This window comes from Ambystoma mexicanum, chromosome 1p, assembly GCF_040938575.1.
Source record: "Ambystoma mexicanum isolate Mex_15411 chromosome 1p, UKY_AmexF1_1, whole genome shotgun sequence".
In the NCBI taxonomy this organism is placed as follows: domain Eukaryota; kingdom Metazoa; phylum Chordata; class Amphibia; order Caudata; family Ambystomatidae; genus Ambystoma; species Ambystoma mexicanum.
The window spans coordinates 339,555,476-340,708,908 of record NC_090921.1 but is presented as its reverse complement, the minus strand read 5'-3'; the positions used below and the strand labels follow the sequence as shown (position 1 = coordinate 340,708,908).

The window sequence follows — 1,153,433 nt, the reverse complement described above, 5'->3', positions numbered from 1 at the left end:
ATTACAGAGGGCGGAGAGTAGAAGCTAGCAGATCTAGAAAGATGCTATTGCAGTAGTTCAGCCTAGAGAGAACCACAGCTCTGGAGACAGTGAGCCTCTAGAGGAAGGAGAGGAAAGGAAAATACCTCTGAGGAGGTGCAGTTGGTAGTGTGACTTCTTAGAGACGTCAGAGATGTGAGGAGAGAAGGAGAGGAAGAGGGCCAAGGGAGGCCGGCCAGAGAATGACAGGAAAAGCGGTGGCAGGTGTGCCGATGAGGAGAATCTCTGTCTTGCTGGCATTAAGGCAGAGATTGTTGCCGGCACATCACTCCTGGATAGCAGACAAACAGTCTGAAATGAGAGAAGGAGAAGAGGTGGTAGAGGGGAGCCTGAACACGAGCTGAGTGGCATCCGCATAGCACTGAAAGTTGAAGCAGAGAGCGACAATGCAGTGTGCAAGAAGTACCAGGTTAGGCTAGACCCCTGGGGAACACCACCAGTAGAGAGAGAGAGATAGAGAAGAGGAAGGACCCTAGTTGGACCTGTGAGGGTCGATCAGAGAGGAAAGAGGACAGCCATGCCAGAACCTGATCGGTGATACCCAGGTTATCACAGAGACGGTTGAGCAGGATGGCATGGTTGCCATCCTGAGGCTGCAATCTGAGGCTGTGCTACCAAACCCGCATAACATACCACCCCCTCCCTGATCCCAGCCTAACTCACAACAATGAGGAAAATTCTTTCACACAATAACTGTGCCACAAACTGTATAGAACCTTGTCTGCTTTCATTCTTTAGTATTTTTAGAACTCCCGTAGGAGGGCCCTTTGTGGGACATGTGTTTCAGCACGACCTGTGCCTTCTTCTATTCTGGCCACATCAACGAGAAAAATTCTTCTTTAATTGGAAAGCTGTTTGTATCTTGCAGGTGCATTCTTTTCCATCCATACAAAGTTTTCTACAGACAGCCCTAGATTGGGGCCAGGCAGCTCAGAGGGATGTTGCCAACGGTGCACAGTCCCCATGTGTTTTACCAGATGGGCCCTTGTTGAATTTTCTGTCCCGTGCTGTGTGTGTCCTCACAAACTCAATTATTCGCTTGTGGCAGCATCCCGCCGTGCGTTTTGCTCTATGCCTACCGGGTTTGCAAAAACCCTGGCAGAGGGGAGAATTTTAGGCAGAGAACAAAATCCCCAGGTTAGTTACTGTCCATCACATCTCTTACACCTTTTACATTTTCGTGCAGACTCACTTTACTAGAATCATAAACTCTGCATCAAAACCCATACTATCTTTTTTTTTATTTATTGTGCTTTAGCCAAAGTATATGACTTTTTACACTTTTCCTTACATACAAAACATTTAACGACAAAGAATAAAAAAAAAAGGAACAGTACATATTTCATCTACATACACTTCAACATATATCAAAGAGAAAGAAGAAAAATAAAACTAAAATAATAATAAAATTACAACTATCATCTAGGTTCCCTTTCTTGATAATTGTCTAACTTTAAATCTCTCAGTAGTCTTACCATTTCAGCTGTTAAAAAGGTTTCAGCCCCCGAGGAGGCTCTAAACCAAAATTCCTCTGTGTCTAGCCAGCTGATATCATGTAAAAATCTTCTCAGTCTCAGAATTCTCATCTCCCTTGTGCCCGTGCACTTAATTACCAGATGTTTTAGTGTTCGACATTCATTAGCATCACATTTCATAGACTGAATTAAATCTCTTGCTGATTGAATTTCCAGAGTAAGTAGTAAATTAAGTCTGAACCTCAAAAAGATGTCCCTGAAGCATGGAATCTGGATATTTTTCCAAGTATGGGGGAAGACTTGTCCTTTTTCTACCCATGCTGGAAAAGGATTGCGATAATTTTGTCATCTTCATCCTCTCCCGTGGTCACCCAATCCCACCTTTTCAGGCTATCTTTCACTTTCATTGGGTTTTGGATCAAAATATCTGCTGTACATTCTAAGTTGTCTAGCAGATCTCGACATTTCAGCCTTAATTTTTCAAGAAATGTGTTTGTATTATCCTGGAGCAGGGTGGACAGGTCCTCGTATTAAGAACCCTTTATAGGAACCAACAGGGACCTATACAAAGAGATCCATTTCCACTCCAGCCACGATCTCAAAAAGGAAAGCCCCAATTCAAAACTCACAGATACAATTGGAACACAATTCGGAAGGGATAATGTTGTTTTCCAAAGTTTTGATTCAATCAAGTCCCAATTCACATCCAATGCAAGTAAATGTGTATCCATACTATACAGAATAATCGGGACCACCTTTCCTAAATAGAATTTTATCAGCGGAAGTATAGAAAATTTACAGAATTTCATTTTTATCCTTTTCATCTGAGCCCCCAACTTAATAGTTTTTAAATCAATCATTTCTAATAGATGGATCTTAGTCGGGTATGATTTAATTATGGCTCCAGATATATCTCATATCCCATACAATCTCCATCTAGGGCCTGATTCAGAGGTCCATGTAAAAATAGAAATGTGTTGTTCCAAGCCTGAACAACACCTTTGTTACATGAACCACATTGTCACACTCACATATGTCTCTGCAGGAGCGATGGACGAGCCTCCCTTGACCCAGAGTCTTTACTTCCCCTGTTTCACCCGGAGGAATACCTGTCAAATACAAGGTGTACACTCAGACCTGAATTCACCCGATTCCCCTGGGCCCTTCCCTTCTCTTTACTGTGTGCTGTGATGTCCCCCTATAGGCTTACCTTGATCTTTAGTAGGGTGTGCACTCCATCCTGCATTTGCAGGGGCGCGATTCACTCATGTGATTGGTGCCAATGTCTGTAGGCTGTGTTCGATGCCAAACGCTGTTTTATGCCTTCATGGCGAGGCCGAGAGTTCAAGGCGCCAGTTTCTTCACTGGCTAGAAAGTCCTTCCCACAAGTGAACGTTGCGCGGAGAATGTTGAGTGTCCAAAATTGTCTGTATTGTCTGTGTTTGTGGGTGAGTAGCGCTGCGTGTAGAAGCTGGCTGCTGGTAGGTTTGCGCAGTGCCGTCAATTCGAGCACGCCTGGTAATGTCTCTCCCTTTCCCTTGCAGGAGAAATTATGTGGTATTAGCACTTTGAGTCCGGGTTTAGTGCTACTGGAGACTTGGTGGTTAGGTAAGTTTGCACAGAGGCTTTTGGTAAGTATGCACCGCGTAGAGAGAGCGCAGTGAAATAAGTGTCCGCGTTATTGGAGCGAGCGCAATGAATAATGTCTCTTCTTTCTTACAGGGGTTTGTGCGCACGTGCAACTAACCTGGATTCCAGCATCGCAGGAACATTCGGTGAGTATGCGCAGCGTTACTGATGTGCGTGTGTTAACGCTGTTCTTCTTTGTTCTTACAGGTGCCGGTGTAGAAGTCCCCTCTTGACTGGAGATAGCTGCGGCGTGGAGTAAGAACCAGGTAAGCTGAAGCTGAATGATCCAGAGCGGGTAAGCAGAAGTAGGATGATCCGGAGCAGGTAAGGAGAAGCAGGACGATCCGGAGCAGGTAAGCAGATGCTGGCTGATCCAGAGCACGGCAAGTGTGTTGCTGATACAGCTCACAGTAAGCAACACGAAGCACTGGAAGAATCTTTGGTGTGGCTTATATAGCCAGCCACACCCAAACACTAGAGAGCTCATGAGTTATCATGCACTTGCCATTTGGCAACAGGAAGTGGTAACCAGGAAGTTACTACAAACACTAGGAAGGAATGAAAGGAGGGATTTGTTATGGGTTCTTTGTGTGCCTATGCCAGGCCTGCCAAGCCTCCACCCAGCTTGCCCCAACTACCTGCCTGATACCCATGACACACATTCAGACAGGGAAAGAATGTGGTGCAGGGACATGAAAGCCTCAGCTTCTGCATGAGCCCGATTTACGGCTTCACAACAGCCCTAGCAACCACGAGGAATGCAGGCCAGTCACATGGCAGGGATTCTCCTCCCAGCAGCACTGGTTTAGCACGGTATAATAACAAATAGAAATATGGTACCTTTTTGTGCCGTTAAAATACACTGCACACTTTTTCCCTTTACACACAATGCATTTCTTAGACTACAGCACCACTTTGATAGTTTAAGGAAAGTTTAAGAAAACTTTCTTAAACTAGAAAAGTGGCAGTTTATCAAGAAATGCTCGCAATGTCATTGTAGCAACTGTTTCCCCCACAATGTGTTATTTTATCAGCGTTTTGCTGCTGGAAAGGAAGACATCTCCCCTCCAATATTTCTACCCACCACAGAATTATGGTGCTGGAAACATGCGAGGAGAATGTCGTATTTCTACACACTTTTTATCACAAGCTCATAATCTGCCCCCTATGGTTTTCAAAAGACGCTGGTTTAAGACCTCCACCTTAGCAATGGACAGCGTTAACTTAGTGGTCTCATAGGAATTTGTTGTATCGTGCCCTGGCCAGAGTTATCTGCATCATAGTCTGCGGAGTAGGAAAAGGAATAGGTAGGGAAACGAGTTTAAAGCTAAAACGAACAGGGATTCAAGTACATTTTTTTTTAAACTCTGTTTTTTTAGTGGTCACAAAGAGATACACAGCACCTTTCCACATCGCATCTCATACAATCAATATACATTTGTGGTCATTTTATACATATAAAATTACAGAGACTCATCATCATCGGAGATCATGTTGCATAGATAGACTCTAAATGGGCCCATATATCTTTGGGCCTACATGTCGGAGGTTGGGTCAGGACATATTGCTCTTCTGTTTCATTAGAATGTGTTAGTTCATGAAGAAATTGGTTCATGCTGGGTGGACCACTACTTTTTCATTTTCGTAGGATGCATTTTTTGGCCACCGCACATGAAATATTAAACAGTCTTCAAGTTTTCTCGTAGCGCTTGCCAATGTCCCCAAATAGGTATTTTTGAGGAGTTAAGTCAGGGGGGACCTGTGTTATTTCTTCCAACATCACAGCCACATCTTTCCAGAAGCCTGCCACCACCTGACATTCCCAGTACATATGCAAGTCTCCTGCCTGCGACGCATTGCACTTGGGGCAAGCATCAGAGACCTCCGGGGTAAATTTTGCTATTTTAGTTGGCGTGTAATGTAGCCTATTTAATATTTTGAATTGGATTAATCGTAACCCAGAGTTTAGAGACACCTTCTTAGTGAGTGAGCAGTATCTGGTCCATTTCTCTTCTTCGATGGGCATCTGTAAGTCCCTTTCCCATTTCTCTTTAATTTGATTGACTGTGGGGGTATGGGCCTGCACTGCTGAATGTATTTGTAAACTGTAGTTTGGAGATTCCCAGGCCTTCTGTAGCGGTTACCAACTGTACACATGGGTGTGGTCCCGGTTCATCTGGGAATAGCAGACATTTTTTCTGAAATGCCAATCTCATACGGTAACATTGGAGTGTCCTAAGTGGCCCACCTCCCAGTGCCCACAGCAGTTCCCCCAGGGTCGCAAATTTGCCATTAATGAACATGTCCCCTATTTTCATTTCGTTATTAGGGGCCCAGGATTCCTGTATAGTGCTGTCATGTGTGGGTGGTATGCCTGGGAAATTCCATAAGGGTATTTATGGGTTATAGGGTATCTCCAACTTCAGTCTTTTGTATATAGCCTCCCATGCCCTGACCATACAACTAACCGGGTTGTATTCAGAAGTGTCCTTGTAGTGTGTCAAAAATGACGGATTGTATATTTGTGGGGTCTGTGGTGTATTCTTCTATCCACTTGAGTCCGTTTATTATGTCGAGGCGTCTGGTGGCCGGTGTGAGCGGAAATATTTCCGACTTGGCCCTACTCACCGTATACCCGGAATAAGTTGCAAATTCTTGTATTTCCGCCATTATGGGTGCTATATTTGTCTCAGGCTCACGGATATATAATAACGTATCATCAGCATATAGTGAAATCGGCTGAGTAGACTCTTTCATTTTTATCCCTTTGTCTGGTCTGCATGCCTCAGTCTTACCGCAGCTGCCATTGGCTCTATGGTTAATGCGAATAGCAAGGGCGAGAACGGCCATCCCTGTCTAGTGCCCCTGCCCAACAAAAATAGTTCGGAGATGGATCTATTGGTTAACACCCAAGCTCCAGGTTCAGTGTATAACAGTTTTACGTATCTAATGAAATTGGGACCCACCCCAAATGTCTCTAGTACAGCCAGGAGATAAACCCATGAAACCGAATCGAAGGCTTTCTCGGCATCGAGGGATATGGCCACTGCGCTTCTCCCCAGGTCTATTTGTGCCATTATGCCAAACAGCCTACAGAGGTTTAGAGCCCTGGATCTTGTAGGAATAAACCCATTTTGATCGTGATGGACAAGAGTGGGAACCGCTGGCAAAAGACGATTGGCCATCACCTTTGCAAATAGTTTAGCATCGGTGTTTATAAGTGACAGGGGCCTGTAGGACGACACATCTTGTGGCGGTCACCATGGCTTGGGGAGCACCGTTATCACCGCCTCTCTCATAGATCGGGGTAATATGTTGCACTCAAGGGATTGCTCCCATACCAGCATAAGTATTGGAACGAGTTCTTCGCAGACTCTTTATAAAATTCAGTCCCTATCCCGTCTGACCCCGGTGCCTTGCCCGATGACAATGCTTTGATTGCTTCCGCAATTTCCTCGGCAGTCACCGGCTGATCCATCGCTAAGCGATCTTCATCTGGGAGTTTTGGAAGGGCGAGAGCCGCAAGGTATGTTTTAATATCTGCGTGTGATTTCTTATTCTTGTTGGCATATAGTTCTTTGTAGAATTTAACAAATTCCATATTTATCTCTTCCTCCCTCAAGAGTACCTCCCCCTGTGGTGTTTGTATGCTAGTGATCTGGTTAGGTTGCTTATCATGTTTGAGTAGGTTGGACAGTGTCCTGCCAGCTTTGTTACCCTCCCCATATCTGCGTGCACGCATGGGGACTGCCACATAGCGTACCTCTCTGGTGGCCATCTTATCAAATTCCTGTAAGTGTGTGTGTATGTCAGCCAATATTTCTCTATCTTGTGTGTGAGTGTAGGTTTCCTCTAGTTTATCTAATTTGTTTTCAATGTCGTTAGCTCGGCATGTACGCTCTTCAGCATGCCTACAGACTTAGACAGCAACACTCCCCTGATCCACACCTTGAAGGATTCCCACACTGTGGAGTATCTTCCCACCGTTCCCACATTGTTGGTGAAAAATTCTGCTATCTCGACATGTAGTGCCTCCACCACCCCGGGGTCTCCCAGCATCCTATTCGGCATTCTCCACCTTCTTGCGGGACAGGGAGCATTTCAGAGCTTTAGCTCCAACATCACTGGGGAATGATCTGTGAAACGTTCGGGGCAAAATTTTACATTTCTGTAGTGCAGTAGACATGACCGAGGAAACAAACCAATAGTCAATTCTGGATTCAGAGTCATGAACTGAAGAATAGTATGTGTATCTCCTACTCCCAGGGTGTATTTCACGGCAAGCATCCACCAGTGAAAGTTGCGGGAGAATGTGACCCAGGGTCAGGGCTGTCTTACTCAGAGCTCTAGTAGTTTTCGAGGACCTATCCAGTGTGGGTTTTAACGCCACATTGAAGTCTCCGCCCTAGATCACATTGGACACACCATACGCAGCGATCATCTGGTATATATTCATGTAGAAAGTAGGGTCGTCTATATTGGGCCCTTATGTATTAAACAGTAGCAATTGTTGGCCAGCAACACTTCCACATACAACAACATATCTAGCACAAATCCCAAGCTTGGGTGAATAAGAGTGATGACCCATCTAGCCTGAGTAGAGAAGTCAGTGTGGAACCGTAGATTCCCCCATTTGGGCATTATATGCATATTGCTGACTCCCATTGTGGAGGCCATGTCTAGAAATGTAATTACCAATTTTCTTAACTTTCATCTGATTATTTAGTCCCCTTACATGCCACATAAGCAATTTTATCCTCAACCCGTCACCAGTACTTTATAGGGAGATATTGTGCCATTATCACGACTATTAGGGTTATAACTTTGGTGCGACCCGGTCAGCGCCAGTCTCAGTGCAACCACGATTTTAACATTCAACAAACAGCTGACCTCCGTCAAACTACCATCTGGATCACAACTTCCCCTCTTAACCCATAATGATTTTCTTCCCAGACAGGAATAACCAGTTCCAGTCCCACATCCCTACCGCCCACCCTCATCATCACCCCCAACTTGACGATGTTCCCATCTAAACTCATGGAACATTCCAGGGGTAGCCATGTTGCTTCACATGGCCGCCGACTAGGGTTCAGCTCCACTTCACCACAGTACGCGGTCCGCCTTAACCATTAATCAGTCGAGGCCGCAGTCCCTAGGATATAGTTTCTTAGCATGTACTTGTTCATTCAGTGACTCTTAGTCCTCCGGTCGAGGCCTGTTCTGTACCAGTCTGCCCCCTCTGGGAGGCAGGGGTAAGGGGGTTTCAATATATTGTATGGCTTCAGCCGGAGTTTTGGAAAAATGCGCCCTTCCTGCATGTTGAATCCTCATATTGGCCGGGAACATCAGGGCGTATGGGACTTGGCGTTATTTCAGGAGTCTTTTGACAGGTTCGTAGGATCTTCTGCTCGCTTGAACCCCGGTGGAAAAATCCGGGTAAATGTGTATTTGGTTTCCTTCATATTGGAGCGATCCAGCCTCCCTCGCCAGTCGTAGGATTGCATCCCTGTCCCTGTAATTAAGGAGTCTGGCAATTATTGTCTGTGGCGGTGTGCCTGGTTTAGATGCTGGCGCCAGTGTGTGGTGCGCTCTTTCGACCAAGAAGTGTTCAGAGAATGCCTCCGGCCCAAACAAAGATTTGAGGAACATTTCAAGTTGCTTCTCCATCTGTCCTTTTCCAAAGGATTCCGCCACGCCCACTACTCAGATTTTTTTTCTCCTTGATCTCGATTCAAGGTCCTCACATTTATTCTGCAGTTTGGACACGGTATCTTTAAGTTGGGTGATGTTGCGGCCATGGTGTGCAATGGTATCTTCATTGGTGCTTATTCTGCTTTCAGTTTCTGTGACACGTGCACTCTCTTTGTCGACTCTGGCCTTGAGGGAGCCAATAGTGGTTACTATATCATCCAACTTCATGTTCACTGCACGAAATCCATTCTGCACTCTTGTTGTCAACCTGTCTTCTTGGTCTCCGATTTCTGGGTCCAGGGTCTCAGTAGTGCTGGTGTGGCCGTTTATGGCAGGATTCTGATTTTGGCTGCCAGTTGTAACGCTCACCTGGTTCCCTCGGAGGCGCGGGTCTTGACTGGGCGGTGAAACCGTCTTCAACGTCAGGCGTAGGATTCGTTTGGCTCCCGGATTTTGCCCCTTTCTCACCGAAAGTTTGACCTGAAGGGTGAGGTGTCTGCAAGTGGAAAATCAAGGTATTAGTGGCTGGAAGGTTGGGAGAAGTTCCAAGCCCCTCTCTCCCTCTCTCCCCGTGGTACTCGGTCGATTGATGTGCTCTCCTTAAATAGGTGAATGCTGGGCTCTCCATCCTGCGTCTCATGCAGGGGCGCTGGGTCCAGTTACTTCACTGGATATGAGTTCAGCCTCTTAATTGCAGAGGGTAAGTTGAGAGCGATGCCGCCGTGTGCTGCACGAGCGTGACTTGTAAGTATTAAAGTTCCCTTTAGATTGCTCTCTTCAAATGTCTTATCTCCTTAATGTCTATGTCTTTTCCCTTTCAGATGCTGTCGGTGCCGAAGAAGATGCTCCCCCCAGGTTCGTGGCAGAGAGCGTAACAAGAAGATGGTGAATACGAAGGCACGTAAGTAGAAAGGCTGCTCTAGGGCTGTAGAATGCACCTTAATGTCTCTTTTGTCTTTACAGGTGCCGGAATGCAGCGCGAGCAGAGTTGGAGCGAGCGTAACACAGGTAAGCAGTTTTGTAACTAAGCATTACTAACCAATGTTCTTTGTCTTTGCAGGCCCGATGCCGGACGAGATATGCAGAAGAAACGCCTTGAATGCTGCCGATGGATCGGGTAAGTTGAACCGCTAACTTTGCCTTTGCCTAACCTGTGCCTTTTGTTTTGCAGGAGCTGTTGAAGACTGAGGATTGGTTCCCAGCAGGTAGTTTTCGTATTCACAGGATCCGGAACTGAAGATTCGCTGGAGCTGACACGGTGAGCGTCCTGCTGCAGATGCAGAATAACGCGAAGCACATTGCACCAATCGGGTGTGGTTTAAATAGTCCATAGGAGTGCTTAGGTGTCTTCTTCCACAGCCTCGCCCAGGCAAAAGAGTTCCGGCTTCCAGAAGGGGATCCAGGGAGTGGTGCCTGCCCCACCCAGAAGGAAAAGTAGTCCCTGCCAGAAGAGAGTGAAACATCATCTTGCTGGTAAGTAAGCAGCATGGTCTGCTGCAGGTAGGTCCACCCAAGCACTTTCACACTTGTTATGAGCCCGGCACTTCCTGTGCCGGGACGGGTCCATGCTATGAGCCTGGCACCACCGGTGCCAGGACAAGGTCCAAAAGGTCCCTATTGGGACTTGCTGGTGCCGATAGTATATGTTATGAGCCTGCTTCCAAGGATGTTGGGTAGGTCCTGACTCCTTGGAAGCAGTGGTCATGACAGCACCCCCCCTCAAGGCCCCTCCCAAATTCGTCTTCTCCGGGGGTTTCGGTTTATCAGGAAAAGTTCGATGAAACTTCTTAACCAGACGGGGTGCATGAACATGTTCCGACGGTTCCCAAGATCGTTCCTGGGGGCCATAACCTTTCCAGTCAATCAGATAGTATAATTTTGATTTGGAAATCTTGGAGTCTAAGATGTCTTGTATTTCGAATTCCAGTTCTCCGTCCACAAGAATAGGGCCTGGAGATTTCGTCAAACGGGTTCCAGGTTGCAAGGGTTTCAGTAGAGAAACGTGGAAAACTGGATGTATTTTCATCTGGGCAGGTAGGCCCAATTTAACTGCCACTGGATTAATTATGGCAGTGATTGGGTAAGGTCCCAGGTATCGCGGATTGAAAGTACGCGGTCCTTTTAGAGGTAAATGTTTGGTGGATAGCCAGACTTGATCTCCCACAAGATATTGAGGAGCTTCCTTTCGATGTATGTCCGCACACTTCTTGTATTGTTCCTTGGCCCGCTTAAGGTGAGACGTGGCCTCTTTAAAGGCTTGAGTGATTGTAGAATGCAGATGATCTACAGCGGGTGTCCCAAGATTTTGAGGTGGATCAAGATTTGAAGTGCGAGGGTGGAGTCCATATAAAAGAAAAAAAGGAGTTTTTCCGGTTCCGGCATGGACTGAATTATTATAAGTGTACTCCTTAATCCAGAGAATGTCTTTCCAAGTGCCCTCCGACTGTTGTAACATGCAGCGCAGATACTGTTCCAGGGTTTGGTTGGTCCTCTCGGTCTGCCTGTCGGTCTGGGGATGATGGCTGGTTGAAAGCCTTACGTCAATTTGGGCTAGGCGACAACAACTCCGCCAGAAGTGGGAAATAAATTGACTTCCTCTATCTGAGATTAAAACTGAAGGAAAGCCGTGCAACCGAACGATGTTTTCGAGGAACTCTCGGGCCAGAATTGAAGCTGTAGGTAACCCTTTCAATGGGATAAAATGAGCCATCTTCGAGAATAGGTCCACAATCACTAAGATTGTATTAAATCCGGAGCATGGTGGTAAATCCGTGATGAAGTCCATGGAGAGAGTATTCCATGGGTGTGGAGGAATGTCTATTGGATGTAAGAGACCTGCTGGCTTCTCCTTCTGGCTTTTGCTTTGAGCGCACACACCACAGGAATTTATGAAATCCTTAATGTCCTTTCTCCAAGACGGCCACCAGAAATGTCTTTTTATCTTTTCCGACGTTTTGGCAATGCCGGGATGTCCTTCCATTAAGGAGTCATGGTAACAAGAGATCACCTATCTTTGTAAATTGGTGCATGGTAGATATAATCTTCCTCGAAAGTATAGTAAGTTCTTATCCATTGTGAAATCTTTTCCCTTGAGTTGCCAGTCTTGCACTTCTGCTGGAGTCAGAAGTTCTTTAACTTTAGCTTCAATGTCTTCAATGGATTGTGCACTTATCAAACCCAGGATTCTCTGTTCCGGAATTATGGGTACTGGTTCAGGATTGGTCGTGAGTTGTTCTACTCCAATTCGGGAGAGAGCATCTGCTTTACCATTCTTGTTGCCTGGTCGGTAAGTTATCACAAAGTCGAATTCGGCAAAAAATAATGCCCAGCGAAGTTGTCTAGAGGATTGAGCTTTGGCTGATTTAAGGTACTGTAAATTACGATGATCCGTGATGACGCTGACTGTGTGTCGGGCTCCCAGGAGATAATGCCGCCAGGCTTTAAAGGCGGACTTAATAGCCAAAAGTTCCTTATCTGTAATGGTATAGTTGATTTCGGGAGCCGAACATTTGCGGGACCAAAATGCTACTGGGTGAAACTGGTTTGTTTCTGGGTCTCTTTGCGAGAGCACTGCTCCCATTGCGAGACGGAAGCATCAGTCTCCACGATATAAGGAAGTTCTGGGCGAGGATGTTTTAAAACTGGAGCCGAGGTGAATTTTGTTTTTAGTTCCTGAAAAGCTTGTTCAGCCTCCGTAGACCACTCGAAACATTTATTCTTTCTGAGAAGGGCAGTAATGGGTTGGACTACTTGAGAAAAATCAGGAATAAATCTACGATAAAAGTTGGCGAAGCCCAACATGCTTTGAACTCCTTTCACAGACGTTGGTGAGGGCCACTTAATGATAGCGTCCACTTTTCTTGAGTCCATGTGGACTCCATTAGGTGACAAAATAAATCCCAAAAATTCGACCTCCGTGACATGAAAAACGCATTTCTCCAGCTTTGCAAAAAGTCTGTGTTTTCGGAGCCTCTCCAGTACTGCTGTGACGTGTTTTCGATGATCCGCCTGAGAGGACGAGTAGACCAGAATGTCATCAATATAGACAACTACACATACGTCGATGAGCTCTCTGAGGACGTCATTCATAAAATACTGAAAAGCAGCCGGTGCGTTGCATAACCCAAAGGGCATTACTTGATACTCGAACAGTCCATATTTAGTACGAAAGGCCGTCTTCCATTCGTCGCCCTCTTTTATTCGTACTAAATGGTAAGCTCCTCTGAGGTCCAGCTTTGTGTAGATACAGGCACTTTTAACTTGGTCAAGAAGTTCAGGGATCAATGGTAACGGATATCTGTTCTTAATCGTAATCTGGTTCAGGGCACGGTAATCTATACATGTTCTCAGGTCTCCTTCTTTTTTTGGAACGAAGAACAAAGCTGAAGAGGCTGGGGACTTCGAAGGACGGATAAATCCATTAGCCAGGTACTGGTCCAAATACTGCCTCAGTTGAAGATTTTCAGGTTCTGTGAGGGCATACATTCGACTGCACGGAGGAGTGGATCCCGGAACCAAGTCTATCTGGCAGTCGTACGATCTGTGAGGAGGCAGCGAATTAGCTTGATCTTTCCGAAAGACATCCTGAAATTCCCGGTATTCAGGAGGCAGGTGATGACTCTCAGAAGTAGTTGCAACTAGCTTAGTGGTAGACTGAGGATAACAGGTAGGAGCGCATTCTGGAAACCGGATTGTCTTTGCTCGCCAATCGATTTGGGGATTGTGTTTCTCCAACCAAGGGATGAAACTGCGGAGCCTTGATCACATCAAACACGATCTTCTCTTGATGTCCATCTTGGTTTACCAACGTCACTTCCATGGTGGTGTGAGTTACTGGTCCGGAAGCTATTTCCGTACCATCCACGGTGGTGATGACGTCTTTCACCGTCTTAGGACAAAGAGATAGATTCATCCTGGCGGCCAATTAACAGTCCACGTAATTGCCGATTGCGCCACTATCAATGTATGCTTTAATGGCATGCATACGATTGGGTTGTTCTGGACTCATGAGGACCATGGGCATGATGAAATGTGAGGTCAAAGAACTGGTGTTAACGCTCGGCAAGCGGACCTCTACACTTGTCGGGCGAGGTCGTTTTCCGACTCTGATCCTTTGGCACCTTTATCGGAAGCTCCTACTATCTTCTTCCTTGGTTTCACTGGGCAATCTTGAAGGAAATGCCCTGAGTTTCCGCACTAGAGGCACAATTGCAGTTGTCTTCTCCTTTCCCTTTCCTTTTGGGTTAGAGGTCCTTTCACAACCCCAATCTGCATGGGTTCAACGGTATCATTTCCTTTAGCGGAACTCTGTGGTCTTGAAAAAGTTTGAGTCTCAATTCTGGAACGATCGGCTTTTCGATTTTGTATTCTATGATCCAATTGAACCACCAGATCGATGTATTCGGAACAGTCTTGTGGAGGATTCACCACCTGAGCCAGAACGTCTTTGAGTTCTCCACGCAGGCCTCTGTAGAAAAGGGTGATCCTCGTATCCTTAGGCCATCCGGTTTCAACCACTAGTCTGTTAAATGATGCAATGTAGGCCAGAAGATCTTGACTGCCCTGTCGTAGTGAAAGAAGTTCATTGTCCAGGGCCTGTGCCTGAGAATGTCTTGCGAACAATCTTTCCATACTAGCTTGGAAGTCCTGGAAATTGTAAAGAATTGGGTTATCCTGAGTCACTAAAGGAATAGACCAATCTGCGGCACTGCCACTAAGATATGAGAGCACGAAGGCCACCTTAGCCTGGTCTGTTGAAAAAGCGGCAGGTCTACACAAAAAGTGCAAACGACACTGATTGATGAACACAGCATATTTTTTCAGATCACCTGAAAAGCGTTCGGGCGGGGCCAAAGGTACATTTCCTGGTAGATTAATTTGCACCTGATTAGAGGAAGTCGTTGGAGCATGGCTCCCCCCAGGGGTAGGCAGAGGAGTTTGTCCCGCTTGGGCTTGCAACAATTGTCTAGCCAAATCGTCTGTTCGTTCCTTAGAAACCACTAACTCCCTCCTTAGGGCATTTGTTTCCTGGCGCGCTGCGTGTACTTCTGCTCTCAACTCCCCGAGCAACTGGGCCAATTGGTCTGTGTCTGAAGTTTCCATTGCGCCTGGGCGGGAAATATGTGGTAAGGCTTCGCGTTCTGTAACGCTCACCTGGTTCCCTCGGAGGCGCAGGTCTTGACTGGGCGGTGAAACCGTCTTCAACGTCAGGCGTAGGATTCGTTTGGCTCCCGGATTTGGCCCCTTTCTCACCGAAAGTTTGACCTGAAGGGTGAGGTGTCTGCAAGTGGAAAATCAAGGTATTAGTGGCTGGAAGGTTGGGAGAAGTTCCAAGCCCCTCTCTCCCTCTCTCCCCGTGGTACTCGGTCGATTGTTGTGCTCACCTTAAATAGGTGAATGCTGGGCTCTGCATCCTGCGTCTCATGCAGGGGCGCTGGGTCCAGTTACTTCACTGGATATGAGTTCAGCCTCTTAATTGCAGAGGGTAAATTGAGAGCGATGCCGCCGTGTGCTGCACGAGCGTGACTTGTAAGTATTAAAGTTCCCTTTAGATTGCTCTCTTCAAATGTCTTATCTCCTTAATGTCTATGTCTTTTCCCTTTCAGATGCTGTCGGTGCCGAAGAAGATGCTCCCCCCAGGTTCGTGGCAGAGAGCGTAACAAGAAGATGGTGAATACGAAGGCACGTAAGTAGAAAGGCTGCTCTAGAGCTGTAGAATGCACCTTAATGTCTCTTTTGTCTTTACAGGTGCCAGAATGCAGCGCGAGCAGAGTTGGAGCGAGCGTAACACAGGTAAGCAGTTTTGTAACTAAGCGTTACTAACCAATGTTCTTTGTCTTTGCAGGCCCGATGCCGGACGAGATATGCAGAAAAAACGCCTTGAATGCTGCCGATGGATCGGGTAAGTTGAACCGCTAACTTTGCCTTTGCCTAACCTGTGCCTTTTGTTTTGCAGGAGCTGCTGAAGACTGAGGATTGGTTCCCAGCAGGTAGTTTTCGTATTCACAGGATCCGGAACTGAAGATTCGCTGGAGCTGACACGGTGAGCGTCCTGCTGCAGATGCAGAATAACGCGAAGCACATTGCACCAATCGGGTGTGGTTTAAATAGTCCATAGGAGTGCTTAGGTGTCTTCTTCCACAGCCTCGCCCAGGCAAAAGAGTTCCTGCTTCCAGAAGGGGATCCATGGAGTGGTGCCTGCCCCACCCAGAAGGAAAAGTAGTCCCTGCCAGAAGAGAGTGAAACATCATCTTGCTGGTAAGTAAGCAGCATGGTCTGCTGCAGGTAGGTCCACCCAAGCACTTTCACACTTGTTATGAGCCCGGCGCTTCCTGTGCCGGGACGGGTCCATGCTATGAGCCTGGCACCACCGGTGCCAGGACAAGGTCCAAAAGGTCCCAATTGGGACTTGCTGGTGCCGATAGTATATGTTATGAGCCTGCTTCCAAGGATGTTGGGTAGGTCCTGACTCCTTGGAAGCAGTGGTCATGACACCAGTAAAGGCATCCATTGGGCCTTTCTTCCTGTTGCCAGGAGTCTTGGCTCCCTTGCCTGATTTTTGTGTTTCGCCCATAGTGTTATTGTATTATTTGCTGTTATTTTTCCTCAATGGCACGTTATCGGGCTCATCACACTTCCGCATGGTCACAGTTCTATTTCTTATATAATGTTGCTGCAAGGGGCTGGCACAAGGCCCTGAGGTTAAGAGCGATGCTCCCGAGCCATCCTCGGATATGGTGTGCTGGTGCCCGTGTACCACGAGGGGCCTGTGTCCTCCAATGTATTTTAGTTCTAGAGTTTGAAATTTGTGGTAGTGCGTGGCGTGTTGACCCAACCAATATCTTTGGCCACCAATATTTGCCAGGTAATTTTAAACAGGCTCAGTTCCGGTCCGCCCTCCGGGTCAGTATGTACACATATGTAATGGCGCAACTAGAGGACCAACACCAGCGCGCCATCCAAGAATCCCCTTGTGCTGTCGCGTGTTCTCATGCGTATGCATGTACGGGGTTGCACCCAGGGGTCAGGGTGTTTACTGTGGCCTGCCGGGGGCCACGCACAGGGAGGGTCCCCCGGGTACCACACAATCAGTTCTGCCGTATATCCCACGTGGTATGGGGCCAAGCTCCCGCAGGCAACGTGGATCTAGTGGGGCACGCCGCTCCTATGTTATATTTCAAAAGTCAGAGGCTGCCTCAGCGGAGCCCCTCACTGCAAGGGTCTGCCGGTGCGCGCCGCTCGATCGTGTTTGCCGGGGAACATGCCCCCCACACCGCCTCTCTGTCCCGCTTACTTGCTGCTGCAGTGCGTATTTGGTGTCCACCTCAGGCCTCCGTTCTTGCAGCGCCAGGGCGCAGCCGCCCGCTCCACATCACAGGGGGCAGCAGATTCAGGGGCCGGTCCTGGGGCCCAGTGGTGGGAGAGCGCTGCAGCCCGGGTTGCTCCCAGCGGTCCGATAGCCCACCTCCGCTCACCTCCTCTGTCTCCACGCTCCCGCATCGCAGCAAGTATTCAGGCCGGGCGCAGGCTGCAGGGACAGGCCCCTCCCCCTCACGGCCCTCCAACCGTCTGCATCCACGGCTTACGAGTGGTTATGTCTGGTTCTCTCTGCCGGATCGCTTCAGGCGTGTGGGCCGGCTAGTTTTCAGTCAGCCACAACTCCGGCATTTTTGTCCGTTTCTCGTCCAGATTTTCACCGAGTACCCACAGGCACAGGGGCTGTCCGTGCCACTGATTTTAGCTTGTCGGGCGACCCTGAAAAGGATAACATAGCGCAGGACTTTTCAGTGGAGCGGGAGCCCCGAGATCAGGCGGCCATTTCCACAGTGCGCAACAGTGCCCCCCCGATTCAAGTACATTTTTAATAGCACATTCCGCGATCACAGATAAAAAAAACAAAAACAAAAAGATAACAGCCAGGTTGAGAAGATATAAGATACAATACAGACAGTAGTTGTGGACTGCAGCATTTAGAACAATAACCGGGAGAGAATGTGGGATAAAATCAGTGGAAGTTATGGGTTCAGCATCTAGAACTGGGAGCATTGTGACTCTCTGGGATTCAAAAATAGAAATACAAGGACAATGGGCATAGATGGGTGCATCTCCCTGTTCAATGCAGCCTTTTAACGCCAGCCATCCTGGACTTGCTTTCACCGAACAATACTGATTTTCCATACTAATGTTATAGAAAAGCAAGATTATATTAAAGACACGAAGGTGAAGGATTATGCTCTCTTCTTCCCTTAATTCACTTGAACAGCATTAATAAATTAACATTAACATAAAGCATTACAAAAAAGAAAACTACATTTCCCAATAAAAAAGCTTTTGGTAGTCATGTATGATATGCTGTGCTTTTGAACATGTAACATTTTCAAGCAATCTCTTTCCTCTTAATCCATAACCCTAACTGTCTTTCCTTGTCCTTCCTCTTTCTTTGTGTCTCAAACTTTAACTTGCACTGCCTAACCGGTAGATGCTGAAACATAATGAAATCTTTCTCCTGTCTTTTTCAGGATCCCGCAGTCTTAGCTTCTGTTCCTGTCAAATAAATAAACAAAGCTGAGGCTAGCTATGAAAGGGTGGGTAATCACTTGATCATAATTCATCACACCCACATTATTTCATACACATATCATGAATAAAACAACTATAACTCATTCAGCGATTGACAGGGTGAGATAATCCTTTGCCTCTGTGCCTTTAACATAATCTTGACTTTCTATAACGTTAGTATGAAAAATCAGTGTTCTATGTCAAGACCGGAGGCTCGGATTATGCTTGTTCAACGCTTATTCACCACTAACATCGAAGCTTGGTCTATTCTATTGGTCTAAAGTAAAAGTCTGTTAAGTGACTCCTTCAACCAATATGCTGCTTTTAAGATATCCCCCAACCGAGCTCCTGCACTATGTGCTTTAGTGGCCATTGCTCCCCTTATTGAATGAGCTCCATAGGCTTCAATGTCCATGCCTGCCTGGAGCATACACCACTTAACTTACCTAGCTAGGGTTGCCACCGACATTGCAGCATAAGGTTTCCTTAAGGCAATCAACAACTGAGTGACCCCGGCGGTCTAGGCCTATCTGTCATAGCTTCAAAGGACCTCAGACAAATGCTTCTTTTAAAAAAATTCAAAAAATTGTATCGTGTATTGGTTAAACATCAAATCCTTCGGCACAGTTCAATACATATAGAATCACAGAATACGTGCATCACAAAAGAATACCTAACACAATGTGTGCTTACAAAATCTAAAATACAATACATATAATCATGTACAGAATAAAATATTATTATTTACACCATTTACAATCAGATGTCAAATAACAATTTATGAAACCTGGCGTAAAGCCTCTTTCCAAATAAAAAAAGCAGAAGAGGTCACCACAATTGAATTGGCACAGTAGATGTTATTCCAAAATAAATCAGATTCGATAAGCTCCATGTGGGTCAGCATAAAGTATATCCCTTGATGTAGGCATCAGATAGAACTGGACAGCTAGTAAGAATGTGGCAGGAAGTTTAAATAGCCCCATGGTACAGGCGACAGACTCTATCCTCATATACAATCCCATACCAACTACTAATATGTTCTCTATTAGGGAGTTTATTAAACCTCAAATAGACGATAAATCTTTTTAATTGAATACTACAAGGTTTGGTCAGATACGAGCAGTATTGGGAATTAAGCTGAGCAGAAAACTGACTGTAATTTCTTTTTTTAAATGAAGGCTACATAAACTATGATCAGTGTCCCAAACAGCAGTTCTGTTCTTTAACAAGTGATCAACAGTGGGAGAAATAATTAAATCTGCCATCTGTAGTCCAATATTTTTTTTATTGCAATTGGTTTAATTAAACCTTTACAAATCAGAAAGAGAAAAAGCATCACAGACATCAGAGCAAATATAAAAAGGACAATCATTATTAAAAGAAAAAGACACTACTTAATTATAGAGAAAAATCAAAAGAGAATTAAGAAGAGAACAAGAGCTCACTTACATATCTATCATAAAGAGGTGTCATGATCCCCAAAACCCCAGTTGGCAGTATCAGTGGCACCTGGTCTAGGAGGATGGCTCAGTGGCGCAGAAACAGATTGCTGCCAGAGTTTTACGGCAGTTGCCCCTTCCAAAATGGCTCCCGGGATGGGACATCCAGCAGGATCCAACATGGACCCTAGTGGGCCTGCAACACAGAGTGCTTGGTGGTCTAGGGGTGCTCGGTGGGGACCGGGCTATATAAACCCCACCCTGGGCCACACTATCATGATCTCTGCTTCCAAAAGATCAGGACTTGCCCGACTCCCTTGGAAGCAGACCCATAACCCCGGTTCCGAGTGCCAGCCAGTCCCAATTGGGACCTTTTGGACCCTGTCCTGGCGCCAGTGGCACCAGGCTCATAAAGATGCCCAGTCCCAGCGCTGGAAGCGCCGGGCTCATAATGCTTGGGTGGACTTACCTGCAGCAGACCATGCTGCTTACTTACCTGCCAGTTGAACCCCTGATCCTCTTCTGTTTGGGACTACTTTTCCTGTTGGGTGGGGCAGGAGCCGCTCCCTAGGTTCAGAACACTGGAACTCTTCTGGAAAGCAGGAACACTTTTCTTACCTAGGCGTGGCTGTGGAAGGAGACACCTAAGCACTACAGGAGGCTATTTAAACCACACCCGATGGATGAATCTTGCTTTGTGTTATTCTGCATTCTCTGCAGCAGAACGCTCATCGTGTCTTCTGCTTCTGATCCTGGGCCTAAGGGAACAAAGGCTTACCATCCTGGAATCCAGTCTTCAGCAGCACCTGTAAAGACAAAGAAAGAACAGGTTAGCACTACGGTCTTCAGTGGCAGCGCATCTCTTACCTGGTCCATCGGCTGTCACTAACGCCTCGCGCTGCATTCCGGCATCTGAAAGACAAAGGCTTACCTACTCTTCGCATGCTCCGGAGGTCTTCGCACTGCATTCCGGCATCTGAAAGACAAAAGCTTACCAGCTCTTCGCACGCTCCGGAGGCCTTCGGCGCTGCATCCCGCATCTGAAAGACAAAAGAAGGTGCGTTTAAAGACATTGGGCAACTTTATTACTCACGTGCCATTACTCCTTCCCACGCCGAATCCAGTGGGTATTCCAGCACCCTTCAGCTTCTCTAAAGCTCCGAACTTGTACCTGCAAGATAAAAGGGACAGTTAGTGCGCATCGTGAAGCAGGCTACAAGCGCTTACTTACGTGCTTCCAGGCGCTTCTATTCCTCACGCGGGTTCGATCCTCAACTCTCATCAGCCCGCCATCCGCCATCGCCGGAACCCTGCAAAACAAGAGATATCATTACAAAAGACTTTAAAGACATTTGAAGTGCCCAGAACTTACCGTTCGTGCAGTTAACGACGGACAGCAGTCCTCTGAGGTCAAGAGGCCTGCACCCTTATCCAGTGAAGAAACTGGTTACGGCACCCTGCCCCGAGGCAGATGGAGAGCTCGGCGTTCACTTACCTAAGGTGAGGGCGTTAACCTTTGGGGTTCTACAGGAGAAGAGAAAGGGAAGAGGAGAGAGGCACCCAATAACCCCTGTTCATTAATCCCATATTTTCTATCTGCAGACATCTTACTCTTCGAGTCAGACATACAGTGCACAGAGGTCCAGCCCAAAGAGCCAACCGTGTGTTACACATCACCTTTGAAGATACGGCATTCACCCAGTCAAGACCGGCGCCTCTGCGGGAATCAGGTGAGCGTTACAGAACACAAAGCCTACCGCAAAACTCCCACCCAGGCGCTATGGAAACCTCGGATACCGACCAGCTAGTCCAGTTACTTGGGGAACTAAGAGCAGAAGTGCATGCAGCCCGTCAGGAAACGAATGCTCTAAGAAGGGAACTGATTATTTCCAAGGAGCGAACAGACGATCTCGCTAGACAATTGCTACAGTCACAAGCCGGACAAACCCCGTTACCCGCATCAGGGGCAAATCTTCCTTCAACATCCTCTACGAACCCAGTGCAGATCAACCTACCTGGGAATGTACCTCTGGCTCCGCCCGAACGATTTTCTGGTGACCCAAAGAGGTTTGCAGTATTTATTAATCAGTGCCGGTTGCACTTCTTATGCCGGCCAGCAGCCTTTCCAACTGATCAAGCTAAGGTAGCTTTCGTGCTTTCGTACCTTAGTGGCAATGCGGCAGACTGGTCGATCCCTCTAGTTAATCAAGATGATCCGGTTCTCCATGATTTTCAAGCTTTTCAGCTCAGCATGGAAAAACTGTTTGCAAGACATTCACAGGGGCAGGCCTTGGACAATGAGCTCCTTTCATTGCGACAGGGTAATCAAGACCTTTTGGCTTATATTGCGTCTTTCAACAGACTGATAGTGGAAACTCGATGGCCTGAGGACAAAAGGATTACGCTGTTTTATAGAGGTCTACATGGAGAGCTCAAAGATGTGTTAGCCCAAGTAGTGAATCCCCCAGAAGACTGTTCGGACTATATTGACTTAGTCGTTCAAATTGACCACAGACTGCAGAACAGGAAGGCCGATCGTTCCAAGTTTGATGCTCGAGTATTTTCCAAACCACCAACTCCTACCAAAGGAGTAGACTCCGGGGAACCCATGCAAATAGGGGGCCTGAAAGGACCACTAACACAAAAGGAGCGGGAAAGGAGAAAACAGCTGCAATTATGCCTCTATTGCGGAAACTCGGGGCACTTTCTTCGAGACTGTCCGGTGAAACCAGCCAAGAAGGCAGTAGGAGCTGCAGTTACCAGGGTCACAAACTCTGAGCAGGGAAACGACCTCGCCCGACAAGAATAGAGGTCCTCTTGCCGAGCGTTAAAACCAGTTCAGTGACCTCGCATTTCGTGATACCTATGTCCTCATTAGCCCTGAACATCCGGATCGATTACATGCGATTGAAGCTTACGTCGACAGCGGTGCCATCGGCAATTATGTGGATCATGAAATGGTTTTGAGGATGAATCTGACTCTTTGTCCAAAGGCTGTAAAGGACGTCATTACTACGGTGGATGGTACGGAGATAGCCTCCGGACCAGTAACGCATACCACCCAAGAAGTGACGCTAGTAAGTCAAGATGGACACCATGAGAAGATCGTGTTCGATGTGATCAAGGCCCCTCAGTTCCAGATTATTCTAGGAATTCCTTGGTTAGAGAAGCACAATCCTCAGATCGATTGGCGAGCAAGAACGGTTCAGTTTCCAGAATGTGTCTCTACTTGTCACCCGCGACCTGGTGTTGCACTGGCAGCAATTTCCTCGGAGGCTCCCCAGTTACCTCCTGAATACCTAGAATTCCAAGATTTTTTCCGGAAGGATCAGGCTAACTCTCTACCTCCTCATAGGTCTTATGACTGCCAGATAGACCTGATACCTGGATCTACTCCTCCTTGTAGTAGAATTTATGCCCTCACCGAGCCTGAGAATCTTCACCTCCGACAATACCTGGATCAATACCTAGCGAATGGGTTTATTCGTCCTTCCAAGTCCCCTGCTTCCTCAGCTTTGTTCTTCGTTCCAAAAAAAGAAGGGGACCTTAGAACTTGCATAGATTATCGCGCCCTGAACCAGATCACTGTTAAGAATAGATATCCGTTACCTTTGATCCCTGAACTCCTGGATCAAGTCAGAAAAGCATGCATATATACAAAGCTGGATCTTAGAGGAGCCTACCACTTGGTACGAGTAAAAGAGGGCGATGAATGGAAGTCGGCCTTCCGCACCAAGTATGGGCTATTTGAATATCAGGTCATGCCCTTCGGACTTTGCAATGCCCCGGCCGCCTTTCAATAATTTATGAACGATGTCCTCAGAGAGCTCATAGATGTGTGTGTTGTTGTTTACATTGACGACATCCTCGTTTATTCTTCATCGGAAACTGAACATCGGAAACACGTGAAAATGGTCCTCGAGAGATTGCGACAACACAAACTTTTCGCTAAGTTGGAAAAATGTGTTTTCAACGTGACTGAAGTTGAATTCTTGGGATTCATATTATCACCTAGCGGAGTGCGTATGGATTCAAAGAAGGTCGATGCAATTCTCAAATGGCCATCGCCATCCTCCGTAAAAGGTGTTCAAAGCATGTTAGGCTTCGCTAACTTTTACCGCAGGTTTATCCCCGAATTCTCTCGAATAGTCCAGCCCATCACCGCCTTGTTAAAGAAAAACAAACGTTTTGAATGGTCTACCGAGGCAGAACAAGCTTTCCAGAATTTGAAGACTAGATTTATCTCTGCACCGATCTTAAAACATCCTCGCCCAGAACTCCCCTACATCGTTGCAACTGATGCTTCGAGCCTTGCCATGGGGGCAGTTCTATCACAAAAGGACCCAGTAACCAATCAGTTGCATCCCGTGGCATTTTGGTCCCGCAAATTCTCGCCTCCTGAAATCAATTACACTATTACTGATAAGGAACTTCTAGCTATCAATTCCGCCTTTAAGGCTTGGCGGCATTATCTTCTGGGGGCCCGACACACCGTTACTGTGATTACAGATCACCGAAACCTGCAATATTTGAAAACCGCAAAAGCTCAATCCTCTAGGCAACTCCGTTGGGCACTATTCTTTGCCGAGTTTGACTTCATAATTACCTATCGACCTGGTACAAAAAACGGTAAAGCTGATGCCCTTTCTCGGATGGGAGTGGAAGAACATTTGATCAATCCTAAACCTGTACCTATCATTCCCGAACAAAGAATTCTAGGTGTAATCGCCACACAATCCATAGAGGAAGTTAAGGATAAAGCCAGGCTACTGGTAACTCCAGCAGACATACAGAATTGGCATCTGCAGGGAAAGGACTTTACGGTGAAGGATAACCTATTATATTTCCAAGAACGGTTATACCTGCCCAGCACAGATTTACAGAAAAAGGTAATCTCTTGTTATCACGATTCTTTAATGGAAGGACATCCCGGTATGACCAAGACCTCTGAAAAGATCAAGCGCTACTTCTGGTGGCCGTCTTGGAAAAAAGATATCAGAGACTTTATAATGTCCTGTGGAGTATGCGCCCAAAACAAGAGTCAAAAGGAAAAACCAGCCGGCCTCTTACGCCCTATTGACATCCCGCCTCGCCCTTGGCATACGCTTTCTATGGACTTCATCACCGATCTACCTCCATGCTCCGGATACAATACGATCCTAGTAATCGTGGACCTATTCTCCAAGATGGCGCATTTCATTACACTCAAAGGCTTACCAACAGCAGCAACTCTGGCCCGAGAATTTCTCGAAAACATCGTCCGACTGCACGGTTTTCCTTCAGTTCTAATTTCGGATCGAGGTAGTCAATTTATTTCTCATTTTTGGCGAAGTTGCTGTCGGTCGGCTCAAATTGATGTGAGACTTTCGACCAGCCACCACCCTCAAACCGACGGACAAACTCTGGAACAGTATTTGCGCTGCATGCTACAACAAACTGAAAAAACTTGGAAAGATATCCTTTGGATAGCCGAATATGCCTACAATAACTCTGTCCACTCGGGAACTGGGAAGACCCCGTTTTTTCTTTTATACGGTAGTCACCCTCGAACCTCGGAGTTGGATCCACTCCAAGATCTTGGAACACCAGCAGTAGATCACCTGCATTCTACAATCACCCAAGCCTTTAAGGAAGCCGTTTCTCACCTTCAAAGGGCTAAAGAACAATACAAGAAAGGAGCAGACCAACATCGGAAGGAAGCCCCCCAATATCAAGTAGGAGATCAAGTCTGGTTATCCACCAAATATCTACCTCTAAAAGGACCACGCACATTTAACCCAAGATACCTTGGTCCCTATTCCATCACTACCATAGTAAATCCAGTAGCGTTCAAGTTGGACTTGCCCCCTCACATGAAGATACATCCGGTCTTCCACGTCTCTCTATTAAAACCCGTGCAACCTCAAACCCGACTAACTACATCTACAAAACCTATTATAGTTGATGGAGAACTCGAGTTTGAAGTCAAAAGCATCCTGGATTCCAAGATCTCCAAATCTAAACTATTTTACCTGATTGACTGGAAAGGCTACGGTCCCCAAGAAAGATCCTGGGAACCTGCAGAATATGTCCACGTGCCTCGTCTAATCAAAAGATTTCATCAAACATTTCCTAACAAGCCCAAACCCCCGGAGAAGCCCGGTTTGGGAGGGGCCTTGAGGGGGGGTGCTGTCATGATCTCTGCTTCCAAAAGATCAGGACTTGCCCGACTCCCTTGGAAGCAGACCCATAACCCCAGTTCCGAGTGCCAGCCAGTCCCAATTGGGACCTTTTGGACCCTGTCCTGGCGCCAGTGGCACCAGGCTCATAAAGATGCCCAGTCCCAGCGCTGGAAGCGCCGGGCTCATAATGCTTGGGTGGACTTACCTGCAGCAGACCATGCTGCTTACTTACCTGCCAGTTGAACCCCTGATCCTCTTCTGTTTGGGACTACTTTTCCTGTTGGGTGGGGCAGGAGCCACTCCCTAGGTTCAGAACACTGGAACTCTTCTGGAAAGCAGGAACTCTTTTCTTACCTAGGCGTGGCTGTGGAAGAAGACACCTAAGCACTACAGGATGCTATTTAAACCACACCCGATGGATGAATCTTGCTTTGTGTTATTCTGCATTCTCTGCAGCAGAACGCTCATCGTGTCTTCTGCTTCTGATCCTGGGCCTAAGGGAACAAAGGCTTACCATCCTGGAATCCAGTGTTCAGCAGCACCTGTAAAGACAAAGAAAGAACAGGTTAGCACTATGGTCTTCAGTGGCAGCGCATCTCTTACCTGGTCCATCGGCTGTCACCAACGCCTCGCGCTGCATTCCGGCATCTGAAAGACAAAGGCTTACCTACTCTTCGCATGCTCCGGAGGTCTTCGCACTGCATTCCGGCATCTGAAAGACAAAAGCTTACCAGCTCTTCGCACGCTCCAGAGGCCTTCGGCGCTGCATCCCGCATCTGAAAGACAAAAGAAGGTGCGTTTAAAGACATTGGGCAACTTTATTACTCACGTGCCATTACTCCTTCCCACACCGAATCCAGTGGGTATTCCAGCACCCTTCAGCTTCTCTAAAGCTCCGAACTTGTACCTGCAAGATAAAAGGGACAGTTAGTGCGCATCGTGAAGCAGGCTACAAGCGCTTACTTGCGTGCTTCCAGGCGCTTCTATTCCTCACGCGGGTTCGATCCTCAACTCTCATCAGCCCGCCATCGCCGGAACCCTGCAAAACAAGAGATATCATTACAAAAGACTTTTAAGACATTTGAAGTGCCCAGAACTTACCGTTCGTGCAGTTAACGACGGACAGCAGTCCTCTGAGGTCAAGAGGCCTGCACCCTTATCCAGTGAAGAAACTGGTTACGGCACCCTGCCCCGAGGCAGATGGAGAGCTCGGCGTTCACTTACCTAAGGTGAGGGCGTTAACCTTTGGGGTTCTACAGGAGAAGAGAAAGGGAAGAGGAGAGAGGCACCCAATAACCCCAGTTCATTAATCCCATATTTTCTATCTGCAGACATCTTACTCTTCGAGTCAGACATACAGTGCACAGAGGTCCAGCCCAAAGAGCCAACCGTGTGTTACACATCACCTTTGAAGATACGGCATTCACCCAGTCAAGACCGGAGCCTCTGCGGGAATCAGGTGAGCGTTACACACACACAGCACTTAGCGTTTTCTCTGGCTGGGAAGCAGAGTGACGTTTGCCTGTCATGATCCGTCTGAAACGTTCCCTGCAAGAATCCAGCACTTTATATAAGCTTTAGACTTACCTGATACTCACCGGAACTCCCCGGGAATAGCTCCGCCATCACGGGATCCAGCAGCTGATGTCACTCGTCAGCTCCACCTGCACCACGGGATCCAGCACTTGCTTCCGTTCGTCTGCACACCAGTACACCGGCAGCTCCTGCAAAGACAAAGAATACGGGGGGGAGCCAAGGACAATCCACACCTCACACACCCCCTTATTGTACTTACTTCGGTCTGCTCCTCCCACGGAGCGGGCTCCGCGGCTATCTTTGTGTGCTACAGCTGCAGGCATCCAGCCTACAGGCATTCAGCACAACTGAAAGACAGCAAGAACAGGAGTTAAACCGCAATAGCAAGAGACATTTATTCGGACAACAGCAGAAAGCGTGCATCTGACTACAAGAAGGCATGCGGGCACTACGCTTTCAGCATCATCACTGGTGCCATAGAGGCACTTACCAGCATGGATCTGCGCCCTCTAACAAGAAGACGTTTCTCAAGGTGGACAGGTGCGCCGCAGCTGGCCTAGGCCGCCATGACCCAGTGAAGGAACTGGGTTACTGCAGAGCTGCCGTGACCCAGTGAAGGAACTGGGGTACGACTGCAGAGAAGCATTGATGGACTATGCCTATAACATACCCATAGGTTCCCAAGTGATCCCGCAACATAGAGTGACACGGAACCTTACCCATAAATCCAGACCACTCCCCACTCTCTGTTCACTGGGTGACAAAACCTGCAGTGAGCAGAGTGGGGGGAGTGTTTTGGTCAAGCTACAAGGACCAGTGTTCGCCGACAGACCGGACCAGACACTCCTGCAGGGCCCCAGAGGTAAGCGTTACAATAGGATAATAAAAATAATAATAAAAGTAGAAATTCCAACCAAGGCAATAAAACAGCAAAACTTTGCCAATTCCGAGTACAGTTCAATCAATTCATTTTTACTTTTGACACATCATACAAACTTATCTAGTGGGCCAATAATTAATCATAAGCAAGTCCTTCAAAAATACCCTCAGTAACAGAGATACTACAGTTTCAAACTCTTGATAAAGCCGGATAAAGCCGAACCCTCATGTGTATTGCGAATGTTAAGACATCGCTGCCAGGCTAACTGTTCATTAAAGCACAAAGAATTCACGTTTAGAGGTGCAAGGTATTTCACTCTAAGGGCATGTAATGGGTTACATTCCAAGACCAGGTGCCTTAGAGTCTCTAATTTCCCCATAAAGAACTGACATCTGGTGGCATTGATCGTAATTTGCAACCTCCTTAATTGGATTTCAATAGTCGGAGGGAGATTCCATCGTGGCCTAAGCAATGTTCCCCAATAAGATTTATTCGGGAACTGAGCCAGAATCCTAGATAATGAGCCTCTGCGTCTATGTTCATGAATCAGATGGTTAAGAGAGGGATAGGAATGGAAGGCATCAATAGTCTGGATCCAATCAGAATGAAATAAGGCCTTTTTGTCCCTCATTGGATTGCAGACCAAAGTCTCCAGCTTCATACCAATATTACAAAGGATAAGCTCAGATCTCTCTCTTAAAGAAGTTAGCACAGTACAGTGAGTAACATGTCTACCCATTAGTTGGTACAGATTATTAGGGGTGAGGGCCATAATTTTCGAAAATAAAGTCAAAGAAGCCCACTGTACCCTTACCCAGAGAGATGTAGTACCCAGCTCAAATCATATAGCTGGTAACGGGACAAAGTTAGGAAGGTCAAGGATTCTACGCCACAATCGGCCCTCAATTTTATTCAGAATTTTATGCATTCTGTCCGATTTCAATTCCAAGCCAGTGGTCAATTTCGGTATGATTGTCCTCTCAAAAAACATTAGAGCAGGTTTGAGGGAAAATCTACTGAACTTACAGTCGATCTTAATCATCTGTGCTTCCAAAAGCTTGGCCTTATGGAGCAAAACCTCAGTGGCTATGTTGGACCCTTGATAGGCAGCAAAGTTAAAGCCCAGATATCTGGTAGTCTCAGATAGTTTCAGGGGGATTCCACCGACAGTGCTAACGTACCCAGTGGTCTTCACCTTTGCTTTTCTGTAGAAAAGGATCTAAGTTTTATTAGGGTTAATAATGAGCCCATTCAATTTAGCATAGCTCTCAAAGTTTTTTCATGACCTCTGCAGTACAACCCTACTTAGGTCGAAAAGCAGAAGGTCGTCTGCATACGCGAGACAGATGATTTTTGCCTGGCCCACCTCTGGTGCAATTAACCCTTCCTCCCAAGGGACAATGCAACATCAGAGAAATATTGGTTGAACAGATTTGCAGATTACTTTCTGCAACCAATGGTCAGAGTGATGCCTTCATTTGTTAAAGACACTACCCAAATAATAAGAGAAGTCGAGGGTAGACCATTCAATACAACAGAAGAGATTTTGATATGTCTTGATGTGGTGGCATTGTACACCAGTATATCGCAGAGAGCGTCATTAGATGTATTGGAGGAGAGTTTACTCATGGAGAGTAGAAATAGCAAAACTCTAACTTCGTTTATCCTGTGGTGTGCTGAAATAGCACTTATGGAAAATGATTTCCATTTCAATGGGTGCTATTAAAAGTAGATAGAGGGTACAGCGATGGGGGTTACTCTATCCCAGAGCCTCGCAAATCTTTCCATGGAGGCATTCGAGAAAAGCGTCATGTATGCAGCTATAAATCCTTTCAAAAAGAACATCCAACTATAGAAGAGATACGTTCTTCTAATCTGGAGAGGTGAGGAGAGCGAAGCTTACCTGTTTTTTGAATGGCTAAATGGACAAGATCAGCATCTTAATTTCACTCAAAACTTTAGTAGGGAAGAAGCGAATTACTTAGATATAACAATCAAAGTGAACAAAAACAAGGGAGAGCTCTGCGTGACACCGTATAAAAAACCAACAGACCAAAATGCATTATTGCATTACACCAGCTTTCACCCAAGCCATACGTGTGACAACCTGCCCTTTGGGCAATTCTTACGGCTCAAAAAGAATAGCACCAACAGAGAAGACTACAGAGAAGGAGCCAAGAGATTAAGAGCGAATCTACACGAAAGAGGCTATCCAGCAAATCTGACCAAAAGAGCGATGAAAAGAGTGGATAACAACCACTGGTGTTTGTGAATACTTATAGTAATTTATCAAATCGAAATCAGCAAAATCATACACTGAAACTGGAAGATCCTGGAAAAAGGAAAGAGCCCTATAGAAAGACCAATAATCGCTTTTCGAAGGAGTAGGACAGTAAAAGACCAGGTCATGCGGAATGATATTATGAAACAAATAAAAGCTCAACCTACCTTGACAGAAACATGGGGAATGCAGGCACCTGTGGTAGTTGTTTGTGTTGTCAACAAACAAAGAAAACCACAGAAATAGATCTAGGCCTCCATAGTGGATGGAGACAGAAGGTGTTAAACTGAAACTCAAAATCTGTACTATATGTGATCTGGTGCCCTTGTAAAAAAATCTCTATAGGTAAGACAGAAAGAAAAATAAAGATTTGGATAACGGAACTCAAAAGTTGTATAAAAAATAGAGTCCACTCGGCCCCCCTGGTGGGACATTTTATTGAAAAAATACACAAAGCAGAGGAACACAGACGGTCCGTAGTTTACCAGGTTAAAATGAGCAATGACATCAATATGGACAGGAAGAGACTCTTGTTAAAAGACAAAGAACTTATATTCCTGACAGTTTAGAACTGGGACTGAATGAAAGGGAAGAATGACAAGACTGTATAGATTCCGCCAACATCTAAAACTCTGGATGGCATAAAGAATTGACCATCTTAGTAGCAGAAAGAAGATACATATATAATAACTGGCTACCACTGGCGTAATACCAGCGATATCCCGCTTCCCTTGGTCTAATATAGAAATTGACATTCACCTTGAAATGAGTGTGATCCAACTGGGAAAACAATTGATGTGACCCTAAATATCTCTATGAAACATATAGAACTCCGGAATATGGCATAAACAATGGATCTCTCTAAAGGCTGAAACTAAATGTAAATTAAGGGTGAAAGGACATGAGTCAGTGAACCCTAGAAAATGAGAGAAATTACCTTGAGTGAAAAAGAGTGAAGTAGGTGATTAATCCAGGCTCCACCCTATTAGATGAAGGAGCCACATATACAAAGTATGGAGATAGCTGACTGCCGTCACAAAAAACGGAGAAACCGTGGAAGACACAGGATTGAGAGTGCGAGTAACGCATGTTTGAGCAGATTTGAGTAAAGGACCTTGGATTGAGGTCCCGCGACGTGATGACGTGAAAGAATGACGAGTAGACCAGCGCGACATAAAAAGAGACTCAGTAACAACATGGACTACGAGAGAAGGACCCAGCCTGCAGACGTGCAGAGTGACGAGACGGTGAGAGAGCTAGGTTCTCCAGCGGCGTGAGAGCGGTGGTCGGCCCCTGCGTAATGGATCAGCTGTTTTGCGACCTTACGGTGAGCGAATAGAGGTAGTATGAAAGCTTGAACACGAAGCTGAACAAAGGAATCACGCTTGTATGTTTTTCTACCTAGGCCTGCCCACTCCACAGATTAAATTGAAACTTGAACCCGATGAAAGAAAACGGGGACCTTAGAAATTTCTGCATCCACAAAGGTATCCAGTCATATTTAAATCCCACACAACCTAATAGAAAAGGAATAGGAAGGGAGTAAAAGAAGGGTAAAGATCAAAAGGTAATAGGATAACGCCATTCTCTGTCCTCCCATTTATGACAGCCCAGTGTGCAGAAAGAGATCATCTTAAGGAAGGAGTCATGGGGATCTAAGTGTTGAAATCTGGGTGAGCGAGATCAGGCATATAGGTAAGATAATTAAAGATACTGATATGCATATTTCCCAAGGGAATGAAAGTGAACAACAAGAGTTTTACAAGTGGTCGGTTTTGAATAAAACAGAAGAAATCTTCTTACCTAGGGTGTGCAGGAGTACGAAGAGTGTTTCAACGCTACTGACACCAATCTAACCTAGAGATGTACGCACCATATTAAAGCTGGAGAAGACACATAACACATATGTAGGATTAATAAGGTAAAGAATGTGATGCTACTAACGATGCTTCTAATATAATCCCAACTCCCAAGGTGGCGATTGTAGAGAGGTAATTGACAATGGCTTGAAGAGAAGGCTGATATAAAAAGACAAAAAATTTGAAAACTTCTAAATGCGAAACCTGTTTCCCAATATAAATGAGGAATGCTAACGGAAAATGCAAGGAAGAAGGTCTTAATGATTTGTCCTCTTCCATGGTGATTAATACACCTTTTGTTTGAAGTAATAAAACTACAATCAGGCTGGTTGATTAATAAAACCATTTCTGTATACTTGCTTCCCACAGATATCCTTTTGGTGTTCTGGCCCAGACAAAATACAGAAGAGAGTTGAACATAAGATCACTCATCAAAAAGTGCAAGAAGACCATAATAGCATATGCATAGCAAGCTGTTGCAGTATATATCCCTGAAGAATTTCCTAGTGAATTGTGTTAAACAACAAGGAAAGAAACATGTTGGCTGTGTTGTGATTGTTGAATGAATGAGTGACAGGTGTACGAATGATCAGAAGGGGTTGGGAATATTGTGTTTTCCTATCAATGAAGATAGGCGTCGACAAAAGATCACCAATGAAAACTTGTTCTATATAAAAATGTAGCACCAAAGAACCAATGTACTAGCCTGTTTATGGGACAAAATTGTCCAAGCAAAAATAATGCTTAGAATCCAGCTTAAAAGATGATAAACAATGTATTTTATTGAGATGTATTTTACAAAATGAAAATAAATTGATATTTTTGATAATTATGTTGATTAGTATGTTGAAATGTAATAGATAATCAAACATACGACTGGGCTGAAGCAACAAGGTGCTTGAGAAGCAAGGGACTCTTTAAACAAACGTGTGGTATTGTTATGAGTTAAAGAGGGCTGTTTAAAGTGGCCCAGATAAAAATCTCCTCAAGTCTCATCTGAGGTTTTTGAGTTGAACAGCCAGGGGGCCAGAACAAAACTCTGTATGACAAGATTGAACTCTTCGGGTAACATCGCTCCATTGGCTAAGGTGAACTTGTATTCCACAATTCTCATAGACCCCACTGATAAGTTTCAAGAGCCCCCCTGGCAGCCCCCACTTAGCCAGTTTGGCCCATAGTCTTCCTCTATCCACACAGTTGAATGCGGCATAGTGATCAGTCGAGGCCATATAAGTGCAGCCCTTCGGTGACCTCGAAGCCTCTTCCTGGACGCACTTGAGGACAAGCACGTTAATATTGGTTGAGTGACCCTTCCTAAATCCAGTCTGAAATTGTTCAAGCGGATGTACCAATCGGGTCCAGTCTTCCAAGAGTGAGAGCAGGAAGGCCGAAAAGATCTTGCAGACAGTGTCAATTAGTGAAATAGGCAGATAGTTGGTTGGGTCCGACCTGCTCCCACACTTGAAGATGAGTACCACATGAGCGGTACTCCAGGAGTCTGGCGTCACTCCAGTGGAAAGTATGTCCTTAAATTCCAAGTATAATAGATTTGGCCAGGTATTTGGATCTTCCTTAAAAGTGTTATTAGTGAGGCCATTAAGCCCCGGCGTGCTAGATCTTTTACATTTAGAAATCAAGCAGTAGATGACATTAATGTCCAACTGGGATACCAGGAGGGGTGGTCGACTGACTCGGCTACTTCCTCAGATACAATAGTAGGTTGCCCAAACCTTTTCTAAAAAAGCTGTACCCATTCTTGTTCCGCAATTGAGTTCAGTTGGGAGACTACATAATTTGGGTCCTGCCCATTTACTAAATGTGAAAATGCGCTTACCTCAGCATTTATCAAGATCCAACAACATCATTTCAGCATCTCGGTGTAAGAGATTGTGCTTCTGCGACTTACATAAGTTTTTATATGACTGCTTGATCTGCCTTGACAAATCATATTGGGAGTTCCCGTCTAAGTTAGTACGATGAACAGCTTTCAATTCCCTCCTCATGGTGTTTTTTGCAACAGCCAGCTCCTCTTTATAGCAGTGGGTATGGCTAGCGGGTCCCTTCCCTCTACTGCTAGTCCCAGTTGAAAACCCAGAGACAAGACAGCCAATAAGTGATAAGCCAATTCACTCGCATTAAAGCTATTTCATTTCCAGTCTAGAGTGGATAGGCTGAGAACGTCCCTTTGTTTTTGGTTCAGGCAACCGATATTAGTATCAGTCCATTTTACTGAATTCCCAGCTACACTGGCAACAACCCGGGGTTGCAGGCAAGATTCCCTGGAGTTCATTATCCAATCAAAAGTTTCAGTTATGATGCAATGGTCACTCCAGTTATTTGCCAACACATCAAAAGATGTACAACAATTCATTAAACACGGATCTAAATAGATATAGACTAGACGAGAGGAGCTAATGCCCCTATGCCAAGTATGCCATTCCGATTCAAGGAGATGGTCAGATTTCTTCCCCACGAATGGCTGAAGGCCTCTTCCACCTAGGCCCACCAGCCAAGTTTGCCCCAGCTGTCTCTTCTCGGTTAGGCCAACGGTGATCCCATCTAGATCCCAAGGGGAGTGTTGGAAATGACATTCTGCATTCAGATCTCCCACCAATGTAGTTCTCCCATTCATGAACCTCCCAGCCCAGTCATCAATAGTATGACATACCTTCTCCACAAACCCATTCACCAGACCAATGCCCTTGTGCCAATAGATATTAATAAAGGTTAACCTTACCATCCACAGATGAGAAATCAACCCCCAGTACTCCAAATGGCAGATTGTCAATTATTAGACCACTCAGACCCAAGGAATTATCCATCGCGATAAGCAGACCCCCTGATGGCCTGCCCCCTGTGCTTTCTTTGGCCAATTGTGCAAAAATACTATAACCATCCAAGATAGGTATAGAGGTCAACCAATTTTCTTGTAGGCATATACAATTGGCTGATCTCAAATTAGCCAAACAGAGCGAAGAAAAGATGGATGTTTCCCCGAGTGTTCCATGATTTTAAACACAACCGCACATATCCCCATGTGGTACCCACACATCCTAAGATTCTACGGGACCAGTTTCTACCACAATGAGGAGATTATGGTAGCCCAATCAATATCTTTCCCTCCACAGTTCCCAGTTCCAGAGCCCTCCTTGTCAGCATCTGCTTGTAAGTGTACAGGGTTTTGCTTATCCCATTTAGGACAGGAACCCCCTTTGTCCCCATCCAGTAGCTCCACTGCAAACCCAAGGTTTAGTAAACCTTCACCTTGAGTAAGAATCAACTCCTTAACTAGTGGAGAGTTTAAGTGGAGAGTTTAAGTAGAGAGTACAGATGTCAAGATGGTCCTTCTCAGGAAAGGCCACTCTCTCAATGTCAACCAATGCTATCAATGCCAGGGGAGCAATTTGGGAGAAAATGGATAAAATGTTTGTGCGATTGAGGCATACCTGGTAGTTAGGGCCCAACATACAGGTCATTTTAACTTGATGGAGTCCCTGTTTGACACATTTATCCATCAACCTCCGACTCATTGCTCCCCTTGATTTTAAACTCTGTGGGTCTGTCATACGTGGATTTAATGGATTCATAGGGGGCCCACCCACATTTGGTACACTGTTCTTTGGGGGTGTCCCTCTGGACATAGGTAGTGGGGTAGTATAATCTCTGTAGCAAGTAATTCATCCCAGAGGCTACTCTCTGGTAATTAGACCATGGTGGAATATCTGCTAACTCCTCTAATACCCTAGTAAAAATGTATCCCTTGGGTCATAATCGACCCCCCCCCCCTCCACCCATTGATCCAGTACAAGAAGAACAAGCCCTGCTGATACTCATATTCATGGAAACCTTAGGCGGAGGGCAGAAGCCAAGTGAGTTACACCAGGGTCAACAGCACCTTAACGCCCCATAAGATTGTGATCAAGTTCCATACTAGTGGTGGCAGTCTTAATAAAGTAGTGATCCATAACCTGCTGTCCTGAGACGGGTCTAAAGCCCAAACTGGGTCTCGGAGTCTTATGTTGTACCGGAAGTTTATGAATTACACCCTTAGCTGCAGCCACGTTACCAGAGGTGTGAATATCTGCATAAGCAGTCAAAGAGAAAGGAGGGGGGCCAGGGTTAAATTGATCATCTGGGTTAAGCATTAGATGTGGAACTGGCAGGGCTAAACCCCTAACTTGGCCCTCCCCCTGACCCATCAACAGTTCATGGGAGGGAGCTTGTGAGAATTTACACAGAGAGGGCGATACAGGCGGGGGGGCCTATCAAGCCCCTTTCCATCAAGCCCAACAAATCTGGGCCCCCCGTCACCTTCTCAGGTGAAGGTATACTACCACCTGTAGCCAATAAGGTTTCCCTTGCTAATGGTATTTGTCCGGCTTGGCATCGTAGTCCAAACCTCATTCTGTTGGATAGAAGTCGCTCAAGCAGTCCAGCAGTTTGTAGGAAGCCCCACCGGTCGCAGGTCAAAGGGTGGGGCCAAACGGCATCACCCGCAGTCCCTAGGCACACGATAGATAGAAAAGCTTGGGCCTCCCACCAATCAGTGGTCCGATTTGATTTAAAGAGATATTCAAAATCAAGGAACAGTAATAGAAGGTCTTTTAGTTTACTGCTTACAAAGGGTCTCAGTGTTGCATTGGGGCGGGATCAAAGGGAGAATGGCAACAGTCTCCCACACCGACACACTTGCCCAGATCTAATCAGAAGCAACCGTTGTCCCCAATTTACGTGCTTCACTTCTGGCTTCCCGCACACAATAAGGGGCAATGCGGCAAATTTCCTATTCAATGAATAATGAGCGAGCATTCTTACCATAGTGCCACCAAGTGCTAATGCAGCATGTAATTCAAACTTGTGCCTTCGCGACCGGCTACAGTTACCCATCTTATTTAGACTGCTTGCCGGGTCCAAATATTGTTGCGAGGGAGCCGCTGAGTAGGTTGTGGGCAAGACCAGCCGTCTTGCCTCTATTGCCCCTGAAGGACCACTTCTCCAGCATGGGGTCTGGCATGGATTCACATGCTCATGAATATTCCCTGTCGTCAGGCTGGGAATCCTGTGTATAGAAAAAATCAGTTTCAGTTTCGTTTCTGAACTGTCTTTCTCCTAATAACCAATCACTGGTCTCTGGGTCATACTGCCCCCAGCAAAAACAAGAGTCTTCCAGGCCTGGAGACCCAAGCTACTCCTCACTGATGACGCCCAACAAGGCTGAAACATGTCTGGGGATGCTTGTGGTCTCGTGCAGAAGGGATGTGACCTAGCAGTTCGGGCTGGACTGCCCCTTTTGGGGTAGGACCAAGCCTGATTTGCATATGGTTTTTCCCCTTCTGTAATGGCTTGGCAGACTGAAAAAACGAGGGTCTGGAGTGTTGCCCAGAGCTTTGCCTGTGGTTATGATTTATTCAAAGCCTTCCAGCCATCACCTTTTCGTTATGTTAAAGTCACCCCGAGTGGGACGGGTATACCCAGACGTGGGTCCCGAGTCTGCCGGGCCTAGAGACCCAAGCTTCTCCTCACTGATGACGCCCAACAAGGCTGAAACATGTCTGGGGATGCTTGTGGTCTCGTGCAGAAGGGATGTGGTCTAGCAGTTCGGGCTGGACTGCCCCTTTTGGGGGTAGGACCAAGCCTAATTTGCATATGGGTTTTCCCCTTCTGTAATGACTTGGCAGACTGAAAAACAATGGTCTGGAGTGTTGCCCAGAGCTTTGCCTGTGGTTATGATTTATTCAAAACCTTCCAGCCATCAGCTTTTTGTTTTGTCATACTGCCCCCAGCCAATGACTGCCCTCTACCTAAGCCCCGCCTCTGGTAGCCATCTTCAGATTTTTACCGCACGTTCAAGTGTTGGGAGTCCTCGTGCTATAGCTCTCGAGCTTTTACTGCGTTTTGCGATTTTTCAAAGAGTTTAATCTCATTTTTTCGGTCAATCGAGCCTCAAGCTCCACCGTTTCTACTTCCGATCAACGGGGACCCGTTTAGGAATTTTCTATGCCCCTCAAGGGTGAAGTTTCGTCAAGTTCCACTTCTTGGAGGATTCCAGAAGATCTGAGGCCTACTCTGCGTGGACATAGACCAGGACAAAGGAAGCACGACGCCCGGATCCAAGCTGTTCAGGAACTGCCCTGGATAAAGATTGCAGAATGTCTTCAAGGAGGACGAGCATTCTAGATGCCTTTACTGCCTTCACGAAGACAAAACGCACGTGGAGAAGGATTGTGCGTTTTGCAAGAACATGTCGGAGCAGACCATGAAGGATCGGCGTATCCGCCTCACCAACTGGCTGGAAGGGAAGAGCCCAGCAGCAGGTGTGAAGAAGAAGAGGTCCGAGCGGTCTTTGAGGGCGCTCCGGCGACGGGGGCCCAACAGAAGGCAAAGCACCACGAGTCCGCGGGCACCAGGAGTGCCGAACGGTCGGGCTCCTCGGCTGCCAGGCAGGGCTCTTTTTCACCGACGCCATCAACCACCATCAACCACGAGCCAACGCTCTGGCTCGGGGAAGAGGAAATCGGAGAACCCGGGGAAACTTCAGGAGAAGCCCCGGTCGATCCCGACAGAGACAGCTGAGGGGGAGCGAGGCGGTGACCCTCCGCCTAAGGTGAAGGCCTCAAGTGCGCCCAAGGTCGTGAAGGGCTTGATTCACCCGGCTAAGGCCTCTATCGAAGGAGTCGTGGCGGCCCTGGCGAAGCCTGTGGAGGCTACCCCAGTGGAGGCGACCTCGGGGCCCAGAGTTTCCCTGCCACAGCACAGGGAATCCTCTTTCCAACCCATCGATAAGACCCCTGTGAGAACCCCGGCAGAAAAAGAGGGGGGGGGTGGTGGCCATCGCGGACACGGATACAGCCTCTGAAGAGGAGCTGGCTGGAGTCGTGAAGATCCTGAACAAAAAGTTCGAGGAGGTCCAGTCCCACGGGAGAGATCCCGATGAGGTGGACAAAGAGAGCGACGGTGGTGCCGATGAGGTTCCTGTGGAGGCGGAGGATTCCACTCCCCAACCGTCGCATCCATCGCAGCCGGTGCCTGGACCACAGGACAACTCAGGAGCAATCTTGATGGCGATCCAGGCCTTATGTATGGAGGTAAGGACGAGATTGCTCCTCTGCTGGACTTCCTCCCGGACGTCAAGAGGGCTGAGGCCCTGGAGATACTTCAGGAAGGCGAGTTGGCGTCAGACCATGCCATAACGGTGGCCACGGACATTGCTGATGCTGGTTTCCGACAGTTGGGCAATGGTGTTTGCCTTCGACGGCGCGGTTGGCTCAAGGCAACCGATTTCCGCCAGGACGTGCAAACCAGAGTTTTGGACATGCCCTTCGACGGGAACAACCTGTTTGGCAAGACAGTGGACGAGTCACTGCAGGCCATCAAGGCTGTCACGGAGACGACTCGTGCCTTGGGAGTTTTGCAGCAACGACGGCCGCCCTTTCGGAACTCCGGAGGCAAGCAAGGTGCCTCCAAGGGATTCGGCGGCGGCCCGCTCCTCGTCACAGGATTCCTACAGAGGACGTGGCAAGTCAGGAGGATCTCGTAGACGTCACCAAGGAGGCCAAGTCTGCTGTCAAGCAGGACTGAACTGGCCATAGCGTTGGGCCCCCACCTGAGCACCCCAGTGGGAGGCCGGTTGGCGAAGTTCGTCAGCGTGTGGGAGTCCATCTCCACGACCGATGAGTGCTGGATGCCCTGGCCCACGGACACACTCTCGAGTTTCTAAAAAAGTGCCCCCGCATTCCTCCCGTGGTCAGGAAGGAAAACCACATCCCTCAACTGCTGCTGGAAGTAAGCGCGATGCTAAAGAAAGGAGCCATCAAGCTTGTCCCAAAGAGGCTCCGGGGCTCTGGAGTGTACTCACGATACTTCCTCGTAAGAAAGAAGACCGGCGTTTGGCGACTCATCCTGGACCTTCGTCATCTAAACAAGTACATCAAGGCCCAGAAATTCTGGATGGTCACCCTCCAGCACGTGCTGGGGCAGCTGGAGCAGCTGGAGGAGGGCGACTTCCTATCGTCGCTGGACTTGGAGGATGCCTACTTTCACATCCCCATTCTAAAAGGACACCGAAAGTTTCTCAGATTCGTAGTCCAAGGGCGGCACTACCAGTTCAAGGCCCTTCCTTTCGGATTGAAGTCAGCGCCCAGGGTATTCACCAAGTGCCTAGCAACAGTGGCAGCGCGGCTGCACCTGCAGGAGATCCAAGTCTACCCCTACCTGGACGATTGGCTCATCCGAGCAAGGACAGAAGAACTTGCTGTCGTACACACGGCAAAGACCGTCCAACTGCTCACGAATCTGGGATTTTCCATCAACTTTGCAAAATCCCACTTGGTTCCGTCGCAAGTCGCACTGTTTCTGGGAGCCAGGCTCGACACAGTAGCGCGATTGGCCTCCCCATCGGAGGAAAGGATGAAGGCCATCCTGGGCAAGGTGCAACGGCTTTCGACCATGGACGAGGCCAGGGTAAGGTCCATCAAGTACCTCCTCGGCATGATGTCCTCGTGCATCTACCTCGTGCGCCTGTGTAGGCTGCGGATGCGTCCACTACAAGAGTTCCTCGACGCCGGTTGGATGCAAGCGGCGGGCAGCTTCGAAGACAGGATCTCGCTCAACGAGACCTTTCGCCAAGCGATTCGGTGGTGGGGCACCCGCGTGCATCTCGTGGCGGGTATGGACTTCCAGACCCCGGCACATCAGGAGGCGGTGACGACGGATGCCTCCCTGGAGGGATGGGGAGCGCACACCGGAGATCTCCATGCAAGAGGCCTTTGGCTTCCGGAGGAGAGGTCACTTCACATCAACGTCCTGGAGCTCCGAGCCGTGTTCTGGGCCCTCAGGTCCTTCCTTCCGACCCTCAAGGGCAAGGTGGTGAGGTCTTCACCGACAACACCACTACGATGTTCTACATCCAGAAGCGGGGAGGCACCAGATCCCCAGCCCTAACCAAGGAGGCCCAGGATCTGTGGCACTGGGCCATCACCCAAGGGATGTTTCTGGTACCCTTCCACCTGGCAGGAATAAAGAACACCATCGCCGACTCACTCAGCAGGGAGCTGCGCTCGTGCCACGATTGGGAACTGCGGCAGGATCAAGTGGATCTGCTATTACAACGATGGGGCAATCCCCAGATCGACTTATTCACGACGGCGACGAACACAAAGTGCCGGAGGTTCGCCAGCAGGTTTCCCCAGCCGGGGAGCATGGGTGATGCCTTCTCATTCCCCTGGGACGGCCTGTTCCTTTATGCGTTCCTGCCGTTACCGTTGCTCCTGCGACTCATCAACCAACTCGGATGGTGCCGGTGCAGGATGATCCTCGTCATACCGGCGGGGCCCAGACACATCTGGTTCCCGGACCTTCTGGACATGTCAGCGTCCCCCTCAGTCAAACTGCCAACGGACGCGGATCTCCTCTCCAGAGAAGGAGGCGCCATCCTCCACCACGACCCGGGGTCGCTTAACTTGCAGGCCTGGCTCCTGCAGCACTAGAGTTTGGAGGGTACGATATCCCGGCAGACTGCAAGGAGGTGCTTGCAAAGGCCAGGGCGTCCTCAACTCTCAAGTGCTATGGACATAAATGGAAGAGGTTTTCTGTCTGTTGCCGGGGACAGAAGATTAACCCTCTGCGGATTACGGCTGCTCAAGTGCTGCCGTACTTGCTATCGCTGGCCAAGGCTGGGCTAGCCCATGCCTCCATCAAGATCCATCTGGTGGCTATCTCCCACTACACCAGAACCCCGGGGCGCTCATCCCTGTGGTCCCATCGCCTGGTGAAGGAGTTCATGAAGGGACTGTTCCAATCGTTCCCGTCGGTGAAGGCTCCGGCCCCGGCATGGAAGCTCAACGTGGTGCTGACCAGGCTCATGGGGCCGCCCTTCGAGCCTCTGCATTCGGCACCGTTGAAGTTCCTGTCGTGGAAAACTGTGTTTCTTGTAGCCATCACCTCTGCACGATGAGTGGGAGAGATCCAGGCCTTTTCCTGAAAGCCCCCGTAACTGACTTTCCACGAGACGAGGGTGGTGCTGAGGACGCACCCCTCCTTCATGCCCACGGTGCCGTCGGACTTCCATCTCAACGAGCCCTTGGTGTTACCTGTTTTCTTTCCGTCGCCTTTGTCGCCGGCCTACAGAGGACTTTGCACTCGCTGGATGTGGCTAGAGCGCTGAAGTTCTACGTGGACCGCACAAAGAGTTTTCGTAAAACATCACAGGTGTTTGTGAACTTTGGACCTGTGAACCAAGGGAAGGCCCTCTCGAAGGATTCCATTTCCAGATGGCTCTCCGGCTGCATCATGCACTGTCACCGGTTGGCAAAATGACCGTTGCTGGCCCGTCCGAGAGCCCATTCGACCAGAGCGATCGCTGCTAACACAGCGTTCTTATCTGGTGTACCCCTGCTGGACATCTGCAGGGCTGCTACATGGAGGTCGACGAACATCTTCACGAGATTCTACTGCGTCGACCGGGATTCCAGGGAGGAGTCCAGAGTCGACCAGGCAGTGCTACGCAACCTGTTTGCCTGAAGGTGGGCCTGGTGAGGAGGTAAGAGATGCTTAATGTTGAGTTGAGGAAATGCTTAATGTTGAGCCTTGCCACCTCCTGTGGTTGTGCATGTGTGTACTGCTATGTATTCTTATATTCATGAGCATGTGAATCCATGCCAGACCCCATGCTGGGGAAGGAACAAGTTACTTACCTGTAACTGTTATTCTCCAGCATGGGTCTGGCATGGATTCACATGTGAACCCTCCCGCCTACCCCTCTGCGGCTCTTCACTTGGTCCTACTGCCACTTTACGTGCTACCAAATCCGAAGATGGCTGCCAGAGGAGGGGCTTAGGCAGAGGGCAGTCATTGGATGGGGGCGGTATGAACCAGAGACCAGTGATTGGTTATTAGGAGAAAGACAGTTCAGAAACGAAACTGAAACTGATTTTTTCTTTACCGAGGATTCCCAGCCTGACGACGGGGAATATTCATGAGCATGTGAATCCATGCCAGACCCATTCTGGAGAACAACAGTTACAGGAAACTAACTTGTTCCTTCACTCCACTTAACACTGCGCACGCTCTGCGCTAGAATGGTGTTTTTCAGAGTTCTGCAGCGTTCACTGCTTACAGGCTCCTCCTGCATCCAAATAGCAATGGGAGGCAGACTGCAAAATTATTAAGATGCTGGAGAAAGGTGGCACATAGTTCATGAAGAAGGGGCTAAGTGGAAAGTAATAGAAATTGCTTAGCAATAAGGCCCAAAAGACTATGATAAGAGATTGATACAGCATAGAGAGACAGTATAAACATACAACACTGCACCAACCAAACAGACCTTAAAGATGGAAGCCCAAGTTCAACTCTCAAAGCTTCCACTGGAGTAGCCGAAGGGACACCTAAAATAGATCTCAAATGTTTGGTTTCATGAATCTCTAACCATTTCAGCTTATCCTCAGGAAATTCTTTATGAGACACTGGGCCTCATTCCGAGTACGGCGCTAACCAATGGCGCTATTAACGCCTTGGTTGACGCCGTACCCGGACCGGCAGCGCCTTGGTGGTTGGCGGAATTACCGCCCCATTCCAAGGTTGGCGGGGCGGTAATTCCCCAATCCCCATTTACCCTTCCCCATTCCCATTCTTGCCCCATAGGGCATAATGGGAGTGGGGAAGGCGTCAATTACGCCACCGTAAATTACGGTGGCGTAATTAACATCAAGGTCCCTTAGCGCCATGGTATTTAACGCCTGCTAAAAGCAGGTGTTAAAAGCACCATGGCGCTAAGGGAACTCGGAGTATGGCGGTAAGGGATTACCGCCACCGCTCTCGTTAGCGGTGGCCGCTATCCCTTACCGCCATACTCGGAATGAGGCCCACTGTTTTTGTCTGATGCGGACTCTGAGGTGGCCAGCTCCCCCATCTTGGAGTTTATCTCAACTAAGATTGTCCTCTCCCTCTCTGTTGTCAGTGCGCTTTTGGCATTCCCAAGTAAGCATATTGCTCCTTGCGCCCATCTGGCCAGAATCTCAGGGTCCACTCTGTTCCGGCTGTGTCACCTCTTCGGCCATCTGCCAGATCTTAGTTAAAGGGCCTAGAATATCCAATACTTTATCCTGACATGACCGTGAGGATCTTCCAATGCCCTTCTTTATATCTCTACCGTATCTTTCCATGAAGAATAGCATGTTATTCTTTGGTTTCTGGCATTTCTGCTACCACATCTGACACATGGGGATTAGGGCACTCCACCCAGAGTTTGCTCCTGGCCTCCCTTAACAGAGGATTTCTATTCCTCATTTTAATGTACATGGCAATCTTGGCAGGGGCTCCCACTCCGCCGACCTGGGGTGGATGAGATAGTCTGGGTTGAACACCTCACCCAGCTCTTCTTCCCATTGCTTTTTCCTTTTATTGGCAGCCTTGTTTTCTTGGAGCGCTCAGGAATGATACATCTCACTCCTCAAGCTTTCTTCAGACGTTTCGCCCCAATACCCATCGTCCAGTTCCTCTGAAGTGGACTCATCGTCTGTGTAATATCTGCCCTTCCTTCCCCAAGACCTTGCTCTTTTCTCACCACTTCTTCTTTGTGGTATGCCTGGCAGGTCTGGCTGCTGCAGGTCTTACAGGCTTTCTTCCTTCCCCCTGGCCCCGCAGGACCTCTTTATGGGGCTTCTCATCTCAGGGCTTGCATCCTTTGGGAAAAAGTAATCAAGTCTTCCACCATACTCCTTCCCTGGGATTCTCTTTGTACTGCCTGCCCCTTGTTGGGTTCTGCCTACTTTCTGCTTGTATGGGGCTCCTTGTAATCCTCGCTTGATGCTCTGGTGGGTCTCAGATTGATATGCTGCTGACAAATTAGTGCTTATAAATGTCTGTTTTGTCCCCTTGTTAGGGAGAATTCTCTGAAATGTGCTAGGACACACCATACTCTCGGGAGATCTATCTCGGAAGATGTCGGAAGCAGCGGTTACGGCCGTGCGGCTTGACGTCTCTGGCTAATCCTAGGTCCTTTCCTCTAATCAGCGTGTCCCCGCAGGTGTGCCGGCTGCGAGTACGAGGGCGAGCAACTTGCTCGAGGAGGTCGCGGGTGCCGTCGGAGTTTCTTTTGGACCGACAGCACTGAGAAAATTGCGCCCAGTCTGAAGATCCGCACGTCCGGCTCGCAACTGTTGCCGTAATAGATACTACAACCCTCAATCGGTAGTTGGTGAGTGTGGGAGGGGCACGGAAGGCACGATATCTGCGCCGTGCCCTGTCCTTGCTTTCCCTATTTTCCTACCGCTTAGCATGGGCAGTTCGTGTCAGCTAGAGAGGGGGTGGCCGGTCCCTCACAGGGGCCCAGTTCCTCTGGGTGCGAGGGGCTGCACACACACTTGGCTGGCCCTTATCCTGCTGTTGCATGAATTATAATTTGTAAAGAATATTTTCCCTGCAGTACCAGGGAGTGCCCTAAACACAGAAAATAATATCACCATGGAGTATGGTAGTAAGCCTGCTGTCAGTAAGCCGGCTGTCTTCCCTGCCCATGAAGGGTATGACAATCCTCTAGGAAATAATGGGGAGCACCCTAAGACCTCCATTGGTGCTCGCAAGGGGAGACTGGTTCCTCTCCGCTCTCCCTAGATCAATCCATACTTGATCACTGGCCAGATTTCATGGCCAGTATTGCTAAGGAGCTGTTGTTATGTACTAGCGCTTTCGACCTGGGAATCCTAGTGGATTCACTAAGCAAATTGGTTCGGGATCCTAGACCTCTGAGCAAGAATATGGCCTCACAAACAAATGACTCCTCTCGTCTTTGTCTTGGGATACGGACAGGTAACTTGGATAAGGCCTGTCAAATTAGTGTTCAAAAAGAGCAATTAGATAAGGCTTCACAATCGGATTATAGCAATAAGGAAACTTCAGTACCACGTCAGACTAATAAACAAAGCAGCCTCATCGCAAAGCCTAATACCGTTATTCCATCTTGGAACCGCCCATTGATTTTATAGCAGCTATTCAGAAGCCAGACCTAGAGGTGCATAAGTCCCATCCTCAATCTAAGGCCCTTTTCAAGCTTGGCTCCTCCAAGAACCTCTGTGTTAGAAAATGTCAGATGCCTAAAATAGAAGACATAAACATTCAGGATTTTGTTTCGGACCAGAGAAATTCTATTATTACCAACATCAGCAAGGCCAATGGTCACAAATCCAAAGAAGCTCTGCGGTGCAAAGTTCTAGCATGGCTTAGACAGAGAACTGGGCCAGGTGTGGTCAGATTATCGGATCTCAAAACCCTTCGGAGGATGGACTTCAAGGACGGGAGTGGGGTGTGGGATTAGTTCTCTGCCTGCATTCCTAAAACTGTGTAAATATATTCCAAAGGGATCCCCTAGTTGTAATCTGATTGCCTCTGTGGCTCAAGGAGATTCCAGTTCTTTTCGTTTCCTTGCATTGTATGTTTTCCATATGATTCTAGATACTGAATTTATTGATTTTGTGTTTGTGTAAGTTTTGTTTGTATTATTCGTTTTTTGTTGCATGCGCCCTTAAGCCTGTGGGTACCTGGAGCGCAATATAAATAATAAACATAAACATAATAAACATAATTCCCTTCACCTGAGAGACCCCCAGCAACTTTGTTGGATTTTGAGGACTTGATTTTTTTACCTGGAAAGAGTGTGAGCCTTTTTTTCCCACTCTCATGTATTTTGATGTGTGTTTTACATTTGTGTTCTCTGATTATGGCGTTTTAGATAACTCCATAGGCATCATCTTTTCATGTGTGTTACACAGCACCCTCAGTGCATTGACACAGGGATGTCTTTTAGACTTCCCAAAGGTTTAAATACCTTCTCTGGGATCAACTACTGTTTCCCAGAAAATGTAAAGTGAAATTGACTTTAATTGTCTTTTCCAAATTCATAGACCCAGCACACACCATCTTACAATGGAGTGCTGGAGGGGTTACATAGTATCCCCTGTGTCTAAACACTCATGTAGCAGTCACATGGTGGCAGTGGTATTACAACGAATTACCATGATGTTTCCCAACCGCGAACACCGGTAGCTAAAAATCACGTGAGCCATGTTTTTCAAGATGGCGCCTTAAACCCCTTTGTTTAAACGGGTCCCGGTCTTCTTTTTTGGCCATTTATTTTTGGAAAGGTCCTTCTAGTGTTTGTCTCTGTGCGCCAAAGCAGGTTTGGTCCCTTTGTTCATGTGCCTTTGGTGGGCTTCAGGACTGAAGTCCGCCCTTGGCGTCTGAGTGTCTGGGGTGGGCAGGAAGTGAGGGAAGTGCCTTAATCTCCCTGTGTTTAGTGTCCTAGGAGACCCAAATGCACTTTGGCGTGATTGGCTGGCTGACTGTAAGGACAGCCACCCTGCTGGGTGAGTAACAGCTCGGCTGGAATGAAATGTAGAAAACTGTTTAAAAGGCGAGTCTCCTGGAATGAAAGGTAGAGTCGACCACTGGAGCGAAAGAACCGAAGACGAGCTGGAATAGGACGATTGCTGCAACTCCTGGACCGTTGGTTTGCCCGGTGAAGCCCTGCTGCAGGTCCGAATTGCCAAACTCCATTCGACAGAGAAGCTCCTTCCAGGACAGCTTCTTCCTTTGAGTTGGTGGGACCAATCAACTCGTAAGACACCTGGATACCATTCTCAAGGCTGGTTAGGATTAATCAGGGAGAGGGACACCAGCTTGTGTTCTTTAATCTACAGCTAATGGAACTGAAGTGACTCCATTTTGTTTGCTTTCTTCAACGATCCTGTGCAGTGCAGGAGTCCCCTGACGTCCTCCCTCTTGTCCCCACGACTGAGACTCAGGAACAGCGAGATCTGCAGGAACTGCCAGGAACCACAACTTCAGCATAATTTGTTTCTTCATATAAATGTACTGTGCCAACCCGATAGAGAGAACGCCACTCTTGTGGTGAAAGTTTGTGAAACTTTCCCAACTTGCAGGCCTAATCAGCTTGTGACCCCACAAATGATCATTTTTCGCCTAAACTACTTCTGAGAACTTTTGCAAAGACTTTACCGTTTGATACCAGAACTGCTCTTTCCTATCCAGAACACTAGCCCATTGACTTTGTCCTGGTCTATTGACTTGAATTGAACTCTTATAATGAACTGAAACTATTTGCACTGCCTAGAAAGTATATGTAATCTATTCTACTTATTTTTGTCCTCTGTGTAACTACTTGTACTGCTCACATTCACTCTTGAGATAAGCCTGGCTGCTCAGCTCGCTATCAACAAACTGTGTGGTACAGACGTATACGAAAGGTTGGTCTTGCTTACACCTGTAGTCCTATTGTGTGTAGTGGTCCCAGAGGGTACTGCCTACAATTCTGCCTAACACACCTGACAGCTTTCTGCATCTGTTACACACACTTTACTCTAGCGCGTCTCTCACGCAAGTGACGACCCATAAGGCACTGGAATTACAATCCTGCTGCACCCTCTGTGCCTTCCGTGAGCTTCCGCCCTCTCTAGTCTCTGCCCTGCGGCAACGGACCCCTGTGAGGCCTGTTGCGCCTGTCACCCACTCTGGGCACCCTCTCAACACACAAAGCCACACACTTTTGTTATGCAGATTCTGTGGGTTGGGAGTGGGAGGGAATGTTGGGTTAAAGAGGGGGGCGATGATTGGTTTAGTTCTTCTTCTATGTTGATGGCTGTCTATGTTTTTTGTTTGAAAGACCCGGTTAAGGGCCACCTCCCTAGTGTCTCTGCATTGGACTCTGGCAGAGGAGGCCTGCGCAGTAAAGGACTTTCGATAACAAAGCCGAAACGGTAGCATCGTCAATGACGGGCACTAAATCAGCGATCTGGGAGGACGACACTCTTACAAGGGCCATATGCCTGCATTGCACTCCACTGGTCTCTCATACCTGCCCAACCTCTGGGTTTCACCTAGAGACTCTGTTTTTACGGTCTTCTCTGGGTTTTCCGGCCGTCCCTGCGTCTCCACTAGATTTGTGTGTTTTGATCTCTTACCTGACATGCATGCAATACCGGCAAGAACTGCTGTATCCGTGTCAGCACTTCCTAACAGCACATCTGATGAGAGTGAATGGGCCTCATTATGACCCAGGCACTAAGTGTTAAACGGCGCCGTAAAAGGCTGAGGCGCTGTTAAACACTTAGCGCCTAATTACGAGGTCCCTTTGCGGGACCCGACCTATAGGGCAAAAATGGGAATGGGGAATTACCGCCCCACCAACCTCGGAATGGGGTGGTAATTCCCCATTCCGCCATGGACCATGGTGCTAAGAGCACCATGGTTTAGCGCCGGAGTCCTAATGAGGCCCAATGTGTCTTTGCAGCCCCCACGCCCCACCACCCTATGCGCTCATGTTGCCTTCAAAGCCAGTTAACTGTAATGAAGGGCAGACATTACGGCCCCTGCTATGGCAAACATGTGGATTAAAAAAACAAAAAAAGCTATTGTGGGGTGTTCGAGAGATGTCATTATCACGTTGATAATGCACTCAGTTTACATATACGTTCACATGTATATATATATATATATATATATATATATATATATATATATATATATATATATTTGTGATGGATCCTTTAATATGTTTTTCTCGTTTGGTGCTTATTACAATCCTGTTAGTTTATTAAACACATAAAACAAACTTAAATATATTGCAACGTGTGGGCGTGAACTTGCAAACGTGTTGGCTGGGCATTCTGGTGATGTAGATCTCGGGTTTTTCATTTTGGAATGTAGGCAGGTATGTGGTCTCTGTGAGTGGCAAGGGAGGAGTGTCAGGACCTCGCTTGGCCCTTCGGCCCTCCTCATGACTGTGCTGCACTCTGGGATACAAGCACCTTCCGGCTATTGCCAGTAGTCTGTCCGGCCTCCTATCTTAGCATCAGTTCTCTACTTTGCTGGACCTTGCTTCCGGTAGGCCGCAGGGCCTAGCCTCATTTACAGCAACAGTCTAGATATTGGGAGGATGAATACACGAGGAATCTTTCACAGTGGGCCACAGGACTGCGTGACGTAGCAACAGTCCCTGTGGGCAGCTCTCTGCTTAACTCTTTTTCCTGGGGTGTCTTGTCCCAGGAGTTCTGTTAAAAGGAGACGTTTAAGAGTGTTATGAATTACCCATTAGGGGGCTGTTAAGGGACTAGTAGGAAAACAGACTTTTTGCAGTTTTACTGATTATAAGAAGACATTTTTATTGTTATTCTTTTTCTATTATATGCTACTCTAAATATGTCCAATAAATTCATATTATCTCATCTTCATGGATGTTTTGCCATGGTATATGTTATGATATTCTGAATTTATTTTTCGCAACCTTGTTATTTTAACTATTAAGCTATCGATTCCTTAAAAAGTAGTCACAGAATCTTGCTTTAAATGCTTGTCTGCTGTAGCACCTGTTGCAGATATTTCGGATTAGATGGTTTACAAATGTGGATCTAATTTTCCTAGGCAAGGCTTGTTTTTGTGCAAACTCTTGTATACATTTTGATGACCTGCTGGCTAAAGGATATTACTTCATGTTGATCACTCCTCCAAGTGAGTAGGTGGATTTTATTACTTGTGAATCATTACCTTCTTCTTTTCCTTCATATGAACCCTAAACTCCAGCAGCATCCTGAGATTGCTCCTGTTCCTTGGCCGGCGCCCCATTGGTGTGGGTATACATGGAAGACCTCCACAATAGCTGCCTCTGCTCCTACACCCGACGCACGACATCCAGAGTTGTTCCATCTGCCAGACGATTTCTAATAAAATGTTCAGAGACCGCTGCTGCATGTTGGTGGCATGGCTCGATGACACAGGGGTTGGGGGGGCTCTGACTCGGCCTCGGTATGCAGTTATGCCTCGCTCAAGCAGAGCAGACCGACCCAGGGCACTCCTTCCAGAAAGAGGTCGACGTCAGATGAAGGTGCTTCCTGGAATAGAAAGACACAGAAGACACGCTCCAAAGAAGCCACCGCACTGTCCTTTTTCGTGCTTTGGTCAAAGGAACAGTCATTGTCGGCTGCACAAGCCTCTCCAGCAACTCAAGGTAAATCGTTGATGAAATCCTTAATGCTGTTCCAAGGTGCCAGGCCTTTATTGATGTCTCCTTCGACAGGCCAAACCAAGTTCTCATCAGCAATCCAAGACAAAGCCCCATCGATGTCCCCATCAATGACAAATCATAAGACCTCATCCACGACTCTGTGGACGACAAGCTGCATATCTCTGACCACATCCCAGTCGACGACAACATTCAAGTCTTCGTCCACAACTAAGGTAAAACACGCTGCGCTGTTGTCAGGAAACATAGGGCTGGGGACACACAAGCATGTCAGTGTGAGAGTGAGGTGTGGGCTGCATGCTAGCCATAACCCCTGCATTTGCCCATTTGCCACTATTGCCAATTAGTCCTCTGTGCATGCTCCCTCGCTGTGCTTTATTTCTTTTCCAGCAATGGTCCGGAAGAGCGAAGACCCATTCCGGTTCCCTTCTGGCTCATCCGGAGTCTATCATTTGTGCTTGGTCGCCCAAACACCGCCTTACACCATCCTGACCGTCCTGCGACAGCGACGTCCAGGTGTCACCCTTCTTCCCTGCCCTTACGTGGGTGGGTGGGTGGAAAACAAAATCCTTTCCTTTGTACGGCGAGTCAGCAGGGTCGCACTGCAAGAGCGAGATGTCTCTGCAGTCGGACCCTGCTGATTATAAAGGGGCTTGCCTCGCCACTTTCTTTTGTTTCGCCCTTAGTGGGGGGGTTTTGGCGCCGTTCCGCCCCCGCACCCTCCCCTTTCCCAGGGGGAGGGGAACAGGTTGCATTGGGGACTCATTAGTGGTTAACAGGCTGCCTCCTCCATTTTCTTTGGTCTTTCTCGTCGTCAGCGGCATAACCCCTGCATTTGCCCATTTGCCACTATTGCCAATTAGTCCTCTGCGCATGCTCCCTCGCTGTGCTTTATTTCTTTTCCAGCAATGAATTGGCATGACACAGTATTTTCATATGGCAAACTTGGCCGCAGTTTTATTTCCATAACAACAGAATTATTCGTACACATTTGTAAACTTCAGTTGCAAGTGTGGCGCTTGCTCCGTGTCGGATTTCACCTGCTTCCCCCTATACCTTTGTATAGTTTCCTTGTTAGCCCCCCAAATCCCCCGACCCTTTGTACCTGAGCCTATCCTGCCCATGCAGATGTCCGTGGGTGGGAGAGCGCTGTTTCTTTTGGGGGAAGCTGAGCCTTAGTTGTTACCACCAGACGCCCCTGCCGTTAGGCCCCCAAGAGGCGCTGGTCCGGAAGAGCGAAGACCCATTCCGGTTCCCTTCTGGCTCATCCGGAGTCTATCATTTGTGCTTGGTCGCCCAAACACTGCCAAGCCACTAGGTGGGTTACCGCCCACCGTGGCTCCCCTTCTTCCTGTTTCCTTTTCACAGTTCCAGCAACTTGGTACAAATGTTCCAGAAAAAGAGCCCCATTCCCATTGCAGACAGGTGCACCCCATCCTTCAGAAAGTATTCGGGGGTTTTCCCATTAATCAGGCCATGCCAGATTTGATGGGAGCCTCTGCCCCTGCAAAATTTCGCCACGGCCCCATTCAGTTTCCTCCTTGATTTCTCGACTGCTGAATGGTTCTCGGCCCCTCTCCATTCTGCCCTGGGAATTACCTCTGACCATACGATCTCCGTTTCGCCCAACTGTGCAGAGATTTCCTGTAATGAGTTTGTAATGTCCATCAACAAAATCCCCCACCCCAGGCTGGTCAGGTCGTTCCCTCCCAAATGTATCACCAGCACCTCAGGCTTCTGCTGCCTACCCAGCAATTTCCGCAACAGCACTCTTAGCTGTGCCCACTTCATCCCCGGCACCCCGTGCCACTCAATCCTGAACTCGCCAGCTGTCAGCTCCTCCTGCTGCCGAGTCCAGCTTGCCTTGGCCCTTGAGACAAACGAGTGCCCCACTACCCATACGGTGCGCCTCCTCTTTCCTTGTACTGCTGGGAAATGACAAGTGGAGGGAACGGCATGGTTACTCACACCTTTTCCGGCCTGATATATCTTTTGTAGCACCCTGAGGACCATCTCCCCAACCTCATGATGTCCTCCGCCCCCAACTGCCGTGAAAGTGGCGGCCCCTATTCGAAATGAGTGCGTCCCAAACCGGCCCTCCGTCAACCCTATTTTTGCCAGGCCCTGGCCCATCACTTTCTTAAACTGGAAGCGGCTTAGTGCGGTTCCGTCCCTGTGCAAGAGCCACGGTGCCTCTGCCTCTGATGGCTGCCGCTGCCGGAGGAAGTTGGCCACCGCCGCCACTGGACATACTCTGCTTGCCTGGATGGCCTGCAGTGTTAACGCCGCCCCCTTCCCCTTCTGATCCGTCTTTGACCATCTCACATATATGATCACCTGGGAGTCGTTCACATATACGTCCCTCAAGCGTAAAAATCTGCTCCCCTTGCCATCTTTATTCTCTGGCACCAGCTCGCTGACCCTGAGAGCCCCAAAGAATGCCACCGTAAAGGCAGCCGTGAACAGCACCCTCTCGGCCTCGCCGTTACATATAGCATCCAGACATTTAATTAACCCGTGTAGTTTTAATATATCGATTGGCCGCCTCTCATCTGGTTTTGGTGCGGTTTGCTTTGCCCAGCCTCTCATGGCCAGCGTGATGTAGGGTTCCTTGGTAGGATCCCTTTCCCCCTTAAATTTGGCGTAATGCGCTATGGCCGCCAAGTGGTTCCCCACCCATGCTCGGGTCTTCCCCGTCTTCCAGCACCAGCCCACAAAGGCCCGTACCGGGTTCTCCCCTTGATCGCCTGGCAGCACCTCCTCCTGGAATTGCGTAAAACGTTCCCAACATGCCCTGTATCTTTTAGCTGTACCTGGCGCCAGCGCTGTCTCTATCAGGGAGCTCAGATCACCCCAATCATCCCCCACCACTGATCCTCTAACGGAGCCATTTCCTTCCTTGCTTCAGGGCAGCTTTCCCAGAACCTGTCCCACTGTAAACGAGACAGAGAATCAGCGGCCGTATTTTTTATACCAGGGATGTGTCGTGCCCTGACCTCAATGTTCAAACTTAACAGACTCTTGGTGAGTTCCCCGAGTAGCCTTAACACCCTTAGATTGCTGGATGACCCTGTGTTGATAATCTGGACCACTGCTAGATTATCCGACCACAAAGCAACTTTTTTGTTCTCTAAGCGTTCCCCCACAACTTGAATGCCACTACAATGGGGAACAGCTCCAATAGCGTAATGTCCTTTGTTTCCCCTTCCCTATGCCATTCCAGTGGCGATGCCTTGCCACACCACCTGTCCCCCAGGATTGCCCCAAAACCCAAGGACCCAGAGGAATCGGTAAATAGTTTGAGCCATTGACTGCTAGCCCAGTCAGACCTCCAGATTGCCACCCCATTGGGTCTGTTAGGAAGGTGTCCCACATCCTGAGATCCTCTTTTACCTCAGCTCCCAGCCGGACATGCTGTGCGGCGTGTTGCAAACCTACTGTTTTCAGTTCCACACTCCTGGCAAGTGCCCTGCCCAAATTACTCTCCCCGCAAAATTGAGGTTACCCGCCAGTGACTGCAACTCCCGTAGGGTTGCCTTGCTTTTCCCCAACAGGCCTCGTATCATGACCTGTAGTTTCTGTACCTTGTCCTGCGGGAGCCTACATTCGTCCTTTATTGAATCAATTTCAATCCCCAGAAATGTCAATGGGCCTCATTACACGGATGGCGTTAGGGATTTACCGGTACCGGTAAAATACCGGTACCGGTAAATCCCTACCGCCTTACTACGAGGTCCCTTAGCGGGTTGGGGGATTTAACGCCTGCTTTTTGCAGGCGTTAAAATCCAACCCGCTAAGGGACCTCAGAGCTAATTAAGGCACTGCAAAATTGCTGTGCCGTAATTAGCGCCTTCCCCATTCTCATAGAGCCCTATGGGGCAGAAATGGGAATGGGGAAGGGCAATGGCGGAAGGGGGATTTACCGCCCCTCCAACCTTGGAATGGGGCGGTAAATCCCCTTTCCGCCAAGGCGGTGCCGGTATTTTACCGGCATGAGCCATGGCGCTAATAGCGCCATGGCTCACCGCCTGAGCCATGGCGCTAATAGCGCCATGGCTCACCGCCTTCCATGTAATGAGGCCCAATGTAGTGGCTGGACCCATGGTCTTCCCTGGTGCCAATAGTATCCCCAACTGTCCCATCGTCCCCTAAAATTCTTCCATCAGGGCCCCGCATTCCTTCGTCCCCTTTCTACCAATGAAGAGGAAATCATCTAGGTAATGCAACATTCCCCCCTCCTTCATTTTTTGCCTCACTGTAAATTCCAAGAAGGTGCTGAATGCCTCAAAATAAGCGCATGAGATAACGCAACCCATTGGCAGACACTTGTCGTAATAGTAGTCGTTGCCCACCTTGAAACCCAGCAAATGGTAACTTTCTTTGTGGATCAGTAACAATCGAAATGCTGACTCTATGTCTGCTTTCCCCAACAGGGCCCCCTCCCCCGCCGCTTTCACCATTTGCACCACATCCTCCAGTGAGGCATACTGCACCCTGCACAACTCCTCAGGTATGCTATCATACACTGACTGCCCCTCGGGGAATGAAAGGTGGTGTATCAGGCGGAACTGGCCCTCTTCCTTCTTTGGTACCAACCCTAGTGGGGATACCACCAAATTGTCCATGGGTGGGGCCCGAAATGGGCCCGCCACCCAACCTAGATTCACTTCCTTTTCCACCTTCCTCTGCACCACCTCTGGTTTCTCCAATGCCGACCTCAGGTTGGCCGCCTCTTTCCCCCCCCTGGCAACCCGCCCCAGGGATCTGAAAACCCCACCTGAATCCTTGCCACAACAACTTTGCATCCGCCTTATTGTGATACACATTCAGAAAAGGAGTCATGGCAAAGAGGTTAACATGCGTGGGTAAGCTGCATTTAATCACCATTTCGTCATTCACAGTTTCTCCTACATTGCATTGCTTTGCCGTAACCTCAATCACTATTGGCTTTCTCTTTTGTTTTGCTACTGTCTTTGTGTTTGGCCTCGCCTGTGGTGGATCTGCGGGGACCGGCGCCGCCTCCCCTCTGGTGCTTGTACCTGCATGCTTTACCATATGAACAGTACCCCTCTGCAAACCTCCAGCAGTTCTCTTGCTCCCCCTGGTGGGCTGCTGCCCGATACACCCAGAAGGAAGGCCCGCAAAAGGACCCCCTCCCTCGCTGCGTGTATCCCCCCTCTGCCCCTCCCGGCCCGGGACCTCTCCCCTTGTGGCTTGTCCTCTGGCTCCCTGGAGGGTACTACCTTGTCGATGTATCCCCCCGACATCCAGCTCATCCCACGACATTGCCGGCCATATTTGCATTTTTAACCTGAAACCCCATTCATAGTCCAACCACCCACCCCCGCCATACTTCTGATACAAGTCATGCACGTACTGCTCATAAGCTATCATTGCTAGCGCATCCTGTGGATACCTTTCCAACATTACTGACATGTACATCCTATATGCCTTAAGCCAATTGTTAATGGAGTGCTCTACCTTGGCGCTCTCCCTGGCTCTCTTTTCCTTCTCCTTCTCGGACAGTTCCTTCAGCCCTCCTCCCACGGGAACAATCCCCAATAACTCGAAGATTTCTATAAATTCCTTCCTCCACAACCTTTCTTTGACTGCCCATGGGATATGCCATACCAAAGAATTCACTGTTGCCCGCATTGGAGCAAACCCTGGCATTGGTCTACCATACTGATTTGCCTGTCCCCAGGCACCCCCTGGTCCAAAGTTGCTCTGGCCTGCTGCTGGCAACTGTGCTGCGTTCTGAACCCCTAATAGGTCAGCCCCAGACACCAGCCCCATCCACTCTGGCCCGCTTGTGCGCCTGCAGGGGCCACTGGTACCGCTAGTTGAGCCAACCCAGTGGTGCTAGGTGCCCCCGGCCCTTGGCTCCACCACTCCTGTCCCCTTGCTGCCCAAGTAGTGGTAGCCACCTGAGATTGTTGACTGCCCCCCCAGGTGGGCCCACACTAGGCAGGCCGACAGATAAAAAAACCTGTGTGGGATCCCGCTTCTTTGAGGCAATTGGCTTATCCCCCCTCCTGGAGTCCATGCTTGAACCCCATTTCCCCCCAGCGGCCCTCCAACGCCCTGGGATGCCCCTTGCTGGGACCATGCTCCCACAGTACCTCCCCTTCCTTCCATAAAACCGGCATTAGTAATCACATTTGGCCCTTGCCCATTCTTTCCCCATGCCTGCATGCATTCCATCACCATACCTTTCACCATCTCCAGGGATGTGGTTCCTTCCACAGCTACATCCACCGTTCTGGTTGCAGGAGTGCTGGGTGGGCTCACACGGTTCCCTAGAGCCTCAGCAGGTGTAGGAGCCGTTAAGGCCACATCCCCCTGCGCCCTCCCCTTCTGTTGAGGCCTCTTGGTGCTGTTGGCCTGTTCTTGGTTTGCCTTGGCCTTCGCCGTCAATGTCCTCTTTCTTTTCTTCAACTGCACTTCTGGCTCCTCGTCCTCTTCCACGCTGTGAATCTCCACTTCCACCACCGTTGCTTCACTGGCGCTGTCCTGAAACAAAAGTGGTGAGCTCTCTACCACCTGGCTGTGTCCTCGCCTTTCCTGGCCCGGTTGGGCCACCATTGTTGTCATCCAATCTGGCCCATGAGTAGCCACTGCTACCCTGGCCATCTCCAAAAAGGCTGCCAGATCCATTGCTTGCGTATGCACTGCAGGGCCAACTGCCCTTTCCTTTCCCCTTCTGGGATGCTTGCTGCTGTTCCCGTTACTCCTGTCTCCTTGTTGCCCCTAAGCGCCCAGGCTTTTCAGTTCGCTTTCGCACCTTTTGCCCTCCTGCCTGCTGCTCCAGAAACTCGGATCTGGCCTCCGGTGTCCAGGCGTTAGGCAAGTTCTGCGCGGTGTGCCAGCGCCTGTTTGCTCGCACCACTGCTTTCTTTTTGTCCTGGTGCGCAGATCGCTGTTGTGTGGCCCGCTTGGCGTGCACGGGTCTTTCCGGTGAGGGGGGGGCCGCGACTCTGAATGCGCGTGCTACTGCTGCCCGCGGGACAAGGCTGTCCGCTTGCGGGTGCCCGCTTTGTCCGTCCGCTTCTCTTTAAGTGAGGTTGTGGCCGCAGACGCTCGCGCTGGCCCCTGCGGTCCTGGTTACCCCACCGACGCCTGTGGGTGTCCGCTCGGGCAGTCCGGGCCTTAGTATGGGGCTGCGGCCTCACTCGTACCTGCTCCTCCCTTCCTCGCCGGTGCTCTCCCTCCGCCGGCTTCCCGGTCGCCGCCCCGTCAGCTTCCGGGTTGCTTCCTGTCTCGTGGCGCGGCTCCCGGTACGCGCTGCCTTGCCGCAGGACCTCGTCTCACGCGCTGGTCCTCTGTCACGCTCACCTGATTCCCACGGAGGTGCAGGTCTGGCTTCGAGTGCTGATGCTTCTTCAATGGTGAAGCGCAGGACCCTGAAGATGGACAGGTAGGGCCCCTCTACTCTGGCTTCTCTAGCTCGCAGGAATATTCCCCTGTGCGTGAAAAGGGAGTATTACCTACTGACGGAATAATGCTCAAGCCTCCCACTCCCTTCCAACCCTCCACGATACCCTTCCACGATTCCCCGTGAAGTCTCACCTTAGGGTCTGGACGGATGAGTTCTCCATCCTGCTTCTGATGCAGGGGCGCGTTGAAACCCAGTTACTTCACTGGATTGAGGTTTGATGGGAGTTCAAATAAGCTTGACTATTCAGGTAAGGCGCTGTAAGAGTTCTGTAGCAAGTTCAAAAGTTCAAGCTTAATAATAATGTTCATTGTCTTATTGCAGCATGCGCTAACGCTTATATCTTTTTCCCCTTAGGGGCCGGGGTTCGGAATGCCGGAGATATGGCGCCGACCCGAAGTGAAACGTGCAGTTCCAGTAAATAACAGGTAAGTTCTGGATGAGCGTTCGGGTAATGTCTTTGCATTCGCTCATTCAATGTCTTTGTCTTTTTTCCCCATAGGGGCCGGGGTCCGGAATGCCAGGAAGCGGCAGGACCCGAAATGAAATGGGAATGACCCAACAGGTAAGTCTTAGAAGGAAACTGAGCTTTTCCTATTCCCTTCCTTCTCTCACCTTGTGTTCTTGTCTTTTTCTCTCTAGGCTCTGGGAAGTGGCTGTGGATCCGGATGATCGCTGCTGAAGATGGAGGTGCCCAGGAAAGGTGAGTGAAATGCAGCGCTGCAGCGATCGAAGCGAAATGCTTTTAAAAATGATGTCTTCCCTTTCAGGATCGTCAGTGTGATGTCTCCGTGATGCAGCTTTAGCAGGTAAGGTCTTCTTTCTCTCCAATTCTCTCTTAGCAGGTGACCCAGGATGCTGACAGGCGTGGCTGAAGTCCAGATGCAGGAGCTGACACGGTGAGCGTCCAGCTGCGAGGAGCAGAACAACGCGAAGCGTGAGTTGCTGATCGGGCATGGTTTAAATAGCTTTGGAAGAAGTTCCAGGAATGTATCCTTCCACCGATCAGGTATGTATCCTTCCCCGACCACACCCAGGTGGAAAGTAGCCCCACAGGTAAAGTAGTTCCATTCAGGCCTCAAGAGGGCCTGGATGTAGCAGCATGGTCTGCATCAGGTAAGTGCACATTAAAACACTTGAACACATGTCTAGCTTTATGAGCCTGGCGCCTAAGGCGCCAGGACAGGGGTCCAACATGAGCCTGGCGCCTAAGGCGCCAGGACTGTGTCCAAAGGGCCCCAGCTTGGGCCCGCTGGCACTTCCCTGGGGGGAATGATGCCTGCATCTGGGGTTGCTGGGTCGGACCTGGCTCCTTGGAGGTAGGCATCATGACATCCTCTTCGTCGCTGGTGTGCTGCACTCTGGGGCGGTCGTCCTTCGTCCAGCAAGGTCCCTTCAGCCGTACCACGAGATCCCACAAAGTCTCCCCTTCCGAAATCCACACGAAACGAAATGAAAATGAAATCCTTTCATCTGTACGGTGAGTCAGCAGGGTCCCACGGCAAGAGCGAGATGTCTCTGCAGTTGGACCCTGCTGATTATAAAGGGGCTCGCCCCGACCTTTCTTTTGTTTTGCCCTTCGCGGGCTTCGGGGGTTTTGGCGCTGTTCCGCCCCCGCACCCTCCCCTTTCCCAATGGGAGGGGAACAAGTTGCATTGGGGACTGAGCAGTGGTTAACGGGCTGCCTCCTCCATTTTCTTTGGTCTTTTCCGTCGTCAGCGGTAAAAGAGGGCAAATGCCAGAAAGGCACAGGTAGGAAAACACAAACTGTCTGCCATTCATAGCAGATGCCATATCTGTCCCTCATGCATATGCTCAGTGCTGGGGCAGGGCAAACATCACACAAGGATACAGGCATCCCCTGAGGAGGGGCACAGAAATGTTCCTTCCGGAACTGCATTTCCCAGGAGCCCACGCAAGCCTCATGAGCATTGGGAGGCTCCCGGGCCATGCCCTCACCAACCGCAGCAAGATCCATCCATGCTCAAGAATCCAGACGGAGCAGACGTGTTCAGAGAAGCTCTCTCCCAGGCGAACTTCTAACGGTGCCGCGCCTCTGCCTGATTCCACCATTTAGGCCCACTCATTAAAAGATAAGTGTTCCGCTTCAATCGCTTGATGCTTGCAGAGGGAACTAACCGCATGGGGAAAATGAACTCGCTGAGTGCATGGCGGAGTACCGCAAACTAACGGGAATGTGTTTACTTACTCTGAATGCTTCAGCGCAAGAGAAGTTAACCCTTGACATAACACACGTGAGAGCAGAATAGATTACAGTTCAGAGGAGCGTTCGCACTGCCTAATCCTGTTCTCTCCTGCAGTTCTTTAGACGCCGGTTCGGTGCACGCAGTCAGCACCAGTGTACTCTTCGCACTGGGCTGCCCGCAGGACATCGACAGCCAGACAAAGCTAAGTGCATTCTCCAAGGCATTGTCTAAGGCATTTGTGATGCATGTGTAACTATGTGTAACTACTGCAATGTTGATGCACGTTAGCATCTAATGGTTAGGTTATGGGTAAATGCAAGCAAAACTAGTGACAAAACTGAGAGCAGAGAAGTCCGGTGATAGAACTGGGCTCAGGTATTGCACGACAAGCAACTGGGCCATGCGCAGGAGTGCAAGACAGTGTGAGGAGTGTGTGTAGGAGGGCTAGGCACTGCTGGGGGGACAGAATGCATGACATAGCAGGTATGAGGGGCCTTCAAGCCTCAGCACATGGCCATAAACCAACAAAACCGGAGGAGTGAAGAGCAGCTTTCCCAAAACCTCCCTTCCTATCCATTACCTCTACCTGACCCAGGCTCTACCCAGATTCCCTACATCCCCTTGCCCATCCAACACAAGGACCATAACCCTCTTTCCCCACAGGGGTTGCAGCAGCCCTGTGTAACTGATACCGCAGACACCAAGAAACCCGTGGGGGGATGCAGGAGTTTTAGATCTGAGATCTCCCGACTCTTCCTCCATGCATAGACATGCTTCATTTTGTCAGTTTTAAGTTCCTGGATCTCTGCCGAGAACCATTTGTTACATTTAAATCCTGCTTGGCAGAGTTTCCTTTTTATAGGGGCTAAGTGTTACGAAATATCATGAAATGCACTAAAGAAAGAGTTGGGCATCTCATTCAAAGTTTCTGACAGCACAATATCTGATGATAAGGATGCGATCCATGGTTTAAGGTTTACCACTGTTGGCTTTTTGTAATTTCTAGCTAGCTTTAAAGTCTTTTCTTCATCAATTTTCATGGAGAAGAGCTGGTTGGTAACATGGAGCTATATGCCAAAATGGTCTGACCATGGATAGGGTAGAACCTCTGGGTCTGACATCATGGTATTATGGTCTGCCACCCAGTCGAGAGTGTGCCCTTTTATGCGCGTAGGCGATCTAACTATATGTTGAAAACCTAAGGAGGACAACGCAACTTCTAAGTTACCAGATCTCACATCTACCTTGTTCCCCAGCCAGAGATTAAAATCTCCTAAAATAACAAATTTGTTATTGGGTTTAAGCAATGGTAAGACCCTATTGCAAAATTGGTCAGGGAAATGTGTTGCTGCCCCCAAGGCTCTATAGATGAGTAATAAGTTAAGGGTGGTTTCTGGGCTAATGCCGTTTTGACTATCAGGAGTTCCGACCCTGGTATATCATTCACTTTGGTTTCCCAAATTGTGAGCTCTGTTCTAAATATCAGTGCAACTCCTCCTCCCCTGCCCTCCTTTCTGTCAATTCTTAGGATACTATAGCCTTTGGGAATCACAAACTCTCAGGAGGCCTTGTGGCTCCAGGTCTCTGTGAGTGCGCATATATCCATCTTGCTATCCTCGATGTAAGTAGCTACCTCCAATAAGTGCTTAATCAAAGATCTGGTGTTAAGTAGCTGAGGGTGCTTGATAGGGTTGAGTCCATCCCTTTTCTGTTTTTCCACCATATGGCCATGCTGGAGTTCAACTCTGCTGCTGGGTGGGAATTCCCATCGTTAGAGTGCGGGGGAATAGGCAGGGTGGGCGAAAAGGCAGGGATGGGCGTATTGAACCAATGACCTTTCTCCCCTTTCATTAGCTCTTTCTCTTTCAGGACTGTCAGCTCTTCCTCCCCATGGGCCTTGAAAGCAATCTCATTTGGGGGCGGGAGGGGATATAACTAACAGTTCTTGGTGCATGGTGTTCAGTAGCAACCAGTGGTGCTACATGCTGGGGTTCAATGGGGTTGGGCGCTCTGAAAGCAGTATGTTTCTCCTGCTGCTCATGAGCCTCTCCTATATTGACTGTTGGTTCTCCCTCCCCATGGGCCTTAAAAGCAACCTCAGTGGGCAGGGCCGTGCCGGTAATCCGGAGGTCAGATGGATAATTATGTGCAATACTCGCCATTTCAGTGCTCCCAGAGGACATATGCTCAGAACTATTTTCAAGCAAGACAGTCCTAACCTGCTGAGTGTGTGCGAGGCTGGTCCTATCCAATCTATCTCGAGCGACTTTAATAGCCTCTAGGACCTCCAATATTCCCATAATTTCGATGCGCTCCCTGCAAACAGGGTTTAATGGCTCGTCTTGTTCACAGACTGGCTTGGCTCCCTCACGTCGGCGCTCTCGTGCCCGCTGCGAAAATAAGTAGCCCCTAGGACTACAATGCTGCTGGGAATTGAAGTTCCAGCAAGTTACACTACGCAGGCTAGTTTCAAAAAGAGATACACACAGCATTTAGAAGTCAAATAAAACCTTTAAAACATGGGGTTGCACGATAGTATGGTTGATTCTAAAAATAATTCAAGTGTTTCTCTAGAATGACAATAAGATCCTAGCAAGGTATAACTAAATAATGCTTGCTCAAATACTCACAAACGCAACCAAAATGGGCCTCATTACGAGTTTGGAGGAAGCCATGCCGTTTTTAGCGGCAGGGCTACCCCCAAATTCGGGTCCGGGTCCCGCAAAAAGGGAGTTACCGGGCCATTCTGACCTTGGAGGGCCCGGTAATCGCCTTTCGCGGGACCCGGTACATCCCCATTCCCATTTGAGCCTCCATAGGGCTCAACGGGAATGGGGAGGATACTAACAACGGGCCCGTTTTTAGCATCCTGGACTGCTAGCGGGTTCCCACTCTGCATGTCTGGTCTAACCAGGCGTCCAGAGCGGGACCCGCTGCAGACCTCATAATGTGGCGTCCTGGAATCAACGGTGCTGGTCCCTTACCGGCACCGTTCATTCCGCCGCCGCCAGCCTCGTAAATGAGGCCCAATGTCAGTAAGAACTAACTAAATGGGAGGGAGAAGCTGTTTAAATAGCCACAGACCAGCTTGGCTCCCTCGTGCCCGCTGTGCAGATGAGTAGTCCCCAGTTTCCAGCCAAAGTCCAGGCAAAGGTGGTGGATATGCCTTTTAATGGGATTGACCCCTTAGAGAAGAAGGTAGATGAGAACCTGCGGACCATCAAAGCTGACAGACAGCACGCACTCTTAGCACGCTGCAACCACGCTGCCAGTCCTTTTGGTTGGAAAAATACTGTTTCTCCAGGACAATCAAGGACCATTGACCTTTATACCAGTCAGTGTCATACAGGTCCCTGTCCTACCCACTGACAGACACTTACAAGACCAAGTCACATTTGTACTTGGGAAAACAGCGCTGACCTGGTTCCTCCCATAGCAGGAATCAGCCATTCAAGCAAACGTGACCCATTGCAGCCCCCCACTTTCACTGCTCAGTGGAGCGGAGGCTCTCCCAATTCGTTGACAAGTGGAAATCCATCACCTCAGATGGATGGGTGTTATCCCTTATCCAGCACGTTCACAAATTGGAGTTTGTTGAGTGCCCGCCCACTATTCCTCCCTTGTAAAAGGCAGAGAAGCGTGTCCATCTGCTACTATAGCATGTTCAGTTGCTTCTGCCGAAGGGAGCCATCAAAGAGTACCATCCCATCCCATCAGCATGGACAAGGAGTATACTCTGTGTACTTTCTAGTAAAAAGAAAAAACACATGGGTGGAGGTCCATCCTAGACCCTCGAGGTCCGCAATAAATTCCTCACGACTGAAAGCATCCGAATGGTTAACCTGCAACAAGTTTTATCCGAACTGCAAGAAGGGAATTTTCTGGCATCCCTGGACCTATAGGATGCATATTTTCATAGCCCCATTCATCACAAACACTGCCTCTTACCAGCGCTCCACAGTGGCAGGCTGCCGTTACCAGTTCAAGGTGCTGCCCTTTAGCCTGCGGTCAGCTCCGAGGGTCTTCACTAAATGCCTGGCCCCAGTTGTGGCATGCCTTTGTCACTCAGGAGCACACTCTAACCATAACTAGATGACTGGCTAGTGCAGGCGACATTTTTCATGGTTGCGCATCATACCGCAGAGACTATCCAATCCCTATAATTAGGAAGATTCTCTGTGAACTTTCCAAAATCTTGCCTGACCCAGTCTCATCGGGCTCTCTATTTGGATGCTCAACTCGACACATGTTCTTGCGTAGCAATTCCCTCGGAAGGGAGGGTGCAATCACTTGTGGCCAAGGTCTGGCTGCTCTCCAAGTTGCCAACGGCCTCTGTCCGTCTCCCAAAATCCCTCTTGGGGATGATATCCCCATGCAGTCCTCTTCTCCAGCATTGCAGGCTCTGCATGCAGGCTCTCTGAGAGTTCCTCAATGCACGCTGCCGGAAGGACTTGGGTTGCTGGGAGGACAAGATGCCTCTAACACCATTCTGTGGGATGTATTTACCCATGCATCCGAGTCCTACCTCAAAACTGTGCAGTACTGACATGGAAAACATCATGATGGCCAGAGCTTCCCAGAAAATGCACAGGGAAATGCATGAAGAATAGGCTGCCACTCATTTTTGCCGATGTTATGGGCACAGAAGGACACTGCCTAAAACCACCATTGGACTACCCACACAGTAGTCTGAAACCATTGGGAGTGGCAACGCTGATTGCCAAAAGCAAACCCATAACTGTTGGGAATTCATTTTCTTAAATCCCAAAAAGGGGTGCAGTACCAGTACTCACCACTATCCAAAAGCCGGCGTTTTAAAACAACACCAGATTTTACTTTTTGTAGAAAACTGAATAAATGAACCCAAAGCAAGCCAAAGAAAGACTTACTGAGAGGTGGATCCAATGTAAAGTTATATTCTGAAGTGACTTGAAGGTTTATAACAAGACTGGCTGAGCTGTGGATTTCAGCAGTTTAAGTAAATTTGGACTGAAAGACACTACAAATCTAAATGTTTAAAAGAAATGAGTGACCTACTTTGAGTGTCACAAAGGTTGCAATTGTTTAAATGTCATAGTTTTAAACTTAGAATCAGCATCCTAGCTGCATATGTAAAAAAATGTCTTGACTTAAACTGGGGAACAGAAATGACATGTAGCTAAAAACTGGCTTAAAGAGATTCCAATTTTGCCTGGCAACTACCCCCCATCAGGAGTGAAACTTGAGTCACAGCTGTGTTCCCAGGCCTATCTGCCTTTTGCTGGCCACACTAAGGCTATGCCATCTCTCTGATAATTGAATTAAGGGGAGCCCCCACAGAATACAGGAGCTCTGAACAAAGCCCTGTCCTGACTCAGGCAAAGGTTTTATTACGGGGGCTGTAAAAGTAGCTTCCTCCTGAAGCAAAGGGGAGGAGCACTGCCTGTGAGAGCAAGCTGGCTTGGCAGAACTGGAAAAACCTGAAATTCAACCTTGTGCTGGGGGAAAACCACACCCCTTTGGGGCCAGAACATAACTCTAAAAAGATGAATAACTCATAGTACGGACTTGTGAAAATTATTTAAACGACACCATAATTCTTGTGATTTTTCTGCCCACATTTTAAGAGGTTTTTAGAACCGGTGGCATGTTCAGGGGGGTTTTAGCGGAAAAGAGGATATTACTCAAAATGTGTGCATGTGAAAAATCTGACACTTCATCAACTAATGTCCATACTCCTTGCGCACATGTGTGTAAATTTGGGTTAATGTCCGATATTGCAAACCAGTTAAAAAGTGCAAAATATTGCCATTTCTGAATGCAAGCCCCCAGGAAGAGCAGAGTTGGAACAGGGGATACCTCCTGTGATATGTGATGGGTGCATGTAATTTCAAACCACGGTGTAGCTATGAAATATGTATTTGATTCAAATCTAGATTTGTGTGCAAGTTGACAGGAGGAGTGGACTTTCTGCAGGCTGTAAAATGACATCACTCTGACACAACTTAGCTCCCCCAATCAGGGGAGAAATGAAAGCTTGGCCAATGATAAGTGGAGAGGGGCTGGCTAGTGATGCTGCCCACACACACCCATTTTAAAAACACATAAAAGCAGAGAGACAGGACAGATAGGGACCTTCAAATCCATTTGCAGCTGGAAGCTCTGCCGGGAAAATCCATACTTTACCTCCATCAACCTTCAGAGACCCAGACCAGACCAGCAGAGTAGAGCTGACCCGTTAGCAGAACCAGAGAGAGCTGACCCAGATCACTGTGAAGTGCAGAGACCAGAGTCCAGTCTAAAACCTGACCAGATCCGTGGCGAGGCATATTTCAAAAATATAGTGTGAGTACCTAGCAGAACTGTGCAGAACCAATCTCTTAGTTAAAATAATATAATTCAATCCTATGTTAATCTAAGTAGAACTGTCTCCTAACTGTCACCTGTCATTTGTAAAGCTGTCACTTGTCATTTTCTAGTTGCAAGCTGCACTTGTCTTTTTGAACTTTAAAATTTCAAATCTGAAAAACGACCTTTATTTAATCGCTCATATCTCCGTGACCGTTTGTCCTAGAGACTTGCAGTAACTTTCCTCAGAAAGCTTAGAATCGTGGCTTTCCTACGAACCTAGAACCCCCTATAGTTATGCCGTAATCGTGAAAGACGCACTCGCGAATTTTGCCACGATTTGCAAATTTCTCCACGTGTGAAAACAGAAGCTTCTTGCTTTCATTTGCCAAAAATTCGTTTAACCTACCAATTACTCCTAGATCCTTGCTAAAGTGAGCCTGGACTAATATTAACTTGATTTCACTCAGCCTGAACCTCCTAGAGGGAATTAAAAGCATTTTAGCATATTTTTTTTCTACATTGCCAGCACATTTAAAAGCATTTGGGCCTGTGTTTTCAACGTCTGTAGGCTAAGTTGCTGGGTTAACTGAATCACATTTAATTGCATTTCTGAGAACTGTGTGCCTTCCTTCAATTTCCTTGCATTGCATAAAAGGGGGGAGTGAATTGTCCAAGAAAGTGATTACATTGTTTTGTTGAATTCATATTGAGTATTTTCTGTACTGCATTTTCATTCCACCTTGCATCCATTTGAAACCATAAAGTATTGTTGCTATCTTATCCATTTCATGTCAACTCCTTAGTGATTATAAAGAAGTGTGCTAGTGCCAGATTCTCTGTTGTTAATCTTTATCATATCAGATTAAGTGTGCTATTCAATTATTAATTTATTCTAAAGTGTGATATATATACCTATTGTTGAAACTATCAATTAAACCTTTTAACTTGCAAAACAGAACTACTTCTTGGCTCAGTGGGGTCAGGAGGATTCCAAGAGAGGGGTGTTATATAGGGGTAGTCATCCAGAACGCATGAACTGGACATAAAGATATATCAATAAGGGTTTTCATTCAGTATTCTAGACTAGGCGTTGACTTGGCTGTAGTGCTGAATTGAATCCTCTTACAAATTGGGGGCTCGTGCCGGACGTTTGGGTTAGATCTACCATTTGTCCAGATTAATACAGCGTGCCAGCTGACCAGATACACATATCCGGTCGGATCACCACGCTGTGTTACGCTGTAAAGCACTCCTCATAGGAACGCTCTTAGGAAAAGGTCTGTTTTGCAAAAAATAAAATACAAACTTCTGTAAGTCAGGACAGAGACCAATCTCTGGAATGACGACCTTAGTAGACATGAAAATAGCCAGAGAGCACCTCTTACATAAACTATTTGTGAGAGGTGAATGGACTGAACAGGGCCAGGATGCCTGGTTGCAGGCCATCACGCGACAGGTCACTGAAACAGGGTCAGACCTATGGAGAGATCAGGGTCCATTACATGTGGCCCTGAGTGAACTATACATGGCTCCTAAAGCTAAGGATGAACAAGACAAGATGGTTAGGATAGCGGCATACCTGTACCTATATATGGGAGACATGCAGGATAAATGTACTGAAAGCCAAGATCTGGCGAATAAGCGACAGATGGCGTTAGAGAAGGCCCGATCTGATCTGGCCTCTTCTGAGCAGAGGCTGCAGAGGAGCCAGGAGTCAGAAAATGATAGTAGGCAATATATCATTAAAATAAAAGAGGATATGGGCATCCTACAACAGGAAAAGACAGACCAGGATACCAGATTTCTGGCCCTGCAGAAGGAGCACCAAGACAGTTTGGACTCCTTACTGCAGAACCAGAAAAAGTTGGAGCAACAGATCAATTTCTACAGGGCATGCGCGGAGCAGGTAGTCACCCTGCAAAGCCAGCTAGATAGAGAGAAAGAGGAGAGCAATAAACTGATTCTGAAAGACCTGGATACCCAGGCAGAGTTTGATGAGGAGCGCCAAAAAGCTGGTGCCTTTCAACGACAGAGGGACGACCTGGCAGCACAGATGCAGGCTCTCAGTCAGGAAAGAGACACTTTAGGCCAGGAAGTCTGCCACTTAAAAAAGGAAATTGAAGAAAATCACCTGGCCCTCCAGGGGCTGGGTGACCTCCAAAAACCAGAACTTGGTAGAGCACACCAGAAGGGTGGAAGATGCTCTGGCAAGAAAGGAGCAGGCCAGTAGGGATGGGACTCAGGAGGTAAACCTCCTGCAGCAAAGACTGGCCCAGTTCTCCAGGACCAACCAGGAAGCACAGAGGGAAAATGAGGCCCTCTGTCAACACAATGATAGGCTCCAACAACAGGTAGCGATGCAGGAGAGACTGATAGAGTCTAGTCAGGCCTTGACTGAGGAACTGAAAGCACAAATGCAGGCTCTTGCATTGCAACAGGGAGCAGGGGCGGATAGAGATGAGGTCCGCTGGGAAAGAGAGACTCCTGACCATAACCTCAGGAGCCCTAACACCAGGGGCCTTCATCTCTCCCAGTCCCTGGACTCTACCACCCCCATGTCCCCTGGCGCACATGAGCACAGGGCCACAGGGATGGCAGATTACTATCCAGCTAAAAGTATGGGGCTCATAGGCCAGTACCACTCAGGAATGGAGGGGTGGGCATCCGGGTATGGGCACCCAAGTACAGTACAGTTCAGTGGGGAACCCCAGGAGAGTAGGCCCCTTAAGGGCATCCTGAAAACCTCTGCCCAGTTAGGTCAGTGGGGGGGGTACCCAGCAAATCCTGGCAGCAAGGAGGGATCTGAGGACTCCTCTGAGCACCACAGGAAACAGGAGACCAGGTCCCCACATTCTGCCAGCCATTCCCAGGCTCGCAGAATCCGGGAAAACCTGGAAGAACAGACAGGAACCTCTGGGAGCAGTGCCTCTGAGTCAGAGGATGAATGGACAAGGGTTACCCGAACCAAAAAGGCCAATAAGGCAAAAAGGGCCTTGCTTAAGGACCCCTTAAAGCAGATTAAGGCGATCAGGAGCGTCATCACGCCTTACCATAAGAACGCTAAGTATTCTGTTTGGGAGCACTTAGAGTTGTTTGAGCAAATGATGGAGACTTTCCATTTGAAGGACAGCCAAAGCTGTATTCAATATGTAAAGTGGACCTTCTCCCCGGAATACTCCAGTTTCTTTGCGGGGCTGGAGGACCAAAATCATTTAAGATGGTCCACCTATAAGGCGGCCATCTTGAAACATTTTTCCATTCATATAAATCCTCAAGAGGCTCGCAAGGCAGCCTACAATTTGCAATGTGGGGAGGATCAGGCCCCACAAGAATTTGTGCAAGAACTGAAACGTGCTTTTGCGCAGACCACCAGAAGGGTGCGCACAGACAGTAGAGAATTCATTAATACATTTTTTCATGCCTTGCCCAAATACATAATGACCCAGCTCGTGAGGGATTTTCACGAGAAAAGATCTTTAGACTGGGTCATTGAACAGGCGACCCGGATCTATGAGGTGCAGAAGCCAATAGAAAATAAAAATAATGCGCCCAAAAACCCCAAAGCCAACAACACCCCTGCTGCTGCCAAGGTGGCAGAGGTAAAGGTCACCCCCGTTTTAGAGTTGGAGATGGGGGGGCCTAAAAACCTACCTGCACCTAATAATGCTAGGCCCAGAAGGTCCTCGGGCCAGGCACAGACAGGGAGCCAGGGAGGCAGCCCCACAAATGGGGTCCCTCGCTCTCCTGACTATGTAAGCCCCCGTTACAAGGGAAACAGACCCATCCTGGGTTATGTGTGGACTCCTCCAGCCCAAGGGGGGGGGATCCAGCCAAGCACCTAACCCAGGGAACTTCCCTCCTAACTTCCCACAGGAGGGCAGAAATTCTCCAAATCCTGGGCAGAACTTTTTCCCCAGGTATCCACCCAATTTCCAGCCCCAAAATCATCCATCCTTCTTTCCCCAATTCCCTGAGCCCACACAACCTAATCCGGGAGAGGGGAGGCCAAGGGTGGAGGGGTACCAAAATCTTCCCAACCAGGGGTACTACCAAAGAAGGGACAGCTACCCTTCCCGGGATCAGCCCAGGGGAGAAAACAGGGCCCCGTATCAGCCTGAGCGGGTTTCCAAGTTAGAGCGCCAGGTTCAAAACATGGCGCGGGATCTGGGTCACATACTGAGGGCTCAGCAGAACCCTCAGATCGGCATGCCGGCGCAGAACGCACCCAACTCTGGACCTGGTGCTCCAGAACAATGACGGGGGCAGCACCCCGATAACTCACCGGTTCCCAGGGAGGAGGCACAAGGGGAAGGGGGGTGTAAAGCCTTGGAGGAAGCTTCCTTCCTCACTTGTAAACAGCCCCTGGAAACCCAGGAACCGGAAACAAAATCTCTTGCCCCTGAAAGTCTGCCTCCTAAGGAGCAGAGGGGGGGTAGGAGAAACAAAAGACCCAAACAGACTCAGTTTGAGGAGGAGGTACAGATATTCCAATTTGAGGGAGAGGGATCCTCAGAGGATCCTGGGAAAAGGATCTTCTCCTTCAGAGAGGGGGGAACTCCTCCCAAAGAAAAATGGGTCCCTAGGGATGCAAATCCAGACTGGGGAGATGTGGAGACTGAGCTACCGCCGCCCACCATCTCATCCCAGAACCAACAGCAAGAAAATCCCCTGGTTCAAACCCATCCTGGTGACTGCCTCCAAAAAGGGGGGGGGCGGCCCGGAACTGGAGTCAGGGGAACCCACAATGGCTCTGATCTCCAGTTGCCAACTTTTTCTTTCAGATTCCCAAGGCTCTCCACAGAATTCTGCCCAAATCTCTTCGCTAGCGATGTCCAAAACCAGAAAGTTAGCCCACCAGTTGTCCAAAAATCTGCATTATCTGTGCCCCCTTGAGGAAAAGGAGGGAAGATACTATGCCCCGGTACAAGTACAGGGGCAGGGTACAATTTTGGCACTGGTGGACACTGGATCTCAAGCTACCCTTCTGTCCAGAAGGGCCTTTGACGAACTGAATGCAGGAAGGGGAGAGAATTACCAAATTCCTCTCACCTCACTTCCTGGACAACTCCAGAACTTTGACGGGAAGGAAATTACCGTCGAGGGGACGGCAGACTTGGACATTAAAATTGGGCGACACAAGTTGAAACACCCAGTCATAGTTGTGACTCCAGAGGGCACCCCTTGTTTACTGGGGAATGACCTCCTGAGGAGGTTGTCACCCCTAATAGATTGCGTAAACAAGGTCCTCTGGACCCAGACTAGCCGACCAATAAAATTAAAACAGAGTGTCAACCATGTTAGTTTAAACGGCACATGCCACATGGTTGAACAAAAATCTGACCAAGTAGAATTTCACTTCCAGAATAGCCAAATTCCAGACGTGACAGTAATAGCAGTAGGACAACAGACTGGTGATGGAGGGTCCTCTCTATTTCTGAAAATCAACCTTCCTTCCAGTCTAAAGTGGTACTCCACGCTGGAAGGAAACACTCTGAGATTCTATACTAATCCACAATCAGAAACTCCCACTCCTATAGTCCAGAAAGATGTGAAATCAGCTCAAAGTCTGGCTGATATTCAGCAAATTGGAGAGCAGTTGTTCATCCCTGTTCAGTTAAATGATGGGAAGGACTCTGTTCTCGCTCGAGTGTGCGTGAACAATGGTAAGAGCTTCATCAGCGAAGCCATGTTCCGCCAACTCCCAAAAGATCCAGCCATTCCCACATTCAAACTGATAGACAAATGGGAAATGGACCTGGAAGCACCTAATTCCAAACATCTCCTGCCAAGCAGGTGTATGCTCAAAATCTCCATTGGCAACAAGAGCATAGTCCATAATTGTTGGGTCGTGCGAGACGTTACTGCCGCCTTTTACTTAGGCAGTGACATTCTCAATCGCTTTGCCATTAGTTTGGACCTAATAAACTTCAAAGCTTGGTCCCGATTAGCGGATAATCCCATGGGCTTTGATGATCCAGAAAAAGCATTTAGGTCAGCTCAATTGCTACCTTATGCAGTTGAAATTCAGATTAAAGAGGAAGTCACCATCCCAGAAAGGACCCGACAATTCTCCCTGGAAGTGAAAGTTAAAAGAGGACAATATTTGCAAAACCCTGATGCTTACATACATCTAAATGCTTCTCTCCAACAGCAAGGGTTAGGGGTAAACCCAACACCATTAGTCAACATAGAACATGACACCATTCCAATAGAGGTGGATAACAGCGACTTGAAGAGTATTACTCTAGCCGCAGGCACCATTATTGGAATGGCGGTTGATGACCGACATTTTTCCATAGACTTAGGTAATGAACTGTTAGGGCCAATCCCCAAGGACTGCTTTGACAGTGACAGTGATGACAATACAACACCAGACAGGATTTTTACCCGGCATGGGGGGAACTTCCTGGTGTACACTTCTTGCCCTTATGGTAAGGAAGATGTGACTTGTGACTTCAGGAGGGATGAGGTGATTTTCCAAGTCCATGAGGGCTGCCTTTCCCACCTGAAGCCTCCAGTCCAAATCAGCACTCTGACCAGGGACTTCTCCACCCAGCTGGAGGAGGCCGCTGAAATAGCCAAACCAGAAGTCTTTCCAGGCTTCAGGCAGATGGTGGAAGAGAGAGTCAACCTAGCTGATGCCTGTGTGACTCTGGAACAAAAGCAAAAGTTGAAACAAGTTTTCTTGGATTTCCAAGATCTCTTTGCGGTAGACTCATATGACTGTGGTCGCACCGACATCCACACAACAACAATCCCCACGGACCCTGGCATGACTCCAGTGTTTGTGAAGCAATATCGCTTGTCTCTCGCATCCATGGAGTCCCTTACTGAAATAATTAAGAACCTTGAGTCCAGGGGAATAATCCGTCCCGTCCACAGCACCTTCAATAATCCGGTGCTGGGAATATTGAAGCCAAACGGCCAGTGGAGACTCTGCGCCGACCTCAGGGAGCTCAACAAACGGGTCCATACTTCCCGATGGCCTCTGCCCTACATTGACCAAGGGCTGGCCCAGATCCAGGGGTCACAGGTATTCACTGCAATAGACCTGACCAATGGATACTGGACCGTGCCTGTCAGTAGGGAGGACCAATACAAGCTGGCTTTTACCTTTGGGGGCCAGCAGTATACATGGACCCGGACTCCCTTCGGATACCTTAACTCCGGTAATGAGTTCAATATTTTCCTACATAAGGCCATGCCCGACCTGGGTGCGAAGGGTAACCTGGCTTATGTAGATGATGTCCTCATCAAAAGTTCATCTGTGGAGGAACACATAGCGGAGATCCGTTATGTTCTGACACAGTTGAGGGCCGCCGGAGCAAAACTTTCCTTTCAGAAAGCACAGTGGTGTAGAACCCGTGTTAATTTCTTGGGGCATGAGATTAGTCCTCAGGGTCTCTGTCCCCAGGAAAAGAAAGTGGAAGCACTTCAGAAACTGAAAGACCCCACAACTCTGCGAGAACTAAGGAGCCTCCTTGGACTGACTAATTACAGCAGAAACTTCATTGAGGGCTACGCAGAGATCACCAGACCCCTGATTCATCTCCTGAAGGGGGGGGTCAAGTGGGAATGGGGTCCAGAACAAGCCGAGGCGGTAAAACAACTCAAGAGAAGCCTCTCACAAGCGCCTTGCCTAGCTTACCCTGTCAGAAACAAGGAGTTCTTCCTGGAGACGGGGTTCTCTAATACGTGCTTGACGGCAGTATTATACCAAAAGCATGACAAGGTCAATAAAGTAATCTCCTATGCGAGCAAAACTTTATCCTCTGTGGAGGAAAAATTCAACGATTGTGAGAAGGCACTCCTGGCAACGGTGTGGGCATTGAAGAATTACCGCCCGTTTATCCAGGGGGAACACATCATAGTGGAGACTCCACACCAGCCTCTGCAATATCTCCACAGTGACAGAATCCGGGCCGGAAATGTGAGTAATTCCGGAATTACTTCCTGGATTCTGTCAGTGCAAGGCTTTTCTGTGGAGGTCAGAAATGGCCAAAACAAGAAGAGTCCCCTCGCGCAAGGTCTGGCTGACTTGCATGATTGTGCCAGAGAAAACTGTCTCAAGGACGAAAGTCTAAAAATCAAGGACAACATGGAGGCATACCTTAATTCCCCACACAAAGTCTTTGAAGAGGACAAGTGTGAGGGAATGCCCACTGTCTATGTGGATGGATGCTCGTACCATGTTGACAACAACGGGGAGAAAGAACTGGTGGCCGGCGTAGGGAATGCATGGGTGAATGAGTCCCCAGAACCCTCCGCTGGATACAAAATTGGTCCCCGAAGTAGTCAGGTGGCAGAATTGATGGCTGTGCATCAGGCCATCCTCACTGCTGTCCAGCATCAACTCCACGAACTGGTCATAAACACAGATTCGGATTATGTACGGAACGGGTTTGTGGAGCACCTGGTTAATTGGAAAACCAGAGGCATGTTATGTGCTAACAACAAACCCTTGAAACATGGGAAGTTGATCCAAAACATTGATGATCTGATCACCTCGAATGAGATGACCATCTATTGGAAAAAGATCAAGGGTCATTCCAAAGTAGAGGGACCAGACAAAACTGGAAATGACTTAGCTGATCAGCTGGCCAAAACCGGGGCCATCCAAGGGGATCTAATTGAGATTGAGTCCCTGTTGGGGGAAATCCAGGTCACTGCTATCACTAGGTCCCAGACAAATGCTCACAACGACCTTTCAATTGCACAATGGAGTAAGGAGACCCCTGATGCTGATTTAATTACCGCTCAGAAGGGGGATACAATAATTGGTAAAATTTACCAACACCTTGAGGACCCTGAGAACTTTCCCCTGACGGATACCGATTACATTGGGAAAGAGGACCTAAGAGTGTTGATGAAATGTCCAAAAATGTTCCGAATCCAAGACGGTTTGCTGGTAAGGAAATCCAAAGCTGGCCACGATCAGTGGGTGGTTCCTACCTCATTCCGAAGCCTGATGTTAAGTCACGCCCATGATGCGGCCACCGCCGGTCATAGGGGGTTTCACACAACATTGGAAATCTTAAGAGAGGTTGCATACTGGCCACACATGGGGCAGGACCTCGACCAATACTTGAAGGGGTGTCTTGTGTGTGCACAATTTCAGCCATCATCCCTCACGCACCGTGCGCCTCTCCAAAAGAGGGGGATGACACTGCCATGGTCAGATTTACAAATCGACTTTGTAGGCCCCGTGATTCGCTCTGCTAGGGGGAATAAGTACATGTTGACTGTCACATGCTTGTTTACCAAGTGGGTGGAATGTCTCCCAGCCCCAAACTGCAAGGCAGAAACGGCAGCTGCCCTGATGATTAACCACATCTTTTCCCGATTTGGTCTACCTCAAAGGATTGAGTCAGACAGAGGTAGCCACTTCACCAGTGAAGTAATGACAAAGATGTGGGAGATACTGGGGGTCAAAAGGAAGTTGCATATTGCTTACAGGCCAGCTTCTTCTGGGGCAGTAGAGAGATATAACCGAACCATTGTGAGCATATTAAAGAAGTTTGTGGCAGATTCTGGGCCAAGTTGGGATATCCGATTACCTCTGGTCCTAATGGCCATCAGATCTACCCCTTCATCTGCAACCAAAATGTCACCATTTGAGTTGATGACTGGGCGCAAGATGGTGCTTCCTCAGCATTTGCTCTACAGGACCCAAGAGCAGACACTGATAAATGCCTCCACTACTCATGAGTATGTGGAGAATTTAAGGAAACACCTTCAACATGCTTTTGCTTACGCTCAGCGGAATCTAGAAAGATCGGCTGATAGCATGAAGACCCACTATGACCTGAAGACTTCCAGGAAGGAATATCAGGTGGGGGACCGGGTCTATCTATACAACTTCCAAAGAAACCAGGCAAAACAGCGGAAATTCTTGCCTACATGGAAGGGACCCTTTGAGATTATAGACAAAATCTCCCCTGTGGCCTACAAAATCCACATCCCCAAAGGTCCTTTGGCAGCGGGGGAAGACAAGTGGGTCCACATAAACCAGTTGAAATGTTGCCATCCCAGGCACACTCTGCAACAACTGGAGGAATCCTCTGGAATCCTAGCGGGTACTGTCTCAGATTAATTCAGTTCCAACCATAAAACATACCACATCTAGTCTCTAAAATATTGTGATTTGCATGAAACTGTCTCTTAGTTATACTGTTTTTTTTTCAAAATAAGAATGTAATGTTTCGTTATGATGGAATCTATATGCCACCCCACTATATCAATGGTGGGGAAGAAATGTCCATGAATAGGTATTGCCGCTCTTCCTTTGTCGTCCTAGGAGAAAGAAAACCTTGAGACGGGCCAAGGAGGACGATCCGGAGACCGGGAGCAGAGACGCAACGGGCCCGGGGTACCGCCCAATCTTCCCATCAGGACCGGCGAGGAGAACCGATCGATCCGACCGGATGGAGGAAAAGATGCTGGACTGTGCCATCTATTGGAAGAAGATGAGGAAACATCCCAGGTCTTGCGAGTCCCATCAGTGAAACCGAATGGCCATCGCAAGAGGGGGGCTTGTGGGATGTATTTACCCATGCATCCGAGTCCTACCTCAAAACTGTGCAGTACTGACATGGAAAACATCATGATGGCCAGAGCTTCCCAGAAAATGCACAGGGAAATGCATGAAGAATAGGCTGCCACTCATTTTTGCCGATGTTATGGGCACAGAAGGACACTGCCTAAAACCACCATTGGACTACCCACACAGTAGTCTGAAACCATTGGGAGTGGCAATGCTGATTGCCAAAAGCAAACCCATAACTGTTGGGAATTCATTTTCTTAAATCCCAAAAAGGGGTGCAGTACCAGTACTCACCACTATCCAAAAGCCGGCGTTTTAAAACAACACCAGATTTTACTTTTTGTAGAAAACTGAATAAATGAACCCAAAGCAAGCCAAAGAAAGACTTACTGAGAGGTGGATCCAATGTAAAGTTATATTCTGAAGTGACTTGAAGGTTTATAACAAGACTGGCTGAGCTGTGGATTTCAGCAGTTTAAGTAAATTTGGACTGAAAGACACTACAAATCTAAATGTTTAAAAGAAATGAGTGACCTACTTTGAGTGTCACAAAGGTTGCAATTGTTTAAATGTCATAGTTTTAAACTTAGAATCAGCATCCTAGCTGCATATGTAAAAAAATGTCTTGACTTAAACTGGGGAACAGAAATGACATGTAGCTAAAAACTGGCTTAAAGAGATTCCAATTTTGCCTGGCAACTACCCCCCATCAGGAGTGAAACTTGAGTCACAGCTGTGTTCCCAGGCCTATCTGCCTTTTGCTGGCCACACTAAGGATATGCCATCTCTCTGATAATTGAATTAAGGGGAGCCCCCACAGAATACAGGAGCTCTGAACAAAGCCCTGTCCTGACTCAGGCAAAGGTTTTATTACGGGGGCTGTAAAAGTAGCTTCCTCCTGAAGCAAAGGGGAGGAGCACTGCCTGTGAGAGCAAGCTGGCTTGGCAGAACTGGAAAAACCTGAAATTCAACCTTGTGCTGGGGGAAAACCACACCCCTTTGGGGCCAGAACATAACTCTAAAAAGATGAATAACTCATAGTACGGACTTGTGAAAATTATTTAAACGACACCATAATTCTTGTGATTTTTCTGCCCACATTTTAAGAGGTTTTTAGAACCGGTGGCATGTTCAGGGGGGTTTTAGCGGAAAAGAGGATATTACTCAAAATGTGTGCATGTGAAAAATCTGACACTTCATCAACTAATGTCCATACTCCTTGCGCACATGTGTGTAAATTTGGGTTAATGTCCGATATTGCAAACCAGTTAAAAAGTGCAAAATATTGCCATTTCTGAATGCAAGCCCCCAGGAAGAGCAGAGTTGGAACAGGGGATACCTCCTGTGATATGTGATGGGTGCATGTAATTTCAAACCACGGTGTAGCTATGAAATATGTATTTGGTTCAAATCTAGATTTGTGTGCAAGTTGACAGGAGGAGTGGACTTTCTGCAGGCTGTAAAATGACATCACTCTGACACAACTTAGCTCCCCCAATCAGGGGAGAAATGAAAGCTTGGCCAATGATAAGTGGAGAGGGGCTGGCTAGTGATGCTGCCCACACACACCCATTTTAAAAACACATAAAAGCAGAGAGACAGGACAGATAGGGACCTTCAAATCCATTTGCAGCTGGAAGCTCTGCCGGGAAAATCCATACTTTACCTCCATCAACCTTCAGAGACCCAGACCAGCAGAGTAGAGCTGACCCGTTAGCAGAACCAGAGAGAGCTGACCCAGATCACTGTGAAGTGCAGAGACCAGAGTCCAGTCTAAAACCTGACCAGATCCGTGGCGAGGCATATTTCAAAAATATAGTGTGAGTACCTAGCAGAACTGTGCAGAACCAATCTCTTAGTTAAAATAATATAATTCAATCCTATTTTAATCTAAGTAGAACTGTCTCCTAACTGTCACCTGTCATTTGTAAAGCTGTCACTTGTCATTTTCTAGTTGCAAGCTGCACTTGTCTTTTTGAACTTTAAAATTTCAAATCTGAAAAACGACCTTTATTTAATCGCTCATATCTCCGTGACTGTTTGTCCTAGAGACTTGCAGTAACTTTCCTCAGAAAGCTTAGAATCTTGGCTTTCCTACGAACCTAGAACCGCATTCCTACCCCCGTAATCGTGAAAGACGCACTCGCGAATTTTGCCGCGATTTGCAAATTTCTCCATGTGTGAAAACAGAAGCTTCTTGCTTTCATTTGCCAAAAATTCGTTTAACCTACCAATTACTCCTAGATCCTTGCTAAAGTGAGCCTGGACTAATATTAACTTGATTTCACTCACCCTGAACCTCCTAGAGGGAATTAAAAGCATTTTAGCATATTTTTTTTCTACATTGCCAGCACATTTAAAAGCATTTGGGCCTGTGTTTTCAACGTCTGTAGTCTAAGTTGCTGGGTTAACTGAATCACATTTAATTGCATTTCTGAGAACTGTGTGCCTTCCTTCAATTTCCTTGCATTGCATAAAAGGGGGGAGTGAATTGTCCAAGAAAGTGATTACATTGTTTTGTTGAAATCATATTGAGTATTTTCTGTACTGCATTTTCATTCCACCTTGCATCCATTTGAAACCATAAAGTATTGTTGCTATCTTATCCATTTCATGTCAACTCCTTAGTGATTATAAAGAAGTGTGCTAGTGCCAGATTCTCTGTTGTTAATCTTTATCATATCAGATTAAGTGTGCTATTCAATTATTAATTTATTCTAAAGTGTGATATATATACCTATTGTTGAAACTATCAATTAAACCTTTTAACTTGCAAAACAGAACTACTTCTTGGCTCAGTGGGGTCAGGAGGATTCCAAGAGAGGGGTGTTATATAGGGGTAGTCATCCAGAACGCATGAACTGGACATAAAGATATATCAATAAGGGTTTTCATTCAGTATTCTAGACTAGGCGTTGACTTGGCTGTAGTGCTGAATTGAATCCTCTTACAATTCCATGGAGGCACTACGCTGGTGGTCAGCCTGGCCTCACGTCGTCCAAAGCACTCCTTTTTGCTCACCTCCACACCAAATCACTGTCACAACGGACACCTCCCTGGAAGGCTGGGGTGTGCATACAGGAAACCTACATGCTAAGGATCTCTGGATGAAGGATGAGAAGTCTCTCCATATCAACCTTCTGGAGCTGCGTGATGTCTTTTGGGCCCTCCAGTCCTTTCTTAGTGCAGCGGTTGTGTGGTGAGTTTCTTCACGGACAACACCACCACAATGTTTTGTATACACAAGCGGGGGGGGGGGCACCAGGTCTCTCTCCCCATTTACGGAAGAACAGACGCTCTGGCACTGGGCGCTGGAGCAGCAGATGTTTCTCCATTCTTTCCACCTACCAGGTGCTCAGAACACAATGGTGGATTCCGTCAGCAGGGAACTCGGCGCCTGTCATGAATGGGAACTCCAGACATCTCAACTGTAACAGATTTTCCATCCATGGGGCACTCCGGAAATTAACCTGTTTGCCACCCATCACAACAAGAGTTGCGCAGCCTTTGCTAGCAGGTTCCTCCATCCAGAGAGCCTGGGAGATTCCTTCACATTCCCCTTGGGGGAAAGTTCCTCTATGCCTTCCCCCCAAAACTCCTGGATTTTCGAGTGTTAAATGCCTTCAGATAACATTGGTGTAAACTGATCCTTGTGGCCCCTGCCTGGCCGAGAAAGTGCTCGTACTCGGACCTCCTCACCCTGTCCTCTGCCCTCCTCCCCCCCAATTATACTACCTCCTCTTTGTAATCTGCTTTCCAGGAGCAACGGGCTTTGCACCACCATGACCCAGCCTCCCTGAACCTGACGGTTTAGCTCCTCTGCTCCTAGAATTCGGCAATATCCTGCTGCCTCGGCACTGTAAGGACATTCTATCGTGTGCACGCGCTCCTTCCACACTTACATGTTACAAAAGTAAATGGACATATTGTTCCCACTGCTGTGTAGCGCCAGCCCTAGACCCATTTACCATTCAGCTAAAGGACACCTTGCCATATTGGCTGTCGCTGGCTAAGTCGGGCCTAGCACAATCCTCCATCAAGGTGAACATTGCGGCTATGTCCGACCTACCCACTCCTCTTCTGCATCTTCTCTGTGTTCCAACCACTTCGTAAAATAATTAATCAGGGGCCTGCCCCATACCTTTCCACCAGTCAGGTGACCTGTGCCAGCTTGGGAGCTGAATGTCGCCCTTTCAAGACTTGTGAAACCTCCATTTGAACCTATACACTGAGTTCCACTTAAGCGCCTATCATGGAACACTGCTTTACTCGTCGCCATCACAGTCGATCAGACATGTGGGAGAAATCCAGGCTCTTTCCTGCAAAGTCCCCTACCTAGTCTTCCACAAGTCCAAGCCTGTATTATGCACCAATCCATTATTTGTGCCCAAGGTTCCTTCGGCGTTCCATCTCAATGAGCTAGGGGTACTACCTGTCTTCTTCGGCTCTCCTGTTTATCTTGAGATACGATCATTGCATTCTCTGGACGTTCTGCATGCTTTAAAATACTATGTCTCCTGCACAAAATCATTCAGGAAGACCAATCAGCTTTTGGTGGCCTTGAGCCCCTCTGGGTTAGGGAACACACTTTCCAAGTCATCAATTGCCATTTGGATTTCCTCCTGCATCTTTCCGTCATCAACAAGCTGGTAGGCCTCCCATTCAGCGAGGGCCATTGTCACCACAACAGCTTTCCTCTCCAGGCTTTTACTGTCGGAAATCTGTAAGGCCGCAACCTGGAGATATGTACAAACCTTTATAAGGTTTTACTATGTCGACAGGGATTCAAGATGAGTCGGCCAGGCGGTTCTGAGTAACCTGTTTGCATAAGGTCAGTGTCTCCTGTGGTATGTGTTTCTTCAAGGAGCTTACCTCCACTCGTTATGGTTATGTGGTACTGCTTTGTAATCTATTCATACAGCATGTGAATCTATGAAAGTTCCAAAGCTAGAGAAAGAATAAGTTACTTACCTGTAACTTCTATTCTCCTGCATTGGTACCTTTCATAGATAAATGTGCAACCCTCCCGCCTTCACCTCTTGGCTCTATCTTGACTTGTATTGCCACTTAATGTGCACTATGTCAAATCTGATGATGGCCCCCTGGGGTGGAGCCAAGAGATCTCTTTCCATTGGCTCTGGGCAATATGACCCAAGAATGACTAACACTAGAGCATTAAAGTGACAGAATTTTCAGTTTAAATTTAAAGTGCTCTATGTTACCGAGGATTCCCAGCCTGACGACGGGAAATATGCTATTCATACAGCATGCGACTCTATGAAAGATACCAATGCTGGAGAACAGGAGTTACAGGTAGGTAACTTATTCCATAGTTGACACAATCAGAGTGACTGTTGGCAGAGGATAAAACAATATATACAAATGAAAGGGGCAATGCCACTGTAAGGCACCAATAAGGAATTTATATGATAGCAATAATCACCCGTTTGGTGTGCTCCACTGGCTGGTAACGGCCCAGAACCTAGGGTTTTTGCACGTGCTTAACACTGGGCTCCGGTGACGTCACTGGGTGATTATTGCTATCGGCACCCAAAGGCAAACCCACTGGGTTTTTGTTAATTGCATTTAGCAATTTAAAAAAAAAGGTCTGCACCGCTTCGCTCGCAGCGGCAGGTGAGTGTGATGGTTGTCATGAAAATGCGAGGCTGGGCTGCATTTGGTGCCCTTCTACCATTTCCATGGCTGAAGAAGGAACCAGGAGGTAGGGGACGAGAGGAAACAGGCAGCAGCGCCAGGTGGAAGGTGGGTGTGCGCAGCACTCTGGTTTCTCCAAACCCAGGCTTGTTAGATTCAGCCTGGGTTTGGAGCAACCTGACTGGCTGACGCACCCGCCAAGGGTGCTAAATTTGTTTCAGTTTGGCAGTAGTCTGTTTCATTTAGTTTACTTTTTATAAGAATGTGATTTATTATTTCATGGCATTGATAGGGTACAATGCATACCATCATTGGTAGGGTACTCTACGGTAGGTTACACTATGAGAGGGCATGTCCGAATGAAAAACTACTAAGAGGTATAAACAGTACATGTGCTAGAAAAAGAGAAATAGATGCCTGGCCGTTAGTTAGAATGTTTTGCAGATATGCAATATAGATAGCAATTAACAAAATAATGTTCCAGTATTTGCCCAATGTTAGAACACACCTGTGATGGCTGTGCCCCAACATGCCAGTATTCCGCTATATAAGAACTCAACAATGATGGCTTCCACCCAAAATACCAGTATTTATCATTGTGGCAAAACACCAACGAGTTATTTTATGTAACTACTTACTATTTCAAGTCATTGGTAGGGTGCACTGCATTCCACCCGATTGTATGTCAGAGTGAAAAAAAGGCCAATACAAAGAGTTAACTACACATGAATAAACATGCAGTATATGTGCTAAAAAAAAATAGATGTCCGTTCATTAAATGGAATGTTTTGCAGATATACAGCACAGACAGCAAATTAATGCCAGTATTGCCCCTGTAAGAACACACCTGCAGTGGCTTTGCCCCAAGGTGAACGCATTTGCTGCTGTAAAAACACACCTGTGATGGCTTTTCTCCAAAATGCCAGTGTTTCCCCCTGTGAAAACCTACCACTGATGGCTTTGCCTCAACATGCCTAAATCTGCCCTGCGAGATCAGACCAGTGATGGCTTTGCTCTAACATGCTAGTATTTTCCCTTGGAAGAACTGTGATGAATCTAGTGAGATCATCCCGAAAATCCCAACATGGACCTCCTCTCATGTGGCCAGGGAAAGGCAGCCGCTACCTGACCCTGACCCTGAGGGTGGTATTATGCAGGAGAATCACATGGGGGAAGGACTAATGCCAAGGGGAGTGGGAGACCTCTCTAAATGATTCCCCTAATGTTCTGGACGTCCTAATGGCCTATTGTAAATCAACTGACAATTTCGATAGAAAAAAACATTAAGTCCCATAATTCGTGTGGTACTGAGACGAGGAAGAGGGACTCAGAGTGGGTGACGTATAATGAGCGGTCTAATTGTTGTGGTAGAAAGCACCTGAATGGGAACCTTAAATGAATAAATGAGTTTCAGGTGCAGCAGGAGGAGAGAGAAGCTTATGAGGCAGTAGTGGTGGCAGCAGTGCTATGTGCGGAAGACGCTGAGGAAGCAAAGGAAGCGTGGCCATGCAAAGAGTGCAGCTAGAAGCGGTTACTGAAGGAAGGTACGTTGGGTGAGAGACAAGCTTCCGATACGCAGTGAAACGATCTGGTGCAGAAGGTGAACTGGCGAGCACACAGAGCTGTCAGAGCTCCCCTGAAGGACTGCGTGTACAGCGGCAGTCTGACCAGAGCTGGCAGAAGCATTGAAGGACCCAAATAGCTCTGCAACAGCACCCGCGAGTCAGAAGAGACACCAAGGTAGACCAGTGAGTTGGCCTGAAGCAGTTAATACCTGAGCACTCTGGAAAAGGCTGCTATGTGAACTTGATGATTTTGAATACCGAGCAGTTGAAATAAGGAATACTGAGCTCAACTCTCCTAACAATGGATACCAGTTGGGAGATCATTGTAACCTACATTGCAAAGCAACAGAAAAGTGATAACAAGGCAAACTGGGTGCAGCTCTCCTAATATGGGATACCAGTTGGGAGACCATTGTAACAAACATTGCCAAAACAGCGGAGGAGTGATAACAAGGCAGACTGGGGGCAACTCTCCTAACAAGGGATACCAGTTGGGAGACCATTATAACCCACATTGCCAGCAGCCAAGAGGTTGCATACCCCTAAAACAAAGGTTGCAGGAGCTAAACCCTCCTTATATGAGAGATCAAAGGGGAGAGGACTGTAACCTGGATTGTCTACAGCCAAAAGGCAGTAAAAAAATAATACAGAGTCAGCAGGAGTGCAACCTCCCTTTTATGGAACATCAGTTGGGAAGAGCTATAACCCACTTCGTCAAGAGTCTACAGACTATAAAGAGAAGCAGTTGTTGTTCACACCTCCTCACTTCGAATCCTGGTGTGGAGAGTTTTGCAACAAGCATTACCACAATTGTAGTAGTAGGAGTTTTATCCTGGCAGGCGAGTGAACCAGGACAAGGACCAATAGTAGTTCATCCTGTCAGGCGAGTGTACCAGAAAAGAAGATTATTTAAAGTACTTTGGTTGTAGTAAAGAGGTGTGTTGGAAAATAAGTGTTAGCTCTATCACCTTGTATTAACATATGCCGGTAAGATAGTTCAGCGGGTTGAGTGCTCGCTGCTGCGATCTGAGCGTGACCTGAAGGTCGCAGGTTGAAATCTGGGCAAGGCCAACTCAACCTTTCATCCTTCCGAGGTCGATAAATGAGTACCAATTTCGGTTGGGTGATATTGTATGTAAATATGTGCTCTGTAAAGCGCTATATAAATAACACATTATCATTAACGAATTGTTGCCTTGCAGAAAGTGTTTCTTTTGAATAAGTATAATTAATAAGCTATCCTGACTAAAGTGTTTTCTTTTGAAGAAGGACATTGTGCTGACAATTGTTTGACCTTTGAGAAATGAACTTTTATTTTGAGACACCTTTGGAAGAGCTATATTCACTTTGCCAAGTGCAAGGATATATTGCATGAAAAATACTTTTTGTGCTACGTTGAAGGGAACTTTGTTATATAACTTTGTAAAGCGCAAAAAACCAGGCCCAGGGGTAACTGGGCGCATACTCTTAAACATGTTACAAAAAGCAGTAGTTACAGAAGTTACAAAAATATACAGCATATATACATGTACATACTCTTAAACATGTTACAAAGAGTAGTAGTTACAGTGAGTTACAAAAATATACAGCATATATACATGTACCGAGGGGTACCATTAACAGTGTATAATACAGGGACAGAGCAGAGAGAAAATGTTCATTCAGTCTTGTACCCCACATGGAGTCTGGACTTTGTCAAGGTCTCATGAGTCTTGGGAGAGCAGCCATGTTTTAGCATTGTTCCTGAAGGAGTGGAATGATGGTTCAATTCTGATAGGTGGGGGCAAGGTGTTACAGAGTTTGGAGGCTAGGACGGGGAAGCTCACCCCACCAGCTTTTTGGAGTTTGCATCTAGGCACGATGAGGCTATAAGTTTGGGCTGCTCTGGTAGGTCGAGTGGAGGTGTGGCGTGATAAGCGAGCAGACAGGTAAGGTAGGGCATTGTTGCTCAGACATTTGTGAGTCAAAGCTAGGGTTTTCAGGGCAATTCTCTGTTTTACCGGGAGCCAGTGTAAGTCCGATCTGACGGAGGAGATATGAGAGCGTCTCGGGATGTTTAAGTCTGCCCTTAAGGCATTATTTTGTACAGTTTGCAATTTATTAAGGTTAGACTGACTGTTCCCTAGGTAGAGAGCACTACAGTAGTCGATTTTGGCCATAACAAGAGTTCTGGCGAGTGTGATACAGTTGGTGGAATTTAGGATGGGTCTACAGGCAGTGATAAGTTTGCAGGTATAGGCCGAAGCTGACCTAACTGCATTTATTTGTCTGTATGAGAAAGCGAGGGGTCAAGATAGACCCCTAGCGTCTTAGTATCTTTGAAGACTTTAATGTCATTGACGTCAATAATTAAGGACTTGTAGGTTTGGTCTAGTTTATTGAGCCGATGATTTGATCCTAAAAGTAAGAGCTCAGTCTTATCATCGTTAAGGCAAAGTTTGTGCTGTGCCATCCAGGCCTGGATGACCGAGTAAACATCTTTAAGGGCTTTGGTGTCAGCTGTGTAATCTCTTGTGATAGGGATGAGTATCTGGGTGTCGTCCGCATAGTTAGTGTAGGAGACACCCAGATAGTCAAGCACATCGAAGAGGGGCTTGGTGAATATGTTATACAACGTAGGGGATACACACGAGCCTTGAGGAACGCCACAGTGAATAGGGGAGGGATCCGCTGATGCCAGTGGTGAGAACACCCTCATGGATCTATTGCTCAGGAATGAGTGGATCCAGACATTGGCAGAGTCGGAGAAGTGGGCTGCAGATTTGAGATGCTGGCAGAGTATTTGGTGGTTGACCAGATCAAAAGCCGCGGAGAGATCAAGGAGAAGGAGAAGAGCTAGCTTCCCATTGTCCTTCAGTGACTCCATCTGAGTTTTCAAGTCGATCAGAGCTGACTCCGTGCCATGTTTAGGGCGGAACCCTGATTGTCTTAAGCCCAGGAGATTGTTTAGTTCGAGGTAATCCTGAATCTGCAGGTAGGCTGCGCGGTCCAGGATCTTGAGCAGGAATGGGACTGTAGTGATAGGTCTGAAGTTGGTTGGGATATTAGGGTCAAGGGAGGGTTTTTTGAGGAGTGGGATAACCCATGCAGGTTGTCGGGGACAATACCCGTCTTGAAAGAAGCATTTATGAATGCTGTAATGAACGGCGCTAGCTCATGAGATGCTTCCTTGATAATAGGTGCTGGACAGAGGTCGCCATGGCAATTGGAAGGTTTTAAATTGTTTATGATGTTTTCTACTTCGAGAGTAGTGAGTGGGGAGAAGGAGAAAGGTTTATGCGGATAGGTTAAATGTGTATTAAGTGTAGGTGTGGTCGGTGGTTGGTCAAGCTGTAGGGATTTCTGTTTGTCCCTGATTTTAGATTGGAGGGTAGCAATTTTACCCAGGAGTGCTGACTGAATATTGGTGCACCAAGTGTTGTCTTTGGAGCAAGAGTCAGGGGGTGCTGCAGGTGTCTCGAGTTCCTTAAGGATATTAAAGAGTTCCTTAGTATTGGACTGGGCTGACATAATGCGGTTATTATAAGAATCTTTCTTTGCCTGGAGTACAGCTTCTTTATAGTTAAGGGTGGCTATCAGAAGACTGTCCTTGTGGGCGTCGGAGTGGTGACTTCTCCAGCGTGACTCTGCTGTGCGTTTCTCTTTGCGTAACACTCTAAACTGGGGAGTAAACCACGAGTTAAAGTGTGCTCGCTGTTTGGGTTTCCTCAGTTTGAGCGGGGCGATAGAGTTGATGGCTGCAAGCAGTGACTGGTTATACATGTCGGCTAGGTTGGTGGGATCTGAGCAAGTGTCAGGAGCATTATTTAGTGTGGGAAGGATAAGGGGGAGTAGTTTTTCTGTCGTAATGTTCTTTTTATTTCGAGTGAGGGTGGCTGGGGCGACCAAAGGCCTGGATGGTGGGGCTGCTTCGATGCTGAAGGTGATGACATGGTGGTCAGACCACAAGCAAGGGGCGTTGGAGATTACGCTAATATTGCAATTGGTGTCACTAAGCCAGTCAAGGGACCGCCCTTTAATGTGGGTGGCTTCCTGTATGTGGTGAGTGAAACCTAAATCTGTTAAGGTATTAGCTAGGTCGAGGGCCGCAGGATCATTAGGGTCTTGGTGTCCTAGATTGAGGTCGCAAGAATGATGGTTTGGGAGTTGGATTTAGCATTGTTGAGTACTAACGTAGAGATATCATCCACAAAGGATGTGGGTGGACCAGGGGGTCTGTATATTAGGTGGATGGTAGCCGTCCACAGACATTTCTTGAATTTGAACTTTGATCAAGGTATTCCTGAATTGATCCAGGGAAAGGCAGAAAACCTTTTGAGTTTGAATTGATAAGTTATTTTGTGGAACTTAAAATAGCCAAACAATGCTTGTAGAAAGTTGTGTATATTAGTGTGAGCGTTCGATACTTTTTGGACACTAGGTAATTTTTCTTTAGTCTTAGTTTGTTAGGCAGGGACATCCTTGTTAGACTAGGGAAAGATAGGCGTTTGTCTCACCCCTTTTTATTTACTAAAATGGCTTCTTGTGAGAAAACTACCATTGTTCCGTCTCCCTTTTGTGACCCCTCACAGAACACAGAAGTGATGGCTTTGCACCCAACGTGCCAGAATTTGCCCCAGTTAGAACACACCTGTGATGGATTTACCCCAAAATGGTAGCATTTGCCCCTGTAAGAACAAACCTATGATGGCTTTTCCCCAACAATGCCTACATCTGCCCCGTAAAACATACCTGTGATTGTTCTACTCAAATAATGACAATATTTGCCCCACACAGTACACACCTGCTATGGCTTTGCCCACACAATTTCAGTATTTGCTCCTATCAGAATACACCTGTGATGCCTTTTGCTCAACATGCAAGTATGCGCCCCCCATGTGGACACACCAGTGATGGCTTTGCCGCAACAATTCTAGAATTTTTCAATGCGAGAACACACCCATGATGGTTTTGCCCCAACATGCAAGTATGTGTCCCTCCATGAACACATCAGTGATGGCTTTGACCCAACGTGCTAGTATTTGCCCCTATCAGAATATACAAGTGATGGCTTTGCCCCAACATGCCAGTATTTGCCACTGTGGGAACACAATTGGGATGGCTTTCTCCCCCAGAATGCTATAATTTTCCATGATAAGTACAAACCTGTAATGGCTTTCCCCCAACAGGCCAATAAGTGCACTGGTAAAACAACATGAGTAATGGATTAGCCATATGCTCAGGTTTGCCCATGTGATGGCATTGTCCCAACAATGCGAGTATTTGGCCATGTCATAAAACACCTCTTATGACTTTGCCCCAACAATATCAGTATTTGTCACTGTCAGAATACACATGTGATGGTTTTGTCCCAACAATTATAATTATAATTAGGTAGTTATAACGCGCTTAATACCCAGAGGTTTCTAAGTGCGGACCCAGGGATGGAACCTGTGTTGCTCTGCATCATCTTGCTTCCAAGGCGAGCACATTGTCCCTGAGCTATCCTGCTGACCCTGGCAGAATTGACACTGTCAGAACACACCTGTGATGGCTTTGTCTTGACAATGCCAGTATTTTCCCCAGTAGGAACATACCTGTGATAACTTTAGCCCAACATGCCAGTCTTTTCCTGTGTAAGATCACACCTGTGTAGAGGAGGTGCCAAGTGCCCCTGCAGGAAGTCCCACCCCTTCACACAGATATGCTGTAAGCCAGAAATCGTGCCATGCTTGACACCAGCAATTGTGAGTTTTCAGCGTTGAATCTTCGGAAAAGGCATCCACTAAGAAAACCCTATCAAATGTATTCCCGAAGAGATGACAAATCTCTTGGAGGAGATCCCCAAAGGAATATGAAAAAGACAGAAAGAGAAGTTGGTGACGTCACAAGAATGCATGGACCTTATAGAAACTGATGACAAAGTAAAGAATCGAGTAAACTTTAATATGCAAAAAGAAGATTGCATGCGTGAAGAGCACTGCAGAAAATGCAAATCTTTCAATAACTACAGATGCAGTAACGCAAGTAGACTAGGTGATCATAGAAGCTAGCTATACGTAGTGAATAGACTGCAAGCAGAGCCGCCATTATATAGAAGCTGGACATAGGTGTTACAACTTTAGTAAGTTCAAACTATGAAGAGAAGGGTGGAAGGCTGTGTCGCAGCAGAGAATTAGCTGGGCACATGGAGGAATTGAGAAGGGCTGTCTGGCCTGGTGTCAAGGCTGAAGGCAGCCAGGACTGGTTATCTTGAATGCGGTGAGCGTGAGACGCTGAATCATCCTTATTAAGGTGCAAAGAAAGAACACAATGAATGCCAAGGTTTATTCATTTGAGACAATTAAATGTTGCAAAATGGGCTGAATTGCGGTCTCCTGTCACATTAGCCAAGGGTAAAAATAGAGTTGGCCATGCAGTTATTGAACGATGATTCCGCGTGCCCATACTCTCCGATATTCTCAGAATCAAGGATACTTTGCAAGGCCAAGTTCAAAGACAATCTTCATGGCAGAAAGCATGGGTAATGAGAGATGGTGGGCTAATTGGGTGGGGAGGTACAGTCCAGTCCATCTCCTGGCACCTGGGGTATGAACTTATGTGTTGCTAGTGAGCCACATTTTCCAGAAGGGCATGAGCGTGCCAGCCAATTGTAGAGGGCCATGTATAGTTTGATAGCCAATGATGAACTGTGTATCTAATAACTGATGAAGATGACTTCCACTAAGGGTGGGCATGAGTTGTCCACCTGACTGTAGAAATCGAATCACAAGCCGACCCCTTATAGAAAGTATACTTAGATGTTCCCCCTGAACCAACCACAACCCACTGTAGGTTTTTCTTATTTGCCACATAGTATGATGTCACGTATGACAGGTTTTTACTATAAAAGTATACTTTTTGGTGAAATGCTTCGAGAGAATGCTGTGCGACCTCTGTTGTAACTTCTTGTGTTAGACAACTGATAATAAAACAGTAAAAAGACTTTGCCATCTTCCTGACTTGGTTTGATTATTTGGTGTAAAGAGTTAGTCTGCATCCCTTCAACTGCATGACATGCTATCCACCAAGGGCCCGAAGTTCACATGTGATGGCTTTGCCCAAACAATGGCAATATTTGCCCCTGTCAGAACAAAACAGTGATGTCTTTGCTCCAGAAATGCCAGTATTTGCCTCTATGACAAAGCAGTTGTGATGGCTCTGTCCCAACATGAAAGTATTTGCTGCTGTGACAACATCCCTGTAATGTCTTTGCCCCTACCTGCCAGCATTTGCTCCTCTAAGACCACACCTGTGATGGCTTTTCCCCAGAAAACAGTATTTGCCCCTCTAAGAACACTTTTGATTGCATCACCCTGTACTACGGTGTTTACACTATGCGGCAGAAGATCCTCTGGCCGCCACCCCACAGCCATGCAGTGTTGCCATACATGGAAACCTACTCATACCACAGCTAGGCCTGCACATAGGCCTAAATGCAGCCCAATGTCATGCATCCCAATTAGATTTACTGTTGTAAGTATGTCAAACTGGATAAACACCACACAGTGGACCTCATTACGAGTTTGGCACTAAAATAACAAAAATACTGGCATGCCGTAGCTACCGATACCAGCAAGCACTGCTTGCGGAATTAACGGCTGATTCCGAGCATGCTTTGCCGTAATAAACGGCATGCCGGAAATGCACTCCAAAACCCACATAGCGGAAAACCCACATAGCGGCACCATCGATGCCGTTGATACCGACCCCGGCATCATCAATCCATAAATACTGGTACCGGAAGTTGCGTCATCGCGCCGGAATGGGAAATGCACCAGCGGTCATCTTTAAAAAACAAAATCCATTGCAATCCTTAACCCGTACATGAGTTGGGTATCCAGGAGCATTAAGGGACATGTCAGGGACACGAGGAACCGTCCGACACCTCAAACCACGGTTCAGTGAGCCAGAACTGAACATGCTTGCCGACACCCTTGTGGACAATGCGGACAAAGTCTTCGGAGGTGATCTGTGCAGGCCTGCACAGCTACGCAAAAAGGAAATATGGACAGAAGTCACTAGCAAAGTGTCAGCGGTGGGCACAACACTGAGGACTGTAAAGGACTGCAGGAAAAGGTGGGATGACCTTCGCCTCAGAGTACACAACCTACTAGCAGCAGAGCGCAGCCAGCGCCAGGCCACTGTAGGCGGCCGATATTCCCCCCTGAAACTCCACACATGGGAGGAAAGATGTGCATCCATCATGAACATGGACAGCATAGAGGGTGTCGGAGATGCCGAGCACGGTGCAGCAACGTCTGGAGATGCCGGTGAGTGACCATGACTAACATCCCATAGCCAATAAATGTACCCTCATTGCCAATTGTGCCTTGCGCATGACAAGTCAGTGCCACCAGATACCTGCCACCCTGCAACACACCAACCTGACCCTTCTACAATAACATCATCCGACCATGAAGAATGTCAACAAGCACTGCAGACAACCATCACATGTCCCATGCAATGCAGACAGACCCACCATCAGTATGCGCAGACACACATCACCGAGCACAACATGGCCCCTGTGCCATGTGTCCACATGGCCCAATCAACCCCAGTCCAAAATGCATGCACCATTGCCACCAGTCACAAAAATTCCCCCTTCACACTTCCCGCAGACGACACACCAATGCCCCTACCTACATGAGCATACCACTTCCCCATCACAGGCAGACCACACATATCCACAATCCATGGTTGCATGTACACAACACCCTGTGCAGAACCCAACAGTAACCCATCCAACATGCACATTCCAAACCGTGCAAACATATCAGGGCATCCCAGCACTGCTCCCCCCCCCACTCATGTGTGCAGCATGATACCAGCCACACCATGAGAACAAAGATGCACATGCAAGTGAATTGTACAAAGTGTGATGCCTGTCACATGGATTTTGACAACAATAATGGTCTGCTGCACTGTGCTCCAAAGGCACCTCATCAGACAGCGAGGGTCAGCTCGCTACTACACCGACCACCACCACTGCACGTCGCCACAGTGGAAAAAACACCCCCAGCAGCGAGGGTCCAGAAACCAGCTGCAGCACACATGAGTCCACGGCCTCAACTGCACAACCCCCCAGCCACCACTGCATACCTGCCAGCCTTAAGAAGGCGGCAAAAACACCAGCAGGCAGGCAGGCAGGCAGGCAGCAGCAGCATGGCCCCACATCAGTGGCAGACCCGGCATGCCGCCCTAGTACACCAGGTATGAGACAAGCGCCACAAGAACCTGAAGCGGTGTCACAGAAAATGGACATTGAGGAACAGCCACATTCACCATCCCTGAGCATGCCTGCCGATCCTCTATCCCAATCCGAAGCATGCCAGAACTTGAGGATTCTGGTACACCCACCCATGTACCAGACATGGGGAGTCCAAGGCATGATGCAGGTGCACGTGGCACCATGGAGGCCACTGGTCCCGGAGACAATGCCAATGTCCACCAGGAACAGGTCCCTGTATTCAGCCCATCAGGCCCCTGCAGCCCACCACCCATGCCCATTGCCGGACTCTGCCACATCCACAACATTGAGGCCCGCCTCAGCTGGACCGAGGCGCGGCAGGAGGCGATGCATGCCCTAGTGAACCAATAACCTCACCAATAACGTGGCAGACAATACAGTACAACACCCAGAAAACCTCACGGATGCTAGGCCGGGCAACTGAGGTGGTATATCAACTGGCCAGAAGGGTGACGTGAGGGTAATGAGGTCATGTCCTCCATGGCCGAATCGATCAATCTCCTGGTGACTGGCATCGCCGAACAACGGCACATCATCACGTCACCAGTAGATTCTGCCAGCGCCACACCTAGCCCATCAACACATGGGAGCCCCGTGCAGCGCTCACTGAAGTTAACACATCTGCAGGGGCCTCAACCACCTGCACCGAAGAGGGGACGCAAGTAGGCCTGGGGCTACAGTGCGTGGTAGGGAAAATCTATTGGGGAAGGGATGTTGGGGCAAGGATTGCTTGAAAATTGGACTTTGGGGTGGTGTACGTAGGGTGGGTGGGTAACAATGTGTGTTACTGGTGAAGGGTGTTTTGGGGCATTGTTTGAGTGGCTGTTGGGTTTTGGTAGTTTAACCTATCACAATAGACAGATGTGTATGTTCAATGCGTTTCATGTTGTATATAGTTCACTAAACAATAAAACACTGGTGTTGCAACAAAACATTTGTCTGGCCATTTTTTCAGGAGTGTGAAAGTATTTAATGATATACAGTGCACATCACCCAGTGTGACCCACACCGATTCCCATGTGTGAAAAGTTCATCAGAAATAATTTGCAACCAATGCTTGTCGTGTAGCCTGGCCATCATGGCAATGGCGATGCTGAGGGATCCCGGCGTCCTCATCATCATCATCATCATCATCTCGTGGCATCATGTCCATGTCCGGGGGCAGAGGTACATTACGACGGATGCACATGTTGTGCAACATTGCACAGAACATCACAATACGCCCCACCAGACCTGCTCATGCAGTGGAAGCGACTCTACAGTAGTCCAAATGTCTGTTCGATAGTCATGCGAGTCTGTGAATGTGAGCGATTGTATGCCTCTTCATGTCGGTTACGTGGACGCCTGATTGGGCTCAGCAGCCAGCCCATCAATGGATACCCGGCATCACCTGCATGTTGACAAGAGAAAGGGTACCTGTGATGATTTGCATCATTTCACCCACATGGTTATGTCTATTGTGTTTTGGCAGGATTCACAGGGATTCCATCAGTGCAGTGAGCACCTGTACTCCAGGATGGAGCAATGATGTGATATGTACAAATGCCCAACATGGCCCGCCCAGGTGCCCATTGCTGGCAAACCCCCCTCCCATCATTATCACACATGGCCCACCCAGAAGGAAGGATCCCAGGGCTGGCAACAAACACCCCTATCCCCTATCATTACCCCACATGGCCCACCCAGCAGGCAAGTTCCCAGTGCTGGCAACAAACAGCCCCCGCCCCCATCATCAATGTGTGTGGCCCTGTGGTCAGACTCACCCAACAGCCATGTTTGAGGTCTGGCATGTCGATCCATAGATCCATGTAGCGGGGCACCGTCGAGTTCCGCAGGACCATTGCATCGTGTGTGGAGTCTGGGTATCTGGCACAGGAGCGTGTTATTATTTGGCTGGCATCACACACCATCTGAACGTTTAGCGAATGGTACTGCTTCCTGTTGCGGTATACCACCTCAACGGCATGCCGCCCCACCAGCTCAACATGTGTGCAATCTATCGCACCAATGACGTTCGGCATGCCTGCTATCGCATGGAATGTGACTTTGGTTGCGTTGAACTCCACTGCTGTCCGTGGAATGCTGATGTGGTCACGTTCATGTTTGAGGAGTGCCTCAAGTACCCGCATTAGCACACGGGAGAAGCAGGGTTGTGATATGCCATGCAGTTGCCCCACTGTGTGCTGATAGGTTCCTGTTGCCAAAAGCGGAGCGAACAAACTACCTTCAGCAGTGGGGGATGGCTGTACATATGTTGATGACACTCACAAGGTCGTCGTGTATGAGGTCCACTAGTGCGGTGATGGTGTCCCTGTCCAGCCGGTACAGGGTGTGGATTTGTGCTGGGGTTAAGGTGAATAGGCTGACACGTTGACCGGGAATTGTTGGGAGCCTGCGGGGCACAATGCCCTGCACATTGGCCATGTGCTGTCCCCTTCTCGCCCTCATTCTCCTCCTGCGCATTTGCTGCATGGCCTGGCTCACTGCCTCCTCATAGAGTAGCTGTTCCTGCATGTACTCCAGTTCCAGCAGAGCTAGTGCTAGCATTTTTTCTTTGGCAGGGGTGTGGTGTGTGGGTGTGCTGCCTTTATGCTGTGCCTGGGTGTCAATGGTCTCCACCTGTGCTGATTTTGTACACCAGTAGCAGGTTTCTGCTCACCTGATCCCTGTTTAAGCCAGTCCTGCAATGCCAGTATTTACGGCATCCTTTTTGACCTTTTTACTGGTATGTTCATGCCAGTATTTGCATGTCCTTGCACCTTGGAATGTGCACTGGTCTGTGGCATGCCGGTGTCAAAGGCACGGCAGGCATCTTTCAGGGCTGATACAGGCATCGGTGATGCCGCTCACGAAGGGGCCATTGCCGGTGCCGGTGGCACCGCCCTCACCCTTCTTTCCTGATCAGATCCGGTAAATGATGCTGGTATTTCCGTACCGGCATCGATTTTTCAGGACCGGCAAGCTTGTAATGAGGCCCAGTATCTATTGTTGTTTGTCTTTAAATATTTAAAGTATAACTGAAAAAACTTTAAAGGTCATGATTTATGCTCACATTGCTCTCTTTTGTGGTACTTGTCTTCCAATAAAGATGGTGAAAATAAAACAACAACTGTACTCCTTTTGTTTAACATTTTCTTTAAGGTTTTAGGAATGTTGTGTTGCTTTATTATGATTTATGTACTTTATTATTTATTTGTTATGCGCACTATACAGCAAAAATGGTGTTTCAAGGCACATCAAGACAAGGGGGGAGGGAAGAGGAAAACATACAAGTGCTATGACATGGGAGTGGGGGGCGTGCAGGAAGGGGAGGGAAGGGATGAAAAACAACAAAAAGCTCTCCTACTAGGCCGCAAGACGATTCCGAACATGCAAGTGCTGAGACAAGAAAAAGGGGGAGAGGGGAAGTAAGGGAAGTAAGAGGTACAAAAAAGCAAAAACAAGTTAAGTGGTGGACCATGTAGGTAAACTGCATTCAGGAAACAGGCATGTAATTAAGACAGGGAGGTATGAATGAATGCAGACTGGAAAAGAGTCGCCTCATGGCATGAGGGACTACATCAAGTATGAATACAGGTAAACAGTGTAAAACAATGCACAGGGTGTGAAAGTCTAGTCAGTGGTTGCATGTAAATCAGATGCAAAACACAGCAAGTTTAAAGTCAAAACGTTGTCACAGGTAGGAAGATGCAAAGCACAGCAAGGTTGCAAAAGTCAATCAGTGGATGCAGGTAGGTGACAATGCAGGCCACAACACAGGCTAGGGTAAATCAGGCCAGAATAAGGCATGTGTAGTACGGGTGCTGCTTTTGGAATGCTTACACACAAGGATACACTCGCTAGGTAAGACTGTATAACAGACTGGCGGTCACACCAAAGGATAGGAGACAGATAATGGCAACTCACCAGTGGCTGCCAGGTGCCATCAGGTTGTCACTGTTCGCCCACATTGGAATCTTTGGCAAAATTGGCATCTGATACGCTGAGGCGTTCCTTCGCACCTGCCTTGGAATGCATTAGCCGGTCTAGCTGATTTTCCATCATGGCGGTGCGCTCCCTATATGTACAACGCACAACATCTCCGCCGTGCGTTGCAACCTTGCCTTCATCCCTTGAGTAAGATGCTTTGTGTCTTTTTCCATTGCTGTGAGCTTCCTCCTGGCTCTGCTTTTCTCCTTGCTTCTCTGTCCCTTCTCGCCGACTTCCTGGCAGTTCGCTCTTTCTGCTGCATTTCTCCTTCATCCCTTGCGGCAGAGGCGTTGCTAGGGGGGGCTAAGGGGGCTATAGCCCCTGGTCTTTTGGTTGTAGCCCCGGATAGAATCTCAGGAGCTACAGCCAAAAGACTAGTTAGCCCCCAGTCCCGACAGTTCCCACATCACCGTAGCCCCGGGTCTTTTCCAGCCCTAGCAACACCCCTGCCTTGCGGTACTTACTGCCACTCCTCCTTAATCCTGCCTTTGCTTCCTCATATTGGCCATCCTGGCCTTCTTCCCGGAGCATCTCACTGCAATCAATTACCTTGACTGTGTCACTTAGAATTGCCAGCTGGAACCCTTTCCTAACGTTGTTGGTGACACACTGTTTCCATTACACCTACTACTTTCTTGGAAGACCTCTGGACTTCACTTGCCATGAAACACACATACTACTGTTTCCATTACTCCAACTACCAAGATCATCAGACTTCATTTACCTGGAAACAAACAACGTTTTTTTTAAGCCATTTGGCCTTTTTTCGTTTCTTCCGTTTTGGCACAGGTAGAGGCCTCTTGCCTTAGCTGACCATTGGCGGGCATAGTGGCTTCTTTCCGTGACAGGCCCTTTCTCTTCAAAGAAAGGAAATCCTCAAGAAAGAGAGGAACCACTCCTCCGCCGGAGACACTACCAGCAGTAACATCCAGCGAAGAGAGAGGTGAGGAGGATATCATTTGTGACAGTTTGCAAAATCCAGCACATCCTACCAACATGGCGACTGCAGAACAGGTTCAGGAACTTCTCTCTGCTGTCTAGGGTCTGTCATTAGAGCTGCAAGGACTGAACGCTGAGAACGCGATTCTTAAAGAGATGATTGCGAACAGAGAAGAAAGGTCTGCGGACATTCCTCCCATGGGGTTAGCATCCAGGAACTATGAAGTCTCACCCCACCGACTCAAAGAATTCATTGTTGCCTGTGTAGTTCAGTTCACCTTCTGCCCTACCACATATGCCACTGATCAGGCTAAAGGGGGATTCATGATTATGAGCATCGTGTGTAATGCTTTGGCTTGGCTACCACGGTAGTTACTGCAGCTAAACCCATTTTACGGGACTTTCAAGCATTTGTTGCTCTTATAGGACAGAATTCTGATAGGCCAGAACTGACTTCTACCGCTTGCAAAACTCTTCTGGACATTCAGCAAGGATCCTCTGATCTCATGACATACATCAACAATTTCAAACGAATGGCCCTCAAGACTGGTTGGCCTGAGGAGCCACAGTACTCCGTCTTTAGAAGAGGACTCCATGAGGACCTTAAAGATTAACTAGCCCGTACTGTTACCCTACCACTCTGTCGGATCCGATTGCTCTAGTCCTGCAAATTGACTATCGTCTAACAGAAAGCAGATCAGAACGCAGAAGACATCAAGGTAAACCTTCGATCCCTTCCCCTTCCTCTGCCATGGTGCCGGCATCAGGAGAGAATCCCAAAGAAGAACCGATGCATATAGGTTCTGCTCGGGTCCTTCATCGACAGCGGAGAGACGACGCCGATGGGAGCTCGGATTATGTATTTATTATGGAGCTAGCAATCACTTACTGCAAGACTGTCCTGAAGTACCCCAACAAAGGTCAGGAAATGACAGACCCTGATTTTAGAAGGGACCTCTAGCCAGGGCTTCAAGCAGGGTCCCTTGATCACCACCCACTCTTGCTCGTCCATGCCTGATACTCGTCTACTGGTTGTTCCCTTGCGCTTACACCTATTGAATAAATACATCAATGCTTTGGCTCGTATAGACAGCAGGAAAGCCGGTAATTTTATGGACACGGTTTGGGCCGAAAAGGTGGACATACCCTGAAAAGAGCTAGCAGAGAATCAAGCTGTGGAAGGAGTAAATGATACACTGCTTTGTTCAGGCCCCATTACTCATGCTATGTGAGCACTGGATCTCTCCATATTTGATCATAACAAGACCATTCAATTAAACATCATAAGAGCGGCACATTTCTCCATAATCTTGTTGATCCCTTGGCTGAGAAAGCACAATCCCCTCGTTGACTGGAACAAGAATTATCGTCAGTTGTGTTCAGATTACTGTGTATCGCATTGCCTTTCCTCTTCACAAGAGGAAACTGCAGTGACAGAATGTTTGGTTTCTTGGTCTCCAATCACCAAGCTCACATTACATACATACCACCTTCTTGCCAACAATATGGTGAGGTTTTTCTGGATAAAATCCCCAAGGAATTACCTGCCCATCGCCCGGAAGACTGCCCTATTGGTCTTGCTTTGGATGCCCTGATATCCTTTGGGCACATGTTCTCTCTGACCATTCTAGAAAAACAGGCAGTTGAAGAATACTTAGAAGCCAACCTGCAAAACGGTCTCATTCGCCCTTCAAATCTCCAACTGTGGAATCATTATTTTTAATTCCAAAAAAGGACACACAAGAACTCAGACCATGTATAGATTATAGAGGCCAAAACCACGTTACCATTCAGGACAGATATCCCATGCCTTTGATTCAGGATATACTGGAAGCAGTCCAAGGAGCTGTCATCTTCTCCAAATTGGATCTCCGAGGCGCATACCATCTCTTTCGAGTTCGTTCAGGTGACAAATTGAAGACTGCTTCCAGGACCCCTTATGGTCATTACGAATATCAAGTTATGCCTTTTGGTCTTGTGAATGCTGGGCCATTTTACAGAGATTCAGGGATCGATTGTTTTCAGATGTATGGTTTTGTTCGGTCATCATATATTTGGATGACATCTTGTTTTTTTCCCCGTTCCAACAAAGACATACATCAGAGACATCTGTATGGCATTCTCCCACTTCAGTCAAGGAAGTACTACGCTTCTTAGGTCTGGCCAATTTTTACCGAAGGTAAATTCTGGACTTTTCCTTGTCTGTCCATTGCTTAACAGTCTTAAGAAAGGCGTTGTGCTCTCTTGGAGTTCAGCTGCAGAGGAAGCCTTTTGTCACCTCAAGGGATTATTTTCTTTGGCACCTATCGTTCAGCAAACTGATCAAGACTGAACTTTCATTGCGAAGACAGATGCTTTGGCTGGAGCTTTGTGGGCTGTATTGGAACAAGACATCAACGGCCAAGAACATCCCATCGTCCTACCTTTCTAAACCTTCAACTTGAGCGGGTTAAATTACTCAGTTATAGAGAAAGAATTAATGGCGAGTAAACAGGCATGTTTAGAGTGGCGATATCTTCTAAAAGGTGTCCTATATCCCTTTGATATCAGAACGTACTAACGAAACCTTTGAGTTCTTCAAAAGATGGAATATATGAATGCTTGACAAGCACGCTGGGCGTATTTTTTCACCCAGTTCGACGACTTTACCATAACGTTCTTAACTGGAACGGAAAGCACTGTGGCTGATGGTTTGTCTCCGAGTAGTCCTGGTGAGTCCTCCTCTGTTCCCAGGACAGAAACCCTCTTCTCTAGGAATACATTCCTTTGTGTGATATCTACGTTCCGCCTGAAAGTCTGAAAAACAATATCCTCTCTTGGTGATACCCAGACCATCCACCCTTACACCAAGAAGAAGGACCTCATATTTTACAACCATCTTCTGGTTCTTCTGGACAGTCCTCTTCAACAAACAGCCATGTCATGGTGTCATGAAAACATTGCAGCAGGACACTGAGGTTATGAGGCCACATTGGAACTAGTTTTGCAGATCTTTCTGTTGGCCCAACATGTGTAAAGACATCAAATGGTATGTTCAAACTTGTCCCATCTGTTCGCAATTTAAATACAGAACAGGGAAACCCATCGGCCTACTGGAGCAAAGCCCTACTCCTACCAGACCGTGGGCACATATCGCTATGGATTTTGTGGTAGAGCTTCCTCAGTCCAGAGGCTGCCCCGCCATAATGGTTACAGTTGACTCCTTCAGTAAACAAGGGCCCTTCACCCCTCCCCTTCCTAATTTACCAACCACCTCTGAAAAGCTCAAGGTATTCTTTAAAGAAATCTTCTGACTACACAATTCCGGAGACTGATATATCAGACAGGGGATCACAATTCACCTCAGTGTTTTGGAGGACACTCTGCAGGCAACTTGGTATTGAGTGGGCCCTTTCCTCTGGGTATCACTCCCAAACCAATGGGCGAACCGAAAGACGCAATGCCACCAGGAACAATACCTCTATTGCTACATCCATCCCAGACAAGACAATTGGCTTGACCTATTGCCCACTGCGGAATTTTCATATAACAACGCTGTCCTTTCTGCTATTGGCTTGAGTCCCTTTTATTGCACTTAAGGGATACATCTCTGCTCGCTTCCCGACTCTACCCTCCCCACCACAGCAGTACCAACCATTGATTCACTCTTGAAAGACATTGCCGAAGCACACAAAGATGCCAGAGATCAACCTAAAAGATGAAGGAAGACCTACAAGGACACTGTCGACAAACACTGATGCCTCACCCCAGGATGGGAGGCTGGTTCTAAAGTATGGTTGTCCACAAGATTCTTACGCAGATGGGTTCATCCATCCAAGTTGTCACCAAGGTATATTGGACCTTTTGAAATAATCAGTAAGATAAATCCAATATCATTCTGTTTGAAATTAACTCCTTCTTTGAAAAGACTACATCCAGTCTTTCATTCCTCCTTGTTACGTGAATTCACCCAAGATCTGTATTCTTGCAAGAAAAAATTGACTCCCAAGGCATCTTCAACTGAACCAGAGGAATATAAAGTGTCTCGCATTTGTGATTCCTGCTATCATAAAGGAGGTCTACAATTCCTGTTGAGATAGAAAGGATATCTGGGTGTCTGAGTCACATGTCAAAGCTCCTCTTTTGATCCAACGTTTCTTTCACAGCTTTCCAGGCAAATCTGATACCAAATGGTATAGAAAGGGGCACACTGTCACCATTCGCCCACATTGGAAGCTTTGGCAAAAGTGGTGTCGGCAACGCAGAGGCGTTCCTTCACTCCCACATCGTTACACGCTCACCAATCTAGTTGATTTTCCATCTTGGCAGCACACTCCCTATGTATAATGCACAACCTCTCTGCCGTGCATTGCAACCCTGACTTCATCCCTTGTGTAAAACGCTGTGTTTTTTCCGGTGTAGTGAGCTTCCTCTTGGTTCCACTTTTTCCCTTCCTTCTATGCCCCTTCTTGCCACCTTCCTGGCGGTCCGCTCTTTCTGCTGCATTGCTCCTTCTTCCCCTGCGGTACTCACCACCGCTCCTTCTTTCTCCTGCCTTCGCTAGCTCATATTGGCCATCCTCGCCTTCTTCCCGAAGCATCTCACTGCAATCAATTACCTTGACTGTGTCACTTATACTTGTCTGCCAGAACCCCGTCCTAACGTTGCCGGTGACACACTGTTTCCATTACACCTACTATGTGCCTGAAAGACTTCTGGACTTCACTTGCCTGGAAACACAAATGTTACTGTTTCCATTACTCCAACTACCTGCCAGGAAGATTGGGTTTCATTTACATCGAAACAAACCAAAGTTTTTCTTTTGCCATTTGGATTGTTCCCTTTTTTTTCTCATTTTGGTACGGGTGGAGGCCTCTTGCCTTAACTGACCAATGGCGGGCATAGTGGCTTCTTTCTGTGATAGGCCCATTCTCTTCAAATAAAGGAAATCCACTAGAAAGAAAGGAACCACACGTCCACCAGAGACACTACAAGCATCCACATCCAGCCAAGAGTAAGGTGAGGAGGATAACATTTGTGACACAAATAGGCGAGGAGTAAGGAAAAAGGTAAGCCACGGACTAGGGAGCAGAGCTGGGCAGCGCAAGCAGGTCTGGCCTCGCCAAGCGGGGCAGAGAGCTACGCCAGGTAGACCAATGGAGTGGGTGAACGAATGGCAGGGAGCAACAGGAGGCAGCTCAACATTACTAAAGAGAGATAGGAATAGGATGACAAGGTAGGGACGAGGCGAGGGGGGCAAGGAGTTCAAGATGAAACGGAACGGAGGGAGGGGAATGACTTAACTGCCAAGAGGAGCGGCAGATTGGAAGGAAGAGAGGCAATGCAGGTCGCGCATGGCTGAACTGGCAGAATGGCCAGGCCCTTCCATGCCCGACAGGGTTAAGGAAGGCCCTTATAGGTGGCCCTGTGAGGGGGCCGGCGTTGCCTGATGACTCCTGGGCTCACAGCGCATATAAACAAGCCCAGCCAATCTGCATCCAGCAGAGGTGGGCTTCGAACAGGATGTTAGAAGTCCACAGTGAAGAAAGTCTTGCAGCGGTCATGTTGTAAAGGCCCAGTGGAGGTAGGAGATTAATGGAGCCCCTCACGGGCTCATGGGCCAAGATGTTTCCCCATGGGAAACATTAACACAAATGTCTACAAACTATTCCTTTTCAGTCTGGTCTTAAATCCTGACTTTACCACATAACTAAAGTAATCGTTCCGAGATCATTGAACATCCTGCCGCTCCCCCACCACTTTCCAACCCACCAGTTTCTCTCCTCTGATCCAAGCACTCAGTACAAACCTCACCTGCACACAAGCAAGTGTTTGCCTGTGTGTGGATACAGCTGTGATGGCTTTGCCCAAAAATGCCAGTATTTGCCTATGTAAGGATGCAACAGTAATGGCATTGCCTCAAAAGGCCAGTAATAGCTTCTATAGGAGCACATCTGTGATGTCTTTGCCTCAACATGAAACCATTTACCCCTGTTAGAACACCCCTGTGATGACTTTGCCTCAATATGACCACATTTGCCACTGTAAGGCCACATATGTGATGGATTTGCCTAAAAATGCCAGGATTTGCCCCCGTATGACAATATTTGTGATGGCTTTACCCAAAATGCCAGCATTTGCCCATGTAATACCACACTTGTGACGTCCTTGCTTTTTAAACTTTTTATCAACTATGGAGCTGTTAAAGTAACCTAATATATCACAAATTTGGGCAACACACACGTTCTTTTATTCGAAAACAGAAGGATTTTAGGAAGCCCAATTCTACGTCAAGGCCTTAGGAGAGTATTACATTTAACATTCCTTTATCACCACTCCTGAGCAACAAACAACTCTTTCAAATATAACAATGATGCTCAAAACACAGCTCCCAGCATCCTTAGGGGTTTAAGTAATTCTTTAAACGTTCATCCTTCCTCTGATGACCAGGGATGTTATTTCACCAAAATGCCAGGGGTAGCGGAAGTGACATCACATGACCCTTGACTTCTGATGACATCACAGGAAGTGACATCATTTGACACTGCCCCAAGTTACATCACAGGAGGTGATGGCACAAGACCTTCAGATGCTTCTAACACCGTGTTTCCAGCACTCTCCTTTCAGCCACATATAAGAACCGAGGCACATAGGGTTGCATGATTTGTCCACGATCACACATTTGGGAAATATAATTTTCCAGATTCGATGTGGGGCCTATATGTAAAACATATATGATAAAGTACTTGTAACAGGGCAACCAAAATCTTTAATGCAGGCTACTGGCAAGACTCTGTGGAGGATAGACTGATGAAGTGCCCGCAGAATATTTGAGAGTGAGTGGGATCATGGAACACTCAGGGCTTTGAATTCTTGTTTGCGGATGAAGGGAAAGTTTTTAGGGGCTATGATATCATAATGTCTCCAAGAGACATGGCTCCGGGACAGGCCGGCTTGTGATGGTTATGAGACTTTCTTGAATCCTGATCTCAGTGAAACAGGGTTTTAGGATATGTTATCACTTTTTACCTAATCCTTATGTCCAGATTTTGGTGATAGAAAGATACCACTTAAAGGGTACAACTAAACTCCTTTGGATAAATGTTTAAAGGGGATTTAAAGGTCCGCTAGCTGATAAGCTGGTGAATCTCATTATGGAGAAGGTGGACCAGGCCCTAATAGATTGGGAAAAACCTGAAATTCTGATTTGTGGCAAATTCAATTTTCAGCTACTATCTAACGATGGGCAGCCTTTGCGGCAGGAAAATCTTGATGGGATTGCTCGTAGATGGGCGGAGGAGGTTAAAATGAGAGAATTGTGGCTGCTCAATGGACAAACTGAGGGTGACTGTCTGGGTGCTCCTACCTGGAAAAATGGAGCACGGGCTGCCTGTTTAGATTACTGTTTTATGTCATCCAATTCAGGAGGACGGGTCGCTAAATTTGAGATAGTCTCCTTTCTGCAGATTGACCATGATCTGTTATCTATCACCGTGCAGGATCCAGTAGGCCTACATCAGCACAAGGCTATGCCTTTGGTCGAGCTAAACTATAGAGTGAAAATTCCAACATCAAAATCCCACTCTTATCTTCATGGCTAGACCAGGGTATTGCCAGCGATGGTAGGCTGTTGGAGTATGCATGGATCCTCTGTGGCTTCAAACAGAGGATAGGTAGAGGGTGGAAAAGTCCAACACACACCCAAACATACCTACAACATCGATCTAGTAAAAGCCTGCAGGGAATGTACGGAAGAGGTGTGGAATCTAAGGCGTATGAAAACAATAGATTCCGAAGTCCTAGTTAAGAAACACAGACAGGGCTATAAGAACTGGGGAAAAGCACATAGAGCCAAACTTACACAAAATGATGCAGAGAGTATGTTGCTTTCAGTTTGTGGGGAAAAACTCCCGTAATATGTGGGAACTCATCAACATTGGCAGAAATTGTAGGAAAGTTCATATTTTGGGCGGAGTAACCGAAGAGGGCTGGGTTAGCCACTATTCCAAAATATTTGCTGGAGAGATTGACAAACCTTAGAATTGAATCGCATCTTATGATGTACATATATAGGGGAAAAAGCAGGCCTGAAGCACAGCAATCATTTTTGTGCGTGAATACAATCATGTAGTTTATACACAATTGCTAATGATACTGCCTCTTGTTTGCTTACTTTTCTATCCATATACAAGCCCCATATTTGTATGCATTGTAGTCTATTTATGTTTTGTGTATATTACTAGAAATATGCAGTAAGTGATGCATTATTAGCAACTTAGTACATGTTTCACAGACCAGAAAAGTTTGATACAGAAGCATTCACCGTTTAATTATATAACTTTGGAAAATTACAAATGTAGCACCTCTGTAGTGTATGGTGCATCCAATACCTACATTTCTGTATGAGTAGGTTCCTGTACTAGAAAGAACACTGCAATGGAATTTTCTTTAGAACACTACATTGCGTGATGAAGTATGTAGTTTATTACACATGTCCCGATAATTCCTGATACTTTTTTGCCAAAATTACATTCACAACCCCTTGTCTGAAAAGTAAATGCACATGTGATGTCATCAGTGATGTCATCAATGACATTTGTGATGTCATCTTTGATGTCCTGGGTGTTAGTGTTAGCAGTGCACAGTGGTGCGGGCAGTTATACTTACCCTACCATAACTGGCGAATTTCAGGGGTTTTTCGGTTTTACTTCGAACCATAACGTCCCCTTAAAGTTTTTTTGTGTGAATTTTACGGGTTTTTAGAAGGGCAACTGAACCATAACGTCCCTTTAAGAAAGTTTATTTTACTGAATTTCATAGTTTTTTAGTAGGGCAACTTACTCATAACATCCCGTTAAAGTTTTTTTTATTGAATATACACTTTCATTGTGTGAAATTGGGAGATATGTACTATAAATCCCTTACTTTATATACATTTACCATAGAACATACTGAACCCCCACGCTAATGATATTTGAAAGGCACGGACGGAGCGCCTGTGTGCGGACGGCGCGGACGAGTAGATGGGAACACTACCCAAACAGTCAGGGGGATCTGAAATTGTACCATTGTGCCATATGAAAAATGCACAATTTTAAAAAAGAACACAAACACATTATAAGTACTAATAAGTAACCAATTGAACTTACACGTCTCAAACATTACCCATGCATTTAATTACCATGTAGAATGAAATGGATTATACCATAACAAAAAAAAGATATGCCTCCAACGTAATTACCTCACAGAAACTGTGAAGCCAGGAGCGACAGTAGACGCACACAGCACAACGAAAAAAAATTGCAAGGAAATAGTTAAGTTAAGTTAACTTCATTTTTCTTATATGTGTGTGTACTTTTTTGTATGAGGTGCAGAACAAATGTATTTCTGTTGTTTTGACACAGAAATGTGCAGTACTTTGGAGTGGCTGGAGGAGAATTTTCTGCATTGGGAAATGTCGGAAGATAGCGATAATAATGGTACACACTTCTCTGCATAAGCATATTAATAGTCAGTATTTTATGGGCATTTAACATATATATATATATTTATTTTTAACAGACCAGGTAAAAAATGAAGAAAGTGCACCAAAGGACACGGCAAGACAGCCTGAAATGGATAGAAGAGAAAAGGACATAATAAATGAGAATTTTAACGGGTTAAGACAATTTGTGGAGGAATAAAAAGATATCACTGTGCCACCTGTACCTGTCCACCTTCTCCATTTCCTATTGAACCATCCCCAAACCCTCAAGAAGAACAAACGTTTTGACGAAAAAACATCCATCCCTTCATCCCCTCACAACCAGCCCGTGTTGAACCCTAATTCCCCTATATTCGTTTCAGTGTCTGCTTCCCCCTCTTTCTCTTGATTGATGTATGTGTGTGTATTAAACTTTTTTTATGTTAGTTGTAGTGGAATGGTTTGGATCAAAAACATTTTTTTTAAAAGAGTTAAAATGTCCACGGATAGCGCGCCTGTTCGGTCTGGCCGTAATCAATATAATATGGATGTTCTAAGGGCAATACACCTACCCGTACCATTCGCAACCAAGATGGAACCGGTCTTAGAACGCACCAGCTGTCCAAGTTGTCCGTAAATGAACAGAATGGGGGCGTCCTAAGGACATTATACCTCTCCGTACTGGTCACAACCAATATAAAACTGTTCTTAGAACACACCAGGTGTCGGGATGTCTGTAAATGAACAAAATGGGAGTGTCCTGAGGACACTATACCTGTGTATAACGTCCGCAGCCAAGATAGAACTGTCCGTAGAATAGGCGCGGTGGCCGGCATGTCCGTAGTCAAACCAAATAGAGGTGTCCTAAGGACACTGTACCTGGCCGTACAGTCAGCAGAACATCTATGCATATGCGCAGCACACCCATAAGTACTTGCGAACATCGCGCCTGTCCGTAACTGTCCGTCTCACTTGTGTCGCACTTTTGAATAGTTTCAGGACCCGAACACTGTCCTTAGAACACCCACGCGCATGCGCACGTCCATTACTCTGCATTTGGTGACCAGCGGGCACCCATTTCCTTCACGGATGTGTTCACGACATCATCATGTGACCGCACCCACCGCTGAGCGTGTGGCCTAATTTGCGCAGTTTGTCTGCTTCCGCAACATTTCTAAATAACTTATACAAACATGGGAAATTATTTTACAGTATAAAATCACCATTTCACATGTCCCATACAATGGCCCTACCTTTCAATGTATTGTTTAGAATTTTTGCAACGCTTTTGAGTGATCGATATGGTCACGAGGCGCAACCCTCCACCCCTATAAAAGGCCACACCCCTGAGCTCATCTTCATTGTACTTCTGGATCTAGCGGGTTGAGTTTTGCTGCCTTTACTTTTGTAGCAAAGATTAGCTGACCAACCCTAATGGCATTAATGGCTGCTGTTGCCTCATCACCCTCAGCACCACTCCCAAACCCTCCACCGCCACCACCTCCCCAAGGGCCTGCAGAGGGAAATACGCGTGCGGATGTAGAGAGCGAGGAAGAAGAGGAAAAGAGAATGAAGTGGAGGAACTCCGCACTACAAGCGCTCGCAGGGAGTCGTGGGTGTGGCGGTTGTTTACAGTTTTTGGAAACGTACCAAAAGCACATGAACCAGGTCATGTGTAACCAGTGCAACTTGGTGTTGAGTCGCAGGAGACCTGGTGCGTACAGCTTTGGTACAACAACCATGAAGCGACACCTAACTTCGTTCCACAGTGCGGACATTCTCAAGGTCGTACCATGTGAAGAACGTAGTAAGTTGAGTTCCTCCGCAGCATCCTTTGTGTCCGATCCTCTCACCACAAGAGACACTCCTGTGTGAGGGCGCATCCCTCCAGTTGCCTCACAGGCCATTCGCGATGCTGTTGACCCTTACCTTTCGAGGGTCACAATATTGTGTATGTACTGCAATGGAGTACTCTGCAGGGGAGAAAGTCTTCGAAGTGCTTTTGAGACTATGGTCACGGAGCACCAGAAGAACTGCTCCCTACCTAAGTAAGGCCAACCCTACATCTTTCTCTCTCCACCTGCCCTTTCCTATCATCCTGGTTGGTGTTCCTTCCTTTCCCTCCTTTACCCTCCTCTCCTAGTGTGTTGTGTGTAAAAAAAAGAAAAAAATGGAAAACAACTAAAATTACTAAAAAGGCTCTTTTCAGAGCCGCCTTTCTCAGTTTAACAATGGAACTATCAAATGACCGGTGTAGGCCCCCGCGCATTTTTCAAAAAGTCTGTGGACAGTCGTAGGACGCACAAAAATGGAGGGTGCAAGCGGAGCAAAACCAATGCACTTTTCGCTGGGAGTAAGTGGTGGCTCTGAAAAGAGCCTTTTGGTGGTGTTTTATGTTTTTGGAAAACTGTGTATTCGAAAATACGTAATGCAAAATAGGTGACTATGAATCCAAAAAAGGTTGCAATGCTTTTTGTACATTTTGAAGAAAAATCTGATTGCCTGCATATGTATGAAAAATGAAAGTGCTGCTAAACAAAATGTTTTCATTGTGGAAAGAGGACATGCCAACATCTCTTAGAAAGGCACAAACAGCCTTATTTACACTGCACCTCGCTTTCTCCATTTGTGGACCAAATGCAGAAGAACGCAGCCAAATTTGTCTTTGTGCAATACGGGAAAAACTACTTGGCAATTTGGAAACATGTTCATGACCTTCGCAAGTCCTTCCTTCATTGGAAATTGCAAAGAAATTCCAGAGACATGCCCTAAACTGTTTCCTCCACAATGAATGATAATTATATCAGGATGACGCTCTGTCTGTAAAGTAGCACAGAGAGGTACCAAGTCCAGCCACTTCATTCCACGCGCTCCATGCCAGTGCACTTCCACATGAGAAAATCCAAGATCTGCAGATATACCGCAACTTTCTGCATGCACCTTCAACCAATGTATCCATGAGTCTCCCAAAATCCAGATAATCTGTTTTTGAGCACACAGAGCCATATCTGTCTGGTCTTCTGTCAGGAAAAAGACGTTCTCACTAAATCTCTCCATTCCGAACACACCCACTGAACTTTACTGACCAATCCGTAGCTTCGCTCATTCTCATGCGTCTCCACCCCAGAAACCCTGTTGGTAATATGCGCTGCCTGCAGACTACTGCCATGTCCGCGGACACGTAGAGGATCTGAGCGTGACGACTGTACATTTAAATAGTATTCCCCTTTAAGGTGGGCTCTGAAAAGAGCCTTTTTTTTGGCAGATGTCTGACAGACACCATCGCCACTCTTCTGACATCTAAACTGTGTGCCACATGCCTACTTTCGGAATAGTGCTGTAAACCATGGACAAAAATATCTCTGAGCACCAACACCCTGACTATCTCCACCTCTGCCATCTTCACTACATGCACTGTCTTTCGACACAAATGAACAATGTGAACATCTGATTGGCTGATGCCTACAGGCCCCTTTCCATGCTGGATTTGCTGAAGAACCCTGTATGTGGCATGCCCTACCCGCGGACAAGCGCAGTGTCCGTGTGGCAAGTAACTCTTAGCCAGTCTTTCTAACCTTTCCACATCACTCGCAAATCCATTCCCTCATTCGACACATCTAAGCAGTCACACAACCATCCACCAATCACATTCAAGATCTCTACATTTAACTGCGTCAGAGTTCCGCACTTCAAATGTACTGTTGATGACTCTGAATGCAAGTCACATATGATTGCAAAGCACCTACTTCAAAAATGACTGTGCAAGTGTAGCAGATTTCTACTTACAGCTCCATGCATACACACATGCATGAGTACAAACTACAGGTATGCATATTTTATTCAGGGAACATGTGCAACCCTTATGATTCCATTTAAATAAATTAATGCCACTAAATCCACATAGCCAATACATACCAACGCTCCCCCTTTAAGTGCAAGATTTCCGATTTTTCATTGAGAAACCGCACTACTTCTTACTGTCTCCCGCATAACCTATACATACGTAACAACCCTCCCGATTTAGGCGCGAAACTCGATTTTCCATTAGAAAATGTCACAATTGTTTACTGTCTACCACCTAAATTAATGCTTCTTCCAATGCGATCGTATGAGAAAAATAAATGTTCCCGATTGCTTTGGTGACATCTCCCTCTGAGGCTCTCCCGATTTTTCGCATTCGTACTTATAATATGAAAGTAGTAAAATTTTTCCCATCTACTATAATGACCTATCACTTCCAAACCTCTCTGCTATGGACAACACAGCTTAAAAAAAACAAGGGAATTTCATTAACTGAAAATTGTACTAATTTGCGAAGCAGGTTCAACTAACATACTGCAAATAACATATAAAGGCTGCACATAGTGAAGTGAAATGCACAAATGCACTGTGTTCAGATATCAAAGGAGAATACTCTGACGAAAGATGCAAAATAAACGTGTACATTAACATCACTGCTTTAAATACACAAAGTTACTAATTTCTTCCTTTTACAATTGCAGTGAAGACTACTCTCTTGAAAATCAACAGCATCTACACTGAAAACAACATAAGAAACCTGGTCATTGGGGGGCGTGGCTAACCGCCATGTGAAGAGGACGTGCTCTGGGTGCGCTCCGTCCGATGCGACCAACATAAGCTGTTTTTCCTACTTAAATGTGAACCCCTGAAGCCTGCACTCCTTCTCATCGAACGCTGCTACCATCCTGCACCCGCTGGCTGTTTTTCCAAGCCCGGAGGCACCCTATGAAGTAAGAGCTGCCGCACGGAAAATCGCCGCCCACCAAAGCCAAAATGGCGGCTCCCTCGCGCTGAGATACGCGGCAGCCCTTACACCAGAGCCGCGCCCGGACCGCGGCGCCGCGCTAGCTGAGCTGATCGGATACGGTGCCTACGATCCTGCCTGACCTGGATGCCCGGCCGAGAGAGGAAGCCCTTCAGCCGCGTGCATTGCCTCCAGTGCCGCTGACGGAGTCCCGAGCGGCCTACCCGCCCTGCTCCTCCTCATCAACCCGTGCGGGGCCCGGAGCCCCGATACTGCACCTGACCAGCGGAGGGCACACGCGACTCGACACGCGAGCGGAGATCGAAGGGCGGCGCGGCCTGGGTGCTGCACGCAGCCTGCCGAGAGCGGAGCCCCTGGAGTGGTGGCCGGAGAGAAGAACGGAAGGCCCGGGCGTCGCTGAGCCCACGAGGTGAGCCGGGGGAAGACCTGCATTCCCCCACCCCCTTTGCCCACCATATCCTCTGGAACCCCGAGGCGTAACACCCCGAACGGCTCCATCCGCCCCGGGCCCACGCTAGCGTAGACAAGATCCGCCAGGCCCTCCGCCATGTCCACCAAAGGAGCCAGGTCCAAACAGCGCCAAACCACCATAGATACCTTCACTGCTGGGGGCCCCATCGCTTCCGAAACCTCTAGCGGCACAACCTTGGACGCACAACCCGACCTCCCGGGAACGGCCACTGAACCTAGCAATGCCCAAATCCTTGAGGCCATTAAATTGTTCCAGACCACCATGGAGCAAAAAATTGACGCGGTGGCCATAGATCTGGGCCTCCTACGCCAGGACGTCCGCTCCTTAGCCGACAGGACTGATACACTTGAGGCTCAAGTGCGCGAAAATACAGAAACCAAAGTGGAGCTCCTCAGAGATGTTGACGAACTGCGGCAAAGAGTGAAGAACTTGGAGGAAAGGGCCGAAGAGGCAGAAGGGAGGGCACGCCGAAATAACATCCGCCTCCTGGGCCTGCCGGAGGGCATTGAGGGATCCGACCCCACGAACTTCGTGGAGAACCTTATGCTACAGGAGATTGGCGCCGAGAAACTGTCCCAAGGCTTTACGATCGAGAGGGCCCATAGATCCCTCACCAAAAGACCCCCTCCTGGCACCCCACCCAGACCAGTAATAGCGAAGGTTCTTAATTACAGAGACCGGGAGACCATCCTGGCCTACTCGCGGTCGGGCGGCCAGATCCTCAGAGACTCGGCCAAAATATCCATCTACCCCGACTACACCTTCCAGGTCCAACTGAAGAGGGCTCAATTCATACATACCAAAGCTAGATTGAAGGCCGCCGGACTGCGCTACATGCTCCTCTATCCCTCTAGATTGAAAGTAATACGCAACAACAAAGCCCACCTATTCGACACTCCGTCTGAGGCCCGCGACTGGATGGATAGGGAACAGATCCCCGACATAGAGGCGAAGGGGCGACGACCGCGCTGAGCCACACCACGCTGGCGGCGCTGGGCCCGAGGACCCCCATGGTCCCCTCCACGCAAGTGCCAGCTTGTCACAGCTGAACAGATCCTTAGCAGCGAGGCACCAGAGTCGAACACTCTTCCACCCCCGGAATCTTTTCCTGTTTTTTTTTTTGGGTATACCCATACCCGCCCGTAGGGCACCAGGCGACCAATGCACGGTCTAATGGAGCAGAAACGGGATAGTCATGACGGGGGATACCTCGCTCGACTTGTTATTAGTTTGAGTTGTTTAAAGTTACGGGGGGGAGGGAATATGGGAGTTGGCACGAAGGTTAGGTGCCGGGGAAGGGAAACCACTAGACCACTGACGTCCAGAATACATAACCCGAGGACCACTCAGCCCCTAAGCCAGGCGACACCCAAGCCACTGAGTGGGGGAACAAGAGGCAGTTGCTTCACAGTTATGTACCCTTATCTAAGAGCGCTTAGACCACTGACATCCCCTACATGCTTCTTGCCGCTGACACGGCCCCTACCTGCACCCCCAAACAGACGCTATACCCCCTATTACCCATGGCTGCCACGATAAAAATCATCACGTGGAACGTCAGGGGCATGAATAGCTATGTGAAACAACGTCGCGTCCACGCATACTTGAAAAGGTGCAAAGCCGGGATTGCCATGCTTCAGGAAACCCATCTCTCTGCTGATAAACTTAAAGCATTGGCCAAAACTTGGCGAGGAACCTTGATAGGATCCTCCTACTCCTCCTATGCAAGGGGAGTCTTGATATGGGTTGACCCAACCACCCCCTTCAGACTAATAAGCACAAAGACTGATGATGAAGGTAGGATGGCACTAGCGTATGGCACCATCGAAGGCAGAGAGGTATGCCTAATTAGCACCTATGCACCCAACCACGACGCTACCGCTTTCTTCCACTCCCTATACCCAAGGCTCAGCCCCTACAGGGACGGCGTCATGATTTGGGGAGGTGACCACAATTGCACCCTAGACCCTCTAAAAGATAGATCTGATGATAAACATACCCGCCCATCCCCCCCGGCCAAGATTCTGTCCAAACTGACTAACCAGCTGTTACTCCGAGACTTGTGGAGAGAACTGCACCCTGATCAGCGAGTTTTTTCCTTTTACTCCCCTCCCCATGCTGTCCACACGAGGCTGGACTACTTGTTTGTAAGCCAAGAACAGCAAGCTATGTTTAGCGACGCCCTCTACCTGCCCAGGGTCCTGTCTGACCATTCCCCGCTGCTGGCCACCTGGGAAGTGTTCCCGCCTAGACCCCCGATCCCCACTTGGAGGCTTAGAGCCGAAGCCCTCCATGACGCGACCCTTCGGGAACACGTAAGCGACTACACCGAGGAGTACTGGGAACGAAATTTGAATAGCGTCAGATACATGGGCACTGCATGGGAGGCATACAAGGTAGTCATAAGAGGGGAGATGATTGCGTCCATAGGAGGGGCCCGTAGATCCATCACATCCTCCCTGGAACGCTCGGAAGCGGAGCTGGGTGAATTGGAAAACAGGGCTGATTTAACCCCTGAACTCCTACAAAAAATAACCGACCTGAAGCAAACCTGTTTAACACACTGGGAATCCCTGGGTAAATTGAGTTATACTAAACACATTGAAAGAACCCACGCCCTAGGAGACAAACCCGGGAAACTCCTGGCTTGGTTGTATAAAAGTGAGACCCCCCGAGCTCCCATTTGCCAAATTCTTAAGCCGGATGGCACCACGGCACATACCCAAATTGAAATCAACTCAGTTTTTTCAGATTTCTATCATAATCTTTACTCCGAGACCCCGCCCGAGGCTGATACCAGCATTGAAGACATCTTAGACATCATTGAGCTGCCTAAATTAGACTCACAGATGGCCGAAACACTAGACGAGCCCATCACTCCCGACGAAGTAAAAGCAATCATTAGATCCCTCCCCTCTGGAAAAGCCCCTGGTACTGATGGCCTCCCCGGTGAGTTTTACAAAACTTACGAGGAAACTCTGGCTCCTCTGCTGACCCAAGTGTATAACGAAGCTTATGAGCGCGGCACCCTCCCCGACACCATGAGGGAAGCCGTTATCATCCCCCTTCTCAAGCCTGGCAAGGAAGGTACGGACTGCGGCTCCTATAGGCCCCTCTCCATGTTAAACGTTGACGGTAAAATCCTCACCTCTCTCCTAGCGAACAGATTGCGTAGGGTAATACCACACTTAATCCACCAGGACCAAACGGGCTATGTGCCCGGGCGCTCCATAACCGAGAACCTGCGGAGATTGCACCACGTTATATACAGCACGGAACTGAGGCCCCAGAAATACGCGGTCGCGTCATTAGACGCCACCAAAGCTTTCGATTCTGTGCGCTGGGAGTGGCTATATGCCACCATGATAAAAATGGGAATAGGACCTGTTTTCTTAAATTGGACTAAATTGATTTACACCAACCCATCTGCCAGGGTGCGGACCAACAAGACATACTCTGACTCGTGGTCTCTCCACAGGGGCACTCGCCAGGGATGTCCTCTCTCCCCGATGCTTTATATCATCGCCGGTGAACCCGTGGCCGCATACCTCAGACAGGAGTATGGCGATGGGGGCATTGAGATCGACGGGATAACTCATCTGGTCTCCATGTATGCTGACGATACCCTGCTATACTTACACAACCCCGAACACCTCTTGCCCTACATTCTTGAAACCCTAGAATGCTTCCAAATTCACACAGGAATCCGTATTAACAAAAGCAAGTCCTGCCTCTACCCGCTTGCTGCACTATACAGAGAAAACTTCAGATCCCTGCCCTCCTTAGATCTGCAATGGCAGTCGACCTCCTTCAAATACCTTGGAATCACTATACACCGTAACCCCCACACAGAACACATCCTCAACACAGTCAGAGCTAAAGATGCCCTAGCAAATTCCATGGACTTTTGGGGGAAGCTTCCGCTTTCCGTGGCCGGGAGAGCAGGTCTCCTCAAAATGGTAGCACTTCCACGCCTATTACACAACTTCACCAACGTGCCCTTCAACATCCCCCCTTCCTTCTTTAGAGACATCAATAAACTATGCAGGCAGTTCCTCTGGCAGGGGGGCAGGCACAGGGTAGCACTGGAAACACTTCAAAGACCCTACGAAAGAGGGGGTCTGAAAGTCCCCAATTTCGAACTATACTACCTTGCAAGCCAGCTAAGACATGTGATGCGATGGATGGCCGATGAGATCACCACAGATACCAGACTTCTCCAACCAGCTCTGACAGGCTTCCTACTCAGGGACCTACTCTGGGTCAAGGAGGACGCCCTAAGGCAGTACCCTTATCTGGTACAGCTCGGAACTCGGCTCTGGAGAAGGGCTTGCAGAACGTTGGGGTCCCCTGATCCGTACTCCCCACAGATCCCCATAGCAGCAGTCATGACCCATCGCCCGTGGGGGCAACTGGAAACGCGAGCACAGTGGGAGCCCTGCGGGGTGGCCACCCTCGGAGACCTGGTTCAGGATCGGGTAATCCTAACATTCTCCGACCTGAGCGAGTCCTCGGAGCTACCTACAGGACAATTTCTGCTCCACAGAGCAGTGATCCAGGCCATGAAAGACAGATGGCCGGTGGCGACCATTCTTGCAGCGGAGGACGAGATTATTGAGACTATGTTGAACACCGCCGAGGGGGGCCACGAGACCTCACGGCTCTACGAAGCCTTAATGTTAGGCACGACCAGGAATGAGCTCAGGAGCAGAGGGAAGTGGGAGCACGAACTGGGCCGGGAATTTGACGACAAGGAATGGGAAGGAGTAACCCTTTATCACAAGAAAATCTCCAGAAACGCCCGTCTGCAACTTATCCAACTATACATTACCAACAGGGCTTACCTAACTCCGGAAACTATATCGTCTTTCAAGGGCGCAGCCATCCAGCTATGCCCTAAATGCAATGAGCCGAAGGCGGGAATGACTCACATGTTCTGGGGTTGCCCAGCGATACGCTCCTTTTGGATGCAGGTGCGGGGAAGGGTGGCAAAAGCAGACATTGAACTGGACGTACATAGCCCTGTGGCCTGCATCCTGGGCAGGTGCAGCCGTGATCGCAAAAACAAACCCCTAAATAGACTCAAAGACTTAATTTATATCACGGCTAAAAGACGCATAGCCATGTGTTGGAAGAGCCCCAAAGGCCCGATTGAAGCACAATGGTGGAACGACCTCACTAAGTGGTTGGCAGCCGAGACCGGAGCGTGGGAAACCGCTATCCACGAACAGAGGCTGGACTCCAGTGAGGAATTACATCGCTGGGTGTCGCTGACCGTGCCATTACTCCACCTTGGAGCGGTGGATGACCCCTCAGTTGATCAGCCAGCCCTGACCTCTGAACTGGCTCGATATTGAACAGTGGAGTTGATCGGAGTCTTGGGGGGTGGGGTGGGGGTGGAGGGTGGTATGGGGGAAGTTATGGACGTGTAATGTATATGCAGTACCTGATATGTTCGTGGTCTATCAATCTGTTGAAAATCAATAAAGAAAGTTTTAAAAAAAAATAAAAAAAAAAAAAAAGAAACCTGGTCATTCTGCAAAAAAAGTAAGTAGAGTATTACCTTTATATTCTTACAGTTCCTCAAAGACACTGTGGGTTATTTATGTAATTTGCGCACCAAAAAAAACATTGATTTCTGAACCATTCTACCCACAAATCCCCATTTATTAACCAAAGAATAACAGGCAGAATGGCCCACAAATCCCTGTGTTTTTGTAACACAAATAACATACAGAAGCCTTTCAATGTTAGTACTACAAAACAAATAGCTGTTTTAATTTTATACCATTACGTTTACTATTAATGCTTCTCCTCACAACTAGCTCACTTTCTACTCTCATCTGAAGCACAGTGTAGTAATATACAAACAGAAAAATAGCCTTCCCAACTCATTGTAACTGCCCAATGCACATTCACACACCACCGCAAACAGCTTTCCCATCAAACTCATGCACGCATACACACAGCACACATAAATTGCAAAACAGACCAAACCATGCCTTCTTTTTTTTCAACAGACCCCAAAGAATGCCTACCAAAAAGCAAGTCTGTAGAAAGGAACGCAGAAATAGAGAAAATAAAAATAAAAGTGTCCAAAGTAAGCATCCATCTCTCGCAGAGTTTGTACAGAACGTTGAAACAAAACAGCTAATACAGTCATTTAGCAAAACAAAGGAAGCTTCAACTACCAAAACTTTGGTTCCGCTATCAAAATGTGGCATGAAACAGAAAAGGCTTTACAAAAATTTGGCTACCAGTACTGCGAACAATGCTCCTATGAATCCTGATATACTAGCAAGAACCCATAGTAAAAAAAGTATTTTAGCAAAAATGTTTTGCATCAGAGTCCTTCAGAATTTAATAAGAAGAGGAGCGAAATCATCCTCAACCCTTAAAACCTACCGTAGATAATGTATACTACAAGCTCTCGTTGACAGTGCAATCTTTCTCAAAAGGAAGTTATTTATTTTAGTGTTAAATAGGATGAAACCACTAACAAAACAAAGTACTAAACTACAAAAGAAACTTCTCAATAAACGGAATCTCACCAAAAATAACTTCTTAAATATTTGTGGCGGTGAATGGAGTCATACAACAACCACAGAACCATATTTTAATGAAGAAGCATACAAACAAAATCAAACAAACACAATTGCAATCCATAGCAGTGGACGAGGGTATGAAAAAATCAATAATACCATCATGGAACAAGAAACACTGCTTACAAAGGTATCCCCTGAAAACTCAGAATTACCTCTCCATTTGACTGAAGCAGACCGTCCAGTATACAAATGGCTGTGCTCGTCAATGTGTAACATTCCTAACAAATCTTTAAAATCTTTACGTCAGTTCCTCAATCAGTATGTGAAAGGTAAAGACAAAATCAAAATGAAAGTGCTGCAAAATATGGATATGTGTCCAGTGCGCAAATACACGGGACTACAAGGACATTCATTAGCCTGCATTTCAGGACCTATTTGCAAAAGCACCTTCCATGATATCAAAAGGATATCAATACATCATTCAAATGTAAGAAATCTAGTGTATAAACTGTACTATGCTAAAAGTCCAGCTTTAGAATTAGCCAATTTAAATAACACTCTTCTGCATGGCACACCCAAATACCTACAAGAAGAAGTCGACCGTATCCAGAGAAAATATTTTGGAAGTGAAACCCACTTACAAAATGCAATAGTTTTAGAACAGACTAGCAACAATTCTGCACATAGCAACCTTCTATTACCCACATACAAAAAAGAAATACTAAAATTTAAAAGTACATTGGCTGAAGTACCAAACCATGTGTGTGTGTGTTGCCGCAGAACATTTTACAAAAGGACACAAAAACTATAGACGTAACATACAAAATAGAAGACAATGAAGATTCCGGCACATGCATGTGCTATTGATGTTATGGAACAATTAGCGCACAAAAATGTCAATTGCGTGGCCTTAATGCCAACTCTTGCAAGCTGTTTTAAATTAAATGAAACAATGTTAATAAAAGAAATGCAACCAATAATAGAAATTTGCTCCACAGACAAACTGGACGTACATGGTATGACACTACCCATGTGTCAGCAAGCCACAACAAGACTAAATACCTTAGAAAATTCAATCTCCAACACAGCTGGGTTGGAAAAAATATTAAAATTATCCTTAAATTGTAGAGTAATGCTTAAACGTAACCTTGACATGGAGCAAGGGCTAGTTAATGGGGCACTGGGTACAGGTGTTGGCTTTCAAACATACCCACGTAAAAACATTCAGTTTGTCAATATTCGCTTTGACAAACATTTAGAAGTGAAAAGTATAGGGCGCTCAACAGCTCGATTCCTTCTCTTCATAGACATTTATGTACGTAGAGAACAGTTTTCTCTAACTCTTGCATATGCAGTCACCATTCATAAATCCCAAGGTCTTACCCTAGACAAAGCATTGATAGATATAGGAAACACAGTCCTTAAAGAAGGCATGAGCTACGTAGCACTATCACGCTTACGTACACTTGACAGTCTATTTCTAATCAACTTTGATGCAAGTAAAGTGAACGCTGATATTCCTTGCATTTTAGAATACAATAGACTGCATTCACTGCACACCCCCCATCTGAAATCAGATCCTGTTCCAGAAAAAGGAAAATGTGGTAAAAGAAAACTAATTCAAACAGAAATGCAACAGAATCTGATGGCAAATCCTTCAAAGAAAACAAAAGAATCTAAAACTTCATCAATTACCACAAGCAAAGAAGAACCTATTAGGGAAAGTAAATCAGGTAATTCTTCAAAGAAGGAACAGAAACTCTGAAGAAATCACTCAGACAGATCTAGCTGGCCAATTCAAATTTTCAAATGAAACTGGTGTAAGTTGCTACGCAAATGTAGCAATGAATATTCTATTTCAATTGCCACCAACTGTTAACAAGATTTACTTACACAGTACAGACCAATTGTGTTTGCAAATGTTAGTCCTTCATAGAAACGCAACAAATAATCCTGACAACACGTATAGTGTTCACGGAATAAGACAAGAATTGGACTACTGTGCTGGAATGGTGATTCACTATAAACTCACAAGAAGATCCACAAGAATTTCTAATGTACTTACTACAAGTACTGGAAAACAAAAACATACCTATAAATGAAATCTTCCAGATTTCATACATGTGGAAACATACATGCACTCTCTGTAACAATGTGACACAGGAACAAATCCCAAATGAGCGATTTGTGTATGTATCCATACCTCATTGTGAATCCATTCCATTTCAGCAACTTCTACAGAATGCAAACCATGGCAGATTATGTACTAGCTGCAATTCAGATAATCGCTCCACCTTACTCATACAAACACATAGTAACAACATAATACTAATGCTTCTACGTTACAATGCAGATGGTACCAAAAACAACTGCAAACTGACTGGATTCACACACGTTCAAGTGTCACTTGGTATGAAAACCTTTACAACAATAGGTATAATCTACCACGCAGGAGCCACAACCAATGCAGGTCACTACACTGCATATATTAAAAAGATACGTGGATGGTTCAAATTTAATGATAGTACCATTACTCTAAAGCAGAGATTGCCAGAAAATCTTACAAACTCGTATTTAATCTTCTTAAAGCCAAAATGTAATAACTAATGTGTACTTCAACATTAACACAAATTCAAGTAAAACACTATAAACAGTTAGAATACGCCAACAGGTATCTAACTGCCCAAGAGTGTATAACAACCACACAGATAAATGAATACCACAGATCCGTAACATAAAATACACAGTTAGAATACGCCAACAGGTATCTAACTGTTTCAAAAATCTGCAACAAGCCAACATACATAACATTAATCAGAAACAAGTAAACACTCAAAGGAAACAAAGAAATAGTTTGTAGCATAGCAAAGAAAGGTTTTTTTTAATCCGACAATGATTTTTTTTTCCCCCAGACCCAAGGATTTGAAAAACAAACACAGAAACTGAGCAAAATGCACAGTACACTGGTTTGTAAACTAAATATGAGGGTTAAAAAAAAAGCTAAAATGTCTATTGTACAATGTAATAAGTCTTTATAAAATACAAACACTAACAAGCTCTTTTCTTTTATCACAGAAATTAAAAAAGGATATTTCCGCCAAGTACTAAAGTCATGTAAGAAATATATCGAATCTCAACAAAGTAAACAGTAAGTATAATTTCACACATGTCATACATATTCGAATCTATACGTCTGATCTATGGCAGTAATGTGGTGCAGTGGCTGTAGGCAGGGCCTAGAGTCTTGGATGTATAACCTACGACCTACACCCTACACCCTGCGGCCAAGCAACCAAGACTGTAGGTCCTACCCACAACCATTGCAGCATATCAAAACCATGGTGGTTTATAACTTCACTGCTTATAACATCTGTCTTGGGTGCATGGTTGGCTCCCTATTGGGATTTTCACATGTGCCTGGTGCAGCTTATTGACATCTGCCCTACCGAGAAGTTTTCAGTGATCAGGAGCAGGGCTGGACTGCCCCACCGGGACACCAGGACATCCCCCGGTAGGCCTCTGTCTGCAGGGCCTCTTTGGCGCGGAAGCGCCGTGACAATGGTAACTAGAATTGTAGTTACCACTTCAGAATGTTGGAGCTGGAGGATTGGCTCGAACCCCCAAACTTCCAGGTACAAGTCACATTACTTATTGACTGTGCCACAGAGACTGCCTTGGAAATGGCTGTACAGAAAGCCATATAATATCAATGGGAGCAAACGCTTGTTTTGAATTAACATGCCAAGATTCACAGACAAAACGGCACAAATTAGATCATATACAGTTTATAAAAACGAGAAGTGCTGGAAATATGATTGGGTGGTGGTTGTGGGGGCGTGTTGGGGACACTGGCGTAACAGGGGCCCCTGCATCTCCCGCGGTGCGGGGGGCCCCGTAACCACATGTTCTGGAAGGGGGCCCCACTTATGTTAAAAAAAAAAAGTCTACCTTTTTTTTTTTACATTTTCTTTTTAATTCACTCTGCATGAAGGGCAGAGTGAATACAAAAATTCTGGTGGCTACCCCCACCCCATGACATGAAGACCCTAGGCTGGAGGCCTCCATGTCATGGGGTGGGGGAAGCCTATGACTTCAAAAATAAATAGTTTATTTTTGAAGTCACTCTGCCTTCATAAAGAAATTATTTCCATTATGGTTTAGTCCTTAACAGAAATAATTTCTTTATGAAGTCAGAGTGACTTCAAAAAGAAACAATCGGCCTCATTATGAGCATGGCACCACCTCCTGCGAATAGGCAATAACCGGCACATTACAAGCTGAATGGGCCGGTAATTTCTCATTCACGGGTGGCGGTATTGCCGGGCTCACGATCCCCCTATAGGGCAGAATGGGGGTGGGGAGCATGGTTGTGTCGGCACCGTTGTTAACGGTGACGGCGCAATTACGAGTTATGCTCGCTGGTGCCACACAGCACTGCGAGCTTCTGCGAGCAGAACTCATAATGCGGCGGTACAGTATGAACGGTGCCGGTGCCCTACCGCCACCATTCATACCGTCACCGCCAGGGTCCTAATGAGGCCAAATGAATTTTTGAAGCATTATGGCTCCCCTCAACCCATGACGTGTGCATGTGTGAGTGTATGGTGAAAGAGTGCACACAAATGTATGGGTGGCTGGTTATGCGTGTGTGTGTGTGTGTGTGTACAGTGAAAGTATGTACACTTAAATGTATGGGTGGCTGCCTGGGTGTGCCTGTATGGTGAAAGTGTCCACACTTAAATGTATAGTTCACTGTGTGAGGGTATGCTTAAAGGGTGCACACTTAAATGTATAGGTAGCTGCCTGTGTGAGTGTATGGTGAAAGGGTGCACACAAATGAATGGGTGGCTGGGTGTGCATGTATGGTGAAAGGATGCACACTTACACTTAAATGTATGGGTGGCTGCCTCGGTGTGCTTGTATGGTGAAAGAGTGCACTCTTAAATATATGGATGGATGGCTGGGTGTGTGTGTGTGTATATATGGTGAATGGTGTGTGTGTTTGTGTTCAGGGGCACAACAAAACCTACATTTCAGGGAGGCTAACCCTTCAAATGTTGGGAGAGGCACTAACTTCACGTGTGGTGGGGAGGAGAAAACGTATTTATGTGGCGGCATCTAACTTCTTTACGCATTTTAATGAGACTATTCTAGTGCAGCTTCAATGTTACAAGCAGTTAAATCTCTCCTTTAGGTCTGAAAGCACCCACTTATGGGCTGCTGTGAGAATGACTGGTCTCCTGTTTCCTCTCTACCCTTCCAATCACTCCCCTGGCAAGCAAGTACTAAACCCACATCGCAATTTCAATTGCTTAAAAAAATTGGTATTTGAATGCAGGTACTAACAGTGAAATGCTGTACATTGGTAATTGCTGGGCCGGGCCATTGTTAACGGCAAAACCCAGGTGCAGTTTAACATCTGTGTCCTTTTCTGTCCGGCAACTGCTCTGTAGGTCAGCCAGGTCAAGTGCGGGGAGGGAGTGCTGAAACCCAGTCAGCTCAATGGTGTTGCACCACTACTTGTGTTTAATGCCTTGATTAATTAATTAATTATTGGTAATCATCTTTCACCTATGCCTATTCTTCCTCATTCCAGTACTTGTGTATGAGGCACTATGCCTCATGCACAAGTACTGGGATAAGGTAGAGGTACATGAAGGTAATGCCTGACTTAGCTACCTGTAATCTTCATTACTCCTAGTCCCACTCTGCCCCATCCCAGTACTTACCAGTGAGGCAAGGAGCCTCATACGTAAGCACTGGGACAAGGAAGAGGGACATGCAGGTAATTCTGGGCCAATGAGCTGATTTTGAAGGTTGGGGTAGGGGATGGGAGGGAGAAGGGCTGTGTGGGGCGTGGAGTTGTGCAATAAATTACAATGGTCGCCCATGTCCATGCTATGCAGGCATGATATGTGGCATTAGTGGCTAGAGAGGTATTTTGGTGCAGCCAGTCTAGTCATTCCTCAGTTTGGTATGACTTTTTTAACTGGGCATTTCTGATAGAGCAGTCCTGCTAAGTGTAATTCCTGGCTAGACATACATTTGGGTTCTGCCAGTCTAGCCGTTTCTTACTGCGGCACTGTATATTTTTCTGGGCATCTGTGATAAAATGATATGTTATGATATGATAAGTCATATATAACACACCTGTACACAAGTGTTTTTAGGCACAACAAGACAAGGGAAGGAAAACTGAGGGAGGACAAGACAAATGGTCTTACTAAGCCTTGTGTCATTCAGATTGTGCAAGTGTGAGAATGAGAAGTGCAAGGGGAAAGGGAGGGGGGAAGTGCAAGGGAGAGGGGAGGGGAAAACATGGCAGCAATGCTCTGAGTAAGTGCCGCCAGGGCAGCGTGGCTCTGGGTAGTGCAAGGAGAACAAGGGACTGTAGGGTTACAGTTACAGCCTCTAAATGCGTGGTAGGCCTGGAGGCAGTGCAAGGGTGACTGATCAAGAAAGAGCCTGGACTCAGTGAGACAGAGGGTAGCCAAGCAACCAGTTGGTACAGCGGACAGGTAGGTCAGCAGGGGAGGCAGAGAGAGAAAGCAGAGGAGAAGAGGAACGTTTTGAGCTGCTTCCAGAGCGTCAGGTGGTCCAGCTCAAGTTTGGGAGGGTCAGGGAGGCCATTTCAGAGGGAGGCACCTGCAGGGGAGAAGGATCTACCCCCCCCACTCTCTGCCTGGAGAAGCATCTAACCCTTAGGGCTCGAGAAGGAAGGTATTTTGGCAGATAGCGTTGGATGTAGTGCATATCCCAGCCCCAGAAAGCCTTGTAGACAATGAAAAGGGTCTTGAACTTGATCCTTGCAGCCACCGAGAGCCAGTGGAGAGATTTCATGGCTGGAAAGATACAGTTCCTGGGCTTGAGGCCAAGGATAAGTCTCACAGTCCTGTTCTGGATTAGTTGCAGAGGGCGGAGAGTAGAGGAAGGCAGATTGAGAAAGTGGCTGTTGCAGTAGTCCACCCTAGAGAGAACCAGAGCTCTGGAGACAGTGAGCTTCTGGGGGAAAGTGAAAAATGTAAGAGTCCCGTTGAGGAGGTGCAGCTGGTAGTGGGATTTCATGGCTACGTCCGAGATGTGAGGAGAGAGAGAGAGAGTGGAGTTGAAGATGACAACAGGAATGAGCGAGAGAGGAGAGGCTGAGGGGAGCCTGAAGGAAAGCTGAGTATCATCCGCATAACACTGTAAATTAGAGGACAAGGTAGTGATTAGGTGGGTCAAAGGGGCCAAGTAGAGGTTGAAAAACCAGGGTGAGAGGATAAAGCCCTGGAGAATGCTACATGTAGAGAGAGGTGACGGAGTGAAAGGGACCACGTTGGACCTGGGAAGGGCGGTCCAAGAGGAAGGAGGTCAGCCACTCCAGGGTCTGATCCATGATGCCCAGGTTCTCACAGAGTCAATTGATCAGGATGGCATGGTTGACCGTGTCGAAAGCAGAGGAAAGTTCCAGGATAATGAGGACAGAAGGAATGCTGAAATCAAGGTTAGAGATCAGATCTTCACAGGTGTTCAGGAGAGCAGCAGCAGTTCTCTGGCAGCTCTTAAGCCAGACTGATGGTCATGGAGACAACCAACAGATTCAGTTTGGAGTGTAAGCTGGCAGTTGGCCAGCTTTTCCAAGAGTTTGGGAGAGGGGAAAGTTCTGGTGGCAAAAGTATGATTACAGAAATGGATCAAGGGTGTCAATGTGGTCCTTAATGGTTCTGGAGGAGCAGGCGAGCACCTGTTTCGCCGACACTTCCATAGGTGGGACTTGTCTAGAAACCTAGTCAGGTGTTAGAGAGAAAGAGGAGAAAGGAGGAGGAGAGGGAGAGATGGCCAAAGGGGGCCGAGAGAGGAAGAGGGAGAGGAAGAGGAGATAGTGGACAGGATGTTCTGAGTTTTAGCGGAGAAGCGAGAGGCCAAAACTGTACAGAGGACCTGTTGAGGGAACAGGAGAGGTAGAAACCGCAACAGGATTGGCCAGTTCCTTGCAGATTTTAAAGAGTTTGGCTGTGTTGTTAGAGGCCACAGAGGCGCAGGCTTGAATGTGTGCTCTCTTCTTTACGAGTCTTTTTGCTTCGACTGGCATTTTGGTGCAACCAGTCTAGGCATGTCTTAATGTGGCCTGGCATGCTTTACTGTAATGTTATTATGTGTCTACACTGGTCTACATTGTGCAGCCAGTTGGACATGTTTTCATTGTGGCATGGCATTTTTAATAGCAAAGCATTAATGTTCATGTACACTGTTGGTGACTTGCATGTATTGGATTGCTGTTACCCTACACAACAATACCAAACACTGTGGCTTTTTAGCCAATTTTTCTCGGAAAGTGTGCTGTATATAGCATTAAAACACATATTTATATCTTTCTTCTAGTGCAGTGTGTGGTATATCCCTTGATCAACACGTTTGTGCGTATTGCGCAAGCGTGGTAATCTAGGCCGGCCCAGCGTGTGGCGCGACCCGTGATTTGCTGCCGAGTTGGGGGGGGGCCCTCAGCATGGCTTGCAGGGGGGCCCCCAGACCATGTGTTACGCCACTGGTTAGAGAGGGGTGGTAATTGGTGGGCTGCAACATGTTACTCCCTCTTTTCTGTTGTTGGTCGTCCCAGTTTTTCGTTTTGGAAATCTGGTCACCCTAAACCATCAGCAGATAGCAGAAGCAGGAGGCGACTCGAGGGAGACTGTGGCTGAGGGCAGCAGCCAGACTGCTGACTGAAAGGTAAGAATTATTTTTTGCGTGCTGAGTGCCCCACTCTCCCATTGTATCTTCTGCTGAGTGTAGTTGCGCACAAGGGGCAATGTAATGCCACTGCCCGCAGGCTTAACGCTATGGATATGGATGTAGTGTAACTTACTGAATGGCACGTTTCACTGAAGCACTGGCTAAAAAAGGGAAGAAAAAAAAACCTGAAATCTAAAAAACACTAATCCGAGTCAATACTTCACATAAGTGACTGGACGTTACATTTTCGAACTCTGGACGAGTGTAATTAAGGTTGAGAGTTCAATGAAGCCCCCCGACGATGTCACTGATTGAAACAAGGCTGGTGTCACATTAAGAGCACTTTAAACAAGACCTACTTTCCACATGGAGAAAAGTAATCAACCACACCCTTCACAAAAGAACCTACAACACAAGTACATGGAATACCCAGACCATTTACACTTAACACAAACCTAAGCACATGGGAAACATAAGTGTACAGCTGCTGTTATTCGTGGAGACATGTTAACGAGCTTGAAATATGCATAATATCTGCTTATCTTGCTTCAGCATCATTGTGGATACACCATCTGTATCCACAATGGCCAATTCACTGACACCGATTCGAATCAGGCCACCATTTGCTTGACTGAGGTATCACACCAGGTTAGATTGATCCTCGCATACATTCGTTGTTAAATGAATGGGGGCATTGCCATGTTATCCAATGTAAAAAATTTGTTAAAACGTACTTGTAGGTTCATTTTTACTTGTTTGTGGTTTTCACTGATGTGCACATTTTGGCTGTGTGTTTTCCTGACTTTCGTTTTTTGACATAATGTTATATTGTTAGTCGGGGTTTGGTAGACAATTTTCGTGGCTCTAACTTGCAATCCACACAGCCACGTGTTGTAGTGGTGTCCTTGAGTTGTTAGAGTTATTGAAAGAGGTTCCGCAGAGCACATTTTGAAATGGGGCAGAGGAGAGCCACAGCTGTCAGAAGGGAGTGTCAAAGTCAGCTCCTTGAAGGAGCACACGCCTGTTCATGCCAAGGTCGCAGTGGGGACGACAGATAGACTCGGATGAGTATTTTGGGTAACACTGCTGAGTGACCATCACTTGCTGGTTCTTCTCTGGTACTTTTACCTCCTTCTTTCCTCTCCTCTCCTGGCTTACCTGCCCTCCTCTCTTCTGGATCCTTCCCATGCCCCCACAGTCTATTTTCTAGAGCCAACAGTAAAATGTACCAACTTGGTCCAGTGAAACTAGGGCACATGGGTGCAACTGGCCATGAGGGTGTGGTGTCCGTGTATTCCTGAAGTCCGTGTATATCACCAGTCATATCATATGCACTTACTAAGTGTGTTTCCGAAATGCACATTTTGGAAAATTAATGGGAGGAGTGTATTTCCACTGTGTGCATGGTGCAAATCACGGGAGGCGCGCCCCCTGCGTGTATATTTTGCAATTCATGCGTTGGCATCACATAACTAAGTAATGGGTGGGCATTAGCATTGCACAGTGTCCCAAAGTCTGTTTATTACGCAATTGGAATGATTCATCACAAAACGTTTTTTAATGGGTACCGGCCCAAATTCTTCTTGGCCCTTGAACATAGTATGTATGCAGTGGATGCACTTTACACATTTGGTTACGTTTCCTGTACCAATGACCTACTCAGTGTCCCTACATCTTTCTTTCCACAGTGTGATCTCTTTGACCAATCCTTGCACAGTGAGGATTGCATAATTGCACTTTAGTTTCCCTTCCATGCACTTTGCATTGCGTGCCCTGAGGCAGGCCTTTGTGCACATTGTCTGCCTGTTCTTTGCACACTGCCCTGTCACACAAACTTTGCCTGCTGTGTTTCAAATCCAGGGACCTGTCTAATGCACGTGCCCAGTGCCCTGCCTCTGCAGCACATCCACAAAGCCTGGTGGGAATTAATAGCACAGAAGCTCCCCCCAAACACCCTCAGGAGCTGGCTGGGGCACCAAGCCTAAATCACGTCATGTGTGTTTCATACCAGTTTCCTCCACGTTGTGCACTGTGGATTGTGGGCAAACAGGCGTGGCACTGGCCCTTGGCCTGCCTGCCTCTAGGGTACAATGTGTTCAAGCAGCTGTCCTGCTGTGTACATAGCACCTACTGCCATGCGTACCCCACAACACAGAGTTATTAGTGGCCTGTGCACATGACTCCTACAAGCGTGCACACACAGGGTCACTAGGAAACCACCCCAGGACTCTGTTTACATCCCTTCATACCCAGACCCCATGCAAGCAGTCCCACACCTCTATGCATGTATACTACCTCCCTTCACCCACAAGAGCACTTACATGTGCGCATAGCTCCTACATTCATACAGATCACTTGAGAGCTCTCTCTCATGCCTGTGAACATAGCACCTACCTTTATAAAGACACACGGCCATTGAGAGCGTTCTCAGGGGAGCACACATAGCGCTTACCTCCCTACTAACCCAGGGCTATTGAGAGTGCTCTCAGACGCCTACACATAGCCCCCATCACCCTGTACACATGGTACTGTTGTATGAGTGCTCTCAGGGGCCTGTACACACAGCCTCTACCTCTGTGCACACCCTGTGCTATTGATAGCACTCTCAGAAGCCTTTACACATAGCTCCTCTCCCCTGCACATGTTAACCCATTGAGAGGACCCTCAGAATCATGTTCACATAGTTCCTATCTGTTTGCACACATTGGGGCACAGAAAGCATGTGCAGGGACAAGTGTACAGAGTTTTCATCTTCCCTCACAAAGCCAGTTAGAGTGAGAGCAAATAGCAGATCCAATGAAAATCTTCACAGAATGTAACTAGTGACTACCACACACCCTGGGGGCCTACATCTGCCAGAGCCCAGGGCTAGGCTTGGAGAGGGCATGGGGACAACCGTGCCATGGTCAGGGGCCCCAGAAGCACTAAGCAGTTGGCATTGATTTCACGGTGCCCATTTTCCCTAACAGCCTCAGCTTGTATTTGCCTACCTGTGCTTTGGCCCAACAAAGGACCCAAGCTACGAGTCAGTTAACACAGAACCAGAGGAAGGTCCGGGGGAAGACAAACACCAGACTCATTCATGGCCTGGGGATTGACCCTAGCCCTTTTAAAGTGCCTAGAAATACCCTTCAGTTGGCACCATCTTGGAAGCAGGGGAGGGCAGGTGTTCCTTCTTCCTGTTAATTTCAATCTCCTACTCTTAATAATAGCAGGTTTCCTAACACCCTTTTGGTGCGGGACCGGGTGTCTCGTGGCCTGTCTAATGCACAGTGTGTTGGGCTCACGCGCTATGCTCGCTCGTTCAGCAAAATATTGGGCCACTTTGACAACATTTTCCAGGGCCTCTTTTGGTTCCCAGTCCGGCCCTGATCAGGAGTGCTAGAGCACTGTTTCACAAAGAAGAATGATGCAAACCAGTGCTTTAAATGGAAAAAAGAAGTGCAGGTACCCACTAATCTGGGCTTTCAGTGGGCTAGGGCTCAGACCCAGAACGGTCATAAAATTGGTCTCTCGCCAGTGCCCGGAAGAGACTCACAGACCCATTTCAATTAATCACACATTGTGTTTTCCCCATTTTCATAGTTTTCCTTTGCACAATGTGCTGTGTCTCGTTTTTCATGTTTCATTCTCTATTTGTGTCTATTTGTCTCTGTCTCCTCACTTCCACTCCAGTCCTGTTCTCACACCCTCTTTAAGTATCTGTGTAAATCTGTATTTTTTCAGAGCATGGACCTTGTGAGCATGACATGCTGGAACATCTCAGTAGGACTCGTTACAAGTGTGGCGGTCCAGAAACAAGGATGCCGGTAAACTTACCGGCACCCTTGTTTCCGGACCGCCACACTACGAGTCTGCCTGCCAGGGCCACTGTGCCCAGCAGGTCTGACCCTGCGGGGACCAGCGCCCCGGCAGGCAGAGTTGCCATGGAAGCACCAGCAGCAACGGTGCCGGTGCTTCTGAATCCCCATGGAGTCCTATTGGACACCATGGGAATGGGGACTTGCAAGTTTTGCAGCCTAAATTTCTGCTCTGCCAGGACTTGTAATGTCCGGGTGGCGCCCGGAAGCCAGGCGGCAGTTCCGGTGTTACTGGGTCGGCAGCAACCCTCCAGTCGCATCAGTCAGTATAATGGTTAACTGGTAGCCATTAGATTAACATTTGATTCTGTCAGCCTCATGCAATCATCTCTCACAGACGCTCATCAATCAAACTGTCCGTCACCAGTATTGTGATGCACAAAGGATGTCAGGCTTTGAGCATGCCAAATTTTTCCCGGTTAAGGCACAGTAAGATTAAATTACTTGCCACTGATCGCTTTCACTGTCTAGTAATACGGGATTTGGTAGATGACTAGAGCTGTGCTTGGGCTTTCAGTCTAAAACGTTCCATCACAATCCCAAACACTGTATCATTTCCACATTATAAAAGGCAATGATAATAACAAAGAAATGTGCTAAAAAATAATTGCCCAGACTTTCTTTTGTTGGTACCCGCGCAGGGATGTCCCAAACGTACGTCTGTCTTTACTTCCCCTGCATTCACTTCGCCATACATTTAGTCACCTTTACATCTCCATACCTTTGCTTCTGCTGTTTTTCACTTCCCCTAGCATTCACATCATCATTACAGGGGGAGAACCCCTACGCGCCCCTTCTTCTTCTTCCGTATTTTATCCCCCTGCGACCCTTTGACCCCAACCGTAACGTTTAGCTAACCATAGCCACATACATTGCCACCTTCACAAGATTAATACGCAGACGAAGTAGAGGCATGAAGAAGTGAACGTATAATGAAGTGAACGTATGATGAAGTAAATGGCCGCTGAAGTGAAGGTAGAGTCAGTAAGCATAGTAAAGGGGAACACCACCCCGAACAAATGAATCCGTTCTCCACATGTAAACTCTAAAGAGACCCCGTGGCTAACAGGTAAAGATTAACTAGCGAAAAGGAGTTCCGCGCCTGGTGTGCTGGCAGCTCTGGAGATACATGCTTGGCTGTTCTTTTGTTTTGCAGTGTGAGCTCTGAAGGAGACAGTATACGCACTGCGGGTGGCGGAGTGAGGACTAGGGAAGAGGACACTCCTTTCAACAGCAAATGCTGCTGGCGCTCAGTCCATCATTGCGGGACAGTTACATGAAATACTTTCCTTTTCACTTTTCTGCTTTATTGAGTACTGATACTCTCCTTCAAGCTCTGAATTGCAAGTACTCATTTTGTCAAAAATAAGAAGTGCCGGCACTGATGACAGGTTAGGAAGGGCCCATTTAAAGCAGTGAGGCAGACTGCATGTGCCCACTCAGCTACGAAGCCAGTGCGGCTGCTCCATATAGGTGACACGAGGACCCCAGGAATAAGCCGCAGCGGCAAGTCTGATGGCATTGCTATTGATCCCGTGCAGGTTGCGCATGTCACTTCTGCATTGCAAATGGACTAGTACATGACTGCACAGCAGGGTGACTGCAACATCAGACTTCAAACTCTTGCTGGTCCAATCGTCACTCGGCCTGGCAAGAATAGGATTTTTTCCAGTGCCGAGTTATATCCCTTATCTGGAGCTCCTCTGTCACCTAGTGTCAGTAGTACATCGCCAAAAGGAGCTAAAAGGTCATAATACATAGTTTGTTGTCCACATAAAAATCATTACCTAGCATAGTATAGAAAAAGTGAATACAATATTAATATGTACATATTGTGGCCCTGATTCATGGAAATGGGCGCAGAAATCCTGCAAGGGCCACGCGGCGAGAAGGACACTGCGAGAGCCTGCGCGCATAATGTAACCTGTACGCTCTGTGTATTCATGGATCCAAACGCGCAATCCCACTCGACACGGCTGCCCGAGGAAAGCCCACAACAACGCCCCCACACAACCCATAAACACAGCCTGAGAACAATCTATGCGCAAATGTCTGTGTCCACCTCTGACTCAACAACCACCACCCCAGCCACTCGGCGCGAGGACCCATGTTATTGACAGCTACACCCCAGCTACTCTGCGTGAGGATCAACTTAAGTAATGGCTGCACCCCAGTTACTTTGCGCAAAGACCCACATAAGTATCGGCGGCTGCACCCCAGCTACTCTGTGCGAGGACATACCATGGAATGTCTACACCCCTGCGAACCGTCCCCTCTACTCCCACTGCACACAAAGTGCCAGCCCACACCTCGACTGCCCACCAGGCAGCCCCCATGCCTCCCACCAGCCCCCTCACCTCCGACACACCCCCAGGCAGCCCCCTCAAGTACTGACACCACCCACCAGCCCCCTCACCTCCAAGCCCCCATGCCTCCCACCAGCCCCCTCACCTCCGACACACCCCCAGGCAGCCCCCTCAAGTACTGACACCATTCACCAGCCCCCTCACCTCCGACACCACCCCCAGGCATCGCCACACCATCTCCAGCCCCCGTGCCTCTGACAACACCTCCAGGCAGCCCACAGACTACCCACTACCCACCACCCCCCTCATCTCCAACACCTCCCAAGGCAGCCCCCTCAAGTACTGACACCACCCACCTGGCCCGCTCAGTAACTCAGTCTCGCACTGACACCCCACCCCCCATGGAAAATGCAATGACAACTTGCCACAACTTGACTGCCCTGTCACCAACAACAAATACACTGGCCACATACCCACTCATATACCCACAACCCGTATGTACTGATGCAGATCCCCGTTGGATGCTCACCACAGAAGTTTGTGGCACATCGAAACCAGTAGCACAGCAACAGGACTGCTGAATACAGCAGCAGCTCCACAGTGGAAACACCATGCACAAGTAACACTGCAAAACAATGCTATGCAATGTGAAGCACCACAGTGGCTGATGAGTAGCATGACACGAAAGCACACACAGTATGGAGACTGTTGTGTGTTGGTGTTCGTCCATGCTTTGGGAGGCAATTCCCCCACGCATGACTGATGAGTGCATGCAACATCTCCACAGTCATGCCCAGAACCCACCTGACAGTCACATAACAAAAGGCATAGCAAAATGAATGTAAAACACATGCTGCCCATGAACAAAGCGACAACAAAAATGTGTGTGCAACAGCAAAAACCGGTATTATCAACATGCACACAAAATTAAACATGGATGTTGGAAGGGGTAAATGCTCATGGGGAAAACAGATAATCCAGAGACACATGAACTATTTACATGGGAAGCCTCACATTCCTCCTCTTCTTCTTGGAGGCAGGCCATTGCCTGGTCCTGAATGGCTTACATGCTGTCCCTCATCCTCCTCTCCAGCACCCCTGCATCCCTGCAAGCCTCTTCCAGGTTCTGGACCCGCCTCTGTGCCCTCCTCTCCACCAGCTCTGCCCTGACCCTGGCAACATCTGACTCCCAAGCCCACTCCCCCTCTGCCACCAGCATCATAAGTTCCATCTGGACACACACCATGTCCCTTGAGCGGCGGGGCTCCTCCTGCCTGGTCACCGTTAACCTCCGTGCAGCGTGCCTCTTCAACTTAAATTGGCCCTGGGAAGAGTGTCTCTGACCACTGCCATAGTACAGCTGTCTGTTCCAGCCTGCCCTGCGCATGCACCCCTGCTATCTTGATGTTGGTTGACCTGCTGTGCCAGTTGCCCCACTGATCCCTGGCCCTGTGTAGAAGCCTGGTCAGGCACAACAACCACCTCCACTCTACTCACTGGGACATCCACCTTAGGCAGGGACGTTCCGGCCACCATACTGGGTGCAGTGGGCATGACAGGAATAGAAGGGGCCATGATAAGAACCTGCAAGAAAGGCCACGGGAGGACGACTGGGCACAGAGGAGGCAGTGGAGGAGTGGGCAGCTGAATGTGCCAGCGCACAGAGACCCCCACCCAACCCCCGAGAGCAGTGAACTCGTGCCAGCTGGGACAGGGAATTGATCACTGATCCGTGATGATCTGAGATTCCCTCATGAATTACCCTCACATCATCACGGATCATACCCACCCGCCTCGCAATGCCAGCCAGCAGGGCATGTGAAAGCTCTGGGGTGACCACCAAGGCCCAAAGGGAGGCTCAGCCTGGGTGGAGGCATCCACATGGTTGATCCCTGCTGCATCAGATGGATCAGGGACTGGGGGGTTGCTCAGTGCCCTCCATGGTGCACTGCACACCCTCCTGTCCGTGTTCCAGGGGTGCAGCCTGAATCCCCTCCTGGATGACCCCACCCAAACCTGTGCGCTGACCTTTATCTTCCGCCACCACCACCTCCCACTCCCTGGATGACTCCAGAAAGCCTTTCTCCCTGGATGACCCCTCTGTCCCTGCACCTTGCCCCACAGCCACTGAGGAGTCCCACTCCACACCAACCTCATGGGACGTACCCCCAGCAGCTGTGCCCGATTGACCATGTGCACCCTCAGATGAGGTGGACTCAAGTCAGCCTGCCTGGGGAGTGTGTTTACGCCTGGCAGTCTTGTCCCTCCCATGATGCTCCACAACGAAGCCTCTGCCCTCTCCATGAGCCGTAGCAACTGAGCAAACATAGGAGACAAAAAATAGACATCAGCATGGTTGCCAATGGAGGTCTGTCATACACAAAATGAACATTGCAAGTCAGGCATCATGTCACATTCATGAACTGAGTCACAGACATCACATCTGTCTGCATGCATGCATGCATACATGTACTGGCAGTACTACCACACATAGACTTGGACATCATGCATGGCACACTTGTCGGGGGGAAATTCTGCCGGGGTCGGCCGGGCCGTCCGCAGACCTCCGGGCAGGGAGGCCCCAACTCCTCCCGTATATCCCAGATGAGATAGAGTATGAGACACACGCAAGAAGCAAGGTGACTCTGCTGTTTATTAGACAAAAACGGCAGGGATGGGTCAAGGAGCGTACGCGTCCGTCCTGACACACACACAATCGTAGGGCTCGCAGGCCCTTTTTACCTTGATATGACGCGCTACTTGCGTCACATTGGAAAGTTAGCAAAAAACCTATCGCCACTCTTAATTGGTTACTCGAGTGGTAGGGTTAGTATAGCACACGTATAGAGAACAATGTTAGTGGTCGAGGGTTAGTCAGGTGATATATCTGGGTTGTCCCTACGATTAGATACATGAGAATTGTTACATGGAGACCCCTGATGATTGGTTAAAGTTAATGGCGTCAGTGATAGGAGCCCCATGTTCTGATTGGTGCGCCCGCGAGCATCCCAGCCTGGGACCATCGCTGTTCCCAGCTCTCGGTGTACCTGTCATTTGCAACAATGTTTCACTATGGGTACGTGCAGACAATGTGAGGATTTATTCATAGCTGGAAGGCTGACTGCTCCCACTGTCGCAGATGTCCATTGAGCCTTTTTAATTGTATCTACTTATGTCTTGTGACGAGAGATCCAGACGCTTTCTTTCTCCTGGGCTTGGCATCCTGTCAGGTTCGGCTTGGTCACGTGAGGTGGGACCGTGTTTGAGGCATAATTCTGCACAATTAATATTGTTTTTCCACTGTGTGTCTGGTTTAATTTGCAGGTGTGACTTTAACGTTGGTGCGCGGCGTGCGAGGTTGCAACATCGTGCCCTTGATGATTTGCTCTTGGAATGTGGGTTTGCAACATTGCGACCTTGGCTGGTTGCTTCGCCGGGCTCATTCTGCAGGATCAGCAAGCTGACTCTTGTTCTTTTAACGTCCATGGAAGCTCTTGCTTGCGGCCTACTTAGACCTGGTGTATAAGTGGTTCCGTCTGGTGCACAGGTGCTTTAGGTTACAGTACCATATAGTTTCATGACCAGTATCGTGTCTTCATTATATTTCTCATGGTGGCAACTGGTTTTAGGAGAAGCGTGAGCAAGCTTTTTAGATGAGTTCATGACGCGTCTTGCGTTTCTGCATTTTGAAAGCCTATGTAGAAAATAATAAAGATGCACGTCCGTGAGTATGTCTGTCGCCTACGTCATAGCACTGGGTATATTCTTCGTGTAGATTGGTGCGGGAGTGTCCAGTGTGTATATTTGTACAGGTGTGCTAACCGTTGGCTAGGTCGTCATGGCATCTCTAACGACGTGTAGGTTTTAGTCTAGTTGGTCCGTGCCGCAGGTGTCGGCATGGCTAGTGCGGGCTGCTGGGCAGGCAGGTGGACACATCCGTATGTTCCTGTACCAGGGTATCTGGTCGTCTGGTAGATGGACAAACTCTTCTCGTGGCGGGTGTCTGGGTCGTGACCCTTTAGGCCAAGCGCGAGAGGTGAAGGACGGGAGCCTGGTCTTCCATTCTCCCACTTCAGTCCCCCCTCTGGTCGACTTGTCGACCACAAACATATCCTTTTCGTTATCTCCTCTTACTCGCCATATCTTAGTTATTCCTCCTAAATGTCCATAGTGGTTCACATGATCTTCAAATGACCAATACATATATTCACAGGTTCCTCCAGGAGTACAGTATACCCATTTCCCTATGTAGCTCCTGGGGTTTCTTGGGTTCTCGATCTTCACCGATGGTGGGTCTAGATGGTTGGTGATGATTTGGTTGCGCAACTTCTCCCTCTCCTGTATTATTACGCCTGTGTGTTGGCCGTCATCTGCTGGCATCAAGGGGTGCATACCCACCATTTCAAGCAACTCGTCAGTGGTACGTGCCTTCCGGGCCTTCCAAAATCTTATTATGATCAGTGTAGCTCCAGCCAAAATAGTACAACCAACTATAATTTTCAGTCCATCTGACAGCCAGGATGGCATCCATGACCATAATAGTGAAAACCAGCTCTTATCCTTGTTTACACCGTTACTTTCATCCATCATTTTGGAGTGCATCTGGGCCAATTGTGAAACTGCTTCTGTCAGTGTACCATTGTCAGCATCGTTGGCAGGAATGAACGTGCAGCATGATTGTCCTATCTTTGCACAAACTCCTCCTTCCATGGCTGTGAGAAGGTCCAATACATATCTGTTCTGGAGTGCTACCATCCTTATAGCTCGCAGCTCCTCTTTTATTGCGTTGAATCCATTTACTGTAGAATTGATGGTCATCATTAGTTCCCATCTAGTTATCTGGAGCCATTTTGCGTTTGCGTAAGCCTGCAGTCCCGGATGTATTATTGAGGAGAAGAACATTGCTGCTCTGCTGAATAGTCTGTGTTCTGGCGGTATTGAAGTGAGTGCCGTTTCCGACCTTCCCCACAGGTAATTTCCTGTCAGAGGTTCTCCTTGTCTTTTCCTTCTATTTAGGACAGTATCATTGCCGTTGGTCCTGTTCCTTTGCTCCTCGTGAAGTGGTGCAGATCTCTTTTTTCTCTTGTCCCCTTCATCCATTTTGGGAAAGTTCGCCACATTGACATGCTTCTTGGGTACCACTAGTGATGGTACATTGACGTGCACCATTGTGCACACACCATTCCACAGGGGAGGCAGTGTATGGTATGCCTTTTCTCCACAGGCCCAATAATGGTCCATTATTACTGCTGTTCCTGCTCCCCCCTCAGGTAACTCCATCACGCTTGCACAGTTGGTGTTATATCCTACGTCCACCTCTCCTTTATGCTGGTAGCATACCTTGGGCGCAGTCAGCGGCAGTATTGTTATTGGGTCTTCATCCGTCTCCACCCACGTGAGCATTGGTACGTACTTGATCCACGTCGTCCAACATCGGTGGTTGTGTGCCTCGATAGTTGAGATAGTTTCTTTTGTTACCATGTAGTTACCAATCACTCCTATCTCCCAGCTGTTGTCCAGGTACACCTTCCCGGTTATCGTCACCAGTGGCCTCTCCCAACATCCTTGTTTACCCGGAACTTCAGTGGCGTACCAATCACATGGTAGATACTGCAGTGTTACTTTCTTTGTTTCTCCTTTTGCAGGACCACTTTTTATGTATTTGAATGCTTCAGCATGTAAACTGCTCTTGTGGTAACTCAAATAGGTCTTGAGGAAGTTGTTTTCATATGGGTATGAGTCTCGTGTTTTCCATGTCATATGCACCACTGTCCCTTGAAATCTTCCTTTCGTTTGGAACAGTGCCAAGTATATTATGCACCGTGCTGTCTTTTCATCTATTTCTGTGGCAACAAATGTTCGAGAAGCACTCATGGCGTATGGTATTAATGAGCAAACGTAGCAGCTGTTCTCTGTTGTCTGCTTACCAATGCGGGTCATGTGTTGGTACCATATGTTGTTTGAGACGTGTGCTGAATCTTGTATATAATTATCAATACCTTTATTATCTGAGTATGTGCTGCGTTTAACTCTATTTTGCTTGGGTGCAATTTTACTACTATCACCTGACGTAACACCTGTTGCAGCAGGGGACGGGGGTGTATTAGGTTTGGGTGCAGCAATAAAAATAATAGCATAGCTGTACTGCCATAGAGAGGCAGCCAAGAACCCGGTGATCATCAAAATCCCTATTAGTTTTATTACATATGCTAATTTCACCGGCATTTTGCTCTTACCTTGCTGCAGTCCTGGCAGCGTATTCTTGCGACGTTAAAGTTGCCCGTCTGAAAATTCTCAAAATGCTGGTTATTAAATGTTAGTTGTTGTTTTTCTTTAAGCTCTCCCTATCAGATAGTCATTCAGTGCCCAGGCGAAGAGCTGTTCCCACGCTACTCTAAGTGATCTATCTCTTAGGACCGGCAAGTATGGGTGGAGGTGGGGCATTGAATATTCTATGGCCAAGAGGAATGCTGTGTAGTAGACACGTACCCTTCTCCTTTTCAGGTAGGTTGGCCTTTTTATTTCGTATACAAATTGGTGTGACAATTCTTCCGGGTAGTTATCGTCTGGCATTACCATCTACTCCTGGGCAGTGAATTTGTTAGTTATCTATTTTCTTAACAATACAATAATACGCAGTTCCTGTATGTGCGAGAGAAGAGAAAAGAGAACATTCACGTGTTTACATGTGTACTTGTGCAGGCAATGTCCTTCAGTTCGGGTATTACTATATTTGGGGGTCAATGGGCAGGGGTTTGGGCTCAGCTGGCGGAAGTATTTTTACTCTTTGAGCGTGTGACCATGGGGTGGGTAGTATGGGGATCACCCCTTTCTTCGTCAGTTATTGTCTCCGGGGAAGCTGGGGAGTGACAGGGTATGGGAACAATTGGGTCGTTGGCTGTGGTAGAACTCTCTTCCGCCATTGGTGATGTTGTTGTTGTTCTCCCAATGGACCTGTCGGTGGCGCTGGGGCGGGTCTGCAGTTTGTAGATCTTTACATCATGTAGGTGGTTCCAGGCACGCTTGTCCTTTAGCTTTACTGCTCTTGTTGATACTTCCTCTACCAGATGGGGGCCAGTAAATCGTTCATTATTCCATTTCCTGTTGAAATTGCGAAGTAGCACGTGGTCACCTTTAGAAAGTTTACACAGGTTTTCCTTTTCCAATTCTGTATCCGCGCCTTCTTGTTGATTGCTGTTAGACCCGCCCCGTGTGCGCTCGAGCTGTTGAGACACAAACACAACACTAGTAATCAAAGAAGACACATATTGGTACATTTCATCACCTAGAACACTCGCTGTGCTTTCGTGGTCAGTGAATGCTCTTGACGTTGGCGTTAGGGGAAGGCGCATTTGACGTCCGGTAACCACCTCGTGTGGGGTGAGGTGGTGGTCGGACCCTGGCCTATTCCTCAGTTCAAATAGGGCTAATGGAAGGCAATATAACCAGCTTTTCTTTGTTGTTTGTTGTATCTTTGCAATTGCCTCCTTTAATAGGCCATTCAGGCGTTCACATACACCGTTGGCCTGTGGGTGGTATGCACATGCAAATTTGTGTTTTATGTTCAGCAAGGATGTGATATGCTGGAACATTTCGTTTGCGAAATGTGGGCCATTGTCTGACCTTAACACCTCGCACACTCCCCACCTGGGGAAGACCTCCCTCACTAGGAATTTGGCTGCTCTAAATGCATCTGGGTGTGAACAGGGCCCTGCTTCAATCCACCTAGAGAATGGGCATACTACTACAATCATATACCTATTACCTTGACATATGTTGATCATATCAACATAGTCAATATGAAGATGCCGAAAAGGTCCCTCTGGCCGGGGTATAGTACCTCTTATTACTTTTAGGGTATGACCGGCCGTAAACTGTTGACATGTGAGACAATTGCTGATAAAATTCGACACATGAGAATTTAACTCTGGGCAGAACCAATCTTCTCTAATTCGTGCTGCAATTACTTCCTTGCCTGTGTGGGCTGGGTGATGTAATTGGCTCAGGGCGGTGTTCAAAAGTGCCAATGGTATTACAACCTTTCCAGTGCCACCCTGGCGCCATAGTGCGTCGGTTGGTGACATTGTACATCCTCTTTTTACCCATATTTCTTTTTCGGCCATTGGTGCAGCCGCTTGTAGCTCCATAATCTGCGTGGCTGGGAGATGGGTGTACCCTTCTCTTATCAACATCTCCTTAGCCATTCCCCTCCCTCTCCCTCTCTGTGATTCTGGGGGATTCCATATCTCACCAAAGTATGCAGCATATTTCGCATGTGCGTCTGCTGCTGCATTCCCTTTTGAGACGTGGTCTTCACCATTGGTGTGTGCGGTGCATTTTACTAGTGCCAATTCTTGGGGGTCATTTATTACTTCAATTAGTTCAGCCAATAAGAGGGCATGTTGCACTGGAGTGCCATCAGCTCTCCTAAACCCTCTTCTTCTCCATTTCGACAGCCCTGAGTGGACAGTGGATGTAACATATGCACTGTCGGAGTATATGGTTACTCGTTTGTCAAAGCTTTCCTTCAATGCCAATATTAGTGCAACCAGTTCCGCGGCTTGAGCGGAGTAATGCTGTGGTAATTGTACACATTTCATAGCCACACACACCGGTACCTCCATCATTTTTACCACTGCTGCCCCAGTTCTCCTTATCCCATCTCCTTGATTAATAGTTGATGACCCATCAATAAACAAAGGCTCACCTCCCTCTAGTGCGTTTTCTTCAACTTTTCTAGTACATGAGTACATTTCAGTTATTTGTGTACAGTCATGGGCATAATCTCCCTCCTCAATTACTTCTGCTAGGAACCTTGCAGGGTTAACCGTGCTACATCTAACAATTGCTAGTTCAGCTCTAGACAGAATGATCTCATAACCTGATGCCCTCTGCGTGGTTAGGGTGGACTTAGGTTTATTCAATATTGCAAATAGTGCATGTTCCACAAACAGTGTAGTTGGACACCCCATGGTTATTGCTGATGCTTTTTCCACTGCAAAAGCAGCTGCAGCGAGACCTTGTTCGCAAGGGAAGTGACCTAACATCACAGGGTCCAAGTGACTGCTGTAAAATGCTACTGGTTTATAGCCCATGCTTGTTTTTTGGGCCAATACTGCTTTCATTACTGCTGAGTCGCAGTGTGAAAATATAAAAAATTGTCGCTCATAGTCTGGGGATGCCAGTACTGGAGCAGTTGATATCGCATCTTTCAATTCATCAAAGGCCTCTTTCATTTCCATAGTCCACCCCAACTTTTTCTCCCCTTTATTAGCTTCCCTTAAAGCCTCAAGCAGGGGTCCTATGTATGAACTGTAATCAAATACCCATGCTCTACAGTAGTTGCACAGCCCCAGGAATTGCTGCAGTTCCCTCACAGTTTGTGGCATTGGAGTGCTTGAAATGGCCTGTGCTCTTTGTGGTGCAATCTTTCTTCCATGTTTGGATATGAGTTGGCCAATGTAAAGTACCTGTTCTTGACAGTATTGTATCTTTTCCATGTCTACCTTGTACCCTTTTTCAGCCAATATTGTCAACATCTTTAAGGAGTCCTCTCTGCATTTACTTTCGTTTGTACTGCAAATTATTATGTCATCCACATACTGCAACACTGTGCTTTCCACTTCAATGTTACCCAAATCCATCTGTATTACTCTATTGAAAATTGAGGGTGATTCGCAATACCCCTGTGGCAATCTGGTGTGTTTCCACTTTGTATTTCGGTAAGTGAAGCTTGTCAGATCTTGTGAGTCTGGGTGTAATGGTATTGAGAAAAAAGCATTTTTAAGGTCGATCACTGTAAATCATGATGCTTCCGCTGGAATGCCACACAATATTGTGGCCGGGTTTGCTGTTACGGGATATTCTGCTTCTACTATGTTGTTCAAGGGCCTGAGATCCTGTATGAAGCGCCAAGACCCCCCTTTAGCCTTGTGCACTGGGTACACAGCCGTGTTGCATGGTGATTCTGAGGGGACCAATATGCCATTGTTTATAAGGGCCGTTATGGTTTCATATATGCCTCATCTGCCTCTTTTGACAGTGGGTACTGTTTCACTCTGGGTAGTATGGCACCTTTTTTCAATTTTATCCTTACTCCCCCTATGCTTTTTATGCACCCCACGTCATAAGGGCTAATAGTCCACAATGATTTGGGTACCTTTGACATATCCTCCTTAAAGAAGGGGACTGGGGTGCATGCGGGTGCCTCAAGTGCCATCGCAATTTTCTGTGCTACTTGTTTGTGAGCCACTCTTAGCCATATTTCTACACTCATCATGAACACCATTTCACCTTCCTCCTTTTCTTCTGAGAACAGCTCCTCATCTGACACCTGGGTTAGCCTACATCCTTCTGCTAGTGCTATCACTGCCCTCCATGCTCTTCCTTCTTTATCTTGGGCGTGCACAGCAATATAATCAGCTGTTGCAATAATGCTCTCAATGTCCATTAGAACCACCTTTCCTTCTGGTTCATTAACAGGTGTTTCTGGTCGGAACAGATAGGCTGCTGGCCTCCTCCATATTTTCCCTTCTATCCCTGGCATCCATGCAAATGCCATATCTGTTCCATACTGAAATAGCTCGCCATCTACTGGCTCCGCCCTAATCGCTGTCTGTCCGCAGTATGCTTGCATAATCTGTCGTGCTGCGAGCATGTTTATCCCTGGAGTAGAGCAAATTATGCCGTCCTCTGTAAAGGAGATCGTCATATTCAACCTGTTCATTATGTCTCTCCCCAGTATATTTACTGGTGAGGCACTATAATATAAAAGTGGAACTGACAGATCATAATCTCCAATAGATAAGGGAATGTTATCAGTAAAGGGAACCAACCCTCTAGCCCCAGAGAATCCTTGGGTGTTCATGGCTTCGCCTGACATCTTAAATTTACCTTCCCTTATGCAAGACCGGGTCGCCCCGGTGTCAACAAGGAATGATAATTTTTTGTCACCTATCGTTACCTCTATGCGTGGCTCCTCCGCACTATTAGGTGTTACTGACAGGATGGGACACACCAAGGCCGTCTGTGGGCTGTCCTATTGAGGGTACAATGATTGGCCATTTCCTGTGTAAGGGTTGTGTCCCAAGACCGTCACCCTACCCAATTGTGTTTGTTGTGTTTGGGGTTGTTGTGTTAACGCTACCTGTTGTTGTGGCAGTGAATATGTCTGTGGCTGTTGTTGTGTTATTTGTTGTTGTTGTTCACTTCCCTGTTGCAACGTCTGCTGTTGTTGTATGCCCTGCTGTTCTTGTGAGGTCCTAAGTTGTCCCTGTTCATTCCATGCTGGTGTTCCTGGCCTAACCCTACACGTGCCTGACATGTGTCCTAATAATCCACAACTCCAACACACAGGTGGTTCCCTACTCTGCCATGGGAAGCTCCCTGTGTTGTCCTGGTATACTGGTTGCCCTGTGGGGTAGGAATTTCTAAGTCCTCCCACCTGCTGTTGGGTGTTATATCCGTATCCTCTCCCTCTCATAAATCCTCCTCTCCCCCTGTTATAATTATAATACCCAGCTCCTTGCATTGGGTACCCTCCTCCCATGTTGGGTGTGTGTAATTGCAGTGGCGGCGCTTGTTGTGTTATAGTCTGTGTAGGTGGTATTTGGGCGGGATCTTGTGCAGCCACTACTTGTGTGGGGCTTTGGGCCATTGTCGTGGGCGTAGTTATTAGCCCCCCTTCCATTGTGTATTTAGTAAGTTTTTTCTGTACTAGTTTAGCCTCTTCTGTTTTCCTGTCCTCTTCCTTTTGTTTCATTTTTCCTTGCCATGTCCTGCAGTGATGTACTATAGTCAGTTGTATTTCTGGCCATGGTTTTGCTTCCATTCCCACTACTTTCTTTAGTTGTTTCTGAACTCCTTCTGGGAGCCCTTGTACTAGTATATGATAGAATATTGCTGGTGTTTTATCCCATTGCTCTCTAGTTTCCATGCGCCACTTCTCTTGGATCTCCTGGATATAATCAACAGGATCCTCATTCTCACGCATTTTACGGGAAGTAATTGCTCCTATGTCTGATGTGTCTGGGTACTGTACCCTCAGTGCCTGCCATAGTGCATGTCTGCAGTTTGCGAATGGTGCCCCATCATGCGATGTGTTTGTTATTGTTACCCCATGAAATCCCGCTCTCTTCCAAATGTCATCCGCTCTATCCCCTAATATTGATATTAACAGGCCCTTTACATCTCCTACTGCTAGTTTCTGTCCTGCGGTGTGTTTTTCCATTTCATATATCCACTTACCCGCACCTCCACTTAATGATGGAAGCCTACATTTTATATTTTCTTTATCTGTATGCTTCCAAGGGACATACTGTGGTCTAACCCCTCCTCTCTCCAAAAGTGGCATTAAGTTGTGTCTCGTTTCACCCTTTATGTTCCATAATATCGAGTCCTCACACCCGTCCTCCTCTTCCGTTTCTTTTAAATCTTCAATTTCGTCCTTATTACCCCTGCTCTTAACTCCTTCTTCTCCATCCTTTCCCCTCCTTTCATCATTTCCTGTATTTAATGTGGGCATGTGTATTCGTCTGTCCTGCCTGCGACTAGGGAGGTCTCTAAGCCGACATGCATAGGGTGTCAGTTCGTCTATGAAGGGCGCGAGCTTTATTTTGCGCAGCGAGCGTGAGGTGGTTGAGCATGTAGGGTGCGATGGGGGAGGGCGTGATGGGGATGGGGATGGTGTGGTTTCATGTGTTTGTCTTTCCGCTAGTCCTTGCTCTCCCTCCTCACTTCTCTCCAGCTCCTCCTTTCTCCTACTGATCCATGGCGAGTCTATGTTGGTTCGAGTGAGGTATAGCTTATCTAAGCTTTCCCTTTCTCTTTTTCTTCCTTCCCTCTCCACTCCTTCTTCCTCCTCACTACAAAAATCATTCATAAACGGCATCCCCCACTCTGTCTTTTTCCCTTTTATTGTTACTGTTTGTAAGTCTATTAGGTCTAATTCTCTTTCTCCGTTACCAACTGCTCCCCCCAGTGCTGATGTTGTCGCTACTTCTCTGCTTCTATATACATCCCCCCATCTTTCACTCTCCCTACTCCTCTCTTCTCTTCCTCCTTCACTTCTCTCCTCCATCTCCCTACTATTTTCCTCCCTTTTCCTTTTCAATTCCTCCATCACTTCATTGCTCATCTGTTCCAATATTCTTTCATCCTCTTTCTTCCTTTCCCATTTCACCCTTTCTCTTTCTACTATACTCTCTATTACCTTCCCTTCTTCATATTTCTTAGTTGTCTCTGATAGTAACCTCCTCTTCCATATTGCCATTTCTTTTTCTTTTTCTTCTTCTTCCCTCTTCTTCTCTCGCAGCACTACTCTTGATACCCTATCTGCTGCTGCTTTTACCCTTTCAGCTTCTCTCCTTTGCTCCTCATTTCGTTCCCTTAATTTTTCCAATTCGTTCTTACCTTCTTTCCTTTTCCTCGCTCTCTCTCTTTCCTCCCTCTCGAGCTGTTTGATCAATTCATTCTGCTCATCCCTTAGCTTTGCTAATCGTTCCTCCAAAATCTCTTCCTTTTGCCGTAATAGCTCTTCCCCCCTCATTTCACTCTCTCTGGCACTATCCTCGTCTGTTTTCTTTACTACCTCCCTCTCTTCTCCAGTTAGTGAACCTCGGAATTTTAATAATATCTGTGCAGCTACCCACTCATCATTTCCTATCTCTACAGTCTGTTCTTCTCCAATCCTCCCCTCCCCCACTGGAATCTTCCTATGAGCCACATATGGTGGAGGGCTGTATGCCGGGTTCGAGTATCCTTCAGCCGCCCTTAACTGTCCTCTTTCTATTTCGCCTAATTCTCTTAAGGGGTACAGCCCCCCCTCCCTCTGTTTTCACTTCCTGTGTTATGGGTATCTCGTTGCTCAGTTCCTTTTTTATGTCATCTAATTTATTATTTTTTACTCCTCCTTCTCCGTTCCCCGTGTTTTTTCTGCTTTCACTCCCCTTTTTCCCATCCTCTCCTTCCTCAATCTCTTTTTCTTCCGGTTTTTCCCCCATAGTGAACATTCCATTTGGTCCTGGTCGGGACCCCTGGAACATCCTCCATAAGTTAAACACCTCCACATGGTTTGCCAACTTCTTCCCCTTGCATGTATTGTGCAGACGGTTTAGCAGTGAATGTTGGGCATATGGATCGAAGCTACCATTAGGCGGCCATGGTGTTAGCATTTTGTTATCCGTCCCCTGGGTCCATTCTATGCTGTACTTAATTAGTTTCTCCCTATGGGGTGGCAGTGTGGTGCATATGTGTTGTAGTGGGGTAGTGAGGGTGTTCCCCCACACTCCCGACCCTGTCCCGTATGACATAGTAGCGCTCCACTTGTTACCCTTCCCCTATCTGGTAGCAGTTTATCTCACTAGCAGTTTACAATATACAACCTTATATTGTTTACCTGACCCCGTAAGTTTGGGGACTTACGACAATCCTTTGATAAAATTATAAAATAAAAAAAAATAAAAAAATATATGGGGTTTTACATTTGTATATTCCCTTCTGTCTTTCTTTCTTTATACAACACCCTTACGGCCCCCTGCGGCCGAAGCGCACGCAGCCCCCTGCGGCTGTGTACCCCTTATGACGCTCTTATACAGTCGTCCTGTTTCCACGTTCTCCTCCTCCCTTTTACACTTGCCGTGGCCGGCGTTCTCCGTGCGCAGCCACGCCCCTCCCCCCTTCTCCTTTCCCCGATCAACTCGTTTACCATTTATCTCCGTGTCCACTCCCTTACCATATTTCTCTTCCCCACCACTCTCAAAACCAATGTGCCTTGTGCTCGTGATATCCTATTAAAGCCCTACTGGTGACGTCACCGATCTCTTCGAGCTACTGGTAAGTTCTTCATCTGTTCTTTAAGTTCAAAATACACTTGCAATCTACCCCCGTTAACCCTACAGCTGTCTTCCTGTCACTCCTGGAACAAGGTAATCAAATCAATAATATAATCGGACTGCGCACACTGCGTCGCCTCGCGTGTGATACGCCCCTCAACAGGAGGGCTTAACCAGCCAATTATCTTCCGTATTGGGCAACTAGCTAGCTACCGCCTACAGGGAAACGTCATCTACCTATCGAGTTTCTTGCTCGAACAATAGGGATCCTCATCTACTCATTGATCAATAAATGCCAAATCGTAGGAAACCACACACACCCACCCTTACACGTAGTCGCAACCTAGGCCAATCAGTGTCTACGAGCGGCCGCACGTGATGTTTTCGTGCTCCGCCCCCTCTTTTGCGTGACGTAGCCGACTGCTCACGCACTTGTTTCACTACCATTCATTCTATTGCCAACACTAAGTTGTTAAACCTTCGCCGCGCACCTGTGCAACACCTCCCTCCTCCCTTATTTACTTCCTCCCCCCTCCCTCACAATTTCGCATTGCTTGTTGTGCGTGTCATGCTCACCAAGTTCTCTCGATGCAGGGCCGCTCGACTGCGTGCACCCCTCCAAGCGGCTCGCCACCTTCCCCTCGTCTGGACCACGTCTGGACACTCGCCAACCGCGGGCGGGATACTTCTCAACCGGCTCCCGAGGGCCAATATCCGGATTGCGCTGTCCGGTCTTCTCGCAGCTCCGCGATGGTCCTGTAGTCCTCAGAAGGGGGCAATGGCAGAGGGGGCCGCGCCGCCGGGCCTCCTCGCAACGGGAGTGCCTGGAAAAAGTAAAAATAAAAAGTCGATCTTAAACAGATCTCAGCAGTGCCTCCAACTTGTCGGGGGGAAATTCTGCCGGGGTCGGCCGGGCCGTCCGCAGACCTCCGGGCAGGGAGGCCCCAACTCCTCCCGTATATCCCAGATGAGATAGAGTATGAGACACACGCAAGAAGCAAGGTGACTCTGCTGTTTATTAGACAAAAACGGCAGGGATGGGTCAAGGAGCGTACGCGTCCGTCCTGACACACACACAATCGTAGGGCTCGCAGGCCCTTTTTACCTTGATATGACGCGCTACTTGCGTCACATTGGAAAGTTAGCAAAAAACCTATCGCCACTCTTAATTGGTTACTCGAGTGGTAGGGTTAGTATAGCACACGTATAGAGAACAATGTTAATGGTCGAGGGTTAGTCAGGTGATATATCTGGGTTGTCCCTACGATTAGATACATGAGAATTGTTACATGGAGACCCCTGATGATTGGTTAAAGTTAATGGCGTCAGTGATAGGAGCCCCATGTTCTGATTGGTGCGCCCGCGAGCTTCCCAGCCTGGGACCATCGCTGTTCCCAGCTCTCGGTGTACCTGTCATTTGCAACAATGTTTCACTATGGGTACGTGCAGACAATGTGAGGATTTATTCATAGCTGGAAGGCTGACTGCTCCCACTGTCGCAGATGTCCATTGAGCCTTTTTAATTGTATCTACTTATGTCTTGTGACGAGAGATCCAGACGCTTTCTTTCTCCTGGGCTTGGCATCCTGTCAGGTTCGGCTTGGTCACGTGAGGTGGGGCCGTGTTTGAGGCATAATTCTGCACAATTAATATTGTTTTTCCACTGTGTGTCTGGTTTAATTTGCAGGTGTGACTTTAACGTTGGTGCGCGGCGTGCGAGGTTGCAACATCGTGCCCTTGATGATTTGCTCTTGGAATGTGGGTTTGCAACATTGCGACCTTGGCTGGGCTCATTCTGCAGGATCAGCAAGCTGACTCTTGTTCTTTTTAAGTCCATGGAAGCTCTTGCTTGCGGCCTACTTAGACCTGGTGTATAAGTGGTTCCGTCTGGTGCACAGGTGCTTTAGGTTACAGTACCATATAGTTTCATGACCAGTATCGTGTCTTCATTATATTTCTCATGGTGGCAACTGGTTTTAGGAGAAGCGTGAGCAAGCTTTTTAGATGAGTTCATGACGCGTCTTGCGTTTCTGCATTTTGAAAGCCTATGTAGAAAATAATAAAGATGCACGTCCGTGAGTATGTCTGTCGCCTACGTCATAGCACTGGGTATATTCTTCGTGTAGATTGGTGCGGAAGTGTCCAGTGTGTATATTTGTACAGGTGTGCTAACCGTTGGCTAGGTCGTCATGGCATCTCTAACGACGTGTAGGTTTTAGTCTAGTTGGTCCGTGCCGCAGGTGTCGGCATGGCTAGTGCGGGCTGCTGGGCAGGCAGGTGGACACATCCGTATGTTCCTGTACCAGGGTATCTGGTCATCTGGTAGATGGACAAACTCTTCTCGTGGCGGGTGTCTGGGTCGTGACCCTTTAGGCCAAGCGCGAGAGGTGAAGGACGGGAGCCTGGTCTTCCATTCTCCCACTTCACTCACATGCCCACAACCCAGCCAGTTCACATCAGTCATGTACAAGCACCTACACCATGCACACACCCTGCATGTGACCAACAAGCCATGGATGATCACCAATGGACACGCAAATGCTACTATACAATGTCAGACGCAGCAAATGTCTACCATTGGTATAAGACGGCAATCGGCTGCAACGCACACTACACACAAGAAACAAACATAATGTGACACCTGCAAACAAGCAGGCCACACATACGTCTTAGAGCATAATCCCACATGGGTACTCACCAGCGTCATCCAGACGTCTCTTCCAGGCCAAGTACTGGGAGTGGAGGTCCGGTTAAAACCTCTCAAGTACCCAAAGCTGTGTCCGGTAGAATCGATGGCAGCCTGCACGGTGCACCTCCATGGTGGGGTCCGTATCGAGGGCTGCCAAAACCTTAATATGGCTGTGGGTCTTGAGTCTTGAGATCATCGCAACACTTCTTCACCCGGTCCCTGGTGCGGACTGCCACCCCCTTCGCGTTGATGGCAGCTGTGATCTCATCCCAGATGCTCAGGCTTGCGTCAGAGCCCAGCTGCGTCACTGGGTTGTAGAGGGCATCATGGGCGTCCAGGACCCAATGTCAGTGAAGTTGGCTGCCCTATGCTTCGACATGGGGGTACTGCCCTCACCAGATGATGCAGATGGGCTAGACATGGCACCCCTGAGGCAGGTATGGGCTTCCTGGGTCCTGGAGGAGTGTTGTGGAGCAACAGTGGTGTTTGCAGAAGTGGAAGTCCCAGGAAGTACAGTGGAGGTGGTTGCAGGGCCAACACAGAATTCCAGGCAAAAGTGGGGCAGCTGGCACAAGAAGACAGTGCAGGTTGCAGGCAGCAGGCAGCAGGCAGCAGGCAGGCAGCAGGCAGCAGCACTGTAGGGGTGAAAGGGGCAAAGCAGGGCCAGAGGAGGCAAGACATTATTGAAACATAAGGGTGGCGTCCTACCACAACAACATTTCATATATCTCTGTATTCATTTTTAATGCAAAGATTGTACCATTTAACCAGGCAAGTATCAATGGAGCTGTATATTCATGCTTAATGGAAATGAGAGCAAGAAAACACATATACAGTGACTGTTAACATATTTATTTAGTTAATGTCCAGTCAACTTGAGTATAGTTTCCCATAGTATTTTTTAGTTTTTTGAAAAACACCTGCCTAATAATTGGCAGACCTATTATCGAAACAAGAGAACAGAAAAACCAGAAAAAACAAACATAACGGTTTATTTCCACACGGCTACCTACAGCTTCCTCCTCTTTTCCTTTCCTCGTGCAACTTGGTGGACAGACGCCAATTTCCCTGCTGCAATAATTCTCCTGCATTTTCCAGCACAATACGGGGTCCTTTAATCACCTGGTCTTCAGTCTCTGGGCCAGAAGCACCCCACCCAGCCCAGCCCTGCACCCTGCTCTGCATCTACATAGCAGATCAGGTACTCCTCTTCTGCCTTCTATTTTTCTTTGTTTTTATTGTCACTATTCTACTTGGCAGTTTTGCAGCCAACTGATGGGCTTCCAACTGTGCATGCTTTTTTCTTATCTAGCCAGTGCGCCCTTTCAAGACTCACCTTCCTATTACCTGCTGCCAGGTTCCCAAACCTCTGCGCCATTGGAAGATGTTTCTTCCTTCATTTTGTCCAGGTCAGTGCTTTGCTATCACAAGCCTATTGAAAGTGTATATTCCATATACTCTTCACCCTCTGGGGGCCTTTTAATTTTAAATCAATTTGTTTTTATAACACGCTAGTATCTCAGTTTCTTGTCTCAACACCAAGGTGAACAACTATACTAACTACGTCCTCACTTAATCCCTCCACCTAGGGAGACCCGTGCCAGGCCCATGAAGAAGGCTCTTTATGCCGAAACGTCACGGGACCACATATTGTTTGGGCAAACTATCCCTGTCCCGACACACCATCTGATCTACATCTAGACATAGACCAAAGACTTGGTTACCTCCCAATATCCAGCACACCCTGGAAACAACAACCAGGATATACTCGTGAAGACTAATTTCAGTTCATTGTTTACCAACTCACCTCCTAAGTGTCTTGTGATTACATGAGGGTTATTCTATAAGGAATATGATTTAAATGTGACATTTATAGAGTGTAACCCTGACAGGATTTATTGCTGAATAAGTGCCTTGCATTAATGTTTGTGTATGGGCACCCCCCCGTTCATCTATGAGGAATTTGAACCAACCGTTATGTTTGTTTTTTCTGGTTTTTCTGTTCCATTGTTTCGATAATAGGTCTGCCAATTATTAGGCAGGTGTTTTTCAAAAAACAAAAAAATACTATGGGAAACTATACCCAAGTTGACTGGACATTAACTAAATAAATATGTTAACAGTCTCTGTATATGTGTTTTCTTGCTCTCATTTCCATTACGCATGAATATACAGCTCCATTGATGCTTGGCTTGTTAAATGGTACAATCTTTGCATTAAAAATGAATAGAGATATATGAAATGTTGTTGTGGTAGGACGCCACCCTTATGTTTCAATAATTTGCAGCTCTCAAGTCCTCCCACACTTTTTGAGCAGTCCCTTTTGTTACTCAGAGGAGGCAAGACAAGCAGAGGTGTGGGCAGGAGGTACTGTGCTTTGCGTCAGGCAACTGCTGTTGCCGGCAGCAGAGTAAAGGCCGTTGTCTCATGATAAAATAAGCATAGATTACGTCCTGTGTGCGTAGACTGTGCACCTACACGGCATGCCTACGCGTTCACGTCATTGACAAATACATGTAAGTTGTGCGACACACATCACAAGGCGTGGGCGTGAAGGTGGAGGTTACCAACCATATTCGTATGGTGTTATATTTGATATGCAATCATTCCCTTCAGGTATCGCGTACCCATTTTCTTTTTGGGGGGTTGCGCCTCTGTGCATACATTTTTTCTTTCCCCATTTTTGAGATACACGGTCTGTCGCATACTCACCTTTTCTATTTGCAGTTGCCAATGCGAATCGCGTACCTCTTTTTTAATTGTCGGAAAGTTTCCCAGTGTCGGATATTCACTTTTTCTGTTATTGGTTGCCACTGCGTATCGTGTACCGGTTAATTTTTCCCATTTGGGGTACATATGAGCCTTGCTGGACCACACATCTACGTCGTACATCATGTAGACTGTTTCCTGAGTCACATTGCCCAGGACAATAAACTTGGTGTGCCTCACATTCATCCGTTACACCTATGACAGGGTTGGAAAGGCCTCAAAAGGAAAAGGGGGCAGAAGGGGTTGGGGTCGGGGTGATGGTCCCTTGCATCAGGCCGTCATGGATCCTGCACAGGTGGGGGACATATGCAAGCAGGGGAGACAGAGTGGGAGCAGCAGATGTTGCATGCTGACTTCCGGCATGGATATGTGTTGGATAACATTTATGAGGGCATGGATAAGATGGCCAAATCCATGACCCTGCCAGTAGCCCCAGTAGAGCAACAACTGCAGGTCATGCGGTCCTCATGCTGCTCCCACAGACTGCGCATGGAGGCCAACATCAAGGGCTGACATGCTGATCTGGGTGGTCTGCAGGCTTCCCTGCATGCAGACGCTCAGGCACGCACACAGAGAACTTGAGGCTTGAGATGGAGGCCCAGAGGACTATCCTCTGAGCAGAACTAACAGCCATAAGGAGAATGATCCACAATGAGGTGTGTGCCTTCAGGCAGTCACTCTCAGAGGAACTCTGAGCATCACGGGCATCTGCACATGCAGACTCTGGTGCCTTCTATGATGCAATGCATACAGACATCACTGGCCTAACTGAGCTGGTGCATTCATCAGTGTCACACATGGCCCGCCGCCTCTGAAGACCAGGCCTTGGCACTGCCTGGTCTGCCTCCTGCACCACGCCCACCTGCAGATCAACCGCAGGATGGGTGTCCCAGCAGATATGCCTCCTGGTCCTCCACTGCCATGAGGTCCATGAGCCCTAGGAGGTTTTTTTTGTGTCTTCATAGTCAAACTCTTTTTTGGTGTGCCTTGCTTTACCATGAAGAAGTTTTTTTTATTACAAGAACCCTGGCCCAGATGTTGGCATGTTTTTGTGTTCATCCCTTTCCAAGGTGGAATATTTGTTTTTACATTTTTATTTTACATTTGGCTTGAGTTGTGCAGTTGCCCTCTCAAGACCATGAAGTATGCAGTGGTGGACACACAGCCATGCTCCGTGACGTCAACTGTCATGGTTGCATTCTGGTGGATGGGATAGCATGTGCAGGTAACATAATGTTGAGTGAATATTGACATATCTTCGGCATGTATGGTGTATGGTACTGTTCTATGGCTGTTATAAGGCCTTGTCCCATGTTGTTACAGTGCTCCGGAATGAGGTGGTGACCGCACTCCCAGGGGAGACACCCTGGACCCTTTGACATCCAAATTCCCCATGCCTTCTGCCAGGCACTGAACCTCCTGTCACACATTTGGTCACAGTGTATCTTTGCTGATGCATGTCTGTACACATGCATGTCTGTGTATGTGCATTTGCACTTCTATGCCAATGGCTCGTTTCTGTGGATGCACTCATGATGTTGACTGCATGTTTGGAAGTGATTGTGCAGAACTATTGGCACATTCCTCGTGGTTAGTGTTTTGTTCTGTGTGGGTGCACGTACTGCTTGGCCACATGCATTGTTGGTGCTTCTGCACTCTGGTGGTTTCTGTTCTCCGACACTTGGCACACTGACCATGGTTCTATCTCCTTCCTGTCACACTTCTACTCCCACAGTCCCTATGTTGCATACCATGCCTTGCGGGTGTTCTCCCTCTTCACACTACTCATTGATGGTTGCCAATCCTAAATCCACTTCCTTCTCCGCTAACATGTCCCGCTCAGCCAGGCCACTGGTCACCATGTCCCATTCACATTGATAGGCATGCATGCAGAACCTACACTGCAGCGCTTCATCACATGGGCTTTGGTGACTCTGTTGTGTACATTTGTGTGCATTGACTCCACAGGACATGTTTGTCTCACTTGATGCATGTTGGTTAGACAGATATGCACATGTGTACCTCGGACTGACTGCTTGCGTGGTGACAATTTGTACATGTCTTTGTACATGTCTTTGTACTGTTGATTATCATCAATGGTGTGTATTACATGTTTTCTGTTTTTACATTCTACTTCATGTTTACTGCCACAGTCTGTGGGTGTACATTGCATCGCCATGTAGTTGCATACATGTGTGACATACTCCACTTCCCAACACTTGGCTTTATCTGGTGTCCCTGTGTCAGGTTCAAGTGAGCCCTGGAATCCATGCACACTTACTGTGGCTGTCTCACTCAGGGGTGTGGTGTGTTGGGTGGTTTCAGTACAGCTGCATGTCCATTGGCTGTGTTGTCCAACAGGGGTATATGTTGGCTGATGTAGGGTAGGGCTATGACAAGTGGATATTTTACTTCTATGTGACTTCCATGATCTCATGCCATGATGATACGTCCGGCGGTCTTGATATCACCATCATCCTCCCTAGGTCAACGTCTATGTGCCCTCATCCACAGTGATGTTGGGCATGTCCATCCCTTGTCTCCAATCCAGACAGTTTACTGCTTGCTATGGTGTTTTCTTTTTCTCTATCTCTCTCTCTCTCATATATATGAATGTCTTTACAATTTGAGGATGTGTTTCCCAGTGGGACACCTTGTCTGCAGACCCGGTGGGTACCATATGCCATGCATGGTGCATCCTTCAGATTAGAGCAGTATGTTGAAAGGTTCCGGTTGCATGTTAATGCTACCTTCGATTCAATGCACATTTGACCCAATGCAATTGATTCACATTGAAGACTGCATTACCAAGCACTTTCGAGTTGGCCGCTCTGTTGTGTGCTTTTTACTTGTGTCTGTTTCGCATTGCTTTTTCATGTCATGCCACTGCTTTGTGTGTTTCATGCCATTACCTCGGTGCCCAGCCTTCCAGTCTAACATCTGACTGTGAAGTGCTGCCTTCTGCAAGATCCTGTCTTCAGTGCAATTGGTGAGCATTTGGGCTCTGACGTTCTTGGGCTTCTTATCATCGGCTCCCATGCCAGTGTTCAGTGCACTGTCCGTGTGCTACGCTGATGATGGCATGTCATGGCATGGGAAATACGGCTAGGGTGATCCAGCCTTTTATTGATCTCAGTGATGTACTTTTTGTGGGTCCAATCATTGTCATGGTGACTGTTGCCAGATGCATGTGTTAAGTATCTGCCATCAGCTTGACAATGGGGTAGGTGTGAAATGGACATTCACGGCATGGCACTTGGTTCAGGCAGTGTGTGGGTGAGTGTCGATCAATATGTGCGGCGTTTTGTGCGTTTGATTTGCATGTAGTGTGCAGATCTGTCTGCATGTGTGCCAGGAACACATGTTCATGCTCGGCATGTGAGTTGTTTGCATTTTTTGCATGTCACTCAGGGGAGACATATTGCTGTGTGTTCGGGTGCACGGATGTGTGGGGAAAACATAGGGAGGACAAAACAATGATCTTGCTAGGCCCTGTATCATTCATGGTGCGCAAGTGCAGGGAAGTGGAAAGAAAGAAGTGCTGAGGGGGTGTGTGTGCAGAGAGAAGTGCAGGTAACTCAAATGTACAGCCAGTGTGTGGCTCAGTGCAGGTAGCTCAAGGAGTGCAGCCAACAGGTGGCTCATGAGTGCAGTGAGAAGGGACTGTAGGGTTGCAGATACAGACCACAAGTGCTAGGGGAGCCTGGAGGCAGTGCAAAGTGCAGCTGGACACAAGGGCCTGGCCCAAGTTCAGAGGGTAGCCAGCAGTGCTTAAAGTGGGCCGGGGTCTGCCGGGGCCGGGCCACGGCAGTCTCCAAAAAGTGGGACTGAGCCGGGGCCCTGCCGGGGCCCCCCATCCCACACAACATTGGCGGCCGCGATGGGAGATGCGCCGACCAGTTTAATTTCAGGCGAGCTGACAGAAGTGCCAGCCAGGCACAGCGTCGCTGAGGCTGGCTGGCACTTCTGTCAGTCACTGTAACTTCCCTGATGACCCCTCATCTGAGGGGTCATCAGGGAAGTTACAGTTCCTTTGTTTGCCCTCGCCAGGTCACTGACCCTCAGCGAACCTGCAGGCTCCATGATCTAATATGCAGATTAGATCAGGGAGCCCGCGGGTTCGCAGAGGGTGAAAGGCGCCTCGGGCTCTGTGATCTATCTGCTCAGAGCAGATAGATCACAGAGCCCGAGGCGTCTATCTCCATTGGCAAAGCTTTATAAAAGATGCCTTGAATTGTATAAGTTTCAAGCCATCTTTTATAAACGTAGAAATATTTCTATGTTTATAAAAGACTGCTTGAAACGTGCACAATTCAAGGCATCTTTTATAAAGCTTTGTCAATGGACAAAGCCACCTCGGGTTTTGTCCGTCCTCAACGCTTTATAAAAGATGCCTTGAATTGTTTACGTTTCAAGCCGTCTTTTATAAACATAGAAATATGTTATAAATGTCTATGCTTATAAAAGGTGGCTTGAAAAGTGCACAAACCATAGTAAGGTAAGCACACAAGTGTGCGTAAATTACTATGGTTAGTGCACTTTTCAAGCCACCTTTTCATAAACCTAGAAATACGTAACATTGGTATGTTTATAAGGCTTGAAAGGTACACAAACCATAGTAGTGTGCATACAAATATATAAATGCTCATATACATTTATATATTTGTTTGCTCACCTTACAATGATTTGTGCATGTTTTAGGCACGCCCACAATGGAAGCCACGCCCCCAAACGAGCCCCCCCCCTCAATTTCTTACCCCACTTAAATCACTGGTAGCCAGGTTACCAGTGCATGGAGCAGTTGGGACATCAGCAGGGGAGAGGAAGAGAGAAAGCGGATGCGAAGAGAAAGGTATTGAGTTGCTTTCGGAGGTGGTTCTGCTGAAGTTTGAGAGTGGCAGGGAGGCTGTTCCAGAGGGAGGCCCCAGCCAAAGTTAGAGATCTGCCCCAAACGCTCTGCTTGGAAAAGCGACTGACCATCTGAGTTAGAAGTGAATGAGCGGAGACCGCGAGAGGGGAGATGTTTAGGAAGAGAGAGTTGGAGGTAGTATGGTCCCAGGCCCCAGAAAGCCTTGTGATCTTGATCCTTGTCACCACTGAGAGCCAATGAAGAGATTTCAAAGTTGGAGATATATGGTCCTTGGGCTTGAGGCCAAGGACAAATCTTGCAGTACGGTTCTGGATAAGTTTAAGAGGTCAGAGAGTAGAGGCAGAAAGATTTAGAAAGAGGCTGTTGCAGTAGTCCAGCCTGGAGACGACCAGAGCTCTGGAGACAGTGAGCTTCTGTCGGAAAGTGAGGAAAGGAAGAATACTTCTGAGGAGGTGCAGCTGATAGTTTGACTTCTTAGAGACGTCAGAGATGTGACCAGAGGGTGGAGTAGAAGATGACCCCAAGGTTCTTAGCCAGACAGGTAGGAGCAGGAAGAGGGCCCCGAGTGGGTAGCCAGAGAGAGAGCAGAAAGGAGGGTGCAGGTGTACCAATGAGGGGGATCTGTGTCTTACTGGCATTAGGGCAGAAATCATTGGCGGTACACCATTCCTGAATTGCGATCATACACTCTGGAATGAGAGAAGGAGACGAGGCGGTTGAGGGGAGCCTGAAGGAAAGCTAGGTGTCATTTGCATAACACTGAAAGTTGGAGCAGAAGGAAGCAATGCAGTGGGCAAGAGGTTCCAGGTATTGGTTGGAAAGCCATGGAGCGAGGTTAGACTCCTGGGGAACAGCACAAGTGGAGAGGGAGATAGCAGAAAGGAAAGACCCCAGTTGTACCTGGGAGGGTTTGTCAGTGAAAAAGGAGGTCAGCCAGGCCACTGTGATTTGCAGTCGCTGTGACTGTATTGGTGATTGGTACCATGCCATGCTACTTATGGTCATGACTCACTGTCGATTTTGCTATGGCATGTCTACGTTACTTGCTGCACCTATGCCTGTATCCATTTGGGTGTGTCAATCACTTTTTCTCAATTGTCAATTGTGTCCTGTTAAGTGCGTTTTTTTATATAGGGTGCATTGTCTCCATATTGGCTGCATGCATGTCACATGTGGATCCTGGCACCACTGCGTTTGCGCTCATAGCAACAAAAATAAATTTGCGCATGACAGGCAAATTTTCACACAGGTGTGAAACCCTATTGCATTGGCCTTATGGGGATTGGTGTAAATGATACTTTTGTAGTTCATGAATGCCTGGCTGCTCATAATTGATATTTGGAAAGTTGATTAATGTATCTGTGGCAAAACACATTCTGGGTGATTATTTCTTGGACATTAGTGATGTTTGTGCCTTAGGAGTGGTTTCACTCCATGCTTACAATGGTGTTGGTGGTATACTCCCACTTTCGTGGCTTTCATTTGACCACACTTTGCGCATGTTGGTTTATGTCTAATGGATGAACACAATTTTGCACTCCCAGGGGCACATTCTCAGGGTGCTTTTGTGTGCCCGGAGGATTGGCCTATGGCCATCATTGAATGACACCTGTGATGTCGCTGGATCGTGTGCACTCCACAGGGACAGGATTTTAGGTGAAGTAGGACTGCACCAGCTGGGTACATGCAGCCTCTCCACGTGCCCTTTGGCCAGCCATGTGCATGAGTCATGCCTCTGGGCGCGGGCGGTGGACCAGCAACATGTCCACTGGGACACCACGCTGTGTGGCGACATTGTGCAGGACACATGCTGCCACAATGATCCTGCACACAACTGGCGGTGCATATAGGAACACACCACCAGATTGGTCAATGGAGAGTAAACGTAACTTAAGCACCTCTGAATGTGTGCTCCACTATGCCCCTAATCCCTACATGGGGAGTATTGTACCTTACTGCAGGTGGTGTTGTCGGATTCTGTATGGGCGTCATTATGGGCTCGTTCCCTGTAAATGTATACATATTTGTCATTATCATTTGTTGCTAGTGTCTATTGGTAAGTGGGCAACGTGAATCTATGTGCGTGTCTGTTCATACTCACCAATGAGCCATGCATTCCAAAGCTTGCCAGGTAGCATGTTCTGGTGTAGTGGTGACATATAACTGTCATGGGTGATTCTGAGATAGTTGGCATAAACTTCAAGTTATGATACCCTTGGCATCGCACGCAAGCCGAACATTGATTGAATGCCAATGTTTGCAGTTGCAGTATATGTGCTCAGTTGCTCTGGCGGGACAAAGTGCAACATGGGTGCAATCTATGGGAAGCACTGCACAGCATAAAAGTCCTGCAGGACTAATTGCCTTTCTGCTGATGTTCTTGGCATCTAAATGTGGCGGCACACAGAGGCTTGTGCAGTTATCCACGCAAGCACCTGGTGTGCGAGATGACTTCTACTATGGCAGTGGTATACTGGAAGGAGCCAGTTACCAGGAAATGTAAGGCAGTGAGCAATTGTTCAAGAGGGCTAAGGGCCTGGGAGCACATGGTGGGTGATGTTAGGCCATCTTCCCACTCCCTGACCAGGTCCAGGATGATATGGGGGGGCATGGACCTGTACCTGCCATGAACTAGGTCATCCGGTATCCCGAAGAGGGTGGTACGTGTGTTGAAGTTGCGGACCCTGGCAATCCTTCTCCTCCTCCTCCTGCCCTGCGGTGTCCCTGCACGATTGCTCTGACAAATGCTGGATTCATTGTGGCTGGATAAGTTTAATTTGGTGTGTATTTTGTGCTTTATAGATGCACAGGCGGGAGTGTACCAGGATTTGCGTAAACATTTTCGCGACCTGTCAGTCAGAATAATTAATGCATGAATACGTGTTTATTTTCCTGGTATGGGCATGCAATTGCTTGACCGTGGACCATCCCTCAACACGCCCACATTTTCACGTAATTCCTCATTTGGAATATTCTATTTTGCTCACTGTGTGGGCCCAGCCCGCACTCTGCTTGGAGTCTCACGCATGGCGTTCATCTGCTGCAGCGACGTGCCAGACCAGCGCAAAATCCATGCAAGTACAGGAAAAGTAACGCACATTTGATTCCATGAATCGACGAAGGCGGACTTGCACAGAATTGTGCACACAATTACCCTATTTTCCGCACAGATATTTCCATGAATCTGCCCCTAAATAGACAGCTTGTTAATACCATTACATTTCCCCCAACCAATTATACGTAAGTGCTTCTTTGACCATCAACTATGTATAATCTCAAAAAAGTAAATGTCCAGAAGTCGGCAATGGGCAGGCCGAGAACTCCACTTAAGTGCAAACGTAACAGGCACACCTTTCGTGCCATTACAAAACAGCCTCCAATGTATTCCCAGCAATTAATCATAGCTGCCAATTTTCCCAGTTCCATGCGTGACACCTCGAGCCAGTCCTTTTTTCTTTTCCCATGGGATGCTGGGAGTTCCTTACAATGCAATAATCAGAGTTCTAGCATGCAATTGGGAAAAAAACAAGACTGGCTCGAGGTATCAGGAATGGATCTGGGAACCTCTGCAGCTATGAATTTTTCAGACTCACAAAGCAGGTGCCACAAAAGGCATTGGGCATCATTACAAGTATGGCGGTACAGGGAAAAAGTGGGGGTTATTCAGTTGCTGCCAATTTTTACACACCACCAAATCACAATTTATGGTGGATTTAGTACCAGTGGAATTTCTGCGCTGTAAGTCTGCTGATTTTCGAAGGAAACATGGCAGCTTCACTTCCAGCTTGATGCTGGAGGTAATCCCCCACTTTACCTCCAAAAATCAGCATATTTACTGCACAGTAATTCAGCCGGTGGTACATCCACCAAAGATACCCATGGAGTCCTCTGGACTCCAAATATGGGGAATTCTCACCACTAATAATCCACTGGTAACTCACCGGGACCATGTGGCAGGGTAACAGTAATTGAGGTTGGTGGCATTTCTACCCATTAGCCCTCATTCCGAGTATGGCCGAGCATGAACAAAAAAAAAAGAACAAAAAAAAGGGTGTGGTTCCGCCTGCTCCGCCAAATCACGAGTTCAGGCTTAAAGTGCAGGATTTACCTGCAGCAAAATTCAGGCGGTAAATCCTGCACTTTAATGTAAAACAAATCGGCAAAATCAGTAGACTTATCACTGGCTGAACTACCGCCCGTGATAGTTCTGCCGAAAACCATATGGAGTCCTCTGGATTCTGGAAAATAGCAATTTGCACGCCTACCGCCACTTGTAATGCTGTGGTAAAGCCACGGTACCAAGTGGCGGTAACAGTAATTCCGTTTGGCAGTAATTCCGCCGAGCTACGGCTACACTCGGAATGAGGGCCATTGACACGTATTCTGAGAACTCCATGCATTTGAACCCTTCTAGTAACCTTTCACTGACTGGGCGTATTGCAGTATTTGGAATGCTATTGAAAGTTAATTACAGGTTCTTATCAGGGCATGCTGGTGTACGCTCAATACTGGTGCGCAGGTCCATCATTGTCAACACTGGCGGGTAGCCATGAGTTTAGAATACCCAGCTTGCTAGACAGACATTACAAAACCTAAATATTTTACTCGAGCACAAACAGAACCCTACCCGTTCTATCGCACAAGGAAGTACATTGGGAGAACTGCAGTCAACCCTACCCTTACCATCACAAGCATTGTGGGAAGAACAGGCTCCTCGAATATCGCCACTAAAGAGCGTGATTGCCTCAGTCTTTCGGCGACTGCGAAACTGCACAACACCTGTGAAGAAGAGCCGGCCGTGTGCCAGGCTTCCTGTGCTCGAATTTGTCAAGATGTCTGAATTACCCGAAATGATTTTCCACTGCTCAAAACCACAGGAACATGTCCTGCTGAATCACATGACTTGTCCTTCAATTTTCCACATGTGCCTTCTGCGTCATTGGTACGCCTTTAACGCCTTTTCTTTGGAAGACTGCGAGTCTCCAGTGGTTTCCAGTGCAGTCCCTGCTAGACTGGGGTCTCATGACTCAGGAGACGTGCACAGAGTTCACATGTCCCTGTCACAATCTATTTGTCCAGCATCAGTGTCAGACACGCTGGATTGTCAACCATCTTTGGTCAGAGGGGTTAATAGAGTTCGTTTATCTATTTCATCTCTTTTATTGGATTGCTTATGGCACCAACCTAGCATGACAGGAGGCAGCATTGGGCTTGGAATTTTATACAGTAGCACAGTACTGTTGGGGGGGTGTTAGGGAGAATTCTCATTTTATGGCTAATTTCCCTCATCTAGTGAGTCCCCCAGCATCTTTGCTGGATTTCTGGAGTTATTTTTTTTCATTTGGTAAGAGTGTGCCTCTTTTCCCCCACTCTTACCTGTGTTTTTTCCATGTGTATTTCATCTGCTTTTGTGATTGTGGACTCTGGAGTACACCACTTCAGTAGCCCCCTTCTTTTGTGTGTTACACAGCACCTTCAGTGCAGTGACACAGGGTTGTCTTTTAGACTTCCCACTGACTCAATTTCTGAGGCGGACTACAGTCCCCCAGAAAAGGGTAAAGTTGCGCAGTGCGGCAAGTGTGTTGTCCGTGTTGTTTCCCTGATTCACTGAGGAGCTGCAGTCTATCTTCTCTTTCTACTGGCGTGGAGGTGGAGCGACCAGTACAAAACACACATTCACACGCGGAACGTCGCGGAGTGCGGCGAGTGTGTTGTCGTGGACACGGGGGCATTGAGCTTGGAGCCCTGATGGTAATTCAATATAAGCAACATTCCGGGAACGGAAGCTTTCCTGCTTCACAACTCGTATCTATGCAGGGACCCAGCACCTCTGGACTAGAACACACGGCATACAACGAAGCAGTGTTGATTCAGAACACGAGTCCAGATGGTGGAGTTCATCCACCAACACGGCAACAGCGACGAATTTTAGCCGCCTGAGGAAAGGAGTCACCGGAGCAAATGGCCCTGCCCCCACCGGTAAGTGCCCGTGCTGTACGAAAAAGGACTTGTGTTTCAACTATGTCCACTAACTCTGATGTTTTTTTAGACTGCTTGGGTAACAGCTCCCCAGTATCCCTGACACCCACCCCGCTAACTCCATATATAATCATCGATCTGGAGGGTAACATGGATAAGGAGGCAGTCATACAGAGATCGAGAGGTACTAAAACGTCTGTGGGCATGACCACTGGGGTAGACATGAGTGAGGCTACGTGCGCAGAAAATGTGGAAGTGGAGGCGATTAAGTCCACCAGTCCAACGTGCTCTGGCATTACGCAGACTAGAGAGACAACTGGTCTACCCTCAAACAACGTGGGAAACGCTGTCCAAAGCGCCCTAACTCCCCAATCCTCGGCTTGTCAAGACGCTATACTGACCAACAATTGTGACATCAGTGGCACAAATGTGCACGGCCCTGAGACTGAAAAGCCGATAATCTCCCTAGATATACCATAGGGAGAGTTGATTTGGGAAAACGTAACGTTGGAAAACAAAATGATCCAAGAAATTGAGCCTGACAACTCCCTTGATGAAGGCAAGAGCTTTCATCCTCTAAGTGGAAAATCATCAACAGATCAAGCAGGAAACCTACAGATTTGCCCTGATTGGGATAACGCAAACTGCCTGTATGAGGAAACGGGCAGTCTCACGACTGGTGCTAACAGGCGTAGCTCTATTGTGGTCGTTGACAAGGTTTTAAGCGACCTAAAAGAGCTCAATGCAAAATTTGGAAATTTGCATCATCCTGAACCAAACTTAGAACAACCTGCAGAACAACCTGCAGAGTACCCAAATGCATATAGCCCACATGATCAGTCATGTGGGGCCCAAGGTACCAAACCTAAGAATCTAGCACAAGTACAAACTCCTGATATCAGACAGGATGAGAAACTGTATTCGTGGTTGCGCCCCCTGGCAAAAAGGAAGAGATTGGAATCTTTAACGGAAGAGTATGTACCGCATTCACAAAAGAGATTAACCAAGGAACTACAAATTGGATCTCCTTCACTATTCTCAGCTGTTAATGACTTCTCCGAGCTACCAACAAAGTCCCAGACATTCTGGGGAGCAAGACTTAAACGGCCATGCTACAAACGCCAAAAGCCAACCCAACCATTAGCACAAACTCTAGCCAAAAAAATTGCTGAAAATCTGAATACAATAATAATGGCGGCTCGTACCACATCCTTGGCACCTTATATGAAACTTTACGAACATCTGAACGACAACGCCAAGGACCAGACAACTCTATTAGCCATGATGAACACCAAAATGATGGCAATAGAGCAAGAACTAACGGCGACCAAACAAATTTTGGCCAATGTACATGCGAAATCTGAAATGAATGTAAAGGTAATATTGGAGCACACCAAGAACAGTGCAACAGATATAAGCGCCTGTTTGCTGAAGTTGCCAGAGAAGCAATTGCCCTGCTGAAATCATCTAATGTGAAAATGCCAACAATGGATAAACACCACGCAACCGACGATCAGAGAGGAATTGCAGGTGAAAAGATGTACACAAATCCCAAAGAGAGAACAACCACAACAAAAGGAAATTATGGTATTGAATTAAGCTCTATGGCTGGAAACATTAACGATACCTTACCTGCAAACTCTATCACCATCGCGCCACCTCAAAAATGCAAACAAAAGGTGAAATACAGTAAGGAAGTGGAAGACAAACGATCATCAAAAGAGCAACATAGTGGAAGTAGTGCACACAAGGCGATTACGGGAACCATGCCGTCTGAACAAGTGGCAGATGAAGCAAAACAGTCTACACCTTCCAGACAACTACCCATTACGATCCCAGATCTTGAATTGAGTCCGGGTGCACTAGAAACAGGGGTGATGTAACGCTCACCTGATTCCCTCGGAGGCGCCGACCTGTTCTGGACTGCTATGACCTCTTCTAAGGTGATGCGCAGGACTCGTAAGACGGACTGGACCGGACCCCCAAACCTCGCCTGTCTGGCCCGTAGAAGAATCCTTCTGTAGATGGAAAAGGGGATTAACTGTCTGCTGGATAATGTGTCGGATTCCCCCCCTTCCCCCTCTCACACTCCTCGAACCCCCTCCGCGATTCCCCGTAGAGTCTCACCTTAGAGTCTGAAAGGACGAGCTCTCCATCCTGCTTCCGATGCAGGGGCGCGTTGATTTCCAGTTACTTCACTGGATCTCGGGTTTGGTGAGTATTCAACTCCGCTTGACTTTTCCGATATGAGGCCGTAAGTATTCAGTTGCAAAAGTTCAAGCCTTAATTGTCCGTTGTCCTTTTCTCTATTTCAGATGCAGGATGAAGAATCCGCGTTGAGGAATGGATTCGCCGAAGGTAAACTCTGGTGAGTCTTTTTGATGGATGGTTCCCTTAGTGATCTTGCTTTCACCCACTAATGCGTGTGTCTTTTTCCCCTTAGGGGCCGGGGTACGGAAGTGCCAAAGAATCGGCGCCGACCCGAGGTGAGGAAAGATTGTCCCAACAATAATCAGGTAAGTCTTAAGGTGGAAGAATCAGGCCTTCCTCAATCTGTTCCTTCGCTCACCTTTGTTTTGTCTCTTTTTCTCCTTAGGCGCTGAAAGGCGACGGATGGTGCCAATGGTCGCTGTTGAGCCCGAGGGCGCCTCGTGAAGGTGAGTGGAACGCGGCACTGCAGCGAGCGATGCGCTTCTAAAAATAATGTCTTTTCTCAGGATCGCCGGAGTGATGGTTCCGGACTCCGGATGGAGGTAGGTAAAGTTCAATTATTCACCTTTCTCTCCTTTCCTTCCTTTTCAGGTGTTCCAGGTTGCAGGCGGGCATGGCTGGAGCCAGGATCCAGGAGCAGACACGGTGAGTGTCCAGCTGCTAGATGCAGAACAACGCGAAGCGTGAGCTGCTGTCTGGGCGTGGTTTAAATAGCCCCCAAAGTAGTTCCAGGTAAGTATTCTTCCTCAGCCACGCCCGAGTGGTAAAATAGTACCATAGGTAAAATAGTCCCTTTCAGACCTCAAGGAGGTCTGCATCCGGCAGCATGGTCTGCATCAGGTAAGTCCATCCAAGCACTCCCATAATGAGCCTGGCGCCTATGGTGCCAGGACTGATGCCTTCTATGAGCCTGGTGCCAAAGGCGCCAGGACAATGGCCAAAGAGCCCCTATAAGGGGTTGCTGGGTCCCTCCCTGGGGACATGATGTCTGCTTTCGGGGACGCTGGTCCTGAACTGGCTTCCCGGGAGTAGGCATCATGACAGGTGAAGAGTGATAATCCCTGTCCAGCTGATACGGTAAATCAAACAGGCCATAATAAGACTCAAAGCCTACCCACTCAAGGGTCAGCCAACGAACATGACCGTGTAGAAAATAGTGCAAAGGATATCTGTCTCATAGAAGAAGTATTTTCAATCTTCAACCGAAACAAACTGAATGTTGCCACAAAGAGTGGCTCAAATCACATACTGACAGAAAAGAAATCTAAAAACATGAGGAAAAGGAAACCTCAGCAAACATCACAGGTGCAAACGTTTCTAAGAAACATCAAAGGCTTCAGCATCACAACAATTTGTGATAAGACACACAAAGGGCTAACAAATCCCAACACGGAAAAGAGTGAAAAAACGAAAGCCGATGAACAATAAAATCACGACATGCCTGGTGAGGACCATTCTAAGAAAGACGATAGCATCCCTGGAGATCTGCTAAACGTTTCGACTTATGAGGACTATGAAGAAGAGCAAAGCGAAACGGTACTGCCCACAGCCACTGACACATATGTGGCTTCTCAACCGCCCTTGGCAAATATAAATATAGATCTATGTTCACCTACAAATGGCAACAGGGAGTCGGCTGAGTCGCCACAAAACAAGTATCCAGCAACAAAATCGACTGCCCCGGAAACAAGGGCACTCACATCTAACAACCAAAGGACAGTGACTGTAGGTGTAAAAGAGCAGGAAGAAATCATCTCGATACCTTCAACCATTAGCTGTGAGAAATTCCTCACCTTAGAAGCTAAAAGAATTCGAATTGCTAATGATAAAAGATATATGACCAATGAACTGGAGGGAGTATCACCCAATTATGATGCAAAGAATGATAAACAAGAATTCCACACATTAGAGTCAAAAAGAACTCTGATTCATGCAGTGAAATTTAAAGAAAGCCTAAACGCACGAGCAGTGAAGCATAATAGCGAATCACCTAAGCAGGAGACAAACACAAGAAGGACAGATAAATGTCACTCCATAACAAGGAATATAACATTTGATTGCTATAAACGTGGGGCAGAGTTATCAGATGCACCAGTAAACAAACAAACAAATCGTCAACCCAAAATAGATAATGATCGGAAGAAATTGGGGAAATATCTTATACGGCTTGAACAAATTGAAAAAGAAAAAGATGCTCTGATACTGAATCGGAAAAATGTGATGTTGTTACTTCACCACATACCGAAATTGAGGACGGTGGCCTCTGAGGACATTCAAATTGTGGAATTTGAAGATGAAAGTGAGCACGATCGTGTTATTTTACACATAGCATCAAAAGTTATCTGTGATTCACTACTAAACAGTAGCATCACTTTGAACTCCCTGGGGTTTGACATTACTGAAATTAATAAGAGCAATGGACCGGAGGAGCCCAAGAAACGTATGTGTCCCTCAGATGGCGCTTACTTGCAATCAAAAGCCCCCTCAAGCAAGGGAGAGTATGTAAGGCCACGTGCAAGAAAAATAAGTCGCCCCATCGAGTGAGTGAGGACAAGCAGATCTTTGAAGATGAGCAGATCAAAATAACGATCAGTAAGATCGACAAAGTCGTCCAGCTAAGCTGTCCCGAACCCAGAGAGGAACAAGACTGGACCTGGGTTGCCCAAACCATCAACTGTTGTAACAAGAGCTAATGCCAGAGACCATGTCAACAAGAGGAGATCTGTATTGCCTCGTGGAACACTGGAGGCCACAGGCATTTGTTCGGTGAAATTCCAATGAATTTAGAAGACGTGGATATTCTGTGCCTACAGGAGACCTGTCTTTTGCATCTGCCTGTAGCTGACGGCTTCAAGATTGCTTTTAATACTGCAATCAAAGGAGCCAAAGGACGTCCAATGTCGGGGCTGCTCACACTTGTTAAACTTGGAAGTGGCATACGTATTTTATCAGCAAAAAACGTATCAGCATATATACAAGTAGTTGAGATTAAACTGCCGACACAACAACCTAGAAATGCAGATCAGAAACATTATTGGAACTAGTCACGGAAATAATCTCCAATATCAAAGACAATGGGACAGAATCCAAGATTTTGATCTGTGGCGATCTTAACATAATCTGCCTTACAGATGACACTAGAACTGACCGTGCAAATGGGAAAGAGTCCAGTGATCCAACTGTCTCGGCATGGTTACAAGAAATGAAAGCATGGAATCTGAAGATACTTAATGGAGAAGCGCCAGGTGATATTCCGGCACATTTCACATGGAAAAGGGACCAACAACAGTCTACCATCGATTACATGTTTGTGTCAGAGAGAATGAAACAGGATGTTGCTCGCTTGGACATCATTGAAATGGAGGCGAGCGATCACTGTATGCTAAAAACAACTCTGAAGATTCACCGTGCAAAAGGGAAAATCTCCTATCAATGTACAAACCTGACTGTGGCGCCAGGGCGCAATCGACTAAAGCTTACCCAAAATAAGTTAGAAAAGCTGAAAAAAATCATTGGAGAATAGGCCTGCCACAGAGAAAATTGAATACACAGCTCTATTGGAAACGTATCGAGAGAAGCAAACTGTGAAGCCACGACCTGACTTTATAAAATTACATACTTGGGATCGTGAGATTGTCGTCAAAAAGAAAGAGCTGAGCAAAGCACTGAGAAAGCTGAAAAGAACCAATACTCGTGCTAATTGTGAAAGAAAGACGAAACAAACGAGACAAACCTACAAGAATTGGTTGATTAGTCATAAACATGTTATGCTACAAAGAGATGCAGAAGTAATGATGCAGAAGTAATGATGGAAACAATAGCCAAAAGGAACACCAGTGCATTTTGGACCTACTTGAACAACATAGCGACACCACAAGAATCTATAATAAAAAATATGGTGTCGGAGAAAGATTGGGTCAAATATTACTCTGACACATTTTACAACAATAACATAACATGCAGCAAACCATCCAATCTGAGTAATGACTGGTCTATCAAAATAGACAAAGAAGACATACACAAAAATATCATTAGACTCAGCACATCCAGAGCCCCTGGACCGGATGGGCTTACAAATCAGATGCTAAAACAACATCCTGATTTATGGACAGACTTGTGCCACACTTTATTTTCCACTATCTTGCAGGAGAAAAAGATTCCGACCACATGGCGAAGCGCTATTATTGTACCAATTTTCAAAAAAGGCGTACGCACTGACCCAAGAAACTATCGCCCAATAGCCCTGCTGGATGTGGTGGGGAAAATATTCGCAACTCAACTTCAGATTAAACTGCTTAAATGGATTCAAGAATCTCAAAGTTACGATGTTCGACAGGCGGGATTTGTCAAGGGTGTCGGCTGTGGCCTAAATCTGGCAATCATAAATTTCCTAAAAATGGAAGCCATCCGTCAAAACAAGAAGATCTATATTGCGTTTGTCGACCTGTCCAGCGCATTTGACACCATCGATCGAGGAATGCTCTGGGATAAACTGGAGAAACGGAATTGTCCAGGAAACTTATTAGATCCTATTAAAGAGCTACATACTGACACGGAAATTAAAATCAGATTAGATGCTGGGGGGACGCTCAGCGAATCTATAAAAACAAACCAAGGAGTAAAACAGGGTTGCCCGTTGGCAGCGACTTTATTCGGCCTGTACCTGTCCGATATCGGAGAATCCATCGAAGCAGTAAACTCCAATCCACCGAGAATTAATGGAACGAGCGTAAACTGGTTGCTATATGCAGATGATATTGTACTGCTCGATTTAACACCTATTGGACTGGCAAGAAAACTAAAGAGTCTGGAAGAATATGTGGAGAAAAATAAATTGAAAATCAATCCTGCAAAATCGGAAGTCATAATTCTACAAGATCTTACACGAAATAACAAGCAAGTCAAAAGAAATAATTTGACCTAGAAACTGAACAACGAAAAATTGAATTGCGTCAAAAAGGTAAAATACCTGGGAATGTGGAACAGCAACATAAATGATGCCCCATGGGCCGAAAATGCAAAGCAAAAATGCAAACAACTAACATGTCAAGGATTGATAATAAACAAAAGATATGGGAAGTTTTCCTTGCTACCCGTTTTAGCCCACCACAATCAAAAAGCAGTCCCAACATTGATTTATGGAGCAGAATGCGCTTTAGGAGTTGCCTCGAATCTATGGGGACAACTAGAAAATCAATACTGGAGGCGTGTCCTTCAACTACAAAGAGGCATTTCAAGCGCCTGTCTACGGTATGAACTAAATCTAATATCCATAAATGCACGAGTCTTGTGGAACACGCTGTCGATCTACAGGAAAATAATTATTGACGAATGTACACCTCAATTTGTAATATTACGAGACGCAATGGAAGGAAACCAGGAATCTGTACTGAAAAAATGGATTGATGCATGCCAAAGCCATCTTGCTGAAATAGCCACTAACTCGGAAATACTGAAAACTAACCCAAACTATGTGAAAAAAAAAGTTATGGGTACGAGATTGGTGTGCAACAGTGGACGACAGAAATGGCCATACACTGATGAAAGATGCGGCTACTGAAGCAAAGGACCAAAAAAAACAGCTGCAATATGTGGTAAAAACAGCTAATGCCAGACACAGAAGGATGCTCCTAAAATTCAGGTTAAATTTGTTTGACACAAGATCAAGTTTACCCCTGAGATATCGGAAGCCTGATGTGACAGAGAGTTGTCGATTCTGTAATGACCACTCTGAGACGAGACATTAAAACATCTCACGTTATATTGCCCTGGTCTAACAGATTTGAGAACTGTGCATCTGAGCAAAGTAATTAACCAATATGCAACCCTATCAGGAGAAGAGCTTTGGTTGAAATTTGCAAATTCACTACAGAAAGACGTTTTTGTCCTGACAAATTTCCTACAAAAATTGGAAATCTTATTATCAATGGAAAACTGAGAGATATTACCTCAAGAATTGGAAACTACAAGGGGCAGAGATGTCGAAACAGCAACCTGAGAGACTAACTGAAACAACATCAACTGATGAGTGTATAGTAGCTGTGATCAACGTGGATTGGACTTTACTCCACCGTGAATAGCCTTTCTTTTTAGTCTGCTTTCGACACCTTTCTATGTGATGAATGGAACAAACTGTGCTAACTTGGGCCAATAGGGCTGTTTGCGAAATCTCTGCCTTTTGTAAATGTGTATAGAAGGGAAAATGTTTCAAAAAGTTTGTATAAACTAAATGAAATAAAAATTAAAAAAAATAAAAAAAGTTGCCATTAACTTTACCTAGACATCTAACCACTGATCCAGTACACCACATCTTACATGGAGTACTACAAAGGGTTAATCCTTAGCTCTTTTTATCTGTACCTCCTAGAGCATTGTTTCGCTCTTTTAACATTTAGACTTGGCTGGTGGCAGTGGTATCTACCCTACCTTTTCTACCGCGATTATACTATATAAACGTGGTATTGTTTTAGGCTATTATATTAGCCTCAAACATAAACCCGCTTGACCAAATACTCTTTCTTATGGCTCCGGTCGGGTTTATTCGCCATTTCTTTTTGTTAAAGTCCTTCTTGTGTTTTACTTTGCGCGCCCTCCTCCAGGCGCCTGGGTGTCTAGATGGGCTGAATGTGCGGGAGGGGTGTAGTCACCCATGCACAGGGTATCCTAGGAAACCCAAGTCGCACTTTGCCATGATTGGCTGAGGTGGTTGTCCAGGCTGGACAACCCCCCTGCTGCGTGATTGACAGCCAGGCTGTGTGAATGGGGGATTTTCGCATAAAAGGCAGGTCTCTTGGGCTAGAAGTCAGAGTCGCCACTGGAACTACAAAGAACCGAAGAGAAGCGGAGAAGAAGATGGCTGCTGCAACTACCCCGTCCCGGTGAAGTCCTGCTGCAGTCCTGAGCTATCTACCCTTCGACGACCAGAGAAGATCCAGTCTGGAGTCTTCTTCCCTGGAGCCTGACCTAACCCTCTCTCATCAAATCAACAACGTATCCAAGTCTTGTCATTACCATCTCAAAATTCTAAGACGCATTTTCCCCTATCTCTCCTTTCCTAATAGACTTGCTGCGGTTATGTCTATTGTAATGTCAAGACTGGGCTATGGTAACTCCCTTTACCTCGGAGTCCGGGCATACCACCTTATTAAATTGCAAAGAGCGCAAAACGTTGCCCCCAAAATGTTACTAGCACTGGGCCCAGGAGACCCCACCTCTCTAGCTCTCAGAACGCTCCACTGGCTCCCAGTTGGACAAAGGGCTACTTTCAAAACCCTGTGCATCACTCACCATGCAGTGAACAAGACCGGCCCTCTATATCTGCAAAACAAGCTAAAACATTACCTCCCACCGTGCACCCTAAAATCAAGCTCTGCCCTCCTTTTAGTGATCTCAACCACCAACTCGGTCAGGATCGGAGAATCCTCGTTCTCAGCCTTGGCCCCCACGCCAAGGAACTCGCTTCCACCTCACATCCGACACACCAAAGACTATTTGTTTTTCCGCAAATTACTAAAAACATGGCTCTTCCCATAACACCATTAACCACCCTAAATATGTGTCTGAATCCCCCAGCAACCCAACGACGAAACACAATGAGACTATTCTACCCCATATTCATAACCTCAGATCCTACCCACAGGATAGGACGGTAAGGATGGAGTGGAGGAATGGAAGGAGCAGATGGAGTGGATGGAACGGATGCAGTGGATGGAACCAACGGAGTGGATGAAGTGGATGGAATAGATGGAGTGAGTGGAAGGAACGGATGGAGTGGATAGAACAGATGGAACGGATGGAGTGGATGGATCAGATTGAGTGGATGAATCGGATGGAACGCATGGAGCAGATGGAACGCATGGAACCGACTGAATGCATGGAATGGATGGAGCGGATGGATCGCATGGAGTAGATGGCGTGGATGAAACAGATGGAGTGGATGAAACGGATGGAACAGATGGAGCAGATGAAATGAAGTCGATAGAGTGACTGAGCGAACGGAGTGGATCAAATTGGATGACTTGAATGGAACTGGATGACTTGAATGAAACTGGATGACATGGATGGAACTGGATGACTGGAGGGAAATAGGTGGCACTGGATGGAGCTGGATGAAATGAACGGAACGGATGGAGTGGACTGAATGACCTAATGGATGGACTGTATAGAATCAGATACACTGATGAAACTGGACAGAGTAGATAGCACTGGACGGAAGAGACGGAACTGAACAGAGTGGATGGAAATGGACTATGCGGATGGAACTGGACAAAGTGGATGGAACTGGGCAGAATGGATGGAACTGGGCAGAGTGGATGGAATTGTGGCAAAAGCAACAGCGGTGTTGCTCTGGCAATTTTAAGAAATATGGGGATCTATGTTCTTCATTTATGGGAAGTACTGATGTGAGTGGGGAGTACAGGAATAGGTCTGGCCCGAGCAAATCTACTATCTCTCCTATGGCTAGTCCTGTGGTGTCCATTTGTGGGGCTTGCACCTTCTTCTCCCCCCCTCTTCTTCATCAATGTCTACCCAATCAGTGTGTCACTTTTGCCACGCTCGTCATCCTCAAATATGAGATCAAAACTCACTCCCTAAACAGGCTCCCTTACATATGTTCCACTCATTATCTCTGGCAACACAACTCTGCCCCTGGTCTCTAGGGTGGTTGTCCCACTCCCTTCTGCCCACATCTCTGGCATCATATTTCTGCTTACCATTTGGCTCATCTCCTTCCTCATTTTTTCAATTTCTTCCTTTTCTCTTGCCAGTCTCCTGTTCTTCTTATTTAGCCTAATTACATAATCATCCATTTTGTCTACCCCCTTTTCCTTCTTTGCCTTTCCTGTTCCTCTCTGAATCTTATCTGCTGCTTCTCTCCGTTCCCTCTTTCTCCCTCTGTGCATTTTGCTCAATCTCTTCCTGTGTCTCCCTCCTGAATTCCTCCCTGGCTGTGTCCTTCATTTCTTCATACTCTACTACTTTCACATAGTTTTCTGTGCCTTTCCCCATTGAGTGTCAACAATATTTTTCCTCCTACCCATTTCTCTGGTTCCATCATTGGCTCTTCATTATCTCCATTACCTATGGGTACGCTTCTCACTCTGTGACCATGTGCATACCTCTTACTCTCCGGAGCGCTTGCTTAGCTGCACTTAGATGCTTTTTCAAGCTATGTAGCCCTCTATACTCTTCCTCAACCCTTCCTACCATCATCACTTTCCTCATCAGGGTATTCATATCTGGGATTACTATACCCCAAAGCTGCTGCTTGTAGCCGGTATATTCCTGGGATGGCCGGGGCTGGTGTGCTCTCATACAGTGGCGGTACTGTGAATTGTGTGTGGACGCCTGCCTCAGCTGGTGATGATGGGGCTGTTGGCTGTGTGCGAGCACTTTCCTCAGAGGGAGGCGGCGGCGCTGGGGGCTGTTTGTGCTCCCCCTCACACATATTAAACACCCATTCCTTCTTAGGCCCCTCTGTCTCTTCCTCAAAGGCCTTCCAGAGCTCTAATATACCTAGCCTGTTCTTAAACTTCCTGCCCTGTGTATGGCGTGTAAGTATGTGCACATTGTTGGAGCATACCTTTTGAGCGAGTGCCTTCTTATGGCCATAACATGTTCATCTTTCCAGCAGTCCCTTCCACCCACTCAGCATGATACTTAAAGGATAGTTCCGGGACTTTTTTTTTATTGTCCCTACGGGTCGGCCATGTGTTTGTAAGCATAAATCGGTAGATCGTAGGAAACTTTCCTATGGACCTTACCCGACTTTTCGCCCATTATCGCACTCGAAATCAGCCTCCATTTTGTGATAATCCTATCATTCCGCCGCATCGACCTGGCTCACCTGCCTTTGCGGCACTAAATCAAATCCCCCGCCCCTGAGCCTGACATCAGCAGACGCGTACTGCCCATTTCAAGCACGTCTCGTGTCAACAATCGCTGCGCCTCAGCTATTGACGTGTTGCCATGGAAATGGCAGGACGCCTCTTTCCCCAATAAGTATAAACAGACCGTTTCACAACATACAGCAGCAGATTTTCGATTCCATTCCTCTCTCTGTGTTACTTTGAGTATTCTGTGACTCGTTTCAGTGCTCTGGTCAGCTACCTTCGCCGCTTGTAGCCCGTGTGAACACCTGTACCATCTCTGTAAATTATTTTACTATCTTTACCGCACAATGGCCACAATAATGCCGTATATGTACGAGCCCGAGTACACCGAGGAGGAACTACTGGAAAGGCAAGCACGCGAAAACGATGGGGATTCGGACGGCAGTTGGGAGGACCAGTCAACGGATGAAGAGCCTGGACCATGTCGCATGGACGGCGTCTCCACCTGGTGCACGTGCAATCGGTGCGAGCTAATGCCAACTGAGGAGGAGAACTGCTGCTGCCGTGAAAATTCCGGGTGCTTGGCCTACATTTCGGAAAGCGAGCAAAGTCTGCAGGAAGGCGAGCAAAGTCCGCAATGCATCACCGAGCTGCCAGAGTTCAGGGAAGCCTGCCTCTCACGGACAGTGTTGAGGATGATGATGGTGCTTATGCACGAACTTCGTGGCACTGTTCGTCCGCGTAATCCGAGTAACGAGTAAGTATACTCTGTTTGTGATGTCAGTGATGCCACCACTATTTCATGGTCGTCTCCCACATATAAAATTACATTTACATATCATTCGAACACATGTAAATTGGTTCCATATAGTGCATTTTCTAGATATAATTTTTTTCTAAGAAAAATGACATGTGTTACCTGAATCGACATTGATAAGAAAGTTTGGTCAGTTTAATACAGTTTGCATCTTTTTTTTTCACAGGTGGTACAGGCTGGTGGCCTATCGTTGCTTCACTTGGTGGCTTCACGGGAGGCTCGGACACCGCGTTCGGAGAGTAATACCTGCCTGTGCGGTACTTGCCATTAGACAACATTTCCCCAGTGACAGTGGACAATACCGCGGATTTTCCCTCGATGTGCTGCAACCTCAACTTTACAATGTGTAATGTTTATTATTTATGTTTAACTAAAATCTAAAATAAAGCCCAACATATATTTTAGCAATGGTTGTTTTGATTTTTTAAATGAATCTAGTGTGTCTCCGTTGAATAGCCTTCCAGTGCCTTGTCTTGTCACACCACATGTCTCCGGCCAGCATCCTCCCTCACGCTGGCCGCACACCTTCAATCCACATAACCGTTGAACCCATATATGCAGCAGTCATACATATATTATTTTGTGGGTTGGCATCAAGCGTTGGCAATAAAAAGCTGTTGGATTTTATTGATACAAAACATGGTTATAGGTAAATAATAAATATGGTTGATCATAATAAATCCTCTTTTTGGGCACCGGGTACAGAGATGACCCCCATAGATTCTCCTGGGAGGGTGAGGTATTTATAAACTCACCCCCCTGCCTTCCATGTAGTAGATCCTGCAGCCATCCTCTTACATTCAGTTAGATGGCCTCTCCTTGGTGAGGCCCTGCGGCAAACGGGTCTTGTCTGCACGACCACCGCCCCGATCCACCCCCCCGCCCTATCAAAGGCAGTTCGCACCGGGGTACTTGTGCTGGCAAGTGGAGCTGTCAGGGAGCGATAAAGGCCAAGAGGTGCCAAAGACCATGTACACTTCAAAGTGGTCTATAGAGCATGGGTTGTTGTTCCCATGTCTACCTCCAGACCCCGTGTCTCCTGCCAAGCATCCCCCCTCACGCTGGACGGCCCCCTGCAATCCACATAAGTGTGTCTCCATTCACGAGTCTTCCTGTGTCTTGTCTGCACGACCACCGCCCCGATCCACCCCCCCCGCCCTATCAAAGGCAGTTCGCACCGGGGTACTTGTGCTGGCAAGTGGAGCTGTCAGGGAGCGATAAAGGCCAAGAGGTGCCAAAGACCATGTACACTTCAAAGTGGTCTATAGAGCATGGGTTGTTGTTCCCATGTCTACCTCCAGACCCCGTGTCTCCTGCCAAGCATCCCCCCTCACGCTGGACGGCCCCCTGCAATCCACATAAGTGTGTCTCCATTCACGAGTCTTCCTGTGTCTTGTCTGCACGACCACCGCCCCGATCCACCCCCCGCCCTATCAAAGGCAGTTCGCACCGGGGTACTTGCGCTGCTGGCAAGTGGAGCTGTCAGGGAGCGATAAAGGCCAAGAGGTGCCAAAGACCATGTACACTTCAAAGTGGTCTATAGAGCATGGGTTTGTTGTTCCCATGTCTACCTCCAGACCCTGTGTCTCCTGCCAAGCATCCCCCCTCACGCTGGACGGCCCCCTGCAGACCGCATAATGCCACGACATATACACGTCATTCATTCACAAACACACCCCTGTTTCGAATTCTTTATAACCCACTTCATATTTCTAATGAGAACTTCTTTGCGCTTTGCTAGTCAACCCGTGAAGGTGCTGGTTATCTGCTCTTCGTCTCTGTGAACTTCCGTGACCACTTTGAGCAAACTCGTCAGTTTGCAACCTGTGAACTGCTCCCTGTTCTACGACAAGAAACTACTCTGATCCCTGCATCTAACTGTTTGTTCGTCAAGGTAAGTCCATGTACCATAATCATTTTGCGTCCAATTTTTTAATTTATATCTATTTGCTAGTAGTCATCAAATTGCATCCATGTTTTCTTTTCGTTCACGACAGTACATGCAAGGAACTAGTCACATGTTCTGAGTTTAGTCAAATTACTTTTTCTATTTTTTGAAAGTTATTGAAATACTTATCCACATGTGAATAACGTGTATAGTTCCAAGAACCAAAACGGACCTTGCATTGAACCTTTTATGTGTCATTTAATGTTTTAACACATTGGTATTCATAGAGAATTGTTGATCTTTACTTTTCAGAACTTTCCATAATGCCTGCCTGTTCCATTGGCGGTTGCCCTTCGAAGACCCATAACAAATCTGAAGATACTATAATGCATGTTTTCCCTAAGACAATAGATCAGATAAGAGAATGGGTCCGATATTGCGGATATCCAGCCTCTGAGCTAGAAAGTAGAGTCCTTGAAGTCTTTGCGGACAAGAGGGGTGATCGATACCGCATCTGCAGCAGGCACTTTAGCCCAGACATGTACTCCACATCATTGCTAATAAAGAAGAAAACACCGCGAGTGAGGCGAAAATTGCTCTCAACCGCTATTCCCACTCTATTCGTCCACATCCCTCCACTGGTGAGTCAAGTTTACGTATTTGTCTCTCGGCCTTGCGGTAGTGTGTAGCATTAGCTAACAATAATTTCCCCATTTATGTATCCACTCAATATGAAGGCGGAAGATTCTCCATCCGTGTCGTTATTGCAGTCATCAGCCACTTCAAGCGCCTATCGGGTAATCTTACTTAGCTATTCTGACACTGACTTGTTTTAGGCATGTAAATCAATAGTTTTAATTGATCGTGTAATCATTTTACCTAATGGTACCCCACAGTACTCGTCCTCTAGTCTTTGTTTTCAGTTATAATTATAGTTATCCAAAATAATGCAAGTACTGTCTTTCAGGGAGATGCTGAGGAGTCCAACGCATTGACGACAACCGTAGATGTCACTCAGATGCTCGAGGTACGTTTCCGGACAGTTCCATCGATGGAGATCATCAGATCTTGCATTCTTGTAGCGTGATTGTTACACACAATGTTTCTTTCGTTTTTAGCCATTGGTATGTCCTTCTGTCGTCGCCCTCCTATGTGTCTTCTTTTTTCAATATTGTGTTCATTACTAATGAAAGTCCTATGTTTCAGGGAGTCGATGGAGCATTAGTCCAAGAAGAAGGGGGAGCATGCAGTTACGGGTCGGCGCAACAGCTTGCAGAAGTGTGCACCGCAGTTACAGCGTCCCTTGATGTTCTTATGCATTTCGAGGTATGGATACTGACAGATCAATCATGCGAGATCAAATGACGTGATTACATCCGCTATACTTCCTTCTTTATTAACGCAAGTACTATGTTTCAGGGAGCTGACGGAGCTTCTTCAACAAGAACATCACCCCTAGTAGTTGATGCAGATCTCTGGGTGGTGACACTTCCAACGATGGAGCAAATCGAATCATATTTAGATATCCATTATTTATTTTAGACAACTGATCATTTGTGCAGGTCTATTTAGATGAGCCGTTGACGCCTGCAGAAAGTTTATGTTCTTTTAAACAAAATAGAAAACCATACTAATGCAATTACTGTGTTTCAGGGAGTTGCTGAAGCGTCATCTTCAATAATATCATCAATGGAAGTCTATGCGGAGCCCGAGGTATGGATCTTGACAGTTCAATCTAACTAGATCAACAATGCGTGAACTATTGTCGTTTGAATGTTCTACACAATGCGTTCATTCGTGTTTTGCTATTGAGATGTACGTATGGGTATTGGTCCCCAAGTACATTTTGTGTTTTCAATATTATTATACATACTAATGAAAGTTCTATGTTTCAGGGAGTCGATGGAGCCTCAGTGAGTGATGGATGTGCTTATCATGAAAATATAGTCGTTGCAGCGCGAGAGGAAGTGGAGACATGCACACACGAGTCGGAGCAACAGCGTCCAGATGTTGAATTTCTAGGCAAGAAAGTTTCAAAGAAAAGAAAGCAAAAGAAGGTTAGTGTCCTGTTCACTATATTATGTTGTCTTTCACTGTCAATAGTTCAATACTGTAAGTTGTGTTTAAACTGAACATCCCTTTTCTAATCTGTCCTCTAGTTGCGAGTGGGTGTAAGAACTAGATCTACACAGACAGTGAAGCGAACGAGAGATGTTGCTTGTCAAACCTTTTGGCAGGGACTTGAGACTGGAGATGCATCGTGCCAATGGGAAGAATATGAAGTGATTGACAACGGAGCTATACCACCACCAGCCATTGATAGTGAATGTCCTCCTGGTAGTTTGGATGCAGTCGGAGATCAATTCACAGAATCCACACCCGCAAAAAATAAGAGCGCGCGAAAGTTGAAGACATTGTTTTTTTCTCCCATCTCCGGACAAGGAACAGATGTTGCAATGGAAGAGAATGAAGTGGACGACAATGAAACACCATCAATATCACTCAGCATAGCGGAAGACGATATCAGAGATTGTACCTTTCATGCGAGTGACATGTCCTCAACGTTACAGGCCGAACCAGCTGGGATGCAGAGTGACAGTATAAGGAAAGAGGCCAAATTCATTGTATTCGATAGCTGTTTGATGGATATTATTATGATGATGAAATGTGGGCATTGGGTTGGTGGGGAAGTATGTGGGGAGCCATTGATTAATGTGACTCGTGCAATTCGAGGCACTAACCTTAAAATACATGCCACCTGTACACAATATCATCCGTTCGCATGGTCTGCACAACCCATGCTGGGGCAACTGCCAGCAGGCAATCTACTTTGTGCAGCGGCCGCACTTTTTAGTGGTTCAAGTTTTAAAAAGTTACAGTATTTCTTTCAGTTTGTGGGAATCCATTTCATTGCGAAAAGTCAGTTCTACAAATACCAAACCGATTATCTATTTCCAGCCATCAGCGAAGCTTGGAGAATGGAAAAAATGTCAATGGAAAGTACATTCGCGGGCAAACGCTTCAGGCTAGCCGGTGATGGACAGTGCGACAGCCCAGGATTTTCAGCCAAGTACTGCACCTACCACTTTCAGGACATGGAAAGTAAGAAAATTGTGAGTTCGGTGGTCGTGCAGGTGTCACAAAGTACATCCTCAGTGGCCATGGAGAAAGTTGGCTTTGTAGCATCATTGCAAGAACTACAATCGCGGGGAATGGTGATCGACCTGATAGCCACGGACAGACACGTTTCAATTGCCAAGACAATGAGAGAAGAGTACAAAAATATAAATCACCAATTTGACGTATGGCATCTTGCAAAAACAATCAATAAAAAATTGTCGGCTGCAGGAAAAAAAAAAGATATGCAAGGTATTTCACAGTGGTCCAAGTCAATCAGCAACCATCTTTGGTGGAGCTCAAAAACATGTGAAGGGTCGTTGGAAATTCTACTGGAAAAATGGCGGTCAGTAATGTTGCACTGTAGCAACGTACATCGATGGTCGACAAATGAGCATTTCCACAAATGTGAACATGGCCATTTGTCCACAGAGGAGGCACGGAAGAAGAAGTGGTTGATTCCTTCATCACCCACTCACAAGGCCATTGAAAAGATTGTATTTGATAAAACTATAACAAGAGATTTGAGGGGACTCACGGAATTCTGCCACACAGGAGATTTGGAGGTGTTCCACAATATGTGCCTAAAGTACAGGCCCAAAAGATTGCATTTTGGCATGGAAGGCATGATAAATCGGACTCTTCTAGCGGTCTTGGCACATAACCATAATGTTGGCCGTCAACAAAGTAGGACGACCGGAACTTTAGGGACGCTTCGCTACAATAAGGCCTTCACTAAAAGAAGTAAACAATGGGTGATCAAACCAGTGTTTGAGGATATGCAATATGAGTTTATTGAGAGACTTATCGTAGATGTCCTCGATAGGCACATACATGGAGTGGTGAACGAACCTATGCAGGGGACAACTGCATTGCCACCCAACATTGCCTCTGTTCCATGTCCACCTAAAGCAGAGCTCATTGAGAAATACACATCACGGTTTAAATGATTGTAATTTGATTGTCTGTTCTCTCGAGTCTCCTCGTGTTGCAGGCCCATTGCAATTAAACCAAACAGTAATATAAATCATTTTTACAAAAATTATAGAATGTTTCCGTATTACAAACACATGGCCGACCCATAGGGACAATAAAAAAAAAGGCACGCAGACAAGATGCCCTTACACTAACTGGAGCTAACTAGAAATGTGTGCTCGCTCAAAGTGAAGGTCAGCTGCTTTGATGTTTTGCTCGGGTGGCGGAACGGCCCACGACCCAGTATAAGGTTCTATTGTGATTTGACCTTGACAGGCCGGGACCATCCTGAAAGACTAAGAAAAGATAATGAATAAAATTTCAGAAACGAAACGATGAGCCACGTTCATTAGAAGAAGTAACGTCGGCAAAGAAGGAGTGGTGTTTCGGGTCTGCCCTACACAGAGACACAATGGAAAATGCAAATATAATGTAAGTAACTTTTGATGAGTTTATACCGCAATTTCATTACTATACAGTGGCTTTAAAGACGGGTTCAGTTGTACTTGTTCGTTCTATGTGGCATATTGTTTTCTACCGCGCACTATCTTGAGGAGAAACATCTGCTTTTACTGAAGCACCTCAAAACCTTCCTCTTTGCTTCTGCTTTCTCTCTCCCTCTCCCCTGCTACAACTGGTCCACTGTCTGCGACCTCGGTCCTGGGCCCTTCCACTCTCCACCTGCACTGCCTCCCTGTCAACCCCTGCACTGGGGGAATGTCTCAGTATCCTACAGCTCCCCCTTCCCAGCACTTGTTCTGCACTTACCTTGCACTTGCCATCAGCTGGCCCTATTTATTTATTATTTTATGCTACTTACCTTGTACTCCACTCCCCCCCCTCCCTGCCTCGCCACGCCTTTAAACACTTGTGTACACCCAGTAGCGCTGTCCTCGCTATGATTTTAATAAGGATCTGATGGTGAGACTAATTTCATTTTTTATGTTTTTAGGTACATCATTCACTACTGTCTGTGTCACGAGTACCGGACACCGGCGGACGGCTTCTACAGCCGCCAGTTGCTTCTCCGCGTGAACAACGTTACCACCCTGACCATTTTATGGGACGATCGCCAAGTACAAGTATGCCCTTACGCGGTACTAACGGTTAGATGCAACATACCTACCGTTGTGGTGGCCTAGTGCCTCGTTGTTGGAACAGCCATGCGATTATCAGTGCGACCGAAGAGCTTATTTTTATCGTAAACCAACACCCTGTGTACTGCACACGAACATCGCTTCCCTCAAGACGAACTAATTTGGATCGAGAGCAAAGAAAAATGCAAATCGCTGAATATTCTCTAAACATTTGATGTCCAATAAACGTACTTTGCCAAATGTACAATCTTGCCGTTTGCTTTTAAACCACGGTTTCACATTCCGAATTGTGGCGCTGTATTGTGAGATGCTCTAAGACCCTGTGTACAGCAAAGGACCATCGCGTTCCTCAATACGAACTTTTTGGAACATGAGCAAATAAAAATGCAAATCGCTAAATATTCTCTAAACATTTGATGTCAAATAAATGTACTTTACCACATTTACAATCTTGCGGTTTGATTTCAAAGTACAGTTTCATATTCCGAATTGTGGTGCGCTGTATTGTGAGCTGATCTGTGTTGATTTCCGGGGTCTGAGTGGAGTCGCTTAGAAGACGCCTGGGCGCGTTTGCCTACGCAGCTCAGTCACGTCACGGATAGAGGCGGGGAATATGAATGTTTTGATAAAGTCTGTTTCAGGGGCGGGGGATTTGATTTAGTGCCGCAAAGGCAGGTGAGCCAGGTCGATGCGGCGGAATGATAGGATTATCACAAAATGGAGGCTGATTTCGAGTGCGATAATGGGCGAAAAGTCGGGTAAGGTCCATAGGAAAGTTTCCTACGATCTACCGATTTATGCTTACAAACACATGGCCGACCCGTAGGGACAATAAAAAAAAAGTCCCGGAACTATCCTTTAATGATTTTAGTACTATATCTAGGGAACGCTTTGCATAGGTGAATTATTGGGGTATCTGAAATGGTGACAATTTATAAGCCGCGCGCAGCTTGGCAGTTACACAGAATAAACAATACAAATAGTGGTCAGCGTACCAATAATCAGAACATAAATATTCTTCACAATTCTCTCACTTTTCCCTTACTCACACTCTCCACTTCAAATATACACCACTTTTAAACCAGTTTTCATTGTCTTGGCCCCAATGTCCAAATCCGACCTCTGGTCACAAAAATAAAATCTGCACACAATCATGAAATGTTCTTACTTACCCCATTACCCTCTATCACACAATACTATTTGCTATGCTCACAACACACAAGGAAAAACACCTCTACAGGACCTACCTTACAACACAATGCCGGCAATGAACAATTTAATAGATTAAAACACAAAACAACACAATAAACTACAGCTGTCTTCCAGTTTTTCTTTTGCCCCGGGGTATCCTTATCTCTCGGTCTCTTTTACTCTACACTCAAAAGAAGGTTGGGCCCTCAGAGGCCCTACTGCACAGCCTTCCAAGACCTTGTCAAGGGATATCCTTTATCAACTTCACTGTTTCTCAAATATCATACAATACATTTCCCAACTCCACCCCCCACTCCCCAAACGTTAACATGCATATAGCATATGCACATCTGTGGATCTTTGAGGATTCTGGGCATTGCAGTCCCCTCAATCTGCCAGCTCCTCCTTTGCTTCCCCTGGGCGGTGGAAGACCAGTCAGGATTCCACTCCAAAGGCGATTCCTGCTGACCTCCTGTTATGTTCCGCACATAAAATACTGCCCTCCTGACCAATCCACTGTCCAAAAAGGAGGGGTGACGGGGGCCCCCCCAAAGTCCATCAAAAAATCAAAACTGTACTCTGCCACCAGATGAAATCAGAGGTTCAAAAACAGTACAGCCCTCTACCTGGTATTTGCCAATAAGGAGACAACGCAGAGTGGATGGTGGTATGCCAAATGCAAGGTAACCCAGCTTTATTGGAAGTATGCAAAAGCTGGGGCGAAAACAAGAACAGCCAAGCTCTCTCACTTTCTCAAATTCTTCTCTACGTGTAAATAGAAAATTGTTTATATTATGCAAATGAGTCATTCTGATGTCATCATAATCACTGAGCTATGTAAACCTACCTACTGCTCATTGGTCCAAATTGCTAAGCTACACATAGTATTAATATGTTGCACCCTACCGATTGGGTAACTCTCTTAGGTCCCACCCATATAACATGCCATAACATTTTACAACCTCATCATGCTTGAATAGTATTGGTAAGCTCTAAATTACTTCTGCCATGAAAAGGACATATGCCTATTGGTTAACATGCAGTCACACTCTCCATGAACTAGTGGCATGATGACGTGTATGTAGGTGGGAGGATGAGAGGACAAGCCTATCACCTTTGTTCTTAATTAAAACAGTCCATGTCATCCCTGCCATGATGTCTGCGTTTCAAGGACTTTGTCCTTGCCCAAATTCCAGTTTTCCAGCCCTCCCTTTCTTGCAACAGTAAACACGCCATTCTGTTCTTGACACATTTTGACTATTATTGTGAGGCATGCTACTTCCACCATGTTAAAATTTCGTTGTGGCAATTATGTTGTCTTTCTAGCCACACTTGCTCCTCCATCACGCCTAGCCAATCGATGAGACATAAATCTTTAAACTACTTATGAAATGTCTTAGTATGCTGTGTTGTCGTAACTGATTTATCTTAATGGTTTGACCGCTTGCTGCCAAAACAATGGCATCTTGTTCTATTCCGTAAAGGTTCTCTCCGGTGTCCTCAGCTTTAACATTCCTTTGTGGCAGAAATGTCCAGCCACTGTAGCATTTTTACTGAATTAAATGTATTGGTTTCAAATAGTGTGCTTAGCTGCGATGCCTCTTAAAGGTACAGGACGTTTATTCTCCACTGTGGTTGTGCAGTTTGAAATGGCAAACGCTGGTCACGTTTTTATCCTCTGCAGGACACATTTACAGATTCACTGGTGCATGCCTGTCACATTATTTCCTTTCCTATGGGTAGCGGCATCCTTATCCAACTACAATTTTCTGCCCTACTTATGCACACGCCTTCCTGTCACTGAATCTATTCTATTTTTAAACACACTAATTTTGCAAGCTAATGCCTGATCTGTTCCCCACTTGTGTAGTGTAAAATAACTATTATTTTTGCCAGCTGCATTTCCCGGAGCATTTAAAGAGCAGTTTCAAATGTGTCCTTTCTTATCTTATAATTTCATTTCTTGTAAGGGAAGCAGGGGGCAGAGCTTGAACATGCTCTCTAGTCAATAACTGCCACACTACAATATTACAGGCAGTCTGCTCCCGATTTGCACACTGACCCTACTCTTGGGGGGTGTTCCCTAGGATGGCACTCTTCCCAATGTCAGAGACCTAATATCACACTTATTGATGGTGGTAAGAAAAAACTGTGCATGCTTCTGGGGAAAAAAACAAAAAAGTCCCTTGTATATCATACTGGTGGATGAAAATATGGGGGATCATAGTCATGTAAAAGCTCACTGCACACGTCTGATCGAATGGTAAGATTCTCCCACACATGGGCCCCCTTCTTAGACTTTGGCCAAGGAAAAGAACACGTTTTTCCGGCCACAGATTATGAAACATCTATTCCAGGCTTAACCGTGGTAGCAGGGGAGTTAGATGGGTTGAATGTGGAAATGCTCTTGTGGGATGAGAGAATGGGGGCCTTGACAGTTGGCGCTTAGACAAGTCATAATTACTTGGAGCTCACAATGTCGACATTGCTTTTATTTGTTTGACCAAATATTTTATTTATTATTTTTTTGTTATGTTGGGGGCTAAGGGGTCCAATTAAGAAACTGTAAAAATAAAATTTCGATGTTTCCTCAACTTTGCTTACATTGTTATGGCAGTGGTATAATAGGTTCATCAAGAATTCTATTAAAAAAAAAGACAACTTGAGGAAATAAAATAAAAGCAACGTTCAATACCTTTTAGTGTAGTAATTGGAAGAATTATGCAGAGATGGAACAGTGCATTAAGCTTTCAAAAGCCCCATAGACGAATTCATTTAACAATGCAGACTGAAATGATTATCAAATTAATGGTTGAAAGAAAGGTATGCATGGAACGCAGATCTGATGTGGCTGTTCTATCTAAAAGGACCATAAATACCTGGTAAAAGAAAAGAACAGTTTTCACTGAAAGTCTACATTTGTAGTTGAGAGTTGAATTTTAAGAAAGACTAAGCCTACTTTCCAAGTGTTTGCTGAATGCAATAGGTGCTCAAAATCATGCATGAGTCTTAAAGTGGGCTCAGTAATTTCTCAAATTACAGATGGCCTTTTAAAAACAAACTGAAGTGTAAGATTAAAATGACAATTTGCTGTGCATTGCATATTCCTCACACTGTCTAAAAGTGTGTTTTACAGCCACGCTGTAGTATCGGGATTCTATAGCGATTCCAATACAGCTAAGGTTTAAAACAATGTGAAACTGGGAAATATGCTGGTGCAGTCTCCAATGTTACCTCGGTATGCCTCAATCTTCACAATGGCTTCATCTGTGTCAGGGTCTTCAACCAGTAGGTTGTGAGCCACTGGTAGCTCGCCTGAGGCTTCCTAGTAGCTCCTTGCATCCGACACCAAAATGAGCACTGTTTATTTTGATGTCTGAAGTGTCTTTCGAGACCTCTGCAATTCACTCGCCCTCTCTATAGTCTCCTCTGGTCCGACTCACTTCACTGGTCACACACTTGATGTCTTGATCTCCTCTGGCCTCCCCCCTCTCTATTCCCCTCACCACTCCTCTCTCCTGGAGTGATCACTGCCTCCTCACCTCTCATCTTTCTATCTCCTCCCCTCAAGCCAAGCCTACCTTTGACTGCCACCCACCTTCTCAGACATCCGACCCATGAAGCGTGTGTCAGTCGAGGCTTTCGCCGCCACCTTCTCCCCCCTCCTCCATCCGAGGCTGACTCACACCCTGACACAGCTCTGTCCCTGCTCCACTCCTCTATTTCTGCTTCTCTTGATGCTTTTGCCCTTGTTATGAGGATCCGCTTGAAGTCCAAACCGAAGTGCAATTCTTGGTATGACTGTGACTTAGCTACACTTAAACGGAAGTCCACTGAACTCTTTAAAATCTGTAAGGAGCTGGCCAATCCTGCTGCAGTCTCTACCCCTCCTCTCGCCTCCCAGGCTCTTTGCAATGCCCTTGCCGCTCACTTTATCTCTAAAGCCCAAGACATCTTGTCCACCCTCTCCTCCGCACCACCTCCTTCTCTTCCTACTGTTATGCTTGAGCTAAAACATGGCGCTGGTGCGCAGTGTATTCTGGGAGCACTCAGAGCCAAAATGGATATTACTTCATGCCGCAGTGAAAAGCTGTACTCATTTCGCTGAGAGCTGAATTTACTTTGCTGAAGAAAACATGCTTTCCAAAACTGGTATGTAGTCAAGGACATTCTGCTGGGAAAGCTGGCTTTGTTATGTCTTGTTATGAGTTATGGGACTGTTTTCCGTGGCACTTGTTCTTAGAGGATGGAAGCGCTTTGCTCCTCGAGGTTACTGTCGGTTGACCCAGCTGGCAACCAACGGTTGCCCATCAATTCGTAAGTGCATTTGCCAGAAGGTTCGAGAAATTACCACCCCTTTTTGAGGAGTGCATATATGCGGAACCCCTCAAAGGTCAGACGGGACAAGTACAAAGACTTCAGTCGGAGGGGGGACGCTTCTGTCCGGCATACCTGTGGGCTGTTGTGCTCTCGGCCTGGCTGTTATCGGGGTCTTCCAGCCGCTTCTGGCGAGATGAGGGATTCAGTTATGCCCACGGTGATGTATTTTCTTTTAAATTCTGTCTTTTCTGTGATTTATGTCTGTTATCACTTGTGCCTTCCAAGCTTTGAATAAATAGCCGTATAAGTGCTCATTATTTTCTAAGCGTGTGTGTGGTTGTGAGTCATTGCGTCATCTACCTGCATTTAAAGTATTGGCTCTGTAATTGCGCTGGTGATTAATGACTGTCTGTGCACTTTGGGCAAGCAATACATTTTGGCGCTGTAAGCATGATATTTGTGATGAATTGTTCCAAATATTAAAGAATCTGTTTGAACGCAGATAGGCTTTGTTTACATTGCGAGCGAAAGTAATTTGGCAGCGAGTGTTGAACTGTGTTAATCTGTTTTTTTTTGGTGTGTGCGTGCCTGCGTGAGTGACTGCAGTGTGGAAAGGAAAAAAATAAATAGATATAAAGAGGTTTTGTACAGTATTGCAATGATGAATAGTTTGTTCAGGAAAAAGAGTGTTCCTGCTGGCGGTGAATGTTCTGATGTTATCATTCCAGGCTGGGCTAAGAGCCCATATGATAAATTGGCCCAGGTGTAGGCATGCGGCGCAGGGCTAAGTGAAACATGAGATCAGGGATTGGGCGATGCTGATCCGTCTGATGTAATGTTGTGTTTACAACAAGTTTCAGTGGAAAGGGGAAGAGAATGCGCTGCGCTCGGTAGGCGGCATTGGGTCCTCCTGCATGCCTATAGGAAAATACATCAAAGGAATCTGGAAATGAAAAATGAGATTTTGCGATTAGAAAGAGAGCTGGCTGCAGAAAGGCAGACTTCATTAATGCAGCAGATTCAAATGAAACTTTTTAAAGATAAGGCTGACACATACCAGGCTGTGGCCGAGAGGGCAGCAGTCAGAGTAACCCGATATAAGTATAGGAAAAGACGGGGAGGGGTCAACCAAAGAAAGGTGGCAGCTGTAATCGCTACCGCCAGGGTGGACTGGGATCCGGATAATTGGGATGGTGACATTTTTGACTCAACCAGTCCAGAGAGTAGCTCAGCAAATGAGTCAGACCCCAAAATGGAAATTAAGCAGAAGACAGTGGTTGCTAAGCCAGGCAGAAGACAGCGAGCCAGGCCCCACCCGCAGAATCCTGCAGGCGGGGTTGTGGATTTAACGACGCTGGAGGATTACACCCAGCAGGAGGTTGGGGAAATTATTACCTGTTTGAGGCAAAAATCAGGGGAACTTTTATTGACATGGATGGTGCGGTTGCTAGAAGGGGGCGCTGCGGATTTGTTGGTAGATTCCACGGACTCACCGCGTTTTCTACCCTTGTCAACTGACACCAATGTACACGGGTCTTAAGGGCAGGGCCGCCCCCTGATGAGAATGGTCATGATTCACAGGTGTCTTTGTTGCACCTAGCAGCCCAAGCATGTAACCGTAAATACCCTATTACCACAGATTGGCCTAGCGAGGAAACAAAGTGCTATACTTTGAAAGAGGCAATTAAAAAGGTCAGTGAGCATGCTATGAAAGAGGCAATTTACGTAGATGCTCCAGGACACATGGGGGCCGTGCCGCTCTCAGTTTCAACTAGAAACATGGTGATTAGAACTGCACCACCCTCATACAAAAGTGTCATTATGACTTTGCTCGTAGGTATGACGGGCAAACCCACTGATGAGGTAGTGGATGCCATTCGGCAACTGGTAGATTTAGGGGAGAGGGAAAAGAGTGATGACACGCCACGGGAGACAGAGGGGCCTAGTGAGAGAAGAACTGAAGGCAGGAGGCAAGATAGTAGAGACTCCAGAGTGTCCAGAAAGGACATGTTTTTGGCTTTGTTAAAAGATGGTGTGCCACAAGAAGAAATTGATGGCATTGAAACTAGGGTAATGTATGAATTATACAAAAAGAGAGGGCTTGTAGCCAAAGAGTGCTATAAACAGGTTAAGAAACAGGTACTGACCAAGCCAGAGGGGGACACCTCACCTTCCGCTCCTCCTGAGGAAGAACAAGAAGAAGGGTCTATGGGGACACCTTCCCCGTACCAGCCAACATATGCTGATTTGAGGAAGGTGGTGAGTGCAATGCTAGAGGCAGAGTCAAGTCACACTCATTCAAAATTTGACTAGGGTTATGGCCAAGCTCCGACAGTGTCTGCTCGCATAAAAGTTGATAGGCGGCCCCATGTTGATGTTAGGATTTTTTGGGGGCCAGGAAATACGCAAGGGGTGCGAGCATTGATTGACACCGGGGCGGAGGCCTCTCTGATTCATGGCGATCCAGCACGATTCAAAGGCAGACAATTTACTATTACAGGTCTCGGGGGAAAGGAGACCCCCGCAGTACAAACGGAAGTGGAGATTAAAATAGGCAATTTGAATAGGCAGAAATACCAAGTGTTGAATTGTCCCGAAACCTGAGTACATAATTGGCTTTGACATTCTGGAAGGGTTGACTTTGGGACTGGGAGGTAAAATGTACCAGTTTGGGGTGAGTGCATTGATCTGCACACCCATTACCATAGGCAAATTGAAGATGCCCCAGTACAAGTGCCTGTGGCAACCAAGCGGGTAGCAATGAAGCAATTCCGCATTCCTGGGTGGCACAAGGACATTTTAGACACCATCAAAGGGTATGTGGAGGTGGGTGTGTTACGCCCTATCACACCGCATGGAACAATCCTCTCTGGCCTATTAAAAAGGGGGATGGGTCTTGGAGGATGACGGTGGATTACCGTGAGTTGAATAAACACACTTCTCTCTTAGTGCCCGTGGTCCCAGATGCCATTACCTTGATTGAGAATGTCCAAAAGTTTGAGGGGACTTGGTATGCAGTGGTAGATTTAGCCAATGCATTTTTCTCTGTGCCAATTGCTGAAGAGTGCCAAGAGCAGTTTGCATTTTCTTGGAGCGGGCGTCAGTACACCTTTATAAGGGTTCGTATGGGGTATATACATAGCCCGACTATCTGTCACTGGCTGGTAGCAGAGCACTTAGACAGGATACCGTGTAAACCTGACATACAAATCTCTCACTACATTGATGATATTTTGATTCAGGGCAAGGATGAGCGCAGTGTACAAAACCAGTTAGAAGTCATTATGGAAGGATTGAAGAAGGAAGGGTGGGAGATTAAACCGAATAAAATTTAAGGCCCAGCTGAAACAGTGATATTCCTAGGGATTCAGTGGCATAATGGGCATCGAGAAATGGTGCCAAAGGCCCAACAGAAAATACTTGAGTTCACCACTCCAATGAACAAAAAGCAAGCTCTGAAGTTTATAGGGCTGTTTGGGTTTTGGAGACAGCACATTCCCCATTTAGGGCAGATACTGGCCCCCCTCTACAAAGTGACACGAAAGAAATATGAGTTTCAGTGGGGGGAAGAGCAGCAGAAAGCATTTTATTTAGCAAAAGACACCGTGCAGCAGGTGCTTGATCTATGGCCATTGAAGGAAGGCGAAGTGGAATTGAATGTGTCTGTACAAGACAATTATGCTAACTGGAGTGTGTGGCAGAAACAGGACAGGAAACGTGTGCCATTGGGGTTCTGGAGTCGTAAATTACCCAATGCTGGTAACTCATACACTCCGCTTGAGAAGCAGTTGCTGGCATGTTATTGGGCCCTTGTTGATACCGAGCAAATGACGGTGGGCCATGATGTATTGATGAGGCCAGAAATACCGATTATGCAATGGGTACTGAGCTCTCCTAAAACATATAGAATAGGACATGCTCAAGAAGCCAAAATGGTACATTCAAGACAGAGCCAAATCAGGGAAGGATGGAGTTGCGAAATTACATGAGCAAGTAGCCAACATACCGCCCTCAGATTACATACCACCGGAAGTGCCTGAAAAACGCGAGTCTACCGTGAAATGGGGAGTACCTTATGGTGATTTGACCGTGGAGCAGACAGAGCATGCCTGGTTCACGGATGGCTCAGCCCGATATGTGGGAACTGAGTGATACTGGAAAGCAGTGTCGTACAATCCCAAAACAAAAAAGATTTTGACAATGTCAGGGAAAGGGAAGAGCAGTCAGTTTGCAGAGCTTTACGCAGTTTACCAGGCATTGAAACAAGAGACCCCTGGTCGATGTCATTTGTACACGGATAAATGGTCAGTGGCGAATGGGTTGGCAGTGTGGTTGCCAACCTGGCAAAAGAATGGGTGGAATATTCATTCAAAAGAGTTGTGGGGAAAAGAACTGTGGCAAGATATTGCAGAGATGTTATCACAAAGTGAAGTCACTGTGTATCATGTGGACGCACATTGTGGTACAGACTCATAAGAACGTTGGTTTAATTCTGTTGCAGATGAACACACCAAGATTTCATCTGTGGATGCGGAGGCTCAGGAAGACGATTTGGAGGGTTTGGCCAAATGGGCTCACCAGAAATGTGGGCACCTTGGAGAAAAGGCTACTATCAGGTGGGCACAAGCTCGAGGAAATCAGTATTCCTTTAGAGGTAGTGAAAACAATCATTTTGCAATGTCCAGTGTTCCAACACCAACAGCATAGGCCTATCCATCAGATTGTTCGGGGTACATTGCCAAGAGGAAAACTACTAGGTCACATTTGGCAGATTGATTATATCGGTCCCCTGCCAATCAGTAAAGGTTGTCAGTATGCATGCACTATTGTGGATACATACACAGGATGGTTTTGCCGTGCAAGCGTGCCACACAACTGAACACCATTAGGTTGTTAGATCAGATCATATTGCATTACGGAGTGCCTTTGCAGATTCAAAGTGACAATGGGTCACACTTCAAAGGCACATTGATACAGGAATATTGTCAGGAAAAGAGCATGTGCCTTATTACCCTGCCGCTTCAGGGCTGATTGAACGAATGAATGGGTTGTTGAAAGAACAGCTGCGCAAATCTGGAGATGGCAATTTGGCAGGCTGGTGTGATCGTGTGTTTGATGCGGTGCAAGTGCTAAACAATAGGCCTGTGAATGAGCATGAAACGCCTTTGATGCTGCTAATGACTCCTGCTTTACAGATTCAACCCAATTCAGTCAGAGAAACTCTATTGTACTGGGAAATTACCCCGGGTTCTTTAGCTCCCTATTGGGCGACTCCAGAGTCAGCAGGGGTAGACTTGCATTCCCATGAGCAAATCAGATTAGACCCAAGAGGGATGGTTGTAATTGAAACAGGGATTGGAGTACAAATTCCCCCCGAGCATATGGGATGGATTGCCCCTAGATCTGGCCTAGCATTGAAGGGAGTTCAAGTGTTGGGAGGGGTAATTGATGCCGATTACCAAGGCGAGATCAAAGTCATCCTGATGAATAGTGGGGACCAATTGTTACCAATCCACAAGGTTGATCGGGTGGCCCAACTGATTATTATCCCCGTTAAGTTGTCCATGATTAAGAAGGGGGAACCTCCTACACTGATAACTACCCGTGGAGATCGTGGTTTTGGCTCTTCAGACAGTATGGTACCGGGTGCAAAGGTGTGGGTAGAAAGGCCAAGTGGCCCACCAGTGCCTGCAGATGTCATTGCATCAGGCAAAGACCAAGTAGTTTTAGTAATGGAGCCCGGTAGAAGGAAATGGCAATATGTGCCCGCAGACAAATGTTACCTGAGAGAGTGATGTACAACACTGATATCTCTTTTCTGGGTTTGCCTTGTAGATCCTGTGTCTGGCTGGTGTAATTGTGGTACTAAATGGACTCAGTTCGGGAGAGTTAAACGGCATGCTGCTACCAATGAAAAATTTCACATATGTGCCAGCGATCAAGGAGAAACTGATAATGATGAGTAATGATGTCCAAAAGCAGCCCTATGCCGATGCTGAAAAGCCAGCCAGACCGAAGTCATGGATTCATGAAATGCGGCAAACACGTCAGGCGCAAGTGAAAACAACGTTGATGCCAGTTATGCAAGAGGCATCTTCAAGACGGCGAAAACATGCTCCCATGATCACCCAAACAGAGAATATGTGGACATACCTGGCACAACAGGTGCTCAACATAACCACTTTTGCCTTACTGACGTGCCCAATGCTGAAGCCTTACTGACTACGTGCTTAGTAGCAGTTCCGACGCCAGTTCCGGTTCTAAAGCATATTTTCGGCGTCACGCACAATGATTCTTTGGTTCAGGATTCCGATATCAAGCAATCCTTTTCCGTCTATGAGTACTGCAGGTTTTGCCAGGAAACAGATCGCAAATGGAGAAATTTGACACGTATTATAACCTATAATATAACTCAAGGTGATGTGTGTTACCTTATGACATGCAATGCAAAAGAAATTGGGAAAATGCCAACAGCTCAATTTAACCAAACAGCAAAATCACACTTTGTTCGAGAAACAATTGTGTTCGCGAGTTCCACGCACATGTACCAGTGTGAATAACACTGTCTTGTAATCATACAGTGATAGCTGCAGGTCATTTGAATCATGTGAAACTTACAACAGGATGGCTCTTTTCATGTGGCAACATCACATACACTTATATTCCAGCTAACATTTCCGGAAGTCCATGTGCCTTAACTCGATTAGGACGAATGATGTTCCCTTTACACCCAGCGATATCTCAAAGCAAAAGGTCAACTTTTGAGTCTGTGGGTCTATCCCCCGATTGTGATTCACATGTGCATTTGCTATCAGAAGCTGAGGTTCTAGCATTAACCCTTTCATTAGTGGGAGTTTGGGGTTTCGCTGCTGGGGGGTTAAAAATCTTTGATCAAATTAGCATGTTTAGTAGTCAAAGGACTCAATCATACTTCTCAGGCATTAGAAGAGTTACTCCTTGATAGCAAAGTTATTAGAAAAGCAACTTTGCAAAACAGGGCTGCTGTTGATTATCTATTGCTAAAGCATAATTTAGGATGTAACGCATTTGAAGGTGTGTGTTGTTTTAATCTAAGTGACCATTCACGATCCATTGAAAGTCATATTCGAGGTTGGAGGGATCTCATTTCTCAAGTGTCCCAAGATCATAATGGGAATTGGTGGGATTAGTTATTTTCATGGATTCCTGATATTGGGGGTACACTGCGTTACGCTTTTGCTTGTATTTGCATTATATTAGCTATCATAATAGCTTGTTGTTGTTGTATTCAATGCATTCCCAACTTAGTTTTAATATTTCGTGGGTTTCAGAGACCGGCTCCTCTTCCACTGGGCTATGAAAGATAAATATCCAAGGGTGGAATTGTTATGCTTGAGCTAAAACATGGCGCTGGTGTGCAGTGTATTCTGGGAGTACTCAGAGCCATAATGGATATTTACTTCATGCTGCAGTGAAAAGCTGTACTCATTTCGCTGAGAGCTGAATTTACTTTGCTGAAGAAAACATGCTTTCCAAACCTGGTATGCAGTCAAGGACATTCTGCTGGGAAAGCTGGCTTTGTTATGTCTTGTAATGAGTTATGGGACTGTTTTCCGTGGCGCTTGTTCTTCGAGGAGGGAAGCGCTTTGCTCCTTGACATTACTGTCGGTTGACCCAGCTGGCAACCAACGGTTGCCCATCAATGCGCAAGTGCATTTGCCAGAAGGTAAGAGAAATGACCACCCCTTTTTGAGGAGTGCATATATGCGGAACCCCTCAACGGTCAGACGGGACAAGTACAAAGACCTCAGTCGGAGGGGGCACGCTTCCGCCTGGCATACCTGTGGGCTGTTGTGCTCTCGGCCTGGCTGTTATCGGGGTCTTGCAGCCGCTTCTAGCGAGATGAGGGATTCAGTTACGCCCACGTCTTTTCTGTGATTTATATCTGTGTTATAACTTGTTGCTTCCAAGCTTTGAATAAATAGCCGTATAAGTGCTCATTACTTTCTAAGTGTGTGTGTGGTTGTGAGTCATTGTGTCATCTACCGGCGTTTAAAGTATTGGCTCCGTAATTGCGCAGGTGATTAATGACTGTCCGTGCACTTTGGGCGAGCAATACACCTACTGACCCTCCTTCAGCTACCCCCCCGACCTCCACCCTCCTTTCTCCCCTGATGAGGTCACTAGACAAGTCCGATCTATGAAAGCCTCATCAAAACATGTCCACCCATGTTCCTCTATAACCATTAAGGACGCACATCGATACCCTTGCTCCGGCCCTTGCCGATTTCTGCAACCTCTCCTTTGCCTCTGGATCTTTCCCCTCCCCTCTGTAGCACTCCCTTGAGCATCCTCTCCTTAAGAAACTCACAGCTGATCCTTCTTGTCTGACTAACTATTGTCTAATTTCCATTACTCCCTTTTTGGGTAAACTCCTGGAAAAGCTGGCCATCTCTCAGCTTAACCTTCATGCCGATTCTATTGGGTCTCTCCGTGATCACCAATCTGGCTTCAGAGCTGCCAGAAGCATGGCAACTGCTCTCCTGAACATCCGTGAAGATCTGCTCTCCAACCTTGATTCTAACATTCTCTCTGTCCTTATCCTACTTGATCTCTCCTCTGCTTTCGACATGGTCAACCATACCACCCTGCTCAATCGTCTCCATGACAACCTGGGTATCACCAATCAGGCTCTGGCCCGATTAACCTCATTCCTCTCCGATCGACCCTCCCAGGTACTACTTGGGTCCTTCCTAGCTTCGATCTCCCTTTCTACCTGTGGTGTTCCCCAGGGGTCTAACCTCTCGCCCTGGCTTTTCAACCAATACCTAGCAACTCTCGCCTACTGCATTTCCATTTTCTACTCTAATTTCCAGTGCTATGCTGATGACACCCAACTCATTTTCAGGCTTCCTTCAGCCACCTCCTATACCTCCCTCATATCCGATTGTCTAAATGCCATTCAAAATTGGTGTGCCGCCAACAACCTTTGTCTAAAGGCCAACACGACTGATATCCTCCACATTGGTACACCTACACTTTCCTTTCCCCTCACTCTCTGGCTGGCCTCCCTTGGGCCTCCTCCTACCCCTACCTGCGAGGCCAAGAACCTTAGGGTCATCTTTGACTCCACACTTTCCTTCTCTGCACACATCTCTAAAAAGTCAAACTTCTTACTGCACCTCCTCAGAGGTACTCTGCCTTTCCTCTCCTTCCCTCAGAAGCTTACTGTCTCCCAAGCTCTGGTTCTCTCTAGGTTGGACTACTGTAACAGCCTCTTTCTAAATCTACCTGCCTCCACTCTCTGCCCTTTGCAACTAATCCAGAACAAGACTTGTCCTTGGCCTCAAGCCCTGGGATCGTATCTCTCCAGCTCTGAAATCCCTTCATTGGCTCCCAGTGGATGCAAGGATTACATTTAAAACCCTCTGCATTGTCCACAAGGTTTTCTGGGTCTGGGTCCAAAATACCTTCAACGATCCCTCTGTAAATACCTCCCCTATCGAGCCCTTCAGTCCTCTACTTCCAACTCCCTCAGGGTCAGTTGTTTTTCAAAGAAACGAGCAAGGGGTAGATCTCCGTCTTTGGCCTGTGCCTTCCTTTGGAACAGCCTCCCTGCCATCTTGAAACTGGAGAACCATCTCAGTTTCCGGAAGCACCTCAAGACCTTCCTCTTCGCTTCTGCCTTTGCCCCTCTTCTCCCCTGCCGATCTGTTTTCTCTCTTGGCACCGTGCACCTGGCCACCCTCTGTTCTTCAGGCTCAGGTACCTGCTCACCCTGCCACCCTCCTGCACTGCCTCCAGGCTACCCCTTGAACTGGGGTCTCTATCTGTACCCATACAGTCCCCCACCCACTTCTCTTCTGCACCTAAACCCCATCTGCTTTACCTAGCACTTGTCACTTGCTGGCTGCACTACACCTTTACTTATTTCACTTATTTATTTTATTATTTCCTCTCCTCTTTTCTGCACTTTTCACCTCTCCCTCCTTCCATGCACTTTCCCACGCACTTGCGCGTTCTCAATGTCACTGGGCCAAGTAAGATTGTTGTTTTTGTTGTTCCCTGTTCTCCTCCCTTTGCCTGGTCGCGCTCGGAACACTTGTGTACGAGCACGATATAAATAAAATATCATTTCATTTCTTTTCCTTCAAAGCAACCGCCAAAAGCTGTGTGCATTGCGAGAGGGGATGGGAAATGTTTTTTGTGACCAATGTCGCCAAGAGGTGCAAATGATGGCAGATTAGAAAGGGATGGGTGCATACATCTGCATGCCATGTGAAACAAAGCTGGGGGCTGGTGATCATTTTCAGTCTCCCTATATTTAGATTTATTTTAGTTAGCATTACTTTGCATGCTGGTAATTGTAGGCTTTCAATCAGAATGGGGAAACTAAAGCTACAGCTTTAGTTTAATAATAATGTTTTGTTCAGCGTTTGTGTTTGGGTAGGAATAAGAATCAGTGCGAGTCCCAGCTTGCAAGAAAAAGGTAATCCAGTGGTACGTGTTGCTGTTTATGATAAAACTGAATTCATGCTTTCTATTTTAAGATATGCTGTACTTTGTTTTAAGACAGTAATACCCCACTTGTAAAGGTTAAGATGAAATTTGCTGTGATATGGAGGAGCCCACCTCTGTGTGTGTCCCAATACAGGAATACAAGTGGTAACAAAAGCAATTTTACATTTAATCAAATGTGGGCCACTACTAGCATACACTGCATTCTGGTGCTTGCTGCTTGCCCACTTGCATGTATAAAACTAAAAACAGGAATGTAAAACACCATGTGCTATCAATGCCAGAACTTTAATAATTTCCGAGTTCTGTTTCAGCCGTTTTTTACGAAACAAGAGTACAAAACAAGTAATTAGGTGAGAAAAGTGAGCAGTGGTTAGCATGTATTTATTTTAATAAGTATAGGAGTAATATAGCTTAAACCTAGTACTAAGTAACAGAGCACTGCACAAAACCGGTTTGTGAATACAGGGAGAGAAACTTTACGAGAGCCAGGGAACAGTTAATAGGGTTGATCCCCCTTGGCTATGCACACAAACCAGGAGACCTGCAGAGATCTGTGAGGAACATGTATGCATATGTTCAAATTCAATTTATGAGTAGTTATTGCTAAATATTGGGCAAAACATACAATTAATTCTCCAATACATGGAAAATTTCAATACATGCCTGGTCATCAACAGTACGCGGGATATGCCGGCACTGTAAAACACATGTGGATGCCATTGCAAACAATATCTCATAATTGTCATTTTAAACCATTTTTGTAATGCTGGAGCTCGCAACAGGTCTGAGAAAGCTGTACATGCAAGCCAGGCATGGCCCATTGGTCATGCACCAGATACTCTGATACTGCCTCCTTCATAGAAGGGCAGACAGGTAGCAGGTCGCCACCCATTAGAAATAAGTTGCCCCTCGCTACAACCCTACGATTTGCACTTTTTATATATATATATATATATATATATATATATATATATATATATATATATATATACCTTGATCAGTTTGTTTCCACATGTTCATTTCTTCAATATTGCCAATTATTTTGACATGCAGACGTTTAAGGTTAGTCAGCAAAGTAGGCTTTGGCTGTACCTTTCCATCTAGCCTGCCACTACATTGTGTTTAGTTGTCTTTAGCAGAATGCATTTTAGCACGACTATCAACATACGCCCCACTGCTGTTATTACAATTAATATTGGTAACTATGGACCAATTTAAACATGTACCCTGCCCTACTCTCCATAGAAACTCTAGGCTTCGCGCTAGACTCTCCACCCGCTACGAACCGCAGGTACCCAGTAACGCCTACTTGAACCGTCGCACCATTCCCAAAAACCAGACCAGGAACGCAACGCTTCCTAACCCACAACTACCTGCTAGTACCATAACGAAAGAACCGATCCTGGTTACCTCTGACACCAACTGCCTTCCTAAAACAACCTCCATAACAAGAGCATTGATCAATGCTAGATCAGCCGTGGCCCACGCCACGGAAAAAGCCGATCTCCTCACATTAGATAACCTCGACCTCCTAGCAGTCACAGAAACCTGGCTACATGACGCAGCAGGTCCAGCCATCTCTCTAGCAATACCCCAAGAATACCAACTACTAAGACTAGACCACCAGAGTGCCAGAGGTTGTGGCTTAGCCATCATCTCCAAATCCAACCTGAATGCAAGATTAACAACACTGCCCACCCTAAAATCCTGCAAACCCCTGACCCCTAAATTACTGATATCCCCATGCCAAACCCCAACTATCTATCTCATTTACAGGCCACCAGGGCCGTTAGGCCTATTCGAAGAGGAATTATCCAGCCTCTTAGCGAGCAACACAAAAAAGTAATCCCAGACAATGATCCTTGGTGATCTTAACCTAGGTCTTAACGACCCAGATGACAAACAAGCGCAAGTTATTGTCACGATGCTTGAGGGACATGGCCTCACCCAAAAAGTTCTCATCCCCACCCATGACAAAGGGAGAATATTAGACTGGGCAGCCACCACCAACTGCACTACTACTATCACCAAAATTACACCCCAGCTGTGGACTGACCACTTCCTCATTAATTTCTACCTAACATATGATATGGGGCCTCATTACGACCCTGGCGGAGAACCATGGTGCAATTTGCACCATGGTCCATGGCGCAAAGCTGCCAACTCCGCCATGGGGGTTGGCGGACTTACCGCCCCATTCCGACCTTGGCGGGGCGGTAAGTCCCCAATCCCCATTTACCCTTCCCCATTCCTATTTTTGCCCCATAGGGTATAATGGGAGTGGGGAAGGCGTTAATTACGCCACCGTAAATTACGGTGGCGTAATTAACGACAAGTCCCGTAGCGCCATGGATTTTTCCGCCTGCAAAAAGCAGGCGTAAAAATCACCATGGCGCTACGGGAACTCGTAGTCGGGCGGAAAGGTACGCCATGGGTTACGCCGGCGTAAACCCCTTTCCGCCAGGGTCGTAATGAGGGCCATGATATATGATATGATATGATATGGCATTTGTAACGTGCCTATACACAGGTGTTTCAAGGCGCGACGAGGCAGGGAGGGGAGGAACAAGGGGAGACAGACAACGATCCTACTAGGCCAGGTGTCATTCAGATCGCGCAAGTGCAGGGGTGGGGGAGGGGGAAAAGTGCAAGGGGAAGGGGAGGGGGGAAGTGCAGTACAAGGTAAGTGGCGTAAAGTAATAAATAAATAGGGCCAGCTGGTGGCAAGTGCAAGGTAAGTGCAGAACAAGTGCTGGGAAAGGGGGGGGGGCTGTAGGGATACAGAGACAGTCCCGCAGTGCAGAGGGGTTCCAGTGCATCAGTGCAAGTGGAGAGTGGCTGGGCCCAGGACCGAGGCCGTTAAGAGTGGTCCAGTTGCAGAATCAGTGCAGTTTCAGTGAAACATGCAACAAGATGCTCAGAATTGAAAATATAATGGCACCATCGGTCCCCACTAGATCCAGAAAAAACATCACACCTGACAATATCTTACCCTTGCTCCTCCCTACTATCAATGCCCTGCCAACTGATTCTGACCCAGACACCATGGTCAAAATATACGACACCATGGCCATAGCCATGGACACCGTTACCCCACTGAGGAACTGCAAAAGTAAACAACAATCCCACCTCAATACCTGGTTCACCCCACCTAAAAGAACTGAGACTGGAAAAAAGGAAGCTTGAAACTGTATGGCGACACACTCCTACATCTGAAAACAAACTTAAACTCAAACTATGCGCTACTAACTACAAGAAAGCTATCATCCAAGCTAAAAAAGACGTCTGCAATGATAGAATCTCCAACGCATGCTCCAATACAAAGGAATTATTTCCAATCCTGCGAGAACTTGAATCTCCCATACCACCACCCGATAACGTACCCAAAGAAAAGCAATGGTGTACCAATATCCAAAATGCCCTCGCAAACAAAGTGAAAACACGACAATCTAAAATTACTATAAAAAAAAGCCTTGCTCCCTCTCAGCGAAACTCCCAGTACGGCCACGCCCAAACCTAGCCTAACACCTTTCAAATTCGCTAAAGTTTCCAATCATAAAACTGAAAAAATTATTGCCTCGCTAAAACCTTCCAATTGCAAAGGCGATTACTGCCCGGCCCAGATAATCAAGAATGCCGCCAGAGACCTAGCCTCCTTCGTCACCAAACTCATCAACCCCTCCTTCTCATCTAGCACAGTCCCAAGCAGCTTAAAAGAGTGCTGGGTTCTCCCCCTGCTAGAAAAACAAACCTTAGACCCTTCCATCCCCACCAACTATAGGCCCATCACTACGGTCCCTTTCCTCCTGAAGATAATTGACAGAGTGGCCTACCTCCAAATCCAAAAATACTTGGAGACTAACCAACCCCTTGGCACTCGTCAATCGGGCTTCAGACCTCAACACAGCACTTATAGATCTTAAAGCCCAAATCAACAAGTTCAACGACAAAGGAAACACAGCTATGCTACTCCTCCTTGATCTGTCGCAGCTTTCGACCTAGTGGACCACACAGTACTCTGCAAACACCTAGCGTCAGCTGCCCACTTCTCAAATGAAGCTATAGCCTAGGTCCAATCCTTTCTCAACAATAGAAGTATGCAAGTCTTCTCCACCTTAGATGCTGCAGACCCGATCCAGACAACATGTGGAGTCCCACAGGGCTCCTGTGTCTCGCCAACGATGTACAATATCTTTACTAAACCTCTATTCAACACATTGGACAGACTGGGTGTCACCTACACAAATTATGCAGACGACACCCTTATCCTCATCCCCTTTTCGGCAATTTCACTACGGATACAGCTTTAGTAAACAAAATGTATACCCTCATTCAGGCATGGATGGCAACCCATGGCCTCTACCTGAACGACGAAAAAACAGAGATCCTTATTATAGGCTCACCTAACAACTTAAAAAAACACTTGATTCCAACTACAGCGACTTCAATATTGACGGCAGTATAATCCCCGTCGCCAAAGAGGTGAAGACTCTTGGGTTCTACCTGGATTCCACTCTGTCCCTAAGGAAACAAGTGAACTCCTTGGCCTCATCCACTCCCTATACTGGTAAACTTATTAAAGCATGCATACCCTGCCTCTCACCAGCTAGCTGCATTATCCTAGCCAATGCACTGATCCTTTCAAAACTACATTACCGCAATGCACTTTATGCAGGCGCTAATAAATACATCATCAATAAACTTCAAACCCTGCAAAACAACACGCTCAGAACGGCCCTGAACCTCCCAGTCAGAGAGCACATTTCGAATGTGCGTAGAAAATACAGCTGGCTACAAATTAGTGATAGGATCACCTTAAAAATGGTCACATTAACATTCAAATGCCTGAACAATGCAGCCCCCCCATACCTCAGGGACAGAATAATAATAAAAATCTCTGCACGACCAACCAGAATGGCCAACTTTTTCTGATCCAAACCCCGAGCTTCCAACTAAAAAAACAGGAGGCAATAGCTTCCCTGTGTAAGCAGCTCAGTACTGGAACGCCCTGCCAGTTGAACTAAGAAGGGACCAGCCCTATAACTGCTTCTGACACCACACCCGTACCTGGCTCTGACGCAATGACCTCTGAAATCTGAGACCATACGATGTTCAACCTTCACATGTAAAATGCACATAATGTATTTACTGTTTATAATATGCTACCCGCTATCCTTGCATGTAAAAAATGTATATAATGTAATTATTGTATATAACACATGACATCAACAACCTGTAATCTGTAACCTGTTACTAAGTTCTAAGTATTCTTGTCATTCTGTGCGCCCAGCTACCCAAGGGTTTTCTGGCGCCCTAAAAATAAACAAACAAACAAACATGCATCTTGCTGCCTTTAAGATTTATTTTGAGAACAAATCCCTATGGAAACCAGCAGATGCTGCCTTAAGTGCATGCAACCTTCCTCAGAGTAGCATTTTAAAACGGGAACCATTCAATTGTAGCATTCACAGCCTTTGTACCAGCAGTGAGACTACCATAGGAGACACATTTCTTATTTGAGCACTAACAGTGTTGCAGTTGTACAAATACGAGATGGGATGATCACTGAAAGAATAAATTGAGGAGTCTGTGCTAACCGCAGAATATCCCAAAGCCATATCCTGTTGTGCCAAATCGGAAAATGAGAATCAGGTGACAGACGTTTGCTACCACCAAAAGCAGCACACAGGCATGGAATGTCCAACTGTATCAGGAATGCACTACCTCGATGGTCAGTCACAAGCCCCTTCGACGAGGCATACAAAGTGCACCATTTGTTGTCCACTGTAGCAATGAGATCTAGCAGATTTCTGTCCTAAGAACTGAATATTAGATTCAATATGGCTGAGACCAGTTACTCATGAAGAGTGAGTTTTCCCAGACACTGAACACTCACTTGAAGAGTGAGTTTTCCCAGACACTGAACACTCCCACTATGCAGGTCAACACCAGTAAAACGTGATTCCAGGTGGCTCATCTAAGTTTGTGTGTGAGCCTGTGCAGCTATGGGGTTTTTGCTCCCCAACTATTGGAGATAAACCATGGCCATTGTGTTGTCCACCAACACGAATACTCTGTAAACCTCAATGAAAGGATCAAAAGCCTGTAGGAGCCACAAAATAGGATTTATGGCTCCAGAATGATGAGGACCCCACAGCGCATAAAAGTTACGGTCACACTGTGGCTTCCAATCAGATGCATGAGGAAATTGGTGACTGAGATATTTGGGTCCCATATGTAAAATGGAACTCACACTGGTCATGAAGGATGCTTATGTGCAGTTGCTGGAATTAGAATTCAATACCAGCACATAACCATGAAACCGGAGACAATTGCTACTCCTCAATGTATCCTCCTCAGCTTGCATTATCAACACAAGAGGATACTAAATTCAGAGCTGAATAACTTTCATAATCTAAACCTTCAAAGCAGATTCGAAATGCCAAGTGGAACAGTGTTCCTCGTGAGTATTCTAGTGAAGGGACCAGAAGATATCATTAGCCCCAAGACGCAACACAAGCAGCCATTTCTTCAAGATGCACCACTAGCACTTAAAGGAACAGCCACCCATTATTTTTTTTTCTCCATGAATCATCAGTACACATACTCCATTATCACTGCAACCCGCAAGGTGTGCCACAGCCATCTTGAGGTAACAGATAGCTGTGATAACTTAGTCTGTGCTGGAGGCACAAACTGAAGCAAACACACCTACTAGTGAAGTCTGCAGCCAATGGAGAACGCACTCCAAAACGTATTTTCACAAATACGTGTCAATATGCAGAAGATGACCTGCCTAGTAATATTCATCAACATTGCCATTCAATGTTCATATCCAAATCGTTATTTCAATAATATTTCTAAAGCAGAGTAATCCAATTAAATTATTGGCATTAACATGTCACTGTAGACATGCACCACTTACGCACACAATAAAAACAATTTCTATTCAGCAACGATGTTGCATTGAAAATTGAAGTCAAGTCTTTGGTGCGTTTGTGGCAATGTCTCCGAACCCGTTAACATTCCACATCTATCATGGTGGTATGCTTTGTGGCATTCTGAATCAAGATAAGCATTTTGACAGAAAACCAAGGGAAAAGAAACGTTCATTCTTTTCAACAGCAACTCTGACAGTAGGGTGTGATATTTTATCTAATTATTTGCTTCTAATGTTGGCCAATTCGTCCTCTGCATTCCATAAGCAGATGTAGTCTTGCGTCACTGTAAATAAAGGTAACTATGTGGGGGACAAACAGGCATTCGAGGGTCCATTATTATCACGAACAGCATTAGGAAGGAATGTCACCCAATGGTGCTTCAAGAACCCGTTGAGTGGTCGAGTAAGACGTCCCCATCTGAATCTGAAAGCAGTATCCATCAAAGACAATAACATAAGGTTTAAGTTACTTACCTATAACCTTTTCTCCAGCATGGGTCTGGCATGGACTCACATGCTCATGAATATTCCTCGTCGTGAGGCTGGGTAGCCTCCATAAAAGAAAAAAGTTTCACTTTCACTTTTAAAACTTTATTTCTCCTCTAGACAAATCACTGTCCTCTGGGTCATACAGACTCACCTCAAGCAAACAGGTTGCGTAGCACTGCCTGACCGACTGTGGACTGCTCTGGGGATTCCCTGTCAACACAGTAGAATTTTGTGAAGGTATGCATGGTCTTCCACATTACAGCCCTGCAGATGTCGAGCAGGGGCACACCAGAAAGGAACGCCGTCATTTCAGTGACTGCACTGGTGAAGTGGGCTCTCGGGGCTCTCTTGGGCCTTGGACAAGGCCTTCCCATGCTTCACAGGTCCAAAGTTCACAAACAATTGAGAAGTCTTCCAAAAACTCTTCATGCGTGTCATATAGAGCTTCAAGGCATGAGCTACGTCCAGCAAATGCAAGACCCTCTCCTCTGGCGACAAAGGGTTCGGGAAGAAAACAGACAACACCAAAGGCTTGTTGAGGTGGAATTCCAACAATCTTTGGCATGAAAGAGGGGTGCGTACGCAGTACCACCCTACATTCGTGGAAAGTCAGATATGCCTGCTTGCAGGATAGGGCCTGGATCTCACCCACACATCTGGTTGAGGTGATGGCCACAAGGAAAGCCGCCTTCCACAAGAGAAACTTGAGGGGGGCTTGATGCATAGGTTCGAAAGGTGCCCCAATGAGTCTTTTCAGGACCACATTGAGTTGCCATGCCAGGGCAGGCACCTTCACCGGAGGGAAAGATCGAAAAAGCCACATGAGGAACTCCATGATGAGCCTGTGGGACCAGAGCAAGGATTTTCCCAAGCATCTGGTGTAGAGTGAGATGGCCGCCAGACGTACCTTGATGGATCCGTGAGCCAGCCCATCTTTTGCTAGTATGGAAGAATCTGTGGAGCAGTGACCCTCAGGAGGGGTAATCTTCTGCGACCAGCACCATGTAGCAAAGTGCTTCCACTTACAGCCGCATCACTTTAGAGTCGTCAATGCCCTGGCTTTGGCAAGGACCTCCATGCCGTCTGCTGGCAGCTCATAACCTCAAAACAGACATGCCTTCAGGTTCAGAGATCCTGGGTCATGATATAGGATTGCGACTCCCTCTCTGGTGAGCAGATCCGGAAGTATCAGCAACTTGACTGGAGTACACCGACAGGCTCAGAAGGTCCATATACCAAATCTGCCGGGGCGATGAGATCTTCTTTCACCGTCTGAATGTGTTGATCACACGCAGCAGGAAATGAAACTGGGAAAAGGTGTGGCAAAAATATCGATTGAGGGTCTGCCCCATTTGACGAACAGAATGTCCACCTGATGCTGATAAAGTTCCCACTTGTGGCAGGAGCACAGCTCCCTGCTGAGGAAGTTGGCAATGGTGTTCTTGACGCCTGCCAGGTGGAACGGGACAAGGAACATCCCTTGTCCGATGGCCCAATGGCACAAGGCCTAAGCTTCCTTGCAGAGCACTGGGGACCAAGTGCCCCCTTGTTTCCTGATGTAGAACATGGTGGTGGTGTTGTCCGGGAAGATCCTCACCACCTTGCCTCTCAAACTGTAGGAAAGAGTTGAAAGCCCAGAACACTGCCCGTAACTCCAGCATGTTGATGTGCAGATCCTTCTCCTCCGTCCGGTGTGAGCTCCCCAACATTCCAGAGAAGCATCTGTGGTGGCCATCTCCTGGTATGTCTGGTTTGAAATTCAGTCCCAAGGGCGATGTGGGAGCGTACCCCCACCCCACCACTATCATCCGCTGGAACTCCTCGTTGAGGGGGGGGGGGGAATCTTGTCTGCAAAATTCCCGGATACTTGTATCTGACGTGCATCCAAGAATTCCTATAGGGGTCACATCTGCAACCTGCAGAGACGGACGAGGTGATGCAGGACAACATCATGCCCAGCAAAGACTTGATGGCCCGAACCGCAGCCATCTTCACCGACGACAGCTGCTGTACTTTCCCTTGAATGACCGCAAGCCACTCCTCCAAGTGGGATGCCAGGCAAGCCACTGTGTGGAGTCTGGCGCCAAGGAACAGTGCGTTCTGCGATGGTGTTAAGCAAGACTTCAGATAGTTCACGGAGAAGCCCAGCTCCGTCAGTAGCCGGACGGTCTCCTTCGTGTGCTCGGGAGTGAGCTTGTATCAGTCAATCATCCAGGTACGAGTATAGGTTTACGCCCTGCAGATGCAGGTGGGCCAAAACCGGGGCCAGGCCTTTTGTGAACACCATTGGAGATAACTTTAGGTCGTAAGGTAAGGTCTTCAAACTGGTAGTGTAGGCCCTTATACCACGAACCGTAGGAACTTCTGATGTTTCCTGTGGATGGGGAAAATGGAAATACACATCCTCTAGATCCAACAATGTCAAGAAATGCACTTCCTCCAGTTGGCCGAGCACATGTTGACACATGACCATCCTGAAATTTTGGTATTTCAAGTACTTGTTTAGATGGCGCAGGTCCAGGATGGGTCTCCAACCCCCGGTCTTCTTTCTGACCAGAAAGTATCTGGAATGCACTTCAGAGCCGTTGGGGAACTAGCTCTAGCACCCCTTTCCGTAACATGGCTCACACTTCTTCCAGAAGCTGATGGATGTGCTGCTCCTGACTGAGAACCTGTGGAATACGAGGGCACCTGCATTGGAACTTCAAGGTGTGTCCCTGGGCGAGAGAGTCCAGCACCCAACTGGCGGTGGTCATCCTCCACTCTCTGATGAACCTCATCAGCCGGCCTCCCACTGGAGTGCACGAGTGGGGGCCTGGCGTCTTGGCAGGTTCAGGCTTGCATGTGCGCCAGCACCCTGCCCTGTGGGCGATGGCGACTGTAGGCCTGGGAGCGACCCTGTAGGCTTCCTGCGTGGAGGATCGGGGTGGTTGCTTGTAGAATGTGGAGTATCCCTTGGATGATCTGCTTGATTTACCCCAGTAGGAGCGAAAAGACAAGCGATGTTGCTGTAGAGTGCTTTGAGAATGCGCCGTCTCAGTCTTTATGGCTTGAAGGGACTCATCGACCGCCTTGCCGAACAGGTTTGCTGTCAAAAGGCGTGTCCAGCACCTTCGCATTAACGTCCTGGTGAAAGTTTGTGGCCTTCAACCATCCCTGCCGATGAAGGCAAACGGTTTCCCATCTGTCAGAAACCTGTGTCTGTGATGTCCACTGTCATAGTATGACGCCACCTCCCTTTTCTGAAAGAGGGGGAGAGCCTCAGTTTTCTTGTCGGGGAGGAATTCCAGGATAGGGCACAGCTTGTACCAAAGCTCTCGTATCTGAAGATAGCCAAAGCATTAGCCGCCTTGATCATGTATGCTGCTGTGTAGATGATTCTTCCCCATGGTGTCCATCCTCTTACCCTCGTTGTCTGGCAGGACTGACAATGTGGAGGCCGTGTTGGCCGAAGGTTTCCTTGCGGCAGCTGACACTACCGATACCAGAGATGGTTGTGACCTCAAGCACTTAAGTGCGGAGTCCGGCACCCTGCATTTCTTTTCCAACCCGTCTCATTTGGTTGGAGGCGTGCATGCATTCTTCATGAGGGCTATGCCTTCCTCCCAAAAAAGGTAACGCCATGATAGTCTTGCTCTTGGACTTTCGTCGCCGATATAGGAAGCCCTCCTTCTTGTCTTCCTCGGGCACCAGCTGGTGCAGCTCGGAGGCCCTGGAGATCGAGTGGAATGATCCCACCTCGCCTGGAGAGACTGTGGGGCATCCAGGTGCAGTGATTAGTCATCTGCCAGGACAAAATCCTCTTCTTTGTTAGTTTCCATGGCCGTCTTGTACCAGTGTCCGTGTGTGTATCCAGGTCTGCTTTTGGAGTCTGGTCCCAATGCAGTGGTGTCGGGTGATGCTTCCTCTTCTTGCGCGGAGGCTGGCCAGGAGCCTACGGTACAGCAGGTACCAGAGTTGGGGACAACCTCTGCTGGATCTCCATCACTAGGGTGTGGAGAGTTGACAGGATGTCCATGGATATGTCCCTCGGCTATGGAGGGAAAGATGGAGTGCTAGACCCTGCGCCGCTACCCTCGTGTGGACGGACACTTGGTCATCATCCTTGGATGAGATGTCCATTGCCTTTAAGGGCTGCTTTGGGGCCTCTTTGCCCCTTCCCCTTTTTTTCTCTTGAGGAGCGTGTACTGTGGTCTGAGCCAGTGCTTCAAGCCCCCTCCCCCAGCCTTTGCCGCTGTCTCGGCAGTCATGTTGCACCTGGTAGGCAGGGAAACTCTCTGTTGTATGGACCACCCTCATAGGGTCAGTACCTCCTGCCATAGGGGTCGCCCCAGAGGATGTCAACAAAGTAGTCGACAGAGTCTTCTGGCTGTTCCTGATGAGCTGCCGGGAGGCCTTCTCCTCTTCCTCCAGTGTTTGTTTCTCCGATTTGTTCCGTAACTTGGCCAAGGTGGAGGAGTTCCTCTTTGAGGAGGCTCTCTATGGCAGGCTGGCTAATGAGGCGAACAACTATGGCGATCGCTGTCTATCTGATCTGGGACCTGCAACAACGGTGAACCCGGTAGAATAGGTCTAGCAGCTCTTGGACCCCTATGGATGGGGCATCCTCAAAGGACATCGACCTCCTCCCAGAGGGAGACCACTCCTCGGACCGACCGGTCCTGGGTGAGGCATGGCCCTGCTCGGAGCACAGGTCAGAGGCCTTGCTCGACTTGAGCCACGCCACCAGCCTGCTACACCTGTCCTCCATCTTCTTCAAGAAGCCCAGGCATATCTCGCATCCATCCTCGTTGTTGTCCGGGTGCAGGCAGTACAGACACTTCTGAGGTTTGTCCTCTACGAAGACTTTCCTTAGCCCACATTGGGTGCAGGGGCTGAAAAGTGTCCTACCTTCCTTCCTTCCTTTTTCTCCTCAGTCATGGTAAGAGGGCATGAAGTAGGCACAAGATAGCCTTCCAGAAAGAAACTTCAACGAACAAATGCCCTTGAGGGGCACGCAACTTCACTGACAATGGATCCCCGTTGCCGGCTGATGAAGATAGGAGCACATGGGCTCTGATGGAACAAAAATAGAACTTTTGCACAAAAACATTTGGAAAAACGTACAAAGAAGCTCAGAGAGCAACTCGAGGACTCCAAAACTGAAGCGTGTGGTAAAAATCTGAACATGGCTGCCATATGCGGGGCTTAGGGAGAGGACTCCAATTGGATAGGGCAGTATGATCCAGAGGACAGTGATTGGTTTAGAGGAGAAATACAGTTTTAAAAGTAAAAGTGACATTTTTCTTTTACCGAGGATTCCCGGCCTGACAGGGAATTTTTTTTTGGGCAGGTGAATCCATGCCACACCCTAAGCTGGAGAACAGAATTTAGCCCATGTAAAGTCCATTTGCGCCACCATCCTTGCAAAATAAAAACACATGTCCCTTGTCACTTCGTACTAGCTGCATAAGTGAACCTGTGGAAACCTTGACAGTCATGTTTTTTCCATTGCATGCTGGGACTTTCACGCCAAAACTTACAATGTAAAAACCGAAAACTACAAGTCCAAACATGCACTATTGAAGACCAAGAATGGCTTGAGTTACCACGCATTTGAAAAGGCTATTTGGCTGCTATCTGTGCAGTGAATTAACAATTTTCAATTACACGTTTGTCTACCAAACCTTACTTTTAAGCAAAAACCCATCTGACCAGGCAATACATTCACACACTACGCAAAATGATCCACTTCAACCACATGCATTGCACCCACTCGCTCTCAACAGTTTCAGAAATTATTTGAAATCTATATTTCTCATTTTTTGTATACCCTCGTGCCTGAAGAGAGTTGTGCATCCCATTAGCTGTAACATTTATTATGGACTATAAAAAAGCTTCTACACTCCAACTCCTTTTGCATGTAGTTCCCTTGTCCAAGAACACAAACTATATAAATGTAACATCTTCGCAACAGCAAAGGTCAACATATTGTTGGTTTGAAATAATTTATTTTGAAACTATTTAAAAACAAAAATTGATAGGGTTTCATGTGCTGTATGAGCGCATAGCTACAATACAAAGGAGTAACAGCCCTCAATATAGTAATGGTATTTTATGTTCTAAAATGTGTGTAATATGTTGCTGGCAGATAGTAAATCAAAGGGTCCATGGAAATGTTTCTCAAAGAAGCCATGTATTGCAGTTTGTCAGTGAATGATTACACAACTCATACCTACACTGTCGGTCAAGTCATCCAAGGTTTTCCTATCCCCCAAATGGGTCTTGCTCCCACTGATGTTGTGTCTGTGTAGAGTACAACAATACAGCATGAACTCAATGGTTTGCCAAATAGGATCGAAAAAGGGACTATGTGCCCATACGCAAGGATCTGCCTTTTCAGACCATGTCTTGACACCAGTTCAAACAACCTAGTGCCTAAATGACCAGCTTCCAGTGACTAGAAAAATCAAATCACATATCAGGGAAGGACATAGGGCACAGCATTAGCATACATTTCTCATTACTGAGAAATATCCATCCATGTCTGATGTACTTGTTTTCGGGTGAACAAAGTGAATGTCTACAAATATAGCATTACTAATGTTAACACAAAACAAAGACTGCCTAAATACTGGCCAAATGGATCAGATCAAAATGTACTTGGTAATGTACAATCATGCCGCATTATAAAAGATGGTAGCTTCAGCACAGCCGTGCAGCTAATCTTGACACGTTATATTAGGTCAACAAAATGTCTAGCACTCACAGCTTTGAACCAGGCATACATGTGGTGGCCCTCCAAAAGGTGTGTGCCAAGTACATACCAGTTTTTCACTAACACTTAAAAGCTGTTTCAATAACCACTACTATATAGCTTTATGATCCACCCTTTTGAGAGAATCCAAATACAAAATAGTAGTCTTGCACAGGAACACCAATCACTGCAGAAAGTATTGCGGTTCACCAACAGAGCTTTCCACGCCAACATGTTTGCACTCACTTATTCCTATGCATAAAAAGGTCATGTCAGGCCATGATCTGTGCAAAGACTACACCGGTTCATTTTATTTAGTGTACAACTATATTAAACATTTAAAGCATTGGGGGATTTCATAATAAAATAGGCCTTTAACAGAGACCAAAATACAGTCAGAAATGTAACAAAAAACCACACATCTACTTGTGCAATCTTTTTGGATAATGCTTCTGAAAATCCTGTTTTTAGCCTGTGGCTCTCCATTGCCATGAAGGCACACACCAAATCTTACACAAAGAAAAGTGCATTTGTTCGAAATTCGACTTGGCACCCACTCTTTCGTTTTGTGAAGACTAATCCACAACAATTTGCTACTTCCTCTGATTGCACCACCATCAGTTCCTGCCTGGTGCCAACCATGCCTCGTGTGCCCTGTCCTCCATGCCATTGATGCTGAAATGAAACCTTTTGGGACAGTATTTGAAATACGTTTCGGAACACTTGTAAATACTGCATGCCAACATTTTGTGAGGGCCTTTCCCTCTTTGGTCAGCCGCTTGTCACATGCAATCTTTACAAGAGCTGTATGAGGCAGTGACCCAGGCTCCAGTCATTTCTTCCTCCTCTCCCATTCCTTGATTTGCAGTGGACAGGCATGGTAATGTTTGTTGGCTTCTCATGAGAGTTTGTTGCAAGTATAGTGCAGAATGGATTGCCACCTTTTCATCAGTATTTATTCAGACTGTTCACAATTGCAAGAAGCCAACCAGAGAGGATTACTTCTGGATTGTGGCCAACTTATTTGATCATATCCTTTTTCCCAAGTGCAGCATATTCTTGGACGCAGCCTTTGGCATATGCACACTTTATGCGAGATCTTTGGGAACTTCTCTCGTAACAATGGCTATGCCAACATGTCACACGTCCAGCTGTGGTCATCAGTTTGACATGTAAAACTCTGGATTGAAGAAGTTCAATTGATTATACAAAACCATGCTTTTCCATCACAACACACGAAGTACAACATCCTGTAATCCGGAACACCTTTGAGCTGAACATTTTTTGGTGTGCACAAGTCATAGAAATAAGTGCACTAAATCCAGGACTGTCACACAGACCATCACTAGCCACTCAAAACCTGTTTCCTGCAAGAGCATTGCCCAGTGCTGTCTGTTCTTCTTTGGTATCTGAATTAGTTCTTCGATATGAACTGTAGTTCAAAAACAGTAGAAAAAGTTGCTATATTGGAGAATTTCAGCCCTCCAGACAAAAGTGTGCATGAACATTGCGGCTAGCCTGGAGCAACATTCACGAAGGAGTTAAGACCAAGAAAGGCTGTACTTTAATCCAGACGGGTCTCCTTGAATTGTCACAGCTGCTATTAAATTTTTCTGAATAAATCAAATGTTTTGCCACAAGTAGTATCATAAGTTAATGTTGGTGCATTTCAGCATCTTTAAAATATCCAACAAACAGTCCTCAAACAATATATATAGGTTTCCGCAGAATCCCATCACTTGGCAATCCACTTTCTTCAGCCTCAAACGTGGTAGTAATTTACTGTACACAAAACACAGTGCAGTATTGGTCAAGTTCTTTATATAACCTGAAGCTCTTCTGTACCTTCAAAAAAGGGATAATTCTGGTGCACGCAATGTAAACTGTTGTATTAAAAAAACCTTTGACGCTCCAACATTGAAATCTGGCTTTGAAGGTGTAGATTATGAAAGTTAATCATCGGCTATGAATTCAGTTAAGACTCCGGTTGATAACAAGCAGAGGACGATACAGTGAGGAGTAGAAATTGTCATTACCTTCACCAGATCTGCGCTGGTATTTCACTCTTATTCAGGCCACTGCACATATGCATCTTTCACGAATAAACTGATTGTTTGGAATCCTGCAACATCGATTCTTCCCAAATCACATTTGTTTGACCGCCTGCATCAGTTTATACTAAGCTTCTATTTGAAAGAAATACAATTTAAAAGACAAACTGGAAAGGATGTGTGATACCTTCGAAAATTAAATTTCCTATTAACAATTGCTAATAATTATACTTTGCAAAAAAAGCTACACAAATACGTCTACATTGTGAGCACGTCAAATCATGCACTATTTCTGTAACAAGTTATTTAAAAGCAGATCCAGGACAGTTTCTTTGGTACACTCTTGTTTGTTTGGTGCAATAGGTCTGAACTGAAATTCTTTCTATGGCAGTCGGAGGAAATAAAGCAGAAAAATTAGACAAATATTAGGACTTGCTATGTTTTTTGTGTGCATCTACAAAGAATAGACTGAAAACATCAATAGTAATTTGATGCCGATTCCTCATTCGTTGGATGAACACATTAATGAGATTATTCTGGTGAATGAGCAAAGTAACCCTGTGTGGAATACCTGCATTGCCAGCAGTGTGTCAGATGGTCCTGCAGAGACACAAATGAAGTCTGGGACTTTCAATGACCTTCTTTAAAGTTTATAAAAGTATTAGGATGTATTGTGAATATTGTTTAGATATGCATGTCTGAAACCCCCCACTTTTTTTTTATGTGTATTTTTTTTTTAACAATTTCTAAATAATCCGAAAAGGGAATTGGACCATCTATTGAATGTATTTAAGAGTTTCAAAGTTTGAATAGCCACTTGCTGACACAAGAAAACAGGTTACACGGGGCAGTGACCTTGGAATGTTATTCATGTTCGTTTTATTTTGCCTGCAAACACACTGCCACTCACGCTATCCTACCAAGGACAAGACATTGGGCCTCATTACGACCCTGGCGCTAAGGGGTCTGCGCCAGCGTTAGCTGCGCGGACCCCTTACCGCCAACTACGAGTTCCTGGAGCGCCATGGTCATTTTTCCGCCCGCTTTTTGCGGGCGGAAAAATCCATGGCGCTCTGGGACCTTGGTGTTAATTACGCCACCGTATTTTACGGTGGCGTAATTAACTCCTTCCCCACTCCCATTGAGCCCTATGGGGCCGAAATGGGAATGGGGAAGGGTAAATGGGTCAATGGGGACTTACCGCCCCGCCGACCTCGGAATGGGGCGGTAAGTCCGCCATCCGCCATGGCGTAAAGGGACTTTGCGCCATGGCCGGAAAGTCCGTCGATGGCGGAAAAAATCCGCCAGGGTCGTAATGAGGGCCATTGAGTCATGCAGCAATTGCGCACTAATGACAAGTAAATGGGATCGGGAAATACAGACATGACACGGCCGACATTAGTGACATGCATTCTCTAAAATGTAACCTCACAGATGGACATCCCCAATGCACAAAGCAATCCTGAGATGTGTCAGAGGGTTCTGTGAAAACACTACCCAGCCCAGTCCCCTCCTGTGGCATGGAAATTAAAAGGGCAGAGCATAAAAGGCAGTTATGACAAGTACATGTGATGGGACCATACTTTCCATTAGGGTAAGGAACTACTGGGGCAAATATTAGTGACATGGCTGTTCTCAATCGTAACTCACAAACAAATTTGAACCAAGTCACAGTGACTGGCATGCATATGGAAAGGTGGCAAGGGTAATAACGCATTGGCAGAACAAGTCTTTTCCTGTAGACAATTAATGAAAGCATTGCATTTTTATGGCGCATAATCCAATTAGTTTACCAAGCAGAGTGGACTGCATCGGGCCACAGATAATGGACAAGAGAGGTTTGAGGAAAATGCAAAATATGAGAATGTAAGGAACAAATTCCCAGGTAGGTTGGGAGAAGAGAAATATTTTAAGATTTTTCCTGAAAGTCAGCAGTTAGGTAATGGATTGATGATGGGCCAGAGGCTTGTTCCAAAGTCAAGGTCCAATCACTGAGAAACACCAATCTCAAGTGTAACACAAGGTTGAATATTTAAACGAGTCATTTGGGCAAAGACACAGTTATGACGTGAGCAGATGGAATGGGGCACTACATTCTACTTAGCCTCAACACTACACAGACCTTCATACTCTCAATTGTAACCCTAGAGACTGACCTCCACAGCAAACAAAGCAACCCAGGGTGGCATATCTACAGTCCATGATATGTGTCTGAAGAGCTGTTAAATCACTTGACTTCCAATCTCTTGCTGTGGTAAAGAAATGAAACAAGCGAAAAAATATATAACAAGAGCAAATGAGCTTTCTCTGAAGAGATATCTTACAGCCATTTTCAATTTCAAGTGCAAACACAAGCACTATCCAATAACCAAAGATAGTCAAAGCCATCTTGTCTTTAAACAATGGCAGAAATCACTGTAGCAGGGAGAGAATTCAATGGACCGTCAGCTATTGGACAAAAATTACAATTGAATAGGTACAAAGAAGAGTGCTCTAATGAAAACACACTGTTTCACCCCTTATTACCCTCTGCATTAAAGGAGAAAAAGAAAGAAACTCACTTTTTTTGTTGTTTGGAGAAAATAATAGTTTGTTTATCTATGCAGTTGTAAAAATCAACATAGAGTGAACAGTTCTCCAAACAACATAACATCACACGGTTTAATGAAACCAACCGTACAGGCTTATAGGATATATTTACAAACACATGGGGTCACATAGTTTGACACAACAGTCGTGTAAGTAATACAAACTCAATCAAAATACATAGTTTGTTATGGTGATTCATATACTTCAGTATAAAACAACACAATTAGACAAAGTAAGCAACAACAGACAAAAAAAGGGGTTCGTGAATTGACAATTGGTAGTGGACAGTGACAATGCACTGTTGTTCGGGGTGCGTCTACACCAAGGTGTTTCGGCCGTTTAGGTGGACCAATTATGTCCCAGCATATGTACGGCCTTCATCAGGACGAAGTGCTGCACGGGGTGGAATAGGTGCTGCAGGGGAAAGGGAAAAACTCGTCAGGGGAGTGTGTTCGAGCGTGTATCATTTAAACAAAGGAATAAATCCAATACTGTGAGGCCACAGCTTACCTGTGGATAATTATTTCCACTGGCACGAATTTCTAGTATTACGCCAGGCATGGGAAGGATCTTAGTGTAATCCTATTAAAAAGCAAAGAAGGGCACTCAATAGTGATCTGGTGTCTTACAGATACTTAAATAACAAATGAGTTATAGGTCAACCAATCTTACCTCACTTGTGAGGATCTTGGAGTGGGATGGACTCTGATTTAAATATGCGGTCCTCACGCGGGAACCTGAACACACAAATGAATAAGGGGCATATTAGTGGGGGTTCCACTCAGGGAACAAAATGCCTGACCTAATGGTGGTGTGTCTACAAAGATCTTACCTTTGTGCATGAATCACGAATAGCGGGCCAGTGGAGAGCGCTGTAGGGATGTGGTGACTCACTCCGGGGCTCGAAAGGGGCCTGGCGGCATAGCGTTAGTAACGCTGTTGCTAGGAGCCTTTTCTATTTATACGGCGGCCATTTTGGATCGAGTGCGTCCGAAAATGACAGATAACTCAACTATTAGGGCTCGGACTGGAAAAATACACTATTATCAGTCTTGGCCATGGTATGGCCAATCTAAAAACATAATTTAGAATGTAAATTTGAAAAATGATATCTACGTCGGCCATGTTGGATCGAGTGCGTCCGAAAAAGACAGATAACTCCACCATTAGAGTTTGGACTGGAAAAATACACTAATATCAGTCTTGGCCATGGTGTGGCCAATCTAAAAACGTAATTTAGTTTATGTGTTCAGGTTCCCGCGTGAGGACCGCATATTTAAATCAGAGTCCATCCCACTCCAAGATCCTCACAAGTGAGGTAAGATTGGTTGACCTATAACTCATTTGTTATTTAAGTATCTGTAAGACACCAGATCACTATTGAGTGCCCTTCTTTGCTTTTTAATAGGATTACACTAAGATCCTTCCCACGCCTGGCGTAATACTAGAAATTCGTGCCAGTGGAAATAATTATCCACAGGTAAGCTGTGGCCTCACAGTATTGGATTTATTCCTTTGTTTAAATGATACACGCTCGAACACACTCCCCTGACGAGTTTTTCCCTTTCCCCTGCAGCACCTATTCCACCCCGTGCAGCACTTCGTCCTGATGAAGGCCGTACATATGCTGGGACATAATTGGTCCACCTAAACGGCCGAAACACCTTGGTGTAGACGCACCCCGAACAACAGTGCATTGTCACTGTCCACTACCAATTGTCAATTCACGAACCCCTTGTTTTGTCTGTTGTTGCTTACTTTGTCTAATTGTGTTGTTTTATACTGAAGTATATGAATCACCATAACAAACTATGTATTTTGATTGAGTTTGTATTACTTACACGACTGTTGTGTCAAACTATGTGACCCCATGTGTTTGTAAATATATCCTATAAGCCTGTACGGTTGGTTTCATTAAACCGTGTGATGTTATGTTGTTTGGAGAACTGTTCACTCTATGTTGATTTTTACACCTGCATAGATAAACAAACTATTATTTTCTCCAAACAACAAAAAAAGTGAGTTTCTTTCTTTTTCTCCTTTAATGCAGAGGGTAATAAGGGGTGAAACAGTGTGTTTTCATTAGAGCACTCTTCTTTGTACCTATTCAATTGTAATTTTTGTCTTAAAGTAACCCTCCTGGGTAGAATAGGTCCATAACCAGGAGCCCATTTTTTGAATCCGTCAGCTATTGGAATGCTCAGATTCTTATGTTTGAAAGTAACATAAATGAACAATGTTCCCTCTAAATCGTTTTCTGAGTGCGAAAATGGTTGCCCTTCTTGCGCACATTATTTTCCATCTGTGCAACTGATGAGGTAAGTGACTGTGAGCATGTCTACTAAATGAGCTATCATCTCTGAAGATAGTTTGGAAGGGAATTTCCTGTCCCAACCACTGCAATTCCTTGCAAATCATTATAAAAAGGTGCATCTCACAGCACTTTTTCCAAAGATATAGGCTAAAAAAACAAATACGTTATATGAGATTATAACAAGAGCTACTCAACCAGTCCAAGACTTAAAATTGGACACAGTACCTACAAAATGTACTCCTGCCCAGAAAAAAAGGTGTATGCAAAAAAAATATTGAATGCCTAATATGACCAATAGGCTTAGTTGTGCTCGAATGGAGAAAGTGTTTTATGCCACTGGAAAAAACACTCTTTTGTATTCAAATAAAAAACATGTCAGTTAGCATAACTGATGTGGCTGGCAACCAATTCAGACAGGATACAAGATTTGCAGATGGACTAATGGTAACTAAAAGGAATGGGTCAAAAAAGGCCAGGAGAACATGCCTCATAAAATTGCATAAGGATAATAATTGCATCAGAATATAATCAGAATATAATCAGAATTCCTGTGCCTCGGTTTGCCGTCCACATGACATTGCCCTGTGAACAGAGCTGTGACAACACTTACTCAAAACCAGCCTTACAGCTAAGAGGCATACGCACCACTAATTTTACTCCCTGAAAACAGGAAAATGTGCCCAACCAAAATTGGAAACATATGAGCCAACCCCCTACTTCTATCCACAAATGTCCATTGCTATTTAGAAATCGGTGACCAGCAGAGCAGTGGCATAGGAAGAAACTAATATTACTGCCTGATCTCAAGAGGAATTTTAAGGGGAACGAACATCTTTTCATTTGCGTAAAGTATCCCTACTGACTAAAGAAAGTTCAACAAGAGCTTAAATGAGGTTTCTTGTGGAGCCCTGTTAAAGAAAATCACATATATTTGCCTTTAGATTACTAGCAGCAATGTTCAGAGGTACAACAGATTGAATTCCTTATTCTATACCCAGGGAACCCTCTTCTGCAATTCACTGCCATTAGTTATACAAGATGCATGGGGCTACTAGGGGCACTTAACACAGAACACATGATTATATTGTAAACCCTTCAGCTGCTGAGTGTAGAAGGAAACAAAGGATGCAGTTTCATAGAGTACTAGAGTTTCCTCTCCATTAGAAAACAAGCAACACGTTGTTGCCGATTTGTTGTTCACACACAAGGAGTGTGCTCATGTGCCCATGCCCTTGCCCTCACCCCTCCCAGCTCCCAGCTCCTCCAGTACTAGTTGACAGGGCTCTGTAAAATGTGAGGGATTGCAGCAGCAAAACTCACTCGGATTGTTAAACCATATTCGCATAAACATCGTCTGATTATGAATATTGTCCTAAGCCATGCGCATTTGTATTAAAACCTGCGGTTAATTAGAATTGACTTCAAACGCCATTTTGGAAAATATCCTCCATCTTGATTCTAACTTCTGCTCTCTGTTCAGAAATAATTCACCATTTTTTCAGCTGCCAGAGCAGAAACGACCTTTGAGCTATGTCAACACTAGAGCTGGCAGAGCAGACTATTTGTCCTGTGCAAAGAGACCTTGTAGAGAGAATGAACTCTCATTCAAAGTGTTATCTACGTCTACAAAACTCATCCTCCCTCAAACAGTGATATACAACGCATGTAAACTAATGCTATGAGTTTTTGAAGGAATCCTTTGTACATTTCTCGAAACAGGACTTACTCTAAAAGCTAAAGATCCACACAGCTGACTACAACAAAGTTTGCCAGTATGTTTAAGGAACCCTGGAGCCAAAGTGAACTTCAATTTAAATTGTTGTCTGCATCAATAGCATCAGCCATATTTAAACATAAGATGGTGGTAGACAAACTAAAGCTATGTGCCTTTGCCATAAGCTATTGAATTGGTTTCTTGAAACTAGGATCAACCTAAGCTGGAGAAACAACACCACCATTGAATCTTCAAGGATGGGTTACATGTCAAAAGTACAAACCAATATTGTATATTTGTTATGTGAACTGGGCACAACCCCAAATGTGTAACCTATTAGTTTGGATATGGGCTGGGCTATGACCATGACTGTATATAAATACTGCATGTTTTGTGATGACCAGTACTCTCACTGTGTCAGCTGGTACACAGTGCACAGTGTTGGGAGCCAGATAGCTATCTGCTTTGATATTTGAATCTGTAAAGAATAAAGTTATATTCTTTGACTTTGTGACTGGCGGATTCAGTTTTTGGTGGTACTAAGCCTCGATATTCCTTGCTTAATCTTACAAGATGGCACCTGAATAGGCACCCTCAAGATTGATGTCACCTCGCTGATTAAGGACGTGGCTACCAGCTCGGGATCGGAGCGTGAGAAAAGGGGCCCCTTTTTGTATGACACTCGACACCTAGACAGTACTGCACGATCTGATCCCTGAACGGTGAGCAAGTGGTTCAAGAGGATATCTTGACGAGTGTCCCCATATCGAGATGGCTATTTTTGCCGGAATTGCCAGCCACGTCGATCCTTTGTAATCCGATCGGACCTCCTTTGTAATCAGGTGAGACGTGACCCGATTCCTAAGTATTCTGATATTTGGTTGCAGATTTGCTCTCGTGAGTTCAAATGACACCAGGTAACACCAGTGATCTGATATGCCTGGGAAATTGTCTGCCTGTTTCAGGGGATTATTCCGCAGAGACAGACAATCTCTGGAATTTGGCCTTCCGGCGCCACATGAGGGGTTGCCGGCGTGTACTATGTACTGTAGGTACGGCATTGGTAGTATAGTATTCAACGATATTTGGCACAGACAAACTAGAAATGCTTCTAAATTTCAGTGGCCAGTCAAAGGTAGTTTTGAGATTGCCCAAATAGAGTATTTAGATTCTATATTATTAAAGAAAAAAGCTAGACCTGCAGCATTTGATGTAATTTAGAAATGGAAAAAGGAAGATATGCAGCAACTTAAGAGTAAAGAGAAGCATGCACATCATATGTCAAATTCAGAAAAGGCATTATTGTATGTTCTACAGAAACAGTCAGTCTGTTAGAAGAACAAGTTACTCTTACCTGGTAACGTTCTTTCGATGGGATGGTCCGACGACGTATTCCATATCTATGACAGTAATCACCACAGCTATGCTGCTTCGGAAAATCTTTCGGCATCTGCGTCCTGCATTGATGACGTCGATACGCCGTCCTCGAGGGCCTCCGTCGAGCCGACGTCACCGGATGTTATAAATAGGACGCACAACGCCCGTAGCCTCAGTTGTAGGTTTTCCCCTATCTACTGCCAATATGACCACAGAAAGCCTTGCAGAAACGTAAGCTGCAATCGCATAAGAAATTCTGTAGCGGGGAAGGCAGGGAGGGAGCGATATGGAATACGTCATCGGACCATCCCATCGAAAGAACGTTACCAGGTAAGAGTAACTTGTTCTTCGAGGGGATTGGGTCCTCTAACGTATTCCATATCTATGACAGACTCCCAAAGCAGTACCAACGTAAGGAGGTGGGAAAAGAATTTAGAATATACAAATTTAGAATGCCCAATCAAATTGCAGAGTAAAGGACCACCTTGCCAAAGGCCAGATCCTGCCCATGGATAGAATCAAAGGAGTAGTGACGTACAAAAGTATGGACCGAAGCCCAAGTGGCTGCATCACAGATGTTACGAATAGGAACACCCCTCTGCAGGGCAGTAGAGGCAGCCATACCCCTAGTCGAATGGGCCCGTAAGCCTACAGGAGGAGCCTTACTGGCCAGGCGGTAACATTCAGAAATTGCCAAGATAATCCATCTAGACAAAGTCTGCTTAGTCACAGCTTGTCCCAAACGCCTTCCATCGTACCAATAAAGAGCTGATCATCCACTCTTACGGGGACATGCGTGAAATGTAGAAAGCTCTCCTAGGATCTAACCTATGGAGCCTCTCCTCATCCTTACCAGGATGCGGAGGAGGATAAAATCCCGGAAGAACAACCTTCTGGCTCAAATGAAATTCCGACACCACCTTCGGAAGAATGGAAGGACGAACTTGAAGGACAACCCTTTAAGAAAGACAGTGAAGGGTGGCTTAACTGAAAATGCCTGTAACTCACTCACTCTGCGAGCGGAAGTGACCGCAACTAAAAATACAGTTTTAAGGGTTAACAGTCTCAAAGGACAAGAATGCAAAGGCTCAAACGGAGCACCCATTAGAAACTTGAGAACAAGGTTCAAATCCCAACCGGGCACCTGGAAAGGTGACAGAGGGAACACATTAGTGATCCCTTTCAGAAACTGAAATTAAAGGAATTTTAAAATAAGAACACTCCTCAGACGAGCGCTTAAATATCGAGAGCGCCGCCAGGTAACCTTTAATGGTACCCACTTGCAAGCCCCTGTGGGCTAAAGAAAGCAAAAAAGACAGAACTACAGGAATGTCACGTGAAAAAGGATCCACATTCTTAACCCTGCACCAGTCGCAGAACTTTCGCCAACGGCAACGGTACAGGGACTTTGTTGCCGGCCGTCTGGCCGAAAGCAACACCTCCATCACGTCTTCAGGGAGGGCCCAATCCTTATACCTCAACCTTTCAGAAGCCAAGCAAGAAGGTTGAGGGATCTGACCTCTGGATGGAGAACCTGACCCCCCCCCACCTCCCGTGAGAGCAGATCGTCTCGGTAGGGAAGACAACGTGGAGGGCAGATGGACAAGTCGAGAAGGTCCGGGTACCACGCCCTCCTGGCCCAAGCCGGAGCAATGAGGATCATCCGGGAACTGAACCTCTGTAACCTCCGCAGCACCTGCAGGATGACGGGGACTGGAGGAAACACGTACAGCAGTGGGAAGGACCACTCCACCACAAACGCATCTCCTAAGGCTCCTCTTGGAGGAAATTCCCGCGAGCAGAACCTTTCGCACTTCCGGTTGACACTGGAGGCGAAGAGATCCACTTGAGGGGTCCCCCAAAGGGCGAAGATCTCCAGGAGAATCTCCTGAGCCAACTCTCACTCGTGAGAGATCGCGCTCTGCCTGCTCAGAGCGTCCACCGTCTTGTTTTCGTCTCCGGCCAGATGAACTGCCGAGATCGAAATTTCCTGCTGGATGGCCCAGAAACCTAGCTGCATCGCCTCCCTGCACAGAGAAAGTGACCCTGCCCCCCCTTTTTGTTGAGGTAGTGCATGGCCACTGTGTTGTCCGTCAGGATCAGGACATTCTTTCCTCGCACAGCCGGCAGAAAAGCCTTCAGGGCAAACCTGACGACCCTCAGCTCCAACAGATTGATATGGAGTCTGGACTCCGACAGAGACCAACGACTGCTGACTGTCAGCTCGTTGACATAGGCTCCCCATCCCGTGAGAGGTGCGTCCTTCATGATCGTCACCTCCAGCCAGGGCAGCCAAAATGGAGCCCCCCTCATCAGATTGACTACGTCGGCCCACCACAGAAGGTCCTGAGCGACCGAGGGTGGCACCTGAACGGGGTCCGACATCCTGCCGGAGGACTGTGACCACTGCACCTTGAGAGGCCACTGCAAAGATCTCATCCACAGTCGGGCCTCTGGCACCAGAAGAATGCAGGATGCCATGAGGCCGAGCAGCCTCAAGAACTCGAACGCCGGGAGACTCTGGGCATGTCGAAACTTGTGTACCATCTGCTGAATGTGAAGACCCCTCAGAAAACACTGCCCCAGGGATGTGTCGAGCACTGCTCCGATGTACTGGAGCCGCTGAGTTGGCATCACGTGAGACTTCTTTAAGTTGAGGGAGAAGCCTAGCTTGTGAAGGGAGTGGCAGGTGACGGACAGATGATCCAGGACTTGCTCGGGAGAGCGCACCCTGATCAACCAATCGTTCCGGTAGGGGTAGATGTGAATCCCCCCTTTCCTGAGATGAGCTGCCACCACCACCATGAGCTTGGTGGAGACCCTCGGGGCGGGGGTCAATCCGAACGGCAGGACCCGAAACTGCAAGTCGCCAACCGCGAACCTCAGGTACTTCTTGTGCTTTGGATGGATCGGCACATGAAAATAAGCGTCCTTGAGGTCGAGAGACACCAACCAGTCCTGAAGTTGAAGGGCCTGGAGGACTTGAGAAAGAGTAACCATCTTGAAATTGTCTGAGGAGCTTGTTCAAACCGTGAAAGTCCATGATGGGTCTCAATCCTCAGTCTTTCTTCGAAATCAAAAAATAAGGGCAATACCATCCCTTGTTCCTCTCTGCCACAGGCACCAGTTCTATGGCGCCTTTCTCCAGCAGGGATTGAATTTCCTGCGCAAGGAGTGGATCCGGACTCTTCAAAGAGAGGTTCCCTGGTGGATTGTCGTGAGGCCTCTGCCGGAAAGGAAGACAGTAGCCGTGGGCTATGATCTCCAGAACAGACTCATCTGAAGTAATGGCACGCCATTCTACGAGATGCTACGCCAGCCTTCCCCCAACCAGAGAAGCATGGGCCTCATGACTGAGCTGACGCGGCTTTGGCAGTGCCTGAGGGCAAAGAGGCAACTGCTCGCGCGGCCTTGGCACCTCGAGTACCTTGTTTTCCACCCATGGCACTCCTATGGTTGCCCTTTTGACTTGCAGCTCCTCTCGATTTACTAAAGGACGAGTAATATCGAAAGGAACCTCCCCTCCACTGCTGTCCCCTAGGACGAAAAGGCAGAGGTTGGCGAACTGCAGTGCCCAACGATTTTGCTGCAGCTTTGGAGGTCTGCAACCTCTGAAGACTCTCGTCAGCCTTTCTGCCAAAAAGATGGTCACCATCACAGGGCATGTTGAGGAGCTGGGCTTGCATATCCGGAGCAAACCCCGACTTCCACAACCACGCAAACCTGCACATCACGGTGCTCGCCGCCATGGACCGGCTGACGCAATCAACCATGTCCAGACCCAACTAAACGGATTCACAAATGGCATCCTTGCCATCCTGCACGATAGCAAGGAAACCATCCTGTTCCTCCCCTTCGGGAATATGATATCCGCTAGGGAAATACAGTTCCACAGAGTGTGCGTGAAATGAGACAAGGCACAAACGGAGTTGGCAGCCTGAAGCGCCATACCCCCAGAAGAAAATACCTTCTTCGCCCAGCCGTCAAAACGTTTGTTGTCCCTATCAGGCGGGATGGTAGGATACGACGCCTGCTTTGCGGGGGCCGTAGCCGCCTGCACAACCAAACTCTCCGGAGCAGGGAGCGTGGTCAAGTAGCTGGGCGATATTTCCTCGGCAAGGACTTGCTCACTGCCGGGAGACTCTCCGGAGCAGTCCAAGCCGCAGCCACCCTTCTCTGCAAGGCCATATGGAATGGCAGCACCGGGTCAGTTGGAGGACCTTGGTCCAGGATATCAGTCAGGTCATCCTGCTGAAAATCCCCAGGGGGGGCAGACCAACCCAGATATTCGGTGACCCTCGACATGAGGCATCAATATGAAGATACGGCATGCGTGCCAGGCTCCGGCCTACCAAACTCCACCTCCAGAGTTGTCTAGACCACTGGCGTCGTGCAGCGACTGATGCAGGTCCTCAAGTTGACTGTGACCGGAAACAATGTCATCAGGAACCAATGCAGGAACCTCACCTTCCTCAGAATCCCTCATCCACCTCAGAAATATAATCTAGAGGCTGGAATGAGGGTACAGAAAAAGACACATAGGCATGTTTAGCCTTAGCCATCGCCTTTCTTGGGGGTGCCACCGTGCCACGGGGTACCTCCGACAAGGCTGCCTCGAAAGGCGGCGAGGGTGTCGACGTCGAGCGTGGCGCCGACAGCTTCGACGGCGTCGACACAGGCCTCAAGGGCAGAGCCCCGAGCGTGTCTCTCAACAGCCTAGGCGTCGATGGCGTCGACGACTTCTTCAGAGGCGGGGCCTCGAGAGAGTCCGTCGACGACCTTGGCGCTGCCGGCGTCGATGTCTTCTTCGAAGCCTTCACAGAGTCTTGCGGTCTCGATGGCCGGTAGCTGGAACGGGCATGCCTAGAGCGACCATCCTTGTCCGACCTGGACCTCGAAGATGCCAGGTGGTCGCAACGACTGCTGGAGCCCGAAGGCGGACAAGCGGTGTCTCTAGCGCGGCCTCGACTGGCGTCCTCAGACGGCGCGGCCGGACCAGAGCCCTGCGATTGAACAATCACCAACATCTCCTTTCAGAACGAATCCCATTCCTCCGGAGTGGAATGCTTGTTGGGACAAGCTACCCGCCTACGGGCGGAGTCCTCGGAAAAGAACAGGGAAGGTGACCTGTGACGGCGCTTCGAAGAGGCAGAGGAATGGCAGAGGAATGGCGGGACCGACTCCCAGACCGAGAACCCCCAGACTCACGATGACGATGCGGAGAGACACCCCTCGAATCGTCTGTCGACCAGTGGAACGCGACTTCCGGGGCTTGGCCACCTTACCGACCGACAGCTTCTTCTTACGCTCCCGCAAGGCCTTCGAAGTGAGCAATTGGCAGTCGACACAGTCGTCCATATCATGGTCCTCCCCGAGGCACCAGAGGCAAGCGTCGTGCGTATCCGTCAGGGACATCTTGGACCCGCACACCCGACACTTCTTAAACCCGGACCGTGGGGTGGAAGAAGCCAAAGACATCATATTCGATAGCAATTAAACAGGTTCGAAGAACCGAAAGAACAGGATTCAGTAGAATCGATGCACGCCCAGATCTCCGAAGCGAACACGTTCGCGGAAAAAACAGAACTGAGGCTACGGGCGTCGTCCGTCCTACTTATAACATCCGGTGACGTCGGCTCGACATAGGCCCTCGAGGACGGCGTATCGACGTCATCGACGCAGGACGCAGAAAGATTTTCCGAAGCAGCTCAGCTGTGGTGATTACTGTCATAGATATGGAATACGTCAGAGGACCCAATCCCCTCGAACCATGGATAGAGCTTTCCAACTTGGTGTACAGAAAATACATCTGTCTAAAGATTTTCATGCCTCAGATGAACTAATTGATACACTTTTAAATTAATGTAGGCCTGGTGCCACTCCTGTTCCTGCTGTCTTACCTCGTCCTGTTGTTGCACCTCCTCCCGTAGCTGTCCCTGTTCTTCCTGTTGCTCCTCTGCTGCCAGGTGTTGCTCCTCTTCCTATTGTTGTTTCTCCTTCTGCATGTCCACCCTTACCGATACTTGCTGTTCCCATAGTTCCGTCTTTACCGCCAGCAGTAGTGTCTCCACTACCTGTTGTACAGGATTTGTCTGAACTCTTTCCCAAGTGGTTCTGCTCCACTTGAAACAATTGAAGGGGCGAGTGCCGAATCAAAGGTAGTGACTCGTAGTACAGTTTCTAAAGCTAGAAAGAGGGAATAGAATGTATGGGCTAAGAAATGTATAGAAGAAGGTGAAAAATCAGCTATCTTAGCTACAATTTCTGACCAAGAAGTATTCCCAAACAGAATATTTTTATAGAGGAGATGGGAATGCACTTGGCTGAAATGTGGAATGATTTGACTGACATGGATGTCCCACAAGGGATGAGGGATTTGAATGTCTTAGCTTACTCAAGGGACACTGCGGAGAAAGTACATGAGCATGGCGAGAGGGTTTTTGAGTTTAAGAGGGAGTTAGATCGGTTACAGAATGATGAAACAGATGGTGATAGATTGGACGCTCTGTATGTGCAGAAACGATTTCTTCCTTCTTGTAAATCAACGAGTGACGAGACGTGAATTTGCACAAGGGATGCGCTTAGATGGATTTCAGATGTTTCGATATCTCCCATAGAAGTATATGATACGTTTAGTCAGTATACTCAAGAAATGCAAAAGAAAGTGTTACAGGTAATAGAGTACCTGCAGGATGAGTGTATGAAGAAAAAGATTTGTTGCCCGGCAGATTTGATGATTTATAAGAGCATTTTCACCTGACACTGCTTTGACTACTTTATCGCTCGATTTAGCCTTATTGCTTAACAAACGTTGTCACCTACTTCTCAAATGCCAAAGAGAGAGGTTCCTCGGACATTTGTTCCTAAAGTGGAAATTCCAGCTGATGCCGCAGCAGGTACACCAGCTACCACTATTGAAGCTCACTATGTTTCGCAATTTGTTCATGTTCCGTTTTCCAGACAGGAAGTGAATACCATTAGACAGTCGATTCCAGATATTAGGAAAAAACCTACAGGATTTTATAAAGAAATAGAATCTGTCTTGCATTCATCATTTTTCACTCTGGGTGATATAAACTTGTTGTTCCCTGTAATCCTACGTGCTGATTTATGGAAACAGATTAGAACTGTAGATGATCAGGCAGGGTTGGGTGAAATGTGTTAACTTAGTACGGTTAGATGGAGAAAGGAAAGCTGGTGAGAGACCACCACAGGGGATACTGACACTGCCAGACAGAATAGTAATTAAATTAAAGACTCTAGTTCCAGAAAGGATAGTTTGGGACAAGGGAAATCTGAAGGTGCTCCCAAATTCTTTAATCGGTTCGAACAAGTATTTTCAGATTTTAGCAGACAGGATTTAAGCACCAAGTCAGGGAAAAGGTTTTTTGTGGATACATTTGTGCGTGGATTGTTGCCTGATATCCAGTCACAAATCATGACTTCGGAAAGTGCTTGGCAAGCTAAATAGCAGTCCGAAGTATTGCATATGGCTCAGTATTACTAAAATAGAGTCAATAATGAAAAAGATAGAATTGAAAAGAGAAAGGGAGACCTGAAAACCAAAGTATTATTGCAAAAGATTGTTAGAGGACCTAAAGGTGGGAGTACACAGTTTCAAGGTCAGTTTGTTCCACAAAGCAATGCGCAGTTGGGTCCTGTACACATGAACCAATGTGTTTATTGCAGACAAGAGGGTCATTGGCAAGCACAATGCTCGATCCTTCAGCAGAGATCGAATAACATGTGGTGTCATGGGTAGACGATCCAGAGGCCGTCCTGGGTTAGGGGGTCCTGGTAGAAGTCAGTTTGCTCCAAATCCACAGTCATTCTCGCAAGATAGTCAGCAACCTAGTATAGATAGCAGAAATATTTTTGATAATCCTTCAACTGCCTATCTTTCTGAGGATCTTGTCTTTGATGATATATTGTTTCGTTAGGACAGCCCGAAGCATGATCTGGAACCTGTACCTATTCCAGTCGATCAGAAAGGGCCCTACGTTGAGATGAAAGTGGGGAATAGGAAGCATCTATTTTTGATAGATACAGGAGCACAGAAGTGTTCCATTGATCATTCACGGGTTCCAGATATTCCACCGTCAGGCCAGAATTACGTTTCTGTAGGGTTTTCTGGCATGCCAGTGGTCAGTCCGGTTTCTCAGCTGGTACCGATTTCACTGGGGCCATTCACGGAGCATTGTCCATTTCTTCTAACGACGAATTGTGGTGAGAGTTTGTTGGGGGTGAATCTGTTGAAGGAATTAAATGCAGTAATTCATTGTTCTTCAGATGGAGTACATTTGACGATTTCACCAAAGCAATTATCTGCTTCACAATTTTTGACTAGGCCTTTACCGTCTGAATTTAGTAAAGTTCTGGCATGTTTATGGGTGGTTGATGACAACGATGTTGGCATTTTGCAAATTGAATCTGTTAAAATTGTTTTGAAACCAGGAGGTAAGTTGCCACGTATTCCACAATATAAGATTTAAGTTGATGGTGAGCAAGCTCTACAAAGCATAGTTTCTGATTTTGTTCATCGTGGAGTGATTGAGGAAATTGCAGGAAGTTTGTGCAATAGCCCGATTTTACCAGTGTACAAGAAAGGGGACAATGCAATTCCTTTCCTTTTTATTATTGGTTTGTGTGCCATCAATAAGATTGTTGCTCCACAATTTCCAATTGTGCTTGATGTGACCACAATATTAACAATGATTCCAGCTTCTGCTACTCATTTCAGTGTGGTGGATCTTAAGAATGCTTTCTTTAATATTCCCGTACACGTGGATAGTAGATATTTGTTCGCATTCACCCTAGAGGGACGCTCGTTTACATTCACTCGTGCACCACAAGGGTACACAAAGAGTCCAAGCATTTATAGTAGGGCTTTGAAATAGCAGCTCGATACACTTGAGTTGCCTTCTACTTGTACATTGTTGCAATACAATTGTCATGATGCCTACCTCCAAGGAGCCAGGTCCGACCCAGCAACCCCAGAGGCAGGCATCATTTCCCCCAGGGAAGTGCCAGCGGGCCCAAGCTGTTTTAAGGTGCACTTACCTGATGCAGACCATGCTGCTACATCCAGGCCCTCTTGAGGCCTGAATGGAACTACTTTACCTGTGGAACTACTTTCCCCTGGGTGTGGTCGGGGAAGGATACATACCTGATCGGTGGAAGGATACATACCTGGAACTTCTTCCAAAGCTATTTAAACCCCGCCCGATCAGCAACTCACGCTTCGCGTTGTTCTGCTCCTTGCAGTTGGATGCTCACTGTGTCAGCTCCTGCATCTGGACTTCAGCCACGCCTGTCAGCATCCTGGGTCACCTGCTAAGAGAGAATTGGAGAGAAAGAAGACCTTACCTGCTAAAGCTGCATCACGGAGACTTCACACCGACGATCCTGAAAGGGAAGACATCATTTTAAAAGCATTTCGCTTCGATCGCTGCAGCGCTGCATTTCACTCACCTTTCCTGGGCACCACCATCTTCAGCAGCGATCATCCGGATCCGCAGCCACTTCCCAGAGCCTAGAGAGAAAAAGACAAGAACACAAGGTGAAAGAAGGAAGGGAATAGGAAAGGCTCAGTTTCCTTCTAAGACTTACCTGTTGGGCCATTCCCATTTCATTTCGGGTCCTGCCGCTTCCTGGCATTCCGGACCCCGGCCCCTATGGGGGAAAAAAGACAAAGACATTGAATGAGCGAATGCAAAGACATTACCCGAACGCTCATCCAGAACTTACCTGTCATTTACTGGAACTGCACGTTTCACTTCGGGTCGGCGCCATATCTCCGGCATTCCGAACCCCGGCCCCTAAGGGGAAAAAGACATAAGCGTTAGCGCTTGCTGCAATAAGACAATGAACATTATTATTAAGCTTGAACTTTTGAACTTGCTACAGAACTCTTACAGCGCCTTACCTGAATAGTCAAGCTTATTTGAACTCCCATCAAACCTCAATCCAGTGAAGTAACTGGGTTTCAACGCGCCCCTGCATCAAAAGCAGGATGGAGAACTCGTCCTTCCAAACCCTAAGGGAAATATTCCTGCGAGCCAGTGAGTCCATCTTCAGAGTCCTGCGCTTCACCATAGAAGAAGCATCAGCACTCGAAGCCAGACCTGCGCCTCCGTGGGAATCAGGTGAGCGTGACAACAATATGTTGACGACCTTCTCTTAGCTGCAGACTCAAAGTGCTTGCAAGAAGGGTACTGTGTTATTGCCTATTCATCTAGCAAAGCTTGGGCATAAAGCGTCATTAAAAAAGTTTCAGTATTGCCGTCAGGAGGTCGCCTATCTAGGCTATCTCCTGTCAAAGGAGGGAAGAAGATTGACATCTGAGCGGATAAAAAGCATCTTTAGCATGTCTGTCCCAAATACACAGAAGGAAGTCAGAGCTTTGATAGTAATGGCTTCTTACTGTAGACAGTGGATCCCTAACTTTTCACTAGTGATAAAACCAATGTTGGCATTGACAAGAAGGGCATTTCCTTGCCATGCCGTGGTACTTGGAACACCAGAAAGCTTTTGATCTGCTCAAAACTACACTGTGTTCAGCACCAGTTTTGGGCACACCAAATTATAAGGCCTTCGTGGTATATGTGCATGAATGTGATGGATGTGCTTTGCCTTTGTTAACGCAGGAACATGGGGGGGGGGGAGAATAGACTGTGCGGTTAGTTTTCCTCCTCTCTCGATTCTGTTGCATGCGATTTGCCGAGATGTTTGAGAGCTGTCGCTGCGAATGCTGCGTCCGTAAAACAAAAGGAGGGTATGGTTTTAGGTCACACAACAGTGATGGGTACCCCACTCCGTAGACGTTCTATTAAACAGAACGCAAACGCAACACCTTACATCCGCACAATTAACAAGATACAAACTGATCCTATTGGCACTGCATATCCAAATTAAGAGGTGTTGCGTATTGAATCCGGCTGAATTGTTACTTCTTCAAGAAATTGCTTGCAGTGACGAAGTGTCACATGAGCACCTCTATACTACAGAGCAAGAAACCAAAGGCAGGATTGATTTAAATGACACACCACTGAAAGATCCACAAGCGGAGATATTTTGCAATGGCTCCTGCTTCAAACTTCCGGATGGTACACACACTGCTGCTTATGCCATCACTACATTAAGCATTATTGTGGAAACCAAAAGAATTTTGCATAACTCCACACAGTCCGCAGAAATGATCGCATTGACTCGAGCTTGTGAACTTTCCGAAGGGCTTAGAGGAAATATATTTACAGATAGCCAGTATGCCTTTGGGCTGGTTCACAACTTCGGTAGACTATGGGCAGAAAGAGGTTTCTTGACCTCACACGGAACTAAGATCCAACATGGTACCTTGATAGTTTGGCTACTCTCAGCACTTGCGCTTCCTACTCAACTAGCAATTATGAAGTGCACTGCACACCAGAAAGTAACAGATGAAGTGGGAGAGGAAACTCTTTTGCCGACAGGATAGCCAAACAGACTGCCACTGATTTATACTCAGAAATGTATGTCACTAAAGAAGCCACAAACACTTGTAAATTAGATGAAGGAATTGATTTAATAAAAGTAATTCAAGCTGATGCCACTTCAGAAGAGCTTAAGCAATGGGCTGAGGGTCTAGCAAGTTTAGATGATGAAGGTTGTTGGATAGACAATGTCAGGAACAGATGGATGCTACCCAATGCTTATGTCACCACTATGGTTACTATGACTCATGGTCCTACTCACATATGTGCTAGAAAATTTTGTAAACTGCTAGAACCTGTCTGGGTAAATGTAAACATCTCAAAGACTGCCGAGCGCTTGGTCCAAAATTGCATGGTATGCTTAAAGCATAATGTGGGAAAGGGTACATCGACACCAAGGTGTAGTTTTGGTCCCCCCCGTCTGTGGCCTTTGATGTGATACATTTCGACTTCATCAAAATGGAGCACTGCCAGAATTATAAATATGTTCTGGTAGTCATTTGTGCCTTTAGCAAGTGGGCCGAAGCATTCCCTGTAAATGATGCACAGCAAGAACGACGGTGAAAACCATGCTTAAGGAATATTTTCCTAGGTTTGGTTTGCCATGGGTCATTAGTCAGACAATGGTCCACATTTTATTGCTGCTGTTATTCTGCCAGTATGCGCGGGATTACAGATCGATAAATGGTTCCATTCGGCCAGACATGCTCAGAGTGCTGGGCTTGTAAAACGCCATAATGGTATCTTAAAGAATAAGGTGGCTAAGATCTGTGCCAGTAGCAATTTGAAATGGCCAGATGCCTCACCAGTAGCTTTATTGTCCATGCGGATGACCCCACAAACCAGAACTGGACTCTCTACCTATAAAACAGTAATGGGGAGCCCAGCACATATTTGGAACTTGCCCAAGCCAAAACGATTGAAAGACGTGGAGCATTTGCTCCTTTCTGAATACTGTGACCAGTTAACTCAAAGCTTGTATTTGATTTATCAACAGGTGCAAGAAGCCCTCCCAGTAAAATACGAGGGGCCAGGTCATCTACTTCGACTCAGCGACTGGGTGCTCACTAAAGCATTTGAAAGAGCATCCTGTCTCGCACTGCGCTGGAGAGGACCGTTCCGGGTCCTGTCGGCCACACAGACCGCTGTGCGAGTATCCGGAAAGAGACACTGGATCCACGCGACTCACGTCAAGAAGATACCTTTTCCTCTACCACTTGACGAAGGAGAAGAGAAGGAGAACGTTTGTTCTGTTCCGTACAAGCCTGCTTTGAACACCACTAAGGGTGTCTGAGATTCTTCCTGAGCCCGTGGGGCCTGGGGAGACTGATGCTTTGTCTTCAAATTCTTCCTCGGATCTTTCTGCACCCTTGAGCAATCTTGCCTCCGTTTCAACACTTCCATCAGGAAGCACCGACACTCTGTTCGCAGATCACGCTGTACATGGAGTTTTGAGGTACAATCTGCGTCCATGGCTCTAGACTTACAGCACGGCACGGCTGTGCCCACAAGAAATGACTGTTGGGCTAGTCCCTTGCCACTCTTGCTGAAACATAAGTGGCCGGGACCGGCAAAGTTACCTTCAATCAAGATAAATCACGTGGTCAGGAGATCACCAACGAACAAATTTAAGGAGTTTTATTGCAGAGACTTTTCGGAACAAACTTTGAGGAACAATGCCTGTCGCTAACTCTACTCGTACGAAGCAACCAATCGATTGTGTGGCTAACAAAGACATTGGACATCAAAAATCATGGTCCTTGAGGACTTACTGTTTTCTTGTAGTTATGTTAACTGGTCTAACAGTTGAGACCGCGCTTGGGTTCTGGTATATCAAAGGGGTGCATCCACTTGAGACTGTTACCTACTGAAAGTGTTCCCACTATGTCTTCACCTTTCATGCACCTGCACACTCTACCTCCTAGGGATTCCCAACACAGAAGGAATTACCACAATAATACTTTATTATTAATTATGAATGCGACCCATGCAATTCTCAATAGAACAAATTGCTGGATATGTTCGCATTTGCCACAGCACGGGGAAAAAGGTTTGAGCTGGTATATTCCTCCTTTTCCTTTGACTACTGCATGCTATGCCTCTCTAAGGGCACTATTCTTTGGTCGTTGGAATGATAGCATCTCGAGGAACTTCGATGGGACTAATTTGAATAAATTTGAAAGACGGGTCCCGACACCTCTGGGATGTTCCCTTTTCGCAAATAGGAGCACACTCAATGTTGCTTCTATTAGACCGTCCTATAGACTTTCTAGACCTTTCCAACCGTTCATTTCTTTCAAGATGGCTCCCGTAGGCAACCGTGATGCCATCCCTCCTCCTCATATTAATCATAGCCCCACCTCTGTTTCCTTCTGCATACAAAGGAATGGTTCTCAGTCAATGGGTACTTTTGAGGGTTGTACCAATATTGCAAATCTGACTAGTGAGGACAGACCTTTGTATATAGGTGATCCCTTTTATTTTGTCTGTGGCAATGAAGCTTATCCTTGGTTACCTAGATATTGGCAGGGTACTTGTTATTTGGGTATCTTGCTACCAGGGGTATATGGAGCTAGCACCTCTGAGGTTTCTAGAGCTCGTCCAAGGCAGGACGAGAACCGTGATACTCCTTCACAGGTCATGGGTGATGTAGCGAAATCGTTTTTGCCATTTTGGGGTCAGATCATGAACTCTGAGGATATTAGGAACTGGCAAGGGTTTTGGAGAGAACCATCAACAGAACCACCGATATACTAGACAATATGATGTTGGAACAGAAAGCAATCAGATTAGTGGCTCTACGGAACCAGATGGTGTTAGAGGTCATCCTGGCTGAGCATGGTGGAGTATGTAAATTCGTGGGATCTGTTTGTTGCGTTTTTCGTACCCGACTCCTCCCCTACCGTATTCAAGGAAATTCAAAATCTACATACCTTGAGTACTGAAGTACATGTCCCAGAGGGAAACTGGAATCTTAGTACTTGGTTCAGGGACTTATTACGATCATGGGGTTGGAAGATATTTGCAGTCTTAATCTTGATTCTTGGTATTCTCCTGTTCTGTTGTCGTGTACAATGCCTTCCTGTCATATGTTCCATGATAGGAGGATATTGCAACCAAGCAGTAGGTACACTAGGACCTAGGATACAAATGCCTGAAAAAGCAACCAATGCCTTAGTAATGCAGGAAGTAACTATTAAAGAGTTAATGGCAATTGATGTTTTTGAATCCAACAACTTAGAGTGTTCTGATTATGACACAGTCATCATATGGTCAGAATGTTTGAATTATGCTCTTGGCTTAGGCCAAAAGGAGGGTTTGTTAAACCATATTTGCATAAATATCGTCCAATTTACGAATATTGTCCTAAGCCATCCGCATTTGTATTAAAACCTGCGGTTAATTAGAATGGACTTCAAACGCCATTTTGGAAAATATCGTCCATCTTGATTATAACTTCTGCTCTCTGTTCAGAAATGATTAACCATGTTTTCAGCTGCCAGAGCAGAAACGCGCTTTGAGCCTATGTCAACAATATGGCTGGCAGAGCAGACTATTTGTCCTGTGCAAAGAGACCTTGTAGTCAGAATGAACTCTCATTCAAAGTGTTAATGTCTACAAAACTCATCCTCTCTCAAACAGTGATATACAAAGCATGGAAACTAATGCTATGAGATTTTGAAGGAATCCTTTGTACATTTCTTGAAACAGGACTTACTCTAAAGGCTAAAGATCCACACAGCTGACTACAACAAAGTTTGCCAGTATGTTTAAGGAACCTTGGAGCCAAAGTGAACTTCAATTTAAAGTGTTGTCTGCATCAATAGCATCAGCCATATTCAAACATAAGAACTTGAATGGTAGACAAACTAAAACTATGTGCCTTAGCCATAAGCTATTGAATTTGCTTCTTGTAACTAGGATCAACCTATGCTGGAGAACCAACACCACCATTGAATCTTCAAGGATGGGACAACATGTCAAAAGTACAGACCAATATTGTGTATTTGTTATGTGAACTGGGCACGAACCCAAATTTGTAACCTATTAGTTTGGAGAAGGGCTGGGCTATGACCAGGACTGTGTATGAATAGTGCATGTTTTGTGATGACCAGTACTCTGACTCCTCACTGGGTCAGCTGTTACACACTGCGAGGTGTTGGGAGCCAGATAGCTATCTGCTTTGATATTTGAATCTGTACAGAATAAAGTTCTAATCATAACTTTTGACTTCATGACTGGCAGATTCAATTTTTGGTGGTACTAAGCCTAGATATTCCTTGCTTGATCTTACAGGATATTTACATACACACCATACTTTGCAAGCAAAATATATATAAAGCCTCACCAGGACATAATGGGGAGTTTACAAAAATGTCATGAATCTGCATGTACACAATTATTTTGCAGTGCATACAAGATTGTTTGCGACATACTCCACCCTAATATTAATGGGTAGTATTATACAAGTACTCAGTGAAACCGTTTTGTAGAGCAAAGTTTCCATATCATTTTTTAAGGTCTATGCTCAATGGAGCTCTGAAAACATGGAATGGATGCACATTATTTGAGAAGGATTTTAGTTGTCTGAATATCTGTTGCTCCAATACTATGCACGAGTAATGGCATGCATATTCCATACCCATTATCCCTTTCATGCCAAGTAAATGACATTCCAATTCTTCTCTCCACGCATAGGGTAATGGAACCAATGCTAAAGTAGGACACACTGAACATGACATTTGGCTACTAAAAGTCCTTAGAGGCTAATTAATATTTTATTGTTACAATGCTTTAACTTGCAAGGGCAATCCTTCAATTGTGTGGCATATGTAGAAAGAATAGGAAGCATTGGAGGAGGTTACACGTCCTAGTAACCTGCTTACTGACAGTCAGGATCCAATATTTGAGCTGACACTCTGGTTACATAGTGTGGCTGATGATTTTGCTAAGGCACCATGAGTCACATTACAACAAACATAAAACAAGTCGATGTATGTGCAAGTCTGGTAACCTTTCGCAAAGCGAAGATAGGCACAGGCAAGGTTGTCCAGTAATATCTAAATGCGGCGTGGGGCGGAATTACAGTGCTAGGGTAGAAGTGTGGTAGAATCAAGTATAGGACTAATGGGTTGGAAGGGTATTTGGTTAAGGTGTGCAGAAAAATCTTAGTTACATCTTCTGTTCATGAAGCCACTTTTTCATATTCGTTTAACCTCTTCAAGGTGTCATCTGTTTTTAGGCCTTTGAGGTCACATGTGCATAGTATGGTAATGTAAAAAGGCCAAAACCAGAATACCTAGTTGTTATAATTCAGCTTTATTAAGAGATAACCCAAATGCCAGGTAACTGCTGTGACTTGTACCTTATATATTTTTGAGATTGTGGGAATTGTCTGTGTGCGCTGCTAAAACTTCTCAAACCGGCACTCTGAAGGAAGCGGTTTAGATGGAACATTGGACATGATAACACACAGCAAAGGGTAGAATTGACAGGGGTACCCCCAGGTGACCATGTAAAATGTTCATTTGGTAAAACAGCTCACTTTTAAAAAGTACTCGCTTTTAGACATTTTAATTAAACATCCCAAATATGCATGTTTAGAGTCCCCCTCCTCAAACTCACACACAGTCTGAGTGCAGACCACCTGAAGAAAGTGCAGGGGCAACATGGTTCCATTTAAATCAAAGGAGCACACTTCAATGAGTTGGGCAGTTTAGCCACCGCTTTTCAAGATAGTAGATGTACCATTTTAATTTTCAATGTTCCATGAATAATTACAACCCAAGGAAAAACAAACAGGTTGCCCTACTCAAACAGTAAGATTCAAAAAGTTATGATTTCACATTGAAACGTTTGCCACAGTGTCAATGACTAACAAGAACATTGGATTGTCACAGTGAAAGTCTGAAACACGCACAAAATATACATTGAAAAGTAGACATGCTAAAGCCAGTTATATTCATATTACAGTTGAGGATGGATGTGTGGCTTGATGGAGAAGTGAACTGCTAGTACCTTACCATAGAAATTAATACATCCTGTTGTGCTGGTGAAAGTACAATGTTTGTTACAGTAATGCTTGGAAAATGAGTACTAGTGGAATGCTATACCAACTCAGTGAAGTACACAAACTAACAATGCCCTGAAGTTAATGCATCAAAGTCATCAGCATTCGAAGAACCAAACGTGTACAATACTCTGTGGAAAATCACTTTCTGGGGTAACAAACTGTTGAGGGGGATGTTCTCTGGATAGATAGCCTCTACATGTTGAATTCTCCCGACAATAGGTGCTCTGAACTAATAATTTAGGCATAAATTCACAACAGTAGCATTTACAGCAAGTGAAGACATCTTCCATTCGACTGGGTTCCAGGTCAGGAAATTAGTCCTCGCGTTCAATGCCTTACTTCATTAGTTCATGACTGTCTTGCTTCCAATTCCTCATTTTTGTTCTTTAGGTCGAACATGAAGCAAAACCCAAATGTACAAGTGCTCACAAAAAGGGATTTCATGCACCTTTCTCTAAGAGGCTTTTTAAAATGTAAATAACCTAAATTTGCCATAGATCAGTTGCACTTGTTATGGGTGTGGATAAAGAACCATACTGTGTTGGTGGATCAACTCTAACCACCTTACTCTACACATACGTTCCAATTTGTCTTCATTTTTTGACATTCAAAAAAATCCATGTTACTATAAGGTATTTCCTTAAGAAAATGTGTTCCCTCTTTTATAGTATTGTATAATAGTTTATTTTTATTGCACTACTCTATATAAGTAGTCAACAATGGCCTACACAGGTTTCACTCATTTTGTGGGACTAATTTATCCTACAAATTGGTACACTTCTTCAGGGGCCATTTGCTATTTATAGTATAATAAACAAAACAAAATAATGTTTGTAAACTGTTCAATTAAAACATCATTTATCAGTATTTTGAATACAAGGAAAACAAAGTAGGGGAGAAGAAAAAAAGGACAGGTAATAGAAAAAAATATATATTGTGTTACACATGAAATAACTTTAGAAACTAGCAATAAGAGCACTAATGTTGCTCATGAAGAAAAAACATTTTGTCTTAATCTGCTCGTTATTTTAGAATGATCTAATTTGGATATCCCAATTGAAACCAATTTTCTCAGTCCATATTAATTCATCTTTTTTATCATACAACATGTCTATGCAATAAAGAGGAACTATCATTGGTTGTTTACATTCAAAGTACCTTCAAATATTCCAAAACTATAATAATTATCTCTTATTTGAACTTAGAATTGGTAGTTTGGTAACTTCACATCAGATTCTCAATTCTTTGTATCGCTAGATATTTGTGTCTTTATCATCTCCTGAATTGTTCGTCAAGTCGCGTTTTTGTAAGAAAAAACTTTATATATCAATATATTATATACCTACAACGTTAATGTATACCTCATATATAAAATCAATATCATATTTTACCTAGCTTACCTGTTAAGCAAAGTTTCTAGTCAATTAAGCACAGTTGTCCTCGTGCTGGTGGCATTTGCAGATTTGTCGGCAGCATTCTTTCAATAGAACTAGATGCAGATTTTAGGTATCGTTGTGGCGTGTGCCATCTTTTGTTATTCCTCACATCCGCTGATTTCTATTTTATCATCCCTCTTATATAGAGTAAGGAAACAAAGTAAATAAAAAGGATAGTTCATCACAATAAAACATTCATATGGAGTTTTCCTTGTAGTTCTAGTGGATGGATGAAATTGTGTTTGTGAGCACTTGTTTAAAGACAATTTATCTTCTATCAAATATAAAATAAAAAGTCAGAAAGAACCAGTTGATCATAGTACACATTGTCTTATCAAAACATCAGTTAAGTATAACAAATTATCAGTTCAGATCTTCTGTAATAGTTTTCTAGCAAATTACTGTTCATCATAAACAAAAATATAGTTCATTTTCTCGATTAAGCCCTCTTCATAGGGTTTGGTAAAAAAATTAAGTTTGTTTCTTCTGTAAATTATTTTCTGCACCTCATCCTCGCTCGGCCAGAATAACTTTCTATGCCAGCATATTTCACATCTTTGATCATATGAAGAGCCCCATGACCTCACACTGGCTTTCAGAAAGCAACGATTCAAATAACAATCTTCATAGCAAATATATGTGCTCATTAATTCTTATTCTCAATATGCTTTTGGTACTTCCTACATATAGTTGTCAATCCACCCAATTAAATAGATGAGTCAGGCACCGGCACAATTAATAAATTGATTAATGCAGTACTCCATTCCACTTTCATCCTTAATGTGATTTTATTCATGGCCTGATCACAAATCTTAAATTGACTAAATTTGTAAAATCTGTTCAGTTGTTTCCTTAGCCAAATTTCTGGTTCATAGGTTTGCTTTAAAATGACTAGGACTCAATTGATTACATGTTTTTGCTTTCTTAAAGATCACAGAGTTACTCATCAAAATATATTTAATACTTGTATTCAACCATAAGGATCTTCCAACGTTCGTGTTTTATACACTACTGAACTATACGGGTTTACAAATAGTACTTTTCTCTGTTTGCCTTTTTTTGTGGTTGCATCAGCTTTGAACAGTCTAATCATCTATCCGTTGGTATTTTAAGCACATTGTTTTTAGTAACCTCTATTGAAAAATCTCCTTTACAATATTTCACATTCCAGAAAATAATCATCACCCTTTGTACAGCTAGTTGCTCCTGGCTCGTATACATTTTCCCACTGGTATGTTTTCGATAACATTTATGTTCTTATGGCAACTGTTGTATAGGAGTGCAGAATTTGTTACAGTTTCCTTGTGTTAACATTAGGCCCTAGTTTATATGCTTCAACAAAAATATGTAAATCCAAAACATGTAGTCTTACTTTTCATCACTGTAAATCTAATGCTAAACTCATTAAGATTACAAAACATTTGTAATAGATCTTCTGACCAAATTACAGAAAAATCATTGATAGATCTTGTACACAATATAATTTCTTTAGTCTGTATGGTTTCATAAAGGTCATCTATCCAGCCCATTAATAAATTGGCAACTGAAGGGGCACATTTAGACCCCACAGCAACTACTATTTCTTTTTACAAATTTCAATTAAAGGTTGAAATATTATTTGCCAATATATAAGACCTGGTCAAAAATAATGGATGATAAATGCATTAACTATAGTTAAACCACGTATTCGTAAACAACCTTAGAAATTATGTAACAATGGTAAGAAAACTGTTATACTAACAAGTGGAGAGGTATGTGTGAAGACATTGCTTAACAATTGCACACTACTAAAGCTAATTAACTATGGTTGATCACAGATGTAAAAAATAGATCAGAAAGATATTAAGATAAAAGCATACCTCTGAAAAATAACTTGCTGGATTGGTATCAAAGTAAAACACTGACTTGATGTAGCAGATGTCTGTATATGCTGCAGTTTCACCAAATGAGGACTCATTTAGAAAGGCTACAAATCTGTTCAAAGCAACTAGCAAAAAAATGAGATGCACATGAGTAATCAAGCAAAAACTGAGAAAGGCTGTGTCGATACGTATTGCAGGTCAGTTTCCTGCATTTCCACGGTGACACACGACTGTGTAGTGTGTGGATTCTAGGTCTTGCTCTGGTGACTGCAGGCAGCACCAGCAATGGCATTTTCTCTGGTTTCTGCCACCAGAGCGTTGAGATTCAGCGTGAACTCATCAGATTTGACATTACAAGATGGCTACAGCAAACATGGGGGGAATCACAGTAGTAAGTTCTTTAAAAACATGATGCCACATACAAAACAACTCTAATTCATCCCTCCACGATGTGCAGCAGGCGTACTGATTCACAGAGAAAAAGTACAGGAGTTGACCATTCCTTGTAGAAGTTACTAGCCCCAAAACCTTCTCCCAGAGAATGACCAAAAAGAGGCTTCACCTTTCTGAGGCAAGGTGTAATAGAGTGGGTGTATTTTCTCCTAGGGTGTATGAACTTCCTGCCTGGTTAAATAGTCCATACGAGTTCTTTCATTAACAGAGCTCTCACTTTGAGGTTGATGAAACATGAAAGGAAAATTAAACTCAATAATAAAATGAAGAAACCAGGAAGCCCTATGGGCTCAGCAGTGTGATGTGCCAGTCTAGGTACCAGTAAACATTCACATCAGTCAGATGATAAATAAATGTCACTTCTGCCAAAACCTTGGTGAATACTATGGGTGTAGGACAAAGGTCAAAAGGAACATGCTGTCTACTGGAAAACCTGTCTCACCAAGGCAAACTGGAGGTATTGATAAGGTCATAATGAAATGTGCAGGAATACATCCTACAAAGCCAGTGTCTTCTGCACTCTATAGTGGGCAGAGAATCTGAGCTGGAAAGGCCACCTTCCCACTGGTATGGTTGAGCTCTGAGAGGTAGCAGTCCCACCAGGTCTTTTGTGGGCACACAGTTGTGGAAGTAAAAATCCAAAATGTTCACCACTTCTATTGCATTTATTTTGAGCAATTTGGTGGACTCAGAATCTAGATTTAATGAGTTGTCAGACAGAAAGGGAAGGTGGGCTGGGGGTAAATGGGTAAAGGAGCAGAAATCGGAACCCTCTGCTCACAACAGACAGTATCAGCTGATACTAGGCTATATTTCTCCAGGCAGGTAAAGAGGACAATTCTTCATAAGGGAATGATCTTTGGCTTTCAATAACATTTACTAGGCCAGTGCCTGCAGGATCCATCACAGTGACCATTCTTTCCTGATCCATAGCTCGAAAGGCTTGAAATCCTTAGAAAGTGCAGCACTTGTGTCCATTGTGGGAGGTTAAAAAAGATTAGTCCTGTTGCTATTTGACAGTTAACGTGATATGGCTATCCTTGTATTTACTTTTACAGTTCCTGGTCTATGGAGCAGTGTAAATGCTGGGGGCTGAAAGGCATGTTGCAGAACACCTGTTCCCATGAGAATACTGGTGCTTTCTAACTGAGCTTGCCATCTACCAAGGCGGCCCAGGGACATTCCTGATTTTTTTGGCCCAAGTAAAAAGAGCGTCCTGACTGGCCAACTGGTGTTCAAGGCTCAGTGTGAGCTTGCCACTGTATTCTAGGATCTGATGGTATAAGGAATAAGTTACTTACCTGTAACTATTGTTCTGCAGCATGGGTCTGGCATGGATTCACATGCTCATGAATATTCCCTGTCAAGCCAGGAATCCTCAGTAAAAGAAAAAAGTTTCACTTTAGTTTATAGACTTTCTCCTATAAGCCAATCCCCAAGCTCTGGATCATACTGCCGCAGCCGACTGTCCTCTCCCCTAAGAAGAGCCACAGAGGGGCTGACTAAGAAGAGCCACAGAGGGGCAGCAGGGAGGGTTTGCATGTGAATCCATGCCAGACCCATGCTGGAGAACAACAGTTCCAGGTACGTAACTTGTTCCTTCACCAGCATGGGGTCTGGCATGGATTCACATGCTCATGAATAAAGAATACATAGCAATACATACACAACCACGGGAGGTGGCAAGGCTCATCAGAAGCAATTACTCTTAACTGCTCACCAGGCTAACCTTCAAGTAAACAGGTTACGTAGCACTGCTTAGCCGACTCTGAACTCTTCCCTGGAATCCCTGTCGATATAGTAGAATTTCGTGAAGTTGTGTGGGTAGACCTCCACGTAGCAGCCATGCAGATGTATTGGCCCGAATGGGGCCCCCATAAGCCTAGTCAACACCACATTGAGTTCTCAAGCCGGGGCAGGGACCTTCACTGACGGGAACGAGCGGAACAGTCCTTTGATTAATTCCTTCACTAGACGGTGCAACCAAAGAGAAGACCGTCCTGGAGATCTGGTGTAGCGGAAAATAGCCACCAGCCCCGACTTTGCCAACGACCATCAGTATGGAAGGACCTGGCGGGCCGTGACCCTCAGAGGGTTAATCTACGACCGGCACCAAGTCGTGAAACGCTTTCATTTGTGTCTGTAGCACTTCAGCGGCGACGATGCCCTGGCCTTGGCGAGGACCAGTCTGCAGGCAGCTCGTAACCACCGAACTCCAATGCTGCAGGAGCCAGGCCTTCAGGTTCAGCGATCCTGGGTCATGGTGCAGGATTGTGCCTCCTTCCCTGGCAAGAAGATCCATGACCACTGGTAGCTTGAATGGAGGGGAAGCTGACATGCTGAGAAGGTCCGGATACCAGATATGCCTTGGCCACGCTGGTGCGATGAGGATCACCCTGCACCGGCATCATCTGAGTTGACTGATTCCTCGTAGCAGCTGAGGGAACGCGTAAGGAAGAGGTTGTCCCAAGGGAAGGAGAATGCGTCCCCCATGCTCCCCGGCTGGCAAACCTCTGCCACTTGGTGTTCGCCTGCCGTTGCAAACAGATTGATCTGGGGACTGCCACACCTGAGGAAGAGGTTGTCCACTTGATCCTGCCGAAGCTCCCACTTGTGGCAAGAGCGCAGCTCCCTGCTGAGGGAATCGGCGACAGTGTTTTTGACCCGAGCCAGGTGGAAAGAAATGTACATCTCCTTGGCGATGGCCCAGTGACAACTCCCGTGCCTCTCTGGAGAGCGCTGGGGATCTGGTGCCCCCCCTGCTACCGGATGTAAAACCCTGTGGTGGTATTTTCTGTGAAGACCCTCACCACTTTGCCCTTGAAGGACAGAAGAAAAGACTAGAGGGCCCAAAACACAGCCCATAGTTTAAGGACATTGATGTGTAGCGCCTTCTCCTCCGGCAGCCACAGACCTCTGGTTTGGAGATGCAGTGTATGCTCCCCACACCTCCAGGGAAGCGTCCGTTGTGAACGTCTCCTGGTATGGAGGGCTCTGGAAATCTGCACCTCCGGTGATATTGGAGTGCACGCCCCACCACCATATAGCTCAACGGAACCCCTCGTCCAGCACAATCCTGTCGTTGAAGCTAACCGACACCTGGATCCAACGGGAGTCCAGGAATTCTTGGAGCGGTTGCATCCGCAACCTGCTGACCCGGAACAGGTAGATGCATGACATCATGCCGAGCAGCAACTGGATGTTCCTCACTTTGCCCAAAATGGCCGCTATCCTCTCCGACGGAGCTGCCAGACAGGACACCATGTTGAGCCTGGATCCTAGGACCAGCGCGTTCTGTGATGGAGTCAAGCAGGATTTTGCATAGTTCACCGATAACCCCAGATCTGTCAGCAGCTGGACAGTCCTATTCCGTGTGATCGAAAGCGATATCCTTTGACTTGGCCCGGATGAGCCAGTCGTTGAGGTAATGGTACACGTGAATTCCCTGTAGTCGCAGAGTAAAGTAAAGACTCTGGGTGTCGACTTCAGTCTGAAGGGAAGTGCCTTGAACTGGTAGTGCTTCCCTTGTACGACAAAGCGCAGGAACTTGCAATGTTTTACGTGAATGGGACGAGGAAGTAAGCATCCTCCAGATCCAACAACGACAGAAAGTCTCCCTCCTCCAGTTGGCCGAGCACGTGCCGCAACGTGACCATCCTGAATTTCTGGGACTTGATGAACTTGTTGAGTCGTAGATCGAGAATGGGCCTCCAGTTCCAGTCTTCTTTCTTACCAGAAAGTACCTTTAGTAAACTCTGGACCCCCGGAGTTGCTTCAGAACCAGCTCTATCACCCCCTTTCTTAACATGGTCCGAACCTCCAGCAGCAGCAGAGGGATGTGAAGCTCCTGCCGGGCCACCGGTGGCATTCGCTGACACTTTAGTTGAAACACCAAAGTGTGTCAGTGGGCGAGAGCATCCAGCACCCATCGATCGGTGGAGATGTTTTCCCCCACACTGATGAAGTTCGCCAGACGGCCTCCAACGGGGGTGCAGGGTGGGGGCCCAATGTCTTGGCCAGTTCAGTCCTGCTTGGAGGCCAGCACACCGGCCTGGAAGCCTTAACAAAGGCAGCCACCTCTGAAGGCCTTGGAACGACCCCTGTAGGCTTCCTGGGTCTAGGAACAGGAGAGTTAGCGGTAAGAGCAATCCACCACCAAAAGTCTTCAAAGACCTCCCCGACTTACATCCCAAGGGACGAAGGAACGGACGGTGCTGTTGCAGCGTGCCCAGGGCACGGGCCGTCTCTGGTTCGGCCTTGGTGGCTTGAAGAGAACTGCTGACTGCCTTGCCGAAAAGATGGTCTATGTCGAACGGCACGTCCAGTACCTCTTGTCTCAAGTTGCTGGCTTTCCAGCCACGATGACTGAGACAAACCCTGTTTCCCATCTGGCGGAAACCCAGGTCCAAAATGTCCAGGACCACAGTGATGGCATGGTCCGACGTTACCTCGTTTGTCTCCGGGGATGAAATCCAGAATCGGAGCCATCTTGTACCATAGCTCTCCCAGTCGTACCTGGTCTGGATCGCTAAGGCGGTGGCCGCCTTGACAGTCAGCGCTGCAGAGCAGATTCCTTTCCGTTCCTTTTCGCCTCTCGGCATTGGTAAAGGTAGCCTTCCTTTTTCTTCTCTTCTGGGGTGAACAGAAAAAGTTCCAACACACAGGCGATCATGGAGTGGAAGGATCCCACTTCGTCCGGCGGAGAAGCCCTTGGTGGCAGAGAGAGTCCACCTTTGTCTGTCGTAGCAGTGCCCATCCATGTGGCCCGGGGGGAGGGCAGTGACGGATGGAGTGGAGTGCCTCCTCTTTGATGGTGGTGGCACTGGGGTCATTGTCGGTGGAGTCGCTGATGGTGCAGTCGGCATACTCTTCTGAATCTCCAACACCAGTGTGTGGAGGATTGAGAGAATACTCTGCGACAGTCTCTGGGAGGTGCCCAGGGGATAGGGTCTCTGGGCCCAGCGCCTATGTCGTCCCCTACTTCGTCATCGCCGCACTCCAGCGGGCGACCCCAGACATTCATCGTCACCCATCTCCTCTGTGATGGTGTGGACGGAAACTACGCGTGTGCCCTGAAGCTCTTCCATTTCCCCCCCCCTTTTTTCAGGTCCTGAGGGGTCAGCTTCGGGCTGAGGTCCGACATCCTCTTCTCCGGAGTCTTCTCTGCTGGTTTGGCCAAAGCCTCCCGCATGGGAGGGAGCGCCACCCTGGCCGCCACAGGGATACCCTGGGCAGGGTCAGCCCCTTTCTCCTTCGAGAGGGCAGCAACAACAATCTCAATGGAAGGGGACGTCTTGGTCTGGACCACCTGGGCCTTCACCGGCAGGACGGACACTTTGCCCTGCTTGGCCTTCTCCAGTGTCTCCCGCTGCTTCCATGGGGAAGCTGTCTTTCTCTTCGACAAAGAGCTGGAGCGATGGCTGGAGATTGAGATTGATGGAGAATAAACACGTCCTAACCGTCACGGGAGACGCTTGTGCCGCAACCCGGGCGGAAGCGGACTCGCAGTGCTTGGCCTTGTTTTGGGCCCCCACAGATGGAGCGCCCTCAAAGGACTTAGAAGTCTGCAGTGGCTGGCTTGATCCCGATGAGGCATGCCCCTGTGGACCACACGGGTTGGAGGCCTTGGCCCACATTGCCAGTCAGACGTGCCGGTCGTCCTTCGTGTGCTCCCACAATCTTCTTCCTTGTGCGTCAGGTCTAGACGATACAGGCACTGGGAATGCTTGTTGTCCATGAAAACATTTCGCAAACCGCAGCCAGTGCACAGCTTGAAGAGGGAAGCTCCGTCGTCCTCCGACATGATCCGGCGCAGTGTAGGCCTGATGACCTTCTGGAACTTCAAGAATAATTCTGCCCTTGATGGGCGATTAAAGATGCCAAAAAAAAGGATCCCCGTTAATCGGATGGATAAACGATGGAGCACATAGGAAAAGTTTTCTGGTCAATCGAGCCTAACAAACAACCCTAAAATTGCAGAAAGCTCGAAGAGTGAAACACGAGGACCCCCAACACTTGAACGTGTAGTAAAAATATGAAGATGACTGCAAGGAGGAGGGGTTTAGGGAGAGGGCAGTCAATGGCAGTATGACCCAGAGCTCAGTAATTAGTTTAAAAACTGTCTTTCTCCTATAAACCAAAGTGAATCTGTTTTCTTTTACCAAGGATTCCCGGCCTGACGGGGAACATTCTATGAGCATTTTAATCCATGCCAGACCCCACGCTGGAGAAAAGTAGTTAAAAGGTAAGTATGTTTCTCCATCCCCAGCATGGGGCCTGGCATGGATTCACATGCTCATGAATAACGGATACATAGCAGTACATTACACAACCACAGGAGTTGGCAAGGCTGAACAAAAGCAATTACACTTAACCCTGGAACCGACTCACCTCAAGCAAACAGTTGGCGTAGCACTGTTTGGCCGACTTGACTCCTCCCTGGAATCCCTGTCAATGCAATAGAATTTTGTGAAGGTGCGAGTAGACCTCCATGTAGCGGCCCTGCAGATGTCGAGCAGGGGCACACCAGACAGAAAGGTCTTTGTCGCAGCAATCGTTCTGGTGGAGTGGCCTCTCGGATGGCCGGGCAGCGGCCGGCTAGCCAACCGATGACAGTAAGTGAAGCAGCTGGACAGCCAATTTCAAAATGGAAGTCTTGGACAAGGCTTTGCCATGGTTCACAGGACCAAAGTTTACGAACTTTGAGTATGCGCCAACAATGCTAAAGCCCCGGCAATCCAGATACATTTTGGTGTGCCTCAAGGAGCCAGCTTGTCGCCATGCATATATAATATTTTCATGACCCCTTTTTTTGCCCACCTTGGCCAGGAGGGCACACTTTTCTCTACCTATGCAGATGACACACAATGTGTCATCCCTGTTACGGGCCAGCATGATCAGGATGAAAGAGAACTTAACCGCATATTCACCATCATTGAACATTGGATGATGTTGAACAATCTTGCTCTTAACCGTGAAAAGACGGAACTTATGGTTGTGGGATCTGATAGCATCTTAGCTAAATTAGACCCAGCTTATAAACATTTTCAGCTGGGAGATGCTGTAATCCCCACTCTTCCCAAGGTAAAGATTCTGGGTGTGGTTCTGGACCAATCGCTCAACATGAAGCCTAACGTGGCCAGTACTGTGTCCTCTGCTACCTATTACATTAAACTGCTGTCCCACCTGCGACCACTTATTTCTCAGCCTAATGCAGAGTCCATCGCTCGTGCCATCATAGGATCAAAACTAGATGACTGCTGTAGCCTACTAGCAGGTTCTAGCAAAAAGACCATTAGCCGTCTCCAGGTGGTTCAAAATGGAGCGGTTAGAGTGATTTATGGACCTACAGGGCACATGTATCTGAGGCACGTTGTGCATTGCATTGGTTGCCAGTGGAATCACGAATAACCTTCAGACTCATGTCCACCACCTTTAAATGCCTCAAGGGCACTATGCCCACCTACCTACAAAGGTATATAGGAATAAAATCCAACCTCAGAAATCTTTGCTCCAATATTCAGAACCTGCTTCACCAGCCCAAATTTAAAACCAAAAAAGCACATGGTGGTGCTTTCACCTTCGCTGCGCTGGCTCTCTGGAACACCCTGCCAGGTCAGCTGAGAAACTCTGTAGCCCTGAGCAACTTCAAGAAGGGCCTAAAAACCTTCCTCTTCAAGTAGTAGTCTCCGAACCTTAGCTCCAATTCTCCGATCCTGGATCTCCCGGCTTCTCCAAGTCTATCTGTCTTGTCCGCGCCCTCATACCTATGGGTTTATGGTTGCGTAATATAAATGTAATAAAGTAAAGTACAGCTGTGAAGTCTTCCGAAATTCAGGGCATGAGCAAAGTCCAGAGACTGCAAGGCCATTTCCGCTGACGAAGGTTCTGGGAAAAAAAGAAAAAAAAACAGGTAACAAAGACTTGTTCCACCTCAACAAGTCTTTGTTACCTGTAACAGGTAGCACCACTCGAGCGTGGAAAGGAGAGGCAACGGAGTAAATGTGTACAGAAACAGCCCTTCCCACAGTTAGGACAATGCGTTCCCCAGGCTCCTCGGTTGGTGGAATATGCTGGTAAACCTCTGGCATTTGGAGTTTGTCACCATCACAAACCAATCGATCTGGGGCCTGCCCCACTTGACGAAGATGTGGTCCACCTGGTGGTGCTGCAGTTCCCACTCGTGGCAGGAGAGCAATTCAAAGCTGAGGGAGTATGCAATGCTGTTCTCTATTCCCGCTAGGTGAAGAGGAACATCTCTTGTCCAACGGCCTAGCGCCACAAGTCCTGCGCTTCCCTGGAGAGCGCTGGGGATAGAGTGCCTCCCTGTTTCCTGATACAGCACATGGTGGTGTTGTCCGTGAAGCTCCTCACCACCTTGCCCTTTAGAGACAGAAGGAATGACTTTAGGGCCCAAAACACTGCCTGTAGCTCCAGGATGTTTAAATCGAGGTCCTTTGCCTCAGGCAACCAGAGGCCTCTGTTGTGCAGACATCCGGTGTGGGCGCCCCAACCTTCCAGGGAAGCGTCCGTGGTTACCGTCTCCTGGTATGGAGGGTTTTGAAACCCTGTGCCCCAGGCGATGTTGGAGCGGATGCCACACCACCTTATAGCCCTGCGGAACTCGGCGAGCGGGATCTTGTCAGCAAAGCTTCCCGACACCTGCCTCCAGTAAGCACCCAGGAACTCCTGCATTTGCAACCTGCAGAGCTGGATGAGGTAGATGCAGGACAACATGCCATGCAACGACTTGATGGCTCACACTGTAGCCCCCTTCATCGACAACAGTCGCTGCACTTTCCCCTGGATGGCTGCTACCCTCTCCTCCAAAGGTGAACCCAGGCAGGACACTGTATTGAGCCTGGCTCCTAGGAACAGCACCGCCAGCCTTACAGCACATTCAGTGATGGTGTCAAGCAGGACTTCGGATAGTTGGAGGATCATAGATCCGTCAGTAGCTGGACGGTCGTCTCAGTGTGTCAGACTGCCAGTTCCTGTGAGCGGGCACGGATGAGTCAGTCATCGAGGTATGGATATACCCAGCAGACAAAGATGGGCCGCCACAGGTGCCAAACATTTTCTGAACACTATGGAGGCCGATTTCAATCCAAAAAGGTAGGGTCCTTGAACTGGTAGTGCTGGCCCTGCACTACGAAATGCAGAAACGTTCTAAGTTTCTTGTGAATGGAGCCATGAAAATAGGCATCCTCCAGGTCCGGCAAGGTCAAGAATTCTCCTTCCTCCAGTTGGCCGAGCACATGCTGCAATGTGACCATCTTTAACTTTCGGGACCTTAAATATCAGTGATCTTCAACTCACCAATGAACCTCATCAGCCGGCCTCCCACCAGGGGGCACGTGTGGGGGCCCAACATCCCGGCGTGTTCAGGCCCGTTTTGGAGCCAGCATCCTACTATGGGGGTGACGGCGATGCTGTCCTGCGCTAGCATAGGCCTGGGAACGACATCTGTAGGCTTCTTGGGTCGTGGATCTGTAAGGCTGGCGGTACAAAGAGTAGACACCTTTGGAAGACCTGCCCGACTTTCCCTTTAAGGAGGGAAAAGTAGAGCACTGCTTTTGGAGTGCCCAAGGAACGGTCCGTATCCGCCTTGATAGCCTGGAGGGACTTGTTGACGACCTCCGCAAACAAGTTATCTCCGTCGAAAGGCAGGTCCAACACCTTCGCCTGGACTTCCTGCTGGAAATTCGGGGCCTTCATCCAGCCCTGACTAAGGCAGACACTGTTCCTCATCTGCTGGAATCCCATGTCGGTGACGTCCAACACCACTGTAATGGCGTGATCAGATGCAACTTACCCCTCCTGGAAAAAAGCAATTGCCTCCATCCTCTTATCGTCTGGGAGGAACTCAAGAATAGGACCCAGCTTGTACCACAGCACCCTGCCATACTGTATGGGCGTCCCTCGGTAGGGACGAGACACGGAACCCTTTTCACCATAAAAATGAGTCTGCCCCTTTAAATTTAAGGGCGTGCATGGACGTGGCCCTAGAAGCATGCGCTCCCCCGACTCTGCCCATCAGTGCCACCCCTCAGTTCCCTTTACCTCATCGACAATATTACCATTGCCTAATGACACCAGTTTTATTAGGGGTGGGTAGGACGTATGGAGGAAAGGGGACTATGGACTACGAGAACATTAGTCACTACGGTGAGTAACTTACAATTACTCTCACGTCCTGTTCCCTTTCCTCCATACTGTATGGGCGATTACAACTGAACGCAGCGCCAGGGTGGAGGTGACCCTCCCAAGAAAACAAGTTCCTTAATATTGCATCTGACCTGGAGCCGGCATGCAAGCAATAGTGCTTGCAGAAGGCCGAAGGCGTGGCCCATGTAGCCACCTTACTGATGACCAGCCACGGAACGTGCCGCTGGAACAACTGCTGTGGCCTTGGCTCCGATAGTGTGGGCATGCATATTTGCCGGGGGTGGTTTGTGCTTCCCCTCAGACCTCGTTGATGGCCGCAACCATCCATCTTGCTATGGAGGCCTTAGAAGCCCGATAGCCTGGCATTGACCCACCAAAGGTGACAAAGAGCCTCTGACTTACAGAAGCTTGCAGAAGCTCTTGGTTCTATCTAGCAAGAATTTCAGAGCGAGCCTAACATCTAGACAGTGCAGTACCCTCGGAGCTTCGTCCTTAGGGTCCGCAGGGAAAGTGGGTACCACTATCTCCTCATTCAGGTGAAACAAAGACTACCTTAGGTAAAAAGGCAGGTTGAGTTCCAAGCACTCCGCAAGAAAGTTTCACCTACATCAATGTTTTCAAGACAAAGTGTTCGATGAACAGACCAATGAAAGTGGTCTGAAAGCTAAATCCACATTCAAACCTCCAACTAATAGTCATACCCCAGAGGCAACAGTTTTTGCAAAACGATTGTGGGAAGATCTCCACAATCTAGAACAAGAGACAGATGCTGGTGTATTTCAGAATTTCAGCAATTTGGAAAGAAAGGCAGTGAAAAGTCTTGCCCAAAATTCTAATATTGTTATACGGAAAGCAGACAAGGGTGGAGCTGTGGTAATTCAGAATAGAGTTGCATATATTGATGAATGTACTAGGCAGCTTGCAGACAGCACCTTCTATCAGTTGATTACAGAGGACTCGACCAATCGGCTACAGAACATAATCAATGATAAACTGAGCAAAGCCCTGGATAGGGAATGGATTTGTCATACCCTTCCAAAAATTCACAAGGCCCTAAGGAATCCACCGGGCCGTCCAACTGTGTCGGGAAATGGCTCCTTATTAGAGCCCTTGTCCAAATATGCAGATACATTTCTGAATCCTTTCATTGCAACAATGTTTTCTTACATCCAAGATACATCAGAAGTTATCAATCCGATTGAAGGGCTACAATTTGACAAAGATAAACAGCTGCTGGTAAGCCTAGAAATTGTCTCTTTATATACTTGTATTCCTCAAAAAGACACTGACTGTGTTGGAAGAGACACTATTGACAAAAAGGACCACCGGAATCACTCCCAACAGTTTTATCTTGTGGTACGCCGAGATGGCCTTAACTGAGAATTATTTCATGTTCAACCAAGACCTGTACCATCAAATACATGGAACGGCAAAGGGCTCATCGGTGGCCCCTAGACCGGCCAATCTGTACGTAGAGTATTTTGATCCATCAAGAAACTAACCCTTTCTTTGACCATATCTCCCTTTGGAGAAGGTTTATAGATTATATTCTCATGATTTGGGATGGAACAGTTTTATCTTTTTCTTTGTTTATGGAATGGATCAATAAACAGAATCCATACTTGAAATTCACCTCAACCTGTAAAACATGGAGGTGAACTATTTAGATATTACCATCAGTACAGATATTTTTTAAAAAATAATTCAAGTCTGACGCAAACCAGATAGGAATGCATTGTTGCGTTTCGAAAGCTTTCATCCCTGACACACAAGGGAGAATTGACTGTTCGGTCAATTTTTGCGTTTAAAACGCAACAGTACAAAGACTAGTACTTTCCAAACAGAAGCAGAAGTACTATGCTCTAAATTGCTAGCCAGAAAATATCCACGTAAGATTGTGAAGATGGCATTTAAAAGGTCTAAACAATTGCTGAAGCACTTTTGGAATACAGAACCAGAGAACCTAATAATTCCAAAATGGTGTTTGTAAGTACTTTCTCTCCCAAATCCAACAAAATAAGAAGCATATCCTTTAGAAAAATGTCATGATGCCTACCTCCAAGGAGCCAGGTCCGACCCAGCAACCCCAGAGGCAGGCATCATTTCCCCCAGGGGAGTGCCAGCGGGCCCAAGCTGGGGCCCTTTGGACGCAGTCCTGGCGCCTTAGGCTCATGTTGGACCTCTGTCCTGGCGCCTTAGGCGCCAGGCTCATTAAGCTAGACCATGTGTTCAAGTGTTTTAATGTGCACTTACCTGATGCAGACCATGCTGCCACATCCAGGCCCTCTTGAGGCCTGAATGGAACTACTTTACCTGTGGGACTACTTTCCACCGGGTGTTGTCAGGGAAGGATACATACCTGATCGGAGGAAGGATACACACTTGGGACTTCTTCCAAAGCTATTTAAACCACACCCGATCAGCAACTCACGCTTCGCGTTGTTCTGCTCCTCGCAGCTGGACGTTCACCGTGTCAGCTCCTGCATCTGGACTTCAGCCACGCCTGTCAGCATCCTGGGTCACCTGCAAAGGGAGACAAGAGACCTTACCAGCTAGATCTGCACCACGGAGACATCACCGACGATCCTGAAAGGGAAGACATTATTTTTAAAAGCATTTCGTTACGATCGCTGCAGCGCTGCATTTCACTCACCTTTCCTGGGTTCCTCCATCTTCAGCAGCGATCATCCGGATACACAGCCACTTCCTAGAGCCTAGAGAGAAAAAGACAAGAATAAGAGGTGAGAGAAGGAAGGGAAAAGCTCAGTTTCCTTCTAAGACTTACCTGTTGGGTCATTCCCATTTCATTTCGGGTCTTGCCGCTTCCAGGCATTTTCCGGACCCCGGCCCCTATGGGGAAAAAAGACAAAGACATTGAATGAGCGTATGCAAAGACAGTTCCCGAGCGCTCATCCAGAACTAACCTGCCATTTACTGGAACTGGAACTGCACGTTTCACTTCGGGTCCGCGCCATATCTCCGGCATTCCGAACCCCGGCCCTTAAGGGGAAAAAAGACATAAGCATTAGCACTTGCTGCAATAAGACAATGAACATTATTATTAAGCTTGGACTTTTGAACTTGCAACAGAACTTTCACAGAGCCTTACCTGAATAGTCAAGCTTACCTGAACTCCCATCAATCCTCAATCCAGTGAAGTAACTGGGTTTCAACGCGCCCCTGCATCAGAAGCAGGATGGAGAGCTCATCCTTCCTGACCCTAAGGTGAGACTTCACGGGAATCATGGAAGGGTATCGTGGAGGGTTGGAAGAGAGTGGGAGGCTTGAGTATAACTCAGTCAGTAGGTAATACTCCCTTTTCACGCACAGGGGAATATTCCTGCGAGCCGGAGAAGCCAGAGTAGAGGGCCCTTCCTGTCCATCTTCAGAGTCCTGCGCTTCACCATTGAAGAATCATCAGCACTCGAAGCCAGACCTGCGCATCCGTGGGAATCAGGTGAGCGTTACAGAACGCGAAGACTACCCACAATTTCCCACCCGGGCGCTCTTGAGACTTCCGAGACTGACCAGCTGGCCCAGCTTTTGGGGGAATTACGGGCAGAGGTGCACTCAGCCCGCCAGGAGACTAACGCTCTCAAAAGAGAACTGATCTTATCCAAGGAAAGAACAGATGACCTAGCCAAAAGGTTATTACAGGCCCAGGCAGGGCACACTCCTTTACCTAATTCCAGAGACATTTCCACATCAATGGGTTTGAGTAATCCGGTACAAATTAATCAACCTGGACACATGCCTTTGGCCCCGCCTGAACGTTTTGCGGGGGATCCCAAGAAATATGCCGTCTTTATGAACCAATGTCGTTTACACTTTCTATGCAGACCCGGAGCCTTCCCTAATGACCAGACCAAGGTAGCCTTTATATTATCTTACCTCAGTGGCAGTGCTGCCGATTGGTCTATTCCATTGGTAAATCAGGATGATCCCATTCTCCAGAATTTTCAGGGCTTCCAGGCCAGCATGGAAAGATTGTTCGCTCGACACTCTCAAGGACAGGCCCTTGATAACGAACTGCTATCCTTACAAGGTAATCTGGATCTTCTGTCCTACATAGCTACCTTTAACAGACTGGTTGTGGAAACTGGATGGCCAGAAAGCAAAAGGATCACATTGTTTCATCGAGGCCTGCGCGGAGAGCTTAAGGATGTTCTAGCTCAGATAGTAAACCCACCCCAGGTCTGCGCAGACTACATTGACTTGGTGGTTCAACTTGATCACAGACTTCAAAATAGAAAAGCAGATCGGTTCAAGTATGAAAACCGAGCACCGATCAAAACCCACGCTAACTCCAAGAGTACCGACGTATCTGAACCCATACAAATCGGTGATGTTAAAGGACCATTAACGCAGAAAGAACGAGAGAGAAGACGGCAAATGCAACTTTGTCTGTATTGCGGGACTTCTGGTCACTTTCTTCGAAATTGTCCAGTTAAACCACTTAAGAAGGTGGTTGGAGCTACCTATTAACGAATTAGTGACACCTGATTCGGGAAACGACCTAGCCCGGCAAGCGTAGGGGTCCGCTTGCCGAGCTTGAAAACTAACTCTTAGACCTCGCATTTTGTCATGCCAATGGTGCTCGTGGACCCAAAACAGCCTCAGCAGTTGCATGCTATAAAAGCATACATCGACAGTGGAGCTATTGGAAATTACATAGACCGTGAATTGGCTTCCAGGATTAAGCTTCCTCTCCGCCCGAAAGTAACCCAAGATGTCATTACTACAGTAGATGGAACCGAAATAGCCTAAGAGCCTGTAACGCATTGCACTGTTGAAGTGACACTGGTGGGTCAGGATGGACATCGGGAAGCAATCGTGTTTGATGTGATCAAGGCCCCACAATTTCAAGTAATTCTTGGAATTCCTTGGTTAGAAACACATAATCCCAGAATTGACTGGCGAGCAAAGAAGATAAGTTTTCCTGATTGTGAACCAACTTGTTATCCAAGAAATCCAGCTATGGGTCTAGCCTCAGCAACTTCCACCCCTGTACAGCTACCGTCAGAATACCAAGAATTCCAAGACGTTTTTCAGAAAGAACAGGCTAACACGTTACCTCCCCATCGGTCTTATGATTGCCAAATCGATCTGGTACCCAATGCTCAACTACCCTGTAGTAGGATTTATGCTCTTACGGAACCTGAGAACCTGCATTTGCGTCAGTATTTAGATCAGTACCTAGCCAATGGTTTTATTCGCCCGTCCAAGTCTCCTGTCTCTTCAGTTCTGTTCTTCGTGCCGAAAAAAGAAGGCGACCTTAGAACGTGTATAGACTATCGCACCCTAAATCAAATAACGATTAAGAATCGTTATCCTCTGCCCTTGATCCCTGAGCTTATCGACCAGGTGAAAGACGCTTGTGTGTACACCAAGTTAGATCTCCGAGGAGCTTATCACCTGGTGCGCATAAAAGAAGGCGACGAATGGAAGACTGCCTCCCACACCAAGTTTGGGCTCTTCGAATATCAGGTGATGCCCTTCGGTTTGTGTAATGCACCTGCCGCCTTTCAGTACTTTATGAATGATGTTCTTCGGGAACTTATCGATGTCTGTGTCATTGTTTACATTGACGACATCCTGGTGTACTCTTCTTCAGAATCTGATCACAGAAAACATGTTAGGGCAGTTCTTGAGAAACTGCGCCAGCACAGACTATTTGCAAAACTCGAAAAATGCGTTTTTCATACCACAGAAGTTGAGTTTCTCGGATTCATCCTGACACCTCAAGGAGTCCGAATGGACTCGCGAAAGCTGGACGCCATCCTCAAATGGCCATCTCCAAGCTCGGTGAAGGGAGTTCAGAGCATGCTCGGCTTTGCCAATTTCTATCGAAGATTCGTCCCGCAATTTTCCCGAACAGTCCAACCCATCACCGCTCTCCTAAAGAAAAACAAATGCTTCGAATGGACTCTTGAGGCCGAACAAGCCTTCCAGAACCTGAAAACCAAATTCACCTCTGCACCTGTATTGAAGCACCCGCACCCAGATCTCCCGTACATAGTGGAAACCGATGCATCCAGTTCGGCCATGGGAGCTGTCCTGTCGCAAAGAGACCCAAAAACTAACCAACTACACCCAGTGGCCTTTTGGTCCAGAAAATGTTCTCCTCCTGAAATCAACTACGCAATTACCGATAAAGAGTTACTGGCCATCAAATCTGCTTTCAAGGCTTGGCGTCACTACCTTCTCGGGGCAAGACACACCATCACCGTAATTACGGACCACAGAAACTTACAGTATTTAAAGACGGCCAAAGCTCAATCTTCACGACAACTCCGATGGGCTCTATTCTTTGCGGAATTTGATTTTGTAATTACCTATCGCCCTGGCTGAAAGAATGGAAAAGCGGACGCCTTATCCCGGATTGGCATGGAAGAACCTAATTCGAGCTTAGAACCTGTGCCCATCATACCTGAGCAAAGAATCTTAGGCTTAACTTCATTGCAAACTATTGAGGATATCCAAACGCAAGTAAAACAACTTCTAGACTCTTCAACCTTATTGGAATGGAGTCAAAAGGGTCCTCATTACACCGTTAAGGATGACTTACCCTACTTCCAGGAGCAGTTGTTTCTGCTAAGTAAAGAATTGCAAGAACTTGTTATTGCCCATCATCATGAATCTTTAATGGAAGGACACCCTGGTATCGCTAAAACGGAGGAAAAAATCAAACGCCACTTCTGGTGGCCTTCTTGGAGAAAAGACAAAGTCTTTTGTACTGTCTTGTGGAATTTGCGCCCAAAACAAGGCTCAAAAGAAAAGGCCAGCCGGCCTACTTCAACCCTTGGATATTCCACCGGCACCATGGCACACCCTGTCAATGGACTTTATAACAGATCTGCCTCCTTGTGCTGGTTACAACACAATCCTTGTAATTGTGGACCTATTCTCCAAAATGGCCCACTTTATCCCTTTAAAGGGTTTGCCTTCAGCTTCCACCTTGGCCAAGGAATTCCTGGAGAATATAGTTTGCATACATGGTTTCCCTTCCACATTAGTCTCGGATCGTGGAAGTCAATTTATCTCACATTTTTTGGAAGAAGTGTTGCCAACTAGCACAAATAGATGTGCGGTTATCCACCAGCCACCACCTCCAGACCGACGGACAAACCGAGAGAACCAATCAGACTCTCGAACAATATCTTCGGTGCATGTTACACCAATCCGAGTTAAATTGGAAAGACATCCTTTGGATCGCAGAATATGCATACAACAATTCAGTGCATTCTGGAACCGGACAAACCCCCTTTTATACTTTGTATGGTCACCATCCTCGGACCTCTGACCTAGATCCACCTCTGACCCTGGAAATGCCCGCAGTAAATCATCTGCATTCCACAATAACCCGAGCCTTCAAAGAAGCTGCAACTCATTTACAGCAAGCCAAGAAAAAGTATAAAGAAAACACTGATTTGCACTGAAGTAAAACTCCTCATTACCAAGTAGGAGACCAGGTATGGCTAGCAACTAAACATTTACCCCTCAAGGGCCCGCGAACCTTCAATCCCAGATTCATAGGACCTTATCCCATCAAAGCTATAATCAACCCAGTGGCCTTTAAACTGGATCTACCGTCCAACATGCGTATTCATCCAGTTTTTCATGCATCACTTTTGAAGCCAGTACAACCAGGAACCCGATTATCCAAGCCTCCAGATCCAGTTCAAATTGAAGGGGAATTAGAATTCGAAGTTAAAGACATTTTAGACTCCAAGGTGGTAAAGTCGAAACTCTTCTATCTTGTTGACTGGAAGGGATATGGACCTCAGGAGAGATCGTGGGAGCCTAGTAACCATGTCCACGCACCTCGATTACTACAAAGGTTTCACCGGAGATTTACGAACAAGCCCAAACCCCCGGAGGGAAGAACCTTGGGAGGGGCCTTGCTTTGGGGGGGGCATCATTTCCCCCAGGGGAGTGCCAGCGGGCCCAAGCTGGAGCCCTTTGGACGCAGTCCTGGCGCCTTAGGCGCCAGGCTCATGTTGGACCTCTGTCCTGGCGCCTTAGGCACCAGGCTCATTAAGCTAGACATGTGTTCAAGTGTTTTAATGTGCACTTACCTGATGCAGACCATGCTGCCACATCCAGGCCCTCTTGAGGCCTGAATGGAACTACTTTACCTGTGGGACTACTTTCCACCCGGGTGTGGTCGGGGAAGGATACATACCTGATCGGAGGAAGGATACACACTTGGGACTTCTTCCAAAGCTATTTAAACCACACCCGATCAGCAACTCACGCTTCGCGTTCTGCTCCTCGCAGCTGGACGCTCACCGTGTCAGCTCCTGCATCTGGACTTCAGCCACGCCCGTCAGCATCCTGGGTCACCTGCAAAGGGAGACAAGAGACCTTACCCGCTAGATCTGCACCACGGAGACATCACCGACGATCCTGAAAGGGAAGACATTTTTAAAAGCATTTCGTTACAAATGCTGCAGCGCTGCATTTCACTCACCTTTCCTGGGTTCCTCCATTTTCAGCAGCGATCATCCGGATGCACAGCCACTTCCCAGAGCCTAGAGAAAAAGATAAGAATAAGAGGTGAGAGAAGGAAGGGAATAAGACTTACCTGTTGGGTCATTCCCATTTCATTTCGGGTCTTGCCGCTTCCAGGCATTTTCCGGACCCCGGCCCCTATGGGGAAAAAAGACAAAGACATTGAATGAGCGTATGCAAAGACAGTTCCCGAGCGCTCATCCAGAACTAACCTGCCATTTACTGGAACTGCACGTTTCACTTCGGGTCGGCGCCATATCTCCGGCATTCCGGACCCCGGCCCCTAAGGGGAAAAAAGACATAAGCATTAGAGCTTGCTGCAAAAAGACAATGAACATTATTATTAAGCTTGGACTTTTGAACTTGCAACAGAACTTTCACAGAGCCTTACCTGAATAGTCAAGCTTACCTGAACTCCCATCAATCCTCTATCCAGTGAAGTAACTGGGTTTCAACGCGCCCCTGCATCAGAAGCAGGATGGAGAGCTCATCCTTCCTGACCCTAAGGTGAGACTTCACGGGGAATCGTGGAAGGGTATCGTGGAGGGTTGGAAGAGAGTGGGAGGCTTGAGCATAACTCAGTCAGTAGGTAATACTCCCTTGTCATGCACAGGGGAATATTCCTGCGAGCCGGAGAAGCCAGAGTAGAGGGCCCTTCCTGTCCATCTTCAGAGTCCTGCGCTTCACCATTGAAGAATCATCAGCACTCGAAGCCAGACCTGCGCCTCCGTGGGAATCAGGTGAGCGTTACAAAAAAACACTTTGTGCCTTTAAACGCACGCCTAACTTGAAAAGAACTACTAACAAAAAATGACATTTCAGTACGACCACCGAAACAAAGCATCACAGAGAGTTGGGGACTTCCTGCTACAAAAGGACACTCACCTTGCTGTCAAGTGACTCCAATCAAGCACTCCCACTAAGTCAGTGCCTTGTCTGGGATTGCTCAATGGAAGCCCTTATTTATATATTTTTATGACAAGTTATACTCTGGACGATAAACCCTTATATAACGCCCCTCTCTTTGAATCCCCCTGACCTCACTGAGCCAAGAAGTAGGTTTGTTTTGCAATTTAAAAGATTTATTGGAAAAATTAAACAATATATATCACACTTTTATAATAAATTAATATTTGATATCACACTTGGGCATATGAATATAATGTTGATCGACAATAGATAATCTGACACTAGCACACTTCTTTACAATCAATGAGGAGTTAGTATAGGAAGGATAAGGTAGCAGAAAATACTTTTATGGTTTCAAGGAAAGCAATGAGGGAAAAATGCAGCACAGAAATAAACTTGATATGATTTCAACAAAAGATAATATGATCACTTTTTCTTTGACAATTCCCCCCCCCCCCTATGCAAGATAAGGAGATGGAAGGAGAGCACACAATTCTCAGGAATACAAAATGCAATACAAATTTCCAGTTCCCCCCAGCGAGCTTAGAGGAAAACAGGTATGATTTTAAAGCAGGCAAGATCCTTTTAAATGTGGTGGCAATGAAGTGAAAAATATGCTGAAAATGCATTTAATTCCCTCTAGAGGTTCAGGGTGAGTGAGAGATACTTTAAATCAGTTCAGGTCAGCCCTACCGATGATTCAGGGATGGTTATCAGGTTGAAAACGGGATTCAGTAATGGAAGCAAAAGACAGATATTTTTACAGGTGGTTGAAATAAAGCAAACTGTCAATTCGCTGCACTTTTTTCCGAGTGCGTCGATCGCGATTACGGAGGAACTATAAGGAGTAGCAAGTGGGTTTTAGGCTTGTTGGAAAGCTTAGAATCTTAGCTTTAAGATTCCAAAGATACGGACGATTTTATGAAGGTAGTTTTTCAGAAATGAAATAATGATTCAAAATGGCAAGCAGACACTTTTACAGGTTTAAAATCGGAGAATGAACACACGATTCCTATGATGCAGTTCTGGACAGGTCCAAATGTTTTGAATCAGATTATTTTAAGCTAAGAGATTGGTTTTGCACAGTTCTGGCCGAGTACTCACACTATGAATTTGAAATAGGCCGTTAGGGTCTAGTCAGCAGGTTGGGACTGGACTCCTGGCGGGTGGTTCTAAAGTCACAGCTCTCTGGGTCAGCTCTGCTCTGCACTTCACAGCGGTCTGGGCTGGGTCTCTCTGCTTCTGGTCTCTCTGGATACAGCACTGCTTTCTGGGTCTGCTACTGGTTCTGGCAAAAGTTCTTGGCAAAGAATCCAACAGCTCGCCTGGCTGTAGAATAGTTTGGTTGGATTGCTGGATTCTGAAGGCCTGCTGAGAAGAGTTCTCAGCTTGTGGGTTAGGCCTTTGCTTTAAGTTCTGTAGTCTGTCTGGAGTCTAAGTTCTGGATGTTCCTTCTAGATGTTGTGTGGTCCGGCAAAATACTCTGCATGAAAATGCAAAAATGAATGTCTTTCCTGTCCAAGCAGTCTCTTTTTATGTGTTTTGAAAGTGGGTGGGTCAGCACATTCTACATGCCCAACCCTCTCATGATTTGATAGGTCAAGGATAATCTGTGACCTGATTTGAGAAGGGATAGTGTGTCAGAGTGAGTCAGAGTCTTACAGTCTATTGAAGAAACGCCCCTTTGCTTTTACTTAGAAAATTAATTTGTCATAACTAACAGGTTTCCCAGATACACACATCGTTGAAATTACATACACATTTCTTAGATTAATTTAAAATACACTCTCATCCAACTCTGATCCCCCTCAGAGCCTGGGTTCACAAATGGCAACATTTTGTGCTTTTTAGTGACTTTTGCCATGTTAGTTTTTCCTCAAAATTTACACAGACCTGCACCCCTTCCCCGAGCATGTTACTGGAAATTACTATGTCTCTATCCTAAACACAGTGTCTGCAATATTAATAAATAGCGGGGTCCGTTCCCAGAACACCGCACAAAATGGAATTTGGGCTCAAATCGTGAGGGCATTTTTTCATTTTCAGGATCCCCAAATTGTACATTTCTGTGAGCTTAATACAAGATTTTAGAAGCATTTAACTTAAACATATATTTGCTGCAATATGAATCCACAGTCCTGTCTGGCCCGGCCCTAGGAACTGGGGGAGTCAGGGATCACATGTCTCTCCTTCCAGGCAGAGCTCTGTTTACAGTCCACACCCAAAATCAGCATACCCCATTCAATTGAAAGGGTCTATTGTGTTGGGTCCAGCAGGCTGCAGGGAAGTCCCCTCCCTCTCAATCAACAAGGCCATGTGATATCCTGCCTCCTGGTGTGGGTCTCTGGGGTGTTAAGGGTTCTCAGGAAATGCAAGTCTTTTGAACTTTTAATTACATAAGACCCCCTTCTGTTCACTGCACAGTTCTGCAAGACAGCTCTCCTGTCAGGATTTATAGAGCGCCAGCGCCGGTCAGTGTCCAAAGCCGGTACTGCACCTATTTTTGACAGCTGTCTTGAATGAATACATTTCAAAAAGAAAGGATTTTACTTGATAGTATATGATCCTTGCTAAAATAAAAACGGATTTTGAACAGAACCATCTTTCTTTGGACTGGTGGGTGGCAGGTCAGGGCACCATTTTGGTGTGCGCAAAACTGCACGGTTCTCCTGGATTCTGGCGCAAATGTGGGCTTTTCCGCCATCTTGGATTTCCAAAGCCCACAGCACCAAATGTTGCAGCATAATAGTCCAAACGTGGGTCAGGACACCCAACATTGCGGAGGATGTAAACTGTACGTTTACCTCGAGATCAGAGGTAGACATAGGTCTTGCTAAACCCTGGTCCCAAATGCATTTCCCAAATTGCAATTCATCAAACATGGTGTATGCTATTTGGTGCCCTTGCTCAAAAATATATTGGGATGACCGAGAGGAAGGTGAAAATAAGGCTCAGTGAACATCGAAGCAACATTAAGAACAAAGTGATCGCAGCACCGATGGTAGGACATTTCCTATCAATGGAACATGGGCATGATGCTTTACGTTGGACAGTTCTACTTCAAGTGAAAAACATTTCCCCTGATTTGAGTCCCAATAAAAGACTTTTTAGCCGTGAACAATGGTTGATTATCTTAACTAATTCTTCCTAGGTAGGTCTCAATGAACAAGTAGATTGGATGAAGTGCCGAGGACAGTACAGCTATGCAATAATAGAAAGATACAATCCGTTGTGGTATACATCGCTCTTTGAAGATTATGAGCGAGTTTATACTTTACCACATACAGACAGAGATGGGGTGCGAGTGGGGTTTGTGTAGAAGTCTCGAGAATTGAGGTTCTTCTCCCAGTGTGTCTGACGCGACAAACAAAGCGGACGTCAGCACTCTGAATCAGAATGCAAAGACGCGATTGATAGTAAGAAGAACGTATGATGTCAAGCCCCGCCCTCGATACGTGTTGTCACGTGTCTGGAGGACACCACCAACAACGAAATGTGGTCTGGTTAAAGGGACGAGAAGTAATCATTGCACGACTACAGTGAGAGGAAGACAGACGTACAAGAATATTCAAACTCCATGGAGATCTTAAGGATGAGCAGAAGGGAGATCCAAATTCAGCCAGGAGATGGCTATTAAAGACAAAAATTGTTCGAGCTAGGAGGCAAGAAACCTCCATTTAGACCTTGCTTGTTGTTTCCCAGGGCTAATTAGCACTCTCGGCGAGCACAGGCACCCGATTGATGCCAAGAGATTCTCGTGTGCATTGTAACTTACAATCAAACGTACGGCAGCAGGCACATCCGGTGTTCTCAGAAGTAACTCCTTGTGGGAACAAGCTAAATTGCTACTAATGAACTATGTGACCTGACTGTTTTTTTGCATACAAGATATTAACTTATAAGAGCATGTGATTAATACGACAAAAAGTACTCATACAAGTACTCATTGATTTATTTTTTCAATAGGACCAATGAACTGCCGTTTGATGAAGGTGTAGTTGTCTCACAGGGAGCAGTCCAGTAAAAGGACACCTGTATATTCCCATGCGCAGGACTAAAACTCAACCAGTGCATGGTAAGTGTGTAGAAAGCATAACGAAATGCTTTTGAAACCTTTTTTGTAGCTAAACATTAGACACAATGTGGCAATTGCTACTTTTCCTTCTTTTTTCTTTTCTCTCTTTCTCTCCTGGTATAGCTTAGCTACCCTTTCTTCGACTTCAAGAAGTAAAAGAAAACTGTCCCGAGAATTAATTTCCCATACAGGACTCAAGGAGACACATTTTTGTGTCAGTTATCCTGAATACGTTTCTAATCAGGATTTAAGTAGTCTAAATCTTGTGTGTTTTTGGTTTTTGTGTGTGTAGTGGGATTACGTTGGTCCCCCTGAAGAAGTTCTCACATTTAGAGCAAAAAAGCTCCAGAAGAACAAAACATGTTGGGTATGGAGCACTGTAATTTAATAACAGTGCTGTGTGACCACAGTTAGTAATCATGAGATAACTTTCATAGGAAAGGAGTGAGATATTACATTCTAATAAGACTTCAGGGTACCTAGATGAGAAAAGGTCCTTAATTAAAACTGTAAAGGAGCATCGGAAGCGGCCTCTGTTTACGAGTCGCAGAGTGCGTAGTACGACTTTCGCGAGGTGCAGCTTGACGCGAGAGTGTGCGAATAACGGCTTCAGGTCCTTTCCTCGGATCCTTCGATCCGGATGCAGGTTGCGAGACGGGGCCTGGAGAGAGGAGCACCTGCAGCTGGGCATCGGGCGAGTGAGGCTGACTGCGAATTTCGGTCCCTGCGCGGGCTGCCCAAGGCGTGTCGCATCCAGGTGCGGAGCAACGGCAGCATTGGAGGCAGCTGGAGAGAGAGGCCGCCAGCTGACTTCCAGTAGGCTGCGGATCGTGTGAGCCCCGCTGAATCTGCCAGCGTGAAGGTACTGGGGGTAAGCAGGCAGACAGGCAGCCTCGGGCTACCAGCCTCGGGCTAACAAGGCTGCTGGTGGCAGGTGACCACAGATGAGTGGTACTCTCAGCGTGATCTGAGAGGATTTGTGGGTGAACCCGGCTGCCTTGCAAAGCTTGCAAGCGGGCGGAGATCTTTGTGCGCCACGGTGGTGTACATTGGAGTGCCTTGGGATTGACTCACCAGCTGGCGGCGTCCGTTGGTGGTGTAGCGCCGCGGTGGGGCTCTTCTGGAGCCTTGTTGCCTTTCCTCTTGTTATCTGTGTTAAGCGGTGGAGGCGATAATGAGACAAATAGTTTGTTAAGTCTTTATAAAGAAGGAACACTGTGCCACCCATGAATTCAAACAGAGGGCCACATATACAGACGGTCTCATCCATATAGGCAAAAGTACCTATAGCTGTAATATCCCCACCAGGAGACTGTTGGCTTTGCGCTTTTGATCCTGGTGTGGACTGAAAACGTTTTGCCATAACAAAAAGAGACCAACAACTTCCTGCCTTAATGCAAGCAGGAATAGAACGGGCACAAAACACATATAACCTAAGGAAACCTAAGGTAAAAATTGCAAACCAGACCCTTGCCAATAAGGAGACTGCAATGGAAAAAATTAGGTCAAAAAAATAAAGTAATGAAGGCGCCTCCCATAAAACAAGGTGTGATTACGGAATTCTTTCCATTAATTGTAGTTGGCGAAATTAACTCCACTGCTATTGAAGAAGACATACCAGCTCATTGTGGTAATGAGGCCTTAACATCGATAGACTTCGAGGACATAGACAATAACTTATTATTAGATCTATGTTTAAACATTCAAAAAAGTATGACACCACATCTGGTTAGTAGGAGCATCAACAGTGGCATACAAATGGATAAAACCACAACCTCACCTTTAGGATCAATTGTGGTGGGCCCCGGCTCAGACAGACTGTCAATTTCACCTAATCTAGCAATGGTTTCCACAGAGGATGTCCCCGATGTGGAAGTTGAGTCCCAGGACAAGTCCTTTCCAGGGGCCTCTGAAATAGCGGAAATCCAGGCATTAGTAGCATCATTACAGTGTGCGCTTAAGATTCTGCTTAAAATGTCCGGGCGAATATTGGCTAATACGGAGTCCACTGCTAGGGAAAATAAAGGAAGACAGATGGCAGTTGAAGAGGCTGAAGACAATTTATCAGAAGCAATTTTCATTGCCAATGAAACCGAAGAGCAAGATAGCCTGGAAGCTGAGCAGGACGTGCCTAGCCCTAACCCTCTTTTTTCACGAAAACAACAGAGATTAGCTAAAAGGGCTGGAAAGGGCAAAAGAGGTGGTACAAGGGCACGATCAGTGCAAGAACAGAGAGAGACGGGACTACTTACCAAAAAAAGTAGGAAAAGAGTGACAAGAGCCAAGAAACGGAAGGCGACCAAAGAGGGTTATCTTACCAGCTGGCTGCTTCCCGCACAAGTGGCTGACAAGGAGTCTGAAGTGGAGATAATGAGTATAGAGTTGGACGAGGAATACAATGGAGAGCCTGAATCAGGAAGTAACGGAAACGCCTAAGGACCCAGAAAACCTGGAAACATCCGCAGCGGCTGTCAAGGAAACCAAAGGGGAGACAAGGGGAAACAGGATATGTCTGATAAAGAACTTATATCATAGCAAAAATAGTAAATGGCTATCGCGTTCAGACTTTTTGACAAGATTGGGCTCTGTCCCACAATTGCGGGTCCTTAAATCTGACGATTTTGTATTTGTCGAACCCTTAAAAGGCCCTAACTCCAAAGTAGCTGCGTTACACTGCAAGTTCCTGGCTACAGCAGATTTGTTAAGGAACTATAAAGAGGAGCTAAAAGCAGTAGACGTCGGAATCGATGCTGATCTTAATGAAGTTGAGCCAGATTGGCCTATAGTAGAAGAAGATATGGTCCCAGTAACAGCAGATTATCCAAGCTTACCTAAGGGTAAGAAGATTGTGGCATCTGAAGTTCAACACGTCCTAAAATGGTTAGCGGACGCGCTTCCTGAGATCATTACTAATCAATGAGATCTAACGATACTGTCTTGGAACTGCCGTGGCTTTACTCATCTGCTATCCCCGGAGGGTTCAATAAAGTTACTGGATAAATGCAATTGTTTTTGTTTACAAGAGACATGGGGTATAGATCCCTTATTTTTAGATGGCTATGTATTATATCATGCGGCAGCAAAGAGGGGTGAAAAAGGTCGGCCCTATGGTGGTTTGACCATTGGGGTGGCCAACACTATGGGTTCGAGACAGATTGACTGCAATTTTGAATGCAATATGATAGCAGTCGAAGTAATTCCGGATCTCAAGAACCCCAGGGGCTCTTTTTTGCTGGTGAGCCTATATAACCCTCCTGGGGCAAAGTTAAGCGAACAACTACAGGACTCACTTCAAGAGCTATTGGCAGAGTGGCTGTACACATCTAGAGACTCGGGAGTACTTGTTGGTGACTTCAATTACCATATGTCAGGTTATGTGAGTAAAATGTTGAATCCCAGACTAGAAAAAAGCGGGGTTATGATACACAATAAAAGTGACCCTAAGGGGGGGGCTTGGGATTACTTGTTTGAGTCCAGGGACAGGGAGATGCTCAATGGCAGAACAGCTAGCGATTACCCTGGTCAAATGGGATCTCATAGTACACTGGATTATATTTTTGTGTGCCCTAGGCTCCAACAATTGGCGATGGACATGACAGTGATCACTAATGAATGGAGCGTTCATGCCGCATTGAAATGTGAGATTAGTATTCCGGAGAGTTGCCTCCGCCTAGTAACATAGGCATGGTAAAAACTAAAATCCGGTACTAGGATCTCTTGGTCGGATAAAAATCTCTTTGGCAACTGAGGCTCTGGGAATGGCAGATGACAGAAAGTTGCCTAATTTTAAAGAGCTGTCAATTGAAGATATAGAGGACTGGGTTCTGGCTTTTTCAGAAATGCATGCATCGTCACAGTGGGGTTAATGATAAGTACGGAAAGTAAAAAAAGAATGCCCTATGACAAAGCAATTAGAGACATGAAGAGCGCTAAGAGCTGAGCTCCGTAAGGCAAAAAAAGATATGGCCCATGGGGAAAGATATTACGTAACAGTCAGAGGGATTAAAAACAGATACAGAGCGGCTATTAAAGCCAGAAAAAGAGCAGACCGATTACTGGCCTGGCAAAAAACAGTGAAGACCATATGTGAAGGGAATACTCGTGACATCTGGTCTCTGTTGAATGAGGCACGTGACCCACAAAAGGGGACACTGACCAATCCCATTGAAACCAGAGTCTGGGAAAAGTTCTTGGAAAACCGTCAGGCGGAGGACAATAACCTACCAGTATTGGATAGTCCTCCAACAGTAGCTCCGTTTGACATATCATATGAATCTATTTTTAATAAAATAAAAGATAAAATCATCACGAGCACCAGGACCCAATGGACTATCCAATATTGTTATTAAATCACATCCCACTTTTTGGGCCAGCCTATTGAGTACATTATTCGAGAAAATTCTAAAAACTGGTAAAATACCTAGTTCTTGGCAAAAGGCAATATTGATCCCTGTGTTTAAAAAAGGAAATAGATTTGACCCTAGTAATTACAGATTGCTTTCAATGCTAGATGCCACAGGGAAAATATTTGCCTCATTATTATTAAAAGAACTACAAACTTGGGCTGAGGATTCTGGTGTATTGTCCAAATTCCAGAGTGGGTTTAGACAGGGTTATTCGACCTCCCAAAACATTATGATCATGGATATCCTACGAACTAGAGCCTTAAGAACGGGGGCCCCTCCTCTATATGCTTTATATAAAAACTTTGCGGCAGCCTTTGATTCGATTCCCAGAAGCGGTCTATGGTGGAAACTAAATCTAATGGGTTGTCCGAAAGGTCTTATATATTATCTGAGACTACTACATCAAAATAACACAGTAAAATCGAAACTAGATCAAGGGCACACAACTGCTAACATTATACAAAACAAGGGTGTTAAGCAAGGCTGTGTTACAGCGCCCCTAATATACAATTTATATGTGTTTGACATTCCCGAAGTAATAGCCGCCGTAAACAATTGCCCGCCAAAAATTGGCAAAGCCTCCTGCCCTGTCCTGATTTATGCCGACGATCTCGTGATTTTCGACTATACCATCAGTGGAATACGCAGATCTGCGGCGGCCCTCTGGGAAAATGCAGAGGTCAATGGCCTGAGTATTAATTTGGGGAAAACAAAGGTTATGAGATACACAAAAAAAAAAAAGTGTATCACGTGTATAACTTAAGGTAGGTTTGGTGAATATTACCTACGTTCCCCAATATCAGTACTTGGGTATAGACTTTGAACCAACTGGCGATTATGTGGCCTGCAAACAGGTGCGCGTAATTAGAGCGGCCCAATTTATGGCCCTGTTCCACAGGTTCACCATTAAGCAGTGTGGTTTTACGCTGTGGGGTATTCGGCAGCTGTATTTACAGGCTTTCTCTCCGGCCATAATCTATGGCTTAGAATCCCTATCGGAGATGGATCTAGGTTGGCTACAGGTGATCGAAGGAAAATTTTGGCGTAGTATCCTCGGCCTTGCTCCTTGTATACCAATGGCTATAATAAGATTAGAATTGGGCTTGATTTCTCTTAAGGCACTCGTCCTGAAGAAGCGAGCATCAATCTATCTAAAAATGACTTGTGATACCAGTAATGGTCTACTAACAGCAGTCCATCAAGAAATGGCCAGGGAGAAATCGAGTACCACAACTATTGACCAAATGACTAAACTGTATTCTGAAATTGGGTGGCAAAATAAGGAGGGGGGTTACTCCGAGAAAGCTCAAAGGGCTCTGTGTAAACGTATAGATCTCTGGGACTGGATTGAAAATTTTGAGCATCTAGGGAAGCTGAGAAGCTACAAATTCGTTCAACATAGACTTTATGATTTTAAGAAACCACAGAGATACCTTAACATATGTCCATCAGTCAGACTCCAACGGTTTATCTTGTTGCTCAGACTGGATCAACTGCCTACGCTGACTGTTACGGGAAGAAAGGCCAAGATAGCCATTTCTTTGCGAACATGCCGTTTATGTAAAGTTCTAGATTTGTTGGAAACGGCAAAGCATCTTCTAACTGAATGCACTGAGATGGGCAGCACATTCAAACCCCTGTTGGATAAATATGTCTTCGAAAATGAGTATATTAAGGATGATCTTTTTTGGAACCATTGTATTAATTCTAACAGCATGCGTTTGTTGACAGCATTGTATACCATCTGGCTGAGGATTGAAGTCAGACTGGACATAACACTCTAAATAATTGTAGGGACTGAACAATTGTATACTAATATATGTATTATAGATAACTGTATGGTCAACATTGGACTCATGAAGATGATATTTTATCTTTGTTTTTTACTGTATATTCTAATTTTATGATATTTTTTTTTTGCTTTGTGTAAAGTTTATAATTTAAACTAGATCACAATAAATAATAAATAGAAAACTGTAAAGATCCAACGCAGAATTTGCACTACATCTTGTGACATTATTGTTTAACTTGCACTTTGCGATTTATCCATCCACAGTGGACAATTGACCACTGAGGAGGAATCAACAGTTCTAAGGTACTTATTTATAGGTACAATTTACAATATATATTCTTTTTTATGATTGTCTATTTTGTATTTTGAATGCTTTTAACCACATTGGGCTGTAAAAGATTGTTTGAGATGTTTTTTTTGTGTAATATTGATTATTGAGAAACCTAAAATAAAATATTTTTCATACGACAAACGCATTTGTGTGATGCCCAGTACCCATTTGGTACATGGACTGGGTGAGTGTATATATAAAAAAAAGAAAAAAAGAGGGAGAAGGGAGATCGAGAGAAAAGGTTTTAAAGAGGAGACACACTGGTTATTTGGTTTTGAGTTCATGAGTGCTTTATGGGCAGAACCTTTGTGTCATTAAGATAGCCCACAGTCTCCTTTTGTTGTATTTGAGTTCCAAGCACCACCATGTCCTTATGAAAGTAGTGTAAGGCTCTGAAGCCAGCAGTGCCTGGATTTCACTGACCCTGCGTGCAGACGTAATACCCACCAGGAGGGCTATCTTAATGGAGACTAGCCCGATGTCTGCGGACGCCACTGGCTCGAATGGTTTATGCACCATGGCGACCAAAACTACGTTGAGGTCCCACACAGGGTGTGGTTTCTTGATAGGTGGGTAAAGACTAGTGAGGCCTGCCAGATGTCAACCACTGGGTTGGAGGATGAGAAAACCTCCTCCAAGTTCCGGTAGCCTCCGATGGCTGCCAGGTAGGTGCTGCATGTGTACTTGCACCCCCACATGTGCAAGGTGAGCTGAGGAGGATAGCACTTCGTCCAACATGCAAGTGAGCGGGTCGACCTCCTTTGACTCCGCCCAGTAACAAAACCGAGTCCACTTGCTATTGTACCATGTCCTTGTAGCATTGCTCCTTAGCACCCTGTATGACGTCTAGGTTAACCTGCGACAGATGCAAATGCCTTAGCCCTTGCAGCATGGTTCCTGAACAGGCCACACTAACTTCTGTGGGCGGCGTGGATGACCATGCCTCCCTGCTGAGATATTTTTATTTATTTGTTCGGCACCGAAAGCTCACAGGCATCGGGCGCCACAGAGACAAATACTTGGGACAAAAAACTAGACAGACAGGACACTCAGCAGGCCAAGACAGGGGGGATAGCTGTCACTAAACTACAGATAGTAGGTAAGCTGGGCCCAGCTGAAGGTGCATCAGTAGCTGATCCGAAAGACTGAGCAGTTCCGAGAACCATGCTCTCGCCAGCCACCAAAGGAGCTATTAGAAAGATACTGAGGTGCCGGGACTCCCTCATCTTGCAGATCACCCTGTGTACCAGGGGAGTGGGAGGGTACGCATATGTGTTCATGTTGTTCCATTGTATCTGTAACACATTACCAAGAGAGCCCCAGCCTTATCCCTGCCAGTATGCGAACTGGGGGCTCCTGAGGATGACCTCATCTGTCCAAGATCCCCTGATCATATAACTGCCATTCATAATTGTCCGCACTCAGCCTGTCCGCCTCCAGGTTGGACTCTCCCCAGAAGCGGACTGCTGCCAAGTGCATGTTGTTTACCAGGGCCCACTCCCAAATATGAACTCCTAGAGTGCAGTGGGGAGGAGACCTAGTAACACCCTGCTTGTTGATGTAATAAATGCTGGTCCATTTGAATGAGGATCACCTTGCCACTGATCATATGGAGGAAGGCTTTGAGAGCGAGCAAGATGGCCATCAACTCAAGCCAGTTGATGTGGGCCTCCTGTTCCTGATGGGACCAAACCTCTTGGACTCTCTGGCTGTCCAGGTAAGCTCCCCAGCCCTCTAGGGATGAGACCGTGGGGATGGTAACCTGCGGTGCTGGTTGCTGGAAGGGCCTGCCTCTCTGCAAGTTGTAGTCCGTGCTCTACCAGACTAGGTCCTGGGGGAGATTAAGAGGGATGCCGACCAGCTCACCTGGGAACCTTTCTGACTCCAGGAGGCGTATTCATGAGGGCGGAGGTGTGGTGGACTGCCTCTGGAGACCATGCTCTGACAAGCCAGTCATCTAGGTATGGATAGACTTGGCGATCTTGGGCCCCGAGAAGGGCTGCCACTGCGTTCATTAGTCTTGTAAATACCCTGGGGGCTGAATTGAGGTCAAAGGGTAGAACCTTGTAGTGGAAATGAAAGCCCATGATCCTGAACCTTAGAAAAGACTGATGGGGCTGCCAGATCGTGACGTATAGGTCTGCATCCTTCAGATCCAGGGAGCACATCCAGTCTCACATGCAGCGTCTCCGTTATAAGCACTGGGGTAACCATCTTCAACTTTTGAAGAGGAAGGGAAAGTTTCAAGGAGGAAAGGTCAAACTACTCTTAGGCCCACCTGGTTCTTCTTGTGTATGGCGAAAATCTGACTAGAAGCCCAGACCCCGCTGGAAGGCTGGGATTTCTTCCACTGTCCGACTCTACGAGCAATCGAATTTCCACCAACTGAGTTGTTGTCCCAATCTGTGGGAGGGGAAGGAGAGATCAGTAGGCGGTAGTCCATGGACACTACTTAGAGGATCCAGGGTTCTGCGAACCTCATGCGCCAGCATTGGGAGTGAAGGGCAAGCATAAGGGCAAGCCTGCCCCCCACCAGAGACACGTGAACCCGGATGGGCGTGTCAGGCCTTTTCACCGTCTGAGGGGGGACTGAAAAAAAACCTTGTGTGCAGCCTTGTGTGGTTTACGCCTGTGTTGGCTCGAAGACCTGTCCGGTTGCCTGGACTTTCGTTCCAGGAAGCCCAGGAAACCACTGAAGGACCGACCCTTGTCTGACCGCTACATCTGGCTGTATGTTTTAGGGGTGGTCTTAGTCTTGGCAGTCTGAACGGTTTTTCTTCTTATCCAGTTCCTCGTCCATAGTGGAATGGAACAGGTCGCTACCCTCAAAAGGAAGATCCAGTATGTGCTCCTGGACGTCCAGGTTGAACTTGATCGCCGGTAGCCAGGCCGTCCTTCTCATGTTCGTAGCGATGTAAATGGTATGGCGTGAGGTGTCAATTTGCGGCACCGTGGATACCATAATGGCCTGCACTACAATTTTGGCATCTGCCAGCCCTACCTTGAAGCGTGCCTGGCTCTGTGCCGGAAGTTTTCGGAAGGAATTCCGTGATTTCCTGCCAAAGCCTCTGGTTGACAGGTTGAGCATAGCATGCGTATTAGAGTGACGAAGATGAAGGGAACCGTTGGAATAAATCTTCCTGTATGCTTCCAGGATCATCTTCTCCTCCTTACCCAGGATTGCAGAGGCTGATGTAGCCAAAGAAGATTGTGGCTTGAAGTAGAGCAAAGCTGCAGAGCTCACCAAGGAGTGTGGCTGAGGGTGTCTCAACAGCAAGAGGATACCTCTCCATCTGCCTAAACTTGGCGTTGAAGCACCTGTTGGTAGGCTGCACCGAATGGAGTTTAAGCCATCCCTTCTTGGCTAGTGTCACCATGTCTTTTTGAAACGGGACCTCTGCTCTGGCCGTGAGGCGTACAGTGAGGACCTCTGCTTGGACCCCCACCTCTGATTGTTCCACCGCAGGCTGAGGAAGCCCCAAGTATTCGGCCGAGCCGGCGAGCCTCTCATGGAAGGCCTTGGCCGATGATGTGTCTGGGTCCTCCTCATCCGTATCCACCAAGGTGTCCTGATGGTATGGGGCAGCTGGAGGAGTGCTGGGAGCCTGTGGCTGCAGTGTACTAACAGGGACCTGCGGCTGTTGAGGCGGCTGGCTCCGGGGCAGCCAAGACCACTGGAGGCATGGGAGCCGGCGTGGTGGGAACTGGCAGGGGCTGCACCATCGGTGGGGGTAGCTGGAACCACGGGTGGAATAGGCATGAGTGAGGGTGGCAGAACTGGAGGGAGCATGTCCCTGATCACATCCCTGAGGATGACACCCATCTGCGGAGACCTCATGTGGGTTAAACATAAAAAAAAAAAAATTTAAAAAAACCTGTCTTTATAAGCCGGTGAAGCGATTGGAAGTGCGCGCATGGGCTGAGACCGGGACACAGTCTTCCTTACTGTCTGCGGGGTGTATCTGCCATGTGACGATGACGGGTATATAGTCAGCCACGTGCCCAGTGAAGACTAGCCCACCAGGAAACTTGTTCCCTTACCTGTTCCCCAAAGGGGGATGGTGACGGGCCGCTGCCATTTTATTTAGGCCGACTGCCATTTTGTCGGGCTGCGCGCCACGTGCCTATGTCGTGGTGCTTGCCGCACTGGGCCTGTCCTCTTCCAAGACTCTTGGCGGTGGAGGTTGAGGCCTACCCTGCACTTCAGGATGAGGCCCCGATAGGGTGAATACCCTCGGCTGTGTCGCCATTAGTGCAGCATACAGGCGCCACCTCAAACATTTGTCCGGTACTAGGGTGTAACCCCTTGGACGTAGACCCAGTAATAGAACCTTGCAGTCCCTCATCAACATCACCAGTAGGGTCTTGTGACCCCTCGGCAGGTGGCTAGTAGCTTAACAGCCTCAGTACCCACCCTGGTACAAGAACCTGAACGTTCCCTCCAGCTGCTGCGCTTCCTAGGAAAGGAGGCGCCTAAGCGGGGTACGGATGAAAACAATATCCCTACCTTGGGCCTGGACTTTTGCTTGTGATATTCCTTCAAGTCCTCCGGAGATGACCTTACGAAGAGCTCCCTACACGAGTTAGCATGTTCTTCAGAGTGTGCGGTGTAAGCACGTCACACGCGGACCAGCCTTCCCAGCTGTGGCCGGGACCAAGGCAGCAGAGGCAGAGCATATAGGGGAGGGGGGTCAGACGTAGGGAAGAGCCCCCTCGCAGTCTGGACACCTGCTGAAGCCTGCTGATGTTGACATGCACCGGGAGGAGTATGGCGCCGGAGGACAGAGGTATCTGAATTAAGACATGACGGAAAAAAAACTCCACTTCTCCGGCAAGAGCGCATGGAATTACTAGGCCATAGGCCTAACCCAAGAGCATTGGTTTAAGTGGTCCATTCCCATCAACGAAGAAAAGAGTACCAGGGAGTGGCGCCGGTGGGCGGAGTCAGGGGAGCATATGAAGTATCGAACAGAGTATGGAGGTCTTCGGTGCAGACTGCCTGGACTATTACTGCCATAAGTAACAAAGGTGGGAGGCACCAATCAATTTAGCTGGCACAGTATGTTTACTTTAGACACAGTGCTTTCGGATACAGATGAGGGGGATGGTGGGGCTAAATTGGATGTGGGGGTGGTATTGGGGGAAGTGAACAGGTAGATTTCTGCTATATAGGGAAACTTTGCACCCGTGTGCATTAGTGGAAGGGGAGGAAATGTATGCAATTAAGTTGTCCGAGAGGACACTCAACCTACCTCCCCGAGAACAGATATTGTCTCATAGAACACGTGTGATATTCTTGCAAAATGCACATCCTCCTGATAAAGCTTCCATTTGTGGTTTTGTTGCGAAGTTGACGGAGAACCTGTCATTGTAGTCTGCTCCAGTCACGTCTTGCCACCCACTGGGATGCTCCTCCCATTTGAACATGGATTCTACTAGGAAGCTCCCCGCAACAAATTGGATTCCTGGGGCCAATCATTGAATGTCAGTTGTAATGTGGTTAAGACATGGAATGCCCATTCAATGCAGGTGCATAGTTTGCAGGGGTATGAATTCCTAAAGCCCAACTACTGGACCAACTGGTCTTCAGGACCAGCAAGATTTCATAAATATATATTGCACTTTTCAAATAGACAGTAGGGAAAGGCTGAAAAGGTTTTTTTACACTCAAAAAGTACTTACTTTAAAGTAATGTGAGCAGTAGAGCTATCAAGTGTGTAGAGGACTCCTCTGCATGGCTCCAGCAAACCATGCATGCACTTGTTAAATTGCTACTGTTGGTTATAAATGTCAACGTCTCCTTTTCAAAACTGAAATGCGTCACATTTGACATTGAAACGTTGGTCCCAGTGCTATTGTTTATTGAAAAGCACTTGACCGAAATATGATTTTGTATGACCGCAGCATGAAAATACCCGTTTTTGATCTAAGAACGAGTATAAAGGACTTTCAGAAACCATGCATCAACTCACTTCTGTAATCAACCGCACACCACTGCTCTAGTGAGGCCAGGTGCTCAGAGGCACAATAAGTTGTGCATTTCTAAGCTATATTTCTTGCGCTGCAGCACATGTGCCTCGCTCCCCCTCCCTTTGTCCTAGTGCTGCTTCGTTGTTGGGCCCTCCCCTCTCTCTCCCATTGGCTGGCTGGCTCTTTTTAATTGCCCCACCCAAAGCAGCACCTGCTGTGGCAGCCGCCTCAGCCAAGACCCAGAGGCCAAGGACAGCTCCAGTGGCGTCTGCCGGTGTTCACTGTGGTAGCAAGTAGCCTGCTGCGACTTATCAGGTAAGTGGAATCTGGGTGTGTTGTAATGTGCTGTGCTAAAAAACAAAACAGCCACCCTCCTTCCCCTTCTAGGAAAGTTGAATCTGGGTATTTTGCGTTCCGGTAACTGGCACTGTTAGCGGATCCCTCTGGGTTCCAACCTAGATCTCCCCCCCGCCCCCCCACAAGGTGTGCCATTCATTGTTGTGAGCCACTTGTCTTGCTTTGTTCTCACCCCCCCCCCCCGCACGTTCCCAGTTGTGCAGCACAGGACTGAGTGTCTTCTCTCACACCCATCTCCTCCACCTACATCCTTCGCACCCACTAAGGTGCTCAGTCGCTCCCATCTTCTACCCTATCCCTCTCTGTTCTCTCAACATTTTCCTCCTCTCCCACCAATGGTGGCACTAGGTGGGAGGTCCTCTTGGCCCCCTTCCACTACCCCAAGACCATCATTAATGTCTATATATTGGCACCATCTTCAGCCCAATTGCCTCCATTTTGATAGGAGTTTCCCTCGTCTTGTCAACTTTCTCCCTTCTCTTGCAACTCCTTCTGTCACCTCTCTGGCACCACCCCCTTGCTCCTTTGCCCACCCTCAGGCCCTTCTACCACCTCTGCAGGGCATACCTCACGCCTGTACCCCTCCACGGAAATGTCTTTCAAATGTGGCAACCGGCTGCACATCGCTACTCTCAGCTCTAGTTCTGCTGTCAAACACTCCTCTGATATCTCTCACCTCCTTGAACAACTCGACCTAGATGCCCTTGCTCTCACTGAGACATGGTTCACAGGCAGTTCCGTCAAGTGTTGACACTCTCCTGCCCGAGGGCTACAAAATCCTCTCCGAACCCAGAACCTACTGTCCTGAAGGGGGGGGGGGGTAGCCCAGATCTTTCCAGGGTGGGTCTCTGCCTCTTACGCAGGCCTACTCATTTGAATGCCTGGCCTGCAGGCTCTCTCCTTGACTCCACCTCGCAACTTCTAATTGGAGACCTCAAGATCCATCTAGATGCTTCCATTCTCTCCTCAGGGTTCTTCCGCAACCTCTGCGACACCTCCCATCCCCTCTCTCTCCGTTACCCTCTAGTCCGTCACACTCTGCCGGGCACACCTTAGATGCCCTCATATCCTCGAACACCCCCCTCTCCAACCCCCTCACCATTCCTCTTGGACTGACCACTTTCTGCTCTCCTCCAACCTGATACTGTCCCTGAGGTGAAGCCTACCCCAGCACTGGCACCAACCTTCTCGGTCATCCGGCCCATGAAGCATGGGTCAGTGGAGGTCTTTGCTGCTACTTTCTCTCCTACTCCTGCAGCCGATTCACTGAATCTGTTGGGTGGCTCCATGACCTTCAGCCTGGCTTCAGAGCAGCCAGAGCCACGAAAACTGCTCTCCTGAAAACCTGTGAAGACCTGCTGATTAATTAATATCATGTGTATTGTATACAATGCATTTAATAATTTACCTCATATGTGATTCTCTGTGCTCTAAATTATGGTTGTCACCCCAACTCACCTATGCCGAACACCAACCACACTTGTTGCACTCCACAATTTAACAATTTTTGCTTTTTTAATTTTACACACAAATCTTGACACCTTAATAATCTTGTCATTTGCAGTATGACTCACAAATACCACAGCCTTGATAAAGACCCTTGTGGGGACAAAACATGTGTCTGCACCTTGAGCAATAAAAGACAGATGAAAACGAACCAAAAACATGAGTGATCCTTCATTCTTGGGATCCCACAAAAGAAAACCACAGGTTTATTTAGAATCCAGATACAAAGCGTTAGTTTCCGCAGATTCCCACCACAACCACATCCTTTCATAAAATTGGGGCAGTTGAGCACTGTCCCATGGGACACTCTAAACTGGCAGCATAGGTATGCCACAAACAAACTGATCAGCGCGGCATACCAAGGTTCCCTGTGCTCTAAACCTTTACATTGTAAACTAAATGGAAGATCCCTGTACTGGAACAGACAACTTTGAGAAATTGACATCGCCCATCCTCCATTCAGCCCAATATCCTGGACTGTTGTGACACGCCGGTAACCTTCATATGGCGCAGTTCGCCTGCAAATCATGACTGTCCTGTTCTTCTGTGCCTGGAAGCCCCGCCTTCAGACTGGTCTCCTTGGCACTGGACTCAGCATCATATGCCTGTAAATCTCCGATACACCTCTGCAATATTCCTGCCTGGCGGCTTTAACCATCAAATGTTTGTCTAGGCCTCTTCTGCAGAGGTTCTTTGTGTACTGCCTCCTCTGCAGTTCCCTTACAAATGAAGAGTTATTACCTATAACCAGGCATTGCCTACTTTCATGGTTTTGTTTCCGAAGGACAACTTGTAACTATAGTAAACTCTAGTTAAGTACTGAAGCTTGTTAATTAATGGTCTTTGTGTGGTTCATGCCCTTTGGGGTGCCACACTCTTTATTCCTCTTTTTAAATATAGTACCTGCCCATTAATGTGGATGAACAAATTTACTCCCTTCAGTAATGTTCTTTCTCAAGGAGGAGTCCTTTCTCCCACTGATCCTACAGGATAGCATTCGGATTTAAAAGCGTTCAGCTACTAGAGGGCACATTCATGCTCCACCGCATTTGCACCCATGACTCCAGACAGGATGTCATCAGTGGTACATATGAAGCCTCCTGAGCTACACTTAATCTTCTCTGCACCCAGAGGCTGACGAACTGCAGAACTGCCACAGACCATGAACATTCAGGTTGAGAAGTAGGAGGGAGCTGAGGAATCCATGGAAGTACTCTGACAAAAAACTTACCAAAGGAAAGTTATTTGTTTGTGTAATGGATCCCTTTCTTAAGTTAGAAAGGCTCCCAAATGATAACTGAAACGAGATGAGAGCAAGGAAACCACATCAGGAATCACTGATGCACCGCAAAACAAAAGAAGGCATTGTGACCCGAGTACACATTCTGGCAATAGTCCTTGGCATACACGTGCAATGATGCCCACGTAGCTGCCAGACACATGCCAACAGGGACACCCCTATGCAAAGCTGATGTAGCCGCTAGGCCTTCAGATGAATTAGCCCCCAAGAACAAACAGCTGTGAATACCAGTCATGAATGCACAGAAGAATACATCTGTACAGGGTCTGCTTGATAACAGTCCTGCATAATGTAGCAGCAAGAAAGTAGACCATCAGCTGGTGGTCCTTTCTGAATTCTTTCACCCGAGAGCTGCAATAACAAACCCTTCTTGGGATTCAGATGATAAAACCTTTAGCTATCTGAGAAGCAGGAAGCAAAGGGAAGACCAAAAGCTGATCTTCAGGACAAGAGTAAAGTCGGACAACCTTGGGCAGGAGGTTCTCGCCCCCAAAGTTTCCCTTTGTTTGTAAAAGAGGCAGAGAAGCTTGACAGAAGGCCTGGAGATAACCCATTTGTGCAAAAGCTAGGGAAACCATGAAAATCACTTTAAGGGTGAGCACACCTATTTAACGGCTGATAGAAAGCCATTAAAAGGTCGAACAAGGTTCATGTTTCACACAGGAAAAATGGCGTAGATGAAACTGCTCAGTTAGCCTTCTCAAAATCTAGATAGTGGGTATACTAAAGAGCCCACCTCCAAAAGACTGAAATAGCAGTCAAGTGACCCTTAATGGAAAGCAGAAAATCCAAAACAGAAGAGGCCAGACAAGGTATTTATTTATTTGGCATTTGTAAAGCGTGCCTAACCCGTGGGTATCTGGGCGCTGGAAAAAACAGAAAGTAAGAATTTACATAATGGAGACAAGATACATTTGTACGGATTTTACAGTTTGCAGTATAAGCATCAGTTCTTTGTTTAGGTGGATTGCGGAGAAATTGCAGCATCTGAAGTATTGTTGGGGGCGGGAGGGGAATAAGCCCTAAGAAATTATCTGTAAGGAACAGGTATTGGAGGTGTAATTCATTCAAAATGATTAACAGGGACTGCTGTTCTCAAAGAGAACACTGAGACAAATTAAAGGGTTTCTGAAGCAAGGGTGGAGGAGACCCTGGAGTTGGAAATGTTGCATCGAGGCACGCTTCTGGTGCAGTTTTTCTTTGAACACATCCAGACCTAATTTGCCAAGTTGATACTATTAATTTGGGCCAGGAGGCAGTCACACTTGTACTACAGTCGCCAGGCATGAAGTCTGCTAGTGTTCTGGCTCAAAGCTAAGATCTTGTTCACAACTTCCTGATAGTTTCCATTCATGAGAGACACTCTTTGGTTAGGGCGCCTGCACCAACGATCTACATACATCTAGATCGGGCTCCGACAGAGGCAGGGACCCTACACAAGCATTCTTGTTGACAGAATGCATAGCCACAGTATTGTCCATAAGGATCTGGACACATCTAACCTGCACAGAGCGAATTAAAGCTATAAGGGTCAGTCCAATGGCCTAAAGCCCCAGGATGAGGCCACTCAATGTCAGATCTTCCAGATGACCACCCCATCCCTTCAAAGAAGCTTCCTGACTCAACAGTGGCCAATGCCGCTGAAAGGTCTTCGATATTAGCAAGCTGTCCCTGAGAGCCCAAACAAAGAAGGACATGTGACAAATTCTGAAACTTGTAAAAAGGTCCCTTATATTGCCACCGACCTTACACCAGCGACAGTATAGCAGCCACTGGAGAAGCCTCATGCACCACAGGGGACACGGAGCCAGAACTAGGCAGCGGCCAGAAGACACATAAAAGTAGAGATCAGGACCCAGCACTGAGACCAGAAATGTTGTAATATCTGGCAAAGGTGAACGACTTTGACCTCCGGCAGAAAGGTGCAGATAGAGTTTATGTTTACAGAACAAGTCAATGGAACGAACCTCCAAATAAGGAGTGCTTTGGGACTTTTTGAAGTTGAGGAAAACCGCCAAGCTGCGGAGCATATGGCAACTGGGTACAGGTATTGCTATTGAATTTGGAAACCGCGCTAATTGCCTCAAAGGAGGCATCAAGGCGCTACCATATCGGAAAGACAACCATCAGACCTCAAGCAGACCCCTGTCAGGAACAACAAGGTCTTCAGCTTACATCATAATTCTATGACTTAAAATAGCCCAGTGTTGCAGGGAGGTGGGGAGCTTGTTTCATAATTTAGGAGCAAGAAAGCCTAACATTGCTATACCTCACTGTTGACATTTGATGTTTGGCACTACTAGCAAATTGGCTGAACATATTAAGCCTGTTAATTGTGAAGAGCCTTATGCAAAATGCACAGCATCTTGAAAATCAATTCTACTGGCGAGAGGTATTCAGTACAATTCTTTAAAGACTTTAGAGATATGGGCCCACCCGTTTTGATGAAGACGGCACACGGCTGAGTTCTGAATAAGCTGAATTTTCAAGATCTTTTTCTTTGGAAGGAAACAAAGCCCATCTGTTTCTCCAAAAATTGTTGGGACAAAGGTTCCAGAGCCTGAGCAAAATTGTGCTTACAGAACCTCCTTTGTTTGTGCATTAACAGTTGGCTTAACGACATCCAGGACCCAACTTGTTCAAGGCAGGCCTCGATACCCTCCATAGGTCCTGGTTAAATGCCACCAAACGGAGAAGTTGTGTTGTTGGTGTACATACAAAAACATAGCCCTGCTGCAGAGAGGAGATCCAGCAGAAGTTTCATGTACAAATTAAAAAGTGGACTCAAAGATGAACCCTGCAGGTAATAATTGTATAGAGGATTAGAAAGGAAATAGCAATATAAGGTGATTTCGGTCAAACTATTTAACCCATTTCCAGGCTGACCCAGATTAATGTCATAGTCGACAGGCAACACAACGGGCCAACCTAGGCTCTGGAAAGTGTGCTCAAATAAGTCAGTTGTCCAGGTAAGGAAAGCGGTCCATTTGATTCTTAAGACAAGCAGCCACCACAGCTTAGTGAAAAACATGGAGGGCTAAGGTGCAGAATCACAACCTGCCAAAGACAAAGATCAGGTATTGCTTGTGCTACAGAGACCAGCATATGAAACTAGGCCTCCTGAAGGCATAGGGATTGCAGTAAATAGACCAGCATGACCATATTGAACTTCTACTTACACAAGTAAAGGTTTAGAAGCAGAATATAGAGGATAGGTAGAGTCCTACTTCAGCAGCAGAAAATAATGCCACCCCTTCTCCACTAAAGCAGAACAGGTTTGACAGTGATCTCACTAGGAGTCTCCTACAGAGTTACTTACCAACTGTAACGCTCTTTCGATTGGATGTTCCTCCCACATATTCCTCATCTTAGATATATCCTTACCTTCAGCTTTGCTGCTTCGGAAAAATGTTCATCTCCGCCAGAGGGCGCTCCACTCGAGGCTGCGGCGTTTATGTCCCTCAGCGGCATCCGTCGAGCGCAGACATCATACGCTGTATAAATGCCTGGAGCACGCCCGTTGGCCTCAGATCTGCGTTTTCGTATATTGTAGCCAATGGCTACAATATATACCAGCAGACGTTGAAGCAATAATCAAAAGTCTCAAACCATCTAGATGCCAAGGAGACTCCTGCCCAGCATCTATCATAAAAGGCGCCAAAGAATTTGCCCCTTTTATCTCTGATAAATGCCTCCTTCACCTCATGCACAGTACCTAAAAACCTAAGAGATGCTTGGGTCATGCCACTCATCAAAAAACCTAACTTGGACCCAAACATACCAACAAATTACAGGCTCATAACCACTGCCATTTCTACTAAAAGCAGTTTATATTCAAATCCAGAAACACCTAGAGTCCAACAATTTCTTAGGCCTTAGACAATCAGGATTTAGACCAGGACACAAGACGAAACCAGCCCTCCTGGATCTAAAGATTCAAATGGACGAAGCAAGACACTCAGGCAAGCCTGCTCTCCTCCTCTTACGTTCGATCTAGTTAATCACAGCATCCCGACTAATCTCCTTACCACAGCCGCTTCATTCTCCAACAAGGCTGCCGCCTGGGTCAACTCATTCCTAGCGGATAGATCCATGTGGGTCTTCTCCTTTGCTGCAGCTGACTCCTGCCCCATCACATGCAGAGTCCCACAAGGCCCTTGCATCTCCATAACCCTCTACAACATCTTTACAAAGATTTTGTTCAACTACCTAGATGAGCAAAACCTATCTTACACAAACTCTGTGGATGATACGCAAATATGGATCACCCTTTCAGGCAACTACCAAACTTTCTCTACTCCTAAATGACATCTACAGTAAAATACAAGCCTGGATGGCCAACCATGGCCTATGTCTTAACGACGATAAACCAGAGATCCTCCTTATCGGTTCCAATCTTAGACTCAAAAAACTAGGCCCAAAATACAATGCATTCTCCATTGATGGCAATCATATTAAATTTGACAAAGTTGCAAAGACATGGCACTTACTCTCCAAAAACAAATCAACGCCACCTCCTCCGCTACGGCTTATAATCCCAAATTAATTAATGCTTGTAGACCCTTTCTAAACACAGACAGCTGCCTCGCACTAGCAAGAGCCCTTATGTCCAACGTGGACTGTTGCAACACTTTATACTTCGGAACTAGCAAGAGAAACATACACAAGTTCCAAGTAATGCAAAACAATGCCCTGCGAGCAGCCCTTAACATTCCCCGCTCCACTCACATCTCTCAAACCCGCTGCAACGCCAATTGGCTCCCTATTCAACACAGCGTAACCTTCAGAACGCGGATGATCACACACAAGTGCTTCAACAACTCAGCCCCCCAAGTACCTTATGAATAAAAGTTCTCCAGAAAGCAATCTGTAAACTTTCCAAAGCAGGTGGTTCCAGTTTTCCAGTACTCGCAGTCAAAACTAGGAACAAACTACCCGCAGAATTCAAAATTTACCCAGTTTTCCTCTCATTTCGGAAGAAAATAAAAACTTGGGTCTTCTCCCAGTCTAACTGACCATATTGCCTCACTTACCTCTGAACCACCCCTTGCTACTCACCAACATGACCTGCGAGCTATGACACCTGTCTGAATTAATTCTGCTCATACACCAGACCCTTGGTGCATCTGTATATTATGTACACCTTACTGTAAATTGTATAATATTGACTACTGTATAACTCTGTACTTTTCTTTCTTTGCACTATACCGTGTTGTATATTGTATCATTTATACTGTAACCATTTATCCAAGAAATGTGCCCAGTTACCCCTGGGTCAGGCGCGCTTTATACGCAAATAAAACAAACAAAACAAACAAAATGGATTGTAGTTAATGGGATGCCTCTTCTGACCCAAGCCTTAAAGGGATTTTGAGTGTAAGTCACAAACTGTACCATGGGGTAGGCTGGGAGGGTCGATGAGGAATATATGGGAGGAACATCCAAATCGAAAGAACATTACAGTTGGTAAGTAACTTGTTCTTCGAATGGATTGGGTCCTCCCACATATTCCTCATCTTAGATAGACTCCCAAAGCTGTTTTGTATTGAGGCAGGAGTACAGAGATATTAGTCATGCATAGAATTAAGTACTGATTTAGCAAAGAGACCTCCGATGCGAAGAAGTCGAATCTAGGGCATAGGGTTTTATAAATGTGTGCATGGATGACCAGGTGGCTGCTGTGCAAATATCCTGCACTGGGACACCCCTTTGAAGTGCTTTTGAATTCACCATGCCCCTGGTTGAATGAGCCCTCAGCCCATCTGGAGGATCTTTTGCAGCCAGTCTATAACAGTAACTGCTAAAATTATCCATCTAGATAATGTTTGCTTAGTCACTGCCGCTCCCAATTTACGGCCAGTGTATCCCACAAAAAGCTGGTCACAATGATGTAATCTTGCCAATCTTGAAATACAGAAACTAAGCCCTTCTAGCGTGTAATCTATGTAGCCTTTCCTCCTCCTTACTTGCGTGAGGGTAAAAAGCAAGCAGTGCTATTTTTTGTGACAGGTGAAAATCTTAGACAATTTTCGGCAAAAAAGAGGGTTTGACCCCAAGGACAACCTTATCTTTATAAAAGATGGTGTGAGGACAACCGCTAGAAAGTGCTTGCAACTCACTTACCCTGCGGGCTGATGTAATTGCCACAGAAGAACAAGTTACTTCTTACCTTGTAACGTTCTTTCGATGGGATGTTCCTCCGACGTATTCCTTATCTTTGATAATTCGTCTCCAGCTTGCTGGCCTCGGAAATGTTTTCTCTGTAGAGGGCGCTGCGCGTTGACATCCGCCGAGTCGATGTCCCTCGACAGCCACCGTATAGGCGCAGACATCACCATGCCCATAAATAGCCACGCACGGCGTCCGTTGCTCAGTTCCGTTTTGTAGCATAAGATAATTCATGCCTGAATTGGTTATTGACCTTGAAGGAGCGTAAGCTGCAACCACCAGGGAAGTATTACTGCGGGGATGGATGGGAGGGGCGATAAGAAATACGTCAGAGGAACATCCCATCGAAAGAACGTTACAAGGTAAGAAGTAACTTGTTCTTCGAAGGGATTGTGTCCTCCGACGTATTCCTCATCTTTGATAGACTCCCATAGCAGTGGCATGTAATTTGAGGTGGGAGTAATAATGTCATGTATCCCTTTTAGGAATGAACCGAATGTAATACGGCTTTGCCAAATCTGGTCTCTTGACTAGTGGAGGAATCCAGGTTGTAAAATTTTGTGAATGTATGTGCGGACGACCATGTGGCAGCCGCACATATGTCTCGGACCGGTCCCCTCTTTGGAGGGCCGAAGAGGCTGCGATACCCCTGGTTGAATGAGCCCTAAGATTTTGGGGTGGCTCTTTCCCTGCCAGTTTGCAACATTCCAGAATGGCCAAAATAATCCACCTGGAAATGGTCTGTTTTGTTATGGGTAGTCCCAACTTGTGACCTGAGTATCCTACAAACAGTTGATCTGCTTGCCTAACCCTAGCCACTCTGCTGATGCAAAAGCTCAGAGCTCGCCTTGGGTCCAGCCTATGTAGCCTTTCTACCTCTTTCGCTGGATGGGGTGGATGGTAGAACGAAGGTAAGGTAATCAGAGTGATATGAAATTCAGAAACCACCTTTGGGAGGAAATTAGGCTTCACCTGTAGGACAACTTTGTCCTTATGGAAAATTGTATGGGGGGGTTTACAAGAGCTTGTAATTCGCTCACCCTCATAGCAGATGTTAGTCCTACCAATAGGACAGTTTTAAGAGTGAGAAATCTCAGCGAACAAGAGTGGAGTGGTTCGAATGGAGTACCCATTAGGAAATTTAAGACTAAATTTAAGTCCCATAAGGGAACTTGGAATGGTCTTGGAGGATAAACATTAGTTAATCCCTTGAGAAATTGTATTACTAGAGGTAGTTTGAAATACGATGGTTCCTCCGCAGTGCGCTTGAAGATTGAAAGCGCTGCGAGATAGCCTTTTACAGTGCCAACTTGAAGGCCCGAGTTTTCCAAGTAGAGTAGAAATGATAACAGTTGGTGTACCACATGAAAAAGGGTCGATATTCCCTTCTCTACACCAGCTGCAAAATTTGTTCTGACGGCAGCGGTATAAAGACTTTGTTGCTGGCCTTCTGGCCGAAAGCAACACCTCCATGACGTCATCAGGGAGGTCCCAATCCTTGTACCTCACCCTTTCAGAAGCCAAGCGTGAAGGTTGAGGGTTCTGATGTCTGGATGGAGAACCTGACCTCCCTTCTGTGAGAGAAGATTCTCTTTGAGTGGAAGACGGATTGGAGGACAGATGGACATATCTAGAAGGTCCGGGTACCACATTCTCCTGGCCCAGTCCGGGGCAATTAGGATCATGGCTTTCTGGAATCTTCTCAACCTCCTGATCATTTGAGGAATAACAGGGACTGGTGAAAACGCGTAAAGGAGTGGGAACTCCCAGTCCACTACGAACGCGTCTCCTAGAGCTCCTCTCGGGGGAAATTCCCTTGAACAGATCGCACTTCCTGTTGGTGCTGGTGGCGAACAGATCCACCTGAGGGGTTTCCCAAAGGGCGAAGATCTATTGAAGGACTTCCTGAGCTAGCTTCCACTCGTGGGAGACTGCTCTGCCTGCTCAGAGCATCCGCTGTCAAGTTCTCCTCTCCGGCTAGGTGGACTGCCGATAGAGAGATTCCTTCCTGAATTTCCCAAAACCAGAGCTGCATTGCCTCTCTGAACAGTGGCAGTGATCCTACGCCGCCTCTTTTGTTGAGGTAGTGCATGGCCGTGTTGTCCGTCATTAGGACATTTCTCCCCTGTACTGATGGTAGGAAAGCTTTCAGCGCTAGTCTGATCGCTCTTAGCTCTAATAGGTTGATGCGTAGTCTGGACTCCAATGAAGACCAACGGCCGCTGATGGTCAAGTCGTTGACATGGGCTCCCCACTCCGTGAGTGAGGCATCTGTGACTACTGTTATCTCCGGCCATGGTTGCCAAAACGGTTCTCCTTTCAAGATGTTCTCTGGATAGGCCCACCATTGAAGGTCGTGGGATACCTTGTCCGGAATCCGGACGGGATCTGTCATTCTCCCTGAGAATTGCGACCAGTGTCCACTGAAGATATCTCATTCTCAGGCGAGCCTTTGGCACAAGGAAGATGCAGGATGCCATGAGTCCTAGCAACCTCAAAAAGTCAAAGGCTGGGAGACGTTGGGCATTTTGAAACTTGTTGACCATCTGCAGAATATCTTGAGCCCTCACCTCTGGTGGCGAGGCTTTCCCCAGGGAAGTGTCCAGGACCGCTCCAATGAACTGGAGTGTCTGTGATGGTATCATCTGTGACTTCTTTAAATTGAGGGAGAAGCCCAGTTTGTGAAGGAAGTGGCAGAAATAATCTAGCTGGATCTGAGCTTGTTCCGAAGATACAGCTCTGATCAGCCAATCGTCCAGGTAGGGGTAGACGTGGGTCCCTTCCCTCAGACTCGCAGCCACTACCGACATTAGCTGGGTGAAGACCCTCGGGGCGCAGGTCAGCCCAAATGGCAGAACTCGAAATTGATAATGAGAGTCGCCAATTGCGAACCTCAGGTATTTCCTGTGTTTGAGATGGATTGGCACATGGAAATAAGCATCCTGAAGGTCCAGAGATACCAGCCAGTCCTGGAGCTGGAGGGCCTGAAGGATCTGAGAGCGAGTTACCATCTTGAACTTGCCCTTCCTGAGGAACTTGTTCAATTCTCGTAAGTCCAGGATGGGTCTCAGTCCTCCGTCCTTCTTTGGTATGAGAAAGTAGGGGGGAGTACCAGCCCTTGTTCCTCTCCACTAAGATTTTATGGCACCTTTCTCTAGCAGGTCTATAATTTCCTGCAAGAGGAGCTGATCTGGAACTTTTGGAGAGCTGTGCCCCGGTGGATGACTGAGGGATGTGTAGAAAGTGTAGGCAGTAACCCTGGGCAACTGTCTCCAATGCCCAAGCATCTGACGTTATAGCTTGCCATTCCGTCAGATGGTGAGTTAACCTGCCCCCTACAGGTGTCTCGTGTGGAAAGACCTCAGAGTGGTTTGGGACGGCTGATGCAAATGCCGAGGGTAAAGGGGCACCTGCTGCTGCTGCGGCTTTAGTACTTTTGACCCGTCCACCTCGGGTGGATCTCCTTTGGCCTCTGAGCCGGCTGTCCTCTGCCTTACCCGAATGCGGAATAGCGAAAGGACTTTCCTCTCCCAGAGGTTCCTGAGGGGCGAAAAGGAGTTTGGCGGATAGCAGCGCCTAAAGATTTTGCCGCTGCAACTTTTCCAGACTGTCATCAGCATTTTTACCGAATAAAGAAGAGCCGTCAAAGGGCATATTCAAGTCTGGCCTGTACATCTGGAGCAAAGCCAGACTTTCGCAACCACGCATGCCTGCGGATTGTCGTACTTGTCGCCATGGCCCTGCTGATACTGTCAGCGGAATCAATGCCAGTTTGAAGTGACTCACACATGGCATCTTTGATGATGTTAAGGAAGGCTTCCCTTTCCTCTCCTTCCGGTATGCAGTCAGCCGCTGATGAAGCACACATCCACAGTGTGTGACTGAACCTGGCGAGCGTACAGGTGGCGTTGATGGACTTCAACTCCATACTACAAGCAGAAAATACTTTTTGCCATAGAATCGTACCTTTTGTCATCTCTATCCTGTGGGACAGTAGGGTAAGAGGATCTGCTGCTTGATGAAGTTGCTGCTTGAACCACCAGGCTCTCTGGAGTCGGGTGCTTTGATAAGCATTCAGGGTCAGCCGCAGCTACCCTATACTTGTCTAGTATGTCTGTCAGGTCATCCTGCTGAAAAACAGGTCAAGGCGCAGACCAACCCATAAATTCAATAATCCTTGCCATCAGGGTTCTATAGGGTGTTTTGGCAAGTTCCTCTGGGTCTAGTTTTACAAATTCCACTTCTGGAGAAGTGTCCAGCCCACTTGCCTCATGTAGTGATTCCTGTAGGTCTTTCAACCTTCTTTCCTCAGAGGTAAAATCCTCTGAAACAGGTAGTGTGGTCCTCTGCATCCGAAGGTTTCTTGGTCAGAATCCTCCCCTTCTTCATAGATTGAAGCTAATCCGGGGTACTCTGACCTCGGAAATGGTGTAAAACCCATTTCTAAGGCAGAAGGAGCCAAACTCGTCATTATTGGGCGAGAAAACGATGTCGTCGACGCCGATGTGACGGGCTTCTTCGAAGGCGCCGAGAAAGTCGTCGAGAAAACCGGAAGAGGCCTCGAACAACTCGAGAGGATCGAGATCCTACTCGAGGATGTCAACGAAGGCTTTGGCGTCGTGCTGGAGGCTCTTGGTATCACTGTTGGCTGTGAAGTAGCCGTGGTTTCCTCTTTCATCGGCGTCGATGGCGTCTATTCGATCGAGCGATGCGTCGAAGAACCCTTCGACAACGGTGAAGATGGTGCCTTCTTACCCGATGGCCCGTGGCGCTCTCGGGTGGATTCTTTTGCCGGGTGCAGCGACTCACGGCGTTTCGATTTTTTGGGTTTATCACCTGGGGTATCACCCTCAGCTATCTTTGAGGGGGTCGAGGCCGCTTTCTCGAAGATGCTTAGCATTTTCTTCCTGAATTCCTCCCACTCAGCCTGAGAGCTGTGGGGCAGGAGACCCTTTCTGGGGAAACAGAAGATGACGAGGAAGGGGATCTTCGACGTCTCTTCTTTGAGTGTCTAGATCTCGACGAATGGTGGGAGCTACTTCGAGACCTAGAATGGGAATGCTTTAGACGGCGAGGAGACGAATGCCTCGGCTGAAGAACCTTTCGAGGAGGTTTTGACTGACTTGCCTCTCGAGCTTCCACTGCGCTCCTTCAAGGCTTTCGCCGTCATGGATATGCAGTCCTCACACTCCAAACAAAGGTGCTCGACTCCCAAGGACCACAAGCAGATCCTGTGTGGATCCGTTATCGACATTTTCTTACCACAGTCTCAACATTTTTTGAAGCCGGACCGCGGAGTCGTCGGTTCCGATGAAGAAGCCATCGAGAACGAGTTGGTATTTCGAGTAAATATAAGAGGTTTTATCTTACTGAACTGAGCAACGATATTCCGAGGACCCACGAAGCGCGGAAAAACGGAACTGAGCAACGGACGCCAGGCGTGGCTATTTATGGGCATGGTGACGTCGGCCCCGATACGGTGGCTGTCAAGGGACATCGACTCGAGGGAAGTTGACGCGCAGCGGCCTCTACAGAGAAAACATTTCCGAGGCCAGCAAGCTGGAGACGAATTATCAAAGATAAGGAATACGTTGGAGGACACAATCCCTTCGGAGTATGGTTTTTAAGGTAAGGAGCATTAATGGACAAGAATGTAAAGGCTCCAATGGGATGCATGTGAGCAAATTTAGTACTAACTTGAAATCCCACACATGTACTTGAAAAGGTGTTGGAGGAAATTAAGACCTTTTTAGAATTGTGTAATCAAAAGGTATTTTGAAGTAAGATTCTTCCTCTGAGGAGCGATTAAAAATAAATAGCGCTGCTAAATAACCCTTTATCGTGCCAACCTGGAGCCCCAGATTAGCCAATTATAACAGAAAAGACAATATTGTGGGGATATTACACTGAAAAGCGTCCACAATCCTATCTCTGCACCAGTTACTGAACTTGTTACAACGACACCGGTACAGAGATTTACTTGCTGGCCTTCTGGCCGAAAGCAAGATCTCCATGACGTCACCCAGAAGGTCCCACCCCTTGTATCGCAGCCTCTCAGAAGCCATGCGTGAAGGTTGAGTGTCTTGACCTCTGGATGGAGAACATGACATTCCTCTTGAGAGAGAAGATCCTCTCTTTTTGGAAAACGTATTGGAGGGCAGTGGCTCTGGGTACCATGTTCTCCTGGCCCAATCCGGAGCAATTAGGATCATGGTTTTCCTGAACTTTCTCAACCTCCTGATTACTTGAGGGATCACAGGCACTGGAGGAAACGCGTACAGGAGTGGAAATTCCCAGTCCACCACAAATGCGTTTCCTAGAGCTCCTCTCAGAGGAAATTCCCTTGAGCAGTACAGTACCCACTTCCTGTTGACACTGGTTGTGAACAGATCCACTTGAGGGGTTCCCCAAAGGGTGAAGATCTCTTGAAGGACTTCCTGAGCTAGTTCCCACTCGGAGACTGTACTCTGCCTGCTCAGAGCGTCCACCGCTGTGTTTTGCTCTCCAGCTAGATGAACTGCCGACAGAGAGATCCCTTCTTGTATTGCCCAGAACCAGAGCTGCATTGCTGCTCTGCACAGTGTTAGTGACCCTACTCCTCCTCTCTTGTTGGAGGTAGTACATGGCCACTGTGCTGTCCGTCATTATCAGGACATTCTTTCCCCGTACAGAGGGCAGGAAGGCCTTCAGCGCTAGTCTCATTGCCCTCAGCTCCAATAGGTTGATGTGTAGTTTGGACTCCGATGCGCCCATGTGCTTGCTTTTGCGAATTTTGATCTTGAATAGCTCAAAATTTTACATAGGAAGTTTAAAAAAAAAAAAAGTGCTAGTATTTTTTTAATGTTGCCTATCTATTTTTTAAATAAAAGTTTTTACTGGACTATCCCTTTAAGTTCAGAGAAAAGCCTAGCAGGTCTTGGAGAGATGCTCCTGGGCATGTTCTGGAGAACGTGCCCTGATCAACGAATTGTCCAGGTAGGGGTAGACGTGAATCCCCCCTCTCCTGAGACTCGCTGTCACCACCGCCATCAACTTGGTGAAAACCCTCGGGCGGAGGTCAACCCGAAAAGCAGAACTCGAAACTGATATTGAGAATTGCCAATCGTGAACCTCAGGTACTTCCTGTGTTTGAGATGTATTGGCACATGAAAGTAGCATCCTGAAGGTCCAATGATACCAACCAGTCTTGGAGTTGGAGAGCCTGAAGGATCCGAGAAAGTGTGACCATCTTGAACGCATCCTGCCAGAGGAACTTGTTCAAGCTTCTCAAGTCCAAGATGGGTCTCAATCCTCTGCCCTTCTTTGGTATGAGGAAATATGGGGAATACCAACCCTTGTTCCTCTATGCTACATGTACATGTTCTATTGCACCTTTCTGTAGCAGGGTTAAGACTTCCTGCAACAGGAGCAGGTCTGGATGTTTGGCAGAGTTGTATCCCGGCGGGTGATTCTGAGGTTTCTTTTGAAAAGGAAGGCAGTAACCTTGGGATACTCTTTCCAGTGCCCAAGCATCTGAAGTAATACCCTACCATTCTTCCAGATGCTGAGAGATCCTGCTTCCCACTGGGGTCTTGTGGGTCAAAACCTCAGTGGTTTTGTGGCAGCTGCAGCAGCTGAAGGGACAGTTTCCGTTGCTGGGTCAGATCTAGTACCTTTTCCTCTTTGACTGGCTTGTCCCCTTCCTTTTCCAAATGAGGACTGTGCCACCGATGTAACCTTTTTGGGATGGGTTGTCGACACCTTGTGCTCGACCGCCTTCGATAGAGGCTTCGAGGACGTTTTAGACAAGGATTTTGATGGCGTATGAGCGTGACGCCATTCTTTTGAGTTCTACCCGATTTTTGCACCGGTAGGTTTTTATGAGGCATCTGGGAAGATTCCCTGGACGACACCCTCGACAAATTTTTGTCAGATTTTCTCATTTTAGATCTTCCCCTGTCACTTTTTGTATTAGCAGGGGCATGGCCTTCGCGAGACTTTTTTTGAGGGGGTCTGAGCTACCTTCTCAAAAATCTTTAGCATAGATGTTCTGAACGCTTCCCACTTTCTTGGGGAATCGTGTTTAGACAGACATGTAATGATTTCCTCAGACTACGTCTGAGTTGTCTTTTCTTTGCCTTTTTTGAGGAAGAAGAGGACTTCCTGGATATGCTCCTCGACGTAGTTTGTGACGTTTTGATGAAGACTCAGCCGAGTCTTTCTTCCTCTCGAATAACACTTCAGGGATTCCTCCCCCACCGCCAGTTTACCTCTCCGTTCCTTTAAGGCCTTACGTGTCATCGACTGACAGGAGCCGCACTCGTCTATACGGTGGTCGGAACCGAGGCAGCAGAGGCAATTCCAATGGGAATCAGCCAGCAACATCTTTCTCCCACATTTCTGACACTTTCTGAATCCATGAAAGTCTTCGGCATGGAAGGATTAGATGAAGATGACATTTTTACAGACTGAAGCACTGTTTCTCGATCCGAAGCAAAGCTAAAGGAACAACAGAACTGAGGCCAACGGGCACGCTCGAGGCATTTATACAGAAGATGACGGTGCTCAACGGATACCGCTGAGGGACAGACGCTGGAGTCTCGAGTGGAGCGAGAACAATTTTTCCGGAGCAGCAAAGCTGAAGGTAAGGATATATCCAAGATGAGGAATACGTGGGAGGACACAATCTATTCGAAGGGGCATCTGAGGAAGGGTAGGGAGTGGACTACTAGAGGCATGGGAGAGGAATAAAGACAGTAGCCCTAAGAAACTATCTGCAAACATGGGCTGAAGGTGGAATACATCCATTTTAACAGACTGCTTTTCTCAGCCAGGTGGTTTCTGAAGCAGGGATTGGGGGAACTTGGGAGTTGAGTCTCTAGGCACACCTAGTGCAGTTTGTCTTAGCGAGTCTATTCCCTGTGGGCAAAAGAGGTGAAGAACAAATGAACAAAAACAACAAAATCCTATTGAAAGACGTGGATACTGTTGGACAACCAAACCAAAGGTTTTACAGTACCTTGGGTATGCTTTAAACCTGGCAAGGAATTAATCAGCCTTCGAGCCAAAAAGATCTAAATATTTAGCCTGTGCATCTGATGCAAGTCTGACGGTGGACATCCAGGAATGTCTCCCGATCACGGCACCAGAACCAAATGAGAAAGCTACACAACTGCTTTGTGACCTCCTTGCCATCATTGACCAATTTGGTAAAACCAGCTTACATCTGTGGTAGCAGGTTGTCAGGACCCTTCAGGATATTAAACAATTTATATAAATATCTGGAAAGCATGCAAGACATTCACCATTATCAGTAGACCAGTTTAAAAAAAGAAAAAAAAAAAACACATGATCTAGCCAAGTGTGTCCATTTTATTACTTTCCCTATCCGAAGTAAATTGGGAAAAGTCTCGCTAGATTAGCTGTATGTCCTGCACCTTTTTCTTTTTCTCAGTTTCCACCCAACGGTTAGACTCCTTTGGTTCCATCGCCTTCTTGGTGTATGTAGTAGGACTTCCTTTTAAATAAGAAAGGTTCTGAAGCAGTTGGGGATTTGGTAGGAGTTTTTCAAACAGGCCTCCAGATAAGGGTCATACCTGCCCTTTTTACGCATTCAAATCTTGTAAATATGTCATGTTTTATCGTACTATGCATATCAATTACACATTAGTTTAGAGTATTGAAAGGTCAGGTCACTTGACAGAAACATGAACATCTTTTATCTCCCTGGATGAAATTGCATGCTGCAGAGCAGTGAAGACATTTGCTCTCTGAGCATTTAGCTTTTCGGAAAGAAACATCAGTGAGATAATGGTTTCTTCTGTAAGTTCTACTGTGTTTTGTATCTGCAGAGGTCATTTAGAGGAGCATTATGCATTCATATTTATTTTCCTTTCATTTTGGGGTCCTATTCGTAATAAGGTGTAAAACCTAGTCATCAATGGAAGTATCCTTTGTGTTAAAACAAATTATGCTTTTTTTAGTGAATGCATCAAGATGCATGTATGTGGTGTGTACATTTATATCAATGTGTAGGAGAAGGTTTTCTACAAATGTAATGGGTCTATTATTCTTACTGCACAACCTTTGATAAAGTGTATGTTTTTATCATCATGTGTGCACATTACATGATTAATGTGTGCCAACTGCACCTTACTGCCACCCCACTCCTAAGAGTGATGCCGCCCCCCCCCCCCCACACTCCCTCAAATTCCCCCTCCGGTCCCACGTATTTTTACCTATTTTTTCCTATTCCCTACCCTGCGCCAACCCATTATCTGCCCTTTACCAACTACAAATTTTGTTTAACATTTTTCTAATTCTGTACACGTTTAAATTACAGGCGATGAAAGGACGACGTACAGAGAGTGGCATCTCTCAGCACTTACCCCAGTTTCTTACTGACTAGTCGCACTTTGACTCCCACCCCACCCACTGCACTTGTTTGACTCCCCCTACCTCTCCTGCACCGTCTGTACACTGGCACGATCTGAACGCACCATGCTTTTGATGACCCCCCAGCACTTGTTTGTCCCCCCTACCTCTCCTGCCCCGTCGGAACACTTGCACAATCTGAACGCACAATGCCTTTGCCTTTGATGATCGCCTATCTTCTTTGTATCCCCTCCTTGCATGGTGGCACCTAATGCACTTGGAAAAACAGCAGAATCGTCATCGGAACCCTTTTGCTTTTATCTACCCAGTTAACTGTACTATATGCACTTACTCCGCCTTGCAGACTTGCAGCATTCAGAAAATCAAGGGCTCTGAAAGACAGCAGTTTTTTCCGCTTGTTAACTCCCTCCTTGAGCCCTTTGAAACACTTGCCTTGTGTATAGGCGCTTTGCAAACAAACATTACCATACCATCCCAAAAGAATAGAGGAAAGTGGGTGGGTGTGATGTAGGAGTACTATAACAATTCAAGCACTGGATAACTGACAGGTATGGACTGCAGAGAAAAATAGCAGCTTTAATTCCTAATTAGCACCAATTTGCAACCTTCCCATTACCTACTAGACATAATCTAAGCCATCTCTGTGATAAGTAAACATACAACTGGCCAAGAGCAAGAAAGAAATACTCTACAAGCAAACGTTTATAGGAACAAAATTTATTCCAATTTCAAACAGAATTTATTTAGAGGAGAAAGGTATGAAAATCTGTTTCCCCTGCATATTTCTGGAATAAAAATTCTGCTTCCGGTTTCCAAGCACAACTGGGGTGCAAGCTCTCCTTGAAGCTGGAGATCAGTCAGACACCAGGAGCAGGGAAGTTTATTCAGAAACACTGCCCCCTCCCTCCTGCACCCCCAACCCAGCTTTCGTTTCCCATCCCCCGCACAACAAACAATACATGCATTTCAAATGACAAAAGATTTAAAAACAGCATTTTATATAGCATCTTAAATAGGTAAAGTGTAATGGTCTGTAATCAGGTCCTATATTGTACAAGCTTAACCAAATTAATCTCCACCACATTGGCACTTGTAAAGAGACTCAGCACTAACAAAAGGGAATTGGCACAACCGTTCTTTTTCCTCTTGTATAAAAACTGGATATTGTGTTAACGACTTCATACTTAAGAGGGACTTATTGAAAAACAACCTGGGTTTTGCACAGTGTAAGCCGGGTGAAGGGAGATGTGCAGCTTTCAACAGCACTTAACATGGTTCAGGTAAAACATATGCAAGGTAATAAAAAAAAGTGTTGGTACAAAGACATTGAGCAAGGAGACCAGTCATCAGGTTGCTGCGTGGGGGAACTAGACTAATCAAGGAAGCTGTAAAACACTTGGCATGGTGCACACCAACAGCACAGCTAAAACATTTGCACTGGTGGCAGTTGGCTAAAGGACCCAAAAGGACTCCCACTCACTCCCCAACATTTGACACAAGGTCCCAGACACATGCAGGCATGATTCTTGGAGACTACCGAGGTTAATTCCATGTATTCAGGAAAGGTTTATTTTACCACTCAGCACATTTTCCTCTGTGGGACTGCAAACGCAGATTAGAAACCGATGAATATACCAAGCGCTGGCCTTTAATTACTACACAAAAGTTGAGCACCAGGCAAGGTAGCATTAGTAATCCACTTCAATGTTATACCTCATGCCCGCCATTTCATTCTGACTATTCAGCATCATCAAACTCTACACTCAGATTATTTACTAGGAGTTCTTCTCAATGGAATGCTAACCAATACGCAGCCTAAAAAAAATAAAAATAAAAGATTTGCAGGCATGTTTGGTTTAACATTTGGCACATATTAGAATGATGGAATTCATTTTGGAGAGACTGAGGAAATAAGCGATGGTATGAAATGGCATGAACACCTGCCAAAGAGTCAAGACGAAGCTAATCCATTCTTGGATGCAAACACCCCTTTTGGAGTCCAGGCACACACTTGACGGAAGGGCACATAATGGCAATATGCTTACAAAAACAGAGTGATTTATTTTTGCACCACAAAAATAATGTATGTTAAATGGCACCGGCAGTCTTTTAGTAAATGGCCTAGCAATTGCTTAAACTGGCTAAACACTAATCGACGTAGTGTTATAAAAATGAGATTAACTAGGTTTATCCGGTGGCTAAAATGGGATTACTAGAGGTATTCACACAATAGGTTTTGTTTTCATCGTGATTAATGATGATCAGCCCCCCTAAACCAGGAGCACAATCACTATGCTGAAAAGGAGAACCACGGATGGCAAGGGAAGCAATTAAAATGGTCCTGAAGCACAGCATTGTTTCTCCCTGTAACGTAAGAGACGATTTGAGGAACTGTTTGATGAGCGCATGACTTGAGGTTGGAATTTCTGCACTTAAGAGCGGTGCCCAAGCAAAATGACCAATCTAGATGCCATTTATGATTATGTTCAAGTCTTTGTATAAGAAATGAGACATTTATGAGCCGGCTCCATTAGTACCTTGTTGCACGCCCAGTATGTACTATACCAAAAGTCTGTGAGAAGTTAGCAAAACTATGCTGGACAATACAAAATCAGTGATGCCAAGAAACACACTCCTGCCCTTCAGGTTTATTTTGCGCTTATTTAGCCAATTTGTTCACTAGATATTTGTTCACTAGATATACTTTAGACTAAGTTCAACAGTATGACTTTCAAGAGAACAAGCACACGCATGGATGGGAGGGGGTCAGGAGGGGGGGAGGGGTCGGGCGTGTATGCAATGTTAACCACAGTCATACATCCAGTAAAGTTTGGCTACCCTTGTGCTTCATCAATATAGTCATGTGGTCGGCAAGCTGGTGTTGCCTCACGGGCAAGCCTCGCCCATTTGGTCTCTGTACCACCCACATGGTAAAACCAACGTTGGTTTCATGGACCAGAGTGATTAATTCAAGCAGTTTGTGCACATCAAGATACGTCTGTTAATGCATAATTTTTAGGAAGGGGTAACGAAGATGATTTTGTAATACTGCACCAATTGCAGGACAACATGTTTATGTGGCATAGTGAAGGGGCTTATCAGCCAATAAGGGACAATACTGCAAGTCTATGGGTATTTGGGAATGCCTACACTGGGGCAAACTCGACACTCAACATGCAAGCACTGGAGAAAAAGCTTTGCAGGTCGGCTTTGGCGGCTCCACACAGGACAATCCTGAAAATTATTTCAAGTTTCCAGTGGCAATCCCATTCTTCAGTGGAGACACTTGGCAAATGGGAGAATGGCGGTGTAGTCGCAGTACCAAAAAAACCTCTTTTGAACGAGGATTTCTGTTTGTCACCAGATCATAATACAACTTGTTTTTTTACTGTTAAAAAGGATAATCACAGGAAAAGAAAATTCCGTCAATGGAAAAAGCGGGAGTCTGAATATTCAAGCTGCCGTATTCTAAAAAAAGCAATGGCCGCTACATGGTACAAGCGGCATTACCCTGTCCCTCAAAATGGTTCTTTGGCTATAAAATGACAATTTATTCTTCAACTAATTAAAACTAATGATTTTTGTTTTAGGGGTAAATCGGTGCTTCGAACAAGAACTATTGTCAACAGAAAATAAAAACCTAGAGAAAGCAAATGGAGAAACTCACTCGGAATTCAAAGCAATCCAGCTCACTAGTGTCAACCAGAGCAACCCAATCTCACGTTCATGTTAGACAGAAGTTTCACATTCAAGATAAAGCTTAATAGAGAATTTAAAAAATGAAGCATGGAACAAGTCAGGGTTTGGAGTTTAAACATTAAGAAAACATCAGGAATGTATCGGTAGGCAGGCTACAACGCTCCACCCATCACACCACCACTTTACCAAATATTACAGTACACTGATGAACTCATCCCCCCCCCATCATGCTGTTCGTGCCCAGTGATCTCCCACTCATTGGTCCCAAAGGCATTCTTCACTAACCTATTTGTTCCCTAAAGGCGTTTCAATAGCTATTCAATAGACAATTACGTTTGATAAAAGATGAAAATGAAAATCAGAACATTAGATGAGGTGTTGAAAGTATAGGCAGTGAAGGGGAGCCAGGGAAGTGTGTGTGTGGGAAGTGGCGAGGTGTGGATTTGGCATGATTCCAAACTCTTTCCAAAGCGAGTGTGTGCAGAGGGTAGTGTTAAAGTTTGCAGAATTTAAGGATAGTTTGGTTCAATCCTTAAAGTCCGAATGTAGTGATTTGTCCACACATCGCAAAGGGTGAATTAAAGGATCGGATTCTGAAGTTGCTAGTAAAATACCACTTGTGCTACCCACTGCCAATTCCCACACTCCAGTGCACTCTCACGCTTTCATTCTTAACTGCGTCGGACCAGAAAAAACTCAAAACAAAAAAAAAGGTCTACAGGCCACAGGGCTACTAGCATGTGTAGCCAATAGCTCCTCTTTCTGCCAAAGCCCTTACATTTCCGTGCAACAGGATCTGCAACCTCACAACTGTGGCACATTAGACTTACGAGTACAAGCTCCAGAGCTTAAACCTAAGGAGACAAATATAGCCATGATTCCACTTATGCACCTTGACCTTTCATAGAAATATGGGCAGGATTCGAAGCACATGCCAACTTCTTTCCAGTCTGTGGCACAGTAAGAACACAACGTTATCACATGTTCTATAAGTGACTGAAAATTAGAAGATGAACAAGAAAAGTAGAGGTCCTGCTGCCAAAGCCCTTAGTGTTGACAGAAAGTGTCAGGTTTCCATTGACTGCACTCCTAGGAGTCAACCTAGCCACGAATCACATTGTTTTGCAGGGTTTTCAGGTACGTCAACACCGTGGACAAAGTGACGTTGGTAAGTAAATAAAATACATTTTAAAATAAACCTGCGAGTTTCAAAACAGGGTTAATAGTGCAAATTTGATGACCCAAACAGGAATCCCAAAACAACTACAACTGATACTATCTGGTTAATACTCGATTCCAGTGGTACATATTACAAGCCTAGGGAGGTCCGAGTGAGAGTTTCCTATTCAAGCCTTTGCAATATTGCTTCAGGGATCCATCCATGATTTCTGTCACCTCAGCATCGATTAATGTCATGCTCCCTTACAAACGGCCAGCCTCCACCTGTTGGGCAGAACCAGCCATATATTACGTGTAGCATTGCCTTTCGTGTTGCTACTTGCTTACAGTCATACCGGGCTCAGATTACAAAAGCATACGTTCTCCAAACATTTGAAAGCCAAACACATTACAGAAAAAAGGCAAGCTACAGGAACTGTGGAAGTGATTTGTGAAATTTACTGGACTACCCACTTAGTGTCTGCTTAAAGCAAAGTATGCCAACTTCGAGATTAGAAGAGTGACTTAGTAACATACCGAGCCTACTGCACTACAAAATAAATTAGAACAATTTTGACCCACTTGCTTGTAGCCCACACCATTTGAGTGAGATGGTCAAAGCTAGTTGGCTCCAGTATAAAAATAATGCATGGCCACACACTTGTCTGCAAATCTAGCGGTCCTTTATAAATGCCACGTCAATTAATTTTGCAAATGCTCAGTTGAGTTGCATGAGCTACAGCACTGCCTTTTGGTGACTATATAGGGACATGGTCTTTTGCTTCTAACACATGAGAATTAATTACTTCAAACACATTCCAGGCCCATACAGACAGAACTTTCTGAAGTCCACAGCTGCCCTTAGCCAGGGAAACACTTGCAAGTAAGCATCTTGTGTACGTCTGATATTGCCAGTAAAAAGTTCACACCCATCCAAGGCAACTATCTCTCTAGAGGCAGTCGGAATGCTTGGAAAATACACTATGTGGATTAAGAACACACAACCCAGCCCCAAAATCAACCAAAGGTCAACTATATCAAAACAGGAAGCTTTCCCCTGTGGATGGGTTTGAAACTCAATAGCCCAGAATGTTGGCTCCCACATACAAAGCAAACCCTATTTTTCTCAGGACGTGGACATGCATGCCTTTGTGGCAACAGCCAATTGTATTCTTCGTACTCTGGCTTTTGTTAATGCCATGGTTAAAGTGCAACCCCATACCCAAGCACCAACCTCAAAGGCTACTTGACCGAAGTGTTTGCTAGGTTCATTGTAAACCATAAAGCACATTTCTACTGTTCAAAAAGATCGATGTGATAAATATTCAATGTTTTTGCTAAAGAAAAAGTCTCAATAGGTTTAAAAACTGAAGAAATGCCGATTCCCTGCTGCTGGAAAACTCCAACTAGGTCATAGTTTACCAACTGTGTGCGGGAAGCAACCAGGCAACAGGATTCAGGCTGGGGCGTGGTAAAGAAGGGCAGGAAGGGGGTGCGGTGTCAGCTTATACAACCAGCGGGGCTTCCCATTCAGAAGTCCAGTGAGTTTACAAAACTCAGCCCCCAAAGCACACGGTATTAAGAGGATGGGTATAATCAACGCAAAGTAGGAAATAAATTAAAAAAAAGTCCTTTGGCGCAATACATGAGAAAAGGTGTTTGGTGTGTAAAACGAGTTAAAAGATGCCTACCCATTGCCTTTCAGTCCCCGGGCTCATGTGAAAAAAATAATTTTTTGTTAAAAAAACACTAATTACCTACTCTGTTGGTGGAGGTGTGAAACCCCAGGATAACACTGAGTACATGTTTTGCAACGTCACTGATCAGACTATCTCAATTATTACATCATTAAAAATTTAAGATTTTGCTTCCTGTAAATTTTATATATATTATATATATATATAATTTCTCATTTTCTGAATCTTTTACACCCCCAATCTAGGCTTCCTCCTTCCACTGCGATGAGGGTCAGACCAAATTGTACTCCTTCAGGTTGAGCTGCAAGATGGTGTCCTTGACAGCGGCAAACACAAAGCGGATGTTCTCCGTGTCTGTAGCACACGTGAAGTGAGAATAGATGATTTTGTCGCTGTCCGGGTTTAGGTCAACAAACATTTTGAGGATGAACTCTCGGGCGGTCTGGGCGTCTCGTTGTGGACCTGAAATAAAATAGACAAACATTAATGGCCATGAAGACTGAAATGGAGCAGGGGTCAACCTACACAATGTTCCCCCTTGCAACTCCCAGATTTACAAAAGGACAAGAACAAATCAGCCCTATATCGTTTAAAATCATTAGGGCTGTATAGTTTATGAAACGGTCTACTTCATTTTTAAAATGGTGCCTCCTGTGAAACACATTGTACACTGAAGGTTTCAACTTTTACAGCAGCCTTACACCCCACCCCTACCAAGTAACTGAGCAGATTCACCACCACAAACAAGCACCTTCGACCACCACTATTCAAGCTTCAGGTACTCTCCACGCCTACCTTCTGACGCAAACATGGAGCAGGCGAGCCTGAAAACCTTTCAGATGAAGCATATTCTTTGATATGTGACAATTTACAGTTTTTCCAGAGGTGTATGTTTATAAAGGTTTTGTAATGTAACAATATATTCATTTTAACGTGGGCAAAGTAGTATTAACAAAATAAATCAAAGGCTTATCTCTAAAGTAGACTTGCAAATATAATCTGAAGATAGCCTCTACTCAATTATATTTCTGACGAACCAGTAGATGGTACTCTATGCACCGCTTTTAAAACTAAAACCTAGGCAAGCGGCAAAAACTTGGAGGACTTTCACAATGACAAAGTTATGTTAGTTTCACATGCTTGCAATATTCTCCCTACAATGGCGCGGAACAACTGGTACTAAGTGACATTTGTAATGAAAACAATACATTTTAAAACAAACATGCGAGTTCCAAAAATGGGTCAACAGTGCAAAATGAAATCTAAATAAAGAACTTCAACTGATACCATCTGGTGAATACTCGATTCCAGAGGTACTTATTGCAAAAGGAGTCTATTGAGGTCTAAAACAAGACTGCCGTTCAAGCCTTTCCAACATGGCTTCACCAAATTTCGAGTAGCCGTTTCGCTGAACCAAAGGTTCTTGCCGCCCATAACCCTTAGCTGTGAATGAGTGGAGTTTCCAGATTGCCAGTGCCCCTCATCTGCCAACTGCCACAGATGTTTGCTTTGTTGCACATGCATTGATGTGCAAGACTGGGATTGACAGAGACAATATAAACTAGGGAGATGGGACCAGTCAGCAAGAGGCCAAGGTTGTTTTCCCTTCTAAGGTCTACTCCCAGTTTGCCTAACCGGCTCCCCTCTAAGCTCTCCTACCATCTTACACTACACACACATACACCCCCTCAATGTCATTTGTGAGGTCATGTCCTGGGTGTTAGTGTTAGCAGTGCATGTCCGTGGTGCAAATTAAGGTTGCATAGCTTTCCACAACTGGCTAATTTCTTGGGGGTTTTACTTGTAACCATAACGTCCAAGGCACAGTTTTCAAAAATTGATTAGCAGAATTTGCTAGTTAAAATGTTGATTAGCAAACAGCTATTTAACTAGCAATTTTGTACTACCATCTGTAATGTCACCAAAAGTTATTTGTACCCAAAAAATTAAATGAGTAACAATTCAGTATGTGTCCCGCTGAAGTAAGACCTTCGTGAGATGAGTGTCTGTAAAATGTGAAAGGTTAGCTGCATGAATAAAGACAAATCGATATGATAAAAAAGGCCCTGAATACAGTTTTCAGTGCAAGGCACTGTGCAGACGGTGCAGTCAGTGTTGCACAGGGCAGTGACTCATTTTAGGCTTGACACATCGTTTGCTGTGGAAGGAGAAGTACAGAACTTCATGAAGCAAACATTTTTCAAGGAAGGTCATAGCCGGAGATAAAGTATGTAGTATGGTGTTGTTGCAGGCACGGTAATTGTCAGCTTAAGGGGTACAAGATGGCCCTTGACGGTCACTGATATCCACTTAGAACCAAGCGCAGCATTCCAGCCCCACGCACTGACGCATGGGCGTAATTATAGGGGGTCAGGAGGTGTTGTCCCCCCACCTCCCCAACTACTGTGGCATGCCTTTTTGCCCCCCCCCCAACATTTGGAGGAAGGGCAGGGGGGGGGACGCAATGATCAATTCTGTAATTGGACAGCGCAAGCCTGGCTGGGGTGCCCAGCAAGGCTTGCCTTGTCTCATGTCTGCCCCTACTGACCCTCTCCCTTCCCTTCTCATCCCTACGATTTACCCTCTTCTTGTCCCCTACCTCACTTCCTTCTTCAACATATGTCTCTCCTCCGCTACCTTTCCCTCTGCCTTTAAACATGCCACGGTCATTCCCATACTAAAGAAACCTTCTGCTGACCCATGCCTCACCTCGAATTTGAGACCTATCTCTCTTCTCCCTTTCCTTTCCAAGCTTCTCGAACGCCTTGCATATTCTCAACTTTCATCCTTCACCACTAATTTCTCTATCCTACCACCATCCCAATCAGGCTTTCGTCCTAAACACTCCACTGAAACTGCTCTCACCTCTATTCTGAACTCCCTTCATAGCCCGTCATGCTAAACAATCCTCTATCCTTATTCTCCTTGATCTCTCTGCAGCCTTTGACACTGTTGATCACCCCCTCCTACTTCACACTCTCTCCTCCTTTGGCTTCAAAGGCTCTGTGCTCAACTGGTTATCCTCTTACCTCTCCTCCCGCTCCTTTACAGTCTCCTGGGGTGGTCGGTCCTCTCCTAACTATCCTCTTGATTATGGCGTACCCCAAGGCTCTGTTCGAGGCCCTTTTCTCTTCTCTCTATACAACTCCCTCATTGCCCCCGTTATCTCCTCATTTGGCATCTCTCACCACTTCCATGCCGACGACACTCAACTCTTCCTCTCCTTCTCCTCCTTAACTGACCTCCATCTACAGCTCTCTTCCTGCCTCACTGCCATCAAGAACTGGATGTCTTCCCGATTTCTCTCTTAACACCGACAAAACAGAAGTCTTATTTTTTCCCTCCAACTCTCTTCCCCTTCCCTCTCCTCCCCCTTTCATTCACTTCCCTCCCTCCAATCTCCCTATCTCTTCTCAGGCTCGCAACCTAGGCGTTCTCTTCGACTCCTCTCTCTCTTTCTCCCAACACATCTCCCTCACTTCTCGCTCCTGCCACTTCCACCACTTCAATATTCGCAAAATCCGCCCCTCTCACTTTCCACGCTACTAAACTCCCTTATCTTTTCCCGCCTCTTCTACTGCTCTTCCTTACTCTTTGGACTCCCTAATTCTCACCTTGCCCCTCTTAAATCTATCTACCACTCTGCTGTATGCCCCCTTTGTCTCCTTACCTCCCGTGATTCCATCTCTTCCTCTCTCTCCTACCTTGGCTGGCTTCCTTTTCACTCCCAACTTAAATTTCAATTTCTCTGTCTGGTCTTCAAATCTCTTCATGGTCTTGCCCCCCCTTATCTCTCCTCCCTTCTCTCCTTCTACTCTCCCTCCGATCTGCTGACAATTTCCTTCTCACTTCACCTCCTCCTCCCTGTGCCTCCTCCCGTTTTCGCTCCTTCCAGCTCTCATCTCCTTTACACTGGAACTCCCTTCCTCTTGCCATCCGTTCTTCCCCCACCTTCCCTTCATTCCGCACTTCCCTGAAATCTCTCCTTCTCCATCCTCCTCAAATCCCCTACCCCCCTTCTACTTCCCCATTCTCTCTTTCCCTGACTGACTCCCCTCCCCTCCTCTACCCCCCTCTTCCTCCCTCCCCCCCTCTTCCTCCCTCCCTTTCCCCCTTTTGCCCTCCTCCTCCTTGACTCCACCCCCAACCTGTCCCATCTCCCTTTCCCCCCTCCCCTCTCAGTTTATTGCTCTTTCCATTGTTTTGTTTGATTCATATTGTTATGCTTCAACAGTTTATCGTTCATGTTTTATGTATCATGTTGTTCTTTGTACAGCGCTTTGGCGTAAGGCGCTTTTATGAATCAATAAAATACAAAATACAAATTACATAATGCGGAGATGCCTGGCAGTCGCACTGCAACACATTCAGGGCAGGGATGTCCTGCATGGCTCAGTCCCTCACCCTGGCAGGGTGCTGAGCTGCGTGTTGCAGGGCCTGGCGCCTGTACTGCCACGCTAGCAGCAGCACTTCCAGGGGCTACGGCGCAGAGAATCGCTTTCCGGCTTTGTGTTTGTGCGCCACACAGACAGGAACTAGGAAGCTCATTCAGCTTTTCAGCTTGCTGGTTTCTGTCTGGAGGTGTACGAGTGCGAAGAGGTTATGTCGGTGTAACATGAGACGTGGCCCGGGCGTAATTTCAAATCAGAGCAGAGGTCCTTTATAAAAATAAAAATAATTGTGTTTTTGTATGTTTGTTGGAGGACTGGGCTGCGTGCTGACGCTAGTGATGGCACTTGTCACATTTGGACAATGTGAGCAGAGCTCACAGTACACATTATGGCCCCAGGTATGAAGACACACTAACAATAACAAATAGTGCATTCTCTGTGGCAAGCCACAGCTCTGCAACACCTCTAAAATTAGTCTTGCCACTTTTCAGATGCTACTAAAGCACCAAAATCCTAATTTCAAAAAGAAGTTGTCGGAATGTGTGCCCTCCCCAAGTAGAGTGGAAAGAGTCAAGCTGAGAAAACCTGCGACCCAAAGTTGTTATACTCAGCAAATTCTATGAAATGAATTTGAGTGCTACACGCATTCCAAACAGGGTGAACTTTTGTTAAGCAGTTTTTGCTCTAGGTGTGCAGAAGGAACCGTATGGAATTTTGTGTTAAAAGCACACTTTTAGGAGCCCTGTATAACTTTTCCCCTTGCCGCCAAAAATAATCTTCACCAAACTGGCAAAAAGTATTTTGAGTTTTCAAGACACTTTCAGGACGGTTTGGTACACATTAGTAAATGGGTGTCATGGTTCAGGTTACAGGCCACCAAAAACTGCTTCACTTACCAAACTAAGCAGGGGAGTATCCATCATTCTAAGTGTGTGGGGGGTCAACGAAATTCAGTGTGTGGAATTCCACATGGTCTCATTGGCACCCCCAAACCGCCCACACCTGCCCCAATCTACTTTTTTGATAACATAAGTGGAAGATGCATTTTAACACACAACAAAAAAAGTTATCAGGTAATAAAATTGTGGCGAAAATGTTGCTGGTAAAAAAAAAAATTGCAGCAAAAATGCTGTGGTTTGACCTGGTAAAGGTGTACCCCATTATACCATTTAATGGGAGCGGGAGTTGCGGGGGTGTCCCCCGCTCCTCTTAAATGGTATAATGGGTCCGGGATTGTCCCCCGCATCCTTTACATGAATGTGGTGGCAAAACCTCAGCATTTTTGCCACAATATTTTGTTTTCCCCAAGCCATTTTTGCCACGATTTTAAGACATGGAACCCAAAAATAAAACTGTATGATCATTCCAGATGCAGGAAACTCATCTATTAAAGCTCTGTCCAAGCCCTCTGAGGCAAAACACATGCAAACTTCGAAATTATTATATGGATTTCACCAACATAAGTGACTTCACAGAAAAGGACATTGCCAGGCGCATCATCAGTTGTTGATATTTGGAGGCACCATGGAAGTGACTTCAGAATAAGATGCCATAAATAAGCCAAGTGACAAATAACTGTGGTGCAAAATACCTAAATTGCACTTTTGTTATATGTGGAGCAACTCTATAGTCATTAGGCTTTTCCATTATAATACCATGATGCATTAACATAAGCTTTGAAGTGAATCAGAGTCACTTTCAGAGCTGCAGATAAGGCACAATGTGATTAAATGATTTGCTCAGGATCACACACTTGGTTAAATGGTGAAACTGGGATGTGGACAATTTAAGCGACCGCGTACATCTTTCCAAGTATAGTTGATAGATATTTATTAAGGTTTTGCTTGACATTTCATGTGCTTAAATGTTTATTTATAGCAATGCCTTGGAAGCAAAACACATTACATAATAAACTGGCCTTTCATAGTAAACTAACCATACACTATATACAATGTCATAGAAATATGTTGAGCAACGGGAGTATGACTTAGTTTTATTCTCCCCATTTTGCATGGAACGTCACAATAGCATCATGTTGATTAATGCGAGTATAACAAATCCCCATTGGGTTTTAAAGCCATAGTCATTATTACATAAAGCATGCAACTTTATGCATCCTTCTCACTTCTGATCACTCCCTTCCTTTAACATTTATAAAGGGACAAAAGTCCCTGCTAATAATACCCCCCTCCTTCCCATCAGTTCCTAATCGCTCACATTGTAATGCTCTGTTGATACAGAGCAATTTGAAGACCCTCTGCTGCCCGGAGCTCCTTGGGACATTGGGGGTCATTCCGAGTTGGGCAGTAGCCATGGTGCGATTTGCACCATGGCTGCCTCCCAAACCGGGTGCGGTCTGGCAGAATGGGGAATTACTGGGTCATTCCGACCCTGGAGGATCCGGTAAGTCCCCATTCTGTAGACCATTCCCATTTGAGCACCCATAGGGCTCAAATGGGAATGCGCTAATAACGGTACCGCAAACAAATTGCGATACCGATATTAGCTCCAAGGTCCCTTAACGGGAACCGCAGAGAACGTGTAGTCAGACCACACGTCCTTTGCGGTTCCCGCTAAAGGACCTCGGAATTGGGCAGTAAGGGTTTTCCGGCACCGGCATCATTACCGGTGACCGTTAACCCTTACCGCCCAAGTCGGAATGAGGCCCATTGTCCTGGCAACAGGACACCTATCATTCGGAATGGGCAAGGTGTCCTGATGCCAGGACAATGAGCGTGCTGAGCAGGAATTGCTCCGCACACATTGTCCTGCCAGCGGGACACCTTTGCCATTGGGCACCCTCTTTGATGTGCTGAACGGGAGAGGTGTCCCAGTGACGAATGTCCCGGTCTGGCTCTTAAAAGAGCCATGGGGCAGCTGAAATCACCGCCCCCCGCCCCGCCTCTCCCGCTTGGTACTCCACTGCTTGGAGCCATTTGAACACAGGAAAACATACCTTAATTTTCATCAGTCAGTATCTTGTAGAAAAAATCCATCAGCACGTACACATATAAGCGCTGTGCAGAACCCAAGTTTGGAGATATATGGCATTTAAAAATGGATACCAAGTATACTTGGTCACCCACTGCTTCTGCCTTTGAATGAAAGGAAAAATCAAGGGAATTGCTGACATTCCAGTGAATCTATTCCTTTCGGCCATGGCTTTATAGTTCATCTAGGTCAAGTCAATTTACCCCAACATTTCAGGGATAAAGGGGGGGGGGGGGGGCTCGAGAATGTCTGGTCTGCTCAATGCACCTTGCACCACTGTTTCCATGTGTTATTGTATATGTACATATAAATGAGTGCACAAAGTGTATGTCAATGGAGGTGCTGGGTCCATTTGTGTGTGAGTCAGAGTGTATGCAAGCATATGTGTGTTGACTTTTGTGTCTGAATGAATGATACACAATGCATTGTTTGAATGTTCTATTAGAATTAAGTTTGTGAATTTTATGTTGCGCCACTGGGTGCATGGCAGGCCGGCTGGAGATGTGTGGGGGCCCAATTGAATTTTAAAAGATAGGCCACAAGTATTTTGAAAGTTATAACAGAGCGTCAGCAATGGACTCTTGTGGTGTAGTAGTCTAGAGTTATCCCTCAGGGATTTAGGTTGTTTGACTGAGGTACAAAATCACAGCAAAATTGACCGTAGTCATTTCCGCTGCGAATAGGTTTATACCTCGGTACAAAAAACAACATGTCCCCCCCCCCCCAAAACCACCAGTACACCCATGAACCCACCCTACTTACCTTCTCTCCATCCGCCGCCTGTCCTGTACCCTGCAGCGTCAGATCCATCCATTTAACGCGGGTTGGATCTGACACTGCAGGGTCCCTTTTTCTTTTTAAGTTGGGTACCCTGCCACCAATGCGGAGGAAGCGGGGGACACCCCCGCAACAGCAGAAGTAAAAAAATATCGAACAAGGGTGGCGGGGGACACCCCCACAACCCCAGCTCTTAATGTTCGGTATCTTAGGCTTCGAACTAATGGTGGTGACCGAATTCAGTCAAATCTATCATTCAACCAAATTTTATTGAACAATTTGGCTGAAACGATCCCCAAGAGCCACCACCCGTCCTCCCGCCCCCCCCAACATTTTCAGCAAAGTTACTCCACAGCACTGCCGGAAGCAGTATTTAATCCCTAAAAGCAGTGCCGCCATCTGGGGTGCTAGTACTTTTTTGTTTGTTTTTAAGGAAACAAGGCTTTAGCGTAATTCAGGCTTCACTCAAAATGAAATGACATTTTTGCGATTGGAAATAACTTTTTCCAGTACCTGAAGAAAGACCGAGGTGGTGCGTAGGTGAACGGGCTGGGAGGGGGGTCAAGGTGTGGAAGTCCAGTGGAGACTCAGCCCGAGGCACCGCCTCCAAAGACAGTGTGAAAGCTGGGCAGAGGCAGCAGGCCGGCATCAAATGGGAGCTGCTACTTGCAGATTCTGCTTGCGTTTCCTGCCTCCAGATTGGCCAGCTCTCTTCTGCAGGTGCTAATATATAACAATCCTAATCGTAGAGCAAAGCTAGCTCTGGCAACTAACTAAATTGTTATGGTATTGCAGTAGATCTGTACCTGTGCAGACTTGATGGAACTACTGAGCACTACTTTGAGTCAACATTGAGTTAGCTGTGTGCATTCAGGTTAATGGATATTTATACCGTGCATCATCACCACCTTAGTGGCGCTCTGGCGGATCTCAAAGAAAGGGTGGTAGGTTAGGGTGTGTTAGTGGGACAGTTTGGAGAAAGAGCAAGGGAGCTGTGATGTGCTCATGGCAGCTTCAGTTCGGTTAACACTGTTCGCTGAGCTTTTTGGTGTGGTATCCGGTTGGAGTCCACTGTGTGCCATTGTGTAAGGCTCTGTATGGTGTCTTTTGTTGTTGCAGTGTAGTGAAGTGTGTGTGGGTTGTTGTGGTTTAAGAGGTATGGTTGTCTTTAGTTAGGGTTTGAGAGGAATGGGGAGAGGTTTTAGTAGGTTGGTTATCAGCATTGTTATCTGGAGAAACAGACAAATGTGTGTGTCATTCGAGATTTGGACACATTTCTTCCTTACAGTGATCTAGTCTCAGCATGACAAGACTCATCTCTCTGTCCATATGTTGCGCTAGTTAATCTCTACATCTCTATGTTGTTACTCAGGCCAACCACCACATCCCAGTCTGTGCCAGATGTAAACTGGACCCGGTGGATATATCTAGTTGTGACCTATGGCCATACCCATAGCTCTGTGTGCATCAGTCCTTACCAGCATGGCTGGATTGATGCAAGTGAGTCACCATACCCATGTCTCAAATGATTTTGATGTGTTGGTTGGGTTAGTCATTTAGGAAGTCAGTACTTCTCCACGTATACTGCTAGGGTGTTGTGAATGTCAGTCTAGTGCATTCCGTCTTCTACTTACTAGCTTGGGTGTGGATTTCTTAGTGTGGCACTAGTGGTCTCATTTTGGCTGGTTGGATTGAGGATGGTGGTCTTGTGAGCGTGAGGCAGTAGTTGCATAGTGTGTATGCCAAATTGTGTTGCCATGGGGTTCACCCATGGTTCATGTTGTCGGGTCCTTCAGGGGAATGCTTGGTAGTGGGTAAGGTTGAAAGTTGTGCCCGTTTGTGTCAGCCTTGTTAGCTATTGTTCTGTCGATTGGATTAATGGTCGTGGTTGGTTCCGCCTTGCATTGTCTTGGTTCTTGCGGGAGGTCCCCCTCTATCGGTTCTAGGCGTCATGGGGTCTGTCATTAGTTAAGAGGAAAGAAAGTAAGAGACAAAGCAGTGGATGAAATAGCAGGCAGAGAGCTGGGTAAACTAGGTGGAATATTGTAGTTTTCAGCCATCTCACGTTCAGGGTAGTTAGTATAAAGCAATAGGGTGATGGTGATAAGAAAGTCAAGGAGTTTGGGATGCGCTCATGGGTTGCGAACCAATTGCACAAAAGTACGCAACCAGCCGGTCACAGAACTAAGTTTGCCATCAACAGCATTTGGCCCTGTGATCATGTATATTTTCAAAAGTGCTCACCAGTCAATATGGTGCACCTTCCCAAAAAAATTAAATGCAGTTCAGTCTGAGATTTAGAGCCAGTAGCCCAAACGTTACTGAAAAACCTGGAGATGAACAAGTTACTTACCACCTGATGAAGTTCTTTCGATTTGATGTTCCTCCAACATATTCTTCCTCTTTGATATTCATGTCCAGATTCGGCTGCTTTGGAAAGATTCTCGGCAGAGGGCACAGTGCATCGAGTTGATGTCCCTCAAAGGCCTCCATCGAGGGTTGTCATCGGGTGTACAAGTAGCACGCGTGGCGCCCGTTGGCCTCAGTTCTGTTGTTTCCTCCTGTTCGTGTAGGTTGTTAGCGTAGGCATGCAGTAGAGAGCCCTGCGAGAGCTGAAGTTGTAACAGCATAGGAAATTCTACAGATGGGAGGGCGATGTGGAATACGCTGGAGGAACATCCAATCAAAAGATCGTCACCAGTTGGTAAGTAACTTATTCTTCAAATGGATTGTGTCCTCCCAACGTATTCATCATCTTTGATAGACTCCCAAAGCAGTATGCAGAATTTGGTGAGAGTAGAATTTGAGATTGTCAGCATTTTATAAACCCGAATACGGTACCGCCTCACCAAAGGCAACATCCTGAGAATGGGAAGCATCTAGACAGTAATACTTTGTGAATATATGCTGAGAAGACCAAGTTACTGCATCACAGATCAATTTAATAGGAACGCCCCTTTGAAGGGCTGCCGAAGACGCTATACATCTGGTGGAATGAGCCCTTAAGCCTTCTGGCGGGTCCTTGCCTGCCAATTTGTAACATTCCGAGATGCCAAGAATAATACACCTTGATAATGTCGTTTTGAAACAGCTTGACCCAATTTCCTTACGGTATATCCAATAAAGAGTTGGTCATCCACTCTGAGTTTGGAGAACCTAGAAATATAAAAGCTTAAATCTCTTCTAGGGTCCAACCTATGGAGCCTTGCTTCCTCTTTATCGGAATGCGGCGGGGGTAGAACGCCAGCAGAACAATTTTCTTATTTAGATGGAAATCAGATACAACCTTAGGTAGGAAGGAAGGTTTTACCCTTAACACAACCCTATCCTTGTGGAATACAGTATAGGGTGGCCTGGAAGAAAGTGCCTGCAACTAGATCACTACGTGCGGATGTCAAAGCGACTAATATGGTTCTGAAGGTTAACAACCTCAATGGACATGTCTGCAAGGGTTCAAATGGAGCACACATTAAAAACTTTAGAATCAGATTAAGGTCCCAAACTGGGACTTGAAAAGATGGTGGGAACACATTGTGAGCCACTTTAAGAATTAAATCACCAAGGGAATTTTAAATTAGGAACACTCTTGATGGAAAGCACTGCCAGGTAACCTTTGATGGTCCCAACATTGATGTCTTTCTTCTTGTCATTGGCACACAAAGGTAACACCCCTGTAATTGAACATAGAAAAGGATCAACATTATTATCCTGGCACCAGTCGCAAAACTTGTTCCAAAGGCACAGAGATTTTGTTGCTTGCCTGCTTGCCGAAAGCAACACCTCGATGACGTCGCCCAGGAGGTCCCAATCCCATCTCAGTCTTTCAGAAACCAAGCGTGAAGGTTGAGAGTGTTGACCTCTGGATGGAGAACCTGCCCCGCCCCCATACACCACCCCTTTGTGAGAGAAGATCCTCTCTCTGCAGAAGATGAATTGTAGGACATGTCTAGAAGGTCTGGGTACCACGTTCTCCTGACCGTTCTCCGGGGCACTTAGGATCATGCGGCTTCTGAACCGTCTCAACCTCCTGATTACGTGAGGAATGACTGGGATCGGAGGAAACACGTATAGTAGTGGGAAATACCAATCTACCACGAACGCGTCCCCTAGAGCTCCTTGGAGGAAATTCCCTTGAGCAATACCTTTTGCACTTCCGATTGACCCCGGTCGCAAAGAGTGCTACTTGCGGGGTTCTCCAAAGGGCGAGGATCTCGTGAAGGGCGAGGATCTCGTGAAGGACTTCCTGAGCTAGTTCGTGGGGCACTGCACCCTGCCTGCTCAGAGCGTCCGCCGTTGCATTCTCCTCTCCGGCTAGGTGAACTGCTGATAAGGAGATTCCTTTCTGAATTGCCCAGTACCAGAGCTGAATTGCCTCTCTGCTCAGTGGTAGTGATCCCACACCACCCCTTTTTATGAGGTAATGCATGGCCACTGTGTTGTCCATCATTATCAGGACACTCTTTCCCCGTACAGAGGGCAGGAAAGCTTTCAGCGCTAGTCTGATTGCCCTCAGCTCCAAAAGGTTGATGTGTAGTTTGGACGTCGATGGAGAACAACGAACACTGATTGTCAGACCCTTGGCATGGGCTCCCCACCCAGTGAGTGAGGTGTCAGTCACTACTGTAATCTATGGCCACGGTTGCCTAAAATGTTCTTTCAGAATATTGTCCTTGCAGGCCCACCACAGGAGATCCTGTGCGACCCTGCAGCAGGTCCATCATCCTCCCGGAGAATTGGGACCATTCAGTTCAGAGCCCATTGAAGGGATCTCATTCTCAGGTGGGCTTCTAGCACCAGAAAAATACGGGATGCCATGAGGCCGAGTAACCACAAGAAATCGTAGGCTGGAAGATTCTGGGCACTTTGAAATTTGGCAACCATCTGAAGAATGTCTTCAGCCCTCTCCTTGGGTGGCAAGCTCTTTCCTAATACAGCTCTGATGAAAAGCCAAGTTTGTGAAGGGAGCGACAGGTGACAGATGATCCAGGGCTTGCTCGGGAGAGCGTGCTCTGAACAGCCAATTGTCCAAGTAGTGGTAGACATGAAGCCCCCTCTCCTGAGATACACTGCCACCACCATCAGTTTGGTGAAAACCCTCTGGGCAGAGGTAAACCCGAATGACAGGACTCAAAACTGATAGTGCCAGCCGCCAACGGCGAAACTAAGGTATTTTTTGTGCTTCAGATGGATTGGCACATGAAAATAAGATCTTGAAGGTCCAATGACACCAACCAATAATGAAGTTGGAGGGCCTGAAGGCTCTGAGAAGTAACCATCTTGAACTTGTCCTTCCTGATGAACTTGTTCAAGTATCTCAAGTCCAAGATAGGTCCCAGTTCTCGGTCTTTCTTGGGAATCAAATAATATGGGGAATACCCACCCTTGTTCCTCTCCGCTACAGGTAACGGTTCTATAGCACCTTTCTCTAGCAGGATTAATATCTCCCGCTTTAGGAGCGGATCTGGAATCGTCAGTGTTTTCCCGGTGGATTGTTGTGAGGCTGCATTAAGAATGGAAGACAGTAACCCTGGGCTATTGTTTCAAGAGTCCAGGCATCAGAAGAATTGTCTCATTCTTGCAAACGCAGAGACAGTCTGCCCTCCACTGGTGTTTCGTGACGCAAGATCTCAAAGCGGTTTTGAGGCGGTTGCTGCAACTGCTGATTGCAAAGAAGCTCGAGCTGGCTTTGCACTTTTACCTCGTTCACCACGAGGGATTTTCCTTTGGCCTCTTTGACTGGCCATTCCTCTCGCCTTTCCAAATGAGTGGCAACGATAAGATCGTCCTCTCCAAGATTTTCCAGATTGATGTTGCCTAACAGCAGTCCCTAAAGATTTGGTAGCCGCTTTTGAGGTCTGCAACCTCTCAAGGCTCTCGTCAGCCTTGCTGCCAAAAAGGTGAGACCCATCAAATGGCATGTTTAGAAGACGGGCATGCACATCTGGTGCGAAACCAGATTTCAGCAACCACGCAAATCTATGCATAACTGTGCTTGTAGCCATAGACCTGCTGATGCTGTGTCACAACCCTCGCCCAAAACCCCTCTGGCAAACCCATTGGCCAGGTGGAGTCAGGACTTGGGCCTCTAGAGCCTGGTATCCTCTTCAAAAGCCCTCATGGGGCCAGTCCTGGCGACCTATGGCGCCAGGCTCATACACCATGAAAAACAATGTGCTTGGGAACTACTTTATGGTATTGTCAGCCAACACGGAGGCATCCACATAGTTTGGTTCCTAAGAACCAAGCTATGCGGTCTAGTGTTTTGGGTGTGGTAGCCTAGGGACTACTTTACCTGGACTATTTTGTTGGGGCTATTTAAACCACACCCGAGCAAGAAAACACGCTTCGTGTTACTTTGCAGCTTGCAACGTGACGCTCACCGTGTCCAGCTATTCCCTGAACCTCTGAGAAGCAGAACCTGCAAGGAGACAAAAGGAACATTAGCAGCAGCCTCTTACCTGCAGTCTTCATCTTTAAACACTTGCAGCTACTGAGAACAGCTTCCTCGAATCTGCATGCCTCCCGGACAGAACGACCTGAAAGAGGAAGATAGAGGCAACATTAAAGAAAGCAGTAGAGACATTTACAAATTATGAACTGCTCAAAAGGCTTACCTGGCTGGTCGCCTCTCGGCTGGCACCGCTCCGGATATTCCACTCGCACTGAAGAACACTGCGACCTACAAGGAAGGAAAACACAGGTTAGCAAAGGCAAGACTTCGCAGCGCTGCGCATAGCACTTACTTACCGCATCATAGCGCTCTTAATCCGCCATCATTTACCAGCGGGGCTCAACCAAGCCAGTTCGCCACGCTCAAGCTCCGCATACCTAAGGGAGAAAAAAGACATTTTAAACAAAGAAAGGCATGCAGGATAGCAACAAAACTAAAGAACAGCAATAAGACCTACCTGAACAATATCAAACGGCCGGCGTCAGTGAAGTAACTGGACCGCACTCGCCCATGAAAGACAACGCGCCCCTGCAAAGAAGGCAGGACGGAGAGCACGCCTAATTCTAACATAAGGTGAGGAGAGGGCACCAGAGGGACTGAAATCATACCGGGTTGGAGGGAGGATACTTATCCCAGTCGGTCAGTCTTGAACACAGTCCTCCTGTATTTTCAGGCAGAACCTTCCCCGCAGACCACATCAGGGCAAAGCTGAGAAGCATACCAGCGAGTAACCCGGCTGGGTGGTGTCCCTGTGGATACCAGGTGAGCGTAACATGCTGTCTGCAGTGTCTGATAGATTGAAGGGATTCCTGCATGGCTTATCTGCCATACTTAACGATAGCTAGTAAACCTTCCCTTTCCTCCCCTTCTGGAATGTGCTCCGCCACCATTGATATGCACTACCACAGAGTGTATGAAAATTTGGCTAAGTTGGCCGATTTAAGGGCCATACTCCCAGCTGGAAATACCTTGGGCGCCCATCCATCCACATGCTAGTCGCCCCTATCCGGAGGGATGGTAGGGTACGCCACTTTGTTAGATGTAGCTGTGCTTGCCTGGACCACCAGACTCTCGGGAGTGGGGTGTTTGTACAGATAGCCGGGGTCGCTATTGGAAGGGCTGTATTTTCTAGTGAGGGATTTATCCACAGTAGGGATGGAATACGGGCACTCCCAATTCTTGGCCACCCTATTTTGCAAGGCCAAATGGAAGGGTAAAACTTGGTCTGTAGGCAGACCTTGGTCCAGAAAGTCTAAGATCATCCTGAATAAACTGAGCTGGTGGTTTGGCCCAGCCTAAATACTCTACCACTTTTAACATTAGATGTCGACGAGAAGAGTCTGCGTGTTCGCCTGGCTCTGGTTTGCTAAACTCAGTCTGATGATTTATCCACACCACGGCCATTGTGAAGTGCGTCAATAAGGTCTTTCGTTCTACTTTCTACAGAGATTAGCACTCTGGCACATTAAGAGTACCAAACTAGAGACCAGAAGGAACCCCCTCTTCCTGAGATCTTTCCTCTTCTCCAAATATTGAAGACAAGGATTTAAAGTACTCCGTCCTGGACAAAGGAGTCTAAGATTTTTCAGGAGGTGGAGTCAATTTTGTGGAAGGCTTTGGCTTAGCAGCTTTTTCTTTTGCTGCAACATGCTCAGAAGGCTGAGCTGAAACCTTAGAAGTCTTTGGCGCTGATGGTTTCGGTGTTGACATCAAGGGGGTCTATGGCATTGACGTAAATGGCGCTGATGGCGTCGAGGCCTCGACGACCACCTTCGAAGATTTCACCTTCAGAGTATTGGATGGCGTCGAAGACCTCGAATGCTCGTCACGACTCCAGTGACTTTTTCATCGGAGACCTCGCACGCTCTTGATGGGTTTTTCATCAATCACATGAGCTCGAGGGCGTGCGAGTGTCGGAATGAGAACGCTCACGGCTGGCTTCCGAAGAAGGCGCGGACAGACGCATGGCCTTCTCAAACACTTCAAGCATTTTTAGGCGCAATGCCTCCCAATCTGCCGAAGAATGCTTGGTGGGACACCTATATTTCCAGGGGGATTCATCCGACGACGAAGATGGAGACCAGTGGTGTCACTTCTTTGATCTTTGTCGAAGACTGAGTGGTGGCAGCCACTTCGAGATCTCGTCCTATTTTCCTCACTCCTGCGTCGAGCAGAATGAACTCCAGACTTGTCGGTCTTGGTTTTACGACCCACCTGTCATTTCCTCTTCCTCTCTCACAGGGCTTTACCCATTATCGCCTGACAATTTGAGAAGGCCTCCGTGTCGTGGCCTTCTCCCAAACACCACAGGCCGATTGATGCGGGTCTGTGATCGACATTCTTTAACTGAATTCCTTGCACTTCTTGAAAACCGAGCGAGGGGTAGTCAGGGTTCATGAAGATTACATCTTTGATGATTTTCTGCCGAAGGAGGAACTACGTAGTAGAAGAACAAGTTACTCTTACCTGGTAACGTTCTTTCGATGGGATGGTCAGACGACGTATTCCATATCTATGACAGGTAATGTCCACAACAGCTGTGCTGCTTCGGAACATTTTCGGCGTCTGCGTCGACGGCACCCGATGTGATAAGTAGGACGCACGACGCCCGTAGTCTCAGTTGTAGTTTTTTCCCCGACAAGAGCGTGTGACACCGTTTTCTGCCAGTCAGACACTCAAGGCCTTGCGGAACGCAAGCTGCAATCGCAAAAGAAATTCTGCAGCGGGGAAGGTAGGGAGGGAGCGATATAGAATACGTCCTCGGATCATCCCATCGAAAGAACGTTACCAGGTAAGAGTAACTTGTTCTTCGAGGGGATTGGGTCCTCCGACGTATTCCATATTTATGACAGACTCCCAAAGCAGTACCAAGCAAGGAGGTGGGAAAAGAATTTAGAACACAAATTTAGCATGCCCAATCAAATTGCGGAATAAAGGACTGCCTTGCCAAAGGCCAGATCCTGCCCTCGGATGTAGTGACGTACAAAAGTATGTACCGAAGCCCAGGTGGCTGCATCACAGATGTGACAAATAGGAACACCACTCTGCAGGGCAGTAGACGCAGCCACTCCCCTGGCAGATTGGGCCCACAAGCCAGCCGGAGGGTCATTACCCGCGAAGCGGTAACACACTGAGATAGCTAAAATAATCCAATGAGACAAAGTCTGTTTCGTCACAGCTTGTCCCAAACACTTTCCAGCGTAACCAATGAAAAGTTGATCATCCACTCTGACCCGGGACATGCGCGAAATATAAAAGCTCAACGCTCTCATAGGATCAAGCCTATGGAGCCTCTCCTCTTCCTTACCAGGAGGAGGAGGAGGATAGAACGCCGGAAGAACCACCTTCTGGCTCAAATGAAATTCCGAAACCACCTTCGGAAGAAAGGAAGGACAAACTCGAAGGACGACCCTGTCCTTATGAAACACAGTGAAGGGTGGCTTAACTGAAAGTGCCTGTAACTCACTCACTCTGCGAGCGGAAGTAACCGCAACCAAAAGAACAAGTTACTTTCTTACCTGGTAACGTTCTTTCGATGGGATGGTTCGACGACGTATTCCACATCTATGACATGTAATCACCACAGCTGTGCTGCTTCTGAAACTTTTTTCGGTATCTGCGTCCTGCGTCGATGACGCCCCCAGAACGTGTGACATTAGTCAACTGCCAGTCAGACAAAGCCTTGCGGAACGTAAGCTGCAATCGCAAAAGAAATTCTGCAGCGGGGAAGGCAGGGCGGGAGCGATATGGAATACGTCGTCGGACCATCCCATCGAAAGAACGTTACCAGGTAAGAAAGTAACTTGTTCTTCGAGGGGATTGGGTCCTCTGACGTATTCCATATCTATGACAGACTCCCAAAGCAGTACCAGAGCAAGGAGGAGGGAAAGAATTTAGAATCAAAATTTAGAATAGCCAATCAAATAGAGCAAAGGACCGCCTTGCCAAAGGCCAGATCCTGTCCTCGGATGGAATCGAGGGAATAGTGACGTACAAATGTATGTACTGAAGCCCAGGTGGCTGCATCACAGATGTTGCGAATAGGAACACCCCTCTGCAGGGCAGTAGATGCAGCCATACCCCTGGTAGAATGGGCCCGCAAGCCAGCCGGTGGATCCTTACCCGCCAAGCGGTAACACTCCGAGATGGCCAGAATAATCCAGTGAGACAAAGTCTGTTTCGTCACAGCTTGCCCCAAACGCTTTCCAGCATAACCAATAAAGAGTTGATCGTCCACTCTGACCCGGGACATGCGTGAAACATAAAAGCTTAAAGCTCTCCTAGGATCAAGCCTATGGAGCCTCTCCTCTTCCTTACCAGGATGCGGAGGAGGATAAAATGCCGGAAGAACAACCTTCTGGGCCAAATGAAATTCCGTCACTACCTTCGGAAGAAAAGGAGGACGAACTCTAAGGACAACCCTGTCCTTGTGAAATACAGTGAAGGGCGGCTTAACTGAAAGTGCCTGTAACTCACCCACTCTTCGAGCGGAAGTAACCGCAACTAAAAACAGTTTTCAGAGTTAACAGCCTCAAAGGGCAAGAATGTAAAGGCTCAAACGGAGCACCCATAAGAAACTTAAGAACAAGGTTTAAATCCCAACCGGGCACCAGGAACGGTGACGGAGGGAACACATTAGTGAGCCCGTTCAGAAACTGTGAAATTAAAGGGATTTTAAAGTAAGAACACTCTTCAGACAAGCGCTTAAAGATGGACAGCGCCGCCAGGTAACCTTTAATGGTACCCACTTGCAAGCCCCTGTGGGCCAAAGAAAGTAAAAAGGACAGAACCATGGGGATGTCACATGCAAAAGGATCCACATTCTGAACTCTGCACCAGTCGCAGAACCTACGCCAACGGTACAGAGACTTTGTTGCTGGCCTTCGGGCCGAAAGCAACACCTCCATCACGTCTTCAGGGAGGTCCCAATCCTTGTACCTCAACCTTTCAGAAGCCAAGCGTGAAGGTTGAGGGATCTGACTTCTGGATGGAGAACCTGACCCCCTTCCCGTGAGAGCAGATCATCTCGGTAGGGAAGACTACGTGGAGGGCAGATGGACAAGTCGAGAAGGTCCGGGTACCACGTCCTCCGAGCCCACGCCGGAGCAATGAGGATCATCTGGGAACCGAACTTCCGTAACCTCCGCAACACTTGCGGGATGACGGGGACTGGAGGAAACGCGTACAGCAGCGGGAATGACCACTCCACCACGAACGCGTCTCCTAAGGCTCCTTTTGGAGGAAATTCCCGCGAGCAAAACCTTTCGCACTTCCGGTTGACACTGGAGGCGAAGAGATCCACTTGAGGGGTCCCCCAAAGGGCGAAGATCTCCAGGAGAATCTCCTGCGCCAACTCCCACTCGTGAGAGATTGCGCTCTGCCTGCTCAGAGCGTCCGCCGTCACGTTTTCGTCTCCGGCCAGATGAACTGCCGAGATCGAAACTTCCTGCTGGATGGCCCAGAACTCGAGCTGCATCGCCTCCCTGCACAGAGGAAGTGACCCTGCCCCCCCCTTTTTGTTGAGGTAGTGCATGGCCACTGTGTTGTCCGTCAGGATCAGGACACGCTTTCCTCGCACAGTTGGCAGAAAAGCCTTCAGGGCTAGCCTGACGGCCCTTAGCTCCAACAGACTGATATGGAGTCTGGACTCCGACGGAGACCAACGACCGCTGACTGTCAGCCCGTTGGCATGAGCTCCCCATCCCGTGAGGGATGCATCTGTCACGATCGTCACCTCCGGCCAGGGAAGCCAAAATGGAGCCCCCTTCATCAAGTTGTCTTCGACGGCCCACCACAGAAGGTCCTGGGCGACCGAGGGCGGCACCTGAACCGGGTCCGACATCCTGCCGGAGGACTGCGACCATTGCGTCTTGAGTGCCCACTGCAAAGATCTCATCCGCAGGCGAGCCTCTGGCACCAGAAGAATGCAGGATGCCATGAGGCCGAGCAACCTCAAGAACTTGAACGCTGGGAGCGTCTGGGCATGCTGAAACTTGTGCACCATCTGCTGAGTGTGAAGAGCCCTCACCTGGGGAGGAAAACACTGCCCCAGGGAAGTGTCGAGCACTGCTCCGATGTACTAGAGCCGCTGTGTTGGCGTCAAATGGGACTTCTTTAAATTGAGGGAGAAGCCCAGCCTGTGAAGGGAGTGGCAGGTGACGGGCAGATGATCCAGGACTTGCTCGGGAGAGCTCCCCTTGATCAACCAATCGTCCAGGTAGGGGTAGACGTGAATCCCCCCCTTGCCTGAGATGCGCTGCCACCACCACAATGAGCTTGGTGAAAACCCTCGGGGCGGAGGTCAATCCGAACGGCAGGACCTGAAACTGAAAGTGCGAGTCGCCAACCGCGAACCTCAGGTACTTCTTGTGCTTGGGATGGATCGGCACATGGAAGTAAGCATCCTTGAGGTCGAGTGACACCAACCAGTCCTGAAGCTGAAGGGCCTGGAGGACTTGAGAGAGAGTAACCATCTTGAACTTGTCCTTCCTGAGAAGTTTGTTCAAACCGTGCAAGTCCATGATGGGTCTCAATCCCCCGTCTTTCTTCGAAATCAAAAAATAAGGGGAATACCATCCCTTGTTCCTCTCCGCTACAGGCACCAGCTCTATGGCGCCTTTCTCCAGCAGGGCTTGAATTTCCTGCGCAAGGAGTGGATCCGGACTCTGCAAAGAGAGGTTCCCCGGTGGATTGTCGCGAGGCCTGTACCGAAAGGGAAGACAGTAGCCGCGGGTTATGATCTCCAGAACCCACACATCTGAAGTAATGGCTCGCCACTCTACAAGATGCTGCGCCAGCATTCCCCCAACCGGCAGACCATGGGACATGGCCTCATGACTGAGTGGGAGCGGCTGCAGCGTTACCTGAGGGCAAAGAGGCAACTGCCCGAGCAGCCTTGGCACCACAGGTACCCTGTCGTCCACCTCTGGTACCCCTGCGTTGGCCTCTGACTGCCAGCTCCTCTCGCTTTACTGAAGGACGAGTAATAGCGAAAGGAACCACCCCTCCACTGCTGTCCCATAGGACGAAAAGGCAGAGGTTGGCGAACTGCAGCGCCCAACGACTTTACTGCAGCTTTTGAGGTCTGCAACCTCTCAAGGCTCTTGTCAGCCTTGCTGCCAAAAAGGTGTTCACCGTCAAAGGGCATGTTGAGGAGCCGGGACTGCACATCAGGAGCAAACCCCGACTTCCGCAACCACGCAAACCTGCGTATAACGGTGCTCGCCGCCATGGACCTACTGACACATTCAGCTAAGTCCAAACCCGACTGAACGGACTCACACATGGCATCCTTACCATCGTGGACCATAGCAAGGAAACCATCCCGTTCGTCCCCTTCGGGAATATGTTCAGCCGCTAACGCAACACAGTTCCACAGAGTGTGTGTGAAACGAGACAAGGCACAAATGGAGTTGGCCGCCTGAAGCGTCATACCACCAGAAGAAAACACTTTCTTCGCCCAGCCATCAAAACGTTTGTCGTCCCTATCAGGAGGGATGGTAGGGTACAACGCCTGCTTTGCCGGGGCCGTGGCCGCCTGCACCACCAAACTCTCCGGAGTGGGGTGCCTGGTCAAGTAGCAGGGGCCGCTACTGGCTGGACGGTATTTTCGCGACAAGGATCTGCCCACCGCCGGGAGACTCTCCGGAGCAGTCCAAGCCGCCGCCACCCTTCTCTGTAAAGCCATATGGAAGGGCAGTACCGGGTGAGTTGGGGGACCAACATCAAGGATGTCCGTTAGATCATCCTGCACAAACTCCCCTGGGGGAGCAGACCATCCCAAGTACTCAGAAACCCTAGCCATAAGGCGCCGGTAAGAGGAATCGGCATGAGAGCCAGGCTCAGGCCTACAAACCTCCACCTCCGGAGAGGTGTCCAGTCCACTGGCATCATGCAGTGACTGCCTCAAATCGTCAAACTGACTATGGCCCAAGACAATTTCATCTGGAACCTGACTAGGAACCAGGCCATCAGAATCCTCATCCGCCTCTGAAATATATTCCAGGTGGCGAAAAGAAGGCACCCGAGAGTGCTTGCTCTTAACCAGAGCCTTCCTAGGGGGTTCCCCCGTGCCACGGGGTACCTCCGACACGAAAGGCGTCGAGCGAATCGGCGCCGAGAGAACAGGCATCGGCGTCGAGGAAATCGGCGACGTCAGGTGCAGCGCCACCAGCCTCGGCGGCGTCGACACAGCCCTCGAAGCCGGAGCCCCGAGCGTGTCCTTCGACGACCTGAGCGTCGACGGCTTCGACGACTTCCTCGGAGCCTCGAGAAAGCCTGTCGACGCCCTCGACGCCTCAGACGTCGATGTCTTCCTCGAAGACCTCACAGGTGCACACGGTCTCGAACGCGTCAAGGACCGGAACCTGGAACGGGTACGTCGAGAACGAGTCTCCTTGTCTGAACGGGACCTCTCCCGTGACTCGTGCCGACCACTCTTGCGAGCGGTGTCTCTCGACCTCTCACGACTGACCCCACTCGGGGGCGCAGACGGCTTAGTACCCAGCGACTCGAGAATCGCCAGCATTTTCTTCCCGAAGGAAGCCCATTCCTCCGGCGTCGCACGGCTGGTGGGGTAAGCGATGTGCCGGGCAGAGTCCTCCGAAGAGGACCTGGAAAACGACCGGTGTCGGCGCTTCCGAGAATGCCTCGAAGAGGCTGAGGAGTGGCGAGACCGACTCCTAGAAGGAGACCCACGAGACTTCCGACGATGACGCAGAGAGTCACCCCTCGAATCATCCGTCGAAAGCCCCGCAGACTTCGAATTCCGGGGCTTGGACACCCGACCTACCGAAAACTTCTTCTTACGTTCGCGTAAGGCTTTGGACGTGAGCGACTGGCAGTCGATAGTCATCCGGGTCGTGGGCCTCCGCGAGGCACCAGAGGCAGGCGTCGTGCGAGTCCGTCACCGACATCTTGGACCCACACTCCCCGCACTTCTTGAAGCCTGTACGCGGGGTCGAAGACGAAGTAGAAGACATCTTCACACGAAGGATTTTCACAAAAACGAACAGGTTCGAAGAACCGAGAAGAACAGACCTCCAAAGAGTCGAGGCGTTAACCGAGATTCACGAAGCAACACGTTCGCGGAAAAAACTGAACTGAGGCTACGGGCGTCGTGCGGCCTACTTATCACATCGGATGACGTCGGACGAGGTCCTCGACGACGGCTCATCGTCATCGACGCAGGACGCAGACGCCGAAAAAAAGTTTCCGAAGCAGCACAGCTTTGGTGATTACATGTGGAATACGTCGGAGGACCCAATCCCCTCGAAACACAGTTTTAAGAGTTAACAGTCTCAAAGGGCAAGAATGCAAAGGCTCAAACGGAGCACCCATAAGAAAGTGAAGAACAAGGTTCAAATCCCAACCGTGCACCAGAAAAGGTGACGGAGGGAACACATTAGTGAGCCATTTCAAAAACTGAGAAATTAAAGGAATTTTAAAATATGAACATTCTTCAGACGAGCGCTTAAATATGGACAGCGCAGCCAGGTAACCTTTAATGGTACCCCCTTGCGAGGCCCTGTGGTCCAAGGAAAGCAAAAAAGACAGAACCATGACAATGTCACACTCAAAAGGATCCACATTCTTACTTCTGCACCAGTCGCAGAACTTACGGCAACGGTACAGAGACTTTGTTGACGGCCGGCTGGCTGAGAGCAATACCTCCAACACGTCTTCAGGGAGGTCCCAATCCTTATACCTCAACCTTTCAGAAGCCAAGCGTGAAGGTTGAGGGATCTGACCTCTGGATGGAGAACCTGACCCCTTTCCCGTGAGCAGATCGTCTCGGCAGGGAAGACGACGCGGAGGGCAGATGGACAAGTCGAGAAGGTCCGGGTACCACGTCTTGCGCGGGCCACGCCGGAGCAATGAGGATCATCTGGGAACCGAACCTCTGTAACCACTGCAGTACTTGCGGGATGACGGGGACTGGAGGAAACGCGTACAGCAGTGGGAATGACCACTCCACCACGAACGCGTCTCCTAAGGCTCCTTTTGGAGGAAATTCCTGTGAGCAGAACCTTTTGCACTTCCGGTTGACACTGGAGGCGAAGAGATCCACTTGAGGGGTCCCCCAAAGGGTGAAGATCTCCAGGAGAATCTCCTGAGCCAGCTCCCACTCGTGAGAGATCGTGCTCTGCCTGCTCCGAGCGTCCGCCGCCTCGTTGTCGTCTCCGGCCAGATGAACAGCCGAGATCGAAAATTCCTGCTGGATGGCCCAGAACTCGAGCTGCATCGCCTCCCTGCACAGAGGAAGTGACCCTGTCCCCCCCCCCCTTTTTGTTTAGTCAGTGCATGGCCACCGTGTTGTCCGTTAGAATCAGGACACTCTTTCCTCGCACAGTCGGCAGAAAAGCCTTCAGGGCTCGCCTGACGTCCCACAGCTCCAATAGATTGATATGGAGTCTGGTATCTGACGGAGACCAACGACCGCTGACTGTCAGCTCGTTGGCATGAGCTCCCCATCTTGTGAGGGATGCGTCCGTCACGATCGTCACTTCCGGCCAGGGCAGCCAAAACGGGGCCCCCTTCATCAGATTGCCTTTGACGGCCCACCACAGAAGGTCCTGGGCGACCGAGGGCAGCTCCTGAACCGGGTCCGACATCCTGCTGGAGGACTGAGACCACTGGAGCTTGAGTGCCCATTGCAAAGATCTCATCTGCAACCTGGCCTCTGGCACCAGAAGAATGCAGGATGCCATAAGGCCGAGCAGTCTCAAGAACTCGGACACTGGGAGAGTCTGGGCAAGTTGAAACTTGTGCACCATCTGCTGAATGTGAAGAGCCCTCACCTGGGGAGGAACACACAGCCCCAGGGATGTGTCGAGCACTGCTCCAATGTACTGGAGCCGCTGTGTTGGCATCAAATGGGGGGACTTTAAATTGAGGGAGAAGCCCAGCTTGTGAAGGGAGTGGCAGGTGACGGACAGATGATCCAGGACTTGCTCGGGAGAGCTCCCCCTGATCAACCAATCATCCAGGTAGGGGTAGATGTGAATCCCCCTTTCCTGAGATGCGCTGCCACCACCACCACCATGAGCTTGGTGAAAACCCTCGGGCGGAGGTCAATCCGAACGGCAGGACCCAAAACTGAAAGTGTGAGTCGCCAACCGCGAACCTCAGGTACTTCTTGTGCTTGGGATGGATCGGCACATGGAAGTAAGCGTCCTTGAGGTCGAGAGACACCAACCAATCCTGAAGTTGATGGTCCTGGAGGACTTGAGAGAGAGTAACCATCTTGAACTTGTCCTTCCTGAGGAGTTTGTTCAAACCGCGCAAGTCCATGATGGGTCTCAAACCCCTGTCTTTCTTCGAAATCACAAAATAAGGGAAATACCATCCCTTGTTCCTCTCCGCTACAGGCACCAGTTCTATGGCGCCTTTCTCCAGCAGGGCTTGAATTTCCTGCGCAAGGAGCGGATCCGGACTCTTCAAAGAGAGGTTCCCAGGTGGATTGTCGTGAGGCCTCTGCCGAAAGCGAAGACAGTAGCCGTGGGTTATGATCTTCAGAACCCACACATCTGAAGTAATGGCACGCCACTCTACAAGATGCTGCGCCAGCCTTACCCCCAACTGGCGAACCATGGTACCTGGCCTCATGTCTGAGTGGTAGTGGCTGCGGCGTTGCCAGAGGGCAAAGGGGCAACTGCCCAAGCGGCCTTGGCACCTCGAGTACCCAGTTTTCCACCTCTGGCACTCTTACGGTGGCCTCTTTGACTGACAGCTCCTCTCGCTTTACTGAAGGACGAGTAATGGCGAAAGGAACCACCCCTCCATTGTTGTCCCCTAGGACAAAAAGGCGGAGGTTGTCGAACTGCAGCGCCCAACGACTTCACTGCAGCTTTGGAGGTCTGCAACCTCTCAAGGCTCTCGCCAGCCTTGCTGCCAAAAAGATGTTCACCGTCAAAAGGCATGTTGAGGAGCCGGGACTGCACATCAGGAGTGAACCCCGATTTCTGCAACCACGCAAACCTGCGTATTACGGTGCTCGCCGCCATGGACCGGCTGACACAATCTGCCATGTCCAAACTCGACTGAACGGCCTCACACATGGCATCCTTGCCATCCTGAACCATAGCAAGGAAACCATCCCGTTCGTCTCCTTCGGGAATATGTTCAGCCGCTAATGCAACACAGTTCCACAGAGTGTGTGTGAAACGAGACAAGGCACATACGGAGTTGGCCGCCTGAAGCTCCAAACCCCTTGAAGAAAACACTTTCTTCGCCCAGCCGTCAAAAAGTTTGTCGTCCCTATCGGGAGGGATGGTAGGAAACGATGCCTGCTTTGCCGGGGCCGTAGCCACCTGCACCACCAAACTCTCCGGAGTGGGGTGCCTGGACAAGTAGCAGGGATCGCTACTGGCTAGACGGTATTTTCGCGACAAAGACTTGGACTGCTCCAGAGAGTCTCCCGGCAGTGGGCAAGCCGCCGCCACCCTTCTCTGCACAGCCATATGAAACAGCAGTACCGGGTCAGTGGGGGGACCAAGATCAAGGATGTCCGTGAGATCATCCTGAACAAACTCCCCTGGGGGAGCCGACCATCCCAAGTACTCGGTGACCCGAGACATAAGGCGCCGGCACGAAGAATCGGCATGAGTGCCAGGCTCGGCCTACAAAACTCCACCTCTGGAGAGGTGTCCAGTCCACTGGCATCTTGCAGTGACTGCCTCAAGTCATCAAATTGGCTATGGCCCGAGAGAAGCTGGTCAGGCACCGTAACCGGAACCAAGCCCTCATCTGAGCCCTCATCACCCTCTGAAATGTACTCCAGGCGGTGAGAGGAAGACACCTGGGGACCAAAGCTATGCCCGACCTTAGCCAGAGCCTTTCTAGGGGCTACCCCCGTGCCACGGGGCCCCTCCGACACCACCGCCTCGAAAGGCGTCGAGGGCACCGAATGAGTCGGCGCCGGCGTCGAGAGAGTCTGCGTCGAGCGAATCGGCGTTGACGCCAGCCGCAGCGCCACCAGCACCGGCGGCGTCGACACAGGCCTCGACCGCTGATTGTTAGATCGTTTGTGTAGGCTTCCCCACCCTGTGAGTGAGGCATCCGTCACTACCGTTATCTCCACACAAACGATCTAACAATCAGCGGTCTTTGGTCTCCATCGAAGTCCAAACTACATATCAACCTATTGGAGCTGAGAGCAATCAGACTAGCGCTGAAGGCTTTTCTGCCCTCTGTACAGGGAAAGAATGTCCTGATAATGACGGACAACACAGTGGCCATGTACTACCTCAACAAGAGAGGCATAGGATCCCTTCCACTGTGCAGAGAGGCAATGCAGCTCTGGTTCTGGGCAATGCAAGAAGGAATCTCCATCGGCAGTTCAACTCGCCGGAGAGCTAAGCCATAAAAAAGGTTCCCCCTTGAGGATATTCTCCTTGCAAGCCCACTGTAGGCGATCTTGAGCCACTTTGGTCGGGACTTGTAGAAGGTCTGACATCTCCCCCGAAAACTAGGGCCATTGAGTCTTGAGGGCCCACTGAAGGGATCTCATCCTCAATCTGGCCTCTGGCACCAGAAAAATGCAGGATGCCATGAGGCCTAGCAACCTTAGAAAGTCGAAAGCCGGTAGATGTTGGGCATTTTAAAACTTCATTACCATCTGCAGAATGTGGTGAGCCTATCCTCTGGAGGCGAGGCTTTGCCTGAGCAAGTGTCCAGGTTGGCTGTGATGAATTGGAGTTTTTGGCTTGGAATCATTTGTGACTTCTTGTGATGGAGGGAGAAGCCCAGACTGTAAGAAGTGGCAGGTCAAGGCCAGATGTTCCTGGGCTCGTTCAGATGAACTCGCCCTGATTAGCCAATTGTCCAGATAAGGGTAGACGTAAATCCCCCTTCTGATACTCGCTGCCACCACCGCCAGCAGTTTGGTGAAAACCCTCGGGGTGGAAGTCAGCCCAAATGGTAGAACCCGAAACTGATAATGAGAACCACCAATTGTGAACCTTAGGTACTTTCTATGCATGAGATGGATTGGCACATGAAAATAAGCACACTGAAGGTCCAATGAAACCAGCAAGTCCTGAAGCTGAAGAGCCTGAAGAATCTGAGAAAGGGTCACCATCTTGAACTTGTCCTTCCTGAGGAACTTGTTCAAGCTTCTCAAGTCCAAGATGGGTCTCAATCCTCCGTCCTTTTTGGGGATGAGAAAATAGGGGGAGTACCTGCCCTTGTTCCTCTCCGCTACAGGTACATGTTCTATTGCACCTTTCTCTAGCAGGGTTAAAATCTCCTGCACAAGGAGCGGGTCTGGAGTTTTTACAGAGTTGGCTCCCGGTGGATGATCTTGAGGTCTTTGATGAAAAGGAAGGTAGTAACAATGGGTCACTATCTCTAGTGCCCAGGCATCCGACGTAATGCCCCGCCATTCGTCCAGATACCGAGTGATTCTGCCTCCCACCAGGGTTTTGTGGGTTAAGACCTCAAAGTGGCTTTGCATCGGTTGCAGCAGTGGCTGAGGAGGTAGTAGCCGCTGCTGTGGCTGATCAAGCACCTCTCCCTTTTCCACCATGGAAGGGTTTTCTCTGTTGGCCTCTCTGAATGGCCTGCCCCCCCCTTTTCCAAAAGAGGAATAGAAGCGAAAGGGGCGAATCTTCCACGAAGATGAGCCGGCGTAAGAATGTTGAGGTTGCCTTATAGCGGTGCTGAGTGATTTTGGTGCCGCTTGAGGTCTGCAGTTTCTTCAAGCTCTCGTCCACCTTGTTGCCAAACGACCTCAAGCCGTCAAAAGGCATATTAAGTAATCTAGAGTGTACATCAGGTGCAAAACCATATTTCCTTAGCCATGCGAATCTGCGCAAGACTATCTGTAGTGCCCAATCCTGACTGAATGCATTCCTCCATAGCCTCTTTACCATCCTTCACTATAGCCAGGAAACCATCCGATTCCTCACCTTCCAGGATGCGTTCAGAAGCTGATGACATGCAGTCCCACAGGGTATAAGTAAATCTTGCTAATGTGCAAGTGACAGTCGATTTCAGGGCCATACTGTAGGCCTTTCAAACACTGTTGCCCGAAGAAAAAGCTTTCCGGGCCCAAGCATCAATTCTTTTTTCGTCCCAGTCTGGTGGTATTGATGGGTAAGCTGATTGCCTACTAGAGGTTGCAGCTTGCACCACTGGACTTTCAGGAGATGGATGTTTGGATAAATATTTTGGATCCGATAAAGCTGGTGTATATTTTGGTACAAGTTTCTTATTTACTGCTGCAATCGAATCAGGAGTATTCCAATTTATCATTACTCTTTTCTGCAGAGCTTTATGGAATGTCAGAACAGGATCTTTTAAAGGACCTTCACTCAGGATGTCAGTCATGTCATCCTGGTCAAAATATGGGGAAGCTGCTTTCCAACCCATAAAATCAATGACCCTTCCCAATAACTGGGATCAGCATGATCTGTGGGGTCTGGCCTTTCATAATTCACTTCACCTGAAGTGTCTAAGCCACTTGCATTTTGGAGACAGTCAAAGGTCTGTTACTTTAGACTGTGGGTCCACTTGTTCCTCAGGAACCTCTCTGGCTCCAAATCTAACTCCAGCTAGAGTGACATCCTCTTCAGAGGAATGTTCTTCATATATAGATGACATGGATCTAAAAAATTCCTGTCTACGTTGAGGGTGGAAAGTCTTTTCAGGCAAAGAAGGTGGAATTTGCCTCAGCGTGGATAATGGCATCGACTTGGGACTTGGTATCAAAGAAGGGCTCATTGAAGGCGTCGATAGGTTAGACGCTGGCTTCGATGGTGTCGAAGGAGGCTTCGATACAGCTAAAGGTGTCAACGTCATCTTTGTCATCGGTCTCAACGCTATGGTCATCCACGGTGTTGAGTCTTGGCTTCGACGTCTATGCTTATTCCGCTAGCCTCAATGTATGCACTGAAGGCTTAGATTTAGTGCAAGGCGTCGGGTAAATTTCCCTTGAAGACACTATTCTTTTTCAACCCTTGCATGTTTTGATCTTGATTTTCCTCTGTCACTTTTAGAGTGAGTAGAGGCTTGATCACCAGGTGGCAGCTTTGAGGGGGTCTGGGCCGCTTTCTCAAATATTTTAAGCATCAAAGCTCTGAAGGCCTCTCATTCTTCTGGGTAATCGTGCTTTGAAGGGTAAGTTACTCTCCTCTCAGAAGAGGACGAGGAGGAAGAAGACCTATGAAGTCGCTTTGTTGACTTTTTAGTCGAAGACTAGGAAGATTTCCTCAAGCGACTCTCCAATCTCGACCTCCTCGACTCATGACAAGATTTTCTACCAGATTCATCTGAATCCTTTTTTCAAAGACTTAGATTTTCCTGCCCCACTGCCACATACACCCGATGGTCTGGGCTGAGGCACCAGAGGCAATGCCACACTTCAGACATTTTTTGAACCCTGTCTTGGGTGTGGAGGGAATTGAAGGCGAGGCGAAGAAATTGTTGATGCGCCGTTCGTAACACGGGCGCTGCTCGAGCCCTTTATACAGCAGATGACGTTGATGCCGGCCCTCGAGGGACTAAAACCCTGCAGTCTCGAAGACAGAGCCCCCTAGTGAAATTTTTTTGCCGGAGCAGCTGAAGCTGGGATATGATTATCATAAGATGAGGAATACGTGGGAAGACAATCCATTCGAAATGGGGGGCTGAATTCTCTTAACTCCTTCCATGAAAGCCTTAATAACTGGGATCTTCCACCACAACACCTTCTGTTGGGCCACAGTGTAGGCTGAGAGTGCAGCTAAGTGAACTTTCAGGGAATTGAAAGCCAGGCCCGAGTCTAGTACGTGAGTCAGGTACAACACAATATGGGTAGGTGAGCAATCAATGGGATTGCACCAGACGACAAAGAGTTTCCATTTATTGGAGAAGCACTGTCTGGTGTTAGGCTTTCTTGCTTCTCCAAGTATGTCCATGCATCTCTGATGAGTTGGAGGTGTCCGAACTCTGACTTCAGGAGCCAGACCGCTAAATTCAGAGTTTGCAGGCATAGATGTGTCCCCCCCTTGTCCTGAGATAACATGTGGTATGGGCAAGGAAGTTTCATCAGAGGAGAGAGAGACATCTCCATCAGATGGAAGAACCAGGTTTGGCGGGCCCACATCGGGGCCACCAATATCATGGTGACTGGTTCCTGGTGCATCTTGTGCACAATCTTGTTGAGAGAGGGGGTGGGGGGGAGGGGGAATCAAATCTCCTTGACCATGTTATCCAGAGTCTGTCCTCCTTTGATCGGTTCTGAGGGTACCTGTAGGTGTAATCTTGGTATTGTGCGTTCTCTAGACAAACAAGTCGATCTCTGGGAACCCCCATTCTGCAAAGATGTTGGAAACAATGTCTGTGTAATCGTACTCTAAGGGCAGTGGAAAGTCTCTGCTGAAGACGTCCGCTGGAAGATTGAATTCCCCTGGAACATGTTGAGACAACAGTAAAATCTTTTGTCTGAAAGACCATGTCCAAATGTTCTGGACAGTTTGGATAGCCCTGGAGAGTCAGTGCTCCCTTGCTATTTCAGGTAGTACATGGCCGTGGTGCTGGCTGCGAGGATCAGGACCGTCTTCCCCTGCAACAGTGTTTGAAAGGCCTACAGTACTTTGAACACTGCTAACAGCTCCAAAAGGTTTATGTGGTTGGATGGTACTGCTGGGGAACAAACGCGGTGTGTCATCTGCTGAAGGTGAGCTCTCCCCCAACCCCATCCCATGAGAGATGCATCCATCGTGAAAGGGGCTTCTACTGAGGTGGTGGTGAAGGTCTTCCCCTTCGAGAGGTTTTCTCTTGAGCACCACTGCAGAGAGAGAACGCGGGCTGCCGAGACAACCACTAGATCGTCCCATTGTCCGCTGGCCTGACACCACTGGGTGTTGAGCCACGCTTGCATGGGACGCATGCGCAAACATGCGTGAGGGACCAAGCAAATGCAGGACGCCATCATTCGTAACAGTCGCATGGCCTTGCGTACCATAACCTCTCAACTGGTTACATACTGGGGGATCTGAAACAGCATGTTTGGGACCCTCTCATTGGAGGGTAAGACAAGGGCGTCTTCTGTCCAAATTAGGTCGACTGCTCGACTTGGCTGGGGTCTAGGCTGGACTTCTCGTTTATAAAGAATCCTAGATTTTTGGGTATTCAACATGCATGTTCCGTAGGAATCCCCGGTTATGAGCCAGTCAAGGTAAAGATAAACTGGGATGAATTGCCTGTGCAGGTGTGCTGCTGCCACTGCCAGCACCTTTGTAAATACCCTTGGGGCGGAGGCAATACACGAAGGGAAGGACCTTGAATTGGTAGAACTTATCCTCTATCATGAACCTTAGATATTTCCTGTGTGCCGGTAAGATTGAAATATGAAAGTATGCATCTTTCATGTCCAATGTTGCCATGTAATCCCCCTGCGACGGAGCGTTAACATACAAAACTGAGGTTTTACAAATTTGTTTGCTGGGCGCAAGTCTAGCACAGGGTGGATGGTGAGATCCTTTTTGGGTACAAGGAAGTACACTGAATAAATACCCTTGTTTACCTGTAGAAGAGTAACGACTTCAATGGAGCCCTTTTCCTGCAGGATCTTGACCTCTTGCAGCAGAATCCTAAGGTGTTCTGGTGTTAGGCATCTTGATCTGGGAGGTTTGAATCGAGGCGGTCGGCTGAACTCTATGCAGTAACCGTGGGCGATGGTGTTGAGTACCCACAGTCTCTTGTAATCCCCTACCATGCGTGCTGGAATGATGTTCTACGTCCCCTGACTGGGGAGGTATGGGAGGGGACACGGATCCGAAAGTAATTTCTGACTGGAGGACCGGGAGATTCTGGGGGTGGCATTACAACTCCTTTCTGTCAAACGGCGTTGTCCCCTAGGTGGATAGGGGGTAGAGGAGGCAGACCCCCGTCTAGAGGACCATTGTTCCCAGAACCATATTGGATGTGAGGGGAGCGAGCGTAGGACTGGCCACGAAAGGACCGGCGAGAACCTCCCCCTCTCTGTTGAAAGGGTCTTTGAGTACTTTGGTTCTAAGTTTTCAAAGTCTTGTGCTCCTTTCCAGCACCTCAACGGCCTTGCCGAATGGGTTGGAGTCCTCCACCGGCTTGTTGATTAATGCCGCCTGAGTCTCTGGTTTGAACCCAGAGTTATTCAACCAGGCATGATGTTTTAGCAGGGTACCCTGGGCTAAAGTCCTTCCCACTGTCTCTGCAGCGTTTAAAGTATTCTTGAGAATGTTGTGGTTCACCTGCTTACCCTCAAATACAATAGTAAGCAGGCCAGTACGCACAGGTTCCATTGAACATCCGAATAGCTGGCCAACAGCGTAGTGGTGTTGGCTATGCGAGGGGAGTATGCTGCCGCAGTAGTGATTCGCTTTCCCAGAGTGTACAATTTCTTATTCTTGGTCAGGCGGTGCCTCACCTGTGGACAAGGGGACACCTGCTCTCTTCCTTGTAGTTGTGACCACTAGAGAATGCGGGCAGGCATGCCCCCCAATATAAAGGGGGTAAGCAGGGGGGGAGGGGAAAAAACTTCTCCAGCCGTGGATTAACAGCCCTGGTTTGTGAGGGCGTTCATAATGAAGAGGCAATGCGCCTCTTTTTTTTTTTTTAAAACTGTTTAATTTTACATTAAAAAAAAAACAATTAACAAAGCCCCCATTATAGGGCATAACATCCCCCAAACCCCCACCCCTCCCAACCCCTTCCGAGTCTTGCCTGCATATCACAATAAAGTGTCAGCGTGTTCATGTCATAACTGCAATTCCAACAAAAAGAAAACCTAAAGTGCTCAATTACTGTAGAGGATATAACCCCTGGGCAGATCCACACCAAAACAAAGTGAGTGTTCCGACACAGCGGTTGTGTTCCTTCAAAGCAATGTTGGAGTAGTCTCCAGGGCAACCTGTGGTGAAGAGGCGCTTACACAGTTTTGTTCATCTGATATGTAGCCCCTGAAGACCAACCAATAGTCCCTGGGCCTGCTATTGAGAGGAAGAGTCCGATTGTGTGAACGGAGAGAGACGCAGTACAGACAGTTCACCCAGTGTTGTAAGGTGGGGGCTGTGGCTGCCCCCCATGTGCGTGCCACAAGAGACTGTGCAACCACAGAGGCCATGCCAACCAAGCGTTTATCACTACTAGATTGTAAGTACACCAACGTCAACAACCAAGTTTCAGGAGTAAAAGGGATCGGATCATCTATTAACTTCTCCGCAATGGCCATCCAGAAGATTTGAATAGGAGGACAGAGCCAAACGAAATGGAAGAAGTCGGCTGGGATCTTGACATCTCTTGCAGTCGGGGACCTGTCTGGGAACAGTTTATGCAGCGAAAGAGGAGAGTAATACAACTGATATAACAACTTATAATGGATCAAGCAAAGTCTGTTGTTGATAGAGATCGATTTGGACTGAGCAAGTACAAAACCCCATTAAGTCTGACAAGGAACATGATAAACTGCCTTCCCATTTAGTCTTAAATTGGGATGATGAGGGGGACACCAACGATCGAGCCAACCCATACAAGGAAGAGACCACTCTTCTAGTGGATATCGGATTTGTGCTGAATGAAAATGTGCTCGAATGAGAGGGATCCCACAGACTCCAAATATGGCCATCACTGGGGAGTACCATGGTCCAAACCCTGCCCATTTCGCCAGCTGATCCCAAGCCTTCAATGTGATCTCCAAGGGTTGAACCGCCACCCTCATATGGCGCTCCCGGACGGCCCAGAGGAAGCCCCTCAGGTCGTCAGTTTGAGCGATTGCCCTTTCAAGTTGAGAATGGAGCCAGTTATTCCTAGGGGTCCGCCACCAAGCTGAGTATTGGATCTGAGCCACAAGGTAATAAAGAAAAAGATTGGGGACCTCCAGCTCACCCGGAGCATATGAACAGCATAGTGTGCTTAAGGATATATGGGGACGATTTCCTGCCCAGACCAGTTTGGACATCAGTGCCCTTACACGCTTCCAGAACAACATAGGGGGCCATACCGGGATGTTATTGAAAATGTATAGTAGTTTCGGTAGGATAACTATTTTAGAGAGAGATGCGGGGTGCTGGGAAAGGGGATGCCGTATCCAAGTATCTATTCTATGCTCCAAATGTTGCAGAGCTGTGATGTAGTTCTCTGCAAAAAGGTTTGTAGGGGAAGTGGAGACTCTTACACCCAGATAGCAAATTCCCTGTGGGCACCAAGCAAAGGCCTCCCGAACATCTTGCGATGAGACCCCCGATGTGAGTGGCAGGACCTCGGATTTAGACCAATTAATTTGTAGGCCGGAAATGGCACCGAAAGCAGATATTTCCTCCATCACAGGCTGTAAATTAGGCCGAGGGTGTTTTATGTATAACATGTCACCCGCGTAGAGGGAGACAATTGATACATGTGAACGGATTATCACTCCACAATGGGAGTGAAACTCCCTCAGCAAGCAAGCCACCGGCTCCATAGCCAAGGAGAATAAGAGGGGGGGGGGGGGGGAGGGCACCCATGCCTAGTACCTCCAGTGGGATAAATGGGAGTGGATTGAATCCCATTTGTGTATACCAGGGCACGCTGGGCTGAGTAGAGGAGCCTGGTCCAGTGGAGAAACGTGGTTCCCACGCCCGTGCAACAGAGGACCTCGAACAGAAAAGGCCACTCGACAGAGTCGAACGCCTTCTCCGCGTCCATGGCCACCGCAGCGATAGGGACGTCTGGGATCACATTATGCATCAAAGTGAATAATCTACGCAAATTGTTCTGTGTCGATCGTCCAGGGATAAATCCCGCCTGATCTGGGAGGACCAGAGCGGGCATGTGGGGAAGAAGCCGATCCGCAAGCAGTTTCGCCAAGATTTTATTGTCTGTATTTGTCAAAGACAAAGGGCGATAGGAAGAACATTGTCTAGAGTCTTTGTTAGGTTTAAGCAGTACCGTTATCAAAGCAGTCTGAGTGGACTCCGGCGGAACCCCGTAGGAGGCCACCTCTTTAAACAATGCATAAATGAGGGATAAGCAAGTCAGGGAAAGCTGTTAGGCAGAATCCTTAGGGCCCACTACACACAATTAAGACAAGTGGTAATACAAGTTCACCTCTGGTACAAGCCTTTACTACACTGTTAAAGTGGTAGCAGTAGCGGAGCAGCCAGACTTGTCTCAAGAGTAAATGAGCAGTAGTAGAGATTACACAAAGGACCACAATTACTGTGACTCAAGCAAACACTGACTCAAGGTTTCAGGTAAAAAATAGAAGTACATTTATTTAAAACCCTCTGTTCATAAAACACTTCACTTCTATATATTCTAAACCACACATAAAATACACAACACACAACCACTTCCACTTGTTCCAGTAAATTCAAGGCAAGTACATTAGGATTTTACAGACCGGTGTTGCGATACTTATGTGTACCCGCAGATAGAAATGCTCACGAAGTTAAAACACACTTTGTACTTTTGAATTTCAAACAAGATAAAAGGGGATAAAATCACAGGCAATACTTTTGTCTAAGAAAAGGAATCAGAGGACTTGTTCAAAGATACAGATTAAAGTCAATAGGCCTGCGCCAGTGTCAATGGAGCAGATGCTCAGTTGCCGAGGATCACACATTGAACATTTCGAGATGCTAAGAGTACTTCGATGTTGTCAAATGGAAATAAAAGTTATAAGAGGGAGGGAAGAAAGTATAAAATCTTCATGGAGGAAACAGGTTCACTCCAATTCCGTATGGTCAGTCGGATAGAACGACCAAATGTGCACAGTACCGTATTCCGTTGGAGAAAAGCTGGTGCCATGGCAGTTGTTCCTGCAGACTCCTCCTGCGGCTTCAGTCGTGGGGACAAGGACGACGTCTGGAGCGATCTGCACTACCCAGGGATGAGGCCAGCAGCAGCGAAAAAGACGATGAATAAAGGGTGCGCTCCTTTAAAATCGGTAGAGGGCTCTTCTGATGGCTATCCGGACCACTACAGCACAGCAGTGATTTCGACCCAGAAGAGGATGCTCTGACTGAAGAAAGGGTGAGCTGGTTGATCCCCACCAGGCTCAAGGGAAGACGACTCCGGACTGGATCTTCTCTTGTCGTTGAAGGGTAGATTGCTCAGGACTGCAGCAGGGCTTCACCGGGATCCAGGGTTGCAGCAGCAGACTTCTGCTCCGCTTCTCTTTGGTTCCTTGCAGTTCCAGTGGCGACTCTGCCATCTAGCCCAAGAGTCCTGCCTTTTACGCCAAAATCTCCCATTCACACAGCCTGGCTGTCAATCACTCAGCAGGGGGGGTTGTTCAGCCTGGACAACCACCTCAGCCAATCAACACAAAGTGCGACTCGGGTCTCCAAGGAGACCCTGTGCATGGGGTGACTACACCCCTCCCTCACATTCAGCCCACCTAGATGCCAAAGGAGGGCTTCTGGTCAGAAGCCAGCCAAAAGGTCGGCGAACAAAGGAGGCAAACCTGGTTTGCTGCGCAAAGAAAGACCCAAGAAGCATGTTAACAAAAAGAAATGGCGACTAAACCCAACCAGAACCAAAATAAAAAGTATTTGGGCAAGCGTGTTTAATGTTCGCGGCTACTAAAATAGCCTAAAACGTTACCACGTTACATAATATAACCGCAGTAGGAAAATTAGGGTAGGTACCACTGCCACCAGCCAAGTCTTAATGTTAAGGGAGCAAAACAATGCTCCAAGAGGCACGGATAAAAAGGCTAAGAGTTAACCCTTTCCAATACTCCATATAAAATAGGGTGTACTGGATCAGTGGTTAAAAGTGACTATGTAAAGTTAATGGCAACTTTACCCTTTTCTGGGGGACAGTAGTCAGCCCCAGAAAAATGGAGTCAGAGGGAAAGCCTAAGAGACAACCCTGTGTTACTGCACTGAAGGTGCTGTGTAACACACGAAAGAGTGGGGCTACTGAAGTAGTGTACTCCCGAGTCCACAATCAAACAAAACAGTTAAAATACACATGGCAAAACAGAGGTAAGAGTGGGGGAAAAGCTCACACTCTTACCAGGTGGAAAAGATAAACTCCAGAAATCCAGCAAAGCTGCTGGGGGACTCACTAGGTAAGGGAAATTAGCCATAGAAGGAGAATTCTCCCTAACAAAAGCTTTGTATAACTCAGCTGTAATCCCGTCCGTTCCGGGGGCCTTACCGTATCAGAGCGACTATCACTCTACGAAGTTCCTCTGCTGTGGGGGAGGGGGGTTGTTGAGAAGCGCCCCAACCTCCAAGACAAGCCAACCCAGGGCAGCCCTATCAAGGTACTGGTTAATGTCATGTCCAGCCGAACTATGGGCGGTATACAGCTTTTCATAAAACTGGCGAAATACCCCATTTTTCCCCACCACGTCCCTGACTGCCTCCCCCATAGGGGATTCCACTTGTAGTATGTGTTCCAGGAGATTTTCCTGTCTTATGGCCCAGGCAAGGGTCTTGCTTGGTCGGTCTCCCTCCCCGTATCTCGCCGCTAGCACCGGGTCACCTAGGAATCTCTCCTCGCTGTCCATTAAAGTGTGGATTTCTCACCTTTTCGCCGACAATTGGGTCTGAAGCGAGGGGCAATTCGATTTTTCTTGAAGGAGCTCCATACTTTTAATGTCTTTCTCCATGCGGGCATTTTCCCTACGAATGCTTTTCAGAACCCCTCCCCCCCACTCTTGGGACATGCACCAGCCCCGCAAGTAGACCTTAAAAGCCTCTCATATGACAGAGGGGCTGGAAACGGATCCCATATTCTGCTGGAAAAATTCTGCAATGGCCCGGTACAAATCTTCCCAAAGTGCCCAGTCTTCCATGGCAAGGGCCCGGAACCTCCATCGGAGTTGCTTAGGAGGGGATGATGGGCTTTAAACCTCACAAGTACCGGGGAGTGGACCGACAAAGTGTGAGGGAGACTCGGCGTTTCCTCCGCTACCCATGACAGATCTAGGGACAGGTAAATATAATCGATTCTAGAGGAGCTCCCATGTACACTGGAATAGTATGTGAATTCCCGAGCATTAGGGTGATGCCAACGCCAAATATCGACCAGAGAGTAGTCTGTAGCGATGGAGTGCCATTTGTGAGCTGCCCGGGTAAGTGACCTAGGGTCCGTAGTAGACCTGTCTAACGTGGCAGAAAGGGCTAAGTTAAAGTCTCCCACCCAAACCACCTCATACCCCGGAAAAGTTCATAGATGTTCCGAGCATGCCTGGAAAAACTCTGGAGAGTCGTAATTAGGACCATATGTGTTTATAAATAAAACAGACCAGGCCGCAATTTCACCAGCCACCAAAATGAACCGGCCTTCACTATCCGCCACCTGCCTGTGTAATCTGAACTCCAATGATCGGTGTATATAGATCGCCACCCGCCCCCCCGGAATGTGTCGAGTAGGAGGAGCCATACCTATGACGCCCCACCCAGCCAGAGCGGGGAGTTTGTGTTCCTTCCCCAAATGAGTCTCCTGTATGCATAAGACATTGACATGAGTATTCCGCACATAATTGGAGATAAGGTGTGTCTTTTTTGCATTGGTGAAGCCCCGAATGTTCCATGCAAGTAGGACAATCTCAGAATTAACAGTATGAGGCCCCTGTGGGGCAGTCAGGTTAAAAGTATGTTGGGAAGAATTAGAAAGACAAGACACATGTAGAGCATCCAGTGATTGATTGCGAGAGCACTGTACTGAAACATGACAGAGCGTATTAGACCAAGAAGGGGAAAACCACCCCCCACCCCAACCGCCTTAAACTGGGAGCTGCAGTATCTGAAACACCAACAGTTAGTGAACTATGGATACCCCCGACCTCCCCCAACCCACGCCAGAAACCCCAACCTACCGGCCAGCAATATAACTAACAACAATCATTCAACTTCAAACCACTTAGGTGCCACTGGGCATGGGGGTGCCTGCGGCCGTAGTGCCTCCCAATAACAAGAGGCTCATTTACCACATTAAGCTATCACATTGGAAATAAGTTTAGTAATTGGTTCCAATAACTGCAAAGCGAAGCCCCAGAGCTCGCCAAGGACCGCCCGAGCAGAGCCCAGCTGTGTGTAGTTCTCCTCCGAAGACCAGGCAGACTACGATGATTGACTAGGGGAGGCCCCCGCATTTGGAAGTTCAGAGGCAAATCGCTCCGCCGACTCCAGAGTTGTAAAGAATAATGTTTTCCCCTGGTAGACGACCGTAAGTTTGGCTGGGTACATCATAGAGTAGCGGATGCCTTTCTGCGCAAAATATTTTTCACCGCCTGGAATGGCTTTCTCAGGTTCTGAACTTGTTGACTAAAGTCTGGAAAAAGTCTAATTGTAGCAGAGCCCCACCGAACAGATTTTTTTTCAATAACAGTGCGAAGCAGGATATCCCGGTCCGGATAGTTGAATATGCGAGCGATGATGGCTCTCTCCGGTGCCCACAGGGGGGGGTGGGTGGTGGGTTTACCGCTAGGGAACGATGGGCCGGCTCCACCATAAACACGGTCGTGACCGGAGGATTGTTGATCTATCCGAATAGTTTCTCCACAAATACTTCCATATTGTCAATGTGGGTGGATTCTGCAACTCCTGTGATCCTTATGTTATTTCTTCTGGACCGACCCTCCAAGTCATCGTTCTTAGCCACCACCCTTTTTACCGTCTGTTGTAGGGATGCCACCTCTTGCTGGAGCACCACAATCTTGTCCTCCCCCTCCCCAATCCGGTGCTCTGCCTCCGCCATTCTGCCACATAGTTTTTCAATTTGTACTGCGGACACATCCACTTTGCACGTTAGAGTGTAAATTTTAGCGGCCAAATTGTCCGTGCTGCCTTTCAGCGCTAACAGTGTCTGGTTGAGCACCATGAAATCGAATTGGTATGAGCCAGTCTCTGATTCCTGTTACGAGGAGTCCGACCTGGCGTATTGATCCGTCTTCGCCTGCTTCTTCTGATTGCCCATTCCAGGGGAGGGGTGTGAACTCTGGTTGCACGTGGACAGGGCACAGGGTTATGAGATGTAGCACTGTGTCCAGATGGGCTGCAGGGGTGGGGTACAGCCAAGAGATGGGCCCCTAATACCCCAGCCGAGGACCACCCAGTAGAGGGGACCGAGAGGTAGACCTACGCAGGCCAAGCATCACTCCGTGGGTCCCCAGAGGAACAGTCCAGGATGTCAATGGTTGCTGCTGAAAACTGGTTGGAGGTAGGGTGTGTGACTTTGCCTGGTATTTCTAGCAACAGTTCCAGACTGTGGTGCCTCCAGGTCCAAACAGGGTCCCTGGCTCGCCCGCACCCACCGGGCAGATGATGCGATCAGAGAGACCCCCCACTAACCCCTCATTGCACGGACTGGGGAGTATTGCAGGATCCAGACAACCAGCATCAACGGCGCAGGCCGCCCCCCTCCCCCGCACAGGTCTCCCCCAGTCCAGCGCCGCCGTGCCAAACAGCAAACAGTATGTCCATTGCGCAGGAAGTGGAGGAAGGGCTGGGCCAAGATGTCATACAGCCATGCCACACAGGTACAGTGAGCCCCAGACCTGTCCTAGCTGCCCTCCACCCTGCAGCTGGAGCGTCCACCACGCACTCCCCCTCCCACCACCCGACTCACTGCTTGTAAGGCGTCAGGTCAGCGGGGGCGGGTGGAGAAGGAGGGGGCAACAGGTTCCGCAAGCTGATAAGGCAAAGCACCTCCAATGGCAACGGCAGCCCCAGCCCACGTGGTGTTCAGATGAGGCAAAGCTTCTCTAGAATTGCAGACCCAGCCCGGCCGTGTGTAGGAAGGGGGGCGCCGCGAGCACGGCCAGGACCGGTGAGCCACAGAGCCCGGTAGCGGGCCTGCTGCGCCGGACCCACAGCCACAGGCAGCCCGGCCTCCCTTAGGAAGGCAAGCGGGGTCCCTGCGCCGCTACCACAGATGCTGCCTGCCAGGCCGCGCCGGGGTGGACAGGAGCCGCTCAACAGGGCCGCAGATGTCGTGGGGGAGGGGGAGCTGCCCGCCAACATCAGCCGAGCAGCGGCAGCCCCAACAGACAGCCAAAACCCACGATCCCCGGTGATGATCAGCAGCGCATCCCAACGCCACCACAACTCCGATGTCTCGTCGTATGACATCCCGCCGCAGTGTGAAGCGGAACCGCAGGATTTTTACCATATATTAGAGCCTCTGCTGGAGCACTCTCAGGCTGCGGCCATCTTATGGCCCGCACAACAGCACCCCCCGGAAATGCGCCTCTTAATGGAACTAATGGGATAGCCTGGCTGGCAGGAGGGCTTTTCCTTTAAAATGTCTTCAACAAAATCCAAATCTGGCACTGCCTCCTGCGTGGCAATTTGGAAGTGCTCTGCTGCTTTCTTTAGGATGGCGTTAAGCACCATCTGGTCCTCAACAGGTGATGCCTGACTTAATGGTGGGGGGAGGGGGGGAGGCGAGTCCATGCAGAGGGTGTCAAAGTCCGGAATAGGGGTAGGGGACAGCCAAGGTGGGCTATCTACAGGCTGGTCCCCACCCCATCCCTGGGTCTGATCAGTGGGATCATCCTCCTGTAGGTATGGGTTAATAGAAACTCCTTTATCAGTAAGGTCAAAGACCTCTTCATGAAGTAATTGAGGTCCTTTGGAACTTTGCTATTGGTGTATAAGGGCTTTGTTCACAAGGCCTCTTAAACCTCTCTCAAAGGTTTGCTCCCAACAACTTTTCCAGCCTGTCCATGCAACCTTCAAACTTCTCTCTGGTCCACGATGAGGAGCCAGAGGTGTCTCTTCCTGATGATCCTCTTCCCTAGAACATCGAGATTTCTCAACAAGAAATCTAGATAAATATAGGGGACTCTCAGTGTAATCTTTCCGCCCTTCCGGGCGTTTCGGCATGCATTTCGATGCATCTTTAGATTTGTCTTTATGTTTAGCCGCAGAAACAATCTTAGCGATACTCTCGCTAATGTTCGGCATTACTGGGAGGTGTTTTCACTGTAGGCAGTTGCTTTGTGGATTTCGACGCAATCGGGGATTTATACTGCGTCAGCACGCTCTTGAGGCTTCTCTACGCTCAAGTGGCTTTTGGTGCTTGCGCCCTTACTTTCAGAATGCTCAGACGCAGGCTGCCGACATGGTTGCGGTGTGGGCTATCCATCACGCAAATCGGCGGGTGCCGTCCAAGGATCCGAAGTACCCGTTGGCACTTTGGATCACTTCGACGGAGCCGTCGAAGCAGTACTGGGGGTTGTGCTCTTTGTGCTTTTAGTAGCGGATGCGTCCCCGTCGCCGGGATATACATTACCCATAGCAGGACTGGAGTTGTGCCTAGCAGGGCCGGGGACAGACATTGTGGAGCGCGAGCGCTACGATGTAAGGTCAATGCTGTCCGAAATGGAGCCTTGGCCGTCGCTCATCTCATCACATTCGTCGGCGCGGGGCGCTACCCTCGGCCTGCGACATAACGTAGGCTGCCCACCGTTTCACTCAATGCTCCTTAATCCTTTTAGGACGTAGGAGCTTACAGGATTTATAGGACGCCTCGTCGTGATTGAGGGGAAGACCATTAATGCACTGTTGGTGCTGCTCTTCCCATGGGAATTTTCCCTTACTGGAAGGGCAAAATTTAAATGGTGCCCTGTCCATAGCTCAGGAATTCAAAAGCGATGGCAAAACCAAAGGGACAGAGGTGAGAAGGAAAGACATTCTTGAAAAGAATAGAAACACCCAGACCCCACTTACTGTATAGGCCAGCCAGAAGGCCCGGCCACGTGGTTGACAGTCGACCGAGCCCCATTGGCGGTGGTTCAGGAAACAATCGTTGAGGACGGGATAATAGGACTATGACCGCAGGTCGGGAAATATAACAAGGTTGTAATTTGGTAAGAGCTCGACATAAGGCAACCAACTAGCTGGCCGGAAAAAAAAACAATCTGAGGGACCTTGATGCGCAAAGTATGGAAAAAGGATTTTGGGTACACTAAACGTCACATTAGGGATAGTGTTCCAGGCATGCCCATGTCAACGTCCCCTTTCAATCCTCGAAAGACAAGATGCAATACTCTGCGGTTACTAATAGATGTCTGGCTATATGCACAGCATGTGATTCTAAGCAGATTAACAAGCATCAGAAATACACATACACGCACACCATTCAAATTTCTTTTTTACGAAGAGGTAAGGTTACAGCAGCAAAACCCTGAAAATCTGTGATGTATTAGCTTTATATTCCAATATTTCCCATGAACATGGTATTGCAGCTTTCAAGTACTATCTGGACTCGAAGGGCCATCAGTTACAAACAGCAAAAGTACATGTTATTGAACAAGTTGAATTTTTGTCTCTTAATATTTTAATATTTTTCTGTTTGGGAAGGACTATTTTAGACAGTTGGTACAGCTATAGGGGCTTGTATGTCCCCAACATATGTTAATCTCTTCATGAGATGGGGGGAGACAACTAGAAAATGGTCTGAGAAATATTATCTCTATAGTAATCCTGTATTACATTGGTATTGTTTTATTGACGATATGTTTATCATTTGGGACAGTTCCATGTCTCTTCTGAATGAATGTGGAATGTCTTAAAGTACTCAATTTGAAGCTCACGAATACAGTTGATGCTAAAGAAATTAATAGGTACTCACCGTAGTGACCAACGTACTCTTAGTCCATAGTCCCCTTTCCTCCATACTGTATGAGCGTCCGTCGCGAGGGACGAGAGGCGGAATCTTTTCCACCAGAAAAAAATCAACTTCCCCTTTAAATCTAAAGGCACACAGAGGGACGGCTTTGGGAGCATGTGCTCAGCCGACTCCGCCCACTGGCGCCACTCCTCAGTCTCCATTGACGCGTCAACAATATTTAACATTGCCTGATTAGAATTATTAGGGGGGAGGATGGAGGGACTACGGTGAGTAACTATTAATTACTCTTACGTCCCGTCCCCTTTCCTCCATAATGTATGGGTGATTGCAACTGAATGTAGGCCCAGGGTGGAGAGGAGCCCCTCCTTAAGAAAATGGGTTTCTTAGAACCGCCTGCCCGAATGCTGCATCTGCTCTAGAGGCAGTGTTCCAACAGTAGTGTTTACAGAAAGTCGAAGGGGTGGCCAAGGTAGCCGCCCTGCTGATGACCTGCCACAGCACATGCCGTTGGAACGAGATGGCTGTGGCCTCGGCCCTGACCGCATGGGCATGTAAGTGAGCTGCCACTGGTTTGTGCTGCCCCTCATAGGCCTCCTAGATGGCCGCAACCAACCACCTTGCTATAGAGGCCTGCTAACCAGGCCCTGACCCATCACAAGTGACAAAAAAGCTGTCTGACCTGCGGAAGTCCCTGGTCCTGTCCAGGCAGTATTTCAGCGTGCGTCTGACGTCCAGACTGTGCAAGACCCTCTGAGGCTCATCCCCGGGGTCGGTGAAGAAAGCAGACAAGACTATTTCCTCGGTGAGATGGAAGGAGGTAAACTTGGGAAGGGACGTAGGATGAGCCCGCAGGACAAACCTGTCCCTGTGAAAAGTGGTGTAGGGCTCTGACGCCACCAGAGCCTGGGTCTCGCCGTCTGTGAGCTGTGGCGAGGCCCACGAGCAGAGTTGTCTTTATGGTGACCAGCCCGATGTCCGCGGGCGCCATAGGCTTAAAAGGTCTGTGCGCCAAGGCGCCCAGCACAACATTAAGGTCCCACACCGGGTGTGGCTTCTTTATGGGCGGGTAAAGCCTGTGTAGGCCCGCCAGGTGTCACTTGACTACCGCATTGGAGGAGAGGCCCTCCTCCGAGTTCCTTTAAGCCCCTATGGTTGCCAGATATGTGGGGCATGTATCCACCTGCACGCCAGAGTGGGAAAGGTGTGCTGAAAAGGAGAGCAGGTCGTCCAAGGTGCACCCAAGAGGGTTCACCTCACTAGAGTCGGCCCAGTGACAGAATCTAGACCAATAACTCCAATATTGGCTCCTAGTAGTCTTGCTTGTAGCTCCCTGAATGCTCTCTAGGTTAGCCCGAGATAAGCTTAAGTGTTTCAGCGTGGCCTGCTCAGGAGCCATGCTGCGAGGGCTACCTTGCTAGGAGCAGGGTGGAGTATCCTGCCGCCCTGCTGGGCAAGGAGAGGAGCTGGGCCCAGTGGTAGGTGACTGGGTGGTCTGTCCAAAAGGCTGAGTAGCTCGGAACACCACGGTCTGGCCGGCCACCAGGGAGCTATCAAAAATGATGTTGCGATGCCGGGATTACTTTATCTTGCAGATAACCTTATGTACAAGGGGTGCGGACGTTGTGTCGTTCCATTGGATCTGGAATGAGTCGCCCCGGGAGCCCAAGCCCTGCCCGGAGGTGAACTGTTGGCATTTTCTGTTTTCCTGGGAGGGAAAAAGATCCACCTGGGAAGAGCCCCCACCTGAGGAAGATCTCCAGTACCAGGTTGTTCAATTGCCACTTGTAATTGTCCGCCCCCAGTCTGCTGCGCCTGTCTACTTCCAGGTTGGATTCCCCCGGAAGGTGAACAGCGATGGCGGCTGTGATCTCTGCATCCTGAGTCTTGTGCAGGGCCCGGCAAAAAGGACTGCTGCCATCAGTCCCAATGGGTGTCTGTACCACTAGGCCGAGGTCACGGGCCTGCAGAGGAAGTGAGCTGTAGCTCTCGATGGCCGCTATCTTGTACTCCAAGGAAAAGACTCAGAGCTCCTGCCCCAGATGAGGCCCCAGAAGGTCAAGCTCAGTGTGAGCTGAAGCGGAGACTTCTTGAGATTGATAGTGAACCCCAGGTAGTGGAGTGTGCACACCCATCATTGAAGGTGTGCTGCTACGGGGATGCCCCTTTGAAGTGAACATGTCTAAACTAGGTTCTTTCTTGGACAACAGCGGGAAGCATGCACCCGCTTGTTGGTCTATTTAGTGCCGCCCTGTACTGTATTCTGATTAATACAGGTTTGTGTGCATTTATTATAAGTTACTCACCGCAGTGACTAATGTACTCTTAGTCTATAGTCCCCTTTCCTCCATACTGTATGGGCGTCCCTCGCTAGATACGGGAAACAACCATTTTAACCAGAAATCATTGTCTTCCCCTTTAAATGTAGATGCGTGTGGGGGCGCGGCCTTGGGAGCATGTGACCCTCTGACTCCACTCATCGGCACGACTCCTCAGTCCCCTTTGATGCATCAACAATATTATGATTGCCGATTGTTTCGGGGTAGGACGGTTTGTCATATGGAGTAAAGGTGACTATGGACTAGGAGTAAGTTAGTCACCACGGTGAGTAACTCAATTACTCCTACGACCAGTCCCCTTTCCTCCATACTGTATGGGCGATTACAACTGAATGCAGCCCAGAGGAGAGAACTGCCCCCGAGTTGCCTGGCCAAATGCTGCTTCTGATCTGGTGCTGTAGTGGTGTTTGCAAAAAGCTGATGGGGAAGCCCAAGTCACCGCCTTGCTTATCGCCTGCCACAAGACATGTCTCTGGAAAGCCGCCGCCGTGGCCTTTACTCTAATGGCATGGGCATGCATGTTTGCTGGCAAAGGCCTGTGTTGCCCCCCTCATGACTCCTTGATGGCCATCACCATCCACCTTGCTATGGAAGCGTGGTTTTGATCCACCAAAAGTGATGAAGAACAAGGCATCCGATTTACGGAAGCTCTTTGTCCTGTCCAGATGGAATCTTCTGAGCCCCATCCTTTGGGTCCGTAAAGAATGTTGGGAGTACTCCCCTTGTTAATATGAAAGGAAGATACAATTGTAGGGAGAAAGGCAGGACGTGTCCTGAGCACCACCATGTCCTGGTGAAATGTGCTATAGGGTTCTGAAGCCACCAGAGCCTGAATCTTGCTGATCCGGCGTGCTGAAGTAAGGCTAACCAAAAGGCCAGTCTTAATAGTAACTAGCTTGATGTCGGCTGATGCCATGAGTTCAAAGGGTCGTGTGCTAGGGCGCCCAGAACCACCTTAAGGTCTCTGATCAGATATGGGCGTTTGACAGGAGCATATAATCTGGTCAGACCCACTAATGTCTTGACCACTGGAATGGCAGACAAGATGTCTGCGGAATTCTTGTAGGCCACTATGGCCGCCAGATACGTACAGTAGGTGTCTACTTCCACACCTGAGTGAGCCAGACGTGCAGAGAATAACAACATCGTCCAGTGAATCTTGTTTGTCTTGGCCCAGCGGCAGAACCTGGTACACTTGCTTCTGTACCGACTGCTGACTCCTGGTGTAGCCAGGCTGTCCTGTGACAAGTATAGATGCTTCAGGGTGACCTGTTCAGGAACGAAGCTGCCAGGGTTAACTTCTGCACAGAGGGGTGAAGGATGGTGCCCCCTGCGTAGAGAGTAAGGGGGCTGGTTCCGGTGGGAGGCGTACCAGAGGTTTGTCCGACAGCCAGAGGAGCTCCCAGAACCAAGGTCTTGACGGCCACAATGGCGCTATCAAGTTGCATCGAAGGCTCTGCGACTCCCTGACCTTGAAGATGACCTTGTGAATCAGTGGAGTCGGAGGAAAAGCTTATGCATTCATGCCGTGCCACTGGATCTGCAACGCAATCCCAGAGATCCCCTGCCTTGCCCCAGCAAGGAAGCAAAATGAGGGAACCTCCTGTTCCTTGTGGCCAATAGGTCTGAGGGTGACCCACGTGTGGCAGAACCCCCTCAGGACCTATTCGTTCAACTGCCACTCGTAGTTGTTGATCCCCAGCCTGCTGAGCCTGTCTGCCTCCAAGTTGGACTCCCCCGGCAGGTGGTCAGCTGATCAGTGAATGTTGTTCTACAGAGCCCTTTCACAAATATATTTATTTTTTACATTTATGAAGCACACAAAGCAGCCCTCGGGCATTGCGGCACTGTTACATGCAAGGCTTACTTAGTTTACAGGAGAAGGAAAGAAAGACGGCCTGTCTGAGGTTTTTGTGGTTGCAGTGAACCCAATGCCAGACAGGTAACGGTTACGTGTGAAATGTTAGAGGATGGTGAGCTCTACGGTTCAAGGGCTCCAGGAGAACCAGATACAACGAATACCTTCATGAACACAGGCATCGAAGGGGAGAGCCTAAGGGTGTAGTGTGAACTAGTTGAAGAGCCTCGTTTTGAGGGCTTTGCGGAAGGACAGGTGCAAGGTCGCATTCCTTAGGGTATTTGGGAGGGCATGCCATTGTTTTGGAGCTATGAAAGGGAAGTGTAACGCTCACCTGATTCCCGTAGAGGCGCCGGTCTTGACTGGGCGTATACCGTATCTTCAAAGGTGATGTGTAACACACGGCTGGCTCTTTGGGCTGGACCTCTGTGCACTGTATGTCTGACTCGAAGGGTAAGATGTCTGCAGATAGAAAATATGGGATTAATGAACTGGGTTATTGAATGTCTCTTCTTCCCCTTCTCTTCTCCTGTAGAACCCCAAAGGTTAACGCTCTCACCTTAGGTAAGTGAACGCCGTGCTCTCCATCTGCCTCGGGGCAGGGTGCTGTAACCAGTTTCTTCACTGGATAAGGGGAGCAGGCCTCTTGACTTCAGAGGACTGCTGTCCGTCGTTTACTGCACGAACGGTAAGTTTCGAGTAATTCTAATGTCTTTAAAAGTCTTTAGTAATGATGTCTCTTGTTTTGCAGGGTTCCGGCGATGGCGGATGACGGGCTGAAGTGAATTGAAGATGGAGCCCGTGTGATGAATAGAAGCGCCTGGAAGCACGTAAGTAAGCGCTTGTTGCCTGCTTCACGATGCGCTCTGTCTTTTTATTTTGCAGGTACAAGTTCGGAGCGGCTGCAGGGTGCCGGAATACCCACTGGGTTAGATGTGGAAAGGAGTAATGGCACGTGAGTATTAAAGTTCCCCAATGTCTTTAAACGCACCTTATTTTGTCTTTCAGATGCGGGATGCAGCGCCGAAGGCCTCCGGAGCGTGCGAAGAGTTGGTAAGCTTTTGTCTTTCAGATGCCGGAATGCAGTGCGAAGACCTCCGGAGCGCACGAAGAGTAAGTAAGCCTTTGTCTTTCAGATGCCGGAATGCAGCGCGAGGCGTTGGTGACAGCCGATGGACCAGGTAAGTGAAGCGCTGTCACTGAAGACCGTAATGCTAACCTGTTCTTTCTTGTCTTTATAGGTGTTGCTGAAGACTGGATTCAGGATGGTAAGCCTTTTTCCTTAGGCCCAGGATCAGATGCAGAAGACACGATGAGCGTTCTGCTGCAGAGGATGCAGAATAACGCAAAGCAAGATTCATCCATCGGGTGTGGTTTAAATAGCCTCCTGTAGTGCTTAGGTGTCTCCTTCCACAGCCACGCCTAGGTAAGAAAAGAGTTCCTGCTTTCCAGAAGAGTTCCAGTGTTCTGAACCTAGGGAGTGGCTCATGCCCCACCCAACAGGAAAAGTAGTTCCAAACAGAAGAGGATCAGAGGCTCAACTGGCAGGCAAGTAAGCAGCATGGTCTGCTGCAGGTAAGTCCACCCAAGCATTATGAGCTCAGCGCTTCCAGCGCTGGGACTGGGCATATTTATGAGCCTGGTGCCACTGGCGCCAGGACTGGGTCCAAAAGGTCCCAATTGGGACTGGTTGGCACTCGGAACCTGGGTTATGGATCTGCTTCCAAGGGAGTTGGGAAAACCCTGACCTTTTGGAAGCAGAGATCATGACAGGAAGCTGGTGCTGCCCGCTTTGGCCCATTTGATGGTGAGGATGTTCAGTTGGTTAGAATAGTGTGATCGTTTGGGTTTGGCAGAACTGGATCCAACTACTTTCTCTGAGAGATAAGGGGGAGCTATGAGGGAGAGGCATTTGTGGGTTATGGATAGGGTCTTGAAAATGATGCGTTCTTTGACGGGGAGCCAGTGTGCAGTGCCCATAGCATATGAGATATGGTCCCTCTTGGGAATGTTCAGGGCTGCTCAGAGCGCATTATTCTGAATAATTTGCAGTCTGCTGAGATTTTTGGCAGAGGTACCATCAATGAGAACATTGCAGTAGTCACGGTTAGCACCTATGGTGGCTCTGGCTATTGAGAGACTGAGTAGATAAGTAGGGTTTGACTGCATTGATAAATTTCCTTGTGAATGATGCCGAGGAGGCAATGGCCCCAACTTGCCGTGTCATGGAGAGAGTGGAGTCGAGGCACACCACCAGGGTATTTACTAAGGGTGAGACAGTGATTTGTGTGTTGTCTATGGTGAAGGAGCTGTACTGTTTATTAAGCTTTTTAAGGGTTTCTGTGGGGCCGACTACGAGAATTTTAGTTTTGTCACTGTAAAGGCAGAGCGCATTGGCTGCAATGCAGTCTTGGAAGGTGGAATAGGTATTGTGCAGTTTTGGCATCATTTTCGTATGAGCCAGAAAGTGGGACGAGGACCAGAGTGTTGGCATAATTAGTGTATGCTATGCCGAGAACATCCAATTTGTCTGAGAGGTTTAGTAAATATATTGTACAAGGTGGGTGACGTACAGGAGTCCTGTGGGACTCCGCATTGAATGGTGGTGGGTGCAGCGCAGGCCTGCTCGGAGAAAACCTTTATGGCTCTTCCTTCGTGATCCAGGTACTGGCTACGGGAGTGAATTGAACTGAAGTCGTGAGATGTCTCCAGAGGGTCTTATAGTCCACAAGATAAAACGCTAAAGATAGATCAAGGAGGAGGAGAAGGGCTGGCTTGCCTTCGTCCATGATTTCAGCTAATTGGTTTTTTTAGGTCCAGTAATGCAGATTAAGTTCTGTGGCCAGGGCAGAAAGCGGATTGCCTCCTTCCTAAAATTCCACTGGTTTCGATAAAGTGCTGGATTTGGGTATATGTAGCTTTGTCGATAATTTTTTGCAGAAGTGGGACTGTTGGGGTGGGTCGGTAGTTGTTGGAGGAGGGGTCCAGGGAAGGTTTTTTCAGGAGAGGGCATACCCAGAGCTCTTTAAGGCATGGTGGAACAATGCCGGAAGCAAAGAAAGCATTTATGAATGCTGTCAGGAATGGTGCTAAGGTGTCAGCGCTGTCCTTGATATTGGCAGGGTAGATATCACCTTTGCAGTTGGAGGGTTTTATGTTTTTGAAGAGGATAGACTTCGGTTTCTGAGCAGTGTCTTGTCCTGGGCGTGGGTGATTGTAGTGGGAGAGATGGGTGGATCAGTACTGGTCAGGGAATTCTGGTGGGACCAAATTTTGCCCCGAAGGGGGTCTATTTTATAAATCATAGCTGTTTGAATGCTTGAGCACCAGGATTAATCTTTAACGATGAGCTGGGGTAGCTGAATATGGAAAACATGTCTTTGGATTTTGATTTGGCATTAGTGATTATGTTGAAAGTGGTGGATTTGGCTAGGATAATGGCTTTTTTGTATTAGATAGTTTTTTTTAATTCTACCTTAGGGGAGTCTTGAGGATTAGTTTGCCACTTAGAGAGCGCGATACACTCAAGTGCGTAGTCCCTGTAGTTCTTAGGTGTACCAACAGTTGGCATGCCTAGACATTTTGGCTTTCTTTAGTTCTAGAGGAGCTATGGTGTCAACTGCGTTTTTGAGCGTGAGGAGGTAGATTTCGGCCAGAACATCAGGGTCATTGAAAAAAGGAGGTTTGAGGGTTGGACTCTCCAGATAAGTTAGGAGGTTGTCTTTGGTTAATTTACAGGCGCTCCTGGTTAGTGCCGGTTGTGAGGGAGTGGTAAGCTTAGTGGCTTTGGTGGACGTTGGGATGGAGAAATCAATGAGGTGGTGGCCGGTCCAAGGACATGGGGTGTTGGTGCTGATGGGGGCTGAAGAGCTATGGTCAGCTACCCAGTCGAGGATGCGTTCTTTATGATAGGATAGTTTATTTAAAACTCACTTAATTCCCAGAGGTTTCTAAGCGCGTACCCGGGGATTGAACCCATTTCCGTGTTGTCTTGCTTCCAAGGCGAGCACGTTACCGCTGAGCTATCCTCCCGAGACTTTTGTGCGAGTCGGGTTAATGACTCCTTGCACAAATCCCATGTTATGTAGAGCTTTGGCAAGCGATTTGGCTAGCTTGTTTTTGGAGTCATTGAAACCTAGGTCACCAAGAAAGATTGTTTTGGTGGTGGTTTTTAGGTTCTCTCCCAGTAAATGTAGTACGTTTTCCTGAGCGTCTGAAGCAGGACCTGGGGGGAGGGGGGGGTCAGTAGATAATGTGCATGGCAATTGTGGGAAAGGGAGAGTTTGTTGGCGATGGATTCCGCGTTGCCTTCCAGTGGGGAGTTTACTTGTCTGAGGGACACATTCTTTGGCTATGAGAGCTACACCACCGCCTTTCATATGTAATTGGTCCTGCCAGTTTATGGTGTAGCCTGGCGGCAGGGCTAGGCCGATAGCCGATCCCGCAGCCTCGTGAAGTCATGTTTCTGTAATGGCGAGAAGGTCTAGGTTGAGGTTGGTGAGCAAGTCACGGATCTCTGTGGCGTGGACGGGGAGCGAGCGTGCGTTGATGAGGCCACATTGGAATGGGATGGGGGAGTGCTTGGATTAGTGGCGAGTGTGCCTAGAAGTGATTTGGGTAGAGCGATTTTGAGTTGTAGGGACCGTAAGGTTGGTGGAGGGTGGTGAGTGTGACTTGGCTTTGGCGTGAGTCCAATCAATGGTTCGAATGGGCAAGGTGGGGTGTAGTTGATTTGTCATTTTGGGTGGTGTAGGGAGGTTGAGGGTGGAAGCTGGGGCGTGTTTAGAGGGAAAACCTGTGAACATAGGGGCTGTGGTACATGAGTAGTGCCAGCCTAGCAGTTGGTTTCTATGATCTGTTGGCCTTGAGCGCATTTGGTAATGCAAAGGTTTAGTGCGACATCTCAGCATAGTCTGCGGGCTAAACATTCAAGGGGGTTAGCCTTGGCATAAGGTTTGAGTGTGTGGAACTGTGGGAGTGTCGATGGACAGCTGGCAGAGGGGAGGGGACCTGGTACTTCCCTGCTTGTTGATGTAATACATGCAAGTGGAGCTGTCTGGATGCATTTGGTAGGCTGTGTTGAGTGCGGCTTTACCCATCAATTCTTGGCTAAAGGGATGCCAAATCTTGTGGCTGGGGGAATGGTCAGCACCTCGGCCAGAACCCCTGCTTCAGGATGCTCAACTTGTGGTTGCGGAATGAGGCATTCTGCTACACCCGCCAGCCTCTGTATCCTGATTGAGTATCCTGGTCCTGGTCCTCCTCCTCGTCCGTGTCGCCTGCTGTGTCCTGCAGGTTGGGAGCTGCTGGAGGCGTGCTGGGTGCGGGCAGCTGTGCCGGAGGCAGAGGCACCATGATTTGTGTGAGCACAGAAACCAAGGGCTGAACTGGAGCCGGGGTCTGGACCACGGGAGGAGCATGGGGTGGTGCCGGAGGGAGCATATGTCTGATGACCCTTCCCCTCCCCCCATGAGGATGGTGCCCATCTGCAGTGATTTAATGGGGGGGTGGGGAGAAACTTTTCAAAGAACCTATCCTTGCATGCAGGGGAAGGGCCTGGGGGGGAGGGGTGGAGTAGGAGCTGGGCCAGGTGGCTTCTGAGTTCTTGGCGGTCCTTGTTGCCTTGCGCTGGGAGCTGTGTACCGCACCCGTGAAGCTGTGGTCAGGTATGACGTGGACCAGGTCACTGGAGTGGTCCAGTCCCACCTAGACATGCATTCCCATGCTTGCTTGCCGGAGGAAGGTGGCTCTGGGCGAACTGCCATCTTGTCTGGCGGCCATCTTGTCATGCCCCGCACCACGTGCCTGATGTGTGGTGCCTGAAGGGCTGGACCCAGTCTCTGCCTGCAGGCTTAAAAGTGAAGGCTCGGACCTTGCCTGCACCTCAGGTAGAGACCTGGGAGGCATTGTGCTCTCCCGGTTGTAGAGCAAAGCCCCCTCAGGGATGCCCCAAGTTGCAGCCCCTCTTTAGTGGAACGAGGAGGATCTTTCGACCCCTCAAGCCTGTTGGCCAATAGAACCTTGGTCTCTTTGCTGGTCCTATGACCTGGAAGGTCCCTCCCGGTGATGCGCTGCCCTGGAAAGGAATCGCCCTTGCAGGGTGTGGAGGAGCACAGGGCACCCACATTGAGCCTTTTGTCTGCCATCTTGACGTAATTCTTGATGTCCTCTGGAGGTGATCTTTCGAATAGCTCCTTCCACCTGGCCAATAGATTCTTGAGAGCTCACGGGAGCAACACATCTCACGCAGAACATCTATCCCAGCCGTGGTCGGGGCCAAGGCACCGAAGGCAGAGCAGGCAGGGATTTGACGTGGGGATGGAACCCTTGCTGGCCGGGCACCTGCTGAAATCCGCCGTCATGCACCGGGGAGCAGAATTGCTAGGAGAAAAGCAGATCGAGGGAAAAGGGGAAGCTTTAAGGAAGAGCGCATGAAATTACAAGGCCGGGGGCCTAACCCAGGAGCGCTGGTGAAGCAGTCCGTTCCCATCGACACGGAAAAGAGGACTGAGGAGTGGGGCCGGTGAGCAGAGGCAGGGCGCGCATGCTCCCAGGGGTGCACCTCCGCGTGCATCTAAATGTATAGGGGGAAGACAATTTACTCGGGTGAAAAAGGTTCTGTTTCCTGTCCCTAGCAGCAAGAGATGCCCATAAAGTATGGAGGAAAGGGGATGGGACGTAGGAGTAGGGACATGGTATGAATGGTGCAATCAGAGCAGGAAGAATTTGGTGCCAGATCTACAATCAACAGTACCAGGCACATTGAGAAGTACATTGCTGGGCAACAGTCCACCCGCTGTGTACATTTACGTGATTAAAGTGTACTCCCCTCCCTCCCCCAACCCCATTGAGATAGGGCCATGTTGTGATTTTTTTCCACTTATGTGGCAGGGAGTGTGCCATCTGTAGGTTGTGCATTTCAGCAATGTTGTCATTTGCCAGCCTTATTAACAACCACCACTGGACCATCCCAAACCAATACTGCTTCAGACTATTTTCCCTTGGATCTGGAGTGGGCAGGAGCCCTCCTCCATTAACAGCTCTGCAACCAAGGACCCAGCCACGTGGGTTCGCTCGGATGGACCGCTGCGACGTGATCGCCGCGCACTGCATAATATCTTAAAGGTGAGCCGCTCACACTTCAGCTGAAGTGCAACTCACCGCCTACGATAAGTCTGCCCTGATTGCCATTGAACCTGCTTCCCCGCATGCTCCTAAGAGCAATATGCTACGAATCGGATGCCTGCCCCCAAAACGGTCGCCTCCTGCGTTGCCTAGCAACTGATCTACATATCTAGGAAGTAGATCAGCCGGTAGGCGGAAGCCGGCCCGCTAGCAGCAAAGGCCGTGGAGATAAGGCCCTATTCTGTGCCTGTTCGCGCACTGGTTGCGCTGTGGCCCTATTTACACACTCCTTGATTGGGTCCAGCATTTGCCTCGCTGCCTCACGCCTTTTGGGACACTTGGACCACCTTCATCATAGCAGCTGATGGACCACACCGGTCACGTTCAGGTTTTAATACCCAGGGGATCACCATAGGAGCAGGAGCTCCCGTATGTTGCCGGAGCAGCACTGAGCAGCCCGCTCTTACACAGCTGATTGAGGTAAGCTTGCTGGCTTTAGCCGTTTGATCTGCACTGCATGGATTATTCTTAGCGCTGCATGCGCGGTAATCCCCCACCGCCCCTATCTCATGAGCCAAATTGCAGGGAGCCTGCATTCATCTGCGACCTACCTACCTACCCACTCCCCGCGAGTGCCTTCCATACCATCAGGATCCACGAGGCCATAGCCATTCCAAGATGGCGGCCCCCATTATCCGAGCCGAAGCTGCAGTCGCCTCTTATCAATCTGCTCAGCCATAGGCTGCTACTACCTACACCTGCACCTATCGGTGACCGGAGGCGTGAGCCGGCCCACCCCCAGGAAGGCTAGTGCCTGTCCTAGCCTGTCACAGCCATGCACGGCATCCGCCATGTGCCGGAAATGCTATTCAGCTCGCCCTCAACCTGCTCTCAAGGTAAACACACCCACGCTTGACTCTCAATGACTCGCATAAGTTGCCAAACACATTGGCCCACGTGTGATTCGTTTTATCTTGCACACTTCCCAAATCTGAATGCACTACCCCATGCCAGCAATATTTCTGCATATACGATCCGCTTGTTTATCCTTCTGCCTAATTGATATTGCCCTACTAAGCTATGCACACAGAGTCGTTGCGTAATCTCAATGAATACTTATGATTGTACCCAAATCTACCTATGATTTTGTAAATCCACCGTTTGTCTGCGCATACATCCTGCTCAGTAAATACCTGTACCAGCATTGTATTACCTATGTATACTGTTACGTTACTGTTCATATAATGATTTACCCATCTGCATACTAGCCTAATGTACTCCTAGTCACGGATAGCTAGATAGCTCTCTTTGTGCTCCTTGGTCATTAGTGGCCTCGGCCACCTGTGCTAAAATCGAATTTAGCTGGCAGCATGTTGAACGTCATCACTGCTTTTATATAACTTAATTGTACTAATTCTAATTGATTTGCATACCAGCCTTTTGCATTCCTAGTTGTACCGAAACTAGGCATACCCAGTTTGCACTTGCATTTTAGCCATATTTTTGAATTTCGAATCTAGGTATTCCCTGCCTGCATATGCGCTTAGGGTCTTAATAACCACTTTGAGCTGTGCCTTATGGTCGCTAACAGACCACACTGATTGTGTTGTGCCCTCTGGTCATTAACATACCATGCATTTTAGCTCTTATTGTGATTCCTGAATATCATGCTCCACATCACTAGGTGAACCCCTGGTTACAACTAGCCACCCGCAATCTACATTGCGTCACCCTAACCAGACATCCTAGCGAAGTAAGGGAAGTAAAGGGTACCAGTCAACTATACTAACTACCATGTGCAGAAACCTGACCTCCCTGACCCTCCTAACTACAATCATGGCCTTCGCTACCTACAGCTCTAGCCCCCCCACAGACAAACTTAAGACTAAGGGCAAGACTACCCTGTATATACGAACCCAAAAGAAACAGCACAAACCATACTGTTAGATCCCCAAATATACTGACGAAATTCAAGCCACAACACCCTTAACTCCGACCCTAAATCCCACTCACTTTCACAAAAAGAAACGCCCGAGTCAAAACAAGCACACAGATAAATCTGCAAGCTATCCTTTTCCTAAGAATACCTTATCACTTACTGGATCCCTTATCAATGCCAGATCCATGGTAGCCCATGTAACTGAAATTGCTGACATACTAAACAGTAGCATTGACAACCTTGCCGTAACAGAAACCTGGCTTCACGAGGTAGCAGGACCCTCTTTGACGTTAGCCATACCTGACAATTTCCAGATCCATAGAGTAGACAGACCTAATGCTAAAGGCGGTGGCCTAGCCATCATCGCTAAAACCACTCTACCTATCAGACTTACCACCTCACCCTCCCGTGCTTCCTGCGAAGTACTCTCAGCAAAATTGCAACTTTCCAATAACCGCACGCTAACCGTTCACTTGATCTATAGGCCCCCAGGTCCCTTGGGAACCTTCGAAGATGACCTTACCACCCTCACAGCGAAAAATACCCAAAATCACTTGCAAACGCCGTTGCTGGGCAACTTTAACATCGGCTTTAATGAGCCAGACAACAAAAATGCCCTCTCTATAACAGATATCCTAAATGACCACGGCCTTACCCAAAAAGTCCTCTTCCCCCACACATGCTAAAGGCAGAACCCTTGACTGGGTTTCTGAACTTAACTGCAACATAGTAATTACTGACATCACCTCTCAACCATGGACTGACCACTAATAAATTTCACTGCCACGCTTGACCTCCTCAGCCCTAAAATTATCAAAATGATACCACCACTCCCCACCAGAAGTAAAAAAGACATTACTACAGAAAAACTCACCCCCCCTCCTCCTGCCTACTATCAATGGCCTGAAGAAGAATACTGACCCAGACACACTAGTAGACACCTTTAATAAAGCTATGTCTCATGCACTAGGTCCTATTGCACCTCGAAAACTACGCAAGGCTAAACAAGAAGCCCACCTTAATGCTTGGTTCACCCCCCAGCTTAAGGACCTCAGAAAGCAGAAACGAAAACTCCAAACTATCTGGCGTAATTCGCCTACCGACAACAAAGCTAATTTAACCCAATTCACTAAATACTACAAGTCTGAAATTATCAATACAAAAAAAAAATCTATTCAATGACAGAATTACCAACGCCAAATCTAATACCAAGGAACTTTTTGCCATCCTCCGGGAAATGGAATCTCCCATCCAACCAACTGACACGGTCCCCAAGGACAAGATATGGTGCACTAATATACAGAATGCCCTATCGAATATAATATCCACCTTCCAACTTAAAATAACTAAAAAAAAGGACGCCCTCTCTCCTACTGATCAACAAGCACCTCCAGTGACTGAACCTAATACTATCCCCCCTTTTAGCTTCAAACCCATCTCCATCATCGACACTGAAAAGGTTATCCTCTCACTGAAGCCTTCCAACTGCAAGGGCGACAGTTGCCCAGCTCAAATAATAAAGGACGCAGCCAGAGATTTAGCCCCATCCATCTCGAAGCTCATTAACTCCTCCTTCAAATCCAATACAGTGCCAGCCAACCTAAAAGAATCCTGGGTCCTCCCCCTTCTTAAAAAACAAACCCTCGATCCATCCATCCCGACCAACTATAGGCCTATCACCACTGTACCTTTCCTACTAAAAATTATCGATAGAGTAGCCAATCTCCAAATTCAAGATTACTTAGAAGCTAACCACCTACTAGGCTCGCGCCAATCCGGCTTCCGCCCTCTCCATGGCACTGAAACAGCCTTGATAGATCTTAAAACTAAAACGGAGGAATTCAAGGATAGTGGAGAAAATAGCATTGCTACTCCTACTGGACTTGTCAGCAGCTTTTGATCTGGTGGATCATGCAGTCTTATGCAACCACCTCAAGCTCGCTGCCAATTTCACAGGAGAAGCTATATCATGGGTCCAATCCTTTCTAGCCAACCGGGCCATGAGAGTGTTCTCCACTTCCACTTGTGCCGATCCCATCCAAATTACATGTGGAGTCCCACAGGGCTCCTGTGTCTCACCCACCATGTACAACATTTTCACCAAGCCATTGTTGGACAAGTTGGACAGACTGGGCGTCACCTACACAAATTACGCAGATGACACCCAGATCCTCATTCCACTTTAGGGCAACTATGGAGCGGACCTGGTTTTGGTGAATAAAATTTACATCCCAATTCAGGCATGGATGGCCACCCATGGCCTCTGCCTGAACGACGATAAAACTGAAATCCTGCTCCTCGGATCAGACCATAACCTATCCAAACTCACCCCGGACTATGCTTCATTTAACATGGACAATAATACTATTAAGGTTATTCGAGAGGTTAAAACCCTAGGTTTTTACCTCGACTCAGCTCTCACCCTCAAAAAGCAAGTTAACTCCCTCGCCTCCACAACCACTTACACGTGTAAACTCATCCGTGCTGCCAGACCCTTCCTGTCCAGTGCCAGCTGCCTCACTTTGGCCAATGCCCTTGTCATGTCCAGTCTGGACTATTGCAACGCCCTATACTCAGGTGCAAATAAGTCGGTCATTGACAAACTCCAGAGATTACAAAATAACGCTCTTAGAGCAGCTTTGAACATCCCACGCAGAGAGCATATCTCCAAACAACGGACCGAGGCCCACTGGCTAAAGATAAAAGACAGACTCCTCCTTAAAACCATTTCTCTCACATCCAAATGCCTCAACAATCAAGCACCCCCCTACTTAGCTGAAAGAATCAACTGGAGACACTAACCGATTGACGAGATCTGCCAACACCTGCTTACTTGAAATCCCTAGATTCAAACTTACCACGGCGGGTGGATCTAGCTTCCCAGTTAGAGCTGCACAATCATGGAACATACTCCCACCGGACCTTAGACGCCCTCTACCCTACACTAGATTCAGATCTAACGCTCTCAAATGGCTGCACAACAACGAAATTCACCCTCATCTTGCTGATCACATTATACATTGTTAAGACGATATTCTTCTGCGCTTACCCATCTTGATCCTATATGTACTGTTTCACCTGTATCATTTGTTGAAAGTTACCACTGTTTTGTAATAGCCTGTGTCAGGCTTTGTAACCAAGTCTCGAGTGTACTTGTACTGTTGCGCCCCGCTGGCCACGGCTTTGAGCGCATTCCCAAATAAATAAACTATTCCTGCAACCGTCTTCCATAACTTGGAAATACAACTACATTGCTGTAAACCAACACATTCCGCTGTGTCTGAGGTAGACATCTGCCAAAGGTTAACAGCGTTTGGGAAATACTTTGCTCATTTCAGGATATTGCTATTGCTTTGATTGAATCACCTTGGGTACCTAGCAATTACTGGTTCTTTGCTGGGGCCAAGTATGCTTTCTGGTGGTTGACCAGAAACTTCAATTTGTGTAAGAGTTACCACTTGTTGGGTCTAAACTACATTTTGCCCTTCGTCAGCCAGTTTAGATAGAGGTGATCCTATTTGTAGATGTGCAGCAACCACTGCCAGTTTTTAAATCCACTAGCGTTGATATCGTAAACTAGACTTCGTAAACTAGAGTATACTAGAGTACCTAAATCGTAAACTAGACTTCCTAAAACTGAACCAGTCTTAATTAAGGTTGCTAAAGATAAGTTGACACTCAAGTACCCATATTCATGTGGTGACAGTGACCTTTTGAGGGGTGTCTATCCTCCTGAACAGTACCATTTCCCTTTTATCCCTGCAGTAGGAGTTTTCTTTTTAGTTTCATTGAGCATCACATCAACTGCTTTGAAGAAAAAAAAAAACTGTTGCCAAAGTGCATCAATAAGGTTTGCCTGTGTTGCTGGTTTGTACCCAGAGACTTTTTGCCATGATTTTTGCCAGGGTACCTGGAGGCGTAATTTGGGCATTGGGAGTTCTCCAGAGTTGCGAACAAGTCAATCTCTGGGATGCCCCATTCGGCGGAAACGTTGGATACAATGTCTTCGTGTAGTCGGCATTCATACTCTAGGCAACCGGAAGTCTCCGCTGAGCACTTCTGCCATAAGATTGCGTTCCCCTGGATCGTGTTGAGACAACAGAAACCTCTTGTGTTTGAGAGCCCATTTCCAAATGTTCTGTGACAGTTTGGACAGCCCTGTAGAGTGAGTGCCCCCTTGCTTGTTCAGGTAGTACATTGCTGTGGTGCTGTATGTGAGGATCAGTACCGTTTTCCCCAGCAAATGTGTCTGAAAGGCCTGCAGTGCTTTGAATACTGGTAACAGCTCCAACAGGTTCCTGTGGTTGGATGCTACTGCTGTGGACCAAACGCTGTACGCCGTCTGTTGAAGGAGGTGGGCTCCCCACCCCGTGAGAGATGTGTCCGGCCTACGATTGGCTTCCACTGCGGGGGTGGTTAAGGTTTTTCCCTTCAAGAGGTTTTCCCCTCAACCACTGCAGAGAGAGAACGAGGAATGCCGAGAACCACTAGATCGTCCCATTGTCCGCTGGCCGGACACTACTGGGTGTTGAGCCACTCTTGCATGGGGCGCATGCGCAAAGGGTGTGAGGGACCAGGTAAATGCAGGATGCCATCATCCTTAACAGTCGCATGGCCTTGCGTACCGTCACCTCTCGACTGGCTACATACTAAGGGATCTGAAACAGCATGTTTTGAACCCTCTCGTTGGAGGGGAAGACGAGGCAGTCTTCTGGCTGAATTAGAGCCCCCAGAAACTCCTTGACTTGCAGGGGTCTAAGCTGGATTTTTTCGCGTTTATGGAGAATCCCAGACTAAGAGGTCCATTGTCTTGAGTGTTTGACAGGCATGTTCGGTAGGAGTCCCCTGTTATGAGCCAGTCATAAGGATATACTGGGATGCATTGCCTGCGCAGGTGTGCTGCTGCAACTGCAAGTACCTTTGTAAATACCCTCGGGGCTGAGGCAATGCCGAAGGGAAGGACCTTTAACTGATAGCGTTTGTCCTCTATCATGAACCTTAGGTATTTCCTGTGTGCTGGCAACATTGAAATATGAAAGTATGCATCTTTCATGTCCAATGTTGCCATGTAATCCTCCTGCGTTAGCAGAGGAATTGCCTCTTGCAATGTTACCATTCGAAATGTTTGTCGTTTGACAAATTTGTTTGCTGGGTGCAAGTCTAGCACAGTGCGCATGGTGAGATCCTTTTTGGGTACAAGGAAGTACACTGAATAAATACCCTTGTTTACCCGTAGAACGGGGATGACTTAGATGGCGCACTTTTGCTGCAGGATCTCCAGGTGTTCTGTTAGGCGCCTGAATCTTGGAGGTCTGTATGGAGGTGGCTGGCTGAACTCAATGCAATACCAACGGGTGACGGTCTTGAGCACCCACTGGTCTGTGGTAATCCCCTCCCATGCATGCAGGAATGATGTTATATGTCCCCCCCGACCGGGGACCCGGATCCGAAAGTCATTTCTGACTTGAGGCCGGGGAGCTTCTGGGGGTGGTGTTGCGACCCATTCCTTTCCCACAGCGCTGTCCTCTAGGTGGATATGGTTTTGCGGAGGCAGACCCCTGTCCTGAGGGCCAATTGTTGCCAGAGCCATAATGGTTGTGTGGGGAACGAGAATAGGATTGCCCACGAAAGGTCGGGCGAGAACTTCTCCCTCTCTGTTGAAAGGGTCTTTGAAAGGGTCTTTGAGTGATTTGAGTCAAAGTCTTTAATGTCTCGTGTTCCTTCTTGGCCGTTTCCAGTGCCCCATCAATGGTCTTGCCAAATAGTTTTGTCTTCCACTGGTTTGTCGATTAACGCCTGTCTCTCTAGTTTGAATCCAAAGTTTTTCAACCATGCATTGCGTTTTAAAAGGGTCCCCTGAGCCAAGGTTCTCCCTGCCGTCTCAGAAGCTTCTAAGGTGTTCTTGAGGGTGTAGTGGTTCACCTGCGTACCCTCCGATACAATTGTAAGCAGACAAGAATGCACTGGTTCAGGGACCTCCTGTAGGCTCTCCTGCAGCAGGTTCCATTGGACATCAGAAAAGCTGGCCAACAGCGTGGTGTTGGTGGCTATGCAGGTAGAATATGCTGCCGCAGTAGTGATTCTCTTTCTAAGAGCATACCAATTTTAACATTCATTGTCCGGCGGTGCCTCACCTGTGGAGAAGGACCCCTGCCCTCTTCCTGGTCGCCGTAACCACAAGAGAATCTGGGGTGGCATGACCCCTAATATAGAGGTCAGAAGGTGAGGGGCAAAAAAGTTTCAACACAAGGCTTCTCAGTCCTGGTCTGAGAGGGTGTTAATAAGGAAGGAGTGATGTGCCTCTTGATGGAATGAAGTAAAGGGAAAGCCTGGCTTCTCCTTTAATTTGTCCTCCATAAAATCTGAATCTAACACCACCTCTTGTGTTGCTATCTGGAAGTGTTCTGCTGCCCTTTTCAGAATGGCATTAAACGCCATCAGGTGATGCCCGACACAGGAGGGGAAGAGCGGGGTCCATACATATTGTATCTGGGTTATGGGTAGGAGACAGCCAAGGCAGGTCATCCACCTGCTGGTCATCCCCCCCAATCCTGGGTCTGATCAGTGGTATCCATAAAGGGATCATCCTCCTGCAAATAAGGGTCAAGAGGCTCTTCTTGATCTGTAAGGTCAAAGACCTTCTCATGAAGAGGGCAAGATGTCTTCTGAAACTTGGTCACTGCAGGATAAAGGTTGTCTTTACTAGGCCTTTTAGGGGTGAACTGCTCAGAGAAGTCCACAAATTTAGACAACCTGTCCATACACTCTTCAAATTGTTCTCTGGTCTATGGAGATGAGCCAGAGGTTGTCCAGAGGGATAAAGGGCTCCACCTGGGGATCCCCTTGTTTAGAAGGCTGAGATTTGTCAAGGAAAGTTCTAGATAAGTACTGGGGATTAGATTAGACACATCTTTGGACATGCCTTTTTGTTTACTGGCCAAAACTATCTTAGCGAGACTCTTGCAAGACTCTCGCTGATGTTCAGAGTTACCGGGAGGGGTTTGGGCTGCTTACACGGTTGCTGTTAGGGAGAATTCTCAGAAATGTGCCAATTCCTCTCTACCTTAGAGACCCCCAGCAACTTGGCTGGATTTTGAGGATTTGAATTTTTAACCTGGAGAGAGTGAGACCCTTTTTTTCCCCACTCTCTCATGTATTTTTTAATGTGTTTGGAACTCTGTTTCTTTTGGTTGTGGGGTCTGACAAACTCCATAGGCATCTTTACATTGTGTCACACAGCACAGTCAGTGCAGTGGCACAGGGAAGTCTTTCAGATTCCCCAATGTTTTAAATGCCTTCGCTTGGATAAACTACTGTTTCCAAGAGCAGTGAAGTGAAATTGGCTTTACTTACATTTGTAACTTTCTAGACCCAGCACACACTATCTTACAATAGGGTGCTGGAGGGGTTACTTAGTATCCCCTTTGTCTAGTTTCTCATTTAACATTTTTATGCTACCCTTTTCTCGATGAATGGCTGGTGGCAGTGGTTTGCTTTTAACTACTGTGGTGTGCTTCTACCGTGGGCTGCGTTCGCAGCTGCAGTAAAGCACCAAAGGGTGCCATTTTTGTCAAAATGGCCCGGTCTTTTTTCGCCGTTTCTTTGTGGAAAGGACCTTCTTGAGATTTACTCTGCGCACAAAACCAGATATGGTTCCTTTGTTCATTTTGTCTTTTGCAGGATGAGTGATGCATGCCTCTGGCTCCAGGGTGTCTGGCGGGGGCAGGAAGCGAGGGAGGTGCCCGAAACTCCCTGTGCTTAGTCTCCTAGGAGACAGGAATGCATTGCTATGTGATTGGCCGTCTGGCTGTCCCGCAAGGACAGCCACCCTGCTGGGTGACAAGACATCTAGGCTGGAATGAATAGGAGAAACCTGCATAAAAAAGGCGAGGCTTTTTGGCTTGGAAGGCAGAGTCGACCACTGGACGAAGGAATCCGAAGAACTTGGAAGAGACGCCTGCTGCAACTCCTGGACTGTTGGTTTACCCGGTGACGCCCTGCTGCTGTGCTGAAGCTTTGAATTCACCTCGAATAGAGAAGCCCTGTAAGGACAACTTCTCCGCTTGAGTTGGTGGGACCAATCAACTCCAAAGTAAGCCACCTGGACATCCTCTCAAAGCTGGTTGCATTTCCACTGCAGTTGCTGCTGGAACCGAAGAGCCAGTGAGAGGAACACCAGTTTTTGTGCGTTGCTTTTAAGTTTGCCAAGAGCTCCAGGAAGATCCTCCAGACTCCCAAGAAGCAGGACTAGCCAAGCCAAGAGTGCTGGACCCCAGATGCAAGGAAAGCCCATCTCAAGAGTCTGCAGTGGTGCCATTTGCTGAAACGTGAGGAGCTGAAACCGTAAAGTGCCACTGAATAGAATTTTGTCATTTTCTGTTCTGTCGCCAACCATCCCATTGCAGTGCAGGAGTCCAACAGACGTCCTCCCTCTCGTCCCCACGACTGAGACCAAGGAACACAGGAACTGCAGAGCTGCACAGGAACAGAAGCCAGCTGGAACTGTTTTTCTTCTAATCAAAGCTACTGTAAAGTCTAAGAGAACTTACCTCTTGTGTAACCTCACTTGTTCTCAGTGGAGACTTGTTTTGGTTGTCTGTGTGCCATCCCAAATGGGTACTTCCCGAATTAGTGAAAGTGTGTATTTTGGAGTGTATTTGAGCGTTACTATTACATTGCCCCCCTTCTGAAGAAGGCTTACTCAAACTGTTAAATTAATAATTGTTTAATCAAGAAACCTAGTGTGTAAGAGTTTATTTGAATACTTGTCACTGCAACTCCCCTACAGCTCACATTGACCCCTCTAGAGATAAGCCTGGCTGCTCAACACGCTACCAACCTGTGTAGTACCGGCTTATACTAAAGGTTGGGTTCCTATTGCCAGGAGGTCAGGGTTGTTGTAGTGCACCCAAAGGGTACAGCATACAATCTTGCCTAACAGTTGCGCTGTAGACTTTGACCCAACCAGAGCTTTATGCATCGGCGCGCTCTTAGGAGGCGTCTCGACAGTCTTGTGAGATTTAGTGCTGGAGCCCTTACTCGTAGAATGCCCGGACACATGCCACTGAATCTGTTGCAGGCATGGCTGCCGATCACGAGAATTGGCAGGTGCCGAAGAACTTGACATACCCGTTGGCGCCTTGGTCCGCTTAGGCCGATTTGCAGAGGCAGTACCGGGGGATGTGTGTTTGGACCCAAGGATATCATGGCATCCCTGTCGCCAGGGTGTACATTCCCCATAGCAGGACTATCGTCGTGCCTGGTGGGGCCGGGGACGGAGATCGTGGATCACAAGTGCTCTGATGCGAGGTCAATGGCAGCCGGATCGGAGCCATGGCCGTCGCTTAGCTCCTCATCACTTTCGGCGGTGGAGCTACCCTCGGCCTCCGACATGGTGTAGGCCGCCCACCGCTTCACTCGACGCTCCTTGAGCGTCTTAGGACATACGAGTTGGCAGTATGTACGGGACGCCACATTGTGATTGCGGAGAAGACACTTATTGCACCGACGGTGCTGGTCTTTCCAGGTGTATCTGCCCTTACAGGAAGGGCAACATTTTAATTGTGTCCTGTCCATAGCTCAGGTGTGTGAAAGATGGCAAAACCAAAAGGGCAAAGAGAGGGGAGAAGGACAGATTCTTGAAAAGAATAGAAACCCCCAGACCCCCACTCTCCCTTACTGTATAGGCAGGCCAGAAGGCCAGGCCACGTGGTCTTCAACGCCGACCTGAGCACCAGCCGTCGAAGTCTGTTCTTTGCTGTCTTCAGCAGTGGTTTAGGAAGCAATCGTCGAAGAGGGGACGATAAATGACCAAGGGTCGGGAAATAATTTTGCAATAAGTAGGAGCTCCGTATAAAGCGACCAGCTAGCCGAGTGGAAAACACAATCTGAAGGACCTTGACGCGCGATGGATTTTGGATACACTACACGTCATGTTAGGGATAGTGTTACAGGCACGCCCATGTCGACGTCCCCTTTCGATCGTCAAAAGACGAGATGCAATACTCTGGTTGCCACTAGATGTCAGACTATATGCACAGCATGTGATTCTAAGCAGATTCACAAGCATCAGAAACAAACTTATTTGACTTTGCAATTGTATTTCCAGATCACTTGGTATGTTTTTCTGCAAGACTCCCATTTCATCTCTCCTGGTTTACATATCTCTTGTAGTACAGATATCCCCTCTTAGGATCTCTTTATATCACAGTTATTGTTGCCTGTATACTCCCCTGCCAAGGCTTCTTGTATTCACACACTTAAAATTGCCTGGCATACTTTCCTGCTAGGACTTCTTATGTTGACACGGGGCTTCTACCCTTCCCCAATGTTGCATATACACTTAGCCAATCTGTCCTCTGGATACATTATCCGGTTTGGGATTTCCCCGCATGTGCATAACCTATATCCTTTTGCTTGAAAGGGTTTTGTTACTCAATCCCCTTTTTACATCAAGTTCATTTGTTCTGTTTATTTGTTCTGTTTATTTGTGCCTTAACCACTTTTACTCAGTCGACACACCCCAGGGTTCCAACTGCCGCCGGGTGGAATCAGCGGCTCTTGCTGGCATCTAATTTATCACGCGGTGAACCAGAGCAGCGTCTCAGTCTGATGCCTTCTTGCGAACGCCTCTTCTTGATTACTTAATCTCTCGCGGCTTCTACTTCATGCGTCGGTTTCTCTCTGGGCTCCGGTAAGTAAAGCACTGCTCTTTGTCACCTGCAAACAGCCAGAAGTCTCTCACTGGATCCTGGTGTTCCTTCAGAGTATCCTCCTCGCGCAGCTTCTTCCTTTGTTGGTGCGCCACCTGCCTCTATCACGCAGCTGACTTTCTTTCGGTGTATTCACCTTCACAGAGAGACCACTAAAGCACTTGTTTTCTACTGTTCGATTCCTCTTCCTTGTCCCAGTGTTTGTCATTCTGGGAAATGAATTCACTTTTGAGAATTAATTTGAAATAATTAACCATTTCCAGAAGTCTGAAATAGTAAATGAGTTCTGAATGAATGAAGAGTAAAATTGAAGCAGGTGATTTTCCCCATTGTTCATGGCGGAATGGCTGGATGCATCATAAGCCATGAGGGTGTTGGATATGAGAGGGTTATTTTCAAGTTAAAATGGGAGATACAAAATGTCCCACCCGATGAAGCCATGACATCTCCTCGGAGATGGTCTCGATGCCCCACACCCCCCGCCCCCATGTGATCCTCCCTCATACAGCTGCTCCCAGGGTCAGGATTAAGTAGTGGCTGCCATCTCCAGCCCACATGCGAGGAGGTCACTGCTGCAGAATCCGACTCCAGACTCATCACAGCTGCCATTTAAAAGAGCAAAATATATTTTTGGCACATGGAATGCTATGGATGTTCTTCCACATCTGGAGAAGCCATTGCATTGTCATACCACACACTTTGGTGTACATCCTCCAGATGGTACTCTTCCTAAAGGAACATTTAATGGCAGTATATTCCAGGAGTATAGCTCCAATTTTCAAGTTTTTAATTTCAGCAAAGTTGGGCTAGACTCAGCTTTTAGCCCCCTCACGGGGTCCTCCGGCTCATGTACTGACCGAGGCTAAACAGACTCATTGTTTTCACCATTTCTATTCTTGTATCCTCTGACTCAAAGAGGTGGTCTGATTCTACTTTAAAATCTGCACAGTGTGGGCAAAAGAGGTCTTCCTCTTCCACTACCTGTCCCGACCTGGACGTTCGGCTGTTTTGTCATTTCAAAGATGAAACTGGTTTAGGTATCAACATGTTAGGCATTTCCGCTCAGCGTAGAAACATGTTTATGCATTTTCAATATAGAAGCATTAACAAATTTTATCTTAGGAGCAGAGGACACAAGTCAAGTAATTCTCTTTTTGACACTCCGGCTACTGATTCATGTTCAATACAAAGGGTTGGAGACATGTCTGTTAAGGAGCATATGCTGTAGATATTGGATTCATGGTCTTAAGCGTCCCTTGACTGTCCCTTATAATTTAAATGCCTTTTGTACCGATGGTGGCACTCATATGGGCCAGGCGATTAGCTATGCTAAGGTAGGAGTTCTTCACTCTCGGACTGTCTTGACATGGACCTCTTTGCCCCTTTTTTATGTCCAACTGTAGACTAAAGTTCTTTGTACTAAACGTTGGGTTCCATATGCTTAAACTGTAAACTGCACACCATACAAATGTTAGTAAGCGCTGAGAAGCTCAATAGGCATCATACAGACCATATTATGCAGGTTTTGATGAACAGCCAGGGCTATAAGATGCTCCTGAATTGGAGCAAGAGGCAGATGCAGAAGGGTCAAAGGGAACAGGATATTACTCAATCTTCGGCTGCCTCTGCTAGAGTATTCAGATGTGGAAACTTTCAGCAACAGGTTATCAGCTGAGCCAACATCTCGAGTTGGGTGTTAAGGAGGTTATATGAACCTTTGTCACATTTCCTTTACCAAATGGCAACTTTGCCGAATTTCTTTCGCCGATTTTGCTGATTTTTACCACCAACAGCAGCAGCGGCTGTAATGCTTTTACATTTTAAGGTGGAAAATAGTTGGGTACTTCTAAGGACTTGATCTTGGTTGTAATACCTACCCTTCCCTCTCCTTTGGGAATCAGTCTGACTAAACCCCTGTACCATTACGCCCCAAGTAGTCTTAGTGACATACAACCTGTATTATGTATGGCTCCATTTCTTTATTGTTGAATTTATTTTCCACCTTTATGGCTGCCAGCCAACAGGCCAAAGTGGTACTCTCCATGTCCAATTTTACCCAGGCCATACCTGGGATCAAACCCACAACCTTCTTACCTGCGCTTAAGCATGGCTACCAGCATACAACCATAAGACCGACCAAGTTCTTACCCAAGTTGAATCTAAATATAAAGCTTACCAACCCAGAACCTACTAGCGGCGGAGACCCCTCTACTTGCATCGAACCAAGGGCCTAACTAATCTCCTACGAAACATGTACCAAACAAACCTTGCTCTACCACAGCCAGAAACAATAGACTCGGCTCCATATTACCCAAACGCGATGAGTTATACCTCAATTAATGATAATGTGCCAGCCATTAGGAATAACCTTAGCATTATAACTAATACTACTAACACAAATAGTGATGTACAAGCACAGGCCCATCTAAAATGAATACTCAAGCCATCAAGGGGGCTTTAACACCAGATGGAACAAGTTACTTACCTGTAACTGTTGTTCTCCAGCATGGGTCTGGCATGGATTCACATGCTCATGAATATTCCCCGTCGTCAGGCTGGGAATCCTCGGTAAAGAAAAAACCAGTATCAGTTTCGTTTCTGATCTGTCTTTCGTAGTAATAACCAATCACTGGTCTCTGCGTCATACTGACCACAGCCAATGACTGCCCTCTACCTAAGCACCGCCCCTGGCAGCCATCTTCAGATTTGGAAGCACGTGAAGTGGCAGTATGACCAAGTGAAGAGCCGCAGAGGGGTAGGCGGGAGGGTTCGCATGTGAATCCATGCCAGACCCATGCTGGAGAACAACAGTTACAGGTAAGTAACTTGTTCCTTCTCCAGCATGGGGTCTGGCATGGATTCACATGCTCATGAATAAAGAATACATAGCAGTACACACATGCACAACCACGGGAGGTGGCAAAGGCTCAACATTAAGCATCACATCAACTCAACATTAAGCATCTTACCTCCTCACCAGGCTCACCTCAGGCGAACAGGTTGCGCAGCACTGCTTGGCCGACCCTGGACTCCTCCCTGGAATCCCGGTCGACGCAGTAGAATTTCGTGAAGGTGTGAGTCGACCTCCACGTAGCAGCCCTGCATATGTCCAGCAGGGGCACACCAGATAGGAACGCCGTGGTAGCTGCGATCGCTCTGGTGGAATGGGCTCTCGGACGGCCAGGCAGCGGTCGGTTTGCCAACCGGTGACAGTACATGATACAGCCGGAGAGCCATCTGGAGATGGAAGCCTTCGAGAGAGCCTTCCCCTGATTGACAGGTCCAAAGTTCACAAAGAGTTGTGACGTCTTCCGAAAACCTTTCGTGCGGTCCACGTAGAACTTCAGCGCTCTAGCTACATCCAGCGAGTGCAAAGTCCTCTCAGCCGGCGACGAAGGCGACGGGAAGAACACAGGTAACACCAAGGGTTCGTTGAGATGAAAGTCCGACGGTACCTTGGGCATGAAGGAGGGGTGCGTCCTGAGCACTACCCTCGTGTCGTGGAAAGTCAAGTACGGGGCCTTGCAGGAAAGGGCCTGGATCTCTCCCACTCGTCGTGCGGAGGTGATGGCCACGAGAAAAGCTGTTTTCCACGATAGAAACTTCAACGGGGCCGAGTGCAGAGGCTCGAACGGAGGTCCCATGAGTTTGGTCAGCACCACGTTGAGCTCCCACGCCGGGGCCGGAGCCTTCACCGGCGGGAACGATCTGAACAGTCCCTTCATGAACTCTTTCACCAGACGATGAGACCACAAGGACGTCCGGCCCGTGGTTCTGGTGTATCGGGAGATCGCAGCAAGATGAATCTTGATGGACGCGTGTGCCAGACCAGCTTTGGCCAGCGTCAGCAGGTACGGCAGCACTTGGGGAGCCGTAATCCGTAGAGGGTTAATCTTCTGTGCGTAGCACCAGACAGAGAACCTCTTCCATTTGTGTCCGTAGCATTTAAGAGTCGAGGACGCCCTGGCCTTTGCAAGAACCTCTCTGCAATCGGCCGGTATGTCGTATCCTCCAAACTCTAGCGCTGCAGGAGCCAGGCCTGCAAGTTCAGCGACTTCGGGTCGTGGTGGAGGATGGCGCCTCCTTCCCTGGAGAGTAGATCCGCGTCCGCCGGCAGCTTGATTGGCGGGGACGCCGACAAGTCCAGAAGGTCCGGGAACCATATCTGCCTCGGCCACGCAGGTGCGACGAGGATCATCCTGCACCGTGACCTCTTGAGCTGGTTGACGAGCCGGATTAGCAGAGGCAAGGGAGGGAACGCGTAGAGGAACAGGCCCTCCCAGGGGAACGAGAAAGCATCGCCCATGCTCCTCGTCTGGGGAAACCTGCTGGCGAACCTCCGGCACTTGGTGTTCGTCGCCGTCGCGAACAGGTCGATCTGGGGTGTGCCCCACCGTCGGAAGAGGCGATCCACCAGATCCTGCCGTAGTTCCCACTCGTGGCACGAGCGCAGCTCCCTGCTGAGTGAGTCGGCGATGGTGTTTTTTATCCCTGCCAGATGAAACGGCACCAGAAGAATCCCTTGGGCGACGGCCCAATGCCACAGGTCCTGCGCCTCCTTGGACAGCGCTGGGGACCTGGTTCCGCCCTGTTTCCTGATGTAAAACATGGTGGTGGTGTTGTCGGTGAAGATCCTCACCACCTTGCCCTTGAGGGACGGAAGGAAGGACCTGAGGGCCCAAAACACTGCACGGAGCTCCAGGACGTTGATATGCAGGGACTTCTCCGTCGGGAGCCAGAGTCCCCTTGCGTGCAGATTTTCGGTGTGCGCTCCCCACCCTTCTAGGGAGGCATCCGTGGTCACAGTCACCTGGTGGGCTGGGGTCTGGAAGTCCATGCCCGCCGTCAGATGCGCGCGGGTGCCCCACCACCGTATCGCTCGTCGGAAACTCTCGTCGAGCTTGATCCTTTCCTCGAAGCTGCCCGTCGTCTGGATCCAGCGCGCATCCAGGAACTCTTGCAACGGGCGCATCCGGAGCCTGCACATGGGAATGAGGTAGATGCAGGAAGACATCATCCCGAGGAGGGACTTGATGGACCTCACCTTGGCCGCGTCGGCCACCAACATCCGTTGCACCTTGCCCAAGATGGTCCTGGTCCTCTCCTCCGACGGGGAGGCCAGAAGGGACACTGTGTCGAGCCTCGCTCCCAGAAACAGTGCGACTTGCGCGGGCACCAGGTGGGATTTGGCGTAGTTCACGGAGAATCCCAGGTCCGTGAGGAGTTGGACGGTCCTTGCCGTGTGGACCACGGCGAGCTCCCTCGTCTTGGCGCGGATGAGCCAGTCGTCCAGGTAGGGGTAGACGTGAATCCCCTCGCGGCGCAGCTGCGCCGCCACCGGTGCGAGGCACTTGGTGAAAACCCTGGGTGCCGACCGCAGTCCGAAGGGAAGGGCTTTGAACTGGTAATGACGCCCTTGGACCACGAATCTGAGGAATTTTCGGTGCCCCTTTAGGATGGGAATGTGGAAGTAGGCATCCTCCAAATCCAACGACGATAGGAAGTCTCCTTCCTCCAGCTGACCCAGGACGTGCTGGAGGGTGACCATCCGGAACTTCTGCGCCTTGATGAACTTGTTCAGGCGTCGCAGGTCCAGGATGGGGCGCCATCCTCCCGTCTTCTTCTTCACGAAGAAGTAACGCGAGTAGACTCCGGAGCCCCGAAGCCTCTTTGGGACGAGTTCGATGGCGCCCTTTCTGAGCATCGCCTTTACCTCCAGGAGAAGTTGAGGGACGTGAAGTTCTTTCCTGGCCACGGGGGGGACGCGCGGGCACCTTCTTTGAAACTCGAGCGCGTGGCCCCGGGCCAGGGCGTCCAGCACCCAACGGTCGGTGGAGATGGACTCCCACACGCTGACGAAGCCCGCCAGCCGGCCTCCCACCGGGGTGCTTCGGTGGGGGCCCGACCCCACGGCCGGTTCAATCCTGCTTGGACGCGGCCTTGCCGCCTTGGCCTCCTTGGCGACGACGGCGGGGGCCGCCAGACTTGCCTCGTCCTCTGTAGGCCTCTTGCGACGACGAGCGGGCCGCTTGACGGTAGGAAGCGAAACCGCCGCCGGAACCTTTGGAGGCGCCCTTGCCTCCGCCGCTCCGAAAGGGCGTCCGCCGTTGCTGCAGTACTCCAAGGGCCCGGGCCGTCTCAGTATCCGCCTTGATGGCCTGAAGGGAATCGTCCACTGTCTTCCCAAACAGGTTGTTCCCGTCGAAGGGCATGTCCAGGACCCTGGTCTGGACGTCCTGCCGAAAGTCCGTAGCCTTGAGCCATCCGCGACGTCGAAGGCAAACGCCGTTGCCCATCTGGCGGAACCCAGTGTCGGCGATGTCCGTCGCCACGGTGATGGCGTGGTCCGAGGCCACCTCACCTTCCTGCAGGATCTCAAGGGCCTCCGCCCTCTTGTCGTCCGGCAGAAAATCCAGCAGGGGAGCTATCTTGTACCAGAGTTCCCTGTCGTAGCGGGCCACGATAGCCAAGGCGTTGGCCGCTTTAATCGTCGTCGCCGCCGACGAGATGACTCTGCGTCCCATGGCATCCAATTTCTTTCCCTCGCCGTCCGGCGGGGAAGTCGACGTGGAGGCCGCACCCCCCCCCCCGCTTTCTTCCTGGCTGCCGCGGAGACGACGGAGTCCGGGGTAGGCTGCGCCCGGAGGCATAGGGGGGCCGAGTCCGGGACCCGGTACTTTTTCTCGTACCGGTCTCTTTTCGCTGGCGTCGTGGAAGGGTTCTTGAGGAGGGAAAGGCCCTCATCCCAAATGTCGTCCAACAGAGGCACTGCGAGGACCGTCTTCCTCTTGGTCTCGCGCCGTTGGTAAAGGAAGCCTTCCTTTCTCTTCTCCTCAGGGCAGAGTTGGAAAAGCTCGGATGCCCTGGCGATCATTGAGTGGAACGATCCAATCTCGTCGGGCGGAGAAGCCCTGGTGGGAGGCGCCGACGGAAAATCCTCGTCGTATGCCTCGTCGTCCGTACCCGTCGCTGCCGTGTCAGTCCCCGTATCATCCCCTCGGGTGGACGGGGAGGAGGGCTGGACGGGGCGCGACGGTTGAAAAGGAGGCGGTGGATGGATCCTTCTTTTCTTGGTAGGGGGAACACCAGAAGGTCCCGGTTCTGGATCCCCCGACGGGAGAGGTTCCTCCGTCGGTAACGGTAGTCTCGTCCTTATCTCGGAGCATAAGGACTGTATAGCCAACAAAATGGCCGCTGAGTTGTCTTGCGGCGCTGGCAGAGGGGAATCCGACGGGCGAGCAGGGGCCCCGTCGGTATCCTCGACGATGTCGTCGTCGTCACCTGCGTCGGGGCCCATTCCGACGGGCTGGTCTTGTTCCACGCCTAGGCCGTGGCTTAAGACCTCGATCAGTTCCTCTTCTGAGGTTGAGGCCGAATCTACGACGACGCCCTGCCCCCCCTTCTTCCCCACGGAGGGTTTCACGGGGGTCCTATCGATGGGCACGAAAGAAGACTCCCTCCGAGGAGGCAGGGAGATTCTGGGCCCCGAGGCCGCCACCACTGGTGCAGCCTCCACAGGCTGGGCCAGGGCCGCCGCGACCGTTTCGATAGAGGGCTTGGTCGAATGGATCAAGGCCTTCACCACCTTAGGTGCGCTCACCGCCTTATCCTTGAGGGAGGGGGCACTGCCACGCTCCTCCTCTGCCTTAGAGCTCGACCGGGGTCTCTCCAGGAGCTTCGCCGGGTGCTCGGCCTTCCTCTTACCCGACCCAGAGCGTTGGCTCGTGGTTGATGGTGCCGGGGAGGGTGCGCCCTGCCTGGCGCCCGTAGAGCCCGACCGTTCGGCGCTCCCGGTGCCAGCGGACTCGCGGTGCTTGGCCTTATGTTGGGCCCCCGTCGCCGGGGCGCCCTCAAAGGTCTTAGAAGACCGCTCAGATTTCTTCTTCTTCTCGCCAGACGGGCTCTTACCCTCCAGCCAGCGAGACGTTGATGGCGGTCCTTCATGGTCCGTTCCGACATGTTGCCGCAAAACGCACAGTCCTTCTCCACGTGCGTCTTGTCCCCATGAAGGCAGTAAAGGCAGAAAGAGTGTTCGTCCTCCTTGAAGACGTTCTGCAGCTGGCATCCAGGGCAGGCCCTGAACAGCTTTCCGGGCGTCGAGCTTCCCTTCTCCTGGGCCATCTCCGAGACCGGGCCTGAGAAGCTTCTGGAGTCCTCCGAAGTGTAGCTCGACGAAATCTTCACCCTTGAGGGGCACAGATGAATCCGACACGGGTCCCCGTTGATCGGATGTAGGATCGGTGGAGCTTGAGGCTCTTTTGACCGAAAGAATCGAAGTTTTTGTGAAAAAGCGCGAAAAAATAGCACTAACGCTCGAGAGCAATAGCACGAGGATCCCAACACATGAACGTGCGGTAAAAATCTGAAGATGGCTGCCAGGGGCGGTGCTTAGGTAGAGGGCAGTCATTGGCTGTGGTCAGTATGACGCAGAGACCAGTGATTGGTTATTACTACGAAAGACAGATCAGAAACGAAACTGATACTGGTTTTTTCTTTACCGAGGATTCCCAGCCTGACGACGGGGAATATTCATGAGCATGTGAATCCATGCCAGACCCCATGCTGGAGAACTATGGTGGCGCATGCTACTGACATAGCAGAAAACCTTGACTTCCTAAGCAATTACAGAGTCATGGTTACATTTAGCAACAGGTCCATCACTTTTACTTGCAGTACCTGATAACTACTCAATCATAAGAGCAAACAGAGCAGATGGTAGAGGAGGTGGCATTGCCATCATTGCTAAAAAAATAACTTCAGAGCAGCGTCCTCATTAACCATCACTTCCTGTGAACTACTCAAGGTGAAAATACCCATTTCCAATTCCAGTACCTTAACAGTTCACTTAATCTATAGACCACCAGGGCCCATCGGCACCTTTGAGGAAGATCTTAGGACAATATTATTTGACAACACGAAAGTCTTCTCTCAGATCCTATTGCTAGGAGATTTTAACCTAGGCTTCAATGACCCCAACGACCAGCAAGCACTAGCAGTGTCCAATGACCTCACAGAATTGGCATTCACAGAGTTACTCAGCCTACCTATGGTGAAGGCAGAATCTTAGACTGGGTAGCAGATCTCCACCGCGAAACTGCAATAACTTCCATTCCACCCCATTCTTGGACAGATCACCAACTTCTGACTTCTACTCTCCCAGCCAACGCACCTATAGCTAAGGCGAACCCAACAGCGCCTCCGCTCTTCACTCGGAACAAATGGAACACCACTGTGGACACCATTTTACCACACAATCCCCAGCCTCAATTTGCTGACTGACACTGGGGACTCAGACACTTTAGTCTACAACTCCACGATGACCAAAGCTCTAGAAATCATTTCCCCACTTAAAGTGTGCAAAGGCAAACCTAGAGCTTGATTCACTCCCCAACTTAAAGTCCTGCGGTCTGAAAAAAGGAAATTAGAAGTCTTCTGGAAACACTTCCCCCTCTGCAGAGAATTAGACTAACCTGCTGAACATTTCAACCAAATACAAAAAAAAAAAAAAAGAAATTGATATTACTCCCCAAACGTGAGTCCTACAACAATAGGATTAACAAAGCCAGTTCCAGTACCAAGGAACTCTTGGTTATCGTTAGAGAGATGGAAACCCCCATCCCCTCAACCGACACCTGCGTGAAGGACAAACTCTGGTGTACCAACATCCAGAACACCCTAACTAACAAGATCTCCACTCTCCAAGTCCATTCCACAAAACTACCTGTTACGCTCATCTGGTCTCTGCTGGGGCACGGCACGGTTGGAGCCCTCCCTTGACCTGGCTCCTCGAAATCAAACTTCCCCTTCAGAGAGTGGTTGGACCTGCGGCTTTGGAGATTGGTGTTGCCCCTGCGTGAAGAGGAGAGGCAATGAGCATGGAGTGGGGATATCGTGACTTCCCCCAGACCTTTCGTGCCAGAATACGGTGGGCAAGCACTTTCCCATAGAAGCTCACCTGTAGTTTTGTGATGTTGAGCTATCTGTCCTGCTTTTTCTAGCAAGGGCGTGTAGAATGGACCAAATTACTTCAATGGCCTGTGGGAATGTTGATCCAGACCAGCTGCGACCAATCAACGTATAAAAGTCTTAATTATGATTATAGTTCGATTAGACTGTCTGTATTCCGTCTAATAGTCATTCTTGCAATGTCTCATTCCATTTCCATAGGTACGTGGAAGTGAATCTGGATCGAAGAGAGTCCAGAAGACCTGATGGTGTTTCAACAGTGACAGGTAAATTGGTCTTTATAAGGGAACTTTAGTCTCTTGTATAATGCGGCCATGCAAAATTCATATATGAGTTCTAACCTGTTTTTTTCCTCGTAGGTGCAGGGCGACGAAGAATGGTGTCCGGGTTCTCGAAGATTCGTGGATGCAGGACGACGCCTCTGACTCTGACCGTGATGGAATGTCGATAAGAAGAGTCCGGCACAGGCTGCAAAGAGTTGCAGGTAAGAGGCGCGCTCAACGATGTAGCGGCTGGCAACAAGTAAGATGCGTGCTCAGCGATGAAGAAGCTGGTAGCAGGTAGGATGCGCGTCCAGTGATGGAGCGGCTGACAGCAGGTAAGACGCGTCCGCAGCGATGGAGTAGCTGGAGTGAAGACGCTTGCGGTGAAGTGGCGGAAGACTGCAGGTAAGAAGAGTTCTCAGGAGTATCTCCAAGACGAGGCTGTTGAAATCCAGGGAGGCACAGCGGAGAGTTATGCTGCTTGGAAGCAGAATAACGCGAATCGAGGGCACCTGGATGGGCAGGCTTTATATAGGCTGGTTCAGGCCTCTCCCATTAGCTCGACCTACAAACTGCACCTTGCCCTTCCTTGGGACTGTAGCACGTGCCTTCTAGTTCTGTTCCATGGCCTCACCCGGCCCAGCTGCACACGTCCTAGGCCTAGAGTGTGCAGATGACACTTTAAAATGAGCCTGGTGTCAAAGGCGCCAGGACTGGGTACAATGGGACCCTGGGGATGAGGAAGGACTGGCCCCTTGACTAGTGCCCATGACACCACCTCACTGCTTCAAATTCAACAAAGTTTCTATCTGAGCGGTAGAAAACAGGCCTGGCGCCATTCATTTCTAAACTAATCAATGCCTCTTTCTCTTCCTGTACTGTCCCTAGCAACTTAAGAGTCATGGGTCCTGCCCCTCCTAAAAAAAAAAAACAATCATTTAACCCCACTTCCCCTATGAACTACAGGCTGATTACAACTGTCCCATTCTTACTAAAGATACTAGACAAGGTAGCATACCTTCAGATCCTCCAGGAATACCTAGAGACCAATCACCACTTGGGGATCCGTCAATCTGGCTTTAGGCCACAACATGGCACAGACACAGCGCGGATTGACCTTAATACTCACAGACAAACTAAAAGATAAAGGGAAATCTGCAATGCTTTTACTTTTGGATTTGTCGCCGCCTTCGATTTGGTGAACCACAAGGTGCTATGTAACCATCTTGCCTGTGCAGCTCACTTTTCCCAGGACGCAGTAGCTTGGGTCCAATAATTTCTAAACAATAAGACCATGAGAGTCTTCTCCCGATAATCAGCAGTGGACCTTATCCCAATAACATGTGTAGTACCTCAAGGCTCAGGTGTTTCACCAACCATGTATAACATTTTCCCGAAGCCACTGTTTGACAGTCTTCATCATCTGGGCGTCACATACACTAATTATACAGACGACACCCAGATCCTCATACCTCTAACGGGAAACTATGATACAGACGTGTCCCGAGTGAATAAAATGTACCTAATCATCCAGGCATAGATGGCCTCCCATGGCCCCTGCCTTAATGATAAAACAGAGCTCCTGATTCTAGGATCCCCAGCTAACCTCAACAAACTTAGCAACAATTATGCTTCTTTCAACATCGACAGGAACAACATTAAAGTAGCAAAAGAGGGAAAAAAATGCTAGGCTTCTATCTAGACTCAACTCTTAACCTACATAAACAAGTTAATGCCACGGCCTCTGCTACAGCATACACCTGCAAGCAAATACGGGACTGCAAAACCTTTCTTTCCAAAGAGAGTGGTCCTATCCTGGCCAGAGCCCTCATCCTGTCAAAACTGGATTCTTGCAATGCACTATACTTAGGCGCAAGTACATGGTCAATAAACTCAAAATTCTTCAAAATAATGCACTTAGAACTGCTCCGAGTATTTCAAGGAGAGAACACATCTCAGAGACAAGGAGACAGTATAAATAGCTCTCCATCAATGAGAAAATTCAGCTTAAACCAGTGTCACCAGCCCACAAATGCCTTAATCATGCTGCCCCACAATACCCAACTGAGAAATGTGTCTTACAATCCTCCTCATGCCTTACTAGGTAGACCGATTCATCATGCTTGGTAGTGGCCAAGCACAAACTTAAAAAAGCAGCGAGGGGGTCGGGGGAGGGAAGCAGCTTCCTGGTTATGGCAGCCCAGCTTTGGATGACACTCCCAGTCGCTTTAAGATCGGACCATGCCTTCCCCTAACTTCAGGCATACCACCATGAGTTGGCTGTCATAGAAGGACCAATGATTTGCCCAGGACAGTGTTCCATTCACGGCCTACTATGCCACATTGCCTCTTTCCATTCTAACTACAGTCATTAGAAGCCAATTGTGCTAGTCTGCTTTTACTGTATTAGTCTGCAATACACCACCAACCTTGCCTCTTTTGTACTCAATTGCTTGTAACCTTTTCTATGCCAACCTTTACAATCTGTATGTAGTGTTTGCTTGTGACTGCTATGTGCCCATCTGTAATTTGTATGCTAATGCGCACAGATACCTTCGGGTTTGGCGCACTATATAAATTAATAAACACTAGTCGGAGAACAATCACTTATTCCAGCAAGGTTGCTTTGGTTGGAGAGTTGCTGGTGACAGATTCTGGGGGCACGGGACATTCACTCATCCTTATGCATAGTGCTCCTTAGTTGCAACCAACTGAAATATGCTTCCTACTTGTGGCCTTTGGAGATTTGCTCCTTGATCACTAATGTATCAAATCTGCTCTCTGGCTCTGCATTTATGTGGCTTATCGATTGCTGTTGGTTTCTTTCCTTGGCTGCATCCGTATGAGATTTGCTCCCTGCGTGCTGCCTAATGAGTTACTCCTTGATTGTTACATATGAATTAAGTTAAGTTTTCTCTTTGACTGTGCCACCACACAGATTGCACTCAGGATTGAAATACTAAGACCGCTTGATCGTTAAATTCAATCCTCAATACCCACCCAATTAAGCTTTTTGCCTTAGTAACCATGCTACTTGATTGGTCTGTAACTTAGTATGCCCTTGAGAACTGCATTAAACCTGCGCCTTCATTTTGCCGATCGATCGTCATGTTCGTTGTGGTCCACTGCTTTGCCTGCTCCTCGATTGCTGCCCAATATGTTTGCTTCAGACTTTCTCCCATTAATTTTGCTCCTTGTCAACTGGTCGCCAAGTCTGACTCTGCCTGCACATTTACAACTTCAGCATCACACGTTTTCCACTTATATCTTCCCTAGCTAAATTAGCTGTTGATTGCTAAAGTCTACTTCTAAATGCAGCATTAAGCTTGTCTGCTGCATCAATGTCTAAGACTTGATCATTGATTGCTAGCTTTCTTCTATTTATTTTTCTTGTTTATTTCGTAACGTCCGTCATAATGTTAACCAATCCCCTGCATTGGGCTTAACCGATTACAAACTTACCAAATCCACACTCTTCTATCACTGCTTTGCTCAAAGGCTGCTGGTAGGAAAGGTGCTTTTTGCAACTTTCCTCCATAGAATTCAAAGGAGTCCCCCAGCATACTGCTTTCTGTCGGGATGTTAGCTGATTTTTGGGATCGAGTACAGCCTTTTTTGCTTCACTCATTTCAAATGGCGTGCACTCGTCAGTCCCTAGGTTTACTATTAATTTTCACCACCACCACTTGATTCCAACACTACCTGTGTCCTCATCTTACTTGATCTCTCTTCTGCTTTTGACATGGTCAACCATGCCGTCCTGCTGAACCATCTGTGATAACCTGGGTATCACCGGTCAGGCCCTGGGCTTGGCTGACTTTCTTCTCTGATCGACCCTCCCAGGTCCAACATGGGTCCTTCCTCCATCTCTACTTGTGGTGTTTCCAAGGGGTCTAACCTCTCTCCCTGGCTGTTCAACCAATACCTGGCACTTCTTGCCAACTGCATTGCCGCTCTCTGCCTCAACTTTCAGTGCTATGCGGATGACTCAGGTCATTTTCAGGCTACCTTCAGCCACCTCTTCTCTCATCCGTCTGCTATCCAGATGTGGTGTGCCACCAATGAGCTCTGCCTTAATTTCAGAAAGACAGATTCTCTTCATCGGCACACCCGCTCCCTCCTTTCCAGTCACTCTCTGGCCGGCCTTCGTCTCCACACACTCCTCTCCTCACATCTCCGACATCTTCAAGAAGTCACTACCAGTTGCACCTCCTAAGATGTATTCTTCCATTCCTCTCCTTCCCCCAGAAGCTCACCATCTGAGCTCTGGTACTCTCTAGGCTGGATTACTGCAACAGCCTCTTTCTAAATCTGCCTGCTTCTACTCTCCGCCCTCTGCAACTCATCCAGAACAGGACTGCAAGACTTGTCCTTGGCCTCAAGCCCAGGTATCGTATCTCTCCAGGACTGAAATCTCTGCACTGGCTCCCAGTAGCTGCGAGGATTAAGTTCAAAATCCTCAGCATTGTCCACAAGGACTTCTGGGGTCTCAATACCTTCAACTCTCTCTTGCTAAATATGTTCCTTCTCAAGCTCTTCGCTCATCCGCCTCCAACTCCCTGAGGGTCAGTCGCTTCTCCAAGCAACAAGTTGGTGGTAGATCTTTCTTCGGCTGGGGCATCCCTCTGGAATAGCCTCCCTGAAACTTGAGCACCACCTCCGGTTCTGGAAGCACCTCCAAACCTTCCCCTCTGCTTCTGCTTTCTCTCCTCCTCTCCCCTGCTGAACCCCTGGCTGAAACCGAAACTGCACTGATCACCTAGCCACCCTATGATCTCGGGCCCAGGTCCCCACCCCCGCCAATTGCACACCTGCACTGCCTTCCCGGCAAACCCCACACTTGGGGACGGTTTTCTGTAGCCCTACAGTCCCCTACCAGCATGTCACACCTGACGTCTACACTTACCCTTGCCACCAGCTGGCCACACTCTGTTCCCTCTCCCTTGCCTCGTCGTGCCTTGAAACACTTGTGTATAGGCCGTGTAATGCCATTTCATATATCATACGATGGTCTTTACATTATATCACAAGTCATCTTATGTCTAACATCAGTTACTTTTGTGATGTACACTGAACAGGAGGTGGCAGTGACAAAATGTTTAGCTTTTTCCTTATTTTACTGTGATAATCAAGTTGAGAAACATTGCCTGAATGATGACAAAACTGAGTTACTGATCCTGTGCTCCAACTCCAACCTCAAAAAACTTTGCCCAGATTACTGCGCCTTCAACATAGACGGCAACATAAAGTGGCAGCCGATGTAAAAACATTATGTTTCTACCTCGACTCCACATTATCTCTCAAAAAACAAGTCAATTCCCTAGCGTCCTCTACAGCTTACACCTGCAAATTAATCAGGGCCTGTAGACCCTACCTTTCCAAAAATAACTGCATTACACTAGCAAATGCCTTAGTAATGTCTAAACTGGACTATTGTAATGCCCTCTATGCAGGCGTCAGCAAAACTGTCAAACAAAATGCAAATATTGCAGAACAATGCTCTTAGACTCTTAGAGCAGCGCTGGACATAACCCGCAGAGCACACATTTCTAACATCAGGAAAGACCATCACTGGTTAAAAATTAGTGACAGAGTTCTTCTCAAGACGCTATCCCTTACCCATAAAGGCCTGAACAATACTGCGCCCCCCTACATTTCTGCTAAACTAATTAGAAAATCCCCCACTCACCACACTAGAGCCTCTAACCACCTCCTTCTTGAAACGCCCAGATTCAGACTATCCAAAGCCGGTGGGGCAAGTTTCCCTGTCAGAGCTGCACGGGCCTGGAATGCACTCCCCACAGCACTGAGAGCTAACCTACCCTACACCAGATTTAGACGTAACGTGAAAATTTGGTTCTGGACCAATGAGGACCTACAACTGCGCTAGGTCCGGATTGTTTATCATACTTAACTACCTGATACTTCTGATACCCAACATCAGACCATCTCATGTAAGGGACCCGCACTGCTTGGACCGTGCAGTCATAGTCTGCACTCTCTGTATACCAGTCTTTGTAAATCAATAATATACGCACTGAACTTTCCGTATGTATATATACCTGTTTTTTTTGCAAACTCATCAATAACACATGTACTGCATTTTATCCTATGTATGTAACCTAAGCTTAAGTAGTCTTATAACTGCTGCACCCGGCTACCCCTGGGTTTTGTGCTCATTATCAAACAATAAACTAAACTATTGCCACGACTCATGGTAGCAGCCCTGCTCTTTTTGCCATCCTTCTTGTTGGACATTTCGCTTCCCCTTCATGTCAGAAAATGCTATATAATGGCACATCGTGGTAGTCTAGCCAAGTACTCCGGGTCAGTGCTTTGTGTGCTTGAGAACTGGCAGACAGTGGTCCTTGACACGGTCCGATTCCAATGCACACATCAACTGGATAGATTGTCAGGTGGAGGGTTGTTCATGATTGGACAGCATTCACCTGCAGGAATGTTAGAGGCTGCTTACACTGGTGGGCTAGCTCCCGCACCCCACTCCGGTTGAACTCAGAAGAACAGAAGCCATTTGAGATCGTCAACTAATACCCCCAAGCATCAGAAGCCATTTAAAAAAAAAAAAAAAAGCAGCAATTAATTGGAAGAATGCTGCCATGGCCAGCATTCGCAAAGCCAACGACTGCCTACTCGGCGGCACCAGCCTTCAATGTGTTAGGTCTGATCATGTTACAAGCGCGATTGGTTGGAGGTGATACTACCAAGCATCATCAAAGAACGCAGCAGCAAAAGCCCCAAAGAGTGAATTCAGCAAGGGTGACCAAAATAAGGTAGTTTTGATTTTCTTTCCGAAAGTCATCAGGTGAGTAATGTAATGGATATCTTCTACGAGAGAGGTCCTGAGTTATTCACCCATGACTGTACAAAAGTGACTTAGATCTTTGGAGAAACTAAAGCGGACTCTGATCATGGTATAGTGTGAGATCAGAGGCTTCACTGAGGAATGCCGTTTCCAGCGATTCTGAAAAAAAGAGGGGCAGAGCCAAAAAGTGTTTTTTGAGCTATGATTAAGAGCTTGAAGTCGATCCTTGAATTCCCAGGTACCTAGTGAAAGATATGTGGCTATACCCATGAGTATTAGTGAATATGCATGCAGCATTGTTTTGAATTACCTGCAGCCTCCACAAAGATTTAGTGGAGCCAGTTTACAAGGTGTTGCAGTAATCCAGGCGAGCACCGGCAAAGGTCCCGGCTATGGTTGCATGGTGTTCGAGTGTAACAATCTAATCTCTCTCATGATCATCAGTTGAAAGTGTGATGTGCTAATTGTTTATTTGGGGGTTTAGAGACAGGGAAGAGGCTAGAATTACCCCGAGGATTTTAGCTTAAATGTGGGGTTTTATTATATGTTCTGCTAAAAAATAAAGTGCTTGTAGGTGACCAATGCTTTATAGATTTTACCAGACGAAGCATCAATCCCATTTTTATCTTGGTTTAGCCCGAGCTACTTTACAACCATCCAGTTCTCAATAAGGCTGAAGATGTGCTTATACGAGACTGTATTGGGTTCTGGATCCTGGTATAGCCGAAACACCAGCTAGCTGTCATCAGCATAGTTTTGAAACACTGCACCAAGGTCAACAAGTAGGTGGTGGAGAGATTTAACATAGATGTTGAAACAGATGCAAATGCCCTGTGTAATGCCACAGTTCAGTCTCCATTTGAGAGCCATGATCATTAATTTGGATACAAGAGGTTCAGTTACATAAAGAAATCAGTAAATCCAACCTGCTGACTTTCGATTCCTGATGTAATCTTTGGCCCGTTGTAGCAGAATATGGTCAATGGTGTCATGAAGCATACGCACATCAACCTGGCCCTCCTCCAGGATCTGTAGAAGGGCATCTTTCATGTCTACCAAAGCCAACTCTGTTCCCCTACCAGGACGAAAACCAGATTGGTGACCTCTTGTTAGGAAGAAGTCTGAGGTGGTTTTGAAGCTGGGAAGTGGCTATTCGATCCACAATCTTGATGAGAAAGTGTGTATTTGTTATGGGTCAATAGCTGGTGCAACCTTCTGGGTCCAAGTAGAACTTCTTCATAAGAGGAGTAACCCCATGCCTGCTTAATAGCCTTTGGGACGTAGCCTTCCAAAGGAGACATTAAATGTATTTATTAGGGGGTGGCATAGAGCCTACACGTTCCTTCATAACCCAGGGCCACAAAGCATTTAGTTTCCTCCAAAAGAACAGTGTGCAAATCAAACGTTTAAATTCTCTGATCCTGGATTAGATTTGCTGGAGAGACGTTGGCTATAAGTCTCTGACGACCGAGGCCAAAAATGCCTGCAAAGAATTGATCTTAGAGATAACAAAATTAAAGCCAAGTTGTTGCACCAAAATGGAGATGCAGGTACAGAAACTAGGCTGGTCAGGGGATTTTTAAGGCCACTCAAAATCTTCAAAAACCTCTTTTGAATAAGCAGCTATTCTATTTGAAGGGCATGAAACTGTTTTTGCCTCCAGGATGGCATATTTATAGTAATTTCTAGCATTTTTGAATTCCAGAGTTCATAAATTCAGGATTTCTTTGCTATTTGCGTTCAGTACTTTGGAACCATTTCCGAAGCCACTCAAATCTGCCTTAAACAATTTCCCACATGCTTAACTTTAATGGTATTCTATCTGATTGGTGCAACAGAATTAATCACATCAGTAACAGCAGTGTCATAAAGACTACATCATCCACCTTGGTTTTCGTTTCTAGTCTTGCCTCTATATTCTTGAAAAAGGGATTAAGGTTTTTAGCATTTAGCGGCTACTTGTCAAGAAAGGTCATGGAGAGAGAGGCCAGTGTTGCTGGCAGAATCGGTTGAGGTTAGGCTACACAAATGATGACAGCTGCACGATCTGACCAATCAATCGGTAATGCACATTAAAATGTTGGTGTAATATTACACGTGATAATCCATTCAAATATGCGGTCCAATTTATGGGTCAGAGAAGTGTTAAGTGAAAGAAAGCCAATGTCAGTCAACTAAGAATTAGCAAGGCTTGCGAGTCACAGGCATCGTCAGTCAAATTTGAAATCCAATATTAGAGGTGAAGACAGTTTCAATACAGTAAATCACATATTGGGAAATCGACAAACCGTGCGCTTTGGCCTATATAATATACACTGAATTGGGTTTTGGATGCAAAAAGGATTAAGTCCTTGCCCACCACATAACAAATTGAACTCAAAATAAATCTGTATGTACTTGCCAGAAAATATATACAGCAAGTACCATTCAGCAACTAAAAATAAGTATCCGTGAACGTTTCTCAAGCCTGGGGAGCCAGGATCCAAGTTTACCATTGGCCAGTCACTGGCAGGAATATCACCAGATGGGTGATAAAAGCAAGCTCAGATTAACTGGACTACAAAAGGCCAAATGTGAGCAAAGAGGAGGAGACCAGAAACTGTTGCTGTGACAAATGGAGTCTACTACTTTGGGGCTAAACAAACACAAAATGAATGTGTGCCTCTAATAAATTATTATTTTAAAGTAACTAGAATAATCTATTGTTGGTTGCTACTGGGGCTTTTCTGGGTGAAATGTTGTGGAATTGCTAAATATCCAATTACAAATTGTATTGGGGCCGTTCAACTTTAAAACTGAATCCTGATCTATCCAGAGTGGATCCCGGTTTCCATCATTCCCACTCAAGCCTACTCCTCCTTTGAATGCCTTGTCTGGAGGTTCTCCCTCTCTACAATCTCTTACTCTGGTCACCAGCACAGTCCACCCTCTTCCTCTCTGAATGGGCTGACTGGGTAGCCTTTCCTCTCCACCTCCTCATAACTCCTGCTTGGGGATCTAAACATCCATCTTAACTCCCCAGATTCTTCATCACCTTTCCGCAAACTCTCCCTTTCTCACTATCCATTCTACCTTCTGGGACGACGGACTGCAGGCCACACCTTGGATGCCCTCCATCTCCACCGACAACCCTCTCTCTACCCCTCTTACTACAGCACCCTCCTGGACCAATCACTCTTCTCTCTTCCCACCTTAAGATCGCGTTTCCTCAGGAATTGGCGCACCCCATGCTGCCCCCAGTCTTCAAGGCCACCTGACCCATGAAAAGAGTGACAACGGCTGCCTTTGCCTCCTACTCTCCACCTGCTACCCCTGCGGCTTACTCACACCCTGACACAGCCCTCTCAAACTTTCATCTCGCCATTTCTAAAACTCTTGACACCCTTGCCCCTGTCATTAGGGTGCGTGTGAAGCCTCCCAAAAAGTGCAATTCCTGGTATGACTCTGATCTAGCTGCCCTCAAGCGTAAAGTGTAGAGCAGCAGAACGGAAATGGGTGGCCTCATGAGCACCCTCTGACAAACTCGCCTGTCTCGTTCAAAGCTAATCTAGACTCTGCATCCGGTCCAAGAAAAAAAAAGTGCCCATATTCAAGCACGCATCTCTGCGGCATCTAACACGGCTGAGCTTTTCAAGTCTGCAAGGAATTGGCCAACCCTTCCGTAGCCTCATCTTCCACTGTACCCTCCCAGGCCCTTTGCTCGGCAATGGCAGTGCATTTCATCAATTAAACCTTGGACATCCCTTTCCTCTCACTCCTTCAGCCGCCCATGCACAAACATCCTCTGAGCCACCTTCAGCCTCCCACACTCTTCCCCCTCTTCCTTTTCCGTCTTTTTCCCCTGTCACACCTGAGGAGTTCACTGGGCAAGTCCGGTCTATGAAAGCCTCCTCCAAACAGGTGTATCCATGCCCTTCCAAACATTCAACATTGACACTTTAGCTCCAGCCTTGGCAGACCTCTGCAACCTCTCCTTCTCCACTGGAGTTCCCCCTTCCTCTCACAAACACTCTCTGGTGCGCCCACTGCTCAAAAAACCTTCGGCCAACTCCTCTGTCCCAGCAAACTATCGCCCAATTTCTATCACTCCTTTCCTGGGTAAACTACTGGAGAAGTTGGCCATCTCTCAGCTTACGGCCCACACTGAATCGGTTGGTTATCTCCATGATCATCAGTTTGGCTTCAGAGCATCCAGAGGCACAGAAACTGCTCTCCCGAACACCTGTGAAGACCTGCTCTCAAATCTTGACACCAAATCTCCTTCTGTCCTCATTCTCCTTGACCTTTCCTCAGCATTCGACAGTAAATCATAACACCTTAATCGATCGTCTTGTGACATCCTGGGCCTCACTGATGAGGTCATGGCATGGCTTACCTCCTTTCTCTCCGACCATCCAGGTGGAACTGTGGCCTTTTCTCTTCTCCTATCTCAGTCTACTTGTGGGGTCCCCCTGGTTTTTTAATATCTACATGGCTGCCTTGGCCTAAAGGATCTCTTCCTTCACTTCCAACTTTGTATTATGAGAATGACATGCAGCTCTCCTTCAAGCTACTCTCAGCCTCTTCTTCCTCCTCGCTCATTCATCACCGTTTGTCTGCAATTCAGTCCTGGCGTGCAGCTAATGATCTTTGCCTTAATGCCAGTAAGACAGATTGTTCTCATTGGAACCCCCGCTCCAGTTTTCCCACTCACTCTGGCCGGCCTCCCATGCCCCTGCGCCCACACCCACCAGTGAGAAGAGCAAGTTACTTACCCATGGTAACGTTCTTTCGACTGAATGATCCTCCAACGTATTCCTCATCTTTGACGCGTAGTGTCCACAGCTCGGCTGCTTTGGAAATGTTTCAGCAGAGGGCACCCTGCGTCGATGTCCCTCAAAGGACTCAGTCGAGGGTGACATCATTGGATGTTATAAGTACCACGCACAGCGCCGTAGCCTCAGTTATCGTCCCCCCCGCCCCTCCTCGTGTAGCAGAAGGGGCCACAAATCGGGCCTGATCGTAGTTCAGCCTTGTTGGAACGAAAGCTGTAATAGCATGGGAAATTCTACAGAGGGGTAGGTTGGGAGGGCGATGAGGAATACGTTGGAGGAACATCCAGTCGAAAGAACATTCCCAGGGGCAAGTAACTTGTTCTTCAAATGGATTGTGTGCTCCAACGTATTCCTCATCTTTGACAGATTCCCAAAACAGTATCCGGAATAGGAGGAGAGTGAAGAATTTAGCAAGAATGGAAATTAAAGGGCAAAATAAAGGACTGCCTTACCAAACGCCATATCTTGAGCATGATAAGTATATCCAGGGAATAATGCTTAGTAAATGAGTGTAGCGAAGACCACCTTGCAGCATCACATATGTTCTTTACAGGGACACCCTTTTGCTGGGCTGTTGACGTAGCCATGCCTCTGGTTGAATGTGCATGCAAGCTTTCTGGAGGGACCTTGACCACCAAAGTATAGCACTCGGAAACGTGAGGAAACAGACAAGGTTTGTTTAGACACAGCCTGTCCTAGATTGTGCCCGGTATATCCCACAAAGAGCTGGTCATCCACTCTCACCTTGGACATTCTGGAAATATAAAAGATCAAAGCTCTCCTAGGGTCCAACCTATGAAGCCCCTCTTCTTTAATAGGATGCGGAGGACGACAGAAGGCAGATAGCACAGTTTTCCGAAATGAAAGTCTGAAACTACCTTGGGTAGAAAGGAGGGTCTGATTCAACACAACCCTGTCCTTGTGGAACACAGTAAAGGGTGGCTTGGAAGAAAGTGCCTGAAATTCGCTCACTCTTCTTGCAGATGTAAGAGCAACCAAAAGAACAATCTCAAAGTTCAACAACCGCAATGAGTGCAATGGTTCAAACGGAGCACCCATCAGAAATATTAGGAGCAAGTTAAGGTCCCAAACCGGAACCTGAAATGGTGAAGGTGGGAACACGTGTGAGCCCTTTCAGAAATAGAGTAATCAAAGAGATCTTAAAATTACAGCATTCCTCGGATGAGCGCTTAAATATTGAGAGCACTGCTTTAAAGGTCTCCACCTGAAGATCCTTGTGGGCTAAAGAAAGCAAAAAAGAACAGAACACCCAGAGTTGAACACTGAACAGGATTAACATTCCTTTCTTTCTCTGTTCCAACAGCAACAGTACAGAGACTTTGCTGCCGGCCGCCTGGCCGAAAGCAACACTTCCATCACGTCATTCAGGAGGTCCCAGTCCTTGTATCTTAACCTTTCAGAAATCAAGCGCGAAGGTTCTCTCTTTGGGCAAAACGCATCAGAGGACAGATGGACATTTCCAGAAGATCCGGGTAACACGATCTCCTGGCCAAATCCAGAGCAACTAGGATCATGAGGGACCCAAACCAACTTAACATCCTGAGAACTTGAGGAATGATGGGGACTGGAGGAAATGCGTACAGTAGCGAGAATTCCCAATCCACCACAAACACGTCTCCTAGAGCTCCTGTCGGAGGAAATTCCCTTCAGCAGAACTCCTAGCACTTATTGGTTGGCACCGGTCGCAACCCAATCCACTTTCAGGGTTCCCCAAAGGGCAAAGACCTCTTGAAGGACTTCTTGAGCTATTTCCCACACGTGGTAGAATGCGTTCTGCCTACTCAAAGCGTCCACCACCAGATGAACTGCCGCTAAGGAGATTCCTTCTGGAATTACCCAGAACCAGAGCTGCATCGCCTCTCTGCACAGTGGTAGCAATCCTACACCCACTCTTTTGTGGATGTAATGCATGGCCAGGTGTTGTCCGTCATTATCAGGACATTCTTCCCCCGTTCAGACGGCAGAAAAGCCTTCAGTGCTAGTCTGATTGTGCTCCACTCCAAAAAAATGTGCAGTCTGGACCCTGATGGAGACCAACAACCGCTGATGGTCAGATCGCTGGCATGAGCACCCCACCTTGTGAGAGAAGCATCCGTCATTACGGTCACCTCCAGCCATGGTTGCCAAAACGGTTCTCCCTTCATTAGGTTTTCCTCGCAGGACTACCACACTAGAGCCTTTGATAGCATGACAAACCTGAAGGTGATCCGACATTCTGCCTGAGAATGGTGACAATTGAGTCCCGAGTGCCCACTGAAGGGACCTTATCCTCAGACGGGCCTCTGGCACCAGAAAAATTCAGGAATGCAGGATGCCATGAGGCCGAGCAACCTCAAGAAGTCGATGGCCGAAAGACTCTGGGCAGTCTGAAACTGGTTTACCATCTGGAGAATGTTGCGAGCCCTCAGCTTTGGCAAGCACTTCCAATGATGTGCCCAAAACAGCCCCGATGTACTGGAGCCGTTGGGAAGGTGTCAAATGGGACTTCTTCAAATTGAGGAAAAAGCCCAGTCTGTGAAGGGAGGTACAGGTAACGTTGAGATGATCCAAGGCTTGTTCGGGAGAATGTGCCCTGATCAGCCAATTGTCCAGGTAGGGGTAGATTTGAATCCAACCTCTCCTAAGATGTGCTGCAACCATCAGTTTGGTGAAGACCCTCGTGCGGAGGTCAACCTGAATGGCAGGACTTGAAACTGCGAGTTGCCACGGTGAACCTCTGGTATTTCCTGCGCTCGAGATGGATCGGTACATGAAAATAAGCATCCTGAAGGTCCAATGACACCAACCAATCCTGAAGTTGGAGGGCCTGAAGGATCTGAGAAAGAGTGACCATCTTGAATTTGTCTTTCATGAGGAACTTGTTCAAGCATCTCAAATCCAAGATGGGTCTCCGCCCTCCATCCTTCTTGGGAATCAAAAGATAAGGGTAGTACCAGCCCTTGTTCCTCTCTGCTACAGGCACTACTTCTAGCAGGGTTAATATTTCCTGCAGAAGGAGCGGATATAGAACCCTCAGAGTGTACTCCTGGTGGAATGTCTTGAGGCTTCTGTAAAAAAGGAAGGCAGTACCCATGGACAATTGTTTCCAGAGCTGAAGCATCCAAAGTAATAGCTCGCCATTCTACCAGATACTACGACAGCCTGCACCCCCACCGGGGAACTGTGACCGAAGGCCTCAGAGCGATTTTGAAGCGGCAGTAGCGGAGCCTGATGGCAAACAGGCTGCTGCTTAAGCGGCTTTGGCACCTCTAGCCCATCCACTACGAGGAAACTTATGTTGGCCTCTTTGACTGGCCATTCCTCTCGCCCTTCCAAATGAGTAGTAATGAAAGGACCTACCCCTCCATTGCTGTCCGCTAGGACGAAAAGGCTGAGGCTGCCTAACAGCGGCAAGACGCATCTTTTGCCTTGCTGCCAAAAAGTTGTGCAAAGCCCGATTTTTGTAACCACGCAAATCTGCGTATTGCAGTGCTCTTAGCCATGGACATCCTGACACTGTCAGCAACACCCAACCCAGACTGAAGGGATTCACACATTGCTTCCTTGCCGTCCTTAATAGCCAGAAAGCCCTCCCTTCCGGGCATATGCTCAGCCGCCGTAGAGAAGCAATCTACAGAGTGTACGAAAACCTTGCCAAGGCATAAGAGGAGTTGGCCGCCTTTAACGCCATACTCCCAGTTGAAAATACCTTGCGTGCCCATCCATCCACACGCTTATCGTCCCAATCCGGAGGGATGGTAGGGAACGCAGCCTTCGTCGAGGTAGCCGTGGCTGCCTGGACCACCAGACTCAGCAGTGGGGTGAGATGACAGATAGCCGGGGTCGCTACTGGAGGGGCGGTATTTTGTGGTCAGAGTTCACTGCCGGATTAGTCACAGAGGTTTCCCAATTCTTTGCCACCCTGTTCTGCAGAGCCACATGAAATGGCAATATGAGATCTGTAGGAGGACCCTGATCCAAAATGTCTCCAAGATCATCCTGATCATAGTGGGTAGCAGGCCTGGACCAGCCCAAATACTCCACAACTCTAGACATAAGGAGTCGGTAAGAGGATTCGGCATGCTCACCATGGTCTGGGTCTGCCAAACTCCAGCTTCGGAGAAGTGTCAATACCACTGGCATTATGATGCAAGGTATCACAAAGATCCTGCATCCTACTCTCCTCTGAGATTAGGCATTCTGGCACATTAGGGGTCCCAAACTGGAGACCAAAAGGAGACTCACCATCAGACTGTTCGTCCTCCTTCGGCAGGGGGGTACACCGTTTCTCAGGAACCACAGCGAGAGGCTTCGAATTTGACGACTTTGACACTGCCTTTTTAGGAGGATCCCCAGTACCAGGGCTGCACCGGCAAATTTGGCACTGACTGCGCCGATGGCGTCGCAACAGCGCTGAAGGCATCAAGGGCCTGATCGGGTTGGAGCACCCCCAACAGACTGGTGTGGCGCTGACAGCATCGAGGGTTTAGACTGTTTCGGTGGAGACGAAGACTGACCTCGCATCACGTCTCGAGCGATCCTTAGCAACCTTCGTCCGGACGAGGCCTCGAAGGCTCTCGATAAGGATCACGCCATTTACCCAGGCTCGAGGGGGCGTGCGAGTATACGGCCGAGACCATTCCCGCACGGCTGCAACAGAAGGCACAGACAGGGCGTTGCCCTGCTTTTCGAAAATTCTAAGCATTTCCTCGCGGAAAGCTTCCCACTCAGCGGGCGAAGGTTTGGATGGGCAACTCACCCTCTCAGGGGTGCCGCCTGAAGGAGACCGGTGGTGCCTTCTCGACCACAACGAGGGGGACGAGTGGCGGGAACCACTCCTGGACCTTGAACGCTTTGCCTTCTTCCTCTGAGGCGAGTCACCGCTCTACTCATCGGTCGCAGGCCCAGCAGGTCGGGGCTTGGACACCTTGCCTACCTCTAGTTTCCCCTTTCGTTTCCGCAAGGCCTTTCCAGTCATCGACTGACACTTGGAGCATGTATCCGTGTCATGGCCCCCACCGAGGCTCCACAGGCAGACAATGGGAATCTGTGATGGACATCTTGGAACCGCAGTCCCGGCAATTCTTAAACCCGGACGGAGGTGGAAGACGACATATCTAAGAACTACACAGCAAATACTAGACAATACGAGGCGTGCCGAGTTTCACAAAGCAAACACGTTTGCGGAAAAAGGCTACAGGCGCCATGTGTGCTACTTATACCATCCGATGAAGTCACCTTAGACGGAGGCCTTCCAGTGACACAGGGCTCCCCTGCTGAAAAATGTCCGAAGCAGCGGAGGACACTACGTGTCAAAGATGAGGAATGCGACAATCCATTCGGAGCTAAAAATCGGGGTGGGGTCATCTGCAACTCCACTCTGTCCTTCTCCCCTCACATCTGACATATCCAAACAAATCTCACTACCAGCTGCACCTCCTCTGGGGTATCCTACCGTTTCTTACTTTCCCCCATAGATTCACTGTCTCCAGAGCTCTGGTTCTCTCCCGACTTGACTACTTTAACAGTCTTTTTCTCAATGTCCCTACGTCTACACTCGAACCTTTACAACTCATCCAGAACAGCAAGACTTATCCTAGGCCTCAAGCCCAGCAACTGCATCTCTCTGGCACTGAAATCCCTCCACTGGCTCCCAGTGGCTGCAAGGATCAAGTACAAGATCCTCTGCACAGTAAACAAGGCTTTTCTGGGGTGGGGCCCACACTACCCAGTGCACACTCTTCCCAAATACACTCCCTCTAGAGCACTCCGCTCGTCATCGTCCTACACAGAATTACATTTTTCCAAACAAACTTGGGGGTAGATCCTTATTCTCTGCGGGAGCCAACCCCTCGGGAACAGTATACCTGCCTTGCCATCACAAGCCGGATCTCCTTAAATTCTGGAAACTCCTGAAGACCTTTCTCTTCCATGCTAACCTCCGCTCTCTACCTGCTACTTCCTCCTTCTGCTCAGCTAGCTGACTGGTTGCCTGGCTCACCTCAGAAACTTACAGGTGCCAGGCACCCACACCTCCGGGCCCCATAGCACTTATTACTCTACACACTTCCCAAAGAGATTACCATCTGCACTGTTCCCGGACCTTCTGGACCAGGCACACTTATACTTTTCATCCATTCCTTCGCACTTCCTGTCTGCTGCACTCCACCTCTCTCGCCTTCCCTCCTATTATAATTTGTTTTACATTTAAGAATCAACAGGTGGCTTATGCTGCTTCATTTTTATCAGAAGCATCATTACTTCATTGCGATATTGTAATACCAGACAACCCAATTGATTTTACTGGGGCATACATGTAAATTTGCTTACATGAGATTGGTATTGACTTCAGACGTTGCGTGCGTCATACATCATGTACGTGTGACATCACTCAAATGATTTCAAAATGATGATCACAATAGGGAACACAGGGGCCAAACGTGGCAAGAGGGCCCCTAATAAAGACTCCAATTATGTCTGGTGAGCATTGTCCAATCTAAAGGTCCCCTTTAGTGGGTAAGATGTAATATTTTGAGGAAAGCATTAACCATATATATATTATGGATAAATAATAACCTTATTGATTCTAGATTAAGCATAGAATAAGGACAACATTCCCATCAGTGAACTATGAGAATGTTCCTACTGGTGACATACTCCCTCAGAAAATCAATTAAAAAAAAAATACAGAAATCACAATAAGTAATTTGATGATGACACCAATGGTCACTCAATTGTCCACAAATTTGGTGTTTCAGGTATAACTAGGATCTTAGTCAGCATTAAGTGATACGGGTCACACAGCGACATGACTATATTTTACATCAAGAGCTACGCCACTTCGTTTCTTCAGTTTCCAGTGGGTCATAACACCTTGCAGTAACAGTTTTGACAATAAGCGGTCCAAAATGCTCTGGATCTCTAAATGACACAGAACTTAGCAGGCATTATTTAGTTCCCAGCATTATAAAGACATATGGATTGTCTGACTAAAATAGGCAAGTTTGGTAGATGCTACGACATCTAGGTTATGCGAACTACAGGAGAGCCGCGAGATGCAGTTCCCCGGCATACACAACGGAACTCTAATGTATGACGTGGTTAGTAGGCCTAAGGGTCAGTAGGCCACCCAATGGTAATCAAGAGCCAGTTTACAGACACAATTCAAGAAGTTCAAGTTTACAGTGAAGCTCTTAAGCAGGTGCCTTCCTCCTCTGGACAGGTGGGCCCAACCAGACTGAAGGACTGCTCTGCACAAATAACATCAAAGGTTGGCGTCATTACCCAGTCTACATTTGCCCAACATCTACCAGACAGTGGACTGCCCCATTGCCTGGGCACCTTCCGGCTTCATTACTGAAAACTCTGCTGGAATCCTTACAGCTTGGCAGGAACCTCGCCAACCTGCTGCCATCTCTCAGCACAAGGAAGGGCCTGCTAGAATCCATATTTTGACCACAGTATTCTGGAGGGCAGTTCTTGGACACACTGTCTCCTGCGGGATCCTCCTTTGCTGCTGGTACCAAAATTGAGAAGTCTTCACCCTGTCCTTGGTTCCCTGCAAGGGATTGACCAGTCAGCAGAATACTCGAACACGCAGCTTGTGAGCCTTCAGCAACCAATTCTAAGATGAGCCCAGTTAGCCCCCGATTTCATACCCCAGGGAGTCGGTTTCACAACTAGTTCTCGTGGGGACAAGAAAAAACTGCTTCAGAAGGTCACCTGCAGGATGAACTTCAAAAGTATTGTATGCTGAGAAGAACAAGTTACTTACCAACGGTAACGTTCTTTCGATTGGATGTTCCTCCCACGTATTCCTCATCTTAGATAATTCCTTACCTTTAGGTTTCGCCTCAGACATTTTTTTTTCTTTCTCCAGCAGAGGGCACTCCACTCGAGGCTGTGGCGTCTATGTCCCTCGGCGGCATCCGTCGAGCATCAACGTCATCCCTCGTATAAGAGCCTCGAGCGTGCCCCATTGGCTTCAGTTCTGTTTTTTCATATAATATAGTCCATGGATCTTAATTTGTTAAAGGTATGCCTCTTTTGACCCAAGCCCTAAAAGAGTTTTGAGTGTAATTCACGTAAACTGTACTGTGGGGTTGGATGGGAGGGTCAACGAGGAATACGTGGGAGGAACATCCAATCGAAAGAACGTTACAGTTGGTAAGTAACTTGTTCTTCGAATGGATTGTGTCCTCCCACGTATTCCTCATCTTAGATAGACTCCTAAAGCAGTTTTTGTCTCGGAGGTGGGAGTACAGTATCTTTTTCTAATCATGTACAGAATGTAGTACAGATTTTGCAAACAGACCTCCTTGAGAAGAAGTCGAGTCCAATGCATAATATTTTATAAAGGTGTACATAGATGACCATGTGGCTGCTGTACAAATATCTTGCACAGGGACACCCCTTTTTAATGCTGTAGAAGTTGCCATGCCTCTAGTCGAATGAGCTCTTAGACCATCAGGTGGTTCTTTTCCTGCCAATCTATAACATTCTCTTATGGCTTAAATTATCCATCTGGATAAAGTTTCTTTTGTTACCGGAAGGCCCAGCTTATGTCCAGTGTATCCCACGAAAAGTTGATCACACTGACGAATCTTTGCAAATCTTGAGATGTAAAAACTAAGAGCTCTCCTGGGATCTAGTCTATGAAGTCTTTCCTCTTCCTTGCTTGTATGAGGAGGAGGAGGATAAAACGTAGGTAAAGTTATTTTCTGTGTCAGATGAAAATCCGAAACAATCTTTGGCAAAAAAGAAGGTTTAACCCTAAGAACTACTTTGTCCTTATAAAAGATGGTGTAAGGAGGTCCGCTCGAAAGCGCCTGCAACTCACTTACCCTGCGGGCTGATGTCAATGCTACAAGAAGTAATGTTTTCAATGTAAGGAGCCTTAGTGGGCAAGAATGTAAAGGCTCAAATGGAATATATGTGAGAAATTTTAAAACTAGATTTAGATCCCACACTGGAACCTGGAAAGGTATTGGGGGAAAAACATGTAAATCTTTTAGAAATTGAATTAAGGGTATTTTAAAGAAAGATTCTTCTTCAGAAGAGCGCTTAAAGATGGATAGTGCTGCTAAATATCCCTTTATTGTCCCAACCTGGAGCCCCAGATTGGCGGAACAGAAAAGATAAAATTGTGGGGATATTACATTGAAATGGGTCCACATTCTTTTCTCTGCACCAGCTACTGAACTTGTTCCAACGACACCGGTACAGAGACTTAGTTGATGGCCTTCTGGCCGTTAGCAAAATCTCCATCACGTCATCCGGAAGATTCCAATCCTTGTATCTCAGCCTTTCAGAAGCCATGCGTGAAGGTTGAGTGTGCTGACCTCCGGGTGGAGAACATGACCTTCCTGTCGCGAGAGAAGATCGTCTCTTCTTGGAAGACGTATTGGAGGGCAGATGGACATTTTGAGAAGGTTCGGGTACCACGTTCTGCTGGCCCAATCCGGGGCAATTAGGATCATGGTTTTCCCGAGCTTTCTCAACCTTCTGATTACTTGAGGGATCACAGGGATTGGAGGAAACGCGTACAGCAGTGGGAACTCCCATTCCACCACAAACGTGTCCCCTAGAGCTCCTCTTGGGGGAAATTCCTTTCAGCAGTACAGTTCGCACTTCCGGTTGACCCTGGTCGCGAACAGATCTACTTGAGGGGTTCCCCAAAGGGCGAAGATCTCTTGAATGACTTCCTGAGCTATCTCCCACTCGTGAGAGACTGTGCTCTGCCTGCTCAGAGCGTCCGCTGTTGTGTTTTGCTCTCCGGCTAGATGAATTGCCGATAGAGAGATCCCTTCTTGTATTGCCCAGAACCAGAGCTGCATCGCCTCTCTGCAAAACGGTAGTGACCCTACTCCTCTCTTGTTGAGGTAGTACATGGCCACTGTGTTGTCTGTCATTATCAGAACATTCTTTCCTTGTACAGAGGGCAGAAAGGCCTTCAGCGCTAGTCTGATTGCCCTGAACTCCAGAAGATTGATGTGTAGTTTGGACTCCGATGAAGACCAACGTCCGCCGATTGTCAGATCGTTGATGTGGGCTCCCCACCCTGTGAGTGAGGCGTCCGTCACTACTGTTATCTCCTGCCATGGGTGCCAAAAAGATTCTTCTCTGAGGATATGATGTCTGCAAGCCCACCATTGTAGATCATGTGCTACTTGGGTTGGGACCTGCAGTAGATCTGACATTTCCCCTGAGAATTGGGACCATTGAGTTCTGAGAGCCCATTGAAGAGATCTCATTCTCAAACTGGCTTCTGGCACTAGGAAAATGCAGGACGCCATCAGACCGAGCAACCTGAGAAAATCGAAAGCTGGAAGATGCGGGGCATTCTGAAACTTTGTCACCATCTGCAGAATGTGGTGAGCTCTCTCTTCGGGAGGCAAGGCTTTGCCCGAACGGGTATCCAGGACTGCTCCTATAAACTGGAGCTTCTGTGATGGTATCATGTTTGACTTTAAATTCAGAGAAAATCCTAGTCTGTGAAGCAAGTGACAAGTCTTGGACAGGTGATCCAGGGCTTGTTCTGGAGAACGTGCTCTGATCATCCAATCGTCCAGATAGGGGTAGACATGAATCCTCCCTCTCCTGAGACTCGCTGTCACCACCGCCATCAACTTGGTGAAAACTCTTGGGGCGGAGGTCAACCCGAATGGCAGAACTCGAAACGGATAGTGAGAATTGCCAATCGCAAACCTCAGGTACTTTCTGTGCTTGAGATGGATTGGCACATGAAAGTAAGCATCCTGGAGGTCCAATGATACCAACCAGTCCTGGAGTTGGAGAGCCTGAAAGATCTGAGAAAGTGTGACCATCTTGAATTTGTCCTTCCTTAGGAACTTGTTCAAGTTTCTCAAGTCCAAAATGGGTCTCAGTCCTCCGTCTTTCTTTGGAATAAGGAAGTATGGGGAATACCAACCCTTGTTCCTCTCCGCTACAGGTACATGTTCTATTGCACCTTTCTGTAGCAGGGTTAAAACTTCCTGCAACAGGAGCGGATCTGCATGCTTGGCAGAGTTGTATTCCGGAGGATGATTCTGAGGTTTCTTTAGAAAAGGAAGGCAGTTACCTTAGGATACTGTTTCCGGTGCCCAAGCATCTGAAGTAATGCCCCGCCATTCTTTCAGATGGTGTGAGATCCTGCCTCCCACCGGGGTCTTGTGGGTCAAAACCTCAGAGTGGTTTTGCGGCAGCTGCAGCAACGGCTGATGGTACAGATGCCGTTGCTGGGGCTGATCTAGCACCTTTTCCTCTTCCCCGAGGAAATGTTCTTTGACCTCTTTGATTGACCTGCCCTCTTCCCCTTCTAATTGAGAAATAATAGCGAAAAGGACGACCCCTCCAGGAAGATGAGCCTGTGTAGGGACGTTGCTGAGGTTGTCTTATATCGGCACTTAAAGATTTTGCTGCCGCTTTGGCAGTCTGTAGCTTCTCCAAACTTTCATCTGCCTTGCTACCGAACAACCTCGAGCCATCAAAGGGCATATTAAGAATTCTGGATTGTACATCAGGAGCAAACCCAGATTTTCTTAACCACGCACATCTGCGTAGCACTGTGCTAGTCGCCATGGACCTGCTGATGCAGTCAGCTGTGTCCAGTCCTGATTGAAGGCATTCTCCCGAAGCCTCCTTTCCATCCCTTATAATAGCTAAAAAGCCATCACGTTCTTCCCCTTCTGGGATGTATTCAGCTGCCGCCGACATACAGTCCCACAGGGTATATGTGAACCTTGCTAAGGTACAGGTTACTTTAGTAGACTTCAAAGCCATACTACCAGATGTAGATTTTCCTGGACCATGCATCCACCTTTTTATCGTCCTGTCATGATGCCTACCCCCGGAGCACCAGGCCAAGCCCAGCACCCCCGGAAGCAGGCATCATGCCCTCGGGTAAAAGCCCAGCGGCCCCTTATAGGGGCTCTTTGGACTCAGTCCTGGCGCCTTTGGCGTCAGGCTCATGTTGGACATCAGTCCTGGCGCCATAGGCGCCAGGCTCATCAAGGGAAGTGTTTTGTGCACTTACCTGATGCAGGTCATGCTGCACGCTTCAGGCCTCCCGGAGACCTGAAAGGGACTATTTTTTCATAGGGACTATTTTTTCACTCGGGCGTGGCCAGGGAAGGATACATACCTAGTTGGGGGAAGGATACATACCTGGGACTTCTTTGGAGGCTATTTAAGCCACGCCCAGACAGCAGCTCATGCTTCACGTTTTTCTGCTTCCTGCAGCTTAACGCTCACTGTGTCTGCTCCTGCTCCTGGACTCCAGCCACGCCCGCCTCGAACCTGGAAGACCTGCAAGGAAGGAAGAGAAGAGAAAGGTGAAAACCAAGGACTATTTCAAACTTCTTACCTGCATCCGGAATCTTCTCGCCAGCATCCCTGAAGAAAGACTTCCATTTAAAAGCATCGCGTTGCTCGCTGCAGAGAGGAAGAAACAAAAGGTGAGCAGAAGGAACACAGAAGGAAAGCCTGATAAACAGCCATAATACTTACCGGCTTTTCTTCCACATTTCGGGTCGGTGCCGCCCCGTTGGCAGGTACCGTACCCCGGCCCCTATGGGGAAAGGACAAGAGACATTTCTGGGGAATGATGAGGACATTTAGAGGGATCGCCCTCATCACTACTCACCTCGGCAGTTTAACCCCTCGACGCATCGCCTTCATTCTGCACCTGAAATAAAGGACAGATCACAGGTTAGAAAGACAACATAAAGGGAGCCTCACTTGAACTTTGAACTCTCATACTTGGCGCATCGCTCAGGAAAGCCAAGTGGATTTTGCCAGCGCCATTCTGAAAACCAGTGAAGTAACTGGACGAACACGCGCACCTGCACCAGAAGCAGGATGGAGAGTTCATCCTTCCAAACCATAAGGTGAGCTTAAACCGGGGTTTGGAGGAAGTTAGAGAGGGACGAAGGGGGAAGGGGGAGCTAGCACACTATTCTGCAGACTGTTAATCCCCTTTCTCATCTGCAGAAGGATATTCCTACGGGCCAGGCAAGCACAATTTGGAGGTCCTGTCCAATCGGTGTCCCGGGTCCTGCGCATCACGCTAGAAGAGGCCACAGCAATCCAGACTAGACCAGCGCCCCCGTGGGAACCAGGTGAGCGTTACACCTGCCTATCTGGAGGGACTGTAGGGTATGCCGCATTCTTTGTGGAAGTGGCTGCCTGTACTACTAAGCTTTCCGGAGATGGAGGTTTGCTGAGATATTCCGGATCAGATGTACAAGGTCTATATTTTGACAAACTTTCTATTCACTGCACCTATGGCTTCAGGATGTTCCCATGCAGAACGACCCTTCTTTGTAAAGCAATGTGAAAGGGTAAAATGGGATCTTGTTGGGGTGTTCCAGATAATATATCCGTCATGTCATCATCATCATGACTGACTGGTGAACTCCTACCCCGCCCCATAAATTCTGTAACCCTGCTCATGAGTCTTGTGTAACTCATATCCACCTGTTCTGATGGGTCTGGTTTGTCAAATTCATACTCTGGAGAAGTATCCAGGCCACTTGCTGTTTGCAAACATTCTTGCAAATCTTTAATTTTTGATTAAGGATCAATTAATTCCTCTGGAACAGATCTCGTGCCATATTTAACACCAGCAGAGGTTACTTCCTCTTGTTCTGATGATTCTCCTTCATGGATAGATGACATGGTCCTGAAAAACTCATGTCGATTCTCAGGATGAAAAATCTTTTCAGGTACTACTGTTCTTTCCTTTATTAAAGGTTTGGGCGTCAACAAAAGAGTCGAAGGCGCTGTTAGGGAGAATTCTCTGTTTAGGCTGAATTTCCCTACCTAGTGAGTCCCCCAGCAGCTTTGCTGGATTTCTGGGTTTATTTTTTCTCCCCTGCCAAGAGTGAGACTCTTTTACCCTCACTCTTGGACATGTTGAAGTGTGTTTTCTTGGTTAAACCTTGTGTTGAATGGGCTATGGGGTCTTTTACTCCATAGGGCCTCATGTTTTTTTGTGATGTGGGTTACACAGCACCCTCTGTGCCGTGACCCAGGGGTGTCCTAGGGACTCCCCAACATAGACTCCATACCCTGGGACTGACTACTGTCTCCCAGGGCATGTAAAGTCACCAAAGACTTTGCTAGTCTTGAATCCTGAACAGAACCAGTACAAACCATCATATTGTGGACGTACTGGCTGGGGCAATTCGATTGCCCCAGGGTCTGTTAGTCGAGGGGGCATGTCTCCGCCCCCCCTGATCGAGTTTTGGCTGGTGGCAGTGGAAACTACGTTTTATATTCGACCGCGAATATTTCCCTATGGATTTCCCATTGTTTTAGGCTAACACATTTAATTATTTATTTACGGTAGCCTTAAACATACCGCCGGTTTATATATTTATTATTATAACTCCGGTTGGGACTTTTTGCCAAAACTTGATTCTAAAATGGCGTTGGCGTTCGCCTCTGTAACTCTGACCCAAAGTGGAGCCCTTTGTTCCACTTTTGGCGGGCTTCTCCACAGAAGCCCTCCAAAGTGGTGCCACGCTGTCTAGGGTACTTAGGAGGGGTGGAGGGGGATTTAGGCACCCTGGACTGAGTTACCTTGGTAACTCAAGTCGCACTCCGTCCTGATTGGCCCAAGTGGTGAGCCGGCCGGCTCACCACTTAGCATGTGTGAGTGACAGCTAGGCTGGGTGAATGGGGGTTTGCTGCATAAAAGCAGGGCTTTGGGGACTGGAACTTCAGAAGTCGCCACAGGACCAAGAATCCGACGAGGGAAGAGCTGAGCCGACCTGCTTCGACGACACCACCCGGTGGAGCCCTGCTGAACCGTCTCACCACTTTTCCCGACGACCGAGGAGAACTCTTAACGGAGTGGCTCCTTCCCTTGACTGGTGGGGACAACCAGTTTTCGCCTTCTTTTCGCTTCTCGAGGTATCTCGTGGCCGCCTTGCCAGTGCCAAGCACCCCGGCAACCGGAACCCCACCACTTTTACCCCAACCACGAAAGTCGGTACAACCCTTTAACCGGAGGACTCCGCGGCTGGTTTCTTCCCGGGCAGTGCAACGACCTTCTTCTTCTGCTCTTCAGCGAGAACTTCTTCTCCCCTGACCGACGTCGAGCCTTGCTGCCACTGCCTGGAACAACTGCCACCGCTGGAGGACCCTTTCCGCTTAAGGTACCGTGTTCCGCCTGGCTTCCCTTGCCACCGACTGTACGGGGTAGATTTAGCCCCCGGCTTTCGAACCTGGGAGTGCCTGGAACACCCTGGCTAAACTTTCTAAGCCACTCTAACCTCTTTCTAACTCTTTGCAAGACTTTGAATCCCTAATAACAGTGTGATCTTGGGCACGTTTTCGCTCCGGCTACTCTAAGAGTGGGCCCTGCCTAGTGACTTTTGCTCACCTGTGACTTTGTGCTTCTTTGAGCCTATTGCAAGTGTTCTGGACCTTAGAGGGGTGTGTTTAACCCCTTTCTGTTTCTTTTTTTTTATCCCTTCCTTGAACCTACTAGAGTGTCATCTAACGTTAAGCACTCACCTCTGTTTTAATTATGTGGTGTTAACTTAGAGTTGGCTAGATAGGAGTAAGGGTGGAAACTGCTTCCATTATAACTGTGTTTGAAGTGTTTTTTCTATACTTTGCTAGAGTGTCTTCAACTTATGTGTTCTTGAAAATAAATAACTATATACTTTTGAAACCAAGCTCTGGTCAGTGTTTGCTTGTGCTATTGTGTCTGAGTACATATTGTGTATACTTTGCATACTGCCTAACTCTTCTTGAGGGAAGTCTGACTGCTCAGCCACAGCTACCAGGTAAATCTGGGTGGTGCAGACTGCTACCAAGTGGGTTTACTGCTATACCTGTGGTCTTAAATCTTTTGCAGTGTTCCCCAAGGGAACTGCACAGGTTTCTGCCTTACAGGCGCCGAAGTTTTAATCATCTCTTTCGACATTGTCGAAGGAACCTTCGACGACCTCGAAGTAATCGTCGAGGAAGTAGCGGAAATTGTCGAAGGTACCTAAGCTCGATGTAGCGTCCTTTGAGTGAGTTGTCGACTCGAGGAGCTTCGAAGTCTTCGATGGGGTATGATCTTTCGACGCCATTTTGTTTCCCCTATGCCTCCGATTTATACACCAACGCATCTGTCTTACGAGGTGATCGAGAAGAATCTCTCAATGACATTCAACGTCTTTTTATGAGCCTTTCTTGTTTTGGACCTTCCTCCGTCACCTTTTTTGTGAGCAGGAGCATGGTCTTTAGCTATTTTTGAGGGGGTCTGGGCCGCGTTCTCAAATTTTTAACATGGATACTCGAAAGGCTTCCATTTCCTTGGAGAGTCATGCTTGGATGGGCATGCGATAACCTCTTCCGAAGATGTCGAAGAGGATGAGTGAGATCAATGCCGTCTTTTCTTAGCCTTCTTAGAAGACGAAGAAGAAGATTTCCTCGATCTACTTCTCGAATGTTTTTTACTAGGAGATTTCAAAGACTCATCCGAGTCTTTCCTTTTTAAAGTGGACTTCGAAATACCCTCCCCCATCGCCAGTTTACCTCTACGCTCTTTTAGGGCTTTGTGGGTCATCGACTGGCACGAACCACACGATGGCAGTGGCCGAGGCACCATAGACAGTTCTTATGTGGATCTGTCAAAGACATTTTCTTTCCACATTTTAGGCATTTTTTAAAGCCTGTCTTCGGTGTGGAAGGGTTCGAAGATGACATCGCTTTTTCTTCACAAAGTACTGAAGCACCGTTTTACTCGAAGCAAAGCTAACGGAAAAATGGAACTGAAGCCAACGGGCGCGCTCAAGGCTCTTATATGAGGGATAACGTCGATGTTCGACGGATGCCGCCAAGGGATATCGACGGCACGGCCTCGAGTGGAGCGCCCTCTGCTGGAGAAAAAGAAACATTTTTCCAAGGCGAAACCTAAAAGGTAAGGATATATCTAAGATGAGGACTACGTGTGAGGACACAATTCATTCGAATATACTAGCTATATTAAGGCTTGTGAATGTATTTTCCTCCCCCACTATGGGCATCCGACAGCATAGGTACATCCATGTGTGTGTGTTAAATACTAAAGAGGTAGTTAACAAATGTTGATGCTACCAAACTCTTTAGGTGCGTTTTAGTGATGTTCGTGTTGTTGAACCTTACGCAAACGTTGTGTTAATAGTACATGTCTTTACTACCTTTGTGGACCACTTTTCCTTAAGACATTGTAATTGTCAATTCTACTCCTCAAAAAGCTTACCTCCTACTGAGTCAAAGCCCAACTACTCATTCCAAGGCCTCCACACCACCAGTCAGACACCACCCTTACATACCGCCAACTCCCTGCCAACCTAGCACTTCAGAATGCGCCCCCCGCCCCCTCACCAGGCTACTTTCCCAGCTCTCTTCTTCCCATCAGAACTTCAACTCTTCTGACCACCCCACTCCCTCCCCCACTCACACCCCTACACCACATTCACACCACTCTGCCCCACCCTTTGCTTCGCCAAGCTTTTTATGTGCCATACTGGCTTCATCCCCCTGCAAGCCCTTGCAGCTTACACATCTAGTTGCAGGTCCTACCCACTTGGCTGGTCACATCTTTTACCACACAGCCACCACACCCACTTGTCTGGACTAACCACCCTGTTATCGTCCACCTTTTCAGTGCACCAACCCATTCCTCCAGCAGCTCTGGGGCTACAAAATTATTCCTGCCCCAGGAAGAAAGCCAAAGTATCTCCTGACTTGGCAGATTCCCTATTCGCCTCCCTGGCCCTCTCTCTTCAATTTGCAACGCATAACCATAGCCAACTTTGATTACTGGCGTTCTGAAGCACTGTCCACTCATTCCCATCAGATCCTTCTCTAACAGACCAGGCCTCACTCCCAGATGGTTCACCTCAGCCCCCAGACTGGCATACACCATCGAGCTAAAAACGCTTACTGGTCAGATATGCAAAGCCAAAAGATCCTACTACTGGAACAGAATTACCAATGCCCCACACGAGTCAATGGAACTCTTCAAGGTGATTGCCGAATTCAACGTCCCCACCTGCACCATCCACACCCCTGCAAGCCATCCCTCCGACCCTTACCCATATGCCTCCAGCTCCCCCAAAAGACCTTAAGAACAGACACTGCTCCTCATGTGACATTTCTATAGAGCATAACTCTCCCCATCTACCATCCAGTGCCAAGGCTCACCCTCAGACCTACACCCTCACCTCCTCCCACAATCCCCCCAAACCCTATAAAATCAATTCTCAAACTCAAGGCACACTCGCCACACCTCTAGAAGACTTACCCTGGAACCACTCCTTACTGAATACCCAATTCTGAGCCCTCCCCCCCCCCCCGGCAACTCCCCCACCTTAAACCACAGAATCAGCCTCCACTACCCTACCTGACACCCACTGGAGGGAGATGCTAATCCTCACCACCCTGCATAGACTCAACCCTTGCAGCCAGATCACCATTCGATAGCAGGACCTCTACCACCATCCGATCCTTCAGCACTCTCCCACCAAGAATGCACAAGGCTGGTTTCTTCAGCAAACCCCCCCGCCCCCCCAATACCCCCGGAAACCATCTGCCTTTCCAGAGACACCTCACCTACAGACACATCGCAAACCCGGCACTGGCTCCCACCTCTTGCACACAAGCCATCCACCAGACCTCCCTACCTAGTCTCCCCCCCACCCCTCTGTTTCGGCCCAGCCCCTTCCATCAGGAAGCATCTATTCACCACCCCCCTCAGAGCACCCACCCAGAACTTAATCCCCCCAACCTCAAACGATTATACAGTCCTCTGAAGTGCATTCCCATCAATTTCAGATCTGTCGCAAAAAAGTTGTCACAACATTTACGACTTAATCTGATTTTAATGCCCAGACATCCTCTTCATCACGGAAACCTGTTCTTCCAAGACGTCGCCCGACTGCACATGAAGCCATCCCCTGGGATACAAACTTTGTATGAATAGAACATAGAATAGGGCTAGCACGGTAGGTGGCATAGCCATCATTCATAAATCACCCCTATCCCTCTCAGACTGATGAAAGCCTGCAACAGACTGCAAATCGCTCCTGGTAATTCTTTATCAGCACTAAATATCGACCACCCGGGATACAATAAAAGCTGTGCGGAGAGCCCAATTCACTCCTTAGCAGCCATCATGGTCGCCCACCTCCAACTCACAATATTAGGTGATTTCAACATCTGCTTCGATATCCCACACAACCCTATGACCCATTCTCTACTAGACAACCTGGAAACCTTGCAGCTTACACATCTAGTTGCAGGTCCTACCCACTTGGCTGGTCACATCTTTTACCACACAGCCACCACACCCACTTGTCTGGACTAACCACCCTGTTATCGTCCACCTTTTCAGTGCACCAACCCATTCCTCCAGCAGCTCTGGGGCTACAAAATTATTCCTGCCCCAGGAAGAAAGCCAAAGTATCTCCTGACTTGGCAGATTCCCTATTCGCCTCCCTGGCCCTCTCTCTTCAATTTGCAACGCATAACCATAGCCAACTTTGATTACTGGCGTTCTGAAGCACTGTCCACTCATTCCCATCAGATCCTTCTCTAACAGACCAGGCCTCACTCCCAGATGGTTCACCTCAGCCCCCAGACTGGCATACACCATCGAGCTAAAAACGCTTACTGGTCAGATATGCAAAGCCAAAAGATCCTACTACTGGAACAGAATTACCAATGCCCCACACGAGTCAATGGAACTCTTCAAGGTGATTGCCGAATTCAACGTCCCCACCTGCACCATCCACACCCAATCCCTAATGTGACTCCCTCAGACCACTTCCCACAGCATAGCCCTAGAGAGACCATACCATCTTCTCTAAACTCACATTGCTTACCCCACCCTCCCCATGACATCAGAACCACCATCCATCCTCCTGTGTTCCTCTACCTTCTTGCCTCTTTCCTACCTAGAATTCCTTAACCAATCACTCAGCTGCACCTCAGGATCTGCCAGAGACCGCTGCCCTCTGCTTTACTAAAAGGAATCCTGACAAACCTGCACCAGCAACTTCGCAAAATCCATCAACATATCTCTTACTTCCGGTACCTTTCCTGCAGAATTCCACACCTACATTAAGCCCCTGCTCAAAAAATCCTCCCTCAGACCTCTTTTCCCAACCAGTAACTCATCTCAAGCAACTGATATATAGCTAAATTAACTGACCGAGCAGCATACTCAACTATATTTCTCAGAATCCAACCAGATCCTAGACCCCGCCAAATCTGGCTTCAGCCGCCCCTCACAAGGAACTGAATCCTGCCTAGTCTCCATCTGAGATGATGGAATAAAAACACACATGACTCGGAAGGTTACGCAGCTCTAATCCTACTGACCTCTCGGCAGCATTCGACACCGTGGACGACTGCATCCTTACTGACAGACTTCACATACTCAGCATCAGGGACTCAGCCCTGAACTAGATATGCTCCTTCTCCAAATAATAAACACGACACCATTATTCTTGGCTCCCCACCCAATCGCCCATGGAGTGCCGCAGAGTGCCTCACTCGCCCCACTCTAAAGTAAAGGTGCTCCAGAACTAGCTCTCCCACTAGTACAAGCCCCCGATTTCAGAGGTGCTCCACCACCACTGCTGTGTTTCAAATCTAAAAGGTTCTAGGGGGAAATCTAGCTGAAAAGTAGAAATGTAGCCGTAAACTACTAGCGGTATAACAGTTCAAAGAGGGCAGACTTTGCAGACAGCCCAAAGAGGCCATCAAAGTGCGCATTCAGGAACCTGCCCAATTAGGAGCTTTTCCTCAACACACTCGGCAAGCCAATCAGACGAAGACTGAGCCGTACTCACCACCCCAGAACTGATGGTCCAAAGGGCACACCCTCTCTGCTCATCCCCTGGGGAAAACCATGGAGGTTGCATACCAGGATGTACTAAATGGTGATGGGCATATGGCCAGCACTTACTCTGAACACTGGCCCTATTAAGAAACTACTCTTCTGCACACAACATAGGAGTGGTAAATGTAGCACACCAGAATGCACAGCAGTGGCAAGGATATGGGCCACAGCCAATCAAAACAGAGGGGAAAGGGTAGGGTACTACCACTAACAAACCCTACTTTAAAAAAAAAAACTCAACCTACTGCATACACCTCTCAAACTCTGAGCCAAACAACTATGCCTCTACAGCACAACAAACACCACAGCAATGAAACCACACAGCTTCCCCAAACAGCAAATGGCGGCTACCAACCCAAAAACACACCTACACTTAACGAACAGTGTCAACCGAACTGAGGCTGACAACAGCACATCACAGCTCTCTTGCTCTTTCTCCTGCTCAGTCCTACTAACTTTGCCCACCCTCCCTCATTGCTTTGCAGATCCGCCAGAGCGCCAAGGGGCCACACAGGCGCTATAGAAATAAAACGGTAGCAACCCCACTGCTACAGGCTGATTGATATCTGAGAATTGTGTTAAAGATTGTGAGGCCAACTACCCAAGTAAGTTAAAATCCTGCTACTATAGCAAGAATGAGGTATGAGGTTTTGGAATTTCTAAGCACTAGACAGCTCTGAGCTATACCTGGCATACCAAAAACTGGTAGATAGCATTGCACACTTCAAGGAAAAATGCACTCACTTGCCAAGTTGGCAAAAGGTGAATCCTTTCGAACAATCTGAGAAGAACAAAACAGCCAGATGATGCAATGTGAATAGATGTTGAGGAATTAAAAATACGCTACTAGTCCCTAGTCCACTTTTCTCCATTATTCTATGAGTTTCATCCCTTCGGACCGGAATGTAATACAGAGCCACATTGATTTGAAGAAACAGGTGCTAGCAGTACCTACATTATGAACCCACCCAGGCCCAATGACCAGTCCTCATATTTGCACGTACCAGGTGAGCTTCTCTCAGTGGGATGGTCAAGAAGGGCATACTAAGAAAAATAAGGCTATGGACCAGGAGTACTGTGGGCACTAATATGTGCAACAAATACACTTCTACGTCCAATTCCCTTTCCTCCATACTACTGGGCAACTTTACAGCACCCTACAAATGGGTCAAACAGTCATTCCACTAGTACTGAACCCAAAACGGTATACAGCATTCTTCAATGTTTCGACAGACCTCCTGTCTAAATCCAGCATTAGCACTGGAGACTTTGTCCACAAAATAGTGTTTACACAGAGCATAAAGAGTAACCCAAGTAGCAGCTTTGAAGAGGTCTTCCAAGGGTAGATGGAGGTAAAAGGGAACCAAATCCGCCTTAGTTTGCTCTAGGGCATGGAGACCTTTGGTAGGAGACATACTTAGGAAGATTTTTCGTAGGCTTTCCTTCTAGGGACGCAATACATCTTATTTTGCTTAGAGGGTGTTTTCCCTTGGAACCCTGGCTCTGAAAGTGGTAGACGGGCAAGAGCAGTAGAAGCAAGCCTACAGAAGGCATAACATTGTTTAAAGATATTTTGTAAACTACACAAGTCTTAATACTAAATCTCAGTGCCCAAACTAAACAATCAACCAATGTTATCTGATGGTAAGTAAAGGATCTGTAGGCGGGGTCCTAAAGACACTGCTCCACAAAGAAGAACCGAAGAGGGATCAGAGGACTCAGGAGGCAGGACAGTCAAAGAGTTGCAGTCAGCAAATCTGAAGATGGGAGATGGCAGAGGTGAGTGATGTCACCAGCAGGTCAGTTTTATTTTGGGTGGGCTAGCTTAGCAGTGGCGCCCTGCAACCATGAACAAACTGTACAAACCTTCAGAGGCAAGTAGAATGATCCCCAGTTGAAGACCCCGATGAAGAAAGCAGTGCAAGATGTTCCAGTGAAAAGTTTGCAGTGTGGAGTCTTTGGAAGATCCAGAACTGTTATGGTTGGACAGCCAGGAAAGCATTATCTGCTGTAGGAGGCCCCAACCACAGAGGAGCAGTCTTGGATGCCCATCTGTGGTCAGATGTGCCTCTGTAGAAGTGCAGGTGGTAGAACAGCAACTCTGCTACAGTAGATTGGAGCCCCAACCATGGTGATCCTTTAGGCTCAAATATCATTCGTTATAGGTTAAAAGTGCAGCAGGAACGGTCATTGAGGTCTCCATGCCAGAAGTACAGTAATAGGGTCCCACTACGTGGATATATTGTTGAAGCAAGAATCCAGTGGAGAGAACCTCACTAAGAGGGGTGTGTTGGATTGTTCCAGAGGTCAATCAGCATGGAAAGGTGCTAAAAAGAACCATACAAATACCTCCTGAAGAAAAGGAAAAGTTACTCGCTGTAGTAACAACTGTACTCCTAATCTATAGTCCCCTTTCCTTCATACTTGTGAGGCTATTCCATCCATTGTGAAGGGACAGGAGCTTTTTTGTAGCACCATACAAACATGGTCTGTCCTATTTTATGTTGGAGGCCAAAGTACATGCTTGGCTAAAGGCTCTGTCTCCCCTGAGCCACGACCCCTGGGCCTTGCATCTAGGTTCTTTTTTGACCAGCAAAGGTCAGTATGACCTAAAACTTTAGGGGTATGGTGGAGGGCGTATGGAGAAAGGGGACTCTGGACTATAAGTACAGTAGTCACTACGGTGAGTAACTTTTCCTTACCCCTACGTTCCATCCCCTTTCCTCGATACTTGTGGAAGATTCACAAGGAACATGTCACTTACCTGTCACTCTTGTTCTCCAGCATGGGTCTTGCATGGATTCACATGCTCATGAATATTCCCTGCCAGGCTGGGAATCCTCTAAAATTAAAGCACCCTAGCTTTAAGCTAAATACTGCTTCGCTTCTATAGCCTATTAGTGTCACATTGGACCATATTGCCCCAGCCGATGACACTCATCCTCCTAAGCTCCACACCTGGTGGTCATCTTCAAATTTGGTTGTGCACGTAAAGTGGCAGTATGAACCAAGATAAGCCGGGAAGGAAGGATTTGCATGCAACGACTACCATGCAAGACCCATGCTGGAGAACAAGAGTTACAGGTAAATAACGTGTTCCTTCTCCAGCATGGGGATCTTGCATGGATTCACACACTCATGAATACGATTCCACAGCAGTACATACACAACCACAGGAGTTGGCGAGGCGCACATAAACAATACACTTACCCCCTGGAACCTAATTGCATCTAACAGGTTGCACAGCACTGCTTGGTTGACCTGGGACTCCTCCCTGGAATCCCTTTTGACACAGAATCTTGAAGGTGTGGGTAGACCACTACGTAGCAGCCCTGCAGATATCGATCAGGGAAACACCAGAGAGGAATGCTGTAGTCGCTGCAATAGCTCTGGTGGAATGAGCTCTCGGCTGGCCTGGAAGTGGTCTGTTGGCCAGACGACGGCAATGCATGATACAGCTGGTGCAGTTAGCTCCCTGAGAAGCCTTGGCGCTGCTGGGAAGATGAGCCCGGCTGGAGGGAACCCCATCAAGGACCCTGGTAGACTAAGCCCCCAATGCGGAACCTCCACCTTGATGATCTTGGCTCTCTTAGAGGGAACCTCGAAGGTGACCCTGGTACGTATAGCCCCCACCAGGGGGACCTCAGCACTGCTGGTAATCTTATCCTCTGAGCGGAGAGCCCCGCAATGAGCTCCGGTATCCAAATTAGCCTTAAGGGCCACAAGGCGAGTCCCAGCACAGCCACGGCATTAATAGACCCTCCCACGACCAGGGACCTCCGAAGAGGGACCGCCTGCCAGGGGTACCCTCAAAAGTAAATATCTGTTACCTGTCATTGTTTCTTCACAGAGACAAATTTTCAAATACATAAATTAACCACTTGTACTGAAGCATCAAAAAGATCTGGTCCCGTCCCAAAGGGTGGAATAACCTCAAAGGTATCGAAGAAAGGGTACAGGACGTAGGAGTAGGATTCTTGTTGTCCCCCTTGAATCAGGCGTTATAAAAAGGCCCACTAGACAGTTCCTACTGGTCAGTAGAGCTGCAGACCTTGGTCAGACTCCTGAAAGATGCTGGTACAGTTGTCCTCAGGTCAGTTCTCTCGGATGCTTCAGTATCGAACACACACAACCTTGGGGAAGCCAACTAGATCTGGCCACACCACACAATCCTCTGCAGACGTGGATTCCAGAGCCTCTGACAGGCGGCCTCATCATCCAGAACTTCACAAAGTGACAGGGGTTACCTGGGTGTTTGAAGTGCAGACAAGCAAAAAATGATTCTGCAGGTTCATTACTGGTCACCAACCATCACACAAGATAACAAAGAAGCACAGTTGCCATATAACGGGATTAAACAACACTAAGGACTCCATTTTGTAAGCTTCAAAGAGAAAAAGGCTTCCTGTAAGACAAAATGGCAACAGCTCAAGAAGCCACTAACTACTACAACAGACTGGGTGACGGTACTGATATGATATGGCATTTATAACGCGCATATACACAAGTGTTTCAAGGTGCAACGAGGCAAGGGAGAGGTATAAAGGGAGGACAGACAACGATCCTACTAGGACAGGTGTCATTCAGATCGTGCAAGTGCATGGGATGAGAAGGGAAAGTGCAGGGGGAGGGGGACGGGACAGTGCAGTAATCAGGGAAAAGTAATCCCAAGTAAGTAACGTCCAGCAGCTGGCAAGTGCAAACGTAAGTGCAGGAATCGGGTGTTGTGCTGGTGGTGGGACTATAAGGCTACAGGAACAGTCCCAAGTGCAGGGGTTGCCATGCAGGTAGTGCAGGTGTGTGCAACTGCCGGGGAATGGACATGGGTCCGAGATCATCAGAGGGTGGCCAGATAGCCAATACAGTTACAGCCAGGAGGTCAGCAGGGGAGGGGAGGAGAAAAAGCAGAAGCGAAGATGAAGGTTTTGAGGTTCCTCCGGAACCGGAGATTATTGTTCTCAAGTTTCAGGGAGGCCGTTCCAGAGGGAGGCCCCAGCCGAGGAAAGATCTACCACCAGCTCGTTGCTTGGAGAAGCGACTGACCCTAAAGGGAGATGAAGGCAGATGAGCGCAGGGCTCGAGAAGGAAGATATTTAGGAAGAGAGTTGAAGGTATTTAGGCCCCAGAAAGCCTTATGGACAATGCAGATGGTTTTGAACTTAATCCTTGCAGCCACTGGAAGCCAGTGCAGAGATTTCAGTCCTGGTAAGATACGATCCCAGTCCTGGTGAGATACGATCCCTGGGCTTGAGGCCAAGGAAAAGTCTGTCTTGTTCTGGATGAGTTGTAGAGGCAGGCAGATTTGTTAAGAGGCTGTTGCAATAGTCCAGCCTAGAGAGAACCAGAGCTCTGGAGACTGAGCTTCTGGGGGAAGGTGAGGAAAGGAAGAATACCTGAGGAGGTGCAGCTGGTAGTGTGACTTCTTAGAGACGTCAGAGATGCGAGGAGAGAAAGAGTGTGGAGTCAAAGATAACCAAAGTTTTTAGCCTCGCAGGTGGGAGCAGGAAGAGTGCCAAGAGAGGCTGGCCAGATAGAGACCGGAAAGAAGGGAGTGGGAGTGCTGATGAGGAGAATCTTAGTCTTACTGGCATTAAGGCAGAGGTCATTGGAAGCACACCACTCCTGGATGGCAGACAAGACAGCTAGTGATGAGAGACGGAGAAGAGGTGACCGAGGGTAGCTTGAAAATGAGGTAATCCGCATAGCACTTAAAGTTGGGGCATAAAGCGGCAATGCTGTGGGCAAGAAGTGCCAGATATTGGTTGATCAGCCAGAGAGAGAGATTAGACCTCTGGGGGACACCAGAGGTAGAGAAAAAGATTGTGGAGAGGAAGGACTCGAGTTGGACCCTGGAGGGTCGGTCAGAGGGGAAAGAAGTCAGCCACGCCAAGGCCTGACCGGTGATACCTGGTTATCATGGAGACATTTGAGCAGGATGGCATGGTTGACCGTGTCAAAAGCAGAAGAGAGATCAAGCAAGATGAGGACACAGAGGGTGTTAGAATCAAGGTTGGAGAGCACGTCTTCACAGATGTTCAGGAGAGCAATTTCCATGCTTCTGGCCGCTCTGAAGCCAGTCTGATGGTCATGAAGGCAGCCAACAGATTCAGCGTGGAGAATGAGCTCGGAGATGGCCTGCTTTTCTAGGGGTTTGCCCAGGAAGGGAGTGATGGAGATTGGGCAAATTGTTAGCCGGGCAGCAGGGGTGGGCAGAGGGTTTAAGAAAAGGGTGCACAAGGTAGTGCTACAAGAGGGATGGGAAGACTCCAGTGGCGAAGGAATGGTGGCAGTAGTCAGACAGGGCAGGAAGATGTGGTCCTTAATGGTTTTGGAGGAGCAGGTGTGAACCTGTTTGGATGAGACTTTCATAGATCAGACTTATCTAGTGACCTCGTCAGCGGAGAACAGGGAAAAGGGAGAGGCAGAGTGAAGAGAGGTGGCTGCAGAAGGGCCAGAGGAAGAGCAGGGAGTAGTGGAAGAGTATTGGCCAGTTCCTTACAGATTTTAAACAGTTCAGCTGAGTTGTTAGATGCCGCAGAGACACAGGCTTGGATATGGGCTCTCTTCTTGGTGAGGACAGACAGCCGGTATTGCCTTTGGAGCATGCAGCAGGCCAGTTTGTGAGAGGATGTACATGAAGCGCGCCATTTACTCTCAGCCACCCTGCTCTTGCGTTTAAGGGTGACAAGGATTGAGTCGTACCAGGAGTTGTACTTGGCTTTGGGCTTCATGCAGATTCTCACGACAGGGTCAAGAATATTAAGGGTATCAGATGTAGCAGAGTGGAGCATGGAAAGGGCTGTGTCAGGGTGAGAGTCAGCCAACGGGGGAGAGGGGAGTGAGAAAGTGGCAGCGAAAGCCTCGACTAACACGTGCTTCATGGGTCGGATGATCGAGAAGGTGGGTGGCAGCGATGGAGGTGGCTTGGCCTGGGGGGTAGAGAGGGTGAGATGGGAGGAAAGGAGAAAGTAATCACTCCAGGAGAGAGGAGTGGTGAGAGGGCCAGAAAGAGGAAGGTCTGAGGAGATAAACACATCCAGAGTGTGCCCTGCAGAGTGAGTCAGGCCAGATGGGAGAATGGAGAGGGAGAGAGAGTTGCAGAGGTTGCAAAATAGTCCAAAGGGAGGACAAGAGGCATCCAGGTGGATGTTGAAGTCTCCAAGAAGGAGGACATGAGTGGTCAAGGCCAGGAGTGAAGTAGGAGAACCTTGGCGGAAGTGCCCACTGTTTAGGTACATAAGGATCCTATCCCCAAAGGGACCCGTACATAAAAGTCAACACCACAAGTGAGCCCCAAATGTGTTTCAATGGGGAAAATAGTGAGGACACCATTAATGACAATCAAAAAGTAGAGGGTTCTCAAAATTGAGCCAGGTAACTTTCTCAATCTATAACTCCAGTATTTAAGAGTGAACGCAGCAAGCAATGGAAGATTTAGCACTTACCATGCCTGGAAAGAGGCTCCATGAGTAATTAAAGGATCAGAGGCTTTGAAATCCTTTTAGCATTTCATAAACAATGTCAACAACATTGCAACATCTAGTGTACCCATGAATATCTGTGTCCTCAAAGATTAGGGAAGAGTGAGAAGCTATTCTCCAGTTTACAGTGATATTGTAGGAAAGAATTTATGGTGCATGTGAGAAGAATTACGAGGAAGTGCCTCCACATAAGGTCCGATGCTTGCCAATCCTTTGTGCCCAAGATCCACCAAAAACGCTCTTATTAGTGACCAATCTGATATCTCGTGAGGTCACTGGTTGTGCATTAAATCTGCTGAGACTACATTGAGGTCCCAGATAGGGAGACGTTTGTCTAATCCGCAGGACCAGCCTCTTTCAACTGTTAACATGCCTTTTGAAAAATCCATCTGGCTACTCGTGCAATAGTTCCTGCACAAGGCCATCGATATGCTTGTCTGTACCAAGCACGATCTGAACCGAAGATTGTCCAGTGAACTATTGAGAGGGTTACATGCACCAATGACAGAAGCTATTACATTGACTCCTAGTGGAGTCCTTCCTGGCTACCCTAAGAACAGCTAAATTACGCAGAGCACCCTAGGGCATGGAAGCGCAACTCTTGCGGAACAAGGCCACCAAGGACATGGACTGAGGCAAAGCGTGTAGAGCCAACCCCCTCTCTTAAGTAAACAAATCCCTCCAGAGGGGGGAAAAAGGTATGCGTTCCTGGGCCAACAACTGAAGATCCGAGTACCAGATCATCTGGGGCCAAGCAGGTGCCAGCATTATCATTTGGCGATTCCTGGACCACTTGAGATTCTGGAAACCCTACAGGATGAAAAGAGGTTGTGGGTGCAGATGAATGGACCGCTGTGCCTGCCCCAAAGGCAGAATTAAAGCATCCCCTAGGGAGTTCATCTTGTGTCCCATCCCGAGGCATACAGAATCCACTTTGTTCAATTTGTGATATTTCCCCCATGTGTGTGCTTGTACAGTGTATGCTCCAATATTTAGTGTTCCTGCTACATTGTGGATGGACCATTTCCAGAGCTCTTGGGCCATCTTCCACAGTCTCTGATGTGCTACCTCACTTTTTATGTTAAGCATGAGTCGTGTTGGCTTGCAGGATGAATACTCTTAAGTCATTTCTTCTCTCTGTAAAGGAATTCAGAGTTTCTTTTTATTTGCAGATTTAACTCTTCCAGGGTTCAAAGATCATGGACTTGCAGTAGATCAATAGTTGGCCACCATCAAGTGAGGGAGGAGTCTAGCAATACAGAGGTTACTCCTCTAAAAAGGAGATTTTCGGCCCTCTGTACTCTACCTGTAACACAAATAGAGGAGCCCATCAACTGAGAACAAACACTGCCAAATAACATGTTGTATGGGTGGTTTCCCACTCATGAGGGTGGGCATACAACTGTTTTGCCCACGGTACCGTTTACAGAGGAAAAATATGCAATAGTATATCAGTCTGGTCCTACCCACAAGGACAGTCCCACACTGACATGCGAGGCAATTCTCCTCTGAACAAGAGTGCCAACAGCAACTCTAAGCACGTGTTTAGCCTTATTGGGCATCATGAGTGAGAAACCTTTGTATGTGCGGAATCTAACCAACTCACTCTTGTTTTCACCTCATGACAAGCAATGGACCTTCATTCTAGTCTGCCTGCATGAAGTGGCTTTAAGGATCAAAGTGTCTAGAATCCTTTCTTCCACATTTAAGATGGAAAGTTTCTAGTCCCAGTGGAACCCCATTCACTTTTGACACCAATTAGGTGTCAGGGTGAATTCTTTCAAATAGTCTGATGGCTCCAAATAATCCACCAGCCACCAGATGTTGTCTATGTCAAACTAGGTCATTCGGCTCCATCCACAATGATGCAAGTATGAGTAAATAAACACTGCTTTTCATACTGATCATTCGACAGCCTTTGCATCAATTGCTACATCCACCATTCCATACTACCACTTCCAATAACGAGCCCATGTTTTCCTCCTCCAAATTCCATATCTGACCTACACCACTCTCTCATATGCAAATTACACTGTTACATCCACTGAAAAAACCTTCACCAACACTGCTCTTAACACTCCCTTCAACCCTCACTTCTCTTACATGTACTCCTTTACCCTCCATGGCCTTGGATTACAACTACCATTCGCACCCTGAAAACATGAAGGATAAAACCTTCTCTCTTGGCAAAGATCTAGACACGCCTCTGATCTCCAACTCGAAGGGACTGCTCTTTTCAACTCCTCCTACGCTTTCTACTCTGCCAAACGTGATTTCTTGCCCTCTCATTTCATCTCAATCCTCCACACAGGAGCCCCCAAAAAGCTCAATTCAATTCTCCATTCCCTAAACGCTCCACCATCTCCCCTCCTTCTGCTAATGATCTAACTCTACTTTGCTCCAAAACTTTCCAACATTTAAAATACCCCCGCAAATGACCTTTGCCCCCACCTCCACTGGCTCACTTTTCTCCACAACCTCTAGCCTCTTCTCCTGAGAGGTCTTCTTTAGACCCCACAAGCCCTGAAATTCTTTATCTCATGACTAACGCGTCATGTGTCCCCAATCAACCTTTTATCCTCACACATAGTGAAACTCATAGCTTCCAGTGTTGCTCCATATCATACTACTCTTTTGACAGCCACTTTTTCCACCTGTTGCCTACCGTCTTCCCTATACTTACAAAACCTGGCCTGGATCCCAAGTGTCCTGCAAAGTTTAATCCCATCTCCCTTATACTTTAATATTCCAAAGTCCTAGAGTATCGTTTTCAGCCGACTCACCTAGTTTCTTGACAACCTCCAGGATCCTCATCTCTTCTGCTTGTCATGCTAACCGATCATATTTTCTTATTCTTCTCGAACTTGCTCGTCTTAGTTCCCGTCAACCACTATGACCTTCTCTCAACACATTCTCTTCTAGGCATGGTTTGCTTCCTATCACACCCCCAAACACTTCCAGGTGCCCTGGAACAGCCTTACCTCCCTTACTGTTGGTGTTCCCCAAGGGTCAGTCCTAGACCGACTTCTCTTCACTATAACTCTGCTCTTGGTTCCTTGATCTCCTCCCATGGCTTACCCAATTAACTTCACTGATGACACACTGCTTTTCTTCTCCTTTCCTCCTTATCCGATGAGCAACAGTTCAAAATGTCTCTTTCCGCCAAATACCAGATGGCATTTTACTGGCTCATGCTCAACTACAGCAAGATTGAAAGTTCTCCACTTCCTATCCAAACCGGCTCTCTTCCTCTTCCCTCTTCTATTCTCCTCTCCTGACCACCTTCCCTATTCTGCTTGAGCTAGCAACCTTTGCATCACCTTCAACCCATTTCACAGCTTCTCGCTCTCCAAATCTGCCAATGCAGCCAGACTTAACCTCAACTTCAGAAACTTCCCTTCAACACTGCTCCTCTTTAGTACTGTCGGTCTGCCTACTGTGCCAGTCTACTCAAAGGCCTTCACCTCTCGACAAAGTCCTCAACTTTGCTGTCCGTACACTGTTCAATCTTACCCGCTTTGCTGCCCCCTCTGCAGCCCGTCAGTTAGGGTGGGTATCTAGGAGACAGAGCAACCTAAACAACTTATCTTCAAAACTAAACACCAACTTGCCTAACTTTACCCATCTTACTCCCTACTCTTCTCACTCCACATGATCATTCGACTCACCTGGTCACTGAGTGCCCTTCTGCTCTTCCTCTGGCCCCTTACTCTGGAATGATCTTCCTCTCCATACAACTCGTGCTCCATCTCCATTTAAATCCAACCTTCTAGTTCTCTACCCGTCTGAAGAACCACTTGCAAAATATGCTACACCACCACATTTCCATAGTCTCCTATGGGTCTGACAACCCCACGGCAAATACCCCCCCCCTTCATCCTAAAACCTCACTCCTACACCATCTAGTTCCCATTTCATGGTCTGTGCGCATCCTTGGTTCATGTTTCTACCTTCCCTGCATCATCTGGTCTTTTATCCAAATCCTCTCACCCATTGTTAAGGACAATGGCCCTCCGCTCTGTAAATCAATGTTAAAAAGTTTTGTAAGCCAAAAAACACTGTTATCCCTTGTAAATTTCATCAAATAAATATTTAGGTTTCAGAACCCGTAGCCCAAATAATTCCATGGTCACCAAAAGTGGTCCATAGAAAGCCTTAATATTTGAAGGGTGGTCTTCATCCTCATTTCCAGTATCCATAACCTGACATAGCGTGTCTGTGGCCAAATCAGCTGGCTGATCGGCACTGGAGCCGATAGAATTCTGTGGACTCCAGCGCAAGAGTGCTCACTATAACTATAGATACCTGGAATGGTATATTTGGGTCATTTGCTTAGAATGGCAAGTTTGCTAATTGGAATACATCTGGCTTGCAGTTGGCGCTTGAATAAGGCAGTGTTACTGCAGAATTTAGAAGTCCATTCTCAAAAGCCAATGAATGTATTTATTGCAGAACAAGGCTGATGTAATCATGTTACCGACAATAAGCCAACATGTTACATTCTATCATACAGATAAATCATTGCTTCAAACAGAACATGGCTAGGATGTGAACAGGCTATGCACTTGAACTATACACTGTCAAAACAGATACATTGTTTGAATGTTGTAACAGAAGGTAGCTTGTGAAGTAATAAGTGAACTTAAAGGTGATATTCCTGCATCAGCCTTTTCTTGTAATAAATACATTATCGTTGGCTCTCGAGAACAGACTTATCAATTTAGCAGCAACACTAATTGGAATAGATCTAGATTGCAGTTGGTGCCTGAATAGTGCAAGCTTGCCATTCTAAGTAAACCACCCATATATCCTGTTACACGCATCTATAGTTCTATACACCAGAGTCCACATAATTGTATCATTTACACTATTTAGTAATAAGGTTGTGCGCTAGGATCTCCAATGTATGGTAAGAGCCATTGCCTGCACCCAGCTCCTCCCTGCTTATTTATTTTTGTAAATTTGGTATTGAGTTTTTGTTCACTGCAAGTCACATTACATAATAACATTTACGAACACAGGATTACAGAGCAAGATCGGAGGTTTGATTTAATCAATTAAATACATTTCAAACTTATAGCCGTTCTCAAGCTGCTATCAACTTGACTTTCCCTTCGCCCTACTCCCTCCATCGCTAGGTCTAGGCGGCAGCCAAAAGGTACTTACGGTGTGCATCAATAGAAGGTCACAGTATTCTAGTCATGGGGGATTTCCCAGAGGGCAAGCGTTCATTGTCAAAGCTCATAACCCATTAGGTCACATTGTTTACTTTGCATTCTTGGGCATTACTCAGTTTGGGACTTTGGCTTGCTAGAGACTCCCCCCTGCTCATTAACCTCCACACCAGTTCGGCTACCAGGGAGGATCCCTCAGTGTTAAGCTGCAACAGCTTACAGAGAACATTTGTTGACCGTATAAATACCCAGAAACAGTCTACATTCCCCTAAGCCTTTTGGACCAATTTAGTGTGCAGGGTCCCGTAGCTCTGCACCTCGAGTTATGCCCATTTGGTATCTTGGATGTGTATCTAGTAAAATATGGTTGTACAGATTCCTCCATCCCAAAAACACACTCATGAACTGTGCCCCCATCACTGGGAGGAGTGGTTTTAACTGACCTTTTCTGTGTCTATCTTCCTCAACCACATCCAGAAGTGACGCTAATAACAGCTCTTTCCGGTGTGTAACTGAATGTGGAAGCTTCAAGTGAGGGCTTCCCAAAACACACATTTGGTTCAAAAATGGTTTTGGCTGCGACATGCCAGGCAAAGAGTCCGGGTCTTTGCAGACAAACTCTCCACCACCCCCTCACATGAGAAACACCAAATACTGGCATAAGAGTCCTAGAAATGTAGGCAAAAAATCCCCCAGTTTTTTTTGGGATCAAAATAAAAGTTGCAGTTTAGCCCAGAAACTTCCATCTCTTCCATGTGGTAAAAAGGACAGGTGGTTGGGCCCACTATGAAGAAGGTTCCACTAGAGTAGTTATACATGCACCTGTATTTTCAAAATCAATAATGCTCTGCATTATTCCCTGGTCGGATATAATGCCCTATAATTAAGAAGGAAAGGGGACTGAACACAGCAATCAAACCGTAATCACTACAAAAACACTAGTCAAGTTCCCTTTCCTACATAGTTGCTTTGAAATCTCCAGCTGCCGACCACACATGGAACTTGTCGAGTGCCTCAGTGATCACATCAGTGCTCAGCAACAGTTTTCAGTGTCAGGATATTCTTCAGAGAACTTTGAGAAAAAAACTGGTCGAAGACCAAGTCTTCAAACAAAATGGTCCTTTTATTTGCCACTGAACTGACCTCAGGGAACCCTTCAACAAATAAAAGGTGTAAGCCTTTATATGGAGAGCTTCACATTGGTTTCTGGTACGGTGGACTGCCTCTCCAGAACCCAATGTCCCACCTGGAGGAAAAAGGATAAAAAGCTGACAAACCTGCTTCCTAGGCATTCAGCAACACCAGTGCATAGTCAACTGAGCATCGGTTAAAGATTCAATGTTAAGAACTTGATTTACCCCACGCACCAATCCCTTTTCTCCAAATTAATGGTAAATTACCCAAGCAAATAATGTGTGACACGGTGGAGGTAGCATGCTAAAAAGAATGCAGAAATCCTGGCCAAAACAGATAGCTTAAGTTCGTACCAAATTGTGCATCTGCCCTAGTCCTGCAGTTGGAATATGCTGCTAAAAAGTACTGAAAGTTGAATTGATCCCAAATGTACATAAACCACCTTGGAAAATTGATGCATTCCCATACAATGCACAAGAATAATTGGCAATACTAAATATAATCCATCAATCAATGTAGGCATTTGCCAACTGGTTGTTGGGATCAGTGGAACCAAAAGTCATGAAAATTCTTTTGGACAAATAATCTTTAACTTAAAAAGAAAAATCTTGTGTTCATCCAGGTTCAAGGGATGAAGAGCAGTAGATCTATGAGCTGGAATACTGGAAGAAAGGTAGACATCTACTGATTTAAAGGGGTAACCACACCATCCTTTTTGGTAGATGGGTAGGATGTTTGCAAATCATCCATTTTTAATAAACAGTCTAAAGCTTGCATGTTCTTTCAGAAGGGATTGTGACCATTGTTAGGCAAGGTTTTCTTGTTTGCATTGTTCCAGCATGGATTTAAAATGGAACTCAGCAGTTTTGTCTTGAACCCTTACCTGAATTTTGAAGTTAAATAAATAAAATCTCTTTACTTACCTGCTTAGCTCAAGTGGTGAGCTCTTGCAGGAAGATTGTTTCCCTCAGTTAGGATTTCATGTACCACACACAATCTTCCAGTGGAGTGCTGCAAAGGTGGCACTTTGTATCCACTTTTCAATTTGGTTTTGCAATATATTTTATGTGCTTTTGATTTCCCTAGGTTAGGCGAGTTTCTCATTTTTTAGCGCACTCATGTAATTTACTTCATCATACCATTTTGAGTAACAGATACTCAGAATGGCTGTGCCTGCTAGTTTAAGACCGGTCCTTTGATCATGAAGGGTTTCAGCAGTGTTCCTGCACTCCAGTCAAGCACCACCATATAAGGGAAAGCACATTAAACATCTATCTTGGAATCCTGGGATAATACCTCTGTGTGGCCAAATTGGTCAGGACTGGAGTTTGGACTACTTTGTCAATACAAATACCTGTCCAAAAGTGTGTTGCAGGGAAGACGTGGGGTTTGTATCTGTCCGTGATTGGGCAGTCCTTACCTGTGTGAATGAAGTTCCTTGCTAATGTTGGCCGAGTAATCTCCCAGCCTGGATTTTGTATAAGAGGAGCTTTGATGCCCAGTGGAACCGATAGACCAATTAAGAGATGCCTGCACAGAAGACTAATGCTAAGGACAACCAGCATTGTCCAAGCCAACTACTGATGAAGCCATGCTGCTCTTCCTGCTCTCCTTCAAGCTGCCATCTTCTACCTCCTCCTCCTCCCACATACCCGACTGCTATTCAGGCATGGTGCTCTGCCAATGATCTCTGCCTAAATGACAGTAGGACAGAGATCATACTCATTGGGAAGCCTTCTCCTGGTCACCCTCCCCCGGCCAGACTCATTGGGTCCCAACCCCTCACCCACCTGTGAGAGAAAAAACCTTGGGATCATCCGACTCCCCTCTCTTTCTCTCCACACATCACACACCTTGCCATGAAGTCCAACTTTCAGCTCCACCTTCTCCGGGGCATTCAACCTTTCCTTATCACCACCCCCCAGAAGTACAATGTCTCTAGTGCCTGTGAAAGGGTCAATCACATGAGGGGTTGAAGTATATGAAACCAAGGGATGGTATCTGATAACATCCGGCCTCACAGCCTTATTCTGAATATGAAGGAATGCGTGAACGAGGGTGGGACATATACATGATAAAGGACATTTTAACTGGTGAATGGGAAAAGAGATTAACTTTGTAGGTGCTTTTATCTAAGCTAGTCTCCTGTGTGTTCTGGTTTCCAGGTTACAGAGGAAGAAAGAGCAGTTATGCCTGGGCTTATTAGAAATTAGCCCTGAAAATGATCTTCAGTTAAATCGTTTATTTTTTTTTTAAACAGAGGACGAATCATTGATTGGAGTGTGAGGTCCGTGAAAGGAGAAGCTCCACGAACAGCTGAGTTTGCAGGAGCCGCTGAGAGAAGTGAAGTCAGAGGAGATTGGGGATGCTGAAACAGCTGATCTCGCTTTCTGAATGTAGAGAAAGGAAAGGCCCGGGTAGCGAGGACCTCTAGGAGCCACCAGTGGAACTGCAGTTACCAAGAATTAATGTTAAGCCTGCTGCGAGGACCTCTAGGAGCCATCAGTGGAACTGCAACTAGGAAAAGAGACGAATGAAAGGATAAAGAGAAAGTCAGACTTTAATATTAAGAAATAGAGTGCAAAGTGGAAGGAGAGAAAAATAAAAACAAGATAAGAAAGAATGCAAAGACTTTTAAGATGTGAAAGTGGCTGGAGAACGTCTAAGTGACAATTTCAGAGAGTGATTTTGGCACAGCTTCTGGAACAATTTAGAGCAATATCACTTCAGCAGTGAAGAGAAGCTAGTTTTCAAAACTACAGAGAATCTTTCTTGTAGTTAAAAGTTCGTGTTCAGTTAGAATAAAAGTTGACCGTTTTTACAGACTATCTAGAGTGATTGCCTTTCTTCCCATTTTGAAACTTGACAGTGCCCTGGTTCTCTCTAGGCTTCACTGCTGCAACAGCCTCTTCCCTCCCTTCGACCCCTCCAACTAATCCAGAATAGGTCAGCGAGACATCCTTGGCCTCAATGCCAGGGACTGCAGCTCTCCTGCACTAAACTCTCCACTGGCACCTGGTGAGCGCAAGGATCAAATTCAAGACCCTCTACATCATTCACAAGGCTATCTAGGGCCTGGGACTTCTTTACATCCAGCTTTCCCTTCCTAAATACCTCCCGACCAGAGTCCTTCAGTCCTCTGCCCCCAACTCTCTGCAGTTCAAACGTTCCTCCAAGCAAAGTGTGGGAGGTAGATCGCCTTCTGCAGCTGGCTCCTCCCTCTGGAATGGCCTTCCTTCCCCTCCTTTGACTTGAGCGAGATCTTAAGTTCCAGAAACCTCTCAAGACTTTCCATTTCTCATCCTCTTCAGCCGCCCCGCCCCTGCTGCAACAATTGGGGGCCGGTCCCTTCAGAGTCATACAGGGGCCAGACCATCCACCAACAGTCCCCTGCATCCTTTGCCAGCACTTTCCCTCCAGCTCCCTTTCCCACACTAGTCCAACTTGTCCACCGTACTCATCCTCCCTTTCCCCCTTTTTTCCCCTTTCACTTGCCTTCTTGGACCCGTTAGCACTTCACTACAGGCCACCCCACTCTTGCTCTTCTCCTATCCCCTCACCCTCTGCAATTTCCACCTTCTCGAGCACTTGCACAGTAGGATTGTTACAAGGCCAATCTAAGGGTCTTGTTTTTTGTTATTCCCTTGTCCTCCCCCCCCCCCCACTCACAAACAATCGTGTCTTGTGGTGCCTGGAAACAATTGTGTATAGGCGCCATACAAATTTCCAATAAATAAAACCCTCGTCTGTGCCTTCTTTACCTGGACGAGTGGAAACTGGTGCTGCATCCTGCTCCAGAAATCTGCAGTCGTTCACCTCCAAAGTGTTCTGAGACCATCATGGGGGCTGCATAGCCAAGGCTAAGGCCACTCTGCTGCTATGTTCGTCATCATAAATTGGAGCTTCAGGCATGACAGACCCCAGAATTGTGTCTCATGGCAACTGCTGCTGCTCTCCACTGCAAAGAGTAGTCTTAGGCAGACATTTTCTTTCCACTACAGGTTGTGCCTGCTGAACCAGGATCACCGTTTGTTTTCTGCACTTCTTAGTTTGCTGAGTCATGGGGGCTACCCTTGTCATGGGAGTCAATGGCTGCTGTCCTGAGGTGTCTGGCTTATCCAGCTGCAAGCCTGTTGGAGTATTCGTATAAAAAGTGATCCAAACTCCTGTCTAGCCTGACCAAATCTCAACACCAACTTCAGCCACTACACGTGAAAACTCATGGCCTCCATCACTGAAAACAGTGCGCCAAATGTCACCAGTAATTCTGGGTACCCTTTGGCTGGTCAACTAGACAATTAGAGTAAGATACCCAAGTGTCCATGCCCATTTTAGAGTCTGCCTTTCCCCAAAGGGATTGTATGGAAGCAAAGTCCACTTCCTAGAACTACCCTTTCCGCGCTGTGATCGGTGGAGTTCTAGCCAAGGGTCTCTCCCCCACTCAGACAATCCCTAGAGTAGTCAAATGGAGAGTATACCCCTACTTAGCAGATTTCTGCAAGAGATGCTTTCAAAAGACATTTCTATTACTCACCTTCTGGCTTTTGCAATATTTGTGCAGGGGAATTTGTTCCTGAGTTTAAGTCTGGGGCGTAAACCGACCTAGCATTCAGAACAGACCTTTCATAATATTGGGGAGTTTATATTAGCTTTATCAGGACTCTAGTCCAAAACTATGGTGCAGCTTGAGAGACATGCAAGGTCTGTAAAAGGAGGATGCATATAGCAAAGTAAGCAGAATATGAATAAGAATTGAAAGATACCATGACTGCAGTGGAAACGCAATGATTCTTAGGAACCACAAGGCTAAATGGTTATGTATTTGAAATGGAAGCCAATTGTGAAGTTACATTTTTGCACATAAAGATATTGGACAGGTAACATCTTTGGAGGCCAGTGGGGGTACTTGAGAGATTAGTCAGCAGAGAGAAGAAACAAAACCTTTGAATAGAAAAGATCAGGCCCGACCAGAGGCAAGACCAAATATGGATTTCTACTACACTAGGTTCGATGACACAGAAATGGAGTACCACCTCAGGAGATGTTAAAACTAGCACAGAATGAAACAGGTTTAAGGGAGTTTTCAACATTTAAGGTGTCCCTGAAGGAAATCAAGGGTGAAATATAGGATTTAGTGACCTGAAAAGCACTCTGCACCGATAGGCTGACAGTTTTATAAGGAATGGAGAGATTGATCTAAGCTGCTTAGAATGTAGATAGATGCTACAGAAAGGAGAATCCTTCCAAACTCACTGAGGGATGATTTAATTGTGGTGGTACTTAAGATGCACTCTCCTCAGCTGACGTTGCAGGGTTTATCAGTTAACATCTAACAGATTGCAGATTATTCATTAAAATAATAGCCAACAGTCTGCCATACAATTATGGATTTAGTCTGTATATATGACCTATGAGGATTGCTCACAGGACTGTGTCACATTGGCATAAAAGACCATATCCTGTTGCAACACTGGATTTCGAAAACGTATTCAATTGGACTAAATGGTATTTTCTCTTCATTGTCCCGACGAGGCCCCCTCTATGTTGGCCCAGCTGCTAGGATTATGGAAAATTTGATAGTTTCCGGTTTCCCAAGACTTTGGACTTCTCAGAGGCAGGCGGCAAGGATGTACTTTGTCTACCTTGTCGCATTTGCACTTAAGTCGCTGGCTGCCATAAAAAGGGTCAAACTCATGCCCAGGAAATTCAGTTTCACTTGCTTAGAAAGGTATTACCTTTAACAGCTAGGTGTCTATACTTAAAATGGTTAAGATTCCCAGAAAGAAGTTGACGTTGTTTGGCTCAAAGATGCTCACTTTCATTTGCGGGTAGTACACTTTCAAGCTACACTCCCTTCCATACAAGCTAGGTGACTGATGTTTACTGATCCAGAGATGCAACTTTGCTTCCCAAATGTGGTATGTAAAATTCTAGAATCCAGTCTACCTGGAAAAAGATGCATAGGTATTGACCTTCAATAATATGCTGCTTGGTCAGCAGTGTTTGGGGTGGCAAGGAAGAATAGAAGGTTAAGATGAACAAGTTACATTCTTACCTGGTAACGTTCTTTCGATGGGATGGTCCGACGACGTATTCCATATCTATGACAGGTAATGTCCACAGCTGTGCTGCTTCGGGAAAATAGTCTGCGTCCTGCATCGATGTCGATGCGCCGTCCCCAAGGACCTCCTCCGACGGCCGACATCACCCGATGTGATAAGTAGGACGCACGACGCCCGTAGCCTCAGTTGTAGTTTTTTCCCCCAGAACATGTGCCACCAGTTTTCTGCCAGTCAGACACACAAGGCCTTGCGGAACGCAAGCTGCAATCACAAAAGAAATTCTGCAGCGGGGAAGGTAGGGAGCGAGCGATCTGGAATATGTCGGACCATCCCATCGAAAGAACGTTACCAGGTACGAAAGTAACTTGTTCTTCGAGGGGATTGGGTCCTCCGACGTATTCCATATGTATGACAGACTCCCAAAGCAGTACCAAGCAAGGAGGTGGGAAAAGAATTTAGAACACAAATTAAGCATGCCCAATCAAATTGCGGAATAAAGGACTGCCTTGCCAAAGGCCAGATCCTGCCCTCGGATGGAATCGAGGGAGTAGTGACGTACAAAAGTATGTACTGTAGACGCAGCCACTCCCCTGGTAGAATGGGCCCGCAAGCCAGCTGGAGTGTCCTTACCCGCCAAGCGGTAACATTCGGAGATAGCTAAAATAATCCAACGAGACAGTCTGTTTCGTCACAGCTTGTCCCAAACGCTTCCCAGAGTAACCAATGAAAAGTTGATCGTCCACTCTGACCCGGGACATGCGCAAAATATAAAAGCTCAATGCTCTCCTGGGATCAAGCTTATGGAGCCTCTCCTCTTCCTTACCAGGATGTGGAGGAGGATAGAACGCCGGAAGAACAACCTGCTGGCTAAAATGAAATTCCGAAACCACCTTCGGAAGAAAGGACGGACGAACTAAGGACAACCCTGTCCTTATGAAACACAGTGAAGGGTGGCTTAACTGAAAGTGCCTGTAACTCACTCTGCGAGCGGAAGTAACCGCAACCAAAAACACAGTTTTCAGAGTTAACAGTCTCAAAGGGCAAGAATGCAAAGGCTCAAACAGAGCACCCATAAGAAACTTAAGAACAAGGTTCAAATCCCAACCAGGCACCAGAAAAGGTGACGGAGGGAACACATTAGTGAGCCATTTCAAAAACTGAGAAATTAAAGGCATCTTAAAATAGGAACATTCTTCAGACGAGCGCTTAAATCTGGACAGCGCCGCCAGGTAACCTTTAATGGTCCCCACTTGCAAGCCCCTGTGGGCCAAGGAAAGCAAAAAAGACAGAACCATGAGAATGTCACACTCAAAAGGATCCACATTCTTAACTCTGCACCAGTCGCAGAACTTTCTCCAACGGCAATGGTACAGAGACTTTGTTGCCGGCCGCCTGGCCGAGAGCAACACCTCCATCACGTCTTCAAGGAGGTCCCAATCCTTATTCCTCAACCTTTCAGAAGCCAAGCGTGAAGGTTGAGGGATCTGACCTCTGGATGGAGAACCTGACCCGCCTCCTGTGAGAGCAGATCGTCTCGGTAGGGAAGACTACGTGGAGGGTAGATGGACAAGTCGAGAAGGTCCTGGTACCACGTCCTCTGGGCCCACGCCGGAGCAATGAGGATCATCCGGGAACCGAACCTCCGTAACCTCCACAGTACTTGCGAGATGAGGGTGACTGGAGGAAACGCGTACAGCAGTGGGAATGATCACTCCACCACGAACGCGTCTCCCAAGGCTCCTTTTGGAGGAAATTCCCGCGAGCAGAACCTCTCGCACTTCCTGTTGACACTGGAGGCGAAGAGATCCACTTGAGGGGTCACCCAAAGGGCAAAGATGTCCAGGAGAATCTCCTGAGCCAGCTCCCACTCGTGAGAGATCGTGCTCTGCCTGCTCAGAGCGTCCGCCGTCTCGTTGTTGTCTCCGGCCAGATGAACAGCCGAGATCGAAACTTCCAGCTGCATGGCCCAGAACTCGAGCTGCATCGCCTCCCTGCACATAGGAAGTGACCCTGCCCCTCCCCCCCCCCTTTTTGTTGAGGTAGTGCATGGCCACTGTGTTGTCCGTTAGAATCGGGACACTCTTTCCTCGCACAGTCGGCAGAAAAGCCTTCAGGGCAAGCCTGACGGCCCTCAGCTCCAACAGATTGATATGGAGTCTGGACTCCGACGGAGCCCAACGACCGCTGACTCAACTCATTGGCATGAGCTCCCCATCCCGTGAGGGCAGCCAAAATGGGGCCCCCTTCATCAGATTGCCTTCGACAGCCCACCACAGAAGGTCCTGGGCGACCGAGGGCGGCACCTGAACAGGGTCCGACAGCCTGCCGGAGGACTGAGACCACTGGAGCTTGAGTGCCCACTGCAAAGATCTCATCCGCAGACGAACCTCTGGCACCAGAAGAATGCAGGATGCCATGAGGCACAGCAGTCTCAAGAACTCGGACGCTGGGAGATTCTGGGCAAGCTGAAACTTGTGCACCATCTACTGAATGTGAAGAGCCCTCACCTGGGGAGGAAAACAATGCCCCAGGGATGTGTCGAGCACTGCTCCGATGTACTGGTGCCGCTGTGTTGGTGTTAAATGGGACTTCTTTAAATTGAGGGAGAAGCCCAGCTTGTGAAGGGAGTGGCAGGTGACTGACAGATGATCCAGGACTTGCTCGGGAGAGCTCCCCCTGATCAACCAATCATCCAGGTAGGGGTAAATGTGAATCCCCCTTTCCTGAAATGCGCTACCACCACCACCATGAGCTTGGTGAAAACCCTCAGGGCGGAGGTCAATCCGAACGGCAGGACCCGAAACTGAAAGTACGAGTCGCCAACCGTGAATCTCAGGTACTTCTTGTGCTTGGGATGGATCGGCACATGGAAGTAAGCGTCCTTGAGGTCAAGAGACACCAACCAATCCAGAAGTTGATGGCCCTGGAGGACTTGAGAGAGAGTAACCATCTTGAACTTGTCCTTCGAGAGCAGTTTGTTCAAACCGCGAAAGTCCATAATGGGTCTCAATCCCCTGTCTTTCTTCGAAATCAAAAAATAAGGGGAATACCATCCCTTGTTCCTCTCCGCTACAGGCACCAGTTCTATGGCGCCTTTCTCCAGCAGGGCTTGAATTTCCTGCGCAAGGAGCGGATCCGGACTCTTCAAAGAGGGTCCCAGGTGGACTGTCGCGAGGTCTCTGCCGAAAAGTAAGACAGTAGCCGTGGGTTATGATCTCCAGAACCCACACATCTGAAGTAATGGCACGCCACTCTACAAGATGCTGCGCCAGCCTTCCCCCAACCGGCGAACCATGGTATCTGGCCTCATGACTGAGTGGTAGCGGCTGCGGCGTTGCCTGAGGGCAAAGAGGCAACTGCCCGAGCGGCCTTGGCACCTCGAGTACCCTGTTTTCCACCTCTGGCACTCTTACGGTGGCCTCTGACTGCTAGCTCCTCTCGCTTTACTGAAGGATGAGTAATAGCGAAAGGAACCTCCCCTCCATTGTTGTCCCCTAGGACGAAAAGGCGGAGGTTGTCGAACTGCAGCGCCCAACGACTTTGCTGCAGCTTTGGAGGTCTGCAACCTCTCAAGGCTCTCGTCAGCCTTGCTGCCAAAAAGATGTTCACCGTCAAAGGGCATGTTGAGGAGCCGGGACTGCACATCAGGAGCGAACCCAGACTTCAGCAACCACGCAAACCTGTGTATTACGGCGCTCGCCGCCATGGACCGGCTGACACAATCTGCCATGTCCAAACCCGACTGAACGGCCTCACACATGGCATCCTTGCCATCCTGAACCATAGCAAGGAAACCATCCCGTTTATCCCCTTCAGGAATATGTTCAGCCGCTAATGCAACACAGTTCCACAGAGTGTGTATGAAACGAGACAAGGCACATATGGAGTTGGCTGCCTGAAGCCCCATACCCCCTGAAGAAAACACTTTCTTCGCCCAGCCGTCAAAACATTTGTCGTCCCTATCCGGAGGGATGGTAGGATACGACGCCTGCTTTGCCGGGGCCGTAGCCACCTGCACCACCAAACTCTCCGGAGTGGGGTGCCTGGACAAGAAGCAGGGGTCGCTACTGGCTGGACGGTATTTTCGCGACAAAGACTTGCCCACTGCCGGGAGACTCTCCGGAGCAGTCCAAGCCGCTGCCACCCTTCTCTGCAGAGCCATATGAAATGGCAGTACCGGGTCAGTGGGGGGACCAAGATCAAGGATGTCCGTGAGATCATCCTGAACGAACTCCCCTGGGGGAGCCGACCATCCCAAGTGCTCAGTGACCCGAGACATAAGGCGCCGGTATGAAGAATCAGCATGAGTGCCAGGCTCCGGCCTACAAAACTCCACCTCCAGAGAGGTGTCCAGTCCACTGGCATCATGCAGTGACTTCCTCAGGTCATCAAACTGGCTATGGCCCGAGAGAAGCTCATCTGGTACCGGAACCAAGCCATCATCAGAGCCTTCATCACCCTCTGAAATGTACTCCAGGCGGTGAGAGGAAGACACCTGGGGACCAAAGCTGTGCCTGACCTTAGCCAGAGCCTTTCTAGGGGCTAACCCTGTGCCACGGGGCCCCTCCGACACCACCGCTTCGAAAGGCGTTGAGGGCGTCGAAAGAGTCTGCGTCGAGCGAATCGGCGTCTACGTCAGCTGCAGCGCCGCCAGCATCGACGGAGGCCTCGAAGCCAGAGCACCTAGCGTGTCTCTCGACGAACTAGGTGCCGACAGCATCGACGACCCCCTCGGAGGCGGAGCCTTGAGAGAAATCGTCGACGACCTCGGCGCCACAGAAGCTAGCACAGGATCACGCGGTCTTGAGCGCGTTGAGGACCGGGACCTGGAACAGGCATGGCGAGAATGGCTACCCTTGTCCGAGCGGGACCTTTCCCTCAAGCCGTGCCGACCACCCGAGCCCGAAGGCGTACGAGCGGTGTCTCTCGATCGGTGCTGACCGACCCCACTCTGAGGCGCGGATAGACCGGTGCTCTGCGATTCAAGAATTGCTAACATCTGCTTCCCGAAGGAAGCCCATTCCTCCGGTGTCGCTTGCATGGTGGGATAAGCGACCCGCCAACGGGCGGAGTCTTGGGAAGAGGACGGGGAAGGCGACCGATGCAGGCGCTTCCTGGAATGCCTTGAAGAGGTGGAGGAGTGGCGAGACCGACTCCTGGAAGGAGACCCACTGGACTTCCGACGATGACGCGGAGTCTCGCCTCTCGAGTCATCCGTCGAAAGCTCCGTAGACCTCGACTTCCGGGGCTTAGACACCCGACCTACCGACAGCTTCTTCTTGCGTTCCCGCAAGGCCCTGGCCGTGAGCGACTGGCAGTCGACAGTCGTCTGTATCGTGGGCCTCCCCGAGGCAGGCGTCGTGCGAGACCGACATCTTGGACCCACAGTCCCCGCATTTCTTGAAGCCCGGACGCGGGGTTGAAGACGAAGTAGACATCGCCACGAACAGGTCTTCACAAAAACCGAACAGGTTCAACGAACCGAGAAGAATACAGCAAACTCCAAAGAGTCGAGGCGTACCGAGATTCACGAAGCGAACAAGTTTGCGGAAAAAACGGAACTGAGGCTACGGGCGTCGTGCATCCTACTTATCACATCGGGTGACGTCGGCCGTCGGAGCAGGTCCTTGGGGACAACGCATCGACGCAGGCCTCGAAGATTTTCCAAAGCAGCACAGCTGTGGTCATTACCTGTCAGATATGGAATACGTCAGAGGACCCAATCCCCTCGAAATAAGGTTTTTATTCTTGTTCTCATAGCTACTCCATGAGAGAGCTGGCACAGAGACTTTACCAGGTAAGTGTTCCGTGGATAGGTTGGACTGGTTGAGCATTACAAGATGGGCAGGCATCCAAGTCTAGAAGGTTCCTCACCTTTCTGCAATTTAATGCAATAGGAAGTTCATGGGGCAGAGTTTCATTTTTGGGTAGGTGTTCTGCTGCACATGTTTAAGAGGACCCCCAACTATTTTGCATTTTCCCCCACATTTGGTTTCTAGGATCCTAATTATTTTTGTGGTTGGAGGGACTTCTATTGAAGGCCCCATCCACTGCAACCCTTTTTCAGTATACAGTCCTATGGGAGCCCACACAGCTCCTAGGTCTGGGGTGCTTCAACACCCCCATGTTGAGGCTTCAGCAGGGGGACGGGGCAGCATGATTTACCCCATTAGAAGCCCTGGGCTACTAATGTATTTTCTTAAGTCCTGCTCTTGGCCATTTTGTTTTTGGGCCTTCTTTTGGGGAAAACACAAGGCAAGCCTAAAATGTCTGTTGTGCAAACATGGGCTCACACTGAGCCCAGCCCTGCACACAATTGTGGTTTGGACTGGTTTAGGCCCTAGAAAGAATACAAAATATGTGGGTGGACCTGGGCATTTGACAGTACCCCAGATGCTCACTTGGCTCCTCTAAAAGCAGCCCACCTCATTGAAGCAACTTTTATTACGGGTACACAAGTTTGATGGAATCACATCCTCCTATGAGAACTTTATTGGCTTCCCCTCCAGGCAAGGATACTATTCAATACTGCACGAATCATCTACAAAGCAGTCACGAGTAGCACACCAGCATACCCAACGGCTACGTTCCACATTTGTGGTGGCACACACTCTTCGCGCAGCAAATCAACCAACCGGCTTGAATTACAACTCATCCAAATAGAGAAGACCCGCAATCAATCTTTCTCTTGTCACACACCCACCCTCGAGCTCTATCCCAGTGACAGCTCTGAATGCCTCAATTCTCCAATTGCACACATTTCTGAAAACATGGCTTTTTCAACACCTGACCAAGGACAAATTCCAATGGATTCACAAATATGCAGACCCCCAACTTCTTAGTACTACAGCACTGTTAATCTGCCAGGCAAAATACTGGCTACTCGCACTGTAAAGCGCTCAGCTGCTCACCAGTTCGGTCTGCATTTAAACGAAACAAAAAAATTAGGGCCAGCCTAAAAGGCTGGCTGCCAAAACCTTTGGGCAAATGCCCTTGTATGTAATTGGAGGGCTGGCTTAAGCAAGCCTATTGGTGTTTGGTTATGTTTTAGGGAGACACTCTGCAGTCTCAATTCTGCTGGAAATTTGGTAGGCTACTTAACTGCCTTGGTGGAGGATTTATCACCTCTAGTTGTGCTGCTGCAACTTTTGAACCAGATCTGGCCATACTGTATGGGTCCCGAGTGCTTACTCTTCACTCCAGTATTAGATTTTTGGCCGATGGTTGTCCATCCTAGGCTGTCCTCGTCCTCCCCCAGTCTTCCTCACCGAATGGCGAAAGGCATCATGCTTGGGATCGTTTGTCCCGTTTTAATTGTCTTCCTGAATTATCCCCATGACCGAGTATCCGGCAAATATGAAGACACCGTCATCAAGAAGGATGGTGGGACAGTCTCTGCTGTGCTTCTGGCCCGTACTGGGTTGCCTGTGCCTTTTTCATTGCTGAACCATTTTCTGCTGGCTGGCTGCCCCTCTTTGCCCATCAAGCCGCCTGTATCCACTTGGTTGGGTACTTGTCTTCCCTGAGTATTCCTTGATGTTGCTTTCACTCCGCTTGTGGCCCTACACTCCTGGGAAGGCCAAATGTCTTCATTTGGGTTAGGTGGGTCATCGTTGGACCAGGTTTCAAGTCCCTGGTGAGCAGATCCTGTAATACGACCTGAAACAGAAGACTTTTGTTTTGCCGTTCATGACCCATGTTTATGATAACTGCCACAGTGAGTGCTTTGCTATGCGCTTTTGGTTTATTCTGGATGCGTAGCATTAGGGGCTCCCTGTGGTCCACTGTTGTGGGTTTTGGCAAATCCACTTTTACTGCATTTTGCCATAGATACCAATTAGCATGAACCATGATGTCATTCCTTTCTTTTTTCCCGGGACTTAAACTGGGCCTGGAACTCTTTGTGAAGATCTCCAATGTCTGCTTTCCCCGCACCTTATTTATTTTGACATTTATATAGCGCACCAAAATCCTGGAGTATCCAGGCACTTTAATTTAAGAATATGGTTGCAGTAGAGTTACATTAAGTGCTTCAGGTTACAGGATTAATACAGATTGGTGGGCAAATGTGTGGTGCCAACCAAATGTTATATGGCGGCAGCACACACAGATGCAAAAAGTCAATCAGGGAGCATAAACATGGTGCCTACCCCATGTTGCAGGGCGGTAGCACACAGATGTGAAAGTAAAGGAACAACGGGTAAGTAGAGTATGGCAGCAGAATACTCGCCCTGGAAGTGGACAGGGGGCAGACAGGGCCTTAGGTTATTCACGCCAGCTCCCGTCAATGCCAGGCAGAGTGGCCATTTTAGAATGGCTGAGGTGCTGTAAGAAACGCAGAGTTCGAATGAAATAAACCCATCAGTGGGTAAAGATAGGGTACCCATAGTTATTAGTATGCACCAAATAACCCTGGGTCTCAGAGGGTAATGCGGAGAAACAGCGTAGTAAGCGCTGTATGCAGCACAATTGACACATTCTTACCCAGGATTATCGGTAGATTGTGCAGTGAACAAGAAAGATGGAGGACTGCAGGAGCAGATGTCTTGATCCGGACCAGAAGGTGAAGGACCTTATGCTACAACTCCTACTTAGTTGACTTGTTCACATAAGCCAGAAGTGGCCCCCGACAACGACCCATTTGTTCCTATGGGGCACTTCTACTAACACTGAAAACTCCAATAAACACTAAGATACACACATATACATTGACATTTTTCCCGGTTACCAACTGCTCTAAGGAGTTTTCTGCATCTTCGAATTTTAGATACACACACCAATTTGTGTATTTGAAATCATTTTTCTCCATCCCCGACTATGGAGATGTGCCAAGTTAATATGCATCACTAGTGGTTACCTTTGTGTCTATATCTGAGTGAATTAGGACCTCTTGGGTCTGGCTAGCATAAGCACGAAAATGTATTAATGTTTCTAGCCCTCTGGCCTTTTTACACTAGGACTGTAGTACATATATACTATGTGCTACAGGTTACGAAGAGTAATCTCACTTTTCTGTCTAGCATTCTTGGGTCCTATTCAGGACTATTAAATGTAGAAATGCATGGTGTATGCTTAATCTCCCCCTCCGCCATATCGTGTATTGTGCATACTACTAGAAAGTGGGCACAGGATCTTTAATTACCACTATTGTTAGAATACACACAATGGGTGTTTACTATGTTTTAGGATTATCGAAATGTACCCATTCGACAGAATATTTACCCTATGCGTGCTTTTTCAATATCCCGGTGTGTTCTTTGGCCATAACTGGGAGAAAATACTTCACTACCAGCCTCCCTCCCCTTAAGCCCGACTACTCGGCCACAGCCACCATTGTAGAGGATTCTGCTCCCTCTTTTGGTTGGAGCCTTGTTTTGCCATTCGACGTTATGTTTTCACATCCCTCTGCAGAGGACTGTGGAAAAAACTCACCAACAGAGGTGATATTTTACTGAGAGAATATGTAAAGAACTTCAGCAGTTACCCTACTGTACTCCGAGATCCTGGAATGCATGGTCACTTGTCACTGTCCACAATCTACAACATGATTGAGAAGAGGGCTATTGGGCTTACCGAGGTCAAATGTGTCTTGGGAGCAAACCTTACACAGGGGCAGACCAGCAGCAACATGGAGTCTGATGAAAAGCATGTGAATTAATCAAAGCCAAGAGACTATACTATACTATTCTGCACATTCAATCATACCACGATTAGCCTTAAGCAGGTGGAACAATAGATCAGACATAGGCTCTCTGTGCCATACTCGTGCTGCAAGCTAAATGCATGTGGAGTAAACGTGCATACTAAAAATGTGTTTGGGTGGAGAGCCTGATAATAAAGGCATAGCAGTTCAACTAGACCCAATAACTTGCCTGTTTGGAGTACTGGAGTGCTTACATCTAGTTGGACATTTGACTGGCACTGGTTGTCACTGAACATCAAATAGGCTTGAAATTCAGAAATGGTGACTGGTTAAAAGACATTGGAAATTAAAATGAACATGGAGACCTACAGAGAGACGCTAATTGGCAGCTTCAAGTCCAGAAACCTATGGTATGACTTCCAGAACTAATGGTGGCAAATGGTGTCTGGGAGGAGGGTTAAAAAACATGTGTACTGTCGGTCTACGATTATTTTGGGAGAAAAAGTTTATGGCCAAAAATGGCGTACAAAGTGTTGGCTGGGGTAGGTAAGATTGGATGCAGTAACCCTGTGGGAGACTGCACCAGTCTTGTCTCTTGGCAATAGGTAACCCACCTATTGGTATAGGTCTGCACTACACAAGTTGGTAAAGTGACTGAGCAGCCAGACGTCTCAAAAGGGTTAAATGTGATCTGTAGAGATTTAACAGATTCACAATTACAAGTATCCGAATAACACAAACAAGGTTTCCTAGTAAAATTATTCATTTAACAGTCCGTTTTAAATAAGCCTTCTTTAAAAAGAGCAATATGCAACAATAAAAAAACACTAAACACTTCCTCTGATTTAAGATAAGCCAGTAGATTCCCTTTTGGGATACCTCACACCCTGTACACTCTGAGGTGACTTCAATTACTAGGACAATGTTTGGCATTAATATATCACTCTATACACTTAATGCAATTCTGCAGTTCTGGAAAAGGAAAACGTTCGGGGAGAAAAAAATGTTAACAGGTTCTTAGAGCATGTGAATACTTTTCAATCTCCTAATGAAGTCTATATTAGCTCTTTTCCAGCAATACAAGCTAAACATATGCCCCACCTATGAGGGACAGTTAGAACCAAAGTCATTGGGTTAAAAGTCTGCAGGGAGTCAGCACAGCCAAAGTCAATTCGAGCAATGTCTATGGAGCGGAGTCACTTCTTTATACAGCACAAAAAGTCTTGCAAAGCTTAGAGAGTGTAGTAAAAAGAATCACTGTTGGGCCACAAGAAGCAAGGCTTGTGTAGGGCGGAGCTGGAATAAACTCTGCAAAAAGCAGCTACTGCAAGTCTCCAGTGAGGACAAGAAAAGCTACCTTAGTCAAGACAGTACTTTAGGTTTAAAGAAGAGGATCCAGCTGGTTTCTGTTCTGGTTGCAGTCTTGCAGATCCTGGGTTCCTTGGGCATCAGTCGTCGGGACAAGAGGGAGAAGTTTGAAGGTCGGCGGCAGCTATGGGCTCTTTTCAATTCAGCAGCACTTTGCAGTTTCAGCTACTGGTCAATAGCACCATTCCGGTTCTTGGGTGCAGCACTCTGGTGAGGTGGGTCAGGCTTGGGTTGCCCCGCTTCGGCAGGGTCCTCCGGATATTCCTGGAGCACAGGCACGATTGCATGCAGTACCCTTTCGGTGCACTACAACAACCCTGACCTCCTGGCAATAGGAACCCAACCTTTGGTCGAAGTCTGTACTACACAGGTTGGTAGCGTGTTGAGCAGCCAGGCTTATCTCAAGAGGGGTCAATGTGGGCTGTAGGGGAGTTAGAGATTCACAGTGACAAGTATTCAAATAGACACTTGCACACAAGGTTTCTTGAAAAAACAATTATTAATTCATTTATCAGTCAGTTAGAATAAGCCTTCGTCAGAAGGGAGCAATATAAAAGCAACATACAAATAAACTCCAAAATGACACACTCTTTGTGCTAAATCAGTAAACACCCTTTTGGGATGGCCCACAGTCATAACCTAGACCCTCGGGTGACTTCAATAGCTAGGATGCTGGGGACATTAATATCTTACTGTTGCATTTAGAACATTCTTAGGAATTGGTCAAAGGAATAGGTTATTAGAACAAAAACACGAGATCACAAATATTCTTAAGCAGGCAAATACTTTCGGATTCCCCAAGAAGTGTCAGTGTACTAGGTTAAGCCAAAGTCAATGGGCAAAAGTTTATAGGAGCTGAAGCACTACTGGTAGGTAACTAAGAAAAGTTATTTGCACAATGTTTGAGAAGTCTTTGAAGAAAAGAAGAATCAATGTAGGGCCACAATCTGTTAAAGCTTGTGAGTAGTAGAAGATGCAAGCAACTACAATAAGAGGTACATTCTCTCAGACTTTACAGTACCTTTGGATTGAAGAAAAAGTGCAGCAGATTGCTCCTGTTCCTATGCAGCTCTGCAGATCGCAATGTTCCTGGGCTTCAGTCATGGGGACAAGAGGGAGGACTTCTGGAGACTCCTGCACTGCAATGGGACGGTCACCGCTTGCACCCGGCAATCTTCAAAGAAGTGGCACTCCTCATGACTACCGCACATATCAACACCGCGGTTCCTGGCTGTCGAGATGGACTTTCCTTGCTTCTGGGGTCCCGCACTCTGTTGAGGGGGCTCAGGCTCGGTCAGTCCCGCTTCCTGGGAGTCCGAAGGATCTTCCTGGAGCACTTGGCCAGCTTAAAAGCAACGCACACAATCTGGTGTTCCCTCTCCCTGGCTATTCGGTTTCCAGCAGCAACTCTGGAAATTCAACCAGCTCAAAGAAGATGTCCAGGTGGCTTACTTTGGAGTTGAATGGTCCAACCAACTCAAAAAGGGAGAAGTTGTCCTTGCAGGGGCTTCTCTGTTGACACACATTTTTTAGTTTCAGCACAGCAGCAGGGTTTCACTGGGCAAACCAATGGTCCAGGAATTGAAGCAAGTGTCCTCTTCAACTTATTCTTTGGTTCCTTTGTCCAGTGGTCAACTGCCTTCCAAGCCAAAAGCCTCACCTTTTATTGAGTTCTCTCCCATTCATTCCAGCCTAGCTGTCAGTCACCCAGCAGGGTGGCTGTCCTTGCCGGACAGTTAGCCTGCCAATCACTACAGAGTGCATTTGGGTCTTCTACGAGACAAAGCACAGGGAGCTTTGGGCACCTCCCTCACATCCTGCCCCGTCAGACACCCTGGAGCCAGAGGCAGGCTTCACTCGTGAATCCCGCCAAAGGCAAAGCGAACAAAGGGACCAAACCAGGTTTGGCGTGCAGAGTAAAATCTCAAGGACCTTTCCACAAAGGAATTGAGAAAAAAGAAGACCAGGGCCATTTTGAGAAAAATGGCACCCTTGGGTGCTTTACTGTAGCTATGAGCGCAGCCTGCGGTAAATGCACATCACGGTAGTTAAAAGTAAACACTGCCACCAGCCATTCAGTGAGGAAAGGGTAACAAATGTTACATGAGAAGCTAGACAAAGGGGATACTAAGTAACCCCTCCAGCACCCTATTGTAAGATAGTGTGTGCTGGGTCTAGAATGTTACAAATGTAAACAAAGTCAATTTCACTTTACTGCTCTGTGAAATAGTTTATCCCAGAGAAGGTATTTAAACCTTGGGGAAATCTAGAAGACTTCCCCGTGCCACTTGTTAGGGAGAATTCTCATAAATGGCTGATTTCCCTTACCTAATGAGTCCTTTAGCAGCTTTGCTGGATTTCTAGGGTTTATGTTTTCACCTGGTAAGAGTATGGGCCTTTTTCCCACGTTTGTATGTGTTTTGCTGTGTGTTTTTTACCAATTGTGTGATCTTGGGCTCTGGAGCCTCACCTACTCCATGAGCATAATTATTTTGTGCGTTACACAGCCCCTAAGTGCACTGACACAGGGTTGTCTTTTAGACTTCCGACTATCGTCACCCAGAAACATGTAAAGTTTACATTAACTTTATGTAGTCTTTAAATCGCAGACCCAGTACACCCCATTTTACATGGAGTATTGGAAAAGGTTAATTCTTATCCTTTTTTGTCTGTTTCTCTTGGAGCACTGTTTCGCTACCTTTTCATCAAGACTTGGCTGGTGGCAGTGTTAACTACCCTATTTTTCATACCGCGTTATCTTAAATAACCATGGTATTGTTTTAGGCTATTTCATTAGCCTCGAACATAAACCCGCTTGACCAAATATATTTTATTTTGGCTTCGGCTGGGTTTATTCGCAATTTCTTTTTGTTAAAGTCTCTCGTGTTTTAGTCTGCGCGCCAAACTAGGTTTGGTCCGTTTGTTCGCCATCTTTTTGCGGGCTTCTGCACAGAAGCCCTCCTTAAGGCGCCTGAAAGTCTGGGTAGGCAGGATGTGAGGGAGAGTTGTAAGGAACCCCTTGTCATGGGTTCCTTTGGTAACCAAAGTAGCTAGCACTCCTGTTTGATTGGCTGGGTGACTGTCCTTGCCAGGACAACCACCCTGCTGTATGATTGACAGCCAGGCTGTGTGAATGGGGGAAACTGCATAAAAAGCATGTCTCTGGGACTGGAAAGGCAGAGTCGCCACTGGAACGAAAGAACTAACGAGGAGCTGACAAAAGAGGACCCCACAACGACTGAAGCGCCCGGTGAAGCCCTGATGCAGGTCCGAATCTTCAGAATCGGACGACAAATAAGATCCTCCAGGAATTTTTATTTTTTGCATTTTTAGAGCGCTCACACAGCCTACGGGCATCGAGGCGCTGTTACAGGAATGTATTAATTTTTTTAGTTGCGTATTTATAACGCGCTTAAATACCCAAAGGTTTTTAAGCGCGGACCTGGGGATCGAACCTGTGTTGATTTGTGTCGTCTTGCTTCCAAGGCGAATACGTTACCGCAGAGCTATGCTTCCTTGAGCTGGTGGGACAAACCAGTTCGCCCCAAGTTCAAGCCAGGACCCCTTTGGTCGAATTCGCCATACAGAGCTACAATGGGCCGGATAGCCAGGAAGGTCGGACCCTGCTTGGGTTTTAAGGAGCACACCTTTTATTCGTTGCTTTGCTCTGCTGCCGATTTCTTCCCTGGGCAGTGCAGGACCATCCAGTCTTCCTACTTCGTGTCAGTCCGACAGTGGCTTCAGGAACAGTGAGCCTGCAGGAACTACCAGGAATGTCCGCCTCAGCTACAGCTTCTACATTTTAAGGTACTGTGCAAATCAGGTTGTTCGTTTCATTCAGTCGCAGTGAAAGGGTTTGAAATCTTTCTCCAATCCAAGGGCTTGTCCTTCTCTTCGAACTAACTTTTCTACCAACCAACCTCGTCCGGAACCCGTGGCACGAACTTTACCGCAAACTACCCTGAACTGTGTGATCTTGAGCAAAAGACTTTTGACCCATTGACTTTAGCCATAAGCCTTTTCCACCTGATTATATCACTAGTTCCTCTTGCTCAATTGTCCTCAGTACTTAACTGTTGGCGTGGTTCAATTTCTTTTAACTTTGCCTTTCCCACCCTTTTAAATTTCTGGAGTGCCATTTAGCTACCACTTCATTTTGTGAGCTTAACTTGTCTGGAACCTATTGGGAGTGGTGTGGTGTATTAAGATTGTGATTTTTAAAACTGCTTACCTTTGTGAAATGTTATATAACTTAGGAGTAAATAAATGTATATTCTTTTACTAGGAAACCTTGAGTCAGTGTCTGTTTGAATCATAGTAATTGCTGTCCTTTGTATAACTATTTGATACTGCTCACTTGTCTTGAGATAAGTCTGGCTGCTCCGCTACTGCTACCACTTTAACAGTGTAGTACAGGCTTGTACCAAAGGTGAATTTGTACTGTCACTTGTAGTCTTAATTGTTTGTGGTGTTCCCAAAGGGTACTGCATATAATTCTGCCCAACACCACTGCACTGAAGGTGCTGTGTGACACACTGTAAAAGATGCCGCCTATGAAGTTTGTCAGGATCCATAACCAAAAGAAACAGTTCAAAAATCACATTAAAATACATGAATGGGGGAAAAGGGTCTCTCCAGGCTAAAAAGAATCAAGTCTTCAAAATCCAGAAAAGTCGCCGAGGGTCTCTAAGGTGGATGGAATTAATACATTTCTGAGAATTACTCCCTAACAAAGTCGATGAACTCTATTCTAGTTTTCCTGACCCCTGGCACTCAGATCCAGCCGCAGCAAAGAAGTACAGCCAGCAGGGAGAGGTTTTCTAGCAAAGTTCGTGTTGGGGTCAGTTGGTTCCACCAACCCAAGGGAAGAAGTTGTCCATTCCGGGCTTCTCTAGTTGATACGAAATTGGAGCTTCAGCAGGGCTTCAGCGTGCAGTGCAACGGTCCAGGAGGTTCCAGTTTCCTTCGTTGGATGTTTCGTCCAGTGGTCAAGTGCCTTCTGTTCAAGAGACCTTGCTTTTTATGCAGGTTTATCCCATTCATGCACAGCTTAGCTGTCACTCACAGCAGGGCGACTGTCCTCCAAGGACAGCCAGCCAATCAGCCCTGGGTGCATTCGGGTAACCAATGAGACTAAGGACGGAGTTTCGGGCACCTCCCTCGCTTCCTGCCCTGCCAGACACACTGGAGCCAGATGCAAGTTTCAGCACTGAAGCCCGCCAAAGGCAACACTAACAAGAGGGTTAAACCTGGTTTGGCGTGTGGAGTAAAACCCAGGTATGACCTCACAAGCAATAAATGGCGATAAAGAAGATCAGGCCATTTTGACAAAATCGGCACCAATGAGCACAATACTGCAGCTGAGGATTCAGCCTGTAGTAAAAAAGCACAATGGGAGGAAAATTAAATAATTGCCACTAGCCATGAAATGTAGTGAGGGTAACAAAAAATGTTACACAAGTAAGTAGAAAAAGGAGCTACTAAGTAACCCCCCAGTACTTGCACATAAGATGGGGTGTACTGAATCTACATAGGAAAAACAGATAAGCAAAGTCAATTTCACGTTACTACTCTTGAGAACAGTAGTTTACCCAAGACAAGGTATTTAAACCTTATTTATTTTGTTATTTATTTTTAAACCTTTAATATGACACCTTACAGTATTTAAACTGTATGAGAAATCCAAAGGACTTCTCTGTGACACTGCACTGAACGTGATGTGCGTCACAATACAAAAGGTAGATGCCTACAGAGTTTCTCAGACTCCAAAACCAAAGTAACAGTCCAAATCAGATTAAAAAATCCACAAGTGTGAGAACAAGGACTCACTCCAGGATAAAAATTAAAAGTCCTAATGTCCAGAAAAAGTGCTGGTCGGTCTCTAAGGTTGAAGGGAAATAGCACAGAAGAACAAGTTACTTACCAACTGTAACGTTCTTTCGGGTTTATAGTGAAAAGACTGAAAAAAAATCTCGAAAAAAAGGACGAACCAAAAAATCTCGAATAAATAAATAAATAAAATGTAAAAAATTGCATTTTTTTCAATACGTTTATTTTTTCGAAATGGGGGGGTTCCCCCCTAACCCTCCTTTTTTCATTTTTTTATTTTACCCCTTTTTTTTAAACTTACCTTACCCCCAAAATACATATAAATAAATAAAAAATGCGATTATTTTTTTCCCCCCCGAGAATTTTTTTTCAGCCTTTTGACTGACCACCGTTCTTTCGACTGGATGTTCCTCCCACGGATTCCTCATCTTATGATAAATCGTTATCACCAGCTTTGCTGCTTTGGGAAAAAAAAAATTCTCGGCAGAGGGCGCTGTGCTCGCGGTCGTGGCGTAGATTGTCCCTCGACGGACTCCGTACTCTGACGACGTCACCGATGGTATAAATTAGCTCGAGCCGCGCCCGTTGCTTCAGTTCTGTTTTTTCAATGAACATATAGGAGGAACACCCAGGCGTGCCCCATGACAGATACATTCTTTGTGAGAGGAAAGTGTAAGAAAACGTAAACTGTACTGCGGGGTAGGATGGGAGGGTCGATGAGGAATACGTGGGAGGAACATCCAGTCGAAAGAACGTTACAGTTGGTAAGTAACTTGTTCTTCAAATGGATTGTGTCCTCCCACGTATTACTCATCTTATGATAGACTCCCATAGCAGTGGCAATTTTGGAGGTGGGAATACTAATTACAGTTTTTATGGACAGAAAGCAGAACTGCCTTGGCAAATAACCCCTCATTGGAGGAGGCAGTATCCAAGCAGTAATGCTTAATAAAAGTATGCATTGTTTTCCAAGTTGCAGCTGATCAAATATCTGTTTCCAGAACTCCCCTCTTTAGAGCCGCAGAAGTAGCCATTCCCCTTGTAGAATGGGCTTGAAGCCTATCTGGTGGGTCTTTTCCCGCCAATCTATAGCATTGAATTATGGCCAAAATGATCCAGCGGGATATGGTCTGTTTTGTTACTGATAAGCCCAGTTTATGACCAGTATAACCCACAAACAGTTGGTCATCTTGTCGTAATTTAGACATCCTCGAGATGTAAAAACTAAGAGCCCTCTTGGGATCTAGTCTATGCAGTGTCTCCTCTTCCTTGCCCAAATGCGGAGGAGGATAAAATGTTGGTAGTATTTTTTGTGACAAACAGAAGTCTGAAACTACCTTTGTTAAAAAGGAAGGTTTAACCTTAAGGACTACCTTCTTCTAAAAAAAACAGTATATGGTGGTTTGCATGAGAGAGCCTGAAGTTCACTAACCCTGCGGGCTGATAGGGCCACAAGAAGGACAGTTTTTAGTGTTAGACGCCTCAATGGACAGGAGTGCAGAGGCTCAAAGGGTATGCAAGTCAAAAATGTTAGTACTAAATTTAAATCCCAAGTTGGGACATGAAAAGGTACTGGAAGGTATACCTTAGTAAGCCCTTTTAAGAATTGAATGATTAAATGGTATTCTGAAATATGAAACCTCTTCCGAGGTGCGCTTGAAAATGAAAAGCGCAGCAAGGTATCCTTTTATTGTTCCTATCTGGAGCCCCAGTTTGGCTAGATGTAATAGAAAAGAGCACTACTGGAGTGCCACATTGAAAAGGGTCCACATCCTCATCTTTGCACCAGTTACTAAACCTGTTCCAGCGACATCTGTAAAAAGATTTTGTTGCTGGCCTTCTGGCCGAAAGCAAGACTTCCATTACGTCATCCGGAAGATCCCAATCCTTGTATCTCAACCTCTCAGAAACCATGCGTGAAGGTTGATTGTCTTGACCTCTGGATGGAGAACCCGACCTTCCTCTTGCGAGAGAAGATCCTCTCTTTGTGGAAGACGTATTGGAGAGCAGATGGACATGTCTAGAAGGTCCGGGTACCATGTCCTCCTGGCCCAATCCGGAGCAATTAGGATCATGGTTTTCCTGAACTTTCTCAACCTCCCGATTACTTGAGGAATCACGGGGACTGGGGGAAACGCGTACAGCAGTGGAAACTTCCACTCCACTACGAATGCGTCTCCCAGAGCTCCTCTTTGAAGAAATTCCCCTTGAGCAGTACTGATCGCACTTCCTGTTGATCGCGGTGGCGAACAGATCCACTTGAGGGATTCCCCAAAGGGCGAAGATCTCCAGAAGGACTTCCTGAGCCAGCTCCCACTCATGAGAGACTGTGCTCTGCCTGCTCAGAGCGTCTGCCACCATATTCTCTCTGGCTAGATGAATTGCCGATTGAGATTCCTTCTCGTATTGCCCAGAACCATAGCTGCATTGCCTCTCTGCACAGTGGTACTGACCCTACTCCTCTTTTGTTGAGGTAGTACATGGCAACCGTGTTGTCCGTCATTATCAGGACATTTTTTCCCTGTACAGAGGGCAGAAAGGCCTTCAGCGCTAGTCTGATTGCCCTCAGCTCCAAAAGGTTGATGTGAAGTTTGGACTCCGATGGAGACCAACGACGGCTGACTGTCAGATGGTTGGTGTGTGCTCCCCACCCCGTGAGTGAGGCGTCCGTCACTACTGTTATCTCCGGCCATGAGTGCCAAAAAGATTCTCCCTTGAGAATGTTGTCGTTGCAAGCCCACCATAGAAGATCCTGAGCAACTGTGCTCGGGACTTGCAGAAGATAGACATATTCCCTGAGAACTGGGACCACTGAGTTCTGAGTGCCCATTAAAGGGATCTCATTCTCAACCTGGCCTCTGGTACTAGGAAAATGCAGGATGCCATGAGGCCGAGCAACATGAGAAAATCGAAGGCCAGTAGACGTTGGGCATTCTGGAACTTTGTTACCATCTGCTGGATGTGGAGAGCTCTCACTTCGGGAGGCGAGGCTTTTCCCCGAGGAAGTCTCCAAGACTGCTCCAATAAACTGGAGCTTTTGGGATGCTATCATATGGGACTTCTTGAAATTGAGGGAGAAGCCCATTTTGTGGAGGAAGTGGCAAGTGATCGAAAGATGTTCCTGAGCTTGTTTTCGAGAACTTGCTCTGATCAACCAGTCGTCCAGGTAGGGGTAGATGTGAATACCCACTCTGAGACTCGCTGCCACAACTGCCAACAGTTTGGTGAAAACCCTTGGGGCGGAGGTCAACCCGAATGGCAGAACTCGAAACTGATAATGAGAGTTGCCAATCGCGAACCTCAGGTACTTTCTGTGCTTTGGATGGATTGGCACATGAACGTAAGCATCCTGAAGGTCCAATGATACCAATCAATCTTGGAGTGCCTGAAGGATCTGAGAAAGAATGACCATCTTGAATTTGTCCTTCCTGAGGAACTTGTTCAGCTTTCTTAAGTCCAAGATGGGTCTCAGTCCTCTGTCCTTTTTTTGGGATGAGAACATATGGGGAGTACCAACCCCCTGTTCCTCTCCGCTACAGGTACCTGTTCTATGGCACCTTTCTCTAGCAGAGTTAAAATTTCCTGCAACAGGAGCGGGTCTGGAGTTTTTACGGAGTTGGCTCCCGGTGGATGATCGAGGCCTTTTTTGGAAGGGGAGACAGTAACCTTGAGCTACTGTTTCCAGTGCCCAAGCATCTGAGGTAATGCCCCACCATTCCTTCAGATGCTGAGAGATCCTGCCTCCCACTGGGGTTTTGTGCAACAAGGTCTCAGAGGGATTTGGAGGCGGCTGCAGGAGTGTCTGAGGGTACAGATACCGCTCCTGAGGCTGATTTTGCACCTCTTCCTCGTGCTCCACGAGGGAAGTTTCTTTTGCCCCTTTGAGAAGCCTGTCCTCTTCCTCTACCAAATGAGGAGTAGTAACGAAAAGACGAGCCAGAATAGGGTTTTAGAGGCTGGCGCATGTAGGCACTAAGCGATTTAGCTGCCACTTTCGAGGTCTGAAGTTTTTCTAGGCTTTCATCAGCCTTACTGCCAAACAGCCTCGAGCCATCAAAGGGCATGTTGAGTAGTCTGGCTTGCACGTCTGGTGCAAACCCAGACTTCCTCAACCACGCAAATCTGCGTAGCACAATGCTTGCAGCCATGGATCTGCTGATACTATCTGCAGTATCCAGTCTAGACTGGAGACATTCCCCCATTGCCTCCTTCCTGTCTTTGACTATATTCAGGAAGCCTTCCCTTTCCTCGCCTTCCGGAATATGCTCAGCCGCCGCTGAAATACAGTCCCACCGGGTATGGGTAAACCTGGCCAGGGTAATATTTGTCGATTTAAAGGCCATACTGCCTGAAGTTAAAACTTTACGTGCCCAGGCATCAACTTTTTTATCCTCTCTATCTGGAGGGATAGTGGGATATGCAGTTTGCTTTGATGTGGATGCTGCCTGAATAACTAGACTTTCTGGAGTTGGGTGCCTGTTTAAGTATTCAGGATCCGTACCAGCTGGTCTGTATTTCTTGGGGAAATTACTATCTGCAGCAGCAATGCTCTCAGGCTTTTCCCAGTTTTTCTCCAACCTCCTCTGAAGAGCCCTGTGAAAGGGGAAAACTGGATCTTTTTGAGGACCTCTGACAATTATATCTGTCATGTCATCTTGTTCAAAAACGGGTTAAGTGTCACCCCAACCCATATACTCTGGTCATAAGACTCCTGTACCCCGAGTCTGCATGTTCTGCAGGATCAGGTCTGGCAAACTAATTCTGGGGAGATGTCAATTCCACTGGCAGAATGTAGAGTGTCACTCAAGTCTCTCATTTTGGACTCTTGATCAATGAGTTCTTCAGGAATTTGTTTTGTGCCATATGAAACTCCAAAGGGAGCAACTTCCTCTTCCTCCGAGCCAGATTCCTCGTATATTAAACATGGACTTAAAGTCTGACCTGGGCAATGGAGTAAATCTTCTTTCTTCCTCTACCATACGCGTCGAAGGAATGGAAAAATCCTTCAAAGTTGTCGAAGGAATCCTCAATGACTCCGAAGAGGACTTCAATACAGGCGTCGAGGTTATTTTTGGTTTCGATGCCGAAACGACTTATATTTTTTATATGGCACCGGAGAGGTGCTCGAATCCCGAAGCGTCCTCGATGACTTGTCGTCGACTCGAGTTTTTCGAGTATCCTCGACACTACCGGTTTTTAACCAAGGTAGTCTTAGACTTCCCTTTGTCATCCAATGGAGCGACCTTAGGGGTATGGCTCTTCTGAGGTTCATTCGAGGGGGTCGGGCCGCATTCGAATACCTCCATCATCTTCTTACGAAATTCTTCCCATTTTCTGGGAGAATCCGATTTTGTTGGACATCGAATTTCTTCGGTCGACTTGGAAGATGATGGAGATCTAGGTCTCCTCTTAACTTTTGTGGACGAGGAAGAAGAGTGTCTCGATCTACTCCTAGATCGAGATATCTTTGAATGCCTATGGCGATCCGATTCCTTCGAATCAGTCGCTTTCTTATGTTTTTTGGATGTAGCCTTCCCTCCCCACCTGTCACACACTCCCTTGTACACACACCGGACAAAACTGCGACTCCTGCCCGTGCCCAAAACTCTAGAATCACTATAGCTCGCCCCGCTCCCTCTGTCCCATCTCATTCCCCCTTCACACCCCGGCACTCACGTGGGCCCCCTGATGACTCGCGTGCACGCCTCACCCGCAACAGAATGCTCTCCAGGTTGCGTCCTTTCTTGCATTGGCAGCTTCCTTGGCGCCTAGGTTATCGTCGGAATGCTACTATGCTTCCGCGTCGCGTGTCCAGCGCTGTATGCTCACATGACCCGGAAATCCACTCACGTGATGCAGCAGCACGTCATGTGACGGGAAGTAATGCCAGAACCGCAAGTATTTAAATGCAGCTTTCCGTGTACTCGCTGCTTCACAGCAACCTGTTTGGCGTTACGCGTTCGTTTGGATTTCTTGACCTCGGCTTGTTTACTTGGACTTCGCTTGGATTATCTTACTGGCTTTGTTACATTGGAGTTCCCTTTGGTTTGAACTTGGACTGCTCTTTGGAATGCAACACGGAATACCCTTTTGCATCTGGCTTTCTTTGGAACTTCTTGCTTCAAGCTCCACAGTTACCAAATCACGTTCTTGTCATCAGGTGGTGCTCACTCCATTCTTGGGAGTACAGTATACCTGCCCACGTGAGTCCCGGACCCCTACCTCATAGGTTCATTGCCTTTCTCTTGATCCCCTCTGGTAAGACCTTTTCACGTTATTTTGGCACCGTCATTTACTGTCATTTGCTTGGTACTTAATCAGTATTTTCTTGCAGCGGATTGGGGTCCCAGAGGTTTGCGGGTCTGGAGTTGACCATCTCCACCTGTGGCCTCAACGGTCGCACAGGGAGTGACTGAGCTCTCTGTGTGGCATTTGGGGACAGAGGACTCTTCTGCCTACACGACATTCAAGTCTCAACACCACCGACAGTTTACCTCTCCTCTCACGAAGAGCTTTCTCGGTCATGGATTGGCAGGAACCAGTCGTCGGTCCGGTGACTGGAACCAAGACACTAGAAGCAAATCCGGTGAGGACCCGTGATCGACATTTTCGATCCACAATCTACGCACTTCTTGAACCCAGTCTTGGGTGTCGAAGGAGACAACATTTTCTTCACAGAAACTCTGAAGCGCGCCATTCTCAATAGCGAAGTGATCGGAAAAACGGAACTGAAGCAACTGGCGCGGCTCGAGCTATTTATACCACCGGTGACATCGACAGAGTATGGAGTCCATCGAGGGACAATCAACGCCACGACCTCGAGCACAGCGCCCTCAGCCAAGAAATCTTTTTTCCGAAGCAGTGAAGCTGGAGATAACAATTTATCATAAAATGAGGAATACGTGGGAGGACACAATCCATTTGAAATGAGAATTCTACCTAACAGGGTGTGGAAAGGAAAAGTGTGTCGGCTGGTTCAAGCTTTCCTAACTTGAGATCTAGATGAATTGATGTATACGGGTTGGCCGTGGCACAATTGTTCGTGGCCAAATTGACCATAGTCAATTCGGCCACAAAGTCAATTTTACTGCGGCCAAATCCAGCCAAACTGAAAACAACCCACCCACCCCCATAAATACCCCCCACCAACCTCCGACTTACCGTTTCGGCATCTGCTCATCTTCTGAGCCTTTGGCGTCAGACCCATCCGCCTACGTGGGTCGGCTTCAGCGCCGCAGGGTCCGTTTTCTTTTTTTCCTATCTGTCCTCTGCCTCCAAAACTCCAGAAGCAGGCCATCACTACCAAACCTGGGGAGCGGGGCACACCCCTGCTCCCCATGTTTGGTAGTGATTACCCAAATTGTTTCCAAACGATTGAATGGTACTGGCTGAATTCGGACAGATTTACCATACGGTCAATTGGAAATGATCAATTTGGGTACTACCGGATGAATGCCATCAGAGCTATGTTTTAATGGACAGCTTGGCAGGACAGCATTGTGGAGATGCCTCGTCATACAGACAGTTGGGTGACTGGGAGGTTAGACTGCAAGGACAGATGTGGTGACAACAGATCGAAACAATGACAGATTGGCATGTCAGGTGGTGGGCTGAGGAGATTAGGACTTTAGTGAACAAACTGGCTTCAGGCAAGCTAAGATTTTAGAACACTAGCTAAAGACTTGGATTTTCCTCCTGCCCAACATAACTGCATACTAGCTTCATTGACCTGACAGCCCTCTGAAGTAAATCAGATACAGAGAAATGAGGGTGATGGTTTAAAAGTCCCCCTCATTACGCTACAAAACCTGAATGTATGAAGAGGATGAGAGTCCAACAGCCCGTAGAGCCGGATTTGTATTCGACCTAATCTCATTTATATAATTTAAATTTGTACCGGGAGGATAGCTCAGCGGCAACATACTCGCCTTGGAAACAGGACGACACAAACCAACACAGGTTCGATCCCCGGGTCAGAGCTTAGAAACCTCTGGTTAATAAGCGTGTTTTGAATACGCAAATAAGACAAAAGAAAATTCCTGTAACACTGACTCGATGACCCCGGGCTGTGTGAGTGCTTTAAAAATGCAAAAAAAAAAAAAGTGAGGATTCAACAGACCCTGTAAAATCGAAAGTATTGTTTATGCTACCCTATGCTTTGTTTGTTTTTCCATCACCATGTATAGGCGAGAAGTGAATCCACAAAAAGAGGCGCAAGACTAAAGTGTAGATTAGAAGGAAAAAAAATTGACATGGACGCTTCAAAGGAACAACCACCTTTTCCTTAAAGGTGACCGAGTTTCTTGTTAAGAGATGGATGTTAGGACAGTTTTACTGAAGTCCAACTAAGGGCTTAGTAAAACCATTCAACTGAGGCAGTACAAGACGCGACTCTTAGTATAAGGCTGTACCACCTGAGTTCATGGTAGCGTAGACAGAGCAGCCGTGCTCATTTTAGGAGGGAGAGAGGGCTGTAGAATCAGTACAAGTGAAATTGTAATACAAATGATCCAAAGAAACACTGAAACACTATGTATGTAAAAATAAAGGATTTACTTAAATACAAGCAGACCCAGATAAATCTGGGGGTAAGCAAGCACTAAAACATTATATGAAATCACAGTATAAAAACACATTATACGTGAAAGTACCCAGACCCAAGTATAGACCTTATTTGAAGTACCCAATAGTAGTTCTAGGGAAGTCACAACCTTTTCATACACATTCAGTACAGTCAAGTCTATTCTTGGGGAATAAAAACCAATGGTTACTTTTTACAATTACATTCAGTAATGCAAGGGCATTAGACCCTTCCAGTTGTATAATGATTCTCAGTAAAAATCATTTAATCAGTCAACTGGACAAAATACTTTTGGTGACTAGTGGAACACTTATTCTAGGTAAGTAAAACCTAAGGATGTAATATACAATTACAGGTGCTTTTGAAATCGGGGAACCCCAGATTGAGGTAAGCAGTAACTCTTGTAACTTATTTTGGATGGCACACAGCTAACACAAGGTACAAGGTAAGTAAAACCCACATACTTTAACCTCACAATGAAGGGGAAAGTAAAGCCCAATGCCACACTTTACTGAATGACTCAGTTATTCTAGGTAGGCAACAACCTAATACAGACTTATTAAGGACAGGCTAGCAGCAAGTCAGGGGAAGCAAGACACAGTTGGGCGACACTCATACAATTATCCTCAAAGGACTAATCTGGTGATGCCAACAATTTATTTTTGGGAAGAGGCATGACCTAATCACAGGAGAGTAAAATATCTTCACATCTACTTTCTATTAGACTGGCAAAACAGTTAACCATAGCGCATCACACATTCAAGCTCAGTAAAAACTTTAACTGTTCACTCTTAGAATTATAGTTGCCAACAATCTCTTTATAAGTAACTTTTAAACACTTACCTTCATTTCTATGCAAAAGGCCCAATCCTTTCAAAGTATTTCCCTTATTCTTGGAGCATGAGTGTTCTCAGTGGCAGAAGGGGGATCACTAGGACTAGTGACCAACAGGCAGTGGTTCCTTAGTAGCAAAAAGAGTGCCTTAAAGAAAACTGGGCAAACAGGCGAGTACTTCACCATGGAGTTAGAAGAGGGCCCAGGGGCTTCACAGAGGACACCCTAGCAGTATTCTAGCAGTGGGACTGGGTGCACTGGATGAGGGGCCTCCCCATCACAGAAAACAACCCACAGCTACACAGAAATCCCAACAGGCTTAAGGTAAGTACATACCATAGCCAACACAGTACCTCAGCATTGAAGATATTGCAGCAGGAGAACTCCAGGGTCTGCACCCAAAAACCCGGTCAGTGGATTCCTTGTCGTGGAGACTGAAAACAAGACCTCAGAAGGGACTTTGCAGCAGGGATCGATGAAGAAGGCTCTAGGCAAGGTTTCCCTTACGGCTGAACGCGGTTCTGCAGATTTGGTGCCTTTTCAATGAGCACAGAAGAAGAATTGCAGTTGAATTCTCGTTGTTACAAAGGTCCAGCACTCCGTTGAGGGGACTTTTCTGACTCGATGTGTGCCTCTGGAGATCCACCAGGATGCCCACGAAGTTTCAGCAAGATTTGGAATTCGGAAGAATGCACTGCACAAAGGCTTGAGGTCCCAGGGTATTGCAACAACGTACAGGATGGCTCAAAATGCAGGTCTCCTCGAGTCTAGTGGGTCTCGCCAGGCTATGGGTCGTCGTTTTTGAAGGCCCTAGGTCGATTGGAAGGAAGGGCTGCAACATGCACCAGTTACACAGCAGGCTCTCCGGTCGCTGGAAATAGTCTTGCTGCTTTTCCTTCATCTTCCTCTTCGGTTTTGGTTCCAGTGGTAGACATTTCTTCAGCTTCTAGGTTCGCAGTATTTATCAGGAATTCCAGCACATCCTCTGCATTCTCTCCTTGCATTTTACAAGAAGGGGTGGTCTTGTTGTCCAATCAGGCCAGCCAGCTTCCCCCCCCAACTGGGATTTGTCCTCATTCAAGCAAGGCGTAAGACGAAGGGCTGCAGTGTTTTGGACTCCTCCCTCGCTTCCTGCCCTCACAGACTGGAGTTGGGCAGGGAGTCCAGGGGACTCCTGCCAAAGACAATCACACAAAGGAATTTCCTGCCCTGAATGTCAGGGGAAGGAACAAGAAACAATAAAATGGCGGAAAAAAGACGACAGGGGGCATTTTGGTAAAAAAGGACACTCTTGGGAACCTTTACTGCAGCTGTGAACACAGCCCGCGGTAAAAGTTCACCAAATTAATACAAGGTATCACTGCCACCAGCCATTTAAGGTAAGCTTGTCCCTGTAACAGAATTGTTACAGTTTTAGTGTGAAAGGGGATACATTGTATCTTCCTACCACTCCACATAAGGTGGGGTGTGCTGGTTTCCCGCCACAAAATGTAAAAGGGATCCAAAGATCCTTTCTACCCTTAGGAACTGTAGTTCACTCAATGTTAGCACAAGAAAGTTAAAAGGGGAGCCTCTAGGGCAACACAGCAAAAACAGGCACTTATTGCCAATAAATTGTTAAAGAGGATAACTTTAAACAGACACTATGGAGAGTCTTAAAAATGACACCCATAAAAAAAGTTAAAGATTATGCGAGTGTGGAAAAATGTTCCCACTCACTGAGGTATTATGGAAAAATATCCCACTAGTAAAGGAATAAGTGCTGGGGTTGACCCAGGTCAGGAAGATTTACCAGTTCTGTGCAAATCTTGCTTAACAATGGAGACAAAGACAATTCTTACCATCTGGTATCTCACCAGCCAAATCAGGGGCCTCACACAACCTGAACCCAACGGTCATGTTGAGGTAACCTCCCCTCTGGTGCCCCATGTCGGCCTGAAGAGTTTGGGGCGTGTTGCACTTCATTGGTAAGCTAGATGTAGTTGTGCGCCAGTGGGTCCCTCCCATGTTAACCGAGCTGGGCAGTGAGGAACGGATTACAGAGTAAAATAAATTGCTTTTATATGATTTTTTTTGCGTATACCTATTAGTGTCAATCGGCAGGTTGGTGTGTAATATAAGTCCTTGAGAAAAAGTTATGAATAAGCTTGCAGGTCATTCATAGATTCACTGTAAATAGGGTTAATTATTTTAATCATAAACTTGAATTGAAGGCCCGCCCACATTTTTATAAACCCCCTCTCCCCTGACACACACACCCTTTAAGGATTTGAAAAACTAGTTCGACTGGAGAGAGAGAGCAGCTCTTTTTTTTAACCAGCTATACATCACTAAAAAGCAAACTGCACAGATTAAAAACATTTAAGGATGAAAATGAGATTTCACAAAATTATAGATCAGACATTTTTGAAATTGGTACCAGATAGAATTGGATCCACTGTCAAGATGTTCAGATTGCAACAAGATGTGCCGTAACAGTTCTGTCCATCTTGCTAGATTAAAAGAAACTGATTTAATTTCTGCAAAAAGGTATTTGTTTTAAAATTAGCTATAAAACCATCTCCCTAAGCTTTATTTTAAGCCGTGAAAGGCAGTGAACCCGTCAAATAGCCCAGTTGGTTAAGGACCTGCAGCAGAGATCTAGCTGCAGGTTTCACATAAATCACTGCAACGGGCACACTAACCCACCAATCGTTTCAAAAAAGGTCACAGGGAGAAACGTTGAGTGATTCTTTAACCATTTTATAAAGTGCACACCAGTAACTGAATGGACTGCTGCCATTTGCCACCAACCTACAGAATTAATTGTATATTTTTATTAGGATATTTGAGCGCAAACCTAGATTCGGGAAGCAACGGAGCACTTGACAATCATAGGAGGAAGAACATGGTGAGGGAAGCAAAGGAACAAGGCAGTGGGGGGCGTTTAACAGGGGAAAGGGTGGGCAATTTGGAAGCAAGGGATCTACAATCAGAGAGAAGAAAACAGTGGGGAGCAAGAACGTTTAACCCTTTAAGTGCGATGGGTTTTCCACCCAGTGTCGAGGCCTTTTTTGGTGATTTCAGTATGTCGCCATTCAATGCCTTGTAACTTTTTTCGTTACATGAGATATCTCGGCCAAATTTGGCCCCTTTTATTCCCACATGTAGGCGGTCATAACGCCACCCAGGAATCCTAGGTAGCTGTAGGGGGTAAGAGAAAAGCAAAAAGGGCGAACATTTTGTTTTTTTTTAAAAAAAAATTCCAATAAAATCATATACAAAGAAGCCTGTGGTTTACTCCTTGTAAGTGCTAGGAACAAATGGTTTGCTGTGCTGAATTCCCCAATTTCCTGGCTTTCACGAACAGGTTGAGTGGAAATGATTTATTTTTTATTTTGGTTTGCTCATCAACCGTTTTGTGAGAGGTAGGCGATTTTGCCAATGGGACATGCGTGGACGGAATGGAAGAAAAGGGTAGGAAAGCCGAATTGGACGACAGAAAGGCATACATTTCTGAAAAGTAGACAAAATTCCAAGTTTAGGAAGGGGTGATATGCGCAAGTCAGGGTAGGGGAGGGGAAAATGACTGGGTAGGGGAAAATGACATTTGGGGAAATAGAGGGAAAATGACTGGAAAAAAAAGGTATGTGGTGATAATATGATATGGCATTTAAAACGCGCCTATACACAAGTGTTTCAAGGCGCGACGAGGCAAGGGGGGGGGAACAAGGGGAGGACAGACAAAGATCCTACTAGGCCAAGTGTCATTCAGATCGTGCAAGTGCATGGGAAAGGGGGAAAAGGAAAAGTGCGTGGGGAAAGGGAGACGGGGAAAGTGCAGTACATGGGAAAAAGTGGAATAAATAAGTATAAATAAGGGCCAGCTGGTGGCAAGTGCAAGGAAGTGCAGACAAAAGTGCTAGTGGGGGACTGTAGGGATACAGAACGGTCCCCAGGTGCAGGGGTTGCCAGGAAGGCAGTGGAAGTGGGCAAATTGACGGGGCCTAGGCCAGAGATCAGAAAGGGTGGCCAGGTAACCCGAGCAGTTTCAGTCAGAAAATCAGCAAGGGAGGGGGAGAGAAAGCAGAGGCAAAGAGGAAGGTTTTGAGGTGCTTCCGGAATCAGAGATGGTGCTCCTTGAGTTTCAGGGAAGCAGGAAGGCTGTTCCAGAGAGAGGCCCCAGCCGAAGAGAGTAATCTTCCACCAACTCGCTGCTTGGAGAAGCGACTGACACCGAGGGAGTTCGAGGCGGATGAGCGAAAAGCTTGAGAAGGTAGATATTTAGGAAGAGAGGGTTGAAGGTATTGCGGGATGGTTGGCCTGGTACGGCAATGGCTTCTATGAATTTTGAGAAAAACAATGCTCCGCTACATTCGCCCCAACTCTTGCAGTTTGGTAATAACAAATTTTTTGTAATGTTTCACAAAACAAGCAATACCACAAGCCAAGAATCAGAGACATGGTACTCAGGAGTTTTATGCTTACGGCCTGAACAGACGTACTTAGCATGTGTAAATCTGGAAAACCAATGTGATGAGGAAGGGCAAGCATACATTTTTTGAAATATCACAGAGACATTTGCAAGGGTAGGTGACTTGTGCAGTTAACAAAAGTATATGGTGCCTAAAGCAGCGACAAATGTAGATCATATTTAGGAAATGAAAGGGTTGTGACAAAAGGTAGCAGTAAATGGATCGAAACAATATGAAAACCATGCAACCAAAAAAATGTCATACTTTCCGGCGTTCCCACAGGTGTCTCGATTGAAACGGTACCTCAAGTGCGTGGGTGCACCTACCCGGGGGCAAAGGGAGGAGCCAAAAACGTAGCTAACCCCCCCCCCCCCCCCCCGAGTCTTTTCCGACAGCAGAATTTGATGAATTTCATGGAAGTGCACACCATACATATTTGGACCCAGGGTGTCCAAGCACCAATGAAAACTGGAAACCCCATGCATTTCCGAAAAGAGGACACCCGTGGGAATCCGCAGAGGTCCGACTTGTGCAAATCGGCCAAGAATGTATTATCCAGAAAACCTGGCAAAGTCCGAAATGTGGCGAAAACCCCCCATTTTCCGCACATTTCACTCGGCTCATCCACCGAAACACGCTGCCATCACCACATGGCCTGCCTTCCCGCGTTCCCACAGGTGTCCAGACGAAAACGGTACCTCACATGTGTGGGTGCACCTACCTGGAGGCAAAGGGGAGAGCCAAAAAGGCGGCTAACACCAAGTCTTTTCCGACAGCAGAATTTGATGAATTTTGTGGAAGTTCACACCATACAGATTTGGGCCTAGGGTGTCCAAGCCACCAAGGAAAACTGGGAACACCATGCATTTCCGAAAAAAGGACACCTGTGGGAATCGCCAGAGGTCTGACTTGCACAAATCGGCCCAGAATTTATTACCCAGAAACCCTGACAAAGTGAACATTGTGTTTTTTTCCCCCACCAAATATCACACTTTGTCGGGGATTGTGGTTAATAAATTCTGGGCCACTTTGCACAAGTCAGACCTCTGCATTCCCACGGGTGTCCGCTTTTCAGAAATGCATGGTGTTCCCAGTTTTCCTTGGTGGCTTGGACACCCTTGGCCCAAGACTGCATGGTGTGCACATGAGTCAAAATCTTGCTGTGCGAAGAGATTTGGGGTTACCCGCGTTTTTGATTTCGCCCTTTGCACCCGGTGGGTGCACCCACACGTGAGGTACCGTTTTCATCGGGACACGTGTGGGGATGCGGGAAGGTAGGCCATGTGTTGTTGGCGGTGCGTTTCGGTGGGTGGCCAGAGCGAAATGTCTGAACATTGTCTTTATTTCCAGCCAATTTCAGAGACATTTCTCTGTCCGAAACATGTCGCCAACAACAGATGTCATACCTACCCGCGTTCCCACAGATGTCCCGACGAAAACGGTACCTCATGTGTGGGAGCACCTACCGGGCGCAAAAGGAAAAGGGTAACCAACTGGTAACCCTAAGCCTTTCAGCAAAGCACATTTTGTTCATGTGGGCAACCTACGGATTTGGGCCTAGGGTGTCGAAGCCAGCAAGGAAAACCGGGAACCCCATGCATTTACCAAAAGAGGATACCTGTGGGAATCCTGGTCTGAGTTACAAATCGGGCCAGAATGTATTACCCAGAACCCCGGCAAAGATCCACATGGGAGAAGGGTGCCCAAGGCCAGGGATATTACCGCCAACTTTGCTGGAGCTCTGGCTGGCCTGCGTTACAGCTTCTCCCCAATCAGGGAGTCCCAGCAGTGTGCCAATACCTCTCCGAAGGGAAAAGCTGCAATGCAGCCCAGCCGCAACTCCAGGACAGTTGGAGGTGATGTCCATGGCCTTGGACATCCATGTACCATGTGGGTGTACCGTCCCCTAAGCACAGCGGCAGCTCCTGGGGGTCCCGGCAGGATCACCATTCCTCCCCGGAGTTGACATCTGTAAGGTAGCACAGCCAGAGGTGGAGCCTGGGCTTGCAAACGGACAACCCACATGGGAGGCATCCACTCCCAGGGAAACACCAATGCTCTGCTGGCATGGGGGGCAATTTGAGGCCTGCCCCTGCAATTGTGTCCCAGCCCACCAAAATATCTGCCCAGACGGCCAATTCCCACCCACACCATCATTAATCCAGCCCCAGTCCCAGTCTCACCCACCCCACTGATGGTGGGCGCTAACCATAGAATAATAAAAAAAACATACTCACATAACATTGCAGCTGCTCGCATAGAAAAAGCTGTAAACTAAACAAAAAACGTGTTAACTATGGTCACACCAGCAAAAACAAATCGATACTTTTCAAGAATGCCCACCCTCTCCACACTGCAAGCCATCCCTGGTGGTCTACTGAGCCTCACCACCCCCGCCAGTGAAAACCCATTTGACCCTTCCTACGGGCAGATATCTGCCACCAGGGAGGGCTGCATGAGGTGCCCCCCCAGACTATTTGAGGTGGGGGAGAAGCACACCCCAAAACATCATACAGGCCCCCCAACGGATGGGGAAGCAAAGTTTGGGCAGCCTGGGGGTGGATTGGCACTGCAAAGGTGCCCATCTGCGCCAAGGGAAGTTTGGTAAACAAAGAAACAAATTGAAAATGGCAGGCTGCACTTGAGGGGCTGAGGGGCACCCTACACCACCGGGGAATTTTGTAATGTGAAGGGGGGGTGTACCTCTCCATCCCCACCCCAATTGGAGGGGCGGCGCATCTCATGTAGCCCTCCCTGGGGACAGATAAGGTGGGGGGCTGTCCTGCACTCCTCCCTGGGGTCAGGTGTCCCTTCGTAGGAGCAGGTATCTGCCCCCAGGGAGGGCTGCATGACATGGCCCCCACTCCATTGTGGAGGGGGGGGGTCACCACCCCTTCCCCTTAGAAAATTCGCTGTTGGTTTGGGGTGCACCACAGCACCCACCCCCCAAAATGCCGTCTACCATTTTCACTTTTTTCCTTTGGTAACCCAACTCCCCTTGACGCAGATGGACCCAATAGTGTTCCAATCTGGTCCCAGGGTGCCCAAACCTTACTGCCCCACCCACTGGGGGGCCTGTCCCACAGTTTTTGGTGGCCCTCTGGCACCTCATGCAGGCCTCTCTGGGCCTCCTACAAACGGCTGCGTGAGGTCCATTTGGGGTGTGGGGCCCACCAAAAACTGTGAGACAGGCCCCCCAGTGGGTGGGGCAGTAAGGTTTGGGCACCCTGGGGCTAGATTGGCACACCAATGTGCCCCTCTGCGCCAAGGCAAGTTTGGTAAACAAAGAAAATAATTGAAAATGGTACACTACACTTTAGGGCGGGCTGAGGGCCACCCTAAACCTCTGGGGAATTTTCCAATGTAAAGGGGGGGTGGCCCTCTCCCCCCCTCACACCAAATGAAAGAGGGGCCATCTCAATCAGCCCTCCCTGGGGGCAGATAAGAGGGGGACGTCTCATGCAGCCCTCCCTGGGGTCAGATGCCCCTTCCTAGGAGCAGATATATGCCCCCAGGGAAGGCTACAAGGGATGCCACCATTTTCCCTCGGGGGAGAGGGCCACCCCCTTTTCCGTAAAATAAAACCCTGGTGGCTAGTGCCCCCCCACCCAAATCTCCCTTTTGTTTTTTCTTTACTTTTTGCATTTTGCCCCCTTCCATGGGGGCAGATGATCAGCCATCTGCCCCTAGGGGGGCCCTAACCTGCAGGCCCCATCCTGTGGGGGGCCTGAACACTTATTGCTGGTCCCCTCCACCCCCAATTGGATGGGGGCCACCTCATGTACTCCTGCCTGGGGGCAGAAATCTGCCATCCAGGGAGGGCTACAAGGGGTGGCCCCCTCTTTCCACTTGGTGTGGGAGGGGGAGGCCCATCACCCTTTCAGGGGGTGAAAAAAATCCCTGGTGTCTAGTGATCCCCAACCCCCACATCCCCGTTGTATTTCCTATTTTTTATTTTGCACCCTTCCCTGGGGGCAGATGACCAGCCATTTGCCCTCAGGGTTCTGCACATATGTGCCCACATGCTTTGGGGGCCGGGAGCCGTGGGAGGTGAGAGGGCTTCTTAATGTAAGCAGCCCCCACCTCCCCCGGCTTCTCGGACAGATCCATGGTGTCTAGTAGGCATTGCTGGGCACGGATCGAGGGCTCTGCGTCTGATCCACGCCCAGCAATGCTTTCACAAAAGGTGTTGTAAAGGGGAGAATCTCCCCTTTCCAACAACTCCCTCGAACTCCGGCTTGAAATACAGCCAGAGATTGAGGAGGAGAAAGGTGGAGACTCACCTTTCATTTTCACAGCGGCAGCCTGAAATGGCTGCCGCATTGAAAATTACTTCATGCCGGCGTGCATTACGCACGCCGATGTGATACTGAAGGTAATCCAGACCCCGGGCAGTGAGGGGGGGGGACCTTCCCCTCACATAGCCTGGGTGTTGGATTACAGCTTTGAGCGAACCCTGCTTTGCAGGGATCGCTCAAAACAAGGTGCCAAAAAGGACGGGCTATCTCATCCTTGGCACTTAAGGGGTTAAAACTGGTTTAGGCAAACTGAACATTAAGCTCACACTTCCCAGCCTACCAACCTTTCAGAGGTATAGGACAGTCCTTGGATCATATTTTCCACAAGATTTGTATTCATTTTGACAGAAGAGACAGCAGGGTATATTGACTTGCGACTGACGTTTCTCCAGTTCCTCCTAGCCTTTCATAGAAACTGGCCTGTTAATAAATGTTCCCATTTTATCTTTGTTGTTGAACTTGTTAACCATATCATAAAATAATTTTGTAGATTATATTGTAGTGCTCCCTTACACAATAGCAAAGTTTAATTTTTTTTTTAATGGAAATGGCAATCGACAAGTAGAAGGCTTGTCGGCTGATGTGGGTCTGGAGGTCATAAATGTTACCATCACTTGAAATTTGTCATCTTGATAGATCTTGTTAGGAAAGATTGTATGTGGTAGACTGCACCAGCCTTGTCTTCTTGGGAAGAGTTAACCCAACCTTTGGTATAAGCATGTATTGCACAAGTTAGTAGAGTGACTGAGCAGCCAGGCTCATCTCATGAGGGGTCAATGTGAGCTGTAGGGATATAACAGATTCACAGTGACAAGTATCCAAATAAACACTTACACGCAAGGTTTCTTGATTAAACAATTATTTATTCATTTAACAGTCAGTTGAATAAGCCTTCCTTAGAAGGGAGCAACATTTGTAACAATAATATACTTCAAAAATGCACAGTTTCAATAAATCAGTAGATAACAATTTGGAATGGCACACAGATACTTCCTACACCCCGAGGTGACTTAAATAACTAGGACACTGTGGAGATTAATACATCACTGGCACATTTAGAATACTAAGTTGGGTGTCAAAAGGAAAAGAAATAAAACAAAGGTTAACAAATATTCTTAAGCAGTTACGTACCTTTTGAACCGCCACAATGCAAAGTAAATTAACCCTTTCCCAGCTACACAAGTTATGGAATGTGTGACTTTTGTTGGGGGATAGTTAAAGCACAAAGTCAGAGGATAGAAGAGTCTCCAGGAAGGCAGGACAGCCAATGTCAATTGAGCAAAAGTCTAGATGAGCTTCTTGAAGTTAAGTAAAAAGAATTGCACAATGTTTTAGAAATCTCTGTAGAAAATGAAATCACTGTTGAGCCACACGCTGGGAGGCTTCTGAGGGACAAATCTGCAAGCAACTCTGCAAATGCAACCAATAAGAGTCTCAACTGAGAGCTAGCAAGGCTACAAAACAAGAGATAGGTAACCCCTTAGTTTAACAGCACCTTCCGTCTGAAGAAATTGGTTCCAGCTGGCTTCTGTTCCAGTTGTAGTATGGCAGATCCTGTTGTTCCTGGGCCTCAGTTGTGGGGACAAGAGGGAGGACGTCTGGGGACTCCTGCACTACGAATTCAAGGTTGGCAGCAGTAATGGGCAAACTTCAGATCAGCAGCACTTCGCTGTTTCAGCTTCTCAGGTGGCACAGGCTTGGTCAGTCTGGCTTCATGGGAGTGCGGATGATCTTTCTGGAGCTTGGGTCGGACTTAAAGACACTTGATTTTGGTGTTCCTTTCCCTGGCAATCGGTTCCTGCAGCAGCAATGGAAGTACAGCCAGCTCCAAGAGGATTTCCAGATGAGTTCGTCTTGGGGTTGATTGGTCCCACCAACCCAAGGGAAAAAGTTGTCCTTTTCAGGGCTTCTCTAGTCGAGTGAATTTGGAGCTTCAGCAATGCAGCAGAGCTTCACCGGGCAAACCAATGGTCCAGGAGTTGCAGCAAACATCTCTTCCAAGTTGTTCTTCCTTTCTTCGTCCAGTGGTTGACTGCCTTCCAAGCAAAAAGCTTCGCCTTTTATGCATGTTTCTCCCATTCATTGGCAGCCTAGCCGTCAATCACACAGCAGGGAGACTGTCCTCCGAGGACAGCCAGACGGCCAATCACCTTTGGGTGCATTCCTTTAACCAAGGAGACAAAGCACAGGGAGTTTCGGGCACCTCCCTCGCTTCCTGCCCTGCCAGACAAGCTGGAGCCAGAGGCAGGCTTCACTGGTGAATCCTGTCAAAGAAAACGAACAAAGGAACCAGACCTGGTTTGGCGCGCAGAGTAAATCTCAATGACCTTTCCAACAAGAAATGTCGAAAAATGAAGACCGGGGCCATTTTTACTGCAGCTGCAATTGCAGCCCGTGGTAGAAACACATAACGGTAGGACCAAGTAAATCACTGCCACAGTAACATACAAATGTTACATGAGAAACTAGACAAAGGGGCTACTAAGTAACCCCTCCAGCACCTTATTGTAAAATAGTGTGTGCTGGGTCTAGAAAGTTAGAAAAAGGAAAGTAAAGTCAATTTCACTTCACTGCTCTTGGAAACAGTAGTTTAACCTAGAGAAGGTATTTAAACCTTTGGGAAACCTGGAAGACTTCCCTGTGTCTCTGCACTGAAGGTGCTGTGAGACACAATGTAAAAAGATGAAGCCTATGGAGTTTGTCAGACTCCAAAGTCAAACGAAACAGTGTTCAAATCAATTAAATACATGAGTGCTAAAGTCCTAAAGTCCAGCAAACGAGCAGGGGGTCTTCCAAGGTAGAAGGAAATTCACACATTTCCGAGAATGCTCACCAACAGATCTACAGCGAGGGGATAATATTTAAATAAATCTAATTATTGATAAGTAGTCCCAGAACATTTCTGACACTTCCCATTCAGTCCAAGCTGTTTATTGAACATCGGCTTTCATTCCGAGACGTGTGAATGCGGCAGATCAAATGCAAATCTGCATGGACTAAAAAGTAAACGCTGACCACTAGTCAGCTTCTTTCCCAACATTGCCTCCTTATTCTTCATGGTGGTTGTGAAACAGAGATGAACGCCCTCATACAAGGTCTCAGGTACGAGTGGAGCATCCTGTGCTTTGTGTTTCTCTGCATTCTGCCATTTATAGTTTTGCTTTTCAATTATCCTTGAGAAGCTAAAAGTGACAGTATGCATAAAAAGGAGACAGGCCTGGATGCCTTATTACACATGTTAAAGACAATTTGGTGCATCAAATGTGTTGTGGTTGCTTGCTTTTAATTTTTTTTTATTTCAAACCAGCATCCAGCCTATTGTTTTGCATAGTTGTAAATGACTTGGGCAGCTTTGCATAAAGTACTTTTTTCTGCGTTTAAACAAGCTGAAAACTTTGTAAATTGGCATAAATTGAATGCCTATAGACTACCCCTGGGTGGTAGCGGTGCGCAGTATAAAGCAACGTAACAAATACAGTTAACCTTTTCTTTCACAAATAAACCAAATAGCTGGTGAGACCTGTTGCATCTACTTGGCTTTCAAATGCATATGGGCCATCCCAATTAACAGAACCAACATTAACCCTTTCCATGAACAAGAGGGCAGAAATTCAAGTTGAAAGCTATTAGCCAGCCATACATTTTTTTCGCCACCTTTTAATCCATACACACAGCACACCATTTCTTACTCACCAAGAGTTAAATATCTCTAGCCAATGGCTAGTTATGTTATTGGGCAATTGTATAGCACCTTATATACCATTGTTATGATCTCAAAGCGCTGTGGGTTGAAAGCCCTCGAGGACTGTAGTCCAGGTCAGTGGAGAGAGTAGGGTGGTAAGTAGCGCTTGGGTGCATTCGGTATGTGTGCAGCCAGTGCAGTTTACAAGGTATGCAGCTGCAATCTAATGCTAGGCGTGGTGCAGTGGTTATACGAGATCAGTACAGTGTGCAGCAAGGCCATAGACCTCAGAGTCTGAATTCTGGCAGGAGTGGAGCTTGTGTATGAGATTGTGTGCAGCTAGGCCGATTTCTTTGGGAGGTATAGCTGCATTCTATTAAATACATGACGTGTGTAGGTATGTGCACAGCTAGGCCGAAATTGATTGAGGGATATAGCTGCATTCTATTGTTTGTAGGTGGAAAAGAGTGAGCATATCTATGTGCGCGAGTGTTTGCAGATTGGTGGGAGATCCCTGATCCTGATTTCCTTCAAGTGCACGCTGAGCAGACCAGATCTATACTAATGGTTTGGTGCATTTTCTCTGGGGAATTCTCGGTCTAGTGCTGAGTTTGTTCTGCATTACCAGGCCTGATGTTGTCATTCCCTGCTTGGCAGGCTCATCGGAGTTCAGGTTGCCCTATTCCTAGTCTGTATCTAGTCTGCAGTTGGGGTGATGGTGACAGTTGTCCGCAACTCAAAGTCACTTGCAGGAGCTTACCTTGCCGAGTACCTCTCCTTCTTCAGAGTCCATTCTTTTGCGGAGGAAAAAAAAAATAAGCCTGTTTCTGAAACTCGGTTATAAGTGCTGGAGGGCCTATTTTCCGGGTCCCTGGTAACAGATTATGGCGGTTCATCAGCATTTGTCAGTTTATGGTTTGAAATGTGGAATTATGTTGCATCCTTGTCCTTATCGAGAGTTAAGAGTGTTAGAGAGCGCCTCAGACCGGAGAAAGCATAGTTGATACTGCGCCCCATGTGAAGGAGGTCATTGCATCAATTCATATGAACTTCAGGATGACCTGACTTGATCAGAGATCACCTTGTATAGCAGAAAACATGATCTGGTCGTAATGTTTGAAACATAAGTGCTATTAGGCTCTGGGATTGTAGTTTCTTGCATTAATTCCCAGATAGGTGAGATTGACACAGGTTGACAGTAGTCCCAATCGTAATTGTTTGAACATAAGTGATATTACGCTATGGGTTTGTAGTTCTGCGCATTAATTCACAAATAAGTAGGATTGACAAAGGTTGACATTTTATGGACTGAAAATGCAGTGCATGCTTGGCGGAGGATAACATACTCACTCAATCGAGGTGAAGAACATAAGTATTGTTAGGAGATTGGAGACAGGGCATTAGTTTCCAGATAGATCGAGATAAAACATCTCCTAGTCTTAGGGCATGGTATGTGCCAGGTTGAAGACAGTGAGCGAGCTCAGTCCTAGAGTAAGAGCATAAGTGATGCAATGTCACAGGTTTGGAGTTGTGGGCATTAAGATTGTAGCATGGTTTGGGTGGCATGACCAGCTTGTTGGCTCAAATGAGCAGCTAGGCCATTGTTGCCGAGCCAGCAATTCCTAGAGTTGAAACAGACTTCTCACTAGAGCCGTCTTCCGAGTCTTGACTGTTCTTACCTCCCTGTGGCGTTGTGGTTCCAGCCTGTTCTAGCCAATTGGTGTCAAGCTGTCCCTTACGTGATTTAGGGGCAAAAAGACAGGTTTTGAGTGCCTTTCGGACAGTCATGTGTGTGGTCTTGGCTGTGTCGAAGATGGGGAGGAAATGAGTCAACAATGTTTGCGCCAGGTTCGAGAAGGCGGACCCTCCAATACTAGCTGAATTGGAGGGGTGGGGGAGACCGCTAGGAGGAGTGCCGTGTTTGACCTTACGATTCGGGTTGTGAGATGAGGCATAATCTTTTCTTGTAGATATATGGGGCCGACTTTGTGGACTGCTCAGTGAGTAATGCACAGTATTTTGAAGGTGTCCCTTCGTCCAATTGGGAGCCAGTGTAGGGTACGGAGATCAGGCGAGATGTGATCCCTTTGTCCCAGTGCAATCCGTCTGGGAGCCGTGTTTTGTACTCTTTGGAGTTGGTAGGTTGGTGAACCCAGGTAGATGGAGTTTGCATAGTCAAGTCTGGATATCACAATGGACATAACTGCAGCCAGTCTGTTAGGGTAGGAGAGGTAAGAAATGATTTGCTTCAGAAGCCTAAAGGTGGTAGTGGCAGTATTTGGATACAGTATTGATGTGGGGAGACAGGGTTGGGTTCGCGTCCACTGTGTACCTAATGTTTTTGACTGTGGTGGAAGTAGGCCAGTGGGGAGGGGTATATGGAGTAGGGTGTTTGTTACAGAGGGATGGTGGACATGAAGACGGTTGGGGGAATAGAGCTGTATTGCTGCACACCAGGATCAGTTTTCCCTGGATCAGAAGGAGATGGTTACTTGTCATCCGTAAATCACTATAAGTGAAACATGCAACCAGGTCAGAGCAAGGGTCAGGATTGATTTGGTAACTGTCAGGATGATGGGAGTCGTCGGCGTAGTTACAGCAGTTGAGATGGTTAGGTTATGCTAGTTTATTTATAAAGCGCAACATATGCCACCAGGGCATCTTGGCGCTACTCAATAGGACACAAACAATTAGAAAAGGTAAGTTTTTAAGGCTCGCCGAAAGGAGGTTATTAGAACAGGTGCATAGATCACGGGGCAGAGAGTTCCAGAGGGATGAGGCTGCGACCGAAAAAGCCTGGCTGCCAATCCAGCTATGCTTGCATCTGGGAACCATCTGCAGGCAGGCATCCGAAGAGCCGGTTGCTTGACAAGGCACATATGGGTGGAATTTCTTCTGGAAATATATTCTGTCCCCAGACCATAGAACGCACAGTGCACCAGACTGGCTGTTTTGAATTGGATACGCTGGGTGATAGGCAGCCAATGGAGCTGGTGTAATACTGGCATAACAAGAGGAATACATGGGAAGGAGGACTGCAGAGTTCTGAAGAACTTTAAGATGCTGCAGGAGATGGGATGACTCCGCCAGGAATAACGAGTTGCAATAATCAACAGAAGTGACTAAGGTTGATATTACAGGGGCTGAATTGCTCGACCGGAATGAAGGGGATAACCTTTCGGAGGAGCTCCAGCTGGAAATAGCCATGCTGATGAGGGGTTCCCCATTGAGAGAGAGGCAGATAGTTTCACACCTGATTTTTTTTACAGTGGTTGCAGCGACAGGCAATAACCCAGGAAAGCAGGCCAGAAATCTGAAGTCCAGAGAGGATGCAGAGGGGGAGCCCACCACCAACACCTCCGTTTGGTTTCTCACTGTTCAACTTGAGCCAATTGGAGGATGTGGGGGGACGCAGCCAGCGGAAACACAGAGGGGGGGGGGGGGGCTGACAGAGACAGCAGAAATAATGGCAGCACAGGGCTCAGTAGGCCTACCGCTCCGATCGCTCCGAGGAATGTACGCTTGAGAAGATCAAGTTACTTCTTACCTTGTAACGTTCTTTCGACGGGATGTTCCTCCGACATATTCCTTATCTTTGATAATACGTTTCCAGCTTGCTGGCCTCGGAAATCTTTTCTGTAGAGGGCGCTGCGCGTCGACGTCCCCGAGTCGATGTCCCTCGACGGCCACCGTATCGGCGCCAACGTCACCATGCCCATAAATAACCACACGCTGCGTCCGTTGCTCAGTTCCGTTTTGTAGCATAAGAAAAGTCATGCCTGAATTGGTTATTGACCTTGAAGGAGCGTAAGCTGCAACCACAAGGGAAGTATCACTGCGGGGATGGATGGGAGGGGGGATAAGGAATACGTCGGAGGAACATCCCGTCAAAAGAATGTTACAAGGTAAGAAGTAACTTGTTCTTCGAAGGGATTGTGTCCTCCGACGTATTCCTTATCTTTGATGGACTCCCATAGCAGTGGCATGTAATTGGAGGTGGGAGTGAGAATATTTATCCCTTTAGGGATGGACCGAATGTAATCCGGCCTTGCCAAATCTGGTCTCTTGAGTAGTGGAGGAATCCAGATTGTAAAATTTTGTGAATGTATGTGCGGACGACCATGTGGCAGCCGCACATGTGTCTCGGACCGGTACCCCTCTTTGGAGAGCCGAAGAGGCTGCGATTCCCCTGGTTGAATGAGCCCTGAGCTTTTGGGGTGGCTCTTTCCCTGCCAGTTTGTAACATTCCAGAATGGCCAAAATAATCCACCTGGAGATGGTTTTGTTATGGGTAGTCCCAAATTGTGACCTGAGTATCATACAAACAGTTGGTCTGCTTGCCTGATCCTAGCCATTCTGCTGATATAAAAGCTGAGAGCTCGCCTTGGGTCCAGCCTATGTAGCCTTTCCTCCCCTTTCCCCCCCTTTCCCCGGATGGGGAGGAGGGTAGAACGAAGGTAAGGTCATTTTCTGAGTAATATGAAATTCAGAAACCACCTTTGGGAGGAAATTAGGCTTCACCTGTAGGACAACTTTGTCCTTGTGGAAAATTGTATGTGGGGGTTTACAGGAGAGAGCGTGTAGCTCGCTCACCCACCTAGCAGATGTTAGTGCTAACAATAGGACAGTTTTAAGCATCAGAAATCTCAGCGAACAAGAATGAAGTGGTTCGAATGGAGTGCACATTAGGAAGTTTAAGACTAAATTTAAGTCCCATAAGGGAACCTGGAATGGTTTTGGGGGATAAACATTCGTTAATCCCTTGAGAAATTGTACCACTAGAGGAAGTTTGAAATACGATGGTTCCTCCGCAGTGCGCTTGAAGATAGAAAGCGCTGCGAGTTTGCCAAGTAGAGTAGAAACGATAACACCGTTGGTGTACCACATGAAAAAGGGTCGATATTCTCATCCCTACACCAGCTGCAAAATTTGTTCCAACGGCAGCGGTATAAAGACTTAGTTGCTGGCCTTCTGGCCGAAAGCAACACCTCCATGACGTCATCAGGGAGATCCCAATCCTTGTACCTCACCCTTTGCAGAAGCCAAGCGTGAAGGTTGAGGGTTCTGGTGTCTGGATGGAGAACCTGACCTCCCTTCTGCGAGAGAAGATTCTTTGAGTGAAAGACGGATTGGAGGACAGATGGACATATCTAGAAGGTCCGGGTACCACTTTCTCCTGGCCCAATCCGGGGCCATTAGGATCATGGTTTTCCGGAATCTTCTCAACCTCCTGATCATTTGAGGAATAACAGGGACTGGTAGGAACGCGTAAAGGAGTGGAAACTCCCAGTCCACTACGGACGCGTCTCCTAGAGCTCCTCTCGGGGGAAATTCCCTTGAACAGAACAGATCGCACTTCCTGTTGGTGCTTGTGGCGAACGGATCCACCTGAGGAGTTCTCCAAAGGGCGAAGATCTCTTGAAGGACTTCCTGAGCTAGCTCCCACTCGTGGGAGACTGCTCTGCCTGCTCAGAGCGTCCGCTGTCCAATTCTTCTCTCCGGCTAGGTGGACTGCCGCTAGAGAGATTCCTTCTTGGATTGCCCAAAACCAGAGCTGCATCGCCTCTCTGCACAGTGGCAGTGATCCTACGCCTCTTTTGTTGAGGTAGTGCATGGCCACCGTGTTGTCCGTCATTATCAGGACATTTCTCCCCTGTACTGATGGCAGGAAAGCTTTCAGCGTTAGTCTGATCGCTCTCAGCTCCAATAGGTTGATGTGTAGTCTGGACTCCGATGGAGACGAACGACCGCCGATGGTCAAGTCGTTGGTATGGGCTCCCCACCCCGTGAGTGAGGCCTCTGACTGTTATCTCCGGTCATGTTTGCCAAAACAGTTCTCCTTTCAAGATGTTCTTTGGATAGGCCCACCATTGAAGGTCGCGGGCTACCTTGTCCGGAATCCGGTGGAGATCTGTCATTCTCCCTGAGAATTGCGACCACTGACTTCTCAGTGCCCACTGAAGAGATCTCATTCTCAGGCGAGCCTCTGGCACAAGGAAGATGCAGGATGCCATGAGGCCTAGCAACCTCAAAAAGTCGAAGGCTGGGAGACGTTGGGCATTTTGAAACTTGGTGACCATCTGTAGAATATCTTGAGCCCTCACCTCTGGTGAGGAGGCTTTTCCCAGGCAAGTTGTCCAGGACAGCTCCAATGAACTGGAGTCTCTGTGATGGTATCATCTGTGACTTCTTTAAATTGAGGGAGAAGCCCAGTTTGTGAAGGAAGTGGCAGACATAATCTAGCTGGGCCTGGGCCTGTTCCGAAGATACAGCCCTGATCAGCCAATCGTCCAGGTAGGGGTAGACGTGGATCCCTTCCCTCCTTAGACTCGCCGCCACTACCGACATCAGCTTGGTGAAGACCCTCGGGGCAGAGGTCAGCCCAAATGGCAGAACTCGAAATTGATAATGAGAGTCGCCAATTGCGAACCTCAGGTATTTCCTGTGTTTTAGATGGGTTGGCACATAGAAATAAGCATCCTGAAGGTCCAGAGATACCAGCCAGTCCTGGAGCAGGAGGGCCTGAAGGATCTAAGAGAGTTACCATCTTGAACTTGTCCTTCCTGAGGAACTTGTTCAATTCTCGTAAGTCCAGGATGGATCTCAGTCCTCCGTCCTTCTTTGGTATGAGAAAGTAGGGGGGAGTACCAGCCCTTGTTCCTGTCCGCTACAGGTACCGGTTCTATGGCACCTTTCTCTAGCAGGTCTATAATTTCCTGCAAGAGGAGCGAATCTGGAACTTTTAGAGAGCTGTTCCCCGGTGGATGACTCTGAGGGATGTGTAGAAAGGGTAGGCAGTAACCCTGGGCAACTGTCTCCAATGCCCAAGCATCTGACGTTATAGCCTGCTATTCCGTCAGATGGTGAGTTAACCTGCCCCCTACAGGTGTATTGTGAGGAAAGGCCTCAGAGTGGTTTGGGGGCGGCTGATGCAGATGCCAAGGGTAAAGAGCCACCTGCTGCTTCTGCGGCCTTAGTACTTTTGACCCGTCCACCTCGGGTGGATCTCCTTTGGCCTCTTTGAGCCGGCTGTCCTCTGCCTTTCCCGAATGCGGAATAATAGCGAAAGGACTTTCCTCTCCCAGAGGTTCCTGAGGGGCGAAAAGGAGTTTGGCGGATAGCAGCTCCTAAAGATTTTGCTGCTGCCTTAGAAGTCTAACTTTTCCAAACTGTCATCAGCCTTTTTTCCGAATAGTGAAGAGCCGTCAAAGGGCATATTCAAAAGTCTGGCCTGCACATCTGGAGCAAAGCCAGACTTGCGGATTGTTGTACTTGCCGCCATGGCCCTGCTGATACTTTCAGCGGAATTAATGCCCGTGAAGTGATTCGCACATGGCATCTTTGCCATCTTTAATAATGTTAAGGAAGACTTCCTTTTCCTCTCCTTCGGGTATGCAGTCAGCCGCTGATGAAGCACACTCCCATAGTGTGTGACTGAACCTGGCGAGCGTACAGGTGGCGTTGATGGATTTCAACGTCATACTACAAGCAGAGAAGACTTTCTTCGCCATAGAACCGTACTTCGTCATCTCTATACTGTGGGACAGTAGGGTAAGCGGTCCTACTGCTAGATGAAGTTGCCGCTTTAACCACCAGGCTGTCTGGAGTCGGGTGTTTTGATAAGTATTCAGGGTCAGCTAGCCGCTACCCTATACTTGGCTGACAATCTTTTATTGACCGCAGGGATAACTTCAGGAGTTTCCCAATTAGATGTAATTTTCCTTTGTAAGGCTGCATGGAAGGGGTCCACAGGGTCCTCCTGTGGACCTTTGTCTAATATGTCTGTTAGGTCATCCTGTTGAATAACAGGGGAAGGCGCAGACCAACCCATAAATTCAATAATTCTTGCCATAAGGGTTCTATAGGGTGTTTCGGCATGTTCCCCTGGGTCTGGCTTTCCTCAGAGGTGAAATCCTTTGAAATAGGCAGTGTGGTCCTCTGTAACCCAAATGTTTCCTGGTCAGAATCTTCCCCCTCTTCATAAATTGAAGATAGTCCAGGGTACTCTGACCTCTGAAATGGTGTAAAACCCATCTCTAAGGCAGAAGGAGCCAAACTCGTCATTATTGGGCGAGAAAACGTCAATGTCATCGACGCCGATGTGACAGGCTTCGAAAAAACTGGAAGGGATCTCGAAGAACTTGAGAGGATCGGGATCCTACTCGAGGACATCGACGACGGTCTCGGCGGCCCTTGGAATCACCGTTGGCTGTGGAGTAGCCTTGGTCTTCTCTTTCATCGGCGCCGAGTCGATCGACCGATACGTCGAGGAACCCTTCGACAACGGCGCCGATCCATGCGTCGAAGGAATCTTAGACGACGGCGAAGATGGTGCCTTCTTACCCGATGGCTCGTGGCGCTCTCGGGTGGAATGTTTCGCCGGGTGCAGCGACTCGCAGCGTTTTGATTTTTTGGGTTTTTCACCCAGGGTATCACCCTCAGCTGTCTTCGAGGGGGTCAAGGCTGCATTCTCGAAGACGCTTAACATTTTCTTTCTGAATTCCTCCCACTCAGCTTGAGAGTGGTGTTTTGTGGGACAGGAGACCCTTTCTGGGGACACAGAAGACGAGGAAGGGGATCTTCGACGTCTCTTTTTTGAGTGTCTTGATCTCGACGAATGGTGGGAGCTACTTCGAGATCTAGAATGGGAATGTTTGACGGCGAGGAGACGAATGCCTCGACTCAGCCGAAGAAACCTTTGAGGAGGTTTTGATTGACTTACCTCTCTCGAGCTTCCCCTTGCGCTCCTTCAAGGCTTTCACCGTCATGGACATGCAGTCCTCACACTCCGAACAATGGTGCTCTGATCCCAAGCACCACAAGCAGATCCTGTGTGGATCCGTTATTGACTTTTTTTTACTGCAGTCTCGACATTTCTTGAAGCCGGATCGCGGCGTCGTCGGTTCCGATGAAGATGCCATCGAGAACGAGTAGGTTTTATTCGAGTAGGTATAGAGTTAACCTGACTGAGCAAAGGCGTTCCGAGGCCCCACGAAGCGCTGAAAAGTGTAACTGAAAAAGTGGCTATTTATGGGCATGGTGACGTCGGCGCCGATACGGTGGTCGTCGAGGGACATCGACTCGGCGGACGTCGACGCGCAGCGCCCTCTACAGAAAAAATTTCCGAGGCCAGCAATCTGGAAACGTATTATCAAAGATATACTGCTTCGAATATTGCTTTTGCCACAGGGCTAGAATTAAGGCACTATTTGGGCTCAGACTGCCTGCAGTTCATCGGAATACCAAGGCTCAGATGGCCGGGCTGGCAATGGAGCATTTTAGAAGAGCGAGCAGATACGCAACGGAGGCAAACGAAAAGACCGGAATTCAAGGTCCAACAGGGGTAGATCAGTTAGAAGGGTTCCAATTTGGCCAATAATCATATCTTTGGGTACTGACCTTGAGCGCGCCTGAATATCGATTGGGGCTGAAAGGGGGACCTGAGATAGAGCCCCCAACCCTCCAAGAAAAAGGAAAATTGAGTGGTCCGAGCGGAGGACAGGAAGAGCTGGATATACTGAAGCCTCAGAGGTAGGAGGAAATAGGAGGTCAAATGTGTTGCCTAGCTTATATGTGGGATCAGTCAATAGCTAGGTCAGTGCAAGATCATTCATAGCTGTCAGAAAACTTTGTATTTTATTAATTATCGGTAGGATCGTTGGCTTTCAGATTAAGTCACCATAGATCAGGAGGCAAGGGTGCTGAAGATGCAGTTCGGCCACCTGCTCAAAAAAAAAAAATTGTCACAGAACGAGGGATCAGACCCAGGAGATCGATTAACGAGCAAAAAATGGACGGTGCAGTTCGGGGAAAATATAAAGTGGGCAAGCAGCGCTTCCATTTGGATGTGGTGATTCAAAGCAAGCAATGTGACAGCAAAACAAAAATAATGGCTATGTCCCCGCCACGACACAGACGGACTGTTGCAGCAGAGAATGTTGTAATTCGTCCAAAGCAGCTGTACTAAGGTAAGGCCAGAGGCGTCACCTAACCCGGTTTCAGTGACAAAGAAAATCCATTTTATAATCCAAAAAAATTTCACGGCCCTGGGCACAATGTGCTACCAGGGATCGAGCATTCAACAGAAGGCATTTCAGTGAATGCCTAGGCAGCAGCTAAGGGCAGTCCGGCTAAGTGCACCTACCTGACAACACAGTCAGAGGGGCAAGGGTGAGAAGCTTGTTGCGAGAATAGCAAATAAGGCCAGTATTGGATTGTGCATCCCATGGAAAGCATCCGACATGGGCACAAACAGGCTACACTTAGGCACACATCCGCTGCGCTTCCGGCCAGCTGAGAACATATAAAGACACATGGTATTGCAGAGGCGCCTCAACTCCCTTACCTCACTGACTAGGAAGAGAGACTGCAGTGATTGTAGGGATGAAATCAACACACGCTTTCTGGGAGCAAGACCCTGGGGGCTCAGGAGGCCAGGCACCCTTCCATTGCATAGCGCAGTTTAGATAGAACCATAAAAACTAAATAAAAAAATAAAAATGAAATATAAATAACGAATTAATGCAGACATAAAAGGGTGAGAGGCAGGCGCCTTGGGTACTCCAGTGTTGGGAGTGGGGGGGGCGTGGAGGAATGCAATTTGCTGTCTATTATTGAGGAAAAACAATCCAGTTGAGTGTGGAATCTCAGATTCCCAGAGTGCAGTCTGTGGAGGTTTGTGTGGTTAATGGTGCCAAGCATTTCCGACAGGCCAAGAAGAACAAGTACTGCGCACCTTTCAGTCTGCAGAGACTTTGAGGTCATCCCAGCTTGAGACTAGTCACGTTTCCGTTCCGTGGGGTGGACGGAAGCCAGATTGCACATTGGTCTAGAAAATATTTGTTGGATTCCACAAAACAGTTAAGCTGGGAGTAAGCTTAGAGGTCTATGAGCTTTGCCAAGATTCAGATGTTGGTTAATGGGCCTTTAGCTGATTGGCTGGAGAGGGCAGAGGATGTTTTCTTTAGAAGGGGTTTAACATGCATGGTTTTGAAAGGGTCAGGGAAGATGCCAGAGGTGAGTGAGTCATTACTTATGGACCACGTCAGTTTTCCTGCACAAGTGGAGGTGAAGATTTCTTTGGGGTCTGGGGATGGGGTCGGGACACAGGTGAAGGGTGGAGGCGGAGGGTCAGCTGCTGGATAATAGTTTGACAAATTCCTTGCTCGAGATAGGGTCGAAAAAGCAGAAAGGAGGTGGTTCGGAGGGGAGGATGGCTGATTCAGAGCGGGTGTTGAACTGGGGGTGAGGGTGGAAATGGTGATAATAGCGGCAAGTGTAAATTTAGCACCCTGCATGAACAGTTGGAATTTTGCACATGAAAGGGACACTCTGGCATTTGTCAGCCAATCACCAATACGGCTCGGACACAGGGAATCCCACCTACACGTCCCATGTCATGAAGGCATACCACCCTGCTCAACCCTCTTCGTGACAACCTCGGCATCACTGATCAGGCTCTGGCCTGGCTGACCTCTTTCCTCCCTGATCGACCCTCCCAGGTACAACTCGGGTCCTTCCTTTCATCAAACTCCCTCTCTACCTGTGGTGGTTCCCCAGTGGTCCAACCTCTCGCCCTGGCTTTTTAACCAATACCTGGCAACTCTCGCCTAATGCATCTCCATTTTCTGCTCAAACTTCCAGTGCTATGCTGATGACAACTCATTTTCAGACTGCCCTCGGCCAACTTCTCTCCTCCCTCATCTCCGATTGCCTAATCGCCATTCAAAATTGGTGTACTGCCAACGATCTTTGTCTAAATGCCAACAAGACTGATCCTCATCGGTTCACCTTCACCATCCTTTTCCCCTCACTCTCTGGCCAGCCTCCCTTGTACGCCCTCCTACCCCCACCTGTGAGGCTAAGAACCTCAGAGTCATCTTTGGCTCCACACTTTCCTTCTCTGCCAAACTTCTTACTTCACCTCCTCAGAGGCACTCTCCCTTTCCTCTCCTACCCCCAAAAGCTCACTGTCTCCAAAGCTCTGGTTCTCTCCAGGTTGGACTACTGTAACAGCCCCTTTCTAAATCTACCTCCCTCCACTCTCCGCCCTCTACAACTAATCCAGAACAGGACTGCAAGACTTGTCCTTAAGCCCGGGGATCATATCTCTCCAGCTCTGAAATCCCTTCATTGGCTCCCAGTGGATGCAAGGATTAAATGTAAAACCCTCTGCATTGTCCACAAGGATTTCTGGGACCTGGATCCAAAATACCTACAACTATCCCTCCATAAATACCTCCCCCCCCTGAGCCCTTCGCTCCGCTACTTCAAGTTCCTTCAGGATCAGTAGTTTTTCAACGAAACAAGCTGGGGGCAGATCTGTGTCTTCGGCTGGGGCCTCCCTTTGGAACAGCCTCCCCTGCCAGCTTGAAACTTGAGGAGAACCATCTTCGGTTCAGGAAGCACCTCAAGACCCTCCTCTTCGCCTCTTCCTTTGCCCCTCTTCTCCCCTGCTGACCTGTTTTTTTCTCTCTTGGAACCATGCACCTGGCCACCCTCTGTCCTTGGTACCTGCTCACCCCGACTCCCTCCTGCACTGCCTGCGGGCCACCCATTGCACTGGGATCTGTATCGGTACCCATACAGTCCCCACCTTTCTTCTGCACTAATCAGATATACCCTCTCTGACCAATCTTGCCACTTGCGTGCTGCACTACCAACTTTTCCTTGCCTGCATTAATTTAACTTATTTATTCTTTTCTCTCCTCCGTTTTGCACTTTCCACTCCTCCCCCTTCCACGCACTTTCCCCTTTTCCATGCACTTGCATATTCTTAATGTCACTGGGCCTAGTAGGATCGTGGTTTTCATTTTTCTTTTGTTCTCCCTTGTTCCCCACCCTTTGCTTGGTCGCGCTCTGAAACACTTGTCTACAAGCGTGAAATAAATAAAAGATCATATATACATTATAAGGCAGGCTTGGCTGCTCGAGAAATGGAAAGTCAGTCACATGAAAGCCAAGGCTGCTGCTAGGTCCCGCTATGTGTAATGGAAAGATAATCTAACTGATGTGTTTTAGGTCATATGGGAAGGCTGAATAGAAGTATACAAAAAAAATGGATGTTTGTTAATGTTAGAATAAAATATCATGCTGATCTTTCTGTAGGAAGCTTATTGTGTAAAACTGTGCTGAGAGGGTTGATATTTTAGAGGAGTTAAGTAAGAGTAAGAGGTCTCCCCTATGTAAAGGGAGACACTTAACTACCGTCATGCTGGCCGGTACTGTGGTGAGGATTACGTACATCAGGTGGTTTTTGCGGAGTCCCCTCTTCCATTTGTCAATCTGCATGAGAGCTACCATGAGGTTTGTAATTAAAGTGGCTACACTGATTGGAGTCCAGACTAGGTTTTTAGATTTAATTCTTAGGACTATGTATGACCAGAGAAGAGCAGTGGAAGTGAAGTAAATAGTTTCCCCATTTGTAAACAACTTAACAGGCCAAGATTGCAGCCGTGTTGCTTCCGATGTCAAAGCGTTTTAGCCTTCCCAAAGATAATCTCTATGTAGAAGCAGGACTTGACACACAGAGGAGACAGAGGTGCTTTACGTTTCATATGCGGGAGGCCAGCTACTGGTCACATGAAAGCTGGGACCCCCAACACCTGATGTCTCATTTTTACATAGCTAGGCCATTATTCTGGCCAAGCCTGACTTATGCCACCTGATCAGCTGTTTAGTCATGATAAAAGTCTGAGGGTCTTGCATAACCAACTTCAAAGCTTTGCTGATCTAGTCAGAAGTACTCCGTCTCACTCAGAGGTGGAGCTGTGGGCAGGGCATAAGCAGGTGTCTCCTTTATAACTTAGAGTGGCTGTATCCTTCAAAGGCGGGTTGTCCTATCTTACTCATCTTTTGACCTTTAGCCCACACTTGTCTAAATATTTCAGGGCATGACACCCTGGGCCCTCCTTCACTCGGCCCTTTTGCTGACTCCTAAATGGCCTCATCAAATCAGATATATACATCTATTCTCACCAGAAAAACATGCACCTCACACCAATGCGCCATCCAACACAGCTGATCTATCCCGCTTTCCCGCCAACAGCTGATTGCCGCCTACGGTACCCGAAGGCCCACTCCCATGAGAGGTGAGCACCTGTGCTACTAAGGCACTCACCCGTGTGCAACCCGATAGCACCTTTGGTGCAATCCTAAGATTTGAATGCTCAATCGACCGCCAAAGAGGAATCCCCTTCTGCTTTTGTCTGGCCTGATCCTAAAATGGCCGCCCCGTCTAAGTTTATTACATTGCCTAGCAACGGAGGCCTACATCTCCTGGTCCAATCCGCCGGCAGGCGGAAGACGCCGGCTGCGGCCCTTCCGGGAAGGCCAGCGGATAAGGCCCTGTTGAGCGCCTGTTCGGCACGTGGATGCGCGTTTTCGCGTCTGACTTTGACCAACTTAAAAGGTATGTGCACATATTAATACCTGCCCACTCATACTCTGCCTGTCGCCTAGACCCCACCATTGACCCCGACCTTCACTACGCCCCAGGTCTACCACCCCGACTGGGAGCGATCAGCCTCTGCTCAATCCACCAAACGTGACATTTTACTCATTTGCCTACCTTCACGCTCAGCCGAACTGCACGCCTCATCTGCCAGTTACAGGACACCCGATGTTGCCATCTCACTGCATCAGCTTTTAGCTAACCTCCTTGGATTGTACTTGCATATGTTACTACTCATCTGCCAAACCGACCAAGATACTATCCTGACAATGCAATATGATATGACTGCATAGTTCAAACGTGTAAATGCCACAGTTGGCTATAACTTGTGATTTATTGCTCTAACCTGTGATTGTTTAAACTCATCATATGTTTGTGCTAAGTAGAGAATTACCGTTGCTTTGTCTACCTTTGCCCAGTATACAATTGGTATTGCATAAGCGCAGCCATATGCTCCAGCGACTATGATCTACCTCATCATTTGATTTTTGATGCGATGCTCTAGTGATCCCCCATCACCAACTTATATGTTTTGTCTAACAGTCATGTATTCATATATTATGCCAATTGGCCTATTGCATACATAGTCATGTCACTGTTTTTCAGGTCTGTGTTACTCCACTTATAAAGGTCTGTACTACACTACTGAAATGTTGTCCACTGTCCGCTAGTGCAATTCACTACTGCAGTAACCCAATCACACAAGAACTAGCTATCAATAGCCTGCCTTTCACCATTCCAGGTCTACAAGGTGCTTAGAGACCTCTTATCCACCTCTAGGGCTACGCCTCTCTGTTGCGATCCGCGCCAGGCACCCCCAACCATGATAGGTTGGATAGCTTTTGTTATGTTCCCGTATTGCACGATTCAAAACAGCATAACCTGCAATGGGAACTATTTCGGCCACAAAAATTGACTTTCCAAATTGGCCTGCCCCCAGCATCACCCCATCCCTTGCCCTACTCCTTTCCTACCATTGCTACCACCCTTTACACCCAGTACCAACCACCCAATTGTTATGCCCACACCCACAGCACAAATATGCTCACCACCCCCAAACATTGGATCACTGGCAAATTCACTATAACCTCAAGGAGAACCATTCTATCGCCATTCTGGGTAAGTCTAGATTCCAACGCCTAAAATCAAGAACTAAGTATCACCCCCACTGCAACACACCAGACCAAACACACCTCATGCAGATACCACCTTTGAAGCGCTACTGTCATCACAAGCCGACAATCCCTACTAAACTAATTTCTACCACCTCGCACTCAGAAACCTCCACAGCTGCAGAAACCACTTATGGACCTTAAATGAGCCCTCATTAATGCCCGCTCTCTTGGAGCCCACGCCATCGAAATGCATGACCTCATCATAGAGCTAAAACTAGACATCTTAATAATCACAGAATCTTGGCTCCATCAAGCCACTGGGCCTCCTGATGTTGGCAATCCCACCAGATTATGCCATCCTATGAACCGATAGGTCCTACTCTCACGGAGTGGAGTAGCCATCATAGCCAAGACTAAACTCAATCTGAGAACATGTCCGATTGAAAATATTACGGGTTACGAACTGTTACTAGCCAAACTTACCACCAACGAAAAACCAATCATCAATTTCATAGTGATCTACAGGTCACCCAACTAACAATCATCCTGAAGCATACATTCCCTTATCATTAGCTCCTCTCAAACCCAACACTAAATGCATCCTTCTTGGAGATTTGAACTTAGGTTTCAATGATAGCCTAGATCCTAAAGCTGAAGCCCTACATTCGGCCCTCAAGGACATGAGCTTCGCCCAACTAGTGAACGCCCCTACTCACAACAAAGGTAGAACATTAGATTGGATCCTCTCGCTCAACACTTCCATCACCATTGACTCAATCTCCCCCCTAGATTGGACGGACCATCACCTTATTAAGTTCACTCTTATCGCTGATGAACCCTGTCCCACTAAACCAAAAGGTAACCAAAACCTATGAAACTAGAAATCCTTGCAAGCTCACTCCGGAAAATCTTACTCCATTGCTCTGCAAAATGTTAAGACACTCTGCCTACCTCTGGTGATAACACTTGCCTTCTTGCAGATGCAGACGCATATCATAACTGTCTTACCACCACTGTTAATAACATAGCTCCCCTAACTACCAAAACAAAACGCACCGACAAGCAATCTTGCTTCTGGTTTAATGACGACCTAGTCCCAATTAGGAGAAATAAATGGGCCCTTGAACATGCCCCATAGGAGACACCCCATATCTGAGTCTGCCCAAGCCCTCTAGGCGGCAAACAAATCTCATAAAACGGCCATCATTGCTTACAAAGCCAATGCCTATACTGCTCGCATTAACAACGCTGCCTCCGATTCCAAGGAACTCTTTTCCATCCTGAGAGAATTGGAAAATCCATCTCTGACCTCAATCCCCACTAATTCCAGCAAAGAATGGTGTACCACAATTCAAGATGCATTAGCCGCCAAGATCAGCCTCCTTCAAAAGAAAATTACAACCAAAAGGCAACTTCTTGATAACAAATCCTCCACTGGCAACCAAATCCAGTATTCAAATGGGAATGCCAACCCCAAGTTCGCTTTCACTCCAGTTATGGAAGAATCAGTGTTCAACACCATATCTAAACTTGAAGCCACTAACTGCAAAGGAGAGACTGTCCCAGCGCAAGTAGTCAAATCCTGCGCCCACACTCTCACGCCCATCATAACCAACTTTGTTAATGCCTCTTTCAAGGCCAAACTAGTCCCATCCAGCATCAAAGCAGCTTGGGTCACTCCCCAACTAAAAAAAACCTCCCTAGATCCAACAGTGCCCACTATCGGCCAATAACAGTCCCATTTTTACTTAAAATACTCGACAAAACCGCCTACAACCAGGTCCAAACCCATCTGAACACAACCAGCTCCTGGGCACTAGACAATCTGGATTCAGGCCCAACCATAGCACAGAAATTGCCCTGTTAAACCTAAAAATTCAGATGGATACTATCTGGGATTCAGGTAAACTTTGCATTCTCCTTTTGTTGGAGCTATCCGCAACATTTGACCTTGTGGATCACAATAAACTCTGCGCCACACTAGCTAAAGACTAACTTCTCTACTGATGCCACCTTGTGGATTAAATCATTCCTAGCAGAACGAACCTCCAGGGTCTCTATAGGTAAAGAAGCTGCAGACCCCATCCCAGTCCCTGTTGGAGCACCCCAAGGTTCTTGCCTCTCCCCTACTCTTTACAATGCATACACAAAGCTCTTCTCAGCATTAGATGATATGGGTGTCATCTAAACCAACTTCGCAGAAGACAACCAAATCCTCATTCCACTCAGGGAACTAAACCCAAGACACACTGGCAATCAAAATCTATGCCATAATACAAAACTGGATGACAATCAACAGCCTCTGTCTAAATGATCAGACAGATTCTCATTGTGGGCTCCCAGTCAAAAATAACTACACTTCACTCAGACTACTCCTCCATTAAGATTGATGGTAGCACGATACCTGTCCTGAAGCAAGTGAAAACCTTAGGAGTCTATCTGGATGCAAACCTCACCATGACTAAGCATATTAGCACCTTGGCATCCTCCATGTCGTGCACCGCAAAACTAATCGCCCTCAGCCGGCAGTTCCTAACTCCTACCAACTGCATCACTTCGGCAAGGGCTCTGATCTCATCAAAACTATTGCAATATATTGCTGCTTGGCAACTCCTCCACCAATATCAAAAAATTGCAACGAATACAAAATAAAGCTCTACGAGCCGCCCAAGGAATTAGAAAACATGATCACATCTCTAAGACTAGAAGAGATCATCACTGGCTGCCCATTGAAGCCAGAGTCATTTTCAAAACTCTCTGCATCACCTTCAAATGCCTCCAAGAAAAATCCCCCATCTACCAGAATAGGGACATATCCAAAATAAGAGTCAACCAGAACACTGAGATCCAACAACCAACTGCTCTTAGCAGTGCCACGCTATAGAAACGCTAGAGCAGGAGGCAGCAGTTTCCAATACCCAGCACTCAAACATTGGAACTCCCTCCCACTAAACATCAAACAAGAGGAAACTCAGGTTTCAAAAAAGTGCTAAAAGCCTGGCTATTTAATCAATACTAACATAGCACCGAGTAGTTGTAAATAAAACTTGCACCAGCTGTACTCTGCCACCTGTAATTGTGTATATCCTGGAATTAGTATCACTGTAAATATTATTTATCCGTAACATTGTCTTTTTTTTTAAGTGTCTGCGACCAAATGTCTTTTATCAAGCTGTCTGTAACCTCGCTGTGGCACCTATGGGTTTGGGCGTGTAACATATGCAATAAATAAAATATGTATAGGTGGTACTCTTATTAGTAGCAACCACAAAACCGATTCAATGACAAGCCATCTCAGTCTCTGGGCAGAGGACCTGGATGCGTGCAATGTTCACCAGCACGTGATGGGAACACCACATCCAAGGACGCAGACTGCAGATAAACAACCGATGAATACTCCCTCGGCACCGGCTTATCTGGTGCTGATAGCACCAGCAAACACAACCAAATCATTCATTTCAGTGCCTTCACCCCACAATGGCAGCAATGACAACTGTGGTATAACTCATACGAAACGGCACCCCAGATGAGAGTATAGTAATTTCAGACCAGCAGTCGAGGCACATGCCAGTCTGGGTGCAATAAATCCCTTTGCAATCCTAGAACGTGCATGCTTGGATTTTTTTCTGCTTGGATCAAAGATTTTTCAGCACCTTTAGCAGTGCAGTGTTCGTCCCAAGCTGTATAAGCCTAGCAAAGACCCAAAAGAAGTCTCATCTGCTTTGCCTGGTCTAGGTAGGCATCGTTGGCACAAATACTCATGAGACCGCAATCTTGCAGGGTTCCACTTGACCCATGGTCTTCCTCCAACAGTTACTGCAGGTCCTAAAAACAAAAAGCATGCATTACTTACCGTAAGAGCATTTCTGATAATTGTATCCGCTTAGATTCACATGCTGTGCATATAGTCAGACATCCAGTGGTAACCGCAGAGTATTGTATCTTGTCTTTCGAGGATCGAAAGGAGACGTCGACATGGGCATGCATGTAACACTATCCCCAACGTGATGTGTAGTGTACCCAAAATCTCACGCGCCATGGTCCCTCTGATTGTATTTTTTTTTCCATGAGGGAGTCCAAGGCTATAGTGAGTGAGTACATAAAGAGAGAAGTAGTAAGACGTCTATGTTCCTTACACCCCGAGCTGGGAGGTAAGGAGGGCGCATGTGAATCCAAGCAGATTCTATCGTCAGAAATGCTATCACGGTAAGTAATGTAGGTCTTCTGATGCTTGTTAATCTGCTTAGAATCACATGATGTGCATAGACTAGCGAGCAGTACCCGGAGTTGGAGGTGGGTTCTGAGAAGGAACAGTAGTCAAAAGAGGTCTTAGTACTACTTGTCCTACCCAAGAAACAGACCTAGAATTAATGTCTAGGCAATAGTGTTTTGTAAAGATGTGTACAGAAATCCAGGTTGCAGCTTTGCAAATGGACTCTAGGGCAACATTTGCAATGAATGCTATGGAAGCCCCAGTGCCTCGAATAGAGTGTTCTAGGCTTGAAGGGCAGTTCTCGCTTAGCAAGAGAGAAAGAGTGTGATGCAATTGACAATCCACCTTGAGATGTCTAATTTAGAGACAGGATCGCCTTCTCTACCAGCTGCCACTGAAACGAAAAACTGTTTTTCTTAGTGGTTTAGTTCCTTGCAGATAAAACATGACTGCCCTGTGCACATCTAACATCTGTAGGCTTCTTTCAGCCACGTTAGCGGGGTTCTGGAAGAAAGTAGGCAGTTCGATTGATTCACATAGAACTTGGAAACAAATGTAGGCGCAAATCGAGGATGAGTGCGCAGAACCACCTTATCTATGTGGACTGTAATGAAAGGGTCTACAACTGAAAGGGCCAGTAGTTCACTAACTCTTCTAATAGAAGTAATAGCCACTAGGAAGGATGTCTTATAGGTATGCACAGGCTCAAAAGGAGACCAATTAAGTCTAGTCACATTTAGGTCCCATCCAGGAGCCGGGTTAGAAATGGGGGTATGAATCCTTTTAACCCCTTCCATGAAAGCCTTAATAACTGGTATTTTCCACCACAACACCTTCTGTTGTGACAAAGTGTAGGCTGAGAGAGCAGCTAAGTGAACTTTCAGGTAATTGAAAACCAGGCCTGAGTCTAGTGAGTGAGCTAGGTATAATACAATGTGTGTAGGAGAGCAGGCAATGGGATCAACGCCCTTGGGATTGCACCAGATAACAAAGCGCTTCCATTTACTGCCTCCCTAAGTATGTCCATGCATCGATGAATAAGTTGGAGATGCCCGAACTCTATGACCTCAGGAGGCAGGCCGCTGAGTTCAGAGTTTGCCGGCATGGGTGCAGTGTTTCCCCCCTTGTCCTGAGATAGCATGTTGTATGGGCAAGGCAGTTTCATTGGAGTAGATCGGGACATCTCCATCAGGTGGGAGAACCAGGGTGGCGGGCCCACATGGGGGTGGGGGGGTTGTAAGGAACAAGTAACTTACCTGTAACTGTTCTCCAGCATGGGTCTGGCATGGATCACATGCTCATGAATATTCCCCGTCATCAGGGTGGGAATCATCGGTAAAGAAAAAAATCAGTATCATTTCTGAACGGTCTTTCTCCTAATAACCAATCACTGGTCTCTGGGTCATACTGCCCCCATCCAATGACTGCCCTCTACCTAAGCCCCTCCTCTGGCAGCCATCTTCAGATTTGGTAGCACGTAAAGTGGCAGTAGGACCAAGAGAAGAGCTGCAGAGGGGTAGGAGGGAGGGTTCGCATGTGAATCCATGCAAGACCCATGCTGGTGAACAACAGTTACAGGTAAGTAACTTGTTCCTTCTCCAGCATGGGGTCTGGCATGGATTCACATGCTCATGAATACAAGAATACATAGCAGTACACACATGCACAACCACGGGAGGTGACAAGACTCAACATTAAGCATTTCAACAACTCAACATTAAGCATCTCTTACCTCCTCACCAGGCCCACCTTCAGGCAAACAGGTTGCGCAGCACTGCCTGGCCGACTCTGGACTCCTCCCTGGGATCCCGGTCGACGCAGTAGAATCTCATGAAGGTGTGCGTCGACCTCCACGTAGCAGCCCTGCAGTTGTCCAGCAGGCGCACACCAGACAAGAACGCTGTGGTAGCAGCGATCGCTCTGGTTGAATGGGCTCTCGGACGGCCAGGCAACGGTCGGTTTCCCAACAGGTGACAGTGCATGATGCAGCCAGAGAGCCATCTGGAAATGGAAGCCTTCGAGAGGGCCTTCCATTGGGTTCACAGGTCCAAAGTTCACAAATAGCTGTGATGTCTTCTGAAGGGTCTTTGTGCCGTCCATGTAGAACTTCAGCGCTCTAGCCACATCCAGCGAGTGCAAAGTCCTCTCGGCCGGCAATGAAGGCGATGGGAAGAAAACAGGTAACACCAAGGGCTCGTTAAGATGGAAGTCCGACGGCACCTTGATCATGAAGCAGGTGTGCGTCCTCAGCACTACCCTTGTCTCGTGGAATGTCAGGTATGGAGGTTTACAGGAGAGGGCCTGTATCTCTCCCACTCATCGTGCGGAGGTGATGGCCACAAGAAATGCTGTCTTCCACGATAGGAACTTCAACAGTGCCGAATGTAGAGGCTCAAATGGCGGCCCCATGAGCCTGCTCAGCACCACGTTGAGCTCCCACGCCGGGGTCGGGGCCTTTACCGGCGGAAATGACCGGAAAAGTCCTTTCATGAACTCCTTCACCAGGCGATGGGACCACAGAGATGATCTCCCTGGAGTTCTGGTGTAGCGGGAAATCGCTGCTAGGTGGATTTTGATGGAGGCATGAGCTAGCCCCGCGCGACAGTAGGTACGGCAGCACTTGAGGGGCTGTAATCCCCAGAGGGTTAATCTCATGTGCACGGCACCAGACAGAGAACCTCTTCCATTTGTGTCCATAGCACGAGAGTTGAGGACGCCCTGGCCTTTGCAAGCACCTCCTTGCAGTCCGCCGGGATCTCCAAACTCGAGTGCCCCAGGAGCCAGACCTGCAAGTTCAGCGACCCCGGGTCGTGGTGGAGGATGGCGGCTCCTTCTCAGGCGAGAAGGTCCGCATCCGTCGATATGTCCAGAAGGTCCGGGAACCAGATCTGCCTCAGCCACACCAGTGCGACGAGCATCATCCTGCACCGGGACCGTCTGAGTTGATTGATGAGTCGCAGCAGCAACAGCGGGAACGCATACAGGAACAGGCCGTCCCAGGGGAGTGAGAAGGCATCGCCCATGCTCCCCGGCTGGGGAAACCTGCTGGTGATCCTCAGGCACTTGGCGCCAATAGGTCGATCTGGGGATTGCCCCATCGTTGGAATAGGAGATCTACTTGATCCTGCTGCATTTCCCACTCATGGCACGAACGCATCTCCCTGCTGAGTAAGTAGGCAATGGTGTTCTTTATTCCTGCTAGATGGAAGGGTACCAGAAACATCCCTTGGGCGACGGCCCAGTGCCACAGATCCTGGGCTCCCTTGGATAGGGCTGGGGATCTGGTGCTTCCGGATGTAGAACAATGCTGACTTCAATCCGAAGGGAAGGGCCTTGAACTGATAGTGTCACACTTGGACCACGAATCGCAGGAACTTTCGATTTCCTTTTAGAATGGGGATGTGAAAGTAGGCATCCTCCAAGTCCAGCGACGATCGGCAACGAAGGTCCAGGATCTTCTTTTTTCTTACGAGGAAGTATCACGAGTACACTCGAGCCCCAGAGCCTCTTTTGCACGAGTTTGATGGCTCTTTTTTTTTTTGTTTAGGATCGCTCGTACCTCCAGTAGAAGTTTGGGACGTGGTTTTCCTACCAGACCACAGGTGGAGTACGGGGACACTTCCTTAGAAATTCCAGAGTGTGCCCTTGGGCCAGGGCATCCAGCACCCAACGGTTGGTGGAGATGGACTCCCACACGCTGACGAACTCGCCAGCTTGCCTCCCACCGTGGTGCTCAGGTGGGGGCCCGACGCTACGGCCGGTTCCGTCCTGCTTGGCCGCGGCGCCTTGCCGACGACAAGATCCTCCAGTCTTGCCGCGTCCTCTGTAGGTCTCCTGCGACAAGGAGCAGGCTGCCTGGCGGTACGATGAGGAGCCGCTGCCAAATCCTTTGGAGGCACCTTCCTTGCCTTCGGTGTTCCGAAAGGACGGCCGCCGCTGTTGAAGAACGCCCAAGGCCCGAGCCGTCTCCGTGTCTGCCTTGATGGCCTGCAGCGACTCATCCACTGTATTGCTGAACAAGTTGTTCCCGTCGAAAGGCATGTCCAGAACCCTGGTCTGGAGGTCCTGGTGGAAATCTGTCGCCTTGAGCCAGCCGCACCGAAGGCAAACGCTGTTGCCCATCTGGCGAAAACCGGTGTCAGCAATGTCCGTGGCCACCGTGATGGCGTGGTCCGAGGCCACCTCGCCTTCCTGTAGGATCTCCAGGGCCTCAGCCCTCTTGTCGTTCGGGAGGAAGTCCAGCAGGGGAGCGATCTTAAACCACAGCTCCCTGTCGTAGCATGCCACAATCGCGAGGGCGTTGGCCGCTTTAATTGTCGTCGCCGCAGACGAGATGACTCGCCGTCCCATGGCGTCCAGTTTCTTTCCCTCGCCGTCCGGCGGGGAAGTCGAAGCCGTCGCCCCAGCCGCTTTCTTCTTGGCCGCCGCAGAGACAACCGAATCCGAGGGCGGCTGAGCCCTAAGGCACATGGGGGTGGAGTCCGGGACCCGATACTACTTCTCGTAACGGCCTCTTAGCAGGAGCCATGAGCGGGTTCTTCAGGAGCGTCAGCCACTCGTCCCAGATGTCGTCCAGTAATGGAACTGAGGGGACCGTCTTCCTCTTGGCCTCACGCCGTTGGTAGAGGAACTCTTCGGGGCAGAGCTGGAAAAGCTCAGATGCCCTGGCGATCATGGCGTGGAAAGAGCCAATTTCGTAGGGGCGGGGAGGCCCGACGGGGGGTGGTGATAAAAGGTCCATTCTGTCGTCACCACCGTCATCCATCCCCCTGCCGTCTCAGTTCCCGTCTCATCCAGGGGGAAGGAGATGAAGGCTGAGAAGGCCATGAGGGCTGGAAGGGGGGGGTGGGGGGGGTGAGTTCTCCTCTGCTTGCATGGTGGGCTTCCCAACGGTCCAGGCTCCGCTGGATCGTCCGCTGGGTGTAAGGGCAACCTTGTCCTCATCTCCGTACATAAGGCCTGAATCGCCATCAAGATTGCTCCCGAGTTGTCTTGTGACATAGGCACCGGCTGCGACAGGAGCGACTGTTGGGGAGTAGGCTCCGTCCCCTCCACGGCTTGCAGTTCCTCGTCGGCACCGCCGTCGCTTTCTTCGTCCGCCTCGTCGGGATCCCTCCCATAGGACCGGACCTCCTCGAACTTCTTGTTCAGGATCTTTGTGACGCCAGCCAGCTCCTCTGGTATCTGTGTCTGTAATGACCACCGGCATCCCCCCCCTTTTTCCGCCTGGGGTTTCACAGGGTTCTTATCGATGAGCTGAAAAGAGGATTCCCTAGGTTCTAGGCCCCGAGGTCGCCTCCACTGGGGTAGCCTCCGCAGGCTTCACCAGGGCTGCCACGACTCCCTCAATCGAGGCTTTAGCCAGGTGAATCAAGGCCTTCACGACTTTGGGTGTGCCTGAGGCCTTCACCTTGGGGGGGCAGGGGATAAGAGGGGGGGGGTCCCTGCCTCGCTCCCCCTCGGCTGTCTCCGTTGGGATCGACCAGGGCTTCTCCCGAAGCTTAGCCAGAGCATTGGCTCGTGGTTGATGGCATCGGTGATAATGCGCCCTGCCTGGCAGCCGAGGAGCCTGACAGATTGGCGCTCCCGGTGCTTAGCCTTTTGTTGGGCCCCCCGTCGCCAGAGCACCCTCAAAGTTCTTAGAAGACCGCTCAGATTTTTTCTCACCTGTTGCTGGGCTCTTCCCTTGCAGCCAGTTGGTGAGTCGGATAAGACGATACTTTATAGTCCGTTCGGACATCTTCTTGCAAAATGCACAGTCCTTCTCCACGTGCGTTGTGTCTTCGTGAAGGCAGTAGAGGCATTGAGAATGCCCATCCTCCTTGAAGGCATTCTGTAATCCGCATCCAGGGCAGCTCCTGGACAGCTTGGATCTGGGTGTCGTGCTTCCTTTGTCCTGGGCCATGTCCATGCGGGGTAGGCCTCAAAGATCTTCCGGAATCCTCCAAGAAGCGAAACGACGAACACTTCGCCCATGAGGGGCGTAGGGAATTCCGAAACGGGTCCCCGTTGATTGGAAGTAGAAACGGTGGAGCTTGAGGCTCGATTGACTGGAAAAAATGAGGTTAAACTCTTTGGAAAAAAAATAAAATCGCAAAACGCAGTAAAAGCTCGAGAGCTATAGCACGAGGACTCCCAACACTTGAACGTGCTGTAAAAATCTGAAGATGGCTGCCAGAGGAGGGGCTTAGGTGGAGGGCAGTCATTGGCTGGGGGCAGTATGACCCAGAGACCAGTGATTGGTTATTAGGAGTAAGACAGTTAAGAAACAAAACTGAAACCGATTTTTTCTTTACCGAGGATTCCCAGCCTGACGACGGGGAATATTCATGAGCATGTGAATCCATGCCAGACCCCATTCTGGAGAAACATTTCCCCAACCATGTTATCCAGAGACTGTTCCCCTTGGATCGGTTCTGGGGGTACCTGGAGGCGTAATCTTGGCATTGAGCGTTCTCAAGAGTTGCGAACAAGACGATCTCTGGGAAGCCCCATTGTACAAAAACGTTGGAGACTATGTCTTCGTGTAGTCGCCATTCGTGCTCTACGGGCAGTGGGAAGTCTCTGCTGAGCATATCCGTCAGAAGATTGCGTTCACCTGGAACGTGTTGGGACAACAGGAACATCCTGTGTTTGAGAGCCCATTTCCAAATGTTGGGAGAGTGTGTGCCCCCCCCCTTGGTTTTTCAGGTAGTATATGGCCGTGGTGCTCCGAGGATCAGGACCGTCTTCCCCTGCAGCTGTATCTGAAAGGCTTTCAATGCTTTGAATATGGCTAATAGCTCCAACACATTTATGAGGTTGGACGCTACTTCTGGGGATCAAATGCGGTGTGCCGTCCGTCTGCTGAAGCAGGTAAGCCCCCCGCCCTGTGAGAGATGTGTCATCATGAGAGTGGCTTCTACTGCAGGGGTGAAGGCCTTTCCCCTTCAAGAGGTTTTCTCTCGACCTCCACTGCAGAGCGAGAACGAGGGCTGACGTGACAACCACTAGATCGTCCCATTGTCCGCTGGCCTGACACCACTGGCTGTTGAGCCACTCTTGCATGGGACGCAGATGCTTGTGAGGTACTATTTAAATGCAGGACGCTATAATTCCTAACAGTCGCATGGCTTTGTGTACCATCACCTCTCGACCGGCTACATACAGAGGGATCTGAAACCGCATGTTTTGAATCCTCATTGGAGGGGAAGACTAGGCAGTCTTCTGTCCAAATTAGAGCCCCTAGAAATTGCTTGGCATGACTGGGCTCTAGGCTGGATTTCTTTTCGTTGATGGAGAATCCCAGGCCGAATAAGGGGTCTATCATCTTTTGAGTGTTGGACAGGCATGTTCTGTAGGAATCCCCTGTTATGAGCCAGTCGTAAACTGGGACGGAGTCCCTGCGCAGGTGCGCCGCTGCCACTGCCAGTACCTTCGTAAACACCCTTGGTGCTGAGGCAATGCTGAAGGGGAGTACTTTGAACTGATAATGCTTGTCCTCTATCATAAATCTTAGGTATTTTCTGTGCACCGGTAACATTGAAATATGAAAGTATGCATCTTTCATATCCAATGTTGCCATCCAATCCACTGCGTCAGAGAAATTACCTCTTGCAACGGGACCACACAAAACTTTTGAGGTTTAACAAATTTGTTCGCTGGGCTCAACTCTAGCACTGGGCGCATGGCGAGATCCTTTTTGGTACAAGGACGTATATTGAATTACCCTTGTTTACCTGTAGAAGAGGGACGACTTCTATGGTGCCCTTTTCCTGCAGGATCTTGACCTCTTGCAGCAGGATGTGTAGGTGTTCCGGCGTCTTGATTTTGGCAGTCTGAATGGAGGTGGTCGGAAAAACTATGCAGTACCCGTGGGCAACAGTCTTGCGCACCCACTGGTCCGTTATCCCCTCCCATGCACGAAGGAATGCTAGACGTCCCCCAACCGGGGAGGTAGGGGAGGGGGAGCAGGATCTGGGGGTCATTTCTGACCTGAGGGCGGGAAGCCTCTGAGGGTGGAATTACGGCCCCCACCCTTCCCACAGTGTTGTCCTCTAGGTGGATACGTGGTGGAGGTGTTAGATCCTTGTCCCGAGGACCAGTTTCCTGAACCATACTGGTTTTGAGGGTAGTGAGATTGCCCACGAAAGGAACCACAATAGCCGCCTCCTCTCTGTTGTGAAGGCCTTTGGGTAATCTGCTTTAAGGTCGAGTCTCATGTTCCTTTTTGGCTGTCTCAAGTACTTCATCCACGCCTTGCTGAACAAACTGGTCTCCTCAACCGGCTCGTTTATTAAGGATGCTTGGGTTTCAGGCTTAAGCCCGGAGTTCCTCAACCAGGTGTGTCGTTTTAGTAGGGTACCCTGGGCCAAGGTCCTTTCTGCTGTTTTGGCAGCCTTCCAAGTGCAAGTGTTTAAGAAAGTTGTGGTTCACTTGCTTGCCTTCCAATACAATCGCGAGCAGCTGAGCATGTACTGGTTCAGGGAACCCTTGAAGGCCCTCTTGCAGCAGGTTCTACTGTACATCTGAATAGCTAGCCAACAGTGGTGTTGTTGGCTATTCGGGTGGAGAATGCAGCAGTCTTAACCCTTTTTCCCAGTGCATACAACCTTTTGCATTCTTTCATCAGGCGGTGCCTCACCTGTAGACATGGGGACACCCGCCCTCTTTCTCGTCGTAACTACCAGGGAATCCAGAGTGGCATGTTCCCTAATGTAAAGGGATGAAAACCTCTCCTCTGGGATTAACCGCCCTGGTCTGAGCTGGTGTTAATGAAGGAGCCAGACGTGTCTATAGAGTTCAGTAATGGAATGGTCTGACTGGCAGGAGGCTTTTCCTTTAGTAGGTCTTCTACAAAATCCAAATCTGGAACAGCCTCGTGTGGTGATTTGGAAATGTTCAGCTGCCTTCTTTAAGAAAGCTTTAAACGCCATCTGACCATCCAAAAGTGAGGCCTGACGGACTGGTGTGGTAGGAGGGGAATCCATACACAGAGCATCAGGGTCCTGGATAGGATGAGGACATGCCCAAGGTTGATCAACAACCGGATGGTGTTCTTCCAAACCTTCCATGGGATCAGTAGGATCCTCAGTAGGGTCCCCAAAGGGATCATCATCCGGTGCATAAAGATTTATAGGAACCTCATCAGTGAGGTCATGAACATTCTCTTCATGAGGATCATCAAAGGTCCTCTGAAACTTGGCCATAGGCGTATAAGGAAACTCCTCATTATGTCTCTTGGGAGCAAACCTCTCTGAGAATTCAACAAACTTCTCCAGTCTGTTCATGCAACCCTCAAACTTCTCCCTGGTCCATGATGAACCAGAGGGAGGAAAGGGGTCTTCCTGACGATTTTCCTCTCTAGAATGTCGATATTTTTCACCTGAAGTCTTCGATAGCAACAAAGGGCTCCGAGAGTACTCCTTCCAAGACATCGGGAGTTGTGACGTGTCTTTAGATGCGTCTTTAGGCCGTTCCTTCTGTTTCAACTAATCTTTCGAATGTTCTTTAAGATTCACCGCCGAAGCAATCCTCGCAATACTATCGCGGATACTCTAGGTTACAGGGAGGTGTAGGTTGAGCCGGTGGATTTCGGCGCAAACGGGGCCTTGAGTGGTGTCAACACTTTCTTTTGAGGTGTCCTGATGGCCGTGTTTGTTTTGGTGCTAGTGCCTTTACTCTTGGACTGCCCAGACACATGCCGCTGTCTAGGTTGCAGGGAGGTCTGCCAATGATCAGGATCAGCAGACACCGCCGAAATTGTCGACATGCCTGTTGGCGCTTTGGAGTGCTTCGACTGGACCACCAAAGTAGAACCTTGGGTTGTGTGCTTTGTTTGGGGATCGGGTGCGTCCCGGTCGCCGAGATGTAGAGTCCCCATAGCAGGACTCACGTCATGCCTGGGGACGGACGCTGCAGAGCGAGAACTCTCCGCCGTTAGGTCAATGGCTTCCGCCGTTAGGTCAATGGCTTCCAAAGTGGAGCCTTGGTCATCACTAACCTCTTAGTCACGCTCGGCAGCTGGGGAATTACTCTCGGCCTGCAACATACCGTAGGCCACCCACCTCTTCAAACAGCGCTCCTTCATAGTTTTGGGACAGACTAGCTTACAGGCTACCTCGTTGTGATCGAGGGGAAGACCCCTATTGCACCGACGGGGCTTGTTCTTCCACAGAAACATTGCCTTACAGAAAGGACAAAATCTAAATGGGAGTCCTGTCCATAGCTTAGGATTGTGATAGCGACGAGAAAACCAAGGGAGCAAAGAGGGGGAGGAGGGAGGAAAGGCATTCTTGAAAAGAATATGACCACCCCGACCCCACTCTCCCTACTCTACAGGTCGACCAGAAGGCCCGTCCACGTGGTCAGCAGCGCTGACCGGATCAACAGCCGTCGAAGTTCCTTAGTTAGCAGTCTTCGGCGGTGGCACAGGAATCAACCATCGAGAGGATTGACTATAAAAACAAACGACCGAAGGTTGAGGAGTATAATTATAATGCAATGTTTTATTTAGAGTTCTGCATTAAGGCGACCAGTTAGCTTGCTGGAAAAAAACAAACAATCTGAGGGACCTCGACGTGTGAGGGATTTTGGGTACACTACATGTCACGTTAGGGATAGTGTTACACTCACGCCCATGTAGACGTCCCCATTCGATCCTCGAAAGACTAAACGCAATACTCTGTGGATACCACTGGATGTCTTATGAACAGCATGTGATTCTAAGCAGATTAATAAGCATCAGGAAAAAATGGCACCGTTCACCAAAAATGCCCAGCACAATAGCAACAAAGTAAGTGTGTACAAAAGCGTTGTCTGAACCCTGGCACACTGCAAGCGAAACTCAAAACGTCTTCAAAAATAAATGTCCCCTAGGCTGTGCTCCCCCTCCAGGTGTTCCTCTTCCAACAGGCTTAAAGTACTACATTTTGAAAGCAGAAAACTCTGGTTGGGTCAAAATGGCCAGGCTGTGCATGTGCTCTTAAAGGGGGAGGAACGAATATAGGTAAGCGTAAACTAGGAGAACAAATTAAAAGGTTAGTTGTGTACATTCTAAGGTTTCACGAATTGAAAGAAAGGATTATTCAAAAGTAAGTGAATTCATACGAGACCCTCGGCTAGAGATGGACACTCCTGGCGTGGCTCACCCCAGCGATGTGCAACACCGGAGTAACAGTCCTGTGAACGCAGTAGGTTTCCAAAGCCAGTTCAGAGGAGGAAATGCACTGCTATTGCAGGAACTGGCCCACCCCTCCTCAGTCTTGTGCAAAGCAATTACCTCTGGCCACATGCTCTTCTTATGTCCCACTGGTGCATTTACTGGTTAGACGCACATCCATGGTTCATGATCCATCCACTGCCACCAAACAGAGATCGGAGGATCTAAAAGTGATAGCAAACATCTGCAGTCTAGCCATTGTTCAAAGTTGGATGTTTCCTGGGTTGACATGCTAGAAAAGAATAAATCCTCGACACTGAAGGATTTGTTCTGAATGAGACTGGCTAATATTAAAGCAACTTTAGAATAAGAGCTCAATTGAATCCACTTCTGTACCCATTATATAATTTCTTGCACCAATGGTGCTAATGATGCAGACATTATGCAGAACTGCTCAGGCACTGCAAGTAGTTTTAAACATCTTTCGGAGTCAGGATGGTCCAGGAGCAATTTATATTCTCCGGTCCATGAACTGCCCTCGGGCCCTGGTAAACATTCTGGCCAGATTGCATGGCTCCACGCAGGCATGTGTCAGGAGTGGTACTAATGGGCACTGCATACGTTTCTTTCCAGTCAAATTGGGTGTATTACAGGGATGTTTTCTGGCACCCCTACTTGGTCTATATATAAATGGTCTCCACAAGCACCTCCTAAAATCCTCTACAGACATAGCAAAGATAGGCGGTCAGCCTTTACCGGTCCTTGTGTATGCAGACTGTTCTGATGGCCCGTACACCAAGAATTCTGAAAACACTCATCTCGGACTATGCTGACTTTATGGAGGGCTTGGATCTGGTGGTAAATGCAGCGAAGGTGATGGTCTGTTGGAAAGTGAGACAGGATTAATTTTAGGGCCATGAGCTGCAGGAACCGTGAATAATATTATCCCCAGGGTCGATTTCTTGGACTACTTGGGGGTCAGATTCTTCACCAACGTTGGCGCTATGGGCCATGTAAACAGGTCTGGCAGTTCAAGCAAACATTGGGTGGGGTTCCCAGGGCCATGTCCATGTTTAAAGCTAAACCAATTGTTCCAATGCTGCAGCTGTACATGGGTAAAGCGGCCTCGGTTGCCAGATTGATTTGGCATGGAATTGTGGGCTATTCAAATGTTAGTACGCCCAGACTCACTCCTTAAGAATCTGCTGGGACTGCCACCTCCGTCTTGGAATTTGGGAGTACATATGGAATTGAACTGCACACCAATCAGGGACATGGTTGCCCTGCAGCCATTACTGCACTGGCTCAGGTTATGGGGTAATGGTAGAAAGTCACTCACCCACAAATTGTTCATCTCCCTGATCAAAAAGGATTTTTGCGGCAGGGTCTCATGGCTGTCCCATATTAAGAAACAGCCAAGGGCGATTAACGTCACGCATTTGTACCCAACCTGTACTATGCTCTCTCGGGGAGAGATAAACCGATGGACTGCCTGCTTTTAGGATTCAGAGTATGGATAGAAAAAGCACAAATACTGAAGCCAAAGAACAGAGGGTTAATGACAATTAAGTCCCTAGGCGTCCAGCATTATTTGCGATGGGCAGAGTTCCCTGCGGAACTTTGTATCTAGGGCAAGGTTTAACTGTATCCCCTAAGGATTAAGTGGCAGCGTGGTCCAGGTGGGGGTACAGACTGATCTTGCCCTGTGTGCTAAGCACCTTACGAGGACCTGGCCCGTCTGTTTTTCTTGTGTCCTGCTTATACACAAGCTAGAGGACTGTTTATATGACCTCTATTGCAGGGATTGGGCTTTGCACAATATCAGCCTGCCCTAATATTTCTGTTGTGGGTGGATTCACTAAGTGTTTGCTCTTAACTCACATATATGAAAACAGCACTTTATCTCTGGAAACTACTGCAAAGTATACCACCTTGAAATGATTTTATGTATACCCATTAATAATCTGTTGCTTATGGATTTTCATGCATATCCAAAATAAACATGTAATGTTTTAAACAAGATTAAGTGCGAGAGGAAGAAATCCATTAAAAACCTTAAAACCATTGTCTCGCACCTTGTCAGCAAAGTCCACCCTTTGCACTCCATACCTCCTCTTCATACTGCTGCTCTACCTCAACTTATAGCCATGCCACGTCATGTCAAAAGCAACGCATGAGGGTTTCTTTTGAAATTTGACCAAAGGTCATGAATGGTTCCTATTTAAAAAACTGAGAAGTCCACATTGGACACAAAGTTGTACAGATGCATCAATGTTTTGCGGTGCAGGGCTTACCTGGTCCCATTCAGTGTGAACCCCGTTTAGGCCTGTTTGCAGCCAGGGCGGAAGGAAATGCTGCCTATGTTTGGATGCAGAGGTAGGATTATTATAATCTAGGGTGAGATGCCCAATTTACTACATTTACCGTTTGTAGTTGATGCTGTTTTAAGTTGTGAAGCTTAAACAAGGGGGTTATAAATATGAGCTTACCGTGTGGGAATTAGATAAGGGTAAGTTCGCCATTGGGGCACTTAATAAAACCTGGAATTTGGGCATTTTAGAGCATGCATCCGCTGTGTGCACACTATCCACCGTGGCTGTTAAGTTAGTAATAAAAGCGGCACCGATCATTGCCAGGTCCGCTATCGCTCATACAGTGGAAGTGGCTGAGTTTATTGAGGAACATAACCTCGTCATGCTTCCAGTTACCGAGACGTGGTTCCCCCAACGTGTCTCAGACCTCTCTCCATTATCGGGTGCCAGGAGATTAGCTAATACAGTCTACAAACTAAGTGGGAAAGAGGGGGAGTAGGAGGGTACAGCAGTCATTTACAGGTCCTCACTAAATCTCTTTTAGAAACAGATTGGGAGGATGGGTCACAGGTTGGCCAGCTCACCGTCTGGATGCCACTGACGTTTTCAGTAAAAATGGTACTCCGATATAGACCCACAGGGCCAGCAAGAACTTCTTGGGAACAGTAGGACACATTCTGATTCCTTAAAGGGAGCAAATACAGAAAAGTGCATTTGTGCGATTTTAATATCTGGTTAGAGGTTCACGCGACTTCAGATTCCAAGGAATTTTGGGCGATTATCGATAACCATGGGTTGATAACGCTGGCTACCTCTCATCTCACATCAAAGACCACTGCCTGGATGTGTTGCTGGTGAGAGGGAACGGTGCAACTTTAATGGAGATGAACAAGTTACTTACCCCTGGTAACTTTCTTTCGACATGATGTTCCTTCAACATATTCCTCATCTTTGACATGTAATGTCCAGCTTTAGAAAACATTTGACAGAGGGCGCCGTGCATCAATGGCATCGAGTCTATGTCCATCGAAGGTCTCCGTCAAGGGTGACGTCATAGTAGGATATTTGTAGCACGTGCAGCCCTCGTTGGCCTCAGTTCTGTTTTTCCTCCTCGTGTAGTCAAGATGCCCATAATTATGGGCATGACAGTACTCCGCCTTGGTGAACGGAAGCTGTAATAGCATGGGCAATTCTACGGATGGGTAGGTTAGGAGGGGAATGAGGAATATGTTGGTGGAAGAGCCAGTCAAAAGAACGTTACCAAGGGTAACTTGTTCTTCGAATGGATTGTGTCCTCCAATGTATTCCTCATCTTTGAGGGTCTCCATAAGCAGTATTTATGATTGGAGGAGGGTGTAGAATTTATAGATTACAGATTTTCCAGGGTAGAGTAAAGTATTGCCTTACCAAAGGCAACATCTTGAGCATGGGAAGCATCCAGGAGAATAATGCTTTGTTAATGTGTGTATTGATGACCACGTTGCAGCATCAAAGATATTCTTAATAAGAACGCCCCTTTGAAGGGTTGCAGATGTAGCCAAGCCCCTGGTGGAATGAGCACGCACACCTTCAGGAGGGTCTTTGCCTGCTAGTCTGTAGCATTCAGATATGCTAAGAATGATCTAGACATGTCTGTTTGTAAACAGCCTGCCCTTATCTGTGTCCTGTGTATCCTATAAAAAGTTGGTTGTCCACTCTCAACTGACATTCTGGAGATGTAAAAACATAACACTTTCCGAGGGCCCAGCAGAAGAAGCCTTTCCTCTTCCTTACCAGGATGAGGAGGATAGAAGGAAGGAAGAACAATTTTCTGACTCAATTGAAAGTCCGAAACTACCTTTGGTAAGAAGGAGGGTTTTACCCTTAAAACAACCTTATCCTTGTGGAATATGGTAAAGGGTGGCTTGGATGATGATAGAGCTACCAAAAGTATTGTCTTAAAGGACATGCGAGCAAAGGTTCAAATGGGGTACACATTAGGAATTTAAAAACCAGGTCATGGTCCCAAACCAGAACCTGAAATGAAGATGGAGGGAACACATTAGTAAATGCTTTTAGAAACGGAGTCACAAGTGGGATATTGAAATAACATTCCTTCGACGAGTGCTTAAAGATAAACAGCGCTGCCAACTAGACCTTAATGGTGCCAACCTGGAGGGAGGCCCTAATTTGCAAATGAAAGCAAAAAGGATAAAACCGCACTGAAAAAGGATCAACATTTTTTTCTCTGCGCAAGTTGCGAAACTTATTCCAATGGCAACGTTACAGAAATTTTGTTGCCGGCCTTCAGGCCAAAAGCAAAACCTCCATTACGTCATCCAGGAGGTCCCAATCCTTGTATCTCAACCTTTCATAAGCCAAGCGTGAAGGTTCAGAGTCATGACCTCTGGATGGAGAACCAGACCCTCCTCTCGGGAGAGACGGTCCTCTCTTTGTGCAAGACGCACCAGAGGACAGATGGACATGCCCAGAAGGTCCGGGTACCAGGTTCTCCTGGCCCAATCCGGAGCAATTGGGATCATGAAGGTGACTGGAGGAAACTCCTACAGGAGTGTAAACTCCCAGTCCATCACAAACACGTCTGCTAGAGCTCCTCTCAGAGGAAATCACCTTGAACAGTACTGCTCGTACTTTCAGTTGACACCAATCGTGAACAGATCCAATGAGGGGTTCCCCAAAGGGCAAAGATCTCTTGAAGGACTTCCTGAGCTAGTTCCCACTGCTCAGAGCGTCCGCCACCGTGTTCTCCTACCCTGCTAAGTGAACTGCCGATATGGAGATTCCTTCTTGAATTGCCCAATACCAGAGCTGCATTGCATCTCTGCACAGTGGTAGTGAGCTTACACCTCGAGGTAGTACATGGCCAATGTTGTCAGTAATTATCAGGACATTCATTCCCCGGACAGACGGTAGGAAGGCCTTCAGCGCTAGTCTGATTGCGCTCAGCTCCAAAAGATTGATGTGTAGTTTGGACTCCGATGGAGACCAACGACAGCCGATTGTCAGACCGTTGGCGTGGGCTCCCCACCCTGTGAGTGAGGCGTCAGTGACTACTGTAATTTCTGGCCATGGTGGTCAAAAAGGTTCTCCCTTCAGAATGTTTTCCTCCCAGGCCCACCACAGAAGATCCTGTGAGACTCTGGCTGGAATCTGAAGTCGGTCGACATCTTTCCTGAGAATTGGGGCCATTGTGTTCTGAGAGTCCATTGAAGGGATCTCCTCCTCAGACGAGCTTCTCGCACCAGAAAAATGTAGGCCGCCATGAGGCAGAGCAACCTAAAAAAAATAAATTCAAAATAGCTAATGCCGGAAGACTTTGGGCAATCTGAAATTTAGTTACCATCTGAAAAACATCTTGAGCCCTCACCTTGGGTGGCAAGCTCTTTCCCCAAGGATGCATCTATCACAGCTCCGATGTATTGGAGCTTTTGGGAAGGTGTCATATGGGACTTCTTGTAATTGAGGAAAAACCCCAGTCTGAAGAGAGCGGCAGGTAACATGGAGATGATCCCAGGCTTGTTCGGGAGAACATGCCTTGATCAACCAATCATCCAGGTAGGGGTAGAAGTAAATCTCCCCCCTCCCCCAGTCTCCTGAGACTTGCTGCCACCACCGCCATCAGTTTGGTGAAACCCACTGGGGCTGCGGTAAGCCTGAATGGCAGGATTCGAAATTGATTGTGCTAGCTGCCAACTGCGTACCTCGGGTATTTTCTGTGCTTAGGATAGATTAGCACATGAAAATAAACATGCTGAAGGTCCAATGACACCAACAAATCCTGAAGTTGGAGGGCTTGAAGGATCTGAGAAAGAGTGACCATCTTGAACTTGTCCTTCCTGAGGAACTTGTTCAAGTATCTCAAGTCCAAAATGGGTCTCATCCTCCATCCTTTTTGGGGATCAAATAATATGGAGAATACCAACCCCTATCCTCTCTGCTAAGGCAAAGTTTCAATAGCGCCTTTCTTTAGCTGGGTTAAAGTTTCCGGAATCCTCAGAGTGTTTCCCCGGTGGATTGTTCGGAGGCTTCTTTACAAAAGGAAGGCGGTAACCGTGGGTTATTGTTTCCAGAGTCCAAGCATTTGAAGTAATGTCTTTACATTCTTCTATATGCTGAGACAGGTCTGCTCCCGCAAGACCTCAGAGTGGTTTTGTAGAGGCTGTTGCAGAGGCCGATGGTAAAGAGGCTGCTGCTTAAGCTGGCTTGGCACCTCTACCTCCACCACAAGGACATTTTCTTCGGTCTCTTTGACTGGCCATTCCCTCTTGCCCTTTCAAATGATTCGTAGTAGCGAAAAGATCTACCCCTCCAAGATTGTCCACTACGACGAAAAGGCTGAGGTTGCCTAACAGCAGTACCTACAGATTTGGCCGCTGCCTTAGAGGTCTGCAAACCTCAAGGCTCTCATCAGCCTTGCTGCCAAAAAGAGGATACCCATCAAGTGGCATGTTGAGAAGTCTAGCCTGCACATCAGGTGCAAAACCAGACTTGCACAGATTTGCGTGGTTGCGGATCACAGTGCTGATAGCGATTGATCTGCTGATGCCATCTGCAGAATCCAATCCAGATTGAAGGAACTCAAACGCCTTCCATGGCATCCTCAATAGCTAAGAACCTGGTGCTTTCCTCCCCTTCAGGCATATGCTCTGCCGCCATAGAAATACACTCCCATAGAGTATACAAAAATCTTGAGGGGGCACAAGTGGAGTTGTCAGATTCTAATGCCAGGCTCCCTGCAGAAAATAACTCTCGCCCACATCAGGAGGGAGGCCGGTTGTTTTGAAGTTGCCATAGCTGCCTGGACCACCAAACTCTCAAGAGTGGAGTGCTTTGACAGATAGCCGTGGTCGCTACTGGAGGGACGCTATTTTTTTAGTGAGATTCTGGTCAACAGCCGGATTAGTTTCTGGAATTTCCCAATTCCTGGCTACCCTTTTTTGAAGTGCCACATGGAAAGGCAAAATTGGATCAGTAGGTGGACACTTGTCCAGAATGTTTAGATCTTGGTCATAGGGGGCTGGAGGTCTTGACCAATCTAAGTACTCCCCTTTGGACATGAGCTGCCTGTAAGAGTCATCATGTACCCCCGGTTCTGGTCTTCCAAACTCGAGCTCTGGAGAGGGGTCAATTCTACTTGAATCAGGCAAATTCTCATAAATCTTGCATTCTACTTTCCTCTGTAATGAGGCATTCAAGCACATTAGGTGTACTGTATTGAAGCTCAAAAGAGGCATCTTACTCATCTGAGTGGTGTTCTTACTCAAAAATAGAAGTCAGACTTGAAAGTCCTTTTTAGGGAGAGGAGTGTATATTTTTTTCTAGTTTTGAACCCAGTGGCTTAGAGGTGGTCGAAGAAGTAGACTTTCTTAGATAGTGCCTTTTTAGAAAGATCACTTTGTACAGATGGATTTAGCTACCAAAATTGGCGCAGCGGACGTCAACAGTGGCATCAACTGTTCAGTAGGGGTTGAAGGCCTGATGGGCGTTATCGGCACCAAAAGCATCGTTTGTCTTGAAGGGGTAGACAACCTCGACCTCTCCCCATGTCTAACGTGATCCTTCGATTTTTCAGATTGAGGCCTCTAGACTAGGATCATGCCTTTTACCCGAGCTTGAGGGAACCACCAGACGAAGAGTTTGACAAAGGCGACTGGTAGTGCCGCCGCTTCGATTTCTTCGACGAGGACTAGTGGCGGGAACCACTCCTGGACCAAGCACGATTGGCCTTCACCGAGGAGTCTCGCCTCTCATCGGTCGAAGGCTTAGCAGGTCATAGTTTAGGAGATTTGGGCGTTTCCCCTACCAGAGTTTCCCCTTCTGTTCACTCAAGGCTTTTTCTGTCATGGACCGACACTTGGAGCAAACTGTAGTATCGTGGTCCTCCCCGAGGCACCACAGGCAGATTCGATGCAAGTCGGTTAGGGACATCTTCGAACTGCAATCCCTTCATTTCTTTTGTACCCCGACTTGGGTGTCGAAGAGGACATAATGATCAAATTTTCAAAGAAATCGCACAAAAGTAACAAACTTCAGTTATGAGGTGCACAGAGTTTCACACGAAGAAAAACGCTGTTTGCGGAAAAACAGCATTTAGGCCAATGGGTGCAGCGCATGCTACATATATCCTCCGATGACATCACCCATCGATGCACAACTCCCTCTGCCAAAGATTTTTGCAGAAGCAGCTGAAGCTAGACATTACATACCAAAGATGGTATGTTGGAGTGCACAATTCGTTCGAAATTATCCATTCAGTGGTCAAACCATGTTCCCACAACTATTCTCACTGAATCTTGCAACGGCAAGAAAGCAGGACACTAAAAACATATCCTTGTTAAAAGTCTGCAAACCTAATGATATGGACGACATCTCAGGAGTGGAGGTGAAGAGTGCATTAAGCCACCACTGAGGACTCCTTACAAACTCTAGGGTGAGGATCATGGATGAGATGGAACAAGTTACTTACCTTGTTCTCCAGCATGCATCTGGCATGGATTCACATGCTCATGAATATTCCCAGTCAGGCTGGGAATCCTCGGTAAAGAAAAAGTATCAGTTTTGTTTCTGACCTGTCTCTTAGTAGTAACCAATCACTGATCGCTGGGTCATACTGCCCCCAGCCAATGACTGCCCTCTCCCTAAGCCCCGCCTCTGGCAGGCATCCTCAGATTTGGTAGCACCCCAAGTGGCAGTATGACCAAGTGAAGAGCCGCAGAGGGGTAGGTGGGAGGGTTCGCATGTGAATCCATGCCAGACCCATGCTGGAGAACAACAGTTACAGGTAAGTAACTTGTTCCTTCTCCAGCATGGGGTCTGGCATGGATTCACATGCTCATGAATAAAAGAATACATAGCAGTATACACATGCACAACCACGGGAGGTGGCAAAAGCTCAATATTAAGCATTACATCCAAAACTCAACATTAAGCAATTCTTACATCCTTACCAGGCTCACCTTAGGCGAACAGGTTGCGCAGCACGGCTTGGCCGACCCTGGACTCCTCCCTGGAGTCCCGATCGACGCAGTAGAATCTTGTGAAGGTGTGCATCGACCTCCACGTAGCAGCCCTGCAGATGTCCAGCAGGGGCACACCAGACAGGAACGCCGTGGTAGCAGCGATCACTCTGGTCCAATGGGCTCTCCGACGGCCAGGCAGCGGTCGGTTTGCCAACTGGTGACAGTGCATGATGCAGCCGGAGATCCCTCTGGAAATGGAAGTCTTCGAGAGAGCCTTCCCTTGATTCACAGACCCAAAGTTCACAAACAGTTGTGACGTCTTCCGAAAACTTTGTGCGGTCCACGTAGAACTTCAGCGCTCTAGCTACACCCAGCGAGTGCAAAGTCCTCTCGGCCGGCGTCAAAGGCGACGGGAAGAAAACTGGTAACACCAAGGGCTCGTTGAGGTGGAAGTCTGACGGCACCTTGGGCATGAAGGAGGGGTGCGTCCTCAGCACCACCCTCGTGTCATGAAAAGTCAAGTATGGAGGCTTGCAAGATAGGGCCTGGATCTCTCCCACTCATCGTGCGGAGGTGATGGCCACGAGGAACGCCGTCTTCCATGACAGGAACCTCAAAGGTGCCGAATGCACAGGCTCGAATGGGGCCCCCCTGAGCCTGGTCAGCACCACATTAAGCTCCCACACCGGGGCAGGAGCCTTCACCGGCGGGAATGATCGGAATAGTCCCTTCATAAATTCCTTCACCAGGCGATGAGACCACAAGGGCGCCGTCCCGTAGTCCTGGTATATCGGGAGATGGCAGCCAGATGTATTTTGATGGAGGCGTGAGCCAGTCCAGCTTTGGCCAGCGACAGTAGGTACGGCAGTACTTGAGGGGCTGTAATCTGCAGAGGGTTAATCTTCTGTGCACGGCACCAGACAGAGAACCTCTTCCATTTATGTCCGTAGCACTTGAGTTGAGGACGCCCTGGCCTTTGCAAGAACCTCTCTGCAATCAGCCGGTATATCGTACCCTCCAAACTCTAGTGCTGCAGGAACCAGGCCTGCAAGTTCAGCGACTGTGGGTCGTGATGGAGAATGGCGCCTCCTTCTCTGGAGAGAAGATCCGCGTCCGCCGGCAGCTTGACTGGTGGGGACGTTGACAAGTCCAGAAGGTCTGGGAACCAGATCTGCCTCGGCCACACTGGTGCGACGAGGATCATCCTGCACCTGGATTTCTTGAGCTGGTTGATGAGGCGGAGCAGCAACGGAGGGAACGCGTATAGAAACAGGCCGTCCCAGGGGAACGAGAAAGCATCGCCCATGCTCCTCGGCTGTGGGAACCTGCTGGCGAACCTCTGGCACTTGGTGTTCGTCGCCGTCGCAAACAGGTCGATCTGGGGTTTGCCCCATCGTAGGAACAACCGATCCACTTGATCCTGGCGCAGTTTCCACTCGTGGCACGAGCGCTGCTCCCTGCTGAGTGAGTCGGCGATGGTGTTTTTAATTCCTGCCAAGTGCAAGGGAACCAGAAACATCCCCTGAGCGACGGCCCAGTGCCACAGATCCTGGGCCTCCTTGGATAGGGCTGGGGATCTGGTGCCCCCTTGCTTCCGTATGTAGAACATCGTGGTGGTGTTGTCGGTGAAGACCCTCACCACTTTGTCCTTGAGGGACGGAAGGAACGAATTGAGAGCCCAGAACACTGCTTGGAGCTCCAGAATGGTGATGTGGAGAGACCTCTCCTCTGGGAGCCAAAGGCCGCTTGCGTGGAGATCTCCGGTGTGGGCCCCCCAACCCTCCAGACAGGCGTCCGTCGTCACCGTCTCCTGAAACGCCGGGGTTTGAAAGTCCATGCCTGTAGTGAGGTGAGCATGGGTGCCCCACCATAGGATCGCCCGACGGAACTCCTAGTCGAGAGGAATCCTGTCCTCGAAGCAGTCCGTCGCCTGAAACCAGCGGGCATCGAACTCCTGTAGTGGACGCATCCGAAGTCTGCAAAGGGGTACAAGATAGATGCATGAGGACATCATCCCGAGAAGGGACTTGATGGACCTCACCCTGGCCACGTCCGTGGCTAACAGGTGCCGCACCTTGCCCAGGATGGTCTTGATCCTCTCCTCTGAAGGGGAGGCCAATTGCCCCACTGTATAGAGCTTCGCTCCCAGAAACAGTGCTACTTGCCACGGAACCAGGTGTGATTTGGGGTAGTTGATGGCGAACCCCAGCTCCGTGAGCAACCGGACGGTTCTCGCCGTCCGTTGGCGAGTTCCCTTGTCCTTGCCCGGATTAGCCAGTCGTCCAGGTAGGGGTAGACGTGGATCCCTTGCAGGCGCAGCCGGGCCGCCACTGGTGACAGGCACTTGGTGAAAACCCTGGGTGCCGACTTTAATCCGAACGGTAGGGCTCTGAATTGGTAGTGGCGTCCTTGAACCACGAACCTGAGGAACTTCCTGTGCCTTTTTAGAATGGGGATGTGGAAGTAAGCATCCTCCAGGACCAACGACGATAGGAAGTCGCCTTCCTCCAGCTGTCCCAGCACGTGCTGGAGGGTGACCAGCCTAAATTTCTGCGCCTTGATGTATTTGTTTAACCGACGCAGGTCCAGGATGGGGCGCCAACCGCCTATCTTCTTTCTGACGAGGAAGTACCTTGCGTACACTCCGGAGCCTCCTGGGGACGAGCTCGATGGCACCTTTCTTGAGCTTCGCCCTTACCTCCAACAGCAGTTGAGGGACGTGATGCTCCTTCCTGGCCACGGGGGGGGAATGAGAGGGCACTTCTTTTGGAATTCCAGCGAGTGCCCGTTGGCCAGGGAGTCCAACACCAAACGGTCGGTGGAGATGGACTCCCACACGCTGACGAACTTTGTTAGCCGGCCTCCCACCGGGGTGCTTCGGTGGGGCCCAGACAACACGGCCGGGTCAGTCTTGCTTGGAGGCGGCCTTGCCGCCGACGGTGGGATCCCCCTTGCTTGCCGCGACCTCTGTAGGCCTCCTGGAAAGAGGAGCGGGCCGCCTGGCGGTGAGTGGAGGAGCCACCTCTGGATCCTTTGGAGGCACCCCGTCTGCCTCCGGAGCTCCGAAAGGGCCGATGTTGAAGCACCCCTAGGGCCCGGGCCGTCTCTTGAGTCGGTCTTGATAGCCTGTAGAGACTCGTCCACCGCCTTACCAAAAAGGTTGTTGCCGTCGAATGGCATGTCCAACACTCTGGTCTGGAGCCATCCTCATCGTCGGAGGCAAACTCCGCTGCCCAGTGGGCGAAATCCGGTATCAGCAATGTCCCTTGCCACCGTTATGGCATGATCTGACGCCACCTCGCCTTCCTGCAGAATTTCTAGGGCCTCTGCCATCTTGTCGTCAGGCAGGAAGTCTAGCAGGGGAGCTATCTTGAACCAGAGTTCCCTGGCGTAGCAGGCCACGATCGCTAAGGCATTGGCCGCCTTAATAGTCGTTGCCGCCGACATGACATGACTCGTCGTCCCATGGAGTCCAACTTCTTGCCCTCGCGGTCAAGCGGGGAAGTGGAAGCTGAAGCCACCGCACCCGCTGCCTTCTTAGCTGCTGTTGAGACGACAGAGTCCGGCGTGGGCTGGGCCCTGAGGCACAAGGGGGCGGCATCGGGGACTCGGTACTTCTTCTCGTACCTGTCCCTCTTGGCGGGTGTCATGGAAGGGTTCTTGAGGACAGCAAGCCCCTCGTCCCAGATGTCGTCGAGCAAAGGCACCGCGAGGACCGACTTCCTCTTGGCCTCTCGTCGTTGGTACAGAAACCCTTCCTTTTTTGTTCTTCAGGGCAGAGCTGGAAGAGCTCGGATGCCCTGGTTATTCATGGCGTGGAAAGAGCCAATTTCATCGGCTGGAGAAGCCCGCCTGGGGTGTGGGGGGTCTGGTGATGACGGGATGTCCGCTGTGTCTTCGCCGCTTTCATCGTCCGTCCCCGTCGCTGTATCTGTCGCCGTATCCTCTCTAGGGTCCAGCGAGGGGGGGGGGGGGGGGGGGGGGTGAGGGGTCCACAGGTCTCGCTGACACGAAGGGCGGAGCGGGGTGGACTCTCCTCTGCTTGTTCGGAGGGCTCCCCGACGGGCCTGGTTCTGTATCCTCCGTCGGGGTCCGTGGTAATCTCGTCCTTATCTCGGTACATAAGGATTGGATTGCCAACAAAATGGCCGCCGAGCTATCCTGGGGCTCGGGTAATGGCTGCGACGGACGGGATGGCCGCTCCACTGGGCCCTCTTAGTCGCCATCTTCGATCACGTCAGCAGGGACCTCCCCCTGGGATCGAACCTTCTCGAACCTCTCGTTGAGGCCTATGGAACTCTTGTTGAGGCCTATGGATCTCTCGTTGAGGCCCTTCTCGGTTTCCACCAGCTCCTCCTCAGAGGCTGAGCCAGAGTCTGTAATGGCCACCCCCCCCGCCCTCTTTTTCCCCAGGGGACTTCACAATGGTCTTAACGATGGGCTGGAAAGAGGATTCCCTCCGCGGTGGCAGGGATACTCTGGGCCCAGAGGCCGTTTCCACTGGCGTAGTCTCAGCCGGCTTCGCCAGGGTCGCAGCTACCATTTTGATAGAGGCCTTTGTCAGCTCGATCAAAGCCCTCACCACCTTAGGTGCGTCCTGGGCCTTCGTCTTGGGGGGAGGTTCAGCGCCTCGCTTCCCCTTCAAGATCGACCGGGTCCGCTCCAGCGGCTTACCCGGGTTCTAGGATTTCCTCTTCCCCGAACCAGAGAGCTGGCTCGTGGTCGAACGTGCCGGGGAAGAAGCGCCCTGCCTGGCAGCCGAAGAACCCGACCTTTCGGCGCTCCTGGTGCCCGCGGACTTGCGGTGCTTGGCCTTCTGTTGGGCCCCCGTCGCCAGGGCGCCCTCACAGGACTTAGAAGCCTGCTCAGACTTTTTCTTCGCCTTCTCACCTGCTGTGCCCTTCTCCAGCCAGGCGGCGAGGCGGGAACGACGATCTTGTTTGGTCCGTTCCGAAAGGTTCTTGCAGAACGCACAGTACTTCTCCACGTGCGTCGTGTCCTCATGAAGGCAGTAGAGACATTGCGAATGCTCGTCTTCCTTGAAAACGTTTTGTAATCCGCATCCAGGGCAGCACCTCAACAGCTTGGATCTGGGCGTCGAGTTGCCCTTGTCCTGGGCCATGTCCGTTGAGGTAGGCCGCAGATCTTCTGGAATCCTCCAAGAAGTGTAAACTTGACGAAAACTTCACCCTTGAGGGGCGTAGAAGAATTACGGAACGGGTCCTCGTTGTAGGAAGTAGAAACGGTGGATCTCGAGGCTCGATTAAACCGAAAAAATGAGAAAATCCCCTGAAAAAGCGCGAAACGCAGTAACAAACTCGAGAGCTAAAGCACGAGGACTCCCAACACGTGAGCGTGTGGTAAAAATCTGAGGATGGCTGCCAGAGGCGGGGCTTAGTGAGAGGGCAGTCATTGGCTAGGGGCAGTATGACCCAGAGATCAGTGATTGGTTACTACTAAGAAAGACATATCAAACGAAACTGATTTTTTCTTTACCGAGGATTCCCAGCCTGACGGGGAACATTCATGAGCATGTGAATCCATGCCAAACCCCATGCTGGAGAAGACATGCATTACTTACCGTAATAGCATTTCTGATGATTGTATCTGCTTAGATTCAACATGCCGTACATATGGTCCAACATTCAGTGGTAACCATGGAATATTGCATCTTGTCTTTCAGGGACCATAAGGGGACGTCGGCATAGGTGTGTTTGTAACACTATCCCTATCGTGACATGTAATGTACCCCAAAATCCCTCACACGCCGAGGTCCCTCCGATTGTATTTATTCTGCCATGCGGGAGCCCAAGGCTATAGTGAGTACATAAAGAGAGAAAGTAGTAAGAAGTCTATGTTCCTAGGGCGTGTGTGAATCTAAGCAGATACAATCATCACAAATGCTATTACGGTAAGTAATGCATGTCTTCTGATGTTTGTTAATCTGCTTAGAATCACATGCTGTGCATAGATTAGCGAGCGGTACCCGGAGTTGGAGGTGGGTTGTGAGAAGGAACAGTAGAGAAAAGAGGTCTTCGTACTGCTTGTTCCACCTGAGAATCAGACCTAGAATGAGTGTCTAGGCAATTATGTTTTGTAAAGGTGTGTACAGAACTCCAGGTTGCTGCTTTGCAAATGGACTCTATGGGAACATTTGCAATGAATGCTATGGATGCCTCAGTGCCCCCAGAGTAGAATGTGCTCTAGGCTTGAAGGGTGGTTTTCTCTTAGCAAGAGTGTAACAGTGTGATGCCTTTGACAAGCCACCTTGAGATAGCTGATTTAGAGACAGGATCCCCCTCTCTACCAGCTGCCACGGACACGAATAACTGGCTTGTTTTCCTTAGTGGTTTCGTTCTTTCCAGGTAGAACATGAATTACTTGCGCAGATCTAGTGTGTGTAGGCTTCTTTCGGCCATGCTAGTGGGATTTCGGGAAAAAAAAGGTAGGTAGTTCAATCGATTGGTTCACATGGAACTTCGAGATAAATGTAGGCGTGAATCTCGTATGAGTGTGCAGAACTACCTTATTCCTATGGACTGTAACAAAGGGGTGTAGCACAGAAAGAGCCTGTAGTTCGATTGCCCTTCTGATAGAAGTGATAGCGACTAGGGCTCAAAGGGAGATCCCATGAGCCTGGTTGAAACCACATTTAGATCCCATCAAGGAGCTGGGTGAGAAATGGGAGGCCAAAGCCTCTTAGCCCCTTCCATGAAGGGCTTAATCACTGGTATCTTTCACCACACCACCTTTTGTTGTGATGTGGTGTAAGCTGAAAGAGCAGCCAGATGAACCTTCTGGGAATTGAAGACCAACCCTGTGTTTAACAAATGGGTTATGTATAGTACAATGTGTGTGGGTGAGCAATTCATGGGATTGCCGCCCTTGTTATTACACCAGATAAAAAAAGTTTCCATTTGCTGGCATAGCAATAATGGGTGTTAGGTTTTCTAGCTTCCCCAAGTACGGCCATGCACCTCTGAGGGAACTGTAGGTGTCCAATCTCTATGACCTCAGGAGTCAGGCTGCTAAATTCAGAGTTTGGGTCATGAGTGTAGGGTCTCCCCCTGTCCTGAGGCAACATGTGGTACGGCAGGGTAGTTTTACTGGTGGGGAGAGGGAAATCTCCATTAGCTGAGCGAAGCAGGATTGGTGGGCCCACATGGGGGGCACCAGTATCATGGTAACTGGTTCTTGGTGCATCTTGTGCACCATGTTGTTGAGAAGGGGAGTCAGGGGGGGGTGGGGGTTTCGGGGGGGAGGGAAGCATAGACAAATTCCCCTGACCATTTTATCCAGAGACCGTTCACCTTGGAGCAGTTCTGGGGGTACCTGGAGGCGTAGTCTTAGCATTGGGCGTTCACCTGAGTCGCAAAAAGGTCGATCTCTGGGAAGCCCCATTCAGCTAAGACGTTGGACACGATGCCTTCGTGCAGACGCTATTTGTATTCTATGGGCAGAGGGAAATCTCTGCTGAGCACTTCTGCCAGAAGATGGAGTTCCCCTGGAACATGTTGGGACAACAGAAACATCTTGTGTTTGAGAGCCCACATCCAAATGTTTTGGGACAGCTTGGATAGCCCTGGATAGTGAGTGCCCCCCTGTTTGTTCAGGTAACATGGCTGTAGTGCTGTCTGTTAGAATCAGCACTGTCTTCCCTTGTAGTTGCATCTGAAAAGCCTTTAATGCCTTGAACACTGCTAACAGCTCCAGTAAGTTTATATGTTTGGACGCTACTTGTGGGGACCACACTCTATGCGCTGTCTGCTGAAGAAGGTGAGCGCCCCCCCCCCACACCCATGAGAAAAGTGTCGTGAGAGTGGCTTCCACTTCAGGGATGCTGAAGGTTTTCACTTGACCACCACTGCAGAGAGAACGAGGGCTGGCGAGACAACTACCAGATCTTCCAATTGTCCGCTGGCCTGACACCACTGGCTGTTGAGCCACTCTTGCATGGGACGCAAGCCCAGCCGCACGTGGGGAACCAAGTACATGCAGGACGCCATCATTCCTAGCAAACGCATGGCTTTGCACACCGTCACCTACCAACTGGCTACATATTGAGGGATCTGAAAAAGTAGGTTCTGAACCCCCTCGTTGGAGGGGAAGAAGAGGCCATCTTTCGTCCGAATTAGAGCTCCCAGAGCAACAAGTTACATACCAAACTGGTAACATTCTTTCGATGGGATGCTCTTCCGACGTATTCCACATCTATGACAGTTGTGTCCCACAGCTGTGTACTTCGGAAACCTTTCAGCAGAGGGCGCCCTGCGTCAATGGCATCGAACCCATGTCCCTCGAGGGCCTCTGTTGAGGGTCGACGTCAACTGGAAGTTATATATAGGACGCACGGCGCCTGTTGCCTCAGTTTCGTTTTTTCCCTCAGAACGTGCAACACCAGTCTGCCAGCATAACAACCTACAGCCTTGCGGAATGGAAGCTGCAATCAGAGGAAATTCTCCAGAGGGGCATGCTGGGATGGTGATCGGAGGAGCATTCCATCGAAAAAATGTTACCTGTTTGGTAACTAACTTGTTCTTCGAAGGGATTGTGTCCTCCGACGTATTCCACATCTATGACACGTACTCCGGGTTTACAATAAACTACTCTAAATCTGAAATCTTCCCTCTCACTATAGCAACACAACAACCAACATGTGAGTACCCCCTGCGCTGGTCCCCGAGGGAGTCGGGTACCTCGGGGTTCAGGTGTCACTAACCAATCCGTCCCTACTAAAGGACAATTATGAGGCTGCGGCTCAGCTAATTATTTCCAAGTTCTCCAAGTGGCGACACTTGCCGCTATCCTTGGCAGCCAGACTTTCCCTGATAAAGATGAGTGGTTCCCAAGATCCTTTACGTCTTTACTATTGTTGCAGTCTGGCCTGGGAAGCAATACTTTAAGGGGCTCCACTGGGAATGCGCCCAATTTCTCTGGCATTCAGGGTCGATCCGCGAGAAGTGGCAACACATGACCGCACCATATGATAAAGGGGGTTCGCGGCTCCAGACCTACGACTGTACTGGAACGCGGCGCAGGCCCAACATGCCTCATGGGTACGCATTCCAGAATCCGCCTCCGCATGTAAAACTCGAGAAAATGGCGGGAGGTGGTACCAATATCATGACCCTACTGTTGCACCGCACGCTCCAAACAGATGCCCATGCAGACCCGGTGACCACCACGATAAAGGATTGGAATGCTATTCTGTACTCCAAACAGGAGTGTTACCCGTACTATAAGTGGCTTCCCTTGTGGCAATTTCCTGGACTCTCCCCCACACACGACCAGCACCTCTCACGACACTGGGAAGACTCCCTAAGAAGTACCGCACTTATGGAGGAGGGAAAGAATTTAGATTGTGAAATTTAGAGTGCCCAATCCAATAGCTGAATAGAGGACTGCCTTACCAAATGCCAAATACTGCCCATGGATGGAGTGCAGGCAATAGTGTTTTTTTTTTTTAAACTGTTTATTGGCAGAAAGTTAAACAGGCTCATTACAGGTTACACAGCAGCATACAATCAAAATCGCATTACCAACAGTAGTGCACCACGGCTGGGTACTATCTCATCGGAAACTAACGAATAGTGTCTTGGAGTGGCCCAGACAGGGCGAAAGGGAAAATGATTACAGTTTCATAGCGTAGTGGGCCGTATTTGGGGAGGGGAAGCCACCCACTCCACTACGTGTCTATTGTTCAGGTAGCTGCAGAATTCTGACCACACGTTTTTGGGTCGTGATGTGGGTGCAAAGGATCCAATGTATTCCTCTTCGCACATCTGTATCCAGGTAAGGGCTTTGAGCCACATCGTGAGAGTGGGGGGGCTGCAACGCTTCCAGTTTTGCAATATACACCTTTTAGCAACAACGGCGCTAACATTAAAAAATTTTGACATTTTCTTTGCATTTTCCCCCTCCCAGATACCAAACAGTAGGGCAAGTGGGTCCATATCCACCGGGGACTCTATTATTTCGGAGAGATCCTCCGCCACAGCCACCCAGAATGTGCTGATGGCAGGGCAGGCCCAGAACATGTGAATGTGATCTGCTTCGGAAGATTTGCATTTAGGGCATGTATGAGACAGGGAACCTGTAAATTTCGCCACTCTATATGGTGTGTAGTAGAGCCTGTTGAGGAACTTGAATTGTATGCAGCGGAATCTGGCGCTTAGGGAGATTGTGCGCATATGTGCACACATTTTACCCACAGTCCATCGGTTAGTTCCATTTCAAGCTCCCTAGCCCACGCCTCACGTGGTTTGAGGGACCCAATCACCTTTTTCCACAGCTGCATTTTGTACAAATTGGATAACGCCCCCTTGGAGCCCGCGGAGTTTGCCATGTACTGGAGTTCGGGTGATTCCAGGGGCTCGTCTGGATATGAGGGCCACATAGCACAAACTGCAGCTCAGAACCTATAATACTGTAGCATTTCAAGCAGGAAGTTAGTGTGTTCTGGGCGCCATGTTTGAGGGGTGATAAACTTACCATCTGGGAAGAGGTCAGTCAGGCCTCGATAGCCGAGATATTCCCAGTGTCGTGAGAGCTGCTGGTCGTGTGTGGGGGAGAGTCCAGGAAATTGCCACAAGGGAAGCCACTTATAGTACGGGTAACACTCCTGTTCGGAGTACAGAATAGCATTCCAATCCTTTATCGTGGTGGTCACCGGGTCTGCATGGGCATCCGTTTGGAGCGTGCGGTGCAACAGTAGGGTCATGATATTGGTACCACCTCCCGCCATTTTCTCGAGTTTTACATGCGGAGGCGGATTCTGGAATGCGTACCCATGAGAGGCATGTTGGGCCTGCGCCGCGTTCCAGTACAGTCGTAGGTCTGGAGCCGCGAACCCGCTTTATCATATGGTGCGGTCATGTGTTGCCACTTCTCGCGGACCGACCCTGAATGCCAGAGAAATTCGGCGCATTCCGAGTGGAGCCCCTTAAAGTATTGCTTCCCGGGCCAGACTGGAACATTAGTAAAGACGTAAAGGAGCTTGGGAACCACTATCATCTTTATCAGGGAAAGTCTGGCTGCCAAGGATAGCGGCAAGTGTCGCCACTTGGAGAACTTGGAAATAATTAGCTGAGCCGCAGCATCATAATTGTCTTTTAGTAGGGACGGATTGGTTAGTGACACCTGAACCCTGAGGTACCCGACTCCCTCCGGGGACTAGCGCAGGGGGTACTCACATGTTGATTGTTGTGTTGCTATAGTGAGAGGGAAGATTTCAGATTTAGAGTAGTTTATTGTAAACCCGGAGTACGTGCCTATTTTAGTGATGTCGCGGATGATCGGGTCCAGATATGTGGAGGGGTTTCTGATATAGAGGAGGACGTCATGCGCGTAAAGTGAGATGATTTCCGGAGTGTCAATTAACCAAATGCCTTTATTGATGTGACGCCCTCTAATATGGTCCGCCATGGGCTCGATGGGGAGTGCAAAGAGGAGGGGGGAGAATGGGCAGCCCTGGCGGGTCCCGCGGTGTAGCTTGAAGAGGGAGGAGGGAACAGAGTTTACAAGAACCCTAGCTAGCGGATCTGTATATAAGAGCTTTATGTAAGCGAGCATGTTTGGGCCTACACCCATTTTCTCCAGCACCGCCCACAGGTATTGCCATGAGACCATATCAAAGGCCTTTTGGGCATCTATAGTTAACGCTACAGCATCGGCGCTCGGATCAATCCTGGACATCACATTAAATAGGTGACGGATGTTGAGTGCCGTAGACCTGCCGGGGATGAACCCACTCTGGTCTGGATGAACCATGTGGGTCATGAAGGGGAGAAACCTATTTGCAATTATCTTGGCGAAGATTTTCATGTCAGTATTAATGAGGGAAAGGGGTCTATAGGACCCGCACTCCTCCGGGGGTTTTCCATGTTTGGGGAGGACTGTTAAGGCTTCCCTTAAGGAGTGTGGGGGGGGGGATGCGTAATCGAAGCGCCTCGGCCCAGACCCCGTGTAGCGCTGGTGCCAGAGCGGCCACATGCTCCTGGTAAAACTCAGAGGTGAGTCCGTCTGGGCCAGGAGCCTTGTTTTTGGGGAGATCTGATATCACCTGGACTGTCTCCTCTAGAGTGAACGGGGCTTCAAGACGCTCTCTGGTGTCCCGGGAAATAGTCATAGGGATGCTCTCTAGGACGTCATCTAAATCCTGATCCGAGTGTCCAGGCTGGGGACCATATAAATTGGCATAAAAGCTAGCAAATATATCAAGGATGGACGGTCCGACAAGTGCCTCAGTCCCTGCTCGTCCATAATGCAATCAATCCGAGTCTTGCCACCTTCCGCTCGCACCAGCCTAGCCAGTGTTCTACCCGGTGTGTCTCCCTCTCCATATCTACGGGCAGCGACAGGACGAGCATGGTATTGCACCTCCCTCATAGCATATGACTCGAACTGTTCCAGCTCAGATCCCTGCTAGGACCCCTGGGGACGGAGTAGGGAGATATTCCCGCACAAGGGCTTTGAGCTTAGTTTCCGAGATATTTAGGGCTCGTCTTATAGCTTTCAGGACACCTGCTTCTTTAGAGATACACATCCCCCTGATGTACACCTTGAATGCCTCCCACCTGACCCACCTCCGATGTGTCTGACGTACTGTTTTTTTCGAAGAATGTGGTAATGTCCGCCAATATCTCAGCTTTGAATACAATGTCCGCCAGTGCGGCAGACTTAAAGCGCCAAGCGGGACGTGTTGGGCCTGTGTTACCGAGCTGGAGCTGTAGCAGCACAGGGGAATGATCAGACAGCGTGCGTGCCAGGATCCTGACGTCCGAGACCCTACCCACTAACCCACCAGAGAGCAAGAACAGATCGATTCGTGAAGAGCTATAATGTACTGTGGAATAGAAAGTATAGTCCCTTTCGTGGGGGTGGAGAGTCCTCCATATATCATGTAAATTTAGAAAGTCCATATGTATGCGGAGTCACCCGGCAGCACGCGTAGGGACTCTGTGGGTGGTGGTTGTTCTGTCTAGGGCAGTATCGATTATCAGATTCATGTCTCCCCCCCCCATATGATGGGGATATCTGGATATCTCATTAGAATAGAGGCCACATTGTCGAAAAACTTGGGGGAATCGGTATTGGGCGCATATAAGTTGACCAGTATGCAGTCCTCATGAGCTAAGGTACAGTGTAGAATAACATATCTGCCTTCTGTGTCGATGTGGGACGTGCGGAGTGTGAAGTTTAAGGACTTATGGATAAGGGTCAGGACTCCCCTAGTTTGAGTGGAGTATTGTGTATAGTACCTATTGAGACCCCAGGTATGAGCTATATTGGACGATAAATGTTTCAAAGCGTGCGTATCCTGTAGTAGGAGGATCTTGACCCCATGTCTTTGTGCATAGGCCGCAATCCCGCGAGAGTTCGTAAAATTTGTCAGCCCCCGAACATTCCATGACATCATTTTTTTTTTTTTTTAAACTTTTATTTTTAGCGGCACAAGGTTACATGGTGCAGGCAACAATGGCACGAGTCCAGCCCGTGTAAAAGACGTAACAATACAGTACATTTAACATGGTACATTGGTCACAGCAATACAAGGCAGTGGTCGCATGAAATATATACAAATAAGTGTGCACATAGTAGGGGTAATTACAGAGGGGTGGGAGACAAGCCAGAGCTGGAGGCACTTGTGCTTCTATTGTTAAGGTATGTGTTGAATTCTGTCCAGATGTTACGGGGGCGAGATGTAACAGGGAGCATGGATATGAATTCCTCCTCGCAATTGCGTGACCAGGTAAGCATATGGAGCCATTTCCGGTGAGCCGGAGGGGAGGGATTTTTCCAATTCTGAAGGACGCATTTCTTGGCAACCATACATGCAATACTCAAAAATCTAGCTGAACATCTAGTGTCATCGGTCGTCCAGGCGCCAAACAGGACGGCCAGAGGATCTGGGTCAACAACAACCCCAATGATAGCAGAGAGAGTTTCTAGGATGCCCTCCCAGAAACCAAGCAGTTTGTTACAAGACCAAAACATGTGTAGGTGATCGGCCTCTGTCGCCCTGCAGCGGGGGCAGGGGCGTGTCGCAGTGTGAGCGAACCTAGAGGTTCTGTACGGAGTATAATAAAGTCTATTTAGGAGTTTGTACTGCATGGCACGAAAACGGAAGTTGAGGGAGACTCGTTGGGTGTGCAGGCACATGTTCTCCCAGGCCCCATCTGATATTTCCAGGCCCAGGTCGTCGGCCCAGTCATCGCGTGCCCTGAGGGTGGGAGTAGGGGAAGCAGCCTGAAATATCTTGTAGAGTGAGGAGACCACGCCGCGGGCGCCCCCTGAGTTGGCAATGTATGCGATGGCTGGGTTGTCTGGGGGCTCGTCCGGGAATGTGGGCCATTTGGACCTAAACGCGGGCCGCAGTCTATAATATTGGAGGGTTTCCAAAGCGGTCCCGGTGTGACCCGGTTTCCAAGATCGGGGGTCAATAAAGCTGCCTTCAGGGTAGAAGTCCGTCAGTGCATGGTATCCCAGCTCCCCCCAGTGTCGGGCCAGCGCTGCGTCGTGTGTGGGTTCCAGGCCAGGAAAGGCCCACACGGGAAGCCACTTGTAGTACGGGAAGGCTCCAGGCGTCTGGGAAAGCATGCGAGACCAGGCCAAGAGAGTTGTGTAGAGAGGGTCGATAGGAGAGTCGGGTATGTATTGGTAATGCAGTAGCGCGGACATTAGGTCGATGCCGGTGGTCGCCAATCTCTCCAGTTTGACATGGGGACGCGTTGGTGCACCAGGATACCAGTTGGTGGCATGTTGGGCCTGAGCTGCGTGCCAGTAAAGTGATATATTCGGGGCTGTGAGTCCCCCTAGTTTGTATGGAAGTGTCATGTCCGCCCACTTTTTGCGTACTGCGCCCGCGTGCCAAAGGAACTGAGCAAACAGTGTGTGCAGTCTGGCAAAGTAGTTATTCCCAGGCCACACGGGTACGTTGCTAAATATGTAGAGGAGTTTGGGGAGCAGAATCATTTTAATGAGGGAGAGCCGTCCAGCAATGGAGAGCGGGAGGGCACGCCACCTGAGGATTTTAGTTTCGGCCATGCGTGTTACCGCCGAGTAATTGTCAGCGAGAAGGGAGGACTTGGCCAAGGTTATGTGCACGCCCAAATATCTAAAACCATTCGGTGACCAACGGAGGGGGTATTCAGAGGCAGGTTGCTGGGTGGCCTTAGTGAGCGGGAAAATCTCCGACTTAGAATAATTGATAGTGAAGCCGGAGTGAGTGCCTATGCGAGTAATGTCCCTTAGTATTGAGTCAAGGTGTGTTGCAGGGTCTCTGATGTATAAGAGAACATCGTCCGCATATAGGGATATAATTTCGGGGCTGTCTTTCAGTCTTATACCCTTGCGGGCGTGGTGAGCATGGACAGTCTGCCATTGGTTCAATTGCTAAAGCGAACAGTATTGGAGAGAAGGGGCATCCCTGTCGGGTACCTCTGAACAGTGTGAAAAGATCAGAAGTTAGTGTATTGATCCTAACCCGTGCCACAGGAGAAGTGTAAAGTAATTTTATAAACTTAATCATGTTCGGGCCAATACCCATATTCTCAAGGACCAGCCAAGTGTATCTCCAGGAGACCATATCGAAGGCCTTCTGGGCGTCCAGTGTGGCCGCCACTGCTTGTGCCTCTTGATCAATGCGTGACATTACATTAAACAGTCTCCTGATGTTGTGGGAGGTGGACCTGCCCGGTACAAAGCCGGCCTGGTCATCATGGACCAGATATGTCATAATGGGCAGAAATCGGTTCGCTATAATTTTTGCAAAGATCTTTGTGTCGAGGTTCATTAGGGAGAGGGGTCTATAGGACCCACCTTCGTCGTCGGGCTTATCGGGCTTGAGCAGCACCGTAATGACTGCCTCGCGCATAGAGAGGGGAAGAATAGAGACTCGGAGCGATTCATCCCAGACCTCGAGTAGCTTGGGGGCGAGTATAGCGACGTGTTCTTGATAGAAATCGGCAGTCAGACCGTCGGGCCCCGGGGCTTTGCCTTTGGGTAGGTCAGAGATGGCTGTTACGATCTCGTCAAGCGTGACTGGAGAGTCCAGTTCGTCACGGGTAGCGGAGGAGATCTCAGTGGTGGGGATCGAGTGAAGGAGTTCCCGCATGTGCTGTTCAGTGTGCTCAGCAGGCTGGGAGTAGAGAGATCTGTAGAACTCGGTAAATGTGTTCAGGATTTGTAGGTCAGCCCATTGGGTATTACCCTGTTCATCTTTAAGTGAGGTGATTTGCGTTCGGCCAGATTCCCATTTAGTTAGTGTCGCTAACGTTCTCCCGGGCCTCTCTCCCTCACCATATTTCCTGGCCGCTTGAGGGCGACCAAGGAAATGTATCTCGCTGACGGCGAGTTTGTTGAAAGCTTGGAGTTCCTCAGAGATCTGGGCAAGAGTGGCGGGGTCGGCACCAGAGGCGCCCTGCAGTTCCAGTTGTTTCAGTTTGCTTTCTGAACGGCTCAGCGCTGTTCTGATTGATTTCAGCACCCCAGCTTCCCGGGAGATAGACATTCCCCTGATGTACACCTTAAAGGCGTCCCACCTCACGGCGGCAGAGGTATCTCGGAGAGTATTTAGTTCGAAGAAAGACAGAATATCGTCGAGTATTTCAGCCTTAAATACCACATCTCGCAGGGCGTCGGATTTAAAACGCCAGGTGCTGAACGTCGGGACGGGTACTCCTAGTCTGGCTGTGAGTGTGATCGGGGCATGATCAGAAAGCGTGCGGGGTAAGATCTGGGAGCCCAACACCCCTCCCATGACACCTTTCGAGACAAGAAACAAGTCTATCCTAGAAGAGCTCCCATGCACTGATGAGTAGTAAGTGTAGTCTCTAAGATGTGGGTGTAGCGACCTCCAGGCATCGCAAATGTCGAGGGTCTTAATGTGAGAGTGCAACCTGCGTGCGGCGCTGGACAGAGGCCGTGGGTTGGATCCAGTCCTATCCAGGGCTGCATCAAGGATAAGATTCAAATCTCCCCCCCAAATGACCAGAGTTCCCACGTATCCCAGCAGTATAGTGGCGATCTTGTCAAAAAAATCAGGAGAATCGATATTGGGGCAATAGGTGTTGACGAGTAGATATTCTTTGTTGGCCAAAGTGCAATGTAGTATGACATAGCGTCCTTCAGGGTCAGTGTAGTTTTTATGCAGTGTGAACTTGATGGATTTATGGATCATGGTTAGAACCCCCCTGGATTGAGTGGAGTAGGAGGTAAAAAATCTAGTAGGTCCCCATGCCGGGGCCATTGGAGTGTGTCTCCTGCAGGAACAGTATCTTGCAATTATGTCTGTTGGCATATGCCATGATTTTGCGCGCCTTAGTGTGATTGCTTACCCCTCGGATATTCCATGACATTAAGACGGTTGCCATACCTGTGCCAGGTATCTCATTATGTAACACGTGTTCTCAATGAACGTCTCGGACCCAACAATAGTGTGCGCCCCAAGGGTGGGGGCAAAATTTACGAACGTGGCCCATTAGTGCCGGCCACATGCAACCCCGTGTGCCTTTTGTAGATAACACCCAGTTTCCCCCCCCACCCTCACCACCAACCCATGATCAGCAGTGTACATCCCACCCATCTCCAACAGTGCACAGTCGGACCGACCCCAACATGATCCAGCCTGTGCAAGAGCCCAACAGGGGCGAACCAAAAACAAAAAAATAGGAAGCAGTGCAATCGCAATGGGGTGCGCTATTGCCGTGTGTTAGCACGCTTGGGACACTAAGGCGTCCGTGAGAAAATAAACAGTGTTTGCGGTTTAGTGATGCATGTCACAGCCATTACCTGTGGCCGCGCCGGCCTGGATGCGAAATGGGGAGATATTGCATTTGATGAAGACAGGAATCAACATGATCACTATGAGTGGACCAACAACATGCAAAATAGAAAGTGCGTATCTGAGGGCTAAGGAACTGTGAGTACAGCCCGGAGGGCATGAAAAGTAGGAATAAAACAGCAGGGTGGTAGTGTGGGCAGTCCATGGATGATGAAGCCCTCAGACCGCTCGAGTAGGCGGCGATCCGGGAGAGCAAGTTTCAAATTAAGTTCAGTCATTTTCCATATCATCTCCGGCAGGTGGATGCAGAGGGATGTGTGCCTCTATGAATTTCACCGCTTCTGAGGGCACCGTGAAGAAATAAAGTTTGTTGTTAAATGTGAACTTTAGACGGGCCGGGAACAGGATGGCGTATGGAATGCTTCTCTCCCTGAGCAGGTTCTTGACCCCGAGAAATTGGCGACGCTCCTGCTGTACTGCAATCGAGAAGTCGGGGAAGATTCGGATCACCTGCGAGTCCAATCTGAGTTCACCCTTCTCCCGCGCAAGGCGGAGGATTTGGTCCCGATCTCTAAAACTCAGAATTTTGGCGATGATGGGCCGCGGGAAGTCTCCTGGTTTGGGACGTGGGGCTAACGCCCTGTGGGCCCTTTTGATTGTGAAGAAGGGGGACAATTCCGGATTGCCCAATAGGTCTTTCAGGAGGTTCTCGACTGCGGATTCAAGTCGGCCCTTCAGTGCATTTTCCGGGACTCCAATGATGCGTATGTTATTCCTCCGTGATCTAGATTCGAGGTCGTCGCATTTAGCGCGCACTAGTTTCATGTCCGTGACAAGGGTGGACACCGTGCTTTGCAGCGTGTTAATATTGTCCTCGTTGGAGCTGATCCTGTTTTCGGTTTCGGTGATACGCGACCCTTGTTGGTCCAGTTTGGTTCGTAGAGATGCCACATTTGCATTAATGTCATCTAGCTTCTCGTGAAAAGCTGCGAAGTTTCTGGCCATGGATTCCATAACGACCGTCAGGTCTGCGGGGGGGGCCTCTGCACGGAGCGGTGCTTCGATTTGATCGCATGATGTATGGGCCGAGTCGGGTCTCGGGGTGGCCTTAGCATGGCGCCAGATTTACCGGTGTTCCTGGACCTGTTGGACATCGTGGCGTGTTCCAGGGAGTCATACTCGTGTGGTTATCGTGAGACGGGGCAATGCACCGGCGCGGCGTGGAGGACCTTAAAATCGAGTGCCGGAGGTAGCGGGCGAGAGGTTCGTTCTGACGGAGCCCCGCACGGCTCTTAGGGCGGCAGACAGATTGACCCAAGGGGTTGTGGAGAAATGCCGCACATACAGGGCCCACCAGCTCCTCACCTCAGGCTCGGTTCGCAGTCGTTAGTTGGTTCAGGCCAGGAGCGTCTTCAGCGGAGTCTTCAGCGGAGCCTTCCGCGGCGCCGCGCCGGGTCGGCCCACGCGTATCAGCGTAGGCCGCACAGGCGGCCCCCGCGCTCCGGCCCCAGTCACAAGGCAGGTGGGCGCGGTGGCGATAGATAGGGAGGCGGCCCGCCGGGTCGCCAGCTGCGACGGAAGGAAGTCTGCGACACCGTCCGCGGCGTCGACCGGCAGTGCACGGGCCTGGTTCGAAGCACCGCGAACACAGGGTCAGAAGGTCCGATTCAGGGCGAGATTTCACAGGCGGGTGGCCCCGAGTGTCAGCTATGCGTGGGCCAAGTCCGGAGACGGGGCAGAGTAGCAAACCGCAGATGGAAGCAGATGTAAAGCGGCAGCACACGGAGCTGAAAGGCTAGGCAGCCATCTTGTCAGCTGCTCAACAGCGCCCCCCCCCATGACATCATTTTGACCGACATATCACCAATTTACGGAACATCCCAAGTAAAGCATCTGTCGTTGATTCCCGCCGTGTGCCGCACTGGCATAAGGAACTCGCCTGCCATTTTGTATATAACCTGCACCAACTTCTTCACCCCCCCACCCTCACCGCCCTCACCGCCCTGCCCCAACCAGCAGTGTGTAGGAACCCACCGATACATTGCTCAACTGCGCACCATCCCCAACTTGGCAGCACAGGGGAACTAGCCCAACCGGGGCCAAAACATATACTAATAGCATTTTCAATAATAACATATAGGACTGGAAATCAGCTGATGAACAAACGGTTGCAAAGAGAGGATAATAGAACACTTAGATTACGAGGGGAAGACCCCCTTGGTTTGGAGCAGCAAAGTCATAGCTTGCGCCTCTAAGGACAGTGTTCCACAGTGCTGTTCAGTTTTGCGGAGTCCCCCTCAATAAGGTATGCGCTCGCTGCAGTGTTACTGGGCCTCAAGGTGCCCGACGCAGGACAGAGAGGGGGGGAACTTAGAGCCCACCAGGGAAGCCAATAGTGATTACACCACCATCACTGGTGTCTACTACGGGAGTCAAAAGGTCCAGATATTAGTCGTCTTCCATCCGCTCCTCAGGAGGGTCAGCCAGTGGGATCTGCGCCTCAATGAACTTGACGGCTTCATCCGGGACCGTGAAAAAGTAGTGTTTGTTGCAGTGGGTGAATTTGAGGCGAGCAGGGAAAAGCATCGCACATTCGATTCTCGGCTCTCTTAACAGTTTCTTCACCCCGTTGAATTGTCGCCTCTCCGCCTGCACTGCTACTGAGAAATCCTGATGACTTGTGAATCCAGCCTAAGTTCTCCTTTCTCCCTGGCCAATCGGAGGATATGGTCCCTGTCCTTGTAGCTCAGTAGTTTTGCGATTATTGGTCTAGGGAAATCCCCAGGTTTAGGCCGGGGTGCCAGGGAGCGATGTGCCCTTTCCACAGTGAAGAATGGTGAGAGTGCCGGGTTGTCCAGGAGGTCTTGAATGAGTTGTTCGACCGCAATTTCTATGCGGCCCTTCAGAGCAGATTCGGGAACCCCTACAATGCCTACATTATTCCTCCGAGACCTCGATACAAGGTCATCACACTTAGCTTTGACCTGCTTCATGTCGCGGACAAGTTCTGAGAATGTGTTTTGTAGGGTATGAACGTTGTCTTCATTGGTCCCAATCCTTTGCTCAGCCTCAGTAAATCTGGCCCCATGCTGATCGAACTTCACTCTCAGGGAGGCTACATTTGCGTTGATGTCATCCAGCTTTTCGTGGAAGGCATCAAACATTTTTGCCATGGATTCCATCATCATGGAGAGGTCTGCTTGAGGGGGGTCTGGGCTGCATTCATCCTCCTGTGGCGCAGAGGCCGATGCGTGATCCGCTCTAGGCGCCATCTTGGCGAACCTGTCCATGGCGCCTACTTTACCGTTGGGCCGCGTCTTGCTGGGCAGTGGAGGGAGGCAGCACCTGCTTGGGTATGACCGGTGATGGCCCTAGGATAGCTCCTCGCTGGTGGGGCGGTAGTGAGACCACAGTTGCGGCACGTGAATCGCTCAAGAGCAGTAGGCGTAGTATTGTACGGCCGGGGTATAGAGGCCAGCAGGTAGTGAGGCACTGGTGCCGGAGCTACAGTTGGTGATCCAGGGAGGGCCGGCTAGTCTCACGTTATGTGTAACCCTCCAAGTGTGGTTGGGTGCACTGAGCAAAGAGCTACTGGTAAGGCAGGCAGGGGCTTTTTTCCGGTGCCCTCACGTTCAGCAGTGCAGGCTGATTGGGTGGGGGGTCTCAGCCTCTATCCACACAGTAGGGGTTGCAGCACAGTCCCTGGAGCCCAATGAGGCGGCCGCCCCACGAGGATGTCACCCCTCCAAGGGGTTAAAGGAGAGATAATGTCGAGAGGTTGGCCCGCGGAGGGCTGAGACGCCTTAAACCGCAGGAGGTGGGGGAGAAGCAGGGCTAGCGTCCGTGACCACACGCAGGATGCAATGCAGGGGAGTGCAAGGGGCCCCACCAGCGTAGAGGGGAGGGGGCACAGTCCAGGCGCATTCATCCACCTCACAGCCTTCAGGTGGCTGGATCCGTGCCTTACGCATAGTACTCCCCCGGGTGCACAAGATGAAGGCCCACTCCGCAGGGAACTCGCGGGGGAATTAAGTCTTCTGGCGATGAGGCGGAGAAGGGATCCCGCGGGCGGCAGCCACAGAGCCAGTGAGAGCGGCGTGTCAGGAGGCCGCAAGCCGCCTCCGCAAGGGTTCGCGAAGAGGCGGTGCTGCGCCGCAGGGCCCGAGGTCCGCCACGCCGACTCCAAGCACCCTTTTCTGTCCGGATTTCGGCCAAGTGATCAGGAGGATGAGGGGATAAGAATCGTGGTGGTTTCGTAGGGCAGGTGTGCAGAATAACGCTGATGTCCAATGGATTGCGGTGGGCAGCGATGGAGCTCACTGGCTAGGCAGCCATTTTCCTCGGCTGCTCAACGGCGCCCCCCGTGCAGGCAATAGTGTTTAACAAGAGTATGGACAGAGGCCCATGTAGCTGCTTCACAAATTTTGCGAATAGGAAGACACCTTTGTAGAGCAGTGGAGGTAGCCACACCCCTAGTAGAGTGAGCCAGTAAACCTACCGGAGAGTCCTTCCCCGCCAAACGGTAGCATTCAGAGATAGTCAAAACACCTGGACAAGGTCTGTTTGGAAACAGCCTGACTCAAGCAGTGTTCAGCATAACCTACAAAAAGCCGATCGTCCACTCTGACCCGGGACATCCGTGAAAGATAAAAGCTCAAAGCTCTTCTAGGATCCAACCTATGGAGCCTCTCCTCTTCCTTACCCGGATGCGGAGGAGGATAAAAAGCCAGAAGAACCACCTTCTGTCTCAAATGAAATTCAGACAACCTTCGGAAGAAAAGAAGGTCGCACCCGCAGGACAACCCTATCCTTATGGAAAACAGCAAAGGGTGGCTTGGCAGAAAATGCCTGCAATTCACTCACGCTGTGTGCAGAAGTAACCGCAACTAAAAACACTGTTTCAAAAGACCGTCTCAACTGACAAGAGTGTAAGGGCTCAAACGGAGCTGACATTAGGAACTTTAAAACCAAATTTAAATCCCAACCCGACAGCTGGAAAGGAGACGGTGGAAACACATTAGACCGTCCTTTCAGAAACTGTGAAATCAAAGGAAACTTAAAGTAAGAACACTCTTCAGACGAGCGCATAAATATAGACAGCGCCGCCAGGTAACCATTAATGGTACCCATTTGAATGGTAACAAAAGCAAAAAAGACAACACCATAGGAATTGAACATTGGAAAGGATCCACATTCTGACCCCTGCACCAGTCGCGGAAGTTCCGGCAACGGTACAGGGATTTCGTTGCAGGCCGCCTGGCCGTAAGCAACACCTCCATCACGTCCTCCGGGAGGTCCCAATCCTTGTATCGCAACCTTTCAGATACCAAGGGTGAAGGTTGAGCAACCTGACCTCTGGATGGACTGAGAGCAGATCGTCTTGGTACGGAAGATAACGTGGAGGGCAGATGGACATGTAGAGAAGGTCCTGGTACCACGCTCTCCTGGCCCAATCCGGAGCAATGAGGATCATTCGGGAACTGAACCTCCACAACACCTGAGGAATGATGGGGACTGGAGGAAACGCGTACAGCAGTGGGAAGGACCACTCCACTATGAACGCGTCCCCTAAAGCTGCTCTTGGTGGAAATTCCCACGAACAGAATCTCTCGCACTTCCGGTTGACACTGACCCCAAACAAACTGAGTCGCCAGCCGCAAACCTCAGGTACTTCCTGTGCTTGGGATGAAACGGCACATGAAAGTAAGCATCCTTGAGGTCTAGAGACAAACCAATCCTGAAGTTGAAGGGCCTGGAGGACTTGAGAAAAAGTGACCATCTTGAACTTGTCCTTCCTAAGAAGCTTGTTCAACCAACGCAAGTCCATGATGGGTCTCAATCCCCCGGAAAGAAGACAGACAACGGAAATATGGCCACCCTGACCCCACTCTCCCTACTGTGAAGGTCGGCCAGAGGGCCGGACCACGTGGATGCTTCAGCCACCGGATCTTAGGTGGCAAAATTCACCGCCATAGACAAATCCACTGCAGTCTTCGTCGAAGTTGTTCCTGCCGTCGAAGTGACTTAACAGGGAATAACCGACAAGTCAGTTTAAGATAAACAATGTCTTATGTAGGAGCTCGGCTATAGGGCGACCAGTTATCTGGGCGGAAAAAAACAATCTGAGGGACCTCGGCACGTGAGGGATTTTGGGTACACTACAGGTCACGATAGGGCTAGTGTTACAGACACGCCTATATCGACATCCCCTTTAGTTCCCTGGAACACAAGATGCAATACTCTGCGGTTACCACTGGATGTCAGACCATTTTCACAGCCTGCGATTCTAAGAAGATTAACAAGCATCAGCAATTCCAATATTGCACCTCTGAAATCCAAGAAGATAACGTGATCGAAATCATGGTTCACCCAAGATGTAATCCCCTTTGTGTAAACAGGCTAGATTAACAGATTCGAAACAGCGGGAGGGCAGAACATAGATGCGGCTAGCAGGGTCAAACTGGTCTTAAGAGAATATAAACAAGCCATCTTCATGGCTAAGAGGGAGTTCCTACACAAGGAAATTTGTGCAGCATAAAACCTCTCTAGGGAGTTTTTAGTGGAGTTTAAGATTTGACAGCTGAGCTTTGTTGGTTCATCCAGTCTACAGAATTACCGGCCTGTTGCAGGACATTCGTGACCTGGGAACATTCTGGAAAAGGTGGACTGACAGTTGCAGGATTTCGTGGAACACGAGTTATTGCTGGACTCCTTCCAATCGGTCTTCCGTCCCAAGTCTGGAACGGAGACAGGGCTGTTGGCTGTGCAGAATCTTTTAAGGGTCCTGGTTCAAGGAGACTTATCATTGTTGATGCTGGACCTTTCTGCAGCCTTTAGAACAGCTGACCGTCACACCCTGCTTAAACGCTAGAGTGGTAGGTAACGTCTGAAAGCTTGCAAATAAATGGTTGGGATCTTTATTGGCTGATCATCAACAAATCAAATACATGGTTATATCTCAGAGCCCATTTCGATGGGATGTGGAGTAGCACAGGTTCCTAGTCACCTCTAGTTTACGATTTATACCTTTGGCCTTTGATGGAAATTTTGAAAAATCATGGGGTGAACCATCATTCTTACGCCAATGATAACCAGTTTTACATCAAAATTGGAAATATTGAGGAAACATTTCTCAGGGTTAACAGTGCCTGGATGTGAGCTAGTGGATATCAGAAAACCAGCTCCTGCTGAAACTGATTAAAACTGAACTGGCCTGGCGTTGTTTGGACCTAAACACCTACTCATGGCAGCAAAAAGCTACTTTGCCCCCCAGTCTCCTTGGTGTCGAACTGAGGTTCATTCCAGGATTGCAAATCTTGTTTGCATCTGGCAGGATAACCTTGGAAGTGAGGGCCAGGTAAGCGCCAAGGTACAGTCAATTTTATATTCAATGCTATTACGCCAAGTTCTACCGTGCATTTGAGGCAAAGACCACGCAATGGTGGTAGGGCCCATGGTGAACGCACATCTGGACTATTGCAATAATCTTGGCAGGCATCCCAGCTAAGCAGCTGCATAGGCTACACAAAGCTGAAAATACTGTCGGATGGGTAGGTCTAATCCTGTATTGTCCCATCAGTGAACACTTCATTGGTTGGCTATGAAGGACAGAAACACATTTAAGGTAGTGTGCCGAATTTAAATGCTTGAATGTACTTGCCCCTGTCTACATGAGGGACAAAATCAGTAGTTATCAGCCTACTAGGCTGTTAAGATAAGGAGAACAGCTGTTGCAGAATTTCCCTCCATTGGCATTTGTCCCAAGGGGAGACAGGTTTGTCGTTTACAGCCAGGGATGTGGAATAGCATCGCCGACACACCCCTCTGAACCACCCCACCCGAGGCATTAGAGCTCTTGAGTCGTTAAATCAGTCCTTAAGAGCCCCCAAGACCTTTCTTTTCAAATAAGGTAGGCAGCGGATTCAGTGGGGTCATCTTTCTGTTAATAGGGATTCCTACGTGCACTTTAATTAGTGGCGTGCTTATGTATCAACTACACCTTTATACGGTTTAGTCTGTCCTGAGCTTGTTATACATACTTAAAATCCAAAAAATCGAAATCAAATTACAACAGAAACCAATGGCACAAAAGATTAACAAAACGGACCCTTAAAGTAATGGGAAAAGGCACATTTGGTTATAAGTGCAAGATATATGGCTTGCTTGGGAAGACTAATGTTATCCAAGCCCTTGTAATACAAGCGATTCACTATGAAGAATTCCTTGTTAGGATTGCAATTGAGGGGTGCGGGGAGACGGAGAGTTTAATAAATCAGATAACCAGGTGTATCGGCTGCTGTAGTCATTACACAATTATAGACATGCTAGGGGGCGCCTAAAACGAAGGTAGACCGATGGCTTACCATCAAACTCTGGAAAATAGTCCACAAGGTGAGAGTACATGATCTTGTCTTCCAACAGGTCCTTTTTGTTGAGGAAGAGGATGACTGACGAATTCTGGAACCACGGGTAGGTGATGATTGTGCGGAAAAGTGCTTTGCTCTCCTCCATGCGATTCTGTGGGCAAAGAAGAAATGTTAAGGTACTGCAAGCTCTCCCCAGACCGCTTGTTTCAAAGGCTACCATCAGCTCATAAGTCTGAATCAAACAAATTGCGTCCGAAAGGCTAGTTAGTGAGTACCTGTGTATCAAACTGCAAAGGAAGTGAAGTTCAGTGACCTTCAGCACATTATAAACGTTTGCTAATCCGCCATCAAAAACCACAACTAGACCAAATGTATTTCAGACGGGTACAAAGACAGATATTAGCACCTGCAAGAAATTAAAATATTTCATCGATGGTCCTGGAGTTAATAACTGATCAGTTAGAAAAAAGAAAAATATGTAGGACATCCATTACTTACCGGAATCTTATTTCTGGTGCTGGTATCTGCTTAGATTTACATGTTGTGCATATAGTCACCTGAGAATCAGACTTCGATAATGTGTGTCTAAGCAGTAATGTAGAGTGAAAGTGAACAGAACCTCCAGGTAGCTGCTTTACGAATACAAGCAAGAGCAACATTTGCAATAAAGGCTATAGTAGCTCATGTGCCTCGAGTAGAATGTGCTCTAGACGTAAAGGATACATTTCCTTTGGCAAAAGAGTAACAGTGTGATGCATTTAACAATCAATCTAGATGTGACCAACTTGGAGACAAGGTCCTCTTCTCCACCAGCATCAACAGTGAAAGAAATTGGCCTGTCTTTCTTAGTGGTTTTGTTTTATCAAGGGAATACACCACTGCTCTCCTAATATCTATTGCACGGGTGCTTCTTTCAGCTGAATTAGTGGGATGCTGAAAAAAAAGTTGGAAGTTCGATGGATTGGTTCACATAGAAATTAGAAATGAATTTAGGTGCAAAAGGTATGTGTGTGTGTGTGTGGTACCACTCTGTCTTTAGGAATGGTAATAAATGGGTCTTGAACAGAGGACCTGCAGTTCTCCAATTCTCCTGATAAGTGGTAATAGCCACTAGAAAGGTATTCTAATAGGTGAACACCTTAAGACTAGCCTCATGCATTAGCTCAAAAGGAGGTCCCATTAGTCTTGTTAGAATAACATTGAAGTCACAGCCAGGAGTTGGGTTAGAAATAGGAGGGTGAAGTCTTTTGATCCTTTCCATGAATGCCTTAATTACTGGAATTTTCCACCAGGAAATCTTGCTCCGAGATGTGGTGTACACAGAGGGCAGCAAGGTGGCCCTTAAGAGAGTTGAAAACCAGTCTTGAATCTACGAGGCGTTTTAGATAAAGGACTATCCCTTTAAGTGAATAGTCAATAGGGTTAATGTTTTTAGTATTGCACCAGATGACAAAACATTTTTATTTATTGGAGTAACAATATCTGGTGTTAAGCTTCCGTGCTTCGCCAAGAAAGTCAATGCATCATTAAGGTAGTTGGAGTTGCCCGAACTATGACTTCAGGAGCCAAGCTGCTAAATTGAGTGCTTGAGGGCATGGGTGTAGTGTTTTCCCTAGGTCTAGTGACAGCGTGTTGTATGGACAAGGCAGTTTCCTGGGTGGGGAGACAGAAGTTCTCCTGAGAAGACAGAACCATGGCTGTCGAGCCCACATTGGTGCCACAAGGATCAGTGTGACTTGTTCCTGGGGCATCTTGTGAACTATTCTGTTGAGTAGGGTGGGTGGGGGTGGGGAGTGTAGGCAAATCTCCCTGACCATGTTATCTAGTTCCTGTTCGCTTTGGACTGTTTCTGATGGTACCTGGAGGCATAATCTGCCCACTATGTGTTGTCCAGAGTTACAAACTAACAAGTCGATGTCTAGGTGACCCCATTCTGAAAAGACGTTGTGTAAAATGTGTTCTTGCAAGCGCCACTCATGCTCTACCGGTAGGGGCAAGTCTCTGCCGTGTAAGGCTGGCAGAAGATTGTGTTCCCGTGGAGCATCTTGTGACAGTAGGAACATGTCGTGGTTGAGTGTCCATTTCCAAACGTTCTGTGACACTTTAGAAAGATCTGAGGAGCTAGTGCCCCCATTTTTGTTGAGATAATACATGGTGGTGAGCAGTCTAAGCTCCAGAACGGTCTTCACCTGTAAGTGCGTTTGAAATACTTTTCGGGCTTTAAAAACCACAACTAGTTACAACAGACATATGTTTGTCTGCCAAGGAGTGATGGGTTTCCCTGTCGGAAGGTTCTACTTGAACCACCACAAGAGATTTAACAAGGGCTGTTGAGACAACCACTAGATCGTCCCACTGACCACTTGCCTGATTCCAACGAGAGCCACTCCTGCAAAGGACGCATGCAAAGAGGGGCGTGTGGAACTAGGAAGATGCAGGAGGCCATCATCCCCAGCAACCACATGGCTTTCTCTACAGTTACTCGACTGGACAAATGAGGGAACTGCAACAACCTGTTTTAAACCCGCTCATTGGAGGGGAAGAGGAGTCCATCTTCTGTTTGAATTAGTGCTCCTAGAAACTGCTTGACCTGACTGGGGCCTCATGGACTGAACCCCAGGTTGAAAAGAAGACCGACAGTCTTGGGTGTTCTCCAGACACGCATGTCCACACTGTTATTTTTTATGTTATTCAACATAAATTTCAATTCGTAGAGTTTACATAAATTAATAATGGACACCAAAGAACAAAGTCAATTAATTAGTCTTTCAATTTATCTGATTACAGTAGTGAGTCCCAGATATCTATCAAATTTTATCAATTTGAAAAAGATGTTGGTTCCGTTGTAAATGTAATGTTCTATTGTCTTGGATATCTGCTCAACTCGTTTCAGGAATTTATTCCCTTTATCGGGAGCTCTTAGTTCAATATGACCATTCAATTTTTTGAATCTAGAAATAATCATATACAGAAGTCAAGCATAGGTTTTCAACTTCTTATACTTTCAATTTCAAAAATATTCTGTCATTTGTCCTATTAATAATCTCCTGGATGATGCTCTTGAATCCTACGTATTTATAAAAAGAGAATTCCTGCTCTCTCTTTGACGGAACCCGCAACCTCCTGTAAGGAGAAGTGTAATTACTAAAAGTAAAAAGTCCTGTATATAATCCAAAACTACAAATCTAGGCATCAGCATAAGTCTTAAATTAAAAACCTGAATAGTATACCTCTGTGGGCTTGTGAAGAGTATGTTCTGTGTTGATGCAAGTCAAAATGTAAATAAGCTGCTCTATAATACACTTCGGTTGCCATAGATCTCTTGTCCATCTGGTAAAAGAGACTACTAATAATCATTCATGATATATTTCCTAATGTGCTTAATTTATAGCCAATAACATGGGTTCTTACCTAGTGGGTGCTTAATCCTCCCCACAATTTATGTTACAAGGAGAGACTCTGGGTCGGTTTCCCACTGGATACACATTGTATATTGCAGAGTATCCTAATCTATAAATATAGTTCAGGACCATATATTAGGCAAACTAATTGGCCCCAATACTGTTTATTAGGTCCAGCAGTAGCTTATATTTTAGTGTTTCTTCTCTACACTCACCTCAAGGATCAGGCGTGCATATTGCACCATTTTTCTGGAGATGGGAGAATCACACTCCCAAAACATCCACCTTTTATTTACATACGTCATCATGTTTAAAATGTGATGACGTCACCAGTTTTGCTAAATCGTAACATTAACCAATATTACTTCAATGACGTACCAACTTTTAACATCCATATTGGGAGAATTTGAATGACGTTCAAAGTTTTTTAACCAACTCCGTTTCTAGGTTTACTGCAAATAAAAATTCCATCATAGTGTATATTAGCAAATGTAACGTAGTAATCTCTCAGTATAGAGTATAATCATGACTTGTGTAACTTAAGCTCTATGTGAATGTCAATGTGTATATAAAATACACGTGAATTTGTTTAATGACATGCTCTAATCAACTTCATTCACTTGCTAACAAATCACACTTGGCAAACCATCATCCATGTGCTTATTGTATAAAACATGTACACAATCTTAGCATCCTTCAGATTTTTTTTTAGCTAGGTTATTCCATTAACTCAACTAATAACAAAGGCTATTGGAATCTCCTAATGTGTGTACTCTGACTAATTCAAAAAATGTCCTCAATACTTAACGTGATAGTTATTTGTTAAGTGTAAACCCCCCAACGGCATGTAGAAAATCTATCTTTCTGATGTAATGGTCTAACCTGCCTCTCTTACTCAAATTACTTTCACAAGTAGGAGCCTAAATTAAACTATTTGTTCATCCCATCTGGGGTTAAGCTGTTAAATGTTTCAATCCAGTGTATCTGAGCCATGCATTTTCCATGGTTTCCTCCTCGATGTACCTTTTTAACTATCTTCAAGATGATTACTTTAAGCTGTGCAACTGTACATCGATTTTAATTGAAATGTCTGGCAACTTGTGGTCTCACATTATTGGTTCTTATGCTAATTTTATGTTTGTTCCACCTTTCTTTTGCCTTTCACGTTTGACAAAAAATTCCACTTGGGATTTAGAACAAATTATTGATTTGGTGTCACAGGTTGCACAATCTTTCAATTTAATCTGGTTTCCCATCTTGGGGTGTCTGACATATCGTCCCCCCATGATATTGTTGCAATTATTGCATTTCAAACAGGGGTATGTCCCCGTTTTCTTTGTACTCCAGGTCTGTTTTTCCCCGGGTCTTTCTGCTTTTACTAATTGATCTCTCAAATTGCGTCCCCTTTTGTGATTATAATTGTTTTTGGGAAAAGATGTTGGAGTTGTGGATCCAACTGTATAAGTCGCCAGTTTTTTTTTTGTTGATAAGCCTTGTTATCTGATGACTCTGTCCCAAGTATCTCAGTGCATATAAAAATGGGATTTCTTTCTACTCTACATCCAAGACATTTAATTGTGGACCTCCATGGTGAATGTAATTCGCTCATGGATGGTATTGATATCCTCAAGAAAATTGACTAGGTCAGTTCTGCCTCTCCGGACAAAAACGTCGGCTATAGATCTTTTCCAGGTGATTATGTTATCCTGCCAGCTTTGGTTGGACACTATTGATGTACTCTCTAGGTGGAACAAACACATTTGCATAGGGTGGGGCAATTGAAGACCCCTTTGATGTTCCCAAAGCTTGTAGATAATATTGTGTCTTGTACCCAAAATAATTGTTCACCAAAATTATCTTGCTTAGCTCCAAGACTAATAACTAGTTTGCTTCACAATTCTCACTTCTAAGAAGGGCCCATTCTAGAGCTTCAGGATGTGAGATTCATGTGTAGGGGCTGTGCAGATCGAAGGAAACTAGCTGATCAGTCTTCTGTATACCAGTCAGTCCTTGTAGTGAATTTAAAAAGTCTAGTATCTCTCAAGTATGTGGTGGTTGCCTGTACTAGCGGTTTTAAAGCTTTATCGACAAACTGCCAATGGATTAAATATGCTTTCTGTCCCTGCAACTATATATGGATTATCAGTAGTCTATAAAATACTGGAGTTATTGGATAGTGGTTTATCAGGTATTTCAGTTTTTGGAGATACCCAATCTTGTTCAAGTGCCTTGCTCAAGGTGTTCTTTATGATCTTCGCTACCTCCTTGGTGGGGTCCTGATCTATTTTGATATAGGTATTCTCGTCTTCCAATTATTCCTTTGTCTGGTTATCATAAAATGTGGTATCCATAATGATGATCGCTCCACCTTTATCCTTCGGTTTGAGAGTCAGTATACTGTCATTGGATATATCCCTTTTTAATTGGTTTTGGTGTTGCCTGATGTTATATCCTTTGTTTTTTGTGAAGTTAACCGTTTTCAGGTCTTTCACCATCTGTTTCCCAAACATTTCTATGCCTATATTATTCACCCGAGGGTCGAAGTAAGACATGCATTACTTACCGTAATAGCATTTCTGATGATTGTATCTGCTTAGATACACATGCTGTGCATATAGTCTGACATCCAGTGGTAACTGCAGAGTATTGCATCTCGTCTTTCGGGGACCGAAAGGGGACGTCGGCATAGGCGTGTCTGTAACACTATCCCTATTGTGACATGTAGTGTACCCAAAATCATTCATGTGCCGAGGTCCCTCCGATTGTATTTTTTCTGCCATGAGGGAGTCCAAGGTGAGCGAGTACATAAAGAGAGAAAGTAGTAAGACGTCTATGTTCCTTCCACCCCAAGCGGGGAGGTAGGGAGGGCGCATGTGAAGCCAAGCAGATACAATCATCAGAAATGCTATTACGTTAAGTAATGCATGTCTTCTGATGCTGGTTAATCTGCTTAGAATCACATGCTGTGCGTGGGCTAGCAAGCAGTACCTGCAGTTGGGAGAAGGAACAGTAGAGAAAAGAGGTCTTAATACTGTTTGTTCCACCTGAGAATCAGACCTAGAATGAGTGTCTATGCAATAGTGTTTTGTAAAGGGGTGTCCAGAACTCCCAGTTGCCGCTTTGCAAATGGACTCGAGGGGAACATTTGCAATGAATGCTATGGATGCCCCAGTGCCCAGAGGAGTGTGCTCTAGGCTTGAAGGGCAGTTCTCTCTTAGCAAGAGAGAAACAGTGTGATGAATTTAACAATCCACCTTGAGATAGCTGATTTAGAGACAGGATCCCCTTCACTACCAGCTGCCACTGAAACTAAAAATTGGTTAGTTTTCCTCAGTGGTTTCGCTCTTTCCAGGTTGAACATGACTGCCCTATGCACATCTAGTGTGTGTAGGCTTCTTTCAGCCATGCTAGTGGGATTCTGGAAAAAGGTAGGTAGTTTAATCGACTGGTTCACATGGAACAACAATATGAATTTAGGCGCCAATCTGGGGTGCGTGCGCAGAACAACCTTATCCCTGTGGACTGTAACAAAGGGATCTAGAACAGAAAGTGCCTGTAGTTTGCTAACTCTTCCGATAGAAGTGATAGCCACTAGGAAGGCCGTTTTATAAGTCAGGTCTTTTAGACTTGCTTTATGGCTCAAAGGGGGCTTCCATGATCCTGGTCAAAACCACATTTAGGTCCCACCCAGGAGCTGGGTGAGAAAAGGAAGGATAAATCCTCTTAACCCCTTCCATAAAGGCCTTAATCACTGGTATCTTCCACCATGACACTTTGTTGTGACATGGTGTAGGCTGTCAGTGCGGCCAGATGAAGCTTTAGGGAATTGAAGACTAACCAAGTGTCCAACACATGGGTTAGGTACAGCACAATGTGTGTGGGTGAGAAATCGATGGGATTGACACCCTTGGAATTACACCAGATTCCAACAAGTTTCCATTTGCTGGCATAGCAATAACGTGTGTTTGGTTTCCTAGCTTCCCTGAGTATGTCTATGCACCTCGGAGGGCACTTTAGGTGTCCAAACTATGTCCTCAGGAGCCAATCTGCTAAGTTCAGCGTTTGTGGGCATGGGTGTAGGGTCTTCCCCCTGTCCTGAGACAACATGTTGTACGGGCAGTGTAGTTTCACTGGTGGGGAGAGGGACATTTCCATCAGGTGAGCGAACCAGAGTTGGCGGGCCCACATGGGGGCCACCAGTATCATGGTAACTGGTTCCTGGTGCATCTTGTGCACTATCTTGTTGAGAAGGGGAGTTTGGGGGGGGGGGGGAGGGGGGCGGGGGGGGTAAAGCGTAAACAAATTTCCCGGTCCATGTTATCCAGAGACCATTCCCCTTGGAGCGGTTCTGGGGATACCTGAGGCGTAGGCTTGGAATTGGGCATTCTCCTGAGTTGCGAACAGGTCTATCTCTGGTAAGCCCCATTCTGCGAAGACGTTGGCCAATGTCTTCGTGCAGATGCCATTCATATTCTTCGGGCAGAGGAAAATCTCTGCTGAACACGTCTGCCAGAAGATTGAGTTCCCCTGGAACATGTTGGGACAACAAAAACATCTGGTGTCAGAGCCCATATCCAAATGTTTTGGGACAGCTTGGATATCCCTGGAGAGTGAGTGTCCCCCCCACCCCTGTTTGTTCAGGTAATACATGGCTGTAGTGCTGTCCGTTCGAATCAGCACTGTCTTTCCTTGCAGCTGCATCTGAAAGGCCTTTAGTGCTTTGAACACCGCTAATAGCTCCAGTAAATTTATATGGTTGGATGCTACTTGAGGGGACCACACTCCATGTGCTGTCTGCTGAAGCAGGTGAGCCCCCCCCCCACCAAGTGAGAGATGTGTCTGTCGTGAGAGTGGCTTCCACTGCAGGGGTGGTGAAGGCTTTCCCCTTCGAGAGGTTTTCTCTTGACCACCACTGCAGAGAAAGAACGAGGGCTGGCGAGACAACTACCAGATCTTCCCATTGTCCGCTGGCCTGACGCCACTAGCTGTTGAGCCACTCTTGCATGGGACGCATGCGCAGCCGTGCGTCGGGAAAAAGTATATGCACAACGCCATCATTCCTAGCAAGCAGATGGCCTTGCGTACCATCATCTCCCGACTGGCTACATATTGAGGAATCTGAAAAAGCATGTTCTGAACTCTCTCTGAGAGTAAGACAAGACAGTCTTCTGTCCAAATTAGAGCTCCCAGAAAGTGTTTTGTTTGACTGGGGACTAGACTTGATTTCTTCTTGTTGATTGAGAAACCCAGCCCGACGAAAAGATCCACTGTTTTTTGGGTGTTCGAAAAACATGTGTTGTATGAGTCCACTGTGATGAGCCAGTCGTCGAGGTAAGGGTAAACTGGGACGGATAGTTTGCGCAGGTGTGCTGCAGCCATTGCCAGGACCTTGGTAAACACCCTTGGCACCGAGGCAATACCGAAGGGGAGTACCTTGAATCGGTAATGCCTGTCCTCTATCATGAACCTTAGATATTTCCTGTGCGCTAGCAACATTGAAATATGAAAGTATACATTTTTCATGTCCAATATTGCCATGTAGTCCCCCTGTTTCAGCAGTGGGATCACTTCCTGTAGTGTTAACATGCGAAACTTCTGTGGTTTATGAACTTGTTCGCTGGGTGCAGGTCTAGAACAGGGCGCATGGTGAGGTACTTTTTGGGTACAAGGAAGTATACTGAATAAACACCCTCGTTTACGTGAATAGTGACAGCTTCTATAGCTTCCTTTCCCAGGAGCGCTTCCACCTCTCGATTCAGGGTCTCCAGATGGTCCGGTGAAAGGTGCAGTGAGCGCGGTGGTCTGAATTGTGGAGGTCGGGCGAATTCCACACAGTACCCGTGTGATCATTTTTATGACCCACTGGTCAGAAGTTATCCCCTCCGATGCAGTGAGGAAAGATGTTATATCGCCCCCCCCGGCCGGGGTGACAAGGGAGGGAACCTGGATTTGGTGGTCCTTTTAGACCAGAGGCTGCGGCTACTCTAGGATTGGGGCCTCTACCTCTGCCGCATCGCTGACCCCTTGAAGGGTAGTATTCGGGGCTTCCTGAAGTTTGTCCTGTGCTGAAATTCCCCGTGTCAGTTGTTTTGACCTGCCCGCGACTGCCCTCGAAGGTCCGCCGAGAGTTATTACCTCTCGGGGGGGCGGGGGGTGGAAGGTTTTTGTGTGATCTGTTGCAGACGCAAGGGTCTCATGCTCTTTCTTGGATGTTTCCAAGGCCTCATCAATCGCTATCCCCAAGAGGTTAGCTTCCTCAATAGGCTTATTGAGAGGCTTGCGTTTCGGGTTTAAACCCTAAAGTACGCAGCCATGCGTGTCTTTTTAGAAGGGTCCCATGGGCCAGAGACCTGCCTGCTGTTTCAGCCGTGTCCAGTTTAATCACATTCTGGTTCACTTGTCTTCCTTCGACTACAATAGAGAGAAGTTTGGATTTGATGGGTTCTGGAACCTCTGAGGCCTTCCTGGAGCAAGTTTCATTGAGCGTCAGCGTAACTTGCCAATAGCGTGGTATTTGCTATCCGCGTAGTGTATACGGCAGCCGAGGTGACTCGTTTGCCTAGAGCATAAAGCCTCTTGGGTTCCTTGTCCGGAGGTGCCTCCCCGTGGCAAGGGGTACCTCCCTGCCCTTTTTTTCGTGGTAGTCACTACCAGGGAGTCGGGGACAGCATGCCCTCTTATGTATAGAGGGTCGGAAGGAGACTGCTGAAACAATTTTTCCACTCTTGGGTTCACTGCCCGGGTTTGAGCTGGTGATACCAAGGAGGGAGCCAACCTTCTCTTGATGGAATTAAGGAGGGGAATGGCTTGGCTAGTTGGAGGTTTTTCCTTAAGGATGTTAAATGTTGAAGGTATTTGTACCGCAGGTGCTTTGGCGGATCTGCTAACGAGAAGGTGGGATGGGTTAGTAGGTGGAGCGGGAGTAGGATAGTGAGAAGAGTGGTGTTCCGTTGGCAGCTTCAACTCAGTATACACCGGGTGCTGAGCTTTGGTGCTTTGGTGTGAGTATCGGATAGATGTCAGTCCTCGTGTGCTGTTGGTGCGGCTTATGTCTTGTGAAGTGCGTGCGGGTTGTGCGAGAGATGGTTGTCTGAGATTTTTGAGTGAGATAAGTCTGCAGAAATGCTGAGTTTTTTGGTTAGTGGGTTGTATGAAGTTTAACATGCTAAAATTTAGAACTCTGGGAGGATTGGCGAGAGCCACACTCAGACAGGCTCATCAGGGTGGGTGAAGGGGTTAAGCCTGGCAGGGTTTTAGGTTTGTGTGAGGCGCTCCCTATACTGTTCTAAAACACTCTGCAACTGTTGTAATTGCTCCTCGCCGTTCTATTCTAGCGAGCTCTGTAGGAGTTCTAATGCTGATGGATTGATTAATGTGGGTTGGTGTTTATTCTCCTTGGGTGCTGGAGCTGGTGTTGTGGTCTCCTCTCACAAACTTTCTATCTAAATGTGTCTGCTGGGGTTTTGGATATGGTACGGCCGGGAGGCAGTGGATGAGTCCTTTAAAGGCTTTCGTCTCGGTCTTACTATGAGGTCTGTCTATGGTGACCTCCTTTTAGTGGCCATTTCCCTTAATATCTTATGGTCTGTCGTGGGGTCTGTTCTTTGGGTTCTGTGTATGTCCGTATTGGGAGTGGCCGAGGTTGGTGCTTTTCATCGTTGTTTAACAGGGTGGGCATTCTAGTGCGTCTCTGTTGTACTTACGCTGTGAAGATTCATGATTTGAGGAGTTTCCTGAATGCTAGGTGGTTTGTCGTGATCCATATATTCTTAGGTAAGTCATTCCAGGTTTCGGTGCCTGATGCGAGAAAGAGGATCCTCAGAGTTTTCTTCTGTTATAGGGTTTTGGTTCCAGGCGGATGTCGGTGCTTGATCTCAGTGTTCTTGTTGGTTGATGTAGGCGTAGTTTGTCGCTTAGGAATTCTCCGCCTTGCTTGTGTATTGCTCTGTGCGTGATGCACATGGACTTAAACTTTATTCGCTGGTAGCCAGAGTAGTATTTTTAGCGCAGGTGTGATGTGTTCTCTTCTGGGTAGCTTGCGGAGGAGTCTGGCTGCTGCATTTTGTATGCGTTGTAATTTATTTATTTTTAGAAGTCATTCGGGCATGCCCAGGCATAGGCTATTGGCGTAATCTACTCAGGATATGATCAACATTGGCGAACAACAGGAACAGTAGGATCCTTTTTGCTGTTCACAGGAGGAAGAAACATTTCTTGAGTAGGGCGTTTACTTGTGGCTCTAGAATGAGGTTATCCATCAGGACCCCTAGAATTTTTACAGCTGATGATGGTGCTGGTGCGGTGCAGAGTCCTCTTGGCCAGGGGATGTAGCTGATGTCTCCTCCCTTTTTTGAAACAATCAATCATCTCCGTTTTACCTGGGTTGATTTTGAGGTGGTTGAGGTTCATCCAGTTGAATATATCACGGAGGCAATTCTCTAGTGTAGTGTTTTCTTCTCGGGTTTCTAGTATGTTGGAAGATTATTTGAGTGTCGTCAGCATAGTTGTAGCATGTGAGGCCGTGTTTTTTGATGAGTTTGATTAATGGGTACATGTAGATGTTGAATAGAAGCGGGGAGAAAGATGATCCTTGTGGTACTCCGCACGTGGAGTCTCTAGATTTGGACTTAAAAGGTTTCATCCATACGGTTTCGGCTCGGTTTGTTAGGAAGGATTTGATCCATAGTAGGGCGGTGTCTGTTATTCCTAGTCCTTCTAATCTCTTTATGAGGATGTCGTGGTTGACAGTGCCGAAAGCTGCGGATAGATAGGAGAATCAGGGCGGTACTGTTGTCGGAGTCTGCATTTGTTTTTAGGTCATCCGATATTGAGAGGAGAGCTGATTCGGTTCCTCTCATTGGTCCGAAACCAACTTGGGCCAGTTCTAGTAGGCAGTGCTCTTCTATGAATTCCTGGGTTATTTTGTAGACGTATGTTTCTAGCAGTTTGGCTATGTAGGGTATGTTGGAAATGGGTCTGTAGTTGGATAAATCCTCTACGTTTCCTGTTGTGTCTGAGTAGCGGCTTGATGTAAGCCGATTTGAAGGCCTGTGGTACTTTACCTGTTGAGATTGAGAGGTCGAGGAGATTCCTGTGGTATTCCATGGGGGTTCCTTGTTTGAGAATTGTTTTGTATATGTTCCGGGGGGCAGGGGTCTAAAGGGGAGCCCGATTTGTTGCTTTGGTTTACCAGTTTGCCGAAAGTCTCCACTGATATTTGTGAGAAGCTTCGTAGCTTGTTTAGATATTCCTTGTCTGTGTCGTTGGGGTTTGAGGTGTGATCGCTTGTCTGTTTTGTATGGTGTGTTGGATGGAAGTTATTTTGTTTTTGAAGTGGTCTCCTAGGTCATCGCAAAGTTTCATTGATGGAATTGGCGTGTTGTTGCAGCTCAGTTTTTTTTAAATTTTGTTTATGATTTTGAAGAGTTCTTTTTGGGCGTTTGGTGCTCTGCAGATTCGGTTGTTGCGTTTCCTCTTCGCTTTTTGTATTTCCCTTTTATATGAGCGGATCTGTTGCAGGAATTCCAATTTGTTTGCAGTGGTGGTGTGTTGTTGGTCCTTCATTTAGATTCTAGTTTGTTTTTTTCATGGCGCTGAGTAGTGGGGTGAACAATTTTGCTGTTTTCTTACGTGATGGGGTGAAGGACTTTTCTTTGGCAATGTCATCTAGAGTTGTTGCGATTCAGGTATGGAGTAGGGTGACTTTTTTGTCTAGGTCAGCTTCTTCCATGTTTGTTGCTTGTGGTTTGCCGAGTACCAAGAGCTCGGCTGGGTTGGAATTTTTTTATGGTTCTCCAATTTCTTTTCATCATGATCAGTGGTTTTTCTTGTTGCTTCTTTGTTGGAGCTGCCGTTGTGATTTTTTTTAAACAATTTTTATTGATTTTATTTCAAACAAACCCCACAAAACCAAATATGCAGTACATATTACATCACTTCTATTTTGTATGGCTCAAACATTTCTACTGCATCTCCCATTCCCCCCCCCCCCCCCATTCGAGCCTGCCCCCCTTCGCATTCTGCTTCAACCTGCGGAGGGGTTCTCTCTTCCATATAGTCTGCTAGGTCCCGATTGCTCATCCCGTCTTGTATGGGTCCAAACAGTGTGGCTATTAAATGTTTCAAAGCTATCAAGGTTTCTGCTTCCTCATCCACTCCGGTATTACTAGCTTCCTGCCATACTGCAATTTCAGCTTCCGCCCATTTTTGGAGATATCCCCACCAAATTTCTATTTTCGGTCTATGGCATGCCTTCCACCCCATGGCAATTCTGAGCTTCGCAAGTAAATATGCCAGATCTTTTAGTTTACTTGCATGTTTAAATTTGCTTGGTCTGGGGAACCCACCTATTAGGCACTTTTTCCACTGCTATCTTAACCCCTTATTCTTCCAGTCTATGGGCCACTTCTCTCCAGAATCTCTCAATTTCTGGGCATGCCCAGAACATATGCGTCATCCCGGCGTTTTCTTCGCCGCATTTGGGGCACATTTGTCGTTCTGTGTTTTTGAATTTAGCTATCCTCTGAGGTGTCATAAGCTCTGTGGGTTATATACAATTGTATTTGCTGTAGCCTCGCATTCTTGGACACTTTCTTATGGTACCCTTGGGCTTGTTCCCACATCCCATCACTCATTGGGGCACCCACTTCCTCCTCCCAGTCCTGTCTCAGTTGTACAATTTCCTTCCCCACCTTAGACATCACTAACTCATATCCTAGATATCTCATGCCCTCAAATCAGCGGCATCCGGTTGCTCTTCTAATATTATTTAGGACCATGTCTCTTGAATCTGCCGCACCATCCTATGGTATATGATATATTGTCCCTTGTGTAACCCCCGTTTCCTTCACCAGCTCCTCAAATCCTTTTATCATCCCATCTTGCCATGTGTCTCCCATTGTTGCTATCCCTACTGGTTCCCAGTGCTTCCTGATCATCCTAGTTGACTTTTTCCCGTCAATGCGACTAGTGGCACTTGCGGGGAACACAGGAATGGGTTCTCCATTATTTTACAGGCCCTATGCCATATTTCCCACCCCAATATCATCTCTGAGCACTCATTCGTATCTAATTTGGGCAGGCATATCATTTCTTTCAGGGTGTATGGGGCACATTCCAGTCTAAACAACCTAGTTTCTGAAGTTGGTTCTTCTGCTAACCATTTTGCTACATACTGTAGTTGGCTTGCTAAGTAGTAGATCTCATAGTTTGGCAGTTTTATACCCCCTCTCATACGAGTTTTGTAACTTCCAAAGGGCAATTCTGTTCCTCGTCCCATGCCAAAGGAATTCTCTACATAAGTTATGTATCCTAGCGAAGAATCGGCTTGGTATCAGATACGGTATGTTCCCGAAATAATGCAATAATCTCAGCAGAACTACCATTTTCAGCATTGCCCCTCTTCCCATCATCGCCAAGGGGAGTTTTACCCAGAACTTCATGCTATTTCCAATGCTCCTGACCGCTTTCTCAGTATTATGTTGGTGCTCTGCCTTCACCGTATGGTAAATAACTATCCCAAGATATCTAAACATGTTGACTACCCATGGTATTTGTAACACATGTAGTTGGTCTAACGGGATCCCTTTGTATCTACCCAGCGGGAACATACTTGATTTTGTGGGGTTCACTGCTATGTCTGACAGCGACGCAAATCGCTCCATCACTCCCAAAACGTATTGGAGATTTTCTTCGGGGTATCGCAGATATAACAGCATATCGTCCGCGTACAAGGAGACCAAGTGCGGCTCCCCTTTTATCGTGATTCCTATTATGTCATATTGCTGCCTTAAGTATATAGCCAGGGGCTCCAAGGCAAAAATATACAGCATAGAGGACGACTGGCATCCCTGTCTAGTGCCCCTACTGAGTTGCCATCTCTCCGATATTATTGCTCCCGTTTTGACCCTGGCCAGTGGTGCACTGTACAATAGTTTGACCCATTTAAGTTACCCTGGTCCTATCCCATAAGTAGTCAGGGCCTCAATCAGCCAAGGCCATTTGACTGAATCGAAGGCCTTTATTGCATCCTGTGATACGATTGCCATTTCACCTTCTTCTCCCTCCACATATTCAATAACTCAGTGAAGTCATCTGAGAACGTTGTATATGTTCCTATTTGGAACATATCCGGTCTGGTCAGGGTGTATTAATGTTCCTTCTCATTCTATTTGCCAGGACTGCTGTGAGCATTTTGCTATCCTGATTGAGCATTGACAGCTGTCTGAATGATCCACAATCTTTGCCAGGCTTATTAGGTTTAGGGAGCGGTATGATGATGATCGCCTCTCAGGGAGTCTGGCAGCCTCCCTGTCTCATGCCTCGTTTAGCATCGCTAAAAGCAGGGGGGGGTGGGGGATAGTACCTAATTTCTATACATTTTATAAAATTCGCTAGGGAGTCCATTGGCCCCTGGGGTCTTACAGGCGGTACACCCCGTTTCGCCACGGTTAGTTCAGCGACAGGAAGTTTTGGCACTGGGATGTTTTGGCGCGCCAGTACTGGTGGCTGAGTTGTGGGAAGCTAGCACACAGAAGCCTGATCTCAGGGCTGAAAGCGCTTTGGCCAGGCCAGGGGGAGCTCCAGGTAGCGCACAGAAGCTTGATCTCAGGACTGAAAGTGCTTTGGCCAGGCCAGGGCGAGCTCAAACTAGCACACAGAAGCCTGATCCCAGGACTGAAAGGGCTGTTGTCAGGCCAGGGTGAAGAACATGCATGGCTTTGTTGTCTGCAGAACGTGGGGCAAAGCCCATGCATATGGGGCACCCCCCCACACCCCCCTGTGGAAAGTGATGTGTGCTGAAATACACTCGAGTGGTGAGACCTTAAACCTCTACATCCTTGCATAGGGTCTATAGGCGCGGTGCTCTGTGCACATGCGATCCTTGCATAGGCTCTATAGGCGCAGTGCTCTGTGCAGAGGCAGCAACGCCTTCCACCAGTCCCAGAAGCAATGATTCACCAGACCGTTTCCGTTACATTGCTGTTACAAAAAAACAATGTTGGCATTATACTTGCGTAAATTATGGTTGCATTTGGGTATTTTTTTCCAACATATCCGGTACCATGACATAGGTTAACCCGTTTCCCATTTCCCTGCACTTTTAACCTACATTCCCCCATTTTACTTTCCCGGATCTTTAGTCCAATATTGCACTTGGCCGTAAATTCAGTTCGCCATTTGTGCGGCCGAACCGGCTCCCGCGCCGAACCGGCCGCGCCAAATCGTCCTGCGCCAAAATGTCCTGCGCCGCTTACAGGTGGGTAGTTGCACAACCACCTGTTCTAGTTCTTCTAGGGGGACCGGGCGTCTAGTTCCCCTCTCTCTCCTCTGCGCCAATTTGTGGCAAGCCCATGTCTTCCAGTGTTTCTCTTATTTCCCTGCTATCGCTTCCCCCTTCATCTCCATACAAGTGCTGATAGAACCCGATTCACGCCCTCTTGGGTGTCTACTAAACTCCCATCTTCTTTTGTTATTGCTCTGATTGTTGGTCTGGGGGTTTGACTCTTATACAACCATGCAAGCACCCTCCCTGGTTTATCTCCTCCCGCATGTTGTCTCAATATATTTTTTATAGTTTAGATTGCATAATCTCTCCCAGTGACCGGCACATTTCTGTTGCTACCCGAGTATGGTTTCAGTATCTTCTTTGGTATTACCCTCTGCTCAACGTCGTTTCCAGTTCTGTTTCCGCCTCCCGCAGTTCAGTTAATATCCCTCCTTGTAGTGCTTTGGATTTAGCTATGGCTATCCCCTTACTACTACTTTAAAGGCTTCCCACAGCGATCCAGCTGACTCAACGCTGCCAGTGTTGGTCTCAAAGTACCTTATCTCGTGTCTCAGATCTTCCCTAAACATTGTATCTTTTAATGCCTCAGCTCTGAGGCGCCACGTTGGTATCCTCGCCCTTAGGGGTCGGTATTGTCATATCAGGACCAATGGTGAGTGATCTGAATAGACCCTCGCTTTATATTCCGTCGGATCTATTTCTACCATTAGTTCCTGTGTGGCAAACATATGTTTGCCACATATAATCTAACCTAGTATGAAGATTCTGTGGGCCCGAGTAATGAGAGTACTTTCTGTCCATCGGGTGGTGCTTTCTCTTCCTCTCCCCTGGTGATGTCCCAACTGCTCCATGCACTGGTCACCTTGCTGCCCTCTGAACTTGGGACCAGGCTCCTGCATGTCCAGTTGCACTTCACACTGCTTCACGGCTCCCTTAGCACTTGTGGTCTGCACCTGCAAACCTACAGTCCCTTCTCTCTGCACTTATGAGCCACCCGTTGGCTGCACTTGTTACCTGCACTTGTCCTTCCCGCCAACCCCACGCCACAGCACTCACCCGCCACCCCTTCAACTTCCATGCACTTATGCGATCTGAGTGATGGAGCCTAGTAAGATTGTTTTGTCCTCCCTATGCTCACCCCTCGTCTTGTTGCGCCTAAAACACTTGTGTACAGGCTTGTTATAAATGCCACATAAAATCATACCCCTCAGCCACAGTCTTTAACACCCACTGATCTGATGCAATTTCCTCCCATGCATGGGTGAATAAGGTTATGTAACCTCCTACCGGAGATGCATGGTAGGGAAGGCTGACGGGAGAGTCATTTATTGGCGGGGTAGGGGAGACTAACGGCTGCACTCCTAACTCTATCCTTACCACAGCAAAATCCTTGCTGTTTGGAGGTTTGATATGTGGCTGAAGATCTTTGGGCTGCATACCAGGGGGAGCCAGTAGAGGCGAACACCGATTTTGAAGATCAGGAGAAGGACTGGGACCGAAAGGACCGTCGGGTTTTGAAGACACTGAGCTTAACATACTGACGCTTGAGTAAGGTGCCAGCAGCCAAAAGTCTGCCTGCTATTTCTGTGGAATACAGTGTGTTTAAGAATATTGTGCGTCACTTTCCTGCCCACTTTAACTATAGATCGCAGTTGAGATTTAGAAGGCTCAGGAACATTATTTAAGCCACTGAGGAGAAAGCCCCAATGAACATCACTACAGCTAGAGTATGGTGGTGTTGTTGGCAACATGAGCAGAATATGTCGCTGAAGCTGTAACCCTTTTCTCCAGGACAGAGCTTCTTGCACTCCTTGTCGGGAGGTGCTTCTGCAGTGGTTGGGGGAACCCCTTGCCACTTTTTGGTATTAGTGAGCACCAACGGATATGTGACTGCATGACCCTGAATGTATATGGGGTCAAAAGGCAATGCATTAAACATTTTCCCTACCCATGGATTAACTGCATGTGTGAGAAAGGGCGTGACTAGGGAAGGCACAATTCTCTTTTTGATAGTATTGAGTAAGGGTCCAATAAATAGCTATTGAACCTGGACTCCTCAATTTGGTGGAACTCAGAACTTCGCTTTAATAATCGCCCTCTTTCATGCTCTACATGGCATTCTGCTGGCATCTGGCACAAATATACGATGGTGCATCTATGCTCTCGCTTGATTTTCTTAAATTTAAATACAAGTGGAGACCCTCCGAGGCTGGCCGCTATCAAATTCTTTGCGAAGTGGTTGGGAATGCATTAGCGCCCTTGAATGCCTCGAAGCATGACATTCCTCCATTACTTCACCTGTCCAGGCACTCCTCACTTTCGGCCTCCTTAACTTATAAATTGCTGACGCAAGCGCTTGGGACCACTCCTTCGGAGCATGGTAGGGCTATGTGGTCAATGGCAATGAGATCTGAAATCTCAGATAGTGATTGGAGTCGAATCTGCGTAGGACCCTCGAGGTAGAAGGTGGATTTGAATCTGCGGTTCAATCAGAGTTAATCATGGTTTCTATTGGACACCTACAAGGATGCAGATAGATACATGTTGGAATTGTAAGAAAGAGGTTGGCAACTACCTACACATGTTTTGGTCTTGTGCAAAGGCGGTGAGTTTTTGGGATGAGATCTTGCAACGAATGGAGCTGGTGTTGGGTCGGTCACTTCCTCGCACCCCCGGTATGTCCGAGGGTTATTTCCACTATGTCTACAACTTTTGTCGGATCAATTTTTCCTGGGCGTAATTACAGAGCCCTTTTGATACCGAAAAAAAATGTTTTGAAGTTTTGGAAAAGTGATACTCGTCCAATGATTGACAGAATGGACAGATCTTGTAGCCAGCTATCAAACAGAGAAAACCAGTTATCAACGAATAAAAAGAATGGACAAGTATATTTTGCGATTTGGAATGCCTTTAATGACATATGTTTGATATCACTTAGGTTACGTAACTCCCCCACCCCCTCCCATTACCCCCTGCCACTTATTTCCTTGATCTGATTTTCCCTCTCCTTTTTTCTGTCCTTTTTCCACCAGCTTCTCTCTCACCCCTTGTTTCCATATACCCTTTTACTCTTTCTGTAAATATGGTGCTTCTTGTATATTTTTGCCACAGAATTTGGATAATCTCTTTTCTTGTAAGATTTCTGTTTGGATTTTTTCTGCTAACTTTTTTAAAAGTAACATTTGTTCTTTTGTCTTTCATGTTGAAATTTCTAATGAAATGTTTTAAAAAAGAGCAAAAAAAAAACAAAAGAATTGACTAAGGGAATGGAATGACTGCATTTTGTTGCCCTTCTACAAAGTCTGGTTCAAACACTGCTTCTTGAGTGGGTATTTTGAAATGTTCAGCCGCCTTTTAGAATATTGAAAAGTAATTTGTCATAGTTTGGGGAAGAATCCCCTGGCTGATCAGTAGGATAGTAGGATCAGTTTACACAGTCGCATCTGGCTCAGCCTCATGAAGTGTAGGAGTAGCTGGGCCCTGTACCCTGATCAGTAGTATCTCGAAGCCACGTGTCTGCCTCTTTAGTATCATTCCCCCGGTCCCTGATAACAGTAAAAATCATCCTGATATTAATCATATTGACAAATATTAGAGAAATACTCAGCAACGTGCTAAACAGACTGAATAGGAGAGGTTTGAAGCCTCGGAAACCTAGCTACTTGAGGACCCTCTGCCTTATGGGAAATTGTTCTGAAGAAATAAACTCAGACATTTTGTCCATAGTTCGTTTAAAACTTTCCCTAGTCCAGGTCGCTGTTTTAGGTGTTTGTGGCTGAGGGAAGACCATTTCATCCAAGTTAGAGGGACGCTGCAGGGACTGAATCTCAGTATCTTGAATATAACCCTGTATAAGGGGGGGGGGGTGGACGTAGGTTGGGCCGAGTACTAACAGGCTGTGCAGCAGATAGTTGAGGTGCTCTAGTGGGGTTTTCCCTTAATTTGGAATGAGAATGCTGTTTCGACATACAATGATGCATCCGAAATGGCCCTCGAAGATTTAGGGGAGGCACCTTACATATGTATATATGAACAGAATTGGAACCATGCGCTAGGCACAGTCATGGAAGCGCAGAGGGCTGAGAACGTGAATGTTGTCTGGGTTTCAAAGCTTTTGTTTTACTCCTAGGTGCCACTTGTTTTTTCACCAATACGGTCGAAGAGTGCCCATGGGTTGTTTACTTAGGATATTGTGCATGCACATGTGTGCCCTTGACGCCAGGACTCCCCCATACCAATGTTTGACATGCATAATGGGATTGAAGACAGAAATGTAGATACTAAAGACTCCACAGGTTGTCTTCGGCATCCAAACTGGAGCTGCCGCGGTCTTCGTCAGAAGCAACCACTTCTGTATGGCGTAGGCCGCCCATCGCTTAGTGCGCCTGTCTAAGAGATTTAGACTTAAATAGTTATCAGACCTTGCAACGCAGTTCGTTGTGATCCTAAGGAAGACCATTATTGCATTCTTTAGGAGTCTCTTTCCAAGGAAACTTCCTGTTGCAAGAAGGTCCAAACTTAAATGGTGTTCTATCCATGGTGAATAGAAACCAAAAGGGCAGCCAAGGGAAAGTATGGGAAAGTGTGAGAAAAGTAATTCTCTCATGTCTGTGAAATATTAGTAAAAACCAACACACTCCCTAAAGCTTAGGCTGAAGCCTGAAGAAAGCCACAAGACATCAAGAGTTCAGTAGTCGAAGGAACGTCCAAATCATACAAAGACGAAATAATGTACATATATAGCAAAACATCATACAGATAAGTTACAATCTCAGCATTAATGCGACCAGCCAGATTGGCGGAAAAAGATAATCTGGGGGACCTCAATGCGCGAGGGATCATGGTACTGTACACGTCAAATTAGTGCTAGTGTTATCATGCCCAGTCGACGTCCCCTTTCGAACTTCGAAAACGAGATGCAATACTCTGCCACTTCCACAAGATGTGGGACTATATGCACAGAATGCGATTCTAAGCAGATCCACAAGCCTCAAATAGTCTCTCTCCCTCTCTCTCTGTCCATAATCTTATTTCTGATTCTTGTATCTGCTTATATTGAGGTGCTTTGCATAGGCCACCTCTAGTGGCAGGTGCGGCGTATTGCACAGGTTTTCAAAGTTCAAAAAGGGACGTTAGGAAAGATTTTTACAGCACCGTTCCTTCTAGGGACCCACAAATTTTTTGCTTTCATTTGTGTATCTGACCTGCTCTTTTTACAGTGCAGTGAAGTCTTAAGCTTCACTACACTGGCTTTTGCTCCTCTGTCATGGGGAAACTGGCATGCCCTTTAGGCTGCCCGTACTGGAAAATATTGCTTCCATTAGACCTGTTACTTTGTTTCTACTTTCAGTAACTTTTTTGGTATCTTGTATAATTGTACAATGCATCGTACAATGCAGTACAATCGGGTACACTTTGTTTTGCCCTAGACCAACACACTAGGTGTGCAAAATGGACAAGCCAGTGGCATCAGTTACTTTATGCTATTTTTTGATGCATTTCGTTTTAGCCTTACCGCATTTGGCTACTAACTGTGGCTGGTGGTCAAACATGGCCATTCCACAAGGTTTTTCGCTTGTCCTTTGGCCATCTTGTGTTTTACCCTTCTTGGCCTGTGAGGCCAGGAAAATCCTTATATGGACTTCCAGCACCCAGGAAAGCAGAAGCTTTTGGTGGGCTACTGGAGTGCCATGTGTGTGTGCAGCCAAGAAGTGGGTTGGGACTGTCTGGTCCCAATCCACAAACTGGTTTCAATGTGAGTTGTATACCAGAGTTTTGCCACCAGTGTTCCAGATTGGATCACTGATGTGTGCGTGGGCCAGATTGGTCTTTGGCTAGTGGGAGTCGGCTCTTACCTGGCTTTTTGGATAAGAAGAGGACCCCTGCACCCACTCAAGAGATCCTGGAAGAAACCGAAGGAACTAAGACTCCTGACCAGCTGCAAGACCAACGAGGAGACCAGAGACCCGTTGGAAGATTGTCAGGCAACCAACTTCTGCTGCTGTCCTGGGAGAGCACTGTCTGGTAGGTGATATTCTGCAGTCCTGCAAAGCAGCTGTAACCGTTGGCGTGGAGGAAAGATCCATTTGACATCAGCTCAAGTCCTACGAAGAGCCTTTGGAGGTTCCCCTGGACCGCCCACTGGCTGACCAGCTCAGAGTATGGGCTACCGTGCTGCATAGGTCGCTGTTCCGAGTTGAGGCCAGGAATTTAAGGGATCTTCAATTTGTGTGAAATTTCGCGGTCCTAGCATCAAGGGGACAGAAATAGGAGGCGAGGCGAAGTCGGACTATGGAAAGTGAATCGCTGTGTCGCTGTGAATCTGTGGCTGTCATCTGAAATTGCTTACCTGCGCTGAGTCCCGAGAGGGGCCCTGCATAGAATTCTTCAATTGGAATATCTGCACCAGCATTAGTCATCAAGCGTAGGAGTGCTCAAACCGGCAGCCCCTGGGGATCAAGGGCTGAGGCAGACCGTGGGGAAAGCGACCTTGGACCCTCCTCAGCAGACCTGCCAAGTCCTGTGAAGAATCTGAGTATGGGTGGTGAGTTGTAGCAATACTTACCTGAACCCCTAGCTCACTTTTAAAGTTTTGATAACTTATAAACTTTTGTATTCAGTTGGCTTTGCCATTGCTTGTTCATATATGCACTCAGAAAGTTGGGGACACGTTGGTTAGATGAACTTGTCCCCTAACACTTGGAAATGTTCCATGGACCCCAGAGACCCTACCTTAATTTTTTCCAGCTTCACAAAACTGTATGGAACGTTGCTGAACTTTTGGGCACAAGGCCCCATACATCTTAGAGATGGACATCTAATTTTAACTCTGTGGACATTTAGTGATTGTACTAATCTGTACCTTCCTTTTCAGGGGTTTATGTATTTTGCCCTACTCCAGTGATGGTGTATATGTATCTATTTTAGTGTTGTGCTATAATACCTGTTAGTCATTTTTCGCTGTGTTATTTGCCCATACTTAAAGTAGTATTTTTATACCCATTTGTCCAAGTGTGTTCCTTGACAGTTTCACTGTGTGTGCCTCATTGTGGACCCTTTAAAAGCTCATCCCCTCATGAGACTTAGCCTAGACCAGTCGCCATGCTACCTTGAACTGGTTTGGCTACAGCTCCCAGAGTTGTCCCGGTCACAATAGTAGGTTGGTCTTCTATACATCTGTGCACCAGGCCAGAGTATGGAAAATCAGTCCTAACAGACATCGACGGGTCGGGTTTGTAATATTATCCCTTGTGTGACATCTACTGTAACCATGCTCCTTCATGCGTAGTTGTCCCTCAGATTGTTTTTCTGTGATCGGGTGTGTTATGCGGAGTCTGTAGCGCTTCTACTCTTCAGAGTTCATAAACCTAACTAACTTCTTTCAATGGTCGCAGTTTGAAGCACGTTTAGACCAACATTCTGAAGACTGCCGAATCTGACAAGTCCTCCAATTCAGCGACAGGCTTTGGCCTACACCAGGCTTCGGCGTTGCAGTATTGAGAGTGGGTGCTAATTACCTTTATTAGAGAATGCATATTTTCACGTACCATATGTACTGCCTTTGTCTAGCTACCTTTTCACAAGGGGCCGAAGGGGCGTGTCATGCTTCTTTACCTCTGAGGCTGTCACGGAGGAGGTGGGACTTGGAAAATGCCCTCACTCCGCCTCCACCTCCGTTTTTGTTGCTTGCACCGGTTCTGAGATGGCGAGCGGTCCGGCTGCCTGGATCTCCGTTCCTCGAAGCAGAGGAACTCTCCATACATACGCCCCCTGTCGGAGCGCTGCTTTGACTGGGTGTACGACTTGGGCGTGGTCTTTGTCAAGATGTGAGCGGTTTTTCTTCTTGTCCAGCTCTTCGTCCGTGGTGGAGTGGAAGAGGTCCCCGCCCCGCCCCCCCCCGAACGGTAGATCTAATATGCGTTCCTGGATGTCCAGGATGAATTTCGTTGCCCTGAGCCAGGCTGTCCATATGTCTGTGGCGATACAGATGGCACGGCCAGAGGTCTTAATATGGGCCAGCGGGGATTCCATGAGGTCCTGCACCACCAGCTTGACCTCATCCAGTCGCGCCTTAAAATGTAATTGGCTCTAGGTAAGGAGTTCCGAGAGGAAGTCCACAATTTCCCACCATAACCTTTGGTCAGCAGCGGCCAGCATGGCATCAGCGTTGGCCTGACGAAGATTCAAGGACGCGTTGGAATACAGCTTCTTCCCGTATGCCTCCAAGATCTTCTCCTTCTTGACTAGTAGCATCGCTGCTGTGGAGTATAGTGATGCCGCTGCGATCACCAAGGAGTGTGGCTGAGGAGGGGCCGATAGCAAGAGTGTATCCCCCTCCATCTGCCTGTACTTGGTGTCCAGGCGTCGATTGACTGGCTGGACCGAGAGGGGCTTGAGCCAACCCTTCTTAGCCAGGTAGACTACATCCGTTTGCAGTGGAATCACCATTTTGGCAGAGGGGCGTTGCATGAGGACTTCAGCCAGACCCCCCTCTGCCAGCTAAGACGTTTGTGGAAGGACCTGGCTGAGGATGGCGTGTCCGGATCCTCCTCATCTGTATCCTGTGGATCAGGAGTAGCTGGAGGCTGAGGAGGACCTGAACTGTCCCTTTTGCGCGGGAAAGTCCTTGGGAAGGTGTCTCCTTTGCGGGGTGTGATGGAAAATAGCGGCCCTACCTTGTACCTGGCTCAGTGTTTCACAAAGTTCTTGAAGTCCTCTGGAGGCAACTTCTGGAAGAGCTCCCTCCACCTCGCTAGTCTGTTCTTCAAAGATTTCGATGACAGCGCGCCACACGTTGTACAAGCTTGCCAACCGTGGTCTGGGCCAAGGCAACGTAGGCAGAGAGCGTAGGGGTCTGAAGTTGGGAAGAGCCTGTTGCAGGATGGACGCCTGCTGAACCCTGTGGAAGTCGACATGCGCCAGAGAGGAGCGCGATGCCTGAGCACCAAACTAATTAGAAAGACCTAAAAAAATACTAAGAGAAGATCTCTGCACGTGGAATTATATGGCTGAAGCCAAACCCAAGAGCGCTGGTGAATTCAGCCCGTTCCAGTCGACACAGAAAAGGGGACCGCGGTGTGGCGCCGTAATCAGGGCAGCACATGCTCTCAGGGCTGCACCCCTGCATGCCTCTAAATTTAAAGGGGAAGGAGGTTTTATTTTCTGGTGAAAAAGGTTCCGTCTCCCGTCCCTTGGAAGGGACACCCATGCAGTATGGAGGAAAGGGGACAGGACGTAAGAGTATTTAGGATAATTTCGTTGATCATGAATTAGCTATTTGGTGGTACATAGAGAGAAACAACCACCGTACAAGGAATAGCAGAAACGTTTTGCCGTGCTTATGTACAAACGAACCTGCTCTTTCTTCTGCAATGTCTAATAAAATCAATATTGGTGATGCTATGTGGGCCTGCATGTCATATCAACTCAGCGCTTCATTGAAGAATGGTTCCACAAAAAAACAGTCTGTCATCTTATGTATTTTTGGGGGTTTTACTTCTTGGCTTTCTATAAATTATAGTTTGTTTTTCGATTCATATGGATAGTTAAGTAGATTGTTTTGTTTGAAATTAACAAAGTTACTCACCGTAGTGACTACTTTACTCATAAGTCCATAGTCCCCTTTCCTCCATACTTTTGGGACATTCTGTCCTGTGGGACGGGACCGGAGCACTTTTTTGTAAAAAAGCATCAAATTGAAAAAATGTGTCCTCTTTTTACGTGGTGTACCTCACGTGGCCGTCACCCTGCCCTCCTTTGCTCTGCCCCGCGCATCGCCCTTGAGTCCTTTTCTATCGCCTGGTCTGAGACCATTTAGGCAATAGAGGATACTTAGAGGGGACGATGGGCGGACAAATGGAGGAAAGGGGTCTATGGACTAGGAGTAAGGTAGTCACTACGGTGAGTAACTTCTATTCCTACGTCCCGTCCCCTTTCCTCCATACTTTTGGGAGATTACCAAGCACTTCTTACAGGATAACTGGTGGATGGTACTCAATTACTGAAAGAGGTATCTGAGAACAGCTTGCCCGAACTGAGCATCAGCCCTGGAGCTCAAGTCAAAGCAGTAATGTTTCACAAAAGCTGATGGGGAAGTTGCTTTGGTAATTGTTTTTCCAAGGGAACATATTTTTGGAAGGCAATGACAGCTGCCGCACCAGATGGGCATGAATTCCCTTGGGGGTTGAAGGCCCTGAACGGTAAAAGCCTCCAAAATACAGGAAGCAATCCACCGGGAGATCGTTGCTTTCGAGGCCGGCTTTCTTTTTAGGTCACCAAGAGCTGGGAAGAGCTCAGAAGATTAGATTTTCTGTCCAAATAAAACTTAATAGCTCGCCTTAGATCCAAATTATGCAGAATCCTCTCGGCATCTGAGGCCGGCTCTGGGACGAAAATTGGTAAGGAAATAGACTGGTTCAGATAAAAATCTGATACCACCTTTGGAAGGAAGGAAGGATTGGTCCGAAGGACAATCTCATCTTTGTGAAAGGCAAGGAAAGGATGTTCTACCGACAAAGCCTGAAGCTCACACTCCTGCCTTGACGAAATCACTGCAATTAGAAAAGCCATTTTCCATGAAAGGAATTTCAAATCCACCGTAGCGATGGACTCAAAGGGTTTATGGCATAAAGCAGTAAGAACCACATTCAGACCCCACTTCGGCTGCGGGTTAGCACAGGTGGATACAGATGCAACAGATCTGTAAAATGCCTTTTAATGACGGGGTTTGTCAAAGAAAAAGGAGCAACAGTCAGTGGACATTTAAGCGGAAATAGTCGATAAATAAGTCCTACAAGACAAAACAAGCATGCCTGAAGCTGCCAGATGAGAAATGAAAGACACCACCGTGTCGATGTCGGCTTCTCTGGGGTCCAGCTTTTTTGCTAAACACCAGTGACAGAAACCGAGCCATTTGTTCCTATACAGAGACCTGGTCGAAGGTTTTCTAGCCGCTTGGATAATGCGCATATTATCCACGGACAAATTGAAGCTTCCTAAAAACTAACTTAAACTCAGGCACCAGACCGCCAAGCTGAATGATTGTGGGGAGGGGTGCCACATTTGCTGATCGCTCTGAAGCAGGTCGGGAACCAGCGGGAGCCTTATCAATGAGCAGACTGACAGATGCTGAAGCTCTGAAAACCAGAATCTAGCTGGCCACCACGGGGCTATGAACAGGAGAGTGCAATTCGACGAGTTCCTGAGCTTGCACAGCGCCCGGTAAATCAGAGGAAGAAGTGGGAAGGCGTAGACCCGCATTGCGCCATGGAATCTCAAGAGCATCCCACAGGGAAGAAGATCCGATCCCGAACCTGGAAGCATAAAGAGGAAGTTTCCGGTTCGATGACGTCGCAAAGAGGTCCACTTCTGAAGTGCCGCAACGGCGAAAAAGGCCAGAGAGGATCTCTGTGTTCAGCTCCCACTTGTAGCTGACCACCACCCGCCGGCTGAGCGAGTCTGCCGTCACATTTAGCTGGCCCAGAATGTGTACGGCCAAAAGCCAAACCCTGTGCTGAATGGCCCATTCCCAAATCTGAATGGCTAGATCTACAAGGGTGAGGAGACCTGGTACTCCCCTCCCGCTGCTCGTTGACGTAAAACATGGAAACTGCATTGTCCGTGCGGATGCGGATCCCCTTGTTCACAATACCTGGCTTGAATGCTTTGAGCGCCAGGAGCTCCAGATCATTTATGTGAAGTAGTCTGTCCTGTAGCAAACAGGTCGAAAACCTGAAGATGATCCATCATTGCGCCCCCCCCCCCACCCCCCCTAATAAGGGAGGAGGAACAAGTTACTTACCTGTAACTGTTGTTCTCCAGCATGGGTCTGGCATGGATTCACATGCTCATGAATATTCCCCGTCAGGCTGGGAATCCTCGGTAAAGAAAAAAAAAACAGTATCAGTTTCGTTTCTGATCTGTCTTTCGTAGTAATAACCAATCACTGGTCTCTGCGTCATACTGACCACAGCCAATGACTGCCCTCTACCTAAGGACCGCTTCTGGCAGCCATCTTCAGATTTGGAAGCACGTGAAGTGGCAGTATGACCAAGTGAAGAGCCGTAGAGGGGTAGGCGGGAGGGTTCGCATGTGAATCCATGCCAGACCCATGCTGGAGAACAACAGTTACAGGCAAGTAACTTGTTCCTTCTCCAGCATGGGGTCTGGCATGGATTCACATGCTCATGAATAAAGAATACATAGCAGTACACATGCACAACCACGGGAGGTGGCAAAGGCTCAACATTAAGCATTACATCAAACTCAACATTAAGCATCTTACCTCCTCACCAGGCTCACCTCAGGCGAACAGGTTGCGCAGCACTGCTTGGCCGCCCCTGGACTCCTCCCTGGAATCCCGATCGACGCAGTAGAACTTCGTGAAGGTGTGCGTCGACCTCCACGTAGCAGCCCTGCATATGTCCAGCAGGGGCACACCAGAAAGGAACGCTGTGGTAGCTGCGATCGCTCTGGTGGAATGGGCTCTCGGATGGCCAGGCAGCGGTCGGTTTGCGAAAACACTTCGTGCGGTCCACGTAGAACTTCAGCGCTCTAGCCACATCCAGCGAGTGCAAAGTCCTCTCAGCCGGCGATGAAGGCGACGGGAAGAACACAGGCAACACCAAGGGTTCGTTGAGATGGCAGTCCAACGGTACCTTGGGCATGAAGGAGGGGTGCGTCCTGAGCACTACCCTCGTGTCGTGAAAAGTCAAGTACGGGGCCTTGCAGGAAAGGGCCTGGATGTCTCCCACCCGTCGTGCGGAGATGATGGCCACAAGAAACGCTGTTTTCCACGACAGAAACTTCAACGGGGCCGAGTGCAGAGGCTCGAACGGAGGTCCCATGTGCTTGGTCAGCACCACGTTGAGCTCCCACGCCGGGGCCGGAGCCTTCACCGGCGGGAACAATCTGAACAGTCCCTTCATGAACTCTTTCACCAGACGATGAGACCACAAGGACGTCCGCCCCGTGGTTCTGGTGTATCGGGAGATCGCAGCAAGATGAATCTTGATGGACGCGTGTGCCAGTCCAGCTTTGGCCAGCGTCAGCAGGTATGGCAGTACCTGGGGAGCCGTAATCCGTAGAGGGTTAATCTTCTGTGCGTGGCACCAGACAGAGAACCTCTTCCATTTGTGTTCGTACCATTTAAGAGTCGAGGACGCCCTGGCCTTTGCAAGAACCTCTCTGCAGTCAGCCGGTATGTCGTATCCTCCAAACTCTAGCGCTGCAGGAGCCAGGCCTGCAAGTTCAGCGATTTCGGGTCGTGGTGGAGGATGGCGCCTCCTTCCCTGGAGAGTAGATCCGCGTCCACCGGCAGCTTGATTGGCGGGGACGCTGACAAGTCCAGAAGGTCCGGGAACCATATCTGCCTCGGCCACGCAGGTGCGACGAGGATCATCCTGCACCGTGACCTCTTGAGCTGGTTGACGAGCCGGATTAGCAGTGGCAAAGGAGGGAACGCGTAGAGGAACAGGCCCTCCCAGGGGAACGAGAAAGCATCGCCCATGCTCCTTGCCTGGGGAAACCTGCTGGCGAACCTCCGGCACTTGGAGTTTGTCGCCGTCGCGAACAGGTCGATCTGGGGTGTGCCCCACCGTCGGAAGAGGCGATCCACTAGATCCTGCCGTAGTTCCCACTCGTGGCACGAGCGCAGCTCTCTGCTGAGTGAGTCGGCGATGGTGTTTTTTATCCCTGCCAGATGAAACGGCACCAGAAACATCCTTTGGGCGACGGCCCAATGCCACAGGTCCTGCGCCTCCTTGGACAGTGCTGGGGACCTGGTTCCGCCCTGTTTCCTGATGTAAAACATGGTGGTGGTGTTGTCGGTGAAGATCCTCACCACCTTGCCCTTGAGGGACGGAAGGAAGGACCTGAGGGCCCAGAACACTGCACGGAGCTCCAGGACGTTGATATGGAGGGACTTCTCCGTCGGGAGCCAAAGGCCTCTCGCGTGCAGATTTTCGGTGTGCGCTCCCCACCCTTCCAGGGAGGCATCCGTGGTCACTGTCTCCTGGTGGTCTGGGGTCTGGAAGTCCATGCCCGCCGTCAGATGCGCGCGGGTGCCCCACCACCGGACCGCTCGGCGGAAACTCTCGTCGAGTGTGATCCTCTCCTCGAAGCCGCCCGTCGTTTGTATCCAGCGCGCGTCCAGGAACTCCTGCAACGGGCGCATCCGGAGCCTGCACATGGGAATGAGGTAGATGCAAGAAGACATCATTCCGAGGAGGGACTTGATGGACATCACCTTGGCCGCGTCGGAAACCAACATCCGCTGTACCTTGCCCAGGATGGACCTGGTCCTTTCCTCCGACGGGGAGGCCAGAAGGGACACTGTGTCGAGCTTCGCTCCCAGAAACAGTGCGTTTTGCGCGGGTACCAGGTGGGACTTGGCGTAGTTCACGGAGAATCCCAGGTCCGTGAGAAGTTGGACGGTCCTTGCCGTGTGCTCCACGGCGAGCTCCCTCGTCTTGGCTCGGATGAGCCAGTCGTCCAAGTAGGGGTAGACGTGGATCCCCTCGCGGCGCAGCTGCGCCGCCACCGGTGCAAGGCACTTGGTGAGTACCCTGGGTGCCGACCGTAGTCCGAAGGGGAGGGCTTTGAACTGGTAGTGACGCCCTTGGACCACAAACCTGAGGAATTTTCGGTGCCCCTTTAGGATGGGAATATGGAAGTAGGCATCCTCCAAATCCAACGACGACAGGAAGTCTCCTTCCTCCAGCTGACCCAGGACGTGCTGGAGGGTGACCATCCGGAACTTCTGCGCCTTGATGAACTTGTTCAGACGTCGCAGGTCTAGGATGGGGCGCCATCCTCCCGTCTTCTTCACGAGGAAGTATCTCGAGTAAACTCCGGAGCCCCGAAGCCTCTTTGGGACGAGTTCGATGGCGCCCTTCCTGAGCATCGCCTTTACCTCAGGAGAAGCTGAGGGACGTGAAGCTCTTTCCTGGCCACGGGGGGACGCGCGGGCACCTTCTTTGAAACTCGAGCGCGTGGCCCCGGGCTAAGGCGTCCAGCACCCAACGGTCGGTGGAGATGGACTCCCACACGCTGACGAAGCTCGCCAGCCGGCCTCCCACCGGGGTGCTTCGGTGGGGGCCCGACCCCACGGCCGGTTCAATCCTGTTTCGACGAGGCTTTGCCGCCTTGACCTCCTTGGCGACAACGGCGGGGTCCGCCAGACTTGCCTCGTCCTCTGTAGGCCTCCTTAGACGACGAGCGGGCCGCTTGACGGTAGGTGGAGAAACCACCGCCGGAACTTTTGGAGGCGCCCTTTCCTCCGCTGCTCCGAAAGGGCGTCCGTCGTTGCTGCAGAACCCCAAGGGCCCGGGCCGTCTCAGTGTCCGCTTTAATGGCCTGAAGGGAATCGTCCACTGTTTTCCCAAACAGGTTGTTCCCATCGAACGGCATGTCCAGGACTCTGGTCTGTACGTCTTGACGGAAGTCCGTAGCCTTGAGCCATCCACGCCGCCTAAGGCACACTCCGTTGCCCAACTGGCGAAACCCAGTGTCGGCGATGTTCGTCGCAATAGTGATGGCGTGGTCCGACGCCACCTCACCTTCCTGTAGGATCTCCAGGGCATCCGCCCTCTTGTCGTCCGGTAGGAAGTCCAGCAGGGGAGCCAGTTTGTACCATAGCTCCCTGTCGTAGCGGGCCACGATAGCCAAGGCGTTGGCCGCTTTAATCGTCGTCGCTGCAGACGAGATGACCCTGCGTCCCATAGTGTCCAATTTCTTTCCCTCGCCGTCCGGTGGGGAAGTCGATGTGGAGGCCGCACCCCCCCCCCGCTTTCTTCCTGGCCGCCGCGGAGACGGAGTCCGGGGTAGGCTGCGCTCGGAGGCACAGGTGGGGCGCGTCCGGGACCCGGTACTTCTTCTCGTACCGGTCTCTTCTAGCTGGCGTCGTGGAAGGGTTCTTGAGGAGGGCGAGGCCCTCATCCCAAATGTCGTCCAGTAGAGGCACCGCGAGGACCGTCTTCCTCTTGGCCTTGCGCCGTTGATAAAGGAATCCTTCCTTTATCTTCTCCTCAGGGCAGAGTTGGAAAAGCTCGGATGCCCTGGCGATCATGGAGTGGAACGATCCAATCTCATCGGGCGGAGAAGCCCTGGTGGGAGGTGACGACGGTAGATCCTCGTCGTATACCTCGTCGTCCGTACCCGTCGCTGCCGTGTCAGTCCCCGTATCATCCCGATGGACGGGGAGGAGGGCTGGACGGGGCGCGACGGCTGAAAAGGAGGTGGAGGGTGAATCCTTTTCTTGGGTGGGGGAACACCAGAAGGTCCCGGTTCAGGATCCCCCGACGGGAGAGGTTCCTCCGTCGGCAACGGTAGTCTCGTCCTTATCTCTGAGCATAAGGAGTGTATAGCCAACAAAATGGCCGCAGAGTTGTCTTGCGGCGCTGGCAGAGGGGAATCCGACGGGCGATCAGGGGCCCCGTCGGCACCCTCGACGATGTCGTCGTCACCTGCGTCGGGATCCATCCCGACGGGCCAGTCTTCTTCCACGCCAAGGCCGTGGCTTAAGACCTCGATCAGCTCTTCCTCCGAGGTTGAAGCCGAATCTACGACAACGCCCTGCCCCCCCTTTTTCTTCCCCGCCGGGGATTTCACGGGGGTCCTATCGATGGGCACAAAAGAGGACTCCCTCCGAGGTGGCAGGGAGACTCTGAGCCCCGAGGTCGCCACCACTGGTGTAGCCTCCACAGGCTGAGCCAGGGCGGCCGCGACAGTTTCGATAGAGGGCTTGGCTGGATGGATTAAGGCCTTCACCACCTTAGGTGCGCTCACCGCCTTATCCTTGAGGGGGGGGGGGGGGACACTGCCTCGCTCCCCCTCCGATGGGGCCTTCGAGCTCGACCGGGGCCTCTCCAGGAGCTTCGCCGGGTGCTCGCCCTTCCTCTTACCCGACCCAGAGCGTTGGCTCGTGGCTGAAGGTGCCGGGGAGGGTGCGCCCTGCCTGGCGCCCGTAGAGCCCGACCGTTCGGCGCTCCCGGTGCCAGCGGACTCGCGGTGCTTGGCCTTGTGTTGGACCCCCGTCGCCGGGGCGTCCTCAAAGGTCTTAGAAGACCGCTCGGATTTCTTCCTCTTCTTCTCGCCTGACGGGCTCTTCCCTTCCAGCCAGTTGGCGAGACATTGATGGCGGTCCTTCATGGTCCGCTCCGACATATTGCCGCAAAACGCACAGTCCTTCTCCACGTGCGTCTTGTCCTCATGTAAGCAGTAGAGACAAAAGGAGTGTTCGTCCTCCTTAAAGACGTTCTGCAGCTGGCATCCAGGGCAGACCCTGAACAGCTTTCCGGGCGTCGAGCTTCCCTTCTCCTGGGCCATGTCCGGGCCTGAGAAGCTTCTGGAGTCCTCCAAAAACGTAGCTCGACGAAATCTTCACCCTTGAGGGGCGCAGACGAATCCGACACGGGTCCCCGTTGATCGGATGGAGAGTCGGTGGAGCTTGAGGCTCTTTTGACCGAAAAAAACGAAGTTTTTGAGAAAAAACATGAAAAAAATAGCACTAACGCTCGAGAGCAATAGCACGAGGATCCCAACACATGAACGTGCGGTAAAAATCTGAAGATGGCTGCCAGAGGCGGTGCTTAGGTAGAGGGCAGTCATTGGCTGTGGTCAGTATGACGCAGAGACCAGTGATTGGTTATTACTACGAAAGACAGATCAGAAACGAAACTGATAATGGTTTTTTTTCCTTTACCGAGGATTCCCAGCCTGACGACGGGGAATATTCATGAGCATGTGAATCCATGCCAGACCCCATGCTGGAGAAGTCTGTCGTAATGGTCACCTGAGGGGAGGGCTCCTGAAAGGGCACACCGACCGACAGATTTCTGGAAGAAGACCACCATAGGAGATCTGTCATCATGCAGGATGGAACCGGAACCATCTTGGTGTCCGGGTCCACTGCCAGAAGCCAGGAGCTCCGAAGAGCCAACTGCGTAAGTCGCATCTTGAGATGCGCGAGGGGAAGAGCAAGCATGCACAAGGCCCAGAAGCCTCTGGAACCACTTTGGGCGGACATGCTCTCTGACTGAATGAAGACTTAACACGTGGGTAACAGATCTGCCATCCTGTCCACCGTCAAGTAAACTCTGCAGTCGATCATGTTCCAACGGAAACCCAGGAATATCAGATCCTGAAAGATCATCATGGAGGATTTCCGTCAGTTCACCGACAGCCCAAGAGTGACCAGGAGCTTAAGCAGACACTGAAGATTGCTCAAGGATTTTACCGGACAAGGACTGCGCAGAAGCCAGTCGTCCAAATATACATACACATGAATACAGTGTAGCCTTAAAAAACTCGATGACTGACATCTTCGTGAAGACACGCTGAGCCGAGACTAAAAGGGAGTACCCAAAACTGGTAGTGCTCCTCCCAGGAAGAATAGCAGCTATTTCCGATGCAGGCTTCAAATCAGGATATGCATATAAGCATCCTGAAGGTCCACCACACTGAGCCAGTTGCCCTTCTGAAGAGAGGACTTTATTTGGCAGGGCGTAATCTTGAATTTCTCTTGGGGAAAAGAAAGATTGAACTGGGAAAGGTCTAGAATGGTGTGCAGGTCAGCCTGGTTGGTTTTTGGCACCGTAAAACAGTAGAAGCCCTCCCCTCGTCCACTTGGAGAACAGGTTCTACAGCCCTGGGATCTAGAAGCTACTGGTCTTCGGCTCGGCTCTGAGGGAGGGCGTCCGTGACTGCAGAAAGGGAGAATTGAAGGGTGGGGATAGGGGTGAGGGGCAAGGGAAGCCCGCCCGAGCGGTAGACAAAACCGTCGTCGTGATGGTTTGCCACGGCTCCAGATGAGATGAGATTCGTCCTCCTACCAGAGTCTCGTGCAAGCACCAAAAAATATTTTGCAGACTTTTCGGCAGAGAGACTACCTTTCCCTGAAGAGGAGGCTGACGACCGAGAGAAAAAACGGCCACGTTGCTGCCTCCGGCGGGAGTTACCCGGCAGAGGATCAGTCCTGCGCGACCTGCAAGCTTTGAAACCTCTAAAGCCTGAAGAGGATCGAGATAGGGACGCAGATCTGAGCTTTGACTGGGGCCTTCACGAGCAGCGACAGACTGGGCAGTTTGCGCGCTTACCTTAGTCGTGGTGAGCTCATCATCCGTTGAGGAATGAAACAACTCTTTGCCATCAAAAGGTAGGTCCAGAACTTTATCTTGGACCTCTTGCGAAAACTTCATTGCATGAAGCCAAGCCTGACGAGAGGCGTCCACCCCCAGCATGAGGCACGAGCCGAGGTGTCAACATGATGCGCAGCAGCCTCCAGCATATCCTGCACCAACACTCTGGCGTCTGACAAGCCGCCTTTAAAATCTAACCTGTCGACAGGAATGAACACCTGGAAGTCAGCCAAATCTTTCCCGTTTCATATTGGCCGCCGCCAGGATGAGCTCTACGTTGGCCTGACGCAATTGCAGCGCCGAATTGGCAGAGATCTTCTTGCCCAAGGAATCTAGCAATTTGTCCTCCTTGGACAGAACTTCAGCCGCAGAAGTCACAGAGGCCGGCTTGGATTGCAGAGTGGCGGCCACTACCACAGTCGAGGACGGGTGCGGGCATGACGCCAAGGCTACTTCCTCAGAGGCGTGAAGCCTGTAATGAGCATCAATCCTATTTACGTGCAGCTCAGTGTGGGGTTTATCCCAGTCCTTGCGGGCCTCGGCCAGGACGTCCCTCTGAAGGAACAGGCCGGTGCGCTCCTGAAAGCACCCCTTCCTGCAGAGTGGGTGCCTCAGGCACTGGTATGTCAAGGAGTGATATGTCCAGTACCCAGTCGTGAAATGCTCGGACAGAGTGGGGCTGGTCCTCACTGTCCTGATTTGCCCAAGGGTCGTCTAGAGCGTCCGGATCCCTCGGCTGTGACGCGACCAGCGTCAGATTGACATCGCGCTCTGCTGGGGTCTTGTCCACTGGTGACAACTGAGGCAGAGGAAGAGCTGCCGCCGGGGCAACAGGCGTCGTGCCAGGAACTGTCAGGGCAGGCAACGGAGTCTGAGGGCAGATTTCCCTAAAAATGCCCTTAAAGTACTCCCTCATGGGATCAGAATTCATTAGACTATGAAATTTCTCAAAAAAAGGCATCCTCTGCCGAGACCTTAGGCACTGGAGTGGGCAGACGCCTCTCATGAGAAGCATAACTCCAAGAACGGAGTGAGGAGGGCTGTCAAGAGGACCCACCACCAACCGGGTCTACGTAGACCAATGGGGCAGATGGAGGAACCGAGACATAATTGGTAGTGGCATCCAAGATCGCCAGTCATAGGAAGGTCGGAACGGATTCCCTCTGTCGCGTGGAACAGGTTGACCACCGAAAAGAAGGTTTCTAGCACCCGCCCTCGTTAGCGTGGGTGTGAGGGAAGAATCCAAAATTGCCACTGTAGTCTATGCCGGAAGGCCCGCAATTTTGTGAACATCTGAGAACTGCGTCACATGTGTAGATGAGGCAGTTGACTCCAGAGTCTGGTCAGGGGACTTGATTGAAATCTTAGCCTTGACACAAGGATCCTCGGCAGAGCCGGTACTATGGGATGTTTACTGGACATCCTGTACCTTGAATTAGCCTCCAAAGGAGGAACCTCAGCAATGCCGGTAACAGGAGTTCTCTCTGTGCCCCCTCAATAGAACCGGTAACTCAGCGAGCGTGAGAAAGTTGAGGAATCCACCTCACAGACAGGACCTTAACAGGCCCATCAGTTCTGTTGGCACACACCTTAGCCTCGTAAAGAGGAGCCTCTGAACAGAGTGCGGTCTTAATAGCTCCCCGAGAAGGACCCTCGAACCGTGGTTCGGTACAGAAAGCCCCAGAGGCCTCAGGGCACACCCTGGTGTGTGTGGGAAGCTCCCGACAAGGAGACCTCGGAGCGAACTCCGGTACCCAATGCCTCAGCACGACTATGCTGGCTATTAGCGCCTGATCGGGGGACCTCTGATCGTGATCCGGTATAGGCAGGCCCCTCATGGAAACCCTCGGCGAAACCCCAGTGCACCTATTAGGCCTGCGAGGCACCTCAGGGATAACCCTGATAGAGCTTTTGAAGCCCCTCCTGGACCTGGAGGACCCCGGGAAGGAGTACCCCGGGCGGGGTGCCCTGAAAAGTAAGGAACTTACAGTGCGTCTCTTCTTTCTGTCGAAGAGTTAGAAAAGCGATGGAGGAACCTTCTGGAAGATCTCCTCCCACCGACGAAGACAACGTTGAAGTGCCCGGACCGAAAGGGAGTCCCAACAGTGATCTAGACCCAGACACTCCAAGCAGAGAGAATGGGAATCCGCCCTAGCGAAGTGACACTCACAAGAGGAACAAGTGGAAAATCACAGACGCTCCGGCATAGACTGAGGACTACGCAACCGCAGAACCGGAGCAGGAGAGGACGACAGCGGGAAAAGAAAAATCTTCCCTATGATGCAAGTGTGTCCAGCCCGGACCACGCAGAGAAAAGGACTGAAGGGCAACGCGTGGGGCGGAGTTAAGGAGGGCGGGGTTACGGCCGTGTGCGGTTCCCCACGTAAAAAGTGAAGGACGCATTTTTTAAATTTGTTGCTTTACAAAACAAGTGCTCCGGTCCCGTCCCACAGGACGGAATTTCCCAAAAGCATGGAGGAAAGGGGACGGGACGTAGGAGTAATATGTAGAATGTACACTTTGAAGAAACAAATGTCAAACTAAAGTCTGAACATTCTAGGCACGCCTTGCAACCCTATGCTCTTAAGCCACATTTTGTACTTCTCTGCCCAGCCCTGTTCCTTTAACTTCAGGACAACATCTTCAATAAGTGGCTAGACAAGCAGCCAGCACTATCCCCAACTCAAAAAAAACATTCTCAGGTATGTATCTGCCAGTTACCTTTCCAAGGCTTTTGACGGTATTAAGTCTCCCTTCCCACTTCACTGGACAAATCTGGGCAATTAATCCCTCCTTGTGGGGGCCTCCCCCTTTGAGGCTAGGACAGTGAGCCCAGAAATTAAAACCCTGCTTAGGGGTCTGGGAAAGTGGGACTTAACAGGGAGAGACTCCCCACTAGGGGACAAGGACCCCCATTCCTACCTGGAACTCCCTACAAAGAACACTGACTATATGGGAATTGTAAAGACGGATATGGAAATGATGGAAGATACTTACAGCTGTAAATTGGCATACCCAACATACTAGCATTACTCTGAGTTTCGGCTGATGGCAGTTCTGGGATCCTTGTGCAATCAACAGCAGATGAGAACAATATTCCCCGTGGGTATACGGCGGTGAGAAAGAAGAGACGAGGAAGATAGAATCGAGAGAAGAATCCTAAACAGAGATAAGCCTCTGACGCGAGAATGTCCTGGAGGGGCAGAGATTCGCTACACCTTTTAGCCAGCGGTAGCGTGGAGAGAGAGCGAGAAAGACGGCAAAAGGCTCGCGTTCTGAAGGGCAACAACGCCCAGACGGAGACTAGAGTCTCGCCTGGTGGCGCAACCACACAGCAGTCGTGAGCCTAGGGCCCGTTAAGCGACACCGAGACCAGGCTGCAAGGTGGAAACAAAATACTTGGTCTCAGCGCAAGAAGCGTGGCCACTGCCGACCCGGGCAGGCAAAGGGAAGCAAGCGCTCCCATGAAGTTAAAGCCATGGAGAGGGTCAAACTGTTACATCCCTGGGTTAAGCTACTCAAAGAAAAAGGGGCTTAAGTGAGGAGAGGGAGACAAGAAGCTGGAGAAGCCAAAAGGTTTACGGGAACCCGAGAAACCAGATTACTGGACATTGGCAGACCCACAAGAGAGACATTGCTGAGTTAGGCCAAACCGACAGCCAGGCGGCTTTGTGGAGCCCTGGAAAAATAAACCTTTTTCAACATTGGGAAAACAGGGAACCTTCACAGTTCAAGTACTCAAACTTAAATCGAGAACAATTTGAAGGACAATGTCCAAGTTGGTGGAATAGCACTAAGAGAATCATATTTCCTTTGAAGGACTCTGAACCATGGGATTTGTGTAAAGACTTAAAACTTCTAAGGAACCTGAAGCGATGACTGGAAAACCTACTTTGATAAACTGTGAAAAATCCCATGTTAGACTGATGGACTGATGGGAGAAACCCAAGTAGTTTTTGCCAGAAAAAGCCTGAGTGGAAGACGGACTAGGATTTTTCCTTTATTTCAAATAAACACCCTTGACATGCTAATCTCTAGTCCGACTCCTGGTACGCCACAACTCGGAAACAATAAAACCCAATTGCCTGCCTGAGCTAATCTCCTGCTCTCACCAAAACCGAGGCAGCAAAATGCTGTACCAAATCAAAATACAGTATTTTGTGCTGCCCACACCCAGCAGTAGAGTGGCAGCCTTTCGTCTTGAGCTATAGGCCTCTTCATATCCCTCCTGCATTGCAACAGTTTGTGGAATGTTGTCAACATGCTTGAATGTTACTGCACCCTCATCACTCATACAAGCCCAACTTCAGAGGCACGGCCACCAAAAGTGTAATGAAGGATAGGTGGGCTACATTCCCGCTGGGGTTGGGGGATAGTGCGGGGATAGTGGGTTGGAGATAAGGGGGCGGGCCAGAGGCCGAAGTTATTAGGGAGGGACAAACTCCCTAACGATTTACAATTATTTTTGCATCCTGTCAGATGTCATGATTTTGTCATCCCCTCAAGCATCATCTCCCAGTAGGGGTCTGTGACAGATGCCATTTGTGAAGGTAGAATAGCCTCAGCTTTGATTTTTGTTAATAAAATTATTGCAAGTGGATCAGTCTCTGAAAGTAAGTTCTGCTAATCAAACTCCCTTTTCATAACGCTCCATGCTAGAAAAGCACTGAGAACACGTGCTGCCAAGCTGTTCTACTGACCTCCACCCAGCAGCTGCCCTGTGGTTTGGCATATGGCAGTCACAAAGTGACATATGTATTCTTCCCAGCAACTGTTGACACCAAACATCCAGCATATCAGGATCGGCCTAAATAAAACTACATACTTTTGGGCCGAAGTGTCTGGTGGCAGATTAATTTAAATATAAGCCATGTCACTTTAGGACATGGTAATCTCTGGGATGCCACAATTATGATGGCTGTCATGTATTAATGTAATCGATTACCTGCTTGGATTACTTGAGAACCTCTGGGTCAAGGGTCAGTTTTGTCCGAAACAAACCATTTCCGTTTGGTCCCAGCAAAAGCCTTTGAGTTTCATGGAAAAGAGTTGTCACCTTCCAGGCAGGCAGGAGCTGGTCTAGTGCGTCAAAGTAAAGGCTCTGTAAAACCAAAGGAAGTAACACCACAGGGTGATAATTAACAGAGACCTTTTGATGTAGACCATCAGAATATGGGGGCAGAGTAGCCACGGAGAGGACTTTACAGTAAGAGAAGGCATCCATAATCTTTTATTTTTCTAGGTCTTCCAAACATTCTGTCCCCTTCCCAATTTACTGCAGACAAAGCACACTGGCTTCGACCTCGCCAGGTAAGAAGATTCTGAAACAGGAGTCAGGAATAGAAGACCAGAAGGTTATCAATCCACTGTGGTCATTTGCCTATATCAAGGGGAGGAGGGAGATCCCTTCCCATTAGTTGGTAATTCATCTTTTGGTCACTTGAAGGATTCATCTGGAACCTTGTTGCGAGTACATACTGCTGCAAGGTCCTCTGGCACAGGTGAAGAGCAAGATCTCCAAGGAAGAGAAGGTCTTCTCCCTAACCATCCCATGGGAATATTTGGGGTGACTACTTGCCAGACAATACCTACTGGGATCATGACCAGTGGAGTCAAGGACCGGCTCACTGGAGGTAAGCGAACAAGTGCTCTCTACAGACCTCCCTGGTTAGGAACTGCAGAAGAAAATAATTTTATTGTCTCTGGAAACTCTGTACAGGGTCTCACCAGAGCCCTCACGCCAAGCACCAGCTCTGAATCCGGTTTCCCACCTTCAGTTGTCAAGCTGGTTTGACCGCTTCAAGGTGCTTTGACCCCACTGGAAGCACCTGGACCTGCCTTTGATAAATCGCTGCTATTTTTCAACTCAAATCATCTCCTCCCTACACTGCAGCATTTGATCAGATCGCTGTTGAAGAAACACATTGCATGGCCGAGGCAGATATGGTTCCCGGACCTTCTGGACTTGTCAGCGTCCCCGTCAATCAAGCTGCCAGTGGACGCGGATCTTCTCTCCAGGGAAGGAGGCGCCATCCTCCATCACGACCCGAAGTCGCTGAACTTGCAGGCCTGGCTCCTGCAGCGTTAGAGTTTGGAGGATACGACATACCGGCCGACTGCAGAGAGGTTCTTGCAAAGGCCAGGGCGTCCTCAACTCTTAAATGCTACGGACACAAATGGAAGAGGTTCTCTGTCTGGTGCCACGCACAGAAGATTAACCCTCTACGGATTACGGCTCCCCAATTACTGCCGTACCTACTGACGCTGGCCAAGGCTGGCCTGGCGCACGCGTCCATCAGGATTCATCTTGCTGCAATCTCCCGATACACCAGAACCACGGGGGGGACGTCTTTGTGGTCTCATCGTCTGGTGAAAGAGTTCATGAAGGGACTGTTCAGATCGTTCCCGCCGGTGAAGGCTCCGGCCCCGGCGTGGGAGCTCAACGTGGTGCTGACCAAGCTCATGGGACCTCCGTTCGAGCCTCTGCACTCGGCTCCGTTGAAGTTCTTGTCGTGGAAAACAGCATTTCTTGTGGCCATCACCTCCGCACGACGGGTGGGAGAGATCCAGGCCCTTTCTTGCAAGGCCCCATACTTGGCTTTTCACGACACGAGGGTAGTGCTCAGGACGCACCCCTCCTTCATGCCCAAGGTGCCGTCAGACTTCCACCTCAACGAACCCTTGGTGTTGCCTGTTTTCTTCCCGTCGCCTTTGTCGCCGGCTGAAAGGACTTTGCACTCGCTGGATGTGGCTAGAGCGCTGAAGTTTTACGTGGACCGCACGAAGTGTTTTCGGAAGACGTCACAACTCTTTGTGAACTTTGGACCTGTCAATCGGGGGAAGGCTCTCTCGAAGGCTTCCATTTCCAGATGGCTCTCCGGCTGTAACATGTACTGTCATCGGTTGGCAAACCGACCGCTGTCTGGCCGTCCGAGAGCCCATTCCACCAGAGCGATCGCAGCTACCACGGCGTTCCTATCTGGTGTGCCCTTGCTGGATATCTGCAGGGCTGCTACGTGGAGGTCGACGCACACCTTCACGAAATTCTACTGCGTCGATCGGGATTCCAGGGAGGAGTCCAGGGTCGGCCAAGCAGTGCTGCGCAACCTGTTCGCCTAAGGTGAGCCTGGTGAGGAGGTAAGATTTGCTTAATGTTGAGTTTGATGTAATGCTTAATGTTGAGCCTTTGCCACCTCCCGTGGTTGTGCATGTGTGTACTGCTATGTATTCTTTATTCATGAGCATGTGAATCCATGCCAGACCCCATGCTGGAGAAGGAACAAGTTACTTACCTGTAACTGTTGCTCTCCAGCATGGGTCTGGCATGGATTCACATGCGAACCCTCCCGCCTACCCCTCTGTGGCTCTTCACTTGGTCATACTGCCACTTCACATGCTACCAAATCTGAAGATGGCTGCCAGAGGCGGGGCTTAAGTAGAGGGCAGTCATTGGCTGTGGTCAGTATGACGCAGAGATCAGTAATTGGTTACTACTACGAAAGACAGATCAGAAACGAAACTGATACTGTTTTTTTCTTTACCGAGGATTCCCAGCCTGACGACGGGGAATATTAATGAGCATGTGAATCCATGCCAGACCCCATGCTGGAGAAATTCCATTACACATCCTCGTCTTGCATCTACCGCAGCACCCATTTCTTAAATAACGTCACTATGCTTCTATATCTCACTTTCACTCTTTGAAATGAACAGCCTGTATGCAATAAAACCACCTTTACCTCAGAATTATTGCTTTATCATTTAACGTTTGCTGCCCTTCATGACCCTGCCTACACCTTCACTCACTCCACGTCCCACTGGCACGGGTGGGGTGTATGACTGTTTTCATCCTCCAAACTTCCCAGCTCTCCTACTCTCCCATTGTATGCTATTCTCTCATTCGAATACACTATCTCCACAATCCCTGCTCTCTACGACAAATTCTCTGTCCACCGGCCGCCTGGTCCGGTAGGTCAAATCTTTGACCAAATCTCCCAACTAAGAGACTCTCCTGCCCGATCACCACCTCACTGACTTCAACCTCCCCTCTCTGCTGCTCCATCCACTAACTACTACTTATCCATTCTCTTCGGTCCACTCTCTGCCCACCTATTCAAATGGAAACTCCCTTGCCCTTATTCTCATCTACTCAACTCTCTGCCACCAACATCTCCAACGTGCCTTCTCCATCACCATTGTGTTTGCCTCAATCTCCACTCCCGTTTCTTCCTCACTCCATCTACTACAACTATTACTAAAGGGCAATTTTACACCCCCAAACTTCCCGACTACCACTAGGACCAACACCACTCCTACGCTGAACCCCCCCTTTCCATCTACTGAAAAAGCCTTTACTAACTGCTCTGTATGCTCCATTTTCTTCTCTCTCACTACCCTCTTATTACACTCACTCAATCCTACACTCCACAGGCGTTGGATTACACCTCTCATCCGCACCCTGAAAAGAAAGATGCAGGAAAACACTTTGCACTTGGCAATGGTCAAAACACTCCCATGATCTCCAACTCCATCTCACTGCTCCTCAAAACTATTCCTATACTCTTCACCCATTTCGTCTCAATCCTCCCATCCGTGGTGCCTCGAAAAATCTCAAAACTCACCCCTAAACCCACCTCTTCTGCTCTTTCTGCAAATGACCTTGCTCTCTACTTTCCATCGAACATTTCTACCATTCACAATACCTTTACTAATTACATTCTATCCCCTCAGGTTCACTTTTCTCCATCACTCCTACCCTCCTCTCCCACCATCTCTTCCTTTGCCCCCCACCAACCATGATGAGATTATTGCCCTACCTCGAGGCTAAACCTTCCTGTACCCCCCAGAACCTGCACATTGTGAAGCACATAGTCCCACATCTTAGTGGGCTCTTAAACTCCTCTTGACAATGCCATATTTCCTTCATCCTATAAGACAGCTACAGTCATCCCTCTCCTTAAGAAACCTGGTCTAGATACAAACTGTCCTGCAAACATTTGCCCGGTCTCCCTTAAACCACACTATTCCAAAATCGTAGAGCGAGTAGCATTCAATCAACTCACCGAGTTCCTTGATACTCAACTTGCGGGCTCCTTTTCAATACAGCTTCTGAATCCGCTTTCTACAGAAGCTCTCAATGTCAGCAACTTCCTCTCTTCCCGCATTCAAACCTTTCATCTATTCTTATTCTTCTTGACCTCTCTGCTGCCTTTGATACGGACCACCATTCTGACCAGAAAGAGAGCCCTCACTTTGAATAATTCACAACTTGCCCCAAACACTTTTAGGTGTCTTGGAACAGCCTCACCTCCCCACCCACCCCCTTTACTGTTAAAGTTCCCCAAAGGTCTGTCCTTGGTCCACTTCTCTTCACTCTCTATACTTCAGCTCTTGGCACCCTGATCATTTCTTATGGATTCTCCCATTAACTCTTCGTGGACACTCAGATATCCTTTCACTCATTACCCGAACTGCTGTCAAAAACTTCAAAAAAGTATCCCTGCCATCCAATATGGGTTGGTGTCTCCCTCACTCATGCTCCACTCTAAGACTGAAGTTCACTACCTCTTAGCCAAACGGGCTATGGATCTTCCGCCGACTATATTCCTTACTTTGATTCTGCTCTGAACCTTGGTGTCATCTTCGACGCATAACACTATTTCGCACTCCTCACTGATTGCAGTGGCAGAGTTCGAGGTGAAGAGAGTAGGGATTGAGATGAGCAGATCGGTAAGAGCATTGTCAAAGAGGCACAACACTGGCAGCTGACAAAGTAGAGGGGTAAGCAATCGCTCAATACACAAACCTCAAACTACTGATACAGGGTGACTAGAACAAAAAGGTAAAGTATTTGAGATCTACCTCTGTATGTCCATTTCTGTTTTTAAAATGTGTAACCAGGTGTTCTCAAGCACCCAACTCTTCCGCAGAGAACTTGATGGCTCACTTGTGAGAAGTGGGAAAGAAAGTAACTGAGCATGTGTCCCCAATCCTGCAAAACACCTGGTTTTTGAAATCGCCAAAATTGAGGCATGAGATGGCATGGCTCGCAAGTCATACTTCAATGGCATACTTTTAGGCACCATTATTTTTAGGTAATTTATGATCCTTCACCACCACACACTAATATGATGGGAAAACCAACTCAGCTGAATAGCTTTGTATTATAATTTAAAGGCCTCTTCGTTGTGAGTATACCTTTATAGGGCAATTATCTGTTTTGTCACTCCACGTTTTATGCGACTCGTGCAATGTTTGTTTCTTTATTTGTAATGTGCTCCATACCCAAAGGCAGCAGGGTGCAGCAGGAAAGAAAATGCAAAGCTTACAATGTTACAGAATTATACACTTATGCATAAAAATGCATGTACAAAAATTACAGAAATATACAATATGCAGTATCCTGTACAGTATAGCAGTTGATACGGGAGCAAAGTGCAATGAGATATATATACAGCAAGGATCAATATGTTTCAATAAGAGCAGAGATGTGGATTAATATGAATAACTTGGATATCAAGTACAAAGTTGTTCATTAACCTTTACTTACATATAAGGCTAAGGTTTGTTGGCATTCAAGTGTTTGATGAGGTTCCTTCTAAAGTGTGAAAAGGGTTGGTCAGCTCTTATGTTATGTGGTAAGGAATTCCAGAGGGTGGCAGCTTTCACAGGGAAGCTATTGCCTCCTTTAGTAGAGAGTTTAAATCTTGATTTTACCAGACAATTGGAGTTCACAGTTCTAGTCTGTCTGATGGCTGGTTTCCTCTTGAGTTTGTCCATTAGGTAGCTGGGTGCAGCTTTATTAAGGGCTTTGTATGTTAGTGAGGCAATTTTTAGTTGGATTTTATTCTTATTGGAGAGCCATTTATGTTGGCGTCTGGTGGCAGTGATATGTTCTCTTTTATTTATGCCGAGCGCAGCTCTGAGGGCATTGTTCTGTTGGATCTGCAATCTTTGGGTAATGGATTTATTGGCGCAGCTATAAAGAGCATTGCAGTAATCGAGTCTGGAGAGTATGTGGGCTCTCGCCAGGATCAGACAACTATCGGAGAGGAATGGCCTGCATGCTCTGATTAGTTTGCAGGTGTACGCGGTGGTGGATGCTAATGAGTTGACCTGTTTATTGAATGACATAGTACGATCCAGATAGAATCCGAGAGTTTTTACCTCGCTTGAAACTTTGATGCTGCCATCTATGCTAAACGAGGCGTATTCAGATCCTAGTTTGTTATTGGCATGCGTACCCAGGATGATTAGCTCTGTCTTATCATTCAGGCAAAGGCCATGGGATGCCATCCATGCCTGAATGATTAGATACACCCTGTTCACAAACTCTCTGTCCTTGCTATGATTCCCTGAAAGTGGGAGGAGAATCTGAGTATCATCTGCATAGTTGGTATAGGTGATACCCAGAAGGTCCAGATCGTCGAACAGAGGTTTGGTGAAGATGTTGTATAGAGTTGGGGAGACGCGGGAGCCCTGAGGGACTCCACATGTGATAGGAGAGGGGTCAGCTGCTGCTGAGGGGGAAAAGACTCATCGTTCTCTCACTCAAGAAGGATTCAATCCATCTGATTGCATCGCTTGAGAAATGGGCTGCTGAGTCCAAGTGTCTGCATAAGACACAGATCCACAAGGTCAAATGCTGCAGAGATCGAGTAAGAGGAGGAGAGCGGTCTTCCCCTTATCCCTCAATTCATCTATTTGGGTCTTTAGTTCGATAAGGACTGTTTCTGTCCTGTGTAAGGGGCAGAAACCCGATTGTCTAGATCCTAGTAGTTTATGGAGTTCCAAGTGTTTTTGAATCTGGACGTATGCCATTTTGTCCAAGATCTTCAATAGGAAAGGTACCGTGGTGATGGGGCGGTAGTTGGTGGGAATGAGTGGGTCCAATGTCTGTTTCTTGAGAAGGGGAAGCACCCAGGATTATTTTAGGTTGGACGGGATATTACCTGAGGCAAAGGAAGCGTTTATAAGTTTAGCGATAAATGGTGATAAATCTCTGGCTGCATCTTTGATTATGTGTGCAGGGCAGATGTCACCTTTACAGTTGGAGGGTTTGAGTGATAGTATAATTTTCTCAACTTCCAAAGTAGTGGTTTTCGTAAAGGAGAATTTATTAGAATGTGCGCTAGGTATAGCGTCAGGCAGAGGTTTAGGTGGACTAGGAATATTCAAGGAGTCTTTTTAATTGGATTTTGTTTTGCAGGGTGTTTATTTTATTAGCTAGTGCCTGTTGGATATTTGCACACCATGTTTGATCCTTGGTGCAGGTTTCAGGTGTGTCGATGGGGGACTCAAATTCCTTCAATATGGAGAAAAGTTCCTTCATACTTGAGTTGGAATTGGCAATGCGGTCATTGTAGGAATTCCGTTTAGCCAGGTAGATTTCGTTTTTGTACTGTCGTGAGAGAGTGGTAAGAATGGCTTTCTTATCCATCTTTTCGTTGGGTGGGCATAGTTTCCAGGCGGATTCACATTTTCTCTATTTTAAGCGGAGGGCCTCAAGTTCAGGTGTAAACCATTTGTTTAAGTGGGTTTTAGGCTTACAGAGTTTTAGCAGAGATATTTTGTCCAATGAGTCCGACATGATTTTATTCATGCACCAAGATATTGGGGTCTAGATTATCTGGCAATACATTGGGAGTTGGGAGGATGGCTGGAATATTTTTTTCCACCGTTATGTTTTTCTTATTTCTTGTTAGGCAAGGTGGTGCTGGAGGCGCAGCTGTGGTGGGTGGTCTGGAGGTCAAAATATTAAAGGAGATCAGTGAATGGTCAGTCCAAGGTAGAGGAGAGATGGACGAGATGACCGCCGAACAGTTAACGTCGGCAACCCAGTCTAAGGTTCTTCCCTTCAAGTGAGTGGAAGAGTTTAACTTTTTGGGTTAGTCCTAAGGAGGTGATGGTATTCGATATGGTTAATGCATGCGAGTCTGTGGGGTCATTGAGACCGAGGTTAAAATCGCCTAGTAGTAGCATTTGTGAAGTGGTTTTGGCATTATTATTTTTTTTTATTTTTTTATTTATTTGTTTTTGTTTTATGAGGAAAACCTTTACAAGAAAAAAGTGTTGAAAATTCAAATTTCATATGAAAAGCAATTCTTTCCTGCGTATTAAGAAAACAGAAAATAAAAAGGGTAAAATAAATGCTCAGAAACCGGGGATTAACTGAGTAGACTGATCCCAATGACTGGAGGGCTCAAGAACATGGCTAGTCTGTTGATGGTTCCTTAAGATAGTAAGCTTCTCCAAAATTGTTACTATCGCAGCAGTTAACATTACTTCTTGGCCGGAGATCAGTCTATCCCAAAATGCTTCCTGAACTAGGCTCTCCTCTCTGGTTACAAATCTCCCCAGTGATGACACTCTAATCGCCCATGTGCCTTTGCACTCCAGCAGCAGGTGTTTGAGGGATTGTAAATTCGGAGAGGTACAGATCTTGCAAAGGCTTATTGCCTTCTCACCCTGGTTTCTTTGTACCAGTATTTCACCCGTATGGGCTATGTTCAGTCTGAGAAAGTTGTTTCTAATTCTTTGGTCCGGGAACTTTTCCAAGTAGTGTGGGATGGTACCAAGTTTTCTGTCCACTTTCAGGAAAAGGTTTGGAGGGTTAAGGCTTCTGACTCCCTCAATCGTTTTAATCCAATCCTCCATTTCTAGTTTTTTTTTTTTTTTTTTAAACTTTCTTTTTGTATGAGAGTTAATTCCAGCCTGTGTAAAATGTAGCCAATCTTTTCTTCTAAGCCGAAAAGTTTTTTTGATTTTGCCTTTTTTAGATGTTGGTTTACGTCGAAAAATAGAGTGGATTTACTAGCTGTGGTTATGTTACGATAGAGGGACAGTAGCTTCCACTTCGCGCGGCATCTCAAAGAGGTCAGGCCCAAATCAAAATCTCAGACTAACAAGAGGAGTGCACAATGGAAGATGGAGGGAAGATTTCCACAGGAGGCCCTCAATTTTGCTCCAATCATAGTTCCACAATAGAGGCTTTGCCTCTAGGCCATAGAGGAGGACCGCAACAACTTTACCTATGTAGAACTTCTTGAGAGGAATTGAGAATTTGCAGAATCTTCCATTCAGATTTTTCATTTGTGCAATAATTTTTGATGTCTTCCCAAGAATGGAGGGTATCACCTTGTTTGAGGTTGGGTTTAATTAGTTAATAAGCTATGCAGATCCTCTTCGAAGGTCCCGAGAGGGCCAGGCGGTCTGTATACTAAGTGGATGGTAAGTGATTGGGTATTGTTTATGGGGAGTTTGGCGGTAAGGGATTCATATGATTTCAGAGTTTGGGTGGTAATTAACTGTAGGGCTAACTTTTCTTTGGATATGATGGCGATGCCGCCGCCGCAGGTGCTGCCACGCAGTCCTGCCTAGATATGGTGTAGCCGTCTGGGATAGCCAGCATAAGAGATGGTTTTGCAGCATTGTGTAGCCATGTTTCGGTTAGAGCAATGAAGTCTAATTGGGTTCAATGATGAGATCTGCTATATCGAGGGCATGGACGACTAGAGATCTTGTGTTGAGGAGTGCTCCTTTGTAGGAAAAATCATCAGTTTCTATGCTGAGATTTGAAGAAATTAGTGGTTTTGTCTTGGTTCTGGGAATGGTAATGACTTTATTGGCTAAGGGGGTGGTCTGGTGCTGGGGGGCACTATACTCTCTAGTATAGTGACCTTTGGTTTCATATTTGGCAGTGGAGAGGAGTCTTCTAGGCGGCTCATGCAATTTAGAGAGTCTAGCGCGAAGTTTGTTGCTTCTGTCGGTGATCTGGCTGGGTAAGGAGGCAAAGGCGACTGGTCCTGGCCTACAGTAGTGTTTAGCACATGCAGGGTCAGACAGATGAGTGGCTGTGTCTGATACAATGGGAGGTATCTCTAGGGGGGGGGGGGGGGGCCCGATATGGATATCCTGGTAGGGAATGTCCGGTGATAAAGATATAGCCATTGCACATAAGGTGATTATTGTGCGTAGCATTTTCTACAGGCAGGCAAGGCAGTGGTAAGGCAGTAGGGGTCCTTTCCAAGTTGGGCAGGTAAGGTCTAGTAGCTCAGGTTGGGTAGGGGAACGTAATTAGCAGATTACAAATGGGGGAGAATTCTAGCGACCATCTGTGGGCACATTATCACAATAGCTGAGGGTTCTGCGCACTCAGATTTATGCACAGCAGGATTTGTAGTATGCAACTAGGTAAACAGTATCAGCGTAATTATAATCAGCTTCCCGGTCCTAGCTGCCAAACTATGGAATGCTTTGCCACCATACCTTAGAGCAGAACCCTCATTTTGGACTTTTAGAGCCAAAACAAAAACATGGCTTTCCAACAAAAATGCCGTTTAATGCACTTTCTCTCTGCTTGCCTCTGTTGACCACCTGTAACCCGGTCTACTAAGCCGTTGTTGTTTTTTCACAATCTGTACTGTATATTTTTGCCATGCTGTAACTGTTTAAGTCTCCGGCGCCCAGCTACCCCAGGGTTCGGTGCGCGGTACAAATAAATAAACTAAACTAAAGTGAGTACAGAGAGTCATATCAACTTGTTAGGCGCACCACTGCAAGCAATACAGGTTCAAACAATACAGTAAAGCAGTAGGATGCCAATAAGTGTAGTAGTTTAGCAGATCAACAGTGTGATTGTGTGTATAGAATGCACCCGTTTGAGATTAGGTGTGTGCTGTATACAAATAAATGGGCACATCAATCATGAGTATGTTCATGTGGTAGGTGTACAACATCATAGGCAGTAATTGGAAGGCAATATTTGCGACATGCAGGTATGCAGTTCCGGGGGCAGTAGGACGACGTGCAGCCTAAAGTACTTATGCGACAGTGTGCAGCACTAATACAATGAGTATATGTGATACGCAGTGTTTATATGGGCAGAGAGTACGTGGGGGCACACACTTTAGTAGCTATGCGAGCCGCTCATACGAGTGAACATCAATGCAGGTAGATACATATAATGAGTGGATAATAGGCTATAAAGCATTGCAGTGTAGTGACACGGTCAACGTTAAGATCATAAGGTACAGATATCACTCTTGAGAGTTAACTTATATGACAAAGTCAGTCTGTGTATATCCGGCCAGGGGTTCTGGCTAGCGGCGTAGGCAGCTTAGAACAGGCACAGGACAGGTGTAGTCCTTGTTGCGCAGTCCTTTGTGCGTGTGACGGCTCACACCTCACGGTTCACCCTCATGGAAGATGAAAAACAGTGCAGCCAATCACGCGGCTGCTTGGATCGGTATGGAGTTCCCTCGACAGCTAGACGGCAGCTCGCACTGGTGGGGCGGCCATCTTTAGGAGGTGAGGTGCCAAATTAAGGATAATGGTGGCACAGCCTACACGGCTTGAGAACGGACGAAATGGGCACGGTCCTGATCGTGTTGAGCTCTGTAACGCATCCGTGCAAATATAATGAAGGTTAAGCCCAGTGGCTTACCTGATGCACGGCAACAACAAACATTTAAGGAGATGTTGATCTACATGAGCAAGATTCTAAATGTTACACAAAACAGACTGCATTTTCGATTTTGAATTTCCAGCAGTGCATTAAGAAAGCTATAAGAACGGGAATATCCTAAAAGTAGTTATTCATTCTGAAAATGTATCCCTCCACAATCCCATCCCAGTGGATTGGACTAAAGCCAATTTTCTTATTTTGTTTTAGGACTCCCCCCCCCCCCAATACAAATCAAGTTAAGGAAGCACACATTTATATCTTAAGTGTCCCTTTGAGCCTTTAAAAATAACACTTTGGAAGGGTATATCTCAAATCAAATGTAGATTTTTTTTACATTCTATGTTAGATGAATCATTAAAACAGTTGATCAGTAAAAAGCTTTTCAACAGAACTTCAGCCTGGTGCAATTAATCTTTGATTAAAAAATATAGCACAAAAGCAGAAAGAGGGCAGATAAAGTTTGGTTCTCCAGAATGTTCAGCAACTTAGCCTTTTTTTTTTCTTCAGTTCCCTAAATACTGCTAAGGCTTCTTTCTATTGAACCTCCATTAAAACAGGACACATGGCGGCGCAGGTGGAGAAACTAGTACGCAAAACTCCCAGAGATCCAATTGTCCACAGTCTGTGTGTGTGAACAGGATCACTGGGCACAAACGGCAACCGCAACCCAACAAACCAAGATCAGCTGTCTTGGAAATTCCCAATTACAGGGACAAGGATGCAATGTGTGGCTCTGATGGATACAGAAATCAGCTACTACATCACAGACTGTAAGATAGCCATGTGAACCCTTTATCCAAGTCATGTGAACCCTTTATCCAAGTCTTGTGAACCCTTTATCCAAGTCAAGATTCACAAGAGTATTCCCATACCCGATGCTGTGCCTTGATGGACCCAGTATCTTAGGGGAAGCATTTCTTTCCAGATTCAAGAGTGACCCTAAACTATGCAGAGAAGCCACTCAAGACATGCTTCTCTTGACTATTACCTGTCCAGGTACCCTGTAAATAGGAGTCAAATGTTAATAAATGAAGGATTATCCCTCAGCATGCACTGCACACTGGGGAAGCGCCATCTGCTCCCTACTTCAGGAGTTTTGCCTTACTTCCCCACTTCTAACCCCAAGGGTCAACCCAAGACAACTAAACAAACATATTTGTTGCTCAGTTTGTTAAAACGAAAAAAGAAAAAAGGAAGACCATTTGATATTGAGTTTAATAAACTCCTGTTTAGTGTATCATAAATATACTAATTTCTCCAAAATACCAATTTATCCTATACAGTCTTAGGTGTCTGCAACAATAGGAGACTGGTAGTCCTACACAGGAGATGGCCCATGTATCTTGAAGCAATACTGAGCGGTTGTACGGTATATATCATTGCCGGTGAAAGGCTAGTAAAATGATGCATGGGACGCTTTTCTGATGTTCGTGGCAGCTCATGCATCACTTGGCTTTCAGCCCCAAAGTTGCAGTGGCTAATAAATGGAGAGATGTACGGGTACAAAGTGAATTTTGTAGTCAATGTTCTGATATTAATGATCTTTATGCATGTAATGTTAAGCCAGAATTACAAGAGGAACTCTTCAAGAAATATCCTGTGCATATTGATTCCACACCGACTGGGGAAGATCTGAATTTGGTTTTAGATAGGACAATAGACAGGAGTGCCAAAGCTAGATACCACGATCTGGGTTGGCTGAAGCAGCTCTGCACAAACGCACTTAAGTGATGTGATTCATTCATTGAACACACAGTTCTTCCTCCGGGGTAAATTAAGTGTTGCTCATTCGAAGGGCTCTTGGTCACCAAGTGTGATTCCAACACAAAAAAAAAGATCAGATTACTCATGCTATAAAAGTACCCAGAGGAGTGGGCTACAGGTTTAAAACAGACTCTTTAAAACTCAACTCAAAAAGTATTAGAGTTCTTGTTCCAGATGTTTCAGTATGGGTAGCATGGTAGGACATTATTGTCTAAGTGGTGTTGATCTTTAAAAGAAATATGGATGCTTCAATATTTAGATAATGAGACAGGAGAGAACAGGTAAATGCCGCTCCAGAACGCAAACTAGTGGCAGACACGAGGTGAAGGAAGACCAGGTTAGACTAGAAATCAAAATTAGAAATCAAGCTTCGATTTCACATATGCTGGCAAGAAAATATAGCCTGGGGGACTGCTGACCTGGCCAATTAAATCTGAGATGGGATCCAAAGCATTGCAGAGATTGGCAAACCACGACTCAACTGGTGGGGCATTGGAATATTTCCCTGCAGCCTGTGCCCAGAGACCTCCATCGTTCTAAAAATAGGCCTCATTTCTATATTGACTGAGCTGCCCGAGTGTCTTATGAAAGGGCTGCCTACCAGTAGAAATAAAGTATTGTGTTTTAATTCTGTTGGACCCACAGCCTCACACTCAGATGAGGCTGTCCAGCTGAGTGTGCATGGCGTTTACTTTGACAATTTACTGCTAGACTGAGCTTTGCAGCAACTGGAATGATAATGAAGATCAAACCATTTTGTGCTTGAATCAATAAGAAATTATTAAAATAAAAAGCAGTGGTCGTATGCTCCAAAAAGTTATTTGATTTCATGCAAATCAGTCAGGTGCAATTTATCCCCTTACTCTCAATTTAGGAGGTTTATTTACAGACAGTGCGAGTTACACACTGACTGAAGTGGTCTGCTGATGGGAATAGCCCCACCTCCTTGGGCCTCTACTGCATATCCTCCGAACCATGCCCGGTCTTGTTCTTTCTAACCTAACCTGGCAGCAAAGCATTTTTTTTTAAAGGCATAAAGGTTGCACATATGGTTGCTCACGAGGTGCAAGAATCAAGCTGATGCCAGCCCGGCTTAACGACTTGTTTTGGAATGCTGTCATTACCCCAGTGTTGAATACCACTGAAGCAGCAACGTGTGAACTTAAGGCAAGATGAGTACCATTCAGCTGGGCAACCAACAAAAACACCAAGATATACCTCTGGGGGTGAAGGCGCACTCCACAAATACACCCGTTATGTTATGCAAGATTATAAAAAAGTATTACTAGTGCATATTTTAATGTATTTCAATATGAGAATACAATACTATAAAAGCGCGAAGACATATTTTGAGAGAAGGGTTGTGTGTACGCAACAGTGATGCACAAGCAAAATAATCCAGCATTGTCACGAAAAATAACAATGCAACCCCCAAAACCAGAGTGCGACATTGGACATTCTGGTAGAGATCATGGCCCCCAGCTTCATAAACGTTATTTTCAGTGACCATTACTGCCATAGATGGTGGCTATAACTTCAAAGTGATATACACTGAGAATACTGGCATACATCATAGGGGTAGCGCCATGAAATGTTTTACAGTGGCAATGCAGGCATATATCGTGGGTGCAGCTGCACGAAAGTGACTTACAATGGCAATGCTTGCTTACCTTGTGGTCACAGACATGAAATGGTTGTTAAATGCTCCTGTGTACTATTGGTGACATGGCATCTACTGGATTCTTTCGTGCTCCCATAAAGAACCATTGGAGAGTTAAAGGACTTTACATGATTTTCCGCAAACATTGTGCTGTAGTTTTTCACCATTTAAACACATTTACGTATCTTCTAAAGGGTGAGAGGCCCCCTCCCAACTCCACATTACTAAATGCACTCTGGCTATGCTTGGTTGCTTGCCCTAATTCATGAAAGATTTTCTTGGCCTCTAGTATATATATATCTGCCACTGACTATCTCTTACAACACCAGTGATCCTGCAAGAACTGCCCACTCCCCGGAAGCAAAACCTGCCTCTGATAATGTTACTGACTGGATTCAATGCCAGCTGGTATAAGTTTGAAACCTGGCCCTGGTGCCTACCCACCTCTTTCTAAGAGATGTGGAATATTAAATAAATTACTTCCATCTTTCACATAGTGCTGTGTGCGGTGCACCCCTGCAGCAGCATGATCCTGTGCATTGTGGATAATTTGTGTGCCATGGGTCCCTGGCGCGACATGTGCTTCTGCTAGGAGCTTAGGGGCCTCAGCAAGCCTAGCAAGGAGGCCCACTTCGGTTTTATGTTGCACACAATTTGGTAAGTATATTTATTTTGACCCGAAATGTCTTTGAAACTGTTGTAGGCAAGAACAAAAGACTTACCTCTGGTAATGTTCTTTCGACTGAAAGTTCCTTCCACGTAGTCTTCATCATTGATATATTCGTAAGTCTGCTTTCAGCTTATGAAACTTTTCATAGTATCTGGCGTCGTGGCCCTCGATAGCCTCCATCCGGTCCTCAGCTGTGATGTTGAGGCTGGTATAAGTAGCTTGTGCGGGCACATTGCCCCAGTTCTAGTACTTTAATCCCTATGCTCAGCAGTCTTGCAGTTCTGACACTACCCCACCCCAGACGTTGAAAGGTAGGAAGGTGTCCAGTACAGAAATTCGCGCCAAGATAGACGGGTGGAATGGGAGGGCAATGAGGAATACATGGGAGGAATCCCAAACAGAATCTCCAGGATGTTTCGGGGCTCCTTCCTGTTCTGTCCCTGCTCCTGTGGTCAGCGGGCCTCAGGGTTTCATATGTGGTGGGAGGTCTGGAGTTGAATGAGGGCAATTACAGGTGTCCCTCTGGAACCAGATCCCCTCCAGAACCTCTTAGGAGTCCCTCCAGTAGATAGATGAGGCCAGGCTTCCGAGATTGCGGGAAGCAATGTTAGGAGTGGGTAGGATTGCCCTTGCGCAAAAGTGGAAGTCCCAGGGGCCCCAAATAGGGCGGTCTGGAAACAGAAACTAAGTGATATGCATACAAAGGCGAAGCTTACGGCTATCGCTAATGACCAAGTGGAAACGTTAAAAGAAAAGTGGGGTCCATTGATGAGTAAATGGGAATTTGGGTTACAAGGGTCGAGTGGAGATACGGTGGAAGGTGACAAGGGAGTGATGAATGGATCAATTCCTTAGACTTGGAAGGATGGTTGAGGATGGGTGCCAATGCCTGATGCAGAGCGCCATCTAAGGTGTAAGTTACTTACTTGTAACTTGTTGTCCAGCATGGGTCTGGCATGGATTCACATGTTCATGAATATTCCCAGTCAGGCTGGAAATCCTCGGGCAAAGAAAAAAAACAGTCACTTGCAAACTATATCTCTCCTCTAAACCAATAGCTGTCCTCCGGGTCATACTGGCCCATCCAATGACAGTCATCTCCCTAAGCCCCTCTCCTGAGCCATCTTCAGATTTGGAAACAAATGTTGGCAGAGTAAGTCAAGTATCCACAGCGCTTGTGTTGAACGGGCAATAAAGAAGCACAGGGCTGCGGGTGTCTAGGGGGTGTGGGTATACTGCCAATATACTGCCACTGTACAGACAGAACAAATATGGTCCCAGTCACACCACACCGAGAAAGTTGCCAAATAAAGATTGAAGACTTGAGTTTATTTCGGATGGAAAGACAGCCTGACATGTTTCGAGCTTTAAATAGCTCTTCATCTGAGGCTATTATGTCAAATTGTTGAATTGAATAGTTTTTCACATTAGATTTTAAGTGAGAGACAAGATAAAAATCATGGTAACATGAAAGACCACCACAGGGGACAGAATGCCATGGCAAGGTTAAACATAATACAGGAGGAATTGGATATGAACCACATTTCGTATGTCAATAGTTAATCACATTTGCATGAACAATCATAAAATATATATAAGTCCAAATAGTAGCAAACCAACAATATAAAGACGACAAGAAAAGGGAAGGAGAAAAACAAGAAACATTAGTGTCAGTGTAGCTGAACCAGCGCAAGCGTGAACAACTTTTGCCAAGAAAATGTGTAAGGTGAAAATATGAAAATATAAGGTAGGATTTTTACCTTAGCTTGTGAGTACAAAGTATACAATTAGGCAAGCAAGTAGCCAAATAGAAGTTCAACTAAAATCATGTGTTAAAGTAGTAATGTTGCAGCCAAAAAGAAGGGTATTGCGGTAACATCTAGGTTAAAGAAGGAATAGAAAGAGCAAAGCCAAACTTAATAAAAATATGTCAAAACATCCTAATGCAACTCCACCAGTTATACAAGTAAACCGAATCCCAGATACTATATACTGTACACATGCACACCCTGAACATACCATGTGCATAAATAAATAGCCAAGATATCAAGAAACGGTTAAGTATTGTGTGCATGCCGCCACGCAACAGTGCTTTGAAAGTAAATATCATGACCGTGAAGTGCATGCTGTGAAAGACGCTGGCTAAGCGTCAATATATGCATTGGTCTTTGACAAAAGGTATCAGAATCACTTGTGAAAGAACGTGCTAATGCCGACATGTGGCGAATACATTCATAAGCTTCCGAAACAGTCTGGGGGGGGAGAGGGGCATAGAAAAACGTCTTACCTCAACAGAAACAAAGTAACAAAATTTCAGTGCACAACCATACGCTAACCCAGGGAGACATTAAGAAACAAGCAAAGAAACAAGCAAAGGCTTGCAAGAGGAGCATGAGCTAGATCTGGTCATGTTCTAAAGAAATTTGGCACGCAAATAACCACCATATTGGATGAGGAAAATAAAACCGGATTCAATGGGCAAAACCGTATTGGGCCAGCAAAGAGAAAATAAGTCTTATGGACAAGGTCACTGTAAATTGTCATGTAAGAAATCGTAATTGGAAAAATTAGAAATGGAATTGACTATCGAAATAAAAGCAACAGAAGGACACGAGGTGGATTGTAAAGACACGATACTATAAAAATGCACGGGCCCTACAAGGTGATTAGAAAAGCGTGATTCGCCAAAACACACAATCATGAAAGCGGAAATAATGGAAAAAGGAAGAAAATAAAATGAAAATTACTCAGGCCCATCAGACTGGCCGAAGCATAACAAATGGATAACATTCACCCACATGGTATTGGCAAGGGAGGTCAAAGAGCACGCTGTTCACTTACAATTGAGGTCATTATTTGGAAAAAATGAAGTATTTTTGTACAGAATAGATTAAGAATCCAGAATTGGTACATATCAAAATAATGGGCTAAACAGTAGCACAACAATGAGGGAGCCATGTATTACTGCTTGTAACCTTAAATTGGATATTATAAGAATATTGCATTTTCATGGTCTGAGTTAAGGCCATTAAACTGTAGGGTATTTGCAAATAAGTCTGGCCTCCAGTTGTAGTTTCAAAGTCTGGTTGCCACCTCTTGGTGGCAGCAGGACTTTGGCCAGACCTACAAATTGAATGGAATCATTACAATCAAGTTGATGCATCTTTTGCCAGTGATTGCCACCCCCAGGGGTTGTGAACCAGGACCTGAGCTAGTACCTTTGCCCCTTAAGGTGTACCTGTAGACTTTGCCAAAGTCTCTGTGGTGGTGTCACGCCGTGGGGGCAGGGACACTTTCTGCGCTGTTGGACCCACCCTTGTAGGATCAGCGCCCTTAGCTGCCGTGGTAGTAGTATTCATCGACAGAGTTGCTGACAAGGTTTTTGTCTGCGCCGGTTGACCCTATACCACCTTCTCTGTCCACGACTTCTCAGATTTCTCCTGTAGGTTAGCTGGGGTAGAGGACTTTTTTTTTTTTTTTAAGTGGAGCATTATGGTAGGCTGGCAATGGAGGCTGAAGGTTATGCAGACTTGCTTTCTGGACTGCAATCTAGAAGCATACATAAGGAAACCACTTGGAAAGCAGCCTTAGGGGTTGGATGATCAGTAAGTAGTTGTACATTGATTGCAATCAGTTTGTTGGCCTGTTTCATGTGCTCCTGTAGAGGGGTTTGTGTTTTTTGCAATCGTTTGACTAGTTTGTGCTATTCTGGTTGGTTCCTCTTGTATTTCTGTGACTTTCCACCTAGTTCTTGAGCGGCCTGCATCTGAGTGTGGAGTCCTTTGTTTCTGGCCTGTCCCTATCCTCACCCATGCAATCGGTTGGAACAGTCGGGTGTTTCTCTGCCTTTGTTTCTGGCAGCCATTTCCACTTGCCTTCTGGACTTTTTTCCATTTCTCTGCCGCACTTGTGTGACCTCTCCCCTGCCCAGTGTCTACGATTGGCTGTTTCCCTGATGGAGGTAGGCCCTTAAACACACCCCCTAGGGCAGCCCACTGCCCATGCAGCCCCTTTGGTTGAGTGCCCAAAGACAAAGAGCAGCTTCCAAAGAAGCAGCTCTAGACCGCGTTTGCCCATGTCTGCCCGAGAAGCCAGTAGCCAGCCGTCAAACAGCAGCAACTGACAAGAAGAGTTTGGTCTGGGTGGAGAGTACAAAAATCACTGTATTCCAAAGAGACCAGCCTCTCTAAAACCTTCACTGCTGTGTAACAAATGTTCAGTGGTGTTATTCACTGTTGTGTCCCATACTTGTGCGTTCGTCATCTATTCACATTCCTCAAATCTAGGTATTTGCACTTCCGCTGTGCCTCCAATTTAGGAATTCACATTCTGTCCTGGTGAAGATTAGCATTGTCACACCCAGACAACTGTAATACTAGCGTGCGTCACATCTAGACAGAATTGTGAAGATTAGGTCGGACCATAGTGACCAGCAATCACTGTCCCCCATTAAGCTGTCTGACCCCATCATCTCTGTGCCAGATAGCCATACCTCGTATTTAGCCTGATTTCTGTAAGATTGTGTCAGATTGAAAGACCCATTCAGGTATTTTTCTCCCATTATCCAAGTGTCCCAAACCCAGGTACCACTGTACTCCATTGCCTACAAATCTAGGTGCTACTCTAGTTAGTGTCTACTCCTGTAACCCAGTAAGGTCTCCCACCACCCAGCTGTTCCCAAATCCAGGTGCCACTGCATTCATTGTCAACCCCTCCCCTACCCCAAAATCACAATATCCGGATTCTAAAGCGCCTTACTTCCTATTGCAGTACCCTTTGTTAGGCGGGCCCCCTCTGTCGCTAATCTGGTATCGCAAACCACCCACTGCCCTGACCAGGTGCCATAGGGTGGTTAAGTACACACATCTACCACTGTATCCCAGTTGGCGGTGCACCTCTACTCAGACAATCTGATGTACCCGTCACAGAAGACAGACACTATGCCACACTGGACAGAGCAGCACACTGGCGCACTAGTAGGCCTGATGAGACCCACCACAGCCGAACTCAACCACCACCAACACAAACACACAGCCCATAACCCCAACCTGACAACTCACCTATCCCCCTCCTTGCCAGACCAACCAGCCCCCCATGCACACCGACCTGCTAAGCTCAGCACGTAGATCTTGCTCCACTCAATTAAGAGCGGCAAGATGGAGAGAGGGAACAGAGAACCTTGTCCCTAGGAACATACCAGACTGCCCGGTGACCCATATAATACAACCGTCACACACCACCCCCACCACCAACCACTCACCCGCACCAGCTGCTCACACCTTTTCTGAATATAGCACATCCAAATTGCGCTTCCCCGGTCTCAGCGCCAAAAACCCCAAGCTCCACGGCCCCTCCCACTCTCACCCACACCCCTTGTGCTGTCCAAAAGCAAAAGAAAGGCCCGTACCAAGGCCACCTTATGCCCCATCCTAGCACCACCAAGACTGGTCCTAGTCCTATTCCCTTCATCTCCCATTCCTGCTGTTCCACTTTCTCCACACTGCACCTCCCCCATTCACCCTGCTCCGCCCACCTTTGGACCTCCCCTCATTCCAGCCCCCCCTACCACTCACAACCCTACCCGCCCAGCACCTACAAGGACACTGCACCAACTATCCTGCGTACACGCCAGGTCACTCCAAAAATAAATTCCATATCTCAGACCTCACCACAGAAGACAACCCAGACATCCTTTTCATCCGAGAGACCTGGTTTGCTGACGATTACGAGCGCATGTGGCCTTCCCACCCGGCTACAACCTTACTGTCTGGACCAGCTTGCGAAGGGATGGAGGACTTGTGATACTACACAAACACCAACTCCCACTAATAATTAAGGACACCTCAACCAACACCACAGACTACCAATCACTCATGGTAAAACTACAACTCCCACCCTCCACCTCGCACAGCTTCCTACTCATCTACAGACTCCCTGTCTACAACAAAAACGTTGCAGGTACACTTTGTGAAACACTGGCCACCAACCTCAACCTACATCCAACACTTACTATATTAGTGGTGGTCAATATCTGGTTCGACTCGTCCTCAAACCATATGACCCGATCACTCAAACCGACATTACATCTCCACACCCACCCACACGGGAGGTCACAGCCTCAATGCAATCATCACTACACACATCTAACCAGCCTGCCCCCCCCCCCAAATTCCCCATCATGGCCTGAGCACTCAGCAATTTATTTCTCCATACCACTGAGCCAGCGACCAATGCCGCAGGCGACCACCAACCTCCTCTCATTCCACTATGGAATAAAGTCATAATCACCCCAGCAAACTTCCTCTTCAAATCTCTCCCTACATTTTCCCTCCAGGAAGCCCCTCCAGCGATAGGAATCTTCAACCCCTGGCTTTCAAACACCCTTACACCCCTCACTCCAATATAACTGACCTCTCAGAGATCAGGACCCAAACCCAGGTAGTTTACCGCCAACCTCAAATCAATAAAAACCCTCAAGCACTGCCTTGTAACGCAATTTGAGAACCAACCCTACGGGCCGGAAAAAACTGCCCTAGCAAGAACATTCAGAGTAAACAGACTGGAAATAAGAAAAATCAAGAAAACATTCTATGAACAGAATCCTAAATGCTCAAAACTCTAGCAGGGAACTGCATAGAATCATATCCGAATTAAAGTCCCTGGCCTGCTCAAACCACCCCCCACCTGTCTCCCAAGCCCTATGTGACACCCATCATTAGACTTCCACAATGTCGCGATTGCCAGACACTCCTCCATCATTTCTAAATTGAACATATGCCCCCGCCCACAGGCTGACCTTGTCAAACCCCTCCATCCCCCTCAATACAAACCTTTGACTCTTTCACTCACATTTCACACCAGGAGTTCCACTCGCTTATAGTGGAAAGCCGCCATGCAGGCTCCCCCAAGGACACCTGCCCGCCCTCACTCAAACATCCTAGCCTCAACCTGTGCAGGTAGGATTGCATGCTCAATCCTCAACCACGCACATCAGAATCCTTAGCGGAAGCCCTAAAAACCACCTACATCAAACCCATCCTCAAAAAAAACAACACTCGACCCGCTCCTCCCTCAGAACTACCAGCCAATCTCCAACACACGCTTCATGGCCAAACACATGAACCGCACAGCATACATGCCGCTTGGTCTATTCACTGAAGCCAACAAACTCCTAGACCCTTTGCAATCGGGCTTCAGGCTGCAAAGAGGAACAAAATCCTCCCTAGTCTATCTGGGACAACCTTAAACTAACAGCTGACTCAGAAGGCTGCGCTGCACTCATCCTCCTTGACCTCTCTGCAAGCCTTCGATACCATCGATCACAGTATCCTACTAGACAGACTACTAACACTATGAATCACAAACACAGCCATCTCATGGATCGCCTCTTTCATCTCAAATCGCTCACACATCATGCACATCCACCTCACGGCCAGCAAGAAAGGGGGTCCCACAAGGAGCATCCCAATCTCCTTTAATCTTCAACCTCTACCTACAACCCCTACCCGCAATCATCCGCTCCCACAATCTTACTTGCTACAACTACGAAGACACCCAGATCCATCCTTAAAATTCCCAAAATCTCCAGGCTCCAACAATCTGGACCGCTCATGATTCTCCGATATTGACCACTTGACAACCGACCATCTCATCCTCAACCCTGGGAAAACAAATCCTAGTCTGCGGGAAAACAGCGCTCCTCCCCGAACCGATTCAGTGGCCTAGGACCGACACCAGCAACTACAAACTTGGTAAAAAAACTTTGGATGCACATTGGACAAGGGCCTATCCCTCGCCCAACACACCACCTCCGTATCTAAAACCGGTTTCTTCCATCTATGGATTTTCAGGGGAATTTTCCTTTACCTCACCTATCTTCACCCCTTTCTCTGCCATCAACTCCATCATCCTGTCCCACTTAAACTACGCAAACTGCCTCTATATCTAGGTGCACCAGCGTTTCAACTAAGGAAACTGCAAAGACGCCAAAACACTGCAGCACACCTGCTCATTAATCTACTTCCCAGAGAACACATCAGCCCTACACTAAAGTTCCTCCATTGGCTCCAGATTGGTCAATGCACTATTTTTAAAGGCATATCACCCAACAGGCCACCCACACCACCAGTCCAGAATTTCTTCAGGAGAAATTCCTGCGCTATCAGCCCTAGGGAGTCTCAGATCTCTCACAGCACATCACCTAGTGGTCCCACTTCACAATTCCAGGCTGGGCAGATCCTCGTTCTCCATCCAAGCACCGATCATCTGGAACTCCCTACCCCTACACATTTGCAATACTGAAAATAACCTGAAATTCAGAAAGGCCCTTGAAACGTGGTTTTTCCCCAACATTCTCTTGAACCCCCTCCCCCTCAAAACTATGTCGCTGAACCCAAACACAACATGCCTATCTACCAATGACTTCAATTTGCAATATAATTTTCTGCAAAGATTATCTCAATCGACATGTTTATCGAAAGCACAAGGAGGAGATAAGGGTTCAGTTTCCCTTAGTAATTTTTATGAACACTTGCCTTCAAATTTGGCAAACATATTAAAGATCAAACGAAACAGAAAGAAAGACAATTTTCAGACACACTATTCAAGTTATTTGTACATGGTCCTAGAATTGTTATTGCATGCACATAAGAGCAGGGCAATCTTTTTCAGCAATTATATTTACATAGGTCATGCAACGGTGAATAGTAAACCAGAGTTAGGTTTTTACACAGAACATCTTGGTAGTTGTTTCCAAGGTGTGTTACGTTCTTGAGGGAGGTGCCCTTATCTTGAAGGAGGAACCCTTATCTCCTCTTGTGCTTTGACCTTAGTTAAATAAATAAGCTAAATGTCAACCTTGAGATCCTTCTTTTTGTATTTACACCTCGGCTAATCATGAATATACAATGTCTTTGATATTCAACATGTCGATTGAGATAATCTTTGCAGAAAATTATATTGCAAATTGAAATATATGTGGCAGGACGCCACCATTTTGTTTCAAAAGTTTGTAGCTCTAAAAGTCCTACCACTCCTCCTGAGCAGTCCCTTCCGTTACCTATCTACCAATTACAGCACAGATTGCGGCAGCGTTCGCAGTGGCTCACCATGACAAAATATTGCCCCCTGCATGCACAACACTCCTACCCATCAATACTGAAGGGATGCCGGCAGCATGCACTGAGGCACACCGCAATGAACCTTGCTCCTCCGAAGAAAAATACTTCTACCCACTAAATCTCATGAATGGCGGCAGTTTTCGCAAAGGCACTCCACAACAAGCTTTCAACCTCACATTTGTCCTTCTCCCCCTATCGTCGTGCTCGTCCCCGACGCCCTCCCCCCTCCGGGAATCTCCCCACTGCTGAGACTTCGCTCCAAAGAGACCACGAATCACAAGACCATGCCGTCCACATTGGACAAAGAAAATAAACTCTGCAGCCGAACTACATCAAAGCATACGATACGTATAACGTACACCATGTCTGTGGACACAGGCTGCAGGCACAGCCATCTATCCAGAATGCAGCTACGGCTATGCCATACCGGTCTGGCAGCACACATAGCCCATCCACACTGAAACCCCTGATGTACCTCAACCCCTCTGCCACTAGCATACGACTACCAACAAAAATAAAATTCGGTATAGCTGGGCACACATCGAATCTTCAGCAATAGCACTACCCTAATCCAGCAAAGGTGCCCACCCATGTGCCTGACCTCTGAGCTGCTTACTAGCCAGACACCTAAGTCCCAAGCCAGCGAAAATGCACACAAGCATCTCTTAATCTGAACTCTTAGAACCTCCTAAACATTGACTGCAGTCACAGAAGGCGTTCTAACCACAAAGCGCATTCAGGCCACACAAATGGGGAAAGAGCGCTATATAAATAAGGAATGCAATGCAGATCGCACCTCATCTACCTTGGGACCCGCTTCTGCAGCGTACCCGGTGGACTAGGACTTGCCGATCTTGGTCTGATCTTGTGTTCCCACGGAGGAAGAGCCCTCAAAGGACTTCGAAAGACCGCTCCTTGGACCGGCCGGTCCTGGACGAGGCATGACCCTGCTCGGAGTACGGGTCTGAGGTCTTGGTGTTAAGTCATGCCACCAGCCTACTATGAATGTCATTTGTCGTTTTCTTACAGAAACCGAGGCATATCTCGCATTTCACCTCCTTATGGTCCGGTTGTAGACAGAGGCATTGTAGGTGCTTGTCCTCCACAAACCCATTACGTAGCCCAGATTAGGTGCAGGGCCTGAAGAGGGACCTTCCCTCCTCCGTCATCGGAGGGCACGAAGTAGGCCCCAAGATGGCCTTCGAGAATGTTTGATGAATCCTAACAGTTGAGGGGCGTGGAAAAAAGTTACTTTACTCTTAGAAAAACATGAAAAAACAAATGAATGGCTCAGAGAGCAACTCTAGGACTCCCAACACAGAAGTGTGCTGTACAAATCTGAAGATGGCTGACAGGGGAGGGGCTTAGGGAGATGACGGTCACTGGATGTGGCAGTGATTGGTTTATAGGAATTTCCTTTAGAAGGACAGTGTCAAAGTGAACGTTTCCTTTACCGAGGATTCCCAGACTGACTGGGAATATTCATAAGCATGTGAATCCATGTCAGACCCCATACTGGAGAAAGTAGTTATAGCCCTGAATATGAAGAGATGGCTCACACCTGGACAATTTGATACAGATTGTTATGTTTTCTTTAATGAGTTCGTCTTTCTGCTGTAGAAGTGGGCATTTCCTGAGCTTTAAGAGGTGCGGGGGGTGCTTTCAGTTAAGGTTGTTTTGACCTGAATTATATATGCTTTCACTGAAATTTGACTGAAAATAAAAAAGGTAAGTTAAAAAAGGTAGTTTAACAGACACTGCAGGATGATGTAAACGCTATTAGAAAAATAGTCTTAAAACATTCTGACTGGTCAAGAATGTAAGGGTTCAAAGGGTGCTCACATTAGATATGTTAACACCAAATTCAAGTCCCATACCGGTACAAGAAATGGAACTAGGGCAGAGATGTTACGTTAGTCTGAATTACTGCAGGGACTTAGTAATAGGAACCCTAATCTGACAAAGGGTTAGAAATGGAAAGCTTAGGCATAGACAGAGGTTAAGATTATCGTGGAAACAGAGCAGTAAGATGAAGCACAAGTAGGAAAAAGACCACAAAAAAAACCACACAATGCAAGTGTGTCCGACCCATACTGCGAGGAGAAAAAGGACTGAAGGGCAATGCTCAGGAAGGCAATGTTACAGCCACGTGCATAAAAATAAAAAGGTGCAAGTTACTTACCTGTAACTATTGTTTTCCAAAACAATTTCTCCTCTAAATCAATCGCTGTCCTCTGGGTAATACTGCCCCCATCCAATGATAGTACTCTCCCTAAGCCCCGCCTCTGGCAGACATCTTCAGATTTGGTATGCACGTAAAGTGAAAGTATGTCCAAGAAGAGCCGCAGATTGGTTGGGAGGGTTCACATGTGAATCCATGCCAGACCCATGCTGGTGAACAATAGTTCCAGGTAAGTAACTTACACCTTCTCCAGCATGGGGTCTGGCATGGATTCACATGCTCATGAGTAACAAATACACAGCAGTACAGAATTACACAACCACGGGAGGTGGCAAAGCTCAAGCGAACAGGTGGTGTAGCACTGCCTGGCCGACTCTGGACTATCCTCTGGCATCCTTGATGCACTAGAAATTCGTTAAGGTATGCATGGACCTCCACGTTGCAACCCTGCAGATGTCGAGCAGGGACACAGCAGAAAGGAAAGCAGTCGTAGGATTGATCGCTCTGGTGGAGTGGGCGCTCGGATGGCTAGGCAGAGGCTGGTTCGCCAGCAGTTGACATTGCATAATGCAGCCCCAGAGCGATATTGAGATGGAAGCCTTGGACAAGGCCTTACCATGCTTCACAAGTCCCAAGTTTAAACATTTGAAAAGTCTTCCGAAAACTCTTGGTACGTGCCATGTAGAACTTCAAGGCATGAGCAACGCCCAGCGAATGCAAGGCCCTCTTCGCCGCCGAAGGGTTTGGGAAGAAAACAGGAAACACCAAAGCCTCGTAGAGGTGCAATTCCAACAGGGCGGGTACGCATTACCACCCTTGATTCATGGAAAGTCAGATATGGCTGCTTGCAGGTTGGGGCCTGGATCTCAGCCACACATCTGGCTGAGGAAATTGCCACAAGAAATGCAGTCTTCCACGAGAGACTTGTGTGGGGCTTGATGCATCGGTTCGAAAGATGCCCCCATGAGTCTTGTCAGGACCACGTTGAGTTCCCAAACTGGGGCAGGCACCTTTACCGGAGGGACATTTTGAAGAGTCCCCTGAGAAACTACTTGACTAGTCTGTGGGCCCACAGCGAGGATCTTATCAGAGATCTGGGGCAGCGTGAGAAGTGTACCTGGATGGATGTGTGAGCCAGCCCAGCTTTTGCCAAGGAAAGCAAGTTTGCAAGAATCTGTGGGGCCGTGACCCTCAGAGAGGTAATCTTCTGCGATCGGCACCACGTAGCAAAACACTTCCACTTATGGCCGTAGGACTTCAGTCGACAACCCTGTCTTTGGGGAGGACCTCCCTATAGTCCACTGGCATAACCTCCAGACTCTAAGGCTGGAGGAGCCATGCCTTCAGGTTCAGAGATCCTGGGTGGTGATTAAGGATTGCGCCTCCCTCCCTGGTGAGCAACTTGACTGAAGGCGACAGACAGGCTGAGTAGGTCCGGATACCAAATCTGCCTCGGCCACACCATGGCGGTGAGTATCATCTTCCACCAAAACTGCCGAGTGTGTTGATCACACGTAGCAGGAGGGGAAATGGAGGTGCAGAGGGAGCATACAATAGCTGACCCACATCCCCCATGCTCCTTGGTTGGTAGAATCTGCTGGCAAGCTTCTGGAATTTTGAGTTTGCCGCTGTGGCAAAAAGATCAGAGGTCTGTCCCATTTAACGAATAGACTGTCCACCTGATCCTGACTAAGTTACCACGTGTGGCAGAAGCGCAGCTCCCTGCTGAGGGAGTCCATGATTGTGTTTCCACGATTGTGTTTTTTTTTTTAAACTCTTTCTATTGTTCAACGGTGGTCTCAACAGTTACAGCAACATACCCCATCAAGAAACACCAGTCGATAGGCAAAGAAAACATTTACGTTCAACATTATATGGACATTTCATCATCTGAGAGCAACTCACACAGATAGATTCGGAAGGGGCCCCATATGTCTTTTGGTCGGCTTGCCCCTGGCAAAGTCAAAACAAATTGTTCCTCACATTCATTAATGTATGTAAGTTCGCGGAGGAAAGTGGTCACATTTGGTGGCACAGGCATCGTTCTCGACGCCTGCCTGGTGGAACGGGACAAGAAACATCCCCTGTCAGATGACCCAATGCCACAAGTCCTGGGCTTCCTGAGAGGGCTGGGGATCTAGTGTACCCTTGCTTCCCAATGTAGAACATGGTTGTGGTGTTGTCCATGAAGATCCTCACCACCTTGCCTCGCAGACTGCAGGAAAGACTTGAAGGCCCAGAACACTGCCTGTAACTCCAGGATGTTTATGTGCAGATCGTACTCCTCCAGAAGCCACAGACCTCTGGCGTGTAGAGGTCCGGTGTGAGTTCCAGAGAGGCGTCCATGGTGACGGTCTCCTAGATGGCGGGACTTGAAATCCCATCCCCTGGGAAATTTGGGGGCATACCCACCACCACCATCGCCTACTGCCATTCCTCGTTGAGGGGTATCTTGTCCACAAAATTCCCCAGACACCTGTATCCAACGTGCATCCAAGAATTCCTGTAGAGGTTGCATCTGAAACCTGCATAGACGGACGAAGTACACCCAGGACGACAGCTGCTGTTCCTTCTCTTGAATGGCTGCTAGCATCTCCTCTGATGGGACTGCCAGGAAAGCCACTGTCAAGTCTGGTGCCGAGAACAGCGTTTTCTGTGATGGCGTTAAGCAGGATTTTGGATAGTTTGCAAAGAACCTCAGCTCCGTCAGTAGCCGGATGGTCTCCTTCATGTGCTAGTCAGCCATTTCTTGGGAGCGGGCTCGTATCAGCCAAATCGTCCAGGTATGGCTATATGTGCACGCCCTGCACCAGGGACAGGCATTTTGTGAACACCCTTGGGGCAAACTTTAAGATGAAAGGTAAGGCTTAGAACTGGTAACGTTGGCCATGTACCACGAGCCGTAGGAACTTCTGATTCCTGTGGATGGGGACATGGAAGTACGCATCCTCTAGGTCCAACGACAACAAGAAATCCCCTTCCTCCAGTTGGCCGAGCATGTGTTGCAACACTACCATCCTGAATGTTTGCGATTTCAAGTAATTGTTTAGACGACATAGTTCCAGGATGGGTCTCCAAACCTCCACTCACCACCCCCAGTTTTCTTTCGGACCACTGGGGAACCACCGCTATCAACCCTTTCCGCAACATAGCTCCCTTCTTCCAGGAGCGGAGGGATGTACTGCTCATGATGGGGAACCAGAGGAATACGAGGGCACCTATGGTGGAACTCCAAGGTGTCCCTGGGCGAGAGTATCGAGCACACATCAGTCGGTGGTGGTGATCTTCCACTCGCTGACTAACCTCGTCAGGCGGCTTCCCACTGGGGTGCACGAGTGGGAGCCCCGACATCTTGGCCGGTTCAGCCTTGCTTGGGTACCAGCGCCTGTGGGCGACAGAGACGCTGACCTCTGCTACTGTAGGCTCTGGAAGTGACCCCTGTAGGCTTCCTGCGTGCATGATGGGGAAGTTGCCTGTATGACATGGAGGATCCCTTGGATGATCTGCTCAATTTTCCCCTAGGAGTGAAAAGATGAGCGATGCTGCCGCAGAGTGCCATGGGAAAGTGCGGTCTCTGTGTCAGTCTTTATGGCTTGTAGGGAATAGTTGACCACCTTCCAGAAAAGATTCTCGCTGTCATATGGCATGTCCAGCACTTCCACATGAACGTCCTGGCAAAGGTTTGTGGGCATCAAACATACCTGCTGAAGGCAAACTGTTTACAACATGTCGGAAGCCTGTGTCGGTGATGCCCACTGCCACCGTAAAGACATGATCCGATGCCACCCCCCTTCCTGAAAGAGGGCAAGAGCCTCAGTTTTCTTGTCAGGGAGGAATTCCAGGCTATGGCCCAGCCTGTACCAAATCTCCAGGCCGTATAGGGACAAGATAGCGGTCGCATCAGCTGCCTTGATCTCATGGATGCAGAGAGGCAGATGACTTCTCCCACGACGTCCATCTTCACCTCGTCGTCCTGGGGGGAGGAAAAATATATATATTTTTTTTTAATTTAAAATCGATGTGTAAACCGGGTTGGCCGAACGTTCTCGTTTGGAGCTGTGCATGGGTTCTTCATGAGGGTTAAGCCTTCCTCCCAAATGCCAAATGGCGTCCAAAAGGATACCGTCATGATGGTCTTCCTCTTGGACTCTTGTCGCAGATATAGGAAGCCCCCCTTCTTGGTTTCCTCAGGCACCAGCTGGAACAGCCCGGAGGCCCTGTAGATCGAGTGGAATGATCCCACCACGTCTGGTGGAGAGCCTCTGAAGGGGGGGGGGGTCCAGGTGCAGTGATTCGTCATCTGCAGGGACAAAGTCCTCATCTTTGTCAGTTTCCGTGGCCGTGCCAGTGTGTCCCCGCTGGTGTAGTCTGGTCCAGATGTGGTAGAGCAGGTTGATGCAGCGAACAACGCTTCATTTTATGCAGAGGCTGGATAGGTGCCTGCGGTACAAAAGGCGTTGGTGCAGGGGCAACCTTAGCAGGACCTCCGTCACTAGGGTGAGGAGAGTTGACAGGATGTCCAGGGATATGTCCCTCGGCTGTAGAGGGAATGAAGACTCAGGCCTGTGCTGCCGGCATCTCGTGGACTGTATGGACAGATGCTTGATAGTAGTCTGTGGATGAGATGTCCATTGGCTGAACGCAAGTCTTGATGGGTTGCTTTCGGTCCTCATCCATACCCCCACCTTTTCGCACCCGAGTCCCCCCCCTCCAACCCCCATGCAGGGGTGCGCATGCAGCCTTTGCCGCTGCCTTGGCAGCGGTGTCTCACCTGGGAGGCAGGGAAACTCTGCAATGTAGGGACCAACCTCGTAAGGAACAAGTTACTTACCTGTAACTGTTGTTCTCCAGCATGGGTCTGGCATGGATTCACATGCTCATGAATATTCCCCGTCGTCAGGCTGGAATCCTCGGTAAAGAAAAAACCAGTATCAGTTTCGTTTCTGATCTGTCTTTCGTAGTAGTAACCAATCACTGGTCTCTGCGTCATACTGACCACAGCCAATGACTGCCCTCTACCTAAGCACCGCCTCTGGCAGCCATCTTCAGATTTGGAAGCACGTGAAGTGGCAGTATGACCAAGTGAAGAGCCGCAGAGGGGTAGGCGGGCGGGTTTGCATGTGAATCCATGCCAGACCCATGCTGCAGAACAACAGTTACAGGTAAGTAACTTGTTCCTTCTCCAGCATGGGGTCTGGCATGGATTCACATGCTCATGAATAAAGAATACATAGCAGTACACACATGCACAACCACGGGAGGTGGCAAAGGCTCAACATTAAGCATTACATCAAACTCAACATTAAGCATCTTACCTCCTCACCAGGCTCACCTCAGGCGAACAGGTTGCGCAGCACTGCTTGGCCGACCCTGGACTCCTCCCTGGAATCCCAATCGACGCAGTAGAATTTCGTGAAGGTGTGCGTCGACCTCCACGTAGCAGCCCTGCATATGTCCAGCAGGGGCACACCAGAAAGGAACGCCGTGGTAGCTGCGATCGCTCTGGTGGAATGGGCTCTCGGACGGCCAGGCAGCGGTCGGTTTGCCAACCGATGACAGTACATGATACAGCCGGAGAGCCATCTGGAAATGGAAGCCTTCGAGAGAGCCTTCCCCTGATTGACAGGTCCAAAATTCACAAAGAGTTGTGACGTCTTCGGAAAACACTTCGTGCGGTCCACGTAGAACTTCAGCGCTCTAGCCACATCCAGCGAGTGCAAAGTCCTCTCAGCCGGCGACGAAGGCGACGGGAAGAACACAGGCAACACCAAGGGTTCGTTGAGATGGAAGTCCGACGGTACCTTAGGCATGAAGGAGGGGTGCGTCCTGAGCACTACCCTCGTGTCGTGAAAAGTGAAGTACGGGGCCTTGCAGGAAAGGGCCTGGATCTCTCCCACCCGTCGTGCGGAGGTGATGGCCACAAGAAACGCTGTTTTCCACGACAGAAACTTCAACGGGGCCGAGTGCAGAGGCTCGAACGGAGGTCCCATGAGCTTGGTCAGCACCACATTGAGCTCCCACGCCGGGGCCGGCGCCTTCACCGGCGGGAACTATCTGAACAGTCCCTTCATGAACTCTTTCACCAGACGATGAGACCACAAGGACGTCCGGCCCGTGGTTCTGGTGTATCGGGAGATCGCAGCAAGATGAATCTTGATGGACGTGTGCCAGTCCAGCTTTGGCCAGCGTCAGCAGGTACGGCAGTACTTGGGGAGCCGTAATCCGTAGAGGGTTAATCTTCTGTGCGAGGCACCAGACAGAGAATCTCTTCCATTTGTGTCCGTAGCATTTAAGAGTCGAGGACGCCCGGGCCTTCGCAAGAACCTCTCTGCAGTCGGCCGGTATGTCGTATCCTCCAAACTCTAGCGCTGCAGGAGCCAGGCCTGCAAGTTCAGTGATTTCGGGTCGTGGTGGAGGATGGCGCCTCCTTCTCTGGAGAGTAGATCTGCGTCCACCGGCAGCTTGATTGGCGGGGACGCTGACAAGTCCAGAAGGTCCGGGAACCATATCTGCCTCGGCCACGCAGGTGCGACGAGGATCATCCTGCACCGTGACCTCTTGAGCTGGTTGACGAGCCGGATTAGCAGTGGCAAAGGAGGGAACGCGTAGAGGAACAGGCCCTCCCAGGGGAACGAGAAGGCATCGCCCATGCTCCTCGCCTGGGGAAACCTGCTGGCGAACCTCAGGCACTTGGAGTTTGTCGCCGTCGCGAACAGGTCGATCTGGGGTGTGCCCCACCGTCGGAAGAGGCGATCCACTAGATCCTGCCGTAGCTCCCACTCGTGGCACGAGCGCAGCTCCCTGCTGAGTGCGTCGGCGATGGTGTTTTTTATCCCTGCCAGATGAAACGGCACCAGAAATATCCTTTGGGCGACGGCCCAATGCCACAGGTCCTGCGCCTCCTTGGACAGTGCTGGGGACCTGGTTCCGCCCTGTTTCCTGATGTAAAACATGGTGGTGGTGTTGTCGGTGAAGATCCTCACCACCTTGCCCTTGAGGGACGGAAGGAAGGACCTGAGGGCCCAAAACACTGCACGGAGCTCCAGGACGTTGATATGTAGGGATTTCTCCGTCGGGAGCCAAAGGCCTCTTGCGTGCAGATTTTCGGTGTGCGCTCCCCACCCTTCCAGGGAGGCATCCGTGGTCACTGTCTCCTGGTGGGCTGGGGTCTGGAAGTCCATGCCCGCCGTCAGATGCGCGCGGGTGCCCCACCACCGGATCGCTCGTCGGAAACTCTCGTCGAGTGTGATCCTTTCCTCGAAACTGCCCGTCGTTTGGATCCAGCGCGCGTCTAGGAACTCCTGCAACGGGCGCATCCGGAGCCTGCACATGGGAATGAGGTAGATGCAGGAAGACATCATTCCGAGGAGGGACTTGATGGACCTCACCTTGGCCGCGTCGGCCACCAACATCCGCTGCACCTTGCCCAGGATGGTCCTGGTCCTCTCCTCCGAAGGGGAGGCCAGAAGGGACACTGTGTTGAGCCTTGCTCCCAGAAACAGTGCGTTTTGCGCGGGTACCAGGTGGGACTTGGCGTAGTTCACGGAGAATCCCAGGTCCGTGAGAAGTTGGACGGTCCTTGCCGTGTGCTCCACGGCGAACTCACTCGTCTTGGCTCGGATGAGCCAGTCGTCCAGGTAGGGGTAGACGTGGATCCCCTTGGGGCGCAGCTGCGCCGCCACCGGTGCAAGGCACTTGGTGAATACCCTGGGTGCCGACCGTAGTCCGAAGGGGAGGGCTTTCAACTGGTAGTGACGCCCTTGGACCACAAACGTGAGGAATTTTCGGTGCCCCTTTAGGATGGGAATATGGAAGTAGGCATCCTCCAAATCCAACGACGATAGGAAGTCTCCTTCCTCCAGCTGACCCAGGACGTGCTGGAGGGTGACCATCCGGAACTTCTGCGCCTTGATGAACTTGTTCAGACGTCGCAGGTCTAGGATGGGGCGCCATCCTCCCGTCTTCTTCACGAGGAAGTATCTCGAGTAAACTCCGGAGCCCCGAAGCCTCTTTGGGACGAGTTTGATGGCGCCCTTCCTGAGCATCGCCTTTACCTCCAGGAGAAGCTGAGGGACGTGAAGCTCTTTCCTGGCCACGGGGGGGACGTGCGGGCACCTTCTTTAAAACTCGAGCGCGTGGCCCCGGGCTAAGGCGTCCAGCACCCAACGGTCGGTGGAGATGGACTCCCACACGCTGACGAAGCTCGCCAGCTGGCCTCCCACCGGGGTGCTTCGGTGGGGGCCCGACCCCACGGCCGGTTCAATCCTGTTTCGACGAGGCTTTGCCGCCTTGACCTCCTTGGCGACGACGGCGGGGTCCGCCAGACTTGCCTCGTCCTCTGTAGGCCTCCTGAGACGACGAGCGAGCCGCTTGACGGTAGGTGGAGAAACTGCCGCCGGAACCTTTGGAGGCGCCCTTGCCTCCGCTGCTGCGAAAGGGCGTCCGTCGTTGCTGCAGAACCCCAAGGGCCCGGGCCGTCTCAGTGTCCGCTTTAATGGCCTGAAGGGAATCGTCCACTGTTTTCCCAAACAGGTTGTTCCCATCGAACGGCATGTCCAGGACTCTGGTCTGTACGTCTTGACGGAAGTCCGTAGCCTTGAGCCATCCACGCAGCCTAAGGCGCACGCTGTTGCCCAACTGGCGAAACCCAGTGTCGGCGATGTCCGTCGCAATAGTGATGGCGTGGTCCGACGCCACCTCACCTTCCTGTAGGATCTCCAGGGCATCCGCCCTCTTGTCGTCCGGTAGGAAGTCCAGCAGGGGAGCCAGTTTGTACCATAGCTCCCTGTCGTAGCGGGCCACGATAGCCAAGGCGTTGGCCGCTTTAATCGTCGTCGCTGCAGACGAGATGACCCTGCGTCCCATAGCGTCCAATTTCTTTCCCTCGCCGTCCGGTGGGGAAGTCGATGTGGAGGCCGCAACCCCCCCCCCCCCCGCTTTCTTCCTGGCCGCCGCGGAGACGACGGAGTCCGGGGTAGGCTGCGCCCGGAGGCACAGGGGGGCCGCGTCCGGGACCCGGTACTACTTCTCGTACCGGTCTCTTCTAGCTGGCGTCGTGGAAGGGTTCTTGAGGAGGGCGAGGCCCTCATCCCAAATGTCGTCCAGTAGAGGCACCGCGAGGACCGTCTTCCTCTTGGCCTCGCGCCGTTGATAAAGGAATCCTTCCTTTTTCTTCTCCTCAGGGCAGAGTTGGAAAAGCTCGGATGCCCTGGCGATCATGGAGTGGAACGATCCAATCTCGTCGGGCGGAGAAGCCCTGGTGGGGGGTGACGACGGTAGATCCTCGTCGTATACCTCCTCGTCCGTACCCGTCGCTGCCGTGTCAGTCCCCGTATCATCCCCTCGGGTGGACGGGGAGGAGGGCTGGACGGGTCGCGACGGCTGAAAAGGAGGTGGAGGGTGAATCCTTCTTTTCTTGGGTGGGGGAACACCAGAAGGTCCCGGTTCAGGATCCCCCGACGGGAGAGGTTCCTCCGTCGGCAACGGTAGTCTCGTCCTTATCTCTGAGCATAAGGACTGTATAGCCAACAAAATGGCCGCCGAGTTGTCTTGCGGCGCTGGCAGAGGGGAATCCGACGGGCGATCAGGGGCCCCGTCGGCACCCTCGACGATGTCGTCGTCACCTGCGTCGGGATCCATCCCGACGGGCCGGTCTTCATCCACGCCAAGGCCGTGGCTTAAGACCTTGATCAGCTCTTTCTCCGAGGTTGAAGCCGAATCTTCCCCGCCGGGGATTTCACGGGGGTCCTATCGATGGGCACAAAAGAGGACTCCCTCCGAGGTGGCAGGGAGACTCTGAGCCCCGAGATCGCCACCACTGGTGCAGCCTCCACAGGCTGAGCCAGGGCCGCCGCGACAGTATCGATAGAGGGCTTGGCCGGATGGATTAAGGCCTTCACCACCTTAGGTGCGCTCACCGCCTTATCCTTGAGGGGGGGGGACACTGCCTCGCTCCCCCTCCGTGGGGCCTTCGAGCTCGACCGGGGCCTCTCCAGGAGCTTAGCCGGGTGCTCGCCCTTCCTCTTACCCGACCCAGAGCGTTGGCTCGTGGCTGACGGTGCCGGGGAGGGTGCGCCTTGCCTGGCGCCCGTAGAGCCCGACCGTTCGGCGCTCCCGGTGCCAGCGGACTCGCGGTGCTTGGCCTTGTGTTGGACCCCCGTCCCCGGGGCGTCCTCAAAGGTCTTAGAAGACCGCTCGGATTCCTTCCTCTTCTTCTCGCCGGACGGGCTCTTCCCTTCCAGCCAGTTGGCGAGGCGTTGATGGCGGTCCTTCATGGTCCGCTCCGACATATTGCCGCAAAATGCACAGTCCTTCTCCACGTGCGTCTTGTCCTCATGTAAGCAGTAGAGACAAAAGGAGTGTTCGTCCTCCTTAAAGACGTTCTGCAGCTGGCATCCAGGGCAGACCCTGAACAGCTTTCCGGGCGTCGAGCTTCCCTTCTCCAGGGCCATGTCCGGGCCTGAGAAGCTTCTGGAGTCCTCCAAAAACGTAGCTCGACGAAATCTTCACCCTTGAGGGGCGCAGACGAATCCGACACGGGTCCCCGTTGATCGGATGGAGAGTCGGTGGAGCTTGAGGCTCTTTTGACCGAAAAAAACAAAGTTTTTGAGAAAAAACGTGAAAAAATAGCACTAACGCTCGAGAGCAATAGAACGAGGATCTCAACACATGAACGTGCGGTAAAAATCTGAAGATGGCTGCCAGAGGCGGTGCTTAGGTAGAGGGCAGTCATTGGCTGTGGTCAGTATGACACAGAGACCAGTGATTGGTTATTACTACGAAAGACAGATCAGAAACGAAACTGATACTGGTTTTTTCTTTACCGAGGATTTCCAGCCTGACGGGGAATATTCATGAGCATGTGAATCCATGCCAGACCCCATGCTGGAGAAGCAGAATTTGTTCCAACGTCAGCAGTACAGATATTTTGTTGCTGTCCTAACGGAAAGCAAAACCTCCATCACATCTTCCAGAAGATACCAATCTTTGCATCTTATCCGCTCAGAAACCAGGCATGAAGGTTCAGAGTCCTGAATTCTGGATGAAGGAGGAGACACCGCCCCCACCCCCCCATCTTGCAAGAGCAAATCATATATGGGGAAGTCAAATTGGGGGCAGATGGCCATCTCTAGAGGTTCTGGGTACCACCGAATCCAGAGCAATGACAATCATGGATTTCACAAACTTCCTCAAACTCCTGATGACATGAGGAATGACAGGGACTGGTTGAAAAGTGTACAAAAGTGGAAATTCAGTACATTACAAAAGTGTCCCTTAGAGCACCTCTCATGATATTCTCTCAAGCAGAATAGGTCGCCCGTCCTGTGACATTGGATGTGCACAGATCCACCTGAGGCATTCCCCAAAGGGCGAAGATCTCTGAAAGAACTTCCTGAGCTAACTCACTCGTGCGAGAGAGTTCGCTGCCTGCTCATAGCATCTGCGCCTAAGTTTTCTTCTCCGGCTAGGTGAACTGCCAGCAGAGAGATTCCTTCTCATAGTACCCAAAACCAGAGCTGCATTTCATCTCAGCAGAGGTGTGGTGACTCATACACCCCCCTCTTTTGTTGAGGTAATACATGGCCACTGTGTTCTGTGTGGGATAAGCCTGTCCTGATAATGACAGAGAAAGCAGAAAAGCCATCAGCGTTAGTCGGATTCCTCTCAGCGCTAAAAGGTTGAAGTTTGGACTCCGATGGAGACAAACAATCCCTCATTGAAAGGCCGTTCTTGTGGGCTCCCCACCCTGTCAAAACGGTCATCTCTGGCCATGGTTGCCAAAAAAGGTGGTTCTTTCATCACGTTCCCCCGACAGGCCCACAGTTAGGTATGCAGCACAGTTTAATAGGTGTGCAGTTTAATGTTTTAACATTCTTATGTGGACATAGATGTACAAAGCTCGTAAATAGTTCTAATAGTGATAAGGGATGCATGAACATTCAAGTATGGAATGATAATCATCCTGGCTCAAGAGGAAGCATGTTAGCCATTGAATTCATAACGGTTTGCTCTTCTGATGAGGTTGCTGTATGGAGATTAATTATAGCTGTTGTAATCCAGACTCGTGTCCACACGCGTGTCAAAAGAAGCTGAAAAGCGATACTCCGTTGTGGACAAGGAATTGTTTGGGGATGAAAGTTTGTTGTGGTGACGGACCATAAGCCATCAGTGAGCATATTTAGCAGGAAGGGGTTGGCTGGAATTTCAAAGAGGATTGTCAGGTGGATTTCCTCTATGCAGGGTCTGGACATGGAGGTGAGGCATGTGAAAGGAGAGCTAAATGTTATAGCTGATGCTTTGTCTCGCAATCCTGTAGGAGGATAGTGTTGTGATATGGGAGGAGGGTGAGGTATTTGCCAACTGCAAAGTTGCCAAGGAAGGTGACTGGAGAGGGCAGTGTGAAACAGATTTGCCATATATGATTGTGATGAAATTTGTCTAGGAAGGGTGACCAAACGATGAAATTGATCAAGAACGGGTACAGGAAGGTGAGGCAAGAATTGGGTGTGGAAAAGGGATTGCGGTCTCAAGGTGAGCGTATGGCTTCGACAGAGGGAATGGAAAATAGTGTTAGGGATTGTCCACGTTAGCAAGACGAAGGCACCCGTAGGTCTAGATTGCTGGTGGCCGGGTATGGACCAAGATATTGAAGTGTTTTTAAAGGAATGCAAGGACAGTGAGAAGGTGTTAAACACCAGAGTAGCAAAAGGTAATGGTGGAGGGGCACTACTGTTGTATGTATGTCTGTATATATCTTAGCCCATAGTGTATCTAATGACTTAAAATACACACTTCAGTTTCAAAAGGGTATAGTCCCCCCGGGCCTATGGAGACTCAACTTTTGTTCAAACTAGCCTGTTGTTGCCAACAGATAACCCAAATGCACTCCTAGCGGACCAACACCCCTTTAGGTTTGTCATTCATTTGACATAATACACTGCTCATTCAAATATTTTCAGAAACTTTCAATGCAGGGAGGAATGTGAGGTATGCAAGGACAGTGATAAGGTGTTAAACACCAGATTACTGCCCAGGAAGATTGTTGAGCCTCAGTTCAGTCTGGGCTGTGATGGCCATGGATATTTTGGGTCCCATGGCCATCACATTATCTGTCGGCGGTACACAAGGTGCATATCTAATGGTTTTGGTAGATTTGTTATCCAAGTGTCCTGTGGTGTGTATTTTGAGGGACGTTCGTACTTGTAAGATTATAAAGTTCTTGGAATCTATTCTGGAGAGAGGGATTCCCCAGAAAAAGTGTTGAATGGTCCTCAGTTTGTCGGGGAGAGGTGGGAGAATTTCTGGAGGGTAAAGGTAAAGGACATTCCACAACTGCATTGTACAACCCTAAGGGTAATGCCACTGTGAAAAGGTTTACCCAAATGTTGATGGATGCAATTAGGATTGCCATTGCATCTGGTGGAGATTGGGATTGTGCCGTGATTGAGCGGGTAATGCAGTATAGGATTGCTCCACATCAGGTGATGGGAGTTCCCCAGTTTAAAGCATTAAGGAAAAAGAGTGCCTAATTTGAGGCTGCATCCGGGTTGAAGAAATGTGCAGGTGTACGGGAAAAACACTTGTGTACGAGCGCAATATAAATAAAATCTCATTTCATTTCAAAAGTACAAGTGAGGGCACTGCAGCTCAAAATACTAGATGCTCAAAGGAGGGCGAAAGATACGATGAGAGGAATTGTGTGAAGGAATGTGTCTTGAAGGAGGGAATATTTTTTAAAGTTAAGGGTAGGAGAGTGGACAAAGTCTTACAAAATAGTTGGCTACGTTGCAGATAGGGAAGATTTTAGGGAACACTGTTGTTGGCGAATGGAGAAAAATGGAGTAAAGAGTGGCAGTTGCGAGGCATTATGATTTAAGTTTAATGCTCTGAAAAGGAAACAAAGTGTGTCATGTATGCAGTGCAGCACAGTTTCATTTCTTAACATTCTTGTGTACATAGATGTTTAGGGTATGAAATAGTTACGATAGTGATTAGGGCTGCATGGGCATTCCAGTATAGAATGAAAATCATCCTGGCTTAAGAGGAAGAATGTTAGCCTTTGAATTCTTAACTGTTTGCCCTTCTTGATGAGATTGGGGCTGCTGTATGGCAATAAATTCAAGCTGTTGTAATCCAGACTCACCAGCTCTGTACGCTCTGTACATCTTAATACCCTCCACAGGAGATCCTGTGCAACCTTATTCTGGACCTGAAGAACGTCAGTAATTCTGCCGGAGAACTGTGACCACTAGGATCTGAGAGCCCACTGAAGGACCTCAGTCTCAACAAGCTTCTGGCACCAGGAAAATGCAGGATGCCCTGAGGCCGAGCAAACTTAGAAAGTCGAAGCCCGGAGGATATTGGGCACTCTGAAACATTTGGACCATTTGCGAAAATGTTGAGCCCTCAACTTGGGATCGAGGCTTTCTCAGAGGACCAATGCAGGATCACTCAAACATGCTTTCGAGATGGGACTTCTTGAAATTCAGGAGGATCCCAGTCTATGAAGGAAGTGGCAAGTATGACTGAGCTGACAGTCTGTCCGAAAGAACACGCTCTGATCAGCCAATCGTCCAGGTAGGGGTAGATGTGAATCCCTTCCTTTGGTGAAAACCCTTGTGGCAGAGGTGAACCTGAATGGCAGAACCTAAAACTGATGATAACACCCAATGGCGAACATCAGGTACGTACTGTGTTTGGGATGGATTGGCACATGAAAGTAAGCATTCTGAAGGTTCAGTGACCTCCACCATTTATTTATTTTGATATTTATAGAGGGCACCGACGCCTGGGGCATATGGGCGATGATCCACCAATCCGAAGGGCCTTAAGGATATGCGAAAGTGCAACCATCTTGAACTTGTCCTTCCTGAGTAACTTTTTCAAGCATCTCAAGTCCAAGATGGGTCGCAGTCCTCCATTCTTCTTGGGGATTTAAAAAAATAAGGATAGTACCAACTTCGATTCCTCTCCGCTACAGGTACAGGATCTATTGCACCTTTCTCCAACAGGGTGAAGATCTCCTGTAGGTAGAGCAGCACCAGATCTTTAAGGCTTTTCCTCTAAGAAGACAATCTGGGGGTCGTCTTAAAAAAAAAAAAAAAGGAGGCAGTAGCGATGAGTCACTTATGTCCTGCCAACTGTCCAAATGTTGAGTCAGCCTGTATGCCACCAGTCATGTGACCCAATGGCTGGGTTTTGAGGTTGTTGCTACTGCAGGTGGCAAAGAAGCCACGGCTGAGGAGTTTATTTCTCGTCCTCCCACTGGGAGCCCTTCTCTAACCTCTCTGTGCAAATTGCCCTCTTCCTCTTGCAATGGAGTAGAATAAGAAGGGTGACCGCTCCAACTGTGGGAAGACCATTCTGTCTGTTGAGGCCGATATATCGCAGCTCCCAGCAACTTAGCTGCCGCTTTGGAAGCCTGTATAATTTCCAGACTCATCAGCCCTACAGCCAAAAGGTTGGGTGCCATAAAAAAGCATGTCCAAGAGTCTTCCTTGAACATCCGGTGCAAAAGCGGACTTCCTCAGCCAAGCAAATCTTCTGGCAACGCTACTTGCCAACATTGTTGAGATTAGTCTAGTCGGGATTGGAGCGACTGGCACATAGCATCTTTGCCATCCTGTACCAGGTTTAGAACCCCTTCACTCTCCTCCCCTTTGGGGATATGCTCCACAACGTAGGCCATTATGTCCCACAAGGTGTGTGCGTACTTCGCTAGAGCACAAGTTGCATTTATGGCCACAAGTGCCATACTGCCTGCAGAATACACCTCTTCCCTAAGGCATCAAACCTTTCATCGCTCCTGTCTGGAGAGGGGGCGGTGGGGGAATAGTCGGGTAGGCTGCAGCCTTCGATGTGGCTTCATCGACTACTAAGCTTTCAGGAGTAGGGTGTTTAGGTAGAAAACTTGGATCTATTGAGGAAGACCTGGATTTTTTGGGCCAGATCCGTGTTGACTGCTGGAGTGGTTTCTGATTCTAACCAGTTCTCCAACACCCTGGTTCTCAATACCGTATGACAGGGCAACACAGCCTTCCTTGGGGGCCATTTATCCTAGGTGTTCTGACTTTGCCCATCACAGATCTATATGAAGCGTCTGCATGACCACCAGTCTGGAGTGGCAAAATCAGTTTCTGGCGAGTTGTCCACGCCACTAGCATCCCTCAGAGTCTAGCATTCTGGACTCCTGAGATCAGCTCATCGGGCACATTACGAATACCAAACCCCAAAACAAAAAGACACATCCGTCTTCCTCAAAAAACAACCCCAAGTCTCCAAAATAGTCAGCCTTAGTTAAGGGCTTAAGACTCCATGCTTCGAGGGTGCTGACGGTATTGAGGGTGCTGATCGTTTCAATGGCTTCGAATGCAACACTGGCTTAAATGGACCGACGGCAACACTGACTTAAATGAACCAAGTGCCTGCTCCTTTTGCGCCTTAAAACACTTGTGTATAGGTGCTCTATAAATGCCATATCATATCCTTTACAGGAGTCAAAGGGGATGACTTTGGCTAATACTCTTTCTACGAATGTCGAGGAGCCTTACTGCCCGGGCTCTTTGGCGCGTGAGTAGTGGTGTCAATCTCTTTGAAGATGCGGTGGGGTCTGAAGCCTTCTTGGGCTCTTCCGAAGGGGCGATTGGAGCTGCTTTCTAGAACACATCCAGCAAATGGAGACACCTTCCAGTCAGCTGCAGGCGCCAACTTGCTATGAAAGTTATCCCATTTGTCAGGTGAGGAGTCCGACGAACGATACTGCAAACAATAGTTTTGTTTTTTTGTATTTTTGCGTGAAGGATGAATGGAGAGTCCTGGATTTCAGTGTTTAGAGTGCTTCTTCAAAAGGGAAAACATTCCCTGGATTTGTCCGACAACAAACTTTTTGGAAGGGGTAAATGGAGGGGATTTAGAAATGCGCCCATCTGCTGCGAGTTTCCCCTCAAGGCTTTCACCGTCATGGACTGACAGGAACCATGTCGTTGAAATCTATGCCACTCCCAAGCACCAAAGGCAGATATGGAAACTACATTTTAATGCCAAATCTGAGCACCGTTTAAAATCGGTCTTCGGTGTAGACATCACGAAAGACTTTCAAAAAACACAGTCGGAGAAAAAAAAACGCTCAGGGGATGAACCGTCCGGAGCATGTGAAAAAACGGAACCGAGGCAACAGGCGCCACACAAGCTACTTATACCAGCAATGACATCACCACAGTGTTGGGTGTCCTGACTCACGTTTGAACTATTATGCTACAACATTTGGTGCTGTGGGCTTAGAAAATCCAAGATGGCGGAAAAGCCCACATTTGCGCCAGAATCCAGAACCGCGCAGTTTTGCGCACACCAAAATGGTCGCCTGACCTGCCACCCACCAGTGCAAAGAAAGATGGTTCTGTTCAAAATCTTTTTTTTATTAATGTCAAAAATTGCTAAGATCATGGGCACGAAGCCACCAAAAAAAAATCCAACTCTGGTTGAGTGTTCTACTTTACTCTACTGCAGATCCACATCAATGCCATGTCGAGCAAGGATCATATACTATCAAGTAAAATTCTTTCTTTTTGAAATGTATTAACTCAAGACAGCTTCCAAAAATAGGTGCAGTACCGGCATTGGACACTAACCAGCGCTAGCGGTCTACACTCCGACAGGAGAACTGTATTTCTGTAGCTGACAAAGGAGCCTGAGCCAGCCTGGACTTCAAAGCCTTGCTGGTTAATGAAAAGTCTTAACACCTGCTGTTCCCAGAAGACAGTCTGATTCAATTAACAGTCCAAGAGGCTGGGAAGCCTTCACACCTCAGAACTCCACACAAGAAGGCAGGAAATCACAGGTTTCTGTTAACCAAATGCAGAGTGGCCCCCTGGTCTGCTGACCTCAGTCAACACAGACCCTTTCCATTGAATAGAATATGCTGATTTGAGCTGTGACTGTAAACAGTGCTCTGGGGGAAGGAGCGAGATTTAATCTCAGTCAAGCCAAGCTTCTGGGGGCGGACCCATACTCATGTGAATTCAATTAAGGGCAAATGTATGTTTGATTAAATTGCTTATAAAATCTTGTATTAAGCTCACATTTCTGTACAATTTGGGGTCCTTAATATGAAAAATGCCCTCACGATTTGAGACCAAACTCCACTTTGTCCGGTGTTCTCGACCGAACCCCGCTATTTATTAATATTGCAGACACGGGGTTTATGCTAGAGACATAGTAAATTACTGTAATATGCCCAGAAGGGGGATGTACCTCTGTGTAAATTTGGGTAAAAGTCCAATATTGGAAAACCAACCAAAAAGCGCAATATGTTGTCATTTCTTAACCCAAGCTCTTAGAAACATCAGAGTTGGAACAGAGAACTACCTTAAGTAATATATGATGCGTACATGTAATTTCAACAAACTGTATCTGGGAAATATGTGTTTTGGGTAAAATTGATTTTTCTAAGTGAAACCAAAGGGGAGGATCCTCTGACCCATAAAACATACCTCATCACGATGACACTCCATTCCTTCCCCCAATCAAGGGAGAGAGGAGGACTTGGCAAATGATAAGTTGTGAGGGGCAGGCTTAGTTATGCCCACGCACACACCCATTTTCAAAACACATAAAAAGAGACTGCTTTGGACAGGTAAGACACTCACTTTCCATTTTCTTGCGAAGCATTTTGCCAGATGACTTCAAATCCTGACAATATCCAGAGAGAGATCCAGAACTTAACTCCAGATAAATCCAGAACCAAGCCAGAACTTAAAGCAGAGAGGCCTAGTCCACAAGCTGAATCCTTTTCAGAGGTCTCAGAATCAAGCAACCTAACCCAACTATTCAACAGCCGGACGAGCTGTTGGATTCTTTGCCAAGAACTTTTTCCAGAACCGGTAGCAGACCCAGAAAGCAGTGCTATATCCAGAGAGACCAGACCCAGACCAGACCGCTGTGCAGAACCGCTAGAAGACCCAGACCAGACCGCTGTGAGCAGAACCAGTACCAGAAGCCGCCAGAAGTCCAGTCCAACCTGTTGACCAGATCCGTGACAATGCCCATTCCTTCCAAAATTAGGAGCGAGTATCCTGAAGCCTGTGCAGACCCAGCTCTTAGTTCAAAATAATCTGATTCAAAACATTTGAAGGTCTCCAGAACTGCATCATAGGAATCGTGTGTTCATTCTGTCATTTCAAAGCTGTAAAAGTGTCATTTTGTCATTCTGAAGTTTACTTTAATTTCGAGAAACTACCTCCACAAAAATCGTCCGTAGAGATTTATCTTTCATTTTAAAGCTAAGATTCTAGGCTTTCTAACAAGCCTAAAACCGACTTTCTATTCCTTATAGTTTTTCCGTAATCGCGCTCGACACACGCAACTAAATTGCCGCAAATTGTCATTTCGCTCAATTTCGTTTTCTGTCAAAATAGCTGCTTTTGCTTGCATTGCTGAAATTCGTTTTCAACCTGATAATCCCTCATTAATCATTGTTAGGTTGACCTGAACTAATTAAAAGTAGCTGTCACCTACCCTGAATCAATCATTTTTAGCATATTTTACCCTTCTTTGCATACCACATTTGAAAGTACTTTTGCCTGTGTTTAAAACCATCCCTGTTTCTCCAAGCTTGCTAGGGGGGGGGGGGGGTGGAGAACTGAAATTCGTATTGTATTCCTGAAAACTGTGTGCTTTACTTCCATCTCCTTATATTGCATAGGGGTGGGGGGGGGGGGGGTGAATTGCCACAAGGGGAAAAGTGAACATATCTCTTGTGAAACCCTATCAGTTTATTTTTGTACCTTGCATTTCCTTGAAATCATAAAAGTATTCTCAGCTACCTTATCCTCCCTATACTAACTCCTAAGTAATTAAATCAGTGTGCTAGTGTAACATCATCCATTGTTGATCACTGTCATATGCCTAAGTGTGCTATCAAATATTAATTTATTCATAAAAGTGTGATATATATGGGAGGAGGAGTTGGGGAGGCCCCTCAGGGATCAAGAATGGACTAGGGCCTTACGATACCCAAAAAAGGTATTCAGAAATGCGAGGTTCAGGCAGGCACAGCTATACGTCACGCATAGAGAGTAACTCACACCCAAGAGGATGAATAAAATCCATACAGGGGCTCAGAGCGGGTGCCCCTGTTTCTCGGCGGAAGAAGCGGACATGGTACACATGTTCTAGTCCTGCCCAGTGATACAGGAGTTCTGGGACGGGATCAGGCTCAAGATAGCAGGAAGTGGACTTCGAATCCAGGCGGAACACCTGGAAAAGTACCTGCTGGGCCTCTTCTCGAGAGGGGGTAGGCACGATTCACATTTGGCAAAGATGAAAGATTTGATAAGCATACTGGCCAAGAGACGGATAGCGATGACATGGAAGTCAAAGGAGGGCCCGCGTGTGGCGGCATGGTGGTCAGACCTTCAGAAGTGGGCGCAGGCAGAGACAGTGGTGTGGGCAAGAGCAGTGATAAGAGGGGAAGGGGAAACTGCGCACAAGCTGTCTGCATGGAACACACTAATGCAAGACCTTTTTTGGCCACTCGGAGGAGGGAAGCTCTGAAGACCCCTTGGAAACAGAGGACCCGTAGGTGAAATAAGGCCAGCACCAACCCCAAGAATGGAACATTGTGCATACCAGACCTGCTGCTTGACTCCACGGGGGGTCCAGACCGAACTGACATGGTCGCTGGGGGAAACTATGAAACCACAATGGAAAGACAAGTTACGCATGAAGTGTCAATAAGCCATTGACGTTAAAGTTGTTTGTATGTTATGTGTTTTTTGTTGTTCAAAACACCAATAAAGAAATTTAAAAAAAAAAGTGTGATATATATTGTTTACTTTCTCAATAAACTTTTTAAATTGCAAAACAAACCTACTTCTTGGCTCAGTGAGGTCAGGGGGATTCAAAGAGAGGGGCGTTATATAAGGGTTCATCCAGATTATAACTTGTCATAAAAATATATAAATAAGGGCTTCCCTTGGGCGTCCCAGACGAGGCACTGACTTAGTGGGATTGCTGAATTGAAGTCACTTAACAGCAGATACTATGAAAAAAGTTTCCGAAGCTGCAAGCAGACTTGCTCATATATCAAAGATGATTAATACATGGGAGGAAACAATCCATTTGAATTTGGGCTTTAGGGACTTCATCAACATGGTTAGGCTGCTGCACAATAATCTTAATGCAGTGCTTCAGACAAAGTGATGGCGTGTTAATGCTGGAGTGCAGGACGGGACAGAGGAGCCCACTGTCCCCTCTTGTGCACCCAGGTGATGTAACATATGACATCAATTATGAAGGGGGGGGGGGAGAGTGAACGGTAAGGAAATTTGAGGCATGGTGATGAGGTTACTGTTGCATTATGTAGATGACATTTGTATTTATGAGACCCCTGACCAGCATAGGAGGTAGTCCTGGAAATAGTCGAACGGTTCGGGGAGGTATTGGGCTTGCAAATTGATTGGGCCGAACCAGAGGAACCAGAGATGGATGTTAGATGGCACAGTACTCCTGAATTGGAACCACTCAATATATCCCAAACCCTGTAAAATAATTAATGAATATCTTCCAGACACAGTATACAAAGCAATTGATTTTGGTGCTCCATGAGACAGGGATTATAATAAAAGATGAACAGTGTTTGCAGACTAGATGACCATTGTGAAAGTGGTCACATCCTAAATTGTTAGATGGCTTTTTGCCAGTGTACTGTTTAACCAGGCCCTATGAATTCTGTAAAAGATGCAAGGCAGCAGTCACTGACCCGATTTGGGTAGAGAAGATAGCCTGAATATGGACCATACCACACCATACTTCTATGGTGGACTGCAAGTGCAGCTTTATACCTCTACCTAGTTGCACATTTGCAGCATGCAGCCGGTGAGCAGGATGTAGTGGATGAAGCGGGAATAATATGTGAAAGCTCAGATGGCACTAGACAGCCCTGCTAATATATTGGCCTTCTGGATAAATGCAGGCTATATTAGAACTGACCAGCGGCTTTCACTCAGAGGATCTGGATGCAGGCACTGAGATAACTGGAGTAGCACCACACTTCAATATGCACAAGTTAAAGCATCCAAGGTTAAGAGTGGAAAGGGCAATGTGGTGCGCGCCCCCCACCAATGAAATTCAACTTCTGGCTTAACTACTGCCAGTTGGAATGGTCAGACAGGTGTCTTCAGTGTATGCTACCCTGGCAAATGCAAAATCCAGGGGAGCTTTGAACGTTAATAAATGAATGGGAACTGAATTTGGCCACAGTGATAAAAGATTAAGCGTTGTAGCTACAGTTCTCATACTGAAGTGCCTCTTAATATTTGCTTCCAGATCTACTATAAGATACTAATGCTGCCATAGGTCACTGTAAAACAACGTCCATGGCTATAACCCAAACATAAGTGCTCAAAATGTCCCATAACAGGGCTACATTTTTTCAGCTTCTATGGGCGTGCCGGTATACCCCTTTACTTCACTTTTTCAGACATTTACTTCCTCATGCATTTAAGTATTACCCTTACTTTGTCTGCATTCTCATATTGTCAAGCGATTGATTATGGTAAGGTTAGCTGTACTGTTAAGGAGGGATAGAAGGAAGAATAAAGGTTAGAAAAAAAAAGGTTACAGGCAGTCTCCCTTTGTAAGGACGAAGTGAACGTTAGAAGAAGTGAAAGAGGTCATGGTACGCAGAGGTAAATGTGACAAAGTGAATGTATGGCCAAGAGAATGCAGAAGTAAAGACATGCATCTAGGAGCGCCCACTAGAGCAGTGGTTCAGAAGAGTGATTGGGAGTTTATTTCTAGGGACCGACTCCTAACCACCAAGGCAGTTTGAAAGGCACAATTTTAGAAACTTTTCTAGCACTTGCTTTAGGGAAAAGATGCAGAGGATGTGAAGTGGACATACCTTTCATACAAACACATGCAAGGATTGCTAGAGGTCCATCGCCCACCCTAAAACTATAACCCATAGGCATTTGGACACTACAATAAATGGGAGATACTGGAAGTTTAACACATATGCTATGTGAATTAATGTATGCAATGGGGTAATTCTATTTAGATGAGGAAAAGAAAAGTTGATGACTTAGAGTACTTTAATGCAGATGTTACCTTGATTATATTCCATCTATATAAACAACGATTATGTGGTTATGATATGGCTGTAGTGAAAACTAAAATGTTTAAAACTATAATTTGTTTAAACAAGAAAGTGTTAATAGCTGGTGTGTGAAGTCGAGGGGTGGTGGGGCGGGGGGACAGCAGATGGGATTTAGTGGCCACAGTGAAAGGTTTTGTTTCTCAAAGCATTTTATTGTTTTGAAAAACAAAGTCGCAATAAGGAAAAACCCAACTGATTGTTTTTGTAATCACTCATCACAAATCTTTAGATGCTATTTTGTACAACACATTGTAGGGTTTTGTGCACAATTGTGTGACTAACACTGCATCAAATGTGGAGTAAACGTAGCCCTGGCTAAAAGCTTACTGCTTGAAATTTCACATACAAGGTGGTGTTAAAAAGTCTTCCTTTTGGCACAATAGAAAATAGAAATATGGCGGCTTTCTGGGTAGAGAGGACTTTTCAATGGTGCACACCTTTAGGACTGAAGAAAAATGAAAGTGCATGACCATTATTCTAAAATACATTCAGAATAGGTGTTTAAAATTAAACACATTGAACATCAAGTGCTTAAAAAATTCATCAGGAGGCCAGAGTTTAAGATTATAAATAGAGGAAGTTTGCCTTTTGGGAAAAGTACCAATTAATCTGCAGATGCAACACAGTGGGATCAAACAGTCACTTCCTGATTTAAACAAACTGCAGTGGCATTGGCTTATGAGGTTTGCCAGTGCTACAAAGGCACACATGATCCTCGACGAAGTGCTAAACCTCACAACATCTTTTGAGCTATGGCAAGGGTTCAATCAACACCACACTCCCCCTCCAAACCTCCCAACAACTTGTGTTAAACAGATGGCTAGCACGTTCTTTTTAATCTTACCTCATTGTCGGATTCCACTAGAACTTGGTCATATTCACTAAGCGCTACTAAAAACATAATGGACGTCACATTTTCAAAGCAGTGGATCCATTTCCTTCGTTCCGACCTCTGCCCCCCTACATCGACCATTCTAAAAGGGGATAAAAGCATAGTGTCTTAACAATAACAATGTTTGGACGTCTGGCCGTGCACATGAGCTATGTTTTTTTTTTAATTCATAAACACTGAAGAGCTGATTTTGTTCAGGATCTTGGAACAATTTGCAACCAAGGCTACACACTTTAAAATACAAAGCTTATCTGGCTTTTAGTTCCAATTCAAGAATTTTAAATGGTATATCGGTACCGTTTAAAAACACATTTTCAGATCGTCCACAAAAAAAAGTAAAAGAAATCAAAGCAGCAGCACGGCGTTACAAGGAAGTTACCCTGTTCGAGTGATATAAAAGCATTGTTTATTACCCGTTTAATACAGCAACAACCTGCCCCCATATCAAACCGTTCCCATGCCAGAAAAACAATTTTCAGGCAGCAGTGAAGAATGCACATCAGTGCACAAACCGGTCACTTCGTTGAAGTACAAGTTGGATGAGTGGGTGGTTTATGAACTTCTAAGGACACCCCTGACTCAGAACTGGGATTACAAGCAAGTAAAGTTTCCCTCAGCACAGGATCGTCATTAATATTCACGAATGCTGCATACCCCAACACCAGCAGAGAGGGTAGAGAGAAAAAAAGCAAAGAAAAATTAACAAACCGATTACTTTCCCCACTTCAGCATCTGTTCTGGGGTCGGAACAGACCGTAACATTGGACAAAAGTATGGGCGGATTTCCAAGCAACCAATTTCGGAGTTTCAGAAATGGGGATATTTTTACGCTTTAGCAACCTTCACTCAGTGTTAAGCGTAGCAAAGAGGTTTGTTTACTTCTGGGAATATGAAAGGTTTGCTACGTTATCAATTATTGTGAAGAAAAAATCATTAGCAGGTGTAATGTTACTAGGCAGGCTGCTTTCCAAGGACTGTTGAAGGTCAGATGTGTACAAAGGATCAGACGGGAGGCAAAGGCTTCTCTCCCAGGGATAGACGTTTTTGGAATCCTTCTAAACAAGATACTTACCTTTGATAACGTTCAGATGGATACATTAAAACTCAAACAGATTAATTATCTTCTGATCTTCAACAGGCCTAGAATGGTCCTAAAACGTTTTTCACCAGCACCAGAAAACATTGCTTAGCAATATGCTACCTCTTTCACAGCAACACTGGTACCGGAATGGAAATTCATATGTATGGAAGCACCCTAGAATCATTACCTCTGTTCCATCCCCAGTCAGATGCAGATGAACAGTAGCAGTCACAAAAACAGACATTTTGGAGGTGTATGTGAAGACAAACTGGTCCACTTATGTAGACAATACAAAAATAAGCTACCTCCCACTACAGTGCGTGTCTAGTGATCTCCAACTAAAACAATGGAATGCAAAAGACGACACTGGTACATCATGAAAATGTATGCATTTCAACATTTTTTATTTTTTTGGATTTAATTGTTTTACAATTTTTACCAAATCTTTCTGTTGGCGAGTGTTTTTCGGACGTTTCCATTGTGAGTCCATGATTTGGTGAAATTAAAATTCTCCCCTTAGTGTTTATTTCTTTAAAATCCTTGTTTTTTGTTTTACTCTTGGCTTAGTTTTTCTTCCAGTTTTAGACCTTCGAAGAATTTGGCTGTTGCTACTGTCAATGTTGTGGATTCTCCGCTCATTAGCATATTCCACCAAGCTTCGTCACTGGTGGTAAGATGTTTCATTTTGTGTGATCGTAAGTAGGTCGTTCTGAGACGGTTTGTACCCGGACAGTGAAGAAGTAAGTGTCGCACTGTTTCGATTTCTAGGGTGTCACAGTACCGACAGTTTATCTTGAACCTGTTTTCTGAGGTATACATTTTTCGTATTTAGAATGTTCAGACGTGCTCTCAGGAAGATTATACGCAGAGGTTTGTCCGGGAATTGTTTTAAGTAATTCCTTGTCTCGTCTATCCTTTGTATGTTGATTGTATGATGACTCTGATGTGTGCTTCTCTGCTTTTTCCAAGGTCTCGATCCAATCATGGATTTTTTTAATTTTTTCTTGATTTTCTCTGGGGTGCGTTCTATCTCCCATTCCGAACATCCAATTTTTTCTGACTGATTTAGTAGGTTTTTGTACCATTTTGTCATCATGTTTTTTTGGTTCGTCATTTCTTGGTACCTGATGTCCAGAATAGTAGGCCGTGGAGTTTAGAATTTTTCCCAGGAACAAGAGACCGTTTGACTACTACTGATTCCAGTGATTGAAGACGTAGTTCTCTTCGGATTACTGCTGTTGGGGTTGAATTGGGTAGTCGTAAATTGGCCTAGATGATTTTTCCAAGATCATAATTTTAGTTTTTGCCGTGTTCAGATCTAAATCGTTCTTCTTCAAATAGCTTACAAGACTGTCTAGTTGACGCTGCAGTCCGATTGGTGTTTGATCCAGCAGAAGGATATCGTCCGCATAGAGCAGTCTTGTCACTTTCGACTCTCCTATTTTTGGAGGAAAGGAGCGTGTGTCAATTTCTGCATCCACTATGTCAGCCATGTACGCCATAGAGGGCCTGAGCTAGAGGGCATCCTTGTTTGACTCCTCTTGCTGTTTGTATACTTTCTGATAGTAGCCCAGCTTCGTTCAGGCGAACTCTGATTGAGGTGTTACTATACAGCGCTTTGATAGGGTTGAGGAGTGAAGTTGGGCACCTTTGTTTTTCCAGTTTGCTCCATAGTTTTCTCCTGTTTACACGGTCGAAGGCTTGTACCAGGTCGATCGAAGCTTTGAAAATTGTTGGGTAGCCCTCGAAGACTCTGGCCTTCAGAATACTGATCATCATAATGTTGACCGTGGTGCCTAGATTTTTTTCAAAGCCTGTTTGCAGTGGATCTGCTGTCTTTGCTATTTTCTGCCAGTCTTGGAGTTTCTCTAGCACCAGGGATCCGAAGTTTGCCCAGCACGTCCAGTAGGGCGATAGGTCTGTAATTTCCTGGGTCATCCTTCAGCCCCTTTTTGTAAATTGGAACAATGTTAGCTGTTTGCCATGTAGCCGGGATAGATTGTGTTGTCTTACATCTTTTAAAGATTTCAGCTATTAACGGGGCCCAAGTTTCCACCTCTTGTTTGAGGTGTAAGTTTGTGATCCCATCCGGACCTGGTGCACGGGAGTCATTTAATTTACCGATTTTCTTTCGAATCTCTTCCTCCGTACATGCCATCCATTTACTTTTTGCGGGTTTTGGTGATTTTTTCCGATGTCTCTGGTTCTTCAAATAAGTCTGTGAAGTGTTTTAGACATCTGTCTTCAGGGACATTGTTAGTACTTGTTTTTGCTGGACCTGATAGAGTCCAAAAGTCGTTAGAGTTCCTTTTGCAGACTGCTCTAAGCATGGTCTCTGCGTCTTCTTCGGATTGTTTGAAGCCACGATTTGTGCTTTTTTTGTTTGTTTGCAGAGTCTAAGTTTAACTGTGTGGGGTATTTTTTGGCTTTCCTTAATGATTTTCGTAACTCAGATTTCTTTGAGCGAATTTCCTCGTATTTGTGACAATGGTTTTTTTCTGTTTTCCTTACATGCCTGGGATGTAGGTAAGGGGTGAGCAGCGGGCAGTAGTCCAGGTTTTTCAATGTGTTGTTGTTGTTACCTCCTATCTCTTTTTGTTTGTAGGTCTCTGTGATCGAGGCAATGCCATCTTTTGTGATTTGTAGTCGGTTTCCTTGGGCGTTTATAGCCATCTTGGTTGACATGTTGAGTTGCGGGGGTTTGTTGGCATGCCATGTCGCTTTGAGTAAGTTGTGGTCACTCCGGGTGGATACTATTATCTCAAAGCTTTTGATTTGTTGATATAAATCCCTGGATACAAAGATGTAGTCGATGGTGCTTGCATTTCCTTCCCCCCTTCCAGGTTGGAATTCTAGGTCTGGTTGTTTCCAGGGAATTTAGATTATACAAATCGCGGGTTTCCATCAGCTCCGCCCATGCAAGGCCTCTTGCTGTTGATTTTGAGCAGGGGTTTGTTTCATTTCCTAGCGTTTTTCCATCGTCTACCATTGGGCAAGTCGAGTTCAAATCTCCACATATTAGAATGTGGTCCACGTCGAATGTTGTTGTAGCCAAAGTTAATATTTTTTCTATCTCGTTTAAGAAAGCGGACGTATGGATTATGGCCAGGTTCCAATAGATGTGCAGCAACAGGATAAGATCTTTGTTCTTTTTTCTTGTTGCGTTTTCTTCTTTTGCCCATTCTAGGACAGTCGCTTGGATTAGTGGGAGGGTCCCTTTTTTAGGATGCACCAGGTATACTAATCGTGTAGGACTAGAATCCATTTTCTCTCCATTCTACACTCAAATATATGCCACTTCGAGAACATAGTCATGCACTGTAGACAATTATACCATTTATAAAAATGGAATACTCCCTTGCCCTTACTCCAACAACTTTCTGTTGGAAACATTCCATACATAGTGATTTTAGCACAATATATTTAAGACCAAACATATGTAAATATATAAAAATACTACATGTTAATACTGGTTCTCAAAATAAAAAGTGCATATAAGTATTCTTTCGTATTTGGTCGATGGTATTCTCAACACTCCTCTTTGATGGGAACCCTCTCTCGACATATTTCAGTCCTAAAACTGAGTGTTGCGACTTACTGACTGGAGAAGTGAGGATTTGTAGTTCCTATGGAACAAGTTACTTACCTGTAACTGCTGTTCTCCAGCATGGGTCTGGCATGGATTCACATGCTCATGAATATTCCCCGTCGTCAGGCTGGGAATCCTCGCTAAAGAAAAAAAATCAGTATCAGTTTCGTTTCTGATCTGTCTTAGTAGTAACCAATCACTGGTCTCTGGGTCATACTGCCCCCAGCCAATGACTGCCCCCTCCCCTGGCAGCCATCCTCAGATTTGGTAGCACGTAAAGTGGCAGTAGGACCAAGTGAAGAGCCGCAGAGGGGAAGGAGGGAGGGTTCGCATGTGAATCCATGCCAGACGCATGCTGGAGAACAACAGTTACAGGTAAGTAACTTGTTCCTTCTCCAGCATGGTGTCTGGCATGGATTCACATGCTCATGAATATAATACATAGCAGTACACACATGCACAACTACGGGAGGTGGCAAGGCTAAACATTAAGCATCTCTTACCTCCTCACCAGGCCCACCTTCAGGCGAACAGGTTGCGCAGCACTGCTTGGCCGACCCTGGGCTCCTCCCTGGAATCCCAGTCGACGCAGAATCTCGTGAAGGTGTGCTTTGCCCTCCACGTAGCAGCCCTGCAGATGTCCAGCAGGAGTACACCAGACAAGAACACTGGGGTAGCAGCGATCGCTCTGGTCGAATGGGCTCTCGGACGGCCGGGCAACAGTCGGTTTGCCAACCGGTGACAGTGCATGATGCAGCCAGAGAGCCATCTGGAAATGGAAGCCTTCCAGGGGGCCTTCCCTTGGTTCACAGGTCCAAAGTTCAAACATTCTTGATGTCTTCCGAAAACTGTGTGGTCCACGTAGAACTTCAGCGCTCTAGCTACTACCAGCGAGTGCAAAGTCCTCTTGGCCGGCGACGAAGGCAACGGGAAGAAAACTGGTAACACCAAGGGCTCATTGAGATGGCAGTCCGACGGCACCTTGGGCATGAAGGAGGGGTGCGTCCTCAGCACCATCCTCGTCTCATGAAAAGTCAAGTCTGGAGGCTTGCAGGATAGGGCCTGGATCGCTCCCACTAGTCGTGCGGCGGTGATAGCCACAAGAAATGCTGTTTTCCACGACAGGAACTTCAATGGTGCCGAATGCAGAGGCTCGAAAGGCGCCCCCATGAGGCTGGTCAGCACCACGCTGAGCTCCCATGCCGGGGCCGGAGCCTTCACCGGCAGGAATGAACGGAACAGTCCCTTCAGAAACTCCTTCACCAGGCGATGCCACCACAGATGATCGTCCCGTAGTTCTGGTTCTGGTATAGCGGGAGATCGCCGCTAGATGTATTTTGATGGAGGCATGAGCCAGCCCCGCCCAGCGACAGCAGGTACGGCAGCACTTGAGGGGCCGTAATTCGCAGAGGGTTAATGTTCTGTGCACGGCACCAGACAGAGAACCTCTTCCATTTGTGTCCATAGCACGAGAGTTGAGGACACCCTGGCCTTTGCAAGCACCTCCTTGCAGTCCGCCGGGATATCTTACCCTCCAAACTTGAGTGCCGCAGGAACCAGGCCTGCAAGTTCAGAGACCCCGGGTCGTGATTGAGGATGGCGCCTCCTTAACTGGAGAGAAGATCCACGTCCGTCAATAGTTTGACTGGGGGGACGCTGACAAGTCCAGAAGGTCCGGGAACCAGATCTGTCTCAGCCACGCCGGTGCGACGAGGATCATCCTGCACCAGGACCTCTCGAGTTGGTTGATGAGTCGCAGTAGCGACAGCAACAGCAACAGGGGGGATTGGGGGGGACGCATACAGGAACAGGCCGTCCCAGGGGAACGAGAAGGCATCGCCCGTGCTCCTCGGCTGAGGAAACCTGCTGGCGAACCTCTGGCACTTTGAGTTTGCAGCTGTCGCGAACAGGTCGATCTGGGGTTTGCCCCATCGTTGGAAAAGTCGATCCACTTGGTCCTGATGCAGTTCCCACTTGTGGCACGAGCGCAGCTCCCTGCTGAGTGAGGGCAATGGTGTTCTTTATCCCTGCTAGATGGAAGGGCACCAGAAACATCCCCTGGGCAACAGCCCAATGCCACAGATCCTGGGCCTCCTTGGATAGGGCCAGGGACCTGGTTCCTCCCTGCTTCTGGATGTACAACATCGTGGTGGTGTTGTCGGTGAAGATCCTCACCACCTTGCCTTCGAGGGACGGGAGAAACGACCCGAGAGCCCAGAACACTGCTCGGAGGTCCAGGATGTTGATGTGGAGTGACCTCTCCTCCGGGAGCCAAAGGCCTCTCGTGTGAAGATCTCCGGTGTGCGCTCCCCATCCCTCCAGGGAGGCATCTGTCGTAACCGTCTCCTGGTGTGCTGGGGTCTGAAAGTCTGTGCCCGCCGCGAGATGCGCGCGGGTGCCCCACCACCGAATTGCTTGGCAGAAGACCTCGTTGAGCGGGATCTTGTCTTTGAAACTGCACGCCGCTTGCATCCAACGGGCGTTGAGGAACTCCTGTAGAGGACGCATCCGGAGCCTGCATAGGCGCACCAGGTAGATGCAAGAGGACATCATGCCCAGAAGGGACTTGATGGACCTCACCCTGCCCACGTCCGTGGCCAGCAGGCGCTGCACCTTGCCCAGGATCGCCTTTGTCCTTTCCTCCGACGGAGAGGCCAATCGTGCCTCTGTATAGAGCTTGGCTCCCAGAAACAGTGCGACCTGGATAGAACCCGGTGGGATTTGGGGAAGTTGATGGAGAATCCCACATCCGTGAGCAGTTGGACGGTCATCGCTGTGTGCTCGACGGCGAGTTCCCTTGTCCTTGCTCGGATGAGCCAATCGTCCAGGTAGGGGTAACCGTGGATCCCCTGCAGGCGCAACCGCGCCGCCACTGGTGCTAGGCACTTGGTAAATACCCTGGGCGCGGACTTCAATCCGAATGGTAGGGCTTTGAATTGCGAGTGCGGTCCTTGGACTACGAATCTGAGGAACTTTCGGTGTCCTTTTAGAATGGGGATGTGGAAGTAAGCATCCTCAAGTCCAGCGACGATAGGAAGTCGCCTTCCTCCAGCTGTCCCAGCACATGCTGGATGGTGACCATCCGGAACTTCTGGGCCTCGATGTATTTGTTTAACTGACACAGGTCCAGGATGGGGCGCCAACCGCCGGTCTTCTTTCTGATGAGTAAGTATCTTGAGTATACGGAGCCTCTTCGGGACGAGCTCGATGGCTCCCTTCTTGAGCATCGCCCTTACTTCTAACAGCAGTTGAGGGACTGGATTTTCCTTCCCTGCCACGGGAGGAATGCGGGGGCACTTCTTTATGAATTTGAGCATGTGCCCGTGGGCCAGGGCATCCAGCACCCAACCGTCGGTGGAGATGGACTCCCATACACTGACTAACTTTGCCAGCCGGCCTCCCACCGGGTGCTCAGGTGGGGGCCCGATGCTACAGCCAGTTCAGTCCTGCTTGGAGGCGGCCTTGCCGCCCTGGCCTCCTTGGCGACAGCGACGGGATCCTCCCGACTTGCTGCGCCCCCTGTAGGCCTCTTGCGACGAGGAACGGGTTGCCTGGCGGTACATAGAGGAGCCACCGCTGAATCCTTTTGACGCACCTTGCTTGCCTCCCGAGTTCAGAAAGGGCGGCCGTCATTGCTGCAAAACTCCCAAAGCCCGAGCAGTCTCCGTGTTGGTCTAGATGGCTTAAGTGACTCATCTACTGTCTTTCCAAACAGGTTTCTCCCGTCGAAGGGCATGTCCAGAACTCTGGATTGCACGTCCTGGCGGAAATCTGTTGCCTTGAGCCATCCCCGCCGTCGAAGGCAAACATTGTTGCCCAACTGGCGGAACCCAATGTCCGTGGCCACCGTTATGGCGTGGTCCGATGACACATCACCTTCCTGTAGGATCTCCAGGGCCTCCGTCCTCTTGCCGCTTTCTTCTTGTCCGCCGCCGAGACGACCGAATCCGGGGTCGGCTGTGCCCTAAGGCACATGGGGGCGGAATCGGGGACCCGGTACTTCTCGTATCAATACCTCTAGGCAGGCGTCGTGGACGGGTTCTTCAGGAGAGCAAGTCCCTCGTCCCAGATGTCATCAAGCAACGGCACCGCGAGGAGAGGACAGTCTTCCTCTTGGCCTCACGCCGTTGATAGAGGAAGCCTTCCTTCTTCTGTTCTTTGGGGCAGAGCTGAAAAAGCTCGGATGCCCTGGCAATCATGATGTGGAAGGAGCCAATTTCGTCGGGCGGGGAGGCCCGAGGGGGTGGTGATGGAAGGCCCATCCCGTTGTCATCACTGTCGTCATCCGTCCCCGTTGTGGCCATATCTGTTCCTGTGTCATCCCTAGAATCAGGGGAAGGAGATGAAGGCTGAGCGGGCTGCAAGGGTGGGGGGGATGAACTCTCTGCCGCTTGTTTGGAGGGCCCCCGTCGCCGGAGCGGCCTCAAAGGACTTAGAAGACCGCTCGGACCTCTTCTCACCTACCGCTGGGCTCTTCCCTCCCAGCTAGTTGGTGAGGCAGATCTGCCGATCCCTCATGGTCCGCTCCGACATGTTCTTGCAAAACGCACAGTCCTTCTCCACATGCGTTTTGTCTTCGTGAAGGCATCTAGAATGCTCGTCCTCCTTGACCACATTCTGCAATCCTCATCCAGGGCAGTTCCTGAACAGCTTGGATCCGGGCGTCGAGCTTCCTTTGTTCTGGGCCATGTCCACGGGGTAGGCCTCAATGTCTTCTGGAATCCTCCAAGAAGCGTACTCGATTAAAACTTGACCCTTGAGGGGTTTAGAAAATTCCAAAACATGTCCTCGGAAGTAGAAACGGTGGAGTTTGAGGCTCGATTGCCCGAAAAAAATCAGATTAAACTCCTTGGGGGGGGGGGGGAGGGGGAACAAAAAAAAGAAAACCCAAAACGCAGTAAAAGCTCGAGAGCTATAGCACGAGGACTCCCAACACTTGAACGTGCGGTAAAAATCTGAGGATGGCTGCCAGGGGAGGGGTTTAGGGAGAGGGCAGTCATTGGCTGCGGGCAGTAGGACCCAGAGACCAGTGATTGGTTACTACTAAGAAAGACAGATCAGAAACGGAAACGAAACTGATACTGATTTTTTTTCTTTACCGAGGATTCCCAGCCTGACGACGGGGATTATTCATGAGCATGTGAATCCATTCCAGACGCCATGCTGGAGAAGTATGAATTACTACGAAAGACTGAGGCAGTTAGTGCAATGTTAAACAAAAATGTCAAATCTCAACATTAGGCCTCCAAATGTGCACTCCCCACTAGTCATAGTAAGAAAGAACAAATGACTTGCTCCTGGAAATGTTCTTTCTGATGAATATTCCTCCCACATATTCCTCATCTTTGATATATCTGATATCTTGATAGCAGCTTTGGAAACATTTCACAGCAGGGGGTGCTGTACTGGGCTAAATATCTCTCAGCTGCTCCCACCCCCCTCTCGACCAGGACATGGACAGTGGTATGAATAAATAGCATGCATTGCGCCAGTTGCCTCAGTTCATGTTTCTCCCCCCTCTTTATGCACAGACATCTATCTCAACAGTCACCAAAAAAAACAGACGTTGCAAAAGGACGTTTGAAAACAATGGAAATTATTCCAAAGTTAGAGGTGTAGGTTGGGAGAGTAATGAGGAATACATGGGAGGAACATCCATCAGAAAAAACATTACATGGGGTAAGTACTTTGTTCTTCTAATAGATTGTGTCCTCCCACGTATTCCTCATCTTTGACCGACCCCGGAAGTAGTATGTAGAAGGCGGGGGGAAGGAATTTATTTCTGATGTATGATGTGTAAAACCGCTTTCCAAACTTTGCCTCCTGACCCGATAGATAATCCAGGAAGTAATGATTGGCAAAGGTATGCAGAGAGGACCAAGTTGCAGCACTGCAAATGCCCTGCACTGGAACCCCTCTCTGAAGAGCCAAAGTAGCAGCCACACCTCTGTTAGGACTGTTTTTCTAAAGTCCAACTAAGGCTTTATAAAACCTTACATCTGAGGCAGTACATAAATCCACTATAAATAAGGCTGTACCACCTCAGAACACTTGGAAGCATAGACTTCTCATTTTAGGAGGGAGAGAGTGCTGTAGCTTGTTACAAAGAAATTGTAGCAAAGATATGGACCAAAGAAACACGAAAACACTGTCTTGTAAAAATAAAAGGTTTATTTAAATAAAAGTAGACCAAGATAATTCTTGGTCAAGTACTATATTATATAAACAATCATAAAAACTCAATACCCAAGGTATAACCTTATTTAGAGGAGCAAAAAGCAAGTCAAGGTTAGTCGAACCTAAGGTTATACATTCAGGATGGGATACAATACTCACCGTAATCGTATTTTTGGTGCTTGTATCTGCTTAGATGATTCACATGCTCTGCATAGTACGCCATCTAGTGCAAGTCGGACAATTGCAAGATTTGTTTTCGAAACTCGAAAACTGACATCGACAGGGTGCGTTTAGTAATACCAAACCCAGTGTGACGTGTACTGTACCCATGGTACTTCACGCATCGAGGTCCTTCAGATTGTTTCGGACATGAGGTTGCATGAAGTGTACCACGAGTGATAAAGCAGAAACTGTGATAACCAAGAAAACATCTATGCACCTTCCACTCCAGTAGGGGAGGAAGGGTGGGCGCATGTGAACCTAAGCAGATACAAGCACCAGAAATGCGATTATGGTGAGCAATGCACCCTTCGGGAGCTTGTGCATTGGCTTAGATCACATGCTCTACATAGATTAGCTAGCAGTATCTGGAGAAAGAAGTGGTGAGTTAGAAGGTACAGCTGCAAAGATGCTTTAGGACTGCTTGTCCCACTTGTGCATCTGCTTTAGAGTGTCAATGCAATAATGCTGTGTGAACGTATGGACGGAGCTCCATGTAGCAGCTTTGCAGATGGCGTCCATAGGGATGTGTACAATGAAAGCCAAGGTAGCACCTGTACCTATGGTAGAGTGCTCTAGGTGTGAAAGGGAGAACTTTCTTGGATAGGGAATAGAGTGGTATGCATTTGACTATCCCTCCATGGAGATGGCCCATTTTGGTATGTGATCGTCTTCTCTACCAGGCGCTATGGAAACAGAGTTGGTCTGTTTTCCTTAGGGGTTTTGTTCACATAGTATAAGACCGCCCTCTGTACATCAAGTGTATGGAGGATTCATTCTGAGCTTGAAGGAATTTGAAAGAAAGAAGGCGGGAAGTTCTATGGATTTGTTTACATGGAACTTTGAAATGAACTTCGGATGTGTTCGGTGGACAACCTTGTCCATAATGAAAAAGGGGTCTTGTACCGATAAAGCCTGTAGCTCACCGACTAGTCTAATGGTTGGTGACAGCAACTAGGAATTCAGTTTTATAGGTAAGATGCTTTAGGCTGGCCTTGTGCATAGGCTCAAAAGGTGGCCCCACGAGCTTTGAGGGCACATCGAGATCCCAACCCGGGGGAAAGGTTGGAGGGGGGGGGGGGGGGTGGTATAGCCTCTTTACTCCTTCCATGAATGCCTTAATGACAGGGATTTTCCACCAGGGCACTTTGTTCTGTGAAGTTTTATTAGCCAATAGGGCCACCAGATGCACCTTTAGGGAATTAAATACTAGGCCAGAGTCTAGTAAGTCAAGCATGCAGTGTAGAATGTTAGCTGGAGAATATTCTAAAGGGCTCAGTGATTGTGATGTGCAATATATCACAAATCCTTTGCACTTATTAAAGTAGCAGTGTCTGGTGTTGGGTTTTCGTGCCTCCTTGAGGATATCCATACACCTTTGTGGAAGGTTCAAGTGGCCAGACTGACTTCAGGGGCCAAGCTGCCAAGTTCACCGATTAAGGTCATGGGTGGAGGGATGCCCATTTATGTTTTGTCAACATGGTGTATGGGCACAGGAGCTTGATTGGGTTGCACATTGCCAGCTTGAGCAGATGTGGAAACTAAGCGATCTCGCCCACATAGCAGCAACCAGGATCAGGGTTACTTGCACTAGGTGCAACATGTGCACTAGCCTGCTCAGGAGATGCTTCGGGCGGTGGGGGATGTGGGGGGGGGGGGGGAATTGGGCGGGTGCGTAAGCACATTTCCCTGACCAGTTCATCCACAGGGCATTCCCCATGGACCCTGGCAGGGGAAACCTGGATGCGAAGTCTGGGTATTGTGAGTTTAGCCTTAAGGCTAACAAGTCTAGTGAGGGGTGACCCCATAGTGAACATTTTGTCTAGGATATCGAGTTGCCACTCGTGTTCTTCCGGTAGAGGGTGTCTGCTTAGAGTGGCTGCCAGAGAATCGAGTTCCCCTGGAACATGTTGAGATGTTAGGAACATGTGCCACGTCCATATTCTTTGGGATATCTTTGACAGATTTTGAGAGGGTGTGCCTCCCTGCTTGTTCAGATAGAACATGGCCGTGATGCCATCTGTGAGGACCTGCACCGTTTGACCCTTGAGATGTTGTTGAAAGGCATAAAGAGCCTTGAGGACTGCCAAGAATTCTAGGAAGTTGATATGTCTCTGGGCAGTAGCGTGTGTCCACTGTCCGTGGGCTGTGTGATGGAGGAAGTATGCCCCCGCCCCATCCGGCGAGTAAGGCGTTTATAGTTAGTATCGCTTGAGAGCTAAAAGGTTTTCCTTTTAACAGGTTGTCTTTGGACCACCAGCGAAGAGCCTGAACAAGGGTTAGCGAAACAACCACCAGATCGTCCCACTGTCCACTTGCCTGAGAGACCACTGTTTTGCTAAACGTTCCTGCACTGGATGCAGACGTGCGCGAAGAACTAAATGAATGCAAGAGGCCATCGCGAGCAAATTCATTGTTTTGTGTACAGTTATCTGGCGACAGACTTCGTTATTGAGGTACTTGCAACAGCACATTTTGTACTCTCATTTGAGGGGAATGCATGCAGGATTTTTTTCTTGTTTATTGAAAAACCCAGAATGAAGAGAAAGTTTATGGTCTTTAGCATATTTAACTTGCAAATTAAATTGAGGAGATTCCCTGGTGAATAGGCAGTCGTCCAGATAAGGGTATACTGGGATGGAGTTTCTGCGCAGGTCTGCCGCTACTAATGCAAGCCCCTTGATGAATAACCTCGGTGCTGAGGCGAATGGGAGTACTTTGCATGGTAATGTACTCCCACCGCCCTGAAACGCAGGTATTTTCTGTGCGCAGGGCGCATTGAAATATGAACGTATGCATCTTTCCAATGTCGCCATGTAGTCTCCCGTTTCAGGGGTGGAATCACCTACTGCAGCGTGTCTTAGGCAGAAACCTGTGCAGTTCCCTCTGGGACCACTGCAAAAGATTTAAGACTACAGGTCTTTGGCAGTAAACCCACTTGGTAGCAGTCTGTACCACACAGATTCACTTGGTAGCTGTGCCTGAACAGTCTGACTTCCCTCAAGAAGAGTTAGGCAGTATACAGAGTATTCACAATAGGTCAAAAGAACATAGTAGAACAAGTAAACACTGACCAGGGCTTGGTGTAAAAGAGATATGACAATGCATTACTTACCGTAAAAGCATTTCTGATGGTTGTATCTGCTTAGATTCACATGCTGTGCATAGGTCCGACATCCAGTGGTCACTGCGGAGTATTGCATTTTGTTTTTCGTAGTCGAAAAGGGACGTCGACAAGGCGTTTCTGAAACACTATCCCTATAGTGATGTGCGTTGTACCCACAATCCCTCACGCGTCGAGGTCCCTCTGTTTGTATTTTTCTGCCCTGAGGGAGCCTTCTAGACGTGAGTGAGTACAGAAAAGAGAGAGAGATATAAAGGAAGTCTATGTTCCTTCCATCCGAGCGGGGAGGAAGGGTGGGCGCGTGTGAATCAAAGCAGATACAACCATCAGAAATGCTTTTACGGTAAGTAATGCATTGTCTTCTGATGTTTGTTAATCTGCTTAGAATCACATGCTGTGCATAGACTAGCGAGCAGTACCCAGAGTTGGCGATGGGTTATGAGAAGGAACAGTAGAGAAAAGGTGTCGTAATACTGCCTGTCCCACCTGGGAGTCAGATCTAGAGTGTGCATATAGACAGTAGTGTTTTGTACAGGTGTGCACAGAACTCCAGGTAGCCGCTTTGCAGATGGACTCAAGGGGAACATTTGCAATGAATGCTATGGATGCCCCCGTGCCTCGAGTAGAGTGTGCTCTTGGCCTAAAGGGCTGTTCTCTCTTAGCAAGAGTATAGCAGAGAGTGATGCATTGAACAATCCATCTAGAAATAGTGGACTTTGAAATCGCATCTCCTTCTCTTCCTGCTGCCACCGAGACGAAGAACTGATTAGTCTTCCTCAGTGGTCTGGTTCTTTCCATGTAGAACATGAACGCTCTGCGTACATCTAGTGTGTGCAGAGTCCTTTCTCCCAAATTGGAAGGATTTTGAAAGAACGTTGGTAGTTCTATAGATTGGTTTACGTGGAATTTAGAAATAAATTTCGGGGCAAACCTAGGGTGAGTGCGTAGAACCACCTTATCTCTGTGAACTGTAACGAAGGGGTCTAGAATAGAAAGAGCCTGAAGTTTACTTACTCTCCTGATGGAGGTGATAGCTATTAAAAAAGCAGTCTTAAGAGTGAGGTGTTTAAGAGATGCTTTGTGCATGGGTTCGAATGGAGAGCCCATGAGTCTGGTAAGTACCACATTAATGTCCCATCCGGGAGCTGGGTCAGCTATCGGGGGGTGTATTCTCTTTACTCCCTCCATGAAGGCTTTTATAACAGGGATCCTCCACCACGACACCTTGAGTTGGGAAGTGGTGTATGCAGAAAGTGCCGCTAGGTGGACTTTAATGGAGTTAAACACTAGACCTGAATCCAAAAGGTGGGTCAGGTATAGAACAACATGTGTGGGAGAGCAGTCAATAGGGTTGATGCTTTTACTCCTGCACCAGATGACAAATCTTTTCCACTTGCTAGAATAGCAGTGGCGAGTGTTAGGTTTTCTGGCTTCCCTGAGGATGTCCATGCATCTTTGCGGGAGCTGTAGATGTTCGAACTCTATGATTTCAGGAGCCAAGCTGCTAAGTTCATGTTCTGGGGGCATGGATGCAGAGTCCTGCCCTTGTCCTGAGACAGCATGTTGTATGGGCAGGGGAGTCTCACTGGGGGAGATGGAGACATCTCCATCAAGTGAGCGAACCATGGTTGACGGGCCCACATCGGGGCCACTAGTATCATGGTTACTTGTTCCTGGTGCATCTTGTGCACCACCCTGTTGAGAAGGGGAGTCGGGGGGGGGGGGGAAAGCGTAAACAAATTTCCCTGACCATTGCATCGACAGACCGTTCCCCTTGGATTGGTTCTGGGGGTACCTGGAGGCGTAACTTAGGCATTGTGAGTTTTCCAGGGTTGCGAACAGGTCTATTTCTGGGAATCCCCATTGTGTGAAGACGTCGAAGACGATGTCTTCGGGCAGGGGGAAATCTCTGCTGAGTCTGTCTGCCAGCAGATTGAGTTCCCCGGGTACATGTAGTGATAGTAGGAACATGTCCTGTTTGAGAGCCCACTTCCATATATTCTGGGCCAGCTTGGACAGGCCTGGAGAGTGGGTGCCCCCCTGCTTGTTGATGTAGTACATGGCTGTGGTGCTGTCTGTAAGGACCATTACTGTCTTGCCTTGTAGGTGTTCCTGGAAGGCTCTTAGCGCCTTGAACACAGCTAGTAGCTCCAGTAGATTTATGTGTTTGGATGCTACGTTCGGAGTCCACACTCCGTGAGCAGTCTGATGGGATAGGTGCGCCCCCCATCCTGTGAGGGATGCGTCTGTGGTTAGAGTGGCTTCCGCCACGGGTGTGGCGAAGGGTTTCCCTTTTTCCATGTTTTCCTTTGTCCACCACCGTAGCGAGAGAACCAAGGCTTGCGAGACCACTACTAGATCCTTCCATAGTCCGCTGGCCTGACACCACTGGCTGTTGAGCCACTCTTGCATTGGGCGCATGCGCAGGCGCGCGTGAGGTACCAAATAAATACACAACGCCATCATTCCTAGCAAGCGCATTGCTTTGCGTACTGTCACCTGTCGACCGGTCACATATTGAGGGATCTGAAACAGCATGTTTTGGACCCTCTCTTTGGAGGGGAAGACGAGGCCGTCCTTTGTTTGAATTAGAGCCCCTAGGAATTGCTTGATTTGACTGGGGTCTAAACTGGACTTCTTTTCGTTGATGGAGAAGCCCAACTGGAACAAAAGGACTACTGTCTTTTGGGTATTGGAGAAGCATGTTTTGTAAGAATCCCCTGTTATGAGCCAGTCGTGGGGGTAAGGGTAAACTGGGATGGACAACCTGCGCAGGTGGGCCGCTGCCACTGCCAGCACCTTCGTGAATACCCTTGGTGCTGATGCTATGCCGAAGGGTAGCACTTTGAACTGGTAGTGTTTGCCCTCTATCATGAACCTGAGGTATTTTCTGTGCGCTGGCAACATTAAAATATGAAAGTATGCATCTTTCATGTCCAATGTTGTCATGTAATCTCCCTGAGAAAGCAGTGGGATCACTTCCTGTAAGGTTACCATACGAAACTTTTGGGGTTTGATAAACTTGTTCGCTGGGCGCAGATCTAATACAGGGCGCATGGTTAGATCCTTTTTGGGTACAAGGAAGTACACTGAATAAATACCTTCCGTTACCTGAGATAGAGGCACGACCTCTATGGCTCCTTTTTCCAGCAGTTGTACTTCTTGGAGAAGGATGGCAAGATGTTCCGGTGTCATGCGACGTCCCCTCGGGGGTCTGTAGGATGGGGAACTGTTGAATTCGATACAGTATCCGTGGGCTACGGTGGAAAGTACCCAACGGTCTGACGTTATCTCCTCCCATGCAGGAAGAAAGGATGTTATCCGGCCCCCGACCGGTGTTGCATGGGAGGGGACGCGAATCTTCGCGTCACTTGGAGTTGTTGGGGGCTTGGGAGCCTCTGGGGGTGGATCCCCGACCTCTCCCTTTACCCCGGCGTTGGCCTCTATGGCTGTACTGCCCACTATTGGTCTGGTAATTGGTGGCAGGGTATTGTTGATGCTGACTTTGTTGTTGTTGTTGGCGTTGGCCACGAAAAAAGCGTTTGTTGCCATAGCCGCGTCTGGTAGTGGGCTTAGAGATTTGGTCAACAGTCTTGATAGTATCGAACTCTTTTTTAGCCATCTCTAGAGCTTCATCCACCACTTTCCCGAAGAGGTTAGAGTCTTCCACCGGTTTATTTATTAAAGATGCCTGTGTCTCCGGTTTAAACCCCGAGTAGCGCAGCCATACATGGCGTTTTAGGAGTATTCCCTGCACCAGGGAACGTCCCGCTGTTTCTGCCGCGTCCAGAGAGTTTTTTACAATGCTCTGGTTCACCTGGGTTCCTTCGCCAATAGTTGAAAGTAGGCGTGTACGTAAAGGCTCCGGTGCTTCCTCGGCGTCCTTGCGCAGTTTGGCCCACTGCGCGTCTGCATAGCTAGCAAGCAAAGAATTGTTGTTCGCAATTCTTGCTGAGAAGGCAGCCGAGGAAGTTACTCTTTTTGCAAGGGCATATAGCCTTTTGCCCTCCTTGTCAGGGGGTGCCTCACTGGTGGAAAGTGGTACCCCTGCCCCCTTTCTAGTATTAGATACTACTAGGGAATCCGGAATGGAATGTCCCCTAATGTAGAGCGGGTCTGAGGGTGAAGGAGTGAAAAGTTTTTCAATTCTCGGATTGACCCCTCTGATCAATGCGGGAGTGGCCAGCGAAGGGATGATTCTTCTCTTCACTGAAGCTAGGAGGGGAATGGTCTGGCTGACCGGGGGTTTCTCTTTAATTACTCTTTCCACAAAGTCTAATTCTGGAGAGAGCTCCCCAGTGTCCAGTTCGAAATGTGCTGCTGCTCTGCGCAACAGTGCATTGAAAGTGGGCTGATCGTCAATTGGAGACATGTTCCTAACCGGTGAATTGTCAGGAGGATTTAGGTTTAGGACATCAGTGTCGGAATATACTGATGGGGATTGCCAGGGGTGTGAAGGTCCTTCTTCTGTGTTTTCTCCGAAGCCTTCTTCTATAATGTCTGGCCTGTCTTCCAGACATTCCTCCTGGTTCTGTCCTTCATCGTCCATGAAATCATCCTCCTCCTCCAAGTATTGTTCCTCCCCAGTGAGGTCGTATACATTATGGAAGTCTGAGGCTGTGTCCACCTGGGGATCGACTAGCCTCGGATTTTTGGCCCTGGGGTCCTCCTGAGGCCCTTCTTTAGTCCTCTTGGGAGTTTGAGAGGTCTGGGTATTAATAAATCTTTCCATCCTCTCCATACAGAGGTGGAGTCTTTCCATGGTTTCATGGGGTACCCCAGAGCGGTCAGGCGGGGGAAAAATAGAGTCATCTAGCTGGAAACGGCTCAACCTCTCCCAAAGCGTCGAGGAAAGTGTCCCGTCGCCCTCCGAAAAGCCTTCAGGTGTGCTGGGTGACCCCCCCGATTGAAGGGGGTAGTCCCTGCCTTCCTTCGGGCTTTTTCGGCGTGTCTTTCGACTTGTGCGTAGCGCTCGACGAGTCTTTCGGCGTACACTTCTGGGCGTCGGCTACAGCGATCCTCGCCAAGCTCTCGGCGACTTGTTGGCGACTCGTTTGTCGGCGGAAGGTATGCGCCTTCTGTTGATGCGCGCCGGCCGATGGTTTGGGGGCGGCGCCCTTATTTGCCGAAAGCCCAGTCGCTGGTCGCGGCTGCGAGAGGGGCTTCGAACCCGAACGGTCCGAGGAGGCCGCCGGTGGAACCTGCGTCTCCTTGGGCGCCGAAGCTCTCTTCGTCTTAGACGAAGAAGAGCCGTGGGTTGTGTGCTTAAGTGAGTTTTTGTGTGCGTCAATGTCGCCGGGGTGTTCATCCCCATAAGCAGGGCGTGAGCCGAGCCCGTCGGGGCCGGGGACAGACGACAAAGCGCGCAAGCGCTCCTTAGAGGGGTTTTCGACTTCCGTAGCGGAGGTCGTGTTATCGCGTTCCTCGTCACTGTCGGTGGTAGCAGCGGCGGGTGAACCTTCGGCCTTCGACATCGCGTAGGACGCCCACCTTTTAACCCTACGGTCTTTTAGAGTTTTCGGCTTAAGAAGCCGACAAGCCGCGCAACCTTCCTCCTTGTGATCGAGGGGCAAGCAGCGGTTACACCGTGAATGCTTGTCCTTCCAAGTAAATTTGCCTTTGCAAAGCGGGCAAAATCTAAAGGGTGTCCTCTCCATAGCCGAGGTAATAAATCGTGATAACCACCCAAGGGAAAGGAAGGGGAAAGGGAAAGGCATTCTCAGAAAAGAACCAGAGATGTCCCACGACCCCACTCTCCCTACTGTATATGGCCTGCGAGGCCAGGCCACGTGTTCGGCAACGCCGAAGGATCTCCTCCGCTCGACCCTCCGTCGAAGATCTTGCTCGGTGGAGAACAGCTTCACAACTGCGTCGAGGGAGGATGTGTTTAATATTAATGAGAAAACGACCAAAGGTCGAGGAGATAAATTGCAATGTCTCTCGAGGAGCTCCGCGTAAAGGCGACCAGTAGCTGGGCGGAAAAAACAATCTGAGGGACCTCGACGCGTGAGGGATTGTGGGTACAACGCACGTCACTATAGGGATAGTGTTTCAGACACGCCTTGTCGACGTCCCTTTTCGACTACGAAAAACAAAATGCAATACTCCGCAGTGACCACTGGATGTCGGACCTATGCACAGCATGTGATTCTAAGCAGATTAACAAACCTCAGAAAATTATTTATTTAAAACCACATCTAGAAAAAGACACAGGCACTAATAGTAAGCAATTCAAAAACACGGTCACTAAATGATATACACTCCCTTAGAAGAATATCAGACAAGTCTTAAGTAAAGCCCCACTTAAATTCAGACAGTGGTGAGCGCTTAACGTAGATGGCACTCTAATAATTTGTTTTAAAAGGGAGAGAAAAGCAGAGAATAAATTGAAACAGATGCCAACACTTTTTCACGAACACAACAAGAGTGGTAGGCAAAGTAACACCGTGAGTTTAGAGTCAGTAGGCCGAATCCACTTTAAGGGGATCAAAACGAAATGTGTCCAAGGTCACACGGTTGCAGTGCACAAAAGTCTTGTAATGGTTCAAAAAGGAGTTGGACCAAAGAAAGGGACCAGTTAGAGGGTCAAGGCGGCCAGCCCAGTCCGGAAGGTTAAGGGGTTATTACCTTGTAGCAATCTTTAGAAAGGGAGGCCTGGCGGACACGGTACCTTAAAGTGGTGAGAATACTCCAGCGGGGGCAGTTGTTCCTGGCAGCGGATGCAAGTCGGTACTTCGTCCGGGGGAAGAGAGGATCTCATCGGGGAGGAAGACAGGAGTCCGTTGCACTGCCAGGGAAGAAACAAGCCGCGGAGTTCTCAGGTAAAAGGAGCGGTCCTTTTATTTGCGGTCCAGTGGTAAGTGGCTATCCCGGTTGCCGGGGTGCTTGGCACGGGCAATTCGACCACAAGCTGGTCTGGGGTGCAAAGAGAAGAAGGTAAACTGGTTGTGCCCACCAGTCAGGGGAAGAAGCCTCTCCAGCTGGGAGATCTTCTCTGTCGTCGGGAAGTGGTGAGTCGGTTCCGCAGGGCTCCACCGGTCGTGTCGTTGTGGTAGGTCGGCTCAGCTTCTCGCTCGTCGGATTCTCAGGTCCTGTGGCGACTTCTGAAGTTCGTCCCCAAAGCCCTGCTTTTATGCAGCACACCCCCATTCACTCAGCCTAGCTGTCAATCAAAACATGCTGAGTGGTGAGCCGGCCGGCTCACCACTTGGGCCAATCACACAAGAGTGCGACTTGAGTTACCAAGGTAACTCAGTCCAGGGTGCCTAAACCCCCTCCCACACCCCCTGTGGTACCCAGACAGAGTGGCACCACTTTCGGAGGCTTCTGTGGAGAAGCTCGCCAAAAGGTGGAACAAAGGGCTCGACTTGGGTTGGAGTCACAGAAGAGAACACAAACCCCATTTTAGGATTGAGTCCTGGCAAAAAAAAACAACCGGCGAATTAATATTAAATAAATAAACCGGCAGTATGTTCGAGGCTACGAGAATTAAATAATTAAAGTTGGTAGCCTCGAACAATGGGAAAATCCCATAAGAATATATTCGCGGTTGAATATAAAAAGTAGTATCCACTGCCACCAGCCAAAACTCGATCAGGGGGGACGGAGACGTGCCCCCTCGACTAACAGACCCCGGGGCAATCGAATTGCCCCGACCAGTACTTCCACAATATGATGGTTTGTACTGGTTTCTGTTAATAATTTGGGACTAGTAAAGCCAATGGTGACTTTACATGCCCTGGGAGACAGTCAGTCCCAGGGTATGGAGTCTATGGTGGGGTGTCACTAGGACACCCCTGTGTAACTGCACGGAGGGTGCTGTGTAACACACATAGAAAAAAAAAACACATGAGACCCTATCGAGTAAAGGACCCCATAGCCCAGAAAACACATTAGCAGTCAAAGGAACACCATAAATCATGTCCAAGAGTGGGAGAAAGAGAGTCTCACTCTTGGCAGGAGAAAAAAACAAACTCCAGAAATCCAGCAAAGCTGCTGGGGGACTCACTAGGTTAGAAAATTCAGCCTAAAGAGAGAATTCTCCCTAACAGCGTGGTCATAAGAAATGTTTGTGGTTTGACTTTGTTTGCAGATCTAATACTGGGCACATGGTAAGGTATTTCCTTGGCACAAGGAAGTACGTTGACTAAATACCCTTGTTTACCTCGTTTGCCAAGACTATCTCCATGGCGTCCTTGTCGCCAAGACTACCTGCATGGCGTCCTTGTCGAGTAGCGCCTTTATTTCCTCCAGCATTAGTGTTTGTTCTTCTGTCTCAGCGGGTAGTTGTACCAGTTTGATACAATAGTTGCCTGCCAAAGTGGACATCACATACTTGTTCTATGTTATCCCCTCCGATGCGTGGGTGAATTAAGGGATTCGGCCTCCTACTGGAGTGGCATAGGAGGGAAGCCAAAAAGCCTTTCGCTGCCTGTTCTTGAACACGCGAAAGGAGGCCCTTTTTATATGTGGTGTATGAACCGACCATCATGTATTGGGGGGCCTTCTCCATTACAGGACCACCGGCCTGCTTCATGGAGTCAGGGGCCCACACTGACGGACCCCGTTCGCCCGCTGCGTCACTCATTACCCCGATACTGCCCTCACTGGAGTGTTCCATCACATGGAGGCCTCAGCCTGCATGGCGTGAGCGGCCCAGCGTTTCATCTGCCGATACTTTAGGGTTTTTGGCTGGAAAAGCAGACAGGATTTACAATGCTTTTGGGCGTGATCCCTCGATAGACAGTGATTACACATGGGAATTTAAGGGGGCAGGAGGGGCAAAATTATAATGGAGGTTTGTCCATTTATCTTAAAGGGCAGATGTGTGAAAATAGAAGAAATGGATGATGGAATAAACATTCTCTAAAAAGATATGTCAGTATAAAGAACCCTCCCCCTCCCCCTACTGCAATGGGCCGAAGCCTGAAGGGGCCTGAAAGGCCAGGTCTGGTCGTCAAACAGTCGTTGACTATGTTGGTGTTCGTCAGGAGCCGTCGAGTGGTTGAGCAGTCATACGGCAAGGCGAACAAAAGAAAGGGAGTCTACAAGTATAACTTAGTCAAAGGCATCAGCCTAGACGAGAACTCTGCGACAGACTTCGATGGCAGAAAATAATCTGAGGGACCTTGACGCGTAAAGGACCACGGGTACAGTGCATGTCACACTAGGGAAAATCTTACACACGCCCTGTCGACATCAGTTTCAGTTTTGAAAAACAAATCTTGTAATACTCTGCGACTTCCATTAGATGTTGGACTATGCAGAGAATGTGATCAAGCAGATCCACAAGCTCCAGAAAGTATTGTACTATTCTTGGGGAATAAGACCAGGTTAGATTAGAATACAATCAGTATTTCAAGGGTAGTTGACCCGCGTCAGTCATGCAGTGACATCCAGTTATGAAATCACAAACTTTTTACAAGTATACTCCTTGCAACATTGATTTTTAGAACTCAGTTCAGAGCTAGTAAAACAACTCATACTTTCTGGAGGGGCCTTAACTACTCAATGATAAGTATGAACACTCAAAAATTATTTTAGAAGGCACTAAGCAAATCAGGGAAAGCAACCCCCTATTAAGCTTTAAGAAAGAATGTATTTCAAGGCAAGTAATTGACACTGACTATTTTAGAATGCTCTAAGCAGTTTCAGGGAAAGGCAACCTATGGTTACAAGTTTAGGAGAGCAGCAGCTATTCAAGGCAAGTTAAGTGTCATATACTTTTAAGAGGGACTACACTATGCATGTAATTTACAGACCCCCCTGTGCCTATTGGAACATTTGAAGAGGACCTGCATAACTTAATTGCTAGTAATCTCAAACCCACCTCCCAAGTTCTGTTGCTTGGTGACTTTAATTTAGGCCTGAATGATCCTTTGGATAAACAGGCCCTGCAAATAGTAAACTCCCTGAATGCATTAGGATTAACACAAAAGGTGAACGCTCCCACCCATATCAAGGGTAGAACCCTGGACTGGGTAGCCGACCACAACTGTATAGCTATTACCTCGATTTCTCCCCTATCCTGGACTGACCATTTCCTCGTGTCCTTGACACTTCCCACTGCCAGACAGACTCATAGCTCCCCTAGCAGCGCCACCTTGTCTAACCAGATTAAAAAAAGAACAGTGGATAGTGTAATCCCTAATATTCTACCCACCCTAAATTCTCTTCCAGACAGCCTTGACCTAAGCACTTTGGTGCAAGGATATAATAAGATCATGCTCTCCACTTTGGACAAAGTCGCCCCTCTCAAAATGAAAGCTAGTAAAGCCAAACTACACCTTAACAAGTGGTTCATTCCACAATTAAAGGACCTGCGACTGTTAGGAAAAAAATGTGAAATCGACTGGCGGCTCTGCCCCTCCTATGAGAACAAAAAGAAGCTAGCGTCCACGCACCACATTATAAAAAAGAAATATGCCAGGCAAAAAGTAATTCCTACAATGAACGTATAGCCAATTCCAACTCTAGTATGAAAGAATTATTCACAATCCTAAAAGAACTAGAGTCTCCCATCTCCTCACCTGATATCTGCACCAAAGACAAGAACTGGTGCTCAGCGATACAACAAGCACTACCCAACAAAATCAACACTCTCCAAACCAAAATAAATAAGAAAGACTCCCCGAACTTACCTCAACCTACTCACTATCCCTACCAAATGCAAACATCTCTGATCCAACTATCACATTCTGCTTCACTAAAACAACGATCCTTGAAGTGGAAAAAACCATCCTTTCTCTCAAACTGTCTAATTGTAAAGGAGATGTCTGCCCAGCGCATATCATAAAAGAGGCTGCGAGAGACCTCTCCCCTTTCATCTCCAAACTGATTAATGCCTCTTTCGCCTCCGGCACCGTCCCAGCCAATCTCAAACAACCCTGGGTGCTCCTGCTTCTCAAGAAGCAAACCTTATACCCACTTATGGCCACCAATTACCGCCCTATCACAACGGTACCATTTTTACTCAAAATTTTGGACAAAATTGCATACTTGCAGATCCAAAAACACCTTGAACAGCACAAACTCCTAGGGGTCCGACAATCAGGATTCTGACCATTACATGGGACGGAAACTGCACTGATTGACCTGAAGACTCAGATCTATGAGTTGAGAGATCAAGAGAAGGCAGCATTATTGCTGTTACTTGATCTGTCGGCTGAATTCGACCTGGTCGATCATAAGGTCCTCTATAGGCATCTTGATACAGAAGCCCATTTCTCCATAGGCGCGGTTAAATGGATAGAATCATTGAGTGACAGAACGAGCAGAGTGTTCTCACCCTCAGCAGCTGTGGATCCTACCCCTATCATGTGTGGGGTCCCTCAGGGCTCCTGTGTGTCTCCCACTCTGTACAACATATTCACCAAGCCACTGTTCGATGATCTGGACCTTCTGCGTGTTACCTACACTAACTACGCAGATGACTCAGATTATCCTCCCACTTTCTGGGGATCATGGCAGGGACTTGGCGTTGGTGAATAGAATCTATCTCATCATTCAGGCATGGATGACCACGCACGGCTTATGCCTGAATGATGACAAGACAGTTGATAATCCTCGGCTCCCCCTCCAACATTTCCAAACTAGGTCATGAATACGCCTCCATCATTGACAGTAATAACACCATTGTCTCCAAGGAGGTAAAAACAATTGGTTTCTACCAAGACGCAACAATGTCTTTTAATAAACAACTGAACTCTCTGGCTTCTACCACAGCCTACACATGTAAGCTGATTAGAGCAGGTAGGCCCTTCCTTTCTAATGACAGCTGCATCATACTGGCCAGAGCATTAATTCTCTCAAGATTAGACTACTTTAACGCCCTCTACAGCAGTGCTAATAAAACCATTATCCAAAATCTCCAAATACTACAAAACAACGCCATTAGAGCTGCACTAGGCATCAACAAAAGAGTGCACATGTCTGCAATCAGGCGCCATCACAAATGGTTATCTACCCACAATAAAATACAACTAAAAATTGCCTCCCTGACACAAAGCACTACACAATGTTGCACCCAGCTACCTAATTGACAGAATATCTAGAAGAACTTCCAGTAGACCGTCTAGAACTGTCAATACTAATTGCCTGTTAGTACCCAGATTCAAATCCTCTAAGATCGGCAGCAATAGTTTCCCTGTGAAGGCCGCCAAACTTTGGAATTCCCTGCCACATAAGCTGAGAGCTGACCTTCCCCTACTCTTTCTTTGGAAAGCACCTCATTACTCACCTCAACCTGACTGAGAATTAGTCTCCTCTGAAACTTTTGTACTCTAGTACGACCTGCTTCTAGATTGTAAACTTTGTATATCCTTACACACTACAATGTAAATAATTCTGCCTCTCTGCGCAATTCGATTTGTATATTGTATTATCTTTTGTGTAATGTGACTATTCGTATATTGCTTGTACATTATGTAACCTTTGTAAGCTTCGCATAAACTTGCTGCGCCCTGCTACTCCTGGGTCTGGTGCGCCTTATAAATTCAATAAACAAACAACTCATAAGACAAGTATTAACTTCGACTGTTTTATATCGGTGCCAAGCAAACCAGGGAAAGTAAAATCCTGTGATACACTAAGAATGCACAATGTTGTTCAAAGCAGGTAAACCCTATTGGTCAGCCTTTACACGCATTAAGTTAAGTAATGATAAAACAGTAGCTACAGATTACTTTTTGTAAGGGGGGGAAAACCCATTCAAAGTAAAGCAACTTGTGCACTTTTTAGAGGGGCAGAATGCAACTCAAAGGTAAGCATAACACGTAATGACACTTTGTAACTTCTTTCACAGAGATAGTGTTACCACACTAACCTCTTTAGCGGGTAAGTACTTTTACACTGGTTATACTTTAAAGGCAGAATCCTTGTCTTATCCAGTCCTTCCCTAGTTTATTGCAGGAGTTCTAAGAGGCAGAAGAGGGAACCTAGTGGTTTATGTGCCAGCTGCAGGCAGGTTGCAATAGGGTTCAGTTGCAGGAAAGTAAAAGTTCCATAGGTGATCTCCTTAAACAAGTATTCACTCAGAGTTCGTGTTCAAGGACTTCACAAAATGCTCCGTATATGTGTTCCAGCATTAGGCCTGGGTAAGTAGTATGGGAAAAATCCCAACCACACAAATCACCCACTAAACCTCACAGGATGAACACCAGACTTAAATTAATACCCAAGCCCACACAGTACCTTAGGAGAAAAATAAGCTTTGCAGTGGATGCCTTCAGAATGCAGCAGCACAGGACCCGGTCCCTTAATTCTTTGTCTGAAGACTAATGAACTGGATGGGAACGTGCAGCACAAGGCATAAAATAAGCAGTGTCGCAGAGCAATTTGCTATTCAATTCTGTAGGTTTAATTAAATTGGCACTTGTGTAGCAAAGTTAGCTATTTAAGTTACCCTGTTCAATGAAAGCGCAGCCCCCACTGCATTCCGCTCTTGGCTTCAGAGCTCTCTCACCCTCTTTTCTCTGTTCATTGCAAGTTCAAAAGGGGGTAATGGAGAGAGTGCAGCAGTGATCATCCCCTTCACTTATATGCCAAAAGGACTATGTGGGAGTTTTACGCACATTTAATTTTTCAAATAATTGCTAACCAGAAATACATCGGGATAATACTGTTAAGCTAACTGTAACCTGTCTGCCAAAGACCAGTATGTGTTAGTTCAATGACCACACGGTCAAATGCTTTGATGGGAAACCTAGTCCTGTTGCCTGCTAGTTACATACAACCTGTAACTGGTGCTCAACCCATGAGCTGATCCCATACTCCTTGACATTCTATCTTACCATATTAGTTTATACTCGCTACCCTGAAAGTGAGATGGTCGCAAACTACAATATTCTGCCCAGTTTGCTCAGTTCTGTGCCTGCTACACCATCCACTCTGTTTAGTCTTACAGAATGAATACACAAAGCTAACTTGATATTTACTTAAATCAATAGTTTAATCCAGTCTGTACATCTACAGACCTACTGCAAAACTGTACACTGTAGCTGGCCTCCAGAGCTCACTTTGCTCTATGATTAGGATTGCATTATATATTTGCACCTACAGTAGAGCGAGCTGGCCAAACTGTTTGAGCCTTTTTAATCATATCTATGTGTGTCCATTCATGCAGCTAACCTTTTTTAGAGACACTCGCAGGTCAGATTTTCTTCACTCTCTTTCTTAACACTGTTGGCATGTGGTGGGATTTATGTAGATTGGATTACATGGACTATTGAGATACTTTGTGTCCAAAGGAAACCATCCAGTAGGTTTGGTTTAGCCAAAGTAAAGTGTACTAATTGAATTTGCAATATTAAAACAAACACTATGGCCTACTTTAGGACTGAGGACACTTGTCAATGGAGACTTTGTGGATTATGTAAAGAATTTAGCCTCAATGATAAAGGAAGTAGTCCAGACATATCCCAAAGGTTGTGGGACAACAATGTGATATGCCTCTCGCCCGTGTCAACTCCTGATGATACAGAGTGCAGATGAGGATGTTTTAGGCACCAGTCAAAATTCCTCTGAGGATGAACATGAAGGTTCTAATGGGGAGGATGCTACCTCAACCCCCTCTACTTCTCCTGTCCTTACCTCCCCCTCTATTGTAACTTGTGGTGTATTCGTGGAACCCAAAGCAAACTTCCAATAGGATTTAAAGATCAGAAAAATGGAACAAGAGTCCAACATCTATGGAAAAGGTTTTGGACTACTGATTTTTCAGGGTCTAATGAGTCGGAAGCTTCCAGGATCCAGAGTTGGCAATTCTGAATGACTTGGGAGTATTATATTGGTGTATAGCTGAACACTTTTGAACTTGCTTTTAAACTGTTTGGTTTGAGCAAGAGAGAGAAGATCCCTGGGTTATTTTTAGGCTTCCCAAGAATGACTGATCTTTATGAAGAATATGACAAGGAAGACTTAGATACCCAAGCGCTTGCAATCTGGTAATCAAAGACGAAAAGGCTGCAGGTGATTATGAGTTGTGGGTATTTTTGCCTAAATACACCAGAGTTAGAAATGTAGGTCTAGAAATGTACAATCACACTGTGCACACTGCCGATAATTTGTGCATAATTGCAATTGGTTTATTCAGATAAACAGCCTGACACGTGTGTCCGAGCCATGCTCTTCTTCTAAGGCTTAAAGGCTTGTCTGTAACTTGCACGTTCAATTAGCAATTTGCAAAAAGTATATCTCATTGCCCAATTCTATTTCCTCTTCGAAGATGCAGTACGATCAAGGACTCCCGCCTTTCGGCAAAGCTTTCACGTTGTCATTTCCGGAAGTCGTTGAAGTGTTGAGCCCTTACCTCAGGCAGCAAAGCTTTCCCTGACGGAGAGTCAAGGACTGCTCCAATAAATTGAAGCTTTTGAGAAGGTATCATGTGGGACTTCTTGAAATTGAGGGAGAAGCCCAGTCTGAAGAGAGTGGCAGGTACTGCTGAGATGTTCCAGAGCCTGTTTGGCAGAATGAACCATGATCAGACCATCAAAGGTAGGGGAAGACATAAATCCCTCCCCTCATTAGATCTGCTGCCACCACCGCCATCAACTTGGTGTAGAACCTAAGGACAGAGGTGAGCCCGAAAGGCAGTACCTGAAATTCAGAACTGCAATCGCGAACCTCTGGTTCCTCTGCTTGTGATGTATGGGCACATGAAAGTAAGCATCCTGTAAAATGAATGACACCATCCAATCCTGGAGCTGAAGGGCTTGGAGGATCTGTGATGGAGTTCCCATCTTGAACTTTACTTCCTGAGGAACATGTTACACAGGTCAAGTCCAAAATGGGTCGATGTCCCGCGTTATTTTTGGGAATTACAAAGATGAAGTACCATCACGGGTTCCCCTCTGCTACAAGTACACTTTCTATAGTACCATTCTCTAACTGGGTGAGAACCTCATGTAAGAGGAGCCGATCCAGCTACCGAAGGGATTCGCTGCTCAGTGGACAACACGGAGGCCTTGACGTGCCCAAGCATCCGAAGTAATGCTTTGTCATTCTTCTAAATGCTGCGTCAATGTGCCCCACACTACTGTCCTGTGGACCAAGGCCCCAGAGATTTAGTCGTCGTGGCCATTGCAGATGGCAAAGCAGTTGCAGCTGCGTGGGAAGGCTTACCATCCCCGTCCTCGTCCACCACAAAGAAACCTTCCCAGTCCCCTTTAAGAAATCTGGCCTCTTGTCCTTCCAACCGAAGAGACGTATCGAAAGGATCGACCCCTCCAATGCCTAGAGGTCGTGTGTACCTGCTGCAGTTGACGAATTGCTTCATCCAGTGATTTTGCTGCTGCCTTTGTGGGACTGTAGCTTATCTGCCTTGGAGCCAAATAACTGGGAGCTATCAAAGGGCATATTCAAGAAGTCTTGCCTGGACATCTGGAGCAAATCCTAATTTACGCAGCCAAGCAAAGCTTTGTGAAACAGTACTCACTGCCATCGCTTGACTGACACCATCAGCCGAGTTCAAGCCAGACTAACAACTGGCACACAGCATCTTTACCATCCTTGACAAGGAAACCTTGTTATTCACCTTCAGGAATGTGCTCTGCGGACATTGCAGCCACCTCCCACAAAGGAAACATGTACTTCGCTGAAGCACAAGTGGCATGAAGGGACTTCAAAACCATGCTACTTGCAGACAATACCCCTTTCCCTAGGGTGTCAAACCTTTTGTCATCCCTATCTGGAGGGATCGTAGGGTAGGCAGCTGCTCTCGAGGTGGATGTGGCTGCCTGAATCACCAGACCTTCCGGAGTATGACCCACAGCAGAAGGCCTGTATTTTTTGTGAAGTCCTTATTGACAACCGGAGTAGTGTCTGGATTCTTCCAGTTTTCTAGGACCCTACACTTTAGGGCTCTATAGAACGGAAGGGCAGGATCCTGAGGAGGAACTTTAACAAGGCTATCGTTAAGGTCATCCTGCTCAAATGCAGTGCCAGGTCTTGCCCAGCCTAGGTACTCTGACTTTACCCATGAACGTTCTATACGAAGCATCTGTGTCTGCAGAAGGATCCGGGGTGGCAAAATCAATCTTAGTCCAGGTATCTAGCCCACTAGTATCCTTCATGAGTCTACAAGGATCTGTAACCTGAACGCCTCCGATATCAGCTCCTCAAGAACATTTGCAGTTCCAAACTCAAGGCCAAACAGAGGAGTAACTTCATCCTCCTCAAGAATTCGCTCATGGACTTAAAAAAGTCCTTGGCTAGGGGCTTGGAACTCTTCGACAAATCCGAAGAAGTTGATGGTTTCGACTGATTGTATTGTGGGTGAGGGACACTATGCAAATTCTGAGGAAGTGGAGGGTAGAGACTTAGAGTCTCCATCCTTCAGGTTTTGCTGCTTTCTTGCCCAGGATCAAAGGTACGCGAGTAGAAGCTTCAACCAGTCGGCCTTACTAGACGCAATAGAGCCCAAAGCGGCCTTCGGTTCTTTTGAAGTAGAAGCCGCTTCCAATCATTTGGAGAAGTCCTCCCATTCAACTTTTAATGCGACTTACCAGTTTCCTATCGGGTGAGGGAATATCTATGAAGCCTCTTTGACTTCTTATGGGAGGCAGACGAGTGCAGAGAACCACTTCAACCAAGAGCACTTCAAATGCATTTTCTCCCGCTGAGGTGAAATCGCTAGAGCTTCTCTCGTCGGATGACCTCATCTTGGACATAGTAGTAGAAGGCGATTTAGATGGGGGCCTAACCAGGGCAAGCTTGACCTACTTCTAGGCCTTACCTACCATTGACTTGCATGAGCCCCATCACTGACCTTGTGGCAAGTCCTAAAACAAAGGCATATTTGATGCGGATCAATGATGGACCTCTATGGCCTGCAGTTGGTACACCTTTTAAACTTAGTATTCGGAGTAGACATTGTTAGAAGATTAGGACAAAAGGCAGTTGAAAAATCAGAGGAGATTTTGAACCATTCGAAGCTGTGCATGCAGGAAAATAGAACTGAGGCAACGGGTGCAGTGCGTGCATGTCATAGTGGAGAGCAGGATGGAAGCACTGAGGGACATTTTGTCAACTGTGCACGTAACCCTCTGCTTTGAAAGGTTTCTGAAGCTGCTAGCAAGATATTGGATTGATCAAAGACTAGGAATACGTGGGAGGACTCATTCCATTGGAATGGAATGCTATGTGGATTATTGTAGGGGCGAGTGATTGGCTATTAGCTAGCAACTTTAAATATTTATGCCGTCAACTTCCATGCTTAATATCACTAGTGCATTCATTGAACACTGCAACATTTGAGGGTATTCTACAGGGCTTCTCTATTAATTGTCAAACAATACCACATAGCTATTAAAAGCTGGACATTTTCCACTCACTCTTTCCAAGGAAAGAATACTTAAAAGCTCTATTGTGGTAGGGAATGACAGAAGAGATACACAAGTCTTTTAATGAACCAATACACCTTATACAAAAAGATAAATGACTTAAGGCTAGATCTGCTGGAGAAAAAAACGATTCTGTATACATAATCTTATTCTAGGTGAAAACTTGGATTGCTCGCTGACTGTCAGACTTGCTCACACTTTCAAGTTTGATACTCGAAAATGAAAATAGTTTTTGGTCTCTGTAGCAAAAAAGGCAGGAGTGTTGCAATTACTTTTAAACGATGTTTGGAATTAGTACTCAAATAAGCTTTTCATATAAAAATCGATAAAAGCATAAACAGTATAATAATTAGAAGTACTGTATGCAGACCTAAAGGATTATGTAGTACCTTAAATAAAAATACTGCTATATACTTAATTTAGAAGGTGTGCCAGTAATACTATCCCTAGTGTGATGTCCACTGTACCGATAATCCCACACACGTGGAGGTCCCTTAGATTGTTATTTTTCTGACATGAGGTAGCATGAGGTGTAGCATGAGTACAGTTGTGTCCCAGCAGATACCCATCAGACAAGCTCATAAGCATCCATGCGCCTCCTCTCCGAGGGGGAGGAAGGGTGGGTTGCATGTGCATCTAAGCAGATACAAGCATTAGAAATAAGATTACAGTGAGTAATGTATCCCTTCTGAGGCTTGTGGAATCTGCTTAGATCACATGCTGTGCATAGATTAGCGAGCAGTGTTAGAAGAAGGTGGTGGGATGTGAGAAGGTTCATGGGCAAACAGATGTCTTGGAACCGCTTGTCCCAACTGTGTACGTGTCTTGGAATGCATGTCAATGCTGTAATACTGAGTGAAAGTGTGTATTGAGCTACATGTAGCTGCTTTGCAAATACTCTCTAGAGGGACATTTGCAATAAAAGCCAGAGTGGCTCCTGTACTTGTCGTGGAGTGAGCCCTGGGCGTCGTGAAAGGCAGAATCTTGTTTGATAGGGAATAGCACAAATGTATACATCCGACTATCCACCTAGAGATGACATTCTTTGAAATGTGATTGCCTTTTCTGCCTGGCGCTATGGAGAAACAGTTGATCTGTTTTTCTTAGACGTCTGGTCTTGTTTACATAGTAGAGGACCGCTCTCTGCACATCTAGTGTGTGGAGTTTTACCCCAGATGAGCTGGTGTGTTCCTGGAAAAAAGCCGGTAGCTCAATAGACTGGTTTACATGAAATTTTGAGATGAACCTGGTGGGAGAACATAAAACCAGCTTGTCTTTGTGAACAAAGGAAGGTTCCTGCACTGAATGCTTGTATTTCACCAACTCTTCTTATGGAGGTGATGGCCACTAAGAAGGCCGTTTTATAAGTCAGGTGTTTCAGACTAGACTTATGGATCAGCTCGAAAGGGGGTCCCACGAGCTTAGCGAGTACAACATTTGAGATCCCATCCTGGCGACAGGTTTGACATTGGAGGGTGGAGTCTTTATCCCTTTATGAATGCTTTGATGACAGGTACCTTCCACCATTAAACTTTATTGTGGGAGGTGGTATAGGCTGACAAAGCCGCCAGGTGGACCTTTAGGGAGTTGAATACTAACCCTGCATCTAGCAAGTGGAGCATGTAGATTAGAATGTGTGAAGGGGTACATTCTATGGGGTTAATTATTTTGGACTGGCACCAAATTACAAATCTCCTCCACTTGTCAAAATAAGAGTGCCTAGTGATAGGCTTTCTTGATTCCTTCAAGATATCCATACATCTCTGTGGCAGATTAGGATGTCCAAACTCTAGGACTTCAGGAGACATTCCGTCAAGTTCATTGAGTGAGGTTGAGGATGCACTGTTAGGCCCCTGTGCTGAGTGAGCAGATTGTACGGGCACATGAGTTTGATGGGATCGCACATCGCCAGATTACACAGATGTGGATACCAGGGTTGTCTTGCCCAAATAGGAGCAACTAGAATGAGAGTCATCTGTTTTTTGTGGATCTCATTCGCTACCTTTTTCATTAGAGGTGGGGAAAAGCATAAGCAAATTACCCTGACCAGTTCATCCATGGGGCGTTCCCCTTGCAGCCTATCTGGGGGAACCTGGACGCGAAGTCTGGGCATTGCTTGTTTTCGTTTGTAGCAAACAAGTCTATTGTGATGAAACCCCATAGAGAGAAGAGGTGTTCTACGACTCTTGCGTGAAGTTGCCACTCGTGTTCTTCTGGTAGGGGAATCTCTGCTCAACGAGTGTGAGAAAGTTGAGTTCCCCTGGAACGTGCTGTGACAATAGGAATATTTTTCGTTTGAGTGCCCATTTCCAAATTTATTGCGCACGTCTGGACAGATTTGAAGAACGTGCGCCCCCGTTTGTTGATGTAAAACATTGCTGTAATGCTGTCTGTCAGGACTTGCACCAATAGGTTTGCTAGGTGAGACTTGAACGCCTGCAGGGCTTTGAATATTGCCAGAAGTTCTAGTAGATTGATGTGGTTTTGTGCTGCCGCATGAGACCACAGAACCTGAGCTGTGTGGTGAAGGTACTGAGCCCCCTACCCAGCGAGTGAGGCATCCATCGTGACAATTGCTTGTAGTTCCAGATCGTAGAAGGGTTTCCCCTTCAACACGTTTTCTTTTGTCCACCAGCGAAGATTTTCTATTAGTGTTGGCAAAACGACCACTAGATCGTCCCCACTTACCACTTGCCTGAGACCACTTTTTAGCCAACCACTCCTGCATGGGTCGCAGGCACGCGCGAGGTACCAGGTAAATGCAAGATGCCATGTCTAGCAAGCGCATAGTTTTGCGTACCCTTATCTGGCGTCCGGCCCGATGATGCAGAATTTGCAGTAACATGTTTTGGACTCTTTCCTCTGACAGAAAGACCAACCCCTCTTGAGTTGGTAAAACAGCTCTTAGGAACTGTTTGGTTGTGCTTGGAACTAAGCTTGATTTTTTCCTTGTTGATGGAGAAGCCCAACTGAAAGAAGGTCGATAGTTCTTTGAATGTTTTTTCTGCAAATTAGGGGAGACTCCCTGTAATCAGCCAGACGTCCAAATAAGGGTACACTGGGATTGCCTTGCTACGCAGGTGTGCTGCCACTACCTTCGTGAATACCCTTGGGGCAGATGATATTCCAAAGGGCAGCACTTTGAATTGGTAGCGCTGGTTTGATATCTTGAAACGCAAGAATCATCTGTGCGCTGGAAACATTGAAATATGAAAATAAGCATCTTTCATATCTAGTGTTGCCATGTACTCCTTTTTTAGAAGGGGGATTACCTCTTGTAGTGTAGTTATGCAGACCTTTTGTGGCTTGATATTTGTTTACAGGGCGCAAATCTAATAATGGGCGCATTGTTAGATCTTTCTTTGGCACAAGGAATTAGGATGAATAAATACCCTTGTTTACCTGGCTGGCAGGGACAACCGCGATGACGTCCTTTAGAAGAAGCATGGCGATCTCCTCGAGGAGGATGCGCTGGTGCTCTTTGGAATGTCTTGTCGTGGTGGGTAGTTTGGGGTTGCTAGAGGAGTTCTATGCAGTTTCAGCCGGTTACAGTGGATAGTACACATCTGTCTGTGGGGATTCCCTCCAATGCATGGGAGGAACTGGATATGCGCCCCCTGACTGCATGAAGCGGATAGTCACTTCTTTAGAGGTGGTCTGACACTCTGGGAGGAGTTGCCTCTACAGCGTCCACGGGTTCTGCGCGCTCCTCTAGGGTAATACTGGGAGGACTGACACTGATTGGTTCCCCAGGTAGTACCTTGGCTTTGGCTACAAGTGGAATCCCTTTGAGATTTTTGGCTGCAAAAACGCCGAAAATTCTCATTTCCCCTCTGGCCAGTGGGTTTATTGGCGATTTGTTCTAGAGACGAGAGTTTCATACTCTTTGGCTGTTTTTAAGGAGTCGTCAACAGCCATGCCAAAGAGCACATTGGGCTCAACGGGCATGTTGATAAGGGTTGCTCGAGTCTCTGGTTTAAAACCCGATTGGCGCAACCAAGCATGATACTTGATAGTACTCTCCTCTGTCATTCTGCCTGCGTTGTCCGCGGCATCAAGATTGGTCTTTAATAATCAGATTGGCACTGCTCCGTCCTCTACGGCTACTTGGGCAAGTTGGGATTTAAGTGGTTCTGGTGCCGATGATAGTAAGGCCGATATTTCATCCCATTTGTGGTAGTTGTAACTGGCCAACAGGGTAGAATGGTTTAATTTCTAGTTTGGAAAGCCGCAGAGGAGGCAACCTTTCGGCCCAGGATGTAAATTCTTTTGCTTTCCTTGTCAAGGGGGGTCTCAGGAAGCTAGGGGAGTACCAGCCCTTTTCCTTGTTGTAGTTACAACCAATGAATCGGGCTTCAGTTGCCCCCTGATATACAGCGGGTCAGAAGGAGCAGGTCTAAACAGTTTCTCTATGCAGGGGTTCACTGCCCGTGTAAGATTAGGGGTCTCCAGCGATGGCTGTATTTTTCGCTGAAAGGATTTAATGAGTGGGATAAACTAACAGCTTTCTTATCCAAGGATTTCTTCTACAAAATACTTATTTTGTTGTACCTCTCGAGCCCATCTGAAAATGCTCTGCCACTTTGAGTAGCGCCTCATTCAGAAGGGGTTGGTTGTCAATTGGTGAGTCCATGACCGGTGAGTCCGGATCAACGGGTGAGTCTATGGGATACATGTTTGCCTCTGGGACAACCTCAGGGTCTTCATCATCCCCGCAATAAGGGTCTGCTGCCTCTTGGATAGAGCGGTCTTCCTGGTCAGAGTCCGGGTCATAGAAATCAATGACTGCTTTGCACTGGAATCTCGGGGCGAGACCTCTTAGAGGGCTGAGCAGGTGGAACAGGGATCTGCGACCCAGAGGGTGCTGTAGTGGGGGAGTGGACTGGAAACTTTGAAAATAGGCAGGGTCCTTTTCAGAGAAGTTGGCCATAAAGGACATCCACTTCATGACCCCGGCTATAACCTCCGATGACCATTGTGTCGAGCTAGGGTTGACCTATGGTTGGGAAGGGAGCCCTAGATCTTCATTTGTTGGAGAAGTAATACAGGATCTTAAGGCCTGGTCTCCTGAGATTTTTCTTTATGAGGGGTGGCCCTAGGCTCCTGAGATCTCTCCCTAGGAGTTTTTTTTTCCCTATGAGGGATTTGTGAGGATTTCTTTTTGGGCTCTTTCGCCCTACTTTGGCTCCCTGAAGTGTGTTTAACCGACTGTTTGGGGCCTAGCACCTGACTTGATGCAGAATGTTGAATTTCAGGTGCGGACTGAACCGCGGACGATCGGCCCTCTGGAGTTATTCGCATGACGCCTGTACCGCCCTTTGGCGGTCGGGACCCGTCTTGCGGCGACCTCGAACGAGTGCCCAGACAGCGTTTCCACTGACCTTTCCCAGGACGTTGTGTGATGCCATCCGTTTGACAGGTGTGTCGAGCTTGGGCCTCGGGTTTTGTGCTTAGTGGTAGATGAAGTGGTAACGCTTCCACCGCCGGGTGTTGTCCCCATAACAAGGACACCGGCCTGTCTTCTGTGGTGGGTGGCCTGCGCTTGGATAGCCGACGCCACCCCATCACCTTCGCTGTCAGAAACTGAGGCGTTGCTGCCATCACTGAAAGTACCTACTTCCATGGCCTCGAGTTGCGTGGCGTAGTGGGCCCAGCGTTTGGTAGATCAGTCCTTCAAAGTCTTAGGCTTGAAGAGCCTACACGTCCGACAAGAACCCTCAACGTGGTCTCTCGGGAGACAAGTTACAAACTAGGTGTTTATCGAAGAAGGGAAATTTCATATTGCATTTGGGGTAGAATTTAAAGGCGGTTTTGTCCATAACGAAAATAAGTGGCAGCTAGGCGAATATAGTGCAAGAAAAGGGGCGTACACATTCTATAATGACCTCCCCCCCCCTCTCTCTCTCTCTCTCCCTACTGCTTGTGCCGAAGCCCATAGCAGCCTTCCAAGGCCGAAACTGATCCGTCGCTGAAGTCTTTCAAGAGTCTTTTTCTTGTCCTTCACCGACGTCTGTATGTTGATAGGATAGAAAGGAGGAACCATTGGTAATTAGGTAAACGTAAATGGCTATCAGCCGAAAGAGGAACTCCGCTCTAAGTGTCAGTCTAGAAGGGCAGAAAAAAACAACCTGAGGGACCTTGACGTGTGAGGGATCATGGGTACTGTGGACGTCACACTAGGGATAGTACTCTTTGTCGTGGAGGATGGTTCCAGGGACGCTGCAGTAGTTCTATACAGTACCGTGCGGATACTGTTGACAGCACTCATCTGTCCGATGTGATCCCTTCCCAAGCCTGGGTGAAGTTGGAAATGCGGCCCCCTACTGGGGTTGCGTGAGAAGGGACCCTGAACTGAGTGTCACTGCTTTGGTGGAGGCGTGCCGCCTCCTACTGGGGCTGCTTCTGCCTTTACCACGTCCTCTCCGATTACCCCTGCCGTAACCCTGGGTAGACTGTTGGCTGTTCCACTGTGTACCCTGCCCCTGGGAATAGTTTGATCCTCTCTGGGAATTTTGGCCGCGTGGGCGACGAAAATTTCCATTCCCTCTCTGATTAGGGGGTTTATTGGTTAGTTGGCCAAGGGTCTTGAGTGTCTCATATTCGTCCTTGGCTTCCACCGGTTTGTCCAACAATGATGCCTGGGTTTCTGCCTTAAAACCAGACTGCCGTAACCATGCATGTCTCTTGATAACAGTACCTTCTGGTATCAATCTGCCTGCGTTGTCCGCGGCATCAAAAGTTGCTTTTAAAATGCAACCAGACACGGCTCTACCCTCTGCTGAAATTCATGCTAACTGGCCTTTTAAGGGTTCTGGTGCAGAGGCTATGAGTGCCGCGACTTCTTCCCACTGATGGCAGTTGTAGCTGGCCAACAGGGTGGAGTTTGCAATCCTTGCCTGATAGGCGGACGTTGAGGCTACTTTCCTGCCGAAACCATATCGTTTTTTGCTCTCCTTGTCTGGAGGAGCTTTGGACGATTGTAAGGGTGTCCCAGCCCTCTTACGAGTGTTAGTGACAACCAGGGAGTCTGGCTTCAGATGTCCTCTTATATAGAGAGGGTCAGACTGGGCTGCCCTGAAAAGTTTTTCAACTCTGGGTTTGACTGCTCTGGTGAGGTTCGGGTTCACCAGGGACGGGTCTATTCTTCGCTGAATAGACTTAAGGATAGGGATGGTCTGGGCAACAGGCCTCCTTTCTCCCACTAACTGTCAATATGGAAATGTTCTGTTGCTCGTGCGAGAACCTCGTTCAGGAGGGGTTGGTTATCGACAGGGGAGTCGGTAACCGGGCCTTCCTTCTCTACCAGGGAATCTACTCTGTAGGTTTCAGGGTCTTCCTCTTCTTGCTCCTCATCATCATCCCCATAGTAGCCCGTCCCGGTTTGCTCTTCTATCATGCCAAATTCTTGGTCCTCACCAAAGGAAGTCTCTCCTTGATACTGTGAGTATGGCCGTGAGTATGGTTGTACATCGAAGGGGTCCGAAGACCTCATAGGTGTCTCAAACCGGGGTTTCTTACTCAGGGAGGATCGGATCATTAGAGCCTGAGGGTGTAAGACCCTTGTGGATTATATGAAAGGAAATGGTCTGGATTTTTATCATAAAAGCCTGCCAAAGAAGACATCCTTGACATGACCCTATCTATGTCATCACTCGACCATTCTTTGGAACTGGGAATGACTCCCTCAGAAAGTCTAGGAGACTTATCCTGAGTAGACTTGCTGGTTTTAGAAATAGCAGCAGACTTGGGCTTGTCTGTCTGTTTAAGAGGAGTGGAGTGTTTTACAGGTGTGGATGAGTGCAGTGGCTGCTTCTTCTGCTGTTTTCCCCCCTCCCCGTGAGTGGAAGAGTGTTTTCCCTGTCCCTTTGTGGTTCCGGAGGTTTTCGATGCCTGGCGTCGAGGATCGGGGGTAGAGTCCCTGTCCTTCGAACGTGGGGCCGCGCTGATCTTGTCTGCGGGCTCTGACTCCTGGAGAGCGGCCTGGGGGTGGAAGTCGTCTTCGTCCGCCGACGATCGAACTTCCGTTAGCTTAGGGAGCGAGGCACTCTTGGCAAGAGTGGAAGATTACCTGGAGTCATGCGACGATCTCGATCGAGAACGCCCAGAGGACACCGATTCGGACCGTTCTCTATGTGCCTCTTTCCGAGAACTCAACGTCGAGTCTCGGTGGACTTCGTGTGTTGTGTGAGTGGTGTGTGAAGCGCTTGTGTCGCCGGGGGTCTTCCCCATAGCCGCCCTGTCGGACGACCTTCCGAGGTTGGGGACTTGCGCTCGGCTGTCTTTAGACGCCGTAATGCCCTCGCCATCCGAAAGCACAGCGTTGCTGCCATCGCTGAAGGCGCCCTCCGCCGCCAAGGCCGCCTGCCTGGCGTGGTGGGCCCAACGCTTCGAACAGTCCTTAAGTGTCTTAGGTTTAAACCTACTACACGCTCTGCAAGCAGAGATTGCACGTGGAGTGCCTGACGACCCAAGGGTATTTGCGATTGCACTTGGGGCAGAATAGAAAAGGGGTACCCTCCATACGCACCTTGAGGCAGCGGGCTGGTAAGTGTAGGAAATGTATAAGATGTACCTATATACCAAGAGTGTAGAGTATGTCCAACCCCCCCCCCACTCACCCTACTTGCAGGGCCGAGGCCAGAGGCCTTCCGAGGCCCAAATCCGTCGTGCAGCAGCCGATGGTCGAATTCCTCTCCAAGCCGGCATCGAGTGTCGAAGTTCGACGTTGGGGTGGGGAAAGGATGTAAATTTATCGATATTTTAGCAAAAGTATGGCTAAGGCCAGGGGACTACGAAAAATGCTTCCGACCAGTATGGCGGAAAAAAACAATCTGAGAATCCTAGACGTGTGAGGGATCTTGGGTACAGTGGACGTCGCACTAGGGAATAGTATTACTCGCACGCCCTGTGTCGACGCCCATTTTCGAGTTTCGAAAAACAAACTGTAATACTCCGCAGTTTCCACTAGATGTCGGCCTATGCACAGCATGTGATCTAAGCAGATTCCACAAGCCTCAGAAATATAAATATATAATACATTACTCACCATAATCTTACTTCTAAAGCTTCCACCATGAGACCTTATTGTGAGAGGTCGTTCAGGCTGACAAAGCAGCCAGGTGGACCTTTAGGGAGTTAAATACTAACCCTGCATCTAGCAAATGGAGCATATAAGTTAGAATGTGAGATGGAGTAGATTCTATAGGGTTGATTTGTTTAGTCTGGCACCAAATTACAAATCTTCTCCATTTGTCAAAGTAACAGTGCCTAGTGTTTGGTTTTCTTGATTCTTTCAAAATATCCATGCATCACTGTGGCAGGTTGAGATGTCCGAACTCTAAGACCTCAGGAGCCATGCTGCCAAGTTCGAGTGCGGCTGTGGGTGCACTGTTAGCCCATGGTGCTGACAGAGTAGATTGTACTGGCACAGGAGTTTAATGGGATCGCCAGTCAGCACAGATGTGGATACCATGGTTGTCTCCCCCACATAGGAGCAACTAGGATAAGCGTCATCGGTTCCTTGTGTATCTTGTTCACCACCTGATAGGCCGATAGGTAAATCTTCTGTTTGGGTGCCCATTTCCAAATTTGTTGGGCAAGCTTCGACAGATTTTGAGAACGAGTGCCCCCTTGTTTGTTTATGTAAAACATGGCAGTTGTGCTGTCTGTAAGGACCTGCACTGACTGGTGCGATAAGAGGGGTTTGAATGCCCGAAGCGCTCTGAATACTGCTAGAAGTTCCAGCAGATTGATGCGGTTCTGAGCAACCTTGCGAGACCACAGACCCCGAGCTGTGTGGTAGAGGTAGTGAGCTCCCCACCTGTCAAAGAGGCTTCTGTTGTGACGATGGCCTGAACCTCTGGGTCGTAGAAGGGTTTTCCTCTCGTTAGATTCTCTTGTCCACCAGCAAAGATTCTGTACTAGTGTTGGCGAAACAACCACTAGTTCGTCCCACTGACCACTTGCCTGAGACTACTCTTTCACCAACCACTGTTGCATGCGCGCAAAACCGGGCTAAATGCAAGACGCCATCATGCCTAGCAAACATAGCTTTGCGCACCCTTATTTGGCGACCGGCTTCATATTGAGGAATTTGCAGCAACAAATTTTGAATTCTTTCCTCGGACGGAAAGGCCAACCCTTCTTGAGTATTTAGGACAGCTCCTAGGAACTGTTTGGAGGTGCTTGGCAAGAGCCTTGACTTTCTCGATGGAGAAATTCAATTGAAAGAGGAGGTTGATGGTTTCGCTATCTTGAAACGCAAGAATCTCCTGTGCGCTGGGAACATTGAAATATGAAAATGGGCATCTTTCATATCCAGTGTTGCCATGTAATCCCTTTTTTAGTAGGGGGATTACCTCTTGTAGTGTAGTCACGCAGAATTTTTGTGGCTTGACATACTTGTTTGTAGGGCGCAAATCTAATACTGGGCACATTGTGAGATCTTTCTTTGGCACAAGGAAGTAGGTTGAATAAATACCCCCGTTTACCTGATTTGCCGGGGTGACTTCTATGGCGTTCTTTGATAGAGTTGCAATCTCTTCGAGGAGGTTTTTCTGATGTCCCTGCGAGTGTACTGTCATGGAGGATGGTCGTGGGGGCGCTCTAGCAACTCGATGCAGTAGCCACTGGACACTGGACAGCACCCATCTGTCCGAGGTGATCCCCCTCCCATGCGTGGGTGAAGTTGGTAATACGCCCCCCCCCCCACTGGGGATGCACGAGAGGGGACCTGAAGCAGAACGACACTGTTTGGCAGGTGGCATACCACCTCTAGCGGGGCTGCCTCTTCCATGCCCACGACCTCTACGCTGCCCTTTTGGGTAGCCCTGGTAAGATTGTGACTGGTAATTTCCCCCATGATAAGCCCTGGTTTTGGCTACAGTTTGACTCTCTGGGAATTTTGGCCTCGAAAGTGCCGAAAATTACCGTTTCCCCTCTGTCCAGAGGGTTTGTTGCCGAGTTGCCCGAGGGATTTTAATAGGTCATACTCCTCTTTCGCTGTTTTCAGTGCATCTTCGACGGCGTTGCCGAATAATACATCAGGCTCAACCGGCATGTCTATCAGTCGCCCGAGTTTCTGGCTTGAATCCTGACTGTCTTAACCATGCATGCCTCTTAATGATCGTTCCTTCAGCGATTATTCTACCGAAATTATCAGCCGCATCGGTCTTCAGGAGACAGCCCAACACTGCCCTGCCCTAAGCTGCTTCTTGCGCTGCGACTTTAAAGGTTAAGGTGCGGAGGAAAGCAATGCAGATACTTCCTCCCATTTAAGGCAAATATAGCTTGCTAAGAGGGTGGAACTGTTGGCTATCCTAGCTTGATAAGCCGCAGATGAAGCGACTTTCCTCCCTAGACCATAGATTTCTTTGCTTTCCTTATCTGGAGGAGCCTCTGAGGAAGAAAGTGGGGTTCCCACTGTCTTTCTAGTGGTGGTAACGACCAGGGATTCTGGCTTTAGTTGTCCCCCGATAAAGGGTCTGAGGGAGCAGCGCGAAATAACTTGAACACGTGGATTTACTGCATGTGTGAGATTAGGTGTCTGCAAGGAAGGCAGAATTCCACGCTGGACGGATTTAGTAAAGGGATGTATTGAGTTACTTCCCTTTTGTCTCCCAGGATTTGCTCTGCGAAATCCCTGTCTTCCTGAACTTCCTGTGTGTTTTATCTGGAAGTGTTCAGCAGCCTTAGCCAACACCTCATTAAGGAGAGGCTGGTTATCGACTGGAGAATCGTTAACAGGAGGGTCCTTAGGAATTGGGGAGTCTGAAGTGTAAACTTCAGCCTCATGGTCCTCATCATCTCTGTCGTAGCAAGGGTCTGCAGACTGTTCCTCATCGAATGGAGGGTCAGGTTCTTCATGGTAAGAAGTTGGGTCATAAGGCTCCACTACAAAAGGGTCTATTACTAAGTCCTGAATGGGAGTATCGGAGTCGAGCCCTCTCAGGAGGGGGGTTGAGGAGACACAGGAGTGGCCCTGGAACCAGAAGGTGCCGAGGTGGGAAGGGTGTTCCTAGAACTCTGAAAATAGTTGGGAACTTTTTCATAAAAATTTGCCATAAAGGTCATCCTTTTCACTACCCTGTCTATGTACAGAGAGCTCCACTCTTTGGAGCTTGGTATAAACACACACTGAGGGGTACTGCCCATGTCCTCATCTGTGGGAGGTATAACCTTAGTCTTTGGGGCTGACTGAGGTTCCTTTGATGTTTTTTAGCAGCCTTGTCCTCCCTATGCTTCTCTTTAGAAGTGTGGGAATCTTTAGATGACTTTTTGAGGCGTTTACCCCCTGCCCCATGGCTAGAAGTGGTCTTACTAGATTTGTTTGGGGCCTTCCGCTTGGTCCGCCGCTTCGCGTCAACTTTCGGCGGCGTGATCCGACGAAGAGTGTCGAATTTTATGTGTAGGGTTAGACGCAGAGAGTCTAATTTCAGTAGTGGGTCGTTGGACAACTGGGTCTCGTTGGCGGTTTGATGGACACCTTTTCCGTCCGAGGATAGTATTATTGGTACGCCCTATTCGACGTCCCTTCGAGTTTCGAAAGCTAATACTCTGCAGCTTCCACTAGATGTCGGCCTATGCACAGAATGTGATCTAAGCAGATTTCACAATCAGAAGCCTCCGAATCTATATTAGTACTTATTTATTATTGATCATTATTCATATAACATGAGTTATCATGCCTCTGCCATCCACCGACTGACTCAGAACCCTACAAAATACCCTTGGGAGCCCCACGACCTGGCGAGTCTCCTGTATTACAGGAACTGTTCCTCACAACAAGTAACTTGATTGTATGCCTGCTGCAGCCTACTAAAGCTCAAGACAATGTGGAACTTCCTCACAGTGACTCTGCAGGCATTACTGCCATTTCCCATTGCAATATTTATTATTGACTGCTGTTACTTTGATTACACATTTTCTTTTCCGACTCCACAGGCATTACTACTGTTGAATATTGCCTTACAACATTTACTATCAAGTTGTCCGTATTTCTGCTCATTCATTTCACATAAGCGGAGAACCATTCTTATACCAGATTTCGACCATACCATCATAGGTCTGTTATGCCAATATGTCCTGCTTATGCTTTATTTCAAATACCTGTTATCTTGTTAATCTGTGCCTAAAAACCCTCAAAATATTCTAAATTCCATGAACTAATATATCAAATTTACCTCCACACTTTCTTCAAACACCTGGTGATCTTGTAGTACCGTAGGAGACATGGAAATATTGTATTGACTATGTAACTGCCTTTCACAGCCCAAATTTTAATATGTTGAGATGCAGAGCTCTCTTTGGGCTATAAAGGCAGGTTGGATTTGAAAAAGTCTCCCTGATTTGGCTATGAACCCTCAAGCAGCTGGTGAAGGTGTAAACCTAGCCTCTGCATATGATGTTAAAGAAATTAGACAAACATGAAAGGAAAGTTAGTATGTTACAGCGGTACCATTTCAGTACTAGTCCACATGCCTAAGATGAGCCTATTCAAGCTTTCATTACAGCCATTTGGGAATGTGCTAACAAAAGTAATTTTGGCTCATCTTATGACGAGTGTCTGTGACCAGTTTATGATAAAGCTGAAAGGTTAAAATGAGAGGAGATCTGGGCAAGGGGTGAGCCAAGCCTTGATGAGATCTTAGAAATTGCAGAGAGAGTAGACCATGCTAGCATGAGTCAAAGAATTAGACTAAAGGAGTCTAAAGAGAATGTTAGTGTTATGACAAAAACACCACAAAAAAAAGAGAAACCTGTAAAAAAGAAACCCCCAACTGAAGCAGAATGAACGTGAAGGTACGCTTGATTAAATAAGAAACAGCAACAAACCCTCACCTTCATCTAGACCCAGAAAATGTTTCAGATATGGTTTGGTTTGTTCTATTTATTTCTATAGCACACCCGACCCCGAGGTATCTGGGCGCATTAGAACACGTAAAAATTGTTAGACATAGACAACATGGTAAAATTACATTTACATTTGTAGCAACCCTTTGGGCAAGAGTACAGTTGGTTACACATATTGGCATGTGGTAAGGAAAAACTGTTGCACTTGTTGAGGAGATGTAAGGTAAGCTCCTAAATCTGTTAGTTCTTATTGATTAGCCAGGAAATGGCTTTTCTTCTGAAGTTGTTGGGCAGCTGGGCCGTCTTTATGGAGGGTGGGAGAGTATTCCACAGTTGGGCCGCCACGACAGGGAAGCTGCTCCCTCCTGATTTTTTTTACTTTATATCTTGGGACGTGTTGGCTGATCTAGTGACCTGAGTAGAGGATCCAATTGTGAATTTTTTTATAGGTAGGCTGGAGCTGTGTGATTCAAGTATTTGAAGGCAAGACAGTTTTCAGCTCGACCTGTGGTAGTTACTCTTGCTAACAAACGTGTCCAGCGCACAAATCGCAGTGTGGTTAATGTGGAAAAAGGGGTAATTTCACGAAATGCTACCAGAGTATGTGCCAAACAGTGGTGAAAGATTCATGAAAATGTTAAGAATGTCCTGAGGCGACTATTTCCAATGATGAAGCCTGTGGCATTAGTTGGTCAGCATGAAGTCAGTAAAGATCCTGATTGATTCAGGGTCTGACTACACCATTATTAACAGGCAATCCAATTCTCCAATGTCAGCTCCTAATGTCAAGGCTAGTGCCTATGTTGGTTCAAAAACCACCATGTTAGGATGCTTTCTGGCCAATTTAGAGCGCAAAAACAAAATCACTAAATAGTATGTTTCTGACAAAGAGGGAGGTCTCTTAGGGTAGTACCAGCAGCGAGACATGGGATTGACGATCCCGAAGTTCCTGGCTGTGTCACCACTCTCACCACATCTCCTGAAAATAACATCTGATATGTTTGAACAAAACCTAGGTTGCCTAAAAGGGAGATGCCACAAAATTAGACTAAAGGGATCTATTCCAGTAGCTGCCAAGATACAGTGTCTTCACCTTGCCCTTAGAGATGAAGTGTCCAAGGAAATCAACAGGTAGATTGAGGAGGAGATTATTGAACCCGTTGAGGCTTCGGAACGGTGCTCCCCAGAGGTATGTGTCAGAAAACCAAATGGAAGTGCCGCCCTCTGTATAGGCTTCAGGGCTTTGAATACATGTTTGGTTTTAGATTGGGTTCCCCTGCCAAATATTGGAAAGCTGGTCACTCACCTCTGGTGCTAAAAAGAAGTTTTCCTCCATCCAGAAGCAAAGGACCTCACCACCTTCATCACACAGGAAGGCACATTCATATTTAAAAGGATGCCTTATGGACTTGTATCTGCTACTGCTTTCTTTCAAAGTGTGATGAAGGATGTGGGTGACATCGCTGGTGTGCTTTATCATCAAGATGGGTTCCTCGATCAGGGATCATGATGCAAAATTGAAGAGAGTGCTGGACAAACTTAGCATGGCAGGATTAACTGTACAAAAAGGCAAGTGCTGCTTTAGTACTTCCCAAATTGATTATTTGAGACATTGCTTATCGGGTGAAGAGGTATCACACAGGGAAGGTTTAGTTACAACCGTACTATAGATTTCACCACTCAAGGATAGACATGAGGTGATGTCATTTTTAGGGGTGGTTGAATGCTACAAGTGGAATTTTTTCAGAAAAATGCATTTACATTAGAAATGTATGCAAAAAAGGAAATCGCAGAGAGACCCACATTGAAGCTGGTTTGCGAGGAATCGCTGAAAGCGTCCGCCCCTCCCCCTCATCGGCGGATCCTTGGCGGGCTCCATTAGCTGCTGCAGACCCAAACGGGGCCTCCCGCCTCTCACAGCGGAGAGAAAAGTGTTGGTCTGCGAACCCTCTCTACGCTCGTGGGGAGACTGAAAGGCTGAAAGTACACCCGACGCTGGGCGCAAGACTTGAGAAGCCTGAGGAGCAGCGCGGCTTCGTGAACAGCCGCCAACCACGTATAGCAGCTTCGCCGGGGTCCGGGTCCACCAAGCCACATCTGCGTGCTATGATGGTGGAGTCCACAAACTGCCTCCCCCCCGTAGTCTGAAATAACTGATATTGCGACACCGAGGAGTGATCCTCCCTCTGCTTTCAGACCTCGGCAGCTTGGGGCCCTGGTGCTGGGGCAGGAGGTGCCTGCGAACTTGGTCTGGAGCGTGTCCCTCCTGGAGCTGCATCCAACAATGCAGATCCGGCAAGATTTCTGCGCGACTCGGAACGGGCGGGTGGAGCTTGGGTGAGCCGGTGCATGCCTGAGAAAATCTGTGCAAAGTCCGACACCCAGGGGGGACTTCAGTGACGGCGGCGGCTGGAAACACAGCTAATGGAAGACTGTGGCTGGGGCCCAGGTGTGCTGGTGGCGGTCGGGGCACCCCCCCACATCAACAGATGCTCCGGAGCGGGGGCTGAGGTGGAGTCAACAGGGGTGGTGTCCCAGGGCCAAGGACTGCAGAGACCGGGGGCGACATCGCCATGACCGGATATCACGCCGTCTACAGATCTCGACCCTCAGAACCTCTGACCTGGTCCGGTTGGGGGACGAGGGGTTCATCCAGCCGGGAAGGTGCCCAGCAGAGTCCAGTGCCCCAGACACCCTTGCACACAGATGACAGGTGAGGAGAGCGGGAGGTCCACGGGAACCAGTTGGACTCACGGGCACCACTAGTGTTCGGGGGAACACCGAGAGGGCTAATCACACTGGCAGTCCTCTTTCCGGGCCCTTGATGAGTCGGTGCGCATGAAAAAGCACCTGTACCACGCAAAATAAGACTTGAACCGGCCTGCCCCCAACCATTCGAGAGCAACATTGCACTTATCAGTGGTGTGTCAACAGGGCAGTGGCCCCCAGCTCATGGTGAGTGAAGAGGACCCTGCAAAGGTGGAGTCTGCTCAGCAGGGGGATCAGTCAGTGACCAGAACAGCCCCACCCAATCCGATTTAAAGAGACCCGCACTAACTGTACCGGGTCCACAGCCAAACACCCCTCTGCCCATGTTGTAGCCAAGACAACAAAACTGATTGTGTCCCAGAGAAAGTGTGAGGGGCGCATTGCCAACCCCTCTCCCCTGCACATCGTTTATTTGTGCTGCAGATATCGCACTGCCCTCCCTGACATCTCGGAATATGCCAGATTTGACCCTGCAGATCCTGAATTACCCGTTCCTGTACTGGATCACTCAAGTTCACCACGTGATTGCGAAGACCTTTGGGGAGACATCCATCTCCTCCCCCTTGGACAGAGACCTGCCACAGGAGCCACCACATACTGCTAGCCCCCCTGCAATCTATGAGTCCAGCACAGCCAGTACATATAATCATCGTCAGCGGAACGCAGTGTTTGTGGCCTACAGCGGTCCCTCACCTATAGCACAGTGTGCGGTCTGAAGAGTTTTCCCGCCCCCCCCGCACTCTGAAACGACTGCGCTGGTGGGCGGGAGGAAAACCTATCCAAACTGACAAACTCATCACAGCTATGATCTGCAACCTACTCTTAGCAATCACATAGACTTACTGCCTGTGGCCTGCAGGTCTCCTATCGCTCACGGGAATTTCATAGCGAGACCTGCAGCTAGCCCACGCGGTCAAAGAGACATACGGATCAAGGCACGAGCCCAATATTGTTTAAAACGGAGTCGAGTCCGGCCCCCATTAGCATCCAAGTTCCGGGGAATCGCTCTGAACACTCTTACCACCAGCAGCTGGGAATCACTCCAGAACAACACAGTAGCGGCGTTCCACTGCTCCTTCTGTAAGGCTGGCACCACCTGACTGACGGAGACCCCCGTCCTTAACGGCACGCATCATAGGCAAATCCGCATAGTTCCACAATCTGCCCAAGCCCCCCCCCCTCTCCCTGTACTGCTGGCGCTCCAGACGGACCTGTTGAGCGCTAGCGGTCAGTGGGGAATCTGTGGAGGTGTATTCCTGCAGCTGCGCGACTTCAAGGACAATTGGTAAAATGTGCTTAGCGAGCGTATAACTGCGCTCCGGCGTCCGAAGCGGTCAGCCCTGATGCCAGGGGTCAAAGGTAGATCTGGACAGTCAAAACCAAGAATCCAAGCTAAAACTCAAGTGGGCCAAATTGAAAAGGTCTGGGGTCAGAGTCGACGAGAGGAGAGTCAGTCACCCCCCTTGCTGGTTGAACGTACAGTAGAAACAACTCCACCCACAATGTCGTCAGATAAGGAGGAACTTCTGAACTGTCTGAAAGGGATGGAAGCCCGCGTGACGAACTTCTTCCACAACCAGCTGGAACAGATGAACGAAGAATTGAAATCCTCCCTCCAGGATGTAAGCAGAGAAATGACGGACCTGGGAAAGAGTAGATATAGTCAAAAATGGCTCATCAGCCCTGGCAGAGGAATCAAACCAGAATGGTGTCCTCCTGGAACAGCTGGCCAGAGCAACATACAACTTAGAACTACAAGCAGAAGACCTTGAAAACCGCTCAAGAAGGTCCAGCATTAGGGTCAAAGGCCTCCCCGAAACGATCGAAGACTGTGACCTTAAAGATACAATGCAACTGTGCTTCAGCAGTCTTCTGCCGGAAACTCAATCGGACCAAATTGGCTTTGATCGTATCCACCGGGTAGGCCAAAAATGGAATGACCTTGGTGCAAGACCCAGAGATGTACTAATAGCGGTAACGTCTTACTGTCAGAAAGAAGAAATACTGAGGGCAGCGAGATTCCACAACAACCTCACAATCAATGGCTCCCACGTCCAACTATACCAAGACCTGGCACTTATCACGCTTCGCAAAAGAAGAAAGATGCAGCCAATTACAAAAGTACTACAAGCAAAACAGATACGATACAGATGCACTCACCCTTTCGGCCTCGCATTTAACATGGGAGGGCAAGCAGCGGAAGATCACCACTTTTGAGGAGGGTGGTGCAATCCTGCAGCTAGATGATATCCAAGATCAACCGATTGCCCGCATACGTCCCAATTCCCAAGACACAGCGAGTAAACCATGGGAATGGTCAATTGAGAAAAAGCGTAAATCTAAAAAAACAGAGAAGGCCAACATCCAGCAACAGAGCCAGGAATGACAAGTTGTGGAAGGAAGCTCGCAGAGGCAGCTAATCGGGGAACGAATAACAGCTGTATAATGATGGTGGCCTACAACACATCAAAACATGAATTCGAGGGGATTGGGTCCTCCGACGTATTCCATATCTATGACAGGTAATGTCCACAGCTGTGCTGCTTCGGAAAATCTTTGGAGTCTGCGTCCTGCGTCGATTATGTTGATGCGCCGTCCCCGAGGACCTCCTCCGACGGCCGACGTCACCCGATGTGATAAGTAGGACGCACGACGCCCATCGCCTCAGTTCCGTTTTTTCCGCGAACGTGTTCGCTTCGTGAATCTCGGTACGCCTCGACTCGTTGGAGTTGCTGTTTTGAATTCTTAGTTCGTTGAACCTGTTCGGTTTGTTGTGAAGACCCGTTTGTGGCGATGTCTTCTTCGTCTTCAACCCCGCGTCTGGGCTTCAAGAAATGCGGGGACTGTGGGTCCAAGATGTCGGTCATGGACTCGCACGACGCCTGCCTCTGGTGCCTCGGAGGCGGCTCACGATACGGACGACTGTCGACTGCCAGTCGCTCATGGCAAAGGCCTTGCGGGAACGCAAGAAGAAGCTGTCGGTAGGCCGGGTGTCTAAGCCCTGGAAGTCGGGGTCTGCGGGGCTTTCGACGGATGACTCGAGGGGCGAGACTCTGCGTCATCGTCGGAAGTCCAGTGGGTCTCCTTCCAGGAGTCGGTCTCGCCACTCCACCTCTTCGAGGCATTCCCGGAAGCGCCGGCATACGTCGCCTTCCCCGTCCTCTTCCGAGGACTTCGCCCGTCGGCGGGTCGCTTATCCCTCCATGCAAGCGACACCGGAGGAATGGGCTTCCTTCGGGACGCAGATGCTAGCGATTCTTGAATCGCAGGGCACAGGTCCGTCCGCGCCTCCGAGTGGGCCGTCGAGGGCAATCTGATGAAGGGGGCCCCATTTTGGCTGCCCTGGCCGGAGGTGATGATCGTGACGGACGCACCCCTCATGGGATGGGGAGCTCATGTCAACGAGTTGACAGGCAGCGGTCGTTGGTCTCCGTCGGAGTCCAGACTCCATATCAATCTGAAGGAGCCGAGGGCCATCAGGCTAGCCCTGAAGGCTTTTCTGCCGACTGTGCGCGGAAAGTGTCCTGATTCTAACGGACAACACGGTGGCCATGCACTACCTCAACAAAAAGGGGGGGCAGGGTCACTTCCGCTGTGCAGGGAGGCGATGCAGCTCGAGTTCTGGGCCATGCAGCTGGAAGTTTCGATCTCGGCGGTTCATCTGGCCGGAGATGACAACGAGACGGCGGACGCGCTGAGCAGGCAAAGCACGATCTCTCACGAGTGGGAGCTGGCTCAGGAGATTCTCCTGGAGATCTTTGCCCTTTGGGGGACCCCTCAAGTGGATCTCTTCGCCTCCAGTGTCAACCGGAAGTGCGAAAGGTTTTGCTCGCGGGAATTTCCTCCAAAAGGAGCCTTAGGAGATGCGTTCGTGGTGGAGTGGTCATTCCCACTGCTGTACACGTTTCCTCCAGTCCCCGTCATCCCGCAAGTGCAGCGGAGGATACGGAGGTTCGGTTCCCAGATGATCCTCATTGCTCCGGCGTGGGCCCGGAGGACGTGGTACACGGACCTTCTAGACTTGTCCATCTGCCCTCCACGTCGTCTTCCCTACCGAGACGATCTGCTCTCACGGGAGGGGGGGTCAGGTTCTCCATCCAGAGGTCAGATCCCTCAATCTTCACGCTTGGCTTCTGAAAGGTTGAGGTATAAGGATTGGGACCTCCCTGAAGACGTGATGGAGGTGTCTCGGCCAGGCGGCCAGCAACAAAGTCTCTGTACCGTTGCCGTTGGAGAAAGTTCTACGACTGGTGCAGAGTTCGGAATGTGGATCCTTTTGAATGTGACATTCCCATGGTTCTGTCTTTTTTGCTTTCTTTGGCCCACAGGGGCTTGCAAGTGGGGACCATTAAAGGTTACCTGGCGGCGCTGTCCATATTTAAGCGCTCGTCTGAAGAGTGTTCCCATTTTAAAATTCCTTTAATTTCGCAGTTTTTGAAAGGGCTCACTAATGTGTTCCCTCCGTCACCTTTTCTGGTGCCAGGTTGGGATTTGAACCTTGTTCTTAAGTTTCTAATGGGTGCTCCGTTTGAGCCTTTGCATTCTTGCCCTTTGAGACGGTTAACTCTTAAAACTGTTTTTGGTTGCGGTTACTTCTGCTCAGAGTGAGAGAGTTACAGGCACTTTCAGTTAAGCCACCCTTCACTGTGTTTCATAAGGACAGGGTTGTCCTTAGAGTTCGTCCTTTTCTTCCGAAGGTGGTTTCGGAATCTCATTTGAGCCAGGAGGTTGTTCTTCCGGCGTTCTATCCTCCTCCACATCCTGGTAAGGAAGAGGAGCGGCTCCATAGGCTTGATCCTAGGAGAGCGTTGAGCTTTTATATTTTGCGCATGTCCCGGGTCAGAGGGGACGATCAACTTTTCATTGGTTACGCTGGAAAGCGTTTGGGACAAGCTGTGACAAAACAGACTTGGTCTTGTTGGATTATTTTAGCCATCTCCGAGTGTTACCGCTTGGCGGGTAAGGATCCTCCGGCTGGCTTGCAGGCCCATTCTACCAGGGGAGTGGCTGCGTCTACTGCCCTGCAGAGTGGAGTTCCTATTCGTCACATCTGTGATGCAGCCACCTGGGCTTCAGTACATACTTTTGTACGTCACTACTCCCTCGATTTCATCAGAGGGCAAGATATGACCTTTGGCAAGGCAGTTCTCTATTCCGCAATTTGATTGGGCATGCTAAATTTGTATTCTAAATGCTTTCCCACCTCCTTGCTTGGTACTTCTTTGGGAGTCTGTCATTGATATGGAATACGTGGAGGACCCAATTCCCTCGAAGAACAAGTTACTTTCTTACCTGGTAACGTTCTTTCGATGGGATGGTCCGACGACCTATTCCACATCGCTCCCTCCCTGCCTTTCCCGCTGCAGAATTTCTTTTGCGATTGCAGCTTTCGTTCCGCAAAGCCTTGTGTGTCTGACTGGCAGAAAACTGGTGGCACACGTTCTGGGAAAAAACTATAACTGAGGCTATGGTGGTCGTGCGTCCTACTTATCACATCGGGTGACGTCAGCCGTCGGAGGAGGTCCTCGGGTACGGCGCATCGACGCAAGACGCAGACGATTTTCCGAAGCAGCACAGCTGTGGACATTACCGGTCATAGATATGGAATACGTCGTCGGACCATCCCATCGAAAGAACGTTACCAGGTAAGAAAGTAACTTGTTCATCTACACAGAGGAGAGGGAACTGCACTCCTAGAAGGTGGGAGCTGAGAGGGAGAACTGTTAGTCGGCAGGAAGAGCAAAATGAATCAAGAACCACAGCAACCGCACAAACCTGAGTCCTAGGGTCCCAGAAAGTATACCAGCGCAACCCCTCCTATACCAAAATGGCGGAGTCAAGAGTCTTATCTCTGAATATACGGGGCCTGAACTCACCAATAAAATGCTGAGTGATACTAGACAGGCTGAAATCAATGCAGACGGCGATTGGGCTCCTGCAGGAGACACATCTCCTCCCCAAAGACGAAAAGCGAATGGCCAGCCAGTATTTTCCACAACAATACTTCGCTTCAAGTGGTGAGAAAAAAAAAAAGGAGTGGCCATACTAATTGGGAAAGCACTCAACTTTAAAAAACTACAAACTCGCAAAGACAAAGAGGGAAGATACTTGGGGCTCAAAGGGTTGATAAAAGGGAAATTGTACACAATCATAGCAATTTATGCTCCAAATAGTCGTCAAGATGTGTTCCTTACGGACCTGCTGGGCAGTCTTGGCAGCTGGTGTGAGGGCCAACTGATAGTGGGTAGAGACTTCAACTGTGTTATGGACCCGATGCTGGATAAGACTCTTCCCCTAACAACCACTGATCAGAATAACAGACAAGCTCTGGGTCTACAGAGAATTAGGAGTGATTGAAACCTGGAGATTTTTCCATGGAGATCGGAGAGAGTACACCTACTACTCAGCTGTTCACCTTGGTTATTCCAGGATAGATATGATCCTAGTATAACACAACATTAGTTCCGCAAATAACAGAAGTAAAATTGGTGCGGAATATCATTCAGACCATGCACCAGTGATGGTGGGTGTGGACTGGGGGGTGGAAGGAAACAGTGTTAGACCACCTTGGAGATGAAATGAAATCCTCCTAAAAGACATTGCATTCAGAACCGATATGGAGACCGCCATCAACAACTACTTTAAAGAAAACGATAACGGGGAAACAACCTGGGGGGCAATATGGGACGCAGGAAAATCAGTCATGAGGGGAGAATTCATGTCACAAGCCGCAGGATACCACCGCGAAAGAGCACCAGTGACAAACCGACTAGAAAAAGAGGTGAAAGCTGCATAAACCCAACATAAGACTCAATGCTCTAGGAAATCCTTAAGAGCACTACGGAAAATCAGAGCTCAACTGGAGAACCACATGGCAGACCGGGTGGCTCAGTCGCTACTAATAACAAAACAATCCTACTACATACATGGGGGCAAGGCTAAGCGTTTCCTGGCAGCAAAACTGAGAAAACAAAAAACCCGGAACTACATAGTGCAGCTAAATGACTCCCATGGGAAATCCCACACGGCAGAGCTGGACAATAAGGAAATAATTAAACAATTTCACAAGAAACTATTAAAGGGGGAAAATCTAGACCTAGACCATCAACTCGCCTATATCAACTCTCTTCAACTGCCCCAAATTACAGCGAAAGACAGAATCAATCTTGGGAAACCGATTACTGCCCAAGAAATCAGCGACGCTATCACAGCACTACCAGCAAATAAGACACCAGGTCCGGACGGTTTTGGCAATGGCTATTACAAGACATTCCGTACACAACTGCTAGGCCCCGCTGTCGAAACTATTCAACACAATTAGAGAAGAGGGGAAGGTCACGCAAGATATGGAGAAGTCCATAACTATACTACCGCTAAAGCCAGGCAAAGATCCCAAAAATTGTGCAAGCTACCGGCCTATAGCACTCCTGAACACAGATGTAAAAATCTGCACGAAAATTTTAGCAACTCGTCTAATGGAAATCCTTCCAAACATAATACATGATGATCAAGCAGTGTTCATCGCAGACAGACGTAAACAAGACAACGTCAGAAGGGCAGTGGACGTCATTGATGCTGGACGACGTACACAACAATCATTTGCTGTGGCAGCTCTAGATGCCAACCGAGCCTTCGATAGCATGGACTGGGGCTATCTGAGCTTGATTTTGGAGCGGTTTGGTTGCGGTCCAGAATTTACGAAAATGGTGCTCGCCAACTACCAGCATCCATCGACAAGTTTCAGGATCAATGGTCAGGGCACAGAATTCGTGGAGATCGGAAGGGGCACACGACAGGGCTGCCCTCTCTCCCCTCTAATTTTCGCAATGGCAATGGAACCATGTGCTATGCAGATACGCCAGGACATCAGTATCAAGGGAGTTACAATAGGTCAGGAAACCCACAAAATAGCTCTATACGCGGATGACATCATGCTCTTCATGGGAGACCCAAAAAATACAATGTCCAGAGCTATGGCCCAGTTGGAGGAATTCAGACGAGTCAGAGTTCTCCATAAATTTCTCCAAATCGAAAGCTCTGAACATAACGGCAAAGAGAGAAAATAGAGATATTGGAGAGATCATTCCCGATGAGCTGGGTTGAAAGAAAACTGGAATATCTAGGAATTCATCTTGCCAGCGATCCGCACAAATTATATCAGACAAACATAACGCCGCTGTGGAAACAACTACAGGAAGACTTGCGCAGATGGAACTTCCAGGAGTTGTCATGGTTCGCCCGCATCACAGCGGTCAAAATGACCATTCCCCCCCCCTCCTCTATGTAGTAAGATCATTTCCAGTGCCAATACCACCAGCCAAGATCCGAGAACTGCAAGATGCAATATTCAAATTCATATGGCATAATAAGAAACCTAGAATTCAGAAATGTATCCTAATGCGCTCCCCTCGTCTGGGAGTTCCAGAAATCGACAGATACATTATGGCGGCACAACTAGCACCAATGCTGCGATGGACAAAACCAGAGGACCATAAAGGATGGTGCAGAATCGAACAATCAGTCTCATCCGTCCCCCTAATAGCCCTCTTGAGCCTGAGCAAAGAAAACCAATACAGAGAAGCTCTACTAGAAATGACGAAATGGTATTTACTAAGCTGGGACAAAGCTCGGAAAAAGAAACGCATTCCTGGTGGACTGAGGCCATCAGTGGTTTGCCACTGATGGGCAACACAGACTTCACGCCGGGTCTCTGGCGGGGATGCTGGGTGGGCTGGTCAGGGGCAGAAACAATACAACTGAAAGACATGTACAAAGACGGCGCGCCACTGCTCTTCACAGATTGCCAGTTAAAATTCAACATAGGGGAAAACGAACGCTATAGATATGCGCAAATCAGGCACTGGATTACCCACCCAACGGTGAAGAAGGCGGGCACGAGGACGCCATCAGCCCTAGAACTGTCGCTTCAAGAAGGCAATACGGCGAAAGGGGTCTCTAGACTCTACAAACTCCTCTCCAATGACCGCCCAACCGATCATCTCGCATACAAAATGAATTGGGAGAGAGATATGCAAGAATCACTAACGGAGGAGGAATGGTACCAAATATGGGCACGTGCACATAGCACTTCCAGATGCACCACAATAAAGGAACCTGCGTACAAACTGCCATTTTGTGGATGCGGTTTGGGGACATGTACTATCTGATGCAAAGTCTTACTCCCCAAACTGTTGGCGAAAATGCGGTGAGAAGGGAGACCTGTTCCACATGTGGTGGACGTGTCCTAAAGCAGTTGCCTACTGGAAGGAAATACTAAGCTACATAAAAGACATCTCAGGGGTGGATCTACCAAGATCTCCGAAGACAATCCTCTTGAGAGTCCCTATAGAAGGGAAATATGCGATGTCAGGAGCGACAGCTAAACTCATCACCCATCTACTATCAGCAGCTAGAATGACTCTTGCACAAAATTGGAAAAACAAAGAAGGTCCAATTTCAGCATGCTGGTGGGTTAAGATCTGGGGGGTGATGGCTATGGAGAAGATATGCGCCATCAGCACCGGCAAATACCTAAGATTCCTAACTATATGGAATCCATTTCATGAACATGTACGGGAGAGAGAAGCCCATTTCTTCAAACCCCGCCTGCTCCGAAACACATGTAATCTGATCTCTCACAAAAATAGAGATAAAGAGACGCTGTGATTAAGAAAGGGAAGAAAACGGTAAAAGCCTGGAATCTGTAATGTAAAATAATACTTGTAGGGGGGTAGAGGATTGTATAGAGGTGGGGAGGTTAAGAAATGGGGGGTAAGAGAGGAGGGACGAGGGAAGGAGAGAATTGGAAATCTCAGGAGGAAATGCAAACTATAACGTTCTGTAAGACAAGAATATGAGTAAAAAGTAGAGCATAAGAGTCTAAGGTGCTCAAAAGCTATGCTGTAATAGCTTATATGCCCTTGAACCAAAAATAGACATGGAAGCTAGACCGAAATGGTAATGTCGGACTGAAAAACAGCCTTAGAATGGACTGTCACTAAGACACAACTCGATCCTATATAACGTAAGTAAGTGAAATTGATTTTGTACATATAAAGCTGGTTAAAAGCACAATTTCTTTTCGAAACAATACCAAAAGAGCATGGCCTAAGGACAACTGATGGATTTACTCATTTACCTAAGCTATTTTACTTGTAATGGAGGGTCAAGCGTGGCCAATTCTGAACTAAGCCCTGGTGGTAATTGAGTTGAACAGAGTTGTCATTTACAATGCCTTCAGAGGTAGTCCGAGTTTATTAAAGCTTCAGTAAAACATTGACGGGGAGATAAAGCAGGGAAGGCAATGTATTGTAAAGTTTCACAACGGGAACCTTAAGTTAGAATCCATTATTGCGGGCAAAATACTTCACGAATGTACCCCTATATGTTGCATATTCGATCTCAAGCTAAATCGGACGATGTAATAAGGTTGCTAAAGGTAGCGGGAGGAAGGTTGATTATTCTTTAACTGTTCAATGGCTCTAGGAGATGACCTACTGTTGTGCTTATTCTTGTTGAATGTACTTAAGAGGAACTTTATCGAACTGTTTTATCATTATTGCTCTATGTGTTATAAATTGAAAATCTAATGAAATATTTGGTTAAAAAAAATGTATGCAAAAAGAGAAACCTTTGACTGCAACAGCGAGTGACCCAGAATTTCATAATATCAAGCTCACAATACTCAATGCCCCAATCCTTGCACCTTTTGATACGTCTAAAGATATGTTTGTGATGACGGATGCCAGTGGCAGACGATTAGGTGCAACCCTCATGCAATCTGACAAACGTGGCAACAAGATTGTTGCTTTTGCTTCAAGGTCCTTGAAGCATGCTGAAATGATAAGTTACTCACCGTAGTGAAATGTACTCTTAGTCAATAGTCCCCTTACCTCCATGCTGTATCGGCGTCCATTTCAAGTGACGGGAGACGGAACCTTTTTCACCAGAATAACATGTTATTTACCAACTGGTAACGTTATTTCGACCGGATGTTCCTCCAACGTATTCCACATCTTTGACATGTAATGTCCACAGCGGTGCAATGTTGGACATTTTTGTCGAAAATTTTTCAGCAAAGGGCGTCCTGCATCGATGGCGTCGGGTCACTGTCCCTCGAAGGCCTCCGTCAAGGGCAACGTCACTGGATATTATGAATAGGACGCACGGCGCCTGTAGCCTCAGTTTCTGAGGTTTCCTCCATAACGTGTGACCTGCTCATACACAATGCCTGTGACTACACATAGCCTTGAGGGAGCGCAAGCTGCAATAGCATAGGAATTCTCCAGAGGGGCAGGCCGGGAGGGCGATTTGGCATACATTGGAGGAACATCCAGTCGAAAGAAAGTTACTAGTTGGTCAGTAACTTGTTCTTCAAATGGATTGTGTCCTCCAACGTATTCCACATCTTTGACAGACTCCCACAGCAGTACCAGAAATTGGAGGGAGGAGAAGAATTTAGAATACCCAATCAGATGGCAGAATAAAGGAACGGTTTACCAAAGGCCTTATTTTGACCCTGGAGCGTATCCAGGGAGTAATGTTTGACAAAGGTGTGGATAGAAGCCCATGAAGCTGCGTCACAAATGTTCCTTATAGGAACTCCCCGCTGCAGGGCAGTGGAAGTAGCCACCCCCCTAGTAGAGTGAGCATGCAAACCCTCATGAGGGCCCTTGCCCGCCAATCGATGACATTCAGTAATGGTGAGGATAATCCACCTGGACAAGGTCTGTTTGGTAACAGCCTGGCCCAATCTGTGTCCAGTGTACCCCACAAAGAGTTGGTCGTCCACTCTAACCCTGGACATCCTAGAAATCTAAACGCTCAGAGCTCTCCTAGGGTCCAACCGATGGAGTCGCTCCTCTTCCTAACCAGGATGAGGATGATAGAAAGCAGGAATTACCACTTTCTGGCTTAAATGAAATTCAGACACTACCTTGGGTACAAAATCTAGACATAACCTCCGCACAACCCTATTCTTGTGGAACACAGTAAAGGGTGGCTTAGATGAAAGTGCCTGCAATTCACTCACTCTGCAAGCGGATGTAACCGCAACCAAGAAAACCGTCTTGAAAGACAACAGTCTCAAAGGACAAGAGTGCAAAGGTTCAAATAGAGCACCCATCAGTAATCTCAAGACCAAATTCAAATCCCAAACCAGTACCTGAAACGGGGACGGAGGGAACACATTAGTGAGCCCTTTAAGAAATTGGGAAATCTAAGAAATCTTAAAATAAGAACATTCTTCAGACGAGCACTTGAAGATAGACATAGCCGCCAGGTAACCTTTAATGGTACCGACTTGAAGACCCCTGTGGGCCAAAGAAAGCAAGAAAGACAGAACCATGGGAATGGGACACTGAAAAGGATCGACATTGTGCCCTCTGCATCAGTTGCAAAACTTACACCAATGGCAACGGTACAGGGATTTGGTTGCCAGCAGCCTAGCCGAAAGCAACACCTCCATCACATCATCTGGGAGGTCCCAATCCTTATATCTCAACCTTTCAGAAACCAAGCGTGAAGGTTGAGAGTCTTGACCTCTGGATGGAGAACCCAACTCCCCTTTACTCCCCCCACGTGAGTGAGAGAAGATCCTCTCGTTGGGAAGACGGCATGAGGATAGATGGACATCTCTTGAAGGTCCGGGTACAACACTCTCCTGGTCCAATCCAGAGCAATGAGGATCATGTGCGATCCAAACCTCTGCAACCTCCTTAGTACATGAGTAATGACGGGGAAGGAACAAGTTACTTACCTGTAACTGTTGTTCTCCAGCATGGGTCTGGCATGGATTCACATGCTCATGAATATTCCCCGTCGTCAGGCTGGGAATCCTCGGTAAAGAAAAAACCAGTATCAGTTTCGTTTCTGATCTGTCTTTCGTAGTAATAACCAATCACTGGTCTCTGCGTCATACTGACCACAGCCAATGACTGCCCTCTACCTAAGCACCGCCTCTGGCAGCCATCTTCAGATTTGGAAGCACGTGAAGTGGCAGTATGACCAAGTGAAGAGCCGCAGAGGGGTAGGCGGGAGGGTTCGCATGTGAATCCATGCCAGACCCATGCTGGAGAACAACAGTTACAGGTAAGTAACTTGTTCCTTCTCCAGCATGGGGTCTGGCATGGATTCACATGCTCATGAATAAAGAATACATAGCAGTACACACATGCACAACCACGGGAGGTGGCAAAGGCTCAACATTAAGCATCACATCAACTCAACATTAAGCATCTTACCTCCTCACCAGGCTCACCTCAGGCGAACAGGTTGCGCAGCACTGCTTGGCCGACCCTGGACTCCTCCCTGGAATCCCGGTCGACGCAGTAGAATTTCGTGAAGGTGTGCGTCGACCTCCACGTAGCAGCCCTGCATATGTCCAGCAGGGGCACACCAGATAGGAACGCCGTGGTAGCTGCGATCGCTCTGGTGGAATGGGCTCTCGTATGGCCAGGCAGCGGTCGGTTTGCCAACCGGTGACAGCACATGATACAGCCGGAGAGCCATCTGGAGATGGAAGCCTTCGAGAGAGCCTTCCCCTGATTGACAGGTCCAAAGTTCACAAAGAGTTGTGACGTCTTCCGAAAACCCTTCGTGCGGTCCACGTAGAACTTCAGCGCTCTAGCTACATCCAGCGAGTGCAAAGTCCTCTCAGCCGGCGACGAAGGCGACGGGAAAAACACAGGTAACACCAAGGGTTCGTTGAGATGGAAGTCCGACGGTACCTTGGGCATGAAGGAGGGGTGCGTCCTGAGCACTACCCTCGTGTCGTGGAAAGTCAAGTACGGGGCCTTGCAGGAAAGGGCCTGGATCTCTCCCACTCGTCGTGCGGAGGTGATGGCCACAAGAAAAGCTGTTTTCCACGATAGAAACTTCAACGGGGCCGAGTGCAGAGGCTCGAACGGAGGTCCCATGAGCTTGGTCAGCACCACGTTGAGCTCCCACGCCGGGGCCGGAGCCTTCACCGGCGGGAACGATCTGAACAGTCCCTTCATGAACTCTTTCACCAGACGATGAGACCACAAGGACGTCCGGCCCGTGGTTCTGGTGTATCGGGAGATCGCAGCAAGATGAATCTTGATGGACGCGTGTGCCAGACCAGCTTTGGCCAGCGTCAGCAGGTACGGCAGTACTTGGGGAGCCGTAATCCGTAGAGGGTTAATCTTCTGTGCGTGGCACCAGACAGAGAACCTCTTCCATTTGTGTCCGTAGCATTTAAGAGTCGAGGACGCCCTGGCCTTTGCCTCTCTGCAATCGGCCGGTATGTCGTATCCTCCAAACTCTAGCGCTGCAGGAGCCAGGCCTGCAAGTTCAGCGACTTCGGGTCGTGGTGGAGGATGGCGCCTCCTTCCCTGGAGAGTAGATCCGCGTCCGCCGGCAGCTTGATCGGCGGGGACGCTGACAAGTCCAGAAGGTCCGGGAACCATATCTGCCTCGGCCACGCAGGTGCGACGAGGATCATCCTGCACCGTGACCTCTTGAGCTGGTTGACGAGCCGGATTAGCAGAGGCAAGGGAGGGAACGCGTAGAGGAACAGGCCCTCCCAGGGGAACGAGAAAGCATCGCCCATGCTCCTCGTCTGGGGAAACCTGCTGGCGAACCTCCGGCACTTGGTGTTCGTCGCCGTCGCGAACAGGTCGATCTGGGGTGTGCCCCACCGTCGGAAGAGGCGATCCACCAGATCCTGCCGTAGTTCCCACTCGTGGCACGAGCGCAGCTCCCTGCTGAGTGAGTCGGCGATGGTGTTTTTTATCCCTGCCAGATGAAACGGCACCAGAAAAATCCCTTGGGCGACGGCCCAATGCCACAGGTCCTGCGCCTCCTTGGACAGCGCTGGGGACCTGGTTCCGCCCTGTTTCCTGATGTAAAACATGGTGGTGGTGTTGTCGGTGAAGATCCTCACCACCTTGCCCTTGAGGGACGGAAGGAAGGACCTGAGGGCCCAAAACACTGCACGGAGCTCCAGGACGTTGATATGTAGGGACTTCTCCGTCGGGAGCCAGAGTCCCCTTGCGTGCAGATTTCCGGTGTGCGCTCCCCACCCTTCCAGGGAGGCATCCGTGGTCACAGTCTCCTGGTGGGCTGGGGTCTGGAAGTCCATGCCCGCCGTCAGATGCGCGCGGGTGCCCCACCACCGTTTCGCTCGTCGGAAACTCTCGTCGAGCTTGATCCTTTCCTCGAAGCTGCCCGTCGTCTGGATCCAGCGCGCCTCCAGGAATTCTTGCAACGGGCGCATCCGGAGCCTGCACATGGGAATGAGGTAGATGCAGGAAGACATCATCCCGAGGAGGGACTTGATGGACCTCACTTTGGCCGCGTCGGCCACCAACATCCGTTGCACCTTGCCCAAGATGGTCCTGGTCCTCTCCTCCGACGGGGAGGCCAGAAGGGACACTGTGTCGAGCCTCGCTCCCAGAAACAGTGCGACTTGCGCGGGCACCAGGTGGGATTTGGCGTAGTTCACGGAGAAACCCAGGTCCGTGAGGAGTTGGACGGTCCTTGCCGTGTGGACCACGGCAAGCTCCCTCGTCTTGGCGCGGATGAGCCAGTCGTCCAGGTAGGGGTAGACGTGAATCCCCTCGCGGCGCAGCTGCGCCGCCACCGGTGCAAGACACTTGGTGAATACCCTGGGTGCCGACCGTAGTCCGAAGGGAAGGGCTTTGAACTGGTAATGACGCCCTTGGACCACGAATCTGAGGAATTTGCGGTGCCCCTTTAGGATGGGAATGTGGAAGTAGGCATCCTCCAAATCCAACGACGATAGGAAGTCTCCTTCCTCCAGCTGACCCAGGACGTGCTGGAGGGTGACCATCCGGAACTTCTGCGCCTTGATGAACTTGTTCAGACGTCGCAGGTCTAGGATGGGGCGCCATCCTCCCGTCTTCTTCTTCACGAGGAAGTATCTCGAGTAGACTCCGGAGCCCCGAAGCCTCTTTGGGACGAGTTCGATGGCGCCCTTTCTGAGCATCGCCTTTACCTCCAGGAGAAGTTGAGGGACGTGAAGTTCTTTCCTGGCCACGGGGGGGACGCGCGGGCACCTTCTTTGAAACTCGAGTGCGTGGCCCCGGGCCAGGGCGTCCAGCACCCAACGGTCGGTGGAGATGGACTCCCACACGCTGACGAAGCCCGCCAGCCGGCCTCCCACCGGGGTGCTTCGGTGGGGGCCCGACCCCACGGCCGGTTCAATCCTGCTTGGACGCGGCCTTGCCGCCTTGACCTCCTTGGCGACGACGGCGGGGTCCGCTAGACTTGCCTCGTCCTCTGTAGGCCTCTTGCGACGACGAGCGGGCCGCTTGACGGTAGGAAGCGAAACCGCCGCCGGAACCTTTGGAGGTCGTAGCGGGCCACGATAGCCAAGGCGTTGGCCGCTTTAATCGTCGTCGCTGCCGACGAGATGACTCTACGCCCCATAGTATCCAATTTCTTTCCCTCGCCGTCCGGCGGGGAAGTCGATGTGGATGCCGCACCCCCCCCCGCTTTCTTCCTGGCTGCCGCGGAGACGACGGAGTCCGGGGTAGGCTGCGCCCGGAGGCATAGGGGGGCCGTGTCCGGGACCCGGTACTTCTTCTCGTACCGGTCTCTTCTAGCTGGCGTCGTGGAAGGGTTCTTGAGGAGGGAAAGGCCCTCATCCCAAATGTCGTCCAACAGAGGCACTGCGAGGACCGTCTTCCTCTTGGCCTCGCGCCGCTGATAAAGGAAGCCTTCCTTTTTCTTCTCCTCAGGGCAGAGTTGGAAAAGCTCGGAAGCCCTGGAGATCATGGAGTGGAAAGATCCGATCTCGTCGGGCGGAGAGGCCCTGGTGGGAGGCGACGACGGAAAATCCTCGTCGTATGCCTCGTCGTCCGTACCCGTCGCTGCCGTGTCAGTCCCCGTATCATCCCCTCGGGTGGACGGGGAGGAGGGCTGGAAGGGGCGCGACGGTTGAAAAGGAGGTGGTGGATGGATCCTTCTTTTCTTGGTAGGGGGAACACCAGAAGGTCCCGGTTCTGGATCCCCCGACGGGAGAGGTTCCTCCGTCGGTAACGGTAGCCTCGTCCTTATCTCGGAGCATAAGGACTGTATGGCCAACAAAATGGCCGCCGAGTTGTCTTGCGGCGCTGGCAGAGGGGAATCCGACGGGCGAGCAGGGGCCCCGTCGGTATCCTCGACGATGTCGTCGTCGTCACCTGCGTCGGGGTCCATTCCGACGGGCTGGCCTTCTTCCACGCCTAGGCCGTGGCTTAAGACCTCGATCAGCTCCTCTTCGGAGGTTGAGGCCGACTCTACGACGACGCCCTGCCCCCCCTTCTTCCCCACGGAGGGTTTCACGGGGGTCCTATCGATGGGCACAAAGGAAGACTCCCTCCGAGGAGGCAGGGAGATTCTGGGCCCTGAGGTCGCCACCACTGGTGCAGCCACCACAGGCTGAGCCAGGGCCGCCGCGACCGTTTCGATAGAGGGCTTGGTCGGATGGATCAAGGCCTTCACCACCTTAGGTGCGCTCACCGCCTTATCCTTGAGGGAGGGGGCACTGCCACGCTCCTCCTCTGCCTTAGAGCTCGACCGGGGCCTCTCCAGGAGCTTCGCCGGGTGCTCGGCCTTCCTCTTACCCGACCCAGAGCGTTGGCTCGTGGTTGATGGTGCCGGGGAGGGTGCGCCCTGCCTGGCGCCCGTAGAGCCCGACCGTTCGGCGCTCCCGGTGCCAGCGGACTCGCGGTGCTTGGCCTTATGTTGGGCCCCCGTCGCCGGGGCGCCCTCAAAGGTCTTAGAAGACCGCTCGGATTTCTTCTTCTTCTCGCCAGACGGGCTCTTACCCTCCAGCCAGTTGGCGAGACGTTGATGGCGGTCCTTCATGGTCCGTTCCGACATGTTGCCGCAAAACGCACAGTCCTTCTCCACGTGCGTCTTGTCCTCATGAAGGCAGTAAAGGCAGAAAGAGTGTTCGTCCTCCTTGAAGACGTTCTGCAGCTGGCATCCAGGGCAGACCCTGAACAGCTTTCCGGGCGTCGAGCTTCCCTTCTCCTGGGCCATCTCCGAGACCGGGCCTGAGAAGCTTCTGGAGTCCTCCGAAGTGTAGCTCGACGAAATCTTCACCCTTGAGGGGCACAGATGAATCCGACACGGGTCCCCGTTGATCGGATGTAGGATCGGTGGAGCTTGAGGCTCTTTTGACCGAAAGAATCGAAGTTTTTTGTGAAAAGCGCGAAAAAATAGCACTAACGCTCGAGAGCAATAGCACGAGGATCCCAACGCATGAACGTGCGGTAAAAATCTGAAGATGGCTGCCAGAGGCGGTGCTTAGGTAGAGGGCAGTCATTGGCTGTGGTCAGTATGACGCAGAGACCAGTGATTGGTTATTACTACGAAAGACAGATCAGAAACGAAACTGATACTGGTTTTTTCTTTACCGAGGATTCCCAGCCTGACGACGGGGAATATTCATGAGCATGTGAATCCATGCCAGACCCCATGCTGGAGAACGGAGGAAATGCTTACAGAAGTGGGAATGAACAATCCATGACGAATGTGTCCCCCAAGGCCCCTCTCGGAGGAAATTCCCTTGAGCAGAATTTCTCACTTCCTGTTGGCACTGGTTGCGCACATATCCGCTTGTGGATTTCCCCAAAAGGCGAAGATCCCCAGAAGAACTTCCTGAGCCAACTACCACTCATGAGAGATCGTGCTCTGCCTGCTCAGAGCATTTACCGCCGCATTCTCCTCTCCGGCCAGATGAACTGCCGAAAGTGAAATTCCTTGCTGGATTGCCCAGAACCAGAGCTGCATTGCCTCTGCACAATGGGAATGACCCTACCCCCCCTTTTTGTTGAGGTAATGCATGACCACTGTATTGTCCGTCATGATTTGGACACACTTCCCCCGCACAGACGGCAGAAAAGCCTTCAGGGCCAGCCTGATGGCTCTCAGCTCCAACAGGTTGATGTGGAGTTTGGACTCCGACGGGGACCAGCAACTGGTCATGAGCTCCCCATCCTGTGAGGGAAGCGTCCGTCACCACCGTCACTTCCGGCCAAGGTTGCCAAAATGGCTCCCCCCTTCATCAGATTCCCTTTGCTGGCCCACCACAGAAGATCCTGCAAGACCGAGAGTGGAATCTGAACAGGATCCGACATCTTGCCCGAAAATTGGAACCACTGCAAGGATCTCATCCGCAGTCTGGCCTCTGGCATCAGAAAAATGCAGGATGCCATGAGGCCGAGCAACCTTAAGAATATGAAAGCCGGAAGACTCTGGGCATGTCGAAATTTGTCCACCATCTGTACCATGTGATGAGCCCTCACCTTGGGAGTCAAACACTTCCCCAAGGATGTGTTGAACACAGCCCCAATGTACTGTTGGTGTTGGATGCGACTTCTTGAAATTGAGGGAGAAGCCAAACTTGTGGCGGGAGCAGCAGGTGAGACAGATGATCCAGAGTTTGCTCAGGAGAACATGCTCTCATCAGCCAATCGTCCCTCTCCTGAGATACGCTGCCGCCACCACCATTAGCTTGGTGAAGACCCTTGGGGCGGAGGTCAATCTGAATAGCAGGACCCGAAACTGAAGTGTAAGCTGCCAACCGCAAACCTCAGGTACTTTCTGTGCTTTGGATGACTCGGAACATGAAAGTAAGCATCCTGTAGGTCCAGAGACACCAACAAATCGTGAAGTTGAAGGGCATGAAGAACCTGAGAAAGAGTAACCATCTTGAACTTGTCCTTCCGGAGGAACTTGTTCAACCAACAAAAGTCCAAGATGGATCTCAGTGCCCAGCCTTTCTTTGGAATCAAAAAAATATAGGGAATACCATCCCTTGTTGCTCTCCGCTTCAGGCAATAGTTCTATAGCGCCTTTCTCTGGAGCAGATCCAGAAGCTTCAAAGAGACTCCCCGGTGGATTGTCGTGAGGCCGCTTTAGGAAGGGCAGGCAGTAGCCGTGGGCTATTGTCTCCAGAACCCACGCATCCGAAGTAATAGCTCGAGATGCTGAGACAGTCTGCCCCCAACCGGCAAACAATGGAACATGGCCTCAAGTTTTAGAGCGGCTGTGGCAGCGCCTGAAGGCAAATAGGCTGCTGCTTGAGCAGCTTTGGCACCTCTTTCCACAACTAGTACTTATATGTTGCCCCCTTTGATTGCCACCTCCTCTCGTCCTACCAAAAGAGGACCAATAACGAAAGGAGCCACCCCTCCATTGTTGTCCCCTAGGACAAAAAGGCAGAGGTTGACGCACTGCTGCACTCAAAGATTTAGCAGCAGCTTTGGAGGTCTGCAACCTCTCAAGGCTCTTGTCAGCCTTGCTGGCAAACAAATGAGCCATTAAAGGGCATGTTTAGAAGACGGGCCTGTACATCTGGAGCAAAACAGACTTCTGCAACATGCAAACCTGCATATAACGGTGCTCGCAGTCATGGACCTGCATTCGCACATGGCATCCTTGCCATCATGCACGAGAGCAAGGAACCCAGCCCTTTCTTCCCCCTCAGGAATATGCTCAGCCGCTAGAGACACAATTCCGCAGAGAGTGAAAATCTAGCCACGACAAGCAAAGGGACAAGTGGAGTTGGCGGACTTCAGCGCAATACTCCCCGCAGAAAACACCTTGCGTGCCCAACCATCAAAGCGTTTGTCGTCCCTATCAGGAGGGATGGTAGGGTACGCCGCCTGCCTCAAGGTGACTATAGCCGCCTGAACCACCAAACTCTCGGGAGTGTGGCGAGTGGATAAGTAGCAGGGGTCGCTACTGGAAAGGCGGTATTTTTTAGTTAACGACTTGTTAACTGTCGGAAGAGACTCCAGGGTCTGCCAAGCAGCCGCCACCCTATTTGCAAAGTCAAATTAAAAGGCAACACCGGGTCAGTGGACGGACCTTGATCCAAAATATCAGTCAAGTCATCTTGAACAAATGCATCCGTAGGACTAGGCCAACCAAGATATTAAGTAAATCTAGCCATCAGTCTCCAATAAGAGGACTCAGCAGAAGACCCAGGCTCAGGCCTGCCAAACTCCACCTCAGGAGATGCGTCCAAGCCATTGGCATCATGGAGTGATTGGCACAACTCTTCCAACTGACTGTCCCCAGAAAAGGCAGGAGCCACATCAGGCTCAACAGGATCAAATTCCAAATCTGACTTCTCATCTCAGATATCATCCAGAGGAAGGAAAAACTCTTGCTTAGTGACAGAAGTGGGTCTGGATAACTTAACAGGTTTCACAGACTTGGATGTAGCCTTCCTTGGAGGATCCACATTACTAGGGACCTCCATCTGCAAATTCTGGCTAAAAGATGGCTTTGGCGTCGACAGCGGCACAGAGGGCTGGTGTGAAGGCAAAGCTTCAACATCCGTATCCGACGGACTCAGCGCCGACCTCGAGCTCTTACCAGATTTCTGCGGTTTTGGAAGCGATGAAGGCCGAGACCTGGATCTAGAACTTCTCTGGCGATCAACCTGACCCTTGTCTGAACGGGACAGCGATGGTTCCCGATTAGTATCACGCTGAGGACCCGGGCCTGAAGGCGTGCGATCGGACCAAGACCGTTCACTGCCGGCTTCTTCCAAAGGCGCGAACGGAACTGTGCCCTGGGATTGAAAAATCGCCAGCATCTGCTCCCTAAAGGCCTCCCATTCCTCCGGAGTCGAGGACTTAACGGGACAAGCCACTTTCCTCGCAGCACCATTATCCGACGGGGAAGGCGGCTGGTGACGCTGCTTCTGGGAGTGCCGAGACGAGGAGGAGTGGCGGGACCCACTCTGGGATCGAGATTCACGGGACTCCTTCCTACGAGGAGAGTCACCCCTCAAATCATCGGTGGAAATCCCATTCGTAGATTTACAGGACATACTGGGTTTAGTACCCAGACTTACCTATAACTTCCCCTTACGCTCCGGCCAGGCCATAGCAGTCAGCAACTGGCATTTTGAACAGTCGTTGGTGTCATGACTCTCTCCCAGATACCACAAACAAAATGCGGTGCAGGTCCGTAATTGCCATCTTAGACTTACAGTCCCGGCAAGTCCTAAAGCCAGACCGTGGAGTCGGAGGGGTAGATGAAGACGACATTCACGAAGAATACAAGGAGAGCCCAGTTTTTTGAAGCAAACACGTTTGTGTAAAAAACGGAACTGAGGCTACGGGCGCTGTGCATCCTATTTATAGCATCTGGTGACATCGCCCTCGACTGAGGCCTTCGAGGGACAGGGACCAGATGCCATAGACGCAGGGCGCCCTCTGCCGAAAAATTTCCAAGTGGCCGCCCTGCTTATGACTTGCCAAGAGACATGGCGCTGGAATGCAATGGCTGTTGCCTTGGCCCTGACTGCATGGGCATGTATGTTGGCCGGGCACGGCTTGTGCTGGCCCTCGTACGCTTCCTTGATGGCAGAGACCATCCAGCGGGATATGGAAGCCTTAGAGGCCAGGTCGCCTGGTCTTGAGCCTCCGAAAGTGACAAACAGGGCGTTCGATTTGCAGAAGCCCTTGGTCCTGTCAAAGTAGAATTTCAGGGCACGTCTGACATTCAGGCAGTGCAGCACTGTGCTTCGTTCTTGGGAATCGGGAAAAAATGTAGGCAGTACTATTTCCTCATTCAAGTGGAAAGCAGACGGGACCTTGCGCAGAAATGCCGGGTGTGCCCGCAGGGACTACTTTGTCCTTGTGAAAGGTGGTTGAGTAGACCAGCACCTGGATTTCGCTGACTATGAGCCGAGGTAAGGCCGACTAGTAAGGCCGTCTTGATGGTGACCAGCCGGTTGTCCACAGATGCCATAGGCTAACGGTTTGTGCGCCAGAGCGCCCAAGACTAGGTTAAGGTCCCACACAGGGTGCAGTCTCTTGACGGGCGGGTAGAGACTTGCAACTCCCGTTAGGTGTTTGACAATCGGATTGGAGGAAGAGATGCCTTCCTCAGAGTTCCTGTAAGCCCCAAGACTGCGAGGTATTTTTTCGGCAGGTATGCACCTGTACGCCTGAGTGAGCGAGGTGTGCTGAAAAGGACCGCATGTCGTCCAAGGTGCACGCTAGGGGTCGGAGGGGGGAGGGAAGGGGGGGTGGTCGACTCCCTTGGAGTCGACCCAGTGGCAGAATCTGGTCCATTTGCGTTGTACTGGGCCCTGGTAGCCTTGCTCCCTGAATGATCTCCATTACCTACTCAGGTACCAAGCTTTGAGAGCTAGTTTCCCTGGCGCAGGGTGGATGAGACTGCCCCCCTGCTGAGCCACAAGATGTGCTGGGCCCGTCGGGAGGTGAATCAGGGGCACCTCCGAAAGACAGAGCATCTCCGAAAATCCTGGCCAGCCACCATGGAGCCATTAGAATGAGTTGGCGAGACTCCTTGATTTTGTCAGATTACCCTGTGAATCAGGGGCGTGGGTGGAAAGGCGTAGGACTTCATGCCGTTTCACTGGAAGTGAAATGCATCGCCAAGAGAGCTGGGGCCCTGACCTTGCCAGGATGCAAACTGGGGACACTTCTTGTTGTGCCAGGTGGCAAAGAGATCCACCTGGGGGTGATGCCACCTGTTTAAGGTCTCCTGAATAAAGAGGTCATTTAGCTGCCACTCGCAATTGTCTGCTCCCAGCCTGCTGTGTGTCCAATTCCAGGTTGGATTCCCCAGGAGGTGGAGGTGGACTGCCGTGAGGTACAGGTACATGAACATGTTTTCCAGGGCCCACATCCACATGTTGATTGCCAGTCTGTACAGAGGCAGGGATCTGGTGCCTCCCAGCTTGTTGACGTAGTACATGCTGGTCGAGTTGTCCGTCTGGATGAGGCCAACCTTGCCCCTGAGAAGTGGTAGGAAAGCCTTGAGCGCCAGCCAGATAGCGTTCAGCTCTAGCCAAATGATGTGGGTTTCCTGTTTCAGACGAGTTCAGAGGCCGTGGACGGAGATAGTCCAGGGTGGCTCCCCAGCCAGAGAGAGGAATCCGTGGTGACGGTGGCCTGCAGAGTAGCCGTTCGAAAGGGCTTGCCCATCCGTAGTTGGTCTCTGAACCACCAAGCAAGGTGGAGAGATGGAGGAACGTTGATCATCTCGGATTGAGAGCCCCGCTCCAGGTTCCATGAGGCCGCGAAATGCAGTTGATAATAGGACTGCTGCCATTAGACCCAGGAGATGTTGGTACAACCATGCCGAGGTCAACTCTCTGCTGAGGAAGTGGGTGGGGGCCCTTTTGATAGCCGAGATTTTGTCCTCCGAAGGAAATGCCTTTTGGGAGCACGTGTCCCAGATGGGGCCCAAAGATGTCAGTTTGCTTGAGTTGCAGCTGCGACTTCTTGAGATTGAGCCAAAAGCCGACATTGTGCAGAGTGTTCATAAGGGCATGGGAAGAGTGGTGAACTGCTTCCAGAGATGAAGCCCTGATGAGCCAGTCGTCCAGGTATGGGTAGATGTGGAGAGCCTGCGCTCCGAGGAGGGCCGCCACCACATTCATGTGTCTGGTGAAGACCCTGGGGGCCGAGTTGAGGCCAAGGAAGGACCTTGTACTGAAAATGGTAGCCCATGATCCTGAACCGAACGAACGAACGAACAAACGAACGAACGAACGAACGAACGAACGAACGAACGAACGAACGAACGAACGATGGGGCCGCCAAATCGGGACGTGTAGGAACGCATCCTTCAGGTCGAGTGAGCACATCCAGTCTCCCTTGTCCAATGTCTCTGCTATATAATAGCTGGCATAACCATCTTGAATTTTTGCAGGGGCAAGGAGAGGTTGAGGGTATAAAGGCCCACCACAACTCTCAGGCCTGCCTGGTTCTTCTGAATGGTGAAAATCCCAGAGTAAAATCCAAAGCCTCGCTGGGAGGAGAGGACTTCCTCCACTGCCTGGCTCTCTACGAGCAACCGGATCTCCGCCAAAAGAGTTATTGTCCCAAGGGAGTGGTGGAGAGGAGAGGATGGGATGGGATGGGTAGATGGTACTCCGTGGATAATATTCCGTCTCCCGTCCCTTGGAAGGAACGCTCATGCAGTATGGAGGAAAGGGGACAGGACATAAGAGTACATAGATACACAACCATGGGAGGGGACAAGGCTCAACAGAAGTAATTACTCTTACCTCCTCACCAGGTTCACCTTCAAGCAAACAGGTTGCGTAGCACTTCTTGGCCGTCTCTGGACTCCTCCCTGGAATCCCTGTCGATGCAGTAGAATCTCGTGAAGGTGTGTGTAGACCTCCATGTAGCAGCCCTTTAGATATCCAGCAGGGGCACACCGGACAGGATTACTGTTGCAGCGATCGCTCTGGTAGAATGGGCTCTCGGATGGCCAGGCACCGGTCGGTTTGCCAACCAGTGACAATGAGCAATGCAGCTAGAGAGCCACCTGGAGATGGAAGACTTGGAAAAAATCTTCCCATGGTTCACAGTACCAAAGATCACAAAAAAAAACGAGAAGTCTTCCGAAAACTCTTCGTGTAGGGCAACTTCAGTGCTCGAGTCACATCCAGCGAGTGCAAAGTCCTTTCAGCTGGCGAATAAGGTGTCTGAATAAACACGCAACATCAAGGGTTCGTTGAGATGAAATTCCGAAGGAACCTTGGGCATGAAGGAGGGGTGCGTCCACAGCACCACCCTCGTCCTGTGGAAAGTCAAGTGGGGCAGCTTACAGGACAGGGCCTGGATCTCACCCACTCACCTGGCAGAGGTGATGGCCACAAGGAAAGTGGTCTTCCAAAAAAAGGGTCTCTAAGGAGCTCGATGCATAGGCTCAAAGGCCCCCCACCCCCATGACCCCTGTCAGCACCATGTTGAGTTGACACGCCGGGGCAGGCGCCTTCACCGGCGGGAACAATCAGAACCGTCCTTCAACTCCTTCACTAGACAGTGTGACCAAATAGCAGACAGACCTGGAGATCTGGTGGAGCAGGAGATAGCCATCAGATGCACATTGGAGGTGGGAACAAGCCCCGGCTTTGCCAAAAACAACAAGTACAGAAGGACTGGGGGGGGGAGGGGTTTGGGGTGGGAGAGCCGTGACCCTCAGAGGATTAATGTTCTGCGACCGGCACCAAGTCACAAAATGCTTCCATTTGTGCCCATAGCACTTAAGAGTCGACGAGGCACTGGCAAGGCACTCTCTGAATTCTGCCGGCAGCTCATACCCACCAAATTCTAATGCTGCAGGAGCCAGGCCTACAGGTTCAGCGATCCGGGGTGGGGGTGCAGGATCGCGCTTCCTTCCCTGGCAAGCAGATCTGCGGCCACTGGTAGCTTGACTGGAGGTGCCGCTGACATGCTGAGAAGGTCTGGGTACCAGATCTGCCTCATCCACGCGAGTGCAACAAGGATCATCCAACACCACCACCATCTGAGTTGATGGATGACTGTAGTAGAGGAAACGAAGGGAACGCATAAACGAACAGGCCTTCTCATGGGAAGGATAATGCGTGCCCCATGCTCCCTGGATGGGGGAACCTGCTGGAGAACCTCCGGCACTTGGTGTTTGTCGCTGTCACAAATAGATCACTTTGGGTCTGCCCCACCTGAGGAAGTCTGTCCATGTGATCCTGCCGAAGCTCCCCCTCGTGGCAAGAGCACAGCTTCCGGCTGAGAGTCAGCGACTGATTTTTACTCACACAAGGTGAAAGGGAATGAGAAACATCCCCTGGGCGATGGCCCAGTGTCACAACTCCGGCGCCTCTCGGGAGAGCCCTGGTGACTCCGCTTGCTGATTTAAAACATTGTGGTGGCATTGTCCATGAAGACCCTTACCACCTTGCCCTTGAGAGATGAAGAAATGAATTGAGTACCCCAAACACTGCTCGAAGCTTCAGGCCGTTGATGTGGAGCTCCCTCTCCTTTTGCAGCAACAGCCCTCTGGTATGGAGACGTCCGATGTGGGCTCCCCAGCACACCAAGGAAGCATCCAGCATGACAGTCTCCTGGTACGGGGTGCTCTGGAAGTCTGTGCCCCAGGCGATGTTGGAGCGCGCACACCCCACCACGTTATCGCTCGACAGAACTCCGCGTCAAGAACAATCTCATCATTGAAGCTTCCGGACACCAGGATCCAACGGGAATCTAGGAATTCCTGGAGTGGTCGCATCCACAACCTGCAAAGCCTGATCAGGTAGATACATGACAACATCATGCCGAGCAGCGACTTGATGGTCCTCACCGTGGTGCTCTTCAGTGATGACAGCTGTTGCACTTTGGCCAAAAATGGCCGCTATTCTCTCCTCAGAGGGTGCTGCCAGGCAGGACCCTGTTGAGCCTGGCCCCTAGGAACAGCACATCCTGCGATGGAGTTGAGCAGGACTTGGCATAGTTCACCAAGAACCCCAGGTCCATTAGCTTCCGGACAGTCCTGTGTGCGAGATCAACAGCGACGTCCCTTGCCGTGGCCCGGATGAGCCAGTCGAGGTACGGGTACACATGTATCCCTTGTAGGCGCAGATGGGACGCCACCGGAGCCAGGCACTTCGTAAAGACTCTGGGCGCCGACTTCAGTCTGAAGGGGAGAGCCTTGAACTGGGAGTGCTTCCCTTGTACAACAAAGCGCAGGAACTTGCAATGTTTTTCGTGAATGGGGACGTGGAAGTAAGCATCCTCTATATCAAACGACGACAGGAAGTCTCCCTCCTCCAGTTGGAGGAGCACATGCTGCAACTTGACCATCCTGAATTTTTGGGACTTGATGTACTTGTTGAGTTGTCGTAGATCGCAAATGGGTCTCCAGCCCCCGGTCTTCTTCCTTACTAGAAAGTAAGAGGTTCAGGCAATGTAAAAAAAGAAAATTTTTTTTAAAAAAAAAGAGGCCCGGAGCTGCTTTGGAACCAGCTCCATCAACCCCCCCTTTAATTTTTTTTTGACATGGCCTGAACCTCCAGCAGCAGCCGAGGGATGCGTTGTTCCTGCCGGTGGTATATGGGGACACACACAAATTCCAAAGTGTGTGTTGGCAAAAGCGTCCTTTACCTATTGATGGAGATTTTTTCCCACACGCTGACTAAGTTTGCCAGCAGACCTGCCACCGGTGTGCAGGCCCACCAGGTTAGTCCTTCATGGAGGTGGGCACGCCGCCTAGGGGACCTTGACGAGGACGGACACCTCGGAAGGCCTTGGAGCAACTACTCTAGGCTTCCTGGGTCATGGCACAGGAGGGGTGGTGGTAAGAGAACAATCAGCCACCAAAACCCTTAGAAGATCTGACTGACTTCCCTCCTGTGGAACAAAAGGATGTCATTGCAGCGTCCCAGGGCACTGGGCATCTCAGTGTCGGTCTTGATGGTCTGAAGAGATTCATCAACGGTTTTCCTGAAGAGATTGTCTCTGAACGGCATGTCCAATACACTCATCTGGACCTCCTGCCTAAAGTTGGTGGCCTTCAGCCACCCACAATGACTGAGGCAAACCCTGTTGCCCATCTGGCAGAATCCTGTTTCCGCAATGTCCAGGGCCATGGAAATGGCGGGGTCTGACGGCACCTCGCCTTTCTAAAGGATCTTCAGTGCCTCGACTCGGTTGTCCTCGGGGAGGAAATCCAGGATCGGCGCCATCTTGTACCAAAGGGCCCGGTTGTACCTGGCCAGGATAGCTAAAGCGCTGGCCACCTTGACCGTCGTTGCTGCCGCATAGATTGCCTTCCTATCCACAGTTTCAAACTTCGTCCCCTCGCTGTCAGGGGGAATGGAGGGTGAAGACGACAGGTTGGACGATATCCTCACAGCAGCCAAGACCATCTAGTCCGATGCTGGCTGTGACTGCAAACACTTGGCTGCAGACTCCGGGACCCAATATTTCTTTTCAAGCTAGTCCCTTTTCACCAGAGCCTAGGCAGGGTTCTTCAGCAGTGCCAGCCAATCGTCCCAGACGTCGTCCAGGAAGGGCACTTCCAAAAAAGGTCTTCCTTTTCGTCCCTCACCGTTCATACAGGAAGCCCTCCGTCTGCTCCGGTGTGAGTTCTGATGCTCAGGCGATCATTGAGTGGAAGGAACCCACTTCGTCTGGCGAGGGGGAAGCCCCTGGTGGCAGAGTGAGGTTGTCATCGCCGTCAGTCGCATTATCCGTCCCCATGTCCCTGGCTGGGGATATTGGCGGTTGTAGCGGATGCTTAGGGCGCCTCTTCCTTTTCTTCGGCAGTGGTGGCCCCAGTATCAATGGGGTAATCGCAGGTGTAGCGGGTGATGCCACCGGCATACTGTTCTGAATCTCCGGCGCCAGTGTGTGGAGGGTCGAGAGAATATCATGAGAGATCTCTGGGAGGTGCCTGGGGAGTAGGGCTGCTGGGACTAGCGGCTGTCGTCGCCACCTTCCCGACAGGTACCTCCGATATTCCTGTTGTACCCAACGTCTTCTGTGACGGTGTGGACAGAACCCTCGGCCTTCACGTCGAAAGAAAAAATAGCTGTGCCTTGTAGTTCCCATCCTTCCCCCTCCCACCCCAGCCCAACCTTCCTTCTTTGGGTACTGAGGGGTTGGATTCGGGCTAAGGCACTCTTCCACTGGCTTGGCCGAAGCCTCCCGCCTGGGAGGAAGAGCCACCCTGGCCGCTGCAGGGCTACCCTGGACCGGGTCAGCCCCTTTTGCCTTCGAAAGGGCAGCCGCCGCCAGCTTCATAGATGCAGAAGATTTAGCCTGTATCAGCTGGGCCTTCACGGGCAGGTCAGCCTCCTTATCCTGTTGCTTGGCCTTCTCTGGTTTCTCCCGTAGCTTCCCTGGGGTAGCTGACTTTCTCGACGAAGAGCCGGAGCTATGGCTGGAGATTGAGGCTGCTGATGATGAACACGACCTGGCAGTCTTGGTAAAGCCACAGCAGATCTCGCAGTCTTCCTCCTTGTGGGTCGGGTGAAGACAAATGAAGTGGGAATGCTTGTCCTCCACGAAAACATTCTGAAAACTACAGCTGTTAGAGTTTGAAGAGGGAACACCCGTCCTCCTCCAACATGATCCAGCGTGCGGTCTATGCCGATGACCTTCTGGAAACTTCCAAGAAGAAACAGTTTCGCCCTTGAGGGGCGATGAAAGATGCCGAAAAACAGATGGAACAAGTTACTCACCTGTAAAATGTTCTCCAGCATGGCTCTGGCATGGATTCACATGCTCATGAATATTCCCCGTCATGCTGGGAATCCTCGGTAAAGAAAAAAAAAAGCAGTATCAGTTTTGTTTCTGATCTGTCTTTAGTAGTAACCAATCACTTGTCTCTGGGTCATACTGTCCCCAGTCAATGACTGGCCTCGCCCTAAGCCCCTCCCCTGGCAGCCATCCTCAGATTTGGTAGCACGTAAAGTGGCAGTATGACCAAGTGAAGAGCCGCAGAGGGGAAGGACTGAGGGTTCGCATGTAAATCCATGCCAGACCCATGCTGGAGAACAACAGTTACAGGTAAGTAACTTGTTCCTTCTCCAGCATGGGGTCTGGCATGGATTCACATGCTCATGAATAAAAGAATACATAGCAGTACACACATGCACAACCACGGGAGGTGGCAAGGCTCAACATTAAGCATTACATGAAACTCAACATTAAGCATCTCTTACCTCCTCACCAGGCTCACCTTAAGCGAACAGGTTGCGCAGCACTGCCTGGCCGACTCTGGACTCCTCCCTGGAATCCTTTGAGAGAGCATTCCCTTGGTTCACAGGTCCAAAGTTCACAAACAGCTGCAATGTCTTCCGAAAACTCTTCGTTCGGTGCACGTAGAACTTCTGCACTCTAGCTACATCCAGCGAGTGCAAAGTCCTGTCGGCCGGCGACGGGAAAAAGACTGGTAACACCAAGGGTTCGTTGAGATGCAAGTCCGACGGCACCTTGGGCATGAAGGAGGGGTGCGTCCTCAGCACTACCCTCGTCTCGTGGAAAGTCAGGTATGGAGGTTTGCAGGATAGGGCCTGAATCTCTCCCACGCGTCGTGCAGAGGTGATGGCCACAAGGAACGCTGTCTTCCACGACAGGCACTTCAACGGAGCCGAATACAAGGGCTCGAATGGCGGGCCCATGAACCTGGTCAGCACCACGTTGAGCTCCCACACTGGGGCTGGAACCCTCACCGGCGGGAACGATCAAAACAGTCCTTTCATAAACTCCTTCACCAGGCGATGAGACCACAGGGACGACCGTCCTGCAGTTCTGGTGTATCGGGAAATCGCTGCCAGATGTATCTTGATGGAAGCATGAGCTAGTCCAGCTTTGGCCAGCGACAGTAAGTATGGTAGCACTTGAGGGGCTATAATCCGTAGAGGGTTAATCTTCTGTGCACGGCACCAGACAGAGAATCTCTTCCACTTGTTTCCGTAGCACGAGAGTTGAGGACGCCCTGGTCTTTGCAAGAACGTCTCTGCAGTCAGCCGGGATATCGCACCCTCCAAACTCTAGTGCTACAGAAGCCAGGCCTGCAAGTTCAGCGACTCAGGGTTGTGATGAAAAATGGCACCTCCTTCTCTGGAGAGAAGATTTGTGTCCGTTGACAGTTTGACTGGTGGGGACGCTGACAAATCCAGAAGGTCCGGGAACCATATCGGTCTCGGCCACCTCGGTGCGACGAGGATCATCCTGCACCGGGACCTCTTGAGCTGGTTGATGAGCCTGAGCAGCAACAGCAACGGAGGGACCGCATACAGGAACAAGCCGTCCCAGGGGAACGAGAAAGCATCGCCCATGCTCCTCGGCTGGAGGAACCTGCTGGCGAACCTCTGGCACTGGAGTTCGTCGCTGCCACGAACAGGTCGATTTGGGGTTTTCCCCATCGCCGGACGAGTTGATCTACTTGATCCTGGCGTAGTTCCCACTCGTGACACGGGCGCAGCTCACTGCTGAGTGAGTCAGCAATGGTATTTTTTATCCCTGCTAGATGAAAAGGTACCAGAAACATCCCCACGGCAACAGCCCAGTGCCACAGATCCTGGGCTTCTTTGACAGGGTTGGGGATCTGGTTCCTCCCTGCTTCCGGATGTAGAACATTGTGGTGGTGTTGTCGGTGAAGAACCTCACCCCCTTGCCCTTGAGGGACAGGAGGAATGACTTGAGGGCCCAGAACACTGCTCGGAGCTCCAGTATCTTGATGTTGAGCAGCCTCTCCTCCGGGAGCCACAGGCCTCTCGCGTGAAGATCTCCGGTGTGCGCTCCCCACCCCTCCAGGGAGGTATCCGTCGTCACCTGGTATGCTGGAGTCTGAAAGTCCATGCCCGCCACGAGATGCGCGTGGGTGCCCCACCATCAAATTGCTTGGCGGAATACTTTGTTGAGCGAGATCTTGTCCTCGAAGCTGCCCGTCGCTTGCATCCAACGGGCGTCGAGGAACTCCTGCAGAGGGCGCATCCGAAGCCTGCACAGGCGCACCAGATAGATGCAAGAGGACATCATCCCAAGAAGGGACTTGATGGACCTCACTCTGGCCACGTCCATGGCCAGCAAACACTGTACCTTGCCCAGGATGGCCTGCGTTCTTTCCTCCGACGGCGAGGCCAATCGCGTCATTGTATTGAGCTTGGCTCCCAGAAACAGCACGACCTGCGACGGAACCAGGTGGGATTTGGGGAAGTTGATGGAGAATCCCAGGTCCGCGAGCAGCCGGACGGTCTTTGCTGTGTGTTCGACGGAGAGTTCCCTTGTCCCTGCTCTAATGATCCAGTCGTCCAGGTAGGGGTAGACATGCATCCCCTGCAGGCGCAGCCGACCGACACTGGTGCTAGGCACTTGGTGAACACCCTGGGCGCCGACATCAATCCGAACGGGAGGGCCTTGAACTGGTAGTGCCGCCCTTGGACTACAAACCTGAGAAACTTTCGGTGTCCTTTTAGGATGGGGATGTGAAAGTACGCATCCTCCAAATCCAACGACGATCGGAAGCCACCTTCCTCCAGCTGGCCCAGCACGTGCTGGAGGGTGACCATCCGGAACTTCTGTGCCTCGATGTATTTGTTTAGCCGACGCAAGTCCAGGATGGGACGCCAACCTCCTGTCTTCTTCCTGACGAGGAAGTATCTGGAGTATACTCCGGAGACCCAGAGCCTCTTTAGGACAAGCTTGATGGCTCCTTTCTTGTGCATCGCCCTTACCTCGAACAGCAGTTGAGGGACATGGTTTTCCTTCCTGGCCACGGGAGGAATTCGGGGGCACTTTAGAAATTCCAGAGTGTGCCCATGGGCCAGGGATTCCAGCACCCAATGGTCGGTGGAGATAGACTCCCCATCATGATTCCTGCCCCTCATGTCCCCAGCCCTCCAAGATGTCAGGCTGGAGCCAGGCCACGATCACCTACATGGCCCTCAAGGGCCTCTCCATCCCTCCAGAGACCCACTTGGAGTCAGACTTGGCGCTTGTGGCACCAGACTCACTCACTCCCATAGGATAACACTGGGGATTGGTCTTGTAGTGCTTTGATGGGAACAAGATGGATGCCCCACATATTTTGGTTCCCAGAACTGCATGTGCAGTCTAGTCTTGTGTGTGGTTCAGCCCAGAAACACCTGGGATACCCAGAGACTATTTAAGCCACGCCCAAGCTGAGAAACATGCTTCGTGTTTTCTACACCTGCAGCGTGACACTCCCCGTGTTTGGATTGGTCTCCAGTAGGCCTGCATCTTTCTTCTGCTCTCAGCTCCTGCAAGAACAAGAACACTGTTAGGAACAGCCTTACCTTGCGGCGCTTCTGCCCATCATTCATCGCTTCTTCTGTTCTGCGGACATCTTCGGCGGTGTCATTCCCATCCTGGCACGCCGCTTCCTAAGGAAAAGGGAAAAGAACAGAAAAAAGGCATTAGTAAGCATTCAGCAAACCTTTGCTTATTTTTAAAGACTGTACAAAGCTTCAAACGGCTTGAATCCCAGCCGCTCTATCTCCGGAACTTCTCATCCATCTCCAAGAGGGAAAAGACACTCCAGGTTAGCGTGGAAGCATCTAGATGCTCCGCATACCGCGCTTACTCACCGCATTTCTTCTTCATAACCGGCATCCACGCTGAAAACGTTGCGGCACCTAAAAGACAGAAAAAACTCAATTCAATACAAATACGAAAGGGTCGCATCGTGCTCTAACTCACCTTCAGCGCTAATCATCTCAGCAGCATGTCGCCATCCCCAGACGCCGGCCATCATCTAAGGAAGGAAAGGAACGAAGTTAGAGAACTGTTCAAAACACTCATACTTACCCGTCGGACTCTTGCCAGGGAAGTAACTAGGTAGCAACGAGCCTGCATCAATCAACGCGCCCCTGCGCTGAAAGCAGGACGGAGAGCACACTTTCCAAGAAAACAAGGCCCAGTCTCCAGTCGAGTAGACTCCAGGGAAGGGCCCGAGGTTGTAAGAGGTCAGAACAGGCTGAGTGACGTCCCCGTGGATACCAGGTGAGCGTTACACTCCCACACGCTGACGAACTTCGCCAGCCGGCCTCCCAACAGGGTGCTTCGATGGGGGCCCGACGCAACGGCCGGTTCAGTCTTGCTTGGAAGCAGCCTTGCCTCCTTGGCCTCCCTGGCGACGACGGCGAGATCCACCTGACTTGCCTCGTCCCCTGTAGGCTTCTTGCAACGAGGAGCGGGACACCTGACGGTAGGTCGAGGAGCCGCAGCCGAATCCTTTGGAGGCACCTTGTTTGCCTCTGGAGTTCCAAAAAGGCGGCCGCTGTTGCTGCAGAACTTCCAAGGCCCGAGGCGTCTCCGTGTCAGTCTTGATGGCCTGCAGCGACTCATCCACTGTCTTTCCAAAAAGATTGTTCCCGTCTAAGGGCATGTACAAAACCTTGGCTTGCACGTCCTGGCGGAAATCCGTCGCCCTGAGCCACCCCCGCCGTCAAAGGCAAACGCTGTTGCCCAACTGGCGGAAACTGGTGTCGGCAATGTCCATGGCCACAGTTACGGCGTGGTCCCACGCCATCTCACCCTCCTGTAGGATCGCCAGGGCCTCTGCCCTCTTGTCCGGGAGGAAGTCCAACAGGGGGGCGATCTTGTACCACAATTCCCTGTCATAGCGGGCCACAATCGCTAGGGCGTTGGCCGCCTTAATCGTCGTCGCTGCCGACGAGATGACTCGTCGTCCCATGGCATCCAGCTTCTTTCCCTCGCCGTCCGGTGGGGAAATTGAAGATGAAGCCGATGTCCCCCCCCCCCCAGCTTTCTTCTTGGCTGCTGCTGAGACGACCGAATCCAGGGTCGGCTGTGCCCTAAGGCACAATGGGGCGGTGTCAGGGACCCGGTACTTCTCGTACCGGTCCCTCTTGGCAGGTGTCATGGACGGGTTCTTGAGGAGGGCAAGGTCCCTCGTCCCAGATGTCATCCAGCAACGGCACCACGAGGACAGTCTTCCTCTTGGCCTCGCGCCGTTGGTAGAGGAAGCCTTCCTTCTCCTCGGGGCAGAGCTGAAAAAGCTTGGATGCCCTGGCAATCATGGCGTGGAAGGAGCCAATCTCCTCGGGCGGGGACGCCCGAGGAATCGGAGACGGGAGGTCAGTCCTGTCACTGCTGTGGTCATCCGTCCCCGTCGTGGCCGTGTCTGTTCCCATGTCGTTCCTCGGGACCAGGGAAGGAGACCAAGGCTGAGAAGGCTGAAGGGGCACTGGATGAATTCTCCTCTTGTTCGGAGGGCTTCCCGACGGACACGGTTCAGCTGGGTCGTCCGTCTGGGGTAGGGGCAATCTCGTCCTCATATCCGTGCATAAGGCTTGGATTGCCGTCAAAAAGGCAGACGAGTTGTCCTGCGGCTGGGGCTGCAATGAGCGTGCCGGGTGCGACAGTTGCTCCTCATCCACGGGAACCTTGTCGTCGTTGCCACCCTCGCTCTTGTCGTCCCCCTCGTCGGGATTCCTCCCGTGGGACCGGGCCTCTTCAAAATTCTCGGTCAGTTCCTCCTCGGAGGTTGTGTCCATAACGGACACCGCCCCCCCCGCCCACTTTTTCCATGGGTGTCCTCGATGGGCTTAAGAGGATTCCCTCCGCGAAGGCAGGGAAACTCTGGGCCCCGAGGTCGCCTCCACTGGGATAGCCTCCACAGGCTTCGCCAGGGCCGCAGCGACTCCCTCGATAGAGGCCTTAGCCGGGTGAATCAAGGCTTTCACCACCTTGGGCGCGCTTGAGGCTTTCACCTTAGGGGGAGGGTCACCGCCTTGCTCCCCCTCGGCCGTTTCCTTAGAGATCGACCGGGGCCTCTCCAGAAGCTTATCCGGGTTCTCTAATTTTCTCTTCCCCGAGCCAGTTCAAGTGTTGGGAGTCCTCGTGCTATAGCTCAAGCTTTTACTGCGTTTTGCGCTTTTTCAAAGAGATTTATCTAATTTTTCGGTTTAATCGAGCCTCAAGCTCCACCGTTTCTACTTCCGATAATGGGGACCCGTTTTGGATTCATCTACGCCCCTCAAGGGTGAAGTTTGTCGAGTTACGCTTCTTGGAGGATTCCGAAGTTGGCTCGTGGTTGATGGGGTCGGTGAAGGTGCGCCCTCTGCCTGGCAGCCGAGGAGCCTGACCGTTCGGCGCTCCCAGTGCACGTGTACTCACAGCACTTTGCCTTCTGTTGGGCCCACGTCGCCGGGGCGCCCTCACAGGACTTAGAAGACCGCTCGGACTACTAATGCTCACTTGCTGGGCTCTTGCCTTCCAGCCAGTTGGAGAGACGGGTCTGACGATCCCTCATAGTCCGATCTGACATGTTCATGCAAAACACACAGTCCTTCTGCATGTGCGTTTTGTCCTCGTGGAGCCAGTAAAGGCATTTCGAATGCTTGTCCTCCTTGAATACATTTTGTAGGTTGCATCCAGGGCAGATCCTTAAGTTTGCCGGGACTGGAATCCTCCAAGAAGCGTAACTCAACGAAAACTTCACCCTTGAGGGGCGTAGATAAATCCAAAACGGGTCCCTGTTGATCGGAAGTAGAAACAGTGGAGCTCGAGGCTCGATTAAACCGAAAAATTAGATAAATCTCTTTGAAAAAGCGCAAAACGCAGTAAAAGCTTGAGAGCTATAGCACGAGGACTCCCAACACTTGAACGTGCGGTAAACATCTGAGGATGGCTGCCAGGGGCGGGGCTTAGGGAGAGGGCAGTCATTGGCTGGGGACAGTATGACCCAAAGACCAGTGATTGTTTACTACTAAGAAAGACAGATCAGAAACGAAACTGATGCTGATTTTTCCTTTACCGAGGATTCCCAGCCTGACGATGGGTAATATTTATGAGCATGTGAATCCATGCCAGACCCCATGCTGGAGAAGCCTGTTAGTCGGATGAAACAGCACATGGGCTCAATCGAACAAAAAAAATAGGATTTTCCTAGCAAAAAAGTGCAAAAAACGCAGAAAGGTCCAAAAGTGAAACACAAGGCCGTCCGACACTTGGACGTGAGGTAAAAATCTGAAGATAGCTGCCAGAGGAGTGGCTTAGGGAGAGGGCAGTCATTGGCTGGGGGCAATATGACCCAGACCTCAGTGATTGGTTTATACGAGAACAAGTTTATAAATGAAAGTAAAACTTTTCTTTTACCAAGGATTCCCGGCCTGACGGGGCATATTCATGAGCATGTGAATCTATGCCAGACCCCATGCTGGAGAAAGACAAGTGCCGCTGCTTGCAAGAGAGTCCCTGGATCTCCGTGACCAGCATGGCCAAGGTGATAGCTACCAAAAAAAGCAGTCTTGCACGAGAGAAAGTTCAAAGGGGCTTGATACACATTGGTTCAAAATGGGCCCCCCGTCCCCATGAGCTTGGTCAAAATGACGTTACGTTCCCAAGCTGGAGCAGGAACCCTCACTGCTGGAAAAGTTTGAAGAGGCCCTTGAGGAACTCCTCGACAAGCCTGTGCAACCACAGGGATGACTTACCAGGCGTCTTCGAGCAACGGGATAAGGCAGCTGTTAGGGGAGTTTTCCTAAAGTGCACTTTGGGGGCAGACTTTATAAAACTACCCCAATAGTTTGTCGATTGCCCAACTCTTAGTATCAGTCTGTACTACTCATGAAACCTTGGAGGAGTGGCAGAGCAGTCAGGCTTATAAGAGGAAGACGTGAGCTGTAGGCAAGTACACAGCACCTAGCTAGTAATGCAATTACAAGAACCACTTGCACATAAATGCATATCAAAATATAAATTAAATCAAAGCACATTCAAATACTTGTAGATACTTTTCAAAGGCCACTGCTTAGTTTGTAGTTGCTTGGCGTTACAATTGTTGTAACATTTTGACACCGACAGTTCAACCGTATTATCGGTAATAACACGAACACACAGATGTACGGTAATTGTATTTTGTTATTGTTACAGCTGAATAAGAACATAAAACATTTACATATCAAAGATACCTAAAAAGAAAACTCAAGAAAAATAGAAATGTGCACAACTTTAATAAAATGTAGTTTAATATTCGTATACATAGTTCAAAAGTTTGCCATCACACATAACTTGTATTACATAAGATCTCAGGACGCATGGTTAATCCGGACTTAAATCAATTTCCGCTTCCCATGCTATTCAATTTAAGCGTTCTTGACATATTAGTAGCTCCCATTCTCAAGGATGTATTCTGTCCTTCCACTAACAGGGCCCACAGAGATGATGTTGATAGTGCTTTTCAGTCTGTCCAGGTTTGTTGCAAAATCTACATCGGTTTTCCGAGGAATCAATTTCCATCGTACTTTAATCTCTTTCATCAACCACAAGTTGAGTCTTAGACGGAGAAAGTCATCTCGCCATTGGGGAGATGGTGAGCAACGGAGATACGGCTCTGCTGAGCTATATTTTTTGTGACTGAGCATCTGGCTTCCATAGGCCCTTCGTTCAAATTCAGGTTTCTAGTGACTCGCCAATCGTGCTGAAATAATTTCCTTTTGGCTCACACTGGATTTCGCATAAAATCCAATGATATATCAGCATCCACAAGTGCTTTTAGCGCCACCGCTCTCCATCTTCGAACAAATATATCATATGATTTGAACATATGATTGGCCACCAAACCTATTAGCAAAATGGAGTTAAAGGCTACTAGGCATTTACTAAACAGCGCAACTACTTGCCACAAATATTTAGTATGCAACGAGATGATGCCCAGCTCATATCTCAGATCCCGGAATGCAGTTTGGTAAATGCATTAGGCGTCTCCAGAACTTCGCTTCTTGTTTGTTCCAGATATAGGCTGGGGTAGCTTTTTTCAGTTTCTGCTCCATATGCTATAGGTGTTACTTTTTGAAGAAAGAAATTTAGAGCTGGCATCAACGAAAACTTGCCAAATTTGGCTTGAATGATGACAGCCTGTGACATTAGATTGCTCAATTTCACATCTAAAGTGGCATAATGGGCCACGTCATCAGAACATGAGGATACAGAGATTCCCAAAGAAATATGATTAACTAGGTCTAAGGATTTTTCATGTAACGTCCATGTCAAATTTATTTTTGAGCGATTGAACTTAGGCTTGCAGATCAGAACTATAGTTTTTGCTATGTTAATAATCAGCAAATTTCTCTTCATGTATTCAGCCAAAGCATCTAGAGAACACTGCAATCCCGGAGGAGTTTAGACAAGAGTACTATGTATGCGTCCAATAAAGTTGAAGGCTGAGGCAAGGATGCAACCCTGCCTCAACCCTCTAAAAGGAGTTAATCTGCACGGATAAAGTACCACTTAGATCCAGTCTTGTTTGCATATTGGTGTCAGTATGCAAATTGTTAATAAGATGGATCAAATAGTTTGGGCATTTAGCCGCTCTCAATTTCTCTAATAGAAATTCTCGTGATACCGAATCAAACGCAGTTTTTAAAATCAAAAGCCAAATATATTACTTGTTGGGATGCACTGTGTTGTGAGATGATAAATTCAATAGTGCAGAGGTTAATTGCTGTGCCCATGCCAGGGACAAAATCTGTTTGGTATACATCTTATTGCGCATGTTCGCTGGACCACTTTAGATCCCTTAAGATGAATCTAGAAAACCAGCTTCCCAGGAGCATCAAGAAGGGCGATCGGTCTGTAATTATGATAAGGACATGACCGATTCCCCCCCCCCCTTCTTGTAGATCAGAACGATCACTGAAAATCTCCATGAATTGGGGAGGCAGTTCGCTGTTAAACACTCCTGGAAAAGGTCATACAGGATTTGCACCCGCTGCATCAGATATTGTTTAAACATCCAGTTGCTTAACCCATCGGGTTCCAGAATTACTGGATTTCAAGATGTAGAAGTAATTAAAATAATTAAATCCAAACAACATGCAGTAGTAACAGGGTTGAATCCCATGTGTTCAATTCTTTTGTTGATTTTCTCCTCCTAGTACTTTCCTGTCTCAAACATTCTTCAGGTAGGCTGTAACCTTTTCAGGTGCTGCTAATTAGTTTCTGATTTCAGTCTCAAAGGATTATGGTATATGTAGTGATAAAGTTCAGTCATTTCAGGTGGCCAGGAACCAACACCCCTCCAAAACACAGTTCGTACCCAAAATTGGGTGAGGAGAGAGTACCAGCATTGTGGTCCACCAGAGTGGGGCATGGTGACCCCGGTGCTGCTGCCTCTGGAGCCCGGAACTCATGTAGAAGAAAATAAAGTAGGTCAGGCATGCACCCAAGGAATTCAACCCTGTTACTACTGGTTGTTGGGATTTAACCCAGTTACTATTTTCTTTAAGAATTTTTGACTGGGAACTAGGGTGCGCTCCTGGCCTACTTTTTTCAAAGAAGCAATTATAAGTTACTCACCGTAGTGACTATACATACTCTTAATACATAGTCCCCTTTCCTCCATACTGTATGGGCTTCCCTTCCAAGGGGCGGGAGACGGAACCTTTTTCACCAGAAAAAAACCTTCCCCTTTAAATTTAGAGGCATGTGGGGGGTGCAGCCCAGGGAGCATGCGTTGCCCTGACTCCGCCCTCCGGCGCCACACCTCAGTCCCCATTGACGCGTCTACAATAGATAGAACATTGCCTAATGACACCAGTATAATTAGGGGGGAGGTTGGTGGGACGTATGGAGGAAAGGGGACTATGGACTAAGAGTATGGTAGTCACTTCAGTGAGTAATTTATAATTACTCTTACGCCCCGTCCCCTTTCCTCCATACTGATTGGGCAATTACAACTGATTGTAGCCCCACGGTGGAGTAGAGCCCCTCCTGAAGCTAATAGGTTCCTGAGAACTGCCTGCCCAAAAGCCGCAGATCTGGAGCCGGCATCTAAACAGTAATGCTTGCAGAAAGCCGAGGGAGAGGCCCAAGAGGCCGCCCTGCTTATGACTTGCCAAGCGACATGGCGCTGGAATGCGATGGCCATTGCCTTGGCCCGGACTGCGTGGGCATGCATGTTGGCAGGGAGCGGCTTGTGCAGGCCCTCGTATGTATCCTTGATGGCGGAGACCATCCAGCGGGATATGGAGGCCTTAGAGGCTTAATACCCTGGCCTCGAGCCCCGAAAGTGACAGCGCATCAGACTTGTGGAAGCCCTTGGTCCTGTCCAGGTAGAATTTTAGGGCACGCCCGACATCCAGGCAGTGCAGCACTCTGTGCTTCATCCTTGGGATGAGAAAGAATGTAGGAAGGACTATTTCTTCGTTCAAGTGAAATGCAGATGGAACCTTGGGCAGAAATTCCTGTTGCGTCCGCATGACTACCTTGTCCTTGTGAAAGGTGGTATATGGTTCAGAGGCTGCGAGCCGAGGTAAGACCAACTAGTAAGGCCGTCTTGATGGAGACCAGCCTAACGTCCACGGACGCAACTGGCTTAAATGGTTTGTGCGCCAGGGCGCCCAAGACTATGTTAAGGTCCCACACTCAGTGCTGTCTCAAGACGGGCGGGTAGAGCCTAGCGAGACCAGTCATATGTTTGACTATAGGGTGGGGGGAGAAAAAGATGCCTTCCTCAGAGTTCCTGTAAGCCCAAATGGCTGCAAGGAATGTGCGGCAGGTGTCCACCTGTATGCCTGAATGAACGAGGTGTGCTGAAAAAGGAGAGCGCATTGTCCAAACTGCAGGCCAAGGGGTAGATTCCCTTGCACTCTTCCCAGTGGCAGCATCTGGTCTGTTTGCTTTTGCACTGGGCCCTGGTAGCCTTGCTCCTGGCGCCCTGTATGATCTCCAGATTTCCTGCGATAGGCTAAGGTGCCGAAGCGTTACCTGCTCAGGTATCACGCTGTGAGAGCTAGTTTCCCTGGAGCAGGGTGGACGATTCTGCTCCCCCCTGCTGTGCCAGATGATGTGCTGGGCCCCTCGGAAGGTGTATGGGGGCACCTCCGAAAGGCTGAGTAGTTCCGAAAACCATGGCCTGGCCGGTCACCAGGGAGCCATCAGAATGATGAGCACTCGGTGAGACTCCTTGATCTTGCAAATTACCCTGTGGATCAGGGGTGTAGGCGGAAAGGCGTAGGCTTTCATGCCGGTCCACTGGAGGAGAAAAGCGTCGCCCAGAGAGCCGGGGCCCTGACCCTGCCAGGATGCAAACTGGGCACACTTCTTGTTGTGCCAGTTGGCAAAGAGACTTGGGGGGACCCCACTTGTTGAGGATCTCCTGAACAACAAGGTTGTTTAGCTGCCACTAGTAATTGTCCGCTCCTAGCCTGCTGAGCCTGTCCGCCTCCAGGTTGGATTCCCCCGGGAGGTGGACTGCCAAGAGGTAAATTTCGTTTTCCAAGGCCCATTCCGACACGCTGTTCGCCAGTCTGTGCAGAGGAGGGGATCTGGTGCCTCCCTGCTTGTTGACATAGTACATGCTGGTCGAGTTGTCTGTCTGGTGAGGACAACCTTGCCCTTGCGAAGTGGTAGGAATGCTCTGAGCTCTAGCCATATGGCGTTCAGTTCCAACCAATTGATGTGGTATTCCTGCTTCTGTCGAGTCCAGGTGCCATGGACCGAGAGATCGTCCAGGGTGGCTCCCCAGCCCTCGAGCGAGGAGTCTCTGGTGATGGTGCCTGTGGAGAGGGCGGCCGAAAGGGCTTGCCCGTCCATAGATTGCAGTCCATGGACCACCAAGCTAGGTCCGGGTGGAGAGATGGAGGAACGTTGATCGTCTTGGATTGCAAGCCCCGCTCCCGATGCCATGAGGCCGTGAAGTGCAGCTGAATCCTTATCTTTAGTCTCGTGTGCGGCACGGCTAGTAGAAACGCCGCTAGTGGGCAGTGGCCCTCTTGATGGCCGAGATCTTGTACTCCGATGGGAAAACCCTCTCGGAGCACGTGTCCCAAATGAGTCCCAGGAATGTCAGTGTGCGTAGGGAGCAGCTGTGACTTCTTGAGGTTGAGCGAGAAGCCCAGGTCGTGCAGTGTATTCATAAGGGCATGGGACGAGTGGTGAACCGCTTCCGGAGATGTAGCCCTGACGAGCCAGTCATCAAGGTATGGGTAGATGTGGAGGCCTTGCTCTCTGAGGAGGGCCGCTACAGCGTTCATGAGTCTGGTAACGACCCTGGGGGGCCGAGTTTAGGCCAAACGGAAGGACTTTGTATTGGAAATGGTAGCCCATGATCGTGAACTGTAGGAAAGAATGATGGGGCTGCCAAATTGGGATGTGTAGGAACGTGTCCTTCAGGTCCAGGGAGCACATCCAGTCTCCCTTGTCCAATGTATCCGCTATAAAAGCTGGCGTAACCATCTTGAATTTTTGCAGGGGTAAGGAGAGGTTGAGGGTGGAAAGGTCCAGCACACTCTCAGGCCTGCCTGGTTCTTCTCAATGGTGAAAATCCTTGAGTAGATGCCAAAGCCTCGTTTGGAGGCTGGAACTTCCTCCACTGCCTGGCTCTCTACGAGCGACTGGATCTCCGCCAAAAGAGTTGCGGACCCAACCTGTGGGAGTGGAGATGGGGAAGCAGGAGAGGCTGGGATAGGAAGGCGGTACCCTGTGGATTCTAAAGAGGATTCAGGGGTCTGCGAAATTCTGGTGCCAGAATTGTGCATGGAGAGCAAGCCTGGCCCCCACCGGAGACACGTGGACCCGAAGGGGCGTGTCATGTCTTCTTTCCCTCAGAGGCTGAGGGGGACTGGGAAAATCCCTTACCCCCTGCCCCCCCTTTTTGTTGTTTGCGCTAGTTCTGAGATGGCGAGCGGTCCAGCTGCCTGAATCTGCGTTCCTGGAAGCCGCGGAACCCTCCATATTTATGACCCTTCTCCGAGTGCTGCTGAGATTGGGTGTACAATTTGGGCGTGGTCTAGTAAGAATGGATAAAGACTTTGCCATTTGTGAGCTGCTCTTGTCCAGCTCTTTGTTCCTAGAGGAGTGGAAGAGGTCCCCATCCTCGAACAATAGATCTAGAATGCACTCCTGACATCCGGGTTGAACTTTGTTGCCTGGAGCAAAGCTGTTCTCCATTTGTCCGTGGCATTGCAGATGGCACGGCCTGAGGTATCTATATGCGCCACTGGATTCCATGAGGTCATGCGCCACGAGCTTGGCTTCCGCTATCCCCACCTTAAAGCGAGATTGGCATTGGGTGGGGAGTTCCGGGAGGAAGTCCGCAATTTCCCACCATAACCGTTGGTTGGCGGGCGCCAGCATGGCATCCGCGTTTGCGTGACGCAGGTACAAGGAGGCGTTGGAGTAGATCTTGCCATACGCCTCCAAGACCTTCACCTTGCGTAGCAGCACTGCATAGGAGGAGGCCGAGGACGACAGAGGCTTGGAGTATAGTGATGCCGCAGCGATCACTGAGCAGTGTAGCTGAGGAGGGGTTCGAGAGCAAGAGTATCTCCCCTCCTTCTGCCTGTACTTTGCGTGCAGGCGTCGGTTGACTGGCTGGACTGAATGGGGCTTGAGACAACCCTTCTTGGCCTGGGAGACTACATCGATTTGCAGTGGAATTCCCCGTGTTGGCAGAGGGGCGTCTCCAGAGGACTTCAGCCAGAACCCCTCTGCCGGCTGTTCAACCTCTGGTTGGGGGAGGCCCAGGTACTCTGCCAGGCCAGCAAGACATTCATGGAAGGCGTGTCCAGATCCTCCTCCTGGTCTGTATCCTGCGGATCTGGAGGAGGAGGGGTAGATGATGCCGGAAGATGGGGTAAAGGGACCGCAGCTGGAGGCTGAGGAGGCGGCAGAGGTTGCAGAGTTGGCTGTGGAGCCAGAGGCAGCGGCTGCACTGGGGCCTGGGGGCCTGATGGAGTCTGTGGTGCCTCTAGCATGGCGGGGAGGACTTGCCTGACTGCGTCTGATGATAGCCCCCATCTGAGGAGGCCTCATGAGGCCGAGAAACTTCTCGAAGAGCACTTGCTCACTGGCCAAAGAGGTGGCAGGGGGCACCGAGAGGGTTGCAGGAGGCTGTTGGAGCGCTGAGTACCTAGTCCGTATGGACGCAAAGGAAAGTTGCCCTGTGCAAATGAAGGGTACACTGTAGGCCATGTACCTGGTTGAGGCCAGTCCCACCTCGACACTCGTTCCTTGCCGAATTTGAGGAATGGTGTCGGACGGGTGCCCCTTTCTGGTGCGGCGGCCATTTTGTCGAGCGGCCTGCCACATGTTGCTTGGCCTGCTGGACCCGGCCTGGTCCAAGACTCTTGCATGTGGATCACAAGGCCTACCCTGCTCCTCGGGTCTCGGCCTGGTAGGTGTGACACCCTCGACCAAGGGGTCAGTAGAGCTGTGGTTAGGTGCCCCCCCCCCCCTCAGACCTACTGCCGGTAACATGGTGTAGCCCTGGTAAAAACCCTCCGGTCCCTCCACACTGCACCCGGGAGGATCCGAAGACCTCTCGACCTGAAGGCCGGTAGCTGTAGCCACCTCAGGGCACGTGCTGGTAGAATGACCTGACCAGTTCCTCCCATGCTGAAAAATCCCTGGGGAGGCATCTCCCTTGCAGGGTGCACTAGAGAATATTGGCCCTACCTTGAGCCTGGTTCGATGCTTCACAAAGTTCTTAAGATCCTCTGGGGCGATCTCTGGAAGAGCACCCTCCACCTGGCTAATCTGTTCTTCAGCACCTTCGAGGACAGCGAGTCACACGCCAAACATGATTGCCGACTGTGGTCTGAGCAAAGGCAATGTAGGCAGAGGGCATGGGGGTCTGAAGTTGGGAAGAGCCTGTTGCAGGATGGACACCTGCTGAACCCTGTGGAAGTAGTCAACATGCGCGGGGGAGGAGCGTGACGCCTGAGGACCGAGTACCTGAATGATAGACTAGACAAAAAAATACAAGAGAAGTATCCGCGCGTGGAATTACATGGCCGAAGCCAAACCCAGGAGTGCTAGTGAATTCTGGCCATTCCCGTCGACACAGAAAAGGGAACTGAGGTGTGGCGGCAGGGCAGCGCATGCTCCCTGGGCCATGCCTCTAAAATTAAAGGGGAAGAAGGTTTTTTTCTGGTGAAAAAGGTTCCATCTCCCGTCCCTTGGAAGGGACGCCCATACAGTATGGAGGAAAGGGGACGGGACGTAAGAGTATGTCTTCTACTGAGATTGTGCGGTGTGAACAACATTTTGATCCAGATAATTTACCCAACACTGTATGAGGAGGAATTTTATACAATTCTGAAAAGTGAGAAATCCAATCCTGTTGCGCAATGCCATTCATTTGGGTCATTAGTTGTGTCCGAGTCGCAGTTCTCAGTAGGGGCCAGATCGCAACCGTGTTTTTTTTTAGAGTTAATCGCTCTCATCATGGTCTCACCATCTTGTTGAAAGAGTGTTGCATGGTGCGATCTTATCCATTTCTTATATTTACAATTTAAAGATTTTATTAAACTGAATCCGTTCTTTTTTGCTGGCGTAATTCCCTCTTGCGGATTGCGACCTCATCGCCAAATGAATGCCTTGGCCTAGAGTTCGAATGATAGATAAAATGATTTGTCGAAAAAGATGCAGGAACATTGTGTAAGGTTCTCCCAGCCTTATTTTGTTTCAAAGTTCATGTAAAGATTGTGGATTCCAGCGATAGCAGGAGCCCGCAGCAATAATGCTAAGTCGGGCCTGGAATCTCATTCTCTACTTTCGTGTTGAGATCTTTCATGGACCAAGAAATCAACAAAAGCTCATGATCACTAAATGTTTGTGTTTTTACTTCAAACTCTTCAATCTGGCCGAATGTCTGGCGATCTGTGAAAACAATCGATTCACTATTTCCACGTCGCCCTGTGCTTTTAGCTGGCAAAAGTGCCATTTAGCATTAAGTACAAACGTTCAGGCATAAGTCGAAGCAATCTCTGCGAGCTCTGACATTGTGATTGCAGTTTGTTATGCATCAAAAATCGCAGGTTTAAATCGCCTACGATAAAGATATTAGTAATTTTGGCTGCTTGCTCTATTATGTCTAGTAGGGATTCCAATTCTTCAAAGAATTTGCAATCCGACAAGGAAATCGGGTTGCATTATTATATTTAGCAGCGCCAATGTTTTGTTCCGATAATTTAATTTTAACTCATTTAAGTAGTGATTTGGGGCTGCCCATGGAATGAGCTCATACCCATGGTTGCTCGCAACAGCTACCATCAGGCCAGCTGACGGATGACCTCTAATCTGTTGTGAGGGCCGGATTTAATCAAATCTCGAATTCATCCCACTGAGGTTGAATGCTTAACCAGGTCTCCTGAAAAACGAGAATTTTAAATGAAGTCAGACGAGATGCACTCGGGAGTAGCAGATGCTCATAGCCACAGGTATTCCAGCTAGCGATTGTTACGGTTTCTTCATTCTTATTTTCATCAAGTTATGATGAATGGCGAGTTATTTGATGTGGAATTAATGCATTCACCTGTTGCTCAATGTTGGCTTGGATTCTCCATGCTTTGACATGATCTCCATATGTCCCTTGATCACAGCTATTCTCTCGATTAGTTTTCTTGCATGAAGCCGGATCCAATGCCAGCAAGAAGCCTAGGGCGAAAAGATCTAATTTAGCTTGCCACAATACATTTCGTACAACACTGGAAGCAAGCCATATCCTCACCACTGTGGAATCTGTCATTTAAGCATTCCACTTGCGAGATATATACTGTTGTAATCTCTTGAAGACTAGGAATGTCTTCAAAGATTGCCAATATTGAAGATCTATTCAGGCTGTAAGATGGAAAAGAGCTAGATCTACACTTCAGGATAAAAGAATAGTTATTCTGAGAAGCTAGAAGGAGCCCTTGGTGCTAGGTCGTTTATTAATCGCCCTGGCTTAGGCTCTGCATTTCTAACACTGAGGTATTGAATCAATTGCAGGTGGAGCAAATTTGGCCATCAGAGGCGCAGGCTCTGCAGATAGTATTAGAGGCTGTTTCTGTTGAGTCCACAGCTCCTGTAACTAGGATTGAAGGAGGGCCTTAATGTGAGTCGATATGGACTTTTCTACCTCGCTTTGTTTTAGAATAAGCTGCAGCGCCAGTTCAGCAATCGCAGGGATTGGGCCTTCGCGCGGATTTGGGCAGTGCTAGGATATTTGTGCTCGCCTGGTCTCTTAATGGAGAGCTTGGTGCCATGGATTGATCTAGCGGTAAAGCAGTTGACATTTGTGGTGAGTGTCTGCTTTTGTCGTTTGCTTCAACCTGTTTGGCCGCTTCTTCTGCTAACGCTGCCATCAGTTGATTCAGGAGAGCATGATCAATAGAAAAAGTATCTTTTTCCTCTTTACTAGCAATAATGTTCGAGCAGCTTTGCGTTTACCATATTGTTCTTCTCAGTTGTAGCTTTGCTGTTCCTTGAGTTAATCATTGCAGCAAAGGAAATTAGTTTACCGAATTGTTTGCCATTGGTTTTAGTCCGAAGTTAAGTTTTTAAAGTTATTGGTTTTCTTCTATTTAATTGAATCTTCCGTTATGATTTTGGAAGATTTCACTTGAAATAAATTATATGTGTTCACTGGATTCTGGTTAGGTACTTGTAGCATCCGAATCGGAGCACTGTCAGAAGTAATAGGTGTGAAGCTGCCCGACGAGTTCTGCTTAGGTGCTTGCAGTGTTTGACGCGGAATGTCATGGGAAGAACTAAGCCGCAGGCCGCTAGACGAGTTCTCGCGCTCTGAATTAGGAAGGCGCATGAGATCAATAACTACGTGAGCGCCCTTTTCCAGTTTCGCACATCAGCGTTTGCGTTTTGTATAGCCAATTGGTTTTTAGTAGGATCTTCATTGTGTGCCATTGGAGCCTTAATGATTTGAGGAAACACTAGCAAGGTGCTCACTCTTGATCCGATTGTGTTGTCAGACTTAAGGGCGTCAGTCTAATTTCTTTTTCCCACACGGATGATTTCTCTAAGGCATTCATCCACTTCACCACTTGATCAAGCTGGTTAGACTGTTCAGTAATTCTATCACCTAACGTTTCAAACTATTTAACCAATGCAGTAACCGAGGTATTCATTGGTTGTAGTGTGATTTGCAAGAGTGGGGAGCAGGCATTGTTTGTTCTCTGAATTTCATGGTTGTCCTGTCGATAAGAAAAGAGGTCTTTCATTTACATGGCGTAGGATTGATATAGGAGAGCAGGTGGTTATTCTCTGTGTATTCGTTTTTTTTTTTAAGCAGCTCCGAGAGCGATTCGTATCAGCATTTTGCTGTGCCTGGGGTACATAAATTGGAGAAAAGCATTCTGGAAAACCAATTGAATTATTAAGCTTACATTTGTCATCCAATAACATCAAAGAAACATTATCAACAATTGGAAGATCGATAGTACAAGTATTCAATACACTTGGAGGATGTACATGAAAACCCACATTTCTTTAATCCCTCCCCAAACTTTTTGCCAAAGTCAGTGTTGGATGCGGCTAGTGGGGGCTGAACACAGGACAAGACCCCACCACAGATTGACTTGCTAGAGCAATTCGAGCAGCGCACCCCCTCCAATCATTCATCAGCTCACATAACATCATTTGCGTGTCAGTTGGAAAGGCAGATAATTTCAATACCTGTGTGTCAGTGGAGATAAGACGTCAGATGAGTGCTGGCCCCCCTCAAGCATGTAGATGCATCCAGATCGATGGGCCGAGGACGACAAAAGATCCTAATATCTTCAGAGACATTTCTTTGATCCACTTTGAATGAAGCCGCTCCAGCAAGATTCACTCTGCTGGCAATGGCTGGGGGACGCTTTCGACTGTCGATTTTAAATTAACAGAAGTTCGCAAGATCATAATGTTAGCCGGCATTCCGGATTTCAATGAATAGAGTTTACTTTGCATAAAGAACACGTAGCTTCTTAAGCAACCAGCGGTTGAAGTGTGCTACTTACATGGCAAAGAACACGTCCAGCCAAAAGCGGAGGTTTCTCTCCATTGCTCGTTTGCTGTTCAGCTGTGCTGCAGGCAGCGAACAGCCAAACAGCAACTTGGTCGCAATTTTTCCGGAGCGCGCCCGTGCTGGGGCGCGTGGCCTCTGGCTTTTGAAGACTGCTGGGTAAATGGGTGTGTCTTTGCCTAAAGAATAGAATATAAAGCGTATATTACTCTCCAAAATATATTTAAATAATTTAAGTCACTATAAGAAACACGGTTTGCTTGCGTACTTGTTGAATTGGTCTGAGTTCAAAGCAGATCAAAAGCCTTTCCAAAGAGCGTGGACAGCTGAACAGCAACTTGCTGTTCGTAAAAAAAAAACACAAAAGTGTATTTTTGAAGGAAAACAGTTCGTTAGGTAAATACTAGCAAAGCTTAAAGGTTCTAGAGGCAGTTTCTTCGCACAGCAAGGCTTTTAAAGTCCAAAATGCAACCCTAGCTAAAGGGCAGTTCTTGTGAAGCATCATAAACTCCTGTGGATATTTTCTAGTCGCTAATCTTAAAGATGCAAGAGTATTAAACCAACATTGTAAACCCTGTTTAAGGACTCGCTAAAAGGACACAAGCAGCAGCTTGGGTCAGAGGTAAGAGTAGGATAAACCTGGACACCTCTACGCCCCAGAGCGACTTTTCAAATTAAGTAAGCAATATCTTTCCCCACAGTACCTTTGGTTTGAAGAAATGTTTATGGCTGTATTCTCCTTGATGTGCAGCACTGGACTCAACCTACGGATTCTTTGGCCTGGTGATTTACGGCAGGACAATGGATGGAATCTTGAAGCAGCAGTCTCGCGGGAGGACCTCTGGCACGGATTTCAGCAGCTCTCTTGTCAGTCTGCGGTTTTGGTGCCTTTCCTGCAGCACAAAGGACCCAAGTTGCCTGTTCAATCTTCGATTCCTGCACTCTGGTGAGGGGAATTGGATGAGTTGGATTGTGTCGCAGCAGGTTCACCTGGAGCTCAGCAAAGAATTGGACAGATTGGGCCTTGGCAAGACAATGCACTAGGGTCTATACTTTCCTGGCTCTTCGTGGTCGCCTGTTCTGGAATGCCTCAGCTCCTCAGGAGATGGTTCAGATTGTAGATCGTCTTAGGGCTGGTTAGTCCAAAGAGGCAAAGGGAAGAAATAGTCTTCAGAGTTCCGCTGTCGCATAGAAAACGGGTTCAGGACAGCAGTGGTCGGATCACTGTGTTGCAAAGGGTCTACATGCATCTCTGGTCGTCGTCTTTTTCGGTTACTTTAGTTGCGAGTGGTCGACTTGCCTTTCACCTCAGGAACCTCACCTTTTATCAGTTTCAGCACACTCCTCTGCAATCTCTTTCAGCAGTTTACAGAAAGGGGCAAGTGGCTGTCCAATCAGGACAGGGAGATCCCCAGTGGGAGCTGGTTCCATTCAGACACTCACGCAGAGCATGGAGTGAAAAACTCCAACACTTCCTGCCTACCCAGAAAAACCTGAGACTAGGCAGGGACACCCAAGTGTTCCCACCAAAGACAAAACTCAGACCTCGCCCACCCAGAATGGTAGAAGATGGGCTAACAAAGAACCACGCTAGAAATGGTGAAAAAAGAAAGTAGCACCCAAGTTGTACTTAGGTGACTATTGGGCACAACCAGGACTGAATACAGTCTGCGGTAAAAAAAATAATAGCACAATAGTCGGTAAAACATCCACTGCCACCAGCCATAACTAGAAGGTTGTCCGTCACAAGAGTCACAGAAGCAGAGAGAAGAGGGATAACCAAGTATCCCCTTGGCACTTCACATAAGGTAGTGTGTGACAATCTCTCCAAATATAATGTTAAGTTGGAATCCAAGTATCGCTCTGTCCTTAAGCACTGTACAAATAAAGAATAAGGTAAGAATCTCAAAGGGGAAGCCAAAGGGTTCCCAGCAACACTGCCCATAAGGAGCTGTGCGCAGCAAAAATAAATTACAGATGCCTTAAGAGATGGAGGAAAGTAGACTGCATAGAAAAGGGAAAAAAAAAGTTCCAAAAGGTAAAGCCCATCAAAATAAATGAGTGGAAAAAGGCTCCACTCATTCAGGATATAAAGAAAAAAGTCCAGAAGTTCAGCAAGAAGTGCCAGGGGGTCTCACTAGGAAAGAGGATGAAGTACAAAAATTATAAATCTCCCTAACAGCAGCCAGATACACCTTGATCGAGGAGTGAGCCAGGCCAGCCTTGGACAGAGAAAGCCGATACGGGAGGCGCTGCAGAGCTGTGACTCGCAGCAGCGTAATCTTCCGAGTCATGCAGCACACACTGAGAAGCATTTCCACTTATGGCTGTAGCACAACAGAGAATGGCCAGGCTCGGATCTTCTTGCATTCCAGCAGTAGGTAAGCATGCTCAAACTCTACAGCTGCAGAAGCCAGGCCATGAGGCTCAGCAACGCTGTTTGTGGTGCTGTATTTTTCCCTTTTCTCTGGAAAGAGGATCGGGAAGTGAAGGCAGCCGGAAGAAAAGAGCCACCGACAGATGGAGTAGATCTGGGTACCAGATCTGCCATGGCTACGCTGGCGCGATGAGCATCACCTGCAAGGACATTGTCTGAGCAAGTTAATAACATGTAGCAGGAGCGGGATTGGGGCAGGGGTTCAGGAATACCACCCCTCCCAAAGGAACAAAATAGAGTCCCCAGACCCATCGGCTGAGGGACCCTGCTGACGAACCTCCGGCACTTGGCTGCCACTACAAAGTGATTGATGCAGGGTTGACCCCCCCCCCACTTGCTGAAGAGAAAGGATACCGGATCCTGACTAACCTCCCATTCTTGGAAAGAGCGCAGCTTCCCGCTTACCGAGTCTGCAATGGTGTTCTTGGTGCCTGCCAGGTGAAACTGGATGAGGAACATGTTGAAGAATGGCCCAGTGCCACAGGGACTGAGCTTCCTGGGAGAGAACTGGAGAGTATCTTTCCTTGTTTCTGGATATCGAACAAGATGGTGGTGTTGTCCATGAAGATCCTAACCACTTTCCCCCCCGCATTTGAGGCAGGAATGATTTGAAGGCCCCAAAGACTGCCAGGAGCTCGATAGGAAGGTCATTTTCCTCCAGGAGCCAGAGGCCTATGGCGTGCGACTGTCCAGTGTGGGCACCAAGTTGCCCAGCTTCCTTCTGGGTGCCGCTCAGAAGATTTTTAGCAGCACACAAAGACAATACCTATTCAGAAAAATGTAATAAGACACAAACTACAGCAAATACCTGGAATTTTCTCTCTTAAAGTAAGCAATTAATCTTGATATTCTACTCATTTGCATTACACTACTATGCCAGGGGCACTTAAAAATCCCTAACCGTAAAATACACATACAAGAGGTTAAACACTAACATGAAAAACTGGCTCCATGAACAGAAGAATCTAACCAAGATAGGCCTGCATGTATTAACCAAAATAATGTTTCCTCCCCACCGATCACTCCTAAACCTGACTACCACACTTTTACCTTATGACCAACTTCTGCCCCAGAAAACATTAAAATACTACCGCTACGGACGATGTTGACTCTTCCACTCTTGGCTCTGTGAAAGGTTAGCAGACGTGTTCCTACATCTACTTGTTTTATGTTTGTTGCAACATGAATAATGTTCACGTGCCAGAATTTCTGTTACCAAAAACATCACCCACACTATATAATCGAACTACCAGCACAAATATCGGATACTGACTAAGTAAGTAGGCTACTTGGATGTGTACCCTTATGCCATATTTCCTCTTCTTTGTACATATGTCACACAGGTGCTTTAAGGCGGCCCCCCTTGCAAGTTAACGCATTATAAAACTCAAATATGAATTTGCCCTCTAAAGATTTTGAGAAGACAAATGTGATGCTCACTGTCTCCTACTTTAGCATTATTAACATTACCCTATAAGTGAAGAGCAACATTGCAATACCATTTACTCAGCCCACAAGGGATAATGGGTATGGACTGTGCCTGGGATTTCTCTTCCATCGTATCAGGGCACTGGATATTCAGACAGTAGAATGCTTTTCAAACAATCTGCATCATTTGCAAGTGTTCAGAATTCCTTTGGGAATAGACCTTCACATGTTGTATGGTAACTCGCTTCTATACAAAAAAAGCTTTTCATTGAGCACTTGTGTAATCCTGCACAGTGATATAGTGGTGGGGTATGTTGCAAACAACCTTGTATGCACTGCAAAATAATTGTGTTCATGCAGAGTCATGACATTCTTAAAATGCACATATGTTGAGGCATTAAATATGCCTTGCTTGCAAAGTATTGTGGGTCTGCAAATATCCCAGTGAGTGTTTACTACTACAATCGCTCACTTTTTACCTTTATCAACTAGTATTGTAGACTAGTGCAGGGGCTGGGGAAGGGTATGGGTGGAAGAGCACAGGTCATCACTCCTTGCGGGTGATGAACAAAGCAGCACAATTCAAAAACCAAGTCAGACGTTTTGGCAGTACACTGAAGGAAATATGTTGCTTGTTTGCTAACGGATAGGAAATTCTAGTACCCATCTAGACAACAGCACCTTCTTTTTCTTTCTATGCTCAGCTGCTGAGGGCTTTTCAATACAACCACGTGTTCTGGGTGTATAGTCTCTAGCAACTCTTTGCATCTTATTTAACTCATTACAAAGAATTACAGAATAGGGGTCCATTGTTACAGAATGCACTCAATCAGTTCTATCTCTGATTAATTGATGCTATTAACTTAAAAGGCGTATATGTGATTTTCTTCAACAGGGCTCCATAATAAGCCTCAATATGGCTCTGGTTTAATTTTATTTGGGCTGTGGTGCGGAAGGGTGGGGAAAACTACACACTTTATTATGTGCCCTTTCACTTCCTGTTAGGGGTGCAAGCATGGCTGTAATCAGATGTTGCTCCCTACTTGGAGTCAAATGATTTTTCAGGGAGTAAAAAAGTGATTAGCTTTGCCATTAGGGATTCTTTCCGCTTATTAAAAGAGGTTCTTTCCCCTTAAAATTCCTCTTTCGATCAGGCATTAATAATATTAGAGTTCCTTCCTATGCCATTGCTCTACTGGTCACTAATTCAAAAAAATATCATTGTTTCTCGTATTTCCTTTTTTTCAAGAGTAAAAATGGATGGGGCATATGTCTCAGCTGTAAGGCTGGTGTTCACTACCCACAGGAGAATGTAATGTGGATAGTAACTAGAAGCACAGGAATTTTTGATCATCATATTCTGAGATGCAGTTATTCTGATGCAATTATCATCCATGCACAAATTATTAGAAGCATGTTCTCCTGGACCTTGAATTACTTCATTAAGGTGGCACTTTAACTCCTATCATCATGTTTTTGACACCTTGCTTTTAATTGCCATTAATCCACCGGCAAATGTATTCTCTCTGAATTTCTTGACAACCACATCAGTTATGACAAGAGATATTTGTGTTTTATAATACAAAAGTGATTTTCCAGTGGACTAAAACATACATTTTTCTCTGCACCGAAGTACGCTTGCAAGGTACGGTGGCAGATGTTGAAGACACTGAACTGGTTGATTTTTTTTCTGTATAATCATATTTGAAATATTTTATTTTCGCCTACGTGTTTGGAAAAAATGTAAGATTTGTAAAGAATGCAGTGGCTGGCAAGATGAAATTTCATTCCAAACTCTTCTGCGAAAGTAGCTCACAAAGTGGCTTATCTCATTAGCCAGTTGCGCACATGGAAAATAATTTTTGTACAACAGCCAACCAGTTGCGCACAGAGAAAATTAGAGGGAACATTTGTGGGCACCCCCGCCAGAGTAATCCGTGGTGAATGGCCTGGTACAGTGAGACCTGAAAAGGAGCCCCTTGTGTTAGATGTGGGTGCACTCCCCAACATCGTTGAGCTTGTCGGAGCTCCTGGTTGAGGGCGATTGTTCAAGCACCTGTGACTAAGCCACCACGCATCCAAGAATGCTTGAATCAGTCTCATAATGGAACAAGGTGGATGCAGGACGACAATCGCCAACAGCGACTTCACGGATTGTACCGATGAAAGGCGCTGCACCTTCCACAGGATGGCCATCACCCTCTCCTCATAGGGGGTAGCCAGGCATGTGACCGGGTTGAGACGGGCACCCAGGAACAAAGCGTTCTGCGATGGCTCCACACAGGATTTTGGATAGTTGGAGAATCTGAGCTCTGTAAGAAGGCGAATTGTCTCTGCAGGTGTGCTCGGTTTCCAGCGCGTGGGAGCGGATGAGCTAGTTCAGTTAAGGGTAGCTGTGGATGCCCTTCAGACGTGGGTGCGCAGCCTCTTGAGTCAAGCACTTAGTGAACACCTTTGGCACCAACATCAGGCTAAAGCGCAGGGCTTTAAACTGATAGTGCTGTTCCTGGACCACAAAACGCAGAACCTTGCGATGCTTTGGATAAGTGGGGACGTGAAAGTAGGTGCCCTGCAGGTCCATGGTGCCAGGAAATCCTACCTTCCTCCAGCTGGTCAAGTACGTTTTGCAAAGTGACCATCCTGAACTTCAGAGTTTTCAAGTATTTGTTGATGCATCCTAAGGCTAGGTTCGTCCTCCACCCTCCTGACTTCCTCTATACAAGAAAGCATCTGAAGTACAATCCAGAGACAGCCCTAGTAGGCCTTCAAGGCCGTGAGGTTTGACGATAGGGGGTGTTATACCCGTTGGAGGACCTGCCGGACTTAACCCCAAGAGGACCTAAAGGACGACGGCCTCCTCTGCGGCAATGCCCCCAGCAAGCGTGCTGTGTCTATATCGATGTTAATCTGGAGAGACTAGTCCACAGTCTTGTCAAATAGAATGTGCCCATCAAAGGGCATGTCCACCACCTTGGATTGGACATCCGTCCTGAAGTTAGTAGCCTTCAGCCGACCTTAGCATCAGTGGGACACACCGTTGCCGATCATGCGGAACCCAGTATCAGCGATGTCCAGAGACACCGTGATTGGGTGATAAGAGAACACCGCTCCTTCCCGGGTCAGCGTCTCAACCTTGTCCTCTGAAAGTCCAGAATGAGCCAAAGCTTATACCATAGCTCTCTGTCATAGCAAGCTAAGATGGCCAAGGCAATAGCCGCTTTGGCAGTGGAGGTTGCAGTGTAAATGATGTGCTTCCCCATTGCATCAAGCTTCTTCCCCTCCTGGTCTGGAGGCACCATGCCAGAGGAGGATTGATTAGACGAGAGCTTCCTGGCAACGGCAGACACCACGGAGTCTGGAGAAGGCCGAGACCTCAAGCACCTGGGGGATGAGACCAGTACCCCGTACTTCTTCTCCAGCCTGTCAATTTGGAAAAGCGGTACTTTGCCTCTTCATCATGACCAAACCTTCCGCCCAGACATCATCCAACAGAGGGATCCACATGACAGACTTCCAGCTTGATTCCCAGCATTGGAAGAGAAGGAACAAGTTACTTACCTGTAACTGTTGTTCTCCAGCATGGGTCTGGCATGGATTCACATGCTCATGAATATTCCCCGTCAGGCCGGGAATCCTCGGTTTAGAAAAAAATCAGTATCAGTTTCGTTTCTGATCTGTCTTTCTTAGTAGTAACCAATCACTGGTCTCTGGGTCATACTGCCCCCAGCCAATGACTGCCCTCTCCCTAAGCCCCGCCTCTGGCAGCCATCCTCAGATTTGGTAGCACATAAAGTGGCAGTATGACCAAGTGAAGAGCCGCAGAGGGGTAGGCGGGAGGGTTCGCATGTGAATCCATGCTGGAGAACAACAGTTACAGGTAAGTAACTTGTTCCTTCTCCAGCATGGGGTCTGGCATGGATTCACATGCTCATGAATTAGAGAATTCATAGCAGTACACACATGCGCAACCACGGGAGGTGGCAACAGGCTCAACATTAAGCAATACAACTCAACATTAAGCATCTCTTACCTCCTCACCAGGCTCACCTTAAGCGAACAGATTGCGCAGAACTGCTTGGCCGACCCTGGACTCCTCCCTGGAGTCCCGATCGACGCAGTAGAATCTTTTAAAGGTGTGCGACGACCTCCACGTCGCAGCCCTGCAGATGTCCAGCAGGGGCACACCAGACAGGAACGCCGTGGTAGCAGCGGTCGCTCTGGTCGAATGGGCTCTGACGGCCGGGCAGCAGTCTGTTTGCCAACCGGTGACAGTACATGATGCAGCCGGAGAGCCATCTGGAAATGGAAGTCTTCGAGAGAGCCTTCCCTTGATTCACAGTCCCAAAGTTCACAAACAGCTGTGATGTCTTCCGAAAACTCTTTGTGCGCTCCACGTAGAACTTCAGCGCTCTAGCTACGTCCAGCGAGTGCAGAGTCCTTTCAGCCGGCGACGAAGGAGACAGGAAGAAAACTGGCAACACCAAGGGTTCGTTGAGATGGAATTCCAACGGCACCTTGGGCATAAAGGAGGGGTGCGTCCTCAGCACCACCCTCGTGTCATGAAAAGTCAAGTATGGAGGCTTGCAAGATAGGGCCTGAATCTCTCCCACTCGTCGTGCAGAGGTGATGGCCACGAGAAACGCTGTCTTCCACGACAGAAACTTCAAATGGTGCCGAATGCATAGGCTCAAATGGGGGCCCCATGAGCCTGGTCAGCACCACGTTGAGCTCCCAGGCCGGGGCAGGGGCCTTCACCGGCGGGAATGATCGGAACAATCCTTTCATAAATTCCTTCACCAGTCGATGAGACCACAAGGACGCCCGTCCCGTAGTTCTGGTGTATCGTGAGATGGCAGCCAGATGTATCTTGATGGAAGCGTGAGCTAGTCCAGCCTTGGCCAATGACAGTAGGTACGGCAATACTTGGGGGGGCCGTAATCCGCAGAGGGTTAATCTGTGCACGGCACCAGACAGAGAACCTCTTCCATTTATGTCCGTAGCACGAGAGTTGAGGACGCCCTGGCCTTTGCAAGAACCTCTCTGCAGTTGGCCGGGATGTCGTACCCTCCAAACTCTAGTGCTGCAGGAGCCAGGCCTGCAAGTTCAGCGAGTCCGGGTTGTGGTGAAGAATGGCGCCTCCTTCTCTGGAGAGAAGGTCTGCGTCCGTCGGCAGCTTGACTGGTGTGGACGTTGACAAGTCCAGAAGGTCCGGGAACCAGATCCGTCTCAGCCACGCCAGTGCGACAAGGATCATCCTGCACCAGGACCTCTTGAGCTGGTTGATGAGCCGGAGCAGCAACGGCAGCGGAGGGAACGCATAAAGAAATAGGCCGTCCCAGGGGAACGAGAAAGCATCGCCCATGCTCCTCGGCTGGGGGAACCTGCTGGCGAACCTCCGGCACTTGGAACTCGTCGCCGTCGTGAAGAGATCGATTTGGGGTTCGCCCCGTCGTGGGAAGAGTCGATCCACTTGATCCTGGCGTAGTTCCCACTCGTGGCACAAGCGCAGCTCTCTGCTGAGTGAGTCGGCGATCGTGTTTTTTATTCCTGTCAGATGACGAGGCACCAGAAACATCCCTTGGGGGACGGCCCAATGCCACAGATCCTGTGCTTCCTTGGATAGGGCCGGGGATCTGGTTCCGCCCTGCTTCCGGATGTAGAACATCGTGGTGGTGTTGTCGGTGAAGATCCTCACCACCTTGCCCTTGAGGGACGGAAGAAAGGACCTGAGGGCCCAGAGCACTGCGCGGAGCTCCAAGATGTTGATGTGGAGTGACTTCTCCTCCGGGAGCCAAAGGTCTCTCGCGTGAAGATCTCCAGAGTGCGCTCCCCAACCTTCCAGGGAGGCGTCCGTCGTCACAGTCACCTGGTGAGCTGGGGTCTGAAAGTCCGTGCCCGCCGACAGATGAGAGCAGGTACCCCACCACCAGATCGCCTGACAGAACTTCTTGGAGAGGGATCCTGTCCTCGAAGCTGCCCGTCAACTGGACCCAGCGGGTGTCGAGGAACTCTTGTAAGGGGCGCATCCGAAGCCTGCAAAGGCGCACCAGATAAATGCAGGAGGATATCATCCCGAGGAGGGACTTGATAGATCTTACCCTGGCCAGCAGGCGCTGCACCTTGCCCAGAATGGTCCTGGTCCTTTCCTCCGACGGCGAGGCCAGCCGCGCCACTGTCGAGCTTGGCTCCCAGAAACAGGGCGACTTGCGACAGAACCAGGTGGGATTTTGGAAAGTTGATGGAGAATCCCAGGTCCGTGAGCAGCTGGACGGTCTTCGCAGTGTGCTCCACAGCGAGCTCCCTTGTCCATGCCCGGATGAGCCAGTCGTCCAGGTAGGGGTAGACTTGGATCCCCTGTAGGCGCAGCCGCGCCGCCACCGGTGCAAGGCACTTGGTGAACACCCTGGGTGCCGACTTCAATCCGAACGGGAGGGCCTTGAACTGGTAGTGCCGCCCTTGGACCACAAACCTGAGGAACTTTCGGTGTCTTTTTAGAATGGGGATGTAGAAGTATGCATCCTCCAAGTCCGACGACAGGAAATTGCCCTCCTCCAGCTACCCCAGCACGTGCTGGAGTGTGACCATCCAGGACTTCTGTGCCTTGATGTACTTGTTCAGTCGTCGCAGGTCCACAATGGGGCGCCATCCTCCTGTCTTCTTTCTTACGAGGAAGTACCTTGAGTAAACTCCGGAGCAACGAAGCCTCTTTGGGACGAGCGCGATGGCACCCTTCTTGAGCATCGCCCTTACTTCCAACAGTAGTTGAGGGACGTGATTTTCCTTCCTGGCCACGGGTGGAACGCAAGGGCACTTCTGAAACTCGAGGGCGTGCCCTTGGGCCAGGGCGTCCAACACCCAACGATCGGTGGAGATGGACTCCCACACGCTGACGAACCTCGCCAGCCGGCCTCCCACCGGGGTGCTTCGGCAGGGGCCCGACCCCACGGTCGGTTCAATCTTGTTTGGATGCCGCCTGCCCTCATTGACCTCCCTGTCGACGACGACGGGCACCACCTGATTTGCCGCGTCCCCTGTAGGCTTCCTGGGACGAAGATATTGCTGCTTGGTGGTACGTGGAGGAGCCACTGCCGGATCCCTTGGAGGCACCTTGTCTGCCTCCGGAGCTCCGAAAGGACGGCCATCGTTGTTGGAGCACTCCCAGTGCCCGGGCAGTCTCTGTGTCTGTCTTGATGGCCTGAAGGGACTCATCAACCGTCTTCCCAAACAGGTTGTTCCCGTCGAAGGGCATGTCCAAAACCTTGGTTTGTACGTCCTGGCGGAAATCCGTCACCTTAAGCCATCCTCGTCGTCTCAGGCAAACACTGTTGCCCAACTGACGGAAACCGGTGTCGGCGATGTCAGTTGCCACCATGATGGCATGGTCCGAAGCAATCTCACCTTCCTGTAGGATTTCAAGGGCCTCAGCCCTTTTGGCGTCCGGAAGGAAGTCAAACAGAGGGGCAATTTTGAACCACAATTCCCTGTCGTAGTGGGCTACGATAGCCAGGGCGTTGGCCGCCTTGATAGTCGTCGCTGCGGATGAGATGACCCGTCATCCCATCGTGTCCAGCTTCCTGCCCTCGCCGTCCGGCGGGGAAGTTGATGTCGAGGCCGATGCCCCCCCCAGCTTTTTTCTTTGCCGCCGCCGAGATGACCGAATCCGGGAGAGGTTGCGCCCAAAGGCACAAGGGGGCAGCGTCGGGGACCCGGTACTACTACTTGTACCGGTTCCTCTTTGCCGGCGCCGTGGCAAGGTTCTTGAGGAGGGCGAGCCCCTCATCCCAGATGTCATCAAGAGGAGGTACGGCGAGGACCATCTTCCTTTTAGCCTCGCGCCGTTGGTAAAGGAACCCTTCCTTCTCTTCTGGGCAGAGCTGGAAGAGCTCGGATGCCCTGGAAATCATGGCATGAAAGGATCCGATCTCGTCGGGCGGGGACGCCCAAGCAGGGGACGACGGGGGAAACGTCCTGTCATCGCCTCCGTCGTCATCTGTACCCGTCATAGTCGTGTCCGTGCCTGTATCATCCCTGTGGATAATAGACCGGGGGAAGGCAGAGCAGGAAGCAGAGGTGGGAGAGGTGGCCTAGGATGCGTCCTCTTATGCGGTGGACTTTCCGAAGGTCCTGGCTCTGGCTCAGGTACCTCTGTCGGGGGGAGGGGCAACCTTGTCCTCATCTCCGAGGATAAGGACTGAATCGCTGACAAAATGGCCGCCGAAGTGTCCTGCGGCGCCGGAAACGACGGGAGCGAGGGCTCTTGAGGAACCTCGTCAGCGACACCGTCGCTCTCGTCGTCGCCCTCGTCGGGATCCCTCCCGATGGGCTGGGCCTCTTCCACGACTTCGATGAGCTCTTCTTCAGAGGTCGTGTCCGTATCCACGATGGCCACCTGCCCCTCCCCCACCTTTTCCAACGAGGACTTTGTGGGGGTCTTCTCAATGGGCCTGAAAGACAACTCCCTCCGCGGTGGCAGGGAGACTCTGGGTCCGGAGGTCGCCTCCACTGCCGTAGCCTCCACAGGCTGAGCCAGGGCCGCTGCGACATCCTCAATCTAGGTCTTAGCAGGGTGAATTAAGGCCATCGTCACCTTCTGTACGCCTAGGGCCTTCACCTTGGGGGAGGGTCCGAGCCTCGGTCCCCCTCTGCTGGAATCTTCGAGATCGACCGGGGCCTCTCCAGAAACTTCGCCCGGTTCTCGAACTTCCTCTTACCCGAGCCAGAGCGTTGGCTCGTGGTTGATGCCGCCAGGGAGGATGCGCCCTGCCTGTCAGCCAAGGAGCCCAACCGTTCGGCGCTCCCAGTGCCCATGGACTCGCGGTGCTTGGCCTTTTGTTGGACCCCCGTCGCCGGGGCGCCCTCACAGGACTTAGAATCCCGCTCGGACTTCTTTTTCTTCTCACCTGAAGGGCTCGTCCCTTCCAGCCAGTTGGCGAGACTGAGGTGGCGATCCTTCATGGTCCGCTTCGACATGTTCCCACAAAACGCACAGTCCTTCTCCGTGTGCGTCTTGTCCTCATGGAGACAGAGGCATAACAAATGCTCGTCCTCCTTGAAAACATTCTGAAGCTGGCATCCAGGGCAGGTCCTGAACAGCTTCCCGGGCGCCGAGCTTCCTTTCTCCTGGGCCATGTCCGGGGTAGGCCTCGGAACTTCTGGAATCCTCCAAAAGCATAACTCGACAAAATCTTCACCCTTGGGGGGCATAGAAAACTCTGAGACGGATCCCCGTTGATTGGATGTAGAAACGGTGGAGCTTGAGGCTCTAATTAACCGAAAAATAAAAAAATCTCCTGAAAAAGCGCGAAAACGCAGCAAAAGCTCGAGAGCTACAGCACGAGGACTCCCAACACTTGAACGTGTGGTAAAAATCTGAGGATGGCTGCCAGAGGCGGGGCTTAGGGAGAGGGCAGTCATTGGCTGGGGGCAGTATGACCCAGAGACCACTGATTGGTTACTACTAAGAAAGACAGATCAGAAACGAAACTGATAATGATTTTTTTCTATACCGAGGATTCCCGGCCTGACGACGGGGAATATTCATGAGCATGTGAATCCATGCCAGACCCCATGCTGGAGAAACCCCTTCTTCCTTCTCTGATACAAAGTTGAAAAGAGTGGAGGCCTTCAAGATCATGGCATGAAAAGAATCAACCTCATCTGGTGGCGAGGCCCTACCGGGTCATGGTACTTGACGGGGTGGGTGTCCTGGAGGACGAAGCAGTCATCAACGATGTGGTCTTGGTCAACAAAGGTATCATCGATGGTGGACGAGAAGAGCCACCCAAGAACCTATCCTTCGTAGCCTTGTCAGAGGACCACAACCGAAGCTGCAAAAGGCAGCAACTGCCTCTTGGAAGGAGCACCCCTAACTGGCAGGCTCACCATGGAAAGAGACAGGGAATGTGTCCGTCCCGAACTAGGCCCCGCAGCCACAGCTACCCTAGTGGGATCTGCAGCATGGTGCATAGCCTTCTTTTAGACCCCCTCTGCAGGGGTGTCCTCATAGGACCTCAACTTCTTCACAGACTGAGTACGCTCATGGATCCGGCCGGTCCTGGATGAAGCAGGACTGTGCCTGGTTGCAGAGTCAGAGGCCTTCCCCCAACTTGAGCCACGGCAGCAACCTGCTGTAGCAGTGCTTTCTAGTCTTCCTGGAAAAAACTGCAGCAAATCTTGCATCCTTCCTCGTTGTCCGGATGCAGGTAATACAAGCACACAAGCACTGGATGAGGGCACTATCACCCAGAGGACCGTGATTGGTTTAGAGGAGAAAGGCAGTTTTCAGGCGAAAGTGAAACTGCTTTTCTTTTTACTGAGTATTCCCAGCCTGAAGGGGAATATTCATGAGCATGTGAATCCATGCCATCCCACATGCTGGAGAATGAATTGAAGAATAAGCCGTAGTCCAAATGATATAAGAGATAGTGTACTATATGTGAAGTTGATCAGAATGGATGGACTGCTTTGTACCCCAACACAAAAAGTTTCCATTTGTTGAAATAATCTCTTGTATTTGGTTTGTGTGCTTCTTTGAGTTTGTCTGTGCACCTCTGGACTAGGGTTAAATGACCAAATTCTAGAACTTCAAGAGTCAAGCTGCTTTGGAAATCTGGATGTATAGTCTTGGCACTGAGCGTTCTCTTCTGTAGCATAGAGGTTTATGTCTGGGAACCCCCAGTTTGTGTCGAAGTTGTCTACCATGTCTACATTTAATTGCCACTCGTGGTCGAAGGGCAGCATCGCACTTCTGCTTAGTACGTCTGCCAGAGAACCAAGTTCCAATGGAACATGCTGTGCTAGGAGAAACGTGTTTTAGTGCGCCCAGCCAAATGTTCTGGGCTAGTCTGGACAGTCTTGGAGAATGTGTCCATCCTCGTTTGTTTATAGGGAACATGGCTATAGTGCCGTCTTGTTAAAATTAGGACTATCTTTTGTACTAGCTGTAGTTTGAAAGCTTGTAGAACTTTGAAGACTGCTAGCAGTTCATGAAGGTTGATGTGTGTTGGTTAATGCTCATGTCCACACCCTTGTGATGGAGAACATGAGCTCCCCACCCCGTTAGGGATGAGTCTGTAATGAAAAGATTTGATAGCTAGTGTATTGAAAGTTTTTCCCTTTAAAATGTTCTCTTTGAACCACCACTGTAGCGATCGAACCAGACTGCTTGCCTGTGACCATTGTCTTGCCAGCCACTCTTGCACAGGACGCATGCGCAACTGGGCATGTGGCACTAGGTAAATGCAGGAAGCCATTATTTTAAAGAAGTGTTAGGACAGTTTGTCGACTAAGGGCTTAGTAAAACCATTCAACTAAGACTCCACTTTTCTCATAATGCTGTACCACCAGAGTATGGGGTATCGAAGACCGAGCAGCCAGGTTTATGTTAGGAGGGAGAGAGGGCTGTAGGAAGGTACAACGAACTTGTAGCATATCAAGGGTACAACAGACACACAATCAGAAGCATTATATAAAATAAAAAGGTTAGGCCAAGTTAAATCTCAGGGCAAGCACTTTGTCAGAGTCAAACACAAAACAATGCTTGAAGGTACACAGACCAAAGAATAAACCTTGTTCAGAATACTAACATGTCTAGGGAAGACATACCTTATCAAACACATTTAGTATAGGATACACCTATTCATGGGGAGTAAAACCTTACTTTCAGTAATACAGGGGAAGTAGAACTTAGCAGTTGTGCAGCGATACTGAGTTAAGGAAGCACTTAGTAAACCAACCTGCAAGTGTACTTTTCTGAATAGTGGAACACTCATTCAAGGGACAGTAGAAACTGAGATCCATATTCAGGATATCAGTTCTGCTAGAAGAGTAAGACCTTTTGGTGTAATAAACACATAGTTGCTTTTCAGGTCAGTGGAACACAGACTAAGGTAAGCAATAACCCTCTAAATTATTTTAAGATGGCACACAGCTATTCAAGGCAAGTAAAAGCCATATACTGTTTAAAAGGGGCTTATCAGCAACCTAAAAAGGTAGGCAGTAGGTAAGATTTGCACAGAACTGGTAAATCCCCTGACCTAGGTCAACCCCAGAACTACTAGTGGGATATTTTTCCTCAATGCCTCAGTGAATGTGAACCTTTTGACACTCACATAATCTAACGTTTTATGGGTGTCATTTTTTGACTCTCCATAGTGTCTTTTTAAAGTTATCCTCTTTGACAACTTAATGGCAACAAGTGCCTGTTGCAGGGTTGCCCAAGGGGCTCCCCTTTTAACCTTCTTTTGCTAATATTGAGTGAACTACAGTTCAAGGGTAGAAAGGTTCTTGGGACCCCTTTTAACATTTTATTCTGTAAAGCCAGCACACCCCACCTTATGTGGAGTGCTGGGAGATACAATGTGTCCCCTTTCACACTAAAACTAACAATTCTGTGACAGGGACAAGCTTACCTTCAATGGCTGGTGGCAGTGATACCTTGTATTAATTTGGTGCACCTTTACTGCGGGCCGTGCGCACAGCTGCAATAAAGGCACCCAAGGATGCTCATTTCACCAAAATGGCCAGTGTTCTTTTTGCACCATTTTGGTGTTGGTAGTTTCTTGTTGGTTCCCCTGACATCCAGGGCGGGAAATTCCTTTGAGTGATTTTTATCTTTGGCGGGAGTTCCCTGGACTCGCCGCCCAGGCTCCAGTCAGTGAGGGGAGGATGCGAGAGAAAGAGTCCAAAACGCTGCAGCCCTTTGTCTTACGCCTTGCTTGAATGGGGACAAATCCCCAGTGAGGGGGTTGGCTGTCCTTATGGGACAACCAGGCCGCCCCTTCTTGTAAAATGCGGGGAGAGAATGCAGAGGTTGTGCTGGAATTCCTGATAAATACTGCGAACCTGGAAGCTGAAGAAACGTCTACCACTGGAACCGAAACCGAAGAGGAAGATGAAGGAAATGTGGCTGAAGCCATTTCCAGCGACTGGAGAGCTTTCTGTGTAACCGGAGCCTGCTCTAGCCCTTCCTTTCAAACGACCTGGGGACTCTGAAACCGAAGTCCCAGAGCCTGGTGAGACCCGCTAGACTCACGAAGACCTGCATTTTGAGCCATCCCACGCGTTGCTAAGAACCCTGCGTTGCTGTAATACCAATATACCCTGGGACCTCAAGCCATCATGCAGTGCATGGTCTTCCGTATTCCGAATCTCGCTGAAGCTTCATGGGCATCCTGGTGAATCTCCAGTCCTTTGCAATGACGAGAATTCAAGCGCGATTTTTGGTTTTCTGTGCTCCTTGAAAAGGCCCCAAATCCACAGAACTGCATTCAGCCACGAGGGAAACCTTGCCTAGAGCCTTCTTAATCGATCCCTGCTTCAAAGTTCCTTCCAAGGTCTTGTTTTCAGTCACCACGACAAGGAATCCACTGACCGGGTATTTGGCTGCAGATCCTCAAGTCTTCCTACTGCAAAATCTTCAATGCGGAGGTACTGTGTTGGCTTGGGTATGTACTCCCCATAAGCATGTTAAGATTTCTTTGTAGCTGTGGGTTGTTTTCTGTGACGGGGAGGCCTCTAATCCAGTGCACCCAGTCCCACTGCTAGAATACTGCTAGGGTGTCTTCTGCGAAGCCCCTGAACCCTTATCTAACCCTAGAAGTAAAGTACTCACCTGTTTGCCCAGTTTTACTTAAAGAACTTACTTTTTTGCTACTAAAGAACCTATCCTGACACTGCCTGTTGGTCACTAGTCCTAGTGACCCCCCCCACTTCTGCCACCCACTGAGACCACTCTTGCTCCAAGTAAATACTTTCAAGGGATTAGGACTTGCCTAGAAAAGAAAATAAGTGTTTAAAAGTAACTTACTTGTAAAGATTTGGTTGGTAACTAATTCCAAGAGTGAACAGTTACAAAAGTTCTTACTTACCTTGGATGTGTGATACACTATTCTTAAAAGTATGGTCAACATCTTTTCTAGCAACTGTGTTTGCAGTCTAACTGAAAAGTAGATGTGAAGGTATATTACTCTCCTGTGATTAGGTTGTGCAACTCCAAAAGTAAAGTTGGTTTCACCAGATTTTTCCTGGAGGGTAATTGTAGGAGTGTCCAAAACTGTTGGTATCACCAGATTAGTCCTTTGAGGATAATTGTTTGAGTGTCTCCTAACTGGGTCTTGCTTCCCCTGACTTGCTGTTAGCCTGTCCAGATTAAGTTTATATTCGGTTGTTGCCTACCTAGAATAACTGAGTCATTCAGAAAAAAGTGTAACATTGGGTTTCATTTTCCCTGTGCTATCTAACCTAGAGTCTATGGTTCCAACTGTCCCTGATGAGTCATACTTCAATAATCCTTATAGCTGGGAAAGATCTAACCTGGACTGCTTGTGAGATATAAAGAGTATGTGGGTTTTACCTACCTTGTGTTAGCTATGTGCCAGCCAAAAATAAGTGACAAAAGTTACTGCTCTACTCTGTGTTTCACTGATCTCAAAAGCACCTGTAATTGTATATTACATCCTTAAGTTTTACTCACATAGTAAAACTTATCACAAAAGTAGGTATAGGTTTTTACTGCACATGGAATAAGTGTTCCACTAGTCACAAAAAGTATATTGTCCAGTTTACTGATTAAGTGATTTGTACTAAGAGTGGGTGTATGAAAGTAGTGTAAGAGTCGGGGGTCTACTGCCCTTGCATTACTGAATGTAATTGTAAAAAAGTAACCATTGGTTTTTGCTCCCCAAAAACAGGTGTGACCTGTACTGAATGTGTATGAAAAGGTTTTGACTTTCCTAGAACTAATGTTCGATATTTCAAATAAGGTCTATACTTAGGTCTGTGTGCCTTCAATTATAGTGTTGTGTTTTGTTTTTATGTTGCGATTTCATATAACGCGTTAGTACTTACCCCCTAGATTTATCTGGGCCTACTTTTATTTAAATAAATACTTTATTTTTACATACATAGTGTTTCTTTGGACCATTTGTATTACAATTTCACTTGTATTGATTCTACAGCCCGCTCTCCCTCCTAAGATAAGCCTGGCTGCTCTGTCTGCACTACCAAGTACTCCGGTGGAACAGCCTCATACTACAAGTGGAGTCTTGTACTGCCTCAGTTGAATTGTTTTACTAAGCCCTTAGTTGGACTTCAGAAAAACTGTTCTTACAGGCATACGCCCAATACTGTTTTAGAATCTGTATAAAACAGACCAAGGAAAGCAAAACCCAGTTGGTGACTTCGTTTAGACAGGCCATACAGCAGTTCAGGGGAAGCAAAACCCATTTGGTGAACTTGTACACTAATATTCTAAAGTAAGAGTCAAGTGAAGCCAACAACATTACTTTTGGGGAAGAGGCACAGCCAATTCACAGGTGAGTAAAATAACCTTACATACCTTGAATATGTTCTGCCATTCTGAAAAGTGCAAGTAAGAACTTACCAACTGACTATTTTACAAGTAAGTAAAACTTTTAAACATGTGTTCTCTTTTCTAAGTAACAGGCCCAATCCTTAGAAAGTATTTCCCTATTCTTGGAGCAGGAGTGTTCTCAGTGGCAGAAGGGTGGAGGATCACTAGGTCTAGTGTACAATAGGCAGTTCAGGATACGCACAGAAGTAGCAAAAGTAGTTCCTAAGAGACTGTTCAAACAGGTCATTAGCTTAGAGAGGTTGAAAGGGTCCATGGACTTGTGAGTAGACACCCTAGGAGTATTTCAGTGGTGGGCTGTTATGGTAATACATGCACAGGTCTCCTTAGAACCTTGTGCATGTAGATTCCATTTGAGAGTGCCTCGCCAGTTGATGCTTCCACTGCAGCTACCTGGGGGCCTCAAATAAAGCTCTTCTCTTCTCCCATACTTTGTGCCTCTTTATTTCATATGGCGACGAGGCACTGTACCCCGAGGCCCCCGGGAGCGTATTAGGTCACCTGATTGGGCGCAGCCCCCCCCCTTTTTTCGCTGCCGCCGACTTCTGCTGCCAGCGCCTGCAGCGGCCTGCCTGTCAGCTGTGGACAGCCAAGAGGAACAGCCAAGAGAGGCCTCGACATCACCTTTCAGTTCTCTACTGTAAAGGGTGCCGCTCCTCCCCGCTGGGAGTTTAGAGCGGCGCACATTGCACTCCTGCCCTACTCCAAAGTGCTTCAGACAGCAGGAGCTGTCCATCTATCAGGTCAGAGGAGGGGGGAGGACGAAGTGAAACACACTTTCCTTTCATTTGGCATTTTATGTGCAAAATGGACAAAATGAAACGTACGCTTTCCTTTTATTGGCATTTTTTTTGTGTAAAACCCTCACTGCTGCCCTGAGCAGAACCCTGCATCATTTTCAAAAGCTGCTAGCTGTTGCCCAGCAACACACACAGCATTAGCAGTCTTCATTCTCTCAATGGCTACTCTGACTTTCTAGGACTAATCACTCACTATCTTGGTCCATTGTGACATCACAACTGAACATTCCATCAGGTCTTCCCTGAACCAGCCAACCTGTGCTCCCAGCCCATTGTGAGGTCACAATCTGTACTAAGGACCATCCATACACTGAAGCCTAAAGGCTCTGCAGTACAGATACACCTGGGCATTCTCTGAATCGGGTCCCACCCTGCCATGCAAGCAATTCTATAAAGACTGTATCTCAGCGCCTCCTTGCTAACTGCCAACAGTACTGAAAACCTCTGCCTACACTACAGCAACTGGTGCCACTCAACGCCATTCCTCACCACTTACAACCTAGAATCAGGCACACCACCATGCAGGGCGTTCCGCCTCCCACCAAGTTTCTTCCATGCCCTGGGAGCCCAACCTGCTAATGGGAACAATGGATTGATGGATTCCACGTCTACCTCAGAGCCATTGGGGGCAGCAAATTCAATGATGACCTCAAGGAGGTGACCCTCTTGAACTGTATAGGGGCAGAAGCACAGACTTTTCAGGACCCTTCCCGAACCCGGCAACATAGGAGGAGATGGCAACCGCAAGTTTGACATAGCATTGGCCAAACTCACCAGTCATTTTGGCAACAAGACCAACGTAGTACTGGAAAGATACAGGTTCTTTTCCAGAAAGCAGCTCAAAGGCGAATCTATTGATTCATACATAGCGTCCCTCAGGGCGCTTATGTCAACCTGCAGTTTCACAGGTGTCTGTGATGAGTATTTGAGAGACCAATTGGTGCTGAATGTGGCTGATCCACGCATCCAACAAAAATTGTGGCAAACCAAAAATCCCACCCTGGACCAAGCCACGGAGATAGCAAGGAGCATGGAATTGGGAGATCGATGCATGAGGGAAAGACGTGACCACACGACCAGTGTGGAAATCAAATGCGTCAGCCCTGAGTCCGAGCCTTACGAGCCTCTAGTAGCAGCAGTAAGAAAGGCTCCGCCATCAAGGGGTTCGAAATTTGGCTCAAGCAGAGCGAGGCCATACAACTCCCAGAATCCAACGCGCTGCCAGAGGTGCGGATGGTACAAGCGTGCGCATCCTGACAAAGAATGCCCCGCCTTCGCTGTGGAGTGTTATAAGTGCAGCCAGATTGGACACTTTGCCAAAGTCTGCAAGAACACACGGGGAAAGACAACCAGATATGGCAATCTCACCAGGCGACCTTTCATCAGACCGTCCTCTGTGAGAGTAATCAAAAGCAACCAAGAGCACAATGACATGTTATCTATCAGTCCAATGCAACAAAAGGTACAAATACTCACTGTAACATCCCAACAACAGAGCAATGGTCCCTGGGTCAAAATGCAAATCAACGGCATATCATTACCTGTAATGGTAGACACTGGCTCCCCCTACACCATCGTGGATCTCAAGACCTTTTTGAGTGTACTCTCTGGCAAGATACATGAACTGCGAAGCACTTGTGTAAGAGCTACCGGTTATGGAAAAACGCCCATCGAGATAATGGGATCTGTGTGGGTGAACCTCAAGTTCCATGACAGAGAAACATATTGCAAACTCTTTGTAGCCAAAGATGGCTCCTCCGTTGTGGGATGGGAAGAACAAGCCGCTCTTCGAGTAAGAATACACCCTGGAGAAGAAATCCCTGTGCTGAGTGTGCTCAATAATGATATGGACATCAAATCTAATTTAGCAAAACAATTCCCCAAGGTGTTCTGCGACAAGATTGGACTCCTAAAAGGTTTCCAACACAGAATAATCCTCAAAAGAGGTGCTGTCCCAGTGGCCCACCGAGTCCGCAGTATTCCCTTTGGAACAAAAGAGGCGTTGAAGAAAGAACTTAAGCGCCTCTGCGATGAAAATATCATACAGCCCATCGAAAGTTCAGAATGGCTTGCCCCAATTGTCTTGCAAAATACTTTACAACTCTGGACCTCTCCTTAGCATATCACCAGATTGCTTTGGAAGAGAGCTCAAAGAACCTAACATCTTTTGTCACACCTCTCGGTGCATTCATGTTTAACAGAATGCCATTCGGACTCGCTTCAGCCGCAGCAGTCTTTCAGAGACTCATGTCACATCTATTTGGAGGACTTGATGGCATACACTGCTTCCAAGATGACATCCTCATATCAGCCAGTACAGAAGAAGAGCACAACGCAAAACGTGTGGGTGTCCTACAGGTCATACAAAAAAGTGGGCTCACACTCAAATTAGAGAAATGCAACATAAAGTGCGACCGAGTTTCATACCTGGGCCATTCCATTGACGCCAACGACATCAGCCCCAAGAGGAAACTCATGGACACCATAATGAATATCGCCGAGCCTCAAAATAAAGACCAATTAAGGAGTTTCCTCGGGATGACAGAATACTACTCCAAGTTTATAAGCAACTATGCTGATAAGACCAAAAACATGAGAAACATCTTGAAGAAGGCAACCAAATTCATATGGTCCACTGAATGCAAGAACGAATTCGAAGAAATCAAATTTCAAATTAACCAAGCCCCAGCCTTAGGAATGTTCGATTGTAAAGCTAAAACCATCATATCCGTAGATGCAAGTAAAAACGGACTGGGTGGTGTCCTAGAACAGCAACAAGATAAGGACATCGTGACGATCGCATTCGCATCGAGAGTACTGAGGGGAGCCGAACTAAACTATTCCACCATTGAGAGAGAAGCTCTGGGTCTGAGGTGGATTCTTCAGCATTTCAGGAACCTAATCTGGGGCTTACCCGTCATACTGAAAACAGACCATAAACCTCTAGTAAATGTCCTTCAGTCCAAAACTCCTCACCTTATATCACCGAGAATAAGACGTTGGTTCCTCGACATCATGCAATACAACCTCCAACTATGCTATATTCCTGGTCCACAAAACCAAGTAGCAGATTGTCTTTCCAGATTATCAACCAACATCGACACTGAGATTGCATCTCCAGATGAGGACATCATAGCTGTCGTAAACCCTGCCATCTGGAGAGATGAATGGAAAATTAATGCCAATACTGATCCGGAACAGCGAGAAATCAGGGAAGCGATAGCTAATGACTGGGTGGAAACGGGAGAGGCTTTAACAACCTTCATTCCCTTCAAGGAAGAATTATCGATGGACGATGAGCATATCTTCAGAGGCGATCGAGTAATCCCACCCACCCAACTCAGAAAAAAAGTACTCCAACTGGCACACGAAGGTCACCTAGGAAGAAGCTCGACGAAAAACAAGTTGAGAAACAACTATTGGTGGCCAGGAATGTGGAAAGAAGCAGAATAACTGGTCAAAAATTGCTCCACGTGTGCCATGAGTGACAAGTCCAAGATCTTAAGAAAGACCCCCTTACAGCCTATTGAACCTCCCAAACATGTGTGGTCTAAACTGGCAATCGACATCATGGGTCCATTCGAGAACCTCAAAACAGTCAAAGTATATATCATAGTACTTGTCGATTACACCTCTAAATGGACAGAATGGGGAATAGCCGAGGACAATGTGACCTCAAAGAAAGTCATAGATTTCCTGACAGAGATCTTCAGCAGGGAGGGAGACCCCAAGGAATTGGTTTCGGACAACGGGTCTCAGTTCATATCTATGGAATTTGCTGATTTCCTCAAGAAAAGGTCCATCAGCCACATAACATCTTTGTACCATCCAATTTCCAACGGACTTGTGGAACGCATGAACAGGCTCGTGAAGAGCGTAGTCCAACTGGCCACGGCCAACAACCTCCCGTGGAGAGAAACCCTCAAAGAAGCTTTGCATGCGTATAGAACTACCCCACACACCACCACGAACATAGAGCCCTTCACCCTCATGCGAGGTAGGGTTGCAACTAACCGATTTAGACCGGCGTGGATGTTCTTATACACGAGAGAAGCAAGGGTGAACATGGATCTACTTCAAAAGACAGTAATAGAAAAACAAGCAAAATACAAAAGACAATACGACTCCAGACATGGAGTAAAAGAGATGATGGTTCGTGAAGGAGACTGGGTACGTGTCAAAGAACCGAAGAAAACTCTCAAGGAGAAATCCATCTTCAGACCTCCACAGAGAGTTGTGAGTTGTCATGGGAAGTCTGTCATCCTCGATGATGGAAAGAGATGGTCTGGAGATTATCTCATAAAAGTAACAAAAGACATCCAAGAGACCAGCATATCTAAGGACAACAGTCCTGACAAACCATCACAACACACCTCACATTCCCCAAGAGAATCCCTCTGTGAACATGTGGACAATGACAGACCTCATTCCATGCATCAAGGAGTCCCCACTGGAAGAATGTCCAGAAGGAACCGCAAATCATCCAAAACTTCAACAATGACTATGTTTATTACTAATGTACCCCAGTTTACCCATCTTCCCTCTGCCTCTCCCACTTGACACCCTTTTTTTTCCCTTTCACTTTCCCACTTTTCCCCCACCTGTTTTTCCTTTTTCTTTTGCCTCACGTGGGGGAGATGTTATGGTAATACATGCACAGGTCTCCTTAGAACCTTGTGCATGTAGATTCCATTTGAGAGTGCCTCGCCAGTTGATGCTTCCACTGCAGCTACCTGGGGGCCTCAAATAAAGCTCTTCTCTTCTCCCATACTTTGTGCCTCTATTTCATGGGCCTAGGTGAACTGGATGAGAGGAGCCCCAATCACGGGGAAACACCCCAAAGCTTTACAGAAATATCCCAGCCAACACAGTATCTCAACACTTAAGGTTTGCAGAGGGTGATACTTCAGGATCTACAGCCAAAAACCTGGCCAATGGTTTCCTTGGTCATGAAGAGAGGACTTTGGGATTTTGCAGCAGGAATCAGCGGGGAAGGCTCCAGGAAAGAGTTTCTTTGCAGATGGATATGATCTGTTTTTGGCACCCTTTTCAGGAGCCAGAAGACAGCATTTTCCGATTGGATTTACGTTGCTAATCTGGTCCAGCACTCTGGTGAAGGGACTAAAAGGACTGGAATCACATCTCTGGAGGTCAAGCCGGATGCCACCAAAGTTTCAGCTCTATTCCGAATTCGGAAGACCATGCACTGCACGATCGCTCGAGGTCCCGGGGTAACGCAGCCCCGCAAGGTCGCAGCATGAAGTGGGATGGCTCAACATGCAGCTCTTGAGTTCAATGGATCTCATCAGGCTCTGGTTAGGGGTTGTCGTTTTCGGAGTACCCAGGACACTTGGAAGCAAGAGTTTTCTTCCTGTTCGGATTTAGGTCTAGTGGTCGACTACCTTTTCAGCTCCCAGGATTGAGCTTTTATGCAGGAACCCAGCACATAAAAGTCCAACATTCAGACTTGGGTGCGGGGGGGGTAGGACTGGAAGGGGGGGGGGGGTATCGGGGACGGGGGGAGTGGAGTAGCAGTGCTTTCAGGACAGCCAGTCTCCCAGTTTGAAGTTGATGCTCGCAGGCAGGCAAAGGGCTGCAGAGTTGGACTTCTCCCTCACTTCCTGCCTTCACAGAATTGAAGACACTGGGCGGGCATGACTGCGATCTCCGGCAGTTTCCCGCAAAAAATAGAATTCACAGGAGGGCAGGGGAAAGTCCGAGAAGGGTCAAGAGCCTGTTATTAGCCAGTCGTCTAGGTAAGGCTATGGATGGACTGCCTTTGTAGGTGTGCAGCCACTACTGCTAGGACCTTTGTAAACACTTCAGGAGCTGAGGCTATGCTGAATGCCAGCACTTTGAACTGGTATTGTTCGTTTCCCCACTTTGAATCTTTAGGTATTTACTGTGCGCTGGCAACATTGAAATATGAAAGTATGCATCATTCATGTCCAATGAGGCCATGTAATCCCTTGTTTTAGCGGAGGAATTACCTCCTGCAGCATAGTCATCCAGAATATTTGTTGCTTGACATGTGTTTGCAGGGCCAGGTCGAACACTGGGCGCACAGTCCGATCTTTCGTTGGAACAAGTACACACACTTAAGACATACATCAGAAATACGATTAAGGTGAGTAATGCATCTGCTTAGAAACCCATGCTGTGCATATAGTCTGACATCTAGTGGTAATCACAGAGTATTGCATTTTTTTTCCCGAATATCGTATGGAATGTCGACAGGGGCGTGTAGCGTACCAAAAACCCTTAAGCGTCAAGGTCCCACCGTTTTCTAGTTGGCGTGAGCAAGAACAGAAGAGAGAAGGTGTAAGAAGTCTATGTTCCTCCTACTCCAAGAGGGGAGAAAGGCTGGACGCATGTGAATCTAAGCAGATACAATAATCGGAAATACGATTACATTGAGTAATGCATGTCTTCTGATGCTTGTTGATCTGCTTAGAATCAAATGCTGTGCATAGACTAGCAAGCAGTACCCAGAGATGGTGGTGGGGTGTGTGAAGGAACAGTAGCAAAGAGATGTCTTAGCACTGCTTGTCCCACCTGAGAATCAGACCTAGAGTGTGCATCTAGGCAGTAGTGTCGTCTAAAAGGTGTGTACATAACTCCAGGTTGCTGCTTTGCAAATGGAATCTAGAGGGACATTTCCAATGAATGTTATGGTAGCCCATGTGCCCAGAGTTGAGTGAGCTCTAGGCGTGAAGGGTAGCACGCCCTTGGCAAGAGTAACAGTGTGATGCAGTTTACAATTCACTTGGAAATAGACTTCGAGACAGGGTTCCCTTCTCTACCAGCTGCCACTGATACGAAGAACTGGTTTGTTTTTATTAGTGGCTTTGTCTTTTTCAGATAGTAAATTACTGCTCTCCTCATAGCTACTGTGTGGAGGCTCCTTTCTGCCACATTATTGGGGTACTGGAAAAAGGTGGGGAGGTCTATGGACTGGTTTATATGGAAGCTAAATGTGGGCGGAAAGTGTGGTGGTGCGCACAAAACTATGGTGGCCTTGTGATAAGCGATGAAGGGGTCCTGAACTGAAAGGGCCTGCTGTTCAACTCTCCTTATAGAGATGACCACTAAGAAGGCAGTCTTGTAGGTGAGTGCCTTAAGGCTAGCCTTGTGCAATAGTTCAAAGGGAGGTCCCATTAGTCTGGTAAGAACAACATTCAGGTCCCATCCGGGGGCTGGGTGGGAGATAAGGGGTATGAAGTCTCTTTACCGCCCCCCCCCCCCTCTATAAAGGCTTTAAATCACAGGAATCTTCCACCACAAAACCCTGCTCTGGGACGTGGTGTATGCCGAAAGAGTGGCTAAGTGGACCTTTAGAGAATTGAAAACCAGTCCTGAATCTAACAGGTGAGTTAGGTACAGGGCAATATCTTTAGGAGAGCAATCAATAGGATGTATGCCCTTCGTATTACACCAGGTAACAAAGCGCTTCCACTTACTGGAGAAGCAATGTCTGGTGGTAGATTTCCATCCCTCTCAGGGTATGTCCATGCATCTCTGAGGGGGTTGAAGGTGCCTGAGCTCTACGTCTTCAGGAGCCAAGCTGCCAAGTTGGGTATTTGGGGGCATTGATGTAGTGTCCCTCCCGGACCTTCGGACAGCATGTTGTACAGGCATGGCAGCTTCCTGGGAGGAAGCTTCCTGGGAGGGGAGACTGACATTGCCATGAGATGGGAGAATCAAGGCTGGCGAGCCCACATAGGGGGACACCAATATCATTGTGACTGGTTCCTGGTGCATCTTGTGCACTATTCTGTTGAAAAGGGGACTACGGGGTAAAGCGTTAGCAAATCTCCCGGACCACATCATCTAGAGAGCGTTCCCCTTGAGCGGTTCTGTAGATATCTGGAGGCATAGTCTGGGCATTGGGTGTTTTCCAGAGTGGCAAATAAGTCACTCTGGGAAGCCCCATTCTGCAAAGACGTTGAGTAAAATGTTTTCTTGTAGCCGCCTCTCGTGCTCTATGGGTGGGGTCCCCTCCTGAATAAGTCTGCCAGAAGATAGAGTACTGGAACATGTGAGAGGAGGAACATGTGTTTGAGAGTTCACTTCTAGATGTTGTGGGACAGTCTTGATAGCCCTAGAGAGTGCCCCCTTGTTTGTTCAAGTAGTCCATGGTTGTGGTACTGTCCGTGAGGCCTAGAAAGGTCTTCCCCTGGGAGGTGTCTGGAAAGCATTCAGGGCCTTGAACACGGCTAGCTGTTCCAACAGGTTGATGTGATTGGACGCTACTGCTGGAGACCACACGCCGAGCCCCGACAGACATGTCTGGTGAGTGGCCTCTACTGCGGGGCTGGTGAAGGTTTTTACCTGCAGAAGGTATTCCCTTCAGCACCACTGCAGAGACTGAACTAAAGCTGCCAAGACAACCACTAGATCATCCCGCTGGCCTGACACCACTGGATCGAGAGCCACTCTTGCATGGGGCGCATGCGCAGACTAGCGTGAGGAACTAGGCAGATCAGGAAGCCATCATCCCCAGCAGTCGCATGGCTTTACGTGCAGCCAACTGGTGACGGGCTACATAGTGAGGGATCTGGAACATGTTTTGGACCATCTTGGAGGGGAAGAGGAGCCAGTCTTCTGTCCAAAATGAGAGCCCCCAGAACTGTTTGACCTAGCTGGGGGTTAGGCTAGATTTCTTTTCATTGATAGAGAATCCTAGGTTGATGTGGAGATCTACCGTCTTCAGGGCATTTGTCATCGAGTCAGTCATCAAGGTAGGGATAGACTGGGATTGACTATGTGTGCAGGTGAGGGGCCCCTACCACCAGTACCTTTGTGAACACCCTTGGGGCTGAAGAAATGCCAGAGGGTAGAACCTTGAACTGATAGTGGGTGTCCTATCATGAACCTGCGATGGGGGCATTGAAATCTGTAAGTAGGCAAAGGTGTGGGAGGAAACTTGTACCGGCGAGCGTCTGGGAGCAAAGTCTCTACCTTTTCCCCCCAATCTCCTGACCTCCCCCCCCCCCCCCAAGCCTGCCTCTTTGCTGATATTGGAAGCTAACAAAGGAGCCCTGACTGGAGGACCATACCCCACACCCCCTGAGCCATGCTGACCTTGGGGCGAGCGGGAGAAGGATTGGCCACGAAAGTACCGGCAGGTGTTAGGGATGCCGTGCCAGTGAGGGTTTAGCCGTTATCTAGGCAAGTGACTTTAAAGTCTTGTGCACCTTTTTTCCTTTTTTGCCGTTTCCAGGGTGTCATCAATCGACTTCCCGAAAAGTTTGGATTCCTCCACAGGCTTGTTAATTAAGGAAGCTTGTGTTTCGGGTTTAAACCCAGAGTTCTTCAGCCAGACATGCCGATTGAGTAGGGTTCCCTAGGCAAGGGTGCATCCAGTGGTTTCAGCCAAGTCCAGAGTGTTTTTCAGGATATTGTGTTACTGGTCTGCCTTCAGCCACGACTGCCAGCAGGAACGGTCGGGTAGGCTCTACTATCTCCTGAAGGCCATCCAGTCCTAGGCCCACTGAACATCACTGTCGCTCGCAAGAAGCGTGGTGGTGTTGGCAATCCTCGTGGAGTAGGCTGCAGAGGAAGTGACAACCTTACCAAGGGTGTAACATTTTTTGCAACCCTTGTCTGGAGGGGGTTCAACCGAGGACAGTGGAAGCCCTGTGCGTTTGAGAGTGGTTGTTACAACCAAGGAGTTCGGTGTGGCATGACCCCTAATGTAGAGGGGATCAGAGTGGGCTGGGCGAAAGTTTTTCCACACAGATTAACTGCCTGTGTAATGGACGGGGACAGTAAAGAAGGAGCCAGGTGACTTAATAGAATTTAATAAGGGAACGGCTTGGCTAACCAGAATCTTTTCCTTGAGGAAGTCACCCACGAAGTCCGAGTCAGGGGTGGGTTCGTGCGTAGCAATTTTAAAATTGTCGGCTGTTCTTTTTATGAGAGTTGAACAGCATTATGAGTGTTTCCCCCTAGAGTCCCGGCTGCTGAAACTGTAACCGAAAGCTTCCGGCAAAGCTTCGGAAGCCCCGTTGACTAGAGTGTTTCGGCGCGCCTGTAGGTTCTGCTGCGTTCAGCGACACCAGAGTCTTTCGGCGTTCGAGAGCCTTTGGACGGCAGGTCAACGGTAGATGAGTTTTAAGAGAACCGCCGTTCCAGAGGAAGGTTTATGCCCAGTCGCATCCCGCGGACGCAGGGAGGGTGCCAAAACGTAAGGTTCGAAGGCACCGTAGTAATTTTTGGTGGGCCGGAGGGCGTTTGGTGGTCTTCGACAACAGCGTAGAGGCCTTATGGGTTGTGTACTTAAGTACAAGTGGTGCGCGAGTGCCCTTGTCGCTGGGCTGCAACTTCCCCATAACAGTGCCAACAGCCTACCTATCGGGGACAGGCACAAGGAAGCGCATATGTTCTGCAGAAAGGTCAATGTCTTGCGAATCAGAGTCACAGCTGCCAACAGATTGCTCGTCCAAAGCACCGGCAGGGAAAGGTTCTCAGCCTGCATAGCATAGGCCGCCCCCAGCTTAGTCCGCCTGTCTTTCAGCGTCTTAGACCAAAAGAGTTTACAGGACTTAATGATGTTACGCTCACCTGGCTCCCACAGAGGCGTCGATCTGAACTGGACAGCTGCGGTCTCCACCAAAGTGACACGTAGGGCCGAGATGATGGACTGGACTGGACTGGCTCACCTAGCTTTGTTTACTTGGCCCGTAGGAATATCCTTCTGCAAATGGAGAAAGGGAATTAACCACCCGTGGAGTCGAGTGTAAATTCCCCCCACCCCCGCTGTTCTCCCCACAGATCACCTTTGATGTCCCCTCTTATAGTCTCACCTGATGGTTTGAAAAGATTAGCTCTCCATCCTGCATTGAGCCCAGGGACGCGTTGATAACCAGTTGCTTCACTGGCTCGAAGGAATCGGTGAGTTCCAGAACAATGACGACTCCAAATATGTAGTCCGTAAGAGTTCACATGTTTGACTTTCACTCTTGTCCGATTCCTTGCAGTTTGCAGCTTGACCCCAGCGACGAGTTCCTCGTGGTAGCTGACGAAGTTCAGGTAAGGATTTGGCTTATCCTACACAGTTCAATAAAATAAGGCCAGAATGTAAGCTGCCTGTTCCCTTATTCAGGTGTGGCGAGAAAATATGAAGTTCGAGAAATTATGCCTGCGGTGGTAAAATTAGGTAAATCTATTGCGGTGAGAAGAGTTCCCCCTATTGTCCCGTTGTCTCGCCTTGTCGTCCTTTTGTTCACCTTAGGGGCCGGGGTGCGGCGAGGATGCAATGGAGACTGCGCCGACCCGTGAAGAGGAATAGTACCCCCGGCGGTAATCAGGTAAGTCTATGGGGGTAGTTACTATTGCCTCTGTTTATTTCCTTGGCTCACCTTTGCTGTTCTTATGTTCCCCTTAGGTGCCAGAATGCAGCGGAACGTGCAGAAGGATGCGGTGGATCGTGAGGATGCTCCGAGGGCCGGTGAGATCAGCGAGGCAGTGCGTGTAAATGCTTCTTTCTTCCAGTTCAAAGGTGCGGTGGATCCGGAATCCAGGTAAGGATCGAAGGTTTGCTCTTTTTCTAACCTTTCTCCTTCTGTTCCTCCCTTTTTCTAGGACCTGCAGACTCGAGGCGGGCGTGGCAGAAGACAGGATGCAGGCTTGCAGACATGGTGAGCGCTACGCTGCTGGATGCAGAATAACGCGAAGCGTGTGCTGCTCTTCGGGTGTGGTTTAAATAGCCTCCAAAGGAGTCCCAGGTGAGTATTCTTCCCCAGACCGACCAGAGTAAAAAATAGTCCCTAGGTAAAATAGTCCCTTCCAAGCCTCATTTGGCTTGGAGCTCTGCAGCATGGTCTGTATCAGGTAAGTTTACTCTATGACCCTGGCGCCATAGGCGCCAGGACCGCACCCAAACAGCCACTAACAGGGCCTTTTGGGCTTGCTCAAAACAACTTGATGCCTGCTTCCGGGGTTGCTGGGCCTGGTCTGGTTCCCCGGGGTAGGCATCATGACAAATGAGTGCTCACCCCGGAAAATTTGCTGTTACAAGACAGGCAGAATTCAAAAGGCGTCCTCTCCATAGCAGAGGTTAGCGGCAGCCAGACAGAGGAGAGAGGGGTGAAAGAAATGCATTCTCATAAAGAAAGAAAACAGGGCCCCCACTCTCCCTACTGTAAAGGCCAGGCCTGAGGGCCAAGCCCACGCCGTCAGTCACCAAGCAGTTGTAGGCGTCAGAAAACCCACGATACAGTCATCTAAATGGACTAAAGGACTGTAGGCCGTGCAAATAGAGCAATATTAACGCTTACAAGCTTCGTATAAGCGACAAACTAGGTTGGTGGAAAAGAAATTTATGGGACCTCAACGCACAAGGGATTTTGGGTACACTACATGTCACGTTAGGGATAGTGATACAGTCATGCACATGTCAACATCCTTTTCGATCTTCGAAAAAAGATGCAATGCTCGGCGATTTCCACCAGATGTCAGACTACATGCACATCATGAGATTCTAAGCAGATCCACAAGCATCAGAAATACCTTAATTTTCTTCTAGAGGTGGTACCAGCTCTATTGCTCCTTTCTGCAGTCACGTTCAAATCTCCTAGAATTGGGCAACGTTCCGATGACCATGTTAAAAGAGGATGACTTTGTTTTGAGAAATTCGATTGAGTAACCCTTTGCCAAGGTTGTGAGCACCCAACGATTCAATGTTATTCCCTCCTATGTGTGGGTGAATAAGCAATCCTCTACCAGGGAAGCATGGGATGGTGCGTGAACTGGCGCATCATTTGTTAGCGGGGCAGCATAGCCTCTAAAAGCTGCAACTCTGACTTGCCCTTTGCCCCTATGGTACCCTCTTTGGCGGTATGACTGTTAAGAGGATGATTGCCCCTAGGGGCTCTAGTAAGACAAGACGGATGTTCCAAATCCAGACTGATAGGATCTTGTAAATCCTTTGCTCTGAAAAGTGTTCCGTGTGTTAAAGATGCTCTGTTGGACTTGAGGCTTATTTGAGATGTGGCCTTATGTTTTTAAAGTCTTGTGCTCCTTTGTAGTTTCCAGTTGATAGTCCAATGCCTTTCCAAAGAAGACAATCTTCAATAGGCATATTGATTAACATTCCTCAAGCTTCTGGGCTTACACCCAGAATCTCTGCAGAGTTTAAACTATTTAAGCATTTTTGGGCTACCCGTTTGTGCCCAAACCTATAAAGTCACATCGTCTAAAGGCCTCCCCTAGAGGGCAGAGTCTAGAGGTTTTAGAACCTCGTCCCACTGTGTGTTATTACTTGCAAGCAATGTGGTATTGTTTGCAATGTGTGTTATTTTTGCTCCCGAGGTAGTTACTCTTTTCCCTAAAGTATACAATTGCTTGTATTCTTTATTGGGAGATAACGGAGCACTAGAGAGTGGAGCTCTGGCTTGTTTTCTAGATATGGTGACCACGAGGGAATCCGGTTTAGCATGTCCTCTGCTATAACGTAGGTCAGATGGAGACGGTTTCAAAATGTTAACAGCCAGAGTAAGTGAGGGTGTAGTAAGTGATGGGGCAATCCACTATTGATTGCAAGAAAGGCATGGCCTGGCTGATTGATTCCTTCTCATTTAAAATATACTCAACAAAATCAGTGGGGTTGACAGTTTTTGATATATATGATGATTGGTAACCCTTTTTAACAAATCATTGCATAATAGTGGAGCTGTGACCACTCAGCTAAAACTACATCTCGAGTATCAATGGTCACATCTGGGTAATCAATCATCTTGGGTCATCCTGGTCAGCATACTACACATCTTGATCTGCCTCATCTTCCTCTTGGAAAGTCACAAGCGAAGTCAAGGACAGTGTGTTCTTGAAGATTGGCACCTTGGTGATTTTGCTAAGGGTTGGCCAGTGTCTAAGGATTGTCCCATTTCAAAAAAAGGTCTTCCGTCTAACTGGGTATTTGTTCATAAAGTCTATAAAAGAGGTAACCTTGTCCATGGTTTCTTCAAAACATTCCTTTGAGCATGTCCCTATGCTAAGTGTTTCGGGTAGGGGGGAACACAATAGCCTTAGGGTCTTCCCTAGGCCTCTTTCTGGAGACTCTGTGATAAATGAGAATGAGCATACTGTGGCCATTTTTTCAGGGACAGGTGGTGTGAGGGAAATGTGGGTGTGTCTTAATTGGATTTATCGTCAATAGGGCGACATGTTTTTGATGTGTGTTTCGAGGTCTGTGACACTCCCATCTAGGGACTTTTACGCACGCTTAAAGGCGCATGTTTTTCTTGGTTGCCTTCCGCGAAACGCAGAAGCGCAGCAACATTTTTGGGAACATGGTCGTTAGGCCGTGGAGTGACTTCCGCCGGCATGCAGCCTTCTTTTGACAGCCCTTTTCAAAGAAAAGAGCGGGTCAGGGTTGTGTGCACGTCTGTTGCCAGAAGCGTTCCCCATAGCAGCACACTGCGATTGCCTTTCGGGGCTGGGCACTGACAGTGGGTTGGGTCGAATGAAGAGGCAGAGGTTTTCCTTGAAACTTCTTCGGCCTTCGACACAGCCGTCACTGCCTTGGCCTTTGGGGTCAGACTCCAAGGTGCCAGTAGCGGTTTCTGATTCAGCTATCATCGCATAGGCCGGCCACCGTTTGGAGCGTCGTTCCTTGAGAGTTCTTTGCCTAAATAACTTACAAGAGACAACGGCCCTCTCAGTGGTCTCCGGCGAAGGCAGTGTTACACTCTCGATGAGTCTCCTTCCACTGATATTTTCTGTCACGGCAGGGACTGAATTAAGGAACAAGTTACTTACCTGTAACTGTTGTTCTCCAGCATGGGTCTGGCATGGATTCACATGCTCATGAATATTCCCCGTCGTCAGGCTGGGAATCCTCGGTAAAGAAAAAACCAGTATCAGTTTCGTTTCTGATCTGTCTTTCGTAGTAATAACCAATCACTGGTCTCTGCGTCATACTGACCACAGCCAATGACTGCCCTCTACCTAAGCACCGCCTCTGGCAGCCATCTTCAGATTTGGAAGCACGTGAAGTGGCAGTATGACCAAGTGAAGAGCCGCAGAGGGGTAGGCGGGAGGGTTCGCATGTGAATCCATGCCAGACCCATGCTGGAGAACAACAGTTACAGGTAAGTAACTTGTTCCTTCTCCAGCATGGGGTCTGGCATGGATTCACATGCTCATGAATAAAGAATACATAGCAGTACACACATGCACAACCACGGGAGGTGGCAAAGGCTCAACATTAAGCATCACATCAACTCAACATTAAGCATCTTACCTCCTCACCAGGCTCACCTCAGGCGAACAGGTTGCGCAGCACTGCTTGGCCGACCCTGGACTCCTCCCTGGAATCCCGGTCGACGCAGTAGAATTTCGTTAAGGTGTGCGTCGACCTCCACGTAGCAGCCCTGCATATGTCCAGCAGGGGCACACCAGATAGGAACGCCGTGGTAGCTGCGATCGCTCTGGTGGAATGGGCTCTCGGACGGCCAGGCAGCGGTCGGTTTGCCAACCGGTGACAGCACATGATACAGCCGGAGAGCCATCTGGAGATGGAAGCCTTCGAGAGAGCCTTCCCCTGATTGACAGGTCCAAAGTTCACAAAGAGTTGTGACGTCTTCCGAAAACCCTTCGTGCGGTCCACGTAGAACTTCAGCGCTCTAGCTACATCCAGCGAGTGCAAAGTCCTCTCAGCCGGCGACGAAGGCGACGGGAAAAACACAGGTAACACCAAGGGTTCGTTGAGATGGAAGTCCGACGGTACCTTGGGCATGAAGGAGGGGTGCGTCCTGAGCACTACCCTCGTGTCGTGGAAAGTCAAGTACGGGGCCTTGCAGGAAAGGGCCTGGATCTCTCCCACTCGTCGTGCGGAGGTGATGGCCACAAGAAAAGCTGTTTTCCACGATAGAAACTTCAACGGGGCCGAGTGCAGAGGCTCGAACGGAGGTCCCATGAGCTTGGTCAGCACCACGTTGAGCTCCCACGCCGGGGCCGGAGCCTTCACCGGCGGGAACGATCTGAACAGTCCCTTCATGAACTCTTTCACCAGACGATGAGACCACAAGGACGTCCGGCCCGTGGTTCTGGTGTATCGGGAGATCGCAGCAAGATGAATCTTGATGGACGCGTGTGCCAGACCAGCTTTGGCCAGCGTCAGCAGGTACGGCAGTACTTGGGGAGCCGTAATCCGTAGAGGGTTAATCTTCTGTGCGTGGCACCAGACAGAGAACCTCTTCCATTTGTGTCCATAGCATTTAAGAGTCGAGGACGCCCTGGCCTTTGCAAGAACCTCTCTGCAATCGGCCGGTATGTCGTATCCTCCAAACTCTAGTGCTGCAGGAGCCAGGCCTGCAAGTTCAGCGACTTCGGGTCGTGGTGGAGGATGGCGCCTCCTTCCCTGGAGAGTAGATCCGCGTCCGCCGGCAGCTTGATCGGCGGGGACGCTGACAAGTCCAGAAGGTCCGGGAACCATATCTGCCTCGGCCACGCAGGTGCGACGAGGATCATCCTGCACCGTGACCTCTTGAGCTGGTTGACGAGCCGGATTAGCAGAGGCAAGGGAGGGAACGCGTAGAGGAACAGGCCCTCCCAGGGGAACGAGAGATCGCCCATGCTCCTCGTCTGGGGAAACCTGCTGGCGAACCTCCGGCACTTGGCGTTCGTCGCCGTCGCGAACAGGTCGATCTGGGGTGTGCCCCACCGTCGGAAGAGGCGATCCACCAGATCCCGCCGTAGTTCCCACTCGTGGCACGAGCGCAGCTCCCTGCTGAGTGAGTCGGCGATGGTGTTTTTTATCCCTGCCAGATGAAACGGCACCAGAAAAATCCCTTGGGCGACGGCCCAATGCCACAGGTCCTGCGCCTCCTTGGACAGCGCTGGGGACCTGGTTCCGCCCTGTTTCCTGATGTAAAACATGGTGGTGGTGTTGTCGGTGAAGATCCTCACCACCTTGCCCTTGAGGGACGGAAGGAAGGACCTGAGGGCCCAAAACACTGCACGGAGCTCCAGGACGTTGATATGTAGGGACTTCTCCGTCGGGAGCCAGAGTCCCCTTGCGTGCAGATTTTCGGTGTGCGCTCCCCACCCTTCCAGGGAGGCATCCGTGGTCACAGTCTCCTGGTGGGCTGGGGTCTGGAAGTCCATGCCCGCCGTCAGATGCGCGCGGGTGCCCCACCACCGTATCGCTCGTCGGAAACTCTCGTCGAGCTCGATCCTTTCCTCGAAGCTGCCCGTCGTCTGGATCCAGCGCGCATCCAGGAATTCTTGCAACGGGCGCATCCGGAGCCTGCACATGGGAATGAGGTAGATGCAGGAAGACATCATCCCGAGGAGGGACTTGATGGACCTCACTTTGGCCGCGTCGGCCACCAACATCCGTTGCACCTTGCCCAAGATGGTCCTGGTCCTCTCCTCCGACGGGGAGGCCAGAAGGGACACTGTGTCGAGCCTCGCTCCCAGAAACAGTGCGACTTGCGCGGGCACCAGGTGGGATTTGGCGTAGTTCACGGAGAATCCCAGGTCCGTGAGGAGTTGGACGGTCCTTGCCGTGTGGACCACGGCGAGCTCCCTCGTCTTGGCGCGGATGAGCCCGTCGTCCAGGTAGGGGTAGACGTGGATCCCCTCGCGGCGCAGCTGCGCCGCCACCGGTGCAAGGCACTTGGTGAATACCCTGGGTGCCGACCGTAGTCCGAAGGGAAGGGCTTTGAACTGGTAATGACGCCCTTGGACCACGAATCTGAGGAATTTGCGGTGCCCCTTTTGGATGGGAATGTGGAAGTAGGCATCCTCCAAATCCAATGACGATAGGAAGTCTTTCCTCCAGCTGACCCAGGACGTGCTGGAGGGTGACCATCCGGAACTTCTGCGCCTTGATGAACTTGTTCAGACGTCGCAGGTCCAGGATGGGGCGCCATCCTCCCGTCTTCTTCCTCACGAGGAAGTATCTCGAGTAGACTCCGGAGCCCCGAAGCCTCTTTGGGACGAGTTCGATGGCGCCCTTTCTGAGCATCGCCTTTACCTCCAGGAGAAGTTGAGGGACGTGAAGTTCTTTCCTGGCCACGGGGGGGACGCGCGGGCACCTTCTTTGAAACTCGAGCGCGTGGCCCCGGGCCAGGGCGTCCAGCACCCAACGGTCGGTGGAGATGGACTCCCACACGCTGACGAAGCCCGCCAGCCGGCCTCCCACCGGGGTGCTTCGGTGGGGGCCCGACCCCAAGGCCGGTTCAATCCTGCTTGGACGCGGCCTTGCCGCCTTGACCTCCTTGGCGACGACGGCGGGGTCCGCTAGACTTGCCTCGTCCTCTGTAGGCCTCTTGCGACGACGAGCGGGCCGCTTGACGGTAGGAAGCGAAACCGCCGCCGGAACCTTTGGAGGCGCCCTTGCCTCCGCCGCTCCGAAAGGGCGTCCGTCGTTGCAGGACTCCAAGGGCCCGGGCCGTCTCAGTATCCGCCTTGATGGCCTGAAGGGAATCGTCCACTGTCTTCCCAAACAGGTTGTTCCCGTCGAAGGGCATGTCCAGGACTCTGGTCTGGACGTCCTGCCGGAAGTCCGTAGCTTTGAGCCATCCACGACGTCGAAGGCAAACACCGTTGCCCAGCTGGCGGAATCCAGTGTCGGCGATGTCCGTCGCCACGGTGATGGCGTGGTCCGAGGCCACCTCACCTTCCTGCAGGATCTCAAGGGCCTCCGCCCTCTTGTCGTCCGGCAGAAAATCCAGCAGAGGAGCCATCTTGTACCAGAGCTCCCTGTCGTAGCGGGCCACGATAGCCAAGGCGTTGGCCGCTTTAATCGTCGTCGCTGCCGACGAGATGACTCTACGCCCCATAGTATCCAATTTCTTTCCCTCGCCGTCCGGCGGGGAAGTCGATGTGGAGGCCGCACCCCCCCCCGCTTTCTTCCTGGCTGCCGCGGAGACGACGGGGTCCGGGGTAGGCTGCGCCCGGAGGCATAGGGGGGCCGTGTCCGGGACCCGGTACTTTTTCTCGTACCGGTCTCTTCTAGCTGGCGTCGTGGAAGGGTTCTTGAGGAGGGAAAGGCCCTCATCCCAAATGTCGTCCAACAGAGGCACTGCGAGGACCGTCTTCCTCTTGGCCTCGCGCCGCTGATAAAGGAAGCCTTCCTTTTTCTTCTCCTCAGGGCAGAGTTGGAAAAGCTCGGAAGCCCTGGAGATCATGGAGTGGAAAGATCCGATCTCGTCGGGCGGAGAGGCCCTGGTGGGAGGCGACGACGGAAAATCCTCGTCGTATGCCTCGTCGTCCGTACCCGTCGCTGCCGTGTCAGTCCCCGTATCATCCCCTCGGGTGGACGGGGAGGAGGGCTGGAAGGGGCGCGACGGTTGAAAAGGAGGTGGTGGATGGATCCTTCTTTTCTTGGTAGGGGGAACACCAGAAGGTCCCGGTTCTGGATCCCCCGACGGGAGAGGTTCCTCCGTCGGTAACGGTAGCCTCGTCCTTATCTCGGAGCATAAGGACTGTATAGCCAACAAAATGGCCGCCGAGTTGTCTTGCGGCGCTGGCAGAGGGGAATCCGACGGGCGAGCAGGGGCCCCGTCGGTATCCTCGACGATGTCGTCGTCGTCACCTGCGTCGGGGTCCATTCCGACGGGCTGGCCTTCTTCCACGCCTAGGCCGTGGCTTAAGACCTCGATCAGTTCCTCTTCTGAGGTTGAGGCCGACTCTACGACGACGCCCTGCCCCCCCTTCTTCTTCCCCACGGAGGGTTTCACGGGGGTCCTATCGATGGGCACAAAGGAAGACTCCCTCCGAGGAGGCAGGGAGATTCTGGGCCCTGAGGTCGCCACCACTGGTGCAGCCACCACAGGCTGAGCCAGGGCCGCCGCGACCGTTTCGATAGAGGGCTTGGTCGGATGGATCAAGGCCTTCACCACCTTAGGTGCGCTCACCGCCTTATCCTTGAGGGAGGGGGCACTGCCACGCTCCTCCTCTGCCTTAGAGCTCGACCGGGGCCTCTCCAGGAGCTTCGCCGGGTGCTCGGCCTTCCTCTTACCCGACCCAGAGCGTTGGCTCGTGGTTGATGGTGCCGGGGAGGGTGCGCCCTGCCTGGCGCCCGCAGAGCCCGACCGTTCGGCGCTCCCGGTGCCAGCGGACTCGCGGTGCTTGGCCTTATGTTGGGCCCCCGTCGCCGGGGCGCCCTCAAAGGTCTTAGAAGACCGCTCGGATTTCTTCTTCTTCTCGCCAGACGGGCTCTTACCCTCCAGCCAGTTGGCGAGACGTTGATGGCGGTCCTTCATGGTCCGTTCCGACATGTTGCCGCAAAACGCACAGTCCTTCTCCACGTGCGTCTTGTCCTCATGAAGGCAGTAAAGGCAGAAAGAGTGTTCGTCCTCCTTGAAGACGTTCTGCAGCTGGCATCCAGGGCAGACCCTGAACAGCTTTCCGGGCGTCGAGCTTCCCTTCTCCTGGGCCATCTCCGAGACAGGGCCTGAGAAGCTTCTGGAGTCCTCCGAAGTGTAGCTCGACGAAATCTTCACCCTTGAGGGGCACAGATGAATCCGACACGGGTCCCCGTTGATCGGATGTAGGATCGGTGGAGCTTGAGGCTCTTTTGACCGAAAGAATCGAAGTTTTTGTAAAAAGCGCGAAAAAATAGCACTAACGCTCGAGAGCAATAGCACGAGGATCCCAACACATGAACGTGCGGTAAAAATCTGAAGATGGCTGCCAGAGGCGGTGCTTAGGTAGAGGGCAGTCATTGGCTGTGGTCAGTATGACGCAGAGACCAGTGATTGGTTATTACTACGAAAGACAGATCAGAAACGAAACTGATACTGGTTTTTTCTTTACCGAGGATTCCCAGCCTGATGACGGGGAATATTCATGAGCATGTGAATCCATGCCAGACCCCATGCTGGAGAAAAGGGAGTACTCTCCATGGTGAATAAGATTTTTAAAGGCAGCTAGACAAATACATTATATGTGCAGTCTCTAAAAGGCAACATAACCCCCACTCTCCTTACTGCTAGGCTGAAGCCTGTCGCCGGATCATTTGTCAGATTCGGCAGTCTTAATCGGTTGTTGTTCGAGATGTCCGTCAAACAGCAGCCATCAAAATAAGTTAATACAAGGAAAAGTAGCTTTGCTCTAGGCTCTGTGAAACACGTCTGACCACGACAGGAGAAAGGAATAATGTGAGGGACCTCAACGCTTGAGGGGTCATGGGTACAGTAGACGTCACTGGGGATAACATCACAAACCCGCTCAGTCGACGTTCCTTTCGAACTTCAAAAACACATTGTGCAATACTCTGCGCCTAACACAAGATGTCTGCCTATGCAAAGCCTGCGATTCCAAGCAGATCCACAAGCCTCAGAAATCAAATTTACATGGAAGGACGCCAACCAGGCCTAGTCATCCTCTGGGTTTCAAGCTTGCATTTTCATTATGATATGATGTAATGTGACCTTCCTTCTACCATGTGCATTAGTTTCAACACGTAGCAGCTGAGAGCAATCACCCCACCCCCCCCACCCCCAAGCGCCAGGGCCCACCTCACTCGGTCACCCAGGGAACAATGTTGTAAACGGTGGCCTGCATGAGGCAAGGAATACAACGGGGCCTGCCAGATCAAGTACTTTGGAATATGGTTATTAAATGTGAAGCCTTTTCCCTAGACTTTTCAGGGGCATAGCCAATACCACAGTAATATCACTACCTGTAGAATTCCTCCTCGGCAGACATACTGAAATCAACCATATAATCCTGGTAAAAGTGCAAGCAGACGGTTGCCAACCAAAAAGTATCGGAATCTCAACCAGTTTGATATCGGCCGGAGGAATAACCCAAAGCTGTAGTACAGTGGAACAATTTAAAATGAGGGCATCCGCTTTGTGAAAAAGGTGTTGTACCTTAAATGGTTCAGAGCTTTACATTGCCCATGTTATTGTTCATTGTAGGCCCAGCCTGCTTGTTCAGGGAATCTGGGAAAGGTTGCCAATGTCAGTTTGCGCAACCATTGCAATTTCTTTTGCTATATAATTAGAAGGAATAGACTGTTAACTGCTTTATCACAACTTCGAATTAATTTTAGTACAGACTGTACTGTTATGCATGGTAATAGGTGGGTAGGGGTTAGCCACAAACAGGCAAACTTCTATGAGTTATTTCCTTGTATTAACTTCTTTAGATGGCTGCTGTTTGACATACATCACAACTGGCAACCGATTAAGACTGCTGAATCGGACGGACGATACGGCAACAGGCTTCGGCCTAGCAGAAGGGAGAGTGGGGGTTATTGCGTTGCCCATCAGAGACGGCATCTCTCTAGTACTTGCATATACTGTATTTGTCTAGCTGCCATTAAAGGTCTTCGATTACCAGACTACCATGTGTCGCCACATTTGGTTGGCACTTGAATTTATGGAGTGGAAACCAAACTTCTTCTTGCCCTGGGAATTGTTTTTGTTAATAGTGCATTTGCTACCAGTGGCGATAGGAGCTTCAGTGACAGACTTAATACTACCAGTTGCATGTGGCTCAAGGGCAAGGATCTCCACAAAACTAAGTTCTAAAAAGGGGCACCTAACCAGTCATAACAAATCAACAAATAAGCAGTGCTGTATAGCAATTTGCTATGCAATTCTGTAGGTTTGCTAATTAAATGTGCACTTGTGTAGCAAAGCTAGTTACTTGTTAACCTGTTCAATGAAAGCACAGCTCCCTATGCATTCCTTGTCTTCATTACTCTCTCCACCCTCTTAAAGTTAATGGAGAGAGGGGCAGCAGTGCCAAAACCCATGTGAGAGGGCTAGGAATGATTTTTTCATTTTAAAATAATTGAAAGCCAGAAGTAATCAGGGTGATACTTTTATTAAGCTAACTATATCCTTTTAAAATGGCAGTCCTGCCATTCAATTACAAAAAATGTAAGTTGTTGCATAATGACAGTATTGATACAGTAAAACTGCATTCTCTCCACGCTTTACAGAAAAGTTTAGGTTTGTGCACCTAAATCCCTTAGTGTCAACTATATTGTATTTTGTTAAGATCGTTTCAAAAGTGCTCTTGTTAATATGATGTAATGATCACACAGAAAATAGTTTTGTTGGCAAACCTAGTTCGGAGACCTGCTTGTTTTATACATCTGTGCAACTGGTGCTCAACCCATGAGCTAATCCCCATAGTCCTTGACATTCTACCTTATGACCGTGTAATTTCATACCAGCTACCCCGAAAGGTAGACGGCCACAAACTACAATATCCCAAATAGTACGCCCAGTCCTCTGACTACTATGCCATCCACTTTGCTTAGTCTTACTTTTTCCTCTTTTAGAATGAATAAACGAACCCAACTACATTTATTTTGATTTATTTCGTACATAAGAGCGTACAAAGCCAGAGGGAACATGTTTATAGAAAGTAGTAATCAAAAGTTCCATCCAGTCTGTAAATCTACAGCTATACTGCAGTACCATACATTATAGTTTGCCTCCAGAGCTCACTTTGCTTTACGATTATCATCATGATTGCATTATATAATAACACTTGCTGGAGAGAGATGGCCAAACTGTTTTCAGAGCCTTTATCATATGCACTTGGGTACATTCATGCAGCTAACAAGTTACATTTTACAGACTCATTCATGGGTCTCAAAGTACACTCTGCACTTGCATAGTAGAGTAGATTTTATGAAGGGTGAGAACCATAGGTTGGGGATATTTGAAAGCTTAATTTAACATTTACTTTGTTCACAGAAAATGCCAAATATAGTTTTCACTGTTTATGGCTGGCAGCACTGTGCCAAACATGGCGTGGGTTGGTGGTGATCTGCCCCATTTTTACAGAAAGCACATTTACATTTTTTGTCATCAGTTGCCATGGGTCGAGTAGGTAAACTAAGCAACTCGACCTGCAGATGTAGCAGAAGTTTGAAAAATGTGCAAGACAGGACTCCTCACTAAAGTCTTGAGCGGTACACAACAATGCTGTATTGATCATTTGATGTCTTTGGAACAAATAACTTCTGATGACATTAAACATTACAATACTGCTAATCAAATGAGTTTGTTTGCTAATCAAGAACATTTTAATTAGCAAACTATGCTAATGAATTTTTGAAAACTAATGTATGCCTTGCAGAGTCATAGTCTGTGTGCCCCTTTTGGTTTAGTGATTTAACTCATTTAGTTGTGCATATCTTGCGGATGAACTGGTTATTCAAACTGGGTGCAGCTCTTACAAAGGTCAACGTCACTTGATCAATCAACATTAGTGCATATGGCCACAGAATCAGTCATAATTGTACTCAAAGGGCTAGCCGTGCTACAAGGCACTACAGAATTGCACAGCTCATGGGGTTTCAGCATGTCCCCGAGGTTGTTTAAAAGGATAGTAATACTTAAATATTTAAGTTCTGTAAACCAGCAACATTAGATAAAGGACAAGGTTGTTTGACTAAATCAGATTTTTATTTTCCACTCAAGAGGACAGGCCTTTTTGGTGCCAACATGGTCAGTATGACTGGATGCAACTCCAAAAGCGGAATGGAATGAGATGCATGATTTGGCTCATTGAAAGTTTCAACTTTTAACCCATTATGTTTAGTCTTTATGAAATATTTTAGGTCCACCAGTCTAGTTAACACTATAGATCAAGATGCGTTAATTTCGAAATTCAATGTTTTCTTTCTGACTTTCTCCGCGGATACCTTGGTAAATCGATATGGCAGTAGTCCTGCGCATACTGTTTAGTCGAAGATTGTCTTCCTCTGAAGGATTCACATTCCCTAGGACCATTACCTAAACCTTCTCTGTTTACCAGATAGGAAAATGTGTGATATCTTATATGTCCGTCTACTTTCACTTAGATCGGTGGGGTGCAATCAGAGGTATTACACAAGACAAGCATTATTGGTGACTGTAAAAAGCATGGGCAGTTGGAGACCCTCAAGCATTTGATACTTAAGTGCGAGATAACTAGACTGGAGAATTCTTTTTGGGAACGTGGATGTGCCATTAGTGCAGTAAACAGTTGCTCTGGTCACGGTTAAGAGCAGGGAAACTCCATCCACTAACAAAAGCACTAATTCACATTCTGAAGATGGTTCATGAACTTTTAGGTGAAAGCCTTTACGTGGGTTCATGCTAGATATAAATATTATTTGTATTTTATTTATTTGTATAGTGCACCAGGCTAAGGGGCAACCGGGCGCATCACTTCGTTACAACATAAGAAAAACAGACAGAACCATCATTACAAAGTTTACAAGTATAATACAGAATTTACAGGTATAATATCAATGAGAGGACAAGCAGATTATATATACATGTACAAATTAAGCAGAGAACCCAGAGCTAAATGTCCTGGGTGGCCAGCCAGGTTTTCGTAAGGTGTTTGAATCTCGGGAATGAGGGTTCTGCTCTAAGCTCATTAGGAAGTGTGTTCCAGAGTTTAGCTGCCAAGATAGGCAAGCTAATTCCACCTGATCTTTGGAGATTGAAACGTGGAACCTCAAGGCAGTTTAAATGAGCCATTCTGCGGGGTCTAATGGAGTTGTGGAGGGCAAATCGGTTGGCCAGGTAGCAGGGAGCTTTGTTATGAAGGCATTTGTGGGTAAGAGCCAGGGTTTTCAGGGAGATACGGTGTGGGACTGAGCGCCAGCAAATATTAAGTCTGGTGTTGGATATGTGTTGGCGCCTGGGAATGTTGAGGGCAGCTCTAATCGCATTGTTTGACAATTTGTAACTTGTTTAGGTTGCAGCAATTGGTGCCTAGGTACAGTGCATTGCAGTAATCAATCTTGGATAATACAAGAGTTCTAGCCAGGGTGACAATTGGTTGCAGAGAGGAAAGGGCGACAGGCTGTAATAAGCTTGCAGGTATATGCCGCTGCGGAAGAGACTGAGTTAGTTTGTCTGGTCAGGGATAGGGTCGAGTCAATGTAGATCCCTAGGGTTTTTGTGTCCTTGGTGGTTGGGATAATATTCCCATCGATGATGAATGACTTGAACGCAGGGTAGAGTTTGGTAAGTTTTTGTGGCGAACCAAGAATAAGGAGCTCAGTCTTTTCATCATTAAGACAGAATCCGTGTTGAGCCATCCACGCCTGGTAGATGACATTGATAGCGAGGGAGTCAGCCGTGTAGTCACCCGAGATAGGGATTAGTATTTGGGTGTCATCAGCGTAGTAGGTCTAAGTGACACCCAGATAGTCCAAGATATCGAAGAGAGGTTTGGTGAACACGTTATACAACGTGGGTGAAACAAGATCCTTGTGGCACGCCACAGGAGGAAGGTGCAGGTGGGGCGGCTGCTAGTGGGGAGAACATGTGCATAGATCGATTGTCTAAAAAGGAGCTAATCCAGGTTGTAGTTTTATCGGAGACGTGTGCAGCTGTGATTAGGTGGTGGCAGAGGATTTCATGATTGACGAGATCAAAGGCCGCCGAGAGGTCCAAGAGGAGTAAGAGAGCAAGTTTGCCTTCGTCTTTTAGATCTTCAATCTGTGTTTTTAAATCTATGAGGGCAGTTTGTGCCGTGACGTGGCCGGAACCCAGATTGCCTAAATCCAAAGAGTTTGTTAGATTCAAGGTAATCTTGAATTTGTAGATATGCTGCACGGTCGAGGATTTTTAGTAAAAACTGGACCGTGGCGATTGGCCTGTAGTTTGTCGGTATGCTAGCGTCCAGGGTAGGTTTTTTCAATAGGGGGATGACCCACGCGTGCTTTAGATTGTCAGGTACCATCCCAGAGCTAAAGGAAGAGTTGATGAGCGTAGTAATGAATGGCGCTAGGTCATGAGCTGCTTCCTTGATTATAGGTGCCGGGCAGAGGTCGCCTTGGCAATTGGTCGGTTTAAGGCTGGTGATGATCTTTTCCACTTCGGAAATGGAGTGGAGAGAAGCTAAAAGGAGTCAGAGTCTGGGATGGGGTGGTTTAGGGTGGGGTTAGGGTTGGGTTGTGGGTTGGATTGTAGGCTTGATTGATTGTTATTGATTTTAATTTGGAGGGTGGCAATCTTGCCGATGAGACTCTTGGATTTTGGTACACCAAGTGCTATCTTTGATGCAAGTGTCTGGTGCAGTGACAGGGGTTTCAAGTTCTTTTAGGATTTTAAACAATTCTTTGGTGTTGGATTTGGCTTGTTCGATACGTTTATTGCAAGTGTCTTTTTTAGCCTGGAATATGGCTTCCTTGTAGTGAAGGGTGGCCAGGAGGAGGCACGATTTGTTGGCTGTGGACTAGTTGCTTTTCCAATGTGATTCCGCAATTCGTTTTTCTTTGCGCAGGGTTCTGAGCTGGGGTGTGAACCAAGAGTTCAGGTGGGCTTGAGGTTTGGGTTTTCTCAGTTTGGATGGGGCGATATCATCTAAGGGTTTTTGCATAGCGAGGTTAGAGGTGTCAACCATAGCCGTGGGGTCGAAGCATGAGCGAACCTGGTCATTGAGAGCCAGGAGGGGGAGGAGTCTGTCGCAAGTGATGCCACATTTATTGCGGGTGGCAGTAGCCGGTGCAATGGTAGGAGAGATGCTGGCAGGTTTGGACTGAATGTTAAACGTAATTAAGTTGTGGTCGGTCCATGCATACTGTTGGTTAGAGATGATATGGATAGGACAATTGTGGGAGGCTAGCCAGTCGAGGGTTCTGCCCTTAACGTGGGTAGGTTGGTTGATAATATGCTTATGAAAGCAGGATTCATACAGCTTATCAAAAGTCATGGCAGCAGTGTCATTGGGATCAGTGAGGCCCAGGTTAAAGTCCCCCAATATCGAGGCTTGGGATTTGGTTTTGGTGTTATGAGTGATGATGTTGGAGAGGTCCTCAGCGAAGGTGGATAGCGGCCCAGGTGGCCGGTAAAGTAGCTGGAAGGAGATAGAGTGGTTAGGAGTGACGGCTAGTTTGGCTGTCAGTGCTTCCATAGAGCAAAAGTGATGCACAGAGGAGAGGTGGAAGTTTAGAGCATTTTTATGGATGATGGCAATGCCACCACCTTTGGATTGGTTAGAGTTCCGTTCGTGTCTGATAATGTTGTAACCTGGAGAGATGCAAGGGAGAGTAGTGGGCCAGAGGCTGCGTAAAGCCAAGTTTCGGTGATGGCCATAAAGTCGAGGTCGAGGGTAAGAATAAGGTCAGGCACTTCTAGAGCGTGAGCCTTGAGTGATCCGACATTGATTAATGCACCCTTAATATTGCTACTGTTCAGGAGGTTGGGGTGAGGTGATGGGTTTTTCAAGTGTGTGGATGCGGTGGAGGTCAGAGGCTAAGATGCACAGAGGGATGGGAGGCGTGCGTGTATCACGAGCCAAGTCTGGCATTTCTCAGGGTGATGGAACATGGTATGTTTGGTGAAGGTCTGGAAGCAAAGTGTTGGAGCCATAAGGCTGGGTTGTTGAGGTAAGGGTTGGTGTGGTGAGCAATGGACGGCAGAGTCATGGTGTTGTGAAGATTAGGGTAGAGGAGGGAGGCAGTGGTGTAATTGGGTACTGTCCCACCGGTGTGCCATGTAAGGTAGAGTAGGGTGGGCAGTATTCTTGCAAATAGAATAGTGAGGGTGGAAGGCATGTTGGCCTAATACAGTCTAAAAGCAGATGCCTACCAGATCTACAAAAAGGGTGGTTGAGGTAGAGGTGCTGTCGTAGCAATTGCACACAATGTTAAACAATAATAACAATGACCACCGTAGATGCAATGGCGTGCACAGAAAGTAAGGCAGCAGTAACCGCGGTAGCAGTGTACTAGCGTACAGATACCTAGATCGATTTTAGCAGAGCGACCCAAAAAGGCAGTAGATTAAAATGCAGAAAGGCACAAGTTCGAATACATAATCCAAACATACCTAGATTCGATTTGAATTTGACAATGTGAAATCTTTTAAGCATTTAATGAATTGTAATGACTGATTCATGAAATTGCATGATTGTGTAAATGTGTTAAATTGTGAAAAATGTAAACTATCAAAAAAAAGTTTTAAAAAAAAATCCCATTCCTCGTACAGTTGAGGGTCCGTGCTGAACTGACTGGTTATTTTAACTAGTGCAGTGCCAGGAGCAACAATCAGCTTCTCCCGTATGCTTTCCACCACCCCCGCCCCCCCATCTAATCTGTTCCATTGAAGAACAAGTTACTCCTTACCTGGTAATGTTCTTTCGATGGGATGTACCTCCGACGTATTCCTTATCTATGATATTTGTATCTCCAGCTTGCTGTCCTCGGAAAAATGTTTTCCCAGTAGAGGGCGCTGTGCGTCGACGTCCGTCGAGTAGGTGTTCCTCGACAGCCACCGTATCGACGCCAACGTCATCATGCCTATAAATGGCCATGCGCAGCGTCCGTTGCTCAGTTACGTTTTGTAGAGTAAGGTAGTTATTGCATGAATGGTTACTACCCTTGAAGGAGAGTAAGCTGCAACCACAAGGGAAATGTTACATCGGGGATGGATGGGAGGGGCGATAAGGAATACGTCAGAGGAACATCTATCGAAAGAATGTTACCAGGTAAGGAGTAACATGTTCTTCAAAGGGATTGTGTCCTCCGACGTATTCCTTATCTAGATATGCTCCCATAGCAGTGGTATGTGATTGGAGGCGGGAGTAAGAGATGCCATATTACTCTTTAAGAATGAACAGAGTGTAACACAGCTTTGCCAAATCTAGTCTCTTGACTAGAGGAGGAATCCAGGCTATAAAATTTGGTAAAGGTATGTGCAGACAACCATGTGGCAGCCGCACATATGTCTAATTGGTACCCCTCTTTGAAGAGCTGAGGAGGCTGCGATAACCCTGGTCGAATGAGCCCTTAGATTTTGAGGGGGCTCTTTCCCTGCCAGTTTGTAGCATTCCAGAATGGCTTAAATAATCCATCTAGAGATGGTTTGTTTGGTTATTGGTAATCCCAACTTATGTCCTGCGTAACCTACAGAGAGTTGGTCTGCTTGTCTAATTTTAGCAAGTCTACTGATATAAAAACTCCAGGCTCGCTTAGGATCCAGCCTGTGTAGCCTCTCTTCCCCTTTCCCTGGACGGGGAGGAGGATAGAACGAAGGTAAAGTAATCTTCTGAGTAATGTGAAATTCAGAAACTACCTTTGGGAGGAAGTTAGGCTTCACCTGTAGAACAACTTTGTCCTTGTGAAAAAATTGTATGAGGAGGTTTACAAGATAGGGCTTGTATCTCGCTAACCCTTCTATCAGATGTTAATGCTACCAATAAAACAGTTTTGAGGGTGAGAAACGTCAATGAACAAGAGTGGAGTGGTTCAAATGGAGCACCCTTTAGGAAGTTTAAAACTAGATTTAAGTCCCATAAGGGAACTTGGAATGGTCTTGGAGGGTAAACATTAGTTAGACCTTTCAGGTATTGTATTACCAATGGAATTTTGAAATACAATGGCTCCTCTGCAGTGCGCTTAAAGATAGATAGCGCTGCGAGATAGCCCTTAATAGTGCCAACTTGAAGGCCTGAATTTGCCAAATAAAGTAAGAAGGATAACACCGCAGGTGTACCACATGAAAAGGGTTCGACATTCTTTTCTCAGCACCAGCTGCAAAATTTATTCCAACGGCAGCGGTATAGAGTTTTAGTTGCTGGCCGAAAGCAACACCTCCATGACGTCATCTGGAAGGTCCCAATCCTTGTACCTCAACCTTTCAGATACCAAGCGTGAAGGTTGAGGGTCTTGATGGCTGGATGGGGAACCTGACCTCCCTTCTGCGAGAGAAGATCCTCTCTGTACGGTAGACAAATTGGAGGATGGATGGACATGTCCAGAAGGTCCGGGTACCACGTTCTCCTGGCCCAATCCGGGGCAATTAGGATCATGGTCTTCCGAAACCTTCTCAACCTCCTGATAATTTGAGGAATGAAAGGGACCGGAAACGCGTACAGAAGTGGGAACTCCCAGTCCACTACGAACGCGTCTCCTAGAGCTCCTCTCGGGGGAAAGTCCCTTGAGCAAAATCTGTCGCACTTCCTGATACTGGTGGCGAACAGATCCACTTGAGGGGTTCCCCAAAGGGCGAAGATCTCTTGAAGGACTTCCTGAGCTATCTCCCACTCGTGGGAGACTATTCTGCCTGCTCAGAGCGTCCGCTGTCAAGTTCTTCTCTCCGGCTAGGTGAATTGCCGATAGAGAGATTCCTTCCTGAATTGCCCAAAACCAGAGCTGCATCGTCTCTCTGCACAGTGGCAGTGACCCTACGCCTCCTCTTTTGTTGAGGTAGTGCATGGCCACTGTATTGTCCGTCATTATCAGGACGTTTCTCCCCCGTACAGACGGCAGAAAAGCCTTCAGTGCCAGTCTGATGGCTCTCAGCTCCAACAGGTTGATGTGTAGTCTGGACTCCGATGGAGACCAACGACCGCTGATGGTCAAGTCGTTGGCATGGGCTCCCCACCCCGTGAGTGAGGCGTCTCTGACTACTGTTATCTCCGGCCATGGTTGCCAAAACAGTTCTCCTTTCAAGATGTTCTCTGGATAGGCCCACCATTGAAGGTCGTGGGCTACCTTGTCCGGAATCCGGAGGAGATCTGTCATCCTCCCTGAGAATTGTGACCACTGAGTCCTCAGTGCCCACTAAAGGGATCTCATTCTCAGGTGAGCCTCTGGCACAAGGGATATGCAGGATGCCATGAGGCATAGCAACCTCAAAAAGTCGTAGGGTGGGAGACGTTGGGCATTTTGAAACCTGGTGACCATGTGCAGAATATCTTGAGCCCTCACCTCTGGTAGCGAGGCTTTTCCCAGGGACGTGTCCAGGACTGCTCCAATGAACTGGAGTCTCTGTGATGGCATCATCTGTGACTTCTTTAAATTGAGGGAGAAGCCCAGCTTGTGAAGGAAGTGGCAGACATAATCTAGCTGGGCCTGGGCCTTTTCCGAAGATACAGCCCTGATCAGCCAATCGTCCAGGTAGAGGTAGACGTGGATCCCTTCCCTCCTTAGACTTGCAGCCACAACCGACATTAGCTTGGTGAAGACCCTCGGGGCGGATGTCAGCCCAAATGGCTGGAACTCGAAATTGATAATGAGAGTGGCCAATTGCGAACCTCAGGTACTTCCTGTGCTTGGGATGGATTGGCACATGGAAATAAGCATCCTGAAGGTCCAGAGATACCAACCAGTCCTGAAGCTGTAGGGCCTGAAGGATCTGAGAGAGAGTTACCATCTTGAACTTGTCCTTCCTGAGGAACTTGTTCAATTCTCGCAAGTCCAGGATGGGTCTCAGTCGTCCGTCTTTCTTTGGTATGAGAAAATAGGGGGAGTACCAGCCCTTGTTCCTGTCCGCTACAGGTACCGGTTCTATGGCACCTTTCTCTGGCAGGTCTACAATTTCCTGCAAGGGGAGCGGATCCAGCACTTTCAGAGAGCTGTTCCCCGGTCGATGGCTCTGAGGGATGCGTAGAAAAGGCAGGCAGTAACCTTGGGCAACTGTCTCCAATGCCCAAGCATCTGACCTAATAGCCTGCCATTCCGTCAGATGGTGAGTTAACCTGCCCCCTACAGGTGACTTGTGATGGGAGACCTCAGAGTGGTTTGGGAGCGGCTGATGCAGTTGCCGAAGGTAAAGCGGCTCCTGCTCCGGCTGATGCGGCTTTCTTTCCTCTCCCCCGTCCACCACGGGTAAATTTTCCTTGGCCTCTTTGAGCCGGCCGTCCGTTGCCTCTTCCATATGAGGAATAGTGAAAGGACCTTCCTCTCCAAGAGGATCCTGAGGGACGAACATTAGTTTGGCGGATTGCAGCTCCTAGTGACTTGGCTGCTGCTTTAGAGGTTTGCAGTTTTTCCAAACTGTCATCCGCCTTTTTACCAAACGGGGAAGAGCCATCAAAGGGCATATTTAAAAGTCTGGCCTGTACGTCAGAAGCAAAGCCGGACCTTCTCAACCACCATGCCTGCGGATTGTGGTACTTGCCGCCATGGCCCTGCTGATGCTGTCAGCAGAATCAATGCCAGTTTGAAGGGACTCACACATTGCATCTTTACCATCTCTGATGATATTTAAAAATGCGTCCCTTTCTTCTCCTTCCTGGAGGCAGTCAGCCGCTGATGAAGCACACTCCCAAAGTGTGGCTGAACCTAGCGAGCGTACAAGTCGCATTAATAAATTTTAAAGCCATGCTACAGGCCGAGAAGACTTTCTTAGCCATGGCATCATATTTTTTATCATCCCTATCCTGTGGAGCAGTGGGGTAAGCAGATGTACTGCCTGATGAAGTTGCAGCCTGGACCACCAGACTCTCTGGAGTAGGGTGCTTAGATAGGTATTCAGGGTCAGCAGCAGATACCCTATATTTCGCTGACAACTTCTTGTTAACCGCAGGGACAACTTCAGGAGTTTCCCAGTTAGTTAAAATCTTTCCTTGTAAAGCAGAATGAAAGGGAACCACAGGATCCTCCTGTGGACCTTTATCCAGAATATCTGTGAGGTCATCCTGTTGAAAAACAGGTGAAGGCGCAGACCAACCCATGAACTCCATAATTCTCGACATTAGGGTTCTATAAGGGGTTTCAACATGTTCCCCTGGGTGTGGATTGACAAATTCCACTTCTGGGGAAGTGTCTAGGCCACTTGCATCCTGAAGGTCTTTCAGCCACCTTTCCTCAGAGGCAAAAGTCTCTGGTTCAGGTGATGTGGTCCTCTGCAGCCCAAAAAGGCCTTTCCTGATCAGAATCGTCCCTTTCTTCATAAATTGAAGTTAAGTGGGGATGCTCTGGTCTGTGAAATGGTATAAAACCCATCTCTAAAGCAGAGGGAGCCATCATCAGTGGCCTTGAAAAGGTAAATGTCGTCGACGCCGATGTAAAAATCCTCGAAGGCGCCGACAAAACTGGAAGAGGCCTTGAAGAACTCGAGAGGATCGGAATCCTGCTCGAGGATGTTGACGACGTTCGACGTCGTGCCGGAGGCTCTCGGTGTAACCGTTGGCTGTGGAGCAGCCGTGGGTTTTTCTTTTATCGGCGTCGACTCGATCGACGGATGCGAAGAACCCTTTGATAACGGCATCGATGGCGCCGATCTATGCTTCGAAGGGGCTTTCGACGATGGCGTCGAAGATGCTTTACTTCCCGATGGCTCATGGTGCTTTCGGGTCGACTCTTTCGCTGGGTGCTTGGACTCGCAGCGTTTAGATTTTTTGGGCTTTTCACCCGGGATATCACCCTCATCTGACTTTGAGGGGGTCGAGGCCGCTTTCTCGAAGACTCTTAGCATCTTTTTTCTGAATTACTCCCACTCCGCCTGAGAGCTGTGTTTTGTGGGGCAATGTACTCTTTCAGGGGGACTAGAAGACAATGACAAAGGAGATCTTCTAAGTCTCTTTTTCGAGTGTCTAGACCTCGACGAGTGGTGGGAGCCGCTTCGAGACCTAGACCGAGAATGCTTTCAACGGTGAGGAGACGAATGTCTCGACTACCGCAGAAACTTTCAAGGAAGTTAAAACGGATTTACCTCTCTCGAGCTTCCCCCTTACGCTCCTTCAAGGCTTTCGCCGTCATGGATAGGCATTCCTCACACTCCGAACACTGGTGTTCGATTCCCAGACACCACAAACAGATCCTGTGAGGATCCGTCAACGACATTTTCTTCCCACAGTCTCTGCATTTTTTGAAACTGGACCGAGGAGTCGGGTCAGAGGAGGAAGCCATCGAGTACGAGTCGGTTTTCTCGAGGAAATATGAACATATTTCAACTGACGAACTGAGCAACGGTATGCCGAGGCACACGAAGCGCGGAAAAACGGAACTGAGCAACGGACGCTGCGCGTGGCCATTTATAGGCATGATGACGTCAGCGTCGATACGGTGGCTGTCGAGGAACACCTACTCGACGGACGTCGACGCATAGCGCCCTCTACTAGGAAAACATTTTTCCGAGGCCAGCAAGCTGGAGATGCAAGTATCATAGATAAGGAATACGTCGGAGGACACAATCCCTTCGAAAGGGTTATTCTGTATGGCAAGTTTAAAGCTGTATGCCCAACTACTTAGTTGCTCACATGAACCTTCTAGAAAAGACACGCACGACCTACTTAATGTGTACACGCCTTTAAACAAGTGTACAGGCGCGTGATAAATGACTTATCAAATCCATCATTTACATCTTCCTCAGACACCTGCTCCATACAGAATAAAAAGGCTGGCATCAAAGTGGAAGGATGGGGCTGGCGTTGAAGTGGCTCTTCATGCTAGGCTGCAAATCCTTTTGCAAGTGTTAATTTATGGGCCTTTTTGAAGCCATTACTTTTGGATGAACCATATGCGTTTAGATTTCTGCCTTTTGTTGAGAAGTGTTTTTTTTAACTCAACTGTGCATGAATGGTTTCCTCATCACCACTTGATTTTTTTAAAAACATTTTGTTTTATAGTTTGAACACAAACTTGTAACATTACATCTATATTGCTTACCGAGTTGGTTTTACGTTTTAAGATTGCATAGCAGCATGACAAACAGGTCATGTTCATTTGTGGAGATCTTGATGCCTGTTCAAGTATCTGGTTTCATTATTTGTTCCCAAAATTGCTTTGTTATGAAAATAAGTGGAAAGGAGTTCCCACTTATGATCTGTTCCCATCTCTCTGCCGGATCATGATGAATCAGTTCTAGGAGAAGCATCTGGGAGAAGATTTTCCGACTTCCAGACAGTGCCGGGCAGACCATGAAGAGGTGGAAAAGCCTTTCAATGGAGGTGGTCTGTTTACAGAATCTACAGTGTGTTTCTTGCAGTGGAATTTGCCTGGTGTGAGCCAAGTATTCTCTGGATGGTAGGATGTTCAGGCGAAAACGGAGGAGTGTGTCTTATTCGCTTAAATGGTAATTTTGTTAGATATTTAGGGGATTGAGGGCTCTTGTCTCATAGCATGTATAAAGCTAAAGTTTGCATCTGCTTTTCTCTTCGCTTGTCTAAATCCAGTCTAATTCCCGCAGTAGCCTCTTAGCTTTCATTGGTCCATTTATCAGCATTTCAGTGCTTATGTCATGAGTTTTTAGGATTTGCTAGCAGAATGCTTTCCATCTGTTTACAGCTGGCATCTGGAATTCAGTCAGAGATTCTGAGGATTCTGATCAATGGGATGTCAGTTTATAATGGCCTTTCTATATAGAGATGTTTCTCCATGCGTTTAGAGAGTCGAGTGACTGAATTCCGAGTTCATAGCAAATTCTGGTTATTGGGTAAAACTTTGCAGAGGGAATCTTTTGGAGGAAAGTACTGTCCCTCCCAATCGCCCATATTTGTCGCGGGATGTTAAGAAGGCTCACTTCCATATGTAAGCATGGGCGTCACATGTTTGTAGAAAGTGAGCATTGGATTTAGGGAGAAGCGCCCATATTTTTTGTGAATTATTAGACCTTGTCGTACAAGTGAGACTTGTTTTTTAAGTGGTCCATCCAGTGTGCTTCAGTTTGTGACTGGTGCAGGTAAATCCCAAGATATTTCGTGGTTTTGACTGTCTCAAGGCGTACGTCTAGAGTCAGGTGTTATGTGAAAGCCTTGGTGTTTCTTAGATCTAAGTGGCATTACCTGCGTTTTTGTGATGTTAATTAGCATGTCGTTGTCTTCAGTATATTTTTCAAGCTTTGAGTCTTCTTTGAAGGCCTACAGGTGTCTTGTCAAGCAGTACCAAGTCATGGACAACGTATATATGGCATTTTGGTTTCGTTGATTTTTGGAGGGTATGCTAAAACATTGACTTGGCTGGCCATAATGTCAAAGAGATAGAAGTTGAATAATTTAGCAGCCAATGGACATCCCTGTTTGAGTCCCCTGGCTGTTGGAATAGAGGCCGACAGAATCCTGGATGTTAAGCGTATTTTTATTGAAGTATTACTGTATATGGCCTGGATAGGTTCAAGAATTTCGGGTGGGCATTTTCAGGAATGTAGTTTGTTCCAGAGCTTGTTGTCGTTGACGCTATCAAAGGCCATTTGGAGATCAATGAAGGCTGCGTGAACTTGTGTTTCGGTTCCGTTTGCTTCTTGTTTGAGAATGTGCAAAATTGTCAAGTTTGTTTGTTCCGGCGTTCTTGACAAAGCCTGTCTGTCGAGGATCGTATGTTGCTTTCGGTCGCCCAATCATTCAGCATTTTTAGTAGCATGGCCAATGGTCTGTAATTGGTGGGTAATTTCTTTTTCTCCTTGTTTGTATACTGGAATTAGAGTCGCAGTTTACCAAGTTCGAGGGATAGATCTCTTTGGAGATCAGGTTAAATAGGTTGAGGCACAGATCAGTCCAGTCCTCTGGTTTCTGTTTGATGTCGTAATTGCTTAGCCCGTCTGGTCCGGGCGCTCGAGGTGTTTAGATGTTTGATATGATACAGAATATCTTTGCAGTCCCATGATTATTTCATCCAATCATGTGATTATGTCAGGCGTCTTGGTTTTGTCACTGTACAATTGAGTGAAGTGCTGTATACATGCTTTTTTAGGGGCTTCTTTGTAAAAATAAATCGATAGAGTAGCTTACAATCAAATCCAGGATTACCTTGAAGTCAACCACCTATTAGGGTCACGTCTACCTGGAACGGAAACAGCCTTAATAGACCTTCAGACCCAAATCAACGAGTTGAAGGATAATGGGAAGACAGCTATGCTACTCCTCCTTGACCAATTGGCAGCCTTCGATCTGGTGGATCACGCAGTCTTATGCAATCACCTCAGGTCGGCTGCCCATTTCTCAAGTGATGCCATACTCTGGGTCCTGTCCTTCCTAGCAAACCGCACAATGAAAGTCTTCTCCCCCTCAGAATCCGCTGACCCTATACAAACGTCATGCGGAGTACCACAGGGATCCTGCGTCTCACCTACTATGTACAACATCTTTACTAAGACCCTATTCGACAAGTTGGACAGACTGGTGTCACCTACACAAATTATGCAGATGACACCCAGAGCCTCATTCCCCTTTCGGGCAACCAATTCGAGGACACGGCCTTGGTAAACAAGATATACCTCCTCATTCAGGCACGGATGGCATCCCATGATGACGACAAAACTGAGATACTGATCCTAGGCTCAGAGACAAACCTAAAAAAAAAAGTTTGCCCTAGTTATGCCTCATTCAATATTGACTGCAATTCTATCAAGTGATGCCCATAGTGAAAACGTTAGGCTTCTACCTCGATTCCACACTAACCTTCAACAAGTCAACTCACTAGCATTCTCAACTGCCTACACCTGCAAGCTTATCCAGGCCTGCAGACCCTTTCTATCCGAAACCAACTGCATCACCGTGGCTAACGCACTTCTAATGTCTCGACTGGATTATAATGCCTTGTACCCAGGTGCGAACAAATACATCACTGATAAAATCCAAAGGCTGCAAAACAATGCCCCAAGAGCCCCCCCTAAACATCCCCAATAGAGAGCACATTACCAAATTCAGAAGAAATGTCCATTGGTTAAGGACAAAATCCTTCTCAAAACAGCTTCACTCACATCTAAGTGCCTGAACAATGTAGCACCACCATATCTTTCAGAAAGAATAATCAGGAGAACCTCAACACGACCAGCTAGATCTGCCAATGCCCATCTCCTAGAGTCAAGCTAGCCACAGCTGGTGGCTCTAGCTTCCCCGTCAAAGCAGTCATATCATGGAATGCACTACCTATAGACATTAAAAATGAACAACCCTATCCTAAATTCAGACGAAACATACTGAACTGGTTACGTACAAACGACTGCTAACAATCACCTCACCTCCCTAGTACTGCTCTAGATATCTGCCTCCCTATCTGTCCACCTGACTGTATTATGAATGTGTAACCTACTGCACCACACCCTCAATGTAACCTGCAAGTGGTAGCAAGTTATTTCTGTATGCCTGTACCCACTGCATTTGTTGTAACTAAGCTCTAAGTATACTTGTCCTGTTTGCGCCCAGCTACCTAAGGGTTTGGTGCGCATTACCAAATAAACAAACGTCTGATAGGCGAGTTTGTATTGTATTGTTGAGTAGTTTCCAGAGCTCTCTGGTGTTTTTATTTCCAAGAGTTTTCAGTATTTTCTCAGCATCATTCTGCAATAGAATGGCTTTTATGGACTTCATCCAGGTGCGATATCCCTGTTTGAGGGAGTGGATGGTTTGGTATGCGGTTATCAGTTCAGCTTTTGCGAATGGCAAGTATTTGTTTGCGTTGGGATTTTTCTTCGTAGGGATCAATTTGCTGTATGTGTGTATGTGCTCTCGATCGAACTTCTTAGAAGCTCTCTAGTTGATTTGATAGGGTATCAGGAGACATTCATAATTAATTTTACATTTTGCAGGCTTGGATAAGTATTGAAGTTTTTCTTTCATCTTATACCTGTGTGTTTAGTATGCAGAGTATTTCCATGTTACCCCTCTTCACTTTGTGTAAGATTTGGTAGGTGAGGGACCAAGCAAGGGTTACTTTGGAGTGGTCGCTATGGATCGTCGGGATGACAAGTAGGCTCTTGGCTGCTTCAATGATCTGGTTAGACGCGTATATGTAGTCTAGGTGGGCGGCAGACACTCCTTTGGACCATGTGGGGTGCGGCGGTTGGTCTCCATGGATTCTTCCATTCAGTAGGGTCAAGTTTCAAAGGTCCATTTTTAAGAGTTATTTTTTTCTCCTGCTGCATTGAATAGGTGTATGTTCATGTCTCTGCAAAGTATCATGTTTAGTTTGGGATATCTTGAGATCATCTATGTTAGTTGTGAGATCATCCAGGAATAGGAAGTCTGATAATGATTTGGAGTTCCAACATATGTCCACCAGCACAATTAGTTCAGGGTTTGTTTCAGGAGGTTTTTGGGGCTTGGTGGCGTTGCCAAAATCCAATACTGTAATTTGTATCCAGTTGTTGGGGTTATGGGTTTCTACTAGGCAGAGATTAGCTTCTATTTTCCACAATGGTATGAGGCCAGCATATGGTCTCCCTTTTTCTCCCAAGAGAGCTGGATTTAAGCAATTTAGGTAACAGCCACATGAGGGTTTGTGGAGTAACCAGGTTTCTTGTAGACAAATGACTTCATAATTGTTTAGATTGTCATTTCCTGGTTTGTACAGGTGAGAAAATCCTCTAGTGTTCCAGGAGCATAAGTTGATATTGTGTTGAGTTTTCTTGCGTGCTGGTTATAGTTAGTCTTTCTGAGTGGCGATCTTTTTTCATCATCAAGACTTCATTGGGTGTGCAGGAGCGAAATATGGGGATGTCGTATTGTGTTCCTTTTGTAGCTTTCAGCATGTTGTGTGCGTTTGTTGGTGCTTTGGGTGTACTTTTTCTGGATTGTTGGCATGGTCTTGGTCAAGTGGCCACTTTTCAGTGGTTTGGCAGGGTTTGGCAATGTGTCTTAGCTATTGAGCAAGCAAATTCTAGTTGTCTAAAATGCTTGTTGCAGTCGAGTAGCCTGTCAAGGGTGGACTGTTTATGTAGGCATCTCTCAGTTGAATTCATTTTTTTTGTTAGGGAATTTGACCAGTTTTACATCTTCTGATCTAACGGTTTCTAGGGTAGGAATCACATGGAGCAGGAGGGAGTAGGTTTGCCCTGTTCATAATGAGACCGTCTGATTCTTTTATTCTTTGTAGCGTAGTTGTCGGATCTTGATAGCAGCGAGGATCTAGAAAGATGGGGAGTTTCAGTTGCTTGAGTGGCCGATGCATTGAAGCTTCAGATTCTTTTGAATAGCTGATATTCGTTATGTTGGAAATGCAATTGATTGATGAAGGCTCATCTTCATCCCAATTTTTTTCAGTTTCAGATCTTTCTTCGCAGGATAGAATATCGCTTGTGCTTGAGATAGTCTGCCCTTCTATGTATTCATCGATTATATAAAAGGGATGAGCTTTCTTTCGGTGGCAGGGTTTTTTTCTTGCACTTATGGTGTCTGATATGTCCTCATTACGAGTTGTAAGGGGTCCATGGTGAGCTTGTCTTCTGCCACTTGCTCTTCGGTTGTCTTGGGTTTCACTGTTTTGTTTGATTGGGTCAGTTTTTAGGTCGGGTTTTGGTGGCGTTTTCTCGTTCTCTTTCTGAGGCTGATGGTGGGTCTTTGGGGGGGTTGGGGGGGGGGGGGTTCAAGTTCCTCAGGAAGGCTTGGGATCCTGTTTCTGTTGGCATTCCTTTTTTGGTTGGTTCTTTGTTTTGGGTTATCCGTTTTCTTCCTGATGTGTCAAAGATGAAGGATTCGACTTCATGGGGGGAGGGGTAGGGGGAAATCAGTCGGAGGTCCCTGGGAAGGGATAATGTCACCAGGTCTTTGTCGTCGGACTTTCTGGGGTGGTTTAGCTTCAGGTGGATTCACCATTTCAGTCACTTCATTGCTTTTTTGTCCATTCGGCATCAGGGTTTTTGTTTCTAGTTGATGGGGCAGATTGTGGGTTTTTGTGATGTCATCTTGTCGAGTATACACTTGATCTCTCAGTTGTGTGCGTTACGCAAGTTAACTCCTAAGTGAGGATGAGTGTTTGAGGCTGAGAGGATGATGGTGGGTTAGTCATGTTTTCTTGTTAGAGAGCAGTTTAATTAGATTTGTAGTGAGTTGCTCTTTTTCTGTGCGATCCGTTCTTGCTAGGTCGAACAGTCTGACTTGCCATTGTGCTGATGTTTCTGCTTCTCGAGGCGCAATTGTAATTTAATGATGAATGACTATTTGCTTAGTATGAATTCGAGCAATTAGAGTTGCTTGGTCGCGCATGGTCTCTTAGAGATTCATAGAGTTTAATAAAAGGAATCAATGCTTGGCTAGAAGCTGTGATCAGAGAACTCTGGAGTTCTGCCAAGTTTGTAGGTATGGGTACATCAGCATGATCAGTAGTGGAATCACATTTGCATCTCTTGTCTTGTTGATTAAGTGGCATAGGATTCATTGAATTTTGGTTCAATGGGATGCCATTGTTTTTTTGGTGTTGGTATTTTCCACAATAGTTGGTTGTCTCAAGGGTATTTGTTTTGTGGGGTGTGATTTGCTGTGCCTCCTGGTTCAGTGTAGAGGTTATTTCTGGGTAGCATAATTCTAGCCTAGCAGGTGGTAGGTTTCCAAAAATGTAAAGTAGTCTAGCCAGTCTTGTCTATTCTTGGCCAAAGCTGGTGCTTGTATGATTTGATATGCTTGTATGATTCGAGGATTCAGAGTGTGATGGTGTAATTTTGTTGCCAGATTCTTTTTGCAAGTATCGCCTTAGTCTTTTGTCATTTTCTTTGTCTTTGAGTTTTTGATGGTGTGAGAGGTGTTTTGGTTGAAGTGTACAGGGCAATTTCTTTCATTCTCTCAGTTTTAATTTTTTTGTCGTGGGGTTTGGAGTGTGGTTCAGGACTGTAAAGGAGCCCAGTCATGGATTCTAGTGTATGAGTAGGAGGAGTTGTTTTGTCTTCTTTCTCCAGCATATCACTCGCACCTGGTGGTTTTTCAAGTTCAATTGGAGCTCTGTCAAGTTTCTGCGAGTCGGGGTGAAGGGTTTTCTTTGCGCATTGTAGGAATAGATGTCTTGGCAGTTTCATCTTGATTCTCCTTTGGCAGAGGGTCTATTACTGTGCTGTTTGAGTCAGAGCATGGGAGATTGGGTTGCTTGTAGGCAGAAGTGGCTGAATTGTGCTCAGTTGCTGAGAGTCTCAGCGAGTATGAGGTTTGCTGCAATTTGTTTAGGTTCATATGAGCAATTGAGGGCATTGTTTCCTGTATTGGCATTAGAGATTTTCTCTGTCAGGTTGTAATTTCGCTCGGTGCCTCGTGAGCGGACCAGTTGAGGCCACCATAGGTGGGCGTTGAGCAGAAAAAATCTTGATGAAGCGCAGCACTTTTCTACCCAGTGCAAGAGAGCTGGTGGTGAGTTTGTTTTGAACTGTAGTTATAGGGAGTTTAGGGATAATCAAATCAAAGGCACGAGAACTGCAGTCCCTGATATCCGAGTAGAGTCTGGGTAGATACAGGGCACAGCAGGTTACGGGTCAAAGGCAGATGCCCGCAGCCCCCAAACTCGCTTGCTGGTGCTTGTTAATAGTAGTCAAGAGATTAAGGAGTTTAAGACTATCAGAGCGGATTGTTAAAAATGTCGTTCCGATTGGTTGGCGAGAATGAATGTCTTGTGAATTGGCCCGCTTTACTGGATGACATTGTGGGCCTATGGCACCAATGAGTATTATGGTACTGTAGTGACTGATTGTGTTAGATATTCTTAGACATCCGGTTTACAAAACTGGGCAGAATGTAAAAGGCACCATTTATAACAGAGGTCAAACACGGCAAAGGATTGAAATTCTAAATCAAAAACAAACATTTGTTCCAATATAAACTGCTTCTGTCACTGAATTTTATTTCCGATTACCATGTCGAAGGCCTTGGCCCTACTGCTGATGTACTCAGCTATCAAGTCCATGACCGAATAGATCATAGGGAAGAAAAGAAAAATCTGAAGGACATCTACTGGAAAACGCATTGTGGCTAGTCTAAACATGTAATGCAGGTAATACGATTACAGGAATTTCCACAAACAATTTAACAGTTTCACAAGCTATAGAACAGATGTTTTTAAAAGATTTTCTAACATATGCTCAAAGTCCCACACACGTCAGTTAATGCTTCACCATAGATGCTAGAACCAACGCCTAATATCAAAGGATTGTGAGGGTTATACTTCTCCAAAAATACTGAACCGCTATTTAGAACAAACTACAAAAACATACTCAGACTGCAATAACAGATTTGCTTCACAAAAGTGCTTTCTCTAAATGGTGCTTTTTGAATCAGCACAGCTATTAAAGGTGTCACTCATTTCGATCACAAATATCCCACAAAGTAGGAAAGGCACAGGAGGAAAATAAGTGGGAAGCTATACAAAACCACTGAAAACAAACCCGATAAAAACAGTGGGTGGGTCATCAATTAAACTATAGCCTACAACAAAGAAAGCCTCAAGCACTTCTGGGTGTTGGCCACAATCATCCTTTCTGGCTGTTTGCATCTCAGAATACAGTTCAGGTTGAAAATGGACCATGAAGCTTCTTCGCTGGTCACATCAATCCCCATTTTCCGATGTCAATTGTCTTGATCTCTTTGAACGAGCTCCCTAAATGCAGTTATAACAGGGTGGGTAGCCAATGCTCTGTAGATACTCATGTTTATCAACTTGAGAAAAGAATTCCATACAAATACAACAAATGTGAAGCCCAAAAAGACCAGGACGTAAATCTACACTGTAGGTTGGTGGCAACACTAGGGAGTATCATGTGATTTGAACGAAAGGTCTTTTATAGAGGCAAGTTTTACCGAAACCAAAATACCGAAATAAACTCAGAAAATGTTTAAATATATATTGAGGGGGGTAAGGAGTAATAACAGGTGGGGAGGGGGGTTGGGATGGGTTAAAAAAAGTAGATACTGGGACAATCTATTTTTTCTGTATCACTAGGTAAAATACAATACAACTACAGACCTCGTACTATGTGTCACGCAGTATTTTAGCGCCATCTCGTACAGGTCTTTCCATTAATGTTATATATGCGGTATGTGCACGTTGTGCAAGGAGTCATTCTGCATCCTCTCAAAAGAACTCATACATTGTGTTAGTACCTGAAAATTATATTTTCCAGATCGAATGGGTACTCTATGATGCCAGTGGTTGGGACTCTGACTCTCAATACATCCTGTTGGGTAGGCAGGTATCCTGGCAACGAAATTCGGTCCACATCAGTAAGGTAACTACACAAAAAAACAAAATTAAAAACAGAAAAGTTACATACTTGCAATCATAGTGCACCATCATGTGCAACTTCCTTAGGGTCACAGATGTTTTTTCGCAACTCACAATACAAAGAAAAATTGCTCAAACACAGCCAAATGAACTACACCGACTAATTTAGCCATAGTATGGGATACATAACTCACCGTAATCGTATTTCTGATGCTTGTATCTGCTTAGATTCACATGCTGTGCATAGGCCGACATCTAGTGGAAGCTGCGGAGTATTAGTTTGTTTTTCGAAACTCGAAAATGGGCGTCGACACAGGGCGTGCCAATAATACTATCCCTAGTGTGACGTCAACTGTACCCAAGATCCCTCGCGCGTATTTTTTCTGACATGAGGTAGCATGAAGAGTAGCGCGAGTACAGATAATCCAAGCAGATAGATAGAAAGGTAAGACTACAAGCAACCATGCGCCTTCTCTCAGAGGGGAGGAAGGTTGGGTCGCATGTGAATCTAAGCAGGTACAAGCATCAGAAATATGATTACGGTGAGTAATGTATCCCTTCTGAGGCATGTGGAATCTGCTTAGATCACATGCTGTGCATAGATTAGCGAGCAGTACCTGAAGAAGGTGGGATGTGAGAAGGGTCATGAGCAAATAGATGTCTTAGAACCACTTGCCCCACTTGTGTATCTGCCTTGGAATGGGTGTCAATGCAGTAATGCTGAGTAAAAAAGTGTGAATAGAGCTCCAAGTAGCTGCTTTGCAAATGGTGTCAAGGGGTACATTTGCAATGAAAGCAGAGTGGCCCCAATGCCTCTAGTAGAGTGGGCTCTTGGCGTGAAAGGCAGAGTTCTTTCAGAGAGTGAGTAACACAGCTGGATACAGTTAATAATCCACTTCGAGATGGCACCTTTAGAGACGCGATCCCCCTCTCTGCCTGTAGCTACGGAGACAAACAGTTGATCTGTTTTTATTAGCGGTCTGGTTTTATTTACATAGTAGAGGACCGCCCTACACACATCTAGGGTGTGTAGTTTCACCTCAGCCGAGCTTTGAGGGTCCTGGAAGAAAGCCAGAAGCCCGATGGACTGGTTTACGTGGAATTTAGATATAAACTTAGGTGAGAACCTAGGGTGGGTGTGTGTGTGTAAAACCAGTTTGTCTTTATGGACAGTAAAGAAGGAATCCTGCACTGACAGAGCCTGAATTTCACGGACCCTTCTTATAGAAGTAATAGCTACTAAGAAGGCCGTTTTATAAGTCAGGTGTTTGAGACTGCTTTTATGCATGGGCTCGAAAGGGGGGCCCATGAGCTTGGATAGCACCACATTAAGGTCCCACCCTGGTGGTGGGTTTGAAATAGGAGGGTGAAGTCTCTTTACTCCTTCCATGAAGGCTTTAACTACTGGTACTTTCCACCACGACACCTTGCTATGGGAAGTGGTGTATGCCGACAGGGCTGCCAGGTGTACTTTCAGTGAGTTAAAAACCAATCCTGCATCTAGCAGGTGGAGCATGTATGTAAGAATAGTGGAAGGAGTGCAATCAACAGGGTTGATTTGTCTACTCTGGCACCAGATAACAAACCTTTTCCACTTGTCAAAGTAACAGTGCCTTGCGTTTGGTTTCCTAGATTCTTTTAGGATATCCATACACCTCTGTGGTAAATTGAGATGTCCAAACTCTATGACCTCAGGAGCCATGCTGCCAGGTTCATTGAGTTGGGTTGCTGGTGCACTGTTTGACCTTGGTGCTGGGACAGTAGGTTGTACCAGGCCGGAAGTTTGATGAGCTCGCACACCGCCATCCTGCATAGGTGTGGGAACCACGGTTGTCTTGCCCACATGGGAGCAACTAGGACGAGCGTCGTCTGTTCATCTTGTTCACCACCTTCCTGATGAGGAGTTGGTGGAAAAGCGTACACAAACATCCCTGGCCAGTTATCCACAGGACGTTCCCCTGGGAGTCTGGTTGGGGGAACCTGGATGCAAATCCTGGGCATTGTCTGTTTTCGCCTGTGGCGAATAAGTATAGTGGGGAAACCCCACTGAGAGAAGATATCTTCTACGACCTCTCTGTGTAGAACCCATTCGTGTTCCTCTGGGAGGGAGTCTCTGCTCAGAGCATCTGCTAGGGAATTGAGCTCCCCTGGAACATGTTGTGATGACAGGAAGATGTTCCGTCTGAGTGCTCATATCCAGATTTTCTGGGCAAGCTTGGACAGATTTGGCGAACGAGTCCCTCCTTGCTTGTTCAGGTAGAACATGGCTGTTGTGCTGTCCGTCCGGATTTGCACCGACAGGTTTAGTAGGTGGGGCTCGAACGCTTGAAGCGCTCTGAATACTGCCAGAAGCTCTAGCAGGTTGATGTGGTTCTTGGCAACTGGGGGAGACCGGAGGCCCTGAGCTGTGTGGTGGAGATGGTGAGCTCCCCACCCCGTCAGACATGCATCGGTAGTGACTACTGCCTGTACTTCGGGATCGTAAAATGGTTTTCCCTGTGCAAGATGCTCTCTTGTCCACCAGTGAAGGACTTGTACTAGTGTTGGCGAAACGACCACTAGATCGTCCCACTGACCACTTGCCTGAGACCACTGTTTCGCCACCCATTCCTACATGGGACGTATGCGCAGGCACGCGTGGGGGACCAGGTAAATACATGACACCATCATGCCCAGTAAACGCATTGCTTTGCGAGCCGTTATTTGGTGACCGGACTGATAATGCGGAATTTGCAGTAGTATATTCCGAATTCTTTCCTCTGAAGGAAAGGTCAACCCCTCTTGAGTATCTAGGATAGCTCCTAGGAACTGTTTGGAGGTGCTTGGCACCAGGCTTGACTTTCTCGTTGATTGAAAAGCCTAACTCGTGGAGGAGGTCGATCGTCCTTTGAATGTTTGTCCTGCAAATTACTGGGTTTCCCCTGTTATGAGCCAGTCGTCCAGATAAGGGAACCCCGGGATTGCCTCCCTGCGTAGGTGTGCAGCTGCCACCGCCAGTACCTTGGTGAATACCCTTGGTGCCGAAGCTATCCCGAAGGGCAGTACCTTGAATTGGTAGTGCCGACTGTCCACCTTGAAGCGCAAGTACCTTCTGTGCGCCGGGAACATGGAAATATGAAAATAAGCATCTTCCATATCCAAGGTTGCCATGTAAGGGAATAGTTTCTTACCTGTAACTCCATTTCTCCAGCATTGGTATCTTTCATGGATTCACATGCTTAGAATATTCCCCGTCGTCAGACTAGGACCCCTCGGTACACATATATTGCCTTTTCCTATAGGAAAACTTCTGACACTTTTGTGTCCTATCTACGTCCTTTTAGGACCCGCCTACGCATGCTCCGCAGGCCGTCCCAGTATAAGAGGCCCGCCCCCGCGGTTCCCCTTCAGATTTCGGCCCCTCCAAAGTAGGAAGGGTTAAACTTATCCATCACATACATTGCAGTCCCGGGGAGGCTTGGCGGGCGCATGTGAATCCATGAAAGATACCAATGCTGGAGAAATGGAGTTACAGGTAAGAAACTATTCCCTTCTCCAGCATTGGATCTTTCATGGATTCACATGCTTAGAATATATTGTATAGCAGTAACACTTGAGACAGTGGTGAGAATGCAATGTAATGTACCCTCGCCCTACTACTCAACACATATGCGCACCAGTAATAAGTTTACTCATAACCTTTCCCACCGAAAGTATGCCGTCATCAAAGGTAGAAAACACACTCTCCACAACGTGGAACTTACCTTACTGAAACAGATGGCGCAGGACAGCTCTTCCCATCTGCGCCTCATCCGCATGCTGCCTGGCAAGGCAGTAGTGGCGGGTAAACGTGTGGGGCACTGACCATGCCGCAGCTTGGCATATGTCCGTCAGCGGAATTCCGGCCCATAACGCTGTTGAGGATGACATCGACCTTGTAGAATGGGCTCTAGGATGTCTTTGCAGTGGCCTTCCGGCCTTAGAGTGACAAAAAGCAATCGTCGACGAGACCCATCTGGCCAATCCCCGTTTCGAGATTGCTTTACCTCTCGTCGACGGACCATATGCGACGAACAGTTGCCGAGTAGCCCTGATGTCTTGTGAGCGATGTAGGTAGAATTTCAGAGCCCTCTTAACGTCCAGGGTATGAAGAGTTTTTTCTGCTGCCGACGATGGAGTGGCGAAGAAAGTAGGCAGAACCACGGATGAGTGTTTGTGATATACCGTCGGAACCTTAGGGACGAACGTAGGGTTAGTCGCCAGGACTACCTTGTCCTTAAAGAATCTTAGGTAGGGCGGGTCCACGACCAGCGCTTGTAGTTCCGAGATACGTCTGGCTGATGTGATAGCTATCAGGAAAGCCAACTTCCACGAAATGAATTTCATGTCGGACGTGGCCATAGGCTCGAAAGGCGGTTTCAACAAACCTGCCAACACTGTGTTGAGGCTCCACGCCGGGGGAAAACGTTTCACCAGGGGAAAAGCTCGAAATAAACCCCGCATGAAATGTTTCACCAGTCTGTCACTGAATAGAGGAGACGACTGCCTCTTCCTTGTGAACCTCGAGATGGCTGCCAGGTGTACCTTTATCGATGAGGGGGGACAATCCCTTTTTTGCTAAGAGGAGCAGGTAAGGTAGAACTTGTTCCGGCGTCACCAACAATGGTTGTAGGTCCCACTGTTTTCTACACCATTCACAGAATCTCCGCCACTTATAGGAGTAGGATTTGTTAGTGGAAGGGGCTCTAGCCGGCTGCAGAATTTCTTGGCACTCCTCTGAAATGTCTAAAGCCCCGAATTCCGAGAAGTCAGGAGCCAGGATGTAAGGTTGAGACTGTCCGGGTCGTGATGCCACACTGTGCCTCTGTCCCGGTATAGAAGGTACGGGACTTTCGGAAACGCTATGGGATGTTCCAGCGATAGATGGAGGGGGTCTGAGAACCACGGTTGCCTCGCCCAGTATGGTGTCACTAGAATCACCCAGCAATTGTATCTGCGTATCCACTGTATTGTTTTCCGTATGAGGGGAAACGGGGGAAAAGCATAGAGGAACATGTCCGTCCATGGGAAGGAGAACGCCTCCCCCACCGAATCCTCTTGGGGCCACCTGCTTGCAAATTTCTCGCATTTCTTGTTTTCTTTGGTCGCGAAGGCGTCCAGAGGGGGTGGCCCCATTTCTCGAACACTTTCTTCAAGTGACCCGTGTCCATTTCCCACTCGTGTATCTGGGCCATGTTTCTGCTGAGGGAGTCGGCTTGGCAGTTCCTCACACCTGGAAGGTGATGAGCCACGAGGGAGATTTCGTGCTTCGATGCCCAATGCCATGTTTTCTGGGCTTCTATGGAGAGAGTCCTTTATCGTGTCCCTCCTTGTTTCCTCAGATAAAACATGGCTGTTGTATTGTCGGTCAGTATTCGCACTCGCGACCTCTTGATGTGTGGTAGGAACGCCTTCAAGGCCCATCGTACCGCTCTGAGTTCCAGTACGTTTATGTGTAGGAGTGACTCCGTTGGAGACCAGCGACCTTGCGTTTGGAGAGCACCCATGTGCGCTCCCCATCCGGTTAGGGACGCATCCGTAACTATGGTGCTCTGGAACTCCGGCTCCTGTAGGGGCACACCTTTGTTCAGATTGTGGGAACTCTGCCACCACTGAAGGGTCCGAAGTAGCTTGTCGTCGATGGTTATCCTGTCCGACCACGATCCCTGAGCCTGTGTCCATCGGTCTGCGAGGAATACTTGGACTGGCCTCATGAAAAGTCGACAGTTTCTCACCAGATGGATGCAGGATGCCATGGCCCCTAGGACCGAAACATACTTTCTCACTGAGATCCTGGTGTTTCGCCGTAGCCGGGCCGCCTGTTGAATGAGTCTCGAGGTCCTGTCGAGAGAAGGTTTCACCAGCCCTAGCTGAGTCTCGAACTGTGCCCCCAAGAATACCGGCGTTCTCGATGGCCACAGAGAGGATTTCTCGAAGTTTATGGCGAATCCTAGCCGTTGTAGAAGCTGCATGGTGGCTTGTAGACTTGTGTTGGTCGACGCTGGGGAGGATCCCCTTACCAGCCAGTCGTCGAGGTATGGGTATACATGGTGGCTTTGCTTCCTTAGCCAGGCAGCCACTGGAGCCAGGCATTTTGTGAACGTTCTGGGGGAGGTTTTGAGCCCGAAAGGAAGAACCGTGAATTGGTAGTGGGTTCGCCCTATTACAAAACGTAGGAATTTCCTGTGTTTCTGACACATTGGAATATGGAAATACACGTCCTGTAAATCCAGGGACGCCAGGAAATCTCCCTTTTGAACTGCACGGATCACTTCCTGCAGAGTGAGCATCTTGAATTTCAGGCTCTTTAAGGACTTGTTGAGATCGCGTAAGTCTAGAATGGGACGCCATTTGCCGTTTGGCTTTTTTATGACGAAGTATCTTGAGTAGACTCCTTGGCCTCTCTGTGATGTTGGAACTAATTCTATCACTCCCTTCGCTAACATGAGTGTAACCTCTTGTTGCAGTGCCTTCATATGGGACTGAGCGGTGAACGCAGGTGGAATTTGCGGAGGGCTGTGTTTGAATTGAAGAGAGTGTCCGTGTCTTATAGTGTCTAACACCCATTGGTCCGTCGTTATCCTTTCCCATTCGTCGACATACGCTGAAACTCTTCCCCCAGAACGGGTTGTGGAACGTCACTGCTGATCTTTAGTTTGCTTGTCTCTCGCCGACGATGGGTATGATGGTCGTTTTCTGGAAGACTGGAAGTTTCGTCAACGGTTAGCCGATTGTGAGGCACGTCGGTACCCCTGGAAGGGGTAAGCCGATCTGGCAAAGGATCTGTCTCCAGAAGAGAATCTTGAATTTCCTGAAGCCCCTCTAAAGGGGCGAAAGGACTTGTAGCTCCTGCCACTCTGGAGGGCACCCAAAGAACGTGCTGTGTCCGAATCCTCTTTCATCCCTTTTAGGGCCTCGTCCACCTTCTCACCGAAGAGAAGGTCTCCCTCAAAGGGCATATCTAAGACCTTGTATTGTACCTCTGGCCTGAAGTAGGTACACTTCAGCCATGACTGTCGACGTAATACGACCCCATTATTGACTTGCTTGAAGCCAGGCTCAGCAAGATCCACCACAATGTTTATTGCGTGATTTGAGGCTTCCTCACCCTCTCGGACCAGTAGCATCGCCGCCTTCCTCTGTTCTTCTGGAAGATGATCAAGAAGCGGAGCCAGCCTGTGCCACATCTCCCTATCGTATCTGGTCACAATTGCCAGAGAGTTTGCGGCCTTTACTGTGGTCGCTCCCACGGAGAGCACTTTCTTGCCAAAGGCATCTTGCCGTCTCGCTTCATTCTCGGGTGGAGTCGTGCACTTGTGCTGTGCCTTTGCCTTCCTCGCTGCCGCCGCTGACACCACCGAGTCTGGTGTTGGTTGAGAGGATAAACACTTGGGTGTAGACTCTGGAGCCTTAAACTTTTTTTCTAGGCGTCCTTTCACTGCTGGTTCTGAGAATGGGTGTCTCATTGTCTGCAACCCCTCTTTCCATACATGGTCAAGTATCGGTATCGAGAACACCGACCTCCTTCTCTTGCCCATGTGGCCGAACAAAAAAACAGTCCTTTTTCTGTTCTTCCTGGGACAGACCAAATTCTTTGCATGCCTTCATCATCGAATGGAATGACGCAATGTCGTCCGGAGGGGACGGGTGAGCTGGGCTTCTGGGGTTTTCTAACTCCGCCTCTGACTCCCAGGTAGGATCGCTGGAGGGGGATAAAGAGACCTCTGACATGGCTCCCCTGTCCAACTCCGAATCTGGCAGCTCACCTTCCTCCTGCGCCAGTGTTGAGATTGGCGTGCGTGGGTGCGGCGGTTGACGGGATGGGCCCGGCTCGTCGACGGGTGACTGTGGCAGGCTGACCTGGGGAAGTAGCTGGTCCAACGACCGTAGCAAGGACTGAAGCGAGGACAGAATATCCAACGACAAAACCGATTGAGGATTGAGGAGAGGGGCAGATACCGGTGTAACGGATGCCCTCGTCGACGACTTGGCAGCCGCTCGTAGCCCTAGGTCTGCTGGGCCAGCCACTCTCTCGCTGTCGTCCTCCGAGGACATCAACATAGCTTGCTCTTTGTAGCAAAGCCTCTGGGGGGTAGGGTCGAGGACTTCAGGCCTACAGGCCTCCTGTAGGACCCCCGTCGACGAGGCTCTCGTCGACGCCATTGTCGACGGGACGGAGGATGCCCCTTGCGCTAGTGGCGGGAAGGCGGCCGGTGACTGGATCGCCGTCGACGACGCAGGCTTCGCAGGTGGTTATTGCGGTCCCGCCTTCACCACACTGTGCCCGCTTTTACTCGATTCTCGACTCGTGGTCGATCTGTGATGATCGCCAGAGGAGGATTTCCTTTCCTTCTCATGCTTTTTTGATGAGGATTATTTCTTTGACGAGGAGTCTGTAGTGGAGTGAGTTCCAGACGACTCTTTTTCCGACAATCTAGATTTCTTCGCCGGTGGTTCCGACGAGGCCGGGCGGCGTGATGTTTTCGCCGACTGTGTGGAGCCTACCTCCGAGGGGGGGTATGCCCCCGCACCCTCATTCAGCCATGCCACCAGGCGTCGGTTCCGGTCTTTGAGGGTTTTTTGAGAAAGCCCCTTGCATATGTCGCAGGCATCCGCCGAATGGTGAGGGTGGAGGCAATATATACAATCCATATGTCGGTCCCCCTCGTAAACCTTTTTCAAGCCGCACGTCGCGCATGGACGGAACAGCGCTTTTCCTTATAGAGGACATATCGTACTCGAAATCCAATAAGGCAACCTAGTACAAAATAGTAAGACAACACGAGGAGATCCCACTACTTTGGAGACGGTTCAAATCTGAAGGGGAACCGCGGGGGCGGGCCTCTTATACTGGGACGGCCTGCGGAGCATGCGTAGGCGGGTCCCAAAAGGACGTAGATAGGACACAAAAGTGTCAGAAGTTTTCCTATAGGAAAAGGCTATATATGTGTACCGAGGGGTCCCAGTCTGACGACGGGGAATATTCTAAGCATGTGAATCCATGAAAGATCCAATGCTGGAGAATCCCTTTTTTTAGGAGGGGGGATTACCTCTTGTAGCGTCGTCATACGAAACTTTTGGGGCTTGACATACTTGTTGGCAGGCCGTAAGTCCAATACTGGGCGCATTGTCAAATCTTTCCTTGGCACAAGGAAGTAAGTTGAATAAATACCCTTGTTTACCTGGTGGCCCGGGACGAGTCCCATTGCGTCCTTTTCTAGCAGAATGGCGATCTCCTCGAGGAGAATCTTATGATGTTCTAAAGAGTGTACTCTTTGTCGCGGAGGATGGTTCCGGGGGCGCTGCAGTAGTTCTATACAGTACCCTGTGGATACTGTTGACAGCACCCATCTGTCTGATGTGAATCCTTCCCAAACCTGGGTGAAATTGGAAATGCATCCCCCTACTGGGGTTGCGTGAGAAGGGACCCTGAACTGAGCGTCACTGCTTTGGTGGAGGCGTGCCGCCTCCTTTGCTGGGGCTGCTTCTGCCTTTACCACGACCTCTCCTATTACCCCTGCCGTAACCCTGGGTAGACTGTTGGCTGTTCCACTGTGTACCCTGCCCCTGGGAATAGTTCGATCCTCTGGGAATTTTGGCCGCATGGGCGACGAAAATTACTATTCCCTCTCTGGTTAGGGGGTTTATTGGTTAACTGGCCAAGGGACTCGAGTGTCTCATATTCGTCCTTGGCATTCTTCAGTGTGTCCTCGACCGCCTTACCAAACAGATCGGCTTCCACCGGTTTGTCCAACAATGATGCCTGGGTTTCTGCCTTAAAACCAGACTGCCATAACCACGCATGTCTCTTGATAACAGTGCCTTCTGCTATCAATCTGCCTGCGTTGTCCGCAGCGTCAAAAGTTGCTTTCAAAATGCAACCAGACACGGCTCTACCCTCTGCGGAAATCCGAGCTAACTGGCCCTTAAAAGGTTCCGGAGCAGAGGCTACGAGTGCCGCGACTTCTTCCCACTGATGGCAGTTGTAGCTGGCCAACAGGGTGGTGGAGTTTGCAATCCTTGCTCGATAGGCGGGCGTTGAGGCTACTTTCCTGCGAAACCATATAGTTTTTTGCTCTCCTTGTCGGGAGGAGCTTCGGACGATGACAAGGGTGTTCCAGCCCTCTTACGAGTGTTAGTGACAACTAGGGAGTCTGGCTTCAGATGTCCTCTTATATAGAGAGGGTCCGACTGGGCTGCCCTGATAAGTTTTTCAACCCTGGGATTGACTGCTCTGGTGAGGTTCGGGTTTACCAGGGACGGGTCTATTCTTCGCTGAATGGACTTAAGGATAGGGATGGTCTGGGCAACAGGCCTCCTTTCTCCCACTAACTCCTCAGCAAAGTCCCTCTCCTCCTGGACACCGTGGGTGTCAATATGGAAATGTTCTGCTGCACGTGTGAGAACCTCGTTTAGGAGGGGCTGGTTATCGACAGGGGAGTCGGTAACCGGGGCTTCGTTTTCTACCGGGGAATCTACTCTGTAGGTTTCAGGGTCCTCCTCTTCCTCTTCTTGGTCCTCATCATCATCCCCATAGTAGCCCGTCCCGGTTTGCTCTTCTATCATGCCAAATTCTTGGTCCTCACCAAAGGAAGCCTCTCCTTGATACAGCGAGTATGGTCATGAGTATGGTTGTACCTCGAAGGGGTCTGTAGACCTCATCGGTGTCTCAAACCGGGGCTTCTTACACGGGGGGATAGGATTGTTAGAGCCTGAGGGTGTCGCCCTTGTGGATCACACTAAAAGAAATGGTCTGGATTTTTATCGTAAAAGTCAGCCAAAGAAGACATCCTTGACATGACCCTATCTATGCCTTCCCTCGACCATTTTTTGGAACTGGGAATGACTCTCTCAGCAAGTCTCAGGGATTTATCTTGAGTAGATTTGCTGGTTTTAGACATATCAGCAGACCTGGTCTTGTCTGTGTTTAGGGGGAGTGATGTGTTTCACAGGTGTGGAAGAGTGCAAAAGGCTGCTTCTTCTGCTGTTTTCCCCCCTCCCCGTGAGTGGAAAAATGTTTTCCCTGTCCTTTTGTGGCTCCGGAGGTTTTCGACGCCTGGCGTCGAGGATCGGGGGTAGAGTCCCTGTCCTTCGAGCGTGGGGCCTCGCTGATCTTTTCTGCCTCCTGGAGCGCGGCCTGGGGGTGGAAGTCGTCTTCGTCCTCCGACGATCGAACTTCTGTTAGCCTAGGGAGCGAGGCACTCTTGGCAAGAGTGGATGATTGCCTGGAGTCATGCGGCGATCTAGATCGAGAACGCCCAGAGGACACCGAATCGGACCGTTCTCTTTGTGCCTCTTTCCGAGAACTCGACGTCGTCGAGTCTCGGTTGGACTTTGTGTGTTTAGTGTGTGTGGTGTGTGAAGCGCTTGTGTCGCCGGGGGTCTTCCCCATAGCTGCCCTGCCGGACGGCCTTCCGAGGTCGGGGACCTGCGCTCGGCTGTCTTTCGACGCCGTAATGCCCTCGCCGTCCGGAAGTACGGCGTCGCTGCCGTCGCTGAAGGTGCCCTCCACTGCCATGGCCGCCTGCCTGTAGTGGAGCGCCCAACGCTTTGTCGAACGGTCCTTAAGTGTCTTAGGTTTAAACCTACTACACGCTCTGCAGTTCGCTTCAGGGTGGTCCCTCGGCAAGCAGAGATTGCACGTGGCGTGCCTGTCGACCCAAGGGTATTTGCGATTGCACTTGGGGCAGAATTGAAAAGGGGTACCCTCCATACGCACCTTGAGGCAGCGAGTAGGAAATGTATAAGATGTACCTATATACCAAGAGTGTAGAGTATGTCCAACCCCCCCACTCTCCCTACTTGCAGGGCCGAGGCCAGAGGCCTTCTAAGGCCCGGGCCGAGGCCAGAGGCCTTCCGAGGCCCAAATCCGTCGTGCAGCAGCCGACGGTCGATTTCTTCTCCAGCCGGCGTCGAGTGTCGAAGTTAGACGTTGGGATGGGGAAGGATGTAAATAAATTAATATTTTAGCAAAAGTATGGCTAAGGCCAGGGGACTCCGCAAAATGCTTCCGACCAGTATGGCGATCTGAGGATCCTAGACGCGTGAGGGATCTTGGGTACAGTGGACGTCACACTAGGGATAGTATTACTGGCACGCCCTGTGTCGACGCCCATTTTCGAGTTTCGAAAATCAAACTAATACTCCGCAGCTCCCACTAGATGTCGGCCTATGCACAGCATGTGATCTAAGCAGATTCCACAAGCCTCAGAGATATATATATATATATATATATATATATATATATATATATATATATACACACACACACACACACATATATATATATACACACAAAAGTAGCGAAAACCCATAATAAACCGTTTCTTGATACTTTTATTTACTGGAAGCAAAAAAGTAATGAATGAGAGACATGCACTCAACATCTTGCAGACACTCGGCAATAGCTATCCTTAAAACAAAAGTTTGAGTCTACATATTGCACTGCGGTCTCGTTAGCACTGCAAAATAAGAAACCCAAATGCAGAGACTTCTAGCTTTCCAATTCTCACCCCTCAAACTGACATCGAGGGGCAGACCGAGTAAATAAAATCAGACAACCATCAAGCATTGAAAAAGCTACAGTTTTAGCATTTGTCGATTATTGTATTTTGTATTGAGGCCTCACAAGCAAGGGTGTGAGGTGGCCATGCAACTGAGCTACAGCATACAGATAAGTATTGTGTAGGGGCATTGGGTTGGAGATGTTGAGTTGTGTAGCTCTGGCGTGAGCCCCATGATTTTTGGTAACTAAAATGATTCCACTAACTTTTCCCACAGAGGGTCCTTATTGAGAGACCTAGCATCCATACCTTACCATCGGAGCAGATTTACCTCCAACGAGAAGCATCCCTGCTAACTCCACAGCGTTCCTTCTTGCAGTGGAACCTTTCCCCACATTGCAGTCATTGTTACTTAACCACAGACTGAGCCTTAGACTTTAAAAAGAAATTGAGGTTGTAGTTTCTGCAAAAGGGAGCACTTTATTCTCTTCACACCGTTTCATTGATTTCCATCAGAGAAATATATTCATCAAATGTCAGACGTCGGAATTATCCTAAAGCTAACCTGGCAGGCGCAAAGAAAAGACATGACCACAAAAAAAAAAAAAAAAAAAAAAAAAAAAACCTGTAATTCTGTGTCTCTTCTTATGGCCAGCAGAGATTTGTGTGGCTATGGTTTTAAAAATTGTAGTTGATTAACTGTATACATTTCACACACAGACGACGGCAGCAGAGAAATCCCAAAATCTGGATGGGGCAGTCGAACAGAACGCCTTTAGCACCCACAGATGCCAATAAGAACTCCACTCATTACTACACCGTTGGAAAGTACCCAATGAGAAAGGAACGTGTTGCTGGATATACACTGGCTGTCAAATGAATAGGAGATGCAAGCTCTCTGCAAAGCCAGGAAACCCAAAACAGGCGTTTGCTGGTTATGCAGGAATTGCTTGCTACAATTCCAACATGAAAATACTACACATGAACCAGAGGAGAAGGGTCAGGAAGAAGACTGAGTATGTCTTGAACAGATGCCTATCCTACACCATTACCCTTTGCCAAAGAGAAAAGCTAGAGCTCTATACCAAGAAAGCTCAGCTGACAAAAATGAAAAGGCAAGGAGTTGGAGAAACATGATTTTGAAATTTAGTGAAAATAGGAAGCTGAGCTTTAAGGACCCATCACACCTGGTTCATCTGAAGAAACTAGCAGGAAGCGAAAGTGACTAGTCCCTGACCACAGACAGTTAATGGCGTACACAAACATCCTGGTCACCATCAACCTAAAACGTTTGTGTACGTGGTCGGCTTCGATTTTGTGTATGGACGTGCAGTTTTCGAATTCACTTCTATAATGCATACATCAAGAAGGGAGAGCAGGGCAGCTTGTTTTCGCAGTCTCCTACGTCAAGAGTGGTATTGGTGCAATTCTGGAACAGAGCAATTGGAAGCATTATAGCTGCCTGAATTAAACACTTGTGAACAAGTTTGGACGACATTGACAGAAGCTAGACACTCGGGAATTTTAAGAGAATGCGAGTTGAGACTTGGGTAAATACCACCAAAAGAAACATGAATGTGTAGGTTGAAGGAAAGCAAGTGTATTTTATAATGGCCATTGCAGACCCGGCTGAGTAAACAGGCGTGTAGCAGAAGAGAGAGCGCCTCTGAAGTACGAGGCGCACTGCAAATGGTGCATAAATTCAAACATCCAGTGTCCCACTGTCAGCCACCAGAATCAGTAGAGGGTAAAGTAACAGTGGGTGACGCCAGAAGCATACTAAGCATATGTTACAAGGATGTGGTCAGCCCAAAGGCAGCAAATGACAAAGCATTTGTTGGGACCCCAGTTTTAATGCCAAAACCTTGTGTGCAGGCTGCCCGTTTAACCTTACCAGCTAAAGGAGCCTTTGGAAGCGTATCACAGCTAGTCCTAATAGCCCTAGGGGTCCTGGAAAACGAGCTGGTTGTGGTATAAGAGATTACAAACACAAAGGTTTCTTCTGGAGTGTGAGGACCGAGAACATCTGTATTAAGAGGCAATGGTGTAAAGAGGCAATGGTTTATCAGTTCTATGCTAGACACTGCTCGCTCCGGAGTACTTTGTACCAGGATCCACCTGTACCAACTTGAGTGGAAAAATGCTTCAGGGGGGCCACTACACTGCCACTATAACTATCCACTAAGTAACCAGATTAAACTATCCTAGTTTGTGGGCAGGACAAAGTTACTTTGGAACCATTTGTTGTTTTGGGACTGGTGCTTGCCAAAACGAACTGATAGCTGCTGTGATTAACCGATCACAGGAAACGGAGGGGCGGCTGTCTGATCACAGTTTCTACAAGAGAAGGGCTATTCCAAGTAGGGGTGTAATAGATACTGTGAACAGCTTAAACTATAATAACCGTCATGTTGTTTATACCGGTATAGGGCCTCCAGCTATTAAGTCAGCTTTTCAATCTGACTCTTTCATTCAAGGCGATCAACAAGTGAGCACCATGAAATACCAAATCTGCAGCCGCCTTAGATTCTTGGATCAGCTAAAAATGTGCAGAGACAAGTTTCAAAAAGCTGACAATTTATGACCTTTAAGAAAATATTTGTTAAGATTAGTTAACTCCGCCTGAGAAACCGTCATTTGGCAAGAAGGTTATCATACCACCATAAAACCAATACCATGACACCCTAATTCCAAGCACTAAACATGAGGCAAGGAAAACATTCAACCCACCTACCCGATAAAGACTGCATCTAGCCTACTCCAGAGAGAGGAAGCAAAAGGCTTTGCATGACAGTGTCTGACCCTACAGTCCTACCTGAGCTACAGATACATGAGACATGCAGTCCTGACAGTGCCGACTTTTGTCAGGCAGAATGTCCCACTGTCAAGTGCCTAAAGCCTCCGGCACTACCCAAGTGTAGTGTGGAAACCCCTGGGAGTAGCAGATCCTCCCCCGTTGACCACAGAAGGTTGGTGATGCCAGTGTCAGGGATCTTTTTAAGAAGAAGTGTAAGAGGTAGCCATTGCACTCGGGTCAGTCAACTAGTCCAGGTGGAGGGATACTGCACATTTTGACCCATTGGTCAATTGTATGACAAGACCGGTGGAAAGATAAGAGGGCTTACTTTTTCAGAGAGCCTTCTTCCTCTGGTTCATTTTAGGCAATCTGGTGCCTAGAGGTGCTCATGTGAAACGTCGCAGCCAGAACCCTAACTTGGGATTTTTCAATTTGGTTCAGCAAAAAAAGTAATTTCAGATGGAACATATAACCAACTCATCCATCATACTGGCACCTATAAAGCCAAAGAAGTTGGCTTGCTCCTACACCAATATACACTATTCCTAAGGAGGCTGTCCATGTTAGACTAAATCCTTACCTTGGGTGTGATCAAGTGGCGGCTCTACCACTGCAAACAGAAAAGTAGGGTTACAGTGCATCTCCCAGGGCATATTCAGGTCAGTCACACAGATTGATAAGGGGTTGGGGGGAGGTTACGGCACAGTAAAGCACTCAGCACAGCTACCATCCTGACAAGATGCCTGTGTGGCTTGGACCCAATAGTATGCCTTCTTGTTCTCCCTGGCTCCAAATTCTACACCATGTTGCAAAGCAGAGACTGAAAACAGCATGCCTATCAAAAGCAAAGGTTACAGACTGCCAGGCAAGATTGAAGATTACATTAAAGCGGAGGCCACCAAGATATTGGACCTGGGAGTAGTTTAATCCTTTGAGCCCGTGGTCCAGGCTTGCAGTTCTTGCTCCTAAACCGTGAACAGATTGTAGGGGATCACAATACAATCATTAAGACACAGGACCCGGATATTTGAACTTATGGATCTAAGTGCTATGTTTTTAAGCACCTTTGATTGACCTCTAGTCAATGGCAAAGTGCTTTGAGTGTACTACATCTTGGACACAAAGTAGGTGAAAGAAAGGTAGAAATTCTCCAATCTTCCAGAAGTAGAGAGTAAAACGCCTTTGACTGCAGACCCAAATTGGCCATTTAACAGTACAGTTAGGAGCAGAGCCTTAGTCTTCCATGGAGGGGGTTGGGTTGAAAGTGGGGGGTGATGGGACCTCCAGTTACTCTGAAACAAGGACCATCATTGATAAAAAGGTATGTTACAGCTAGACCCAATTTGTATAGAGTACTGGTGCATTCAGAAACTGCACCATTCAACCATTTGCCAGCCACAAGGGGTGGTCGCAACAATACATTGTATCAGGAAAGCGCTGCATGTAGGGTCAAAATGAATGCCAGTCACCCATTCATGCATCGGAGCAGATCTGATCACGGCTAACCTGATCTTCCAGGAGGGCCATTACCATACAGGCCACACACTTTAATATGCTTATCGTTTAAGCACTGCCTCGTTGTCGAGTCCCACTTGACTGCTAAAGCTAGGTTGTCATCTTATTGGAGACCTGCGGGGGAAAAAGCCTTAGCTGCCTGAACCAAAAAATGCTGCAACAACGAACAGCCTTCCAACCGCTGCCACCAACTCGAACGCATAAGGAATCAAGCATGGCACTCTGCTCAATTAAAACAATTTCAGGGACTCTTGGGGAATCCCCATGAACAGATCTACAGAGTTAAATTGTCAGTGAGGCTCTGGACTAGGACTCACTGGGAATATCAGTGAATCCTGATGACAAAACCAAACTGGACAGGAGGCTCAATAAGGTGCAGTTGGGGACTTTCAACCTGACAAATGTGTCCATAGAAGCTCCCTTGACACCACTCTCCTCCCCTTAGCTTTCTAATGAGGCGTTTCAAGGGACAAAACATGCCACTCCATTGGTGAAAGCGAATTACAGCAAATGATCAGTTGTCCAGCCCAATGAATCTGAATCAATAGGGGCAAAGAGGGATGAAAAAATAGGGAACACCCAGTGGTCAGTCACCAACATAAGGGCAGTGTATAAAGATAGGCCACAGTTGCAAGAGTGTTATGTCACTGTAACATGACCAAGAGTATGTATTATGCCTCATGAAAGCGTTCAGGTCCAAATGTCCAAAAGACACCCTATTTTGTTTTGGACTAGTAACTCAATGAGTTAGAGTGAGTGCCAGAAGATGGGGGCAGAGAAAAAAAAAACACAGCAACGTTCCAGTTTCAAGTTAACTGATGTAGCATACATGGTCCCCCACACAGAGCACCTAGGTGTTGCTCTTGCTCTGAAAATTCTGAAAGTTTTGCAGCGAAGTTTGACTTCCACTTTATGAAAGTAACAAGATGTGGTATATATGTGGTTTACTTGAGCCCAGGAATGTGAACAGCCAGGAGCCGATTCAACAAGTAGGTCTGTATTCAGCCGTGAACCCTCATCCTTTGCCTTTGCCTCTGAAAACTTTACTGTGGCAAACGCCAATGAATGGGTGGCAGATAACCATTTAGAAAAGAACGCAGGATCTCATTATTGGCTGACTTTCCAATCAGAATACAAAATTTCCATACAATAGGGCAGTGATCCCCAACGTGTAGCTCAGGTGCAACATGTTGCTCACAGCACCATAAATTATTGCTCGTCAGTTGCTTTGGGCCATGGTGTGGAGTCCCAGAAGGAGTTGCTGGAGCAATGAGACCTCAGTATCAAATATAGCTAGGACAGAGTCGTGGACTCTGCAAAAATGTAGGCCAATACGCCTGTTGTGGTTCCAGCTGGCTTATTTTTATAAATGCCAGCGTTGTGTTTGTTGCCACCATGCAAACTATTTTTCGGTAGACGTCCTTACTTATTATAGCAGTATCATTGTTAAAACCATGACCTCTTCAGATACTTAGCCCAGCTGACAAATACAAGAGTTAAATAATTGAACCATGGTTGTGTCCTGGAGAAAATTGTCATTCTGTTCCTTTGTACAGCTAGTAGGAGCATAATGGACAAGAGGCATGCATATACAACTTTTATTAAATATTTTGCATGCACTGCTTTTTGTACAAGTGAGGTTTGCGTTTGCTGCCATTAAGCATTAGATGTATCAGGAAAAAATAAATTGTGTCACCTAAATGTATTACTAGTGTCCTGGTGAAAGAAAATTCATTGTTTGATACTCTGCCCATCTGGCATGTGGCTAATGGGCACATAAGATAAATGCATGCCACATTTTTCATAATTAATTATCCCTATATTCAAATCAAATTACTTTGAATTAATTTAAATGATGACAATTAAAATACTTAGTTAACATCATACCCCTCTATGAAGTGGTCAACAAATGCTCAAGGTTTAGACCTATGTTTACCACCAAGTTTTGTGTAAAATCCCTGACAAAAGAGGCTCACCAATGTAACGGGCTCCAGGAGCTTTATAATCCACTATTTACCATTACAAGCCAGCATAATTCTTAGGAGGTAACCTCCAAAGCACCAGTAAAGTGATCTTTAAAGCCTACCATGTAAGGACTAGTATTATTCAATCATTATTTAATTGTATTCCTCCATTAAGTTAGCAACATTTAAAAACAGGTTTCACATTGCATAGACTTCATAGAACAAGCACAAAATAAAGCAGTTTTAACATTCACACAAGCTATATATAAAACCCTGATTATTACAATTATATAAAACAGTTCCCATGTATGTCCACGCTTAAGCAAAACAGAGAAACAAATTAACAGGAAATGAACCAAATCTTCATAGACTCCTACTTTGCGGGCACACTTTGTGCTTCATCCGGCACACCATAATTTATTGAGGAGGTGGGTAAATTTAAATGTGCCATTTGCACTGGCCTCCTGCATTCTGGGGAATTTTGTTCAAAGATTTTGCCTTGCCGTTTTATATGTGTTACACAAGTCTGTATATAAAGCTAAAGAGGACAGCCTATGTATATTTTTGGCACCTGCCTCTTTACCCATCGGGCAAGCTCTTGCTTTAAGAGCCATTTTGAGTTTTATGCCAAATTTAGTTATATCGCACCCCCTATCCAAATGGACAGTGCCTTACAACCCCTCACCCCATCCCCACCCTCGTACCACAAGTATTTATCTCTACCAGGGGAGGCTGCAATGGCATGTACACTGAAATTCATTTTATGATTAGCAGAAAATCCCAGATGTGGTTTTAAAAAAGAAGTAAAAAATCTTCACTGGCTCAACACCTTCAAACTTAGCATCCCAATTCACCTCATGAGGCGCTACCAGGTGTATCTACAGGGAGACCTGCTATTTGGCACAAGAATTTATTTTGGAACCCCTCTAAGACACGACTGTTTGAACCACCCTAGATTTCGCTGCCACAAAAATCATGGAACAGACCTTTGCCTTATATACCTCCAGGCACTAGGTCCAATCAGAATACTCCAAACTTTAAATACAAATGTAGAAATCCCTTTAATCCTTAATGAGGCCCTTTCAGCTGTCTTCTGAAAATGGTTAACCCAAGCACCACTCTGGGAAGAGTAGGCCCAAATAAATATGAGACTGCCCCCTCATCTCCACATTCATTTAGGTTTGTTGTTTTATGTTTATATAGCGCTCTAATCCAAAGCGCTTTACAATATAACAAGGTACAATAATGGAAGAAGCAAGTTAATCATGAGACAAACCAGCAAAACAATATGTAGAACAGTTTCCTTAGAGAATGGAGGTGAGGGAAAGGTGAGACGGAAGGGAGGGGAGGTAAAGTGAAGAGGAACAATAATTAAAATATGTGATTTAAGTTCAAGTGAGTGAGAAGGAAGGGGAAGGTATGAGGAGATGGGGAGGAGAGATGGTAGAAAGTCAAGGGGGGGGTGAAGAAGAAGGGCTTTCAAGGAGGTGCGGAAGGAGGTGTAGGTGGGGATGGAGCGGATAGAGAGGTAAGGAGTTCCAGTGTAGGGGGGCCAAGTGCTGAAAGGAATGGATGCGAGAAGAGGCACATGGTGACGGGGGCACAGCGAGTAAGAAAAGGTAAGCAGAGTGGAGAGAATGAGAGGGAGTGTAAAATGAGAGGAGAGATAGGGGGGAGCAAGGTCATGGAGAGATTTGAAAAACAGACAGGATTTAAAAACTAGCTACAAGGTTTCACCCTTTTTCCAAGCACTATCATTTGTGTTATCTAATTTCAAACTATAGAACCCAAAACAGTCATTTGTGTTTAGCAGGCCCTGTTGGAGACATACCGGGGTCAAGTCCAAAATAGCTGTGTCTTCCGCATAAAGCATGCTATACCATGTACCCTTCAGAGAGGGTGGATTAACTTTACTAGGAGAAGTACAAGAATCAACATCTGAAATGAATAAATTGGAGCCAACCGGCATCCTCGCTTTTCACCTGTATTGGTTGGGAAAAACAATGAATAATTCCCCTTTATTGTACATCGGATAGACGCTGAGATGTCTGCATATCACACCTCGATAAGATTTAATAAAACATTAGGGACCACAATAAAATGTAAATTACGCCACACTGTTTCTATCAAATGTTATCTCCAAATCTGTAAAAAGTAAAAAATCATCTCCCGCCCTAAACCTTACCGATTTCTCCATCATGGTGCTCAGGGTGAAGCAGTGGTCCACTGTACTAAGCCCACTCCCGAAACCTGTTTCGGAGGCCTTCAATATGTTGGAGTTCACTCCTCCAGTCTGAGCACCAAACATTTGGAGAATATCTTACTAGCAATGTTCAGTGTGGTAATTGGAATACAACCGTGGGGGGCTGGTGGCCCAAGGACTAGTTGTCCAAGGAGATGGCATAATGCCGGGCTCAACAACTGAATTAAACATAGAACAATTTGGTGTTATTTGATAAAGCTTCAATTGATTCTCAACACATTTTTTGGGGTCTTTTGGCAATTTTTACATGCCATTTTGAAAACTAGAAATCTAACCAGCCATGTACATGGCACTCCTCAAATCGTGGTTGAATTTTCTTTTCAAGATTCTACATTGAACCATGGGTGGGGTATCCCTTTCTATAACCTGGACATCCTGAACTTGGGGATGCTGTTTGACAATAGCCCTGTCCCGAAAAGTTTCAATGACAAACTGAAACGTTCCTTTGTTTAACAGTTTTAAGAAAATACCTTATTTTCTTGTGATTTAGTCATTCTTTCCGGTGCCTCCTTGTCGAGCTTAGGCATCCCCAACCAGCCCCTCTGGATGTCGAATATCTCTTTCGTGATGCCTACCCCATGCCATTGGAAAATAAACTCAAGTGGATAGTGTTCACTCTTTGGTCAAACAGAAATTTGATAACATTCCTGAAGAAGAAACAATCCACAATACAGTAATCGATGACTGTGGGACAGTATTGTTGATCTTGTATGCTTATGAGTGCACCATCTGCCACTAAAGATCCCAGAAAATCCCCCGACAGAACCCCAAAGAACACCTGAAAATCAGTGTCGTACTTGTGACCAATTCTACTGTCCTAACTTTTGCACTAAATGGCTTTAAAATATTTTGCTCAAGAACCTGAAACCTCTGGTAATGTTCATTTACTCCTACTATATTTTCGAACAACTTGACAGGTCCTATGTGTCTAAAAATGTACTACTGACCACTCAATTTCCTCGACATTGTCTGCGAACAACCACTTAACGTCAAATAGTTAAAGGCGTTGCAAATCTCCTTTACTAGAATTGCACGTGGTCTAGTAACCATCAAGTACTACAAATTAAACGTTTCTAAGTTTATTACATTTATAATTTGTGTTGCAACCACTTTTCCGCCGACAGGTTCAGTCGAAAAATTGATTAGCACATTTTGCTCTTCGTGCAAAAAAAGATAGGGGACACCAGCAATAAGGGACGCTCCAGTAAATCCTTTGGCAATCATTCAGAATAAAGCTGAAGCAAAGAAAAGCAACCTTAACCTGAATACAATATTGTTGAAACTCTGTCCTGACCAAGATTACAATGAGGTCGATTGCTGCTGGATCAGCCTGCTGAACAAACCAGAGCACTGTGCCCTTGACCCAGCAAAGCTAGCGTGGTTAAATGATTTCAAGATGCTTCTGCTCCCACAAAAATTACTTGTCCCTGCGTGGTAAAACACAAAGTGAACAGAGCCAGTGGGAACGAGTAGAGAGGTGGACAGGAAATCCTGCCCTTAGTTGACTCTCAGAAGGATTCACTGGCACTCTGCTGGGAATACAATATATTCCCAAAGTGCCATCAAGGACAAGAAAAAGTGCTTGTAGGCAGGGGAAAGCTCTGCCCCCATCACAAGTGGATGACACTGCTGTAGACCAAGACCTGTGCACTGGAAAAGGGTCTTACTCACTGGAAGTAAAGGGCACCACACCTCCCATGTGCCAGATAACTTCCTGGATTGGTAGTGTGGAACTAAGGGCTCTCCTTGTATCTGGAGACCATAGAGGGGGCCAAAACCCAGAATTTGCTTAGAACTCCGTTTACCACCTTGAGACATTTTATAACCAGCTCTATTCACTTCCAAGCTGCTGTAAAACCAGTAGTGTTTCTTTTGACACTAGGACTTCAAACCACTTGCATGTTTCTTCTCAATGCTGCCTCGACCCAGTTATATGCATCAACGTTGATACTGAACTACTAGCTGTGGAAGAATCAGACTTGCCTCATCCAGAGCGCTGACAACCACAAACATGTTATTGACTTGCCAGTCTTCAACTCTGATGCGCCACTGGATCAATGTGGCTCAACAGCAGGAAAACATCCCAGAAGCATGGATTGATGTTGTGAAGCACCCAAGAATTAAATACATTTGAACATGCCCTCTCCCACAGGTCCACTTTAAAAGTCATGGTGGCCTTAAGTCACAGTGGTTCTTTAAAGACATCACAGAATATTGACATTGCTGCTGTAATAGTTCGACTGAGCACCCCTGCCCTTCAACCCAGAGTGCTCTCAAAGTCAGCATTCTCAGTTTCCTTTCCCGAGATGGGTTTGTTGTGTTTTTGATTAGGTATGGTGTACTGATAATGTATTAAACGTTTTTTTTTTTTTTAAATAGAACCTTGGTTTAACAATCCTTTATTTTAGTACCACCTTCCTTCATGATGTGTCGCTACTATATCAGTTCAACCGCCCACCCCACGAAGATAAAACCTGCCTTCAGCCTGTGCTATTCAACGAGGCAAATGATGTTTATCAGTCAGGCAGTGCCAGTTTCACCCTTATGGTTGGTGTTCCTGCTAGTTTAACTAGCAGTGCAGGGGTGAGCAGGTAACTCACTACTCCCCTCTGTACTCCAGCACATTAATAATTTTGTCGCAGCAGGAGGTTGGGCTGTAGGAGTGTGGGGGACATGTGGATTAGGTCCGCATTATTCATAATCCTCAATTTCATTTTTAAGAGCATCCTTTCATATGCAAGGTGAAAATGGAACTTTGATGTGCAAGTTCAGTTTGTGATCATAAGTTCATGTTTATATATAAAAGAAGAACTGAAACCCATGAAGGCCACAGTTTGCAAGGAAAAAGAACAAATTACTTAGCTCTTTGTTACTTTCTTTCTGATGGATACTCCTCGCAAGTGTTTTTTCATCTAGAATATCAATCCCACAGCTGTTCTCAGGAACGTTGCCAGGGGTCACATGGCAGCTCTGCCCAATGTTGCTACGCACCGGATAGGAGGTTGGTCAGTACATATTGAGGCACCACACCCCATGACTTTAGTTTCAGACTTACCATAGCAACGACGCTGAGGGTTCGCAGAACCAAGGTGTAACACTACCATCCACTGAGGTTGGGAAGGCGAAGAGGAAGCCAGAGGAAAATCCATCTGAAAGAAAATTACGAGGCAAGTAATTTGTTCTGCTAATGGATTCTTCCCTCCAACCGATTCCTCATCACAATAGACTTCCATATAAGTACTTTGATCTGGAGAAGGAAGGTGAACAAGACTAACACCTAAACAAAGACTGCTCTTCCAAAACGACCGTCCTGCCGGAGACCTAGAAAAGAAAGCTAACTGCACGTTGCCAACCCGAGGTTGAAGCCAGCCCCCTGGACCAATGAGCCCAGAGATCGGACATCCTTAACAGCCAGATGGTAACAGTCTAATATTCACAGTAGGATACACATTGACTGGGTACGTTCAGTCACAGCGCTGCCAGCACAGGCACCAGGATAGCCTATAAAAAGCTTGTAATGTTTCCTAGTCTCCCTTATCCAAGAGACGTAGCTGGGGGCACACACTGGGTCCCGCCAATGGAAAAATTACTCTGCATTGGAAGGATGAGGCTGAGGAAAAGACAGGAAGCTGGTGCTTTTAAGAGAGATAGAAATCTAATCACTTTTAGGAAGGATGGCCTCAATCAACTTCACTTTATCTTTGGGGATGCCTGGAGCTCACTAACCCACCCAACAGAAGTGATGGCGACAAGAAGAAATTACTGTAAGGGTGAGAAATCTCAAAAGAACATAATGTAGGGAGTGAAACGGAGAACCCAAAAGACATTAGGGGAACAAACTAGCGTGAGGGGAAACAGACAGTCAGTGCGTCCCCCCCTCCGGAGCTCCCAGTCAAGGAAATTTCATGTGGGAGGAGTTGTAACTCCTTCAAGAGAGACTAAGTACTCATCTACTTCGGAGGAAAGTCCTATAATACCCAAATATCTAATAGCATGTTGTCATTGCACAAGTACCCAAGTAACATGCTATCAAAAGTCATTTAGACAGAATAAGGCTTGTACCTTGGGAGTTCAGGAATTAAATACAACATCCTCGATTTGTCAATTCTGCCTTAGGTAGAGGTCCTCCCTCCAATGTTAAACCACAAAACATGTTCTTAACATCTGGCAACTCTGTCCACAAATTAAGCAAAACTAAATATCAAGGGCCAAAACCACTATGGACTTCAGGATCCATAATGCCTGTGGTACTGTGATAAGGAAGAAGACCTCAGATTTAGTAAGGTTCAGTGGTGCCATTGACCAGAATGCGCGGTCTACTTGTGATACCTTAGCGGGACATTTAAACACAGGAATGAGATGCAGCTGAGAAGGAGATGTGCAGGAGGGGTAGCAGAGTCAGTCCAGTATGCTGGGTTTGCCGCAGGAGGAAGAACACCAGCTGGTGCGAGCACCAGAAGTGAAGGCATGAGGCATTGCAGAGTGCATGCAGAAGGAAGCAGTGTTGGGAAGAGAAGCCCAGCCGAAAGGAAGACATGCTCCCAGACAGACGTGGTGCGCAGAGCAACAACTGAGCTGGCAGAGCTCCAGAGAAGCGCTGAGCAGTCCGTTGAAGGTAAGCAGAAGATGGCGGGAGGTCCGCGCAGCAGCAGATAACGAAGCAGAGACACCAAAGAAGATCAGCGAGTTGGCCTGAATTTAAAAGGCACTCAAGCAGGACAACTGACAGTGAACAATTTTGAATACCAAACAAATCAAGTACAGGAGTGACAAGGGAGCAATTCCCCTTTAAGGGACACCAACTGGGGGGGATCCTGTAACCCGAATTGCCAACAGCCAAGAGGCTGTAAAGAAGCAGTCAAGGAGCAACTTGGGTGCAATTCTCCTTTGAGTTTCCAGTTTGGTACACAGACCAACGCATAGACCTTGTTCAGAATAACTAACAGTAATTCGAGGTAAGTCAGTCCCAATTATACATATTTAGAATAGATCACACCTATTCAGGGCAGTAAAACCACAAGTTACGTTTAGATTACTTTCAGTAATTCAAGGGTAGTAGACCCTGCAGTGACACTCCGTTAAGAAATCACTTAGTAAACCAACCAGGATATCTTTTTGCACAGTGGAACATCGATGTATGGAAAGGTATGAACCTGTAACTACATTTAGGATAAGCTTCAGTTATACCAGGGGAGTAAGACCTAATAATGTAATAAACCATTACAGTTGCTTATTAGATCAGTGGAACACAGACCAAGGAGAGCAATAACTACTAATTTAGGATTGCACACAGCAGACCAAAGTCAGTAAAACCCACACTACACTTATTAACTTCCGCACTTATTTTCTGAAAGAAATAATTAGGTGAAGCCAACAGCATAACTTTTGGGAAGGAGAGTATACAATTCACAGGCAAGTAAAATGACCTTAACTTCTCGAATGACAACCACATTAAAAGGAAAGAACTTTTCGAACTGCTCACATTTCAAAGGGACAGTTACCAAACTAACACTTGTTACATTTCAAGGCAAAAGGGCCCAAACCTTAGAAGTCCTTCCCTAATCGTGAAGCACAAGTGTTCTCAGTGGAAGGAGGGGGGTCACTGGTTCTCTGGATACCAAAAGACAAGTCAGGATAGGCACAGATGCAGGAAGTTAGTTCCTGATCAAAGCTTCTTCAAACAAGTATTTCACTTCAGAGTGGCAGAAACGGTCCAGGTACTTCAGAGAAGACTTCCTAGAGGGATTCCAGCTTTTGGCCTGGGCGAACTGGATGAGGGACCTCTCAGTCACACATCACCCCAAAAGCTTCACAGGAATCACACAAGGCTTAAGGTAAGTAATACCCCAGCCAGCACAGTACCTCAGCAGAGGAGTTTGCAGCTGGATGCCTGTAGCCCAAAACCCTATCTTTGAATTCTTTGTCGTGGTGACTGAAAACAGGAAACTGAAGGGAATTTGCAGCACGGATCAACCGGGAAGGCTCCATGCAAAAGTTTCGAGGCTGGCCACAGTACTGATTTTGGCACAGTTTTTCAGGAGCGAGGAGACTGAATATTGCCCGTCTGATTTGTCACCAATCTGGTCCAGCACTCTGGTGAGGTGACTTCAATGATTCAAATCAAGTCTCTGGAGGCCCAGCAGGATGCCACCAAAGTTTCAGCGAGATTCAGAAGACTGTGCATGCACAATGGCTCTCCATCTTATGGTATTGGGGTATTGCATCCCCACGTAACATAACGGTATGACTCAAAATGCAGTTCTTCTTGGGTCTAGTGGATCGCATCAGGCTGTGGGTCAGAGTCGTCGTTTTCAGGCCACCTCAGGCCGTCTCAGTCAGCTTGGCATCTTCCTCTTTGGATTTTGTTCCACTGGTTGACTATCTTCACATCTGCAGTTTCTCAGAACAATATACAAGAACCCAGCCAATCAACAGCCATGCAACATTCAAACCTAGTTGGAACAGATTCCCTGAAGGCAGGTTGGAAGACTCCTCCCTCGCTTCTTGCCTTCTCCGACACTCTGGAGCCTGGGCGGGCTTGCCCAAGGTCTCCTGCAGAAGACAAACCTTGCACAAAGTATTTACCTGCCCTGAAGAGTAGGGAGAAGGACCAAGAAAGGACAAGCAAACGGTAAATGGCATAAAAATAAGACCGGGCCATTTCGGAAAAATGGGCAATCATGGGTGCCTTATTGCAGTTGTGGAAATAGCCTGCAAGTTGCACCGAATTAGTAAAAAGGTTCACTGCCACCAGCCATTTAGGTTAAGCTTGTCACTAACAGAAATGTTACAGCTGTAGGGAGAAAAGGGATACACCATCTTAACAGCATTTCACATAAGGTGGTGTGTGCTGGTCTCACACCAAATATGTACAAGTTAAAATATCCTTTCTACCCTTGGGAACAATTCACACAAGTGAAGCCAGAGAAAATTAAAAGAAGAGCCCAAAGGGCAATCCAGCAACACAGCACATAGTGCTGCAACAATAAACTGTAAATGCCAAAAAGTGGTCATAAAAGACAATCAAAATATGGAGTCAAAAACAGAACACCCATAAAAAGAGTAAAAGAAAGGGTGAGTGGGGAAAAAGGTTCCCACTCGCTGGGGAACAAGAAAAAAGAATCCATAAGTCCAGCAAAAGGTTTTGAGGATCTCAAGGGTACAAAGTCCTTTCATCGACCTGTTTTTTCAACAGGTTTTTACTGGAAAAAAACAACATTTTGGGGGGTGGGAAAGGGAATATAAAGTTGGGGAGGGGGTCGGGGATAACAAAAAAATAGGAAGGGGTTGAGAGGGAGGAACCCCCCAAAAATAATTTTACCAAATTTGAGTTTTTTCTGCAAACATTTTTCATAAAAACACCACTCGAAAAAACTAGTGTCGATGAAGACATGGATCGCTCATTAGTGAAGGAGATTCAGCACTAAACTCAAAATATTATCCAACAGGTATCGTGCACGTACCTAATTGAGAATGTCCATGAGACCTAGTCTCACCTTTCTTTGGTCCGAGAGCACCAAAAGAACCAACTGCAGTAGCTATACAGGGTAGCGATGCAGTGATAGTGGAACCAGTCAGTAACGATTCAACCTTTGGAGTCTTCAGCTCCTCAATTATCCATGCAGATAACTACTGGTTTAGGAGGCAATGAGAATGCTGTGACTGAATTACAACCCCTCCCCCCCCCTCTAGAATGAGATGCGCAAGCGTCCCCATAGGCTCTCACCTGTTATTTTGCGAAGATGAGCTTTGTCCTGCTTCTCTTCAGCAGGGGCGCTATAGACGGACCCAGTTGCTTCACTGGCCCGTATGTGTAATGGCTCAGACCAGCTGCGACCAATCCTTGTGGAAGGTGAGTGTTCAGAACAATGATTGTCTGTATCCTTAATAATGTCTTTCTTTTCCCCCCCCCCAATAGGTGTTGAAGATGGTTCAGCTGAGTCGCGTTGCTGACAGTGTACCCACACAGTGTCCGAAAAGAATGGAGCAGACCCCACAAGAAGGTAAGTAGGGTTTCTAAAATGAAACAAAAGGCTTAGGTGTAACACGGCCAAGCGTTAAATGTTTATGCAGTTTCTAACCTTGTGCTGTCTTCTTGCAGGGATGGCCTAGCATCGGAAAATGGAGAACGGCTATCCGGGAAGCTGTTCGCTGTTGCGAGACTGAAGAACCGTGTGGATGCCTGACGAGAAGACTTCTGCGTGAATGAAGACTCCGACAGGTGAGGAAGAGGCGTCCAACAGAAGATGGATTCGAGGAGACGGGTAAGGTGTGCGCTGGAGATACTCGCGTGAAGCTCGTAGTACTTCATGCAGTGGTATGGCTGGCTTCAGGTAAGGTGCGCGCTGCGGATGCCGGATCGAGGTTTAATGCGTTCCGTGCGATGGTATAGCTGGATCCAGGCAAGATGCGCGTTGAAGATGTACAGCTGGAATCAGGTAGGTGCTCGCCGAAGATGTGAAGCTGGCATCAGGTAGGTGCTCGCTGAAGATGTGAAGCTGGAATTAGGTAGGTGCAGAGCTGGAGACAGGTTAGAGCTTCAGACGGCGTTAAGCGTTACGCTGCATACAGCAGATTAATGCGAAGCCTCAACATGCGGGTGGGGCGGCTTAAATAATCTGGCCCTAGCCACTACCCTTTAGCTCCGCCTTGTTGCCCCACGACTCCCATAGATGATTGCACGTGCCTTCCAAAGCTTTCTAATGGTCACTTGAACCCAAAGTGTGCAGAGCACACTTTATGAGCCTGGTGCCAAAGGCGCCAGAACAGGGTCCATTTGGACCCTTTGGAAGGAGGAAATAAGGTCCCTTGGTTAGTGGGCATGACAGCATGAGTCATAATGCTAGAAGCGTATAGGCAGGAGGGTAGTGTCAGCCTTCCATATAGCGCTGTGGCAAAGAGCGCGAGTATAAAGAGTAGAATGTTCCTCGGTGGTAGGGTGTGGTCAACATACTAAGGTAGCGAGTTGAAGGAGTGCTGATAGGTAAGCTCAATCAGGGGGAGGCTCTAACAAGATATGATGCTATCTGATCTAAGTTTTCAATATGCAATTATAGACGTTGAACATACATTTTGGTGATTACCAGTGGGCTTCTACAATACAGGAAATGACCATGAGAACTAGGTTGCTTCGAGATATGGATGAGCAAAGATACTGGGCTATCTGAGCGCGTGCTAACAGGAGGTGTTGGTGTTCGCGCTTAAATAATGGCATTGGTAAAATAGGCAAATTCAGTATACAGCAGACAATGGTAATTGACTATTTTATGACAATTATAACAGCATTTAGGCAATAGGCAACAGCGTTTGTGTGAACACGGTAGGTTAGTCTGTTGATGGTATCTTCTACTCACAGTAGGTTTCAGCCGATTCGGTGTGGAGGCAAAGAGTACTGGCCCTACGGCTCCAGGGGCAAACAGGAAGGGCCTTGCTCTCGTGGGCCTTCCTCGAGCGGCTTCCACCTACCGGCAGACCTCTGGTGTAAATGAGGACATTGCTAGGCAACGCGATCAGGCAATCACCACAATGGCCGACGGCCATTTTGTCAGGCATCCGCCTCGCAGGCTGAGAATTCACGATCTGTGCCGTGCGTGCACGGCGCAGAGCAAAGCTGCAGTCAGCAGCAGGAGATAAACTCACCAGGGGCTCTGGAAGTGCTCCTGCCTCGTATGGGCGAGGGAACGGCTGCTCCTGCGGTTGCATTCCGTGATGTGAAGGAGGGTGATGTCGCCGTCGCTAAAGATCCCTTAGGGGAGGCTTGCCGGGAGAAGGGCTCCTGCCCTCCCTGGTACTGGGGATGAAGACTAGACCCTCCGTTTTTAAGACAGCTCCTAGGAACTGTGGTCTTGTTTGGTACAAGGCTTGACTTTCTCGTTACATGAGAAACCCAATTGAAAAAGTAAATTGATTTTTCTTTAGCTATTTCACTTGCAAATTTGCAGGTTCTCCCCTGTGATCAGCCAGTCGCCTAGGTAAGGGTACAACGGGATAGACTGCGTAGATGCGCCATCACCACTGCCAGTACCTTGCTGAATATCCTTGGAGAAGAGGCTATGCCGAAGGTTAGCACCTTGAATTGGTAGTGCTGGTTCGCTATTTTGAAATGCAACAATCTTCTGTGCGCTGGGAACATTGAAATAAGAAAGTATGCATCTTTCATATCCAAGTTCGCCATGTATTCCCCTAGCTTTAGAAGTGGGATTACTTCCTTTAGCGTTGTCATTCAGAATTTCTGTGGCTTAACATAGGTGTTTGCAGGGCACATGTCTTAGAAGGGCGCATCGTGAGGGTTTTTTTTGGCACAAGGAAGTACATTGAATAAACACACTTGTTTACCTGGTTCGCTGGGACGATTTCTACGGCATCCTTCAAGAGCAGCGCCGTCACCTCTTCCAACAGGATCTGTTCTTCCTGGGAGGGGTTCCTTTGTCTTGGTCGGTGGATGGTTAGTTGTTGTATCAGTTCTATGCAATAACCGTCCACCACTCTCGAAAGTACCCATTTGTCCAAGGTGATTATGTATAGGAGGGAAAGTATGAAATGCGGCCTCCTACTGGAGCCACATTTGAGCAAACCTGTAGCAGGTGGTCAATTGCTTGGGGGTGTTGAGCGGCCTCTGAGGATGACCTACCCCTACTGCTAGACCTTCTTTGGCCTCTTTGAAACCCTTGTTGAGAGGACTGTCCCTGAGATGAACTCCAGGACGGGCTTTGACCCTGGTTGTAACCAGATGCTTGTTAAGAATTTTGCCCTCTAGAGCGGTGAAAATTACAGCCACCTCTTTGTCCAGAGTAGTTATTGGTGAGCTGCCCCAATGATTTTAGGATGTTGTATTATTTCGTGCTCTTTAGGCGCCTTCCACCGCTTTGTCAAACACATTGGGCTCTATGGGCACATTAAGGAGGGAAGTCCGAGACTCCAGCTTGAAGCCAGACTGGCGGTGCCACGCGTGGCGTTTGCTCAACGTGCCCTCTGCTATTCTTGCTACATCCAAGTTGTTTTTGAGAATGCAGTTTGCCATTTGTTTACCCTCTGCAATGGAGAGCAACAGTCGAGTCTTAAGGGGCTCTAGAATGGACGCCATTTGCTCCGCCATCTCATCCCAATTGTGAGAGTTGTAACTAGCTAATAAAGTCGTGTTATTAGCAATTCTAGCCTGGTAAGCGGCAGAAGAGGGTACTTTTCTTCAAAAAGTGTAAATCTTTTTACTCTCCTTATCAGGAGGGGCTTCGGAAGAGGCCTGAGGTGTTCCTGTTCCATTTCTAGTAGTTGTCACCAGTAAGGAGTCCGGTTTTAACTGTCCTCTGATGTAAAGGGGGTCTAACGGTGATGGCCAGAATACTTTCTCAATGCACAGGTTGACTGGCTGTGGTAAATTAGGAGTAATCACTTCCCAAGAATGCTGGAGGTGCTTTAAGGGGATACAGGACTGGAGGCACATATGGTGGGACTGCCCCCAAAATAAGGGAATTCCGGAAGAAGTGACAACTCCAATAAAGAACACTTTACAAGAACTGTGAGAATCCTCCATAGAAGAAAATACTTGTAGACCCCGAATGGAATTCAATCTCGAAACCCTGAAAGAGGCTTGATGACTCAACAGATTACTGCTTGGCTGGTGATAGGAAAGAACTGGAAACAAAAAGACCCACCAACAAAGATAGAATGGACACGGAAAATATGGGACATAGTGATGGAGAGGATCACCTATAGGCTACAAGGGGATGCAGAAAAATTCCAGAAAGATTGGGGAGAATTGCTACATTACCTACAAAGTGCCTACATGCTTTTCAATGGTGCCCACACAACTTGAAAACATTAGACCTAAGGTGGCCATAGGGGTGTATAGTGCCAGAACCAGATAATGGAATGAGAAAAGGGGCCACACAAGACATTTCCAGTGAGACACTGCAGGACCAAGGAAGAGGGGGAGGGAGGTAGAGGAATTGGGTGCAAATGTTGTAAAAATGCTACTAAAAATATATATTTTTTAAAGTAAAAAAATAAATAAGAGTAGTCAGAGAGGGTTGGATGCGTCTCTGTACTGATCTGATTGAAGGGGAATAGATTGGGTGGCTGGCCTCTTATCCCGTAGTATGTCCTCAACAAGTCCTTATCCACTGGTGTCTCTTGTGCATCTATTTTGAAATGCTCTGCCACTTTTAGGAGCAACTCATTATACTGTATTTGGTTATCCACTGGTGAGTCTGCCACCGGTGGGTCCGAGTGATCTGGGGACTGGATGACGTAGACATCCTAGTCATCACAAAAATTGGTAATCACCATTGTGCCCTTGGTCATCTGTAAGTTCCAGGGTCCTTGGAGTCTTGCATGTTATAACAATAAGCATTCTGCCCTAAATCCTGCTGTGAGGTGGAGGCTTGTGTGAGGTCTGTGCAGGCTTTTTTGTGGAAGGCTTGGTAACTGCTACAGTAGTTACCGGCCTGCTGTGTGGGACCCCTGAAGGTTTTACAAGACCTCGGGTTGGTCATTGAAGAAATTAGCAAGGGAGGACACACGCCTCATTACCTTAGCAATCTGTTCTGCTGTCCATTGAGATGAACTTGGGATTACTGGGGGAACTTTGGTGGTTGTTGGATTTGATGCAGGGGGTCTTTTATGGTGCAGAGTCCCCGAAATGGTGCCCTCTCCCTGGGTCACAGTCCCCAAAATAGAGCCCCCCCCCCCCCCCTCCCTGAATGTGCTGGCCCAGAAGAGAGGGAACTTTCGGACATCCCCTTGACGCAGTGTGGGGGGCTTTCCGATCGCCATCATGGTTGACTTTCGACCATGGGAGGTGTGTTGTGTGGTGCGACTTGGTTGTGCTAGCGCCACCTGGTGTCATCCCTGTAGCAGAATTGCCAGCTTGCCTGTTGGGGTCGGGTGCTTACACGCGGGTATCCGAATGATTCAGATCGCCCTTCGCGTCACTGTAGAAGTTGATGCTGCCGTCGCTGGAGGCTCCCTCGACGTCCATGGTGGCCTCTGCCCGCATGGCGTGGTGGGCCCAGTGTTTTGGGGCAGAACAGTTTGCATGACTTGCACTGTCCTTCGGCGCAATCCGTTGGGAGACAGATTGCACACCAGGTGCAAGTTTTTCCAAGGGAACCTTCGATTACAGGAGGGGCAAAACTTAAAGGGTGTGTTCTCCATTATGTATGGGGAAGGCAGCCTGGCGAAATAAGTGGGTAGATAATAGGGAAGTAACTGTATACTGTTAGAGATACCGTGAACAACTTAAAGGAATGGTTCGGTAAAAAAATGTTATTGCCCCTGCGGGTCGGCCAAGTGTTTTTAAGCCTAAGTCGCTCTATTTTAGAAAAATTTCCTATGGACCTTACCCTGAGTTTTCGTCCATTAAACGCACGCGAAAACAGGCATCAGGGAGCTGCCATTTTGTGATAATCCTATCATTTCCACCCCCATCGCCCTGGCTGACCTGCTTTTGCGGCACTAAATCATATCCCCCGCCCCTGAGCCTGCCATCAGCAGACGCGTACCGCCCATTTCACAACGCCAAAGCACGTCTCGTGTCAACATTCGCTGCGCTTCAGCTAATGACGTGTCGCCATGGAAATGGCAGGACGCCTCTTTCCTGAATAAGTATAAACAGACCGTTTCACAACGCAGAGCAGCAGATTTTCAATTCCATTCCTCTGTGTTAGTTTGAGTATTCTGTGACTCGTTTCTGTACTCTGGTCAGCTACCTTCGTTGCTTGTAGCCCGTGTGAACAGATACCAGTACCACCGCTATAAATTATTTTAGTTCGTTTAACACACAATGGCTACAATAATGCCCTCCGAGCCAGAGTATACCAAGGAGGAACTACTGGAAAGGGAAACAAGCGAAAACGATGGGGCTTCGGACGGCAGTTGGGAGGACGATTCAACAGCTGAAGAGCCTGGACATAGTCGCATGGACGGTGTTTCCACCTGGTGCACATGCAATCTGTGCGAGCTAATGCCAACCAAGGATGAGAACTGCTGTTGCTGTGAAAACTCGGGATGCGTGGCCTACATTTTGGAAGGCGAGCCATGACCGCAATACATCACCGAGCTGCCAGACTTCAGGGCAGCCTGCCTCACACGGTCCGTGTTGAGGCTAATGATGGTGCTTATGCACGAACTTAGCACAACTGTTGGTCCTCGTAATCCGAGTAACGAGTAAGTATACTCTGCTTGTCATGCCACTCCTATTTCATGGTCTTCTACTATATCCAAAATTACATATACATATCATTCTAACGCATGAAAGTCGTTCAATAGTGTGCAGTGTCTAGATAGCATTTGTCCGAGCAGAATGCCATTAGTTACAAGAATTGTCATTGACAACAAACGTTTATTAAACTTATCTTGTTCATTTAAAAACAGTTTGTATCATTCTTTTTCACAGGTGGTACTGGCTGGTGGCCTATCGTTCCTTTACATGGTGGCTTCACGGGAGGCTTGGACACCGCGTTCAAAGAGTAATACCCGCCTGTGCCGTTCGTGCCATAAGAGAACCGTTCGAGTGACAGTGGTCAGTACAGGGAATTTTCTCTCGCAGTGCTGCAACCTGACCTGTACAATGTGTAAAGTCTTGTATTTTTGTGTCATCAAAATAAGATAAAATATATGTGGTGTTTTATTTTGTAACAACGGTTGCTTCGATTTTTTAAATGAATCAAGTGTGTCTCCATTCAAGGATGGACGTCAGACATCTGTGCTCCGAATGGGTGAAGGTCAGGTCGCTGTGAAGCAGGGTGGTCACTATCTAAGCTAATATAATATATTCTCAATAATGCATGCACTAAACACTTGTTCAAAGTCTTTCAGTCGGTTATGTCTCTATAAAAGTCACATATCAATACTATCAATCAACATTGGATTATACAGGCCTTAGGTTAAGGGTCTTGACCACTTTAATACACTGTTTGAAGTGTGGGTCTGTGCTCACAAGAATCTCCGGTATGTGGCATTTGTTATTGATAGGTAACAATATACTGCAGTAGGGGTCTAATGTTAGTTGGGGATCTGCTAGGTGGGCATAATGGCGTGGTCAGTGGTCTGGCACATGAAGGTGAATACCTTGCAGGGACACAGGATCAGAATGGCAGTAAGTTTCCACTGGCGAGGGTGTGTGGGCAAGGACACGTTTTTGGAGATGAACAAGCTATGTGCTTAGTTCAGGCTGGTTCACATGCAGGACAGCGATCTCAGAGGAAGAGTGATGTGTTACATTTATTAGCTGTTGCAAATACCTCTGGAGTTTTCCAGTCAGAGTGGGCACGAGGGTGGGGGCCATGTACTCTGCGCAGTGAGGCCTGGTCACCAAGATGGAGTGGAAATGGGGTACAAAAATGGATGCCCCGTGTCCTGCTCAGTGGTCCCATCTACGCGAGGCACTTGGTCCGAGTTTCTACTGAGAAATAAAGTAGAGGGGCCCGATGGCCCCTCGCTCCCACAAACTTGCCTGCATGCCCACCGGCCATCCATCCAACCCCCCCCCCTCTATAAAAGGCGGTTCGCACCCGGGGATGAGCCTGGCATAGGGGGCTGTCACGGGCGCAAACGGCCAAGGTGCCAAACAGCATGAACACTTTAAAAGGTATCCCACGCCCAGGGGCCATCGCTCACATGGCCTCCTTAGACCCAGTGTCTCCAGGCCGACCCCCTGCAAACCACATAATACCACGACATACACATGTCATTCATTCACAAACACACCCCTGTTTCTAATACTTTATAATCCTCTTGATATGTCTCATGAGAACATCTTTGTGCTTTGCAAGTCGACTCCTGAACATTCTACCTGAGAAGCACTGAGATCTATGGTAAACTGCTCGTCGTCGTGTTATCTGTGACTGCTTCGAGCAAACTCGTCAGTGTGCTACCTGTGGCCATCTACCTGTTCTCCTGCAACATATAGCTCAGCCTGCTGAATCCAACTGTTTGTTGGTCAAGGTAAGGCCATGTATCCTAGTCATATTTCGGTCATTTTTACATTTATATCTATTTGCGATTAAAGTACCCAATAGTGCTATGGTCATTGGTCTCATTGCTATTGATAATGTAAGCATGTTTCCTTTTCGTGCAAGACAGAACATCCAAGGGACGAGTCACATGTTCAGAGTTTAGTCACATCATTTAAAACATTTCTGTAACTTATGCAAATACTAAGCCGCACATGATGAACTGGTATAGTTCCGGCGACCAAAACAAAACTTGCATTGAACATGTATGGTTCATTTACTTTGACATTTTTATTCATCAAGGTTTTATAATAATCTTGATATTTACTTTTCAGAATTTTCAACAATGCCTGCCTGTTCGATTAGTGGTTGCCCTTCGAAGACCCATGCTAAATCTGAAGGCACTACAATGCATGTATTCCCGAAAACTGTTGATCGAATAAGAGAATGGGTCAGACATTGCGGATATCCACTGAATGAGCTGGAAAGTAGAGTCCAACAAGTCTTACAGGACAAGAGGGGTGATCGATACCGCATCTGCAGCCGGCACTTTTCCTCGAACATGTATGCCACATCTTGGGTAACAAAGAAGAATAAACGGCGAAAGACACAAAAATTGCTCGCAAACGCTATTCCAACTCTATTCATCCACATTCCGCCACTGGTGAGTCAAGTGTCTGGATTTAGCTTTAGGCCTTGCGGTAGTGTTTAGGTAGCCAAATGGATTAATTGATATTTTAGGTGTTGTGTCCCTTGTAATACTTTCGATAGTGATATGAGTGTATAGCTTTTTGAATAATGACATTTATCCATAAATTATTTTTCGATTTTATAACCGCCAAAGGAAATCTATTTATGGGCACAGGGAACTGTACTATATTGCACATTTTCAATAGCATTATTCTCAAGTATTCTGTTGGTTTACATGGCAATTTTTTAATATTTGCATTTCATTATCAAACAATTTACCTTTACAACTGCTTGACTATCCGCTGAATCTGAAGCAAGAACATTCTACATCCGTGACGTGCCCGCAGTGATCAACCACTTCTAGCGCGTATCAGGTAATCATACTTGGCTATTACGCTACAGACTTGTTTTATGCATGTCAAGTAATAGTTTTTATGTATTGTGCGATTATTTTACCAATTGTTTGGTTAGTGCTTTCCAATTGATATACACCTTAGTTGTCGTTTCCTGGTGTTTGTTTTCAGTTATAATTAGTGTTATCCATAGTAATGCAAGTACTGTCTTTGAGGAAGATGCTGAAGCATCCACCACATTGACAACAGCCCTAGATGTTCTTCAGCAGCACGAGGTATGGATACTGACAGCTCCATCGACCGTGATCATCAGGACTGGAACACTTTTTGTTTGATTGTTCTACACCATGTTTCATTTGTGGTTAGCCATTGATATGTACCTGTGCGGTCGACACCAAGTGTGTGTGCTGTGTTTTCAATATTGTAATCCTTACTAATGCAAATACTATGTTTCAGACAGTTGTTGGAAGTGTCAACCCACGCACTTGATGCGGAGCCCGACATTCAAGTAATTCCAGGGGAAGCGGGACCATGCGGATATGAATCGGCGCAACAGCTTTCAGAAGTGCGCACCACATTTACAACATCCATAGATATTCTTCAGCAGCACGAGGTATGGATACCGACAGCTCCATCGAGCGTGATCATATAACGTGATTCCATTTGCTATACTTTCTTCCCTATTAACGCAAGTACTGTGTTTCAGGGAGACGATGGAGCTTCCACTACAATCACAAGATCCCATTTAGATGATGCAGATGTAAAGAAATCGGAGAAATAAGTGGATTGAATCTGATCATATTTAAATATTCCTTGATTCTTTTAGACAATGCAACATTTGTTGTCTTCTCTTTATATGTACCTGTGCCGTTGACCCCAAGTGTGTGTTATGTTTACAACACTGAAAACCATACTAACGCAAGTACTGTGTTTCAGGGAGTTGCTGATGCCTCCTCTTCAATACAATCATTCGTGGCAGTACATGCAGAGCCAGAGGTATGGATACTGACAGCTCCATCGAACTAGGTCATCAGAGCTCGAATACTTGTCGTTCGATTGTTCCACACAATGTTTAAATCGTGTTTGGCTATTGAGATGTACCTGTATAATCGTCCTCACGTATGTTTTATGCTGACAATATTTTGATACACAGTAATGAAAGTATGTTTCAGGGAGTCGATGGAGCCTCATTCTGTGCTGTCTATGCGGATACAGAAAATATAGTCGTTGCAGCGCAACAGGAAGGGAAGAGATGCGGAAACGAATCGGAGCTACAGCGTGCAGATGTTGAAGGTCGAGTCAAGAAAGTTGCAAAGAAACGAAACAAAAATAAAGTTAGTTACAAACAGTTCATAACTTTAGACATTTTTTTGTGCTGGGGACTATTTTATGTTTTTTTTTCAGTCAATTGTACTATACTTTATCTTGTGTTTAAACTGAACATCCCTTTTCCAATCTGTCCTCTAGTTACCCGTGGGTGTCCGAACTATACATTAGGGGTGTCATGGTATTAGTTTTAGGACGTACAACAACCTTCTTGCCAAATGACGGTATATCATGGTTATCGCGGTATAGCAGGTGGAGTTAACTAATCTTAACAAATATTTTCTAAAAGGTCATAAATTGTCAGATTTATCATCACAAACAAAACCAGGAACCCAGGGCCAGAATTGGGCTTTTCAACATACTTTCCACTGAAATGCCACCCCTTGCTTCCACCAAACACAAAAACACGTGTGGAGAGGAGGAGCCCTGCTGCGACTGGCAAAGCAAACTGAATAGCTTTTCTTAAGTGGTCATTTCGGCTTTTAGCCCCCCCCACTGGCTACTGGTGAAGATGAACATGTTGCCATCTTGATAACCTGCATGCCACAGATCAATGGAGTCTGATGGTAGTATACGCTTGTGCGCATACACACACACACACGCACACACGCACTCTTTTTGTTACAGCCTTTAGTTTACTTGTGGGTCAAAAGGTGTTCAGTAATCACGGACATGTTACACTTTGGTATGGCAGCAGGGAATACCCACAGAGATGAGTACATTTCGCACTGTGACTTATTATATGTAAATTCAATGATGGAACCAGGGAAATCCCCCATTGTCATATGTTTAGAAAACATTATCCATTATAAATATATAAACCCCAAACCGCCAACCCAAAGTAACCCTTTTCCTTTTTGGCACTGTATTTATTCTTCCTATTGCTAACATATTGATTTTGTGTCAGGCACGTGTGGTTTATGGAATGGCATTAAAAACTGCTCCAACTGAAACTACTTGGCAGACGGCACATCCAACAGTGCAAGACCAAGACTGCGCAGCACTTGCTTACTGCAGCCTTTCCAAATCAGATTGAAAAGCACACTTAACGGTATGAACGGTATACCGGTATAAACAATGTGACGGTTATTGTTCAATTAAGTGGTTCACGGTATCTTTAACGGTATACCGTAATACCGTTACATCTCTACTATACATACACAGACAGTGAAGCGAATGAGAGATGTTGCTTGCCAGACCATTTACACTATGGAGGAACTATTAATTGAGACGCCACGTGTTGAGACTCGGGATGCTCATGTCCAATGGCCAGAACATGAAATGAATGTGTCCGGAGAATCCAGCAAAGTTGTATTGGACCATTGCTACAGTGCGACCGCACCACTACAACATGATACTGGATGTATTGAAGATAGCTCTGAAGTAGTCGCAGATCAATTCACACAATCTACACCCGCCAAAAAATTGCCAACAAAAGAGCTGTCGGCATTGTTGTGTTCTCCCATCAATGTTGAAGTAGCAGATGTTGAAATGACAGAGAATGAACCAGCAGCAGCATTCACCAACGCATCAGAACTTGATAGCGCTATTTCTTTCAAATGTGGTGATATGTCCTCAACGTCACAGGCCGAAACAACTTTGACGCAGGATGACAGTCTAAAGAAAGAGGGCAAATACATAGTATTCGACAGTTGTTTTATGAATATTATAAGTATGCTGAAATGTGGCCATTCCGTTAGAGGGAAAGTATGTGGGAAGCCATTGATTCATGTCACTCGTCAAAAAAAGGCAGTAACGTCAAAATAAATGCCGCCTGTAGATCAAATCACATGCACAACCGATGCTGGGGAAACTACTGTGTGCAGCTGCATCCCTTTTTAGTGGGTCCAGTTTTAGAAAGTTAGAGTCTTTCTTTCAGTTTGTGGGACTCCATTTCATTTCATTTAAAAAACGCAGTACTACGCAGTACTACAAATGCCAACATGATTATCCGTTTCCGGCCATTAGTGATGCTTGGAAAATTGAACAATTGTCTGTAGCAAGTACATTCGAAGGCAAACTATTCAGGCTAGCCGACGATGGACCGTGCGACAGCCCTGGATTTTCTGCCAAGTACTGCACCTACCACTTTCAGGACAAGGATAGTAAGAAAATTGTGAGTTTGGTGGTCAAGCAGGTAACACAATGAACATCCTCAGTGGCCATGGAGAAACTAGGATTTATAAAATCAGTGGAATATCTACAATCGAGGGGAATGCACATCGACCCCATAGCCACGGACAGACACGTTTCAATTACAAGACAATGAGAGAGCAGTTCCCACATATTAAACATCAATTTGACGTATGGCATCTTGCTAAATCAATCAATAAGAAAATCTCGGCTGCGGGGGAAAAAAAAGGTTTGGAAACTATTTCAGAGTTGTCCCAGTCTATCAGCAACCATCTTTGGTGGAGCTCCAAAAATTGTGAAGGGTCGTGGAAATACTACTTGAAAAATGGCGGTCACTGATTCACTACTGTACCAACGTGCACCGCTGGTCAGAAAACCTACATTTTCACCAATGTGAACATGGTCCTTTGTCCCCAGTGGAGGCACGGAAGAAGAAGTGGTTGATTCCATCTTCACCGACACACAAAGCCATTGAGAAGATTGTTTTCAATAAAACTATCAAGAGATTTGAGTGGACTGACAGAATTCTGTCACACAGGAGGTTTGGAGGTGTTCCACAATATGTGCCTAAAGTTCAGGCCAAAGCGCTTGCATTTCAGCATACAGGGCATGAAACATAGGACTCTACTTGCCGTCTTGGCCCATAACGAGAATCTCGGCCGTGAACAATGTAGGACTACGGGTAATGTAAGGATGCCTCGCTACACTAAGGCCTTTTCAAAAAGAAGTAAGCAACGGGTGATCAAACCAGTGTATGAAGAAATGGAGTTCAACTTTTTCAAAAGCCTTATTGCTGTATTAGAGAAGCACAGATCTGGAATTTTGAACGTTTCTGTGCAGAGCACTGATCCATTGCCACCAAACATTGCCACTGTGCCATGTCCACCCAAAGGAGAGCTGGTTGTGAAGTACAAATCCTGGTTTAAATAATTGTAATACAATTGTCTTTTTGTAAATAAATGTTATTGTACAGTATACATACAAAGTATGCTAACCCTAACCCCTCCCTTCACCATCCTGGGTGGCGAACAACCTGGGTGTCATCTTTGAATTCTCTCTATTCACCTCAAATGGCTGACCTTGTCTGTATGTGCATGTATATATTTTTGTTGATGTAACTAATTTTCGCAATCTCATGTAAATGCTGCGCAATGTTAACCGAGGGGAGGCTTGCGTAGTGCAAATAATAAAACAAACAATAAATCTCACTTTCAACTCAACTCCTCGGGTACTTTACACTTTCCCTGACCTTCCCCCAAAAATTAAAGTTCTCACAGATGGCTCTACTATGGGATGTTGCAAAGAAAGAATGTATGCTCATTTCTAGTGAAGGTGAGCAGCTTTGATTTTCAGTTTGCTGCCTGAAGAGGCCTACAACTCGCACTGGCAGTATAAGGTTCTATTGTTTTTTTGACCTTGAGAGACAGGAACCATGCCGAAAGAACTTCATTTGAAGGTGGGGTGCAGTAACGTAAGAGACGATAAGGCAGAAAATTCTGAAACTAGACCGAGTTTCATGTTAGTTCAGTATACGATAAATGTTGTCAAGAGCACAGTGGGATTTACGGACTGCATTACGCAGAGACATAATGGAAATTGCAAATATAATGTAAGTAACTCTTTAGACGCTTTTATACTGGAATGAAGAATTAATGAATGGATGAATGAATTAATGAAGAGCTAGGAAAACGTTTGTGGGATCGTCCTTGTAGCGGGCACATGGGCATGCAGGTCCACATTCCACACGCATGTAGATAAACAGTTGTTTCTCATTGTGTGCTAACCTCGATTTAGATCGTTACTTTTCGCATTGATTTTAGAGCCGAACATACTCAATTGCCCTATCCTTGCAAATAGTTTCAGATCGGCCTTAATAAATAAAATGAATATTAATAAACATCGGCTGGCGAGACCAATTATAATTTTTATGTTTTCAAAACAGGTATATCCTACCCTACTGCCACCAGTTTCAGACCCTGGCAGACGGCTTCAACCGCCAGCTGCAGCTTCTTGTCAACAGCTGCAGCACTTTGACGATCTTATGGGACGATCGCCAACGGCCCATATGCCCTTACGCGGTACTAGCAGCTAGAAGCAACGTATCAACCTATACACTGGCATAGTGCCTAGTTGATGGAACAGCCTTGCGGTTCACCGTGCAACCAAGGTACTTCTTTTAACGAAAACCAACACCCTGTGTAACAAAGGAACAGCGCGTGACTCACGATAAAACGGAACAGTTTTTGCGGATAGAGATAAAAGAAAATAAATGGCATTCCGAGTTAATATGGCAATTGCTGAATATTCTATAAACATTTAATGTCAAATAAATGTACTTTAACAAATGTACCGTGTTGCAGTTTCATATTCCGAATTGTGGCACGCTGTGTTGTGAGTTGATCTGTGTTGGTTTCCGGGTTCTGTGTGAAGTTGCATAGAAGACTGGGCGCGTTTGCCTACACAGCACAGTAACGTCACAGAGAGCGGCGGGGAATATGAATGTTTTGATAATGTCACGCTCCGGGGCGGGGGATATGATTTAGTGCTGCAAAAGCATGTCAGCCAGGGCAATGCGGCAAGTGATAGGATTATCACAAAATGGCAGCGCCCTGGTGCCTGTTTTCGCGTGCGTTTAATGGACGAAAACTCGGGTAAGGTCCATAGGAAATTTTTCTAAAATCGAGCGACTTAGGCTTAAAAACACATGGCCGACCCGTAGGGGCAATAAACATTTTTTACCGAACCATTCCTTTCATTGAACTATAATAACCGTCATTATTTATAACGGTGTACCGTTAAGTGTGCTTTTCAATCTGATTTGGAAAGGCTGCAGTAAGCAAGTGCTGCACAGTCTTGGTCTTGCACTGTGGGATGTGCTGTCTGCCAAACGGGCCTGGTTTGGCAGACAAGAGCATAGGTAAAGTGAGGCCACATTAGTAAACGCAGCTTTGCTGCTGTGACCGCTCCTTCTCTGATCAGTAGAGTCGGGTCAAAGATTAGCAAACTTTGTGCAAATTGTGTTGAAAGCTGCCCAGTGCCTGAACCTTTGTGTTCCCCATGCATAGCTGGTAACGATGAGCTGACCGACTGGCTCTATAAGCATACCAGAGACTCCAGTCCATAGACTGCCAGACCTGGATTTCATGGGCAAACTAGTTATTTTGTTTCAGGCATAATTGTTAAGTTTTAATTGAAGTGGGGCACTTTTCTGGCCAAAGTTGGGCAGTTTGATGAGTGACTTCACTATGCGGCTAATAGACTTGACCACTGTTGCTGAATAAATATTATTTTAAATGTGCAATTTGCATCACATTTTATCAAAAGCTCACCCCTTGGGTACTATTCAAATAGTGTTCCAAAAGGAATGAATGCCATTTGCAACTGCAGGCAACTTATGTTGGTGCCCCAGACAATGTCATGCCCAAGTCCGACTCTGTTCTAGACTGCCCCCCGCCCCCACCGCAACAGTCCTTGGTGCAGATTTGCACATTGGCAATAGAGTTGTTGCTTTGCTTGATCCTTCGCCTACCTGCTTTCTGCATATGGCACTGGACTCAAGCAGGCAGGACGGATTCTACCTTCAATTTGAAGTATCCAGAGCAATGGGGCGTGAACCATTTCTTAGGTCTATTCTCAATTTGTGACATTTTAACTTTGTAATGTAACTTTTTTTGCCACTATCTTTAAGTTAAATGAACATGAATTGCAAGAATCAAGAAAGAAATGAACAGGGCCTACTGCACGCAGTCCCTTTAGGATTACATGGTCAGTGGTGACTCCAACATCAGACCTTCATAATACACCAGGCAGATTGTAAACCAGCTATAGTGATTAGATCAATATGCAACCTTCGGTGAGTCTGTGTTGGCTATGACATTTTGACAAAAGAAACACAACGACATGGGCTTTCAGACCTCACAGGAGGTGACTTTTCTCCTTTTGAGGGATAAATAGTAATCAAAACAAAGTTTTTGCTGCAGCGAAAGGTCATGATGCTCATGCCATGGGGTTCCCAAAAAAAAAAAAAAAAAAAAAAAAAAAGAAAAAAATCCAATGCGAGGCCGATTTTCAAAGCGATGACCTATGACTGAGCAGCAAGCTCATTGCTCAAAATTTTAACACTTCCACTAGTCACTTTCATTCAAGGCGATCAACGAGTGAGCGCCATGAATGGCCAGTTCTGCAGCCGCCTTGGATTCCTGGAGGTGGATCAGCTAAAAATGTGCAGGGACAAGTTTCAAAATGCTACCTTGCTACAGCTGGAAAATCCTGCATGCGTATTCGTAAGTTAACTAAAAAGGATTAAATGGTATAGTTAAAGAAATTCAAATGCAAAAAGGCAATGTAAAAAAAAAAACAACATTAGTAGTTTCAGTTGGAGCAGTTTTTGATTCCATTCTGTAAACCACACCTGCCTGACACAAAATCAATATGTTAGCAATAGGAAGAATAAACAGTCCCAAGAAGGAAAAGTATATACTTTGGATTTATAAGGGATGAGGTTTTCTTAACATATGACAATGGGGATTTCCCTGGTTACATCATTGAAATTACATTCAAGTCACACTGCGAAATTCACTCATCTCTGCAGGTATTCCCTGCTGCCATACCAAAGGGTAACATGTCCATGATTACTGAGCACCTTTTGGCCCGCAAGTAAACTAAAGGCTATAACTTAGAGAGTGAGTGTGCATTTGCACAAGCGCATACTACCATCAGCCTCCATTCATCTGTGGCATGCAGATTATCGAGATGGCAACATGTTCATCTTCACCAGTACCCAGTGGGGGAGCCAAAAGCCTAAATGGCCACTTAAGAAAAGCTATTAAGTTTGCTTTGCCAGTCACAGCAGCCCCCTGCCCCCTCTGTCTCCTCCCAAAGCTTGGTGTTCGGTGGAAGCAAGGGGTGGCATTTCAGTGGAAAGTATGTTGAAAAGCCCAATTCTGGCCCTGGGTGCCGGGTTTTGTTTGGGTTGATGGATCTGGCAATTTATGACCTTTTAAGAAACTATTTGTTAGGATTAGTCAACTCCACCTGCTATACCGCGATAACCATGATATACAGTCATTTGACATGAAGGTTACCGTGACGCCCCCTAGTAGATAAGGGAATATGCATTCTCTTAATGAGACTAAATCATGAACCAACACCCCAAAACAATCAAGGGATCTCGATGCGTGATCCACCATGGGTACAGTAGACGTCACACTAGGGATAGTATTACTGGCATGCCCTGTCAGGGAAAGGGAGTAATCTTATTTCTGATGCTTGCATCTGCTTAGATTCACATGCGCTGCATAGGCCGACATCTAGTGGCAGCTGCACAGTATTACAGTTGCGATAGAGATATATGGAAGCACTACCACCAGACTGTCTTGCCAACACTGGTTAAGGGAAAAATGCCCCGAAAGAAATAAAACTTGACTGTTCCCCAGCACTGGCAACCTTAAGCACTCACCGGTGCCTAGGGTAAGCAGACATCCTGGCTTTACAGGCACTGTCTGGGAATTGAGCCTTGTGTACCAAGGTTTTGGGGAGGCTGACCAATGCAAGAGTCCTAGCTGTGACTGCAAGAAGGGTACACATCTCCATGCACAATGCTCATTCACTACTCAACAAATTCTAAACTTTATATTATGGTGAATTTGCATTAACACCTCAGCCAGATCTCTACTACCCCAAGGTAGGCGTGAATCACCAACCTTTAGGTTAACTACCAAACATTAACTGTGTAAGTCCCAGCCAAATCTCAGTTTCTATCCAAGGGAATGTCTGCAATTACTGCTCACTACCACCGTACTCGCATTTTCTCACTATTGCAGTTATGGTAGCCACTGTAGGGTTTAGTCCTACCTTCATGACAAATGCATGCACCATTTTATTTTGAAAAATCTGGTCCCACCCTAATAGTGCGCCCAAAACAAAATGAGTTAAATCTAGTAAAGTTGAAAAATACCACACTACCTAATAAAAGGCTAGAAGCACAAACCACTTGGCCAGTTTTGAGATGATCCCCCTTGAAAGAGATGGGAAATCTGCCAAAAGAAAAATCCCTTTTAACCTTTGCATTTCAGCCCTTGTGATGGCTGTGTAGTAGAGTGTAAAAGCCATTTTTTAAAAATAAGGACGCTCAGCAAATCATGACCCTGTGGTGTAAATGTTCTGATTCAAAGACCAATGATGCACTTACTATTTGGCAGAATCGGAGAGTTGGTATTCTCGTCTTCTGTCATAACACTCCTGGATCCCAGGATCATGCCACAGTGTCTTAATGGCGGTGATGTAGGGCTGCTCAAAAGTTGAAACTTTTTCAACGTCCACCTCCCGCAGCAGAAGTGCATTTGCCTAAAACAAGATGAAAAGAAAACTTCCTGGTGAATGTATCGAGAAGAGAAAGAAAAATATGCCAACACCACCACTAGTTCCTGCAACAGTGATTTCCCCCCCATGTGTAAAATATCTCCAATGTTTTCACGTTCTACTGTGAAACTATACTTCAGTATTTAAAATGCACAATTGGACTTAATAAATAAGTATATTCATCACTAACAAACATTTTAAAACGTGTACCTCAACAGCACATAAGGAAAATATTTCATAGAGTTTTTACAGATTGGCACTGGCGTTAGATTCACTGTAAAGCATAGTCCACAATCTAGCAGGGACTCAGTATTTCACTTTTACTAGACCTTTTGTACTAGAAGGGAGTAGTTTCTTACCTGTAACTCCATTTCTCCAGCTTTGGTATCTCATGGATTCACATGCTGTGAATATTTCCAGTCAGGCTGGGAAACTGTGGTAACTTTGATATAGTGGTTTTCCTATGGAAAACCGCAACACTTTGCGTGTCCTATCAATGTCTTTATTGGTGCTTCAGACGGCACCATTGGGGCGACAAGTATATATAGCCCTGCCCCCGCGCTTCCTTTCAGATTTTAACCTCTTCAACCAAGAGGATACCTTAAAGGGATAGTCCAGTAAAAAATGTATTTAAAAAAATAGATAGGCAATATTAAAAAAAAAAAAAAATACTAGCACTTTTTTTTGCTCCCTTGGCGGAGCACCGGAGACCCAAAGTGATAGCCACAGCAGGCAGAAACACAACCCGGTTGTGTTTGAAAACGCTGCGGTTTTTCTTTCCGAGTTTCTCAGGCTCCTACGAGCCGGAGGAGCATGAGAAACTTGGAAAGAAAAACCGCAGCGTTTTCAAACACAACGTTGTATTTATGTTTGCGGTCCCTTCAAAAGCGACCACAAACAAATACAACGTTTTTAAAGCTGCGGTTTTATTTCTAATTTTCCGGGCTTCTCCATCCCGGAAAACGTAGAAAAAAAAAAACTGCAGCTAGTGCTTATTTTCTTTTTAAAATAAATAGCACTTACCGAGATTCAGCTGCAGCTTTCCTGCTCTGGTCTCCGGTCCCCGTCCTCGTCCTCCGCGTACAGCACCAATGAAGGAAAAGCCACCCAGCAGTAGCTTTTGTTTACTACAGCTGGCTGGCTTTTCCTTCATTAGTGCCGCAAAAGCAAGCACAGGCGGGCATCCATTTCACAAAATGGATGCGCCCATGTGCTTGCTTTTGCGAATTTTGAGCTTGAATAGCTCAAAATGTCACATATGAAGTTTAAAAAAAAAAAGTGCTAGTATTTTTTTTTAATGTTGCCTATCTATTTTTTAAATACATTTTTTTACTGGACTATCCCTTTAAGAGGATGTTTGCCTGAGGGCACATGTGAATCCATGAAAGATACCAATGCTGGAGAAATGGAGTTACAGGTAAGAAACTACTCCCTTCTCCAGCATTGGTATCTTTCGTGGATTCACATGCTGTGAATATACTACGTAGCAGTAAGAAGACCTGGTGGGGCATAACAGGCAAACAGGACGTATACGAGAGGCAATATAAACCACAACAGAAAGGTAATACTTCCGGTTGACCAATAACAAACACATGAGTAAAACTCAAACCCCGGAAGTTGCAGGGCTTACTTTACTGGAACAGCCGTTGAAGCACTGCACGCTCAACTTGCACGTCCTCAGTATGTTGTTGATTCAGGCAATAGTGTATGGTGTAGGTGTGCGGCACTGCCCATGTTGCTGCCTGGCAATTGTCACTGAGCAGTATGCCCGCCCAAAGAGCCACTGACGACGCTGTGGGCCTCGTAGAGTAAGCCCCAGGAAGCGCTGGAGTGGAAGCCTGCTGACAGGTTCGAATCCCGGCAGGGCCATACTCAGCTTTACATCTTTCTGAGTTTGATAAATGAGGACCACACACTGTGGGTAATGCAGCGCTCAGATGCCTGAGGGTTCGTAGCGCTATATAAATGCTTAATTATCATTAATGACTAGAGCCTGCAGCTCCGAAACCCTCCTGGAAGAAAAACGACCTTCAATGCAAGAAACATATGGCAGCCGTTGACATAGGCGTAAACTGTGGTTTCATGAGGGCCGCAAGCACCAAGTTGAGACTCCAGATCGGAGAAAACCTTTTTGGGGGGGGATCCTGAAAAGGCTCTTGAGGAAATGTTTAATCAATCTATCAATGAACAGAGGTGTAGAGTTGCGTTGCCGCCGGAAACTAGAGATGGCTGCCAAGTGGAACTTGATAGATGCCAGAACCCCCCCCCATCCCCTTTGCCAGCATCAGAAGGTAAGGCAGGACTTGTGGTGGCAAAACCCGCAATGGCTGCAAGCCCAGCCGCTGAGAATGCCAGGAACAGGCCCTTTCCACATACAGGCATATGATGTGTTGGTAGAGGGGTGCCCTCGCTGCAGCCAAGATGCAGTGGCATGCCTGAGGAATCTTCAGACTTCTGAATTCTGAGTTGTCAGGAGCCATGCCGCTAGGTTGAGGGAGCCCAGGTCGTGATGCCACACCATCCCCCTTGTTCTGTGAAAGCAGGTGAAGAGGGTTGTCGTCCCTTGAACGATGAAGGTCTGAGAACCATGTCTGGGCCAGAACAGGGCCACCAGGATGATCCTGCATCTGAACCTTGCAAATCATCTGAATTGTTTTCCTGATCAACTGAAATGGAGGAAAAGCGTAGTCAAACCGGTCAATCCACGGGAATGAGAATGCATGGCCCCTGGAATCCGGATGAGACTACTGGCAGAGACGGCACTGCTTGTTCTCCGGGTTGGCGAATAAGTCCAGAGAGGGAGTTCCCCCCCCATTTCCTGAATATCCTCGCCACCTGGGCGTCCTTCAGCCACCATCTGAGCAGACTCCCTGCTGAGAGCATCTGCCTGAATGTTCTGGCTGCCGGGTAGGTAGAAAACCAGGAGCTGAACCCAGTTTGCCATGGTCCAGTGCCAGATGGGCTGAGCCTCCTGGGACAGGGGCCGTGAATGTGTGCCCTTCCTGTTTGCGTAGATTGAACATAGTCTTAGTGTTGTCAGTGAAAATCCACAGAGTCCTGCATGATGGGAAGAAAAGATTTCAGTGCCCAGTGAACTGCTCTCCTCCAGAACGTTGATATGCAATGCAACCTCTGAGCAGGACAACAGGCCCTTCACTTGGAACTGGTTCAGGTGAGCACCCCATCCGCTCTGGAAGGCATTGGTCACTATCGTATGCTGAAAATCTGGTTCCACCAAGGGCATGCCCCGTACGATGTTGCTGGATTGAGTCCACCACTGCAGGGCGGTCGCCAGAGAACCACCTTGTCTGACCAGGAGCCCTGGGTTTGTGACCACCTTGAAGCAAGCAAAACTCCTGCACTGGTCGCATTAAAAGAATTCGGGATGAGTGGGATGCAGATAGCCATGGTGCAAAGAGACATGAATATGCGGACTGTGACTCAAGTGCCCGGTACCAACGAGCCCAACAGAAACAGCTTCTCTATCCTTTCCATGGACGGCTTAACTTGATTGAGAGCCATATGGAAACAAGCCCCCACAAAAACCAAATCCCTTTAAGGCTTTCAGACAGGATTCGGCGAAGTTAACTGCAAAGCCCCGATGCTGTAACAGGCACATAGCGAGTGCCCCCCCGACCAACCAGTTGTCAAGGTACGGATAAACATGGTGTGCTTGCCTGTGGAGGTAAGCCGCCACCAGAGCCATGCATTTGGTGAAAGTCTTGGGAGCTGACTTTAGGGCAAAGGGAAGAACCAGGTTTGTCGCCGACCATGAACCGTAGAAACTTGTGATGCGAAAATATACATCTTAAAGAATCAACGATGCCAGAAACTCCCCCGGCTGAACCGACCAAATAACGTCTTGCAATGTTAGCATTCTGAACTTTTGGCGTTTCACATTTTTGTTGAGCGGCCGCAGGTCCAGAATGGGGAGCCATTTTCCACTCGGCTTTTTGATGACAAAGACCGGGATTATGTTCCTCTTCCAGACGCCAGGACCCTCTCGATAGCCCCTTTTTTTTGTAGCATCAGACGCACCTCCGGACGCAAAACATGCAGGTGTGGCAGAGCTTTTACTGGTGAAATAGGGAGTTGCGGGTGCCTGAACTTCAACAAGTGGCCATATTTGACTGCGTCGAGCACCCATCTGTCCGTCGTGATCAAACGTCACTCGTCGAGGTGGTGCACCACCCTCCCTCTTGGTCGACTGCGCGTGTGGCAGTCATTGAGACTTGGACTGACTGCCTCTTTGAGTAGAGGACCCCCTCTTTAGCTGTCCCTCATACTACTTTACTACTTGCTACGCTGTGCAGACTGCAAGGACCGTTGGAAACCCTGGGAGAAATAGGTAGATCTACCGTACCCCTTGTCACAGGAACCCGCAAATCTGGCGATCGCCGGGCACCCCCTGAAAGGAGTAAAAAGACAGTCTGCCCAGCAGGGCTGTCAGAGACCTTGCAGTATGAGTCTTCCTTCATGTTTTTCAGTGCGTAGTCAATCTTCTCTCCAAAAAGATGTTCCCCTTCGCAAGGCATGTCCACCACCTTGTGCTGAACCTCTGGCCGGAAATCAGTACAGCAAAGCCAGGTCTGCCGCCAGAGAACCATGCCATTATTAATCTGCTTAAAGCCAGACTGCCAGGTCGATCGCTATATTAACACTATGATTCAACACTTCTTCCCCCTCACAAACCAAAGCATTGCCTCCTTCTGCTGCTGCTGCTCAGGCAGGTGGTCCAACAGAGGAGCCAATCTGTGCCACATCTCGTGGTCAGACCGCGCCAGGATAGGCAACGAATTGGCCGCCTTGACCGTAGTAGCAACCACCGCAAGGACCTTCTTTCCAAAAGCAGACAGAGTCCAGCCTTCATTTTCAGGGGTTGTGGAGGGGAGGGGGGGGGAGTCATACACTTGTGCTGCGACCAAGCCTTTCTACTTGCTGAAGCTGAAACAACCAACTCTGGAGTGGGCTGCAATGTCAGGCACTTTGGAGTTTACTCTGGCGCCTTGAACTTCTCCAGGCGGCCCTTGACCGCAGGCTCTGGTGGTGCATTGTCCAAAGTCCTTGCTGTCACACGTGGTCCAATATGAGAATCGAAAGACTGCCTTCTGCCTCTACCCCATACAGTAAAAAAAAAGTTTTAAAAAAAAATAAAGTATTTCTTCTCCTCCGCGATGAGCATAAACTCATGACAGGACTTCACCATCATGGCATGACCAACTCGAATATCCAGCGGAGATGGCTGGGCCGGGATACTGTGAGCATCCAGATCAGTATCTCAGGTATCCGCCCGTCGGGGCGACAACGAGATCGCAGAGAAAGTGCGCTGCGGAACGCTGTCCAGCTCAGACTCCACTAGTTCCCCTTCTTCCTGATCCCAGCAAGGTGGGGTGAAGGTCCTGGGAGACAGAAGAGGCCGGACCTGGGAAGACTTTCTGGGATGAGGCACTCTACTACAAGGGACTTGCGATACATTCTTCTGCCGAGGAACGGTAGGTAATTCCACAAGCAACAGAAAAGTCGGCACCTAAGGCACAGGGAGCCGGGCATCCAACTGGCCCAGGAGCGATTGACACATCGTCATGTCCCTGCATCGAGATTAACTAGTGCAGATTGACCTGAGGATATTGAGGCAGGACAGCCCCCCAGGGTGCACAGAAGAGCAGGCTGCAGACCCAACACGAAGGATCCAGAAACTGGTGCCCTTCCTCCTTCAAATCAACTCACAGGTGTCTCATGTTGGAGAATATCCATCGGGAGTATGGATGTAAATGCTGCCCCGACTGCCACGTCGTATCTCTAGAAGATGGATCCACATCGACCACCAGCTTCACCGTGGACTTCTGCACTGTCGCCGAAGGAGTCATCAGCAAGGGTGTCAACGGGACCATTACCAATGGGGCCGTCATCTGTGGGGTCGTCGACAGGGCCTGAGAAGTTAAAGCAGTCGACGATGGAGGTTCCCTCGTCAAGGAAGACGTCGGTGGAAATGACAATAACAGACCAGCCGCTGGCACAGTCTTCGGCACCAACCTCTCTTTAAACGGCCTGTGAGTATTCTGGGAGAACCCCTCCCCCCCCCCCCCCCCCCCCGACAGATGGTACAGTTCTCTGAAGCGTTTGGAGCTCAAGCAGTCCGCATGACCATCCCACCATACACGTTTGAGGCCGCAGGTTGCGTACGCCGAAACAATTTCTTCGGGCCCACAGATGACATGACAGGGCCTAGAAGAACCACACAAGAAACAGCAAAGGCTGAGCGAATTCTCTGGAGAGAACATTAGGTGATATCACAGTTTGGAGACGGTTGAAATCTGAAGGGGAGCCACGGGGGCGGGGCTATATATACACTGGACGTCCCATTGGTGCTGCCTAAAGCACCCATAAAGACTTCGATAAGACACTCAGAGTGTCGAAGTTTTCTATAGGCAATCCACTATATTAAAGTTACTTTTCCCAGCCTGACGGAAATATTCACAGCATGCGAAGCTATGAAAGATCCAATGCTGGAGAAATATAAAAGACTATAGCAAATCTCAGAATTTGCACTCACCGTACGCCACTGGCTAGTCATAATGGACTTGAGTAAGAAATAATGTGCTGTGTTTTTGTGGAGAATTGAAGTGGTCTGTGACTTTAGTTGGAAGCAATTTGAAATGTGTACCCTATCTAAAGGGAAGCGCCAAATTCACCTTCCACTTAGAAAACATTAGACGCATCACATACAGTCAGGATTAAATTGAAAGATGCAATGGGTTTCAGTAAAGTGTAGCCCTAATATGAACTGGTGGTTAATCCATGCGACTGTTGCTTTACTGTCTGAGAAGTTGTGCATTCATGGGTCTGTGTGTGAATAGGGCAGATTACACCAGGTCTACAAAAATAAGGAGGCATGATTTTTAATAAAATTGGATCGTCATCAAGTATTCCTTTAGACACTTTAAATGTTTTACATCCGAATATTGTATTACTTGTGGCTAAGCAAGCTCTTGTGCATCGTCCCCGGAGTTACAATGGAGGGAACGTTGTGCCATAAAACTTGGAATTCAGTATCGAACATGAAGGAGCACAAGGGATGGCCTGTTGTACCATGGAATCTCAACAGGGATGCGTTTAGTACATTGCGTATGTAATATCAGGCCTGTGTATCAAATGAGAATTCAAAACTGAGTGAATTACGGGATACTGAATGCAGACAATTACTTTGTGGTCATTGACTAGATTGACAAAGTAAAAAGTTCATGTAAATAACTTAGGAGAATTAAACTATATGTTACGAGTAGGGTGAAATTAATCTACCTAAAGAATAGGATTATATAGTGGTGCGTATATTGTACGTTCTAGGACAGATGTAGGAATGAGGCCAAAATGTGGATTATACAGAGTGGTACAATCACATGAGCAACATGTTGACGTCTGGCATCGTTACAAAAGGACAACTTCACTTCAAGGTCATCTGGAAAGGATACAGAATGACATTTACTTCATTAAGGTGATGTGTAATGTCAGAAGCAATGATGGTCTAAAGTCTAAAACTGAGGAATTCATGGACTAAAGTGAAGGGTTGTGTGTATAATTGGAATATGTGATTTATTCATAACTGAAATCATGTCTAATGCAAAGCCTGCTTTCACTGCATTATAATCATTTGAGTGGTTTGTTACAGAAATTCTTGCTCTCCTGAAATGAGGAACTATAAAAGGGAGAACAGGGTTGCAACCGTCAACATGCAAACTCTTACTATTCTGGGGGAGGGGGGTTAGAGGGGATATAGTATATAGAAGACTCTAGAACAGCCTGTATTGTGTAGCAGTTAGTCAACCTGTAATCGTTTCACAATAAACAAGATTTCATTAAGTAATAAAAACTAGAATGTAAAAGCACATAAAACATCCAACAATACATGTGGTTAAGGTAATAATTCAGAATCCATAATAACAATCAAGTTAATAGAGTGACTCTGGTGTTATATGAAGTGAAAAAACTCTTCTAGATAGAGGTTTTGATTAGTTTGTATGGCGCACATATGATTGTAGATTCCAGTACGGCATCTTATAGCTCTGTTCGCCAAGTAACACGTATAGACAAAGTCTAATGGGTCTCAGCTCTATCTGGACATGTTTGTTTGTATTCCTTGAAAAAGGTGGACATTCTTCAGGAGATTAATCTGTGTGGTCACTAATGATGACTGGACTTGACACAATCTTGGTCCCGTCAGTCATTCATAAAACAGTTGATATTCAAAATGTTCTCAGTGCAGGCTGTAGGTGAAAACAAAGAATGGGAAAGGTGCTATTAGTGTCCAAAGTCGGATTGGACTTTGTAATTAGTCTTGGTGCCAACAGTAGGTGAAAAACTATTTTACCTTGGTTTGTGGGAGGGGGCATTGTTCAGTCTCAATAGACCATATATGATAACTCTAGAAAAAACACAATAATGTGCATTATATACTTGCTTATCATACTGTTTTGTCTCTTGGATAGAAAATTCAATGTGGCCATAGTCACCTGAAACGGGGCTGTAGCTGTGTTCTTTACATGCAAAGTTGGTCTGGTCTCATCCATTTGAGTGTGTCCCTCTTGTATTTCTTATACAGCGGACTCCAGGGTAGCATAATCCTACTTAGTGGTCTTCTATCCTGCCCCTCATGTCCCCAGCCCTTCAAGATGTCAGGCTGGAGCCAGGCCACGATCACCTACATGGCCCTCAAGGGCCTCTCCAGCCCTCCAAAGACCCACTTGGAGTTAGACTTGGCGCTTATGGCACCAGACTCACTCACTCTCATAGGATAACATTGGGGATTGGTCTTTTAGTGCTTTGATGGTGACAAGATGGATGGCCCCACATATTTCGGTTCCCAGAACTGCATGTGCATTCCAGTCTTTTGGGTGTGGTTCAGCCCAGAGACACCTGGGATACCCAGAGACTATTTAAGCTACGCCCAGGCTGAGAAACATGCTTTGCGTTTTCTGCACCTGCAGAGTGACACTCACCGTGTTCGGATCAGTCTCCAGTAGGCCTGCATCTTTCTTCTGCGCTCAGCTCCTGCAAGAACAAGAACACCGTTAGGAACAGCCTTACCTTGCGGCACTTCTGCCCATCATTCATCGCTTCTTCTGTTCTACGGGCATCCTTGGCGGTGTCATTCCCTTCCCGGCACGCCGCTTCCTAAGGCAAAGGGAAAAGAACAGAAAAAGGCATTAGTAAGCATTCAGCAAATCTTCGCTTACTTTTAAAGACTGTACGAGCTTCAAACGCTTACCTGAATCCCAGCCGCTCTGGGGGAACTGTCTCTGGAAATTCTCATCCATCTGCAAGAGGGAAAAGACACTCCAGGTTAGCATGGAAACATCTAGAGGCGCTGCATACCGCGTTTACTCGCGCATCACACTCTCACTCACCTTCAGCGCTACTCATCTAAACAGCACGTCTCCATCCCTGGACGGCGGCTATCTAAGGAAGGAAAGGAATGAAGTTAGAGAACTGTTCAAAAGACTCGTTATACTTACCTGTCGGACTCTTGCCAGTGAAGTAACTAGGCAGCAACAAGCCTGCATCAGTCAACATGCCCCTGCGCTGAAAGCAGGACAGAGCACACTTTCCAAGAAAACAAGGTGAGCTGTAGATCAAAGGGAAGGGTTGGACCCCAGGGAAGAAGGGGTTCAAGCACACAGACACAATAGGGAGTTAAACTCTACCAATCCTGTGTTTCAGGCCCAGTCTCCAGTCGAGTAGACTCCAGGGAAGGGTTTGAGGTCGTAAGCGGTCAGAACAGGCTGAGTGACGTCCCCGTGGATACCAGGTGAGCGTTACACCCATTGTCATGATCAAGAGGATAAACAAATGTTGAATCACTTATCCGTTTGGAAGGTGAAGCACCAACTCTTAGAGGTGAAGTGGTGGGAATAAATTCATTTTCTGTTGTGGGCAAAATCTGCTGTTAATATCTGTGCGCCATAAGCATGCACAGTATAGTCATTATCAATTGCCCCGTGCAGTATTTAGATGTTGAATAATTAAAGAATAGGTAGTGTATACTACTGCACCTAGGTGAGTCTTTCAAACACAACTGTCTCGCCTCTTATAACTTCTCCTGGTGCATACCTGTGGTAGAGCAAGGCTATATATATCTACTAAGTTGTACAGAGTTACCGGCATTCGCATAAAAAAGTTAAAGGAAAAGCCTCTCGCGTATTCTGTGCTCTTAGATTGCAATCAGGTATAAAAAGGTATGTTCATATCTGTATGGCTGCACAACTTGTGGTTAATATTTTGCATAGCATGATACGACTATTGTTAATTTAGACTGTATATCCATGTCTTGTGAATCGTGTATGCAAAAAGCAGAGTAGTTGTCTCCCTGTAGCTATCGGGACCAAGTAACTAGGGATAGACGAGGTCTCTAGAGAAGTTAATTAGAGCGGCCATCTTGGACTAGTGTGCTAGTATTACATTAATCTATGTCCAATAAATGTCAAGAGCATATTGGGAGTCGATTATACAATTACTACATGACAATGTCTATGAATGTCTAACTATATATAACAATGTGCAAAAATAAAGAAGGGTGAGGCGCGCACTCCCGGGCCTGGTCAGTTAAACCAGTTGCAAAAATTAAATAAATAGCTGGGTCACGTCTCAAAATGGACAAGTATTCACAGGGTTAGATCCCTTCTGCTGCAAAACAGGTACTCGGTGTTCACAGGGTTAGATCCCATCAGCTGCAGTTCTGTGGTCTGTATATATATATATAACAATGGTTATAAAAAGGTATATAGAGTTATAACCTATTCTTATGTGGTGCGTAGATGGTTACATAGTTAAGAACGAGTAATCTGTCTTTTTATTTTTTGCCATTCCACTTCTTCATTCAATCCCTTTGAATTGCTTTTAGTAAGGTAGATTAGTTCTTGCTCTCTTCAATTGCTTCTCTCTCATGGTTTGGTTGAGGCTCATCACTTGCAATACTGTCCAGTTCAAGTCTTACCATCCGTGATTTTTATTTATGAAGTGTTTAACCATGGGGGCCTGTTCCATTTTATTTTTAGGCAGCCCCTGTGCTCCATAATTCTGATTTTTCTATTTGTTTTGCCAATATATTTCATGCCGCAAGGACGTTATTAGAAGGATGACAGGATCCGTGCTGCAGTTGGAGATTTTATTCTGTTTCCATATTTTGTTGATACCTATATATCCACTTCTTTGGATTGTTTGGTTAATTTACATATGAACAGTTGACACATGGATAGTGGGCCACAATAGGGTTAGGGCCACAATAGGGTTAAGGCCCCATGCAGAGTTCAGGCACTGAGGCGGTAGTTTTAGTTTGTAATTTGCATCTACTCACACAATTGCCTATTGAGGTACTCTTTGTATGCAAACATTGGGCGAACTATTTTTTCGCTCGGTGCAAATATTTTCCAATCCTCATTTCTGAGGTTACAGATTGCCATGCTTTGATTAGTAAATGTAGACACACAGACTAGTCAATTGTCTGTTTTGTTAGTTTGTTCTTCAAGTAATGATTCTGCTATAGGCTCTTTTGGCTCCTTTTTTTTATCAGATTTTGAGGATATCCTTTGTTTCTCCGTTTTTTGAATGGGAGTGTGCTTACTCTTCAAACGCTTCTTTAAGGCCATTTCTTTTTGGGTGGAGGAATTGGCCAAAGGGGAGATTGTTATGGAGGCATTTCACGTGGTGGTTATTGTAGTCCAGTAGCTAGTTGCGATCTGTGCTTTTATGATCGTGTTTGACTAAGTTGTTCAATATCATGGAAGATGGTGATGTGCAGAAAATTGGAGAATTGATAACTCATTCAGAAGGAATTTCAGATGGCAATTTTGTATATTGAGCCATTCAAAGAAATGCTCAGCTGTTTCCTTGGGCCTTCCCAGAACACCAGAATGTAATCGATGTACCTGGTCCATATTCTTATATGGTGCTTGAAAGGATTGTTGACTGGCATGGTGGCTCCCATAGCAGTGCCTTTTATTTGTTGGTCGAATTTACACAAATGCAAAATATAAGGGCCATTTCCACACACCACATAATGAAGGAATTAGGAATGGGATTTTGATCTGTTCCATTATATAGAATCTCTTCTATGGTCTCCAGTGTCGCTTGTTGTGGAATGTTGGTGTAAAGTGACACGGTCTAGACTTAGCAGGTTAGTCTCTGGATTAAAGTCTCTATATTCAAACGTTCTTATTGCATTTCTGGTGTTTTTAAGATAAGACTCCATTTTGGTAACAAATCCCATTAGATAAAGGTCTGCAAATTTAGAAAATGGTTCTAATACAGAGTTTCTACCGGCCACTATGGGTCGGCAGAAGGTTTGGTAAGGATTTTATGTATTTTGGGGAGACAAAAGAATGTAGGGATAGCAGATTACTGATTAACCAAGACTGTAGATTCTTGGTTACTTATCCAGCTCTGTTCTGCCTTTGTAACATTTTGGTAAATTATCTGTAAAAGTGCTGGAGTCGGATCATTGGTTAAGACTTGATAGTTTTCCTTTTTTTGTATTTGGTTAAGACATTCCTCACTATAATTTAGCTATTTTATATTTAATATAATATATTTAATAATTATATTTAATTATTTAGAAGAGCAAGTTACTTTACCTGGTAATGTTCTTTCGATGGGATTTTCTGACGACGTATTCCACATCTATGACAGGTAACCACCAGAGCTGTGCTGCTTCGGAAAATTTTCAGCGTAGGACACGCGACACCCATAGCATCAGCTGTACTTTTTTCCCCAGAACGTGTGGCACCAATCTTCTGCCAGAATGACCACAGAAAGCCTTGTGGAAACAAAATGCAAAATCGCATGAGAAATTCTATAGAGGGGTAGGTAGGGAGGGAGCGATGTGGAATACATCGTCGGAACATCCCATCGAAAGAACATTACCAGGTAAGAAAGTAACTTGTTCTTCGAAAGGATTGGTTCCTCAGACGTAGTCCACATCTATGACAGACTCCCAAAGCAGTACCAACGTAAGGAAGTGGGAAAATAATTTAGAAATCCCCAATTAAATTGCAGAATAGAGGACCGCCTTGCCAAAGGCCAAATCTTGCCCATGAATAGAATCCAGGGAGTAGTGTTTTACAAAAGTATGGACAGAGCCCCATGTGGCTGCTTCACAAATGTTACGAATGGGAACACCCCTCTGCAGCCACACCCCTAGTAAAATGGGCCTGTAAGCCTACCGGAGGGTCCTTAGCCGCCAAGCGGTAACATTCAGAAATGGTCAAGATAATCCATCTAGACAAAGTGTTTAGTAACAGCTTGCCCCAAACGCCTTCCAGCGTATCCTACAAAGAGATGATCGCCCCCTTGAGCCTGGACATGCGTGAGATGTAGAAATTTAAAGCTCTCCTAGGATCCAACCTATGGAGCCTCTCCTCTTCCTTACCAGGATGCGGAGGAGGATACAATGCCGGAAGAATGACCTTATGGCTTAAATAAAATTCCGTACAACTTTCAGAAGAAAAGAAGGACAAGCCCCAAGGACAACCCTGTCCTTATGGAACACTGAAGGGTGGCTTAACGGAAAGTGCCTGCAACTAACTCACTCTGCGAGCAGAAGTAACCGCAACTAAAAATACAGTTTAAGGTCAACAGTCTCAAAGGGCAAGAATGTAAAGGCTCAAACGGAGCTCCCATGAGGAATTTTAGAACCAGGTTCAAATCCCAACCGGGCACCTGGAAAGGAGACGGTGGGAACACATTAGTGAGCCCTTTCAGAAACTGAGAAATCAAAGTAATTTTAAAATAAGAACACTCCTCAGACGAGAGCTTAAATATGGACAGCGCCGCCAGGTAACCTTTAATGGTACCCACTTGCAGGCCCTTGTGGGCAAACGAAAGCAAAAAAGAACCACAGGAATGGCACATGAAAAATGATCCACATTCTTAACCCTGCACCAGCCGCAGAACTGTCTCCAACGGCACAAGGACTTTGTTGAAGGCCTTCTGGCCGAAAGCAACACCTCCATCACGTCTTCAGGGCGGTCCCAATCCTTATACCTCAACCTTTCAGAAGCCAAGCATGAAGGTTGAGGGACTTGACCTCTGGATGGAGAACCTGACCCCCCCCCCTCCTGTGAGAGCAGATCGTCTCGGTAGGGAAGACGGCGTGGAGGGCAGATGGACATGTCGAGAAGGTCCGGGTACCACGTTCTCCCGGCCCATCCCGGAGCAATGAGGATCATTGGGGAACCGAACCTCCGTAACCTCCGCAGCACTTGCGGAATGACAGGGACTGGAGGAAACACGTACAGCAGTGGGAAGGAGCACTCCACTACGAACGCGTCCCCCAAGGCTACTTTTGGAGGAAATTCCCACGGGCAGAATTTCTTGCACTTCCGATTGACACTGGTGGCGAAGAGATCCACTTGTGGGGTCCCCCAAAGGGCAAAGATCTCCAGGAGAAACCCCCGAGTCAGCTCCCACGTGAGAGACCGTGCTCTGCCTGCTCAGAGCATCCACCACCGCGTTTTCGTCCCCCGCCAGATGAGCTGCTGAGATCGAAACTTCCTGCTGTATGGCCCAGAACCAGAGCTGCAACGCCTCTCTGCACAGAGGGAGAGACCCTCCCCGCCCCCTTTTTGTTGAGGTAGTGCAAGGCCACTGTATTGTCGTCAGAATCAGGACAGTCCTCCCCCGCACAGATGGCAGAAAAGCCTTCAGGGCTAGCCTGACGGCCCTCACCGCCAACAGATTGATATGGAGTCTGGACTCCGGAGACCAACGACCATTGACTGTCAACTCGTTGGCATGAGCTCCCCATCCCGTGAGGGATGCATCCGCCACAATCGTCACCTTCGGCCAGGGTAGCCAAAATTTACCCCCCAATCAGATTGCCTTCGACGGCCCACCACAGAAGATCCTTGGCGACCGAGGGCGGCACCTGAACGGGATCCAACATCCTGCCGAAGGACTGTGACCACTGCCTCTTGAGTGCCCACTACAGATATCTCATCCGCAGCCTGGCCTCTGGCACCAGGAGAATGCAGGATGCCATGAGGCCCAGCAACCTCAAGAACTCGAACGCTGGGAGACTCTGGGCATGCTGAAACTTGTTCACCATCTGCAGAATGTGATGAGCCCCACCTGGGGAGGAAAACGAAGCCCCAGGGATGTGTCGAGCACTGCTCCGATGTACTCCAGCCGCTGGGTAGGTGTCAAGTGGGACTTCAAGTTGAGGGAGAAGCCCAGCATGTGAAGGGAGTGGCAGGTGACTGACAGATCCAGGACTTGCTCGGGAGAGCGCGCCCAGAGTAAGCAATCGTCCAGGTAGGGGTAGACGTGAATCCCCCTTTCCCGAGATACGCTGCCACCACCATGAGCTTGGTGAAGACCCTCGGGCGGAGGTCCATCCGAATGGCAGGACCTGAAAATGCGAGTTGCCAACCGCGAATCTCAGGTACTTCTTTTGCTTGGGATGAATCGGCACATGAAAGTAAGCATCCTTGAGTTCTAGAGACACCAACCAGTCCTGAAGTTGAAGGGCCTGGACGACTTGAGAGAGATTAACCATCTTGAACTTGTCCTTCCTGAGGAGCTTGTTCAAACCACGCAAGTCCATGATGGTTCTCAATCCCGTCTTTTTTCGGGATCAAAAATATGGTGAATACCATCCCTTGTTCCTCTCCGATACAGGCACCAGTTCTATGGCGCCTTTCTCCAGCAGGGATTTGATTTCCTGCACAAGGAGCGGATCCGGACTCTTCAAAGAGAGATTCCCTGGTAAATTGTCGTGAGGCCTCTGCCGGAAAGGAAGACAGTAGCCGTGGGCTATGATCTCCAGAACCCACACATCTGAAGTAATGGCACGCCTTTCTACAAGATGCTGCGCCAGCCTTCCCCACCCAACCGGCGAACCATGGGACATGGCCTCATGACTGAGCTGAAGGGGCTGCGGCAGTGCCTGAGGGCAAAGAGGCAACTGCCCGAGCAGCCTTGCCACCTCGAGTACCCCATTTTCCACCTCTGGTACTCCTACGGTGGCCCCTTTGACGTGTAGATCCCCTCGATCTACCAAAGCAAAGGAAGAGTAATATCGAAAGGAACCTCCCCTCCATTGCTGTCCCCTAGGACGAAAATGCAGAGGTTGGCGAACTAAAGCGCTCAACGACTTTGCTGTAGCTTTGGAGGTCTGAAACCTCTCGGATCTCGTCAGCCTTGCTGCCAAAAAGATGGACACCATGAAAGGGCATGTTGAGAAGCCGGGCTTGTACGTCAGGAGCACACCACGACTTCCGCAACCATGCAAATCTGTGCATCACGGCGCTCGCCCCCATGGACCAGCTGACAGTCTGCCATGTCCAGACCCTACAAAGGATTCACACATGGCATCCTTGCCATCCTGAACGAGGGCAAGAAAACCATCGCATTCCTCCCCTTCGGGAATATTTGCAGCCGCCAAAGACGCACAATTCCACAGAGTGCGAGTGAAACGTGCTAAGGCACACATGGAGTTGGCTGCCTGTAAAGCCATACCCCTGAAGAAAACACTTTCTTCGCCCAGCCATCAAAACGTTGGTCGTCCCCATCAGGAGGGATGGTTGGGTAGGACGCCTGATTTGCTGGGGCCGTAGCCACCTGCACCACCAAACTCTCAGGAGTGGGGTGTGTAGTCAAATAGCAGGGGTCGCTACTGGCTGGATGGTATTTTTTCGGCAACGACTTGCTCACAGCCGGGAGACTCGCCGGAGCAGTCCAAGCCGCCGCCACACTTCTCTGTAAAGCCATATGAAATGGCATCACCGGGTCAGTGGGCGGACCTTGGTCAAGGATATCTGTCAGGTCATCCTGCAGAAAATCCACTGGTGGCGCCGTCACCCTCGACATGAGTCGCCTGTACGAAGATTCAGCATGCGTACCAGGTTCAGGCCTGCAAAACTCAACCTCTGGGGAGGTATCAAGACCACTGGCGTCGTGCAAAGACTGATACAGGTCTTCCAACTGGCTATGACCAGATAACTGGTTAACAGGTCATCAGGAACATCATCAGGAACCAAACCTTCCTCAGATCCTTCATCCACCTCAGATGTAATCCAGAGGCTGAAATAAATCGCTGGATGAGGGCACAGAAAAAGGCTCAAATACAGGCCTTACCGACTTCTTCAGGGCCTTCCTTCGAGTTTCCACCGATGCACGGGGTACCTCTGGTAAAGCCTCCAAAAAAGGCCTCGTAGGTGGAGCCTCGAGAGAGTCCGGACGTGGTGCTGATGGCGTCAACGTCTTCTTAGAAGACCTCACATGCTCTACCGGTCTCGAGGGTGTCGAGGACCTTGAACTGGAGCGAGCATGGCTAGAGTGATCCACCTTGTCCGACTGGGACCTCGAAGGTTCCTGGTGATCGTGCCGACAGCACAAGCTCGAAGGAGTGCGAACGGTGGCCCTAGCGCATTCCTTGCCAACTTCTCACGGACGAAACAGAGCCCTGCAACTAAAAAAAAAAAAAAAAAAAAAAGCCAACATTTCCTTATGAAATGCGTCCCGTTCCACAAGAAGGGAATGCTTGGTAGGACAAGCTACCCGCCATCTGGCAGAGCGGGGAAGGCAACCGGTGACTGCGCTTCTGCGAGTGCCTCAAAGAGGCAGAGGAATGGCGGGAACAACTCCGTGGCCGAGACCCCCCTGGACTTGCGCCAACGATGCGGAGAGTCGCCCCTCGAATCGTCGGTGGAAAGCCCAGCGGATTTCGACTTATGGGGCTTGGAAACCCTACCTACCGACAGCTTCTTTCGCTCCCGCAAGGCCTTTGACGTCAAAGACTGGCATTCGTCACAGTCATTGGTGGCGTGGTCCTCGCCTAGGCACCAGAGGCGGACGTCGTGCGGGTTTATAAGTGACATCTTAGAACTGCAGTCCCAACACTTCTTGAATCCCGACCGTGCGGTACAAGACATGATAATTTCACAAACCAAGTTTGAAGAACGTATGGATATAAGAAGAACAGAGGCGCGCCGAGATCGCCGAAGCAAACACGTTCGCAGAAAAAACGGAACTGAAGCTACGGCGTTGTGCATCCTACTTCTAAGATCCGGTGACATCGGCTCGACGCAGGCCCTCGAGGACAGCGTATGGACATCATCGACGCAGGTCCCCGTAATCCTGTGCAATCAGTAGATATGTTAGGTTCTTCGTTGAAAAATTTTTGGATATGTTTATTTTCTCATAAATGCATGGAATTCCAAACGGGTAAGTGATTCAAAGGATGTTTATCCTATTGGCCATGACGATAGGTATACAGCATAGAAGACAATCAACTAGGATCATGCTACCCTGTAGAGTCTACTATATAGAAAATACATGAGGGACACACAAAAGGACGAGACCAGACCACATTCCACGTGAACACAACTACAGCCCCCGGTGTCAGGTTACTATGGCCACATTGAATTTTCTATCCAGAAGAGACAAAACAGTATAATAAGCAAGTATATAATACACAGTGTTTTTTCTAGAGTGTTATCGTATATGTCGAGACTGAACACTCGCCAATTACCCCCTGCCGTCAACCAAGGTAAACAGTTTTTCACCTACTGGTGGCACCGAGACCAATTACAAACTCCCATTAGACTTTGTGCACTAATAGCACATTTGCCATTCTTTTTCACCTACAGCCTTTACTGTGAGAACAGTTTGAATATCAACTGTTGTATGAAAGACTGACAGGACCAGGACTGTATCAAGTCCAGTCATTAGTGACCACATAGATTAATCTCCTGGAGAAGGTTCACCTTTTCAAGGAATACAAACAAACATGTTCAAATAGAGCAGAGGCCCACTACATTTTGGTGGCTATACATGCAGAACGTAGCGCACCAAGCTATAAGAAATCATACTGAACTCAGGCTCCATACAAACTACTCAAAACCTCTATCTAGAACAGTTTATTCACTTCATATAAGACTCTAGTCACTATATCAACTGATTGTTATTATGGATTCTGAATTACCTTCACCATCTGTATTAGATCTTTTATGTACTTTACATTGTAGTTTGTATTACTTAATGTGTTTTTTGTGAAACGATAACAGGTTCACCATCTCCTGAAATTACAACCCGATTTTATAAAGTGGATTCATGAGGTAGTTTAAAGAATCCAACAAAACAGGCGAGTCTTCAAAGTGATTGAAACATGCATGTTGATGTAGAAATTAGATTCAACTCATTTTGAAAGAACTTCCCATGGTTTTGCATGTAGTACATTTGAATTAAATAATGGTTTACCCTTTTTTATATTAAAAAATAAGGTTGGAGATTTGACTAAATTAACGAGTGAAGTTGTTGCTTACAAAAATGCAAGTCAGCACCATGGATGTTTGGCTTATGTACTAGACTTCAACATGGGCAGATCAGGTTCGCAATGAGACTTCTCTACTCGTGCTACTTGATCTCTCCACTGCCTTCGACCTGGTGGATCATTCATTCAATCATGTCCACCAGGTTGTATGAGGTCGCAAATTTTTCCCCTATTGCAACTAACTGGGTCTCATCATTTCTCAATAATCGAGACAGCAGGGTGTTCTGTGGTATGGAGGAGTCTGAGCCCATTACGATTTCCTGTGGGGTACCAAAAGGGGCTTGTACTTCTTATGCCCCATTGTTTGCGATGCTAGATCACGAGAACTTAATATTCACTAACTACGCGGATGACATGCAATGTGTCATCCCGTTATCTGGCTCACATGATTTGGATGAACTGGTCATTCAAAATGGCTTCACTATCATTGAAACCTGGATGGTTATCAATAAGTTAGCACTAAACAAATCCAAAAATAAACTTCTCGTTAATGGATATTCACATACATTGAAAAAACGTGGTCCTAGTTATGATAGCTTTCAGCTCGGAGACGAAACTATCATCCCACTAAAACAAAGTGAAAAAGCTTGGTGTTACGTTGGACCAGAGATTATCTATGAAGCAACACGTGAGCAGTTTGGTCTCACCGTGTGCCTATTACATAAAATTGCTGGCACACTCAAGACCTTTTATTTCTCAAGAAAATGCAGAAACTATTGCTACAGCTATAATAGGATCCAAACCGATTATTGCTCAATGCTATTAGGATTGGATAATTCAAGTAAGCCAAAATGGCGCCGAGTTGCCATGAAACTAAAGCATAGAGACTATATCACATCAGCCAGACGGGCTCTACACTGGCTTCCAGTGGAGTCTAGAATCAGGTTTAGAACCCCAGCGATTATACAAAAATCACTACACGGTAAAATGCCAGACTACTTACAACAGCTCCTCCCTACAAGAACGTAAGAACCCTGAGATCCAATACTCAGCACCTTCTATTTGTGCCAAAATGTCGCACCTTAAAGATGGCCAACTCAGCCTTCTTCGCCATTGGGCCCCCAGTATGGAATGCTCTCCCCTTCGAGCTGAGATTCACTGAATCGCTTGAGATTTAAAAAAAAAAAAAAACTGAAGACCTATCTTTTTAATTAATCTGTTTACACCTCGTTCAGTGACTTTTTATTCGTCTTAATCTGACCTCTTTGCTTTTGGCTTTTATTTTTATATCTTAATTGTAATGTTTTCTGTCGTGTAGCGCCCTCACACCTTCAGGTCTATGGCCGCGCTATACAAATAAAATAAAGTAAAGTTATACTTTGCCTGCAGGACTTCATTTACTTCCCAGAATGTTTATGAAGTGGACTCAATCTTCAGATTACAGTACTACAAATGTGCACTAGCCTATGGCTCCTGATAATTGACCATGGAGAGTAAGAAATGGTGCGCTCTCTGGCGAATCAAGGGGACAAGTACTTTTCCTAAAAGTGTCAAAAGCCAAACTGGTCTTTCAAGTATTGGGTGATCTGTTAATGTAGTAGTATGTAGCTGCCTAGTGCATGCAGATTTTCCATTGCATCAGACTGGGAAAGTTTGCGAAAACAGGTCAATAGGAAAAGTTAATCATAGTAACTGCTGTACTCCTGAGTCCCCCTTACTCCATACTTTTAGGTCATTCTGTCAGACGATACAAGACAGGAGTGCTTTTTGTAACACCACAACAAAAGTCTTTATTTATATGTTGGGCCAGGCGCATGTGCTGACCTAGACCCGCCTCCCCACTCACTGCATCCAGGCCACACCCTTCTGTCCTTTTCCAATCACTGAGATAGGGCTATGACTGAAAGTTGAGGCAGTTTAGGGGAATGGGGGTCAGGTGTATGGAGAAATGGGACTCTGGTAGAGAAACATTCTGATTGATGTGCAACACCGATCACACATTTGGTAAAAATTATGTGTGAAAAACAGTTTTGTCTCAAAAAACCATGAACAGTTCTTTGGCTAGAGGGGCTTGGATTTTGCTTTTATATCTGGTGATCACTTTCAGAATAGTGGCCTTCTAGGAAACTAGCTTAAATGTCTTAAGCAGCCATTGGCACAAAAGGTGCGACATATGGCAAAGAGCACCATGCGGACGTCCCATATGGGATGAAGGGGGGTCTAACTGACACAAACACGGAGACTGAGACAGTCGAAATTAACAAGTTACTCACCGTAGTGACCACCTTACTCCTAGACCACAGTCCCCTTTCCTCCATACTTTTGGGACATTCCGTCCAGTGGAACGGCACAGAGCACTTTTGTAAAAAAAAAAAAAAAAAAATTTAAATTGAAAAAATGTATCATACTCTTTACGTGGGGTACCGCACGTGGCCTTAACACTGTACTCCTGAGCTCTGCCCTTTAGTCCTTTTCTATCGCCAGGTCTCAGACCTTTAAGCAATAATAGAGGATACTTTGAGAAATGGCGGGGGGGGCGTTTGGAGGAAAGGGGACTATGGACTAGGAGTAAGGTAGTGACTACAGTGAGTAACTTATACTCCTACGTCCAGTCCCTTTTCCTCCATACTTTTGGGAGATTACCGAGCACTCCTCACAGGAGAACCAGGTGGATGCAACTCCCGTACTGAAAGAGGTTCTTAAGAACAGCCTGACCGAAATGAGCATCGGCTCTGGAGCTCAGGTCTAAGCAGTACTGCTTACAAAAAAGCTGATGGGAAAGCCCACATAGCTGCTCTGGCAATGGTTTCCCGGGGAACATTTGTGGAAGGCGACGGCAGCCGCCTTGCCCCGCACAAGATGGGCATGAATTCCTTTTGGAGGCTGAAGGTCCGGAATGGTATTTGCCTCTGATATACAGGAAGCAGTCCATCAGGAGACTGTTGCTTTCGAGGCCAGCGTTGCTTTCAAAGCAGGCTTTCCTTTCGGATCTCCGAAGGTCACAAAAAGCTAGGAAGAGTTCCTAAGTTTAGATGTTCAGTCCAAATAAAACTTAAGAGTTCGTCTGACATCCAATACCCTCTTGGCATCTGAGGCCGGGTCTGGAAATAAGACAGGTAAAGAAATAGACTGGTTCAAATGAAAATCAGATACCACCTTTGGAGGGAAAGACGAATTAGTCAGGAGGGCAACCTTATCCTTATAAAAGGTGAGGAATGGATTTTCTACATACAAGGCCTGAAGCTCACTTACACGCCTTGCTGAAGTGACCGCAATCAGAAAACCAATTTTTCACAAAAGGAACTTGAAGTCCACTGTAGCCATGGGCTCAAAAAGCTTATGGCATAAGGCAGTGATAACCACATTCAGCTCCCACTTAGGATGCGGGTGGCGCACAGGTGGATAAAGATGCAATGGACCTGAAAAGTGCCTTTTAATGACAGGGTTTGTCAATGAAAAAGATCAGGTGTCTGTAGACCGGTAAGCGGAGATAGCCAACAAATAAGTCCTACAAGTCAAGACATTTATTCCTTTAGGTTGCCAGATGAGAAACGAAAGACAGGACCGTGTCAATGGTAGCATCTCTGGGGTCCAGCTGCTTAGCTAAACACCAGTGACAGAACCGGAGCCACTTGCTGCTATACTGAGACCTTGTCGAAGGTTTTCTAGGCGCCTGGATAATATGCATATTATCCACAGACAAGTTTAAACTCTAAGGATTTGAACTCGGGCACCAAGCTGAATGATTGTGGGCAGGGGTGCCACATCTTCTGATCACTCTGGTGAAGCAAGTCGGGAATCAGCAGAAGCCCGATTGGCACACTAACAGTTGCTGAAGCTCCGAAAACCAGAATCTGGCCGGCCACCAAGGGGCTTTGAACAGGAGAGTGCATTTCGACGTGTTCCTGAATTTGCATAGCGCCCGGTGAATCAGAGGTGGGAAGGCATAGGCCCTCATGTTGTGCCACCGAATTTCGAGCGCATCCCCCAAGGAAGAAGCTCTGAGTCCATTCCTAGAAGCATAAAAAGGAAGTTTCCCCGTTTGACAACTTCGCAAAGAGGTCCACTTTTGGAGTGCCCCAATGGCAGAAAATGTCAGACAGGATCTCTGTTCAGTTCCCACTCGTAGCTGACCACCGCTTGTCTGAGAGAGTCTGCAGTCACGTTCAGTTGGCCCGGAATGTGTACTGCCAGCAGCCAAACACCATGCTGAATGGCACATTCCCAAATCTGAATGGCTAGATCTACAATGGGAGGTGACCTGGTAACCCCCTACTTATTAATGTAAAACATGGATAATGCATTGTCTGTGCAGATGCGGACCACTTTGTTCACAATAACCGGCTTGAAAGCTTTGAGCGCCAGGAAAATCGCCAAAAGCTCCAGATAATTTATGTGAAATGGTATGTCCTGTGGCAACCATAGGTCGAAAACCTTATCTAATGTCACGCTCCACCCCAAAACGGGAGGAGTCCGTCGTTATGGTTGTTTGAGGACAGAGCTCCTGAAAAGGAGCATCCACGACAGAATGCTGGAAGATGACCATAGGAGACCCGCCATCATGAAAGGCAGAACCAGAATCATCTTGGCGTCCGACTCCACTGCCTGAAGCCAGGAGCTCTGAAGAGCAATCTGTGTGCGTCTCATCTTGAGACACACAAGGGGAAGAGCAAGCATGCACAATGCCATGATGCCTAGAAGCCTCTGGAACCACCAGGCCGACATGAACTCAGAATGAAAACCAGACACGTGTCCAACAGATCCGCCAACCTGTCCACAGTCAGGTACACTCTGCAGTCGATCGTGTTCCAACGGAAACCCAGGATGATCAGGTCCTGAGAGATTGTCATGGAGGATTTCCGTCAGTTCACCGACAGCCCAATGCAGAGCAGGAGCTGGAGGAGACTGAAGGTTTGAGGCTTTCACTGGACAAGGACTGCGCAGAAGCCAGTCGTCCAAATATGGATACACATGAATACCCTGTAGTCGAAGAAAAGCAGCAATGACCACCATCTTCATGAAGACACTCAGCGCCGAGACCAAAAGGGAGAACTCTGAATTGGAAATGCTCCTCTCCCAGGAAGAAACGCAGATATTTCCGATGCAGGCGCCAAATCAAGATACGCATATATGCATCTCCAAGGTCCACAACGCTGACCCAGTCGCTCTTCCGAAGAGAGGACTTTATTTGGCAGGACTTTATCTTTAATTTCTCTTGAGAAAGAGAAACGTTGAACTGGGAAAGGTAGGGGATGGTGCTCAGGCCATCCTGGTTGGGTTTGGGCACCGTGAACAGGCGAGAGTAGAAGCCTTCCGCTCGTTCCACTAGAGGAACGCGTTGCACCGCCTTGAGGTCTATAAGAATCTGGACCTTGGCTCAGAGAGGGCATTGCAGACTGCTGAATTGGAGGGGTAGGCGGGGCAAGCAGAACACCACTTGAGCGATGGACAAAACCTACCGGTCTTCGTTGATGGTCTGCTACGCCTCCAGATGAGACACAATCCGTCCTCCCACCGGAGTCTCGTGTGAGTGCCAAAAAATATCATTTTGCAGACTTTTCGGTGGAGAGACTACCTGTCCCTGAAGGAGGCTGAAGACCGAGAGAAAAATCAACCCTGTTGCTGTTTCCGACGGGAGATACCGGTTGGATCAGCTGTGTGTGACCTGCGGTTCTGGAACACTGAAGCCTGAGGAGGACCGAGGCTGGGATCCATATCTGAGCTTTGACTGGGGCCTTCACAAGCACCGACGGACTTGGCCGTTTGAATGCTCGCCTTAGTCTTTGTGAGCTAGTCATCCGTTGAGGAATGAAACAACTCTTTGCAGTCAAAAGGCAGGACCAGAATTTTATCTTTGACATCCTTCCAAAACTTGTTGCATGAAGCCAAGCTTGGCGAGAGGCATCTACCCACAACATAACACCACAAGCTAAGGTTTCAACATGGTGCGCAGCAGTCTCCAGCATATCCTGCGGCAATACCCTGGCGTCTGACAAACGTCTGTAAAGTCTTTCCTGTCCACAGGAATGAACTCCTGGAAATCAGCCAAATCCCTCCAAAGTTTCATATTCATTGCTGCAAAAATGAGCCCTTTGTTAGCCTGACGCAATTGCAGTGCCGAGGTGGCAAAAACCTTCTTGCCCAAGGAATCCAGCAATTTATCTTCCTTGGCCAGAACTTGAGCAGCAGCTGCAGAGGCCGGCTTGGATTGCAGAGTGGCGGCCGTTACCACCGTTAAGGAAGGAAGCGGACAGGACGCAAAGGCTACTTCCTCTGAGGTGTGAAGCCTGAAAAGGGCATCAATTCTCTTATTGATATGCAGCCCAATGTGGTGTTTATCCCAGAACTTGCGGGCCTCGGCCAGAATGTCCCTCTGAAGGAACAGGCTGGTGCACTCCTGCGGAGACAAGGTGAGCACCCCCGAAAGCACCCTTTCCTGCGGAGCGGGTGCCTCAGGAACTGGTATGTCAAGGAAAGACATGTCCAGGACCCAGTCATGGAATGCTCTGACAGAGCGGGGCTGGTCCTCACTTATCCTGATCTGCCTGAGGGGCCTCCAGTGCGTCAGGATGAGACTGTTGCGATGCGACCGGCGTCAAATTGACGTCTCGCTCTGCTGGAGTCTTGTCAACCGGAGACAAAGGTGGCAGAGGCGGAAGAGTTCGAGGCGGATCAGGAGGTAGAGGCGATACCACTGCCGGGGTGACAGGTGCCGTAGCTGAAACTGTCAAGGCATGATGCAGCCCCGGAAGGCAGATCTCCCTAAAAAGGCCCTTAAAGTACTCCCTCATAGGGTCAGAGTTCATAAGACTCTGACACTTCCCAAAAAAGGCATCATCTTCCAAAGTTTTAGGCACTGGAGTGGGCAGAGGCCACTCAAGAGGGCCATACCCCCACGAACGTAATGAGGAAGGCTGCCAACAGGGCCCCGCAACCAACCGGGTCTACATAGCCCAATGGGGCAGAAGCAGGAGGAGGCGAGACCGTATGCGGTAGTGGCATTCGAGCGCACCAGTCATAAGAGGGGCGGAACGGATTCACAATGTCCTGTAGAAAAGGTTGTCCACCAAACCGAAGGTTCCCAGCACCCGCCGTCAATAGCGTGGGTGTAAGGGAAGAATCCAAAATGGCCACCGTAGACCCACATTTTGTCGTCATCTGAGAACTGCATCACATGCGTGGATGAGGCAGGCATCTCCACAGACTGGTCATGGGACTTGATTGAAACTTTAGCCTTGACACAAGTATCCTCGGCAGAGCCGGTACTATGGGGCCTCAGATGTTTCCTGTAATCCCGATGTGGCCCCTTGAATTAGCCTCCTAGAGAGGAACCATGGCAAAGCCGGTAAGAGGAGTTACAGTCAGACCCCTCCCTTTGCCCCCTCACCAGAACAGGTATCACCGCAAGCGTGGTAATGTTGAGGAATCCACCTCACAGACAAGACCCCAACAGGTCTCTCAGTTGTCAGTACACACCTTTGCCTCAAAAAGAGGCACCTCAGAATGGAGTACTGTCTGAACAGCTCCTCCGAGAGGCGCCTTGAACTGTGGTTCGGTACAGAAAGCCTCAGCAGAGGCCTCAGGGTGCACCCCGGTGTCTGTATGGAAAGCACCAGACAAGGAGACCTCGGCGCGAACTCCGTTGCCCAAAGCCTCAGCACAACTGGGCTGACTATTAGCACCTGATTGGTGAACCTCGGATCTTAATCCGGTGTCGGCAGGCCCCTCGGAGAAAACCCTGGTATGCCTATTAGGCCTCCAAGGCACCTCAGGGGAAACACTGGTAGCAGAGCTCTTGAAGCTCCTCCTGGACCGAGAAGACCCTGGGAAGGAGTCACCTGGCCGGGGTGCCCTAAAATGGAAGGAACTTACCGGGCCTCTCTTTTCGTTGAAGAGTTGAAAACACGGTGGAGGAATGCACTGGAAGACTTCTTCCCACCGACAAAGACAGAGCTGAAGTGCGTGGTCCGAGGAGTCGCAAAAGAAACACGAGTCCCAACAGTGATCTGGTACCATACACTCCAAAACAGAGAATGGGGATCCGCCCTTGTGAAACGCGGTTCCAAGAGGAACAAGAGACAAATCCCAGACAATCCGGCATAGACCGAGGACTACGCGACTACAGATCCAGAGCAGGAGAGGACGACAACGGGAAAAAAGAAAAATGTCTTTCTGGTGATGCAAGTGCGTCCAGCCCCGACGCGTAGAGAAAAGGACAGAAGGGCAATGCACAGGGTGGAGCTCAGGAGGGCGGGTTTACGGCCACGTGCAGTACCCCCCGTAAAAACAGAAGGACAACACATTTTTCAATTTGATGCTTTTTACAGAAGTGCTCCCGTCCCAAAAGTATGGAGAAAAGGGGATGGGACGTAGGAGTAACGGTTTTATCACTGGGTTAAAAATTGACACTGTTCATCCATGTTCAGATATGCACCTCATGGCAGACCAGTATGTTCTGCAATTTTCGACCTTCTTGCCAGAGGCCGCTAGACTTTATATGAACAAAAAACCTCATCTAGAGAAGCAGTCCGAGGATGCTTATCCCTCTCCAAACGGACAAAACCAAGTCATTTGGAGACTCTTGTCGCTTGCATAATCGACGTCTTCCAAAAGGCCAGTGTCCTCCAAGGGCCCGACCTCAGCTACGACAGCTAAGTTAAGCGATCATGAGGACGAGTGTTAGATCTGGCTTTCCTCCTGAAAATGCAAGTTCTGGAAGGAAGACTAAGTTCTTTGGCTGGGTTCACGAGGTGCAAAATGCAAAACCTGGCTGACCATCATGGAGCTATGAAAATTATGGAGCACCACACTTCCTTGAGGAATTTGCGAAAACGCCAGGTGGGCCAGCAGCAGAGGAGGAAAGTTGCAAACCACCATTCCATTACACAAAACTACTAGGGTTCTAGGTAAAAGGATCGAAATACAGAGTTTTCTTTAAAAAAACATTTTTTTAACTATATTAAATGAAAAAAATGTAAAAAATGCATTCGAAAAAATTGTTTTTCGATCCTTTTGACTCAAACTTTTTGTCATTCGATCCTTTGTATTCGAATCAAATGACTGGACACCAACTACTAGAGCATCAAACAGGCATTTCAAACCCTAGCCCCCACCCTCGAGGCAAAGGAAAGACATTTCCGGTTAGTGTGTCAAACAAATCCACTTGTGGAACACATGCAAACGAAAAAAGAAAAAAAGTCTAGGCAGTCTACAGATTCACTTTTCACTTGTGTTTTGCTTCGGACATTTCACACAGGTTATCTGCCTCCATCATATACTCCTGGCACATGTATCGCTAGAAGCCAGATGTAATTAGTCTCCAATTACTAAATCTGAATGGCTAAGGAAGTAAGATGTTTTGATTTCGTGCCCCCTTGCTTATTGATGTAAAACGTTGACAGAATGATATGTTCGCATAGAGACCAACTTGAATGTTAGGCAAGAGAGCTTAGTGCCAGAAATATCTCCTTCCATTTTCAGGAAATTGAGGTTTCCAATCCTCCGAGATCCAGGTCGGAAACCTGGAGGCGGCTCATGGTGGCTCCCCTCCCTAGAAGAGTAGAGTTTGGTGATGGCCTGTGGGTTGGGTTTCACAAAAGGCACTAATGGCAGAAGGTTGTAAACATCTGACCAAATCAAATCCTGAATGGTTTACCGAGGGATCAGAATTAGTTTGTTTTCAGTCTAGGATTGTCTCAGGGCTATCCGAGTTGTGTGCATTTTCAGCATGGCCAAAGGCACTGTTTAAACACAAAATAAGCCACGAATCCTAGTAGCCTCTGAAATCACCATGTGCTTATTCAGGAAGAGTTAAAAAAAGAATTTAAAAAAAAAAAAGAAAAAAGTACATGCTCTGAATGTCAAGGACTCACTCTGCCATCAGACATTTCTTGGCTAGGCGAGAATCCCAGAGAAAGCCTAGGTCAATCAAATCCTATGAGAAAGTCAAAGACGACTTCACCAAGTTTCCCCAGTAAATAGAGCTGCACCTCTCCAACCTGCTGAGACTGCGCTCACCAGGCATCCAAACAGGGGTATACATGGACTCCTTGGAGGCAGAGGAAGGCTGCAACCCAGATATATTTGTGAACAGGATGTGCATTGAATTCAGATGAAACCAAAGTATTCTATATTGGAAATGAACTCACTCACATGGAAAAAAAAAAGAGAAACCTATAGATCCAGTCTCCCTACTGAAGAGCAGACCGGAAATGGACCAGAGATGATCATGAATATTTCTAGGAAGACATACAGGTTGAAGTCTGCCAAGTCCAAAATGGTTTGCAGGCTAAGTCTGGTTCGATTTTGGCGCTGTAAACAGCTGGAAGTAAACCTCATGGCCTCTCTGGAAGTGACACCTATGGCTTTCATGTCAGTTTTGAGATTTCTCCATTTTAGGAGGGAGATGCTACCTGATTTAGAGTTGGGTGGGAAGTGTGAACCAGGCAAGGGGTAAACTGAAACCGCTGCTGCTACTGAAATCACCAAGGGCCCAAGGGGATGATCCGCCATGACTTGAAGGGAAGTCCTCCAACCCATCAAAGTATCATGGGACCGACCTGCACCATCACTTACGGGTCTTAAAGGTTGCAGCAGAGGAAGCACTTGCTATGGGGGGCAGGGGTGAAAGAAAAGAACAAGTCACTTACCAATTGGTAACGTTCTTTCTACTGGATGTTCCTCCAACGCATTCCACATGTTTGACAGACTCCCAAAGCAGTACCAGTAAATGGAGGAGGGAAAATAATTTAGAATACCCAATTAGGTTGCAGAATAAAGAACCGTCTTCCCAAAGGCCATATCCTGACCATGGATTGTATCCAGGGAATAATGTTTTACAAATGTATGGATTTAAGCCCAAGTAGCGGCATCAAATATTCCTAGTAGGAACAACCCGCTGGAGAGCGGTGGAAGTAGCCACGTCCCTAGTGGAGCTCTCAACCCTTCAGGTGGGTCTTTACCAGCCAACCGGTAACACTCCGTAATGGTAAGGATAATCCACCTGGACAAGGTCCATTTGGTAACAGCCTGGCCCAATCGTGTCCAGAATATCCTACAAAAAGAGTTGATTGTCCACTTTGACCCTGGACATCCTAGAAATGTAAAAGCTAAGAGCTCTCCTAGGATATAACTGATGGAGACGCACCTCTTCCTTACCAAGGTGAGTAGGAGGGTAGAAAGATGGAAGAACCACTTTCTTACTGAAATGTTATTCAGAGACTACCTTCGGTAGAAAAGAAGGACATACTCTCAGTACAACCCTGTCCTTTTGAAACACAGTAAAGGGTGGCTTAGCTGAAAGTGCCTGCAATTCACTCACTCTGCAAGCGGAAGTAACCGCAGCCAAGAACAGAGTCTTGAAGGACAGTGAACCCTTGCACTCTTGTCCTTTGAGATTAAACGGAGCACCCATAAGAAATCTCAAAACCAAATCCCAAACCAGCACCTGGAAACGGGACGGTGGGAATACATTAGTCAGTCCTTTAAGAAACTGAGAAATCAAAAGGAATCTTTAAGTAAGATCATTCTTCAGACAATCGCTTAAAGATAGACCGCCCGCCAGGTAACCTTTAAATGGTACCCACTACAAGGCCCCTGTGGGCCAAAGAAAGCAAGAAAGACAAAACCATAGGAATGGAGCACTGAAAAAGATCAACATTGTGATCCCTGCACCAGTCATGGAAATTACGCCAACGGTACAAGGATATTGTTGCAGGCCGCCTGGCCGAAAGCCACACCTCCATCACATCATCCGGGAGGTCCCAATCCTTATACCTCAACCTTTTAGATACCAAGCGTGAAGGTTGAGAGTCTTGACCTCTGGATGGAGAGCTAGACACACATCTCTCCCCCCCCCGATCCCTGCCCACCCCCACCAGACCCCCTCACGAGAGCAGATCCTCTTGGTGGGGAAGACGGCATGGAGGGCAGATGGACATTTCCAGAAGGTCCGGGTACCACACTCTCCTGGCCCAATCCGGAGCAATGATGATCATGTGGGAACCGAACCTCCGTAACACTTCAGGAATGACGGGGACTGGAGGAAACGCGTACAGCAGTAGGAATGACCAATCCACCACAAACGCGTCTCCTAAGTGCAAGAGGAAATTCCCTTGTGCAGAACCTCTTGCACTTCCGGTTAACACTGGTGGCGAAGAGATCCACTTGCGGGGTTCCCCAAAGGGCGAAGATCTCCTGAAGGACTTCCTGAGCCAACTTCAACTCGAACCATCTCCCACTCATGAGAGACTGCTCTGCCTGCTCAGATCGTCCGCAGTCGCATTTGTTGCCAGCCAGATGAACTGAGGAGATCAAAATTTCCTGTTGGATGGCCCAGAACCAGAGCTGCATTGCCTCTGCACAATGGGAGTGACCCGGTTCCCCCCCCCTTTTTGTTGAGTTAATGCATGGCCACTGATGTCTGTCATGACTAGGACACTCCTTCCCCGTACCAAGGACAGAAAAGCCTTCAGGGCTAGCCTGATGGCTCTCAGCTCTAACAGATTGATGTGGAGTCTGGACTCCGACAGAGACCAACAACCGCTGGCGGTCAAGTTGTTTGCATGAGCGCCCCATCCTGCGAGGGAAGCGTCCGTCACTACAGTCACCTCCGGCCACGGTTGCCAAAACAGTTCCCCCTTCCTCAGGTTCCCTTCGTTCACCTACCACAGAAGGTCCTGGGAGACCAAGCGTGGGATTGGAACAGGATCCATCATCTTGCCGGAGAACTGTGACCACTGCATCTTGACGACCCATTGCAGTGATCTCATCCGCAGCCTGGGCTCTGGCACTTGAAAAATGCAGGAAGCCATGAGGCCGAGCAACCTTTAGAACTCGAAAGCCGGGAGACTCTGGGCATGTTGAAACTTGTCCACCATCTGCACAATGTGATGAGCCCTTACCTTGAAAAGCGAACACTTCCAAGGATGTGTTCAACACAGCCCGATGTACTGGAGGTATTGGGAAGGTGTCAGGTGCAACTTCTTTAAATTCAGGGAGAAGCCCAGCCTGTGGAGGGTACGGCAGGTGACTGATGATCCAAAGCTAGCTCGGGAGAGAGCTTGGTGAAGACCCTCAGCGGACAATCCGAACGGCAGGACCCGAAACAAAGGGAGTCGCCAGCCGCAAACTTCAGGTACTTCCTGTGCGCGGGATGGATTGGCACATGGCAGTATGCATCTTTGAGGTCCAGAGACACCAACCAACCCTGAAGTTGAAGAGCCTGGAGGATTTGAGAAAGAGTACAGTTAACTCAGCCACCTTTTCTGACTGAACCGATCACGGACGAAGTGCATACTGCCACCTACAAACGTACCGTTGAGGACATCTCAAAGGGGCGTGACTATGCTCTTGACAGATAATATTCTTTGTTGATGGGTCAGCAACTCTTGACCAGGAGACAAGCAAAAAGGCACAAAGGCGCAGTAGCAGCCCAGTTTGTTGACAGGGAATATGAAGCATTCATACAGAAAAGCTGCAAATGCATCGCTTTGATAGAAGCCCCAGTGGCGCCCTGAGTTACCATCTACTCTGATTCAGGTGACTTCACATCACAGTACACATGGGGTTATCGTAATGGAAGAGAGGGGGATTCAAAAGAACAGATGGTTCCCCAGTGCAACACACTGCCCTGCTAGACAGACTAATTCTTGCCACGTCACTGCCCATTCTAGTAGCAGTGGTCAAATGCGACACGCATACAAACCGAGCCCATTTCTCTTGGGAACGATGCAGCATACCAGGCAGCCAAGATAGCAGCATACCTCCCAGTACCAGACACTCCAGAAAGCCCAGAGGTAGGGAATATGCAGTTACAATTACAGGTCCCCTAAACATGACTGCCACCAACTCAAATATTATTGTATTGTTTTTTTTATAACACGTGTAATACAGTACCTGAGTTCGGTTTCTAAGCGTGGATCGTGGATTCAAACCTCTGTTGCTTGAGATGGTCTTGGTTCCAAGACCAGCAGGTTACCCCTGTGCTATCCTCCATTCATAGAGGATACAATAGGGCTACAGGGTCAAGCACTGCAGGCCAAAAAGCTTCTATGGCAGAAAAGAGGGTGCAAACAGTCTTCCACGGATCTAGTATGGAGACAGGGTACAATGCGTAAGGTGGTAATGCTCCAGGAATTCATTATGGTAGTGTTTGGGCAGCTTGACCAACCCTCCCATATGGCGATAGTCACTACCAGGGAATCGGGGGTGGCATGCCCTTTAATGTATTGAGGGTCCGAAGGAGCTGGCTGAAATAACTTTTCTACTCTTGGGTTCACTGCCCGGGTTTGAGATGGTGACACCAAGGAGGGGGCCAATATTCTCTTAATAGAATTAAGTCGGGGAATGGCCGAGGAGAGAGGGGGTTGGTTCTCCTTAAGAATATCTTCTACAAAGTCCTGCTCAGGCACTGCCTCTTGAGTAGTGATCTGAAAGTGATCTGCTGCCTTCCTTAACATGGCATTGAAGGCCATTTGGTTGTCTACAGGTGAGGCCTGGCGAGCCGGGGTGGACGGAGGAGAATCCAGGCACAGAACATCAGCTCCTGATCCTGTTGGGGGGACCGTCCATGGGTCCGTCCCCACTTGGTGCGTTTCTTCCCAATTGTCCGTGGCATCCGCCTGGTCCTCATTGTAGCCCTGCAGGAAAGAATGTTCTTCATCTTCACTGTAAATGTCCTGATAAGTAACCATTTGAATGATGTCTTCATGATGGACGGGGACTGTGGCTGATCCTCTTGTAACTGAATCAGATTTAATATTAGGCTCTCACAAGATCTTTTCGGGGAAGGAGGTTCAGAAAAAATTAATAATTTTCTCAAGATGATCCATGCACCCTTCAAATTTCTCCCTTGTCCGCTTGGAGGAACTGGAAGGGCCTACGGGTGGAAAAACATTGTCTTCCGCCCCTTGACGCCGAAATTTGTCACAGGGTGTTGGAAAGAGGCTCTTCACTGTCCTTGTAGTTCTCGCAAGAATCGGGCACCATGGCTTATCTATAGATTTGTCTGGGGGCTGCCCCATGTTTATCGACAGACTAGGTACAAGCCCAACCGCTGAAGTAATTCTAACGATACTGTGTTTGATTTCTGTGGACTCGGCGGGAGATAGTGGTTCCGAAGGTCTATTGGTACATTTACCGCCTACCGCAGCGTTAGAGGGTCTAGCGGTAGGTTTTTCACCTTGAGGCATAATCGTAGTTTTTGGGCCTACCGGGCCTTTCGGGACAGGCAGTGTCGCAATTCCGTGATTCGACGTGTAAATTTGATTGAGGCGTAGCGCCCTTGCTTGTTTTGGGATGCCCAGTCAAACGCTGCTGCGGAGGCGGGGGAGGCTTCAGATCTGAACGATCCAAGGAATCCACCGAAATTTGACAGCCCTGCTGGCGCTTTCACCTTTTTCGACGTACCCGTCGAATTAGGTAGAGGGGTTGTGCATTTAGTGTAATGTCTTTGTACTTCCCTGTCGCCGGGTATTGTCCCTGAAGCGAGAACAGAATCAGGCCTTGAAGGGTCGGTGACTGGCGTGGTGGACCTAGAAGTGTCCGCCTCGAGGTCCATCACATCCGCAATGGAGGTTTGGTCATTGCAGGTGCCCCCGTCTTTCGGCAGGTGTGGCGGTGGGGGAGGAAGTTTCTGCCCGCGACATACCTACCGTATGTGGCCCAACGCTTTACACGGCGCTCCCCAAGAGTTTTAGGCCGAATGAGTTTACAAGCCACACGCCGCTTCTCATCGTGATCTAAGGGGAGACAGGAGTTGCACGCCCTGTGCTCGTCCTTCCACGGGTATCGGACTACACTTAGGGGAGTACCTAAAAGGAGTCCTTTCCATAGCAAACGGGAAAGATGACCATTCCTAGAGGGTAAAGAGGGGGGAAAGGATAAACACAAAGGAAATATGGCCCCCCCGACCCCACTCTCCCTACTGTAAAGGCCGGCCAGAGGGCCTGGCCACGTGGATGTTTCAGCCGCCGGATCCAAGGGGCCGAAATCCACCGCCGTAGACAAGTACCCCATAGTCTTTGTCAAAGTTGTTCTTGCTGTCGAAATGACTCAAAGGGAAATAACCAACAAGTCGTTTTAGGATAAACAAGGTCTCTTATGCAAGAGCTCCGCTATAGGGCGACCAGTTATCTGAGCGGAAAAAAAACTATTTGACGAACCTCGGCGTGCAGGGATTTTAGGGTACACTACACATCTCAATAGGGTTAGTGTTAAACACGCCTATGCAGACGTCCTCTTTCAGTCCCCGAAAGACAAAATGCAATTCTCTGCGTTTACCACTGGATGTCGGACCATATGCACAGCATGTGATTCTAAGCAGATTAACAAGCATCAGAAATGTGTGTCACCTCTGAAACACCTGGCAGCTCCCGCCCTCGCCCCCTTAAGGACGTTTGTGGATTACTGCATTGAAAAATGACAGGACCTCAAAGTTAATGTTGAGGTATTGATTCAAGATCCTATAAAGGGTGTAAACGAGGAAAATGCAGAATGATTGGATATCCAAGAGGAGTCAAATTTGGGAACATCGTTTGTATTCGGAAATAAAGCGGACCAATAAAAAGTATGTGGCGGCCGAGAAACATGTTCAAAACTTTCTAGATCGTACATGGCGAAATATGTTCATGAGATACCAGATAAATGTCATTGCAAATGAGATTATGTGTGAGCCAAAAGGTATTACAAAAAAACAAGCTTTTTGTAGATTTTCTAAAGATCTTATGGAAGCTATAAAACATTTTGCAGTATTTTACTAGCCTGAATTTGCTTTGTATTCAGATGCTTTGAAAAAGTGTACATAATTTAGCCTCTGTGGATGGGGGCATATCTGTGGAGGTATATGGTGCAGGGTACATCAGTATCTAGGTCATTAGTAATACAATTTGCAAAAATGTGCAGGTAATTTGAAGTTTTTATTTTCCCAAAGGATGTTTAAGAACAACAAGTTACTTACCAACTGTAACGTTCTTTCAATTGGATGTTCCTCCCACGTATTCCTCATCTTAGATGTATCCTTACCTTCAGCTTTGCTGCGTCTGAAAATATTTTCCCTCTCCACCAAAGGGCACTCCACGCGAGGCTGCGGCATCGATGTCCCTAGTCATCCGCTGTATAAATGACTCGAGCATGCCGTTGGCCTCAGTTCTGTTTTTTCGTATATTGTAGCAAATGGATTGTAGTTAATGGCGTGTCTCGTTTGACCCAAGCCTTGAAGTAATTTTGAGTGTAAACCAGGTAAACTGTACTGTGGGGTAGGCTGGGAGGTTCCATGAGGAATACATGGGAGGAACATCCAATCGAAAGAAAGTTACAGTTGGTAAGTAACTTGTTCTTCGAATGGATTGTGTCTTCCCACGTATTCCTCATCTTATGATAGACTCCCAAAGCAGTTTTGTATCGGAGGTGGGAGTACAGAAATATTAGTCATGTACAGAATGAAGTACTGATTTAGCAAAAAAACCTCCTTGTGAAGAAGTCAAATCTAGAGCATATTGTTTTATAAAAGTGTGCATGGATGACCATGTGGCTGCGGTGCAAATAGCTTGCACTGGGACACCCCTTTGAAGTGCTGTTGAAGTCGCCATGCGCCTGGTTGAATGAGCCCTCAACCCATCTGGAGGATCTTTCCCAGCCAACCTATAACATTATCACAGCCAAAATTATCCATCTAGATAATGTTTGCTTAGTCACTGCCAGTTACAATTTGCGGCCAGTGTAGCCCACAAAAAGTTGATAACACTGACGTAATCTTGCCAATCTTGAAATATAGAAGCTGAGAGCCCTTCTAGGGTCTGATCTATGTAGTCTTTCCTCTTCCTTACTTGCGTGAGGAGGAGGGTAAAAAGTAGGCAGTGTTATTTTTTGTGACAGGTGAAAATCTGAGACAATCTTTGGCAAAAAAGGGTTTAACCTTAACAACTTTATCTTTATAAAAGATGGTGCGAGGACGCCCACTAGAAAGTGTCTGCAACTCACTTACCCTGTGGGCTGATGTAATTGCCACAAGTAGTAGTATTTTAAAGTAAGGAGCCTTAACTTGCAAGAATGTAAAGGCTCAAATGGAATGCATGTGAGGAACTTTAGTACTAAGTTTAGTACTAGGTTTAAGTCCCACACAGCTACTTGAAAAGATATTGGAGGAAACATTTAGACCTTTTAAGAATTGAGTTATCAAAAAGCTATCTTGAAGTAAGATTCTTTCTCTGAGGAGCACTTGGAAATAGATAGCGCTGTTAAAATGGAGCCCCAGATTAGCCAAGTATAACAGAAAAGACAATATTGTGGGAATATTACACTGAAACGGGTCCACATTCTTATCTCTGCACCAGTTACTGAACTTGTTCCGACAACACCAGTACAGCGATTTAGTTGCTGGCCTTCTGGCGGAAAGCAGGATCTCCATGACGTCATACTGAAGGTCCCAATCCTTGCATCTCAGCCTCTCAGAAGCGTGAAGGTTGAGTGTCTTGATGGAGAACATGACACTCCTCTTGCGAGAGAAGATCCTCTTTTTGGAAGACGTATTGGAGGGCAGATGGACATGTCCAGAAGGTTTGGGTACCGCATTCTCCGGGCCCAATCCAGGCAATTTGGACCATGGTTTTCCTGAACTTTCTCAACCTCCCGATTACTTGAGGTATCACAGGGACTGGAGGAAACTCTTACAGGAGTGGAGATTCAGTCCACAACAAACGTGTCCCCTAGTGCTCCTCTCGGCGGAAATTCCCTTGAGCAGTACAGTTCGCACTCCTGTTGACACATGTCGCGAGCAGATCCACTTGCAGGGTTCCCCAAAGGGCGAAGATCTCTTGAAGGACTTCCTGAGTTAGTCCACACTCGTGGGAGACTGCTCTGCCTGCTCATAGCGTCCGCCGCTGTGTTTTGCTCTCTGGCTAGATGAACTGCCGACAGAGATCCCTACTTGTATTGCCCAGAACCAGAGCTGCATCGCTTTTATGCACAGGGGTAGTGACCCTACCCCTCTTGTTGAGGTAGTACATGGCCACCGTGTTGTCTGTCATTATCAAGACATTCTTTTCCCTACAGAGGTAAGGCAGGCCTTCAGCGCTAGTCTGATTGCCCTCAGCTCCAATAGGTTGATGTGTAGTTTGGACTCCCATGGAGACCAACGACTGCCGTTTGTCAACTCGGTGTGAGCTCCATACCCTGTGAGTGAGGCGTCCGTCACTTGTCTCCAGCCATGGTTGCCAAAAAGATTGCCGAGAATATGTTCCCTGCAAGCCCACCATTGCAGATCCTGTGCTACTCTGGTTGGAAGTTGCAAAAGATCTGACATTTCCCCTGAAAATTGGGACAATTGAGTCCTGAGGTGCCCACTGAAAGGATCTCATCCTCAATCTGGCTTCTGGCACCAGAAAAATGCAGGATGCCATAAGACTGAGCAACCTGAGATAATCGAAGGCTGGTACATACTGGGCATTCTGGAATTTTATTACCATCTGCAGAATGTGGTGAGCTCTCTTCGGGAGGCGAGGCTTTGCCCGAACAAGTATCCAGGACTGCTTCCATAAACTGCAGTTTCTGTGATGGTATTTTGTTTGATTTAACTTCAGAGAAAAGCCTAGTCTGTGAAGGAAGTGGCAGGTCTTCGACAGATGTTCCTGGGCTTGTTCTGGAGAATGTGCCCTTATCCAATCGTCCAGGTAGGGATTGACGTGAATCCCCCCTCTCCTGAGACTCGCTGCCACCACCGCCATCAACTTGGTGAAAACTCTTGGGCGGAGGTCAACCCGAAAGGCAAAACTCGAAACGGATAGTGAGAATTGTCAATCGCGAACCTCAGGTACTTTCTGTGCTTCAGATGGATTGGCACATGAAAGAAAGCATCCTGAAGGTCCAATGATACCAACCAGTCTTGGCGTTGGAGAGCCTGAAGGATCTGAGAAAGTGGGACCATCTTTAACTTGTTCTTCCTGAGGAACTTGTTCAAGCTTCTCAAGTCCAAGATGGGTCTCAATCCTCTGTGCTTCGTATTGAGGAAATATGGGGAATACCAACCCGTGTTCCTCTCCGCTACGGGTACATGTTCTATTGCACCTTTCTGTAGCGGGTCTGGATGTTTGGCAGAGTTGTATCCCGGCTGATGATCGAGGTTCTTTTGAAAAGGAAGGCAGTAACCTTGGGATACCGTTTCCAGTGCTAAAACATCTGAAGTAATGCCCCACCATTCTTCCAGATGCTGTGAGATCCTGCCTCCCACAGAGGACATTTATTTTGTCCTCTTTGACTGGCCTGTCCCCTTCCTAATGAGGAATAAAATTGAAAGCGACGACCCCTCCAGGAAGATGAGCCTGTGTAGGGGCGTTGAGGTTGTCGTATAGCAGCACTGAGTGATTTTGATGCCGCTTTGGAGGTCTGCAGCTGCTCCAAACTTTCATCTGCCTTGCTGCCAAACCACTTCGAGCAGTCAAATGGCATATTGAGAAGCCTGGATTGCACAATCTGCGTAGCACCGTACTAGACGCCATGGACCTACTGAGACTGTCCACTGTGTCCAAACCTGATTGAAGGCATTCCCCCGAAGCCTCCTTTCCATCCCTTCCTATGGACAGGAACCCTCCACGTTACTCACCTTCAGGAATGCACTCATAAGTCTTGCATCTTAGATTGAGGGTCAATTAACTCCTCAGGGACTTGCTTTGTACAAAGTTTCACACCAGCAGGTGAAACATCTTCTGCTGATGAATCTCCTTCGTATATGGAGGACATGGTTCTAAAGAAATCATGTCTATTTTCTGGATGAAATACTTTTTCCAGGTGGCATAGACTTCGACACAGGTGTCGATTTTCTAATTGAAGTGAACGAAGACGTCGACAAAAGCATTGATTGCGTCGATGGTGTAGTCATCACCTTCGATATCATTGAGGTAATCTTTGATACCTTCGAAGGAATTGTCGACCCCATCTAAGGAATTGTCGAGACAGTCGAAGGATCCTTCGACACCGTCGACGTGCACTCGACGTAACCTTTTTGTGCTGGGTTGTCAACACCTTGTGCTCGACCGCCTTTGTTAGAGGGTTCGAGGACGTTTTAGACGAGGACTTTGCTGGGATATGAGAGTCTGACGCCATTTTCTTGAGTTCCACCTCCAATGCTTCACACTTTCTTGGGGAATCATGTTTTGACAGACATGTTATTTCGAGAGGACGTCGCGGAAGAGGGAGACCGGTGTCTTGCCTTTTTTGGAGGAACGACTTCCTGGATCTACTCCTCAACCTAGATTTTTTGTGACATTTTGATGAAGACTAAGCTCCCTCTCGAAGAACACTTTGAGGATTCCTCCCCCACCGCCAGTTTACCTCTCCGTTTCTTTAAGGCCTTATGGGTCACTGACTGACGGGAACCGCACTCGTCTATACAGTGGTCAGCACTGAGGCACCAGAGGCAATTCCAATGGGGATCAGTCAGCGACATCTTTCCTCCACATTTCTGGCATTTCTTGAATCCAGTCTTCAGTGTGGAAGGATTAGATTAAGACGACATTTTCTTACGAACTGACATCAGTTTCATGCATGCAATTTAAAAAATGGCCATTATTAGCATAGATAGTTTGTGGCTGCAGCCTCATGAAAAGTATAAAATACTCCTATGTAATATACTGTTAGAGACCTGGCATTTACTTTTTTTTTTATTGGTGTTACCCAAGAGAAACAGTAAATTGTATGGCTTTTTACATAATTTGTCAAAAATTGTCCTACAAAATGCATCATTTCAGCAAACATTTTCCTTAATTATGCTGGGTTCTGTTGCGATGCTTGGTGGATTTAATTGGCGAATATTCCGACTGGAAGGGCCTAAATATTTCCTCTAAGCACGACAACCCATGAATCATGAAATTCACTGGCTATTTTCGTTGTTTCCCTAGAGAAATAATGGGTTAGGTCTGTCAGAAATATTATTGGCCCAATCGATTGGGCATGTATTTTAGAACACACAATCAATGTTTCTTAAAAAAAATTCTAATGCAGCTTAGCAGAGATTCTCACTAACATGCGAAAATGACGGGTCGGGTACTGCCATTTTGTGCTAATTTTATATGTTCATCGCCCTAAATTCAAGTGCCTTTGCAGTACTAATTTAAATCACCCGCCCCCAACGCTGACATCACTAGAAGCTCACGTCTCATTTCAAAACCCCAATGTACGTTTCATGTCAACGTTCTCTGCACAATCTACTGACGTGTCTCAATGGAAATGCCAAGATGTCACAAGTGTAAACAAACCCTTCCGGATCACACAGCGTTGGAGATTTTTTCCTTCGTGTCGGTGTATTTCATTTCAAGCTTCTCCGACTTGTTTCAGCTATGTTCAGCTATTTGCCAAGTACGACACAGAATCGGTACTCGTACTGCCTAAAATGAATAAACCCAGTAGTTGCTTTTCATTTCTTATACTTTGGACAAATGTCTTTACCAAACCATATATAAACATGTGTCCTTGCAAACTTTTAGAGATTGGGCCTATTAATCTCGTCTTTTGACTGTAACATGGCTGTTTCTTTGCTAGTCTTTCTTCAACATTCAAGATTAATGTATACAAACACAATCGTTTTTTGTTTACCTCAATTTCAAGGAAATCCTTTAAAAAGAAACTCTAGAATATGTGGAATCAGATGAATGTCATGAGGATCAATCAGCGGAGTCTGAACCCATGGAACACGTTTCCACCTGGACTACCTGCCATAGTTGTAAGCTTATGCCTACTCTAACAAATTGACAACTCACACAGTTATTATACGTAACCTAGGTCTCCCTCCCACTATACATGACTCAAATCTAGGTGTACCCTCTATCTCTGCCCATTATATTGTGAAACCTACTTTGTTGTGAAACCTAGGCCTCGCTCCCACTATACAGGACTCTCAAATCTAGGCAAATCCTCCATCTCTGAGCATTTACTTTTGATACCCACGGCACTGTGAAACATAGACCATCTCTGCCTATTCTGTGAAAACCTCTGTACTCTGAAACCTAGGACATGCCTGCCTTTTATAGTGTGAAACTGACGGTACTGTGAAAACCAGGACTCTCTCGCACTATACAGGACTCTTAAATCTAGGTGCGTCTCCCTTACCCAATTGTAACGCGTAACAATATAGAGGATCCCAAAATCCAATCATATCCACCAATAACTGCCTTTTTATAATGTAAAGGCCAAATTATTTGGAAACTAGGCGTCCCCCCATGGTACAGGACACTGAAATCTAGGCCGGTCTCCTCTGCTGCACTGGACGAAGATCACTCCAGCCGAACAATTACAAAGCCTACGGTACGTATACCTCACATCACCAGTGTGGACACAGGCACAGCCAAGCATCTATACACCGTAGAATGCTGCTATGAGTAGGCTCCTCTGGGCTCACATCGCACATAGCCGTCCAGACAAACACCCGACGTACTTCAACACCTCTGCCAATAGCATACAGCTACTACCAACCGAAAGGATCTCGGTATAGCTGGCAACACATCGACTCAACAATAGCAATCTATCCCAAACCACCAACAGTGCACACCCGCGTGCCTGGCCTCTTTTGGGAGGTTTAGTCGAGCCTAGCCAGTCACCCCAGTCCTAGACCGGCAAAATGCACACATGCATCTCTTAAGCTTAACTGTTCACCATTTTCCAGCACATTGACAGTCACTGAGGGCGTACCAACCGGAAAAGTGCATTGAGGCCACACATGTGGGGAAAGAGCACACTATAAATAACCAAATACAATACTCTGGTGGAGAACTGCTGTTGCAGAGAAAACTCTGCTTGGCCTACATTGCCGAAGAAGACACCACTGCTATCCATTACCGAGCTGCATGACGTCAGGGACGCCTGCCTTACAAGACCTGTGTTGCGAATGATGGTCCTTATGCACGATCTTCGAGCTACAGTTCGCCCTCATAATCCAAGTACTTGATCTCCAATCTAAAATGCTAAGTATCCTTGACAAAGGAAAGGCCGGCCTGCTTGTCCTCTCGGCAGCATTTGATTTATTAGATCATGGGAAGCTCCAAGAGGCCCTAGGAAAAGCAGGAAACTGCTCAGATGAAGCCATTGAATGGATATCCTCCTTTCTGGAAGACAGAAATTCCAAAATCACTTGGGGCGGACACTCCACTAGTTCTAACCCCATGGACTGTGGCATCCCACAGGGAGCCAGCTTCTCCCCTCTCCTTTTTAATCTTTACATTCGCTGTCTCTGCACCCTCCTCTCACAGTTGGGGATTTATTTCACTAATTTTGCAGACGACGCACATTTGATCATAGAACTTTGTGGAGACCATGCTATAGACAATAAAAGACTGTCAGCCATCTATAACAAGATAGAAAGTTGGATGAAGGCTCACTGGATGTGCTTGAATGGTTTGAAAACAGAACTGACATTTGGATCCACAAAAGCCCTATCTAATCTAGTCCCAGCGTATTCGACATTTAACATTAACCCTTTAAAAGAGCCATGGGCATTTCTCCCCAGTGCCAGGGAATTTTTTGGTGATTTCGGTATGTGGCCATTCAATGGCTTGTAATTTTTTTTTGTTACGATATGTCGGCCAAATTTGGCTCCTTTTTTTGCCACATGTAGGCGGTCGTAACCCCACCCAGGAATCCTAGGTTGCTGTAGGGGGGGTGAGAGAAAATAAGCAAAAAGGGCGAAAATTTTGGATTTTTTCAAAAAATGCCAATAAATGATGTACAAAGAAGCCTGTGGTTTTTTCCTTGTATGAGCTAGGAACAAATGGTTTGCTGTGCTGAGTTCCCCAATTTCCTGGCTTTCAAGAACAGGTTGAGTGGAAATGGAAATAAATTATTATGATGTGGTTATCAACCATTTTGTGAGAGGTAGGCGATTTTGGCCATTTTTGCCAATTGGACATGCATGGACGGAATGGAAGAAAAGGGTAGGAAAGCCTAATTGGAGGACAGAAAGGCTTCCATTTCTGAAAAGTAGACAAAATTCCAAGTTTAGGAAGGGGTGATTTGCATAGGTCAGGCAACTAGGTAGGGGAAACTGCCATAGATTGGGGGAAAAGCGGGAAAATGACAGAAAAAAAAAAAAGGTATGTGTTGGACATGGTTGGCTTGGTATGGCAATGGCTTCTATGAATTTTGAGAAAAGCAATGCTCCGCTACATTCCCCCCCCCCCGACTCTTGCAGTTAGGAGAGCACACATTTTTTGTAGTGTTTTACAAAACAAGCAATACCACAAGCCAAACACAGCCATGGTATACAGGAGTATTACGCTCACGGCCTGAGCAGACACTTAGCATGTGTAAATCGGGAAAACCAATGTGGTGAGGAACGGCAAGCATACATATTTTGAAAGAGCACAGGCAGACCTTTTCAAGGGTAGGTGACTTGTGCAGGTTACAAAAGTGTATGGTGCCTAAAGCAGCGACTAAATGTAGGTCACATTTGGGAAATGAAAGGGTTGGGTGACAAAGGCCACCAGCAAATGGTCAAAACGTTATGAAAACCACACAAACACAACACATGGCCTACCGTCCCGCGTTCCCACAGGTGTCCCGATGAAAACGGTACCTCACATGTGTGGGTGCACCTACCTGGCCGCCAAGGGGCAAGCCTAAAACACAAGTAACCCCAAGTCTGTTTTCTGACCGGAATTTGAGACGTTCTGCCGACCGGCACAACATACAGATATGGGCCTCGGGTGTCCAAGCCACCGGGGAAAACTGGGAACCCCATGCATTTCCGAAAAGAGGACACCTGTGGGAATTTGCAGAGGTATGATATACCCAAATCGCCCCAGTTTTTATTAGCCACAATCCCTGAGTAGGGGTGCTGTTGAGCAGCCTGTAAAATGGCTGCCCCAGCTTTAGAGCCCGGCGCCACAGACATTCATAATCAACAGAAACGGCTAATTCCCTGCTGATCTGGACGTTACAACACTCCATTGGGCTTCTAAAGCACTGAGGCACCTGTGGCCCGACTTTCATCCGCTGGGGGCCCTGCGGGCTGAGCCATGGAGGTCTACACCGGGCTCCGCCTGCGCTGTATTTTGCAGATCCGGCCACTCCTGCCTTATGGGGGATGAGCTCTGGTCTGGCACCACCTTTAGGGGACCTTCATACTAGACTTATGTCGTGCAACACCCTTGGCTGCCTGGGCCCCTCCGCAGGGCAGAGCAGTGCTGCAGTGTGACTGAGGGAGGCATGCTGGGAGTCTCGTAGCCCAGCCGGGAGCCCTTCGGGCCAACGTTGGGATCCTGCTTACCTCTCGGACCTCTTGTGACGGCGCACACCTGGCAGGGTGGGAGTCTGGGTGCCCGTGGCCACTGGTCCGGCTGATTTGTGCACGTGAGCGAAGACCAGTTCAGTAGAGCTGGGCGCCGAGTACAGTCTGTTAGAGGGACAACCACCCGCTGGCGCAGCTCGCCTCGGCCTCTGCCCTGCTTGGCGGCAGTCACTTTATCCTGCACCCCCGCGCCCAAGGCCCTGTTGCCTCTCCAATCCTCCGCTCCCGGGGCAGCTGCTTCAGGACTCCACAAACCCCTGCTCTGGTTGGGCCGCATACCCGCCTATCCGCTTTTTCGGCCCCCGGGCGGGATCGAAAATAACTGGGTGCAACGACACCAACGGATGTTAGACCGCACAGGGGACCATCCACAAGTGCAATGTGCCGTTGCGTGGGCTGGGCCGCTCCTCTCTCCCCACAACGCGCTGCTTCAATGGATACCTCCCTAAACCGACATCAAGTGGCAGCGGTCCATGGGGGGCCAATCTGGGCCTGCTGCACCATTAGGCGATACGGGGCGAGCCAGCCTGCTTGACCACCTCGCCCCCATTCCCAGCCATGCCCGGCCCGCTCCATTGCAGCTGCTCTATCATCTCTCTCTAACCGGAGCGGATCCCAATGCTCCCAGCTGAAGCTGTGGTCTTTAGCACGCCACTGCTGTGCTGCCTGGAGGGGCCCCTCATAGTTGAAGCCCAATTGTCTCTCTCAGTGGCCGGTAGGGTTCCCCTCCCTCTCTTTAGTGGGGCTCTCCCTTCACTGGTCCTCTCCAATGCTGCCTCCCCTAGAGGGGCTACTGTCTGCTTCGCCTGCGAGGGTGCGCACAGGGTACCCTGTTTGAGACAGTCCACCCTCAACTTACTTGCTGCAGGACGTGCACCTTGCCAGGCTGACTCCCACATCCAAGTCTTGCACGTGGAGCCCAAAAATGTCGTCGGCGGGGGAAGTTAGTGCTGGGGCATACGAGCACCCTGCTACGGATGCCACCATAACAATCACAGATCCTGGACCGTCTCCCTCAGTGGGCCACGCTGGACATCCACTCATTCCTGCACGCCATCGCCACTGACCCTTCTCCAGAGACACTGTGGTTGGCGGGTGAAGAAGGGGGGGGGGGGGTGAATAAGCCTGGTCCCCGAGCCATGACACGGGGAGCCAAAGAGGGGGGGGGGGGGAGACTGGTTCCATGGACAAGTTCACCACATCGACCCCGAGATTGGAGGGCGCCTCGACTTTTGATCAAGGGTAGCCATCCTTGCCATCCCCTACCCCTCCCCTGGACCTTACTAGCATGATGGAGGCCATAGCCAAAAACTTTGCGTCCATCCATGAAAAACTAGATGTCATCAACGCCAATGTGGCGTCTCTTCGTACACAACAGGATCATGAGGGAGCCCGCATCACTGAGGCTGAGACCAGGATCGGGGCCAACGAAGGCGGCCTAAACGCTCTTCGACACAGTGGCAAACCTAACCCGCAACCTGAAGTTCCACAATGTCTGCATTAGTGGTGTCCCCGAGGACGCCCTCAGGGGAAAGACAGAAGTGGCCACTGAGAACCTCCTTAAGGATCTTATGAGGGACCCGGTCCTCTCCCCTTTTTTTTTGCTGTGGAGCGTGCACCCCCAAGCCAGGCGACTTCCACAGACCCATCATAGCAAAAATTCTAAGCTTCAGTGACTGAGATAAGCTGCTAAGGCTAGCTCGCGAGAAGGGGGAATTGTCGCTGCGATCTCAGATCATCAGGATCTTCCTGGACTTCTCCACTGGTGTGCAACAGGAGCGGTGCCAATTCATCAGGGTCAAGAAGATGCTCAGGGAGAGAAATATCCCATTCGCCATGCTTTTTCCAGCTCGTCTAAAACTCACTTTTCGCGAAAAACTATTTGTTCACTGTCCCTAGCGAAGCTGTGAAATTTATTGGAAGCACAGATCCCTATGCAGAGCCCTCAGCTAACCCGATGCAAGAGAGCTAACACAATGGAGGTTTCAATTGTTACTGGTTGATCTTTTCATTTCTATGAGCCGATAGGGGCATACTGAAGTAACTGCAGCCGATATATACTACAGCTGGGGGCATCCATCCCCTGGTCATGTCTGGTTGCGGCAATGGCGTACCCCCTTGCAGTTGCAATGGTTGAGCTTAGGGTTAAACAGTCTTCTGGTTCTTTTATGACCGCTATTGGGGGATGGCGAGGGGGTGGCTCAAGGGTGACACTGCCAGGTTGGTGGTAGAAGTGGGGGTGGAGTGTTTCTGTTCTGGAACAGACAGGGCGCAACCACGTAGCGGAGTTGGGGGCTCCGGCTCATCCCCTGGAAGGACTTGGGGTGAAAATGTAAATTTGTTGGCAATTGGGTGCTTTGAGAGGGGAGGGCCTCAGTACTCACAGGCTGTAAGGTCGGTGCAGCTCATCCGTCACATGTTGTAAAGACACAGAATATGGCACAGCAACTGAGATTTCCAAGCTGGAACATCAGGGGGCTTGGGAACGTAGTCAAAACTTGCAATATCATTTCACATGCAATGCGGCATAAAGCCAATGTACTACTCCTCCAGGAGACCCATGCCAAGGAAGTAATATGTTAAAGTATGGCCCCTGGATGGGGTCTTAACAGATCCTACACAACTTTCTCTTCCCAATCACATGGAGTGGTAACCTTAGTGCACAAAAACTTTGGAAAAAAGGCTCACGTTGATCCAGAGGGGATATTCATTGTATTGCACTGTGTATTGGAGGGCCTTGAAATGGTGCAAGTGAACATGTATTACCGGACCATAGACTCCCCAAAGTTTGAGACACTAGAGCGGCTCTTGTCCTTATATGTGGGAGTGCCTGTGCTTTGGGGAGGGGATATGAATCTAATATTAGATTGCACGCTTAACAGATCCAACACAGCCCCCCCCCCCCCCCCCCCCAACTAGTCCCACACACCTGGGACTATACATTTTACTTCACTGTACACGTTATGTCCTCCCAGATCGATATGTTCCCGATATCCAGCTCGATGATGGGGAAGAGTTACTGATTCAGAGATTAGCCCCCGCACGCTCTCCGACCACTCCCCCATTTTCCTGACACTGCGGATCGGGGGGGTAGGATGTATATCAAGGAAGACAGATACCTACTTTGCCAACAACATTGCAGGGGATACCTCATACTGAACTAGACGGCAGGCCTTTAAGGTGTTTATTAGGGGCATGGCGATATCCAAGGAAGCCAGGGTCCTCAAGTGTATACGCAGAGACTTGGAGAACTCTGAACAGTCCCTTAAGAAACTGGAAAGAGTATGTCTGCTCCCCCCAGCCTAGTACCCTACCGCAAATCAAAATCAGGTTGGAATTAGAAAAATTTGAACTTGCATGCTGTGCGGGAGGTTCGCTACTTCTCACGTCCCATGGCCGCTAGAAAATATGGGGAAGGGGACAGGCCCGGCAGGACACTGGCTAGACTAGTGCAGGCGGGAAGGGGACAAGGGTGTGGGTGGACACTGAGGTGGTGGGGTTTCCTTATGCAGGACCTTTACATGGTGGGAGCCTCCCCAGGACGCCCTGGCCCTACATGCGCTCCTTGAGTGCGTACCATTATCGCAACTCATCCCCCAAAACCAGGAGGCACTCTAATCTACCCTTCTCACTCAAGGAAATTATGGGAGTCCTCTCCGACCTGCCCAAAGGGAAGGCCCCTGGCCCAGACGGGCTTACTGCCGAATTTTACCACAAATACGCAGCAGCGCTGTGAGATCTTCTTGAGGTGTGGGAGGAATCCCTGCGGAATGGGCTACTTCCCGACTCACTCCGCAAAGCGGTGGTTACAATCCTCCTAAAGGTGGACAAACCCGGCAGTCTCTGCAGCTCTTACAGGCCCTTGTCCAGAATGAACCGAGACACAAAACTCTTCACCAAAATTCTTGCCAATCGTTTACTCCCCCCAATGCTGCATTTAGTCCACCCCGATCAAGCTGGGTTTATTCCCAGGAGATCCACCTCACAACATCAGTCTTTTTAAAACGTTTGGGCGCGTCTGAACCCACCATCGCAAGTCGTGGCAGTCACTATAGATGCCTAAAAGGCCTTCGACATGGTTTCCTGTGGGTGCTCCTTGAGAAGATGGGGATTGGCCTAATATGATTTCTATATACACAGCCAGCTGCCAGAGTGCTGCTAAATTCACTCGTGTCAGGACAAATTCTTCTAAGCAGAGGCACCCACCAGGGATTCCCCTTCTCCCCCATCCTTTTTGCCTTGGCCATTGAACCCATGGCAGATTTCATTAGAGAGCGGCATAGACACTGTGGCCTTTGACTAATAGGCCACCGGGAGATTGTGTCCCTATATGCCGATTTACTTCTGCATGTCCGCGGTCCACACCTTAATCTAGACCCCATATTGCAAGACATTGTTCGCTTCAGGCAATTCTCTGGTTTCACAATGAACCCATCTATGTTGGAAGTATTCCCGCTTACAGACAATACCCCTGTATTCCGATGCCTCTTCTCCCTTTGCTGGTCAGCTGAGCATATTAAATACCTTGGGATGACTGTCCAGGACACGCCCTGAGCTACTGAAAGATAACTACGACTCGGCCGTGGCTATAGTCGAGGACAAGATGCGTAAAAGGCAGAAACTCCCTCTGTCCGCCCCGGCCAAGCTCTCGCGTATAAAAATGACACTGCTACCTAAACTGCTCTGTGTTCAACGTTCCGATCTGGCATAGTAAACCATACTTCGCCAGACAACATTCGCTCTGTTCCTATGGCACTCCAGTGCGGTCCGGAAGAAGTGGACCGCACAGACTGCCACATATGATAAAGTGGGGGTTTTCCGCGCCCCACAACAAAATGTACTGGATGTCCTCCCAGGAACAATATGCAACATACTGTTAATTTAGTGGAGAGTCCCCCACCACATGTCAAACTTGAATCGCTGGCTGCGAGACGCACAGATCTCAAAACACTTATCCTAGATACTTGATATAGGGCTGAATCCCCGCTGGATCTGGTGGCCTCTACACTGAAGGCCTGGCAGCTGATCTTCACCCAGGTGGGGGCTGACCGCCCATTTTGTAAATGGCTACCAATCTGGAATTTTTCCGGGCCACCCCCAATGCGAGACAAGGCAATCCAAATTCTATGAGGCGCTGGGGTACAGAGCACTGGCTGACATATTTCCAAATGGAGCATTCATTATGCCGGAGAACTAGAAACCAGGCCACAGGGACAACAGGGGGGGGGGGGTCTATTTCAATGCCATTGGGTCCGTGCTGCGATTGCATCCCACTGGCCCGCGTACCCCCAAGAACCCTTGCAGACGCCGATTCTTGCCTACATTGCTAACTCTGTGGATAGTAGTCGCGTAGTGTTCTCACTACATAAAAAGTCAATGGACGGGATGGACCTTCCCTCTCAGAAAGCTTATTCACGCTGGTCGGAGGACCTGGCAACAGCCATTACTGACACCTGATGGACATGCATGTGTGCACACACCAGAAGAGTCTCCCTCAAGTTTCGCCTCAAATTCATGCAATTTAAGATTCTACATTGCCTTTACTACACTCCCATCAGACTATCCAAGATACCCCCTCTTACAGACTCCCCTTTGAAGACCTCGTCCCTGCAATCAACATAGGTCTGTGTCCTAGCCCCATCGCACTCCCCACATCCACATCCATCTCCCTCCACCATCAATGCAGTTCGCAACAGTGGGCATGCGCTCACAAGGGGGCTCCATGGGCAGGAGTGGTCATACACACCCACCAGGCCAAACATGGCCTGGTGGGTGTGTATGACCACGTCAGACAAACACACCCACTTCTGTAATTCTTAAAAAAAAAAAACACTGGGCATGTGTGAGATCAACAGGAGATGTCGCCAGCCCTCCACTTTTTGCCTTGCTTGCTGAGTCGGCCCATCTGTTCTTCTAAGAAACAGTTAGTCAACTTTTACTATTTTCTGTAGTGTCAATGTTCTCAGCTAGGCCACTTTCTATTGCTTTATACTCCATGTACAACCTATTCTCATTTTATTATTCAAAAAGTCTACACCATTATCATCCGTCCTACGCATTTCTATCTCTGGAATTAGCACATTAGATTCCAGGGTATTGTTTCCAAATGTAATCTTTCGTAGGGCACGTTTTCAATACATGTTACTTTAGGTACCATTTTTTATACAGTACATTTCTTTCATCAAAGGAATATGTTTGTTTTGCTGTGATACTTATTAGTGTGAGGAAGCCAAGGTATCAATAGCAGACAGACGCAATGGATACAAGTTTCAAAAACCTTTAGACTTTTTATTGGACTGGTAGAATTCTTAACTGTCACCAACTCTAAAATGGGAGTAATCTCGACTGTTAAACAATAACTACAGCCAAGTCAGTCTGGTCAAAATAAAAAAGGCCTTTACTAAGAATACCTAACCTTGCCCTCCTTAGAATAACATGTGAAGAGAATACCAAATGAAAATGGAGTCTCAAAAGAAAATGTCAGAATGACTTCAGCACCAACTCCCTTCACAAGGTTCAACCCTACAGGGCCGAGAGAGCGTCTCAAACAACAAAGGATGGGTGGACGACAGTTTGGTCAGTTTTGCACACTTTGGCTTACTGGTACGATTAAACAGTTCAATTTTAGGCTTTCAATTTCTGGCAGTTCAATCACTTCCTTTGGCTTTGCCCACCTTGCCATCAATACTCAGTTCACATATTCTTAATGTTACAGTTCTGCACAGACTTCCCTCTGCCGGGCTTGAGCCCGTCTAGCCTTTGTGGGGGTACCCGTCCCCACATTTTGTCATAGCTTTTCTCTGGCGAAGACTTTCGAGACTGCAAGGAATTTGCATAGACCTCTGCATGACCACTTCGACCCCTCTTAATCCTCCAATTCACAATTTCCTCTTGCAGCACCAATATCTCTTGGTACTTGTTCCTAGTCTCCTTCACTTGCCTTCTTGCCTTTTTTCCACAGTTCTTATTTGTGAAATATGCCAGGAGGGCAAAAGCAAAATATATCACTTTCCTCTTATTCAACTTGTTTACCATATCGCTGCTTCCTTTGACCTCCGCTTGCAATATTTTAAAAAATCCAAAAACATTTCAGAGACTTTTGAATGTGCTACTTCATCTTGCAGGACCACCCTGCTACTTTGTATCCTTGTCTTTCAACATCGGCACATGCACAACCATCAACTTTCAAATAGCAGTCACTTTCCCCTTTATCAACTGGACTTTTGTTTTCCTCGACAACTCACCGGCTGTATTAATTGGATTTCTTTCATCACTTTCCCGCAGCTCAGGGCTGTTACCAACCCCTCGTAGCTCCTCTCCAACTAAAGACATTCACCCGAAATGGTTGCGGGCACATTTCTGGCAGCTTGAAAGTTCCTTTCCTCCGCTTGCTCAGCTTTGCTTTTCGAGCGCTCACAGCGTCCCAAAAGCATGGAAATCTTGCCTGGCTTTCTCTTGAGCCCCTCAACTGTCAATCAGCCCGTTGGCTTTCGACCTCCCACAGCCTGGTTCGCATCAGCCTCAGAAGAGCTGTTCCGCCTGGTACCTAGCCTTGCACGAAGTGTGCCTGTGTGCGCCACCTTTTATTTTCACAGGGCGCTCTAATAAGTGGGAGGTGTACATTAGAGTTAAGTGCCTGACTCTGCCTGGCTTCATTACCGGGAGAGGGCCAATGCAAGTCAGGGGAGGTAATCCGTCTAGCCTCATTCCTCTTCTTCCTTGTTGCAGTACTATTGTCAAGGTAAAGTGGGGAGGAATTATGAGAGTTGTAGTTTCCCAAGAAATAAGTAGTGATGGGGGTTAGATAGGTTGTGGAAAGAGGGGATACCATGTGGCACCATGCCCCCCCCCCCCCCCCCCCAAGCACCCTCGACCCAGGTGATCCTCCCTTGCTTGTCCACCTCCAGGGTCGGGATTCAAAAGCAATTGCCTTTCCCTGGCCACCCAAGTACAGGATCCCCGGGAGTAGGTTGTGAAACACCAGCAGGTGTTTCACAATAGTAATATTTATATTTTGTTATCAGATCATAGGCACAATCCAACAATGCCTTCTTGTATCATTTTGGGTTGCACTAATAACAGCCATTCATGTCAGAGCACAGTCCTGCATGCATTTCCAAAGGATTTTAATTTAATAAGCAAATGGCTCTTAAGCTGCGGGTTTACTGGATTCTGAAAGTGAAAGCAGAGGAAGTCTTGGATGACGTGAGGGGCAATCTATTCCGCAGCATGCACTTATCAGAAGATATGTACGTACAATCACAGTACAGTAAAAAGTGTTGCCCCAGGCTCCTTCCAAGTTATTTCCCAATTCAGTTCCAACTGATTTTCTGCACACGTTGACCTGGGTGTGTAGTGGACATTGAATTTTTAAATATATTTTACCATTTTCGAAATGTGCCTGTATAATAGGTCTTATAAATGACCACTCAATATATTGAAATAGTCTTAACAGGCAACAATGATCGTTTTTCCGTTTTTTGGGGAATAGGTCCATTGATATTTTATCACACAAGTTTCCTTCGTGATACGATGTACGGCGGCTTGCACATTAGATTACTTTGTGTATCCCTACTTGAGAGATACTCTAATAGTTCAGTGCAATGCAAGCCTTTCCAAACATGCACTCACATTGCGTCCTTTAAAAAGAAGTCACCATTTAAAAATGACCATGTCTGTCTTTACGTAGAACGCACTGATGGAATTACAGACTGTTACAATGGAGTAAACAGACCGGTCCAACATCCTAATGAAGACAAGCAACTTGCACATAAAACGTTTAATAGTTTTTGATGTTGTCTAAATTAGAATACTAATGTCCATTTTCTATTGAACAATGGTATGAATATATAATCGATTAAAGGACCCTGATGCTACATCGACCACTATTCGAGTCACTACCAACCTCACCTTTCAAGTCATTTTTAAAAAAAACTATTCCTTCAGATGAGACTACAGAAAATATGCATTTGTTCAAGTACAACTTAAAACATTGATCATTAGGTAAAATAGTACCCTTTGATACAAACTGGCGTGTAGGCTTCTTTGTCCGCATTGACCATCTTTTACATCTTTATTACAGTTACTGTTATATAGACAGAGCCTGGATCAACATACTATTCTACGGCAAACAAGCACGAGGATGAGGTATGAGAAGTGATCATTTATTGATGTATAGCAAGTTATTGATTCAAAATATATTTTACATTATTTTTTTTAATAATTTGCAAAATTCAAATTGCATTCTATCAACCACCTGATGTATTTATTGCAGAAATTCATGCAACAATAAAAGCAAACTTTCAGAAAAATGTACTTTGGCACTGAACAACAGACCCCTTCACTATATGAATGGTGTAGGTTTTTGTTTATAAACTTTAGCAGCATAGCGAAAAATGGAATCGTTGAAACTAAACATTAAAACGCTTTAGAGGTGCCACAACGTAATCAATATGTTTTGCAGGAAGATCCCACACCAACACCCAGAGACATATCTGAAGGTTATCAGGTACAGTTTTCAAATAGGTCTTTAAAATGTTACATGTTCAGTAATCGACTTTACGTCAATACGAATTTCAAAAAAGACGTTAACCAGATATTACATTGTACGGTCGTCAATTAAATTAACTTTCTCGAGATGTACTTTGTGAGATCCAAGATTTTAATAGTAAGTTGTTTAACAATTTAATCAATGTTCTTTGATTTTGTTATGTACAGGGAATGTACTACTGTAACAGTCAAAAAAGGTACAGACCTGGACAAGAGGTATGCATACGATATTGTTAAGTATCAGTCATCACCCATTTTAACTGTGATGTATGATTGAATATGTTCTAATTGTTTCCAAAGCGACATTTTGTTATATATGTGTATATATGATTCTTTAAGTGGAAAAGCAAATATCAAGGTTTATACAACTTCAAGATGCTGTTTTTCAGCTTGTTTAGGTGTTCGGCAAATCCATTTTAATGGTTTCAGAGAACATTCGGAAAAAAGGGTACATAAATGTTATTTTTAAAATATGTCAGTTATTTAAATCGATACAGAATACAAGAATTACAACATGGAAATTTAGTATGTGTGCTATAAATTAAGCATTTTTTTTCTTTTCGATTAGAGGCCTAGGAAGAGGAGGAGCATAAAGACTTGGACAACTACAAAATCTAATGATGCTGCTTGTCAAACCGGTCGTCACTTGGGAGCAGTTACATTTTGAGAATTGATCCACAGGGTGGCTTCCAAAGAGAAGTGGAAGTGCGCGCTGAGGTGGAAGCCAGAGAGACCTAGCAGGAGGCTAGCTAGTTTGCCGGAGTAACAAATGGAATCCATTTGTATTTTTAATACCGGTAGGGCAGTCTGTGCTTTGGGCAAAAGCCAGATTGTCTTCTGCAAAGCAGATGGCTTTGTTCCAGTGACGTTTGACTTAAACATAGGCGTTCCAGAATTTTAAGTAGGAATGGGACTGTGGTAATGGCGTGGTAGTTGGTGGCGATTGAGGGGTCAAAGGTAGTTTGATATATATATATATATATACATACATTTTTTTTTTATTCGAGGTATGACCCAGGCAGATTTCATATTTGAGGACAACATGCTGGTCGAGAAGAACAAGTTACTTTCTTACCTGGTAACGTTCTTTCGATGGGATGGTCTGACGACGTATTCCATATCTATGACAGGTAATGTCCACAGCTGTGCTGCTTCGGAATATCTTTGGAGTCTGCGTCCTGCGTCGATGTGCCGTCCTCGAGGACCTCCTCCGATAACCGACGTCACCCGATGTGATAAGTAGGACGCACGACGCCCATAGCTTCAGTTATAGTATTTTTCCAAGAACGTGTGCCACCAGTTTTCTGCCAGTCAGACACACAAGGCCTTGCGGAACGCAAGCTGCAATCGCAAAAGAAATTCTGCAGCAGGGAAGGCAGGGAGGGAGCGATATGGAATACGTCGTCTGACCATCCCATCGAAAGAACGTTACCAGGTAAGAAAGTAACTTGTTCTTCGAGGGGATTGGGTCCTCCGACGTATTCCATATCTATGACAGACTCCCAAAGCAGTACCAAGCAAGGAGGTGGGAAAGAATTTAGAATACAAATTTAGCATGCCCAATAAAATTGTGGAATAGAGAACTGCCTTGCCAAAGGCCAGATCTTGCCCTCTGATGGAATCGAGGGAATAGTGATGTACAAAAGTATGTACTGAAGCCCAGGTGGCTGCATCACAGATGTGACGAATAGGAACTCCTCTGCAGAGCAGTAGACGCAGCCACTCCTCTGGTAGAATGGGCCCGCAAGCCAGCCGGAGGGTCCTTACCCGCCAAGCGGTAACACTCGGAGATAGCTAAAATAATCCAACGAGACAGTCCGTTTCGTCACAGCTTGTCCCAAACGCTTACCAGCGTAACCAATGAAAAGTTGATCGTCCACTGACCCGGGACATGCCCGAAATATAAAAGCTCAACGCTCTCCTAGGATCAAGCCTATGGAGCCTCTCCTCTTCCTTACCAGGATGTGGAGGAGGGTAGAACGCCGGAAGAACAACCTTCTGGCTTAAATGAAATTCCGAAACCACCTTCGGAAGAAAAGAAGGACAAACTCTAAGGACAACCCTGTCATTGTGAAACACAGTGAAGGGTGGCTTAACTGAAAGTGTCTGTAACTCACTCACTCTGCGAGCGGAGGTAACCGCAACCAAAAACAGTTTTCAGAGTCAACAGCCTCAAAGGGCAAGAATGTAAAGGCTCAAACGGAGCACCCATAAGAAACTTAAGGTTCAAATCCCAACCTGGCACCAAAAAAGGTGACGGAGGGAACACATTAGTGAGCCCTTTCAAAAACTGCGAAATTAAAGGAATCTTAAAACAGGAACACTTCAGACGAGTGCTTAAATATGGACAGCGCCGCCAGGTAACCTTTAATGGTCCCCACTTGCAAGCCCCTGTGGGCCAAAAAAAGCAAAAAAGACAAAACCATGGGAATGTCGCATTCAAAGGATCCACATTCTGAACACTGCACCAGTCGCAGAACTTTCTCCAACGGCAACGGTACAGAGACTATGTTGCCGGCCGCCTGGCCAAGAGCAACACCTCCATCACGTCTTCAGGGAGGTCCCAATCCTTATACCTCAACCTTTCAGAAGCAAAGCGTGAAGATTGAGGGATCTGACATCTGGATGAGAACCTGACCCCCCCCCCGTCCCGTGAGAGCAGATCGTCCTGGTAGGGAAGACGACGTGGAGGGCAGATGGACAAGTCTAGAAGGTCCGGGTACCACGTCCTCCGGGCCCACGCCGGATCAATGAGGATCACCGGGAACCGAACCTCTAACCTCTGCAACACTTGCGGGATGACGGGGACTGGAGGAAACGCGTTCAGCAGTGGGAATGACCATCCCACCACAAACGCGTCTCCTAAGGCTCCTTTTGGAGGAAATTCCCGCGAGCAAAACCTTTCACACTTCCGGTTGACACTGGAGGTGAAGAGATCCACTTGAGAGGCCCCCCAAAGGGCGAAGATCTCCAGGAGAATCTCCTGAGCCAGCTCCCACTCGTGAGAGATCGTGCTCTGCCTGCTCAGTGTGTCTGCCGTCTCGTTGTCGTCTCCGGCCAGATGAACTGCCGAGATCGAAACTTCCTGCTGGATGGCCCAGAACTCGAGCTGCATCGCCTCCCTGCACAGCGGAAATGACCCTGCCCTCTCCCCCCCCCTCCTTTTTGTTGAGGTAGTGCATGGCCACCGTGTTGTCCGTCAGAATCAGGACACTCTTCCCGCGCACAGTCGGCAGAAAAGCCTTCAGGGCTAGCCCGACGGCCCTCAGCTCCAAAAGATTGATATGGAGTCTGCACTCCGACGGAGACCAACGACCGCTGACTGTCAGCTCGTTGGAATGAGCTCCCCATCCCATGAGGGATGCGTCCGTCACGATCGTCACCTCCGGCCAGGGCAACCAAAATGGGGCCCCCTTCATCAGATTGCCCTCGACGGCCCACCACAGAAGGTCCCGGGCTACCGAGGGCGGCACCTGAACAGGGTCCGACAGCCTGCCGGAGGACTGAGACCCCTGGAGCTTGAGTGTCCACTGCAAAGATCTCATCCGCAGACAAGCCTCTGGCACCAGAAGAATGCAGGATGCCATGAGGCCGAGCAGTCTCAAGAACTCGGATGCTGGGAGATTCTGGGCAAACTGAAACTTGTGCACCATCTGCTGAATGTGAAGAGCCCTCACCCGAGGAGGAAAACACTGCCCCAGGGACGTGTCGAGCACTGCTCCGATGTACTGGAGCCGCTGCGTTGGTGTCAAATTGGACTTCTTTAAATTGAGGGAGAAGCCCAGCCTGTGAAGAGTGGCAGGTGACGGACAGATGATCCAGGACTTGCTCGGGAGAGCTCCCCCAGATCAACCAATCGTCCAAGTAGGGGTAGACGTGAATCCCCTTTCCCGAGATGCGCTGCCACCACCACCATGAGCTTGGTGAAAACCCTCGGGGCGGAGGTCAATCCGAATGGCAGGATCCCAAACTTAAAGCGCGAGTCGCCAACCGCGAACCTCAGGTACTTCTTGTCCTTGGGATGGATCGGCACATGGAAGTAAGCATCCTTGAGGTCGAGAGACACCAACCAGTCCTGAAGTTGAAGGTCCTGGAGGACTTGAGAAAGTCACCATCTTGAACTTGTCCTTCCTGAGGAGTTTGTTCAAACCGTGCAAGTCCATGATGGGTCTCAATCCCCCGTCTTTCTTTGAAATAAAAAAAATAAGGGGAATACCATACCTTGTTCCTCTCCGCTACAGGCACGAGTTCTATGGCGCCTTTCTCCAGCAGGGCTTGAATTTCCTGCGCAAGGAGCGGATCGGGACTCTTCAAAGAGAGGATCCCTGGTGGATTGTCGTGAGGCCTCTGCGAAAAGGAAGACAGTAGCCATGGGTTATGATCTCCAGAACCCACACATCCGAAGTAATGGCTTGCCACTCTACAAGATGCTGCGCCAGCCTTCCCCCAACCGGCGAACCATGGGACCTGGCCTCATGACTGAGTGGTAGCGGCTGCGGCGTTGCCTGAGGGCAAAGAGGCAACTGCCCGAGCGGCCTTGGCACCTCGAGTACCTTTGTTTCCACCTCTGGCACTCTTACGATGGCCTCTTTGACTGCTAGCTCCTCTCGCTTTACTGAAGGACGAGTAATAGCGAAAGGACCTCCCCTCCATTGCTGTCCCCTAGGACAAAAAGGCAGAGGTTGGAGAACTGCAGCACCCAACGATTTCGCTGCAGCTTTGGAGGTCTGCAACCTCTCAAGGCCCTCGTCAGCCTTGCTGCCAAAAAGGTGTTCACCGTCAAAAGGAATCTTGAGGAGCCGGGACTGCACATCAGGAGCGAACCCAGACTTCCGCAACCACGCAAACCTGCGCATTACGGTGCTCGCCGCCATGGACCGGCTGACACAATCCGCCAAGTCCAAACCCGACTGAAAGGCCTCACACATAGCATCCTTGCCATCCTGAACCATAGCAAGGAAACCATCCCGTTCGTCCCCTTCGGGAATATGATCAGCCGCTAATGCAACAGTTCCACAGAGTGTGTGTGAAACGAGACAAGGCACATATGGAGTTGGCCGCCTGAAGCGCCATAGCTCCTGAAGAAAACACTTTCTTCGCTCCGCCGTCAAAAAGTTTGTCGTCCCTATCCGGAGGGATGGTAGGATACAACGCCTGCTTTGCAGGGGCCCTAGCCGCCTGCACCACCAAACTCTCTGGGGTGGGGTGCCTAGACAAGTAGCAGGGGTCGCTACTGGCTGGACGGTATTTTCGCAACAAAGACTTGCCCACTGCTGGGAGACTCTCCGGAGCAGTCCAAGCCGCCGCCGCCGCCCTTCTCTGCAGAGCCATATGAAAAGGCAAAACCGGGTCAGTGGGTGGGCCGAGATCAAGGATGTCCGTGAGATCATCATGAACGAACTCCCCTGGGAGAGCTGACCAACCCAAGTACTCGGTAACCCGAGACATAAGGCGCCGATATGACGAATCGGCATGAGTGCCAGGCTCCGGCCGACAAAACTCCACCTCCGGAGAGGTGTCCAGTCCACTGGCATCATGCAGTGACTGCCTCAGGTCATCAAACTGACTATGGCCCGAGATAAGGTCATCTGGAACCGGAACCAGGCTGCCATCAGAGCCTTCATCACCATCTGAAATGTACTCCAGGCAGGGAGAGGAAGACCTCTGCGGACCAAAGCAGTGCCGGACCTTAGCCATAGCCTTTTTAGGGGCAAACCCCGTGCCACAGGGCCCCTCCGACACCATCGCCTCAAAAGGCGTCGAGGGCGCCGAACGAGTCGCCGCCGGCGTCGACAGAAAAGGCGTCGACGTCAGCTGCAACACCTCCAGCATCTGCAGCGTCGACAGTTCTCGAAGCCGGAGCTCCGAGCGTGTCTCGACAACCTGTGCACCGACCGCATCGACGACCCCCTCGAAGACGGAACCTCGAGAGAAATCGTCGACGACCTCGGCGCCACGTCTTCTTCGAAGACGGCACAGGATCATGCGGTCTCGGGCGCGTCGAGGACCGGGACCTGGAATGAGCATGGCAAGAACGGCTACCCTTGTCCGAGCGGGACCTCTCCCGCGAGCCGTGCCGACCACCCGAGCCCGAAGGCGTACGGCAGGGTCTCTCGACCGGTGCCGACCGACCCCACTCGGAGGCACAGACGGACCGGTGCCCTGAGATTCCAGAATCGCTAGCATCTGCTTCCCGAAGGAAGCCCATTCCTCCAGAGTCACTTGCGTGGAGTGATAAGCAACCCGCCCTACGGGCGGAGTCCTCGGAAGAGGACGGGGAAGGCGACCTATGCCAGCGCTTCCTGGAATGCCTAGAAGAGGCGGAGGAGTGGCGAGACCGTCTCCTGGAAGGAGACCCACCGGACTTCCGACGACGACGCAGAGAGTCACCCCTTGAGTCATCGGTCGAAAGCCCCGCAGACCTCGACTTCCGGGGCTTAGACACCCGGCTTACCGACAGCTTCTTCTTGCGTTCCCGCAAGGCCTTCGCAGTGAGCGACTGGCAGTCGACACAGTCGTCCGTATCGTGGGCCTCCCTGAGGCACCAGTGGCAGGCGTTGTGCGAGTCCGTGACCGACATCTTGGACCCACAGTCCCCCGCAGTTCTTGAAGCCCGGACGCGGGGTCGAAGATGAAAGACATCGCCACAAACAGGTCTTCATAACCAACCGAACAGGTTCAACGAACCGAGAATAGAAAACAGCAACTCCAACAAGTCGAGGCGTACCGAGATTCACGAAGGGAACACGTTCGCGGAAAAAATGGAACGGAGGCTATGGGCGTCGTGCGTCCTACTTATCGCATCGGGTGACGTCGGCCGTCGGAGGAGGTCCTCGGGGACGGCGCATCGACGTAGGACGCAGACGCTAAAGATTTTCCGAAGCAGCACAGCTGTAGACATTACCCGTCAAGATATGGAATACGTCGGAGGACCCAATCCCCTCCAACTATGCGCTAGCAAATTCTGTGAGGATGGGAGAAAGCGTAGGAGCACAGCGTAGGAGCCACAAGCTTGATTATGTGGGCTGGGCAAGAGACGACTTTGCAGTTAGAGGGTTTTAGCGCTACAATAGTGGCAGCTACTTGCTCTTGTGTGCAACTTGATTAAATGCAAAGGATGGGGTATTAGAGGAGAGGGCCCCGCAGGGAGGTACTGGGAGTGTGGGGGGATATATAGGTGGTCATCAGGGTCAAGCAATTTGCTAAACAGCAGGGCCTTTTTTGCCCTGATCTTGGTGAGTAAAGACTCAATTTTGTTAGTGAGAGCATTGTGTATCATGTTACACAAGTATTTGGTCATTTGTCAGAGCGTGTAGTGTACAAATGATAGGGGGATGCCAGCTCTGAGAAATGCAAATAATTCTCGGTCAGAGCGAGCATTGGCAAATCTATCATTGTAGCTATTGGATTTGAAGGTACAGTCCAGTATGGTTAATGCCATACAGTTCTCTGGCTCTTTTTTGCATAGGTGTTCCAAGGATCTTTTTTCCCTGCATGGCCGGACAAGTTCAGAGTACCAGATGTTATTGTGTTTGGGTGGTTTGGAGATTTTAGTTTTCATCGGTGCATGCAGGTCAAGGGCATGGAGCAGGCAGGCATGGTTTTGGTTGGCAAGGTCATGTGCAGAGTATGTTTGAGATTGGGCATTGGTGCAGCGTGAGGCGAGGAGATATGGTTTCAGATCTTCATGCTTCAAATTGCATGTGTTGCAAACTTATTTAGGGATCAGTGGCACTGAAGGGGTTTTGTGGAGATTCATCAGGGAGACATTAAAATGTATGAGGAAGTATCAGCAGTGAGGAGCCAGTCCAGTATGCACCCTTTAGAATGGAGTAGGGGCCGTAATAAGCTGGGTGAAGCTCATGTCACAGAGCGGCTGAGAGTTCTGAAGCTTTGCGGTCAGTGGTATTGTTTGAGCCAAGGTTGTCTACCAAGATGATGTATTTAGCAGCTGGTTTCATGAAGGCCGTAATAAGGAGAAGGATGTCAAGGTCGACATTATGTACCTTGGGGTGGTGGGTAGGGGGCAAGTTCTAATTTGTAAGGATTTGGTATGAGGGCTACTCACCCTCATATTGTGTAGTCTGTCTGATCTGTAGACAGCACATAGTTCGGTGGGATGGCCAGGGAGAGCAAGGGGCCGGTGCTGTTCGAGGATGGGATCATGGATTTCAACCGCGTGAGCAGAGCACCCAAGGGTCTCACCTAGTGCTAATTTATGGGATTCGGTTTGCAGAGAGGTCGTTGCAATACTAGTGGGCAGTGAGCATCCTGCGGGAGCTTAGTTTGTCAAAGATCCTTGTCTGGGGACTCCTACAACTGGGCAGTACGTGGCAGTGTTGGTGGTGAGCATTCTAGATCGGAGTCTGCTGGAGGGATGCGCCTAGGCATGGTCGTGTGATCAGGAAGCTGGAGGAGGGTGCTGTGTGGATGGTGCATTGCGGCAGTTGAAGGTAGATGTGCCCAGAAGGGAGGCGATACAGGTGCAGGAAGGTAGGACGCCTAGGTTAGTGGAAATGGTGAATGCTGATGCAGCAGGCTGGAGTATGCATTGCATAAAAGATGGACTAAGTGCAGATTGCGGCTTACCCAATGGCAACCTGCCTCCGCTGTAGTCTGGGATCAAGGTGCCCAAGGCTGTCATCAGGAGTGGGGGTATCTGGCAGGTCTAGCTAGCTGATGGAAGTCACGGATGTTGCTGCAGAGTGATCTTTGGTGCCAATCCAGTACAGCACAGGCAGGAATGGAGTCTGAGGGAGGGACCATCAGAGAAGGCATTCCAATGCCCTGCAGCGCCAAGACAGACATTTTTACTAGAAAATGGTATTGTGGTGGGCAGGGGCCATCAGAGGGTGCATGGAGCACATCACAAGTTAACAGGGCATTACTGACTTCAACAATACTGACACTTCAGGGGACACCAGAACAAAACAGGCATCATACCGGAGCCTACATGTCCAGCGGACAAAATAGCTTTAAGAATAATTTTTACAAAAACCTCAGCCTGGATAATAAATCACTTTTTTAGTATTTCCAATTCCCTATGAGTAGGTAGCTAAATTCAAGACTATGGAACTAAAGTGTTGAGCCCGATACCCCCTACTTCCTACAACTATTTACTACTGCGTTGTCTTCTGTGCAAAAAAAGGTTTGCCTACTCACTTTATCACTGCAGATTTAAGTGCAGTGCCAGCTCTTTCTTTTTATGTAGGGTTTTTGATTAGAAGAGGTTTAAATAAAAGAAAAATCAACCAAAGGTCACAGGAATCAGGCAAGCTTAATTTCAGCTCTGTATATTTGAAACATAGTTTTGTACAATTTCAAATGTTCTTCTGCAGATTAGGACTAGCAGCATTCGAAGGTCTGTTGAGTATATTTAGGGTAAAGTGTAGATGGGAATTTAGGCTGAAATCAATTATTCTGTTACTTTTGTTACTGTACTTTGTAGCTCTGGCCTCTCCATCCAATATTCTCCAAAACATTGCTGCCATGTCTTTGATGGATTACTTTGAATTGTGCATTTCCCACTTCATATATAAAACACAAGTAATACTTTTACTTCAGAAAGTAAAACAAACATCACCTTGCAATAACAAGAATTGGGAAACAATACAGTAGAGTGCAGCAACAGACCAAGCTCAAATCTTATTTTCACCTTGAAACCAAAGTGTGTGAAACTGGGCAACTCATGAATTCCCATGTTCCCAAACCTGTCAAAACGGCACACCCTCAACCTTACAGAAAAATCTGCCCCAAAGAGTGATTAGTACAAAGCAAATTGCTTATTTGATCACCAATGGAAACAAATCGGTCTTCTGGGTCTCTACCGGTGCGTGTGTACTTATTTGAGTAATTACAGATCTGTGGTCCACGCCTCTGCCTTGAATGAAGGACCTGTGCTCCTTTTGGCTTTTACTAGAAGTGCTGTTGCAAAGGTGTGTTACATATAGTTCAAAGAACAAACTGCACTAAAACACAATAGTAATTTGCACCCAGTGTGCCACCCTACAAACAACCTGCATCTTCTGATCATCCAAGATAAAACAACGTTCACTGACTTTTTTCAACCTTCTAAAGTTAAATGGGTAAGCCTTAGTGCTCTGCATTGTACACCGTTTGCATGGCCATTCCTTGTGGCTTTGTACCATGTTTGATTTCTTCCTTTTCCTCTTTTTCCGTCTTAAGACAGGGCTGTTACTTTGTACTGTGAGGAACCAGGAATGAGACACGAACACAGGACTCATGATGATTGTTTAACCATTTACTACATAATAAAGGGGTTAGGAAACGCCCAATTATCCCGGCTGTAAGAGGCATTTCTCTACCTCAACCAAAACTAAGGGTGTCGGAGGTCAAGGTGTCCAAAGCAAAATGTGTCCAAAATCCTAACCAAGCCTTCTCATTCTAAAAACTAAATCCAACACCAGTTCCAAAATCATCTGTCCCCCTAACCAAAGAATGCGCATGACTCCCTCACCCCCATCATCACAGTTTAATGCCTCCTCCTCTTCAGGAGTCGTACCTCAAAGCCTAAAAGAAGCATGGGTTTGCCCTCTCAAAAAACCCTCCCTAGAACCCCGACTGCCCAAACAATGACCGCCCCATCACCATCGTTCCCTTCCTCTTAAAAATCTTGGATAAAGCCGCCCACATCCAAATCCAAGAGTAGTTAAGTTGTATAGTTAAGTGGCGCAAACAGATTAATAAATCATAGTGTCCAATACTCTCTGAATGCGATTCCATTTCATAACAAGATCAAAGATTACTATAGATTAAAGCTGTCTAGTATATGAAAAGTGATTTTAATTCAAGTACAGCCACAGCCAACATTTGTTTCGACCATCAGGTCGTTTGTAATAAGGTTGTGATAATTCAAACATCGAGTGTTAATAAACATTTTTGCAGACGTTGGCACGTGATGAGTCGTGCCCAACAAATCATAATCAAGACACAATTATTTATACAAGTGCAAATTGCAAAATAATTCAGGGCAGATTTGCCAAACAAGAGTACATATATCAAGATCGGGTGTACATACCCATAATCTGGCGTGCACAATCATAGGGAGAGAGAGCGCAGAGATGGAGAAAACGACAATTATTTAGCACATGGTCACTCTTCAGTCTCACATAATGTTGTTAAAAATCTTGGTTTGTTGAGTAGTATACGGCTCACTTCTAATATAATGTGACAATATTACTATTCAATCCATTAGGTTAGTCTTTGTGAAGAATAGAAAAAGGGTTTTTATATATTAGGGCATTGTTGAGACCCATTACCAATCATATGTATACCTATTAGTGAATGTTAGGGTTCATGCAAGATGGAGATGTAGTTAGCTCACCCAAAATGATGCTGGGAGTTAATCCTAAACATTACCAAAGAAAAATATGATATATGAAATGATGGAAGATGTCCTCATTAGACTGTGGAATGCAATAGTTCATTCATCACGTTAATGTGGAATCATGAACGCTGGGCTACTGATTGTTCAGTACTTAATAATGAGTTCTTACCCTAAATAGTTTGGCAAGGTAGCTTCATGAATGAAGAATAATTGTTGCAGTTCATTCAGACTGTTGCCTCTTTAGTAAATCCATGGAGAAAGTCCAGTTTATGTATGGCTCAAATGCCTATAAAGATGTGGGACATATAGCAATATATTAATGGCCTGTTGGCAATTATGGCTCACCGAATAACAAAATTAAATCAGATAATTTGATCGATGAGGCCGTTAGCCAGTTCCCTCATCTTATGAAGATTAAGGTGCTGCACATTGGCCTGTTTTTCTCAAAAAGAATTTTCTTTCAATGAATAAAAGGTTCCAATACCTATAATGGCAAAAAATGGAAATAACGGATGATCAGTATTCTAAAAAGATTATTTCGTTAGAAGTACTAGTGAGTGACTCCTACAATGATGCATGGGAGATGTAAAGACTGGTTTGAAAAAAGCAGTCTTACCTTCTGGTCTAGTAAAGGGTTTGATCCCGACTGGAGGCTTACAAGTCATGTTGTCCTTGCTAGTGAAGGTGAGTAATGTTAGCGACTCGCATGGGCGTCAGACGTCACACGTAGAACGTGTGACGTCACGCGCATGCGCACTGTTAGTCCGTGACGGCATGCGCAGTTGAATAATTTAGCCGCTAAACTGATTTCGGAAAATAAATATGAAAATAAAAATGACATAAGATGTTGAAGTCAAATATATGATTAAAACCTAGTGCAGAACCAAGATAAATTGATGTATACAAGGTATGTCAATATGTATATTGTTCTTGTGAATTTCGAACAGTTGAAGAGTCAATGCATTAGAAAATGGTGTAGGAATGAAAAAGGGGAAATTAGAATGAAGAAGTGAATATATAAGTAAGTTGAGAGACCCTGGTGGTCCCGTACCAGACAAGTAAGTAAGCATTCTATAGTCAAAGTGGTCCTGTACGGTTGGTGCATTATAATGGTAATATAATGCAATCAGACTAGACTAGATTGCAAAATTAAATTAGATTGGAATAAGGATGTGAATAATATATGAGTGACGGGAGAGACCCTGGTGGTCCCGCCCCAGACAGATAAGTAAACGTTCTATAGTCAAAGTGGTCCCGTACAATGATAATAATGCAATCAGTGCAAAACATTAAACACTAATTTAAAAAGATGATGCACTAAAACCAAAAAATAAAGTGGTAGTACCCAAAATTGCCAGAAGGGTATTTAGATAGTGCAAAGATAAACAAGTGATGGATGTGGAGAGTATTCTTTCTAGTGCAAAATGATAAACGCTCATGTCATAAATTATATTCTTGGAGAACAAGTTATGACAAGACTTGCATTGAAGTCCTTTATAATAGGAGCTACGTGTCACAATCGGAGCCCTGTTTAGTGGTTGGATGGATTTCAACAAAGCCAGACTAGATAAAAGGATTGTATATGAATATTGGTTCATCGTCAGATCGCACATGACTAGTCTTGATTACAAGTCCTGGTCATAATAAAACATACATTTCATTGTCCGTATTCAAACCATGTTGAACACATCGTAGGTTACAAATAGTTCTAGCTTCCAGCTGTCTCAATTTCAGCTTCAGGTCTCCTCCTCTTTTCCCAATAGATGCCTTCTTTAGGCCAATAAATCTTATGTCATCAACTGTGTCCATCTGATGGAATTCTTGCCAGTGGGTAGCCAATAGAAATAAATGGTCCTATTTTTTAAGGCTGCTCAGGTGTTCGCAGATCCAAATGCGTAACTGCCCAATAGTGCTGCCTACATATACCTTCTAGCAGACACTATAGCATAGACCACAAATTTTGTCCTGAAATTAGTCAGCAATCATGGTTTTGATACCCAACTGAGTTGTAAATTCACTACAATCTGGGTACGCATGTTTGCACACAGTGCAGGTACCACATTTGTGGAATCCCTTGGTCATCTTCAACCATTCTGATTCTTTAGGTTTAGATTCAGCAATATATGGAGGGGCAGAGTCTATTTTTTTAGAGTTGGTGCTCTTGCGTAAACAAATGTTGGTTTATTGCTAAGAAATGGTATAATTGCCAAAAGAGCCCAGTGTCTGCTTACAATGTTATGCAGCTTGTGTGTATCAGTAGAATATCGTGTGATGATATCTATGAACTTCCTTGGTGCTCGTTCGAAATTCACAAGAATAGACATATTGACATACCTTGTATACATCAATATATCTTGGTTTTGCACTAGGTTTTAATCATATATTTGACTTTAACATCTTATGTCATTTTTATTTTCATATTTATTTTCCGAAATCAGATTAGCGGCTAAATTATTCAACTGCGCATGACGTCACGGACCAACGGTGCACATGCGCGTGACGTCACATGTTCTACATGTGACGTCAGACGCACGGGCGAGTCGCTAATATTACTCACCTTCACTAGCAAGGACAAAATGACATGTAAGCCTCCAGTCGGGATATAACCCCTTACTAGACCAGAAGGTAAGACCGCTTTTTTTAAACCAGTCTTTACATCTCCCATGCATCATTGTGGGAGTCACTCACTAGTACTTCTAACAAATAATATTTTATAATACTGATCATCCGTTATTTCCATTTTTTGCCATTATAGGTATTGGAACCTTGTATTCATTGAAAGAAAAAAAACAGGCCAATGCGCAGCACCTTAATCTTCATAAGGTGAGAGAACTGGCCAACGGCCTCATCTATCAAATTATCTGATTTTAGTTTTATTGTTATTCTGTGAGCCATAATTGTCAACAGGTCATTAATATATTGCTATATGTCCCACATCTTTATAGGCATTTAAGCCATACATACACTGGGCTTTCTCCGTGGATTTACTAAAGAGACAACAGTCTGAATGAACTGCAACAATTCTTCATTCATGAAGCTACCTTGCCAAACTATTTAGGGTAAGAACCCATTACTAGAGTACTGAACAATCAGTAGCCCAGCGATCATGATTCCACATTAACTTGATGAATTATTGAATTCCTCAATCTAAAGAGGACATCTTCCATCATTTCATAGATCATATTTTTCTTTGGTAATGTTTAGGATTAACCCCCAGCATCATCTTGGGTGAGTTAACTACATCTCCATCTTGCATGAACTCTAACATTCACTAATAGGTATACATTTGATTGGTAATGGGTCTCAACAATGCCCTAATATATAAAAAACCCTTTTTCTATTCTTCACAAAGACTAACCTAATGGATTGAATAGTAATATTGTCACATTATATTAGAATTGAGCCCTATACTACTCAACAAACCAAGATTTTTAACATTATGTGAGACTGAAGAATGACCATGGGCTAAATAATTTTATGTTTCATTTCTTCACCTCTGCGCTCTCTCCCTATGATTGTGCACGCCCGATTATAGGCATGTACAACCGATCTTTATATTATATGTACTCTTGTTTGGCAAATCTGCCCTGAATTATTTTACAATTTACACTTGTATAAATAATCGTGTCTTGATTATGATTTGTTGGGCACGACTCATCACGTGCCAACGTCTGCAAAAATGTTTTATTAACACTTGTTGATGTTTGAATTATCACAACCTTATCACAAACAGCATTGAGAACGACTTGGTCGAAACACGTGTCAGCTGTGGCTGTACTTGAATTAAAATCACTTTTCACATACTGGACAGCTTTCATCTATAATCTTTGATCTGGTTATGAAATTGGAATCTCATTCAAAGAGTATTGGCCACTACGATTTATTAATCTCTTTCCGCAACTTAACTATACAACTTAACTACTCCATATAGTAGTTTTTGAGGCGTCAAGGGGAACCTCAAGTATAGTTTCTGCTGCATTCGGACATGATTCAAGAAAATAAAGCGCACTACACACATTTACACCCTTGTTCTAGCTACTCACATCCATATCCAACACTACCTGGAAGACAATGCCAGCCTAGGTAGACAACAATCCGGTTTCCGCAAAGCCCGTGGTACAGAAACCACCCTCTTAGACCTTAAGAACCAAATAACCAAAATAATAGATTTGGGCAAACCCGCGCTCCTGCTTCTCCTCGATCTCTCTGCTGAGTTTGATCTGGTCGACCATGATATCCTCACCTCCCACCTCTGCAATGCCACTCACTTCTCTGATAAAGCCACCTCCTGGATAACCTTAGAAGGAAGGGCCATGAAGGTCTACTTGGACATAGCCAACGCAGACCCTACCACCATCAGCTGTGGAGTCCCAAGGTTCTCCTGTACGGCACCTACCCTTTACAACCTGTTCATCAAACCAGTGTTCGACTTGTTGGACGCGCTTGGCATAGCTTATACAAACTATGCCGACGACACTCAAGTGCTCCTCCCACTCACTGGAGATTATGATCAAGATTCTAAAGTCCTCCTCCAAATCTATACCACCATTCAACCTTGGATGGCACTCAATGGCCTCTGCCTAAACAGACAAAACTGGGATCATCGTCCTGGGTCCCAAGGAAATTCTCGCTAAACACAAAATTCATTACTTCACTATTGACAATACTAATATACCAGTCTCTACTTCTGTAAAGACCCTCAGAGTCTACTTAGACTGCACACTCTCAATGACAAGACAGGTCAGCGCCATCTCCTCTGCATCGGCCCACACCACTAAACCTATAATTGCAATAAGGCCCTTTCTAACCACCCAAAACTGCCTGTCCATAGCCAGGGCCACGGTAGCAGCCATATTAAACTACTGTAACGCCCTCCTGGCAGGCACTTCAACAAAAATCATCAATAGACTCCAAATAACACAAAATAATGCACTCCAGGCAGCTCTACACATCCCTAAAAGTGACCACATATCCCATGCCAGATGTGAAGCGCACTTGCTCCCAGTCAAGTAAAGGATCAATTTTAAAATCCTCATCCTTACACACAAATGTATCAATCTTTCCGCCCCTTCGTACCTCTCAGAAACAATATCCAAAAACACCTCTGCCCGCCCCACAAGAAGCCACCTTGCCAATCAACTCCACGTACCAGCCATAAAAAGAGCCAACGCCGGAGGCATTGGCTTCCCCCACATAGCACCAAAGCTCTGGAATGCCCTCCCTAACGCCTCAGAGCAGAGCCCTCCCTACTTGCATTTCGCCAATCCCTCAAAACTACACTATTCACATAACCCTCACCACACACATACGCACCAGCCTCTATCACTAATGAACCCACTAGCAGCAATATACTACTTACTACCTGCGTGTACTCTTGTAATCTTAAGCGGAATCTCAAATGCAACTTCCTCCGCTTATACTATGCAACAACAAAATGTGTCACAAAATGCAAATGTCTATGCAACCACTACGATTTCCTTGTATCCAGACATGCCTTTATGTAACAGTGCCATGGTGCCTCTGGGCTGATGTGCGCTTTAAAAATACGAAAAGAGCTTAAATCCCACCCAAAAACAAATTTATGAAAAATCAAAAAAAAGGGAGGAGGGAGTTGACTAACTCAGCTCATGTGCAAACTGGAAAGCCTCATTATCAACCAATCTTCAGTGCTCTTCAAGCCTTAGTACTGAGGAATGACTATTCCAAGACATGAATGGCCACAACCAACATGATCATTGCAGGAAGATCAAAACCCTCTGCAACACAGTGTACTGGTTATCAATGTGTGCATCACTTACAATCTCTACACACAAATACCTAAATCACCCACACCCATCACCCACACGGATACACAGAGTGGACCCAAAGAACTCACTCTGGGACATTCCTTGACCTGCACACCGCATCCATAACCCAAGTCTAGTTCTCACTGAGGTCTAATAAAAATTAAAAGCTTACTAGACCTCCAGGTCTAGTAACCTATTTTATTTACTCTAAGAGAAATACTTTATGGCAGAATATTTGTTGTACTGAGAAAACAAGGTCACTCATGAAGAAACATTGCCAGTGATAAGGTTACTTCATGAGTCATCACGTTTCATCAGTACACCAGCAATATTAATGTGCCTTTCCCCTATTCACATCCTTCTGAACATGTTGTAACACTTTCCTATGTTACTACAGAGAATACAATATCCCCTACATGTTAAGTACTATTAAGTGAGTCTTCTATGAGGATATCACATTTCAATGACTTGTTGGTCAGAGTTAGCATTAAAACATCTGAGTCAGGGTTTGAGTTATGGTTGGGATAAATTATTCCATAACACAGCAGAGGCCTAGGATAGGATTAGAGTGTAAAGGAGTGTAGGATGTTAAGAGAAATATGCTTAGCTGCAAACTGCTGCAGAATTACAAGTAACATAGCAATGTAGCAGTAGCAGAGTAGGGGCGTTCAGGGTCTAGAGTTCGCTCCCTACAGGTAAAAGGTACTACTGGAAATGGATAAGCAGGGCAATTTATTAAAAGAAATGAGCCATGGGTCGGCCGCTTCCAAGCTAACCATTCTTGAAGGGCCGCAATTTACTATCCACTTTGATTCTCAACATTAGTTCACAACCACCCCAACCCTTGGGGAGTGGCTGTGTGCATTTTAGAAAAAGACATTTACAAAGTCTAATCCTGTGCAAAGCTGCCGCGGATAGCCAAAAAGTTGCAGCGTGGATTTTGGGGATACACACCAATATAATGTAAGCTCTTTATTGTACAAATCACAAGTTCTCGGCCATATGGATACTTTTTTTTATTGATAACTTACACGTCTCACTGCTGCTCCTTCGATTTCTTCAAAAAGGGGAAAAAAGGCTGTCCCCCAGGAAGGTAGACGCCATGGTTCTCTGTGCACATCCACCTCAGAGCCTATCCAGAGCTTCTTCCCTACCCCTTTCACCACCTTACCTAGCAGACTTGATTAGCCGACTGCCACAGATTAACTTCCAACTAATTATGATGAACCAGCAGCACTGCTGCCATCTTTACAGGGCAGTTGTGGACAGTGCAATTAAGATAAATGTCCTCGACCCACCTCCTATGCTAGTGGTCAAATGGATTTCGCGAATGTTGTACTTGTCATCACTGGCCTTCAACACCAACCAAACCCTCTCCAGAATGAATAGCACTAAGCCCACTTATGCCACCTGTCCTCTAGATCAAGTATGCACACATGAAACACTGCTATCGAACAAACAGTTAATCAAGCGCACAGTGCAGCATAGTCAAGCATTTTACTTTGAATAAAGCACATAAACCAAGAAATGAGGCAAGAGAAATGGAGATGTGTGAAGTTCTCAAACAGAGTAGCTGACCTTGTTCTGTTCATACTTGTACAAGATCTTCAAGGTCTCCATAGCACGGATCATAGACTGCATGGCAGTGAAGATGTTCTGGTAAACCAGTTTTGTGAAGCCCCGCTTGTCTTCCTCTGAATAGCCCGAACCATGAATTATCCGCATCTGTTTTATGAATGTGCTCTTCCCACTTTCACCAGTGCCTAGAGAAAGAGGGGGGAAAAAAACACAAATAAGAACTTTTGTCTCAATCGACTAGTACCTACGCTGCTTCATTTGTTATACACTCCAATTAACTATATATTGAACAGAAGACACCAATATTTTAAATAAAAGCTTGAAATTGGGTGCGGATGGGATTTGACAGGGGGAATGCCTCTAGAAATTGTAGCAAATATAAATGTACTTTAATTAAAGGTGGGAATTGTGAAGGCACCATAAAACCCATCTTTGATACATCTTAGTCTGCATTTATGCACTTGATGGGAGTGGAACATTATCACTTCATGGCCAAAAATCACTAGCAGCTATTTAGATACTGTTTTAATTCTAGAAGAGCCTGGCTAGCAGGACACAAACAGCTGAACCCAAAATAACTTGTGCCATACAAACATACCGATTTAACAGTCTGGAAACATGTATGAAGGGACACTAACATGCGTCATACATAATGGACAAAAGTGTCTCTGGATCTAACCAGCAGCGCCTGCAATAGCCACTAGCTAAAGCATCTAACAACCGAGTGGGCCATTGTGTGTCAAGGACCCAGGCTGTCCTCTGTGACACTGGGCCGACTAACGCCATGCAGGCACTGCCAGGGGTTGGCCACTGCTAAAATCGGCAGGTTGAGTAGCTGTTTCCCACCAGGTTTGGACCAGACAAGCAGCTGGTGAAAGTACCCGAAGACAAAGATTAGCTCAGTCTGACTGTAGGAGGAATGTCCCTCCATTACGAAGATCCTCGGTGCCCGGGTGAGCATGTGTTGCTCTCCTCTGGAGCAAACCTCAGCTGGTGAAAGTACTTTTGTGAACGACTTCCCGCCTGTCCAGGCAGTTGGTGATGTGGCTCCAATCCCGCAGAAGAAACCGTATTTTAAGATAACATGCCTGTAAATATTTTTGTAGTGGAGTCGTACCCTTTCATGAAGGCAGTGAACCCATATTGAATGCATCGAGACTTTCGTCTTACTGGCCACAGCGCCCAAACTATGCATTGTTGACTGTAAGAATTAAGGACTGCCCTTGGGTTGTTATGCAGTAGGTATTTATTGAATAGGGTTTTGAAAAAGGAAATGTCCACTTAAAAGTTCCTTCACTCTCAAGGGAATCTCTTCTTGAGGGCTGGTAGTAGCCCTGGTTCGTCTTCTAGTCGCTCGAGCCCAGAAAGGCCCACATGTCTTCGTCTTTTCCCTCTTGCGTTCTGCCGTTCTTTAACAACCAAACAAACCACCATCTGTGTCCCAATATACCCTAGTCCCTTCCTGGATACGGGATCTCCAATCAGCCTGCTCCTTGTTGGAATCTCCCCTGATTGGTCCTGGTTGTGGTATCCCCACCCCCTGTCAGAGCAGCTGCCCGTAACCAACAGTACACCCTAGGGAAGTCTATGACGGGTCCCTGCCAACATTAGGTAGCCGCCGGGCCGTCAGTATAAACGCCTGTACATCAGGTAAGAGTGTATACCAATTCTTGTCGCTATACGAGATGTTGCCTGGTTCACTGGGGGAAATGAATCGAGAGTCCTGCAAAAAGAAGAATAGTCTCCAATCCTCCCAAGGGTGGGAGGACAGGCATCTGCGTGGAAGACGGCGTGCAAAAGCAGCAATGGGCCAATCCGGCATCTGTCTCAAGAGTACACCCCTGATATCACCACCGGCTGCAATTCACATTGCCCCGTGCAGGAGTGTTTTGAGGGTGCTTCTAACAGGAGAACCTTCGATACAGAGACGTCCGATCACTGCATTCTTACAGTAACATGTAATCATGCCGCCCTGCAAAAGAAGGGTAACTGGAGGGAAAGCCCTATTTGTGGAAGGACTAAGGGCTTGAAAGATATGGAACAAGAAGGCGTTCTGCCACTTGTGGTTTGTAACATACCATAGTTCATGAACGTTTAAACTATTTAGAGAATATATTAGCTCGAATCAATCTGCTCTGTGAACCCATCCACAGAACTGTTTTTAGGTGTCAAAGGTTAATGTACAAACAAATGCAACATCGATCTGCACAGCTTTAATTAAAAAAATATTGTGAAGCTAATTATTTCTTCATCAGCAAATTCATATGCGCAAAACATAACAATTAAACACAAAGTGACCCGTGTAAAACAAACAGAACAATGCAATATGTAAGACCGTCAATTAAATCCAAAAGACGGTGGGCTTGTACATTAGCACCATTGTACATCGTACATTGTCATAATTACCAGACATATGAAAAACATTATATACAATGAATTTGTGCAACAATGGTTGCAAGTAGATGTCCTCGTTTTAGACCCAACATAGGTCAAATTACAAGCAAAAGTGACCAATCTTTGGGTCTACTTCAGGGTGGTAAGCCCTAGATGTGTCATGGACTCTACAGTTGCGAGGGTGCTTGATCAGGGTCTGGTCATCCAGGAAAGGATATTAGTTGTGCCTTAGCCTCCGCACATTGAAAATGAACACAATTTGTTAATTGCCGAGTTCGGTGCCCGCAAATAAATGGATCACGTGTAGATGACCCGTTTACCTGCCCGTATTGGTATGGATGGCGAGTTCTCCGCTTTACTCCAAGCGGCAGCATCCTTAGGTCACTGTAAACGCTGCAGTCCTGCCTGTATAGAGCGGTTTGTTGATGGTAGGCCGCATGCGCGATGGTATAGTTTCTGGTTTGTGGATCGTACCGAACATGCACAGGGCTATGCTGGTTGTGTTTTGGGAGTTGTCGTGGTAACCTGCCTGCATTTGTATTTTGAGGAAGGCAGTGTTGTAGGGTGCTTGGGTATGTTGTGCAAACGTTACTGTGCAGCGTTTCCTGCTCCGATTGTAAATCGAACTGCCCATGCGTAAGAGTTTCCCAATCATAGTATAGGCGTAGTCATGGCAACCAGCTGGGAGATGCTTGGATTTTGTTTGTAAAGCGTAGACACACGGGGCTTCCCTGCTCCCAGGTTCAATGTACACTGTGTGTTGTTAAGAGGGGCTGTGGCCTGTGATCAACAGGGGGCTGAACACTAGGGGGTACTCTGTGCGCCAGGGGGACCGTGGTATTGCCTATAAGCCAAAAAGGGCCTGGTCTTAACTAAGTGCCCTCTTATTGCAGTCACCACTGCAGAATGCGGAATTCCAGGGCAGGTTGGGTGTAAGAGCGCCGCCCCCCCCCCTATTTTCTGCAAAGGCCTAGCGTGATTGGAGAGCATTGGCAGCAGATGGAAAGGGAGAAAAGGAGAAAGTGGAGAGAGCCCAATTGTAGGGACATTTTGGTTTGGCCTCATCCAATCCTGAGGTGATGGATTGCAGTTTAAACATCCCCCAAGCTTCTCTGTGGTTGACCATTGCTCACATTAAGTGTTGAGAACTTTATCGTCCACCATCTGATGTCATCTGGGCTGTGCTGATGTTCCATAAAGTGGGAGAACAGGGGAGCATCTTGGTTTTTGCAGCAGATTCTCGAACAAAATGTCCACCAATTCTTTTGTTAACTCGCCTTTGTGGTTTTGCAATTTGAAAAATGTCTTAAGATCCAGTCCTGGCCTTCCACCTTGCACTTTTTTGTTTTGCTTGTAAATTTGCAAGCTGTACAGGCCCGTTTTTGTTTGGTAAGCTAATATATTCTCTAAATAGTTGAAACATGCATGAACTATGGTATGTTACAAACCACAAGTGGCAGGACGCCTTCTTGCCCTGCAAAAGAAAGCTTGTTCCTGCTTGGGATTGCTACCTTGAATCCTGTGCACAGGATATCAAAATTGACATCAATGACTACACACTGACAGAAAAAAATAAATGGTCTGCAGAGACTGCACCGACAAAGGATGGAGGCCCCAGAGAAGTATAGCAGCTCGAGACAAAGCCTAGAAGACCAAGTGGTGGGGAAGGTGTACACCACACCCTCCTCTGGGAATGCTTAGGGTCTGTAAAGGACGGATTTGGCCTCGACTGACAACATCTCCAGAGTGCAATGGCTGACATAGGGAAAACATATCAGCCCGGTTTAATCTATGCCACATGAATGCCAGATAGAGGACTACTCCACCCATTTTCCGTGGGAGAATGGTATCCACGTGCAGGGTGAATATGCAGACGCAAAGTTAGTTATGAAGCTCTGAGTTGCAAAGATTCACAGGCTGTGAAATCTAATACAAGATGTGAAGGAAGGTAGAGTGGTTGAATTTTAGGAGGCGGAAGCTCCTGATGTTCAAAGCGGTCTTCCCTGTGATTTCAAATGATAGAACGCTAAACACAATACATAGGATGGTACAGGTCCACTGTGGATCCAGGACTCAGCACCCAATATCATCATGAAATTCAATTGTTTGATTTTTAGTAAAACCTTGGTACATTTACTTCCATTATACTCATTATATAAGCAACTCAAACAAATTGATACTGCCACACCAAAAAAGAAAGTGAATATTACACATGTATTAGTGGCTATTCAATTTTTTTAAAAATCAAGTAGATTTAATATCTAGCATCCACAGGATTCCCCTGTTAAGGGTACACTGACATCGACTCTCTGCCTAGGTGCACTACCACTAGTACCTTGGTGAACATCCTTGGAGTGGAGGCTATGCCCAAGGGTAGCACCTTAAATTGGTAGGGTTTATTTGCCATTTTGAAGCGCAGGAATCTGTGCGCTGGGGACATTGAAATATGAACGTATACATCTTTCATGTCCCATGTTGCCATGTAGTCCCCCTGTGATTAGCAGTGGGATTACTTCCTGTAGTGTTGTCATGCAGAATTTTTGTGGCTTGACATAGGTGTTGCAGGGCGCAGGTCAAGAACAGGGCGCATTGTTAGGTCTTTGGCACAAGGAAGTACATTGAATAGATACCCTCGTTTACCTGGTTTGGTGGGACGATTTCTATGGCATTAATAGCAGTGCTTTGTCCTCTTCTAGCAGGATGCATTGTTCTTCCAGTGTAGTTGGTCTTTGTCTTGGCGGGTGGTTTGCTGGTGTTGGTATTGGCTCTATGCCATAGCCCCCAGCTGCAGTGGAAAGTGCCCACTTGTCTGACGTGAGCCCCTCCCATGCGTGGGTTAAGGGAGAAATAGGACACCCTACTGGAGAGGCATGTGAGGGTACCTATAGTGGGTGGTCATTGCTTAGGCCGGATGGAGCTCCCTGTAGAGGTGAATCTGCCTCTACTTCTGACCTTCAGTTTTGTTGTGGAGGACTGCCAATGTGAGGAACTCCAGGACAAACTCTGCCCACCCTTATTGGAGATTGAGGACTGCTGGGAGTTCTGTCCTTCAAATCGTGTATTTGAACCACCTCTGCACAAAGGGTTTGCTTGCGAGTTGTCCCAGGGATTTGGAGGGTGTCAAATTCCTCCTTAGCACCCTTTAGTGCGTCCTCAAACACTTTACCGAATAATGCGTTGGGCTCGATAGGCATGTTCAAAAGGGTGCTTTGGGTCTCCAACTTGAAACCAGATGGTTGTAGCCATGCATGGAGTTTTAATGAGGGTACCTTCTGCCACAATTCTTCACGCATGGTCTGCTGCATCTAAGCTATTTAAGAATGCAGCTTGCTACTCGTCTCCCTTCAGCGATTGTTTGCTAGAGCTGTGTCTTTAGGGGTTCCGGGACAGTTTTTGCTGTGAGATCTTGTCTCATTTGTAGCAATTATAACTGGACAGTAGCGTTTGATATCCTCACTTGATAGGCAGCCAAGGAAGCTACTTTCCAGCCTAGGGTGTAAATCTTTTGCTCTCCTTGTCAGGAGCGGCTTCGGCAGAGCCTAAAGATGTCCACGCTCTCTTCCTTGTGGTGGTGACTAAGAGAGATGGGCTTTAGCTGCCCCCCAATGTACAATGGGTCAAAAGGGGCTGAACTAAACATGTCAATGCATGGGTTGACTACCCTTGTCAGATTGGGGGTAAGTAGAGAAAGCTAAATGTACCTTTAGACAGATTGAAACAGTGGGATGAACTGTGCTGCATATCCCTCATCCCCAAGGATGTCTTCTACAAAGTCCATCAACTTGAGCTTCCTGGATATCTATTTTAAAGCGTTCTGCAGCTTTTAAAAGAAGGTCATTGTACTGCAGCTGGTTGTCCCCTTGTTCTTCTGGGTCTGCTAATGATCAAGGGTCCTGGGTACCTTGAGTGTCTGAATACATGCCATCGCCCACTTAATAGGTAGAGTTATTAGTTTGTGTTGCATCTAGGAGGGATTTTAGCGTCGGGCTACTTGTCGGCTGCCCCTTGAGGTTTAGAGTTTGAGAAGTTGATATATTTTTTTTTTTTTAAAGACATTCTGCTCATGACCCAATAAAAGTTTTCCTGGGCCCATAGGGAGGAGCTTGACAACACTGAGGGAACAGGTGCAGGCAGCCTCTCTGGAGCAGGGGGCCATTTGTGATGTATTGCCCCTGAAAGGGTGTCTTTTGGGGCAAAATAATCCCTATTCTTTGAACTGTGAGATTTTGAGGCTTAGGGCATTAAGGATTTTGAGCTTTTGGAAGTCGTTGCCCATGAGCAGGGTGTCCTGTGTTTTTTAAATAAATCAATCACTCATTTTGGAATTTTTAGTAGGGGCAGTCGACGTGTCAACGCATGGTAGCCAGAACCAGAGGACTTTCCCGATTTGGTACCGGTTTCCGAAACAGACTTTGGCATCTTTTAGGGGGGGCTTGGCGATTGCGATGGCCTAGAGGATAGGGATTTTTCGGACCCTCCCATCGCCACCGTGTGGCTTATCGGTCGACGACGTGGTCCACTGTCAGCTATGGAGGATGTGTTAAGTGTCTTGTAATGGAGGTGCATCAGCTGCCAGGTGTCGTCTCGGTAGCAGAACCGCTGACCTGCCTGTGGAGTCCGGGCTGGCACACTTGAATCCATCAAGTCCCGATCGCCCTTGGCATCACTTACGACGCCAATGCTGCCATCGCTGGATGCTCCCTCGACACCATTGCGGCCTGGGCTCGCATGGAATGGTGTTTATTTTTTCAGTCCTTTAGAGTTTTTGGCCAAAACCATGTACAGGACTTTGAGTGGTCCCTAGGGAGGCAAAGGTTACGCACACTGCGTAAAGCCATCCATGGAAACTTCCTGTTACAGGAGAAATTAAAAAGGCGCATTTTCCCCATCATATGGACTGATGGCAGCCTAGCGAAATCCAAGGAAATATAGGGGAATATGTATTCTCCAAGTGAGATGGATTATAACCTCCCCCACTCTCCCAACTGTATAGGCCATATACAAAGTTTGTTGAGACGGGAGTCGTCGACGAATGGTCTTGTCCTTGAAGCAGTCGCCGGAGATCGTACGTGTACAGTCATCAAAAAGTCTAACTTTAAACTTTTTATAAGTAATGGCGTCGGCCAGAAGGAACTCTGCAATATCCGTAAGACTATGATGGCAGAAATAAATAAATAAAAATGAGGGACCTTGACATGGTTAAAGTGGACGCCACTAGGGATAGTATTACTGCCATGCCCCGTCAACGACCCCTTTGTGTTTGGCAAGAAAAAAAAAATAAAAGTCAAACTCTGCGGCTACCACTAGATGGCAGCCTATGCATAGCATGGGATCCAAGCAGATCCACAAGCCTCAGAAATATATATACACTAAGCAATAAAGAGGAGCTCTTTAGAAAGGTAAACAATCTAAAAACCAACACTATACTTATGGAAAGTAAAGCATAAACTACATTTAGACTAGCTGTATGGAATTCAAGGTAAGCAGACCCTATTGGTAGTAAAACTGTTACTTACTGTTTCAAGCAATAGAGTTCTACTACCAATGTTAATTTCTGGAATAGTGGAACACACTTCAAAAAGGTAAGTAAATAACGCAATACTGCGCGGAATAGCAGTGTGAAGTAACAACTTTTGAACACTTGTAACATTCCATTGCAGGAATATACAGTTACAGCACCAACACATAGCAAGTAAGTACTTTGCTACACTGGTCACATTTTCTTTACAGAAGCCTTTACTTTAGAAGTGTTTCCCTAATCTAGGGCATTAGTGTTCTCAGAAAGAGGACGACACTGGTGGTCCAGTGGCCAACAGAAGGCAGCTGAAAATCAAGAGTTCCAGAGGATTTCTCATCTCAACTAACAGATTTAGGAGGTGGTGAAAGTGTTCAGGGACTTTGCAGAAGGCTCCATAGATTCATTCCAGCATATGGCCTGGGCCAACAGTATGGGCAAACTCCCATCTACACCACTTACCACCCTAGCCACACAGAAAGACACTAAGATTTTAGCTAAGTATTACCTCAAGCCACACAGTATCTCAGCAGTGAAGAGCTTGGAGACGGTCACCTTCACACTGGAGTAGCACAGAACCTGGTCTCTAGATTCTTGGCCATGGTGACAAAAACACTGGATGGGAAATTGCAAGATCAGTCGAGAGCAAAGGCTCCCAGAAAAGGATTCTTCAGTGCACCTCGCAACTCTATGGATTTAGCACCCTTTTCAAGGTACCAGATGCAGAACGGTTGTCTGATCAATTTGCCTCGCTATCTCGGCTCAGCACTCTGGTGAGGGGCCTTCAAAGAGTGGAATATTGCTCCTGGGAGGACCAACATGAGACCACTGAAGTTTCAGCGACATTTGTTCATGCACTCAGCCTTCAAGGTCCCAGGGTATTGGCGGTTTGCAGCCCAGGAAGGTCACAGCTCGTTGTGCATTGGCTCGAAATGCAGGTCTTCTGAAGACTGCTTGGTCCCACCAGTTTAAGGGTTGGAGTCATTAGCTTTGGAATTTCTGAGGCATGAAAGAAGGGGCCAGCACAGGAAGCAATTACACAGAACGCATCTCCAGTCGCTTCTATCAGTGACAGCCGTCTTTGCTTCTTCCTCATCGGATTCAGCTTGTGATTGTCATGATGCCTACCCCCGGGCATCAGGACCAAGGCCCTCAGCTCCGGGAGCAGGCATCCAGACATTTGTTTAAACCTAGGCAGCCCCCGGCTAGGGGCTGTTTGGGTTCAGTCCTGGCGCCTTAGGCGCCAGGCTCATAGACTTTACTTACCTGATGCAGACCATGCTGCAAAAGAGTCCAAGCCTACATGAGGCCTGGATGGGACTATTTTGTTACAGGGACTATTTTTTACTCGGGCGTGGCTCAAGGGAACTTCTTACCTGGAACTACTTTGGAGGCTATTTAAACCACACCCGAACAGCAGCACATGCTTCGCGTTATTCTGAATCCAGCAGCGTGACGCTCACCGTGCCTGCAGCCAGCATCCAGTCTTCTGCCACGCCAACGTGCCTGCAGCCAGAATCCAGTCTTCTGCCAAGCCCGCCTCGAATCCGGAGCTCCTAGAATAAAGAAGAAAAGGACAAGGTTAGAAAACGAATTTATTTCAAATTCCTCACCTAATTCCGGAACCATTTCATCTCCGGACCTGGAAAGTACATCAGTCCTGCACGCGTCGCTTCGCCAGCTCCAGCATGGCGCCATACTCACCAGTTCTCACAGCATCTTTCGATCCGGCACTGTCCATTTCTTCGCCGTAATCCGGCGCCTAGGGGACACAGGAAAAAACAACGGCATCAACAAATACAACCTCTTACCACCATAGACTTACCACCGGCAGTATTATTCCATAACTCTCCACATTTTCATATGCCGCATCTGTAAAGAGGGAGAAAAACAATACGTTAACGCATGCAATAGTTACCGGACAGCGTTGGGTAACAGACTCTTACCTGAACGCCAGCAGCAGCTACGGGACCTTCTTCTCACGAACTCAGTTGCAACTTAAGGAAGGAAGGGGACAAGAGTGAACATCGGGCACTTGAACGCTTTGAACTTGATACTTACCAATCCCGCCAGGGACTTCAGAGTCAATACTTACTGGAACTCTCCCAACGCCTTCAAACCAGTGAAGTAACTGGTATCTACGCGCCCCTGCAAGACACGCAGGATGGAGAGCTCATCTTTTACAAACATAAGGTGAGGTTACTAAGGGGATATCAGAGGTGATTAGTTGGGGAGAGCGAGAATAGTTGGGAGGCCATCACGAAAACCCACAGGTGGTTAATCCCTGTCTCCACTTGCAGGAAAATACTTCTTTGGGTCCAGCAGACAAGACTAGGCCGGCCAGTCCAGACAGTCCTCTCTGCACTACGCATCACGTTGAAGGAGACCGCAGCTGTCCGGGTCCGATCGGCAACCCTGTGGGGTCCAGGTGAGCGTAACAGTGATGGACTTCTCTTCAGCTTCCAGATCCAGGCCATTTATCCAGGAACCCAGCCAATTTATATTAACACATGCTACATTCAAACTTGGGGTGTTTCAGGACTACCAGCCTCCCAGTAAGTACTGGTTCCAGGAAGGCATGCCAGAAGACAAAGTGCTGCAGAGTTTCAGACTCCTCCCTAGTGTCCAGTCTTCAGACTCTGGAGCCTCAGCAGGCTTCACAAAGGATTCTTGGTGAAGACAAAAAAAAAAAAAAAAAAAACAATCCAGGACTCTTTCCTCCCCTTATCCCCTACCTCCCACGTCCCACCCCCTCCTGGGATGGCAGCAGTACCATGAAAGTATCCTGTGCATACCACGGCTGGGTTGACAGCCGACATTATAATAAATAACACTAGCCATAATAAGCAAGTCACTAACAAATGGTACAGCAGCAGTGAGAAAGGAGATATACAGTAACTCCTCAGCACTCCCCATAAGGTGGGGTGTGCTGATCTCACAATGGGAATTGTAGAAACGGATAGAAAGTATCCTTCTACCCTTGGGAACATTAGTTACCACAAGCAGGCCTCGCAAATTCACTTCTCCAACTCACATTGGCAGATACTTTTTTTCGGGGCTTGTACTATTTTTAGACTACTGGACAGAGCCGGTGAGGGCTTTCAGGAAACGTTTGGTTGTATGATGCATGTATAGTCTTTAAAAGCCTCTAGATGGCAGCAGTGCATTGCGCCCGGCATTTCAATCTTATAGGTCTGAGAGAAGGAAGTTAGGTTCCTACAAAACCGTAAGTTTGCGTGGGAATTTGCATACAACTCTCCAATGTGGTGCTGGACACGGTGGTACAGGGAAAAATGGAACACATTCAAAGGGAGAGCACGACTGTTAAAAATGTGAGATTGTCACTGTGTGCGGTCATTCCTTCCAGTGAAGAGGTACTACTAAACAGTGTTTGGTCAGTATTCCCTGGTTTTTATCACTGCTTTATTAGTTTAGTTAATTCTTTCAGCTTGCCTGAATTTCCTGCTCTGGCTTATTTGTAATCCAGTGTGCTGCACAGACCAGTATCATTATCTTTCTATACCGTTTTAAACCATCGACAGAATCAATCTTTACAGGCTGCACGTGAATGCTGGTGTCTTGTTTTAAAGGAGCGTTCCACAATTATAGGTAATTACATCTGCCCGCCCACAAATCTGTCCTGAAAACGTTAAGGCTGTTGTAGGGTTGTGAGTGGTTTCTATAGAGAATGAGCAAGACATGTTAAAACAATCCTGGGTGTACTCCCTTAAAGGTCAATTCTGATTAGTCACGCGTTTCACCAATACATTTTGCACTTTTAGTCCATTTTCTAAAGCAGGGTGTAAAGGTTTTCAAAATAAACTATTCCCGACTTCCCAAAAGGGAAAAGTTTATTTTGTTAAACGTCCGACTAACCATGAAAGAAATGTTAAAGTAAGTTTGGGCTATAGCATGCATCATGTGATACCTATAAGCCAAAACTATAGCCTTGGAGTACAGAGAGGGAGGAATAGCAGATCAGGGGGGCACACAGGAACGACACATCTCGTTTCCCCAAATTCCCAGTCCATTAGATCTACCGCTTTCCAAAGTCCATTACTGCTAATCCTGTTCTGCTGGGGCTCACCAATCACTTTCGCGACCGTGCGCCTGGGGTCTCCTTACAACTTCACTTTATGCAACTTAGTCTAAGTTACCTGCGCTTGCCACCCCTCCAGTCTGCACGCTTGATCAATATCAGCCATGCATGTCACCCATTGACTCCCAAGGGACCATGCTAGTAGTATGAATGTGCAGTACAAGTCCGGCTTTAACATTAACATATGTAGGTTGTAGATGTGACGCTTAATATAAATTGGGAAAGTGGTGATTTGGATGGCAGCTAATTGGTTGCAATTGAATGGTGGTAAGGCAGAGTGCTGGTGGTTGGTTTCGGGGAAAGGGATCATCTCTGGAACTCAATACAGGCCGGATTCTCTTGCCCCTGTCCATCTCCCCTGTCCATCTCCCTGTGCCTCTGTAAAAAGCTTTGGAGTGAAGCTTCTAACGAATGGTTCTCGTGAAGCCCACATTTCTGCTATTTGCAGTGCTGGTTTGGTAGAGGCCCCAAGGAAAATGTTCCCTTTCCTTCCAGCTGAAAACTGCTCAACTTTGGTGGCATCCTCTGATTAGCGCACTGGATTATTGTAATGGTATTTACTTGGGGCAGCCCAAGTATCGGATCCAGCAGATGAGTCTTGCGGAACGTGGCAGCTCGGCGCTCCCCGCCCGACTCCTACTCTGCCCCTGCTACGTTGCCTGCATTGGCTTCCCATGGCAGCTTGCATTGAATTTAAGATTGTGTGCGTTCATAGCTATCCACAATGCTGGCCCATATTTCCTGAAAAACTAAATGCAAAAACACTGTCCAACGCAACACCTACGTTCAGTTTCTCAGCTTCTCAGGGTCCCTAAATTTTGTCTGGAGCGTCTGGGTGGCCGCTCTTTGTGCTGGCGCCAGTTTATGGAATGCTCTTCCATTTGACTTAACATTGGTTGATTACTTTCCCTTTAGGAAATCTTTGAAGACACATCCGTTTCATCTTTTACTTCACTAAAATACTGGATGGCGTACTTGAGCCTGCCTCCTCGTCCACATTTGGCACCTAGAAGCCCCATTTGGACCTTAGTAGCGCTTTATACATTTTAAATAGAAATATAGGTTCAAGGATAGCTCCGTCACAGGTTTGACACTTCTCCCAGAAGGCTACAAGATACACTCTATGCCTAGACCAAACAGACCAGGGGGTTGAGTGGCAGCAATAATCTTCCGAGTGGATCCCTGTGTCTCATTCCCACTCAGGCCTACTCATCCTTTGAGTGCCTCACCAAACTCTTCACTCCTGCTGGCCACCTTCTATCAGCCACCTGGTCAGCCCTCCCTCTTCCTTTCAGAATGGGCTGACCAGGCTGCACACTTCAAAAAACACAGGATATCCTATCCTCTATTCCTCACCACCTCATGTACCTATATCTCTTGAACTGCCCTTGGCCACCACCACACCTCACCTCTCTCCCCTGTCACACCCAAGGAGGTCACTAGACGTATCCTCTCTATGAAAGCCTCCTTAAAACAGGTGGACCCATTTCCCTCCAAAACCATCAAGCACAACCTACTCTCGCCCCAGCCTTGGCCAACCACTGCAACATCTCCTTCCCCACTGGAGTTCTCCCCACTGCTCTTAAGCACTCCCCTCAAAAAACCTTCTGCCGACCCTTCAATACCGGCTAACTATGCTCCGATCAGTTCTCTTGTCTCATCACTCCTTCCGTGGGCAAACTCCTGGATAAACTGGCTATTTCTCAGCTTACCCTCCACACTGATCCTGCTGGTTGCTTCCATAACCACCAGTCTGGCTTTAGAGCATCAGATGCATGGAAACTGCTCTTCTGAACACCTGTGAAGATCTGCTCTCAAATCTTGATTCCAACTCACTCGGTCCCCATTCTACTCGACCGGTCCACTGCCTTCAATATGGTGAACCACAATAACCTGATTGCACATCTGATACCCTGGGCATCACTGATCAGGCCCTGGCTTGGCTAACCTTTCTCTGATCACTCATCCCAGGTGGAATTGGGGTCTTTTCTCTCCCCCATCACTCTCTACATGCGGTGTCCCCCCAGGGATATAGCCTACCCCCCCTGGTTTTTCAATGGCTACATGCCCCTCCATATAATAGCCACCTTCACCGCCAACTTTGTGTTATGTGGATGACACGCAGCTCTCCTTCAGGCTACCCTTGGCCTCTTCCTTTTGCTCACTCATACGAGACTGTCTTACTGGCCTTGCATCGTTTGCGGCACACCACAACTAAAGCCAGATTGTCCTCATCGGGACCCCTGTTCCCGCCTTCCATCTCTGGCAGGCCTCCCTTGGCCCTGGCACCTCTACCTACCAACAAGGCAATAAATCTGGGGGTCATCTTCAACTCCACTCCCTCCTTCTCGTCACACATCATGGAAATCTCTAAAGAAAGTCCAACTAACTGCACCTCTACCTTTTCTCACTTTCCCCCAGAGGATCACGGTCTTCAAAGCCCTAGTTCTCTCTAAACTGGACTACTGCAACAGCCTTTCTCAACCGTCCCTCTTCTACTCTCCGTCCCCTCCAACTCATCCAGAACAGAACCGCCAGACATATGCTTGGACTCAAGTCCAGGGACTACATCTTTATGTCATTGAAATCCTTTAAGTGGCTCCCCTTGGCTGCAAGTATCAAGTTCAAGACCCTTTGCATTGTCCACAAGGCTTTCTGGGGCATGGACCCATCTATCTGCAACGCTCTCTTCCAAACTACTCACCTTCCTGAGCCCTCTGCTCGTCTTCCTCCAACACTCTGCGGGTGAACAGCTACTCCAAGCAGAGACTGGTAAAGGAGACTATGGTTTTGAGCCAGATGAAGTTGCAAACAATTTGATTTTTGCGTCGAAGTCTTGGATTAAGAAGTCTTGGTTGTCGAAGGCAACGGTGGCATGGACTTGTCTGACAGACAGCTCGACAGATTCTGCAACGACTTCATCGCGTCGAGGCCACAATGGCCGTCGATAATCTAGCCTTTGTCCCAGGCTCTTGGACCCACAGGACCTGGCTTGAGTCACTTGCTTACTAGTTTCAGAAGGCGTGGAAGGCGCATGGCCTACTTGCTTCGAGGGATTCCAACTCAACATTTTTTAGCATTTCCCACTTGAATGATTTCCATTCAGCCAGAGTAGAGGCCTTAGCAGCACAAGATATACTTCTCTCTGGTGAAGCATCAGACAAGGAAGACGAAGTGGCAATTTAGGATGCCTCTGCTTCGATTTCCTCGACAATGAAGAGATGCGAGAGCCACCCAGTGACCTGGACCTTTTAGTGTTCTTCCATCAAGAAGAGTCATCTCTCGCTTCGTCAGAGGAATGTTTTTTCAACATAGTCGAAGGGGATTTCTTGGGGAGTCCATCTACCACCAATTTCCCTTTACGCTCCTTCAGAGATTTTCTGGTCATCAAATTGACAGGTTGAGGTCTTGTGCTCCAAACCAAGACACCACAAGCACACCCGATGTGGATCCATCAGCGACATTGTATCGTTGCAGTCTTGGCATTTCTTATACTGGTCTTCGGGGTTGACAGAGCCGAAGACGAAGACATTATTCAAAATCTCCAAGTAATATATGAAGAGTTCCGTTGGTTAAAGCGAAAGCTTACGCAGAAAAACGGAACTGAAGCCAACGGGCGCTGCATCATGAGATTATGTGTGTATATATATATATATACACACATACATACATACATACATACATACACACATCGGTGGACATCGATTAGACCGTATGAACGCCCTCTGCCAAAAAAAAACAACAAAAAAAAACGCTGAAGCTGAATATTGAGATCTAGATGAGGAATACATGCGAGGACACAATCCATTCCAAACAGATAGCATGCCCAGGTCAGACAGTGGAAAGACTGGTGCCCATTCTAACAGTATAGAAGAAAAACAAACAGAGGGCGATCTCAGAGGTGCCAGGTAAGTTAAGGACAAAGGGACATCAAGATGTGGGGGTACTGAAAGGTATTGGGCAGTAAAAATAAAAAAAGATTTTTAAAAAAAAAAAAAAAAAAAAAAAAAACACAGGGCCTGCTGCCCCACACAAAACGATACCCATTGACCAGAGCAGATTAGGGGATATATTTGACTCCGAATTATGCCTTGCTGCCATAATGCATGCAGACCTCAACCTCCACATGCAACAGCAATTTGCCCAATAAAGAAATCGTGGGTCATGGTGTTTCATTCAGGATTTGCGCCCCTAAACGTAGGGATAGATGCAGAATTGTCCATGGTTCCGAACCCTGCCACATGTGTAATATACAAGTAAATGCAAAAAACTTCAGTCGACTTGAAAAAACACCTTTTGACTATATCCTTGCACCCAGATTCAAGATACCAGACCCCTCGAGGAACGGACGCACGCGAGTGAACGCTGAATGAGCACCTAATATTGATGAGCATCAACAAGATAATATGGGGGCAGGCAACATTTAAGATTGCATTAATAATCAGTAACAAGGTCCCGATTTGAAAAAGACAAAGTAAAGCCGAAACACGTGTCATCAACAAGGGCAAATCTATCATAATAAAAGAAACATTTGCTTTTGCAAGCTATATTTGGCGCGGTCTTCCGAGTACTTTTCAAGCAACTAGTTTCATTAGTAGTTTCTTTGGCTTTTAAATCACAACCTCAGTAAGACGCGACACGCAGTACACATTTTTTCCTAAAGTTCTACAACTCACCATTTGTGCTCAACATATACATGTCGCCTTGATAGTCCAGACCTCCAAAGCCAATACTTTCTAAGATACCAGACCACCTTCACGTATCACGGAATCAGATTTGAACATACTCATTTACCTCACAGGTATTGAGTCGCCCAGCATTTTTTATAGAATAAAAAGGGATCTATGCAACGTGCAAACATCATGCACAGTGATTCAATATGTAGACTTGCTAATATGCAGCGAGACAGAAGGAGTGTAGAACAGACTCCGTACACATTTGGTCACTACTCGCAGAAAAAGGGTACACGGTGGATAAGAATAACCGTATTGTCTCAAAGAGGTGGTGTACTTGGGACAAATCTCTATTGAAAAGCAAAGAATAATGCCCGAACAAAGGCCATTGATTAAACCGCTCGCCCACGAACGATTAAAGAAATGCAAACGTTTCTTGGTTTATCTAACGACTGCAGAGCTTGGGTATTTCATTACGCCAGATCCCTAAATCTCTGCTGCAGGGCCTTAAGGAAGCGCAGAAAGTTAAGAGGGACATAAAATGGACATCCGATATGAATCAGAGTTTCACAGAACCAAGAGGGACTAGCGCATTCACCAGTATTAGCAACTATAGAGAACCTGTATTTGTTCTCCCATTTAGATGGATCAGTGATGACGGCTGTCCTCACACAAAGGAAGCCACAGGGACGTAAACCAGTAGCTTACTACATTGGAAGCTTAGACCCAATAATGCAAGGACACTCCTCCCTCCCCCACTTGCAGATGCAGCGTCTGCAATTGTTAAGACATCAACGATTACCATGGGGTGTCCCGTAGTTTTGTACGTGGAACACTCATTTGCTGTTCATGAGAAATCAAAAAGCACATTGACAAAGTGAACTGGGATACGATGTCATATTGACAAACCCAGACTGAGGTAGTAAGGTATCAAAGTGTAAACCCAGCAGTCTAGCTAGCATAACCAATAAAGGAAGGGGATTACATACATGACTGCAGCACACATGGACTGGATGGAAGGGGGCGTGCGGGTAAAAGGATGAAATAGCAGTGGCAGACATGGTTTAGATTGACTCATCCTCTAGTATTGACCCAGAGACAGGAATGAGACACTGGTGCGACAGTGGTATGCCGCATAAATGTGGAATATGTGATAGAATCCCAGCAGCGGCATTGCATTATTCAGCGCAGTCTGCAGAATTGTTGACAATAACAGCACTAAAAATGATGGGCATGCAGCAAATATCTTTTCCAATTCTGCCTAGTCGCATCAACTATTCCGGACTGGCGCAGTGGGAAAGGAGGAGATTTAAAAGGAGTGATGGTTCTCCTGTACAATATGCGGAACCTATTAAGGAAATTGAGGCATTAAAAGCTCCAGTAGAGGTAGCAAAAATCGAATGAGGAGCCCATACAGGAAAACAAGACAGGGTATCGATGGGGAAGAAAATGGCCGACAGAGCAGCAAAAGCAACAACATATATACTGGGAGCAAAGGGGGTGCTGAAGCCCAGAAGAAGAGGAAAGGTTAGCATTTATCGCAAAAGAAAGAGTGGGGAGGAAGAAAAAGGAGGAAAGTTTCAACACGGTCCCCATAGTACACATAATAGAAAGACTAGGAGAAGTGCCAAACATGGAAACGGTGATCGATATGCAGAGGGTGCTCACCGTCAGACCCGATTTGGCAGTAGAGTAGCACAGGGAAGCCGGTAATGGCCAAGACATTGGTAAATATGGCTTTAGACCAGCTGCATTTTCCCAGTCAAGCATCCAAAGAGAGCATAGCCGCAGAGCCAAGTGGGGGATGGTACGTTCCAAACATGCATGAGCGAGTAAATGAGTTTGTGGTAAATTGTATGGTTTCCAAACAGTTTGTATGGTCACACATTGAAACGTTAAGGGGGAACAATACCATCTGGCACTTGCTCATCGACTAATGTCTATGTTATGCATCCTGTTTGGAGACTGGGACTCCTGGAGACGCCATTAGGGGTTCCATAACACCATCTGCTGTTCGTATTGAGCAGTCTAGTTCTTTCATGATGGACACCACATCCATTTACTGGGTCTCAGTCCAAATGCCCTAGGCGTTGCACCTTCATTCTTTCACGCAAGGTTACGCTTGCGATTCTTCTGCCTTTGAGCTAATGCTCCGCTATTTGTCACCCTCCGTGACTTCTACCTTGTCAGGCGTCTTCACCTGATCTCCCATTCGCCTTTCCCCCCTCTGTATTTTCTGTCACCCTTTGTGACGTCTGTTCGCTCTGGGCATTCTCAGCCTGTCATCCTGCTTCTTCTCATCTCATCCTCTTGAGCTAGTCTCCAGCTTTCCCTTTCCTTCTACGCAGCTCTTTTTCTCAGTTTGCCCATCCGGTTTGCCTGGAGTGTTGCCTCTACGTCTTGCTTTCTTTTCCCATCCTGGGTCGTCTTGCTGTTGAGGTTCTCCCCCCTGCATTCCTCACCACTCGCATCCTGGCAGCTTCTTTTGAGGACTATTCTGACCAATCTGCCAGTCCTTTATTCCTGCACGCTAGCCTGCGTTCAACGGAATTCCCTGTCTTTAGGTCTCATGGACCTTCGCCTGCACTTCTATTATAAAAGAGCTACAGTCGCACTTTCAAAACATGGAACCAGACATACCCAGCCTCTGTAAGGAAACCTTACCTGTCCGGATTGCCTTCATAGTTTTTTCAGCCAAGAGGCTATTTCCCCTGCAGAGGGGCTTGCTCCCAGAGACCCCTGCTGTCAGGGGTTTTGGCATCCAGACAATATGGCGTCCAGAGGAGCTCGCCCTCATTTGCACAAGACGACAAAGAAGACGACGGAAGAAAAGACTGGGACAGGCAGAAGAAATAAGACAGACCCGCAGGACGGCTCCACTGAAGAACCAGGAGAGGAGGAAAGGTGGGAGGAATCCTCAGTCTGAAAGCCGACATGCAAGAGAGGTGCTTCCTACAGGTAGCCAACAGTAGTAGTCTGTCCATTTTCACATTGGTTTGAGGCAGGGCACTGGGCAAAGAATGAGGCCAAATCGGCAGAATTTTTTTTATTGAGAGAAGTATTGCCAAGATGGGGCATGTGTGAAGAGATCAGATAACGGTCAGCACTTCAGCAATGATCTTTTTGAAGAGGTAACACGTCTCCTAGGAATTGAACAAACTTCGCAGTTTACCGGCCACAGACAAACAGGCTTGTGGAAAGGATACACTGCTTGTTAAAGGAGCGCCTGGCTAAGCTAACAAATGCTGTGTGTCACAATTGGCTTTTTTTGCTTCCCCTTTCACTCTGCCACCCGCAACACACTATCTGCAGATCATCACTTGACTCTGCATGAAATTTTAACAGGAAGGAGAATGCATGCGCCCGTCCCTCCTTCATGTTCGATTTCAGATGCAAGCCCTAGCTCAGAAATCCTTGGAAAGGAAAAACGATTTGCCCGAGCTGACAAGTGTGCTTCACTACATTTCCAGCCAGGTCAAGCAATCTACAAGCGCACCAAGAAACATTGAAGACGGTGCACTTCTGGCCTTATAGATCCAGGGGTATGTTCCAGGGACATACGGTAGACAAAATGGATTGACGAGAGGGGAAGTGGGTGTACGAAGACAACTTTGTATAACTGGAAAGCATGGCCCAGGAGGAGAAAAATAAACAGGTGGTTCTGGAATATGTAACAGAGGGGGCACAAAATCGAAAACAGGTAACCACTGCCCATAAAATATATTGCAAATCCTCCACAGGGAATGTGCCATGGTGCCACACCAACCCCTTGATGCAAATCCAGGGTTTGGTGCTAAACACTGGGAAATAAGGATGAGGGATGGCAGTGCTGTGCCGAAGGGTTGGTGGGCTTTGAAGAAAGGGTGGTTAAGAAAATAAATTCTAGATGCAAGAACATTTATATGGATGCTTTAACATGGATAAACGAAAACAAGTCCAGACACGGACACCGGATTCTAGGTTTTAGAGTCAACAGAACAATAATGCTGGGGATGAATACCAGCTGCATGAGGACGATGCACATCGCAGCATTGGGAAGGGGGGGGGGCGCTGCTATGATGGACACTTGGTGGGAGTGCAGAAGAAGAGTATACGCCCAACTAGCACTCGACTGGAAGGGAGTTTGTGCAGTAGTGACTCTTCATAACAAGATGTTAGTGGTGCCCGTGCAAACTTGATACCACTCAATGGGATGTCCACAGCTAAGGAGAAAACGGCAGCAGAAAAAACAAAATAAGGTAGCAAGGAAGAAAAGGTCCAGTAGTAACTATCTCGGCGAGTGCACCAGGAGCTTAGATAACATTCCATCTCATTTGAAACTATTCAGTTCAGCATCTGTTTTCTTCACTTCTCTTCTGGTACCTGGCGTGCAAGCTGCTGTAGATCACCTGCTACAAACTACTTACATAGCAATAGGAACTGAAAAGGGACTGAACGTGGTGTGTGAAGAAATACGAGATCTACGGTTGATCACCCCACAAAAAAAAGTTGTTTTCGATCTTATGACTGCAATGGAGAGGGGTGCGTCATAAGATAGGCAGCTCCTGCTATACCGCAATTCCCACCAATGATGCTACAAATGGAACAATCACAGGAGGTAGAGGAGATAATACACAAGAGAATGACGAGAGAGAGGAGCAAAACATTTAATCAGCATTCTGGTTGGATTGACGTTTCGCCTGACAGGGGCGGGGCGGTTTGGAGTGTTCGCCTGTCAGGAAAAAATAGATTTTTGGGGAATACTTGGACGGGTATGAAGAAGATGGGGATATGACAGGCTAACAAGTGTGTGGGTGCGTAAAGAAAAAAATGAGATGAATGGGGCAGAAGTGTCGATCGCGATCGAAATATTGATCGAAGAGGGGGTGTTGAAGGTGCGAATTCAGCACCAGATAGGGGGACTCACCTACAGACTACAGGAGTAAAGATGCACGGGCAGGGTGGCTACACATGGAACAACAAATACTCTGAGCCACAGACACACAGTAAGAAGGATTTCACCAGGAATGGTAGGGTGCAAGGATACATTGGATCCAGTCCAACATTACTCTAGGATTAGCTAAAAGGAGAGGGGTGGCCAAAATAGCACAATCAAATCTGCGTAGTGGGAAATCCTTCAGAGTAGGCTGATCAGGGAACTGCTCAATGGTGCTGACCAATGGCAGTGTATTAAAGTTCAGGCGGCAAGCACAAATGTTGCTTCATTAGCAAGAAGTTACGGGGTGGGCTGTGAATAAAATTGTAGTATCACATGGGGAGCCGAGGGGAAACAGTTGAACGGTTTGGTATAATGTTTTCACTAATTAATGTAACTAATTAAGGAGGTGGAGGAGATTGCAAACCAAAACAATCCATGGGAACTACAGAAAAAACAAATCCTCCAACTTGCAAGTGTTTCTCCTGACTTCAGACTATTGTATTTATTATACAACCGTTGTTCATAGTCCATTTAAATGTCAGCCTTTCTATCAGAGCTACTCCACTGTTCTATTTGATGTGTGCTCACCCAGCTATAAAAAACCGTGTTGCTTTTTGCCCGGTTTGTGCTCAATCAAGTACGTGGTTTTTGCACCAACTACCGGACCCCTAACTACAGATCAGTTGGAAAATGTATTCCACCTGAACACTTCAAACAGTTTAGAGGTGGCCTAGCGGATGCTACAGTGATCACACAGGACCTCCTAGAAGCAGCAGCTCATCATGTGGACACCAATTCAAGGGGAGTCGCCATAGTGTGGACACTGTATACATGCATAGCGCCACACGGACAAGTTCACAAAAGTAAGTCCAGGATAAGGTCTTGGATATCCCATTGATATGGTAGATCTGTTTCACCATACCAGTGACTAGGACCTGTCAATAAAGAAGGCTGGCACCCTCACTACAAAGTCTGTTGTTGCATACTAAGCAAGCAATTTCAAAGCAGACTGTTCCCACCACATTGACGGAACACGCTTTTGTAGGTTTTCAAGGGTTGCAGGACAAAAAAAAAAAAAAAAAAAAAAAAAGAGCAGGCATTAGGACAAATGGCAGAGCCTGCCAAGGAAAAAAACAGAAGTCCTCAACTCTGGGTGTTTTCTCCCTCATCTTGAGTATCCGGAGCATCCCCTCCCTCCCTCCCCCCAACCACAACTAAAGTACCAAATGTTGGAGCAGCTCAGCCCCACAGTACTCGAGGTGGGAATTTCCCATCACATCATGTCTTACGGACCATCCCAGTCTAACCTGTCGGTAATCTCAGTGCCCAACAGGGGTTTCCCTGCGCCCTGTCAAGCATCCTTCCTGAAGATCTCTCCAGGTTTACTCAACATGGAAGCAGTTACATTTCCAGAAAGAGGTCACAGGTATTTGTGCATGTTCCCTACAGTACCAACATGCAACAAGGCAGGCCTATGCAAAATTTGGGATTTGGTGTATTTCACTCTGCATCTTCACTGAAAGAAAGAAAACTACCACTTCAGACTAGACTGGATCTAGACTGATCTCCAATAGGGAGACTCGATCTGTGCAGTAGATCTAAAGGGTGCCGATCACTGCTTCCCGCTTTGTGGCCCTGACTGCGAGTCCTATGCTTTTGCGTTTGGGGACTAGATTTCTAGCATAGACTACTCCCATTCGGCCTAAATTCTGCACCCAGGGTGTTTACCAAAAATGATATTGCCTGTTGCAGCCTTTCTTTGCCTGCAAGGGTTCCATGCAGATCTTCACTTAGACAAATGGTTGGCAAGGTCCCGACATACAGCGGAAACACAGCTAAATAAGTGCCGTTTGATCTGGGCCCATCGTCAACTGAAGGAAGTCATCTTGATGGTCAGACAAGGGCTGATGTTAATCTGCTTCCGCTGGGAGAGTCGCATTTTTGTTATTGTTATTTTGCATTTATATAGCGCCTTAAATACCATTGGTATGGTCTGAAGGCGCTGGTAGGTTGAACGCCCTTGGGAACCGAAGTTCAGATCAGTAGGGAGAGTCAAAAAGGTGCGTGTGGGCACCGGGTATGTGTGCAGCTCGTCGGTATCAGTGTAATAGCTGCTTCCTAGCAGTAGGTGTGGTGGTTGAGAGATCAGGAGTATGTGTTCGTTCTGGCAGGATTTATCCAGAGCGGCGGTGGCTGCATTATGCCCGAGGAGAACGCCTGGTTGGGGGGTGAGTAACCAGCAGTGTTTACTTAGAATGATGTGGAGTGAGCGGCGGATGTTGGTATGACAACAGTTATACCGAATGGTGTCATAGTATCTCTGTGTTCTAGTTGAGTGGTGATGTAAAGGAGACAGTAAGCATGGAGATGTGATATGGTGTGTTGCATGGTTTCTCAAGTGTTCTCTGTATTCAATCATACTATATACATCACGCAGTTCTATGCGCTCCAGTCCGTTCTATGCACTCCAGTCCGTTCCATGCACTCCTATCCACTCATGCATCCCAGTCTGCTCGATACACTGTGGTCTGTTCCACGCACTCGTGCATTCCGGCTCATCCCTCGCGCTCCAGTCGGCCCCACGCATGTACTCTGGTCTGCCCTTCACATGTACTATACATTCACCTGTTTTAGGCACTCATCCCCTCTAGGCACTCAGCCGCTTTAAGCACATATTCATCGAGGTCTATGCCATCATCCGTTATGTGCACTCATCCTCAGTGTACCCTTATTTGATCGGTTGTATACGAATTGTTCATATTACAACTGTTCGAATGACAATTGACCGAATTGTGAAGGTCAATTGTAACATATGCGGGGGGGAACCCCCCCCACCATATATATATATATATATATATATATATATATATATATATATTCAATTGTGAAAAGGTCAATTGTTCATTTGAACAATTGTAAACGAATAATTTTGGTAATACCATTTGATCATCCACTCTATCCACTCAATCAATTCATCCGCCCTCTAGGCACTCAACAGCAATATGCTGTTTCATATATTCATCTCTACACTCATCTGTTCTATATCTTCAGTCGTTCTGTACTCATCCTCATTGTACACTTATCGACTCGTCCGCTCTGTCTACTCATCCGCTCTATCCACTCCCCTGCTCTATCCACTCCCCTGCTCTATCCATTTGTTCGCTCTATACACTCATCCGCTCGATACGCTCATTCACTCCATACATTCATCCGTTCTATCTACTCATCCGTTCTATCCACTCGTTCGCTGTAACCCCTTGTCTGCTCTATTTATCAGTCATATACATACATCGGCTCTATACACTCATCCATTCTAAACACTTATTTGTTCTATACACTCATCCGCTCTGTATATTCGCCCGGTATGTACATTCATCTGCTCCAGTGATCCAGATACTCTCTGCATTCGCCAGGTCTTTACATTCATCTGTTCAAGCGATCTACACACTCTCCGCGTTTCCATATTCATCCGTTATCCATACTCATGTGCTCTACATACTCATCCGTTCCACATACTCATCAGTTCTACATACTCATCCGCTGTACGCTCATCTTTTCCGGATATTCAACTGTTTTACGCTGTTCTTCCACTCAATCATTCCACTCAGCGCATTCCTTTTTGTTCTACCTGATTCATCCATTCTAACTGATTCATCCCTTCTAACTGATTCATCCACGCCATTAGTTCCGTTCACTGCGTATGCATTCTGGTCATTTCAGGAGTTTAAATCACTTAGCTGTTTCCGTATCATTTACTATTAACTCTTTCACTGCTTTGATCTACTTTTTTGTTTAATTCCGTTTTGCCCTTATAGGTTATATTAGGGTTATTGGCTGTTAGTTCCTCGCATCAGGTGGTTTGATGGATTAGTGTCCTTGAGTTGCTGTTGGTCTGTTCGGGTTAGTTTGGTACGGGTTGGTTTTAGGGTAAGAGCCAGGTTTTCAGCAGTTTGCGGAAGGACATTAAATCTTCAGTTAGGCGGATGTGGGGTGGGAGTGAGTTCCTTAGTGTTGGGGCCAAGGCTGAGAATGATGATCTGCCTAACCTGGTTGAGTTTGTCTTCGGTATGACTAGGAGACCGGCTGAGCTTGATCTTAGGGTGCGCGGAGGGTGGTACGGTTTTAGCGTGTCTTGAAGATACTGAGGTCCGGGTTTATGCAGTGCTCGATGGGAGATGAACAAGGTTTTGAAAGTCACTCTTCGGGCTACTGGAAGCCAGTGCAGCTTTTTAAGGGCTGGGAGATGTGATGTCTTGGGCCGAGCAAGTAGCAATTTGGCTGATGCGTTTTGTGCCCTTTGGAGTTTATTCAGTTGGTACGCGTGGCCTCCGAGGTATAGGGGGTTTGCGATTGATTGGACCGCGGAGAGTCCGTTGGGAAAAGCGAGATATGGAAAGATGTGCCTAAGGGTTTTAAGGTGGTAGTGGCAGGACTTTGAGAAGACGTTGACTTGGCGCGAGAGTTAGGTCAGAGTCAAGGGTGCATCCAAGATTGTTCACCTAGTTGGAGGGGTCGGTGAGCTGCCCATGGCGGATGGCCATGGTAGTGGGTGTGGAAGTAGTTCAGGGTTGCCACATACCAGGATTTCCGTTTTGGAGGGGTTTAACAGGAGGTGGCATTGGGTCATCCAGAGTTCTATGTCAAGGAGGCAGGAGGCCAGGTCAGGTCAGGTCAGCAGATGGGTTTTGAGTTCAGGAGTTTTAGAATTAGTTGAGTGTCGTCGGCGTAGTTGTAGCACAGGATGTTGTGCGAACAAATTATTGGTGGGAGGGTGATCAAGTAGAGATTGAACAGGAGGGCGGATAGGCATGCTCCTTGTGGGACTCCCGTGTCGACTGGTCGGGCTTGGGAGGTATAGGTGGAGAGTATCGTTATTTGGTACCGATCTTTGAGGAATGAAGCTATCCATTTAAGGGTGGTTCCACGAATTCCTAGGGAGTGGAGGCGGTCTAGGAGGATTGAATGATTGAGTCAAAGGTGGGGGATAGGTCAAGAAGGATTAGTGCTGCGCATCCTGCGGAGTCTGCAGTCATTTTAAGGTCATCCCAAATTGAGGTTAGGGTTGTTTCAGTTCCGTGACGGGCTCTGAAACCTGATTGAGCGGGGTCTAGAAGATTGTTGGCTTCGACAAAAGCATTTAGCTGGGAGTAGGCGGTTCGGTCTATGAGTTTGGCAAGGAATCTGGTGTTTGAGATGGGGCGGTAGTTTTTGGGCTCAAGAGGGTCGAGCAAAGGCTTTTTAATTAGAGGTTTGACATGAACCCTTTTGAATGCGTCGGGAAAGATACCAGAGGAAAGGGAGGCATTTATGATGGATCTTGCGTGTTCACCTGCGCAGGTGGAGGCGAAAATGTCTGAGGGTTGTGGCTGGGCAAGGGTCCAGTGGTGAGCCAGATGGTTTGCGGGCAGATAGAAGTTTGAGAAATTGCTCTGGTGATATTGGACTAAAGGATTCAAACGTTAGTTGCGTAGTGGTTGCTGGTGGGGTGGCCGGTATTTGGGGGGAGAAATTGCTTGGAGGATGTAAGAGGGCCAGTTTGGTGGCTAGAGTATTTGTTCTTTCGAGAGTCGTGGTGAAAAAGTGGAGGGAGTGTGAGTCGCACAGTGATTGTGAGGGAGTCGGGACGGTCGTGTTTCAAGCCGGATTGGTAAATTCGGAGATGATTTTGTGGAGTTCTTTGCTTGGATTTTTGCAGTTTAGGATTCAGGAGTTGTAGTGGTTTTTTTTTGCTTTCCGGATTTCGGCCTTGTACTGATAAAGGTGTCGGGCCAAGGTGGCCCTGTTCTCCTGGGTTTTGTCTTTCTGCCATTTGCGTTCTAGGTATTTATATAGTTTAGTGATCTTCAACTCAGGAGTGAACCATCTGGGGAAGTTGCCACGACGTGCTGATGGTTTGCAAGGTGGTGCAAGCCACATCAGTGATGCGTTGAGCCATGAGTCAAAGGCGTCAGGGGTTAGTTTGTTGGGTTGGCAGGTAGTTGGTGGAGAATGGAGGAGTACGTCGGCTAGGTCCGGGACGATTATTAGTTTTTTCCAGGATTTTCGTAGATTCGGAGGTTCAGATTTGTGTACGGGAAGGGGGTCAGGTGAGTGAATGGTGAACGAGAGAATGAAGTGATCTGACCAGAGGGTGGGGGGCTTTAAATAAATCAGGGTGTTGGAGCTAAAGATGGCATCAAGAGTGTCCTTTATAGCGAGTCAGGCCCTTTATGTGGGGTTGGAGGTTATTTGCGCCCAGACCGTCAACCAGAGAGTGTCATAGGGTTGGTGGGGATGTCGAGCCATATGTTGAAGTCTCCAAGAAGGGTGAGGTTGGGATGGTTTAGTTGAAGGGTGGCGATAGACAATTTGCAAACAACCTCTGCGACTCTATCGTAGCCAGGGGGCCTGTAGATTATTAGGAAGCTGTGTGAGAGCGATGGGGAGAGGGACAGTCTAACGAGGAGAGATTCGCAGGTCGGAATGGAAGGTTGGCTGTTGATGAGAGGTGTGGAAGAGAGACTTGAAGACGAATGCTACTCCCCCTCCTCTGGAAGGACGGTTCAGTGGGATGAGGGAGTAGTCGGGGGAGGGCCTCATTAGCAATTGGGGCGAAGTCGTCAGAGAACCAGGTTTCGGTTATAAAAACCAGGTCTGGTTTGTCAGAGGCGATGAGGTCAAAGATGGGGTGTCTGTTTTTTGCTACAGATCGGGCATTGAACAGGATGCAGTTCACATTGGCAGGTGAGGTTGGTGTCGGAGCGGAAGGGGGGTGGTGGCGGGGGGGAGTGGAGACTGGAGGGGGGTAGGGGGTTGATGTTCGATGGGAATAGTGGGCGAGCAGAAAAATTGGTGGGTTTCAGGTGGGATTGGGTAGCTGCGTGTGTTGGGTGATCGGGTTTGGTTTGGGGTATTTGAAGGTGGGGTGTGGGCGGTTAGGCGTTTCAGTTGGTTGAGAAATTGAGGGAGAGGGGTTTTAGGAGGGGTGAAGACACGGGGCAGAGGAGGGGGGAGGTGATTGCGGGAATGAGGTGGCGAGTCGAGACAGGGGAGGTGAGGAATGCTGAGAGATTGAAGGGGACCAGGTACGTTTCCTCTTTAGTTTCTTTGTGGCGATTGGAGTATGAGAGAGGGTAGGGGGAATGGAGGGAGAGAGGGATGCAGCCTCGGTTCTTGCTAGGGCTAGGCGTGCAGTTTTTAGGGAGGGGAAAGGGTGCGGTCGAGGGGGGAAGGTGGCGGGGGGTTTGTGGGTAAGGCGGGGGTTGATTGCGGGGTACCTGTTGTGATAGATAGGGGAGCGGGTATGGTTAACATTGGCTGGTCTGTGGTGGGGTTCGGGGGAGGAGTGGTCTTAGGGTGGTTGGCTCGCCATCGTGCTCCTCTGGCTTGGTGTTTGGAGGGGGGAATGGTAGGGAATGCAATGGGGGGGGTGAGATGTCTTGGGCAGGGGGGGCGGGAGGGAAGTCCGATCAGGAAGTGGGGGCGGTCCACTGAGGTCGTTTCTGGCAAACTCTGGTGGAGTGGGAGTATTCATGCTTGGTACAAGCTTTTAGATGGATTTTATGAGGGTTTTCTAATGGGCACCTCCAAGTTCAATTTGCTCAGGGATGATATTAGACAATAGGTGTACTTCTCGGTTCGACTGTACACTGAGGTGATATTGGGTTATTAGGTACACTTCTAAATTCAACTGAACACAGATGGTTCAGTTATATGCACGGGGATGTTAGACTATTAGGTGCACTTCTAGGTTTGGCTGTACACTGAGGCGATATTGGGTTATTAGGTACACTTCTAAATGTAACTTTCCCGGTGAGGCTATTGAGCACACTTCTAAATGCGGCCTTCCACAGACCGGCTATTGGGCACACTTCTAAGTGTAACTTTCAAACAGAGGCGATTGGTCACACTTCGAAATGCAACTTTCACAATGAGGCTATTGGGCACACATTTAAAACTACTCATAAATGTATAGATTAGAGTTTCCAAGTGCAAATATGCTACAGCTATGACTAGTTTACAGTGGGGATGCTTTGTTAGATGCGTGGTTGGGTAGTATGGCGTGAAGTGATTGCCTCAGGCCCTGCCTTCCCACACCTACTTATTGTTAGCTTCTTGCTTCTCCTGCGGATACCTGCAGATACGGTCAGGAGCCGTCTCCGTATGAGCTGTCCTTTGTGCCAGGGTCCTTAGTCGCAGGGGAATGCCGGGCAGAGGGCTGCCCTGGGAAGGTCTGTAATGGCTGGTGACTCGGGGCCTGCTAGCCAATCAGGGCATGGCAGATGGGTCTGTGGGTAGGAGGAGGGGAGATCAGGAAGCGGCTATTCAGCGGGAGGACCCGGCAACGAGGAAGGGGGGGGTGGGATTACGCGACGGGGATGATTAGGGGTAGGGGACCCTGGATTACAGCAAAAACAGGTGCAAGTTGAAGATTTTACCTCGCAGACGTGCTCACAGGCTCCAAGTTGGAAAAGGAGCTGGAGTGGGCCTGCGAGTTGGTACACACGACAACTGGATTCTGGGGTCCAATGGGATGGGGGGCAGGATCAGGAGGCGGGAGGACCCGGCAACGAGGAAGTGGGAGTGGGGGGTGGAGGGGAACGCGACGGGGATGATTGGGGGCAGGGGACCCTGGACTACATCAAAAACAGGTGCAAGGTGAAGATTTTACCTCGCGCCCGCGCTCACAGGCTCCAAGTTGGAAAAGCATGATTAACACTTAAATCGCAGAGTGAGTCACAGACCTTCAGAACACAGGTACTTTGTTCCTGAACTTCCACACCATCAGCATGTGGTGGTTTCAGAGGCTATGTGGTCTCATGGCCTCTTGCATGGAATTAAAGGCAATATTATATTAGCTGTAAAGGCCTTCTCTCCAAATATCCATAACAGTAGCAATAAATACAGACAAAACATCAATGTTTTATAACAAGCAGGGTTTAACTATATTGGGTTCAAATCTGGGAGTGGGCTGCAGCACATATGTATACTAGCAGTCCACATGCCAGGAGTATCCAATACAGAGGAAGACCGCACAGTCATCTAACAAAGGCCAATCACGAATAGGAACTGCATCCATGAGTGACCTAGTCCCGGTTCCTTACCTGGGTCACTCCACAAGTGGACTTATTTGCCACACAGTTGAACAGGAAGTTCCCTTTTCACCTTGAGGAAAGGTCATAACTTCCTGGGGGATGCACCAGAGATCTAGTTGGACAGCATAATTATGTACACCATTCCTCAGATTCACAGAGCCCTATGCAAATTTCAAGACGTGACACATTGCACAGCAATCACAGCCAGGAACTGGTTTTCGGATAAGATTAACATAGCACAGGAACCCCATCCCCCAACCCCCATTCCATCAGTCTCCTGGTTCTCTTGCACCCTCAGCCAAGGGAGGAGGCAAATGCAGCACAGCACCCCTCCACACAAACTCTGAACTTGGCAGAGTGGTACCTGCAATCAGGGCATAGTGGGCCATTAGAAGACAATATGTGCTTCAAACGTCAAGGTAAGACTGCAGAAGAGCGCAATACAGGAGCAAATAGCTCAGATTCAGCTATTGGAGTCTGGAAAAAAAAGATATGTGCTTACAGATTCCTTAGCCTGTCTTGTCTTAATTCCAGTCTAGTGGCTTCAGGCAATAAGATTGAGACATACAGGAAGTACCAGTCCGCTTTGGATGCCTACCTCCGTTCCCAGAAGGTACAGGTTATTTACCTGTAACTCATTCTCCAGCATGGGTCTTGCATGGAATTGCATGCTCATGAATATTCTGGTGTGTCAGGCTGGGACTACAAGGTAAAAGAAGGAAGTTTCACTTTAAACTAAAAACTGCTTGTCTCCTCTATAGCCTATTAAGTGTCCTTTGGGTCATACTGCCCCCAACCAATGACACCCATGGTGGTCCTCTTCAGATTTTATCACTCATTTCTAGTTTTGGGTGTACTCATGCTTTGCTTCTTGAAATTCGTGGATTTTTTGCAGTTTTTCTTCATCTCCCATCACAGTGACTACCAGCAGCAGGGACCCGTTGTCGGCGAAATAGTCTTCATAGTTGATCTCTCCTTGACTCCAGCAGGTCCAGACTTGGGCCAACATCTTCACCTCAACCAGGCCAGACGTGGCGAAGAAACATTTCTTCAGAGCCTGTGGCCTGAACATTTTCATCAAGGATCAGCACCTCAAGTGCCTTTATTGTCTCTCCTGGATCGTGACACAGACAGCTGCAACATCTGCCGTGGTTTCTCATTAAAGAAGGATCACCACAGGCGGTTAAATGTCTTGAATCGAGCAGGAGAAGGCCTGCGACAGACTGCGGGCACAGTCACGCCTCAACCAGGACATTTTTTGGGTTGCTACAAAAAAAAAAAAAGCTCAGTCCCAGTGGGATGCAATGTCCCAGAAGTATGGAGGAAAGTGGACTATGAACTAGGAGTACAGAAGTCATCAAGATGAGCAACTTTCCCCTTTATTAGCGGTCTCAATATCTAAAGAAGCCCTTAACAGACTTCAGTGAGAGATTACGGCCTTTGCACTTGGGAGTTCTTTACACAATCTCGGCAGAAATGCTCTAGAATTCGCAGGGTTGCATGGGTGTCCCTAATTTATCAAAACAGGTAGACCAAGTAAGTCTTTAGAGGTTGAGTTGATCCTTCCTCTAGGAAGACCTGCAATCAAGAGGAGATTTTAGCAATACACAAACTTGCTCCCAAAAATCCAAGAGCCATTTATAAGTCACATTCTCTTACCTCTTGCATTCAAGATACGGGATGAGATGGAATAGTGGCCAGATTGCACTTACCCACCCTGACCGCTCCCATGGTACATCCACGACATTTGATGTGTAGCTGTAAATTCCCTTCACATTTGCTCAACTGGGGAAATGTAGACCTATTGAAAAGTGTGAAGACACTGAGGCGGCCCAAGAAATGGAAAGTCTCAGCCCAGTTTCTTAATTGCCTGAATCTGTGTGTCAGAACTACGCCTAAATGTGAGCTCCTATGTAGCTGCATGGCATAAAGAAAAGGCATACACTTGGACGAATCCTGGGAAAGGGTTTCACATAATGTCAAAAGAGCCTCAACTTGTGCTGAGTGTGTAGAATTGGTCTATTATACATTTATATCCAGATGGTATCCAAGACATGACAAAGCATAGATTTCCAATTCAGCATCAATTATGGGTTTCAGAATACGGGTGCTCACTGCTGCTTCCATCAACCTTCCTCCAAGTAGGCTTCCACCTCCCTAGCCAAGGCATCCCTATTTCATCCCACTCCTTTAATGTCTGTATGCTACATCTAGGTGACTCTTATTGTCGGTCTTTCCCTTGCCCCCAAAGGCTGTGGCCTTCTCAAACTCCCCCTCAGGGACTTTCTAAGGAAAGTGACTTTAGGTGATAGTTGTGCCTTTCTTTCAAAATAGTACAGAGGTTAAACACATTCTCACACACTTGCCCCTCCTTGTCCGTCCGTCCATCCATCCATCCATCCTCCTGATCAGATGGATCTTTCCTACTTGCATCTCCCCCTCTCATCCGCTTACCTCTCCTTTCCCTCTCCACACTCCCCTCTCTCCCCCCACTTTTAACGCTCTCTCTACATCTCCCAGCTCCAACATCCAACTCACTACTGGTTCCCCACTCTCAAACACTCCTTCCTCTCACCACTACACCTGCCCCCAACTCTTCTTTACCTTCTGCTTCATAGATCATAAATTACTTAGCGCGACCTTATTTCTGATGGTTGTATCTGCATAGACTAGCGAGCAGTACCAGAAGAAATGGTTGGGATGTTTGAAGGTACAGTAGCAAAGATGTTTTAAGACTGCTTGTCCCACATGTAAATCATGTTTTAAATGTGTATTCATACAAAAATGTTGAGCAAAGGTATCTATAGATTCTAGTAGCTACCTTGCAAATGGCATCTAAAAAGGACATTTGCAAAAAAAAAGCCAAAGTAGCTCCAGTGCCACATGCAGTGTCTGCTCTGGGCGTGAAAGGTAGAGTTATGTTAGAAAGAGTATAGCAAATACGAATGCATTCGCCCATCCAGACTTAAGGATCGCTTTCTTTTCCAGTAGGTATGGAAACTAAGAATGCATAGGCTTTGCTAACGTAATACATACAGCCCTCCTAACATCTAATGTATTGAGGCTTTTCTTCTGCTGAATCGGTAGGCATGCACCTTCCAAAAAAAAAAAAATAATAGTTTTGGGGAAAAACACGGGTGTGCCCCGCACCACTTTGTCTTTATGAATGACAAAGGGATCTTGGACTGAGAATGCCTGTAGTTCACAGATCATTCTAATGAATGTAATGGCAATGAAAAAGGCGGTCTTTTAACTAAGGTGCTTAAGACTGATTTTATATATAGGCTCAAAATAGCAGCCATGCGCTATGCAAGAATAGTTAAATCCCATCCGGGAGTTGGATTAGAAATGGGTGGGTGCTATCGTTTAAACCCTTCCATGAATGCTTTAACCACTGGCACCTTCCACCACGAGTCATTTGTTTGAGAGGTGCTGTATGCAGATAGCACAGCTAGATTGGCCTTGAGAGTTGAAGACTAACCCTGAATCCAAGAGGAAAAGAAAATAGACAATTTGTGAAGGCAAACAATCAATTGGACTGAGGTCTTGAGCTTTGTAATCGTCATTTATATAGTGCCCTTTCCCCATTATGGCCTGAATGGGATTTGTGGTTGGAAATCCCTTGGGGACTGAAGTCCATGTATGGGAGATTCAAAGAGTTTAGTTTAAGATGCGCGTGTGCATTCTGCCAGTTTAGGACTTCGGGCTGCTTACTGGGGCACAGCCAACCCTCCTGGGGACAGGCATGTGGATGCTGTGTGGATTAGAAAGAGTGCTAGTGCAGGAGACTCGATGTGTGCCAAATAAACAGTTTCCATTTATTATAGTAGCAAAGCTGAAACCGGTCCATGAAGCTCTTGTTGGCGTTTCATGAAAAGGGTATATACACCCTCTTCTGTGTTGTGTAGAACTAGAATGTAATGCTTATAACCGAGGTGAAGAGGGTTCAGTGTAGTGGTGGTTTCGATGTATGAACCTGCGCTGTATGTGTACTTTGACGGTTGTTTTAAAGCTTGTGTGCTAGTTTTCAACGTACGTTCGGAAGCCTGAACCGTGGAGCAAAGTCTAAACTTGAGGCCCATATTAATTTAAGCGCAGAAGATTTTATTGCTGGACGCTTGTTTGGGGGGGGTGGGGAATCTGTTGTGGCACACATGAGATGAGGGCTCAGAGGACTGCGTAGAATTGCCAGTACAGCACTTTTATTCCATAGGGCCATGCTTCGATGAATGTTTTGTTGAAAAGCTAGGAGATGTGCGTTTATCTGGTGTGTGCATCCTTGTCGCCAGGTGCCAGGACCTTTGTAAACACCATGGGGGCTAATGCAACACTAAATGGTAGCACCTTCAATTGGTAGTGCTCGTCTCACAATTTGACTGGGAACACTGAAATATAGAAATAATTATCTTTCATGTCCAATGTTGCCATGTAATCCCCTCGTTTTAGTAATTTGATGTTCCTACTAAGTTGTCATCCTGAATTTTGTAGCCTTGACATGCGTTCAAGCACTGGGAGCATTGTCGGATCCTCTAGAAATGGCACCAGCCCTCTACTGCTCCTTTTTACCGTAGCATCTGGATTTCCTCCTGTAGCATTTGGAAAATGTTAGAGGCCATTTTTCTTGCACAATGTGGATGGTGGTGCAGTGTCTACAGGAACTCCATGGAGTATCCTTTGGCCACTGTCCGGTACCCAACGAACTGATGGTATTCCCTCCCATTGCTGGGTGAAGAGTTCAATACAACCCCTGATTGGGAGATCCACGGGCGGGACGTGAACCAGCCCATCATTTGGCAGCAGGGGTTGCTGCACCTCTAGAGGCTGCCACCGTCTCGTTCTTTTCCACAACAAAACTCCCTTTGTCGATATTGGTATGCAGTAGATGGAGACTGGGGGGTGTAGAAAGAGACCAGATCCTGACTGATTAGATCTGCTGAAACCTTGTGCACGAAAGATTTGCAGTTTAACTATGTGTACAAATATGAGTATGTGTTTGTAATCTGCCCTAGTTTCTTGATGGTTTCGTGATCTTATTTGGTTGTTTCCAGCTGTTCAACAGCCTTCCCAAAAAGGACTGCCTCTTCAATAGGCATATTGATTAGGGACGCCTATGTCTCAGGTTTAAATCCCGAGTCCCGAAAGCCAAGAGTGACTCTTGAGGAGAACCTTTACAATAACTCTTCCAGAAGTGTCAGCAGAGTTCAGTACATTAATATTTTGCTACGCTTGCTGTCTCTGTGGACACGAAGTGTGACATTGCAGGTTTTGGCATGGAATCTAGGTTCTTTATCACTCACTTCATCCCACTAGGTGCTGTTGTAGCTGGCAAGCAAAGAAGTGTTTGCAATTCTGGTCATATAGGCAACAGAAGTGGTACTTGTTAAGGTGGGAGTCGCGAGAAAGTTGCGTACCTGAATATCTGGTTGATCTCGACGGGGCAGCCAGACTGACAAGAAGAATTGGTGACACAAGAAACCAGCCTCTCCTCCACCCAGAATGGGTACTGGGTAAAAGATGGACCAATTCCCAACGTCACAAGCTGCTCTCTCCTGATTTCCGTGACGTCGGGACTGTGCAAGCACAGGCAGGAGAGGTTGAAGGAACAAGTCTTTAAAGTGATGAAGCTCCAGAGTCCAAGGATGGGAGAGGCGATGAAGCAAAAGGGCACAAGAGTCCAAAGAAGACAAGGACGTACTCCAGGGGATGACACTGGATGCTGTGATGCTCAAGAGTCCAAAGATGGCAGAGGCAAATACCAGGGAAGGCACTGGAAGAATGACCACAGAGTACAGGCTGGCACAAGGTTGAAGAGAAGGGAAAAGAGCAAGGCAGGGAATACTAGCCTGGCAAAAGGGAGAGGGAACCCGGGAAAATGGGGAACTTAACAAGCACCTGGCTGGGAGAGGAGAACTGCAAGGCAGGGAACCCCAGCGAAAACTAAAGGAAACCAAGGGAAGATCCAGGAAAACCCAAGGGGGAAAACAGGAGGCAGACTGAAGAGGACAAGGGAAGGGAATCCCCCAGAAGGCTGAATGGAACAAGGCTGGGCGCTGGAACAAAGGGAAGAGCGAGTAACATGATCTGGAACAGAACGCGTTGAGACGCGATCTGCTCCTGCTCCTCACTCTCCCTTTATGGGCCGCCGGCGCCCGCGAGGCCTGGAACGCAAGCCTGATTGTAGCCGGGCGCCGGCGGACCCAGAGCGAGGCTTGGACAGCAAGCCGCTCCAATCCCGGGTGACCACTCCACGGCGCATCGCGGAACCGTGACCGTGGTCTCCGGCACATGCGCCGAGGAGCTGCAGCCCTGGTCCCCGAAGCTCTCCCTCCGGCGCATCCCCAAGCGCGAAAGCGCGAATAGAGGCGCCAGGAAGGGAAAGCGCGTGTGGCGAACCCCGGTCTCACGGTAAGCGTGACGGTACTACGCTTGGCCAAAGTATAAAGCTGTTTGCACTCCTTGTTTGGGAGCTCCTCTGAGGTAGAGAGTGGAACACCAGATCACTTCCTTTAGTTGTGACCACAAGGGAAACTGCCATCCGATTCTTTATATATCAGAGGACATGTAATGCCAAAGGTTTAAAGATTTCTCTACCCTTGGATTCAATGCACTAGTGAGCGCAGGAACGGACAGAGATTGAGAAATTCTCATCTTGGTGGACTGAAATAGGGGGGGGGGGGGGGGGGGGGAGAGGGAAATAGCATAGCTGTTGGGCTTTTTCTCATTGAGAATGTCCCCAACAAAATCAGTTCCTTCAGGGGCCGTTTCCTGTGTTTGCATGCCAAAGTGGTGAGCAGCTTTTTGAGAGGTCGATCGGTGAAATCAGGGGTCATCTTGAAAGATTCAATCTGGATCCTGATCGGGGTCATCATTGTCAACATACCAGATGTCTTAATCTTTCTGGGATTGGATTGGATGTCGCTACGTATAGAGACATGAGAGGCATCTATGGACGTGATGGTGGGAGTAGGAGTGTGCGGCGGAAGGCGCTGAGGCAGACTAGGCACCAGAGGTTAAGAAACTACCAGATCTACAGTCTTTTGCCAGATGGGGAACCTATTCACGAAAGCGACAATAGATGAACCCTTACCCATATTCTTCAAATCTCTCTTTTGTCCAGGTTCCATTTATTTGTGCATCAGCCAAAGGGAACATGACTGTCTGCTCTAGGAGCATCTACTGGGCTCTCCCTTGAACGTTTTTTCTGCCGAGATGAAGAAAAGAGAATGGGCCTCTGCATGATCTTCAGCGGCACCAGTTGTAGGTCTCATGGGTGAGGCTTCTTATGGTGCTTTTACATCCGAAAAGTGCGTTTCTACAGATGTTTCACGTCCACCCCTGATCTGTCGAATGAGGTTTGTGCACACCTATCGCAGGTATTTTCTTCTCATCAGCTTGAGCTAAACACTATTGCAGAACCACAGCAGACTTCTTTGACAGTGGACCGGTAGGTTCAGATGTACCTACCGACGGCATGCAGCCTTCCTTAGACGCTTATGTCAAGGAACGGCCTCGGGGTATGTACTTGGGTGTAAGCGCGTGTGCTGTCGCTCCAGAGGATCTTCCCATAGCAGTACACTGCAACTGACTTTTGGTGCTGGGGACAGGCACATGGGAGCCAGATGATTCACTGGTGGTGTCTTCGGGCTCTGAATCGGAGCCTCTTCTGCCATGGCCTGCCGGATCGATTCAGAATCCCACAGTGGTTTCTGACTCTGCCATTAAGCAGTGTGCTGCCCACCTCTTTGTCCGGCGCAGTTTAAGAGTTTTGGGTCTAAAGCTTGCAAGCTGCACATCAGGACTCTAGGTGATCACTGGAAAGGCAGTGGCTGCACACCCTATGGGTGTCCTTCCAAGGAAACGTGAGATTGCACTTTGGCCAAAATTAAAAACAGAGTGCACTCCATGATGGAAAGTGGAAAAAAAGGCAGCGAGACAAGAGCAGTAGAAGCGGGGAATGCAGGTGGCTATTCTCTAGACAGACAAGATCAGTCCCCACGCTCTCCCTACTGGTAGGACAAAGCCAGGTATAGGCTGAATCCCATTGCAGCAATAAACGTCTATTTCGGTCTCTGAAGGTCAGCATTCAAGATGTTCATCAAACGGTAACTGCGAGTAAGAATAAAGAGGAAATTTAACTCGAATGTAGCTTCACTACCGAATTCAGTGATAACACGACTACCCACAATGGGAGGGTGGGGGTGGGGGGGTAGGAATGGGATCATGGGTAAAGTGGACGTTACTAGAGATGGACATGCCCCGTCAACGCTGCCTTTTTGAACTTCAAAACCGTTATGAGCAATACTCTGCAACTACCACTAGATGTCAGCCTATGTATAGCATGTGATCTAAGCAGATCCACAAGCCTAAGAAGGCATACATTACCCACTGTAATTTTATTTCTGCTTGTATCTGCTTAGATTCACATGCTATCCATAGGCCGACATCTAGTGGCAGTCGCAAAGCACTGCATGACTTGTTTTCAAAATTTGAAAAGGGACATTGACTGGGCATGTTCGTAATACTTACCGTTGTGCGACAGACTGTACCCATGGTCTTTCACGGGTCGAGGTCTCTCAGATTGTTTTGTTTCCAACATGAGGGTGCATGAACGGTTTGCTTGAGGACAATAAAGATAAAGTAGAAATGTAAAGAGAAACATCTATGCACCTTCAAATCCAGGAGGGGAGGAAGGGTGGGCACATGTGAATCTAAGCAGATACAAGCATCAGAAATACTATTACAGTGAGTAATGTATGCCTTCTGAGCCTTTTGGCTCAGCTTGGAATCACATGCTACGCATAGATTAGCAAGCAGTACCTGGAGAAGGCGGTGGGTTGTGTGAAGGTACAGAGGCAAACAGATGTTTTAAGATCGCTTGTTCCACCTGTGAATCTACTTTAGTGTGTCTAGGCAGTAATGCTGAGTAAAAGTATGACTGGAACTCCAAATAGCAGCTTTGCAAATTGCATCTAAAGGAACATTTGCAATGAATGCTAAAGTAGTAGAGTGCCTAGAGTACAGTGGGCTTTTGGTGTAAAAGGTAATCTCTTTTTTGATCGTAGCAAAGCTGGATGCATTTGACTATCCACATTGAGATTGCATTCTTAGAGACATGATCTCTCTGCCACTTGCTATGAAAACAGTTGATCTGTTTTCCTTAACAGTTTTGTTTAGGTAGTACATGAACACCCTCCTTACATCTAGGGTAAGGAGGCTCTTTTCTGCTGAATTTGTAGGATGATGAAAGAAAGCTGGAAGTTCAATAGACTGATTAACAGGGAACTTCAATATGAAGTAGTTAAAATCTACAGTGTGTTCCAAGAAACACTGTCTTTGTGAATGATGAAGGGATCTTCAACTTGAAGTTCGACTCATCTAACAGAAGTAATAGCCAGTAGAAACGCAGTCTTGTTAAGTTAAATGTTTGACACTGGCTTTGTGCATTGGTTCTAAGGGCGGACCCCAGGGTTTTGTGAGTACAATCGTGAGGTCCCAACCAGGTGGTGGATTTGAAATGGGAGGATACAGTCTTAACTCCTTCCATGAACGCATTGTTAACTGGTACTTTCCACCATGATATTTTGTTTTGAGATGTAGTGTAAGCAGACCGAGCTGCTAAATGTACTTTGAGAGGATTAAACACTAGACCAGTCTAGAAGATAAAGCATATACTGAACTATGTGCGATGGAGAACAGTCAATTTGATGGATGTAGCGCGCTTTGCAACAAAACAACCAAATGAGGTTTGAAGGACACGATACCAACAGGCAAACCCTTCAACAAGGTTGTCAACCTTAACTTTTGCACACAAAATATGCCTGGGGTCTAACAGAGTTTGTGGCCGCACAAGGGAATAGCAACATTCAGCACTGTACCATCACATTAAATACTAGTACAGATACAAGTTTCAAAAAACATTTATAGTTAATATCCATCTAAAAGCTTCCAAGCAGCACAGGACAAACGAAATACATAAGCCTGTTGATCTATAATGCATCTTAAATAAATTCAAATGAAGAGTGAAACCACAACACACAATAGTACATAAAAGGAAGGAATTATATTTTAGTAACCCCCACTTTGTGTCTAGTGCTGTGTATTCATTTAACCTCAAGCATCAGCACCATTATTAATGCAATTAATTCAAGCTTCTGCATTAAGTCTCAAAAACATCCATAAAAACTACAAATCTTCATTCTTTCATATTTGTGTTCATGGTGCCCAACAGGTTTCTTTCCCTGTTCATCAGTGTGGGCAATTCATCAGGGGTGTGTGTTAATTCCAGGAATTACACTCTTCATAAAAGGTAAAAGAAAAACAGAATATAAAACATTTTTCAAGTACAAAAAACACCACAACAAGTGTCATTTTCCACTTGATCTCGCCGGTCTTGATTTACCAGAGAGTTTGTTTCAACCGAATTTTACAACCCTGGGTGTCTTCCCCTACGGCACAAAAGGGAATAGTTTCTTACCTGTAACTCCATTTCTCCAGCATTGGTATCTTTCATGGATTCACATGCTTAGAATATTCCCCAATGACAGACTTGGAACCCTTGGTAAGCTTATATAGCCTTTTCCGATAGTACACTAAAGTGTCGATAGTTTTCCTATCTACGTCGTTTTGGGCTGCGCACGCACGCCCTACCAAGACGTAGCGGTATAAATGTCCCGCCCCCGCGGCTCCTTCCAGATTTCGACCCCTCCAAGTGGAACGGGGTGAAACCAGAAAAAATGCGAAGATTGCATTTCGGGGAGGCCGGAGGGCGCATGTGAATCCATGAAAGATACCAATGCTGGAGAACCAGAATACATTGGATATTGAAAATCCATATGTCCGTGAGTATCAATCTCATCATAGCTGATAGATTCTTTAAGTCAATCTGTTATCAGCAGAATACAACTTCCTGCAGCACAATTCTCTAGGGGGGAGGGGGGGTGCATTACACAATGGACCCCCTTTCTCTCAACACGTCCACTTACTGGGTAGATTGCAGCGTCTACTATTGTTATCTAATACAAAAAGTTGCTCGTTTTTTTGGAATGACCAACATGAAACTTATATTAAATTGCCACCACCTTTCTAGCCCATCAAAGGGTAGTTGCGTGATTTTACAGGGTCGGGGTACCAGCGAGAAAAGTAAGCTGAATATCAACTCTTGTATTTGGATTGTGTAGCGTCAGTTACTGCGGGCATCAATAACTGCTCTTTGAAATTTCTCTCTCAAGATACACTAGCCTATAAGGAAAGAAATCAGGATTCGATAAGCAGTTATCCGCTTCATGCAGTTAGACCAGCTAGTTAGGTTAAACCGGCTCATTGGGTTATACCCGAAAAGGCAAGGGTCTGTGGTTCTTAAATTGCACACTACGTGACTGAAGTCTAAGTTGGCTGACACGCTCGGTTACACCCCGAGTTGGTAGAATCTGGCTGGCTAGCGTTGACGTGGATCGTGACAAAAGCGGTCTGAAATAAACAGGTTGTCTGCTTGCCTGTGGAAACAAAAAAAATGGTCCCCACTAAGTCAAGTTTCAAAAATATAGCAGTTTGTCTTGACTAAGCTTAAGATGGTACAAATGTTCCTTTGGATTACTTTAAACACAGAAAAGCATATTACGTGCCTAACCATCCTGTTTAGTGGTGCTGATTTATTCTTACAATTAAATATAAGCTATTGGTGCACATTAAACTATTAGCGTGCTGGGAGGTCTTACCGCCAAGGTCGCTTCATGTTTAAAGACTTTTTCGGGCTGTGCATTCGACGTTTACCAGCAATACTGGTTGGTCTGCCGGCATGGTCAAAGGAGAAGCTTTGTCAAGATAGAAAAGCACCTCTGGTCTTAATGCGGACTCGAACGGCGCGACAATGGCTGTAACCAGAACAACGTGATATACAAGTTACTGAATTAGCAAAATATGTCCACTTCGTTTAAAGAAGTGTACGTAGAGGACTGCTAGGGATAGCGTAGGATTAGCTTACCTTGCATGTTCGTTATCCCGTTTGTGAGCAATTCTCCACCAGACTTCACTGTCGCATCTGCTCTGACGTCAGTGCAGTGCTGCCGAGCGAGTCCTCATTAGAGCCTTCTGTTGTCATGGCAACGTTAGGCTTCGATAGCTTGTGACTAGTCCGCTTTCGATGACTACCTTCTATTGTGTGCTGAGCCGAAGTCATGCAGAACGAGTTTCATGTTTCAACTAATGTGCCACTGCTGGTAACGTATAATTAATCCAGTAGTCTGTATCGTCACTCACGATTATGACCGCATCTCCAGTTCACTCAACAGAGGTTCGTTTTGGCAGAATTTCCTTGGCTATACAGTGTGGGGGATCGATATGATCTGAAGTATCTCAATTAAAAAGAAACTCATCTAAGTATTCCATTAGATATCATTGAGCCCCGTCAACATGCTCTTGGTTAAAAAAATATTTTTTTTGTTCAAGAGTAGTTTGTCTTTATTGATGGCTACACCTTGTTTTAGTTTGTATACAACTGACCAACTGATGCCTTCAATCCTATGTTGGAATTCTGTCCAGTGGTCAACAAGAGGTGCATTAGACGTGCAGTTTAAGCAACTTTTATGTTCGCTAATCCTTGTTTTTATTTACCGTTCTGTTTTGCCTATGTAGAATTTTTTTTTACACAGGCACCAAATTGCATAAATCGCCATTGGTGAAGGTTTTCTGTTGCCATACTTTAGGTAGTCCTAGATCTATTGTTAAGCTCTTTTTGGTGCCTGAGCAGCATGAGCAGTGACCGCACGGCTGGTGTCCAACCACAGCCGGTAAAGCCCACTGCTGGGGTAAAGTTGGTTGTTTAATGGGTCTTAGGCTAACGTCATTCCGGGTAGTACGATCTTTAATATTCCTGATTCTTTTGAAAGCGATGATAGGTCTGGAAACGAGCTGGTCGCTTTTTTCCATGATAGCCAATGCTTACCAATGATTCTTTTGATAATATTGAACATATTACTATAGTTATTGACAATTTGTTAATTTTGTTTCTCCATTCTTTGTTCTTTGTACTCAAGTAGGGCTGGTTGTGGGCTCTCTTCCTGGCGTTGGTAGTTACTTTAGCAGGATAACCTCTGTTGATCAGGCGGGTTTGCATTACATCAGATTCGGCTTTAAAGTCCGCCCGCTTGGTGCGGTTTCTTTTTAATATAAGAAACTGACAGAGAGGCAGATTGTCCCTCACGTGCCACAAATGGAAACTGGTGTAGTGGAGTAGCGCGTTCTTATCCGTGGGTTTGTTGAAGGGTTTCACAGAGTTGGTTGCCTGCATCATTCAATGTGATGTCAAGAAAATCTCCATTAAAATAGCTCTCCATGAGCGTCAATTCAGAGCACCATATTATGAAGGAAATTGGGGTGGTTTTGACTACGTGAGCTTGAGGTTTCTCTTCCAGCATTTCTAAAGAGGCTTGTTGTGGAATGCTGGTATATAGTGCTACCACGTCTAGCCCTACCATGATCTCTGTTGTAGGATCCAGAATTCCACCTTCCACTTCCTTGATCATTTGAGTTGTGTCAAGAACATGAGATGTCATTTTCCGTACTAGTGGTTGCAAAAATGTGTCAGTGGATTGCGACCGAGGTTCCAAAGCAGAATTAATGCCAGACACTATTGGGTGCCCGGGGAGTGGGAGTTTCAGGGTGGGGATGCAGTCAAGGATTTATGAATCTTTGGTAGTATGTACAATTGGGGAATCGGTTTATCTTTACATAGAGAATCCTCCTCTTGATGTGATCCAGCCCCTTTTGGCTGCTTTGGAGACTTTGTTGGAAATAACATTCAGTCTTCTGCGTGATTTTGCACCAAGTGACAAATCTCTTCCACTTGTTAAAATAACAGTGTATTATATTAGACTTACATGCTTCTTTTAGAAAGTCCATACACCTTTATGGACGGTTTAAATGTCCTAACTCTGACTTCAGGAGGCAAGCTGCCAAGTTCAGAGTTTGAAGGTATAGATGGAATGTTGTTCCCTTGTGTTGGAAGAGCATGTTGACTAGGCATGGAAGCTTCCTGGTGCATCTTGCGCACTATTTTGTGGAGAAGTGGTGATGGTGGAAAAGCGTAATCAAATTTCCCTGACCAACTCATCCTCAGGGTATTTCTCCTCACCCCCTGACCCTCCCCTTGGATCCTGATTGGGGAAACCTGGATGCAAAGTCTGGGCATTGTGCATTTTGCTTTGCTGCGAATAAGTCTAGAGGTGGATGGCCCCCATTGGGTGAAGATAATGCATTATTTGATTTCTGCATTTATAACGCGTACATGACAGACTAAACCGTAAAGGCAGCGCAAATATATAGCGTGCTAACAAGACAGAACCAGGTTCAAAAGGTCAACATATCAATGGATGTTTAGGTAAGACTACTTAAACAAGTTTTGAGAGCACTACAAAACTGATAATGACTTCATAGTCCTTACCTCAGTTGGCAGTATATTCCACAGCCTAGATCCAAACAGCAAAACTTCGGTGCCCTCTCATGGTATAAACTGAACGAGGAATTGGTTGAAGATCGCAGTCTCTGGATCGCAAATCTCTGGTAGGCTGATGACAGTGGATCAGATCAGTCAGATAGGCTGGAGCAAGTCCATTCAGACATTTGAAAACAAGGCAGCCCACCTTGAATTTAATGTGGTCCTCCACCGCCATTGAGTGCAAAGCACGACGCGATGGAGAGACATGGACAGCTTTGCCTAACTTAAAAATCAACCCAACAGTCACGTTTTGGGCCTCCTGCAGTCTCCCAATTTTCTCAGACGGAATGCTCATCAAGTGACTGTTACAGTAGTCTAGATTGGCAATCGTCAGAGTACCCACCACTGAGGCATGATCCTCCTGAATATAGGGAAGTACCTTACCAAGGAGTCGCAAGGTGTTATGTACTGCCTGGACCTTAGAACCAACCTGGCTGTTGCTGGTGAGGTCATCCTGCCATACACAGCCTGAGTTTTTAACTTTAGAGACAAACTTTAGGCGTGTACCAAAAATAGTTGGAACAGGTAATTTCTTTGTTGCCTTGAGATGTTTTGGACCAAATAAAATCAATTCAGTTTTTCCTGTGTAACTGCAGCCGATTGCTGGACATCCAATGGTCAACCTCATCCAGACATTTGCGTAACTTATCAAATGCTTCATCATGGTTAACAAAACCGATGAAGATCTGTTTACCATCAGCATAGGTATGAAAACTCATACCATGGCATCTCAATCTCCAGAAGAACCCACATGTATAAATTGAACAGTGAAGGTGAGAATGAGGATCCCTGTGGGGCACCACAATTCAACCAAATCAAGTCGGAGAGGAATTCGCCCAATTTCACCTGTGGATGGCGGTTCTGCAAAAATGATCATATTGACACTTATTCTGTGGGTCGCTGTAGACTTCTGCGTAAAAGTGTCTGCTAGTGAATTGTGATCCCCGGAACATGATGTGACATGTTTCATTTGAGAAACCACATGCAAATCTTTTGGGCTAACCTGGACAGACTTTAAGAGTGTCCCGTTTGTTGAGGTAGAACATGGCTGTTAAGCTGTCTGAGTATTAGAACAGTCTGCCCTACTAAGTGTTGCCGGAATGCTTGTGAGGCTTCGAGGACTGCTAGTAGTTCTAGTAGGTTAGTGTGTTTTTTGCTGTCGTTTGTGTCCACAGGCTGTGTGCAATGGGATTAAGGTAATGAGCACCCTTGAGAGTGAGGCTTCCGTTGTGAGAGTGGCCTGCACTGGTGGGTTGCGAAAAGGTTTCCCCATTTAACGTTCACTTTCGTCCACCATCGTGGAGCTTACATTAAGATTTGCGAAACAACCACTAGTTTGTCCCACTGAACACTTCCCTGAGATAGACCCTGGTTTCAATAGCCACTCTTGCATCGGACACATGCGCAGCCGCACGTATGGAACAAGACGAATGCATGATGCCATCATCCCAAGCAGGCACACGGTTATCCGACGACCGGCCATCTAGAGGTGTACCTGGAATAGCATGTTTTGTACTCTCGTTTGAGGGGAAAAACCAACTCGTCCTGTGTTTTTATAATTGCTAACACGAACAGTTTAACTGTGGATGTGACTTTCTCGTTGAGAACCCCAATTGGAACAAATTGATTGTTGTCTGGGTGTTTTTGCAAATTTGTGGAATTGCCCCTTTATGAGTCAGTCGTCGAGTTAAGGATACACAGGGATGGATTCTCTGCACAGCTCCGTGGCTACCACGGTTAGTACTTTTGTAAACACCCTTTGTACTGATGAAATACTGAAGGGGTGTACTTTGAATTGGTAGTGTTGGTCTGATATTGGGAACTACAGGTGTTTTCAGTGCACTGGCAACATTGAAAGTATGCATCGTTCATGTCCAATGTTGCCATGAAATCCCTCCATTTTGAAAGTGGGATTACTTCTTGTAGCCTTGTCATACAAAATATTTGCAGTTTCATATACGTGCTGGCGGACAGAGGTCTAACACAGGGTGCATAGTGGAGTCTTTCTGTGGCACAAGGAAGTACACTGAATAGATACCCCGGTTTACCTGGTGAGCAGGGTCTAGCTCGATTGTACCTTTTTGGAGCAGAGGCTTGATCTCCTCTAGTCGAAACTTCTTGTCCTGTGGTGACATTTCTACAAATTCTATGGAACATTCCCCTGCCAATGTGGATAACACCCACTGATTAGATGTGATCCCCCTCCCATGCATGGGTGAATTGGCAATTGCAACCCCGGACTGGAGTTGCATTGGAGAGACACTGTATTGGGATGTCATTGTTTAAAGGCAGGGGAACCTCTAGTAGTGGGGACCCACCTTCTACCTCTAGCCCTTTTATATCAGTGGATTGGTAATTTGTGGACTGACCCAGTATATTAAACCCCCCCCCCCCCGGTGGCCGTCCCCCCAGGAAGAACATTGTCCCCGACTAACCCATCGAACGCGTTTACCCTGGTCTGCAAAAGGAGCAGCGTGTATTGAAGACACCCCGTTGTATAAACAATTTGTTACCGATCTGATCCAATGATTTCAATGTTGCATGTTCCTCATTAGCACTCTTTAGTGCATCATTGAACGCCTTGCCAAACAGATAATTGGGTTCGATGTTTAAGAGGGTAGCCCGAGTTCCCAATTTGAATCCCAACTGAGGCAGCCATGCGTGCCGTTTTACAAGTGTCCCATCTGCAATAATGCGTTGAGCATCATCTGCTGCATCCAAGTTATTCTTTAAGATGTAACAGGTTTACCAACAGATATTTAATATTTGTGATTTAGGGGTTTGGGAGCAGTGTCAATCTGTTGCCAGTGTCCCAGATATGACTGTTGTAACTGGTTAGTAGGGTTGTATTATTGGCGATGCAAGTTTGCCGCCACTTTCCTGCCCATTGTAAATATCTTTTTACTCTGTCGGGGGTGCCTCAGCAGATCCGAATGAGGGCCTGCTTTTTTCCTTGTGGTAGTTACCACCAAAGAATCCGCTTTTAACTAACCCCTGGTGTAGAGGGGATCAGATTTGAAAAAAAGATCAATGCAAGGGTTAACTCCCCTGGTTAAAGTGGGTGTAATTAAGATAGTCGGATTAATCTATGTACAGAATTGAGTAAGGAGCGAAAACTGCGTTACCGCTTTCTTATCTCCCAAAATGTCATCAACAAAGTCTGAAATTGATACACAAAAAGCCCTTCAAGAGACTAAGTGTTGGGCTGCTTTAATTAGCAGTTCCCAAGGCCTAAGACCTGCCCACCTGGTGCCTTCCTGCCTGCCGCTCTTTTTCACCACTTAGCAAGCCCTGTCCAACTGGTGCATTCCTGCTTGCCGCTCTTTCACCACTTAGCAAGCCCCGCCCACCTGGTGACTTCCTGCTTCCCACTCTTTCACCACTTAGCAAGCCACGCCCACCTGGTGACTTCCTGCTTGCCGCTCTGTTTCCCTACTTAAGGTGCCCTCCAGCTTCTTTTCCTTTGCAGATGGGGAGCAGGTGCAAGTGGATCTAGGTCACCTGGCCTAACCTCCACCCACCTGGTACCTTCCTGCCTGCTGCTCTTTTTCACCACTTAGCAAGCCCCGCCCACATGGTGCCTTCCTTCACCATCACGGTCTTGTGGCCAATGCTGGATTTTACTTTTATGGACTTCATTCATTCACGGTGCATCACTCTTTCTCAACTCTCATGCTGGACTTCCTTTGCATCTTGTACTCATGGTGGCCCTGAATCATGCTGTTCATCTTGTATCCTGGCTTGCAACATGGGTTACTACTGACTTCTGCAATTGTATTCGCTCTCCACTCTTGCTTCTCCACTGACTGCTTACTCTCTTTTCTCTCCTCCTTTCCCTTCTCCCTTTTCCTATCTCCTCCCCTTACTTTCTTCTATGCACTTACTCTATCAGAATTGTCCCTGGACCTAATATGATAGCAACCTCGTCTGTTTCCTCCACCCTCACATTACTGTTTTTTTCCTCCTCACCACCCCTCCAGCACCATCTGAAATGTCGTCATGCCTAGTATGATAGTTGCTTGTTTTGTTCCTCCCCTCCCTTTCTGCACCCCTCTCCCTCACCTTTTGTTTTTCTCCGGCTCTACCAGAAATGTCGTCAGGCCTAGTACGGTAGTCGCCTGTCTGTTTCCATTTCCTTCCCCCTTTCCCCCTCCCTTCCCCCTCTCCCCCTCCCTTCCTTATCTATGTCTTAGCTCTTGCAGTATCTGAAATGTCGTCAGGCAGAGTACGATAGTTAATTTCACATCCTTACTGTTCATGGCCTGTAAGAATGTGGTGGTATTTTTCCTTGTTCCCTCCCTTGCCTTGAAGTGCTTTGAAAGTGCTGTGTATAGGCGCTATATAAATAAGCAATCATATCATCATATCATCATATCATTGTACTGCATCAGATTACCAGAGAATCAGCAATAGGCTAGTCCTGTGGGGATAGAATATATTACATTACTCACTGTAATCTTATTTCTGGTGCTTGTATCTTCTTAGATTCACATGCTCTGCATAGTCCGAAATCTAGTGGGAGTCGTGGAGTAAAAGATTTGTTTGCGAAACGCTTAAAAAGACAGCAACAGTGGTTTTTAGTAATACTAAACCTAGTTTGACATGTACTGTACCCATGGTCCTTCACACATCGAGGTCCCTCAGATTGTTTGTCTCTGACATGATTGCATAGAAGTGTAGCGCGAGTACAGATGTGATAAAGCAGAAACAGTGATAACCAAGAAAACAAGGGTGGGAGCATGTGAATCCAAGTAGATACAAGCACCAGGAATACAATTACAGTGAATAATGTATACCTGCTGTAGCTTGTACATCTGCTTAGATCACATGCTCTGCATAGATTAGCAAACAGTATCTGGAGAAGGTGGGCAGTTAGAAGGTACAGCAACTGTGAATCTACTTTAGAGTGTGTCAATGCTGTGTGAACGTACGTATGGATGGAACTCCATGTAGCAGCCTTTCAGATAGCGCCTAAAGGGACGTTTGCAATTAAAGCCAGGGTAGCTCCTATACCTCTGGTAATATATGCCCCTGGGGTGAAAGGTAAGACTTTCTTGGATAGGAATAGCAGAGCTCTTTGCACGTTCCATCCATGGCATTCTTTGATACGTGAGCGCTCTCTCTACCAGGCGCTATGGAAACAAAGTTGGTATGTTTTCCTTAGATGTTTTGTTTACATAGAACAAGACTGCTCTCCGTAAATCAAGTGTATGAAGGCTTCTTTCTGCTGAGTTTGATGGATTCTGAAAGAAGGTAGGAAGTTCTATGTATTGGTTACATGGAACTTTGAAATGAACTCAGGTGAGAACCTAAGATATATGTTCAGAGGACAACCTTCTCCTTGTGTATAATGAAGGGGTCTTGTACAGACGGAGCCTGTAGTTCACCGACTCATCTTATGGAGGTGATAGCTACTAAGAAAAGTCTTGTAAGTAATACGCTTTAGGCTCGCTTTGTGCATAGGCTCCAAGGGTGGACCCATGAGCTTGGAGAGCACAACTGAGATCCTAACCTGGAGGAGGGTTGGAAATGGTGGGGGTATAGCCCATTTACCCCTTCCATGAATGCCTTAATGACAGACTCTCCACCAGGACACTTTGTTCGTTGAGGTGGTGTAAGCCGACAGGGCCACCAGATGAACCTTTATGAAATTAAATACTATGCTGGAGTATAGTAGGTAAAGCATGTAGTGTACAATGTTAGCTGGAGAACATTCTATTGGGTTGAGCGATTGTGATATGCGCCATATCACAAATCTCATCCACTAAATTAAAATAGCAGTGCCTGGTGTTGGGTTTTCGTGTCTCTTTAAAGGATATCCATAAGCTCTGTGGAAGATTTAAGTGGCCAAACTATCACTTCAGGATCCAAGCTGCCAAGTTCATTGATTGTGGGCATGGGTGGAGGGATGCACCTTTGTGTTCTGTCAACCTGTTGTATGGGTACGGGAGCTTGATTGGGTTGCACATCGCCACTTTGAGCAATGTGGAAACCGAGGCTGTCTCTCTCACATAGGAGCAACCAGGATTAGAGGTACTTGTTCCTGGTGCATCTTGTGCACCATCTTGCTCAGGAGTGGTATCGAGGAAAAAAAGCGTAAGCAAATTTCCCTGACCAGTACGTCCACACAGAGAGAGGGTTCCACTTGCACCCTGGTTGGGGAAACCTGGACGCAAAATCTGGGTATTGTGAGTTTAGGTTTGTGGCGAACAAGTGTAGTGGGGGGAAAGGGGAGCGGGTCACCATAGTGAGAATATTCTGTCTAGGATATCTGGAGTTGTCACACTAATGTTTTTCTGGTAGAGGGTGTCTACCAGAGAATTGAGTTAACCTGGAACATGTTGAGATGTTGGAGTGCCCACTTCCATATTTTTGGACATAGCTTGGAAAGAATTGAGTGTCACTCTCTACTTGTTCCGATAGAAAATGGCTGCGGTGCAGTCTGAGGGCCTGCACCGTCTGACCCTTGAGATATTGAAGAAAGGCCTGAAGAGCCTTGAGTACTGCCAATAATTCTAGGAAGTTGGTGTGTCTTTGGGCAGTAGTGTGTCCTCACTGGCCATGGTTTGTGTGGTGGAGGAAGTGGGTGCCCGCATCAGGCGATTGAGGCATCTGCTCGGATCGCTTGAGCGCGAAAAGGTTTTCCTTTTAATGGGTTGTCCTTGGACCACCAGAAAAGAGCCTGAAACAGGGTTTGCGAAACAAGCACTAGAACATCCCACTGTCTGCTTACCTTAGCCCACTGTCACTAACCATTCCTGCATTGGACAAATGCGCGCATGTGGGACAAAGTGAATGCATGAAGCCATCATTCCGAGCAAGCGCATTGCATACAGCTATCTGTCAACCAACCTTGTAGTGAGCTACCTGCAATAGCATGTTCTGTATTCTCTCGTTTTAGGGGAAAGCCAGCTCCTCTTTTGTGTTTAGGACAGCCACTAGTTTCATTTGGCTGGGTAAACTAGACTTCATTTTTCCTTGTTTATGGAGAAACCCAGACTGAAGAAAAGGATTGTCTTTTGAGTATCTGATTTGCAAATTTGAGGAGATTCCCCAGTGATTAGCCAGTCGTCCAGATAAGAGTATACTGTGATGGAATTTCTGCACAGTTACCTTATTGATTGATAGAACTTTTCTTTTAAGCTATGTACTTGACCACCTGGTCAAGACATTTTTTCTTAATCATAAGACACAGACTGGAGGCGGTAATAATAAATAATTAACACCGACCCCCAGGATATGTGCACCCATCACCTAGACTGAGGAAAGTGGTGAGAGAGTTCAGGGTAAGGATTCCCATACCCTTTGTAGGCGGCACAGCATCGCCAACTAGGCACGGGTGTGCTACACTATGGGGGTATGAGTTATCCACACACAGGGTAAGAAAGCCAATATCAGGGACTCAGACCTAGGAATAAATACTTTTTAATAAAATAATTACTGTCTATTTTGTGTTAAATTCGTCAGGGCATAGACAGATAGTGGAAGCCCATTGACTCCTATGGTCATTACCTCTTCTGGATGATGATTGTATCTGCTTAGATTCACATGCTGTGCATATGGTCCGACATCCAGTGGTAACCGCGGAGTATTGCATCTGGTCTTTCGGGGGACCGAAAGAGGACATCGGCATAGGCGTGTCTGAAACACTATCCCTATTGTGACGTGTCTAGTACCCAAAATCCCTCACGCGCCCAGGTCCCTCCGATTGTATTTTTTCTGCCATGAAGGAGCCCAAGGCTTTAGTGAGTGAGTACATGGAGAGAAAGTAGTAAGAAGTCTATGTTCCTTCCACAGCGAGCGGGGAGGCAGGGAGGGCGCATGTGAATCTAAGCAGATACAATCATCAGAAATGCTTTTACGGTAAGTAATGCATGTCTTCTGATGCTTGTTAATCTGCTTAGAATCACATGCTGTGTATAGACTAGCGAGCAGTACCCGGAGTTGGAAGTGGGTTGTGAGAAGGAACAGTAGAAAAAAAGATGTCTTAGTACTGCTTGTCCCACCTGAGAATCAGACCTAGAATGAGTGTCTAGGCAATAGTGTTTTGTAAAGGTGTGTACAGAACTCCAGGTTGCCGCTTTGCAAATTGACTCTAGGGGAACATTTGCAATGAATGCTATGGATGCCCCAGTGCCTCGAGTAGAATGTGCTCTAGGCTTGAAGGGCAGTTCTCGCTTTGCAAGAGTGTAACAGTGTGATGCATTTGACAATCCACCTTGATATTGCCGATTTAGAGACAGGACCCCCTTCTCTACCAGCTGCCACTGAAACAAAGAATTGTTTAGTTTCCCTCAGTGGTTTAGTTCTATCCATGTAGAACATGACTGCCCTGCGCACGTCTAGTGTGTGACGGCTTCTTTCGGCCATGTCCGTAGGTCTCTGGAAGAACGTGGGTAGTTCGATTGACTGGTTCACATGGAACTTTGAAATAAATGTCGGCGTAAATCTGGGATGAGTGCGCAGAACTACCTTATCTTTGTGGACTGTAACAAAGGGGTCCAAAACCAACAGGGCCTGTAGTTCGCCAACTCTTCTGATAGAAGTGATAGCTACTAGAAAGGCTGTCTTGTAAGTCAGGTCTTTCAGACTAGCTTTATGCATAGGCTCCAAAGGGGGTCCCATGAGCCTAGTTAAAACCACATTTAAATCCCATCCAGGGGCTGGGTGAGTGATGGGGGATAAATTCTCTTAACCGCTTAAGGCTTTAAATCACAAGTATTTTCCACCACAACACCTTCTGCTGTGACATGGTGTAGGCTGACGCCACTAGGTGAACCTTTAAGGAATTGAAGAGTCCAACAGATGGGTTAGATATAGCACAATGTGTGAAGGCGAGCAATCGGTGGGATTGACGCCTTTGGAACTGCACCAGATGACAAAACGTTTCCATTTACTGGCATAGCAATAACGTGTTAGGCTTTCTTGCCTCTCTCAGTATGTCCATGCATCTTTGAGGGAGATGCAGATGTCAAAACTATGACCTCAGGAGCCAGGCTGCTAAATTCAGACAGAGTTTGTGGGCATGGGTGCAGAGTCTGCAGCTTGACTGGTGGAGGTCTGAACTGTGGAGGTTGGGCGAATTCCACGCAGTAACCGTGGGCGACCGTCTTTAAGACACACTGGACTGAAGTTATCCCCTCACATGCCTGGAGGAAAGACGTTAATCGCCCCCCCGACCGGGGAGACATGGGAGGGGACCCGAACAAGGTGGTCATTTCTGACCCGAAGTTGACGCACCTCTGGAATTGGAGCCTCTGCCTCTATTCTTTCCGCGCTTCTGACCCCTCTGGGGGTAGTGGGGCTTGCAGCAGGTTGACTTGAGTTGCCCGTGCCGAAATTATTTTGAGCGGCGCGGGCTTGTCCTCGAAAGGACCACCGAGAATTACGGCCCCTCTGAAGAGGGTTTTAGGAAATCTGGTGCAGCGACTTAGTCTTGTGCTCCTTCTTGGCTGTCTGCAACGCATCGTCTACCGCCTTCCCGAAGAGGTTGGCCTCCTCGATGGGTTTGTTGATGGATGCCTGGGCTCAGGCCTGAAGCCCGACATGCGCAGCCATGAGTGTCTCTTTAGGAGAGTACCCTGTGCGAGAGACCTGCCTGCTGTCTCTGTGGAGTCCAGGGTATTCTTAACGACATTTTGAATGGCAAGTTTGCCCTCCGAGAATGGCGAGAAGCTTAGCTCCGGAACCTCCTTAAGGCCTTCCTGGAGTAGGTTCAATTGGGCGTCGACGTAGCTTGCCAGTAATGTCGGGTTATTGGCAATCCGGACGGTATAAGCCGCCGACGTGACCCGTTTGCCTAGGGCATACAGCCTTTTGTATTCCTTGTCCGGGGGGTGACTCTCCCATGGCAAGGGGAACCCCTGCTCTCTTGCGAGTGTTGGTCACCACCAGCGAGTCTGCGATTGCGTGCCCTTTGATATAAAGCGGGTCGGTGGGGGGAGGGCCGGAAATGTTTCGACCCTTGGGTTCACAGCCCTAGTCTGAGCGGGTGCGAGTAGGGAAGGGGCCAGGCGTCTCTTTACAGAGCTCAAGAGAGGGATAGACTGGCTTGCCATTAATAATGTCCTCCGCGAAATCTTGTTCAGGCAAGGCTTCAAGCGTGGCAATTTTAAAGCATTCCGCTTCTTTTTTCATCATGTTGTTGAAAGCCATTTGATCATCAACCTGGGGAGCTTGTCGAACCAGGGTGGATGGGGGCGAGTCGAGGCACACGATATCAGAATTGTGATCATCCTGCTGGGTGTCCTCCCAGTTGTCCGTTGCGCCTTGATCTTCCTCATAATTGTCCAGAAAGAAGCCTCTTCTTGTGTATAGATGTCTCTATACGTGTCCTTCTGGACATCTTCTTGATAGTCATAGTGTTGGACATCTAGGAGTTGGGCAACTTGTGTTTGAGGGTTAGGGTCTACCCAAGCTTTTTTCGGCAGAGGTTGCTCAGAAGCCCTGAAAAACTGCTCCAGCCGATCCATACACCCCTCGAATTGCTCTGTGGTCCACATGGAGGACCCAAATGGACCCAGCTGAGTAGGAACCGGGTCCTCCGCCCTAAGGCGTTGAGGGGGGATCTCCTCAGGGTGCTTGAGAGGGGTATCTGACTTTCTTCGTAAGCGCCTTCGGGGTCGTCTTCCAAATCCGTGGAAAACCTTTCGGCGGATTGGCCCATAACTGTGGGCGGAACCGGTACTAGGCCCACAGCCGTAGCAATCCTATTGATGCTCTTACTGATAGTCACCGAATCTTCAGGAGACAACGCCTCCGATGACGGCTTCTCGGGTAGAGGCCTACTCGTAGTTTTCGGGCCAGCACGGGCCTTGGAAACCGGCGAAGTTTCTTGTTCAGAAACTTCGGCGTGGGTAGTTTGGGTAGTAGCGCCCTTGTTATGTTTGTTAAGGCCAGTCATGCGCTGCTGCGGATGCGGGGAAGGCTTCGCATCAGATCGATCTGATGGCGCTTTCGCCTTCTTCGACGAAGTCGTCAAGGAGGGTGCTTGGGTTGTGTGCTTTGTGCGGTGCGATTGTACGCCCCGGTCATCGGGTGTGGTCCCTGTAGCAGGACTGGAGTCGAGCCTGGAGAGTCGGGGATGGGCGTGGCGGCTCTATAATAGTCTGCTTCAAGGTCTATAACGTACGCGTTGGACGTTTGGTCATCCAATGTACCCGCGTCACTTTCGGCTGGTGTCGCGGCAGGGGAGGGAGGCTCCACGCATGACATTCCGTACGCGGCCCACCGCTTCAATCGGCGCTCCTTAAGAGTTTAGGAGTTTACATGCCGAACACCGCTTTAGTGCTCTAGGAGGAGACAAGCGTACACGACGTGTGCTCGTCTTTCCACGGATCACTGACCCTACACACAGGGCAGAAACAAAATAGAGTCCTTTCCATAGCAGAAGGGAAGGGTGACCAGACCAAAAAGGAAAGAAGTGGAAAAGAGGAAAGACATAGCAGTATGGCAAACCCCGAGCCCGCTCTCCCTACTGTGTAGGCCGGCCAGAAGGCCCGACCACGTGGAGGTCCGAACGCCGGATCTTAGGCGCCGGAACCCACAGCCATAGACGATTCCCCCATAGCCTTCGTCGAAGATGTTCTTGATAGGTGAAGTGACTTCAACAGGGATTAAACCGACAATTCGGTAAGATAAACAATGTCTTATGAAGAGCTCCGCTATAGGGCGACCAGTTATCTGGGCGGAAAAAAACAATCTGAGGGACATCGGCACGTGAGGGATTTTGGGTACTACACACATCACGATAGGGATAGTAGTTTCAGACACGCCTATGCCGACGTCCCCTTTCGGACCCCCGAAAGACAAGATGCAATACGCCGCAGTTACCACTGGATGTCAGACCATATGCACAGCATGTGATTCTAAGCAGATTAACAAGCATCAGAAAGGAGGAATACTAAACCAGACATCCCTCGGAGGGTATTCTTAGAACTGTTTGCCCAGCTTGGAGGAGTAGGAAAGACAGATATACCTGTTGTGTCGTCGGGAAAATTATATCCCAGAGGAAACTTTAAACAATCACAGTGTTTGACTTGCATCTATCGCCAGGCCCGTTGTGAAGATATCATAGCCAGGACCTAGTGAAGGATTTACTCCAGTCTACCTTTTCTTGCATCTCCTAATATATATATATATATATATATGGAGGTGGTGTGACTCATCAGTCCATATAAGGCAAAGTCACAAGAAGACTACCTTTGGCCAACGTCCTGAAGGTCGGAAAATTTAGGGCTATAATTGAAGTGTCCGAGCATATGACCGAAACATGTGTCGACTATTACAGACTGCTCAAAATGAGAATGAACAGTTTCTGGCACTTGTATCTATAATAGGGTTGGGAAAAGGGGTTTTGTGGAACTGTATAAATAGAAAATGTTTGTCATTTTTTTGTTACTTGGAAATTTAGGAGTAATTTCCAATTTTCAAAGTATGGGTATGAATGACAGAATTGATTGTGCAAGTTTATATTGTATTGGAGTTTATGATTCATTTGATGGATATTACAAAATGGTAAATGCATTTTGACAACTTTTAGATATATAGAATTGCATTATGATGAATACAATTCTTAGAATAAATTAAAAGAAATAATCTTGTCATTCCTCATCCGCTGGTTCAAATCCCCACATATTGTCTGATAGATAACTGAAGAACCAGGTAACCCCTTTATTTTTCCCCCCTCCCTGAGAGTAGGCAGAGGAACGTTGCACACCCAGGCCCCCAAAATGTTACAGTTTGGGGAGCCCAATTGGGAATAGGGTTTGTCAACTGTCCAAGTGACTTGTGTCATACTCCTCCTTGGCACTAGAGGGCGTTTTCTACAGCCTTCCCGAATAACACATGTGGCTCCACTGGCATGTTTTAGAGGGTTGCTTCAGTCTCTAGCTTGAACCCAGACTGTCTGAGCCAAACATTTGATGAGCGTTCCCTCGCTAGGATGTGTCCTGCATTATCTGCCACATAAAGGTTATTCTTTAGGATGCAGTTTGAGATTTGCTTGCCTTCCGAGATAGTCTTCGGTAATTGAGCCTTGGTTCTGGGACGGCTTCTATTTGGCGTTCTAGATGACCCCATTTGTAGTAGATTTAACTAGCCAACAATGTAGTGTTAGCGATTCTGGTCTGGTATGCTGCAGGGGGGGGGGGGGGGGGGGGGGGGAAGAGGAGGGAGAGACCCTTCTCAAGAAAATATATATCTTTTTGATCTCGTTGTCTGACAGGGCTTCTGCCGACACCAGGGGAGTGCCTGCCCTTTCCCTGGTGGTGGTGACCACTATGGAATCTGGTTTGAGCTGACCCCTAGTATACAGTGAGTCTGTGGGCGCGTGTCTGAATAGCTTCTCTATTCTAGGGTTGACCGCCGTCGTGAGACTAGGCGCAAGTAGGGATGGTTGGATCAGTCCTTGTACAGCACGCAGGAGTGGTATAAACTGGGTGGCGGACCTTTTGTCCCCAAGAATATTTTCGACCTGTGCCTCCTGAGTATCGATATTAAAATGATGTGCCACCTTTAGTAGCAGTTCATTGTAGTGGAATTTATTGTCAATAAGCAAATCTGTTACCTGGTGGTCTGGCAACTGGATGACGTCATAGTCATCATAAAACGCGTCTGTCTTGACTATAGGAGGTCTCCGAGATCCTGGGTCTCGGTCGTCATATTACAAGTCCTGAGAGGGGTCTTAATATGTGCGAGAGGTGTCTTGAAGCGTTGAGGCCAGAGTGCCTAGAGCAGAGGTGCTAGGCTGTGGCTCAAGACGGGGCATTTTGGCTGGGGGTGCCTGTGCTGAAGCCTCTGGCTCCGAGGTGTGTGAAAAACTAATTGTGACAAGTCAGTCAGACAAGTGATCACAGTTCAAGGGTGTTTATTCAACAATGAATGCAGGTTGGAAAAATGCCTAATCTAAATCTATATCTAAGATGGGAGCGAGCGTCGCCCATCAAATGAAAAATAAGGTAGTCCTAGTAGCGTTGTGCTAAATTAAAAGGGTCTATTAAGAAACCTATTGCCAAACCTCTCAACTAATACAAAAAAGGGTGTGGGATAGTTCAAGAAAAGAAAGAAGTGTTCTCAAATCATAGGTCAGGATGCAGTAGCCTGGGACTCCCTTCCCCGCGTTTTGACCATGGGGTAAGAGGGGAGCTTGGAGCACAGTACAGTCGCGGGCCTCTCCAGAACGAGACAATGGCAGCTTGTAGGACTGTCGATGGCCAAGTCTCATCTCACTTGAAAGTCTCTTGCCTTTGAGTGTTCTGCTAACAAAAACCAAAGAGGGTCCTTTAACAAATAAAAGTTAGTTTCCAATGCTCGCTGGGTGATGGGTTCACTTGTGGGCCCCCCCCCCTCTTTTACTGAACCCCCTTTAATTTAACAGTTCTTCTACAGATTTACATTTTTGCAGGATTTACTTCACTTTCTCCCCATTAGTTTGTAGATCAAACTCTTTCAATTGTACTGGCATTCTGCGCAACCCTCAGTATGACCATTTTGACCCATTCTGCTGGCTCGCCTATGGCCTTCTGGTATCTGTAGTCTCTCATATGGGGCTCGACCAGAGTTAGCACACATGTGCTGCCCGGTTCCTTCAGCAGCTTGTCGCCCCTTAACACATTCACAGTTCCTTGAACTGACTTCAAACTTGCCGCTTTTTGCGATTCTCATAACAGAGTGGTTCTTATAGACTCTCCCCTCGACTCACCAGCTGTGTCGAACTGCTTGGTTTTCCTGGAGTCAACGCCAGTACCACAGGCGTGGGAGCTTCCCTCGATCCAGCTTATCGACATAAGCTCGCCCTGTGTACCGCTGACATCTGCTACAAGACACTTGTGCTATTGTTCACAGTCTTAGGGTCTCTTCCACAAAGGATATGCAGGCCTGGATGACGAGGCCTCTTCTCTCCTTTTCCCCCTCTCAATTTCTACTGCCTTCTCTTGAACTGCTGCACCTGCATAGCTGTGCCGTCGTGCTCGCCTTGCTCGTACTGCGCTCTGGGTCCACCTTTTATCCCTGTGGAGGGAAGGAAAGGGCCGTCAGGGGTGTGTGATTCTGATCAATTACTGACTTTGCCTGACCCGGTTATTGTGACACATCAGCTAAACTGCACTGGTGTAAGTCTGTTGTCCTTTGTATTGTACGAAGTGTTGGAGTTAGAAAAGGGGGATGGTGGTAGTGGTCTAATTCCCTGGGTGAGACTATGGGGATAAATTGTTACAAGAATGGGGATACCACATCTCACCAGTCTGTCCCGCTCCCACTGCATGAGGACCCCCCCTACCTCCCCAACCCCCCCCCACCCATCCAGGTGATCCTCCCTCACTGGTCAACCCAAGGAACTGGATCCAATAGCAATGGCCATGTCCTGGCCACCTGGATGACAGATCCTAGAGGTTTAGACAGGAGACGCCTTCAGGTTTCTCACAGGTATCTTCAGCAATTTGTCAGGATGTCGGTCCATGAAGTCGACGAAACAAGACATTCTCCTTATAATCTCATTGAATTGTTCAGGTGTATAATTGCATGTGGGCAGGAAACCTGGCATGACAGGGGTGGCCTGGGAGGGAGTGACCTTCTGGTGCATGGCAACTGAGAGGGTGTAAAACCCTGTCCATCTCTTTTGGTGCCAAGGGCGACAGAAAATGAGACTCTGCAACCTCGCCTTAAGCAGAGAAGCACCAACGTGTTTCTTAATTAGTTCTTGCATTCTCTGCGTCTTCTTGGAGGGGAGGGGTCCGGGGGGGGGGGGGGCGGGGGGGCGGATGTGGATTGGAATATGCCGAAACTTTCGCCGCCTGTTTTTCGGATTGCGAAAAGGAGTGCCTTTTTATGTGCAGTGTTGGGGAAACTCACTTTCGGTTTTTGGGGAACTGTGAGGCGAAAGCGTGCGCAAACTGCCCAAAGAACAGTGAAGAACCCAAGGCTTTATCCCCAGGCAACGCATGGGCCTTGACAGTACTGTCAAGAGTCAGCTGTGGGGTATGTCCTTCGTGCGTTTATGCTTGTGTGCCCTGGCCACCGGGTGTCTTCCCATCACAGAATAGCTGGCCTGCTCCTTGGAGTCAGGGGGCCACAGTTGCAGTTCCAACGAGCCCCCCCTCTACCCCCTCACCAGCGTGGTCACTAATGACCCGGATACTGCCCTTGCTGGAATCTTCCGTCACGCCGATGGAGGCCTCGGCCTACATGGCGTAAGCGGGCCAGCGTTTGGTCCACCGATCCTGTAGGGTCTTGAGCCAAAAGAGTTTACAGGATTAAAACTTCTTTTTGGCATGATCCCTCGGAAGACAGTGGTTGCACACTCGGTGCGTGTCCTTCCACGGGAATTTTCAGTGGCAGGAGGAGCAAAATATAAATGGGGTTTTGTCCATTGTATTTTTTAAAAACTGTTTGGTGAGAAAAGAAAGGGGATGATGGAATAAGCATTCTAAAGAGGTCAGTATGAAGACCCTCCCACCCGCTCTCCCTACTGTAATGGGCTGAAGCCTGAAGATGCTTGTGAAGTCCACATCTGGTCGCCGATCAGTCAGTCGACTATTAGGATGATGGTGTTCGCCAGGAGCCTTCGAGCAGTCAAGCGGCAAGGCGAGAAATAATGTCTACAAGTACAACATTAGCTAATAAAGGGCATCTGCCTGGAAGATAACTCTGCATTTGTGACCGACTTCGATGGCAGGAAAAAAAACTATCCAAGAGACTGACGCATGAAAAACCATTGGTACATCACACTAGGGAGAGTATTACTAAACACGCCCTGTCGATCGTCCGTTTGAGTTTCAAAAACAAATCTTGTAATACTCTGCAACTTCCACTAGATGTTCGAATATGCAGAGCATGTGATCTAAGCAGATCCACAAACTCCAGAAATACACAAACACAAAACACAATTAGTACCAACCGACTAATACCAAACACCTCCTGTGCAACTCTCACTATACTCCAGTAGTCTCCTCCACCTTTGCTTGTTCCATCTCTTTTGCACCGGACCTAAACTGAACACCTTTCACCCTCTTCTGCTTGCTTTTCTTAGCTCGGCACAGCCCAGGGCATTGTATTAGTCATTTATAAAGCGCTTTCGCAAAAGTGCATTACATGACAATCCGAGAGGTGCAATAGAACAGTATAGGAAGGTTGGGGGACAGATAGGAGTGGAAATAGATGGCCTTTCAAAAGGTACAGAAGATATAAGTATGAATGTGATAAGATTGTTAAGAACTGACAGTAAAATAGACATAATTCCAATGGTCAGGCACCAAAAGTGAAAATGAGCAAAAGCACATCAGTGTTTGGGAACGGTAAGAATGAATATGTGATTGAGGACACAGAGGAAGGGCAAAATGTAATCAAATGCAAAATACAAATGGGCAAGACCATGAAGACAACGGAAATAAAATGGAAGTACAGGCAAGAGCCAAAAGGCAGGATGAAGGCTAAAGAGATGGAAGAATAGGGAGGGAAGAGAAAGAATTATAGATTGAACATAAATAGAGAAGCAGGAAGTCCTATAAAAAAATAAAAATAAAAAAAAAGACTTAAAAAGTAGTTGATGCAGTGTGAGATTAGAAGTTTTGAAGCATGGAAAGAAAAAAGGTACGACGTGACGAATATTGAAAAGATCAAAGCGGCAGTTACATGCGGTGAAAGAAATGTGAGAGGTGAAGTCAAAGATGACATCAAGGGCGCAAACGGAGCTGGAAAAGTTAAGATCAAAAGGAGAGGTGTCATCGACATAAATGTGGCATGAAAGAGTAAAAGGTGTACAGTGAAGGAAGGGGAATAGTGTAGCGAGAAAGGTAGTGGAAGAACAGGGCCGTGGGGGACACCATACAGAAGCAGACCGGGGGAGCGGGAATAGAGGTGACCAGCCCATGAGACACAAGTACGATTGATTGGAACGATAAGACAAACCAGTTGTGGACAGAGCCAGCAAGGGAAGAGTGAATGGAAAGAAAAAAGAAAAAAAAAAGAAATGGTGCAATCATTCAGTGTCAAAGGAAGATGAAAAGGGGGAGGTATTTGCAGAGGGATAGGTGAAGGCATTTTGGACCCCAGGTCCCAGAAAGCCTTGTGGACAATGCAGAGGGTTTTGAATGTAATTCTTGCATCCCCGGGAGCCAATGGAGAGATTTCAGAGCTTGAGATACACAATCCAAGGGCTTTGAGGCCAAGGACAAGTCTTGCAGTCCTATTCTGGATTAGTTGCAGAGAGTAGAGGCAGATAGATTTAGAACGAGGCTGTTACAATAGTCCAACCTAGAGAGAACCAGAGCTTGAGAGACAGTGAGCTTCTGGGGGAAGGAGAGGAAAGGCAGAGAGTACTTCTGAGGAGGTGCAGTGGGCAGTTTGACTTTTTAGAGACATCAGAAATGGGGGCAGAGAAGGAAAGTGTGGAGTCAAAGATGACGCCAAGGTTCTTGGCCTTGCAGGTGGGGGTAGGAGGGCGGCCAATGGAGGCCAGCCAGAGAGTGAGGGGAAAGGATGGTGAAGGTGTGCCAATGAGGAGGATCTCTGTCTTGCTGGCATTCAGGCAAAGATCATTGGCGGCACACCAATCATGAATGGCAGTTAGGCAATAAGAGATGAGGGAGAGGAGGTGGCAGAGGGCAGCCAGAAAAGGAGTTGAGCGTTGTTAGCGTAGCACTGGAAATTTGAGCAGAAAATGCCTATGCAGTGGGGGCGAGAGTTGCCAGGTATTGGTTGAAAACCCAGGGCGAGACGTTAGACCTCTGGGAATACCACAGGTAGAGAGGGAGATAGATGATAGGAAGGACCCAAGTTAGACCTGGAAGGGTCGATCAGAGGAAAGAGGGTCAGCCAGGCCAGAGTCTGATCAGTGATACCCAGGTTATCACAGAAACTGGTGAGAAGGATGGTACGGTTGACTGCGTCAGATCGAGTAGTATGAGGACAGAGGGAATGTTAGAGTCAAGGTTGGAGAGCAGATCTTCTTGATATTCAGGAGAGCAGTTTGTGCTTCTGGCAGCTCTGAAGCCAGACTGGTGGTCACGGAGACAGCCAACAGAATTGGAATGAAGGTTAAACAGAGATGGCCAGCTTTTCCAGGAGTTTGCCCAGAAAGGGAGTAATGGAAATTGGGCGATAGTTACCCGGACAAGAAGGATCGCAATTATGAAGATAAGCTTGTTGTGTTGAGCGCTAAGAAGAGCTGGAAATGTGTAAGAGTGCAGCTTTTCAAATGGTTGGGGCGGAAGCCAGACCATAGGGGAGGGAGAAGGGTGAAGGGTGAAGGTGTATGACGGGGTAGTATGTTATAGAGCATTTCACCTGCTCCCCTTCAGTAATCTCGGCTAAGCTATTCGCCTGGGGTATGGAAGTTCTCCTGAAGCATTTAAGAAAGCTTCTAGCCCTACCCATCTTTTCAGTCTCCATTTGTGTGGTGGCAGCAGTACATCTGGCTGCTGGTTTTCCCTGTGGCACTCGAGTTGTTTCCATTTGGGTTTCAGAAGTACTTCTGTGTCTCACATGCAGTGTTTTTCCCCCTCTCTGTTTTCAGTACTCCCACCATTCCCATGGAGACCATCTGGGTTTAGTGTGTTTAGTGTTGGCCGTCTGATCGCTTTTGGGCAGCAGAAAATCCCAGCCCATTTCTTTTCTGGTATTTGTTCCATTTCTCTGGTTATGGTCTGGGATTTCCTGGTTCCTAGGTGCATTCTGGGAGTTGCCGTTCTGACACAGGAAAATCATTGACCAGTAAAGTGGCTGATGTGCTTTGCAGCAGGGTAAAAACAACAAATAGAGGGCTGTAAGGTTTCAATTTAATCTTAAAAATTGGGCATCCCTCCAGACCATCATTCTTCACCTGCCAAGCCATTAAAGAAATTGTAAAGACCATATGCAAATCAGGCTTGGTCCAAACCCCCAAAGGTGCAGTCCAACCAGAACTGCTAGGTCACAACCATTATGCACAAGCAACCCCAGGCAGGTTTCAATCCCATTAGGCGTCAGCGAGACATTGCTTGGGTCTCAGGCCCAGCAGGCACAGAGCCCATGTTGGAGCATACCCGTCCCACTCAGGACAGCGGTACAAATATACAAATATCCCTGCACATGTTCAAGCACTATGTCCCTTCTTTTGATAGTCATAGGTTTCCACCCCTTCCTATAAGACCCCTCCCAAGTTCCTGGTTTTGGATCTGTTCTACCCACCTTTGGGAATGGTCTGTGTCCTCTAACACCGAGGTTAATGGGCTCAATGCATGGTTTAATAGGGAGACGTTGTGCCAATTACCACCACCTCAGGTAGGCCTGGCGTTATTACACAAGATACGGGTTGGTGTCTCCCAGAGACACCTAACACCACACAAGCCAGGAGTTCTTTTAGGCAGAGAAGGCCTCAGCTGGTAGTTCTTCCCTGGCGATTAAAACATCTTGTATGGGAGCGCTTTGAGTCTACCAATGCCAGGCTCTTCTACCATGACTGTTACATGGAGGAGACAGTCCTATTCCAGACTGCCCATGTTGCACCCTCTGCGTGTTCTGGTTATTCAGAGAACATATTGGGGAGGTTTCCTGCCTCGCTTGTTTCACTCTCCTGCTATGGATCTACCTCTGGAGGGCAATCAGTTTCTTGTTGCAGCAGCCCCATCTCCATGGGTTCCCCTGTCCGTCATTCAGGGCAGCTATGTGGCCATGATTCCCACAAGCGTAACAGCAGATTTCGCCCATCTCTGGCTGAGGAACTAGTCATGGTCTGGCCGCAAATCAGTAGTTGTGGCTTGCAAAAAGGCTGGATCAGAATTAGTAGACAGGCAAGGGGGCACTGTGTTCAAACCTTATTTTATTAGAGATGAGGAAAGGGACCTATTCTGTCCCTAAACATATAGAACTGGGTCCTAGTCTAACACAATTGCAACACAAAAGGTCCTCTGACCAAAAATAAATAAATACAAAATACACAAATATGCCTGTTCAACTTTGGACCCTACAACCGTAATAGAAATAAACAAATTCTGGAAAAAGTACAGAGTCCTGAGTGGTGGTTGGTTGATGACCCCCACCTTGGTTAGAGTTGCTCAATAGGGCTTCCCAACCCTGATGCAGTCTATGACCGTAAGCCCAATGTCTCTCCCAAGTTCTTCTTGGACTTTAGAGTTCAGCTCAGTACAAGCATAGTATCTTAAATGGTGACCTTTGGTCAAGTCCCCCCCCCTCACACCTTTTCAAGTTGTTCTCCTTGTATTCTTTCCCCAAGAATGTTCAAGGGATTTTCCTTTTAAACTGCCTGTTCTTCAGTGGTATCCTACCTTGGGTTCTGCTTCTTTTCACCCTGCTTTGTGGTCCGGGTTCTCTTACTCAGTTTAGCAGTCCATGCTCTCAGCCCATGCTTGGCTCTCCAACCCACCTTTGGGGTTTTGTGTCTATTTCCCAGGCAAGGATTCAGTGTTCTCGTTGCATCTCATGGGGTCTCTTGTTTCACGTTTTCTACCCAGTCATGGGTTTTAATTTCACTTAGTCCGCCTCTGGCTTTCAGAGTTCTTAGCGCGCCCCAGGGTTTGTAGTCTCAGCCCGCCTTGGGCTTTCAGGTGCTCTACCCCTGCACTGGGTTTCGATTTCTCTTGGCATCCCCTCTCTCCAATTCCTGGACCAACTGCATATATGTTTTCCATGGGCAGTGGTCCTCAGGAGATGAGTTCAGCAACTGCTGCAGCACTTTTGGTTCCCTTCTGGCACTGTGACACAAAGCAAAACATGCTGCATCATTCTGGCTCCCATGGGGATCTGAATATTGGTCTCTCAGTACGCCAGTGTTCTACCTCATCTGCGGCAGCTGCTGCACACAGTCAGGACGACCAGTTTCAGCTCCTGAAGGACTGAGCGTTGCAGACTCTGGCACATAGCTCAGCGCCAAACCTGGCACTTCCCAGGAGGAGGTCCTTTGTCATCTAGCTCTGCTGGCTCCTCTGCTTGCCATCCTACAGTCTGGATTGGTCATGTATCTCATTCTGAAAGGGGGTGGGTCAGGCAGCACTACTCAGTCCAGGTGAATGCTGTGCACGTCGATTGTCAGAAACCACACCAACAATCCTTCCACAGATTAAGCACTAAATAAAACAAAATTATTGGCATCTTCCAAACCAGGAGGATTATGGATATTCTTTTCAGGGGATCTATTCTCATAGGTGTGCAGGGGGACTAGAGTCACCCTCCGTGGGATACTTCTTGCCCTGTCCCTCAAGTGGTATTAAGCTTTGTGGGCTCACCTAACTAGCGCAAAAGGGGATGGCTCCCCTTGGGGAAGAGGGAGACGAATTCCCGGGATTCCTCAAAGCATTCACACTGTAGGATATCTGGTCCTCCTGGCCAAGAATTTGACTTACCAGGTAGCCCAGACTGGTATGCATTTGCCGTTGAGGGCCTCTTCCAAAGTGGCCTCAGGGAGCAGGTATGCAACCTTCTGTAAATATAGAGGCAAAGACTATGAACTGCTCCACTATGAGCATTTCCTGGTCTTCCTTGGAGGTCTTCATCCCCAGAAACATGTTCATCCTGCTCCAGACCCTGCAGGACCGCTGTCTTGGTGTCTCCTCGTGGGATAGACACAGCTTTCTCATCCTTTTCTAGAATCTCCCTTTTTGTTTCCCCAAATAGGATATTCCGGTTGCAGTTGAGGCACGCCAATAAGGAGTAGCACTATGTAGTAAGCACAACAGCATGTGTGGACCAACTGTGTGATTCTCTGAAAATTGGATGTAAAAGGCTGCCGGGTCTTCTCCACTCTCCAGTTTTTGGAGTACCTTTGGTGGTTTCTCCCAGGTACCTCTTTCTTTGCCATGACACCACAGGGATGTCTGCATCTCTTGGTGTTGGCAATTCATTGTTAGTTGGCCCTCTAACAAATTGACTCTCCATGGTTGTCAGGAAGGGTACTGTACTTCCGGGGCTATGGCTCAACCCTAGTTGCACGACTTCCCTCCCCTCTCCCCCCCCGCCGCACCCCCTCCCCCACCACGCACATCAGCAATCGCTTTCGCATCCCCCCCAACCTTCACCCTAATCACTGAGACTGGGGTCTCTACTGCTAGAATACACGTGTGTCAGGGATTGTTTGGAGTCCAGCCCTGCTGGCTTGGGCCTTAAGTGTTGCTAGGCCTCCCTGATCTACTGCCCCTGCGTAGTCATTGGGATCCTCTGTTCCAGTGGAGGGTTTCCTCTGATCCAAATCTCTAATTTGAGAAATTCCAGCCCTACTTCCGGTTCCAAGACTTCCCCTTCAAGGGGTTTGGTAGTCAGTCAATGTGACCCAGAACTTCCCTCCTTCCAAATGTCTGTTAGTCTATTCCTAGGAAATGTGTGCACCTCTGGTTTCCCCATCTTGTGGATGGGACCTGTATTGAGGCATTAACAATCCCACTTCCAACAACACACGACACTTCAGCTCCCAAATACGAAAGGTTATACAAGGACTCATTTTAAAGCTCATTAGGAAAAAAACATGTATTTTCCAATTCAAATCAACTGGCGTTCTCAGAAAAGGGTTTGTCCATGGACATCTCACCCTCCAAGTGGACTTCCATCTCCCTAGTCCAGGAGAACCTGTACTAAATCACTTGCTCTGGAGGGGGGCCTAAATGCTGTGGCCTGCTCAAACTCAGGGGCTTTCTAATACTACTAAAGGACCAGAGGGCTTTCCAGATGGTCCCATCACTTTCCTTCAAAGTGGTTAGCTCCACAGATATTCCTCATTCCCTCAACCCCCGTCACGATCTCCCTCTCCACACTTCCTCCTCCGATCTTAGACAATCTCCTCTCTCCACCTCCTGGTCTGTTCTCTCACCACCAAAAACGTACTCCCACTACACCTGCCACTACTCTTTTCTCCCTCCCCCCTTTACTGCCAGCCTTCAATTCAGATCCTCTCCCACAAGCCAATTGTTACAGCCTCCTCAGACCAAACACCTTACCTTAACTCTTGCTCTATACTGCAGCATTGTTGTCCTCCAACTAGTACACCCCTCCTTTCTGGTCCAAGTCAACCTCTGCTCCTGAAATTAACAGACACCCATTCACCCTTTTCTGCTCTTGCAACATGTTATAGCCCAGCCTACACAGTTGTGGAATTACTCCCATCTGCCAAAGGCCCACCATGTTACATGCCAATCTAAGGCCAAGCCAAGTCCCTGGATGTCCTTAAAGCGGCTTCTAGCCTTGCCCCTTCTCAATCTCAATGTGTGTGTTGGCAGCTACGTGCTATGACGGTCGGCCCCACATCACAGTGAGATTGTCTGGGGTTGGAGCGGAGTGCTAGCTGTCTCTCCCATTTGAGCAGGGAAAAGCGGATTGAAATTGTTGTCCCTTTCGCAATGCCCATCTCTTTGCACATTGTTAAGCACTCCATAGGGGTTAGGCATGCTTGGCATTGTGATAGAGGCCACATCACGGACCACATCACAATGGCAAGCCTAACTAACCCAGGGTATCCGCATGCCAAATCTCAGACACCATGCATCCAAAAACAAGAAGCTTAAAAACAAAAGACCAGCTTCTTCCGATTTGCAAGCATCCGCACCATAGCAACTACAACCCTTCTCCAAACTAGCTAACCCAAGCCATCTCTTATAGGTTCCTAGCCACCAAGAGGTTACAGAAAAAAAAAAAAAAGGGGGGGGGACAGCAACACTATTTAGGACCCTATAACATAAGCATCTGGTCCAAAGCCTTCCTTTCCTTTATTCAAGAAATGTAGTAACTAGGAGAGCATTTTGGTTCCCCATGGTTTAGTGTCCGAAGTTGGAAAAAGGCATCTGCCATAAAGCCACTTTCCTATCATCTCTAATTAGGGCATAGGAGTGCCCCAATTGCAACATCAACATAGTGGTGACTCCACCTACTGAAGCACTCGTCAGTCCCCAAGCCATCTGTAGAGGTTCATCTACTCCATCATGAAAAAAGTCTCTACAGGTGATGGTGCTTCAGCTTTTCCTTTCCTTGTCGTTTAGTGCAGACACTTCAGAAGAGTCAGTATCTGGAGATCAGAGATGCCAGATCTCCAGGGGACAACTGCTGATCAGGTGGACACTTGAAGTTCCAGCGGACTCTTGAGGTTTCAGCCCCAGGTGAAACCCATGAAGCTTCAGGCGGGGAAGAACTTGAAACTGAGTAATTGGATCTCTGAAAACAGGTCCTTAAAATAAGCTTTCACCATGTCAGAGTGCCTCAAGGCCTGACTTTTTGTGAAGAACATCTTCAGATGGAATTGAAGACGAGACACTGGTCTATGACCAAGCAGCTTCCTCCAAGACTCCACCGAAGTGGGCTGGCATGACAGGATCCCTAATCAGGTGATGTAATACAGAGGAGACGTTATGAAATGAAGAGGGGTGTGGCGGGCACGACATCCTTCTGAGAGCCGGCCGCTCAACTGTGCAAATGGGTCTCCTCCCAGGAAAGCACTATAAGCATAGACCAGAGGCTGAGGTGGCAATATCCGCGGCATCACATGAAGCAGCTATTTTGTTATATTAAGTTTGTCACAACCTTGGCAGGTTAACCGCACCACTCAACGACTGTCCTAAACCCTTCCCGAAATCTATAGACTGTATTCAGGTTCGACAATCTTTATCGATGATTGGTGTTCAGCCCTCGTAGTGGTATCCTCAGCAATGAGATTGATCTCTATTGGGGTGAGCCCCCGTGTTTTAGCCAGATATGAGAGCCTTGGCACAACCAGTGGATTTATTAGGCCCTGTATGGGGAACCTCTGAGGATATGCACTCTTAGCACCAAGCCACCACCACTCCCTTCCTCCCTCCACCGGGCCAGATTTGTGAAACCTAGTTCTTGCTGGTAGACTTTAGCACCCTCAGTGTGTGTCCCTCATAGGGATCCTCAAAGGTCAATCCAGTCATTGGATTAGACCCCTTGTGGGGTACATCAGGACAAATCCCAGTAGAGCTATGGTCAGCACAACCCCTCCCTGTACCAGAATACATTGTGTAGAGGTTATCTGGCCGGGGAGTCCTGCAATGAAATGCCTCACTGGTCCCCATAGTGTCTCCTCAAACTCCTTCAAGTCGAATTGCGCAGGACACCTAAAAACATTCTCTCACCTCCCAGGTCTTTGTTAAGAGTGCACGAACGAGTAGCGACTCAATGAAGCAGGACAACCTTCAGCTGTGACCTGGCCCTAGACATAGAAGATAGTTTGGCAGCATGTTGCCAAATAGTGGTGCCCACATAACACAAACCCTTTATTCTCCGCCAGGCGACTCAATCCATGGAAGCGCACACAGCCCTGGATGTTGCTGTGGTGCCTTCAGGAAAAGAATTTCCCCTCCCCCCCACTCCGACCACAGATTGTGTAATTTGCTTGCGTCAACTTTTGAGTCAGTTTCGTTTTCTCTTTGAACAGCCTGGGGATCCCCACACCTTGGTGACATTTTCCTCCCGTCTTGTAGGAAAGTGGGTAGGGCCATCAATGTGAATATCTACAGCACTTCACAAATCTGCCTACCCGATGATCCTGACAACATAGGAGGATGGAAAACAGACAGCAGAACTGGGCAGGAAGAGAGACTAAAACATAAAAAATAAAAATAAAGGAAAAAAAAAATACAAAACCAACCTGTAAGTGCCACAGCATGTCCAATACCAACTATGCAGAGAAAATGTCTGAAGGGCGAGACTCAGGGCAGGGAATGGGAAAGCGGGAGTAAGGCAACACATTTGCCCGCCCACATGCAAAAATACAACTTTTTCCGGTGCTACAAAAAAGTTCTCCAGTCATGTCCAGTAGGTTGAGAGGTTGCAAACATATGAGGGACAGGAGGTAGTAGTATGATGGAATCCAGTGCACAAAGGAAAAATATCCGTTACCAATAACATTTGAGGTACTAAATTGGACAAAGATACCCTTTCAGAATTCAAGGTTTAGTTCTCTACTCATTTCAGCTTTCCTAAAAAGTTAGTCCTGTAAAATGAAATAGTCTTTTATTTTGTAATAAAGGAGTGTACCTCGGATGGAAAGGGGCGATCATTATGGCCGTTTGAAAAAGCACACCATTGATGTTCTAGACCAATTTCTCTTTTAGGTGGATCGTCAGTAATAAAAGGTTAGGTTAAGTTAGGACATTACAGGAATGCACGACATGGGTTGGGTACATCAGAGCAGGCACTGCATTTCAGTCTTAATGTGAAACTATAAACTTGCAAATTGTCCTGGAATGTATGAATTATCCAGTGTTATATCCAGTTAACATATCAGCACAGTGGTCAGCTTTCCAAAGAACATATTTGGAAAGTGGCACTTGAACGAGGGTACCACAGCAGTATTTATTTTTATTTTTTTTTACATTTGTATAGTGCGCAGGCAGCCCAAGGGCATTGTGGCACTGTTACTTGCAGAAAGACTTAGTTACATTATGCATAGGTTACAGCATTGGGCACATAGATGTAACACGTTATGCATGGAGGTGTACACAGGTCAGATATACATATGGCGGGTGTACATGAGAAACGGTAGACAATCAAGCAAACAGGGTGGTTTTCAAGGTTTTGCGGAAGGGTAGTCAGGTACAGGACAGCTGAAGAGTGCACTGGCTCGAAAGCAATGCAAGGGGCGCAGGATTAGGATGTGTGCTTGCACTACTTCAAATTAACCTGTATATTATGTGTAAAATTAAGTCCTGGGTCTGTATCTAGAATAACTGGAGAAAATGCCTATACTATCCTATGCAGGCTATTGTCTATTACTAGCACTCTGCATGTACAACAGGCAGTATATGCTTACACAAGTACATGAACACAAAATCAAATACAACTTTTTTTTTAAAGTACAAAGTCAGCTGGCAGGCAGTGTCCGTAATGGCTGCCACTGCTTGAGCTTCAACACCACTATTGTTGAGAGAAGCCTCATCTGATGCATTCAGATGGTGCATAAGGTGCAGCTGGTGAGGAAATTACTGTGGGGAGGAATTGGGCGAGTCCGAGTCAGCACAGCCTTGCATCCGTGGGATAGCAGGCTGAAGGATTTTCATAGCAATTAACTAAAATACCAGCCGCGTGCTCTACAGCACATAGAAACGAAGGGGACGACAGCAGAGAGTCCTAATGGAAATATAGTCTCCCGGATCCTTGGAGGAGTGGCAAGCTATAGTTTTACTTGGTTGGGCAGCAAAGTAGGAGAGCTGGAAAATTATCTAGGTAGGTGGCAGTCAGGGAGTTCCCGCTGCAGGAAAACCAGGAGAGGGCTTGCCCAGTGTCGCAGCATAAGAGGCAGTGATACTTAGACACTCTAACTCTCAGAGCAAAGGCTGGTTGGCAATATAAACATTCCACAGCAGTCTACATTATGTATTTAAACCAAAAGGAGATGCCCAATAATCATCATGTTAGTACATCAGTCAAAAAGGTATCTAGCACAAAGAAAGCTCAGGAAAAACAAGAGGGTGTAAAACCAGCAAAAAACCTTTTTCAAGGTTTGACCCTGGCAGAAGGTGAAAATAGGTGAAGGAATAGTCTATGCAACCAGGCAAAAGCTGGAGACCTGCCGTGATCCTGGGAGATTATCGATCCTTAGTTTAGTTAATTGTGTAGCACACCCCACCCAAGAGTATCTGGGCGCTGTTACTTAAAATGAGGCAGTTACAGGAAATAATATACAGGACCCCGAATGTTACATAATCACCTTACAGGCAAGTGTATAGAAACAGGTGAGACAGCTGTACGATCAAACAAATTTACAGGCAGAGGTACAAATTTATAAATATACAATCACTAGACCCAAATCACAATTAGAGAAGTACAAGTTTACAGGTCTAAAGTCATTAGCTTAAGTCATATTTACAGCAGAGATAGAGTAGCACAGGCTGTGAATGCGCAGGAGTTAGACATGCTCCAGAGCAGTTTGAGCTATGAGCCATGCTTTGGTTTTGGCTCTGAAAGACCAGAATGCAGGCTCTGCTCTAATGTCGGATGGGAGGGAGTTCCAGCATTTGGCCGCCAACACTGGGAAACTGGATCCTCCTGCTGTTTTTAGATTGAATTTCGGGATGGCGAGTTGGTTCAAGTAGTTATTTCTGGTTGGTCTGGTGTCTCGAGAATTTAACTGCCAGGTACATGGGTGCTGTATTTGCTAGGCACTTATGGGTAATGACAAGTGCCCAGAGTGTAATTCTGTCACTGGGCTTCTCTTCTGAACGATGAGCTGTGACTGGAGCAAGCGATATTTAGGACTGATCTTAAAGCATTGTTCCGCACAGACGTCCCAAGGAGAAGAGTATTACAATAGTCGAGCTTGGAGAGTATTAGTGCTCTCGCTAATGCAATACAGTTGGTGGTGGATAAGAAGGGCTTACAGCCATTGATAAGTTTGTGTAGGCCGTGAAAGAGGCTAGTGAGTTAAGGTTTGGACTTCCCTTTAGACTCTAATAACATTCCCATCACATTCCCATCAATGTTGAAGGTATCATAGCAACTATCGAATTTATTTAATCGAATTTGGGAACAGATGATCAGTAGTTCGGTTTTTTCATTGTTTAAACAAAGACTGGGTAGCCATCCAGGTTTGGATCTCTATATAGATGTCATTGATCAGTTTAGTATCTTTGGTATAGCAGCCAGCGAGTGTGATGAGAATCTGGGTGTCATCCGCATAGTTGGTGTAAATGACACCCAGATTGTTGCGGCGGTCAAATAGGAGCTTTGTAAAGATATTGTAAAGCACAGGCGATACACAAGATCCTTGTGGGACTCCACAATTGATAGGCATTGGCAGCGCTGAGGCTGAAGGCGTTTAAACTCTTGTGGTGCTATTAGAGAGGAAGGATTGGATCCATCTGGCTGCATTCAGTGAGAAAGCAGCTGCTGCAGTGCTGGGTCAGAATGTTATGCTCTACCAAATCGAAGGCTGCCGATAGATCCAATAGCAGAAGGATGGCTACCTTGCCTCAGTCTTAAAGTTCATCCCTCTGAATCTTGAGATCTAGCAGCACCGTCTCGGTTCCATGTCTGGGTCTGAATCCAGATTGCTGGAGGCCTAATAAGTTATGGTCTTCAAGGGGTCTTTGAATTTGTATATAGGCGGCATGGTCCAGGATCTTTAAGCGAAAGGGGACCGTTGTAATGGGCCTATAATTGGTGCGCACGTTGGGGTCTAGTGTAAGCTTTTTTAGAAGTGGCATGACCCAAGCTTCCTTGAGGTTATCAGGTACTGAGCAGTTTTTGAAAGATGCGTTTATCAGAGTTGTGATAAATGGGGCTAATTCTCTTGCCATGTCCTTGATAACAGGGCAGATGTCACCCCAACAGTTGGACGGTTTAATTCCCAGGATAATCTCTTCTACATCTTTGAGGGAGACTGGAGAATTGGAAGCAGGTACATAATGGAACTTGATTGTGGGGTACAGAGGTACTGGCGTTAAGGGCCAACTTGTTTCTTTTGGTGTCTACTTTAGATTGTAAGAGGAATATTATCTGAGAGTGCCTTCTGAATATTTGCGCACCATGCCTCGTCTTTGGTGTCGGTGATAGGCGCAAGGAATTCAAGTTCTCTAAGGATTGTGAAAAGCTTGTTAGTGCTGGATTTGGCATTATGGATTCTTTCATTGTAGATTTCTTTTTTGGTTCTAATGATGGCTGTTTTATAGGCAGAGGCATTGGCCACATAATTTTCCTCGTTAGAGATAGTAGGTATTTTTCTCCAAGCAGTTTTAGCCGATCTTTTTTCATTGCGGAGCAGTTTTCTTTTTTCATTGCGGAGCAGTTTTATATCAGGGGCAGTGTTCCCTCCAAGCTGTGCGCATGTGCGCTTGCCCAGATTCTTTCTGGGTTCCGCTCAGACGATTTTTAGCAGCGCACACAGACAATTCTCATCTATTCAAAAATATTAAAACAAGCCACAGCAATTAATTGGAATTTTCTAGTCTTGATATTCTGCTAATTTGCATTACACTACTATGCAAGGGTGACCGTAAACACCTGAAATTCCTGACAGCAAAATACACACACAAGAGGCTAAAAACTAATATGAACAACTGGCTCCATGAACAGAAGAATCTAACCAAGATAGGCCTTCACACATTAACCAAGTAATGTTCCCTCCCCACCCATGACTCCTACATTTGATTCTACTACACTTTGGCCTTATGACTAACTTCTGCCCCAGAACACATTAAGATAATACTGGACAACCTTGACTCCTCCTCCCTTGGCTCTGCGAATGGTTAGTAGACGTATACCCTACATCCACTTGTTTTATGTTTCTTGTAATATGAATAACGTTCACGTGCCAGAATTTCTGTTACTCTTTGTGCCTTACCTAAAGCGTCAACCATACGATACAATCAAACTACCAGCTAAAATATTGGATACTAACTGTAAGTAAGCAGGCTACCTGGATGTGTAACCTTATCCCATACTTCCTCTTCTTTGTACATATGTAACGCAAGTGCTTTGAAGCGGCCCCTTGCAAGTTAACGCATTATAAAACTCAAATATTAATTTGTATCTCCTACTTTAGCATTACTTACATTACCCTATAAGTGGAGAACATTGCAATATCATTTACTTCGCCTACAAGGGATAATGGTTATGGACTATGCACCATTACTCTTCCAGAGTAACAGGGCACCGGATATTCAGACAGGAGAAAGCTTTTCATACAGTCTGCCTCATCTCCAAGTGTTCAGAGTTCCTTTGGTCATAGACCTTAACACATATGGTAACTCGCTGATATGCAAATCACGGAGCACTGTGTAATCCTACACAATGATGTAAGGGTGGGGATGTTGCAAACAATCTTGTATGCACTGCAAAAGAATTGCACACATGCAGAGTCATGACATTCTTAAAATGCCCATAATATGTTGAGGCATTAAATATGCATTTCTTGGAAAGTATTGTGGGTCTGCAAATATCACAGTGAGCGTTTACTGCTAAAATCCCTTACTTTTTACAGTGCTCTATCAACTAGTATTGAAGGCTAGAATAGGGACCAGGGAAGGGTATGGGTGGAAGAGCACAGGTCATAACTCCTTGCGGGTGATGAACAAAGCAGCAAATTTCAAAAACCAAGTCAGATGTTTCGGCAGTACATTGAAGGAAATGTGTTGCGTTTGCTAAAGGATAGGAAATTCTAGTACGCGTCTAGACAGCAACACCTTCTTTAATTCTAGTACCAATCTAGACAACAGCACCTTCTTTTTCTTGCTCTGCTCAACTGCAGAGGGCTTTTTAATAAAAGCATGTTCTCTGTATCGTCTCTTGCATCTCCGTAACTCAAAGAATTACAGAAGAGGGATCCATAGTTACAGAAGGGACTCAATCTGTTGTATCTCTTGAGATTTGATGCCATTAACTTAAAAGCCATATATATGTGATTGTTTTACACAGGGATCCATAATAAACATCAATAAAGCTTGTGTTTAATTTGTCTAGGCTCTGGCGTGGAAGGGTGGGAAAAACTATAGACTACATTATGTTCCCTGTCATTTCACCTTCTATGTCAGGGTTACAAGCAAGGCTCTAATCAGATTTTGCTCCTTACTTGAGTCAAATTATTTTTCAGGGAGGAAGAAACTAATTAGCTTTTCCAATAGGCATACTTTCTGCTTATTAAAAGATGTTCTTCCCCTTAGAATTCCTGTTGAGATCAGGCATTAATATTATTCAAGTTCATTCCTATGCCACTGCTCTCTACAGGTCACTAATTCAAAAGAAATCAGTGGATCTTTGTGGGTTAAAGCAACAAAATGTTAATGGTTTCTCTGTGTTGTTGGGCACATTTATATTTTTAGGGAGTAAAAATTGATGGTGTATATGTCTCTCAGCTGCAAGGCTGGTGTTATCACTACCCAGAGGACAACGTAATATGGATAGTAAGCAGAGGCACAGGAATATTTGATCATCATATTCTGAGGTGCAGTTATTCTGATTCAATTATCATCCTTACACAAAGTATTACAAGCATGTTCTCCTGGCCCTAGAAATGACAAAATAAATAAAAGTGGCACTTGAACTCATATCAGCATGTTTGACACATTGCTTTTAATTGCTTTTAATTGCCATTGATCCATCAGCAAATGTTGTATTCTGCCTGAATTTGACAGCCACATCAGTTGATGACAAGAGAGATTTGTATGTTGTAGTACACAAGTAATTTTCGAGTGGCATAAAACATTTGCTAGGTACTGTGGCAGATGTCAAAGTCTTAGACTGGTTGAGGAGTTTTCTAGTTAATCACATATGACATTCTATTTTAGCCTATGTGTTTGATAGTGTAAGATTTGTCAAGAATTGCAGTGGCTGGGAAGAGGTAATTCCTTTCCAAACTCTTCTGTGAGGGTAGTTCACTAAATACACATGCTCACAAAGAGGCTTACTTCATTAGTCAGTTGCGCACATGGAAAATGTGCACACAACAGCAAACCATTTCCGCACATAGAGAATAATAATTAGTGGGAACATTGATCAGGGGTAAACCATTTATTTAGATGAGGTGGGTTTGGCCTTTCGTAGTTTTAACGGAGCAATCTGGTTGCCCATTGTGGTATTGTAGTTCTCGACTAGGTCGGCAGGGTCTTTGTTGGTATTCAGAGGAATATTGACAATAGGTTGTAGCAGAGGTAACAATGAAGGAAGAGGCCCGTGGTGCTAAGAAAACAATGCATTGGCCCCAGTAACGCAGAAAACGGGTGATGCACTCAGATGTCATCCAGCAAATCCACCACAAAACTCGTGATCCGAGTGGCCAGCTACTTCCGTCAAGTTGAAGATGGCAGCAAATAGAAATGCTTCAGATGTACTATACCATACACCTAATAAATCCCCAAAATTAATCAGACAAGGCCTTTTTCAGCGACTATCTGCTCTGAAAGAGGCACAGAGTTACAAATTCAGGGGAGTTGGGAGCCATTTCGCTCCTGCTGGTAGCCTACAAGTGCCTAGTTAACTTGACGCCAACAGTTAACCAGGAGCTTTTTTTTCGCACCCTAGACCTACTAATGTCAGACAAAAACCTATGTGAATGTAACTATGCATTTGTGACAAACGCATAAGGATAGACAAAAGGGATAGGTGTGCATCTTCTGTAGAAGTTAGATTTGCGGAATGCTACGTACTAGCTCCCCATTCTCCAGTGGTAGCTCCTGGTCACTGGGTAATGCTGGATAACCACGAGCAGCTTTTAGCTCCTGCTTTAACTTGCAGTAAACATCAGAGATGCAGAAAGGAGGTAGCGGAACTCAGTAAAATGCCAAGCGGCGACGCGGCACCACAGCGAGGCTGAGCCTCGATCTGGCCCTTATTTTGCATTGGGCTTCCGCCGGCAGGCGGATGAGCCGGCGCCCTGCATGAAGGCCGTATAAAGGCCCCGTTTGCGCCCAGGATCCCCCTTCCTACGACGACCACCGAGGGTAGAGGGCAGGAGCCCCCCTCCTCTGATGCTGCCACGGACACCAGGCTGCACCAAGCAAGCCAGCACAGACCGGCGCTACACGGCCTGCCTGACCGTGTCCCAATCCTGTGCCTGACCTGCCCATGCCGGGCGCGACGCGGCACCACAGCGAGGCTGAGCCTCGATCTGGCCCTTATTTTGCATTGGGCTTCCGCCGGCAGGCGGATGAGCCGGCGGCCTGCATGAAGGCCGTATAAAGGCCCTGTTTGCGCCTGTTAGCGGCCTGGAGCGGTATCGAGCGGCCCCAGAAAACACCTACAGACAGAACTTAAATCGCATCAGGAACTCAAACTGCCCGTTCTCCGCATGCCCTCGCTGCTTTTACCATCCAGTCTCGGAGGATGCATCTGCAAATAAGGCTCACAGTACGAAGGTAAACTTAAAAGCAAACGCTCAATAGTATCCTTGCATGAGTTGCCTGATTTTCCCTGCATCTCTGCCCTAGACTAATTTCACTACTTCCATAGTACACCCCACCCATCGGCTGACGCACTGCATTTCTGCTATTGTGATATCTCTAAGTGTTCTGCTCTTCCATAGCATCACATATTGTGCCCCATGGTCAGGTCCAGTCTCCCTTTGACCTTTGCTGAGCCCTGCGTTGTGCCCTATGGTCGCCGTTCGACCACATTTAACCTTTGCTGAGCCCTGTGTTGTGCCCCATGGTCGCCATTCGACCACATTTAACCTTTGCTGAGCCCTGTGTTGTGCCCTATGGTCGCCATTCGACCACATTTAACCTATGCTGAGCCTTGTGTTGGACCTTGTTGCGCCCTAGGTATGCTTTACTAGTGAATGCCTCACCTAACCTACATATGCCTTGTTAGTGAATGTCTCACATAGCCCAGTTGTGCCTTGCTACCGAATTGCCCAATCGTGCCTTGTCAGTGAACGCCCCACCCTGCTGCCTATAGTCCTAAGCACCCACGTGCACATATCTGGACTCACTAAAAATGCTGCATCCATTATTACACTACAGCATTATAGCTGCTACTCTAAGATCACCATGACCCAAGAACACCTTACGGCATCTCCTTCCTCGATATTAGACCCGGCCCTACATACGTTGCCCAATACAGCGACTAATAACCCTACCAACTCTCCACCAAACAACATTAGTACCAGAGGCGAAACCTTCACCTCCCTCCCACCCACCTTACTAGACAGAAATCTTAAACTTCGCGCAAGACTCACACAACTTTATGAACCACCCAGAAGAACTCTACCATCAACCAACCTAAAAACAAATTACCCACATAAACCACACCGGACGGCAACAACAAATGTCACTACAATCAAAACACAAAAGTTCAAGACCTCAGATACCAACCTAACTACCCTTAGCCTAACAAACATGCCCAAAGAGACGCTAGTACTCAAAGGAGCACTCCTTAATGCGAGATCCCTTGTCGCCCATGCCCTTGAAATAGCCGACCTCATCACAGAACACAATCTGGACTTCCTGGCAGTAACCGAGACCTGGCTACATAACACAGCTGGACCATCGCTAATGCTAGCCATTCCAGAAGGCTACACTATAACAAGACAGGGATGGCACACGAGGTGGTGGAATTGCCATCATCTCCAAATTGAGCCTCTCTCTCAGAACATCCCCTCCTCAAATCCTACAATCCTGTGAAAATATCTCGGTTAAATTCCAGATAAATAACATACAAACCCTCACCATCCACCTAATTTATAGACCCCCAGGTCCTCTCGGTACCTTCGACGAGGACTTGCATAGCCTGATTACCAACAACCTTAAACCTACCTCCCAGCTTCTACTATTAGGAGATTTTAACCTTGGCTTTAATGACCCTATGGACAAACAAGCCTTAGACATAGCCAATACCATCAATGCATCAGGCCTGTTTCAGAAAGTCAGACCCACTCACGCCAAAGGGAGAACACTAGACTGGATAGCAGACTACAACTGCACAACCTCTATCACTTCCATCTCCCCCCAATCATGGACAGATCACTCTCTCGTAACCTTTAACCTATCCACAGCCAGACCTTCTCCGACGGTCCCATTGTTAGCACCGCCTTGTCTAACTAGAAACAAAAAGTATTACAGCGGAAAAAGTCATCCCTGCCATCCTACCCACGTTAAACGCTCTGACAATCTAGACCCTAGTACCCTAGTTGAAGAATATAACAAATTATGCTCAACACATTGGACAAAATCGCCCCGCTCAAACTTAGAAAAAACAAACCTAAAGCGCACCTTAACAAATGGTTCACTCCCCAATTGAGAGACTTACGACTCCTAAAAAGAAAAAGTGAAAATTCCTGGAGACTATGTCCCTCTATCGAAAATAAAGCAAAACTATCCTCCATCTCCTCTCACTTTAAAAAAGAAGTAAACCTTGCCAAAAAGAATTCCTATGATGAACGTATCACCAACTCTAATTCTAGCATGAGAGAACTCTTCACCATACTGAAAGAATTAGAGTCACCAATAGCCACATCAGACTTAGTTACCAAGGATAAGACTTGGTGCACAGATATTCAAAATGCGCTAGCAAATAAAATACACTTCAAACCAAAATACAACAAAAAAAAAAAGATATGCTCAACCTTCAGCACTCCCCTAATACCTCTATACATAGTATCCCACCAGAGGCAAACAACAAATTTCACTTCTCCAAAACATCCCCACTAGAAGTAGAAAAAATCATTCTTTCGCTCAAACCATCTAACTGCAAGGGCGATACTTGCCCAGCACAGTTAATAAAAGACGCTGCCAGAGACCTCTCACCATTTATTTCTAAATTAATCAATGCCTCGTTCACATCAGGCACTATCCCAGCCAACTTAAAACATTCCTGGGTGCTCCCACTTTTTAAAAAACAGACCTTAGACCCACTTATCCCAACCAACTACCGCCCCATTACCACTGTGCCATTCCTCCTCAAAATATTGGACAAAGCTGCCTATATTCAGATACAAAAACACCTTGACTTGTATAAGCTCCTAGGAGCAAGACAATCTGGTTTCCGTCCACTTCACGGAACGGAAACCGCCTTAATTGATTTAAAGACGCAGGTCGACGAGCTGAGGGATGGTGGAGGAACAGCACTCTTGCTCCTACCTGACCCGTCAGCAGCATTCGACTTGGTCGATCACAAGGTACTCTGCAAACACCTGGACTCTGCTGCCCATTTCTCTCCTGAGGCCATCAAATGGCTAGAATCCTTCCTCAGAGAGAGTTTTTTCCCCCCATCGGCCGCAGCTGACCCTACCCCCATATTATGTGGCGTTCCCCAGGGTTCCTGTGTCTCGCCTACCCTATACAATATCTTCACCAAACCCTTGTTCGATGATCTAGACCTTCTGGGCATCACCTACACTAACTATGCAGATGATACACAGATTCTCCTCCCGCTTTCTGGGGATCATAGGAAGGACTCGGAATTGGTGAACCGGGTATATCTCGTCGTTCAAGCATGGATGGCCACACATGGCTTGTGCTTGAATGACGACAAGACGGAGCTGATAATCCTGGGAACACATATGAACACCAAAAAATTAGGTCAGGAATTCTCCTCCTTCAATATTGATGGAAATCCTATCACGGTCTCCAAGGAAGTAAAAACCCTCGGTTTCTACTTGGATTCCACACTATAATTCGACAAACAACTAAAATCCTTGGCCTCCACCACCGCATACACCTGCAAACTGATAAGAGCAGGCAAGCCTTTCCTCTCCAATGACAGTTGCATGATCCTGGCTAGAGCACTCATCCTCTCCAGGATCGACTACTGTAATGCCCTTTACAGTGGCGCCAACAAATCTATCATTCAGAAACTTCAAACGCTCCAAAACAATGCTTTGCGAGCAGCGCTTGGCATAAACAAAAGAACACACATCTCCACCATTAGACGTCCACACAAATGGCTATCTACAAACCACAAAATTCAATTAAAAATGATCTCCTTGACACAAAGCTCTTAACAACGCCGCCCCAAGCTACCTTACGAACAAAATACAAAAAAAAACCTCCATCAGACCTATCAGAGCTACCAATACTAACTGTCTGGTAGTACCGAGATTTAAACTTACCACGGTTGGTTGGAATAGTTTCCCTGTGAAGGCGGCCAAAACCTGGAATCTACTACCCAACAATCTAAGAGCAGATCAGCCGTACCCACTATTTAGAAGGAAGGTTATCCAATATCTTATCTCCAACGACCACTAGATATAGGTTTATAACATTCCCAGACCTGACACTTGTCCTCTGACACTTGTCCTCTGTCTCACGATATGTTATGCGTACCATCCCCTATGTAATTCATCGACCTGCACGATGATGGTCCTGCACATTTGTATAATATTACTGTATCCTGTATAATCTGTAACAATGTAAGTTTTGCATTATCCTACCTGCTGCGCCCTTATACCTATGGGTCCGGAGCGCATTAGAAATAAAATAAACAAACAAGACAAAGCATCATTTGAAAGAGTACAAGACAGATATTCAAGCCTTACCACCCTGGAAAACAGGTACAGATGGGAAAATCTACAAGTATGAGGGCTGAAAGAAAGCTTGGGTTACAGGAGGAGGAAACACCAGCCAGGCTCTAGGCCCAGCGGCCAATCATGCCACTCTGTGTACTTGTGGGGCGAGTAGCTGCTTGGGGCCCATGCGCTCCATTGTTTTATTTTTGTGAATTTCATTGGTTTGTGCACACTCGGGACTTTTTTGGCACCCTGCTTCCTTATCCCCTCCTGCCCACAGACCTCTGAATGACTCTTGAGGCCATCCATCGTGACTCGGTACACCTCTTCTACGACACTCGCAGGGCAGGCTTGCCCTGGGCAGCCAGAGGGCAGTTCCACTCAGTGTTTGCCCATGTTCACCTGCGCAACTGAAAGTGTGGTCTGGGCAGGGAGTACAGCCATTACTGTACTCCAGTAAAACCACATCACTCTTACTACCCAATAGCCGATACCTACAAGCACCTACCATTATGTAACTGGCATTCATTGTACCGCCAAAGTTGAATCTACCTGGTCTCTCACAGTTGTCCCAAAGTCTAAACTATGTGATTTAAATTACACTGCCAAAGTTGAACTGGAGTGATTTTCCATTGCACTGCAAAAGTTTAATCTAAGTGGTTTTGCATTACACTACCAAAGTTTAATTAAGGCTTCCAGTTTTCACAGATTTTTACACAAATACAGACGGAAATCAATGCGTTCAATCTGCATTTATTTTAAAAAATGGGGGCGAGGAGAGAAAACAAACAGGTCTGTCTGGTTCCTTATGACGTCACTCATACATCACAGGCCAATCACATTGCAGAGGAGTGTAAAGGATGAATAAAAATAGCATTAAAGTTCTTCAAATTGCAGACAACATATATCTTAAGGCAGCAGCAGTAAAAAAATTGAGCTAACATTTCTTTCTTATATGCCTGCACGTGAGCTTTAAGAAAGCCCAGGCAATTACTGGTTGCGAATTTTTATATGACAAAAAATAAATGTGAATAAATACAGAAAATAGCACCAAAAATAAATATGGATAGACAGAAATGGTAGAAAATGCCATAAAACCGGAAACCTTCAATTTAATCTAGGTGCATTTTCATTCAACAGCCAAATGTTTGAATCCAAGTGGTTTTAATCACTTGGTAATAGTGGAATCTACCAGATTTTTAAATTTCTTCCAAAGTTGAATATTAAATAGCATCAACACGCAGAGAAGATCGGCTCGGTGTAAGCATGTAAGCATTTGCATTGTGTTAATTTCACGCCCAGCTGCGCAAACAAATAGGAATGTGTGTAAGCATGCCATCGCTATTCTATTTTCTCTCCCTGCCGCGCTTAGAGATTGCCCAGGTGTAGTTCACTCCTTGCCCCATTTGTATTTGTTTTATTTTTTAACGCCCGGAGCCATCAGGGCGCAACTTTAGACATGGTTACATAAGCATACAATTACATATATTCAACACATTAACAGTACAAAGTATTCGAGGCATACAGCAATATACATATTTACAGACTGAACATTAGGGCAGGCGTTTCCCGGGGTTGGTCCGGGCATCATGGCTGGTTGAAGAGCCAGGATTTGGTTTTAGATTTGAAGGGGCTAAAGCATTCTTCAGATCGGATGGTGAGGTGGGAGGGCATTCCAAAGCTTGGAGGCTAGGACGGGGAAACTAGATCCACCCGCCTTTTGTAGTTTCAACCTAGGCATGGTTAGGCAGTGGGTCTGAGCCGTTCTTTGCGGGCGGGTAGGTGCGTGTCGGGATAGCCGGCTACAGAGGTATGGTGGGGCCAGGTTAGCTAGGCATTTGTGGGTGAGGCCTAAAACTTCAGTGAAATTCTCAGTTTGACCGGTAGCCAGTGTAGGTTGGATCTGGATTCCGAGATGTGGTGGTTTCGTGGGATGTTTAGGGCTGCTCGGATAGCGTTATTTTGGGTAATTTGCAGTTTGTTCAAGTTCTCTTGGCTCGTTCCAAGGTAGAGGGTGCTCCCATAGTCAATTTTGGCCATGATGAGCGTTCTGGCCAAAGTGACCGTGTTGGGGGTAGTCAGAAATGGCCTGCAAGCTGTAATGAGTTTGCAGGTGTATGCTGAGGAAGATCTGACTGCATTTGTTTGTCGGGATAGTGATAGAGTGGCGTCAAGATAGACCCCTAGGGTTTTGGTGTCTTTCGAAACTTGGATGGTGTTGCCATCAATGATAAATGATCAGTAGGATGGCTCAAGTTTACTAAAACATTGCGTAGTGCCCAAGATGAGGAGCTCAGTCTTGTCATCGTTAAGGCATAACTGGTGTTGTGCCATCCAGGCTTGGATGACCAGGTAGACCTCATTCAGGGCCTTAGTGTCAGCCACGTAGTCACCAGTGATGGGAATGAGTATCTGGGTGTCGTCAGTGTAGTTCGTACAGGAGACACCCAGATAGTCAAGTACATCAAAGAGTGGTTTTGTAAAAACGTTAGAGCGTTGGCGACACACAAGAGCCCTGAGGGATGCCGCAGTGAATCAGAGAAGGATCTGCAGCTGCAGATTGAGAGAAGACCCACATAGATCTAATACTCAAGAATGATTTGATCCAGGCCGTAGCCGATGGTGAGAAATGGGTGATTGACCAAATCGAAGGCCGTAGAGAGGTCAAGTAGAAGTAACAAGGCAAGTTTGCCGTTGTCCTTTAACACTTCGATCTGGGTTTTCAAGTCTAGTAGAGCGGTCTCTGTTCCGTGTCTGGGGCGGAAGACAGATTGTCTAAGGCCTAGGAGATTATTGGCTTCCAAATGCTCTTGGATTTGCAGGTATGCTGCACGGTCTAGAATTTTTAACAGGAACGGGACAGTGGTGATGGGTCGGTAGTTGGTAGGTATGCTAGGGTCGAGGGAATGTTTTTTTAAGCAAGGGGGATCATCCAAGCATCCTTAAGGTTGTCGGGGACAGTTCCCGTTTTGAAGGATGCGTTGATGAAGGATGTGATAAATGGGGCCAGATCGTGGGCGGATTCCTTAATAATTGGGGCAGGGCAGGGGTCGCCCTGGCATTTGGACGGATTGATCCTCAGGATAATGTTTTCTACCTCCACAATGGTGAGCGGTGAGAAGGCAAATCGTTTGCAGTTTGGGACGTCAGGGGAGAGGGCCCCTGCGGAGGTGGGAGGGTAATTGTCCAGTTTCAGGCTAATTTGCTTGGCTGTGATTTTATCCATCATGCCAGTCCCAGACATATCACCACACCACACCCCACACCTCTCCCCCAACCCATTTTCTCCACTCTGCAACCGGCCATCAGCACCCCACATTTCACCAATTAGATGACCCGGGGGAGCTCACTGGCACGACCTCCGCCCAAACCCCCCCCCCTCCCCCACAGCCCTCCCCCCCATCATTGCACTCCTATCTACACTGCCCCCCACCCTGTCCTAGCCCTCTTCACCTCTCCAAACCCCATCGCAGACCAACATCCCTCAAACTCCCACTTTACACTTAACATCCTTGCTCCCTCCCAAAGCCCGAGCCACTCAAATTCCACCATTCACCAGAATTCTCTCAAAACCATCTTGCACACAACGACAGATCGCAACCACTGAAAACCCAGACGTCCTATCCATCACTGAAACCTCATTCACGGAGGACTTCAATCCCATCGCACAAGAGGCATTCCCACCCGGCTACCCCCTGCCTATACATAACAGGCACAGCAAACTAAGGGGTAAGGGGGGGCGGGGGGGGGGTGTCTTCAGCATCCCTCCACAAAAAACACCTTTCATTGATACACACCGAGAAACTACCGTTCAGCACTAAATGCAAATCTCTTTGCCAAGTTCCACCTCAGTCCTTCCTTCTCCCACAAATTCCTTCTCCTATATAGGCCACCTGGCTACGAGCAGAATTTCATTGACTCCCTCTCAACCATGCTGATCCAACACTATTCACTCACTTTGCTAGGAGATTTTAACATTTGGTTTGATGTCCTGCTAACCCTATGACCCGCTCCCTCACCCACCCACCCACCGACTGACTGACTATCTGGAAGCTCTCAGCCTAAGTGATCTACCCGACCCACATTGCAGGGCACACCCTTGAAGCACTATTCTGCACGCAAGAGAAGAGGAAGTAGCAACGAAGGCCTCCACTAACACGCTTCATGGGCTGGATGACCAAGAAAGTTGGTGGCAGTGCTGGGGAAGGCTTCATCTAAGGGACACAGCAGGTGGGAGGAGAGCAGAAAGACAGTCCAAGAGGGGAGGAGTGGTGAGAGGGTTAGAGGGGGTACACCCAACTACCTTGCAGACTACTATGTAGACCTGTATGACCAGGGGTCAGAAGCGGATGAGGCCACAATTCGTGAATACGAGAGGCTGTGAAAGAGAGAAACCCCCGTAATTGTCAGATATATAGATGTGAATGTCTAGACAACCTCTCGAACATACCGTAACGTGAAGATTCTGCTCAATGCCCATTTTTAGCCATTTTACTGTTGATGTGGTAATGCTTCCAACTTTGGCTATTGTAAATGTGTATGTATGGTTACCAATACATATTTAAGAGAGAAAGAAAAAAAGGAGACTCCGCCCCTTCACAAATGTACTGCATCAGAGAGAAGCGTGCTGGAGGCTGAAATAACAGGGGAGGAAATTTTATAGGACGTCTAAAACCTGGCAAAGCCCCATGGCAGGATCTTTATACAACAAATTTGTACAACAATTCCAGAATATCTTGCTAGGACCTTTGGCTAACGTGTAATAACACAAACTGCGGATCGGACGATAGTTTTCCCCCTCCCCCGCCCACCTTCCTGGAGGCACCGATTGCAGTAATAAGGGGACAGCGACCATACGCTGTTCAGCCTACAGACAGAGCTCACTGCTCAATATGGATGCCAAGTTGTTTACTCATGTTTGTCTCCAGACTGGAACTTTCTCCGGACATTGATTCACCCTGACCAGACAGGGTTCATCCGCAATAAGCAAGCCCCAGATAATTTAAGCAAAACCATGCATATATTGACCTCACCAGCAGTGAGGGAGGAAGAAGGAGGATTGGTGGCATTGTTGGATGCTGAAAAGGCCAGGATTAGTTGGGCCTTGGAGAGGGGTGGGTGGGGGTGGGGGGGGTTCTCCGAGTGGTCGGCATGGGGCCCAAATGGATGGGGCGGATTGCAGTCCTCTACTCTGTGCCACAGGCCAGGTTGGTGGTGAATGGGGGAGAGGGACAGTGTTGGAGTCACGTGGATTTCTGCTGAGACGAGGTATGCGGCAGGGGTGTCCCTTTTCGCAGCTCCTTTTCACATTTGTCATTGAGCCTTTGGCACCGCGGGTGGGAGAGGAGGGGGATTACGGGGCTGTGCCCGAGAGTTCTGGAGTGTAAAATAAGTCTCTTTGCAGAGGACGCTCTGCTTTACATAATAGACCTAAGGAAGACATTACTGTGCCTGCATCAGGGACTGGCTAGGTAAGGAGAATTAACTGGGTTTAAAGTCTGTGGCATTCCCTGTGGGTAAACTGAGGCTGAGAGACAGGGGTTTATGTTGAGAACCTTCCCTCGTGCCGCAGTCAAAATGGGTTTAAATAATATTTTGAGTCTGGATCCTGAGTGACTCGAGTTGCATGGTGCTAATTTCCCAGATTTGGGGCTATACTATGAAGTGGTGCAAATAAAGTATGGTATACCACCTCAGCCCCACAGAAGCAATGGGTGGGTATGTATATGTGGTGATGGCCCGGTCACACTGGCAGAGCTGCTCTGCGTTCCCAAAAGAATAGTACTACAGCCAATTGTTGAGGTATTCTGGTCGGAATAGAAGGAAAGGGGGTGGGGGGAGTCACACAGTGGCTTACAACATGGCTCTTACCCATCAGTTTTATATGGGCTCCACAGCAGAGGAACTCATAGCGGAACCTCTCTAATTTCATTTATGGTACAGGGCAGGCCTTAAAAGAGCGGGACGAATGTGGGAAGGCGGCAGATTTATGTCCCTGGAAAAGTTGCAGGAGAGCTTCCAGAATCGGTTTCAATTTCTGCAGCTCAAGCTGGTGATCACAGATCTCTAGTGTGGGGCAGGGAACTAATTTCAGGAGATGGGTATGAGTAGAGAATACTCCACAATTCTGGTACAAGGGGTCTAATAGAAGGGCTTACAAATTACACTTTGCAGACTGTGTGGACCAGTTGGCTGCCAGGGACAGTTGAGCATTAGATCTCGAGAGGCACATCTCTGATGAGCAATTGTCCAAGATATGTATCTCACGCAACTATGTCGCTCCAACGATTACAGTCTGTTCAATGTATTGCAATACTTTCTTCTCAAGCAAAATCTCAGTGGGAGAAATGACACTGCGCCCCCCAGCCCCTCTCTTGCAGCAGTCCAAGCGATGCCTCATATGGTGTCTGACTCCACCCGGCTGCAACTGCCTGCTAAGCGACCTGGGTTTGTGCCAATACCTATTTTGTCAGAAACTCCCTCGTCCCCTTTGTCTAATAATCCAGACATCTCCATCTACGCTAGTCAATGTGAGTCGCCTATATCTATCCAGAGTGTTAACTCTGCACGACGAGAGGTCTGCTCTGATCCTTCTGAACATCACTCCCTGTCCCATTCCTATGTACACCCTACTCCGAGGCTGTCTAATCAACCCCTCCTTCGATTACTCCTGCTCTCCCATGCGATTTGATGATTGAAATTGTGTTGTCGGCCATTAACACTACAATGCTAACGCTATTCAAACGTTTTGAATCTCTAGATGCCAAAATAGCAAAACAATCCTCACAGCTTGACCAAGTCATGCTTTGGTTGCATTCTTTGACTCCAGATTCGAGTGCTCGTAGTTTGGAGGTGCCTAAATGCTCCCCGCAACCTAATGAAGAGGTAGTAATTATTGATGAGATTGAGACCGCTGTGCCAAGGACGCCGCCACATGTTCTCCCTAGCTTCCCAGCAGTGATTAGCCCAATCACAGATCACTCGCATGCACCATCCAAATCAAAAGAAAATGATATTGTGGATAAGTATTCAACAATCTCTCCCCAGCAATCTGCACAATCTGTTGATTATGCCAGATATAGATGACCATCGCACGTTGGCCTCCAGAGAGGGGGCCAGTGCCACACTCAAACAAAAACAACCAAAAAAACCAGACGCCTCCCTCAAGATATCAAAATAATGTACCCTCAGTCCGACACAAAAAACACTTTCAAGACATAGTGGCTGTAAAAACGCACTTGACAACCAAACCAAAAATCGTTGGTCCCTCCAATCAATTTCACTGGCAAATCTACCGCCGGTCAATCAGAAGACCTGACTTCTAAAGATTCACTCTTGTCATATCCCCCCTTAAATCACTTGATCAATGAATTACACAAGGTTAGTTTATCAGCCGCAACGCATAAGGTATTTCAGGTCCTTCCAACAACCACCAATTCTAAGGCAGCAATGAGCATCCGACCTGCCGAAGATCATCCCACGCTCTTGTCAATTGAGCAATTGAAGGACGAAGGTGCCCCAGTGACTCAACCAACCAGAAACACCAAGTGTTTGATGCAGCCATCCAGTCCAATACATATAAACCTTCGACTCGATCAGTGTCCTTTGCTATCCCACCACCTCAGCGTGTACCGGACAAGCTTGTGTCTTTTAAGCAATCCATTCCCTGGCGATCCTCCCAGATCGGGCCACACCACACCAGCATTCCCACGATTTCGGATAAGCCGCATAGGTTCTCACGACACTGAATCTTTCAAATCAGAGTGCCATTCTTTGATCATGAAATGTTGGAAGGGTCCTTTTCCGACTTACACTCTAAATAGACAGAGTGTGATTAACATTTTTGAGGACATGCCTGAATTAGAGGACATCAGCTCAAGAGACAGTGATCAGGTTGAATTTATCTCTGATGTGGCTTCCTCGGGCATTAGACACTGGATTCCGTAAGGCGTCGTGCTCAGTGCAATCTGGCAAGCCAAAATGAGACTCTTTGATATGGGTTTAATTGCACAAGACCCAGAAAGATTCACCCACAGGGCGATTCAACAAGTCCCGACAAACATCTACACTCAGATGCGAGATGAAACCGGATACATTACAAATCTTTGCCAGTCACATTAACCATCAGCCAAGCCATGCCACCAGCTCCTTAGGCTTGCTAGTTGGAATACGCATGACCACTCCCATCTCCAGGTCTCCCTTTGTGATCTCTTAGTCACTGGCACTGGCATCTTGGAATTCCAAGAAACGTGGCTTTCTGTTCCGCCAGTCTGGGACAACTATTCCTCCTACCAGCAAAAGGGTTGTCCATTGTCCGGCCTACTGGTCGCAGTAAACAAGAATCGAGGTTTCTCAATCTCAGCCTGGGACGCAGTCAGCTAGTTTATACAATTGGTTTGCCTTGTGTGCCTACAGCATGTCATTGCTCCGATTAACATATATCGAAATCATGTTGGCCCAACAAATTATGCCTTCTATTTTGGTTTAAGCAGACTCTGTAGAGTCAATTTTGCTTTGTCCCGATATCACTGACAATAGTTGTTGCCGACTTAAATTTAGATTGTCTGTCTGCTAAGAACACTGGCCACGGTAAAGAAGTCAGCAAATGGTCCACGTTCATGTCAGACAGAAATCTTTACATGCTCAATGGTGCGGTCGAGGGAGATATTCCAGCCAAAGCAACCTGGCAACGAGGCTCCTCGACGAGCATTATAGGTTACATCTTTGTTGATCAAAATCTCTTCCAACACGCTGGGGTCTTCAATGTCATACCTCAATCAAAAAGCGATCATAACCTACTATCGGCATGCATCACTTGGAGCTCACTACCAAGTGAGAAACTATGGATGACTCGATTTCTGTTGACTAACAATGCCAGATCTCGTCTTCACGGGTCAAAGCACACTTTAGAGGTTTTTGACAGAGCGGTTCACCAGAATGGCGAATGTCACTCCCCAATGCCATACACAAACCTTCGGCTCTTTCCTTCAGCCAGTCTTTGCCTCGGATGGACACAAATCTAAACATGTCCATTCCTTTAATCCTGCAGTTAAAGCCAGAAAAGCTGACTATCGTTATCAGCGTGGGTCAATTATTAAATCTAGCAAGGACTGGCCAAAAGCAGCCCTTAACTCCTTACGATGCAAATATTGGCAATGGACGAGAGCACACAAGGCCCAAAAATATCAGAAGGACAGTGAGCAAATGCTTCAAGTCATAGCCACAAAAAAAAAAAAAAAAAAAAAATCTGCTGCCACTTGGGTCTTTAACAGAAGCACTAATCCTCATCAATCAGTATCCCAAGTGAACTCTGACAAAGAGCATCAATGGCTAGCTCACTTTATTGAACTATACCCTGATCCCGAATAAGCTTGCTTTTCCCCGGTCGCTGATGCGGCAGTAGTGTGGTCTGTAGACTGTTCTCCTATCTTAGAAAAATGTATTCGGGAAATCAGTTCATCCAGGGCAGCCGGCCCCAATGGGCTTCACAACCTAATGTTCAAATCCAACCCAAGAAGATGGGCTGTGATCCTGGACAAAATCTTTCAACAAGTTGTGAAATCCAAAATAATACCCATATCATGAAAAACATTGATCATTGTGCCTATTTACAAAAAAAAAGCGACCACACTCTGCTGCAGAACTATCCGCCGATCGCACTATTGGACGCTCCGGGCAAGCGATTTGCAAAACCGATCTTCCGTGATTTCAATGTATGGACAAAAGTCGGTCTGTTTAGAGACCCATATCAATTAGGGTTTGTTGCTGGCTTGGGCACCCACAATCTTTTCTGTCTCAATCTCATAAAAGCTCAACGTCACATATCCAAACAATCAGTCTACTTCGCATTTGTAGACCTACATGCTGCCTTTGACTCGTTATCTTGTGTAATGTTGATGTCGAAGTTGGAGAGAGACCGATCCCAAGCGACCATACGAGAAATCTAAGCGCTCCATTCTAAATCTAGATGGTCTATTATCCAGTATAATCCATATTTGTTTTCAACCTCTCATGTTTTTGCACAAAAGTGGATGAGGGAGGTTTATTCTACCCTAGCTAGAGCGGACATTACTGTAGAGAACCTTGTCACAAATCCAGACAAGGCTAAACAGATGTTATATCACCCTGACTTGATTGCGACCCAGACCAGTTGCCTAAAATATAACAACCATTGCGATCGACTTTTCTATCCTAAAAACATGAAAATTATGGAATTATATTTGGTAAAATCCCCTCCACCCACCATGCGAAGTGCCATCCTAAGGCTGCGCTTCAATCTTTGGCCCCACGCAAGATGCAAAATTATAGACACTAATGCATTTGTTGCTTCTTTGAGAATAGAGCCTCACCGGAGTCGCTTGAGTATCTTATCTCAATCTGCCCCGCACCAATAGAGGTGCGATTTTGGTCTCCATTGTACCCATTTGGGTGCTTTGGAAGTGGAGCAAAGTTGGCCTTATATTTTATGTGCTGGCCATTCAACTAGCATCTGCTAATTTCTTGAAAGCTCTCAAGTTGGACACATAATTGTATCAGCAATGTCTTGTTGTCTTACTTTGAATGTGGCCTCATTCATTTTTTTAATGAATGTTGTGTATTGTTACATGTGTGTATATTTTGTATTGATATTGAAAAGTAGATAAATGGTCAGCTAAGTCAAAAAAAATAAAAATAATAAAATACGGATATTGAAAAAAGAAAATATCCAGCTCGTGACCTGGGGATTGGGCCTACCAAGCATTTAGCTAAGAACAATCTGGTAATGGTGGTCAGTGGCCATTTACCTCTATTCGGGCCCAGCAGCAAGACTGGGGGGCTATCAATAGGCTTCAAAATATGCACTTGCCACCAGCCATTGGGGAGCGTTTATCGGCACTTGGCAAGCAAGAAAATAGTTTGATATGCGTATGTGGAGAACTCTGGGGTGCGACTTTATGCCTGGCTAGTAGCTTGGACCTTTCTACCTCCAATCGAACCCACTTTGTGGTAGAACATCTATTCTTCAGAGGTTAAAGTGTCATTAGCATCAGATGAAGTTTAATATTCAATTCAGAATGAGGACAGGCTACTTGTAGTTGAGAATCCCCAGCGCAAAGGCCATATTCAGCAAGGAACTCAAGCACTCAGCATAATCAAAAATCACTGCTCGGTCATCCAGTTAGGGGTAGATGGCGACTCCCTCCTGAAGCAGTGAAGTTACCACCGCAGGCTCTTTTGGAACCCTTGTCGGGTCATGCTGAACCCAAAGAGGAGCACTCTGTACTGGTAACAATGGTCTTCATCGTGGAATAGTAAAGTGGTGTACACATCCTGCTGGTCCACTGAGCCAAGCATGCCACCAGAAAAGAGGAGACAATGTGCCCGAGGCCCAAACTTGAAAGTCTCTTATGGGAGAAAACGTTTGTAATGTTGTAAGATAATTCTGCAACCTGTTGGGGGGGGGGGGAAATCGGTTGCATAGTAACAAATTTGGCATAGAATCCTCGATTCACTTTCAGAGAAAATGGCTCACATGAAGGAAAGTATACCGCTTGCACAACAGAAAAGGTTTACAGTTTTTCACCCAAGTGAGGAAGAGATGGTCCCACCCACTACTGGACTGCTGTGGTAGAGTGTATGCAAATAGTTACATTTTGTGTTTGGAGTCAGCACTTACATCCCCGTTACTATTCTTGGAGGACTGGTCACTTCCTGCTGCTTCATGGGAAGTGTTCCCATTTCAGTTTTGAGACCAACCATTTAGTTGACTAGGGAGGAGCATATATCTGGGAAAGATTGGAAAAAAAATAAATAAAAGTCTTCAGGAGGAAGGTTTTGAACTCTGCGAACTCCTGGTCAGTAGAGCTGTGAAATTTGTGTGCCATTGAAGACCAGATCAAACACCGTCTTGTGGTCAGTTATCTTTGTGCCATAAACCCAAGCTTTCCAGTGGACCTCACAATGCCTGAACAAACGTCTCCTTGGGTGAGCAGTTGTGCGCAGCCCTGTTTCGAGGGAGGGAGGTCTACAATTTTCAGTTTTCAAAAATGCAATAACATTTGAGCATAGACGAGCCAAGAGCCACTTGAGTTTGGTCTTCGGGGCTCACCCTGAACACCCAGTCTACAAATCCTAAATTTAACTTGGTGAAACAGTCAAACACCAATCAATTTCCACATTGCACACACCTCCATTCTCCTGGTCTACCGAGAGGCACTGCAATCCAGCATGGATAGTGCACAGGTATTTACGCCAGAGAATTCCACACCTTTCCTAGGTCCGTTGATGTGATGCTACTGCCAGGTTTGACTTTATTGCCCATACCAGAGCCCTGGAATTTTCTGTGTGATCACTGTGGCAGAGCAGAGTGATCGTGCAGTGCTCTAGCTGCTTTCAGCTCGAGAGACCGGCTCCTCACACAGATTTACAGAAATCACTGCTCTGCCGCCATTCCCGCTTAAGGATGGACAGCAGACTGTTTCCATAAGATCTAGTGTACTTCTTGTTTTGAAGTAGATCTCTGGATCTACCAGCATTCATTAGCTGCTGCACAACAGATCAAACTGTGCCCCAAGATCACAGACTGCTTTTATTTCAACAAAAACGTTTCTTTCCCCTCTTGTTTTTTTAAAGGCTCGTGTACAAAAACTTCTACAGTTATGTAGCTAATTCAAACTGACCACCCAACTACTGTTTGTCCTACACTGCTACTGTCCCACTGTTTGCTTTTATTTGGGTTCCCGATTGGATTACCACCACAACTGTTCACCACTGCATGCTGATCTTGCTCTTTGTTCTCCGATCAATTGATATCCTTTCTCCTTTACATCACTGATAGTGCAAACAGGCGTACCAAACCCCTTTTTTAGTTTGGGCTATAAGGTGGAGCTTGCACCACTATTAAAGGATAGTTCCGGGACTTTATTTTTATTGTCCCTACGGTTCGGCCATGTGTTTTTAAGCATAACTCGGTAGATCGTAGAAAACTTTCCTATGGACCTTACCCGACTTTTCGTCCATTAACGCACTCGAAATCAGCCGCCATTTTCTGATAATCCTATCATTTCCCCCCATCACCCTGGCTCACCTGCTTTTGCGGCACTAAATCAAATCCCCCGCCCCTGAAACAGACATCAGCAGACGCGTACCGCCTATTTCCCAATGCCAAAGCACGTTTCGTGTCAACAATCGCTGCGCCTCAGCTAATGAAGTGTTGCCATGGAAATGGCAGGACGCCTCTTTCCTCAATAAGTATAAACACACCGTTTCACAACACACAGCAGCAGATTTTCGATTCCATTACTCTGTGTGTTACTTTGAGTATTCTGTGACTCGTTTCTGTGCTCTGGTCAGCTACCTTCGCCGCTTCTAGGCCTTGTGAACACCTGTACCATCTCTGTAAATTATTTTACTTTCTTTACCACACAATGGCTACAATAATGCCGTATATGTACGAGCCCGAGTACACCGAGGAAGAACTACTGGAAAGGCAAGCACGTGAAAACGATGGGGATTCGGACGGCAGTTGGGAGGACCAGTCAACGGATGAAGAGCCTGGACCATGTCGCATGGACGGCGTCTCCACCTGGTGCACGTGCAATCGGTGCGAGCTAATGCCAACTGAGGAGGAGAACTGCTGCTGCCGTGAAAATTCCGGGTGCTTGGCCTACATTTCGGAAGGCGAGCCAAGTCCGCAATGCATCACCGAGCTGCCAGAGTTCAGGGAAGCCTGCCTCTCACGGACCGTGTTGAGGATGATGGTGCTTATGCACGAACTTCGCGGCACTGTTCGTCCGCGTAATCCGAGTAACGAGTAAGTATACTCTGGTTTTGATGTCAGTGATGCCACTACTATGTCATGGTCGTCTCCCACATATAAAATTACATCTACATATCATTCGAATGCATGTAAATTGGTTCCATATTGTGCATTTTCTAGATAGAATTTTTTTTCAAAGCAGAATGACATTTTTTACCTGAATCGACAGTGATAAGAAAGTCGTCATTTTAATACAGTTTGCATCTTTCATTTTCACAGGTGGTACAGGCTGGTGGCCTATCGTTGCTTCACTTGGTGGCTTCACGGGAGGCTCGGACACCGCGTTCGGAGAGTAATACCTGCCTGTGCGGTACTTGCCATTAGACAACATTTCCCCAGCGACAGTGGACAATACCGCGGATTTTCCCTGGATGTGCTGCAACCGGAACTTTACAATGTGTAATGTTTATTATTTATGTTCAATTGAAATTAAGATCTAAAATAAAAACCCAACATATATTTTAACAATGGTTGTTTTGATTTTTTAAATGAATCTAGTGTGTCTCCATTGAATAGTCTTCCTGTGCCTTGTCTTGTCACACCACATGTCTCCGGCCAGCATCCTCCCTCACGCTGGCCGCCCACCTTCAATCCACATAACCGTTGAACCCATATGCAGCAGACATACATATGTTATTTTGCGGGTTGGCATCAAGCCTCCCGGCCTTGCCTCCTCCCCCAAAAATACTTACCACACCACTTTGTTCAAGCGTTGGCAATAAAAGGAAGGCCGTTGGCTTTTATTGATACAAAACATGGTTATAGGTAAATAATCAATATGGTTGATCGTAATAAATCATCCTTTTGGCTCCGGGTACAGAGATGACCCCCTCTGGCCCGTGCCGCCTTGCCACCACAGGCCAGCCTGCAGCTGACTAACTGCCTAGGCATCCAGGGTCTCCAGGGTGAACTGCACCCATATATTCTCCTGGGAGGCTGAGGTATTTATAAACTCACCCCCCTGCCTTCCATGTACTAGATCCTTCAGCCTGCCTCTTACATCCAGTGAGATGGCCTCTCCTTGGTGAGGCCCTGCGGCAAACGAGTCTTGTCTGCACGACCACCGCCCCAATCCACCCCCCCCCCCCCGCCCTATCAAAGGCAGTTCGCACAGGGGTACTTGCACTGGCAAGTGGAGCTGTCAGGGAGCGATAAAGGCCAAGAGGTGCCAAAGACCATGTACACTTCAAAGTGGTCTATAGAGCATGGGTTGTTGTTCCCATGTCTACCTCCAGACCCCGTGTCTCCTGCCAAGCATCCCCCCTCACGCTGGACGGCCCCCTGCAAACCGCATAATGCCACGACATATACACGTCATTCATTCACAAACACACCCCTGTTTCGAATTCTTTATAACCCACTTCATATTTCTAATGAGCACTTCTTTGCGCTTTGCTAGTCAACCCGTGAAGGTGCTGGTTATCTGCTCTTCGTCTCTGTGAACTTCCGTGAACACTTCGAGGAAACTCCTCAGTTTGCAACCTGTGAACTGCTCCCTGTTCTACGACAAGAAACTACTCTGAGCCCTGCATCTAACTGTTTGTTCGTCAAGGTAAGGCCATGTACCATAATCATTTTGCGTCCAATTTCTTTTCGTTCAAGACAGTACATGCAAGGAACTAGTCACATGTTCTGAGTTTACATTGGTATTCATAGAGAATTGTTGATCTTTACTTTTCAGAACTTTCCACAATGCCTGCCTGTTCCATTGGCGGTTGCCCTTCGAAGACCCATAATAAATCTGAAGGTACTATAATGCATGTTTTCCCTAAGACAATAGATCAGATACGAGAATGGGTCAGATATTGCGGATATCCACCGTCTGAGCTTGAAAGTAGAGTCCTAGAAGTCTTTGCGGACAAGAGGGGTGATCGATACCGCATCTGCAGCAGGCACTTTACCTCTGACATGTACTCCACATCATTGCTAATAAAGAAGAACACACCGCGAGCGAGGCGAAAATTGCCCTCAACTGCTATTCCCACTCTATTCGTCCACATCCCTCCACTGGTGAGTCAAGTTTACGTATTTATCTCTCGGCCTTGCGGTAGTGTGTAGCATTAGCTAACAATAATTTCCCCATTTATGTATCCACTCAATATGAAGGCGGAAGATTCTCCATCCGTGTCGTTATTGCAGTCATCAGCCACTTCAAGCGCCTATCGGGTAATCTTACTTGGCTATTCTGCCACTGACTTGTTTTAGGCATGTAAATCAATAGTTTTAATTTATCGTGTAATTATTTTACCTAATGGTACACCCTTGTACTCGTCCTCTAGTCTTTGTTTTCAGTTATAATTATTGTTATCCAAAATAATGCAAGTACTGTCTTTCAGGGAGATGCTGAGGAGTCCAACGTATTGACGACTACCGTTGATGTCACTCAGATGCTCGAGGTACGTTTCTGGACAGTTCCATCGATGGAGATTATCAGATCTTGCATTCTTGTAGCGCGATTGTTACACACAATGTTTCTTTTGTTTTTAGCCATTGAAATGTCCTTCTGTCGTCGCCCTGCTATGTCTCTTCTTTTTTCAATATTGTGTTCATTACTAACGAAAGTCCTATGTTTCAGGGAGTCGATGGAGCATTAGTCCAAGAAGAAGCGGGAGCATGCAGTTACGGGTCGGCGCAACAGCTTGCAGAAGTGTGCACCGCAGTTACATCGTCCCTTGATGTTCTTATGCATTTCGAGGTATGGATACTGACAGTTCGATCAAGCGAAATCATAGGACGTGATTACATCCGCTATACTTCCTTCTTTATTAACGCAAGTACTATGTTTCAGGGAGATGACGGAGCTTCTTCTACAAGAACATCACCCCTAGTAGTTGATGCAGATCTCTGGGTGGTGACACTTCCAACGATCGAGCAAATCGAATCATATTTACATATCCATTATTTATTTTAGACAACTGATCATTTGTGCAGGTCTATTTAGATGAGCCGTTGACGCCTGCACAAAGTTTATGTTCTTTTTAACAAAATAGAAAACCATACTAATGCAATTACTGTGTTTCAGGGAGTTACTGAAGCATCATCTTCAATAATATCATCAATGGAAGTCTATGAGGAGCCCGAGGTATGGATCTTGACAGTTCCATCTAACTAGATCAACTATGCGTGAATACTTGTCGTTTGAATGTTCTACACAAAGCGTTCATTCGTGTTTTGCTATTGAGATGTACGTGGGTATTGGTCCCCAAGTACATTTTGTGTTTTCGATATTATTGTACATACTAATGAAAGTTCTATGTTTCAGGGAGTCGATGGAGCGTCAGTGCGTGATGGATGTGCTTATCATGAAAATATAGTCGTTGCAGAGCAAGAGGAAGTGGGGACATGCACACACGAGTCGGAGCAACAGCGTCCTGATGTTGAAGTTCGAGGCAAGAAAGTTTCAAAGAAAAGAAAGCAAAAGAAGGTTAGTGTCCTGGTCACTATATTATGTTGTTTTTCACTGTTAATAGTTCAATACTGTAAGTTGTGTTTAAACTGAACATCCCTTTTCCAATCTGTCCTCTAGTTGCGAGTGGGTGTACGAACTAAATCTACACAGACAGTGTAACGCTCACCTGATTCCCGTAGAGGCGCCGGTCTTGACTGGGCGTATACCGTATCTTCAAAGGTGATGTGTAACACACGGCTGGCTCTTTGGGCTGGACCTCTGTGCACTGTATGTCTGACTCGAAGGGTAAGATGTCTGCAGATAGAAAATATGGGATTAAGGAACTGGGTTATTGAATGTCTCTCTTCTTCCCTTTCTCTTCTCCTGTAGAACCCCAAAGGTTAACGCTCTCACCTTAGGTAAGTGAACGCTGTGCTCTCCATCTGCCTCGGGGCAGGGTGCTGTAACCAGTTTCTTCACTGGATAAGGGGAGCAGGCCTCTTGACTTCAGAGGACTGCTGTCCGTCGTTTACTGCACGAACGGTAAGTTTCGAGTAATTCTAATGTCTTTAAAGTCTTTAGTAATGATGTCTCTTGTTTTGCAGGGTTCCGGCGATGGCGGTTGACGGGCTGAAGTGAGTTGAAGATGGAGCCCGTGTGATGAATAGAAGCGCCTGGAAGCACGTAAGTAAGCGCTTGTTGCCTGCTTCACGATGCGCTCTAACTGTCTTTTTATTTTGCAGGTACAAGTTCGGAGCGGCTGCAGGGTGCCGGAATACCCACTGGGTTAGATGTGGAAAGGAGTAATGGCACGTGAGTATTAAAGTTCCCCAATGTCTTTAAACGCACCTTGTTTTGTCTTTCAGATGCGGGATGCAGCGCCGAAGGCCTCCGGAGCGTGCGAAGAGTTGGTAAGCTTTTGTCTTTCAGATGCCGGAATGCAGTGTGAAGACCTCCGGAGCGCACGAAGAGTTGGTAAGCCTTTGTCTTTCAGATGCCGGAATGCAGCGCTAGGCGTTGGTGACAGCCGATGGACCAGGTAAGTGAAGAGCTGTCACTGAAGACCGTAATGCTAACCTGTTCTTTCTTGTCTTTATAGGTGTTGCTGAAGACTGGATTCAGGATGGTAAGCCTTTTTCCTTAGGCCCAGGATCAGATGCAGAAGACACGATGAGCGTTCTGCTGCTGAGGATGCAGAATAACGCAAAGCAAGATTCATCCATCGGGTGTGGTTTAAATAGCCTCCTGTAGTGCTTAGGTGTCTCCTTCCACAGCCACGCCTAGGTAAGAAAAGAGTTCCTGCTTTCCAGAAGAGTTCCAGTGTTCTGAATCTAGGGAGTGGCTCCTGCCCCACCCAACAGGAAAAGTAGTTCCAAACAGAAGAGGATCGGAGGCTCAACTGGCAGGCAAGTAAGCAGCATGGTCTGCTGCAGGTAAGTCCACCCAAGCATTATGAGCCCGGCGCTTCCAGCGCTGGGACTGGGCATATTTATGAGCCTGGTGCCACTGGCGCCAGGACTGGGTCCAAAAGGTCCCAATTGGGACTGGTTGGCACTCGGAACCTGGGTTATGGATCTGCTTCCAAGGGAGTTGGGAAAACCCTGACCTTTTGGAAGCAGAGATCATGACAGACAGTGAAGCGAACGAGAGATGTTGCTTGTCAAACCTTTTGGCAGGGACTTGAGACTGGAGATGCATCGTGCCACTGGGAAGAATATGAAGTGATTGACAACGGATCTATACCACCACCAGCCATTGATAGTGAATGTCCTCCTGGTAGTTCGGATGCAGTCGGAGATCAATTCACAGAATCCACACCCGCAAAAACTAAGACCGCGAGAAAGTTGAAGAAATTGTTTTATTCACCCATCGCCGGAGAAGGAACAGATGTTGCAATGGAAGAGAATGAAGTGGACGACAATGAAACACCATCAATATCACTGAACATAGCGGAAGACGATATAAGAGATTCTACCTTTCATGTGAGTGACATGTCCTCAACGTTACAGGCCGAACCAGCTGGGATGCAGAGTGACAGTATAAGGAAAGAGGCCAAATTCATTGTATTCGATAGTTGTTTGATTGATATCATTATTAGGATGAAATGTGGGCATTCGGTTGGTGGGGAAGTATGTGGGGAGCCATTGATTAATGTGACTCGTGCAATTCGAGGCACTAACCTTAAATTACATGCCACCTGTACAAAATATCATCCTTTCTCATGGTCTGCACAACCCATGCTGGGGCAACTGCCAGCAGGCAATCTACTTTGTGCAGCGGCTGCACTTTTTAGTGGTTCAAGTTTTAAAAAGTTAGAGTCTTTCTTTCAGTTTGTGGGAATCCATTTCATTGCGAAAACTCAGTTCTACAAATACCAAACAGATTATCTATTTCCAGCCATTAGCGAAGCTTGGAGAATGGAAAAAATGTCTATTGATAGTACATTCGCGGGCAAACGGTTCAGGCTAGCCGGTGATGGACAGTGCGACAGCCCAGGATTTTCAGCCAAGTACTGCACCTACCACTTTCAGGACATGGAAAGTAAGAAAATTGTGAGTTCGGTGGTCGTGCAGGTGTCACAAAGTACATCCTCAGTGGCCATGGAGAAAGTTGGCTTTGTAGCATCATTGCAAGAACTACAATCGCGGGGAATGGTGATCGACCTGATAGCCACGGACAGACACGTTTCAATTGCCAAGACAATGAGAGAAGAGTACAAAAATATAAATCACCAATTTGACGTTTGGCATCTTGCAAAAACAATCAATAAAAAAATGTCGGCTGCAGGTAAAAAAAAAAAGATATGCAAGGTATTTCACAGTGGTCCAAGTCAATCAGCAACCATCTTTGGTGGAGCTCAAAAACATGGAGGGTCGTTGGAAATTCTACTGGAAAAATGGCGGTCAGTAATGCTACACTGTACCAACGTTCACCGTTGGAACACAAACCAACATTTCCACAATTGTGAACATGGCCATTTGTCCACAGAGGAGGCACGGAAGAAGAAGTGGTTGATTCCTTCATCACCCACTCACAAAGCCATTGAAAAGATTGTATTTGATAAAACTATAACAAGAGATTTGAGGGGACTCACGGAATTCTGCCACACAGGAGATTTGGAGGTGTTCCACAATATGTGCCTAAAGTACAGGCCAAAACGATTGCATTTTGGCATGGAGGGCATGATAAATCGAACTCTTCTAGCGGTCTTGGCACATAACCATAATGTTGGCCGTCAACAAAGTAGGACGACCGGAACTTTAGGGACGCTTCGCTACAATAAGGCCTTCACTAAAAGAAGTAAACAATGGGTGATCAAACCAGTGTTTGAGGATATGCAGTATGAATTTATTGAGAGACTTATTGTTGATGTCCTAAATAGGCACATACATGGAGTTGTGAACGAACCTGTGCAGGGGACAACTGCATTGCCACCCAACATTGCCTCTGTTCCATGTCCACCTAAAGAAGAGCTCATTGAGAAATACACATCACGGTTTAAATGATGTCTGTTCTCGAGTCTCCTCATGTCGCAGGCCCATTGAATATGTGTATCTATGTAATGTGTAAATAAAAGTGATTGCTCAGTGTACATGCAATGTGTCTCTCCACCCTTGCCCCTCCCTTCACCGTGCAGTAGTGCGAACCACCCGGGTGTCACCTGTGACTTTGCTCTGGAGTCTCCTCATGTCGCAGGCCCATTGAATATGTGTAGCTATGTATTGTGTAAATAAAAGTGATTGCTCAGTGTACATGCAATGTGTATATCCAACCTTGTTCATTTGCGCATTAAATTAAACCAAACAGTAATATAAATCATTTTTCAAAAAATGTAGAATGTCTCCGTATTTATGGTTCTCTGGGGCTGCAAAGCACGCAGACAAAATGCAAAGATGGAGTGTAAATTTCAAGTCCTGTGAGATGGCCTTACACTGAATGTAGCTAACTAGGAATGTGTGCTCGTTCAAAGTGAAGGTCAGCTGCTTTGATTTTTTTGCTCGGGTGCCGGAATGGCCCACGACTCAGTATAAGGTTCTATTGTTATTTGACCTTGACAGGCCGGGACCATCCCGAAACACTTCTTTTTGGGGGTGTGGTGCAATAACGCAAGAAACGATAATGAATAAAATTTCAGAAACGATAGCCATTTAATGTTCGTTCATTAGAAGAAATAACGTCGGCATAGAAGGAGTGGTATTTCGGGGCTGCCCTACGCACATACACAATGGAAAATGCAAATATAATGTAAGTAACTCTTTAGATGAGTTTATACCGCAATTTAAACTTGTTCGTTCTATGTGGCATATTGTTTTGTACCGCGCACTATCTTGAGGAGAACCATCTCCTTTTACGGAAGCACCTCAAAACCTTCCTCTTTGCTTCTGCTTTCTCTCTCCCTCTCCCCTGCTACAACTGGTCCACTGTCTGCGACCTCGGTCCTGGGCCCTTCCACTCTCCACCTGCACTGCCTCCCTGTCAACCCCTGCACTGGGGGACTGTCTCAGTATCCTACAGCCCCCCCCTTGACGTATAATACCCAGTTGCACTGTCCTAGCTATGAAATAATTTCCAGACCTAATATATAAAATGAATAATTTTAATAAAGATCTAATGGTGAGACTAATTTCATTTTTTATGTTTTTGAAACAGGTACATCGTTCATTATTGTATGTGTCACGAGTACCAGACACCGGCGGATGGCTTTTTTAACCGCCAGTTGCTTCTCCGCGTGAACAACGTTACCACCCTGACCATTTTATGGGACGATCGCCAAGTACAAGTATGCCCTTACGCGGTACTAACGGCTAGATGCAACATACAGACCGTTGTGGTGGCCTAGTGCCTCGTTGTTGGAACAGCCATGCCATTATCAGTGCGACCGAAGAGCTTATTTTATCGTAAACCAACACCCTGTGTACTGCACACGAACATCGCTTGCCTCAAGACGAACTATTTTGGATCGAGAGCAAATAAAAATGCAAATCGCTGAATATTCTCAAAACATTTGATGTCAAATTAAATGTACTATGCCAAATGTACAATCTTGCCGTTTGCTTTTAAACCACAGTTTCATATTCCGAATTGTGGCGCTGTATTGTGAGATGATCTAAGACCCTGTGTACAGCAAAGAAACATCGCGTGCCTCAAAACAAACTTTTTGGAACGTGAGCAAATAAAAATGCAAATCGCTGAATATTCTCAAAACATTTGATGTCAAATAAATGTACTTTACCAAATTTACAAACTTGCGGTTTAATTTAAAAGTACAGTTTCATATTCCAATGGTGGCGCGCTGTGTTGTGTGAGCTCATCTGTGTTGATTTCCGGGTTCTGTGTGGAGTCGCGTAGAAGACGCCTGGGCGCGTTTGCCTACGCAGCTCAGTCACGTCACGGATAGAGGCGGGGAATATGAATGTTTTGATAAAGTCTGTTTCAGGGGCGGGGGATTTGATTTAGTGCCGCAAAAGCAGGTGAGCCAGGGCGATGGGGGGAAATGATAGGATTATCAGAAAATGGCGGCCGATTTCGAGTTAATGGACGAAAAGTCGGGTATGGTCCATAGGAAAGTTTTCTACGATCTACCGAGTTATGCTTAAAAACACATGGCCGAACCGTAGGGACAATAAAAAAAAAAGTCCCGGAACTATCCTTTAAGCAGAAACTACTGCATCACAGTACAGATAGGCGAGATTGCATATGACGAGGGACACCGCTTATAGGCATTGTTTGGATGTTTTCCCACTGCCCAGGGACATAATCGCCATTGTCATTCCCACCCAGTTCCTGCCCCTTCCAAACACCTCATGGGAACTCTCTTTACCAAAAAACGTTGCACTCAAAGGTCATGCTAGTGTTTTTCCAAAGCCGTCTGAGAATGAATTCATTAATTTGAGCTCTAAACGCACTACTGGCGCTTACCCAGGTCTGCCTCTTGATTTATGAGCACTATGCGTCTCCTTGACTGAGGTTTCTGTTAACACTGGCAAAGCCAACAGTTTGGGCTTTTGTACAGTATTAGGCATTTGACAGGAACTGCTATTAGATGCCCAGGTACTGGCACCATTTTGCACCTGCTACAATCCATGGCTAGTTAATACCACTATAGCAGTGCCTGACACATGCATTTCACATGCCTGCACAAAAGGCCCAGTGTTGTGATCGCCAATCCCCGTTTATAGATGCAGGTGGGCCTAAGTGGCCCTTTTAATGCTGGATCTATAAGAAATCATGCTCATTGTGCGACTGAACAAACGAACCAAAATATTTCATGGGTCAGCTCCCAATAACCCTTAGTCGTTGACAGAGCAACAGACTAAACTACAAATGCATAATAATCCAGCAGGGTAAATCTTCCTAATAGGCTACTTTGAAGTTAATATCACTATCCGCTGCCAACTACCAACATGTCTCGATCAGAGAATACCAAAATACAAACATAACACCTACTAGTTAAAGCCAGTGGAGCACACCTGGGACTACTCAGGATGATCAAGAAGCAGAGGTCAGAGATGTCACCCTTGATGGCAAACTTGACGCTATGATTTCTAAAGCTGAAGTATCAGAGTTAACTGCTGAACGGAACATGTGGGGAGGCGGAGGACACTACAGAGACACGATTCCAACCTAGTCAGAGGCAATTACCAGGATCAAAGCAAAAAATGAAGATGACCAGATGTAACATACGAATACTCTGCTTACCAGAGACAACTGCACGTCATTTTTCCCCCTGCACAGCACCAGGACAGCCTCTCTGGAGCAGTCATAGCTCACATTTTAGATTAAAGGAACCATGACCGGACCCTGTGAGCAGCCAAAGATATGGGAGAGATGTGTTACGACAATGCAATCCTTCTGGATTTCAGACTGTGCATGATCCTCAAAGAAAATTCACAGGTGAAGATTCTCTGTCAGAAGCAAGTTTGATACCAAATCCTTTTTTTCTTTTTTTTAAAAAAAAACATCCAAGCCGAATATACCTGATGGGGACAAATTTTAAAAAAGTCACCTTTCCGGAGAACACCCTTCACTTTATAGCCATATGCCTTCAGCACATCAAGTGCTAGTGGACTGAGGTGTACCAGGTTTAGCACGCCCAGGTGATATGCTATGATTATATCAATTCACACTTTACTCCAAGGGTGTGCTCTGTACCAAATCCCCCCATGAGTTTTACACAATGCGTGTAAAGTAGTAAATGTTCAGGCCTTATTCTCGGAGGACCTTAATTGCTCATCTATCATAAAAAAGGACCGTCGGTCCCTTTATACCCTTTCAAAATGGCATTTTAAACCTGGTGCAGACAGTCACTTTTTATTGCTCTGCATATGAATGTCATGAGAAGATATGGGTTGGTCACATCAGCTGCAAAACACATCCAATTGTAACATTCTCTCTAGAATTATCAGTCATTCATCCCCATGATTCTCAAGATGAAACTGGCAGGGCAGAGTTTCCTATGACAAAGCCTCCTTGGCAGTTTAATCTCATATGAACAGGCCCAGTCTTAATAAATACCTCATGGGGCTGTAGTGATTTCAGAAGAGGATTTGTACTCCAGACAAACAATCTGAGAGCCTCTCTGTTAGAAAGTCCTGTAACGGATGCTCACAAGAAGTTCGGGTGAGTGAAAAGGTGCTCTTAGGGCTGGCCCACTCCCTCTAGTCTAGAGAAAGCAAACCCTCAAACCCAAGCGCCCCAATTCCCCGGATTAGTACCTACTGCTTATTAACCCCTGCCATCTCGATTTCTGTGAGGGTCTAAAAGCAACCACCTTATCCATCTTCCTAGGTGTTAAAGACACCATCTTATCGTTAGTTCTAAGCTTGTAGGGTCCAATTGCTCTCCTTTTCAGAACCTGCTGTTCCTCTCCCGGTATCTCTCTATTACTCCATCCTCCTCCCACTACTTTCATCTCTACAATTCTACCCAACTTTTCTTTCCTACCAAGTCTTCCTCCGATGTGTCTCCCTAAAACCTAACCGCACCCTGCGATGTTACTCCTTCCACTGCTACTCTACCCCCATCGACACCCCACCTTCTACTCAGTCCCCATCTGTTCACCATCACCTTCCACTCACCCTCTACTCTCACCCACCTTACATGCACTAAACAATATCACTTGCTTTTACTAACAGATACCTTAAATGATCTGTTAATGCCTCCACACTTCTATCCACCGTCCTGCCTCCTCTCATGCTAATGTTCTGCAACCTCCCCCAAAAAGAAAAGATTTATGCCCCACCTCTTTGTTTTGTGTGTCCGCGTGCCAAGATAATGGGGTCCAGCATTGGAAAATGTTCCTGCTTGTCTCAGAGAGCCAAGCCGGGGCTGAGCCCAAAGTCAGTCTTGTAGTATCTCGGTTTTAGGCCATGGAGCCACTCTACGACAGGTTTGAAACAGTTAAAGGTTTGGGGGTGGGGGGGTATGGGGAGACTGCTGCAGCTGCTTTACCACGGTGTGTGCTGTTTTCAGCTTGCTGCATGCCGAGTTGATGGCCACAGTGTGCTGCTCCGCATAACAGTTCTCCTCACATTTTCGGAACAGATCGTGTGGCTGTAGCAGTCTATCTGCAGGGCAGTTATGTTTTCGGAGGCCCGTCCAGATCACTGAGGGATGTGGCAAACAATGAAAAGAAAAATTGCCAGTCATATTTATGAAGAGATATGGGCTGAGTCACATCGGTAATACCCAAGGCACTCCACCCCCCCCCGCCACCTTCCCCCAATGGGGTAAAACTGCTTCTGCCTTCCACCTTGGAAGGCCTCATGTCCCAGGCAGTAGCCGCTTCCCCCTCACCTCCCCATCACCACTTGCCAAGGTCAGTTTACTGACCTTGTCCCACCAGGTAAGCTTTATTATGCAACGTTACTTTAGGTTCCACTTACCATAAACTATAATCCATGGTAGAGACAACTCACTGGCCATCTCATGTACACCAGCGCAGGTGCCCAAAGGACACATTCAGATCAACGTTCTAAGCAGTCAGCCATGGAGTCGCGCCAACTTCACAAGCGGTAATGAATTAGATTTGCCTAGCAAAAATATGACGGGATCTTGGAATCACACCAAGACCCATTTAGTATTGATTTTGGGTGGAGCCTGTTTTGGTGGGTCAGAAATATACGTTCAGGACTTGGCTTTGCCTTTTCTTTACAATTATACTTTTGGGTGCCATTACTCTCCTCTTGATTATCTCTACAGAGCATTGTTCTTCTCTGCTCCCATGGCAAAGTTAACCCACATTTATAAGCCTCTCCTATTTTACTTCCTTGGACTTCAATACTAGAATATTCAATCTTGGATCAGTAATGCTCATTCACTCCTTGAGGTTTCACTATTTGGAATGGTTAATCTTGACTGAGACGAGCAAGACTGGTCTCATAACTATTCTCATTCACTACTCTGGGTTTAAAACACAGTCTCTTTAGTTTGACTGCTCCCGGGTCACCCATTCTCCCTGTTACTTGGGGTTCCAAGGGCTAACTTCACTGGGGTTTATCGCTGTTTGGGGTGAGTTCTGAGCCATCAGCGTTTTTCTTTTTTCTTTTTGCTCCGATAAGGCTTGCTTTTGCATGCTGGTGTAGAGGATAGTCATATGGTACTTTCCGTACCGTTAGGGGGAGGGGGAAGAGGACACCGGGAGACTGGCCAGAGAGGAGGAGGAAACAAAGAGCAGACGAATAAGACGAATCTTACTGACATTCAAACATAGATCATTGGAAGAGCACCATGGCTAAATAGCAGTCAGGTATGAGGGAGGGCGAGGAGGAGGATGTAGGTGAAGGCAGCTTGAGAGCTGTGTGCCTTCTGCATAACAATGGAAATGAGGGGAGAAAGTGGAGATCAGGTGGGCCAGGTAGCTGTTGAATTATAAAAAGGTAACACATATAGTTACTGTTTTTAATACAGTTCTCAGGTTACTGCTTACAGTAAATCCTGCTTTTACTGTGTTACATTGCAAAGAGGGGGGTGACCTCCCCAAACATTTGCATGTTTAGATCAGTAGCACTCAAACGTTTTATATACTGAGCTCTTGCTTGAATGAAAAATATGGTGTCAGCCCCAATTAAATCAACAAGTGCTTATAGTCGCTATATAGACAGACCTATAATCCCTTTTTGGAGGAGCCTCATACTCCCCCCTCCCCCACACACATACCCAAGTTTCAATTACCCTGGTCATCAACTAATGTGGCCTCTCAACTCTCCCCATAGGTCTGGTTGAGAAAATCCTTCACAAGATCAGGCATCAAGAAAAGCACACATCAATATAAAGCACGTCGTACAGAATGCCTGCAAAGAACCACTATGGAAACCCATGCAACACGGCACCAGAAATGAATTCCACCCCATTTACACCAACATGAACGTAATGGTGGTACTTACAATTGCTTCCATGCCACAAACTACCATGACATTCGCACTACAACCACCAATCTATTCATACAATTCTTGCTGCCACCACATCACAGTCTCTACCAGCACATTCTAATTACCACAAAGACATGCACGTTACCATCATATTTATCACCTCCGTATTAGAACTAGCTGCCACTACAACTGCCATCAAATATGCATTAGAAGCATCACGCCCACAATTTGTCAAAATATAAAATCTCCACACTACACAAACACTAGATCTGTGCACTCACATTGCCCTCACCCTTTTATGAATTTATTGTGGCTTATAAAGCACTTTTGCCAAAGTGCCTTACGAATTTAAATACAGTACAATCAAGGTGGGAACATGAATACAAAAAGAATTAAAAAACATTAGGTTTGAGGAAGGGACACAATAAGAAAGTGTCTGGGCACAAGGAGGCTTAGGAAGATGAAGGGACAGAGCGAGACCAATAAAGTGAGATAAATATGTATTGACAATGCAAAGAAATGGAATAGAAGACGTGAAGGAATTTAGCAAGAATACTAGGGGCGATGGATGTACAAGAATGAAGAGGAACAGCAGAATTAGATATATGGTGAGATAGAGAAAGGGCAGGTTTGGTAGCGTGAAAGGATAGGAAAAGTAAAAAAAAACATTTTTAAAGAAGGACGGCCGACATTACGAATAACTGGCAACATGGCAATGTGAGCGTGAGCTGAAAAAAAGAGTCAAAGACAACAACCAAGTTCCTAGATGAAGTGGAGAAAGACCGATTTAGAGGGTGCAAGTGGGGGTGGAGAGAAAAAGAAAAAAGAACCCCAGTCTTGGTGGGATTAAGGTGAAGAAAGTGAATGTGCATCCACCATAGAAACTCCATAAAGCAGCTTGAAAGAGTATTATGGTGTGTATCAAAGAAAAGAGCAGAATATCAGAATATTCTACATAGAAAACGAAATATTAAATGAGATGAGGGGATATGGGTCCAGAGAGCTAAGAAGTGAACCTTGAGGGGACCCAAATTACAGGGGAAGAGCGATATTGCCAGCCAGACCAGGAAACAGAATAGGTTCTGCAAGATAGGCTGGAGCGAAACCAAAGATTGGGCAGACGCGTAATTCAAAAAGGAGGGAGATAAATAGAAAGCTCAGTGTTAAAGGAACAGAATAGAAGACCATTTAGTGTGCTGGCCAGAGAGCACATAATTAGTTACATGTAGGAGGGCCAAATACTTGGCATGAAAAGGGATGTAGTCCTAATTGAAATGGAGAGAGGATAGAGAGTAAAAACAGGAGGACACTTTGCCATCTCTTAGCAGCACCCAACTACCAGACCGATTGTTCATACTACAGAAATTCACTAAAAAATACAAAAAAGGAAAATTCAATTGTTACCAGTTCACCACCATTGGGGCCCTTTAGTGTGCTCAGAGCTCAACACGATAAAGGACAGATTTGATATTGCACAAGCTGAATTATCAATGAATACTGCAAGACACGCAACATCAAACCATTACTGTAAAGGCAATGGTGTCAAACTAAACATTGCAGCTTGCGTTCTCTATAACAGTCACAGATGTGAATATTTTCCTTTTTCTTGCGATGGGCATCCTAGGAAACCATAGGCGTATTATCCCTTTTAGATAACTGTAGTGCTAAGGCGTTTTATGTCAGGGTTTAGGAAAGTCCTTCTGTACTAATTCATCATCGACATTAGGACGAAGTGGATTGAAAATCAAAAAGCCCACTCGCTGGCAACATGAACAGGGTTCGAAATTGCTGGGAGCCATTTAGCTTAAACCAACAGTTACCAGGAACTTCTGGCTCAACCAAGCCAACTGGTGACTTAATATGTATATGCGACATTGACAGTGTTTGCAAATGTAAATAAGGAATAATTAGGGCATTTAAAATCAGACAATAATGGATCATAAAGAGGAAACAAATTAAATGTTTGCCTCACCTGTGAAAGTTCGATTTGCAGTGTGCTGTGCACTTGCTCCTGGGTCCGCAGTGGTAGCTCCTGCCTACTGGCTGATGCCAGACAACGAAGAGCTGTTTTTAGCTCTTGGGAAACCAAACTTAAATTTCGATCCCTGATAAAAGCAAATAACCAGAGGGCACAAAGTTTTCATTTTAATTTAGTCAGATTAACGAGTACCACACGAGTACCATTTGCATGGTCTCTTGGCAATCGGGTATATCTGAAATAAAGAGTTGGGTTTGGTTAGTGGGGAAGAGGGGAAAATGCAAGACCGCTTTGCTGTTGTGTAGATGTGTACAGCTCAGACGAGCATGTGTACTTGGAAAGTGTTTCTATGAATTGTGTGTAGACAAAGTGAGGTAACTGACCAGAGAGGGAACCTCACGTACCCGCAGCGTAGATCAAGGATGCATTAGTTGCGGTATACAAGGTGGCCAAGGAGATTTAATGTTCTCCATTACCACGTGTGAATGACTCAGATTGTATGTGTGTTGGAATGCAGAATGTGAGCACCGGGTGCAGTCAGCGGGGGACTAGATGGGCATCAGTAGTCTGGTGCCGCCATGCCAACACCCATGTAGGTGCACCTATGGTAATTGAGAGCAGAAATCTTAAATGCGTCCTGAAATGGGGTGGTGATCCTAGCAGCGGACAACACCCGGTATTAAATCACATCTGGGAAAGGCAAATGTGAGCAGGTAGCAGTAGTGAGTAGCAAACCATAGAGGAGTGAAATCGCTGCATAGTAAAACTAGAGTCACCTAGGAGCTAAAAGTAAAACCAGTGCTGAATACCTAGGATCAAGATGCTCCCTACACAATATTCGTGGGTGCATGTCATATGCAAATACTGGTGTGTGGTCAGGTGAAGGCTAAGTTGGGGCTCTCAAAAAGATAGAAACCTCACCAAAGCTAGTGTATATATTCAGCAGAGCTTCATTTGTGCCAATGCCAGTGAGAGATCCATAGAAAGGAGCAGCCCCAGTTCAGAAGTGACAGCCTTTGCAGGCAGTGAGGACCATCAGTTGCCATGTAGCAGGGAATTTGTTAGGTGGAGGGCAGCAGAATTTCAGGAGGATCAACGTTAGGGGAGTTACACTATGTGGCAAAGAGTTGTTTTTCAACTTCTGCGTCACTGGGTCCAGCTCTAGGCATCGCCCACTTAGTCGTCAATAAACGTATTCACATCTATTGATGCAAAAATGTAGGAGTAATTACTGAAGAAATAATGGGAACTGAAGGTGACCCCAACCCTTCCTCTAAGGTTCTCTTAGAGGAAGAGTTGGGGTGTTGCGGAAAAAATTTGAAAAGGGGGTAAAGAGTCCTCCAGCTAACAATCCAAAAGAGCGGTAATTAATGAATCCTCAAAAACAAAGGCAAAAAGTCCAGCCGTTTTTTGTTTGGATAAGTTACAAGTAACAGTGACTCCAAAGCTTTCAGGTTTTGAAAGGTAAAATATTTTAACGAAAAGGGTACAAGGAACCACTACAAAAAATGTACCCTTTTCGCCACAACGGAGTTGAAAAAATAAAAATAATCTTAAGGCCAAGAAAGATTGGCGACAACACACCAGATGCGTGTGCTTGCTGCTGAAAAGCAGCACCTTTCGTGTTCCCTTAATAAACCAACACCGGCTGAAAAACAAAGCGTTTAACGATAAGGAACGGTTTATCACAAAGAAAATAGGATTGAGTGCTGTTAAAACTGTAGATCCAGCAATTGGTATCATGCAGAAATAAAAGTTAAATGCACAAACACCATCTACAATCGTAAGCACACGTTTTGGTAATGCCCCAAGATACGTGTTTTTGGGGTTCAAATCGTGGATGCCTCGTCTAGGATTACGGGGGTCACATGTATCAGAATACACCAAATTAAGGCTTCTGCCTATCTGGGGAGGGGGTGAGGGGGGGGGCGGGGGGGGTTACAGACTTTACCTCCAGGGAGAAGTGCCAGATTAGATCTGCTTTGCACTGATGGTGGGCAAGAGATCTGGCAGCGGGATGGGGCAGCCAGTTACCCCAAAGCATCTCTAAATGGCGGGAAGGTATGGACCACTGCTGCCACCTAGAAGGCAGAATATTCAAGGAAAGAGGTTGCCCCCAGAAGCATCACAAAATATGGGGAAACTGGCTCGAGACAGTATGACCATTGACATGAGAGGGCCTCAAGGGATAAGACAACAGTGCAGGGGGAGGTAGCAGAGGACCCTAGGGAAACATTGCACAGGGAGGACAGAGTCGAGGGAAGGAATAACCTTGGGTATAGTTGTGACTGGATCGAACACTAGAAGTGTGGGTCGCCAACTGAATCATACCCATTGTTATATCGTGTCATTTGTTTTATTACAAACAGCATAAAATCAATTATAAATGGTTTGCTTTAATACCCTTAAATTGCCCCCCCCCCAATCAACAAGCAGCCTGAATAAATACATATAGGACTGTATTTGCAGTTAGTGTAAAGTAACCACTTAAAAATATTTACTGGCAGATGACCAAGAACAGCATTCCTCAATTGAAAAATACCACCCTCATCACGTATTTTACATGAAGTTACAGAAAGACTAAAGATACAAATCACAGAAGAGTTCGTTTTGCAGGTGCAACAGTCCCCCCTCAAAATATAAGCAGGTTTCAGGGAACAGAACGTGAATAACCGTACTGGCAGGCATCTGGATTTTGTGTGCAACAAAACCACCCGAGAACAGCTAAAACGTGCACACGCCAAACATGAAGTAATATTCTCTGTAGGGTTCAAAGCAGAATTGCAGTTCCTTGGGTTTGTGACTGCTATCCAACTCAGAAATTCCAATACTGAACCAAGAAAGACTGGCGCAATCAATTTCTCTACAAGATCCAAGAATAATTCTCCACCAAAACCCACTAAGGCTGAGCCTCTAGACTAAAACACATTAATCTAATACCAGGGTCTCCAACCAGTAGATCGCAAGCCACTTGTAGCTCGCCTGATGCTTCCCGGTAGCTCCTTTCAGACGACCCCAAAATCAGCATTGTGTGTTTATTTTGGTCTACCTTGCCCCCACCCTCTACTTCCTGCAAAGCAAACGGGCAAAAGCTGTGTGCACAGTGAGAGCAGTGGCTGCATCTAGGATTGAAGGGCTCACTCAGGGCAGTGTCTCAAGAAGGGGTCGGCTAACACCACAAGTGAATGGGAAACGGGTGTTGTGGCCATTGTCACCCAAAGATGCAAATGATGGCTGATTAGAAACAAAATAGGGTGCATGAATCTGAAGGCCATATGAAATCTGAAGGCCATATGAAACAAAAGCTGGGGATGGGATTGTTTCAGACTACTTTTTAAAAAATTTAAGCTAGCATTACTCGTATGCTGGTAATTTTAGGCTGTCAAACAATGGGTAAAATATAGCCGATATATATACATATAAACAGACTTTTTTAAATATAAAGGCAATCTATGTTAATCCCAGCTTGCAGGAAAAAAAGAACATTATTTTAAGATACCGAGTTCTGTTTTTAGGCAGTAGTCCAATTGTATTTAAGATGACATTTTCTGTCATATGGAGGATCCCGGCCCTATGCATTAGCAATATAGGAATTCAAGCGCTAATGGCAATGTGTTAAGAACAATGAGTCTGAGAAGTGACTAAATAACGCATGTATGTTTAACTAGGATCACACATACTTGCCGTTTGGCTTCAGCAAAAGGCAAGGAGCAGGAAATTGTAGCTTTCCCTTTCCAGCGGAGAAACCCAACCACAAGTGGCAACTTACTGTCTTAAACGGCTCGTAGCAAATTCAAGAGATGCTTTTTGCACCATTCAGATCTGATAAGCAGCCATGGACAGGAAGCATTAGGGAATATAGGGAGAGAACATTGAGGAGAGCCATGGGATGGGAGAACAATTAATAAGGTTGATCCACTTTGGCTATGTACACAAAAAGGGAGATCGACAGATCTTTGGGGGAAGCTGTATACACATGTTCAAATTAGGGCATGGGATTTTTCAGTCTCATTTTGTTGAAACGGTGCAATTTATGAACAGTTTTTGCTAATAATTCAGCAAAATACCATGCAAATTACAAGTAATTCTCCAACACAAAGAAAATTCCGAAAGATGTCTTGTTACCAAGAGTATGCGGGATATGCCGGCACCATCACTGTAAGACACCACGTTGATGACATTGCAATATATCCCAATTGTAATTTTTGTGATGCTGGAGCCCTCAATATGTCATGTATGTGGAAGCCAGCCATGACCCTCCTGTGAGCCGGTCTCTGTGATACTGCCTCATTAATAAAGAGCTGACAGGTGGCAGGACACCACCAATTATAAAGGAGTTTCCCCATCACTACAATCATACTCTCTGCTCAAAATGTTAATATAACTATTCATATATTGTCTGGTTGGGTTGTTATGATTTGTACAAGTTTCAAATTATCGCTACAAAAGTTAATGTTATTTTTGACTTGCGATTTACACCATTTCCTCTGCATGTTTATTTTTTCAATCTTGCCAATTATTTGGACAAACACTTTTAAGGACAGTCAACAAAGTAGGCCCGACTTACTTTTCCTTGGCTGAAATCTGTGACCGGGTATGAGAGCACGTTACAAATGCCACATCATAACACATTGTTTAAAATACTCCTCAGATTGTTTCTTTTTGGGCTGCATGTGCAAAAACAAACTACCCTTGTTGAAATCCTAGATGCAGACACACCAACAAACCAAAAGGTGTACAATGTCCACCCAGAGTCGGGAACAGTTTTTTTACATTTTTAATCTACGGTGCTCGATTTAGTAGTGGGGAAAAAAATAATAAAGTGTAACGTTGAAGCATTTTACAACAATACCAAAAGTGTTCCCCAAACGAAGCTGGTTTGAGATCCTAAAAAGTAGGTAATCTATATGCTGCAATGCAGAATCTGTTTCAAAGGCATCCTTCAAAGTTGCTAATTATTTGATGAAAAACAAGTGTACTTTTACAGATGGTGCAATAGTGACTCCCGTGCATAGGATTTAAAAACTATCCTGAATGTATGTCCGCCATGTCAGGTGTGCAGTTAGGTGGGATGGTACCTGCACTATCAGCCATTGTGATTGCCCATCTCTGAAATCTGCCTCTCTCAGACATGAACTTCTCAAATTCAAAACTTTGCTCCCATCCGACAGGATCAGAGTGCTGTTGCCGTTTCAATGTACACACCAGATTAATGAACACTGGGGGATAGTGTGCAGAGTCGGCCTTCACATTGAATGTCTCCATTGGCTTCCTACATTCTGTTATGCTTGACAATTTGTAGGCAAGAGCTACTAATAAAAAATAATTACGTGTTTTTGAAATTATATCATGAGCAAAGAGCAAATAAACTGCCCAAATACATTTTGGTACAATTCCCATACTCCTGGACATCAACCCCCCCAGTCGATCTCGCCAGTAGCTGACACCTATTGGCCATTAACTACAAGTAGCTCTTTCCACCATAAAGGTCGGAGACCCCTGACCTACATGCTCATTCAGTACAGGAGCATGGTCATTAGTGTACGCCAGGAGGGTAAGGGTTCTCTTTATTGGTTATTTGTAATGCACATATACAACAAATTGTATACAACAAATGGTGTTTCAATGCACCACAAGACAAAGTGTGGCGGGGGAAGATAGATAACAGTAACAGTCCTATTAGGCCTCGTGTCATTTGGATTGTGCTCGTGTACGAGAGAGTGCGGGATGCCAGTCTGCGCAAGAGCGAAGGGAAGTGCTAAGGGGAGGCCAGAAGGGCAAACGCATGAGGTGTAGGTGGTGAGCGTCCACATGCTAAGTGCGAGAAAGGGGGTGGACTGGAATGGTGGACCTGCTGTCCTGTAGAACTCCGAGAATCAGGGAGCCAGTCACTGCGGCAGAAGGGGATGTTAGCAGGGGAGAGGCAAGGGAGAAAGAGTGTCTTGAGGAGCTTTAAGCTGAAGCCTGAGAGGGGCAGAGAGACCATTCCAGAGGGAGGCTCCTGCAGAGGAGAGAGATCTACCTCCCACTTTGCGCTCAGCAAAGTGTCTAGCCTGCAGAGAGTTGGAGCTAGAGTATCGAAGTTCTCTAGTAGGGGGTATTTAGGGGGGCGAGTTGGATGTAGTGGGGTCCCGGGCCCCAGAAAGCCATGTGGATGGTGCAGAGGGTCTTGAATTTGATCCTAGCAACAACCGGGAGCCAGTGGAGACATTTTAGGGCTAAAGAGATACTGTCCCTGGCCCAAGGATAAGTCTTTCAGTCTTTCAGTCCTATTCTGGATTAGTTGAAGGGGGTGAAAGCGGGGGACATAAAGGAAGATGGAGGAAGAGTCTGTTGCAGTAGTTCAGCCTAGCGAGAACCAGAGCTTTGGAGACATTTAGTTTCTTGGGGGAAGGTGAGGAACAGAATTCCTCTGAGGCGGTGCAGCTGATAGTGAGCCTTCTTTGCAAGGTCCACAATGTGAGAAGAGAAGGAGAGAGGCATCAAAGATGACACCAAGATTTTTTGCCTCACAAGAGGGTGGGGGGTGCATTGAAGGTGACCAGAGGGTAGGAGGGAATGGGGGAGCAGGGGTCTCCAAAAGAAGGATCTCAATGTTACTGTCACCAAGGCAGAGATATTTGCCAGCCCACCAAACCAGAGTAGCAGTCAGTCAGGGATGAGAGGAGGAGGAGGATGCAGTAGAGGGAAGCTTGAAGGAGAGCTTCATGTCGTCTGCATAACACGAAGTGAGGAGAGAAGGAGGTGATCAGATGGGACAGAGGGGCGAGGTAGATTTTAAAGAGCAACAATGAGAGGATAGAGCCTGGAGGGAAGCTGCAGGTTGAGAGTGATAGGGGGAAAGAAAAGGACCCAGTTGAACCTGGGATTGACCGCCAGATGAAAGGTCAACCAGTCAAGTGCCAGGCCCATGATGCCACAGACGATTAGTCAGAGTGGCATGATTGACTGTCAAAGGCAGAGGAAAGATCAAGGAGGATAAGAATGGATGGAGAGTTGGAATCGAAATTTTAAAGCAAGTCTTCACGGGTGTTCATTATAGCAGTTTCCGTGCCTCTGGCTGCTCTGAAGCCAGGCTGGTGGTCGTGGGGACAACCAACAGATTCTATGTTTTTGATCAGTTGGAGGACGACCAGCTTCTCCAGGAGTTTGCAGAGGAGGGGGCTAATGGAGAAAGAGTGGTAGTTGGCAGGGTAGATGGGTTCGGCAGAGGGCTTTTTGAGGGAAGGATGCTGGAGAGGTAGCAGGAAGGAGCCAGTGGCAAAGGAGCGATTACAGAAATCGGCCACGGCTGGCACAAGGGAGGTAATGTCCTTGATGGTTCTGGCGGAGACTCATTGAGAGGAATGGTCTAGACACTAGGGATGTAACGGTATACCATTAAAGATACCGTGAACAACTTAATTGAACAATAATAACCATCACGTTGTTTATACCGTTTATACCGTTAAGTGTGCTTTTCAATTGGATTTGGAAAGGCTGCAGTAAGCAAGTGCAGCGCAGTCTTGGTCTTGCATTGTTGGATGTGCCATCTGCCAAGGGGGCCTTGTTTGGCAGTCAAGAGCATAATCAAAGTGAGGCCACATTAGTAAATGCAGCTTTGCTGCTGTGACTGCGCTTTCTCAGTGATCAGTAGAGTCGGGTCAAAGATCAGCCGACTTTGCGCAAATTGTGCTGAAAGCTGCCCAGTGCCTGAACCTTTGCTTTCCCCATGCAAAGCTGGTAACGAGGAGTTGACCGACTGGCTCTATAAGCATACCAGAGACTCCAGATCATAGACTCCGCCAGACCTGGATTTTATGGGCAAACTAGAACAAAGTTATTTTGTTTCAGGCATTATTTGAAAGGCAGCATACAGATATTAAATGTTTTCACACAGTCGTGCTGCTCTGCGCTACAGGTCAGATCTTTTGCAATTAGCAAGACCACAGGGACATCACAAGAGTGCACTGAGGGCCTGAACTGAAAGTGAGAATTTTATTTTTCCTTTTGTTCGTATGTAAACAAATGTAATAAAACGTTTAGTGACTTGCAAAACATTCGAGCCAGGAGCACTTTGCTTAGCAACCACTCAGTCAGCAGGAGCAGAAATGTATCGATTCAGCCTGGCCAGGCATCATGTGCAATTAGTTCAGTTAGTTAAGGTCCTACTGCACTGAGCAAACACACATTGGAGCAGCTCTTGCTCTGGCTGTGCACATTGTTAATAAAAAAAAAGAAAGAAAAAAAAAGGACAGCCAGTGAAGTCATGCATATCGAATTACTCTCCCCAAGGTTTAGATTCAAGGAACTTAAGTTTCTCATGGTCATGGATCGGATAGCCATAGAGTTCTGTTTTAGCTTAGAATTCTGGGATTTGTATTTTACCCAACAATTTGAAAGACGGGGAACTACACATCCCATGAACTGGATGCCCTTCTGATGCATGCCCACAAACAACTTTAGCTCTGTAGACCAGGCATGGAATGGCCTTTAGGGCAATAGGCCCATGGCCGAACCAAAAATGCAAAATGCTTGTGTGGGCCAGTTTTTTTAGTCAAAGTGGGGTACTGTTTTGGCCAAAGTGTGCCAGTTTGATGAGTGACTTCACTATGTGGCGAATAGTTTTGACCACTGTTGCTGAATAAATATTCTTTTAAATATACAATTTGCATCACATTTTATCAAACATTTTCCCCTTGGGTACTATTCAAACAGTGTTCCAAAAATAACCAGGTTACTCACCGTAGTGACCACCTTACTCCCAAGTCCATAGTTCCCTTTCCTACATACTTATGGGACATCTCTCCGTCCTGTGGGACGGGACCGCAGCACTTTGTAAAAAGCATCCAAAAAATGTGTCCTTCCTCTCTTTCTGTGCGGGACCCGGGCCGCGGCCGTATCCCCGCCCACCTTTGCTCCGCCCCACACGTCGCCCATCAATCCTTTTCTATCGCCAGGTCAGAGACCCATTAGCAATAACAGAGGAACCTTATTAGAGGGGACGGCGGGCGGGCGTATGGAGGAAAGGGGACTATGGACTAGGAGTAAGGGGTCACTACGGTGAGTAACCTGGTTATACTCCTACGTCCCGTCCCCTTTCCTCCATACTTATGGGAGATTCCAAAGCACTCCTAACTGGAACTATGGGTGGATGGAAATACCCCTTTATTGAAAAAGGTTCTTCAACACAGCCTGACCAAACTGAGCACCAGCTCTCGAGCTCATGTCAAGACAATAATGCTTACAAAAAGCAGATGGGGAGGCCCAAGTAGCTGCCCTAGCGATGGACTCCCAGGGGACATACTTCTGAAAAGCAACCCCAGCTGCCTTGCCCCGCACCAGGTGTGCCTGAATACCCTTAGGAGGTTTCAGCCCTTGGATGGTGAAAGGCTGCGTAATGCAGGCGGCGATCCACCGAGAAATAGTCGCCTTAGAGGCCTGCTTACCCTGAGGGTTACCGAAAGTCACAAAAAGCTGAGAAGAACTCCTAAGCTTGGAAGTCCTGTCAAGGTAGAACTTGCCCTTCTGACATCAAGACAGTGCAGAACCCTTTCCGCCTCCGAGGTAGGGTTCGGAAAAAAGACCGGCAGGGAGATACACTGATTCAAATGGAATTCAGTTACCACCTCGGTAGGAAGACAGGGTTTGTCCGTAGGACCACCTTGTCTGTCACGCTCACCCGATTCCCACGGAGGCGCAGGTCTGGCTTCGAGTGCTGATGCTTCTTCTATGGTGAAGCGCAGGACTCTGAAGATGGACTCACTGGCTCGCAGGAATATTCCCCTGTGCGTGAAAAGGGAGTATTACCTACTGACGGAATAAAGCTCAAGCCTCCCACTCCCTTCCAACCCTCCACGATACCCTTCCACGATTCCCCGTGAAGTCTCACCTTAGGGTCTGGAAGGATGAGTTCTCCATCCTGCTTCTGATGCAGGGGCGCGTTGAAACCCAGTTACTTCACTGGATTGAGGTTTGATGGGAGTTCACATAAGCTTGACTATTCAGGTAAGGCGCTGTAAGAGTTCTGTAGCAAGTTCAAAAGTTCAAGCTTAATGATAATGTTCATTGTCTTTTTGCAGCAAGCGCTAACGCTTATGTCTTTTTCCCCTTAGGGGCCGGGGTTCGGAATGCCGGAGATATGGTGCCGACCCGAAGTGAAACGTGCAGTTCCAGTAAATGACAGGTAAGTTCTGGATGAGCGTTCGGGTAATGTCTTTGCATTCGCTCATTCAATGTCTTTGTCTTTTTTCCCCATAGGGGCCGGGGTCCGGAATGCCAGGAAGCGGCAGGACCCGAAATGAAATGGGAATGACCCAACAGGTAAGTCTTAGAAGGAAACTGAGCTTTTCCTATTCCCATCCTTCTCTCACCTTCTGTTTTTGTCTTTTTCTCTCTAGGCTCTGGGAAGTGGCTGCGGATCCAGATGATCGCTGCTGAAGATGGAGGTGCCCAGGAAAGGTGAGTGAAATGCAGCGCTGCAGCGATCGAAGCGAAATGCTTTTAAAATGATGTCTTCCCTTTCAGGATCGTCGGTGTGAAGTCTCTGTGATGCAGCTTTAGCAGGTAAGGTCTTCTTTCTCTCCAATTCTCTCTTAGCAGGTGACCCAGGATGCTGACAGGCGTGGCTAAGTCCAGATGCAGGAGCTGACACGGTGAGCGTCCAGCTGCGAGGAGCAGAACAACGCGAAGCGCGAGTTGCTGATCGGGCGTGGTTTAAATAGCTTTGGAAGAAGTTCCAGGTATGTATCCTTCCACCGATCAGGTATGTATCCTTCCGCGACCACACCCAGGGGAAAGTAGTTCCACAGGTAAAGTAGTTCCATTCAGGCCTCAAGAGGGCCTGGATGTAGCAGCATGGTCTGCATCAGGTAAGTGCACCTTAAAACACTTGAACACATGTCTAGCTTTATGAGCCTGGCGCCTAAGGCGCCAGGACAGGGGTCCAACATGAGCCTGGCGCCTAAGGCGCCAGGACTGTGTCCAAAGGGCCCCAGCTTGGGCCCGCTGGCACTTCCCTGGGGGAAATGATGCCTGCCTCTGGGGTTGCTGGGTCGGACCTGGCTCCTTGGGGGTAGGCATCATGACATTGTCCTTGTGAAAAACCAAGAAGGGATGCTCCACTGACCAGGCCTGGAGCTCACTCACTCGCCTTGCTGAGGTAACGGCGACCAGAAAGGACACTTTCCATGATAGGTACTTGAGGTCCACCGTGGCCATGGGTTCAAAAGGCTTATGGCACAGCACCGTCAGGACTACATTTAGGTCCCACAGCGGGTGCGGACTACGAACTGGAGGGTAGAGGCACGTCAAGCCTGCAAATGCCTCTTGACAACTGAGTTACTCAGAGAGTAGGAACATTGGTCTGTAGAAAGATAAGCGGAGACCGCCGACAGGTAGGTTCTGCAGGACAGAACGTGAACACACGACTCTGCTAGGGAGGCACGAAGAACAGCAGTGTCAATCGTAGCCACCCTCTGGTCCAACTGCCTGAACTCAGGCACCATGCCACCAAGCTGAGCAATTGTGGGGAGGGGTGCCATATCTGCTGCTCCCCCTGATGAAGATCGGGGGTCACTGGTAGCCTGATCGGCGGATACACCGACAAGTGTTGAAGTTCTGAGAACCAGAACCTGGCTGGCCACCAGGGGGCTAGGAGTAAAAGGGAGCAGTTCACCGAGTTCTTCAGCTTCCAAATTGCTCGATGGACTAGAGGCAGCGGCGGGAAGGCATAAGCTCTCATGTTGTGCCATGGAATCTCGAGAGCATCCCCCCCAGAGAGGAGGCTCCCAGCCCCCCTCTGGAAGCATACTGAGGAAGCTTCCTGTTCACCGCCGTAGCGAAGAGATCCACCTTCAATGTGCCCCAACGCGAGCAGATCCAGGAGAGGACCTCTGCCTTCAACTCCCACTCATAGCTGACCACTGTCCGCCGGCTGAGAGCATCCGCTGTGACATTCAGCTGGCCCGGAATGTGTACTGCAAGCAGCCAGACGCCATGAAGCACGGCCCACTCCCAAATCTGGATGACAGTTCCACACAAGGGGGGGGGGGTGGGGGCTTTGTCATTGGCAATGGCCGGTCTGAACGCCTTGAGCGCAAGAAAAATCAACAGAAAGTCCAAATGATTTATGTGCAGGAGGTTGTCCTGAGGCAACCAGAGGTCCGATACTTGTAGAAGATCCAACGTCGCACCCCACCCCAGGAGAGGAGAGTCTGTCGTGATCGTCACCATAGGAGCCGGGTCCTGAAAACCCGCAACCACCGACAGATGAGGGATGACCACCATTCCAGGTCCACTCTCATGGAATCTGGAATCATCATCTTGGAATCCTGATGCCAGGAACTCCGAAGAGCCACCTGGGTCCATCTCATCTTGATACGAGCAAGAGGAAGAGCCAGCACACACGAGGCCAGGAGGCCCAGAAGCCTCTGGAACCACCTGGCCGACATGCTCTCCGACTGCGCAAACATCTGACACGTGGCTAACAGATCCGCCATTCTGTCCCCGGTCAGGTACACTCTGCAGTCAATCGTGTTCCTGCGAAAACCCAGGAAAATCGGGTCCTGAGAGACCGTCATGGAAGATTTCCGCCAGTTCACCGACAGCCCAAGATGGAACAGGAGCTGAAGGAGAGACTGGAGATAGCCAGTCGTCCAAATATGGATACACATGAATACCCTGGAGACGAAGATGGGCCGCAATCACCGACATCTTTGTGAAGACACGCGGCGCCAAGCTGAGGCCAGAAGGAAGCACTCGAAACTGGAAGTGCTCCTCTCCCAAAGAGAAGCAGCAATATCTCCTGTGTGGGTTCCAAATCAGTATATGCATGTACGCATCCTGAAGATCCACCACGCTGAGCCAATCGCCCATCTGCAAGGAGGAGCGTATCTGGCTGGACGTGATCATCTTGAATTTCTCTTGGGGTAGGAAAAGATTGAACTGGGAAAGGTCTAGGATGGTGCGCAGGCCAACCTGGTTAGGGTTGGGCATCGTAAACAGCCGGGAGTAGAAGCCCTCCCCTCCCTCCACAAGGGGGAACGGGTTCCACAGATCTGAGGTGCAGATGTTTCTGAACCTCTGCCTTGAGGGAGGGCGAGCCCGACAGCTGAAAAGGTGGGTTTAGGGGTGGGGTAGAGGTAAGCGGAAGCCCGACCAAGCGACTGACAAGACCCATCTGTCTTCTGTGATGGTCTGCCATGCCTCGCAATGAGACGCAATGCGTCCTCCCACCGGGGTCTCGTGAGAGCGAGGAAAACCCTCATTTAGTAGGTTTATCAGTGGCGGTGCCACCCAAACCTGAAGAGGAGGCTGAGGAACGGGAGAAAAACTGCGTCCGTTGTTGCCTACGGTGGTTGTTCCCCGCTGGGGTATCCACTCTGCAAGATTTTCGGTCGTGGAAGCCCCTAAAGCCAGAGGAAGGTCGACTTTGTGACAACGGTCTCTTGGGTTTTGAAAGGAGCCTTAACCAGGACAGACAAGGACTTCGCTGTCTGAGTGCTATCCTTCGTCTTGGTGAGCTCTACATCTGTTGTAGAATGAAAGAGCTCCTTCCCATCGAACGGAAGGTCCAACACCTTGTCCTGCACTTCATTTGAGAATTGTGGCATGCAGCCACGCCTGCCGTGAGGTATCAACCCCCAGCATAAGGCCCCGAGCCGAGGTGTATACGTGATGAGCCGCAGCCTCCAGGAGATCCTGGGCCAAGACCCTGGCGTCGGATAGGCCTTCTCTAAAATCTTCCAGCTTCTCGACCGGGATAAACTCCGACAGACTTTTCCACCTCCGCATGTTAGCTCCTGCTAATATCAATTCAGCGTTGGCCTGCCTGAGCTGCAAGGCCGAGCTGGCGAAGATTTTCCTCCCGAGGGAGTCAAGGAGCTTATCCTCCTTTCCCAGAACCCGAATAGCCGTCCTGGAAGAGGATGCTGCAGGCATGGACTGCAAAGTGGCCACAGCCACTACTGTGGAGGAGGGGGGCAGACAAGACGACAGGGTCACCTCTTCCGGAGAATGCAGCCTGTATCTCGCGTCAATTTTCTTATTGACAAAAAGTCCAGAGTGTGGCTTTTCCCAGACTCTGCGGACCTCAGCCAGAACGTCCTTCTGCAAGAACAAGCCGGTACGCTCCAAGGGAGACAGGGTGAACGGCCCAGAAAGCACGCCCTCCGGCGGAGCGGGTGCCTCGGGCAATGAACTTCTAAGAAGTTCATCATGTCCAGTACCCGGTCATGAAAAGCTCTGATGGAGCAGGAAAGGTCCCCGCTGTCCTGATCACCTTGCGCGTCATCCGACAGGTCAGCATCCTGCTGAACCGTGTCAGGCTCTGCCTTGTCCACAGGGGACAATGGAGGCAAAGGTGGAAGAGTCGGGGAAGGCACCGTAGGCGCGGGCAGACATATCTCCCTAAAAAGCACTTTGAAATACTCCCTCATGGGGTCGGTACGCACGAGTGTCTGAAATTTACCCAAATAAAATGTCCTCCGGGGACTGTTTCGGACCCGGAGGAGGCCTCTCATGGGGAAAGGTGCCACACTGGCCCCTCCACCGACGTATCCACATAAATCAAAGGTACCAACCTTGCTGGCAACGAAACATTGTGCGGAAGAGGCATCCGAGCGTTCGTCGTAAACTGGTTGATAAGGATGCGCACAAGGGACTCTATGTTCACCAAAGGGACCAAGCCCTACACCTGAGGCCGATGGCGTAGTTGTAGGGGTAGCACCCAAAATGGCCGCTGCAGTCGTGGCAGGAACGGGTGCCATTTTGTCCTCATCTGAGGGGAACTGCGGCACGTGAGGAAGGGGTCCCCATTGATGGATCAGGGGTCGTAACTTTAGCCTTAACATAAGGGACCCCGGCAGAGCCGGTACTGTGAGGCCTGGAATGTTTTTGCAACATACCAACTGCAAAATTAGCCTTCGAAAGACGGACCTCGGCACTGCCGGTAAAAGAACTTTGCTTCTTTGCCCCACTCAACAGGCCTGGTGTCGCCGCAAGAGCAGGAACGTTTAGAAACAACTTTCACCGACAAGGCCTTCCCAGGCCTCTCAGAACTGTTGGTAGCTTTAGCCTCTGGACGAGGGACCTCGGACCCGGGTCCGGTAAAAGCCTGATCTGCGCGGGCCTCGAACATCCGTTCGATGACAGCAAGCCCACCACCCAAGGCCTCGGGGGCGCACCCCAGTCTTATTTTTGAGGGAAGCCGATAGAGAGGCCTCAGAGATAGCTCTGGTACCCCACGACTCAGTAGAACTGTGTCCACAAACAGCCCCCACAGGAGTGGCCTCGGAGCGTGCTCCGGTATCCACAGGCCCCTTACGGAGACCCTCGGAGAAAACTCTAGTACAATTATTAGGCCCAACAGGCACCTCAGGGCAAACCCCGGTGGCAGGGCGATCAATGCCCCTTCCGGCCCGAGAGAAACCCGGAAAGGTATCCGGCGGGGGTGCTCTGAAAACTAAAGAACAGGGTGTTTTTCTTATCGTCGATGAACGCCTAAAAATGTGAAGGAGGAGTTCGTCAGAACACCTCCTCCCACCGCTCCAACCAAAGTGAGCAAAGACACATTTTCGAGAAAAAAAAATGTTGGGGTGCTTTTTACAAAGTGCTCTGGTCCCGTCCCACAGGACGGAGAGATGTCCCATAAGTATGGAGAAAAGGGAGCAGGACGTAGGAGTAGGAATGAATTCCCATTTGCAACTGTGGGTCACTTTTTTTATGTTGGTGCCCGAGACAACTTTATGCCCGAGTCCGACCCTGCTGTAGACTGTGTGAACACTGGGCCTATCAGTGCTTTCTGCCAGTAAATAAACTGCCCCCGCCCCCACTGTCCTCTGTGTAGATTTGCTCATTGGCACTAGAGTTGCTGCTTTGCTTGATCCTTCATGTACCTGCCTTCTGCATATGGCACTGGACTCAAGCAGGCAGGACAGATTCTCCATTCAATTTGAAGTGTCCAGAGCAATGGGGGTGAAATATTTCTTCGGTCTTTTCTCAATTTATGACACCACCCATGAAAGCATTCCTCCCTCTGAACTCTCATCACAAGGGTCCTAATGCACTCAGACCTGGGGAAAATGGTAATGATGGGGCTGTGGTGAGGTGGTGGTCTAGGCCATATTTGTGACAATATGTATTTTAACTGTCATTTATTTTCAAAGGTTTTTTTGCCACTATTTTTAAGAAGGTAAATGAACATGTATTTCAAGAATCAAGAAATCAACAGCGCCCACTGAACGCTGTCCCTTTAGGAATACATGGTCAATGGTGACTCAGACATTAGACCTTCATAATACACCGGGCAGATGGTAAACAAGCTATAGTGATTAGATCACTATGCAAACTTTCAGCGAGTCTGCGCTGGCTATGACATTTTGACAAAAGAAACACAATGACATAGGCTTTCAGACCGCACACGAGTGACTTTTCTCCCTTTAATGGGATAAAGAGTTGTCAAAACAAACTTTGTCTCAGCGAGGGGTCATGATGCCTATGCCATGTGGTTCCAAAAAATTCAAGTTGAGGCCAATTTTCAAAGCGATGACCTGTGACTGAGCAGCAAGCTCATTGCTCAGAATGTGCTTTATAACACTTCCACTAGTCACTCTTTCATTCAAGGCGATCAGCGAGTAAGCGCCATGAAAGACCAATTCTGCAGCCGCCTTAGATTCCTGGAGGATCAGCTAAATATGTGCAGAGAAAAGTTTCAAATGCTACAGCTGGAAAATCCTGCCTGCATATTCGCAAGTTAACTAAAAAGCACTGATTTAATGGTAACTTAAATAACTTCAAATGCAAAAAGGCAATGTAAAAAAAAAAAAAAAATAAAATAAAGTTTTTTTGGTACACGTAGTTTCAGTTGGAGCAGTTTTTAATGGCATTCCGTAAACCACACGTGCCCGACACAAAATCAATATATTAGCAATGCGAAGAATAAATACAGTGCCAAGAAGGAAAAGGATTTACTTTGGGTTGTCGGCTTTGGGGTTTATATATTTATAATGGATAATGTCTAACCATATGACAATGGGGGATATCAATGAATTTACATATACTAAGTCACACCGCGAAATTCACTTACCTCTGCAGGTATTCCCTGCTCCATACCAAAGGGTAACATGTCCGTGATTACTGAACACCTTTTGGACCACAAGTAAACTAAAGGCTATAACATAAAGAGTGTGTGTGTTTATGCGCACAAGCACATACTACCATCAGCCTCCATTGATATGTGGCATGCAGATTATCAAGATGGCAACATGTTCATCTTCACTAGTAGCCAGTGGGGGAGCTAAAAGCCTAAATGACCACTTAAGAAAAGCTATTAAGTTTGCTAAGCCAGTTGCAGCAGGGCTCCCCTCCCTCCCTCCTCTCCACACGTGTGTTTGGTGGAAGCAAGGGGTGGCATTTCAGTGGAAATTATGTTGAAAAGCCCAATTCTGGCCCTGGTGGCCTGGTTTTGTTTGTGATGATAAATTTGACAATTTCATGACCTTTTAAGAAAATATTTGTTAAGATTAGTTAACGCCACCTGCTATACCGCGATAACCATGATATACCGTCATTTGGCAAGAGAGTTATCATGCAGCCATAAAACTAATACCATGACACCCCTACTAGAGACCTCATCTGCTGCTCTAGGCGAGAGAAAGCGGTAGGAGGAATGGTGAGAAGGGGGCCAAGAGAGGCCTGCGAGCAAAGCAGGGACAGGTCCAGGGTAGCAGAGGACAGGGTGTCCTGAATTTTTGTTAAGAAGTGAAGTACAGAGGGTCAGGGATGGCAAGCAAGAAATAGAGACTGCAGTAAGATTGGCAAATTCCTTGCAGAGTTTAAACAATTTTCCCGTGCTGTTGGTGGCCTCAGAGATGCAGGCTTGTATATGGGCCCTCAAGTCTGTATTGCCTCTGGAACAGGCGGCAGTCCAGTCTGTCAGAGGATGTGCCTAATGCCCCCTAACCCCACTTCCGCTCACCAACTCTGCACTTCTGTTTCAGAAAGGCTAGGTCGGAGTCATACCAGGTGTTGAGTTTGGAGGCAAACTTCATGTGGTTCCTCATGAAAGGGGCAGGGATATCTAGAGTGTTGGTGACGGAGAAAATATTGGCAAGGGCAGAGTCAATGGTAGGAGTCGGAGGGGGAATGAAATTGGTGGCAAAAGCAGCAGCTGACTTTTGCTTAATTGGTCGAATGGACAGGAGAGCACGGTCAGACCAGGAGGTGTAGGGAGAAGGTTGGAGATTGGGATGCGAGCATCAAAAGGTACGTCTGGCAGAGTGTGTCAGACCGGAAGAATGAATGAGGAGGGAAAGAAAGTCACAGACTGTAGAAGAGTCCAGTGGCAGAATCAGGAGAATCAAGGTGAATATTCAAGTCTCCGAGGAGAAGTTTGGTGTGGAGGCAAGAAGAGGAAAGGTCGGGCCACTCAGAGGGGAAGAGGGAGATCAGACCATGGTCCAGTAGATAGTGGAGAGAGTCAACAAGAGGGTTGGAGAGACACCACGCACACAGACGAGGCAGTGGAATGAAGAATCAGTCAGTGGGAATGATTGTAAAAGGAAGCCATTCAGGGAAGATAAAGGCAACTCAGCCACCAGGCTGATTAGGCATGGGCTTGCATTGGATCTTGTAGCCCTCAGGGTTGGGGTGCGTCAAAAGCAGAGAGATGGCAGGTAACCACATCTCAGTAAGAGCGAGAACGTCAAGGTCAAAGTCTTCCAGAAGGAGACATATCGATGGGAGTGTTTAAAAGCCGAGCTAGAGTTGAGGGTAGCTAGGTGAAGCTGGTTGCCACCTTTGAAGGTCTTCCAAAGAAGGGTACAGGGATGGGGCAAGAGGGGTGGCAGATAGGAGAGGCTGGCAGTTGATAGACGGAAGACGAGAGGAGGTTGGGCTGAGATCCCTGGGCCATGACAGTGCCATTCATGATACACCTAGAGGATGAGCAGCATGCCAAGAGTACTTCCCATCTGGTGCCACCATTAATGGGCGACAGAGAGAAAGGGGAGAGGACTAAGAATCAATGTTCAATAAGAACCTAATAGGCAAAAGGATAAAGAATGATCCTCAGTTGTGTAATTGGATATACTACAATGTGACTTCTGACAGTTCTTTTTCACCCAAAAACCTGATTGCACAAGACCTTTAGGACATTTTGACTGCACCCTGATTAGTCTCAGGAGGATAGCTCAGGGGCAACGCGCTCCCCTAGGAAACAAGATGACATGGAGCAACACAGGTTCGATCCCCGGGTCCACGCTTAGAAACCTCTGGGTATTAAGCGTGTTATAAATAACCAATCATGTATCGTACCCAACCCCCCACACCTCCCCACCTCAGTGGGGTAACCAAGTTTCTGGATGCTTTTCAGATGCCAGTATCAGGGATTTAAGATACGTGCTCTTGAACAGGTGATAATGCTGTTCAAAAAGATGACTAGTCTGTATGATTAAAAATTGTTTCACCAACACCTCTACACAGCTTTGGATTTAGCGATGCTGTATTGTATTCCTAAATGGGTGTTTATAAATAAGGGAAGTCTATGAATGCACAAGAAGGGACACTCCAGTAGAATAACTTGCTCAAGTATACTATACATGCCTAAATGCAAAAAGTTTTAAATTGTGCCAGGAAATCACTTACATTGGGACCATTCCCAACATGGTTTAACGACATGCATACCATAGTTGATGCCTTTAAAGTAACCTTATTAGTTCTATGAATTTTGAAGAACTGGTCTGTACAATACTGAAACCATGCATTATATATGCTATGAACTAGATAGGCAAGATGCCTCTATAAGTAAATGAATGGGCCCCAAGTAGAGTGAATGGTGGGCCAAGGGAATTAAATTTAACTTCAAGGAACGCAGATTTAAAAATGGTTTGTGTTAAGTCTTATTTCGTAGATATTAGTGGGAATTAATACGAGTTGGTTTCATGCCTCCCCACCACATAGGCATTGCCTCATAGGTGTCATGTTAGCACCCAAAGGATCAAAAAAACTATTGCTATACATAGTTGAAGATGGCACACTCAGCTTTTGTGATGGGTCACTATGCGCTACATTGGTATGTTTCTGGCACGGCTACTGATCGCTTCCAATGCAAATTTAATGAAGTCTGTTAAATTACTCCGTTTTGAAAAAAACAGGCGTTTTATTTGTAGTATGTACCTATGTTTGATAAGTATCTTCATGGTGTTCATATGTAATGATGAAAACTTTATTGCGGTCCTTTAATATAGGCATGAAATATATTTTGCCTTTGAGAATGCCTGGGATACGAAATAGAGAAAGCCTATTGGCTAATCTAATTTCCTTCTAAGAAAATTACTGCAGCTGCGCGTTAAGGTCGTGTTTTTTTGTATTCGTTTCACCCGGCTGTGCTTAGATCAATCCAACTTTTCTCTGAACTCATAATATTGGTCATAGCAAGAGTGTTTACTGTTTTCTTGATGAAAGGGTGGCAAAACAATCACCACCATTTTCTTGTTTTGGTCTAAGAATTGCAACAATGTTGCATTCAGTATCGTGCAGTCATAGCAGAATTCACTAAAACAGGGCAGCATTTTTGATGAGGCTTAGAAAGTGATAGAAATGCCCATTAATAACTTGACAAAAAACAATTCTAAGGCTACCCATTACATTTTCTAAATGGTTAGATGGTAAAAAAGATTGCTCTCTTGTAAAATCTTGTTAAATACTGAAGAAAAAGCATAATATTTTGGGATGGCGCTGGAGAGCAGGGGAACCAGTGTGCTTACAGAGATCAACAGGTGAGGGGGCAACATGCTCATTGAAGAGTACAGGCTTCTGGTACTTTCTGAAGTACAAGAGAGATTTGGTAACTCGGGTGTTTCCTATAGAATCCTGGTGAAAAGCAGTTGGAGATGCATTCTGTAGTCCTTTCCTTCTAGCCTCTTACGATTCTAGCCAGACGATGTAGCAGCTTCTCATGCTGTGGGGTCCTTATGAGCACTAGAGGCTACTCCAGGGTTTGAAACGGTGGGGAGCTGGGAGCCATTTCCCTCCTGCATATAGCTTAGAACCTGATTAGCTTGACACCAACAGCTACCAGATCTAATTTTGACTCCTTGTACCACCTGCTACCGAACAAGCAGACCTATGTAAAGTTACCACAGGGTTTTTTGACAATCTATAATTATTCAAAGCACAACAGGTCATACATTAGTTAAAATATGTTTGCATCATAGAAGACAGATTATTGGAACACTACGTACTAGCTCTTCGTTCCCTAGTAGTTGCTCCAGGACATGGGCTAATGCTGGATACCCAGGAGGGGCTTTTAGCTCCTGCTTATCCAATGTTAATTTTGACCCATTTACTTATCTGCCCACATGAATCCATCAGGACTGGCTAAGCAAGACAATACAGCATGTACATGAGATATGGCCAATTGGATTTCAGACATGGCTTAAGTCTATGAAATAAAGTACACCATTAGAGTAACTGCTTAGTCCCAACTTTGCCATCGGTTACAGTGGGTCCTGGAATCAGCCACTGACTTACAGAGCTGAAGTCACCAAAAATCAAGAAGATGCACGCACAACTCTGCAATGACGCTTAGCCGGGTTGTAGACAGGAAATGAGCCATACAGCAAGGTCTATCAACTCTCTCACGTGTCAGTATTTAAACAATCGTTAACCGGCAACAGCAACAAACGTATTGGCAGAGGACAGAAATCTGCCCTGCCTACACCAATATACACACCTTGAAGCAGCCAAAGACTTAACTTCTAAGCTCAACCCTGCCAGCAATCAGCAGCTCTTTGTGAACTAAATAATCTGGTGGGCCAAAGGAAACCTGTGTGCGAGTGAGAAAGAAAGACTTGCTCTGGCACCTTTGGTAAGGGGGAATCTGCAGCATTAGTATGCAACTGCTTGAGGATGTGATGGTGGTCCGATAGGTTGTCCAACTTGTTTAGAGTCACGCAGGGATGAGGCTTGACATGCAATATCTTGGTAACGCTCTCATTTGTTGAACGATACCTCCCGCTGGCTAGGCAATCTATATCTTGCACGAGTTCTATAGCGGGGAGAGCGTAAACGACGTACAACCACGCCTACCGCAAGCCTTGGAAGGGGTGTGTCAGGTACAGGTGCAGAGCAACATCTTATCAGGGCAAAGAGCAAAGCTGTCAGCATATTGCCTACACCACGTAGGGGACAGTGCTTGAATCGATGGGGTTGGTGAGTGCACAGCCTGCAACATCGTATGCCATTGCGTCTTTGCAAAAGAGGATTGCAGCTACTTACGGGTTAGCAATGGCAATAATGGACATAATCAAGCAAGCAACCGGGAAACTCTGCATATGGCCCAATGCCAACACCTGTAAAACATCCTACCCTATTACCAGTCCTACACCCAATGTCCACAAAGTAACAACCTTGCCAATACCGTTTTCGCACAAGGTGCTCCATTCCAAGCAGCCCTCTCCTACCTCCATGCATGTTATCCTCGCCCTGGTGAACTCTTCTACCCCGCAACTCCTCCTGATACTTCTCACCCAAACCCCGACATGGGCTCCTCGTGCACAGTTTCCTGTCACTTATCGACTAGGTTATAGATGCGCTCAGCATTCAACTATCTCCCTCACCACATCAGCAAGTTGAAATCCGTATTCCCTTCACAAACGACTTCTCTACCATGAGCAATCGCCGGCGGATTCTCACCCAGGAGCAGCAATTTGAGCTCGCGCCGGGCATCTCGCTTATCCCTCCGCAGCTGCTTCTCGATCTCAGCATTGATGCGCTTGGACTCCTTCACCTCGTCGCTCAGGCAGCACGCCATCATGGACTCCAGAGTCATCCCTCCGGAGGTCCGGGGGTGGCCCCGCCGCTGCTCACCCGCCAAGCATGGGACAGATTCACCCGCCGTACACCCGGCCAGAGCCCCGCTCCCCTCAGAGCGCAACCTAGCCCGCCTAAAACAAGCCCCTGAAGGACTGCAGTATTAGGCCAATAGGCGCGCTTCCTCTGGTCAGCAGTCACCGCCTCTAAACTGACGTCAAAACGGAGTCTAGGCTAGTAGTAGTCTTGGGAATGTGAGACAGCAAGAGGGCGGAACATAAATCTAGTGGGTGGGAGCCTCAAGGTCGGTTGCACGGGACTTGGAAGAAGACGGTACTCAGCCGGGGCGTGGCCGCTGGGGATTGTGGGAAGACGGAGGACTGAGCAGATTCCTCCTTCTTTGCCTCCAACTTCCGGTTCCTCGAGACCTGGGGCCTGGCTCAGGCTGTAACCATGGAAACAACAGGCAGGTACTGGTGATAGGAGGGGCCACTTCAAATACTGGATGGGTCAAACTGTGGAGTCACCGCCCCCTCTGTTGTACCCCAAGGGTTGCCTGGCGTAGTTCAAGAGTACTTTTAAAGGCGCAATTTTCAAATTGGACTTAAAGATAACATACACATTTAATTGCTTTGATAATTTTTATATCTAAATCCCAAGTATGCGATCACGTATCACCCTTTAAGCAAAAGCGACCACCAGGGTACAAGAGGACTAATCCAACTTCAACATGAGCTACAAATCATACATTTCGGTTCATTATACCATAATATGCCGCCAATATGACTCATTCCAATCTGTAGGTGCTTATCCAGTCCTGTTTTTTCCTTTGCATTATGGGACTTGTAGTTCCACTTTTCCCATTATAAAACTACAAAGTATGCCAGTATAACAATATTTTCGCACTGGCTGTGCCCATACATTTCCATTCTGGCTGCACCACAATATGCCAATATTTCCCTTAAGGGCAGCCTTTTTGCCATTCTTGTTTTCCCACTACACAAGCAACCAAAGATGGACAGGGATAGGGTATCTTCCTGGCTCTCCCCTGGTTTTGGCAATGTGTGTTTATCCTAGCTTTCACTATAGGATGTATACAAAAGGGGCAAGACGTTTCAGAGCTTATAGACCTTGCATTAGCCTCCTTCTGCTGAAGGATTGTGCTTTTTTTTGTTATATTTTTAAAGCTCTCACACAGCCTGGGGGCATTGAAGTACTGTTACAGGAATATGACTTAGTTGTGCATTTGTAACGCGCTCAATACCCAGAGGTTTCTAAGCGCTGACCCGGGGATCGAACCCGTGTTGCTTAGTGTTGTCTTGTGTCCAACACAAACACATTGCTGCTGAGCTATCCTCCCGATACAGGAGGATAGTTGCCTTGGTTTAGTTTTCTCTTGGCTTGGGTAATGCTTATTGACATTAACTCTTAACTAAGTTGCCCCCTCAGGTTGCTGGGTTTTCCACAGACTCACACTTTTAAAGTTGCAGTAATTTGGCTTTGATATAATAGGTTTTTGCTGCTTTTCCCTTGTTCGGTATTCAGAATTAACTTGGGAATCACTTTGACTTACACGCGAGTGCTGCTTTGCAATAGTTCGGTATTCATTCTCTGCCCTACTTTTGCTTCTACGCGAGCGTTGCTCACTTCCCGAATGCCTGTTTTCAACATGCAACAGGGGAAAGAGTGATCCGGGTTCACTGACAGCCTGTGAAATCACCCGGTAAAACATGCACCTCTGTTCCCCTCGCAGGACCTCTGCTGCTGTAGCTCCTCAAAACCCAGCAAACTGCTTTGTTTAGTACCACCTTCGCTCACACCACTTCCAATTGGATCACCTCTTGCTCCTGAGACCCTCTAGTGCACAGCAGCCACCAGAGACAGTTTCGAGGCCCTCGGGTGCACGCTGGCCACCTGATACAGCCTCCTGCACGCTTCCCACCGCGCTGGATCTGCTTAACAGGTCACAAGGGGGGGGGGGAAGCTTTCCTCCTGCATGCTGCCTGCTGTGCGACCTCTGCACCTCTTCGACTCCACACTCTCCTTCTCTCCACACATCTCTGACATCTGTAAGAAGTCACTACCAGCTGTACCTCCTCCGAGGTATTCCTCCTTTCCTCTCCTTCCCCACAGAAGCTCACTATCTCCAGAGCTCTGGTTCTCTCTAGGCTGGACTGCTTCAACAGCTTCTTTCTCAATCTACGTGCCTCTACTCTCCGCCCTCTTTACTCATCCAAAACAGGACTGCGAGCTTTGGCCTCAAGCCCAGGGACCGTAGCTCTCCAGGACTGAAATCTCTGCACTGGCTCCCAGTGGCGGCGAGGATTAAGTTCAAAACCCTCTGCATTGTCCACAAGGCCATTTTGGGCCTCAATACCTTCAACTCTCTTAAAAACAGTAGCAGGCTCTCCTCTTCAGAAAGAACATGGCATGATAACCTGTTCTGTGGATTTTTCCCACTTTGAGAGGAGAGTTTGCAGCACACGCTTTTTGCTCACTGTACCTTTCACAGATGGGTAATATCCATTTGCATATCAGTCTTTGTCCCGCCCACATGGGCAGTCCAGCACCGAAATGCTATGGCAATTCCCCTCTGAACAAGAGTACCAACAGCAACCCCATACACGTGTTTCAGCCTTGTTGGGCCTCATCAGTGAGGTGGAGCTGTACCTCTCTGAGCACAGTTAGCAGGGAGTCCACATCTGGGTTCCCCCAGGTAACTCAAGGTGACCAACCCCAAGTTCCTTGCAAATATTTCAAAAAAGGTAGCAGGTGCTCCTCTCCAGAAAGAACATGGCATGATAACCTGTCCTGTGGATTTTTCCCACTTTGAGATGAGAGTTTGCAGCAACTCTCTCTTCCTAAATATCTTCCTTCTCGAGCTCTTCGCTCATTTGCCTCCAACTCCCTCAGGGTCAGTCGCTTCTCCAAGCAACGAGTTGGAGGTAGATCTCTTTCTTCTGCTGGGGCCTCCCTTGGGAACTGCCTCCCTGCGTCTCTGAAACTTGAGTAGAACCATCTCTGGTTCCCGGAAGCACATCAAGACCTTCCTTTTTTGCTTCTGCTTTCTCTCCTCCTCTCCCCTGATGATCTCCTGGCTGAAACTGACACTGCACTGGTTACCTGGCTACCCCCTGTTCTCGGACCCAGCTCCCCTCCCCTCCAGTTGCACATCTGCACTGCCGCCTTGCAACCCTTGGACTCGGGGACTGTTTCTGTATCCTTACAGCCCCCTACCAGCACTTGACACCTGATGTCTGCACTTACCCTTGCACTTGCCACCAGCTGGCCGCACTTTTTATTTATTGTCTTTATTTTTTAATGTTTATCCTATGCACTGCACTGCCCCATCCTCCCGTGCCCCTTGCACTTCTCCCCATCCCCCTCCCTGCCCTTGCGCAATATCATTGTCACCTGGCCTAGTAAGATCGTTGTCTCTGTCTCCCCTATGTAATATTGATTATTGACACATTTAGCGTAATCATAAGCCTTGAAAACGACCGTTGGCCGAACCATTTGTCGGCTGATTGAATGCAATGAATAAAACATTTATTCAAAGACTGATTGAGATATATGTTTCTGTTTAAAACTTGTTAGAAGATAAGCGCATGAGCCTAAGAAATAACCTTTTCACATACTAAATCAAAAACTACATAAATAAATGAATACTAAACAACGAGTGACTTGGATAACTTCCAATTATCCTGGGTAGAGCCCTTTCCCAGGAATGTCCAAACCAAAGTCAATCTTTCACAAAGAAAAATAAAGTCTTGAACCAGTTCTTGACAGTTACAAAATAAATAAAAGTTCATCCTTACAAAAATCCACTGGTAACCGTTCTTTCACAGTTTTTTAAAAAGTTTCCTTTCCAATCTCCACCAAGAAAACAGTACCAATGGTAATCCTGGATAACCTCCTTCCAGGATAGACTTGATGAAGTTCAAAACAAAAATACCACTTCTGCTTCAATAACTGTTCCTCCTTTTGTAACATCTGCAGTGTCTTTGGTATAGCTTGTCAGGATGCTTCTCCTAGGGGGGTTGCTTTCCTCTTTCAACTCCCTTCTGCTACTGGCACTGCGGCTTCACAGTGTACTACTGCTTCAACCACCTTCAATGTGATGTTTTCTGACAATATTATATTCAACTACAGTTCTGTTAGTTCTACTTATTAAAAAATAAATACTGCCGCTTAGTATTTTGAGAATTTATTAGGCAACGTAAATACACAACTCTTTGACCTACACAGGTAGGCAAGGCACTCTTCCTTCCTATGCCACACCAAAGGGGAAGCCTCTCTGCCTCTTCTGTCAGTCTTACAACTACCACTAGAATCTGCCTTGGCTCCTAGACTGCCTCTTTCTCTCAGCTTGAACAGTCTCAGTTCTACAGATTGTTGATTAGTTATTGTATTAAGCACCCAGCTCCCTTCCCCAGCTTTATGCACACCTTCTTGCTTCCAGCAGTTACCCCAAAGCTGTATTGCCACTCTTCCAGCCTTGGATAACCTTGTCACCATTTTATCAGAGGACTCCGGATTGGTAGCAACTTTGCCAACTTCAAAATATAGATGGTTAGTTCTTAGGGCTGGTTTCACGTTAGAAAGGGGTTTCCCACTGGCTTGTGTAATGCTTGCTCTTCTTGTGACTTCAGCAACTTCTACAATTAAAAAGTACTTTGTTCTGGATGATACAAGATTCAGGTTTCATTTCAGAAACAGAATGTAATGTCTTGTGTTTCATTCATTCTGAATGTTTCTTTAACGTGAATTGGGAATCACCATCATTCTAACACAGCCTTTCTTTAATGTAAATATTCTTGCAACAATTCGGGAAAGTCAGCTGCTACCTTTTGAGTGATTACAAGCAGCGTTCTCCCTCTTAATTGGAGACACGTGACCACTCCAGTAAAGCGATTCACTACAACAATGGATCATAGTTTTTCTTATAAGTGAACTTATTTTAAACTTGCATGTGATACATTTTCTTTGTTGTCTAGACTGCCCACGGCAACTAACAACATTTACACGCTTCTATTTCTACGCAAGTGCAAATGGAGCTGGTTACAGTTACTGGCAAGGAATCTTTAGTGAATTGGAGTATAGAGCTTCACTCACCGGCTCCAAAACACTGCAATAGCAGGCGGCTTCCACTTCCTGACTTTTCTTACTGCTACTACTTCAGGCACTCTCGGGACCCACACCCCTCTGCAGCACGGGGGTATCCTTAATCTGGCCTCGACCACGGAGAGTCTCCTTCTGTCCTACTTCCCTCGGCTTGCTTCTGCACACAGGCCTCAGGTAGCTGCACGACCTCCGCTCTGCAATCACAACTATTAGGCGCATCTAGGGAAACCATTATATTCTTGAAGTCTCTCTCAGTGCAGCCACAGCCAGACAGGGTTTGTGAGCACAGGACCAACTCAGAACCCGAAGGTGAAATCTGCTCTTCTCTCGTCCCTGCGTCACTTAAGTGGTCACACTTCCTCATGTACTGCCAGCCTCATGCTCTTCTCCTTCTATTGCTGCCAACCTTCCAGCTCCCGCCTACTGCTCCTTCCTGCTGCAGCCTTTTATGCCTCTCAGGTGGGGCAATTGACTTCAGGTGCAGGCCCTTAATGTTAATTGCCTGACCCTGGCAACGGCTGTGAGGCCTACTTGCCTGTCCTTACTTCTGCATGCCTCCTCGGCCCTCTTCTTCGTCAAAGTCCCTGAGGGATTCTGGGATACATAGTTAATTTTAAGAAAATTAGGGTTTCCACTTCTTTTACATTTTTAAGGGTGGTTTTAATTCCCTTAATATTTATAGAAGAGGGATTGTAAGTTTTAATCTTATTCCTTTTACTGTACCCTGGGCATTGAGGATGATGTTTATTTTCAAGGATACATAAATCCTGTTCTGTTGGTATAATATGTTGAGAATTTGCAACCTTGGAGCTTACCATCTCAGACTTACTAGAAGGTTAGGATATATTAAAGTGGCAATAAGCCAAAAAACCTCTGACCTAGTGGCAAGAGTATCCCTCTCAGAGGAAAAACAATTTGCCTCATCCCACAGACTCTCCTCTCTACTCTGGGCCTTGTCTCCACCCAGGTGATTCTCCCGCAGTCCACCACCCCCAGGATTGGGACCAGGAAGCATCTGCCCTCTCTTGGCCACCTGGGAGGAGACTTTAGGCAGGGTTTTGGGTAGGGATCTGAAGAATTCCCCACATGTTTCAGTGAGGGATCCATAGGATTTATCAAACTTCCTTTTCACTGGCTTGTTTTCTAGTATGTTAACTTTATAATTTGAATCTACAGCTGTTTCCAAGTTCCATCTATGGTTTCTGTATCTTTCGCATGACACCTCAACCTCACTGCACAGTGCACATTGGTAGGATGTAATGTTTACTAATAAGGATATTGCGCTATGCCCTACCAACGAAAAAGCTCCCATAGCCGGAGGGAGCACAGGTTATCCCATATGTTTATCTACTGCACCCGTCAGAACACGGCACAGTAACATCCCTTTTAATTATATTTTCCAATGGTCCCCTATAGCACAGGATAAGGTCAGTCCTTCCCGTCACATAAGTGCACATTGCTTCCCGCCACAGGATGCTATTAGAGTATGGCTCCAGGTGGGGGAGACTTGTTTGTCATTTCACCCTTTTATGTCCTCCAACTTTTGTTTCCGCTCACAGCCAACTCTTGGCTCTGACACTTCTGTCAGGGGGCTCAGTAGCACCAGGTTTCTTGAGGACTCCCCATAAGGGAAATGATATGAACATCTGGTCTCTAAGCCTCCATAACATCCAAGAACTGATGATTGCATTGATAGCAATCTCCTTATCTTTTTCATAACCCATTACCTGGGTTTTATGGATTTCATTGCCTCATTGTCCTCGGCCCTTCCAAGGTGGCTGCACCACTTTACTTTGTCTGCACTTCCACAGCCAGCCCCGACTCCTTCTCCCATTAGCTGCCTTGGTCCTTAAAGGGCAATGGCAGCAACCGGGAGGCAGGAAACGGCCCATACACCCAAGTCCCACAACGAAGGCCCCTGCCTGCTGCCTGGATGCTCCTGGGTGTAACCTTGTATCTAGCCGCCCCCCCTCTGCTGTATGTTTGTACCTGTGTGCCCGACCCTTGTATCTAGCTGTCCCACCCCCTCTGCTGTATGTATGTGCCTGTGCACCCGACCCTTGTATCTAGCTGCCCCCTCTGCTGTATGTATGTGCCTGTGGCCCGACCCTTGTATCTAGCTGTCCCCCTTCTGCTGTATGTATGTGCCTGTGCGCCCGACCCTTGTATCTAGCTGTCCCCCTCTGCTGTTTGTAACTCCCTGTGCGCGCGACCTTTGTACCTAGCTGTGCCCCCCTCTGCTGTATGTATGTGTCGGTGTGCCCGACCCTTGTATCTAGCTGTCCCCCCTCTACTGTATGTATGTGCCTGTGTACCCGAACCTTGTATCTAGCTGTTCCCCCCTCTGCTGTATGTATGTGCCTGTGCGCTCGACCCTTGTATCTAGTTGTCCCCCTTCTGCTGTATGTATGTGCCTGTGCACCTGACCCTTGTATCTAGCTCTCCCCCCTCTGCTGTAGCAATGCCTCCTCTGTTTTAACAAACCCACCCCACCTGAAGTCTGATTTCACATCCTGGCGGTACCATCATTGCTTTGTGCTAATGGTTGATTTCACTTTTTGTCTCCTGCTGATTATCCATCGTGAATCTCGTTGTACTCATGCTGGACCCTTAGAACCATTACCCACGCTTGGTGACCCTGAATCATGCTGTGCCCATCAATGACTTTGAATCTTGGCATGCACATGCTGGACTCTTGCACAATTTGTTGTTCAGTATTAACCTTTGCATCTTGGCGGTGCTCATTCCATCAGTCTGTGTGCTCCTCATCACTGTATTTTCCTGTCAATGCTTCCTTTTTCACCTCTGTCACTGTTTTTCAGTCCTCTCTTCCTCTCCACTGCTTATACCCTCTCTCCTCCTCCCCTCCGCTCCCCATATTCAATGCACTTGAACTATCTGAAATGTTGTCAGGCCTAGTACGATAGCCGCTGTCTGTTCCTTTCCTTCCCCCTCCCTCCCTCCTATTGTCTTATCCGTTGCACTATCAGAAATGTCGACAGCCCTAGTATGATAAGTCTTTGTCTGTTCCATTCTTTCCTCCCCCGCCCCATCCCTCCCCTCCGTCACCTATTGCCTTATCCCTTGCACTATCAGAAATGTCGACAGGCCTAGTACGATAGCCTTTGTTTGCTCCTTTCCGTCCTCCCGCCTCGTCCCTTCCTTCTCTCACCTATTGGGGGTCATTACGACTCTGGCGGTACTTGTGCCGGTAAAAATGGCACAGCTGCCGCCGGAGTTGTGTTTTTTTATGGCACCTGGCAATGGGGAATCCCCAGGGCATTACAGCCCCGGTGGTCCCTGTAGCCAGGCACCGGAAAATGTGACTCCGCATTCCCATTCGAGTCCCATAGGACTCAAAGGGAATGGGGAGGACGGATGCACCAGCACTGTGTGCAACAGTGCCGGTGCATCAGTCAAAGCCTGCGAGCTGGTGCCTTTCCGCCCGCCAGGTCAGAACTGGCAGGCGGAAAGGCACCCGCACGCAGACCTCGGAGTGTGCCAGTCCGGTAACAACGGTGCTTTACCGGACCGGCATACTCATAATGAGGCCCATTGTCTTACCATTGTCTTACCCCTCGTCGGGCCTAGTATGATACGTCTTTGTTTTTCCTCTCCTTCGCCCCCCCGCTTCCCTCCCTTCCCTCACTTATTGTCAATGCTCTTGCACTATCTGAAATGTCTTCAGGCCTAGTACGATAGTAAATTACCCATTCTTGTTGTCTCAAGGCCTGTAAGAATGTTATTGAATTATTCCCTTACTCCCTCCCCTGAAACACGCGCTTTGAAACACATTGTTTATAGGCGCTATACAAATAATCTATCAATCACTCATCTCTTGAGTACATCTCAAAGCCACCATATATCCATTACCTTACTTATAATTAAACCTATGGCACATTGCACTCCTAACTGACAAGATAATTTGCCCATTATAGACAGCTCCTTACTGACCCACACTAAGGTACATGCATCCCAGCTAATGCTACCACTCAATTCTCATGTTATCCTCCCCTCCCATTGTCTTCTGGTCCATCTCCGGCTTTCTCCCGCTGTTGCCAATTCTCACTTGCCACTATCCTAATTTACTTTTCACCCCACAGACCATGGTCTGCTCTGCACCCTGGGTGGGGTCACAGTTCACCCACACAGGCAAGGTTTCAGCATTCTAAGACCACTACGGTGGTGAGGTGTACAGTATAGAAGCTAACATAACTCCCATAATTAATTAATGAAGCACCTGGTAGCAGTGATTTCTCTACCATAACACCCCAATTATGAAACTTGCTACCTAGCTCAACCAGAGACATTAAGGAAGTGTCTGCTTTAATAAAAGCCATTCAAACTTGCATCTTTCTTTACGAAGCTGCTGTCTTCATTACTAGGGTAATTTGCCTTTAAGGGTACACCACTACCAAAGAAGATACAGAGAACGCAGGATTGGAACGAATGTAGATGTATTCTTTTTTTTTTTAGCAAGTTGCATTAACCTGCGATTGCGACCTATCTCTTACTCTTCACATTCGTGAATCCACTGCCTTCCGGCCTCACCCTTCTTTTTCCTCCTCTTCCTTGCATGACCTATGTGAGGCGGTCAACTTTGTGAAGGTTTTTCAAAAGATGCCATTATATGAACTAAAAAGGTTGGATAAACGCCTCACAATCCCTACCCTGACAAGCATTTCCATGCCTAAAATAAACTAAAGTAAGTACTGTAACAAAGGATATCCGTCCCTCAAACTTATGCATACAGTAACTAAATAAGGTAATGCATGGCAGTTCAAAAGCAACAAAAATATATAAAATTTAACTTCACAATATGACTATATTCTCTCCTTATAATCTGGCTGACTTCCCCTTCCCCAGATTCAAGTAGAATGGCGCTCCACAGTTCAAAAAAGAAACAAGGCAATTGTAGTTCGAAACAAAGTTACTACACAGTTCTTTGTAACTCCAACTTGACAACAGAAAAGGTTTAACATCTGGGTGAATTCCCCTTCCTCAGATTCAAGTAGGATTCAACTCCACAGTTCCACAAAAGAAACAAGAGAATCCTGGTTTGTAACAAAGGTTCCAAGACAATTCTTTATGACTCCAACTTGACAAAAGAAAAGTTCCAATACTCCAGTGCTTCAACACAAAGGTTCTTTCTCTTTCTTGTGCAATAGTAAGAGTCAAACTTATCTTCTTCACATAAACAAAGACTACTTCAGTAGCAACATAAATTCTTTGGGCCTCATTACGACCCAGGCGGACTTCGCGGTGCTAAATGCACCGCGAAGCATGGCGGAAAGCCGCCGATAGCGCCATGGGGGTTGGCGGATTTACCGCCCCATTCCGACCTCGGCGGAGCGGTAAATCCCCAATCCCCATTCTGCCCTTCCCCATTCCCATTTTTGCCCCATAGGGTATAATGGGAGTGGGGAAGGAGTTAATTACGCCACCGTAAAATACGGTGGCGTAATTAACAACGAGGTCCCGTAGCGCCATGGTTTTCTCCGGCTGGTAAAACCAGGCGGAGAAAACCTCCATGGCGCTACGGGAACTCGTAGTATGGCGGAGAGGTACGCCATGCACTACGCTGGCGTAATACCCTCTCCGCCAGGGTCCTAATGAGGCCCTTTGTCAGGATGCTTTGCTACAACTTATTATTTCTGAAAATATATAACACTTCTGTAGCAGTTTTATACAGTACTTGCTTCAGCACCAAAAGTCTGTCAAAATCTTGTCGGCACCACTTTGCAGCACTTAATCAACTTTTACCGTGGTTACTTCCTTGCCAGGCCTACTTAAATCACACCTGGTTTACTCCCATGACAGGCCTACTACTTCAAAGTTTTCCTATTCAAATATACTCTCCTGCCTGAATAGTGATTCACAAACACAAGTGCTTCTGTGGTTAAGATCAGTTTACGATAGCTTCACAATGTTCATTACTTTGCAACATCAGATTTTTAGCAATCCTTCAGGGAAAGGTGCTCTTTTTTTTAAATGTGTTTATTTTAAACAGGCAGGTTATGGCGATACAAAGCTTAATCACTTGCGACATGTAGCATACAGTAATGCCATTTGACGCTCCTCCCACCAAACCCCTCGGGCTCGGAGAGGTGCTCTTTAATACTCGTTTGCACGTCCCAAAACCTCTGTCTGCAAGGTATGCTTCTCTCCTTCTGAGTAACCTTTTCCAGAAGGTCAGCTTTCTTGCCACTCTTTTTCCCCACTGCATGAATAAACAAATACTGATAAGGTCACACGTTTTATTCTGCTTCTTCCTTCCTTTGGCAATGTGGGCTTATACCAGCTTTTATTATACATTTCTTCAAATTTGGGCAACAAGCGTCACAACATTTGGATCTTTCATTAGTCCCTGCTATCTTTGGCAATATCTGTTGGTTTTAAATTGCCTTCCTTTTGTTTTCGTTTGGCTTGGGCAATGGTTGTCTGCATCTTGTTGCTGGGCTCTCAACAAACTCACACGCTTAAAGTTATAGTAATTTGGTTTTGAAATATACTGTTTTCATTGTTTCTGATAATTCGATATTCAAAATTGTCTTTAATATTACTTCCACTCACTCCCAAGTGTGTGCTACTTTGTAAATGCCTGTATTGAGCATGCGCAGGCTCGGAGCACTCCCGTGTCACTATCAGCTGGTGAACTCACCTGGTAAGGTGTGCACGTTTGATCCCCCTCGCTGCTCGCAAGTGGTCTGCTTCAGTGGCTCCTGCAATGTGGCAAACTGCTGCTTTTGGTCCACTGTCAACCCGCACCACTTCTAAAAGGAGATTCCTTTGCTCCGGAGGCTCTCTGGTGCTCGCCGGCCAGTGGAGACAGCCTCTTGGAAAATAAATCTTTCCACACGTTTGCTTCCTGCTGCTCATCCTCTGCAAAACAGGTCTTCAGGTGGTAACCTTCCCTCTTTCACGCTACCCGCTGCGCGATCTCTTTACTTAAAGCTTCTGGAGGCAAAACCCTCTCAGGACCAGCTACTGTTTTCTGCTGAACAGTGGCCCCAGCATCTTCTTCCTCCTCCAGTTTCTGCTTCGGCTGATCACACGCTTTACACTGCTATTTCTGCTCTCTAATGGCCTGCACCTTTGGGGGCCTTTTAAGCCTTTCAGTCTATCTGAGGTGTAAGTCATTTCCACTAACCTGACCACTCCTGCTGCATTGTTCCTCTTTAGCCCTCTTCTTTGTCCCAGTACTTTGGGAATTATGGGACTTAAAGTCCCTAATGACAGAGTTAGTTTTTCTAGTTGGATTCTCATTCTCAAACTTATTTCTGTTCCCATAATATTCTTTAAAGGAGTATCATAGGGATCAATCACAAGATGTGATTTGTAGAGCAGGGGTCTCCAAACGGTCGATCGGGAGTGACCAGTAGCTCCCCTGAGCCTTTGTAGTCGCTCGTGCTGACTTAAAAAAAAAAGAAAACTAAAAGAAATGATGCAAGGAAGTGCTCTGACCAACCACAGGCCTGCAAATCTCTAAAGCATATATAATGCATTCTGTGATTGGCCAGAGCAAGTTCCTTGCTGAAAGCTGTGCTCCCATTGGCCACAGTGGTTTCCCTGTGTGCTCTGGGTGTTAGCCCGGGCTTTCTCTTTTAAAAGCACCATGGTGCCGTTTTTGTATCTTGGAACTGCGCTCGGGCTTGGATTAGAGGACGGAGGCTGACTGAAGCTGCATATGAGGTAAGTGAGGTCGGGTGGGTCTGGGGTGGTGTATTGTGATTCTTATTATTTTTTGTGCCGAGATACTGCAGCCCCTCCTCCTTTCATGTGCGCACAGCTGTTTTTGCTGTCACAAGAGGGGCGGCAACACTGCAGTAAGGAGCCCAGGGCGAAACGGAGGCATTTAGCTATCTTGTGCAATGTCTCTGCTCCGACCTGGGCTCATTTGCAATCTTATAAGCTACTTTTAGATGGCAGGGCAGCGCTCAGGCGAGCAAGCCCTCTCGAGAGTTTCTGGCCGAGCCCTGCCATTTCTAAGAGTAACTTACATGACTGAAAATGAGCCCAGGACAAAGCGGAGACATTCAGCATGATAGCTAAGTGCCTCATTTATCTGCCACAGGAGCTACATTTGGAAACGGCAGGGCTCTGGGAGAAAGCCCTGCTCCTTTCCCAAGTATGGCAGGCAAAAACAGTGTGCATGTGAAAGACAGTCATACGGACACCGTTTCAGCTTGCCACACTTAGGAAATGAGCAGGGCTTGCTCACAGAGCCCCGCCATTCCTAATGTGTGGCAGGGTCAGGAATAACCGGGTCATATATCGTGCACCCCTCGGCTGCACCTGTCTTAAACAGGTGCAGGAGAATTTGTTTAATTTCTATGTATTTCAATGCACATCTAATTTCTGAATTTGTGATGCGCTTGAACGCCCCCTTACATGCTCAAATGTACAAAAAAGGTGGGAAAGGGCATCTGAATATGTGCATCTGTAATGCTCACATTCAGATGCCCTTCAACAACAGGGCTCAACTTTCCTTGGCGCAAGTGATGAAATGTGTGAGGGCATCTCATTAGTAGTGCCAACAAATGTTTTGGGAATCTGCCTCAATATGGGCACTGAATTCTTAGTTCAGCCTCTTGGTGGAGAAGATTCCCTTCTTGAGGGAGTGTGGTGTACTCTTCTGTTGGGCTTCAGGTCACACAGGGTACTGCATACCCTTCTGCGGGATTTCAGGTTGTGTAGAGTGCACATACTCTGCTTTGAGGTTTCATGGCCGTGTACGGTGCAGTATACTCTTCTGTGGGGCTTCAGGTCATGTATAGGGCAGCACACACTTCTGTCGGGCTTCAGGTCGTGCAAGGTGCAGCTCTTCTGTTGGATTCCAGTTTGTGTAGGGGGCAGTATACTCCTCTGTGGGGTCTCAGGTCATTCAGGGTCGCACATACCCTTCTCTGGGATTTCAGGCTGTGTAGGGTACAGCACACTCTTCTGTGGGGGTTCAGGGTGTGCATCACTACCTTCTGTGGGATTTTAGGTGGTGTAGGGTGCAGCATACTCTTCTGTGGGCTTCAGGTCGTGTACGGTGCATCATACGCTTCTTATTTTAAAGAGCACATTTTCTGATACACTTGGCAAAACGTACTAGCCACATAGTGAAGTAACCCCCAAAATTGGCCCACTTTCACACCAAAAACTGGCTAACGCCAGCATTTTGCCTTTTTGGTTCAACCATGGCCCTATTGCCCATAGGCCACTCCGAGCCTGCTGCTCCTGTGACAATGAGCAAAAGACGACCCAGAGATATTAAGTATGATAGCTAAATGTTTCTGCTTCATCCTGGGGTCATTTTCATTGTAATTACATCCTTTCATATGCGTACATTTTTGGTAATTCCGGGCACCAATGAAAAGTGGCCGACACTTGCAAATGGCAATTCATTCCTTTTCTGACACACTGAGTAGTACCCAAGATAGAGATTTGTGATAAAATGTAATACAAATTATGCATTTTAAAGAAGATTCATCCAGTAGCACTGATCAAAACTACTAGCCGCATGATGAAGTAACTTATCAAACTGGCCCACACTATGATTTTGTGTTTGTGGTTCGGCCATTTCCTTATAGGCCAGTCCAAGCCTGCTTGCGAACACTGGCATAAACGTAGGCACTAGTTCATTTCTGTCAGTGTCAGAAGTAGTTGAGGGCATATCAATAGAGGTAGTAGCGGTGCTAGTTACTAGATGCTTATTGGAGGTCACAGCCTCAAGGGTTAGGGTGGTTATAGCGACTCCATCACCAACCTCTTCTCCCATTTCGCCGGAGTTAAGTCAGCCAATGGGACTGATATAATGTTGTTAACAGCCAAGTGCATGGGGATGTGGGTGACAAATGCACCACTGCCGCATATTTGTGGTTTATTTGATTTATTTATTGTTTGCTTGTTAGGCGCTTATACAGCAAGTAAATTCTCTTTCAAAGTGCCCACAGGGCAACCGGGAGGGGACATGGGGATGAGACACATTAAAATATATAAAATACAGTGGGGGGTGGACAAACCTACTATGCCTTGTGAGTATTCAGAACGTGCAAGTACAGTGCAGAAGGGAGGGGGCAGTAGGGGCAGGTGCTGGGGTGCTCGTGATTGAGCAACAGATGAAGTGCAAGGTATGGTAAGTGCGTGCCTCCAGGATGGAGGGTGTGCCAAGGCAAGCGCTGAGGATAGACAGAAGCTGGGGGGCGATTTGGTGTGGGAGGTCTGGGCCCCGAGGATGCCTAAGGGCCCTGGACACCAATCAAAGCAACTGTGAGTTTAGCCGAAGAGAGAAGGTGGGAAGGAGGAGGTATAGCGGGAAGTCTTCAGGAGCTTCTGGAATTTGAGAAAGTCCTGCTCAAGACGAAGAGGGAGGGGGAGGCTGTTCCAAAGAAGGGAGCCAGTGTTACGCTCACCTTAGCTCTGCAGGAGCACCCGGAGCCTCTTTCTCTGCAGCGTGATAAGTCTGGACCCTCTGGAGCCTGGATTCTCTGGGGCTGCTCATATAAATGAGTGTATAGGACAAGGTTATAACTCTGATGTGTGTGAGACTATCTCAACCCCCCCTGATGCCACCCCTAGTGTTACCAGGTTGACTTCTGGTTTTGACTCACCAGATATATGTGAAAGGATGGCTCTCCGTCCTGCTCTAACTCTGGCAGGCGCGCAAGTCTGTTCAACGTTGGAACCAGTTACGTCACTGATTCGTATAAGCAAGCCCAGTCCTGCTGCAACGTGGATGAGTGTTGATTCAGGTGAGTTTGAATATCACTGAGTAATTTCTCAGTAAGTGTCCATACCTTCTGTCATACTCTTATTGCCTTCTTGCTTCTTGTCTCTATGTGCTGCTTTCTTGCTGTTTACCTCTTGTGTCACCTATTCAGCGCTTACACTTTCTTCTCTGCGCTATTTGTCTTTATGCGCTTATTGTCTCTCTAATGTGCTCCGTTCTTTCTGTTGCAGGCCTGCCAGAGCCGGGACGATGGACCAAAACAAGTGCGCAGTTGTGATAAGAGTCTGGTAATGCTTTTTGTAAAGGCGCTTTGCTTTCTGTATGCGCGCGATGCTTGCTATGCTCTGGCTTGCTTACTGTTCTTTGCTTTACAGGTGTCTGCCGACTCGTGATGATGGTGCCGAGTGGATCCACAGCTGTGATTAGAGCCAGGTAACATTCCTGTATACACGCTGTGCTTTTGAATGTGCACAATGCTTTATTGCCTTTGCAGGTGCCTGACCAAGTCGCGTTGATGAAGCTGAGCGGAACTGCAGCTGTGGCCGGAACCGACTGGAGCTGTGAGAACAGGAACTGGAGGGAGGCTGCCTGGATGAAGCCACGTAATTATTCCAGCAACTGCGGTTAATTCGAGATGTTGGGCTGGAACGGAGCAGATGAGAGTTAATGAGTAGTCCTTGGGTAAGTATCTTCAGGAGTTGTGCCGGTGAGCGGCACGCTGCATTGAGCAGAGTAACACGAAGCAAGGGCTGCATGCCTGGGTGTGGCTTATATAGCCAGCCACACCCAGCCACTCCCAAAAGGCAGGACTGAAGTCTTGTGTTCTGTCTAGGCTATTCCTCCTCCATGTTGGGGGAAACAGGAAGCACTTTGATACCTATTCACCTAAAGGGTGATGTACATGGGGCCAGGCGCTCCAAGCTTGGGCCCAACCAACCTTTATCTGTCCCCTAACCCAGTGGCCTTTTAAGAGAGTATGGGCCTCATTACGAGTCCGGCGGTAACTGAGGCGGTGAAACCGCCTGATTACCGCCGGACTCATATTACCATTCCGCCTCCGTGATTCCTGGAATTATGGGGCATTACAACCCCGGTGTCCTGGGATTTCCGGAGGCAGAATGGTGTAAATCCCCAATCCAGTTTAGTCCTATGGGACTCAATGGGAATGGGGATCATGGAAACACCAGCACCATCTCGTGATGGTGCTGGTGTTTCCTCATCCGCCTGCAGGTGGCCGGTGGTAAACCCGCCAGGTCAGACCTGGCGGGAACGCCACCTCCCGCCTGCAGGACTCGGGATCGGGCGGTTCGCAATTAACAGTGGCAGCGGGTTTACCGCCACTGTTATTTCCGGACCGCCCGACCTGTAATGAGGCCCTATGTGTCCCTCAGGGAGACCCAGAACTATGTGTGTGAATGCTGTGGAATTGTGGCTGGTGTCAAGTAGACAGCCCTGAGTCGTGACAGCCAGCTGAGCAAAGCGATCAACCTCCTGCCATCTGTTTAGCGAAACGCTTTACTCAGAAAGAGTTGGTAGCAGAGGAACGCATAGGTCTAGAAGGGGAATATTTAGTAAGAAAGAGTTGCAGATCATGTGGTCCCTGGCCCCAGACACCCTTGTGGATGATACAGAGGGAGTAGAATTTAGGGCAGGAGAGATGCAGTCCCTGGGCTTGAGGACAAGGGTAAGGGTCCTGGATCTTTGGAAAGTCTGGGTCAGAGCACGCTGATCCTCCACAAGAAAAACACCAGTAGCTGATTAATCCCCCTGGGGACATGGCAGAAAACACTATGCGGGAGCAAACACCTGCACCGTTTCCCCCTGTGGGCTTCTAGTTCCATTGAGTAGTAGCCGATAGGAGAATGGGCTGAGACATGTGTGCTGAATCAGAGATGATTCCTACTGAAACCTGGCCTTATTGGCTGGGTCCCCCCAAGCATCCTGGTTGGTGCAGAGAAGTTGGCGGATTTCCTTGATCGAGGAGTATGCCTCTCCCATGAATGTTCTTGGGATGTGGGCTTTTTTGCTGGGCGTGCCAGCACCATGTAAGGGAGGTTCTATTGCCCTTTGCGTCTAACAGACAATATTTAGCATTTTGTAATCACACAGTCTTGCATGGCAAAATAGGGGTGGTTATAAGTGGCGTAAGAATTGGTTTGGCTTGGCTTGGGGACCATCAGACAGTCAAGCAATCACAAGCACAGTGACCACGGCCATGCCCCGCTTATCCCTTAGTCACATGGCCTCTCACCTTAACAGGTGCTACACGTGTTGGTCCTCTGACTTCTCCTACAGGTGTTGATCCTCCGACTTCTCTAGCACGTGTAAACCCAAGTCCTATCCGGCGCCCTCTGCCCTGTGGACACTGAACACCCACACTCTCATTCCTGCAGGATTCACCCTGTCAAGGTTCACCAGGCTAGATAGGGTCTGGCAGGCCCAGTCCTGTGGTGAGAAAAGGAGGGACGGGGGGCTCCAGTAGGCTATAAAACAGCAGACCCCCTGTGCAGCAGCCTGTGGGTAACGGGAAAGCTCCCAGACTCCCTGCTTAAGTCTTTGGAAATTCTGGGTCAGAGCACGCTGATCCTCCACAAGAAAAACACCAGTAGGTCAGAGTGTGCTTTCATGCTCTACCTTTTGTCTGTGTGGGAAATTGTAATGGAAGTCAGGTGTGTGTGGTGGTCAGTAATTGCCTGACCCTGCCTGACTATCGTATTGGGACATGTCAGATATACAGCTTGAGTGTTTAGTCAGTTTCCCCTCATAGCGAGCTGTCCGTGAGAAAGTGTTTGTATTGAAGGGGGTGGATGTTGAGTTCCTAAGTATCCTATTAGGTAGGATGGGATAAAGGTGTTACAGGGAAGGGGATACCACATCTCGCCATCATGTGTCCCACTCCCCAAAGACCCCTCACCCAGGTGATCCTCCCGCACTGGTCCACCCCCAGAAACTGGATCCAAAAGCGATGGCCGTGTCCTGGCCACCTGGATGACAGATGCCCGGGGACTAGCGGGTGAGACACCTTCAGGTTTCTCGCATTTCCCAGAGACCTTACCATCTTACTGGCCTACTGTACAATTAAGTGCCAAAGGAAAGAGTGATTTGAACATTGGGAACCTCAAGTCCCACAATGACCAAAGTACTGGGATGAAGAAGATGGATACAGAGGCACTGAACTGCAAGTTGCAGTCTTACAGTGTTAATGACCCACGCTTGAGTGGGTCTGGGGTGTATAAAATGCCCCCTCAGGAGCAAGCCATAGGAAGAAGTAGTGGGAGGTGGAGTGATTGCAGTAACTCAATGTGCAGTTGCAGCAGAAGTCAAAGGAAAGTAGAGACGCCGGAGCCACCGCTGTTTGCAGGGCGGATGCCGGTTCTGAGAGTAACTCTACCTTTAAAGACCTTGTTTGCAGAGGTCTCACGGTGGGAAGCGTTCATTTGGGAAGCTTCCCCAATTGTGAGTTGGCCTCTGGTGGCAGGCAAGCACCGAGTGTCCCTGGAGCGAGGATCGCTCCTTTCCGGACCGGCGTGGGCCACAGGAAGCGAAGAGAAGCACATTGCTGAGTCGAGCGAAGCAGAGGAAGCAGAATACCCAGAGGCAATGGACACGTATGCGATACCCGGTAAGTTCACTGGCATTGTGTGACCGCAGAACTCTCCATGATCGCCCGCTGGCCAAGTCTAATTGTTTAGAGTACCGAACTGATGTAAAGCAATTGAAGTGGCAGAATAATAATGATTTTAAATAACAAACTGTTTCTTAGAAGCTAACGTGGCAGAATAATAACTTTGGGAACAAACAAGAAAGATATAATTATACTTCTAAAGGTCAGAGTAATTGCCAAAGCCAAAAGAGGGCAATTTCAAAGCAAGTTAATAAGAACCAACATTGCCAGAAGCCAACAGAGAGCAATTAAGAAGCAAACTGATTGTAAACACTATTGCCAGAGTGAGAAAGAAGCAACTGTTGGAAATGACCTAAACAAGCAGTGTCTAAGTTAAAGAAGGGCACGTGTGAGAATAAACCATTATCAGCACTTGGTTAGCAAAAGAATGGGAAACAGGAATGGCAGGAGAGCTTCCCTCATGATAGAAAGTATTCAGGAGGAGAGGAGCATGTGAGGGGTCAGTAAAGGACGGCGGACAACTGCTTGTGTTTTTCTCAGAATTAACATTTTTATTAAAGACAAGTTTCAAATAAATCCTTGATAGACCTACTCGATCAGGGAATTCCCAATGTAGTCTAAAGGCTAAGAGGATAACTCCTAACACAAACAAACTGGTCCTCACACTAAACAACAAAACATTCAAAGTGCATTATAAATTGAGTCTTCCAGTTTTTCAGTTTTTACTGATTTTTACACATAAATCAGGACAGAAATAAATCTGACTTCTGTCTGTATTTATTTATAAAAATGGAAAAAAACTGAAATCTTTCTGCCTGGTTCGCTATGATGTCACTCGTACATCGCAGGCCAATCAAATCGCAGATTGTCAACATGGAGAGTATAAAAGCTGTATAAAAATAGCATTAAAGGTCATCATAGCATATATCTTAAGGCAGCAACAGTCACAGGAATAACCGTTTGTTGTTATGGAAAACATTGAGCTAGCATTTCTTTCCTATATGGCTGCATATGTTTTTTAATAAATTAATTTTTAAAATTAGAATAAAATCAGAAAAATACTGGTTGCAAATTCTATTTATATGACAAATAATAAGCGTGGATAAATACAGACGGAAATGGCAGAAAAATAAATATGATTAAACCGGGAACCTTCATTAAATAACATAAAAGAGTGACTAAAAAAAAAAAAGTAATTTGGATGACCTTCACCTGTCCTTGGTAAATACCTTCCCCAGGATTATTCAAAGTCAATTTCCCCAAACATTCAAACAGAAAAATAAAGTCTTGAACCAGTTCTTGTAAATTCCCAAATGAAACAAAAGTTCACCAAATAAACAGTTCTTCAGCTTTCAGGTGAAAAGATCCCCAGTTCAATTAATAGATTAGCAACATCTCTTTCTACAAGTGTTCATAACCTCTGCAGTACATTTGGTATAATTGTCAGGATGGTTCTTCTTGGGTTGTTGCTTATTTCCTTTTGACAACCACCCTTCTACTACTATTACCGTGAAAACAGACTCCTTGGTTCCACAGTATGCCACTACTTCAACCAACTCTGCCGCTCTTTTTCTCAACTCAGCAAGCCCCGCCCACCTGGTGCCTTCCTGGTTGCCGCTCTTTTTCCCTACTTAAGGGGCCCTCCAGCCTCTTTTCCTTTGCAGATGGGGAGCAGGTACAAGTGGATCAAGGTCACCTGGCCTAAGGATCACCCACCTTCTTAGCCCTGCCTCTTTCTTCCTGCTCTTAACTCTTAGATCAAGGGTGTCTCTCACCTGGGCAACCGAAGTGAAGGGCTGACGCAGAAAAGGGCAATTCCTGTTTGGACCTGTTCGGACCAGGAGGACCCCGGGCCCGACCCCCTGCTCAGATAGTAGGTAAGCATGCACCAACATGTGTTTACCTCCTCTGTCCCCACGGGCCATCCCCAACTCCTCTGGTCCCCCTGTGATGTTCCCTTGTGCCCCCCCCCCCTTCTCGCACACAGGTGTTGCCTTTTTTGCATGATTCTTCTACCCTGCTCCCTGTCCCTACTCCCCCCTCCTGCCTACTTCTGCAGGAGTCTGTCCTGATACATTCTGGTTTCACCATCACCGTCTTGTGGCCAATGCTGAATTTGACTTTTATGGACTTCATTGATTCACGGTGCATCACCCTTTCTCAGCTCTCATGCTGGACTTCCTTTGCATCTTGTACTCATGGTGGCCCTGAATCATGCTGTTCCCATCTTCATCTTCGTTATGTGTTACTACTGACTTCTGCAATTGTATTTGCTCTCCCCTCTTGCTTCTCCACTCTTTTAGACTGCCTACTCTCTGTTCTCTCCTCCTCTCCTTTTCTCCCTATTCCTATCTCCTCCCCTCCCCCCCTTACTTTCTTCTATGCACTTACTCTATCAGAATTGTCCCTGGACCTAATATGATAGCAACCTAGTCTGTCTCCTGCCCCCTCCCCTTAATTGTTTTTTTTCCTCCTCCAGCACTACCTGAATGTCATCAGGCCTAGTACGATAGTTGCTTGTTTTGTTCCTCTCCTCCCTTTCTGCATCCCTCTCCCTCACCTTTTGTTTTTCTCCGGTTCTACCAGAAATGTCGTCAGGCCTAGTATGGTAGTTGCCTCTCTGTTTCCATTTCCTTCCCACTCTCCCCCTCCCTTCCTTATCTATGTCTTAGCTCTTGCACTATCTGAAATGTCGTCAGGCCGAGTACGATAGTTAATTTCACATCCTTACTGTTCATGGTCTGTAAGAATGTCATTGTATTTTCCAATGTTCCCTCCCTTGCCTTGAAGCGCTTTGAAACACATTGGGCCTCATTACGAGTCTGGCGGTAGCCGTGCCGGACAAACCGGCAGGCTGCCGCCGGACTGCTAATTCCATTCCGCCTCCGTGATTTCCGGAATCACCGGGGCATAACAACCCCGGTGACCCGGTAATTCTGGAGGCGGAATTCTGTTAAGCCCCATTCCCATGGAGTCCCATGGAAACACTGGTTCCGTCTATGACAGAGCCAGTGTTTCCATTCCGCCTGCAGGCGAGTGGTGTTACTCCCGCCAGATCAGACCTGGCGGGAGTGACACCTCCCGCCTGAAGGACTTGGAATCAGCCGGTCCGGAAACAACGGTGGCGGCGGATTTACCACCAACGGTGTTTCCGGACCGGCTGACTTGTAATGAGGACCATTGTGTATAGGCGCGATGTAAATAAACTATCATATCATAACTTCAATGTGTCATCCACTGACCATATTATACACCACCACAGTTCTAGTATTTCTGCTTCAACTTTATACTTCAGGATGGTTAGGCATTTTAAAGACAAGTCACTTCGACCTCTACATGTAGGCAAGGTACTCTTCTTTCCTATGCTCCAGGAAAAGGGCAGCCTTTTTGCCTCTTCTGTCTGCTTTACTGCCACAACCGTAACCTGCCTCTGCTTCCAGACTTACTTGCTCTCAACTTCAACAGTCTCTTACAGATTATTTGCTCAATCTTTTTACAAGCACCACGTTCCCTCTCCTAGCTTTGTTCACACCTTCTTGGTTCTAGTAGCTACCTTGATGCTGTATTGCCACACTTCCAACTTCAGATAACAAAGTCACACTTGTATCAGAGCACACTGGATCTTTAACAGCTTCACCAATTAAGTGAATAGGTTTAAACAGGGGTTGCCTCACTATAGAAAGGGTTGGGTAATGCCTGTTCTCGTTAATACAACATCTTCTGGGATTAAAGATGATTTGTTCTTAATGTTAGAAGGTTCAATTTTCAAAGGAGAAACAGATTTAGGCACATGCAACCACTCTTTAAGGTAGATCTTTAACCTTAAGTGTCTGTAAATGTTTGTATTCCCACGTATTAACACATATACACTTTCCTACTCCGGTCGGCAATCACAATTGGCCACACGCGACCTTCCTCTGATGCCGTAAGATCTTTTAGCAATTGTGAAAGTGAACGTTAGGATTTTCAGAGTAATTTAGAAAGCGTTCCCCCTTTTATTATAGACGCGCGAACACTCCCGCAACATTAAGAATTCAACAATGGAAAGAAAATGTTTTTCTTCGTATGTGAGCACTATAACTTTGACTAGAAGTGCGCATGGTACATTTTCATTGTAAAGAACAGCATTCACAACACAAAACAGTTTATACTCTCTTCTAATCTCACGCAAGCCACTTTAGAGCTGGTAACAGTTACCAGCAATGGTTTCTGAGTGAACCTGAACGCCAAGCCTCACTCACCGGCTCTTGGAACACTGTGGTTGCGGGCTGCTTCAACTTCCTGAGTTCCTGACTTCTTCCTCTTCTACTAATGCTTTGGGCACACTTGGCACCCACATCCCTCTGCAGCATGTGTGTCTCAGATCCGGCCACGCCAACAGGGAGTCTCCTTCACTCCTCTGTCCATACTCTTGCTTCTTGCTACGGCCTCGGGCTTCAGCACGGATACGGCTCTGCATTTACAGACACTAGGCACACCTGGGAAGACCTTCACTCTCAGCATGTCTTTCAGTGCAGCCACGGCAAGACAGGGTTCGTGAACACAGGACCCTCTCAGAACTTGCAGGTACAATCTGCTTTCTCCACGTCCCGGTTTCCCTTAAGTGATCACGCTACTTCATGAACTGCCAACCTCGTGCTATTCTACTTCTCCTTACAGCCTTCCTGCTCTTGCTCCAGCTCTTTCCTTCCCTCTCCTGCTGCATCCTTTTATACCTCTTAGATGGGGCAATACATTTCAAGTGCAGACCATTACTCTCAATTGCCTGTGCCTTGCAAAGGCTGTTAGGCCTAGTTGCCTGTCCTCCACTTCTACATGCCTCTTCGGCCCTCTTCTTCCTCTCAGTCCCTATGGGATTCTGGGACTTGTAGTTCACTTTATCAAAGGTAGATATTTTCTACTTCTTGTATATTTTTAAGGGTAGATTGAATTCCCTTAGTCATTTTAACAGAGGGGCTGTATGTTTTAACTTTATTAGAGGAAGGTGTAGAGAAGGCAACACTTTCACTATTCACTAGTGTTCCTGTGGTAATTAGGAAGATGTTTTTTTTAAGGGACCAAAAGGATTCTTTCTTTTAATATAATAGGTTTGGGTGTTACAACCGTAGGGTTTGCTACCTCAGTTTTACCAGGAGGTTGAGAGATCTTAAAATCACAATAAGCCATAACCTCTTCTGGCATAGAGGTAAGAATATCCCCATGAGAGGAAATATACTGTGTCTCATCCCATGGACATGGAATCTCCTCACTATCTGAGCCCTGTCTCCATCCACGTGATCCTCCCACAGCACACCACTCCCAGTGTTGGGATCAGGAAGAGTCTGCCCTCCCCTGGCCACCCGGGAGGAGACTTTATGCAGGGTTTTAGTGAGGGATCCGCAGGATTCTTCACACGCATAGCCTGCATTGCATGTGGCAATCACAATTGTGGAACAAACAGCACCAATGTGTTTCATGTCATCCCAGAAGAAGTCGTCAAAACTGATGTTGTGGGGGGCACGGCCAAGATGGCGACTTGATAGGACGGGTGCAGTGCAAACTGTGACGGGGAGTCAATGGTGATTTCCAGCTTCCCCTGCGAATTGAGAGTACCCAGGAGTGGAGGGCTGGTTACGGACCTCACAAAGGCTGACAAAATGAAAAAAGCTACCTGGGGAGTAACAGAATATTGGCCCAGAAGGAAGGCCCCGTGGAGGACAGGTGGGCGATTGCACCAGAGCAGACGATAGAGGAGGAGACTGAGAACGGCCAGGGGTGTGTAGCTGAGAGCCAGAAGGAGGCGGTGGCTGGGCGGGCACCGACCGCTGTGCTTGTCGGCACAGGTCGAGCGCTGGCAGTGAGGAGCAAGGGCCGGATTGGCGGAGCGCGTATCCCCTGGGGCTGCCAGCTGGAGCGGAGGCTGGGGGACCCTTGTTCACCGTGCGGGTCGGGCCGTGCCAGAAGTGTGTGACGGGGGCTCCTGGTGACTTGTGGCTGGACCGCTAAAGCCGCACGCTGCAGGGAGTTGAAGCCGGGGCCTTCCTCTGCCACTGGGGAGCCTGAAGCTGGAGTTGGCCTTTGCGGGCGGTGGGTGGCACAAACTGCCGTGCAGCACAGAAGAAAAGAGTAGAGCGTGGGCTCCGGTGCCTGCACGGCATAGACAGCAAAGAAGGAAGCAACAGGCTGAGGCACCGGGAGACAGCGGGAGAGCAAGGTGTCCGGGACAAAGAGCGGGCCGGAGCAGTCAGAAGCAGCCAGGAGCAGCAGGACAGTGGTGGGTGGAGGAGGAAGAGGTCCCCCTGGAATGGGGGACCAGGGGTGCATGTGGTGGCAAGGCAGTGAGGAGGCACCAAGTGTCGGCAGGAGTAGCTAGAAGAATCAAGCCTGTGGGACAACAGCAGTGCTCTGTGTGCAATCAAAGTCCTGGATTTTAATCCATACTTGGGTCTTGCTGAGTGCTCTAGTTTGTGGGCCGGTCCCACCCCACTGCCTACCTGGAGCCTGATCTACCTGTCTGAACACGAGGGAACACCAGGTGGAAGATTGCTCGAGGAAAGTGGGAGAGGGGGCAACAGAGCAGAAGTGGACTGGAGGGGTAATAAGAGGCAGGGAAGAGGCGAAGCAGCTCACCCTCAGAGCGGAGCAGGTAGCTGGAGGCTCGTCCCAGAGGATGTAGATGGCACCGAAGAAGAAGGCAAACCCATCTGGAGCTGGGGACAGGACTCCCCCCAGAGGGGGCATACACAAACCAAGCTCCACTTTGGAAACCAAACCACGCGCAGTGCTGAGGAGATGGCATTCACCAAAGAGGACCTCCTTGCAGCGCTGGCCAAGTTCAAGGGTGAATTAACAGAGATGGATAAAGCGGGGGGGCTAGCATCATAGAGGAACCCTTGCAGGCGATCACAGCATATCGGATAGATATTGACACACTGGGCGATAGAGTGATGGAGGTGGAGGAGCGCATCACAGGGCTGCACATACACGTGCCCAAACTGGCTGACAATCAAGGCCCTGGAGGAGCAGTGTGAGGATCTGGAAAATAGATCGTGGATGAACAATATCTGGATCAAAGACATTAAGGAGGGAGCGCAAGGGTCGGACCTGGAGGGATGCATCCGGGAGATGTTTGTGGATCTCGAAGGAGGAGGAAACAGGGTCGGAACATACAATTGATAGAGTACACAGAGTCGGAAGTCAGAGAGCAGACCCAAGGGCAAGGGACATAATGGTGAAGATGCATAGTTCAAGCATAAAACCTTGAGTTGTGCGGCCAGCAAGAAAGGGAAAACTCAACTAAGGGGCAGCGAGTTCCACATTTATGACGATCTAGCCCAGCTAACACTATCAAGGAGAAGACTGTTTAAGCTGTTAATGGAAGAACTCAATAAGAGGAGGATGAAATATCTTTGGCTCGTTCCGACAAAGCTACAATTCAGCATGGGGAATGAAGAAATGACAGTCTATCAAGTAGAAGAGTAGAAGATGGAGGGAAGCGCCGGATGCGAGACAAAACAGCTCCCAGTGGTGGAGCTCAAAGAAGGGGATGAAGACGTGAAGTGGACAAAGGGGCCCGGTGATGGTCAATTAAATGTTTGCTAGATATTTTCAACACGAAAGAAGGAGACAACAGAGAGGGAAGATGGAGAAGAAATTAGGACATGCAGGGGGGGCTACGCATTGAACATTGTACGTAGCTGGGGGCCACGTCAAGGACCTGGATGTGGGATCCAGGGATTGTTAAGAAATGGGCAGGGTACTACTAGTCTAGGGGGCAGTCAGGTGAAGCATGGTAAAAGGGGCGGAGGAATCAAGAAAGGAGGGGCAGGGATAATCTGCCTACAGGAGACGCACTTGGTGTGGGGGGATGTGAGACGCTGTCACAGTATGGAATGCCCACTGTAGTACCATGCGGTGGCAGGGAGCAAGAGAGCAGGAGTGGTGATCCTCTGCTATAATAAGCCCATGAAGATAGAGGAGGTCAAGATGAAAGGAGACCTGGAGGGGGTTGTGGGAGGTCAACTGTACAGGTGGGCATCGCTATATGCACCCAATCAGGGGCAGGAAGGGTTTTTGGATGGGTGCCTGGCAGAACTGGACCGATTTGGGGAGGGTGAACTCATGGTGGCAGGGGACTACAACCTAGCTATGGATGGACCCGGTCCATGGACCGTTCATGAGAGTTGAGGGGGCACACTACAGGAACGATGTCCAAGCAGCTAAAAGAAAGGATTGAGGAGCTAGGGCTCAAAGGCACATGGGGAATACATCACCCACAGGAAAGAGACTACCCTTTCTACTCTCACGTCCACAACACATACTCACGGATAGATTACATAATGGCAACACAGAGGGTAACTCAAGCAGTGGTGAGGGCCCATATTGGAAGTACGACGATCTCCGATCATGCACCGATTACATTGGAATGGGAGGGAGGCAGGCTGAGAGGGGGACAAAGAGGTGGCAGCTGGAAGAATACCTCCTCTAGGACCCAGGGATTAAACAACAGGTAGAGGCTGAGATCAACAGATTTATGGAGGAGGATCGGGAAAGGGGAGACCAGGAACAGAGGTGGGACGCATTCAACATAGAGATCAGGAAGTGCCTAATAGAAGCATCCAAGAGGCTAAGGGAAGAGAGATGGGTGGTAGAGAGGGAACTAGAGAAGAGATACAGGAGTTCGAAGTGGCCCATAAGGAGAAGGGCATGAACAAGGTTGCTTGACAGCTGGCCCAGGCAAGGGGGCAACTCAAGCAGATGATCCGTAGATCAGTGGAGAGCACCCTCCTGAGGAGCAGGCAGACATTCTATGAGCATTGTAACAGGGTGGGGACGGTACTAGCGAGGCAACTGATGCCAGGGAGCAGAGAGCATTCATGGGTAACCTGGAGGACAAAGGGGCAGGTAGGTGGGGACGGAAAAAGACAAGCGCAGGGTCATTCAGGAATTATTTGCTGACCTATATAGGGAGGAACCATGTGACAGAGAGGTATAGAAAGCATACTTGGAGGGGTGGTCATGACCGGGATGTCCCCTGAGCAAAGAGCAATGCTAGAAGAACCCATAGCGGAGGAGGAAGTATAGCGGGCAATAGCAAGGCTGAAAGCACACAAAAGCCCAGGGGAGGCTGGGTTGACAGCAGCAATTTATGTGACATTCAAGCAGCTGCTGGCGAAGGGGCAGACAGGAGGATTTAATAACTTTAGAGAAAAGGGTAAGATATCTCCATCCATGAAAATGGCACACATCACTCTCATCCTGAAGCCGGGAAATAAACCCCAGCTGAGCTCCTCATACCGGGTAATTGCACCTATTAATGTGGATGCCAAACCTTATACGAGAGTGCTGGCAGTCAGGTTGGAAAAGGTTCTTCCTAGCTTAGTAGTGCAGGACCAGTCAGGATTCATACAGGGGCGGAACGCGTTCGATAATGTACGAAGGGTTAAGCACACAATCAACAAGGCCGCAAGGGAGGGAGGCTTGACGCCCACCTGCCTACTAATGCTTGATGTCGAAAAGGCATTTATTGAGTGAACTGGGGGTTCATGAGTCCATCGCTGAGCAGGGTAGGGGTGGGACAATTTTTTAAGAATGGTTCAGGCCAATTACCAGAACTCCCAGGCTAGGGTTAAAGTAAATGGGGGGCTGATGAACCCGTTCCTAATACGATGGGTAACCAAATAAGGATGTCCCCTTTCTCCCTTGCTCTTTGCACTGGTGATGGATTCTTTCGTGCATAGGGTAAGGGAGAATAAGGAGATACATTGGGCAAATTCCCATCATAAAATCAGCCTGTTTGCTGATGATGTGGCACTCATGATTACCAAACCAGAAATGTCACTGCCAGCAATGATGGGGGAATTACAGCCTTTTTGGGTGTTTCGGGGATCAAAGTGAATTATTGCATATCAGAAATACTCAACCTCTCAATAGGGGAGGAAGAGCGGAAACAACTAGAGAACAATACCCCATTCAGATGGGTGAGGGGCCTGGTTAGATATTTGGGGGTGAATCTGATGTCAACCACAAACAAGATAATCGGGGCAAACTATCCTCTGCGGATGTGACAAATTGAAGCGGATCTAGCAAGATGGAGGGTGCTATATGTATTCTGGTTGAGTAAAATTACTATTGTCAAGATGAATATCCTCCCACGATTACTGTATTTATTTTAAGCCATCCCTCTGCCAATCTCAGGGAAGCTGATGAAGGAGGTTCAGGAGAACATAATGGGCTTCATATGGAACGGGAAGAACCCTGCATAGGGAGGAAAATTCTATTTAATGGTAAAAGACAGGGGGGAGTGGGATGTCCCAGTGTTGTAAGTTACTTTCAGGCAGCGCAACTAAGAATCTTGGCAGAATGAGGGGAGGACGGGCAACCAGATGCACTGGGTGATCATGGAACAGATAGTGGCATGAGAGAATCTCTGGAAAATACCCTGGATGAGGAAGGAAGATAGACCAAGGGGGCTTTTGGAGTCCCCAATCACAAAGAACACCCTGGATATATGGCACAGGCTGAACAGGAGACTCAGACTAGCTCTGTGGCCATCGCCAAAGACTCCACTATTCTGGAACCCTGCATTCCCACCGGGAATGGACTACAGCAGGTTCAAACGATGGATAGCAGAAGGGCTAAGGGAAATTGGGGACCTCTATGAGGGAACTCAACTTTAAACATTTGACAGTTGCTGCATGGAATACGACCTGGGAAGAGCAGATGTCTATGCCTATCGGCAGCTAAACACTGGGTGAGTGCTCCAGAGGTAATGCAAGGGGCCACAAGGGAACTGACAGAATGGCAAAAGTTAGTATCAGATAGTGAGAAAAACAAGGGATTGATCTCAGCCATATACAAAATCCTATCAGAAAAGGAGGGCCAGGGGAACTGGGTAGTGAGGAATAAGTGGGAAGCAGGTCATAAGGAATGGGCACATGCCGTGAAGGGATTGTACAGCCCATACACCTCAGAGCAGTACCGGGAGCTGCAATACAAGTTACTACATAGATGGCATTATAATCCAGAGAAACTTCACAAGATGAATAACACACACTCACCGCTGTGCTGGACGTAATATGGGTGGAGGGAATGACGGAATATATTTTGTGGGGATGTCCACAACTTAAGCATTTCTTGCTGGAGGTGAAGTCGAAAATGGGCGGGATTTGAGACAGAATTGTATGGCCCTATGGCCCTTCTGAATATACCACGAGTGGGAATCCTCGGGTGGGAGAGCGAGCAGGAACACTTTGGGAAGCCGTTGTTTTGCTTTTTCTGCCATGCACAGAGGCCTCAGACTCCCGCACCCTATTACACGGACCCAAAAAAGTTCTTGGACGCAGGGAGGCTATGAATAACACTTAGACCAATAGAAGAAACAAATGGCTTGTTACAGGCCCTTTATTCACACCCAATACACATACACACAACTAAAACATAACACATAGTCGATTATACATAAACATAGAAAAAGAGCATCATCGTTAGTATGGCTGCCGAAGACACCTTTATCTCGGCCTCCACAACACTGCTTAGTCCCATTGCAGGTAGGCAGGTAGGCAGAGAGATCACTTGTGTTACGGGGTCTGAAGCAGAGCGTCCTTCCTCTCAGCGAAACTGTATCAGTCAGGGTCCAACTCTCTGTTCTTCCATGAGGAATACCTCTTTATGGTTACCAGACTGCCCTCGCCCAAAGGACAGACAGCAAGCATTGGGAGCAAAGAGTGGAAAAATCCATCTAGAAGTGGAAAAACCCAACTTCTCTCCCTTGCCTTTGTTCCCAGCACCCCTTATCACTGCACCTGCAACGCTCCGACTCCCTTTTTGGCTCGTCCTTCAGCGGACAATACAACTATCCTCCACAGTTAGCTCATCTGACATCATTATGTGGCCTTGCAATTGTTGCACAATTCACGTCTGCTTACTGAGCCTACGAAAACGTAGGCTTTCATTGCGGTAATGGAAGTGAATGTCCAAATTGGCTGCACACCTGCGCCATGTTATTTAGCTCATCTTCGGTCATGCACTACACTCCACCCCCTGGACAATCAACTAGCATAACCCAATGGGCGAAAAAACAGTTCCCGGAATTGACTAAACATTCCCCACAATTTCAGAACACATGAAATACAACAAATCAAAATAATAAATACAACGACAACCCTAATAAAAACAGAATGCAATGCTTCGGGAATCCACGAAAACATCTGATCCCACCAGTTCCCGTCCTGGTCTTGAGTAACTTGAGCAATCAGGTCTTTGAACCTGCTAATATGTTTCTCAATGGAACGGGAATGATCATCTAAGTTAAAACATCACATCCCTTCCACAACATTGCAACCCAAATTATGTTTCAATAAACAAATAATCAATAGCAGCCCTAGTCTGCAAGATAGCCTTTCTAAAATGTTTGCTATCTAACAATAGATCTGTTAAAGCTTCAGAAGTTTCATTAAGCCCTTTTACTACTAAGAAGGCTCATTTAATCATAGTTTTATATCCTCTGGCTGCTAACCCCCAAATCCCTATCGAAATAGCCAATGCCAATACTTCTCCTTCAGATAACAAATGTACATTAGAATCACAATCAGTGACACGGCGGTATAATGAGTAGTCCGTGTAGACCGCCGCAGGCTGCAAAGGAAACATCATTAAGCTAAGGCGTGTTAAAGCACAAGGGCCATCCGAAATATTAGCAGGGATATACGAATATGTAGAGTTCTCAAAGGAGAATAACCAGCCTGTAGGAAGTTTCACATGATTCAGGTGGCTGGCAGTCAAAACGGTAAAATTATAAAACATATTATTGGATCAATCAATACACACACTTGCTGGTCGAGCACATAAGCGCTTTTCAAAATCAGTTCCTCCTTGATCATTGTTCAAATCCCGTTGTTGACATTTACCGATATAGTTTGGATCGCAAGTCATTTGATAACAAACAAACAAACAAACAGCAATATTGTAAATGATGATACGTGTCATGTTTCTCCACTCGCAGTCTGTGTCCGCACAGAACGTACAATACTCATAAACGGAAAAAGAACTCGGTACATCAGATTCCTCTACCAGGGAATCCTCAAGCAACACCCCAAACAGATGTTGTAACACAGCGGCGGGCGTTGGTATAGCCACGAGGCATGTGGAAATTAGATTTGCGGAGTCGTGTACATCCGCTAAGCAGAAATGTGAGATGTTCAACATCTGTTGATGCAGGAAAATCCATATATTCTCAGGTTGCTCGACAATCGCAGAATAGCCATGCTGCACAAAAGACATAGGGTCTCATTACGAGTTTGGTGGTAGCCATGCCCTTAATAAGGGCATGGCTACCCCCAAACCCTGGTCCTGGTCCGGGTTCCCTGAATGGAGAAATACCGGGCCATTCTGACTTTGGAGGGCCCGGTATTTCCCCATTCAAGGAACCAGGAGCAGGTCCATCCCCATTCCCATTTGAGGGTTCAATGGGAACGGGGAGCATGCTAACAACGGGCCCGTCAATGACGGGCCTGTTGTTAGCATGCTGGACCGCTCACGGGACCCGCTAAAGATCTGGTAAAATGTGCCTGGCTGCACAACTGTTCTTTCAACAATCCATTCATTCTCTCAATTAACTCCGAAGCCTCAGGGTCATATGGGACATGAAAGATCCACTCAATGCCTTGTTCCTGGCAATAGTTTAGAACCAACTTTCCCTTGACTTGTGACCCATTGTCACTCTGAATCTGTAAGGGCACTCTGTAATACACAGCCACTTGCTCCAACAACTTAATCTTATTCAATTGCGTGGCTCTTTTGCATGGCAACACCATCAGGTAATCAGAATACATGTCCACAATGGTGCATGCATATTGACATCCTCAGCTAATGGGCATTGGACCGATATAATCTATCTACCAGATCTGTCCGGGCAATTTTCCCCATTTCAATGTATCTTGAATTACATGCAGAATATATCTCTAATGGAAGGCTAATTCCCTTATCATGTGCCCACCTGATAGGAGTCTTTTCTCTGAGATGCCCACTCTTCTGGTGGGCCAATTTAGCAATCCCCTCCAGATCATCTTCCTCAGACCTCGTGTCCATGACTGAAATCTGCAACAGAATTGAGCCATCATTTCAATGAATCTGTTACACAATGGGCATCTATCTGCATGTGTCATGGCCATTGGACAAGGGTCCAGGCCTTCATCACCCCCAGGGCCCAAATGGATCCAGTCCTGGCGCCTTTGGCACCAGGCTCTTGGAAAGTGTGCTTTGCACACCCTATTCACGTGCATCAGGGACGGGCGTGGCCATAGACTATCATTGGAAGGCACGTGCCAGAGTCCCTGGGAGGGGCAAGGTGGAGCCACAAGGCGGGCCAAAGGGATGGGCTAGGGCCAGCCTATTTAAGGCCAACTCACCCTCATGCCTCCGCTTCGCGTTATTCTGCTTTTAGCAGCGTCACGCTTACCGCTGCCCTTACCTTTTCTTCATCTCGTCGTGCATCCACTTGATTCCAGCTGCTCCATCGCTGAAGACCATCTTACCTGATACCAGGTACTCCATCGCTGTAGGCGCCTCTTACCTGAATCCAGCTACACCATCGATGAAGGCACCTCTTACCTGAATCCAGCTACTCCATTGCTGAAGTCGTATCTTACCTGATTCCAGCTACTCCATCGCTGAAAGCGACTATTACCTGAATCCAGGTACTCCATCGCTGAAGGCGTATCTTACCTGATTCTAGCTACTCCATCGCTGAAGGCGCTCCTTACCTGATTCCAGCAGCTCCATCGCTGAAGGCGCTCCTTACCTGATTCCAGCACTCCATCGCTGGGCGCACATCCTACCTGCATCCCATCGCTATCAGAGTTGGAGCCTTTCCTCACCTGATCTGGGCTTCCAGCAACGCAGAGCTCCACTGCTTTTCTTCATCTTCATGGTACCTTCATCCTGCAGCCGAAGAGCTGCTCCTGAGCCTCCAAACTCCACTCTACGCCACCAGTCTTCTCCTGCAAGGGAAAAAGAACACAAGAGGTTAGAAACTATATAAATAACGAACGCTTGGCCGCGCCATACCAGAGTCTAGAGTTCCATTATAAAGGCTAACTTACCAGCTAATTTGGGAGCTCCATCATCCTCAAGGGAGCCACCAGACTCGCTCCATGACTCCGATTGGCCATCTTCACACCTATTTGTGGAAGAGATAAGACATTGCAAGAATTACTATTAATAATCAAGGCAAAAGACATTGGCCCTCATTACGACCCTGGCGGATATCGAAAAACGATGGCGGAAATGCAATACCGCCATCGAATAGCGCTCGGTGCGATCATGACCCGTCACCGTAAAGTACGATGCCATTAGCGACACCGTAGTGAACGCCAACGCTAACTGCACCAAGTACGCGCACGCGCGCCATGCCAAACCGTAATTACCACCATGGCGCAACGGTACGCGAATTCTGACCCTAGCGGACATGCACCTAACGCCATCAAGCATGGCGGAAAGTACCATTCCGCCATGGTGAGAAGTACGGCATCGCGAACCAACCGTAAACGGCCCTACTGAGTGCCTGTACACCACTCCCTGGCCACATTGCACAACTCCTCGTAGGTGCAATGAAGTCACACAATGCAACCAGTGAAATGTACAAGTCATCCATGCCTGGCAACGAACAAATGAATCTAGGGGCTCCAAGTGCCTTGTGAGTGGCCATCCATATTTGCCATGGCACCATTGCCGCACTGATGCAGCACAGGCATGTGAAGGGTCAAGTCCAGCAACATGAACAGAAAAATGAGCCCCATCGACTGACACCAGTGTAAGGCAACATTCAAAGCAGTATCCTGAGTGAGACTGCACCAGCCCTGTACTCCTGTCAGTAAACAAACCAACCATCAGCATAAGCATGTACCACACAAGTTGGCAGAGTGACTGAGCAGCCAGGCTCATCTCAAGAGGGGCCAATGGGAGCTGCAGGGCACAGATGGCACGAATACAGAAGCCATTCAAATGGACATGACCTCAGTCTCCCTCCAAGAAACGCACGCAAACACAGGCACCTGTGACCAGCCATATTCTGATAATCACATCATTCCACCAATCCACCTGGCTGACCGGCATCTGTTACACAAAAGCTAATCCCCCGCCCCTGAGCATGACATCATTAAAACAGTCATAATGGCAGCCCCTATCCCTGACCTCACTGGGCTTCGTAGGCAAACGCGCCCAGTACAGTACCACGCAACTATACTCCGAAGCTGGAACCCAATGCAGATCTCCTCACAATACATCGCTCCACAAATAGGAATATGCTACATCACTTGCAAAGAAGAACGCTACACGGTTAATATCAGAATAGAAATTTAATGCACAACAAAATCACCAAGCCCATACAGCCATTAGGTCATGAACTCCAAAATAGATTTCATTATTGTGAGCTGCATCCGCAATAAATGACCAGCTTCTTCTTGTGTGACGCCTTGTTCCTTCATGGTACACAGGGTCTACATTCACGTTCAAAAAGGCAACATGGAAGCGCCTAGAACCGCAGGGCCGTCCCATTAGGTAGGCACTAGTCCAGCTGAAAGGCCGAAATGTTGCTCCTAGCCACTAGTACTGCGTAAGGGCATGTGGCCCATTGGCGATCGTCCCATAAGATCGTAATGGTGCTCCACTGATTAACACGAAGCAGCAGGTGTCGGGAGTAAAATCCATCTGCAGGAGTGGCATACAGATGGCAGTGGCAAAAGGGGAGGAGATACCTGTCACCCAAATGAAATGAAAAAGAATAGTATGGGCATCCGAACTTCATTTGAATTACTCACTTCAATGATCACACTAAATCCACAGCCATATGCATGCTAGCCCACTCCAATGGATTATTTCCACCCAAAAACCACTTGCGAATCATAACTATATATATCGAGGTGAAAACACTATTACAAACAAGTGTTTTTGTGCATGCGTCTGTTAAAACAGAATCCATCAGATGGGATTAGTAACGTGCATAGACACAAGTGTATGAAGGCGCGTCGAGACAGGGAGGGTTCAACAAGGGCAGATAGACGATGGTCCCACAATGGCAGCTCTGCATCACATAGCGCAGGGGAGGTGGATAGATTCCAAAAAGCCCTGTACATGGCAAACTCTGTATTAAATTATCTGTCCATGCATCCATACATCATTCCCTCATCCCGTAATGAAAACGCCTGATTTTATACTCACATAACATGTGAAATTTCCATTGAGTCTGTGCGTTATGCAGTCTGCAAAATCCACTGTGCTCCAGCCCGTAATTCCAGTGTTGTGAAGTAACATGTATTTGGGAACGTCCGGCCTCATCGTCCACTACGCTATTGCGCATCCCATACTATTCATATCAATCATTGCATTCTCGCCATGGCCCCTGTCCCAAGGACATTGAACAATAGAACGTTATATTTGCAGTCAGACCTGTGGGCATCTCCTCGCCGCTAGCTGAAAACCGAAAGCGCCGTCCTTCGAATTCCTCATTTGCAACATCACGTCGAAAAGGCATCTGTGACCGCTTGAAATCACAAATTCATCCATCTAGTGCGGCAGTGTGTGAAAATGGCAACTGGCTTCACTAACAAATGGGACGCCCCGCCCGTCGGTGAACCTCGGTACAGTGTTGCATGAGGGTCCACCGTTAATCGAGTACTACATTCCACTGACCCTTCACAAGTCTGTTCGCGACTGCAAAGATAGTATGTGAAACAATGGGACCATAGCAGAATGAACATATGAACCAATATTACACTGCCATCGGGAACAAATACATGATTGTAATAGCAAGATGCCATTCGTCGAATTGCAGCGTTGTGTGCGGGACGTGCTCGCCCAAAGGGGATTGCAGCTTTCACAGGTGGAATGAATCACCACAGGTGGAGGCTATACAGCCTGAAAACACATAAATTGCACACCCAACCCCCTCCCACAACCACACCCACTCCGAAATGCTACCGGCAGGACTAGCGATGTTGGCCCTCGGGGACCTGATAGCACTGCAAGTACTCCAACTTCAAGAAGAAGACGAACACCAACTACTACAACAACCGGCCGCACAGAGGAGATGCAGGAGGAGGAGGAGGGCAAGGCAGGGCCAGCAAGGGCCGTCAGCACAGCCACTACCACCACGCAGGCAGCCCGCAATCCCACGCCTCCGAGCACATCCGTTCAACCTCACTGATGAGCAGATCCACACCCTCTACCGTTTGGACCGGGACACCATAACCGCCATTGTGGACATGACACAGGCTGACCTTGTCAGCATGATAGATAGCCCAACCGCCATCCCACCCCTACTGAAGGTGGTGTCTGTACTCCACTTCCTGGCCACAGGCACCTACCAGCACACAGTCGGACAGTTGCATGGCATTTCACAGCCAGTGTTCTCACGGACACTATTGCAAGTGCTCGATGCCCTCCTGAGGCACGCAGACGACTACATCTCTCTACCACGCTCGGAGCAGGAAATTACGAACACAAAAGTGGGATTCCATGCACTTGGCGGCATACCGGGTTGCATTGGTGCCATCGACTGCACCCATGTGGAATTGGTCGTCCCACATGCCATGGAGGCCCAGTACCGCAACCGAAAACAATTTCATTCTCTGAATGTACAAATGGTGTGTGACTCCAACAGGATCATTACACAATGTTGTGCCCGATTTCCTGGATCAACCCATGATTCTATGGTCTTGAGGAACTCTACAATACCACGCTACATGGAGCGACACGCAGGGAACAGATCCTGGCTACTCGGTGAGTCTCATTTCAAGCATGATAATGTGGGGTATGTGATGCGGCAATGACCTGGCAGGAAGGGGGGGGGTGCGTACGTAGCAATGTCATTCCACAAACATCCTTTATTGTCCACATACAGGTGATGCCGGGTATCCACTGAAGAGATGGCTCCTTACACCACTCCGGAACCCACAGGACCAGCATGAGGAGGACTACAACCATGCCCACTCACGTACCCGTGTAGTCATAGAACAGGCATTCGGCCTACTGAAGACTCGTTTCCGCTGCCTCAGCAGGTCTGGCGGGGCACTCCTGTACCGCCATGAGAAGGTTGCAAAGATGGTCATGGCATGTGTCATGCTACACAACATGTGCGTACGTAGAAATGTGCCCATGCCCCCTGACGCAGAACTGCAAGCACCTGAAGATGGTCATGATGAGGGTGGGGATGTGGCAGCACCTCAAGGAGTCTGCGAGGCACAGGAGGGCCGTGACATTCGTCAGCATATCATAGATGCATGCTTCTAGCACTCACGCCTGGTGGCTGATACATGGACACGGGACTTGTGGCACTGTGTGTGTCTGGAACATGCACAATATGGACTGTACGCCTATAATGGCCTCGTACACAAAGATCAATGTCCACACATCTCATTGGATGATCGTGCATTGTTTATGGCATATGTGAAATTATGTTACACACCCCATCGACCCGCCACCCAAGTGAGCCCAACACACCCCCTACACCCTCCTACCTCCCCCCCGAACACCAGTGTCCAAAGATGCTCATTGTCAGTGGGCAGACGCTATTGCAAGCCCCCTCTCCGGGTATCAGGGGCACCCCTGCCTGTGGAGCGCAGGTTCCTCCCAGATCTACGTTGGGGGCTGCCCTGGACGGAACTTGCAACGGATGATGTCTCTGCCTGCTCACGTCCATGCATGTCCCTAAGGGTTTGTGAGAGCTCAGTGAGCACACGGCGCACAGCGGCAAGTTCAGCACATACGTCTTTGGACGTCGCATGCAGTTCCCCCCTCAGGCTCTCGGTGCTTCTCTCCATTTGTACTCTCAGGCTCTCGGTGCTTCTCTCCATTTGTACTCTCAGGCTCTCGGTGCTTCTCTCCATTTGTGCCCTTAGTGTCTCTGTACTTCTCTCCATTTCTGCCCTAAGTGTCTCAGTTGATGTTTCTATGGCTGCCTTAGTACCCCCACATTCATCAGCATGGTCCTTGAGGAGCGTGGCCAGTTGCTGCTGTTGCACGATCACCTGGTCGAGGGACTGTTGCCTCTGCTGTGCCATGGCCATTTGCGGTGGTGTCACAGAGGGGCTGGTCACCTCATGTTGCCTTGCCACAGGGCTTGTGGGGGATGGCCAGTCGTCGTCTTGTGGGTGCCCCTGCGTGGTATCCTCATGGTGTACGGGATGGAACAGACAGGGGGATTGAGACAGGTCATGGATGGATCTTACTTCGACATCCCCGTTTTCTGTGTCGGAGCATGCTGCCATTAATGCAGTGTCACCTATGGTGCTGCTGCCACCAGAAGCAGTGCCTTCTGTGGCATCCATTGGGGGGACCTGTGGTGGTGCTGTTGTGGGCATGCTGGCTGCTGGGGTGCCTGTTGAAGTTCCCTCCTGTGTGCTGCCACTTGATTTGTGCTGCTGCCGTGTCTTGATGCGTGCAGCTGAGGTGGAGGGTCTTTGCCCGTTGGTCTTGGCCCTCTTTGCAGGTGTGCTGGTAGGGGTGTCCTGGAGCTCGTCGTTTGAATCGGACCCTGTGGTGGAGTAAAGGAGGGCGAGCGTTATTAATGGGTCTGTGGAAATTGGAATGGCAATGTATCACATGCATTGGGGTGGTACCTCAGGGTGATTTGGGTCAGGGCCTTGGAGGTGGTTTCATTTTTGTGTGGATTGAGGATGCAGTTGTTTTGCAGCCTGCAGTTAGGGTGTGCCTGCTGCACGTGTAGAGGGTGTTTTTAGGATTTTTAATTATTTATGTATTTAATGTGACTTTTAAAGTGTGCTATCAGGCCTATGTATGTGGACGTTCTCCTGGACATGTGTTACTGTTGCACTATGTGGACACATGGTACTTCACATGATTGGACATTGTGGATTTAGCATTGTTTTATTTGGCCCACCTACCTGATTCTTCGGAGGTCTGCACTCCTTTCTCCATCCCTCCGACTCCCTCTATACTCTCCATTCCAATGGTGGAGGCACAGATTTCTTCCCAGGGGGTCATCTTGATGGGTGATTCCGATCCTCCCCCGGTAGCTGTGGCAATGTTACGGTTGGCGGATAGTATGCTCCGTACGCGTATCCGCAAGTCGTCCCATCGCTTTCTGCATTGCTGTGGGTTGCGGGGTGCGGTCCCCACCGCACTTACCCGCTGTGCCACCAGGGCCCATATGGCCTTCTTGTTCGCAAGTGCCGTCCTGGTCATTTGCGTCGAGAAGACGACGGCAGCATTCTCCTGGAGGGTCTCTGTGAGCACGGTGAGTTCCTCACGGGAGAAGTGGACCTGCCGCTTGCGGTCGCACGCTTTTTTCGCTACTTTTCCCATTTTTATTGGTTTCACTAGGGTGGATGACGGGTTGGGATGAGTCTCAGGGTAGTATTTTTGATGGTTGTGTGGAAATTGTGTTTTTATAGGTGTACGGCGTGCTGTTTCCCGTTCCGGGACCATGTTTTTACTTCCGTTTCCGTATATTTGCGGTCACCATACTTTCCGATTGCCGCTCATTGCGGTGACCGCTAAGATGGGTGGCGGAATTGCACCTAGGGCGCCGTACGGCGGCGGTGAGGGCCGTTTTGGGGTCATTTCCGCCATCGCAGACTTTGCACTTCCGCCATGGCGTGGTGCTCGTGCCCGATGGGTCGGAATTAGCCGCACTTTGCTCCGTCGTGCAATGGCGGAAACGCTTTTTACGCTATGGCGGTCAGGTCAGTCACTTTCCGCCAGGGTCGTAATGAGGGCCATTATAAGAAAACGAACATTCATCATAATCAAAAGACTTAACTTCTAAGTGGATTGGTCGCAGCCGGTCTGGTTCACCACTTCCACGGACTAGTGAAGCAACTAGGTCCAATCTATGTGCCCCTGCTACAAGAAGCAGGACGGAGAGCTCAGCGTTACAAAACCGCAGGTGAGCTTGCATGGAAAAACGCTTGCGCACTTCATTTTGGCACGAGAGGGTCGAGAGAATTCATGACACCACCACGCCATTCTCACTGCCTCTCATCTTCTCTCAGGGGCAATACCAGCATCCAGAACTGCAGGCTCAGCCGCAGCAGGGGTAGAGAGTCTATCCAAGGGAGCCAAGTCGAGGCAGGGCTCCAACCATGCCCCAACGTCCCCGCAGAGACCAGGTGAGCGTAATAGAACGCGAAGCCTCTCCGGATCTCTGCCTGGGTGTTATGGAATACTCTGAAACTGACCAGTTAGCCCAATTACTGGGGGAGATGCGGGATGAATTGCATGCTACAAGACAAGAGACTAGCTCCTTGAGTAGAGACCTTATTGTAGCTCGAGAACAGACGGATGATTTGGCAAGGCAATTGCTCCAGGCACATGCAGGACAAGTTCCGTTAGTCGGGATGGCACCAACTCCTTTGCCTCAACCATCACCACCAGTGCAAGTGGTACTTCCAGGGGCAGTTCCACTGGCTCCACAGAACGCTTCTTCAGTGACCCAAACAAATATGTTGTGTTCATGAACCAGTGGCGCCTCCACTTTATGTGCCGACCAGGAGCCTTCTCTAACGACAGCGCAAGGGTGGCTTTGTACTTTCCTATTTGGGAGGCTGTGCAGCTGACTGGTCCATACCATTAGTAACCCAGGATGACACAATACTTCGGAACTTTGGGGAATTCCAACAGGAATTGGAAAAATTGTTTGCCAGGCACACCCAAGGACAAGCATTAGACAACGAACTACTATCTCTTAGATAAGGAAACCATGACTTATTGACTTACATTGCCACCTTCAACCATCTCATTGCACAGACTAATTGGCCTGAGGAGAAATGGACCACACTTTTTTACCGGGGGCTACGTGGTGAGTTAAAAGACGTACTAGCTGAAGTGGTCAATCCGCCCGAGTGTTGTGCGGAATATATCAATCTAACTGTGCAATTGGACCACCGGTTGCAAGACCGAAAAATGGACCGCACGAGGGCGGAAGGAAAATCAGTTTACATGCGACCCCGGGACAATCAAACCAGAGCTCATGAAACCACCAAACCTATGCAAATTGGAGGATTACGAACTCTAATTTCCAAGGCTGAGAGGGAAAAAAGGAGACACCAACAACTTTTTATATTGCGGAAAGGCTGCACATTTCTTGCAAGATTGCCCTATTAAACCTCCCAAGAAGATGCTAGGTGCCACGGACATTGGTAACAAAGAAAAAGAACAGAAGTCGGAAAACTAAAGCGCCCGGCAAGCGTAGGGGTCGACTTGTCGAGCGGAATTAAAAAAGTTGTACAGACCTCACACCGGGTCATCCCGGTATTAATAACCCATCACCAACAACCGTCAAGAGTACACGCTCTAGAAGCCTACCGATAGTGGTGCGGTGGGAAATTACATCGATCAGGATTTGGCCACACGTGTAGGCCTTCCACTTCAGCAAAAATCACACTCGGAAAGCATTACTGCCGTGGATGGCTCTCAGCTGTCTTCGGGGCCAGTAACTCAACACACCGATAAGGTAATGCTGACATGTCAGGATGGTCACCAGGAAAGCATTTTGTTTAATCTTATAAGGGCCCCCAGTTCCAAATGATCCTAGGAATGCCATGGCTTGAAACCTATAATCCAAGGATTGACCGGCGCACAAGAAAGTTGACTTTTCCTCAAGAATGTTCAAAGAGCTGCTACCATGGGGACGTGAGGAATCTACAACTCAAGGGGAAGCCCATCCTAGGGATTTCTGGTTCATTACCTTCCGAATATCAAGATTTTCTGGACGTGTTCCAAAAGGAACAAACTAACACCTTGCCTCCACACAGAATTTACGACCGCCAAGTCGATCTGGTCTCAGGGGCACAAATTCCCTACAGCAGAATCTACGCTGTGACTGAGCAAGAAAATCGGCACCTAAGGACATAGCTAGATCAGTACCTAGCTAATGGGTTCATCTGCCCGTCCAAGTCCCCAGCCTCCTCAGCTCTCTTCTTCGTGCCAAAGAAGGAACGGGACCTCTAGAACTTGTATAGATTAATGGGGCGTTAAACCAGATTACCGTGATGAATAGATACCCTCTGCCACTCATTCCCGAACTACTTGACCAAGTAAAGAATGCTCAAATCTATACAAAATTGGACCTACAAGGAGCTTACCATTTGGTAAGGGTAAAGAAAGGTGACGAATGGAAGACGGCATTCCGAACCAAATACAGACTTTTCGAGTACCAGGTCATGCCCTTTGGGTTATGCAACGCAACAGCAGCATTCCAGTTGTTTATGAACGATGTACTCCACGAACTGCTGGACGTCTGTGTCCTTGTCTACATCGACGACATCCTCATCTATTCAGCATTCAAGGAAGATCACGTGGGCCATGTAAGGGCCGTTCTGGAAAAACTCTGTAAGCATCAGCTGTTTGCCAAATTGGAAAAAGGTTTTTTCCATGTAATGGAAGTCGAGTTCCTGGGCTTCATGCTTACCCCACGAGGGGTGCACATGGACACTCGTAAGGTGGAAGCTATTCTTCAGTGGCCATCCCTGACATCGACCAAGGGAGTGCAGAGTGTACTCAGGTTTGCCAATTTCTACCGGTGATTAATCCCAGGATTTTCTCAAATCGTTCATCTTATCACTTCTTTACTAAGAAAGAATACAACGTTTTCTTGGACTCCCGAGGCCGAAAAGGCCTTCCAGGACTTGAAATTGGCTTTCACTTCAGCACCCGTTCTTATGCATCCTCATCCCGATTTGCCCTATGTAGTTGAGACCGATGCCTCCAGTGTGGCCATGGGGGCGGTGTTATCACAAAGGAACCCGGACACGGGGCAGTTACATCACATAGCATTTTGGTCCTGTAAGTTTACAGCACCAGAAATGAACTATCCCATAACCGACAAAGAATTATTGGCGATCAAAGGAGCTCTTAAAACCTGGAGGCACTACCTCCTAGGAGCTAGACATACTGTCACCGTTATCACGGATCACCGTAATTTGCAATATTAAAAAATTGCAAAGGCCCAATCTTCTCGTCAGCTTCGCTGGGCGCTTTTCTTCGCGGAGTACAATTTTGTGATCACATACCGACCAGGAGTGCGTAACGGAAAAGCAGACGCTCTGTCGCGATTGGGAGGAGTGCGTAACGGAAAAGCAGACGCTCTGTCGCGATTGGGAGAAGACAAAGACGCTTTTATACCATCAGAACCAGTACCCATCGTTCTGGAAGAGCGAATCCAAAATCAGATTGCAGTAACCGCCTGCTGGGAAGATTTGAAGGTCGACCTCCAGTCTCAAATGGACAAAACCGCCCAACAAGAATGGTTAGACAAGCGAGACCAGTACTCCATCAAGGATAATTTACCCTATTTCTAGGGGAAACTATATATTAAAGACAAAGAAACTCAGAATAGGATTATAGCTAATTACCACAAGTCATTAGTGGAGGGACATCCCGGGATTACTAAAACACAAGCCAAAATCAGGAAGAATTATTAGTGGCCAACCTGGAGAAAGGACGTGGCCCAATTCATTGCAACCTGCAGAGTTTGTGGACAACAGAAATCCCAAAAGTCAAGTACCGCAGGATTATTACATCCTCTGGCTATACCACCAGTTCCTTGGCATACGTTATCCATGGACTTCATCACAGACTTACCTCCCTGCTATGGCTTCAACACAATTTTAGTGGTGGTAGATTTATTCTCCAAGATGGCACACTTTATCCCACTAAAAGGACTTTCTACTGCTGGAACTCTGGCTTCTGTATTCGTAGAACAAGTAATCAAACTACATGGTTTCCCTTCGGTACTGATTTCTGATCGAGGAACGCAATTTGTCTCAGCCTTCAGGAGGAGTTGTTGCAAGATAGCGTAGATCGATCTCCGCCTGTCCACCAGTCACCATCCCCAAACCGATGGCCAAACTGAGAGGACTAACAGACGTTAGAGCAATAACTGAGATGCATGTTGCAGCAGACGGAAGGATCCTGGAAGGACGTTCTTTGGTTAACCGAATTTGCATACAATAACTCTATCCAGAAAAATTATGGTTAGGGAAGATATCTCACACTCACACCACACAATTAGTCTATAGACTTTCTTTATACAGTTCCAATATCACTTTCTTCAAGAGAATACAAAAAACGTCACTCCAAGAGATCCATTTCCGTGATGATTCACAAAATTATGTGTATTTAATTTGTAAAGTAATGAACAGTTGACACGTGTTTCGACCACTGGTAGTTTTCAAGGCGGCACAAAATTATACTATCATTCAGTACAAATAATATACACATGTTATGATTGCGATTTCGACTATCAACCCACATCATATACCATACCATATGATGACACATGTCAGGTCAGGATGAGGGAATGAGTTCACGCCATGGTCAAAAGTTAAAGAAGATGATCAAAGGAAATACAAAATGTAAAGTCACTAATTAATGTTTCGGTCAATATTGTCTGATCATTACACTCTTATTTAAAACAAACTTAAAAGGCTAAAAATTGTGCTTGATAGTATTGTCCTCGTGCACATTCCGAATAGACCAAAAAGGTGCAAATACTTCTCCTTTAATCATTATCCCCACATCTGTATCAAAAAACACCTTGTGAAACCATTCTAGCAAATCCAAAATGTGAGTATCCCAAAGAGTTATGGGTGTATATCTCTACTCCCATGTTTTGTATTATCATAAAAACATGCACTGTCAAAAATGGGCTTACCCCATACCTAGTTCTCTATAACCTTTCAAATTGGAATTTGGGTGCCAGTTTGTTACACGTGGTCTCTCTTCTCTTCTGAGTCACTGTAAACTGGAATGTCCAGTCCTAAATAGAAATGCCCCATAATGGTTACATGATCACTTTGGAAAAGGAAATCCCAAAGTTATTATCATAAAAGGGCAGCTAACCCACCTGTAAGGATGTGTCTTGGTAGTACAAATCCTGGAATAAATATGAGATGTGTTGATAAGTCCAGTAACTTAGTACATTTGAAATTCAAGCTCCAAATGCCAACTGTCTCCTATAAAATAATAAGCTATCCTTAATTTAGGAAGCGTATGACAGCATTCAAAATAAACATAGACAGATGTCTGAAAGAATAGTCATTTTCAAAGAAAGCCATGTTAAACAGAAAGCAATAGAAAACGTTACTTCCCTTAGTTCAGTTACTATGATAATAGCAGTGATCCCAGTTAGCAAATACCATTCCTATTCCATAATAAGTTCCTTCTCCTACTGGATTACAATGAAGACACACTGACCCCTTAACTTATATGTATACTGTATGAGACATCCTTTGTTCAATATTCAGCCCATGGCTCACCTGGTCCAGTATATGGGCTAAATCCCTTCCGTCTGCTATATTCAGAGAGCTCCCGCGAGTCCCGCCGGCTTGTAAATAGACCACAGAGCGCGAATGCACGTGCTACACCGTGATGACATCACGCGTACCTGTACACATGTTGCTGACGTTAATGGCGGCATTGCTTGCTGCCAACGTCATTGGCAGCATAATAGCATTGCAATTGCATCTACTCCTCTAATATGAAATTAAACTTAGGTTCTGCTTGATGCTTGTCTCCATATTTTATATAATTTGCACTTCAAAAAATGTTGCTGATGTAAGTGACGATATCACCTGCTGCCAATGTCATTGGCAGCATAACAACGTTGCAAATATGTCTGATCCTATAATATAAAATTGGACTTAGATTCTACTTGATGCATCTCTCTATATTTTCTATTATTGCAGTGTTTACCCATGTTACTTTGATTGCAAAGTATTGTTACAAATATATAATGATTTGACTAAAGACTTAGCACCATACTTTTTTAAAAATGAAATATTTCTACCTAACTGAAGTTTCTTCCATTGCAGGAATAAGTTTCCTTACTTAATTAAATGTCAACAATGGTTAGTATTACAGAGTCCTATTCAATAGTTATGCCCATAGTATATGAATGTGTCATTTTCAGTCTTTATGGTCCAACTTGTTCTAACCCAAACAAATACATATTTCCAACAAGTAAAATCTTGTATTATCAAAAAACTAACATAACTAACATAAGGCCAACCCACCCACAGGCCTCCGCTTATCGCTTATCGCTGTCCTTACCTGTTCTTCATCTCCTCATGCATCCACTTGATTCCAGCTGCTCCATCACTAAAGGTGCCTCTTACCTGAATCCAGCTACTCCATCGCTGAAGGCGTATTTTACCTGATTCCAGCCACTCCATCACTGAAGGCGCCTCTTACCTGAATCCAGCTACTCCATCGCTGAAGGCGCTCCTTACCTTCCAGCCGCTCCATCGCTGAAGGTGCTCCTTACCTGATTCCATCCGCTCCATCGCTGGGCGCACATCTTACCAGCATCCCATCGCTATCAGAGTCAGAGCCTTTCCTCACCTGATCTGGGCTTCCAGCAATGCGGAGATCCACTGCATTTCTTCATCTTCGTGGTACCTTCATCCTGCAGCCGTGGATCTGCTCCCGAGCCTCCAAACTCTGCTCTATGACGCCAGTCTTCTCCTGCCAGGGAAAAAGAACACAAGAGGTTAGAAACCATATAAATAACAAACGCTTCGCCGCGCCATACTGCGCCGCGTCTAGAGTACCACTATGAAGCCCAATTTACCAGCTAATTCGGGAGCTCCATCATCCTCAAGGGAACCCCCGGACTCGCTCCACGACTCCGATTTGGCCCTCTTCACACCTGTTGGGAAAGAGATAAGACATTGCAAGTCTTACTATTAATAATAAAGGCAAAAGACATTATAAGAAAACGAACATTAATCATAATCAAAAGACTTACCTTCTAAGTGGATTGGTTGCAGCCGGTCTGGATCACCACTTCCCCGGACTAGTGAAGCAACTAGGTCCACTCTACGCGGCTCTGCTACAAGAAGCGGAACGGAGAGCTCAGCGTTACAAAACCACAGGTGAGCTTGCATGGGAAAACGCTTGCGCACTTCATTTTGGCACTGGAGGGTCGAGGGAATTCACAACACCACCACGCCATTCTCATTGCCTCTCATCTTCTCTCAGGTGCAATACCAGCGTCCAGAACAGCAGGCTCAGTCTCAGCTGGGGGAGAGAGACTATCCAAGGGAGCCATGTCGAGGGAGGGCTCCAACCGTGCCGCAACGTCCCCGCAGAGACCAGGTGAGCGTAACAGCATGATACACAGTTACTGTGGTATGCATCAGCATTACAGCAATATCCTGTCACGGTTCCTTTCCCCATACCTCTTTGGCATGAATCTTCCATCCATTCTTCTGCCATGTAAGCAGCCAAACAGTCAGCCCATTTGCAACGGACCATGAGTCTGTATAGATATAGCAATAACCAGGTGCTTCCTGCTTCAAAGCCTGATACATGGCATATAATTTCACAAATTGGCTACTTTTCCCTTTTCCAGAGGTGGTTAACACTTTGTTCAGTTTAGGATTGTACGCCACTGCTTTCCAGTGTTGCTTGGTCCCCACATATTTGGCTGAACCATCAGTAAACCAGGCATGTTTAACTTGTTCACTCGTTAACTCTCCATATAGGATTCCCCACTTTACCAGAGACTTACCGATTTCACTCCCTTCCATGGGCTCCAGATCTACTAACGGAACCCCTGCACATGCTCATGTAACTTCGCAACTCCACCCTTCCCTGTTTTGGGGCCATATTGAATGTACCACTTCCATTTGATGATACTGGCCTCTTGTGAATGCCATATACGATGCGTCTTAGGGGAGCTCAGTACCCACTCCATGATCGGAAATTTCGGGTCGAATCAATACATCATGGCCCACTGTCATATATTCGGTATCAACCTGTGCCCAAGAGCAGGCTAACAGCTGCTTTTCAAAGGGGGTGTATCGATCACCAGCCTCGGGCAGTTTACGACTCCAAAATCCTAAAGGCAACCGCTTCCTGTCCTGTTTTTGCCACAAACTCCAGTTGGCAAAAATATCCTCTACAGACACATTCAACTCCACCGCCCCTTCCCTTAAGGGCCATAAATCAAGCACTCTCTGTAGGGTATCTTTCGCTAGCTGGAACGCTTTCTCTTGCTCCTCATCCCAGTCAAAATGGAATTTCTTGCGTTTCACTCTGTAAAGGGGCGCCAAAATCGGCACAAATGTGGTATATGCTGTCTCCAAAATCTGAACAACTGGATAAACTGCTGGACTTGTTTCTTGTTCATTGGGGTGGAAAACTCAAGAATCTTTTGCTTAGCTTTCGGCACCATTTCGCGATTCCCATTATGCCACTGAAATACCAGAAAAATCACGGTCTCTGCTGAACCCTGGGTTTTGGCCTCATTAATTTCCCATCCTTCCTTTTGTAATCCTTCCATAATAAGATCTAGGTGCATTTGCAAGCTATGCTCATCCTTTCCCTGTATCAATATGCACAATTTGCACATCTGGTTTGCACAGAATGTTGCTTAAATGTTCTGCCGCCAGCCTGTGACAGATGGTCAGACTATGCATGTATCCCATTGGCAGACGTTGGAACATGTATTGTATCCCATTCCAGGAAAATGCAAACTTTTCCCAACATTCTCCGGCAATCGGTACAGTAAAGAAGGCATTTGCCAAATCTATTACTGCATACCAAGTTCCCTCAAACTTCTGCACATTTTCATTCAGAGTGACTGCATCAGGGACTGCAGGTATTAACAGAGGGGTGTACTTGTTTAACTCACGATAATCTACAGTCATCCTGTAACTTCCGTCTGGCTTAACAGGCCAGACCGGATTGTTCCAAGACGTGGTTACAGGGTTCAACACACCAGCTTCCACATATCCTTTGATGGTGTCTGAAATCTCTTTCTGCCCTTCTAAAATACAATATTGTTTTATAGATACTCGTTTTGTGGCTAACCGAACCGGCACAGTTGGCATCTGTAATTTCCCCACAGTAACAGGGGTACAGGTCCACGCACTCACCCCAAACTGATAGAGTTTACATCCCAATCCGATAGTCAAACCCTCCAGAATGTCAAATCCAATAATATATTCAGGTATCAGAACAATGAACACTTAATAAGTATACCTCTTTAAATTACCAATTTTCATATTGATTTTGATCTGAACCACAGGGGTCTCTTTTCCCCCAACCCTGTGATCGTAAAATGCAATCCATTAACCCCTTAACTGCCATTGGGTTTCCCCCCGCCCGCAGTGCCAAAACCACAGGTGAGCTTGCATGGGAAAACACTTGCGCACTTCATTTTAGCACGAGAGGGTCGAGGGAATTCACAACACCACCACGCCAGAAAATGCCAATAAAATGATGTACAAAGAAGCCTGTTTTATTTTCCTTGTAAGTGCTAGGAACAAATGGCTTGCTGTGCTGAATTACCCATTTCCCAGACTTTGAAGAACAGGTTGAGAGGAAACCAAAAAAACATATTTTGATAGGGTTACCAACCGTTTTGTGAGAGATAGGCGATTTTGGCCTTTTTTTTCCAATAGGACATGCGTTAGACGGAATGGAAGAAAAGGGTAAGAAAGCTGAATGGGAGGACAGAAAGGCATACATTTCTGAAACGTAGACAAAATTCCAAGTTTAGGAAGGGGTGATTTGTGCAGGTCAGGCAACAACTATGTAGGGAAAAATTCCATAGTTTGTGGAAAAATTGGGAAAATGACAGAAAGGTATGTGGTGGACATGGTTGGCCTGGTAAGGCAATGGCTTCTGTGAATTTTGAGAGAAGCAATGCTGCTGTCATGATGCCTACCCCCGGCATCCGGATCAAGCCCATCAGCCCCGGGAGCAGGCATCCAGGTATTTAATAAAACCCCAGCAGCCCCGGCTGGGGGCTGTCTGGGTTCAGTCCTGGTGCCTTAGGCGCCAGGCTCATAATAGAAATCAGTCCTGGCGCAATAGGCGCCAGGCTCATAGACTTTACTTACCTCATGCAGACCATGCTGCAAATGAATCCAAGCCAACGTGAGGCCTGGATGGGACTATTTTTCTACAGGAACTATTTTTTACTCGGGTGTGGTTCTAGGGACTTCTTACCTGGAACTACTTTGGAGACTATTTAAACCTCGCCCGAACAGCAGCACATGCTTTGTGTTATTCTGCATCCAGCAGCGTAACGCTCACCGTGCCTGCAGTCAGCATCCAGTCTTCAGCCACGCCCGTCTCGAATCCAGAGCTCCTAGCAATAGAAGAAAGAAGAAGGAAAGGTTAGAAAACAGATATTATTTCAATCCTTACCTGAATTCCGGATCCATCACGTCTTCGAACTTGAAAAGGACATTATTCTACACGCGTCGCATCGCCAGCTGCAGTGCCGCGCCATACTCACCAGTCCTCACAGCATTTTTCGATCCGGCGCAGCCTCCATCATTTTCTCTCCAGAATTCCACCATCTAGGGGACAAAAGAAACATAAGGTGAGCAGAGAGAGCCAACAAATACAACCTCTCCACCATAGACTTACCTGATTAACAACCGGAAGCATTATTCTGTAACAAACCGCAACTTCTTACGCCGCACCTGTAAGGAGAGAGAAACCAGCAATTTAAACACACACATCTTTTGCCGGACAGTGTTGGGTAATACAGACTCTTACCTCAACACCATCAGCTGCCACAAGACAATCTTCCCTTGGACCCAGCTGCAACACAAGAAAGGAATGTACAAGAGTGAACATTGGACATATTGAACTCTTTGAACTTTATACTTACGGGTTCTCGTCTGGAACCTCGGAGTCAATATTCATCCGGAACTCTTCCAACGCCCTCAAACCAGTGAAGTAACTGGTATCTACGCGCCCCTGCATTCCGCACAGGATGTAGAGCTCATCATTTACAAACATAAGGAGAATATTTCTACGGATCAAGCAGACGAGATTAGGCGGTCCAGTCCATCTCTGCACTACGCTTCACGTTGGAGGAGGTTGCAGCTGTCCGGGTCCGATCGATCCCCCTGTGGGAGCCAGGTGAGCGTAACAGCTCCGCTACATTCCCCCGACTCTTCCAGTTTAGGAAATAACACATTTTTTGTAAAGTTTCACAAAACAAGCAATACCACAAGCCAAAAACGGAGCCATGGTACACAGGAGTTTTATGCTTATGGCCTAAACAGATAAACTGTGTGTGTAAATAAGGAAAGCAAATGTGGTGAGGAAGGGCAAGCATACATTTTTTTGAAAGAGCACAGTCAGACCTTTTGAAGGGTAGCTGACTTGTGTAGGTTACAAAAGTGTATAGTGCCTAAAGCAGCGACTAAATTTAGGTCATATTTGGAAAATTAAAGGGTTGTGTGACAAAGGGCAGCAGCAAATGGGTCAAAACCATGCAAACACAACAAATGTCATACCTTTCCGCGTTCCCACAGGAGTCTCGATGATCACCAAGGAAAACAGGGAGCCCCATGCATTTCCAAAAAGAGTACACCCGTGGGATTTGCAGTTTGTTGATGTTGTTTGTGGAGGTGCCAAGGAGTAGGATGTTGCAGTAATCCAGTTTAGCTCTGATTGTGGCTCTAGCGATGTTTAGGCAATTCTTTGGCGATAGGTGAGGTCTTACTGCATTCATGATTTTTGATGTGAGTGCTGCTGAGGAGGAAATGGCGCTGACTTTCCTATCCATGGACAGATTGGAGTCCAGGTAGAGGCCTAAGGTTTTTACAGCAGGTGAGGTGGTGATGACTGAGTCTTCGATGATGAAGGATTTGTATGAATCATATGGTCTTTTAAGGGCTTCTTTGGGACCTACCAACAGTATTTTGTTTTTTTATCCCCATTTAGGCATAGGCCATTGGCTACCATCCAAGCCTGGATGCGGGCATATATGCCTTATAGGGTGTTAAGGTTTTGCTCATAGTTGCCTGTTATTGGGACTAGAATTTGTGTGTCATCGGCATAGTTTGTAAATGCTATGCCGAATTCTTCTAGGTCATTGAAAAGAGGGAGGGTGAAAAGATTGTAGAGAGTAGGGGAGGTGCATGAGCCTTGTGGGACTCCACAGTCAATTGGTGAGGGGATGGCAGAAGCTTGGTCAGAGTAGACTCTCATGGCTCGACCGTTCAGGAAGGAGGTAATCCAAGCGGTGGCTTCTTGGGAGAAGTGGGCAGTGTCAGTCAGATGTCTGGAGAGGATCTTGTGATCAACCAGATCAAAGGCTGCAGAGAGGTCTAGGAGAAGGAGGAGTAAAGTTTTGCCTTTGTCCATAGCCTCAAGAAGTTGGTTCTTGAGGTCGAGTAGCGCTGACTCTGTGCCATGATGGGGGCGTAACCCTGGATGTTGTGTGTTTCGAGGTAAAACTGAATCTGTAAGTATGCAGCATTGTCTAGAATTTTCAACAGGAATGGCACGGTGGTAATAGGTCGGTAGTTGTTTGGGGAGTCAGGGTCGAGGGTAGTTTTTTTTAGTAGGGGCCGAACCCAGGCTTCCTTAAGGGTGGACGGGACAGTACTGTTGGGGAAGGAGGCATTGATGAAGGTGGTGACAAAGGGGGCAAGTGCCGTGGCGCAGTCTTTGATTAGGTTGGCTGGGCAGATGTCACCTTTACATATTGATGGTTTTGTATGTTTCATGATATGGAGGACTTCGGGGATAGCTGAAGGGTTTGGGTGGGTTTTGCTGTGGGACGTGTTTCCCTCTGGCGTGTTGGTGGAGGGGTTAAGTGGAGGCGAACTGGTTTTGGGCAGATTCTTGAGTTGGGTTTTGATTTTGTTTTTTAGTGTTTTGATTTTGTCTAGCATGGCGTGTTGAATGTTGTTACACCAAGTAGCATTTTTCTCGGTAGGCTGTGTCGAGGTGGGGGGGATAGTAAGCTCATTGTATATGGCGAATAGCTCTCTTGATTGCGAATTAGCTTTCTCTCTCTATTCTGGTGTTGTATGTGGCTGCTTTAGCTGCGGCGATGGCTTTTATGTATTGCTTGGCAACAGTGAGGTACGTTTCTCTAGTGAGAGAGGAGGGATTGGTTTGCCAGGACGTTAGTGCAGCACTTTTGGTGGGCCATGTCTCCTTGAGTTCTTGGGAGAACCAGGAGTTAGCATGGAGTGTTTTTTGGGCTTTTTTCCTTTCCAGTGGGGCTGTGGCCGCCACTATCTCTTTAATCGTGGTGTTGTATATCTCAGCTAGTTTTGTTGGGTCTTTGGAGGTAGGGTGGGCGAGTGCTGAGGCTTCCAGGAGTGGAAGTATCCTGTCTACAGTGAACAGTTTTTTAGATCTGGCCATGGTGGCTGGTGCAGGTGGTGTTACAATCTATGTACCTTTTATTCCAAAGGTTTGGTGTTCACAGTCCCTACTGCAGATACCAGATAAACAACAAGACAACACTAACCTGGTCCAGTAGGAATTCGTAGAGAAGAATGGAAAGCTTCCCCTCCTCGACCTGGGTTTCTCCTCTCCCCGCGCCGGAGAAACCCAGGTCGAGGAGGGGAAGTCATGGAAACCCTCGTGGGGGAGAAAACCCTGTTGTGCCAGGAATTCAAAAGAGGCGATGGGCGAGTCTTGATTCCCAGGAATGACTTCGGGAGTTGGACTTGCGATCGCGAACTGAAAAGAGAAACCAGGTGGTGTTTAGAAAAGGGAGAGATTGCTGCAGTAGGACTCTGGTGAGCGATATACCTTTAAGTCTGAATGTCTGTTGAGGGGGTGTAAGACGGCTTGCACGAAGGTTGTATTCTGTTCAGCGCGTGGTAGAAAGTAACTCCCTGTCCTTGCTGAAGAGACTGAAGAATGGAGAAAGGTTAGTGATGGAATGAATGAAAGTATGTTGTATGCTGGGGGGGGTACGGAACTATACGTACTGCAGAGTGTAGAACCAATGCCTTCGGTGTAAGTGTGTGGATAGCTGGTAGGGAAGAGGACCAAGGACAGAGGAGTCTGATACTGAGAAAAGGGAGAGACGGTTGAAAGATTACAGACAAGCGGAGTATTCGAAGGGTAAAGAGAGCTATCCTAGAATTACGAACTCACGGAGCGTGGCCTCTGAAAACAGTAGCAACGTGCTGGACCGAAGACGCCGCCGAAGGAAATCCATTCTGCGAGGTTGGGGGCGGAGTCATCCGACACTCTCGGATTCGGAAGGCTGGAGCGCTGCTTTTCCTTGCTACCGCCATGTTGGAGGAGGTAGAGGCGATGCATGAAATCCGTCTCCACCTGTGCCAGAAAGTCCACGTGAGCCGCCCCCTAGAGGGAGCGGACGTGACAGTATGCCCCCCCCGAAGGGCGACGAAACCCGGTTTACCAGGATGTAGCCGGTAAAACCTGCCAACCAAACGGGGAGCATGAACCGCTGAGGCGGGTTCCCAAGAACGTTCCGCCTGAGAATATCCCTTCCAGTCTATAAGAAACTGTAGCACCCCTCTTCTATAGCGTGAATCACAGATCGAGGAGACTTCGTATTCCGGTCCTTCACTTGTTCGGACCGGAGGGGGAGTTCCCTTCTTGGACACATGGAATCGGGATTGTACGTCAGACTTTAACTGAGAAACATGGAATGTAGGGTGTATGCGTTTCCAAGAAAAAGGGAGACGTAACTTGAAAGCAGCCAGACCTTTCTTTTCAAGAACCAAAAAGGGTCCAAAGTATCTCGGCGACAATTTTGAAGGTTTCAAACTCTTGGGGAGATATTTACTCGACAACCAGACCTTGTCACCAACTTGAATGGAAGGTGTGGGACTCCGATGTTTGTCGGCTTGTATCTTATAGCGTTCATGAGCATCCTTTAGAGCTACCTGTGCATTTCGATGTCCTTGTTGAATGGAGGTTATTAACCCGTCTAAATCCGGATACGAAGTATCCGTGGGAACAGTTGATGGGTACACCTCCGGATGAAATCCAAATGTACTAAAGAAAGGACTAACACGTATGGTGGAATGAACCGCATTATTATAAGCAAATTCTGCTATAGGCAGTAAAGCCTTCCAATTATCTTGTAAAGCTGATATATAACATCTTAGATATGCTTCCAGGGTTTGATTTAAACGTTCAGTCTGGCCGTTGGTCTGAGGGTGGTATCCTGAACTGAGCGCTCTTGAGATCCCTAGTAAACGACAAACATGTTTCCAGTACTGTGACGTGTATTGTGGTCCTCGATCCGAGATAATGACCTCCGGTAGTCCGTGGAGTGAAAAAATGTGTTCCACGAATACCCTGGCCATAACAGGTGCAGATGAAACAGATGGGAGAGGGACGAAATGCGCCAATTTGGTCAATGAGTCTATTGTCACCATGATGGTATTACAAACCTCTGACCTTGGTAAATCCACGATAAAGTCCGTTGATATTATTTGCCAAGGTTTCGTAGGAATTTGGGTCAGGATAAGTTTGCCAATAGGAGAAATCCTTGGGGTCTTGATTTGTAGACACACCGGACAAGACGCAACATAGTCCATTACATCCTTGCGAAGTGTCGGCCACCAGAAGTGCCGTTGAATCTGTTCTGTAGTATTGAGAGTACCTCTATGCCCGGCTGTCTTGGAGTCATGACACATTTGCAGTACTTCTAATTGTAGTTCTTGATCGGGAAGGTACATCTTGTCTTCCTTGAAAAGAAGACCCCGATCAGCAGTAAGTCCTAGTTCTCGCAGGGTATCGTCCTGATCCAAGTCCTGATTTCTTGTCCTTAGTGCTACCTTTTGAAGAAAAGAATGGACAACAGGCACTGTGACCAGGTTGGGAAACATAGGTTCAGGCTGAAAGGGAGCTCCTCTTCGTGGATTACTGCGGGATAAAGCATCCGCTTTGAGATTAGTCTTGCCCGGTATGAAAGTGAATGTAACCCGGAAGGGTGAAAAAAAATGCGCCCATCTAGCTTGTCTACTATTGTTAGTTTGGGCATATTGCAGTGCTCGGAGGTTGTGATGGTCGGTTCTTATTTCAATAGGAAATAATGATCCCAAAAGTAAATGACGCCATTCTTCAAAGGCCCTCTTGATCGCGAGCAACTCTTTCTCGAGAACCGTGTAATTTACTTCTGCCGGGGACAGAGTCTTCGATAGGTAAGCAATGGGTCTTTCGAACCCCCTGTCGTCCGGTTGTAACAGAACCGCTCCAATACACTGGTCTGAGGCATCTGATTCCACTATGAATCTGTGAAGCTGATCCGGCATTGCCAAGATAGGAGCTCTAGTAAATAGGGCTTTTAGCTCCTGAAAGGATTCCTGAGTTTCATTTGTCCACCGAAATACAACCCCTTTCTTTAGCAGATGAGTGATGGGATGGGTGAGGGTAGAAAAATGAGGAATGAAGCGCCTGTAGAAATTCGCGAAGCCAAGAAATCGCTGTATTTCTTTAACTGACTTGGGGGCTGGCCAATCAAGGACAGCTGACACCTTTGAGGGGTCCATGGAGACTCCTTGATCGGACAGGATATACCCTAGATCTACCACTTTGTTTTTATGGAATTCGCATTTCTCTAATTTACAAAAGAGATGGTTCTTCTGTAGTCTGTGTAAGACTTCTTTAACATGACTGAAATGGTCTGCCAGGGTGGATGAAAATACCAAAATGTCATCTAAATAGACAATGACAAAATGTAGGGCTATATCTGCAAAAATGTGGTCCATAAACCTTTGAAATATTGCCGGGGCATTGGCTAATCCAAATGGCATTACACTATATTGGAAATGACCGAATGGTGTCCAAAAGGCGGTCTTCCATTCGTCTCCTTTTCTTATGCGGATGAGGTGATAAGCACCGCGTAGATCCAGTTTAGTGTAGAGTCTAGCTCCTCTAAGCGCTTCCAAGATATCCGGAATAAGCGGCATGGGATACTTGTCCGGCACTGTGATCTTATTTAAACCTCTGAAGTCAATGCAGGGACGTAACTCGGTCGTGTTTTTCTTTGGAATAAAGAAGAGTGCCACCGCTGCAGGAGAGGTGGATTCCGTGATTAAGCCATTTTCTAGATTTGTCTTCAGATATTCTTTCAGTGCCTCTTTTTCCTTGGCGGACAATATGTACATGCGGCCAAAGGGGAGAGGACTATTCGGAATAAGATCTATACAACAGTCATCTCTGCGGTGAGGTGGTAATTCGGTGAATTCTGTTTTTGCAAAGACCTGGTGGAATTCCTGATATTCCTGAGGAAGAGTGTTTACTTCGTTAAGAATCTTATTTGTGACACAAAAAGACTCTTGAGAGTGCTTGTTCTTGGAGGTGGAGGCGACTAAGTTATGGCAGTTGTGAACACAATGTTCTGACCCTAAAAAAAAGAGTACCAGCTCTCCAGTTAATAAAGGGGTTGTGAAATCTCAGCCATGGCAATCCTAAGATTACAGGATAATGTGCAGTCTTGATTAAATCTAATTTCAGGATCTCTTGATGTGCCGCTATAGTTATCGTGAGAGGAGAAGTGTGGTTTTTTACGGGACCGGAAGTAAGAGGGCTACCGTCCACACTCTCAACCGGGATCATTAATGCCTTGGGTACCTTTGGAATCCCCTGTTTAGTAGCAAATGTGTCATCTAAAAAATTTCCTGCGGCTCCGCTATCGATAAGTGCGGGCACGTTTTCCAATCTTGTGCTACCCCAGGCTAGCGTAACTTCAAGTACTATCATCTGGTTTTCTGTGGATAAATCTTGTTGAACCCTGGGAATGCTTTGAAGGGAACTAGTAACTCTGGAACCCTGCACCGTCGTTCCCCTTACGGTCGGGCGCTGGCGTTTCCCGCCTTCCTAGGGGGAGTAAGGGGACATTCCTTGACCAAGTGAGAGCTCTCTCCACAATACATACAAAGACCCTGAGTACGCCTTCTGGTACATTCACCCACGAATAAAGGGCCTCTCGTATTCCCTATTTGCATCGGCTCCTCGGAAGGAACTGGTCTAATAGGAGACAGGGTACCTTCGGTGGTTTGTCTGCTCTTTCCTTTTCTTCTTTCCTTCTGTCTTTCTTGCAGTCTATAGTCTAACTGCATAACCAGTGAGATGTATTCCGCCATGTTATGTGGACGTGGGGCTCGGGACACCTCGTCCTTTAAATCCTCAGAAAGTCCTCTTCGGAATATGGTCATCAAAGCTTCATCGGCCCATGCCGTGTCAGAAGCTAGTTGCTTAAAGCGTGTGATATAGGAAAGGAGATCCTGACTACCCTGTTTACAATCCAATAACTTTTCCTGTGAGGCAATGGTTATCTCCTGTCTCCCAAACATACACTTTATGCTGTTACAAAAAGCAGGGTAGGAATCGAGTATGGGATTATTACTGGTAACCAAAGGAGTGGCCCAAGCTAACGCAGCCCCTGACATTTGGGCAATCATATGGCCCACCTTGTCTCTATCTGTCGGGAAAAAGGCTGCCTTAAAGGCGAACTGTACAGAACAGGACTCAAGAAATTCCTTGACTGCATGGGGATTACCATCAAAACGTCCTGTGGGTAATGGGCCAGGAGGTACTTCCGAGCTATGGGCTGCTCGACCCACCTGTTGCCTCAAGCTGGTATTCTCTAGCTTCAATTGCTGGACCTCGGATGACACGGACTGAACCGCTGCCATTAATTGTTGTATTTGTTGGTCCATAATGGATCCTCTGATTCTATCAATAAAGACTGTGAGGCCGGTATAGTCTTGAAAAAATTAGGCGTTGCTAACTGTTACAATCTATGTACCTTTTATTCCAAAGGTTTGGTGTTCACAGTCCCTACTGCAGATACCAGATAAACAACAAGACAACACTAACCTGGTCCAGTAGGAATTCGTAGAGAAGAATGGAAAGCTCACCTAACCTCCTCTCCCCGCGCCGGAGAAACCCAGGTCGAGGAGGGGAAGTCAGGGAAACCCTCGTGGGGGAGAAAACCCTGTTGTGTCAGGAATTCAAAAGAAGCGATGGGCGAGTCTTGATTCCCAGGAGTGACTTCGGGAGTTGGACTTGCGATCGCGAACTGAAAAGAGAAACCAGGTGGTGTTTAGAAAAGGGAGAGATAGCTGCAGTAGGACTCTGGTGAGCGATATACCTTTAAGTGTGAATGTCTGTTGAGGGGGTGTAAGACGGCTTGCATGAAGGTTGTATTCTGTTCAGCGCGTGGTAGAAAGTAACTCCCTGTCCTTGCTGAAGAGACTGAAGAATGGAGAAAGGTTAGTGATGGAATGAATGAAAGTATGTTGTATGCTGGGGGGGGGTACGGAACTATACGTACTGCAGAGTGTAGAACCAATGCCTTCGGTGTAAGTGTGTGGAGAGCTGGTAGGGAAGAGGACCAAGGACAGAGGAGTCTGATACTGAGAAAAGGGAGAGACGGTTGAAAGATTACAGACAAGCGGAGTATTCGAAGGGTAAAGAGAGCTATCCTAGAATTACGAACTCACGGAGCGTGGCCTCTGAAAACAGTAGCAACGCGCTGGCCCGAAGACGCCGCCGAAGGAAATCCATTCTGCGAGGTTGGGAGCGGAGTCATCCGACACTCTCGGATTCGGAAGGCTGGAGCGCTGCTTTTCCTTGCTACCGCCATGTTGGAGGAGGTAGAGGCGATTCATGAAATCCGTCTCCACCTGTGCCAGAAAGTCCACGTGAGCCGCCCCCTAGAGGGAGCGGACGTGACAGGTGGATATGGGTTGCCTCCTGTTTTTATTGGTATGAAGAAGTGCAGTAGGTGGTGGTCAGTCCAGGGGCGGAGGGTGTTAGAGCTGATATCAGCTATGCATTTATGGTTGGTGATCCAATCTAGGATGCAACCTTTGGTGTGGGTAGGATTGTTCACTCTTTGGGTGAAGCCTAAGTCTAGGAGGGCTTTGGTGAGAGCTTTGCTTTTTTTGTCTTTTGTGTCTTTGAACCCAAGGTTAAGGTCCTCTAAGAGTAAGACTCTCGAATTAGATTTCAGGTTGTCTCCTAGGGTGTGTGTGATGTTGGATTGGAAGTCTGGACTTGGGCCTGGTGGGCTGTAGAAGATGTGTATTGTGATGGTGTCATTGGGAGAGGGTGATATTTTGGCTGATAGAATGTCGAAGTTCTCAGTTTCATTGGTCTTCAACTGCCTAACGTTGAGGGTCTCCTTGAGAATTAGTGCAACCCCTCCTCCTTTACTGGAGGTTCTGTCTTGGCGTATGATGATGTACCCTGGTGGTAAGGTTTGGAATAGCTCAGTAGCACAAGCTACTTTGATAATGAAGAGTGGCCCTCAGGGGACACTTGTGCATAAAAGCCTATGTATGTGGCAGGGGCCACCGGTAAGGGATGCAAGTACTTACCAACCCTTGGCGCACTCTGCACCAAACTTCACCAGTCCAGTCAAGATCGTTCACAGGTTCAAATCCTGCAGTTGTGCGGCTCTGCGGCTTTCAGGGGCTGCGTTCCAGGAATTATTCACGGATCTGCTTCAGCATTTCAGGATAGTTGGCTCCTTTACTAAGTTCGGTGTGAACTCAGAACATCGACCTGGAATGGGTGTAAGGGACCTTCTCTTCTGCAGAATCTCCTTTGCGCCAAACGAGGAGAAACTATTAGGAGATCTGCTCACATTTAGCCATGCCAGACATGGACCAATCACGGACCTCGGAGATCCCAGTCATCCCACCACACCAGACATCATGGCACCCAGGATGTGTATCTGAAGAAAGAGCTCCAGCCCACATCCTCGGCGATCACACCTTCCGCGCACAGAAGCCTGTGAAAGCTTTGGTTTGTGCCGAGGTCTGCATGACCAAATAAGGAATTTCCCAGGTCGGCACAACTTGGGGAAGGGAAAGGGACAAGATGGCCAAACGACAGAACACAGGATCTCGTAGCATGGCCATTTTGGGCACTGGCCACTGTCATGGGCCAAACGCGGTAAACGCGGGTTGGACCAAAGAAAAGAGTCAAAAATGCGTTAAAAGTAACTGCTGCCACCAGCTCTGTCCTGGGCACACCTGTACAAGCACAAAAAATACTTTGAGGGTGTCTAGGGCCTTAAAAATGAAAAAGGGACTGCAGTGCAGTGTACTGTTAGGTACATTGGCACTAATAACATTTTACTAAGAAATAGCAACAAAGTGAAAGACTAAGGGAAACAAAGTCTCCCAGTACTGACAGTCTTAAGGGCATGTCAGTTTCCCCATAACAAAATGAGCAAAAGCCCATCGGAGTACAGCAGAAGGCTAGGATGGTCAGACAACAGCAAAAAGTTGGGGTGGTTCACAACTGGAAGGAAAAATACCCATAAATGGAAATCTTTCCTAACAGAGGAGACCCTGGGTGAGTAAGACACCCAAAGACTTTGTGAATGTGAAAATCCTGACGAGAAAGAAACTTTGGCATTTGTTTGTTACTTCAGGCATTCTGTGAATAAGAGACTTTTATTGGAAAAGAGACGTTGGCGCAGAAGACCCAGATATCTGTGTTCTGAACTGCATCTTTGTGCTAAAGAAGCCAGAGTGTGTGCGAAGCTGGAGTGTGCCACCTTGTCCCGTGCTTAAAACATGGGGAAGGGAAGCTAACTACTCAGTTAGCCTGACATATTATTTCTTGAACACTTTCCTTTTGGACATCATTTGAAATTTGTCTTTTTGAATTTTTGTCCCATTCCCAGAAAACTCAACTGGGGTGAGGCACCTGGGACCCTGGTGTATGAAGCCTTAGAAACCTCCCCTATCCCTTGTGAAATCTATGGGAAAGTCCAATCCTGCTCTTATTCTCCAGCTAGGGCACCCAAAAGGGGAGAATTCCTTTTTCCCCACTGTGTTAAAATCTTCCAGTTCGCCAAAATGGCTGCCGGTTAGTGAGGACGTAATATCCTGAGCTCTGCTCTGGGCCGAAAGAAGCAGGCTGTGCATTTGTTACACGGATGCAGGCTGGGCAATGAAAAGTACCCAGGGGTATCAGAAATGGTGTGGTGACCCATGGTGGTAATCGCAGGTGCCGCACCCCTCTGAAGAGGAGCAGCCCGCTTCAAAGCAGAGGTACGAGAGAGTGTGCAATAAGGCACCTTATAGGAGGAGCAAGTGCTGCATAGTTACTAAAAGCAGCGGTGCGGCAGGCGACGAACGCTCCCCCTCCGGGCAGCGCACGGGAGCAGGAGCACAGAATCGGATGCCCCGGTGGTGAGGGAGAACAACGCGGGAGAACACCTCAGCGAAAGAGGGCCACCTAACTGGGGTCATTTCGGATCCAAAGAGTGGTTCGCGTATTCCCAGAGTGAGTTTGGCAGTAGTGTGATGAGCGGTGGCGGAGACAAAAAGCTTGGAGGCCTGGGAGCTTGAAAGAGACACATGTAGCAAGTTAGGACTTGGAGTGGAAAGTAGGCTCCGAGCCAGGAGGGAAGCTCCAACACTAAGGAGGGCGTGGACCCTGCAGAAATATTTGTGCGCAAGAGAGTGGCTGGGGCCCCACGTGTGGCAGCCTCTGGAGGAAGACTACTGGTGAGTGGGGAGAAGGAATAAAGAGGGGAGGCACCGGCTGGGGAAAGCTGTGAAGTGCACACAGAGGGATCAGAGCATATACTGCTTGGGCGCACAAAATACAGGAAGCAGGGAAAAGTGGGAGAGGCTCATCAAAGGTTATTAATAGTATGGTTGCAATCTCTGGATACGGCTGGTCATGATGGCATACGTATTGGTGGGGAGATGACACCCAGATGCCAGGATTGAAAGGGAAGGGCACCCAGGCCAGAAGGAGGCAACCCCCAAGGGGACAACAAGGTAATTTGAAGCGCTGTTGGAGGCCACGAGGTGAGAGCTTGCTAGTGCTTGAGAGAGGGGACATTGAGGAGAAGAAAGGGGTGCCCAAAGGACTGAAGATATGTGTCTCAGCAAGGAAGATCTCGGGGAATGCCTCAATGACATAGAGGGGAGAATAACTAATATGTTCCAGGAGCAGTTTTCATCGTTGCAGGATGAACTGAGAACCTCCCTGACTGAAGTGAAGGGGGAAATGAAGACATTGGGGGAAAGAGTGGATGTAAGTATGGCAGAATAGTGAATTGTTAGACTGGCTACGGTCTTCCATAACCTGGAATTGCAAGCAGAGGACCTGGAGAATCGGTCTCGCTGATGCAATATTCGTGTGAAGGGCTTAAGTGAATCAATACTGGATACAGACTTAAAAAGTATGTTTCAACAATGCTTTGGGAACTTATTGATGGACATACAGCCAGACGATATTGTGATTGACCGGGTACATATAGTGGGGCCAAGGAGAAAGGAGACGGGAATAAGACCGAGAGATGTACTGGTTACCCTCACTTTGTATGTCATGAAAGAGAACATCCTGCAAGCAGCGAGAACCGAAGTGAACGTTACAGTGAATGGGGTACAGGTACAGCTGTTTCAGGACCTGGCTATGATAACACTACAAAAGCGGAGAAACTTGGGCCAAGTGACACGGGCTCTCATCGCAAAAACATATCTCTTATAAGTGGACATTTCCGTTTGGACTGATTTTCAACCTGGAGGGACAGCAACATCGCATTACAACATGTGCAGATGGCCTGGCTTTGTTGAACTTGGAGGGAGAGGATGGACATGGCGTGAGACGATCAAGGCGAGCGAGGAGTGGGACTGGTCTACAGTGCAGGGGAGGATGGGATGTAGGGGTAAGACTGAAAGGTCAGTTGGGTAGAGGGCAGGAGGAAGGAGTGCAGGGGGACAATGGGGGTAAGTCAAGTGTAGGAGGGGGGAGATTGTGACTATAGTGGGGGTTGATACTGATAATTAAACCTGGAGCTGAGTGCTGGTGAGTACTGTTTTGGAATCAGTGGGAGGTGTTAGGATACTTCCCAACGGAGCTTACCTCAGGTACATCATGGGCCACCGCTTTGGGGTTGGTCCTTGCGGGAATCGTGGGATCTTCGGCATGGTCCTGAGATGGTTTGTAGGGGGGGGTTGGGCTGTGGAAGTTGGGGGTGCGGGACGGATAAGGGGGCAGAAGCAGGTGGAAGGAGGGACTAACTGGGGATATGGGAGATTAACAAAGGTAGTGATAGAAGCTATTATTATGTTTTGCATTCAAAGTCTTATCACATAATGTGAGGGGTTTAAATTCAGCTGTGAAGCATAAAAAGGAGGAAGCTCTGGTGAGAAGGGAAAAGGCGGATGTTATTATGCTACAAGAAACCCACATAAAGAAGGCTGACAAGTCTGCTATGGGATGGCGGCAAATCTCCTGCCTTTTTCAATCAAATGCGGTAGGGAAGACCTCAGGGATCTTGATAGCGTTCAGAGACACGTTGATGGCTAAAGTGATACGGGTTGAAGCGGATGTGAAGGGGAGATATCTCTTTGTAATAGTGCAGCTGGATCATAAACAAGTTACCATGGCAACAATATATGCAACCAGTTATGGGCAGGACAATTTCTTCCGGGAAGTGGCAACAAAACTGGAGTGCTTCACAGTGGGAGGGATCCTACTAATGCGAGATTTCAATTTGGTATGGGATTCCACCAAGGATAGGAGTGCAGGAGCAGGGAGGAGATCAGCACCCCCATCACAGGCATTGAAGGAAAGCTTTGATAATCTGACTTTACGAGATGTGTGGCGGACCAGGAGGTGAGATGAGAAGGGATAAACGTGTTTCTCGCATGTCTATCAATCCCTGTCAAGAATAGATTATGTGTGGGTAAAGGTTAGGTTGATGGGAGATGAAGTGGAGCTTGGGTCAAGAGCATAATCTGATAATGCCCCACTGCTGGTGACGATCATGCCAAGGGAACTGCACAATGGCTGTGGGCTTGCACATTCCTCTGGGAATTGTTGAATGATGAAATGGTGGCAGAGGTGATTGGGGACAAAATAGATGGGTATTTTTTTATTTTGCTAATGATAATCAAGAGGCCTCACCAGAGCGGATCTGGGATGCCTTCAAGGCAGTGATGCGTAGGGAGCTCATTGAGTTACGTGCTCTGCCGGAGAAACAGCGAATGGCTATGGAAAAAGGTTTGGAGTCCCAACTGAGCGATACTCAATATGCCATAGCTAAGCGTAGAAAGAGGGCACTGCACAAAAACGTTCTGTGGGATGCACTGACCCACTAGGCTCTGCCCTGCGACATCACTGTGTACTCGTGGCACCAGAACCAGCAAAAGTGCCGCAAAAAAGCTCTATGCACGCTAAACCTTTGAGAATTGCGCTGTGAAACCAGAAAGTTTGTCAGGGGGAAATTCTGCCGGGGTCGGCCGGGCCGTCCGCAGACCTCCGGGCAGGGAGGCCCCAACTCCTCCCGTATATCCCAGATGAGACAGAGTATGAGACACACGCAAGAAGCAAGGTGACTCTGCTGTTTATTAGACAAAAACGGCAGGGATGGGTCAAGGAGCGTACGCGCCCGTCCTGACACACACACAATCGTAGGGCTCGCAGGCCCTTTTTACCTTGATATGACGCACTACTTGCGTCACATTGAAAAGTTAGTAAAAAACCTATTGCCACTCTTAATTGGTTACTCGAGTGGTAGGGTTAGTATAGCACACGTATAGAGAACAATGTTAGTGGTCGAGGGTTAGTCAGGTGATATATCTGGGTTGTCCCTACGATTAGATACATGAGAATTGTTACATGGAGACCCCTGATGATTGGTTAAAGCTAATGGCGTCAGTGATAGGAGCCCCATGTTCTGATTGGTGCGCCCGCGAGCTTCCCAGCCTGGGACCATCGCTGTTCCCAGCTCTCGGTGTACCTGTCATTTGCAACAATGTTTCACTATGGGTACGTGCAGACAATGTGAGGATTTATTCATAGCTGGAAGGCTGACTGCTCCCACTGTCGCAGATGTCCATTGAGCCTTTTTAATTGTATCTGCTTATGTCTTGTAACGAGAGATACAGACGCTTTCTTTCTCCTGGGCTTGGCATCATGTCAGGTTCGGCTTGGTCACGTGAGGTGAGACCGTGTTTGAGGCATAATTCTGCACAATTAATATTGTTTTTCCACTGTGTGTCTGGTTTAATTTGCAGGTGTGACTTTAACGTTGGTGCGCGGCGTGCGAGGTTGCAACATTGTGCCCTTGATGATTGGCTTTTGGAATGTGGGTTTGCAACATTGCGACCTTGGCTGATTGCTTCGCCGGGCTCATTCTGCAGGATCAGCAATCTGGCTCTTGTTCTTTTAACGTCCATGGAAGCTCTTGCTTGCGGCCTACTTAGGCCTGGTGTATAAGTGGGTCCGTCTGGTGCACAGGTGCTTTAGGTTACAGTACCATATAGTTTCATGACCAGTATTGTGTCTTCATTATATCTCTCATTGTGGCAACTGGTGTTAGGAGAATAGTGAGCAAGCTTTTTAGATGAGTTCATGACGCGTCTTGCGTTGCTGCATTTTGAAAGCCTATGTAGAAAATAATAAAGATGCACGTCCGTGAGTATGTCTGTCGCCTGCGTCATAGCACTGGGTATATTCTTCGTGTAGATTGGTGCGGGAGTGTCCAGTGTGTATATTTGTACAGGTGTGCTAACCGTTGGCTAGGTCGTCATGGCATCTCTAACGACGTGTAGGTTTTAGTCTAGTTGGTCCGTGCCGCAGGTGTCGGCATGGCTAGTGCGGGCTGCTGGGCAGGCAGATGGACACATTCGTATGTTCCTGTACCAGGGTATCTGGTCGTCTGGTAAATGGACAAACTCTTCTCGTGGCGGGTGTCTGGGTCGTGACCCTTTAGGCCAAGCGCGAGAGGTGAAGGACGGGAGCCTGGTCTTCCATTCTCCCACTTCAGTCCCCCCTCTGGTCGACTTGTCGACCACAAACATATCCTTTTCGTTGTCTCCTCTTACTCTCCATATCTTCGTTATTCCTCCTAAATGTCCATAGTGGTTCACATGATCTTCAAATGACCAATACATATATTCACAGGTTCCTCCAGGAGTACAGTATACCCATTTCCCTATGTAGCTCCTGGGGTTTCTTGGGTTCTCGATCTTCACCGATGGTGGGTCTAGATGGTTGGTGATGATCTGGTTGCGCAACTTCTCCCTCTCCTGTATTATTACGTCTGTATGTTGGCCGTCATCTGCTGGCATCAAGGGGTGCATACCCACCATTTCAAGCAACTCGTCAGTGGTACGTGCCTTCCGGGCCTTCCAAAATCTTATTATGATCAGTGTAGCTCCAGCCAAAATAGTACAACCAACTATAATTTTCAGTCCATCTGACAGCCAGGATGGCATCCATGACCATAATAGTGAAAACCAGCTCTTATCCTTGTTTACACCGTTACTTTCATCCATCATTTTGGAGTGCATCTGGGCCAATTGTGAAACTGCTTCTGTCAGTGTACCATTGTCAGCATCGTTGGCAGGAATGAACGTGCAGCATGATTGTCCTATCTTTGCACAAACTCCTCCTTCCATGGCTGTGAGAAGGTCCAATACATATCTGTTCTGGAGTGCTACCATCTTTATAGCTCGCAGCTCCTCTTTTATTGCGTTGAATCCATTTACTGTAGAATTGATGGTCATCATTAGTTCCCATCTAGTTATCTGGAGCCATTTTGCATTTGCGTAAGCCTGCAGTCCCGGATGTATTATTGAGGAGAAGAACATTGCTGCTCTACTGAATAGTCTGTGTTTTGGCGGTATTGAAGTGAGTGCCGTTTCCGACCTTCCCCACAGGTAATTTCCTGTCAGAGGTTCTCCTTGTCTTTTCCTTCTATTTAGGACAGTATCATTGCTGTTGGTCCTGTTCCTTTGCTCCTCCTGAAGTGGTGCAGATCTCTTTTTTCTCTTGTCCCCTTCATCCATTTTGGGAAAGTTCGCCACATTGACATGCTTCTTGGGTACCACTAGTGATGGTACATTGACGTGTACCATTGTGCACACACCATTCCACAGGGGAGGCAGTGTATGGTATGCCTTTTCTCCACAGGCCCAATAATGGTCCATTATTACTGCTGTTCCTGCTCCCCCCTCAGGTAACTCCATCACGCTTGCACAGTTGGTGTTATATCCTACGTCCACCTCTCCTTTATGCTGGTAGCACACCTTGGGCGCAGTCAGCGGCAGTATTGTTATTGGGTCTTCATCCGTCTCCACCCACGTGAGCATTGGTACGTACTTTATCCACGTCGTCCAACATCGGTGGTTGTGTGCCTCGATAGTTGAGATAGTTTCTTTTGTTACCATGTTACTGCCAATCACTCCTATCTCCCAGTTGTTGTCCAGGTACACCTTCCCGTTATCGTCACCAGTGGCCTCTCCCAACATCCTTGTTTACCCGGAACTTCAGTGGCGTACCAATCACATGGTAGATACTGCAGTGTTACTTTCTTTGTTTCTCCTTTTGCAGGACCACTTGTTATGTATCTGAATGCTTCAGCATGTAAACTGCTCTTGTGGTAACTCAAATAGGTCTTGAGGAAGTTGTTTTCATATGGGTATGAGTCTCGTGTTTTCCATGTCATATGCACCACTGTCCCTTGAAATCTTCCTTTCGTTTGGAACAGTGCCAAGTATATTATGCACCGTGCTGTCTTTTCATCTATTTCTGTGGCAACAAATGTTCGAGAAGCACTCATGGCGTATGGTATTAATGAGCAAACGTAGCAGCTGTCCTCTGTTGTCTGCTTACCAATGCGGGTCATGTGTTGGTACCATATGTTGTTTGAGACGTGTGCTGAATCTTGTATATAATTATCAATACCTTTATTGTCTGAGTATGTGCTGCGTTTAACTCTATTTTGCTTGGGTGCAATTTTACTACTATCACCTGACGTAACACCTGTTGCAGCAGGGGGCGGGGGTGTATTAGGTTTGGGTGCAGCAATAAAATGAATAGCATAGCTGTACTGCCATACAGAGGCAGCCAAGAACCCGGTGATCATCAAAATCCCTATTAGTTTTATTACATATGCTAATTTCACCGGCATTTTGCTCTTACCTTGCTGCAGTCCTGGCAGCGTATTCTTGCGACGTTAAAGTTGCCCGCCTCAAAATTCTCAAAATGCTGGTTATTAAATGTTAGTTGTTATTTTTCTTTAAGCTCTCCCTATCAAATAGTCATTCAGTGCCCAGGCGAAGAGCTGTTCCCACGCTACTCTAAGTGATCTATCTCTTAGGACCGGCAAGTATGGGTGGAGGTGGGGCATTGAATATTCTATGGCCAAGAGGAATGCTGTGTAGTAGACACGTACCCTTCTCCTTTTCAGGTACGTTGGCATTTTTATTTCGTATACAAATTGGTGTGACAATTCTTCCGGGTAGTTATCGTCTGGGAGTACCATCTACTCCTGGGCAGTGAATTTGTTAGTTATCTATTTTCTTAACAATACAATAATACGCAGTTCCTGTATGTGCGAGAGAAGAGAAAAGAGAACATTCACGTGTTTACATGTGTACTTGTGCAGACAATGTCCTTCAGTTCGGGTATTACTATATTTGGGGGTCAATGGGCAGGGGGTTTGTACTCAGCTGGCGGAAGTATTTTTACTCTTTGAGCGTGTGACCATGGGGTGGGCAGTATGGGGATCACCCCTTTCTTCGTCAGTTATTGTCTCTGGGGAAGCTGGGGAGTGACAGGGTATGGGAACAATTGGGTCGTTGGCTGTGGTAGAACTCTCTTCCGCCGTTGATGATGTTGTTGTTGTTCTCCCAATGGACCTGTCGGTGGCGCTGGGGCGGGTCTGCAGTTTGTAGATCTTTACATCATGTAGGTGGTTCCAGGCACGCTTGTCCTTTAGCTTTACTGCTCTTGTTGATACCTCCTCTACCAGATGGGGGCCAGTAAATGGTTCATCATTCCATTTCCTGTTGAAATTGCGAAGTAGCACGTGGTCACCTTTAGCAAGTTTACACAGGTTTTCCTTTTCCACTTCTGTATTCGAGCCTTCTTGTTTATTGCTGTTAGACCCGCCCCGTGTGCGCTCGAGCTGTTGAGACACAAACACAACACTAGTAATCAAAGAAGACACATATTGGTACATTTCATCACCTAGAACACTCGCTGTGCTCTCGTGGTCAGTGAATGCTCTTGGCGTTGGCGTTAGGGGAAGGCGCATTTGACGTCCGGTAACCACCTCGTGTGGGGTGAGGTGGTGGTCGGACCCTGGCCTATTCCTCAGTTCAAATAGGGCTAATGGAAGGCAATATAACCAGCTTTTCTTTGTTGTTTGTTGTATCTTTGCAATTGCCTCCTTTAATAGGCCATTCAGGCGTTCACATACACCGTTGGCCTGTGGGTGGTATGCACATGCGAATTTGTGTTTTATGTTCAGCAACGATGTGATATGCTGGAACATTTCGTTTGCGAAATGTGGGCCATTGTCTGACCTTAACACCTCGCACACTCCCCACCTGGGGAAGACCTCCCTCACTAGGAATTTGGCTGCTCTAAATGCATCTGGGTGTGAACAGGGCCCTGCTTCAATCCACCTAGAGAATGGGCATACTACTACAATCATATACCTATTACCATGACATATGTTGATCATATCAACATAGTCAATATGAAGATGCCGAAAAGGTCCCTCTGGCCGGGGTATAGTACCTCTTATTACTTTTAGGGTATGACCGGCCGTAAACTGTTGACATGTGAGACAATTGCTGATAAAATTCGACACATGAGAATTTAACTCGGGGCAGAACCAATCTTCTCTAATTCGTGCTGCAATTACTTCCTTGCCTGTGTGGGCTGGGTGATGTAATTGGCTCAGGGCGGTGTTCAAAAGTGCCAATGGTATTACAACCTTTCCAGTGCCACCCTGGCGCCATAGTGCGTCGGTTGGTGACATTGTACATCCTCTTTTTACCCATATTTCTTTTTCGGCCATTGGTGCAGCCGCTTGTAGCTCCATGATCTGCGTGGCTGGGAGATGGGTGTACCCTTCTCTTATCAACATCTCCTTAGCCATACCCCTCCCTCTCCCTCTCCCTCTCTGTGATTCTGGGGGGTTCCATATCTCACCAAAGTATGCAGCATATTTCGCATGTGCGTCTGCTGCTGCATTCCCTTTTGAGACGTGGTCTTCACCATTGGTGTGTGCGGTGCATTTTACTAGGGCTAATTCTTGGGGGTCATTTATTACTTCAATTAGTTCAGCCAATAAGAGGGCATGTTGCACTGGAGTGCCATCAGCTCTCCTAAACCCTCTTCTTCTCCATTTCGACAGCCCTGAGTGACAGTGGATGTAACATATGCACTGTCGGAGTATATGGTTACTCGTTTGTCAAAGCTTTCCTTCAATGCCAATATTAGTGCAACCAGTTCCGCGGCTTGAGCGGAGTAATGCTGTGGTAATTGTACACATTTCATAGCCACACACACCGGTGCCTCCATCATCTTTACCACTGCTGCCCCAGTTCTCCGTATCCCATCTCCCTGATCAATAGTTGATGACCCATCAATAAACAAAAGCTCACCTCCCTCTAGTGAGTTTTCTTCAACTTTTCTAGTACATGAGTATATTTACGTTATTTGTGTACAGTCATGGGCATAATCTCCCTCCTCAATTACTTCTGCTAGGAACCTTGCAGGGTTAACCGTGCTACATCTAACAATTGCTAGTTCGGCTCTAGACAGGATGATCTCATAACCTGATGCCCTCTGCGTGGTTAGGGTGGACTTTTCAATATTGCAAATAGTGCATGTTCCACAAACAGTGTAGTTGGACACCCCATGGTTATTGCTGATGCTTTTTCCACTGCAAAAGCAGCTGCAGCGAGACCTTGTTCGCAAGGGAAGTGACCTAACATCACAGGGTCCAAGTGACCGCTGTAAAATGCTACTGGTTTATAGCCCATGCTTGTTTTTCGGTAAGTGAAGCTTGTCAGATCTTGTGAGTCTTGGTGTAATGGTATTGAGGAAAAAGCATTTTTAAGGTCGATCACTGTAAATCGTGATGCTTCCGCTGGAATGCCACACAATATTGTAGCCGGGTTTGCTGTTACGGGATATTTTGCTTCTACTATGCTTCTACTATGTTGTTCAAGGGCCTGAGATCCTGTATGAAGCGCCAAGACCCCCCTTTAGCCTTGCGCACTGGGTACACAGCCGTGTTGCATGGTGATTCTGAGGGGACCAATATGCCATTGTTTATAAGGGCCGTTATGGTTTCATATATGCCCTCATCTGCCTCTTTTGACAGTGGGTACTGTTTCACTCTGGGTAGTATGGCACCTTTTTTCAATTTTATCCTTACTCCCCCTATGCTTTTTATGCACCCCACGTCATAAGGGCTAATAGTCCACAATGATTTGGGTACTTTTGACATATCCTCCTTAAAGAAGGGGACTGGGGTGCATGCGGGTGCCTCAAGTGCCATCGCAATTTTCTGTGCTACTTGTTTGTGAGCCACTCTTAACCATATTTCTACACTCATCATGAACACCATTTCACCTTCCTCCTTTTCTTCTGAGAACAGCTCCTCATCTGACACCTGGGTTAACCTACATCCTTCTGCTATCACTGCCCTCCATGCTCTTCCTTCTTTATCTTGGGCGTGCACAGCAATATAATCAGCTGTTGCAATAATGCTCTCAATGTCCATTAAAACCACCTTTCCTTCTGGTTCATTAACAGGTGTTTCTGGTCGGAACAGATAGGCTGCTGGCCTCCTCCATATTTTCCCTTCTATCCCTGGCATCCATGCAAATGCCATATCTGTTCCATACTGAAATAGCTCGCCATCTACTGGCTCCGCCCTAATCGCTGTCTGTCCGCAGTATGCTTGCATAATCTGTCGTGCTTCGAGCATGTTAATCCCTGGAGTAGAGCAAATTATGCCGTCCTCTGTAAAGGAGATCGTCATATTCAACCTGTTCATTATGTCTCTCCCCAATATATTTACTGGTGAGGCACTATAATATAAAAGTGGAACTGACAGATCATAATCTCCAATAGATAAGGGAATGTTATCAGTAAAGGGAACCAACCCTTTAGCCCCAGAGAATCCTTGGGTGTTCATGGCTTCGCCTGACATCTTAAATTTACCTTCCCTTATGCAAGACCGGGTTGCCCCGGTGTCAACAAGGAATGATAATTTTTTGTCACCTATCGTTACCTCTATGCGTGGCTCCTCCGCACTATTAGGTGTTACTGACAGGATAGGACACACCAAGGCCGTCTGTGGGCTGTCCTATTGAGGGTACAATGATTGGCCATTTCCTGTGTAAGGGTTGTGTCCCAACACCGTCACCCTACCCAATTGTGTTTGTTGTGTTTGGGGTTGTTGTGTTATCGCTACCTGTTGTTGTGGCAGTGAATATGTCTGTGGCTGTTGTTGTGTTATTTGTTTTTGTTGTTCACTTCCCTGTTGCAACGTCTGCTGTTGTTGTATGCCCTGCTGTTCTTGTGAGGTCCTAGGTTGTCCCTGTTCATTCCATGCTGGTGTTCCTGGCCTAACCCTACACGTGCGGGACATGTGTCCTAATAATCCACAACTCCAACACACGGGTGGTTCCCTGCTCTGCCATGGGAAGCTCCCTGTGTTGTCCTGGTATACTGGTTGCCCTGTGGGGTAGGAATTTCTAAGTCCTCCCACCTGCTGTTGGGTGTTATATCCGTATCCTCTCCCTCTCATAAATCCTCCTCTCCCCCTGTTATAATTATAATACCCAGCTCCTTGCATTGGGTACCCTCCTCCCATGTTGGGTGTGTGTAATTGCAGTGGCGGCGCTTGTTGTGTTATAGTCTGTGAAGGTGGTATTTGGGCGGGATCCTGTGCAGCCACTACTTGTGTGGGGCTTTGGGCCATTGTTGTGGGCGTAGTTATTAGTGCCCCTTCCATTGTGTATTTAGTAAGTTTTTTCTGTACTAGTTTAGTCTCTTCTGTTTTCCTGTCCTCTTCCTTTTGTTTCATTTTTCCTTGCCATGTCCTGCAGTGATGTACTATAGTCAGTTGTATTTCAGGCCATGGTTTTGCTTCCATTCCCACTACTTTCTTTAGTTGTTTCTGAACTCCTTCTGGGAGCCCTTGTACTAGTATATGATAGAATATTGCTGGTGTTTTATCCCATTGCTCTCTAGTTTCCATGCGCCACTTCTCTTGGATCTCCTGGATATAATCAACAGGATCCTCATTCTCACGCATTTTACGGGAAGTAATTGCTCCTATGTCTGATGTGTCTGGGTACTGTACCCTCAGTGCCTGCCATAGTGCATGACTGCAGTTTGCGAATGGTGCCCCATCATGCGATGTGTTTGTTATTGTTACCCCATGAAATCCCGCTCTCTTCCAAATGTCATCCGCTCTATCCCCTAATATTGATATTAACAGGCCCTTTACATCTCCTACTGCTAGTTTCTGTCCTGCGGTGTGTTTTTCCATTTCATATATCCACTTACCCGCACCTCCACTTAATGATGGAAGCCTACATTTTATATTTTCTTTATCTGTATGCTTCCAAGGGACATACTGTGGTCTAACCCCTCCTCTCTCCAAAAGTGGCATTAAGTTGTGTCTCGTTTCACCCTTTATGTTCCATACTATCGAGTCCTCACACCCGTCCTCCTCTTCCGTTTCTTTTACATCTTCAATTTCGTCCTTATTACCTCTGCTCTTAACTCCTTCTTCTCCATCCTTTCCCCTCCTTTCATCATTTCCTGTATTCAATGTGGGCATGTGTATTCGTCTGTCCTGCCTGCGACTAGGGAGGTCTCTAAGCCGACATGCATAAGGTGTCAGTTCGTCTAAGAATGGCGCGAGTTTTATTTTGCGCAGCGAGCGTGAGGTGGTTGAGCATGTAGGGTGCGATGGGGGAGGGCGTGATGGGGATGGGGATGGTGTGGTTTCATGTGTTTGTCTTTCCGCTAGTCCTTGCTCTCCCTCCTCACTTCTCTCCAGCTCCTCCTTTCTCCTACTGATCCATGGCGAGTCTATGTTGGTTCGGGTGAGGTATAGCTTATCTAAGCTTTCCCTTTCACTTTTTCTTCCTTCCCTCTCCACTCCTTCTTCCTCCTCACTACAAAAATCATTCATAAACGGCATCCCCCACTCTGTCTTTTTCCCTTTTATTGTTACTGTTTGTAAGTCTTTTAGGTCTAACTCTCCTTTTTCTTCGTTACCAACTGCTCCCCCTAGTGCTGATGTTGTCGCTACTTCTCTGCTTCTATATACATCCCCCCATCTTTCACTCTCCCTACTCCTATCTTCTCTTCCTCCTTCACTTCTCTCCTCCATCTCCCTACTATTTTCCTCCCTTTTCCTTTTCAATTCCTCCATCACTTCATTGCTCATCTGTTCCAATATTCTTTCATCCTCTTTCTTCCTTTCCCATTTCACCCTTTCTCTTTCTACTATACTCTCTATTACCTTCCCTTCTTCATATTTCTTAGCTGTCTCTGATAGTAACCTCCTCTTCCATATTGCCATTTCCTTTTCTTTTTCTTCTTCTACCCTCTTCTTCTCTCGCAGCACTACTCTTGATACCCTATCTGCTGCTGCTTTTACCCTTTCAGCTTCTCTCCTTTGCTCCTCATTCCGTTCCCTTAATTTTTCCAATTCGTTCTTACCTTCTTTCCTTTTCCTCGCTCTCTCTCTTTCCTCCCTCTCGAGCTGTTTGATCAATTCATTCTGCTCATCCCTTAGCTTTGCTAATCGTTCCTACAAAATCTCTTCCTTTTGCCGTAATAGCTCTTCCCCCCTCATTTCACTCTCTCTGGCACTATCCTCGTCTGTTTTCTTTACTACCTCCCTCTCTTCCCCAGTTAGTGAACCTCGTAATTTTAATAATATCTGTGCAGCTACCCACTCATCATTTCCTATCTCTACAGTCTGTTCTTCTCCAGTCCTCCCTTCCCCCACTGGCATCTTCCTATGAGCCACATATGGTGGAGGGCTGTATGCTGGGTTCGAGTATCCTTCAGCCGCCCTTAACTGTCCTCTTTCTATTTCGCCTTATTCTCTTAAAGGGTACAACCCCCCTCCCTCTGTTTTCACTCCCTGTGTTATGGGTATCTCGTTGCTTGGTTCCTTTTTTATGTCATCTGATTTATTATCCTTTTCTCCTCCCTCTCCTCCGTTCCCCGTATTCTTTGTGCTTTCACTCCCCTTTTTCCCATCCTCTCCTTCCTCCTTAATCTCTTTTTCTTCCGGTGTTTCCCCCATAGTGAACATTCCATTTGGTCCTGGTCGGGACCACTGGAACATCCTCCATAAGTTAAACACCTCCACATGGTTTGCCAACTTCTTCCCCTTGTATGTATTGTGCAGATGGTTTAGCAGTGAATGTTGGGCATATGGATCGAAGCTACCATTAGGCGGCCATGGTGTTAGCATTTTGTTATCCATCCCCTGGGTCCATTCTATGCTGTACTTAATTAGTTTCTCCCTATGGGGTGGCAGTGTGGTGCATATGTGTTGTAGTGGGGTAGTGAGGGTGTTCCCCCACCCTCCCGACCCTGTCCCGTATGACATAGTAGCGCCCCACTTGTTACCCCTCCCCTATCTGGTAGCAGTTTATCTCACTAGCCGTTTACAATATACAACCTTATATTGTTTACCTGGCCCCGTAAGTTTGGGGATTTACGACAATCCTTTGACAAAATTATACAATAAAAAAAATGTATATGGGGTTTTACATTTTTTATATTCCCTTCTGTCTTTCTTTCTTTATACAACACCCTTACGGCCCCCTGTGGCCGAAGCGCACGCAGCCCCCTGCGGCTGCGTACCCCTTACGACGCTCTTATACAGTCGTCCTGTTTCCACGTTCTCCTCCCCCTTTTACACTTGCTGTGGCCGGCGTTCTCCGTGCGCAGCCACGCCCCTCCTCCCTTCTCCTCTCCCCGATCAACTCGTTTACCGTTTATCTCCGTGTCCGCTCCCTTACCATATTTCTCTTCCCCACCACTCTCAAAACCAATGTGCCTTGTGCTCGTGATATCCTATTAAAGCCCTACTGGTGACGTCACCGATCTCTTCGAGCTACTGGTAAGTTCTTCATATATTCTTTAAGTTCAAAATACACTTGCAATCTACCCCCGTTAACCCTACAGCTGTCTTCCTGTCACTCCTGGAACAAGGTAATCAAATCAATAATATAATCGGACTGCGCACGCTGCGTCGCCTCGCGTGTGATACGCCCCTCAACAGGAGGGCTTAACCAGCCAATTATCTTCCGTATTGGGCAACTAGCTAGCCACCGCCTACAGGGAAACGTCATCTACCTATCGAGTTTCTTGCTCGAACAATAGGGATCCTCATCTACTCATTGATCAATAAATGCCAAATCGTAGGAAACCACACACACCCACCCTTACACGTAGTCGCAACCTAGGCCAATCAGTGTCTACGAGCGGCCGCACGTGATGTTTTCGTGCTCCGCCCCCTCTTTCGCGTGACGTAGCCGACTGCTCTCGCACTCGTTTCACTACCATTCATTCCATTGCCAACACTAAGTTGTTAAACCTTCGCCGCGCACCTGTGCAACACCTCCCTCCTCCCTTATTTACTTCCTCCCCCCTCCCTCACAATTTCGCATTGCTTGTTGTGCGTGTCATGCTCACCAAGTTCTCTCGATGCAGGGCCGCTCGACTGCGTGCACCCCTCCAAGCGGCTCACCACCTCCCCTCGTCTGGACCACGTCTGGACACTCGCCAACCGCGGGCGGGATACTTCTCAACCGGCTCCCGAGGGCCAATATCCGGATTGCGCTGTCCGGTCTTCTCGCAGCTCCGCGATGGTCCTGTAGTCCTCAGAAGGGGGCAACGGCAGAGGGGGCCGCGCCGCCGGGCCTCCTCGCAACGGGAGTGCCTGGAAAAAGTAAAAATAAAAAGTCGATCTTAAACAGATCTCAGTGGTGCCTCCAACTTGTCGGGGGGAAATTCTGCCAGGGTCGGCCGGGCCGTCCACAGACCTCCGGGCAGGGAGGCCCCAACTCCTCCCGTATATCCCAGATGAGACAGAGTATGAGACACACGCAAGAAGCAAGGTGACTCTGCTGTTTATTAGACAAAAACGGCAGGGATGGGTCAAGGAGCGTACGCGTCCGTCCTGACACACACACAATCGTAGGGCTCGCAGGCCCTTTTTACCTTGATATGACGCGCTACTTGCGTCACATTGAAAAGTTAGTAAAAAACCTATCGCCACTCTTAATTGGTTACTCGAGTGGTAAGGTTAGTATAGCACACGTATAGAGAACAATGTTAGTGGTCGAGGGTTAGTCAGGTGATATATCTGGGTTGTCCCTACGATTAGATACATGAGAATTGTTACATGGAGACCCCTGATGATTGGTTAAAGCTAATGGCGTCAGTGATAGGAGCCCCATGTTCTGATTGGTGCGCCCGCGAGCTTCCCAGCCTGGGACCATCGCTGTTCCCAGCTCTCGGTGTACCTGTCATTTGCAACAATGTTTCACTATGGGTACGTGCAGACAATGTGAGGATTTATTCATAGCTGGAAGGCTGACTGCTCCCACTGTCGCAGATGTCCATTGAGCCTTTTTAATTGTATCTGCTTATGTCTTGTAACGAGAGATACAGACGCTTTCTTTCTCCTGGGCTTGGCATCATGTCAGGTTCAGCTTGGTCACGTGAGGTGAGACCGTGTTTGAGGCATAATTCTGCACAATTAATATTGTTTTTCCACTGTGTGTCTGGTTTAATTTGCAGGTGTGACTTTAACGTTGGTGCGCGGCGTGCAAGGTTGCAACATCGTGCCCTTGATGATTGGCTTTTGGAATGTGGGTTTGCAACATTGCAACCTTGGCTGATTGCTTCGCCGGGCTCATTCTGCAGGATCAGCAATCTGGCTCTTGTTCTTTTAACGTCCATGGAAGCTCTTGCTTGCGGCCTACTTAGGCCTGGTGTATAAGTGGGTCCGTCTGGTGCACAGGTGCTTTAGGTTACAGTACCATATAGTTTCATGACCAGTATCGTGTCTTCATTATATCTCTCATTGTGGCAACTGGTGTTAGGAGAAGCGTGAGCAAGCTTTTTAGGTGAGTTCATGACGCGTCTTGCGTTGCTGCATTTTGAAAGCCTATGTAGAAAATAATAAAGATGCACGTCCGTGAGTATGTCTGTCGCCTGCGTCATAGCACTGGGTATATTCTTCGTGTAGATTGGTGCGGGAGTGTCCAGTGTGTATATTTGTACAGGTGTGCTAACCGTTGGCTAGGTCGTCATGGCATCTCTAACGACGTGTAGGTTTTAGTCTAGTTGGTCCGTGCCGCAGGTGTCGGCATGGCTAGTGCAGGCTGCTGGGCAGGCAGATGGACACATCCGTATGTTCCTGTACCAGGGTATCTGGTCGTCTGGTAAATGGACAAACTCTTCTCGTGGCGGGTGTCTGGGTCGTGACCCTTTAGGCCAAGCGCGAGAGGTGAAGGACGGGAGCCTGGTCTTCCATTCTCCCACTTCAAGTTGGCTGCCAATCTACTTTGCCTGTGTCAGTGGTGGAACAGGAGGCTACACTGCTGAAATCTGTCATTGGGCTGCCCACAGAGGTAAAATGGAAACTACATAAAAGGCAGTGATTCATTGCAAGAAAACCAAGAAATGCCCTGAGAAACAGATTTCATCACAAGAATATCCACATTAAAAAAGGTGCTGGACTGGGAAAATCTGTCAGAAATGGGCACAGTAGCGCCGGCCGCCTGTATGAAAGCTGTCATTTAATTACCCTGGAAGCTTAAACTTGTACAGTAAAATCAAATGGTTGAAATTAAGTGACTTGCTACCAAAAGCAATATAGGTTACCACTATTTAATTTCTATGTTTAAAAAGACTGGAATTGGAGATATGTTTGCCTGTTTTAAAAAATGGTAACTTTAATTTCAACAAAGAACAATGTAACAATTCCCTTTAAAGTAACCTGATTCAGCAAAACTTCAAAGAAGCTTCCCCCACTGGGAAACACACCACCCTTCTGCTTCTCATCAAAGGACAGGAGCTCACATTCAGGTGTTGATTGAAAGGGAAGGGGCACTGGCAGCTGCTCCTGGGAGTGAGACAAAAGACTTCCTGGATTGAAAAGAATATGCAGATGCTAGTGTCAACAGAGACTCCTGCCAGAGGGAAGAGGCAGGGATTGCTCTTGACCGACCCAAAACTTTGGAGGCGGGGACAGGCAGTTATGTGTATTCTTAAAACACAAAAAAGAATATTTTGAAAAGGACTGACAGAGGACTGTGCAAAATTGTAAACATTTGTAAAATGATAGTATTGTTAATATTAAAATTCTCGTCACGGTTTAAAACTACTCAGAACTCTGTGCTATATTCAGGGACAAGACTACAGAATTTGTGGTTTTGTAGCAATTGTGGCGATGCCAGAAGCATGAAACTTCACATGATTATGCCCAGATGTCATACGCACGTATGTGTAAAAATGTGGACAAATCTGACATTGGGTACCGGACCAAAAGTGTGAAAAATGGCCAAATCTAGACCCAAGCTCTCACCGAGACAGGGCTCAGATGAATACTTGCTCCAACAAATATCTGATATAAATATGGTATTGGTATTAAGGTTGTAAAATTGTGAATCTGTCTTGTATGAAAAATAGATTTCATGTGCAGAAACAAAGGGGAGGTACTCCCTGGATTACAAAATACAGTGTCATCCTGACACCAGGTTTCTTCTCAAATCAGGGGAGAGGAAAGACCCTAACCAATAGAATCCCTAGGGGTGTGCCTAGTAGAAGTCAGCATACCCACCCTTTTAGAAAATACATAAATAGAGATAGCTTAGGACCTAGAAAGACACATTCACCCACCATCTGAATGCTAGCAAAGCACTTTGCAAGAGAAATCCATATTCCAGACTCCAGAACTTTGAAAACAGAAAGGCCCATTTCCAAAGCTGAACCCTTCTCAGCTTGGGCTTTTAAAATCCTGAAACCAGATTTTACCCCAGACCCCCAAGGGGAAAAAAAGAACAGCCTGGCTGAGCTGTGCTGCTTTCGGTCATGATGCCTACCCCCGGAGCGCCAGGCCCAGCACCCCTGGAAGCAGGCATCATGCCCTCGGGTAAAAGCCCAGCGGCCTCTTATAGGGGCTCTTTGGACTCAGTCCTGACGCCTTTGGCGCCAGGCTCATGTTGGACATCAGTCCTGGCGCCATAGGCGCCAGGCTCATAAAGGGAGGTGTTTTGTGCACTTACCTGATGCAGACCATGCTGCACGCTTCAGGCCTCCCTGAGACCTGAAAGGGACTATTTTTTCATAGGGACTATTTTTTCACTTGGGCGTGGCCAGGGAAGGATACATACCTAGTTGGGGAAGGATACATACCTGGGACTTCTTTGGAGGCTATTTAAGCCACGCCCAGACAGCAGCTCATGCTTCGCGTTGTTCTGCTTCCTGCAGCTTAACGCTCACCATGTCTGCTCCTGCTCCTGGACTCCAGTCACGCCCGCCTCGAACCTGGAAGACCTGCAAGGAAGGAAGAGAAGAGAAAGGTGAAAACCAAGGACTATTTCAAACTTCTTACCTGCATCCGGAATCTTCTCGCCAGCATCCCTGAAGAAAGACTTCCATTTAAAAGCATCGCGTTGCTCGCTGCAGCGCCACGCTTCACTCACCTGTCCTCGAGACATCTCCCGGCTCCATCGCGGCTGTCAGCATCGGGCGCCACATCTCTGCACCCAGCGGAGAGAGGAAGAAACAAAAGGTGAGCAGAAGGAACACAGAAGGAAAGCCTGATTAACAGCCATAATACTTACTGGCTTTTCTTCCACATTTCGGGTCGGCGCCGCCCCGTTGGCAGGTACCGTACCCCGGCCCCTATGGGGAAAGGACAAGAGACATTTCTGGGGAATGATAAGGACATTTAGAGGGATCGCCCTCATTACTACTCACCTCGGCAGTTTAACCCCTCGGCGCATCGCCTTCATTCTGCACCTGAAATAAAGGACAGATCACAGGTTAGAAAGACAACATAAAGGGGGCCTCACTTGAACTTTGAACTTTCATACTTACGGCGCATCGCTCAGGAAAGTCAAGTGGATTTTGCCAGCGCCATTCTGAAAACCAGTGAAGTAACTGGACGAACGCGCGCCCCTGCACCAGAAGCAGGATGGAGAGTTCATCCTTCCAAACCATAAGGTGAGCTTAAACCGGGGTTTGGAGGAAGTTAGAGAGGAACGAAGGGGGAAAGGGGGGAGCTAGCACACTATTCTGCAGACTGTTAATCCCCTTTCTCATCTGCAGAAGGATATTCCTACGGGCCAGGCAAGCACGATTTGGAGGTCCTGTCCAATCGGTGCATCACGCTAGAAGAGGCCACAGCAATCCAGACTAGACCAGCGCCCCCGTGGGAACCAGGTGAGCGTTACAGAACGCGAAGCCTTCCTACAAATTCCCACCCAGGCGCTATGGAAACTTCCGAAACTGACCAGTTGGCCCAATTACTGGGGGAATTACGGGCCGAAGTACACGCCGCTCGTCAAGAGACTGGTGCCCTCAGGAGGGAAGTGATTGTAATAAAGGATAGAGCTGATGACCTGGCTAGACAGCTTTTGCAAGGTCAAGCTGGACAAACTCCTTTACCCGGTTCCGGGGGGAACCCCGCTCCTGTGGTTTCCAGTAACCCGGTGCAGATTAATCTACCTGGAAACATGCCGCTGGCCCCACCTGAATGCTTTGCTGGGGACCCCAAACGATTCGCCGTATTCATGAATCAGTGTCGTTTGCACTTCCAATGCAGACCTGGGGCCTTCCCTAATGATCAGACCAAGGTAGCCTTTGTGTTGTCATATCTCAGCAGCTGTGCTGCCGATTGGTCAGTCCCACTGGTAACTCAAGATGACCCGATTCTTCGTGATTTTCAAGGATTTCAAACAAGCATGGAAAGGTTATTTGCTTGACACTCCCAGGGACAGGCTCTGGATGACGAACTTCTATTTCTGCGACAGGGCAATCAAGACCTTCTATCCTACATTGCAAACCTTCAATAGACTAATTGTGGAAACTGGTTGGCCAGAGGATAAAAGAATCACGTTATTCTATCGAGGTCTACGCGGAGAACTTAAAGATTTCCTGGCACAAGTTGTAAATCCGCCCCAAGAATGCGCTGAATATATAGACTTAGTGGTCCAATTGGATCACAGGCTGCAAAACAGAAAAGCAGATCGGTCCAAATTTGAAACCCGGGTGTTGGCCAAGACCCACGCTAACCCCAAGGGGGCTGATGGCTCGCAGCCTATGCAAATCGGAGGGGTTAAAGGACCCCTAACTCAAAAAGAACGGGAAAGAAGACGACAGATGCAATTATGCCTTTATTCTGGGTCCTCTGGACACTTTCTACGAGATTGCCCGGTTAAGCCGCCCAAGAAGGTGGTAGGAGCCGCTGATAAAATCCATGGAAACTCTGTATCGAGAAACGACCACGCCCGGCAAGCGTAGGGGTCCGCTTGCCGAGCTTGAAAACTAACTCTCAGACCTCGCATTTCATTGTGCCAATGGTCCTCGTAGATCCGGAACAGCCTAAACGGTTGCATGCTATAAAGGCATACATCGATAGCGGGGCTATAGGAAACTATGTGGATCGAGAATTGGTCTCTAGGATAAACATCCCTCTGCGTCCTAAAACCAACAAAGATGTCATCACCACAGTAGATGGAACCGAAATTGCCTCTGGACCGGTAACACATTCCACATCTGAGGTGACACTTGTAGGTCCGGATGGCCATCGGGAGGCAGTTGTGTTTGATGTAATCAAGGCTCCACAGTTTCAGCTTATTCTCAGAATCCCTTGGTTAGAGACACATAATCCTCGAATTGATTGGCGAGCGAAGAGAATAACCTTCCCGGATTGTGCACAAACCTGCTACCCAGAAAATCCAAAGATTAATCTAGCATCAGTATCCTCTGTCCCCGTGCAACTACCTCCAGAGTACCAAGACTTTCAGGACGTCTTCCAAAAGGAACAGGCCAACACGTTACCTCCCCACAGATCGTACGATTGCCAAATCGATCTGGTGCCCGGTGCACAACCCCTTTGTAGCAGGATTTACGCCCTTACTCAACCAGAGAATCTGCATTTGAGACAATATTTAGATCAATACCTCGCCAATGGTTTCATTCGCCCGTCAAAGTCTCCGGCATCCTCAGCTTTGTTCTTCGTGCCTAAAAAAGAAGGCGACCTTAGAACTTGTATCGATTACCGCGCATTGAACCAGATAACTGTTAAAAATCGTTACCCTCTGCCTCTGATCCCTGAACTCCTTGACCAGGTGAAGGACGCTTGCGTATACACCAAGTTAGATCTCCGGGGGGCTTAACATCTGGTACGAGTAAAAGAAGGCGACGAATGGAAAACGGCCTTCCGTACAAAATATGGACTATTCGAATACCAGGTGATGCCTTTCGGGTTGTGCAACGCGCCTGCAGCCTTCCAATTCTTCATGAACGATGTCCTTCGGGAACTCATCGATGTCTGTGTTGTCGTGTATATTGATGACATTCTTGTGTACTCCTCTTCGGAATCTGATCACAGAAAGCATGTCAGGGCCGTCCTAGAGAAACTGTGCCAGCACAAACTGTTTGCCAAGCTGTAAAAATGTGTTTTCCATACCACCGAGGTTGAGTTTCTCTGATTCATCCTGACACCTAAAGGGGTCCGAATGGATTCACGGAAAGTGGATGTCATCCTCAAATGGCCATCACCTAGTTCGGTGAAAGGTGTCCAAAGCATGCTTGGTGTTGCCAACTTTTATTGCAGGTTTATCCCGGATTTTTCACGTGTGGTGCAACCCATCACTGCACTCTTGCGAAAAAATAAACGTTTTGAATGGACCGAGGAAGCTGAACATGCCTTTCAGGAGTTGAGAGCTAAGTTCGCGTCGGCACCCGTTTTTGAAGCACCCGCGTCCCGATCTCCCATATATAGTCGAAACCGACGCATCCAGCTTAGCCATGGGAGCTGTCCTGTCTCAGAGAGACCCTGAAACCAACCAACTGCACCCCGTAGCATTTTGGTCCAGAAAGTTCTCGCCGCCGGAGATAAATTATGCGATCACCGATAAGGAACTATTAGCCATTAAGTCCGCCTTTAAATCTTGGCGGCATTATCTCCTCGGCGCCCGGCATACCATCACCGTGATCACTGATCACCGAAATTTACAATATTTAAAAACTGCCAAGGCTCAATCGTCTCGACAGCTCCGATGGGCTTTGTTCTTTGCTGAGTTCGATTTTGTAATTACCTACCGCCCCGGCTATAAGAATGGTAAGGCGGATGCTCTATCCCGAATTGGAATGGAAGAAATAGACACAAACTCAGAACCTGTGCCAATAATTCCAGAACAAAGAATTTTGGGGATAACCACTTTACAAACCCTTGAAGACATTCAAGCACGAGTGAAACAATTCCTGGACTCTTCAGCCTTGCAGGATTGGATCAAAAGGGGGTCTAACTTTTCAGTCAAGGATGGCTTACCTTACTTCCAAGGATGCTTATTTTTGCCAGAAGAGGAATTGCAAGAACTGGTTATTTCCCGTCATCAGGATACCCTGATGGAAGGACATCCTGGCATTGCCAAAACAGAGGAAAAGGTTAAACGACAATTCTGGTGGCCTTCCTGGCGAAAGGATATTAAATCTTTCGTGATGTCCTGTGGAGTTTGTGCCCAAAACAAAGGTCAAAAGACAAGACCCGCCGGTCTTCTTCAGCCCTTAGACATTCCACCAGCACCTTGGCACACCCTGTCACTAGATTTTATCACGGACCTGCCCTCTTGTAATGGTTACAATACTATTCTGGTCGTGGTGGATTTATTTTCCAAAATGGCCCACCTATTCCGTTGAAAGGATTACCTTCAGCCTTTGTTCTTGCCAAGGAATTCCTCGAAAATATCATCCGTTTGCATGGATTCCCGTCCATACTAGTCTCCGATCGGGGAAGCCAGTTTATTTCTCATTTTTGGAAAAAGTGTTGTCAACTGGCACAAATCGACGTAAGACTCTCGACCAGCCACCACCCACAGACCGATGGTCAGACGGAGAGAACGAACCAGACCCTTGAACAATATCTACGAGGGTAATGGAAGGACATTTTATGGGTGGCTGAATATGCATACAATAACTCGATACACTCTGGAACTGGTCAGAGCCCCTTTTATACCCTATATGGACATCACCCTCGTACTTCAGACTTGGACTAACCTCTGAGCCTTGAAATGCCCGCAGTGGATCATTTGCATTCTACGATTACTCAAGCCTTCAAGGATGCAACTGCACATTTGCAACATGCGAAAGGGAAATACAAAAAGAATGCGGATCTGCATCGAAGAGAGGCGCCTCCATACCAAATAGGGGATCAAGTATGGTTGGCTACCAAACACCTATCACTCAAGGGGCCTCAAACTTTTAATCCAAGGTATTTAGGCCCTTATTTGATCAAAGCTATAATCAACCCAGTGGCAGTCAAGCTCGATCTACCAGCTAACATGCGGATTCACCCCGTTTTTCATGTGTCACTTTTGAAACCAGTCCACCCAGGAACCAGATTAACAAAGCCACCAGAACCGATTCAGATAGATGGGGAGCTTGAATTCGAGGTGAAGAACATTTTGGATTCTAAGATCTCAAAATCAAAATTTTTCTATCTAATTTATTGGAAAGGGTACGGGCCTCAGGAAAGGTCTTGGGAACCCAGTGATCACGTACCTCGGCTGGTAAAAAGGTTCCATCGGAATTTCCCAAACAAACCGAAACCTCCAGAAGGAACGACCTTGGGGGGGAGTGCTGTCATGATGCCTACCCCTGGAGCGCCAGGCCAGTCCCAGCACCCCTGGAAGCAGGCATCATGCCCTCGGGTAAAAGCCCAGCGGCCCCTTATAGGGGCTCTTTGGACTCAGTCCTGGCGCCTTTGGCGCCAGGCTCATGTTGGACATCAGTCCTGGCGCCATAGGCGCCAGGCTCATAAAGGGAGGGGTTTTGTGCACTTACCAGATGCAGACCATGCTGCATGCTTCAGGCCTTCCTGAGACCTGAAAGGGACTATTTTTTCATAGGGACTATTTTTTCACTTGGGCGTGGCCAGGGAAGGATACATACCTAGTTGGGTAAGGATACATACCTGGGACTTCTTTGGAGGCTATTTAAGCCACGCCCAGACAGCAGCTCATGCTTCTCGTTGTTCTGCTTCCTGCAGCTTAACACTCACCGTGTCTGCTCCTGCTCCTGGACTCCAGCCACGCCCGCCTCGAACCTGGAAAACCTGCAAGGAAGGAAGAGAAGAGAAAGGTGAAAACCAAGGACTATTTCAAACTTCTTACCTGCATCCGGAATCTTCTCGCCAGCATCCCTGAAGAAAGACTTCCATTTAAAAGCATCGTGTTGCTCGCTGCAGCGCCACGCTTCACTCACCTGTCCTCGAGACAACTCCCGGCTCCCTCGCGGCTGTCAGCATCGGACGCCACATCTCTGCACCTAGGGGAGAGAGGAAGAAACAAAAGGTGAGCAGAAGGAACACAGAAGGAAAGCCTGATTAACAGCCATAATACTTACCGGCTTTTCGTCCACATTTCGGGTCAGCGCCGCCCCGTTGGCAGGTACCGTACCCCGGCCCCTATGGGGAAAGGACAAGAGACATTTCTGGGGAATGATAAGGACATTTAGAGGGATCGCCCTCATCACTACTCACCTCGGCAGTTTAACCCCTCGGCGCATCGCCTTCATTCTGCACCTGAAATAAAGGACAGATCACAGGTTAGGAAGACAACATAAAGGGGGCCTCACTTGAACTTTGAACTTTCATACTTACGGCGCATCGCTCAGGAAAGTCAAGTGGATTTTGCCAGCGCCATTCTGAAAACCAGTGAAGTAACTGGACGAACGCGCGCCCCTGCGCCAGAAGCAGGATGGAGAGTTCATCCTTCCAAACCATAAGGTGAGCTGAAACCGGGGTTTGGGGGAAGTTAGAGAGGAACGAAGGGGGAAAGGGGGGAGCTAGCACACTATTCTGCAGACTGTTAATCCCCTTTCTCATCTGCAGAAGGATATTCCTACGGGCCAGGCAAGCACGATTTGGAGGTCCTGTCCAATCGGTGTTCCAGGTCCTGCGCATCACGCTAGAAGAGGCCACAGCAATCCAGACTAGACCAGCGCCCCCGTGGGAACCAGGTGAGCGTTACACTTTCTTACTAAGAATTATTGCCAGAATTCAGAGATCCGACCCAGTAGAGCTGAGCTGTGACCAGATAGCAGCGAACCAGAACCAACCCATCAGATCCAGTCCAATTTCACCGTGCAGTGTCCAGAGTGCCGTGCTGAGTGCAGAACCAGAGCGCCTTGAGTCCAGTCCGGTGTGCTAGCAGAATTCCAGTCCAGAAAGTATCCCTGACCAGATCTCTGACGGGTCCATTCCAAACAGTGATAGTGAGCATCCATAGCATAGGATTGTTTCTAGCATATGTATTATCCATAAGTCATCCCTATCCAAACCCACTCTCTTATATCCAGAACTGCATTGTAGAAAAGCTTTGGTCTTATCTGAATCTTTCTCTCATCCCTATAGTCCTTTGGTAATAGTAGTGTTAAAACCATCTTTGCGCTAATATATTTGCTGAAGAAAGACACGCGTCTCGGCGGGCAAAAAGCAGACAGAAGCGTCGCTGGACTGGTGGCTCTGCTGTCGTGTAGTTTGTGGCTTCCTAGTCTCCCTAGTATAAGAACCCTTGTTTGTAATTGTAAAAAGCGCAACCTTGTTTTACAAATTTTGACTCTTTCTGAAAAAAAACGACCTCTACAAAAACCTTCATAACTTCCTCACTGTGCATGCTAGAAATGCAATTTAAGTGTCCACTTGAAGCTAACTTCCTCAGCTTTCCAACAAACCCAAAACAAAGCGGCTCCCACTAGTATTGAAACAATTTAAGTGAATTAAATCAATTTTCAGTGTTTTTACCGTTCCATTCAATGCCACATTCAAAACCATTTTGACAAGTTGCAATCATTCCTGTTTTTCCCTGTGTTTTCTGGGGGGGAATTGGGATTGATACTGTAATTGTTGAGTGTGTATTCCTGAAACCTGTTTTCTCTCCTTCCATCTCTTTATACTGCATATTGGGGGGATTGAGTAGTGTGCAGGGGAAAGAGTGATCACTTGCCTTTTGATTGAACCCGCACAAAAGTATTATTTCTATGCTGCATTATTTTTCCTACCAATACTCCGTATGATTAAAGAGATTTACTGTGACATCACCCCATTGGTGATCATTGTATAAACCATTAAATAGTGTGATATATATATATTGTGAAAATACCTAAAATAAATCTTTTTAACTTTGCAAAACAGCCTGCTTCATGGTTCAGTGTGTCCGGGGGGATTCAAAGAGAGGGGCGTGATATAAGGGTATATCATTCAGAAGTAAAAGAATTTATAGACATAAATAAATAATTAAGGGTTCCATCACATGCTAGGCATTGACTTAGGTGGAGTGCCGGGTTGAAATCACTTACAAGATTGGGGGCTCGTCACAAGATTTCTGAATTAGACATACCACTTGTGACAGTCTAATACAGTGTGCCAACTAACGGGGTACATAATCCCTGTTGGGCTACCACGCTGTGTTACACTGTGAAAAGCACCCCTCAATAGGAACGCTCTAAGCAATTGGTCTGTTTTGCAAAAGTAAAATAAACTCCTGTAAGTCAGAAAGGAAATCAATATTTCCAGAATGGCGACCTTGGTAGAGATCAATAAGGCTAAAGAACATCTACTGCATACATTATTTGTAAGGGGTAAATGGACAGAGCAGGATCAGAATTTGTGGTTGCAGGAAATCACAGAAAAGACCACTGCAACAGGATTAGACATATGGCAAGATCAGGGTCCATTACATGTGGCCCTGAGTGAACTGTATATGGCCCATACGATAAAGGAAGAGCAAAGCAAGATTAACAAAATAGCGGCATATCTGTACCTCCATATTGGAGCAATACAGGACAAATAGGCCGAGGGCCAAGATCTGGCAAACAAGCAACTGCAGGCATTAGAAAAAGCCCAAACTGATCTGGACTCTGTAGAGTAGAGGCTGCAGATGAGCCATGAATCAGAAAATGAAATTGGGCAGTACCTAACCAAAATAAAAGAAGACATGGGTATCCTGCAGCAGAAGAAGGTAGAACAGGATACCAGAATGCTGGCCTTGCAGAAGGAGTACCAAGAAAGTTTGGACTCTCGACTGCAGAGCCAGAAAAAGCTGGAACAGCAAATACATTTTAACAGGGCATGCACAGAGCAGGTAGTCACCCTGCAAAGCTGCCTAGACAAAGAAAAGTAAGAGAATAATAAACTGATTCTGAAAGACCTGGACACCAGGCAGAATTTGATGAACAGCGCCAGAAAGCTGGTGCGCTCCAAAGACAGAGGGACGATCTGGCTGCACAGAGGCATACTCTTGCTCAGCAATGGGATACCTTAGGCCAGGAGGTTAGTTACTTAAAGGAGAAGATCGAAGAAAATCACCTAGCCCTTCAGGGACTGGGTGACCTCCAAAAAGACCATGAAAAATTGTTAGAGCACACCAGGAGGGTGGAAGATGCTCTAGCAAGAAAGGACCAGGCCAGTATGGACAGGACTCAGGAGGTAACCCTTCTGCAGCAAAAACTGGCCCAGTACTCTAAAACGACACAAGAAGCACAGAGAGACATTGAGGCTCTCTGTGAGAAAAATGACAGGCTCCACAGACAGGTAGCTTTGCAAGAGCAATTGATAGAAACTAGCAAGGCCTTGATAGAGGAACAGAAAGCTCAGGTTATTGCATGGCAACAGGGAACAGGGGCTGAAAGAGATGAGGTTTGCTGGGAAAGGGAAACACCTGAGCATAACCTCAGGTACCCTAGTACCAGAGGCCTTCATTTCTTCCAATCCCTGGACTCTGCCATCCCCATGTCCGCTGGCGCACATGAGCCAGGGGCCACAGGGATGGCAGACTTCAATCCAATGAGGAATATGTGGCTCATGTAACGCTCACCTGATTCCCGTAGAGGCGCCGGTCTTGACTGGGCGTATACCGTATCTTCAAAGGTGATGTGTAACACACGGCTGGCTCTTTGGGCTGGACCTCTGTGCACTGTATGTCTGACTTGAAGGGTAAGATGTCTGCAGATAGAAAATATGGGATTAAGGAACTGGGTTATTGAATGTCTCTCTCTTCTTCCCTTTCTCTTCTCCTGTAGAACCCCAAAGGTTAACGCTCTCACCTTAGGTAAGTGAACGCCGTGCTCTCCATCTGCCTCGGGGCAGGGTGCTGTAACCAGTTTCTTCACTGGATAAGGGGAGCAGGCCTCTTGACTTCAGAGGACTGCTGTCCGTCGTTTACTGCACGAACGGTAAGTTTCGAGTAATTCTAATGTCTTTAAAGTCTTTAGTAATGATGTTTCTTGTTTTGCAGG

General features: G+C 47.6%; 1 protein-coding gene across 2 annotated transcripts; it reads right to left on the bottom strand.

Moving 5' to 3' along the window:
• Positions 1-304,768: 304,768 nt before the first annotated feature.
• LOC138569886 (guanine nucleotide-binding protein subunit alpha-11) lies at positions 304,769-1,061,057 on the bottom strand. Of its 2 annotated transcripts, none has more exons than XM_069648307.1 (7): positions 1,060,774-1,061,057; positions 924,536-924,720; positions 850,576-850,730; positions 802,753-802,881; positions 639,058-639,187; positions 547,371-547,524; positions 304,769-311,083 (listed from the first exon to the last, which is right to left on the bottom strand). In XM_069648307.1, the coding sequence occupies exons 1-7, from the start codon at positions 1,060,907-1,060,909 to the stop codon at positions 310,893-310,895; spliced, it is 1,080 nt and encodes a 359-aa protein (XP_069504408.1). In that variant the 5' UTR covers positions 1,060,910-1,061,057; the 3' UTR covers positions 304,769-310,892. The 2 variants fall into 2 exon arrangements, with proteins under 2 accessions (XP_069504408.1, XP_069504416.1); XM_069648315.1 differs by having other exon boundaries at positions 1,060,698-1,060,825.
• Positions 1,061,058-1,153,433: the final 92,376 nt, after the last annotated feature.

Coding starts and splice junctions, on each gene's coding strand:
- LOC138569886 (XM_069648307.1), bottom strand. CDS start 1,060,909: ATGACTCTGGAGTCCATGATGGCGTGCTGCCTGAGCGACGAGGTGAAG. Junction 850,731..924,535: donor ACAAGTATGAACAGAACAAG/GTCAGCTACTCT, acceptor ATCTTGTTTTAG/GCAAATGCACTTCTGCTGCG. Junction 547,525..639,057: donor TAGTGGAATCCGACAATGAG/GTAAGATTAAAA, acceptor CTTTGCCCACAG/AATCGCATGGAGGAGAGCAA.